General features: G+C 46.9%; 9 protein-coding genes, 1 long non-coding RNA gene, 1 other non-coding gene and 2 pseudogenes across 23 annotated transcripts; 4 read left to right on the top strand and 9 right to left on the bottom strand.

Annotated features, from left to right (window-relative positions):
- Positions 1-19,921: 19,921 nt before the first annotated feature.
- Positions 19,922-57,176, bottom strand: LITAF (lipopolysaccharide induced TNF factor). Its single transcript, XM_003269279.3, has 4 exons — positions 57,087-57,176; positions 28,713-28,937; positions 25,745-25,901; positions 19,922-21,946 (listed from the first exon to the last, which is right to left on the bottom strand). Exons 2-4 carry the CDS (start codon positions 28,930-28,932, stop codon positions 21,838-21,840), a joined length of 486 nt encoding a protein of 161 aa, XP_003269327.1. The 5' UTR covers positions 28,933-28,937; positions 57,087-57,176; the 3' UTR covers positions 19,922-21,837.
- An 82,464-nt stretch (positions 57,177-139,640) lies between these two features.
- On the top strand, positions 139,641-150,362 carry SNN (stannin). The gene is made up of 2 exons (XM_003269290.4): positions 139,641-139,763; positions 147,179-150,362. Exon 2 carries the CDS (start codon positions 147,265-147,267, stop codon positions 147,529-147,531), a length of 267 nt encoding a protein of 88 aa, XP_003269338.1. The 5' UTR covers positions 139,641-139,763; positions 147,179-147,264; the 3' UTR covers positions 147,532-150,362.
- Positions 150,286-215,057, bottom strand: TXNDC11 (thioredoxin domain containing 11). 7 transcript variants are annotated; one of them, XM_030797841.1, is made up of 13 exons: positions 214,606-215,057; positions 208,117-208,333; positions 206,070-206,167; positions 202,721-202,850; positions 193,034-193,127; positions 175,829-175,948; positions 171,589-171,701; positions 169,278-169,478; positions 162,477-163,269; positions 159,490-159,632; positions 159,047-159,156; positions 155,354-155,434; positions 150,286-151,043 (listed from the first exon to the last, which is right to left on the bottom strand). In XM_030797841.1, exons 1-13 carry the CDS (start codon positions 214,857-214,859, stop codon positions 150,401-150,403), a joined length of 2,997 nt encoding a protein of 998 aa, XP_030653701.1. In that variant the 5' UTR covers positions 214,860-215,057; the 3' UTR covers positions 150,286-150,400. The 7 variants fall into 7 exon arrangements, with proteins under 7 accessions (XP_030653701.1, XP_030653707.1, XP_030653702.1 ...); XM_030797847.1 differs by lacking the exon at positions 175,829-175,948 and adding an exon at positions 174,810-174,890; XM_030797842.1 differs by lacking the exon at positions 175,829-175,948.
- An 8,266-nt stretch (positions 215,058-223,323) lies between these two features.
- Positions 223,324-269,276, bottom strand: ZC3H7A (zinc finger CCCH-type containing 7A). Its single transcript, XM_030798258.1, has 23 exons — positions 269,145-269,276; positions 254,376-254,477; positions 253,498-253,537; positions 251,240-251,437; positions 249,129-249,287; positions 248,830-248,910; positions 248,698-248,736; positions 247,369-247,402; positions 246,622-246,905; positions 243,225-243,429; positions 241,367-241,431; positions 240,658-240,844; positions 239,724-239,885; positions 237,819-238,015; positions 237,387-237,487; positions 235,854-236,035; positions 235,053-235,129; positions 234,285-234,418; positions 233,779-233,884; positions 230,844-230,952; positions 228,967-229,100; positions 225,416-225,579; positions 223,324-224,249 (listed from the first exon to the last, which is right to left on the bottom strand). Exons 2-23 carry the CDS (start codon positions 254,441-254,443, stop codon positions 224,060-224,062), a joined length of 2,916 nt encoding a protein of 971 aa, XP_030654118.1. The 5' UTR covers positions 254,444-254,477; positions 269,145-269,276; the 3' UTR covers positions 223,324-224,059.
- An 18,754-nt stretch (positions 269,277-288,030) lies between these two features.
- On the bottom strand, positions 288,031-297,305 carry LOC100594482. The gene is made up of 4 exons (XR_001113559.1): positions 296,798-297,305; positions 292,930-293,144; positions 290,159-290,280; positions 288,031-288,497 (listed from the first exon to the last, which is right to left on the bottom strand). It is a non-coding gene; the product is annotated as an uncharacterized LOC100594482 (long non-coding RNA).
- Positions 297,306-307,555: 10,250 nt separating this feature from the next.
- RSL1D1 (ribosomal L1 domain containing 1) lies at positions 307,556-319,299 on the bottom strand. The gene is made up of 9 exons (XM_012497327.2): positions 319,130-319,299; positions 317,891-318,030; positions 315,243-315,381; positions 314,276-314,424; positions 314,082-314,183; positions 312,157-312,250; positions 311,945-312,070; positions 309,931-310,221; positions 307,556-308,340 (listed from the first exon to the last, which is right to left on the bottom strand). The coding sequence occupies exons 1-9, from the start codon at positions 319,232-319,234 to the stop codon at positions 308,014-308,016; spliced, it is 1,473 nt and encodes a 490-aa protein (XP_012352781.1). The 5' UTR covers positions 319,235-319,299; the 3' UTR covers positions 307,556-308,013.
- A 14,952-nt stretch (positions 319,300-334,251) lies between these two features.
- On the bottom strand, positions 334,252-383,887 carry GSPT1 (G1 to S phase transition 1). Of its 6 annotated transcripts, none has more exons than XM_030797746.1 (15): positions 383,235-383,887; positions 365,709-365,750; positions 365,557-365,610; positions 363,973-364,200; positions 362,365-362,398; positions 358,215-358,292; positions 354,727-354,907; positions 353,943-354,097; positions 353,637-353,777; positions 352,326-352,419; positions 350,166-350,246; positions 343,478-343,651; positions 342,163-342,252; positions 341,839-342,007; positions 334,252-339,263 (listed from the first exon to the last, which is right to left on the bottom strand). In XM_030797746.1, exons 1-15 carry the CDS (start codon positions 383,584-383,586, stop codon positions 339,211-339,213), a joined length of 1,926 nt encoding a protein of 641 aa, XP_030653606.1. In that variant the 5' UTR covers positions 383,587-383,887; the 3' UTR covers positions 334,252-339,210. The 6 variants fall into 6 exon arrangements, with proteins under 6 accessions (XP_030653606.1, XP_030653607.1, XP_030653608.1 ...); XM_030797747.1 differs by having other exon boundaries at positions 363,973-364,197; XM_003269296.4 differs by having other exon boundaries at positions 334,498-339,263; positions 365,557-365,598; positions 383,235-383,816.
- LOC115831146 lies at positions 371,330-371,846 on the bottom strand (annotated as a pseudogene). Its single transcript, XR_004026673.1, has one exon. The product of XR_004026673.1 is annotated as a cytochrome c oxidase subunit 6C-like (transcript).
- Positions 383,888-467,377: 83,490 nt separating the features above from the next.
- TNFRSF17 (TNF receptor superfamily member 17) lies at positions 467,378-470,312 on the top strand. The gene is made up of 3 exons (XM_003269297.3): positions 467,378-467,725; positions 468,464-468,610; positions 469,821-470,312. The coding sequence occupies exons 1-3, from the start codon at positions 467,596-467,598 to the stop codon at positions 470,093-470,095; spliced, it is 552 nt and encodes a 183-aa protein (XP_003269345.1). The 5' UTR covers positions 467,378-467,595; the 3' UTR covers positions 470,096-470,312.
- Positions 470,313-479,166: 8,854 nt separating this feature from the next.
- SNX29 (sorting nexin 29) lies at positions 479,167-1,054,205 on the top strand. The gene is made up of 21 exons (XM_030797722.1): positions 479,167-479,240; positions 502,034-502,095; positions 505,743-505,795; positions 529,018-529,142; positions 546,169-546,349; positions 549,649-549,719; positions 551,625-551,873; positions 555,284-555,659; positions 565,246-565,364; positions 572,829-572,904; positions 576,460-576,542; positions 623,662-623,725; positions 626,762-626,890; positions 696,641-696,723; positions 772,466-772,572; positions 847,843-847,959; positions 890,348-890,403; positions 895,413-895,494; positions 965,402-965,542; positions 1,010,312-1,010,451; positions 1,053,627-1,054,205. Exons 1-21 carry the CDS (start codon positions 479,234-479,236, stop codon positions 1,053,751-1,053,753), a joined length of 2,448 nt encoding a protein of 815 aa, XP_030653582.1. The 5' UTR covers positions 479,167-479,233; the 3' UTR covers positions 1,053,754-1,054,205.
- Positions 585,483-587,690, bottom strand: LOC105737833 (annotated as a pseudogene).
- LOC115831390 lies at positions 791,827-791,953 on the bottom strand. Its single transcript, XR_004026900.1, has one exon. It is a non-coding gene; the product is annotated as a small nucleolar RNA ACA64 (small nucleolar RNA).
- A 1,093-nt stretch (positions 1,054,206-1,055,298) lies between the features above and the next one.
- Positions 1,055,299-1,059,381, top strand: LOC100607958. Its single transcript, XM_012497093.2, is given in 5 exon segments — positions 1,055,299-1,055,325; positions 1,056,878-1,057,047; positions 1,057,435-1,057,635; positions 1,057,637-1,057,736; positions 1,057,738-1,059,381. Coding segments are annotated over 5 exon segments (675 nt in total). The 3' UTR covers positions 1,057,915-1,059,381.
- Positions 1,059,382-1,118,018: the final 58,637 nt, after the last annotated feature.

Genomic DNA, 1,118,018 nt, shown 5'->3' with positions numbered 1-1,118,018 from the left:
TTATATTTTAAAAACATAAAATTGACCATTTTAACCATTTCATTTATTTTAGAAGACAGGGCCTCAGCTGGGCGCAGTGGCTCACGCTTGTAATCCCAGCACTTTGGGAGGTCGAGGTGGCCAGATCACGAGGTCAGGAGTTTGAGACCAGCCTGGCCAACACAGTGAGACTCCATCTCTACTACAAATTTAAAAATTTTCTGGGCATGGTGGCGGGTGCCTGTAATCCCAGCTACTCAGGAGGCCGAGGCAGGAGAATCTGTTGAACCTGGGAGGCACAGGTTGTAGTGAGCCAAGATCATGCCACTGCACTCCAGCCAGGGCGACAGAGCTAGATTCCGTCTCAACAAACAACAACGACAACAAGGTCTCAATCTGTCACCAAGGCTGGAGTACAGTGGTGTGGTCATGGCTCACTGCAGCCTCCACCTCCCAGGCTCATGCAATCCTCTTGCCTCAGCCTCCCAAGTAGCTGGAACTACAGGCACTGTGCCACCACTCCCACCTAATTCTTGTATTTTTTGTAGAGACGGAGTTTCACTATGTTGCCCAGGCTGGTCTTTAACTCCTGGGCTCAAGCGATCCACCCGCCTCAGCCTCCCAAAGTACTAAGATTACAAGCATGAGCCACGGCACTCGGCCCATTTTAACCACTTTATTCAGGTGAGTGGCATCATGTCCACTCATGACATTGTGCAACCATCACTACTGTCTATTTGTGTAGTCTGATGTTGTGTTTGTCTTTCCCAGTGCTCAGGTTAGGAAAAGCCAATGGGAGGCCTGGCTTAGCAAGGCCTTTGGAAATGGCTCTTACCACAGCAGCAGCGGGTTTCTTCAAAGCTCCAGATTCAAGGCCTCCCAAGAGGATAAGGAAGTAATTCAGGAGGTGAGGGATCCGCTCATACCTGCTCAGCGTTCATTCTAGGTCCCCCATCTCTGCCTCTCTCCCTCAAACTCACCTCCGCCCACACCTTTTGGTTTCCAAGGTGTGATTTTTGTTTGTTTTGTTTTTTTTGTTTTTGTTTTAAAGATGGGATCTCACTCTGTTGCCCACGCCGGAGTGCAGTGGTGTGATCATAGCTCACTGCAGCCTAAACCTCCTGGGCTCAGGTGATCCTCCGACCTCAGCCTCCCAAGTAGCTGGGTCTACTTGGCTCAATTCTCCCATTTAAAGCACAAAACTCAACTGGCATGGTGGCTCACGCCTGCAATCCCAGCACTTTGGGAGGCCGAGGTGGGCGGATCACAAGATCACGAGTTCAAGACCAGCCTGGCCAACATGGTGAAACCCTGTCTCTACTAAAAATACAAAAATTAGCCAGGCATGGTGGCATGTGCCTGTAATCCCAGCACTTTGGGAGGCTGAGGTGAGTGGATCACTTGAGGCCAGGAGTTCAAGACCAGCCTGGCCAACATGGTTAAAACCCATCTCTACTAAAAGTACAAAAAATTAGCTGGGCATGTTGGCGTGCACCTGTAATCCCAGCTACTGGGGAGGCTGAGGCAGGAGAATTGCTTGAACCCGGGAGGCGGAGGTTGCAGTGAGCCGAGATTGTGCTACTGCAGTCCAGCCTGGGCAACAGAGCAAGGATCCATTTCAAAAAAATAAATTAATTAAAATAAAGCATACAACTCAATGGTTTTTAAGATAGTCAGGGAGTTTGGCAATCATTACCACAACCAATTTCATAATTTCCTCACTGCAAAAAGAAATCCCATACCTAGTAAACAATCGCTTCTGGTGCCTCTGACCCCAGTCCTTGGCCACCACTGATCTGCTTTCTGTCCTTGTGGATTTGTCTATTCTGGACATTTTACATAGATGGAATGGTTTAGTAGGTGGCCTTTGTCTGGCTTCCTTCACTCAGCATGATGGTTTTGGGGCTCAGCCACGTAACGTGAAATAGTGTGTCATTGCTTTCTGTGGCTGAATAATGCACTGAAAGGGTAGACCACTTTCTGTGTGGCCATTTATCTCCTGATGGACAGTTAAATGTACTTTTAATGGTATTTTCTTAGAGTCAAATTAAGACACAGTTGACTGGTTGGCACACCATGTTTTATGGAAACTTAATCATTTATGCTTTTAGACTTGGCCCATTTTCTTTTCATATTTTGAAATCAATGATTCCACCTCCCTTTTCCCAAGCTCAAGCATTTTCCTTTATTTTCTTTTTTTGAGACGGAGTTTCACTCTTGCTGCCCAGGCTAGAGCGCAATGGTGCAACCTCGGCTCACTGCAACCACCACCTCTCAAGTTCAAAGCGATTTTCCTGCCTCAGCCTCCCAAGTAGCTGGGACTACAGGCATGTGCCACCACACCTGGCTAATTTTTTGTATCTTTAGTAGAGATGGGGTTTCACTATGTTGGCCAGGCTGGTCTCGAACTCCTGGCCTCAGGTGATCCACCCGCCTCGGCCTCCCAAAGTGCTGGGATTACAGGCATGAGCCACTGGGCCTGGCCCCCAGCTCAAGCATTTTCTCTAGCAAGGTTCAGGAGCCCCTGACCCACAGGGATAAAGACTTAAAAGACTCTTCAGCTCACAGCTGCTTGGGGACTACGATGAGTTCTGGTGTGGCTGCTAAATGCTGTGAGGAAAAGCATCCCGGTGGGCAGGGGCAGGTGGTAGCTTGGAGGAGCCACTGGGGAAATGAGATACACAGGCAGAAAATTTTCAGCACACCACGGAGACACCTCACTCAGAGAAAGGAACAGTTATTGTGGCAGGAAATTGTGGAAGCACTTTACAAAGGAGAGATTTCCCTGGATCTCAAAAGAATAGATGGCATTGTTGTTAGGAAACTATCAGACTAGGCAAAGCCTTCCTTGTATATTGACTCATTCAATCAACTCCTCCTGCAAAACTCCTGCAAGGTGAACTAGATCATCCCATGGTACAGATGAGAAAACAGAGAGGTTAAGACACTCACCCTAAGTCACACAGCTCAGGAGGATTTTAACCCCATCTGGCTCCAAAGTCCCTGCTCTGTTAGCTCTGGTAGTTTGGTCCATCACTTTCTTTCTCCATCTTCTCCCCCAGGAGACTCAAGTCTCTGACCACAGGCCTGAATTCCTCCGCCATTCAAAGCCAGGAGCCTGAGCAGAAACCTTGCAATCCTCAACGCGATGGTTTCTCATCAATGCAGCAACGTCAATCACAGGGGGTGCTGGCTACAAATGCAGATTCCCAAGCCCATTCCAGGCCAGGACAATCAGATTCCCTAGGGTGGGGCCCTCCCTCCAGGCCATTCTGATGACCAGCTGTGTTTGCACTGCGCCAGCCTACCCGAGTCTGCCTGGGAAGGGTCTCTGTATCTCTGGCCTCACTTTGTGTCTACACTGTCACCGGCCCAAAACCCAGTAAGCCGGTTTGATAGAGCATGGGGACACAGGATTCGATTCACAAAGACTCGGACCCTCCTATACAAGCCATCCACCATAGATCCAGCCTCCCACCTCCTCTTCCTCCCACCAAAAAATGTCCTGCTTCTACCTGGAGGAAATTTACAGGGTTGGGATTGGGTTTGCCAGTGACTGGGGACCGAGCTTCCAGTCAGTGTGAGTTCAGCTGGAGTATGGATTGAAGCCCATCAGGCTCAGGTCAGAGTCACCAGAGTTCAGAAGCCTTTTTGGTGGGTGCAGTGGCTCATGCCTTTACTCCCAGCACTTTGGGAGGCTGAGGCAGAAGGATTGTTTCAGCCCAGGAGTTCGAGACCAGCCTAAGGAACACAGGGAGACCTCGTCTCTACAAAAATAAAAGCCGGGTGTGGTAGTGCACACCTGTAGTCCCAGCTACTCAGGAGGCTGACACAGGAGGATTTCTTGAGCCCAGGAGGTTGAAGCTGCAGTGAGCTGTGGTCATGCCACTGCACTGCAGCCTGGGTGACAGAGCAAGACTCTGTTTAAAAAAAATAAATAAATAAGGCAGCCTTTTCATTTGTGTATTAGCTTCTTCTCACACTGCTATAAAGAAAGACCTGAGACTGGGTAATTTATAAAGGAAAGTGGGTTAATTGGTTCACAGTTCAGGAAGGTGTACAGGAAGCATGGTGGCATCTGCCTCTGGGGAGGCCTTAGGGAGCTTTCACTCATGGCAGAGGGCAAAGCGGGAACAGGCATCTTACCTGGCAGGCACGGGACCAAGAGAGAGGCATGGCGGAGGTACCACACTCTTAAACAACCAGATCCCTCTGCTCTGCCTATTAATCCTTCCCTTTCCCTTACCACCCCCCACCCACCCCAAAACCGCAGATCTTTTTACTGTCTCCAGTTTTGCCTTTTCCAGAATGTCACAGAGTTGGAATCCTACAGTGTTTCTTCAATTCTTTTCAGAATGAAGCAATTTTTTTTTTTTTTTTTTTTTTTTTTTTTTTTTTTTTTTTTTTTTTTTTTTGAGACAGGGTCTCACTCCATCACCCAGGCTGGAGTTCAATGGCGCCATCTCAGCTCACTGCAACTTCCGCCTCCTGGGTTCAAGCAATTCTCCTGCCTTAGCTTCCCAAGTAGCTGGGATTATAGGTGCCCATCACCGTGCACAGCTAATTTTTGTATTTTTAGTAGAGATAGGGGTTTCACCATGTTGGCCAGGCTGGTCTCGAATTCCTGACCTAAAGTGACCTGCCTGCCTCAGCCTCCCAAAGTGCTGCGATTACAGGTGTGAGCCACTACACCCAGCGTGAAGAAGCTTTCTTTTTAAACCACCAAAAGATATTTTGCAGAGCTAGGGTAAGTGGGTGACAGAGCCATAGATACCCCATGATAGAGAAGAAGTAACCAGCAGGGGGCAGTAAGCTCCTCTCGCCTGGCCTCCGTGAAGCACTCACTACTGCCACCTTATCTTCAAGATAAAAGATGAACAAGAGGCTGGACTAGGTGGCTCGCGCCTGTAATCCCAGCACTCTGGGAGGCTGAGGCAAGCGATCACTTCAAGTCAAGAGTTCGAGACTAGCCTGGCCAACATGTGAAACCCTGTCTCTACCAAAAAATACAAAAATTAGCCAGGCATGGTGGCGTACACCTGTATAGTCCCAGCTACTCGGGAGGCTGAGGCAAGAGAATTGCTGGAACCCAGGAAGGGGAGGTTGCAATGAGCCGAGATCACACCACTGTACTCCAGCCTGGGCAACAGAGTGACAACCTGTATCAAAAAAAAAGATTAACAGAGAAATTGGCCCCCTGTTGATTACTAGTAAGGTTAGAAAAGTCAGGTGGATGGAAGAAGGTGGGGAGTGGATGGGAGAGAGCAGGGAGTGATGGTTCATCCCTTTGCTTATTTATTCAATTAGCAGTGTGACCTTAGAAAAGTTACTTAACCTCTCTGGACTCCTTTACTCATTGGCAAAATAAAGGGGATAGAAATTCCTGGCAAAGTGTATTCTGGCTCCATGTTGTATTCAAGTGAAGAACAGAGAGTTCAGAAAGAAACCAAGTACACGCAGGAATAGGCACATGATAAAAATAGCACTGCAACCAGTTGGGTAGAACAACAGATTCAAAGATGGACAAAGTATATGAGCACCCCGTTCACAGAAAAGGACACAAAAAAAGACACAAATACAGTTTCAGCAAAGAGGTTCAACCTTAGACCTAAAAGAAATGCAAATTAGGCTGGGTGCATTGGCTCACGCCTGTAACCCCAGCACTTTGGGAGACTGAGGCGGGCAGATCATCTGAGGTCCGGAGTTCGAGACCAGCCTGGCCAACATGGTGAAACCCCCATCTCTACTAAAAACACAAAAATTAGCCGGGCATGGTGGCACATGCCTGTAATCCCAGCTACTCAGGAGGTTGAGGCAGAAGAATCACTTGAACCCAGGAGGTGGAGCTTGCCGGGAGCCAAGATCACACCACTAAAAAAGAAAAGCAAATTAAAGCTACAAAACTCAGGCTGGGTGCGGTGGGATTACTCACACCTGTAATCCCAGCACTTTGGGAGGCTGTGGCAGGTGGATCACTACTTGGGAGATTGAGGCAGGAGAATTGCTTGAACCTGGGAGGTGGAGGTTGCAGTGAGCTGAGATCGCACCACAGCACTTAAACGTGGAGACAGAGCAACACTCCATCTCAAAAAAAAAAAAAAAAAAAAAAAAAAAAATTTAAAAAGTTAAGTGAAAAGGCCATGAAGCCTGGATGAAATAATTGGCAACTAGTGGAGAAAGAGGACATGAAGTCTCAGGGAAAAGAAAGAGGAAACAGCACATTAAGGTTTTGCAGGTTAAAGATGAATGGCAGATCACTACATATTTGGAGCATGTGAAACTCAAGCAATTTAATGTTTTCAAGGGCAAAGACTATCCTCCCTTTTGTATTGCTCATAACACCTTCACATTGTGGCCATAAAAACGCTGGCTGGGTGGGGAAGGTGAGGCACATTTTCTCTGTCCTAGGAATTCCCCTTCCATAAATTAACCCAGGCTGGGCGCAGTTGCTCCCACCTGTAATCCCAGCACTTTAGGAGGTGACGGCAGGCAGAATACCCAAGGTCTCGACTTCAAGACCCGCCTGGCCAACATGGTGAAACCCTATCTCTACTAAAAATACAAAAGTTAGCCGGGCATGGTGGCATGCGCCTGTAATCCCAGCTGCTCTGGAGGCTGAGGCAGGAGAATTGCTTGAACCTGGGAGGCAGAGGTTGCAAAGAGCGGAGATTGCACCACTGCACTCTAGCCTGGGCGACAGAGGGAGACCCCGTCTCAAAAAAAAGGAAAAAAAAAAAAGTTAACTTTGTCCCGCTCCTGGAAGAAAACTCCAGGCCCTTGGAATGTGCTGCCTGATAGTAATGTCAGTGTCTTTGTTTACCTGGGGGCCTGGGACCACGCCAGCCAGTCTCTGCTAATGACATGATTTAGGGTGGGGGGTTTGGGCCAGGTGACATCAGCATGACCTCTGGAGGGGCTGGAGACTGAGGTCAACTATGGGCCATTGGCCATGACTGATTGCCAATAAAAACACTGCACACAAGGCTCTGGTGAGCTTCCTTGGTTGGCAATGTCCTGTGCGTGTTGCCACACACTCTGGCTGGGAGAAAGAAGTACCGTCCACGAGTCCACAGGGGGAGGACATCTGGGAGTTTGTGCCTGGCCTCCCTGCCCTATGCGCCTTTTCCCTTTACTGATTTTACTCTCTCTCTTTCCCTGTAATCAACAGCAGCCATGAGTGCAATGGCTTTTCTGAGCTCTGCGAGTCCTTCTAGAAAACCATAGAGACCGAGAGTGATCTCGGCCCCTCCCAAAATGCAAACATCTACTGTGTGCCAGTCACTGTTCACCGCGGACACAGCACCAGGCAGATGAAAGCCCCCGCCCTCAAGGAGCTGACTTTCTAGTGCAGGGAGACAGATCAGAAGCAAGACAAATACGCTGAGTGCGGTAGCTCAGCAATTTGAGAGGCCGAGGTGTGAAGATGAGGAGTTTGAGATCAGCTTGGGCAACACAGTGAGACCCCATCTCTATGAATAAGAAAAATGAAAAGATGACAAATAAGCTTGTCTTTCAGGAGCAGACTTCTAGGGGGCCAGGAAACGCCTCGAGACACAGGCTTGGCACCTATCAGCCAGTCTCCATTAGGACCAGGTCATGTTCAGCTTTGATAAACAGGAGTGGAACAAACCAAGCAAGTGACACTCAATTTTGCAAGCAGCAGCCACCTGTGTCCCCTTCTCATCGTGGACTGCTGGGTGTGGGCGTCAGCATCAGCACACCTGGCTCGGCTGAGGATGAGCTGGTGGCCACCTCTGTGTCATTTGAAAGCCCCCACGTTTCTTTCACAGGCGGACCATGGGGGCTGCCTCCCACCCAGGAAATAAAACATGTAGTGTATGAGTGCAAATAAGGAAAAAGTTCAAGCACAAAAACGATACAAAATGCCTTTGGGAGGGTTGACATGTTAGCTGAGGAATCCCAGCTTGGAACCTGGGACCGGTAACTTCACCTGTCAGAATTTCAGTTTGTCTGTAAAATGGAGAGGGGATGTTCATCTTACAGAATTGTTGTGAAATTCAATGACAGAATGTGCCCCGCCCATGGCAGGCACTCAACAGATACTGACTGCTGCTCCGTGATGGGGTGATCTACAGTCATTGGTCATTATCTTCCTGGCATCCAGAAGCCTACTCACTAATTTACCTTTACTGTTTACAGGTTGACATCATTTCACAATCAAAGATCGAGTCCCAATTCCTATAGCTGTCAGGAGCTCAGCTGAGCTGCAAGAGGGCGGGCTGAGCTGTCAGGTGTCAAAGCAATAAACCAAAAATGACAGCATTACGCCCGTGATCACTCACCGTGATTGTACAAGCAGGAGGTTAAAACCGGAGAAAGCACCAACTGCCCTTCTCCCGTTTCCCCATGGAACAGGGCATCAGTTGAGGATCTGGTGTATCATTCAGATGTGGGGGAACCGGGCAAAAGGCTCCTGGCAGTTTTACAGACCTGGGTAGGGGGCAAGAGAGGGGTCTAGGAGTGGAAAAGTACTGAGTAACAAGCCAGGGTGGGGAAAAGGGTCTTCTTTTTTCCTCCTTCTGGTCATAAGAGGACCCTGAAGGAGATCCCTGCCCAAGGCCTCAGATAAGGAGACCTAGGAAAGCAGGCAGCAGGTCTAAAAACGCACATGTGCATCAGAGCAGAGCTGTGGGGCCTGAGACCACGATGCAACCCCCTCTGGAGACCACAAGGCACTGGCTGCACCCCAAGTCTGGTGTGGGGAGGGCAGCTCCCCCTAAGTCCTGCCACGTAAAGCCTTCAGAATTGCCAATGGTCAGGCCTTAAAAAAAAAAAAAAAAATCACATGTGGGTTTTTTGGTTTTTTGAGGAGTCTCGCTCTGTCACTCAGACTAGAGTGCAGTGGCTCGATCTCGGCTCACCGCAACCTCCGCCTCTCAGGTTCCAGCGATTCTCCTGTCTCAGCCTCCCAAGTAGCTGAGACTACAGGTGCATGACACCACGCCCAGCTAATTTTTGTACTTTTTAGTGGAGATGGGGTTTCACCATGTTGGCCAGGCTGGTCTCGAACTCCTGACCTTGTGATTCGCCCACCTCAGCCTCCCAAAGTGCTGGGATTACAGGTGTGAGCCACCACACCTGGTCACATGTGGGTTTTTAACCAGGAGCCACACTCCTTTGCTGTGTTATCCAGGGCCTGAAACATTGAGACAGTGCATTGCTGTTACCTGGCCCAGGAGTGGGGTGTCCACACATTGGGCATGCCCAGGACAGCCCCAATTCTGCCGCCTGGCCTACTCATTAATAGCTGCCCTTTTGTCTTTGACATGTCCTACCTAGGCTTACCTTAATAATTTTTAATATAGAAGAAGGTTGTCTAAATCACTTTACTGAAAAATGGCACAGTTTTTTTTTTTTAAACAGCTGGTACAATGAGTAGCAATGATAGAGCCACAGACTTTTTAAAGATAAAAAGATAACCACCAACAGATGAACAAAATGTGGTCTATGCACATACTGGACTACGATCTGGCCATAAAAAGGAATGGAGCAATGACGCCTGCCACAGCGTGGGTGGCCCTTGAAAATATTATGCCACGTAAAAGAAGCCAAGCATTGGCCAGACATGGTGGCTCACACCTGTAATCCCAGCACTTTGGGAGGCTGAGGCAGGCGGATCACGAGTTCAGGAGTTTGAGACCAGCCTGGCCAACATGGTGAAACCCCGTCTCTACTAAAAGTACAAAAAAAATTAGCCAGGCGTGGTGGTGCGCACCTATAATGCCAGCTACTCGGAAGGCTGAGGCAGGAGAATTGCTCGAACCTGGGAGGCGGAGGTTGCAGTGAGCCAAGACTACCCCATTGCACTCCAGCCTGGGCAACAGAGCAAGACTCCATTTCAAAAAAAAAAAAAAAAAAAAGCCAGGCACAAAAGACCACATATGCTATGATTCCATTTACATGATATGTACAGAATGGGCAAATCTATAGAGCTGGAGAGTAGAGCAGTTGATTGCCAGGGGCTGGGAGTGGCAGGGAGGGGAGATTGAGAGTCGACAACTAAAGGGTAAGGGATTTTTGGTTTTGTTTTGAGACCATATCTCACTCTGTCACCCAGGCTGGAAAGCAGTGGTATGATCTCAGCTCACTGCCATCTCCGCCTCCCAGGTTCAAGGGATTCTCCTGCCTCAACCTCCCAAGTAGCTGGGATTACAGGCACCTGCCATCATGCCCGGCCAATTTTTGTATTTTTGTAGAGACAAGTCACCATGTTGGCCAGGCTGGTCTGGAACTCCTGACCTCAGGTGATCCGCCCAGCTCAGCCTCCCAAAGTGCTGGGATTACAGGCGTGAATCGCCACGCCTGGCCCAGGGTTTCTTTTTGAGCAGATGAAAATGCTCAAGTTGATTGTGGTAATGGTTGCCCAACTTTGTGAATATACTAAAAACCCATTAAATCATATGCTTTAAAGCTTTATGTTTTAGAGACAGGGTCTTGCTCCTGTTGCCCAGGCTGGAGTGCAGCGGTGCAATCACAGCTCACTGCAGCCTTGACCTTGGCGCAGCTCAAACAATCCTCCTGCCTCAGCTTCCTTAGTAGCTGGGACTGCAGGCACGCACCACCATGCCCAACTACATTTTTAAGACAGAATCTTGCTCTGTCACCTAGGCTGGAGTGCTGTGGCGTGATCTCGGCTCACTGCAAGGTCCGCCTCCCAGGTTCACGCCATTCTCCTGCCTCAGCCTCCCGAGTAGCTGGAACTACAGGCGCCCGCCACCATGCCCGGCTAATTTTTTGTATTTTTAGTAGAGATAGGGTTTCACCGTGTTAGCCAGGATGGTCTTGGTCTCCTGACCTCGTGATCCGCCTGCCTCGGCCTCCCAAAGTGCTAGGATTACAGGCGTGAGCCACCGCGCCCGGCCCACTTTTTTTTTTTTTTTTTTTTTAAGAGACCGGGTCTCACCTTGTTGTCCAGGTTGGTCTTCAACTTCTGGCCTACACCAACCCTCCCACCTTGGCTTCCCAAAGTGCTGGATTACAGGTATGAGCCACCACGCCCGGCTGAGTTGTACACTTTAAACGGGTGAATTGTGTGATATGTAGATAACATCTCAATAAAGCTACTGCCAAAGAAGCCAAAAAGTTCTTACCGCAAAGCCCTGTGTGAGTGGCTGTCATACAGCAGAGTCTACGGTGGGGTCTGAAACCTTCTCCCTGCGTTAGGAGGCCTGCCTCTCGCGGCACTTTTCCCATTTCTTGGCTACTCAGAGATGCACCAGCCACTTCACCTGGGGCTCAGCTCTATAATTGACCCCCGCTTCCAATCCCCACGTCCTCCAAACAGAAATACACCTGCCCAGGATCACAGGTACCCCAGCTGCTAGGGCCTCCGTGATAATGAGCCCTTATGTGAAGACGACAGCCCCATGCCCAGTCCCCTTGCTTCCAGGAAATGGGCCCTGTTAACCATGCCCTGAGCATGATCTCACACACGTGCAGCCCTAGATCTGTAGACACAAGACTCACTGCAAAGATGGGATTCTCAGCTCAGGGAGGGAGGGAGGCAGCCCCTTGAGACCTCTGTCTCAAAGGTTTCCTAGTTTACCCACGAGCTTGCTCCGGTGCGCTGTAGGGCAAACGCACCTGAACGCAATAACCTGCGCACATCCTTAGGATGACCTGGATGGCAGACTCACCTGAATGTGTGCCCAGCTACGGAATCCGGGAATGGCCAACCTGGAGATTTGTTTCTTGTCTATGGAAAACATCTGAGCCTCTGGCCCATCCCATGAAACACAGGCCCTCCAAGGGATGGAGGCTCTGAGTTTTACGTTAAATGAAGGTTGCCAGGTGGCGGTCGTTAAGGGGAGGGTGCTAAGTGAAAATGCTGAATAAACTGCATGCTGTTTGCAAGTGGCTGCAGTTTTCCTCTCCAGCCCACCACCACCTGCACTCTCTCCCCTGTATCTAAATCCCTAATTAAACTCAATGTCTCCTTTGCTGGCTCTGCATTTCTTCTTCAGCTTGTTGTATTTGTTACCTCCCTAGTGAAACTAATAGGGTTTCAGCACAACATAGGCCAAAACAACAAGCCCCTAGCATATTCCAGCATGTTCTGGAATGTTCCAGCAGGTACTGTCGTCTCCCCCAGAGCTGTCCATTTCCCAACACAGACATTTAGCGCTGGAAGAATCAGCCTACCTCTTCTTCAAAAGGAGAGGAACTTGGCGTGGGAAGCTCAAATGACTTGTCCCAGCCCCGCAGCAGGTTGCAAGTGGCTCAGTCATGGTTCTTGATGAATCAAATGCTTTCACTTTACTTTCTTCCCTAATTCAACAAGCATGTACTGTACATTTTAACCCAATATTGTACTGGTTCCAAAGATGTCGATACTGAGGTCCTGTCCTCAGATTCTACCATTTGCTTTATAAGTATTATTTAATTATATATTATAGTCTTTTTTTTTTGAGATGGAGTCTCGCTCTTGTTGCCTAGGCTGGAATGCAATGGTGTGATCTCAGCTCACCGCAGCCTCCGCCTCCCAGGTTCAAGCGATTCTCCTGCCTCAGCCTCCCGAGTAGCTGGGATTACAAGCATGTGCCACCACGCCTGGCTAATTTTGTATTTTTAGTAGAGATGGAGTTTCTCCATGCTGGCCAGGCTGGTCTCAATCTCCCGACCTCAGTTGATCCGCCTGCCTTGGCCTCCCAACGTGCTGGGATTACAGGTGTGAGCCACTGTGCTCTGCCATTATATTACAGTCTTAACACACTTGTTAATGGTTACTACCTCATTGAAACCTCCATTCCAATTTACACTGCATTCACAGTTCACTCCATCCTCATTTTACCAGTTGTCACACGAAACTATACAAATTGTTATATTTTCTTTGATCGAGGTGAGATTCACCTGGTACAATTAAACAATTTTACAGTGACCAATTCAGTGACATCAGTACATCCACATTGTTGTACAACTGCCACCTCTGTCTCCTTGCAAAACATTTTCTTTTTCTTTTTCTTTTTTTTTTTTTTTTTTTTGAGACAAGGTCTCACTCTGTCATCCAGGCTGGAGTGCAGTGGCGCAATCATGGCTCACTGCAGCCTTGACTTCCCAGGCTCAAGCGATCCTCCCGCCTCAGCCTCCCTAGTAGCTGGGACTACAGGTGCCTGCCATTACACCAATCTACTTTTTTTTTTTTTTTTTTTGCATGTCTTTGTAGAGATAGGGTTTCACCATGTGGCCCAGGCTAGTCTCAAACTCTTGGGCTCAAGCGACCCTCCTGCCTCGACCTCCCAAAGTGTTGGGATTATAGGCATGAGCCACCATGCCTGGCCTGCAAAACATTTTCCTCACTCCCAAAGGAGACCCCAGATCCGTGAAGTAGTCACTTCCCATTCTCCCCTCTTCCCAGCCCCGACAACCACCAATTTGTCATCTCTATCTATGGATCACCTAATTCTGCATATTTCACGTAAATGGAATCATACAACAGGTGAACTTTGCTGTCTGGCTTCTTTCACGTGGCATAACGTTTCCAAGGCTCATCCACACTGTAGTGTGTTAGTGCTGCATTCCTTGTTATGGAAATTGGTGTATTTTAACCATGTTTGGGTCAGTGACAGACACCCGATCCCCAAACATGGGAAATGTTTCCTTTGACCCATGCACTTTGCCCAGGTGTTCTCAATTGGGTAATTTGATTTTGTTCCTCCAGAGACATTTAGTGACGTCTGGAGTTTTTTTTTTTGTTTGTTTGTTTTGAGACAGAGTTCCACTCTTTCGCCCAGGCTGGAGTGCAGTGGCGCGATCTCGGCTCATCGCAACCTCTGCCCCCGGTTCCAAGCCATTCTCCTTGGCTCAGCCTCCTGAGTAGCTGGGATTAGAGGCGCCCGCCACTACGCCCAGCTAATTTTTGTATTTTTAGCAGAGATGGGGTTTCACCATGTTGGCCAGGCTAGTCTCGAACTCCTGACCTCAGGTGATCCACCTGCCTTGGCCTCCCAGAGTGCTAGGATTACAGGCTTGAGCCACTCTGCCTGGCCTGGAGTATTAATATTTTTGATTGTCACAACCGGGGACTGCTACTGACATCTATCTCTGGGTAGAGGCCAGGGATGCTGTGAAACATCCTCGAATGCACAGGATGGACTCATAACAAGGAATGATCTTGCCCAAGGTGTCGATAGTGCCAGGGTCAAGAACCCTGATTTCAGTTCCTTCTCTCTGGCCGATCTGATCCCCAGGCCACATGGAACAACATTTCTCTACATTGCCAGCCCTTAGGAAACACCCAGGCATTCCTTTCTCATTCTCTTTCTTTCTCTTTTTCTTTCTCATTCTCTTTCACTCTTTTTGAAGAGATAAGGTCTCCCTATGTTGCCCATGCAGGAGCACAGTGGCACAATAATAGCTCACTGCAGCCTCTAACTCCTAGGCTCAAACAATCCTCTCACCTCAGCCTCCCAAGTAGTTGGGACTACGACGGGCACCACCACACCCTGCCTTTTCTTAACAATGCAGATTCCTGGTCCCCCTTCCAAGCCTTTCGAATCTGAATCTCCAGGCATGTAGCTTGGGAATCTGTATTTTTAACAAGCCCAAGGTGAATTTTAGGACCAGAAGTTACTCTGTTATGAATTGCTTGGCAGCCCTGTGTAAATCACACTTATTCCATGCCTCCATTCTTTTACTTGTAAAATGATCATGTTTTTCCTTTTTACCTGGAAGAGTTCTTGGCAGGATTGGTGGAGACGATATTTGAGGAAGCGTTTATATGCAAGATCACATTATCATAATATGCAAAGCAAGCACAACATGATGACGTTCTACTTTAGATTCCCAAGAGCAAGAAGCCTGACTCTCCCATTTGCTGCTGTATCCTGGGAACATCTTACACACCCAATATGCACTTACTGAATGAACAGAGGCCCTGGGGACCACAGCATCAGTGATGGAGCCTCACACACTCACACCAACCCCCAGGCCAGGCCAGTGACCTGGGGCCAAGCTGCAGCTGCAGGCTGATAGGGGCAGCCTTAGCACTTTAGTGGGCCACTTCCTCCATAAAAATATATTTAAACATGTATTTTGTGACTGTGTTGGTATAAAGAGAAATATAATCCAGGCCGGATTCATTATTATATGCAGGCATTTTTCCCTCTTATGGAAAAAAATGATAAAATTAAAGACTTTCTGTGGCCCCAGTATGGCTGTGCCAGGGATAGGTCGGCACTGATGCCTGGTGGCATCTTGAGAGTTCCTAATCCAGTTGATCTGGGGCATGGCCTGGGCATGGAGCCTTTTAAATGCTCCCCCGGGGGATTGTTTCTTCATTGCTTTTTTTTAAGAGCAAGGGCCTCACTCTGTTGCTCAGACTAGAGTGCAGTGGTGCGACCACGTCTCAGTGCAGCCTTGAACTCCCGGGCTCAAGCCATACCCCTGCCTCAGCCTCCAGAGCAGCTGGGACCACAGGCACACACCACCACGCCCAACTAATTTCATTTATTTACTTATTTATTTTGAGACAGAGTTTCACTCTTGTTGCCCAGGCTGGAGTGCAATGGCATGATCTCAGCTCACCACAACCTCTGCCTCCGGGTTCAAGCGATTCTCCTGCCTCAGCCTCCCGAGTAGCTGGGATTACAGGCATGCGCCACCATGCTCGGCTAATTTTGTATTTTTAGTAGAGACGGGGTTTCTCCATGTTGCTCAGGCTGATCTCGAACTCCCGACCACAGGTGATCCATCCGCCATGGCCTCCCAGAGTGTTGACATTACAGGCATGAGCCACCACGCTCAAACTTAATTTTTATTTTTGTAGAGACGAGGTCTCACTATGTTGCCCAGGCTGGTCTTTAATTCCTGGGCTCCAGCAATCCTCCTGCCTTCGCATCCCCAAAGTGCTGGGATTACAGGCATGGGCCACCGCATCCAGCCTCCCCCAGGGGATTCTAATGTGCAGCCGTGGAGTCTGAGGACAGTGGCCCTGGCCCTGTTGTACAGGATTCAGTAAAAATCTTCCCCATCTGGAATCATCCACCAGCAGCTGGACACAGCCATGATTGACAAGGTTGGGAAGCCAGGCATGGTCCCCTTCACACTGCATAACAATGGAAGGAACAATCATTCCTGCCCTTTAGTCCCTGAGATCAGCGAGGCAACAGTCATTTATATTCCCCCTGGGGGTGGTTGGCCTGAAAGTCCTTGCAGGGCTCCTGGAGGACTGAAGGCTTCCAGGCCAGTGCAGCTCAGGGCGGCTCGGCCCCTTCCCCTTACGCTCCATGCACCCAGAGACACATACACGTGTGGATGCACACACACATGGGGCCAGACACTCATAGACAGCTACGGAGACACCCAGAGCCCAGCTCACACACATGACAGACACCTAGGCCCTCCAACAAACACCCACAGACACACCCACACATACACAGACACACTCCTACATATCCCCCCACACACAGCCCCAGCGCACACGCACACACACCTATAGAGACACCCAGACCACCCCCTCTCACATACACACATGTGGACACTATCTGGTCACTGATAAAGGCCTGAACGGATTTAAGACTTTAAGACAGAAGGCAGGGAGAACATAAAATAAGGACGCCATTAAGTTAGACAAAAAACTAATGCAGGGAAAGGCAAACCAACGCAACCACAAAGAAAGACCTTCAGTGAAAATGGGAAGGCCAAGCACAGTGGCTCAAGCCTGTAATCCCAGCACTTTGGGAGGCCAAGGCAGGACGATCACTTAAGCCCAGGAGTTTGAGACCAGTCTGGGCAATACAGAAGACCCCAACTCTACAGAAAATTTAAAAATTAGCTGAGTGTAGTGGCGTGTGCCTGTAATCCCAGCTACTCAGCAGGCTGAGGCAAGCGGATGGCTTGAACCCAGGACTTCTGAGACCAGCCTGGGCAACACAGTGAGACACCGTCTCTACAAAAAATAAGCCAGGCATGGTGACATGCACTTGTAGTCCCAGCTACTCAGGAGGCTGAGGCAGGAGAATCGCTTGAACCCGAGAGGTGGAGGTTGTAGTGAGCCGAGATGGCGCCACTGTGCTCCAGTCTGGGTGACAGAGTGAGACTTGGTCTCAATAAATGAATGAATGAATGAATGAACCATACAGGTAGAATTACCCTATAACCCAGCAATTGCATTCCTAGGTATACACCCAAGGGAACTGAAAACGTATGTCCACACAGAAGCCTGTAAACAAATGTTCTCAGCCGCATTATTCACAATAGCCAAAAGGTAGAAATAACACAGACGTTCATCAAAGGATAAGTGGATTAACCACTTGTGGTCTATCCACACAGCGGAGTATGATTCACCCACAAAAAGGAATGAACCACTGGTCCACGCTACCATGTGGATGAACCTTGAAAACATGATGCTCAGCAAAAATGCCAGACGCAAAGATCACATATTCTATGATTCCATTGATATAGTATACCCACTATAGGTAAATCCATACAGAATGCAGACTGATGGGTGCCAGGGGTTGTGGAGAGGAGGGAATGGGGAGTGACTGCTAATGGGTTTGGGGTATTATTTTGGGCTGATGAAAATGTTTCGGAACTAGGTAGAAGTGATGGTTACATAGCATTGTGAATGTACTAAAAGCCACCTAATTATGTACTTTAATGCTAGGTGAATTTTAGATGCAAAGAAGGAAGGAGGGAAGAGGAAGGGGGAAGAAATGTTGGCAGGGCAGTGCTAAGCCCACTGTTCACTCTTCCTAGGCAGGGTCGTGTTTTCTACCCCGATTGTACAATCCCTGCAACACAGCAGGAGTTAATCAATGATAAACAATGTGAAATCCACAGACACCAACCAGAGGCTTCCAGCTGTTACCCTTCACCCTTACTTTACACAGTGACCCCTCCCCCAAACACACACATCTATATATCCAAGTTTTGCAAATAATACTCAGATCTATTATGAGTAATGCACTGTGATTTTTGACGAACCCATTAAATTGATTTTGCCCATTTGGGAAACCGGCCAAGATCACTTAAGAGTCACTGCAGTACTAAGAGCTTTAAGAATACTTAAATGCTGAGGCCAGGCACAGTGGCTCACGCCTGTAATCCCAGCACTTTGGGAGGCTGAGGCAGGCGATCACTTGAGGTCAGAGGCTTGAAACCAGCTGGCCAACATGGCGAAACCCTGTCTCTACTAAAAATACAAAAATTAGCCAGGCGTCAGCGAGTGCACCTGTAATCCCAGCTACTCAGGAGGCTGAGGCAGGAGAATCACTTGAGCCCTGGAGGAGGAGGTTGTAGTGAGCCCAGATTGTGCCACTGCACTCCAGCGTGGGCAACAGAGCCAGACTCCATCTCAAAAAAAAAAAAAAAAAAAAAAAAAGAAAGGAAAAGAAAAGGAGAAAAGGTATTCAATTGGGAGAACATCTTTTTAATACTGCAGAGAGCAGTTACAAGGTGGTTAGTTACATGCACTAGACTCTATTCTTGGTGGTGAGCTATTTATTTATTTATTTCTTCATTTTAATCTGAGCTCCAGAATCTCATTTAAAATTCTTAGCTTAAAAAAAAAAAAGGCCAGGCACAGTGGCTCATGCCTGTAGTAATCCCACGACTTTGGGAGGCCGAAGTAGGCAGGTCAGGAGTTCGAGACCAGCGTGGTTAACATGGCGAAACCCCATCTCTACTAAATATACAAAAATTAGTTGGGCACGGTGGCAGGCACCTGTAATCCCAGCTACTCGGGAGGCTGAGGCAGGAGAATCGCTTCAACCCGGGAGGTGGAGGCTGCAGCGAGCTGAGATCATGCCATTGCACTCTAGTCTGGGCGACATAGCGAGGCTCCCTCTCAAAAAAATAGAAAGCGAAACTATTCTTGATGTCTCTTTCACATGGCCCTTGCTAGATCTTCCAATTCACTCACGTGCCTGCAAAAACAGGCGACTCATTGTAAACATTTGAGTCATACAGGGAGGAGAGGACCAAGGAACCCAAAGGAAATCAGAATTCTGCAAGTAAAATTCCAATGTCTAGATTTACTCCTAACAGAAATCTTGAGCCCAGAAAGTCAGAGAAGGATTTTTAACATCCCAAACACGACAGGCTCTCACTGGGGAGAAAACTGAGGCCAAATGGTGTGAGTATATGAAGCCATGTTTATAAATAGTTCAGTATCCAACAGAAGTGTTCTCGTTAGCAACTGGGAAGCCAGTTGTCCCAGAGAAAACATTTTCACGGGTAACGCTGTGGTCAGCGAGGAATCCATCATATGCTTAAGTCCGGCTTCAAGAGATGCAGTACCTGAATAATTTTGTTAAGCCACAAACCAACACTTCTTAGAAGGCCACCTCGCCTAGATGGACATAACAGAATATAAGATATACAGCCACTTTTGGTTTCAGATTGGTAAAATTCCTCTTTGCGGTCCAAGTAGGTAGGTATAAAGCCCTTTCATTAACTGAATGTGAACCAATGTTTGCAAGAGACTCTCAAGTCCCCACCAAACAGTGGCAGAACAAAAGAGCCTTTTAATTTGATATGTAAGTCCATACTTTGAACAGTAAAATGGAATGTCCAATGAACGCTTCGTACTCCAGGCGTCTGACATGAAAGTTCCACGTAATACGTGTTTTTACGATCCTGAAATAGGGCTCTTGTTTTGAAGACTTTGCATATGTAATTAATAACAGCTTGAGATCACGTATATGCCAACATCTAAGCCAAACTGCTAAATATGCATGGCCCCGAAACTACACAATCAAGATCTGGAAAGCAGCAATTTTTCAAGACTGTAATTTAGGGTTTAAATGACAATGTAAGCCACACCAAGATGATATTATTTCCTTACATCTAGCAAAATGAAGCTGTATCATCAGGTAGCAAAGGATGGGGGAAGGCGGCATCCATATTCCTGACATGTTACAATACCCTCCTTTTAGCATCTCACAAAGCATGTTTTGTTCAGAGAATGAATGGGGACAGTTCTCTTCTGTGCATTTTATTAAAACTTGAAAGCTATGGCTTGCCGCCATCAGTGACGCCTGTTGGGTTCCAATAGCCTCATGTTCAAATCTGACTCGTTAGCAAATCCACCCAACTCAACATCGGTCATCTTGGCATTGCAGGATATTCAGCAATTCTGAAGTTTTTAATCGGGAAGGATTTTCTACCGTTACTGAGCAAATAAAGGTTCTTTGTAGCAATGGCTGGAAATGCAACATGAGCCCTTTCTTCACACCAAAAGAACTCATAGTTCACCGGGTGAACCAAAGACTTTATTTTTCAAAAGCAGGTAACACCAAAGTACTATGTGGTATCCATATTCGTTGCAAAAATGATAATTACTGGACTTTTCCAAACATCAAATGAAGGGGGATCAATGGTTACCACTATCATTTTCAACCAATATACAGATGTTCGCTCAAGGTCTAGGTTTTATTTCTACATAGTAGTATTCACGGGAGTTCCCTATGCTGAATTATTATCAAAACGAGGACTCTTGAAGGTCGAGCCCAGCTTTGTCTTGACTTCAAAGATGACACAGCAGCCAACCTAGAATCCTGGCTTGCTGCTTGAGTCCTAGAAATCATGTCTTCTCATGTTTTACAACAAGCCGTGTCTCTGAAAACTAAAATCAGACTTTAGATTCCTCTGAAACAGTTCTGGTTCCCAAGCATCCGCACCATGGTACCCAGACATGTTCAAAATGTGCTCTCCCTTATCTTTCAAAACCCACCACCAGGAACCCAAAATGGACCCCACTTTGAGAGTTCCATGATGAAGGTGATTAAGAACCACATTAACCCCAAGTAAAGGCAGTAGATGAAATTATACATTTCTTTGTTTTTTTTTTTTTTTTTAAGTGAGACTACATTGGCAAATGGGAAAATGACACCAATCATATGATTACAGAAAACGGTTTTATAAATCCTCCTCTTGAAATTATGTTCAGGCCCAGCACGGTAGTTCATGCCTGCAATCCCAGCACTTCGGGAGGCCAAGGCAGAAGGATCGCTGGAGCCCAGGAGTTCGAGACCAGCCTGGGAAACATAGTAAGATCCCATCTCTGTTTTTCAAAAAAAAAAAAAAAAGAAATTCTGTTCAAAATTATTTCACACCAAAAGGAGGTCATAAAAACTGTTCATATAATTACTCTATGAGAAAAAAATCCCTGTATGGAAATGGGCGCTGAAGATCTGGCACAGAGAAACAAGGGGAGACAGGGCAGTGATAACATCCAGCCCTATTTTTCTAGCGTGCATTTATGACCTCATGGATATGTCTGTACTCGGTGTTAATAGCCCCTCCTCGTACTTAAAAAAAAAATTAAGAAATTAAAGTGAATCTGTGTGCTAATGAAGTCTGCAGTTACAGAATCTAAAAGCTAAGCCTGTAAAGTCTGTAAGGCAAAATCTTTGTCATCAGGGACAGGAAGAGACGGATAAGATAATGGTAGGCACTAAAGGCTGGTTCAGCTGAGCTCTGGACAGAACAGCCTCAGAAATAAGGCAACTGTGGCTTCTCAGTTTGAGACTGCCACCAGAAAGGCCCATGGAGGCAGGAAAAAAGAGCCACTGATGGCAGATCACAGGAAGATATTCGGATAGGGCAATGATCACAGTTAGATGGCAGGACTCAGGGTCACAGGGAGGCAGGAAACCGTGGAACTGACACTCAAGGGGAATGTCTTTGCAAGTCCTATGCACGACTCCGAGCAGCAATTGCTGGGGTTTGGAGGTTTGTTAGTTTTGCGACGTTTTCCCCCCAAAAGAAGACATGAAGGTGGGCCCCCTGGAGAGGTGAGACCACCAGGGCAGAAACTCCACCAGGCGTGAAGCTGGATGAGAGGTGGAAAGGACTTCCTGCGGCAGGCACCCGGCTCCCTCCACGTCTGGCTGAGTCCTACAAACGCTTGTAGGTGCCCAGGAGAGCTCTGCAGTTGGGACAGTAATGGTCCACGTCCTGCAGGGCGTCCACGCAGAAGGGGATGAAGCAGCAGCCCGCTATGCACCTGGGAGGAGAGAGAGACACACGGAGCGCATTACTGACCACAACAGGATGGACACTGGCTGCCAAAGACATGTTCATGTCCTTCTTTGTAAAAAGGGTCTTTGCCAGTATAATTAGGGATTTTGAGATGGGATTATCTTGGATTATCCAGGTGGACACCTAAAACCCAATGACCTTAGAAGAAGAGGAGAGGACACACAGAGATACAGAGAGGGCAGAAGGGCATGTGAAGACAGAGGCAGAGGCTGGAGTGGTGAGGCCATAAGCCATGGAACACCGGGAGCTACCAGAGAAGCTGGAGGAGGCAAAAAACGATTCTGCCCTGAAGCCTTAGGAGGGAGCGTGGCCCTGCTGACATTCTGGTTTTTGTTCTTTTTTTTTTTTTTTTTGAGATGGAGTCTCGCTCTGTCGCCCAGGGTTCAAGCAATTCTCCCTCATCCTGGGTTCAAGCAATTCTCCTGCCTCAGCCTCCTGAGTAGCTGGGATTGCAGGCGCATGCCACCACGCCCAGCTAATTTTTGTATTTTTAGGAGAGATGGGGTTTTACCATGTTGGCCAGGTTGGTCTCGAACTCCTGACCTCAAGTGATCCACCCGCCTTGGCCTCCCCAAGTGCTGGGATTACAGGCGAGAGCCACCATACCCGGCCCCTCCTGACATTTTGATTTTGCACTTCTGGCCTCTAGAATTGTGAGAGTTAATATCATTTGTTTCAAACACTAGGTGTGTTGTAATTTGTGATGACACCCCAAGGAAATTAACATGCCAGCCAATGCCAAGGCTCCTCCTACGGACAGGGTCCCTTGGAGCATTATGTTCAAATCTGGGGTCATTTGGGAGTCTTTCAAAGTCTGAGATGGGCTTGGTGAACTTTTTTGGCAAAGGGACAGATGGTAGATCTTTTAGTCTTTCTGTTGCTGTGTTTTGTTTGTTTTTGTAGAGATGGGGTCTTCCTATGTTGCATAGGCTGGTCTTGAACTGCTGGCCTCAAGTGATCCTTCCACGTCTGCCTCCCAAAGTGCTGGGATTACAGGTGGAAGCCACCACACACCCGGCCACATGCTTTCATCCTGATGAGGCACGGAGTCTCTGTTGCCACTACTCAACTCTGCCCTTGGAATGAGAAGACAGCCATCAGAGAATCCAAAAACCAATAGGCGTGGCTGTGTTCCCGTAAAACTTAAAACAAGCGCCTGGCTCCAGGGCCGTTTTGCCAACCCCCGTCTTACTGATCTCTTCCATATAGACAGGCTGCTTCTTACAGCAACCAAGTAAAGTTCCCCAAATAACGCCTCTTAACCTACATAATCCACCATTGGCACACACGGGCAGGAACCTCAGACAGCCTGACAACCAATGTTTGCCAAAAACGGAGTTAAAACTCAACCTTTTACAGGAAGACACTGGTTTACATAAAGCAGAATTTGGAAATATTCTGATGAGGAAATTATCTCATGAAAGAAATTTCCTCCTATTGCCTAAGCTTTCCAGAGCTCAAATAAGGGCACTCAGTCTGTTCAGTAGGAATCCTAACCTACGGCTTACAGGTACAGGCACGGCTCCAGGCAGCACACACACACACACATTTTATCCTCAGCAGCCCCTGAGGTGGGCGTTATTGCCCCGCACGCACTGTCTATAGATGGGGAAACTGAAGCACAGAGAGGTAAAGTCACTTGCCCATGGCCACACAGCTAGTCAGAGGCAGGATTTGAACCCACTCTACCATGTTTAAGGAAGGAACAAAGGGAGGGAAAGAAAGTTTGCCTCAATTTCTAAAGCCAGACTGGCAGAGGCCAATACTCAATGTAAGTTTCTATTCCTCTATAATCCCAGCACTTTGGGAGGTCAAGGCAGGAGGACTGCTTGAGTCCAGGAGTTCAAGACCAGCCCGGGCAACATAGTAAAACCCCTACTTCCACAAAAAAAAAATTTAAAAATTAGCTAGGTATGGTGGCACACACCTGTGGTCCCAGATACTCAGGAGGCTGAGCTGGGAGGATTGCAGGAGCCCATGAGATCAAAGCTGCAGAGAGCTACGATCGTACCACCGCCCTCCTGCCTGGACAACAGAGCAAGGCTCAGTCTCAAACAAAACAAAACAAGTAAGTTTCTATTCCGTCCTTCCCTGATTTCAAAGATAAAAATTTGTTTTAATACAAATATCCAGAAGCAATGGACCTTTTTTTTTTTTTTTAAGCATTTTCTGCCCAAGGAATGAAAACAGCAGCAGAGTCCTATGGGCAAGAGGGGGAATCAGGTGCCCAGAAAGTTGTTTTGTCCCCTTCCTTCCTTATTTAACACATGACCTCAAGGAAGTTAACTAAACTCTCCGGGACTCTGAGCCTCTTATTGAAGTTAAGAAGAGAAATATAGTTCCTTCTCAACCTCAAGTCACCAAAGGACAGTGTGGAGGAATGTGCCAGTTGCATGAGGCTCCTGAAACTCACAAACACAGTTTCCTTCAAGGAAAAGAATGGAGCCCCTTGGGGTTTTCTGAGTGGCTCACGTGGCCAGGAATAAGGAAGCTACTTTTACCTGCTTGGTGGGAAACAAAAAATTGATTGTGTTTCCTCAGATTTTTCTCCCAGAACAGAAACTATTATCTCTTTAAACATAATACCCTTGGTGCAGACATAAATATTTATATAATTTCCCTGCATGGGCAATGGGAAAAATACTTCAGGTCATAAAAGGGTAAGAAGTTTAGGAGCAATTCCTATGAAGAATTTTAATGTACAGATTGTTTAGAGCTTCCCTGGGGCTCGAGCAAAACATTATTATTTAGGTCATGAAATTCTAGAAGAAAAAGGAATCCCTGAGGGTATTGCCCTGTACACAGCTGGAAGCAGCTGTGAAGCTTGTCCCTACACGCAGGGCGTGGTTTCAGCAGATAAGCAAGAAGAAAAGACGGAAGACCAATTTCTGGGGACTGATACACTTAAGGGCAGCAGGGATGACTTGGCCTCCCAGGGGGCATTTGTGTTCAGAACACTGGGGAGCGTGGTGCTCCTGGCATCAAGCCGGTGGGGGCCAGGGATGCTATTCAATATCCTACAATGCACAGGACACCCTCTACTATAAAGAAATGTCTTGGGCCAGGCATGATGGCCCACGCCTGTAATCCTAGCACTTTGGGAGGCTGAGGCGGGCGGACCACCTGAGGTCAGGAGTTCGAGACCAGCCTAGCCAACATGGTGAGACCCTATCTCTACTAAAAATACAAAATATTAGCCGGGCATGGCAGTGCACACCTGTAATCCCAGCTACTCAGGAGGCTGAGGCAGGAGAATAGCTTGAACCTGGGAGGCGGAGGTTGCCGTGAGCCGGGATCGTGCTACTGCACTCCAGCCTGGGCAATGGAGTGAGAATCCATCACAAAAAAAGAAAGAAACATCTTAGGCCAGGCACGGTGGCTCACACCTGTAATCCCAGCACTTTGGGCGGCAGAGCAGGGCTGATCACCTGAGGTCAGGAGTTCGAGACCAGCCTGGCCAAGATGGCGAAACCCCGACTCTACTAAAAATAAGCTGGGTGTGGTTGTGCACCCCTATAATCCCAGCTACCCAGGAGGCTGAGGCAGGAGAATCATTTGAACCTGAGCAGTGGGGGCTGCAGTGAGCCAAGATCGCCCCACTGTACTCCAGCCTGGGTGACAGAACCAGATTCCATCTCAAAAAAAAAAAACAACACAAATGTCTGGCCCTGAATGTCAAGCATACTGCAGTTGAGAACCCACCCCCGCCAGCACCCAGAGAGAACGGCAGGAGGGCTTGGGGCCAAGTGGGAGGCAGACTCACCCCAGCAGGCACAGGCTCCCGCAGGACAGCCAGGTCAGAGCACCGGCGTTATAGGACAGCTGACTCACGATCATCTTGTTGCAGGAAGGACAACACATTTGGACAGGGCGGTCCAAAAAGGTGATGGGGTGCTGCACATAGACCGTCTGCACGGTAACTGATGAAAGAGAGAGGGACAAACACAGGCTGCTCAGGAAACAAGGTCAATAGCATTCACTACAGGACAAAGAGAGGAACGCAGGGACGCCAGCAAATATTATATTTGTACGTTTGTGTTCATAGCATGCGTTCATCGTTTGGCTATCTATGAGAGCCAAAAGGGGAAGGAACACAAGTGTCCACCGATGGACCAATGAATTAACACAGCGAAGTTTATCCATCCACCAGAATATGATTCAGCCTCAAAAAGAAAGGAGGACTGGGCGCGGTGGCTCATGCCTGTAATCCCAACACTTTGGGAGGCCGAGGTGGGAGGATTGCTTGAGCCTAGGAGTTTGAGATCAGCCTAGGCAATATGACAAGACCTCATCTCTACAAAAAACTATAAAAATTAGCCCAGCGTGGTGGTACATGCCTGTAGTCCCAGCTACTCAGGAGGCTGAGGTGGGAGGATCACTTGAGTCTGAGAGATTGAGGCTGCAGTGAATCATGATTGTGCCACTGTTCTCCAGCCTGGACAACAGAGCGACGCTCAGTCTCAAAAACAAATAAATAAATTTTAACCAGCCTCACACTGTGCCTAGCAGCTCTTGATAAACAATCCACTCTCTTTACACAGACGCTTTGATAAACTCTGACAGCCAATGATAAGGGTAGAGTTTACCAAGCCAGGAAACGCAGGCCAACTCTGTAAGACAACAAGCTCGTGAACTGTGTTGATACAAGAAATGAAAATATAAAATAATGCTAGGAAGAAAAAGCTATGTGAAAACATGTTCGAACATTCACAAGAATCAGAAGAGAATCCAGGCCGGGCACGGTGGCTCACACCTGTAATCCCAGCAAATCCCTTGGCTTTGGGAGGCCAAGGTGGGTGGATCACCAGAGGTCAGGAGTTCGAGACCAGCCTGGCCAACATGGTGAAACCCTGTTTCAAAAGACAAAAATTAGCCAGGCATGGTAGCGCGTGCCTGTAGTCCCAGCTACTTGGGAGGCTGATGCAGGAGAATCGCTTGAATTCGGGAGGCAGAAGTTGCAGTGAGCCAAGATCGAGCCACTGCACTCCAGCTTGGGCAACAGAACAAGACTCTATCTCAAAAAAAAAAAAAGAGAATCCAGGGTGATGAAAATCATCAAGCACTTCAGTTGTTAAGCTCATATTTTTGTCAAAGCAACTTCCTTCTGTTCCTTTTTACGTTGTTAGAATGCCATTTATATAACATTAGGGGAAAATTAGTGCCTAGAGTTAACCGAACTTAGTAACACTCATAGAAAGACCCTCCTTCCAGAAAAGTAGTATTGAATCATACTTTAGCACTTATGTGTAATTTTTTTTTGGCAGGGGGGACAGGGTCTTGTTGTGTTGCCCAGGCTGGAGTGCAGGGGTACAATCATAGCGTCACCGCAGCCTCAACCTCCTGGGCTCAAGCAATCCTCCCACCTCAGCCTCCCAAGTAGCTGGGACTACAGGTACAAGCCATCACACTCGGCTAATTTTATTTTCATAGAGACAATGTCTCACTATGTCACTCAGGCTGGTTTGGAACTCCTGGCTTCAGATGATCCTCCTGCCTCAGCCTCCTCAGTAGTTAGGATTACAGGCACAAGCCACCACACCCAGTTCATACATTTTATTAAGTGTTTTGGGGTTCAAGAATAAGTTATTTGGGCCAGGCTCTGTGGCTCATGCTGATAATTCTAACACTTTGGGAGGCCAAGGGAGGTGGGAAGATCGTTTGAGCTCAGGAGTTCAAGATCAGCCTGGAAAAATAGTGAGACCTCATTTCTACAAAAATTTAAAAATTAGCCAGGTGTGGTGGTGTATGCCTGTAGTCTCAGCTATTCCAGAGACTGAGGTGGGACGATCACTTGAGCCCAGAAGGTCCAGGCTGTAGTGAGCCATGACTGCACCACTGCACTCCAGCCTGCGCAACATGGTGAGAACCCTGTCTCAAAAAAAAAAAAAAAAAAAAAAAAAAAAGAAGAAACTATTTATTGATCACAGGATGGTCTAAGAATCTAAAGTCATTATCTCATCCTCTTCCAGCTCAAAATAACTTGAACACAACAATAAGAGCTCACTTTTATCCAATGAGTACTCTGTATTTGGCACACGGAACTTCCTGTCATGTTAACAACCCACGGATATTTCTAAATAGGTACTTGATGAAACCTATTTTACAAATGGGGAAGCTGAGGCACGAGGAGGTTATGTGAACCCAGGCAATCTGATTCAAGGGCCCCCTCTCTGAGCTAAAGATTTCTTTCAGAACTACCTGTGATTCTGAAGCAGTGACATACCAGGGCACCCTTGGGCGGAAGGAAGCACCAAAGGACAGGGACCATCTAGTTGCTCAAAAGCAGAAGAGCAACTTGCATTGAGGGTGAGCTGGTGTGAAAACACAATCACACGTTGCTCAGGACCGTCTCTTCTCCTCCCTATTCCTACCTTGGCCCTGGCCTCAGGGCAGAAGTTCTGCATCAGACCTCAAGAGGAAGGGTGTGGGCCCTTAAGACACAAACTCCCATTCTCAGAAGAAAGTTGGTTGTGCCTCCGTGAGATGTGCCAAAAGATTCGTATATGATGATCATGGGAAAGATCCTAAACCATACTTTATTATGGAAAAGCCGTGAGCCTCACCAACATGGAATCTAAAAGACTGTGTGTGGAATTTCAAGGTAAGGGGGTAAAACTGGAACGTACTGGCACTTCACTTAGACTCTCTGGCAGAGTCACTTCGGTCACTCTCCTGATTCCCAGGGTGGAGGGCCAAGGAATGGTAAGGGGGGCCTGGGAGGCCACACGTACTTGGATTATTATTGGGGATGGGCGCTGGCTGGGTATAATACAAAGGAGGATTCATGCCCTTCCCATCAGGCCCTGTCACAAGCCCCGTAGTTGGCCCAGGCACGGGAGCTGGAGGCGTGGGGTAATAACTGTTAACAGCCACTGTCTCTTCATAGGATGGAGGAGCAGATGGCGCTGAGGAAGGCCCGGTGGCCGCCTGATAAGGTCCTGGAACCGACATTTTACCTAAAACAGAAACAGAACATACCAGATAAGAAATTCAGTTGATCTCTCCCTCTCTTTTTCACCTAAGTCTTCGATTTTCTTTCTGGCAAACAGAAATTCTGAGAAAATGACTTCAATCCAGCTTTGTCCAAAAGCTAGGAAGAGGGTTAATGCCCCTTCAAGACCCCAGAATTACTCTTAAGAGAGTCCCTAAATAAAAATCAAAAAGTAAATAATTACTACCAAAAATCACCAAAACCTGGAAAATCCAAAGTGGAAACATCAACCAAATACGAGTCATTTCTTCTTCACATATTAAACCATTACCGGACAATGACCTATGTACCTTCCATGTCTGGTGTTTCTTCTTCGTTTTTTTTTGCTGTTTTTTTGTGTTTTTTTCTTTTGGCTTTTAAACCACTGTGGTTTTCACTAACTGTTTTAGGTAACGGAAAAGATAAAGGCATTCAAAAACCAACCACAAATTATCACAAATAGCAAAGGGGCCAGATGCCACAAAATGTACACTGTACGATGCTATTTAAATAAAGGTCAGAAATAGGCAAAATGAATCCATGGAGAGGTTACTCCTGGGAGAGGAAGAAGAATCTGGAAAGGGGTATGAGGGGGCCTTTGCGGGGGGGGGCGGGTCCTGTTCTCTTTCTTCGCCTGGGGGCTGGTTACAGAGGTATGTTCAGTCTGTAAAAATCTGAGTTGTACAATTAAAATGTATATATTTTTTGGTATGTGTGTTATAGTTTTGTTTTTTGTTTTGTTTTATTTTTTTGAGACAAGATCTGTCACCCAGGCTAGAGTGCAGTGGTGCGATCTCCGCTCACTGCAGCCTCCACCTCCCAGGCTCAGGTGATCTTCCTGCCTCAGCCTCCCAGGTAGCTGGGACTACAGGCATGCGCCCCCACGCCCGGCTAATGTTTTCATTTTTTGTAGAGACGGGGGTCTCACTTTGTTGTCTAGGCTGGTCTTGTACTCCTGGGGGCAAGTGAACCTCCTGCCTTGGCTTCCCAATGTGCTGGGATTAAAGGCGTGAGCCACTGCGCCCAGCCTGTGTGTTACAGCTTTTTAAGAAGGAAATACACATAGACTCCGGTTCTCATTTTGAAAAATGAGAACCAGAGCAGCCAGGCACACATTTTCTTTTGTGAGGGCAAAGAAAGGATTTCCCTCCAGCCCTGGCAGAGCTGCTGCTCGCCTAGAATTACACCCTGCACCCAGAGTGTGCTCCTGTCTGATGTTCCATGATCCAGCAGCCATGGGGCAGCTGGAAGCAGACACAGTGCTGTTCTTTGTGTGGCTGTTTTTCTAACTGGGCAGGGTTCAGGCTGCCTTAGAAGAGCCATTCAAACCTGTCTCGGGAGAAATGGGAAACGAGGCTCCAGGGCAGCGAGCCACAGCACAGGGCTTGGACAGGCTCGCCACCGCTCCCCTCTCCCGACACTGTCTGCCTCATTTTCTAGAACTCGTGGGAAGCCAAGGCAGCAATTAATCCCACTGCAGGGAGAAGGGTAGAGACCTTCTGGGAAGCCCTGCCTCTAAACCAAGCCCCAGAGAGGAGACTTCTCTGGAGGAACCAAAGAAAGGGTATTCACCTCAAAGTGGAAACAGAGACCAGGTGCGGTGGCTCACACCTGTAATCCCAGCACGCTGTGGAGCCGAGGTGGCAGGATAGCCTGAGCCCAGGATCTCAAGACTAGCCTGGGCAACATGGTGAGACCCCCATCTCTAAAACAAAACAAAACAAAACAAAAGGGCTGGGTGCAGTGGCTCATGCCTGTAATCCCAGTACTTTGGGAGGTTGAGGCAGGAGGATCACTTGAGCCCAGGAATTCACGACCAGCCTGGGCAACATAGTGAGACCCTGTCTCTACAACCAATAAAAAAATTAGCCAGGTGTAGTGGCACACACCTGTAATCCCAGCTACTTAGGAGGCTGAGGCAGAAAGATTGCTTAATCCGGGGAGGCCGCAGTGAGCCATGATCGCGCCACTGCACTCCAGCCTGGGCAACAGAGTGAGACTCTGTCTCAAAAACAAACAAACAAAACAAAGTGGAATAGAGGCGGGGGAGTGAACATGAGAAAAACAAAGTCAGTAAGTAAAGATAGGTTGGGGCTGCATTCTAGAAAACTTTGTAAGTCCCTTGCAGAACACATGTTCAAGACTTCATTCTATCAGAGAGTGCTGTCCAACAGAACCTTCTGTGATGATGGAAATGCTCTGTATCTGCTGCCCAGTATAGCAGCCACCAGTCACGTAAGGCTGTTGGGCGTCTAAAATGTGGCTTGTGGCCGGGCACAGGGGCTCATGACTGCAATCCCAGCACTTTGGGAGGTCGAGGCAGTTGGATTACTTGAGCCCAGGAGTTCAAGACCAGCCTAGACAACATAGTGAGACCCTGTCTCTACAAAATTTTAAAAATTAAAAAAGTTAGCCAGGCATGGTGGTGCACACCTGTGGTCCCAGCTACCCAGGAGGCTGAGGTAGGAGGATCACTTGAGCCTAGGAGGTGGAGGCTACAGTGAGCCATGATCATGCCACTGCACTCTAGCCTGGGTGACAGAGTGACACTCTATCTCTAAAAGAAAAAAAGAAATGAGCTAGTGTGAGTGAGGAATTGAATTTTTTTTTTAGCTTTTCTTTATCTTTTTACTTGCCAATGAATTTTTACCTGTATTTAAGTTTAAGCAATTTAAATGTAAAAACTAACAATTCAATTATTGGGAAGCTTTCCTGTAAGTCTGGGACAACTTGAGTATGTGAATCACTTTTTCAATGGCAAATTTGATGAACACTGAATATAGATCAAAATGTTTTTTGATAAAAATTTAGCATTCAATTTGGGATAGAATGTCAATGTAAAAATACACCCTGGGTTTCAAAACTTAGTAGGAAAAAATGAATGTAAAATATCTCATTAATAATTTCTTATATTGATATATTAAAATGACCACATCTTGGATATATGAAGTTAAGTAAAATGCATTGTTAATTTAACCAGTTTCTTTCAAAACGTGGCTACTAGGCCGGGCATGGTGGCTTACACCTGTCATCCCAGCACTTTGGGAGCTGAGGCAGGAGGATGGCTTGAGCCCGGGCATTCTAGATCAGCCTGGGCAACATAGGGAGACACTGTCTCTACAAAAAAATTAAAAATTAGCCAGACATGGTGGTGCACCCCTGTGGTCCCAGCTACTTGGGAGGCTAAGGTGGGAGAATCACTTAAGCCCAGGAGTTCAAGTGAGTCGTGACTGCGCCACTAAACTCCAGCCTGGGAGAGACTGCCTCAAAAATAAATAAATAAAAACAAAATAAATAAAAAAGAGGCCAGATACGGTGGCTCACGACTGTAATCCCAGTACTTTGGGAGGCCAAGGCAGGCGGATCGCCTGAGGTCAGGAGTTTGAGACCAGCCTGACCAACATGGTGAAACCCTGTCTCTACTGAAAATACAAAAATTAGCCAGGTGTGGTATTGGGCGCCTGTAATCCCAGCTACTCAGGAGGCTAAGGCAGGATAATCGCTTGAACGCGGGAGGTGGAGGTTGCAGGGAGCTGAGATTGCGCCATTGCACTCTAGCCTGGGCAACAGAGTGAGACGCTGTCTCAAAAATAAAAAATAAATAAATAAAATGTGGCGGCCGGGCACAGTGGCTCATGCCTGTAATCCCAGCACTTTGGGAGGCTGAGACGGGTGGATCATTTGAGGTAAGGAGTTTGAGACCAGCCTGGCCAACATGACGAAACCCCATCTCTATTAAAAATACAAAAATCAGCCAGGTATGGTGGCGTGCGCCTGAAATCCCAGCGCTTAACCCAGGAGGCAGAGGTTGCAGTGAGCCGAGATCACGCCACTGCACTCCAGCCTGGGCCACAGAGCGAGACTCCATCTCAAAAAAAAAAAAAAAAAAATGTAGCTACTAAAAAAATTTGAATGATGTAATGAAGCTTGCTTTCTGCTCCTAATACACAGCAAAGCTGTGAGCCATGGGAGTCACAGAAGGTTACAGAGAAGAGGAAAGGCCCAACCCCAGAAAAGACAGATGAGACAGAAGGTGCAAGAGGAGCAAGAAGCAAAGTAGAGAAGGCCACAGAAGCAGGAGGGCAGGGTGGGGGTGTAATGAGATCGCAGGAGGCGTTTGTGAAAACAGGCTCGGGTTTAACACTAAGACTGACAGGGTAAAGTGGTTTGAGGCGTGTTGCTAGTTTCCTCTGACATACAGGAACAGAAATGCAGAAGTCCCAGCTTACCCCTGAAGTCAGCTGACATCCCTCCCAGACGACCCCAGGAACCCCTGACATCTGCTTCTGGCCTTGTTGAAACTTCCAGCAAAGGGAACGACGGGGCACCCTGGGGCTCTGGAGTGACCTACATCCGGATTGAACGTCGAGGACTCGCCATCACAGCCCCAGGCCCGCCTCCACGATTTATGATGAAAACTGACTCGTATAAAAACTTACAAGACCAGAAAAAGCCAGTGCGTACAGAAATCCTCAAGGAGCATGGTTGGTCGTGATTGCCAGTGGAATGCTTTGAGGGAAAACAAGGCCTGGGGCATCCTAAACCCCCAAGAGGCAATGGCTGAATTCAGCAGCAGTGCAATTCCTGCAAAAACCATGGCCTCTCCTCCCAAAGTGAGGAAACTGCATCTTTACAGAGTCAACATACAGGTGTGGGGGATGGGAGGACAGGAGCTTTCTTTTGATGACCTTTAAAGGATGGGTGGGCCCCATTTTCTCGTTCTGGAAATTAAGGCTTTGGCCACCGCCTCTCCCCCTTTATTGAGCCCATCTTTCATGTGGTCATATCTTATCTTCTGGGATTTCAAGACACTGCCTCTTTTGAGCATTGCTTTGAGATCAAACGGCCAGACAAACACATTTATAATTCTGAAAAGAACAAGAGCAACAGGCCAGAATAGTAAAAAAGACTCATAACCGCTGGTCTGGAAGTTTTCTAAATAAATTTCACAGTCTTCCCTCCCTCAGGCCCCAAGGCCAGGAAATGCCACCACGGTTAGTCCCATTTTGTTTTTCTTGTTTTGTGCCTTCATTTCAATTTGGCTTATCTCCTGGAATAAGAGGCCCGCCCACCAACCATCCCTCTCCTCATCACTTCCCATCCCCTCATCACCCCCCCAACTATGAAACTCTTAGAACAGCAATTAGTCCCCCTCACCCTAAACTCACACACACACTCTCCACAATGTCTTTTATTTAAAAAGAGAGAAACAGAGAGAAAAGAAGAGAGAAAGAGAGAAACAGGGTCTCGCTCTGTTGCCCAGGCTGGAGTACAGTGGCACGATCATAGCTCCCCGCAGCCTGAAACTTGTAGACTCAAACAATCCTCCTGTCTCAGCCTCTGGAGTAGCGGGGTCTACAGATGTGTGTCACCATGCCTGGCTATAACTTTTCAATTTTTCTTAGAGACAGGGTCTTGCTATGCTGCCCAGCATGGTCACAAACTCCTGGGCTCAAGCGATCCTCCTGCCTCAGCCTCCCAAAGTGCTGGGATTACAGGCGTGAGCCACCGTGCCCAGCCTCTCCACACTGTGAACCTGGGAGATGGAGGCTGCAGTGAGCCGAGATCGTGTCACTGCGCTCCAGCCCGGGCGACTGAGCGAGACTCCATCTCAAAAAAAAAAAGAAAGAAAAGAAATTCGAACACTTTTTGAACAAAGGGCCTCGCGTTTCCATGCTGCACTGGAGCCCAGAAATTAAGTAGCCAAATGTGACCGGTGGTGACAGAAAAGGAAAAGGAGGCATTCCTGATCCATGGAGAATTTGGATCTGACATGCCCAGCTGTGGAATCACTTTCACATCTATAAATATGCCACTTGGGATATCTTGGGGTCCCTTTTAGCCAAAAGTTTTCTTCATTCTAACTCTCAACAATTTGCTCAACGAAAGGTGTACTTGCCCAGGCATGTTGGATCTTGTCTGTAATCCCAGCACTTTGGGAGGCCGAGATGGGCAGATCACTTGAGCCCAAGAGTTTGAGACCAGTCTGGGAAACAAATTCAGACCGTGTCTCTACAAATGGTACAAAAATTAGCCGGGCGTTGTGGCAGGTGCCTGTGGTCCTGGCTACTCTGGAGGCTAAGGTAAGAGGATCACTTGAGCCCAGGAGTTTGAGACTGCAATAAGCTAGGATCACGACACTGCTCTCCAGCCTGGGTGACAGAGCAAGACCTTGTCTCAAAACAAAAAGAAGAAAAAAAGAGGTAGAGTCACAAAATCATATATAAAGACAATCTTTAAAAATTTTTTTTAAATAAAAAATATATATTAGCCAGACATGGTTGTACAAACTTGTAGTCCCAGCTATTCAGGAAGCTAAGGTGGGAGGATTTGCTCGAGCCTCGGAGCTCGAGTTTACAGTGAGCTGTGATCACACCACTGCACTCCAGCCTGGGTGACAGAGTGAGACCATATCTCTACACAAAAAATTATAATAATAATAATTTTTTTTTTTGAGTCAGAGTCTCACTCTGTCACCTAGGCTGGAACGCGGTGGCGTGATCTCGGCTCACGGCAACCTCCGCTTCCCAGGCTCAAGCAATTCTTGTGCCTCAGCCTCCCGACTAGCTGGGATGACAGGCACCTGCCAACACGCCCGGCTAATTTTTGTGTTTTTTAGTAGAGACATGTTGGTTTCACCATGGGTGTCACCGTGTTGGCCAGGCTGGTCTCAAACTCCCGACCTCAGGTGATCAGCCTGCCTTGGCCTCCCAGGGTGCTGGGATTACAGGCATGGGCCACCGTGCCTGGCCTTGAATTACTCACTTTTAAATGGTTATCTTTATGTGACTTTCTCTTCAGTAAAAAGCAGGGGGGGCGGGGGCGGGGAGGAGACATTGCTGGAAATCTCTAATCTCAGTATCCCAAGTCAAAGCCTTAAAACAGCCTCTAAGTTGGCCGCTGGTCTTGGTTCAGTCCATCCCGGGCCCCTGTTTGTCTAAAATCAAGCCATGTGGGTCTTTCTGACACCCCTCATCGTGCTCTTGACTAGCGTGACTCCCTGCTCCCGGTTTGTGGGGACTGAGAAGATTCCCAGGATGCACTGGTGCCCCTACCAACCACGCAGTCCTGTCGTGGCATCTCCCGCCATACCCGCCTTGCTTGGATGTTCCCAAACATGTCACGGGCAATGCTTTCTTCTGTCTGCCTCCTTCCCGATGGGTCTGGCAAATTCCGCTTATCATATCCCACCTTGCGTGTCACCTCCTCCAAGAAGCCCTCTCTGGCTTGCCCCCGGGAGAATTCTTTCCTCCTGGAGCCTCTCTATATGGTGCAGAGGTCAAGGGCACAGACTCTGGAGCCAAACCCCTTGGGTTCCTCCAGGCACCCCCATGCCCCAGGGCATGACTTTAGTGCCTCAGGTTTCCCATCTGTAAAATGGGCACACTGATAGTTTCTTCATCATAAGGCTCTGGAGAGGATGAAATGAATCCATTTGCAAAAAGGACCCAGAGCAACGTGGAACACACAAGCACTCAGTACGCGTCAACTGTTATTAACTCATGTTTGTTTGCTGTATTTGTCATAAGGCAGTTTTCTTCACTTGTCTGTCTTCCTATCTGGTCATAGACCCCATAAGAGCAGGAACTGACACTAAAATCTGCATCCCAGCACCAAGAAAGAGGGCCAAAACGTTATGGGTGCTTCGTAGGGTGACCCACTGTCCCAGTCTCCCTTGGACAGAGGGGTTTTTCCCTGGATGCAGGACTTTTGGTGCTAAATCTAGGAAAGTCTCAGGCAAACTGGGACAAGTTGGTCACTCTGGTACTTCAACAGTTTGTAGAAGGTAATACCTAGGCATGAAAAAAGGACACCAAGATTCATCTGGAAAGGCATGAAGATTTGAGAGCAGGCCAGATGTAGTGGCTCATGCCTGAAATCCCAACACTTTGGGAGGCCAAGGCAGAAGGATCGCTTGAGCTTAGAAGTTAGAGACTGGCCTGGGCAACATAGTGAGACCGCATCTCTACTAACAATCAAACAAATTAGCTGGGCATGATGGCACATGTCTATAGTCCCAGCTACTGGGGAGGCTGAGATAGTAGGATCCCTCGATCACTTGAGCCCAGGAGGTTGAGGCTGCAGTAAGCTATAATAGTGCCACTGCAATTCAACCTGGGCGGGGGAGGGCATGGACAGAGGAAGACTCTACCTTGGGTTAATAAAAAAAAAAAAGACATAGGAGTAGACATGAAAAAGCAGGAAGGGCTTACTCCAATAGCCCTAACATAGAATCTGAGAAAACGACGTTTGTTAAAGAAGATGTTTATGTAATGACAAGCCTCCATATAGATGGTCTCACAGTTCACCTAAAGGTAACACGAGGATTTACGATGCAGATGCCAGCACATCACCAAATATGCTCAAGAACTGGAATCCCTGAATTGAGCCTGGAGTCCTTCATTTCCTCCAGGATTCCTGGGGGCAGTGTATTGTTTCTCAACAGGGCACCCTAGGATGTCCAGGCAGGAGGAGATCAAGTTGGGATAAAACATCGGTGGACAGGCTGGGCGCAGTGGCTCACGCCTGTAATCCCAGCACTTTGGGAGGCCGAGGCAGGAGGATCACCTGAGCTCAGGAGTTCAAGACCAGCCTGGCCAACATGGCAAAACCCCATCTCTACTAAAAGTACAAAAATTAGCCGGGCGTGGTGGCACACGCCTGTAACCCTAGCTACTCGGGAGGCTGAGGCAAGAGAACTGCTTGAGCCCAGGAGACAGAGATTGCAGTGAGCTGAGATCATGCCACTGCACTGCAGCCTGGGCGACAGAGCAAGACTCCGTCTCGAAAAACAAAAAGAAACAAAACAACAACAACAACAACAACAACAAAAACATGGGTGGAGAGAGGTTGAAAGGGAAGTGTGGGGGCGTGTTCACACGGACAGGATGAAGTCAGAAAGAAAAGCTGCCGCAGTCTCCAAACCTCAAGACCGGTTGGTTCATTTTTGTCTCCTTGGTGCAAGTTTATGGCACTGCTAGAATCATCACTCAGCGGAGGAGACCCCTTGTTTGGGCCAGCATCCATTCCAGTTCTGGTTCCGGCTATGGAAAGATGTCAAGAGGGTAGTTCCAGGCTGGGCACGGTGGCTCACGCCTGTAATCCCAGCATTTTGGGAGGCCGGGGTGGGCGAATCACTGGAGGTCAGGAGTTCAAGACCAGCCTAGCCAACATGGTGAAACCCGGCTCTAATAAACACACAAAAATTAGCCAGGCGTGGTGACGCACCCCTGTAATCCCAGCTATGTGGGTGGCTGAGGCAGGAGACGTGCTTCAAACCAGGAGGCGGAGGTTGCAGTGAGCTGAGATCATGCCACTGTGCTCCAGCCTGGGCGACAGAGCAAGACTCTGCCTCAAAAAATAAAGAGGGTAGTTCCAGCAGGGCACAGTGGCTCACACCTGTAATCCCAGCACTTTGGAAGCCCGAGGCGGGAGGATGGCATGAGCCCAGGAGTTCGAGACCAGCCTGGGCAACACAATGAGACCCCATCTCTACAAAAAAGATAAAAATTAGCCAGGAGTGGTGGTATGCACCTACAGTCCCAGCTACTTAAGAAGCTCAGTGGGGAGGATCACCTGAGCCTGGGAGGCAGAGGTTGCAGTAAGCCATGTTTGCACCACTGCACTCCAGCCTGGGCAACAGAGCAAGACCCTGTCTCAAAAAAAAAAAAAAAAAGAGAGTGAGAGAGGGTAGTTCTTACCACTGTATTATCCATTCAGAACCTTGAGTCATGAGCAGGCTCCCCAATGTCCCCACCCCATCCAATTCAGAGATACTTGTCACTCCACACTAATCACCTAGTCCATGGGGTAGCCCTAAAGCCCCTTGTTCAATGGGGACAAGGTGTCATCCATTCCCCAGAAATGACACTGGCTTTCTTCACGGGTATCAAGCAGATTCTGAGTCTCTAACTTGCTGGTACCCCAAGATGTCACAACATCAACAGTTCCAGCCAACAAGTGTGGAGAAGAAAGGGGACATGGAGTTGCCACGGTGTAAGTGCTCCACCTTCAGTGCTTGCTTGTGACACTGAAGGTACACCCTTGTCTTTTTTTTTTTTGAGATAGAGTCTCATTCTGTTGCCCAGGCTGGAGTGCAGTGCCACGACCTCGGCTCACTGCAACCTCCGCCTCCCGGGTTCAAGCGATTCTCTCACCTCAGCTTCCTGAGTAGCTGGGGCTACAGGCATGTGCCACCAAGCCCAGCTAATTTTTGTATTTTTAGTAGAGACAGGGTTTCACCATATTGGCCAAGCTGGTCTCGAACTCCTGACCTCAAGTGATCCACCCACTTCAGCCTCCCAAAGTGCTGGGATTACAGGCATGAGCCACTGTGTCCAGCCTGACATCCTTGTCAAAGGAGTCTCAGGGCCTTTTTCCTCCCTGACCCCATCCCTTTCTGGTGAAATGGCCAACAGGCAGGCGGGGCCCAAAATGGAAGAAGGAGTAGGACGGATAGTGCCCAAGGCTGAGAACTGCCCTTGAGCAACTGAACAGGACGCGCGGGCTTCTGAGCAGAATCCAATCAGGAATTGGCCTGGTGGGGAACCTGAGGCCACTAAGCTCAGAGATAATACAGGCTGGACATCTCTGCCTGGTGCCCAACATAAATTTCTTTTTTTGAGAAGGAGTCTCACTCTATTGCACAGGCTAGAGTACAGTGGCACCTACATAGCTCACCACAGGCTCAAACTCCTGGGCCCAAGTGATCCTCCCACCTCAGCCTCCCAAGTACCTGGGATTACAGGCACATAGCACAATGCCTGGTTAATTTTAATTTTTTTTGTAGAGATGAGGTCTTGCCATGTCACCCAGGCTGGTCTCGAACTCCTGGCCTCAAGTGATCCTCTTGCCTTGGCCTCTCAAAGTGCTGGGATTAAACAAAGATAATTTAACATAAGGAAATTTCAGAAACACCTCCGTGTGTCCCCCTGTTATTTACGAGAGTCACAGAGTCACTCATAGCTCAGGGACAGCAGGAATGGCGTGGAGTACGGCCTGGCCAACTGAATACCCAACTGTTACTCAGAGTGAAGAGAAGACACACATGATGGTGAACAGGCAGGGCATGAAGAGGGAAATAAAAAGGGCTAAAAGAAAGGTAAGACAATGGGGCCAAGCGTGGTGGCTCACACCTGTAATCCCAGCACTTCCGGAGACAGAGGCAGGTGGATCACTTGAGGTCAAAAGTTCGAGACCAGCCTGGCCAACATGGCAAAACTCTGTCTTTACTAAAAATATAAAAATTAGCCAGGTGTGCTGGTGCTTGCATGTAATTCCAGCTACCTGGGAGGCTGAGGCAGGAGAATTGCTTGAACCTGGGAAGCGGAGATTGCAGTGAGTCAAGACGTACTGCTGCACTCCAGCCTGGGCCACAGAGTGAGACTTTGTCTCAAAAAAAAAAAAAAAAAAAGTTAAAATGGCAGAATTTGAAGGCAAGTCAAATCTTTAAGAGCAGAAACTCTAAGACCCAGGCTCCTTGGTTCAAATCCCAACTCTGCCACTTCTAGGGTATGCAAACGGGGGTGAGTTGCCAAATTTCTCTCAGGTTTCCTCATCTGGAAAATGGGCCAACAAGAGTACTTACACTTCAGAGGGCTGCTGTGAGAATGTAGTGAGCAAAATATACTAGAACATTGGGTAAGCAGGTTACTATTATATAAACACACAGCTGTCATTACATTACAGAGGAGAGTAAAACCCAGGGAGGGGGTGACTTTCCCACAGTCACACGGGGGCTTCACTGCGAGAGGCAGGAGGACCCAGGCACAGACCTCATCCCGCCACAGGGGCCTGTTCTGTACCCAGTACCTCCACGGCTTCACGGGTAGACATTCACTTGTTTGGCTAAATCCCCTACAGTCTGACTTTCCCACCCCTACCCGCAGCGTGGTTGACAGAATAATGCTCCCCAAAATTGTTCACAGCCTAATCCCTGGAAGCTCTGAATATGTGACCTTAAGTAGTAAAGAGAGACTTTGTGTATGTGATTAAGAATCTTGAGATGAGGGGGTTATTCTGGATTAACCAGGTAGACCCAGTGTAATCACAAAGGTCCTTATAAGAGAAAGGTAGAGGAGTTCGAAACCAGCCCTGGCCACATAGAGAGACCGCATCACTACAAAAATTACAAAAATTATCAGGGTGTGACAGCGCACATGTATCGTCCCAGCTACTTGGGAGGCTGAGGTGGAAGGAGGCTGGGGGGTGGGGTCTGGGGGGTTGAGGCTGCAGTGAGCCGTGGCTGCACCACTACACTCCAGCCTGGGCCACAGAGCAAGACCTCTGTTGGGTTTAAGCGTAAAAAAAGGAAGCTGTTGGCTTTGAAGGCGGAGGAAGGAGCCATAAGTTAGGAAATGCAGGCGGCCTCTGGAAGCTGGGTAAGGCAAGACTAGATTTTCCCCGGGAGCCTCCAGAAGCAAAGTCCAGCTGACACTGCTATTTTTTGTGTGTTGTTGAGTCCAAGTCTCACTCTGTCGCCCAGGCTGGAGTGTAGTAGCGCGATCTCAGCTCACTGCAACCTCCGCCTCCTGGGTTCAAGCGATTCTCCTGCCCCAGCCTTCTGAGTATCTGAGATTACAGGCACCCAACACCATGCCCGGCTAATTTTTGTATTTTAGTAGAGATGGAGTTTCACTATGTTGGTCAGGCTGGTCTCAAACTCTTGACCTCAGGTGATTCGCCTGCCTCGGCCTCCCAAACTGGTGGGATTACAGGCGTGAGCCAATGCGCCCAGTTGACACATTGAATTTAATCTGGTGAAGCCCACTGCAGACTTCAGGCTCCACAGCTGGAAGATACTACATTCATGCTACCTGAGCCACTGAGTTCGGCGTAATGCGTTAGAAAACTCATCCATCCACCCTCATAGCTGGGTTGCCCAGATTCCCCACTGGCCCTGCAGATTCTCAATGGGCACTCTTCCCCCTCCCACAGCAGGGGGCACCAGGCAGAGATCAGACCCCCTCAACCTCCCACCTTAACCCCCAGGCACCTGTCCACCCACCCTGGGCTCAGAAGCAGCCCTCCTCCTCTGGCTCAAACTTCAATCTGGTGAATGTGGCCATCTCTACGTGGGAGCGGGCCCTGTGGTCTCTGGAAGGGACTGTGCTCAGACAACGTCCCCTCTTGCCAATCATGCCCTCTCGGCTGGCTCTTTTCCTGAGGTCTCCTAAATGGTTTAATCTTTCCAAGCACGGTGGCTCATACCTGTAGTCCCAGCACTTTGGGAAGTGAGGCGGGGAGATTACTTGAATCCAGGAGTTCAAGACCAGCTGAGTAAAATGGCAAAACTCTGTCTCTTTTTTTAATTAGCTGGCCATCGTGGTGCGCACCTGTAGTCCCAGCTACTCACCGGGCTGAAGTGGGAGAATCACTTGAGCCCAGGAGTTTGAGGCTGCAGTGACCTGTGATCACGCCACTGCACTCCTGCCTGGGTGAAAGAGCAAGACCCTATCTCAAAATAAATAAACAAAAAAATAAACAGATCAAAACAAAATCCCCCTCCTGCCTTGGCCTGGGTCCTCAGCCCCTCCAATGACCTGCCTCTCCTCCAAATCCACCTTCCACGTCAACACGCTTCCTGTGCCCTTCCTGCTCCCCAGGGATGCAGGGTCTGCACGAAGCCCTTGTGGTGCCCCCCACGCCTCAACCTCAAACGCATCAAGCTGACCACAGCCCTCCCCTAGACAACACCCCGAGTCCTCATGCATGAGATAATGCTCCAGTCCTCCTCAAAAGCAGGGAGATGCAGCTAAAACCATACAGAGACAGACGATCAGGCTGAATATCGTCAGTGAGAAGTCACATGACATCACACACCTGCTGACGGGACATCACACACTTGCTGACGGGACATCACACACCTGCTGACTGACAGGACGAGGTGAGAAGGGCCTCTGTGGCCTTCCTCCCCTAAACCCGCAGCCCCACGTAGTCATGAGAAAACTGGCCACGGGGCACCAGGCCAGCACTCCTCAAAACTGTCAAAGTCACGGAAAACAGGAAAGTCCAAGAAACTGTCAGGGACTAGAGGACAATGAATAGAGAGGTGACAACTGAATACGACATAGAACCCCCGCACAGAAAAGCCTTAGTTGGAAAAACGTGATGTCCAAATAAAGCCTGGAGTTTGGTAAACAGTAACGCAGCGGTGTCAGAGAAGCAGTTGCGGCCAGTGTCCCATAGGGAAGTAGATGCTGGGTAACAGTAAATGGGAGCTCTCTGTATTAATTGTACCAATTTTCTGCACATCTCAAGCTCTTTTTTTTTTTTTTTTTTTTTGAGACAGGGTCTCACTCTGTCACCCAAGCTGGCATGCAGTGGCACAATCTCAGCTCACTGAAACCTCTGCCTCCCAGGTTCAAGCAATTCTCATGCCTCAGCCCCCTGAGTAGCTGGGACTACAGGCATGCACCACTATGCCTGGCTATCTTTTTGTATTTTTGGTAGAGATGGGGTCTCACTATGTTGCCCAGGCTGGTCCCAAACTCCTGACCTCAAGCGATCCGCCTGCCTCGGCCTCCCAAAGGCCAGGGGTTACAGGAGTGAGCCACTGCACCTGGCCATAAAAGATTTTTTTTTAACCCCATAATCGATGCCATGATATCATGATACCATTTTTCACCCATCCACTGGGCAAAGAGCAAAATGTTGGTAACACACACACAGAGTTAGCCTGGGTACGGATAAACTGAGGCTCCTGCAACACAAACGACCAACCAAATTTAACATGCACAAGTCCATCAACTCTTCCTCTAGAAATGTGTGCTGGCAATACCCCTCACATGTGGGTGAAATGACAAAATGACAAGCACATGGGGTATTCACTACAGCGTTGCTGGTAACAGCAGAAGCCTACTCCGCCAGCAAGGCAAGGGTACCAATCAGAGATGGTCCCTCCCCGCAAGGTACTGAAATGAGGAAGGGTTATATTTGGGGAAATGCAATCATCACCAAGATACACCATCATGTTTAATGAGGCAGGAGAGTGTTTGTAGTGTGCCACCATTTGTGTATGGTGAGAGAAGATATACTTTTCTTTTCTGAGGAGTCTCGCTCTGTTGCCCAGGCTGGAGTGCAGTGGTGCGATCTCGGCTCACTGCAACCTCCGCTTCTCAGGTTCAAGCACCTCTCCTGCCTCAGCCTCCCAAATTGCTGGGATTACAAGCGCCCACCACCACGCCCAGCTAATTTTTGTCTTTTTAGTAGAGACGGGGTTTCACCATGTTGGCCAGGCTGGTCTCAAACTCCTGACCTCAAGTGATCCTCCCGCCTCGGCCTCCCAAAGTGCTGGGATTACAGGCATGAGCCAAGGTGCCCGGCGTTTTTTTGTTTTTTTGTTTTTTTAAAGACAGGTTCTCACTGGGTTGGCCAGGCTGGAGTGCAGTGGCATGATCACAGCTCATTGCAGCCTGGAGCTCCCAGGCTCAAGCGATCCTCCTGCCTCAGCTTCCAGAGCAGCTAGGACTACAGGTGTGCACCACCACACCCAGCTAATTTTTTTATTTTTTGTAGAGACGGGGTCTCACTTTGTTGACCAAGCTTGTCTCAAACTCCTGGGCTCAAGCAATCCTCCCACCTTGGCCTCTCAAAGCGCTGGGATATGCCTGGCCTAGTATTTCTTTATATAATATGCATAAAATGTCTCCAAAGGCCTACATAAGAAACTTAACGGTCGGTGTTTGTAGGGAGGGGAACCAGGTGGACTAGGGGATGGGGTGTGACAAACACTGGTCGCTTTTACACCCTTGCTGGTCTTTTGTGTGTTGAGCCAGAGTAATATTACATATTTACAAGATACATACTTTTTTAATTAAAAAAGAAAGTCTCCTCTGCAAACCTGTCTCTGTTCTCCCCAGGCCTCCTTCCCGGGTCCTTCCCGCCTCTGGGTAAAGATGATGTCATCACAGCCCTTTGTGTTCCTGCCCAGCACCTGGCCCTGGGACCTTCCCTGTTTGCAGAGTGATTAAAGCTTCTAATTATTTCTATTTTGTAAGATGTTCCCTTTACCACTCCCGCTATATCAACCCCAAAATTTGCACTAACAACATCCTATTTGTCAATATAAAGTTCTTTTTTCTCTTTTTTGAGACAGAGTCTCACTCTGTGGCCCAGGCTGGAATGCAGTGGCACGACCTTGGCTCACTGCAACCTCTGCCTCCCGGGTTCAAGCGATTCTCTCGCCTCAGCCTCCCAAATAGCTGGGATTACAGGTTCATGCCACCACGTTCAGCTAATTTTTTTATTTTTAGTAGAGACAGGGTTTCACCGTGTTGGCCAGGCTGGTCTCAAACTCCTGACATCAAGTGATCTGCCCACCTCAGCCTCCCAAAGTGCTGGGATTAGAGGCGTGAGCCACTGCACCTAAACTAAAGTTCTTTTTTTTCATGTTGCACTATGATCCAGTTTTCCTCCAGGGGGTTCTAAAGACCAATGGTGGACAAGGGATTGGGAGATGTGGACCCTCCCTTGCCGGCCTTATGGGACCTATATAGGGAGGCAAAGTCAACCAACAGGGGCAGATGTGTGAGAGATATGAAGGGGAGACTGGCTATAGTTTCTTTTTTTTTTCTGGGAGGGGTACAGCTCCTAGGAGCGAGTGGAGGATCTGGGGACAAGGGCAAGGGGGCAGATCTGGGTACAGCGGGGACAGACACCCAGAAGCCATGAACCTGTGTCCCGTGGGGCAGGTGAGCAGTGGGGGGCCAGGAGAGTGAGGTCGTGTTACAGGAGCCTTCACACCACAAGGTGGGCACCAGCGCCTGGGTTTATGGGGGACCCCACAAAAGGGGCTTGTATTTCAAAACCCAGCAGTCCAAGAACAACTTGAAAACCCCCAGAGGGATTCAACTCCTGCCAAGAAGGAGAGTTCAGAGTCTAAAAATAAGCTTCAAAACCGAGAATATCAAGAGAACCACCCACCGCAGAAGCCATCCCAACAACTCGCCGTCAGCGTAAACACACGTCAAAGGTCTCACGGCCCAGGGCCAAGGGTGTCTTCTCCCGAGAACACAAAAAACCACGTCGAAACACAGCAGAAACCCCAGTCTCCACAGCTTCTGGTGTTGCTTCATTCTGACCCATAGCCTCTGTAAACATTCCCCCGAAAAAAGTATCTTAACCTTTTTCTTTTCTTTTTTCTTTCTTAAACTGAACTTTGTTTTACAATCCGGGTCTCGCTGTGTTGCCAAGGCCGCAGCGCAGTGTGCGATCATAGCTTACTACAGCCTCGAACTCCTGGGTTCACGTGATCCTCCCACTTCAGCCTCTCGAGCAGCTGGGACTCCAGGCACATGCCACCATGATTAGCTAGTTTTTTTCATTTTTAATTTTTTGTAGAGACGGGGTCTCACTATGTTGCCCAGGCTGGCCTCAAGTGAACCTCCCAAAGCGTTGGGATTACAGGCATAAGCCACTGTACCCAGGCTTAATCTTTTTCTAAAATCAATCCCAGCTGGGCACGGTGGCTTATGCCTGCAATCCCAGTGCTTTGGGAGGCCAAGGTGGGTGAATCACTTGACGTCAGGAGTTCGAGACCAGCCTGGCCAACATGGTGAAACCCCATCTCTACTAAAAATCCAAAAATTAGCTGGGCAAGGTGGTGCATGCCTGTAGTCCCAGTTACTCGAGAGGCTAAGGCATGATAATTGCTTGAACCTGGGAGGTGGAGGTTGCAGTGAGCTGAGATCGCATCACTGCACTCCAGCCTAGGCAACAGAGCAAGACACCACCTCAAAATAAATAAACAAGTAAATAAGTAAATAAATTCCCATATTCCTCTATGCTTTCTTACAATCTGCAAAAAAAAAAAAAAAAAAAAAGAGAGAGACAGAGAGAGAGAAAGAGAAAAAGAGAAAGGAAAGGAAAAATGCTTGTGTCTACATCTGTGGTTCCACACTGTCCCAGGCTGCCAACAGTCCAACATGGGGCTGATGGCAGCTCCATCCCACCAACACAATTTGCTGCTTCAAAGCCTCTGAGGACTTGGACACCAGCAGAGCTGAGCGTGCAAGGACTCTGTGTAAAGTAAGAGTTCATAGTTGCCTTGGGCGCCTCATCTGAGTGAGGCAAACGGGCTTGGGCATCTGCTTTGATGATAAATATGTACCTTATTTGGGAGTCTTCTATTTGCTTTCTTCCTTTGTTCTGGCCAAATTCCAGATGACTGCAGGTAGTCTAACTGTCTGTCTTTGAAATTATAGAAAACAGCAATCTTGCCTTTAGCAAGACTTACGGATAATGTGGGAACAGGGTGGTGGTGGACATTGCCTGTCACGTGCTTTTCATGCCTGTTTCACATCCCCTGGCTGACACCACATGATCTAGCCCTTGATGACATATGCCTTCCTCCTGCATCCTAATTGCTTCCTGTCTGCAAGTTAGGTTCTATTAATATTTCCCTAACTGGACCATATTACGTTACCCTCCGCCCACCCCAGAGGAAGGGATGTGATCTATATTTCCCCACCAGGCCTTGAGAAAGCCACGTGCATCTGACATCCTTGCACAGCTGAGGTCTCCTGTGCCCATATGGCACATCTATCCCATCTATGACAGGGTATCTATGGCATCAGCTCATTAGAAGTGTCTATTTTTTTTTTTTTGAGACGGAGTCTCCCTCTGTTGCCCAGGCTGGAGTGCAATGGCACGATCTCGGCTCACTGCAACCTCCCCTTCCCAGGTTCAAGCAATTCTCCTGCCTCAGCCTCCCGAGTAGCCAAGATTACAGGCACCCACCACCATGCCCGGCTAGTTTTTGTACTTTTAGTAGAGATGAGGTTTCACCATGCTGGCCAGGTTGGTCTTGAACTCCTGACCTCAAGTGATCCACCCACCTCAGCCTCCCGAAGTGCTGGGATTACAGGTGTAAGCCACGGCACCCGGCCAGAAGTGTCTAAAATAAGACAAGACAAATCTTCCTCACTGACAAATTCCAAATAGTATTCATAGATACTCCCCCTCCAGGGGATGCACTTTTATTTTATGTTCTTTTTTTGAGACAGGGTCTCACTCTGTCACCCAGGCTGGAGTGCAGTGGCACCATCATAGCTTACTGTGGCCTCAGCCTCCTGGGCTCAAGCCATCGTCCTCCCTCAGCCTCTCGAGTAGTTGTGACTGCAGGTGTGCATCAACAAGCCCGGCTAATCTTCTATTTTTTGTAGAGATGGGGTCTTGCTCATTCCACTATTTCCAGGCTGGAATGCAGTGGCTTGATCGTAACTCACTGAAGCCTTCAACTTCTGGGCTCAAGTGATCCTCCCACCTCAGCCTCCCCAGTAGCTGGGGCTACAGGTGTGCACCACCACACCCAGCGATTTTTTTTTTTTAACTTTCCGTAGAGATGGGGATCTCCATATGTTGCTCAGGCTGGTCTTCAACTCGTGGCTTCAAGTAATCCACCGGCCTCAGCCCCCAAAAGTGCTGGGATTACAGGCATGAGCCATGGCACACGGCAGGAGGTGGAACTTAATCTCTCCCTTTCCTCTCCTGTGTGTGGGCTGGACTCCATGACTCTCTTTCAAAGAACAGAGTCGCCAGGCATGGTGGCTCATGCCTGTAATCCTGGCACTTTGGGAGGCCAAGGCGGGTGGATTACCTGAGGTCGGGAGTTTGAGACCAGCCTGGCCAACATGGGGAAACATGTCTATATACAGGCACATGCCTGTAATCCCAGCTACTCAGGAGGCTGAGGCAGGAGAATCGCTTGAACCCAGGAGGCAGAGGTTGCAACGAGCCAAGATCACACCATTGCACTCTGGCCTGGGCAACAAGAGCAAAACTCCGTCTATGAAAAGGGAAAGAGAGTAAACTACAAGCGAGAAAATCTGGCAAATACCTCCTTTTCACTCTCTCTCGTGATATTAATTAACATCAGGAATACTTTACTCTCTCCCTTGATATTAACATCTGGAATGTCATGTGCATATCATGTGCCCTCTGATGTGACAGGATGAGGACACTTCACCTCCGTGGTCTTCTCCTCCCAGAACCCACAACCCCAGCGTAATCATGAGAGAAATATCAGACAACCCTGATTTGAGGGAAATTCTACAGAATCCCTGATCTTCAAAAAGTGTCAAGGTTATGAAAAACAAAGCAAGACTGAGAAACTAACATAGCCAGGGCGGCTGAGGAGACAGGATGACTAAATGCAGCGTGGGGCCGGGCACAGTGGCTCATGCCTGTAATCCCAGCACTTTGCGAGGCCAAAGTGGGTGGATCGCCTGAGGTTGGGAGTTGGAGACCAGCCTGGCCAACATGTGGAAACCCCATCTCTACTAAAAATACAAAAATTAGCTGGGTGTGGTGGTGCGTGCCTGTAATCCCAGCTACTCGGGAGGCTGAGGCAGGAGAGTTGCTTGAACCCGGGAGACCAAGGTTGCAGTTAGCTGAGATTGTGCCATTGCACTGCAGCCTGGGCAACAAGAGCGAAACTCTGTCTCAAAAAAATAAATAAATAAATAAAATATATCAATGCAATGTGGTACCCTGGGTTAGGACCCTGGCCCAGAAAAAAAGGACATCAGTGGTAGAACTGGGAACTCCAAATAAAGTCTGGAGTTTGGTGAACAGTAACATACCCTCATCAGTTTCTTGTTTGACAAATATACTGCGTGATGTAAGATGTTAATAATGGAGAGAACCAGGAACCGGGTGAGGAACTTCCTGTACTAACTTCACAACTTTCTTGCGAATCAAAAATTATGCCAAAATTAAAAGTTTATTTAAATACCTTCAGGGATCACACTTATAAATGAGTCAAATAGGTGTTGGGGCTCAGGACACACCACCCCAAAATATGACTGTAGGAGACTAGAATATGTCACCTCAGGATCTATTTCTTTGGCATATTTCAAGCTGATTATTCTGAGAAACTGCAGACACAGGAGTAGCTCTGAAAAGCTGTCCTTTGATACAATAAACTGAAATCTGGCCAGGCGCAGTGGCTCACGCTTGTAATCCCAGCACTTTGGGAAGCCGAGGCGGGCGGATCACGAGGTCAGGAGATCGAGACCACGATGAAACCCCGTCTCTACTAAAAATACAAAAAATTAGCCGGGCGTCGTGGCGGGCGCCTGTAGTCCCAGCTACTCGGAGAGGCTGAGGCAGGAGAATGGTGTGAACCCAGGAGGCGGAGCTTGCAGTGAGCCGAGACTGCGCCACTGCACTCCAGCCTGGGCGACAGAGCAAGACTCCATCTCACAAACAAAATAAATAAATAAATAAATAAATAAATAAATAAATAAATAAATAAATAAATTGAAATCTACAGGTTGATTATCCCAAATGTGAAAATCCAAAATCTGAAACTTTTTGAACACAGACATGTTGCTGAAAGGAAATGCTCATTGGAGCATTCTGGATTTTGGATTTTTGGATTAAAGATGCTGAACCAGTAAGTAGAATGCAGTATTTCAAAAGCTGAAAAAAAACCCAAAATCTGAAACATTTCCGGTCCCAAGCATTTCAGAGAAGAGATACTTGATCTGTGTAAAGGAAAGTGACTATCACAGGACCCTCATTAACCAGGGAAGTTTTTTGTTTTTTTGTTTTTTTTTTTGAGATGGAGTCTCATTCTGTGGCCCAGGCTGGAGTACAGTGGTGTGATCTCAGCTCACTGCAACCTCCGCCTCCCGAGTTCAAGTGATTCTCTTGCCTCAGCCTCCTGAATAGCTGGGATTACAGATGCCCACCACCACACCCAGCTAATTTTTGTATTTTTAGTAGAGACGGAGTTTCACCTTGTTGGCTAGGCTGCTCTTCAACTCCTGACCTCATGATCCACCCACCTTGGCCTCCCAAAGTGCTGGGATTACAGGCGTGAGCCACCATGCCCAGCTGGAAAATCTTAACTTAGGAGAGGAGATTAAAGGCCGACACCTGGTCACAAGCCATCGCCTGTTCTTCTGAGGCTTCTCTGAGACAATTTTCATCATTCAAGAGACTTTTTATGGGCATAACAAGGCAACCTTTTTTCACCATACATTTCCTCCCCTTACCCTTCCATAACCTATCACTACCTCCTTCCAGGAGCCCCAAGGCCCTATTCCTTTTTCTTTTTTATTTTGAGACAGGGTCTTGGTCTGTCACCCAGGCTGGAGTGCAGTGGCACAATCTCGGCTCACTGCAGCCTCAACCTCCCAGGCTCAAGCGATCCTCTTGCCTCAGCCTCCAGAGTGGCTGGGACCACAGGCATGAGCCACCATGCCAGGCTAATTTTTGTATTTTCTGTAGAGACAGGGCTTTGCCATGTTGCCCAGGCTGGTCTTGATCTCCTGGGCTCAAGCGATCTGCCTGCCTTGTCCTCCCAGAGTGCTGGGATTACAGGCATGAGCCACCACGCCCAGCCCCTTATTCCTTTTTTGTAGCTCAGGCACACTATATAAACTTCAATTACTTGACCTTACTTTGAGTTTCACTTTCTGTGGGACTCCCACATTTATGCATGGAATAAATTTGTTTGTATTTTTGTCTGTTAATCTATCTATCATCGGTTTATTTCATAGACTCAATTATGGTACCTTCAGAAGGCAGAAAGAAAGTCTTCTCTCTCCCCTACATAGGCCAAGAGTAAGAAAAACTATAAGGTGAAATGGAATAGGCAGGTCTTACCCCAAAGCACTCAAGTTCAATTTAAAAAAAACAAAATTTGAGTGCTTTGGGGTAAGGCTCATGCCTGTAATGGCAATACTTTGAGAGGCCAAGATGGATGGATCACTTGACTCCAAGAGTTTGAGACCAGCCTGGGCAACATGGCGAAACCCTGTCTCTACAAAAAAAACCACTAAAATTAGTGTGGTGGCTGAGGTGGAAGGATGGCTTGAGCCCGAGAGGGAGGTTGAGGCTGCATGGAGCTGCGATCACGTCACTGTACTCCAGCCTGGCCAACAGAGCAAGGCCCTATCTCAAAAAATATATAAATAAATAAAGCATATTTTGGATACATGCCAAAGATTAAGTGGGGGGAAAAGGAGAGTTTCTGATACTTCTAACTGATGAGGTGAAAAATAAAAAATAAAATAAAATAAAAAGATACCTAGAATTTCAGCAAAAGAACAGGTTTTAAAGGAATATCCCAAACTCTGTCCAGCTGAATGCATATTTACGCCTGACCACAAGTCTGCACTCCCCTCAAAAGGTATTTCACAACTTCCACAAAGGAAGGACAACAAAATTGAGCTCACAGAAGTAGAGAAAAGAACTGTGGTTACTGGAGGTTACAAAGCGGAGGGGAGGAGAGGCTAGAGAGAGGTTGGTTAATAGGTACAAAGTTACAGTTCAATGGGAGGAATAAGTTCTACTGTTCTATAGAACTGTAGGGTGAATATGGTTAACAATTATTCAGTGTATATTTTCAAATAGCTAGAAGAGGGAATTCTGAATGCTTACAACACAAAGAAATGGTAAGTGTTTGAGGTGATGAACGTGCCAGTTACCCTTGGATCAATTACACACTGGAGACATGTATGAAAATATCACTCTTTATCCCATAAATGTGTATGATTATTATGTGTCAACTAAAAATAAAAGAGAAAATGGTCAATGGCTTTTTAAAGGGTTTGAAAACAAGAGCAAGATATAGTGAAATATCTGTTTCACTCACAACGGAAAAAAAAAAAAAAAACTCCCCACAAAGTTTTAGCCACACGTGGGTGGTAAACTCTTCTAAAAATATATCTTCAAGCCGTGTATAGAACTGTTTTCTACATTTGGGTATCAGATCAACACATAAAAGGGCAAGGGCTTCAGAAAGATAAAGCAGCTTTTTAACTACCAACTTAATCCTCGGAGATCGATTCTTCCAGGAAGAAAAAGGAGAAATATTCAATTCTACTCTGGTCTCCATCTCCCAGCCCCTAGAAAAGAAACACTAAGCTAGGTCCATGAATATGTATATCGCAGAAATGACCCCAGAATAAAAAAGGGATTCCTTAGGCAAAAGAAGGGCACTCACATGCAAATTGTCAGGTCTCCTAAGAAAATAGCCTAGTTTGTAAACAAGAAAGAGAACCAGCTGCGAGGGTCAAAAAGGTCTGGTTTTTTAGGGTCTCTGGAGAAAAACGTTATTTCCAATAATGTGAGCACAGTGGATCCTGACTATAATCCACTTTCAGGAACTATCCAAATTGTACACTTATTAAATTGAATATTGCTTAAAATTCTTAAACTAAGGACTGTCACCTGGCAGGTTTTAAGCTATAACGATTCTGCAACATGGTTTTTGTTGTCATGGAATTCAACCTGTCTGTCATTCCTGAAAATGTTCAAGGTGAATGGTGCGTCTTAAGCCAGAAATGGTTAAGCAGGAAGGATTTAGACAAAAGGGGAAACCCGCACCTCCAGCTCTTTGGGAAAGGAAGCCAGAAATTGGCCTTCGGTTATTTGAGCCCAAACAAATTCCAGTTTCAGTAGACCTCGGTAAAAGTACAGAAACTCAGAGTGAAATATTTCAGAGAAATCTGTGCCAATTCCATCTTCTGAGTTCAGGCTGTTTCTGCAGGGCGGTATGTCCCACAAGTCAAAGATAAAGTTACCACGATCTTACAGCCAGGTTCAAGCATGGCGTAATGACAAATCACAGTGATTTGTGGAATGGAAAATGCTTCCATCAGGGATTTGGGCTGCTCCCCCACAATCAGAGTGGGCAATTTTCCTCTGGACTCCTGGTGAAACCACATCCCCACTTTCCACATGAATGACAGTTTTTCATCAAACAGTGCAAGGAGATCATTAATAAGACTGAGACTGCATTAGGATACAAAATTGTATGAACCCTGATGACAATTTCATAGAAAACAGGCACAAAGACAAAAGACAGAAGCCGCCCGATAAGGACAGCCAGTGGTAGTTGTTTCATTCTCACTATGAGATTATACCTTTCTTCTTTGTCTTCCACACTTTAATATTTTTTAATAAAAAATTTTGAACTATCGGTGCATCATCTAGGAATAACCTCACAGATTCAAGTTTAAGGCAAGTCATCATTAAGCTCTTAAACTTACCTGAGGCCACTGTCAATTAATTCTAAGGCTCCATGAGCTAAATAGCTTAAATTCTCCAACATTATTTTCTCTGAAGCCTCCAGCTTTGGATCCTGATATATAAACTCCTACCTGCTACAAGATGAGCAGAGAATTACCATCACATAGACACCCTCCAGAATGGTTCCTTTCTTGTGTCCATGCCTTAAGCTCTATGAAATTCTTCTACTGAAATAATCTGCAGCCAAGGGACAACTTCATTAGCTACAAAGCTGTTGTCACCTGTGTCCAGAGTGTCAATCAACACAGGCTCAAACAACAAGATGAAATTATGAGGACCCTAGAAAATGCCACTTGACCTTCAAATAACAATTCTTAGGCAAGTAAACATCAATCAAGTTCAGAACAGACCATGAGTGGCCAAACAGACCCGGGAGACGTCAAAAATGTGTGTGCTAAAGAAACACGGAGCTAAGGAAGTCTATTTACCTGATAGACCGCCTCACCCACGGGGCTATTTTCACTGCTGTAAAAGCGAAAACAAATAGAGGACAAGTCACAGTGCCAAGAACACAGGACTTCCTCTTGCAGTTCCTCTGTCTTCCACCCTCACTGTAGCTCTGGGGAAACTCCTCTTCAGTGGGAGAAGTTTAAGTCACAAAACGGCACCAGCCCATTCTCAAAGTGCTATCATACACCTCTGAGCAGTGAGGATGGGTAATGCAAGCAAAATATGCACTGCTTATTTTCTTGAAAATTAACTTAGGCTGGAAACGCCTTCCAGCTCCTTCCTCTCAGTAGATTTTCCATTTACTGTCTTCAACCACCCGGGCTTGTCTGTACCTCCTCCACAGCTCTGCTGAGACCCTCCTGTTTGTTTGAACTATGTCCTCATGTTCCTTCTGCCACATGTGCTCAGGCCTCAGTTTTTCCATGAAACTTCCTCTAACTTAGCTGCCTCCTTTCCACTGTTCTCAAGCCCTTTCTTGAGTTACAAGGGCATTAGCAAGCACCAGCTTTTTCGCCAGTGTGTATTTCTACTTTCTACCCATTGCGTAAACCCCTCAGGACCAGGAGCCATTCTTCTGCATCCTTTACACGGCAAGGGTAGCGCTTTATTTCTCAACAGCCCGCCCATAAAAGGAACAGAAGAAACAAAGGGAAATGTATTCCCCAAAGACAGTGAATTACACTTCAATCTACTATTTTAGAGACTTAAGAAATGGGCCAGGTGAGGTAGTTCACACCTGTAATCCCAGCATTTTGGGAGGCCGAGGCAGGTGGATCACTGGAGGTCAGAAGTTTGAAAACAGCCTGGCCAACATGGCAAAACCCTGTCTCTACTAAAAATGCAAAAATTACCTAAGCGTGATGGCACCCAACTGTAATCCCAGCTACTTGGGAGGTTGAGACACTAGAACTGCTTGAACTCGGCCAGGGGGTTGAGGGGGGGCGTGGAGGGTTAGAGGTTGCAGTGAGCCAAGATCGCACCACTGCACTCCAGCCTGGGCGACAGAGTGAGACTCTGTCTCAAAAAAAAAAAAAAAAAAAAAAAAAAGACATTGATCCTACGTCTTAGATCAATCACCCAGTCACTTAATCTGTGAAAACATTACAAGATACTTTCTCAAATGTGAATAAATGCATCAATTATTCAAGCCTTAAAGTAACAGGAAAGAGGGAGATGGGCCTCCTTCATGGTAGATTACAATTAAATGTTTCTTAGAGAGTTTGGTGCACATTTAGTTCCCAGAGCAAGGGCTGGTGGAGAAGAAAGCCAAGTGCAACATGGGTGTTACTCTATGCCAGGTAAAGCAAGTCACACGCCATCTAGATCCTGCTCCAACTGATAAAACCAAAACACTGGTGGAATTCCAGATACCAGCTTGCACTTCTCTCTGCAGGCATCTGGGTTAGTCCTAAATAGGAAGTCCTAAAAAGAGTCACTCTGAGAAGGCAGGGGGTGAAAGGGCAGATGAGGCAGCCAAGCACACATTAAGGCAAATCATGGCTTTCCTAAAGAGGACCCCAAGCTGGGCTTCAGACAGTCTTTGAACCAGCACCAGTGCACCGGGCCAAGGGGAGGGAGGCATCCTCTTTGGAGGATTGGTGGGAGCTTGGAAGGCCCAGTGGCTTCCACAAACTGTAGATTTCCCAGTGACCACTGCTCTGTCCAACAGTGACATCAGCTCCACTGTCGGGAAGTAGAAAACCAGTGAAGGTCCAACAAGCCTGGTCCCTGAAGCATGACTGGCCCTTCCAGAACGCACACCTTTCCCCTATCACCTCCTCTCCCTGACCCCGAATAGCTTCGGGCACACCACCAACTGACCACCTCGATCCACAGTGACCTGCAAACCAGAGCGGGGAGGGTATTTGCCTAGCTTGGCAGGGAGGGGCGAGATCTACTTCTGCCACCAGTCACCAGCTGGTCCCACCAGCACCTACCCGGCACCGGCGGTGGACGGTGAGCGGCGTCTGGGCCCACAGCTGGGTGCCATCAGCAGTGAGAGGACCCCTGCGCTCGCGGGGTGCCCACCTTACCCCGCGGGGAGGAGTCAGGCCTGGGGGCCACGGCCCGCTTCGCTCTCTGATTTTCACCTCCCCAGGGTCTCCCAGGGGCCTCGGGTGTCCGTCCCGGATCTTGCGCGAACTCGCGGGGGCAGGGGGAGAAACGCGGGTACCCGCGCCTCTAGAAGCCAAATGTGTGCAAACAGCATTTGGGAATTCGTTGGCGTTTTTTTGTTTCTTTTGGTTTTGTTTCTGAACCCCCGGGGGATATTTCTGGAAATCTCAACCTGAGTCACTAGAGCGAATCGCGCCTTTTTCTAAAAAGCCCAGGGGCCGTCCTCTCCGGGGAGGGGGACGCGGCGGGCGGCGAGGGGCGCTCGTTCGGGTGGGGGCCGGACGACCCCGCCACGCGTGATCGGGCCACTCCGGGACGCAGGAACTGACCCCAACCGGAGACGCGGCCGGGACCAGCGCTGGGAGGCCGGACCCCGCCCCGGCCGGGCCCCCACGCCCTCCGCCTGCCCGACGCCCCCCCGGCCTCCCAGGAGCCCCCAGCCAAGGGCTCAGTGCCCGGGGCCCCCATCAGGTGCTGGCGCCATGGGCCCCTCGCTGTCTCCTGCTGCCCCCCGCGCCGCACTCACCGCCGCCCGCGCCGCCTGTCGAGCCGGGAGGTCTGAGCTGGCCGCGCGGGCGCCCCGGGAAAAGGGCCGGGCGGCGGGGACGGGGGCGGGGGCTGGACCTGCCGGGGCGGAGCGCGGCCAGCTTGGGCTTCCGGCTTCTCCCGCCCCCGATGCCCGCACCTGGGCCCCAGGCGAGACCACCGCCGGTTCCCCGCCTCACTCCGATCGCCCCCAGGCTCCACCCCACACCCCGCTCGCTCGCCACCCCAGAGCTCCCCAGGCTTACCCCCCCAGACGCCTCGCGCGGACCTGGTGTCTCCCCCACTCTCCTATCCTGCCCCTGCCTCTCGGTGCCAGCTCCACCAGCCCGCCCCCGACAGCCTGACCCTCCCTCCGGATTTGCCGCTCTCGGCTCTCCCCACTTCCCCCCCTTCCCCCCCTTCCCCCGCCGCTCCACCTCTTCCAGGCGGCGGGACCACCAACCTCGACCCCGGACCCGCGCTGGGGCGCTCCCGGCCCTCTGGAGGGCTGCCCTTCTCTTCCTGTAACTCTACAGACGCGTCCGGACAGACTAAGACTCTCTCTGTGCCTTCGGGCAAGTTACCCACCCTCTCTGAGCTCGGCTTCCTGTCTGCAAAATGGGCACAATAGCGGTCCTGTCTCCTAAGACCTGCTGGGAGTTAACTGGGAAGATGGTAAAGTTTTCAGCACAGGATAGGTATTAGGTAAGGCTTATCAGCTGCCTCTCCGCTTTGTGCCCCCAGGGTGGTCCGTGTCCCCAGGTAGGCCTTTCTCGGCCATCACTGAAAGAAAACTCTGGAAATCAGTAGCTCCTGTTTCCACATCCTCCCCTAAATGGGTGCCATCTGCCCGTCTGCTTGGAGCCCCATCAGCCGACTGCAGTGATAACAGCAGCAGCCTGGATCCAGCAGGCTCTCTGGGAAATCATTAGAGGGAATTATAAGCATGCCTGGCTTTGAGAGTACACAGAGCCAGGAGATGGGCAGAACCCTGATGTGGCCATCCACAAACAAACGCCATTTGGACAGGGAGCTTCCGAGCCCCATGCTGGCAAAGACCTGGATCTTAGAACCCTCCGGTGCCCAAATCCCATGCCTTTACCTGAGGTCCTAAAGATAGTGAGGCCCAGATAGGGAGTGTGGCTTGTCCCGGGTCCCACAGCAAGGTGTCCCCAGCCCCAAGTTCTTGCCACCTTGCGCCATGTCCACTGACGGGTCACCTTCGGCCGTGGACGAGTTACCAAGTTGGAAGGGATTTCAAAGTTCTCCCAAGCATAGGAGGTTGCCATGTAGATGTTATTAGTACAGGCAACATTTTACTGCTTTTAAAATATGAAGGGGGCGGGTGCAGTGGCTCCTGCCTGTAGTCTCAGCACTTTGGGAGGCCACGGCTTGAGGATCTCTTGAGCCCAGGAGTTCAAGGCCATGCTGGACAACATAGTGAGACTCCATATCTATAAAAAATTTTTTTAATTAAAAAATAATAATAAAGTGGTGGAGTGGTGGCATGTGCTAGCTACTCAGGAGGCTGAGGTGGGAGGATTCCTTGACCTCCAGAGGTTGAGGCTGTAGTGAGCTATTTTCAAGCCACTGCACTGTAGCAAGCAAGCAAGCAAGAAAGAAAGAGGGAAAGAGGGAAAAGGAAGAAAGAGAAAGAAAAAGAAAGGAAGAAAGAAAGAAAGAGAAAAGAAAAGAAAAGAGGCCGGGCACGATGGCTCACGCTTGTAATCCCAGCACTTTGGGAGGCCGAGGCAGGCGGATCACGAGGTCAGGAGATCGAGACCACGGTGAAACCCCGTCTCTACTAAAAATACAAAAAAAATTAGCCGGGTGTGGTGGCGGGAGCCTGTAGTCCCAGCTACTTGGAGAGGCTGAGGCAGGAGAATGGCATGAACCCGGGAGGCGGAGCTTGCAGTGAGCCGAGATCGCGCCACTGCACTCCAGCCTGGGAGACAGAGCAAGACTCCGTCTCAAAAAAGAAAAGAAAAGAGAGAAAAGGAAAGAAGGAAGGGAGGGAGGGAGAAGAGAAGAACAAGAAATTGGATTACACCCAACCTCTGCCATTCCTCCATTCTCAGGATGCAACCAAGGCTTGCAAAAGTACCAATTATTATACTGACATTAAGACAGAATATCACAGACCATTGCTAGAGAGACATAACACCTAGGGAAAATCTCTCAAAGATAATGTTCAAGAAACATCCCTGTATGAATGCTTTTCTTCCTTCCTTTCTGTCTCTCCCTCCCTCCCAACCTTTTCTCCTTCCTTCCTTCTTTCCTTCCTTCCTTCTTTCCTTCCTTCCTTCCTCTCTTCCTCCCTTCCTCCCTTCCTCCCTTCCTTCCTGTAAAAAGCAGTAGTAAGCCTGAATTTTCTTCTGTCCTTTACTGAATACTACCACATCTTCATTTGTTTTTCTTTCCCCAACTGCTGAGCAGCAACAGGAGCCAGCTTTGTGTTTTTATCCATCCTAAACACTTACCACGGCTGTGAGCTTGCAATTATTTATGGGGAGAGCTATAAGACTGTAACTCTTTTCTTTGCTCCCCAAAAAACCACAGAGATTGAATTTCCAACCCAAGGCTTCCAACCAGGGGATAAAAGTAAACTGGGCCACATGATCATCAAAAAGCATTTGAAGAAATCCAATAACGTTTTCATGATTAAAAAAAAATAACTCAAACTAGAAATAGAAGGGAACTTCCTCAACCTTAGGGCTTCTATGAAAATCCCACAGCTAATGACACACTTAATTGTAAAAGACTGGATGTTTTCCCCCTAGGAACAGGAAGAAGCCAAAGTGCCCACTCTGGCCACCTCTGTCCAACATTGTCCTGGAGGTTCTGGCCATTGCCATTAGGCAAGAAAAATAAAAGCATCCAGATTGAAAAGGATAAAGTGAATCTATCTCTATTCACAGGTGATATGATCCTATATGTAAAAACCCTAAAGAATGTACAAAATACCTATTAGAGCTAATAAACCAGTTCAGCAAAGTTGTGGGATTTAAGATTAACATACAAAAATTAGTTGCTTTTTTTTTTTTTTTTTTTTGAGACAGGGTCTCTGTCACCCAGGCTGAAGTACAGTCGCTTGATCACAGCTCACTGCAGCCTTGACCTCCCGAGCTCAGGCGATCCTCCCACCTCAGCCTCCTCAGTAGCTGGGACTATGGGCATATACCACTGTGCCCAGCTAATTTTTTTGTAATTTTTTGTAGAGATAGGGTTTTGTTATGTTGCTGAGACTGGTCTCAAACTCCTGGGCTCAAGCCATCCACCTGCCTGGGCCTCCCAAAGTGCTGGGATTACAGGTGTGAGGCTCCATGCCCAGCCAGTTGCATTTCTATATACTAGCAATGAGCAACCCAAAAATGAAATTAAGAAAATGGCTTCATTTACAATAGCCTCAAAAGGTTAGAAGCTGGGTATGGTGGCACACACCTGTAGTCCCAGCTACTCAAGAGACTGAGGCAGAAGGATCCCCTTGAGCATAAGAGTTTGAATCCAGCCTGGGCAACATAGCAAGACCCCATCTCTAAAAAAAAAAAAAAGAGAGAGAGAGAGAATGTAATACTTAGGAAATCACTTAGCTACGGAAGTTCAAGACCTATACACTGAAAACTACAAAACATTGCTGAAAGAAATTAAAGAAAACCTAAATAAATGGAAAGACATTCATGGACCAGAAGTTTAATATTGTTAAAGTGGTATATAAGTCAGAAATCTTTCAAAGAAAGAGAGAGGAGATATATACATATATAGATGGTACTAGACTTAATGATGGTTCAACTATGATTTTTTGACTTTATGATGGTGATACACATTCAGAAGAAACCGTACTTCAAGTACCCTTACAACCATTCTGTTTTTAACTTTTAGTATAGTATTCAGTAAATTACACGAGATATTCAATACTTTGTGATAAAGTATTGAATTAAGTAAAGGATACCACCTCCTTTACTTAAAGTCAACTAAAATAAACCACATCTGCAAAATACTTTTACAGCAACATCTAGATTGGTGTTTGATTGAATAACTGGGTACTATAGGCTAGCCACATTGATGTGTAAAAGTAATGATCACAAATGGCAATACTTCCCAAACGGATGTACAGGTCCAATGTAATCTCTGTTTTTGTTGTTGTTGTTGTGTTTTTGAGATGGAGTCTCGTTCTGTTGCCCAGGCTGGAGTGCAGTGGTATGATCTTGGCTCACCGCAACCTCTGCCTCCTGGGTTCAAGCGATTCTCCTGCCTCAGCCTCTCGAGTAGCTGGGACTACAGGCGTGCACCACCAAGCCTGGCTAATTTTTGTATTTTTAGTAGAGACAGAGTTTCATCGTGTTGGCCAGGGTGGTCTCGAACTCCTGGACTCAAGTGATCCACCTGCCTCGGCCTCCCAAATTGCTGGGATTTCAAGTGTGAGCCACTGTGCCCAGCCCAGGTCCAATGTAATCTCTGTCAAAATTCCAGCTGCCTTTTTTGGCAAAAATAGACAAGCTGATCCTAAAATTAATATGGAATTGCAAGGGATTTCAAATAGCCAAAACAACCTTGAAAAATAACAAAGTTGGAGGATCCACTGTTTCTGTTTTTTACACTTTGTTTTTGAGACAGTCTTATTCTGTTGCCCATTCTGGGGTGCAGTAGTACCATCATAGCTCACTGCAGCCTCAAACTCCTGGGCTCAAGGGATCCCTTCCACCTCAGCCTCCAGAGTGGCTGGGACTACAGGTGCGCACCACCATGCCTGGCTAATTTTTAAATTTTTTGTATAGATGTGGTCTCACTATGTTGCCCAGGCTGGTATTGAACTCCTGGGCTCAAGTAGTCCTCCCACCTCCACCTCCCAAAGTGCTGGGATTACAGGTATGAGCCACTGCACCTGGCCCACACGTTCTGATTTTAAAACTTACTACAAAGGTACAGTAATCAAAGTATGTGGTTTTGGCATAAGAATAGACATATAAATCAATGAAACAAAATTGGGAGTCTACATATAAACCATACATCTATGATCAATGAATGCCAAGACCATTCAATGGAGAAAGAGTCTTTTTTTTTTTTTTTTTTTTTTTTTTTTGAGACAGAGTCTCACTCCATCACCCAGGTTGGAGTGCAGTGGCGTGACCTTGGCTCACTGCAACATTCACTTCCCAAGTTCAAGCAATTCTCTTGCCTCAGCCTCCCAGGTAGCTGGAATTACAGGCATGCACCACCACAGGCTGGTCTCAAACTCCTGACCTCAAGCGATCCGCCCACCTTGGCCTCCCAAAGTGCTGAGATTACAGGCATGAGTCACTATGCCCAGCTGAGAGTCTTTTTGACAAGTGGTGCTGTGACAACTGGATATCCACGAGTAAAAGAATGAAGTTGGATCTCTATCTCACATCATATACAAAGGTTGACTCATACAACTCTTAGAAGGAAACAACAGCATAAATCTTCATGACCTTGGATCTGACAATTGTTTTATAAATATGAAAACAAATGCAAAAGCAATAAAATAAAAAATAAATAAATTGGACTTCATCAGAGTGGAAAACTTCTGTGCGCCCACGGACACCATCAGGAGAGTAACCCACAGAAGAGGAGAAAATGTTTGCAAATCATATATCTGATAAGGGTCTCGTATCCAGATTATATAAAGAACTTTTACAACTCAGCAATAAAAAAACAACAAACAACCTAGTGTAAAAATGGGGACTGGGGCCAGGTGCGGTGGCTCACGCCTATACTCCCAGTACTTTGGGAGGCTGAGGCGGGCAGCTCACCGGAGGTCAGGAGTTTGTGAGCAGCCTGACCAACATGGTGAAACCCCGTCTCTACTAAAAATAGAAAAATTAGCCAGGCGTGGTGGCACGCACCTATGGTCCCAGCTACTTGGGAGGTGAGGTGGGAGGATCACCTGAGCCTGGGAGGTCAACACTGCAGTGAGCAGAGATCATGTCACTACACTCCAGCCTGTAGGACAGAAAGACCCTGTCTCAAAAGAAAAAAAGAAAAAAAAAAAGGGCAAAGGACTTGAATAGACATTTCCCCAAAGAAAATACACAAATGGCCAAGAAGCACATGAAAAGATGTTCAGCATCACTAGTCAGCAAGGAAATACAAATCAAAACCACAATGAGATACCTCTTTATACTCACTAGAATAGCTACAAAAAAAAAAAAAAGTTTTGGCCAGGCATGGTGGCTCATGCCTGTAATCCCAACACTTTGGGAGGCCGAGGTTGGCAGATCATTTGAGGTCAGGAGTTTGAGACCATCCTGGCCTATGTGGCATCTCTACTAAAAATACAAAAATTGGCCGGGCACAGTGGCTCATGCCTGTAATCTCAGTACTTTGGGAGGCCGAGGTGGGTTGATCACGAGGTCAGAGATCGAGACCATCCTGGCTAACACGGTGAAACTCCGTCTGTACTAAAAATACAAAAAATTAGCCAGGCATGGTGGCTCGCGCCTGTAATCCCATCTACTTGGGAGGCTGATGCAAGAGAATCATTTGAACCCAGGAGGGGGAGGCTGCAGTGAACCGAGATCATGCCACTGCCCTCCAGCTTGGTCAACAGAGCGAGACTCCACCTCAAAAAAATAAAACAAAATAAAATAAAAATAAAAATAAAATAAAGCTATAAATAGTTGTCTCTGAGTGATATAATTAGGGAATTTTTCATCATTTTGCTACTGTCCATTTTCCAATGTTTCAAGAACAAATGCAAGTTGCTTATTGAAAAAAACTAATCTCCAAAACAGGAACCCAGTTGCCAGTAAACAGCCCCCACTGACTGGTCTGCATTACCCATTAACGACCAATTCCGGTCACTCATGTTTCCATAACACCTTTCCATTTCCAAAACATGTTTCCCACATACATCACATGCTTTGCCCTCAAAAAAGGTCCATGCAGCCGGGATTCTTCAGCTGAGTTATGCAGATGGGGAAACTGAGGCCAGGAGGACAGGAGGCTTGCCTGAGGTTACACCCCCAACCCCAATCCTGGCTCAGTGGCCTGGCCCTGACCCTAGCCATACCCTTTGTTTCTGCTGCTGCCAAGATGGAGCTGAAACGGGGTGAGCTCATGGGCAAAGGGAGGCTTTAGGGAGTGTTACTGGATCTAGCACATAACTATGCAGGATGCCGGCCGGGCGCGGTGGCTCACGCCTGTAATCCCAGCACTTTGGGAGGCTGAGGCGGGTGGATCACGAGATCAGGAGATCGAGACCATCCTGGCTAACACAGTGAAACCGTGTCTTTACTAAAAATACAAAAAATTAGCCGGGCGTGGTGGGGGGCGCCTACAGTCCCAGCTACTTGGGAGGCTGAGGCAGGAGAATGGCGTGAACCTGGGAGGTGGAGCTTGCAGTGAGCCGAGATTGCGCCACTGCACTCCAGCCTGGGCGACAGAGTGAGACTCCGTCTCAAAAAACAAAACAAAACAAAACAAAACAACAGGTAAAACTATGCAGAATGCCCAGTTAATCTGAATTGCAGAGAAGTAGCAAATGCCTGTTTGTCATTTATATAAGTTTGTCCCAAATGCTGCAGATTTGTAATATGTCCCTATACTGCATAACACATACTTATACTAAACAATCATTTGCTATTTCTTTGGAATTCAAATGTAACTAGGCATCCTGGGTTCCATCTAGCAGTGCTCCCCGTGAAATCTGCCTCTGGCCAGGACAGGATAGCCGAGTCAGCAGGCGGCCTGGCTCCAAGTCCACGGGCAGTTGCTGGTCACCGTCTGTGGGTGATGGCACCTGCAGCCAGTGGCACAGGTAGAGGCCCAGGTCAGCTTCCCAAGCCCTGTAATTAATGGGTCAACCCTTCCCCTCGGGGCCTGGGACCATCCCAGAACTGGCTAGGCCTCAGTCTTCACCAGGGCCAGGAGAAGCAGCCCAGCCGGATGGCAGGTGGGGCCTTTCCCGCCTGCCCAGAGTGAGGCCCGGGTTACCTGCTTCAGGGCAGGGCCCTGTAAACCGCAGGAAGAGCATGTTCTCAGGATGGGAGGCCTGACCCACTTAATAAGGACACACAGGTGTCCTCTTGGCCACAGGGATTATGCTGCGTGACTGTGTTTCTATTTAACAAAACATACCAAGGTCACAGCAACTGGCATCTGATGCAGAATGAAACCCCAATAGAGCAGGAGGAGGAGGAGGAAGAGAGAAGTAAGGGGAGGCGGGGGAGGGGGGAAGGGGAGGAGGAAAGGAGGAGAAGGGCGAGGAATGGGAGGACAGAGGGGGAGGAGGCAGAGGGGAGGAGGAGGGAGAGAGAAGGAAGGGGAGGAGGGAGGAAAGGAGGAAGGGGAGAGGAGGAGAGAGAGGAGGGGAAAAGGAGGAGGGGGAGAGGGAGGATGGGGAGGGAGAAAGGGAGGAGGGGAGGGGGAAGGAGCAGGGGGAGAGGGAGGAGGGGGAGCGTGAGGGTGAAGGAGGAGAGGAGGAGGAAGAGAAGAGGGGGAGGAGGAGGGGGAGGAGGACAGGGGAGAGGGGGAAGGGAAAGGAGGAAAGAGGAGGGGGAAGAGGAGGAGGAGGAGGTGGTGGGGAGGAAGCAGATAGTGGTGGGCACACAAGCTGAGTACCCACTGGGTGCTGGGCCCTGGAATGTAAAAGCACTTTTACATCCACCATCTCATTTTCTCCTTACAACAATCCAGCTGTTTTACAGATTAGGCAACTGAAGCCCAGACAGGTAAAGTAACATGCCTTGAATCACACAGCAAGAAGGTGACTACAGGTGAAATTCGTACCAGGTCTGGCTGATTCGTGAAGTTGTCAGGCAGCTTTCTCACCCTCTCAGGTGATGTGTCGTGGGAACCAGGCACCATTTCAGGAGCTAGAACTGGGGTAACAAGATAGGGGTCCCAACTCCCCTGGAGTTTATATTCTGGTTAGGAGCAGGAGAGGAAAAATCCACAATAAACAAGTACCCTGTGACTTTGGGGTCATCTACTGGCACTTTCTCTTCCTTGTAGCCTCCAGGAAACACATGTCTTCATAACACAGAAGAATTTCATTCTTTGAGCTCCATTCCACAACCCAGTGGGGCTGTGGGGAGAGGCTGGGCCGTGGAGTGCAGGTGGATCATGAGTCATAGAATTATAGCCACCTAACAAACAGTCACCATCACATGGGCCACCAGACTCCTCTCTCCCAGCAACCCTATAAGGGAAATATTATCATCTCCGCTTTACAGACTTAGCAATAGAGGCCCAGAGAGGTCAGGCAGGTTGTCAAAGGTCACACAGCCAGCACATGGCAGCAGTAGGATTTGAACCCAAGCTGTCTGGCTCTAGGTCCATGCACAGCCCCCATGCTGTGGAGAGCTTCTTAGAGCTTAGAGCTTTCTAGATGGCCCAGATCTGTGACTTTCCGGCCACAGAAGCTAAGAACCTTTCCTTCCGAACAGTGTCCTACAGAGCCCAACTCACAGAACAGAAACAAGCAGTTCTGTGTGAGGTGAGGCAAGTCCCTGCCCTCCGCAGTCTGAAGAAGAGCCCTCTGCCCGTATTCCCCGCTCCAGCCCCGTCATTTTATAGCTGGAGGCCCAGAAAGGGGCTGGGGAGCTAAAGGCCCCACAGCCAGGCTGGAAATGGGACAAAACCCAGCATGCTTTTTTGCTTTCTTTTTTGTATGTAGAGACAGGGTCTCGCATAGTCACCCAGGCTGGAGTGCAGTGGTGCTATCATAGCTCACTGCGGCCTCTACCTCCTCAGCACAGCAATTCTCCCGCCTCAGCCACCCGAGTAGCTGGGACTACAGGCATGAGCCACCACGCCCGGCTAATCTTTTACTTTTTGTAGAGATGGGTTTCCCAGGCTAATCTTAAACTTAATCCTAGGCTGAAGTGATCCTCCTGCCTCAGCCTCCCAAGGTGTTGGAATTACAGGCATGAGCCTCTGTGCCCGGCCAAAACCCCAGCACTCTTGGGTCTCCATGCAGGTTTCTCTCCTCTCTTGGGGCACCCACTGAGGCTCCGCTGTCTCTCCAGGGGCTGAGCCTTTTTTTTTTTTTTTTGCCCCAGACAACAACAAGCCAAGATGTCACTCTCCTACTCGGCTTGCAAAAGGACTTCCTTCTCTGGGGTTTTCTCCCAGATGCACCATGGCTGGGCTGTTGCTGTGTTTCCTGAAATTTGAACCTCCATATCAGTGTCTGTCCATCATCTGAGGCCCCTGGCACGAGCTGCAGTGGCTCAAGGCGGATTTCTCTTCCTGAGCCCAGAAGGGGAAGTGCAGGTAGGGAGCCGTGCCTGTGGGTACCGGGAAGCCACAGGTTGCTCAACCTCCCGAGGGGGTAACCAGGGCTTACGGTACAGCCAGGCGCCCTTTGATTTTTAGGAAATGGTGAGAGAAGCGGTGATGATGATGACATGGCTTTGAAAGTTCCCTCTGGTCTCTTTTGCAGTGGCCACAGGACCTGAGCCAGTCCCTCCCTTCCAGAACCTCTGTTTTCATTCTCTCAGCTGCCCTGCCCCTCCGCATGGTCACGACAATGAGATAAAGCAGCAGGCACCGTGCCTCATTCTGCTATTTATGTATGTATTTATTTTTTTTTTAAGACAGAGTCTCCCTCTATCACCCAGGCTGGAGGGCAGTGGCGCGATCTCGGCTCACTGCAACCTCCACCTCCCAGGTTCAAGAGATTCTCCTGCCGCAGCCTCTCAAGTAGCTGGGATTACAGGCGCCCACCACCACACCTGGCTAATGTTTGCATTTTTAGTAGAGACGGGTTTTCACCATGTTGGCCAGGCTGGTTTCAAACTCCTGACCTCAGGTGATCTGCCCACCTCGGCCTCCCAAAGTGTTAGGATTACAGGTGTGAGCCACCGCACCCAGCCTTTCGGGGGGGGCGGTGGGGGGACGGAGTCTCGCTCTGTCACCCAGGCTAGAGTGCGGTGGTGCGATCTCGGCTCACTGCAGCCTCTGCCTCCTGGGTTCCAGTGATTCTCCTGCCTCAGCCTCTGGGCAGCTGGGATTACAGGCACGCATCACCATGCCCGGCTAATTTTTGTGTTTTTAGTAGAGATGGGTTTTCACTATGTTGGCCAAGCTGGTCTCGAACTCCTGACCTCAGATGATCCACCCACCTCAGACTCCCAAAGTGCTAGGATAACAGGTGTGAGTCATTCAGCTATTATGATGATGGTGTTGCTATTGACTTTAAGCTCCCCTTCCACCCAAAACAAAACCCTGCAAGGCCCATGAGTGAGCCCTGGGCTGGAACTCACGTGTTTCCAGAATCACAGTTTTGATCTGTTTGCTGTAGCCACAGCTTCGTGATAAGAAAATGGTCCCAGCCAAGCAAACGGACTCATGACACAAACCATCCCCTACCTGAGCTCTGGACTCAGTCTCCCCAAAGCCCAGAGAGGCAGCAGAGCGCTTCCTGAGAACTCCAGAGCCCTGTGTTACCCTAAGCCTCATCTCTTCTCTGCCCCTCACCTCCAAAACATCCTCCACTCTGCTCACTCCACTCCAGCCACACGGGCCTCCTCCCAGCTGTTTCAGCACTGTCCCACCTCAGGACCTTTGCACGGCTGCTCCTCCTGCCTGGACTGCAGGCATCCCAGGTATCTATGTGGCCTGCTCCTTCCTTCAAACCTGTGCTCAAACACTACTGACCACTCTATCTGAGGTTTTCCTCCCCTTCCCGACCCTCATGAAACACCCCCATCCTGTCATCTTTTTCTGTTGCACTACCCTCTCCTTTTTAATTTTTTATATTTAGAGACAGGTCTCACACTGTCTCCCAGGCTGGAGTGCAGTGGCACGATCATATAGTTCATGGCAGCCTCAAACTCCTAAACTCAAGCGATCCTCCCACCTCAGCCTCCCGAGTAGCTGGGATTACAGACGCCAGCCACCATGCCCAGCTCGTTTTTGTATTTTTTATTTTTGTAGAGATGGGGTCTCTCTGCGTTGCCCAGGCTGGTCTGGAACTCCTGGCCTCAAGCACTGGGATTACATGGGCCAGCCACTGCATTCGGCCACATTTACCACCTCCTAAATAACTATATCATGGTTGTTATCCCACATCTGTCTCCCCAGCTAGAAGGTCCCTGCTGGGAGGCTAAAGCTGGTGTGTTAGTCACTGCTGTGTCCCAGATGCCTGGCATAGGCCTGTGAGAGTGGCAGGAGGCAGCCAAATGCCTAGGCAGATGGGGCGGGTCCCCGGTGAAATCCCACCTCCAAGTGGGAGACAGTTTAGAACCCAAAAGCCAAGCTAGAAGTTAAATTCTTGGACTGGATTGGCAGCTTGTCTTCCCGTTTGGCATGCTTTCCTCTCATTGACCCCCACCCTTCACCTATGTGACATATACCTACCGTTTCCTAATTGGTTTTCTACACCGTCGTGCCCACCTTTGAGTGGGCTTCTTCACTTTAAACTTTTTGGCATACTCACAAACCAGTCAGCCCACACTCCCCATTCTGAGTCCATAAGAGACCCCAGACACAGCCACAGGGGGAGAACTTTCCCGCCTTCAGGTGGGGGGACCAATGCTGTGTCCCCTCTCCGCTGAAAGCCGTTTCTATCACTCAATAAAATTATTCTCCACCCTCCTCCTCCAATGTCCTGCATATCCTCATTCTTCTTGGGCATGGTACAAGAGCTCGGGAACTGCCGAACATGGATACAAGCTATAATACAGGCAAGCCGGGGCATGCCAGTGTGGCTGAGTAAGGCCTGGGCAGGGTGTTGCCTACTGGGGGTCCCTGGTTTGTAAAGTGACCGAGAAGAAAAATCCTGCATCACTGGCACATGAATAAGTGAATAAAGAGAGGGCAATATGGACAGGAATGGAATGGGGAGAATCCTGATTCTCCATCCCCCCACGCTCACTCCCCCTTTTGCACCTGCCTCCAAACACAGGTGGCCCTCCAGACCCCATCCTGGGATTGTCACTCGGGGGCCTCAGTGTCTGGAGGTTTCCACAAATCAGACAAATAAAACTGCCTCCCCTTCCCACCTCCCCACCCTACTGCGACAGAGGTCATTTCCCCACCCAACCCCACTCCACTGGCCTCCCTCCTCCACCCTGAACACCTTCTTGGGGCCACCACAATTAGACCCTGAAATGTAGAGGAAAGATTTGGGAAATCCCTGAGGGAAGGGGCCTCTCCAATTTTCTTCTCTTTCTTGACCACACAAAGCCAGGGGAAGGTTAGCTACTTGACCCAACCTTTTTCTGAACCAAGAATATCCTCTTTCTAAAACCATAGTATTTTCTTAAAAATCGTGACTGGTGCCTACATGGAAACACAGTAGGAGCCGCTTTCATTTATTTATTAACTTTTTTGAGACAGGGTCTCGCTCTGTCGCTCAGGCTGGAGTGCAGTGGTGTGATCGCGGCTCACTGCAGCCTCCACTTCCTGGGCTCAATCAATCCTCCCCTGCCTCAGCCTCCCCAGCAGCTGGGACTACAGGCACCTGGCTAATTTTTGTATTTTTTGTAGAGACGGGGTTTTACCATGTTGCCCAGACTGGTCTCAAATTCCTGGGCTCAAGTAATCTGCCTGCCTAGGCCTCCCCCGTTGTTGGGACTGCAGACATGCGCCACCCTGCCTGGCCGGTGCTTGCTTTGTAGTCCAGAAATTCCACCCTGGGAACCTGCCACATGGATGCTCCTGTTCCTGTGCCTGGATGGGATGTCCCACACGACCTCAATAGTGACAGCCCCAGCGTGGAAACAATGCAAATGACTCAAGAAGGAGTTGAAAAAATACTTCCAGAAAAACCACTCAATAAGATAACTCTGCCCAATGGGGCCAGGTGCAGTGGCTCAAGCCTGTCGTCTCAACTTTCGGGGAGGCCGAGGCGGACGGATTGCCTGAGCTCGGGAGTTTGAGACCAGCTAACATAGTGAAACCCTGTCTCTACTAAAAATACAAAAAATTAGCTGGGTGTGGTGACGCATGCCTGTAGTCCCAGCTACTCGGGAGGCTGAGTCAAGAATTGCTTGAGCCCAGGAGGCGGAGGTTACAGTGAGCTGAGATCACACCATTGCACTCCAGCCTGGGTGATAGAGTGAGACCCTGTGTCAAAAATAAATAAATAAATAAATAAATAAATAAGATCTTCCGCCACTGTTAAGGAGGAAGGAAGAGCCCTACGCAGGCTGTTATGGGAACGTTATGGAAAGCAGGCTGCTAAATTCTTCAATGTGAGACCCAAGCTGTAGGACAGGGAGTCGTGAACAGCTGGCCTCGTGTGTTCTTATCTACAGCAGTTGTCTGTCTGCAGGTCACATCTGCAGTGGGGCATGAAATCATTTGATTGGGTTATGACGAGCCACCTTTCTTTGTAAACAAAATGTAATTGAATGGAACAGAATAGACTACACAACTCCAGATGGGCACTCCATGCCACAAGTATGGTTGAGTTACACTTGTGTTTTATTTCTATACGAGTGCCCGTGTGTACCAGGTTGTAAGGTCTATTGTTCACTGTGGCTTGTTGCAAAAAAAGAAAAAATAAATTGGAAAGCCTTGAAATGGAAACTATCTAAAAGAAAGGACACAGGTGGGATTCAGTGACTGACTCACACCTGTAATCTCAGAGCTTTGAGAGGCCGAGGTGGGAGGACTGCTCGAGCCCAGGAGTCCCAGACCAGCCTGGGCAACCCAGAGAGACTCCATCTCTACAAAAAAAAATAACAAAAAATTAGCAGAGTGTGGTTGCCCATGCCTGTAGTCCCAGCTACTCGGGAGGCTGAGGTGAGAGGGTCCCTTGAACCCAGGAGTCCGAGGCTGCAGCGAGCTATGATCACACCACTGCACTCCAACCTGGGCGATCTAGAAAATAAAATAGAACACATTTAAAAACAAAAGGAAGAACACAAACAGTAAAGGGTGCCTCCCTCTGAAGAGGAGGAGGGGGTTGCAGGCAGGAGCTTTATTTTATACAATTCTGTACTATTTGTGTGTTTCTTTTTAAACAATCAGCATGTATTGCTTTTGCAATAAAATAAAGACCTTTAACAATCTTTTAGAAAAAATAAACTTCCCTGCCTCCATCCCCAGGACGGGGGCGGTGCTGTTTGAGCTGTCAGCAGGCTTTTGAGGTGAAAAAGACCAAATCCCTGCCCCCGGCGCTCTGCCTCCCAACGGGTTTCAAGGGCCTCCCTGGTTGTTTTCCACGCGCCCTTCTCTTCCCCTCCAGAAATCCAGGGGAACATCCAAAAAGGAAACACGCCTTGAGATGTCAGTCTTCATTTTCCAAAATGGAACAGGCGCTCCAGTTTTAGCCTGGGAATGGCTGGAAACGCCCTGGGGGACACAGCTGCCTGGCAGGGTTTCCTAGCAGACACAGCAATGCGGCAGTATCAGAAATGGTTCGGAAAATCCGCAGCCCCCATCCCAACCCGGCCATCTCAGCAGGCATGCAATTGTGTTTCCAGCTTAGCTGACAAAGAGCTCTCAGAACTCCTTCTTATAAATGCAGATTTAGGAATCCACTAGAGTCCGGGCGCGGGGGCTCACGCCTGTAACCCCAGCACTTTGGGAGGCTGAGGTGGGCGGATCACAAGGTCAGGAGATCGAGACCATCCTGGCTAACATGGTGAAACCCCATATCTACCAAAAATACAAAAAAAAAAACAAAAAAACATTAGCCGGGCGTGGTGGCAGGCACCTGTAGTCCCAGCTACTCGGGAGGCTAAGGCAGGAGAATGGCGTGAACCTGGGAGGTGGAGCTTTCAGTGAGCCAAGATCACGCCACTGCACTCCAGCCTGGGCAACAGAGCAAGACTCCACTAGAGGCTGGGCGTGGTGACTCATGCCTGTAACTCCAGCACTTTGGGAGGCTGAGGCAGGAGGATTGCTTGAGCCCAGGAGTTTGAGACCAGCTTGGGCAACATAGTGAGACAGTGGAGAGGTAGGGGGTGATGTGAAATTTCAGTTGTGTGTGTTTATTGTTCTAAATCAGCCAAACCCATCCATGCCTGCTCTAAAATGTGGAATATGCTTGGTGGATTTTAACTTGGAACTACATTCACTGAAGGGAAAGAAATTCCTGAGAGCTGACCTCTCATGAGCCCGTGTGAACCAAGTATTTCATATATCATTAGTTCATTTAATCCTCATTACGACCCAACTAATTGCATAGCTTTGTATCATAAATATATTGTTTAGATAGCAAAGGGAATTTATTTGCTCATATAGTTGGAAAGTCCACGATAAGGACTTCAGGCATGGCTGGATCCAGGCGCACAAATGCCATCGTCAAGAATCTCTTGCTCAGTCAGGTGTGATGGCTCACACTTGTAATCCCAGCACTTTGGGAGGCCAAGGCAGGAGGATTGCTTGAGCCCAGGAGTTCGAGACCAGCCTGGGCAACACAGCAAGACTCTGTCTCTCTTTTAAAAAAAAAAAAAGAATCTACTAAGTGGTGGCCACAGTTGTGTCACCTGGATGGTTCCCTATTATAAAATGTCACTGCAATAGATATTGCTGGGCATATGGCTTTTCTTTTCTTTTCTTTTCTTTTTTTTAGGGTTATTTCCTTTGGGCAAATTCCCAGAAGTGTGATTACCCACGAGAAAAGTATAGACATTTCCAGGCCCCTGAAACACTGCATCAAACTGCTTCCTGAAAAGGCTGAGACCCACCCACGCCTGTTCAAGGAACCGCCTGCTCAGCGTGATGAAGCCACTGCCACCTCGGTCATCTCTGGATGTGAAACATCTGTTCTCCTGTGTCGGGAAGTTGGAGCAATGCAGGAAAGAGTGGAACTTCCTTTCCTACTCCAGGAATCAGCCAGGACCACCGCTGGATGCGAGGCACTTGAATGGGTCCCTCACCCATGTGCAGGCCCTCAGGGCTCCCAGGAACAGGAATGTGTCCTTTCCTCTCTCTCTCTCTCTCCACTGTGCAAACAGGGAGCCAAAGCTCCCAGCATCCCCCCAGCCAGCTCTCAGCATCCCCCCAGCCAGCTCTCAGCATCCCCCCAGCCAGCTCTGGATGGAGGATGGGCTGAATTATGCACTGTGGACTTCACCAGTAGGGCTGTGACAGGTGGCTGTGTCCCCATGGGGAATGTGGCCCCTAATATTCAATGGGGGGACGCCACGCCGGTCTGGCTATGTCTTCAGAAACCCCCACGAGGCCCAGGATTCCTCCTAGGCGGGATCCTGTGCACCTCCTGGAGGACTGGGAAGAGGGAAAGGAGCGCAGCTAGCACTGCCCTGGGCTCCCTTCACAGTGTGGGGGACCCCTTCCTAGCCCTGTGTCTCTCTTTACAACCCAGAGCCGCACAGGAGGGAGACACCTAGGCAGGGGCCGCAAGGAAGGAAGGAAAGAAAAGGAGAAAGAAGGGAGGGAAACAGAGAAAGGGAAAGAAAAAGAATTGAGATGGGACAAGGAGTGAGAAGAGGGGAGGAAGTGAGAAAAAGAAAGCAGCAGCCAGCTGGGCATGGAGGCCAGGGCAGAAGGATCGCTGGAGGCCAGGAGTTTGAGGCTGCAGTGAGCTATGATTGCACCACTGCACTCCAGCCTGGGTGACAGTGAGACCCTGTCTCTAAGAGAAAGAGAAGCAAGAGAGTTACCGTGAGAGCCCCGAGAGCTTCCCATGCTACACATGTCACTCTCACAACCACACCCCGAGGTAGGTTCCACTGTTCCCACTGGAAACTCATCAATAGCTGCCTCTTTAGGATCAAGACCATCCTCTCCCATGACCTGCACACAGCCTGGTCTCCTGGGAGCCTGGGCTCCCCAGTCCCCATTCTTCCTTCAAAGTGTTGCACACACAGGATATGTGATTATTGATTTAGTTGAGGGATCCTTTTTCGTTAAACTTATTGTGGGCTATTGCTATCATACACAGAGCAGGCATGATAGTCTGATGGTGCTGATCTCTACACCCTGCTCACCATCTGGTCTATCCGATGCTATCTGTCCCACATGGTTCCCTCTGCCCCTGGATTTTTTTTTAATTTTTATTTTTTAATTTTTTGAGATAAGTTCTGGTTGTATCACCCACGCTGGAGTGCAGTGGCATGAACTTGGCTCACTTCAACCTCCACCTCCCAGATTCAAGCCATCTGCCCACCTCAGCCTCCCAAGTAGCTGGGACTAAAGGCACGCACCACCATGCCCAGCTAATTTTTGTATTTTTCATAGAGACGAGGTTTTGCCATGTTGCCCAGGCTGGTCTCGAACTCCTGATCGCAAGTGATCCACCTGCCTCGGCCTCCCAAAGTGCTGGGATTATAGGTGTGAGCCGCTTCGCCTGGCCAGAAAAGTTCCTGAAGGAAATTAAAAGTACACACGTGAATGATAAGAAAGTGAAACAGGCTTACTGCTGATATTAATGTTATAGGCACTGGAAAACCAAAAAATTTCTGTGACTTGCTTTCTTGCAATTTTTGCTTTATTGTGGTGATCTGGAACCAAAACCATAGTATCTCTGAGGCATGCCTGCAGCCACAAAACTACAACATGCCCAGGCTGGAGTGCACTGGCATGATCTCGGCTCACTGCAACGTCTGCCTCCTGGGTTCAATCGAATCTCCTGCCTCAGCCTCCCAAGTAGCTGGGACTACAGGCACCCGCCACCATGCCCAGCTAATTTTTTTGTGTATTTTTAGTAGAGATGGGGTTTTGCCATGTTGACCAGACTGGTTTCGAACTCCTGACCTCAGGTGATCCACCCGCCTCAGCCTCCCAGAGTGTTGGGATTACAAACGCCAGCCACTGCGCCCAGCCTACTTCACTGTATTCTTCCAACAAACTTGTGAGCCAAGTACTATTCCTGTCCCATATTACGGATGAGGAAACTGAGTTCAGAGAGGTTTCAGCAATGGCCCAAGGTCACACCACCATTTGGGAGTAAATCCACATCCTCACCCCAGCCAGTTTGGCTCCAGAGCCCCGGCTTCCATTGGTGTTCTGAACTGCCTGCAGTGTGGACCATGTTTTCTGTTCTGAAGTTGGGAAAGTAAACCCCCACACTCAGGGCAGGTGCTCAATGTATAGCCGCCTTGCCAATCTGGCCTCAGCCTTGCATCAGACGCCTGCATCAGAGGATGCAATGTGATACTCACTATGATGTTCCCTGCAGAGCTGTGTTGAGAACAGTGCTGTCTCCTCCAGCACAGTGCCTTGGCCCCTGTGTAAAGGCCTGTAGGAGAAAAGCCCTTCACACCAAAGAAGTCTGGACTTCCCTTAAGCTCTTTTTTTTTTTTTTTTGAGACAGAGTCTCGCTCTGTCGCCCAGGCTGGAGGGCAGTGGCGCAATCTCGGCTCACTGCGAGCTCCGCCTCCCGGGTTCACGCCATTCTCCTGCCTCAGACTCTCCGAGTAGCTGGGACTACAGGCGCCCGCCACCACGCCCGGCTAATTTTTTTGTATTTTTAGTAGAGACGGGGTTTCACCGTCGTCTCGATCTCCTGATCTCGTGATCCGCCCGCCTCGGCCTCCCAAAGTGCTGGGATTACAAGCGTGAGCCACCACGCCCGGCCCCCTTAAGCTTTTAATTTATTTTCAACTTTAGGTCAGTGAGACTCTTGAAATTAATTTGTTCTCTTTTTGCTCTGGCCACTAGGAAGCTCAGAGCCAAATGTATGTCCCACTTCTGAAAGTGGTGTGGTTTAATATGGGTATCATTTGGGGAAAAAAAAAAGTTCCTTCCTTCTGATTGTTTTCTACCTCAACGTCCTCATTTAAAAAATCCTGTTGTTTGGTTGGTATCTCTGTAAGTTACCTCAAATCCATCTTGGAAAAAGGCAAGGGTTGTGAATGCAAAAAAAAAAAAATTAATAAATACAGGCACACATGAAAAATGAATGAATAACCATAACATCACTAGACCAGGGTTCATCAACCTCGGCACTATTAATATTTGGGGCCAGGTCATTCATTGTTACGGGAGCTTTCCTGTGCATCATGGAAGGTTTGGCAACATCCCCGACCTCTTTCTAGAAACCAGTAGCACTCCTCCCCGCATCATGACATCCAAAGATGTCTCCAGATGACAGCTCCAGATTTGTCCCCTAGGACCAAATTCCCTCCCAGTTGAGAACCCCTGTCCCAGCTCCCTGAAGGCAGGATCATTATGGTTTTACAACTGTAAACCCCCTCAGGCATGAAGCTGGCACTTAGCAGAAACAGCTGGCTGAAGAAATAAACTAACGCCTGCCCCAATACATCATCCCTTTCCAGGCTTCCAGGACACAGAGCTCTTGCCACCTCGATCCTCCTAGCACCCCCATGGGATCAGAATTAGACCCTTGCATCACAGATAAACCCCACTGGGGTTCAGAGAGGCTGAGCGAGTGGCCCAAGATCACACAGCAAGCACAGCCCAGGATAAAGGGTTGAGTGCAGAAAGACTTCCTGCCCCTCGTTATGGTGAGAAGAACAATGAGGAGCAGTGAGGAAAGGGATGTAGCTGGATCATGGGGAACAAGTCGGATTCTACCGGGTGTGGGGAAAGGGGAGGGGAGTTCCCAGGTAGGGAAATCCCGGCATGAGCAAAAGCCCGTAGGCAGGAATTTGAGCAGCTTGCTTAAGAGTTGGGAACTCCCGCAAGAACTGAAAACCTAAAAATCCACAGGAAACTGTACATAAATGGTGGAAACACCCCAAATGTCCATCGACAGACAACTGGATGAACAAAATCCGGTCTATCCATATAACGGAGGATTATTCAGCCATAAAAAAGAATAAAGCACCGAAACAGGCCGCATCGTGGATGAACCTTGGAAACAGTACACCAAGTGAGAGAAGTCAGGTGCAAAATGCCACAGGGGGCCAGGCACGGTAACTCACACCTATAATCCCAGCACTTTGGGAGGCCGAGGTAGGTGGATCACCTGAGATCAGGAGTTCGAGACCAGCCTGGCCAACATGGTGAAACACTGTCTCTACTAAAAATACAAAAATTAGCTGGGCATGGTGCCGCATGCCTCTAGTCTCAGCTACTCGGGAGGCCGAGGCACGAGAATCTCTTGAACGCAGGCGGCAGAGGTTGCAGTGAGCTGCACTCCAGCCTGGGTGATACAGTGAGACTCTGTCTCACCAAAACAAAACAAAACAAACCAAAAAAACCCACATAGTAAACAGTTTCATTGATGTGAAATGTCCAGAACAGGCAATTTCACAGAGACAGAAAGCGGATTCATGGTTGTAGCGCTGGGGGAACAAAGAAATTAGACAGCGATGGCTAAAGGGGATGAGGTATCTTTTGAAGCTGTAGAAAATGTTCTGAAACTGACAGTGGTGACAGTTGCACAATTCTATAAACTAAAAGCCGTTGAATAGTATACTTATTATTATTATTTTTTTAAGACAGAGTCTCACTCACTCTGTCGCCCAGGCTGGAGTGCAGTGGTGGGATCTCAGCTCACTGCAACCTCCACCTCCTGGGTTCAAGTGATTCTCCCGCCTCAGCTTCCTGAGTAGCTGGGTTTACAGGCGCCTGCCACCATACTCAGCTCATTTTTTTGTATGTTTAGTAGAGACGAGGTTTCACAATGTTGGCCAGGCTGGTCTTGAACTCCTGACCTCAAGTGATCCACCCGCCTCGGCCTCCCAAAGCGCTGGAATTACAGGCGTGAGCCACCATGCCCAGCCTGAATGGTATGCTTTAAATGGGTGAATTGTCCAGTATGTGAATTACGTATCCAAAGCACTCTTGGAAAAAAGAAAAAGGGATAAAGGGAGCAAAGGATTCACGCTGCAGGACCGGCTGTGCCACTTCCCGGCTGCGTGACCGTGAGCAAGTTACTTCACCTCCCAGAGCCTCAGAGGCCCCCATCTGCTACGGCTGAGAGATGCCTGCCATTCAAGGGACCGTAAACATTCGTCCCTGGCATGCCTCCTTCCTGCCCACTTCTCCCTCACACTCCAGAAGCCTCCAGAATGTCTGCTGCAGGAATGGGGCAATTCCTTGAAATCAGAACGGAAAAGACCAGGCTTTCCTGGCCAGTGATGGAAACAAATTTTCACTGTCGTCCAAGCGCCGGATGCTGGAATCACACCCCACCTTCTCTCTCCAGGCCCAGAGGTCCCCGCCTGTCATTTACAGTTTCAAGGCACCAAATGATCCCAATGATTTGCAAAGGATTACCTATGGCCACCAATCTCTGCAGCCTTCAATCTTCCCCACCCTAGTCCCCACTGCTCCTGATGGCTTTGGGGGGCCTCAGGGAAGCACGGAGAAGCTGGGACTCACCCTGCAAAATAATCCAGCCCAGGAGGACTGGGTGGTGGGGGGACCCCATAAAGAAGCAAATGTGTGAGTAGCTCCTCCGCACACAATGGCCCCTCAGAAACCTGTCCCAGGGGAAACCAGAGGATCTCTCTCGGCAAGGCGTAAGAAAGAAATGTCTGTCTTCTTTCAGGACCTGCCCCCGCAGGCTCCAGGCCAAGAACGTCCGGCAAGGGGTCTATCAAGTTTCTAAAATTATGCCTAGGTTGGAGGGTTGGTGGGGGTGAGGATCGGGAAAGGACGTGGCGGGCAGGCAGGCAGGCAGGAAATGTTTATTCTGGTCCTTCAAGCCCCAGCCTGCACGCTGGGCAGTGGGAAGGGAGTGGAGTGTCCCTCCAGCAGATACCAGGTTGGCCCGAGAATCAAAAGCTCTGTGCATAAGGCTTGGCAGCTCAGTTGTCTTCAGACATTGCCACAGTGCCTTCCCAGAGTGCTCAGGTTTTCCCCCGAGCAAGGGAGCAATGGGATGGAGCCCAACTTGAGCAGTAAATAAGAGGAAAAAAAACCATCGCCCAGTGGTTATAATCTAGAAGTGGCAATAGGGTTGCTGTGTTGGGTGGTGCAGGTTACGCACTGCATAAATGCAGGAGGCACCCTTCTCAAGTATGGAGTCCTGCTGTGTACAATCTAGACAACCATTCAAGGCAACCTGTAATGTACCAGAAGGGGGACCAGCTGGCTCATGAGAGCAAGGCTTCACTCTTGGGTGGGGCTGGGGAAATGTGAATCAGTGGCCAGTTTGTACGTGGAAGACGGAACAAGACCTCACTACAGTGTCAGTCCTAATTGAAATACTTAGGACCCCTCTCCCCCAGCTACCAAAATCTAAGGGGTAGGAGGAGAGAGGAAAAGTCAAGGAGAAGGTGCCTAAAAATCTGTGGGTCGTCCTATCTCCCAGATACGGTTTCCAGAAAAAAATACAGTACATGGCTAGGCATGGTGGCTCATGTCTCAGCACTTTGGGAGGCTGAAGCAGGAGGATCACTTGAGGCCAGGAGTTCAAGACCAGCCTAGGCAACATAGTGAGACAAAATTTTTTTTTTTAATTAGCCAGGTGTGGTGGCACAATCCTGTAGTCCCAGCAACTTGGGAGGCTGAGCTGGGAGGATGGATTGAGCCCAGGAGTTCGAGGCTGCAATGAGCCATGATCACCCCCCTACATTCCAGCCTGGGCAACAGAACGAGACCCTGTCTGCAAAACACATATAGGACGCCCAGTTAAACTCAAATGTTAGAGAAACAGTGAATATTTTTTTAGCATGTCCTAAATACAGCATGGGATATACTTTTACTAAAAAATCATTTGCTGTTTCTCTGACATTTGAATTTAACCAGGCATCCTGCATTTGTATTTGCTAAATCTAGCAACCTTTCCCCTAGAGGACATCCCTATGACAACACTTTTTACCACCCACCATTGCCTGGAAATGGCTACTAAATTGCAGCCAATTGGGAGCAAATTTCCTCCAAGCATTTTTCTTTCTTTTCTTTTTCTTTCTTTTTTTTTTTTAAGACAGAGTATCCCTCTGTCACCCAGGCTGCAGTGCAGTGGTGCGATCCTGCCTCACTGCAGTCTCCGCCTCTCGGGTTCAAGTGATTCTCCTGCCTCAGCCTCCTGAGTAGCTGGGATTACAGGTGTGCACCACCATGCCTGGATAATTTTTTTGTATTTTCAGTAGAAACGGGGTTTCACCATGTTGTCCAGGCTGGTCTCAAACTCCTGAATCAGGCGATTCAGCCGCCTCAGCCTCCCAAAGTGCTGGGATGACAGGTGTGAGCCGCCGTGCCCGGCCCTCCCATTTCGACTGCTGTGTGGTCCCACAGGATATGGAGTGTGACAACAACTCCCATCCAATGCAGCTTAATGGCTTCCTACTTCCCCTCAGGGCTCTGAAATCACCACCCGCCTGGCAAAGAGGGTTATGTGGGTGCCCACACAGCCATGTCACAGAGAGGGTGGAAACAGGGTCTCAAAGCCCAAGCATCTCCTGGCACTGCCCACACCGCCAAAGCTCAGGAGAGCCAACCATGTGCCAGGCTTGCTCACCCCAGATCTAAAACGGGGGTCTCTCCAGTGACTCAGACCAGGTTGTTTCCCAGCCCAGGGACTGTGACTCCTGGGAGCCGCGGCAGCCTTTCTCTGCACTGTCCTCATCATTCCTGTGAAAAGGGGCCACCTGGGGGGCAGCCTGGAGGGTTGGTGAAGAGGTGTCTCCCTCCCGGGCTTGGCCTGGGCTCTCTGGAAGGCAGGGGAAGAATGAGGAAGGAATGGCCTTATTGGGCAACTCCCAGCAGGTTTCTGTGGGAACGGCTGTCTGACCTCGTGTGGGTCACCTGTGGTTAGAGCAAACTGCACTGCATGCGGCCAGCGGGCGGTCAGGGCCAGCCCAGCTCAGGACACTCACATGCACAGAGAACCTGGATGGAAAGTTAACAAGGCCCGGGCAGGAGCCCTCGCAGAGACAGCAGACCTTCCCACGCCACTCCCAGCCCAGAACTGACCACTCACACCCCCACCCCATTCTGCCCTGACGTCTCTGTTTGTCCACACCCTTGAGAAGGGCGGAGGGACAAGGACAGACTGAAAAGAGATGTTTGGAGGATGAGTCCGCCCTCCTGGGGAATGATTTCACTGTGGAACCAAGCTTGGTTACACCAGAAGCTCGTGGGCACCATCTCAGGGCCTCCCATGGCTCCTGAAGACTTGTGGGACCCTGTGTCCCCCTAGAATCTTGACCTCCCAACCCTCCAAAAGCTGTCCTCGTGGGGCACAGCCGATGGCCTGGGTGCCTCTTGACGGGCAAGGCCAGCCATTCAGGTGCTTCACTCTAGATTTTTCTTTGGAGTTTTTTTTAAATTTGTTTTTTGGGGTTTGTTTTAGATGGAGTTTCGCTCTGTTGCCCAGGCTGGAGTGCAGTGGTACAAGGTCGACTCACTGTAACCTCCACCTCCTGGGTTCAAGCAATTCTCCTGCCTCAGCCTCCCGAGTAGCTGGGACCACAGGCACCTACCATCACGCCCAGCTAGTTTTTGCATTTCTAGTAGAGTTGGGGTTTCACCATGTTGACCAGGCTGGTCTCAAACACCTGACCTCAAGATCACTCTAGTTTTTTTTTTTCCACTTCTGGATCCCCATGGGACGGAGAGAGACGGGACACTCGCATTGACAGAGAGACCAGAGCTCCTGGGTCACCTGGGGGAATAAGCAATGCAGCCAGCTGCCAGGTCCCAGGGCTGCCTTCTCGTGACCATCTGGGTAATTCAGACACAGCTGGGTCTGAGGTGCCAGAGTGTGTTGTTCCGCCTGTTTAGACCTGCCCCACCTCGAAGACATCGGTGATTCACAGTCTTCCCTAGAACCGACAACTCCTGGAGGGTGGGGCCCCTGCTGATTCAACCTGGGCTCCTAGGAGAGCTCCCAGAGGGTGAGGGCAGTCAGGGAAGGCTTCCAGGAGGAAGTGGCTCTTGTTGAAGGCTAAGCCAGACTTAGGTGGGAGAGGAGCAGGAAGGGTGCCCTTGCAGGGGGCACAGCGAGACAGAGGGTGTGGCATGTGCAGCTCGGCAGTTCACACTGGTGGAACCAAGGGCACAGAGGTGGCTGGGGAAAGTCCCAGACAGAAAGGACATCTCACAAACGAGGATCTGTACTCTGAGAGCTGGCCTCATCCTGCCACATGTTGTCAGATGACCGGGCGGGCCACTTCTCTCGCTGAATGTTTATTTCCTTATCTCTAAAATGGAACCGACAGTTGAGATCAATGCCTCTGCTCTGTGGGGTCCCTCTGCTCCCTGGCAGGCCCTGAGATTTGGACATTTGCACATGACTCATCTCATACATTCCCAGCAACACCAGCCAACAGTGGAGCCATTATGCCCATTGTACAGACAGGGCAGCTGAGGCTTGCGCAAGCTCAGAAGGACATCCGGGTCTCTCTCACTCTCCTTTCTCCCTCCTACGGATGCTGTGACAAGTGACCACAAACTAGGTGGCTTAAAACAACAGAAATTGATTGTCACAGTTCTGGAGTCTGGAAGTCTGAAATCAAGGTGTCAGCGGGCTGGTCTCCTTCTCCTTCTTCTTTCTTCTTCTTTTTTTTTTTTTTTTTGAGAGGGTCTCACTCTGTCACCCAGGCTGGAGTGCAGTGGCACAATCTTGGCTCACTGCAATCTCCACCTCCCAGGTTCAAGCAATTTTCCTGTCTCAGCCTCCCAAATAGCTGGGATTACAGGCACACGCCACCAGGCCCGGCTAATTTTTGTATTTTTTGTAGAGATGGGGTTTCACCATGTTGGCCAGGCTGGTCTCGAACTCCTGACCTCAAGTGACCTGCCTGCCTCAGCCTCCCAAAGTGCTGGGATTACAGGTGTGAGCCACTGTGCCCAGGCTTTTTTTTTTTTTAAGACGGGGTCTTACTCTGTCACCCAGGCTGGAATGCAATGGCACAACTTCAGCTCACTGCAACCTCCACCCCCAGGGCTCAAGACATCCTCCCATCTTGGCCTCCCAGAGTGCTGGAATCACAAGTATGAATCAGTGTGTCCGGACTGTTTTCACCTTTCAGCTGTTACAAATATCTTTTTACTTCCTCTGATAAGCCTACTAGAAAATTTAAACCTGCCTAGTGGCATGCATTACCCTGCAGCTGGACCAGCTCTGTTCTAGATGGCAGGCAGTTCTAACAGCAGGGAGTCAGTTCAGTGATTGTCATGACAGCGAATGCATGGCTTCCAGGACCCTGTGGCCCGCTGTCAGATGGGGCTGGGCATGAACCCAACAGGCCGGGTCTGAGTGCCTCACTCACAGCTGCTTCTCCAGCACCTAGCTCAGCAGCTGGCACAGGGTGGACGCCCAGTCGGTACACACTGGGAGAATGAATGAATGAACAAAGGAAGGAGGGAGAGACCAAGCTGGGGCTCTGGGAGAAAACGAGGCAGGAAAGTCCCAGGGGACAGTGGCCGAGGAAAGAACAGAGATCCCAGGAAGAAAAGCGACACCCAGAGCCCCATCTACCCTGGGGTGTAAACAGCATGGGCAACAACTCGGTGGAAAAGTAAAGACCTTGGGTGCAGCAGCTCACGCCTGTAATCCCAGCACTTTGGGAGGCTGAGGCGGATGGATCAACTGAGCAGGAGTTCAAGACCAACCAGCCTGGCCAACATGGTGAAACCCGTCTCTACGAAAAATACAAAAATTAGCTGGGCATGGTGGTCCATGCCTGTAATCCCACCTACTCAGGAGGCTAAGGCAGGAGAATCGCTTGAATCTGGGAGGCAGAGGTTGCGCTGAGCCAAGATCGCACCATTGCACTGCTGCCTGGGCAACAAGAGTGAAACTCTGTCTCAATAAATAAATAAACAAATAAATAGCCAGGTGTGGTGGCGCATGCGTGTAATCCCAGCTACTCAGGAAGCGGAGGTTGCAGTGAACTGAGATTGCACCACTGCACTCCAGCCTGGGAGACAGAGTGAGACTATGTCTTTAAAAATAAATAAATAAATAAATAAATAAATAAATAAATAAATAAATAAATAAAATAATAAAATAATAAAAAAAGAAAAGTGAAGACCTATGTGGTATAATAAAAAATATCTATTTGGTCTTTGTCCCCTGTCACTGGTTACTGGCACAGAGCTGCTAAAGCCCTTGGACCTTCCTCAGTGATTAGAGTATCTTTCGTATGCTAACGGTGACTCAAGATGACTCAGTGTGGGGGGTACCTAGATAGCTTTGGAATGCTGGGAGGATTAGAAGGTTCAGTTCACCCCCTCCTCACCTCTGGGGAGGGGAGAGGGACTAGGAGTTGGGTCCAATCACCAATGGCCATGATTTAATCAATTATGCCTACGTCACGAAACCTTGATAAGCACCAATAGATAGGTTTCCGGGAGCATTCAGGTTGGCAAATACATCCACTGCCTGGGAGGTGGGGCACCCCAACTCCACGGGGACAGTGGCCCTACATTCGGAGCCCTTCCAGACCCCACCCTATGCTCCTCTGCATCTGGCTGTTTGTATCTTTTATAATAAACTGTAATAGTGCTGGACACCGTGGCTCCCACCTGCAAACCCAATGCTTTGGGAGGCTGAGGCAGGCAGATCCCTTGAGGCCAGGGATTTGAGACCAGCCTGGGCAACATGGCAAGACCCCATCTCTAAAAAAATTTTTTTAAAAATTAGCCAGGCGTGGTAGCACGTGACTGTGGTCCCAGCTACTCGGAAGGCTGAGGCAGGAGGATTGCTTGAGGCTAGGAGGTTGAGGCCGCAGTGAGCTATGATTGTGCCACCGCACTCCAGCCATGGGTGACAGAGTGAGACCCTGTCTCAACAAAACAAAACAAGAAAAAAAAAAAAAAAAAGAAAGGGGCTTATTAGGAATAACAAAAGATGTACCTCTCATCTTTGCCACTCAGGAAATTATGAGGACCTTAGAAGCTCTGTCAGGTATATGAGGCAAAGACCAAATACATATTTCTTATTGTATCACAATATCACAGGCTACCCTCTGGCCTTTGAACACAGATCCCTTACAGTCAGATGATCATAAACATCAAAAGATGCCCAGAGTGGGCAACATAGGAAGACCCCATCTCTACAAAAATTCTTAAAAATTTACCAGGCATGGTCGTGCACACGTGTGGTCCCAACTACTCAGGAGGCTGAGGCAGGAGGATCACCTGAGCCCAAGAGGTTGAGGCTGCAGTGAGCTGTGACTGAGACACTGCACTCCAACCTGGGCAACAGAGCAAGACTCTATCTCAAAAAAAAAAAAAAAAAGATGCCAGCAGGGAGCAGTGGCTCACGCCTGTAATCCCAACACTTTGGGAGGCCGAGGCGGGCAGATCACCTGAGGTCAGGAGTTCGAGACCAGCCTGGTCAACATGGTGAAACCCCATCTCTACTAAAAATACAAAAATTTGCCAGGCATGGTGGAGCAAGCCTGTGGTCCCAGCTACTTGAGAGGCTGAGGCAGGAGGATCACTTGAACTCGGGAGGCAGTAGTTGCAGTGAGCTGAGCTCACACCAATACACTTCAACCTGGGCGACAGAGTGAGACTCCAACTCAAAAAAATAAATAAATAGAAATAAAAAAGATGCCAGCACATTGCTAAAATCCATCAGTCCTTAATAACGATACAGTCCACCATCCCATGAAACGTATGAAAATGTCCCCCAGGGTAAGGCTACCCAGGCTTGCAGGCTTCCATTCTGTCTTACCAAGTTCCAAAAGCAGGGGCGGTCCCAGCAATATATGGCTTCACTCTTTTTTTTTTTTTTTTTTTTTTGAGACAGAGCCTTGCTCTGTCGCCCAGGCTGGAGTGCAGTGGCACGACTCACTGCAACCTCCACCTCCCGGGTTCAAGGGATTCTCCTGCCTCAGCCTCCTGAGTAGCTGGGACTACAGGCTCATGCCACCACGCCCAGCTAATTTTTGTATTTTTAGTAGAGACAGGGTTTCACCATATTGGCCAGGCTGGTCTCGAACTCCTGACCTTGTCATCCGCCCACCTCGGCCTCACAAAATGCTGGGATTACAGGGGTCAACCACCGTGCCTGGCCTATATGGTTTCAATCTTTCAGGCATCTGGTATAACTGAGCCAAGGGACAATGCCATCTCTTGATCTAAGCCTCTTTGAAGGTGTTAATGTAATATTAAATTTCCTTCCTTCCGTAACCTGTTAACTAATTAATTTATTCATTCATTCATTTATTCATTTTATTTATTTGAGACAGGGTCTTGCTCTGTCGCACAGGCTGGAGTGCAACAGCTCGATCATAGCTCACTGCAGCCTCAACCCCCTGAGATCAAACGATTCTCCCACCTCAGCCTCCCCAGCAGCTGGGACTACAGGTGCATGCCACCACAACCAGCTTTAAATTTTTTTTTTTTTTTTTTTTTTTTGCAGAGATGGGGTCTCACTATGTTGCCCAAGCTGGTCTCAAACTCCTGGGCTCAAGTGATCCTCCCCCATCAGCTACTGGGATTACAGGCGTGAGCCACTGCACCTGGCCATAACCCATTTATTTATTCACTCTTTTACCTCCAGCTATTTTTGTTTCTTCTCTCCATTTATGCCGAAACTTTTCCCCCTTTGGAAGGGACATTCCGTTCTGCCACTGTGCTGGTCTAGATTGCAGGCAGAAATACTAGTCTAGCAGGTGCCTCCCCTGGCAAGGTGGGAGGAGAGCCCTGAATTTGTAATCAGCCGAGCAGAAGTAGGGGTAGCCTGGGGACGCCATTTGCACTGGTGTCTGAAGTGGGAGCAGTCCTGTGGGACTGAGCCTTTGACCGTGCAGTCTGCAGTAATTGTGGGCAGCTTCTGTCGAAACTGAATTGAATTGCTGGCCGTGCAGCTGGTGTCAGAGAATCTGGAGAGCGTGCTTGCTGGGCTCCCCGGGCTTTCGCTGTGTGCGATGGGCTAATAGCAAGATAGTTTCTCTCTGGCCATGGAGCCAGTGGCCATTGTCCCCGCCTCCCAGTGGGTGGAGCATTCCTGGGGGTGGGGAGGGGGCGCTTCATAGAGCTGCAAATTAAAAACCCCCGCACTGGCCGGGAGCGGGGTCTCACACCTGTAATCCCAGCACTTTGGGAGACCGAGGTGGGCGGATCACGAGGTCAGGAGTTCGAGTTCAGCCTGGCTAACATGGTGAACTCCCGTCTCTACTAAAAATGCAAAAATTAGCCTGGCATGGTGGTGGGTGCCTGTAATCCCAGCTACTCAGGAGGCTGAGGCAGGAGAATCGCGTGAACCTGGGAGGTGGAGGTTGCAGTGAGCCGAGATTACGCCACTGCACTCCAGCCTGGCCAACAGAGCTAGACTTGGTCTCGAAAAAAACCAAAAAACAAAACTCAGCACTGACCGGGCGCGGTGGCTTACGCCTGTAATCCCAGCACTTCGGAAGGCCAAGGTGGGCGCATGGCTTGAAGTCAGGAGTTCGAGACCAGCCTGGCCAACATGGCAAAACCCCCTCTCTACTAAAAATACAAAATTTAGCTTGGAGTGGTGGCGCTTGCCTGTAATCCCATCTACTTGGGATGCTGAGGCAGGAGAATCATTTGAACCCGGGAGGCAAAGGTTGCAGTGAGCCGAGATCACACCACTGCACTCCAGCCTGGGTGACAAAGCAAGACTTCGTCTCAAAAACAAAACACACACAAAAAAAACTCAGCACTGCTGGGCTCAGAGGACGCATCTCCACATGGCATGATGAGGCAAAGACCAGTGCCCCAAAGGCCCTAAATGTCATCTGACCCATGTGCACTCCACCCTATGGCAAGAAGCTGCCAACTCAGCCCTCTTCAGGGGTCAGGCAAGAGACAGAAACAGGAGAAGCAAGCTGAGTATAATTATTATAACCACAGGGCATTCTTGGCTTACATTCCACTTTCCCACTTTGTTTTTTTTGTTTTTGTTTTTGTTTTTTTTTTTTGGAGACAGTCTCAGTCTGTTGCCCAGGCTGGATGGAGTGCAGTGGCATGATCATAGCTCACTGCATCGTTGACTTCCTGAGCTCAAACCACCGTCCTGCCTCAGCTTCCTGAGTAGCTGGAACCACAGGTGCATGCCACCACATCTGGTTAATTTTTTAAAATTTTTCTTTTGTAGAGGCGGCATCCTGCTATGTTGCCCAGGCTGGTCTTGAACTCCTGGACTCAAGCGATCCTCCCACCTTGGCCTCTGATATAGTTTGGATATTTGTCCCAGACCACATCTCATGTTGAAATGTAATCTGCAGCCGGGTGCAGTCGCTCATGCCTGTAATCCCAGCACTTTGGGAGGCCGAGACCAGTGGATCACCTGAGGTCAGGAGTTCAAGACCAGCCTGGCCAACATGGTGAAACCCTGTCTCTACTAAAAATACAAAAATTAGCCAAGTGTGGTGGTGGGTGCCTGTAATCCCAGCTACTTGGGAGGCTGAGGCAGGGAGATTGCTGGAACCTGGGATGCAGAGGCTGCAGTGAGCTGAGATCGCACCACTGCACTCCAGCCTAGAGGACAGAGCGAGACTCTCTCAAAAAAAAAAAAAAAAAAGAAAAAGAAATGTTACCCTCCACAATGTTGGAGGTGGGGTCTGGTGGGAGGTGTTTGGATCATGGAAGTGGATCCCCCATGATTGACTTGGGCCATCCCTTTGGTGATGAGTGACCTCTCGCTCTGAGTTCACGGGAGATCTGGTTGCTTAAAAGAGTGTGGCCTCCTGCCAACACTATCTCTTGCTCCTGTTTTCACCATGGGACATGCCTGTTCCCCCTTCACCTTCCACCATGACTGTAAGCTTCCTGAGGCCTCCCCAGAAGCTGAACAGATGCCAGCACCGCGCTTCCTCTATAGCCTGCAGAACCGTGAGACCAGTAAACCTTATTTCTTTATAAATTACCCAGTCACAGGTATGTTTTTACAGCAATGCAAGAATGCCTAAAACAGCCTCCCAAAGCACTGGGATTACAGACGTCAGCCACTGTGGCTGGCCCACTTTCCCACTTTTGAAGGTGATATGGAAAAAATAGGTCATTTCTATTCTGTGAAAGAATCGGCAGCACAAGTATGATGATATTAGGAACTTATTCTCAGCCTCTGGTCAGGGAGACAGACAATAGGGAGTGGTGGGGACTGTGACAAACTGCAGGGCAAGGCCCCATGTAACAGGTGCAGCGGGCACTGTCATGGTACTGCCCACATCTCCCTCAGCAGCTGCTACTCCAGGATGTGTCAACACTGCACGCTGGGCTCGCCATTTGTGACTTTCTATTTTGAGATGGTCTTGCTCTGTTGCCCAGGCTGGAGTGCGGTGGTGCCATCATGGCTTACTGTATCCTCAACTTCCTGGGCTCAGGTGATCCTGCCACCTCAGCCTCCTGAGTAGCTGGGACTACAGGCACACTCCACCACACCCAGTTAATTTTTTTTTTGAGATGGAGTTTCGCTCTTGTTGCCCAGGCTGGAGTGCAATGGCGCGATCTCAGCTCACCGCAACCTCCGCCTCCCAGGTTCAAGCGAGTCTCCTGCCTCAGCCTCCCAAGTAGCTGGGATTACAGGCATGTGCCACCACGCCCAACTAATTTTGTATTTTTAGTAGGTACGGGATTTCTCCATGTTGGTCAGGCTGGTCTTGAATTCCCGACCTCAGGTGATACGCCCGCCTCAGCCTCCCAAAGTGCTGGGATTATAGGCATGAGCCACTGCACCCAGCCCCAGCCAATTTTTATATGTTTTGCAGAGATGGGGTCTTGCTATGTAGCCCAGGCTGGTCTTTAACCCCTAGCCATCCTCCTGCCTCGGCTTCCCAAAGTGCTGGGATTACAGGCATGAGCCACTGCTCCTGGCCCACCCATGACTTTCTACTTGAAGTTTTCTTCTTGGCCTACATGCAGAACAGACTGGTATTAACTCCCCCTAGAAGCAGCCCTCCACCAAGGATAGACAGGAGTCAGAAGGGAACATTCCAGCCCCCTTGCCCCTCAGGAAGCACAACCCACGTTCTACACAGCTCCCCTGAATTCCCCAGCAGGATGCAGCCCCAGCTGCCCACAAGAGTGGCCCGCTCCCTGACACCCTGTAGTGTGTGTTGATTCCTTCCCTGCCCCGACTCTTCCCAACTGCTTGTGAGTGCTTCCTGAGATCCCCTCCCTAGTAAACCACGGCACCCAGATCCTAAGATCCTGCTCTCAGAGCTCTGGGGTGATGCAAACTAAGATAAGAAACCAGCTCCTACGTCGCTGCAGACCATTTCTGCTGGGTGGGAAGGCAAGACCTTCCCATTTTTTTCAAAAGAAACCAAGATCCAAAGTTTCCCGTGAAACCTTCTGAGGGTTCATTGCCAGCTCAAATTAAACGATGCAAAACAAAATGAAACAAAACACGTCTGCAGGCTCGCTCCGGCCCTTGGCCTTGCCAGTTCAGAGCTGTCGGTGGCCGATGAGGGTGGAGGCAGTGGGGATGTGGTCAGAGGGTGTGTTTGGGAGACCCGCCCTGGCAGCCTAGTGGGGACAGCTCAGAGGAGGTGCCACCATAAGCCAGGCGGCGTGGCTTGCTCATGGGACCCCAGCTGGAAGCATCTGGACCGCCTGGCACGGCCGCCCTCGGGCTGTCAAGAGACCCAGAGTAAACAGCCTGAATGCTTTCCCAAACACGCAGACCCCAAGCCGCCTGCGGCCTACCCCTGCTCCCTGGGTGGGGAGATATCCCAAGACCCCTCTGCCTGCCTGACATCTGAGCTCAGGCCCAGGAAAAACAAACCCTGGACGGCTGGAGTGCCCTTGGGAAGAGGCAGCAGTCACGGGAGAGCCACTTCCAGACCGCACTTGTGAACTTCGTTTTAATTCTGTGCAGATGGAGGAGGCTGTCTGTGCAGATTTCCACCTCCCTACACAACCCCCTTCTTTCCTCTTGCAGAGAAAACAAAAACGGTGTCTCTCGAGATTGCTTTTGCACCGTTTCACAGGGTTATTTAAAGCCATTGCTTTTCTGCTGTCTTTTCAGAATGTAAATTAAGAATACAAGGTGTCATGAAGGATACTGGAGGGGTACGTGGTGACGTGAAATTTCAGTTCTGTGTGTTTATTGTTCTGAACCACCCAAATCCACCCATGCCTGCTCTAAACTGTGGAATATGCTTAGTGGATTTTAAGTTGGAGCTACATTCACTGAAGGGAAAGAAATTTCTGAGAACAGACCTTTCATGGGCCTCTGTGAAACAGGTATTTCGTATATCATTAGTTCATTTAATCGTCATCGTGACCCAATTAGTTGTATAGTTTCATATAATGAATATATATATATATATATATATATATTTTTTTTTTTTTTTTTGAAACAGAGTCTCGCTCTGTCGCCCAGGCTGGTGCAGTGGCGCTACCTCGGCTCACTGCAAGCTCCACCTCCTGGGTTCACACCATTCTTTTGCCTCAGTCAACTGAGTAGCTGGGACTACAGGCGCCTGCCACCACGCCCGGCTAATTTTTGCATTTTTAGTAGAGATGGGGTTTCACTGTGTTAGCCAGGATGGTCTCAATCTCCTCACCTTGTGATCCACCCGCCTCGGCCTCCCAAAGTGCTGGGATTACAGGCATGAGCCACCGCGCCCAGCCGAATATATTTTTTAGATAGCGAAGGGAATTTATTTGCTCAAATAGTTGGAAAGTCTGTGATAAGGACTTGAGGCATGGCTGAATCCAGGAGCACAAATGCCATCATCCAGAATCTCTCAGGCTGGGCGTGGTGGCTCACACCTGCAATCCCAGCACTTTGGGAGGCTGAGGCGGGCGGATCACGAGGTCAGGAGTTCAAAACCAGCAGGGCCAGCATGATGAAACCCCGTTTCTACTAAAAATACAAAAATTAGCCAGGCAAGGTGGCGCACGCCTGTAGTCTCAGCTACTCAGGAGGCTGAGACAGGAGAATCGCTTGAACCCAGGAGGCAGAGGTTGTGGTGAGCTGAGATCGCACCACTGCACTCTAGCAGCCTGGGCAACAGAGAGAAACTTTGTCTCAAAAAAAAACGGCTCTCTCTCTTGGCCAAGTACGGTGGCTCACCCCTGTAATCCCAGCACTTTGGGACGTCGAGGTGGGCAGATTACCTGAGGTCAGGAGTTCGAGACCAGCCTGGCCAACATGGTGAAACCCCGTCTCTACTAAAAATACAAAAATTAGCTGGGCATGGTGGCAGGCACCTGTAATCCCAGCTACTTGGGAGGCTGAGGCAGGAGAATCTCTTGAGCCCGGGAGGCGGAGGTTGCAATGAGCCAAGATCACGCCATTGCGCTCCAGCCTGGGTGACAAAAGCAAAATTCTATCTCAAAAAAATTTTTTTTTTAAATTTTTTTAAAAGAAGAATCACTCTCTTGGCCAGATGTGATGGTTCACACTTATAATCCCAGAACTTTGGGAGGTCGAGGCAGGAGGATCACTTAAGCTCAGGAGATCAACACCATCCTGGACAACATCGTAAGACCCCATCTCTACCAAAAACAAATCAATCAATAAATAATTTCTCTCTCTCCGTCTCTTGCCTCTGCTCTCCTGTGTGAGTGTATCATTCATTATCAGGTGGGCCTTTCCCTCAGAGGGGCACAGAGGGCTCCCAGCAGTTCCAGCCTTATCCCCAACCAACTAAACATTTTTGGTGGAAACAGAATATTTTCCAATAGTTCCAGCCAAAATCCCACGATTGAATCTCACTGGTCCGGTGTGGGTCACGTGCCCATCCTCTAGTCAATCTCTACGGTTACCGTGATAGAATTCATGATAACAAGCCCCTCCCTGGAGTCTGAGACCGTCGGCCTCACTAGAATAGAAATGGAGATAGGTAGTTACTGTCCTCAGAAGGAGCCCTAGATGCTGACATTCAAAAATAACAGATGCCTCCCACAGTGGGGCATGTGAGAAGAATAGGTGAGTCCCATGACATCTTGCATAGCAAGGCTGCCGTGACAGTTGCACAGGTTGTGCACTGCACATCTCTAGAGCGGCTCCATTTATGTTCACTGTCACCCTATGTTTATAGATTTATCATGATAAATTTCCAACAGAGTGCAGTTAAACATCTTCAGGAAGGGAAGTGTGATCGACTGAAAATGAAAAACATGGTCACACTATTTTGCAACTCTTCCCGTCAAGAGGTAGAGTCTATTTCCTCACCCCTCAAATCTGGGTGGCCTCAAGACTTGCTGTGACCAATAGAATATGGTAGAAGTGACTCTACAAATTTTGAGGCTAAGCCTTAAGAGGCTTAGTTTCCACTCCGACCCTCCTGGCATGCTGCCTGAGACTGCCCTATAACACTACCCCATAAGAAGGCAAACAGCCCGCAGGAGGGTGAGAGGTCACGTGAAGGAGACCCAAGGTGCTCCAACCAACCAGCTCTGGACTAGAGGACCCAGGAAGGTGAGACAATCTGCTGCACTGAACTGTGCTGTGCCAACCCATTGAAGCTGAGAACTCAATTTCCCAGAATTTCCTCCCCAGGTGGTTCTGGTTAGAGTTGACCAAAAGAGGAACACGAGTGAAATTTGGAGGGTGGAGACGAAGAAGTGGCCATGACTCTCTGAAGGTCAATGTGGTCCAGTGTGATGGTGGTGTCTCCCGAGATCACCTCCCAAAGAACCCTTTTTTTTTTTTGAGACAGGGTCTCGCTCTGTCACCCAGGCTGGAATGCAGTAGTGCGATCTCGGCTCACTGCAGCCTCTGCCTCCTGGGCTCAAGCAATCCTCCCACATCAGCCTCCTGAGTAGCTGGGACTATAGGCACGTACCACCATGCCTGGCTCATTTATGCATTTTTAGTGGAGACAGAGTTTTGCCATGTTGCCCAAGCTGGTCTCCAACTCCTGGGCTCAAGCAATCTTCCTACCTCCGCCTCCCAAAGTGCTGGGATTACAGGTGTGAGCCACCGTGCCTGGCTCCAGATAAACTACTTGCACCCAAATTTCTATCTCAGCACCAGCCTCTGGGGGAACCAAGTCTAAGACAGGCTTCTTAGGAAACCGTGAGTTCCCCTAGGTTGTATGCTAAAGGAATGCAGTGACAAAAATCAGAGCAGAAAGAGATCAACCTTTCCTTTTAATCTTTCATTTATTCATTCATTTTACAGCCAATGAGTCCCTGCTGCGTGCCCACGCTGGAGACAGAAAGAGCCCAGAACTTGGAGTCAGCCAGGCTAGTTCTAACTCCAGCCCTGAGACACAGACAAGTCCCCTAAGCTCTTGGAGCCTCATCTGATCCTCACAATGGTCCTACGAGGCACAAAATCCCATGACCCCCAGTGCCCATGAGGAAATGGCAGCACAGAGAGGTTGGGTGACCTGCCTAAGGTCACACAGCTAAACAGTGGCAGAGCCAGGATTTGAACCTGGGAGTCAATTCCAGATCCCATGCGCTTAGTAACTTTCTCAGGAGTTCCAGAGACTGGGCTGATTGATGAAAGTTCCAGAATTTAGGACTTGCTCCAATAAATGGTATGAATTAGTTCCCCAATGTTTGTGAGAAAGATCCCACTACTTTACTTTAAAAAACAAAAACAAAAACAAAACTTCTTTTTATACAGTGAGTCAGAGTCTTGCTGGAGTGCAGCAGTACAACCTCAGCTCACTGCAACCTCTGCCTCCCAGGTTCAGGTGATTCTCCTGCCTCAGCCTCCAAGTAGCTTGGACTACAGGCTCATACCACTATGCTCTGCTAATTTTTGTAATTTTTTTCTTTTAAGACAGTCTCGCTCTGTCGCCCAGGCTGGCGTGCAGTGGTGCAATCTCAGCTCATTGCAACCTCTGCCTCCTGGGTTCAAGGGATTCTTCTGCCTCAGCCTCCCATGTAGCTGGGACTACAGACACGCACCACCATGCCTGGTTAATTTTTGTATTTGTAGAGACGGGTTTCACCATATTGGCCAGGCTGGTCTTGAACTCCTGACCTCGTGATCTGCTGGCCTCAGCCTCCCAAAGTGCTGGGATTATAGGCCTGAGCCACCGCGCCCAGCCTGTAATTTTTTTTTAGTAGAGACGGGGTTTTACCATGTTGGCCAGGCTGGTCTCAAACTCCTGACCTCAGGTGATACGCCCATCTCGGCCTCCCAAAGTGCTAGGATTACAGGTGTGAGCCACCTTGCCTGGCTTTTTAAAACATTTCCAGGTCTACTAGGTCCACTATATTTTTATTCAATGTGCTACTGGTGAAAATTTATTTCTTTTTTTTTTTTTTTTTTTTGAGACGGAGTCTCTCACTCTGTCACTCAGGCTGGACTGCAGGGGTGCGATCTCGGCTCACTGCAAGCTCTACTTCCTAGGTTCACGCCATTCTCCCACCTCAGCCTCCCAAGTAGCTAGGACTACAGGCACCCACCACCATGCCTGGCTAAATTTGTTTCTGTATTTTTAGTAGAGACGGGGTTTCACTGTGTTAGCTAGGATGGTCTCGATCTCCTCTCCTTGTGATCCACCCACCTCGGCCTCCCAAAGTGCTGGGATTACAGGTGTGAGCCACCGCGCCCGGCCTTTTTTTTTTTTTTTTTTTTCTTTGAGACAGTCTCACTCTATCGCCTGGGCTGGAGCTGTTCACCTCAACCTTGACCCCCTGGGCTCCAGTGATCCTCGTGCCTCAGCATCCCATGTAGATGGAACTACGGGTGCACACTACCACATCCGGCTAATTGTTCTGTATTTTTTGTAGAGATGGAGTTTTGCCATGTTGCCCAGGCTGGTCTCGAACTCCTGGGCTCAAGGGATCCCTTGACCTTGGCCTCCCAAAGTGCTGGGATCTGCAGGCGTGAGTCACTGCACCTGGCCGAAACCATTTTTTTTTTTTTTTGAGTTGGAGTTTTGCTCTTTTCACCCAGACTGGAGTTCAGTGGGGCGATCTCAGTTCACTGCAGCCTTCACCTTCTGGGTTCAAGCGATTCTCCTGTCTCAGCCTCCTGAGTAGCTGGGATTACAGGCACCTGCCACCACACCCAGCTTTTTTTTTTTTTTTTTTTTTTTTTTTTGGCATTTTTAGTAGGGACGGGTTTTACCATGTCGACCAGGCTGGTCTCAAACTCCTGACCTCAAGTGATCCGCCCCCCTCAGCCTCCCAAAGTGCTGGGATTACAGGCATGAGGCACTATGCCCGGCTGACAATTTATTTTTAAAATCCAAAATGTTTCTGTTTCCTACTTTAATGCAGAAAAGTGTTACCCTGAACACTGACCTAATGCATCACTCACAACATGGTTCTAAGTCAACTACAAAAGGCCTCTCCACTCTTGATTTGTTCATGCATCTTACATTTCAGTATCTTTACTCTTCCATGGAAACGTCAGTTCTTTAAGCCGGATGAAATTGGGATCTGAAACCCCCTTGCTACAGGGGGAAAGCCCTTGCCTCTCAAATGCCTACCTTCCCAGACACCCCCTGCCAAGCTTCTTTTTGTTTTTGAGACAGGGTTTGCTCTTTAACCCAAGCTGGAGTGCAGTGGCACAATCTTGGCTCACTGCAGCCTCTACCTCCTGGGCTCAGGTGATCCTCCCACCTCAGCCTCCCAAGTGGCTGAGACTACAGGCACGCACCACCACGCCTGGCTAAACAAGCTTCTTCCCGTCTGATCCCATCCCCCTAGGAACCCGGGTGTAGACGGCCTCTCTTACCTTTGCTGCAGATGTGTCCCTCCTTCCTAGCCCCAGGAGCTGTGTCATGCACATGACCAAGGCTGGCCAGTGGCCACCCAGCATCTCCTGAGCCTCAGTGATTGCTCCAGTAATGGGCATGTGACCCAAGCCAAGCCAATGACGATCAACCCCAAGACCCTTGCTGGAGCTCCTTGAACAAGACGAATTCTTTACAAGGCTGGTGAGATGAAAACCCGGAGCTGCCCAGCACCATCTTTGCCAGCAGGTAGAGCAAGCCCACTGGAGAATGAAGCCAACATGGAGAACAGCCAGGCTTAGAGTTGAAGACAGATCCCTGACAGCATGGTCTGAGCTTCTGGATCCAGCCAGGCCTGAAGCTCTTGCCCTCCCCACTTCCCAGTGACACAATACATTCTGTAATGGCATAAACCAATTCCAGTGGGATTCTGGTTTTTGCAGCATTCTGCTATTCACCCTGACTAATGTATTAGACTTAAAAAAATACAAGGCCTGGGTGCAGTGGCTCACGCCTGTAATCCCAGCATTTTGGAAGGCCGAGGTGGGCAGATCACCTGAGGTCAGCAGTTCAAGACCAGCCTGGCCAACATGGTGAAACCCCATCTCTACTAAAAATACAAAAATTAGCCAGGTGTGGTGGTGCACGCCTGTAGCCCCAGCTGCTCTGGAAGCTGACGCAGGAGAATGGCTTGAACCCGGGAGGCAGAGGTTGCAGTGAGCCGAGATTGTGCCACTGTGCTCCAGCCTGGGTAACAGAGCAAGACTCCATCTAAAAAAATAAATAAAAATAAAAAAATTAGCTGGGCGTGGTAGCACACACCCGTAGTCCCAGCTACTCGGGAGGCTGAGGCAGGAAAATCATTTGAACCCAGGAGGCGGAGGTAGCAGTGAGATTGTGTCACTGCACTCCAGCCTGAGCGACAGAGTGAGACTCTGTCAAAAAAAAAAAAAAAAAAAAAAAAAACAAGTCCTGTGATTCTCCATTGGCTCAAGACAAGCACAGTCCTGCAGAACATAAAGACACAATTGCTCCTTGAAAGATTCACAGGAAGGGAAAAATATTTCCCATTCTGTTGTAATGAATCAATACCCAGATAAGACCCGGCTCGTTTCTCAAGCAGGTAATCCTGCCCAACAGCCATGACTCATCCCAGCCCCAACCAGCGCTGAGGTTGGTGGGGCCCCAGATAACTCGCTAAACTTGGGGCCACCCCAGATTTTCCATGTTTGCGTGTCTCCTCTCCTTTCTCTTCCAGCTAAGAGTCCTGGGAACTCTTTCTAGAGTTCCAAGTAAATGCTTTGCAGAACGCCCAACCCAGATCAACACCCAGTAGATGCTCTCAGCGCACAAGGAGACATCCAGAGATCTTGCTTTTACCGAAAGTATCCAATGAAAGGGAAAAGACAAAGTTGGTCTTGACCCTTTCTATTTTTTTACTTTTTTATTTCTTTTAGTCAAGATCTTGCTCTGTTGCCCAGGCTGGAGTGCAGTGGCACCATCATAGCTCACTGCAGCCTCAAACTCCTAGGGTCAAGGGATCTTCCCGCCTCAGCCTCCAAGTAGCTGGGATTACAGGTGTGTGCCACCATGGCTGGCTAATATTTTTTCTTTTCTTTTCTTTTCTTTTCCTTTTTTTTTTTTTTTTTTTGAGACTGAGTCTTGCTCTGTCATCCAGGCTGGAGTACAGTGGCCTGTTCTCAGCTAACTGCAACCTCCACCTCCCAGGTTCCAGTGATTCTCCTGCCTCAGCATCCCTAGTAGCTGGGATTTCAGGCGCATACCACCATGCCCAGCTAATTTTTGTATTTTAGTAGAGATGGGGTTTCACCATATTGGCCAGGCTGGTCTCAAACTCCTGACCTCAAGTGATCTGCCTGCCTTGGCCTCCCAAAGTGCTGGGATTATAGGCGTGAGCCACCGCTCCCAGCCTATTTTAGTTTTTTTAGAGACTGGTATCTCACTATGTTGCCCAGGCTGGCCTTGAACTCCTGGCCTCAAGTAATCCTCCTGCTTCACCCTTCCAAAGTACTGGGATTACAGGCATGAGCCACGGCACTCAGACTTGCCTCCTCTTACCGAGTGCTGGGCTGGCACCCAGGACCTCAGCAGCAAAGGGAGCTTAACAGGCATTAGATGAGGAAGGCTCAGAAGGGTGAGCGCAGGGAAGGAGGCTCTGTCTACAGGACATGAGGACTTTGGGGAAGGCACTCAGCCGGGAAGTCAGACATGACCTCATCCTAGTTGAGGTTCCCTAGAAGCAGAGCCTGCGATGGAGATGTGGGTGCATGTGGTTTTCTGTAAGTGAGGGTTCTCGGAAGAGGGGAGTAAGGAGACAAGGTGCAGGAGGAAGAACAGCAGACAGGTCCCAGCTGGAGGCCTGATCCCAAGGCAGGCCTGAAGCGTGAGTTTTCTGAGTCAGTCCCGCCAGTAAGCAAGGGGGCCCTGCTGAGGACCTGTCCTCAGCCAGTCGGTCCCTCTGGGCTGCCAAGAAGGGTGGGTGAGGGGTGGGAAACACAGCTGTGAGCAGTCAGCGGCCACACTCGAAGCAGCCGGCTCCTTCCTTCCTCTTCTTGGCTGCACACCTGCTTTTGGGGAAGGAACTCATGGACTGGTTGCAGCTGGGGTGGGAAGAATTAAAGACACACCGCTGAGCTCAGTGCTGGAGGGCCCAGGGCTTCGGAGGCAGAGGCAGCAGGTTTCGAATCTTGATTCTGGGTTGACTCGAGTCTCCCGCGTGGAGCTCCAGGGGTGCACAGCTCATGGAGTGCGGCACGGATTAACATGGCCATGTGGTAGGCGTTCTTCATCCCACAGCCTGGCGCATGGCAAGTGCTCAACGAATCATGGCTTTGCAAACATCTCCAAGTGTCACAGGCCTGGCCGCTATGGTGGGAGATTGAACATCAGTCGCCAGGTATTGGGGAGTGAAGAGAAGGGGTTCAGGTGCCTTCCTGGACTCATTCCAGCACCCACGGGCACTCAGTGCACTTCTATCTGGGTCAGGTTTTGCTCCTTCTCATCCAGTGCGAGGCGGGCACACAGGACCCCGGAAGAACGGAGGTCATGAGAGTCCAGATAGGAACCAGACCCCTGGCGTTGGGGTGGCTCCAAACTTCTGTGTTTGGGAGTCCTGGCTTCCCCAACTCCCCCTCCTAGCCTCAGCCCCTATGGATGGAAAAGTACCCCCAACTGGCATGACTGATCGATTGGTTTGGGGCATAAAGCTGGGTCCTCTCTGAGGAGCAACTTGGCAGGAGGTGCCCACAGTCTGGCCTTGGCCTTGGCCACAGCGCTACTTTGAAAGTGCTACAAACTCGCCAATGATGTCCTAAAGCCCTGATGACAAACCCCAGCCTCCCACAGGCCCTGCTCTGGCGGGGACACCTCTTGGGCCTCACTGCAAACCACACGACCCTCCTCCTGTGCCCTGCCTGCTCCAGGCACACGGAAGTCCCTGTTGCTCCAAAGCTTCAGGTCTCTCTGGCAGCAGTGCCTTCCCCTACCTGCCCCTGGCCAACTTGTTTTTTTATTTTTTTGGTGGTGAGACAGGGTCTCATTCTGTCACCTAGGCTGGAGTGCAGTGGTGAGATCAAAGCTCACTGCAGCCTCAAACTGCTGGGCTCAAACAATCCTCCCACCTCAGCTTCCTAGATAGCTGGGACTATAGGCACCCACAACCACGTCCAGATAATGTTTTTATTTTATTTTATTTTCTAGAGGCAGGGGTCGGGGTGGTCTCACTATGTTGGCCAGGCTGGTCTTGAATTCCTGGCCTCAAGTGATCCTCCCGCCTCAGCCTCCCAAAGTGCTAAGATCACAGGCCTGGGCCACGGTGCCCGGCCTGCCATTACCTCTGACGCATGGACAAGAGGTAGCCTCCCATGAGTAGCAGTAGCCACGATAATAGCAATCATTTCTCTTTGCACCCGACTCGTCTAAGTACTGTCTGCTTATTTTTGATATTATTGTCCCTGTTTACATTTGCAGAAACCGAGGCTTAACAAGGTTAAAGTCACCTGCCAATAGCATGTGGTGGACTTGGGATTTGGACTCAGGGCTGCAGAAAATAAATAACCAGGTTGCCATGGGGTAAGTGCACTGCAGGAGAAGCTGCTTACAAGTGAGGTATCGGTGTCCCGTGGCTGCAATTATCACATTACCACAAACTGAGGTGCTTAAAACAACAGCAATGTATTCTCTGTTCTAGAGTCTAAAAGCTTGAAATCAAAATTTCATCAGGACTACCTCCCCCTGGAGGATCTAGGGAGGGTCCTCTCTTGCTTCTTTCAGCTTCTGGTGGCTCCAGGCATCCTGGGGCTGGGGCCTGCATCACTCTGCACATGACCTTTTTTTTTTTTTTTTTTTTTTTTGAGACAGGGTCTCACTCTGTCGCCCAGGCTGGAGTGCAGTGGCGTGAACATAGCTCTCTAGGCCACAACCTCCTGAGCTTAGGTGATCTTCAGCCTTCTAAGTAGCCAGGACTACAGGCACACGCCACCACAGCTGGCTAATTTTTTCGTATTTTTGGTAGAGACGGGGTTTCACTACGTTGCCCAGTCTGGTCGCGAATTCCTGGGCTCAAAGGATTCACCCACCTCAACCTCCCAAAGTGCTGGGATTGCAGGTGTGAGCCATGGTGCCCAGTCACCACATAGCTGCCTTCTCTCCCCTGTGTCTGTGGCTTAAAGCTCCGTGTTTTTCTTACATGGACACCTGTCATTGGGTTTAGAACCCACCCTAAATCCAGGATGATCTCATCTCGAGATTCTCAACTTGATGACATCTGCAAAGACCCTATTTTCTTTTTTTTTCTTTTTTGTTGTTGAGACGGAGTCTTGCTCTGTCTACAGGATGGAGTGCAATGGCACAATCTCAGCTCACTGCAACCTCTGCCTCCCTGCTTCAAGCTATTCTCCTGTCTCAGCCTCCTGAGTAGCTGGGATTACAGGTGCGCACCACCAAGCCCGGCTAATTTTTTTGTGTTTTTAGCAGAGATGGGGTTTCACCGTGTTAACCAGGATGGTCTTGATCTCCTGACCTCGTGATCCACCTGCCTCGGCCTCCCAAAATGCTGGGATTACAGGCGTGAGCCACTGTGCCCGGCCTCGCAAAGACCCTATTTTCAAATCAGGTCACCTTCACAAGTGCTGGGAGTTAGGACGTGGATCTGTCTTTCAGGGGAGGGGTCATTATCAAGTCACTACAGCTGCGGTGGGGAACAGGATTAGGCAATCTGCTGGCGACTCCCCACATGGGCTGAGAAAGGTGAGGACGATTGGCTGAACACTGGAGAGAAGGTGAAGGAGGCACCGAGATGATAGAGACAGAGAGGGACAGAGAAGGCTACTATGCTCCACTCTCTGCTGGAAACCCTGTTGACAAAGGAGGAAGCAGCCCAGGGAAGCTCCTGCAGAAGCTCAGAACAAACAGCTACCCCTGACTCTGTGGGCCCAGAGCAGATCACTGCCAGCCGGCCCCTGCGGGCTCTCTGGCCTGGGCTCCCTGGCACGTGGGATCCCTTGGCCCCGTCTGGAGGAAGCCCCACGAAGCCAGAGCCACTGGAAGAGCTGCTGGCTGGACCCCAGGCCCAAGGTAGACGCCACCCAGGCCCTTCTTTCGGTTCTGCAAACACCACTGGCTCTGCTGGCTCTGAGAGCAGAGTCCAGCCCCCATGCACGTGACAATGCGGTGCCCTCAGCCCCCGCATGGGTCAGAGTTTTCCGTGTGCTGCCCCCTCGTCCTTCTTCTTCTGCCGAATGCCTGGAATTCCACAGGAATTTCCACAGAGGCCCACCCCGCTCTGAGCCTCCTAGTGAAGGAAACAAAGGCCAGCTCTGAGGCCCGGGGCTGGGAGGGCTGAGCTGGCAGCCACTTCAGAGATTTGCTGTCTTAGATAGGAAAGGACGGCCTGGGATCCTGCACCCATGATACCCTCTTGGAGGCCCTACTTTGGGGCCTGGGAAAGGAGGTCTCTCTAGCCCCATCACCCCCGCATACACATAAGTGCATCCCCCAGCACACATGCACACAGGAAGAAGAGACATGACTGGCCACACAGGCACATATCACGCTGGAGGCAAGATGGGTAGACATGTTCCCAGGGGTGCACCCATCCACATGGACCTGGGGCAGCCCAGGGCCATCTGAACAGAGAAGTGGCCCAGCCTGAGTATTGCCTTGGAGCAAGCCAGCCAGGGTTCCAATCTCAGCTTGGCAACCTCAGGCAAGTTACTCAACCTCTCTGTGCCTCCCTCACCTCATTTGCAAATAGTAGTGTCAGAGGGGTTTGAACCAGAGCAAGTCCATCTTGAATAGGGGCTGGGTAAAATGAGGCTGAGACCTACTGGGCTCCATTCCCAGACTGTTATGCATTCTAAGTCACGGGATGAGATAAAAGGTCAACACAAGATACAGATCTAAATACTTTGCTAATAAAACAGTTTGCAGTAAAGAAGCTGGCCAAAACTCACCAAAACCAAGACGGCAACGACAGTGACCTCTGGTCTTCTTCACTGCCACACTCCCACCAGCGTCATGACAGTTTACGGATGCCATGGCAACATCAGGAAGTTACCCTATATGGTCCAAAAAGGCGAGGCATGAATAATCCACCCCTCGTTCAGCATATAGTCAAGAAATAACCTTAAAAATGGGCAACCAGCAGCCCTCAAGTAGGGCTGCTCTGTCTGTGCAGAGGCCTTTCTTTATTCCTTTTCTTTCCTAATAAACTTGCTTTCACTTTACAGACTTGCCCTGAATTCTTTCTTGCATGAGACCCAAGAACCTCTCTTGGAGTCTGGATCGGGACCCCTTTCTGGTAACAGTAGTACCCACCTGAAAGGGTTGCTGTGAGGATTAACTGAGTTGATGCATGGGTAGCACTCAAACCCTGGAACACAGGAAGTGCCACATATGTGTTTGCTGTGATTAGTGGCATCATACACGCAGACCTGTGTAAGGCCACTTAGCAATACACAGACACATGCAGAGGGATATATAGAACCTCAACAACTCACATGCAAATAGACACACAGACATGAATACACACGTGCAGAGACACAGGCACTTATACACACATGCACACAGGTGAGACCATCTTTGCAAAAATTATAACAGAAAATTGTGACAGTGAAGGAGATCTGATCTAACCAACCCCCATCTTGCCTTTCACCTCCAAACTGCTCTTCATCCTTCCTGGACTTGGGCCAAACTAACTCTGGGGAACATTTAGTTTATAGTTTAAGTGATACTTTTGTTTTTAGTGTATAGTTTAATGATAATGATTCCCTTCCCCAAAACTCAACCGCCTTTGTGAAGCTAACAAAAGGCCACCAGGTTACGAAGCTAAGGAGTGAGAGAAAGCTAAATTCTGCTAAGGTTCAGACATACATGATTACCAGCCATTATTCCAGAGGCCACAAGATTTGCAACTTCCCCTATTGCCCCTGCAGATAACATCACTATTGTAGAATCTAAGATCAGCTTTTTGAAATGTCTTCTCAGGTTTTTGCATTTCTGATGATCCAGTGAGGACTCAGTGCACATGAAGACCATTTTCCATAACCCTTTGATTGCATCCCCAACCAATCAGCAGCACCCATTCCCTGGCCAGCCAAACAATCCTTGAAAAACCCAAGCCTATGAATTTTCAGGGAGACTGACTTGAGCCATAAAACTCTGGTCTCTGCCAGGCATGGTGGCTAACGTCTGTAATCCCAGCAATTTGGGAGGCCAAGGTGACGGATCACTTGAGGTCAGGAGTTCAGGACCAGCCTGGCCAACACGGTGAAACCCTGCCTCTACTAAAAATGCAAAAATTAGCTGGGTATGGTGGTGGGCACCTATAATCCCAGCTATTTGGGAGGCTGAGGCAGGAGAATCGCTTGAACCCGGGAAGCAGAGGTTGCAGAGAGCTGAGATCACGCCATTGCACTCCAGCCTGGGCATCACAGTGAGACTCCCTCTCAAAGATAATAAAATAAAATAAATAAAATAAAATTAAAATAAAATAAACTCCAGTCTCCTATTTAGCCAGCTCTGTGAGAATTAAACTCTTTCTCCCTTGCAAATTCCCCTGTCATGATAAATCGGCTCTATCTGGGCGGTGGGCAAAAGAATCTATTAGGTGGTTACACAGATACACAAATGCACATTCAGAGCATAAAGACAGATGCACCCGCAGTGATTGTGCAAACGCTTGCATAGACACACACGCATGCACGCATGTAGATACCAATGAATGCTGGGGCGATGTCTGCAACCAGCCCTCCAGCCAGAGCCAACCCCTGTACTTGTTCATGATGGTTCCAGTGCTTCCTCTCCCTCTCCCCTCCCTTATGCCCTCCACCCTGGCTCACCTTTGTCCAGGACACACCTGGGAGTGGCCATGGGGACAAGGCTCCTTTGTCACCTCTCGGGTTATAATACACCGGCTCACACACAGGCCAGTTTCTGTCCGCCTGACTGCAGATATCCCCAAAGTGCCCACTTCAAGGAGGAAATGAGACCCTGGGCCCCAGTAGCCTCTGACCCCGTATCTGTCTCTCTGACCAAGGGGAAGAAAAATGCCCGAACTGCAACAGCTCCCACCTGTCTCACCTCCTCTGGGCCAGCATCTCCAGAGGGACCCTTTTTGTCATCGGCGCCTCAGCCCAGACCATGTCGATTAAAAGCTTTCCTCTGTGGGACATCCGGAGCATTTCTAAGCCACACTCCCAGTACCTTTTTGACTCCTCCAAGACCTGTGTCGCAGGCGGCAGGGTTCCACACCCACACGGGCACATGGGGCCAGACTCGGGCTCTGGGTAGCACAAAGACACGGGGCATTTACAGGAGAGGTGGCTGGAGGGTCTGGAAGAACAAAACACTAGGGTCATCACAGGCTGGGTTATTTTTCCTCCCCAGGGCTCAGTCTGCTCATCTGTAAAACGGGGTAAGAACCGCCATCTGTACTGGGCATGAACATTGCGTGGGGCTACGCAGGCTCTGAGCTCCATCCCAAGCATGGAGAAATTTCCCTCCTTAGAAGGCTTGCAATTCTCCAGCCTCCTTGGAGCCAGGCTGGGGCAATCAGGTGTGCCTGATCCAGATGGAACGGGTGCTAGTGAAGCAGCCTCATTGTCTGGGGTAAATACCCGAGATGTGTGGTCTCACAGCCATGCAAAACTAGGATGAGGACACACCAGAGTGAGGTTAAGAGCAGAAGCTTAATAGGCGAAAGAAAGAGAAGAGCTCTCTGCGCAGAGAGGGGTCCCAGAGAAAATGGATTGCTGCTTCCGCGGTGGAATGCAGGTTTTATAGATGAGCTTGAGAAGGCAGAGTCTGATTTACATAGGGCACGAAGATTGGTCGGACCAGGTGTGCTATTTGCATAGCACGTGAAGAACTGGTTAGGAATAGGTGTGCCGTTTGCATAGTGCATGAAGAAGCTGGCTGCCCTACCCTAATCTTTTATTATGCAGATGAGCTCTCTACCTGGCCAACGCCAATGTTGCCTGTTCCTTTACTGTACACACGGTGACAAAGAAAAGGGAAAATAGAGCCCCCATGTTGAATATACCTGGCCTTCAGGCAGCCCTTTCCTATTGGCACAGCTGCCGGCATTCACCTGTGCAAGCTTCCAGCTTGCTTATCTGTGTCTGCAGCTCGATTTTCCAGGCTGCTCTTTGTCAGAAAAGAAGTGATGTGGAGGCTACTTTTTATTGAAAGGGAAATTCCGCCGAGGACCCTGTTGCCCTTACTATCTGCCTAAAGAATTTTTTTCCCTTTTTTTTTTTTTGAGATGGAGTCTAGCTCTGTTGCCCAGGCTGGAGTGCAGTGGCACAATCTCAGCTCACTGCAGCCTCCACCTCCTGGGTTCCAGTGATTCTCCTGCCTCAGCCTCCTGGGTAGCTAGGATTACAGGCACGCACCACCAGTGTGCTCATCTGTAAAAGTGAGCCCAGCTAATTTTTGTATTTTTAGTAGAGATGGGGTTTCACCATGTTGGCCAGGCTGGTCTCAAACTCCTGATCTCAGATGATTCGCCCACCTCGGCCTCCCAAAGTGCTATGATTATAGGCGTGGGCCACCGCACCTGGTCTGCCTAAATAATTTCCTTCTATCTCCTGTATCACTAGCACCACAGAGAAGTGGAGAAGGGGCCTCACAGTAGGTGGCAGGAACGCCCATCTCTTTGGGCCAGTGTGGCTGCCGTGGGTCCAGGGCTGCAGTCTGGGAATGGAGCCCCAGTAGAGCGGTACAATTCCAGGCATTCATTGGTGGCTCACTCTCTATCCCATCTTCAGTGCAGGGGCAGAACTACTCAATTCTCTTTCTATAAATTCTTCTTCTGCTTACATCAGCCAGGTCTGTTTCTGCTGCTGGCAGCTGGGGACCTGGGCTCACCTATGGCCTGATAAAACTGCTGTGAGGAGCAAATGAAACAACCCACCAAGGACTCAGCACAGTGCCTGCCCATGAGGGGCACACAGCACGTGGACAAGCCTGCTATTCACAGCATAGGCTGCACGCAGTGGCTCACGCCTATAATCTCAGCTGAGGTGGGAGGATCACTTGAGCCCAGGAGTTCAAGACCAGCCTGGGCAACATAAGGAGCTCCTGTCTCTACAAAAAAATTAAAAAATTAGCCAGGCATGCTGGTGGTGCCTGTAGTCCCAGCTACTCCAGAGGCTGAGGTAGGAGCATCACTTGACCCTAGGAGTTTGAGGCTTCCGTGAGCCATGATTGTGCCACTGCATTCTAGTCTGGGTGACAGAGTGAGACCTTTCCACAAAAAAAAAAATATATATATATATACATATATATATACATATATATATATATACATATATATATACATATATATATACATATATATATACATATATACATATATATATACATATATACATATATATACATATATATACATATATATACATATATATACATATACATATATATACATATATATATACATATATATATATATATGATTAGCCCAGCTCTGTCACCTGCCAGCCAGGAATCTGAGTACATCACATCACGTCTTGGCCTCAGTTTTTTCAACTGTAAGATAGGAACAGTAATAGTCCACTTCCCAATAGGTTTGGGGTAATGATTAAATGAGATAATGCACATAACAAGTGCTCAGTATTTCCCATTGATGATAGTGGTTGCCTTCAAATGGTAACAGCATGATTTCTTTGAGTTTTATGAAATAGGAACTGAGTAGGTGTCCTCAAATTCAGAGGAAAAAAATACACTGGGGTTGGGCATGGTGGCTCATGCCTATAATCCCAGCACTTTGGCAGGCTGAGGCAGGCAGATCACGAGGTCAGGAGTTCAAGACCAGCCTGACCAACATGATGAAACCCAGTCTCTACTAAAAATACAAAAATTAGCTGGGCATGGTGATGCTTATCTGTAATTCCACCTACTCAGGAGGCTGAGGCAGGAGAATCATTTGAACCCAGGAGGTGGAGGATGCAGTGAGCTGAGATCATGCCACTGCACTCCAGCCTGGTCCGACACAGCAAGACTCTGTCTGAAAAAAAAAAAAAAAAAAAACCTGGAAATTTAGCATCTAACTTTAATTCCTAATAGAGCAATTCTCATGTTAGTATTAGCAGAAGTCCAACCGGAATCACAGGTATTTTTAATTCCACAATCTCATTTTAGATATACATAGCTGGCTACCTTTGTAACCTGTGTATTTTTTTTTTTTGCATTGAAAAAATATTCTGGTTAGTAAACTTTAGTTATTTAAGTGCCTAACAAAGTGTTCAAGGAAATGGGTACTGACGTCAACAACTTATTGTGAAATGCATCCAAAAAGTAAGATGTGTAGAGTGATGCATGGATGGGTGAACGGTTAGGTAGAGAGAGGGACAGAGGGATGGATGGATGGATGGATGGATGGATGAATAAACAAATGGGTAGAGGTTAGAGGGATGGTTAGAGGGAGACAGGAATGGATGCACGGATGGTCAGAGGTAGGGACGGATAGATGAATAAATGGATGGGTAGACGTATGGATGGGTAGATGGATGAATGGTTAGAGGGAGAGAGGGATGGATGGATAAATGGTTAGAGGGAGGGATGGATAGATGGATGGATAAATTGATGGATGGGTGGTTAGAGGGAGGGAGGGATAGATGGGGCATGGATAGATGGGTAGATGGATGAATGATTAGAGGGAGGGAAGGATAAATGGGTGAGTGGTGAATGCATGGGTGGATGGATGGATGGTTAGGAGGGAAGGATGGGTGGGTGGGTGAGATGTATGCATGGATGGATGGATGGATGGATGGATGGATGGATGGACAAATAGGACAAAATGTTATCTGGGTGATGTATACATAGGTATTCACTGTATAGTTCTTTCAACTTTTCTTTATATTTGGACAGTTTCACAATAAAACTTTGGAAGAAAGATTTTTTTAAGAAAAGAAAAAAGAATGAAACAGAGAGAAAAGGACATTCAAAGTCTGGGCAAAGAAAAAAGATTCATCTTAAAATAATCTTTATAGGCCACGTGCGGTGGCTCATGCCTGTAATCCCAGCACTTTGGGAGGCCGAGGAGGGTGGATCACTTGAGGTCAGGAGTTCAAGACCAGCCTGGCCAACATGGTGAAACCCCGTCTCTACTAAAAACACAAAAATTAACCAGGGCCTCTGCCTCCTGGGCTCAAGAGAGCCTACCCTCTCAGCCCCCCAAGTAGCTGGGAGTACAGGCGAGAGCCACCATGCCTGGCTAATTTTTTTATTTTTTGCAGAGACGTGGTTTCACCATGTTGCCCAGGCTTGTCTTGAACTCCTGGCTCAAGCAATCCACCTGCCTTAGCCTCCCAAAGTGCTGAGATTACAGGTGTGAGCCACTGCACCCGGCCAACAATGTGTCGATGTAGATAACCTTGTTTGTTGACTGTCCTCCCGGTAGAAAGGGAGGTCCACTCTGCCAGGGCTGGGTCCTTATTAGGCATTCATGGCTGGATCCGCAGGGCTTAGCACAGCATCCAGCACATAGTAGTTGCTCAACACATGTTTGTGGCGTGATTGAGTGTGTAAGTCAGTGAATGAACAAACGAATGAAGGGGTTCTCGCCCTGATACTTGTTCTGCAGCCTGGGAAACTGAAGCTCAGAGATGAAGTGACTTCACCGAGGTCACATGGACAGTGGGCAGCAGAACTGGAGTTACCTACGCAATTGGGATTACGAAATATTTCACAAGTGCCAAGAAGTGCACGTGATGCAGGGCTCTAGAAGGCTTCCTCTTCGATTTGCCACAGTCCCTGCAGCAGAGGCAGCCCAAGGCTCTGCAGATCACTGCCCCTTTATCACGGCTGCAGCCACCCTTGTGCAGGCCCTGGCTTGAGGTCTTCTCACTCGATGCTGGTATGGGGGTGATGATCATCCATCTGGCAGGTCACAAGGACAACCCTCGGGACAGGAAATCTGATCCTAATTGCTGAGTCACAGCTAAACGGCAGAATGACGTCATTTGTAACCATGGCATGCATTCCAAACTCAGCCCCAGCTTGGCTTCTCCTCAAGTTTGAGTGAGCCCCTGTCAGTCTACACCACCCCTCCTCATGTTCGGCTGTTTTCAAACCCGCACACTGGCAAAGACGCTGCCAGGAAGGAAGGAAGCCAAGCCCAGGGAGAGGAGAGAGCTGGTTTGCTGTGGGTGGCCAGGAATAAGGTCCCGTGTGTGGAGGAGACAGAACACAGTCATGATACCAGGCCGGGAGCAGTGGCTGACTTCCGTAATCTCAGAATTTGGGGAGGCTGAGGTGGGAGGATCGCTTGAGCCCAGGAATTCAAGATCAGCTTGGGAAACATAAGGAAACCCATCTGTATTTTAAAAAAAATATCAGCCAAGCATTGTGGTGCATACCTGTAGTATCTGCCACATGGGAGGCTGGGGCAGGAGAGTAACTTGAGCCCAGGAGGTCAAGGCTGCTGTGAGCCGTGATTATGCCATTGCACTCCAGCTTGGGCGACAGAGGGCGACCCTGTCTCAAAGAAAGAAAGAAAAAGAGAGGGGAGGGGAGGCAGGGAAGGGTAAAGGCCCCATACTGGCATGTACAGCCTCCTGCCTGACCCTCACTCCCGGGAGCCCCTTTCAGAGAGTAAAGAGAGCTGGAACAAGGGAGCAATGCTGACGGAAGGACAAACGGACAGATGGACAGACTGTGTTGGGGGCAGAAGGGCCCGCGGGCTCCAGACGAGCACGATCAGCAGGAGAAAGCAGGCCATGCACAGGTGATGTGGGTGCCAGAAGCAAGCTAGCCAATAGAGGAATTCCAATAACCCACAGCACTCAAGTAAGATAAAAACACCCTGACTTCTCAGCAGGCCAGCATGGCCCCCTAGAGGCCAAGGGCAGAATTTTATTTTTATCTGTCTATCTCTCTGTCTGTCTATCTATCTATTTTCGAGACAGAATCTCGCTTTGTCGCCCAGGATGGAGTGCAGTGATGTGATCTTGGCTCACTGCAACCTCTGCCTCCAGGCTTCAAGTGATTCCCCGCCTCAGCCTCCCAGGTAGCTGGAATTATAGGTGCGAACCATCACAGCCAGTTAATTTTTGTATTTTTAGCAGAGACGGGGTTTCACCATGTTGGCCAGGCTGGTCTCTAACTCCTGGACTCAAGTGATTCACCCGCCTTGGCCTCCCAAAGTGCTGGGATTACATGCATGAGCCACTGCACTGAGCCTGTTGAGGCAAAGCATAACCCCAGATCTTCCTAGCCAATGGACCCCTTGCTTCTGAAACAGTTCTGGTGCTCAAGTTCTGAGCATGTCCTGGACTTCTTGGTTTTGCAGGGAGGAATCACTAGTTCTGGGTGTTGACAGACATCAAAGCTTTTCCAACTGTGCATGTCCGGGATACCTGACTTGCTGTGTTGGCTCAGTTATATCTGCCAGGTAACTTGACCTTCTGTTATCAACAGAGTAGGTCCAGTTTGGGCGGCTCTTGCAGTTGTTTTCTCGAGGAACAGTTTGGGCTCGCCCTGTCTGTCCAATCAGCTGAAATTGGAGCATCCCTCAGCCCCAGTTTCCCCAATATCCTGAACTCTGCTCCCTTCATCGTGCACAAAGGCCAGATTTCCTGTGAAACCATATGGTGCAGAGTTAGGAAGAGACAGCCCTGGCCAGGCATGGTGGCTCATACCTGTAATCACAGCACTTTGGGAGGCTGACGCAGTCAGATCACCTAAGGTTAGGAGTTCGAGACAAGCCTGGCCAACATAGCAAAAGCCCGTCTCTACTAAAAATACCAAAAAAATTAGCCAGGCTTGGTGGCCCATGCCTGTAATCCCAGCTGCTCTGGAAGCTGAGGCAGGAGAATCTCTTAAACCCAGGGGGCAGAGGCTGCAGTGAGCCAAGATCCCAGCACTGCACTCCAGTCTGGCCCACAGAGGGAGACTCTGTCTCAAAAAAAAAAAAAAGACAAAAAAGAAAGAGCCCTTCTGTGCCCCCTGCCTGGACAAATGACACCTCCACCCACACAGGCTCAAAGCTGAGGAGCAAGATATCCTCCTTACCACTGGGCGCGGTGACTCACGCCTGTAATCCCAGCACTTTGGGAGGCCAAGGCGGGTGGATCACGAGGTCAGGAGATCCAGACCATCCTGGCTAACACAGTGAAACCCCGTCTCTACTAAAAATACAAAAAAATTAGCCGGGCGTGGTGGCGGGGGCCTGTAGTCCCAGCTACTTGGGAGGCTGAGGCAGGAGAATGGCGTGAACCTGGGAGGCAGAGCTTGCAGTGAGCCAAGATCGCGCCACTGCACTCCAACCTGGGCGACAGAGCGAGACTCTGTCTCAAAAAAAAAAAAAAAAAAAAAAAAGAAGAAGATATCCTCCATACCACTGCCCTCTCCCACCCTCCACCTTTCCCAAAGCCTCACAGGGTACAGCACAGACTACTCTGCACCTCAATATCAACTCTCCCCTTCTTCCAAAGCAATAGGACTTCCAATACATAGCTGGGCACAGCTACCCAGAAATAAGACCACATTTCCCAGCCTCCCTTGTATATAGGTGTGGCCAAGGGGTTAAATTCTGGCCAATAGGATGTGCGCAAAAGTGACCTGCGCAGCTCCCTGGATGTGTCATTAAGGGAATGGGCAGGTCTATCTCCATCATTAGCATCCCTTCTCCTTTCTCCTTCCTGGTAGTTGGAGTGCAGGAGAGAGTGACCATCTGATTTGGACAATAAGAGCAAAGACAATCGTTTAGGGATAATGGAGCAACAAGGTAGGAGGAGCCTGGGTCCCTGATGCCTTGGAATAGCCAAACCAGAGCTGGGACACTTACTTATACCAGGACTGACTCTATGTTAAAGGGAAACAGAGGCCGGGTGTGGTGGCTCACGCCTGTAATCCCAGCACTTTGGGAGGCCGAGGCAGGCAGATCACTTGAGGCCAGGAGTTCGAGACTAGCCTGGCCAACATGGCAAAATCCCGTTTCTACAAAAAATACAAAAATTAGCCAGGCTTGGTGGTGGGCGCCTATAGTCTCAGCTACTCGGGAGGCTGAGGCAGGGGAATCATTTGAGCCTAGGAGACTGAGGCTGCAGTGAGCTGTGATCACGCCACTGCACTTTAGTCTGGGCAACAGAGCAAGAAACTGTCTTTAAAAAAAAAAAAAAAAAAAAAAAGGGAAACAATCCTTTCTTGTTTAAACCAGTTATTTTAAGTCTTCAGAATGGCAGCTGAACCAGTATCCCAACTAATAAAGTCACCAAGTTCTGTGCATTTTGCCTCATGCTGGTCACCCCAATTCATCTACTTCTCTTTTTTTTTTTTTGAGACAGGGTTTCGCTGTTGTTGCCCAGGCTGGAGTGCAATGGTGTGATCGGCTCACTGCAAACTCTGCCTCCAGGGTTCAAGCACCTGCCTCAGCCTCCCGAGTAGCTGGGATTACAGGCATGCGCCACCACACCCAGCTAATTTTGTATTTTTAGTAGAGACAGGGTTTCTCCATGTTGGTCAGGCTGGTCTCGAACTCCCGACCTCAGGTGATCCACCTGTCTCGGCCTCCCAAAGTGCTGGGATTACAGGCGTGAGCCACTGCACCTGCCCATCTACTTCTTTTCATCTCCACTGACCCCAACCCAGGCAAAGACATGGTCCCCTCCATCCTTCCCTGACTTCCTAAGCTGCAGCCTCACCAGCTTTCTATCAGTTACTCGAATGTATCAGGCTCACTCTGGTAACGGAGCCTTAACACATGCTACTGCCTGCTTCTTCCTCCCTTCATCTAATCACCTCCTATTTTTCCTTCAGATCTCAGCGTGACCACCAGCTCCTCTTCAAGAAAAGCTGTCAGTGACTACTCTGATAGGGCAGAGACCCTGTTATGAAATCCCAGAGCACCACGAACCTCTCCTGTGTAATATGTACCATAAGTTAGGATTTAAAATCCCCTGAGGGGAACCAGGAATCCATTCCCCAGATCACAGACACACAGGGTTTTTCACTGTGGCACTACTAGTGATAGCAAAACACAAGAAACTCAAACATCCACCAAGAAGGAACTGGTTGAATAATCTATGGCACAGCCACACAGAAGAGTACTATGCAGCAATATAAAGAAATGAGGCCGGGCGCGGTGGCTCACGCCTGTAATCCCAGCACTTTGGGAGGCTGAGACGGGCAGATCACGAGGTCAGGAGATCCAGACCATCCTGGCTAACACAGTGAAACCCTGTATCTACTAAAAATACAAAAAATTAGCCGGGCGTGGTGGCACACACCTGTAGTCCCAGCTACTCGGGCGGCTGAGGCAGGAGAATCCTTTGAACACAGGAGGCGGAGGTTTGCACTCTGGCCTGGGTGACAGAGCGAGACTCCTCTCACAAAGAAAAGGAAGGAAGGAAGGAAGGAAGGAAGGAAGGAAGGAAGGAAGGAAGGAAGGAAGGAAGGAAAATAATAATAATAATAATAATAAAAGAAATGAGAAGGCCGGACATGGTGGCTCACACCTGTAATCAGGAAGGAAGGAAGGAAGGAAGGAAGGAAGGAAATAAAGAAAGAAAATAATAATAATAATAATAAAATAAAAAAAGAAAGAAATGAGAAGGCCGGGCACGGTGGCTCACACCTGTAATCCTAACACCTTGGGAGGCCGAGGCGGGCTGAGGTCAGGAGTTCCAGACCAGCCTGGCCATCATGGCAAAACCCCGTCTCTACTAAAAACACATAAATTAGCCAGGCATGGATGCCTAAAATCCCAGCTGCTCAAGAGGCTGAGGCAGAAGAATCGCTTAAACTCAGGAGGCGGAGGTTGCAGTGAGCCAAGATCGCACCAGTATTCAAGGATCAGAACTCTGAATGCAAAGCATGCTACCTACCTTCTCAATATACCTGTGGTTTTTATGTGTTTGTTCATATTTTCAAAGAAAAACGATGAAATAATAAAGCCAACATGGGTATTTACGGGGCAAGAGGAGGGAGACTGCTGATGGAGGGGTGGAAGCTCAGCTTCTCTGAGTGTGTCTTGTTTCAGAGTTTCTATTTGGTAAGTGTAAATATTTTACACAATTACAAACTAAAATCAAAGACAAAAAGACCAATACCTTAAAATAAAAAAATTAAAAGTAAAAAACCCTGAGTATATGCCAACTTGGCACAACCACACTAAAAAGGATTATTGGAAGTGACTTTCCTTTTTTTTTTTTTTTTCCAGACAGAGTCTCACTCTGTCGCCCAGGCTGGAGTGCAGTGGCACAATCTCGGCTCATTGCAATCTCTGCCTCCTGGGTTCAAGAAATTCTCATGCCTCAGCCTCCCGACATAGCTGGGATCACAGGCATGCATCGCCATGCCCGGCAAATTTTTTTTGTAATTTTAGTAGGGACAGGGTTTCACCATGTCAGCCAGGCTGGTCTCGAACTCCTGACCTCAGGTGATCTGCCCGCCTTGGCCTCCCAAAGTGCTGGGATTGCAGGTGTGAGCCACTGCACCCAGCCTCTTCTTTTTTTTTTTAAACTTTCATTTGAAGTTCAGGGGTACAAGTGCAGGTTTGTTACATAGGTGAACCTGTGTCATGGGGGTTTGTTGTACAGATTATTTCATCACCTAAGCATTAAGCCTAGTACCCATTAGTTATTTTTCCTGATCCTCTCCCTCCTCCCACCCTCCACCCTCCAAAAGGCCCCAGTGTATGTTGTTCCCCTCTATGTGTCCATGTGTTCTGCCATTGAGTTCCCAGGAAGTGACTTTAAAATAGCATTTTGAGGCTGGGCACGGTGGCTCACGCCTGTAATCCCATTACTCTGGGAAGCCGAAGTGGGCAGATCATGAAGTCAGGTGTTTGAGACCAGCCTGGCCAATATGGTGAAACCCTGTCTCTACTAAAAATACAAAAATTAGCCAGGTGTGGTGATGCGTGCCTGTAATCCCAGCTTCTTAGGAGGCTGAGGCAGAAGAATCGCTTGAACCCAGGAGATGGAGGCTGCAGTGAGCTGAGATTACGCCACTGCACTCCAGCCTGGGCGACAGAGTGAGACTCTGTCTCAAAAAACAAAAATAGCATTTTGAGCCAGGCACAATGGCTCATGCCTGTAATCCCAGCACTTTGGGAGGCCAGGAGTTCGAGACCACCTGGCCAACTGTGATCCCAGCTACCCGGGAGGCTGATGCATGAGAATTGCTTGAACCCAGGAGGCAGAGGTTGCAGTGAGGCGAGATCATGCCACTGCACTCCAGCCTGGGCAACAGAGCGAGACTCCATCTCAAAAAAAAAAAAAAAAAAAAAAGCATTTTGAGCTGGGCACATTGGCTCATGCCTATAATCCCAGCACTTTGGAGGCCAGGAGTTCGAGACCAGCCTGGCCAAATGAGCCGGGAGTGGTGGCACACATATGTAATCCTAGCTACCCAGGAGGCTGACGCAGGAGAATTGCTTGAACCCAGGAGGCAGAGGTTGCAGTGAGCCGAGATTGTGCCACTGTACTCCAGCCTGCATAACAGAGCGAAACTCTGTCTCAAAAAAAAAAAAAAAAAAAAAATAGCACTTTGATTGTATTGTATCAGATATTATATATCTCTAGTGGGCTTTACCCTAAGGACAAAAGAACCACCATGAAAGAGAACCACAATGAAATCCTCACCTGTACTCAGTTGTCTTATAGGTAGTGATTATATTAGCACTGTGACATTGAAGCCGTCAGGTTTTTGCCATCTCTTGCTTCCTCTCTCACCACATGATCTCTGCACATGCCTGCTCCCTCTCTGCTATCCACCATGAGTGGACACAGCCCAGTGCCCTCACCAAATCCAGCTGCCCAATCTTGAACTGTTTTTTTTTCTTTTTCGATATGGAGTCTTGCTCTGTCGCCCAGGCTGGAGTGCAGTGGCACGATCTTGGCTCACTGCAACCTCTTTCTCCTGGGTTCAAGCAATTCTCCTGCCTCAGCCTCCCAGGTAGCTGGGATTACAGGCACCTGCCACCACACCCAGCTAATTTTTTGTATTTTTAGTAGAGATGGGGTTTCACCATGTTGGCCAGGCTGGTTTTGAACTCCTGACCTCAAATTATCCACCTGCTTCCGCCTACCAGAGTGCTAGGATTACAGGCATGAGCCACCGTGCCTGGTCCCAATCTTGAACTTTTAAACCTCTTTTCTTTGTAAATTATTAAAAAGAAATGATTATCTTTGTAATATAGGATAAAGAAAATAAGAAATTGGCCAAGCACGGTGGCTCACACCTGTAATCTCAGAACTTTGGGAGGCCAAGGCGGGTGGATTGTTTGAGCTCATGAGTTTGAGATCTTGTCAAACTGGCGAAACCTTGTCTCTATAAAAAAATACAAAAACTAGCCAGGCTTGGTGGTGCATGCCTGTAGTCCCAGCTACTTAAGAGGCTGAGGTGGAAGGATGGCTTGAGCCCAGGAGGTAGAGGTTGCAGTGAGCCAAGATTATGCCACTGCACTCCAGCATGGCTGATACAACCAGACCTTGACTCAAGAAAGAAAGAAAGAAAGAGAGAGAGAGAGAGAGAGAAAGGAAGGAAGGAAGGAAGGAAGGAAGGAAGGAAGGAAGGAAGGAAGGAAGGAAGAAAGAAAGAAAGAAAGAAAGAAAGAAAGAAAGAAAGAAAGAAAAAAGAAAAGAAAGAAAGAAAAGAAAGAGGGAAAGAAAGAAAGAGAGGAGCGGAGGGGAGGGGAGAGGAGGGGAGGGGAGGGGAAGGGAGGGAGGGAGGAAGGAAGGAAGGAAGGAAGGAGGGAAAAAAGGAAGGAAGGAAGGAAAAGAAACTGTGTTAATGCTGTTAGAAACCCAGATTTTCTATGTTAGAATAAAGGAGATATATGCCAGGCATGGTGGCTCACACCTGTAATCCCAGCACTTTGGGAGGCTGAGGTAGGCGGATCACCTGAGGTTAGGAGTCTGAGACCAGCCTTGACAATGTGGTGAAAACTCATCTCTATTAAAAAATACAAAAATTAGCTGAGCGTGGTGGTGTGCACCTGTAGTCCCAGCTACTCGGGAGGCTGAGACAAGAGAATCGCTTGAACCTGGGAGACAGAGGTTGCAGGGAGCTGAAATCACGCCACTGCACTCCAGCCTGGGCGACAGAGCAAGACTCTGTCTCAAAAAAAAAAATAAAAAATAAAAAAGGCCGGGCACAGTGGCTCACGCCTGTAATCCCAGCACTTTGGGAGGCCGAGGCAGGCAGATCACAAGCTCAGGAGTTCAAGATCAGCCTGACCAACATGGTGAAACCCCGTCTCTACTGAAAATAACAAAATTAGCCAGGCGTGGTGGTGCACGCCTGTAATCCCAGTTACTCGGGAGGCTGAGGCAGGAGAATCACTTGAACCCAGGAGGCGGAGGTTGCAGTGAGCCGAGATCGCACCAGTGCACTCCAGCCTGGTCAACCGAGCAAGACTTAGTCTCAAGAAAAAAAAAGAAAAGAAAAAATAAAATAAAACAAAGAAACTCTCAGAGACTATTGAGGTCCCATCAAAGGTGAAGGACATCATGCAAAGACGTTCCTGTACGGACTATGATTCTCAGTGCTTTACGAGTTTTTTTTTTTTGTTTTTTTTTTTTTTTTTGAGATGGAGTCTCACTCTGTTTCCTAGGCTGGAGTGCAGTGGCATGATCTCGACTCACTGCAACCTCTGCCCCCCCAGGTTCAAGTAATTCTCCTACCTCAACCTCTGAGTAGCCAGGATTACAGGTGCGCCACCACACCCAGCTAATTTTTGTATTTTTAGTGGAGATAGGGTTTCACCATGTTGCCCAGGCTGGTCTTGAACTCCTGGCCTCAAGTGATCCATCCACCTCAGCCTCCCAAAGTCCTGGGATTACAGGCATGAGTCATTGCACCGGCCCTTTACAAGTATTAACTCACCCTTAGGAACATTACGCTTAACCTCATTTAATCCTCATAACATGCCTATTACGAGGGCGCATGATTATGCTTCTTTTATACATGAGGAAACTAAGTCACAGGGAGATTACTAAGAAAACTGCCCATGATAATGAAGGTGGTGAGTGGCTGAGCCAGTATTTGCATTCGGGAAGTCTGACCCTAGAGTCCAAGGCCTTAACCATCTTCTGAGCTTCCTCTTCACTAACGTAGGTGATTTCACATAAAAGTAGAAAAGGCAAACAAAGGAGGCGAACTGTAGTAGCTCATGCCAGCCATCCTAGTGCTTTGGGAGGCCGAAGTGGGAGGATTACTTGAGGACAGGAGCTTCTAACCAGCCTGGGCAACATAGCAAGATCCTGTCTCTATGAAAAAAAATTTAACTTAGCCAGGTGTAGTGGTGCACACCTGTAGTCCCAGCTACTTGGGAGGCTGATGTGGGGAAGACTGCTTGAGCCTACGAAGCTGAGGCTGCAGTGACCTGTGATCTCACTACTGCATTCCAGCCTGGGCAACAGAATAAGACCCTGTCTCAAAAAGAAATTTACAAATAAAAATTTAAAAGAAAAGGAAAATAAGCCGGGCACGGTGGCTCGTGCCCGTAATCCCGGCACTTTGGAAGGCTGAGTTGGGCAGATTGCATGAGCTCAGGAGTTTGAGACCAGCCTTGGCAACATGGCGAAACCCCATCTCTACTAAAAATACAAAAATTAGCCAGGTGTGGTGTGTGGTGGTGCATGCTTGTAGTCCTAGCAACTCGAGGGGCTGAGGTACTAGAATTGCTTGAACCTGGGTAGCGGAGGCTTTAGTGAGTCAAGATGGCCCCACTTTACTCCAGCTTGGGCAACAGAGCGAGACTCTGTCTCCAGAAAAAAAAAGAGAAAAGAAAGAAAAAGAAAAAGAAAAAGAAAAAGAAAAAGAAAAGAAAGGAAAGGAAAGGTCCAGAGGCTTGACAGAAACTGGGGAATGGTGGGGATAAAGGGGTGGGGTTCAGAACCACAGACAGCACACACACACACACACACACACACACACACACACACACCCCCACCCACCACCAATCTTACCCCCTTGTTAGTACACAGTGCCTATAATCAGGGCTTTCAGAGGCTGACACTAGTGGGATCAGAGGCCAGCTGGGATGTGCTCGGCCCCATATCTTTTTTTTTTTTTTTCCTGAGACAGAATCTTGCTGTGTCGCCCAGGCCGGAATGCAGTGGTGCGATCTCGGCTCACTGCAACCTCCACTGGGTTCAAAGGATTCTTCTGCCTCAGCCTCCCAAGTAGTTGGGATTACAGGCACCCACCACCATGCCTGGCTAGTTTTTGTATTTTTAGTAGAGACTGGGTTTCACCATGCTGGCCAGGCTGGTCTGGAACTCCTGACCTCAGGTGATCCACCCACCTCGGCCTCCCAAAGTGCTGGGATTACAGGCCTGAGCCACTGCTCCCGGCCTCGGCCCCGTATCTTGGTTAGTTGCTGACCAAGCTTCCATGACACCCAGCCTCTCTGCCAGCCACATCTCACCTCCTCCTGACCTGCCTGGGGCCACCTAGGCTCTCTTCCTCAAGGCCACCCCTTAATAATAGGGATCACCATTTAATTCCTGAAAATGCTCAGCCAGGTGGGAACGAGCATTCCCACTTCCCAGATGGGGAAACTGAGGCTCAGAGATGTATCCAACTGCCGAGTTCATGCACCTGTGAAGCGGCTGCTTCTGGTACTGCGCTCTTGTGGCTCCCCATTGCGTCCCTCTTGTTGGCTCATGCTCCCCAGGAGTGTGAGCATGGGGTGCTGGTGGCCCTTGCTGAGAAGTGAGTCACCCTCATTTTGTGTGTGTCTCATCCCCACAGCTGCAGCTGGGAGCTGGGAGGAGGCATCTGAGCCAATGAACTAAGGGTAAGAAGGCTGCTTCTCCCAGCGAGAAACGACCCAGCTCTCAAAGCACCTGACAATTCTACCTCCGGAAGATTTCTGGAACCTGTCCCCATTCCTTCCTTCCCAAAGCCCCAGCCCCAGTCCAGGCCATCATCAGCTCTCGCCCGCACTGTGGGAGCCTCCTCCCTGGTCTTCCTGCCTCCTCCCTCGCCTCCCAGAATCTGCTTCCTGCAAGAGAGATGCAGAAAGAGTCCAGATACACTTTGAAAGTGGAATTGACAGGGCTTGTGACAAAATGGACAAATGAGTATATTTAGCTGCCACCAACAACAGTGTGACTCCCTTCTCTACCCAGGCCTAATTTTGTTTCTTTCAAGATAATTACCCAAAAAGGCGGGATCCTCAGGCTCACCACAAGGCCCAGGCCTGGAGGCCTTTCTGCTGGAGGCCATGTCAGGGGCAGCAAATCAATGATTACGAGTGAGGATTCTGCACTTTCTCTAACAATTAACGGGCCAGGAAATACAAAGGAGGGAACCGTTATAGACCAAAGGGGCTCTAAGAGATGTAGCAACCAAATGTGACATTTGGACTTTGTCTCTTGACCCAATGAACCATAAAAATATATTTAGGAAACAATGGAGGAGAGATGGCATTTTTAGACGATATTAATGAATCATACCAAATGATGCAATGCCGGAGACCTGAAATAGAATGATTCAGCAGGGGGCGGGTGAGGAAGTGGGTGAGGTAGAGCTGAAAAAAGGTTGTCCAGAGAAGGTTACACATTTCTCAAAAGACACACTTCGGCCGGGCACGGTGGCTCACACCTGTATTCCCAGCACTTTGGGAGGCCGAGGTGGGTGGATCACGAGGTCAGGAGTTCAAGATTAGCCTGGCCAAGATGGTGAAACCCTGTCTCTACTAAAAATACAAAAAAATTAGCCGGGCGAGGTGGTGGGCACCTGTAATCCCAACTACTCGGGAAGCTGAGGCAGAGAATTGCTTGAACCCAGGAGGCGGGGGTTGTACTGAGCCAAGATCGCGCCACTGCACTCCAGCCTGGGTGACAGAGCAAGACTCCGTCTAAAAAAAAAAAAAAAAAGACACACTTCAGGCCAGGCTCAGTGGCTCACGCCTATAATCCCAGCACTGTGGGAGGCCAATGTGGGAGGATCATATATGCTTCATTACAGTGGTTCATGCCTGTAATCCCAGCCCTTTGGGAGACTGAGGCAGGTGGATCTCTTGAGGCCACGAGTTCAAGAACAGCCTGGGCAAATTAGTGAGACCCTGTCTCTACAAAAAATAAAAATTAAAAAAACAAATTAACAAAAAGAAAAGATCGCTCCCAAACCGGGTGTGGCAGTGTACACCTGTCGTCCCATCTACTCGGAAGGCTGAGGCAGGAGGATCACTTGAGCCCAGGAGTTCGAGGCTGCAGTGAGCCGTGATCTCACCACTGCACTCTAGTCTGGGCAACAGAGTAAGACTCTGTCACTAAAAGAAAAGAAAGAAAAATAAAATAAGATACACTTCCCATGATCACAGAAAATATATCTGGAAACTAGGCCAGCCAGCAGCTCACCGGTGTAAGAATATGGTGGTGGTCCACCCCAGGGTGGTATTACTTGTTGATTATTGTTTTTTGGTTTTTTATTTTGAGGCAAAGTCTCGCTCTGTCGCCCAGGCTGAAGTGCAGCAGTACGTGATCTTGGCTCACTGCAACCTTCACTTCCCGCGTTCAAGTGATCCTCCTGCCTCAGCCTCCCAAGTAGCCAGGATTACAGGCACCTGCCATCATGCCTAGCTAATTTTTGTATTTTTAGTACAGACAGGGTTTCACCATGTTGGCAAGGCTGGTCTGGAACTCCTGACCTCAGGTGATCTGCCTGCCTCAGCCTCCCAAAGTGCTGGGATTACAGGCGTGAGCCACCGCGCCCAGCCAGGAGTGAAGGTTTTAGAGCCAACCTGCCTGGTTCAAACCCTGCAGTGTGACTTTTGGCAACTCACGTTCCCACTGTGTGCCTCAGTTTCCCCATTTGTTAAATGGAGTAATAACAATCTCTGCCTGACAGGGTTGTGGTGAGAGTTACAGGACTTGAAACATAGAACAGGGCCCGCATGTCAAAAGCACTAAATAAATGTCAGTTCCGATTCTTGCTGTTAGGAAATATTGGGGTGTTTTTATGTTTTTTTTTAAACTTTGTGTTTATCTGAACAGATTCAGACACCCTCCCTGGGGGAAGATACAGGGAACCTGGGGGGTTTGCTTATTTTTAACAGATTTATTTAGTTATAATTCACATAGAATTCACCTATGTAAAGCGTACACAGCAGTGGTTTTTAGTGTATCTGTGGACTTGTGTGTCCATCACTGCGATTTTATTTTATTTTTGAGACAAGGTTTCCCTCTGTCACCCAGGCTGGAGTGCAATGGCATGATGATAGCTCACTGCAACCTCGATCTCCTGGGCTCAAGTGAGCCTCTGGCCTCAGCCTCCCAAATAGCTGGGACTACAGGCATATGCCACACACCCGCCTAATTTTTGTGGGTTTTTTTTTGTTTTTTTTTTTTGTATTTTTTGTAGAGACAAAGTCTCACTGTGTTGCTCAGGCTGGTCTTGAACTCCTGAGCTCAAGCAATCGTCCCGCCTTGGCCTCCCAGAGCGCTAGGATTATAGGCATGAGCCACCATGCCTGGCCCATCACTGCAATTTTAGAACATTACCCCAAAGTAGGATATGGCTTCAATGTGGGTAGGTGGGTAGGGATTCTGACCTCTCTCTCTCTCTCTTTTTTGCCTCGACCTCTTGGGCTAAAGCAATCCTCCAGTCTCAGCCTCTCCAAGAGCTGGGACTAAGGGTACCACCATGGCTGGATAATTTTCTTATTTTTTTGGTAGAGACAGGGTCTGGTTATGTTGCCCAGGCTGGTCGCAAACTCCTGACCTCAAGAGATCCTCCTGCCTTAGCCTCCCAAAGGGCTGGGATTACAGGGGTGAGCCACTGCACCGAGCCCCCTCAGCCTTCTTATGATTTCTCTTATGGCCAAAGGTGTGGGCCATGGGGGCACCATCTGCCCACTGCTCCCCTGGAGTGGGACCAACAGGCAGTTCCCACAATATTCTTTAAGGCACCTGTGAGCTGCCAGCTGGCCCGGCTTCCAGGAGCATTTAGTTACTGCAACCACGTGAAGTATGTCTTTAGAGAACGGTGCCCACAGAGCTCAGTGTGGCCTTCTCTAGATCAATGATAACCTGCCACAGTTTAATTTCCTTCTTTTCTGTCCCGAGGGAGGGAAAAATGATCACAGCCTACGTGGCTAGTGTTAAAGTTGCTGCAAGGCCCATCGAGGGCCATTGAGTGACTGGCAGGCCATTGACTGCCCTGGAATAGAGGGCAGCGGAAGGGAGGAATCAAGAATGGCTCTGGGGTCGGCCGGGTGCTGTGGTTCACGCCTGTAATCCTAGCACTTTGGGAGGCCAAGTCTGGTGGATCATTTGAGGTCAGGGGTTCGAGACCAGCCTGGCCAACAATGGTGAAACCCCGTCTCTACTAATAATAACAAAAATAGCCGGGCATAGTGGCCATGCCTATAGTCCCAAGTACGCAGGAGGCAGGAGGCTGAAGTGGGAGGATCTCTGGAACCCAGGAGATGGAGGTTTCAGTGAGCTGAGAGCTCGCCACTGCACTACAGCCTGGGCAACAAAGTGAGACTCTGTCTTAAAAAAAAAAAAAACTGGGCACGGTGGCTCATGCCTGTAATCCCAGCACTTTGGGAGGCCAAGGCAGGTGGATCACGAGGTCAAGAGATCAAGACCTTCCTGGCCAACATGGTGAAACCCCGTCTCTACTAAAAATACAAAAATTAGCTGGGCATGGTGGCTCACGCCTGTAGTCCCAGCTACTTGGGAGGCTGAGGCAGGAGAATCGCCTTAGCCTGGGAGGCGGAGGTTGCAGTTTGCTGAGATGGCGCCACTATACTTCAGCCTGGTGACAGAGCAAGACTCTGTCTCAAAAAAAAAAAAAAAAAAAAAGGCCGGGCGCGGTGGCTCACGCTTGTAATCCCAGCACTTTGGGAGGCCGAGGCGGGCGGATCACGAGGTCAGGAGATCAAGACCACGGTGAAACCCCGTCTCTACTAAAAAATACAAAAAATTAGCCGGGCGTGGTGGCGGGCGCCTGTAGTCCCAGCTACTCGGAGAGTCTGAGGCAGGAGAATGGCGCGAACCCGGGAGGCGGAGCTTGCAGTGAGCCGAGATTGCGCCACTGCACTCCAGCCTGGGTGACAGAGCGAGACTCCGCCTCAAAAAAAAAAAAAAAAATTGAGAATGGCTCTGGGGTGTCCGGCTCAGCGACCAAGGAGCTGACAGTGCCATTTACCGAAGCGGGCAGGTAGGAAAGGGGCAAGTGAATCCACAGCCCCAATTTTCACAGAGTTGTTGTGACGCTCAAATGAGATCTCACAGGCCTTTGGGGTCAGATGGAGCTAGGTTCAAATCCTGCCTCCCGCCTTCCGAGCCATGTGGTCCTGAGTGAGTCACTCTGAGTCTGGGTCTCCCGGTCTGTGAAATGGACCGTGAATCCTGCCTCTGACAGGTGGGCTATGAGGGGCAGAGGGGCCCAGGCTTGCGGTGTCCCCAGCACAAGACCTGGCACGCGGTAGGTGGTCCATGGCCTTAAGGGAGATGAGTATTCGTATCCCCCACTGGCCCAGATCCTGCTCACACCCCCTTGGGGGAAATTCCAGCTCAAAGAGTACCTGTCTTGGGGCTGGGAGAGGCAGAGATCATGGAAAGACCCCAAGAGACAGGGAACTGCCTGTGAGGGGTTTTCCAGGCTGCGGAGAGAAGAGTCTGACAGGCGAGGGGAGGTGAACACAGCACCCCTGCTTGAAACCCTCCATGCCTCCCCAGGGTCACACTCCCCAATGTCACTCACGTTCCAGGCCCGGCCCACACCCTCCAACCCCATCTCCTCACCCTCCCAGCCACCCTAGCCCTCTATGTTCCACCTCAACCCTTTGCACGGGCTCCTCCCTCCTCCAGGAATGTTCTTTCCCTATTTTTTTCTTTTCTTTATTTATTTATTTTGAGACGGAGTCTTGCTCTGTCACCCAGGCTGAAGTACAGTGTCGCAATCGCGGCTCACGACAACCTCCACCTCCTAGGTTCAAGTGATTCTCTTGCGTCAGCTGCCGGAGTAGCTGGGATTACAGGTGCAAGCCACCACGCCCAGCTAATTTTTGTATTTTTAGTAGAGACGTGATTTCACTATGTTGGCCAGGATGGTCTCTAACTCCTGACCTCAAGTGATCCACCCACCTCGGCCTCCCAAAGTGCTGGGAATACAAGCGTGGGCCACCACACCTGGCCTTTTTTTTTTTTTTTTTTTTTTTTTTTTTAATGAGATGGGATTTCACTCCGTTGCCCAGGATGGAGTGCAGTGGTGCAGTTATAGCTCACTGTAGCCTTGACCTCCTGTGCTCAAGAGATCCTCCCACCTCAGCCTCCCAAGGACTGGTAGTGCTGGGACCGTGTGCTGGGACTACAGGCACACACTATCATGCTTAGCTAGTTTATTCTTTTTTTTTTTTTTTTTTTGTAGGGATAGGGTGTGTGTGGGGGGGTCTCCCTATATTGCCCAGGCTGGTCTCAAACTCCTGGCCTCAAGCAATACTCCTGCCTCAGCCTCCTAAAGTGCTGGGATTACAGGTGTGAGCCTCTTGCTCTGGGCCCCAGGAATGCTCTTTCCATGAGTGGCTTCTTAGTGCACTTTAGATCTCAGCTCTACGTCCTCAGGGGAACCCACCCTGGCCGCTTCTCCATTGAAGTCCCAGCCCCACCCACCAATTGTCCCCACTACATTACACAACGTATTAATTAACTTACATGTTCCTATGCTGACGGCCTCCCCCGCTAGAAGGTCAGCGCCATGGGGGCTGGAATCTTTTTTGAGACGGAGTCTCGCTCTGTCGTCCAGGCTGGAGTGTAGGCACCATCTCTGTTCACTGCAACCTCTGCCTCCCAGGTTCAAGCAATTCTCCTGCCTCAGCCTCTCAAGTAGCTGGGATTACAAGCACCTGCCACCACACCTGGCTAATTTTTGTATTTTTAGTAGAGATGGGGATTTCACCATATTGGCCAGGCTGATCTTGAACTCCTGAACTCAAGTGATCTGCCTGCCTTGGCCTCCCAAAGTGCTGGGATTACAGGCGTGAACCACCGCGGTGGGGAAGGGGGTCTGGAATCTTGTCTTGTGCATGGCTCCATCTGTAGGCCTTTTCTTGTGCTTCCCCAGTGGCTGAGCCTGGGCTGGGGCTGCCTGGGAGGAATCTTCCAGGAGCCCCAGGTCCCCAAGGACGCCTTGGGAGGGCACCCAGGATCTGAGCCCTCAGAGAGGGTCACTCCGCAGTTCCAGGGCAGGGCGGGGCTCAAACTTCTCCTCTCAAAGACTTCCCTGGGCCTGTTTCCTGCCTGTTTCCAGGAGGGAGAATGGTCTTCGTTCCTGGAATATGTTTTCATGTTGTCACCTCCAGTGTCCCCAAGTCCATGGCTCTGCCCATGGCTTCACGGACGGCTGGCCGCTGGATAGGACTTGGAGGCTCTTCAGACCGTGTTCCTGGGATCTTCTGCAGCTGGCCTCACCCTGATCCCCCGCTCCCCTCTGCACAGTGACTCCATCACCCGTTCTGTTGGTTCTTTGCTAAAAATCCTCGTGTATCTATCAGCACCTCTTCATCTCCACCTCAATCCAAGGCATCAACCTTTCTCACTCAGGGACTCCAGGGCCCTCCATCCTGCTCTCCTGGCCTTGCTGCACTATTTTCTACACAGCTATCTCAGCCAGCTCTTTCAAATTTAATGTGGTACTGGCCACAGTGGCTCACGCCCGTAATGCCAGCACTTTGGGAGGCTGAGACAGGGAGATCGCTTGAGCCCAAGAGTTTGAGACTAGTCTGGACAATGTAGCAATAACCCATCCCAATTAAAAATAAAAAAGGGGCCAGGCACAGTGGCTCACACCTCCCAGCACTTTGGGAGGCCCAGGTGAGCAGATCACTTGAAGTCAGGAGTTCCAGACCAGCCTGGCCAACACAGTAAAACCCCATCTCTACTAAAAACACAAAAATCAGCCGGGCTTGGTGGCCCGCACCTGTAATCCCAGCTACTTGGGAGGCTGAGGCAAGAGAATCGCTTGAACCCAGAAGGCAGAGGCTGCAGTGAACCGAGATCTCACCGCTGCACTCCAGCCTGGGTGACAGAAGGAGACTCCATCTCAAAATAAAATAGAGAGGGAGGATGGGTAGAAGTCCACATCACTGGAGAGGGACCGACTCCCCACACATACTAAAAATGAACCTGCATTTATTGAGTGCCAATTACAGGCATCACCCTGTGTAAGAGAGAGACATGGTCCTTGCCTTCAGAGACAAAGTTTGGGGGTAGGGGGCACCTTCCTTATTTGCTTCCTGTCTGCCTGCCTGCATCCATTCATCCATTTCCTTTCAATAAGCATTTACCAAACAGGTGCGGTGGCTCCTGTAACCCCAGCACTCCGGGAGGCTGGGACAGGTGGATCACTCGAGGTCAGGAGTTCGAGACCAGCCTGGCCAACACGGTGAAACTCCGTATCTACTAAAACTACAAAACTTAGCTGGATGTGGTGGCGTGCGTGTGTAATCCCAGCTACTCAGGAGGCAGAGACTCGCTTGAACCTGGGAGGTGGAGGTTGCTGTGAGCTATGATCGCACCACTGCACTCCAGCTTGGGTGACAGGGTGAGACCTCGACTCAAAAAAAAAAAGAGACCGGGCGCGGTGGCTCAAGCCTGTAATCCCAGCACTTTGGGAGGCCGACGCAGGTGGATCACGAGGTCAGGAGATCCAGACCATCCTGGCTAACACGGTGAAACCCCGTCTCTACTAAAAAAATACAAAAAAAATTAGCCGGGCGTGGTGGCGGGCGCCTGTAGTCCCAGCTACTCAGGAGGCTGAGGCAGGAGAATGGGGTGAACCCGGGAGGCGCAGCTTGCAGTGAGCCGAGATCGCGCCACTGCACTCCAGCCTGGGGGACAGAGTGAGACTCCGTCTCAAAAAAAAAAAAAAAAAAAAAAGCCTTTACTGAGAATCCACAGTCCCTGGGTTACAGAGCTGGCACAGACTAGCAGACTGGTTCCCGGACCTCAGGGGTCTCACAGCCTGTTGGGGTCCAGAGGTGAGATCTGGGCTGGGCTGTGGAAACACAGAGCACGGTTGCGGGGCGGGTGTTTCCAGGCAGACTCTTGACTGGTGAGGAGTCTGCAAGGAGGGTGCAGGGAAATCCAGGCCTCAGGAGCAGCTTGTGCAAAGGCTGGCAGCCCACAGGAGACATGAGGAGCGGGGGATCGCGTGGCTGGCATGGAGTGAGGAGGCAGGAGAAAGAAGACAGGGCACGAGGGCAGTTGGAAATGCTGTGGGGGCCTCAGTGGCCTCACAGATCTCAGTGTGAAGCAGGGACCTGGAGCTGCTGTCCTGGTCCTACCCAGCCTCCCAGCCAGGACAGGCCAGGGCCTGCCTGAGACAGCTCACCAGGCTCCAACCCTTCCCTCAGGGGCCGGAGCAGAGGGGACAGGGTTTGGCAGGGGCCCCGAGCAGGGCGGGCAATTTTTCCTGAGTCAGGAATCGCCCTCCCGGGGAGGACTTGGCTCTGCTTGGAACGGGTTCTCATTTCCTCCCATGATCCTCCCCGCCAGAGTTCTAAGCAGGTGCTCAGTCTGCCCGTGCACCAAGCCCATGCTACAGATGCAGAAACTCAGGCTCAGCGGAGTCGAGCTCAGAGCCAGGTGCAGCAGAGCCAGGCTTGAACCCAGAGGCTGTGTGGCTCAGAGCCCAGAAAAGTGTTCCCTGGAGAGCTCGTCCCAGGCGGGGCAGTCTGGTTCTAGAGCAAAGGTCTCTCCCTGAGCCTTGCAGGGCCTGGCAGGCTCGTCAGGGCTCAGGAAGATCCCAAAAGCATCAGAACCAGCTCCCTTGCTTTTTCCCTTTTTTTTTTTGTTATTGTTGTTGTTGAGACAGGGTCTTGCTCTGTCACCCAGCTGGAGAGCAGCGGCACAGTCTCAGCTCATTGCAGCCCGACCTCCCAGGCTCAAGCAATCCTCCCACCTCAGCCTCCTGAATAGCTGGGACTATAGGCGCTCAATCACACCCAGCTAACTTTTTGATTTTTTTTTTTTGTAGAGATGGGGGTCTCGCTATGTTGCCCAGGCTAGTGTCAAACTCCTGGCCTCAAGGAATCCACCTGCCTCAGCCTCTCAAAGTCCTGGGATTATAGGCGTGAGCCACACACCTGACCTATGTCAGTATTTTAGTATAAAATACTAATTATTTAGTATTAACCGTCAACAAGAGCTCACCTACCATGTGGAAGTGCCAAATTCCAGGGCTTGACATTTCCTTCAAGCTAGTAGTTTTGATTTTTTACTTTTTCGAGACAGGGTCTCTTACTCTGTGACCCTGGCTGCAGTCCAGCAGCACAATGTTGGCTCACGGCAGCCTCAGCTTCCCAGGCTTAAGTGATCCTCCTACTTCAGCCTCCCAAGCAGCTGGGACCATGCCCTGCTAATTTTTAAATTTTTTTGTGGAGACAGGGTCTTGCCATGTTGCCCGGGCTGGTCTCGAACTCTTGGCCTCAAGCGTTCCTCCCACCGTGGCCTCCCAAAGTGCTGAGATCACAGGCATGAGCCACCACACCTGGCCCTCAAGCTAGTCATTTTTATTATCCACCTGTTTACAAATGTTGCGTGTGAACCTGAACTGTTTTTTGGAAATGGCCCCTACATCACAGGGTTGTGGTGACGATCAGATATTGGTGTAAACTCCGGCTTCTGTTATTCTAGCTCAGCAGTACTGTGTCTTTATATGTTTCCAATTGTTTGTTAAAATCTGAAATCTGTGTGTGCTGATGGGGAGTAAGTTTCAAGATATATATTCAAGTGAGAAATGGAAGGAATAGAACAGCATGTATGGAACATGGCCATCTGTGTTTTTAAAATGGGAATGTGTATATATATACACATATATATATATATATATGCCTGTGTTCTCGCAGGAGATCTCTGGAAGGATGCACAGAGGAAACAGATCGTGCACCCCCCCTACCCCCACCCCCACCCCTTCCTCCACTTCACTCTTCTCCCTGGAATGTATGCGGCATATGATGCATTTTCCTCTTTTTTTTTTTTTTTTTTTTTTTTTTTTGAGACGGAGTCTTGCTCTGTCACCCAGGCTGGAGTACAGTGGCGCAATCTCGGCTCACTGCAAGCTCCGCCTCCCAGGTTCACGCCATTCTCCTGCCTCAGCCTCCCGAGTAGCTGGGACTACAGGTGCCCACCATCACACCCGGCTAATTTTTTGTATTTTTAGTAGAGATGGGGTTTCACCGTTAGCCAGGATGGTCTCAATCTCCTGACCTCGTGATCCGCACGCCTCGGCCTCCCAAAGTGCTGGCATTACAGGTATGCGCCACCGCTCCCGGCCTACATTTTCCTCTTTCTTTATTGTCTATCTCCTCCAGGAGAATGGACGCTCCATCAGGGCAAGGGTTTTTTGGGGTGTGTTTGCTGCTGACTCCAGCACCTAAACTTGTGCAGCCCGACCCAGCAACCCCAGCCGCAGGTGGTGACCGAGCGCTGGAAACGTGGCTGAATTGAGAAGGACATAAGAGCAAAATACATATGAGTTTGTTTTGGGTTTTTGTTTTGTTTTGTTTTTTGAGATGGAGTCTCACTCTGTCACCCAGGCTGGAGTGGAATGGCGCGATCTCAGCTCACTGCAACCTCCGCCTCCCAGGTTCAAGTGATTCTCCTGCCTCAGCCTCCCAAGTAGCTGGCATTACAGGCATGTGCCACCATACCCGGCTAATTTTTGTAGTTTTAGTAGAGATGGGGCTTTGCCATGTTGGCTAGGCTGGTCTTGAACTCCTGACCTTGTGATCCGCCCGCCTCAGCTTTCCAAAGTGCTGAGATTACAGGCGTGAGCCACCATGCCCAGCCTGTACCTGTATCTATGTATTTACACATGAATACATAAGGTATGTATAAACATATATATATATATAGAGAGAGAGAGAGAGAGAGAAGTCTAAATACCATATCTGTAAATGTGACCTATTTGAAATTAGGGGGCTAGGCGTGGTGACTTATGTCTATAATCCCAGCACTTTGGGAGGCTGAGGTGGGAGGATCACTTGAGTCCAGGAGGAGTTAAGACAAGCCTGGGCAACACAGTGAGATCCATCTCTACAAAAACAAAATAAAATTAGCCATGCATGGTGGCATGCACCTGTACTCCTAGCTACTTGGGAGGCTGAGGTGGCAGGATCACTTGAGCCCAGGAGTTGGAGGCTACAGTGAGCTATGATGGTGCCATGGTGAGAGAGCGATAGAGAGAGAGAGAGAGAGAAAATAAGTTACGTAAAAAAATAAAAAGATTCCAGCCAGGCATAGTGGCTCATGCCTGTAATCCCAGCACTTTGGGAGGCTGAGGCAGGTGGATCGCCTGAGGTCAGGAGTTCCAGACCAGCCTGCCCAACATGGTGAAACCCCGTCTCTACTAAAATACAAAAATCAGCCGGGCGTGATGAAGCACAGCTGTAATCCCATCTACTCGGGAGGCTGAGGCAGGAGAATCACTTGAGCCTGGGAGGTGGAGGTTGCAGTGAGCCGAGATCGCACTACTGCACTCCAGCCTGGGTGACACAGTGAGACTCCGTGTCCAAAAAAAAAAGTTCCCTGCCCAGAGCCAGCTCATTGTCCATCCACCTCCACACCTGTGAGCTTCTCTGGTGCCAGGACTAGGTTGTATCCATCTGGCGCCTGGTACCTTCTCAGAGAGGCCCTCCCTATTTCTGTCCTGCAAGGGCCCCCCCACCTCTTACCTTACTATTTCCCTTTCTCCATAACACGTACATCTGTTTCTGCATTTATCATCTGTCTTCCCTCATGAGAATGTAAACCCCACAAGGGCTGGGTTTTGCCTGCCTGGCTCACAGCTGTCTCCCCAGCACCTAGCACAGTGCTTGGAACATAGTAGTTGCTCAGTTAAAACTGACAGAAAAGGCTGGGTGTGGTGGCTCATGCCTGTAATTCCCACACTTTGGGAGGCCAAGGTGGGAGGACTGCTTGAGCCTAGAAGTCGAGACCAGTATGGGCAACATAGCAAAACGTGTCTCCACAAAAAAAATACAAGAGTTACCTGGGCGTGGTGGCACTCACCTGTGGTCCTAGTTACTTAGGAGGCTGATGCAGGAAGATTGCTTGAGTCAGGAGGTGGAGGTTGCAATGAGCCAAGATAGCGCCACTGCACTCCAGTCTGGGAGACAGAGTGAGACCCTGTCTCAAAAAAAAAAAAAAAAATTGGCAGAAAGGATGAATAACTGAGTGAGTGAATGAATGAATGATCCAGTGGGTAGATGATGAGCAGATGCCACTGTTCAGTGAGTTTGGGGGAGGGTACAGGAGAAGGAAACACAGGGCAGTCTGGGGGCAGGGAGCACCCTGGGCAGGGCATGCTGTTCCCCCTCCCTCGGTCCTCTCCTTATCACATGGACCCCAAAGACCGCCAGAGATGAAGGCCAGAACCAGCCCAGGCCCCGCTCAGACACGACAACCCAGATGGACTTTTCCAGAGGAGGCAGGGACCTGTGGGATGGCCCCATCTCCTGACTGAGGCTCTGCTGTGCCCACCAGGAAGCGGACCCCGACTTATTTATTCTTTTCCCAAACACATTGATTTAAAAAGCAGTGGGGTCAGGGTGCAGTGGTTCACACCTATAGTCTCAGCACTTTGGGAGGCCGAGGCAGGCAGATCACCAGGGGTCAGGAGTTCGAGACCAGCCTGGCCAACATGGCGAAACCCTGTTTCTACTAAAAATACAAACATTAGCCGAGCATGATGGTGCACGTGGTGGCGGGGACTTCTATTCTCTGCTACTTAAAAGGCTGAGGCAGGAGAATCAATTGAACCCAGGAGGCGGAGGTTGCAGTGAGCCGAGATTGTGCCACTGCACTCCAGCTTGGACAACAAAGTGAGACTGTCTCAGGAAAAAAAAAAAAAAAAAAAAGCAATGGGGGCTGGGTACCGTAGCTCATTCCTGTAATCCCAGCACTTTGGGAGGCTGAGGCAGGCAGATCGCTGAGCCCACGAGTTTGAAACCAGCCTGGGCAACATAGAGAGATTCCATCTCTACAGAAAAAAATAATAGCCCGGGCGCAGTGGCTCATGCCTGTAATCCCAGCACTTTGGGAGGCCGAAGAGGGTGGATCGCTGAGGTCAGGAGTTCGAGACCAGGAAGGCCAACATGGTGAAACCCTGTCTCTACTAAAAATACCAAAAAAAATTAGCCAGGCGTGGTGGCAGGCATCTGTAATCCTACCTACTTGGGAGGCTGAGGCAGGAGAATCGCTTGAACCCGGGAGGCAGAGGTTGCAATGAGCCGAGATCGCACCATTGCACTCCAGCCTGGGCAACAAGAGCAAGACTCTATCTCAAAAAAAAAGAAAGAAAGAAAAGAAAAAGAAAGAAAAAGAAAGAAAGAAAGAGAGAGAGAGACAGAAAGAAAGAAAGAAAGAAAGAAAGAAAGAAAGAAAGAAGGAAGGAAAGAAAAGCAAGAAAGGAAGAAGGCAAGAAAGCAAGAAAGCAAGAAAGAAAGAAAGAAAGAAAGAAAAGAAAAAGAAAGAAGAAAGAAAGAAAGAGAGAGAGAGAAAGAAAGAAAGAGAGAGAGAGAGAAGGAAGGAAGGAAGGAAGGAAGGAGAAAGAAAGAAAGAGAGAAAGAAAAAAGAAAGAAAGAAAGAAAGAAGGAAGGAAAGAAAGAAAGAAAGAAAGAAAGAAAGAAAGAAAGAAAGAAAGACAGAAAGAGAGAAAGAAAATAATAATAATAAAATTAGCCCAGTGTGGTGGCACATCTGTAGTCCCAGCTACTCGGGACGCTGAGACGGTAGGATTGCTTGAGCCTGGATGGCAGAGGTTGCAGTGAGCCAAGATCACGCCACTGCACTCCAGCCTGGGTGACAGAGTGAGATCCTGTCTCAAACAAAAACAAAACAAAACAAAAAGCTAAGTGGGGTCACACACACCTGTGGTCCTAGCTACTCAGGAGGCTGAGGTGGGAGGATCCGGGGAGCTCAAGGCTGCAGTAAGCAGTGATTGTGCCACTGCACTCCAGCCTGGGTGAAAAAATCAAGACCCTGCCTCAAAAAGAAAGAAAATTAGAAATAAAAAGCAAAGAGTATGTCATCACCATACACAGAAACACAATACCCACATCATACACAGAAGGTAACTGAAACATACACACACAGAAACCCACACACAGTTCAGTTCTAGCTGCACAGTGTCAACTGCCTGGGATTCTGAGCCTGAGGTCTGTGCTGTCTCCTGGACATAAGGGAGCTGAGCCAGCCTTACAGAGATGCTCAGGCCACACTAGCAGCAAAGGAGGCCTTGCCCCTAGAATGGTATCTGCTATGGGTTTCAGAGCTGAGTGATGCCCTCTCTGCCTTCCACCTAAACTCACCCTGCAGACCTCACCAGTGGTTCACACCTCACCCTTCAGGAAAAATCCCCTCTGACCACACAGTTTTCATTTTGTTCTCAGGCCTGGATCCCTTACAGAGATGCCCCAGGAGCAGAGGCCCGCCCACACGAGCCGGGAGTCCCAGCTGTAGAGTCTCCCTTGAGGCGGAGGCCTCTCCACCCCCCTGAGCAACCCCCTTCCTTGTCCCAGCCGTTATAGCGGCTGGGGGAGTGGGCAGAGGGCCAGGCTGGCACAGGGCACACCAGCTGGACCCCAGCAAGCCCCAAGGAGCTGGGGTGAGCTCATCCCAAGCCCTTAATTATCTTCCTGGCTAATAAGCATCTGAGAACCTCCATCCCTTTCTATAAGGACGAACCCCCGGGACGTGAGGCCAGATGTCACCACAGAGGGAGGTAGAGGAAATGGGCTTGGGGGAGGGGGGCGATACTTCCTGCCTCCTCTTTGTTGGGGAGAGAAAGGTGGGGCTGCAGCAAGCAGTTAGGGTCACAGTTAAGTGTGGGATCCTGTAGCCTATCTCATGGGCTCCAGTGCAGGCTTGGAGCCCACTATCTCGTGACTTTCAGCAAGTGACTTCGCCCTTGCTGCTCAAAGTGTGTCCCTGAATCATCAGCACCACTCGGGAACTTTTGAAAAATGCAGGATTTCGGGCTCAGACCTACTGGGTCAGAAGCTGTATATTTTATTTTATTTATTTTGAGACAGGGCTCACTGTCACCCAAGCTGGAATGCAACGGTGTGATCACAGCTTATCGCAGCCTCAACCTCCCAGGCTCAAGCAATCCTCCTACTTCAGCCTCCCCACTACCTGGGACTACAGGTGCACAACGCCACAGCCAGCTAACTCTTCTTTTTTAGAGATGAGAGTCTCACTACATTTCCAGGGCTGTTCTCAAACTCCTGAGCTCAAGCCATCCCCCTGCCTTGGCCTTCCCCAAAGTGCTGAGATTACAGGTGTGAGCCACCACACCCGGCCTCATCTCCATTTTTCAGATGAAAAAACTGAGGCACAGAAACGTTCGGCTGTTTTTCTAAAACCACCCAGCAGGAAAGGCTGGAATCTGGCAATCTGACTCCCAGCTTCTATGCTATGCTGAATCTCCCTCACCATTTCCCCCCCAGAATCTTTCCCCTCTAAGTGTCCCTGCCTCCCCTGTCATCGTGTTGCCAGTCCTGGCTCTGGGGTTCTTAGCCTGCCCCTCCCAGGTCCTCACCACTAATGAAGTCTCTGCCAACTTGAGGCGGGGATCACAAAGGCTGCTGGAACTGGCTTTGTGGGAAGAACCTATTTCCTTCCATTCTGGGCTTCCAGGTGTGGCTGATGGGGCAGGAGCTGGGCAGATGTGGGGGCGGAGCTGTTCTGAGATGCCCGGCTCTGGCCTGTGGGGCAGCTGGCTGAAAGCTGGGCTCTCCTCTGCCTTTCTGTCCTCCCTTCTTGCGCATCTCCCAGCTCACCTCCTGGGCCTGGCTTCCTGGCTAGGCTGCCGCTGGACCAGCCCCGGAGTTCTGCAGTCTGATCATTCATTCATTCAACATCCATGTATTCAGCACCCACTGTGTGTCAGGCACTGTTCTGTAGTCACGGCAGTGAGTGCAATATACCTAGTCCTGGGAGAAATGACCAAAAGTTCATCATACACTGTCAAAAATGTGCAATTTCACAATGCGTAGGCTGGGCATGGTGGCTCATGCCTATAATCCCAGCACTTTGGGAGGCCGGGGCAGGAGGATCACCCAGGAGTTTGAGACCAGCTCAGGCAACAAAGAGAGACCCTATCTCTACAAAAAATTAAAAAACTAGCCGGGCATGGTGGCATGCGCCTGTAGTCTCAGCTACCTGGGAGGCTGAGGTAGGAGGATCGCTTGAGCCCAGGAGTTCGTTACAGTGAGCTATGATTGCACCACTGTACCCCAGCCTGGGGGACACAGCAAGACCTTGTCTCTAAAAAAGAAAAAAAAAATTGCTTTGTCAAATCTGCCCACATTCATAGATATAGGCTGAGTGGGAGGATGGCTTGAGCCCAGGAAGAAGTTGGATGGAGGCTGTAGTGAGCTGTGATTGCACCACTGTACTCCAGCCTGAGTGACAAACCAAGACCCTGTCTCAAAAACAAAACAAAAAACCCCAAGGGACTTACTCTTGGCTGGGCAATCAGGGAGGGCCCTCCCGAGGAAGGGGCATTTAAGCTGAGATCGGGAAGATGAAGTAGAAGAGTTCCAGCTGCAGGGAGCCACATAGGCAAAGGCCTGGCGGTGGAAAAGGCTTGGCGCACCGGGCGCAGGGAAGAAAGCCCAACGAAGCTGAGTGGAGGGAGTGAGGGCCTGGCCACCTCGGCCTCGTGAGCCCAACCCTCCATGCTCTTCCAGAGGCTTCCGCTTGAGAATGGGAAAGAAGTTTCCAGCAAATAAGGCCCCCGTTCCCAGGAGGAGGTCCCAGCTGGACCTGCCCCCTCCTGTCTTCTCAAGTCCCCTGGGCCACAGAGGCCTTGAAGGACCCACCCTCACCCCTTCTGTGGGCCCCGGGGCTGGGGTGTCCTCTCGCCGATGGCCTTCTTGAGGTGGATGAGTGGCGATTACTCCAGTAACTGGAGCCTCTGTCTTCCTAGGCAGACAGGCCTGGCCTCAAACCCCCTCTCCATCAGGAGCAGGCTGTGGGACTTCAGCTCTTTGGAGCCTCGGGTTCCTCATCTGTAAAATGGGAAGATTCTTTCTTCCAGAGTCATCTTAATAAAATGTGTTGGGCTGTTTATACAGGGCAGGCATTTGGTGGGGGCCAAACCACCGGGTAATTATGCTAAAAATAACCATGATTATAGGTGGCAGAGGGGTGGAAATGCCTCACAGCCCCATTCCGCAGGGGAATGAGAGCTTCCTCAGGGCCGGGACCTTGTCTGGCTAGTGGCTGCTCCCACGACGACTGGCGTGGCAGGCACGTGGTCAGTGTTCCGCCATCGACTGACTGGGCGGATGAATGATACATAAATGAATTCGCGAACGAATCAATGCCCAGCTTCCTCCCGAAGCAAGGTCACTCACCTCAGCGGTCGCGCCTCTCCCCTGCCCCTGCCCCGGATTCCTCGCCACTCTCAGCTCTCGGGGAGTATGCAGCACTCTTCCGTGCAGCGTGCCTCAGTTTCCTCCGCTGTAAGCAGGCGGGACCAGGGCAGCCTGCCGGGGTCAGGATGAGGCTGGCAGAGGAAGGGCGCCTGTAGAGGGGCCCCGTACCCACGGGCGCCCAATCCGCGCTCGCCAGGGCCGAGCCCGCGCCCCGCCCCCCGCGCACAGCCCCCGCCCCACCGCCTGCCGGCCCCGAGCACACGTGACTCCGCCCCGGCCCGCCCCGCCCCGCCGTCCCAGCGCGGGCTCCCATTGGTCGCTCTGGGAGGCCACGCCCCCAGCCGGGGAGGAGCCGGACCCCGCCCGCCGCAGCGCGGGGCTCCTGCGTCCCGAGTGCGCTGCTGCCGGACCGGGCGGGCGGGCGGAGCCGGGCGCGCGGGGCTGCTGCGGGGCGATCGGGCCGGGCCGCGGCCGCGCCATGGTGAGCCAGGCGGGGCGGGCCGCGCGCTCGGGCCGGGCGGGGGCGCGGGGGCCCGGGGGCGGGAAGGGGGCGGCCAGGACGGGGAGGGGCTCGCGCGGCGGCGGGGCCGGGCCGGGGTCTGCGGGCGGGGGAGGGGCGGCCCGGCGGGCGCGGCTCGGGGGAGGGTCCGTTTCCAGGGGCCGCGCCCGCGGGCTGGGGTTCTTTGTCAGCGGCGCGATCGGGACAAAGGAGGCGGCGGGGGGCGGAGGCCGCTTTGTGGGGATCGCGGGGCGCTCGCCCCCGCCCGTGCAGCCCCCGCCCGTCCGCAGCTACGCGCCCGCCCGCCTTCCCCCGGCATTTCGGGGTTCTTCAAAATTCTGGGAGCTCCGGTGAGGGCTCCGGGGATCGGGGTCCAGGTGACGTCCGGTGCCCGTCTCGCAGGTAGGGAAACTGAGGCCGGGCCGCAGCGTTCGGCGCCCAGTTCCGTGGGCAGTGGCTGCGCGGCGTGGGCATGCCTGGGTCCCGTGGTCCCCGTCCCACACCCCGCCCTCGTCGGGCCGACTCGAGCTACCTCCCCAGCTGCTGTCCGCTCTCCAGCTGTCGCCCCCTGGGCGGAGCCCCCTCCTCCCTGGAGCCTCGCTTTGCTCCTCCGTAGAGTGGGGGAGACATCGGAGGCGCCGGGTAGAGTGGAACGGGAGGGTGCGTGGTGCGCGCCTGGCACCGCGCCTGCCCTCCGCCCGCGCTCAGCACTCGGGAGCCGCCGGGGCGCTGTCACCCCTAAGTCCTCAGCACCCAGCCCAGGTCGCCCAGCCAGCCCCAGTGAGGGCCACACTGGGGTTCACCTGTCCCCGGCCCCTCAGGCACGCGGGAGAGGAGGTAGGGAGAATGTAGCATTTTAGAGTCTGGGTCGAAATGCGGGATTTTGGATGTAGGTTGCCTGGGTTTGAATCCCTGCGCGTCTACTTTTGAGCTGTGTGACCTTGGGCAATGGACTTAACTTCTCTGAGCCACCGATTTCTGTATCTGCCAAGAGGGAACAGTAATAGCTCAACTGCCCGGGTGTCTTGAGGCAGAAAGGAGACGTCTGGCTGAGCTGTTTATCTCAGTGTCTGGCACAAACAATTGCCACCAACTTTCTCCGGCATCTACCAGCAAAGTTGTTTGGCCAAACAGGCCAACCCTGGGGCAGCCTGTAAAAATGACCAGCGGGTGATTCACAGGGTGGGGGCATGAGCCTCTGGCCTGGGCCGAGGAAGACCCTGACTGACCTTGGGGCAGTCCCGGATCAGAGCTCTGCGGGCTCCTGCTTCCTCTTTTGCCACTGGGGAACTTAGGGGGTTCTGGAGCGAGTTTCCTCTTCTGAGGATGGGGGTGTCATGGGTCGGAGTGGAGGATGAAATGACACTGGCCAGAGAGCTGGGCACAGCCCCATCAGTGTCAGTCCCACCGGCATCCGGCCGTTCTTGGTCCTGGCTTCTGGAGGGCTGGGGCCTTGTGTGATGCGTCCTTGTGTCCCACTGGCTGCCAGAGGCCCAGGGCAGAGCGGACATCCCGCCTCGTCCTGGCTGTGTCCAGCAGTGCCCTCTTCTCCCTACAACCCTGTTTTCCCAGTCAGAACCTGGGGCAGGAAATGTTTCTGGTTTGTGAACCGGGGTTCGCTGAAGAGTTTGTTGGCACCCTTGGCAGGTGGCTTTATGGGGGCAGTGTTGAAAGCCCCGTAGGGATGGCTGGCCCCCTGTAAGCAGGGCAGCCCTCCTGGCATCTGTCAAGGAGCCTCAGGAGGTGGCGGCTGCCAGGTGGGGGTGTTTTGCTGGTGGTGAGCCCGGCAATGCTCATGATGTGCCCAGTTGAGTTAGGAGGAGGCAGCGTGTCCCTGGGGAAGGGGTGTTTGTGGCACTGGGCCTGGGCCAGGCTCTGTGCCCTTCTGGCCCTGGGGGTGGGCTTGGGGATCTCTCGGGCTCAGTGTTCTCCCTTTGTCCCTCCTGTAGCACACAGGAAGGTGTGGCTGGTGACATGCAAACCTGGTGACCTCATGTCCCTTTTGTTTTCACTTTTCTTACCACTTCTCATCCTCCCCACGACCTGATAGATGAGGTCAGGGACTTGTATCCACTTTGCACATTGAGAAACTGAGGCCAAGAGGAGCAGCTTGCTTGGCTGGGCGGAAGCAGGCCACAAAAGTGAGTGCTGGGCTGGGAGGATGGAGGGGACTCCAGCCTGCTCTGCTGTGGGCTGTGGCCCCCCGGGGCCTAGAGCACGTGGAGTGGCCTCTGGAGTGGGATCAGGCTCAGACAAGCCGGGGTCCTGGGAGGGGGAGCAGGACAGGAGGATACCCCTCCCCTCTCTGGTAGCTGGGGCAGGGACTGTCCATTTGAATGGCTCTGACGGGGTGGGGTTCACCCCCGGCTCTGCCCCCATGCTCCTTGGGTCCCAGTTACTGATCTCTGTGGGCCTTGGCAAACCAGGCAGGACAGTGTCAGTAACACCTGCAAGCTTCGGCGGCTGGGAGGAGTGGCCAAGGGCGGTGCAGGCCCCCACTCACCTGGCATGGCTCAGGCTTATCTTGCTGTTGTTATTCCATGGGATGCGTGTGGGCTCTGCCGGGAGACAGAGTGTGTCCTGTGCCGCAGTTGACCTCCTTTGGGGTTGAGGGTGCTGGGGCAGGGGGTTCTGGAGAGCCTGGGCCTTGGGGCTTGCTTTTATGGTGGGTGGGTGGGATCTGAGAGTCAGGACCCCCTTGGCAGAGGACGGCAGGACTGAAGGCACATGGAGCAGGAGGGTGTGTGTTTGAGGGATCCAGATGGCCTTGGGCTTCAAATGCCAGGCAGAGGGGACACTCCAGCCTGCCCAGAGATTGAAGGCCGAGGCTGTGCTCTGGCCCCTGGCCCCTCTGCACTTGAAAGACCCCTTGGCTCTGCCGGGCTCCCTTCTGGGCTCCCATCCTGCCTACTGGCTTTTTGCTTCACCTCCCTGTGTGCGCCTCAGTTTCCTCACCTGCCAGATGGAGATGCTAGGGTGAGTAGAGGCGGCCACAGCCTTGCTGGATCAGATGCTGTTGGGAATGAATGTGAGCTGCTGTCATGATGGTTGTTGGATGGGCCAGGATTCCCTTGTGCCAGCCTGGGCATCTCCCCAACCCAAGCTGTGGCCCGTCCCTGTCCCCTGCATCCTGTGGTCTTTACTGGATCAGGGCAAGGGGTTACCCAGCTTGCAAGACACAGCTTTGCTCAGAGGGGCTAGAAAGGAAGAGCAGACAGGTGGGGTCCAGCCAGGCACAGGGGCTTGTGGGTACCTGCTGCCCTCCGTGCTTTGAGTTTCCCAGGGCTCTGCTTCTTGGCCACCCCCTTCCCTCCCTGCCTGCCAGCAAGCATGGAGCCAGCTGCCCCTCCATGGGCTCAGGCCTGCCTGAATCCACTGGCACTCGCCGCTCTGTCCCCACACTAGGCCTGTGGCCTTCTCCAATGCAGTGTGCCGGCTTTTTTGAGTCTGTTGGGACAGAACATGCGGACCTGTGCTCAGGGTCCTGGGAGTGCCCTGGGTGTCAGGGACCCCCCACCTAAGATCCCCGTGAGAACAGGGTCTCCTCTGACTCATCACTGTATCTGCAGGGTGGGAACACTCAACATTTACTGAGCACCTACTGCATACCGGTGCAGGGCAGGGGTACAGATGTGGGCGGGACAGACGGTATCCTCCTTGGACTGCCTTGGAGTCCAGTGCAGGGAGTGAGACAGCAGCCAGGGTACAGCCCCTGAGCCTAGAGAAGAGCAGGTAGCAAGGAGAGCAAATGAAGTAGGGCAAGGCTGTAGTGGTGGGGTATGGGAGGAGGGGCGCCTGGGTCCAGGGTGGTCTGGGAGGGCAGCCTGCAAGAGGCGCCTTCTGAGAAAGTCCCAAATAGGAAGGTGCCAGCCGTGGGGCAGTCAGGGCAGAGGCGGGAGTGTGGGCTCACAGCGGAGGGTGTGGGGACGCCTGGGGAGGCAGGGAGCTTGGATTCTCTTCTGGTGCTGGGGAGGGTTCTGAGTGGGGAGAACGCCATCACATTTTTGCAAAGATCGTTTCTCAGGAAACATTTGCTGAGTGAATGAAGGAACAGATACACACTTGGGAGGGCCAGACCGCAGCCCAAGCGTGACTGTGGCTCAGTCACTGGGCTCTGTGCTCACGGCGGGGCAGAGCCCCACATCTGGGTCTGCCCATGCCTCCTGGCCTGGGGTCAGGGCAGCAGACAGGGTTTTGAGGTCACCACTCCTCTTAGAGAATCCCTTTGAGCTGGGGTCGCCTGTGCCTCAGTTTCCTCATTAGTCCTGGGGCCACTGGTTGAACTGGGGCCCTTGAACTCAGGTGCCTCCTGGCCTGCCCATCTGGCTTTGCCCCGCCTATCCCAGGTCACGGTGCCGTTGTTTGATTTTCTACTTCCTGTCCCTGAACCACCCCCACCCCCAAACACACACATTTCCCCTTCCGAATTGATACCGACTTGCCTTCCTGTCCAGAAGCCCCAGGGGAGGGCAGGCACCCCAGCAGGCCTTGTGGACCAGAGGTGCAGGGGAGAGGGAGGTGGGAGGTGGGAGGCACAGGGCAGGTTGATGTTCTCCCTGCAGGGAGAGAACACAGAGGTTGGGACAAGTGTAGACAGGCTCACCCGGCCATGGTGGGCAGGCTGTCTGTGGGATCAGAGGGGTCCCCTGTCCAGTCTGGAGGCGTGAGAGAACAGCTAAGTGGGGTTGTGGGACCGGACGGTGGCAGGGGAGAGGCCAGGGTGGTCTGTACATACAAGGGACAGCGCAGGGCCACCGTGGAGCTCATGGCCCGCTGGAGGGGAGGTGGGCGCTAATCAGGTGGCCATGCTTCAGAAGCCAGGGCTGCATGCCAAGGCCACTGCTCCAGAGTGAAGGCGCCCGACCTGCACTTCCGGGTTGGGAAGGCTTCCCTGCCAGAGCTGATATTAACCGGGTCAGGGTTTCTTTCTCCAGCTGGGCCATCTGTGTGGTGGGGGCTGCCCTGTGCACAATAGGTGCCAGCAGCATCCATGGTCTCCCTACTAGATTCCAGGAGTGCCCACTGCCCCCAGTTGTGACAACCACAAGTGGCTCCAGACATGGCCAGATGTCCCCAGGGTGGGGGCACAGTGGTCCTCAGTTGAGAACCACTGAACAAGGGTAAGCCGCCAGAACGTTCTGGGCAGGGGCAACTGCCTGGGCCAGGGCCTGGTGGGAGGGTTCGTTGGGGGGTCAGCGTGGCTGGCGAGCAGGGCATATTGGGGATGTGTAGTGTTCGGTCCTGCAGGCCATTGTGAGGACCTGGAAGGCGTCCTGGCTGCAGTGGCCCCTGAGGGTAGACAGGGAGATCCTTAGCGCCTGCAGCAGCCTGGCTCCTGGAGTCAGGGGGAAGGCAGTGGAATGGAGGGAGGGCATCTCCTCTGCCCAGGGCCCTCTGCAGAAGCTGCCGGTTTCCCCGGGCCTGGTCCCTGGACAGATGCTGGGGGCGTTGACTTAGCTGCCTTTGTCCTTCAGGCAAACCTGGCTTCTGGGGAAACTCCTGGTTGGGTAAGAATCATTTCTCCTTAAGGCTGCTGTTCCTCAAGGACGCAGCGGGTTCGACCCTATTTGGAGGGAAAACCTCCTTCCAGTGCTGTCTGCCTGTGCTGATGTCAATCTTATCCAAAGGGAACAAAAAGAAGCCAGACGTGTCGTTCTGAGCGCCGACCGCACGCCCAGTCCTGTGTAGAACGCGTCTCGGGCCTGTCCTCATCCTCACTGACCCCGGGTGCAGCAAGCGTTTGCTCTGTTTGTGGCGAGCAAGGCAGGAGAGGGAAGAAAGTGCAGGGTCTTGGGACGCCAGAGAACCTGCCAGCCTCAGCACTGCGGGGCAGCAGAGGCAAAGCCCTGGCCTCAGCACGCTCTCACTGGCTGTGCCTTGGGTGTCACCTAGAGGGTTGACAGGGCGCCTGGAGCTGGGGACTCTTAGACCTTATGTGCATTCCATAGCCGCACTGTCCTCCGCCACTCGGCAGGCCCACCCACGGGTGAACTCCTTGGCTCAGCCAGGTGGAGGTGGTGGTCCCAGCCCTCCAACTTCTGGCGTCATTCTTTCAACATGCGGAGCACAGGCTTGGCCTGGCCTGGGAGGGGCCTCATCCCCGCCCCCACCAAAATCAGCTGGTGCCCCGACTCCTGGCACTTGCCAGCGGGGGAACCCTCTCCGCCTTCAGAGCCTTAGCCCTCACCGTGCCCCCTGCCAGGAACACTCTTCCCCATCAGCACCGCCTCCCTGCCTCTCACCTGCCCACCCAGGTTAGCATCTTGGCACCTGGTCGCTGTGTTCCTAACAATGGCACCCTGTATTGTCAGTGACTGGCAATTGGGGTACTAAGCAGTTACAGTCTGGCTCCTTCATTAGATGCTAAGCACCATCAGGGAGGGAGCCTCTGTCCCACCCTCCCTGCCTCCCCAAAGCTCTCCCAAGTGCCTGTCTCCATCTCCCGGGACACTCTACCCTGTTGCTTGCTTGGTTGGCCTCCGTCCAAACCACACAAGGGACTCTACCGCCCACCTTACTTCTCAGATGGTGTGCCGCATTCCAGGGGTCTTCCCAGGCCCGATGCAGTGCCTGATGACAAAGGCTATTGTCCACTACACCCTCTCACAGGTGTCCCCAAAGGACCCGCCTGTTCTGTATATGATGCCTGTTTGGGAGAGGGACTGATGTCATTGTCATTTTTTTCTTTTTTTTTTTTTTTGGAGAGACTCTTGCTCTTGTCGCCCAGGCTGGAGGGCTAGAGTGTGGTGGCGTGATCTCGGCTCACTGCAACCTCTGCCTCCCAGCTTCAAGCAATTCTCGTGCCTCAGCCTCCCAAGTAACTGGGATTACAGGCATGTGCCACCATGCCCAGCTAATTTTTGTATTTTAGTAGATACGAGGTTTCACTATGTTGGCCAGGCTGGTCTCAAACTCCTGGGCTCAAGTGATCCGCCCGCCTCAGCCTTCCAAAGTGCTGGAATTACAGGCATGAGTCACTGAGCCTGGCCATTTATCTGCTTTCAAACCCCTATCTCTGGCCATTAGGAGGCCCCAGCTCCCCTCAGTCCCTGAGTGGTCATGAACACTGAGCTGGGGCTGGGCTTCCCGAAGGCGCACCTTCAGCTGAAGAACCAGAACCATGTCTGGCCCTCTGGCATCCTTGGCCGCAGCTGTCGCTGTCGCAGTGTTCCCGGCTCTGCAGCCAGCGAGGGTGACTCACCTGCCTGGTACAGCAGCACTCGGGGTTTCAAAGGTCATGAGCAGGAGCTGGGTGAGCATGGGCGAGCAGACGCCTTCAAACGCCGGCCAGCATGCTTTTTGGCAGGGTGAGGGTGGGACAGGCAGGTCTGAGAACGATTAAAAATAGACCCCGTGGAAGTGCTAACCGCAGTTCGTCAACCTGCTTTGTCTTTCAGGACTCCCGTGTCCAGCCTGAGTTCCAGCCTCACTGAGTGGCCACCCCCCAAAGTGCTGCCAGCTGAGGAAGCCCCCAGCACTGACCATGTCTATTATGGACCACAGCCCCACCACGGGCGTGGTCACAGTCATTGTCATCCTCATTGCCATCGCGGCCCTGGGGGCCTTGATCCTGGGCTGCTGGTGCTACCTGCGGCTGCAGCGCATCAGCCAGTCAGAGGACGAGGAGAGCATCGTGGGGGATGGGGAGACCAAGGAACCCTTCCTGCTGGTGCAGTATTCGGCCAAGGGACCGTGCGTGGAGAGAAAGGCCAAGCTGATGACTCCCAATGGCCCGGAAGTCCACGGCTGAGCCAAGATGCAAGGCTCCTGGTCCTGTTTGCAGCCGGCCAAGAGGCGCTGGGAGGGGCAAAACCACACGGATGCGCTGCTGTCTGAGAGGAAGGGCTGACACTTGCTGGCATGGCCTCTGCGGGCTTCGTCATCGCATGCACTGATGCCCGGGGACCTGGCTGTCCTGGGCTTCCCCTTGGCCTCCGGGTGAGGCTGCCCATTGCAGGCACTGGGCAGGCCTGACCTTGCTGGGGCTCATGGCCCTGTAGCGCTTTGTTACTTGAATGTCTAGCTGAGCCTGTTTTTGATGGAGCTACTACTGTAATGCGTGAACTAACAAACCTGTGAACTGTAAATAGGCCCCTGGAAGCACGTGCTTAAGCCCTTTTGCTGATTTTTAAAAATATCATCTAGCGCACACAGGACTGGTTTGATTCTGGCTGTACTAATGACAAGCTGAGTCAAGACCCTGGGGGGTCATAGGCTTGTAAAGGCCCACGCCACAGTCGGCAGGGGTCTCTCATGTGTGTCCGTCTGTGTGTATGTCAAGGAACTGAGATGCCATTTTGGGGTCTTGAGGCTGACCAGTTGGGGTGCTTGGGTGATCTCTGCTTGGTTAGTCATGGGTGGAAGAAGAACCACACCCCCCACACCCCTCTGTTCTTTCTGCAGATAGACTCACTTGTTAAATAGCAGTTCTGTTGAGAGTGGAGTTACTGCAGGGAAGCTACTGGAGCTGCCTGGGAGCCAGTGAAGGGCACGCGTCCTGGAGGCTGCCAGCGTCCTTGTAGCAGAGCAGTTTCTTGCCGCTTTGGTCTTCAGCATGCCAAGCCCCCCCCACCAACCCCACCACCCTCCACCCCGAGTGCAGGCTTCGCTGAAATTGCTCTGGTCCCTCGTAGAGCCTGTGGTCTGAAACCCAGTTGGCCCAGGAAAGAGAAAAGGTTGTATGTTTTGTGTTGGTGTTTCCTATTTTCTGCACTGGAGGGAAGGGGACTGTTGAGGTTCTTTCTTGTTCTTTTCCTCTTTCCTTTTCACACCACTTGGCTTCCTTTCCTCTCTGATGACTGCCCGCCTGTGGGGTCCTGACTTCACTTTCCTCAGCGGGTCTCCAGTCCCCTGACCCAGCTCTAAAGGCACTTAGGACCCAGGGAACGTTTCTCACATGCACATTCCCATAAGAGCCACCAGACTGCTTCCTGCCAGCCTGTGCTTGCGGCAGGGAGCCGGGACAGGGCAGAGGTGAACTTTAAGTTCAGGACTTGACTGTCCCACAGGTGGTGAGTTGGTGGCTCTCTGGTGAGCTAGTGTCTCCACAGCCTGTCTCCAAGGCCTCCCCTGCGTACACTTCAGTGAGCTCACTTTGATTTTTAATCCCACCACAAGCACATACTAATTTTATTTATGATTCAAATGTGACTCGTGCCTGCCCATCCCTGTAATAGATGGAAGGTCAGCCCTGGCCTAACCACAGAGCACTGGCCCTTAATGCCTGAGCTCAGAGCTCTGGCCTCCTGCTCAGACTAAAGGCACCTCCTCTGGCCTCACCCAAGCCTCTTCTAAAAACCATGTTGAATGAATCCACGTTCTGGAACCCCAAGGCGGGAGAAGTAGGGAGCTGTTCGTTTAAGCAGCATACACCTAAATTGGGGGTTTAAACATTAAGTAGGAGCTTGGGGTGGGAAGAGGGACAGCTGGCTGGGCCAGCTGAGCAGAAGGTAGTAATGAAACACCTCAGTTGGGCTCTTGAGAGCCCTTAGGAAGCAGGAGAGGCAACACCTCTGGCTACTGATGGTGTGGCAAGTTCGGAAGAGGTGGTAGTATGGTAGGCGTGATGTCAGCAGAAGCCCTGTAGGCTAGGTGGGCAGGACGCGTGGTGGGGGCCACTGAAACCAAGCCTAGGAGGGAGAACAGAAGTTCCGAAGGTGCCGACTGGAAGATGGGGGAAAAGGTTTGCTTTGGTGACTGAGAAAAGGCTAGGGCATGTGATCCATCCCCTCACGTTTCAGAACTTCCAGGCTTTCTACCTCGACTCTCACCGCAGCCAGCACATACACCTAGGCTGTTTTTCCTTCCTCCACACCTGAGGGATGCAGGAGCAGCTAGGATCTGCATTTTCAGGTTCCGAGCCTGACCCCTAGAACTGAGCAGTGCTCGATTGTCAGACTGGGCCTGTGGTTTTGACCTTGCCAGTGAAGTTTCGGTTTTGAAGTGATTAAACGTCACTTTCTCATCAGTTTCACTTCTGGAGGTTTTCTTATCCCACTCCCTGGTGCCAGGGATGTACCTGGGAGTTTGAATCAGGCCCATTTGAACATGGCAGCCGTGTTGGGTGAAGGTCAGGGGCTCAGTGAGGCACTGGGGGGGGTTTTCGGGAGGAAAATGAAAATGCCTCTAGAACGAGTGAACCACATCATAGCTCTCACTGTTCTGATTTTTCAATAGCTACTTTTTTTTTAGCATTGACACCAGAGCCACACTCAAATGGCTTAGTAGGTTATGACCTCTCTGAATTATTTTTGAATGCCCAACTGTTGCATTCAAGTTTTCTGACTAATAAGAAATTAAGCATTCATCCTTTGTATCACTGCAGAAGCAACAGTGGGGGGACAGGGAGGGAACTCTTGACACTGAGCCACTAAAATATGGACTAATTTTTTGGACAAATCTTCAAACAGACTGTGCTACTGTATTTGTCTCAAAGCTACCAAGTTTGTGCAATAAGTGGAAGGGATGTCATCCCTCTTCAATAAATGCTGAGTGACATTCAAGCTGATTTTCTAGACCACTGAGAAAATCTTTATTTACAATAAATTTCAATAAAATTTGCATAAATATATTCCCAATGTACAATTTTCACCTCTGATTTCTTCATGTCGTTTAAAAAGTTAGTCTGTCCTGTTCTCGTTATTCCTTTCAGACACCAGTGTGGCACTGACATTGGCAGGTGGAGGGGAGCTGCCAGGGAGCTGGGGGGTACCTGAGGGCTCAGGCTGCTTGAGGCGGACCTCTCTCTGGGCCGCCAGGCTTTCAGCTCCATCCCTGCCCTCCAGTTTCCTCTCCATGGTCGCCACCAGGATCTTGAGCCATGTGTTCTCGGTAAGGAGGTTTTCTGAGGCATCGGCCAGCTCCTGCAGCTTGCGGGCCAGCTCCTGCAGCTCGCGTGTCTTCTGCTCATAGAGGGCCTGCAGCTGCTCACTGTGCGCGCGGAGCAGGCTGTGCTGCTCCTCCAGGGCCCGCTGCTGCTGCCGCAGCCGGTGCTCATCTCTGCGGGCACTGGAGAGCTGGGACTCCACCTGCACTTGTGCTCGCTGGAGGCTGCTTATTTCTGCTCTCAGTTTCTGGATCTCTCTCTCCAAGTGGGAGATGTGCCCCCGCTGTAAGACTGCCTCGCTCTGAAGACACTCCTTGGTAGGAGAGTTAGCCACGTTCTGGGGGCTGGAAGCAGGGTCTGAGTGATGCAAAATGAACCTCAACAGGTTTGGAAGCGTGATGGGGAGGTCTTCGGGGTATTTCACACTTAGGTCCTTTCTGGAGAGAAAGGGAAAGGAAGCAAAGACGGGGGGAGTCACACCAACACAATTAGTCCAAAAGCAGACTGTACCTGAGGCCAGGCCCTCTACTTCTCACCAAGAAAAGACATTCTGTGGATTTTACTTACTGAAAGTAAGGAAAATGTTGCCTGGGCAAGAAATTCTCTACAAACCTGAGGCTGTCCCATATGCTCGTTCTGTAATTAAGATGGCTTATCTGTTCCTGAAGCCAGAGATCAGCTTCACCCACACCTTTCAAGAAAGACAAGAGCTCCTAGGCCCAGGCCTAAAGCCAGTGATGCAGGGCCCCAGGAGTGTGTGGGTATAGGGCCTCTGTGTGCTCGGAGATGCCCAGCGGCTATGTCAGGAAGAGCGTCCAGGGGAGGCAGGAGTGTCCCACCTATGTCCCTCTTGTGCCCCCTGACAGTGCCTGGAGAAACAGGAAGAACTTGAAAGATACTCAGTCTGTTTCTTTAGCAAGCATTTATTACACATTCTCTAAGGCAGGGGTTCTCAACTGGGGGCGACTCTACCCCCACTCCCCAGGTACATCTGGCTCACACCCGGCAACCTGATACCTGGCAAACAGCCTAACCAAGGGACTATGAATTCAGGCTGCCTGGCCCTGAGAACACAGAGTAAGGAAGGAAGGTGACATAGGAAGGGGTTTTCCCTACAGCCTTGTTCCAGGTCCCGATCTAGAGATCTAGAAAATTCCTCTTCAGAACTTGTCATTTAATCGTCTGATGATGTTTCTCTCACACATCTATTTACCTGTGCCTGTACAGTCTGGCTGCAATTGATCAAAACTACCAGCTTTATGCACTTAGGTATGAGGTGAGCCGGCAGCCGAGTTTGTCTCCCTCAGGTGTTAACAGAATGGAAGTCAACAGCAGGGACTCCAGAGCCTGGCTGCCCAGGGCCACTGGTCCCGGCCGTAAACTGTTTTATAATTTTGGGGTAAGCATTCAACCATCCCCTCCTTCAAAGCTGTTTTCTTAACATATAAGCTTTCTTCAAGTGGGGCCCAGCCATTCAAATGACAAAGCTGGGTGTGGTGCTGTGTGCCTGTAAATCCCAGTGCTTTGGGAGGCTGAGGTGGGAGGATCGCTTGAGGCCAGGAGTTTGAGACCAGCCTGGACAATATAGTAAGGCCTTGTCTGTATAAAAAGTAAAATAAAAAAATTAGCCGTGCAAGGTGGCGCATGCCTGTAGATCCAGCTACTTGGGAGCCTGAGGTGGGAGGATCACTTGAGCCCCGGAGTTCAAGGCTGCAGTGAGCCATAATTGCACCACTGCCTGGGCAACAGAGTCAGACCTTGTCTCAAAAACAGAAAACAAAAAAACCCCACAACAACTGAAAACACATCGTGGCCCTGTCAAGTGGGCCCATGGAAGAATACCAGATGCTGGACCTGCCCCCACGTTCTGCGGCACAAGCCTGGTCTTGTAAGGCAGAGTAAAGGTGAATTACTTCCCAGAAAAAGCTGCCAAGATCCCTCAGGATGTCTACCTCCAGACATTTACAGGACAGTGACACCTGTGAGCATGCTATCTGCTAACTAAGAGGTCTTGGTGCGCTCTCCATCAATGTCCCTAATGGGCACACTAAAATACTGCCACACTTTGTGAAAGTAGCAGGGACGGGGAATGTCAACAGTCTACTTCCAGGAAAGCAGTCATGTGAAACTATGGTGGGAAGAGGTCCCCACGTCTACGAAGTTCTCCTCTAACCCTGAGGGAGTGGCAGGGCACACCTCTAAAAAACTGTGATTCTTCCCCTGGGACACATCAGAGTCTCTTGGTGGACAGGAGCACCCATCTCCCCCTTATCACCCTGGCCCAGGGCCAGGCCAGAGCACCTATATTTTGAAATGTCACACAGAGTCTGCTGCAAGTGCTGGCTGGAGGAGCACCTGCTCGGTGGAGCAAGTGGCTCCAAGACGCCTCTGCACAGGAAGGCTATGTCTCCCTCAAGGCCCCACCCCTTCCTCTTCCTCCCGAGGACAGGCTCTTGCATTTTTTTCCTTCATGATTTTTATAAATCAAGACATGCTCTTTGTAGACAATCTGCAAGGGATGTAAAAACATACAAGCAGCACCTTCAAATCATTTGCAATCTCACTCCTCTGAAGTCATCAATGTTAACACCTCAACATTTTCCCCTCTGTGAACATCTCCATCTAGCACATGCACAAGTTTATATTTTATCACAGTAAATACACAATTTCACATTCTTTTCACTAAAAATAGCATAAGCAGGTGGACAATGAAAAAGGTCTTATTACATGTTATCCAACAGCCTTTTTCATTCCCTCTTTTGCAAGCTGTCAGCTCACGCTGTTTGCCCATTTACCTTCTGGCTAAACCAAACACTCACTTGGGACCAGCTCAGGATGAGCATACTTTACTTCTACCATTTATTTTTAGGAAATGAGAAAAATTCCATTCCAAAGCCATAAAGCTTTGGTTTACCAACCTCCTTACATTAAAAGAGAAGTGGACAGTCTTCTTATGTTCAATATTTAGAAACGACAAAGGTAAGAGCCTGCAGCAAGTGCCCAGCATGGGGCCAGAGAAATGCGCACATCTTCACGTTTACCACACCAGGCAGCCTAAGAATGAAGGTCACTCAACCCAGACGCCGGTCTCCGGATGACGCCCCAGCCTGCCACCTGTTCCGCCTGTGTCTCTCTACACAGACGCATTTCTGCCAGCTGCCAAGAACTTCTTCATTAAAAGGCATGTCTGGGTGCTAAGATTTTAATATTTTTTCAAACTATGCTTGGAATTCAAAAATTATACGTCATTAAACTACATGCCCAACTCCTGTCCCACACAGATGAAAGTGTTAGTGTTACTGTGCGTGATTCCTGGACTATGTGGTAATTTAAACACTTCTTAGAAAGAAAAAGCCTCATCACAACTCAGTCGGCAGCAGAAAAGGGTGAGTCACATTCTGTTTTTAGTGCATGATGCGACAAGACCCTACTACCACAGAAGTACTACCACAAAAATTCTTTGAGATACAAAGCAAAAACCAAGGGAGTGATTCAATAGATATGAAGGAAACACTCTCCTAGAGAAACATAACAAGCTGAATCGCAAAAGGGAAGCAGGAAATTAAAACAGCAAACGTCATACATGCGAGCCAGTGAACTCCCTAAATGATGCTGCAGACACTTTCTCCTGGAGAGAAGATATTGTCAAAGCCATGTGAGTGGGTCCCCAAAAGGACTCAACTTTCTAAAAACCAAAGGGAATCTACAAAAAGGGAGCAAATATCCAGTGTATGAGGCTCTAAAGGACCAAGACTTAATTTCTTTTTCCACTAAAACATCTGCATCTACGTTCACTAACTGGAAGTCCGCTCCCCCTTATTAATGTCCTGCTTGCCGGGGCTTTTGGGGTAGTTGCTGTTAAGAACTGCGCCTGGAATACTGATTAGGCAAGCATGAAAAAATCAAGCGACCATCCCATGGCGGACTTTCACAGCAGTCTGCATGCATGGGAGAAAACCCCTTTGCAGGGCTCCTGGAATCCGAGACAAGGATGTGCCATGGGTAAGAAAACCACCCTGTCCTCTGTACGAGAGGGATGAGGAGTTGCTGGGAGGCCAACTGAGAGACAAGCAAGTGGAAGGCTTGGGGCAGGCAGGGCTCCACAGATTCTCTGCTGTTTTGCCCCACACAAACACTGCACCACTGCACTCCAGCCTGGGCAACAGAATCCTGTCAGTCTCTACGTCCTCCATGTGTTCATATAGGTCATGAAAGCTAAGAATTCTCACAGCCACATTCAAGCTTGGGTAAGAGATAGACTGGGAAGAACAACTTTTAAAAGATCCATACCACACATAACATCCTGACCCTACAACCCGTTTATGTCCCTAAGGACACTTTTTTTTTTTTTTGAGGCAGAGCCTCGCTCTGTCGCCCAGGCTGGAGTGCAGTGGTGTGATCTTGGCTCACTGCAACCTCCGCATCCCAGGTTCAAGAGATCCTCGTGCCTCAGCCTCAGAGTAGCCGGGATTACAAGCATATGTCACCATGCCTGGCTAATTTTTGTATTTTTTGTAGTGATGGGGTTTCACCATGCTGGCCAGGCTGGTCTCAACCTCTTGAGCTCAAGCAATCTGCCTGCCTCAGCCTCCCAAAGTGCTGGGATTACAGGCAGGAGCCACCACGCCTGGTTCCTAAGGGAACATTTTTTGAACACAATGAATGATTTACATCTTAAACTCATTTCATTTTCAGACCTCCACAAAAGAATCCCAACTGCCCACCAGTGAAAAAAATTCGGCATTACCTGTTGCAGGGAAAAAACAAGACAGTAGGAAGACGATCAACCATAAATTCCCAAGGAAGGTCATTCTGAGACACATCAATCCTGGCAAAGGGAAAGAACAGAAATGGCAGAAGATCAGCCCAAGAAACACCAACTTGAAAGAACCTTCTCAGATAACTTCAAGAACCTGGTGCATTTTTTACACCCCACATTGGGCTAGTCCCTTCTCCATGAATGCACTACCAGGTGTGAGCTGGGTGCTGATACTTCCAAGACATGCAACATTCTACTACGTGGACGCTTTCCACTGAGTGGCAATGCGATGTCCTGAAAGTAAAAATGAACTTGCAGAAAATGCTGCACTGACACCTGAGGAGTCATTCACTCCTCACCTGACAGGATCTAGCCAAGTATTTTAATCCCTGAATAGCTCTGGGAAAAGAAAGGAAATTACTGAGCAAAATACATCAAGCCCCTCTGAAGATGGAAAATTATACCCTCTTTATGTTGTAAATCTGGATAGAGGCCAAAAACAGCCTATTTTCTTAGCAGATTTGACATTAATTTTCTAATACAGAAAATGACATCTGTACTAACTCACCCAGCCTGTGCTCAATCACTGTGGGAGCTAACCGCAACTGCTCTAGAGGCCTGCCCCAGGCAGCTGGCACAGAGCTGGGCACACAGCTGGGCGCCTACACTCAGGCTGAGCAGACATGGAGCCACAAAAGCATCCTTGATGGAAGGGGCTGCATCCTCCTTGCGGAGGGGCTACTCAGCTACTATTCATAAACAGTGCACACAAAAGATGAACATGTTTTCAATCATTACCTTGACAGAAGTTTTTAGAAAGCATAACTGGGGGGAGTGAGGGTGCGGTAAGTGTCATGTATTTGTCCAAAAGGATGAAATCTGCTTTTCAAAAAATGGCACAACCAGGCTGAGCACAGTGGCTCATGCCTGTAAACCCAACACTTTGGGAGGCCGAGGTGGGTGGACTGTTTGAGCCCGGGAGTTCGAGACCAGCCTGGGCAACATGGGCAAACCCTGTCTCTACAAAAAATTGGCCGGGTATTCTGGCACATGCCTGTAGTCCCAGTTACTTGGGAAGGTGGGAGAATCACCTGAACCTGGGAGGTTGGGGCTGCAGTGAGCTGTGATTGCACCACTGCACTCCAGCCTGGGCAACAGAGTGAGACCCTGTCTCAAAAAAACAACAACGCCGGGCGCGGTGGCTCACGTCTGTAATCCCAGCACTTTAGGAGGCTGAGGCGGGCAGATCACGAGGTCAGGAGATTGAGACCATCCTGGCTAACGCGGTGAAACGCCCCCCGTCTCTACTAAAAATACAAAAAATTAGCCAGGCATAGTGGCGGGCACCTGTAGTCCCAGCTACTCGGGAGGCTGAGGCAGGAGAATGGCGTGAACCGAGGAGGCAGAGCTTACAGTGAGCCGAGATTGCGCCTCTGCACTCCAGCCTGGGCGACAGAGCGAGACTCCATCTCAAAAAACAAACAAACAAACAAAAAACCAACAGCAACAAAAGCCATAACCAAATGAAAACCATTTACCAAAAGTTTACTAACAAAACAGCACTCCTGCCTCACCTGTGCCAGCCTACCTAAAACATTAGTGTTCCTTTCTAAACAAGTGGCATTGAACACTATATTCCATAATTAAATGCTTTTTCTCACCTGATTCTTACTTCAAAGAAAGCAAACTATAAAATTAAAACATTGTAAAAATCCACTCAGAATTCCATTGGGCTAAATAAGGCCCCCCTTTCTTATGCAGGCTTGGTCTATATGCTTACTTTTTTTTTTTTTTTTTTTTTTTCTGAGACAGAGTCTTGCTCTGTCGCCCAGGCTGGAATGCAGTGGTGCGATCTCAGTTTACTGTAACCTCCAGCTGCTGGATTCAAGTGATTCTCCTGCCTCAGCCTCCTGAGTAGTTGGGACTACAGGCATGTGCCACCACACTTGGCTAATTTTGTATTTTTAGTAGAAACAGGGTTTCACTATGTTGGCCAGGCTGGTCTCGAACTCCTGGCCTCAGATGATCCGCCCACCTCAGCCTCCCAACATGCTGGGATTACAGGCATGAGCCACTGCACCCGGCCTATATCCTTCCATATTTTTAAGAACAGTTGTCATATATTTCATACTCTGTTCTTTTCCATTAATTGTATGAAAAGCACTGTTAAAGGATAAAAACTCCATTAAATGCCCAGCCATAATTTGCTTAAACATTCATCTCCTGGTGGATATAAACAACGCTATAATGATGAGCTCATGCTTCTTCGGAATTCCTATTCCATTACTTTTCCAAAGTAAAATTAACTGGGTCAAAAATGTGTTAACTGTTTTTGTTGATTTCTTGCAAATGTTGCCAAAATGTTTTCCAAAAGAGTTATGGCAATGTACTCATTCCATTAGATACATCTGACTGCAGTTTCCATTTTATTTTATCAACACAAGATTCTGTCACTTAAAACCACTGATTACTTTAATATGTTAAATGATACTTTGTTACTGTTTTAATTTACATTTATTAGGTTATAATTTCCCCACTTGTTTATTTACTCTCTCCTCTTAAAAGAAAAACCTGCTCACGTCCTTTGTTCACAATGGAATCGTCTCAGCCATTTTCTAAACCATTTTAATTTCGGGGGAGGCTGGAGTATGAATGCCTGACTCAATCCTGGCCCCTCATTTGCAGCTTGAAACTCTGGGCAACTTGTCTAATCTTTCTATGTCTCAGTTTCCTCCTCAATACAAACAGCACTTTCTTTTTTTAACTAGAGTGCCTTCACTAAGCGTCGCAAGGACTCAATCAGGTAATATGTATATCAAAAACTCTCCCAGCATAGTAACTCCTCAGATTTGGCTTTAATTATTACTTACAGTGCATATAACAGGTGACATAGAGACATTGGAAAATATATTAATGGTCTCCCTTTTTGTCTGCTTGCCCTGTTTTCACTGCACTTATTTCTAGTGGAATCTGTCCATTTTTCTTTCTTTATTTTTCCAACTGCTTCCACTTTGGAAAGTTTCCATCTCCCAGAGGAATCAGCAAATCCTATTTTTTGCTTTGATTTTTTATATTTAACTCTTATCTATCTGTAGGGTTTTGGGGGAGGTGGGGGGTTAAATGTGAAGTTTTCCCTACCCAAAACTGCTTACTACCCCATCTAAAAACTCTGTATTTGAGCCTTCTTTTTCCAAAAAATATTTTTAAAAATTTTGTTTACTCAAAAGCGCACATACAGTACCCATGGAATCACAATACTAGAATGTGGATATCTACCGATCTTTCCTTTTAATTTCACAAATGAGGTAAACCAGGGCTGGTGGAGAGATCTGCTTGGGATCCCAGGAGCCACTGGCATTGCCTGGGGCAAATGTCCCATGGTATTCCAAGGGGCCATCCTGGCAACCAGGTCGGTGCTCTCCCCACAGAACTGCACTCAGCCACCTATGAATCTAGTCAGGGCTAAACATCAACATCATGGAAGGAACACTCAGAATTCATGAGGAAAAGTTCAGTTTCAAAGAGGCTTTGCTCATGGCTTCAACCTGACAATTAAATTCAGCCAAGTCCTACCAAAGGTTAATGGAAAATGGGCAGACCCTCACACACCATACGGCTAAGCTGCAAATAAGAGTGAAAATGTGCATACAGCCCAAAGCGCTGCAGAAGAGGCCTGCTTACCTTGCCACAGTGAATGTGTCCATGGGCAGGTTCCGAGCTAGCTGGATGAAGACGTGGTTGAGGGATGGACAGAAGCCACACCACGGAGCGTAATAGAGCAGGAGAACACCCTGTGGGAAGGGGAAGACAGATGTTACTTGCACCAGGAAATGGGCTCTTCATTTCTTTCCTCCTTGCTTAGAATCCAGCAAGCACTCGATAAATGCTACCTATGCAAATATTACAGTGAAAATTTTCATCTTTAGGTCTTTCCAATTCTGTGCTTTCTGGAGCACTTTTCTGAAATTTAAAAACCACATGTAATTCATTCACGGTCCATAATTGGGCCATCACGTGCTTACTCTTCTATACATCAAAAACAGCTGCTCACCCCAACAACTGCAGTTTGGAAATTATTTTAAGAGGGACAGATGGCTTAACTTTTGCCTCTCATGACTCCATACCTGTTTTTGAAGGACTACTTCCCAAAAGGTATCAGTTGTGACTTCAGTGATTAAATGCTGAGACGGGAACTGTGCAGAGCCACTTCCAATGAGATGCCTTTTCAAGGGACTATAGAGAACGCTGAAGTTTTGAATAAAAGACTCTAAAAATAAAGAGAGAATGAGATCAACTCTCCTCTAGGTACAAGGAGAATAGCTGGCCTACTTTTAAACTCCACATTTTAAAAACTCAAATGACTTCATAGGCTCACATTTTTAACATTTCACCTATCAGCAAAACCCCAAACAAAGCTGCCCGGGTGGCATCAGGTTTAGCTCTGGTAGTATTAACTCAGCTGACAGTAATGTAGATATCAAAACACTATGCAGTGTTAGATGCTCTAATATTCATAGACTATTCTTTTTTTAAAAGGACTGGTCCACAAATAGACACCAAGTGAGACTGTATAAATGATCAACAAGCCACAATCTTTTCAAGAAATTTCACCCTATAATACTAAGACCTTTAAGCTTAACTACAAATATAGCAATTGCACAAGCTACAGTAATGTGGAATGTGCTTAAATGCTCATTAATTTGAGGACAAGGAGCTACAGTTGTTTCCTTTATTAAGGTTCTTTAAGCTTCTTTTTTTAAAGGTTAAGAAAAAATTATATGTAGTGGAAAAATACATAAAACCCATAATAATAAAAAACCTGACTTGAACCAACAGTTTTACCACAAATTCTGCCATCTTCAGAGTCCTTTGCTTCATCTGAAACAATACTAATTTGAATTTTTCTTCTTTTTTTGTTTTTTAAAGACACAGGGTCTCGCTCTGTTGCCCAGGCTGGAGTACAGTGCTGCAATCATAGCTCACCGTAGCCTTAAACTCCTGGGCTCAAGCGATCCTCCTACCTCAGCCTCCAGAGTAGCTGGGACTACAGGCATACACCACTGCACTCAGCTAAACTTTCAGTTCTTTTTCTTTCTTCTAACTCCCTCCATTTTGAGGTGCAATGGGCAATGCAGTGTGCAGAATGGAAGAGGAAGTGAAGAATGTCATGTGAATACTAAAGAGAATTCACGATCAGCATCTGAATAACACTTAGCTGGCTATGTTTTTGAAACATGAAACCAAGAATTATTTCCTAATCTGAATAAAGCCTCAATTCTGAAACTCGCCTAGAGACAGCTGATTTATGAGTTAAGTCTCTAAACCAACAATGACACACAGTAGGTGTTTTTTACAAGCTCCCTAAAAATTCTGTCGCTAACTACAGGACAAAGAACAGCTAGGCTAAACATTTCAGAGAAGATACAGAAGATGGAAAGAAATCTAAAGAAGCTTCTTTCAATTACCCTTAAATTCAAAGTGAACACATTATGAGGTCATTAAACACTTGAGCATTACTGAATGGAATTCAGGAAAATCTAATACAGACTACCTCAAAAATACATGCTTGTGGGAGCACTGACCCCATTTCTCTGGAGTCTATTTCCCCTTTTAAAAAAAAATGCTTGTTTCATTTTAAGAAAGCTCAACACATCAAAATGACTTTAGAAAACATTAATTGGGAGTAATCTATAATATCAACACATTATGCCCTTCAAAAAGTGACTGGTCACAGGGTTCTTTTAAACAGTGAGGAACTCTTGGATTTATAATATGTAACTTGATATAGACAAATCAGTATTTACATAAAGCCTTTTCACAAATGTGTCTAATGTAAGAAACGAGCTTCACCTGGATTTGAAAGAGGACGGCTAAAAGGAGTCATATGTAGAAGCTCTGAGTCTACTGTTGATTTCATACTTTGTAAAACTTGAAATGAAAGGTTTCCTTTCCTACCAAATGCCTCCTTTCTCCATTCGGCATACACTGACCCTCCCTCACGTTTCCAGTGAGGCTGAATTAACATGGCTTTTGAATTCTCACTTCATTGTGTGTAGTCAAGGGCATCAGCAAATGCCTGGGAACAGGCCAGTGCGGGTCAGCCCAATGTTGCTGCCAAGCCCCGGGGGCAAGCCCTGGATGCTTTCTCATCATGGAGCCTTACTCCTCAAAAAGTGGGTTTTGCTGGTTTGCAACTGACACTTCTTTATTTGCACTTTATACTTGTTACAATGTAGGTACCCCAGGTCCCAGCAGTATTAGTCAGTACATTATGAAACAGCAGCAGAACAAATTAGGTCTGGTGGCCTTGATCCTTAGACATTTAAGCCTATGAGACAAAAAGGGAGGCAAGGCAGCTCTACTTCCTTCTTCACTGCTTTCTCTTTTTTTTTTTTTGGAGACGGAGTCTCGCTCTGTCGCCCAGGCTGGAGTGCAGTGGCGCGATGTCGGCTCACTGCAAGCTCTGCCTCCTGGGTTCACACCATTCTCCTGCCTCAGCCTCCCGAGCAGCTGGGACTACAGGCGCCCACCACCGCACCCGGGTAATTTTTTTTTGCATTTTTAGTAGATACGGGGTTTCACCATGTTAGCCAGGATAGTCTCGATCTCCTGACCTCGTGATCCAACTGCCTCGGCCTCCCAAAGTGCTGGGATTACAGGCGTGAGCCACCGTGCCCGGCCATTGCTTTCTCTTTAAGCTCCTTTAGAACAAAGCTGCTGTGAAGGCTCACTTTGATCAGCCCCTAGGACATCCCACCGGAATAGCTCTCCACCTCCCTGCCTGTTCTAGTCCCCAAGTCCCCACTGCCTGCAGCTGGTTCTACCTTAGACATGTGACAGAAATTGCCAATTTAGAAAGTGGGACTCTTACCCCCACCATGGGCTAAATGACAAACTTATCCAAAATTTAGAGTGAGGAAGTTTCTGTTCCATTTAATAGACAAAATTAGCTTCTTTGAAAATTATGACCAATGGTGGTCTAAAGACTTAAAATGAGCTACGAAGCTGACATCACCCCACAACTAAATGTAATGAGAGCCATCAATAAAATTTACCCATATGAAGTCAAGCAAAACGTACAATGCTTGGGGAAATAAACTGCCTACAGTACCTAGGGTGAGCTTCATCAGTGCTTGCTTTGGATCCAAGATGTAGTGAGACTCTTCTTTCACGTCAACAATTGCCGCAAATTCTTTCACCTGAGTGGAGCTCGGAGCACCCAGTCTCTCTGCGTATAACCAAAACAAATTTGAATCCAAAAGGTAGATGTTGAGAGTCTTGTTGGTTCTGCAGCTCAGGCCTGTGAAGTCTGTGCTAGTCATGTCCACTTCTGGGAAGAGATACCTGTTCTCCTCAATGTGAGGAACGGAGCTTGGGGCATCAACCTCACATTTCTTCTCAAGGGAAGAAAATGCAACGGTAGGGGCTTCAGAGACACCTTGTTCAGAGTTGATGAAGCCTGCCACACCCCTGCTTATGGTCCTGCAACATGCAGTGTAGTAGCTGAAGGGGCTATAGGAAGTTAAAAAATTGCTGCATTCTATGCTGTCTGATGCCACATGATAAAAGGTCTGCTCCTTGAGGTAGAAAGAATCCAGAGCTGCTGCCATTTCAAAAAAGCTGCACTGTGGCATGCTGACCGAGCTTGGCTTCATGCCCCCGGTGGTCTGGTTGACACAGAGTTCACAGACATTGTGGGTCCTGGAGAAGGAGTGCCACTGGGGCAGCACCACAGTGTTGCAGCAGGGGGACGCTGTGATCAGCGGCGGGTCTGGCAGCTGTGCCGGCGCTTCCAGGGCCAGGGACTCCAGCACTGGAGCATCCACCCGCCGCAGGTGCTGAAGGAGACGCTCCACCACCTGGTCCCCATGACAGTTGTTGTACTCCAAGGCCACTTCGGTGATCTGAAATACAGGGCAGAGTTGGTGAGGGGCTTGAGGATGACTAAGGGACTGGCACCCCGTTAGCCACGTTTCACTTTCTGCAGTTTCAGTTATCCATGGTCAACTCTGGTTCAAAAATATTAAATGGAAAATTCCAGAAATAAACAAGTCGTAAGTTTTAAACTACAGGTCGCTCTGGGTAGTGTGATGAAATTTTTGCCATTACAAAAACTGCGAGGTATCCCTTTGTCCAGCGTGTCCATGCTATGGATGCTACCAGCCTGTTACTTAGTAGCCAACTCAGTTATCAGATCAACTGTCTCAGTATCACAGTGCTTGTCTTCAAGTAACCCTTTATTTATTACGAGGGCCCCCAAAGTGTAAAAGTAGTGATGCTGGCAATTCAGATATGCCAAAGAGAAGCCAAAAATGCTTACTTTAAGTGAAACAGCAAAAGTCTCAATAAGGAAAAAAAAAAAGGTAAGGTTGCTAAGATCTTCGGTAAGAACGAATCTTCTATCCATGAAATTGTGAAAAAAAGTGAAAGTTGTGTGTAGTATATACAGGATTCAGTACCATCTGTGGTTTCAGGCATTCATTGGGGGTCTTGGAACGTATCACCAAGAATACGCAGCAGGGTAGATGAGAGTGCAGGGGGAGAGGGTTATTATATTTTTAAAAATACAACCCCAGGCATGGCACTCCTGGGCCAAATGGTACGCTGCCCATGAGATAAAACCTCCACACAATCTGGCCCGTTTGGCTTTCCAGTTTCACCCTACCCTCTTCAGAACAGACCAGGCTCTCCTGCAATGCCACGCCTTTACAGAGGCCTGGCTGGGGACACCGCCTCCTCCATCTGTTCCCAAGGCCCAGCACCAGGGCAGCTGCTTCAGGGAAGCTAGCCCTACTCCCATTCCAGGAAGACCTAGTTTCTGCACCTCCAGTGTCCCTGAGGCCCCTTCTACAGTCTCACAAGCTTCTGGTGAGACATCCCTCTTCCCCACAAACTTATGGATCCTCACAGGCAGAAGCTGCATTGGATTTATCCTGCCATCCCAGGGGCCTAGCACAGGGCCAGGCACATAACAAATGCTCAGTAAACCCCTGATGAATGAGTGGCAGCTCAGGGTAATGCACACAATCCTCTTTCTTAGTGAGATCTGCCACTTTACCGTCAAGCCAGTATTGGCAATTTGAATTTACATTTTATTCTAAGATTCTTCCATTTCCAAAAAGAATATTTCGTTACCCACCTCCCATTCTGGTTTCCTGAGAAAGACAAGTAAGTTACAATCCAAAGGCATTTACTCTTTAAAACAGAAGAGTGTGTCAACTTGAATCAAATCTCACCACAGTTAGTTACAGGGTGCCGTCACTCAGGATTTTGTTTCGCTGTGTGTGTGTTTGTGTGTCTGCATGTGTAAAAGAATTTAATGAGTGTAATTTCCAATTTAAAAAAATAAGTTTTATAAAAATAAATAAAAAGTTTTATAACGTAATATTTATAGTTAATTCAAAACATACATATTTGTACACAAAAATAAATGGTTTCAATAGTTTTCGGCATTAAAAAAAGTCACTTTATAACCCACCAGAAAACTACCGGGTCAAGAAAAGAAGTCACTTTAGATGATAGGCCAGTGCTTGAAATTTTATTTCCCCTGCACAAAAACATCTCAGTGGTTTTTGGATGAGGCTCTGACAGCATGCAGTACTAACAAGGTCAAGCCTTTACAATCCGTGAAGAGCCCAGATGCCCTCTGGCCCCATCCTGGTGCTGTTTTACATTCAAAGACGCAGTAATAGACAACTACTCCCACCCACTGCTGCAAAAACCTCCATAAGACTTCAAGATTTACTGTAATCTTTTACAGAAGTCCAAGTAGGAGATCCTTAATTATATTATAGAGAAGAAAATTCCTTGAAAAATCTTTCTTCATCTCTTTTAGCTTCAGTATCTCATAAACAAAGCAGCCATGTAAAGAATATTTTTAATTGAAGAAAGTATTCTGTCTACAGCAATGCTTTTTTTTTTTTTTGAGACAGAGTTTCACTCTTGTCGCCCAGGTCGGAGTATAATGGCGTGATCTCGGCTCACTGCATCCTCCGCCTTCCGGGTTCAAGCAGTTCTCCTGCCTTAGCCTCCCAAGTAGCTGGGATTACAGGCATGCATCACCATGCCCAGCTAATTTTTTCTATTTTTATTTCGCTTGGTTAATTTTTTGTATTTTTAGGAGAGACGGGATTTCACCATGTTGGCCAGGCTGGTCTCAAACTCCTGACCTCAGGTGATCCACCTGCCTCGGCCTCCCAGGGCTGTAATCCTACTGGGATTATAAGCATGAGCCACAGCGCCCGACCAGCAATGCTTTTTTTTGAGACAGAGTTTTGCTTCAGTTGCACAGGCTAGAGGGCAGTGGCACGATCTTGACTCACTGCAACCTCTGCCTCCCAGGTTCAAGCAATTCTCCTGCCTCAGCCTCCCAAGTAGCTGAGACTACAGGCGCACATCACCATGCCTGGCTAATTTTTGTATTTTTAGCAGAGATGAGGTTTCACTATGGTGGCCAGGCTGGTCTGGAATTCCTGATCTCAGGTGATGTGATCCACCCTCCTCAGCCTCCCAAAGTGCTGGGATTACAGGCGTGAGCCACTGCGCCCAGCCAGCAATGCTCTTAAAGAGTTAGGCATTATCATTTTTCTCCTATGAAGGGGAATTTCTGTTTCTATTCCTTTTACATAACAGGCAGTTTTGAAAACACAACTCAAGTTATGTCACATTCTGTGTATCACTTGATGTCATTTAATTTCATGTGAATAATTAAGGAAACCTTGGCAAATAACTTTAACTGTTCACAGAGTAGATGTTTCCTTCTATTTTCTTTAATCAGGGAAATCTGTGAGTCTGAACATGCTAACCATGCCTCTGCTTACCAGATTCAGACGATGTGAATGCCTCAAATAAACGCTTTTAAAATAGAAAACAAGTCACGAAGACTCTTTGCTCGCTGAGGTAAGCATTTCCTTTGATTAACGAGTTGTGTAATACACACTGTCATGTCTTATAACCTCTCTAGAACTCTCTAGAGACACCAGGGTGTCAGTGGCCTCACACCGGTGTCAGGATCTGTGCTTTTGCATGTGTGTGTGGGTACACATGCAGGTATGCATGTGTGTAGAAGCAGCTACCCAGTATGGGCTTGGTGTGGCCACCATATGGTCACTCCTGACTGGCATCCTACATGCACCACAGCACAATTGTCCAGAATGTCGGTGCTTGGTGTGCCTCCAACTCTATTCCACCCACTCTAAGATGACCTCTCTCTTCTCGACAATGCAAGCACCCTCAAAGTTCTCCCCAATATTAGGCCTAAGGTGGTAATGGAAAAATAAAGCCACCTAACTCTTTCATGGTCAACAAGCTAATGAATTTACAGCTTATCTTCCATAAGTACAGCGTTCATCCTTCCCACCTTACCTGAATGCCCAAAGGCTTCTTCATCTGTAGTCACTGTGTCACAATTTCCCTGATCATAGACCCTACTTTCCATCCTCCACCTCTGCCACCCAAGTTCAGGTTCTTACTACTTCGCAGTTTTCTGGAACCCTCCTGCCAGAAAAACGTTCGTAATGGTAACGCACAGCCCTGGCTGCATCTCTTCACTGTCAGTAAGACTTGTATGGGCCAGGTGCAGTGGCTCATGCCTGTAATCCCAACACTTTAGGAAGCCAAGGAAGACTGATTGCTTGAGCGCAGGGCTTTTGAAACCTGCCTGGGTAACGTGGCGAAACCCCATCTCTACAAAAAAAATGAAAAATTAGCCAGGCGTAGAGGGGTGCACCTGTAGTCCCAGCTACTTGGAAGGCTGAGGTGGGAGGATCACTCGAGCTCAGGAGGCAGTGAGCTGAGATCGTGCCACTGTAGTCCAAACTGGGCAACAAAGGAAGACCCTAACTCAAAAAAAAAAAGAGAAGACAAAGACTTGGATGACTATGGTTAATCTTGAAATCCTCAGAGAAGTCCGCAAGGCCCTCTCCTCCAAAGGCTTTTTGAAGATCTCTCCCCAGTTAACCCTTCCTGCAGACCACAAAACCCAGCCTCCTTCCTAACACCTAAACCTGCAGCAACTCCCGTCCCTCATGTCTCTGCTCGGGGTCCTCCTTCCCGTAAGTTTTTCTCAACCCATCAAGATCCTGGCTGCCCCTACACTTCTGTCTCGAATACATCACCCATCCAAAGCCTCTGCTAACTCCTCCCCTGCCCAGGACCCCGCTTTCTGAGATGGCACCCTCCCTCCTCTGGTTCCTCCTGACCCTGGGCCTGATCGTCCTCTACTTTGAATTACAGGCAGGCTTTCACTCCCTGTACTGGACAAGCCTCTATGGCCACAGGACAAGATGGTGTCGCATCTATCCTTTCTCCCCTGGAGCTTCCCAGCACAGTGCTCAGTAAACATTTGCCAAACTGACCTGAAACAAAAAGGGAAATGTGCTGGACAGGCACTTTGCTTGTCTGAGTAATTCATAATACAGTGAGATGCCGCCTGGTGTTCGGTCATCTCACCCACATGCTGAGGTTAAGGGAATGCACTCACCTCACAGAGACAATGGGAGCCCCAAAGGAGTCACAGGCAAAACCATGATAAAAAGGAGGCCTGTTGGTAGGTGGAGGATTTGCGGACTGCTGGAGGGGACACTCATTCAGAAACAACAGGCGAGAAAGAAAGAGCCTTCCTACCAGGTGCCGAAATCCAACCATAACCCTCTGGGCAGAGGCTCTGGGCTCCTGCCACAAAATACAACCCCGCCAGAACCCCGACACACCCAAACCAGACAGGAGAGAACTCTCCAAATCCACAACCACAGCCACACCACCTTGATTGACAACCTTCCTTTCCTACAACGAGCTTTAAGGCTCTTAATATTAGAGTAAAGGCCTAGTCATTTGAAATGGTGTCTCAGTTCACAAAAGATCCACGTAGTGAAAATTTTCTAAAGAAATAGTTTTATTACTTTGAGTCCTCCCTAATTAGAGAAGAAGAAACAAAGCTATTTCATTTCTCTCCTCTTTCCTCCTCTAAGCCAAAGAGCAGCATTCATTCAGAATACTCCCCAGAGGGAATCACAACCTGAGCAAAAAGACTCCAGCACAGCAAAGAGAGGGATCCAGCTGGGCAAGAAGTCCTGCCTCCCTGTCCCTCTAGGCAGGGGGCCAGGCCAGCACTGAGGGGCTCAGGGACAGGCAGCGTCTGCTTGGCTGGCCAGTGGTACGCTGGCTGTCTGAAATTGGTTTTGGCCAATTAAGGGCTCCTTGAGCAAGTGAAAAAATAAAACCCTTAGTAAAAGCAATTTTGCCACCCCAGGCTCGCTCTGCGTACTGTGCCTGCTGTCTCTAAGTGCCTCCAAATGCTCCGTGTAGAAAATAAACTCACACCCAGAGCAGGCGCACCAGATGAAGCCAAAGATAGGCAGGAACAGCAGGCTCTGATAGCGCTGCCTCTGAAAACCACTCTGGCTTCTGCACGACAGGGAAGGTTCAGAGAAACAAGTTGTCCCAACATCGCTGCTGCTGCTTACTCTCCTCTGCTGTCCTGAGGATGGCCAGGGCTGGCAGTCTGGCCAAACCCCCAAGACAATGGCATCTCCTAGGCCACACTAAACTTGGCGTGTGTTCCTGCCACTCCCTGTTTCACCCCCCAAACAGGAAGCTCAACAGCAGTCACATCAGAAGAGGGCATTTGGTCCTTCTCTAGAGGGGCACGGTGTGGCTTCCCTGCCTCTTCCCACTCACTCCAGACGCCAACAGCTGTCAATAAATATGGCCAGAGAGGCTGCGGCAGTCCCTGTCCTAGACACGGGCTCTCTCCGGCCCATATGGAGGGGCAAAGAGCAATGCTCAGAGCCACAGCTGCCCCTCCTGGCAGCCATTAGCTGCCAGAGTAAATGACTGAGTGTGGGATGAGAGTGGCCAGGTAGATGAGGCTTTCCTACTCCTCATAAGGCGCTTTTCACATCACAGCTCTTACCTCGTCTATTAAAGGATGACTTTCGGCCAGGGGATTAAAAGGTATGAACACAAACAGCGCTGGTCCTTTCTTCAGCTCGTTATTCAGCAGGAGACTCTTGCCTCCGTGTGGCCGCAGCCACCGAAAGAGCGTCTCCTGGTTTTCTAAGGCCCACTTACAGATGTTCTCAGCTGTGTAGTTCAGGACCTCCCTGGGGAAGACCTGTGAAGGACAAAGGCACAGAGGACAGAGGAGAGCTCATGAGGTGGGGCAAGCTCAAGGCACATCAGTGCTGTCCCAACCCCACCACTAAAGGTGAGAAAACCCAGGCTCGGAGCGGGGCCTGGCCCCACTGTGCAGCTAACACCCGCTTCTCCAGACATAGCATTTCCTCACGAGTGGTTGAAAAAACAAAAGTGGTTGCAGGAGGTGACTTCCATATCGTGTGATTCATCTTTCTGCCTTGAGACAGACCCACCTATCAACAAATAATTCTCCCTGCCAGCTGGTAGCGAGAACAACCTCTATCACCCTGTCCAAGGACAGGTATTAAACGTCACTGGGTATTTATAAAAGGACCAAGACATATCTAAGGGAACAGAAATTACAGAGTCAAGGATCATTTAGATTTTGACTTTGGTCCTTCAAATGCTGCCCCCCAAGGGCAGAATGGAGCCTCTGTGCGGCACAGGCTGTCTGTTCTGTTCACCTGTATCCTCCGGGACTAGACGAACACCAGGCACAGAGCAGGCACTCAACACATGTCTTCATCAATCAAAAACGACCTAAACTTGCACAAGGCCACGGATCATATTTTAAGTGTACAAATAAATGAAAGAAACACCTAGATTTTTTGCTTTGTTTTGCTATAAACAACCAATGTATGTGAACATAAAATTATTTTTGAAATTCTAACAATTTAAATCACTGGCTTCAAACAGAACTACCAAAGAGGTGCTTCAGAGGGTTTTGAAAAATGAGATATTTAAAACTCCTCAAAACGAAGATTTAAATTGACTCAGAACAAAGACTAACCACTGCTTGTGTTTTTAAAAATAATGGTATCCCAGTATTACTGCATTTGATAAAAAGAATTCTACTGCTACACAAACCAACCAACCTTAAACACTACCAAATCGAAGCAGTAAACCTGATATATTTTTCCATCTCATAGTCCTACCTTTTTTTCCCCATCTACTTTTCTTTCTCAATACCCTTTACTATAAATAAATATATGTAGGCTGTGTAACATGCTAAAAATGAAGGATGTAGGAAAATGACAGCAAAAGCAGATGTCAAAGCAGCTTAGGCAGAGGCAGAAGGAGCATAGTGGGCAGCAGAGAAACAACCACAGCAGTGACTGTCAAGGTGGAACGGTGGGAGTTTGAAAAACCATACTCAAACTACACTCAAACATTTCTATTTCGGAAACACAAAAATACATTTGACTTTTGGAATATAAACTGCAAGAAGTAAAGCACAACATCTGGGCTACGAGAGATATGCAGAAGCCAGGGCGACTGGCAAGCAAGGGGGCACCCCTGGAGTGGGCCCAACAGCCCCTCCGAAGGCACAAGACTTAGACACTGTGCCAAGGGGGGCACAGGTTTTAAAGACTGGGTACACTGGGTGCAGGGAAATTGATCTGTATATGACCTGTAAGTTACTGACAATGACGCGAGAGAGACAGAATACTTCAGGAAAGTCAACTCAGTGATGTGACTGAGGAAGAGCAATAGAGTAGACGCACAGGACTGAGCAGGACACAGGTCAATGCTCAGAAGCAGCTGAGTTCAGGCTGCTCCACAGAAAGCAAATAAAATTGGAGAACAAAGGCGACAATGGAAAACTGAGGCTCTCTGGGATGAGAAGCCATCAACTTCTCACTGTGACTTGACGAGAACTTCAAAAATCCATTACATCAGCTAAGGAGAAAAGCATGTCACATTACCGCCCATCATAAAAGAAACAAACAGAGAACATCACTCAGTGGAAGCCTAGCTTCTGAAAACACGGGCTCAGAGCAACAATTCTCCAAGAGAGTAACTCTGCAATTTTACCCAAGAAGAAAAACTTTCAGGTCTGTACCAAAATCTAAGAATACAAATAAAGAATTTCTATACATTAATTTCAAGAGCCCTCTAATGCATGGGTTCTTAACCTGGAGCCTGGGCTCTAGGGTGGGGCTGTAAGAACTCTCCATCCATATATAAAATCATATGCACTTTTCTAGAGAGTGTGCATAGATTTTATCCAATTCTCAAAGGAGTCTGTGACCTAAACAAGGTTAAGAACCACTGCGCTAATATAAACGTGATTTCAAAATACTTACAAGTGATGTGTTGAAATGTCTATGTAAATACACACTTCCAGAGTGTACTAAGGATACCAGTTTCACAAGATGTTTATTTGTGATAACCCCAAATCGTACTGTTCCTAGGTAATCTGAAACAGAAAATTTTCCTTTATTAAAGAAAAGGCCTGTGCCTTAAAACAACCACAAAACCCAATGATCAAGTCTTGAAGCACAAACCCCTGCAGCTAAGCTCCTTCTGGTAACCTAGCCTAGAGAGGGAAGGAAGAGGCATTGAGGAATCTCTCCTCCTGAAACCGACCTCGGCCCCTCAGATGTCAAGCCTGCTCCTGAGAGGACGTCTCTAAGTAATGTCTCTGACAGTCACTTGTGCTGAGGAGTCCTGTGTCCACCTATGATGGTCTGACCTGTCCCCCTTGATCACAGGCTGTTCTCTTTGTCTGGACACTTCTTGTGGCTAATTCCTTGTCATTACTCATCTCAGCTCCTACTTTCTCTGAGAAGCCTTCCTTGACCACCCCACCTAACAGCTAATACTCAGGGGACAGAGTTTACAAAGGGAAACTGGGCTCCTGACCCATTCAGGTACTCTCTTTAACAATTACCCTATTTTTTATAGCACTTATTAACATCTGCATAATCTCATTCATTTATTTAGATTTCCTTTGGTCCAATGTCCTCTTTTTTTTTTTTTTTTTTTTTTTTTTTGAGATGGAGTCTCGCTCTGTGGCCCAGGTTGGAGTGCAGTGGTGCGATCTTGGCTCACTACAACCTCTGTCTCGTGGGCTCAAGCAATTCTCCTGCCTCAGCCTCCCAAGTAGCTGCAATTACAGGCGTGCGCCACCACACCCAGCTAATTTTTGTATTTTTAGTAGAGACGGGGTTTCACCACGTTGGCCAGGCCAGTCTCGAACTCCTGACCTCAAGTGATCTGCCTGCCTCTGCCTCCCAAAATGCCAGAATTACAGGTGTGAGCCACCACACTCGGCCCAATTTCCTCTACTGGTTGTAATTTCTGTGAAATTAGAGACTTTGTTTCATGCTAGTATCCCAGCACCTACAGAAGTGCCAGGGTGTAAAGTTAAGAGGTCAAAAAATATTTATTAAATGAACAAATCTAGCATATATAAAGACTTATACAAATCAACAAGAAAAGGAAAATTGTTAAAATGGACAAACCACAGAAAAGGAAATGTGTATACATGGCTAATAATTACTGGAAATAAACTCAACCTCACTATCCTGAAAGGAAGCAAATTAAAACAAAAGACTACTTTTGACCCTCAAATTGCCCAGTATTTAAGACATAAGAAACATCAAGTACTGATGAAAGTAGAGAAATGAGTATTTGATGTGATGCTGGTGGAAAAAGGCAAAACAGCACAGCCACTCAGGAAAGCAGCTGCTGTACTGACTACAAGAAGAATGGACACAGCTGGGATTTCCACTGCTAAGCATCCACATGTGTTAGGAATCACATGCAAGGATATTCACCAAGAAAGATTCTGCAAATGTTAAAAACAATGAGGCAGGACTATATACCACAAACAGAAGCTGAAAGAGTAGACTTTGATGATAACAAAAAAAAAAAAAAAAAAAAGAAAAGAAAAGAACTCACACTTATAAAAGTTATGTGTGTGTATGTGTATATATATATATATATATATTTTTTTCCCCCCTACAGGCACATATGTTTAGAAATGTATAAAGAATCTAAAAGGATAATAAAAGTGGTTTGATGCTGGAGAACGAACATCAACTGGGACCTTATCCTTATGTGTGAAGCTTTCATTTTTTTTTCATGGAGTATAATATTTGTGTGATTATAAAGTATTTAGTGTTAAAGGAGGGTGAATAAGATACTGCAGAAAAAGGTACATTCTTCCCTATCCCCTTTTTGCTTTATTAGCACATGCTAAATAAAACATCAGTTAAACTTTAGGCCAGGCGCAGTGGCTCATGTCCTTAATCCTAGCACTTTGGGAGGCCGAGGTGTGTGGATTGCCTGAGCTCACAAGTTCAAGACCAGCCTGGCCAACATGGTGAAACCCTGTCTCTACTAAAAATATAAAAATTAGCCGGGTGTGTTGTGGTGGGCACCTGTAATCCCAGCTACTTGGGAGGCTGAGGCATGAGAATCATTTGAACCCAGGAGGCAGAGGTTGCCGTGAGCTGAGATCCCAAGATCGTGCCACTGCACTCCAGCCTAGGCAACAGAGTGAGACTCTTGTCTCCAAAGTAAATAAATAAATATTTTTTAAAAAACCAGTTAAACATCAAATATTACCAAATTATATGCAAGTAGCTAAGATATAAAAATATTGAGGTGCTAAACCCATAAAGTTTCTAGTTTTATCCCATGACCCCCACCTTTTAGTGGTGTGGTCCTCTCTCCCTCAGGTAAGGAGTGGCCGACAAGGATGAGGTGGGAGTGAATATGTCCCTACTGCCAGAGTCAATAATTTTTCATACAAATCTGATGGGTTTAAAATGGCACAAAACAAAATAAATACAGGACAAATAAACCAGGCTGGGGAAAAGGGGATTGGGAATGGGAAGGCAGGGCTGAGGAGGCCTGGCACTGAGTAGGCCTTTTTGTATCTGACTCCTAGGGCCACAGTGATGTATCACACAACCTTCACACACTCCAAAATTAAACAATTAGTTAAAACCAAGTGAGATGTGGCAAACCCAACGTGGAATACAGCATGTGCAGATAACCCTAACTATTGCAAACGGGTAACACCATGATGAATGGGATAGGAAGAAAGAACTAACCTAAGTAACTGGAAAACAGTATCTTGACTGGATGCTATAAAACTAAAGGCAAAAAGAATTGTACATAAATGCTGTAAATCTAGGTAGTAAATGTGTTTCTTAAAGAGGTATAAGTTAGCAATTCTGAAACTACAAACTTATTTACTTCTTTGTGGTAAATAGATTATAGATATTATAGCCAGGACTCTCACTGTTGCAGTAAGAAGTTATATATTAATAAGAAAAGGCTAAAATAAACCCTGTAATGTTAAATTGAAATCACAGAGAATGAGTATAAACTTAAGGTTTTTGATACACACACACACACACACACACACACACACACACACACACACAGAGGGAGAGAGAGGGGATGGATAGAGAAATACAGATATATGCGTATGTGTGGGTATAATACACTTCCTAGTTCTATCTACTGAGAAGACCTAGAAAGAATGACACCCTAATACCAAAGAGCATACCTAGCCTGTAGATCTTCATTTCTAAATGCCATTCTCCAGTAAAATAAACCAGGGCCCTTGGAGAAGAGGTTGATTCCAGAGCTGGAGTGAAGAAAGTACAAGATAAGCCTGAAATATCTTGTATCAGAAGTAAAGAAGTGGGCCGGGCATGGTGGCTCATGCCTGTAATCCCAGCACTTTGGGAGGCTAAGGCGGGTGGATCACCTGAGGTCACGAGTTTGAGACCAGCCTGGTCAACATAGTGAAACCCCATCTCTACTAAAAATACAAACATTAGCCAGGTGTGGTGGCGCGTACCTGTAATTCCAGCTATCTGGGAGGCTGAGGCAGCAGAATCGCTTGAACCCAGGAGGTGCAGGTTGCAGTGAGCCGAGATTTCGCCATTGCACTCCAGCCTGGGTGACAAGAGCGAAACTCCGTCTCAAAAAAAAATAAATGAAGTAAAGAAGTGCTCATAAAAGGATGGGGGTTTGTCCAAAGGACCCAGGAGCCAAGCTGAAGCCCTCCTAGTAGCCAAAGTTGGAACAATTTGAGCAACAAAATAAACAATGACAGTACACAGAATAAGATAAATACCCATGAATCCATAATATTAATGAGAACAGTCAGCTCTTCTTTATGGGAGAATTCCAATAATAATGAAAAAAGAATGGAAGAAACAGAAAATAACCATCTGAACACCAGAGTAATTGTTGCAGGCAAGATCCACTGATGGACGCTAAAATTCATGAGCAAAAGTTTGAGGATATATTTACATAGTGTCAAATGATCTTCCCCCAAGGTATTTATTTATTAATTACAAAGGAAGAGATAGTAACTTTTCAGTGGAGAAACACAGCAGACACTACTTTAACCAAGTGATCAAAGTTAATGTCACCAGTAGCGGACACACTGACGTCATATGAACCCCCGATAAGAAGCACTGAGAAGGACCTATTTCTATGGTATTGTTGTCAAAAGACATGACCTATTCCAACCACAAGAAAACAGACAAAATTGAGCGATTTTCTACAAAATACCTGAGTATTCTTCAGAAGTGTCAAGGTTATAAAGGACAAGGAAAGACAGAGGATTTGTCATAGGTTGAAGGAAACTGAGAAAAAAACAACTCGTTGCGATATGGGATCCCAGACTGGATCCTGAAACAAAAACAGACACTAGTGGAAACATTGAGACAATTCAAATGAGGTCTGCAGTTTAATGAATAGGACTGTACCAATGTTAATTTCTTTTTCTTTCTTTTTTTTTTTTTTGAGACAGATTCTTGCTCTGTCGCCCATGCTGGAGTACAGTGGCGCATCTCGGCTCACTGCAACCTTAAGTGATTCTCCTGCCTCAGCCTCCCGAGTAGCTGGGATTACAGGCATGCACTCCCAAGTCCAGCTAATTTTTCTGTATTTTGAGTAGAGACAAGGTTTCACCATGTTGGCCAGGATGGTCTTGAACTCCTGACCTCAAGTGATCCACCTGGCCTCAGCCTCCCAAAGTGCTGGGATTACAGGTGCGAGCCACCACACCCAACTCTAATATTGATTTCTTAGTTTGTACAAAACCACCTAACAAGTGGTTATGTAAGATGTTAACAATGGGGGAAACTGGCTAAAGGCAGGTAATTATGGAACTCCCTGTTCTACTTTTGCAACTTTTCTCTAAGTATATAATTGGTTGAAGATTTTTAAAAACTTTGTTTAAAGGGCATGGCATATAAGTCCAGATCCCGAAACTGTCAGAAGTAACAGACCAAAGACAGGACGTGATTTAGTAGGACCAAAACACCACTCTCCAGAAGCAGCTGATCTTAGAGGACACAGTTAAAAGAGAAGGAAAAGCAGCCAGTAAGGAAATTCATTTGATAGCCTGCCAAAGTCACCATCGCAATTTACTAGAGCAGAGGAATAAGAAGTGACAGCCTGACCCAAAAGTTAAAAGGGGCCATTCAAAAACCTGTTTAACTGCATTAATAATGGACAGTTTGCCCACACAGAACAAATTCTAACATGCTCAAACATATTAAAATTTCAAAACTTTATTTTTCACACATAACAGAAATTTATAAAAATCACACTTCTATTTAAGTTCTAGCATATGGTGGAAATTTTGCTAGAAGCAGCAGCTTAAACTTGCAGTCTCACGTGAACAAAGAATACTTGGATTAGCAGAGGAAGTTTATAGCGTAAAGATGACACAAAAAAACAGTATGTCACATCTCCTTATCCAGAGTGTTTTCTGATAAGCAGAGCTCCAGGGCTTTCTACAATAGAAGTCTTAGTCATTTATAAAATGAATTATTTTGTCCTAAAAGTAATGAAGTTTCAATATTTTAACTAAGAACTTGGAATTTGTTGGACTATTAAAAATAAATGAAGACTCATACTCTCCCCTCCTCTACTCAAAAAGGTCTAAAAACTGCAGTATCCCATTCGATTAAAAAAAAAAATTCTCCATTAGCCTGCTAATTGGCCAGTTCAAGATCTCTGTTAACCATACAGTGACAATTGGTGTCAATGATCACTGCAAGATGTAATGAGATCTTGAAGGAACATCTGGGTAAAAGAATTAGTTACTAAGCAGTTTCCACAGCTGCTCATGCAGGTGGCTAAGAAGGTCAAGGTGACCACAGCATGTCTCTTGGCGCCATTCACTCCTCAGGGAGGGAGGGTGCTCCTTGGCTGCTTGCTACAGAGGGTGCTGAGCCCTGGGCCCTGTGATCATCGGCTACAAGGCTGTGCACACAGGCACCATCTAGAGCCATCACAGCACATCTCCCATGGGCATGGGCTGGGGAACCAGCACTATTATGCTGATGCTAATACTGTTTGCTGTGCTTTGAGTAGAAATGGTCTTGTGCTTTGACTCGTCAAATCTTGCCTACTTTTGGCAGGCAGGCAGGTTTACTCCTGGTCATCTCTTGTGAGTATGGGATTCTTCTCTGCCCCTAACAGAATGCTCCCCTCTTGCTTCCCACACCCTCCCCAGGTATAGCTTTAACTGCCCTTCTTGTGCCTCCCGTGCACCGCTGTCACCATTCACCTCATGACAGCTACCAAGGGTTCCTGAAAGACCTGAAACTCCATCTGGTTTCCACTCACATTCATCTGGCTCACTCTCCTCTAGTTTGGATAAAAGCTTTTTGGTTTTGGACGTTTTAATATACAACTACAGCTGACCCTTGAACAACATGGGTTTGAACTGCATGGGTCCACTTACGTGCAGATTTTTTTTAACCAAACACAGATCCAAAATACAGTATTTGCAGAATTTAAAACCCACCTATATGGAGAGCCAATTTTCATACAGGCAGCTTCTGAAGGGCCAACTGTGGGACTTGAGTATGCAAATTCTGGTATATTTGGGGATCCTAGAACTAATCCCCAATCTATACCAAGGAAAAACTGTATTTTAGTTTAGTATCATATGACTTAAAGTTAATTTTAAGTATTAAAATGTCAGTTTAGGGCCGGACGCAGTGGCTCACACCTGTAACCCCAGCACTTTGGGAGGCCAAGGTGGGTGGATCACCTGAGGTCAGGAGTTCCGAGACCAGCCTGGCCAACGTGGTGAAACCCCATCTCTACTAAAAATTAGCCAGGCTTAGTGGCAGGCACCTGTAGTCCCAGCTATTCGGGAGGCTGAGGCAGGAGAATCACTTTCATGTGGGAGGTGAAAAAAAAAAATCTCCATCATTTTTATACTGATTATATGTTGAAATAATTTGGATACACTGGGTTAAATATTAATTTCACCTGTTTCTTTTATTTTTCCCCCTAATTTTTTTTTAAAAGACAGAGTCTCACTTTGTCACCCAGCCTGCAGTAAAGTGGCCCGATCTTGGCTCACTGCAACTGCCACCTCCCAGTTCAAGCGATTCTCCTGCCTCAGCCTCCTGAGTAGCTGGGATTGCAGGCGTGCACCACCATGCCCGGCTAATTTTTCTATTTTTAGTAGAGATGGAGTTTCACCATGTTGGCCAGGCTGGTCTCGAACTCCTGACCTCAAGTGATCTGCCTGCCTTAGCCTCCCAAAGTGTTGGGATTACAGACCTGAGCCACCGCACCCAGCCTCACCTGTTTCTTTTTAATTTTTAGTGTAGCTACTAGAAAAGTTTAAATTAGGCTGGGTATGGCAGCTCACATCTATAATCTCAACAGTTTTGAGAGGTTGAGGCAGGAGGATCACTTGAGGCCAGGAGTTCAAGACCAGCCTGGGCAAGAGAGTGAGACCCTAGCTCTAAAAAAATTTTTAAAAATTCGCTGAGCGTGATGATGTAAGCCTATAGTCCTAGCTACTTGGGAGGCTAATGCAGGAGGAATGCTTGAACCCAAGAGGTCGAGGCCACAGTGACCTGTAATTGCACCATTGCACTCCAGCCTGGACAACAATATGAGATCTTGTCTCAAAAAACAAAATTAAAAAAAGAAAATTTTAAATGAGCTATGTGGTTCATATTGTGTTTCCATTGGATTATGCCTGAGTGGTAATGATGAAAAAGCAAGATTCATTTATCTCAGAAAGAAAATTAGGCTGAGATGATAAATCCAGCAGCCAGCGAGTCTTAATAATTGGCACTTATCTGGTAAGATCACATAATGTTTCTTTATTTTTCATGAAAATCCCTCCAACAGCAAAGAATAATTATATTTAAGAACCTGGCCGGGCGCAGCGGCTCACGCCTGTAATCCCAGCACTTTGGGAGGCTGAGGCGGGCAGATCACAAGGTCAGGAGATGGAAACCATCCTGGCTAACACGGTGAAACCCTGTCTCTAGTAAAAATAAAAAAAATTAGCCAGGCGTGGTGGTGGGCACCTGTAGCCCCAGGTACTTAGGAGGCTGAGACAGGAGAATTGCTTGAACCCAGGAGGCGGAGCTTGCAGTAACCCAAGATCGCGCCACTGCACTCCAGCCTGGGAGACAGAGCAAGACTCCATCTCAAAAAAAAAAAAAGTGTCCCTCTTCTTCAAAAAGGAAAAAGTGGGGCTCTCTCAGAGGCCTAAAGTAAACAGCACTTGGTGTACTACAAAGTACCCAAGGATACACTGAAAGAACAGACAGAAACTCCAGGTCTGAACAATGCGGAATTCCTTACATTAGGGAAGGTCATCTGCTATCATGGAGACCTTTGTGTGAGCTCATCTCTAAGGCATCATGAAACAAAATGGAGTATCAGGTCAAGAAAATGCTCATAAAGGTAACTGCTAACAAACCAACATATACTTCAAAACAAAATACCACTGGATTAAGTCACATGGCATTTAATCAGCATGGCTAAGTCATTTACTCCATGGGGAAATTCTTCTCGTTTCTTTCAACTGGAAAATAGTGATATCCCAAAAGGCAAACCTGTACCATGATGCCTTCCATCTGTTGGGAAACAATTCTGATTTTAGTCCGTTAATTTTAACTTCTACTTTCCCACTCTTCTTTCCAAAGTCAGAAAAAGGAGAACAATAGGATTATAAAAAAAGGGATTAAAACAACCCCTCTAATTTTAATATTTACATAGTGATTCACTTTTCAAGTTCTTCCTAACCATTTCCTAGATAGTGATGTCATATATTTCCAACAAAGTGTCCATTAAAATGAAAAAACCTTTGAAGAAATGTAACATTACAGAAATGCTTGTTTTCAATGTATAAACTATCATTACTTGCATTTTCCCCCTAGAAATGAGACAGTGAAATGTGCAGTTTCCAACTTCTTAATATGAAGCACAAAGCAATTATCTAGAAAAAAAGATCTGGCATTTGGACATCACAGATACATTGTGGTGTTTGCCAAAATATTACTAAACTAACATGTAACTTATAAGCTGTGACTCTTTTTTTTTTTTTTTTTTTGAGACGGAGTCTCGCACTGTCGCCCAGGCTGGAGTGCAATGGCGTGATCTCAGCTCACTGCAACCTCTGCCTCCCAGGTTCAAGTAATTCTCCTGCCTCAGCCTCCTGAGTAGCTGAGATTACACCACCACCATGCCCAGCTAATTTTTTGTATTTTTAGTAGAGATGGGGTTTCACTATATGGGTCAGGCTGGTCTTGAACTCCTGACCTCATGATCTGCCCACTTCAGCCTCCCAAAGTGCTGGGATTACAGGAGTGAGCCACCGTGCCTGGCAGCTGTGATTCTTTCTGTGTGTGAGCTAGGTAGGAAGGAAAGAGAAATGTAGTTCCAAATACATGATTTTAGGAGAAAATAAACTATAGTACTAAATACGCATTGTTACATATACTTAACCTGACAGTAAATACCCTCACACCAGCTGTTCTCATTTAGTAAGTCTAAAGCACCATATTAAAATGATCAATTCAGGACGGGCACAGGGGCTCACACCACCATGGTGAAACCCCATCTCTACTAAAAGTACAAACATTAGACAGACGTGGTGGCACAAGCCTGTAATCCCAGCTACTCGGGAGGCTGAGGCAGGAGAATCGCTTGAACCCGGGAGGCAGAGATTGCAGCGAGCCAAGATCACACCACTGCACTCTAGACTCAGTGACAGAGTGACACTCCATCTCAAAAGAAAAAATAAAATAAAATTAAAAATAAATATGATCAATTGAAAAACTTCCCTTGTATGTACTTCAATTAAATTTATTATTTTTTTTTTTTGGTAGCCCTCAGGGGAAGGAAGGACTCTGCAAACTAAATATATCCACTGAGAAACCTCCTCCACCCCATTTCAGGCTGTTCTTAAGGTCTAACACAGGAGTCAGCTAGATGAGGTGTCTGTCACATGTTCTCTTTTTCCCCTCCAAACAATGCTTTAAAAATGTAAAAAACATCCTTTGCTCCCAGGCCTACAAAAATAGGCCAAGGGCCATTGCATTTTCAAGATGAAGTGTCTGTTACAGATAACTAGGGCAAAGCTCCCTTATTTAACAGATGGGGAATGTGAAACCTGAAGGCCAGTGAGAAAAGGCCGCTGGGCCATGATTCTACCAGGATACTTGCTATTAAAATGACTACATAGCCAGGCGCAGTGGCTCATGCTTGTAATCCCAGCACTTTGGGAGGCCAAGGTGGATGGACTGCTTGAGCCCAAGAATTGAAGAGCAGCCTAGGCAACATGGCAAAACCTCATCTCTACAAAAATTAGCTGGGTGTGATGGCGTGAGCCTGCAGGAAGATCACCTGAGCCTCAGGAGTTTGAAGCTGCAATGAGCTGTGACTGTGCCACTGCACTCTAGCTTGGGCAACAGAGTGAGACCGTGTCAAATAAATAAATAAACATTAAATAAAATAAAATGACTTCAGTACTCATTGGCCCCTGTCTATCTGTGCTTTTTGTTAGGAAGATACCACTAAAGCCCAGGGAAAACTAGAAACCAAGACAGGTTTCTGCTAAGCAGAAGACAGCCTATTCATCTATTAGTGCGACAGCAGCTCCAAGAAAGAAGCTGGGGTGATGAAAATCACAGGACGTCCAGTGTGCCGGACGTCATGCTAGATAGTCAAGAGTTATTAATCCACAGAACTTCCCCTAGGCCTTGAAAAATTAGGAAGGCAGACATTAGCCAGGGAAAAACATTACATTTAAAGCAGTATCACAGGCAAAGCCGAGAGGGAATCACCGTATCATACCACCTGCTGCACCTCAGCAGTGCAGAGGAGCTGCAGAGAAAACAGAGTAAGGGTGGAGTGAGTGAGCTCTGCACCAGGGTTCTCATCTCAGCTCCTGTATCTACTGGCATGTGACGGTACTGGCTTCCTGTTGCTGCTATAACAAATAATGGCAGACACAGATGTATTTTAAAGTTCTGGATGCCAAAAGTCCAAAATGAGTCTCATTGGGCTAAAATCAACCCTGGCCTGTTAGCAAGTCATGTTCCTTTGGGAGGCTCTAGGGGAGAATCCATTTCCTTGACTTTTCCAGCTCCAGAGGTCACCCACATCCCTTGGTTTGTGGCCCCTTCCTCCTTCAAAGCCAGTGACAACTAGACTGTCCGTCTCACATTACACTCTGCTATTTTCCCTCCAATTTTGATTTTTTTTTTTTTTTTGAAACAGGGTCTCGCTCTGTCACCCAGGCTGGAGTGCAGTGGCACGATCTCAGCTCACTGCAAGCTCCGCCTCCCGGGTTCACGCCATTCTCCTGCTTCAGCCTCTCCGAGTAGCTGGGACTACAGGCACCCGCCACCAAGCCTGGCTAATTTTTTGTATTTTTAGTAGAGACGGGGTTTCACCGTGGTCTCGATCTCCTGACCTCGTGATCCGCCCTCCTCGGCCTCCCAAAGTGCTGGGATTACAAGCGTGAGCCACCGCGCCCGGCCCAATTTTGATTCTTAAGAGTCCTTCTGATTACACTGAGCCCACCCCAGTAACACAGGATAACCTGTGTCAGCTGATTAGCAATCTAATTCTATTTGCTACCTTAATTCCCCCTTGCCATGTATATAACCTATTTGCAAGTTCTAGTGAGTAAGAAGTGGAGCTTTTTAAGGAGCCCTTACGAGCCCTGCCTACTACACTAACCCTGAGCAAGTTAACGACCTCCTCAGAACTTCAGCTTCTTCATCTGTGAAACTGGAATAACACAGTTCAAAGGGTGACAGTGAAGACTGTGTCATTCAGGTAAAGAGCGTGGCTCATGGAAGTGCTCAGTCAAGCATCGGCTTATCTGGTTCAACTGTATATAAAAGGTGGCCAAGGACAGACCAGAACTGGGCTTGTCTGCATGGAGCTGTTTGACTGTAAGTTTGTGGCTTTATTATGTGATCCCTAAGATTATTTTCTATGATTGTAATGCTTCTAGTTCTTTATCTAGCAGTCTTATCAACTTCCAAATAAGAAAAAAACAAACTTGGAGAAATAGGATCAACACCCACACCCATACTCTAAAAGATGACAACTTTGAAAGGGTAGAAAATATCACTAAATAATTAGAAAGTGAAGGTGCAATTTTTCAAATACCTGGGATCGAGGAATCAAAATCTCTCTAAATGGACACTAAATTTGGCTCTGAGCTTCCTGAAGCCAAGGCACAAGTGGACACACCTGTTGCTTTCCCCAGCCCGCTCAATCTTCCACTCTGCATGCGGTTTCTTCCACACTTAGCTGCAGGCTGAGCCTCCCACCCCCAGCACCCATCTCCAATGAGCCATCTTCCTGCCTCCACCTAAGGAAGGCTGTCACAGACCCATCACTAAATTCTCATTGTGAGCAACCCTACTTCTTGGCCACACTGGCTGGTGGCTCCTGCTGATGGCAGGAAATGAGGTACATTCATCATTATAGCTATATCACATACCAGATCCTCAAATGGTTGCTGAACTATTTAATAAGAAATCGTACTTCTGATTCTAACCTCAAGTGCTGGGAGGATCTTTTTTGGCCTTAGTTCTTATTTATAAGACTTAAGAAATAAGTCATCGTGGGGCACGGTGGCTCACCCCTTTAACCACAGCACTTTTGGAGGCTGAGGTGGCTGGGCTGCTTGAACCCAGGAGTTCAAAATCAGCCAGGGCAATATGGTGAAACTACATCTCTACAAAAAAATAGAAAAATTTGGCCAGGGGTGGGGGACGCCTGTAATCCCAGCACTTTGGGAGGCTGAGGTGGTTGGATCACCTGAGGTCGGGAGTTCAAGACCAGCCTGACCAACATGGAGAAACCCCATTTCTACTTAAAAAAAAAAAAAAAAAAAACCACAGAAATTAGTTGGGTGTGGTGGTGCATGCCTGTAAATCCCAGCTACTTGGGAGGCAGGAGAATTGCTTGAACCCTGGAGGCAGAGGTTGCGGTGAGCCAAGATTGTGCCATTGCACTCCAGCCTGGGCAACAAGAGCAAAACTCTGTCTTGGAAAAAAAAAAAAAAAAAATTGCCAGGCATGGTGGTGCATGCCTGTAGTCCCAGCTCCTTGGGGGGCTGAGGTGGCAGGATCACCTGAGCCTGGGGAGGTTGAGGCTGCAGTGAGCCATGATTGTGCACTCCAGCCTGGGCAACAGAGCGAGACTCTGTCTCAAAAAAAAGAAAAGAAAAGAAATCATAATGGAAATAAAAGCATCTCCCACAAAATATACAAGGACTCCTTTGCTAAAATAATGGCAACTGAGTTAAAAAGTCAGTTTTAGGTGTGGGAACATAAAGTATGGAATTTTTTTTTTTTTTTTTTTTTTTTTTTTTTTTTTTGAGACAGAGTTTTGCTCTTGTTGCCTAGGCTGGAGTGCCATGGCATGATTTTGGCTCACTGCAACCTCCGCCTCCCGGGTTCAAGCAATTCTCCTGTCTCAGCCTCCTGAGCAGCTATGATTACAGGCATGCGTGACCATACCCGGCTATTTTTGTATTTTTAGTAAACACGGGTTTCTCCGCGTTGGTCAGACTGGTCTCAAACCCCTTACATCAGGTGATGCATCCGCCTTGGCCTCCCAAAGTGCTGGGATTACAGGTATGAGCCACAGCGCCTGGCCCAAACTATGGAATTTTTAATATGTTTATTCTAATCTATATTAGTCAGTACCCAGAAGGGTGTCAATGCAGGCAAATAGTTAGAAAAAGGTCTCCCCCATGAGTGAGTATAGTGACAACAAATGAAATTACCCAAGAAAAAAAAACAATCCTAGAACCCATTCCATTCGTCAAGAACTGTTAAACTCAATGTGTGGTCCAAAGACCCAAGAGTTAGGCCCAAAAACCTGAGAAAATAAAGCAATCTCCAAGCCAGCCTTGCTTGTCAGTCCCTTGTTTTTTCAATGCCTTTTAAAATGTCACATACAGAGCAAGAAAACCTTATCCTTCAGATCTTTTTTTTTTTTTGAGACAAGGTCTCACTTTTGTCACCCAGGCCAGAAAGCAGTGGCATGATCTCAGCTCACTGCAGCCCTAACCTCCTAGGTTCAAGCGATCCTCCCACCTCAGCCCCTGAGTAGCTGCAACTACAGGCTAATTTTTGTTTTGTAGAGACGGGGTTTCGCCACATTGCGAAAGGCTCGTCTCAAACTCCTGACCTCAAGGGATCCACCTGCCTCAGTCTCTCAAAATGCTAGGATTACAGACGTGAACTACGGTGCCCCGCCAAGATCTTTTGATGCTGTATACAATCTCACAATCTGGCCCGGCGCGGTGGCTCACGCCTGTAACCCAAGCACTTTGGGAGGCCAAGGCGAGCAGATCACGAGGTCAGGGGATCAAGACGATGCTGGCGAAAACGGTGAAACCCCGTCTCTTAAAAAATACAAAAAATTAGCTGGGCGTGGTGGTGGGCGCCTGTGGTCCCAGCTACTCGGGAAGCTGAGGCAGGAAAATGGCGTGAACCCAGGAGGCAGAGGTTGCAATGAGCCGAGATCGTGCCGCTGCACTCCAGCCTGGGCGACAGAGCAAGACTCTGTCTCAAAAAAAAAAAAAAGAAAAAAAAAAACTCTCACAATCTGACGGAACAATACTCCAGAAAAGCTTTCTTCGCTTGGAGGAGGGCACTTTTTATGTGTACTGACTCAGTTCTACAAGCAAATCTTGGCAGCAACAGACGCCACCTGGTGGAGTACAGGGACACTACGCTGGAATCAAAGTTCTTCCTCCATTTAATACCTTTCCTCTAAAACACTATTTCCCAGAGGAAAACTAATACTACAGGGTTTCCTCATCAACTGAGTTTAGGAATTCCTAAAGGTGGTAGAAGGGAGTGGAAACAACATTTTAGTTAATAGTTTAGTGTGGCCAGGCACGGTGGCTCACGCCTGTAATCCCAGCACTTCGGGAGGCCAAAGCAGGAGGACTGCCTGAGCTCAAGGAGTTCCAGACCAGCCTGGGCAACACAGTGAAACCCCGTCTCTACTAAAATACACAAAAATCAGCCAGGCCTAGTGGCGTGTGCCTGTAGTCACAGCTACTCAAGAAGCTGAGGCAGGAGAATTGCTTGAACCCGGGAGGCGGAGGTTGCAGTGAGCAGAGAACGGGTGTCTCAAAAACAAAACAAAACAAAAAAACAGTTTAGTGTATCTCCAAGATGATATTTAGGTACCATGTGAATTTCAATTTGATCTCTACAAAAAAAAATTGTTGTAACTTGCTGGTATAATGGTGCACACCTGTAGTTCTAGCTACTCAGAAGGCTGAGGCCGAATGATTGCTTGAGCCCAAGAGTTCAAGGTTACCACTGCGTTCCAGCCTGGGGAACAAAGTGAGACCCTGTCTCAGCAAAAAAAAAAAAAAAAAGAAAAAAAAGAATGAACCAGGCAGGGAAATTCCTACACTATGGTCTTTGGAGCCTGAAGGGCCAGGCACAAGAAGTGGAGAAGGTGGTGAGAGGGGATCCAAAGTGTCATTTAAAATCCCATAGCTAAAATCTTTCTCATGCGTCCTTTACCAGTCATTCATTCACCAAGCACAGTGTGAAGTTGTAGGAGCAACAAAACAAAACCCTGTCATCAAGGTCCTCAGTAAATATTATCTGAACAAATTGCTCCTATTCTGGTGGGAGAGAGATTCAGTCCATGGGACAGGGAGAAAACCATGCATTACAAACAGAAGCAGGTAGGAGGTGCACAGGAAAGGGGAAGAGAAAGTCTGGGCCTGCTGGTCAATGACATCATTTCTTGTATGGATGTTTTTACTAGAATAGGTAAAATACTTATCTGAGGTGCTTTCAACCAGATGGCTTAGTTTCTAATTAAGGTATAAAGACTATTATTTTACTCACACGCAAAGTATTTCTTTACTCACTTTATTACTTTACTCACACACAAAGTATTTCACATGATTTGACCTTATAAAATAAGGATTTATATACTTACCTTACCCTCTCCAAATTTACAGAAAAACAAACTCAAACACAGAAAGGTTAAATATTTTGTTCCAAGTTTACAGACCCCACCAGGAGCAGACAAAGGGTAATGACCAGGCATTGCTGGCTCCCAGACCACTGCTTTTCTCCCTAGACTGCCCTGCAAGTCCTTTTGTAGATCGGATGAAAAATGGGGTCAAAATTTGCTGCAAATCTTCTCTTTTAAAAAAGCCACTGAATTATAGCAGAATATGACAAAATTTTACCAGAACACATTTTTACAGCAAATAATGAAATAATCATCAGATTTTTAAAAATCAAGCAAGCAACTTCAGAGTATGACCCCTCTACCAAATTTTCTTTTGGCAATAAAGTAGCCTCTCTGCCAAGATCAATTGTAAAAATATTACAAGCGGAACAGGCTTTGCAGTCCTGGAGGAGTAAAGAAGTACAAGAGAGCTGATTTCCTCCAGGCTTTTGAAACATACACAAAGATTGCCAGCCCACAATTAATCATCTAGCACTGTGAAATGATTAAACATTAATAAGAGATATGTAAGACCTACTATAAAAAATTAAAAGGAAGCTTTGAATAAATGAATAATCATGCTGTGAACCTAGAAAGAAAAGCTAAATGTTATGAACATGTCAATTATCTTCAAGTCAATCTATATATTTAACATAATTTCAACAAAATTCCAGCCAAAGGCATGGATGGACATAAAAGAATATTCCACAAAACACAAGAACTACAAGAAGTCCAGACTTGACCAAGTAATAACAATTTACAAAGTAAGAACTTAGATTATGTTTACTCAGACAAAAATAGGTATCTAGACCAAAAGAAATCACAGAAGTAGACCCAAATGCATGGAAAAATATGTTCTGTAGTAAAGCAGGCATCATCAAGATTAGAAAGAAAGGAAACATCATTTTATAAATGAGAGGGGGAAAAAATCAACTGTGCTCTATATTTTAAGCCAAAGTAAAGCCAGGGAGCATAAAGTGCTAAATAATTTTTAAATTTAAAAAAAAAAAGAAAATAAACTAATATAGTCATCAGATTTTCAGGAAAAGAAAAGCAAGAAAAACTAACCAGAAGGCCAGGCGCAGTGGCTCATGCCTGTAATCCCAGCACTTTAGGAGGCCGAGGCAGGCGGATCACGTGAGGTCAGCAGTTTGAGACCAGCCTGGCCAACATGGTGAAAAGCTGTCTCTACTAACAATACAAAAATTAGATGGGCGTGGTAGTGGGCGCCTGTAGTCCTAGCTACTTAGGAGGCTTAGGCATGAGAATCCCTTGAACCCAGGCAGAGGTTGCAGTGAGCTGAGATCATGCCACTGCACTCCAGCCTGGGCAAACGAGCGAAACTCCAACTCAAAAAAAAAAAAAAAAAGAACCAGAGATTTAACATTTTTTAAAGAAAATATGAAAGCACTACATAAATAATAATAACAGAAGTGAAAAAGGCTAACACAGGCTGGGCGCACTGGCTCACGCCTGTAATCCCAGCACTTTGGGAGGCGAAGGCGGGCGGATCATGAGGTCAGGAGTTCAAGAACAGCCTGGCCAACATGGTGAAACCCCGTCTCTACCAAAAATACAAAAAATTAGCCAGGCGTGGTGGCAGGCGCCTGTAATCCCAGCTACTCGGGAGGTTGAGGCAGGAGAATCGCTTGAACCTCGGAGGCGGAGGTTGCAGTGAGCGGGGATTTCGCCACTGCACTCCAGCTTGAACCACAGAGAGAGACTCCATCTCAAAACAAAACAAAACAAAACAAAAGGCTAACACAATAATGGATAGAAATACGCGCAAGAGTTCCTGTCCACAACACCTTAACAGGTGGACCAAGGTAAACTGACACATCAGCACCAAGGCCAGGCCCTGGAGAAAACGGAAACAGTTAACAAGAGAAGGCAGTTACTATTCCAGTGCTGAGGTGGTAAGTGAATTTCCTTTCTTTTAATGTGTAAAAATAGCAAATGTTTGACAAGTTGCGTTAAGTGGGGGGTAAAGGACCACAGAACCCGATCTTATAACCCAAGCCTCGCATGCTGGGGGGCAGGAATAAGCTCTCCTCACAGCACACCCTACAGCCCTGTGATGCTTCAGACATGGTACACTCGCAAATTATTTATGCACTGATGACCAGCTAGCTTCAAAAAACAAATGTAGAACTTGGAAGTGGCCTGGCTATTTCTAAGACAATTAAAAAAAAATCATTAAGGCAGGGGAAAGGCATGTGCATTGTATAAATGCTGGTGGCCTGCTGAACCAAGGCATCTGCTTTCTACTACAACAGTCTAAACACTTCTTCAGTTCAGCTCTCTATAACTAAATGTTATATGTGTCAAATGTTTCTCCAGCCTTGATTTGTATATACAATCTAAACATGACATTGACCTAGAATTTAATTTGAAACTGTATCTTTTTTTTTTTTAAATGTGCATGTGTTTCTCCTACCTCTTACTGCACATCTGCTGTTAATAATAAGGAAAACACCATTTGACTTCAGGGTAGAAGAGAGGGAGAAAAACCCCAGATGCCCAAGGCAAGATTTACTTCAGGGAATCCTTCATAGTGCACATATTACAGAAGATCATCATTTCCAAATGTGTGAATTTAGCCACAAAAAAATGGGGTGAAAAGGATTAATTAGAATCTCAGCTCCTGCGAACTTGCATATGCAACAGAATTTTACAAGATCCAACTAGAATCACAGGATAGGGAAGAGATGTAAAGAAAGTAAATCAGACCACATTTATTATGAAAACAACTTACATATAAACTTGTCAAAATTAGTGATTTGACCAAGGAGGTTCATTTTGTAGCTTTGAGTAATTTTTAACCATTTATCCCTTTCAACCTTATTTTATATCTATTTTATTTATCACTATTTACCCTTCTTTTGCTGAAAGAAAGGAGAAAAAGGCTACTGTCTCGTATTAGAAGGGTATTCCTAAAAAGAACACCATTTTAGAAACCTCTGAATGAAAAAATAATTTAAGATGAGTAACGTATTTCTAATACGGCATAGCAGCACACAATAAAGCCAATCAAATAACAAAACATGCTTCTACGACCTTGAAATGGCCTCTTCAGCTCATAAACTTGAATGCTACCATCGCTTTAGTGAATGACTCTAGGTTACCCTTTTATATAATCTTCATTAAGGTCTGTCTTCTTCTGTGAAGGGCTTTATTTAATTTTCCATGAAGAGCTTTGAATGGATGCTTCTTAAGCTTATTTAAGTTGGCAGTATTTTGTTTCCAAAGCTCAAACTTCCATTTGCTAAGTCTGCTTAGTCACTTGAAACTGTGCAGCTCAAAGTCTTTCAATTAGACAGACACATGACAGCTTGATTTTCTCCCCCTATGTCTCCCAGACCAACAATGTGAACATAGTAGATTCTCTGTCCATAAAACCTTCAAGGTATATATTAAAATGGCCAGTCATATAATTGTTTTGTATATACTGTTTTAATATTCCAAAAATAATAAAAGAATAGTTACATATTTTTGGTTGATCTCCTGGGGGAAGGTGATAGGGCCATTAATGTGATCACTTGCTTGGCAAAGACTGATTGAGACCCTGCTTTGTGCCAGGCTATACAGAAAGAACACTAACATGAGGAAAATGATCCCTACCCTCAGAAATCTTACAGTTAGGGAAAAAGGCATTAAATAAATCATCTTGTAACCACATACATAAATGCAAACTGTGTTAAGTGCTACAAAAGAAACAACAGGGTACCCAAGTTAGACTGGGGTAGAGGTTTCAGTTATTTAATTGTGGAAGTGATATTTGAGCTGGGCCCTGACAAGTGGAGAACTGAGCCCTAGGGGTGGAAGCATATTCCAGGAAGAAGGACTAGCATGTGCAAAGGCCACAGTCTGAGGAAGGAGAAGCGAGTGGATACCAGTTATGTGTCCACCGGTCTGGTCCAGGTGTGGGTGAAGGGGCGCAGACTGGAGTGGTAACAAAGGGGATGGAGACAAGCAAGCAGATAAGAATGGATCTGACACAGAACTGACAGGCTGTGGAGTCAGGACTGAGAGAGAGCGTAGAACAACATAAAACAATTGGGAGTATATGACCTTTCACTTAAAAACCAGGACACCAAACAATATACAATTCAACTAAGTCAAAAGAAAAATACAGATGTGAGAAGCTGGCAGTAGCCTATGCTGTAATGTGACATTGTTTTATACCTATAAAAATACTTCTCAAAAGAAATGTATTGCTAAATTACAACCTATCTGACAGATAAAATAACCACTAAAAATGCTGACCAAAACTTTTAACTATACACACAAAAAAACATGATGTAATAATTTTTTTTTTTTTTGAGACAGTCTCGCTCTGTCACCCAGGCTGGAGTGCAATGGCGTGATCTTGGCTCACTGCAACCTCTGCCTCCTGGGTTCAAGCGATTCTCCTGCCTCAGCCTCCCAAGTAGCTGGGACTATAAGCATGTGCCACCATGTCTGGCTAATTTTTGTATTTTTAGTAGAGACGGGGTTTCGTCATGTTGGCCAGACTGTTCTCGAACTCCTGACCTCAGGTGATCCACCCGCCTTGACCTTCCAAAGCATTGGGATTACAGGCATGAGCCACCGCGCCCGACATTCATTTATTTATTTATATGTATGTATATATATATATATATGTATTTTTTTTTTTTGAGACAGGATCTCACTCTGTCCCCCAGGCTGCAGTGCAGTGGCACGATCTCGGTTTACTGCAACCTCTGTCTCCTGGGTTGAAGCGATTCTCCCACCTCAGCCTCCCGCCTAGCTGGGATTACAGGTGTGCACCACCACACCTGCCTAATTTTTGTATTCCTTGTAGAGATGGGGTTTTGCCATGTTGGCCAGGCTGGTCTCAAACTCCTGGACTCAAGCAATCCACTCGCCTCAGCCTCCCAAAGTGCTGGGACTACAGGCATGAGCCACTGCGCCCAGCCTCAAGCTGTATTTTTAAAAAGCAAAACATTTGAGAGACTATATGTGAAATAGAACAGTATTTCCTGTTTGCTAATGATGGAACATTAAACAATGTAATTATTAAAAATACACTGACGGCTGGGCGCAGTGGCTCATGCCTGTAATCCCAGCACTTTGGGAACTGAGGCGGGTGGATCACCTGAGGTCAGGAGTTCGAGACCAGGCTGGCCAATGTGACAAAACCCCATATCTACTAAAAATACAAAAATTAGCCAGGCATGGTGGCAGGCGCCTATGTAGTTCCAGCTATTCAGGAGGCTGAGGCAGGAGAATCACTTGAACCCGGGAGGCAGATTCCAGTGAGCCAAGATCATGCCACTGCACTCCAGCCTGGGTGGCAGGGCAAGACTCCATCTAAAAAGAAATAAAATAAATAAAAATACGTTGAGAAAAGGAATCAAGCAAATTAGAATATATATTCATAATAACACATGGAAAAGATGTAAATAACAATTCTACTGAAGTAACAATGTCTTAATATGAATCATTTTTTACCTTTCTTTAATGAATGTAATGCTGAGGTGAAGAAGGTCAAATAACCAGGAGGCTGGGGTGAGCCACTGAACTCAAAGTACCCGAGTACTCCAGGCTGCAGGAAAAAGAGCAGAATTAGGTAACTGAGGCACTGTCAGCCACAGTGTAATAGAGGATATTTTAAAGCAAGACATATTATAATTTGACAATTAATGCATCTTGTTGCACTTCATTTTTTCAAAAAGCCTAAGCACATGAGAAAAATTTCAGGTTGGGGTTGAACATCCCCTCCATTTAAACAACAAATAGGGTAAGGGATGGAGTTGCAGTAGCTTTGACAGGATTGCACAGTGGTCATTCAGGGACATTCAAAGCTGAAACTTCCTTCTATCCCCATGAGTAGGTCTTTCCACACCTTGTTGACAGTACAATTCTCTCAGGCTCAAAACTTCATCAGTAAGTTATGTCCTCAATTGCTTTTAACAACTCCAGACAAGCAGTGGCAATAATTTTCTTTTAACCTTTCTTCAGTTTCTTCTTGAATCGCTTTCTCTCATTGACTCCAAACATACCTTCACACTTTGCTGGAAATCAGGGTTAATCTTCACCTGTAATCAAGCCCCTTCAGTAGGAAACAAGCCACAGGACCCCCCCACCCAAAACCCAGCATTCCACAGTGGCAACTCTCCTTTCCCTCAGGTCTGCAGAGGACCCGCCTCCGGCCTTCTGGCTCCTCCACCCTACACACTCATTTCCACCTGCTCATTCCACTTCTCTAAGCTGGGCGTAGAACGCCCCTTCATTCTGCCAAACCAATTAACTTTCCCCTACCAGATATGTTCTGCCTTCCTGTTTACAATCACTTCTTCCTTCTTGGAAGGCCCTATGGCACTCATTCAGTCAGGTTTTGTTCTGTAATGGTCATATCTGTCTTAAAAAGTCAAACTGTGAGATCCCTGAGGAAAGAGTGCTGGACTTAGAGTCAGAAGACCTAAGCTCAAGTCTGAGATCTAGTGGCTGAATGAACAGCCTCGAGAGAACCCTTCAATATGAACCCTCAGTTGCCTGATGTGGAAATAGGAAAAATTCCTCACAGGGTTAGGCAAAGAGCAAGCCTCATGAACCGTAAAGCACTAAGCAAATGAAAAGAATCCTTTTGAGCTCAAAAGCACTTGGCACTACACTCTATATTAGTAAGTCATTGTGAAAACGAACTTGATCATTGAAACAAAATTGCATCCAAAATTTGGGTGGAAATTTAATCTGTTGGTAAAGTTTAAAATCAGTATGTTATATAAAAGACGAAACTTCTGATCTGTAATGGAATATACTATCTTTCCAATCTAAACCACTTGCTTGTTCTAAGATTCAACTGTAAATGAATCAAATGGTTTTCATTCTGATAGAAACTTAACATCTAGGCTGGGCGCAGTAGCTCACGCTTGTAATCCCAGCACTTTGGGAGACCTAGGCGGGAGGATCATTTGAGGTCAGGAGTTCAAGACCAGCCTGGTCAACATGGTGAAACTCTGTCTCTATTAAAAAATACAAAAATTAGCCAGGTGTGGTGGTACATGCCTGTAGTCCCAAATACTCGGGAAGCTGAGGCAAGAGAATCCCTTGAACTCAGGGGGCAGAGGCTGCAGTGAGCTGAGATCATGCCCCTGCACTCCAGCTGGTGGGGGACAGAGCAAGACTCCATCTCAAAAAAAAAAAAAAAAAAAAAGAAAAAGAAAAAGAAACAGAGTCTCACTCCGTTGCCCAGGCTGGAGTCTCACTCTGTTGCCCAGGCTCATGCCTGTAATCCCAGCACTTTGGGAGGCTGAGGCGGGTGGATCACTTGAGGTTGGGAATTCAAGACCAGCCTGGCCGACATGGTGGAACCTTGTCTCTACTGAAAATAAAAAAATTAGCCAGGCATGGTGGTACACGCCTGTAATCCCAGCTACTCAGGAGGCTGAGACACGAGAATTGCTTGAACCAGGGAGATGGAGGTTGCAGTGAGCCAAGATCGTGCCACTGCATTCCAGCCTGGGCAACAGGGCAAGACTCCATCTCAAAACAAAAACAAAAACAAAAAAACACAAAACTATGAACTAACAGAAACAGTACCCATGTGCACAACATTCAGAGTAGAATTCTACAAACAATATGACAGTGTTGGGTACCAGCATTCTACCATTCTGTCAAAATGCTCATGTTTTCTGTCATCTGGCAATTTTACTTAACTCTCTTCTTCCCCCTAAAAGATTCCTGAGCCTTTCCCCATCCCATTTAAATTTAAAACAATTTTGTTACCAAGCTGTTAGGAATAAATGAATGAATGTATGCTAAATAAGTGTTCTTAAATGGATACAGAAATTCACAAAAAGATTCTTAAAATATTTTGCCTGCAGATAGAAGAGTTTGAAATAATAATACTGTTAGCATTTGGTGAGTAAATTATAAGGTACAAGTCAAATGAATCTGTCAAGTGCTTGAAAAAACAAAAAAGAGGCCAGCAGTGCTGGCTCACGTCTGTAATCCCTTCAGATCACTTGAGGCCAGGAGTTCAAGACCACCCTTGGCCAGCCTGGTGAAACCCCATCTCTACTAAAAATACAAAAATTAGCCAGGCATAATGGTGGGTGCCTGTCGTTGCAGCTACTTGGGAGGCTGAGGCAGGAGAATTGCTTGAACCTGGGAGGTGGAGGTTACAGTGAGCAAAGATCGCACCACTGCACTCCAGCATGGGCAAGAGATCAAGACTCTGTCTCAAAAAAACAAACAATCAAACAAACAAATAAATAAGAAAGCAAGCACTATTGATGTAGAAGCTACCAATACCTAACACAAATGATGTCCAAACAATACTGAAATTAGAGGAGCCAGAAAATTAGTCACTGAAAATTAAATTACTATTGCTCAGTCCTATTCCCTTTCCAATCAACTTAATGTCCACTGAAATAAAAATGACACTGGCCAGGTGTGGTGGCTTATGTCTATAATCCCAGGACTTTTGGGGGCTAAGATGGGAGGATCACCTGACCTCAGGAGTTCCAGACCAGCCTGGGCAACATGGCAAGACCTCATCTCTATAAAATAAAAATAAAAACGACACTGGTTCTGTTAGTGTATGTTGTCCACAATAATCAACTTCATTTTCCTCTTTGTATTTAAATTGGCAGGAAGGACATTCGAGGAAGAGGGATTCCACAACTGGAGTAACTGAAGTAAGTAGAATTTCTTTTTTTTCTTTTTTTGAGACAGAGTCTTTCTCTGTCACCAAGGCTGGAGTGCAGTGGCACGATCTCGGCTCACTGCAACCTCTGCCTCCCAGGTTAAAGCAATTCTCCTGCCTCAGCCTCCCGAGTAGCTGGGATTACAGGCACCCGCCACCACACCCGGCTAATTTTTTGTATTTTTAGTAGAGACAGGGTTTCACCATGTTGGCCAGGCTGGTCTTAAACTCCTGACCTCATGATCTGCCCGCCTCAGCCTCCCAAAGTGCTGGGATAACAGGCGTGAGCCACGGGGCCCGGTCGAATTTCTTAACATGGTTTGCAAGGAAATTATATAGAGCTCTTAATCTCCCTTTATGGGATCTCCTGGCAAGTTCATTTCAGTTTTTAGCTACATTCATTATTTAGAAGGTAAGTATCATTGTAGTTCTTACCCGGGTAAAAAGTTATAGACCCTACCCTGCCTGAATATTGTGACTATCATACACAAAATAATCCCAGTTCTGCAGAATAAATGTGAATGACCCAATTAATAACAGGAAATGGCAAAACTCTGCTGCTTAAGAGCCATGGCATCATCCTTCATCCATATTTATGCTTTTAAGTATTCATTTAAAAAAAAAAGCTACAGCCAAATTAAGGAGCCAACATCTTCAAAATGTTCTATCATAAAAGAAAAAAGTTTCAAAAAATGACATTAAATAAATATTTGAAGTTGTAACCCCTAGGTAGATACTGAAGTTTCAATTCAGGAACCTTAAATATTTCTTTGAGGAAGGAACATGATAGACAAGAATTTGGGGAGCCACAAGGCTGGGCTGTCGTCCAGTCTCCATGTAGGTAAATCACAGCCTCCCCGTACCTTAGCTTCTTAATCTGTTTGAAGGATCCACAATTTCCATCTACCTTACCCAGCTGTTTGGAACATTTAGAAATAAGCACTTGAAAACTGAAGAGCACTTGACAATCCGTAGTTTATGCATTACTTCTTTGCTAATAATGACTGAAGTATTTCAGGGTTTACAAAGTTAAGAATTTTTAGTACTCACCCTTTCATGGCTTTCTGTGATGTTTAAGGAAGTTAAAGGCAAAACTGTTGTCCTAGAAATTGTTTCTGGGCTCAGTCTTGTCTTTGTTTTGTTTTGAGATGGAGTTTCACTCTGTTGCCCAGGCTGGAGTGCAGTGGTGCCATCATAGCTCACTGTAACCCCAAACTCCTGGATTCAAGCAATCCTCCAGCCTCAGCCTCCCAAGTAGCTGGGACTACAGGCATGTGCCACCATGTTTGGCTAATTTTTAATATTTTGTTATAGAGACAGGGTCTCATTTTGTTGCCCAGGCTGGTCTTGAATTCCTGGCTTCAAGCAATCCTCCCACCTTGGCCTCCCAAGTGCTGGGATTGCAGGGGTGCGGTACCTCGCCGGGCCTCTTACAGTCATAGTTTACAAACATAAAACCATGGTTAATGATTAGCAATGTGATATTGGTAGGTTTGAGATATCTAAGCCAAATAAAATATTTTCCATTGGTTAAAAACTTCCACTCTTCGGCCGTGTGCAGTGCCTCACGCCTGTAATCCCAGCACTTTGGGAGGCCGAGGCAGGTGGATCATGAGGTCAGGAGATTGAGACCATCCTAGCTAACACGGTGAAACCCCGTCTCTCCTAAAAATACAAAAATTAGCCGGGCATGGTGGCGCATGCCTGAGTCCCAGCTACTCAGGAGGCTGAGGCAGGAGAATCACTTAAACCTGGGAGGTGGAGGTTGCAGTGAGCCAAGATCACGCCACTGCACTCCAGCCTAGACAACAGAGCGAGACTCCACCTCAAAAAAAAAAAAAAATTCCACTCTAAGTAATTCAATATCAAATCATCTGAATAGGCCTTTGAAAGGATTCAACTATAGGACTTCTAAAAATTAAAACCAAGATACAATTAGAACATTCCTTTTTCTAACAATAGAATAAGCATATATGAATAGAGTTCCATATACATATTTACGTCAGTCAGGCACAGTGGCTCACACCTGTAATCCTAGCATTTTGGGAGGCTGAGGTGGGTGGATCGCTTGAGGCTAGGAGTTCAAGACCAGCCTGGCCAAATGGTGAAACCCCATCTCTACTAAAAACACAAAAACAGCCAGGCGTGGTGGCACATGCCTGTAATCCCAGCTACTCAGGAGGCTGAGCCACGAGAATCGCTTGCACCCAGGAGGTGGAGGTTGGAGTGAGACGAGCTTGCGCCACCACACTCTAGCCTGGGAGACAGAGCGAGACTCTGTCTCAAAAAAAAGTTTATGTCAATAGAGAATATTATTTATTTCAGGACATCATCACTTCCCAAGAAATGAATGCTAACTATATAATTTTATAATGGTCCAAAATGCTTACAAATATCTGGATTAGAGACAAATATATAATTGATCAATATTTTTTCTTTTTTTTCCTTCTTTAAAATCCAGATCCTACACAAGAATTTTTTTTTTTTAAACAAGCAGGAAAGGCTGGGTGCGGTGGCTCACGCTTGTAATCCCAGCACTTTGGGAGCCCGAGGCGGGCGGATCACGAGGTCAAGAGGTCGAGACCACGGTGAAACCCCGTCTCTACTAAAAATACAAAAAAATTAGCCGGGCGTGGTGGCGGGTGCCTGTAGTCCCAGCTACTCGGAGAGGCTGAGGCAGGAGAATAGTGTGAACCCAGGAGGTGGAGCTTGCAGTGAGCCGAGATTGCGCCACTGCACTCCAACCTGGGCAACAGAGTGAGACTCCGTCTCAAAAAAAAAAAAAAAAAAAAAAAAAAAAACAAGCAGGAAATTATCACACACACTCCTACAAGATGTTACAAACACATCTAACAGACATTAAGTCAAGCAAAAAAACCAATCCTTCATTATGTCAAACCTCAGAAGTGCCATGAAAACATTAATTATTTTGACCCAATTTTGATATACTTAAATTTAAAAACACACTTGATACTGAAATCCATATTGATAAAAAATATAAACTGAGATAAGGCTCTTGACCAAAATAAGTATCTTTCATAGTAAGATGTCCTTAAATTAGCAAGTTCCTTCACATATTTAAACTGTATAGGGTTTTTTGTTTTTTTGGAAAAAATAAGGAGTTTGAGTAAAAAGTTGAGTATCAGAGACAGTTCTAGTGATGACAATCTAACTCACCCCTAGCTATAATTTCCATCCACCCCCCACCGATAACCTTCCCGCATTCTCTAGTCAAGGCACTGTTTAATTTTCATCTTCTCTCTACTGCCACCATTATAAGCAGATAAACTTTTAACTATTAAATTAATGCCTTCTGAGAGCCCCATGATAAAAGATGTGTTTTCTTCCTCTTAAGGCCTTAATTGGGAAAACTCAATTCTTCAGAGCAGTAGTTCTTAACTGGGGGAATTCTGCCCCCTGAGGGGTATTTGGCAAGGTCTGCAGATATTTTTGGTTGTCACAACTGAGGGGAGAAAAGGGTGCTACCAACATCTAGTGGGTGGAGGCCAGGAATATTGCTAAATATCCTGCAAGCACAGGACAGCCCCCCAAAACACAGAATTATCTGACCTCCAATGTCAACTGTGCCAAGGTTGAGAAACCCTAACTTAGCAGAATATTCAAAAGCTTACTGTGCTCTACTCCAGGGACTCCAAAAAATTCCTTAACTTTCCTAATCATTCAACCGTCAAAACCATGAGTGGTTTCACTTCTGGATCTAGAATTCTGTCTCTATGTTATAGGCAGTGTGTGTGAAACTGACACATTTTCTAGACTGTGCTATTTGGTATATTTTGCAAGACAAATGGTTTCACAAGTGTCATGCTGGGCTTGACTAGTGAGTTGTTTCACAATTAATAAAGTACTATCTATCTCTTGCCAATGAGACAATCTCATCTCAGTAAGAAGGCCAGCAAAAGATGATACTAACCCAATAAAAGCCACAGCTTTTGGGAGGAAGTCATTTAAAAGGCTGACAGAAGTGATCTAGGGACCCCATCTTGGTAGCACTCTTGTGGTTCCCATTTTAAAGGCAGTGTACTTTAATCACTGTAGTACATCACTCTAAGTGGGCTGCCAAAAACTTAATGTAATGTTTTAAATGTCATCAGCAGTAATGTCATTAGTACATTAGTGAGTCTAACATGAACTCCACATCAATACTTGGAGCATAGTCTTTTAAAGCACTGCTGGGCTGGGCACGGTGGCTCACGCCTGTAATCCCAGCACTTTGGGAGGCTGAGGCAGAAGGATCGCTTGAGCCAAGATCATGCTACCACACTCCAGCCTGGGTGACAGAGTGAAACCCTATCTCAAAAAAATAAAATAACCCAGCCTGGCCAACATGGTGAAACCCCATCTCTACTGAAAATACAAAAAATCAGCCAGGTATGATGGTGCATGCCTGTAATCCCAGCTACTTAGGAGGCTGAGGCAGAAGAATCACTTGAACCCAAGAGATGGAGGCTGCAGTGAGCCAAGATCACGCCACTGCACTCCAGCCTGGGTAACAGAGTGAGACCATCTCTAAGTCAATCAATCAATCAATCAGTCAATCAATGGAGTACTGCTAAAAGCAGGTCTGTCTGACTCCTGATTCTTCACCATTTTGCTGTGCCATCCCGAGTGGCTCTGGCTGTAACCCACTGAAGACTCATGTCAAAACCCACTTACCACAGCTTTACTGTTAGAAGGAATCTCAAGGATACCTTGGCCCAGGCCCCAGATGCCCAGGAAGTGAGTAACCCACCCCAAATCACAGACCCAGTGAGTGTGCCAAAGGGATCAGGCCCCAGTACCCTGCCTCTTAATATAGCCCTCACCCACCAGCCTGCCCAGGGAAAATGAGAGGCAGGCCTCTGAGGTGCACAGATATCCATCTGCTATATATGTAATTAAGGAATATTTACTCTGACGCATAGCTAAGAACAATAAGCAGAATAACTAGACATTCATACTGCTCCTTGGGGAATCTCTGCTAATAGTTAACACATACATAGAGTTTCTTTTTTTTTTTTTTTTTGAGACAGAGTCTCGCTCTGTCACCCAGGCTGGAGCGCAGTGGCGCAATCTTGGCTCACTGCAAGCTCCGCCTCCCGGGTTCACGCCATTCTCCTGCCTCAGCCTCTCCGAGTAGCTGGGACTACAGGCGTCCGCCACCACACCTGGCTAATTTTTTTGGATTTTTTTAGTAGAGACGGGGTTTCACCGTGGTCTCGATCTCCTGACCTCGTGACCAACCCGCCTCGGCCTCCCAAAGTGCTGGGATTACAAGCGTGAGCCACTGCGCCCGGCCACACATACGTACGGTTTCTAACATGATTGAAAAAAGCTATACTGATGCTCTGGTGAAAAAATGTGTATCCAATCTATACACAATATAAATAGTGCAAACAGTAAAATTCAACTAGCCACAACTCTAAACTGTCACGAAGGTCTGGATATACATGGTTTTTTATCTCTGTCAGGTATTTATGGTCTTGATTTTGTTGTACCTAAGTATCATTTTACTTGTACTCAAGTATGATTTTACGATTGCTCCAGTGAATTTTTTGCAGAACTACTTTTATAATTTTTTGAGGCTACATATTTTAATAATCCCAATACTGGCCTCACAATAAGCCATTCTTAACATGCATTAAAGATCCTACAGGGCCGGACGTAGTGTCTCACACCTGTAATCCCAACACTTTGCGGGGACGCCAACACGAGAGGATCACTTGAGGCCCAGAGTTAAAGACCAGCCTGGCCAACATAGCGAAACCCTCTTTAGTGAAAATACAAAAATTAGCTGGGCGTGGTGGCACTGCCTGTTATCCCAACTACTTGGGTGGCTGAGGCACAAGAAGCACTTGAACCCAGGAAGTGGAGTTTGCAGTGAGCTGAGATTGCACTCCAGCCTGGGTGTCAGAGCAAGACTGTCTCAAAAAAAAAAAAAAACACTATAAAAATAATTTACCAGGGGTTGAAGTCGGCAATGGGGAAGGAAGAAAGAAGCTACATTAGGAAAGTTAGAACACTTTCTGTAAATAAGATCTTGAAATAGTTATATACTTCATAATATGGAAGAGAACATATTTCCAGTTTTCAAAAAAACCAAACTACAACTGACAAGAGAAACCAGGTATCTCATAGTACAATGTTATGAGAAGTGTCAAATAATATTCTTAGAAATTTGCGGTTGCACATAAATTGTAAGTTAATTCTCATCTACTGTAAGTTAACTGTGAGGCAAGATGAAAATCTGTTGAAAATTCCCTAACAAAAAACAAAGGCTTTGCTAGTACTCTATTCTCTTAAAACTCTCTTGGACAAACCATCCTTATAATCAGTATCTCAAAAAGCATTTAACTGGGGCTGATCTAGCACATGACCTTTTACTTGCTGCAATTCAGGAGGTATTTTCTTAAACCCCTTTAATACAAACAATCCAATACAACCCAGTGAAAGGCCTTGAGTATGGAGGAGGAGATATGAAAGACAAGTACCTCGTAGTTTGAGAGAAAATCTAGTAATTCTGATTGAGATGGGATGTAGAGAAGTGGTTTCATCACCCGGCGGACAAACTTCTCAATGTAAACAGCACTCATGGGGCCTTTGTATTCGATTGGTCCAAAACTAGTACCAAAAAATAAAAATAAAAATAAAAATAATAAAAATAATACACCATGCATTAAGCCTGTAATGTATAACTAAAATCATCACAACCACAAAATGAAAATGTCTTGCTTTGGGATCCAACCAAGTCACAGATCAGTAGCCTGCTTTGCTTAGGAGGTGACCAGAGAATTAAGAATAAGCATTTTAGGTGAGGAGAGGCGCAAGCAGCCCCTACCCTTCTATGATCTTGAATTCAACTGCAAACTGAATTGCCAAACAAAGAACATTTAGTCTTATCTCTGAAAAAAAAATTAATTCCCACAATAGTTCTTTTAAAAGCAAAACAGAAAGACAACCCTGGAAATTGACCACATGCTAAGGGATTCCAGGATTTAACTATACAATTCAATGTAGGCGGGCAGACTTTCCTTCTACTAGCCACTGTGAGGTAAGGGACAGGTTGAACAGTTGGCCCTTGGCCTACTAAAAAGAAATAGGCGGACAAAGAATCACTGAATGAACCTTAAACCTATTTGAAGCTTTATTACAACAACAACAAATTATGTGAAGGTCTGAAGTCGGTGACCTGTATAAATGATCTTTCTTCCTTTCCCCTCCAGTTGTGCCTGGGGACACACGGAATTTGATTCAGTGCCGCTAAGTAATACCACCACTATTCAGTTATCCTCCTAAGCTAATCAGAATTCTCACGTGCCTCTCTTCAGTCTCACACAATACAGACACTGCCCAAATATAATTGGATGGTAGCTGGCAAGGGTGGGGGGGTTATGGTGAAATTCAACAACTGCATAATCGTTCTTTTCTCTAAACAGAAATTGACATTAAGCTTACTGTTAACAGCAACAATAGAGCCCAGTGAAGAATTTTATAAAGGCTGTGATTATAATACCATAATACACGGTTACAGAAATTCATACACACACACACACACACACAGTTATGAGATAAACACAATTCTTCCATGTGCACTTCAGAATGATGTCAAAGGAATATCAGCATGAAAAAAAGTGAAAAACAGCATTCTCTACATGTACAGCTGGGAGACAGTTAAGAATTCTACCAAATCAAGACTTACTACGAATTAGTTCAGTTTAAAAATTACCACCACCACCAACCCCATCAACCACCAATAATTTTTAATTTAAAGGAAGAAATCAAAAAAGCATCTAACTTCTTTTGTTCCGGAAAAAGGAGCTACCAGTCTGGAAACCTCAACCACTCAGGCCAAGAGGCTTTGCTGAGTTTTCCTGTTGTGATGTTACAAGGGTCCTAGTGACTTGTAAAAGCTAACAACGCAAAGACGGGGTTGTGGAGGCAGGCATTTCAAGGTGCGTACCACCTCAAATTCGTCATCTGTAAATTAAGAAGGTTGGACATATTTCTAAAGTTCCTTTGAGGTCCCTTCAATCTTTCTGCAAAAGCTAAGCAAGCAAACAGTACATATATGACAATACGATATACCTGCATATCCCAAATGACATTTGTATTTGATTCCATGGAACTCTTCTGATTTTAATGTCACATCACGTTAAGTCCACCTCTGAGCAGCTTAGAAGGACTATATCCCCCCACTAGGCTTCCATGCCCTTTTTCAAAGCCAAAAAGAAATGCAAGGACCTCAGCAGGGCAAGCTCATCATCCCGTTTCAGAGCACAGAGTTAAGTACACCACCTTACACTTACCTTTAAAACAAAAACAGTAACTCTGAGAAAGTATTCCTGTATCCAAAAAAACCTGTACTTGAACCTTCCATGTAAAGGCAGAACCTCCAAGTTACTGGCCAAAAAGTGGGGAAGAAATCTGAAAATGGTCTTAGTAATGGTCCCTAAGCAAAAACTGGCTTCGTACTACAAATATTAAAATACAAACATCTAATATCCAGAGGAAAATGTGGGGGTAGAGATGGGGTATAAAAGTGTGTTTTTGCCCAAATACTATCTAATAGTTCCTGGGACTCAATACTATGTGCCAGAGAACAGTTTATGTTACAGACATGGAAATGGGATGGAATGTGACAGAGAACCCACAAATCATTGTTTGTGCATGTTTGCTATAAATCCCCATTGATTATGGCCCAAGAAGTTGAGAAGGAAAAAGGAAAGCTCTCTACTGATCAAATCTCCTTTACCCATTTTACTTTCAACAAACTTCAAGCCAATCACCCTGAACAAAGTCCAAAGTCCTATCTCCTATCTCCAAAACTCTTCAAGTCAGATTTTTAGATATTACTTACCATTCACAGCAGGGTCTAGGCTATACTCCAGTACAGCCTAGATCGAGACCAGCCTGGCAACATGGTAAAACCCCATCTCTACTAAAAATACAAAAATTAGCCAGGCATGGTGGCAGGCACCTGTAATCCCAGCTACTTGGGAGGCTGAGGCAGGAGAACTGCTTGAACCCTGAGGCAGAGGCTGCAGTGAGCCAAGATTGCACCACTGCACTCCAGCCTGGGCAACAAAAGCTAAACTCCGTCTCAAAAAAAAATTAAATAAGACAAAATAAAACTCTTTCCGTTTTTCAGCCCTCTTTGTGACTTTAGAATTGTGGACATGGGTGGTGAAACCCCATCTCTACTAAAAATACAAAAAAAATTAGCTGGGCGTGGTGGCACGCACCTGTAGTCCCAACTACTTGGGAGGCTGAAGCAGGAGAATGGCATGAACCCAGAAGGCCGAGCTTGCAGTGAGCGGAGATCATGCCACTGCACTCCAGCCTGGGCAACAGAGTGAGACTCTGTCTCAAAAAAAAAAAAAAAAAAAAAAAAAAAAAAGTTGTGGACATGGGACTGTGTACCTGCAGTAATTTTCTTCCCAATAGAATAGATGGTAAGATACACTCTGGACTCTGCTATGCCTCCAGGTGAAAGGATAAGAAATTTGATGTATTTTTACAAAACACTCTTATGATATATCTGAAATACATTGGAGTAATTGGTACTTTTAAAAACAATGCTGTAAAATGTGTAATGACATGAAAAGATGCTCAAAAAAGTGAGAAAAGCAGTTTAGGAAGTCGTATTACTGCCTGATCTCATGTTTAGCTTTAAAAAGGGGGGTGGATTATCCAGATCTTTTTTTTTAAATTTTTGCTTATCTGTATTATCTGAATTTTCTATAGTGAATATCTAATACTTTAATATAGAAAAAACACAAAATTCATTTATAAACTGGCAAACTAAACTGGAATGAGAAACACTATTTAAAAAGTTCTTACCTCCGATGATACAGATATATTACAGGAAAATAAAAGAAGTGTTTCTGTTTTCTGCATTTCCCCTGGTTCCACCAACAGTTAATTGCCACAAACAACACCTGCAGAGCCAAAAAAGGTTTTCAAATGAGTATGAATAACAACTGAAAAGTTACCAAGATTTAAAAGACGAAATTTAAAAACGGAACCATTCCTCTCTCACTGAAACAGAATCTATGAAAAAAACTGTTTCGAGTTTTCAAAGGTCATCATTTATCACTAAAACAAAAAAGAAAGACATACTCTTATCTATGATGTCCAGCCAGGGCTTGGACTGTGTTTACCAATCTTACCATGCAATACAGTTCAAAAGATTTCTGTGTGTTTCCAAAAATAAACCCACTTTTTTCCCTATTGAGTACATGGAATAGTAAGCTCTCAATTTGGAAGGAGCTGAAAATTTTTTTTTAAAAAAAAGGAGCAGCAGTCACTGGATTGCACTATAACCCCCACCACCTGTCACTACGTGATCGTAAACAAACTGCTTCACCCCTTACGCCTGCGGTCCTGCTTCAGAAAAACAGGGCTGACAGCATGGGCTTGCAAAGTGGTTGAGAATTAGCACGGGGCCCAGCACACCAGAATATTATTATTATACTAATGCCATCACTCAGAAGGACATAGTTTAGGCTGACAGTAAGGTAGCTAATTCACACTTACTAATAAAACACAATAGATTCCCCTCTTGTGCCCAATATGGGCAACGTGAACTTTGTTCTCTAAATTTGGAAGGCTCCACAGTTTCTAAGAAAAACCAACTGAGAGTTCCAAATGAACTTCTGCAACTCGGCTGCCTACGCAAGTTACTTCAGATCAGTGGTTCTCAGCAGGAGAGTATTCGAAATCTGTGGGATGCTTTTTGCTTACTGCAATGACTGGGGGAAGCTACAGTCCATATGTAGGGCAGGGGTTTTTGCAGATGTCCTGCTACACTCAAACCTGCTTTGCACACAGAAGAGTCATCCATTGCATTCCAGAGGAGTTCAAAATGCCTGCCAAACACTGATGTTGGGGAAAAACTGTTATTATCCAAGCCCAGAACCTAGCTCGCTCCATTTTACATGTCAATCTAAAGCATGCTTTTTGTGTTCACTGAATTTTTCAGGAACGCAACTTCTATGTAAACTGAGAGCAGAAAGGGCTTTGTGTAGTTCAGGATTTTACCAAGATTGTTCACCATTTAGGATAATCAATTACTAAGAGCAATGTCCATGTGGCAGGTAAGTCACCCACGTATCACCTTTATCAGTCTACGTTCGTAACTATCCCATTCACAGTGGTTCTACATAAAGGTATATGGACCTGTTCTGACCGTGCACTTACATACTAAAATACATATCATTTAGTTACAAATTACTTTCTCCCCGCCTCGCCTTTATGTTACAATCAGTGCATTACATTATTTTGAAATTATATGTATAGGAAAACTTTATCATCTATGAATTCCTTTTCAGAAAGAAAGGGAGACATCACAAAATACTTATTTTCTAAAGCACAACTGGGGTCCACTGGGCTGAAAACCACTGCCATAACAGGTGACTTATTTGCCTGTATATCTTTCTTACGTAGCCCAAAGGTGGCATTCCTTATCTGCTGAATATAGTTCTGGTCCATATATTAAAAAGGTCGGCCTTGTTACAATGCAGTCATATCACACATACATGTTCTTACCTAAAATACCCAACTAGCAAGTATCAAATCGATACGCAAGAACTAGGATTTTCAGTCCCTCGACCTTTTTCAATGCTGAAACCAAACAGTATGGAACCCCAGGATAAGCACTGGCCTGTGTTACGAGATTCAGAATCTGTTCCCACACTTGCCTCGGACTACAATCGCCACAGGTGGAAATCCTTTCTGTTGCTTTATAGAAAGCTCTGTAACTTAGAAAGGTCTCCTGGAGTTCACCTTGGCAAAGTCTGCCCGTTGGGCAAGGTGTCTCTGTGGGGACATCCTGCCCTACATATAGGACTGACAGTCATTTGATTCTTAAGCTGAATGTGAGCATTACCTGATCTGAAAGCCGACTTGCTGCTTGCTCAATTTCTGCCCTGGCAGCGATGGACTGTCCACACCAAGGGGCATAGAAGAACAGCAGTACCACCTCTGAATCCCGGCGAACGTACTCTGCATAGTCCAGCTGCCCCTGGAAGAGGTCAAGGACTGGAGACCTCGGGGAGAAAAAGCTGACAGGTGGCTTTGCTGGCATTATCACATCTTTTGCTCGACTAAAAAAGAGCAAACACAGAAAAGATTGCTTAGTTCATCTTCTTCTAAAAATAGCTCTGTGGAAGTAGAATGAAGCTTAAAAAGAAAAATCCTCTTTTGAATAAGAAAATGGAGTCCCAAAATCACTGCCCTAGAAAGGCAACATCTGGCTGAGCAAATGCAAGACATGAATAATATGTTGGAAACAATTCTCTGAGATTCTGTCCCCTAGGTGTAGGCTGGAAGGGCAGTGGAGAGCAAAGAAGGATGTCTCTGAATAATCCATATTCCTGCTCCCCACACCCCAAAGACTTCATCCTCCTTTTTCTGCAGCCTGGCTCTCCACAGAAGCCACTTGTCTCCAGGGCTTTAGAGCCACCAGCATGCGAGCTCAGAATTACGGTGATGGAGCATTCCACTAACCACACTCCACTAACAAGATTTCCACGGGAGATGCTTACAATCAACTCGACTTTGAGAAAACATTAAGCTTATTAGCTGGAGTTGGCTTGTACTTATCCAGGGCATTCAGGTAACAGTAACAATTAAACAATAATATACGTTCCTCCAGATATGTATCATAATCCTAAGACTAATGAAGATAAGTAACAAAGCAACAGCCTATTTAACTGGAAAATGGGCTTTTTGAACACTTGAGCTTCCCACAAGAAACAGATCAGGAGGAAACAGAAAAGAACACTGAACAAACAAGTGGTCAGAAGTAACTTTCCTCACCAAGACCTAAAGGTCTAGGCCCAGGCTGCATCCCACCAAGTAGAAGTAAACACCCTGAGCTGTCCATGCATCTGCACTCACATACCACAAAACCATTAGAGCAGCTTTGCTAAGAAACAAATGAGACCCAGTTATGCACTATCTAAACGAGATAGAGAACATAAACATGGAAACCTAAAATGCGATGAACCCCAAAGAAAGTAAAGGAGACCAGGCGCGGTGACTCACACCTGTAATTCCAGCACTTTAGGAGGCCGAGGCAGGCAGATCTCCTGACGTCAGGAGTTCAAGACCAGCCTGGCCAACATGGTGAAACCCCGTCTCTACTCAAAGTAAAAAAGTAGCTGGGCGTGGTGATGGGTGCCTGTAATCCCAACTACTCGGGAAGCTGAGACACGAGAATCGCTTGAACCCGGGAGGCGGAGGTTGCAGTGAGCCGAGATTGAGCCATTGCGCTCCAGCCTAGGTGACTAGAACAAAACTCCATCTAAAAAAAAAAGAAAGAAAGAAAGTAAAGGAACAAGAAAAGAACAAAAGCCAGATGGTACAAATGGAAAACAAGGAGCACGAAGGTAGACTTAAACCCAACTACATCAACAATTACGTTAAATATAAAAGGAGGGGCCAGGAGTGGTGGCTCACGCCTGTAATCCCAGCGCTTTGGGAAGCCGAGCCGGGCAGATCACGAGGTCAGGAGATTGAGACCATCCTAGCTGACACAGTGAAACCCTGTCTCTACTGAAAAAATACAAAAAATTAGCCGGGCATGGTGGCACACGCCTGTAGTCCCAGCTACTCGGGAGGCTGAGGCAGGAGAACAATGTAGGTTGCAGTGAGCCAAGATCACGCCACCGCACTCAGCCTGGGCAACACAGCGAGACTATGACTCTCCAAAAAAAAAAAAAAAAAAAGGAAGCAACCTAATTAGGAGGGGCAGACTGCCACAGAGGATAAAGCAAGACCCAATTATGCACTATCTAAACGAGATGTATCTTAAATATAAAGACACAGGATAAAGGCGTAAGGATGGGAAAAGAAAAACTATGTAAACAATAAGCATAAGAAAGCTGGCACGACTCATGAGGTAAAATGATAAACTGGGGTATATTCTTACCCCAGTTTACTTAAATGTTACTCCACAATAAAAACAAAAAACAAAACCTACTCATATACACTATAACTTGGACGAGTCTCAAAATGATTATGCTGAGTGAAAAAAGTGCTAAAGAGTACATGCACTATGACTGCATTTATATGAAATTCCAGAACACGCAAAAGTATTCAGCGGAGCAAGCCACCTATTTATTCACTCAAACTAATATTTTAACCTTCAGTCGGAGAGCTTTCAGTCTATGCAGAATGCCTTCATAACCTGAAAAACTCAATCACTTACACAATTATTCAAAAATTCTTTACTGAGCAGCTGTGACTGTGCTTTGGACACAAGCAGTGAGGCTGCGGCAGCTAGCACTGTGTGTTGTAGAGGAGATCACTTTCTAGGGGAAGAAAACAGGAAAAACATCAAATGTGTAAACAATAAAAATACACAAAATGCTCGCTATGTGAAAAATTTAACAAGGTGATGTACAGAAGGACAGGGTAGCTCCTCTGATGGAGTGGTGGCTTGGGAGGTGCTATAATTTAAGCTCTGAGACCTGAATGACAAGAAGATAGCCACGTAAGAGGTGGGGAGGACACTACAGGAAAAAAAAAAAAAAAAAAAAAAGACACATTTCAAGAGAACCAAAATTCTGCTCTTTGGAGAAAATTACTTTTCTACCACTCAAACTGCATATGGCCGGCCAAGCGTCGTGGCTCACGCCTGTAATCCCTGCACTTCAGGAGACCGAGGCAGGTGGATCCCATGAGGTCAGGAGTTTCAGACCAGCCTGACCAACACCGTGAAACCCCATTTCTACTAAAAATACAAAATTAACTGGGCATGGTGGTGCACACCTGTAATCCCAGCCACTTGGGAGGCGGAGGCAGGAGAATCGCTTGAACACAGGAGGCGGAGGTTGCAGTGAGCCAAGATCATGCCATTGCACTCCAGCCTGGGAAAAAAGAGCAAAACTCCATCTCAAAAAAAAAAAAATGCAATGTCAGCATCAAATAATGCAATCTGAGGAAAAATGTAGGTCTGACAGCCAACGAAAGGATAAAGAGCAACTCAGTAATTTTGCTCTGCATATTCAGAAGCATTCCTAAATGAACCAGATAAAGTACAAGGCCAAACAAAAATCAAATATTGGCCAGGGAGAAGAAACACTAGCCTCTACTCTATCAGAAACATTGGTGAGTTTCTATTTAACTCATCAATCTGCTTCACATTTTAGAGAAACTATACTGCTTCACATTTTAGAGAAACTATACATAGAGCAAAGATTTCCTGCAGCTATGAGGGGTATGTTTCGAGTACAAAAAACTCAAGAGTTGGTTGCATATAAGGCCTGTTGTTGCTGAGCCAGTAGCATGTGCCTATAGTCCCAGCTACTACACTCAGGAGGCTGAGGCAGGAGAATTACTTGAGCCCCGCAGTTTCAGGCTGTAGCATGCCATAATTGCACCTGTGAATAGCCACTGCACTCCGGCATGGGCAACATAAAAAAAAGACCTGTTGAAACCCCAATTTTCCTATGAAATTCACAACCTACATCACTTCCTTGCAAAGACCACTCGAGGCAGCTTTGAAATTACAAAATGGAATAAAGCAAAATAAATACATGTATACATACATATGCATCTACACACAGACAATTTTTTTTCCCTCCAAATCAAGGTAAAAGAAAGGCGAGCAGGATGAAGAGATGCAGGTAAGTAAAGATTAGATGCCCAGAAATGCACAGTTACTCACTGTGGCTCAACCTCAAGTCAACCTTTTCCATATTAGCTGGTTTGAACTCAGCCAAGCCACAGACATTGAAGAGAGCAGTCATTTATTTCAAGCCTGGAGCTGTTCATAAAAATTAAATTAAAAAAAAAAATCCTAGGCCGGGCGCGGTGGCTCACACCTGTAATCCCAGCACTTTGGGAGGCCAACGTAGGACCACCTGAGGTCAGGAGTTCAAGACCACCCTGGTCAACATGGTGAAACCCCATCTCTACTAAAAATACAAAAATTAGCTGGGCATGGTGGCGCGCCCCTGTAATCCCAGCTACTTGGGAGGCTGAGGCAGGAGAATCACTTGATCCCTGGCGGTGGAAGTTGCGGTGAGCCGAGATAAAAAAAAAAAAAAGTCTATTCTCCCTTAAGCCTATCTCCTTATTAAAGCAAAGATTTTAAAAGTGAACGAGGAAAAGGGGGGTAGAAATGTTAGCCAGTTGCACAGCAACAAACAGTATCATGACACCATTCAATCAAAGATGACCCTAAAAAAAATTAATCTGAGTCTATTAAAAGACTGTCAAATTTGCCAGTGACACAGAAAGAAGATGAAGCAGCAGCCATTTACTGGTTCACTCTCCTTGCCTGAAGCAAGAAAGGATCTCATTCTGCCTACTCTAGTAACTGGATTTACTCTCTTCCTTCCTTCTGAATCTCAAAGGACTTCCGTATCAATTAAGCCCTGCTGTCTCAGAACAAACATTAACCATTATTTCTATACTTTAACAAACCGACGTAAATAAACTCCACACCCCTGGAGGGGGGAACCGCTCTTCCTAATTTGAACCTAAATGTCACCTCGCAACACTCTACCTTGTAAAATACTTTGTACATTGTCCTTGTGGGAGACAAGAATAAAGTACAAGGTTAAGAATCTAGGAGGTCCTGACAGCAAAGGATTCAAATTCCAGCTCAGCCACTTAACACATAGGTGTGATTTGGGGCAGCTTCTGAAACATCACCAAGGCTGGACTCCTTCATCTGTGCACTGGGAAAGATAACAGTATATTCAAACTTTAATGGGGATTGTAAGATTTAAATGACACCCATACTAGGCTCTCAATTATGTACTAAATGAATAAATGCATACATGGAAACAGTGGTTCCCAAGCAGGCAATTTTGCTCCCAGGGGACATCTAACAATGTCTGAAGCCATTGTAGGTTGTTAGATCTTGTGGGGTGTGCTACTGGTATCTAGTGGGTAGAGGCCAGGGATGCTGCTAAAAATCCTACAGTGGTCAGGGCAGCCCCCACAACACAGAATTATCTGACCCAAAATATCAACAGTGCCAAGACTGAGAAACCCTGCTGACAGTACCTGGCCTATGGAAAATGCTCACTGAGAGTTATTATAATTTATCTTTCCACTAAAATCCCCAATCTTTTGACACCTCTTTGACAACTGGCCACATATCGTGCTAAACTCAAAAATGTTCCGAGGTGAAATCACAGATATCATAGTAGCAATACAGATCTTATAAATTGGAATCCCAAAAGACTCACTGTGGATTTGGGAGACCAGAAGGACAACTGAAACATAGAGCAAATTTTGTATGTGTGTACATTCCTGAAAAGACACACATGAGCTTTCATTTTCCTACTCCCTACACCCCAGCCTACTGTCAGGCCTTTTTATCAATTGCAGGGAAACACCAAGCTTGTCCAGCCTCAGAACCTCTGCATTTGCTGTTCACTCTACCTTGGAGACGCTCCCCCGGGATCTTCCCAGCGCTGGTCCCTTCTCCTTTTTGTATAAGCTTCAAATGTCACTTCCTTAGGAGGTCTTTCCTCACCGCCATCGTTTCTATGCCCTGCATAGCACTGAAGCTTTAAAAAATTATATTACATTTACTTCTTCACTGTCCCATCCACTCAAGGGAGCAAAAAGTTCACCCCGACGAGTGTCCGGCACATAGTAGGTGCAGATAAATAATCGTTAGATCAGGCCGGGTGCGGGGGCTCTCGCCTGTAATCCCAGCACTTTGGGAGGCCGAGACGGGTGGATCACGTGAGGTCAGGAGTTCGAGACCAGCCTGGCCAACGTGGTGAAACCCCGTCTCTACTAAAAATACAAAAATTAGCCAGGCGTCGTGGCGCGCGCCTGTAATCCGAGCTACTCGGGAGGCTGAGGCAGAAGAACCCCTTGAACCCGGGAGGCGGAGGTTGCAGTGAGCCGAGATCGCGCCACTGCACTCCTGCCTGGGACACAAAGCGTGAGTACGTCTCAAAATAAAAGTAATCGTTAGATCATTAAGTGCGGGAGTTCTAAAAAGGGTCTGGAACTCTCGGACGGTTGTGGATCACTACACCGGAAGCTTAAGGGGAATGAAATCGGTGAGAAATGAGGGTCCTACAGCCCGGGCCGAAGTGACAGGTCCACCCCTAGTGACTCCAACAGGTGAGGAGCACCCCCGACCCGCCTCCCCCGGCACTAACGCGGGACGATGGGGCGGCAGGGCTCCACCCGGAAGCCTCGCCATAATGTCCGCGGGAGGGCCAGGACGAAGGGAAGGTGGGCAGCCGTGGCAGCAGGTTCCGGGAGGGGTCAGCCGTCCTGGGCAAGGTCAGGCCCGACTTCCCCGGCTGAGGCCGCTGCGACCCGGCCCTGCAGGCTCCAGGCGGCAGAGCAGGGGGAGCGCCGTACCGGGGCCCCGGGGTCCGGGCCGCCTCACCTGCAGGTGAACTTGAGGGCGAGGAGCAGCGCGCAGGCGAGCGCCACGGCCCCGCAGAGCAGCTCCGGCCGCTGGCGCGCCATGAGGGAAGCGCCACGCAGCCCGCGACGGAGCCGGCCCGCCGAGGACGCTGTGGCCGGGGCCGGGCTCGGGCTGAGACAGTCGGAGCCCGCGGGGCCGCCGCCGCCCCCTCCCTCGTCCTCGGCGTCCTCGCTGCTGCTGCTGCCGCCGCCGCGGCCTCCGCATTCCGACATTACATGCTCCCAGTCGCCGGCTTTATACCGCCGCCGCCGCCGCCTCGGGCCCGAAGGCCGGGCCCGGCCCGTTGCTCCCCAATCCCGCAGCTCGCCGCACCCGCTAACCCGGACGCTCCACGTCAGCCGCGCCGCCGCCGCGGGGTCCGCCCCACCTCACACCCCGGAGCACGCAGCTCCGCCCACCGCTCGCGGAGTCTGGGCGGGCACCGACACCGCCCAAACTCCCGCCCACAATGGGCCAGGCCCTGCACACTACGTAAATGCGCGGAAGCCTGCCCAGCCCGCAGCCCAGCCTTGGTCCCACTGGCCACGACCCCGCTCACGGAGTCTGCGCAGGCGCCGTCGCGGGGGCGTGGAGAAGCTGCTTTCTTGGGTTAAGGCCCGCGGGGGACGCTTGGAACCTTGACGCCGCTGTGGTCTCCTCTCGCCGTGCTGGGTTTTAGGAGCCGTAACGACAACAACAATCGTGTCCACCATTCTCACTACAGGCCCCGAAGCACGTAGGTGCCGTTTTTTATCCCCACTTAAGGAAAAAAAAAAAAAAAACACGGCCGGGCGCGGTGGCTCAAGTTTGTAATCCCAGCACTTTGGGAGGCCAAGGCGGGCAGATTACATGAGACCAGGAGTTCAAGACCAGCCTGGCCAACATGGTGAAACCTCGTCTCTACTGAAAGTACAAATATGTTAGCCGGGCGTGGTGGCGGGCGCCTGTAATCTTAGCTGCTTGGGAGGCTGAGGCAGAGAATTGCTTGAACCCGGGAGGCGGAGGTTGCAGTGAGTGGAGATGGCGTCACTGCACTCCAGTCTGGGCGAGAGAGACTCGGTCTCAAAAAAAAAAAAAAAAAAAAGGACTTGTCCTCCAACGTCAATAACTACAAACTAGACAAATAAAACTTCAAGGGCATCAAGGCAATATGGCGTTATGCCACAAACAAAAGGCACAGCTAATGGCTAGTTGAGACGCCACCTCTGCCACAGGTCAGCTATGTGATCCAGGTGGAAATCTCATCACTTCCTGTCTGGTTCTGCTTCTGTGGATGTAGAATGGGGCGATCAATGGCTGTCCTGCTCGATTGGCCAGACATTTAATGTGTCAACCACCCAGGCCCAACATGTTGTGAGTTCAGGTACACCGACCATTTTGCTACTTGTTTTCTATATGTCACTTTTTTTTTTTGGTTGTTTTTTGGTAGAGGATCTTGTGTCATCCAGGCTGGAGTGCAGTGGCGCAGTTATAGCTCACTGCAGCCTTGACAACCCCAGCTCAAGCGATCCACCCCCCTCAGCCTCCCAAGTAGTAGGCAACACAGATGTGTGCGACTACGCCCAGCTAATTTTTTTTTTTTTTTTTTTTTTTGTAGAGACAAGGTCTCTCCATGTTGCCTAGGCTGGTCTTGAACTCCTGGGCTCAAATGATCCTCCCACCTTGCCCTCTCAAAGCATTAGGATTATGTAAAAGCATGAGCCACTGCGCCCACCTGTCACGTTTTTGTTTCTTCTTTACTGCCTTCTTTTGTAGAAAGTAGCTATTTTCTTGTATAATATTAATTCCTTTATTTTTAACTTGTCCCTCATCCCTGTTTTGTGTTATTATCCTTATTATCTATGTTACAAACCCAACCATAGAGTGTTAATCTTGTTTTTTTTTTTTTTTTTTTTTTTTTTTTGAGACGGAGTCTCGTTCTGTCGCCCAGGCTGGAGTGCAGTGGCGCAATCTCGGCTCACTGCAAGCTCCGCCTCCCGGGTTCACGCCATTCTCCTGCCTCAGCCTCTCCGAGTAGCTGGGACTACAGGCGCCTGCCATCACGCCCGGCTAATTTTTTGTATTTTTTAGTAGAGACGGGGTTTCACTGTGTTAGCCAGGATGGCCTCGATCTCCTGACCTCGTGATCCGCCCGCCTCAGCCTCCCAAAGTGCTGGGATTACAAGCGTGAGCCACCGCGCCCGGCCAATCTTGTTTTAAATAAGAGAAAAAATATATAGTTAGAGTTTTTTTAATCTTCTAATTTGCCATTTATGCTTCTATTGATTCCTTTGTGTAGATTAGAGTTACACAATTTATTGCTAAAGAAAATAAATATGGTCAAAAGTCACCAGTGTCCTCATTCATTGTAGCTTGCTGGAACAGAATTTACTACACTTCCATAAGACATCTGACATTTGCACAGTGCTTCATAAGGTCCAAAGTACTTTTGTTGTCTGTGGTTTAATCTCACGAAACCCCCAGTCCTTTGTGAGCAAATGCAAGGCAGTGTCCTACTGACTAGAAAACCACCCTGTATTAATAAAATAATGCCTCCTTTCCTCTTCACTTTCTGAGCAACTGGGGCCCTACTCTGGCAGCAGAACGTTTTCTTTTTTATTTTTTGTAGAAATGGGATCTCACTGTGTTGCCCAGGCTGGTCTTGAACTCCTGGCCTCAAGTGATCCTCCTGCTCTGGACTCCCAGAGTCCTGGGATCACAAGTCTGAGTCACTGCAGCTGGCCCAGAACGTTCTTCTGAAACAATTATAAATTTGTTTCAAAGGCCGGGCGCGGTGGCTCACGCTTGTAATCCCAGCACTTTGGGAAGCTGAGGCGGGCGGATCACGAGGTCAGGAGATCGAGACCACGGTGAAACCCCGTCTCTACTAAAAATACAAAAAAATTAGCCGGGCGTGGTGGCGGGCGCCTGTAGTCCCAGCTACTTGGAGAGGCTGAGGCAGGAGAATGGCGTGAACCTGGGAGGCGGAGCTTGCAGTGAGCCATGATTGTGCCACTGCGCTCCAGCCTGGGCGACAGAGCGAGACTGTGTCTCAAAAAAATAAATAAATAAAATAAAAATAAAATTGTTTCAAAATACACTAGGCCTTTGGGGTCAGGCTATACTGCTTTTCAAAGGTTAGGTCAGCCCTAACTTGTCTACACCAACTTGTATCTGAGCTTTCTGTAGCCACTTTTTTTTTTTTTTTTTTTGAGATGAAGTCTCCCTCTGTCACCCAGGCTGGAGTGCAGTGGCACCATGTCGGCTCACTGCAACCTCTGCCTCCTGGATTCAAGCAGTTCTCCTGCCTCAGCCTCCCAAGTAGCTGGGATTACAGGTGCCCACCACCACGCCTGGCTAATTTTTATATTTTTAGTAGAGACAGGGTTTCACCATGTTGGCAAGGCTGGTCTCAAACTCCTGACCTCAGGTGATCCACCCACCTCGGCCTCCCAAAGTGCTGGGATTACAGGCATGAGCCACCACGCCCAGCCTCGTGGCCACTTTTTATACCAAGATCAAGTTGCTGGGGGTTTGAGGAGGGAATGGGGCAGAGGAATATATATGTGTCATGTGCTGTGACAGTGGTCCCAGAAAATTATGATACTGTTTTTATTGTACCTTTTCTTTTCTTTGACTGAGTCTCACTCTGTCACCCAGGCTGGAGTGCAGTGGCACCATCTCAGCTCACTACAACCTCCACCTCCTGGGTTCAAACAATTCTCATGCCTCTGCCTCCCAAGTAGTTGGGATTACGGGCGTGTGCCACCATGTCTGGCTAATTTTTGTATTTTTTGTAGTGATGGGGATTTCCCATGGTGGCCAGGCTGGTCTCGAACTCCTGACCTCAAGTGATCTGCCTGCCTCAGCCTCCCAAAGTGTTGGGATTAAAGGCGAAAGCCACCAGGCCCAGGCCACTATACTTTTTCTACGTTTGGGTAAATTTAGATACACAAATACCACTGTGTTACAGTTGCCTAAGATATTTAGTATAGTAACATGCTGTACTGGTTTGTAGCCTGGAGCAATAGGCTATACCATATACTATATAGCAATAGCCTAGGCATGTAGTAGGCTATCCTGTCTAGGTTTGTGGGAGTGTACGCTACGGATGTTCACACAACACTCCTATCACCTAACAATGTATTTCTCAGAACGTGTCGCTGTGATGCATGGCCATGTATTTCCTCAATATTAATCCTTCCTTGCAGCCAGAGAGAACTAATAATGCTTATTTTGATTTTTTTTTTTCCAAGATGGAGTCTTGCTCTGTCGCCCAGGCTGGAGTGCAGTGGTGCAACCTCAGGTCACTGCAACCTCCGCCTCCCAGATTCAAAAGATTCTACTGCCTCAGTCTCCCAAGTAGCTGGGACTACAGGCGTACACCACCATGCCCAGCTAATTTTTGTATTTTTTTTCTTGAGACGGAGTTTCACTCTTGTTGCCCAGGCTGTAGTGCAATGGCACAACCTCGGCTCACCGCAACCTCCGCCTCCTGAGTTCAAGCGGTTCTCCTGCCTCAGCCTCCCAAGTAGCTGGGATTACAGGCACACGCCACCACACCTGGCTAATTTTGTATTTTTAGTAGAGACGGGGTTTCTCCACGTTGGTCAGGCTGGTCTCAAACTCCCAACCTCAGGTGATCCGCCCACCTCAGCCTCCCAAAGTGATGGGATTACAGGTGTGAGCCACCACACCCAGCCTAATTTTTGTGTTTTTAGTAGAGATAGGGTTTCACCATGTTGGCAGTGCTTATTAATTTTGAAAGCTTCCAAGCCTTTACTTACAAAACAGGACATGCCCAACAACACAAGACAGCAGATTATGCAGAAGAAAAGGGCAGACCCTTGGCCTGGGTGTTTGTGTTCTTAGAGACTTTGTATCATCACCACAGAATAGGCTTTCTAGAAATGGGCATTCATCCCTTGCATCAGAAAAAGCAGTGTGTATTCTCATCTCCCCAGGCCAGCTAAAGTGTGTTTGAGGCATCAGGCACGGTGGTTCTCACCTGTAATCCCAGCACTTTGGGAGGCTAAGGTGAGAGGATTGCTTAAGTCCAGGAGTTGGAGATCAGCCTGGGCAACATAGTGAGATGTCAACTCTACAAAAAATAAAATACAAAAAACATTAGCTGGGCATGGTGGTGCATGCCTGTAGTCCTAGCTACTTGGAGGGCTTAGGCAGGAGGATCACTTGAGCCCAGAAGGTTGAGGCTACAGTGATACAGTGAGCTAAGGTTGTGCCACTGTACTCCAGCCTGGGGGACAGAGCAAGACCCTGTCTCTAAAAAAAACAAAAACAAAAGAATATTTGAAATCTGCCCCAACTGCTGTCCTTCAGTTTCCCAATTGGTGCAGGTCCCTGGAACTAAATCAAAACAAAGGTTGGGGGCTCTATGCAAACAGTCCTCACAGGATAGGAAGCTCCAGGAAGGGTGAGTGATGGAGAGGGGTGGGCACCTCTGGGCAGCAGCCCCCCTGCCCAGGACACCTCAGTCACAGGGTGGGAGCACTGTGCAGAGAAGGGGTCCCTGAGGGTAGGAAAGATTCACCTGCAGCCTCCACACCTTCAGGGCAGATGCGACAGCTCACTATAGGCAAACAAAACTGAGGTCACAACTCTTGTAGAGCACTGTTGATATTCACAATAGCCAAAAAGCAGAAGCAACCCAAATGTCCATCAACCGATGAATGGATTTTTTAAAAATGTGGTCCATCCAAACAGTGGAGTATTATGTGGCTATAAAAAGTAATGAAGTACTACCAGACACCGTGGTCACGCCTGTAATGCCAGCACTTTGGGAGGCCGAAGCAGGTGGACCACCTGAGGTCAGGAGTTCAAGAACAGCCTGATTAACATGGTGAAACCCCCGTCTCTACTAAAAATAGAAAAAAAATTAGCTAGGCGTGGTGGTGTATGCCTGTAATCCCAGCTACTCGGGAGGCTGAGACAGGAGAATTACTTGAACCCAGGATACAGAGGTTGCAGTGAGCCAAGATTGCGCCACTGCACTTCAGCCTGGGTGACGAGCGAAACTCCATCTTAAAAAAAAAAAAAAAAGTAATGAAGTACTGATACATGCCATGACACAGGTGAGCATTGGAGAATTATGCTGAAGAAAGAAGCCAGTCGTAAAAGGCCACATGATATATTATTCCATTTATACGAAATGTCTAGGACAGGAGAATCCCTGGAGACAGAAGGCAGGTTAATGGATGTCCACAGCTTGAGAGGCAGGACGAGTGTGTAGATTCTGAGAGTGATGGCTAAGGCGTGTGGGCTTTAGGTAATGAAAATATTCTAAAATTGATTGTGGTGACTATAACACAACATTGTGAATATGCTAAACACCACTGAATCGTATGCTTACAAATGGTGAGTTTGTTAACTGAATTGTATCTCAATCATTTTTTAAACATTAAAAAAAATCAGATAACATGCCTAAGTTGACACACTAGTTATTACTCTCCTCTACTAATAAAATGGGATTGGAGTTTGCTTGTTCACTTTTTTTTTTCCCTTTCCTTTTATCACCCTCCCTGCCCCCCCACTCCCCACGCAGCATGTTCTTCTCCAAAGCTGCTGCAGTAAACCCGGCACTTGTAGGATGGGGGTGTGATCTCACCAGAGTAATTAACATTGACTTCCTAATGCTGAGACCAAGGCTGTGTGGCAGGCAGGGTTCTTAGCTGCAAACCAGAGCATGAAACTGGCTGAGTTAGCAGAAATGGAATTTACCAAAAAGGTGGTTCAGAGCTTAGAGAATTGCCGAGAAGGTGGAAAGCTGAAGCACAGAAAATGCAGGGAGAGTTTGGAAAAAAAATCTCAACACTCATATGATCGTCAAAGGTTGTTTTTAGCCTAGATTCCAAAGGGTAAAGCAACTGGCTTTTTAATCATTAAACAGGCTGGGTGCAGTGGCTCACACCTGAAATCCTAGCACTTTGGGAGGCTGAGGTGGGGTAATCACTTGAGACCAGGAACTCGAGACCTACCATCTCTACCACAAATGCAAAAATTAGCCAGCCATGGTGGTGTGTGCCTGTAGTCCTGGCTACTCGGGAGACTGAGGTGGGAGGATCGCTTGAGCCCGATAGGCGAAGGTTGCAGTGAGCCAAGGTCGTGACACTGCACTCTAGTGTGGGCTACAGAGTGAGACACTGCCTGATCTCAGTAACCTCCACCTCCCAGGTTCAAGCGATTCTCCTGCCTCAGCCTCCCAAGTAACTGGGATTACAGGCACCCGCCGCCACGCCCAGCGAATTTTTGTATTTTTAGTAGAGACGGGGTTTCACCATGTTGACCAGGCTAGTCTTGAACTCCTGACCTTAAGTGATCCTCCCATCTTGGCCTCCCAAAATGTGGGATTACAGGTGTAAGCCATTGTGCCTGGCCCACAGACAACTTTTTATTATCTATTCTCCCTGGAAAAAGAGGATATAAGGAGTTTGAGAGAAAGTACCTGGAAGGAAAAAATGTAAACAACCATCATCAGACTAGGGAAACTTAGCAGAATAACATTACCATTTCATTCTGCAGAAAACATCACCCTAACACACGATTATTTTTGCAGTTAAGATGCACTCCTGAAGCCGGGAGCGGTGGCTCAATGTAGTCCCAGCTACTCGGGAGGCAGGAGAATGGTGTGAACCTGGGAGGCGGAGCTGGCAGTGAGTCGAGATCGTGCCACTGCACTCCAGCCTGGGCGACAGAGCGAGACTCCATCTCAAAAAAAAAACAAAAAGAAAAAAACAAAAAAGATACACCCCTGGGGTGGGCGCGGTGGCTCACGCCTGTAATCCCAGCACTTTAGGAGGCCGGGGCGGGCAGATCAGGAGGTCAGCAGATCGAGACCATCCTGCCTAACGTGGTGAAACTGTCTCTACTAAAAATACAAAAAAGAAAAAAAAAATTATCCGGATGTGGTGGTGGGCACCTGTAGTTGCAGCTACTCGGGAGGCTGAGGCAGGAGAATGGCGTGAACCCGGGAGGCGGAGCTTGCAGTGAGCCGAGATGGTGCCGTTGCATTTCAGCCTGGGCAACAGAGCGAGACTCTATCTAAAAAATTAAATAAATAAATAAATAAATAAAAAGATGCACTCCTGATGCCCCTTGTTCAGTGACTGGCCTCCACTGCCCCCTGACACATGGAAGGAACCAGACTCTACTAGTATTTTTAAAGAGTCACAGATGATGGTATCCCATGTCACTCCATTTCTCTCACTCCTTGCAGCCATGCCCTCCCCTCCATTGGTCGGCTCACACAGAAAAAAGACCCTTTTCTGTTTCCCCATATCCCACACATTCAACGTTCCCATGAGGAAGTGACTTTGCTTAAGGGTTTAAAGGCTTGCTACATCACAGCCCAGTAGATCCTGACTTTAAAGTCTGTGAGCCCTATCAAAGGTGTTATGCCAAACAGCCGTCTTGGTGGTATTCCACAGCCCAAGTCTTACCAGCTGACCATTTTTTCTCCCTGCTCATGTAGCTCATTTGAATGAAACACAGGAGCCCCAGGAAGAGCTACCTAGAAGAGCCGATCAGTAAGAGTCCCGGAGCCCAAATTCGGAGGAGAGAAGGACGAAGTCAAAAGCTGCTTTCATGTCCCAATTTGCAGTCTGTCAGTCACTGCCTAAATGAAAATGTTTTTGAAAACACCAACTTGATTTTTGTACCCAGTTTCAACAATTCTTTGTGGGAAAGGACCACAGGAAAAAATGAAAGGCATCTATATATAAAATCTTTATTACAGGCAGTATTGGTCCATACACTAACACAATACCAACAGTACAGGTTTAATCTTTCAAAATCATCATTTAAACAGCAAAAGACCAAGAAATAAAATTTGAGTCAATTAATTATTTTTCAAAATATTCTCAATGCACATTATCCTTAATTCCCTTATTATAGTGAAACATACAAATACAGAAAAATACCCCATTTAACAAATACTAGTGTTAAATGGTTATTTGGCTTAAAATCTGAGTTAAGAAAATCCTTTTTAGCAACCTACATACAGATAAGTAGCAAACTTTTATTATATTAAACAAATTCATTCTGCTAAAACATGTAAAGAATTTCATCCATCATGTATTCTGATCCCAGTACAAGTGTTTATTCTCTTACCGTCATGATTCTTATATGAAGGACCAACTCAAAGAGTTGTCCTAGATATAACCTTATCCTCTTCCCCAACACACTTCATCCAAAAGTCTGTTCAACAGATGGCAACCAGGTAGCAGTCACTTCACCATCTGATGCCAATGGTTCCGTGAGAGCATGGCCAGGCCTGTGAAACAGCCCATTTTCCTACCTACTGTGGGTTGCTGCTCAGGAGGAACGATATACGCCAATACAAGCAGAAAATCTGCAGCTCCTCTGCTATGTGCCTTAGAACACTTTCAATTTTTCTGGTCAATGCTCTGATTAGGTATCATACATAAAAGCCAGCATATTAGTTTAAATCTTTAAACAAAAAACTATATTTTCCAAAGTCATTATCATTTGGGCCAATTAAGTGATCTTTTCGTGCTTTGTTGAGCTTCATCTTTAGGGCATCTCTTCTTTCTTCCCATTCATGAAGTTCGGCGTTTCCGTGTGCAAATTTACAGCTGTTCCCTTCTGGGCAGGTGCCATTCATATACCTGTGAGGACAAGTCAGCTGCTCAGTGTCCACAAGTTGTTTCTAAAAATCGTGTCATGATTCTTGAAACTGTATCCTTCACTAGCTTTATGATTTGCATACAACTTTTAGTTAGGAATCTCAAGCCTAGCAAGGTAAATAGTTTATAGCCATGACGTCTACAATAGAAAAATCAGTACTTTATTTAAACATACTCTATGAAAAGTACTGACTGATAGGAGAAAAAAGACTATAGTTGTTCCTGATGTAGTAGAAAGAAATCAGAGGTGGCATCAAGGAAAAAATGTCTTCAATAGTTTTAAGGATCACATGGATCACATGGATCTAAATTAGGGAATTAAATATTAACAGTGATTTAATAAAATGAGCAATTCACAATTACTTAGTTTTTCACTGAAAAAAAAGATTTTTTTTTTTTTGAGACAGAGTCTCATTCTGTTTGTTGCCCAGGCTGGAGTGCAGTGGCACAACCTTGGCTCACTACAACCTCCGCCTCCTGGGTTCAAGTGATTGTCCTACCTCAGCCTCCTGAGTAGCTGGGATTACAGGCACCTGCCACCATGCCCAGCTAATTTTTGTAGTTTTAGTAGAGACAGGGTTTCACCATGTTGGCCAGGCTGGTCTCGAACTCCTGGCCTCAAATGACCCAAAGCCTCAGCCTCCCAAAGTGCTGGGATTACAGGCGTGAGCCACCATGCCCAGCCACATTGAAAAATTTTCTAAGAAAACTTAAACAAAGGAGTGATGCATACTAACATCTTCCTTTGATCTAAGTTCTAGATTTTAAATATAACGTAAAACCCATTTCAAATCTGATGAACATTTACTGTGAACAAAGGTTATGGCAAAGGGTTTGAGAATCACAGCCTGAATGCAAAGGTCATTTGGGCAAATTGGAATGAACATGCTTCTCTATTCAATTATCCTAAGACATTTCAAATTAGTATTGGAAGACTATTAAATCTTTTCATATAACCTAAGAAGAGTGAAAGGAATGGTTTGATGAGCAATGAAACACTTTGAGCCAAAACCCAAGAATTCTTCAGGGTCTGTCAGAGCACAGCAACCTTAGAACTTTAACACCCAGGTATTCCGTGTCAGCTGCCATGTCCATGAAAATTTGAGATCAGCAATTCTGACATGGAAAAATTGTAGAAACCTACATACCTATCACAAATACTGAAATAGCCTGTTGGGAAGCGGTGCTGCCAGCAGTACTGGTCATCTTCAGTGTGGAAAACCTTCTCTTTGTGCTTCTCGGAGGAGATGTGGCCTTGCCACTGCTTCTCACTGTTGCAGTTTTTCCCACACATCCAGCAGTGAAAGTCCACCTAATGTGCAGCAAAGACACATGTCTCATCAGTCACCTGATCTAAGATCCAGACTCAATTCCAGGGAGCCCAGGCTGGTGGGAGAGCCAGGCAAGACATGAAACTCAGGTTACAAATAGGGACAAGGAAAGGACCACAGCATGGGGAAGCAAGCCAGCACTCAGGACACAGAGAAGAAGGGTGACAAATGCTGGCAGCTGTCCAGGAAATCTCCGGTAAAGAGGCAATAGGAGCTAGTATGCAAACAAGGATGTTTGCTGGGAGAACAAGAGGCAGGTGCAAACAAGGATTCAGGGAAGAATTAACACCGTGAGGAAAAGCAGAGAGGATGGGAAAGACCAGGACATGCCAACTCCAAAAGGACGAGCAGCAGCTCCATTCAGTGTATGTGAACTGAGCCCCTGCTGTGGCATCAGGAACGTAAAGACACTGCCCCGTGGGGAACAGACCTATACAAAAGGAACTGTTATGAGAGGATTTAAGTGCCACAACTGATGCAAACTGTAAGTGTTGGATAGTATTTCCCAAATGTCCTGGGCAATAATTTTCTGCAACACTGGGTAAAACCAGATTTGAACTCATTCATTGTGGGGTATAAATGAAGACTTTTTATTACTTTATTTTTTTAGAGATATGGTCTCGCTATCATCCAGGCTAGAGTACGGTGGTGCGATCATAGCTTACTGCAGCCTTGAACTCCTGGGCTCAAGTGATCCTCCCACCTCAGCCTCCTGAGTGGCTAGGATTACACGTGCAAGCCACCACACCCAGCTCTAAGACTCTTTATTATGAAACACCCCAGGTAGGCCTTATTTATTTATTTGTTTATTTTTGAGACAGAGTCTCACTCTGTCGCCTAGGCTGGAGTGGAGTGATGCGATCTTGGCTCACTGCAACCTCCATCTCCCAGGTTTAAGCAATTCTCCTGCCTCAGCCTCCTAAGTAGCTGGGATTACAGGCACCTGCCACCATGCCCAGCTAATTATTTGCATTTTTAGTGGAGAAGGGGTTTCGCCAAGTTGGCCAGGCTGGTCTCGAACTCCTAACCTCAGGTGATCCACCCACCTCGGCCTCCCAAACTGCTGGGATTACAGGCATGAACCACCATGCCTGGCTCCAGGTAAGCCTTATGATCCAGCAAGTCAAGGTGACCTGCTCTAGAAATACCAAGGAGCAGCTGGGCGCAGTGGCTCACACCTATTATCACAGCACTTTGGGAGGCCGAGGCAGGAGGAGTGCTTGAGCACAGGAGTTTGAGACTAGCGTGGGCAACATGGCAAAATCCCCATCTCTACAAAAAATACAAAAATTAGCCGGGCATGGTGGCAAGCTCCTGCAGTCCTAGCTACTCAGGAGGCTGAGGTCGGAGGATCACCTGAGTCCAGGAGGTAGTGGCTGCAGTGAGCCATAACTGTGCCACTGTACTCCGGCCTGGATGACAGAGTGAGACCCTGTCTCAAAAAAAAAAAAAAAAAAAGGAAGAAAAAAATATATAATAAAATAAACACCAAGGAGCACTTAAGTAAAGGTAGCAAGGGAATCAATGTGACAAAGGTAAATATTCACAGGGCATGTCACAAGCAGAGAGACGCTGGGCAAGGCCAGGCCACAGACAAGGCCTGCAATGGGCAGTGAAACTGGATCTGACTGAATCGAGAGAGAGGGAGGTGCCAAAAAACAAGAAACAAGGGCAGTAACACATATGCTCAGGTAAACTTTCAAAACCACATCAAGCGGAACTATAGATTATTTAAGAATAAATGTAGCTGGGCACCGTGGCTCATGCCTGTAATCCCAGCACTTTGGGAGGCTGAGGCGGGCAGATCACTCGACTTTGGGAGTTTGAGACCAGCCTGACCAACATGGTGAAACTCCGTCTGTACTAAAAATACAAAAATGAACCGTATGTGGTGGCCGGCGCCTGTAGTCCCAGCTACACGGGAGGCTGAGGCAGGAGAATTGCTTGAACCTAGCAGGCGGAGGTTGCAGTGAGCCAAGATCACGCCACTGCACTCCCGCCTGGGTGACAGAGCGAGACTCTGTCTCACAAAAAAAAAAAAAAAAAGAATCAATGTGTTAGCTGGGCACAGTGGCTCATGCCTGTAATCCCACAGCTTTGGAAGGCCGAGGCGGGTGGATCACAAGCTCAGGAGTTTGAGACCAGCCTGGCCAATATGGTGAAACCCAGTCTCTACTAAAAATACAACAAATTAGCCGGGCGTAGTGGCAGGCACCTGTAATCCCTTGCTACTTGGAAGGCTGAGGCAGGAGAATCGCTTGAACCTGAGAGGCGGAGGTTGCAGTGAGCCAAGACTACCGCATTGTACTCCAGCCTGGGCAACAGAGTAAGACTCCATCTCAAAAAAAAAAAAAAAAAAAAGAATAAATGTGTCATCCATAGGTAAACATGGCCTGGAAAAATACACACTGGATCTGTTCCCCTGGGAAGGGGAACATATGGGGTTCCAACTTTATCTGTAGCGTTTTATTTATTTTACACCAGGAACTACAATGAATTGTTAATGTCAGTTAACTTGCGATGGTGGGCTCAAGATATTTGTTATATTATCCTCTTCACTTCTTTGAAATTTTTTAAAGAAAACCAAAACAGTTAACAGACCACTGGTAACTTAATGTCCCCAAGAACCATAGAGGGAGAGGCCAGACTGCAGGCAGTAAGCGGGGAATGCAAGGTCCAGTGGGGTAGATAGCCCACATTCCTGAGCCACCTGCTGGGGCCTTCTACTAGGGAAGACTCACAGACTCCTCATACTTCACTAATCCATCAGGACGACCCCACTTGGAGACATAAATAATTTGCCCAGGGTGCCAGGCAAGTAAGGAGAGAAACCAGGACTTGGACTTACGATTCTCTAGCTCCAAAGTCAGAAGGATTGAAGAAAGGATTTTTTCACATGAGGAGACTTAAGCTAGTGGCAGGAAACCACTAGAGAAGATGAACATACAGAACAGAGAAGGGCAGGCAGTGAGTGAGGGAGCCGGGTTTTGGAGAAGTTGGGAAAGAAAAGAAAGGCCAGGCATGGTGGCTCACGCTTGTAATTCCAACACTTTGGGAGGCTGAGGCAGGCAGATCACGAGGTCAGGAGATTGAGACCATCCTGGCCAACATGGTGAAACTCCGTCTCTACTAAAAATACAAAAATTAGCTGGGCGTGGTGGTGCGAGCCTATAATCCCAGCTACTTGGGAGGCTGAGGCAAGAGAATCGCTTGAACCAGGGAGGCAGAGGTTGCAGTGAGCCGAAATCGCACCACTGCACTCCAGCCTGGAGACAGAGCGAGACTCCATCTCAAAAAAAAAGAAAAAGGAAAAGAAAGGCTCCATCAATGGCTCGGCAAAGAGAGGGTAAATGACCCATGGTACTCACTGTAACTTCAGCATAATCTGTTGGCATGTGAATTTGTTTTCCATTTTCCTTGTTTGACTGACTGGCTACATCTTCACTTTTTTCATTTTTTTGACTCTTGAGCCATAGTTCGTAAAATTGCTCCATATCTTGTACTAAAGAAAAATGAATTACTTTCAGCAGCAGCAACTAAACACCATTTAAATACACGCAACCGTGTGCATGTATTTAATGTTTTTATCAGTCAGCATACATTTCAAAAGAAACTCAAGGGGGCTGAAGGAGACTATTATATTAGACATGGAGAGATCACCCAGTTCAAGTAGCAGGTAAACTCTCATGCATAAGAACTACTTTCAGGATTGTTAGATGGCAAATATTAGTTCTCAGGATTAATTAACCCCTCCCTGCATTTGCACGAGACTTTGGGGATGTTTAAAACTCAGAAACCATTTTAAACGGTATTGTCACAAAAGCCTCACCACTGCCTCTGTCGCCCTACGTTCCACACTCAGTGTCAGAGCTAGAACCACACAAGGCTACTTACGTGGCTTGGGGGACTTGGAGCTGATACACTCCTCACTGTTTACTGAGAAAGATGAGAAACATACTACTACTGGACCAAGATTCTGACCCTGATGGGAGTCCATCAGTCAAGCCACAGTCCCAGAGGGCAGATATGCTGGGCTGCAACTGACAAGACAACCATGACCAAGTCCTGGGCAGTGGCTGCCAGTTGCTTCCTATGGTAAGAACAGGTGTATTCTGCATTATTGCCAAGTGCTAAAGCCGAGGTTTCTCAACCTCCATGCGGTTGGCATTCTGGCTAGAGAATTCTTTGCTGGGGGCGTGCCCTGTCCTTTACGGGATGGTGAGCAGCATCCCTGGCCTCTACCCACTAGATGCCTGAGCAACTTCTGCCAGTCATGACGATGATTCTCCAGACATTGCCAAATGTCCCCAGGGAAGGAGAGTGGCAAAATTTGTTCCCAGTTGAGAACCACTGTGCTAAAAACTCTGGTAATGAGGATCTGGCCAAAACTTGGCTTTGTTGTCTGCCTAATGGTTTCTAACAATGTATCATCAGGCAAAGATTAGAGATAAACTAGAAATTCTTCTTCCTTAAGACCAGTGGTGGGAGGAGTCATTGCAAAAGCCTGGTATGCAAGGGCATCTTCAGTCAGGCCAGACTGCATGGCCTCACTCCCAGCAAGACAGCTAGACGGAATCCCCTCCACACACCACTGACGATCTATGTGGTTGAAACATAGCAGGCGACAGTCAAATCTGGTTGGGTCTTATAATCCAGAGACTGCAGTCAGTATACCTTTCATCAGTTTACTTAAGATTAAAGAATAATGATCCTTGTAGTAAAACATTTTATGGTCACAAGTGAAAGGTTGTCTGCGGCTCCTCTCAAAGGCTCCCACAATAAACTTGGAATTTGACCAAAATCAACATTCTTTCCTTGGACCTCTGATTCTGAGCCTGTTTGATTAGTAATGCCTCCCTGAAGAAACCCCCAATTCTAACCTGGTTAATTCAGAGGGCAAACTATTTCCAATAAGAGCAGATGATCTGATTTAAACAGTCAAGGGAGTACTGAACTTCCCCAGGCCATTTTTTAGGAATACATCTATTACATGTAAGGATGCAGACCTATATATTTACATCCAAATCTGACCTAACCAAACACAGATCAGATGCCACATTCCACCCCACTGAGGCTGTGCCCACATTTTCCAGGCATCATCACCAACAGAGCTACTGATGAAACAGGGGGCAACTGTTTAGAATGCAAACTGCTTTCTGTGTTCACAGGAAGCTGGCATATTTATAGAGAGGAAAGGAACTTTCAGGCAACCTAGTTCAAGGACACAGCTAAAAGATTAACTTACTCCCATTCTCCTTCATGTAAGTCCAAACTTCTCTTTCCTCAGGACTATGAGCAAAGGAACAGTTTCCAACATATTGACATTTTTTCCCAGAAGCAATATGGTTGCACAGCTGTATAAAAAAATAGGAATATGATTAAGACAAAGTACACCTAGTAAAACTGCCTAATTTTTACATTTAAGCAAAAGAAGCATTATTATCCATGCTAATACTTAGTAATCAAATTCTAAAATACGATTAATTTGACTCTGTTCAAATTAACTATATGCTCTAAATATATGAAATGATATTAAGGTTTCTATCTCAAAATTTTTCAAAAGAAAATGTCCAAAACAGAGTAAAGCATGGAACATTTTCTTACAAGGAAATGTCTACAAACTCACTTACTCACAACATTAATCTCCACAATGAACATCCCTGGCCCTCTCAGTCTGACAGCTCCTGTTTCCCCTGCCCAACACTAATGATTCCTCCACATCAGCACTTGAAAGCAGTAAAGAAACTGCAGGCTACTCCAAAGGGTACTGAACAGTGCCCAAAACATTTCAGAAATTTAACTTACTTATAACCAGTACTGGACGCTAACCTCGGCCATAATTCACTACATATGCATTATCAGAAGACAATTATCACACTAGCCATACCATGGAGTTACATAGCTTTCAAATAATACCTCTTCAGGTTATTTGTATTTTTATTTAACAAAGTAAATACAGTGATACTGGTAGGAAAATAAAGTGATCGTGATCAGCAGAACGCAGACTTCCCTAAGAATCATGAGCCAGGAACCAAGAAAACCTCCATCACTGAGAACGCATTCTTGAATACCATCAACCTACTTGTCTGTATGAGGTATAAATCCTAGTACAACTAATTATTAGCTTTTCTTAGTTTGTGCTTCAACAGGAGCTGGCGCTACATTATTTAGCTTACGTGACATTAAATGCTTAGCATCTGTGACGTTTTTCAGAGTTTTGGATCAGCCCCCTTAACACTGTACATTTCCTCCCTTGGACCAATGTCAGTGACCCACCCTTAAAGTCTTCTGCATAAAGTCAGTACTGGATAAAATAGTCATATTCTTTCCCCGGTCAAACCCCAATAAGTACTTAGTCATATTACTAGGGAAACATTTACCATAGTCTTTCAAAGCTCAACGATAAGGAGCAGGAAGAAGAGCAGGTAAAGGAGAAGGCCGGGTACTGTGCCAGGTGTTTACATAACACCATCGCATATACTTATTCCCAATTACAGGTGAGCAAACTGAGGCTGAATAACTTGACTGGGGCCTTTCTGGCAGACTTTGAAGCCCACTGTCTTTAAGCCTCACCACTCTCTCTACATACACACACACAGTATAATTTCTTCTTTAAGAAAAAAGGTCCTAGGCTGGGCACGGTGGCTCAAGCCTGTAATCCCAACACTTTGGGAGGCCGAGGCGGTGGGTCACTTGAGGTCAAGAGTTCGAGACAAGCCTGGCCAACATGGTGAAGCCTCATGTCTACTAAAAAAAAATACAAAAATTAGCTGAGTGTGGTGGCACACGCCTGTAATCCCAGCTACTCGGGAGGCTGAGGCAGAGGAATTGCTTGAACCCAGGAGGTGGAGGTTGTGGTGTGCGGAGATTGCAACATTGCACTCCAGCCTAGGTGACAGAGCAAGAAAAAATGCAAAAAGAAAAAAGAAAAAAAGAAAAAAAGTCCCTTAGCAATACCTAGTATGGCAGGGGGAAAAAAAGAGGAAATAAGCTACTGTAATGTTGCACAGCACTACACCATGTTCGAGATTAAAGAATAACCAATACTCTAAGCAGCTGCCTCAGGAACCAGGGTTGTTCTCAGTTGTACTCATTTTAACAAACTACTTGATATACATATTATCTCCATCATTCTTTAAACCACAAGAAATCAAGGTTCCAAATAAACCTCTTTCCCCCTCCTACATAACCCATTAATAAAATCTGAGTCTAAAACCACTTTGGATAAAACACAAACCTACCAACGCCTCGAAAAGACTGGCTGTGTTACTTGTGTAAGTTTTACAGAACTGCAAGGTACTGTAAAGTGGTGAAAAATACATCTACCTCTTCTTCAACTCTTTCTTGCAGTTCAGAGAGAGGCCTCATTTACAAGGGGACTCTACAGTCCATCTGCCCTGCTTCTCTGGGCAAAAGGTTCCCTCCATATTTCCTCCATCCGGTAGACAGCTTACTATGTGTAGATGCTCCAAGTGTCCCTGTCTGCTAACACACGTGTGAAGTGCCTCTAGATGCTCTCCAGACCCTCTCTCTCGTGAAGAAGAAAGTCCAGGACAACTCAAGTGGTTTGCTCGGACAGTCATCTTCAAGATCAGGTAAGGTGCTACAGTGTACCAAGATGAAATGTGGCACTGTGTGAATGAAATACTATCCTAACTTTAAGTTAGCCTAGTATTTTCTAGTTTTTGAAGAGCATGTTCCTCTAACATTGAACATTTTTCTTTGGGTTACTTTTAGAAAGTCTTATAAAGTTAGCTGTCTTGTAGCTATGTATCCCTTGCTGCAGTGAAAGAGACAAGGCATGATAAAAACAAACTCATCAACAGCATTCATAATACTGAAAACCTTAGGTTTGGTATCGCAATTAAATAAAATTTGCTCTCATTCCCTCCCCAAAGTAATTCATCTAAAAATAAGTTAAATTGTCCCCATAACTTTTCCTCAGATCCACATCTATTTACTTTTTCCAAGTAACTCAAAAAATTCCAATCAGTATGAAAACTGCTATGGAACCATACATATACTAAAGGGGAAGGAAAACCAAAGAGGAACAATTTAAATAGCATTATTACTGACGAATAGTATTTAAAGGGCTTGAGTTTCAATCTGAATTACTACTATTTTCTAATGATTTGAAATGCCTAATTTAAAAAAAAGTGGCTTAAAAATTACGTATGTACATCAAACTGTAAAGGCATTTGTTTCTTTGTGGGGAGAGGACGGATGTTCATCCACTTCTTACGTTCAATAGACATCACTCTCATCGCACGCCGGTCTTTGGTCCACCTAAGAAAAATGGAGTTCAGAAAAAAACAAAGACACACGAGCAAAAGACATAACACAAAGGGCGAGGCACAAAGTTTGTACCTGAGGAACCAGAGAATTTTTTTCTCAATGCTTCTAAAAGAAATACCTTATGATTCTATATTTTCACTTCCTATTGTCATTTACAAACATTCCCTACAAACTCTAAACAAAGAATTGATAAAATACAGGAAAAAACACTACTTTTGAATTCTTATCTACTAGGTCCTAAAAATCTCTTCTCTTGTGTTTGTAATTATCCTAAGTTATCTATTTTTCTCTCCTCTCTTCAAAGCCTTAAACTTTTTTCTTATGTGTATGATTTTACACCTATGAAACAGAAAATTACAAAATAGAAATTGTTTCCACACACAATACTTACGAATGCCTTGCTTTTGCACTACAATATTTTCTGTTTTTGTCTGGTTCAATGACTTGACCGTTCCTCAGACACTGGGCGCACACAAACTTTATCTTCATATTAAGAAATCCGGGCATTATTTGATTACCAAGTACCTTAAACAATTAAAAGATTCCTTTTAATTTTTTTTTTTTACAGAAAACCAGTTTTCTGATGACAAAATACTAAATCAACATGCATTTTTTTCACAATAGTATACAATTTCCCATTTTTATCTGGCTTGATGACTTGACCATTATATCTGATAACTAAATCTCCAATTCTTCCCCCAAATGTAAGAGAATATCATAAAAGTAGATTATAGATGCCAAACTTTAATTTATGAAACTCATCTTTGAAACTGATGACTAGAATTGTTTCATTTGGGTCAGGGGTGTTGAGGAGAGAGCAGTGGAAAAACGAGACATGCCAGGTGGAAAGCTAAACTATAAAAATAATCTAACCCACTTACTCCAAGAATCCATAAAGCCTAGAACTCCAGTTGTTTTGTCAATTAAACGAAATAAGAAAACAGTGTCCTACACTCTTGGCAGGCATTGTGGGCTGCATAATTTTTTTATGGTGATCAACTAAAATGCAAATTGTTTTTTCACATAAGAATGACTCACCTGAATGAACATTAAGAAAGTAACTGGACTGTAAATGTTAACTGCATCCACCAACAACCAACATCTATTAGGCAATTCCAGAAAGGACACCAAATGCAGAAAGTACACAAGAGAAAAATACCTGCGCTCCAGGTACATTTGCTTCCAAATTCTGCCAATATCGTTTAGATTCTTGAGCAATAGCATCATGTGAGATACCTGGGGAATGTACAAGCCTTCCTTTAAATTATATCTATACGAACAACAGCCCACCAATCTGGGTGCAGTCAAACGTGGAGAACCTTCAGCTTCCAAAGTATTCTCATACATCCTAATCCATCAGCAAGGATGAATACCACGTTACTTTTTTGAAATGGAATATACACAAATACAGCTCTTTGTGCCTTCTGAGGAATCTTTCCTCCCAACAATTCCATGTATCAACTCGTATCAATAATTAATGACATGAGAACCACTCAAAATAGGCAACTCTAAAAATCAAAAGTTTAAAGCTCTGGACAAAATCAATAGCGTCGCCACATCTGGTTGATGGAGAAGGGGAGGTCTCCAAATTCCCTTTTGTTTTTTTTTTTGAGACAGTCTCGCATTATCACCCAGACTGGAGTGTAGTGTTGTGATCTTGGCCCACTGCAACCTCTGCCTCCCAGGTTTAAGCAATTCTCATGCCTCAGCCTCCCAAGTAGCTGGGATTACAGGCGCCCGCCACCACGCCAGATTAATTTTTGTATTTTTTGTAGATATGGGGATTTCACCGTACTGGCCAGACTGGTCTTGAAATCCTGACCTCAAGTGATCCATCTGCCTCAGCCTCCCAAAATAGTGGGATTACAGGCATGAGCCACCATGCCAGGCCCAAATTACTGTTTCATTAAACCCTGTCTGCTTTTGAGGAGACATACTTCTCAGTTGCACACAAACCTACCTGTTTCATTTTGCATTATCCAGACTTTCAGTTCCACAAGACTATGGGCATAAAAGCACTCATCTTCCCTTAAACAGCCATACCGAACCTCATGTCGACATAAATCAAGCTGACACTGACCATGAAAGGAACGTATTTTGGAGTATTTTACTGTTGTCTCTCGCAAAATGTGGACAAGGCACCTAAGATGAAAACAGTGACATTTTAATATTGTTCTGCCACAGATTTTTCAAATATATATATATAATCTACACTGACAAAACATTTTAAATTTTTTTTTTTTTTTTGAGACAGAGTCTCACTCTGTCACCCAGGCTGGAGTGCAGTGGCGCGATCTCAGCTCACTGCAAGCTCCGCCTCCCAGGTTCACACCATTCTCCTGCCTCAGCCTCGTGAGTAGCTGGGACTACAGACGCCCGCCAACACGCCCGGCTAATTTTTTTTTTGTATTTTTAGTAGAGATGGGGTTTCACCGTGTTAGCCAGGATGGTCTCGATCTCTTGACCTCGTGATCTGCCTGCCTCGGCCTCCCAAAGTGCTGGGATTACAGGCGTGAGCCACCACGCCCGGCCCCACATTTTAAATTTTTATCAGAAAAAAAAAAAAAAATCATAAGGGCCGGGCACAGTGGCTCACACCTGTAATCCCAGCACTTTGGGAGGCCGAGGCGAGGGGATCACCTGAGGTAGAGTTTGAAACCAGCCTGGCCAACATGTTGAAACCCTGTCGCTACTAAAAATACAAAAAATTGGCCAGGCGTGATGGCTCACTCCTGTAATCCCAGCACTTTGGGAGGCCAAGGCGGGTGGATCACTTGAGGTCAGGAGTTCGAGACCAGCCCAGCCAACATGGTAAAACCCAGTCACTACTAAAAACACAAAAATTAGCTGGTGTGGTGGCACATGACTGTAATCCCAGCTACTCGGGAGGCTGAGGCAGGAGAATCGCTTGAACCCAGGAGGCAGAGGTTGCAGTGAGCTGAAACCGCGCCACTGCACCCCAGCGTGGGAAACAGAACAAGACTTCTTCTCAAAAAAAAAAATAAATAAATAAATACAAAAAATTAGCCGGGCCTGGTGGTGGGTGTCTATAATCCCAGCTACTCGAGAGGCTGAGGCAGGAGAATTGCTTGAATCTGGGAGGCAGAACTTGCAGTGAGGCAAGATCATGCCACTGCACTTTAGCCTGGGTGACAGAGCAAGACTCTGTCTCAAAAAAACAAACAAAAAAACCAAATCACTACATGCAATTGTTGAATTAATTGGGGGGAGTACTTATAATTTAAGTCATAAAATACCTAACTCCGTGTCATGAGAAACTACATCAATAATGCTTTTGTTTTACATAATATATTTAATTATTCACTTCCCAGCCAAATCTACTAAAAGACATTTTAAAATTTCGTCATTATTCTTCAGAATAACAACAAATGATGAAAGGGCAATGCCTGGACAGACACTACTACTAGTTTTTATTCAGATCTAGAAAAAGAATCTATTTTGTCATTACAGAAATTAGAAACTATCAACATACTTATTGTCTTCAAACTCATGCTTTGTAACCGGGTGCGAGCAAGCAGTAGAATTATCTTTATTTCTTTTACTTATCATTCTAGGCTTATGATCAAAACATTTCTGGAATAGAGAGAGAAAGATTATCAAAAAAAAATACAAAATGTAAATTTTGTACCCAGAATATTGCCCTAGTTTCAATATCATTACAAAATTAATACTCAATATGAAGTTTTAATATTCTTTTTGGTAACAGTAGTAGCTAACATTTACTGAATGAATGTTTTATCACATGGCAGGACCAGAGGAATATTTTATTCATAAATATGATATTATTTATCATATAAATAAATGAATATTCATTTACTGAGTGAATTTTTATCACATGGCAGGACAATACCACTGGGCTTGCAAATTCAACTTTACAGTGGAAAATAAGTTTTGGAGAATGCACCTCACAAAGGAATATAAATTCTCCAAGATGCTCCTGGAGAAGTTTGAACACAGTAAGATTAATCTTTCCATTGCCACCAAAGAAAGCCTCGCGGCTGAATGCTCCTTTCCGCTCCAGTGTCCACACATCTATCTCCTCTTGGCAATAAGCAAACGTGCAGTGGCCTGAATATCTACATTCCTCCTCAGCAGCAACATCTAGAAAGACAGGGAATGGAAAGACATTGAAAACATGGCAATTGGCCTGTACTCTCAGCTACTTGGGAGGCTGAGGTGGGAGGATCCCTTGAGCCCAGGAGTTCGAGGCTGCGGTGAGCAATGATCTTGCCACTGCACTCCAGTCGGGCAACAGAGCAAGTCCCAGTGTCAAAATAAACAAAAAAAATGATGGTAATTGTTTCCTTAAAGCCAATAAATATAAATAACATTTAGGGCATCATTTGAACTTGTCTAACAATTCATGGACAGCCTCAAACAATGATATGCATATTATCTGGGGATGGATGGTATCAACTCTAAAAAAGAGAAGTACCACAAGCCTTAATTATTTTTATTACAGACTGTGAGAAGAGCCTTGATACTCTCATGGACTACACCTCAACTGAAAAAAAAAAATCATTTAGGGACATTCTAAGCTCATTCACACAAACTTGTTTGACAAACATGAAAACATCAAGTTCTCTCAAAAGCATCTTAAACACTTTTCGAAGCCTTAGCTCAGTGTTTTGATTCTGTTTAGAGAGAACTTAAGGTTTGAGACAGTCTTCTGTTTAAAACCTGGTCATAGGCCAGGTGTGGTGGCACACACCTGTAATCCCAACATTTTGGGAGGCCGAGGCAGGCAGATCATTTGAGGCCAGGACTTCAAAATGAGCCTAACCAACATGATGAAACCCATCTCTACTAAAAAATACAAAAATCAGTGGGGCAGGGTGGCACATGCCTGTAATTCCAGCTATTCGGTAGCTGACTCATGAAAAAATTGCTTGAACCCGGGAAGCAGAGGTTGCAGTGAGCCGAGATCGTGCCTGTGCACTCCAGCCTGGGAGACGGAGTGAGACTCTGTCACAAAAAATTAAGAAATAAATAAAACCTTGGCCAGTACAGTGGCTCAGGCCTGTAATCCTAACACTCTGGGAAGCCCAGGAGGGCAGATAACTTGAGGCCAGGAATTTGAAACCAGCCTAGGCAACATAGTGAAACCCTGTCTTTACTAAAAATACAAAAATTAGCCGGGTGTATTGACACATGCCTGTAATCCCAGCTACTCTGGGAGGCTGAGGCAGGAGAATCACTTGAACCCAGAAAGCAGAGGTTGCAGTGAGCCGAGATTGCACCACTGCACTCCAGTCTGGATGACAGAGTAAGACTCTGTCTCAAAAAAGAAAAAGAACAATAAAAATAATATAAAAAATATTAACATCTCAATCCAAGGAACTTGCTATTAGCTCTAAACATTTTTTTCTAACAGTCAATACCGTTATAATAACATAATGTAATAAATTACATATTAATAGATGTTATAATAAATGTAGCAAGCACAGTCCTACACCACATACTGACATTTCAGTCAACTACAGACTGCATATATAATGGTGGTCCCATAAGATTAATATTGTGTTTTTCCTGTACTTTTTCTATGTTGAGATACACAGATACCATTGCATTACAGTAGCCTCAGTATTCAGTACAGTAACATGCTGTACAAGTCTGTAGTTTAGGAGCCATTTACTATGTCATGGATAGGCTAGGTGCGTCGTCGGCTACACCATCGAGGTTTGTGTAAGTACTCTGTGATGTTCCCCTAATGATGCATTTCTCAGAATGTATCCTTGTCATTAAGCTAAGCATGACTGTAGTTCATCACTTATGTAATGTATACTAATTAAGTAATTACAGTACATACCTTTACATATATAATATGGTCCTTCATAATTTGTTTTTGTTGGTCTTGGACGTATTTTTTTCCATGATTTATCTTCAACATTCTTTATCCTACCGATTAAAATATCTTTCTTACACTTATGATCTATATTAGCATGGTAAGTGAAATCCATTAACTTAGGGCCTGAAAAAGATGTAAAGAGGATTGTTCATATGCACAAAAAATATCATTTCATTTTACAGGTAAATTTACAAGCAGACATGAACAGATGAACATCAATTATTAAATTCCCACAGAAACCCCACTTCCATAACCCTAAAATGTAAGTAGGCTACTAAGGTAGATTTTTGCCTTTTATAATATATCAGACAACACAACGTTCTATTCAACTCCACTCCTGCCAAAAAAAGATACCCTTACTTAACTTTAGGGATAATCTGGAGAGGAATTTTGATGGCTTATAAAGAACACTGTTAAACTAAGAAAAAAAATGAAGTTGACTCCAGATCAGAATAAACTGTGTTTATGTCACTTGATTTAAGGGTAAAGATATGAAACAAGCTAACAGAAAGTATTTAATTTTCATATACATTGTATTGTATACTGGTCTTATAATGCTGTTTTCTAGTTCTTGCTCTGTTTGAAAATAACTTCTTAAGCATATACTGAGAACATAAGGAGTTTCATTAAAATTTCAATAAGCTTCCAAAAATAGGCACATATTCTATTCTACATGATTCTATAAATAAAATTACATCAAATAAGAGCAGAGACATATCCTATTATACTCCAAAGGCACTAAATAGGTAACTGCTACTTGTTTAGGAAGAATTCAAAATAGGGATTGAAGAACCATAATAACTGATGTTGTTAACACGTATTTACAAATTCCTAAGAACTTTCAAGGTTATGAGCAAGTAGTTTAATACTCTCTGCGTGTTTGTTTGGTCCTGACCTGATTTTACGAAACATATCTGGCAAGCTTGTCTCAATTCATGGGTTCCTTCGAGGGGATGTCTTGGAGTCACTGATGAAGATGGTTTGGTAACTGCACTTCCAAAAAAGTTTCCAAAGTCATTTCTAGGCTGACTTGAAATTCCCAGGAAATTCTCTGAAGCAAACAAACTACCTGGTCCATTCATCTGCAAGAAAAATAAGAAGAAAAAAAAAAAAAACAGCCAACAAATATTGCATTATCACTGAAGAAAGGAACTAAATTCATCTGAAAAATAAGAAAATCCTCATAAACTGAGGTCAGTACTACTCCATCCTTAATGTTCTTCTATCTTAAAAACTGTCTACATTTTTCTCTCTTTTGGTTTCTAGTCACCCCCCCAATTTTTTGATGCTCCATATTATAAGTAATAAGTTCTACTGCAAAGTACACACGCTTTACATGCCCTGATCTTATATTTCCTTGATTTGTTTATGCTGTGCTAAAGCCTCTTACACTGTCTGCAATACCGATTAATTTGCTATGACAGATCAAGTCGTAAACACAGAGCCGTTATTACTAGATGTTCCAGAAGTCTTACTTTAACACAATTTCCTGCAGCACACACAAAATTTAAGGGAGACTGTCATGTTCATTCAAATAACTCAGTTACTTAAGTAACTATTTTCAATTCAAGCGATGTATTTACAAAAGAGGAAGTGGCACTTACAAGTAAAAGGGAAGAATTACTGTTGTTAAGCGGTGTTCCCTCTCTAGAAGTTGAGGTGGACAGATCTAAAATAATAAAAAAACTTCAACAGACCTTTTCATTCTGATCATGTAATAAGAACATCAGGGCTTAGTAGCTTACTGGCTATGGCTTCCCATGCTATTCTCCCGTCCCAGTTTCTAGAAATTTTCTTGCTCAAGGTTGACACCCAAAGAGGGCTCTAGAGTCTTTGCTTTCCTCTAGAAACCAAGGGCATAGTCAAACAAATTTAAATAAAAACCTATTTTCAGAAAAATAAGCTAAGGTAGGGCCCACCAACTACAACTACTAAAAACACCAAGAAAATTCTTTATATTCAAAAATGGGAAAGGAGCCTTTCCTTTTGAAAATATGGGGCTGGGTGCGGTGGCTCACACCTGGCAATCCCAGCACTTTAGGAGGCCGAAGTGGGCAGATCACTTGAGGTCAGGAGTTTGAGACCAGCCTGGCCAACATGGTGAAACCCCATCTCTACTGAAAATACAAAAAAATTTGTCAGGTGTGATGGCAGGTGCCTGTAATCCCAGCTACTTGGGAGGCTGAGGCAGGAGAATTGCTTGAACCCAAGAGGCAGAGGTTGCAGTGAGCCAAGATTTCGCCACTGCACTCTACACTCCAGCCTGGGCAACAGAGTGAGACTCTGTCTCCAAAAAAAAAAAAAAAAAAAAAAAGAAGCAGGAACTGACCATAACATTTTAGAAAAAAAAAAATCAGTAAAGTTTTCAATTACTATTTTTTTTTTTTTTTTTTTTTTGAGACAGGGTCTCATTCTGTCACCCATGCTGGAGTGCAGGGGCGCGATCTTGGCTCACTGCAGCCTCAACCTCCTGGGCTCAAGGAATCCTCCTACCTCCACCTCCCAAGTAACTGGGATCACGGGCACCATACCCAGCTAATTTTTATATTTAAAATTAAAATATTAAAATAATTTAATTTAAAATTAAAATATGGGGCACCATACCCACCATACCCAGCTGGTACCATACCCAGCTAATTTTTATACTTTTTTGTAGAGAAAGGGTTTCACCATGTTGCCCAGGCTGGTCTCAAACTCCTGAGCTCAAGTGATCCTCCTGCCTCGGCCTCCCAAAGTGCTGGGATTACAGGCGTGAGCCACCGCGCCCAGCCTACTTTCTTTTTCTTAGTCTAGCACTCAATCATTTTCTCTCTGCCCTTCTGTCTCCCATATATTTTAATTTCTTTAAGTCAATCTTTAAGTCAATTATGTAAGATTTTTGCCCTTTTAGCCATGTAACAATGCCTTCAAAAAAATATTTTTCTAGTGATTGTTTGAAGTTTATATGTTAAACCTAGGATGACAGAAACAGGAGTCAGACCCCAAACTCAGCAATCTCCTGTAAAGTTACAGCAGCAGCCACAGTTTGCTGAGCTCCACAGATGAAACCTAAAATAGACACATCTGATTGCTATCATTCTAAATACTGATCTTAAATTAGTGTTTGCCTAGATCAGAATTTAATAGCATAGCCTGTCTCTAAGACCCTTTAAGATGAGATACACCTTTATGGAGAATACATTGTCATTTCACCCCCAAAACAATAAACTCCCAGCTTAACAAACTATCCTACAGAAACACCAGTGCCACACACATTTCCCCTCTCATGCCTTTGCTCCTGGGTCTCCAGAATGGCACAGCTAAGTCAAGATAAATTCAAAACTGAAGGCTTAGTCTTTATATTTTTAGCTACAATGAAAATAATTCATGTGTCTACTACCTAGAGTCAGTTAAATAATTGCCAAACATTTTCATTTTGAGAAAATTAACTGCAATTGTTTACAATTTAGATTTGGTTCTTACCTCGTTTGGATTCACTCATTGAAAATGAATTTAAAGAAGAACAAAAATCTTCTAAGGATGAAGTCAAAGGTGGATAAAATTCTGAGAAGGAGGGTGGAGGAGCATACCTCGCACCAATGGGTAAGGTTCCTAACAGAGATGCCGAAAAGGGCATGCTAGGAGAGACACTGGCTGTCTGAAGGGGTCCTCTGACTAAAGCAGACGGCTGCAGAAGAGAAAAAGATGTGATTAAAATTCATGAAGCTGTCATGGGTTTGGCTGAACTACTTTCAACACAAGCAAATAAAAGCATTATTACACTGGGAGATCATGTTACATAACAAAGTTTAGGCCAGGCACGCTGGCCTGTAATCCTAACACTTTGGGAGGCTGAGGCAGGTGGATTGCCTGAGCTCAGGATTTCAAGACCAGCCTGGGCAACACGGTGAAACCCCATCTCTACTAAAATACAAAAAATTAGCCATGCGTGGCGGCATGCGCCTATAGTCCCAGCTACTCGGGAGGCTGAGGCAGGAGAATTGCTTGAACCCAGGAGGCAGAGCTTGCAGTGAGCCAAGATCGCGCAATTGCACTACAGCCTGGGCGACAGAGCAAGACTCCATCTCAAAAAAAAAGTTTAAATCAGAATCAAGATTTGTTTGGAATAATTTTAGTTACAGAACTTCTTTTCGAGAATAATTTTTAAAAACAATTCAGGTGGGATTCTTTTTTTTTTTTTTTTGAGACGGAGTCTCACTCTGTCACCTGGGCTGGAGTACAGTGGCACAACCTCGGTTCACTGCAACCTCTGCCTTCTGAGTTCAAATGATTCTCCTGCCTCAGCCTCCTGCGTAGCTGGGATTACAGGCATGCGCAACCACGCCTGGCTAGTTTTTGTATTTTTAGTAGAGACGGAGTGTTGCCATGTTGGCCAGGCTGGTCTCAAACTCCTGACCTCAAGTGATCCAACGGCCTAGAACTCCCAAAGTGCTGGGATTACAGGCGTGAGCCACTGCACCCGGCCAGATGTCTAACATTTTAATCCAAATGTTACATTCATGTTTCATCTGCAAAACTTCCTTATGTTTCCCTACCTTTACCTGACTATAGGGCTCGTAAGAATTTGCATCATATGAGGCTGGGCACGGAGGCTCACACCTGTAATCCTAGCACTTTGCGAGGCCAAGGTGGGTGGATCACAAGGTCAGGCGTTGAAGACCAACCTGGCCAAGATGGTGAAACCCTGTCTGTACTAAAAATACACAAAAAATTAGCCGGACATGATAGTGGGCGCCTGTAATCTCAGTTACTCGGGAGGTTGAGGCAGATAATTGCTTGAACCTGGGAGGTGGAGGCTTCAGTGAGCCAAGATCGCACCACTGCACATCAGCCTGGGCGACACAGTGAGACTCCCTCTCAAAAAAAAAGAATTTGCATCATTAAAGAGGAATTGTGGGATATATGTGGTGCAGCAGGAGGATAGGTTATCCAGAGACGGGAGCTGGAGAAGCCCATGAAGATTGAGACAACCTCTCTGGAGGTGTGAACTTACAAGTGGACAAGAACATACAACTCTAACTTCCCCAGGCCCCATCAAAGCTGCAGCTCACTGAAAGCTTCCATGCACCTTACGTTATGGTATCCTATGCTATCTATTTGGTTCTTAAAACAGCTCTCTCAGATACATCCTACTGTGATCACCATCACACAGATGAGGAAAATGATGTACTACGGTGAAGTAACTTGCCCAGTATCACAGAGCTGGAAAGAATCAAACCCAGTTCTGTCAGCCTTTTGCACACTGACACCATCTATTACACCACCCCTGGAAACCAGCTCGGAATTTCTCCCTCTCATCACCATCATCCTACCACTGCTGCTACTGATTTATTTTACTTTTACTTTATGGGAGGGGTCAGAAAAGTCTTTTTTTTTTTTTTGAGACAGAGTCTTGCTCTGTCACCCACGGTGGAGTGCAGTGGCATGATCTTGGTTCACTGCAATCTCCACCTCCCAGGCTCAAGTGATTCTCTTGCCTCAGCCACCCAAGTACCTGCGATTACAGATGTGCACCACCATGCCCAGCTAATTTTTGTAATTTTTGGTAGAGGCAGGGTTTTCCCATGTTGGCCAGGCTGGTCTCGAACTCCTGGTGATCTGCCCGCCTCAGCCTCCCAAAGTGCTGTGATTACAGGCGTGCATCACTGCACCCAGCAGAAAAGGCTTTCTATACAGGGATGGACACTAAGTATTTTAGGCTCTGTAGGCCACACAGTCCCTGTTGCAAGGACTCAACTATGCTGTTGCAGTGCAAAAGCAGCCACAGACAGCACATAAAATGAATAATCACTGATGTGTTCCAGTAAAACTTTACTTATGGACCCTGAAATTGGAATGTCGTATAATTTTATTGATTGACTGATTGAGACAGGGTCTCACTGTGTTGCCCAGGCTAGAGTGCATGGCACAATCAGTATTCACTGCAGCCTCAACCTCCTGGGCGCAAGTGATCCTCTCCCCTCAGCCTTCCAAGCAGTGGGACCACAGCCACGCACCACCAAGCCAGGCTGTTTTTAATTTTTCGTAGAGATGTGCCCTTGCTATGGTTACCCAGGCTAGTTTCATATAATCTCCATATGTCACAAAATACTATTCTCTTTTTGTTCTTCTCTCAACCATTTAAGAATTATAAAAAATATTCTTAGTTTGGAAGCCATACGAAAACAGGTAATAGGCCAGATTTAGCCTCTGGGCTATAGATGGCTGAACCCCGCTTTAAAGTATGTGGTTGCTAGAGGATTATCTTTAAGAATAAGAAGTCCTGAGGCTAGAAGCAGTGGCTCACACCTGTAATCCCAGCACTTTGGGAGGCCGAGGCAGGTGGATCACGAGGTCAAGGAGATCGAGAGACCATTCTGGCTAATGCAGTAAAACCCCATCTCTACTAAAAATACAAAAAAATTAGCCAGGCATGGTGGCGGGCGCCTGTAGTCCCAGCTACTCAGAGCCGAGATTGCGCCACTGCACTCCAGCCTGGGCAACAGAGTGAGACTCTGTCTGAAAATAAATAAATAAATAAAAAGAATAAGAAGTCCTTAATCTATATAATTCATTTTTTCTTAAATATCAAATGCCTATTTTTTATCAGAATGTTATATTTGCCCTTTCCATAATATGAGATCCCAATATGAAATGGAAAAGAAATTGGCTAATTACTAGATAGCATTGTTTCTTTTTTTATTTCAAAATGATCAAATTAACCAGTTTCAGTAGAGAAGAACAAAAGTAACTTTCAAGGTTAAAAAAAAAATCCAAATTCAGCCTATACGCAATACTGAAAAAGTCTATCAAGTTATATTACAATTTTAAAAAAGTTAACCCTGTCTTCAGAAGAAACTTGAGTAACACTGAAACTTACCATAACAGTTTCATTAGTTTCAGGTGCAGAATCAAGGAGGTCGTCTAGTTCATCTCCAAGGACCATATCCCCATCATCTAGAAAAGCTTCTGGCATAGTGAAGGGCATCTTTCCTCCATTTGCCAGCACTGCAGATGGCAGAGCACTCTCTTCCACTTGCAGTGGCAAAATAGAAGTTAAGGGCATAACAGGAACTGAGGCCAGCTCACTTCCAACTTCATGAGAAAAACTGGGTGCAGGTAAAGACACAACAGGAACTGCTTCTTGCCTTGGAGTTAATAAATCTGTAACACAGATGGAAATGTACTCAGTCACTTTCATTGTACTTACATAATAATAGCATTAATCCCCAATAATAGAGATATGAAGATGAAAATATGAAGGCAATTATAAAAATAATAAAATTGACAGTATAGTAAAGCAATTCCAAACAGATACAGTCACTTGTGAAAACTTATCCTTCTTTCACAAAATGCCTGTACCTTTTTTTGGGCACAGCTATCAGACAGCAGCAAGGCCACAGGGGGTGTCAGTGATTGCTTACTAACATCCAACACTTTTCAGTCACTCACTGGCACATCCAAAGGTACAAAGGCAGCGTTGGAAATCATTCTCACTTTAATATTAATACATTAATATGAATATAACCACACAGCAATATTATTTGACAACAATACATCGTGTACAAAGACATCAGGTACAAAGCTGGCACTATTCAAATTGTTAAGATGATATGTGAAAACATACCTGGCTCAATATCTTCTACAGAATGGTTCAAAGCCTAGAAATTAAACCAAACAATGGGTCATAATATTTTCAGGACTCTAAGCCATAAAACAATCAGTAAAACTCACCCTAGGCCAGGCACAGTGGCTCACGCCTGTAATCCCAGCACCTGGGGAGGCCAAGACAGGCAGATCACGAGGTCAGGAGTTTGAGACCAGCCTGGCCAACATGGTGAAACCCTGTCTCTACTAAAAATGCAAAAATTAGCCAGGCATGGCGGCAGGCATCTGTAATCCCAGCTACCCAGGAGGCTGACGCAAGAGAACTGCTTGAACCCGGGAGGTGGAGGCTGCAGTGAGCTGAGATAGCGCCACTGCATTCCAGCCTAGGTAACAGAGCAAGACTCCGTCTTGGAAAAAAAAAAAAAAGAAAAAAACTCACCCTAAGAGAGCAATGCAGGTTTCCACAGAAATTCAACTCCCAATTAAGATCCAAGAAATGAATGGAACACGCAAACCTGTATACACGTGGTGTTAGGTGAGATGCTGGTCTAGCAGTGCTGCCACTTATTTCTTGTGGACCAGCATTTCTCAAAGCCTATTCAGCAGAATAATGGACTAATTTGGCCACCATTCATTGCCCGACTCACAATAGCCATTAGCATCCTATTAGCCCCAAGAAAATTTTAATTTTAAAATTAAAAAAAAAAACAACACAAAAACCTTTGTTAATTTTATCACAAATGACTCCCAAAACTAGTATTTGGCCCTGAACCGCTCTTATTGCACTGAAACCTAACATCTATTAACATCCTATAAAATGCCCCACTGGAGCATTCAGGAAATGCTGGTTACAGCTAAAATGTATTACTTGAGTTGTAGATGTTCTTTTGTAAAGTGACTGGAAGTGGCCAGAAGAGGTGGCTCACACCTACAATCCCAGCATTTGGTGGGAGGCCAAGGCAGGAGGAACACTTGAGCTCAGGAGTTTGAGGCCAGCCTAGGCAACATGGTGAAACCCCATCGCTACAAAAAATTCAAAAATTTGCCAGGCATGGTGGTGTGTGCCTGTGGTCCCAGCTACTCAGGAGGCTGAGGTGGGAGGATCGCTTGAGCCCAGGAGGTGCAGGCTGCAGTGAGCCAAGATCAGGACACTGCACTCCAGCCTGGGCAACAGAACAAGACTCTGTCTCAAAAAAAATAAAGTGACAGGAAGCTATGGCCAATTATGTGTTTGAGGAATTAAAAATGTTCCAAAAATAAACACACACTAAAAATACTAAAAGCAGCATTGCTCCCATCCTTCCCTTTAAAAAAAAAATTATAATTTTGACAGAAAAAATAACTTTACCTTGGTAGCCCCATCCCCAGGAACTGATTTTAATGAGAGCTGAAATAAAATAAAGACACTAATTTAAAAACAGAACTGACTCCAAGTTATAAAACAAAATGAAAACACCTTATGGAGAGAACTCCAGCTTACCTCAGCTCTGACATATGCTTTTCTTATTTTAAATCCCAATTTCTGAGCTAGCTCTTGAGTTAGTTTTATTACATGCTCATCCTGAAAAAAATAAGTATATATAATTAACAAAGGGTTATATTTACTAACGGTGAAGAACAGACAAAACAGTGAAGTTTCCCATCAAGACACCAGCTTCGTTAGCAATTATACCCAACTGAAGCAGGTTGATGGGTGCCTGGAAAATTTAACTCTTTAAATGCCATTTATTATGATGTAAATGGTTATGATGTAAACAAATAAAACTATAAATTCCGTACCTGAGGCACTGCTAAGGAGCACTTTGCTACAGCATCGTAAGCCTTTTTGTATCTTCCTAAATCACTTAAAGCCTTAGATTTCCGATACAGAGCTTTGCAGTTACTGGCATTTAAACTGAGGACTATATTGCAGTCCTCCAAAACTTTATCATGGAAACCCTGGTGTGTAAGACCAAAGAATAAAGTCAGCAATCAAACAATTCATTTCTTGCACTGAGGCCTTCCAGTAATAAAAACAAATTAATACCCCATCCTATTACCCTCCCTCTAAACTCCAAGTTAACAGTATTACTTTTATTTTTTTAATTATTTTATGAAATTTCAAATACACAAAAGTAGAAAAAATATCATGAATACCCATGTACTCACCATCCAGGTCAGACAAATGCTAATATTTGGCCAGAAAGTCCCCAGATCTTCAAGAAATAAAGCTTTCCAGACCTAACTGACGTCCCCAGGTGTCCCTCTCCTATTCTCTCCTCTGTAGTTACCCTTTTCTGGAGCACATTAAGATGTCAAACAGAAACGTAACTCCAAACAGCTAACTGATATGGAATATATTACCCAAAACAAAATAAATAAACAATGAATGCTCTTTAACAAAGAGCTAGGTGACAACACGGATATTTTTCTTAAATTCATGGTTATATTTTACTGAGTATCCACAGTGAAAATTAAAAGCACTTCAGGCTGGGCACGGTGGCTCACGGTTGTAGTCCCAGCACTTTGGGAGGCCGAGGTGGGTGGATCACCTGAGGTCAGGAGTTCAAGACCAGCCTGGCCAACATGGTAAAACCCCATCTCTACTAAAAATACAAAAATTAGCCAGGCGTGGTGGCGGGTGCCTGTAATCCCAGCTACTCGGGAGGCTGAAGCAGGAAAATCACTTGAACCCAGGAGATGGAGGATACAGTAAGCCAAGATTGTGCCACTGCATTCCAGCCTGGGCAACAGAGTGAGACTCCATCTCAAAAATTTAAAAAAGGTGGCCAGGCGTGATGGCTCATGCCTGTAATCCCAGCACTTTGGGAAGCTGAGGCGGGCGGATAACCTGAGGTCAGGAGTTCGAGACCAGCCTGACCAACATGGAGACCGCCCCAGTCTCTACTAAAAATACAAAATTAGCCAGGTGTGGTGGTGCAGGCCTGTAATCTCAGCTACTCGGGAGGCTGAGGCAGGAGAATCACTTGAACCCGGGAGGCGGAGGTTACAGTGAGCCGAGATCATGCCATTGCACTCCAGCCTGGGCAACAAGAATGAAACTCTTGCCTCAAAAAAAAAAAAAAGTTTTAAAAGGAAAAAAAAAAGAAAAAAAAAGCACTTCAAAAGCTTTTTAAGCTTAAAAATGTGAAAAGCTAGTGTGAATTCCTTTGAAGACTAATTACTATTTCATGATTAAAAAAAACACTCGTAAGAGTGTTTTTTACAAAGAGTGTTTTACAAGATTAACTGGATCTTGACTAAGATGTTAACTGTGAACATGGATACCTGAAAGACACACTGACCTGTGAAGACCTGTATCTTCCCGAGATGACTTTTTTATAAGCAGACACACCTTTAAAAGCTGTACTCAAATGGGAATCGTCAAGGACCAGTAACTAAGAAACAAATTATTTCTTAAATCCCTAACCTTTTGTCCAAAGCTAATTTTTATTATTTTATTTTATTTTATTTTTTGAGACGGAGTCTTGCTCTGTCGCCCAGGCTGGAGGGCAGTGGCACAATCTCGACTCACTGCAACCTCCGCCTCCTGGGTTCAAGCAATTCTCCTGCCTCAGCCTCCCGGGCAGCTGGGACTACAGGCACGTGCCACCACGCCCAGTTAATTTTTTTATTTTTAGTAGAGACGGGGTTTCACCATATTGGCAAGGCTGGTCTCAAACTCCTGACCTCATGATCCACCCACCTTGGCCTCCCAAAGTGCTGGGATTACAGGCATGAGCCACCGCACCCAGCCAATGCAAAGCTAATTTTTAGAAGCCTCATGCCACTCCAAAAGCAGGTAATATGACTTTCTTAAAAACTTAAGAAATTGACTTTTTATTAATGTACTAAGTCATTGAAAAAATTCTTTTCACTCTAGAAACATCATTTAAAAAATTACAACTCACCATATTAGAATAGCAGGCAATACGATTTATATATAGTTTTTCAATTATTTCTTTGGGGATTAAAATTTCTTCAGATTTTGCATAATCAGCTATATTCAAAGCTTCCGTGTACTGGCTTATCGAGTTGTTCCAATCACGTTCCCGATAAACGTCATTTCCTTCATTAAAAAGATTTCTCACGAGAGCACGCAAGTATACCTAAAAAAAAAGAAAGTTACCACTTGAAGCCTTTTATCAAACAAGATACGGTATAAGTAAATTTTAATTTTTATACCTAAAACTTCACAGGAAACAATGTGACAGAACAGCAGCACTGCTCTAAGAAATTGTGAGATGCAGCCCAAGTCACTGCTATCTCAGCTAGGGATTGAATCTTGCTTGCTTTTTCAAGGGGAAATTCAATTTCTCACTATTAAGAAAAATGCAGCAAAAGAACCTTATAAATATTTGTTCACATCTCCAATTCTGTGCCCACTAGAGAAACCAAGTGGAAGCCCCAAGTCAAAGAGAATGAATAGTTTAAGGCTTTTGAGCAGTATTTCCAAAATGCCTTCCAAAAAGGCCATGATGAAAAATGGTTCTAGTGGTTTACTTTATAGCACCCATACACATTGGGTAGCGTGTGTGCATGTGTACACGTGCCTGGGTACGCGTGCACATATATGTAAAATCTACCAATTTCTAGGTGGAAAATGGTATCGTTTTCTGTTTTTTTTTTGTTTCTTTTTTTTTTAATGGTATCCTCTTTGTATTTGCATGTCTTTACCAGTGAAGTTGAACAATTCCACATTTTTATGGTCCCCTTTTATTCCTTTTTCTGTAAATTGCTCAGGTCATTTACTGATTTGGGGGGAGGGGGATGTTAAACTTTTTTCTTATCAAGTAAGTATATACATTCTTTTAGCATGTATGAAAGTTTGTCATTTTCCTTCATTATTTCTATCATGCTTTAATTTAGTGTTTTTTTTTTTTTTGAGACAGAGTCTCATTCTGGCACCCAGGCTGGAGTACAGTGGCACCATCTCGGCTCACTGCGACTTCACCTCCTGGGTTCAAGTGATTCTCGTGTCTTAGCCTCCCGAGTAGCTGGGATTACAGGCACCTGCCACCACAGTCGGCTAATTTTTGTATTTTTAGTAGAGACAGGGTTTCGCCATGTTGCCCAGGCTGGTCTCAAACTCCTGGTCTCAAGTGATCCGCCCTCTTCAGCCTCCGAAAATGCTGGGATTACAGGTGTGAACCACCACACCTGGCCATACTTTAGTATTTTAAAAGCCCTTTTTCATCACAAGATCAGAAAAATATTCAACTTGTTTTGTCTCATTTTATGAATTCCTGTCTAAGCTGATAAAATTATTTTAAGACTGGACAGATCAACCATTAACAATCAATGTAACTCGTGACATGCCACTTAACATCTTTAGACCCCAGTTCCACATGTGCAAAATGAAACAACTGTTACAGTTTATTTCTGGCTCTAATACTTTTTTATTCTAAATCTGTTTGTAGAGAGCTAAGGAACAAGAGAGAAGAAAAGGAGAGGAAGGAGAGAGGCAGCAAGAAAGTGACATTTAGAAGCCTCAAAACCCTCAGAGGAAAAATAACACAGGTGAACCAATAGCTAGTAGAGACAAGAGTCTGCAGTCAAAGTCCCAGTGAACTGGGCTTTCTCCCTGTTCCTAAACAGCAGATCACTAGTTCTTCCCTCTCGGTATCCAGTCCCCCTTTGCTGCTGTCAGAACATCTCCTAACAGAAAAAGATGTTCCACACACTCTTTCTCAATAAATTCTGTCCCACTTATTTTTAATGACATGAGAAGTAATTTTCAAGGGGCTCAAAAGATAAATTAATTCTAAACCACACTAATAGAGGAAAGAAAATACAGGACAACTGTGCAAGTATGCAAAAAAAAAAAAAAAAAAAAAAGAGAGAAAAGAAAAAAAAAAAAAGTCCTATATAGAAGGGGTTGGCAAACTTTTTCTGCAAATGCCCAGACAGTACATGTTTTAGGCTCCACGGGCCATATGGTCTCTGTCAAAACTACCATATGTTGCAAAAGCAGCCACAGATAATAAATACATAAACAAATGAGTGTGGCTGTGTTCCAATAAAGCTTTATTTGCAAAAATAAAAATAAAAAAAAAAGGACAGCAGGCCAAATTGGGCCCACAAGGCCATCATTTCCCAACCCCTGCAACAAATTACAGTTCACAAGCCACTTGCAGAGCTTTCAAGCAGACCTTCCCAGAGTCATTACCGCATATTGCTCCTGTGTTCCTGGATATGACAGTGGTGACCTAAGAAGAAGAAACAAATTAACTGTAATTATCAAGCTCCTTATCGGGACTTGTTCAGCCAGAAGTCATCTTAAATCTGTGGTTCCATTAGCTTGCCACTGATTCAAGGCATATTTCAAAGACTTCCTCCTCCTTTACTACCATTATTCACAGATGACTACAGTTACGGAAAAAAAAATACGTATATACATATACGTGTGTGTGTATATATATATATACACACATACTATTCCTTAGTATTTTTTAAGTACAACACTTTACTTTCAAACCTACTTCTATTTTTTAAAAACCCTAATTCTTCAACTGCCAAAAAAGAGGTTAAAAATAGTACAGAGCCACTAACAATATTTGATCCAATTTACTGCAGTATAGAGAGAATGTCTCCTTCCCAGGAAGGAACAAAGAGGCCCTTCTGCCCGGACACGTCCATCCAAACCACAGCTGTCTCATCATTGACATGCTTCAAGAAGTCCAATTAAACACTGAGCTTCTGAACAGACACGTCTGATCACAGAAGTCCTCTGTGCCGCCAGATGTTCATTTTCAGTCACTTTCCACTCAGCAGCACTGTTCGTAGAACAAATTCAAATTCCTCAGTCTAATGTTTTGGGGGAGACTAACAATTGTAGCCCTAAAAGCCAGCAACATTAAGACTTGCTTCCGAATGCAAGAATGTTCAAATGGACAAAAGAAAAAAATATTGCTAGAATATGGAGTTTCTAACCCAAATTAACTGGACCCATTAAACATGACTAAAGTGTTCTCACTCTCCACAAAACATATATCCACACCAAAGAATTAGGACACGGCAAGAGCACAAGAACTCTGAAGCTCTTACTGTATAAACTGTAGTCCTTCCTTAATGTTCTGCTGCCTTTTTCTTCTCTCCTCGGACACACTGGACATGTTATCCCACACATTCACTTTCTAAATGAGCAATCTGGAAAGAAACAAGGCAAAAAAGCACATAAGGTACCAGGGCCCCTGGACTCCAATCAAAACACCCATAAATCCAGACCTTGTCACACAATCAGCTGTGGACACATCCATTTCTGACTTGACTCCAGGGTCCTGGACAGCAGGGACCCTACAGGAGTCATCTTTGTGGATCCCCTGTGGTCCAGCATGCCACCATAAGCACACCGTTTTCACATTCTTTTTTTTTTTTTTTTTTGAGACAGAGCCTCGCTCCATTGCCCAGGCTGGAGTGCAGTGGCGCGATCTCGTGATCTCAGCTCACTACAACCTCTGCCTCCTGGGTTCAAGCAATTCTTCTGTCTCAGCCTCCTGAGTGGCTGGGACTACAGACGCCTGCCACCACGCCTGGCTAATTTTTGTATTTTTAGGAGAGATGGGGTTTCACCTTACTGGTCAAGCTGGTCTCGAACTCCAACCTCAGGTGATCCCCCTACCTCGGCCTCCCAAAGTGTGGGATTATAGGTGTGAGCCACCGTGCCCAGCCAGTTTTCACATTCTTTAAGGCTGAATGGCTATGCAGACTTCGAATACCCTTCCTGAGCAGTCTCCAGGAAAAAGTCATGTCTCCCCTTCCTTTCCTCTTCCCTCTTTTGGCTTCAGGTTTTGTTTTTCCCCTGTCTACACGCACGTATAAGCTGTCCCTAGAACAGTTCCGGCCTTGTTTTGCTTCTGGAAGCTCTCCAGAAATAAAAGGGTTTCACATCCGCTTGCCTCTGAGGGAGTCTGACTTCCTTGTAAGCCAAGTTTAAACCTTATACATATTTTGTCCCACAAACTTCCAAAATGATTATTGTTGATACAACAGATAAAAGAATGATATAAAGTTACTTCTATTGGAATTTTCTGGATAATAAAATGTTATCTTCAATATACCACTTGCAAATGTCAACACATATCATTCTTTTGGGCCCCACCTCCACTAATCAACATTCACTGAGCAGTTCCCCAAGTTCAAGGAGAGACACAGAGAAGACATCTGAGATAAAACACCTCCCAGTGGCCCAAACTAGAGTTTCTCAGGCTCGGCATTCTGGGCTAGCTAATTCCTTGCCTTGTGATTGCAGGATGTTGGCAGTATTTCTGCCTCTACCCACTATGCCTGTAGCACCTCACCCCAACCCCACTCACAACCAAAAATGTCTCCAGATATTGTTAAATGTCAGGGTGGGGAAAGCACAATCAGCCCCAGTTGAGAACAACTGAGACCTAAACTTAAGACAACATCTTACACATAAACCGCATATGTGGACCCAGGTGACAGGAAGGGAAATTCCACTCATGTTTCAAGTACGTTGCTGAAATTTTTTAGTTTCATTATTGCTTGGCGTTTGCAGCTTTATTTTTAAATCTCATTTTTTTCAAAGTATAAGGGTGAGATGGGACTTGGAATGTCCCAAATGCTGATAACTGGTACTAATCCCTTTCTTCTTTGAAACACTGTCAGTTCTCAATATTTTTGTCCTATAAAGTTGGTACTTTACTGAAGTGTTTACATGGGAAAGGATATGACATAGGCGACTTGCTTTAAAATACTCCAGCAACAACAAAAAAGGGGGGGTTGGGTGTGAGGTGGGGAGGAAACAGCAGAACGCTGATAACCAGGGGAGGGTGAGAAGTGCAGGGGATTCTTCAGTACTATTCTCTGGACTTTGTATGTGTTTGAAACATTACAAAATAAGAAGTTTAAGAAGTCCATGACACTACAGTAAAATGGCACTATTTCTGGAATGTGCTTTTAAAACAGTTTAGCCAAAAGGGGGGTAGCTGGGTGGAAATAAAACAAGAATGCCAAAAATACGGATAATGGTTCCAGCTGGATGAGGGGCATGGAAGCTCATTCCACCCTTCTATCTACTTGGACATGTTGGCCCATGTCCTTAATAGAAATGCTTTTTAAAAAAAATTTATATATATATATTTTTTTAATTTATAAATGTTTTTTAAAAATTTGTATCTACAAAGTAATTTAAGGAAGCACTATCTGTAGAAGAAAAAGATTTTTTAAATTTACTCAGGCCACTCATGGTAGCTCACACCTGTAATCCCATCACTTTAAGAGGCAAAGGCAGGAAGATCACTTGAGCCTAGGAGTTCAAGAGCAACCTGGGCAACACAGGGAGACCCCCTATCTCTACAAAAAATTTTAAAAGAGGCCGGGCACGGTGGCTCACGCCTGTAATCCAGCACTTTGAGAGGCTGAGGCGAGTGGATCATCTGAGGTCAGGAGTTCGAGACCAGCCTGGCCAACATGGAGAAACCCCATCTCTACTGAAAATACAAAATTAGCTGGGCATGGTGGTGCATACCTGTAATCCCAGCTATTTGGGAGGCTGAGGCAGGAGAATCACTTGAACCTGGGAGGTGGAGGTTGCAGTGAGCCAGGATCGCGCCATTGCACTCCAGCCTGGGCAACAAGAGTAACACTCCGTCTCAAAAAAAAGAAAAAAAAAAAATTGGCAGGGCACGGTGGCTCATGCCTGTAATCCCAGCACTTTGGGAGGCTGAGGTGGGCAGATCACCTGAGGTGAGGAGTTCCAGACCAGCCTGGCCAACATGAGGAAACCCCATCTCTACTAAAAATACAAAATTAGCGGGGCGTGGTGGCACATGCCTATAATTCCAGCTACTCTGGAGGCTGGGGCAGGAGAATCGCTTGAACCCGGGAGGCAGAGGTTGCGGTGAGCCAAGATGGTGCGACTGCACTCCACCCTGGGCAACAAGAATGAAATTCCGTCTCAAAATAAATAAATAAACAAAAAATACGAAGATTAGCGAGGCATGGCGGCATGCACCTGTAGTCCCAGCTACTCAGGAGGCTGAGGTGGGAGGACTGATAGAGCCTGTGAGGTCAAGGTTGCAGTGAGCTGTAATCATGTCAGTGCACTCCAGCCTGGGTGAGAGACCTTGTCTCAAAAAAAAAAAGTAACCGAGTGTGGTGGTCCGTACCTGTAGTCCCAGCTACTCAGATGATGGAGGCAGAAGGATGACTTGAACCCATGAGGTCAGGGCTGTAGTGAGCTACGATTGTGCCACTGCACTCCTGCCTGGGCGAGAGAGTGAGACCCTGTCTCAAAAATTATATATTTTTAAAAAAACTAACCCAATGTCTATCAAAAAGGAAATGACTGAAGAAATTATAGGAAAAAAAAAAAGATGAGGCATATAAGTATCCATATGACCCATTTTGTTTTGTTTTGTTTTGTTTTTGAGACGGAGTCTCACTCTGTCATGAAGGCTGGAATGCAGTGGCACAATCTCGGCTCACTGCAACCTCCGCCTCCCGGCTTCACGCCATTCTCTTGCCTCAGCCTCCCGAGTAGCTGCGACTACAGGCACCCGCCACCACGCCCGGCTACTTTTTTGTATTTTTAGTAGAGACAGGGTTTCACCGTGTTAGCCAGGATGGTCTCGATCTCCTGACCTCATGATCTGCCTACCTCGGCCTCCCAAAGTGCTGGGATTACAGGCGTGAGCCACCGCGCCTGGCCGTTTTGTTTTTTTTTAAGTGACAGGTAGGTATATATATTGACATATGCTTGTGTAGACATAAAATAGTCCCAGATGGAATCACAGGAGACTACAGCAGTAGTAGAAGACCGAAGGCTGGAAAAGGGGTAGGACGAGGTCTTTTCAATCTATATGTTCAAAACTTTTGTTTTATTTGGAGCCACGTAAATGAATTACCTCTGTACAAAAATTAAACAAATTTTTTAAAGTTTATGTATCCTCTGAGCCCTTCCTTGGAAAGATGACTTAAGGGACCACCGGGCTTTTGTTTGTTTTAGCTAAAACAGGGCAATTTACTTAGAGTTTGAACTTTAGAGCTCAGAGGAACCCAGAGTAGTATTCAGGATGCCAGAGCAGTCAGGCCAGAGGGAGCGAGCAAAAGAAAGGGATGCCTGAAACCAGGACGATGGCCACACAGTTCAGTGAATGATGTACCTTTCTCTCAGGCTCTATCTAGCCAAGGTGGGGAATTGGTTTGAGATTGACTCAAAAAGTTAATCTGCTGGCTAAGAATGGACTCCTGGGTAGTGATATCTGCCAAGTTTATAGCCTTAAAGCTATTTTCCCCAGAAAGTGTTAGAGAACCTTGAACCTCAACCTTATACACCAAAGGCGTGTGGCAAAAAGCTGATACCACAAGTAAGTGATTGAAAGGAAATGGAAAATGGATACAGACGTTTTTAATGCACAAAATACACCCCTTTAGATGTTTATAGATCTAGGATCATAATATCAGGCAATATTTAAATATAATATGACAGAGTATTTCATGTTCAGTAGTTTTTTAAGTTTCCCCAAAAACTTTTATTTTGAAAGTTCTCAAACACACAGTAGAGTTTAAAAAAATTATAATACTGCACGCCCAAACCTACAATTAATATTTTGTGAGATCACATCTGCCCATCTTTATCTACCTGCTCATCCTTCTGTTCATTCATCAGTCCATCTTACTGTTTTAATAAATTTCAAAGTCAGCTGCAGATACCTAAACATCTCAGCACACACATCATTAACTAGAGATCAATATTTGTTTACAGTTTTGTTTTTTAAGGTAAAACACACAAATCTTAATGTGAGTTTTGACAAACTCATGTGACCCAGAGCCCTATCAAGATATAGACCAGCACCTTGGGAGGCCAAGGCAGGAGGATCATTTGAGCCCAGGAGTATGAAACCAGTCTGGGCAAGATGGAGAGACCCCATCTCTACAAAAAAATAAGCCAGGTGTGGTGGTACGTGCCTGTAGTCCTAGCTACTCAGGAGGCTAAGGCAAGAGGATTGCTAAAGCCCAGGTGTTGGAGGCTGCAGTGAGCTGCCGACCGTGCCACTACACCCCAACCTGGGCAACAGAACAAGATCTTGTCTCTTAAAAAAAGAAAAGATATAGACTATTAACTGTCACTCTAGAAAGTTCCCTCATGCCCCTTCCCCAAACCACTATTGTAATTTCTTTTTTCCTCACCATTGATTAGTTTTACCTGTGAAATAATCTCCCCCCAACACACACCCCTTTGTTGTTTGTTTTTTGGTGTTTTTTTTTGAGACAAGGTCTTACCCTGTCATCCAGGCTGGAGTAGAGTGGTGTGATCACAGCTCATTGCAACCTCAAACTTCCGGTCTCAAGCAATTCTCCCTCATCAGCCTCCTGAGTAGCTGAGACTACAAGTGTGCCACAATGCCCAGCTAATTTTTTTAATTCCACAGGGATTAAAAACACAGGGACTGGCCAGGCACAGTGGCTCACGTCTGTAATCCCAGTACTTTGGGAGGCCAAGGTGGGCAGATCACCTGAGGTCAGGAGTTCGAGACCAGCCTGCCCAATGTGACGAAACCCCGTCTCTACTAAAAATACAAACATTAGCCGGGCATGGTGGCAGGCACCTGTAATCCCAGCTACTCAGAAGGCTGAGGCAGGAGAATCATTTGAACCCAGAAGGCGGAGATTGCACTGAGCCAAGATCACGCCATTGCACTCCAGCCTGGGGGACAAAAGCAAGACTTCATTTCCAAAGAAAAAAAAAAAAAGCACAGGGATTACAGGTGTAAGCCCCCTCATCCAGCCTTGTACTCCTTTTTTTAAAGACAGAAAAAGACGTTTAAAACGATGCCATCTTATTTTTGGATCCTGTTAAAATCTAGCCTCGATTTTAAAGAAAGAAAGAATTTTATAACAGTCTCTTTTCTTACTCAGCCTCAGCAGCACTCCCTCCTAGGGGCCCCTCCCTTCAACTTCCACCTCACAGCCCTGGCTAGGTTTGTCCCCACCTCACAGGCCACTCTGTCTCCTGCAGGCTGAGGCTCCATCTCCACAGACCTCTCACCTTGACAGCCCTGAGGACCCATTCTTGAGTCCCCGAGCCATACTCTCCCATAGAGGTCCTCCCTCCACCAGACGTCAAATGCCCTCATCTGGGGCACCATGACAACTCTCACGTCCATCCCCAGGCAGAGCCTCTGGCCTGTTTGACAGTTCCGTTAGAATTTCTCACAGACATCCTAAACTGTTAATTTTAACATGACAGTGAAAAGGAATGTCTCCTTCCCATCCTATCACTTAGGCGCCCATTTGCCCTTCCGCCCATTTGCCCTCCTGGAGGGCCACCAACCACTGTTACCAGTCTCAGAAAAGTCCTGACAAATATATTGTTTTCTTTCTTTTTTTCTGAGACGCAGTCTCCCTCTGTTGCCCAGGCTGGAGTGTAGTGGCGTGATCTCAGCTCACTACAACCTCCACCTCCTGGGTTCAAACGATTACCCTGCCTCAGCTGTCCCGAGTAGCTGGGATTACAGGTACGCGCCACCACACCCAGCTAATTTTTGTATTTTTAGTAGAGATGGGGTTTCACCATGTTGGTCAGGCTGGTCTTGAACTCCTGACCTCGTGATCTGCCTGCCTCAGCCTCCCAAAGTGCTGGGATCACAGGCGTGAGCCACCGACAAAGATATTCTATAGAACGATTCTGTATCTTGATTGTGGGAGTGGTTACATGAATTTATGCATGGGATAAAACTGCATAATACTACACACACACACACACACACACGAGTGCTGGTTAAAACCCAGTGAGGCCCGTAGTTTGGTATTATACTAATGTCAATTTCCTAGTTGTGACAGTGTGCTACAGTTATATGTCACCATTGAAAGAAGAGGGGGTGAAGGGTTCATGGGACTGTATGTACTACTTTTGCAACTTCCTGTGAGTCTATAATTATTTCAAAATAAAAAGTTAAAAGTATTCTGTGTATATGTTTGTTTTTGTTTTTTTTTTTTTGAGATGAACTCTCGCTCTGTCACCTAGGCTGGAGTGAAATGGCGCAATCTCAGCTCACTGCAACCTCCACTTCCCAGGTTCAAGCAATTCTTCTGCCTCAGCCTCCCAAGTAGCTGGGATTACAGGCGCATGTCACCACACCTGGCTAATTTTTGTATTTTTGTAGAGACGGGGTTTCACCATGTTGGCCAGGCTGGTCTTGAACTCCTGACCTCAGGTGATCGGCCTGCCTCGGCCTCCCAGAGTGCTGGAATTACGGGCGTGAGCCACCGCGCCCGGCCGTGTATATGTTCTTTTTTATTCAAACTGGAGCTACCAGTGAATTCTGTACCCCACTGTCTTTATGTAGTATCTAATCAGTGTGTTCATTTTCAGCACACACAGCGTTCTATGATATGGCTGTACCATAATTTTACCAGGCCTCTGGTGATGCACCTTCTGGTTGTTTCCAATCTTTAAAGGTTACCATGTACACGGGGCATTTCATACACATCTAAGTATCCCTTTAAAGAACTTCTATAGGATAGGCCGGCCATGGTGGCTCACACCTGTAATCCCAGCACTCTGGGAGGCGGAGGCAGGCAGATCACTTGAGGTCAGGAGTTCCAGACCAGCCCGGCCAACATGGTGAAACCCCGTCTCTACTAAAAATACAAAAATTAACCGGTGTGGTGGCATACACCTGTAATCCCAGCTACTCGAGAGGCTAAGGCAGGAGAATCGCTGGAAACCAGGAGGTGGAGGCTGCAGTGAGCAGAGATCATGCCACTGCATTCCACCTGAACCACAGAGTGAGACTCCATCTCAAAAAAAAAAAAGAATTTCTAAAGGATAAAGGGCATATGTATTTGCTTATTTTGCCAGCTATTGCCACAATACACCAAGTGATTTTCCCACCAACAATGCACAGGATTCCTGGTTCACCGCTTCACCCAGGCATTATCAAATGTGTGAATCCTTGTGAGAAACGGTGTGGCAACGTGATGAGGCCATGTTTGTTTTAATCTATCATTAGCAAGGCTCAGCATCCTTTCAGATTTAAGAATCATCTGTACCTCCTTGTCTGTGAATTGTGCGCTCATACCCTCTGCTCATTTTTCTTCCAGGCTGAGGTTTACTTATTTACGGAAGTTCTTTATATGTTGAGGAAAATAGTCCTTTCTGATGTTATTGGTATTTTTTCCAATTTGATGTCAATCTTTTGACTTTGGTTATTTTTGACAGCAAAGGTTTGTTGTTGTTGTTGTTGTTGTTGTTTGAGACGGAGTTTCACTCTTATTGCCCAGGCTGGAGTACAATGGCACGATCTTGGCTCACTGCAACCTCCGCCTCCCAGGTTCAAGCGATTCTTCTGCCTCAGCCTCCCGAGTAGCTGCGATTACAGGCACATGCCAAAATGCCTGGCTAATTTTATATTTTTAGTAGAGACAGGGTTTCTCCATGTTGGCCCAGCTGGTCTTGAACTCCCAACCTCAGGTGATCTGCCCACCTCGGTCTCTCCCAGGAGGCAGAGGCTGCAGTGAGCCAAGATCGCGCCACTGCACTCCAGCCTGGGCCACAGAGCGACATTCTGCCTCAAAAATAAATAGATAAATAAAATAAGTAAAACATAAAAATAAAAATCAGCCCAGACTGGTGACACCTGCTTGTATGTACTCTCAGCTACTCAGAGGCTGAGGGAGGAAGATCGCTTAAGCCCAGGCGTCCAAGGCTCAGCAAGCTATAATCACACCACTGCACTGCAGCCTGGGGTACAGAGCAAGACCCCATCTCTAAAATAAATTTTTTAACACACACACACATACACACACACACACACATACATACACACACACACACACACACACACCCCAATTCTTGCACTCTGCTTAAGACCCTTCAGCGGTTGCTTGGGACGCTGGATGAAGCCTTGCCTCCGTATGGTGACCTAGCAGACCCCCGTCCCCAAGCCACGCAGTTCCTCCCTCCCCCAGCTTCACACATGAGGCTCCCGTCACACTGACCTTTTAAGAGCTCCCAGAACAAGTCAGGCACTCCATGCTTCTAAGTCACTGTGTTGTTCCCTCTGCCCAAAATACACTTCCCAGCTCTTCACAGAGCTGGCTCCTTTTCATCCATCCAGAAGTGGGCTTAAATAACACTGTTAGGGATCTTCCCTTGCCACCCTAAATTGCTGCCTCACCCCAGTCTCACCCCTCTTACTCACTTCAGCAGGTACCTGGTACTTCTTATCCTTCATTGTAAGAACAAGATCTGGGTCCAGCTCAACAAATACTTGAACAAAGAATGAAGTAAGCAACCCAGCGTAAAAAGAATGCCTCATACAAAGTTCAGAGGCCCAGGAGATAGAAGCTGGTAAAACCGTTCACAAGAAGCAAGCATGAAGAAGGAGGGCGCCCAGTAGGAAATGACTGCATGCAAACAGAGCTGGCTATAGTGGGGCTCGGCCTCCAACCCTTTGGGGGAACAAGGTGGGAAGTGAAGTAATATAGTGGGAACTGGCTGGAGATAGCGATGGAAAAAAACCTGAAACCATAAGGGACTCCTCAAGATATACAATGACAAGTTTCACTGATCCCCTCTCCTCCTAAATAAAAAAGAATTCCAGGGAAGAAGGCACTTTGTTTTTTTGTTTCGTCTTTGAGACAGTGTCTCCCTGTGTTGCCTAGGCTGCAGTACAGTGGCACAATCATAGCTCACTGCAGCCTCAACCTCCTGAGCTCAATCTTCCCACCTCAGCCTCCCAAGTAGCTGGGACTACAAGCACATGCCACTATACCTGAATAATTTTTGTATTTTTTGTAGAGACAGAGTCCCACTATATTGCCCAGGCTGTTCTCAAACTTGCGGGCTCAAGCAATGCACCCACCTTAGCCTCCCAAAGTATTGGGATTACAGGCGTGACCCATGCCTGGCCCAAGGAGAGACACTTTGAACAGTTCATTTTAAAGCAAGAAACTCAATTAAATAGGAATTTCATTACATTAACTGAACTCCTACAAACTGGAATATCATCTCTCTGGGAATCAGCTGATTTAAAATTTGCTACTAATCTTGAAGTTATGTAAGATCTCAAGGTATCCTGGATCTTCAGAATTCCCTTACTATTTACTCAGTGCCTCGTAGGTTAAACTCATTATCCCAAAGTTTAGCACAATGTTGGTAACTAGACAAATAAATCCACATCCATGAGCTTTTGACCTTACATGGTAACTTTAGAAACTAGTTCTCATTAACAGAAGACATCAAGGTAAGGGAAATGTGACTGCAACATACTGAGACAGAAATAGTAGCTCTTACTGGATGCCAGGCACTGTTCTACATGCTTTATACGTATTAAGTCATTTAATCCTCCTGCTAACCTTAAGTGACAGGTACTATAAAGAAACTGAAATACAGATAAGTGACGCAGCTGGCCCAGGATTACAGCTAGGAAGTAGCACAGCTCGATTTCAAAGGCAGACAGCCTGGCTCCAAGCCTGAGTGCCTATCCACCTGGCTCTTCTACATATTATGTGCCAAAGACGCCTGGAAGGGAGTGAGCATCTGTCTAGGGTGGCCCTGGGCTGGGCTCTGAAAGACAAATATGGCTCTGATGAACAGGTGGGCACTTTAAAGCCATTCAGGAGAAATGAAAGAAACACACGCATGCGTGTGCACATGTGTACACAAAAAGATATGCTCAACAGACGTCATTTAATGCAACTCAGACAAAGCAGAGGGCTTTCATAGGAACGCAGTAGGCCAGGAGTCAGGACATCACTCCAGGGAAAATCTTTCAAGGGTATATGCTCCACCCAGAACATAATGTATTTAAATACAGATAATATTAAAACAGCCTTACTTACAAGATGTACTAACACAGGACCAAAGTGTCCCAGTGAATGCAGTGCAGAGGTCACCTAGCACAGCATTTGTACTTTTGCCTAAAAAGGGATCCCTACATTTCAAGTGAGAAATTACAGGCTGGGTGCAGTGGCTCATGCCTGTCTGTAATCCCAACATTTTGGGAGGCTGAGGTGGGAGGATCGCTACAGGCCCGGAGTTTGAGACCAGGCTGGGCAACACAGGTGACGCCATCTCTATAAACATGTTTAAAAAATTAAATGGGCATGGTGGTGTACACCTGTAGTGCCAGCTACTCGGGAGACTGAGGCAGAAGGACTGCTTGAGGCCAGGACTTTGAGGTCACAGCAAACTATGACTATGCCACTATTCTCCAACCTGGGTGTCAGAGCAAGATCCTGTCTCCAAATAAAAAGGGGGTGGGGGGGGAGGAAAAATGATACATTCCAGTCCATGTTCAATTCTATCCCTAGACTGAAGCCTGTCTGTGTAATATTAATAGCTTTAAAACAAAAACTGCAAAGTAGTTAAAGTATCATTATTGTCATCCTTGTTTGGCAACAGTATATCAACTGGCTCTTGCAACACTTACAAAAGCACCTGGGGCACAAGGCAAGCCTCAGGAGACTGCAAACCCAGATAAGACATTAAAGATGTTGAAGCTCCTACTGGATACTTTATGAAACAGTTTCTCCCTTTTACTGAAAAGGAAAACTTCATGAGAGACGATATGCCAAACAACAGCAGGAAGGTAATGTTACATTTTGGCTGGAGTTCTTCCCCCTACAGGAACTATTCACTTTGAAATTGCTGTCAGATTTCAGATTCAGTAAGATACAAAGTCTGTGAAGAGCCTGAAGAGCCTCCCTCTGCGAAGAGGCTCCGCCTGCCAAGAGCCTCCCTCGGCACCCAAGCCCTGCTAAGTGGTGGTTCCCAGGAACGTCTCGTCTTATCTATGACCTCTGTATGGAAGAACTCAACAGTATTTCATGTAAAACCTTCATGATAAATGATTTGCCTGGGAACACTCATACCACCACGATGTGCCCAAGATCGCCAGCCGATGAAGTCTTCCCAACCAAGTGCTGACACCTAACCCCAACACACTCTCACCTTCTTACCAAATGTGCCAGATTAATGTCCTGCTCCATATTCAGGCCTTTTCAGAAAACATAAAGCTTCCCGCTATTTGTGAAAAAGTAACCTTGTTGCTTTACATAAACAAAAATCACCTCATTTAATATGCCTTTTGTGTACATGTAAATTAAAACATGTTATCACTAGCAGTAATTTTTAAACTTCCGGATTAATACTTTAATACTTCTCTCCTCCTTAAAAATTATGTAAAATTTCTTCTTGATTTGCCAACATCTCACACTTTAAGTAATTTTCATAAAGATTCTGGAGAAAAATATTTTCACTAGAAAAAAAAAAACTTCAAGACGTTATCTAGAAGACAAAAGTTTGCTCACATCATACTGTCTCTAGAAAGCCCTTTCTAGGGTATCTGTGGCAACAGGATACAGACATCTTTTGTTTCTTTCTTCCTTTACTGAAATGCTCAAAACCTTCCAACAGTCACTCTCACCATCCCTAGAGTTGAGAGTTTCTATAATTGATTCTCTTCCACTTACAATGACAATTTAACCCACCCCAATTGGCAGGTTTTAAAATCAGTCAAAATTAAGAATTGTGGAACGTGGCTGACAAACCACCATTCTTATTTGCAAAAACTGACAGAATCTGGGGAATGGGAAGGGAAGAAGGTGCAGGTCTGTGTAAAACCCCCAACCAAAAGTCACAGTAACATGAAGAAAGGCAGGAATTCTCCACTTAATTTGGATGGCAGAAAATCAATGGGCTCTTTGCAGAATAAACACATGGACACACACAAACACACACACGCACAAATATTGATACTATTCAGCCTCAATAACTCATGATCTCATTCTGAGCCAAACCTCATACAACTATTTGTAGCCTCCAGCATACAGCGGATAGCGAAAATTTTTCAACAGGGAAAATACTGTCCATTAACTGGAATTATTCTGCAAATTAGGACAAGACCCCATTGTGCAATTCAGTTCAATAGTTTGGCTCAGGATGAGAAGGAAGAGGTAGTGGATTCTTTGAGAGCCTTAAGGGAAGGAGGCCACATGCCATCAGAGAAGCAGGAAAGATAAGCAGATAGACACGTGTTCTCAGGGCCACCACCCATTCAGATGCCCCAGCTGAGCACTGTCTAGTCGAAATATTATACAAAATATATTATACAAAATGAGCCATACGTGTCATTGTATGTATGTATGTATGCATGCATGTATGTAGAGAGGGAGTCTCGCTCTGTTGCCCAGGGAGGAGTGCAGTGGCGCAATCTCAGCTCACTGCAACCTCTGCCTCCTGGTTCAAGCGATTCTCCTGCTTCAGCCTCCCCAGTAGCTGGGATTACAGGCGCCTGCCACCATGCCTGGCTAATTTTTGTATTTTTACTAGAGACGGGGTTTCACCATGTTGGCCAGGCTGGTCTCGAATTACTGACCTCAGGTGATCCACACACCTCGGCCTTCCAAAGTGCTGGGATTACAGACGTGAGCCACCCCGCCCGGCCCATATATGTCATTTTAAATTTCCAAATAGCCACACTAAAAAGAGGGAAAAAGAAAAGCAGTGAGATTAACTTTTGTTTTTTTATTTGTTTGTTTTGAGACACTGTCCAAGGCTAGAGCACAAAGGCACAATCTCATCTCACCGAAGCCTCAATCTTCTGGGCTCAAGGGATTCTCCCGCCCCAGCCTCCAGAGTAGCAGATTCTCCCACCTTAGCTTCCCGAGTAGCTGACTACAGGCGTGCGCCACCACGCCCGGTTAATTTTTTGTATTTTTTGTAGAGACAGGGGTCTCACTATGTTGCCCAGGCTGGTCTTGAACTCCTGCACTCAAACGATCCTCCTGCCTCAGCCTCCCGAAGTTTTGGGATGACAGGCATGAGCCACTGCATCCTGCCAAGATTAATTTTAATGATCTACTTTCGTTAATCCAATTTGTCCCAAACATGACCATCTCAACATGCATTTAAGTATAAAAGATTACCAATGACATCTTTTACGTTCTTTCTCATCCTAAGTCTTTAAAATCAGATGTACGTTTCACAGCTGGGACCACAACTCAAACTGGCCCCATTTCGTGGGCTCCATCGTCCCAAGCGGCTGGGGGTCAGTGGCCACCGTACTGGGCATGGTAAGGTCCCTCGTGGCTCAATACCGAACACGGGCAACTCCTTTTCATCCCTAGACAGGTGGGGACAGGAAAATACCCAACTCCTGGCAAATCCATCCAGTGCCGACTCAGGCGCGACCTCGGAGGCCCCGGCCGGGCCTCAGGCGGCCCCACCCCTGCGCTGCCCAGGCCTGACCGGAAGCCCCGCTAATGGGAACTGACAGGTCCCGGTCCCGGTCTTCCCGGGCGGCCCCCCCGCCTCCGCGGACCCCAAGGCCTCTCCCCGCCCGGCCCAGGGCTGCACCCCGCGCGGAAAAATAAAAAAATGAGAAAGGGGGGTAAAATAGAGGGATGAGCCCCAAATTAATGCGCCAAGCTCTCCGCCGGTATCCTTCCCGCCCCCAAGCCCAAGACGCTGAATCGGGGTCCCCGCGATCACCAGAGCAGGCAGAAATAACGAAAAAAAAATTTTTTTTTAGTGAAATCACCAAAAAGGAGACATTTTGCCGAGGGATGGCAGGCAGAAGTGGGTCACGTTATTCTCGGTGGGGGAAGGGGACAGCGCGCCCACCCGTCCCTCCGCGCGCACAGGCCCCAGTCCCACTCCTCTCAGGGTCCTCTCGAGTCCGCGAGCCCCGGACCCCGCCGCCCATCCCCCGCCCCGCCCGCCCGCCCGCCGTCCGTTAACGGCCGCGCGCGAGCACGAGGCGGCGACGCGCGCGCGCGCGCGGGGGCGGGGGCGCGGGCGCGCCCGTTTCCTTCACACCGGCGGCGGCCCCCTACCCCTACCTGTGGGGACTACGCGCCGGCCGGCGGCGGAAGGCAGGCGGAGGCGGGCGGCGGCTGGCGGGCGGCGGAGGCGGCGGCGGCGGGGCCTGGGTGCTCCCTCTCAGCTCTCCCTCGGTTAGCGGCAGCGGCGGCGGCGGCGGCGGCGGCTCGGCTGCGCCCCCGGCGGCGCCCTCTAGCGGCGGGAGGCCGCGCTTGCCGCCCGGGAGACGCCGCCATTGGCTGCCCCGGAGCTACGGGCTGGGGGCGGTGGCGCCACGTCTGACTGGGGGCAGGGACCTGGGCGCGCCGTTCAATCCGGAGCCCCGGCGTCGACGCACCGCCCACTGGGTGAGCCAATGGGAAGGCCACGTTGCGCACTGGACGCGCTTGGACTCAAGACAGATTAACCAGCACCTGGGTTTTCTGGGGCCTCGCCTGGGCCGCGGCCTGAGCAGAAGCGCTAGGAGGTAGAACAGCGTCCAGCGGGGAGAGGAGCTAGAGTCGGCATCGGGAAGCCCACCCTGGAGCCTGCTTAGCTTGACGAGCCCTCAACCGGGGCGCCCTACTCTGCGAAGAGTAACTCTGCCTCTTCAGAACGGTGATTGTCCTCATTCCTACACCTGAGGAACGGGGGCGCGGAGCCCCACGGCAGCCGGGGATCCAAAGACAGCCTCCCTCCAGTTCCATCTGCCGGCTCTTGGAAGGCCTAGATCCCTGTCCTTCAGGGCCCAGCCCAAATGCCGCCTCGTCCACCTGCATTTTACGGCCAGGTGCCCCGCTGCGGGCACGGCTTCTTGTAAAATGCTCAGCTCAGCACTGGGCGAGGCAGGGTCCCTGCCCCATGGGATGGAGGGCGGAGAGAAGGACCGACAAGCGCCCAGAGAAGACCATTTTCGTCGGTGAAGACCAAAGAAATTTAAGCAGGAGGATGTGACAGGAGGTTTTGGGAAAGCCTCTGAGGAGGTGACAGCCGTGCAATCATGGGGGAAGTGTGCCGCAGGCAGAGGGAAAATGAGTGCAAAAGCCCTGAAGCTGGAGCTCGGTGTCTGGATAACAGGAAAGGCCTGCATAGCTGATGTGTGCCAGAGGGGAGAAAGATCAGTGACACAGAGGGGCCGCCATGTGGAATTTGGGGTTTTGTGTGGATGGGGGTCATTCATTGAGTCTGAATTGGGAGTTCCAAGGTCTCATTTATATTTTAGAAAGTTCTCTCCTGCTACTGTGCAGAGATTGGACTGTAGGAGGGACAAGAGGGGAAGTGGGGAAGCTAGCCACGGTAGCTCTTCCAGGGGTCTGGGTGACGTAGATTTACAACCAGAGTATTAGCTCAGGCTGCCATGACAAAATACCCCAGACCAGGCAGCTTAGACAACAGGAATTGATTTTCTCACAGTTTTAGAGGCTGCAAGTCTAAGGTCTGGGTGCCAGCAGGGCTGGTTTCTGGTGAGGCCTCTCTCCCCGGCTTGTAAACAGCTGCCTTCTCACTGTGTCCTCCTATGACCTTTTCTCTGTGAGCAGGAATCCCTGGTGTGTCTTCCTTTTTCTTACAAGAACAACAGTTTTACTAGATTAGGGCCCGACCCTATGACTTCATTTAACCCCAATGACTACCTAAAAGGCCGTATTCAAGTAGTCGTATTAGGCCAGGCGCGGTGGCTCACGCCTGTAATTCTAGCACTTTGGGAAGCCGAGGCAGATAAATTGCCTGAGCTCAGGACTTGGAGACCAGCCTGGGCAACACAATGAAACTCCGTCTCTACTAAAATACAAAAAATTAGCCGGGCATGGCGGCGTGCACATGTAATCCCAGCTACTCGGGAGGCTGAGGCAGAAGAATCACTTGAACGTGGGAGGCGGAGGTTGCAGTGAGCTGAGATCGTGCCATTGCACTCCATCCTGGGCGAGAAAGAGACTCTGTATCAAAAAAAAAAAAAAAAAAGTCAGGGACCCTATGACTTCATTTAACCCCAGTGACTGCCTAAAAGGCCCATTCGAATAGTCATATTAGGGTTAGAGCTTCAACATCCCCGGTATGGGGATGTGGGGAGTGCGGAGCGTTTCAGTCCGTAACACCAGGTAAGTGCTGCAACGGATATTGGAGAGCTGATGGGCTGTGGTTTTAGGGAAGCTTCTCTAAGAAAGTGGTGGATTATGCCCTGCGCAGTGGCTCACATCTATAATCCCAGCACTTTGGGAGGCCGAGGCAAGGGGATCACGAGGTCAGAAGTTCAAGACCAGCCTGGCCAACATGGTGAAACCCTGTCTCTACTAAAAATACAAAAATTAGCCGGTCATGGAAGCAGGCGCCTGTAATCCCAGCTACTGGGGAGGCTGAGGCAGAAGAATCGCTTGAACCTGGGAGGCGGAGGTTGCGGTGAGTCGAGATCGCGCCACTGTACTCCAGCCTGGGTGACAGAACAAGACTCCGTCTCAAAACAAAATAAGAAAAAGAAAGGGGTGGATTATTCTCGTGACCAGAGGCTGCTCATCATTCAGGCCTCAGCTCCAACAGCCTCTCTTGGAGAGGCCTTCACTGACAGCCCATCTAAAAGTTGCTCACTAACACAGCACCCTATCTGATCTTCCACGCAGTCATCATGATCTGAAATGACCTCGTCTGGTCCTGTTGCCAGAAGGCTCAGGAGGTCTCTGCATACTGGTGAGACCCCAGCCCCAGCCGGTTTCCACGTTCTTGACACCATGGAGAGAAAGAATTCAAGAATGAGTTGAATGAAGCAAAGGGCAAGGTTTTTTGTTGTTGTTTTTGTTTTTTTGAGACAGGATCTCAGTCTGTCACCCAGGCTAGAGTACAGAGGCGCAATCATGGCTCCCTGCAGTCTTGATCTCCGTGCTCAGGTGATTCCTGCCACCTCAGCTTCCTGAGCAGCTGAGACTACAGGCACATACCACAACGGCTTGTTTCTGTTTTTTGTGTTTTTTTTTTTTTTTTTGTAGAGACAGGGTTTTGCCATGTTGTCCAGGCTGGTCCCAAACTCCTGGCCTCAAGCAATCCTCCCACCGTGACCTCCCAAAGTGCTGAGATTACAGATGTAAGACACTGCACCCAGCTGCAAGAAGCTTTTACTGCGAAGCGAACATACACATTTAAGAGAGAAGTGCGGGCGTGCCCGTAAGAATAAGGCTCGCACAGTGGAGTTTGGGTTCCTAATTTTATGGGTGTTTCTTTTAGTTACAGGATGGAATTATCATTAGGCATTCTGGAAAGGGAGGGGATTTCAGGGACCTCCACCTCAATTACTGCCCCCTCTCTCCCTTATTTGGGTTTGCTGGAAGAAGCATGGACATGTCACCCTGGCCAGAGTTTTGGCCATCTTCTCTCTCTTAGGTTTTCTGTTATCCTGTGGTTTCTTTGCCTAGTTCCTGTTTCAGCTATTGTTTGGGTTTTTCCATCCTCCTGTGACCACCCAGTGCTGTTCCTGTCTCAGGCATTTGGGTGCTTGTTTGTGGTCTGCCTCCAGCCCTACAGGAGAGCAGAGACCCTGCTTCTTTTTTTGTTTTCTTTTGTTTTTGCTTTTTGAGACAGAGTTTCGCTCTTGTTGCCCAGGCTGGAGTGCAATGACACAATCTTGGCTCACTGCAACCTCTGCCTCCCAGGTTGAAGCGACTCTCCTGTCTCAGCCTCCCAAGTAGCTTGGATTATAGGCGTGCACCACCACGCCCGGCTGATTTTTGTATTTTTAGTAGAGACGGGGGTTCCTCCATGTTGGTCAGGCTGGTCTTGAACTCCTGACCTTAGGTGATCCACCCCCCTCAGCCTCCCAAAGTATTGGCATTACAGGCATGAGCCACCACACCTGGCCCAAACCAGTTTCTTTTGTCCTATGTTCTCATCCCCTTGATGGTAGGTAGCACCCCTGAAATACTTCTGGAGTGGACGTCTCAAGCAAGCCTGAAGCTAAGATCTGATTAGAAGCGTGAGTAGGAGATATCCTAATGCAGTGGTGCTTGTAGAAAAGAAAAAAGCCTGATGCGGTGGGTCACACCTGTAATCCCAACACTTTGGGAGGGTGAGGTGGGCAGATGGCTGAGGCCAGGTAAGACCTGCCTGGCCAACATGGCAGAACCACGTCTGTACTAAAAATACAAAAATTAGCCCGGTGTTGTGGCAGGTTCCTGTAATCCCAGCTACTTGGAAGGCTGAGGTGCTCATGCCACTGCACTCCAGCCTGGGCAACAGAATGAGACTCCATCTCAAAAAAAAAAAAAAAAAAAAGCTCTTGTGATTGCATTGGGTCCACCTGGATAACCCAAGATGGTCTCTTCATCTCGAGATTGTAACTTAATCACAACAGCAAACTCCCTTTTGCTGGGTAACAGGCTACTGGGGTTAGCATTTGGACATCTTTGGGGAACCATTATTCTGCCTACCACAGAGAGTAAAGGACGTCTGCGTATGGGTGGGCCTGCTTCCTGGGATCCCCATCTCTAGCCCTTGTTGAGGTGATGGCCCTCCCGATTCCCCCACCCCTGGTCGCACTGGGCGCTAATGTGCTAAGGAAAATAGACTGAGTCATTCCTCAGGCTTCCACTCTAGCGAGAGAAATTTTCAGTTTCTTCATTGGATATTACACTGACAGGTACACTCTCTAAGGACCTATTATGTGCCCCATGCCTTGTGCAAGTCACCTGAGGGTACAAAGTTGGATAAGACAGGATTCCTGCCCTCAACCAGCCTACAGTCAGGTCAAGGAGACAGGCTCTGTGCATCAGTGATTCTAGGGGTGGCCAGGGTAGGCAGAAGAGTCTGTGGAGCCACCTAGGAGTGACCTCTTCTTCTCTCCAGAAATACTGACGGAGCACTTACTCTGTGCCAGATACTATTCTAAATTCATGAGATGTGTCAGTACAGAACAAAGATCACTATCCTAATGAAGTTTACATTCCAGGAGAGTGAAACAGACAACAAACAATGTAAGTAAATCATAGATGCATTAATATCAATACAAGTAAATCTAGATTCATTAATGGGAGTTATGATGTAGTCACCAGGTATCGTAGTGAATGCCATAAAAAATACAGATGGGGTTAGGCGGGGTGGCTTATACCTGTAATCTCAGCACTTTGGGAAGCCGAGGCAGGTGAACCACTTGAGGTCAGGGGTTCAAGACCAGCCTGGGAAAGATGGTGAAACGCCGTCTCTACTATAAATACAAAAATTAGCTGCACGTGGTAGTGGGCGCCTGTAATTCCAGCTACTTAGGAGGCTGAGGTGACAGAATTGCTTGAACCCAGGAGGCAGAGTTTGCAGTGAGCCGAGATCGACCCACTGCACTCCAGCCTGGGTGACAGAGCAAGACTTTGTCTCAAAAAATATATATACGTATATATATTTGTGTGTGTATTGTGTATATACATATGTATATACACACAAATGTATTTGTATATATATAAAAGATATATTTTTGTGTATTTTTTGGGGGGAGGGGGAAAAAAAGGAAGATAAAGTTATGACCGGACACCTGGTCTTTTTTTCTTCTTTTTTTTTTTTTTTTTTTTTAAAAATAGGGCCTCTCTCAGTTGCCCAGGCTGGAGTGCAGTGGCACAATCACAGCTCACTGCAGGCTCAATCTCCTGGGCTCAAGCAATCCTCCCACCTCAACCTCCCAAGTAGCTGGGACTGCAGGCTTGTGCCACAGACTTTTTAATTAAAAAAAAAAAAAAAAGAGAAAGAAAAAGCAAACAAGGGCTGTTCTTTCCTATGCTTTTGGTTTTTCTGAAGTATATTAGTTTGCAATTTCAGCCTTCTTGTTCGCCTTGAATCCTCCACCCCTCTGCATGTTGTACGTTTTCTCGGCTGTATTAAGAGTCAGTATAATAGGATTATTTCAGGTTGCCTTGGTTTTCCTTTCAGGTGGGTACCAAATTAAGTGTCTCAGTAAAATAACCCATCTCCTAGCACCCATCCAAAAAATTGGGAGTTACTTTTCCTTGGCCCGTGAGGTCTCTGGATACCAGCTTCTACCCATAAGCAGCAATAGCAGTAGTAGTTCAGCCTTATATACAAAGTTATTTGAGATTCTCAGCAGGAGCTGGCATGCACACATAGCAAAAGTGTCCGCTTTTTAAAAATATATTCACTGGCTGGGTGCGGTGGCTCACGCCTATAATCCCAGCAATTTGGGAGGCCGAGGTGGGCAGATCACTTAAGGTCAGGTGTTCAAGACCAGTCTGGCCAACATGGTGAAACCCCATCTCTACTAAAAATACAAAAGTTAGCTGGGCGTGGTGGCAGATGCTTGTAGTCCCAGCTACTTGGAGGCTGAGGCAGGAGAAATGCTTGAATCCGGGAGGTGGAGGTTGCGGTGAGCCAAGATTGTGCCACTGCACTCCAGCCTGGGTGACAGAGCAAAACTCCATCTCAAAAAAAAAAAAAAAAATACACACACACACACACACACACACACACGTTCCCCCCAAAGGAAAAAGGTACTTTGTATTGTGATAAATATATTGACTCATTTAAGCTCTCCCAAATAAATACCAGGTGAACATTTAAGATGCTATGAGTAGGTGGCGCAGTTGTGGAAAGAGGGGCTTTGGAGTCTAGGAAGCATGAAGGCAAGTCCTCCTTACCCATCTGGGTGGCCCTAAGCAAGTATCTTTCAGAGCCTTGAGGTCATCTTTAAATGTGGATAATGTTCCCCCTGGCACAGTGATGATTAAATAACATACATAAGCCACCTGGCACAGAGACTGCTCAATAAATAGCAGATCCTTTTTTTTTTCTCGCATAGAGTTCAGTGGCAAGATCACAGCTCACTGCAACCTCAGCCTCCCGGAGCTCAAGGAGTCCTCCCACCTCAGCCTTCCGAGTGGCTGGGACTACAGGCATGCACACCACCACGCCTGGCTAATTTTTGTATTTTTTGGTAGTGACAGGGTTTTGCCATGTTGCCCAGGCTGGTCTCAAACTGCTGGGCTTAAGCAATCTGCCCATCTCGGCCTCTCGAAGTGCTGGGATTATAGGTGTGAGCCACCGTGCCCAGCATAGCAGTTATTATACTTTCCATGATGAATGGAGTAATCTTTCCAGCAGTAATCTTTGGGGTGGGAAGGGGTACTTGCACACACACACACACCCCATCCCCAGAGATTGTGAGCCATGCTCCCTAGTCCCCCTGGGAGTGACTGCCTTGGAAAAAACTGTTCCTGACGGGCAGGATGGAGGGTCACAACCCCTCAGGACTTTTACTCAGACTTTTAAATCATTTGGCAGGGAGCCAAGGCATATTAGGAAATTCACAGAAACCATAAACATAAAAAAATGCATAAGTCCTCAGTTCAGTAACCACACAAATATTTCCAGGAACACATCCAAAGCCACCTTCCCTTCTGCAAAGCTGTTATAAAACGTACTTAGTGCCAGGCACGGCGGCTCACACCTGGCTTACAGGCGGGCACCTGTAAACCCGGCTACTTGGGAGGAGGGGGCAGAGAATTGCTTGAAGCTGGGAGGTGGAGGTTGCAGTGAGCCTATATTACACCCCTGCACTCCAGCCTGAGTGGAAAAGTGAGACTCCGTCTCAAAAATTATAATAATAAAATAAATAAAAAATGTACTTAGCAAGCCAGGTGCGGTGGCTCGCTCCTGTAATCCCAGCACTTTGGGAGGCCAAGGTGGGTGGATCACCTGAGGTCAGGAGTTTGAGACCAGCCTGGACAACATGGTGAAACCCCATCTCTACTAAAAATACAAAATTATCTGGGTGTGGTGGCGCATGCCTGTAATCCCAGTTACTTGGGAGGCTGAGGCGGGAGAATCTGTTGAACGTGGGAGGCAGAGGCTGCAGTGAGCCGAGATCATGCCACTGCACTCCAGCCTGGGCAACAGAGTGAGACTCCGTCTCAAAAAAAAAAAAAGAACCCAAATGTACTTAGCACAGACCTACCTCTTCTGCTCTAGGTGGATTTATAGAAAAATTTTTAATCAACAGATTTTTAAGACGTTTGCATAGAAGGAATGAATATGAATGTTAAATCAAAATCCTGGTAATCTGATTGTGCTATAAATGTGAAATATCACAAACAATTAATTGGAAGGACATGCAAATAAAAACAAGAACTGAGCTACCTCTGCTTCTTAACATCATTCATCCTTCAAGTGTAATATTTAAGGTATGTACCTTCATTACAAAAGGTATTTCTGGCCTGGCATGGTGGCTCATGCCTGTCATCCCAGCACTTTGGGAGGCTGAGGCGGGCAGATCACTTGAGGTCAGGAGTTAGAGACCAGCCTGGCCAACATGGTGAAACCCCATCTCTACTAAAAATACAAAAAATTAGCTGGGTGTAGTGGTGGACGCTTGTAATACCAGCTACTTGGAAGGTTGAGGCAAGAGAATCACTTGAACCCGGGAGGCAAAGGTCACAGTGAGCTGAGATGGCGCCATTGCACTTGAGCCTGGGTAACAAGAGCGAGACTCTGTCTCAGAAACAAAAACAAAAGATATTTCTGTAAGCACGCACCACTATAAGTGTGTATGTGCAGGCTGGGCGCAGTGGCTCACACCTGTAACGCCAGCACTTTGAGGGGCCGAGGAGGGCGGATCACGAGGTCAGGAGATTGAGACCATCCTGGCTAACACAGTGAAACCCTGTCTCTAGTAAAAATATAAAAAATTAACCAGGCCTGGTGGCAGGCGCCTGTAGTCCCAGCTACTCGGGAGGCTGAGGCAGGAGAATGGCATGAACCTGGGAGGTGGAGCTTGCAGTGAGCAGAGATTGCGCCACTACACTGCAGCCTGGACAACAGAGCTAGACTCCGTCTCAAAAAAAAAAAAGTGTATACGTGCAGAGAACTAAATATCTCAGCATGCACGTGTGTGTGTGTGTGTGCGCGCATGCGTGCTTTCCCTTTTGGAAGAAAAAAATACAAAATGTTCATATATATATTTCATATAAATTTATTATAGGATGGACTTAGATCTCCTTTTTTTCCCCAAAATATATCTAACTAGGTTTTCAGTAGTTTTGGGTTCAGGGTAGCTTTCTTAGTGCTTCTCAGTTCAAATGTTACTTTCTTCCACCTCTTCTGCAGTATCAGTGAAGTCTTTTTTCCCAGCTTGGATCAGTGAAAGGATGTAAAATCTGCTAATTTGGCCAGGAGTGGTGGCTCACGCCTGTAATCCCAACACTTTGGGAGGCCAAGGTGGGCAGATCACAAGGTCAGGAGTTCGAGACCAGCCTGACCAATGTGGTGAAACTCCGTCTCTACTAAAAATACAAAAATTAGTCAGGCATGGTGGCGTGGGCCTGTAATTCCAGCTACTCAGGAGGCTGAGGCAGGAGAATCGCTTGAACCTGGGAGGCAGAGGTTTCAGTGAGCTGAGATCGTGCCACTACATTCCAGCTTGGGCAACAGAACAAGACTCTGTCTCAAAAAAAGATAATAATAAAATATGCAAATTTATCCACAAAACGTATGACAATGGTTTGGCACCTTTTTTGCTAGGAGGATGTCAAAATCTAGCAATAAAGTTGCTCTAACCAGATTCGAACTAGTTTTTTGTTTTTTGTTTTTTGTTTTTTTTGAGACGGAGTTTTGCTCTGTCGCCCAGGCTGGAATGCAGTGGCTCCATCTCAGCTCACTACAAACTCCGCCTCCCAGGTTCACGCCATTCTCCTGCCTCAGCCTCCCGAGTAGCTGGGACTACAGGCGCCCACCACCACACCCGGATAGTTTTTTGTATTTTTAGTAGAGAAGGGGTTTCACTGTGTTAGCCAGGATGGTCTCGATCTGACCTTGTGATCCGCCTGTCTCAGCCTCCCAAAGTGCTGGGATTACAGGCGTGAGCCACTGCACCCGGCCTCGAACTAGAATATTATAGATCAAATCTAACCAGTCAAATCTAGCCCAAGTCTTAGTGATTCAAATACCCTTTGGGGCCCAGTTCCCTTTCAAGCACTTCACTGGTATTTTCTTTCAAGGAGTTATGAGTGCATATGTCAAGAATTTTTGGCTGGGTGCGGTGGCTCACGCCTGTAATCCCAGCACTTTGGGAGGCCAAGGCAGGTGGATCACCTGAGGTCAGGAGTTCGAGACCAGCCTAGCCAACATGGTGAAACACCATCTCTACTAAAAATACAAAAAATTAGCCAGGCGTGGTGGTGGGCGCCTGTAATCCCAGCTACCAGGGAGGCTGAGGCAGGAGAATCAATGGAACCCAGAAAGCAGAGATTGCGGTGAGCTGAGATTGTACCGCTGTACTCCAGCCTGGGCAACAAAGCGAGACTCTATCTCAAAAAAAAAAAAAAAAAATAAGAATTTTTTAGTTGTAAGAGACTGTTAAGTAGTGAACCCTAATTAAACAAGGTTAAGGGGAAGAAAGGAAATTTATGAGCTCATAGAACTTAATTGTCCAGGTAAGGTTTGTGTCAGTATCATCAGAAACTTAGGCACCCTCTCTCCTTCTGTCAGTTCTGCTTTCCATTCTCAGGCAGACCCACCCCTTGCGGCAATGTAACTGCCAGCAGTTCCAGACTTAGGTGGTATTTTCTCAGCAACTCCCACAAAGCCTTGCTCTTACAAATATTTCCATAAAACCTGGACCTGACTCATTGGCCAGAACTGTGTCACACTGTTACTGGTGGAGGGTGTCCAGGTTCTTGATGTTTTGAACAAAGAATTGGACGAAATGCACAAAGCAATGAAAGAAAAGCACAGATTAATTGAAACTAAAGTACACTCCACAGAGTAGGGAGCAGGTTAGAGGAAGTGACTCAAGAACGCTGGTTACAGAATTTTCTGGGGTTTAAATACCCTTCAGAGGTTTCCCATTGCTTATTTGGGGTATGCCGTATGTAAATGAAGAGGATAAGCGAAGTTACAAAGTTATTTACTTGGCATATACCCCATGCAAATGAAGAGGATGTTTCTTGCCATAGCTGAGGTGAACTTACAAAGTTATTTAGTTGGGCATAGAAAGTTGGGGTTTTGGCCTGGGGGTGGGGGAGGGGGGAGGGCTCACGCCTGTAATCCAAACACTTTGGGAAGCCGAGGTGGGTGGACCTTTGGCCAACATAGTGAAACTCCGTCTCTACTAAAAATACAAAAATTAGCCAGGCATGGTGGGGGGTGCCTGTAATCCCAGCTCCTTGGGAGGCTGAGGCAGGAGAATTGCTTGAGCCCGGGAGGCAGAAGTTGCAGTGAGCCAAGATCAGGCCACTGAACTTCATCTAGAAAAAAAACACACAGTTAATTGGGGTTTTTCCCTTTTATTTAGTTCTAGGAAGTATGTATGTTTGTTTGTTTATTTTTTGAAACACAGTCTCACTAGGCCGGGCGCGGTGGCTCACGCCTGTAATCCCAGCACTTTGGGAGGCCGAGACGGGCGGATCACGAGGTCAGGAGATCGAGACCACGGTGAAACCCCGTCTCTACTAAAAAATACAAAAAATTAGCCGGGCGTGGTGGCGGGCGCCTGTAGTCCCAGCTACTCGGAGAGGCTGAGGCAGGAGAATGGCGTGAACCCGGGAGGCGGAGCTTGCAGTGAGCCGAGATCGAGCCACTGCACTCCAGCCTGGGCGACAGAGCGATACTCCGTCTCAAAAAAAAAAAAAAAAAAAAAAAAAGAAACACAGTCTCACTTTGTTTCACAGGCTGTAGTGCAGTGGTAGGATCTCCGCTCACTGTAACCTCTGCCTCCCAGGTTCAAGCGATTTTCCTGCCTCAGCCTCCCAAGTAGCTGGGATTACAGGTGCTCACCACCACACCGAGCTAATTTTTCTATTTTTAATAGAGATAGAATTTCACCATGTTGGCCAGGGTGGCCTCGAACTCCTGGCTTTAGGTGATCCACCGCCCCGGCCTCCCAAAGTGCTGGGATTACAGGTGTGAGCCACCACACTCGCCCTAGTTCTAGGAAGTTTTTAGGTTCCCTGCCTCCAGACCCCATTCTCCTGCCTCAACATAACCATCCTGAATCAATCATCCAGGCAGGACAGGGCAGGTTATACAGTTTTGTTGTAAACAGTTATGTTAAGGCCAGGCACGGTGGCTCACACCTGTAATCCCAGCACTTCGGGAGGCCAGGGTGGGCAGATCACTTGAAGCCAGGAATTTGAGACCAGCCTGGCCAACACGGTGAAACCCCATCTCTACCAAAAATACAAAAATTACCCAGGTGTGCTGGCACGCACCTGTAACCTCAGCTACTCAGGAGGCTGAGGGAGGAGAATCCCTTGAACCCAGGAGGCGGAGGTTGCAGTGAGCTGAGATTGGCCACTGCACTCCAGCCTGGGCAACAGAGCCAGACTCTGGATCAAAAAAAAAAAAAAGAACAATGCTCCTTGATAGCTGCTGTTCTACAACACAGAGACTAAGGGGAATTGAAAGATGATCCTCAAAGATTTCCATGTGGTGGCCGGGCGCAGTGACTCACGCCTGTAATCCCAGCACTTCGGGAGGCCGAGGCGGGCGGATCACGAGGTCAAGACATCGAGACCATCCTGGCTAGCAGGGTGAAACCCCATCTCTACTAAAAAATACAAAAAATTAGCTGGCTGTGGTGGTGGGCGCCTGCAATCCCAGCTACTCAGGAGGCTGTGGCAGAAGAACGACGTGAACCCAGGAGGCGGAGTTTGCAGTGAGCCGAGATCACGCCACTGCACTCCAGCCTGGGCAACAGAGTGAGACTCTGTCTCAAAAAAAAAAAAGAAGAAGAATCAAATTCAGGGCTGGGTGCAGTGGCTCATGCCTGTAATCCCAGTACTTTGGGAGGCCAAGGCAGGCAGATCACCTGACATAAGGAGTTCCAGACCGGCCTGGCCAACATGGTGAAACCCCATCTCTACTAAAAATATAAAAATCAGCTGGGCGTGGTGGCTGGCGCCTGTAATCCCAGCTACTTGGGAGGCTGAGGCAGGAGAATTGCTTGAACCTGGGAGGCGGAGGTTGCATTAAGCCAAAATCACCCCACTACACTCTGGCCTGGGTAACAGAGTGCGACTCCACCTCAAAACTGTAAAAGAAGAAGAACCTAATTTGGTAGGTTTAGGATGAGGCCTGAGGTTTTGCACTTCTTACAAATTGTTAGGCCCTGCCAGTGCTGCTGCTCCAGGAACCACACTTTGAGAAGTGACATTCCTCTAGAGAATGTCTAATTTGCCACCTTTAAACCCTATTCCTGCAGCCAGGTGCGGTGGCTCACACCTGTAATCCCAGCACTTTGGGAGGCTGAGACTGGGTGGATCAGGAGGTCAGGAGATTGAGACCATCCTGGCTAACACGGTGAAACCCCGTCTCTACTAAAAAAAATACAAAAAAATCAGCTGGGCGTGGTGGTGAGCGCCTGTAGTCCCAGCTACTCGAGAGGCTGAGGCAGGAGAATGGCCTGTACCTAGGAGGCGGAGCTTGCAGTGAGCCGAGATCACCCCACTGCACCACAGCCTGGGCGATAGAGGGAGACTCTGTCTCAAAAACAAAAACAAAAAAACCCTATTCCTTTTCTTATGGTTTCTGTATTTTCACCTATAAAAGAATAAGATAAATAGGGCGCCATGGCTCATGCTTGTAATCTCAGCACTTTAGGAGGCCGAGGCAGGTAGATTGCTTGAGGACAGGAGTTCAACACCAGCCTGACCAACATGGTGAAACTGTCTCTACTAAAAATACAAAAATTAGCCAGGTGTGGTGGCCCACACCTGTAATCCCAGCTACTCGGGAGGCTGAGGCAGGAGAATCACTTGAACCCGGGAGGCAGAGGTTTCATCACGCCACTGCACTCCAGCCTGGGTGACAGAGCAAGACTCCGTCTCAAACAAACAAAAAAAAAGAATACGATATTGGGATCTTACAGTGCTTCCAATCAGAAAAACAGCAATGGTTAAATATGGCAGTTTAAAAATAGCCACATCCAGCCAGGCATGGTGCCTCATGCCTGTAATCCCAGCACTTTGGGAGGCCGAGATGGGTGGATCACCTGAGGTCAGGAGTTTGAGACCAGCCTGGCCAACATGGCGAAACCCCATCTCTACTAAAAATAAAAAAATCAGTTGGGCGTTGTGGCATGTACCAGTAATCCCAGCTACTGGGGGCTGAGGCCGGAGAAGCACTTGAACCTGGGAGACAGAGGTTGCAGTGAGCCGAGGTCGTGCCACTGCACTCCCGCCTGGGCAACAGAGTGAGACTCCGTCTCAAAAAAAAAAAAAAAAAAAAGTCACACCTTTCTTCATCAAAACAATTCTTCTTCTGGGGGTGGCAGGGGGCGTGGCAGGAAGGGTTGTGAGTTTCAGAGGGCTATGATAGACCACTAGTGACACCTTGTGGCTGATTCTTATCATTACAACCACATTTTGTGTTCCTTTTCAAACGTAACACAATTACAAAAATCAACATTGGGTATTCTGTTACATTTACATAGTTTTGTGAAACTCAAATGTGTTTAACTTTTCATTTTGAGATGATTATAGATTAATCAGAGTCCCAAGAAATGTATAGGGAAGTTCCACAGATCCTTCTCTCAGCCTCCCACAATGTTAACATATTAAATATCAAAACCGGCCGGGCGCGGTGGCTCACGCTTGTAATCCCAGCACTTTGGGAGGCCGAGGCGGGCGGATCACGAGGTCAGGAGATCGAGACCACGGTGAAACCCCGTCTCTACTAAAAATACAAAAAATTGGCCGGGCGTGGTGGCGGGCACCTGTAGTCCCAGCTAATCGGAGAGGCTGAGGCAGGAGAATGGCGTGAACCTGGGAGGTGGAGCTTGCAGTGAGCCGAGATAGCGCCACTGCACTCCAGCCTGGGTGAAAGAGCAAGACTCCGTCTCAAAATAAATAAATAAATAAAAAAATAAATAAATAAATAAATAAATAAATATCAAAACCAAGAAAGTGACACTGGTACAGTCTATAGATCTAATGCAGTTTTCACAGTTATACCTGCTCTCCTTTGTGACAAAAACACTTTGACGTATCAAGGAAAATGCATCAGGCCAACAAGAATCTCTTTCTTTGGTGGTTAAATATTAAATTCAACGACCAACTAGAAATTCTTAGTTTTGTAATAAAGTAAAATGAATCTCAGCATTCTACAACTTACAGTTTTGTTGAAACAAATCTTGTTGCCCAGGCTGGAGTGGTGCCATCATGGCTCACTGCAGCCTCGACCTCCCAGCTTACGACTAGAGTGATCCTCCCACCTCAGCCTCCTGGGTGGCTGGAACTACAGGCACACAACGCAACACCCAATTTTTTTTATTTTTATTTTTATTTTTTGAGACAGGGTCTCACTCTGTCACCCAGGCTGGAGTCTGGAGTGCAGTGGCGTGATCACGGCTCACTGCAATCTCCGCCTCCCAGGTTTTTGAGCAGTTCTCCTGCTTCAGCCTCCTGAGTATCTGGGACTATAGGCATGCCACATGTGGCTAATTTTTTTATTTTTATTTTTAGTAGAGACAGGGTTTTGTCATATTGGCCAGGCTGGTCTCAAACCCCTGACTTCAGGAGATCCACTGGCCTTGGCCTCCCAAAGTGCTGGGATTACAAGCATGAGTCACCGCACCCGGCCCCCAACAAATTGCTTGTGCTTTTTTTTTGTAGAGATGAAGTTTTGCCAGGCAGGTCTCGAACCCCTGACCTCAAGTGATCCAGCCACCTTGGACTCCCAAAATGCTGGGATTACCGGTGTTAGTGACCACATGAGGCCTCTAGCTTTGTGTGTGTGTGTGTGTGTGAGAGAGAGAGAGAAAGAGTTTCGCTCTTGTTGCCCAGGCTGGAGTGCAATGGTGCAATCTCGGCTCACCACAACCTCCGCCTCCCAGATTCAAGCGATTCTCCTGCCTCAGCCTCCCCAGTAGCTGGGATTACAGGCATGTGCTGCCACGCCCAGCTAATTTTGTATTTTTAGTAGAAATGGGGTTTCTCAATGTTGGTCAGGCTGGTCTTTAACTCCCGACCTCAGGTGATCCACCTGCTTCGGCCTTCTAAAGTGCTGGGGTTATAGGCATAAGCCACTGCGCCCAGCCATTTTTTTTTTTTTTGAGACGAAGTCTCGTTCTTGTCACCCAGGCTGGAGTGCAGTGGTGCCATCTTGGCTCATTGCAACCTCTGCCTCCCAGGTTCAAGTGATTCTCGTGCCTCAGCCTCCCAAGTAGCTGGGATTACAGGCTCCTGCCACCACGCCCAGCTAATTTTAGTATTTTTAGTAGAGACGGGGTTTCGTCATGCTGGCCAGACTGGTCTCGAACCCCTGACCTCAGGCAATCCACTCGCCTCAACCTCCCAAAGTGTTGGAATTACAGGCGTGAGCCACCGTGCCCGGCCTAGCTTCCTTCTTTTGCTCAGGATTGCTTTGGATATTTGGGCTCACTTTGGTTCCACATGAATTTTAGGATTTTTTTTTCTATCTCTGTGAAAATGTCATTGATATTTTGATAGGGATTGAAATAAATCTGTAGATCACTTTGGATAGTGTGGTCACTGAAGCGAAAAACACCACGACAACGATGACACAGAAGACTTCTGTAACCAAATGTGTAGGGATTTCTCCCCGCACACCAAGCAGTCAGTCAATTCTACATCAGACATCTGCTGGGTGTCCTCCGATTTTTTTTTTTTTTTTTGGGACACAGAGTCTCTGTCACCCAGGCTGGAGTGCCATGGTGTGATCTCGGCTCACTGCAACATCTGCCTCCTGGGTTGAAGTGATTCTCCTGCCTCAGTCTCCTGAATAGCTGGGATTACAGGTGCCTGCTACCATGCCTGGGTAATTTTTGTATTTTTAGTAGAGACAGGGTTTCACCATGTTGTCCAGGCTGGTCTTGAACTTCTGACCTCAGGTGATCCACCCTTCTTGGCCTCCCAAAGTTCTGGGATTACAGGCATGAGTCACTGCACCCGGCATTTTTTTTTTTTTTCTTTTAAACAAGGTCTAGTTCTGTTGCCCAGGCTGGACTGCAGTGGCTCAATCTCAATCTCTCAGACTCAAGCGATCCTCCCACCTTAGCTTTCCAAGTAGCTGGACCACAGACAAGTGCCATCATGCCTGGCTTTTTTGTTTTTTCTTTTTTCGAGACGGAGTCTTGTTCTGTCACCCAGGCTGGAGTGCAATGGTGCAGTCTAGATTCACTGCAGCCTCCACCTCCCAGGTTCAAGCGATTCTCTTACCTCTGCCCCCTGAGTAGCCAGGACTACAGGGACACACCGCCATGCTTTAATGATTTTTGTATTTTTAGTAGACACGGGGTTTCACCATGTTGGCCAGGCTGGTCTGAAACTCCTGAGCTCAAGTGATCTGCCTGCCTCGGCCTCCCAAAATGCTGGATGACAGGCGTGAGCCACCACACCTGGCCTGTTTTTGTATTTTTTATAGAGACAGGCTTTTGCCATGTTAACCAGGCTAGTCTTGAACTCCTGAACTCAAGCAATCTACCTGCGTTGGCCTCCCAAAGTGCTGGGATTACAGGCATGAGGCACCATGCCCAGCCTCAATCTGACATTATCTACCTCATTGATATAGCATCACACCCCACGACTGAGGGCTCTCTCCCACAAAACAGCCCTCTCCCTTTCCACCAGTCACAAATCTGAGTCTCCAGAACTTCTGACTTATTTCAACTTGGTGTTCCCACAACCCTCTGTTTGGGTTCATTTAATCTGCCAATGCAGCTTACAGAACTCAGGGAAACACATTTACTGGTTTATTATAAAGGATGTTACCTAGCAAGGGATGATGGCTCACGCCTGTAATCCCAGCGATTCTTGTGTCTCAGCCTCCCGAGTAGCTGGGATTACAGGCACGTGCCACCTCACCTAGCTTATTTTTGTATTTTAGTAGAGACAGGGTTTCACCAGGTTGGCCAGGATGGTCTCAAACTCCTGACTTCGTGGTCTGCCCGCCTCAGCCTCCCAAAGTGCTGGGATTACAGACCTGAGACACCACACCTGGCCTTTTTTCTTTTTTTTCTTCTTCTTTTTTGAGACCAAGTCTTACTCTGCCACCCAGCCTGGAGTGCAATGGCAAGATCTTGGCTCACTGCAACCCTCACCTCCCAGGTTCAAGTGATTCTGTCTCAGCCTCCCAAGTAGCTAGGATTACAGGCATGCACCACGCCTGGCTAATTTTTATATTTTTAGAAGAGATGGGGGTTTCACCATGTTGGTCAGCCTGGTCTGGAACACCTGCCCTCAGGTGATCCACCCGCCTAGGCCTCCCAAAATGCTGGGATTACAGGTGTGAGCCACGACGCCCAGCAACGACATGGAATTTTTTGTTGAGTGGGAGGGGAAAACAGTCTCATTTTGTCATCTAGGCTGGAGTGCAGAGGCACAACCTCGGCTCACTGCAACCTCCGCCTCCTGGGCTCAAGCAATTCTCTTGCCTGAGCCTCCGAAGTAGCTGGGACTATAGACATCTACCACCATGCCCACGCTAATTTTTGCTTGTTTTTTTTTTATTTTTTTAAGAGACAGGGTTTCACCGTGTTGCCCACACTGGTTTTAAACTCCTGGGCTCAAGTGATCCACCCACCTTGCCCTCCCACAGTGTTGGGATTACAGGTGAGCGACACTATACCCAGCCAGATGGCATGAATTTGAGAGGCATCATTATGACCTGAAAGTCCTTCTGCAGACAGAATCTTATGCTTTAGGGAATAAGAACATTACAAAAGTAGAAGGGTTTTTTTTGAGGCAGTCTCACCCTGTCGCCCAGGCTGGAGTGCAATGGCACAATCTCGGCTCACTGCAACCTCTGCCTCCCAGGTTCAAACGATTCTCCTGCCTAAGCCTCCGGAATAGCTGGAATTACAGGTGGCTGCCACCAAGCCTGGCTAATTTTTCTATTTTTAGTAGAGATGGGGTTTCACCATGTTGGCCAGGCTGGTCTCAAACTCCTGACCTCGTGATCCACCCATGTCAGCCTCCCAAAGTGCTGGGATTACAAGAGTTTTTTAAAAGCCAGATTTTATTTCTTTTTAAAAACAATGCTCAGGAGACTTAGTTCCAAAGACGAAGATGCCAGGGTTCAATGTACAGCTACAGCGAGGTGCTGGCGATTACTGAGTGAGTCATGGAATGCTCTGTAGTTCCTTGGAGACTTCCGCTTTTTCGTATCACTCCTAGTCTAAGTCTTGTGGTTTTCTGCAAGTTCTCGTCGACTGTAACCGTACACAGGGCTGTCACTCCAGTGAGGACAACAAAAAAAGCACCTATGGCTATCATTGTTAATCCAGTAGAGAAAACCACAGAGTCAGAGGGGTCCTGAAGAACAACAACGAGTCCCAGAATCACAGTGGATAACCCTAAGCAGGTGAGAAGCAGACATTCAGAGCAAGACAAGCATCGGAACTCCTGTCTTCTGGATAGATTCATCCGTGGATAAGTTTGGATAGGTTGGTACATGGTGATTTTTTGCTGCAGTGGTTAAGGGAAGAAAAAGTCTATGAAAGCTCAAATACAAAAAGGGTAAATAGAATCCTTTCTTCTTTTCCGTGAATTGCATCTAACTATGCATTCTTTTTCTTTTTTTCTTTTTTTTTTTTTTTTTTCAGATGGAGTCTCTGGCTGGGCGCCGTGGCTCACGCTTGTAATCCCAGCACTCTGGGAGCCGAGGCGGGCGGATCATGAGGTCAGGAGATCAAGACCACGGTGAAACCCCGTCTCTACTAAAAATACAAAATAATTAGCCGGGCGTGATGGCGGGTGCCTGTAGTCCCCGCTACTCCGAGAGGCTAAGGCAGGAGAATGGCGTGAACCCGGGAAGCAGAGCTTGCAGTGAGCCAAGATCGCGCCACTGCACTCCAGCCTGGGTGACAGAGCGAGACTCCGTCTCAAAAAAAAAAAAAAAAAAAAAGATGGAGTCTCACGCTGTCACCCAGGCTGGAGTGCAGTGGCGCGATCTTGGCTCACTTCAAGCTCTGCCTCCCGGGTTCAAGTGATTCTCCTGCCTCAGACTCCCTAGTAGCTGGGACTACAGGCGTGCACCACCACACCCAGCTAATTGCTGTATTTTTAGTAGAGACGGGGTTTCACCATGTTGACCAGGATGGTCTCGATCTCTTGACCGCATGATCCGCCTGCCTCGGCCTCCCAAAGTGCTGGGAGTACAGGCATGACCCACTGTGCCCAGCCCTTTTTCTTTTTTTTTTTAAATGAGACAGAGTCTCACTCTGTCGCCCAGGCTGGAGTGCAGTGGTGCGATCTTGGCTCACTGCAACCTCCACCTCCTGGGTTCAAGCAGTTCTCCTGCCTCAGCCTCCCAAGTAGCTGGGATTATAGGTGTCTGCCACCACAGCTGGCTCATTTTTGTATTTTTAGTGGAGACAGGGTTTCACCATGTTGGCCAGGCTGGTCTCGAACTCCTTACCTCAAGTGATATGCCCACCTTGGCCTCCCCAAATGCTGGGTTTACAGGCATAAGCCACCACCCTGGGCCTACTCTGCATTTTCAGTCAGAACTCTCTTCACCCTAATATCCTGAAGGTAATTTAAAGGGCTGGCTTCTAAGAGGCACTCAAATTCCCCTCTGAGGAGACTCTCAGGAGGTCAGAGTTCTTAATGGTTTAAAATACATCTTTTGGCTGGGTACGGTGGCTCACTCACAAAAATGTTGGTAATCCCAACATTTTTGGAGGCCAGGATGGGAGGACTGCTTCAGCTCGGAAGTTCAAGACCAGCTTGGGCAATACAGTGAGACCCTGCCTCTACTAAAAATTTTAAGAAAACAGCCGGGCACAGTGGTTCACTCCTGTAATCCCAGCACTTTGGGAGGCCGAGGAGGGTGGATCACGAGGTCAAGAGATCGAGACCATCCTGGCTAACATGGTGAAACCCCATCTCTACTAAAAATACATGAAAATTAGCCAAGCATGGTGGCGGGCACCTGTAGTCCCAGCTACTCAGGAGGCTGAGGCAAGAGAATAGCGTGAACCCGGGAGACGGAGATGGAGCTCACAGTGAGCCGAGATCACGCCACTGCACTCCAGCCTGGGCGACAGAGCATTATTCTGTCTCAAAAAATAGTAATAATAAAATAAATAAAAAATTTTAACAACATTATCCAGTTTTGGTAGTACATGCCTGTAGTCCCAGATTCTTGGGAAGCTGAAGCAGGAGAATCACTTGAACACAGGAGATGGAGGCTGCAGTGAGCTATGATTACGTCACTGTACTCCAGCCTGAGTAACAGGACGAGACCCTGTCTCAAATTTTTAAAAAAAGGAAATAAAAAGATACATCTTTACAGTGTGAAGAGAGAACAAAATCTCAGCCCCAAACTCACTATGCCTAGGGGAAAAGTTAAGCTTGGAAATCGAGTCACACAAACAAAACAAAATCTGCCTTTCCTTTTGTTCCTAAACAGATAGCTTTAAGATAGAAGGCCACACGCCTCATAATGGGGACTTTCTTACCCTGACAATGTAAATTAATTAATAGCTTATCTTCATAGGTAGGAGACAAGAAGAGACTATAAATTGCCCACCCACCTACCTTGAGACCATGCATATTTGATTTTTTTTTTTTTTTTTTTTGAGACAGAGTTTCGCTCTTTTTGCCCAGGCTGGCGTGCAATGGTGCAATCTCGGCTCACCGTGACCTCTGCCTCCTGGGTTCAAGCGTTTCTCCTGCCTCGGCCTCCCAAGTAGCTGGGATTACAGGCGCCTGCCACCCTGCCCGCCTAATTTTTTGTATTTTTAGTAGAGACAGAGTTTCACCACATTGGCCTGGATGGTCTCGATCTCCTGACCTCGTGATCCACTCGCCTTGGCCTCCCAAAGTGCTGGGATTATAGGCGTGAGCCACTGTACCCGGCCGCATATTTGATTTCTATGTTTATCTACAGGTCAAGTACAGATTGCCCAAGTTCAAGAGAAATACATGATTGTTCTTCCTCTCCTTCCTTTTCACATGCAACACGTGGATTCAGTGAACGCTCAAAGCCTCAGCACAATGCTACCCTATCCTTCCCTATTTTTTCTTTCCACCTTTCCCCTCCTGCCCACTTTTTCCCCTTAAATATTGAAGCCCTCTAAATCCTCTTTGGAAAAAGTGCTGGCTCCAGATCCTCTTGTGGCTTCTGTCTATTTCCTGGGCATGTCCTCAATGTTGGCTAAAATGTACCTCTACGGTGATTGAGACCTTCTGAGACTTCTGGTTTACAAGTGAAATTTCATGAAGCTATCTGAAGACATCCAAAAAGACTACTTCTGAAAATGCATCCTCATGTTTGGGAGGCCAAGGCAGGTGGATCGCTTGAGCCCAGGAGTTCAAGACTAGCCTGGGGAACGCGGCAAAACCCTGTGTCTACAAAAAAATAAAATAAATAAATAAAATAAAATGCAAAAAATTAGCCACGCATGGTGGCACATGCCTGTAGTACCAGATACTCTGGGAGCTGAGGCTTCAGTAAGCCTTGATTGTGCCACTGCACTCCAGCCTGGGAGACAGCAAGGCCCCATCTCAATTATAAAAAAAGAAGGCTGGGCACAGTGGCTCACGCCTGTAATCCCAGCACTTTGGGAAGCCAAGGCAAGTGGATCGCCTGAGGTCAGGGGTTCGAGACCAGTCTGGCCAATGTGACGAAACCCTGTCTCTACTAAAAATAATAAAATTAGCCAGGAGTGGTGGCAGGAGCCTGTAATCCCAGCTACTCAGGAGGCTGAGGCAGGAGAATCACTTGAACCCGGGAGGCAGAGGTTGCAGTGAGCCAAGATCGCACCATTGCACTCCAGCCTGGGTGACAAGAATGAGACTTCGTCTCAAAAAAAAATAATAATAATAAAAAGAAGAAAATGGCTGGGTGCAGTGGCTCATGCCTGTAATCCCAGCACTTTGGACAGACAAGGCAGGTGGATCACCTGAGGCCGGGAGTTCAAGACCACCCTGACCAACATTGAGAAACCCCATCTCTATTAAAAATACAAAATTAGCTGGGCGTGGCGGCACATGCCTGTAATCCCAGCTACTTGGGAAGCTGAGGCAGGAGAATTGCTCGAACCCGGGAGGCAGAGGTTGTGGTGAGCCAAGATTGCACCATTGCACTCCAGCCTGGGCAACAAGAGTGAAACTCTATCTCAAAAAAAAAGAAGAAGAAACTAAAGTACAAGGCCAAGGATACTTGAAGTAGGCTTAACTTCTTCCTAAAGCACCATTACTACTTGATGGTAAATCTATGTTTTTATACTTTAGGTACAAGCGATGAAATTCAAGGCCAGGCATAGTGACTCATGCTTGGAACCCCAGCACTTTGGGAGGCTGAGGCAGGAGGATCACTTGAGGTCAGGAGTTTGAGACCAGCCTGGCCCATATAGTGAAACCCCGTCTCTACTAAAAATATAAAAATTAGCTGGGTGTGGTGGCACACACCTGTAATCCCAGCTACTTGGGAGGTGGAGGCAGCAAAATCACTTGAACCCAGGAAGTGGAGGTTGCAGTGAGCCAAGATTGCCATTGCACTCCAGCCTGGGTGACAGAGTGAGACTCCGTCTCAAACAAACAAACAAACAACAACAACAAAAACAAAAATTAGCCAGGCATGATGGCCCACATCTGTAGTTCCAGCTACTCAGAAGGCTTGAGGCAGGACAATCTCTTGAACCCCAGAGGCAGAGGTTGTAGTGAGCTGAGATCACACCACTGCACTCCAGCCTGGACAACAGGGCAAGACTCTATCTCAAAAAAAAAAAAAAAAAAAAAAATCCCGAAGAAGCAAACAAAAACAAGTGACAAGTGATGAAATTCAAGGTCAAAGATTAAGAACATGGACTTGAAGGAGACAGGACAGTCACTCGAAGGAAATGTATTTTCTTTTCCACCAGCATGAGGACCCAGCAGGTACAAAGTTTACCAAGGGAGAAGCTTGGGCGGGGATAGTGATTGCCAAATGCTCCCCGCAGCTGTGGTTGCTCTTGCCTTGGGGATAGGAGTTCACTCGAGGTCACTGGTTATTAGAGAGCATCAATTGTGGATTGCAAAACTCCATAGTCACCGACATAACTCAAGTCCCAGTTGGGATTTTCACTGAGAAATGGTTGTGTGGCATTTGTCAACATATCAGAGCCCCTGCGAAAAAGGCTTGGCTTCTAATTAATCGGATTAATAGCCAACTTCCAAATCAATTGTTTTTCTTAACGCACTGGCAAAAGTCATTTACTGAGTGAAAACCTGAGAACGTCTACTATTCAGTGACCTTTCCTGAAGAGGTAAGTGGTTAAGAGTAACTCCGCCCAACAAAGTATGAAGTCTTAGGTTTTTCAAGCGGTAAATGAATACTGAATGAAAGCAAAGCATAAAGATAATACATTAATGGCTGGGCATGGTGGCTCCTGCCTGTAATCCCAGCACTTTGGGAGGCCGAGGTGGGTGGATCACCTGAGGTCAGGAGTTCGCGACCATCCTGGCCAACATGGTGAAACCCTATTTCTACTAAAAAGACAAAAAAAAAAAAAAATAGCTGGGCATGGTGGTGCACGCCTGTAATCCCAGCTACTGAGGAGGCTCAGGCAGGAGAATCACTTGAACCCGGGCGGCAGAGGTTACAGTGAGCCAAGATCGCACCACTGCACTCCAACTTGGCCAACAAGAGTAAAACTCTGTCTCAAAAAAAAAAAAATACTACTACATTAATATAAAATCATGGGGACAACTGGAATGGAAAAAAAATGCAAAGAGAAAAAATGGTAAAACCTTGCTTTTTTTTTTTTGAGACAGAGTCTCGCTCTGTCGCCAGTCTGGAGTGCAGTGGTGTGATCTCAGCTCACTGCAATCTACCTCCTGGGTTCAAGTGATTCTCCTGCCTCAGCCTCCCGAGTAGCTGGGACTACAGGCATGTGCCACCACATCTGGGTAATTTTTGTATTTTTAGTAGAGACAAGGTTTCACCATGTTGGCCAGGATGGTCTCAATCTCTTGACCTCGTGATCTGCCCGCCTCGGCCTTCCAAAGTGCTGGGATTACAGGCGTGAGCCACTGCGCCCAACTGGTTTGTTTTGTTTTTGACACAGGGTCTTGCTCTGTTCCCCAGGCTGGAGTGCAGTGGTGCAATCTCAGCTCACTGCAACTGCTGCCTCCCAGGCTCAAGTGATCCTCCCACCTCAGCCTCCAATGTAGCTGGGACTACAGGCGCCTGCCACCACCTATGGCTTATTTTTTTTGTATGTTTTTCTAGAGATAGGGTTTCACCTTGTTGCCCAAGCTGGTCTCAAACTTCTAGGGTCAGGCAATCCTCCTGCCTCGGCCTCCTAAACTGCTGGGATTACAGGTGTGAGCCACCACACCTGGCCCAGGTGTTTTCTTTAAGTGAGTGATGGTGACAATCAACTCCCTTAGGTATTTAGGGTCCAATAGACGTATTTGAGAATGGAATAGTTTTAGTTTCAAAGATCACTATTTACACAATGGCAAGTAATTATGTCTTTGCAAGTGTATACACTAAACATTTTAGGTGTCAGGTTAAATACTAGGTGGAACAGAGTTTGTCACAAAGTTTTACGGTATGTAGGGAAAAAAACACTAATGAAAACAATGATAAATACTAATGGTTTTGGCCTTTTAGGCTTGAACTCACCGTTAATGGCACCATTAATTTGCCATTTCATATGATGTTTTAACCCTAAACTGCTGGTAAGTTTTGTAGCTGAATTTTCTTAGCATTTGTGGCTAACTATGCTGTGTTCTTTAGTTTACTAACAATTTTGTTTCTGATTCCCTAATGTTTAGCCATCCCTACATTCCTCAGATAAGCTCTCCTAAGCTGTTATTATCCTGGTTAAGCAGTACGTGGTGTCTTACATTTATCTTAAGACCAGGTGATAGGAGTTTTTCTGGCGAAGAAAACTACTAGGTTTGAGTACTGAAAACATTACTTTCCCAGAATGAATTGGGAGGCTTTGAATTATAATGGCAACAACTCCAGATTTGTATGCATGATATTATTTTATTTTTCGAGATAGGATCTTGCTTGCTCTGTTATCCAGGCTAGGAGTGCATTGGCGTGGTCTCAGCTCACTGCAACCTCCGCCTTCCATACTCAAGTGATCCTCCTCCCTCAGCCTCCAGAATGACTGAGACTAAGCCACCTTGCCCAGCTAATTTTTGTATTTTTAGTAGAGACGGGGTTTTCCATGTTACCCAGGCTGGTCTGAGCTCAGAGGATCCACCCACATCAGCCTTCCAAAGTGCCAGGACTACAGACGTGAGCCAGTGCACCTGGCCCACAATATTATTAAGTTAAATCTCACTGTCTTTTCTCTTCCAGTTTTTAGGTTTTTGTCTCCATCCAGTTTTGGGAACTTACTAGTTCCATTATCTCGACTTAAGAATGTTGGTATGGGCCGGGCGCAGTGGCTCACGCCTGTAATCCCAGCACTTTGGGAGGCCAAGGCGGGCGGATCACGAGGTCAGGAGATTGAGACCATCCTGGCTAACATGGTGAGACCCTGTCTCTCCTAAAAATACAAAAAATTAGCCTGGCGTGGTGGCGGGCGCCTGTAATCCCAGCTAGTTGGGAGACTGAGGCAGGAGAATGGCATGAACCCGGGAGGCAGAGCTTGCAGTGAGCTGAGATCGTGCCACTGCACTCCAGCCTGGGCAACAGAGCGAGACTCCATCTCAAAAAAAAAAAAGAATGTTGGTATGAAATAGGAATAATTCTCTTTAATTTTTTTTAGCTTATCTTTCCTGCCTAGGTTATTAAATGGCAAATGTTTGTTTTTTCCCCCTGGTTTGCAGGGGCATATTGATCTGCCACCTTTTTCATGAACCAGTTTAGGGCCAGGCACAGTAGCTTACACCTATAACCCCAGCACTTTGGGAGGCTGAGGCTGGAGGATCCCTTGAGATCAGGAGTTTGAGATTAGCCTGGGTAGCCCGGACGTGGCGGCTCACACCTGTAATCCCAGCACTTTGGGAGGCCGAGGCGGGCGGATCACTAGGTCAGGAGATCAAGACCATCCTGGCTAACACGGTGAAACCCCATCTCTACTAAAAATACAAAAAATTAGCCGGGCATGGTGGCAGGTGCCTGTAGACCCAGCTACTCGGGAGGCTGAGGCAGGAGAATGGCGTGAACCCAAGAGGCGGAGCTTGCAATGAGCCAAGATCCCACCACTGCACTCCAGCCTGGGCGACAGAGCGAGACTCTGTCTCAAAAAAAAAAAAGAGATCAGCCTGGGCAACATAGTGAGACCCCTGTCTCTACTCAAAGTCTAAAAATTTTTTAAAAGCCAAGCACAGTAGCTCACGTCTGTAATGCTAACACTTTGGGAGGCCAAGGTGGGTAGATCACTTGAGGTCCAGGGTTCAAAACCAGGCTGGCCAACATGGTGAAATCCCGTCTCTACAAAAAATACAAAAATTAGCCGAGCGTGGTGGCACGCGCCTGTAATCCCAGCTACTCAGGAGGCAGTGAGCTGAGATTATGCCTCTGCACTTCAGCCTGAGCAACAGAGACCCTGTCTCAAAAAAAAAAAAAAAAGAAAAAGAAAATAAAAAGAAAGAAAAAGAGAAATCCAACAGCCTAACAGAAAAACAGTCAAGGGATATCAACAAGAGACTAGATCTCTGAAGAAATATAAATCATAACTTAATATAAAAAAGACATCCAGCCCGACTAACAATATTCATTTAATTTAAGACAGCCTTTTAAGTGACTTTCAAACACATCTAACAAAAAAACAAGCTAAAAGTTTTATAAAAGAAATGATAGCTTCTCTCACCTGGTACGGCAGGCAGCTTTTTAGTCAAAATAAGGTCGGGAATAGTTTCCCCAAAACAGCCAGACACCCTCCGTCAAGACAAACCGTCCTTAGATAAAAAGAGGAGCAACGAGCTGCTGTGTTTCTTTTATACAAATTAGGCTCTTGATTGGATGATTGAAATAACACGGATTCTCACAAGCAGAAATTTTCACACATCAGGTTAGATTGTTTTCTTACTTCATCCAATAATGTAATATCTCAGTTCTATAAACGTTGAAGAAATTCACTTCTCACAAGGAGAGACTGGGAGCAAATGCATATAGCAGTTCACTTGAATGTCCCCACATAAAAAAAAAAAATAACAACAACAAGAAATAAAAGATCTGTTTTACCCTGGTTGGCTTTTAGTTGACCATTTCATTTGGTTCACCTGCTGAGAATTTGGTAACGATGTTACTGTGAGGCAGGACGACAGGACGACTTCTAGCCACTGTATCCTTCATAGCACTGTTTCCCAGCACTAACTGAGCAGAAGAATCACCTGGCCTCTTGGTCAAAACACAGATTCCTAAGTCCCGCATGTATACAGTAATTCCAGTTAAGCAGGTCTACAGTGGGACCAGGAGTGTGCATTTTTCAGAAATACCACCTGCCCCCACCAGAGATCTTTAAATATTTTTATCATACTCTCAATAATAGACATTTCAGAGGGATGAGTTGAAGGAGGGCTGGCATTTGATCACTACAAAATCATATCATTGAAGGAATCTTGGAAAATATAGACCAGAAGGAAACAAAGGGAGAAAAATAAGCACAGGAGCCGGGCGCCGTGGCTCACGCCTGTAATCCCAGCACTTCAGGAGGCCGAGGTGGGCGGATCACTAGGTCAGGAGATCGAGACCATCCTGGCTAACACGGTGAAACCCCGTCTCTACTAAAAATACAAAAAATTAGCCGGGCGTGGTGGCAGGCGCCCGTAGTACCAGCTACTCGGGAGGCTGAGGCAGGCGAATGGCGTGAACCTGGGAGGTGGAGCTTGCAGTGAGCTGAGAGCTGAGATCGCGCCACTGCACTCCAGCCTGGGCGACCGAGCGAGACTGTCTCCAAAAAAAAAAGTTGGCTGGGCGCGGTGGCTCACGCCTGTAATCCCAGCACTTTGGGAGGCCGAGGTGGGCGGATCACGAGGTCAGGAGATCGAGACCATGGTGAAACCCCGTCTCTACTAAAAAAAAATACAAAAAATTAGCTGGGCGTAGTGGCGGGCACCTGTAGTCCCAGCTACTCGGGAGGCTGAGGCAGGAGAATGGCGTGAACCTGGGAGGCGGAGCTTGCAGTGAGCCGAGATTGCGCCACTGCGCTCCAGCCTGGGCGAGAGCAAGACTCCGTCTCAAAAAAAAAAAAAAAAAAAAAAAAAAAGAACAATAAGCACAGGAAAAAATACTGTAAAAAAATCAAGATATTAAATATTAACTGTGCTTATGCTTGGAAGTGGAACTATGTGTATTATTATTATTTACAGGTTTTATTTATAGACTAAAGGGTGCAGAAGGCATGAAAATATTTTGTGCTACTAATCCCATTTTGGAGATAAAAAATAAGCACTGGCCAGGCACAGTAGCTCATGCCTATAATCCCAGCACTTTGGCAGGCTGAGGTGGGAGGATCATTAGAGGCCAGAAGCTCAAACTGGACAACATAATGAGATATTCAATTTTTTTTTTTTAGATGGAATCTCCCCCCATCGCCCAGGCTGGAGTGCAGTGGCACCTTCTCGGCTCACTGCAACCTCCGCCTCCTGGGTTCAAGCGATTCTCCTGTCTCAGGCTCCCAAAGTAGCTAGGACTACAAGTGTGCACCACCACGCCCAGCGAATTTTTTTTTTTTTTTTTTTTTTTTTGACACAGAGTTTTGCTCTTCTTGCCCGGGCTGGAGTGCAATGGTGCGATCTCGGCTCACCGCAACCTCCGCCTCCCAGGTTCAATGGATTCTCCCGCCTCAGCCTCCCAAGTAGCTGAGATTACAGGCATGCATCACCACACCCAGCTTATTTTGTATTTTTAGTAGAGACAGGGTTTCTCCGTGTTGGTCAGGCTGGTCGCGAACTCCCGGCATCAGCTGATCTGCCTGCCTTGGCCTCCCAAAGTGCTGGGATTACAGGCTTGAGCCACCGCGCCTGGCTAATCAGGCTGATCTTGAACTCCTGAACTCAAGTGATCTGCCCACCTCGCCCTCCCAAAGTGCTGGGAGTACAGGTGTGACCCACTGTGCCTAGTCGCCCAGCCAGTTTTTTAGTTACTTGTAGAGACGAGGGCCTGCTATGTTGCCTAGGCTGTTCTCAAGTGTCTGAACTCAAGTGATCTTCCTGCCTCGATCTCCCAAAGTGCTGGGATTACAGGCATGAGCCACCGTGCCCAGCCGTCTACTAGCTCTGAAGGTGAGCTTGAATGGTCCTTGTTTTGCTGGGTACAGTTAGTTACATTTTATTTTATTTCATTTCATTTTTTTTTTTTTAGACGGAGTCTTGCTCTGTTGTCCAGGCTGGAGTTTAGTGAGTTCAGTGGCGTGATCCTGGCTCACTGCAACCTCCACCTCCCTGACTCAAGCGATTCTCCTGCCTCAGCCTCCTGAGTAGCTGGGACTACAGGCGTGCACAACCAGGCCCGGCTAATTCTTGTATTTTAGTAGAGACGGGGTTTTGCCATATTGGCCAGGCTGGTCTCCAACTCCTGACCTCAGGTGATCTCCCCACTTCTGCCTCCCTAAGTACTGGGATTACAGGTGTCAGCCACCACGTCCAGCCACTTTATTTCATTTATGTTTCTGAGGTCCATTGCTCCATTCAGTAGAAAAGGGGTGGCTTGGAGAGGATTTGCCAACCTTCCCATGATTTCCATCACCACGTCCCCAAAAAAAAAAAAAAGCAAACCAGGTGTGGCTCACGCCTGTAATCCCACACTGTGAAGGCTGAGCAGGCGGATCCTGAGTCAGGAGTTCTAGACAAGCCTGGCCAACATGGTGAAACACTGTCTCTACTAAAAATACAAAAATTAGCCGGGCATGGTGGTGTGCGCCTATAATCCCAGCTACTCAGGAGGCTGAGGCACGAGAATCGCCTGAACCCGGGAGGCGGAGGTTGCAGCGAGCCGAAATTGCGCCATTGTACTCCAGCATGGGTGACAAGAGCAAGACTCCATCTCAAAAAAAAAAAAAAAAGAAAATGACCCAGCTGAGTTATGTAAACAGGTGATACTAATCTTTATTTATTTATTTATGTATTTATTCTGTTTTTTTTTTTTTTTTTTCAGATGGAGTCTCGCTCTGTCACCCAGGCTAGAGTGCAGTGGCACGATCTTGGCTCACTGCAACCTCCACCTCCCATGTTCAAGCGATTCTTCTGCCTCAGCCTCCCAAGTAGCTGGGACAACAGGCACGTGCCACCACACCTGGCTAATTTGTTTATTTATATATATATATATATATATATTTTTTTTTTTTTTTTTTTTTTTTTTTTTTGAGACGGAGTCTTGCTCTGTCTCCCAGGCTGGAGTGCAGTGGCGCAATCTCAGCTCACGACAAGCTCTGCCTCCCGGGTTCACGCCATTCTCCTGCCTCAGCCTCTCCGAATAGCTGGCACTACAGGCGCCCGCCACCACGCCCAGCTAATTTTTTTGTATTTTTAGTAGAGACGGGGTTTCACCGTGGTCTCGATCTCCTGACCTCGTGATCCGCCCGCCTCTGCCTCCCGAAGTGCTGGGATTACAAGCATGAGCCACCGCACCCGGCCTAATTTTTATATTTTTACAGGGTTTTACCATGTTGGCCAGGCTGGTCTCGAACTCCTGACCTTGTGATCCACCTGCCTTGGCCTCCCAAAGTGCTGGGATTACAGGTGTGAGGCACTGCGCCTGGCCGATACTAATCATTTTAAGTGCTGGACTGCAATGTTGTAATCTGGGGTTAAATAGAACCACCTAAAAAATTTACCATTTTTTCTCTCCAGGACCACTATACTGAAATGATCCCCATAACCAAAATTTTATTCATGGTCTTTGATCAGTTGCACTAATTTCCTTAGGATCCAAGGATTGATGAAGGTTTCTCATGGCTCATAAAGTCCAAATTCAGAATCTTGGTATTTGAATATTAATACTGTCTGTAGACAAGAAAAATCATAACAATTTCAGAAAAAAATGTAGGGAGTGCGGAACTTTCAAATATTTAACTAAATGGCAAGAATTCTTCACTCTTAAACACCCATATATGGAAAATAGAGCAAGGGTTTTTTGGCCAGGTGTTGGGAATAGGATGACACTTAGCAACTTCTTGGTACCCTAATTTTTCTATTTTCAAAGAGACTGAAATACAATGTGATCCTTTTTTCTTCTTTTTTTCTTCTTCTTTTTGAGACAGAGTCTCACTCTGTCGCCCAGGCTGGAGTGTAGTGGCGCGATGTCGGCTCACTGCAACTTCTGCCTTCTGGGTTCAAGCGATTCTCCTGCTCAGCCTCTCAAGTAGCTGGGATTACAGGCGCACACCACTGTGCCTGGCAAATTTTTGTATTTTTAGTAGAGATGGGGTTTCACCATATTAGTCAGGCTGATCTTGAACTCCTGACCTCAAGTGATCTGCCCACCTCGGCCTCCCAAAGTGCTGGGAGTACAGGTGTGACCCACTGTGCCTGATCGCCCGGCCAGTATTTTAGTTATTTGTAGAGACAAGGGCCTGCTATGTTGCCTAGGCTGTTCTCAAACTTCTGGGCTCAAGCGATCTTCCTGCCTCAATCTCCCGAAGTGTGGGGATTACAGGAGTGAGCCACTGTGCCCAGCCCTCTACTAGCTCTTTTTTTTTTTTTTTTTTTTTGAGACGGAGTCTCGCTCTGTCACCCAGGCTGGAGTGCAGTGGCGTGATCTCGGCTCACTACAAGCTCTGCCTCCCGGGTTCACGCCATTCTCCTGCCTCAGCCTCTCTGAGTAGCTGGGACTACAGGCGCCTGCCACCACGCCTGGCTAATTTTTTGTATTTTTAGTAGAGACGGGTTTCACCGTGGTCTCGACCTCCTGACCTCGTGATCGCCCGCTCGCCTCCAAAGTGCTGGGATTACAGGCGTGAGCCACCGCGCCCGGCCTCCACTAGCTCCTAAGGTCTGCTTGAATGGTCCTTGCTTTGTTGGGTACAGTTAGTTACATTTTATTTCATTTTTTTTTTTTTTGAGATGGAGTCTTGCTGTGTCGTCCAGGCTGGAGTTCAGTGGCGCGATTTTGGCTCACTGCAACCTCGGCCTCCCCAACTCATGTGATTCTCCTGCCTCAGCCTCCTGAGTAGCTGGGACTACAGGCGTGCACAACCAGGCCCGGCTAATTGTTATATTTTAGTAGAGACGGGGTTTTGCATGTTGGCCAGGCTGGTCTCCAACTCCTGACCTCAGGTGATCTCCCCACTTCTGCCTCCCTAAGTACTGGGATTACAGGTGTCAGCCACCACGTCCAGCCACTTTATTTCATTTATGTTTCTGAGGCAACAGTGAGGTCCATTGCTCCATTCAGTAGAAAAGGGGTGGCTTGGAGAGGATTTGCCAACCTTCCCATGATTTCCATCACCACGTCCCCCAAAATGCACAAGCTAAGTTTAAAAGTGTAGCAACTGGCCAGGGGTGGTGGCTCACGCCTGTAATCCCAACACTGTGGAAGGCTGAGGCAGGCGGATCGCCTGAGGTCAGGAGTTCTAGACAAGCCTGGCCAACATGGTGAAACCTTGTCTCTACTAAAAATACAAAAATTAGCTGGGCATGGTGGTGTGCACCTGTAATCCCAGCTACTCAGGAGGCTAAAGCAGAAGAATCACTTCAACACTACGCGAGGCCCGCCAGGAGGTGGAGGTTGCAGTGAGCTGAGATCACACCATTGTACTCCAGCCTGGGTGACAAGGGCAAGACTCCATCTCAAAAAAAAAAAAAAAAAAAAAAAAAAAGAAAATAAAGAAAAAGAAAAAAAAGAAAAAAGAAAATAAGAAAATGACCCAGCAGAGTTATATAAACGGCAGATATTAATCATTTTAAGTTTTGGACTGCAGTGTTATAATCTGGGGTTAAGTAGAACCACCTAAATAATTTGGCATTTTTTCTCTCCAGGACCACTATACTGAAATAATCCCCATAACCAAATTTTATTCATGGTCTTTGATCAGTTGCACTAATTTCTGTAGGAACCAATGACTGATGAAGGTTTCTCATGGCTCGTAAAGTCCAAATTGGGAATCTTGGTTTTTGAATATTAATACTATCTGTAGGCAAGAAATACCGCAACAATTTCAGAAAAAAAATGTAGGGAATGCAGAACTTTCAAATATTTAACTAAATGGTAAGATTTCTTGGCTCTTAAACACCCGTATACGGAAAGTAGAGCAACTTCTTGGTACCCTCACTTTAGTATTTCTCAAGGAGACTGAAATACAATGTGATATATATATATTTTTTTGAGATGGAGTCTCACTCTGTCACCCAGGGTGGACTGCAGTGGCACGGTCTTGGCTCACTGCAAGCTCCGCCTCCCGGGTTCACACCATTCTCCTGCCTCAGCCTCCTGAATAGCTGGGACTACAGGTGCACGCTGCCATGCCCAGCTAATTTTTTGTGTTTTTAGTAGAGATAGTGTTTCACCGTGTTAGCCAGGATGGTCTCGATCTCCTGACCTCGTGATCCACCCGCCTCAGCCTCCAAAAGTGCGGGGATTACAGGTGTGAACTACCGCGCCTGGACTTTTTTTTTTTTTGAGATGGATCCTTCCTCAGTCTCTTGAGTAGCTGGGATTACAGATGCCCACTACCGTATCGGCTAATTTTTGTATTTTTAGTAGAGACAAGGTTTTGCCATGTTGGCCAGGCTGGTTTCGAACTCCCGACGTCAGGTGATCTGCCCACTTCAGCCTCCCAAAGTGCTGGGATTACAGGCATGAGCCACTGTGCCCAGCCACAATGTGATGTTTATTAAACAGTTGGATTGACTTAAATACATTCATGGCATCTAAAATGAAATTTTAATTATTACTATTCCTAAAAAAACAAATGAGCTAAAACTCAATTACTTCCTTCAGAACAAAAATGTTACAATCAAATTTCTCCCATCAGATCTCATTTGGCTCATTAAATCTCCCTGGTGAACAGGATGGATTCCAGAAACCCAGTGCGAACAATGAAATATCAGCCTCATACTTGGCCCACAAGAGCATCATATACCATAGTAGAGATTTCTGGTCCTCCTCTTGGCCCCTGGGGGAGACTACTATCGGCTCCTAGCACTATCAGCTGGCTAGGAATGTGTATGCAACACTTCTGAAGCCTTGGAAACCTAGTACAGAACGTACCCATCTTATGATGATTCAACTTTATGATGGTATAAAAGTGATACATAATCAGTACAAACCATACACACACCACCATTGTTTTTCACTTTCAGTACAGTACTCATTACATTTGTCAACACTTTATTATATGATAGGCTTTATGTTAGATGATAATACTAGCATCTTGCTCAATAAATTGAAGCCAGCTTTTTCAACAGAGAACATTATTAGAATGAAACTAGATGCAAGAACAGGAAGGTAAACATCTGTGTCATGTTCAACAAGACTGAACTACGGGGCAAAGAATCACATAGTGTTGCAAAATCTTGAACTGGCTAGAGGAATAGGATTACACAAACCACACAGCTATTGCTGGAAAATTATGTCATGCAGAGAACAGACTGGCATGATTATGTATGTGGGTTTGTCCTACACAAATCAGACCTTTAAGTGAAACAAGTCTATCTAACCATCTTCCCATAAAACCTAGTTTCTATGGAAAACAATCAGTTAAGCTAAACCCCTACATTTTAAATGTATATTCATTTATAGAAGCCCGAAAGGACAGTGGGGTTACAGATAATTTTATATTTTAGAGGCTTTCATAATTTAAAAAGTTAACATTACAATTTGTGTTACTAAAATGCAAAAACAAGTTAGGCATGGTGCCTCACACCTGTAATCTGAACATTTTGGGAGGCTAAGGCAGGAGGACTTGAGCCCAGGAGTTCGAGGCCAGCCTAGGGAACACAGGGAAAACCCATCTCTACGCAAGATGTAAAAATTGGCCAGGTGTCATTGCATGCCCCTGTAGTCTGAGCTACTTGGGAGGCTGAGGTGGGAGGATCGCCTTGAGCCCAGGAGATTGAGGCTGGAGCTGTGATGGCACTAGTGCACTCCAGCCTGGGAAACAGAGTAAGACCATCTCCCCCACTGCCTGCTACCCCGCCTACCAAAAAAAAAAGCAAAAGCAGGCTAGACTCCTCTAACTTGAGGGAGAGCTACAGATGTTTTCTTTTTTTTTTTTTTTTTTTTTTTTCAGTTTTGCTCTGCCGCCCAGGCTGAAGTGCAGTGGTGTGACCTGGGCTCACTGCAACCTCCACCTCCCAGGTTAAAGTGATTCTCCTGCTTCAGCCTCCCAAGTAGCTGGGATTACAGGCGCCTCCCCCCATGCCCGGCTAGTTTTTGTATTTTTAGTAGAGATGGGGTTTCACCATGTAAGCCAGGCTGGTCTCAGAACTCCTGGCCTCAAGTGATCTGCCAGCCTTGGCTGGGATTACAGATGTGAGCCACCACGCCCGGCATTTTTTTTGAGACTGGGCCGGGGAGGGGGGCAGCGGGCCACGGATTGTCTCTCTCTGTTGCCCAGGCTGGAGTGCAGGATCGTGATCATGGCCCATTGCAGCCTCTACCTCCCGGGATCAAGCAATCCTCCCATCTCAGCCTCCCAAGTAGCTGGGACCATGGGCATGTGTCACCACACCCAGCTTATTTTTGGTAGAGATGGGGTTTTGCCATATTGCCCAGGATGGTCTCGAACTCCTGGGCTCAGGCAATCCACCCAGCATTCCAAAGTGCTGGGATTATGTTGGGAAAAGCTGTTGGGAGAAGCTGAGGCAGGGCTTGCATTCTGACATCATGTAAGAGTCTTGAAACATGTCCGGGGTCAAGGGTCTAAAACCCCTTGTGGGCTGGGCGCAGTGGCTCAAGCCTGTAATCCCAGCACTTTGGGAGGCCGAGGTGGGCAGATCACGAGGTCAGGAGATCGAGACCATCCTGGCTAACACAGTGAAACCCCGTCTCTACTAAAAATACAAAAAATTAGCCGGGCATGTTGGCAGGCGCCTGTAGTCCCAGCTACTCGGGAGGCTGAGGCAGGAGAATGGCGTGAACCCGGGAGGCGGAGCTTGCAGCGAGCCGAGATCACGCCACTCTACTCCAGCCTGGGGCACAGACAAAGACTCGTCTCAAAAAAAAAAAAAACAAACCCTTGTGGTCTTTGGAACACCAAGCTCTGTGCTAAAGCGTGTAACGCTACCCTGACGCATCATAATCTAAGCCCAGGGCATAAAATCCCTCATGGCTTGGAAAGAATCCAGGGGCTTGTGGCTCTGTGTCTAGACTTGCTGGCTCCTTGCTCTCCCAGGATGGACTGTAACTTGAGTTAAAGGAACCTGCTCTCCATTATCTCAAGTAGCAGAGCAAATGCTAAACCTGTAAATCACGTGCTTAATGCAAGGTGCCCTTTTGACCTCCACATTCTCACTCACCATGTTTCTTTGTTGGATTACCAATAAATAGCGTGGGCTCCCACAGCTCAGGGCTTTCACAGCCTCCACGATCGCGATGGTCCGCTGGTCCTACTTCTCTCTCTCAAACTGTCTTTTTCTCAATTCTTTGACTCTACCGGACTTCGTCACCTCCACGACCTGGTGTTGGGTCTGGTCACCCCAACAGGGTTACAGATGTGAGCCACCGCATCTAGCACCCACATTATGTTTGAAAGCAGTTGAGTCTTTTGCATGCAAGGACATTCCTGCACTGCAGTGAATGTTAACTTACTACGGATGCATACCAATTCACAACCAGTGAAAGTCTGAGTACCTAAAAAGTTTACTGCCTCAGAATATACTTGACAATTGTGGAAACGTTAGTAATCTACTCTTCCAAGATTCCTTGGAGTTGTCATACATAAGCAAATCCATATGGACCGAGGAATAACAAGGAGGAAGAGGGTAAGGCTTATGGAAGATAAATCATGTTCTTCCCTCCAGTAGGTAGGATTCAATTCAGTGCCTGTATAAATGACTCCATGTTAATTTCCCTTCCCATATGGATGCTAATCCAGTGACTCATAAGCTTAGACCAACAGGCTCAGCATGAGAGCCAAGAAACTCCTGTTTCTCCTAAATTCCGAAGCCGACTCTCATACAGTGAGGCCCTCACTGGGCCACTTTGGGAATGACCACATACGAATGTGATGGAGTCCATGTGAATAATGGTTGAGCAGGTGAGGAAAAGGGTCACATCACAGACCTCAAGTCAGACCCACTGATTTGGAAAGCCAACAGTATACTCAGAAGCAAAGCAATGTTATACTTTTTTACTGAGACAGAATCTCACACTGTCACCCAGGCTAGAGCACAGTGGGGTGATCGTGGCTCATTGCAGCCTCACTTGATCCTTCCACCTCAGCCTCGTGAGGGGCTGGGAGCACAGGTGCATGCCACCATGCCACACTAATTTTTTTTCTTTTGTAGAGATGGGGTTTCACCAAGTTGCTCAGGCTAGTCTCTAACTCCTGGGCTCAAGCAATCCTCCCACCTTGGCTTCCCAAAGTGCTGAACAACCACAACGAAGCACTCTATTTTTTTCCTCTATTATATTAGCAAATACACAGAAGGACAATTTAAAAATAGATTATACCCAGGAACATATGTCAGAATTACTTATGGAGGTTTTATTATTTTTATTTATTTTTGAGACAGAGTCTTGCTCTCTCACCAGGCTGGAGTGCAGTGGCTCAATCTCGGCTCACTGCAACCTCCGCCTCCCAGGTTCAAGCAATTCTCCTGCCTCAGCCTCCCTAGTAGCTGGGATTACAGGCGCCCGCCACCACACCCAATTAATTTTTGTATTTTTGGTACAGACGGGGTTTCACCATGTTGGCCAGGATGGTCTAGATCTCTTGACCTTGTGATCTGCCTGCCTCGGCCTCCCGAAGTGCTGGGATTACAGGCATGAGCCACTGCGCCTGGACTACTTATGAAGGTTTTAAAAAATCTTTTAAGGCCAGGCCTGACGCTTAGAGAAGGTTACAAAGGTGGTCAGGATCTGAGTATCTCCAAAAAGCTCTGGAGGCAGCACTGAGGTTTCCTTCCAGTTGAATCACTGACTTTAGGTCGACTGGGGTACTTTGGGTTTTTTGGGCCATTTTTTGGGGGTGTGGGAAGCTTTTCTCACAGATTTACTAGGAGTGGTGAAGAACTTGGCCTCTGGCTTTTTTGGAGTCTGTCTCGCATCTTTTTTCCCCAGCGAAGGATTTTTTTCCTTCACTGCCTCTTCTTTGATTTTTGGCTTCTTCCCTGGGCCTTTCCCTGGGGTCTCAGACTCTGCAGCTTTTGGGGTCTCAGATGCTGGCAAGGCCTTTCTTTTCTTCCCACGAGGTGTGCTGGGATTAGGACTCTTTGTTGGAGACTTCTTTCCTGTGGCATGTTTTTGAATCTAAGAAAAAAAAGAAAATTTAATATAGAAAAAGCCACAAAACCTGACACTCTAACTCCAGGAGTTACTGTTTTTATTTGTATTTATTTATTTTTGAGATGGAGTTTCACTCTTACTGCCCATGCTAGAGTGCAATGGCACAATCTCAGTTCACTGCAACCTCCGCCTCCTGAGTAGCTGGGATTATAGGCGCGTGCCACCACACCCGGCTCATTTTTTGTATTTTTAGTAGAAACAGTGTTTCACCATGTTAGCCAGGCTGGTCTCGAACTCCTGACCTCAGGTGATCCACCTGCCTCAGCCTCCCAAAGTGCTAGGATTACAGGCGTGAGCCACTGTGCCCGGCGAAGTTACTGTTTTTCAGCGCATGGCCAAGTTACTGTTTTTATTAGTTAACCCCCAAAAGGTACACCTCAGCATGATGACAGAAATAAGCTGTATTCCACTATTAAGAATGAGGGATAGGTGAGGTGGCTCATGCCTGTAATCCCAGCACTATGGGAGGCTGAGGCAGGTGGATCACTTGAGGCCAGGAGTTCAAGAGTAGCCTGGCCAACATGGTGAAACTCCATCTCTACTAAAACTACAAAAATTAGCCGGGCATGGTGGCACACACCTATAATCCCAGCTACTCAGGAGGCTGAGGCACGAGAATTGCTTGGGCCCGAAAGGTGGAGGTTGCTGTGAGCCAAGATCGTGCCACTGCACTCCATCTTGGGCAACAAAGTGAGACCTTGTCTCAAAAAAAAAAAAAAAGAATTGAGAAGACCCAGACGTCTTCCTGGTCCAATCAGAGGAAAACCACCTTTCCCTATGACTGAGGGGAGGGACTCCTGGCAGCACCATGAGAAGCACAGCAGAGACGTATGGGAGCAAATCCTGAGTCTTCCAACTGTAGCTGCACATCCCTGGCACATGTTGTAGGGCAGGGGTTCCCAGATTCTCTGTGTAAAAGCCAACTGGTGGCTGGGTGCGGTGGTTCATGCCTGTAATCCCAGCACTTTGGGAGGACAAGGTGGGTGGATCACCTGAGGCCAGGAGTTCGAGACCAGCCTGGCCAACATGGCAAAACCCCATCTCTACTAAAAACACAAACATTAGCTGGGCATGGTGGTGCGTGCCTGTAATCCCAGCTACTTGGGAGGCTGAGGAAGGAGAATTGTTTGAACCAGGGAGGCGGAGGTTGCAGTGAGCTGAGATCACGCCACTGCACTCTAGCCTGGGTGACAGAGTGAGACTCTATCTTCAAAAAAAAGCAAAGCAAAAAACAAACAAACAAAAAAAAAAACAAAAAAACCCAACTGGTTGGGGCTAGGTGTGGTGGCTCACACTTGTAATCCCAGTACTTTGGGAGGCCAAGGTGGGAAGACTGTTTTGACCCCGGGAGTGTAAGACCAGTCTGGGCAATATAGCAAGATCCCATCTCAAAAAAAAAAAAAAAATGTACAATAAATCATGGTATGATAAACACCTTCATAGTTCTTTGGGTTCACTCTAGTATTTTTCATCATTTATTGCTCAGCACAGTACCTGCCTGACACAGTAGCCACTGAACCAATCCATTATGAACAGTAAATATTAAAAAAATACCTCTACATTTTCATTAGCTGGAGTCTTCTTTCCTATTGGTACCAGCTGTGGAATTTCATCTTCGGATTCATTTGTTGCTTTAACTTGGGCTTTTCCTCTGCCACGTTTTTTCTTCCCATGCTCTGGGATCTGTTCCTTCTTTGATTCAGGTTTCTTCACTGTAGTATCACCACTTTCAGGTGCCACATCATCTTTACTAAGAACTGATGCGGTCTTCCTAGCCTGCTGCCTCTTCTTTTTCCTCTCCTTTTGTTTTTCAAAATTTCTTTCTTTTCGTTTTCTCCTTGCCTCCTACCAAAAAACACCATACAAACATTTTAGCAGGAACAGTTCTGTTGGTTAACAAACAGCACAGATGTACCACTTGCAGTTTTGATTATCCATAAGCCCCTAAATGGACCTCGATCTATACAGAGAACAAACTCCCTAACCAGCACTGGAATCTCAACCGCAGTTTTTGACTCATAGCCAAACATGCATTTTATGCAGTAAATTATATACTGGCATTTCAGAATCTGACTATCTAAAGTATACAGTTAAGAGACTTTTGTGAAACACAGTATGGTTTAGAGAGCATAAAGAATAATCCTCAGCTGGGTGTGGTGGCTCACACCTGTAATCACAGCACTCAGGGAGGCTGAGGCGGGAGGATCGCTTGAGGTCAGGACTTCGAGATCAGCCTGGTAAACATGGTGAAACCCCATCTCTATTAAAACCACAAAAATTAGCTGGGCATGGTGATACATGCCTGTAGTCCCAACTACTCAGGAGGGTGAAGCACAGAGAATCATTTGAACCTGGAAGGTGGCGGTTGTAGTGAGCTGAGATCATGCCACTGCACTTCAGCCAAGGCGACAGAGCGAAACTCTGTCTCAAAAACAAAATTAAAAATTGATTGGACACAATTAACATGGCTAAAGAGAGAAACACTAGGAGATCAGTCTAACAAATAGCAAAAAATTAAATTTTCTTTCCTTCCGAAAGCTTCTTTTGCTAGAGTATGAGTAATACTGAAAACCTACAAACCAAGCTCAGGAGGTATCTGTGAGCATAACCTCCGACATCCAAATACGTGCACATTAGGTGAACTGGTGTGTTGAAATTATCCTAGTCCCAGTCCCAGTGAATGTAGGTGTATGAGTTTGTCCTGTGACGAAACAGCGCCTTTTCTAGGGTTGGCTCTTGCCTGTCACCCTTTTCCCTGAGCTATCAGGATTAAACTCCAGCCACCTACAACACTGGATGGGAGTAACTGGGTAAATAATTATGTCAATTCCTTTTATTACTGTTTCAAATGTATATATAGCTCACATTTATTTCAATGTTTGATATTTTGAGTGTTTTGGTCTTTATTTAGAAGTATGGTGTTGTTTCTATGACTGGAAATATGTGGTAGGAACTTAACTCAGGCCCCCTCAAAAGCCAGTTAATCCAGGCCAGGCATAGTAGCTCATGCCTATGATCCCAGCATTTTGGGAGGCCAAGGCAGGCGGATCGCTTGAGCTCAAGAATTCAAGATCAGCCTGGGAACCCGGGAGACCACGTCTGTACAAAAAAAAAATTAAAATTAGCTGGGCGTGGTGGAGCGTGCCTGTAGTCCCAGCTACTCGGGAGGCTGAAACAGGATTGCTTGAGCTCAGGAGGTCAAGGCTGCCACGAGCCTTGATCACATCACTGTGCTCCAGCCTGGGGGACAGAGTGAGACCCTGTCTCTCTAAAAAAAAAAACCAGCAAGCACTGGATCTAACAAAAATAAAAAATAAAAAATCCAATTTATCAATAAATACAAGATATTTCTATCTTAACACGCATTACTGATACTCATATCAACTACCTCATGTAAAGTGACAAAAGCACACCCATTTTACCTCATGTAAAGTGACAAAAGCACAACCACCAGAAACCCAGAAGATAACTGAAAAGTTGGGCAGGGATGATGGTCTACTTCTCTATTCTAGGGACTCAGTTTATACCCTTAATTATTCATTCCGTGAGTATTTAAAATTCTACTAACTTTTTTCTTCTTATTAAGCAAAGATCTTTTGGTGGCTTCATCCCAATTGCTGACAAACGAGGAAAAGATGGGAAGAGCAGCCGATCTCTCAGTTTTCACAAACAGGAGTTTCACGCTCTCCCACTTCTGAAACAAGGAAAAGAGTAACATCATCTACATATACTTTGTTTCTTTTAAATGAACAATCAATTGATGCACCTGCAATACTGTACCTCTGGCAATTTTTCTGAAAGTCCTTTGCTGACAGCAACAATGTTTTCAATGATGTGCTCAATTTGCATTCCAACGTGACCGATACGTATAGCACTGAAATTTAATATAGTATTAGACAAGATTTTAAAAAAACATTTTTCAAAATAAACCAAGCAGGTATATGAGAAATATAAATACATAATCCTGAAGTTTTTTTTTTCTTTTAAAAAGGTAGAAACATTAATCCTGGGCAACATGGCAAAATCCTGTCTCTACCACACTAACAAAAATTAACTGGGCATGGTGGTACATGCCTGTAATCCCAGTTACTCAGGAGGCTGAGGCAGAAAAATCACCTGAGCCCAGGAGCTCAAGGCTACAGTGAGCCCAGATCTGGCGACTGCACTCCAGCCTGGGTAACAGGGAAAAAACACAGTCTGAAAAACAAAACAAAACAAATCAAACAAACAAAAAAAACCCATTAAAATCTTTAGGTTCTAAAAATATTTTATTTCATTTTTGAGACAGGGTTTTCCTGTCGCCCAGGCTGAAATGCAGTGACACAATCAATCTACCGGGCTTAAGCAATCCTTCCAACTCAGCCTCCAGAGTAGCTGGGACTACAGGCCACCCAGCTGATTTTTCTATTTTTTGTAGAGATGGGTTCTCACTCCTGAGCTCAAGTGATCCACCAGGCTGGTCTGGAACTCCTGGGCTCAAGTGATCCTCCTGCCTCAACCTCCCAAAGTGCTGGGATTACAGGCATGAGCCACCATGTCCGGCCTAAATATGTTTTAAAGGAAGATTACCATCTTTCATGTACTAGAAATTCCTTCCACCTAAAGTAAAATGTCACATCATGAAGGGGTGATTTTTTTTTTTTTTTTTTTTTTTGAGATGGAGTTTGCTCTGTCGCCTAGGCTGAAGTGCAGTGACGTGACCTCGGCCCACTGCAACCTTTGCCTCCTGGGTTCAAGCAATTCTCCTGCCTCAGCCTCCCTAGTAGCTGAGATTACAGGCGCATGCCACAATGCCCAGCTAATTTTTTTTTTTTTTTTTTTAAGATGCAGTTTCACTCTTGTTGCCCAGGCTGGAGTGCAATGGCGTGATCTTGGTTCACCGCAACCCCCACCTCCTGGGTTCAAGCGATTCTCCTGCCTCAGCCTCCCGAGTAGCTGGGATTACAGGCATGCACCACACCTGGTTAATTTTATTTATTTATTTTTTCTAGTAGAGACGGGGTTTCTCCATGTTGGTCAGGCTGGTCTCAAACTCCTGACCTCAGGTGATCCGCCTGCCTCGGCCTCCCAAAGTGCTGGGATTACAGGCGTGAGCCACCATGCCCAGCTGAGGTGGTGATTAAAGAGCTGGTAGCACCTGACTGTGAGGTTAGGCGCATTGGTAGGCAGGGCCAGAGGAGGTTCTACCTTTATCTTAGACAACCCCACATCGCTGAGTCCGCCTTCAAGCTGTTCTAAAGGGACCTACCACCAGGAGGGTCACCTGCTCTCTCTATAGTTCTACTGCTCTACCCAGCTGCCATGTTCAAGAATAAATAGTTCTGTGGCTGGGCAGGGTGGCTCATGCCTGTAATCTCAGCACTTTGGGAGGCCAAGGCGGGCGGATCACGAGGTCAGGAGATCAAGACCATCCTGGCTAACACGGTGAAACCCTGTCTCTATTAAAAATACAAAAAGAGATTAGCCGGGCGTGGTGCCGGGCGCCTGTAGTCCCAGCTACTCTGGAGGCTGAGGCAGGAGAATGGCGTGAACCCAGGAGGTGGAGCTTGCAGTGAGCCGAGATCGTGCCACTGCACTCCAGCCTGGCAGACAGAGCGAGACTCCGTCTCAAAAAAAAACCAAAAAACAAAACAAAACAAAAAAGTATATAAAATCATTGTCAAATACAACATTAAAGGAGGCACACATGAATGCCTTTTACCTACCTGCAAGAACCACTTTTAGAAATGTTTAACACCGTTCCACCTATACAGTCATTGATCTCTCTTGATAAATTCTTGGACAAAAGGTTTACAGATACTGGAACTCTATAAAATAAACACACAGGCATTCAAAACAAAATGCATACACACCTAGAAACTTCATGCTGCTAAAGTCCAGTCCTTACTAAGAAACTTACTTCTTTCTTTGATAAAAATGTCTCCCAATGAGTGAGGGTAAGAGCCGCCTAATTCTGGCATCAGTAAGGAAGAGGTCAAAACTGCTCAGAAGGCGGAGCTTGGCTTCATAGGATTTATATTCCTTCTTTAGAGTTTGGAGGGAGATAATCTAGGAAGTATAGAGAAGAATAAAAACAAAAAGTTAGGAATCTAAACAAGGAGAAGAAATACTCAGGCAACAATTTGTATTTGGATTTAAAAATGTCCTAGTGCCATGCCTCTATACTTTAATGAACACGTGAGTGCCTAAAATGTGCCAGGCACTATGCTATATGCTGGGAACACTGAGACAAATAAAAAAGGGCCCCAGCTAAAGAAACTTAGATCCAGCTGGGCAACATATATATATATATCATTATATGTATGTTGCTGTATGTGCTCACGCCTGTAATACCAGCCCTTTGGGAGGCCGAGGTGGGCGGATCACCAGAGCTCAGGAGTTCAAGACCAGCCTGGCCAACATGGTGAAACCTCGTCTCTACAAAAATACAAAAATTAGCTGGGCATGATGGCGGGTGCCTGTAATCCCAGCTATTCGGGAGGCTGAGGCAGGAGAATAGCTTGAACCCGGGAGGTGCAGGTTGCAGTGAGCCGAGGTCCTGCCATTGCATTCCAGCCTGGGCGACAGGGCAAGACTCCAAACAAACAAAAAAACTTAACATACCTTAGATCCAGAGGGTAATAAAGACAAGTACACCAACTACAAAACAGCGAATCAGAGAAAAACAAGATGCTGTGAAAGTACAGAGAAATGACACGAGCCACCTCTTTTATAATTTGCAAGATATAAAAGCTACTGATGTACATACCACCACAAATTTAAAAAGTAGAAGAAAAATACTAGGAAATATAGCAATGTATTTGTGACACCATTTCGACTGAATTAAATCCTCTAAATAACTTGAAAATATTAACCAGGATTCCAACCTGAGAAATGGTTTTAATTCCATGCTTGTTTAAAAGCTTTCTATAAAATTGTTCTGTCTTTTCAGGAGTTGAATTGGGTTCATCCTTCGTAAATAAACAGATATCTTCTGAATCTGATCGAATACTATGAGGCAAGGTCCTACAAAATACGTGAAAAGAAACCAAGGAAAGCATTATTACACACATTATGCATGTTTGTATCACACAGAATACGCAATAAACTTAGTGTCATTTAAATAACCTTTAGTCATTCTAGTTAAGCAAATATTGCACCGAGAACAACATTTAAAAATACATTTCATGGCCAGTAGCAGTGGCTCAAGCCTGTAATCCCAGCACTTTAGGAGGCCAAGGCGGATGGATCACCTGAGGTCAGGAGTTTGAGACCAGCCTGGCCAACATGGTGAAACCCTGTTTCTATTAAAATTATAAAAAATTAGCCAGGCACGGTGGTGGGCGCCTGTAATCCCAGGTACTTGAGAGTCTGAGGCAGGAGAATCACTTGAACCTGGGAGGTGGAGGTTGCAGTGAGCCAAGATCGCACCACTGGACTCCAGCCTGGGTAACAAGAGGCAAACTGTGTCTCAAAAAACAAACAAAAAAATAAAATAAAACTCACTTTCAACGGCAAGTAAATCACAAATACACACAGGCCCAAATATCAATTAACACTTGGGATATAATAAGAATTAAAATATACTCAAAGACATCCAAATTCTTGCATATATAATTATTATTATACATATGTTGCTGTATGTGCACACATACTCTAATGTGCTATAACAACCTAGCTTAATCAGGACAGGCCTGGTTCAGAATTTCTCCTTCTCTAAAACTCTTAGCTCCATAAACATAGTAACTCTTTCTTCTTTTCCTTTTTTTGAGACAGGGTTTTGCTCAGTCCCCATGGCTGGAGTGCAGTGGTGTGATCATAGCTCACAATAGCCTCCAGCACAGCTGAGACTCCAGGCACGTACCAGCTGGGTGTAGGCCCAGCTAATTTTTGTATTTTTCATGGAGACAGGGTTTCACCACATAGCCTAGGCTGGTCTGGAATTTGTGGGCTCAAGCAACCCACCTGCCTCAGCCTCCCAAACTGCCGAGATTACAGTGTGAGCCACCACACTCAGCCAACGCAACTTTTTTTTTTTTTTTTTTTTTTGAGATGGGAGTCTCACTGTCGCCCAGGCTACAGTCTCTGCAACCTCTGCCTCCTGGGTTCAAATGATTCTTGTGCTTCAGCCTCCCAAACAGCTGGGATTACAGACGCCCACCATCATGTCTGGCTAATTTTTGTGCTTTTAGTAGAGATGGGATTTCGCCATGTTGGTCCGGCTGATCTCACACTCCCGGGCCTCAAGTGATCCACCCGCCTCACCTCCCAAAGTGCTGAGATTACAGGGATGAGCCACCATGCCCAGCATAACATAACTTTTAAGAATTGAAACAGGCCAGACATGGAGGCTCATGCCTGTAATCCCAACACTTTGGGAGACTGAGAGGGAGGACTGCTTGAGCCTGAGTTCGAGGCCAGCCTGGAGAACACGGTGAAACCTCATCTCCCTCATTTCTACAAAAAATTTCAAAATTAGCTGGGCATGGAGGTGTGCACCTGTAGTCTCAGCTACTTGGGAGGCTGAGGTGGGAGGATCAGTTGAGTCAGGTCAGGGAGGTCGAGGCTGCAGTGAACACAGATCTCATTATTGCACTCCAGCTGGGCAACAGCACAAGATCTCGTCTCTTAAAAAAAAAAAAAAAAAAAAAAAAAGGAGAAATAAAAGAATTGAAACGAAAAACAAGGAATAAACCGAGGGACCAGCAAACACAATTATGCCACATCTTACAGAAAATAAAATGCAAGGGTTTATCTCATTTCTTATGCTTACAACCTACGTTCTGAAGAAGCATTTTGTATAATCACCATGGATTTCTTTTCCATAGAAAGGAGTTCGCTGCAGTTTTTAATAGTCTCTGTACAAAGGAATAAATTGTAGCCCAAAAGAATTTCTGCTTGACATGCAAAGATAACAGTTTCTAATAAAAAAATAAAGCTAACTTATTCCACGTTTACTGTTTCAAACACCACCAGGTTTTCGATTCAACAGACCCGATTACGTTAGCTGTCCACCAAGCTCTAAGAAAACTGGTGAAATTTCCAGAAAATCTTAGCACATCTGAATTCCTAAGGTTCTTTTATTTTTTTTTTTATGTTTTTGAGACGGAGTCTTGCTCCGTCGCCTAGGCTGGAGTGCAATGGAGAGATCTCCGCTCACTGTGACCTCCGCCTCCCAGGTTCAAACGACTCTCTTGCCTCGGCCTCCTGAGTAGCTGAGATTACAGGCACCCGCTATCATGCCTGGCTAATTTTTGTATTTTTGGAGAGACAGGGTTTTACTATGTTGGCCAGGCTGGTTTTGAACTCCTGACCTCAGGTGATCCGTCCACCTCGGCCTCCCAAAGTGCTGGGATTACAGGTGTGAGCCACCACACCAAGCCTCTATGGTTCTTTTAGACATAGTTGTTTTACTTCATGTCACATTTTTACTATAAGTTTGCAAAGTTTCCATTAGAAACTACGATGGAATTGTTCGAGTTACAAAGAATGAACAAGCAGATAAAAACAGCAAAGGTAGAAAATCACAACTTACAGTCTGACCCTCAGTTCTTTACTTGGAATTTTCCATAATACCACCATTAAAAATAAATTTTCATTCTCATTCAAAAGTAACCCATAATTGTTTTTCCTGGACTTGCAATGTGTCAAGAGAGCATCCACTGCCTTTCTAACCTGCAAAATGGAAATCAGACAAATAAGTGAAATGTTTTCACAATAACTTACACAAATAAGTGAAATATTCTCAATCTAATTTAGCATTTGTCCCCTCCCACACCTTCTATTTTTTCCCTTCCAACTTCTGTTTCAAGGGGTAACCTCCATAACCATATCTATTAGGATTCTGCAATTTATATTCAGAGAAATCTAAGAATCCATCAAACATGCCTAAGTATCCACTTCCAGCACTGTCTGCAGAAGGGCGCCTCTTCTTCTTAAAGAGATTGGGCTAGAGGGAAACGTGCCCCTCCTGCCCTCAACGATGAAAGCAGTAATCCCAAGAAAAGCGCAAAGCAAAATGCATTTAGAATTTACTGAGAACTCCTGTTTTTTTTGTTTTTTGTTTTTTTTTGAGACGGAGTCTCGCTGTTGTCGCCCGAGCGGGAATGAAATGGTGGGATCTCGGCTCACTGAAACCTCCGCCTCCCAGGTTCCAGCAATTCTCCTGCCTCAGCCTCCCGAGTAGCTGAGATTACAGGCGCCCGCCACCACGCCCAGCAAATTTTTGTCTTTTTAGTAGAGACGGGGTTTCACCATGTTGGCCAGGCTGGTCTCGAACTCCTGACCTCAGGTGATCCACCCGCCTCGGCCTCCCAAAGTGCTGGGATTATAGGCGTGAGCCACCGCGCCCGGCCTACTGAGCACCTTCTTACCATGTGCCAGGCCAAAGCGCTTTACACGCATTACCTCTCCCGATCTTGGATAGCGGGGAGCGGAAGGGCCCATTTTAAATAACGGGTAAGAGACCTACAAAACTAAGCGACTCGGTCAAGCGCTAATGATAGGGAAGCTAAGCCAAGTCGCCAGGTCGATCTCATCTAGCTCCACAGTACACTTGCAACCCAATTCAAGAGCGCCAGGCCGCAGGACCAGGGAAAGCAGGCGCCCACCCACATGTGTAAAGGGGAGAAGACAGCTGAGGCACACAGCCAGCAAGCGACCGTCCCACAGCCCCGAGGAAGTCCGCCGAGCACGCACTCGGGTTCCGGCACCCTGCGCCTCACGAGGTAACCGCCACCCCGCTTCCAAGCCACCCTCCCCAGGAACCACTCACCTGCTCTTTGTCCAGCTGCTTCCGTGCTGTCGGGGCCACTGGAGTCGAGGTGGAGGTTGCAGTAGCGGCTGAAGAAGAGTGTGGCGCGGAGGCAAACCTCTCCATCTTGTTTCCACCTCGTGAAGAGGCGCGTGTGGAACCCCACTGCTGGCTTCTGGTGCGCACGCGCGAGCGAGGCCCGGACCCGGAAGCGAGGGGGCAGGAACCAAGCCTCTGTGCGTCATTTCCTGGAGAGCGTGGGGTTTCGCTCTCGGGAGTGGTGGCTGCTGTCAGAATCCGTTCCTTGAGGAGGCACCTGCTCTTGCGCTCTTCTCCAGCTTTCCATGAGGTATGGGGAGTAGCTTGGTTGTCCCCTCACTCTTACTAGATAGAAATCAAGAAAGCGCCTTGAGGCGAGAGAAGAGTCCCGTCAGGAGGCCCAGTGGAGTCCTCCACACTCCACGGTCCCCGCCTCCGGGAAGGCCGCGCGTGGCGTGGGCATAGCGCGGAATCCTGGCTCCACTGCCCACCTGCCGGTTGACTTTAGGCGACGCCAACCCCAGGCTGGTGAGGGGTCCATGAAATATAAGGCATGGGAGCCACCCGGCGCGTCATTAAGCAGCGTGAGAGACCGAAAGATGAGTCTGAGCCAGTCTCTTAGGAGCTTCTGGTCTCGCAGAGAGGCGGGAGGTAAGATCCTATACAAATAAGCGTGGCTGGTCGTGCGCGTGGCTGGCGCCTGGAATCCCAGCACTTTAGGAGGCCGAGTCGGCGGGATTCCAGGAGTTGGAAACCAGCTTGTGCATATACGAGACCCTGTCTCTCCAAAAAATATAAAGATTAGCCGGCGTGGTGGTGCGCGCCTGTAGTCCCAGCTACTTGGGAGGCGGAGAATGGAGGATCTTGAGCCCAGAAATTCGAGGCTCAGGGAGTTCTGATCCGCGCCACTGCACTCCAGCGTTGGCAGTAGAGCGAAACCTTGTTGCTAAACAGAAACAAGTAAGAGTGGAGGCTGGATATCTGACAAATGGAATACCTTAGAACAGGGGAGTCCAATCTTTTGGCTTCCGTGGGCCACACTGGAAGAAGAATTGTCTGGGCCCACGTATAAAATATACTAACACTAATGATAGCTGATGAGCTTTAAAAAAAAAAAATCTAAAAAAAAATCTCATAATGCTTTAAGAAAGTTTACGAATTTGTGTTGGGCTGCATTCAAAGCCTGGCCTCCAGGGCCGCACGCGGCCCTTGGGTAGGACAGGCTTGCTTTGTAATGTCTTCCTCCCACTCCACCCACCTCCCCAGAGGTACCCTTACCAGTGTCTCCTGGAACCTTCCAGAGATGTTCTAGGCATGTTTAGGAGATACTTCTCCTTTCTCTTGTTGGATGGGTTTAATTAATTTGTTTTTTCCTTTTTTTTTTTTGTAATGGAGTCTCGGCCTGTCGCACAGGCTGGAGTGCAGTGGCAGGATCTGGGCTCACTGTATCCTCCGCTTCCCGGGTTCAAGCAGTTCTCTGCCTCAGCCTCCCGAGTAGCTAGGATTACAGGCGCGCGCCACAACGCCCGGCTAATTTTTGTATTTTTAATAAAGATGGGGTTTCACCATCCCGGCCAGGCTGGTCTTGAACTCCTGGACTCCGTGATCCACCTGCCTCGGCCTCCCAAAGTGCTAGGATTATAGGCGTGAACCACCACGCCCGGCCAATTTTTTTTTTTTAAGAGGGAGTCTTGCCCTGACGCCCAGGCTGGAGTGCAGTGATCTTGTCTCACTGCAATCTCTCCCTTTTGGGTTCAAGCAATTCTCCTGTCTCAGCCTTCCGAGTAGCTGGGACTACAGGCGCCCGCCGCCACGCCTGGTTAATTTTTTTTTTTTTTGTATTTTTAGTAGAGACAGGGTTTCACCGTGTTAGCCAGGATGGTCTTGATCTCCTGACCTCGTGATCCGCCCGCCTCGGACTCCCAAAGTGCTGGGATTACAGGCGTGAGCCACCGCGCTGGGCCCTAATTTTGTATTTTTAGTAGAGACGGGGTTTGTCCATGTTGGCCAGGCTGGTCTCGAACTCCTGACCTCAGGTGATCCACTCACCTTGGCCTCCCAAAGTGCTGGGATTACATGCGTGAGCCGCTGTGCCCAGCCTTTTTTTTTTTTTTTTTTTTTTTTTTTAAGAAACGGAGTCTGGCACTGTCACTCAGGTTGGAGTGTAGTGGCATGACTATAGCTTACTGCAGTTTGGAACTCCTGGGTTCAACAGATCCTCCGGCTTCAGCTTCCCAAGTAGGTAGGACTAAAGGTTCAGGTCACCACCACGTCCTACTTTTACAGTTTTTTTGTAGAGATGAGAACAGGGAGGGGGGTCTCACCATGTTGCCCTGGTTGGTCTCGAACTCCTGGCCTCAAGGGATCCTCCCACCTCAGCCTCTCAAAGTGCTGGGGTAACATGCATGAACCACTGGACCTGGCCAAACTTTTACTTTTTAGAAAAACACATATAGTATCCTAGTATACCCATTGTTCCGCACCTTGCTTTTTCTTCTTAATATACCTTGGAGATTGTTCCAAGTCAGTACACAAAGCTCTGCCTCATCTTTTTAAACGGCTCTATGGCGTTTCACCATGCAACAACACTACAGTTTATTTAGGAACTTTTTTAGGCGCCTTCAGGATGGTTTCAGACTTTTTGCAACCAGTTATATAAAGTTTTGAGAGATGGAGGAATGAGAGTAAGAGGCTTTCCCTCAATTGCTTTCAAAAGGTGTTCCTTCCATGAAAGGATGTTTGCTAATCTCTAATAATAGCCTTGTGTTTAATCAACTTGTAGAAGAAATGTTCTGAAATCATTGGCACCTGCTTCGCTTTGTGTATTCTAGAACCTAGTAGTAAGAGTGGTTGCCTTTTAGCACAGTATAATGAATTGTTACACTGGGCTTTGTGGATCCATGTGTTTTTGTTTTTTTTTTTTTGAGACGGAGTCTCGCTCTGTCACCCAGGCTGGAGTGCAGTGGCATGCTCTTGGCTCACTGCAAGCTCCGCCTCCCGGGTTCACGCCATTCTCCTGCCTCAGCCTCTCCGAGTAGCTGGGACTACAGGCGCCCGCCATCACGCCCGGCTAATTTTTTGTATTTTTAGTAGAGACAGGGTTTCACCGTGGTCTCTATCTCCTGACCTCGTGATCCGCCCGCCTCGGCCTCCCAAAGTGCTGGGATTACAAGCGTGAGCCACCGCGCCCAGCCTGTGGATCCATGTTTTTTAGTATTCTTGAGAGTATGGAGGCTGTCAGATGTTCCTTCACCTGAACTTAAGTTTGAGAACCATACTTGCAGGCCAAGGACACAGTACGAATGCTGGTGAAAGAGTATGGAAGTGTTTGGAAGCAGTACGTAGCTAGAGCAGGAATGTGCAGAGGGGAGGAATGGGAGATGCAGTTTGGAAAGTAGGTAAAGGAATGAATTCATTATCAAGCTGAGGGTTTATACTCACTTTGGAGAAATTGTAAAGATAAAAAGGCTTTTGAACTGCCAGTAGGGAATAAAAGGTAGTGATGATTTATGCATTAGGTAAATTAATAATCTGGTTGTGATATTGTGGTTTTAAAGATGTGTCATGTCTATGGATTCTTTGATACCTCTCCCCTCAACTAATGAGGCTTCGTTTCCCTCCCCTTGAGCGTAGACTGAACTTAGTGGCTTGCTTCTATCAAACAGAATATGGCAGAAGTGATACCATATCACTTCTGAGATTAGGTTATAAAAAGACTGTAGTTTCTTGGCTGGGTGCGGCGGCTCACACCTGTAATCCCAGCACTTTGGGAGGCCGAGGCGGGCAGATCACAAGGTTAGGAGATCGAGACCATCCTGGCTAACATGGTGAAACCCCGTCTCTACTAAAAATACAAAAAAAAATTAGCCGGGCGTGATGGCAGGTGCCCTGTAGTCCCAGCTACTCGGGAGGCTGAGGCAGGAGAATGGCGTGAACCCAGGAGGCAGAGCTTGCAGTGAGCCGAGATCACGCCACAGCACTCCACCCTGGGCGACAGAGAGAGATTCCGTCTCGGGAAAAAAAAAAAGAAGACCGTAGTGTCGTCTTTGATGTTCTTTCTCTCTCTTTCCCTCTCTCATTTACTCCCTCCCTCATTACTTGTAAGGCAGCCCTGGAGAGAGGGAAGCCAGCTGCCATGTTGTGGGCAGCCCCAATAGTGAGGTTGGAAGTGGATCCTCCCCAAGTCCAACCTTGAGATGATTGCAAACTCAGGAGGCCCTGAGCCAGAACCACTCAGCTAGGTTGCTCCCAGATTCCTGACCCATAAAAACTGTAATATCATAAATGTGTGTTCTTTTAAGGCGCTAAATTGGGGTAATTTTTATCCATCAGTAGATAACTAGTACAGATTAGTATACCTCCTGTCTTCAGACTCATTGACATATTCACCTGTCTTCACTTAAAAGTCCTATTAGGACCTTATCCTTGGCAAGTCCCATCATGAATCATCATCTTCTCAAACCTGCTCCGCTTCTTGTGTGTGTGTGTGTGTGTGTTTGTTTGTTTTTGTCTTTCTTTTTGAGATGGAGTCTTGCTCTGTCGCTTAGGCTGGAGTGCAGTGGCACAGTCTCGACTCACTGCAACCTCTCCCTCCCAGGTTCAAGCGATTCTCATGCCTCAACCTCCCGAGTAGCTGGGATTACAGGCACGTGCCACTGTGCCTGGCAAATTTTTGTATTTTTAGTAGAGATGGGGTTTCACCGTGTTGGCCAGGCTGGTCTTGAGCCCCTGACCTCAAGTGATCCACCCGCCTCTGGCTCCGAAAGTGTTGGGATTGCAGGCGTGAGCCACCCCTCCCAGCCCCTCTTGTGTTTTCTGTTTCCATCATTGGTACCACCAAGCCAAATATGAGAGTTATTCTTAACTCTTTCCTTCTCATCCCCCAAACATAGTCAATAACAAAGCCTTGCTTATTCCTTTTTTTTTTTTTTTTTTTGAGATGGAGTCTCACTCTGCAGCCCAGGCTGGAGTGCAGTAGTGCAATCTCATCTCACTGCAGCCTCTGCCTCCTGGGTTCAAGCGATTGTCCTGCCTCAGCCTCCCGAGTAGCTGGGATTACAAGCATGTGCCACTATGCCCGGCTAATTTTTGTATTTTTAGTTGTGATGGGGTTTCACCATGTTGGCCAGGCTGGTCTTGAACTCCTGACCTCAAGTGATTCTCCTGCCTCTGCCTTCCAAAGTGCTGGGATTACAGGCGTGAGCCACTGCACTGAGCCCTTGTTTATTCTTTTTAAATGTCTCTTGCATGTATCCAATTCTTTTTATTCCTGCCACACTGTGGTAGAGGATACTATCACGTATTTTTTGTTTTTTGCCTAGATTACTGCAACAACCTCTTAACTTGTCTTCCTACCTCTACTTTTGCATCTTTTATTTTTATTTATTTTGGTTTTGGGACAAGGTCTCACTCTGTCACGCAGGCTGGAGTGTGGTGGGGTGATCACAGCTCACTGCAGCCTCAACTTCCTGTACTCAAGTGATCCTCCCACCTCAGACTCCCAAGTAGCTGAAATTACAGGTGTGTGCCACGATGTCTGCCTAATTTTTAAACTTTTTTGTGGAGATGGCGTTCTCCCTATGTTACCCAGGCTGGTCTGGAACTCCTGGGCTCAAGTGATCCTCCCACCTAGACCTCCCAGAGTGTTGGGATTACAGGTGTGAGCCATCACTTCCAGCCTAATTTTGCATCTTACAGTCCATTCTCTACCCTTCTGATGGCGTAATCTTTTTAAAATTCAAATCTGATCATATCAAACTGTGCTGAATCACCTTCATTGGATTATTGTCATTAGGATGAGGTATATTCCTTAATTTGCCTTGTATGTATCACAGTTTGCATCTCTTGTCTGGCGTCCTGTGTAGTTAGTATTTGTCCAAGAAAATAGTGTTCCAGTTTGAAAGGTAAATCATATGGACTGGGCATGGTGACTCATGCCTGTAATCCTAGCATTTTGGGAGGCCGAGGTAGGATTTCTTGAGCTTAGGAGTTCAAAGCTGCAGTTAGCTATGATTGTGCTACTGTACTCCAGCTTGGGTGACAGAGTGAGACCCTGTCTAAAAAAAAAATAAGTAAAAAATTTTTAAAGATAAGTAACATGGTCACTCTCAACATGGTAGGCACTCTTCATCTGGTCCCTTTCTTTTTATCTCCCTAACTTCATACCCTGCCACTCAACCCTTCAGTCTTTAAGTCCTACTAGTTTCAACTCTGCAGTTTCTACTTTTCTTCATACCTTCCATGTACTGTCACTTCTTCCTGGAACACTATCACCTTGTACCTCCATATCCCATCCCCACATATATTAACTCATCCTTCTAATTTCTACTTCAGATTACTTCTGGAGAATTGTGGCTTAGATAATCCTGTCCTCTTACCCCAAAATATTTATAGTTTTCCTACTATAATTGGCGCTCCCCTGTTTGAGGATAAGCTGTGAGAGGGCAGGAGAGAGCCAGTTAATGGTAGGAAAACTATAAATGGTATCTTCACTATTTTTCTTTATTTATTTATTATAAATGACATAAGTAGTATTTCTTTAGAATGAATAATGCATTAGAATGGCCTGAGACAGGGCTTAAGGGGATGAACATAGGAAACTATTGTGGTTTTTTAGGTATCAAGATCTGATGGTAGGGTGATAGTGAGGACAGGGTACGTATACTGCGTGACCTGAGCTTGGACATAGAAGGAGAGAAATGTAGATTACTCCCAAATTCTAAGAGCCTGAAAAACTGGGCAAATGGGTGGTATTAATAGAACTGGGGAAGAAAGGAGGAGCAGCAGATTTAGAGGGAAAACATAAAATTCCTTTTCAATAGAGTCATGTACCACATAATGATGTTTCTTGCAATAACAGACCCACATACATGGTCACATAAAATCATAATGGAGCTAAAAAATTCCTGTCACCTAGTGATGTCATAGCCATCATAGTGTCAGAGCATTCCTCACATGTTTGTGGTGATGCTGGTGTAAACAAACCTGTGCTGCCCCCAAGTATGGCAAATATAATTATGTACAGTACATAATTACTTGATAATGATAAACAACTATGTTACTGGTTTACGTATGTATTATACTGTATTTTTTTTTTTTTTTTTTTTTAGAGACGGGATCTTACTACATTGCCCAGGCTGTTCTTGAACTCCTGAGCTCAAGTGGTCCTCCTGCCTCAGCCTCCTGAAGTATTGGGTGTGAGATTACAGGGGTGAGCCACCATGACCTGCTATACCGTACTTTTTTTTTTTGAGACAGAGTCTCACTCTGTCACCCAAGGTGGAGTGCAGTGGCACGATCTCAGCTCACTGCAACTTCCACCTCCTGGGCTCAAGCGATTCTCCTGCCTCAGCCTCCCGAGTAGCTGGGATTACAGGCGTCTGCTGCCATACCCGGCTAATTTTTGTATTTTTAATAGAGACGGAGTTTTGCCATGTTGGGCAGGCTGGTCTTGAACTCCTGGCCTGAGGTGATCTGCCTGCCTCAGCCTCCCGAGGTGCTGGGATTACAGGCGTGAGCCACCATACCCAGCCTATGCTGTACTTTTTATAGTTATTTTAGAGTATATCCCTTCTACTTATAAAAAAAAAATTAACTGTAAAACAGCCTCAGACAGGTCCTTCAGGAGATATTCCAGAAGAAGGCATTGTTATCGTAGGAGATGACAACTCCATGTGTCAGTGTCCTTGAACACCTTCTAATGGGACAGATAAGATGTGGAAGTAGAAGACAGTTGATATTGATGATCCTGACTCTGTGTAGTCATAGGCCTAGGTGTGTGTTTGTGTCTTCTTTTTATTTTATTTTATTTTAGCTTTCTTCCTCTCTCCCTCCCTCCCTCCCTCCCTGTCTCTCTCTCTCTTTCTTTCTTTTTCTTTTCTTTTTCTGTAGAGACAAAGTCTCGCTGTGTTGCCCAGCCTGGTCTCAAACTCCTGGGCTCAAGCGATCCTACCGCCTCGACCTCCCAAAGTGCTGGGATTAGACGTGTGAGCCACTGTGCCCAGCCTGTGTTTACATTTTTTTTTTTTTTTTTTTTTTGAGACAGAGACTTGCTCTGTGGCCCAGGCTGGAGTGTAATGGAGCGATCTTGGCTCACTGCAACCTCCACCTCCCAGGTTGAAGCGATTCTCCTGCTTCAGCCTCCTGCGTAGCTGGGACTACAGGCACATGCCACCACTCCTGGCTAATTTTTGTATTTTTAGTAGAGACAGGGTTTCACCGTGTTAGCCGGGATGGTCTCAATCTCCTAACCTCGTGATCTGCCCACCTCTGCCTCCCAAAGTGCTGGGATTACAGGCATGAGCCACTGCGCCCAGCCTTTCATTTTTAATAAAAACATTTTAAAAGGGCCAGGTACGGTGGCTCATGCCTGTAATCCCAGCACTTTGAGAGGCTGAGGTGGGCAGATCACCTAAGGTCAGGAGTTCCGAGACCAGTCTGGGCAACATGATGAAACCCCGTCTCTACTAAAAATACAAAACTTAGCTGGGAGTGGTGGCAGGTGCCTGTAATCCCAGCTACTGGGGAGGCTGAGGCAGGAGAATCGCTTGAACCCGGAAGGCGGAGGTTGCAGCAAGCCGAGATCGCCCCATTGCACTCCAGCCTGGGTGACAGAGCGAGACTGTCTAAAAAAAAAAAAAGTTCAAAAACGAAAAAAAGGCCGGGCGTGGTGGCTCACGCCTGTAATCCCAGCACTTTGGGAGGCTGAGGCAGGTGGATCACGAGGCCAGGAGATTGAGAGCATCCTGGCTAATATGGTGAAACCCCGTCTCTACTAAAAATACAAAAAAAATATTAGCCGGGTGTGGTGGCATGCACCTGTAGTCCCAGCTACTCAGGAGGCTGAGGCAGGAGAATCGCTTGAACCCAGGAGGCAGAGGTTGCAGTGAGCTGAGATTGCGCCACTGCACTCCCACTCCAGCCTGGGCAACAGAGCGAGACTCTATCTCAAAAAAAAAAAAAAAAAAAAAAAAAAGAATGAAAACCAAGAGGGTGCCAAGTTACAGAAGCCATGAGGGAGTGGAGATATCTGAAGATGTGTTAACACTGTTAAATATTGAAGTTGAGAAGAATACATAATGATAAAAGACCATATTGTCAGCACCACAAGACAGGGTGAAAAAATTAAAAAATAAATAAATAGGCCAGGCACGGTGGCTTACACCTGTAATCCTAGCACTTTGGGAGGCTGAGGAAGGAGGATTGCTTGAGGCCAGGAGTTCTAGACTAGTCTGGATAACATAGTGAAACCTCATTTCCACAAAAACCAATGTAATTAATTTCAACATTCGAGTACCCAGGTCTCACTGATACCATGAATGCTATTAAGTTGTTTCTCTTGGAAGGTACTGAGATATCTCTCTTCAAACTTCTTGAAAATCTTTTTTGGAGGTACATAAAGTTAATTTTATTAAGGATTTGATAAATCAGTTAATTGTAAAGAACACTCAAATATGTTGCTGAATGGTAAACATAAAGTTTAAGAAACTTCACACTTAATAATGGAACTCATATTCTACTTCAAAATAAACATTGTTACAATCAACTAGTAACCTTAGAAAACTATTAGACATTGTTTTTTATATAGCACTATTAAATCAAGTGGTTACACATGGCAAACTAACAAAAGAAATGCCACATAGTCAATTGGTGATGTCTGGATTATCTAAAAGCAATTAAATACTCAGCATATTCTTGGTACTGAAATCTGCTAAGTAATATTAACCTAAACATAATGGAATCAAGGGTGAAACGATATTGCCCAAATGTAGAGTGTGACATTTTAAGGAAGGTACAAAGGACATGGTGTTTTGGGTCAGAAAGATCAGTCTGAATCCCCACTCCGTGATTTATTAGTTGTTTAGCCTTGGACAGGGTGGCTAATCTCCCAAGCCTCAATGTCTTCATCTGTTAAATGAAGCTGGTTCCCTTGGATTTAAGAGAATCTATCTTCACAGTGTCTGTCATGTTCATGATATGATAGCACAAGGCTAGTTCTCTTCCCCTTCCCTTTGCTGAAAATAATATAATCATTATTAAATGGATTGGAAAATGAAATTGTGCATCTTAGGGGCCAAAAGAGCTTACCTGCATTCAAGCAGGGAAGAAATAGCCAATCAGTAAAGAAATTGATATTTGATTCTGATTTGGGGGCGGGGGTGGAAGGCTGGGGAAGAGAAACAAGGGAACAATGATATTGCCAGAGAAAGAAACGTAAAGAGGTTTTCTGTAGAAAACCTAACTTTATTAACTTAGGTTTGCTGTTTATTTTTAACTCTTTGTCCTCATACAATCCATGTGGGTATCACAAGTACACCATTTTGCTGCTAGGTATCATAGTGTACACCAACCCCACTTAATACATGATTTACAAACAGCCTTTTTTTTTTTTTTTTTTTTTTTTTGTGACGGAGTCTCACTCTGTCACCCAGGCTGGAGTGCAGTGGTGCAATCTCAGCTCACTGCAAGCTCCGCCTCCTGGGTTCACGCCATTCTCCTGCCTCAGCCTCCCAAGTAGCTGGGAGTACAGGCGCCCGCCACTACGCTGGCTAATTTTTTTCTTTTTTTTTGTATATTTAGTAGAGACGGAGTTTCTCCATGTTAGCCAGGATGGTCTCGATCTCCTTACCTCGTGATCCACCCACCTCGGCCTCCCAAAGTGCTGGGATTACAGGCATGAGCCACCGAGCCTGGCCAACAGATTCTTAATCCAGCCAACCTGTATTTAGAGTTATATTCCCCAAGGAATGGAATATTAAGGCCACTTTTAGAAGTGATTTCTACGTTAAAAAAATAGGTTAAATAGCACAAAGTTAGTTCTCTTCTCCTTCCGTTTGCTGAAAGGGATACCATTAGTCTCTTTTTATCATTGACGAGAACCAGCTGACAACTTGCAGGACTGTGTTCTTTTAACCAGTACCAGTATATAACTGGTAAATGTTATGACAACTCAAAGTGCATCTTTGTTCAAACTAGGAAAGTTTTTTTTTTTTTTTGTTTTTTTGAGATGGAGCCTCTTTCTGTTGCTCAGGGTGGAGTGCAGTGGCGTGGTCTTGGCTCACTGCAACCTCTGCCTCCTGGGGTCAAGCAGTTCTCCTACCCCAGCCTCCGAGTAGCTGGGATTACAGGCATGTGCCACCATGCCTGGCTAATTTTTCTATTTTTAGTAGAGACGGAGTTTCAGCATGCTGACCAGGCTGGTCTAGAACTCCCAACCTCAGGCGATCCGCCTGCCTCGGCCTCCCAAAGTGCTGTGATTACAGGGGTGAGCCACTGTGCCTGGCAGGAAAGTTTTAAATAGCTACTATACTATAAAGTATTATGCTAGGTCATCAATAAGGGATCTATAAAAGGACTTAGAGAAGTTACTCATGCACAGAATTGAATAAATCTACCAAAAAAGAAGAAGAAAAGGACTTAGCCCTATAGTTTACAACAGTTATTTAGGAGAGGTGCAAGTCAGGTTAGTTCTGCAAGTTAGCCCTAGCAACATGAAAGTCACAGGGACAATCCAGTTTTAGAATTGGCACATCATTTAGTAATGGCACCTCAGGCCAGGCGCAGTGGCTCATGCCTGTAATCCCAGCACTTTGGGAGGCCAAGGCCAGTGGATCACCTGAGGTCAGGAGTTAGAGGCCTGGCCAACATGGCAAAACGCTGTCTCTACTAAAAAAAATACAAAAATTAGCCGGGCATGGTGGCATGTGCCTGTCATCCCAGCTACTCCGGAGGCTGAGGCAAGAGAATCGTTTGAACCTGGGAGGTGGAGGTTGCAGTGAGCCAAGATCCTGCCACTGCACTCCAGCCTGGGCGACAGAGCGAGACTCCATCTCAAAAAACAAAAAGGAAAGGAAAGAAATGGTACCTCACAGGCAATACAGGGAAGACCCTCTTTAAGATTGGAAAGGGAGATAAGAAGGAAGCCCATGTTATTTCACCACCTATTAGGATCACATTATCTGTTTATCCTTGGTAAGTTTTATAAAAGTAGATAAAGGAAGAAGAGGTGAGACTTTTCTCTCTGGTTTTACTTCCTTGCATTAGAGAAATTCAGAAGAAAGGTATTTGCATTTGCAACTAACCTGTCAAAGAATGCTAATTGGAAAGGAAAATCAAATCTCCCTTCAAGGATAGATCATTTGAATTAGAGAATATTCATAAAATGGAGTATTAGCAAAAAAAAAAAAAAAAAAAAAAGAGCTGCTGATACACACAGCATAATCTGTGAAATGTAATGTGCCAAAGATGACAAAGTTGAGTTCAAGCTATGTGATTCCATTTATGCAGAGTTCAAAAACAGACAAAACTATTATAATAGATGGCAAAACAGTGAATGCCTTGGCAAGAGGGGATTGGTTGGAAAGTAGCAGGAGAGTTTTCTGGGGTGATGTGTTCTGCATGTTGATGGGGTGTTTACACAGTTGTATACACTTGACAAACTCGTTGTAAACTTAAGATCTGTGCTTCTTACTGTATGCAAATTTTACCTTAATAAAAAATCCTCTCCTTTGTCGTACAACATCTGTTTTCTGGAACTTCTTTACAAATCATAATTACTCCTAAGAATCTAAATCTTGAAGATTTATTTTTTATCCTAAAACCTGATGTATTTGCCAGGGAATTAACAAAGATAGTGATGTTGACTGCTTTTAAGTAACTTCTGTAGTTTTAAAAAATTGATTCATAACAGAGGTACAGATTTTCAGGGTACATGTGGTAATTTGACACATTCATATAATGTGTACCAATCAAATCAAGGTAATTGGGATATCCATCGCCTATTTATCTCCATGTGGAAACGTTCAGATTATTTTCTTGTATTTGGAAATGTGGAACTTGTGTAGTTGATAAGCAAATACAAAGTCCTTTGGGAGTACTGTGCCCAGTTAAGTGGGATGAAATCCTCATTAAAAATTTCAACCTAAATATACAAGATACAAAACAAGTTAAATGTGGTTTTTTTTTTCCATTATGCCCTCTGAATTATTTTTACCAGTTATTACCAGTAGCTTGACTCTTGACTAAGCTCAAACCAGAGAACAGAACTTTTAGTGAAAATGCTTTAAACGTATAAACTAATATTACTGTTGGATGATCATCATTTCCATTGAAGGCAAATGTTAAGGGATCAAATGTGGGCAATGGGATGTTAAGAAAATGTGCAGCTAACATTAAATGTGACTCATTGCAGATAGAGGAAATTTTTGGCCTTTTTTTGAGATGGAGTCTCACTCCCATTGCGCAGGCTGGAGTGCAGTGGTGCCATCTCGGCTCACTGCAACCTCCACCTCCCGGCTTCAAACGATTCTCTTGCCTCAGCCTCCCAAGTAGCTGGGATTACAGGCTTGCGCTACCGTGCCTAGCTAATTTTAGTATTTTTAGTAGAGACGGGGTTTCGTCATGTTGGCCAGGCTGGTCTTGAACTCCTGACCTCAGGTGGTCCACCCACCTCGGCCTCCCAAAGTGCCAGGATTACAGGTGTGAGGCACTGTGCCTGGCCTGGCCTAATTTTTAACAGACAGATCATATTCCAAATAGTTCGAAAAGTACACTCATCAGCTAAAGGAATTTTACTTGTTGTAGGCAGTCTCTTATTCCTAGCAGAAAACACACGAAAATATTTCTTGCAAGTAATGTGGGTGCACAAAGCCTTCAGAAACAATTTAGGAAAGATTGACAATAACAAGAATTTCACTTAAAAAAAAAAAAAAAGAGACAGCATCTCACTATGTTGCCCAGGCTACAGTGCAATTCACAGGCGTAACCATAACCCACTGCAGCCTCAAACTCCTAGGCTCAGGTGATCTTGCCAACTCAGTAGCTGGGCCTACAGGCGTGTGCCACTGCATCTAGCAAATTTCACCTTTTTTTTTTTTTTTTTAAAGACTATTAACAGGCTGGAGTGCAGTGGTGTGATCTCGGCTCACTGCAACCTCTGCCTCCCGGGTTCAAGTGATTCTCCTGCCTCAGCCTCCCAAGTAGCTGGGATTACAGGCGCGTGCCACCACACTCGGCTGATTTTTCTATTTTTAGTAGAGATGGGGTTTTACCATGTTGGCCAGGATGGTCTCGATCTCTTTTGTTTTTTGAGAGGGAGTCTCGCTCTGTCGCCCAGGCTGGAGTGCTGTGGCGCGATCTCCGCTCACTGCAAGCTCCACCTCCCAGGTTCACGCCATTCTCCTGCCTTAGCCTCCCGAGTAGCTGGGACTACAGGCCACGCCCGGCTAATTTTTTGTATTTTTAGTAGAGACGGGGTTTCACCATGTTAGCCAGGATGGTCTCGATCTCCTGACCTCGTGATACACCCTCCTCGGCCTTCCAAAAAGTGCTGGGATTACAGGCACACACCTCCACGCCCAGCTAATTTTTGTATTTTTTAGTAGAGACCGGGTTTCACCGTGTTGGCCAGGCTGGTCTGGAACTCCTGACCTCAAGTGATCCGCCCGCCTCGGCCTCCCAAAGTGATTACAGGCATGAGTCACCGTGCCTGGCCTGAACCCCTACTTTAATAGCAAGCTTGGTCCCAAGTTTTAAGCTATGATTGGTTTAATGCCAAATACCTAGAGGCTGACTGCCAAAACCTCAAAGTGAATCACCTAAAGACAGTTCAAACAGGAACGTAGTGAGTACACAGGAATGAATTGCTGTCATTCAAGTAGCCACTGTGTATGTTACCTTTATCATTAATTTCTTCTTGCCCTTGCACATTGAATAAAAAGGGCAATCACTATTTGGTCTCTTGATCTTTATTAAAAATCCTGAATGTAGAGGTTCATAGTTCTGACAATAGTTGACGTTTCCCCCAACTCTACTGTTCACATAAAACCACATACTGTGATCTAGTTATTTATTACTCAGCGTCCCTAACTTCCTATAGGGTTATTAGTTTTGTTTCCTAAGGTTGTCGTATACATTATACAAAAGACTTGCATACCATATGCAAGCAGATGATGTTTGTGAATCCCTTATGTGACAGAGCTTATTAGATCCATCCAACAAACCTGTTGGTAGATGGTTCCAATACCTGATACAAAAATAAAAGGATTGTACAAAAAAGGGCATGACTTTTGCTTGTTACAACACAGGTAATTACAAATGACAAATCCTTCAAAAGGGAAGATGACAACTTTTATTGTTATTACAAAAGCAAATTTAACTTGTCATTTGAGTAATTGCAAGAGCAGACTAAGGGCTTAATCCTCACACAGGCACCAAGTCAGGCACAGTAGGTAGCTACAAATCGTTAAGAAAAAGATTTCTTCCTTACCTAGAGCACTCTTCCATGCTTTGGAATTAGGCTAAAAAACTCAGCAAACCTGATCAGTTCCCTTTAATCCTCTGTTTTTTTTAAAAAATGAGATCTAGGTATTAACCTGCTGTCTAGCGAAAACTAGTCACTAAGTCCTGGCCTGAGAGATACCCACATTTCCTTTAGAACAAACAGAACTAATAGCTGTGTACATTTCTGAGAGCCCGATGTGTGAGTCCTTAAAATGTAGACCTTGCAGGAGGCTCAGACCTCAGTTTCACCTAATGCATGTGGAGGAAATGGAGGTGAGAATAGTCACCTGAAGAGTGCAAGCGCTCCAGCTCCAGCTCCAGCACACACACACTTCCCTGGGCAGCAGGAAAAGGAGGTAGCAAGGACTTGGGCTGACTTCTGAAGCACTAAGCTAATGTGCCTGGTAGAGGGGAGCCTCAGGAAGCACAAGATGTCATTCCACCTGTGCCGTCCACAAACCTGAGGTTTCCACATTGTTTTAAAGGGCACAGTGGCAAATGTGACAAGGCAGAAAACAATAATCATTTCAAGGATCACTTAAGGAATCCTGGTGTTTTCTGCCTAATCAGACGTAGTACCAATCTGCTTTTCCCTTATATTGGAGAACATAAAGGTTTTAATCTCCACTCCCACACCTTCAGGCCCTTATAATAATCCTTAGTAAACAACTCAGCTAGCATTATTGTTTCAAGGAAGCATAGGATTAGAGGTATGTGAGAAGTGTATTTATTGAAGGGAAGACTCAGTAAATTCTAGGATATTAAAGTCAAGAATATCCTAGAGCCAAAACCCACCAAAAGTTGAACCAAATCTACCTGAACTGAATTGACAGTAAACTAGGTCAAATGGAATCCACGGAATTACTACTGGAAAATAAAAACACTTCCTATTCCATTTACTATGAAATCTAATCTAACCGACTGCTAAATGTAAACCTAGTTAAGTCTTTTGTGCATACGCGATTACACTTACTTAAGAAGTTGCTGCCATGGCAAGATCTCTAAAGAAACAAGATCAAGGATGTATTAGATGGCATCTGCTAGAATCACTGAAAAAGTTAGCTGGAAGAAATAAAAGCCTATTATTTGGAGACAGATAATTGTCTCCTAAATCCACTGGTTGCTCTCTACCTTACCTATGTCTGTGAGAGGATTAACGGCACAGTTTGTTCTGATAAGGTAGGCCAACAATGAATATAACATTTAACCATCCTAAAATCAGAGCTATAGTGCTATAACCAGATTTTTCACAAAGGGTTTTAAAGTTGAAATTTGCCTGATGTTAAGAGCTGTAATAAAACTGCATATTTTCCCCTTGACTACCTTAAATCCCTACCCAAAGCAATGAAGCTATCATCCATGAAGTAGCGGTCCGTGAGGAAGTCCATGCCAGTAAGGAAAGGTGCTAGAGTGCTGTTATGTGTAATAGTCACCAAAGATCACGGAGTAATTACAGTCATTACTAGTGTTCCTGAAGATCGCCAAGGGAGTTTAGCTGATTTTTTTCCAGAGTTCATCTTGGGAGCAGTTTTTGACCATAGGTTCAACTTTTTTCTTGGGTTGCAAAACTGCATCTGGCTGCAAGTCTAACCCAAAATATTCGCAGCGTATCAGCTGAGAGGATGCCGGCAACTGTTGAACTACATCACAGTTCAAAGTCCCATATTGTGAGAGCAGTACTTGTAGTTTATGTAACCAGCAAATATGAGTTACCTCTTGTTACAGTGAACAACCTGCACTGTTAGAGTTTAGGAACTTTTGACATTGGGTTATCACATAGTTCAAAGATTTTCAACTCACACAAAAAAATACATGGATTTAATTATTCAATAACACTTTACTATTGTCACTTAATCTCAAGACAATACACACTCAGTCCAACTCTTTTGGTTTGATTTTACATTGATTTTCACTTACTTTTGCAAATTAAAAACAAGAAATGAGTGCTGTATTTCCCCCCTCCCACAGTAAGAAACAAGGGTTTAAAATGGCAATTACTTAATGTTTATTTCAATATTTCTTAAATTCACTTTATTAATTTAAAAAACTAATTAAATAATCTAGCATGAAAGTTATATAAAGAACATCATTAATGTGAAAAGATGCAAGAAAAAAATCATTCTAGTAGAGCAACGTTAGAGAACAAATGCTTAGGTAATACCCTAAATATGCAGCCAACTACCCTATTTTTGCACTGTCGACCATATAAGCACGTTTGCATTTGCAGAAAACAGAATGACAGCATAGGAATTTGTATTGCTCTATAAAGGTCCAACATCTCCACATAATGCCAAGTTCACCTTAGACATTTTATTTCCTTATCCAAATGAACAGCCCGTGTAAGCAGGATTGAAAATGCATCAACTTTAAAAAGATGAGAACAATTTTCAAAGCCCATAGAACTTATGTTGCTGGTTAATTTTAGCATTGACATTTCTTGTGAATAATCTAATATTGCAAATATGCAAGAATCCAGTGGAATTTTTACAGTTACATTTGTATTTGTATGACCTGTTACTTTTTAGAGGTAGGCCCTTCACAGTTGATATCCAAGTTACTTAAGAGTCTTGGCAACATGCACATAATATTCTAACAGTGTAAATGTTTTAGTAGCCAACATAACTTATTTTTAAAAAACGTGTTCTATTTAGAAAGGGAACTCATCTCTGGAAATGATTTCAGTGGCTCTTGAACTTTTAAATATTCACTAAAATTCAAGCAATTGCTAGTGTTTGTTTTTATTAACATGGAATTACAAAAAGAACTATTATGTTTTGATTAAAAGCTCCTGTATTTTCCAGAAAAATAAAAGCCCAGAGATTTGCAGACATAATAAAATTTATTTAAATTTCATGCAATAGCCATAATTATAGTTTTAAGAGTCTGTAGGACAATAACTTTGCTCTGTCCATAAGATGTAGCCTCATTCAAGAAATGAATGGGGATTTCACAGTCCAGAGAACACTAGGCCAAGTGCGGTGCCTCACGCCTGTAATCCCAGCACTTTTGAGAGGCTGAGGCGAGCGGATCACTTGAGGTCAGAAGTTTGAGACCAGCCTGACCAATATGGGGAAACCTCGTCTCTACCAAAAATACAAAAATTAACTGGGCCTGGTGGTGGGCTCCTGTAATGCCAGCTACTCAAGAGGCTGAGGCAGGAAATTGCCTGAATCCAGGAGGTGGAGGCTGCAGTGAGCCCAGATTGAGCCACTGCACTCCAGCCTAGGTGACAGAGTAAGCCTCTGTCTCAAAACAAAACAAAACACCCATTAGATTAAGTTTTATGTTCCGTGACTGGAAATACAGTTTGTCTAGGCTTTTCTTTTCTGAGGAGCAAAATTACAGGGAAGGGACTTGTCATTAAATATACAATTACAAAGTATCTTATTTAGAGATAAATCACAATCTAAAAGAGGCTATCTTTGATAAATGGCAACACTCAACATCAAGGGGGCTTTGGATAAACCCACAAATTGCCTCCATTCCTCATTTATTCTCACGAAAAATTTCAAAGTCATGATAATTATAGCAGAAAGTCATTCAATCTAAAACCACCACAATGCTGCACTGTGGTTCATCAAAAACATGGTTAGCAAATTTCAGCTCTACACTCAAGAAAACTCAGTCAATTTCAAATAATTGAGATAAAACTTATACTGTGCTTCATTCTGCTTATCGCTGATAATTTTAATCTGTGCAGATTCTGATGATTCTAAATATTTTCATTTAGTTGCTGGGTTGAGATTTAGCTTTAACCAGCAAGGATCATCCAACCGTTAAAGTTACTGATACAAAGAGTAAACTGGGTAACTTGTAGAAGTGGCACTTGCAACTGATACGGTTTTCATATTAGAGGCATGCAGCTCTTATAAATACTAAAAGAGGAATTTTTACCAGGTCTCAAACATGCTTTATTTGTTGTAAATTCCACTAATTTAACGAGTTAATGGAATTTTCTCTAGGGGTACAATTTCATTATGCTTTACTTATAAAAACGACAGTATGCTGTTCTTTTATTTTAAACAACTTACTGTGTTTAAGAAATGTTACAATATAAATTGGCAAAAAAAAAAACAACTAAAAGACCTAGTAAAGCAGTGTCACATTTGGATAAAGGGATTTAACTGCATGTATGCATTAACCATCAAAAGAAGGGGTCAAACTAATCCTTTCCTTTAATACAAACTTGAACACTGTGAATGCCTCATTTATAGTGGGTAGGGAAAGTTTATAAAAGTCCAAGTAATAAAATGTATTCAATTACTTGGGAAAGTTAAAAAGCTAATGCAACAATGTTACATCCAGATAAAAAACATTATTCAAAAGCAATTCAAATACCGAAAAGGATTTCAAATTCAATATTTTATTAACATGGTAGTTGCCTTTGTAACATGTGCACACACACTCGCACACTCAGAATGATCTGCCTGGGGGAAAAATACTAAATATACTTAAGGGGAAAATGAAAAATAAAAAAATTCCTGTAGGTTTTCATTATTGTAGGCAATTATGTCCACATCACTTACAAAGCTATTGCCAAATCTGTCCAAGGAAGCAGAGTTTGAAGGGGGGGCTAGGGACGGGAATCTTGGGAAAAATTCAACAGTGGCATAGCAGAGCTCTCAATATGAGAAAGCTGACATAATGTGGACTTTTGCTGTGAATTTCCTCTTTGCGAAATATGGGGAAAGGTTTATCAATGGGCAGAAAATAAGAGAAGGCGGTGTGAAGTAGGCTTTTGCAGTCAATTTTCCTCACAGTATTGTGCAGGGTCATCAAGAAAATTAGTCTTTCTCTGGAACCAGTTTCAGAACTTTTCCAATTGCAATGGTCTTACCTAGAAATGAAATTTTAAAAAAATCTTTCAGTAGTTAACAGCAAGTCTATATAAGATATTAAAACTTATTATTTTAAATCGCAAAAATATTTTTTACAATGTAAGTTACTAATTAACTAGCTTTACTGCCAACCCATGATACTTCTGTTTAGGTAGTCTTAATAAGTGGGTCTTATTTGGGGGGGCTGGTAAAGAGATGGTTCCCTGTATCAAAAAACATATCTCCCCCCGCGCCCCCCAAACAATTGTCCTGCCTCATCCTCCCAAGTAGCTGGGATTACAGGTGCCTGCCACCACGCCCAGCTAATTTTTGTATTTTTAGTAGAGACGGGATTTCACCATGTTGGCCAGGCTGGTCTCAAACTCCTGACCTCAGGTGATCCATCCGCCTCAGCCTCCCAAAGTGCTGGGATTATAGGCATGAGCCACTGCGTAAAGACAGAGTCTTACTCTGTCACCCAGGCTGGAGTGCAGTGGCATGACTTCGGCTGACTGCAACATCCTCCTCCTGGGTTCAAGTGATTCTCCTGCCTCAGCCTCCTGAGTAGCTGGGAGTATGGGTGCCTGCCACCATGCCCATTGTAATTTTTGTATTTTTAGAAGAGGCAGGGTTTCACCAGTTGGCCAGGCTGGTCTTGAACTCTTGGCCTCAGGTGATCCGCCTGCCTCGGCCTCCCAAAGTGCTGGGATTACAGGCGTGAACCACCACACCGGGCCAAAAAACCTCTTTGGATTAAAAAAAAAAAAAGGGGAATATCCGTATTTGTGGAATATCCACACAATGGAGTACTATTCAGCGATACAAAGGAATAAATAACATGATGTTACACGGTTGAACCTCAAAATCATACTAAGTAAAATAAACTAGACAAAGGACCACATAATTTATAATTCTATTTACGAAGTGTCTATAAAAGACAAATTGAAAAATGGTTGCCTAGGGGTGAAGGTGGGAATAAGGGGTGATTATGAACAGGTGTAAGGTTTCTTTTTAGGTGTTCTAAATGTTCTAATATTAGTATATGGTGATAGTTGTACAATTCTGTAAACATACTAAAATTCATTGAATTACATATTTAAAACAGGTCAATTTCATATTATGGAAATTATATCTCAATAAAGCTGCTAAAAAAAATCCCAAAACCTATCCTTAAGTAACTGAAAAGGCACAGCAATCACCACTGACTACAATGCAGTGAACACGTCCTTCTGGTAGTACTCCTGAGGACTGAAAGGGATACAAAACCCACTGGGTCTTGTGGAAAACCTAAAAGCCAAGTTAGGTTTTTTGTTTTTTTTTTTTAAAGCCAAGTTATCTTTTAGGAAAAAATAATTCTAGGGTTAAGAATTCCTGCTACATTAATTGCTTTTCTTCTGTCTTCCTGATTTTATCAGGTTCTGAGTGGTAAACTAAAACTATCATTTTGTTATATTAATAAGATAAACTCAATAACCAGTTTTACTATCAACCAGAAGAGTTCTGGGCCTTTAAAGTAAAATAAACACTGTCTTTATACAATTTCATCCAATGTAAAGTTCAGGAACTGTATTCATCACCAGGGCTTAGCACAGTTCCTGACACTTTGTAGATACAAAGTAGTTTTTGCTAAATGGAATTGGAATGAACATGTGAAATAACTATCCTGTATTTCAATGGAACTATAAAGTTTTACATAAAGTCTTCTGTAGTCTTAAAATGGTTATCTAAGTTAGAAATATTAACAGCCAGGCCGGGTGTGGTGGCTCACGCCTGTAATCCCAGCACTTTGGGAGGCCAAGGCGGGCGGATCACGAGGTCAGGAGATCAAGACCATCCTGGCCAACATGGTGAAACCCCATCTCTACTAAAAATACAAAAAATTAGCCGGGCGTGGTGCCAGCGCCTGTAGTCCCAGCTACTCGGGAGGCTGAGGCAGGAGAATGGTGTGAACCTGGGAAGTGGAGCTTGCAGTGAGCCAAGATTGCGCCGCTGCACTCCAGCCCGGGCGACAGAGCGAGACTCCGTATCAAAAAAAAGGAAAGGAAAGGAAAAAGGAAAGGGAAAGGGAAAGGAAAAGGAAAGGAATATTAAAAGCTCATAAGGAAACGTTTCATATCAATCATTTTGTTTTTATGCCAAAGAGCTTCATGACCCCAAGATGGGAATATTAGTTGTTCTGCGTCACCCAGAGGTAGACAGAAATGGATGCACACAAAAGGTCACAAACATTAGACCTCTGAAAAATTAGGTGTAAAAAAAAAAATCAATCTCTATATCCCTTTTAATCTCTAGGCATATTACAAAGGATTACATCATAGAAATATCTTAGTAAACAAAATAGCCCTCCAAATCCACTACTCACAAAACATCAAAATTAAGATTCTTCACGTAGAGCATTACTAGATTTGGCATTACTATTAAAATACGTGGTCAATTCTGTCCAATACACTCAACCATAAAACATTCATACGAATATAGAATGTGAATCGAAGTTTTCTGTGAACCTGCTGCAATATGTACTGTACTGAGATGATGAAGATGACCAAAGCTAGGTATCCTGGATATACTACTAGACATCAGTTTAAAAGCTCTTACCCTCATCTCTTAAGGTGAAACGACCCATCTGAGGGAAGTCTTTAAAGGTCTCAAGGCAGATGGTTCCTGCTGTCCTTAAGCGAGCAATGCATACTTGATCTTGTTTCACAAAACGGGGTCGGGTCTTACTTTTTTCTCCTGATTTTTTGTCTACCAAGCAGATTAAGGCCTAACCAAGAAAAGAGTATGAGAAAATCAGAATAATGCCAAATAAATAATCTTTAAGAATAGGTGTAGAAATAAAAGTGCATCACTGTTGCTGATTAGAAATTATGAAAATAAAACAGTATTAAAACAGAAATAAACCAGTTATCTTAAACTCACTGTTATTTCGACTTCCTCAATACAGGTATGAATATGCAGCACCGCATTATAGCCTGGGCAGATGATGGATTTGTGCTCTATAATCACTATCTGTCAAACAAACAAACAAACACATTCTTATCTTTATCCTTAGGGTAAATAAGAATTCAGTGTTCTCAAGCGCCATGTAAATCCCAAGAATTAGTGTTACCATCTCAGTAGGACACCAACTTAAGTGATTTTTGTGTTAGAGGGGATAGGTTTGTCTTACTAATTTTGTTCATAGGATGGGTCAGGCTGCTTGACCTCAAAGCATGAATTTCAATATCCTATCCTGTATTTATCTTCTTGGCAAGTCCCTGGTCAACTTTCAAAACACAGCAGGCTGGCTGGGTGCAGTGGTTCACGCCTGTAATCTCAGCACTTTGGGAGGCTGAGGCGGCAGGGGGGCCGGGGGGATCACTTGAGGCCAGGAGTTCAGGACCAGCCTGGACAACATGGTGAAACCCTGTCTCTACTAAAAATACAAAACAATCAGCCAGGCGTGGTGGCGGGCGCCTATAATCCCAGCTACTCAGGAGGCAGGACAATCGCTTGAATCCCGGAGGTGGAGGTTGCAGTGAGCCGAGATCGCGCCACTGCACTCCAGCCTGGGTGACAGAGCAAGACCCCATCTCCAAACAAAACAAAAGACAGCAGGCCAACTTTCTTATCTGGGAAGGCTTTCCTTATATTCCCCAAGGAATTAAGCTAATTTTTACCGCTCAGAAGCTACCTAAATGTAAACTTATCCAGCTTTATCCATTTCTCAATATCCAAGGTCCAGTAAACAACCTTACATCTGGCATCAAAATCTAACTTGGTTAGTTGTCATACCTTAGAATGGAACTTTAAAAAATTCTGTTAATCACACCAGTCACTTACTCTGTCATTCTCCCAGGGAGGTTAGATTGTTAATAACAGGGAAACCTGTGTGATTTCTTGTCTGGAAAGCTATGTGCTGTGAATGAGCACATAAACCATGACTTCCACAGTAACTGTGCTCTGGTCAAAGTAAATATTAGATACTCTAAAATGTATCATCAGGAGATCAAACATAAAAAGGAACTTACAAAGAATACTCCTTATCCAGTAAGCACTTGTACCAGCTTGAAGACCTTGTATGAGGTGCCTATTGTGGTTATGATATATAAGTGGCTTATAATATTTCCATTCCCCTTCTCTATGCTAAGATGGGTTAACTGGCATGTCACCAATAATCAGGACAAAAGGCACTGATATTCTAATTTCATTTAGACATTAAAACCCACTATGACGACAACAATAATTTGTTTACCTGGGCATCAAATGTGCGTCCAGAATGACAAAGATTATTAGGATCACAAAGTATAAACCCTGGAAGAATCTCCTCTTCTTCAATTCCTTTCAGTCTGATTTTGAGGTTTTCACCTGGGGCTACAGTATCAGTTTCTACATCATCGGAAAGTATTCCAAGAACTTCCACGTTGTGCTTTAAAAGAAAACAAGACTGGAGGTTTTCTGACACATTTCACTGCATTACGGAACATAAAATGACCTGAATGTCTGCTCAATAAAGAGTTGCAAGATTTGACTGCAAACACTTATATTTGTATGACATAAAATCTTAGCCTAGATATGATCAGTGAAAATCATATCCTAGAAGTATAACTGCCAATTAAAGTATTAACGTGTCACCTTTCAAATATCACATTCTAATCATTTCCAACTAGAACACTGTATACACTAGCATTTGCCTTTTTTACCTTTTCAAAATCAAAAACAATTTAATATTTGGATTTCAGTTTTATGGATATAATTTCGATTATTATGGAATTCTATGAAGGATTTAATAAACCTGTCTTCCATTACCTATCAATCTCCAAGTATTGGAATTGTGCACTAATTAAAAATTATTGAACTAAGCTTTAAAAGTCTATCAACTCTTTAATGAATACATAATTTCCTTTTGGTGTGATGAAATGCTCTGGAATTAGATAGTGATGATGGCTGCATAGCATTGTTGTTGTTTTTTTTTTTTTTTTTTTTTTTTTTTTTTTGAGACAGAGTTTTGCTCTTGTTGCCCAGGCTGGAGTGCAGTGGTGCGATCTTGGCTCACTGCAACCTCTGCCTCCTGGGTTCAAGCCATTCTCCTGCCTCAGTCTCCCAAGTAGCTGGGATTACAGGCACCCGCCACCACGCCTGGCTAATTTTTTGTATTTTTAGTAGAGATGAGGTTTCACCATGTTGGCCAGGCTGGTCTCAAACTCCTGACCTCAGGTGATCATCCACCCACCTTGGCCTCCCAAAGTGCTCAGATTACAGGCATGAGCCACTGTGCCCAGCCTAAACTCTTTGTTTCTAACAAAATAGTCCATAGAGCTGGGTAGTCCACATGCCTTTAGCCCCACTACTTGGAAGGTTGAGGCATGAGGATTGCTTGAGCCCAGGTGTTTAAGGCTGCAGTGAGCTATGATCACACCACCACACTGTAGCCTGAGTGACACAGTGAGACCCTGTCTTTAAAAAAAAAAAAAAGTTTTTAATGTAAAAATAAAATAGTTATGGAAGCCTCCAGTTCTGATGCCAGTATTGCTCCTCAGTACTTCCAATGCTGGCTGTGGCAGTAAGGTGAAGCAAAGAACAAGTGACGTGAGAGGAGATACACATGAAATTTACCATCAGTGACATTTACTACATTAATAATGCTATGCAGGCCGGGTGCAGTGGCTCACGCCTCAGCACTTTGGGAGGCCGAGACGGGTGGATCACCTGAGGTCAGGAGTTTGAGACCAGCCTGGCCAACATGGTGAAACCTTGTCTCTACTAAAAATACAAAAGAAAAAAACAATTAGCCTGGCATGGTGACAGGTGCCTGTAATCCCAGCTACTCAGGAGGCTTGGGCAGGAGAATCGCTTGAACCCAGGAGGCAGAGGATGCAGTGAGCCTAGATCGTGCCACTGTACTCCAGCCTGGGCAACAAGAGCGTAATTCCATCTCCAAAAAACAAACAAACCAACCAACAACAACAAAAAAAAAAAAAAAAAAAAAAGGGCCGGGTGCGTGGCTCACACCTGTAATCCCAGCACTTTGGGAGGCCAAGGCAGGTGGATCACAAGGTCAGGAGTTCAAGGCCAGCCTAGCCAAGATGGTGAAACCCTGTCTCTACTAAAAATACAAAAATTAGCCAGGCGTGGTGGCGGGCGCCTGTAATCCCAGCTACTTGGGAGGCTGAGGCAGAGAATTGCTTGAACCCTGGAGGCGGAGTTTGCAGTGAACGTAGATGATGCCACTGCACTCCAGCCTGAGCCACAGAAGGAGACTCCATCTCAAAGAAAAAAAAAAAAAAAAGAAAGAAAGAAACAAGAGTTTAGAAGTCACTCACCTAAAACACAATCTGTATCGGCTGGGCGCAGTGGCTCATGCCTGTAATCCCAGCACTTTGGGAGGCCAAGGCAGGTGGATCACGAGGTCAGAAGTTCAAGATCAGCCTGGCCAACATGGTGAAACCCTGTCTCTACTAAAAATACAAAAATGAGCTGGGCATGGTGGCACGTTCCTGTAATCCCAGCTACTCGGGAGGCTGAGGCAGGAGCATTGCTTGAACCGGGACCCGGGAGGTGGAGGTCGCAGTGAGCCGAGATCGTGCCACTGCACTCCAGCATGGGCTACAGAGCGAGACTCCGTCTCAAAAAAAAAAAACCAAAAAAACAAAAAACAATCTGTATCTCAGAACAGTTTTATAAAATATCAAAGTAAAAAATAACCAATTTTTAATTTAACCCATTAATTACTTACTGTGGTAAAATACATGTAACAAAATTTACCATCATAACCATTTTAGGTATACATTTCAATAGTATTAAATACATTTAAAATATTGTACAACCAATATTTAGAACTCTGAAATCTTGTTGTCTTGCAAAACTGAAACTCCCCATTCCCCCAAACCCTGGCAACCACCATCCTACTTTCAGTTGACAAATGTGACTATTCCAGGTAGCTCATTTAAGTAGAATCATACAGTATTTGTCTTTTTGTGACTGTTTTATTTCACATAGCATAATGTCGTCAAGGTTCATTCATGTTGTGGCCTGTGTCAGAACTTCCTTTTTAAGGCTGTGCAATATTCTATTACATATATGTAACATGCTTTCTTTATCCATTCATCCTTTATGGACACCAGGGTTGCTTCCACCTTCTGGCTACTGTGAATAATGCATCTATGAACATGTTTATACAGATATCTGAGACTCTGCTTTCAACTCTTTTGCGTATATACTCAGAAATAGTATTGCTGGATTATGTGGGAAATCTGTTTAATTTTTTGAGGAACTGCTATATTTTTTCACAGCACTTGGCACAATCTTACATTACCAACAGTGCACAAGGGTTCCAAATTCTCCACATCCTTGCCAACATGTTACTTTGTTTTCCAAAAAAAGTTTTTAATTGAGATGGGATCTCACACATAGTGGGAGATCCAGCCTGGTCTCAAAACTCAAGTGATCCTCCTGCCTCAGCTTCTCCCAAAGTGCAGGGATTATAGGCGTAAGCCACCATGTCCAGCCCTGTGGATTTGATTTTTATTTCCCTAATGGTTAGCGGTGCTAAGCATCTTTTCATGTACTTTTTCGCTGTTTGTACATCTTCTTTGGAAAAATGTCTATTGCAGTCCTTTGCCCATTTCTGAATTGGGTTGTTTAGGTTTTTTGTTGACTTGGAGGAGTTCTTCATATATTCTAGATATGAACCCCGTATTCAGATACATGACTGGCAAATGTTTTCTCTCATTCCGTAGGTTGCCAACCCCATGAATTTTTTATTGTAAAAGTCTGGCCTCTTTTTTATTTGATAAATTTGAGACGGAGTCTCGCACTGTCACCCGTGCTGGTGTGCAGTGGCATCATCTCAGCGCGCTGCAACCTCCGCCTCCTGGGTTCAAGTGATTCTCCTGTCTCAGCCTCCTGGGTAGCTAGGATTACAGCCACCCGCCGACACACTTGGCTAATTTTTTGTATTTTTAGTAGAGACGGGGTTTCACTATGTTGGCCAAGCTGGTCTCGAACTCCTGACCTCGTGATCCACCCACCTCGGCCTCCCAAAGTGCTGGGATTACAGGCATGGCCCACCCACCACCGCCTCTATGTCTTTTAAACTATTCTAGCTCTGTTCCACTGAGATTCAGGAGGACTAAACTGAAGTGAGTTTTGAGGCTTGCTCAACTCTAGGACATTCTATACCTGCCTAGTGATTAGTAGCAAGTGACGGCTTCCACAGAGAACAGCCACTTTCTCTATACTAGTTACTAAGGCCCCTTACTTGCAAATATGTCTGGGCATTAACTTCACTTATGTTTAGAGAATCATACCTTTTTCTGTTCTGGTAAAATATAATAACATTCAACTTTTAAACCATTTTACTTTGCAATTCAGTGCCATCTAGTATATTCACCATGTTATACAATCAATACCACTATCTAATTCTAAAACTTTATTGTCCGAAAAAGGAAATCCTATACCCATTAAGCAGTCACTCCCTACTTTCCCTCCTTCAGCCCCTTGCAACCACCAAGCTACGTTATCCCTCCATAGCTTTTTTTTTTGAGAAAAGGTCTCGCTCTGTTGCCCAGCCTGGAGTGCAGTGGTGTGATCAGAGCTCATACATCATAGCAACCTTGACTTCCTGGGCTCAAGCAATCCTCCTGCCTCAACCTCCCAAACAGCTGGGACCACAGGCACATATCACCACAAGTGGCTAATTTTATTTTTCATAGAGACAGGGTCTCCCTATGTTGCCCAGTGTGGTCTCCAACTCCTGGGCTCAAGCAATCAGTCCACCTCCAACTCCCAAAGTGCTAGGTGTTAGCCACCATGCCTGGCTCATCTCCATAACTTTTTGTGACAACTCCACAGACGAAACTGAGTAAGTAAGGGCTGGGTGTGGTGGCTTACGCCTGTAATCCCAGCACTTTGGGAGGCCCAGGAGGGCAAATCCCGAGGTTAGGAGTTCGAGACCAGCCTGGCCAACATGGTGAAATCCTGTCTCTACTAAAACCACAAAAATTAGCCAGATATGGTGATATGCCTGTAATCCCAGCTACCCGGGAGGCAGAGGTTGCAGTGAGCTGAGAATGCACCACTGCACGCGAGCCTGGGCGACAGGGTGAGACTCCATCTCAAAACAACAACAACAGCAACAGCAACAACTAAGAACTCAACCTGAGAATTATTTTCATTCAGATGTTAGCCTTCAAGTTGCAAAGATAATAGGAAAAAGAAGGCTTTAAAATATAAACATTTTAGAAGATACTATATATTCTAATCGCCAATGCACAATGTTGTGGGAAGTCAGGGACCCCAAACGGAGGGACCGGCTGAAGCCATGGCAGAAGAACGTGGATTGTGAAGATTTCATGGACATTTATTAGTTCCCCAAATTAATACTTTTATAATTTCTTATGCCTGTCTTTACTGCAATCTCTAAACATAAATTGTAAAGATTTCATGGACACTTACCACTTCCCCAATCCCCTTGTGATTTCCTATGCCTGTCTTTACTTTAATCTCTTAATCCTGTCAGCTGAGGAGGATGTATATCGCCTCAGGACCCTGTAATAATTGCATTAACTGCACAAATTGTACAGCATGTGTGTTTGAGCAATATGAAATTTGGGCACCTTGAAAAAAGAACAGGATAAGAGCAATGTTTAGGAAACAAGAGAGATAACCTTAAACTCTGACCACCAGTGAGCCGGGCAGAACAGAGCCATATTTCTCTTCTTTCAAAAGCAAATGGGAGAAATATTGCTGAATTCTTTTTCTCAGCAAGGAACATCCCTGAGAAAGGGAATGCGCACCTGGGGTTGGGTCTCTGAACTGGCCCCCCTGGGCGTGGCCGTCTCTTATGGTCGAGACTGGGGGGGTGAAATAGACCCCAGTCTCCCATAGCGCTCCCAGGCTTATTAGGAAGAGGAAATTCCCGCCTAATAAATTTTGGTCAGACCGGTTGATCTCAAAACCCTGATAAGATGTTATCAATGACAATGGTGCCCGAAACTTCATTAGCAATTTTAATTTTGCCTCGGTCCTGTGGTCCTGTGATCTTGCCCTGCCTCCATTTGCCTTGTGATATTCTATTACCTTGTAAAGTACTTGATGTCTGTGACCCACACCTATTCGCACACTCCCTCCCCTTTTGAAACTCCCTAATAAAAACCTGCTGGTTTCTGCAGCTTGTGGGGCATTACGGAACCTACCGACATGTGATGTCTCCCCCGGACGCCCAGCTTTAAAATTTCTCTCTTTTGTACTCTGTCCCTTTATTTCTCAAGCTGGCCGACGTTTAAGGAAAATAGAAAAGAACCTACGTGAATATCGGGGGAGATTCCCTGATAGCACAAGGCATCAAGAAGCCAGATAATACAATTTTTAAGGTGCCAATTATGTCTAAATATTACATTTGATAATGGATTCTTTTTCTAATTTACTCTGCCTGGAGTTAGCATGATAAATAAATTCTCACTGAAATCTAGCAAAATCCCCATCTGAAGGTACTGATGACTCAAGTCTGTGGTCCTGCATAAGCAACATCTTAGGAGCTGTTAGAGAAGCCCCGCCTCAGGTTATCTGCAAATATCAGCAATTGAACATCAAAAATGACACAAAGGAGGCCAGGCATGATGGCTGTAATCCTAGCACTTTGGGAGGCCAAGATGGGAGGATTGTTTGAGGCCAGGAGTTAGAGACTAGTCTGGTCAACATAGTGAGACCCCATTTCATTTTTTATTTAAAAAAAAAAAAAAATTAGTCAGGCAGAGTGGCACAAGCCTACAGTCCCAGTTACTTGGGAGGCTCAGGTGGCAGGATTGCTTGAAAGTTCGAGGCTGCAATAAGCTATGATTGTGCCACTGCAGTCCTGCCTCGGTGACAGAACAAGACCCTCTCTCTTAAAAAAAGAAAGAAAAATCAATAAATAGATGGGAAACAGCATAACCGATTCTTACCTTGTTTGGCATCATCACAAGCTGCTGGCCTTTACAAATAGATCCTGATTCCAGCTTTCCTAGGACCACAGTGCCCATATCCTGATCAAATGTAAAATAAAATCCAGTTTCAGACTTATTGGTGCTGTATAACAGCTCAATAGCCCAAAGTGAAATTCTACACTGCTTATTCATACAGGAAAATCATTTGCTTAAGTAGAAAGCTTAGATTCATCTTAAACTCAGTAACAAATACCCTATAATAATTTGTGTCATAAGCATATGTATGATCATATTAATAATTCAGTATGCCTATGATTTAAAAAGAAAATACGGCACAGGCTGGGTGCGATGGCTCAAGCCTATAATCCCAACACTTTGGGAGGTGGAGGGGGGCGGACCACCTGAGGTCAGGAGTTCGAGACCAGCCTGGCCAATATGGCGAAACCCCATCTCTACTAAAAATACAAAAAAAAAAAAAAAAAGCCAGGCATGGTGGAATGCCTATAATCTCAGCTACTCGGGAGGCTGAAGCAGAAGAATTATCTGAACTTAGGAGGCAGAGGTTGCAGTGAGCTGAGAATGAACCACTCGACTCCAGCTTGGGTGACAAGAGCAAGATTCTGTCTCAAAAACAAGGCTGGGCTCAGTGGCTCACGCCTGTAATCCCAGCACTTTTGAGAGGCCGAAGCGGGTGGATCACAAGGTCAGGAAATCGAGCCCATCCTGGCCAACATGGTGAAACCTCGTCTCTACTAAAAATACAAAAATTAGCTGGGTGTGGTGGTACATGCCTTAATCCCAGCTACTTGGGAGGCTAAGGCATGAGAATCGCATGAACCTAGGAGGCGGAGGTTGCAGTGAGCCCAGATCGTGCCACTGCACACCAGCCTGGCGAAACAGCGAGACTCCATTTCAAAAAAAAAGGTGCAGAAAACAACACAGAAGTTTATATTGGAAGATCTGAACTGTTTGTACAAATTCAGGTTCTCCTGATCTCTAGGCCTGTTTCCTCATATATAAAATTGGAAAAAACAATACTTGTTAAAGAAATTTAGAATGGAGCTAATTAAAGAATGATGTATTTGAGGAGGGGAAAACATTACATACATTGATATCGCGAAACTTAAAAATTCAAGTTGGAAATCCAGTTAAAAACAAGGAAGTTTATTTTTTTTAAGATGAACATCCAGTGCTGGTGAGGCTGTGGTAAAACTAACACTCATGCTGCTAGTGGTGACAGAAGTTAGCACAGTATTTTTGCGATGCTATTTACCAATATGCATCAACTTTAATGAGAAAATCCTTTCAGCCCAGCAGTTACATCTATGAGTTTATCACTGAGATATGATCCCTGGCTCATCGGGAAACAGCTAAAATAAACTAAACTTGTTGAATAGATTATGGACTATCTATACCACTAATATAAAGCCATTAAGAAAAAGACATCAATATTATGTTGTTAATAAAGTTTTTGGACCAGGCATGGTGGCTCATGCCTGTAATCCCAGCACTTTGGGAAGCCAAGGCGGGCGGATCACCTGAGGTTAGGAGTTCGAGACCAGCCTGGCCAACATGGTGAAAACCGGTCTCTACTAAAAATATAAAAAACAATTAGCTGGATGCAGTGGCACACGCCTGTAGTCCCAGCTACTCAGGAGGCTGAGGCTGGAGAATCTCTTGAACCTGGGAGGCAGAGGTTGCAGTGAGCTGACATCACACCACTGCACTCTAGCCTGGGTGACACAGTGAGACTCCATCTCAAAAAAAAAAAAAAAAAAAAAGAAGATGAAGGCTGGTGGCTCATGCCTGTAATCCCAGCACTTAGGGAGGCCAAGGCAGGTGGATCACAAGGTCAGGAGATAGAGACCATCCTGGCTAACACATTGAAACCCCGTCTCTACTAAAAATACAAAAAATTAGCTGGGTGTGGTGGCAGGAGCCTGTAGTTCCAGCTACTCGGGAGGCTGAGGCAGGAGAATCACTTGAACCTGGGAGGCGGAGCTTGCAGTGAGCCAAGATTGCACCACGGCACTCCAGCCTGGGGGACAGAGTGCGAGACTCTGTCAAAAAAAAAAAAAAAAAAAAAAAGAAAGGAAAAAAGTTTTCATAATTAGAAACAAAATGCACCACAATGATTTCACGTCCCAGGAAACCCAATTTCTTTCACATTTTGGGTACCTTGTACTTATCCACAATTGGCAGCCTGATTGGTCCATCAACTGATCTATTGAAGTTTGGCAAATTATCCAGATATGGAATAAATGGTAATCCACTGAGAACATAACAACAATATCCATTAAAGAAAAGAAAGTCAACATAAATATCAAAATGTTAAGTTACATGACTATAACTTTAAACAGGTTATAATAATATTTTCATTCTACTCATGTATTCTTCCCATTCAACCAATTTATTATCCATTTCATCTCACTTATTCCACAGAAAACTAAAAATATTACAAAATTGCTCAGTATAAGGCTTCCTCATAAACTTATTAAAATTTAGAAGAATATTTTATAGTAAATAGCCTACATGTAATAAATTGACTATACTCTATTACTTAATTTTTATGGACTTTTCCAGCTATGAAACCAAGATTCTATAGAATAATTTCCCCTTTAAACATACAGTATTGGCTGGGTGCAGTGGCTCATGCCTATAATCCCAGCACTTTGGGAGGCCGAAAGGCAGGTGCATCTCTTGAGTCCAGGAGTTCGACACCAGCCTGGGCAACATGGTGAATCCCTGTATCTACTAAAAATACAAAAATCAGCCAGGTGCAGTCGCATGAGCCTACAGTCCCTACAACTTGGGAGGCTGAGGTGGGAGAATCTCTTGAGCTGGGAGGCAGAGGTTGCAGTGAGCCGAGATCATGCCACTGCACTCCAGCCTGGTTAAAAGAGTGAAAGCCTGTTTCAAAAAAACAAACAAAAAAGAAACGTGGAGTCCAAGAATAAACTCGTATTTATGGTCATTTGATTTTCAACGAGGGAGCCAATTCAATTCAATGAAAAAATAGTCTTTTCAACAAATTGTATGTAAACAATTAATATACAAAAACAAAACGAACCTAGACACAGACCTTACATCTTACACAAAAGTTAACTCAAAATAAAATACATACCTAAATGTAAAAAACTTCAAAAATAAAACCTTTTGTGCTTCAAAGTATACCATCCAGAAGTGAAAAAAGGCAATCCATAAAGTGGGAGGAAATACTTGCAATAATCATATTGTAGCTGATAAGGGACTGGTAGCCAGTATTAAAAAGAACTCTTAGGACTCAGTAACAAAATGACAACCCAGTTTAAAAATGGGCAAAGATCTTAGTATTTTTAAAGCCAAGGTTACAGTTAATATTTTCTTAAATTACTTATAAAGATATATGCTCAATAGCATGTTAACATGTTACTCAGCATATGTCTTTATAAGTAATTTAAGTAATAACATCCTTTTCCTTTTTTAAAAAAGGAAAAAACAGTTACTTACATGTACCAAGGACAGAAATCCGACTGCTCTTTGAGATTTGCTCCAGTAAGTCCTGAGCAGGGCATAAAGTGAATGTCCTTTTTGGGATTGAAGCCAACTTTTTTCAAAAATGGCACTAGTTTCTCTTTACATTCTTCATATCTACAATTATAATGTAACCAAAATAACTCAATTATAACGTAAACCAAGAACTCTAGTTTCCTAAGTAAACAGATTAAGGTTTAGAAAAACCCAAGAGAAAAAGGTGTACAGTAACAAAACCATCCTTAATCCCACTAACATAAAATACCAGACATCTACGCTCACCTCTCGTTGCTCCAATTTACTGTTGGATCATCCATCTTATTAATTAGCACAATTAGGTGTTTTACACCTGCTGTCTTTGCCAACATTGCATGTTCTCTTGTCTGTCCTCCTTTTTCAAATCCAGTTTCAAACTCTCCTTTCCTGGCTGAGATTACCTAATTCCAAGAAAGGAAATAGTTTACTCCTACGCCTTCAGGCATACCCTTATGGCAGTAAAACATCTTCCCTTTCAGTTATATCAGAGTTTTTTTTTTTGCAAGAAAACAGAAGCAAACGAGTTATGACGTACCTGCTTTTGAGTATCACAAATCAAACAATGTCTAGATGCTTCCAATCCCCCACATTCCCAAAATCTAGTATACCTGCATATTTTAAAATTCCAACATTTACTTTCTAGCTATTGTAATTACAAAGGAAAAGAAATTGTGATCTACTACCAGTACATTTTGAAAAGTGCAAAATGACTGAAGACCGTATGAAACAGATGGTTTCCTATTCATTTTTTACCCATGGTGCCTAATGGTGGGCTTGGCATTTAATGGAGACTAATTTCTGACATGGTAATAGATAACAGCAACAGGAGAGAAAAGGTGAAACGTATTTTCAGAAGTAAATCAAATTTTGAAGATTTCTTGAAGAGATTAGTATGATGAAAACTGTGACCGTGTACATCATTATATTTCACTGCAACCTGAATTTGAGCTTCTAGAAGATAAATTCAAATTTAAAGATATAAGCGGGGCTACTAACAAATATGCAGATGGACTGGAAATGTCTTTCTTACCAGCACAGCCAAATCAGCTTGAGAGGCACCACCAATCATATTCGGGACAAAACTCTTGTGGCCAGGGGCATCTAGAATTGTGAAATGCTTCTTTTCAGTTTCAAAATAGGCACGACCCACTTCTACTGTTTTACCCTTGTCTCGTTCTTCTTGATTTGTGTCTAAGGCCCAAGACAAGTACCTGAAATAATTTTTAAAAAAGAATAATATTCCTAAGAGCATCAGAGTTTTTAGGATATTCTTCACCATTAAAGATATAATTGATGACACACAACACCTAAATCGTGAACAAGGTTGGTGAAATGAAAACTGAGCCGGGTGTGGTGGCTCACACCTGTAATCCGAGCACTTTGGGAGGCCAAGGCGGCGTATCACAAGGTCAGAGGTTCGAGACCAGCCTGACCAACATGGTGAAGCCCTGTCTCTACTAAAAATACAAAAATTAGCTGTGTGTGGAGGCGCCCACCTGTAATCCCACCTACTTAGGAAGCTGAGGCAGGAGAATCACTTGAACCCAGGAGGCGGAGGTTGCAGCGAGCCAAGATCATGCCACTGCACTCCAGCCTGGGCGACAGAGTGAGGCTCTGTCTCAAAAGAAAAAAAAAAGAAAACAAAGAAATTGAAAGAATAGGGCTGGGCGCAGTGGCTCATGCCTGTAATCCCAGCACTTTGGGAGGCCAAGGCTGGCAAATCACCTGAGGTCAGGAGTTCGAGACTAGCCTGGCTAATACGATGAAACCTCATCTCCACTAAAAACACAAAAACTAGGCATAGTGGTGCACACCTGTAGTCACAGCTACTTCAAAAGCTGAGGCAGGAGAATCGCTTGAAGCTGGGAGGTAAGAGGTTGCAGTGAGCCAAGATCGTGCCACTGCACTCCAGGCTGGGCAACAGAGGGAGACTCTGTCTCTCAAAAAAAAAAAAAAAAAAAAAAAAAAGGGCTGGGTGCAGTGGCTCATACCTGTAATCCCAGTACTTTGGGAGGCCAAGGCAGGCGGATCACCTGAGGTCAAGAGATTGAGACCATCCTGGCCAACATGGTGAGACCCCGTCTCTACTAAAAATACAAAAATTAGCTGGGCATGGTGATGCAAGCCTGTAGTCCCAGCTACTCAGGAGGCCGAAGCAGGAGAATCGCTTGAACCCAGGAGGCAGAGGTTGCAGTGAGCTGAGATCGCGCCACTGCACTCCAGCCTGGTGACACAGTGAGACTCCGTCTCAAAAAAAAATTAAAGAATGTATTATTTTGATTCAAACCCTTAGAGCTTTTATATAAACAGTCAATCATACAGTCTAGAACTTTATGACAAGTTGACAACATACACAGAAAGACTAGCTACAAATGCCAATATCACTGTGTGTTAAGTGATAATGAGCTCCCTCATTACTTCATTTTTATACTCACATGGCACAAAATACAACACAAATAATGGCTGTCTTAAGAGTCAAAGGGTAATAATAAAACTTTTTTGGATGGGCGCAGTGGCTTACGCCTATAAATCTCAGCATTCTAGGAGGCTGAGGCAGGCAGATCACGAGGTCAGGAGATTGAGACCATCCTAGCTAACACGGTGAAACTCTGTCTCTACTAAAAATACAAAAAATTAGCCAGGCGTGGTGGTGGGCGCCTGTAGTCCCAGCTACTTGGAAGGCTGAAGCAGGAGAATGGCGTGAACCCGGGAGGTGGAGCTTGCAGTGGGCGGAGATGGAGCCACTACACTCCAGCCTGGGCGACAGAGCCCAGGCCGTGCCTGGCCCCCTCCCCCGCCTTTTTTTTTTTGAGACGGAGTCTCGCTCTGGCCCAGGCTGGAGTGCAGTGGCACCATCTCGGCTCACTGCAACCTCTGCTTCCCAGGTTCCAGCTATTCTCCCTCAGCCTCTCCGGTAGCCGGGATTACAGGTGCCCACCACCACACCTGGCTAATTTTTGTATATATATATTTTGAGACGGGGTTTAGCTCTTGTTGCCCAGGCTGGAGTGTAGCAGCACGATCTTGGCTCACCGCAACCCCCGCCTCCCGGGTTCAAGTGATTCTCCTGCCTCAGCCTCCCCAGTAGCTGGGATTAGAGCATGCGCCACCATGCCCAGCTAATTTTGTATTTTTAGTAGAGACAGGGTTTCTCTATGTTGGTCAGGCTGGTCTTGAACTCCTGACCTCAGGTGATCCGCCTGCCTCGGCCTCCCAAAGCGCTGGGATTACAGGCGTGAGCCACTGCGCCCGGCCACTTCTGTAGTTTTAGTAGAGACAGGGTTTCACCATGTTGGCCAGGGTGGTCTCGTGACCTCAGGTGATCTGACTGCCTCGCCTCCCAAAGTGCTGAGATTACAGGCATGAGTCACCACGCCTGGCCCAATAAAAGTTATTTTCCTTTTTTTTTTTTTTTTTTTTTTTTTTTTGACATGGAGCCTCACTCTGTTGCCCAGGCTGGAGTGCAGTGGTGCAATCTCGGCTCACTGCAAGCTCCACCTCCTGGGTTCACGCCATTCTCCTGCCTCAGCCTCCCAAGTAGCTGGAACTACAGGCACCTGCCACCTTGGCCGGCTAATTTTTTGTATTTTTAGTAGAGACGGGGTTTCACCGTGTTAGCCAGGATGGTCTTGATCTCCTGACCTCGTGACCCACCCATCTTGGCCTCCCAAAGTGCTGGGATTACAGGCGTAAGCCACTGCGCCAGGACTAAAACTTTTTAATAAAATAAAAAATAACTGTCCTCAGATATTTTTGAAAAGTGAAAGCCACTAACGCACCATGTGGGAGCAATGGTTACTTGCTAAAAATTGCTTCAATATTACACTGCCAAGCAAAAATGTATATAAATTCAAACCATCCATAATAGTAGGCATTAATTTAGCTTACCTCATCATCTGTACTTCACAGCATGTCCTCAATTTTTTATAACAACACTGACTAGCATTTTTCCCGCTTATTTTAGAGGAATATAATTTTATTTTTTAAAAAATGACCATCAATATCCCATTGAGGTAAGGCTTGCTAACTTGTTAAAAATAAAAGTAGCAAGGTTAGAAAACAGAAAAAAGTTGACTGTCTCACCATTCAAAGGCAACCACTGTCAATAATTCCATTCCATTTTATTTCCAGCATTTATTTACATAACGGTCATATCTTAAGTACAGGGATGTTTCTTACTTCCCCCAAGTGCCACCGCAATGCAAGTTCTATTCATGGTTACTATAAATTATGTAAATGTAAGTTTTCAGGGGTTGCAAAATCACCCAATTAAATGGATGGTTTATAATATTTTCAACAAGTCTATCACCAGATATATGGATTGTTTCCAAATTTCTCTGTGTAAGTTATTAAGTCATTAGGAACTCATCTACTGTGTATTATGAGGAGAGGGGAAATTTCCTTTGTTGTGATACGATTTTAGACTTCAACAATTTATATTTTAACAGGCTCCAAAAGCACTAAGTGGGCATCGTTTCCTTAAAAGTAATTTATAAGTGTCATAAAAGTTTACTATACCAAGTTTCTCTGTTTTTCTCTTTAGCTTCTCTTTCATACTTTTCAAGTGTCCTTTTGTCAACCATTCCAGTCAAATACCTGAAAACAGTTAAAGAAAAAAAAAAGTAAACAATTACTCACAAATAACTCAGTAGAATTAGGAAAACGTGAAAACTGTCGAGGGGAATTTCAACTCCAGAAAATAGTTATTTTGTATGTGTGTGTCCGTCTCAAAAAATATATATAAAATATATAAATAAAAAAATATATATTACATATATATTTTTGTATAAAAAATATATATTACATATATATTTTTTATAAAATAAAATATATATAATATATATGTAATATATAAAATATATTACATATATATTTTTGTATAAAAAATATATATTACATATATATTTTTGTATAAAAAATATATATTACATATATATTTTTGTATAAAAAATATATATTACATATATATTTTTGTATAAAAAATATATATTACATATATATTTTTGTATATAAAAATATATTACATATATATTTATAAAAATATATTACATATATATTTTTGTATAAAAAATATATATTACATATATTTTTGTATAAAAAATATATATTACATATATTTTTTATATAAAAATATATTACATATATGTGTGTATATGTGTGTGTGTGTGTGTATATATATGTGTATTTTTTTTGAGACAGAGTTTCGCTCTTGTCATCCACCTGGAGTGCAATGGCACAATCTCGGCTCACTGCAACCTCTGCCTCCCGGGTTCAAGTGATTCTCCTGCCTCAGCCTCCCGAGTAGCTGGGATTACAGGCACCCACCACCAAGCCCGGCTAATTTTTGTATTTGTAGTAAAGACGGGGTTTCATTATGTTGGCCAGGCTGGTCTCGAACTCCTGACCTCAGGTGATCCACCTGCCTCAGCCTCCCAAAGTGCTGGGATTACAGGCATGAGCCACTGTGCCTGGTCATTTTTTTTTTTTTTTTTTGAGACACGGTCTCGCTCTGTCGCCTAGGGTGGAGTGCCGTGGCATGATCTCAGCTCACTGCAACCTCCTCCTCCTGGGTTCAAGAGATTCTCCTGTCTCAGCCTCCCAAGTATCTGGGATTACAGGCGTGTGCCACCATGCCTGGCTAAGTTTTTGTATTTTTAGTAGAGACTGGGTTTCACCACGTTGGTCAGGCTGGTCTCGAACTCCTGACCTCAAGTGATCTGCCCGCCTCGGCCTCCCAAAGTGCTGGGAATACAAGCGTGAGAGCCCACACCTGGCCAAAAATAGTTAAAGTAAAGCAACCATTGGTGGATGCTAAAATTATGGAAAGTGTAAGTGGAAAAAGGATATTTACAGTCTGAAATTATCAGACAAAGTGGCCTGGTGTGGTGGCTCATGCCCATAATCCCAGCACTTTGGGATGCCAAGGTGGGAGGATCCCTTGAGGCCAGGAGTTTGAGACCAGCCAGTGCAACACAGTGAGACCATCTCCACATAAATATTAAAAAATTGGCCAGGTGTGGTGATGCATGCCTGTATTCCTAGCTACTCAGGAGGCTGAGGTGAGAAGATCACCTGAGCCCAGGAGTTTGAGGTTACAGTAAGCTATGATTCCACCACTGCACTCTAGCCTGTGTTTAAGAGCAAGACCCTGTCTCTAAAAAAACAAAAAATCAGACCAGGTGTGGTGGCTCATGCCTGTAATCTCAGCACTTTGGGAAGCTGAGTTGGGAGGACTGCCTGGATCCAAGAGGTTGAGGCTGCAGTGAGCCATGATTACACAACTGCCCTCCAGCCTAGACAAGAGAGATCCTTTCTCCAAAAAAAAAAATGGCCGGGCATGGGCTCAGACCTATAATCCCAGCACTTTGCGAAGCCGAAGGAGGCGGATCACAAGGTCAGGAGTTCAAGACCAGCCTGACCAACATGGTGAATCTCATCTCTACTAAAAATACAAAAAAATTAGCCAAACATAGTGGTGCATGCCTGTAATCCCAGGTACTTGGGAGGCTGAGGCAGGAGAATCGCTTGAACCTGAGAGGCGGAGGTTGCAGTGAGCCGAGATCACGCCACTGCACTCCAGCCTGGGTGACAGAGAAAGATTCCGTCTTAAAAAAAAAAAAAAAATAGAAAAGGGAAAACAATAACCTTATAGTGGACAATCTTGACAGATGACACCTTAACCAAGTAATCATGACTAATTTCACCAGTAATAAGGAAGTTTTGATGAATGACCATGGTTATAAGATGTTAACATCAGGGCAGGATGAATGAAGGGAAATTCCTGTACTATTTTTGCAACCATTCCGTAAATCTAAAATTATTTCAAAATACAGTAGATTTTTTGGGGTTTTTTTTTTTAAGTAAATATAAGGTGGGCATGGTGGTAGCAAGCATGTAGTCCCAGCTACTTAGGAGGCTGAGGTAAGAGCACATGAATTTGAAGCTATAGTGTGCTATTATCCCCCCTATAAATAGCCACTACCCTCCAGCCTAGGCAACACAGTGAGACCTGGTCTCTTAAAATAAATATAGTTTTATTTTTATTTTTTATAGAAATGAGGGTCTCACTATATTGCCCTGGCTGTTCTTGAAGCCTGGGCTCAAATGATCCTTCCGCCTTGGCCTCCCAAAATGCTAGGATCACAGGTATGAGCCACCATGCCCAGCCAAGTAAATTTAAAAATAAAATAACAAGTAAATGTAAATGTAGATACTATAGAAAAGAAAAAAAAATTGCAACAATGTAGTCTAGGCAAGTAAGTCTTATGACTTGTCAAAATGAGATAATAATTTTAAAATAGTTCATTAGTAATGCATACTTCCCTCGACTCAATCCAATTCAAAGCCCTCCTTTCCCTATAGCTTTCATCTGTGTTCTCCACGTAGACATCTATAGTGCAGTGCATCTAAGCATTTGCATGTAGAAACCCATTGTGATGCCACCAAAACTTACAGCCCATCAGCAAAAAATATACACTGTCCTGAAACACAACATCATATCGCTGTGATACTTCAACCACAGAGACCTGGTGAAGCACCCCTCTTTAACAGCCTTAGGGTCTCTGTTGTGGAAATGTTCAGAAGTAACTGGCAAGATTACCAATGATGATTAGCCAGGTGTGGTTAATCACACCTGCATCCCAGCACTTTGGGAGGCAGAGGTGGGCAGACCACTTGACCCCAAAAGGTCAAGACCAGCCTGGGCAATATGACAAAACACCACCTCTACAAAAAACACAAAAATTAGCCAGGCCTGGTCGCATGCACCTGTAATCCCACCTCCTTGGGAGGCTGAGGTGGAAGGATTGCTTGAGCCCAGGAGGTCGAGGCTGCACTGAGCCAAAATCATGCTGCTGCACTCCAGCCTTGGTGACAGAATGAGACCCTATCTACAAAAAAAAAAAAAAAAAATTTAACTAGGCAAGATGATGGCAAGCCCTCTAGGTCCTGTGATGACACAGTTTGAAGAAATGGTCTAATTTAGAGAAACAATTAAAAATTTAGGACTTTTTAGTTATCAAGATTTGTCAATACTAAAATGCATTACTAAAGGCCAGCCATGGTCATTTCATACCTAAGAAATTCCTATAATACAATCAAAAAATTATCTTCGCATTTTAGCTAGTCTATCTGTCTTTTATTAAATCCACATACATTGAAGGAGCTGATGAATGAGGAAAAAACAGTTCCCCCATTCACCAGATTCAAGAGCTGGTCTTCATTATTCCCATGTATGTCATATGCACAGGAGACTAAGATTTCCCATAATCTAGAGTTCTATGTTCATTTTTTATTTTTAAAAAATGTAAAAAGCTTTCAGAAACACATTTAACACTAGTAATAATCACATTACAAAAACTACTACTTTTAAAAAAATTCAAGTAGGCACAGAGTCTCACTGTGTTGCCCAGGCCGCTTTCAAACTCCAGACCTCAAGTCAAGTGATCCTCCCACCTCAGCCTCTCAAAATGCTGGGATTATAGGGTGTTCCACCACACCAGGCCAAAAATCACTTCTTAACATCAGTATTACGTCCCAGTAATTTCATTTTTAATTTTTCTTTGGGGGACCCGTTTTATCTCCTTTGTGTGACTGTATGAAGGTGTACAATGCCTAAAATTCATGACATCAATTTAACTCTGTTATTTAACAAAAGATACAGACTTACATTATTTGTCCTCCAATGGTTGACTTGCCAGCATCTGAAAGTAACATCAACATGCAAACCATAGGTTAAAACCAAAAACCAATGGCTACATATACAAACAACAGCGCCCTTTAACATACATAATTAAATCTTCCATAAGAATTTGAGGCATAAATCCTAGTTCATTACCCTTTTACTTTTGAAAATGAGGCTCAAGGCTGGGCTCGGTGGCTCACGCCTGTAATTCCAGCACTTTGGGAGGCCGGTGAGGGCAGATCACCTGAGGTCAGGAGTTCGAGACCAGCCTGGCCAACATGGTGAAACCCTGTTTCTACTAAAAATACAAAAATTAGCTAGGTGTGGTGGCGGCCGCCTGTAATCCCAGCTACTTGGGAAGCTGAGGCAGGAGAATTACGTGAACTTGGGAAGCAGAGGTTGCAGTGAGCCAAGATCACGCCATTGCACTCCAGCCTGGGCGACAAGAGTGAAACTCCGTCTAAAAAAAAAAAAAAAAAAAAAAAACACTTAAAAACACTTTACTGATAAAGAATTTTTTAACAGATTACTCCGAAAGGACAACGGCAACAGACTATAAATTCCCCAAGAGGAGTTTCAGAGAGCAAAAGCAGCTGAAGAACTGTGAACTACATTTAGGTGCTTTTCCTTTCACTTATAGCAAATAAGGTATGTACTCCTTTACACCTTTTTTTTCCCCCGAGACAGAATCTTGCTCTGTTGCCCAGAGCTGGAGTGCAGTGGCGTGATCTCAGGTCACTACAACCTCCACCTCCAGGGTTCAAGCAATTCTCCTGCCTCAGCCTCCGGAGTAGCTGGAATTGCAGGCTCATGCCACCACACCTGGCTAATTTTTGTATTTTTAGTAGAGACAGGGTTTCACTATGTTGGCCAGGCTGGTCTTGAACTCCTGACCTCGCGATCTGCCCATCTTGGCCTCCCAAAGTGCTGGGATTATAGGCGCCAGCCACAGTGCCCTTTACATTTTCAAAAGAGTTCTTGCTACTAAAAGAAGGGGTACAGTGTTTCATATTCGGGGGGAAGGCAGAGATAGCAGAAATGAAAGACACATAATTCTGTATTTTTTTCCTCACAATTCTGGGGATAGGTCAGATAATTAGAGAATATCTGAGTAAATTAAATAAATTTGTTCTTTCGTTTTTTGCTAAACCAGCAACCTGGCAAGCATCCAGAAGTTACTCCAAATTACTGATTTCTGCTTCACACAAAATCAAGTTTTATCTGGTAAGGTAAATCCCATTAAAATTAATAAGTTAACTGAGGTTCACATAAAAAAGGGCACATTTTCTAAGACACTGATATATAATACTATGCTCAACTACCATCAATGGTCAATAGACTAATTATATGTTACATACAATATACTGAGGTTTTTCTTCCAGCATCTATGCCATTACAGAATTATTCATTTGCCTAAACTTCAAGAAAAAAGTACTTGCAATTTTTTGCCAGCTAAAAAAAAATCTAGCAAGTTAAAAATCAAGACATTTTCAGTTAATTTGCTTCAGTTTCACTAAACATCTCCAAGCAGCTAAAAAGGATGTTCCATGTTTCATGTATCCAGTAACTTTAACTGCTATGAGAGCAGCTTACCTACGTGCCCAATGAATACTACATTTACATGCTCTTTCTTAGGAGCACCTGGCGGTGCAACCACAGACTTAGGTTTTGGGATTTCCTCTTCCTCCTCCATCATTTCATGGGCACTTTCCTCTGGCGGCCTTCCATCTCCCAAGGAACCACCCCCTGGCTCTGCTTCACTTATTTCTTCTTTGTGCTCCCATGATTCTTCTGGAGACATTTCTGTCTCTCCATTTTCTACTGAAGGAAGACATTTTAAGTTAGTATTCTGAAAAAGACTTACAATCTATACTTTAAAATACACTAGCTTTCAAACAACAAATGGAAGTTTGCATATATAGTTCCATTTCCTAATGCCTAGTGACACATAAGCAGGAAAACCTCTTTCATAACAGAAATGGGTGACAGCTTTCAAGGCAGACTCAACTCTGGTATCAGATCAGAGGGCACTGACTCATAGGCTGAGACTGCTATTTTAGCAAGGCTTCATTTTCATAAGGGCAAACAAAATTTAAACAAGAGTTCTAACATTCCCAACAGCCTAGTTATTCCAGTGTTGAGACACCCTGATAGTAAGAAAACAAAGAAAGTTTAAAATCGTGACACACGAAAACTATGAAAGGATTTAGGAAATATATTCCTTTTCCTCTTAAAGTAATAAAACTTTGGCATCAACTTTAATCACTCTGGGAACATGAAACCCTTAAGAATAAAGTTATAAAAAGGAAGAACATTTTTCACCAAGAAAACAGAACGTGTGGCTGGGCACGGTGGCTCACGCCTGTAATCCCAGCACTTTGGGAGGCCGAGGTGGGCTGATCACGAAGTCAGGAGTTCGAGACCATCCTGACCAACATAGTGAAACTCCGTCTCTACTAAAAATACAAAAATTTGCCAGGTGTGGTGGTGTGCACCTGTAATCCCAGCTACTCAAGAAGCTGAGGCAGGAGAATCACTTGAACCCGGGAGGCGGAGGTTGCAGTGAGCCAAGATTGCACCACTATGCTCCAGCCTGGGCGACAGAGCGAGACTCCGTCTCAAAAAAAGAAAACAGGGGCCGGGCGCGGTGGCTCACGCTTGTAATCCCAGCACTCTGGGAGGCCGAGGCGGGCGGATCACAAGGTCAGGAGATCGAGACCACGGTGAAACCCCGTCTCTACTAAAAAATACAAAAAATTAGCCGGGCGTGGTGGCGGGCGCCTGTAGTCCCAGCTACTCAGAGAGGCTGAGGCAGGAGAATGGTGTGAACCCGGGAGGTGGAGCTTGCAGTGAGCCGAGATCGCGCCACTGCACTCCAGCCTGGGCGAAAGAGCAAGACTCCGTCTCAAAAAAAAAAAAAAAAGAAAAAGAAAACAGAACATGTACAAGTATTTAAATTGACTTGACCATTCCTCCACTCAATTTTATTTGCAATTATTAAGTTTATCAAGGCAGTGTTAGTGCCTGGTTTGTTCTACTTTCTAAATACTAAGCAAAGACTCAATGTGTCTTAAATGTAGGCATTACAATAATCCTAACACTTACATAATGCACCTTAAATCTTGAGAGTGAAAGAGTTTCGTATTACTGTATTAATATGGTCAGAAATTTTCTTACCAATAGGTTCTGAAAGTTCCATGCTAACAGCTGAATTTGAACCTAGACAAGAGACTGAAATATAATATATATTTACAAAACAGTACCTAGCTTTACACACCATAGACAACCCAATGTTTTCTCAAGTAGACTTTCAAAGAGTACATCATTACCTTCACACAATGACTGTTCCTCTTGAGGGGATTCCACAGGTGCTGTTTAACAGAAATAAGTTCTATTAAAAATTGATACTTATACATCCATTTCACTTATCTTTTAATATGCAGTAAAAACAGAAGCTCAATAACACGACACAAGCCTCAATCAATAACCCCAGATCAATGGCAGCTAACTCAGGCCTTCAAATTAGAAGTCTCTGCTTAACCTACTTTTCAAAATTCTACTAATTACAGCCAATTTTGAAACATTTTCAGTAGTTTCAATGTATTCATAAAAACATGCTTATTCTTTTGATTTGCTTTATAAACCTTTTCTTCACAGATACTGTCAAAGTAATTTGCAGCTCAGCACAGATCAAATTAGAGATGTGCTCAACAAATACACATCTACTTCCTGTGATTCTCTCTTGGTAATCTAGCCCAAGAAAGCTGTGATTAGCCCCCCAACCTTTTTTTTTTTTTTTCCGAGACTGAGTTTCACTCTTGTTGGCCAGGCTGGAGTGCAATGGCACGATCTCGGCTTACCACAACGTCCATCTCCCCGGTTCAAGCGATTCTCCTGTCTCAGCCTCCTGGGTAGCTGGGATTACAGACACATGCCACCATGCCTGGCTAATTTTGTATTTTTAGTAGAAACGGGGTTTCGTCATGTTGGTCAGGCTGGTCTCGAACTACTGACCTCAGGTGTTCTGCCCACCTCAGCCTCCCAAAGTGCTGGGATTACAGGCTTGAGCCACCGTGTCCAGCCTGTGATTAGCCCTTTTTAATATTCCATACTCATGTTATCAAAATCCCTGAATAAATTAGATACCTATAAGATAAATGACATTTGTATAAAGTCCTGAAATATATATAAGCGGTTAAAAACATCCGCAGAAAAGGTGATTCCAATGATGCCAGTTTTTTCCTACACTAGAACTCTAAGACCAAGCAACAATCCAGTTTCCAGTTGCCACACGGCACATTTACTTATGACATTACTGGAAGAGATGTAGGAGAAATACATACTAATAACCAAATATCTAAGTCTGCTTTTTTTGGATTTTAGTTTGTCAGATACAGACAAACCTAAATTATACTCCAATATGAACGTGCCCCTCCTTTAAAGAATCTCCGCGATAGAAAAAGATAACAAAGAATTAAATCATATAAATCATGCACAGCAAGTATGAAAAAATAATGAATTTGTAACCTGTAAAATCATTGCCCGGAAAGGATCAATACCTGTAAGAGTCAAGACAAAGTTTTGGGCCCAACCTTCAATAGCATCAAATGTTGAGTAAAATAATTTCCTGTCCCTGATAGGTAAAGGACAACCAAATTGTTTTTCTTTTTTTTTTTAAATGACAGGCTCAGATTGTCACTTAGGAAGATCTTTTTCTAGCAGCTTAAACTACATGAACTAGAGTGGGCAAGACCCCACAGGCAGGAAGACCCACATCACCCCTGCAAGAAAGCATGCCATGGGGACAACCAAGCAATACAACTGGGAGGGGATGGGGGCTACACCTGACAGGAGTTGGGAGAAAGGGTCTAAGATGACCCCAAGCTGTGGGATGAGTAGGACATTAACAGAGGGGAAATGCATTTGAACCTGGTTTGGAAGGAGACAGAAACTGTACTTCAGACACAATACAGATTAACTTTTTTTTGCTTTTCCATTTTGAAGAAAAGTTTAAGGATAAGGTAAGGAAAAATTGCTCAATTTTCAGGAAAGCCAGGCAGTACTGAGAGAATCAAGTTCATAGGCCACCCTAAGAAGGAGGTGAGAGCTTGGAACTGAGCTGACTCCTAGGTTTAACTCCTGGCTTATCACAAGCTGTGAATGCACTTATTCCACTGAAATTGTGGGAATGATATACCATCTACCTGGGAGGATTGTTGAGGAGTTTATGGGAGGAAATGGGAGAATAATTTGTTTAGTGTCAGTTAACTCCTGGCATATTCAACAAATGTCAGTCTCCATCTGCTAGGTAACTACTCCAACTCAATCTTATCAATATGTATTGAGTATCAGCCAGGCACGGTGGCTCACACCTGTAATCCCAACACTTTGGGAGGCCGAGGCGGGGGATCATTTGAGTTCGGGAGTTCAAGACCAGCCCGGCCAACATGGCAAAACCCTGTCTCTACTAAAAATACAAAAAAATTAGCTGGGTGTGGTGCACACCTGTAATCCCAGCTACTCGGGAGGCCAAGGCAGGAGAATCGCTTGAACCCGGGAGATGGAGGTTGCTGTGAGCCAAGATCACATCACTGCACTCCAGCTTGGGCAACAAGAGTGAAACTCTGTCTCAAAAAAAAAAAATTAATAAAAATGAATACACATGTATATATGTATTGAGTATCTATTATGGGCCAGACAAGGATAAAAGTACTCACAAATCCATACTGTGTAGGGGGTGGAGGTGGAGGTGGTAGCAATTTGCTCTAATTTTTATTGAGCCCTACGTGCCGACTACTAGCTCATCCCCACCAAAAGCCCTAGGAAACAGATCCTGTAATCCCTACCAGCTAACATACAGGCCCATCAGAATCAACTGCAGGCATTTCCAAGTTATGCCAGTGCCATCTTCCCCTTCCTCAGATAATCCCTGCTGAAAATCAGTGTACAAGTAAACTAAGCTCTGACGAACATACAGTTATGATGTACTGCGTATCTTAAGGCAGGAAAATGACGGGTGTGGTGGGCTTCCTCACCACTCTCAAGCGTATCACTAACTGTAACAGTTTTTCAAAACCAAACTACTTACACCTGACCACTTAGTTCCTGGCACCAACTATTAGATTTACAATACAGATGGCTCCTCAACTTACAATGGATTGTAAGTTGCAAATGGGTTGGGCATGGTGGCTCACACCTGTAGTCCTAAACCTCTGGGAGTCCAAGGTGGGAGGATGGCAAGAGTTTGAGACCAGCCTGGGCAACATGGCAAAACCCCATCTGTACAAAAAAAAAAAATTGTTGGGAGTGGCGGCATGCGCCTGCAGTCCCAGCTGCTGGGGGGCTGAGCCCGGGAGGTCAAGGTTGCAATGAGTCCTGACTATACCACTGCACTCCAGCCTGGGCAAGAGAGTGACACCTTGTCTCAAAAAATAAAAATAAAACCGATATATTTCTACCCTATCTTCATACATACACAGTAAACCTTTACTTGTTCATTCTACTCTGGTCTTATTCATAACTCACATAACATCCAGATTTTACTGGCTACTAATGAGCCTGGGCTTAGAATTTTCCTAGGTTGAACTGTTCATGGCTAGGAAATAGATGATTAGGGTGTAATTTCTCACATCCTGCATGGTTCACAGCTGCTAGTAAAGGAAGTTAGAACCCTCTCAAGGAATGAAATTACAGTTTCAAGTTCTCCAATGTTATCTCTATGTTTAGAAACACACCCTTATTAACTATTTAAAAATGGAACAATTTTTTGTAAGTGGGAAAGCTTTCAGAATTTACCACTGAGTGCAACTGCCATGCCCCAAATTACAAGGAAAAACTAAGTATGAGACCAGCCTGGGCAACATGGCAAAACCCTATCTCCACAAAAAAATATATATATATAAAAATTAGGCTGGACATGGTGGCTCATGCTTGTAGTCCCAGCTACTCAGGAAGCTGAGGCAGGAGAATCGCTTGAGCCCAGGTAGCAGAGGTCACAGTGAGCCAAGACTGTACCACTGCACTCTAGCCTGGATGAAAGAGTGAGACCCTATCTCAAAAAAAAAAAGAGGAAAAACTAGGCTGGGCACGGTGGCTCACGTCTGTAATCCCATGACTTTTGGAGGTGGAGGCAGGCGGATCACCTGAGGTCAGGAGTTTGAGACCAGTCTGACTAATATGAGGAAACCCCAACTCTACTAAAAATACAAAAATTTGCTGGGCATGGTGTATTGTGCCTGTAATCCCAGCTACCTGGGAGGCTGAGGCAGGAGAATCACTTGAACCCAGAACGCAGAGGTTGCAGTGAGCTGAGATCGCGCCACTGCACTCCAGCCTGCGCAACAAGAGCGAAACTCCGTCTTTAAAAAAAAAAAAAAAAAAAAAAAAAGGCCAGGAGCAGTGGCTCATGCCTGTAATCCCAGCAATTTGGGAGGCCGCGGCAGGTGGATCACGAGGTCAGGAGATCGAGACCATCCTGGCTAACACGGTGAAACCCCATCTCTACTAAAAATACAAAAAATTAGCTGGCCTTGGTGGCAGGTGCCTGTAATCCCTGCTATTCGGGAGGCTGAGGCAGGAGAATGGCGTTAACCCGGGAGGCGGAGCTGGCAGTGAGCTGAGATCACGCCACTGCACTCCAGCCTGGGTGACAGAGCAAGACTCCGTCTCAGAAAAAAAAAAGAGGCAAAACTAATAGTATAATTTATAGTAAAGGAAGATTAATGAATTGGCTGTGATACTTGGTACATTACCACAAATTTCAAAACATGAAGATTTTACCAGAAAACAGTAGAACACCAGTAGTACTGCCTGTGATACAGATACAGATGATAAACTGGATCTTTTTTTTTTTTTTTTAAGAGATGGAGTCTCGCTCTGTCGCCCAGGTTGGAGTGTACTATCGCAGTCTCGGCTCACTGCAACCTCCACCTCCTGGGTTCAAGCGATTCTCCTGCTTTAAGTCCCGAGTAGCTGGGACTACAGGCGCGTGCCACCACGCCCAGCTAATTTTTGTAGTTTTAGTAGAGACGGGGTTTCACCATGTTGGCCAGGATGGTCTCAAACTCCTGACCTCATGTGATCTGCCCGCCTCAGCCTCCCGAAGTCCCGGGATTACAGTCATGAGCCACCACACCTGGCCTTAAATTTTTTATAGAGATGGGGTTTCAATAGGTTCCCCAGACTGGTCTGCAACTCCTGAGCTCAAGCAATCCACCCACCTCAGCCTCCCAAAGTGCTGGGATTACAGGTGTGAGCCACCGTGCCCAGCTTCCAAAACATTTTAATCACCCCAAAAGGAAACCCGTATTCATTTAGCAGTTATTGCCCATACTCTCTCCTAGCTTCTGGCAGCCACCAGTCTGTTTTCTGTCTCTATGGATTTACCTCTTCTGAATATTTCATATCAATGGAATCATAGAATATGTGGTGTTTGTGTTGTTTCACCATAATCAAATTTTAACTATCAATCCAGTTATCAGGCCAGGCACGGTGGCCCATGACTGCAATCCTAGCACTTTGGGAGGCTGAGGCAGGCGGATCACATGAGGTCAGGAGTTTGAGACCAGCCTGGCCAACATGGTGAAACCCCGTCTCTACTAAAATACAAGAATTAGCCAGGGTGATGACAGGTGCCTATAATCCCAGCTACTCAGGAGGCCGAGCCAGGAGAATCTGGCAATCTTGAACCTGGGAGGTGGAGGTTGCAGTGAGCTGAGATTGCACCCCTGCACTCCAGCCTGGGCTTAACAGTGAGACTCTGTCTCAAAAAAAAAAACAAACAACAAAAAAATTAAAAATTAGCTGGGTGTGGTGGCACGTGTCTGTAGTGCCAGCTACTTGGGAGGCTGAGGTGGGAGGATCACTTGAACCCGGGAGGTGGAGGGACGCTTCAGTGAACCAAGATCGCACCACTGCACTTCAACCTGGACCATGGTGTGAGACCCTGTCTCCAAAAAAAAAAAAACTTAAATGTTTTAAAACTACATAGAATTGCTGGTTGTACAACACAGTGTGAGCGTACTAAATGCCACTGAATTGTTCACTTTAAAATGGTTTTATTTATTTATTTGTCAATTGTTTATCAAGAGGAACTATTAGCCCACATATTCATGTGTCATAGTTCAGGAACACGAGTCAGTGACAAACTTCTAGGTAATTCAACCTCAAGAAATTCTTTATATTCCAAGATTACTTTAAACTCTGAAAGATACCAGCCTTCTTCATCTGCTCAAAATCTCATAATTTCTGTAGAAATCTGCATATGCCTTCTTTCTTGGTTCACCCACACCAAACTTATACAAAGCTGCAACCCCCAGGTATACCATGAATGCTCCAAACATATGAAATCGCAGACGCTTGGCCAGAAGGCCATGCATCTGAGGTTTTGGCAACACTTCGGGAGCCATGGTAGTTACTGTCCTTGATACGTATGCCAACCTCAACGCCAACATCCTTCCTGACTTTTATTTTATTTTATATTATTATTTATTTTGAGTCTTGCTCTGTTGCCAGGCTGGAGTGCAGTGGTGCAATCTTGGCTCACTGCAACCTCCGCCTCCCGGGTTCAAGTGATTCCCCTGCCTCAGCCTCCCGAGTAGCTGGGACTACAGGCACGCGCCAGCACGCCTGGGTAAGTTTTTGTATTTTTAGTAGAGATGGGGTTTCACCATGTTGACCAGGATGGTCTTGATCTCCTGACCTTGTGATCCGCCCACCTCAGCTTCCTAAAGTGCTGGGATTACAAGTGTGAGCCACCAGGCCCAGCCAGTTTTATATTATGTGGATTTTGCTTCAATTTTTAAAAAGAGTGTACAATTTTTTTTAAAGCTATGATCATGGATCAAAGGACCTGAATATGGAGAATCCTACTTGGCCAGCATATCCACACAGCATACGTCAGTCAAGGCCACAGACATCATGGCAGGTAAAAAAAAAAAGCTACATTTTGATTCAAGTTACATGTTTTAAACACAAATGTTTGGCTAATTCTTAAAAAGTGCTTGATGCATGTATTTCATAAATCAGCAACTTAAATTCATACTGCTTTAGATACAGATACAAAACTAATCTTTAAGCTGGGTGTAGTGGCTCATGCCTGTAAAACCAACACTCTGAGAAGCAAGGCAGGAGGATCACTTGAGGCCAGGAGTTTGAGACCAGCCTGGGAAACACAAGGAGTCTTCGTCCTTACGAAAAATTTAAAAATTAGCCGGGTATAGTGGCACAGGCCTGTAGTCCCAGGCAGGAGAATCACTTGAACCTGGGAGGTGGAGGCTGCAGTGAGCGGTAATCACACCACTGCACTCCAGCCTGGGTGATAGAGCAAGACCCTGTATCGGCCGGGCGTGGTGGCTCACGCTTGTAATCCCAGCACTTTGGGAGGCCGAGGCAGGTGGATCACGAGGTCAGGAGATCGAGACCACGGTGAAACCCCGTCTCTACTAAAAATACAAAAAATTAGCCGGGCGTGGTGGCGGGCACCTGTAGTCCCAGCTACTCGGAGAGGCTGAGGCAAGAGAATGGCATCACCCCGGGAGGCGGAGCTTGCAGTGAGCTGAGATTGCGCCACTGCACTCCAGCCTGGGTGCCTGGGTGACAGAGCGAGACTCCGTCTCAAAAAAAAAAAAAAAAAAAAAGAAAAAGACCCTGTATCAAACAGTAACAACAAAACACAGCCATCCTAAGTGAAATTGTAGTTTTGTTAGCTAAATGGGTGTTCATTAAAGAAAAATACAACTTCAGAGCTGTCACAGAAGTGAGACACGTTGCATGAAAGTGAGAAATATGTGTGACAAAATTCGGTCCAAGTTTCTGTAGTGATGGAAATGTTTTATATCTGTGCTGTGATATGATAGTCACCAGCCACATGTGGTTATTAAGCACTGGAAACGTGGCTATTATGACTGAGAAACTGAATTTTAAATTTAATTTTAATAAATTTAAATAGCCACATGTGGTTCTCGATTATACTTTGGATAACAGTTCTAGCTCAAGGATTCTCTTTAATTGTAGCAGACACTTGCCTACCTAATCCACCATTTCTATCCCATTCCCTGTCCATCCCCCACCCTGAAGGGCTAATGATCACTCCCCTAGGCCACTGCGCCCGGCCTAGGACATGACACCTCTTTAAATTAGAGGCACACATGGGGACCGGGTGCAGTGGCTCACCCCTGTACCTGTAATCCCAGCACTTTTGGACGCCGAGGCAGGCAGATAACTTGAGGTCAGGAATTTGAGACCAGCCTGGCCAACGTGGTGAAACCCCGTCTCTACTAAAAAATTAAAAATTAGCCGGGTCTGCTGGCACACACCTGTAATCCCAGCTACCCAGGAGGCTATGGTGGGAGAATAGCTTGAATCGGGGAGGTGGAGGTTGCAGTGAGCTGAGATCATTGAGTCACTGCACTCCAGCCTGGGTGACAGAGCGAGAGTCTGTCTCAAAAATAAATAAATAAATAAATAAATAAATAAATAAATTATAGGTACACATGTATCTTAGTTCTTGTTCCCTAGATTACAGACTTCCAGAATGAACTGTGGGTGGATGACTTTTTTCTCTACTTCAGTAGTCTCAACAAGTTGGCACGATGTATCGTATAGAATAAATACACAATCAATTTTTACTGAATTACCCTGTTTTCCTTTGATTTTCACACTGGTTCCTTCCAGTCACATCACTTCACTTTTTCACTTTTCTTTTTTTTCTTTTTGAGATGGAGTCTCGCTCTGTCGCCCAGGCTGGAGTGCAGTGGCACAATCTCGGCTCACTGCAACCTCCACCTCCTGGGTTCAAGCATGAGCCACCACACCTGCCCTCACTTCCCTTTTCTGACCAGGACCCCTAGCCTCCGTCTGTACATTCACTGCATTTCCATTAGGGTTCAAGAGAGTGAAAACAATTTTAAACGTGCCAACTTTCTAAGAAGCGGTTAGGGAAACACTACACTCAGGAGATGTTGGGCCAGGTGTGGTGGTTCCCGCCTATAAACCCAGCACTTTGGGAGGCCAAGCTAAGAGGATTGCTTGAGGCCAAGAGTTCAAGACCAGCCAGGGCAACACAGTGAGGCTCTGTCTCTACAAAAAAAAAAATGTAAAAATGAGGCAGGCGTGGAGGCATACAGCTGTAGTCCCAGCTATTTAGGAGGCTGAGGCAGGAGGATCACTTAAGCCCAGGAGGTTGAGGCCACAGTGAGCTATGATTGTGCCACTGAACTCCAGCCTGGGCAACAATGTGAGACCCTGTCTCAAAAAACAAAATTAAAGAAAGAAAATTTTAAATTAACTATGTGGTTCATACTATATTCCCACTGGATTATGCCAGGGTGGTAACGATAAAAAAGCAAGATTCATTTATCTCAGAAAGAAAATTAGGCTGAGATAATAAATCCAGCAGCCAGCAAGTCTTAATAATAGGCATTTATCTGGTAAGATCACATGAGACAATGTTTCTTGAATTTTTTTTATGAAAATCCCTCCAATAACAAAGAATGATCCCATCTCTGAACAAAAATTTGCAAGCTGAGGTTTTTTTTTGTCCCGTAGACAATACTGAAAAACAGTAAAAGCAAACACCAGAAAGAAGTCTGCAGAACACATTAAAAAATGTGGATGGTTTTGCCTTAATTACCTAACACTCTAAAAATAAAAAGGCTCAGTGGTACAGACAGTGGTGAACAGAGCTGTTTTAAAGTAATTTACATCAACATTTGCTAAAATGTAAAAAGAAGTCATTTCAAAACATTGCTTTAAATCAGAGCACTGCCTACTTATGACAAATGTCATTCTGCTACTACTGAGAGAGAACACAGAGAAATGCCATAGTCCAAGCTCACGGGCCCAGTTTCTGGAGAGTCTCAGTCTACTTTAATACAAAATCACAAGGAAACCACTAGCAGTCACTACTAGAATAAACTTTGAAATGACCTAGATTCTAAGCCTCACTCCTCTCATGGATGTGACCTAAGTTATTTAGCTTTACTGAGCCTTTATTTTCTCATCTATAAAATGGGTCAACAGTATCTAACCCCAAGAGAATGTTGTGAAGACTACATAACTGATAAGGGGTGGTAACTGCTCGATAAATTTATTACAGCAAGTATTTCAAAGCCCCAAAATAATTTCAAAAACCTTTAAGAATGGAGCATTAGGCAAATGCCAGGGCCACTCTCAGAAAACACATGCTAGTTGTAGTAATTAGCTCCAGGAATGCCCTTCCCGCCCCCTGTTATTAAACAGCATGATGTGGCAGATCGAGCACTAAACTAGCAGGTGGCAAATCTGCATTCTAGACTCAACGGTGCCATTAACTCTGTGAGTGACCTTAGGCATTTACTTAGCATTTCTAAGGCTCCAGTTCCTTTATCTCAAAATGAGGAGGTTGTACAACTGCTAGGGTCATATCCAGTGCTAACATTCTAAGAACCTCTTTATTCAGACACAAAAGCAATGCCACATTATCAACCTGATTACACTTTGCATAGAGTAACTAAAATTCCATTATGTTTTTCAAACAACCCTGAAAGACAGTCTTATGAGCTACATCCTAACTACTTCAAAAACAATTTGAAGCCAGGCGCAGTGGCTCACACATGTAATCCCAGCACTTTGGGAAGCTGAGGCGGGTGGATCACTTGACGTCAGGAGTTTGAGACCAGCCCGGCCAGCATGGCAAAGCCCCGTCTCTACTAAAAATACAAAAATTAGCTGGGGGTGGTGGTGCACATGTGTAATCCCAGCTACCTGGGAGGCTGAGGCAGGAGAATCGCTTGAACCAGGAAGGCAGAGGTCGCAGTGAGCTAAGATGGTGCCAGTGCACTCCAGCCTGGGCGACAGAGAGGGATTCATCTCAAAAACAAAAAACAAACAAAAAAACCATTTAAATAACATTTAAAATACACAAACCAAAACCATTTCAGATACCCTCAAAAGAGTACAAAAATAACAAATGGCCAGGTGTGGTGGCTCACACCTGTAATCCCAGCACTTTGGGAGGCTGAGGTGGGTGGCTCACTTGAGGTCAGTAGCCACCAAGACCATCCTGGCCAACATGGTGAAACCCTGTCTCTACTAAAAATACAAAAATTAGCCAGGCAGGGTGGTGCACGCCTGTAATCCCAGCTACTCGGGAGACTGAGGCAGGAGAATCGCTTGAACACGGGAGGTGGAGGTTGCAGTGAGCCGAGATCACACCACTGCACTGCAGCCGGGGCAATAGAGGGAGGCTCTGTCAAAAATAAAAAAAATAACCAAAACATTTTTCTGCTACCAAAATTAACCACCCAAAGGCAATGGACAAGTAGTATGGTAACATACTGGAGTTCTACAGAAATATTCAACCAGGAAATTACCCAGTGACATTCTGCAGAATGCGCTTATTTTTTTTTTTTTCAAGTGAAGCGACATGCAATTACCTAGTGGGAACGTGGTTTGGAAGTGAGTGTCACCACGGTTAGGTCAGGTGCTCGAGAAAGCCTTATTAAGTGTTCTTCTCCCTTTGAAAGTAGAATTATGAGGGGAAACCGGTTCAACTTGGAGTACTGTAACAACTAGGTTTCCTTAGAACAAAGCCATTTACAAAGGAGCCATATAAATCTACAGCCTCGGCTCACTTTGTTAAACTCTACTGAAAACAAGGCAGAAACTTCTAAGCCTTGAAATGAATCAACAATCAACAGCTAAAAACTGTCAATTTTCTTGATTGTTCTGAGGACCTCAGACCCTTCAACTAGTAGCCAAATTCTTGCCTCCTGAAGATATTTTAAAACCAAGGGTGGAATGATGAAATTCTAAACATGCTCCAATAGACACAATAGCCAGACTCACAGTAACTGAACTCACTGCTGCTTAATACGAAATAGACAAGTACTGTAAAAAGATAACCAGTGCTCTACCTTCAGCACTCTCGACAAACTTAAAAATACAAAACTTGGCCAGGCACAGTGGCTCTTGCCTGTAATCCTAGCATTTTGGGAGGCCCAGACGGGTGGATCACTTGAGGTCAGGAGTTCGAGACCAGCCTGGGCAACACGATGAAACCTCATCTCTACTAAAAATACAAAAATTAGCCAGGCATGGTGGTGCCTGTAATCTCAGCTACTTGGGAAGCTGAGGCAGGACAAACGCTTGAACCTGGGGAGGCAGAGGTTACAGTGAGCCAAGTTAGGGCCACTGCACTCCAGGCTGTGACAGCGCGAAACTCCATTTCAAAAAACAAAAACAAACAAAAAAACTTAGCCAGGCGTCATGGTGGGTGCCTATAGTCCTAGCTACTCAGGAGGCTGAGGCGAAAGGATCACTTGAGCCCAGGGATTTGAAGTTACAACGAGCTATGATCACACTCATTGTACTCCAGCTTGAGTGACAAAGAAAGATCCGGTCTCTAAAAAATAATAAGTAAAAAGTTTTTTAAAATACACATAACCTTGGTGGTCAGACTTTGGCTGCAACTCTGGCCGAGGAGGCCAGAAAAAAAAATACACACAAGGTATTCGCAAAGAACGGTGAGCAGATAATAGATAAATCTTTAGTTTTATTAGAGTGACAAGACTGAAATGTTTTACATAAGGGATTCCTGCTCTCAGCTTTGAAAGCCTTCTCTACACTCTCTGTAGGGCTCACTTACCACGCTGTGACTTCCACTAGAGTACACTGGGCATCTGATCCCTTTCTAGATTCCTTCAGGACCACAGTTTATTCATCTTGGTGTTATTTCAAGTGCCTAGCATAGCATCTTACATTCAGTGGACCGGTAAATGTTTGTTAATGAGACGCTAGTACATATATCTGAGCAAAACCAAAAATTCTCATTTCTGGCAAAAATTCCATTCTAATACTGCTAACTCAACCCAGAAGGTTATCAAATCTCTTTCTCATTCCCTTCTCTTAAACCAGAAAGAAAATACTATCTGAACACTTTCAGACATTTCTTCCCCAGCAAACCAAAGCAAGCAAATGAAGGCTTAAAGCTTGTCGTCTACATTACTTCCTTAACCTGTCCAAACTGAAATTGCTGTCTTTTCATGCAGTACAACTTCAGAAAAGGTAAAAAATAAATAACAGAAGAATGCAATAAGATATGTACTAACAGCACTATGTAAAACCTGCTCCAAAGAGGGTTTTATACCAGTCAGAAATTCTAACAGTTTAAGCAACTGCTCAACTTGGCACAGCATTGCCCTAGATGATGCCTTCGCTTCTTCCCTAAATCCTCACTCTCAAGCCATTCCTACGTGTAAAACCATGAAACAAGAGGCGAAAAGGTCAGCCATGGCAGAAGTAACGAAAGGCAGTGTAATACTACTGTGATACTCCAGGGATACTGTGGGGCCTCTCCTCTACCCCATCTGCTGTCCCACTGAAGCCTAAAAACACCTTTATATGAGCACTGTTCTTGCAGGCACTTCAATCTCAAAAACAGATTCTCAAATACAGAATCTTACCTATTATCTACCTCGACAGATAGAATTTAACATAATAATAAAGTGTAAGGGCCTTTCTGGATTAAACAACCATTACTTCGATTTGCAATCCTCTCTACTCTGGTGGCCCTGAAGAGGTCACTTCTGAGATGCTCCAGCTTAAAACTGAGAATATTCTAAAAAGCATCTGCCAAGTGGTGATGGTTGCATAACCTTACAAATATACTAAAAGCCACTGAACTGTATGTACACTTTACTTTTTCTTTTTGGACAGTGTCTCATTTGGTCACCCAGGCTGAGTGCAGTGGTGCCATCATAGCTCACTGCAGCCTCCAGCTCCTAGGCTCAAGAGATCCTCCCACCTCAGCCTCCCAAGTAGCTGGGACTACAGGCTTGTGCCACCACACCCAGCTATTTTTTTTTTTTTTTTTTTTTGAGACGGAGTCTCACTGTCGCCCAGGCTAGAGTGCAGTGGCGTGATCTCGGCTCACTGCAACCTCCACCTCCCAGGTTCAAGTGATTCTCCTGCCTCAGCCTCCCAAGTAGCTGGGACTATGGGCGCACACCGCCACGCCTGGCTAATTTTTATATTTTTAATAGAGACGGGTTTTGCCAGAGATGGGTTTCGCCACATTGGCCAGGCTGGTCTCGAACTCCTGACCTCAGGTGATCCGTCCACCTTGGCCTCCCAAAGTGCTGGGATTACAGGCATGAGCCACTGCACCCAGCTGTATTTTTTTTTTTTATTTTTTTGTGAAGACAGGGTCTCAGTCTCACTATGTTTTATGGAGGCCTCAGGCAATCCTCTCACCTCAGCCTCCCAGAGTGTTGGACTTGTAAGTGTGAGCCAATGCGCCCAGCTTGTACAGTTGAAAAGGGTGAATTTTACAGTGTGTAAGTTAAATCTCAATCACTAAAAAAAAAAAAAAAAAAAAAAAAAAAAAAAAAAAAAAAAAAAGGCCAGGCGCGGTGGCTCACACCTGTAATCCCAGCACTTTGGGAGGCCAAGGCGGGCAGATCACCTGAGGTCAGAAGTTCAGGACCAGCCTAGCCAACATGGTGAAACGCCATCCCTACAAAAACACACACACACACAAAATAGCTGGGCATGATGGCAGGTGCCTGTAATCCCAGCTACTCAGGAGGCTGAGGCAGAATTGCTTGAACCTGGGAGGAGGAGGTTGTAGTCAGCTGAGATCGTGCCATTGCACTCCAGCCTCGGCAACAGGGCGAGACTCCGTCTCAGGAAAAAAAAAAAAAAAGTCCTCCTCAAATAAATAAGGCATTCAGCAAATACTGAACACTACAAAACAGAACGTTTCTCTTTAAAATTCAAGTTCCACAATACAATCTGCTAAGTTTTGGAGACAGTGCCTCCTCCGAGTAAGTACTGAGGGCTGCTGGTTTTATTCCATGCTTATTTCTTAATGGCACTGAGTTCTGAGAAGCACTAAAGGTGGGATGATGCAAAGAACACCACATCATTACTTTAGAAGCTCTGGCTGTTCTAAAAAGTCCAAGTAACCCTAAAATCACTAAACCAGTTTCTTATCTAGCAATAAAAAAAACTAGGTGCAAACTGCAACTTAAATACATCCTATCAGAGAAAATGCTTGTTCTAATATACATTAAGCCTTGTCTTCTATATTTTCCTTCATTTGGGGACCTCAATTTTTTTTTTTCTTTTTTTTTTTTTTTTGAGACGGAGTCTCGTTCTGTCCCCTAGGCTGGAGTGCAGTGGCACGATCTCGGCTCACTGCAACCTCCGCCTCCCAGGTTCACGCCATTCTCCTGCCTCAGCCTCTCCGAGTAGCTGGGACTACAGGCGCCCCCCACCACGCCCGGCTAATTTGGGGACCTCAATTTTTAAGGAGAATCTCTTGGCCAATTTACTTGGCTATAGAGAACTGCTTAAATGAATTACACTTAATTACACTTAAATTGGTTCCACTTAATTATTTCTTAAGGAACCTATATTCTTTAGTTTTCAAAGAGATCCAAGGTCAATACTGAATCCCAAGGTCTGACTCTCCAGGCTCCTTCAACAGCTCTCCCGGCATGCAGTTTAAAAACACACCCGCCACAAATTTCAGCTATGGCTTAACTAAAGAACAAAACGTGCTAGCCCTATTGTCCACTTCCTCGCTATCAAAAAAACCCTTTGTAAGTTCCAATCCAGGTGTTATTTCCTATTTTTCCCCCTGCTTTTTTAAGCACTGATTGTTCTCCGATGCTGGCTTTTTATGGACTTAATAGACTGGAACATGCAATCCAACAGTCTCAATATAACCCTGGACCTCAATTTAGAAAATCAGTTCTTTTCCAAATAGACATCCTACATACGATAATTTTTTAAAAACATTAACTGGCATTTTGGTAGAAGCAATTGGTAAAGTCAGTAACACCAAAATAGTTCTTTGATTAAAAACAAGAAAGCTGACCATGATGTAGGGATTTTCTTACTGACAGCTACTTCCCTACAGGTTTTTGTATCTCCAACTTCTAGCACTGTCAAAGAGAAAAAGATTAGGTGTAACTACAAATTAGCAACTATCAGGAAGAGAGAAAGCCTGCATAAGAGGTAATACCTAGTCACCAACAGTGACCATTCTAGACCAAGGATGGTTATCCCCGGATGACTGGCTGGACAGGCTGTAAATGGAATCCTGAGTCTAGTCAGAGTGGTGCTGGTGGCTCCACAGAAAGGAGGAAGAGCCAAGAAAGAAAATGGCTGGATAAAGAATCTGCAAAGTAAGGTAGAGAATGGACACTTTTAGGAGCTGAGAAGTGAACTGGGTTAGGCAGTCAAAATGGCTTGATGTAAGTCAAGAATTACAAGCTAAGCTTCCTTATTCAAAAGGAAAGCATCGTCTACGGCCGTACACCCTGAATGTGCTGGATCTCCTCAAAAGAAAACATAAACCACCCACACAAATAAAAGAAATGCCACTGTAAACAAAACCACCACATCAACCGTGTTGACGGACATACGTCATCAGAGTGTTTCTCCAAACGCTATCCTTTTACCACGAAAGAGCAAACGGTGACAAAAGTTTCTGTAGAAACCAAACTCCTGGAGCACTTTTATAATGTCCACTTATCTAAGAACCACCACAATACAGAACTTTAAAGAGAGAAATCAACAATATGTTCTCACTTAAAACGCGCTGGATGTCATGACCCAGCCCACTAATGCCCTGGCTAAATGATGAAAGAACGTTCAGCCTCTTCCTTCCTTTCTCATTTTCTCTTTAAGGAAACACTGATACTTCCTAAAATAAGCACCATTAGGAAGAGAATACTTAAGTTCACTCATCTGACACTCCTACAAAATCAGTACCTGAAAGCATGCTACCTACCACAAAATAAGCACCATTATGAGAATACTTAAATTCACTCATTTGATATTCCTACAACGTCAGCACCTGCAAGCATGCTACCTACCACTTAAGCAACCCCTAAGTACGGGAAGATGTTTAAAAACCAAAGTTAACTCGAAATCACAGAACGTATGTCTACTAGCTACGGTCAGAAAGACACGTGACAACTATTAAATTATAACAAATGCTCAAGTGTCTGAAGAAATAGACTGAATTACTGACACACGAACACAGTGAGTTATTCCAAACAATCTGAATAAGGTCAACGATTTTACAACAATGAAAATTCTCTAAACGTGTCGCTGACAAAGGTTAAAAGTGTAAGCTTCACTTTAAAAAGACACAAATCAATATAATCTCTTATCACACATTAAGTGAGGACCTAACTTTGTGGCACTTTGTAAACTTTAGAAGCGTACACGATGCTAAGGGTAAAACAGATCTTGGTATTGATAGCCAAGTTTCTGCCCGATCACAAGGCTGCAATGCATCTTGGGATTCCTTCAGGACGGTTCCGGGCCACGGATAATTTAAAACGTAATTATAGTTTCAATAGTAGAAAATGCAACAGAAGACGCTCTCTCGGCTGGGCTTAAGGTGAAAGGAAAACTCGGGCATTTGTCCTCCCCAACTCCTCGGATCTCTAAACGCCCACCCGACTGACTCCTGGCTCCATCTGTCCTCATTCTGCGCCTCGTGGCAGGGATCCGCCGCGGCCCCCACTCCGTCCCATACGGTTCCCATCTCAAGGGGGTAACTGCGGACTCCAGAGCAGGGCAGGGGCGCGGAGGGGCGGCACTCGGGTCCGGGTCTTTGGGCGCGCTGCCCGCTGTCCGCTCCCCGCCCGGCCACCGCTGCGGGCGGCCCCACGCAGGCCGGCTCCTGGGCTCGGGGCGCCCCACCCAGGCAGACCGCGCCACTGTCAGCGCCCCACGTGCCGGCCGGGCCCCAGGGCCGCGCGCCCCCGGACCGCACCCCTACGCCATGTGGGCTCCGGCGCCCGGCCTGGCTTCCTCCCGCGTCCCCGGGGCTGCCCCGCGTCCTGGGCCTTTACCCGCAGGGCCTCCCGCGCCGCTGCCGGCTCCGTGGTTATTGGCGGCGCCGCCAGCTTGGGGTGGCGGCGCTGCCGGGCCCCGCAGGAAAGACGGCACGAACTCGGCGGCGTGGACGTTGGGCACGAAGGGCTTGGCGTTGACGTTCAGTTGCCGGCTGAAGGCCGCGTTGAGGTTCTCCCGCTGGGCCTCGGCCGCCGCCGCCAGGGAGCCGCCGCCGCCGCCGCCGCACGAGCCCGGCCCGGGGGCTTCCATGTCCGCCTGGTCCCAGCAGTCAGGCGCCGAGTCGCTGCTGCTGCTGCCGCTGCTGCTCCCGCCGCCGCCGCCGCCGCCGCCGCCACTGCCCGGATCCATGATCGGGGGGGCCGTGTGTGTGGTGGACAGAGAGCGGGAAATGGAGGCAGGGGCGCCCGGCCGGGGAGGAGTGGGCAGCGCTGACCAAGGGAAGGCGGCGGGGCAGAAAAGCCGGGAGCTAGCGACAAAGATCCCCGGCGTCGCCGCGGCAGCAGCTCCAGTCCCGACTCCACACTCGCGACGACGACAGAGGCGGCGGCGGCGGCGGCTCAACCCTCCTCCTCGTGTGTGCGAGCGGATCTCCTCCCACCCAACACCTCCGACGGCCTCACAGCCAACCCCACGCCCGGCGCGGATTGACTCCTCGCCGCCACCCGTACCTTCGCCTCGGTAGTTCTCTGTTCTGACCGCCCCCGTTTCCGGCTATTTAGCGCAGCGGGAGGTGGAACTACAAGTTCCGGCAGGCCCGCGCTACCCCGCTGCGGTTTTCCCGGGGGCCGACGGGAGTCGGAGTTCAGGGATTGGGCGCAACCGGAAGCGACTCCGGCTCCCGGCAGGCAACGCGAGGAGGCAGAGGTCTGGTGGCCGCTCGGCGGCCCCACCTGTCACCTGGTAGGGGGGCAGCGGCAGGCCCTGGTTAGTGCAGCTCTGGGCTGGGCTGAAGACCGAGAGTATTTTAGCCCATAGGAGGGGTCCACTCTGGCCTGTTGGACACAGGCTGCGGGAAAACGGACAGCATCTATAATATGGAGAAGAAAAATACACTCAGCTCCCAAAAATTCCTGTACTCTCTTTTCACCACCTTTCCTGCGTTCTCTGCCTCACAGTCTCCCTACCTTATTCTATTTCCACCTTCTTTCTCTTCACCCCCAGCCAGATTTTGCCCTTCATTTCAAAGCCGGTGCAGATTTCAAAGCTGATTTCATTTTATGTAATCATTTCGTGGAAGAAACAATAAAACCGTGAGATGTTCCAGCTTAAAACTGCAGTGTGGCTCATAAAGCGCTGGGGCCCAGGCTCTGCCCAGGCAGAAGGGATTGTTAACTGGAAACTTTCAATGACTCACTGTTTGTTTGACTAGTCATATAAAGCCTTCACCCAAATTTTTCCATCCTTTCCTCCTCCCTGCCAAAGGGTTTGCAAATTAAAGAGAGGATTGCCGTATTCCATGGTGTATCCGGCTGTACGTAACAGGGTTATTTTGATGAGTCTGGCTTCCTTATGCACCATTAGGTGAAGTGGTTTCCTTTTGAATGGTCTGATTTACTCAAGAATTCCCATAGTGCTTTTCATTGACTGCATTTTACACTTACAGATTAGGTAAACCTGGGAAAAGAACAAAAGCAAAAGAGAAATACTTAGAGTTCGCATTTAGGCCCTTCATGAAGTAGGAAAAAATGTTACTCTGAGTACCTGTTAAGCTTTCCTGTAATTCACCCATGTGGAGCCCAAGACAGAGAAAAACATATTGTTAGTATTTTTCTAAAAGCAGTCTAGACAGGGTGCAACTAATCTGCCTAGAAATTACAGACTACAGAAGTACATACATAGAATAGATGTTTCTGAACAACCTTAGGTTGTTAAAAAAAAAGAAAAAACCTAACAAAATCCAGATCTAGATCTGTATTTTAATTTTCTTTTTTTTCTTTTTTTGAAACGTAGTCTTGCTCTGTAGCCCAGGCTGGAGTGCAGTGGCGCGATGTCGGCTCGCTGCAAGCTCCGCCTCCCGGGTTCACACCATTCTCCTGCCTCAGCCTCTGGAGTAGCTGAGACTAGAGGCGCCCGCCATCACGCCCGGCTAATTTTTTTGTATTTTTAGTAGAGAGGAGGTTTACGCCGTGTTAGCCAGGATGGTCTCGATCTCCTGATGTCGTGATCCACTCGTCTCGGCCTCCCAAAATCCTGGGATTACAGGCGTGAGCGACCGCGCCCGGCCGATCTGTATCTTAATTTTAAACATCTGTATTGTAAAGATAAAAGAGAACTCAGCCGAATGAGATAGGTCAAAAAACGAAGCTGTCAAGTATTTTTCAAGAGTCCTAGGCTACAGTAGTTTGAATTTAATATTAAACTACCAAGCTTTATGGATTAAAAAAACACATACCGGCCAGGAGCAGTGGCTCACACCTGTAATCACAGCAATTTGGGAGGCCGAGGCAGATGGATCATGTGAGGTCAGGAGTTCGAGACCAGCCTGGCCAACATGGTGAAACCCCGTCTCTACTAAAAATACAAAAAAAATTAGCCGGGCGTGGTGGCCGGCGTCTGTAGTCCCAGCTACTCAGGAGGCTGAGGCAGGAGAATGGCGTGAACCCAGGAGGCGGAGCTTGCAGCGAGCAGAGATAGCGCCACTGCAGTCCAGCCTGGGTGACAGAGCGAGACTCCGTCTCAAAAAAAAAAAATACAAAAGTTAGGCCAGGCGCGGTGGCTCACGCCTTAATCCCAGCACTCTGGGAGGCCGAGGTGGGCGAATCACGAGATCAGGAGATTGAAACCATCCTGGCTAACACGGTGAAACTCTGTCTCTACTGAAAATACAAAAAATCAACTGGGCGTGGTGGCGGGCGTCTGTAGTGCCAGCTACTCAGGAGGCTGAGGCAGGAGAATGGCGTGAACCCGGGAGGTGGAGCCTGCAATGAGCCGAGATCGCGCCACTGCACTCCAGCCTGGGGAACAGAGTGAGACTCTGTCTCAAAAAAAAAAAAAAAGTTAGCCGGGCATGGTGGCACTTGCTTGTAATCCCAGCTACTTGGGAGGCTGAGGTAGGAGAATCGCTTGAACCCAGGAGGCAGAGGCTGCAGTGAGCCGACAACGTGCCATTGCACTCCAGCCTGGGCAAGAAGAGCAAAATTGTCTCAAACAACAACAATGATAAATACCACTTGGGCGGATGAGCACTATGCATATTTAAAAAAAAAAACCTGGAGACTGGTTTTAAGTTTCTCATCAAATTTGTGGTTCATGCTCTCTGAAAACTTAGGGGAATTATGGACTTTGGGGACTCAGGGGACAGAGTGGGAGTGTGGTGAAGAATAAAAGACTACACATTGGGTACAGCGTACACTGCTCTGTTGATGAGTGCACCAAAACTCAGAAATCACCAGTAAACAAATTATTCACATAACCAAACACCACCTGTTCACTAAAAACCTATTGAAATAAAAATAGGCCGGGCGCGGTGGCTCACGCTTGTAATCCCAGCACTTTGGGAGGCCGAGGCGGGCGGATCACGAGGTCAGGAGATAGAGACCACAGTGAAACCCCGTCTCTAATAAAAATACAAAAAAATTAGCCGGGCGTGGTGGCGGGCGCCTGTAGTCCCAGCTACTCAGAGAGGCTGAGGCAGAAGAATGGCGTGAACCCGGGAGGCGGAGCTTGCAGTGAGCCGAGATTGCGCCACTGCACTCCAGCCTGGGTGACAGAGCGAGACTCCGTCTCAAAAAAAAAAAAGAAATAAAAATAAAATTGGCTGGGCGCAGTGGCTCACGCCTGTAATCCTAGCACTTTGGGAGGCTGAAGCGGGAGGATCACTTGAGGTCAGGAGTTTGAGACCAGCCTGGCTCACAGGGTGAAACCCTGTCTTTGCCAAAAATACAAAAATTCGCCGGGCATGGTGGCACATGCCTGTAATCCCAGCTGCTTGGGAAGCTGAGGCAGGAAAATCGCCTGAACCTGGGAGGTGGAGGTTGCAGTGAGCCGAGATTGCGCCACTACACTCCAGCCTGGGCGACAAAGTGAGACTCTGTCTCAAAAAAAAAAAGCGGCCAGAAGCGGTGGCTCACGCCTGTAATCCCAGCACTTTGGGAGACCGAGGCGGGTGAATCACGAGGTCAGGAGATCGAGACCGTTCTGGCTAACACAGTGAAACCCCGTCTCCACTTAAAACACGAAAAAATTAGCCGGGCGTGGTGGCGGGCGCCTGTAGTCCCAGCTACTCTGGAGGCTGAGGCAGGAGAATGGCGTGAACCTGGGAAGCAGAGCTTTCAGTGAGCCGAGATCCCTCCACTGCACTCCAGCCTGGGCGACAAAGCGAGACTCCGTCTCAAAAAACAAACAAAAAAAGCGATCCACCCGCCTCAGCCTCCCAAAGTGCTGGGATTATCGATGTGAGCCACAACACCCGGCCGAGTTTGCCTCTGCTTAATAGAAAGTTTTGGTTATAGCCTATTATTATACCTGAAGACCTAACTGAATCATACTTAACAATCTCCATTTTAAAGTTGGTATTAAGTGACTGTCAGATTTACAGAGAACTCAACAACTGTTATAAAAATTAGAACTTCATTTATGAGAGACCTGTATTGCTACTGAATAAAAGATTTTCATCTTATATTCACAAGAAAAAATACAATGTGTTCAAAATGAAATGCCTTCTCTTTCCAGATTTTCACTCCCCACCCACCCACTCCTAAGAAAATGTCAACACAATCAGCTGACTCAAATAATGAACTACACATCCTTCTCTAAGCATTTTGTCTTTGAATACTACTCTCCTCTATGTAGCACCCCTACAGCACTGAATGATCACTTTCTCATAGGTTAGTTCTTCACATCTAATTGAATTAGCAGAGATTCCTTCTGCCTGGTACTTTTTCTAGGGACAAAGGCAGAAACTGCTCAGACTGCTGCTTAGAAAAGCAGTTGATGTCATTAATTTCCTTGTCTCTGAATAGAATAATTATGGATATTCAGGAAAAATCCACTCCATTGGTTTTCCAAAGCTTTGGCCTGCCAAACAGAGCTCCAGCAGAAAAGGGAAAAATCTTTCTTGTTAGTTGAGCTAAGACTGAGCAACTTGAGGGCAGGGTCTTACCTTAATCTTCTTTACATTTCCACTGCCTAGTGTAATGCCCGGTATATAAAAGGTGCTTAATCAATTTAGCTGGGATGATACTGTCCTTTGATACTCATTTAAGACTGCTGAGACATAGGGCTAATAATTTTATTTATTTATTTATTTATTTTTCAAAATTATTCTTGAGACAGAGTCTCTCTCTGTCACCCAGGCTAGAGAGCAGTGGTGTGATCTCGGCTCACTGCAACCTCCGCCTCCCAAGTTCAAGCGATTCTCCCGCCTCAGCCTCTTGAGTAGCTGGGACTACAGGTATACATCACCATGCCCAGCTAATTTTTGTATTTTTAGTAGAGACGGAGTTTCACCATGTTGGCCAGGATGGTCTCAATTTCTTGACCTTGTGATCTGCCCTCCTCAGCCTCCCAAAGTGTTGGGATTACAGGCGTGAGCCACCGTGCCTAGCCTGTATTTTTTTTTAGTACAGACTGGGTTTCACCTTGCTGGCCAGGCTGGTTTCAAACTCCTGATCTCGAGTGGTCTGCCCGCCTTGGCCTCCCAAAGTACTAGGATTACAGACGTGAGCCACCACACCCAGCTATTTTAATGTAATTTAATTTTATTTTTTGAGATGGAGTCTTGCTCTGTTGCCCAGGCTGGAGTGCAGTGGGGCAATCTTCATGCACTGCAACCTCTACCTCCTGAGTTCAGCCTCAGCCTCCTGAGTAGCTGGGATTATAGGTGCCCACCACACCCCCCCACCCCGGGTAATTTTTGTATTTTTAGTAGAGACAGGGATTCACCATATTGCCCAGGGTGATCTGGAACTACTGACCTCAAGTGATCCTCCTGCCTCAGCCTCCCAAAGTGTTAGGATTACAGGCATCAGCCACTGCACCCCGCTCCAGGACTAATAATTTAGAAAACTTAGGAAAAATCAGTTTTTCCTACTCTCACACACAAGTCACCATTCAACACAGAGTACAGTCCTCTCTGGGTAGAGGAAGGGGGATACCAAAATCCAAACATACTAAAATCCCACAATCTATACTGTGTATATGAAAGGTCAGCCCTCCCTACACTTGAGTTCCTGCATCCTGAGAATCCTGTGTTTTTGATCCTCATTTGATTGAAAAAAAAATCAGTGTGTAAGTGGACCCTCACAGTTCAGGCTCATGTTGTTTAAGGGCCAGTTGTACTCCACCAGTATGTGAGGGAGTTTCTACCCATCACCAACCAATTCTTCAGCAGACACCAACAGGATAAGCAATCATTTCACTCAATTCTGACATTAACCTGAGTTAGGACAGATCCCACAAGCTAAGGGATCAGTCCCACAAGAATGCCCCCACTTCCAATGCCAATAACAGGTTCCACACTGTGACCTGTGCTACTGACCAACTGGCTATGAATTGGGGATTCCCATGACCCCCTCCATGGGTTCAGGTAATTTGCCAGAGTGGCTCACAGAACTCAAGGAAACAGGGCGAACGCGGGGGCTCATGCCTGTAATCCCAGCACTTTGGGAGGCCGAGGTGGGCGAATCACCTGAGGTCAGGAGTTTGAGACCAGCCTGGCCAACATGGTGAAACCCGGTCTCTACTAAAAAAATACAAAAATTAGCCGAGGTGGTGGTGGGTGCCTGTAATCCCAGCTACTCAGGAAGCCGAGGCAGGAGAATCGCTTGAATGCGGGAGGCAGAGGTTGTAGTGAGCCAAGTGCTCCACTGCACTCTAGCCTGGGCAACAAAGCAAGACTCCGCCTCAAAAAAAGGAACTCAAGGAAACACTTTACTTACAGTTACCCATAAAGGATATTACGAAGGATACAGATGAACAGCCACGTGGAAGAGATGCACAGGGCTGGGAAGGGGCACACAGTTCCCATTCTGTCTCCAGGTGTGCCATCCTCCAGGGTCCTCCACGTGTTCAGCAACCCAGAAGCTCTCTGAACCCTGTCCTTCTGGGTTTCTATGGAGGCTTCACTACGTAGCCATGATTGATTGTATCATTGGCCGTTGCTGATTAACTCAACCTTCAGCCCCTCTGCCCACCCGAGAGGTTGGGTGTGGGGCTAAAAATTCCAAGCTTCTAATCATGACTTGGCCTTTCTGGTGACCAGTCGTCTTCTAGGAGCCCATCAAGAGTTGCATCATTAGGTGGGGTGCAGTGGCTCACGCCTGTAATCCCAGCACTTTGGGAGGCCGAGGCAGGCAGATCACCTGAGGTCAGGAGTTTGAGACCAGCCTGGTCAATATGGCAAAACCCTGTCTCTACTAAAAATACAAAAATTAGCTGGGCATGGTGGTGCACGCCTGTAATCCCAGCTACTTGGAAGGCTGAGGTGGGAGAATCGCTTGAACCTGGGAGATGGAGTTTGCAGTAAGCTGAGATCACTCCATGGCACTCCAGCCTGAGTAACAGAGTGAGACTCCGTGTCAAAAAAAAAAAAAAAAAAAACCAGAAACAAAAAACAAAACAAAACATACACAAAAGAAACAAAATACGGCCAGGCGCGGTGGCTCACGCTTGTAATCCCAGCACTTTGGGAGGCCGAGGCGGGCAGGTCACAAGTTCAGGAGATTGAGACCATCCTGACTAATACAGTGAAACCCCGTCTCTACTAAAAATACAAAAAATTAGCGGGGCAAGGTGGCGGGCACCTGTAGTCCCAGCTACTCGGGAGGCTGAGGCAGAAGAATGGAGTGAACCCCTGGGGTCGGGGGCTGCAGTGAGCCAAGATCACGCCACTGCACTCCAGCCTAGGAGACAACGAGACTCTGTCTCAAAAAAAAAAAAAAAAAAAAAAAAAGATACAATAGCCAGCCAAGCGCGGTGACTCACACCTGTAATCCCAGCACTTTGGAAGGTTGAGGCGAGGAGATCACTTGAGGTCGGGAGTTCGAGACCGGCCTGGCCAACATGGTGAAACCCTGTCTCTCCTAAAAGTACAAAACTTAGGCTGGGCGCAGTGGCTCACACCTGTAATCCCAGCACTTTGGAAGGTTGAGGCGAGGAGATCACTTGAGGTCGGGAGTTCGAGACTGGCCTGGCCGACATGGTGAAACCCCGTCTCTCCTAAAAGTACAAAAATTAGGCCGGGCGCAGTGGCTCACTGTAATCCCAGTGGCTCACCTGTAATCCCAGCACTTAGGGAGGCTGAGGTGGGCGGATCACTTGAGGTCAGGAGTCTGAGACCAGCCTGGCCAATATGGTGAAACTCTGTCTCTACTAAAAATACAAAAAAATTAGCCAGGCATGGTGATGAACGCCTGTAACCCCAGCTACCCAGGAGGTTGAGGCACAAGAATCACTTGAACCTGGGAGGTGGAGGTTGCAGTGAGCCAAGATCATGCCACTGCACTCCAGCCTGGGTGACAGAGTGAGACTCTGTCTCAAAAAAAAAAAAAAAAAAATTAGCCGGGCACAATGGCACCTACTCGTAATCCCAACTACTTGGGAGGCTGAGGCAGGAGAATCGCTTGAACCCGGGAGGTGGAGGTTGCAGTGAGCCGAGATCGTGCCACTGCACTCCAGCCTGGGCAATAAGAGTGAGACTACATCCCCCCCCCTGCTCCACACACACACACACAAAAAGAGTTGCAGCATTAGAACAAAAGACACTCCTTTCACCTAGGAAATGCCAAGGGATTAGGAGCTCTGTGTCAGGAACTCGGGTCAAATACCAAATATTAGAACAAATGATGCACCTAGCACCTCTGTTGCTCAGGAAATGTCAAGAGTTTTAGAACCTCTGTGCCAGAAACTGGGGGCAGAGCCCAAATATATATCTCTTACTATATCACAATAGCACTATGACTTTTTTGGCAGGCTTCTTTCACTTAGCATAATGTTTTCAAGGTTCATCCATGTTGAAGCAGGCATCAGTACTGCATCCCAATTTTTTTTTTTTTTTTTTTTGAGACGGAGTCTCGCTCTGTCGCCCAGGCTGCAGTGCAGTGGTGCGATCTCGGCTCACCACAACCTCTGCTTCCCGGGTTCAAGCGATTCTCCTGCCTCAGCCTCCCGAATAGCTGGGACTACAGGCGTGTGCCACCATGCCTGGCTAATTTTTGTATTTTTAGTAGAGATGGGGTTTCACTATGTTGGCCAGGCTGGTCTCGAACTCCTGACCTTGTGATCTGCCTGCCTTGGCCTCCCAAAGTGTTGGGATTACAGGTGTGAGCCACCCCGCCCGGCCACTTCATCCCTTTTAATGGCTAATATTTTATTGTATGGATTTTTTTTTTTTTTTTTTTTTTGAGACGGAGTCTCGCTCTGTCGCCCAGGCTGGAGTACAGTGGCGCAATCTCGGCTCACTGCAAGCTCCGCCTCCCAGGTTCACGCCATTCTCCTGCCTCAGCCTCTCCAAGTAGCTGGGACTACAGGCGCCCGCCACCACGCCCGGCTAATTTTTTTGTATTTTTAGTAGAGACGGGGTTTCACCGTGGTCTCTATCTCCTGACCTCGTGATCCGCCCGCCTCGGCCTCCCAAAGTGCTGGGATTACAAGCGTGAGCCACCACGCTCGGCTATTGTATGGATTTTACCACAATGTGTTTATCCATTGATGGACAAATTGCTTTTGTATCTTAAAGAAGTCAAAAATAAAAAGTTAAACAAGTGAGATCACAGTAAAGTGTGTAGTCTAGTTAGTTGTGTTGTCTTAATGTCAATTTCCTGAATTTTGATAATGTACTATAGTCATGGTAGATATTACTGTTGGGAGAAGCTAGGTGAAGGGTACTTAGGATCTGTCTACTATTTCTGCAACTTTTCGTGAGTCTGTAATTATTTCAAAGTAAAAAGTTAACGCAGGGTGCAACGGCTTATACCTGTAGTCCCAACTACTCAGGAGGCTCAAGGTGAGTACAGGAGGCTGAGGCTACAGCGAGCCCTGTTTATGCCACAGCACTCCAGCTTGGACGACAGAGCAAGACCCTGTCTCAAAAAAAAAAAAAAAAAGATCCCATGTGAAATTATTCAGACTTTCAGACTTCAGCCTGGGTTCTCAAGTCTTTACCAAAATATTTTTTCTGTCTTCCTTGATTAAATTTGTTTGAGGCAGGAGTAGAGTTGAGAAAGGGGGAATTTTTTTCAACTTTGAGAATTTAAGGCTGGGTATGGTGGTTCATGCCTGTAATTGCAACACTCTGGGAAACTGAGGCAGGAGGAGTGCTTGAGGGCAGGAGTTCAAGACCAGCTTGGGCAATATAGCAAAACCCTGTCTCTACAAAAGATAAATTAAAAAATAAAAAATATAATTTTGGCCAGGCACAGTGGCTCACGCCTGTAATCCCAGCACTTTGGGAGGCTGAGGCAGCTGGATCAGGAGGTCAGGGGATCAAGACCATCCTGGCTAACACACTGAAATCCCGTCTCTACTAAAAAAAATACAAAAAATTAGCCGGGCATGGTGGCATGCACCTATAGCCCCAGCTACTAGGGAGGCTGAGGCAGGAGAATTGCTTGAACCTGGGAGGTGGAGGTTGCAGTGAGCCAAGATTGCACCACTGCACTCCAGCCTGGGCAACAGAGCGAGACTCTGTCTTAAAAAAATATACATATATATGTATATAAAATTTTATCAATATAGAACAGTATAAAGAATCACCATCACTCACAAACTTCCCTGGAATCTCAAGATTGCCTTTTTTTTTTTTTGAAACAGGGTCCTGCTCTGTCATTTCAGGCTGCAGTGCAGTGGCATAAACTTGACTCACTCCAACCTCCGCCTCCTAAGCTCAAGCAATCCTCCCACTTCAGCCCCCCGAGTAGCTGGGATTACAGAAACAAGCTACCACACCTGGCTAATTTTTTTGTATTTTTTGTAGAGATGGGATTTTGCCATGTTCACTGATCTCTAACTCCTAGATCAAGCCATCCGCCCACCCTAGCTTCCCAAAGTACTGGGATTACAGGCGTGAGCCATTGCACCTGGCCGATTGCCAATTGCCAATGCCTCAACACCTTGTTTCATGTTTTAACATGAGAAATAAAACAATTTTTTTTCTTTTGAGACGGCGTCTCACTCTGTCGCCCAGGCTGGAGTGCAGTGGCACAATCTCAGCTCACTGCAACCTCCACCTCCCGGGTTCAAGTGATTCTCCTGTCTCAGCCTCCTGAGTAGCTGGCATTACTGGTGCACACCACCAAGGCTGGCTCATTTTCGTATTTTTAGTAGAGATGGGGTTTCACCATGTTGGCCAGACTGGTCTCGAACTTCTGACCTCAGGTCATCTGCCTGCCTCGGCCTCCCAAAGTACTGGGATTACAGGCGTGAGCCATTGCACCTGGTTCAGAAAGAAAATAAATTTAATATGTGTGTTTGTTGCCTCCTTGACCACCAAACTAGTCCAATTCCGCCTCTTCAAAAAAGGCAACCACATGTTGCTTCTTCCTTTTCTCCCCAGAAAAAAGTATCTTTTTTTTTTTTTTTTTTTTTTTTTTTGTGATAGAGTCTTACTCTGTTGCCCAGGATGGAGTGCAGTGGCACGATGTTGGCTCACTGCAATCTCCACTTCCCGGGTTCAAGTGATTCTCCTGCCTCAGCCTACTGAGTAGCTGGGATTACAGGCAACCACCACCATGCCCAGCTAATGTTTGTATTTTTAGTAGAGGGTGGGTTTCACCATGTTGGCCAGGCTGGTCTCAAACTCCTCAACTCAAGTGATCTGCCCACCTCAGCCTCCCAAAGTGCTGGGATTACAGGCGTGAGCCACCGCGCCCGGATTTTTTTTTTTTTTTTTTTAATGAAACAAAGTCTTGCCCTGTTGCCTAGGCTGGAGTGCAGTGCATGATTACAGCTCACTGCAACCCTGACCTCCTGGGCTCAAGCGATCCTCCCACCTTAGCCCCTGGAGTAGCTGGGACCACAGGTTCAAGCCACTTAAATTTTTAATTTTTTTGTAGGGAGTGGGTCTCACTACGTTGCCCAGGCTGGTCTTGAACACCTGGGTTCAAATGATCCTCCTGCCTCAGCCTCCCAAAGGGTTGGGATTACAGAAGTGAACAGCCACAGCCAGCCATGTGTTGCCTTTACAGTGTGGGCAAGTGGGAATTTATATCCAAGGAGCAGGGAGCAGGGCAGTGAATGGAAACAACTAAGAGGAAACATCATGGGTAAGGGGGAATTCTGGCTAAGCCCACCTAACAGGATTCTTGCTGAAGGCAGGCCAGGGTGACCAGATATTACCTAGAGGATGGTGGAGGATGGGGAACGTGGTCAGATATGGAAGATGATCAGATATCAAGGGTGGGGTGTTCTTGCTAAACTGACTTAGCAGGGTTCTTTGCTAAAATTTAATAAGGAAGTGCACAGACAGGCTTTGCAGAAGATTCAGAAGTCTGACTAAAGTTTGGCCAAGCAAAGAATCTTTATTGTGTAAGATTAAAAAAAAAAAAAAAGGTAAGGAAGCCAGGCATGGTGGCTTGCACCTGTAATCCCAGCTACTTGAGAGGCTGAAGCAGGGGGATGGCTTGAGGAATTTGAAAACCAGGAGTTTGAAACCAGCCTGGGCAACATAGCGAGAGACTGCATCTCGACAAAAATAAATTAAAAAAAAAGACGAGGAAAGGCTGGGGGCGGTGGTTCAAGCCTGTATTCCCAACACTTTGGGAGGCTGAGGCGGGTGGATCATGAGGTCAGGAGTTCGAGACCAGCCTGACCAACATGGTAAAACCCCGTATCTACTAAAGATATAAAAAAATTAGCCGGGCATGGTGGCACGTGCCTGTAATCCCAGCTACTTGGGAGGCTGAGGCAGGAAAATTGCTTGAACCCAGGAGGCAGGGGTTGTAGTGAGCTGAGATTGTGCCATTACACTCAAGCCTGGGCAACAGGGTGAGACTCCACCTCAAAAAAAAAAAAAAAAAAAAAAAAAGATAAAGAAAGACTGAATGGGTAGCAGACAATGATGATGATGATCATGATGATGATATTGCTAAACCTGGTAATGCCAACATGATCAAAATGACACTAAGCCCCAGAGCTCTGTCTTAAAGGAGAGTCAACTCCTGAACTCCATGACCAGTTCATGTGCCAGAACTGGCTTTCTTGTCAGCTCCTGGGGGTTAATTGCCTTTTCAATGAATGGCTACAAAAACCAGTTGTCCTGGTTTCCCCAGGAATCGGAGACGCTTCTGTGAGTCAATCTTTTACGTCACTTTGCAAGCCTCATTTTCTGAGTCCGTCCATCTGGAGGAAGAGATCTTAGTCAATAAAATCACAGTGCCTTCTGTCACTAAAACCTAGGAGGTGTTAACACTCATTTACCCCCCTGGGTTTCCCTGTAAGTGGACTTGTCCCCAGCTGGTAGAATGAAGCTACCAGGACCACTCTAAGAGCTGCCAATTTCCTAGGCCAGCACAGTGCAGGTCTCCTCCCTGTATTGGCAGAGCTTGGCCCTTGAAAGCTGTCTGAACAGCAGCTGTCCCCAGGTTGAACAGGCTTGTTGATTTATGTTGGAAATCGCTGTCTTGTTGTAAGGATCGTCCCAGTATATCCACCTTGTGCATGTAAAAGACTCATAACTCAAGAGCATGGAGGAAGCCTGATCATCATCATTTGACTCAGATGAAAAGTTGATTTATTCTGCAGAAACCAGGATTCATAATTCCTGATCGTCATTATCCATTGTCAAGGGAAGAAAACAAAGTTCAGAGAGGTTGAATAACTTGAGATATTAACATATTGCTTGTCATGTTGTTTTGTTTTGTTTTTGTTCTTTTTTTTTCTTTTTCTTTTTCTTTTTTATCTTTTTTTTTTTTTTGAGATGGAGTTTCACTCTTGTTGCCCAGCCTGAAGTGCAATGGCACAATCTTGGCTCACTGCAACCTCCGTCTCCTGGGCTCAACCGATTCTCCTGCCTCAGCCTCTCAAGTAGCTGGGATTACAGGCATGTGCCACCACACCGGGCTAATTTTATATTTATATGTTTATTTTATTTATTTATTTATTTTTGAGACAGAGTCTCACTCTGTAGCCCAAGCTGGAATGCAGTAGCGTGATCTTGGCTCACTGCAACCTCTGCCTCCGGGGCTCAAGTGATTCTTGTGCCTCAGCCTCCCAAGTAGCTGGGACTACAAGAGCCTGCCACCACACCAAGCTACTTTCTTATATTTTAGTAGAGATAGGGTTTCACCATGTTGCCCAGGGTGGTCTCGAACTCCTGAGCTCAGAAGATCCGTCTGCCTCGGCCTCCCAAAGCGCTGGGATTACAGGCATGAGCCATGACACCATGGCGCCTGGCCTAATACCGTATTTTAGTAGAAACAAGGTTTCACCATGTTGGTCAGGTTGGTCTCAAACTCCTGACCTTAGGTGGTCCATCTGCCTCAGCCTCCCAAAGTGCTGGGATTACAGGCATGAGCCACCGAGCCTGGCCCCTTGTCATGTTTCACATCTAAGACTTTCCAGGGTCCCTGCACGTTCTTACAGACCCCTGATCAGGAAAGGTGCCTTATAGATGGGGAGAGGAAAACTCCCCTCAACTAGGGTCAGTAGTTTTAACCTAGACAGCTAGCCTATTAAGTAATGTATATATTATACAAATATGTCACCACAGCAATTATAATATATTAATATCTGCCTGCCTCAGCCTCCTGAGTAGCTGGGATTACCATTCATGGCGCCTGGGATTACCATTCGTTATCCATTCATGGCCCCCGACACCATGCCCAGCTAATTTTTGTATTTTTAGTAGATATGGGGTTTCACCATGTTGGCCAGGCTGGTCTCGAACTCCTGACCTCAGTGATCCAGCCGCCTTGGCCTCCCAAAGTGCTGGGATTACAGGCCTTAGCCACCGCACCTGGCCTTTTTTTTTTCTTTGAGACAGTCTGGCTCTGTCACCCAAGGTAGAGTGAGGGGGCATGATTGTGGCTCATTGCAACCCCCGCCTCCTGGTCTCAAGCCATCCTCACACCTCACTGTCCTGAGTAGCTAAGACTGCAAGGCACACATCACCATGCCAGGCTAATTTTTGTATTTTTTTTTTTTTTTTGTGGGAGGATCTCTTGAGCCTGGGAGGTCCAGGCTGCAGTGAGCCATACGATTCCAACCTGGGCAACACAGTAAGAGCCCATTTCAAAAAAAGAAAAAAAAACAGCATTTACATTCATTGTTCTGCAGTGATCACCACCATCCATCTCCAGAATATTATCTTCCATGTTATCTTGCCTAAAACAAACACTATACCTGGTATACATTAACTCCCCCATTTCTCTCTCCCATAGACCCTAGTAATCTCAATTTTGCACAGTGGCTCACACCTGTAATCCCAGCACTTTGGGAGGCCGAGGCGGGTGGATAACTGAGGTCAGGAGTTCGAGACCAGCCTGGCTGACATGGTGAAACCCTGTCTCTACTAAAAAATACAAAAATTAGCTAGGCATGGTGGCACATGCCTGTAATCCCAGCTACTAGGGAGGCTGAGGGAGGAGAATTCCTTGAACCCAGGAGGTGGAAGTTGCAGTGAGCCAAGATGGCGCCATTGCACTCCAGCCTGGGCAACAGAGTGAGACTCTGTCTCAAAAAAAAACAAAAACAAAAACAAATAAATAAAAAGTGGAATTATACAAATTTGTCCTTTTGGCCGGGCGCAGTGGCTCACGCTTGTAACCCCAGCACTTTGGGAGGCCGAGGCGGGCGGATCACGAGGTCAGGAGGTCGAGACCACGGTGAAACCCCGTCTCTACTAAAAATACAAAAAAAATTAGCCGGGCATGGTGGTGGGCACCTGTAGTCCCAGCTACTCGGGAGGCTGAGGCAGGAGAATGGCGTGAACCCAGGAGGCGTAGCTTGCAGTGAGCCGAGATTGCGCCACTGCACTCCAGCCTGGGTGACAGAGCGAGACTCCGTCTCAAAAAAAAAAAATTTTGTCCTTTTATGACCAGCTTATTTCACTTAGCATGGTGTTCTCATGGTTCATTCACGTTGTAGCATGTGTTGGAGTCTTATTCCTCCGTAAGGCTGAAATATATGCCATTGTATACATATATATACTGTGTATTGTTTATCCATTCATCTGTGGACAGACATGGGTTGTTTCTATCTTTTTTTTTTTTTTTTGAGACAAAGTCTCGCTCTGTTGCCCAGGGAGGAGTACAGTGGCACAATCTCGGCTCACTGCAAGCTCCGCCTCCCGGGTTCACGCCATTCTCCTGTGTCAGCCTCCCAAGTAGCTGGGACTACAGGCACCAGCCACCACACCCAGCTAATTTTTTTTTTTTTTTTTTTTGGTATTTTTAGTAGAGACGGGGTTTCACCGTGTTAGCCAGGATGGTCTTGATCTCCTGACCTCGTGATCCACCCACCTCGGCCTCCCAAAGTGCTGGGATTACAGGTGTGAGCCACTGTGCCCGGACTTTTTTTTTTTTTTTTTTTTTCTGAGATGGAGTCTCACTCTGTTGCCAGGCTCAAGTACAGTGGTGCAATCTTGGCTCGCTGCAACCTCTGCCTCCTGGGTTCAAGCGATTCTCCTGCCGCAGCCTCCCGAGTAGCTGAGACTACAGACGCGTGCCACCATGCCCAGCTAATTTTTGTATTTTTAGTAGAGATGGGGTTTCACCATGTTGGCCAGGCTGGTCTCGAACTCCTGACCTTGTGATCCACCCACCTCGGCCTCCCAGAGTGCTGGGATTACAGGCATGAGCCACGGCGCCCGACCCTTGATATTATCTTTATTGAGTGCATGACTCGTATTGGAGATCAGGCAAGCAGATTAGACATTTACAGTGTATATTTCTACAGAAGCCCAATATGCAGTTTTCAAGCTGTATTAAAGACTGTCCCTATCCTCAGTTCATTTCACTGTAATAATTCTTGCCTCGTGGATCAATGAACAATCATCTATTCTCTTACACCTTCTGTAATGGGGTTTGTTTGTTTGTTTTCCTGCATCTAATCATGTATTATGGGATTTGCTTTGGAACTGCCTTTGCAAAGATTAAGAGAGTGAAAGAAGCCTAGCGTGGCTGATTCCATCTTGCTTCTAGACTCACAGGCTGGCTGTCTTTGCTCATTCCTAGCTGTAGACCAAGCTAACCATGGAGGAAATTTAGCTTATTGTTTAACTTTTTTTTTTGAGATGGAGTCTGCTCTGTAGCCCAGGCTGGACCTCAGTGGCCCGATCCAGGCTCACTACAGCCTCCGCCTTATTGTTTACCTTTGAAGCAAGGATGATAATAGTCCCTCCCTAAAATAAACCCCCTCCTTGCTCAGGGACCACCTTTGTAAACTAATGAAAGGCCAGGATTTACGTTGTGGGAAGGGAGTGAATTCTGCTAAAACGTAGGCAAAGTTTCTATAATCCCTTACTGCTCAGAAGTCATATGTCCAGAAGTCACAAGATTTGTGACTTCTCCAATTACTCCTATAGATAACACCGCTATTATAGAACCCACAATTGGTCTTGAGATGTTTTTCAGACTATTGTATTCTGGCAACCAACTCACCCCATCAGACTCATGAATTATAACTCAGTCAGTCCTATGGTCCTCACCAAGGGGCAGATTCAGCACACAGAAACCGCTTCCCACGCCCCTATAATTTCATCCCCAGTCAATCACCAGCACCCATTTCCTAGCTCCCTGCCCACCAAATTATCCACACAATCCCAATTTCTCCCTCGAGCCCAGGAGTTCGGGACCAGCCCAGGCAATATGGCAAAACCCCATCTCTACAAAAAATACAAAAATCAGCTGGGCATGGTGATACAGCACCTGTACTCCCAGCAACTCAGGAGGCTGAGATGGGAGGCTTGCTTGAGCTGGGGATGTGGAGGCTGTAGTGAGCCATGACCACACCACTGCACTCCAGCCTGGGTGACAGAGTGAAATCCTGCCTCAAAAAAAAAAGAACGAAGAAAAGAAAAGAAAGAACGAAATCTAAATGTATTAGCAGGGACAGATCTTAAAAACTTAATGTTGGGGGCAGAGGGGAAAGTTGTAGAATATGTACAATATGATACCACTTGTGAAAAACTTTTAGACCGGGCACAGTGTCTCACACCTGTAATCCCAGCCCTTTGGGAGGCCAAGGCGGGCAGATCACGAGGTGGAGAGATCGAGACCACCCTGGCCAACATGGTAAAACCCCATCTCTACTACAAATACAAAAAAAGCCGGGCATGGTGGCAGGCTCCAGTAATCCCAGCCACTTGGGAGGCTGAGGCAGAGAATCGCTTAAACCCGGGAGGCAGAGATTGCAGTGAGCCGAGATAGCGCCATTGCACTGTAGCCTGGTCAAAAATAGTGAAACCCTGTCTCAAAAAGAAAAAAAGAAAAACTTTTAAAGACTCAAGCTGAAAAAACAATACTCTATGTTGTTATGGGAACATACACAAGCAGGAAAAGTATCTCCTCTGAGTTATGTGGGAGACTGATCTGAGTAATAGCTCCAGTCCCTCCACTTGGCCAGTCTTGTGTTAATTGACCTCTTTCTTTACTGCAATACTGCAGTCTCAGTGATTTGGGTTTATCTCTGCAGCAGGCAAGAATGCCAGGTAACATGGCTCACACCTGTAATCCCAGCACTTTGAGAGGTTGAGATGGCAGTATTGCTTGAGTCCAGGAGTTCAAGACTAGCCTGGGCAACATAGCAAGACCCCCATCTCTGTTAAAATTTTAAAAGTTAACCAGGTATGGTGGTACATGCCTGTACTGCTACTCAGGAGGCTGAGGTGGGAGTATTGCTTGAGCCCAGGAAGTTGAGGCTGCAGTGAGTGACCCATGATTACACCATGGCACTCTAGCCTGGGCAACAGAGTGAGACCCTGTTTAAAAAAAAAAAAGTCAGGTTAACATCAAGTATTGGTAAGGATGTGAGGAAATAGGGACATATATATACCACTGGTAGGTGTACGAATTGCTATAACATCTTGGGAAAGCATTTTGCAACCTATGATACTGACGTGGAGATGTGCCTATCCCACAAGCCAGCAATACAATTTCATTGCCAAGTACATTCCCTTGATTTGAACTTCCCAACCTGTGAGTGGCCAAGTGAATGAGAGGTGCTGAGAAACTGATCCCCTCAGTGCCTACAGGACCTAAGTAGCTCTAGCCTTTGGGCGTGTGGCCTCTGGCCGTGAGCAGCCTCCTGTGTACAAATAATCTATTACTACTTGTTCTGTGAGCTGGACATGAAAAAGATCGGGAAAGAGTGAGCTAAAGAAACTCCCTGGTGAGCACCAAGAGATGGGTTCAAAGGTATTCATTACAGCACTGCTTGAAGTAGCCCACATTAGAAACACCTAAATGTCTATCAGTAGGAGAAGAAATAACCAAACATGATGGAATACTGTTCAGCAACTATCACGAATGAACAAAATCCTTCTGGGTGTGGTGGCTCATGCCTGTAATTCCAGCACTCTGGGAGGCTGAGGCGCTTGGATTGCTTGAGCCCAGGAGTTCGAGACCAGCCTGGGCAACATGGCAAAAACCCATCGCTACAAAAAATACAAAAATCAGCTGGGTGTGGTGACACAGCACCTCTAGTCCCACCTACTCAGGAGGCTGAGGTGGGAGGTTTGCTTGAGCTGGGGATGTGAAGGCTGCAGTGAGCCATGACCATGTCACTACACTCCAGCCTGGGCGACAGACTGAAACCCCGTCGCAAAAAACAAAACAAAAACAAACAAACAAACAAACAAAAAACAACAATCAAATCAAATGCATCAGCAGGGACAGAGCTTAAATACTTAATGTTTGGGGCAGAGGGGAAAGTTGTAGAGTGTGTACAATATGATGCCATTTTTTAAAAACTTTTTTTTTTTTTTGAGAAAGAGTCTCACTTTGTTACCCACGCTGGAGTGCAGTGGCGTGATCTCAGCTCACTGCAACCTCTACCTCCTGAGTTCAAGCGATGCTCCTGCCTCAGCCTTCTGAGTAGCTGGGATTACAGGTGCCTGCCACCACACCTGGCTAATTTTTGTATTTGTAGTAGAGATGGGGTTTCACCATGTTGGTCAGGCTGCTCTTGAACTCCTGACCTCATGATCTGCCTGCCTCGGCCTCCCAAAGCGTTGGGATTACAGGATGAGCCACCGTGTCCAGCCTGTGAAAAACTTTTAAAGACTCACACTGAAAAAACAATACTCTATGTTGTTATGGGAACATGTACAAGCAGGAAAAGTATTACAACAGGCACGGTGAGGCTGCTGGCCAGCTTGAGGAAAGTGATTTCTTTAGAAGAGGGAGACAAAGAAATGGAATAAGGGCATAGTTTTAGCTATACATGTAACATTTTATTTACTTATTTTATCTTTATTTATTTATTTGTTTTTCTTGAGACAGAGTCTCTCGCTCTGTCACCCAGGCTGGAGTGCAGTGGCGAGATCTCCGCTCACTGCAACCTCCACCTCCCAGGTTCAAGCGATTCTCCTGTCTTCCACACAAAGCCAGCTCTGCATGAGTTACTCTTTCTCCATTGCAATTTCCCTGTCTCTTGATAAATCAGCTCTGTCTAGGCAGGCGGCAAGGTGAACCCACTGGGCGGTTACACCCCCAGAATTTAGTCCGCAGGTAGGCGGAGCAGTAGTCACATCAATAGCATCCATTCAGTGGGCTGCTTTTCAGAATCAGATGCTGTGCCAGGTGGTTTGTTTACACATCTCTTTGCATCCCCTGGAGCAACTCTGTGGACTTGGGATTATCCCCTCAGGAGGTAACTAGGTTCAAGACAGCAAATAACTGGCTCAGGATCACAGAGCAGCCACATGGCAGAGCTGAAATTCAAACCCAGGCCACTCTGATCCCAAACCAGGGCTCCTTAACCACCACAGCCATGTCTCTGAAGCTTCATTCAGTCTTAATTTTTTTTTTTTTTTTTGAGATGGGGTCTCGCTCTGTCACCCAGGCTGGAGTACAATGGCTCGATCTCGGCTCACTGCAACTTCCGCTGCCTGGGTTTAAGCAATTCTCCTGCCTCAACCTCCCAAGTAGCTTGGATTACAGGCACCTGCCACCACGCCCAACTAATTTTTTGTATTTTTAGTAGTGACGGGGTTTCCCTTACTGGTCAGGCTGATCTCGATCTCCTGACCTCAGGTGATCTACCTGCCTCGGCCTCCTGAAGTGCTGGGATTACAAGCATGAGCCACAGCGCCTGACCTGTCTTCACATTTTTGCCATCGGCACTTATCATCTGTGCTGTTATTTACTTAATGCTTTTTCTTCAAACTGACGCCCTTTTATAATTGAATAAATGTACTTTAAAAGGAAACTTTATTTCTACAATAAATGGGAAACAAGTGTTTGTTACAGTGAAAAGAAGGTTATTTCGAAAACTATACAAAAGAAACAAAATATTGTAACATTTGACCAGATACTATTACCTGCTGAGGCCCTCTCTTTGTTCAAAATGGAGATTAGAAAGCCTTGGAGATGTGTTAAAGATATGATAAGGCTGGGCACGGTGGCTCACACCTGTAATCCCAGCACTTTGGGAGGCCGAGGTGGGTGGATCACCTGAGGTCAGGAGTTTAAGACCAGCCTGACCAACATGGCAAAACCCTGTCTCTACTAAAAATACAAAAATTAGCTGGGCATGGTGGCATGCACCTGTAATCCCAGCTACTTGGAAGGCTGAGGCAGGAGAATCCCTTGAACCTGAGAGATGGAGTTTGCAGTAAGCCGAGATGACACAGACTCCGTGTCAAAAAAAAAAAAAAAAAAAAAAAAAAAAAAAAAAAAAAAAAAAACAGGAACAAAAAACAAAACAAAACATATACAAAAGAAACAAAATACATTTAGGCCAGATGCTATTACCTCTCTGTTCAAAATGGAGATGAGGAAACCTTGGAGATGTGTTAAAGATATAATAGCCAGCCAGGCGCGGTGGCTCATGCCTGTAATCCCAGCACTTTGGAAGGTTGAGGTGGGTGGATCACCTGAGGTCGGGAGTTCAAGACCAGCCTGACCAACATGGAGAAACCCCATCTCTACTAAAAAAAACAAACAAAAAAAAATTAGCCAGGCATGGTGGCGCATGCCTATCATCCCAGCTACTGAGGAGGCTCAGGCAGGAGAATCGCTTGAACCCGGGAGATGGATGCTTCACCGAGCTGAAATCGCGCCAATGCACTCCAGCTTGGGTGATAGAGTGAGACTCTGTCTTAAACAAAAACAAAAACAAAAAAAACGCTGGAATCATGCTGAGCATAGGGAATGTGAAGGCCCTGGATTGAGACAGGCTGAAGGAAGGACAGCTGTGCCCCTCTCCTCCTTCCATTGAGCCCATGGGTTCTATGTTCTTACAGAGTGGAGGGCAGAAACCCCTGCATTATTTAAAGCGTTATTCTTTCTGTCTGTCTCATTTCTGTCTCTTTCTCTCTCTGTCTCACATTCAAACATGCATAGTTGGATTTACCAAGTTAAATACAGGTATATTATGACTCCACTGTTTGTAGCTTGTCAAAGCATCCCCTCATGAGTTGTTTTTTCCTGTGGCTTCTACAAAAAAAAAAAAAAAGAAAACAAGAAAGAAGGAAGGAAGGAAGGAAAGAAGGAAGGAAGGAAGGAAAGAAGGAAGGAAGGAAAGAACCCAGAGAGCTGGGCATGGTGGCTCATACCTGTAATCCCAGCACTTGGGGAGGCCAAGGCAGGAGGATATCTTGAACTCAGGAGTTTGAGACTAGCTTGGGCAACGTAGTGAGACCTTGTCTCTACAAAAAATAAAATAATAATAATAATAATTAGTTGGGCATGATGGCCCATGCCTATCTTCCTAGCTACTCAGGAGGCTGAGGCAGGAGGATTGCTTCAACCTGGAAGGTCGAGGTTGCAGTGAGCCAAGATCGCACCACTGCACTCCAGCCTGGGTGACAGAGTGAGACTGTCTAAAAACAAAACAAGCCCGGGTGCAGTGGCTCATGCCTGTAATCCCACCAATTTGGGATGCTGAGGCAGGTGGATCACGAAGTCAGGAGTTCAAGACCAGCCTGGCCAAGATGGCGAAACCCTGTATCTACTAAAAATACGAAAAAATTATCTGGGTGCGGTGGCGGGTGCTTGTAATCCCAGCTACTTGGGAGGCTGAGGCAGAGAATTGCTTGACCCAGGAGGTGGAGGTTGCAGTGAGCCAAGATCACACCGCTGCACTGCTGCGTGGGTGATAGAGCCAGACTCCATCTCAAAACAAAACAAAACAAAACAAAAAAACAAACAAAAAAATACACTGAATGGGAGAAAAACATAGGCAAATCATATATCTAAAAAGTGGCTAATATTGAAAATATACAAAGAACAACTCAATAACAAAAAACTAACCAACCTGGGAGGGTGGGTGCGGTGGCTCATGCCTGTAATCCCAGCATTTTGAGAGGCTGAGGCAGTCGGATCACTTGAGGTCGGGAGTTTGAGACTAGCCTGGTCAACATGGTGAAATCTCACTTCTACCAAAGATACAAAACTTAGCCGGGCATGGTGGCACGTGCCTGTAAACCCAGCTACTCGGGAGGTTGAGGCAGGAGAATTGCTTGAACCTGGGAGGCGGAGGTTGCAGTGGGGTGAGACTGTGTCACTGCACTCCAGCCTGGTCAACAAGAATGAAAACTCCATCTGAAAAAAATAAAAAAAAATGCAGAGAGATTTCACCACTGCCTCCCCAACTTATTTTATTTATGTATTTACTTATGTATTTATTTATTAACAGATAGTGTCTTCCTCTGTCGCCCAGGCTGAAGTATACTGGTGCAATCACAGCTCACTGCAGCCTGAATCTCCTGGACTGAAGCCACCCTCCTGCCTCACCCTCCTGAATAGCTGGGACTACAGATTTGTGCCACCGTGACTGGCCAGAGTACATTATTGAAGGTAACAGTGCTTAGAGTGGTTATTTTTTACATTGTTTATAAATTACTTCCTACATAAATAATATATGTAAATCTTTTTTTTTTTTTTTTGAGACAGAGTCTCGCTCTGTCGCACAGGCTGGAGTGCAGTGGCGCAATCTCGGCTCACTGCAAGCTCCGCCTCCCAGGTTAACGCCATTCTCCTGCCCCAGCCTCCCGAGTAGCTGGGACTACAGGCGTCCGCCACCACGCCCAGCTAATTTTTTTTGTATTTTTTAGTAGAGACAGGGTTTCACTGTATTAGCCAGGATGGTTTCGATCTCCTGACCTTGTGATCCACCCCCCTCGGCCTCCCAAAGTGCTGGTATTACAGGAGTGAGCCAGCACGCCCGGCCTAATATATGTAAATCTTAAGTGCAGCTCACAATTACAGTATAATCACCTTATAAATACTTTGATGAATCACATCATTCTCTGTGGCAATAACCTTAATTAATGCTATTATTATTCAGCTCTGTGATGACACTGAAATTTTTATTTATTTGATTCACTCAACCATCTTTATTTGATCCCATGCCATGCTATGGTTTTGCTAGATTTTTTTTTCTGAGTCCACCAAAACAAAACAAAACAAACAGGGCTGGGCATGATGGCTCACACCTGTAATCCCAGCACTTTGCCAGGCTGAGGCTGGAGGATTGCCTGAGGTTAGGAGTTTGAGGCCAGCCTGGATAACAAAGTAAGACACCGTCTCTATTTAAAAAAACGAAAACAGAAAATGGCAAGTGTTGGTGATGATTTGGAGAAATTATTGGAAACTTTGTGCACTAGGGTGGGAATATAAAACAATGCAGCCACTGTGGACAACGGTATGGCAATTCCTCAACAAAATTAAACTGAGAGTTACTATATGAGTCAGCAATTTCACTTCCCGGTATGTGCACAAAAGAACTGAAAACGGACTGCAACAGATATTTCTTTTCTTTTTTTTTTTTTTTTGAGACAGAGTCTCGCTGTCGCCCAGGCTGGAGTGCAATGGCGCAATCTCGGCTCACTGCAGGCTCTGCCCCCCGGGGTTCACGCCATTCTCCTGCCTCAGCCTCCCGAGTAGCTGGGACTACAGGCGCCCGCCACCTCGCCCGGCTAATTTTTTGTATTTTTAGTAGACATGGGGTTTCACTGTGTTAGCCAGGATGGTCTCGATCTCCTGACCTCGTGATCCGCCCGCCACCGCCTCCCAAAGTGCTGGGATTACAGGTGTGAGCCACCGCGCCCGGCCTGGAACAGATATTTCTATACCAATGTTAATAGCAATAGCCAAATGTTTCTTCACAATAGCCAAAATGTAGAAACAACCCAAATGTCCATTGATGGATGAATAAATAAACAAAATGTGGTACTTATATGTATATTATGTATATATATGCACAATACAATAATTTTTTTGTCTGTGTGTGACGGTCTTGCTGTGTTACCCGGGCTGGAGTGCAGTGGCGCAATCTTAGCTCACTGCAACCTCCGCCTCCTAGGTTCAAGCCGTTCTCGTGCCTCAGCCTCCCAAGTAGCTGAGATTACAGGTGTGAGCTATCATGCCCAGCCCTGTTTGTTTTGTTTCCTTTTGTTTTGTTTTATGAGACGGAGTCTCACTGTGTTGCCCAGGCTGGAGCGCAGTGGTGCAATCTCAGCTCACTGCAGCCTCCACCTCCTGGGTTCAAGCGATTCTCCTACCTCAGCCTCCTGAGGACCTGGGACTATGGGGGCATATCACCATACCCAGCTAATTTTTGTATTTTTAGTAGAAACGGGGTTTCACCATGTTGGCCAGGCTGGTCTTGAACTCCTGACCTCAGGTGATCCACCTGCTTCGGCCTCCCAACATGATGGGATTACAGGCATGAGCTACTGTGCCTAGCCCCTGTTTGTTTTTTAAGTAATAGCCAACCTAATGGGTGTAAAGTGGTATCTGATTGTGGTTTTGTTTGCATTTCTCTAATGATTAGTGACTTTGTGCATTTTTTCATTGGCTTTTGGACATTTATATTAATCTATCTTTAGGAGTTTCTATTCAAGTTCTGATTCTAGAGTCCACCCTCGGCCTGGTATCGTGGCTAATGCCTGTAATCTCAGCACATAGGGACGCTGAGGCAGGCAGATCACTTGAGGTCAGTAGTTTGAGACCTTCCTGGCCAAGATGGCGAAACCCTGTCTCTACTAAAAATACAAAAATTAGCTGGGTGTGATGGCATGCGTCTGTAATCCCAGCTACTTGGGAGGCTAAGACATGAGAATCGTTTGAACCCAGAGGAGGCAGAGATTGCAATGAGCTGAGATCGTGCCACTGCACTCCAGGCTGGGCAACAGAGCAAGACTTTGTCTCCAATTAATCAATCAATAAACAAATTCCACCTTCTTCCTCCCAGATTTCTTGATATGTCAGAGGATCTGGTTTTGTCTTTTTTGTTTTGTTTTGTTTTTGAGATGGAGTCTCGCTCTATCGCCCAGGCTGGAGCGCAAAGGAGCGATCTCAGCTCACTGCAAGCTCCGCCCCCCCGGGTTCACGCCATTCTCCTGCCTCAGCCTTCCTAGTAGCTGGGACTACAGGTGCCCACCACCACGCCCGGCTAATTTTTTGTATTTGTAGTAGAGACGGGGTTTCACCATGTTAGCCAGGATGGTCTCTATCTCCTGATCTCGTCATCCACCAGCCTCGGCCTCTCAAAGTGCTGGGATTACAGGTGTGAGCCACCGCGCCTGGCTGGTTTTGTGCCATTTTTACATATAACTACATGGTACTGCATTGTTTTGAAGTTCGACTTGATAACATGATGATGAACATTCTTGTAACCAAATATTTGAAGATTTCCTTAATTCTGTAAAAGAAATTTCTAGATGTAAACTTCTGGATCAAAGACAATATATATATATATATATATATATATATATATATATTTTTTTTTTTTTTTTTTTTTTTTGAGGTGGAGTCTCACTCTGTCGCCCAGGCTGGAGTGCAGTGGGCGATCTCGGCTTACTGCAACCTCTGCCTCCTCCCGCGTAGCTGGGACTACAGGCACGTGCCACCACGCCCGGCTAATTTTTTGTATTTTTACTAGAGATGGGGTCTCGATCTCCTGACCTCGTGATCCACCTGCCTCTGCCTCCCAAAGCTTTTGTTTTTACACAGGGTTTTGCTTTGTCACCCAGGCTGGAGTACACTGGAGTAATCATGACTCACGGCAGCCTTGACCTCCTGGGCTCGGGTGATTCTCTGACCTCAGCTACTATAAGTGTGCACCAGCATGTCTGGCTAATTTTTTTTTTTTTTGGTAGAGACAGGGTCTCTCTATATTGCCAAGGCTGGTCTCCAACTCCTGGGCTCAAGGGATGCTCCTGCCTCGGCCTCCCAAAATGCTACGATTACAGGCATGAGCCACTGAGCCCAGCCAAGAATATCTATTTTTCAGAGCCTTTCCATTGACATTGCTGAATGCCCCTTGGAGTAGGGATACTGCTTATATTGCTGCTTGAGTTGTAAGAGAGAGGGATAGTATTATTTTAGTGCTTAGAAACACATTTTATGCCTTTACCCCCTATAAATTACATCCTGTTTCTTTGGGGTTTAAATTGCTTTTGTCAGATAAGTCAGGCTGGTGCGTGCTAATCTTCGTGGCTGTGACTAAACATTGCTAATGTTACTAAGCTAATAACAGCAACAATATCAGACTGAGAGTGGGATGGCCTTTCATTTCCAGCCAGGCGATTAAAGTCTGTTTATAATTGCCTAGCAGAAAGATTGGCTGATTTCCAACTAGCAAACCAGACGAACAGTATTCATTTGAAATTTTTTGTTTGTGTACAACCAACTTAGTGTTTCCATAATTCAGTTTCTGGTGAAACGTAAATTTGGAGAATGATAATTTGCCTGGTAGTTTCTGACAGTTCCTGGACAAATCTGCACCATTGGTATTTTATTTTATTTATTTAATTTTTTTGAGACAGATTCTCATTCTTTCACGCAGGCTGGAGTGCAATGGCATGATTTCAGGTCACTGCAACCTCCACTCTGGGGTTCAAGCGATTCTCCTGCCTTAGCCTCCTGAGTAGCTGGGATTACAGGCATGCACCACTACGCCCAGCTAATTTTTGTATTTCTACTAGAGTCAAGGTTTCACCATGTTACCCAGGCCGATCTCGAACTCCCGGGCTCCAGCGATCCTCCTGCCTCGGCCTCCCAAAGTGCTGGATTACAGGCATGAGCCATCGCGCCCGGCAGGAATAGATGTTTCTAAGAGTGCGACCCAGAGGTTATTGGGCATCCATATACAGCGCATAGGTGGCTTCCTGGCTGCTAGAGCAGTTGGGGTCACCAGTTTCTTTCTTTCTTTTTTTTGAGACAGAGTCTGGCTCTGTTGCCCAGGCTGGAGTGCAGCGGTGTGATTTGGGCTCACTGCAACCTCCGCCTGCCAAGTTCAAGCAATTCTCCTGCCTCAGCCTCCCAAGTAGCTGGGATTACAGGCACCTGCCACCACATCCGGCTAATTTTTGTATTTTTAGTAGAGACGGGGTTTTGCCATGTTGACCAGGCTGGTCTTGAACTCTTGACCGCAAGTGATCTGCCCGCCTCGGCCTCCCAAAGTGCTGGGATTACAGGCATGAGCCACCGTGCCCGGCCAGGGGTCACCAGTTTCAATTCTCCCCAACAGTTCACCAGGTCTCAGGCAGCTTTTTCGGCTCTGGCTGAGTCATTTGTCAGATTAATACATCACCAGAGCTCCCCCTCCAGCTGGGGAAATGAGAGCTGTAAATAAGAAAGTTGAGGTTCTGCCTGGAACCAGAATTCTCATGAGAGACAGGACACCGATGACAGCCAAAGCCTGTCAATCTTCTTCTTTGCAAACTTCCAAGCCTGGTTTCTGCTGACCTGTGTATCTTGGCACATTGAAAGGGAACGCTGCCCTCCAGGGGCCTCCAACATAGATCAGCAGACTCATTGTGCCCATGGCACAGCTATGGCTCTCGTTTTTCAGAAAGGAGGGTACCACCTTCAGGGCCGTGTGGCTCCCAGTGGAGAAGCACACTTTATAAAACGGGGGTCATAACAGAACCTATTCATAAGGCTATGATGAAGGTTAAAGGGTACCACATAGCAATAGCATTTATCACCGTGGCTACTACAAGCTAGCCACTCAATAAGTGTTTGTTGAATGAAAATGCCCCATGACATAGTTCTAGAAGGGGGACTACTTTGTTATTTTGCCAATGTGGGATAATATTCTTGATTGAATGATATCACATGCTTTCTTTGCATGAATTGTGATGGTCATATGATACACCTCTTTTAGGTATGTCATATGATCTACCTCTATCGGGGTGGCGAATTACAATGATAGATTTTCTTTTCTTTTCTTTTCTTTTTTTTTTTAGATAGAGTCTCGCTCTGTCACCTAGCTGGAGTGCAGTGGCACGATCTCAGCTCACTGTCACCTCTGCCTCCCGGGTTCAAGCAATTCTCCCATCTTGGCCTCCTGAGTAGCTGGTACTTGGGACTACAGGCACACACCACCACACCCAGCTAATTTTTTTTTTTTTTTTGGAGATGAAGTCTCACTCTGTCACTCAGGCTGGAGTGCAGTGGCACAATCTCCACTCACTGCAACCCCTGCCTCCCGGGTTCAAGTGATTCTCCTGCCTTAGCCTCCCGAATAGCTGGGATTACAGGCGTACACCACCACACATGGCTAATTTTTGTGTTTTTAGGAGAGATGGGGTTTCACCATGTTGATTGGGCTGGTCTTGAACTACTGACCTCGTGATCCACCCACTTCGGCCTCCCAAAGTGCTGAGATTATAGGTGTGAGCCACCACGCCCAGCCCAATTTTGTATTTTTAGTAGAGAGGGTGTTTCACCCTGTTGTAGAGAGGGTGTTTCACCATGTTGCCCAGGCTGGTCTCAAACTTCTGGGCTCAAGCAATCTACCTGCCTTGGCCTCCCAAAGTCTTGGGATTACAGGCAGGAGCCGCTGTGCCTGATGATAAATTTTCTTATGTTACGCCATCCTTGCATTCCTGAGATAAACCCTACTTGATCACGATTGTTATGGTTTGAATTGTGTCCCCCAAAAAGACGTGTTGAAGTCCTACACCCAGGTGCCAATGAATGTAACCCTATTTGGAAATAGTCTTTGAAGATGTAGTCGAGATGAGGTAATTAGGGTGGGCCATAATCCAATGTGACTGGTGTCCTTATGAGAAGGGGAAGACACCATGCAAAGACAGATACACATAAGAGGAGAACAGCATGTAACAAGGGAATCAGAGATTGAGACGTGGCAGCTGCAAACTGAAGAATGCCAAGGATTTCTAGTAAACTACCAGCAGCTAGGAAGAGGCAAGGAAGAATTCTCCCCAGTAGATTTCAGAGGGAGCATGGCCCTGCTGGCATCTTGATTTCAGACTTCTAACCTTCACAACGCTGAGATGATAAATAAATTTCCATTGTTTTAAGCCACCCAGTTTGTGGCACTTTATTAGATCAGCCTTAGGCAACTAATATAATGATACACTATTTTCTTATCCATTTGGATTCCGTTAGCCAACTTTTTATTTAGAACTTTAGTCTCTACATTCAGAAATGAAATGCATCTGTAATTGTATTTATCTTATCTGGTTTTGGAGTCAAGATTACACTCACGTCATCTTGTGTTAGGGTTCTCCAGAGGGACAGAACGTACACGATACTTGTATATATGAAAGTGAGTTTATTAGGGAGAATTGGCTCACATGATCTCAAAGTGAAGTCCCACCATAGGCCATCTGCAAGCTGGGGAAGAAAGAAGCCACTAGGGGCTCAGTCAGAGGCCAAAAGCCTCAAAAGCAAGGAAGCCAACAGTGCAACCTTCAGTCTGGGGCTGAAGGGCCGATAGTCCCTGGCAAACCACTCGTGTAAGTCCAGGAGTCCAAAGGCAAAAGAACCTGGAGTCTGATGTCCAAGGGCAGAAGGAACAGGAGGAAGAATGTAGCATGGGAGAAAGACCAGAAGACTCAGCAAGCCAGTTTATCCCACCTTCCTCTGCCTGCTTTGTTCTAGCCGTGATCACAGTCTATCAGATGGTGCCCACCCATACTGAGGGTGGGTTTTCCTTTCCCAGTCCACTGAGTCAAATGTCAATCTCCTTTGGCAACACCCTCATAGACACACCCAGAAGCAATTCTTTTTTTTCTTCTTTTTTTTTTTTTTTTGAGACAGAGTCTCGCTCTGTCGTCCAGGCTGGAGTGCAGTGGCACGATATTGGCTCACTGCACGCTCTGCCTCCTGGGTTCACACCATTCTCCTGCCTCTGCCTCCCGAGTAGCTGGGACTACAGGGGTCCGCCACCACGCCTGGCTAATTTTTTGTATTTTTAGTAGAGACCGATGGGGTTTCACCGAGTTAGCCAGTATGGTCTCGATCTCCTGACCTCGTGATCTGCCCCCTTTGGCCTCCCAAAGTGCTGGGATTACAGGCGTGAGCCACCGCACCCGACCAACCAGAAGCAATTCTTTACCAGCTACATAGGCATCCTTCAATCCATTCAAGTTGACCCCTAATATTAACCATCAAACATCTGGACTGCTTTACTTTCTTTTTTTTTTTTTTAAAGTTGGGGTCTTCCTCTGTTGCTCACGCTGGAGTGCAGTGGTGCAATCATAGCTCACTGCAGCCCTGAAATTCACCTCAGCCTTGAAACTCCTGGGCTCAAGCCATCCTCCTGCTTCAGCTTCCTGAGTAGCTGGGATTACAGGCGTGAGGCACTGTGCCTGGATCTAGATAGCTTTAGAATCCACTTGTGGCCAGTCGCAGTGGCTCACACCTGTAATCCCAGCACTTTGGGAGGCCAAGGTGGGCAGATCACCTGAGGTCAGGAGTTCGAGACCACCCTGGCCAAAATAGTGAAACCCCATCTCTACCAAAAATACAGAACTTAGTTGGGTGTGGTGGTGGGTTCCTGTAATCCCAGCTACTAGGGAGGCTGAGGCAGGAGAATTGCTTGAACTCAGGAAGCGGAGGTTGCAGTGAGCCAAGATTGTGCCACTGCCCTCCAGCCTGGGCGACAAGAGCAAAACTCCATCTCAAAAAAAAAAAAAAAGAATACACTTGGAAAACCATCTGGGCCCAGGCTTTTTTGGGAGAGGGAAGTTTTGGTTACTCTTCAGTTTCTTTAATATGCATCAGTTTATTTTACCACTCTGTTCCTTTTTTGTCCCAATTTCTAGGAATTCATCTATTTCCCCAGCCATCGATTGTAATGGTTGCAATAGATCTAGGTGAAATATAAAATTGTCTAAGAAACACCTTCCATCCTACACCTCATGGTCTGTGGAAATCCAATGTCCTCTCCTTGATCTCTGCTTCTTCCCAGGAGGTTTATAGTTTCCTGGCTTTCCCTGCCTCTTGGGCTGTGGTTTGTAATAGTCTGTCTCTTTCTCATACCATGGCAAACTCAATGTGAATTCAACCTCTTCTATAGTTTCCGCAACAACCAACTAAGAGAAGATGTTAGGGGAAATTGTGGAGTCAAGTCACATCACAGAGTACACAACTTTCTATCATCTTACTGGCTCCTTTTTTTCTGTTGTTGTTTTTTGGACACAGGGTCTTGCTCTGTCACTCAGGCTATAGTTCTGGAGTGCAATCACGGTTCCCTGCAGCTTCAAACCCCTCAGCTCACACGATCCTTCCATCTTGGTCACCAGAGCAGCTGGGACTAGAGGCACGTGCCACCATGCCTGGCTAATTTTTTTTTTTTTTTGAGACGGAGTTTTACTGTCACCCAAGCTGGAGTGCAGTGGCTCAATCTTGGCTCACTGCAACCTCCGCCTCCCGAGTTAAAGCGATTCTCCTGCCTCAGCCTCCCAAGTACCTGGGACTACAGGGGCATGCCACCACACCTGGCTAATTTTTTGTATTTTTAGTAGAGATGGGGTTTCAATGTGTTAGCCAGGATGGTCTCGATCTCCTGACCTTGTGATCCGCCCACCTCAGCCTCCCAAAGTGCTGGGATTACAGGTGTGAGCCACCGTGCCTGGCCCATGCCTGGCTAATTTTTAAATTTTTTATAGAGATAAAATCTCGCTCTGTTGGCCAGGTTGGTCTCGAAATCCTGGCCTCAAGCAACTCAAACAATCCCCCTACCTCAGCCTCCCGAAGTGTTGGGATTACAGGTGGAAGCCACTAGGCCCAGAGGTACTGGCTTCTTATCTCTTTTTCTCCTCTCATCTTGCGCTCATCTCCATCTAGGGTTCCCCCGGGACCCCGACTTTTCTTTCTATTCTTCTGGTTCCCCCTCCTTTGAAGTTTTATTTCTATTCTTCTGGTTCTCCCTCCTTTGAAGCTTTTTGTCCCATAGGACCCTAAAATGGAAGAGGAGGCTTATTTTCTAGCCTAAGCATTTATCTTGTCATCTTTACCAACAAAGAAAACTCCCTCCCTCGCAGGGATTCTTATTTTGCTATTAAAGTAATATCACTTATTGTATCTCTCCACCAATACTTGGGCTATTTGGACTTTTTTAAAATGAGGAAACGGTAAATGGAGAGTGACTGAACCCATCTAAAGGAATGAGAACTCTATAACGTTAATAAAAAGGCACACAACAGGTTACAGATTCTATACAATGGGATTCATTCTGATATCAATTTCCTCTTCTTTTTACAAAGGAACTATTCATATTAAAAATTTCTTAGCTTTAGCTTAAATAATACTCTACATTGTGGTTCAGATTAGTGTTCTCTTCTTGAAAATCCCAATTTTAGCTCATTCCCTTTTCTGTACCATCCTCTCTCTCACTCTCTCTCTCTCTTTTTTTTTTTGAGATGGAGTCTCACTCTTGTTGCTCAGGCTGGAGTGCAATGGATCTCAGCTCATGGCAACCTCTGCCTCCCGAGTTCAAGCGATTCTCCTGCCTCAGCCTCCCAGGTAGCTGGGATTACAGGCATGAGGCACCACGCCCAGCTAATTTTGTATTTTTAGTAGAGACGGGGGTTTCACCATGTTGGTCAGGCTGTTCTTGAACTCCTGACCTCAGGTGATCTGCCCACTTTGGCCTCCCAAAGTGCTGGGATTACAGTTGTGAGTCACCACACCAGTCTCTTTTATGTTTGTAGAGATGGGGTATTGCTCTGTGGCCCAGGCTAGAGTGCAGGAGCATGACCATAGTTCACAGCAACTTCCAACTCCTGGGCTCAAATGATCCTCCCACCTTGGCCTCCCAAAGTGTTGGGATTACAGGCATGAGCCACTGCACCCAGCCATCATCCTCTTTTCTTATTCCTTGATTTCTCTGCTGTAATTGCCTCCTTGTATCAAATTCTTTGTCTTATTCAGACTGAGTTATTTGTCTTCACCACAGTAAGCATGCAAAGTTGACTCTCAAATGCTCAGTCTTTGCCCCAGAATTAATAAGGAAGATTGCCTCACTCCATGATGCTCAATGAAATGCAAGTAACACAAAATCCAGCTCAAGTTGGTTTAGGCAATACAAAGGATTTATTGGCGCCTGTAACTGAAGAAGTCCAGAGGTTGGATGAACTTCATGTACTGTTTCATCAGAGGTCTGACCCTGTTTCTGTTCAGTTTTCTGAGCTCTGCCCTCCTCTGAGTCAGCTCCATCCTAGGATGGTGGGAAGATCCCGAACCCCACATCACTTTAGAAGAAGCTGTTTCTTCATCCCTTGCTCTTGAGACTGAGGAAATGTTTCCTGAAAAGATGCTAAACAGGGCCGGGCACGGTGGCTGACAACTGTAATCCCAGCACTTTGGGAGGCCGATGCAGGCGGATCACCTGAGTTCAGGAGTTCAAGACCAGCTTGGCCAACATGATGAAACCCCATTTCAATTAAAAATACAAAAATCTGGCCGGGCACGGTGGCTCACGCCTGTAATCCCAGCACTTTGGGAGGCCAAGGCAGGAGGATCACGAGGTCACGAGTTCAAGACCAGCCTGACCAACGTGGTGAAACCCCATTTCTACTAAAAATACAAAAAAATTAGTCAGGCGTAGTGGCGCGTGCCTGTAATCTCAGCTACTCAGGAGACTGAGGCAGGAGAAACGCCTGAACCTAGAAGGCGGAGGTTGCAGTGAGCCGAGATCACGCCACTGCATTCCAGCCTGGGCAACAGAGCAAGACTCCCTCTCAAATAAAAAAAAAAAATTAGCTGGGGGTGGTTGTGGGCGCCTGTAATCCCAGCTACTCGGAAGTCGGAGGCAGGGAGAACTGCTTAAACCCAGGAGACAGAGGTTGCAGTGAGCTGAGATCATGCCACTTCACTCCAGGCTGGGCAACAGAGTGAGACTGTCTCAAAAAAAAAAAAAAAAAAAGGATGCTTAAACAGGCCAGGTGTGATGGCTCACACCTGTAATCCGTGTTTTGGGAGGTCAAGGTGGGGGGATCACTTGAGGCCAGGAGTTCGAGAGCAGCCTAGACTACATAGGGAGACCCTTCCTCTACAAAAAATAAAGATTAGCCAGGCATAGTAGCACACACCTGTAGTCTCAGCTACTCAGGAGGCTGAAGCGGGAGGCTCACTTGACACTGCACTCCTGGGCAACATTGTGAGACGTTGCCCCTCAAAAAACTTAAAAATAGATAAACAGGACGGGCACAGTGCTCACCCCTTGTCATCCCAGCACTTTGGGAGGCCGAGGTGGGCAGATCACGAGGTCAGGAGATCGAGACCATCCTGGCCAACATGGAGAAACCTCGTCTCTACTAAAAATACAAAAAAAATTATCTGGGCGTGGTTGTGGGCGCCTGTAATCCCAGCTACTCAGGAGGCTGAGTCAGGAGAATCGCTTGAATCCAGGAGGTGGAGGTTGCAGTGAGCGGAGATCGAGCCACTGCATTCCAGCCCGGGTGACAGAGCAAGACTGTCTCAAAAATAAATAAATAAATAAATAAATAAATAAATAAATAAATAAATAAAATAAAATAAAAATAAATAAATAGAAAAAAGAAAAATGCTAGCAACATTTATCATTATAGAAATGCAAATTAAAACACAAGGGGGCCAGTCGCGGTGGCTCATGCCTGGAGTCCTAACACTTTGGGAAGCTGAGATAGGAGAATCCCTTGAGGTTGAGTGTTCAAGACCACCGTGTACAATATAATGAGACTCTCATGTCTACAAAAAAGTGAAAAATCGGGCCTGGCAGGGTGGCTCACATCTGCAATCCCAGCACTTTGGGAGGCCAGAGCAGGCAGATCGCCTGAGGTCGGGAGTTCAAGACCAGCCTGACCAACATGGAGAAACCCTGTCTCTATTAAAAATACAAAATCAGCCAGGCATGGTGGCACATGCCTGTAATCCCAGCTACTCGGGAGGCTGAGGCAAGAGAATCGCTTGAACCCGGGAGGTGGAGGTTGTGGTGAACCGAGATCGCACCATTGCACTCCAGCCTGGGCAACCAGAGCTAAACTCTATCTCAAAAAAAAAAAAAAGGTAAAAAATTAGCCAGGCATGGTGGTGTGTGCCTTTAGTCCTAGCCACTCAGGAGGCTGAGGCTGAGGTGGGGGGATAGTTTTAGCCCAGAAGTTCGAGGCTACTGTGAGCTATGATTGTGCCACTGTACTCCAGCCTGGGCAACAGAGTAAGACCTTACCTTTAAGAAAAGCAATGCATAATGAGATACTACTTCATATGCACCAGGATGACTAATATTCAAAAAGAGAATAATAAGTGGTGAGGATATGGAGAAACAGAAACACTCCCACATTGCCAGTAGGAAAGTAAAATGGGGCCTGCCACTTTGGAAAGCAGTTGGAAAGTTTAATAAAAATGTAAACATAAATTGATCCAGCAATCTTATTCCTAGGTATCTCTCACTGAGAGGAATGAAAGCATATGTTTACACAAAGTAACATAAACTCACCTCCTGAGTAGCTGGGATTACTGGCGCTTGCCACCACACCCAGCTAATTTTTGTATTTTTAGTAGAGATGGGGTTTCATCGTGTTGGCCAGGCTGGTCTCGAACTCCTAACCTGACGTGTGATCCACCTGCCTCAGTCTCCCAAAGTGCTGGGATTACAGGTGTGAGCCACCTCGACCAGCCTAAAATTCAACTATTTGAATTATATATATATATGGTGTATATATAGACATATATAAAATATATAAAATAAAATTCAATTTATATATATTTTAATTAAACAATTTTTTTTTGTTCTGATGGAGTCTCACTATGATGCTCAGGTAGGTCTAGGTCTCAAACTCCTGGGCTCAGGATATCCTCTTGCCTCAGCCTCCCAAAGTGCTGGGATTACAGGGATGAGCCACTGCTCCCGGCCACATACACATATTTTAAAGAGTGATCTTCATCAGAAATTCTAGATGAAAAAAATAAAAGTAAATACAATTTTTTAAAAAAGAATAAGGCAATGTTTTCCCAAATGCCTCTGACAAATTACCCCTTGTGATTTATTGGCCCAAGGTGTGGCACGGCGACTGGCTTGCACTGACCGGCTTTGTCCTGGGTTTTGGAAGGGAGCAGCTGGTCATGGGAGCTGGGGCTAGATCAGTGCCTGTGAAGTATGTGGGCTGTGGGTAGGGACCATTACCTAATCAAAAATCAGGGGATTGCAAGAAGGTGAAAGTGGATATTAGGTGGACAACCACTAAGGTGTCAATTACACCCAAGACTGGCCACTTGATACAGACCCCTCCCCCTGCATTCTCCAGCCCGTCATCCACATCCTGTCTCCTACTTCTCTGCCCACTATGGCAAAGGGAGGCAGAGTGGGGGTGGGAAGAGTCACTGCCTAAAACATGGCTTTCCTGCAGGGTGACCAGCTGTCCTGGGACTGAGTGGTTTCCTGGGACATGGGACCGAAGGTGCTAAAACGGGGGAAAGTTCCAGGTGAACTGGGAAGGGTTGGTGACCTGGTCACCTCATCAAACAGAAATAAAGAAGCACTCCTAATGAACTGTGGATCTTGTCATCAAGCACCAATGGCTGCCGACACCACAAAGAGACAATCAGTCATTATGTGTCTGTGAGGAAAGCACGCTCAACGCCATTTTTGAAATATTTTTTGACAAAAAGATTGAACATAAATACAAACAAGTCTATAGATCCAACTACCAATTCATAGGAAATACAGAGACTGTGGGGTGTTTAAAATGGAAACTTACTGGGCGCAGTGGCTCACGCCTATAATCCCAGCACTTTGGGAGCCTGAGGTGGGTGGATCACCTGAGGTCAGGAATTCAAGACCAGCCTGGCCAACATGGCGAAACCTCGTCTCTACTAAAAATATAAAAATTAGCCGGGCGTGGTGGCAGGCGCCTATAGTCCCAGCTACTTGGGAGCTGAGGCAGGAGAATTGCTTGAACCTGGGAGGTGGAGGTTGTAGTGAGCCAAGTTCTCGCCACTGCACTCCAGCCTGGGCGACAGAACAAGACTCTGTCTCAAAAAAAGAAAAAAAAATCCAAGGGGAAGTAGACAGCGGTAAAGATAGGTCAAGCTTGGCCCTCCTTGGTTGATAATTTTTGAAGCCCAGTGATGGTAGACGCTACTCTCTTTACTTTTTGAGATATTGACATGCCCCATAATGAAAACAATGATGAGAAGCTCGGCATCTCTTTCTTTCTCTCTGTGTAACACTGCAAATGGGTTTAAATGATCCATTCCCTTCCTCTCCTAGCCAATGGGCTTCTCTGAGTCACAAGTGCACCAGCATCTCAACAGAAATTAGAACGTCACAGATCAGCAAATTTTCCAAAATTTTGGGTGAAGAACAAAGTCAACTTTTCGTTTTGCCAAATTAAAACAAAACTTCCCATCTACTCTCAGCATAATTTCATATAAGTATCAAGAACATCATTTCAGAACAGAGCTGGGCTTTCAACTGCGTATGATTCGCTTCTGGACAAACTGGCTTCAGTGTCTGTTTCCTCAATTTGCCCCGAAACTGGCAACATACACACTCCGGGGACAGGAAGGAAGGCTTTGAGGACTGGCTGCTCTCACTTTGCACTTCCCTTCTTGATGATAAGAGACGGACTTGGAGGCTGCTGTTGTTATAATGTGCAGGGCTGTAAAATTATAAGCTGCTCAAGGGGTGCAGGTGAGGGTCCCCCTACACTGAGTACTTGGGGGTTCATGCATACATCTCCCTTTCTGAAGCCCTTTTCTATCAAATCCTAGTTGTATAGGGAGAAGCAGGAAGAGGAGTTACAATCTCAGGGAGGGCATTCCTGCTGGAAACTCTCAATGTGAGAAATTAGAATGAAAATATTAGGAAGCAGCTGGGCGCGGTAGCTCACACCTGTAATCCCAATACTTTGGGAGGCCAAGGCGGGCGGGTCACTTGAGGTCGGGAGTTCCAGACCAGCCTGGGCAACAGGGTGAAACACCATCTCTACAAAAATTAGCTGGGCGCGTTGGCAGGCGCCTGTAATTCCAGCTCCTCAGGAGACTGAAGCCCAAGAATTGCTGGAACCCAGGAGGTGGAGGTTGCAGTGAGCTAAGACTGAGCCACTGCACTCTGGCGTGGGCAACAGAGTGAGACTCTGTCTCAAAAAAAAAAAACAAAAAAAAAAAACATTCTCTGCAGAGCCTTGCTTTTAAGAAATATTCCTAGTTTTTGAATGGGGAGACTGGAAAAGAAACAAGCATAGCAACACGTCCAAAGCAAAAAAGCACTTGAAGGTCTAGCATTGTGTCTGAGCGAATGAGGCCTTACACTGGTATTTCCATACAATGAAATATCAGTCAGCCATAAAAAGGAATGATGCTCTTATACATGCTGCAACATGGGTGAATCTGGAAAACAAGGTGCTAAGTGAAATAAGCAGACACAAAAGGACACATACTGTATGACTCCACTTACAGGAGGCACCTAGAATAGGCAAATTCACAGAGTCAGAAAATAGATTAGAGGTTACCACGGGCTGGAGGAAGAGGGAAATGGGAATTCTTGATTTGGAATTTCTGTTTGGGGTGATGAAAAATTTTGGAAGTAGTGGTGATAGTTGTACAACACTGCGAATGTAATTAATCCACCAAACTGTACACTTAGAAATGGTTAAAATGGTGCTATATTAGTCTGTTCTCATGCTGCTAATAAAGAGATACCCGAGATTGGGTAATTTATACAGGAAAAAGGTTTAATGGACTCACAGTTCCACATGGCTGGGGAGGTCTCGCAATCAAGGTGGAAGTCAAAGGAAAAGCAAAGGCTGGGAAGAGAGCTTGCGTGGGGGAACTCCTATTTATAAAACCATCAGATCTCGCGACACTTATTCACTACCACGAGAACAGTACGGAAGAAACTGCCCCAGTGATTCAATTATCTTCACCTGGCCCCGCCCTTGACACATGGGGATTATTACAATTCCAGGTGAGATCTGGGTGGGGGGACACAGCAAAACCATATCACATACCTTTTTATTTTATTTCTGAGAAAGAGTTTTGCTTTTGTTGCCCAGGCTACAGTGCAATGGCACAATCTCGGCTCACTGCAACCTCCGCCTCCTGGATTCAGGAGATTCTCCTGCCTCAGCCTCCTGAGTAGCTGGGATTACAGGCATGCACCACCACACCCAGCTAATTTTTTGTATTTTAGTAGAGACTGGGTTTCATCATGTTGGTCAGTCTAGTCTCAAACTCCTGACCTCAAGTGATCCACCTGCCCCGGCCTCCCAAAGTGCTGGGATTACAGGTGTGAGTGCCCTCGCCCAGGTTCTTCTTTTTTTTTTCCGTCTCCTGGGTTCAAGTGATTCTCCTGCCTCAGGCTCCCGAATAGCTGAGATTTCAGGTGCCCGCCACCATGTCTGGCTAATTTTTGTACTTTTAGTAGAGACAGGGTTTCACCCTATTGCCCAGGCTGATCTCGAACTCCTGGCCTCAAGTGATCCACCTTCCTTGGCCTCCCTAAGTGCTGGGATTACAGGCGTGAGCCACCAAGCCCAGGCTGAGTAGCTAGGACTGTGGGTGCATGTCCTCACACCTAGCTAATTTTTTTTTTTTTTTTTTTTTTTTTTTTTGAGATGGAGTCTCACTCTGTCGCCCAGGCTGGAGTGCAGTGGCACAATCTCGGCTCAGTGCAAGCTCCGCCCCCAAGGTTCACGCCATTCTCCTGCTTCAGCCTCCTGAGTAGCCAGGACTACAGGCGCCCGCCACCACACCTGGCTAATTTTTTGTACTTTTAGTAGAGAAGGAGTTTCACCGTGTTAGCCATGATGGTATCTATCTTCTGACCTCGTGATCTGCCCGCCTCAGCCTCCCAAAGTGCTGGGATTACAGGCATGAACCACCATGCTCAGTCATCCTAGCTAATTTTTTAAATTTTTGTGGAACTGAGGTCTTGATCTGATGGGAGCTGATCTTGAACTCCTGGCCTCAAGCAATCCTCCAGACTTGGCCTTCCAAAGTATTGGGATTACAGGTGTGAGCCACCGCACTTGGCCACATTTTACATTTTATAAGTGTATGTATTTAACCCCAATAAAATAAATAATTGAGGCTGGGCATGGTGGGTCATGCCTCTGGGAGGTGAAGGTTACAGTGAGCCCAGATCACACCATTGCACTCCAGCCTGGGCAACAGAGTGAGACTCTGACTCAAAAAAAAAAAAAAAAAAAGCAGACAAATTGCTTCCGGAAGTTGCATGTGGCGATGCTGCACATCTGTCTTGGGACTGGTACCAAATATGGAAAAAGGAGAACAAGGGAGAAAAATAAAACTGTCGTCAGGCTGGGCATGGTAGCTCACGCCTGTAATCGCAGCACTTTGGGAGGCCAAGGCAGGTGGATGGATCACGGGGTCAAGAGATCGAGACCATCCTGGCCAATGGGGTGAAACCCCATCTATACTAAAAATACAAAAATTAGCTGGGCATGGTGGCACACACCTGTCATCCCAGCTACTTGGGAGGCTGAGGCTGGAGAATCTCTTCAACCCAGGAGGCAGAGGTTGCAGTGAGCTGAGAACGCACCACTGCACTCCAGCCTGACGGCAGAGCAAGACTCCATCTCAAAACAAAAACAAAAAACAAAAAACCGTTGTCGTCTAAGACACCAGCGATGAGGCGGGTGGCTCTTCCCTTCCAGCTTCTAAGGCTCAGTGACTCCTCACTGCCCACACATCATTGCACCTGTTGCTTCCCTATTGCGGGAAGCAACATTGCTCAAGCAATGGCTAATTTTTAAATTGTTTGTAGATATGGGCTCTTGCTATATTGCCCAGGGTGGTCTCAAATTCCTGGCCTCAAGCAATCCTCCTGCCTCAGTCTCTCAAAGTGCTGGGATTACAGGCTTGAGCCATGACATGCAGCCTCAATATCTTTAGCTGAATCTCCAAACTCATCTGCAACATCCCTTTTGCCACATAAGGTTACATATTCACAGGTTCTGGGGATCAGGAAGTGAATACTTTTAGGAGCCATTATTCGGCCTACCATTCCATGTGTCCACAGTTTTGGTTTATAACAATTTATCTGGAAGACAGCCAGAAAAGTAAGTTCTATTTCCTGTCTTCAAATGTCATAATTCTGTTGGTAAGACAAAATATTTACACAGTCAACAGAAACACAGGCAGCACAGTGAGGGCTGCTGTGGGAGATAAAGATAACAGATTGAGTTGATATAGATGAGGATGAATGTGGGATCCTTTTCTCTCCTCCAGTATCTCCCCTCCACAGACGTACAGCTTATCGCCTTGTAGGCTGGGCCATGCCCACTGTGAACGCTGCCCCCAGAACTGTGATGTGGATGTTGTCCCCTGGAGGTGTATAACAGCTTCCCTGCCTCATCCCCACACAGGAAGAAGTGAGCTTTGGGGAAAGATGAGGTGGACTCTCCCACCAGATCAGCAGAGGCCTTGGCTTTCTGCTTTTACTGAGGTAGGAGGCAGGACTTAACTGCAGAAGTGGGGCTCAGACACAGGACCCAGTTGAGGACAAGGCAGCTTTCCATCAGACACGCCCACCAGTGTGCCATGTCAGTTTACCATCGCCATGGCAACACTCCAGGACTTACTGCCCATTTCCTGGCAATGCCCTGAAAACCCACAAGTTACCACCCCTTCCCTAGAAATTCTGCATAAACCACTACTTAATCAGCATTTTGTTTATTTATTTATTATTTATTTGAGATGGAGTCTTGCTCTGTCATCAGGCTGGAGTGCAGTGGCATGAACTCGGCTCACTGCAACCTTCGCCTCCTGGGTTCAAGCAGTTCCCCTGCCTTAGCCTCCTGAGTAGCTGGGATGGCAGGTGTGCACCACCACACCCTGCTAATTTTTTGTATTTTTTAGTAGAGACAGGATTTCACCGTGTTGGCCAGGATGGTCTTGATCTCCTGACCTCTTGATCCGCCCGCCTAGGCCTCCCAAAGTGCTGGGATTACAGGCATGAGCCACTGCACCCAGCATTAATCTGCGTGTTATTAACAGTCGGTTTATGGCCAGGCGCAGTGTCTCACGCCTGTAATCCCAGCACTTTGGGAGGCCGAGGTGGGTGGATCACCTGAGGTCAGGAGTTCAAGACCACCCTGGCCAACATGGTGAAACCCACCCCCTCCACTAAAAATACAAAAAATTAGTGTTGCTATGTTGCCCAGGCTGGTCTCAAACTCCTGGGCTCTAGTGATGCTCCCACCTCAGACTCTCAGAGCGCTGGGATTACAGGTGTGAGTCACTGCGCCTGGCCAACATGGGATTTCTTTGGGGGATGATGAAAATATTCTAAAATTGATTGTGGTGAGATGCTGCAACTTTGAATATCCTAAAAACCATGGAATTGTTCACTTTAAAGGGTGAATTGTATAGCATGTGAATTATATCTCAACAAAGCTGTTTTTACAGAAAGGATGAAATGTACAAGTAAATTTTAAGGCCCTTGTATTTGTCACACAGCTCTCACGCACTAAGAAATCCTTACTGAAACACACATCATATGGGAAGTCTCACAGAGCTCTGCTATTCCCACAGGTCCAGGACAAACCAGTTGGAGACTGAGGACTCATTCTAGTCATGTCCAGACCCAGAGTCTGTTGCCTGGAGGCTGTGGGCTTGGCAGAGCCTATTTTGATGTGGTGGTATTAAGTCTCTCTTCTGGACACCTCAATTAGTTGCTTGCAGCCTGTCTTTCTTGCTGTTTGCAGTGGTGTTTTACTATCTTGTTGAGAGATCTGCACAGTTCATGCTTTTGCCGAGCAATCTGAACAGTGTGTGATCTGGTTGATTTCCTGTACTTGGTTGCAGTTAGAAATAGTCCTGCCCCGTTCCTACTACAATTTCTCCTGGACTCTGGAAGGCTGGAGGCAAGGGATACACCTTCCCCTCTTTCTCCTGCCTGCCTCTTTACTATCCATTCATCTGTCAGACTCTAAACCACGCTTAACACTAACAACCTTCTCCCCAGAGGCCAGATGAAACTTACCCGTGATGCAGGGCAGGTGAGCCCCAAAGTGGGGCTCAGCCCATAAGGGTTCTTGGTTTTGCCCAGGAAAGAACTGAAGGGCAAGCTGGAAGTAAAAACAAAACAAAACAAAACAAAAAAAAACAAAAAAACAAAAAAAACCCAGCTATATTAAAGCAGTGGTGTTACAGCTCCGTGATTGCTCCTGCAGAGTCAGGCTACCCTGTAAGCAGACAGTAGCCACTCAGGGCAGTTTTGCAGTTACATATATACACCTTTTTTTTTTTTTTTTTGAGATGGTGTCTCACTCTGCTGCCCAGGCTGAAGTACAGTGGCGTGATCTTGGCTCACTGCAACCTCTGCCTCCCAGGTTGAAGTGATTCTCCTGCCTCAGCCTCCTGAGGAGCTGGGATTATAGGTGTGTGCCACCATACCCAGCTAATTTTTGTACTTTTACTAGAGACGGGGTTTCACCATGTTAGCAAGGCTGGTCTCAAACTCCTGACCTCAGGTGATCCACCTGCCTCAGCCTTCCAAAGTGCTGGGATTACAGGCGTGAGCCACCGCACCCGGCTTGAGCATCTTTTATTTAAAAAATTTTAAAAAAGGCCGGGCACAGTGGCTTAGGCCTGTAATCCCAGCACTTTGGGAGGCTGAGGCGAGTGGATCACCTGAGGTCGGGAGTTCGAGATCAGCCTGACCAACATGGAGAAACTCTGTCTCTACTAAAAATACAAAATTAGCCGGGCGTGGTTGGCGCATGCCTGTAATCCCAGCTACTCGGGAGGCTGAGGCAGGAGAATCGCTTGCACCCAGGAGGCGGAGGTTGCAGTAAGCCAAGATGGCGCCATTGTACTCCAGCCTGAGCGACAAGAGCGAAACTCTGTCTCAAAAAAAAGAAAAGAAAAGAAATATTAGCCACTTCAGAGGTTTGTTGTGAGCGTTGAAAAAGGCAGTGATTTGTTGGGTGTGGTGGCTCATGTCGGTAATCCTGGCACTTTGGGAGGCTGAAGTGGGTGGATTGCTTGAGGCCAGGACTTGGAGACCAGCCTGGGCAACATAGCAAGACATTGTCTCTACAAAAAATTTGAAAATTAGCTGGGTGTGGTGTCTGCCGCATGCCTGTAATCCCAGCTTCTTGTGGGGGAGGGGGCTGAGATGGGAGGATTGCTTGAGCCCAGGAGGTCGAGGCTGCTGTGAGCCATGATGCTGTGATTGGGCCACTCTACTCCAGCCTGGGCAACAGAGCGAGACCCTGTCTCAAAAAAAGAAAAAGAGAGAGGAAGGAAGGAAGGAAAAAAGAAAGTGATTGTCAAAGGCTTTGGTAAGGGTTTAGTAAATGTCAGCCACAATAGTAATTACATCAACACTTGCTAAGCCTTTTCTGTTTCATTACTGTGCACATCGGTGATCTCATGCAATCAACTCGGCAACCTTGCAAAATAGGTATCATCGTCTCCATTTACAAGCAAGAAACTGAGGCTTAGCAAGGTGAAGTTGTGTGACCAGAGCTACACAGCTGGTAGGAGGCAAAGCAGATTCCCACCCAGGCTCATGTGACTCCAGGGTCCTCCTGAGATGTTAGCCTCAGTCAAGTTTTTAGCCCAAATCTTCATCTCCTCTTGCCAGGATTTCTGCTATTCAAATGCAGCCACAGGAATCCGAGAAGAACCCACATAACTAAATCAGCAGCAGCTTATTCAGGTGGAGAAAATATACAGCAGCCCTGAGAATGCAGCTCGTCTTGCTTTGGGCTTACTTTTGAGTGAAAGGCTCTTTTAGCCAAGCCCTGCCAGTCTCCTCACTTAGCCCAGCCTCTCAGAGCCTTATGGAGCTGGCTGGACAGCAGTGGAAATAAAGGACAGCCTTGCTCCCTCTTCTTTAACGCCGTTTAGGATTTCTGTGTAGTTCCCCAGAGCGACATTGGGTGTCACCTTTGAGTTACTTGAAGCCAGTTTCCCCCAGAGGTTGATGAATGTGTCCTTTCCCCAGAGTTTCTGGTTGTCTAAGATCGATCTGCTTTGGAGATACAGTATATTCATTGCCAACACTTGTGCCCCCGACTTAACAGGAATATCTGGTTCTCATTTGTCCTGAAAGAAGAGTGTTCTCTGCAATCACATAAACCTTGAATTTGTTTTTAATTATTATTTATTATTTTTATTTTTTTTCTGAGCTGGAGTCTTGCTGTGTCACCCAGGCTGCAGTGCAGTGGCACGATCTTGGCTCATTGTAACCTCCACCTCCCGGGTTCAAGTGATTCTCCTGCCTCGGCCTACTGAGTAGGTGGGATTACAGGCACCCGCCACCACCCCTGGCTAATTTTTGTATTTTTAGTAGTAGTGATGGGGTTTTGTCCTGTTGGTTGGGCTTGTCTTGAACTCCTGACCTCAGGTGATCTGCCCACCTCAGCCTCCCAAGGTGCTGGGATTACAGGCATGAGCCACTGCACCCGGCCTAATCAATTTTTTTTCTAAGAGATGGGGTCTCATTATGTTGCCCAGGCTGGTCTCGAACTCCTGGGCTCAAGCAATCCTCTTGCTGCAGCCTCCCAAAATGCTGAGGTTATAGGCCTGAGCCACCAGGCCCGCTAAGCCTTGAATTTGAAGATGGGCTTCATGCCTGATGACTTTGCAAATGACTTCTCTTCTGAGGAAAGGAGGATGCTAACATAAGGACGAGAGAGTGTATGCAAAGTCCCTACCAACTCAGAGCCCTTTTCTCCCAATGTTCTTTGCACTCTGCCCACACATCTGTTTCCAAGCCTGGCTGTGAATAACAGGGAACAACTTGGGGGCCAGGACTCTTTTCTACTGCTCCCTCCCTCCTCTCATCCTGCCTCCCTTCCTTCTTCCTTTCAGCCCATAAATATTTACCAAGTAGATATCATGTGTCAGACACTGGGAACATAACAGAGAACAAAACAAAAGTTCTCTTTCTTCGTGGAATTTACATTCAAACTTCTTATTTCTCTGTATGTTCGCAGCATCTAACTGAGAAGGTGCTGAGAACATACAGAGAAATAAGACATTGGATGGCTTGGCTAACACTCTTTCTTTCTAGTTTTTCCTATGCATATACTAACATATATACACGATTTTTTTTGCATGTAAAATATATTTTATTGTTCTTTAAAAGGATTCAGGGTTTAGTTTCATTTTATTATTTTGATTATTGTTATTATTTTTTTTTTTTTGAGATGGAGTCTCGCTCTGTTGCCCAGGCTGGAGGGCAGTGGCGCAATCTCGGCTCACTGCAAGCTCCGCATCCCGGGTTCACGCCATTCTCCTGCCTCAGCCTCTCCGGGTAGCTGGGACTACAAGCGCCCGCCATCACGCCCGGCTAATTTTTTTGTATTTTTAGTAGAGACGGGGTTTCACCGTGGTCTCTGTCTCCTGACCTCGTGATCCGCCCGCCTCGGCCTCCCAAAGTGCTGGGATTACAAGCGTGAGCCACCGCGCCCAGCCAGGGTTTAGTTTTAAATCAGGCTGCACACCTTTCAAATCAATTTGACATCTCTCTCACTATGTCAAACTGGCTTCAGTTAGCAATACCTCATTAAATCCAAAAGAAAAAAAATTCTTTAATTTTAAGGAAGAAAATTCAGTTTTGAGAAAAATTAACATTACTCTGTTATTCAAAACAAAGTGAGGGCTAATGTTTCATGGTTCTTTATACATCCTTCTCCTCAATACAGAACCAAGAATGTAGCAGACCCTGGCACTGATACAGATGGACACTGCACACACACACACACACACACACACAGCCCCCAAACAACAAAATTCAGAGTATGTCAAAGGGAAAAGGTTTCTTATAGTATTGATAGAAACCCCTAGAGTCGGCCGGGTGCAGTGGCTCACGCTTGTAATCCCAGCACTTTGGGAGGCCGAGGTGGGCGGATGATGAGGTCAGGAGATCAAGACCATCCTGGCTAACACGGTGAAACCCCGTATCTACTAAAAGATACAAAGAAAAAAATTAGCTGGGTGTGGTGGCGGGCGTCTGTAGTCCCAGCTACTTGGGAGGCTGAGGCAGGAGAATGGTGTGAACTGGGGAGGCGGAGCTTGCAGTGAGCCGAGATTGTGCCACTGCACTCCAGCCTGGATGATAGAGCAAGACTCCGTCTCAAAAATAAAAAATAAAAATAAATAAAAAAAGAAACCCTTGGAGTCAACAGTCTATCTTAGCAGGTATGCCGTTTTGATCTTGAATCTATATGAAAGAATCTATTGTCATGTACATGATATTCACATTTCAAATGGAAATAGGACCCACCTTAACAATATTCGATGACTAACCCCTACACCCGAAACTTAATAGTGTACTATGGCCATCTTTCTTTCTTTTTCTTTTTTTTTTTTTTGAGACAGAGTCTCACTCTGTCACCCAGGCTGGAGTGCAGTGGCGCAATCTCGGCTCACTGCAACTTCCGCCTCCCGGGTTCAAGCGATTCTCATGCCTCAGCCTCCTGAGTAGTTGGGACTACAGGCGCATGCCACCATGCCTGGCTAATTTTTGCATTTTTTAGTAGAGAGAGAGTTTTGCCATGTTGGCCAGGCTGGTCTCGAACTCCTGACCTCAGGTAATCCACCCGCCTCGGCCTCCCAAAGTGCTGGGATTACAGGCGTGAGCCACCTCGCCTGGCCCTTTTGGCCATCTTTCTTTGTTAGAACATAAAAATCTACTTCAGTATTTACATGTCCCCAGATGCTATTTGGGATCTCTGTGCCCCTTGGATTCTAAAAAGACTGACTTGAACCCCAAGTGTATTCCCTGTGGATTCTCAAGGTCAAGAGCACTACAGTGCTCATGTTCTCATGGTCGCTTCTGGTCCCTGTTCAGGTCTCTGCTGAATTCATTCCATCAAATTTATTTAACCATTCGACGGACTTGGAGGATTTCAGTGCTGCATTGAAAAATCTAATTCATTCTCTATTTTTCTTTTTTTCAAGGTGGAGTCTCACTCTGTCACTCAGCCTGGAGTGCAGCGGCACAATGTTGGCTCACTGCAACCTCCGCCTCCTGGGTTCAAGTGAGTCTCCTGCCTCAGCCTCACAAGTAGCTGGGATTACAGGCACCTGCCACCACGCCCGGCTAATTTTTGGGGTTTTTTTTTGGTTTTGGCTTTGGTTTTGGTTTTGTTTTTTTGAGACACAGTCTTGCTCTGTCGCTGAGGGTGGAGTGCAGTGGAGCAATCTTGGCTCACAGCAACCTCCGCCTCCCGGGTTCAAGCGATTCTCCTGCCTCAGCCTCTCGAGTAGCTGAGACTACTGGTGCATGCCATCATGCCTGGCTAACTTTTTGTATTTTTAGTAGAGACGGAGTTTCCCCGTGTTAGCCAGGATGGTCTCAGTCTCCTAACCTCGTGATTCACCCACCTCGGCTTCTCAAAGTGCTAGGATTACAGGCGTGAGCCACTGTGCCTGGCCTGAGATACAAATATTTTTCTTAGTTTATTTTTTGCTTTCAGATCATCCTTTATTTTTATTTACTTATTTATTTACTTTACTTTTTTTTTTTTTTTTTTTGAGACGGAGCCTTGCTCTGTGGTCTGGGCCGGAATGCAGTGGCACGATTCTCCTGCCTCAACCTCCCGAGTGGCTGGGATTACAGGCGCACACTAACATGCCTGCCTAATTTTTGTATTTTTAGTAGAGACGGGATTTCACCATGTTGGCCAGGCTGGTCTCCAACTCCTGACCTCAAGTGATTCACCCACCTTGGCCTCCCAAAGTCCTGGGATTACAGGCATGAGCCACCATGCCCAGCCTCATATCATCTTTTTTTGGTAAACAGTGCCTAGCATTCTATTGAACAGGCATACTATAATTTTTAAGCAGTCTTTTATTAATAGGCATTTTGGTTATTTCCGATTTTTTTTTGCAATTAAAAACCACCCAGCTCTTTCTAGTAATCTGCTTTGTATCTCTTTCATGCAAAATTCCTAAATGTGGAATTGCTTGGTTAAAAAATATTAATTTTAGGCCAGGCATGGTGGCTAATGCCTGTAATCCCAACAGTTTGGGAGACTGAGGTGGGAGGATCACTTGAGACCAGAAGTTCGAGACCAGCCTGGGCAATATAGGGAGACCCCATCTCTAAAAAAAAATTAGCCGGTCGTGGTTGCAAGCCTATAATCCCAGCTACTGGGGAGGCTGAGGCAGAAGAATCACTTGAACCCAGGAGTTTAAGGTTACAGTGAGTTATGATTGCACCACTGCACTCCAGCCTGGGTGACAGAGTAAGACTCTGTCTCTTAAAAAAAATAAAAATAAAAAAGAAAGAAAGAAAAAAGAAAAAAAAAAGAATGTTAACTTTAAAAAGACTCTTTTAGGTATAATTGAGAAACAAAAATTTTTTTAAACAGAAAAAAGACTAGATACATATTGAGTATTAGATATTATATTTAAAATAACTTTGGCCGGGCACAGTGGCTCAAGCTTGTAATCCCAGCACTTTGGGAGGCCGAGGCGGACGGATCACGAGGTCAGGAGATCGAGACCACGTTGAAACCCCGTCTCTACTAAAAATACAAAAAAATTAGCCAGGCGTGGTGGCAGGTGCCTGTAGTCCCAGCTACTCGGAGAGGCTGAGGCAGGAGAATGGCGTGAACCCGGGAGGCGGAGCTTGCAGTGAGCCGAGATTGCGCCACTGCCCTCCAGCCTGGGCGACAGAGCGAGACTCCGTCTCAAAAAAAAAATAATAATAATAACTTTTCGCAGGGCTGGCTCTGGTGGCCTGTAATCCCAGCATTTTGGGAGGCCGAGGCGGTAGGATCACGAGGTCAGGAGATCGAGACCATCCTGGCTAACACGGTGAAACCTCATCTCTACTAAAAATACAAAAAATTAGCCAGGTGTGGTGGCGGGAGCCTGTAATCCCACCTACTCGGGAGGCTGAGGCAGGAGAATGGTGTGAACCCGGGAGGCGGAGGTTGCAGTGAGCCGAGATGGCACCACCACACTCTAGCCTGGGCAACAGAGCGAGACTCTGTCTCAAAAAAAAAAAAAAAAACAAACTTTTTGCTATTTAAAAACAACAAACTTTTATTGATTAAAAAAAAATCCCTCACATGTCCATCACCCATCAAGTCAGGCTGACCTGGTATAATCTATACACGTACCTACATCTCCCTTTCCTGTATTATTTTGAAGTAATTCATTTCATCTATAAAGATTTCAGAATTTAGGCTGGGCACGTGGTGGCTCACACCTATAATCCCAGCATGGTGGACTGAAGCCAGGAGTCTGCAACCAGCCTGGCCAACATGGTGAAACCCCATCTCTACTAAAAATACAAAAATTAGCTCGCCGTGGTGGCACATGCCTGTAATCCCAGCTACTCTGGAGGGTGAGGCATGAGAATCACTTGAACCTGGGAGGCGTGGTTTGCAGTGAACCAAGATGGTACCACTGTACTCTAGCCTAGGTGAACGAGTGAAACTCTGTCTCAAAAAAAAAAAAAAAAAGTTTTCGGGATTTAGAGAGACACTATCTTTGGATAAGAAATTTGCCATTCTGGCCAGGCGTGGTGGCTCACGCCTATAATCCCAGCACTTTGGCAGGCTAAGGCAGGTGGATCATGAGGTTAGAAGATCAAGACCACCCTGGCCAACATGGTGAAATCCTGTCTCTACTAAAAATACGAAAAAAAAAAAAATAGCCAGGTGTGGTGGCACGCCCCTTTATTCCCAGCTAGCTACTTGGGAGGCTGAGGCAGGAGAACTGCTTGAACCCGAGAGGCGGAGGTTGCAGTGAGCCGAGATCACACCACTGGACTCCAGCCTGGGTGACAGAGCGGGATTCTGTCTCAGAAAAAAAAAAAAAAGAAAAAGAAAAAAGAAATTTGCCATTCTTCCTCCCACTTCTTTCAGATAGTGGCAACGGAAAGTTACCCAATGCTACTGCTTGGGAAGCCTTCCACTGGGAGGATGCTTGGAGGGAAACGTTTAATCCCACTCTATGTATCCCCTCTGGAACCTGACTCTCGTTTTGCAAACAGGAAAAAACCGATCACCCACTTAGATGACTCAGCCAGCCCCAGGCCTCCTCTGGTCCACTGCAGAGTCTCCACAGACCCAAATGCTTTGCCTCAGCCGCACGTTTTCACTTATTTTTGATTCATTCCAAAGGCAGGCAGGAAATTGCCGCCAGTCATTAATCATGCCTGAATCGTTCCTCTGCCCCTCTTCCATGAACAAGACCCATGTTGATGGGCACCTCCCTCTTGTGATCTTACCTTGATGGGCTCTGACAGCAGGTCGTAGGTGTCTCTCTCTATTTCACAGCACAGGTCACCAAGACTCAGGGAGGGAAAGTGAATTGCTCAAGCCCTGTAAGTGGGAGAACCAGGCCTTGAACCTGGCTCTGTGAGCTCTTAGTGGAAAGCCCACAGGGTGGGTTCAAGGCCTGGTTTGCACATTGCACTAAAAAATGAACACACTCTGGACTCCTGCTCTCAGTAGCCATCTGGATGAGAAATGATCTCTTGCTGGGCGCAGTGGTTCACGCCTGTAATTTCAGCACTTTGGGAGGCTGAGGCGGGCAGATCACCTGAGGTCAGGAGTTTGAGACCAGCCTGGCCAACAAGGTGAAACCCCATCTCTATTAAAAATACAAAAATTAGCCGGGCGTGGTGTCAGGCACCTGTAGTCCTAGCTACTTGGGAGGCTGAGGCAGGAGAATTGCTTGAACCCAGGAGGCCGAGGTTGCAGTGAGCTGAGATCGCACCACTGCACTCCAGCCTGGGGAACAGAGTGAGACTCTGTCTCAAAAGAAAAGGAAAGAAAAGAAAAGAAAAGAAAAGTAAAAAGAAAAGAAACGATCTCCTGTAGAATGCCCAGGAGGGACACTGAGAACCAGATGCTCATGCTGGCATTGGAACCAGGCTTCTCGAGGTCCCCTGAAAACCTCTCTTGCTCTTGGCAGGCTCTCAGTCTCCATGCTTAGTTGGCTTCACTCCAGGGGTACCAGGCACTAGGGGGTGGAGGACAGGTACCCTGCTGACCAGGCCCCCAGGAGGGCTCCACAGGTGGCCCTGCCTCCTCATTTAGGCAGCACCAATTGTTGCCAAGATGGCTATAATTTTTATTTTTAATTAATTAATTAATTATTATTCTTCTTTTGAGATGGAGTCTCGCTCTGTCGCCAAGGCTGGGGGGCATTGGTGCGATCTCAGCTTACTGTAGCCTCCACCGCTTGGAGTTCAAGCAATTCTCCTGCCTCAGCCTCCCAAGTGGCTGGGATTACAGGTATGTGCCACCACACCTGTCTAACTTTTTTTTCTTTTTTGAGATGGAGTCTCGCTCTGTCGCCCAGGCTGGAGTGCAGTGGTGTGATTTCGGCTCACTGCAGCCTCCGCCTCTCGGGTTCAAGCAATTCTCATGCCTCAGCCTCCCGAGTAGCTGGGACTACAGGCATATGCCACCACGCCCGGCTAAGTTTTGTATTTTTAGTAGAGATGGGGTGTCACCATGTTGGCCAGGCTGGTCTCCATCTCCTGACCTCCAGTGATCTGCCCTCCTTGGCCTCCCAAAGTGCTGAGATTAGAGGCATGAGCCACCACGCCTGGCCTAAATTTTTTTGGGTGAATCAGTTCCTTCACATCTAGTCCACTATACCATTTAATCAACTTTAGCTTGTCTTGAGTTCATCACTCTAAATCCTGTCCGTTGCTCCCACTGAATTATTATAATAGCTTTTCATCTATCCTTTCCCCTCTTTTTAGCACAAATCTGATCTCACTTTTCTACTTTAAACTCTTTACTTTTTACCTGTTGCCCTACTCTTTTTTTTTTTTTTTTTTAGACATGGTCTCTGTCACCGAGGCTGGAGTGCAGTGGCACAGTCATAGCTCACTGCTGTCTCAAATTTTTAGGCTCAAGCAATCTGCCTGCCTCAGCCTCCTGAGGGACTGGGACTACAGGTGTGTGCCACCACGCCTGGGTAATTTTAAAAATTTTTTTTTAGTAGAGATGAGGTCTCACTACGTTGCCCGGCTGGTCTTGAACTCCTGGGCTCATCTGATCCTCCGGCCTCAGCCTCCCAAAGTGCCGGGATTACAGGTGTGAGCCACCGCACCTGGCCCCGTTGCCCTATTCTTGCTATTGGACCTTGGGCAAGAGCTGTAGCTTCTTAGCGTCAGCCTTAGCCTACTCGTATTTGTGGCATGGGAGTAATAATATACCTTAACAGGTTGATGAGAAGATCAGCTGGGAAACATTGCAAAACACAGCACAGCACCCAGAATCTCCCAAGGCCCTGTGAATGCAAGCTTTCATTATTTAGGTCAGCATTTGTTTTGTATTGAAGCTAGACCCAAGGCTATAAAAAAATGAATCCTTTGTGAGGATGGCAATAAGTGTTAGAAAAATCACATGTCCAAAGCGGACTTTTCCAATAACTGTTAAAATAATGAAAAAAAAATAGAGTTTGCTTAGCATTTCGGCCTGTTGAAACGTGGAAGAGACATCTATTTTGAAAGCTTGAGTTTGCATATCATTAGATTCACAATGAAAACACATTAACTGGAAGACTTAAAAGCAGGCTCACATTTACATTAAAATCATGTCATCTGCACCATTGACAGAATCTTAAACATTGAAATAAAGGAATTCGTTTTAATCATAGCTCCAAACTGATGCTCTCCATTTCCGAAAACCTCTTAATCAGGAAGTTTCCAAAAAAAATATTAACAATGCATGGTAACACTTTTCAGAGCAATTCCAAAATTTAATGTGTGCAAATTATTCATATATTCATAATTTTATTATCACACATTAGATTTGGGGAATCAAGTGCAGGGTAAAGGGAATGTCTATTAGCTGCTAAAAAAAAAACCCATATGTGAGAAGAATTTGAATTTAAATATTGTAACTACCTTCCTATTGACTCAGAGCTCTCACCAAAGCTCTCACTACTTAATAAGGTTGGCAGCTCTCATCGACTGGAAAGGCTAAACTGGTGGGAACCTTTTTTTTTTTTTTTTTTTTTTTTGAGCTGGAGTCTTGCACTGTTGCCCAGGCTGGAGTGCAGTGGTACAGTCTTGGCTCACTGCAACCTCCACCTCCTGGGTTCAAGCGATTCTCCTGCCTCAGCCTCCAAAGTAGCTGGGATTACAGGTGCCTGCCACCACACCCAGTTAATTTTTTGTATTTCTAGTACAGACGTGGTTTCACTGCGTTGGCCAGGTGGGTCTCAAACTCCTGACCTCATGATCCGCCTGGTTGGCCTCCCAAAGTGCTGGGATTACGGGTGTGAGCCACTGCGCCCAGCCCCTTTCTTTTTTAAAGAGCTTTCACACAGTCAGACTTTCTGTAGAACTGAACCAAACTGTGATGTGGCCAGCTGTTTTTCTGAAACTGCTTTTGTTTGATTTGGTAAATTTTAAAAATAGGTCCAGCAAGGAAGGGAATAAACGACTGAAAACGGAAATACGAACAGGCCTTGACGTTATAGCCAGCCCAGGAGAGCTCTCGGCAAAGTGAGCATGCTGGGCATTATTATTTACTAAAATTAGAAATTCTCCTAAAAGTTCATAGGAGAAACAGGCTTTTGGCCAAAGTGCCATAGGCTGGGAGGGTAGAATTGAGGCCTCAGGCAGTGCTGTGGTTTGAATGTGTCCCCCAAAGTTCACGCGTTGGAAACTCAATCCCCAGTGCAACAGTGTTGAGAGGTGAGATTTTTAAGAGGTGATTAGGTCATGAAGACTCTGAGCTCATGAATGGATGAATGCTGGGATCCTTCTAAAATAATGAGTTCTGGGCCAGGTGCAGTGGCTCACGCCTGTGATCCCAGCACTCTGGGAGGCTGAGACAGCCAAATCACTTGAGGTCAGGAGTTCGAGACCAGCCTGGGCAACATGGTGAAATCCTATCTCTACTAAAAATACAAAAATTAGCCAGGTATGGTGGCATGTGCCTGTAATCCCAGCTATTTTGGAGGCTAAGGCACAAGAATTGCTTGAACCTGGGAGGCAGAGGTTGCCATGAGCGGAGATTGTGCCACTGCACTACAGCCTGGGCAACAGAGCGAGACTCCATCTCAAACAATCAAAAAAAAAAAAAAATATATATATATATACACACATAGAAAACTTGTTGCCATAAAGACTTGTACATGAATGTTCATAGCAGCATTATTCATAATAGCTAGAAAGTGAAAATCACCCAGATGTCCATGAACTGATGAATACGTGAACAAAATTTGGTATATCCATAGAACAGACTATTATTCAGCTGTATGAAGGTTTGAAGTACTGATTCACGCTACAGCATGGATGAACCTTGAAATCATTATGTGAAGTGAAAGAAGCCAGACACAAAAGGCCACCTACTGTATGCCACTGTATGATTCCACTTATATGAAATGTCCAGAATAGGCAAATCCACAGAGGAAGAAAGTAGGTTAGTGGTTGTCAGGAAGGCTGGAGGAGGGGGAATGGAGACTGACTGCTAGTGGGGACAAGGTTTATTTTGGGAGTAATGGAAATGTTGTGGAATTAGTTAACGATGATTGATGCATGAGTCTATGAATATGCTAAAAATCACCTAATTATCCTAATTATATACTTTATTTATTTATTTATTTATTTTTTTATTTTTGAGACAGGGTTTGGCTCTAATTGCCCAGGCTGGAGTACAGTGGCGTGATCTTTGCTCACTGCTGCCTCCGCCTCCTGGGCTCAAGTGATCCTCCCACCTCAGCCTCCCCTGAGTAACTGGGACACCAGGCATGTATCAATGTGCTTGGCTAATTTTTGTATTTTTCTTGGTAGCGACAGGGATTTGCCATGTTGCCTCGGCTGGTCTTGAACTCCTGGGCTCAAGGGATCTGGCTGCCTCAGACTCCTAAAGTGCTGGAAGGACTGAGCCACCCCACCCAGCCATACACTTTAAGAGAGTGATCTTACTGGGTGTGGTGGCTCATGCCTGTAATCTCAACACTTTGGGAGGCTGAGGCAGAAGGGTCCCTTGAGGCCAGGAGTTCGAGACCAGCCTCAGTAACAAAGGGAGCTCCCATCTCTACAAAAAAATTAAAATATTAACCAGGCATGGTGGCACGCACCATTGCTCCTAGCTACTCAGGAGGCTGAGGTGGGAGTATTGCTTGAGCCCAGGAGGTAGAGGTGGCACTGAACTATGATTGTGCCACTGCACTCTAGCATGGGCAACAGAGTGAGACCTGTCTCAAAACCAAAAACAAAACAAAGAGTTATCTTTACGGTATGTGAATTATATCTCAAAGCTGCTATTAAAGTAAAATAAAATGGGCTGGGCATGGTGGCTCATGCCTGTAATCCCAGCACTTTGGGAGGCCTAGGCGGGAGGATCGCTTAAGCCCAGGAGTTCAAGACCAGCCTGGGAAACATAGTGAGATGCCCGTCTCTGGAAAAAAAAAAAAAAAAAAAAAAGTTGCCGAGCACGGTGATGTATACTTGTAGTCTCAGCTACTCGGAAGGCTGAGGAGGGACGACTGCTCGAGCCCTGGAGGTGGAGGCTGCACTGAGCTGTGATCTCACCACTGCACTTTAGGCTGGGTGACAGAGCAAGACCTGTCTCAAAAAAAAAAAAATAAATAAAAGCCGAGCGCGGTGGCTCACACACCTGTAACCCCAGCACTTTGGGGGGCCAAGGCGGGCAGATCACCTGAGGTCGGGAGTTCGAGACCAGCCTGACCAAAATGGAGAAACCCCGTCTCTACTAAAAATACAAAATTAGTGGGGCGTGGTGGCAGGTGCCTGTAATCCCAGCTACTCAGGAGGCTGAGGCAGGAGAATCGCTTTAACCTGGAAGGCGGAGTTTGTGGTGAGCAGAGATCGCGCCATTGCACTTCAGCCTGGGCAAGAAGAGTGAAACTCCATCTCAAAAAAAAAAAAAAAAAAAAAAAAAAAGGAACCTGACCAAGGCTGCATGATCATAAAGTCACTTTTCCAGGACCCCAAATCACAGTGGTTACTCCCTACTGGAAAATTCCCTGTGTTGTGCAGTTGCATTTGCATCTAAATGACAGCCCAAGTCAGGGAAAGAAAATGTGTATTAGGCTGGGCGCGGTGGCTCACACCAGCAATCTGTGCACTTTGGGAGGCCGAGGCTGGTGGATCACGAGGTCAGGAGTTCGAGACCAGCCTGGCCAATATGGTGAAACCTCATCTCTACTAAAAATACACAAATTAGCTGGGTGTGGTGGCAGGTGCCTGTAATCTCAGCTACTTGGGAGGCTGGGGAAGGAGAACCACCTGAACCCAGGAGGTGGAGGTTGCAGTGAGCCGAGATCGTGCCACTGCACTCCAGCCTGGGCGACAGAGCAAGACTACGTCTCGGAAAAAAAAAAAAAAAAAAAAGAGGAAGTGTGCATTAGAAAGTCAAAGCAAAAGAAGCAGCATGACATGTAGCACTGCATTCTGCATCCAAAGAGACGGACAGTCACCTTGAGTCATGGCAGGAATTTGCTTTTCACATTCAATCAGAGGCTTTCTGTCCCCCAGACAGGAAATATTACAGAGGATGACTGTGATAAACAGCAGTGCATTAATGTCATAGTGCAGAACCACCTCATGGGGCTTTGGCTCCTTCTCAAAGTCAATTTCCTCACCACGTTTTTTTTTTTGTTTTTTTTTTTAAGACAGGGTCTCACCCTTTCACCCAGGCTGGAGTGCAGTGGCATGATCTCGGCTCACTGCAACTTCCACCTCCCAGGTTCAAACGATTCTCCTGCCTCAGCCTCCCAAGTAGCTGGGATTACAGGCATGTGCCTACTCGCCTGGCTAATTTTTTTTTTTTTGAGACGGAGTCTCACGCTCTGTCTCCCAGGCTGGAGTGCAGTGGCACGATCTTAGCTCACTGCAACCTCCGCCTCCCAGGTTCACGCCATTCTCCTGCCTCAGCCTCCCGAGTAGCTGGGACTACAGGTGCCCGCCACCATGACTGGCTAATTTTTTTTTTTTGTATTTTTAGTAGAGACAGAGTTTCACCATGTTAGCCAGGATGGTCTCAATCTCCTGACCTTGTGATTCGCCCGCCTCGGCCTCCCAAAGTGCTGGGATTATAGGTGTGAGCCACCGCGCCCAGCCTAATTTTGTATTTTTAGTAGAGACAGGATTTCACCATGTTAGCCAGGCTGGCCTTGAACTCCTGACCTCAGGTGATCCACCCTCCTCGGCCTCCCAAAGTGCTGGGATTACAGGTGTGAGCCACCATGCCCAGCCTCCTCACTACATTCTGTATCTAAAGCTTCACCATGTGGAAAGGAAGATGAGGCAATTATGAAAAATGCTCTTGCTTCTGATGTTTGAGTGATTTCCCAACAGGAATTGGGGAAAAGATAGTCTCAATTTGCTAATCAATTCATCAAGTCACAAATGTGCATGTTTCAAAGTTCCTTATATCTTAGAAAATTATTTTCCCAAAAGTACTGGAGTGAATGTAAAAGTTCTTGAACTTTATATATATATATATATATATTTTTTTTTTTTTTTTTTTTTTTTTTGAGACAGTGTCTCGCTCTGCTGCCCAGGCTGGAATGCAGTGGCACAATCACAGCTCACTGCATCTGGAGGCTAGGAAGTCCAAGATCAAGGTGCTGGTTGGTTAAGTGTCTGGTGAAGTATCTTTAATTTCATAGATAGCATCTTCTCACTGTGTCTTCACACTTGGTGGAGGGGATGAATGGGTTCCTATGGGCCTCTTTTATAAGGGCATTAATCTCATTCGTAATGGCTCTATTCTTACGATCTAATCACCTTTAAAGGCACCACCTCTATATACTGTCACATTGGTGATTAGGTTTCAACATGAATTTTAAGGGTATGTAAACATTCAAACCATAGCGCCCCTAAAACAAAGAATTATTTGTCCCAAAATTACAATATTATAGAGGCTGATAAACTCTGTTTTAGAGCAAATGCCCAGGAATAGAATTTCAAGGCTATGGAGGCTTGGTGCGATGGCTCATGTCTATAATCCCAACACTTTGAGAGGCCGAGGCAGCCAGATCACCTGAGTTGGGAGTTCGAGACCAGCCTGGCCAACATGGAAAAACCCCGTCTCTACTAAAAATACAAAATTAGCGGGGCGTGGTGGCAGGTGCCTGTAATCCCAGCTACTCAGGATGGTAAGGCAGGAGAATCGCTTGAACCTAGGAGGCAGAGGTTGCAGTGAGCCAAGATCACGCCACTGCACTCCAGCCTGGGCAACAGAGCAAGACTCTGTCTCAAAAAAAAAAAAAAAATTCTGGCTACGTGGTAAATGTGTTTAGTTTTATAAGAAACCACCAAACTATTTGACTATTTTCCAGACTGGCTGAACAATTTTGTGTTTTCACCAACAATGTAGGAGAGTTCTGTTTATTTTGCACCCTCACCAGCCCTTGATATTGCCAGTATTTTTTATTTGAGCCATTCTAATAGGTTCGTAATATCTCACTGTGGTTTAATTTGCATTCCCTTAATGGATAATGATGTTGAGTATCTTTACATGCACTTACTGTTCACTTAAGTGAAGTGCCTTTTAAACTCTTTGCCCATTTTAAAGTTGGCTTGTATGTTTTATCTATCTATTTATTTATTTATTCATTCATTCATTCATTCCAAGACAGTGATTCGCTCTGTTGCCCAGGCTGGAGGGCAGTGGCACGATCGCAGTTCACTGCAACCTCTACCTCCTGGTTCAAGCAATTCTCCTGCCTCAGCCTCCCGAGTAGCCACAACTATAGGCATGTGCCACCCTGCCTCTCAAAGTGCTGGGATTACAGGCATGAGCCACTGCACCTGGCTGGGTTCTGTGTTTTATTACATGTTACACTGATTACTATTGAATTTTGAATGTTGCTTATAAATTGTGGATATAAATTCTGTCAGATATATGTTAACAAAAAGAATGTTGCTTATATATTGTGGACATAAGTTCCCTGTTAGATATATGATAGCAAATATTTTATCCTAGTCTGTAACTCATCTTCTCACCTCTCTTTTTTTTTTTTTTTGAGACAGAGTCTCACTCTGTTGCCCACGCTTGCAGGGGCGTGATCTTGGCTCACTGCAACCTCTGCCTCCCAGGTTCAAGCGATTCTCCTGACTCAGCCTCCCCAGTAGCTAGAATTACAGGCATGCGCTGCCACACCTGGCTAATTTTTTATATTTTAGTAGAGGCGGGTTTTGCCATGTTGCCCAAGCTAGTCCGGAACTCCTGTCCTCAAGCGATCCACAGACCTTGGCCTCCCAAAGTGTAGGGATTACAGGTGTGATCATCTGTGCCCAGCCATGCCTTTTTTTTTTCTCTTAATCTTTTTTTTTTTTTTTTTTTTGAGAGACAGGGTCTCACTTTGTTGCCAAGGCTGGAGTGCAATAGTGCAATCGTGGCTTACCACAGCCTCAGCTCCTGGGCTCAAGTGATCTTCCTGCCTCAGCCTTCTGAATAAGTTGGACTACAGGCATGTGCCACCATACCTGGCTAATTTAAAAAAATTTTATTTTGTAGAAATGGAATCTTGCTGTGTTGCCCAGGCTGTTCTCAAACTTCTGAGCTCAGTGATAGTGATTCTCCTGCCTCGGCCTTCCGCAGTGCTGAGATTACAGGTGTGAGTCTCTGTACCTAGCCATCTTTTCACTCATTCTCTCTCTCTTTTTTAAATAGTAGAGACAACATCTCACTATATTGCCCAGGCTGCTCTTGAACTCCTGGGCTCAAGTGAATCTCCTGTCGTGACCTCCTAAAGTGTTGGGATTACAAGCATGAGCCACTGCCCCCAGACTTTTCACTACCTTTATGTATCTTCTGCAAAGCAAAAGTTTTTTGGGCTTTTTTTTTTTTTTGAGGTGGAGTCTCACTCTGACACCCAGGCTGGAGTGCAGTGGTGCGATCTCAGCTCACTGCAACCTCTGCGGCCCGGGTTCAAGCGATTCTCCTGCCTCAGCCTCCTGAGTAGCTGGGATTATAGGCGCCTGGCACCACGCCGGGCTAATTTTTGTATTTTTAGTAGACAGGGTTTCAACATCTTGGCTAGGCTGGCCTTGCACTCTTGACCTCGTGATCCACCCGCCTTGGCCTCCCAAAGTGCTGGGATTACATGCGTGAGCCACCGAGCCTGGCTACAGGGTCAACGTTTTTAATTTAATGAGATCCAATTTACCGATTTTCTCATCTAAGAACTCTTTACTTATCCCAGGTCCCAAAGATTTTCTCTTTGGGAAACTTTTCTCTTTTTCTATAAGTTTCAGAGTTTTACATTTAAACCTAGGAGGCATTTTAAGTTGGTTATCGTGTGAGGTGAGGTGTCCTGTTTTGGTGGAGGCACACTTCCTTTGCATATAGATCCCCAGTTTTTCAATCCAATTGATTAACAAACTATCCTGTTTTTAAAGAGAAAATCTTTGGAACCTGGGATAAGTAGAGTTCTTAGAAGAGAAAATGGATAAATTGGATCTCAATCTCATTAAATTAAAAACGTTTGCTTTGTGGCCAGGTGCTGTGGCTTACACCTGTAATCCCAGCACTTTGGGAGGCTGAGGCGGGTGGATCACCTGAGGTCAGGAGTTCAAGACCAACCTAGCCAACATGGTGAAACCCCGTTTCTACTAAAAATACAAAAAATTAGCCAGGAGTGGTAGCGCGCGCCTGTAATCTCAGCTACTCGGGAGTCTGAGGCAGGAGAATCGCTTGAACCCGGGAGGCAGAGGTTGCAGTGAGCCAAGATCGCACCACTGCACTCCAGCCTGGGCAACAAGAATGAAATTCCATCTCAAAAAAAAAAAAAAAAAAGAAAAGAAAAAAATTATCCTTCCTCTATTCAATTTTTTTTTACATTTTTATCAGAAGTGAATTGGCCATATTTTCATGGGTGTATTTCTGGCTCTCTATTTCGTTCTCTTACTATATGTGTCTGTTTCTTCACTAATAACACATTGGCTTAATTACTGTAGTGTTATATTGAGTCTCACAATTGGTTAGCAGAGTTCTTCTAACTTCATTCTTTTTCAAAATCCTTTTCACTGTTCTACTTCCTTTGCCTTTCCATGTACATTTTAGAAAGAACTTGTTTGTTTCTACAAGAAATCCTACTGGGGCTGGGCACAGTGGCTTATGCCTGTAATCTCAGTGCGTTGGTAGGCCAAGGCTTGAGCCCAGGAGTTGGAGATCAGCCTGGGCAACACAGCGAGATCCTTTCTTTTTCTTTTTTTTCTTTTTTTTTTTTTGAGACAGTCTCACTCTGTCGCCCAAGCTGGAGTGCAGTGGCGTGATCTCGGCTCACTGCAATCTCTGCCTGCTGGGTTCAAGCGATTCTTCTGCCTCAGTCTCCCGAGTAGCTGGGACTACAGGCACTCGCCGCCACACCTGGCTACTTTTTGTATTTTTATTTTTACTTGTATTTTTATTTTATTTTATTTTAGTTTTAGTTTTATGTTTTTTTGAGACAGTTTCACCATGTCGTACAGGATGGCGTGCAGTGGCACTATCTCAGCTCACTGCAACCTCCGCCTCCCGGGTTCAAGCAATTCTCTGCCTCAGCCTCCCAAGTAGCTGGGATTACAGGTGCCCGCCACCATGCCTGGCTAATTTTTTGTATTTTTAGTAAAACAGGGTTTCACTATCTTGGCCAGGCTGGTCTTGAACTCCTGACCTCGTGATCTACCTGTCTCGGCATCCCAAAGTGCTGGGATTACAGGCATGAGCCACCGCGCCCGGCCTAATTTTTGTATTTTTAGTAGTGATGGGGTTTCACCGTATTGGCCAGGCTGGTCTCAAACTCCTGGGCTCAAGTGATCCTTCCACCTGGGCCTCCCCAAGTGCTGGGAGTATAGGTGTAAGCTACCCTGCCCAGTCTGTTGTAATTATTTTGTTTACTTCTCTGCTTCCAGAGACTTGTACAGTATCTGGCAAATAGATGGCCCTTAATAGAAATTTGAAGACTGAATAGATACTCTTTTTTTTTTGGAGACGGAGTTTCCCTCTTGCTGCCCAGGCTGGAGTGCAATGGCGTGATCTCACTCACTGCAACCTCCACCTCGCGGGTTCAAGTGATTCTCCTGCCTCAGCCTTCCAAGTAGCTGGGATTACAGGTGTGCGCCACCACATCCGGCTGATTTTGTATTTTTAGTAGAGACAAAGTTTCACCTTGTTGGTCAGGCTGGTCACTAACTCCTGGCCTCAGGTGATCTGCCCGCCTTGGCATCCCAAAGTGCTGGGATTATAGGCTTGAGCCACCGCACCTGGCCCTGAATGGATATTCTTATGGAGACTTCCATGTTGTCCCTCCATACGTAGCTCATGCAAGTCTTCTAGCACAAAGTTCTAAATTCTTTTTTTTTTTTTTGAGACAGAGTCTTGCTCTATCGCCCAGGCTGGAGTACAGTGGTACAATCTTGACTCACTACAACCTCCGCCTCCTGGGTTCAAGCGATTCTCCTGCCTCAGCCTCCCCAGTAGGTGGGACTACAGGCACCTGCCACCATGCCCGGCTAATTTTTGTATGTTTAGTAGAGATGGGGTTTTGCCATGTTGGCCAGGCTGGTCTCAAACTCCTGACCTCAGGTGATCCACCCACCTTGCCTCGGCCTCCCAAAGTGCTGGGATTTCAAAGTTCTGAATTCTTATGCTACTGTTGCCCTCTGTTGAGTGCCTCAGAGTGAAACATTGGCAATTATTGCTATGAGTAAATGTGTCTCATGGTAATTGTAAATATTATACCCACATGCTACATTTTTTTTTTTTTTTTTTTTTTTTTTTTTTTTTTTTTTTTTTTTGAGACGGAGTCTTGCTCTTTCACCCAGGCTGGAGTGCAGTGGCGCGATCTCGGCTCACTGCAAGCTCCACCTCCCGGGTTCACGCCATTCTCCTGCCTCAGCCTCTCCGAGTAGCTGGGACTACAGGCGCCCGCCACCACGCCCGGCTAATTTTTTTTTGTATTTTTAGTAGAGACGGGGTTTCTCCGTGGTCTCGATCTCCTGACCTCGTGATCCGCCCGCCTCGGCCTCCCAAAGTGCTGGGATTACAAGCGTGAGCCACCGCGCCCAGCCAACATTTTTTTTTGCTTTTCCTGAGACAAGGTCATACTCTGTCACCCAGGCTGGAGTGCAGGGGTCTGATCCTGGCTCACTGCAGCCTTGACCTCTTGGGCTCAAGAAATTCTCCCACCTTTGCCTCCTGAGTAGCTGGGACTTCAGGCATGCACCATCATATCTTACTAATTTTTTTTTTTTTTGATTGGAGTCTCGCTCTGTTGCCCAGGCTGGAGTGCAGTGGTGCCGTCTCAGCTCACTGCAAGCTCCGCCTCCCAGATTCACGCCATTCTCCTGCCTCAGCTTCCCCAGTAGCTGGGACTACAGGCGCCTGCCACCACGCCTGGTTAATTTTTTGGATTTTTAGTAGAGACGGGGTTTCATTGTGTTAGTCAGGATAGTCTCGATCTCCTGACCTCATGATCCACCTGCCTCGGCCTCCCAAAGTGCTGGGATTCCAGGTGTGAGGTAATGCGCCCAGCCAGATTTTTTATCTTTTGTAGAGACAGGGTCTCACTATGTCACCCAGTCTCGTCTCAAACTCTTGGACTCAAACAATTCTGCTGCCTTGGACTCCCAAAGTGTTGGGATTACAGGCTTGAGCCACCATATGTGGCCAGCATGGCCTTTCTATGTGGTATAAATCATTCAACTTTATTTCTGTCTAAAGTGGTAGAAAACCAGCTGGGTACAGTGGCTCGCACCTGTAATCCCAGCACTTTGGGAGCCCGAGGTGGGCAGATCTCCTGAAGTCAGGAGTTCAAGACCAGCCCAGGCAATATGGCGAAAACTTGTCTCCACTAAAAATACAAAAATTAGTCAGGTGTGGTGGCGTGCACCTGTAGTCCCAGGTACCCGGGAGGCTGAGGCAAGAGAATCACTTGAACCTGGGAGGGGGAGTTTGTAGTGACCTGAGATGGTGCCACTGCACTCCAGCCTTGACAACAGAGCGAAACCCTGTCAAATAAACAAAAAAATAGCGCTAGAAAGCCAAACCAAACCGATTTAAGCAAAAAAGGAATGTATTGGCTGACATAACTCCAGGCACGGTTTGTTTCTCCCTCTTTACATCTCAGATCCAGCCTTCTGTTTCATGGCTCAATTTTGAGATCAAGTCTGGCCAGTGGGTCACGAGATGGCTGCAACCACCCTCTCAGATTCAGTAGGAAAGGCAGCAAGAGGCTCTTTCTCAAAGGTCTCAGCAAAAAGCTTGCTGTGGTCCAGGGACTCTGGTGGAGTTAACAGTTGCACCCGTAGACTGGAGGCCAGGGGATGGTAATACGTTATATTTTAGAGTATTATGGGCACCAGCCACTGAAACCAGGCAGGTGATGGGAGAAGGAGGAATGCTGGTTAAAGGCCCCACCAGAATCTCAGTGACAGAGAATGAGGCAGGGATGGGTTCTAAACGGATGCTACTAGAAACAGGGTGCATGGTTCTTGGGGTAGGGAGAGGGCAGGAGAAAAACAGGCTAGGATGTGCGTTCTGGGGGAGTGTTTTGGGCTAATACCCTACAACAGGATCTAGACTTACTTAACAAATCTCTAGCCAGGCACGGTGGCTCATGCCTGTCATCCCAGCACTTTGGGAGGCTGAGGCAGGTGGATAATGAGGTCAGGAGATCCAGACCATCCTGGCTAACATGGTGAAACCCCGTCCCTACTAAAAATAAAAAAAATCTACTAAAAATAAAAAAAATCAGCTAGGTATGGTGGCACGCACCTGTAGTCCCAGTTACTCGGGAGGGCGAGAGAGGAGAATGGTGTGAACCTGGGAGGTGGAGCTTGCAGTGAGCTGAGATCGTGCCAGTGCACTCCAGCTTGGGCAACAGAGCAAGATTCATTCTCAAAAAAAACAAAAAACCAAAAACCAAGTGTCTACCAGATGGCTCCCCTAGGCAAAGCATTTGCTAGGTGATGGAGCAGAGGTTGACACAAACGTGAATAATGGTCAATTTCTTTTCTGAAAAGCACCAGCCATCTAATGAAAGGGATGCTCTGTTCTAACTCAGAATATAAGAATAGTAGTGATGGCCGGGTGCAGTGGCTCACGCCTGTAATCGCAGCACTTTGGGAGGCCGAGGTGGGCCGATCACTTGAGGTCAGGAGTTCAAGACCAGTCTGTCCAACATGGCAAAACGCTGTCTTTACTAAAAACACAAAAATTAGCCAGGTGTGATGGCATGCAACTGTAATCCCAGCTACTTGGGAGGCTGAGACAGGAGAATCGCTTGAACCCGGGAGGTGGAGGTTGCAGTGAGCTGACATTGCACTACTGCACTCCAGCCTGGGCGACAGAGTGAGACTCTGTCTCAAAAAAAAAAAAGAAAGAAAAGAAAAAATTAGCTGGGTGTGGTGGTGTGTGCCCATGGTCCCAGCTACTCAGGAGGCTGAAGTGGGAGGATCACTTGAGCCCAGGAGGTCGAGGCTGCAGTGAGCTACGATCATGCCACTGCACTCCAGCCTGGGTGGCAGAGCAAGACTCTGCCTCAAAAAAAAAAAAAAAAAAGGAAGAAACAAATCCAACTTTTGAATTTTAGGGGGACCCAATTCTGCCCATAACACTCATTATTTATATCACTTCCCATCCTCCCTTTCTTCACTTTCCTTTTCTCTCATCGTTCCTGTCCTGTTTGTGTCTCCCAGATAAAGCATTAGCGCTTGCATCCTTGCCTAAGGCTCCATTTTCCAGGGAATTTAGGCTAATACAGTGTCATTAGAACACACATACACACACACACACACACACACACCCCTCCGCCCCCACCCCTGCAGTTTAGCCCCAAATCTATGTTCCTTGTCACCATGGAGTGAAGTGAAATAGTTTCTATGCTGTAACTGGGTCACAACATTTCCTTGCTCCAAATGCACCAGGGCCTCCCAGTGCCCTGGGACTAAAACCCTGACTCCTAATACTTCAGGGCCCTATGTGATCAGTGCCCTGCTTGCCCCTCTATTCTCACTTCCAACATGCTCCAGCCACACAGGGCCTCTTACAGGTCCTCCAGCTCAACTGAGTCCCTCCTTGCCTCAGGGGTATCACTGTTGCAGTTCCCTTTGCCTGGGGCACTGTTCCCAGGTGGGTCACAGGGCTACCTTCTCTCTACCTGATGGGTCCCAGACTGAATCTCACCTTCTGCATTTGTTTCCTAGGATCCTTGAGTAGAAGCTTCAGAGAGAGCAGGGCCCTGCTGACACAGCCTGTCCTCAGCCTTCCAAAGTGCCGGGGTTACAGGCATGAGCCACTGAACCGGGCCCATATGTTACCTTTCTTTCTTTCTTTCTCTCTTTCTCTCTCTCTTTCTTTCTCTCTTTCTTTCTTTCTGTCTGTCTGTCTTTCTTTTTCTTTCTTTCTCTTTCTTTCTTTCCTTCTTTCTCTCTCTTTTTCTCTCTTTCTTTCTTTCTTTTTTTAAATTGCTGTAACAAAGGACCACAAATTTGGTGTCAAAAAAAAAAAAAAAAAAAAAGACTGGGCACAGTGGCTCATTCCTATAATCCCAGCATTTTGGGAGGCCAAGGTGAGAGGATCAGTTGAGCCCCAGAGTTCAAGACGACCCTGGACAACATAGTGAGACTCCATCTGTTAAAAAAAATTAGCCAGGCATGGTGACGTGCACCTGTGGTCTCAGCTACTTGGGAGGCTGAGGCAGGAGGATCGCTTGATCCCAGGAGTTTGAGTTCCAGCCCAGGCAGCATAGTGAGACTTGTCTCTAAAAATAAATAAATAAATAAATAAATAAATAAATAAATAAATAAATAAATTAGTGCACACCTGTGGTCCCAGCTGCTTAGGGGGCTGAGGCAGGAGGATTCCTTGAGCTGTGACTGTGCCATTGTACTCCAGCCTGGGCAACAGAGTGAGACCCCATTTCAAACAAACAAACAAATCAACTAATATAGATTCATTCTCTCCCAACTCTGGAAGCCAGATGTCTGAAATCAAGGTCTCAGTAGGGGCTGGGTGTACTGGCTCATGCCTGTAATCCCAGCACTTTGGCAGGCCAAAGCAACCAGATTGCCTGAGCTCAGGAGTTTGAGACCACTCTGGCCAATGTGGTGAAACCCCCTTTCTACTAAAAATACAAAAATTAGCCGGGCGTGGTGGCATGTGCCTGTAATCTCAGCTACTCAGGAGGCTGAGACAGGAGAATCGATTGAACCTGAGAGGTGGAGGTTACAGTGAGCCGAGATCACGCCACCGCACTCCAGCCTGGGAAACAAGAGTGAAACTCTGTCTCAAAAAAAAAAAAAAAAATTAGCTGGGCATGGTGGCAGGGGCCTGTAGTCCCAGGTACTCGGGAAGCTAAGGCAGGAGACTCGTTTGAGCCTGGGAGGCAGAGGTTGCTACACTTCAGCCTGGGCGACAGAGCGAGAATCTGTCTACAAAAAAAAAAAAAAAAAAAAAAGGTGTCAGTAGGGCCATGCTCTCTCTGAGGCTTCGAGGGGAAGATCCTTCCTTGTCTCTTCCAGCTCCTGGTAGCTACTGGCAGTCCTTGGAGTCTCTTGGCTTGTGGCTACATTGCTGCATTCTCTGCCTCCATCTCCCCATGGGCTTCTCCCCTGTGTCTGATCACGTGATCTCTTCTTATTAAGGACACTAGTCATATTGGATTAGGGCCCGTCCTAGTCCATCATGACTTAGCTTTTTTTTTTTTTTTTTTGAGACAGAGTCTTGCTCTGTCACCCAGGCTGGAGTGCAGTGGCGCGATCTCGGCTCACTAAAACCTCCGCCTCCTGCATTCAAGCAGTTCTCCTGCCTCAGCCTCCCGAGTAGCTGGGATAACAGGTGCGTGCCACCACACCTGGCTAATTTTTGTATTTTTAGTAGAGATGAGGTTTCACCATGTTGGTCAGGCTGGTCTCGAACTCTTGACCTCAAGTGATCTGCCTGCCTTGACCTCCCAAGGCATGAGCCAACACACCTGGCCTCTTCAAAAAAATTTAAAAATAAAAATAAAGGTGTTGGGCAGCCATGAAAATGTATTACTGTGGACAGCAGAATTGCATGGCCCCAGCTGCCGTCCATAGTTCATCCTCACAGGAATTGATATCTATTTTGGGTTTGTCTGGATAGAGTTTGGCCTTTCCTACTCAGAGATTCTCAGTCAGTACGACTATTGGAGGTTTATGCAAGTCTGAGCTCTAGGCATGACCTCCCATACAACACAGCATATGACCAGAGACGATCTGCTTCACAGTGAAGGGGAAATGGGAGTGGGCCCATGACCACTGCATGATATATTCTATGCTATCTAGAAGCAGCTGGTTGCAGAAAGCACTGGGACAGGCACCTATAGGCAGAGCTGAAACATCAGCTCACATGCACCACTCTGAAAGATGGGCTGCCACTCAGGATGCAGCATATGCATTAAACCAGAGACCTCTGTATGGTGCTGTGTCCCCAGCAGAAAGACTACATGGGTCCAGGAACCAAGGAAGAGAAGCAAGAGTGATCCTACTCACCATTTGATATGGCTTGGCTGTGTCATCTCAACCAAACCTCATCTCAAATTGTAATCCCCAGGTGTCTAGGGAGGGACCTGGTGGGAGGTGATTGGATCATGCTGTTCTCGTGCTAGTGAGGGAATTCTCACGTGAGCTGATGTTTTAAAAGTGGCCATTTCCCCTGCACTTGCTCACTCTCTCTCCTGCCACCCTGTGAAGAAGGTACTTGCTTCTCCTTCCCCCATGATTGTAAGTTTCCTGAGGCTTCCTCAGGCGTGTGGAATGTGATTCAATTCAACTTCTTTCCTCTATAAATGACCCAGTCTCAGGCAGTTCTTTATAGCAGTGTGAAAATGGACTAATGCACCATCTTAGCAATGATCCCCCAGGGGATTTTCTACTTCCCCTGCTTGGTTCCAACCATTCCTGCAAGACACAGGGCTCCCGAGAGGGGTGTCTTTGGCTTGAGAACTGCCTATCAGACTGGACACACCTTACGTAGCATGCACTGTAGTCCTTTTTTTTGAGACAGAGTCTTGCTCTGTCGCCCAGGCTGGAATGCAGTGGTGCAATCTCAGCTCGCCACAACTTCTGCTTCCCAGGTTCAAGCAATTATCTTGCCTCTGCCTCCCAAGTAACTGGGATTACAGGTGCTCACCACCATGCCTGGCTAATTTTTGTATTTTTAGTGGAGACAGGGTTTCACCATGTTGACCAGGCTGGTTTTGAACTCCTGACCTCAGGTGATCCACCTGCCTCGAGCTCCCAAAGTGCTGGAATTACACGCGTGAGCTACCACGCCCGGCTGGATGCACTATAGTCTGAGGTTCTTCCTAGCCCGAAGGTTTCCCTTCCTTCTCTCTCTCCCTCACTAGGTGCTAGACTTGCATGACAGTCTGAAGGTCCTTCCCTCTGTTCACTTTCAATCTTAGCACTTTCCTTCACAGCATTTCCATAATTGTATGTAGTTTGTTTGTTTGTTTATTTTTTAAGATGGAGTCTTGCTCTTTCACCCAGGCTGGAGTGCAATGGCATGATCTCTGCTCACTGCAACCTCCGTCTCCTGGGCTCAAGCAATTCTCCTGCCTCAGCCATCTGAGTAGCTGACATTACAGGCATGTGCCACCACGTCTGGCTAATTTTGTATTTTTAGTAAAGACGGGGTTTCTCCGTGTTAGTCAGGCTGGTCTTGAACTCCCAACCTCAGGTGATCCACCCGCCTCGGCCTCCCAAAGTGCTGGGATTGCAGGCGTAAGACACTGCACCTGGCCTGTACTTTATTTATTATGTTAACCTTTTGTTTGGTTCATCAGACTGTAAATGCCATTAGGGCAGGAATCACATCTCAAACGAACTCACTGTTGTACCTTGGTGCTTGGCCTAGGGTCTAGTATAGCAGGCTCTTGATCAATATGCAGGGATTAGGTGGGGAGGGATGAGCAGAAAGGGAGCAGAAGAGTTTTAGGGCAGTAAAACTCCTCTGTATGATTCTATGATGATGGATACATGTCACCAAGAGTGAACCCTAATGTAGACTATGGACTTGGATGACAATGATTTGTCAATGTAGGTTTGTTGATTGCAACACATGTACCGTACTGCTGGGGTATCTTGATCACTGGGGATGCTGTGCATGTGTACAGGCAAGAGGTATATGGGACATCTCTGTCCCTTCTTCTCAGTTTTGCTCTGAATCTAAAACTGCTGTAAAAAAATTAATAATAATAAAGTCAGGCTGAGTGTGATGGCTCATGCCTGTAATCCTAGCACTTTGGGAGGCCTGCATGGGAGGATCTCATGAGCCCAGAAGTTCAAGACCAGCCATGGGCAACACAGTGGGACCTCATCTCTACAAAAAAATTAAAAATTAGGCCAGGCGTGGTGGTTCATGCCTGTAATCTCAGCACTTTGGGAGGCCGAGGTGGTTGGATCACGTGAGAGGTCAGGAGTTCAAGACAAGCCTAGCCAAGAGGATGAAACCCCTTCTCTGCTAAAACTATAAAAAATTAGCTGGCTGTGGTGGTGGATGCCTGTAATCCCAGCTACTCGGGAGGCTGAGGCAGGAGAATTACTTTAACCCAGGAGGCAGAGGTTGCAGCGAGCCGAGATTGCACCACTGCACGCCGGCCTGGGCAAAAGAGCGAAACACTGTCTCAAAAAAAAAAAAAATTGGGGCCGGGTAAGGTGGCTCACTCCTGTAATCCCAGCACTTTGGGAGGCTGAGGCAGGTGGATCACGAGGTCAGGAGTTTGAGACCAGCCTGACCAACAAGTTAAAACCCCATCTCTACTAAAAATACAAAAATTAGCTGGGCATGGTGGCAGGTGCCTGTAATCCCAGATACTCGGGTAGCTAGATTCTTCAGCTGAGGCAGAAGAATCGCTTGAACCCAGGAGGTGTAGGTTGCAGTGAGCTGAGATTGCACCACTGCACTCCAGTCTGGGCGACAGAGCGAGACTCCATCTCAAAAAAAAAAAAATTTTTTTTAAATTAGCTGGGTGTGGTGGCTCACATCTGTGGCTTCTTGGGAGGCTGAGGCAGCAGGATTGCTTGAGCCCACGAGGTGGAGGCTGCAGTGAGCCACGATGGCACCACTGGACTCCAGCCTGGGCAACCATGAGACCCTAGGGATCTAAAAAAAACCCAAAAAATCTCAAAAAAATAAAAAATAAAAAATAAATTTTTTTAAGTCTTTGAAGCCATGTAGGTCCTTACTGGAAAAGAAAAACAAAGTCAAAAAAAAAAAAAAAAAAAAAAAAGAGGCCGGGTCCAGTGGCTGAAGCCTGTAATCCCGGCACTTTGGGAGGCCGAGGAGGGTGGATCACCTGAGGTCAGGAGTTCGAGACCAGCCTGCCCAACATGGCGAAACCCTGTCTCTACTAAAAATACAAAAAATTAGCCGGGCACGGTGGTGGGCTCCTGTAATCCTAGCTATTCGGGGGGGTTGAGGCTGGAGAATTGCTTGAACCCAGGAGGAGGAGGTTGCAGTGAGCCGAGATCGCACCACTGCACTCCAGCCTGGGTGACAAGAGCGAACCCCGTCTCAAAAAAAAGAAAAAAAACCTAAACTTCACCATGAGCCTTCCAGTTGCCAACAGTCAAGACACCCTGAAAATCAGAGTGAAGCCACTTTGAAAAATTCTAAAGAGCCGACAGAATGTGGCACTTCTGATCGTGTGGAGGGAGAGCAGTTCAGAGGAGCTGATGATCTTCAAAGGGAATCTTCGTGGCAAATGAGCAGAGAGCCTGGAGAATTGGCTCCATATGAAATTAGCCTTTTCATGTCAGTAAGCAAACAAGACTTCTGAGGAACGTGCAAAGATCTAAGTCCAAGGGAGAGGAAGGGAGGAAGAACGTCTTTGCACTGGACTCTGCCTTTGCAGGACTCGCCCAGCAGGGCTCCTGGGCTCCCTCCTTCATCGGACCCCAGCTCCAAGCTGTTTCATCTCCTCCAGCTCCCCTAAGCACAAGGCTCACCTCCTTCAGGCTGTTTCACGTTGAAGAAGAAACTAACCTGTGTATACCGGAGGGCCCGTATTTCTAACTTGCTGCCTGCTGTTCCTTTGTGTTCTTGTTAGTTTTGTGTTCTTTTCAGGCTTGTTTCATTTTGAACTGCATGCACTAGAAAGGGTTTGCTCATTCGAATAGAGATGTAGTCATCATAAAGAAGTTGTTGCCAGGTGTAGTGGCCACACCTGTAATCCCAGCACTGTGGGAGGAGAAGGTGGGCAGATTGCCTGAGGTCACGAGTTCGAGACCAGCCTGGCCAACATGGTGAAACCCTGTCTCTACTAAAAACACAAAAATTAGCCGGGCGTGTTGGCATATGCCTGTAGTCCCAGCTACTCGGGAGGCTGAGGCTGGAGAATCGCTTGAAGCTGGGAGGCAGAGGTTGCAGTGAATTGAGATTGCATGACTGCATTCCAGCCTGGGCAACAGAGTGAGACTCCATCTCAAAAAAATAAATAAATAAAATTTTAAAAGTGAAGTTTTTAGTGAAAGTAAAGAGACAATATTGTAGAGAAGTTAATGCAATGGCTTTGGACTCTATCAGTCAGGATAGATGAGGTTTTGCTGCAGTAACAAACAACACCCACATCTCAAGGGTTTATTCCTCATTCATGAAACATGTCTGTCTTAGTCTACTTGCGCTGCTATAATGAAATACTGGCTGGGCATGGCAGCTCACATCAGTAATTCTAGCACTTTGAGAGGCTGAGGCAGGAGGATTGCTTGAGCCCAGGAGTTTGAGACCAGCCTGGTAAAGAGAGACCCTGTCTCTATTAAAAACAAAAAAGATGGCTCATGCCTGTGATCCCAGCACTGTGGGAGGCCAAGGCGGGCAGATCACAAGGTCAGGAGATCGAGACCATCCTGGCTAACACAGTGAAACCCTCTGTCTACTAAAAATACAAAAATTAGCTGGGTGTGGTGGCAGGCACCTGTAGTCCCAGCTACTTGGGAGGCTGAGGCAGGAGAATGGTGTGAACCTGGGAGGCAGAGCTTGCAGTGAGCCGAGATACTCCAGCCTGGGCAACAGAGTGAGACTCCGTCTCAACAACAACAAAAAAAAGGTCCGGGTGCGGTGGCTCACATCTATAATCCCAGCAATTTGGGAGGTGGAGGTGGGCAGATTACTTGAGGTCAGGAGTTCAAGAGCAGCCTGGTCAACGTGACAAACCCAGTTTCTACTAAAAATACAAAAATGAGCTGGGCGTAGTGTGTGCCTGTAGTCCCAGCTACTTGGGAAGCGAAGGCAGGAGAATCACTTGAACCTGGGAGGTGGAGGTTGCAGTGAGCCGATATGGCACCACTGCAGCTTAGCCTGTGCAATAGAGCAAGACTCTGTGAAAGAAAGAAAGAAGAAAGAAAGAAAGAAAGAAAGAAAGAAAGAAAGAAAGAATAAAGAAAGAAAGAAAGAAAGAAGGAAAGAGAGAGAGAAAGAGAAAGAAAAAGAAAGAAGGGAGGGAGGGAGGGAGGGAGGAGGGAGGGAGGAAAGGAGGAAGGAAGGAAGGAAAATAAAAACAAAACACCATAGACTGTTGGCTTAAAGAACAGAAATTTATTTCTCACAGTTCTGGAGAGTAGGAAGTCCCAAATCAAGATGCTGACAAATGTAGTGCTTGGTGAGGGCTCGCTTCTTGGCCTGTAGACAGCCAGCTTCTTGCTATGTCCTCAGGTGGACTTGTCTAGCTACATGCTCATGGAGATCTTTTTTTTTTTTTTTTTTTTTTTTTTGAGACAGATTCTCATTCTGTCACGCAGGCTAGGGTGTAGTAGTGCAATTTCGGCTCACTGCAACCTCCGCCTCCCAGATTCAAGCGATTCCCCTGCCTCAGCCTCCTGAGTAGCTGGGATTACGTGCGCATGCCACTATGCCCTGCTAATTTTTGTATTTTTAAAGAGATGGGGTTTCACCCTGTGGTCAGGCTGATCTTGGACTCCTGACCTTGTGATCCACCTGCCTCGGCCTTCCAAAGTGCTGGGATTATAGGCATGAGCCACTGCACCCAGCCTTTTTTTTTTTGTATTTTTTTTTTCAGACATGGAGTCTCTATTGCCCAGGCTGGAGTGCAGTGGTGTGATCTTGGCTCACTACAACCTCTGCCACCCGGGTTCAAGTGATTCTCCTGCTTCAGCCTCCTGAGTAGCTGGGATTACAGGCATGTGCTACCACACCAAGCTAATTTTTGTATTTTTTTTAGTAGAGACAGGGTTTCACCATGTTGGCCAGGCTGATATTGAACTCCTGACCTCAAATGGTCTGCCTGCCTTAGCCTCCCAAAGTGCTGGGATTACAGACCTAAGCCACCGTGCCTGGCCCTTAAATCAGTAGACTTTGAACAAAGGACATTGCCCTCCATACTGTGGGTGGGGTTCATCCAATCAGTTGAAGGCCTTAAAAGCAAAGACCAAGATTTCCTGAAAAAGAAGGAATTCAGCCTCAAGACTGAAACACAGACACCCTCTCTGAGTGTCCAGCCTGCCTGGCTTGCCCTGTGGATTTCAAACTCAGGACTGCAACATCCAATCTTACCTGGATTTTCAGTCTGCTGGCCTGCCCTACTATGGAGTTTGGACTTGCCAGCTCCTACAATTGCATGAAGCAATTCCTTAAAGTAAATCTCTGTCTCTAGCTCTGTATCTCCTACTGGTTCTATTTCTCTGGAGAATTCTGCTGATACTTAGATATCCCCCAGTTACAGAATCCCCTGCACATCCTGCTAACATCAGCTAAGCCATGTTTTTGCAAATTCTCCCCAAATAACCTGACATAAATCCAAATCCCATAATGAGAACTTTCTAACATTGTCTTTACTGAGTCACTCAGAACTGACTACTTAACTTGTGGGGCCCAGTACACAGTGAAAATGCTGGCTGGGTGCGGTGGCTCACTCCTGTAATTCCAACACTTTGGGAGGCTGTGGCGGGCGGATCACCTGAGGTCAGGAGTTCAAGACGAGCCTGGCCAACATAGCAAAACCTCACCTCTACTAAAAATACAAAATTAAGCTGGGCGTGGTGGTGGGTGCCTGTAATCCCAGCTACTCAGGAAGGCTGAGGCAGGAGACGTGCTTGAACCTGGGAGGCGGAGGTTGCAGTGAGCCCAGATCATGCCACTGCAGTCCAGCCTGGAAGACAGAGCGAGACTCCGTTAAAAAAAAAAAAAAAAAAAAAAATTCCTAGGCCGGGCGTAGTGGCTCATGCCTATAATCCTAGCACTTTGTGAGGCCAAGTGGGGTGCATGGCTTGAGTCTAGGAGTTTGAGACCATCCTGGGCAACACAGTGAGACCCCCATTTTTGCAAAAAATAAAGTTAAATAAAAAACCTAGCCAGGCAAGATGGCATGTGCCTGCAGTCCTGGCTACTCAGGGAACTGAAGGGGATGATCACTTGGGCCGGGGAGGTTGAGGCTGCAGTGAGCTTTGATCTCACCACTGCACTCCTGCCTGGGTAACAGAGTGAGACCCTGTCTCAAAAACAAAGTAAAATAAGAAAGACTGCAGGTTGAAAATATCAAGGGTAAAGAGGTGGTAACAGTCAGGGTTGGTTTGGGGAGCCAAGCTACCATGGGTGAGTGTTATTGGATAAGGGAAGGAATGAGACTTTGCACAATTATTGCAGGATCTGGGGAGGCGAAGATCTGGGAGTGGGACCAGAGGAGTCACCAACCAGTGGATCTAGAAGTCAGGAATGTCTGCCAAAGTGGGGCTCTGCAGGGGGAGCTCGTAGAGGGGTTTAGGTTGACCCACTGTGGCTCTTGCCTCTGTGAATGGGCAGCCAAGCATTTGGTGCTGGGGCTCAGGCCGTGGCAGAAGCTTTAATGGCTTTGAGAGTTTCCAGCACCACTTTGCTTCCTTAGAGCTGTGAGTGACAAGTGAAGCTTGAGGCAGGCGTGAGTACTGGATTCCTCACTGTTCTTTCTATGTCATGTGAGGGCAAACACAGCACTTTTTTGGTGATGTGATTACATGAGCACCAGTCTCATAAAACTTAAAAAAAAAATCCTTGTTTCAAAATCATGCTCCTAGTCAGGCACAGTGGCTCACACCTGTAATCCCAGCACTTTGGGAGGCTGAAGTGGGAGAATAGCTTGAGGCCAGGAGTTCAAGACTTGTCTGGGCAACAAAGCAAGACCCTGCCCCTACAAAAAATTAAAAAGAAAAAAAATTGCTGTGCGTGGTGGCATACTGCCATAGTCCTAGCTACTTGGGACGCTGGAGGATTGTTTGAGCCTAGGAATTCCAGGCCGCAGTGAGCTGTGATCACCCAACTATACTCTAATCGGGTGACAGAGGGAGAGCCTGTCTCAAAAAAAAAAAAAATCATATTATTTAAAAAAAGCAATCAAACACTGCCAAAGATTTTTCAATGAAAAGTGAGTCTTTTTCTTTCTTTAGATTTTGTCTATTGCCAGAGACAGTCCATCAGTCTTCTTTCTAGCTTTGCAAATAAAGTTTCTGTTTATGTCTGTCTATTCAGACGTTACCTATTTTATTTTATTTTTTTAAATTTTATTTTATTTGAGACAGAGTCTTGCTCTGTTGCCCAGGCTGAAGTGCAGCAGCAGCACACAACCATGGTTGACTGCAGCCTCAACCACCTCGGTTCAGGTGATCCTCCTGCCTCAGCCTCCCGAGTAGCTGGGACCACAAGCATGTACTACCACACCTGGCTAATTTTTAAATTTTTTGTAGAGATAGGGTTTCCCTGTGTTGCCCAGGCTGTCTCGAACTACTGGGCTCAAGTGATCCTTCTACCCCAGCCTACCAAAATGCTGGCATTACAGGTGCAAGCCACCGTGTCCAGTCTGTGCTTTGTGTTTTTCACTTAGTGATTTATCTTTCATATGAGAACACATCTGTCTCATTCTTTTGGATGGCCATAGTCTTCCATTGTGAGGCTCCCAGTGACGAACAGTTATGTTGCTCTAGGCTCTTATGAATAGATCTGATGCTGCAGTAAAGTACATTGTACCTGTGATTTTAAGTACCTGAGCAAGTATATCTGTCAGACACAATAGTGTTTTCTTTCTAAAGACTTAGCAAAGCTTTCTTCCCCTGGCTTCTCCTGGTTTCCCAGGTAGGGCTCCCTTTATTTATTTATTTATTTATTTTTGAGACAGAGTCTCCCTCTGTCACCCAGGCTGGAGTGTGCAGTGGCATGATCTCAGCTCACTGCAACCTCTGCCTCCCAGGTTCTAGCAGTTGTCCTGCCTTGGGCTCCCAAGTAGCTAGGATTACAGGTGTGCACCACCGTGCCCGGCTAATTTTTTGTATTTTTGGTGGAGACGTTCACCATGTTGGCCAGGCTGGTCTCGAACTCCTGACCTCAGGTTATCCACCCTCCTCGGCCTACCAAATCGCTGCAGGCATGAGCCATGCGCCTGGTCTCAGGCATGGCTCCTATTGGCTGCCTCCTCTTCCTCACCACTCCTTAAATATCTACCATCTGGCTTGCATCAGGGACACACTCAAAGGCCATCAATGACCTGCTTCTTTAGTGCATCGCCCCGATCTTCCTGTAGACTTTGACTCCACTCCCTAACTCAGGCTAAAATCTCTTCTTGCTTGACTGTTATGGGAGATTTTTTTTTTCTTTCTTTTCTTTTTTTTTTGAGACACGGTCTCACTCTGTAGCCCAGACTGCAGTGCAGTGGCGCAATCTTGGCTCACTGCAACCTCTGCCTCCCAGGTTCAAACGATCCTCCTTCCTCAGCCTCCCAAGTAGCTGGGATTATGCACGCCACCACGCTTGGCTAATTTTTGTATTTTTAGTAGAGACTGGGTTTCACCATGTTGGCCAGATTGGTCTCGAACTCCTGACCTCAGATGATCCACCTGCCTCAGCCTCCCAAAGTGCTGGGATTACAGGTGTGAGCCACTGCAGCCGGCCTGGGAGATAATTTTTGTTCTCTCCCTATTTCTCTAATCATGTTTGTCCTGTCTCCTTTGCCTATCTTCCAAAGGTCAGCAATCTGGCAGAGGCTGAGGGAGTGGAGCCTCCTGGGCCAGCTGCTTCAGCTTCTCCCTGTCCCGCCTAGGTAGCCTCACCCACTTACCTCACCGCCTGGACCCCAGAGGAATTTGAGGTTTTGATCAATATCTAAGTTCAAAATCTTTCCTAGGCTCAAGTCCTGCATTTAAAAAAAAAAGTATTTTTTAAAAATTTCTGCATTTTATTCTCTTGATTTTAGCATTTATTATGTACTGCTTTAAAAATACAAAAAGAGGCCAGGCCCAGTGGCTCACGCCTATAATCCTAGCACTTTGGGAGGCCGAGGCGGGCGGATCACTTGAGGTCAGGAGTTCGAGACCAGCCTGGCCAACATAGTGAAACCCCGTCTCTACTAAAAATACAAAAATTAGCCAGGCCTGGAGGCACGCACCTGTAATCCCAGCTACTAGGGAGGCTGAGGCAAGAGAATGACTTGAACCTGGGAGGTGGAGATTGCAGTGAGCTGAAATTTTGCCACTGAGCTCCAGCCTGGGTGACAGAGTGAGACCCTGTTTAAAAAAAAAAAAAAAAAAAAAAAAAGCAAGGTATGAACACTTGTATAATATGCTCTATCTGCCTCCTGGGTGGATACAAATAAAATAGGTAGGGTCTGAATAGACATAAACAGAGGCTCTACTTGGAAAGACAGAATACTGACAGTAGCTGGGCACTATGGCTTACACCTGTAATCTCAGCACTTTGGGAGGCTGAGGTGGGAGGATCACTTGAGCCCAGGAGTTCAAGACCAGCCTGGGCAACAGGATGAAATCTCATCTCTACAAAAAATACAAAAATTAGCTGGGCATGGTGGCATGTGCGTAGTCCCAGCTACTCAGGAGGCTGAGGTGGGAGGATCGCTTGAGCCCAGAAGGTGGAGGCTGCAGTCAGCCCTGATGGTGCCACTGCACTCCAGCCTGGGCAACAGAGAAACACCTGGTCTTAAAAAAAAAAAAAAAAAAAAAAAAAATGGGCTGGGCGCGGTGGCTTATGCCTGTAATCCCAGCACTTTGGGAGGCCGAGGCGGGTCGATCACGAGGTCAGGAGATTGAGACCATTGTGCCCAACATGGTGAAACCCCGTCTCTACTAAAAATACAAATATTAGCTGGGCATGGTGGCGCATGCCTGTAATCCCAGATCACGAGGTCAGGAGATAGAGACCATCCTGGCTAAGACGGTGAAACCTCATCTCTACTAAAAATACAAAAACAAAATGAGCCGGACATGGTGGTGGGCGCCTGTAGTCCCAGCTACTCCGGAGGCTGAGGTGGGAGAATGGCATGAACCTCGGAGTCAGAGCTTGCAGTGAGCCGAGATAGCGCCCCTGCACTCCAGCCTGGGTGACAGAGCGAGACTCTGTCTCAAAATAAAAATAAAAATGAAAGAAAGAAGACTGATAGTAATTACTGCCTCTGGTAAGAGAGAAGAAATCTAGGGTAGGAAAAAGACTTACTTTTCATTGAAAACTCCTTGGTACTGTTTGAATAATTATTTTTTAATAATATGAATTTTAAAAATAAGAATTATCAGTGGCTGGGTGTGGTGGCTCATGCCTGTAATCTCAGCACTTTGGGAGGCCAAGGCGGGTGGATCACGAGGTCAGGAGACTGAGACCATTCTGTCCAATATGGTGAAGCCCTGTCTCTACTAAAAATACAAGTATTAGCTGGGCATGGTGGCGCATGCCTTTAATCCCAGCTACTCAGGAGGCTGAGGTAGGAAAATCGCTTGAACCTGGGAGGCAGAGATTGCAGATCGCACTACTGTACCCCAGCCTGGCAACAGAGCAAGACTCCATCACAAAATAAATAAATGAATAAATAAATAAATAAATAATCAGCCAGGCTAGGTGGCTCATGCCTGTAATCCCAGCAGTTTGAGAGGCCAAGGCGGGTGGATCACCTGAGGTCAGGAGTTCGAAACCAGCCTGACCAACATGGTGAAACCCCGTCTCTACTAAAAATAGAAAAATTAGCCGGGCTTGGCGGTGTGCATCTGTCATCCCAGCTACTCAGGAGGCTGAGGCAAGAGAATCGCTTGAATCTGGGAGGTAGAGGTTGCAGTGAGCTGAGATCACGCCATTGCACTCCAGCCTGGGCAATAAGAGTGAAACTCCAGCTCAAAAAAAAAAAAGAATAAGTTTTTTTTTTTTTTTTTTTTTTTTTTTTTTTTTTTTTTTTTTTTTTTTTTTTTTTTTTTTTTTTTAAAAAAATAAAGAATAAGTTTTTTTTAAAGGATAGGGCACTTGGAGGATGAAATAAAGTAGAAGGGATGGCAGGTTTCCTTGGCACACTCCTTGGGCCTTAAGAAAGTGTAAAGAATAACAAAAATACAACAAAAGGAAAACAACAAATATCAATGTATCCACCATTCAGCTTAATAAAGAAAATATAATAAACACAGGTGAAGCCTCTTTTGTGCTCCCCTTCTTCCCCACCACTTACCTCAGAGATAATCACTATACTGAATTAGGAGTTTGCCATTTCCTCAAATTTTAATTGTGTCCTGCATTTTTAACAAACATCTGGACGTCTCTATATGGGTATTTCACTCAGTATGGTTAAAAACAAATTCAAGCCGGGCTCAGTGGCTCACATCTGTAATCCCAGCGCTTTGGGAGGCCGAGGTGGGTGGATCACTTGACCCCAAGTGTTTGAGAGCAACCTGGGCAACATGGCAAAAACCCATCTCTACAAAAAATACAAAACTTACCAGGCATGCTGGCGTGTGTCTGTAGTCCCAGCTACTTGGAAGGCTGACGTGGGAAGATCACCTGAACCCAGGAAGTGGAGGCTGCAGTGAGCTGTGATCGTGCCACTGCACTCAGCCTGGGAGACAGAGTGAGACTCTGTCAAAAAAAAAAAAAAAAAAAGGCAAATTCAAGTGATCCATTTATGTAAACAGAAAAATGCACTATATAAATCTATCTAGAATTCGGAGATCGGTGAAACAAAAGACATCACATCAGCAGGTCTGTTTGCAACTTCTGGGATACAACAGGTGTTAGCAGTAATTACTTCTGGATGCTTGGACTGTGGATTTCCAAATGTTTTTTTATCTGCTCATCTGTATTTCTAGATTTTCAACAACGGAACATAGATTATTGTATTATTATTATAATACCCTAAACCTATCTTCCTTTCAGCCCTCTTTCCACGATCTGTTACCCTAAATGTCTCTTTTTCTGTCAGTGGCATTGTGAGTCTTCCTTAGTGCATCACCTCTGATCTTCCTGTAGAATTTTTTTTTTTTTTTTTTTTGAGATAGAGTCTTGCTTTATCACCCAGGCTGGAGCGCAGTGGCCTCATCTTGGCTCACTGCAAACTCCGCCTCCCGGGTTCAAGCACGTCTCCCTGCCTCAGCCTCCTGAGTAGCTGGGATTATAGGTGCCTGCCACCACGCCTGGCTAATTTTTGTATTTTTAGTAGAGATGGGGTTTCACCGTGTTGGCCAAGCTGTTCTGGAACTCCTGACGTCAAGTGATCCACCCGCCTCGGCTTCCCAAAGTGCAGGGATTACAGGAGTGAGCCACAGCGCCCAGCTTACACCCAACTACTTTTTAAAATGTTTTTGTAAAGACAGGGTTTCACCATGTTGCCCAGGCTGGTTTTGAACTCCTGGGCTCAAGCAATCGTTTCGCCTTTTGACTCCCAAAGTCCTGGGATTACAGGTGTGAACCCCTGCACCTGGCCTCAATGTTAAGATCTTAAGGGGCACAGCACAGACATTGTCTTGTCTATCTTCCTGGCACCTCTCACACAGTACAGCTCATTAACAGATGTTCCAGAAACTGTTACTGAACATTCGGCTTGATGCCGTGGGCTTGTCTGCATCTTGCAACTGTCACCTGGCTGAGAAATTTCTCTATAAATAAGCAGTTTCTGTTTCAGATGTGATATGCCCTGATATTTACACCCTGTCTCTTACCCCATCCAAGACTCAAACTTAGAAACTTGAATTAGATGTGGTATTCAAATCCTTAGCCGCCGCGAAGACACAGACGGCCCCCGTAAGAACCCACGAAGCAGGCGAAGTTCATTGTTCTCAACATTCTAGCTGCTCTTGCTGCATTTGCTCTGGAATTCTTGTAGAGATATTACTTGTCCTTCCAGGCTGTTCTTTCTGTAGCTCCCTGGTTTTCTTTTTGTGATCATGTTGCAGATGGCTGGGCAGTGCTCCCAAAATGAGTATTTTGACAGTTTGTTGCATGCTTGCATACCTTGTCAACTTCGATGTTCTTCTAATACTCCTCCTCTAACATGTCAGCGTTATTGTAATGCAAGTAAGTAATATTGCTTGAACGATTATTCATTGGTGTGAACTATTCTGTCTCTATGGACTGCTTATTCGGAGAATCAACATAATGGGCATGATGGTGAGTTTTCTTGAATCAAAAAGAGAAAGGAAGCAAGGCAATGATTTTAATGTTTACGGAAACAAAGTAATTATTTGGAACTGAACTTGATATGATTCAGCACTATTAGCAACATAGATTTTTTTAAAAATCAGCTCTTCTAATTAAGTGATATTTAGAATTTAAAAGTCGATGTTCATTAATTAAGGTGATAGAATGGAAATAATCCATACTTGATTATTTTGCTATCAAAATAATCCATACTTCATTATTTTAGCAAAATAATGAAGTATGACAGCCGGGCGCGGTGGATGGCTCACACCTGTAATCCCAGCACTTTGGGAGGCTGAGGTGGGTGGATCACCTGAGGTCGGGAGTTTGAGACCAGCCTGGCCGATGTGGTGAAACCCTGTCTCTACTAAAAATACAAAAAATTAGCTGGGTGTGCTGGCGCAGGTCTGTAATCCCAGCTACTCGGGAGGCTGATGCAGGAGAATCGCTTGAACTCGGGAGGTGGAGGTTGCAGTTAGCCGAGATCGCGCCACTGCACTCCAGCCTGGGCAACAGAGCAAGACTTGTCTCAAAATAAATAAATAAATAATAACAATAAAGTATGTGAATATTATGTTATCAGCTCATTATCTGTCTGACATTCTTTTCATAAAGGTGTGACCAATTCAGTGAAAGAAATGAATGCGATTCTCTGGACCTGTTTGGGACTGAGCTTGATAATTTCTTTGGCAGTTTTCGTGCTAATGTTTTTGCTAAGGAAGATGAGCTCTGAACCATTAAAGGACGAGTTTAAAAACACAGGTTGGTTTAATGGTGAATCTTTGAAATCTATTTCCAAGGGATGGCTATTTTGAGTTTCAGTTCCTTTTCTTTTTTTAGCGTTGACTATTTCACTTCGTTACAGCCCTTTCGAATGTGTTAGAACATTGTTACATTAAATGAACTTGGTAGAGGTGAGCCATCTTCATTCTGATTTTGACACCTTGGCAGGTTTTCTACAATGTCAGTCTTTCCCAGGATTCTTCCACTGTTAATTACTCTATTGAAAGTACTAAGGCTTTCTTGGGAAACATCAGTCTTTTTGACTAAAGTTAGCACAGCGATTAAATGCCACATTATCAGAAACTCCTAGCCAGGTCTGCTACTGTCAGGAAAAGCATATTTGTCAAGATCTATGGTCATGTTTTTATACAAATATAAGTGTTCTTTGCTTGGGTGAACATTTTACTACTGAAAAATGTTGGAAATGAATAACCAGTTGCTCCTGAATTATTCGAGGAATCATCTAAAAAATAATTATCTTTTTTAAGCAATAGAGAACCAGTCCCAGAAAAATGAATGTTCTACTTAAGTGCCTCTTAAGATAAAAATACTTCTGCAGCACCTTTGCTCATGATTGGATTCCCAAGCATGTACAGCCATTGCCCTATTTCTGTATGCATGTATTTATTTATTTATTTAGAGATGGAGTCTCGCTCTGTGGCCCAGGCTGGAGTGCAGTGGCGTGATCTCAACTCACTGCAGCCTCTGCCTCTTGGGTTCAAACGATTCTCCCATCTCAGCCTCCTGAGTAACTGGGACTATAGGTATATGCCACCACCTCTGACTAATTCTGTACTTTTTGGTAGAGACAGGGTTTCATCATGTTGGCCAGGATGGTCTCAAGCTCCTGACCACAAGTAATCTACCTGCCTCAGCTTCCCAAAGTGCTGGGATTACAGGCATGAGCCACAGGGCCCAGCACATACTCATTCTTTTTTACTGAAAAGATCTGTTTCAAGCTGGGTGCGGTGGCATGGAGCTGTAGTCCCAGCTACTCTGGAGGCTAACATGGGAGGATTGCTTGAGCCCAGGAGTTTCAATGCAGCCTGGGCAACATAGTAAGACCCCATCTCTAAAAAATGAAAAAATCTCTCTCACATTGCTTTGAATCCCGACGTGTACTGCTAAGACTCTCATGACCACATTCTCTGTGAAGTTTAGGTTAATGTTTCCGTTTCTGCATAATTAGGACCAGGTCTCCTGGGCATGGCTAACATTGACCTGGAAAAGAGCAGGACTGGTGATGAAATTTTTCTTCCAAGAGGCCTGGAGTACACGGTGGAAGAATGCACCTGTGAAGACTGCATCAAGAGCAAACCAAAGGTCGACTCAGACCATTGCTTTCCACTCCCAGCTATGGAGGAAGGTGCAACCATTCTCGTCACCACGAAAACGAATGACTATTGCAAGAGCCTGCCAGCTGCTTTGAGTGCTACGGAGATAGAGAAATCAATTTCTCCCTAGGTAATTAACCATTTCAACTCATGCAGTGCCACTTAAAAATCTTTTGTCGGAATAGATGATGTGTCAGATCTCTTTAGGATGACCGTATTTTTCAGTCGCTGATACAGCTTTTTGTCCTCTAACTGTGGAAACTCTTTATGTTAGATATATTTCTCTAGGTTACTGTTGGGAGCTTAATGGTAGAAACTTCCTTGGTTTCATGATTAAACTCTTTTTTCGTGACATCTAAGTTTTTATTAACGTGAGTTTTTAAAAACAAGCATGTATACCAGTGTGGGGGGTGAGGGTGGGAGAGAAAGGTGGGACGGGGGAAAGAATTCTAATGTATTGATAATAAAGCTCCAGTTTTGGCCAGGCGCGGTGGCTCATGCCTGTAATCCCAGCACTTTGAAAGGCTGAGGCGGGCGGATTACCTGAGGTCAGGAATTCGAGACCAGCCTGGCCAACATGGTGAAACCCTGTCTCTACTAAAAATACAAAAATTAGCTGGGCGTGGTGGTAGGCGCCTCTAATCCCAGCTACTCAGGAGGCTGAGGCAGGAGAATCGCTTGAACCTGGGAGGTGGAGGTTGCAATGAGCTGAGATAGCACCCCTGCACTCCAGCCTGGGCGAGAGAGCGAGACTCCATCTCAAAACAAAACAACACAAACAAAAAAACCTCCAGTTTCATCTTCTGCTGGATTTCATAGTGCCCTAAAGATATGTAGTCCTTAAAAATTGTATACCACTTATTCAGGAGTCTTGTCCCTGAAAGGGCTGTTCTTGTTACAGCCCTAGTCTGGGCTGTAATCAGCTTCTTAAGGTCCCCAATGGTGTTATCTGTGTAGCATTTAACACAGACCTTCTCCACACTATCCGCTCTCCACTGAGGTTGTTGCAAACAACCTCGATCATCCTAGCTGACGCTCATCACCTTGAACATGCTGACGTGGCAATCTTCTCACTACAGCCCTCTAAACGCTTGGCTTACTGAAAAAAAAAGTACGGCATTCTGTAAATCTCAGTAACCAATTTCTTTCTTTTCTTTTCTTTTCTTTTCTTTTCTTTTTTTTTTTTTTTTTTTTTTTTTTTTTTGAGATGGAGTCCTGCTCTGTTGCCCAGGCTGGAGTGCAGTGGCGTGATCACAGCTCACTACAACCTCCACCTCGCAGGTTCAATCGATTCTCTCGCCTGAGCCTCCCAAGTAGCTGGGATTACAGGCACGTGGCACCATGCCCTGCTGATTTTTGTATTTTTAGTAGAGATGGGGTTTCACCATGTTGGTCAGGCTGGTCTTGAACTCCTGACCTCAGGTGATCCACCTGCCTTGGCCTCCCAAAGTGTTGGGATTACCAGCGTGAGCCATTGCGCCCGGCCCCACTCACATGCTTCTATGGCTAGGGCGCTTCTCTCCCATATACACACATAGACATTTCAGGAAGGATCGGATGTTTCTCTTGATTTTTAAATTTTATTTATTTATTTTTTGAGACAGTCTCGCTCTGTCGCTGAGACTGGAGTGCAGTGGTGCGATCTCAGCTCACTGCAACCTCTGCCTCCCAGGTTCAAGCAATTCTCTGCCTCAGCATCCCGAGTAGCTGGGATTACAGGTGCCTGTCACTGCGCCTGGCTAATTTTTGTATTTTTAGTAGAGACGGGGTTTCACCATCTTGGCCAGGCTGGTCTTGAACTCCTGACCTTGTGATCCACCTGCCTCGGCATCCCAAAGTGCTGGGATTACAGGCGTGAGCCACCGTGACTGGCCTTTTCTCTTTATTGTTAAAGGAAAGCTAACTTATCTTATGTACTTCTGCAAACAGGAGAAGCCTAGAATCAACTAGACGAATTCAACGTGCAGTGCACAGGTGGTTCTTGGCCTTGTGAGCTTCCAGCTTAATGAAAGCATCAGGCATTACTATAATTACACAAGTAAATGTGTAATCACAAACTGTGATAACGGTGCACGACATACTGTTTTCAGCCCAAAATGTGAGTGGTGCTATAATAATCATATCTGACCCATATATAGTCTTATTAATGTGCCAGGGACTGTTCTAAGTGCTTCACCTGTACTAACTCATTTTATTTTTTTGAGACGGAGTCTCGCTCTGTTGCCCAGGCTGGACTGTGCTGGCATGATCTTGGCTCACTGCAACCTCTACCTCCTGGGTTCAAGATTCTCCTACCTCAGCCTCCCAAGTAGCTGTGATTACAGGTGCCTGCCACCACACCCGGCTTATACTAACTCATTTTAAGCACACAAAAACTCCTGGGTATGGCCGGGTGTGGTGGCTCATGCCTGTAATCCCAGCACTTTGGGAGGCCGAGACAGGCAGATCACCTGAGGTCAGGAGTTGGAGACCAGCCTGACCAACATGGTGAAAACCTATTTTGTCCCAGATTTCCAGTCTTTATATTTATTTATTTATTTATTTTTGAGATGAAATCTCACTCTGTCGCCCAGGCCAGAATGCAGTGGCACTATCTGAGCTCACTACACCCTCCGCTTCCTGGGTTCAAACAATTCCTCTGTCTCAGCCTCCTGAGTAGCTGGGACTACAGTCGCATGCCACCACGCTCGGCTAGTTTTTGTATTTTTAGTACAGACGGGGTTTCACCATATTGGTCAGGCTGGTCTCGGACTCCTGACCTCAGGTGATCCACCCACTTTGGCCTGCCAGAGTGCTAGAATTATAGGTATGGGCCACCACACCTGACCTTCCAGTGTTTAAAAACGGTATTTTTTTTTCTTTCTTTTGAGGCAGAGTTTTGCTCTTGTTGCCCAGGTTAGAGTGCAGTGGTGTGACCTTGGCTCACTGCAACCTCCACCTTCTGGTTTCAAGCGATTCTCCTGCCTCAGCCTCCCGAGTAACTGGGATTACAGGCGCCTGCCACCACGCCTGACTAATTTTTGTATTTTTAATATAGATGGAGTTTCACCTTGTTGGCCACAGTGGTCTCGAACTCCTGACCTTGTGATCCACCTGCCTTGGCCTCCCAAACTGCTGCGATTACAGGCATGAGGCACTGCACCTGGCCTAAAATCAGCGTTTTCTTACTCGTTTCTTTCTTTTTTTTTTTTTTTTTTTTGAGATAGGGTCTCACTCCAATGCCCAGGCTGGAGTGCAGTGGCATGATCTTGGCTCACTGCAGCCTCGACCTCTGGGGCTCAGGTGATCCTCCCACCTCAGGCTCCTGTGTAGCTGGGACTACAGGCATGTACCACCACTCTCGGCTAATTTTTTTCTATTCTTTTAGTAGAGACGGAGTTTCGCCATGTTGCCAAGGCTGGTCTTGAATTCCTGGGCTCAAGTGATCCTCCCGCCTCGGCCTCCCAAAGTGCTGGGATTACAGGCATGAGCCACCACGCCTGGCCTAAAATCAGCATTGTCATCTGCTATATCGTTGTGTGCTAGGTCAGTCATGTTAAGGAAAAGGGTCAAACTCCGAAACATGTGAAGAGATTTATTCCGAACCAAATATGAGTGACCAATGGCCAAGACACATCCCTCAGGAGATTCTGAGAACACATGCCCTAGGTGGTTGGGCCACAACTTGGTTTTACACATTTTAGGGAGACAAAAAGCATCAGTCAATACATATAAAATGTACACTGGTTCGGTCCAGAAAGGCAGGCCAACTAGAAGCAGGTATGGGGGAGTGGGGTGGTGGGGGGTTCCAAGTCATAGGTAGTATGGTAGTCATAGGTAGATTAATGTGCCAGGGACTGTTCTAAGTGCTTCACCTGTACTAACTCATCTTATTTTTTTGAGACGGAGTCTCGCTCTGTTGCCCAGGCTGGACTGTGCTGGCATGATCTTGGCTCACTGCAACGTCTACCTCCTGGGTTCAAGATTCTCCTACCTCAGCCTCCCAAGTAGCTGTGATTACAGGTGCCCGGCACCACACCCGGCTTATACTAACTCATTTTAAGCTACATAGGTAGATTCAAAGATTTTCTTTCTTTTTAATTTTTTTAGACAGAGTCTTGCTCTGTTACCCAGGCTGGAGTGCAGTGGTGCAATCTTGGCTCACTGCAACCTCTGCCTCCCAGGTTCAAGCAATCCTCCAGCTTCAGCCTCTCAAGTAGCTGGGATTATTTCAACTGTGTGGCACCACGCCCAGCTAACTTTTGTATTTTTAGTAGAGATGGGGTTTTGCCATGTTGGCCAGGCGGGTCTTGAACTCCTGACCTCAAGTGATCTGCTCTCCTCAGCCTCGCAGAGTGCTGGGATTACAGGTGCGAGCTACTGTGCTCCCGGCCTAGATTCAAAGATTTTCTGATTGGCAATTGGTTGAAAGAGTGAAGTTATTATCTAAAGATTTAGAGTTAGCCAGGCATAGTGTCTCTTGCCTGTAATCCCAGCACTTTGGGAGACTGAGGTGGACGGATCACGAGGTCAGGAGTTTGAGACCAGCATCGCCAATATAGTGAAACCCCATCTCTACTAAAAATACAAAAAATTAGCCGGGTGTGGTGGCAGGCACCTGTAATCCAAGCTACTCGGGAGGCTGAGGCAGGAGAATCGCTTGAACCCGGGAGACAGAGGTTGCAGTGAGCTGAGATCATGCTATTGCACTCCATAGCCCAGGTGACAGTGTGAGACTCGGTCTCAAAAAAAAAAAAAAAAAAAAAGTTTCTCAGTTAAGATAAGGGACTGTGGAGACCATGAGTTTTGTCATGCCAATGAAGCCTCCAGGTGGAAGGCTTCAGAAAATAGATTGCAAGTGTTTTCTACCAGACTTAAAGAGTCTGTTCTGGGCCGGGTGCCGTGGCTCACGCCCCTAATTCCAGCACTTTGGGAGGCCGGGGTGGGCGGATCATAAGGTCAGGAGTTTGAAACCAGCTTGAACAATGTGGGGAAACCCCATCTCTACAGAAAATAACAATACTTAGCCGGGGCTTGGTAGCATGTGTCTGTAATCCCAGCTACTTTGGAGTCAGAGGCACAAGAATCACTTGAACCCGGGAGGCGGAGGTTGCAGTGAGCCGAGCTCACGCCACTGCACTCCAGCATGGGTAACACAGCGAGACTGCACCTTCAAAAAAAAAAAAGGAAAAAAAAGCTAGGCATGGTGGCTCACGCCTGCAATCCCAGCACTTTGGGAGGCTGAGGCAGGCAGATCACGAGGTCAAGAGATTGAGCCCATCCTGGCCAACATGGTGAAACCCTATCTCTACTAAAATTAGCTGGGCACGGTGGCGGGCACCTGTAATCCCAGCTACTTGGGAGGCTGAGGCAGGAGAATCGCTTGAACCCAGGAGGTGGAGGCTGCAGTGAGCCGAGATTGCGCCAGTACATTCCGGGCTGGCAAGAGAGAGAGATTCGGTCTCAAAAAAAAAAAAAAAAAAAAAAATAGCCAGGCGCGGAGGCTGATGCCTGTAATCCCAGCACTTTGGGAGGCCGAGGCGTGCGGATCACCTGAGGTCAGGAGTTCGAGACCAGCCTGGTCAACATGTCTCTACTAAAAATATAAAATTAGCGGGACGTGGTGGCGCACGCCTGTAATCCCAGTTACTCAGGAGGCTGAGGCAGGAGACTCGCTTGAACTTGGGATGCAGAAGTTGTGCTAAGCTGAGATTGCACCATTGCACTCCAGCCTGGGCAACAAGAGAGAAACTCCTGTCTCAAAAAAAAAAAAAAAGAAAAAAAAGAAAAAAAGACTCTATTCTATCAGTAATTCTAAAAGGGAGGAGTCTATCATGAGGCATGTCTGGCTCCCATTTCCCATCATGGCCTGAACTAGTTTTTCAGGTTGCCTTTGGAATGCCCCTGGCCAAGAGGAGGGCTTCATTCAGATGACTGGAGGGGTTAGAAATTTATTTTTGGTTTACAGCCATGATTTGCTTAGCTATCCTTCCATAGCTGGGCTTTGGTTCCTTCCACTGTGGGGGCCAAGGGAAAAACTTCCTCTTAGTCCTTTGAAAGTTGCTGAAAAATCAACTCATAAAAGGCAGATTAACTGGAGAAAAGGTAGACAAGTTTTATTGACTTGTACCCTGGGGGAGAACCACAGAGTGAATACATATCCCTCAACAGAGTTCAGAAGCTTATAAATTATTTATTTTATTTTTTGAGACGCAGTTTCATTCTTGTTGCCCAGGTTGGAGCGCAGTGGTGCCATCTCGGCTCACTGCAACCTCTGCCTCCCGGGTTCAAGCGATTCTCCTGCCTCAGCCTCCTGAGTTAGCTGGGATTACAGGTGCCCACTACCACACCTGGCTAATTTTTGTATTTTTAGTAGAGACGGGGTTTCACCATGTTGGCCTGGCTGGTCTGGAACTCCTGACCTCAGGTGATCCACCTGCCTCCCAAAGTGCTGGGATTACAGGTGTGAGCCACCGCACCCAGCCAAATTATCATGAGGCTACAAAAAGAATGAGGGCTTGGAACCCCAGCAAAACAGGCTATGGGACTGGGGAGAAGAGGAATTCTGCTGAGGAGCAATAAAGGATTACTGGAGATGGAATGGATCCTGGAATGGAGATTATGTTGTAAACAGTTCTCTTTGGAATTTGAATGATTCTGAGACGGTCTTTATCTTGTGAAAGGATTTGTTCAGGTGTGGTTACATTCTCAGTTTTACAGGGAGGGGAAAAATTGTTATTTTTGGTGGGTCCCAAGTTTAGGCAGATGAAGGAACTTCATCCTGGCTTTGGGAGATTTGCTGTGTATGGGGAAGGCCAGAGAGACTATGATGCTTCTTCAGTCCAGCATGTCAAAATGCCATATTTTCGGGTACTGGTTTCTAAGCCCCAACGCCACTTTTTCATTATTGTAGAGAATGCTGCAGACGGGTTGGTGGCTCATGCCTGTAATCCCAGCACTTTGGGAGGCCGAGGAGGGTGGATCACCTGAAGTCAGGAGTTCAAGGCTGACCAACATGGTGAAACCCCATCTCTACTAAAAACACAAAATACAAAAGTTAGTGGGCATGGTGGCACACCTGTAATACCAGCTACTTGGGAGGCTGAGGCAGGAGAATTGCTAGAACTCGGGAAGCGGAGGTTGTAGTGAGCTGACATCGCACCATTGCACTCCTGCCTGGGAGACAGAGTGAGACTCCATCTCAAAATAAAAAAAACAAAAACAACAAAGACGTATTATGGATCAATTGAGTAAGTCTCCTTCAGCATTAGAGGAAAAAAAGAAAGTAGAGGAGAATATACTATCTACAGAATTGTTTTTTAAAACATCTCCTTAAATGTATGCTTATGTGTACAAGGTTGTGATATAAAATACATTTCTTCACTCTGGGTGTGGGCAAAACAAGTTGGGAAAATACTCCTTCAGTCCCTTTTCCCCCATCTGTAAAATGGGACAAAACCCTGGACTTCATAGGAATGTGCTGGGCGTGGTGGCTCATGCCTGCAATCCCAGCGCTTTGGGAGGCCGAGGTGGGTGGATCACGAGGTCAGGAGATGGAGACCATCCTGGCTAACACGTTGAAACCCCGTCTCTACTAAAAAAATACAAAAAATTAGCTGGGCATGGTGGCAGGAGCCTGTAGTCCCAGCTACTTGGGAGGCTGAGGCAGGAGAATCACTTGAACCCGGGAGGCGGAGGTTGCAGTGAGCCAAGATCGCGCCACTGCACTCCAGCCTGGGCTACAGAGCAAGATGCCGTCTCAAAAACAAAACAAAACAAAGAATGTTGTGAATGTGTAACACTTGTGTTCACACTCAGTCCATCACCTTTTCCATCTCCATTGCCACCACTGTAGCCAGGCACCATGTCTTGCCTGGACAACTGCAGTAACTCCTTAAGCACCTGCTCTTTCTCCACCCTGCACCCATTATAATTCATTCTCGTCCCAGGAAAAGCCATTTTTTTTTTTTTTTTTTTTTTTTTGTGAGGGAGTCTCTCACTGTCACCCAGGCTGGAGTGCAGTGGTGGGATCTTGGCTCACTGCAACCTCTGCCTCCCGGATTCAAGCAATTCTTCTGTTTCAGCCTCCCCAGTAGCTGGGACTACAGGCGCACGCCACCATGCCTGGCTAATTTTTGTATTTTTAGTAGAGATGGGGTTTCACTATGTTGGCCAGGCTGGTCTCGAACTTCTGACCTCAGGTGATTCACCCACCTTGGCCTCCCAAAGTATTGGGATTACAGGCATGAGTCACCGCGTCCGGCCTAGGAGCCATATCTTAAAACCTAATTCAGATCGTGTCAGTCCTCTGCTTGAATCCTTTTTTTTCTGGGTAGAGAACAGCGTCTCGATATGTTGCCTAGGCTGCTCTCGAACTCCTGGCCTCAAGCGATCCGCCCACCTCGGCCCTCCCAAGTGCTGGGATTACAGATGCGAGCCACAGCGCTCGGTCTCTGCTTGCATTCTTGCAATAGCCTCCCACTCCCCGACCGTCGTAGAGTTAGGCAGAAAAGCCCAAACTTCCTCTGGCCTGCAAGGCCCTCCCTCCACCTCTTCAATCTTCTCCCTCTCACCACCCTTTTCTCACTCAACTTCTCGAACTCCTGACCTCAGGTGATCCGCTCGCCTCGGCCTCCCAAAGTGTTGGGATTACAGGCGTGAGCACCGCACCAGGCCTATTTTCTCACTCACCCCCTCGCTCCTGTCAACCCCTCCAGGCAGGGGCCTTGCAATTGCCCCTCTTTATGGAACACTCTCTCTGGGGATCTTCCCGGACTGGTTTCCTCTCATCATCCAGGTCTGGGCTCAAAAGTCGCCTCCTTAGAGAGGCCCTCCGGGATTGCCCATCCACCTGTGCCCACGCTTTGTCCCGTTACTCTGTTTTTATTTCCTCTCCCGCTCGCATCCCTCTCTGGGACGAAGTCGCCCCATCACTCGTGGCTTTCTTCTCTATCTGTCGCCTCCACAGGTAGTGGGAACCTCAGGAAGGCAGGGGAGGCGTCTTGGGGACTTGGGGACAGCGACGCCTCCTCGCGGGGTCTCGGGTCCACCCGGAGTCCCCAGCCCGCGTCGCCTCAGCACCGCTCTCCACACCAGGTCCAGCGACCTGGACCTGCGCCGGTGTTTACGTTCCGGGTCGGCGGGCGGGGCCTCGTCGGCGGCCAGGCTCTACTTCCGGGGCGGGGCGGCCGGGGCGGGGCTCCTGTCTCCCGGCCTGTCTGGAGCTCGGCAGCCGCAGAGGCGGCAGCGGCGGCGGCGCGGCGCAGGCACCGGCCCGGGGAGCGGCACCATGAGCGGTGAGTGGTGGCCCCGCCGCTGTCACCTGCCCCGGCCGCCCCGGCTCCCGCCGCTCCAGCTGCACACTCCGGCCCGAGTCCCTGCGCCCCGCTCCTTCGCAGACCCCCTCCCAGTCGCTCCCTTTTCCAGACCCCTGGCCCCCAGGACTCCCGGCTCCTGGCCCCTGCTCACCTGTGGGTCTCTGATCTCCCGTGGCCGGGCACTCCTGGTCTCCTGACTCCTGTCCGTCCATAAAAACCACCTCCTAAACCCCGGTCCCCGGTTGTCCCAGTCCTGCGACCCCCTTGCCTAGTGTCCAGACCCCCAGTTCTGAGACCTCCCAGGTCTCAGTCTCTCCTAACTCTTAGACCCGCTGCGTCCCAGCTCCAGTTCCAGGTGCCCCATCCCCAGTCATCCCCGCTACCCAGGCCCCTGGTCTCCAGTCCCTGCAGTTTCCACACAGGCAGAGTCTTTCTGGACACTTAGTTTGCTGACCCCAGTACCCCCGTGTCCCAGGAGCTTTTGGTCCCCAGAGGAGCTCAGTTCTCCAACCCCTTTGTCTGCCCCATCCCGCTCATCCCTCCCACCCCTGTTCCCAGTGCTTTGCTCTTCCCATCACCAGTTCTGCCCATCACCAGTTCTTCCCAGTTACCCACTCGGCTTCCCTCTCCGGTCCTGGCTTTTACATTTCGAGGATCCTTTTCCATGTCTTATCCTGGCTCATTATTATCATTTAAGATCTCTCTTGCCTTGTCCTGCATCCCTTCCCTTCTTGTCCCGTGCCCAGCCCATCTGGGGACCGTCACTTCGTCCTTGCTCTTCCCAGTCCAAACTTCTTCCTCTCACCATCGAGGGGGTGGTGTTGGTGGGGATGCTGGAAGTGAGAGGGAGGTAGGTGTGGACAGCTCGTCTTCAATGTTTTCTGAAGTTTAGTCCCTTGACTCTACCCTCCTTTCCTCTGAGGAGTCTTATTGGTGTTTTGGTGCTAAGTCATTCCTGGGATGTTGTATGTGGAGATGGGAGTGACTCAGGGAAGCCTCTCAGCTCTCCCCTGACTGTCTGTCCGGCCACTCTGGGATCTGGATTTATTTAGGAAGCCCCGCCTATCTTCCTAGTGCCTGTTTTCCCCTCACTGTGGAATTGTTTCTGAGGAATCCCTGCATCCAGCCCTCCTGGCCGTTGCCTTCCACGCAGGCATTTCTGGAGGTTGAGCGGGGGGCAAGGCCAGGGGATACTGCTGTCTTCAATTTTAACTTTTAAAGTTATCTCTGTGGACCTTTTTTGTTGTTTGTTTGTTTAAACAAGTGATGTGTCTTTTGTTTTTGTTATTCAAGGGTAAGATTTGTGAAATGGACAGTCCTAATAATGAGGGGGCTGGTGAGGGGGAGTTTCCTGGGAGATAATCCGCCTTTGGTTGCCAAATCAAATGATTTTAAGCCTAAGTATGGTTTCTGATTCGTGAATATTAGTAATACCACAATAAAGATGTTATGAGCTGGCTTCCACCAGGAACTGAGGTAGGTTGGTATAAGTGCAGGCCCTGAGGCCAGACATCCTGGGTTCAAATCTTGGCCTTGCCACATAAAGCTGTGTGATTTAAGAGTAAGTTCTTGACCATTCTGGGAGTCCCAGCAAAATGAGGATACCTAGTAGTACCTGTCTCCTAGGCTTTTAATGACTGAATAACATTCATCAGGTAAAGTGACTGGTACTGTCAATATCACGAGGTGCATTGTCAGAATCTCAGAGCTGCCTGCTGTTGTTTCTGCGAGGGCTCATGGGGTAGGAGTGGGGTTGTTTTTGCCTAGTTGTAAGAGGAGGGCTGGGACTAGGCACTCTCTGAAAATCTTTTCCTTTTAATATGACCAAGGAGTCTTTGCCACAAGCTCACAGTTCTGGACCCTTTTCGTTCTACCTTTAGCACAAGAGAAAATGAAATTGATAAGCCAATAGAAATTGATCAGTTTATCTTTCAAGGAGAAATAATATGAAAACTCTGGTGGCACGTGCCTGTAATCCCAGCTACTTCGGAGGCTGAGGCAGGAGAATCACTTAAACCCGGGTGCCACAGGTTGCAGTTAGCCAAGATCAAGCCACTGCACACCAGCCTGGGCGACAGAGCAAGACTTTGTCTCAAAAAACAAACAAGAAAAAAACAAAACAAAACTCAGCAAGTTTTAAAATTTAATTAAAAAATCATTACCTCTGCTGGTACCTGTAATCTCAGCACTTTGGGAGGCAGATGCAGGTGGATCACTTGAGATCAGGAGTTCGAGACCAGCCTGGCCAACATGGTGAAACCTTATATCTACTAAAAATACAAAAATTAACAGGGCATAGTGGCAGGTGCCTGAAATCCCAGCTACTTGGGAGGCTGAGGGATGAGAATCTCTTGCACCCAGGAGGTAGAGATTGCAGTGAGCTGTGCTCATGCCACTGCACTCCAGCCTGGGCAATAGAGTGAGACTCAGTCTCAAAAAAAAAAAAAAAAAAAATTGTTACATCTAAAGCCAAAGAGAAAAGGAAACCAACAAATGACTTTTTAGGAAAAAGCATTAAGGATGAAAACCTTCTTTTGGAAACATTGTAATTGAGGCAGAAAAAGTGGTCTGTGAAAATGGAAGGGGAAGTCCAATGATATATTTTAATTGTTTCTTGAGAATGCAGTTCAAAGTGAGTTTCCCCACTTGTGGGGTGGATAACTGGTACACGATAAAATAAAGTGGCATGGAAATATTTCCTCTTTCTTCTGTTCCCCCACTTATAATATTTTATTTATTTATTTATTTTATTTATGTTTTAGAGATGGAGTCACACTCTCACCCAGGCTGGAGTGCAGTGGCAGGATCTTAGCTTACTGCAACCTTCGCCTCCTGGGTTCAAGCAATTCTCCTGTCTCAGGTTCCCAAGTAGCTGGGACTACAGACGTGCACCACCATACCCGGCTGATTTTTGTATTTTTAGTAGAGATGGAGTTTCGCCGTGTTGGGCAGGCTGGTCTCGAACTCCTGGCTTCATGTGATCCACTCTCGAACTCCTGGCTTCATGTGATCCACCCACCTCAGCCCGGCAAAGTGCTGGGATTACAGGCGTGAGCCACTGCGCCCCGGCCTTAACATTTTATTTTATAGTGTATTTTAAAAACTCAGAATCTAAGTAAGGTTTAAACAGTGCACATTGGTTTGTCTTTTAAATCTTTTAGGTGTCTCCCTCACCTCCTTTTTATTTTATTTTTTATTTTTTGGTATTTTCAGAGCCGTGTAAACATCACCATAGTTAATTTCACAACATTTTAATTACCTCAGAAAGAAACTTTGTAACCATTAGCAGTCATTCATCTTTCCCCCTCCCCTCAGCCCCTGGGAACCACTCATCTACTTTCTGTCTCTGGATGTGCCTGTTGTGGGTATTTCATATAAATGAAATCATACAATATGTGACCTCTCTTATCTGTCTTTTTTCACTCGGTGTAATTTTCCTGAGGTTAAACCACGTTACAGCATATATCTGTACTTCATTCCTTTTTGTGGCCAAATTATATTCCTTTATGTGCATATCATATATTTTGTTTATTCATGCGTCAAAAATGGGCATTTGAGTTGTTTCCACTTTTTAGCTGTTCTGAATAATAATGCTGCTATGAATGTTCACGCACAAGGTTTTGTGGGGGCAAGTCTCTTCATTTCTCTTGGGCATGTATGTAAGAGTGGAATTGCAGGGTCATATGGTAACTGTGTTTAACCATTTGAGGAGCTGTGTCAGACTGTTTTCCAAAGTGGCTGCACCATTTTAAACTCTCACCAGCAGCATATGAGGGTTCTGTTTCTCCACACCTTTTTTTAATAATAAACATTCTAGTGAGTGTGAAGTGGTATTTCTTCGTAGTTTTGATTTGCATTTCCCTAGTGACTAGTGATGTTGAGCGTCTTATCTTGTGCTTATTGACCAATTGTGTATCCTCCTTGGAGAAATGCCTGTTCAGATCCTTTGGCCATTTTAACATTCGGTTGTCTTTTTATTGCTGATCTGTAAGAATCCTCTGTAATTTCTAGATGCAAGTCCCTTATCAGGTTTATTGTTTACACAAATTTTCTCCCCTTCCATGGTTCGTCTTTTGATTATCTTTTTCTTTTTTTTTTTTTTTGAGTTGGAGTCTTGCTCTATCATCCAGGCTGGAGTGCTGGAGTACAGTGAGCAATCTCAGCTCACTGAAACCTCTGCCTCCCAGGTTCAAGTGATTCTCCTGCCTCAGCCTCTGGAGTAGCTGGGACTATAGGTGCACACCCCCACACCCAGCTAACTTTTTTGTAGATGGGGTTTTGCCACGTTGACTGGGCTGGTCTCGAACTCCTAGCCTCAAGTGATCCGCCTACCTTGGCCTCCCAAAGTGCTGGGTTTACAGGCATGAGCCACCACGCCTGGCCAATTTTTGTATTATTGGTGTTGATGGGGTTTTACCATGCTGGCCAGCTGGTCTCAAGCTCCTGACCTCAATTGATCTGCCTGCCTCAGCCTCCCAAAGTGCTGGGATCACGAGCCTGAGCCACCGTGCCTGGGCTCTTTTCATGTTCTTGATGGTGTTTTTTGAAGCACAGTCTTTTTCTAAACTGCAGGCTGCCCTTTAATCTCTCTCCTTTTCCCCCTTGCATTTGTTGTTGAAGGAAACACAGTTATTAATCCCAAGGATCCTTTGCAGGCCTCTGCTGATTGCATCCTTTTGGTGTGGCATAAAGTGTTTTTCAGTCTCTTGTATGTGCTATAAATTGGTAATTAGAGTCTGCTGTATTTTTGAGTTGAAAATGTTTGAGTAAAGTCAGAGGTGAGATGGGTGCAAAGCTGAATACATTAAGTACAAATAACCAGGAAGTGGAATGGCCCTACATAATATATATACACAAGATAAATCGGTATCATGAGGCCAGAAACGAGTAAGATGACCATTAATTGGGGAGTAGGTAAACCTGGTGTGCTGTGGTCACCTGACGGAAAGCCTCAGAAATGTTAAAAGGAGTGATATGGATTCATACACATCGTCGTGGCTGTATCTCAATGTTAATGTTCTTTAAAAAAAGCAGGGTGGGTCTGACGTGATTGCTCACAGCTGTAATCTGAGCAGTTTGGGAGACCCGGGTGGTAGGATTGCTTGTGTCCAGGAGTTTGAGACCAGCCTGGGCAACATAATGACATCTCATCTCAATTAAAAAAAAAAAGCAGGGTGTAGAATTATACCTAAAATATATACCTTGATGCAAATTAAAACATACACAAGACAATATTTATGGATTCATATATGTATGTAGACCTAAAAAGATTATCAGGAAGAAAGATGCCTGCCAGACATGTGTAGGTGGTTATTGTAGGGTGGTGGTCACAATTTGTTTATTTTTCTTTAAAGAACCCAGTAGATAGGAATACTTGATTGCCCACCTCTTCAGACTATGGAAGGAATGCTGATTTTCAGATATGTGTTTGCTGTTACTGGGAAAGTAGAACTTGTAGAGCCAGAAAGTCATTATTATACTCAAGTTTTGTCTTTTCTAAGTGTTCATCCTGAAATTCCTGGATGCTCCTTTCCATCAGTTTTTTTTTGTTTTTTTTTGGAGACGGAGTCTTGCTCTGTCACCCAGGCTGGAGTGCAGTGGTGCGATCTCGGCTCACTGCAAGCTCTGCCTCCTGGGTTCAGGCCATTCTCTTGCTTCAGCCTCCTGAGTAGCTGGGACTACAGGCGCCTGCAACCACGCCCAGCTAATTTTTTGTATTTTTAGTAGAGACGGGGTTTCACCGTGTTAGTCAGGATGGTCTCGATCTCCTGACCTCATGAACCGCCCACCTCGGCCTCCCAAAGTGCTGGGATTACAGGCGTGAGCCACCGCGCCCGGCCTCCATCAGAGTTTTTTAAGGAGACACTGAGATTCCTGTTTCAAGGGTGAGGAAAGCCAGGCCCATAGTGATCAAATAATTTGTGTAACAGATGAGCTCTAAGATTCATCATATATCAGAGTTTTGGGCTTAATGGGTAATTTACTGGTGTTTCTTTCCTGATGTTAATGTATATTTTGGCAGCTTTCTATTAAAAAAAAATTTTTTTAATTAACGATAATTTTTTTGAGACAGATTCTCACTGTGTTGTCCAGGGTGGAGTGCAGTGCCGTGATCTTGGCTCAAGGCCACCTCTGCCTCCTGGGCTCCAGTGATTCTCGTGCCTCAGCCTCCCAAGTAGCTGGGATTACGGGCGCACACCACGACGCCTGGCTAATTTTTTGTATTTTTAGTAGAGATGGGTTTTGCCATGTTGCCCAGACTGGTCTCAAAATTCTGAGCTCAGGTGATCTGCCTGCCTTGCCCTCCCAAAGTGCTAGGATTACAGGCATGAGCCACCGCACCTGGCTTACAATTTTTTTTTTTTTTTGTACAGACTGGGTCTTACTACGTTGCCCAGGTTCATCTGGTACTCCTGGCCTTAAGCCATCCTGTCTCAACCTTCCAAAGTGCTGAGATTATAGTCATGAGCCACTGTGCCCATCTGCTTTTTCTTAGTTTTCTGGAATGTTGAAGGTCGCAGTTTTCTCCTTGGCACTGACTGGGCCCTCTCTAGCAGTAGCTTGTACTTAGAATAAAGAATCAGCTGAAATGAATGAATGAATGAAAAAAGAATATTTGTGGTTTTCATTCAAAGTAGAAAAGTGATGCTGTCAACATTTTTTCCCCCTTGTGAAGGCACTGGATTGATCTATGATGGTGGAATGCAAGAAGTACATGTTCCACCATCAGCAAACAGTTGACCCCCACCTCTGCTAGCAATTGGCGATGGACTAGGTCCTACTGATGTTGGTTCTTCTGCCTCCTGGTTGCTTGACTCCAAGTAACTGATAGGAACTCGAATGCTTAGAGCTCTTAAAATTTGGAACTAAAATCAAGATTTTATAGATTTCTCTAAATTGTGGCAATGTGAGCATATTTCCAGATAAAGCACCTTCCATCTGCCACTGTCTTGTCTATACATAGGCCATGTATTTGCAGTGGGGGTGATATCACCCCCAAGGGGGTGAACACTGGTTCTCAGGAGAGAAAAAAAAAACTTACTTGGATGTATAAAGCACAGATAGGCATATAGTACATAAACAGATGTACATTGTATCTGTGGTATTACTTTTTCATGGAGGGATGATTAGCAAAAAAGTGTCTAAAAAGTATCCTTAGGGGGAAAGAATGAAAAAGATTGAGCTGGACACAGTGGCTCACACCTGTAATTCCAGCACTTTAGGAGGCTAAGGTGGGAGGATTGCTTGAGCGCAGGAGTTTGAGACCAGCCTGGGCAACATAGTGGGACCCGTCTGTGTACACACACAGACACACACACACACACACAAATTAGCTGGGTGTAGTGGTGCATGCCTATGGTCCTAGCCACTCGGGAGGCTGGGCTGAGGTGGGAGGATCACTTGAGCCTGGGAGGTTGAGGCTACAGTGAGCTGTGAATGTACCGTTGCACACCAGCCTGGGTGACATAGCCAGACCCCTCAGACCCTGTCTCAAAAAAAAACAAAAAAACAAAAAAGATTGAGAAACACTGATAGAGGCTACAGTAATTTTATTATTATCATACAACTTTGCATCTTGCTTTCACCATTAACATTTCAGGATAAAACTTTACCACATTGCTCCATGGGCTCACTATTGATCACTTTTATGGACTATACAGTCCATCATTCATCCATCATTTTGCATGTAGTGCAACTTTTAACTATTGATTCTAGTTGTAGAAACTTAGTCTATCTTCCTCTCTCCCTCTCCTCCCTCTTTCCCTCTCTCTCTCCCTTCCTGCCTTTCTTCTTCTCTTTCCTCTCTTTCTTTTTCTTTTGAGACAGGGTTTTGCTCTGTTGCCCAGGCTGGAGTGCAGTGGTGGTACAATTATAGCTCACTGCAGCCTTGACCTCCTGGGCACAAGTGATCCTGCCACCTCAGCCTCCTGAATATCTAGGACTAAAGGTGCGCCACCACCCCCGTCTAACTTTTTAATTTGGTGTAGAGACAGGATCTCACTATATTGCCCGGGCTGGTCTTGAACTCCAGACCTCAAGTGATCCTCCTGCTTCAGCCTCCCAAAGTGCCAGATTACAGGTGTGAACCACTATACCTGGCTTTCCTTCATTCTTTTTTGTTTCTGTTATAAGTAATGATGCAGTGAACATTTTTTTTTTCAAGGTAGTTTTCCATCCTTTAGATTATGTCTGTAGGGTGATTTTCCAAAAGTAGCATTAACATTGAAGAGTTTATCACTTTTGATTCCTTTCTTTTTGGCCTATAATTAAACTCAGTTGAATTGATTTGATTTTTCCAAAGTGGTTGCACTAGTTTCAAATGCTGCCAGGAAGAATAAGGGCTCTGGTGGAAGCAGAGGTTGGCCAGAAATTCGGGATTCAACATTCAGCAAACATGGGATGATAATTTGGTGCATCCTCTATCACTTATCAAAAGGTTGTTACCACTGGGGTCTGTTGAAGCAAAAGGATTTTGTTGGGATCGTGCTGAGTGTGTTAGCCAGGACTGTTTTCAATGGAATGTGGCAGAAGCTGATCAAACTGATTTCAACAACATAGGGCTGGCTTCGAGCTTAGCTGGATCCACGTGTTAAAGGACTATCAGGATTATCTTTCTGTTTGGCTGTCAACTCCTCTTTTCTCTCTGTTGGCTTCATCCGTAGGCAGCTGTGCCTCCACGGAGCGGGCTGGCCATGTGGTCATCCTGCGACCCATCATTGTGACTTTGGTTGGCCAGGTCTAGACCATAAGTCTAGTCTGGAGCCTGTGGCTGGGAGTCCATTCTACTAAATTGTCTGAATGGAGGATGAACTTCAGGGGAAGGGCTGCTGTAATTTTGGATGGGGTGGTTAGGAATGTGATGTGGCAGCAGAGGCTTCATGAGGCAGGTGGCTCCTAGGTTTTCTTCCTGAGCAGCTGAAAGGGGTGGGAATTGGCTTATCTTTTTTTTTTTTTTTTTTTTTTTTGAGATGGAGTCTCGCTGTGTCACCCAGGCTGGACTGTAGTGGCGCGATGTTGGCTCACTGCAACCTCTGTCTCCCACATTCAAGTGATTCTCCCGCCTCAAGCGCCACCATGCCTGGCTCATTATTGTATTTTTAGTAGAGATGGGGTTTCGCCATGTTGGCCAGGCTGGTCTTGAACTCCTGACCTCAGATTCACCGCCCTTGGGCTCCCAGAATGCTGGGATGACAGGTGTCAGCCATTGTGCCTGACCAGAATTGCCTTTTCCTGAGGTGGGAGAGCCTGTAGGGGAGCAGGTTAGGTGGGGGCTGAGCAGTTTGAAGCCTGCAAGGGGAGTGAGGACTCTTTGCCGTGCCCTGACTTTTTGCTGTCCAGGAGCCCTTCAGAGACCTGGCGCTGGTGTTTCCTCTGCCCACCCAGGCAGTACCCTACTTCCTCTGAGGAGGGAAACTTGCCCACTCTATCTCATTTTTCTTTGCTTGCATCTGTGTTTCTTGGAATCTGCTCTTTCCTCCTACAATTAAAAAAAAAAAAAAAAGCAAAAACCCCAAATGACATTAAAGACTATTGTGAAAACAGAATATACCTTTAAATATACATTCCTGGCGCATTTAATATGTAAATTTGTAGGTATTCCTCTTCTGCCTTTGCTCAAAGCATACGCTATATATGCATTTTGCATAATTGCATTGTATGTACGTTTGAATGAGCGTTTCTGCTTACATGATAGCACTTATCCACGTTCCTTCTCTTCACAGTTCTTTGAAAAGGCAGCATAGCATTCCACCAAACTGATGTACCGCAGCTATTTAACCTCTCTCCCATTGCAAGACAGTCAATTCCATTTATGGTATTCTAGGATAGGATTGGTAGGCGTTTCCTGTGAAGGGCCAGATAGTAAATATTTTCTGCTTTGTGGGCCATCTGGTCTCAGCCTCAAGTATTCATCTCTGCTGTCGTAGTATGAAGGTAGCCACAGACCATGGGTAAATGAAAGGACGTGGCTGTGTTCCAATAAAACTTTATTTAGAGAAAGTCAGCAGATGGATTTGGCTTGGGGGCTATAGTTGACTGACCCCTACACTAGGACACTGCAATAAAAATCTTCATGTCCACTGATGCTCAGGAAGCCATTGTGTTATTGTGGAAAAGCTTTGGATGCAGACAAGTTCTGGATTTAACTCCTGTTGAAGAAGTTGGGCAGTTTTTTGTTTTCTGTCTTATTTTTTTGAGACAGGGTCTCACTCTGTCACCCAGGCTGGAGTGCAGTGGTGCCGTCATAGCTCACTGCAGCCTCAACCTCCTGGACTCAAGTGATCTTTCCTCCTCAGCTCCCCAGGAGGCTGGGACTACAGGTGTGTGCCACCATACCTGGCTAATCTTTTTTTTTGTTTGTTTTACATTTTCATAGAGACAAGGCCTCACTATGTTGCCTAGGCTGGTCTCGAACTCCTGAGCCCAAGCAGCCCTCCCTCCTTGGCGTCCCAAAGTGCTGGAGTTACAAGCGTGAGCCACTGCACCCGGCCTGGGCAGATTTTTGAACTTCTCTGACTCTTACTCTTTTTTTTTTTTTTTTTTGAGACAGAGTCTCGCTCTGTCACCCAGGCCGGAGTGCAGCAGTGTGATCACTGCAACCTTCACCTCCTGGGTTCAAGTAATTCTCCTGCCTCAGCCTCCCGAGTAGCTAGGACTACAGGCATGTGTCACCACGCCCAGCTAATTTTTGTATTATTAGTAGAGACTGGGTTTCACCATGTTGTTCAGGCTCGTCTTGAATTCCTGGCCTTGTGATCCGTCTGCCTCGGCCTCCCCAAGTGCTGGGATTACAGGCGTGAGCCAGCACTCCTGACTCTGACTCTTACTCTTAATTCCCTTTTCAGAAAATGGAAATTAAAAAGCAAGTAATGAATGTATAGTGCCTTTCTCAGGACCTGGAACATAGAGGACCAGGTGAAATTGTTATTTGTATCTTTTCTCATTTTCCCTGTTCCCTTTTAGCTTAATTTTCAAGGTGTCAAAAGGGATTTTGATTCATTTTTGTAGCTTCTGATATGCATTGCCACATCGCTTTTCAGAACTTACTGCACCCATAGATTGTTACCAGTGGTGTGTACTTGATTCATCATAGCTTTACCAGCATTGGGGAATTTCACTTTAAATGTTTCTTGGAGGCTGGGTACGGTGGCTCATGCCTGTAATCCCGGCACTTTGGGAGGCCCAGGCAGGTGGATCACCTGAGGTCAGGAGTTTGAGACCAGCCCGAACAACATGGTGAAACCCCATCTCTACTAAAAATACAAAAATTAGCTGGGTATGGTGGCAGGCGCCTGTAATCCCAGCTACTCGGGAGACTGAGGCAGTAGAATCACTTGAACCTGGGAGGCAGAGGTTGCAGTGAGCCAAGATCATACCACTGCACTCCAGCCTGGGCGACAGAGTGAGACTCCATGTCAAAAAAAACAAAAGTTTATTGGTTAATTTGTAGTTACATAATGGTGCCATGTGGTAGTTATTAATATACATATAATTTGCATTTCTCCAACCAGGAGGGAAGATATTCTTTCTTTTTTGAGATAGGATCTTGCTGTGTCGCTCGGGTTAGAGTGCAGTGGTGTCATCAGTGCTCACTGCAGCCTTGACCTATAGGCTCAAGTGATCCTCCCACCTCAGCCTCCCTCATAGCTTGGACTACAGGTGTGTGCCACCAGGCACGGCTAATTTTTAAAAAACTTTTTGTAGGGACGGGGTCTCACTGTATTGCCCAGGCTGGTCTCAAACTCCTAGGCTCAAGCAATTCCCTTGCCTCTACCTCCCAAAATGCCAAGATTACAGTTGTGAGCCACCTTGCTTGGCCTATTGTCTCTTTAAAGTTTTTGCACATTGCCATGCTAGTGTTTTTTTTTTGTTTGTTTTCTACAGCAAGAACTGCTAAACTAGGCTGGCCTCCTGTTTTGCAAATAAAGTTTTATTGGAACAAAGCCATATCTATTCAATTACTATTGTCTATGGTTGCTTTCAGGCTGCAATAGCAGAATTGAGTAACTGTGACAGCGAGTGTATGACCTGCAAAGCCTAAAATATTTATTGTTTTGCTCTTTAGAGAAAATATTTGCCAATCCCTGCTCTAGCGTAATTTTTTTTTTTTTTTTTTTTTGAGATGGAGTCACACTCTGTCGCCCAGGCTGAAGTGTAGTGGTGTAATCTCGGCTTACTGCAACCTCCACCCCCTTGGATTCAAGCGATTTTCCTGCCTCAGCCTTCCAGTAGCTGGGATTACGGGTGGGCGTCATCATGCCTGGCTAATTTTTGCATTTTCAGTAGAAACGGGGTTTCACCATGTTGGCCAGGCTGGTCTTGAGCTCCTGACTTCAAGTGATCTGCCTGCCTCGGCCTCCCAAAATGCTGGGATTACAGACGGGAGCCATCACACCCGGCCTGCTCTAGAGTAAATTGATGGTCCCTATTCTTTGCTCATTTATTTTGTATTTGATCTTAGACACCATAAGCCCACATGGATGGCCCGAGCCCATCTGTCTGCATGCAGAGCCTGTCTCTTTCCATTATGTGCTGGCAGACAGTCTGTCCTTTTGCCCTTTTGTCCTGGGCCAGCTGTGCCACTTCACCCTACAATACTGGGAGCCAGCGCCCTGACTTTGGAGAAGAACGATTGTCCATTTTATCTGTGCGTGTGCTAAGGCTAGAGCAGATAAAACCACCACCTCGCTCTGCCCATGACGGGAATGAGGCAGCCGCGGTGCCCTGGCCAGTTCTCATCCTTTTTATTTTAAGTAGCAACTTGGGGAGCCACAGAAGTGAGCTGCACCAGAATCTAGATTCAACAATTGTTGAGTTCCTTCTGTGATGGAGAGTTGGTGAGGCTCCCGTCTACGTCCGAGAGCTCACAATGCATAATCCCTCCCACGATGGGGATTACATCAGCGCTATGGCAGGACTGCCGGGCCGTGGGGAGCACTGTGTAGAGAGAGAGCAATGTGCCCCTTGGGGGACCCTCTGCAGGAAGGTTTCTCTGAGAAGGGAACGTTTGAGTCAGCCATCGGGAGGTTGTCTTTTTTTTTTTTTTTTTTTTTTTTGAGACGGAGTCTTACTCTGTCGCCCAGGCTGGAGGGCAGTGGTGCAATCTCCGCTCACTGCAAGCTCCGCCTCCCGGGTTCACGCCATTCTCCTGCCTCAGCCTCTCCGAGTAGCTGGGACTACAGGCACCCACCACCACGCCCGGCTAATTTTTTGTATTTTTAGTAGAGACGGGGTTTCACCGTCTTAGCCAGGATGGTCTTGATCTCCTGACCTCGCGATCCGCCCGCCTCGGCTTCCCAAAGTGCTGGGATTACAGGCGTGAGCCACCGCGCCCGGCCCAGGGAGGTTGTTTTTTCTGTGGCGGCACTTTGATGACGGTGCCCTTTTTCTGTGCCAAGATTGAGCCATTCAAGGAGTGAGCCTGGTTTTGTGGAGGTTGAAAGGTACAAGGTTTGGGGTAAAATGTCAGGTCTGTCACCTCTGAGCTGTTCCTTGGGTAAATGACCAATGTCTCCAAGTCTCAGTTCCTTTGTCTGTTTCACCAGGGCGGCCAGCCCCCACCTTCCAGGTAGATGTGAGGGTTAAACGTATGTCTCAGTACGGCGGATTGGCGGCGGACCTGGCCCCAGGTGTGTTGTGTTTGTTTCATGCCGAGTTAGTTGGAACGTTGTTCTCACAAGAGTATGATTAGGTGCCAACTAACTGACAGAAAAAAGATGGATTTTCAGCCTCTCTTGAAAAACCAGGAGATGGGGCAATTGCTGGTATTGCTGTGAGGTACTGTCTGCTAGAGCTGGCTAGCAGCTGCCATCTTGAGAGGGGCACCTGCTCTGCTCTTGGTGATCTTTGCCTTGCCAGCCCACCCCGCTCATTTCCATGCCTCACCTGACCCCTTGGGCATTGCAGGGGTCCCTCCTGGTCTTGTATGTGCCCCAGGCATATATTGGGCAGCCCTTTCTGCCCCCCTCTTCCTTCTGCTTTCTTTCAGTTTCTTTATTTGGAATGGTTGTGGATTTTGGGGGGTGGGGTGGGAATTAAACAATAGCAGCAACACTAAAGTCATCATTGGGCTGGTAGCGCCAGGCATCCCAGATGCCCGCCAGTGTAATTGAGGATGAATTCTGCAGTGACAACAGGTTGATGATGTCCTTGTTCCCTGCAAGACTCTGTATGTGGGGCCTTGGTTACAGGGCGAGGGAAGATGGGAGCATGATTATGATGCGGGCCTGGTCTACAGCCTGCTGGGAAACTCTCACGTTTAACCATCTAACTGCACAGTGGCTGTAAGGTCTACAAACACAGACACTATTGTTTTAATTTTTAACCTGCCATCCTTCATTATTTCTGCCAGGCAGTGGGCTGTTAAATCCAGCCCAAGACCTGTTCGTTACACATTATCTATGGCTGTTTTTCACACTGCAGTGGCAGAGTTGGGTAGTGACAGCAATCCTTTGGCCTACAAAGCCTAAAATATTGACTGCGGGACTCTTTCCAGAAAAAGTTTGCTGACCCCCATTCTAGGGTATGCTAAAGGTGCAGGTTCAGTGAAAATCAGAGAAATCATGTGAGGCAGCCCGCCACAGATGCACATGCAAGGCTTAGAGAAATGCTGTGTTCATTGCAGTTTTGCAGGGCACATTGGATGAATCACATAATATCATTGTGTGTATCCTGTAATACTAGTAAGTCATTTATTGTGTATTCATCTGTGCTTCCAGATGCTCTAGCCACTGCATAGATAATTCAGTGCAGGGTAAAGGAAATGAGAGCAAAAGGGCCAGAGCTAGGAACAGCAACTGAGGCAGGGGTGGATGTCACAGAGGGCCTTTGCCATGAGACTTGGCATCATGAAGGAAGAGCCATGCCAGGCAGGGGGAGATAGGGGTGCAGGAGGGGCCCGTGGAAGCAAGGCATGGTTTCTATTACATTTATTCATTTTATTTATTTATTTTTTATTTCATTTTATTTTATTTTGAGATGGAGTCTCACTGTCACCCAGGCTGGAGTGCAGTGGTGTGATCTCGGCTCACTGCAACCTCCACCTCCCAGGTTCAAGTGATTCTCCTGCCTCAGCCTCCCAGTTCGCTGGGATTACAGGTGCATGCCCACGTGAGGCTAATTTTTTTTTTTTTTTTTTTTTTTTTTTTTTTTTTTTTTTTTTTTTTTTTTTTTTTTAGTAGAGATGGGGTTTCACACGTTGGCCAGGCTGGTCTGAAACTCCTGACCTCAAGTGATCCACCCACCTCGGCCTCCCAAAGTGCTGGGATTACAGGCGTGAGCCACCTCACCCAGCTGGGAGTAGCTTTTCTACTGTGTGATTCAATATGGGGACTGGGTTCTCCATGCAGTTGCCTTGTCTAGCCCTTGGGAGAATCCTGCTGTAGTTGTTCCTTAGAATAGGAACATTTTCTCAGCCAACATCTACCTGTTGCCGTCCTTCTCATAAAAATATTGGGCCAAGAGTGGTGGCTCACACCTGTAACGTCAGCACATTGAGGGACTGAGGCAGGAGGATCATTTGAGGCCAGGAGTTTGAGACCAGCCCAGGCAACATAGCGAGACCCTGTTTTTACAAAACATACAAAATTAGCCCAGTGTGGTGGTGCATGCCTGTACTCCCAGCTACTTGGGAGGCTGAGGTGGGAGGACTGCTTGAGCCCAGGAATTGGAGGCTGCAGTGAGCTATGATCATGCCACTGTACTCCAGCCTGGTTGACAGAGCCAGACTCCATCTCTTAAATTTTTTTTTTTAATTGAGGTGAAATTCACAAAACAAAGAATTAACTGTTGTTCTAAAGCAAGCAGTTCAGGGGCATTTAGTACAGTTGCATTGTTGTGCAATGAGCACTCTATCTAGTTTCAAAACATTTTCATCACCCAAAGGAAACTCCATATCCATTAAGCAGTAGCTCCCCATCCCCCTACCGCCCCAGCCCCTGGCAACCATCTGTCTGCCTTCTGTCTCTATGGATTTACCTGTTCCATCCTTCCCAGTTTTGCAAGCACGGCTCAGGGTCCCAATTGTTCAGTGAGCTTGCCCTGGTCCCCACCAGGATGACAGTGTGGTGTGTGGAAGGAACACTTGCCTGAGAGTTAGGGAGAGCAGAGCTCAGCCTCCAATGCAGCACTTGCTTGACTGTGTGCCCTTGGGCAGAATTCATTGCACACAGTAGGCACTCAAAGAGCATTGCCTTCTTTTTCTTTTCTCGCTTGTACTTGCTTAATGTGTCACAAGGATCTCACCAGGGAAATGTCCAGCATGATGTCGCCTCCACCACTGCATGGAGAGACAGCGAAATACCACTACTTAAATATCTGCAGGGCCGGGTGCGGGGGCTCACGCCTGCAATCCCAGCACTTCAGGAGGCCAAGGTGGGTGGATCACCTGAGGTCAGGAGTTCGAGACCAGCCTGGCCAACATGGCGAAACCCCATCTCTCCTAAAAATACAAAAAAAATTAGCCAGAAGCGGTGGTGGGCACCTGTAATCCCAGCTACTCAGGAGGCTGAGGTAGGAGAATTGCTTGAACCTGGGATGTGGAGGCCTCAGTGAGAAGAGATGATGCCACTGTACTCTAGCCTGGGCAACAAAGCGAGACTCTGTCTCATAAATAAATAAATAAATAAATAAATAAATAAATAAATCTGTGTGGCCTTGATTAAGGGGCTTGACCTCTGTGGAATGGGAACCAGTTTACGTGGAGCTCCAGGGTTGCGAGGGTTAAAGAAGGAATATAGCCGGAGTGCCTGGTTGCATCCTGCTTGTTTTCCCCTCCGCACGTGCCAGGGGTCCTCTTTCACCCTTTCATCTCCCAGGGCAGCAAACACAGAGGCCTGGATTGAATTGCTTTGCCTGGGCTTTGGAGAGAAGGTAGCTAGTTGAAAGGACTTCTGGGAGCCAGAGGTCTTGATACCTTGGGGTAAGTGTTGCCAACAATGATGATAATGATAGCTAATTTTATTAAACGCTTGGTATATACCAGGCACTGTTCTAGGTGTACAATACAATTTACCTCATTTCATCGTCCGAAGAGGTAGGTTCTCTGATGAGCCTGAAGCAGGGAGGTTAAGTGACTTGCTCATGATCACATGGCTGGTGGAGCAGGATTCTAACCCATGCTATCCTGTTCTTAATTTCTGCTGTTTCTCTCCAGGAGGTCACTGTAGCTTGAATGGCGACCCCAGGCAGAAGGCTAGAGGTTTGTGGTAAAAATTAATGTAGGACCCAAAGGACTCTAAACATTAAACATTAGACCCTGAGGGTTCTAAACATTGAAGACAACGGCCGGGTGTGGTGGCTTACACCTGTAATCCCAACACTTTGGAAGGCCAAGGCAGGCAGATCACCTGGAGTCAGGAGTTTGAGACCAGCCTGGCCAGCATGGTGAAACCCCGTCTCTACTAAAAATACAAAAATTAGCTGTGCGTGGTAGAAGGAGCCTGTAATCTCAGCTACTTGGGAGGCTGAGGCAGGATAATCGCTTGAACCCCGGAGGCAGAGGTTGCAGTGAGCCGAGATCGTGCCATTGCACTCCAGCCTGGGCGACAAGAGCGAGACTCCGTCTACAAAATAACAACAGCAACAAAACATTAAAGAGAGACCCAACTAGGTGACTGACTTTCCTGTGCACATGAGGTTTCTGAGTAGAGTTAGGGGGTGTCAGCTGACAGCATTTCTCAGACAGGTTTGTGGACCCCTGGAGGTATTCCCTTGGGTCCCTTTCCATTTTCTGTTTTCATTTTGATGGTGATGTAAGTGAGAAATAAAAAGAAGCCTGTTCTTGTTCACCCGGTTGACTACTGGCTGGGGGCTGCCCCTGGAGACGAGGCAGCAGGAAGATGGGGTTTGATCAGTCCTGTGTTGCAAAGTGTTTGCTGAATTTGCAGTGGGCCACTGCTGCAGGTTGTGATGGAGGTCGAGGGTGAGCAGGGCTTAGCAGCTAGCAGGTCCAGGATCCCATGGACTTGGAAGTGAATCCCGCCTCGGCCACTTCCCATGGGTCTAGCCCTCGGTAAAGGTCTTTTCCTCTCTGAGTCACAGTCTTCTCTACTGAATGGAGCCACTTTTCCGTCTTTGTCAAGGATTAAATAGGTCATTTAATGACTTAGCCTGTGGTTGGGATTCAGTAGGTGGGCACATTCTTCCTGCTTCTCTCTGAGTGGCGGCAACATTTGAAGCTGGCAGATTCTTCTGGGCCCTGGTGGAGGTGCTGTACTCTCCACTTGATTCAAAGGGAGAAGGTAAGAAGGAGACTGGTAGCACTGATTGCTCTGCCTGCCTGTCTCTGCAGTCTCCATAGACTGTAGAGCAAGGAGGGCATGATCTCATGCAGAAACCAGTGGCCAGACAAGGGAAGTGACTCTCCCCGTCACATGGCTAGCAAACAGGCCGGGCAGGATGAGAGCTCAGGCCTTGTGACTTCCCGCTCAGTGCTCTCCACTGTTCCTCTCAGTTGATAAGTGGTCCTGAGACCACCTGTGCTCCCTGCAGCCTAGTAAACCCCCTTCTCTCTTATTTATTTATTTTTGAGACACTCTCACTCTCTTGCCCAGGCTGGAGTGCATTGGCGCAATCTTGGCTCACTGTAACCTCCGTCTCCCAGGTTCAAGCGATTCTCCTGCCTCAGCCTTCTGAGTAGCTGGGACTACAGGTGCCCGCCACCACACCTGGCTAATTTTTGTATTTTTAGTAGAGACCGGGTTTTGCCATGTTGGCCAGGCTGGTCTTGAACTCGTGACCTCATGTGATCCGTCCGCCTTGGCCTCCCAAAGTTGCTGGGATTATAGGTGTGAGCCACTGCGCCCCGCCGACCCCTTTCTCTTAAGCTCATTCAGGGCTAAGTTGGCCACAGCTGCCCCTTCTGAGGTCAAGATTATCTCACTTGTGAGCTTCTTGCCTTCAGAGAGAGATCACAGCGAGGAAGTGTGAGCCTCTGGGTTGAGACCTGCACAATCTCGGGTAGTTTTTGTATAAAGAACAGGTTTTTCTTTTCTTCCCCCCACCCCATCATAAAAAAAGAGGCTTTGCAGAGTAAGTCAGAGGAGGCTGCTGACATCTCATCCAGAACAAGCAGTAGAGCAAAATACTCTAAAAAAAAAAAAAAAAAGACATTGAGGATCATTGTGCATGTCAGGAAGGGTAGGTGCTAAATCCTTGTTATTCAAGCGTGAAAGGAGCCAGCAGTATCAGCTCACCTGGGAGCTTATGAGAAACACAGAGTCGGCCGGGCATGGTGGCTCACACCTGTAATCCCAGCACTTTGGGAGGCTGAGGTGGGTGGATCACGAGGTCAGGAGTTTAAGACCAGCCTGGCCAACATGGTGAAACCCTGTCTCTACTAAAAATACAAAAATTAGCTGGATGTGGTGGTGCGTGCGTGTAATCCCAGCTTTTCAGGAGGCTGAGGCAGGAGAATTGCTTGAACCTGGGAGGTGGAGGTTGCAGTGAGCCGAGACTGGGCCACTGCACTCCAGCCTGGGTGAGAGAGCAAGACTCAGTCTCAGAAAAAAAAAAAAAAGAAAAAAGAAAAGAAACACAGAGTGAGGCCCCATCCTCAACCACCTGAATCAGAACCTGCTTTTTGGGCTGGGCGCGGTGGCTCACGCCTATTATCCGAGCTCTGTGGGAGGCCAAGGCAGGAGGATCGCTTGAGCCCAAGAGTTCAAGAGAAGCTTGGGCAACCTAATGAGACCCTGTCTCTATAAAAAACAAAAATAAATAAATTATCTGTGAGTGGTGCCCTGTGCCTGTAGTCCCAGCTACTCGGAGTGCTGAGGCAGGAGAGTTGATTGAACCCAGGAGGTTGAGACTGCAGAAAGCTATGATTGTGCCACTTACTCCAGCCCACGTGATAGAGATCCTGTCTCAGAAAAAAACGCCAAAAAACAAATTGCTGCTTTTTAACAAGATCTCTAGGAGATCTGTGTGGACATTAAAGTTTGAGAAGCACTGCATTAAAAAATTATCACTAGGGAGATGAAAGAGATTTTTATTTTCTTTGTACATTTTTTCCTGATTTGTTATTATTCTGTTTTTTTCCTGCATGAATTGCTTTTATGATGAGAAAAAAATAGCAAAGGCATTTTCAGTGCAGGGAACCCTGTCAAGTTTCCCGTTGGCATTGCTCAAGGGCAGGTAGAGCTGTCGGGTCTCATACTTGGAAAAAGGAAGAAAGCAAGCCTGACTTTTCTATTCTGGTGAAGGAGGGAAGATCAGAATCCAAACCCTGGATTCTGAAACAAAGAGCGTTTGAATGATAGACATAGGTGTCAAGAGGTGTCAGAGGACCGTGGCCAGATGGGTCTGCAGCCATCCTGAGCGATGCCTTGAGATACCTCATGGCTAGTGGGAATGGTGTCTAGGCTATTCTTGGTCGAAACCTCTTCCAGAAAAAAATACTAATGGTACTTTTTGAAGAGTCAGTTGTTTTACCGTGTGTCTCAAACGATCTGCTGACTGGTTTCATCACCAGGCCTGGGGGTAAGACAGGATCCGTGGTATCGTGGTCCTAACACAGGCTTTAGAGGTCTTGAGTCAGGATCAGTGTTCCACCAATTAGTATTCAAATTTCAACAGAGTCTAACCCCTTTATCATGGCCCACACGATCCTATGTGACTGGTCTCTGCCTGCCTGTTTGATCTTTCCTTCTGCTTTTTTGCTTTTTCTCAAGCCACAGCAAACTTCCTTCTAGTCCTGGAAGACCAGAGCCGAGCTTGTCCTACCTCCGAGCCTCTCCCCTTGCTGTTTGCCCTGTCTGGAACACTGGCCCACCCTATCTTTCCATAGCTGCTGCTTCTCTTTATAGAGGGCTCGGCTCAAATGTCACCTGTGCAGAGAGGCCCTCAGTGGCTGCCTTGGCTAAAGCAGCCTTCTTGCTTCCTCCCTATCCCATCACTGTCTTTGTTGTATGACTCTCTAACACTTTTTCATTGATTAGTTTACTTTATATATATATATATATATATATATTTTTTTTTTTTTTTGAGATAGGGCCTCACTCTGTCACCCAGGCCAGAGTGCAGTGGCGCGATCTCAGCTCACTGCATCCTCTGCCTCCTGGGTTCAAGTGATCCTTCCACTTCTGCCTCATGAACAGCTGAGACCACGGGTGTGTGCTACCATGCCCGTCTAAATTTTTGTGTTTTTGGTAGATACACGGCTTCATCGTGTTGCCCAGGCTGGTCTCAAACTCCTGGTCTCAAGCAATCTGCCTGCCTCAGCCTTCCAAAGTGCTGGGATTACAGGTGTGAGCCACAGTGCCTGGCCTTCTAGTAGGATTTTAGCTCCATGAGAAGATGGCTCTTTTATACCATTTAACTCCTGTGTCCTCAGCTCTTAAAACATTGCCTCACACACACTAGAAGTTACATAAGTCCTGGGTGGATCAACGCACACAATCACCTGACTTCCCCGAGCTTCAGCTTTCGCATCTGTGTTTGGGATCCTGGCTTGTAGGGTGGATGTGAAGATGAAGGGAGATGATGCGTGCATAGTGCTCAGCTTGGTTCCTGGCATGTAGGATGCACCCAGCACATGGTGGTGGTTATCAACCAGCTGGCCCTGGCTTGACCTGGAGGAATCACTGACCATCTCTGAGATAATGCCCTGCTGCTACTCCCTGGCGCAGGCCACGTAGAGTTGCCCAAGACAGAAGCAGCCTGATGGCAATTCAACGTCTGCAGTGTGGAGCATCTGCCCTTATAACCTGAATTTCAGTATCCTTTGAAGTCAGTGTGCTCTGTGTCTGGTGCATCATACTCCGGGCTTTGTATCTTGCTTGGAGTCATTGGGCCTCTTGTGGAGATCAGGTGTGGTTCTGACAACTGTCTGCCTGGTGCTTTCAAGTGTCCTTGCCCCAGACCTTCTTAAATGGAAGTTCAGTGTATGTCATATGTGTCAGTTGGGAATGCTTTTGGATGCAAGTAACAGCCCAATGTGCAGTGGTGTGGACAAATAGGGTTATTTTGTGAGAGTTAGCTTGTTTCTAGTCTTGGCTTACCAACTCAGTGATATCAGGGCTGGTGTCTTTGTGATTCTCTAGGTCTTTCTCTCAGGCTCATGACTTCATGGTTGCAAAATGCTACTCTGGCTCCACCTAACATGTTTATGATTAAGGGATGAAGGATGGAGGACAGCATGATGCCCTTCAAAGCTCTTCTTTCTATCAGAAGGGAATGACTTTCCCAGAACTTTCCCAATGCACTTTTGCCGTCTTCTCATTGGCCAGACTGCTTAAGTTCAAACTCAGCTGCTGAGAAGAGGAGTAATCAGGTTTTACAGCTTGGATTGCTGAAGGTGGCATGAGAAAAGGATGTTGGAGATGATAGTGAGAACAGCCAGTGAGCAGTTCCCACTGTACTGGGAAACTTTTATTTTAGGCTGCTGGTTGACAACTGGGGGCAGTTTTGATTCCCAGGGGACATTTGACATTACATGGAGACATTTTTGTTATAACTTAGGGGTTTGTGTGTGCTAATGCCACGTGGTGTGTAGAGGCCAGGGATGCAGCTAAACATCCTGCAATGCCAGTAGTGCCAAGGGTTGAGAAACCTTTAGACCATTCTAGACATGTTCATATTTGGGGAAAGTTAGTTTAGCGGTTTTCCTTTGATGCAGTAACAGGCAATAGCCAAACTTCATTGTAATGATACAGATTATTGATACCTAGTTGTGCTACTGATTTTGTTAAAGATCAGTAGGAAAGGACTGATCTAGTTGGGGACAGCCGTGTCTGAGTGTCAAAGAGAACTAATTAAGCCTCATTGCATTTTAGGATCACAGAACAATGACAAAAGACAATTTCTGCTGGAGCGACTGCTGGATGCAGTGAAACAGGTAAGCAGAAAGCACACATTTGTGCCTTTTTGGTCGAGTAATAGTGTCAGATAATTAATGTAGGTCATTTCTTCCCTATAACGTACACAGACTAACTCCCACTTTATACCTGGGAACAGTGAAACGATCTAATCATTTTCCCTCGGATATGATAGAGCAGTGAACATGGTCAAAGTTGGGTTGGAGGAAGTCCTGTGTCTTGTATTTCCAAAGCCCTCTAGAGGACCCCATCCTTCAGTGATGTCCCTTCAAGAAAGGCACTGGGCCGGGCGCGGTGGCTCACGCCTGTAATCCTAGCACTTTGGGAGGTCAAGGTGACCAGATCACTTGAGGTCAGGAGTTCCAGACTAACCTGGCCAACATGGTGAAACCCTGTCTCTACTACAAGTACAAAAATTAGCTGGGTGTGGTGGCAGGCACCTGTAATCCCAGCTTTTCAGGAGGCTGAGGCAGGAGAATTGCTTGAACCTGGTAGGTGGAGGTTGCAGTGAGCTGAGATTGCGCCACTGCACTCCAGCCTGGGCAACAGAGAGAGACTTTGTCTCAAAAAAAAAAAAAAAAAAAGGCATTGATGTGGGTTTCAAAGTCTCATTGTCTCATTTCCAAGCAGTTGTGTTTGAGGGCGACTCTGAGGGGTGCAGAGGTGGTGGTTTGGAGTTAGGACCGTTGAGCACAAGAAGGCTAGGACAAGGAGGAAGGAGGCCACGCCTGAGGTCCTCTGCTGCTACCCCCAGCTGTGTGGACGCTGCAGGTGGCTTTGCTGTGATTGATGTGATGCTATTTGTGATGCTTGACTCCGGCTGGGCTCGGAAGTAAGCTTGGATGCGAGACTGGAATCTGCTTGCCGCATGTACCAGATGCATGCTGCTGTTAGCTGTCACTGATCACACCTCCACTGTGTGCCAGGCTCTCTGCTAAGCACTTGATATTTAATCCTTCCAACAACACTGTGAGATTATAGTTCCTACAATTGGTTTCATTTTATGGATGAGGAGACTGAAGCTCAGCGGGATCCAATAACTTGCTCAAGGCGTCATAGTTAGTAAGAGGCAGAGCTAGGATCCAAATCTAGGAATTCTAGAAGATCGCTTTTTGGAAGGGGCAGTTGACAGTTATAATTATGTGTGTAATTACACTATAGGGAGGTAAGTACTTTAATAGCGGTGTGCGTTAATTTTTTTTTTATTTTTTAGAGACAAGGTCTTGCTGTTGCCTAGGCTAGAGCGCAGTGGTACCATCATAGCTCATTGTAACCTCAAACTCCTGGGCTCAAGCAATCCTCCCACCTTGGCCTCCTGACTGGCTGGGACTACAGGTGCATGCCACCACATGTGGCCGGGGTGTACCTTGAGTATTGAAGTGAGCCCAGAGAATGCAGTATCTATGCAAGCCTTGAGGCATTGTATGGTAGGAAGGACACAGGCTTTTGGCTCAGACGTAGCTGGAATTAAAGGCCAGCTTTACTTCTTCAGCTCTGTGTGTACAGGGACAACTCGTGCACCCTTCCTGAGCATGTCTCTGCTCTTCTGTAACTGGGTCAATTATCTGTGTATGGCTGCTGAGGGAATTGGCTTGTTAAAGTAGGTAAAGGGCCTGGGCAGAGCCTGGTCCCCTGTTAACATGGTAACATCTGGAGCCCATGTTATTAGCTTGTTCTTTCTTTGCTGCAGAAATGGAAAATATAATAAGGTAAAGAGGCAAGTTGAACCACTTTAAAGGTAGCGGTTAGAGAGAAATAAAGTGGAGCTTATGCCCAGAGCTGCTGCTTTTTTTTTTTTTTTAGATGGAGTCTAGCTCTGTTGCCCGGGCTGGAGTACAGTGGCACAGTCTCAGCTCACTGCAACCTCTGTCTCCTGGGCTCAAGTGATTCTGCCGCCTCAGCCTCCTGAGTAGCTGGGACTACAGGTCCGTGCCACTACACCCGGCTAATTTTTGTATTTTTTAGTGGAGGTGGGGTTTTACCGCGTTGGCCAGGCTGGTCTCGAACTCCTGACCTCGGGTGATCCGCCCACCTCGGCCTTCCTAACTGCTGGGATTACAGACATGAGCCACCGTGCCTAGCCTGCTGTTATTATCATTGTTATTGTTATTGTTGTTTTGAGGGTTAAAGTGTTGCATATGACTTTTTTGCATGACTTTCAAAAATAAACTTTATTGATGTATAATTTACATATAATCAAATATAGCCATTTAAGTGTATAGTTTCATCTGTTTTGACAAATGTCATTTAAAATTATATATATACACAGACACACACACATATACACACACACACACACACACACACACACACACACACATACATTGTAGTAGTTTTGATAATAAGTTTAGGAACCCTGCAAGCCTGCTACCCATAGCAGAGATACTATACCTTTAAAAGAAAAAGAAGTAGGCCAGGCACAGTGGCTCACACCTGTAATCCCAGTGCTTTGAGAGGTTGGGGCAGGAGGATATCTTGAGGCCAGGAGTATGAGACCAGCCTGGGCAACATAGTGAGACCCCTGTCTCTACAAAAAATAAAAAATATGAGCTGGACCTGGTGGCACTTTCCTGTAATCCCAGCTACTTGGGAGGCTGAGGTGGGAGAATTGCTTGAGCCTAGGTATTCGAGGTTACCATGAGCTATGATGGCACCACTACCCTTCAGCCTGGGTGACAGAGCGAGACCCAATTTTTTTTTTTTTTTAAAGAAAATTAGAATAGTGGATAATGGTGATGGTTGCTTCACATTGTGAATTGAAATTTACACCTAAAGATGGTTAAAATGGCAATGTTTATGTTATCTATATTTTAATTTTACCAATTCAAAAAGTAGCCTGCAGGGCTGGGCGCAGTGGCTCACGCCTGTAATCCCAGCACTTTGAGAGGCCAAGGCGGGCAGATCACCTGAGGTCAGGAGTTCAAGACCAGCCTGACCAACATAGAGAAACCCCATCTCTACTAAGAATACAAAAATTAGCTGGGCATAGTGGCACATGCCTGTAATCCCAGCTACTTGGGTATCTGAGGCAGGAGAATCGCTTGAGCCCCGGAGGCAGAGGTTGCGGTGAGCTGAGATTGATATTACACTCCAGCCTGGGCAACAAGAGTGAAACTCCATCTCAAAAAAAAAAAAAAAAAGAAGTAGCCTGCTTTTATTTTTCCCACCCTCAGTAAATTGTCATTCCGCACAACCAGATGACTCGTGTGAGGCTTGATTTGTGCTGTTGTAACGTCATAGCCAGTCATGACAACTCTGGGGCTCGTCCAAAGGGACCCATTCAGCACAGGCTTGTAGAAGTTGTAATTATCGCCCTTGAAGAGCTCTGTGTGGTAGACAGTCAGCTGCCGACAGGCAGGAGCAGCTTCCTGGATAATGCACAGATGGCTGTGTGCTTTTGTTTTTCTGTTAGCAATGTTTTCCCACAAGGCTTGCTTCTGTACAAGTGGGAGATAAGGGTTTCCTTTAAGTGGCAGCTTCAGGGCTGGAGTGCGCACCTTCTTAAGTCTTGTGCTGATACCCAGGGGACAGGGATGTCCTCACTTGGCGTGCAGAGCTTCTGGTCCCGTGTCCCCTTCCTGACCCTTAAGCCCTGTGTAGGCTGTTTTATGACGTTTTGAGTGTCCCATCCCAACAGCTGATCTCAGCAGCTTCTTTTTCTCTGCAGTGCCAGATCCGCTTTGGAGGGAGAAAGGAGATCGCCTCGGATTCCGACAGCAGGTAAATATGTCGCTTCTAAAACCGTTGATCATCAAGGTTGGAAAGGCGGCAGAAGGCGGCCGGCTTCTAAATCCGTTGACCATCCAGGTCGGAAAGGCAGCAGAAGGCGGCCGGCTTCTGAGCTCTGCCTCTGCAGCCAAAAGGTGCAGCGCTGAAATTTGAGTCAACTGTGGACTCTCTGTGCGGTGACTGCTCATCTCCAACACTCCACATTTTCCATAATTCTTTTCCTAGGAATCTATTCTGAGTGAATTATTCAAGATACCTTTCCATATAAAGTTATTTTCAGGGTAATTAATAATTATGAGAACTTGGATGCCTAAATACCCAAGAATTGGGAAATCGTTAATAAAATATAGTGCATTAATGGGGTGGAATGTTATATAGCCATTAAAATGATGTTTATATAGAATTTGTTTTCAACAGAAAAATGCATAGGTAGTGATTTAAAAATTACATATATAGTAAAAAGGCATATGTTGTAACAAGAGCAGGATCCGAAATTCTATGCATATGGAGTGGTCTTAGCTATGTTAGATAGCAACTCTGGCCAGAACACACCGAAACGTGGCCTGAGGTAGCCGTAGGGGTAAGAATACCGGGAATATTGCTTTCTGGTATTTTTCACGTTTTTTATTGTGATCATTTGTTCCTTTTATGATAAAAAATAATTCCTAAAAATGGGCCAGGCGCGGTGGCTCATGCCAATAATCCCAGTGCTTTGCGAGGCCGAGGCAGGTGGATCACTTGAGGTCAGGAGTTCGAGACCAGGCTGGCCAACATGGCGAAACCCTGTCTCTACTAAAAATACAGAAATTAGCTGGGTGTGGTGGTGCACACCTGTAGTCCCAGGGACTTGGGAGGCCGAGGCAGGAGAATCGCTTGAACCCAGGCTAATTTTGGGGAAAATTAAGGGTTTAGGAGGTGGAGGTTGCAGTGAGCTGAGATCACGCCACTATACTCCATCCTGGGTGACGGAGTGAGACAGGATGAGACTGTGTCTCAAAAAATAAAATTCGGCTAGGCGCAGTGGCTCACGCCTGTAATCCCAGCACTTTGGGAGGTTGAGGCAGGTGGATCACGAGGTCAGGAGTTCGAGTCCAGCCTGGCCAAGATGGTGAAACCTCTTCTCTACTAAAAATAGAAAAAATTAGCCAGGCACGGTGGCGGTGCCTGTAATCCCAGCTACAGCTACTTGGGAGGCTGAGGAAGAAGAATTGCCTAAATCCAGGAGGCAGAGGTTGCAGTGAGCCGAGATTGCGCCGCTGCACTCTAGCGTGGGCGACAGAGCAAGACTCCATCTCAAAAAAAAAAAAATCCTAAAAATGGCCATTGATATTCACGACCCAGGAAAGGCTGACATCATTGCATAAGCTGATAACATTGGCTGGAAGGAGACACACAGGACTTGGCAAAGGTAGGAGACACATAGGCCTCCAGTCCTTGCTGCAAATGCGTTGTGAGCTCAGTCAGAGCTGATCCTTGCTCTGTAGCCCCTGGGGTGGCAGGAGGGACATTCCTGCATGGGAAGGAAAGGGAAGGGAGCTTGCTTGCTCACCGTTCATCTCATCCTGGAAACTGTTCATGTCCCCCACCCTCTCAGCCTAGCCCACCCTCCTGTGTCCATCGTTCCTTTTTCTGTCCTTTCCTACCCTTGTTCTTCTGTAAACTTTTAACAGCCATGAGAAAGCATGTAGACCTTCCGGGAATAGAGCCACGTGGATGATTTGAAACTGGCACAGATTTAAAATGGTGCGCCCTATTATCCGTTCCTTCTTTGCTTAGGTTTTCTCCATTGCACATATCACCATCCCACAGACTATATATACATTCGGCTTTTTAATCTTGCCTATTACCTGTCACTATAATGTCAGCTCTGTGCGGGCAGGGATGTTTTGCTGTCTTGTTTACAGATGTTTCTCTAGTGCCTAGAAGCATCTAGAAGGTGCTCAGTTAAAATTTGTTATCCGGATGAGTGTGTGTATTACATCGTACTGTAGTCAATTGTTTAAATATCTGTGCCACCACGAAGCTTGTGAGATTTGAACGCAGAAAGGGTGTTTCTCCATTTATTTTTTAAAATTTTACTTCTCAGTGTTGTGCAGAAGCACTTTGTGCCTGTTGTGCATTAGATTCTCGGTATATGTTTGTGGCATTAGATCATTCGACTGATTGATCAATTTAGTCCTTCCTGAGGGCCTACTATGGGGTCTGGCCTTGGTCCACACAGGGATCCAAGGTCTGCTTGCATCAGAATCACCTGGGAGGCTTATATTGATTAATGATACAGTGTCTAAGTCCTGTCCTAGTTGTACTGGAGCAAGATGTGTATATGTGCATGAGTGTGTGTGTGTATGACTGAAGCCGAGGAGCTTGCTGAGAATTTGCATTTCAACAGGATCCCCAGGTGATTCTGCTGGACACCAAAGCTTCCAGTGCAATCACTGTTCCAGGGCCTGGGATGCAGAGGTAATTAGGAAGACTCCTCTTTCCTGGCCGGGTTGGTTTGTCTGTGTGTATGTGTGTGTATGGGTGTGTGTGCTGTGTGTGTGTCTTAAGTATCCATGCCTTCTTGACCACTTTTCTTCATTACCGTGCTGTCCACTTCCTGAGAGAGGCAATCCTGCTCTGAATGTTAGGCTAATGTATTCTTACACAGGTGGAGTATCCCTCATCCAAAAACCCAAAATTCAAAATGCTCCAAAATCCAAAACTTTTTGAGTACCAACATGATGCTCAAAGGAAATGCTCATGGAAGCCATTTGGATTTTGGATTTTTGGATTAGGCATGCCTAACTGGTAAGTATATAATGCAAATATTCCACAGTCAGGAAAAATCTGAAATCTGAAACATTTCTGATCCTAAGCATTTTGGATAAGGAATACTGAACCTATATAATAGAATTTACTATTATAACCTTTGTTATAGAAAATGTTATATTTTATGCTAGAATTTAAAAAGTTAATTCCTTCTGTGATAACTGTCGTTTATGGCTAAAAGGAGTACATGGCTTACTATTACTAATAATAGGCCAGGCGCTGGGGCTCATGTCTGTAATCTCATTGCTTTGGGAGGCTAAGGTAGGAGGATTGCTTGAGGCCAGGAGTTCAAGGCTGCAGTGAGCTATGATCATGCCATTGCATTCCAGCCTGGGAAATAGAGACCCTGTCTCTAAAATAATAATAATAATAATAATAATAATAATAATAATAATAGCCAGGCATGGTGGCTCACGCCTGTAATCCCAGCACTTTGGGAGGCTGAGGCGGGAGGATCACCTGAGTTTGGGAGTTCGAGACCAGCCTGACCAATGTGGAGAAACCCCATCTCTACTTAAAATACAAAATTAGCCACGCATGGTGGTGCATGCCTGTAATCCTAGCTAGGCAGGGAGGCTGAGGTAGGAGAAGCGCTTGAACTTCAGAGGTTTCGTTGAGCTGAGGTTGCTCCATTGTGTTCCAGCCTGGGCAATAGAGACCCTTTCTCTAAATAATAATAATAATAATAATAGCCAGGCATGGTGTCTCACGCCTGTAATCTCAGCACTTTGGGAGGCCAAGGCGGGAAGATCACCTGAGGTTGGGAGTTCGAGACCAGCCTGACCAACGTGGAGAAACCCCATCTCTACTTAAAATATAAAATTATCCAGGCATGGTGGTGCATGCCTGTAATCCCAGCTAGGCAGGGAGGCCGAGGCAGTAGAAGTACTTGAACCAAGGAGGCGGAGGTTTTAGTGAGTCGAGATTTCGCCATTGCATTCCAGCCTGGGCAACAAGAGCGATACTCCGTCTCAAAAAAAAAAAAAAAGTAATAATAATAGTTATAGTTTATGACGGCTTTTGCTACATTTTATTTATGTTGATTCTTAGTCCTCAGAAGGAGCAGAAGTATTATCCTTTTTTTTTTTTTTTGAGACAGCGTCTTGCTCTGTTGCTCAGCCTGGAGTGCAGTGGTGTGATCATGGTTCACAGCAGCCTCAACCTCCCAGGCTCAAGATCTTCCCATCTCAGCTTCCTGAGTAGCTGACACTACAGATGCAAGCCACCGTACCTGGCTAATTTTTGTATTTTTTGTAGAGATGGGGTCTCACTATGTTGCCCAGGCTGGTCTCGAACTCGTGGACTCAAGTGATCCTCCCACCTTCGCCTCCCAAAGTGTTGGGATTATAGGTATGAGCCACACTGTGCCTGGGTTATCCCTTTTTTACTGATGAGAAAACAGATTCAGAGAGGGAAAATGCCATAGCCTGGGTGAGCCGTTTTGGAACGGCTGGAGTTACATGACTTGTTCCTTCTCCCTTATGTGCTATTTAGTGACTAAATTGTTTTTGAGGCTGGGTTTAAAAAAAAATTATTCTCCTCTATCTCAGGGGGATTCCTTCTTAATATCAGAGACCTGGTCTTACCTTTGAAATGTATTTGGGTAAAGGTGGCACCACCTTCATGTTGGAAAGGCCACATCATTGTCCCTATTCTGTGAGAAAGTTGAATCTCGGCTGGGCACGGTGGCTCATGCCTATAATCCCAGCCTTTTGGGAGGCTGAGACAGGCGAATCACTTGAGGTCAGGAGTTCAAGACCAGCCTGGCCAACATGGCAAAACCCTGTCTCTACTAAAAATACAAAAATTAGCCAGGCGTGGTGCCCACCTGTAATCCCAGCTACTCGGGAGGCTGAGACAGGAGAATCGCTTGAACCCAGGAGGCAGAGGTTGCAGTGAGCCGAGATCGTGCCACTGCACTCCATCCTGAGTGAGAGAGTGAGACTCCGTCTCAAAAAAATAATTAAAAAAAAGAAGAAAGTTGAATCTCAGGAGGGAAAGTCAGCGAACATTTAAAAATAGCTTAGGAGGTCCTTTCCTCACCCCTGATAGCTGGCCTGGCCCTGGAGTTGAGCTCAAATCCACTCACTTCCCTCCAGCTCCTCTGCTGGCCCGCGGTCCCCATCACCAGCATCTCACAGGATGGCTGCTGCAGCTCTAGGCTCTTCCCATTCGTTCTTGTCCTGCTTACACCACATTGAATGCAGAATGCAGATTCCCTCACCTCATGCTCCCTTGAAACCTCCCAGCTGCTTTCTCTTTGCTCTTGGGAGAAAGACCCACGTCCTTAACACAGCCTGGAGGCCTTTCCCCTGCTCTCTGATCCAGCCATCTGCCCTTTTTCTCCTTTTGTTTTTAAAGCTTTTCACTACTTTTTCTTTCTTTTTTTGAGATGGAGTCTCGCTCTGTCGCCCAGGCCGGAGTGCAGTGGTGTGATCTCGGCTCCCTCCAAGCTCTGCCTCCTGGGTTCACGCCATTCTCCTGCCTCAGCCTCCCGCATAGCTGGGACTACAGACGCCCACCACCATGCCCAGCTAATTTTTTTGTATTTTTAGTAGAGATGGGGTTTCACCGTGTTAGCCAGGGTAGTTTTGATCTCCTGACCTCGTGATATGCCCGCCTCAGCCTCCCAATATGCTGGGATTACAGGTGTGAGCCACTGCGCCTGGCCTGCTTTTCACAACTTTTTCAAGGAAATTTTTTTTCTTTTTCTGAGATGGAGTTTCGCTCTTATTGCCCAGGCTGGAGTGCAATGGCGCGATCTTGGCTCACCGCAACCTCTGCCTCCCGGGTTCAAGCGATTCTCTTGCCTCGGCCTCCCAGGTAGCTGGGATTACAGGTGTGCAGCACCATGCCTGGCTAATTTTGTGTTTTTAGTAGAGACAGTGTTTCTCCATGTTGGTCAGGCTGGACCTGAACTCCCGACCTCAGGTGATCTGCCCGCCTTGGCCTCCCAAAGTGCTGGGATTACAGGCATGAGCCACCGTACCCGGCCTGGATCATTTTTGACTTACAAAAATGACAGCTTGTTCAAAATAGTTAAAAACAATATGTTTCGAATGCCTCTCCTTTTTAAAACATAGTGTGCAGATTTCAGGCTCAGAGCCATCCTCTGGCCATGGCAGAGAGTCAAAATTTATTACATTAATTGTATTTAGTTTTTTTTTTTTTTTTTTTTTAACTTGAGATGGAGTCTTGCTCCGTCGGACAGGCTGGAGTGCAGTGGCGCAATCTCAGTTCACTGCAACCTCCACCTCCCGGGTTCAAGCGATTCTCTTGCCTCAGCCTCCCTCGTAGCTGGGACTACAGGTGTGTGCCTCCAGGCCTGGCTAGTTTTTGTATTTTTAGTAGAGACGGGATTTCACCATGTCGGTCAGGCTGGTCTTAAACTCTCAACCTCAAGTGATCCACCTGCCTCAGCCTCCCAAAGCGGTGGGATTACAGGCGTGAGCCACTGCGCCCGGCCTACGTTTAGTTTTAAGGCTACTGTATTTATGTCATATGATTCTAGTTTATCATTTACAACTGTGATGGAGTGTTCCATTTTTTAAATTTTAAAATAATTTTTAAAACAGGTGTATGTAACTGAACAAAGTGAGACAAATTCAAGACAAATAAGTAAATAATAGTACATATCCTTACATCGAAAAAAAGCTGCCAAGGTGTTGGTGGATGAGTAATGTTTCCAGTAGAGACAGTGCTAGCAGGACAGAGCAGACTATTGCCGGATTTGGGAGCCTAAATGGTGTACCGCATTATTTTGCCAAAATACAGAATCCAAGGTGGATGTGTGTGAGCGTGTTTCTGTATGTGTATGTGTGTGAGATATATATATATGTATATGTGTGTATATATATTTTTATGTGTGTGTGTGTGTGTGTGTGTATATATATATATGTTTGATCTTGTGACAGACACCGTGAGATGCAGCTGTCTTCACGTGGAACATAAAACAGTATTGACAGTAGGGGAAATGCAGGCGAGACTTGTTTTTTCCTTCAGATGGAGTCCTGAGAAGCCTCCCCAGGAGGAAGTGGTGGCAGCCGCTGGGCTCTGAAATGCGTGCTTCTCCTCTTCACTTTCTGTTAGTGGTGTTTTTCTAGCTCTGTTTTTCCCTAGGAACAAAGACTCATTCTTGTGGTTCACTGAAATTATTCGATGTTCTTTCAGGCAGACTGGCCTGTGAAGAAGCTTTAAGATATCTTTGGAATATTTTGCCCTCTAGAAATAATGGCCCAGGAGCTTTGTAGGCCCTAGAAGTTACCTCAAAGACTAGGCACGTGATTGTTCGCCAAGGCATCTTTGTCCCATATGGAATCAGAGGACATAATCTGGAAGTTTTCCCTTTGAATTATGAACAGGAACGATAATGGGGGCAGTGGAATCAGCATGGGCTTTGGAGCTTGGCGTTTGAATCCTGGGTTTGCCAGTTCTGAGTTGTGTCGTGATTTTGGGCAAGTTTCTTTCTTGCACCTCAATTTCCTCAACTCTGAAATGGGTAGTATAATGGTATTTACTTCAGAGGGTTGTTATGAGTCAGTTCATGTGCAACCCTTAGAACATTGCCTGGCAGGTAGTAAGTTTCCAGTTATTGTTAGCTGTTGTGATTTTCATTATAAGGATATGTAAGGTGTTTTGACACTTGGCAGACATTTACCACACACTCACACACTGGATCTCTTTGCAATATGGGTGGCAGTGAGTTGGCTTCAGGTATTCATCTGCATTTAGCAGTTGTTAATTTTGGCCAGGTGCAGTGGCCCGCACTTGTAATCTCAAGCCCTTTGGGAGGCCAACGTGGGAGGATCACTTGAGCCTAGGAGTTCGAGACCGGCCTGGCCAATGTGGTGAAACCCCATGTCTACAAAAAAAACAAAAATTAGCTAGCCAGGTGTGGTGGTGCAGGCCTGTGGTCTCAGTTACTCAAGAGGCTGAAGCGGGAGGATCACTTGAGCCTAGGAGGTCGAGGCTGCAGTGAGCCATCAACCCGCCACTGCACTGTAGCCTGGGCGATGTGAATGAGACCCTGTCTCAAAAACAGAAACAAACAAACAAAATAACAAGAAATTGCTCTTTTTAATGAACTTTCAGGTGACTGTCAGAAGAAATCATAGGAGAGCATTTCTTCTCCTTTCAAAGCATGCAGGAAAGAATGATTTGTTTTGGGGGTTTTTTTTTTTGACCTGTTGAGGAATTAGAATCAGTTTTGGACTTTTCAGGAAGCTAAAAACCAAAACCAGTTGCCCTTTGTTGTTCCTGATGTTATTCTTAATGCAGTTGAAAACTGTCACGTGTATCCCCCAGAGGACTTACGAAACGGAATGGCTTTTTCAGGCATTTTTTTCTCTTTTAAATATCTCTGAATGTTTGTCATGTGATTTTTATGTTCCCTGCATAACAAGTTCTTACCAGCCTCTAACTAGTTTGAGGTGTTGACTGGTTGTTACGATTCTTGTCATCCTGGCCAAAAATCCTGGGGTTCATTAATTGGATTCTCCCCCTCCCTTACCCCAAGTACTTTATTTCCACTTCGAGGCTCTGTAGTAGACAGTCCGTATTGCATACTCTTTTATTTTATTGCTTGATTAAATGAATGGCTTGGGTTTTATTTTGAAAAAATATTATTTCTAGCAATGGGCAGCCTCTAGGACGTTTAACAAATCTAAGCCCATTTTTATATCTGATTTTTTTTTTTTTTTGAAACAGGATCTCACTCTGTCGCCCAGGCTGGAGCGCAGTGGCGTGATCTCGGCTCACTGCAACCCCTGGAGCGCAGTGGCGTGATCTCGGCTCACTGCAACCTCTGCCTCCCAGGTTCTAGCGATTCTTGTGCCTCAGGTTCTGAGTAGGTGGGATTTTAGGCGTGTGCCACCACACCCAGCTAATTTTTGTATTTTTAGTAGAGATGGGGTTTAACCATGGTGGCCAGGCTGCTCTCAAACTCCCAACCTCAGGTGATCCACCCTTCTTGGCCTCCCAAAGTTCTGGGATTACAGGCGTGAGTCACTATGCCTGGCCCTGAACCTATTTTTATGTCTAAATTGAAATAATATTTGTCTTATTTATATTGATAGTTGTTGAGAGCACTGCCTAGGCCATAGTAAACAATATGTTATAACGCAGCGTCATCGTTGTCATGAACCTGACAGTGGAGAGAGGTGGTGAGCACGGGGTGTGAGCTTTGGTGTCAGACATACTTACCTTCATGCCTCCTTCAGCCACAAATCACCAGTTACCAGCTGGGTAATTTCGGACTGAGTTAGCTCCTTTAAACCTCGCATGCACCATCTGGAGAATCAGATGATAATAATGATACTCACTTGCTAGGTTTATAGTCAGGATTAGCTGTAATAATATTTGCTTGGTACACCCAGTAAGAACGTAATAAACTCAAAACATTTTTTTTTGTATGAGTAGACATAGCTGTGTTTTTTGACCATTACTAGTAACTGAAGGCCGGCGCATTGCCTCATTAATTCCTTCATTCAACAGGTATTTATTTATAGAGCGCTATGTTGTCACTGGCGATGCAAATTGGATGAGATGGTTGCTGTCTTCAAGAAATTCAAACTTGAATCTGGGAGTTGGACATGTAAATTGGGGGCAATTATGGTGACCTGTAATAAATATTAGTTGTCATAGACGTGACAACAGGGTTGTTAGCGGTCAAATAGGTAGGATAGGAATTTTAGGCAGAGGGAATAGCAGATGTGAAGGTGCAGGGATGTGGGGCAACATGGTGGGGTGCGTGGATGAGTGTTGTTTGGTTTGGGAGATCAGTTGGAAAGTCAGCAGGTTTTTCTCTGCTGTCACAGGGAAGTATTGAATGCCATCATTTAGGGCAGTATTTCTTTTTTTATTTTTTATTTTTGAGACAGAGTTTTGCTTTTGTTGCCCAGGCTGGAGAACGGTGGCGCAATCTCGGCTCACTGCAACCTCCGCCTCCCAGGTTCAAGTGATTCTCCTGCCTCAGCCTCCCGAGTAGCTGGGACTACAGGTGCCTGCCACCATGCCTGGCTAATTTTTGTATTTTTTGTAGAGATGGGGTTTCACCATGTTGGCCAGGCTGGTCTCAAACTCCTGACCTCGTGATCTGCCCGCCTCGGCCACCCAAAGTCCTGGGATTACAGGCGTGAGCCACTGTGCCTGGCAGGGCATTATTTCTTAAACTTAGGCCATCGTGTACCATTTTCACCATTTTTGCCATTTCTGTGTTCCGTCTGAGCCAGAGGTTGGCTTGAGGTGGAATTCCAAGGCACTGTCTACTCTGGTCTGGGGCTGGTTATATTTTTTCCTGACACACATAAATGTTTATCTGTGTTTCCCTAAAATCATGTCATGTACTGTGTACCTATAGCATAGTATGGTACCAATCGGTAAAAAAGGAAGAAAGAAAATGACACAGTCAGATTTGCATTTCAGGTAGATAGCTTCTGCCCAGGTTGCCTGGGTTGGGGTGGGTGGAGGAGTGGAGGTGGGTTGGGTGAGATGGAGTGTGGGAGAGCCGGGGTTGGAGGGCTGAGTGAAGTGGGGACTGGGGAAGAGACAGAAGGATTGAGGTTTGGGACTGAGCCTTGATGAGAGTCAGTGATTACCTGAATGTGGAGGCTGAGAAATAATGCCATGGCTCTACCATGGAAACTTTGCACAAAACAGCAAAGCCAAATAGCCAGCAAACATATTAGGAAAAAGAAAGACACCAAAATTCACTAGCAGTCAAGGAAATGCAAATTAAAGCAACAGTGAGCTGCCTACTTTTCACCCATCAGACTGACAGAACCTCAAAACAACAGTCAAGATTATTGTTAGTGGCCAGGCACGGTGGCTCACGCCTCTAATCCCAGCACTTTGGGAGGCTGAGGGGGGCAGATTGCTTGAGGCCAGGAGTTTGAGACCAGCCTGGCCAACATGGTGAAACTCCGCCTCTACTGAAAAAAAAAAAAAAAAAAAAAAAAAAAAAATATATATATATATATATATATGTATATATACATATATATATATATACGTATATATATATACGTATATATATATATACGTATATATATATACACACACAGAGAGAGAGAGAGAGAGAGGAGAAAAGGGTGATCTCACGCACTGCTGGCCAGAAAGCAGGAATGAAAAGAAATATATATTGGTTTTTAAATTTTTTTATTTTTATTTATTTATTATTTATGTATTTAATTTTGAGACGGAGTCCCGCTCTGTTGCCCAGCCTGGAGTGCAGTGGCATGATCTTGGCTCACTGCAACCTCTGCCTCCCAGGTTCAAGTGATTCTCCTGTCTCAGCCTCCCGAGTAGCTGGGATTGCAGGTACATGCCACCATACCTGGCTAATTTTTTTTTGTTTTGTATTTTAGTAGAGACAGGGTTTCCCTGTGTTGCCCAGGCTGGTCTCCAACTCCTGAGCTCAGGCAATCTACCCGCTTCGGCCTCCCAAAGTGCTAGGATTACAGGCATGAGCCACCGTGCCTGGCCTTTATTTTTATTTATTAAGAAAATGTTTTTAAAGACGAGTCTCGTTATATTGCCCAGGCTGACTTTGAACTCCTGGCCTCAAGTGATCCTCCCTCCTCAAACTCCCAAATAGCTGAGACTCCAGGTGCATGCCACTGTGCCTGGCTGAGTTTTAATTTTTTTAAAGCAAGGTTTCGGTTTGAATTTTTTGTTCTCTCAGGCTGTGGACTTTGACCAGACTTGGAGATCCCGTTGGCTATTGGCTTCATGTGATTTCTCGTTTCTCATTTATTCACGCCTGCATCCAGGGGCTCTTGTTTTTCTCCATTCTCTTTTTCCCTTTTGATTTTCCGGCTCCTTCAGCAGATTCCTTCTCAGTGCCAGCACCTGTTCCTGATTTTGACATTCCTCATCCGCCAAGAGTATCCAGGCAGCATTTGCGTGTAGACCAAGAGTTGGAGATCTGTCTGTACCAGGGAGGACAGTTATTGTTTATATTAGTAACATTTGGAAATTATCAGAGCCGGGCGCGGTGGCTCACGCTTGTGAGCCGGGCGCGGTGGCTCATGCTTGTAATCCGAGCACTTTGGAAGGCCGAGGTGCGCAGATCATCTGAGGTCAGGAGTTCGAGACCCACCTGACCAACGTGGAGAAACCCTGTCCCTACTAAAAATACAGAATTAGCTGGGCATGGTGGCGCATGCCTGTAATTCTAGCTTCTTGGTAGGCTGAGGCAGAAGAATTGCTTGAACCCGGGAGGCAGAGGTTGTGGTGAGCCGAGATCATGCCATTGCACTCCAGCCTGGGCAACAAGAATGAAACTCTGTCTCAAAAAAAAAAAAAAAAAAAAGAAAAGAAAAAGAAAATCATCAGAAATTATGATTTACCATTTAAAGATAGGTTATTTTTCCATTTTCTGGTTCCTCTGTACAAAGATTAATTTGATTATTTGTATGTACCTTTCTGCTATTCTCAAACCTTCACACTTATGGTACCTTGAAAACTGCTGCCTTGTGAGTTATCACTGTTGCCAAGCATGAATTTTTTTCTTTTTACTTTTTGGTCAACTATTTTATTTTGGGGAGAGGAGGAGGGTCCCCTTTTTTCTGTCCTGTGTGTTCTCCTTCCCTTTGGGTTGCTTATGTTAATGACCAAGAATTATTTGTTCTACATTTTTCCATGTGTACACAATTGTTTACAAATAAAATAGCCATGTACATATACACACATATATAGCCTTTATTGCCATTGTTTTACAAAAATAGAATCATACATAATGCTGTGCAGTTTTATTTTTTATCTTGGTACTCCTGCACTGAAACATTTCCAAGTTATAGTTCTTTTTTTTTTAATTTTTTATAGTTTTTGGAGATGGTGCCTCACTCTGTCGCCAGACTGGAGTGCTGTGGCACGATCTCAGTTCACTGAAACTCCCTGGTTCAAGCGATTCTCCTGCCTCAGCCTCTTGAGTAGCTGGGATTACAGGCACGTGCCACCACGCCTCGCTGATTTTTGTATTTTAGTAGAGACGTAGTTTCACTATGTTGGCCAGGATGGTCTTGATCTCCTGACCTCGTGATCCGCCCGCCTCAGCCTCCCAAAGTGCTGGGATTATAGGCGTGAGCCACCGCGCCTGGCCTTTTTTTTTTTGAGATGGAGTCTTGCTCTGTCGCCCAGGCTGGAGTGCAGTGACGTGATCTCGGCTCACTGCAAGCTCTGCCTGCTGGGTTCACGCCATTCTCCTGCCTCAGCCTCCCGAGTAGCTGGAACTACAGGCACCCGCCACCATGCCCGGCTAATTTTTTGTATTTTTAGTAGAGATGGGGTTTCACCGTGTTAGCCAGAATGGTCTCGATCTCCTGACCTCAAGTGATCTGCCCACCTCGGCCTCCCAAAGTGCTGGGATTACAGGTGCGAGCCACTGCCGCTGCCCGGCTAATAATTCTTTTTAAAAGGCTACATTGCATTGCATGTTGCAGATGTACAGACAGTTGCCTGTGGAATACTGACTTTGTTTTTGATTTTTACTATGGTGGACAATGAAGCCATAGACATCCTTAAGCATCATTTTTTAAATATACTGAGGATTTTATATTTCTGGTGTAGGTTTCCAGGAGTTGGGTTGCTGAATCAAAGAGAACAGCCTCTGGCTTTTGAAACATTTCCACCAGTAGAGCATGAGTCTACCTTTTTCTTTCTTGCCAACAATAATTTCTCTGGCACAAGAGTGTCATTGCTAGGTTGTATGGTATTTGCATAGTTAGTTTTATCTAGAGCAGCTGTACCGTTTTACGTTCCCACCAATAGTGTGGCAGTGATCCAGTTTCTTTGCGTCCTTGCTAGCATTTGGTTTTGTCATGACTTTGTATTTTAGCCATTCTGATAGGTGTGTAGTTGTGTCTTATTGTGGTTTGAATTTGCATTTCCCTAATGACTAGTGATGTTGAACATCTTTTCCTGTGCTTATTGGCCATCTGCATATCCCCTTTGGTGAGCTGTCTGTTCATTTCTTGTTCATTTTCTAGCTCTTAGGGCTTTTATTTTTATAGGATGATTTCCTAGAAGTGGGATTGCTGGGTCAACGGGTTATGCACATTAAAAAAAAAAATTATACTGGCCGAGCACAGTGGCCCATACCTATAATTCTAGCACTTTGGGAGGCCAAGGCAGGATTGCTTAAGCCCAGGAGTTACAGACCAGCCTGGGCAACATAGTGAGACCCCAATCTTTAAAAAAAAAAATTAACTGACGGTGGTAGTGCCTGTGGTCTCAGCTACTTGGGAGGCTGAGGTAGAAGATCACTTGGACCCCTGAGGTCAAGACTGTAGTGAGCCATGATTGTGCCACTGCACTCCAGTGTGGGTGACAGAATGAGACCCTATCTCAACAACAACAACAACAATTATACTGCCTGATCTCTTTGCAGAAAGATATGGCAATTCATATTTCTACTCCTATCAACAATACCTATTACCCCATACTCTTGCTAGCACCATGATTGCTTTTAAAGTCCTTAGTCCTAACCTGGGCCTCAGTGTTACTATACTTTCTTGGGCTATTAGTGAGATTCAGTATCTTTTCTTGTGTTTATTGGCCAACTGTATTTCACCCTTTTGTGGTTGATTTGTTCACATTCTTTGCTTTTTATTTTTTGAGTTGCTTGTCTTATCCATTTGTAGAAACAGAGTTTTTGTGAATATTAATTTTTTTCAGTTATATGTTCTGTTAATATTTTCTCATCTGTCACTTATTGTTTCACTGTATTTATGATATCTTTTTGCCATATAGACATTTACAAATTTTATGTAATTCTGTGAACCTTAAAATGTTTTGGTTTTCGAGTTCTGCATCTTATCCTCAGATTCTTCAGTATTTTTCTCAGTTATTTTTACTGTAAACGTTTTCATTTTTTACACTTAACATTTTTCTTTGATCTTGACCCATCTGGAATTTCATTCTGCTACAGTTTGCGTTAGGAGTTTATCCTTATGAGATAGGAATTTATCCTTCTTTTTTTTTTCAGCTCTGTGATCCTTTGTGTTAACATCATTGGTTAAGCAGCCCATTCTGCCCATCTGACTGAAGTGCTACCATTACTATAGATGAAATGCTTCCACATGTATTAGGATTTTTTTTGGCGGGGAGGGGGGGCGCTTTCTTTTGTTTTTTTTTTGAGACGAAGTCTTGCTCTCGTCACCCAGGCGGAAGTGCAGTGGCGCGATCGTGGCTCACTGCAACCAACCCCTGCATCTCGGGTTCAAGTGATTCTCCTGCCTCAGCCTCCTGAGTAGCTGGGATTACAGGCACCTGCCACCACGCCTGGCCTGTACCCCAGAACAAGGGGTGCCAAGTCCTTCCTGCAGTTGTTATTGGAATTGTATTAAGTTTATACATTAATTTGGGAAGAATTGACATTTTGAGTTTAATAAGTCTTCCCATTCAGGAAAATGGTGTTTCTATTTATCTATTTGTTTGATCTTTATGCTGTTTAATAAAATTTTATGTTTTTCTTCATATAGGGTTTGTCTATTTATTTTTAAAAATGATTTATTTTGGCCAGGCGTGGTGGTTCACGCCTGTAATCCCAGTACTTTGGGAGGCCAAGGCAGGTAGATCACGAGGTCAGGAGTTCGAGATCACCCTGGCCAAGATGGGAAACCCCGTCTCTACTAAAAATTAAAAAAAAAAAAAATTAGCTGGGCATGGTGGTGGGCACCTATAATCCCAGCTACTCGGGAGGCTGAGGCAGGAGAATTGCTTGAACCTTGGAGGCGCAGGTTGCAGTGAGCCGAGATTGTGCCACTGCACTTCAGCCTGGGTGACAGAGTGAGACTCCGTCTCAGAAAAAAAAAAAAAAGAAAGATTTATTTTATTTTTGTTACTATTATGCATCAAGTTCCTCTCCTCTAGTTTTGTCTAGTTAAAGTCAACTTTTAATGTTATAGTGTCTTTTTTTTTCTTTGTACAAATTTTTAGTAGAAACAGGATTTTACCATTTTAGCCAGGCTGGTCTCAAACTCCTGACCTCAGGTGATCCGCCTGTCTTGGCCTCCCAAAGCGCTGGGATTACAGGCATGAGCCACCGCACCTGGCCTGTATTGTATTTTTTAAGCATAACTGAGAGCATACTTAACATACAGTTCCCTATCCTGCTTATTTTTCATCTTATGTTATAAAGATATTGACTTATCAGTATAAGCTCTTGGTAAATATTTTAAAGTCTCTAAATAGCTATTGTTTATCTAACCAGTTCCCCAAGTGTTAAATATTTAGGCAGTTTCTAACTTTTTTTTTTTTTTAAGACAAGGTCTTGCTCTGTCACCCATGCTAAAGTGCAGTGGTGAGATCCCGGCTCGCTGTAGCCTCTGCTTCCTGGGCTCAAGCAACCCTCCTGTCTCAGCTTCCTGAGTAGGTGGGACTACAGGCATGCGCAACCACACCCAGGGCTAATTTTTTTATTTTTTGTAGAGACAGGGTTTCAGGCCACTGTGCCTGTAATCGTAACACTTTAAACAATTTATTTATTTATTTATTTACTTTTTGGAATAGAGACAAGGTTTTGCTTTGTTGCGCAGGCTGGTTTCAAACTCCTGGCCTTAAGCGATCTGCCCACCTCGGCCTCCCAAATTGCTGGGATTGCAGGTGTGAGCCACTGAGCCCCACCTATTCTTAGATTTTTATCTGATTTGTAGATTATAGTCTAGGATTGATTTCTGCAATGGAAATTCATGGATTAAAGATGTGAACCTTTTTGAAAAGTTAATTAATTAAACATAAATATAGCTCATGGCTCATTTTTTTTTGAGATGGAGTCTCGCTCCGTCACCCAGGCTGGAGTGTAGTGGTGCCATCTTGGCTCACTGCAACCTCCACCTCCTGGGTTCAAGTGATTCTCCTGTCTCAGCCTCCAGAGTAGCTGGGATTACAGGTGCTCGCCACCACGCCTGGCTAATTTTTGTATTTTTAGTAGAGATGGGGTTTTGCCATGTTGGCCAGGCTGGTCTGGAACTCCTAACCTCAGGTGATCCTCCGGTCTCAGCCTCCCAAAGTGCTGAGATTACAGGCGTGAGCCCCTGAGCCCGGCCTCATGGCCCATTTCAAATGATTGTCATGTAATGGCCTTGTTCTTACTGTTTTAAATCTGAGATATGGCTCATACTATTGATTCATTTTCATTGGTACAGCAGACTCCATTCCAGCTAATATTGGAATTTTACAAATGATGATAAACCAGTCCATTTTCATGATTGTACTTGGTTTTCTCAAAAAGGCTCCAGTAAAGCTGTAACACAGTAAAAGAATTACCGGGCACGGTGGTTCATGCCTGGAATCCCAGCCCTTTGGGAGGCTGAGGCAGGCGGATCACAATTCAGGAGTTCGAGACCAGCCTGGCCAACACAGTGAAACCCCATCTCTACAACAAATACAAAAAAATTAGCTGGGTGTGGTGGCACACGCCTGTAATCCCAGCTACTTGGGAGGCTGAGGCAGACAATTGCTTGAACCCAGGAGACAGAGGTTGCAGTGAGCCAAGATCGCGCCACTGCACTCCAGCTTGGGCAACAGAGCGAGACTCCGACTCAAAAAAAAAAAATGAAAAAAGTATCAAGTAAATAGGTCCTTCTGTCACAAGGTTAATTTGATGCAGTTTATAAAAATGCAGCATTCAAGGCTGATCCTGTTGTTCTAATATTTGCCATGCAAAAGTATACGATTCTTAGGAATCTTTTAATACATTAATGTGCAAATTAAGCAGTCTTGAAATATAGGACAGGCTGGGCTTGGTGTCTCACTTCTGTAATCCTAGCACTTTGGGAGGCCAAGGTAGGCGGATCACTCGAGGTCAGGAGTTCGAGACCAGCCTGGCCAACATGGTGAAACCCTGTCTCTACTAAAAATACAAAAAAATTGGCCGGGTGTGGTGGCGTATGTCTGTAATGCCAGCTACTCCAGAGGCTGAGGCAGGAGAACCTCGAACCTGGGAGGTGGAGGTTACAGTGAGCCAAAATCACGTCACTGCACTCCAGCCTGGGGAACAGAGCGAGGCTCCATCTCAAAAAAAAAAAAAAAGATAGGGCAAAGCTCATGAAAACAAATGCTTGCTGAATCTTAACAGAAAACTAGTTGAGCTGGTGCAGTGTCCAGCTATGCTGGTCTTGGTGGACAGTTTTAAATGCAGCAGGAGGAAGTCACTTCATTTTCCATTCACACCTCTTTTGCTACTTTATCAGACTTTTACTGAGCACCTGGAAGTTTTTTTTTTTTTTTTTTAAACAGCTTTATTGAGGTCTAGTTTATATACGATTAAAATTGTAAGTATACAATTGAGTGATTTTTTTTTTTTCAATTTAATGATTTTTGTGCTTTTTTTTTTTTTCTTTGAGGCAGAGTTTTGTTCTTGTTGCCCAGGCTGGAGTACAGTGGCACAATCTCGGCTCACTGCAACCTCCGCCTCCCGGGTTCAAGCGATTCTCCAGCCTCAGCCTCCAGAGTAGCTGGGATTACAGGAGCCTGCCACCACAACCAGCTAATTTTTGTATTTTTAGTAGAAATGGAGTTTTGCCATGTTGGCGAGGTTGGTCTCGAACTCCTGACCTCAGGTGATCCGCCCACCTCAGCCTTCCAACATGTTGGGATTACAGGCATGCACCACAATGCCCAGCTGATTTTTGTACTTTTTAATAAATTTATAGAGTTGTGCAACCATCGATCACAATTCAGTTTTAGAGCATTTCCATTATTCCCCCAAATTCCCTTGTGCTAATTAACACTTAATCCCTAATTTCAACCCCAGCCTTAGAGAACCACTAATTAAATGACTTTCTGTTTCTATATCCAAGTGTTCCTTGACTTATGATGGGGTTTTGTCCTAATAATCCTATTGTAGAGTCAAAAAGTCGTAAATTGAACCATGGTTATGTTGAGGACTGTCTGTATTTACCCTTCTTAGACGTTTCATGGAATCATACAGTGTGTGGTGGTGTGGGCCTGGCTTCCTTCCTCTAGCATAATATTTTCAAGGTTCTTCCATGTCGTAGCATGGATCAGTACCTTACTGCTTTTTTTTTTTTTTTTTTTTTTTTTGAGACGGAGTCTCTCTCTGTTGCCCAAGCTGGAGTGCAGTGGTGTGATCTCGGCTCACTGCAACCTATGCCCCCTGGGTTCAAGGAATTCTCCTGCTCCAGCCTCCCCAGTAGCTGGAATTATAGGTGTCCGCTATAATGCCCAACTAATTTTTGTGTTTTTGATTTCACTCTGTTGGCCAGGCTGGTCTCGAACTCCTGACCTCAAGTGATCTGCCTGCCTTGGCCTCCCAAAGTGCTGATATTATAGGTGTGAGCTACTGCGCCCCAACTGACTGGTGCTTTTTAAAAAATTAAAATATTCACTGTTGTTAAGTGACCCACTTATTTAAAATAATATTCCTAGTTCATTAACTTGGAATGGAAGTTTGATGTGATAAAATGGCAAGGAGGCAGCTGACCTCTCCAGTGAAGCCAGAGTGTCTGCAGTAGAGAGTATTCTGGGAACCCCCCAGCCCTCTCAACAAAGTGAGACTCTGTCTCAAAAAAAAAAAAAAAAAAAAAAAAAAAAAAAAAGTAGCTGCGCGTGGTAGTGCATGCCTGTAGTCTCAGTTACTTGGTAGGCTGAGGTGGGAGGATCGTTTGAGCCTGGGAGATTGAGGCTGCAGTGAGCCGTGATCACACCACCATACTCCAGCCTGGGTAACAGAGGAAGACCCTGTCTCAAAAAAAAAAAGAAAATAAAGAACTAAAGCTAGTGTGCCCCTTTCATTTCATGGGAATTATCATCTACTACTTCCCATATAAGATGGTTCATTAACTTAATTAAGTTCCCATGTAAGATGGGAAGCAGTGGAAAGCCTTAGCGTGACCTAGTGTGTGACATAGTGCTTCCAAGATGTGCCCACCAGAAGCTAAAGAGTAGATTCCTGTGCTTGGACAGGTGTGTTCTACTTGATTCACTAGTTTTAACTGACCTGGATTTGAATGACAAATTATACAAAATCTCCTGAGATGCATCTCCCACCAAAATATACATCAGGTTCATAATCTTGAGTTCCCTGACTGGAGAGACCATGTCGGTCACATTCTCTGTAGCAACCAGGCATGGCACTAAGTGCACGGGAGCTCACAGTTAGCAAGAGCGGGCAGCCCTGGAAATCAGACCATTAACAGAGAGTGGTGAGCGCTGCAGTACAAAGAAGCTCAGAATGAGGAAACATTCAGGAAGGCTTCCTGGAGGAGGGAATACGTGAGCTAAGTCTTTTTTTTTTTTTCTTTTGAGACCGAGTTTCGCTCTTGTTGCCCAGGCTGGAGTACAATGGCACGATCTCGGCTCACTGCAACCTCTGCCTCGCGGATTCATGTGATTCTCCTGCCTCAGCCTCCAGAGTAGCTGGGATTATAAGCATGTGCCACCATACTCAGCTCATTTTTTGTATTTTTTTTTTTTTTTTTAGTAGAAATGGGGTTTTACCATGTTGGCCAGGCTGGTCTCGAACTCCTGACCCCAGGTGATCCACCCGCCTTGGCCTCCCAGAGTGCTGGGATTACAAGTGTGAGCCACTGCACCCATCCGAGATCTGTCTTGAATGACCAGTAGATACGTGCTCAGATCCAAACGGGAGGTGGAAAGGGCATGTGGGGAGGGTGTTAAGTAGAACGGCCTTTGGCAAGGAAGGCATCATAATGATCTAATTAAAGGACTAGCATCCACCTGGGTATTGGTGCAGTGTTAGGTTAGTTGTGACCTGTGTGCCTCTGTCACACAGTACTGATGATGTAACCCAAACCTTGGGGACTGGATTTGTGCAGTTTGCCTGCATTCCGTTCCTCTTAGAGCCCTGGTTTTATCTAGAGCTGGCTGGGCAGTTACTGACTTTTGCATTGGAACCAAGCAAACTGATAGCAATTGTTGAGTTGATTGCTGTATTTGCAGAAGATTCTTTTAAAGATAGAGGCTTTGGTTAATTACAGAGAACTCTCAACATACCCTGGAGTTTTTTTTGTTTTTGTTCTTGTTTTTTTTTCTCTCTGAGACAGACCCCTGATCTGGGTCAATGTTGCTATGTGCCATTTTTTTGGTTTCTGTGGTAGAGAGTGTTGGTGGATGTCCCAGCTTTCAGGAAGCCTTAAAGTATGTGTCTACGAGTCTGGGCGCAGTGGTTCATACCTGTAATCCCAGCACTTTGGGAGGCCTAGGCAGGCAGATCACCTGAGGTCAGGAGTTGGAGACCAGCCTGGCCGACATGGCGAAACCCCATCTCTACTAAAAATACAAACATTAGCCAGGCGTGGTGACAGGCACCTGTATTCCCAGCTACATGGGAGGCTGAGGCAGGAGAATCGCTTGGATCCGGGAGGTGGAGGTTGCAGTGAGCCGAGATTGTGTCATTGCACTCCAGCCTGGACAACAAGAGCGAAACTCCGTCTCAAAAAAAAAAAAAAAGTGCCTATGTGTACAGAGACTAGCATATGCACATCTATAATAATTAAGAGTGATATCTGCCCAGCAAAGAGGTTTGTTTCAGTGTGGGGGAGTATTCTGGGATCTCTGGTTCAAGGTTAATCATTCATTTACCTACCCACTGGAAAAACATTTGTGGGACACACACTATGTACCAGGTGCTGAGCTAGGTGCCAGGAATCCAGCAAAGATAAGATAGAAGGTGAAAACCAAGCAGTATGGTTGAGGGGAAGTATTAGATTTGTGATGCCTAATAGGCTTCCTTCTGTGCAGGGCCAGCTTTGGTCATTTGCCAGTGGTGTCCTACAATGCCGGGATCGATTAGTGATGTCTGTCATGGGCACAGAATACAGTGAAAGGCATGAATGCTGTGGATTTGCTGATGCTGTGTTGGGGGTGTGTGGTGTAGACAAAATGACGAGTAAAGATTGAGTAAGGGAGCTAGAGGACTTTTATCTTAGAATAAAGGATGTTTGTCTTGGTGATATGGGGGATGGAGGAAACTACATTGGATCAGCTTGCGAGGATGGGGTTCAGGTACAGATGTCACTGCTTTTTTATGCAGTTTTCAGGAGGTCACGTAAATGTCCTTAGCCTCAGCTTCTTTAAGTGTAAAATGGAGATAATAATACCTGCCTCATCTATATTAGAGTGTTGATGAGAAGACTAAAATAATGGGTATGAAAATATTTTACTACCCACAGAGTGATAAACACCTGGAGTATTTTTACCATGGGTGTTGGGATGGGTGGAGCAGCAAATGCCCGAGGCCAGGCAAGGCTGAGCCGGATGGTGGTGGCCTCAAGGCCTTTGTGCTGGGCCTGTCTTTCCAGCCTGCTGCCCTTGTCATATCCAGCTTGTAATTCCAAGGCCACCTTCATTCAGCCCACAGAATCTAAGCCTGTCCTTGCCCCATCGCCGCCTGCCGTCTCATCCTGTCTTATTTTCTTCTAAGTTCTGATTAACTGAAATGTCTCGTTAACTTATTTGTGTACCTCTCTTTGCTAGAAACATGCACACGAGTAAGGCAGAAACCTTGCCTGTCTCACTCCCACTGTCATCTCCTCAGAGCCTAGAACAGTGCCTGGCATATGGGAGACATTCAGAATTTCTTAAGATTTGTTGTATGAATGAATGGAAAGGGCTCAGAAGTCCACAGACCCAATTGGGCAGAGGCTGAGGAGCCCTGAGAAGATTGCTAAGATGAAGTGCAGTTGGTGTGACCTCATCTCTTTGTTCCTGAATTTCGTATTTCTTTGGTTATTGAGAAACAAATTCAATTAAATGCACAGTAATTGTAACTTAATTGAAAATTCCATCAACTCACGATCTGAGTTCACAGTGTAATCTTACAACAGAATAAAGAACAAGAATCGAATTCATATTATTATTATTTTTAGAGCATGTAATCTCTTATAACAGAATAAAGAATGAGAATCAGAATTCATATTTTTTTTAGAGCATGTAACAGGCCATGAAATTACACAATGTTTCCAATTTGGCAGCCTGGTGAATTCAGTCTCCAAAAACATAATCTTGTTCCTTAAACTACATGTAATATGAATTAGAGTTAAAACTTGTGAATTGGATGCAATTAACATCCAACCGCTCCCCACACGGAACTGATTGGTTTTTAACTTGTACCCCCTCTGCACCCCCGCCAGTTGGCACCCGTCCCTGTTCCCATGTTCCTTGTGAATTGTTACTGTGCCAGTCTGATGCATATGGGTAGACTGTGCTGGGCATCCCGAGCTCTGTGAAATGAACATCAACACGGGAGGTGTGTGGAGTGACGCAGGTCAGTTACCCAGCCTGCAAATCCAGGTGTCTCCTGTCTGCCTTCACGCTGAGGTTTACACCTGGCAGCTTACTCACTTCCTGGAGATGCTGGGGCCGCCCTAATTGCTGCTCCCTTTTCTGGGGGGACTGATGAGTCATTGGTTCTCTCACAGGGTCACCTGTCTGTGTGCCCAGTTTGAAGCCGTCCTGCAGCATGGCTTGAAGAGGAGTCGAGGATTGGCACTCACAGCGGCAGCGATCAAGCAGGCAGCGGGCTTTGCCAGCAAAACCGAAACAGGTACTGCTCTGCCTGGCTGTAGCTTGGAGGAGCTTGCCTTCCTTCTGCTCTTTTTCTTTTAATTTATTTTTTAATAGTGGGCAGGGCAGTCATCGCGTGGGACTTGGTGGGGTGGTGTGTGGGCACAGAAATCCATGTCTTAATGGTAGCCAAAACGTAATGGTGTTGTCTGGCATCTTAATTTAAATGAAGTCATCTTTTGTGCAGATTCTCAGAGCCACATGGTATAGTCTCCTCTGGGTTCGGGGACCTGCAGCACACTGGTTTATTTCACCAGTGTGGCGTGCCAGTCGCTGGGAAATTAATAATCTGTTTTAATTTGATGCCTGAGGATAGCATGGCATTTCATAATTAAATGTCTTCAACACCAGCAACAGAAACCCCAGAGGTTCTGTTATCAAGCAATTTAATGTTGGAAAAACATTTCCATGTGAATGACAAGCATAATGCTAAATAATAACTATTAACGCTTAGTACTTAGTGCAAGACTTGCCCTTTGATGTAAATTAACTCATTCAGCTCTTTGATAGCCCTGTGAGTAGTGGGCACTGTTATTATTGCCACTGTACAGATGAGGAAAGTGTTCATAGGGATCTGCTTTGGAGCTGAACCTTGAAGTGGATCATGTCATGTAACAAATGTCCTGTGGTCTCCTCCTCCCCTGAACTTTCAGTTCCAGCCCTGGCCACGGCTGCTGCTGCGAATCCTGGAATCTTTCTTATCACTATATCAGTGTCGTTGCTGAGTAAAATGTGCTGTCATTGGCGGGTTCTCCTTTCACAGCCAAAAGTTGGACCTTGTTGCATTTGGTGGCAGTGTGCGGAAATTCTTTGCTAACAGAATCCTTACTCTTTCCCTCTCCTTCATATTGCTATATCATCCTTCCTTTTTTCTCAGCCCTTCAACAGATCTTTTTATTTATTTATTTTTTTAGAGTTGGGGTCTTGCTCTGTTGCCCAGGCTGAAGTGCAGTGGTGTGCTCATGGCTCACTGAAGCCTGCAAATCCTAGGCTCAAGTGATCCCCTTGCCTGAGCCTCTGAAATAGCTAGGATTGAAGGCTTGCACCATCATGCCCGGCTGGTTTTTAAACTTTTATAGAGACGGAGATCTTGTTCTGTTGGCCAGGCTGGTCTCAAACTCCTAGGCTCAAGTGATCCTCACACCTCAGCCTGCCAACTAGCTGGGATTACAAATGGGAGACACCGTACCCGGCTCCAACAGTTCTTTTTTTAAAAATTATTATTAAAATTATTTTATTGGTACATAATATTTGTACATATGTATGGGGTACCTGTGATTTTTTATTTTTTATTGAGATGGAGTCTTGCTCTTGTCGCCGAGGCTGGAGTGCAATGGCACCATCTTGGCTCACTGCAACCTCCGCCTCCCGGGTTCAAGCGATTCTCCTGCCTCAGCCTCCTGAGTAGCTGGGATTACAGGTGCCCACCACCATGCCCGGCTAATTTTTGTATTTTTAGTAGAGACGGGTTTCACCATGTTGGCCAGGCTGGTCTCGAACTCCTGACCTTGTGATCTGCTCACCTCGGCCTCCCAAAGTGCTGGGATTATAGGCGTGAGCCACTGCGCCCAGCCTTCGTACTTGTCATATTTTGATACATGCCTAGAATGTGTAATGACTTTCAACAGATGTTTGCTTTTTGTTTTTTCTTTCTTTGGGCAGTCTCCTGGGGCTAGGGTAGGTTCAGAGAGGCTCCTAGATCTTTGTTTCTTGTTTATTTCACCAGTTACTCATTTTCAGAAAGGAATCAAAGATCTAGGAGTCTCTCTGAGCCTGCTCTAGCCCTGGGAGACTGCCTAAAGAAAAAAAAAGCAAAGATCTGTTGAAAGTTATTACACATTCTAGGCATGTATCAAAATACCACAGGTACCCTATAAATATGTACAAATATTACCTATCAATAAAATAATTTTAATAATTTTTTTTTTTTTTAAAAAGATCTGTTGGAGCCAGGCACGGTGACTCACATTTAGAATTGCTTGAACCTGGGAGGCGGAAGTTGCAGTGAGCCGAGATCGTGCCACTGCACTCCAGCCTGGGCGAGAGAGCGAGACTCCGTCTCACAAACAACAACAACAACAACAACAAAAAAGAGAGAGTCCTGCCCTGTTGAATTTTCTGCCATGCTTCTGTGCTCCTTCTTCAAAAGCCAGGGAGGGAGGGATCCAGTCTGAGGAAAGCCAGCATCAAGGACTACGTCAGTCCTCATAGAAATCACTGCCAATGGCCTTGGCCGCCTCCTGTGTCCTGGATTATGTCTCTGCAGCTTCCCGTCTCCCGGACGCCTCCCTGAGTCCCTGTGTGTGAGTGACTTAGTGTTACAGGCTGGGTGAGGAGCTTTGCAGGGATTTAGCTTTTCTCAGGGCCACCTGCCCTCAGGCTTCCTGGGCCCTCATACTTCTTCTTTTTATATCTTATCTGCCTTTGGGGGAATGACCTTAGAGGAACTGGTGTGAATAAGCCCTGAGATTCTTGGTCCACTTCCATCCAGCCAAGGGCAGCTGCCTGGCAAGGCAGAGGCAACCCTGGCTTTGAAGTCATCTTGCTAGGGTGAGTCTGAATGGCCTCAGGGAAAGTTCCCTCTGAGCCTTCATTTTTTTCACTTGTGAAGGCCATAGTCTCACCTAGCTTGAGGGTTTGTCAGGGGAATTCAGTGAGAACCTCATTTGAAACAGCTGCTTTAGTTCCTAATACCTAATAAATGTTTAACCACTTACCCTCCTCTCCCACCACCCTTTCAACTTTGAACCTCTTCCTCTATCTCATCCCTGCTTAAGGCGCAGACCTTTTGGCCACAAAGAATGGCTCTTTTTGTTCCCATCAAGACTAGAATTCTTATCTTTTTGTTGCTTGGCCCTGGTAATCAAAGAACCACCAACACATTTGCAAGCCATCTCCAGCCTTCTCGTTCTGGCCGCCCCTCTCTGTCTTAGGGAGAGCGCTATACCTGCATGGTGATGAGATGAACAAAAGGGCAGTCTCTGGCTGTTTTCTGCTGATGAGGATGTGCTGAGCAGCCTCCTGCAAATGAGAAGCAGGGAAAAGACCAAACTAGCTTAGCTCATTAGCTGGGCGTGGTGGTGCCCACTTGTATTCCCAGCTACTTGGGAGGCCAAGGCAGGAGAATTGTTTGAACCCGGGAGGCTGAGGTTGCAGTGAGCCAAGATCATGCCACTGCATTCCAGCCTGGGCGACAGAGCGAGACGCCATCTCAAAAAAAAAAAAAAAAAAAAAAAGGCTTGCCTGACTTTGTCTTACAGAACAAGGGACAGGAGATTCCACTTTACCCCCTCATCATCACACCATATTCAGTTTTCTGTGTATCCCGTGACGTAGCATGCTTTGTGAAGTGTTTGCTTTCTCTTTACTGCTAGCATAGTGTCTGCCACTACACAGGTTCTTCAATAAAATTATGTTCAATAAACAAATACATCTCGGTTGGAAGGAAGGGCATTATTCATTGCGTGTAGTACTGTATTTCATGGTTCCCGAGGTACCATATACCAGGATCACTCCAGTGTGCTACAGGGAAAGTGATTAATTTTTGAGGAACAAAGCAAAAATTAATGAAAAGTGACCCAGAGCTCTACACAGACTTGGCTTGCTGTCTTTGCAGCCACTGGAAACCCAAGTAGCCAGTACAGAATACAGTATGGAAAAATGAATTATTTTCCATTCCACTTGGGAAAGGAGAAAGAAGGAACCACTGCTGTTATTGGCGTTTGATGCATCTGATGGCATGACCTTGGAATTTGATTGTTTTTTAGATGGAGCCTCACTCTGTTGCCCAGTCTGGAGTGCAGTGGCATGATCTTAGCTCACTGCAACCTCTGCCTCCCAGGTGCAAGTGATTCTCCAGCCTCAGCCTCCTGAGTAGCTGGGTCTATAGGTGTGTGCCAGCATGCCTGGCTAATTTTTGTATTTTTAGTAGAGATGGAGTTTCACCATGTTGGGCAGGCTGGTCTCAAACTCCTGACCTCAGGAGTGATCCGCCCGCCTCGGCCTCCCAAAGTGCTGGGATTACAGGCGTGAGTCACCACACCTGGCTGGAATTTGATGTTCTTTTAATCACTGATATATCATCATCAGGTTACAGGTTGGCAGTCAATTACAAGGTGATTGGCGCCATTCAGAATATACCGGAGAGACAGTTACTGTTGCTGAGCTGCGTGTAAAATTTAAGTCTAATCTTCCCTGTCTGTTCGGCAGCCTTGGGCATCGAGGATCTTCTGACTTTAAACACTGCCTTCCCTTGCTTTCTGCGATGCAATAGCCTCTTGGCATGCTTTCTTCTTCTTTTCTGATCCTTCTTGGCATATCACTTATATATCCTCAAATATTATTCATCCTTGGATTCATTGTTGGCTCTTGTTTCTATGCATACTGTTTGGATTCCTTGGTGAAGTTGCTCTGTATGTGCCTGTTATTCTTAGTCATACGCGCAGCCCAGAGCACTTCCTTGAACTCTGTCTCATGAATGTCTCTATTTGGTGTACAGCACGGGCTTGTCAGTCTCCAAGACTGAATTCTGATCTTCATCCATATGTGTTCCTGTGTTTCTTGCTAAGTAAATGGCTCTGCCCTTTACCCAGGTCCCCTGGACAGCTCTTGGGCTTCCTCCCAGCCTTCTCCTCCTCTCTCTCCTCTGCCCCAAAACCAGTCCCGCACAGAGCACTGTTTTCTGTCTCTCACACGGGTCCCTGAGCCACTCGCGGTTCCTCCACCCTCTGTGAGTTCTCTTCCTTCTCTCTGTGTTTTCCTGCCTTCAGTCTTGATCAGCTCTGGCCCACTTCGCACATCATGGAGTGGTCTTCTTTAATGACCATCCCACTCCCCCACTTATTCCCCGTAACCCCACTAACTTAAACCTCTTCCGTGGGTCTCTTGTAGGATTGGGACAAAGTATCCAGTGCTTGATCTGGCTTCTCGGGCTCTCTTCTCTACTGGCTGTGTCTGTCTCTGTTCTACCGCTTATGCTGTGCTGTATGCTGGGGCTGACAGGCAGCGTCAGGTCAGACATCACAACTCTTTCATCCAGTTTGCAAATAAATGATGGCCTGAGTCCCACAAGCTCCCCTCCTGCCACGCCCCTGCCTTGGGACTCTTGAGACCTCTCCACAATTCAGCAGCTAAAGCACTAATGCCAGATCCTGTGTGGGGCAGGGCCTTTGGTGCCACTGCCTGTGCTTTGCTTAGTGCCTCTCAGTAATTTAGATGATTCAGTTCTGGTTTTTTTTTTTTTTTTTTTTTTTTTGAGACGGTGTCTTGCTCTGTTGCCCAGGCTAGAGTGCAGTGGCACGATCTCGGCTCATTGCAGCCTCTGCCTTCTGGGTTCAAGTGATTCTCGTGTCTCGGCCTCCTGAATAGGTGGCACTACAGGTGTGTACCACCACGCCGCCTGATTTTTGTATTTTTAGTAGAGACGGGGTTTCCTCATGTTGGCTAGGCTGGTCTCGAACTCCTGGCCTCATGTGATCCTCCTGCCTCAGCCTCCCAAAGTACTGGGATTACAGGCGTTAGCCGCTGTTCCTGGCCCAATCCTGTATTTTGAGCAGCTCTCCTGGTTTCTGTTGTCCTGAAACTCTTCAAGTCTGGCAGTTCTTTCCCTTCTGCTACCTCCTTCCTTCCTTAGCTCTCACTGAAGCTCCTACTGGCCAAACTTCTGTTCTCTCTTAAAAAAAAAAATATGGCCGGGTATGGTGGCTCACGCCTGTAATCCCAGCACTTTGGGAGGCCGAGGCGGGCAGATCACGAGGTCAGGAGATCGAGACCATCCTAGCTAACACGGTGAAACCCATCTCTACTAAAAATACAAAAAATTAGCCAGGCGTGGTGGCGGGTGCCTACAGTCCCAGCTACTTGGGAGGCTGAGGCAGGAGAATGGCGTGAACCCGGGAGGCGGAGCTTGTAGTGAGCCAAGATTGCGCCACTGCACTCCAGCCTGGGCAACAGAGTGAGACTGCATCTCCAAACAAAACAAAACAAAACAAACAAAAAAAAATTGGTAAAATATACATAATGAAATTTACCATTTCAGCTGTTTGAAGTGTACAATTCAGTGTAAGTGTACTTAATGCACATTCACATATCATACAATGATCATTACCACCATTCATCTCCGAACCTTTCCATTTTTACAAACCGAAACTGTGTACTCATTAAACACTAACACTCACTCCCTCCAGACCCGTGCCCCTGGCAGCCAGCATTCTACTTTCTGCCTCAGTGCATTCTACTACTTTAGGTTCCTTGTACCAGTGGAATCATGCAATATTTGTTCTTTTTTGTCTGGCTTTATTTAGCATAACATCTTCAAGGATCGTCCGTGTTGTAATATGTGTCAGAATTTCCTTCTTCTTCTTTTTTTTTTTTTTTTGATGGAGTCTTGCTCTGTTGCCCAGTCTGCTGGAGTACAGTAAGTAGCACTATCTCAGCTCACCACAGCCTCCACCTCCTAGGTTCAAGCAATTCTCCTGTCTCAGCCTCCGAAGTAGCTGGGACTGTAGGCACGCGCCACCATGCCCAGCTAATTTTTGTATTTTTAGCAGAGACGTGCTTTCACTGTGTTGGCCAGGCTGGTCTCGAACCCCTGACATTGTGATCCGCCTGCCTCGGCCTCCCAAAGTGCTGGGATTACAGGCATGAGCAACCGCACCCGGCCCAGAATTTTCTTCTTTTTAAAGGCTGAACAATATTTTTGAGGGTATGTAGAGCCCATATTTTGTTTATTCCCATGACAGTTGGGTGTCTTCCACTTACGGGCTATTGTGAATGGTACTGCTATGAATATGAAGATACAAATACTTGTTTTTTCCACTTTTAGTACTTGTGGGGCATATACCTAGAAGGACAGTGCTGGATCATATGGTAATTCTATGTTTATTTTTTTTTTTAGGAACCATCAGAGGGTTTTCCATAGTGGCTATATCCTGTTGCATTCCCACTAGCAATGCACACGAGGTCCATTTTCTCCACCATCCTTCCACATCCTTGCCAACTCCACAGCCTTGCCGGTGCTGGCTTTTTATTTATTTATTTATTTTTTGAGATAGAGTCTCGCTTTGTCACCCAGGCTGGAGTGCAGCGGTGTGATTTTGGCTCACTGAAGCCTCCACCTCCCAGGTTCAAGCGATTCTCCTGCCTCAGCTTCCCAAGTAGCTGGGATTACAGGCATGCGCCACCGTGCCTGGCTAATTTTTGTATTTTTAGTAGAGGCAGGGTTTCACCATGTTGGCCAGGCTGGTCTCGAGCTCCTGGCCTCAAATTATCTGCCCGCCTTGGCCTCCCAAAGTGCTGGGAGTACAGGTGTGAGCCACTGTGCCCGGCCATTGCTGGCTTTTTAAATTAGAGAAAAGGTATACAGCTTTAATTGTATACATGGGGAGAACCAGAGAGTGATTACCACCCCCTTTTTTCATATATATATATGGTAATTTTATTATTTTTTGTAGGGACAGAATCTTACTATCTTGCCCAGGCTGGTCTCAAATTCCTTGCCGTAAGTGATCCTCCCACCTTGGCCTCCCAAAGTGCTGGGATTACAGGCCTGAGCCACTGTGCCTGGTCTCCTTTTTTCTGTTTTCATAATTGCCATCCTAATGGGTGTGAAGTGGTGTCTCATGTGGTTTTGTTCTCTTCTGTCTTGAAGTTTCAGAATTGTTTTAAAAAAGCCATTCATGAGCTCCCTACATGGTTCAGCTGGACTGTGCCCCTCCCGTAGTCCTGAGTTCTTCTTCCATCAAACCTATGTATGGAACTACCTGTTTTCTTTTTTCTTTTTTTTTTTGAGATGGAGTCTGCTCTGTTGCCCGTGCTGGAGTGCAGTGGTGCAATCTTGGCTCACTGCAGCCTATGCTTCCTGGGTTCAAGTGATTCTCCTGCTTCAGCCTCCTGAGTAGCTGCGATTACAGGCGCACATCACCATGCCTGGCTAAGTTTTATATTTTTAGTAGAGACGGGGTTTCATCATATTGGGCAGGCTGGTCTCGAACTACTGACTTCAGGTGATCTGCCTGCCTTGGCCTCCCAAAGTGTTAGGATTACAGGCTCATCCTTGTAGCTCTAGTGTCTTGCAAGGTACCTGGCCACCTGCACGGTAGAGGCCACCAAAGGACTGCGTTCAAAATAACCACTTGAAGACCCTGACTTCAGAACACGCTGCTCATTTTCCCGGGAAGCCAAACCCCTACTCTCAGCACTCTGTATGCATCTTCAGTCAGTGGGAAGCAGTTGATGGTGATATACCCACAACTGTGAAATGAGAGAGACCGACTTCCTTGATCTTCAGTGGGGATTTTTGAAAATGGTTGATTGCACTCAAAGCAGAGTTTATATTTTGCTTCACTGGGTCACCTTGGGCAACAATTTCATTTCTGTAGAAAATTAATTTTGGAGGAAGCTGTATGTGCCAGGGGAGCCCTAGGTCCATCCTTTTGATGGTGAGGGGAAGTCCAGTTCCTCACTCGCCCATCCCTGCTTTCGGTTCCCTGTTGGTGATTTTCTTTTGTATTCATGCACGTGCAAATCAGCTGCTTTTGGTGAGGGAAGCCTTGGAAGGATGTCTGCTAAAGGTGCAGAGAAAATGCAGAGCTCCGTTCAAGGTGAAAAAAGTGGTTGACAACTGGCAGAAAGAAGCTGGCCTTAGGGAGGAAGTCAGAAGCCAGCATGCTGTACCCCTTGGGCTCTGTGTTAACTCCTGGGTCGCTGGATCATGGGGATGTCCACAGGGTCCCTCAGGGGTGGGTCCTTGACAGCTGGGGTGGCAGGGACCTGGGCCAGTGGCTATTTACTAAGGGGTATGAATGTGTCCCAGCATGTTAAGATCTAGTGGAGCTGGACTGATACCTCTTGGCTGAATGTGACCTCTGCCTGTTTCAAAGGTGTTTAATCCTGGTGTCTCATAAATTAAGACTCAGGCCTGTAATCCCAGCACTTTGGGAGGCCGAGGTGGGTGGATCACTTGAGGTCTGGAGTTCAAGACCAGCCTGGCCAACATGGTGAAACCCTGTCTCCGTTAAAAATACAAAAATTAGCTGGGTGTGATGGTAGGCCCCTGTAATTCCAGCTACTCGGGAGGCTGTGGCAGGAGAATTGCTTGAACCCAGGAGGCAGAGGTTGCAGTGAGCCGAGACCGTGCCCTGGCGCTCCAGCCTGGGCGACAGAGCAAGACTCCACCTCAAAAAAAAAAAAAATAGTGAAAACGACTCAGTGTGGCCTCTGAGTTGTCAGTTTTTAGATCACAGTTATCCAGCATGAGTTCCATGGGTCCTTTGCTTTGCTCCTTTCAGAGTGTAAATAACTCTTCAGCTCATGATGGGGTATGCCCCTAAAAGGAAGTGAGACACAAGTTTCAGAAGTCCTTCTTAGAAATTTCCCACCTTTTTTTTTTTTTTTTTTTTTTTTTAATAAGAGACAGGGTCTTGCTCTGTTGCCAGGCTAGAGTGTAATGGTGTAATCATAGCTCTCTGCAGCCTTGAACTTCCTGGCTCAAGCGATCCTCCCACTTCAGCCTCTCAAGTAGCTAGGACTGCACGTGCACACCACCATGCCTGGTTAATTTATTTCTTACTCTTTAATAAAGGAGGTGCTGTGCTATAAACTCTTGTAGGATGCAGGTGTATTATGCTGAGCCCTGGTTCTGGAAGGCAGTCTTGTGGCTAGTTGGAAGATGGTAGAGTGACAGAGCTCAGCCCCTTGTTGGCACTCTGCTCTGCCAATCCATTTATGCTTTGCAGTCAGGCTGGTTCAGTTTGGGATGTGACAGATTTGGGAGCACTTGTATTCACTGAGTTCTCAGGCTGGCACATGAGTGAACTTGGTTTACCTTTGTTCCTGGCATGGCTGATACCATGTGTGCCTGATTCTGTTAGAGTCTGCCCTCAGATTCATCCCTCTGTCTTCTTTGGCTTTGATAGAACTGAGATTTTGCTTGAGGCTGTGGTGTGTACTCCTTTATCTCGGTGAGGGATCCTGAAGGATTAAGCCAGTTCTGAGTTTTGTTCTCTGCTTTCTCTGCTCCCTTGTGATTTTCTGGGATTACTTGTTCTTTCCTGATAAAAGGGACGATAAAGCTGGCTTCATCCTGTTCCCTTTCTTCCTGCTCAATTGTGAATGAGATGCCCAGAGTTATGACAGTCCTCTGGGACAGCAAGGTCAAAAGGTTGGAGATTTTGGCCTGACATAGCGTTTGTATCACTGGCCTATTTCCAGACTAGCCCAGCTCCATGGGGTTGGATTTTCTTTGTGTGTGGGTTTTTTTTCATTTTGTTTTATTTTTAGAGACAGGGCCTTGCTCTGTTAACTAGGCTGGAGTGCAGTGGTGCAATCATAGCTCACTACAGCCTCAAACTCCTGGGCTCCAGCCATCCCCCTGCCTCCGCCTCCCAAGTAGCTGGGACTACAGGTGTGTGCCGTACACACTCGGCTCCTTGTAGTTGGGTTTTCTTTTTTCTTTTCTTTTTGAGACAGAGTCTCACTCTGTCACCCAGGCTGGAGTGCAGTGTCACGATCTTGGCTCACTGCAACCTTCGCCTCCCAGGTTCAACCGATTCTCCTGCCTCAGCCTCCCGAGTAGCTGGAATTACAGGCATGCGTCACCACGCCCGGCTAATTTTTGTATTTTTAGTAGAGATGGGGGTTTCACCATGTTGGCCAGGCTGGTCTTGAACTTCTGATGTCAGGTGATCCGCCCGCCTCGGCCTCCCAAAGTGCTGGGATTACAGGCTTGAACCACCGCGCCCGGACCTGTAGTTGGGTTTTCTGTTTCCTTTTTTTAGAGATGGGATCTTACTTTGTTGCCCAGGCTGGTCTTGGGTTTTCTGTTTTTTTTGTTGAGCAATGCTTTGTTTGTTTTGGGGCAGTGTTGTCACATTGATGAGACAACCCTCACCCCCCATGGCTGTGGAGCACAGGTGTTGCTCAGCACCTGGCGTGTTCTTGGTCTTCTGTAGATGACAGATGACTGAAGAACATGCCCTGTCTCACTGCATTATTTCCTGTGGTTGCAAATGCTGATTTAAGAAAAAAAAGATGAAGGACATTTATTTATTGACTCAAGCAACCAAGAAATCATCTTGGAGTCGAGCTGGATTCAGGGGCACTGCCTTCTCCCAAATCTGTCTCCATCTGTCGTCCCTCAGCACAGCTTCCCTGTGGTTGGGTGTCTTTCCGGGTGGGGTGTCTCTACGTGATGGGGTGGAAAATGGCCCCACGTAGCTCCAGGTTTCCAGGATGATGAGAGATCCTACTTCTAGGACGGGGTCAGCACACTCCCTCCTTATAGGTCATATTATAGGGTTTGTGAGCCATGCGATCTCCATCGCAGTGACTCAGCTCTGCCACTGGAGTAGAAACTCAGCCACAGACCATATGGGAGCAAATGGGTGTGGCTGCGTTCCAGGACTGTGCTTACAAAAACAGTTTGGAGGCCAAATTTGACCCCCAGGCCATTGTTTGCTGACCTTAGCTCCTGGAGGAGACAAGGCCCCTTTTCCAGTGGCTCTGGTAGAACTTGTGCGAAGAGACCCTGTGGTCCAGGCCTGAGACTGGGGTGAGGTTAGTGAGACACTCACTTTGGCCACAAAATTGAAGGCGGTACCAAAAAACTTATCAATCAAGATAAATACTATTTTTATGTAATATTAAAAAAAATGAAAGTTGCATATGCCGTGGTTCTGGCCAGCTAATTGCCTGCCCTGGGTTAGCTGTCCACCCAGTGGGGGAGGTTAGGATAGTGCTGAAAGATCCCAGTGGAATGCGTTTCCCATAGTGAAGAGGGATGCTCTTACTAGAAGAAAGGGAAAGGGACCAGGCTCGGTGGCTTACGCCTGTAATCCCAGTGCTTTGGGAGGCCGATGCTGGATGATCATTTGATTCCAGGAGTTCAAGACCAGCTTGAGTAACATAGTAAGACCCTCATCTCTACAGAAAAAAAAAAAAAAAAATTAGCCATGTATGGTGGTGTATACCTGTAGTCCCAGCTACTCGTGAGCCTGAGATGGGAAGATCGCTTGAGCCCAGGAGTTCAAGACTGCAGTGAACTATGATCGTGCCACTGTGCTCTAGCCTCGGTGACAGAGTGAGACCTTGTCCCCATGCCGCCCGTCAAAAACAAAACAAAACCCCAAACAAGGAAAAGGAATGCTGTTTGGTGCAAGTGTAGTAGTGATATTAATAGCTGGTTTTCACTGAGCACCAATTATATGCCAGGTATGTTAATAACTATGGCTAACATTTATTCACTGCATTTATTGGATGCACTTTACATGTATTCCTATTTCTCATTTTTCCCTCATAGCAATCCATACACGTAGGTACTATTCTCCCCACTGTACAGATGAAGAAAGTAGAGGACAAAATAAGTTTCCCAAGGTCACACAGTGCCTGAACTAGAATTTGGGACAAGGTTTTTGTCTTCCTTGTGGTCTCCAAGGTATGAATTCTTGGCATCGGTGATAGTTAAGGCTTGATAGAAACTTTCCCAAAAGCCTGGTGCTGTTAGTCATCATCTGTTAACAGGTGTCCCAGGGCAGCTCTTCTCAACATCCCTTCCTGGCACTTGTTCTTGTTGGCATTCGGCTTTCAGGTGTTTGGAGAACCAAAAGCCCTTGCCCGCTTTTTGACTTAGCCCCATGTTTCAAAGCAGATCAGTGTATATCCCTAAATTAAATTACGGACACCGCAGGCACTAATTGGCAGGTGAGCTGCACTTTAAATAGACCACATTAATTCTGGCAGTGGAAGCGGAACCCTGCTGGGATAATTCTTATCATCATCAGCATCACCCTGACAAGCTTTGAAAGGATTCTGTAGCAGTAAGCAATTTGCAGAATTGAAAGGTGAAAACACACTTTAAAGCGTTCATGTAGATTCAAGGTCGGAGGGAGGTGACTGCATTTTTCAAGACGGGCTGCAGGTGAGAGTCACTTGACTGGAAATGTGATGGACATACAGACAGTGGTCTGGAGTATTTCAAAATATGTTGTTGGCCAGCTGGCCCAGGGCGTTGTTGTTGCCAGATTCCCCGTCCTGGTTTCTGAGTGAGGCGGATAGTGGAAGGAAGGCTGTTTTGTACAGTTGTGTGGATTAGACTGATTGGATGAGCTTGGGAAGTGGATTAGTTTGACATTTAGGGATTGAGACAGAAGATAGTCCTGAGGCACCTGCCCTCTTGCTGGTTTTTGTTATTCCTGGGAAGTTTATTCTAAATGATCCCAGTGATTGGCTTGATCCACAAATACTTATGCACACTCATACAGATATATACATTTAGATGCTGCTAGCAGAAAAAGGAACCCACGCGAATGCCCTCTGCTATGAAGGGAATTAATTATTAAGCAAATGCTGATTGGTCATCAGGGACTGGGCAATGTGCTCGGTGCTTTCCTTCCCTTTCTAGTTACTCCAGTAACCCTGGGCGATTCTGTACTTTTGTGTTGATTTTATGGGAGAGGATTTTCAGGCTTAGCATGGTTGAGTGACTTGCTGAAGGTCATTTGGTTGAATGGACTTTTTCTCTGTTTGTCCTGCCTGCTAGACTGGAAGTCCCTTAGGGACGAGTTCTTGTTGTCTCTAGCTGGTGACACATAGCCTAGCTCGGTTCACAGCTCCCAGGAAGAATGCAGTGGATCCTAGTGAAGTTGAATTGGAACATTAGAGTGAACTTAACTAGCCTGCCATGCAGTTTCTGGAGATGGGTGTACTTGCCTCCTTCTGGAAGGCAGGTTCAAAGCCTTTGTCACATTTCCGAGGTGACTGTGAGCCTGTTTAGCTCCTAGATTGGAAGCCAGGTCCAACTGCAAAGACTCAGCTTCCCCCACTTGGAATATTAAACAGTTGTGAACGTGATCATTTTGAAGAAGGCCAAGTCCCCTCATTTTGCAGGGCGTGTGATTTAGTGGTTTGCAGTGAGCTCTGGGGTTCCTTTCTGCCGTACTGTTTTTACTAACTGTGTTGCTGGGCGAGTCGCTTCACTTGTCCTGGCTTCAGACCTTGTCTTTCACACGGAGATGGCCTTGGGTGTGATGATGTCAGATGTAAAGTGTTTACTGCAATGGCTGGTGCATAGTTAATGCTCAGTAAATAGTAGTTGCTGTTGCTGTTGTTATTATTATTGCCAGCATGAAAAAATGTTGAAGAGCCAATGTTAAGTGAAGAAAATTGATCACAAAATTATGTATACACTAGCATTACAACTGTGAAAAAATCTGGGGTTGGGCATGGTGGCTCCTGACCGTAATCCTAGCATTTTGGGAATCTCAGGCAAGAGTATCGCTTGAAGCCAGGAGTTTGATGCCAGCCTGTGCAATATAGCAGAACCTCATCTCTACAAATAAATAAAAATTAAAAAATTAGCTGGGCATGTTTGCCTGTGTCTCAGCTACTTGGGAGGCCGAGACAGGAGGATCACTGGAGCCCAGGACGTTGAGGCTGCAGTGAGCTCCAGCCTGGGTGACAGAGGGAGAGGCCCAGTCTCAAAAATAAATAAATAATAATTAACTTAAAATGTATATAAAAAATTTTAAAAATCTGTGTACATGTGGATAAAAAGTGGTGGGATGTGAGGAGATACAAGTAGTTGTAGGAATGACTATCTTATGGATAAAAACAAACTTTCTTAGGTTTCCCATAAAGCCTTAAATCTGTTCCTATCCTCAGACTGAGTAATTCGACGTGGAAATCTGTCCTAAGGAACTAGGAATGAGGACAATTATTTATGTATAGGGGTGTTCTTTACTGTACAGAGGGAAAGTTGGCTATGTGCCATGCCCTTAGTAGTACGGAAGTAGTTATGTTTTACTGGAAAGCCATCAAAAATCATCTTTGAAAGACTTTTAATTGTAATAGGAAAATGTTTATGCTCTAGACAAGAAAATAAATGAATCAGGATACAAAATTACACATATAAATATGTATGCATATAAACTCATACAATACGATGTGCTTTTATTTATTTATTTTTTGAGACAGAGTGGAGTGTAGTGCCGTGTTCTCGGCTCTCTGCAACCTCCGCCTCATGGGTTCAAGCAATTCTCCTGCCCCAGCCTCCCAAGTAGCTGGGATTACAGGCGTGCGCCACCACGCCCAGCTAATTTTTGTATTTTTAGTAGAGACGGGGTTTCACCATTTTGGCCACTATGGTCTCGATCTCTGGACCTCGTGATCTGCCTGCCTTGGCCTCCCAAAGTGCTGGGATTACAGGAGTGAGGTACCGCGCCATCCTGTTTTTTTTGTTTTGTTTTTTTTGAGACCGAGTCTTGTTCTGTCGCCCAGGCTGGAGTACAGTGGTGCGATATTGGCTCACTGCAACCTCTGCCTCCTGGGTTCAAGTGATTCTCCTGCCTCAGCCTCCCGTGTAGCTGGGATTACAGGCGCCTGCCACCATGCCTGGCTCATTATTGTATTTTTAGTAGAGATGAGGTTTCACCATGTTGGCCAGGCTGGTCTCGAACTCCTGACCTCAGATGATCCACTTGCATCGGCCTCCCAGAGTGCTGGGATTACAGACGTGAGCCACTGTGCCCGGCCTGATGTGTTCTTTTCTTCTGGCTGCTATAACAAATTAATACACAGTTGGTGGCTTTTAAATACTATAATTTATTCTCCCACAGTTCTGGAGGCCAGAAGTCCCCAGTCAGTTTCACTGGGCTAAAGTCAAGGTGACAGCAGGGCTGCTTCCTTCCGGAGGCTTCAGGACTGAATCTGTTTCTGGCCCTTCGAGAGTCTGCTCGCTGCCCACCTTCCTTGGCTATGGCTGCCCCATTCTAGTCTTTGCTTCTCTGGTCACATCATGTCCTCCTCTTCTGTGTCAAGTTTCTCTCTGCCTGCCTCTTATGAAGACCTTGTGATTACATCAGCCTCACAGGGATTATGCAAGATAACCTCCCAATTTCCAGATCCTAACACAATTGCATAGACTCTTTTACTATATAAGGTAATATTCAGAGAATTCTGGAGCTTAGGACGTCGATATCTTTGAGGATTATAATTCAGCCTACAGCAAATGTTGATTTTACTATAAAAAAGAAAAATACAGTAAAGAAGACTGAAAATTCTTGAAAATGTCAACATTGGTCTTTTCTGGATGAGAGGTTTTAAAGTCATTTTTATTTTTCATATACTCTTCAGTATCTCCCACCTTTTTTTCTTATTTCATTATTGTTTTTGAGGCTGAGTGTTGTTCTGTCACCAGGCCGGAGTACACTGGTGGAATCTCAGCTCACTGCAACCTCCACCTTCTGGATTTAAGTGATTCTCCTGCGTCAGCCTTCCTGGTAGGTGGGATTACAGGTGTGCGCTACCACGCCCAGCTAATTTTTGCATTTTTAGTAGAGATGGGGTTTTACTGTGTTGGCCAGGCTAGTCTTGAACTCCTAGCCTCAAGTGATCCACCACATCAGCCTCCCAAGTGCTGGGATTACAGGCATGAGCCACTGTTCCCAGCCTCAATTTTTATTTTAGATTCAGGGGGTGTATGTGTAGGTTTGTTACCTGGGTACATTGCGTGATGCCGAGGTTTAGGGCACAACTGAACCCATCTCCCAGGTAGTGAACATAGTACCTGGTAGGTAGTTTCTCAGTCCGTGCTGTCTTCCCTCTCTACTCTCTCTAGCAGTCCCCAGTGTCTGTTGTTTGCCATCTTTATGTCGGTGTGTACCCAGTGTTTAGCTTCCATTTGTAAGTGAGAATATCCAGTATTTCGTTTTCTATTTCTGTGTAATTTGCTTAGGATAATGGCCTCCAGTCATCCATGTTGCTGCATAGGACACAATTTTGTTCTTTTTCATGGCTGCATAGTATTCCGTTGAGTGTACCACGTTTTGTTTATCCAGTCCACTATTGATGGGTATCTGGGTTGATTCCATGTCTTTGGTGTTATTTCCTACCTTTTCCATGCTAAGGGGATACTCTGTTACAATCTCCAACATTGCCTAGAGGCTTTGTGTGTTCCTCTCCCAGTGCTGAGTGCCCCAGGCCAAGTGCCAGGCGACTGTGCCCTCTCTCCGTAGAGCCCGTATTCTGGTACTATGTGAAGGAGGTCCTCAACAAGCACGAGCTGCAGCGCTTCTACTCCTTGCGCCACATCGCCTCAGACGTGGGCCGGGGCCGCGCCTGGCTGCGCTGTGCCCTCAACGAACACTCCCTGGAGCGCTACCTGCACATGCTTCTGGCCGACCGCTGCAGGCTCAGGTACGTGGCCGGGATGGGACCTGGGATGGGATGGAGCAAGGGGTGAAGATCTTGGAGCCTGGAGTCGGACCACCTGGATTTTCATCGTAGTTCCCCAATCTGGGGCAAGTGGGCCTCCCTCTCACAGCTCTGGAGTGTTCTGCTGAGCCGTGGAGAAACTTGGGGGAGAATCATTGAGAGACTGCCTGCAAAGGGCTCGGCATGGCACTTGCATACAGCCAGCTTGGATGTGGAGAGAACTGTTGTCTTAAGACATAGCTTCCTCTTCACTTTCTGGATTTTTTTTTTTTTTTAAAGACAGGGTCTTGCTTTGTTGCCCAAGTTGGAGTGCAGTGGCATGAACACGGGTCATTGCAGCCTGGACCTCCCTGGCTCAAGCAATCCTCCCACCTCAGCCTCCTGAGCAGCTAGGACCCTAAGCGTATGCCACCATGCCTGGCTAATTAAAAAAATTTTTTTGGTAGTGATGGGGTCTCAGTGTGTTGCCCAGGCTGGTCTCGAACTCCTAGGTTCAAGTAATCTTCCCGCCTCAGCCTCCCAAAGTGCTGGGATTACAGGTATGAGCTACCATGCCAGGTGCAGAATTTTAATTTGGGATTCTTGCATTCATTCAATCCCAAACTGAAAAAAACATGGAAATTTTACGTTGGGGAAGGAAGTCTTTTTGTTTGTTTGTTTGTTTGTTTGTTTTTGAGACGGAGCTTCATTCTGTTGCCCAGGCTGGAGTGCACTGATGCTATCTGGGCTCACTGCAACCTCCGTCTCCCCAGTTCGAGCTATTCTCCTTCCTCAGCCTCCTGAGTAACTGGAATTACAGGCGTGTGCCACCATACCCAGATAATTTTTTGTATTTTTAGTGGGTACGGGGTTTAATCATGTTGGCCAGGCTGGTCTCGAACTCCAGACCTCAGGTGATCCGCCCGCCTAGGCCTCCGAAAGTGCTGGGGTTACAGGCGTGAGCCGCTGTGCCTGGCCGTGGCCATTACTTTCGCTCTGACAATAGTGGACAGACATGTTGTTTTGTGTCCTTGAGTGATACGGAGCGACGTTGATAAATCCTGTTCTGGTTCCTTAAGTAACTTCCCCATCAGCAACGCCCAGATCTTCAACAGTGAAATTTCACTGAATTCAGTAAGTGGGCAGTTTGTGAGTAGTGTGGCGTGTTCCCTTGATTTTATATCTTGCCCTGTGTTCCCTAGTTTAGGTCTCCTCTTCTGCTTTATCTACTGCTGTGGTCACCTGTCTACTGGTAATGTCTCAGATCTTCTGGGATTGTGCACTGGGGCTCTTAAAAGTACCGTTAAAGTTCTCTGTTGCCTGTGGCTCCTTGTTCAATTGTATGGCAAGACTCTATGGGTCCAAAATGGGAGGGCTTGGGAGCCAGGAGGACTGACACTGATGACACCTGTGTACTGCTCACGGTCAGAGTTCGGAGGCTGAGAATGTCTGGACTTCTAGGGCATTAACCAGCTTTAGTTAAGGAAAACACACTCCTGTTTCTTTCTTTCTTTTTTTTTTTTTTTGAGAAGAAGTCCCGCTTTTTTGCCTAGGCTGGAGTGTAGTGGTGTGATCTCGGCTCACTGTATCCTCTGCCTCCCGAGTTCAAGTGGTTCTCCTGCCTCAGCCTCCTGAGTAGCTGGATGTACCAGCGCCCACCACCATGCCTGGTTAATTTTTTGTATTTTTAGTAGAGACAGGGTTTCACTGTGTTGGCCAGGATGGTCTCGATCTCCTGACCTCGTGATCTTCCCGCCTCGGCCTCCCAAAGTGCTGGGATTACAGGCATGAGCTACTGTGTCTGGCCTACTCCTTTTTTTCGAAGTGAATTTCTGTGAAGCTCCTTCCAGCGTATCATTTATGGGTAGTTCAGAGTTACATACTCAGTCTCAAAGCTGAAGTGACCAAGAAGAAAAAGTGAGTCCTGCAGGTAAGAATCACAGCTGACCTTACCTGGATCACCAGCCACTTCCCCAGCTGGATGTTGGGAAAACACATTCATTTAGATGCACGAAAACGGGCTCAGATTTTTAAAGGATCATGATTTTAGGAATCAGGGGCAGTCAGAATGTCAGCTTGAGTACGTTTATACATCTACTAACATTTTCTGGGGAAGTGTATTGGAAATGCACCTCTTCTCTCTTTCTGTTAGTTGTATTCAGTCACTTCAGTGGCTAATTTTTCCAGTCTCTCACTCAACTACAGGTCATGTATCCCTGACTTTGCTTTAGTGAAATTGACTTTTTCTTCCATTAATTTAGAACTCAATGACCTGGCGGGGAAGTTATGGCATTGGGGATTTTTGGTTGCCATTTCTTAACAGGAAGTCAGAGAGAGCTTGGAAGTTGGACTCGGGTAGACCTGCTTTTAAGCCCTGGCTGGACCATTTATTGGCCAGATGACCTTGGACAGGCCCTATAGGCTTCCTTGACACCCCTACCCCAACTGCCATCTAGATTTGTGGGGCATTTTTAGCCTCCTAGCCTTTTCCAAGGGTAATGTGGGCTTTCAGGTCTGTAACCTAGGCAGGCATTATATTATTATTATTATTATTATTATTGTTATTTTTATTTTGAGGTGGAGTCTCGCTCTTTCGCCCAAGCTGGAGTACAGTGGCACGATCTCTGCTCACCAAGCCTCCGGGTTCAAGCGATTCTCCTGCCTCAGCCTCCCGAGTAGCTGGGATTACAAGCGCCTGCCACCATGCCTGGCTACGTTTTTATATTTTTAGTAGAGATGGGGTTTCACTGTGTTGGCCAGGCTGGTCTTGAACTCCTGACCTCAAGTGATCCTCCCACCCTGGCTTCCCAAAGTGCTGGGATTACAGGTGTGAGCCACCGTGCCTGGCCAAGGCAGGCATTATATTAAATGCCCTGGTTGATGAAGCCATAGAGGCTCTGTAGTTTCTGTCTGAAATGGTCTCTTCTTGTATTAGGCAAATCAGGCGAGCTGTGTTGGCTGGCTTGGATTTCCTGTCTGTCTCTTGGGGACATTGCTTGAGTGGAAGTCACCCACCTGACTGCTCCCTTCTACTTTGCTGCTTTATAAATACATTTACATATCATGTCTATTTTAGTACTTAAAGCTGAGGGGGGGGACCAGCGAGGAAGTTGTAGGATGTATGTGTTCAATCTTCTGTTTGTAACCAGAAGCTTTAAACCAGCAGAGACCTCAGACAAATCATATCCCTCCTGGGGTGACCAGGTGCAGATCTTCCAGGGAGCTGTCTAATGGAATTTCCTGGTTAATGGACACAGAGAACCACTGCTAAGAACGATTTCCTTTTCTCTTTCAATCTGCAGCACTTTTTATGAAGACTGGTCTTTTGTGATGGATGAAGAGAGGTCCAGCATGCTTCCTACAATGGCAGCGGGTAAGCCTGGCCCAGACCAAGGCGCCGGGCCTTGTGACACATGGCAGAGGGACTGCCTTGGGGCAGATCCACAGCGCCATGGAATGTTGTGATTCTTCTCTGTCCCTCAACAACTCAATGAGTCACTTGCTGCTGTCCTTCTTTTACTAGCCCTGAATGTTGGTTTTTTTATTTTTATTTCTTTAACACAGAGCCTCACTCTGTTGCCCAGGCTGGAGTGCAGTGATGCAATCTCGGCTCACTGCAACCTCCGCCTCCTGGGTTCAAGTCATTTTCCTGTCTCAACCTTCCGGGAAGCTGGGATTACAGGCACCTGCCACCACTCCCAGCTAATTTTTGTATTTTAATAGAGATAGAGTTTCACTATGTTGGTCAGGCTGGTCTTGAACTCCTGGGTTCAAGTGATCCACCCGCCTTGGCCTCCCAAAGCGTTGGGATTGCAGGTGTGAGCCACCATGCCCGACCACAGTGTTGGGTCCATTTATCTAGAATGTGAGACCCTGGCAGAGAAAGCGAAGATTTGAAGGTTTTTAGTTGGGCTTTGGAGATGTAATATACATTGCAGGGAATTGGAGGTGGGAGACCTACCTTTGAATCCTGGCTTTACCCCTTGCTACCTGGTGACATGGGGCAGATGCCATAAGCTTTGCTGCCTTTTCTTTCCTCTCTGTGAGGTGGCAATCATGCTGTCTCAGCAGTCATCTTCATGGGGCTGTGAGAGAATCGTGAGGTCAGGAGTCGCACACATGACGAGTCAACATGGAGAGACCCTGGGTTGATGTTAGTCGGTGGACTGTTACATTGTTCACCGTTTGACTCAAAGGGTGAAAGGTGGAATCAGCCAGACTGAAGTGGGCAACTTGCTTCCTCTTTCCAAGTTCTTTGTTGCTTCCTTTTTGTTTTTCCTTCAAAATTTATACTACATCTCATGTGTCTGGGGTTGTTAGTCCTGTCCATTGATGAGGAAGAGAATTTGACCATGATTTCCTTTGTAGATCATAAGATGCCCAGTGTAAGTTTCTGTCCACAGTCATGATGATGATGTTACCAGTGCACATTTGATGGTTTATGGAGCTGAGTGTTTTGTGAGTGATTGCCTTTAATACTTACAATCCTGTGAGGAAGATAATATTGTCCCCATCTTACAGATAAGGTGACTGGAGTACAGGGAGATGGTAAGTTGCTGGATGAAGGTCTTTTTTTTTTTTTTTTTTTGAGACGGAGTTTCATTCTTGTTGCCCTGGCTAGAGTGCAATGGCATGATCTTGGCTCACCACAACCTCTGCCTCCTGGGTTCAAGCGATTCTCCTGCTGCAGCCTCCCAAGTAGCTGGGATTATAGGCATGCACCACCATGCCCGGCTAATTTTGTATTTTTAGTAGAGATGGGGTTTCTCCATGTTGGTCAGGCTGGTCTCGAACTCCCGACCTCAGGTGATCCGCCTGTCTCAGCCTCCCAAAGTGCTGGGATTACAGGTGTGAGCCACCGTGCCCAGCCTGGATCAAGGTCTTGTAGCTAGTAGGTGGCAGTGCTGGGATTCACCCCCAGGCAGCCTGATCCCGGAACTTGTGCCTTTACATCCTCCCAGTTGACTTCTTCTTCATATTAATCTTCCTGGCTGTTAGGGAGAGAATGTGGCATGACTCAACTCCCATGATAACGGATGTCTGCTGACCCCAGTTTCATGGGAGTTTTCTTTTTTGAGGCAGAGTCTTGCTTTGTCACCCAGGCTGGAGTGCAGTGGCGCGATCTTCGCTCCCTGCAACCTCCGCGTGGGAGGTATTTTTATACCTATTTAAGATCAACGTGTCTCCTCTTCTGTACTCTGTTGTCTGCAGCTGTCTTCTCTTGTTGGTACGACTGCCCGTCAGCAAGCACTCCAGACTTTTCCCTTTTTTTGGGCAGGTCTGAACTCCATACTCTTTGCGATTAACATCGACAACAAGGATTTGAACGGGCAGAGTAAGTTTGCTCCCACCGTTTCAGACCTCTTAAAGGAGTCAACGCAGAATGTGACCTCCTTGCTGAAGGAGTCCACGCAAGGAGTGAGCAGCCTGTTCAGGGAGATCACAGCCTCCTCTGCCGTCTCCATCCTCATCAAACCTGAACAGGAGACGGACCCCTTGCCTGTCGTGTCCAGGAATGTCAGTGCTGGTGAGTGGGAACGGGTGCTCGAGGCGGAGCAGAGGGAATCAGAATGTGGCTGATGGGGTGGACATACCTTGTCATCTGAAAGTCATTCCAAGGGGAATGGAGTCCAGTGCACTTGCGTTTTCCATTTGTGTTTCTTTTTCTTATCCTCATTCACTCTGAAAGGGCTCTGACGGCCTTACCTAGATGTGAGAATTGCCGGGTGGAAGAATGAACAGCTCAACCATAGCAAACGGAAAGTGAGGGTGTGAGAGACACCGGTAGCCCAATGACGTTGATCCTCATTCATTCATTCCTTTATTTGTTCCTTCATCGTATTCTGTGTGTTAGGCGGTGAGCCGAATAGGAAAGACAGATTGCCAGCAGGTAGCCTGCAGTCTCCCTTGGGATGGGTGTGGGTGGGTAGTTCATGACAAAATACACAATTTATGTTCCTTAGGATAAAAGGAATGAAAGCCAAGCATGGACTGCTATGGGGAACGTCTGCCATTGGGCTTGCCTCTGATTGGGGATGGCATTTAAGGCCTCAGGAAAGAGAGAAGTTGTCAGCTTTGACTCTAGGCTCCGGGGAGGCAAAAGAGAGTTGATTCAGGCTGGGCGTGGTGGCTCATGCCTGTAATCCTAGCACTTTGGGAGGCCGAGGCAGGAGGATTGCTTGAGTTCAAGGGTTCTAGACCAGCCTGGGCAATGTAGTGAGACCCTGTCTCAATTTTTTAACTTTTTTTTTTTTTTTTGAGACAGAGTCTCACTCTATTGCCCAGGTTGGAGTGCAGTGGCATGATATCAGCCCACTGCAACCTCCACCGCCCGGGTTCAAGCAATTGTCCTGCCTCAACCTCCTGAGTAGGTGGGACTATAGGCATGTGCCAACATGCCTGGTTTCTTTTTGTATTTTTGGCAGAGACAGGGTTTCCCCATGTTGGCCAGACTGATCTTGAACTCCTGACCTCAGGAGATCTGCCCGCCCTGGCCTCTCAAAGTGCTAGGATTACAGGCGTGAGCCACTGTGCCCAGCCTGTTTTTTAAAATTTTTAATAAAAAAATTAAATATAAAAAAAGAAAGTTGATTCAGTTAAGATTAATTTGGTGAGAAGTTTTCAATACCCTTTGATTCCTTTGGGACATTAAGATGTTACCACAGCAAAATTGGAAATTTTGTTGTAGTATGTATGTGTGTATATGTAGAGACAGAGTCTTGCCATTTTGCCCAGGCTGGTCTTGAACTCCTGGACTCAAGTGATCCTCCTGCCTTGGCCTCCCAAAGTGCTGGGATTACAGGTGTGAGCCACTGCATCTGGTTGAAATTGGAAATTTTGGGCTTTAGTACTTAGTATTCTCAAATCTCTTAAACAAGGCAGTAACTGTGGCCATCCCTTTAGAATTATTGATGGTGAAAGTGCAGAGTCCCATGGTGTCTTTGGTACACAGTGGCCTTGTCTGTCTTGCCCTGTGCTTCTCCAGCAGAGACCCTGCATGAACCATGTGGGAGATAGGGCTGTTGACGGCTTTGTGTAACAGACACTGAAATTTCTACACCCACAGGAGTAGCAGTCCCACCCATTTTTGGAACTCTGCTTTTGAGGTGATCTCAGAGTTGTGCTATACCAGTGAGGCCTCACCGCATCACACATTGGTTTAGACAGATTGGGTTTTTGGAATTGGCTCAAAGTGTCTTACATCCAAGTGTGATGATTAAAATAGGGGCACAAAGTGTCTTCTCTGAGTGCTGGTCACTAAGGCAGGCTTGATTTCTTTTTCAGTTAGCATTTGCTGTATAACAAGTGATTTAAAAATGTAGCCTGGGCGACAGAGTGAGACTCTGTCTTAAAAAAAAAAATATAGCGGCTTAAAACCACCGCAGTTCGTTACTTTTTTGTGTGGGTTGGCATGGTGGCTCTTCTGCTGGGCTCCTTCGGCTCACTCATGGGAGCTCGTGGTTAGGTTGGAAGATCCAAGACGGCCCCATCCACATGTCTGGAATTAGTGCTGGGGCAGCTCAGGTTCTACTCATGGCCTCTCATCCTCCAGTCGGCTGAACTGGCTTCTTTATGTATGGGGTCAGGGCCACTGTCCAGGAGAGCAAAGGCAAACCTGAGACCTTTTAACGCCTAGCTACTAGAACTCACATAGTGTTATTTCTGCCACTTTTTTTTTTTTTTTTTTTTTGAGACAGAGTCTCGCTCTGTCACCCAGACTGGAGTGCAATGGCGCAATCTCGGCTCACTGCAACCTCTGGCTCACTGCAACCTCTGCCTCCCGTGTTCAAGAAATTCTCCTGCCTCAGCCTCCCAAGTAGCTGGGGTTACAGGCATCCGCCACCACGCCCAACTAATTTTTTTTATTTTTATTTTTAGTAGAGATGGGGTTTCACCATGTTTGCCAGGCTGGTCTTGAACTCCTGACCTCAGGTGATCCACCTGCCTTGACCTCCCAAAGTGCTGGGATTACAGGCACGAGCCACCACGCCCAGCCTTTTCTTCCACATTCTAATGGTAAAAGCAGGGCATGGTGGCTCATGCCTATAATCCCAGCAATTTAGGAGGCTGAGGTGGGAGTATTGCTTGAGGCCAGGAGTTTTGAGACTAGCCTGGGCAGCACAGCAAGACCTCATCTCTAAAAAAAATTAATAAAATTAGCTGGGTGCTGTGGCATGCACCTGTAGTCCCAGCTACTCCGGAGGCTGAGGCCAGAGGATTGTTTGATCCCAGGAATTTGAGGTTACAGTGAGCTATGATTGCGCCATTATGCTCCAGCCTGGGCAATAGAGCGAGACGCCCCAACTCTTTTTTTTTTTTTTTTTTTTTTTTTTTTTGAGGCAGAGTCTTGCTCTGTTGCCCAGGCTGGAGTGTAGTGGTGCGTTCTGGAGATGCCCCAACTCTTAAAAAAACAAAAAACAAAAAAAACAGAGCACTACACCAGCCAGATTCAAGAGGGTGCAGAAATAGACATCACCTCTGGCTGGGAGGAGCCAGAAAGACCCATTGCAAAGGGGCATTGCACAGGAATGGCAGGAATTTGAGGCTGCTCAACACTTGACTACACCCCCCAGCTGGTTTTCCTGGTCTCATCTGCCAGCTATGAGAATATTTTCCAAAGTGAAGCATTGAAGATCATTTCGGTAATGGTAGCATCCTTCGCATCAAAGTGACTGCTTAGAAGGAACAGTTTCAAGGTGTGCTCTGTGGTGTGTTTATTTAAATCAGAGGCAGAGGCCTGCATCCATTCTGCTCAATATTCTGTACACAGATTCTCACTGAAGATTTTAAACAGTCTGAATTCATGTTATAGTGTATTTCTCACTAGAATAATATTTTCCATAACCTGGAGATGAGTTGCTTCCATCATCCTTTTGTCTTACCTACTTTTTCTTATACTCTATCTTTTTTTTTTTTTTTTTTTTTTTTTTTTGCCAGATGCCAAATGCAAAAAGGAGCGGAAGAAGAAAAAGAAAGTGACCAACATTATCTCATTTGATGATGAGGAAGATGAGCAGAACTCTGGGGACGTTTTTAAAAAGACACCTGGGGCAGGGGAGAGCTCCGAGGACAACTCTGACCGCTCCTCTGTCAATATCATGTGCGCCTTTGAAAGCCCTTTTGGGCCAAATTCCAATGGAAGTCAGAGCAGCAACTCATGGAAAATTGATTCCCTGTCTTTGAACGGGGAGTTTGGGTACCAGAAGCTTGATGTGAAAAGCATCGATGATGAAGATGTGGATGACAATGAAGATGACGTGTATGGAAACTCATCAGGAAGGAAGCACAGGGGCCACTCGGAGTCGCCTGAGAAGTAAGTTCCCCTCTTGCTTCTTTGTGTGTGTGTGTGTGTGGTGTGTGTGTGGTGTGTGTGTGTGTGATGGAGTCTCACTGTCCCCCAGGCTGGAGTGCCGTGGCGTGATCTCAGCTCACTGCAACCTCCACCTCCCGGGTTCAAGCTATTCTCCTGCCTCAGCCTCCTGTGTAGCTGGGATTACAGGCACCTGTCACCACACCCAGCTAATTTTTGTATTTATAGTAGAGATGGGGTTTCACCATATTAGCCAGGCTGGTCTCAAACTCCTGACCTCAAGTGATCTGCCTGCCTTGGCCTCCCAAACTGCTAGGTTTACAGGCATGAGCCACGACGCCCAGCCTCCCCTTGCGCTTTTAACGAGGGGGATAAGTTCACTGTTTTCTCTTTCTATGGTATTGGGTGAAATAGGACTGCAAGTTTTATATTTGCCCAGGGTATCATTCATTCTTCAGGTGTTGATTTAGGAGTGTTATTTGGAAGGAGTGTTATTTGCTCTTCCCCTGAGAACTGAAAGAGGGGAAGGGAGTACATTTGAGGGCACTTAATACAAAGTTAATGTCAGAATGTGTGCCTTGAAATTCTTGCTTTATACATACATCTGTCATTTTCATTTCACAGGGTTCACAGGGTTTCACAGTCTGATGAGACTGTGCCTGTTACTGTTTTTTATTTTTACTCTGGATTTTCCTTGCATCTGACTTGCCACTAGCACAGGAAGCTCAGGACGAAGGCAGGGTTACGAGAATAGTTGTGGTATGGTGACTTCTGTGTTCATCTGCAGGGGTGTGAATAGCCGTAACTTGCCTGCACCTGCTGCCTTAACAGTGGAGTTGGCCGGCTGCAGTGGCTCACACCTGTAATCCCAGCACTTTGGGACACCAAGGTAGGTGGATCACCTGAGGTCAGGAGTTCGAGACCAGCCTGACCAACGTGGTGAAACCCCTTCTGTACTAAAAAAATAAAAAATTAGCCAGGCATGCTGGTGCATGCCTGTAACTCCAGATACTTGGGATGCTGATGCAGGAGAATCACTTGAATATGGCAGGCGGAGCCAAGATGACGCCATTGCACTCCAGCCTGGGCAACAAGAGAGAAGGTTCTTCTCAAACAAACAAAAAAAAATCCCAAAATACCCCCAATAAGCTAGTTACCTCTTAGGCTTTGTGGTGCACAGTGCCCTCCTAATCATGATTACTGCAAAATCCAATCCATTAAAGTGTAAAATGAGGCCAGGTGCAGTGGTTCATGCCTGTAATCCCAGCACTTTGGGAGGCTGAGCTGGGAGGATTGCTTAAGGCCAGGAGTTTGATACCAGCCTGGGCAACACAGCAAGACTCCGTCTCTACAAAAAAAAAAAAAGTGTAAAATGAATATACAGAAATGTATCTTTCTATCTGACCTAAATCTTATGGTATTGTTTAGCCTGCAGTATACCTTTAGCCCTAAGATTTTTGTTTTCATGTTGTTATAATATTAGGGTTTTTTTTTTCTGATGAGACTGTGCCTATTATTGTTTTTTATTTTTACTCTAGTCCTCATCTGCATGGGTACTTGTACTAGTAGTGTTACCTTATTGATCATCTGAGATATGCCAGGTGCTGCAGGTGATTTATACACTGTATTGTAAGACTTCTGGCAGCCCTATGAGGTTCATGGGTATCACCTCCATTTTACAGACAGAAGAACAGGATTCCATAGAGAGGCAAGATTTGTGAAAGCCATTGGCTAAATTGAGATTTGGATTCAGATATGCTGTAATCCAAAGCTTATACTGTCAGTTTTTTTTCTGAGACGAAGTCCTGCTCTGTCGCCCAGGCTGGGGTGCAGTGGCGCTATCTCGGCTCACTGCAAGCTCTGCCTCCCAGGTTCATGCCATTCTCCTGCCTCAGCCTCCCGAGTGGCTGGGACTACAGGTGCCCGCCACCATGCCCGGCTAATTTTTTGTATTTTTAGTAGAAGCGGACTTTCACCCTGTTAGCCAGGATGGTCTTGATCTCCTGACCTCATGATCCACCCACCTCGGCCTCCCAAAGTGCTAGGATTACAGGCGTGAGCCACCGCACCCAGCCTTTTTTTGTTTGTTTTGAGTTGGAGTCTTGCTCTGTCACCCAGGCTGGAGCGCAATGGCTCCATCTCGGGTCACTGCAACCTCTGCTTCCACGGTTCAAGCGATTCTCCTGCCTCAGCCTCCCAAGTAGCTGGGATTATAGGTGCCTGCCACCATGCCCGGCTAATTTTTGTATTTTTAGTAGAGACGGGGTTTCACCATGTTGGCCAGGCTGGTCTCGAACTCCTGACCTTGTGATCTGCCCACCTCGGCCTCCCAAAGTGCTGGGATTACAGGCATGAGCCACTGTGCCTGGCTATTCTGTCAGATGTTTTTCATGTTTCTACATAATTATGAATATTGATTTGTTGATGTGATGGTTAATTTTGTGTGTCAACTTAACTGGGCTGTGGGATGCCCAGATTGAACATTACTTCTGCTTCTGGGTGGATCAGTGAGGATGTTTCTGGGTAAGGGTAGTGTTTGAATAGGTGGACTCAGTAAAGGAGACAGCCCTCCCCAGTGTGAGTGGACCTCATCCAATCCATTGAGGGCCTGAACAGAACAACAAGTGAAGGCAGGGAGGGATTCTTTCCTTTCCGCCTGCTAGCTTCAGCTGGGACATGGGTTTTCGGCCCTGGGCCAGGAACTCCCACCATCTGCTCTCCTGGTTCTCAGGCTTCAGACTTGGACTTCACCACACCACCAGCTTTCCTGGGTCTTGTGGACTGCGGATCATGGGACTTCTTGGTCCCTGCAGTTGCGTGGACCAGTTCCTCAATATAAACCTGTATTTGTATCTCTCTGTCTCTCTCTCTCCATGCACACACCCCTTGGTTCCATTTCTCTGCAGAACCCTGGCTAATGCAGTTGCCGTTCAGTCAGATCAACATGTTATGACTTGTGAAATGTTTCCCCTTTTGTTGGGTATTTAGGTTGATGGTTTTTGTTTTTGCTTTTTGTTATCAGCGGATCTCAAATGAATATTTTCACACACAAGATTTTTTTCCTACGACTGAACTATTTGTTAGGGCAGCTTTTCAGCAGCCTTGTTCTTGGTCATAGGGTATGAATGTTTTTGTACCTGGCATCCAAGTCTTGTGACCTGCTGTGTTATTCAGGGCTCTCCAGAGAAACAGAACCAGTGGGGCAGGGCTGAAGGGGGGCGTTCTGTGTGTGGATGTGTGTAGTTCCTTCTCTGTGCTGCTCTGTTTTTGCCTCAATTTCTACCTCTATCTCTACCTCTAACTCCATCTCTATCTACCTCTGTTTCTGTCTGTCTGTGTCTGTTTCCTGTCTTTTTGTTTGTTTGTTTTGTTTTGTTTTTTGAGATGGAGTCTTGCTTTGTCACCTAGGCTGGAGTACAGTGGCACGATCTCGGCTCACTGCAACCTCTGTCTCCTGGGTTTAAGTGATTCTTGTGTCTCAGCCTCTCGAGTAGCTGGGATGACAGTTACCTATCACACCCGGCTAACTTTTGTGTTTTTAGTAGAGATGGGGTTTCACCCTGTTGACCAGGCTAGTCTCAAACTCCTGACCTCAAATGATCCACCCAGCTCAGACTCCCAGAGTACTGGGATTACAGGCATGAGCCACCGTGTCCGGTCTTCTCTTGATTTATTTTAAGGAATTGGCTCATGTGATTGTGGGGCTGGGAAGTCCAAAATCCACAGGGTAGGTGTGTGGACTGGAGACCCAGGGAAGAGTTGCAGTTCGGGTACGGAGGCAATCTGCTGGCGGAATTTCTTCTTCCTTTGGAAGGTCTGTCTTTTTCCTATAGAGGCCTTGCACTGCTTGCATGAAGCCCACCCACATTATGCAGCGTAATCTGGTTCACCCAAAAGCTACTGATTTAAATGTTAATCTCATCTAATAGAAACATCTAGAATAATGTTTGACCAAATATCTGGGTATTGTGGCCCAGCCAAATTGACACATACAATTAACCCTCACAAGTGCCTTTATTCTTTTTTTTCTGGAGCAGAGTCTTACTGCATGGCCCCGGCTGTAGTGCAGTGGTGCGATCTCAGTTCACTGCAACCTCCACTCCCAGGTTTAAGCGATTCTCCTGCCTCAGCCTCTAGAGTAGGTGGGACTACAGGAGTGTGCCACCGCACCTGGCTAATTTTTGTATTTTTAGGAGACATGGGGTTTCACCATGTTGGCCAGGCCAGTATTGAACTCCTGAGCTCCAGTGATCCACCTGCTTCAGCCTCCCAAAGTGCTGGGATTGCAGGCATGAGCCTCTGCACCTGGCCATGTGCCTTTACTTTGTAATCTGGGCCTTTGAGGAGATGCTGCTTGCTGATGCCACTGAGTGTAGCCCCATGGGTGAGGCTGGTGTGTGAGCCAAGGCAGCCCCCAGCATTGTGATGTGTAAATGCCCAACACAGTGCAGGGTGACCTTCACTTGGCCTGGGCCCTCCGAAGCCAGAGGGCCTCCTGCAGACTCTGGACAGCTCTCCCTGGCATTAAGAGGCATCTTGATTGACCCTTCCACAGAGCAGCCTGGGGAAGACACAGTGGAGTGATGGGATGGCCTGCTGAGTAATGCTTTGATTTTGATTCTAAGCTAGTGTTTATAGGGAAGGTCGAGGGGGCTGGTGCACAGCAGATGTGTGAGGGGAATGTGGCCAGACCAGGAGAAGCTCACTGTGGATTGTCAAAGCCTCTGGCAGAGTCTGCTGCCCTTTTTGTCTTTAAGATCGTCTGTTGGTCAAAGTTAGGCTTACTCCTTGGTTTGCTGGTCATTAACCCATTCTTTGATGTCTGAAGAAGTCTTGTTTCTTCTGCCTCAGTATTTATCATAAGTATTAGCTTTGCTTTTTGTATTTTTCTTTACAAGGGATAGTATTTTTATTACAGTCAGGATTTGTTCTTTTGTTCTTTTTTGTTGTTGTTGTTTTTTGTTTTTTTTTTTTTGAGACAGGTCTTGCTCTGTCATCCAGGCCGGAGTGCAGTGGCCTGATCACACCCTCAGGGAACTCGTAGTGTCAAGTGATCTCCTTGCCTCAGCCTCCTGAGTAGCTAGGACTATAGGTGCATGCCACCACACCCAGCTAATCTTTTATAGAAATGGGGTCTCAAGGCATTGCCCAGGTTGGTCTTGACTTCCTGGCCTCAAGTGATCCTCCCATGTTGGCCTCCCTGAGTGCTGGGATTACAGGCATGGGCCACTGCGCCAGGCCCAGATGGGGCTTTTTAAATCACTTTATATGTGCTGTATGATACCAGTAGGAAGCAGGGGGAAACATAATTCAGAAAGGACTACAAACATATGCTGCATCTCGCTATTCTGCATCTCACTAGCAGTTAAGCAAATGCAAAGTGAAACAAGACTCCATATTTTGCCCATTGTATTTGCGGAGACCTTGGGTTGGCGCCCTGGTGGAAGGGAAAGATCTTGCTGTCAGTGGGTCCTCAGTTCCAGGCACATCCCATAGCATCCACCTGGTGTCTGTGGGATGAATTAGGCTGCAGGGGTGGTGCACAGGGGCTGGTCTCGTAGACAGCTGGAAGCAGTTGATAGCCATAGGGGAAAAGAGTTTGACAAACTGGCATGAACTTAAGGATGTTTATCCCACTTGGTTTAGTAGTCCCAGTGCGAGAAGCTGCCCAGAGAACATACCCTCGATTCAGGGAAAAGTTGCTACTTCTAGATACCAAAGTCCTTATTCAGAGAAGCAGAACACTGGAGTTGACCTAAATGTGCAGCCACAGGGGGACGGTTAACAGCAGAAGATTTTATAGTTTAAGCCTTGACATTTTAACGTTTAGGATTCAAACATCTCAAATGATGTTTAAGAGTATCTAGTGTTATGAGGCTGAGCTAATGAGTACATATATATGTATGTGTGTGTATATATATATATATATTTTTTTTTTTTGAGATGGATTCTCGCTCTGTCACCCAGGCTGGAGTACAGTGGCGCAATCTCGGCTCACTGCAATCCCTGCCTCCTGGGTTCAAGCGATTCTCCTGCCTCAGCCTCCCAGGTAGCTGGGATTACAGGTGCCCACCACCACTCCCGGTTAATTTTTTGTATTTTTAGTAGAGATGGGGTTTCACCATGTTGGCCAGGCTGGTCTCAAAACTCCTGACTTCAGGTGATCCGCCCACCTCGGCCTCCCAGAGTGCTGGGATTACAGGTGTGAGCCATCGTGCCTGGCCTAATGAGTTAATATTGAATGGAAAAAACAAGATAAAAATCTCAACATTTTGCTTCATTACAACTGTGTAAAGAATAGTCCGCACAGCAGGAAAGAAAAAAAGACACATGGGAAACTGAGTCTGACACAGTAATGTTTTGGATAATGTGGCTGTTGGGTGGTTTATTTTTTCTCTCTCTTCTTTTGGGAATTTTCTAAGTTTTCAACTAACGTGTCTTAATTTTCTTGCTGAGGAGCAACAGTTGTAATAATGAGTGGTTTTAAGCCAATCAAGGCGCCAGATACTGAGGCAGTCTTGGCCTCAGGAATCTTTAATATCACTCATTTTGAAGCAGTAGCCCTTGGGGCGCACTTTTTTTTTTTGAGACGGAGTCTCGCTCTGTCGCCCAGGCTGGAGTGCAGTGGTGGGATCTCAGCTCACTGCAACCTCTGCCTCCCGAGTTCAAGTGATTCTCCTGCCTCAGCCTCCCAGGTAGCTGGGATTACAAGCACCCACCACCACGCCCTGCTAAGTTTTGTATTTTCAGTAGAGATGGGGTTTCACCATGTTGGCCAGGTTGGTCTTGAACTCCTGACCTCAGGTGATCTACCTGCCATGGCCTTCCCAAGTGTTGGGATTACAGGTGTGAGCCACAGCACCCGGCCTGGGTTTTTTTTTTCTTTTTCTCTGTGGTCCAGGTTGGAGGAAGTGGCATGATCTTGGCTCACTGCAGCCCTCGACCTCCCAGGCTCAAGGGATCCTCCCACCTCAGCCCCTCCAGTAGCTGGGTCTACAGGTGTGCAACACCATACCTGGCTAATTTTTAAATTTTTTGTAGAGACAGGGCTCGAACTCCTAGGCTCAAGTGATCCTTCTGCCTCGGCCTCCCAAAGTACCGGGATTACAAGTGTGAGCCACCAGCCTGGCCAGCCATCTTTAATGTAACTCATTTTGAGGTGGTGGTCCTTGGGGCTCACTTCTCGGGTTTGGAACCTCATCCTCTTGGGGTCTGGCTTCACCTTGTACTTGCATACGTTGCGGGGAAGGATCAAGAATTATCTTAGAGACCAGCAGAACATCGCACCTGCCCTGAGGCAGTGGCGTGGCCTAGAAAGGACTGGCTGCTTTTGCTGCCTTCTCCTGAAAGGGCGCCCCTGACCACCTCTGGGTGCCTGCCCTGTGGTCACCAGTGGCCAGGTCAGAGCCTCAGGAGGGCACCTCTTTACAGATTCCAGAGGCACAGCCAAGGTCACCTGGTTCTCTGCCCAGGTTGGACTCCCTGCCAGGACACCCGCGGGAGCGGCTCTTCTTTTGCCCCCACCCTGCTGTCTGAAAGCCTCATTATGTTACGGGCATGGTTGAATGATCCGTCTTGCAAAATTCTGCTAGGATTATTTCCTCCTGCGCTTCTCGCTCTGTGCCAGATGTCTGGCCAAAAGCTAGAGAGGGCTGAAAGGAGACTTCTACCTGAGAAGCCTCTAAAATAGGAGCTGGCAATCCATGCCTGCAGGCCAAACCCGCCCCCAAGCAGTGAACAGTTGTTACATTTTTAAAGAGTTATTAAGAGACACCAACAAAGAAGACTGTGTCACGAAGCCTGAGATATGCACTCTCTGGTCTATTACAGAAAATATTTGTTGATTTTAGAGTAGCTCTAACATAAAGACAAACTATATAAGTAATGTCACTTGTGGGCAGGAGATGACTCGGTGCACTTGGATTTGGAAGACCTGGGCTCCAGTCCCACAGCCTTGGTTCTGTTGCTTAGTGCTGATGGCCTTGGACAAGCCACACACTTTTTCTCCTTTTGCCTCCCTTCCCTTTGTCTGCCCCCCCACTTCCCTTCTTAAGTAGGTATGATTATGATCTGCTTTGGTCTTCTTTATCTACTGAGATACAAAATGATGTTTAAACCTTACGGTACAGCTGGCTGTCTGCATCCATGGACTCTGCATCCGTGGGTTCCGCATCTATGGTTTCAACTAACTGTGGATCAAAAATATTACCAAAAAACAATAAAAATAATACAAAAAAATACAGTATAACAACTATTTACATAGCATTTGGATTGTATTCGGTATCATAAGCAATCTAGAGATGATGTAAAGTACATATGTGGGAGGATGTGCTTATGCAAATACTACACCATTTTACATCAGGGACTTCAGGCTAGGTGAGGTGGCTTATGCCTGTAATCCTAGCACTTCGGGAGGCTGAGGTAGGAGGATCACTTGAGGCTAGGATTTTGAGACCAGCCTGGACACCGTAGGGAGACCCTGTCTTCACAAAAAAACAAAACAAAACAAAAAATTAGCCAGGTATGGTGGCTCACACCTGTAGTCCAAACTCCTCAGGAGGCTGAGGCAGGAGGCTCTGCCAAATCCCAGGAGCTCAGGCTGGCAGTAAACTATGATTGTGCCACTGTACTCCAGCGTGGGCAACAGAGCAAGACTCCAACTCTAAAGCAAAACAAGGGACTTGGAGCATCCTCAGATTTGCAGGGGGTTTTTGAAACGGTTGATACAGATGTAATGCAGATACTGGGGGACAATTATACTGCAAAAATACCTCCAGGTGTTTATTAACATTGCTTGATTGCTCAGAGGCAAGTGCTGCAGGGGCAATTACTCCCAAACAAACCCAACCACACCGCCTGGCGTTTCGAAGATGGCACACATTTGAGTTTTGTACTTTGTGGGTAAGGTGACAATATAACAGATCATATGAGCCTGGTTAATAATTGAGCTGACTCCCTTTCTTGGAAGGGACCCAGACGTGACTAGTCTGATTCTGTCCTTTTACCCACGAGGGGCTCAGATGCAGCGAGGCAGAGCAACACTAGCCCCAGGTCAGGTGGCTGCTGTCATTTCGGAACCTGGAGCAGATGGCCTGTGATGCATGTGCTGTCCCCTTCCCCAAGCCTCTGTCCCTCCTCTTCACTTGGTGGCTTGGGCTTCCTCCAGCTCCCCTCCTCAAGCCCTGCTTCTTTCCAAGCAGGCTTTCATGACCTTCCTGGAATGACCTTCCTGCACAATCTGAGATGCCATTTACAGCTTCTTGCAGGATTATTTGGTTCATGTTCATGCCCCCCAACAGGCTGCAAGCTCCATCAGGGCAGGATCAACAGTATTCACTGGCTCTTTTGCCATCAGTAGGGAGCACAGTGCCTGGCATATAATAGGTGCTCAGTAAACAGTGGTTGAGAGAACAAATGCAAGAGGTCTGGATCTGGACTCCACGCTCTACCTCCCAGCCGACACCTCCTCCTGTTCTCAGCCCTGCCGTGGCCTGGTTCGTTCTCAGGAGGGCACTGTGGATGCTCGTTGGTGAGTCATGCGGCCTCTGGGCTCTTTGGCCTGTCCTGCAGCTGTATTCTTTCACCTTAGGCCACTGGAAGGGAACACCTGCCTCTCCCAGATGCACAGCTGGGCTCCGCTGAAGGTGCTGCACAATGACTCCGACATCCTCTTCCCTGTCAGTGGCGTGGGCTCCTACAGCCCAGCAGGTGGGTGTCTCCCGATTACTCCTTTCCTCCAATGAGAGCTTTGGCTTCGAAAACCAGCAGGAATATCTGAGTTCCCTGGACAGGTAGGAATGGGAGCCGGGAGGCACGGGAGTCGGGGTGTGGTTCAGGGCCAGGGGAAGCTCATTGAGATGCAGAAGGGAGAGAGGGCTTGGCTTCTCTCCCTGAACCTGGGTATCCTGAGGTGCTCTCCGTGGAGTGAGTGTTGGGCTGAACTGGCTGGCAAGTCACCAGGGCCCTCAGGCCTGTTTTTCTCCCTTACCAGTGGCTCGTTGAACTTGGTCATTTAAAAGCTGACCACAAATAGTGACCACGATTTTGCCTCTTTGGAGATGCAAGAAGGTAACTGAACCCGTTTGTAAAGGCCCTGCTACCCTGTGCAGAAAAGTGCTTGGGGATCAGGAAGTAGCTTGGTTAAAAGCTGTTTCTGGGCTGGGTGTGATGTCTCATGCCTGTAATCCCAGCACTCTGTGAAGCCGAGGCGGACGAATCACCTGAGGTCAGGAGTTTGAGACCACTATGGCCAACATGGTGAAGCCCTGTCTCTACTAAAAAGACAAAAATTAGCCGGGTGTGGTGGTGTGTGCCTGTAGTCCCAGCTACTCAGGAGGCTGAGGCAGGAGAATTGCTTGAACCCGGGAGGTGGAGGTTGCAGTGAGCTGAGATCGTGGCACTGTACACCACCCCGGGTGACAGTGAGACTCCATCTCAAAATAAATAAATAAATAAATAAATATGTCTCTGGTATGGGTAAGCATTTTTCCACCATTCCACATGGTTGAGCACGTGCCCGTGTGGTTTGTTATTGTTTTCTTTAGTGCAGGTCATGGGGAGGACCTGGTTGATCCCAGCTGGCTCATGGGGTGCAGTGTAATGCAGCTGGCACAGTGTCTGGCTCAGAGAAGTGCCCAGTTGCTGTTCCTGCCCCCAGAGCACTGCTGGGTCAGAGAAGACTTGGCCCAACCCACTTAGGCACCTCCTCGTTTTCCTAGGAAGCGAATGTCCCTTCTCTGGGCCCAGATTTAGGAAATTATGACTGGAGCCCACTAATCACTCAGGAAGCTGTTGAAATTCTGAACTGGGGTGTAGACTCTTCCTGTCACTTGGCAGGGAGCAGAAACCTACTCAAACTAGCTCAAGCACAGAGGCAGGGCGGGGACAGTCACTGGCAGCAGAACGGGACCAGTCAGATGCAGTACCAGCTCTAGAAAGTTGTGTAAGCCTGAGTGCATTACTGCTCTGAGCGTCAGCATTCCTGGCTGTTAAATGAGGCTGAGTGCTTCCTGTCTGTCAGTTGCTGTGTCCTCATCTGGAAAATGGGGATGACAGTGACAATGAGAGCCAGCATTTGCAAAGCCGAAGGAGCCCTGCACTGCAGTGTGGCTGACCCTGATGAACTCATCTGCTCTTGAACACAGTCCCGTGAGAGTGGGGGATGTGATTATATCAGCTCCCTTTGAGATCCACAGTGAAGGTGCCCTGAGTTAATCTGGGGAAGGTGCCAGGCACATGCCAAGGCCCCTGGTGAGAGCTTCATGGACATCTTGTCCGTGGCCCAGGAGCTGGGGCGTTGGCATGGAGGGTGCTTTCTTGACTTGGTGGGGTGATGTCATCTTTCTCATGTGGCCTCCTTCCACTTCCTGATGGGGGTCTGCCCACCTCTTCTTTTCCTAGTCCATCTTTTTTTTTTGAGGTGGAGTCTCACTCAGGCTGGAGTGCAATGGCATGATCTTGGCTCACTGCAACCTCCGCCTTCTGGGTTCAAGCGATTCTCCTGCCTCAGCTTCCAGAGTAGCTGGGATTACAGGCATGCGCCACCATGCCTGGCTAAATTCTTTTTGTATTTTTAGTAGAGATGGCATTTCACCATGTTGGCCAGGCTGATCTCAAACTCCTGAACTCAGGTGATCCACCCTCCTTGGCCTCCCAAAGTGCTGGGATTACAGGCGTGAGCCACCGTGCCCGGCCTTTTCTAGTCCGTCTTTGCTCCCTGTTCATTCTCATGCTCTCCTTGGCCCATACCATGCCTCAGTCACATGACTTTCCATACCAACTGGAATTTCTCACTGGGTCTCAGTTGAGGTCCCCTAAAAGTGACAATCTCGTAGGCCTGGCTCATGTCTGCAGGCCAGGCCACAGAAGTCCTGCATTTCTAGACCATCCATGGTCCAAATAACCAAAGGTTAGGGGTTTGGTGACCTTGCCGATGCCTGTTCAGCAGCAGTGTAGATGCAGGCAGGTCATCTGAGGAGGGGCAGGGGCTGGGAGAGGGCAGGTGGTCCCAGGTTGTGTCTAGGACCCCTGGGGAGTTTTGAATGTGTGTTCACAGGCTCTGTCTCATGAATCAATTTCCTGCTCACCCTGTCCCATTCCCCATGGAGGGGGCCTTGTAGTTGGGTTCCTGAATTATTGTGGGACCGTGAGGTGCTTGCAGTAGGTGGTCTGATTGTTTCGGCAGCTCCTTTGCCGCTTAGCTTGGCCCCCTGAACCATCAGACATCCGGGTCAGCTCCTTTGCCGCTTAACTGGGCCGCCTGAACCATCAGACATCCGGGTCAGCTCCTTTGCCGCTTAGCTGGGCCCCCTGAACCATCAGACATCCGGGTCAGCTCCTTTGCCGCTTAGCTGGGCCCCCTGAACCATCAGACATCCGGGTCTCCTTTTTCGTGCATGTTGGGCTTTGGTCTTAGAGAACCCAGAGCTCTTCCTACTCTTCTGGGCTTTCTGTAGCAAGTGTCTCCAGGGAAGGTAGCTCCCCATCAACCTCTAGAGTCCTTGCAGATTTCCTGTGGTCCCACACCTGGCTGTCAGCTCGCAGACTCAGCTCCATCTTCTGCTGATGGGGCCTGAGCTCCAGCTGATGTCGAATGCACTCTCCGGAGATGACGTGTGCCGGCGTCAGCCAGCATTTCCCTTCACTGCAGTAACGATGCTGTCAGGGGGCTTGCGAGCTGGGACAGCCTGGGGGCTGCACACAGGGGCAGGACATGGCATAGGAAGGAACATTATTCCAGGACTGTGTCAGGATGTTGGACTCAGAGCCAGGGGAATGGGTAGCCTGATTGGGACGCCAGGTTGCATCAAGTCCCTTCTGTCCTGATGCCCCATTTCCATGGGAGGTGTGGGGCCGACTGGTGCCAAGACTCTGCCTACCTGCCCAGGTGGCCACCACCACCATTTCTCCTGAGACTCTATTCCTTTTGCTCTGTTTCTGCCTCTTGTCCCTTCTGAGGGACATCTTCCTTCCTTAGCGATATTCTGACATTCCCTCTCATTCTGGAGCCACTTCGTCTTTTAATGGAGACTTCCCACATGGAGAGCTCCTCACCTTAGGAGACTTCTGTCATCTTTGAACACGCTGGTGCCTTTGCAGTCACTGCCAGGGGGAATAGTTAGAGAAGGCAAAGGCACTGCCTGGGAGAGGATGCTTTCTGCAGCTGAGTCTTGGGAGGGAGAAAGGAGCAAAGAAGGGGGAAGCCTGAAAGGAGTTCTCCTGAATCTTGGAAGAGATAACTCTGTGGTTTAGGGAGGAGCTTTGGAGTTGCTTTTCTTGGGTGACAAAGCCATTCAGAGAAGGGGACAGTACCCCAGGTTGCAAGAGGAGACCCCAGACAAGCAGATGAGGACTGGGGACCATGCGTGGTTCCTCTGGGAGTACGTGGTGTCTATACCTGAGCAAAGCAAATTCACCAGCATTGCTTTCCAGTTGCAAGGGAGGGAGAGCTACCCAGGTTTATTTTGAGTGGGAATAGTAAACGGGTGAAAAATCACCGTCAGTACAAGGTGATATGACTGCTCCCCTCTTCATTGAGGGTCCTGTATTTAGTGTTGGGTTTTAGGAAATGCGCAATTTCCAAGGGCTTTCTTAGGTTCCTTTGAAACCTTGGGTTCTCAAACCCTTTGTTTCCCCATCAAGTCTAAAGTTCTGTTTCTCCTTGTCCTCACGTTGGATCTTGGGAGTTGTTTGTTGAGGTTGAGGAGGGACTGTGGTAGCTCTGCCATGATCTGATGTGATTGGTTTTAGCACTTAGCTCTTAGTGGGCAGTTTTACTGTTTTGGTTGTCAGTGTTGCGGTGGCTGGCCAGACACTGCCCTGGTTGTGCTTCCCAGTCAGCTTATACAGGTCGTGTGCTGTTTGGGGTTCCTGGTTTTCTTTATTCAGCCTTCCCACTGGATCACTGGATGTGGGCCTGTATGCTAAAGTGGGTATAGGCTCAGCTCTGCCATTGAATGGACCAGGGTTCAAACTTTGCACTTGTTAGTTCTGTGATCTTGAACAAGTTGCTTAAATCTTTGGGATTCATTTCCTCATCTGTAAAATTAGATAATGGTGTGTCTTGGGGGCCTTAAGGATGAGACCGCCTATGCTGTGTGCACCCCAGAGCGTCAGGCCCACGACAAGTACGAGCCAGTCGTGGTTGTGCATTGCGAAGGGGCCCGTGGGCAATCACCTGGGACCGCGTGGACGTTGTGTCCTCACTGAGCGTTCTCATTGAATGCGGGGTGGATCCATGCCTTTGCCCCAGCCGTGGATTTCCACTCTGCGTGTTGGAGTCCCTGTCTTTGCTTCAGGGAATGTAGTCTGACTCTGCGTGAGTTAAATTAGCAAGGATGACATGGACATGGGGCACCTGCTGTAGAAGGCCCCTTAGATGGTATGGAGCCTTTGGATCACGGGGCAGTGGACACGACTTGTGAGCAAAGAGGAAGAGGTCATTTTGGGGGTACTGAGCAGTCTTGGATCCCCCTGGCTCTGTGATGGGATGAAGGGTGGGTGCCATGCTCTCGTGAGCTTACAGCCTAGTACGACATAAGATGCGGGGGTTGTGAGGGTGAGGATCTGTTGGTAGGCACAGTGGGGTATCCCAGTAGAGCTTTCTAGAGGGCAGTTAGAGATGTGGGACTGAGATTCAAGACAGGTCCGGGCCAGAGGTGAGGGCTTGAGTGCTGTCATCTTCGCGGAGGTGAGAGCTGTAGCCAAGACCTTGCCAGATGTGCCGAGGGTGACAGACGGCTGTGGGGCCATGATTCAGGGCCACCTTCACTCAGGAATCAGAGAAAAGATGGTGGGGAGGAGGGCCGGAGATTAGTGTTAGGAAGGCTGAGCGAGGGGAGCGCCAAGCAGGAGGGGGTGGTGGGGTGGGGCTGAGGGAGGGGTTCCTTGGGCAATTCCGGTTGACCAGGTGGGAGGCTGAATGCCTGAGGTAGCCAGGATCTGTTATGGGGTGAGTTGATGCCACCCTCACTGAGCGTTCCATTGAGTTTTACGTGCGTTAAGATGTAACATTTGGGAGTCTCAGGTGGGAGGATTGCTTGAGGCCAGGAGTTTGAGACTGGCCTGGGCAACATAGTGAGACCTTGTCTCTAAAATAAATAAATAAATAAATAAATAAAAATAAAAAATTAGCCAGTCATGAGGGTGCATTCCTGTAGTCCTAGCTACTCAAGAGGCTGAGGTGGGAGGATCTCTTGAGTCCAGGAGTTTGAGGCTGCAGTGAGCTATAATCGTGCTACCGCACTCCAGCCTGGGTGACAGGAAAACCCTGCCTCTAAAAAAAGGGGGAGGTGAAGTGGACTTGAATTTCTTGAGAATTCACAGTCAGTACAATAACTTGATGGACACAGCAAGGTAGAAGAAAAGGTTAAAATAATTTTTTTTTTCCTGGTAAGTTTCCCTGAAGTTCAGCACCTACAGAGCTGGGGGTTCTTGGGGCGCCTTGAGTAAGCCAGGCAAAGATGGAGGGAATGGCGTGGAGGATGGAGGAAGGCACCGAGGCGTGCTGTCTCCATCACTGTGTTCCTTGTCCCCGATGCGGGGCTGGTTCCATAGTGGGCATTCACTAATAAGTTTCTTTTTCTTTTTTTGAGACGGAGTCTCGCTGTGTCTCCCAGGCTGGAGTGCAGTGACATAATCTCGGCTCACTGCAACCTCCACCTTCTGGATTCAAGCAATTCTCCCACCTCAGTTTCCCAAGTAGCTGGGATTACAGGCTTGCACTACCTCGCACAGCTAATTTTTGTATTTTTAGTAGAGATGGGGTTTCGCCATGTTAGCCAGGCTGGTCTTGAACTCCTGACCTCAAGTAATCCACCTGCCTTGGCCTCCCAAAGTGGTGGGATTACAAGCGTGAGCCACCGCGCCTGGCCCAAGAAGTTTCTTGAGTGAGCAAGGTTTCTCCTGGGTGATACTGGCCTTAATGTCACCATCCAGCCCAAGGCTCATGGATTTGCATGTTTTCCTGGAAGGAGACTTGAGCAGCAGCGAATGCACTTATGAAAATTGTTCAGGTCTAGCCTGTTAGTTCCAGAGACTGCTTATGGCCCCACTTCTTGTGAATGCCTTTCCTAAATGCACTTAATGCAGGGAAAAGTGGCCTTTTTAGAAAGCCGCAGACATTGTCAGCAATTAGACCATGCTGCCTTCTAGTGTCTGACTCAAGGCACTACAAGCAGGAGCAGTTTATCTTAACAGCAAGCTGATTCATTATACCCGGTTTCTGACGTTGGTTCTGAATGTGTACTTCATGCATAATTCTAGGTGGCTCAGGGTCGAAAATGTCACAGGCCAGGCACAGTTGCTCATGTCTGTAATCCCAGCACTTTGGGAGGCCAAGGCGGAAGGATTGCTTGAGCCCAGGAGTTTGAGACTAGCCTGGGCAACATAGTGGGACCCTCATCTCTACAAAAAAATAAAAAATAAATTAGCTCGGCATGGTGGCACCCACCTGTAGTCCCTCCCAGGTACTTGAGAGGTTGAGATGGGAGGACCAGTTGAGCCTGGGAGGTTGAAGCTGCAGTGAGCCGTGATCACACCACACCACTGCACTCCAGCCTGGGTGACAGAGTGAGACCCTGTCTCAAAAAAAAAAAAAAAAAAGTCACAGGTTAAGGGGAAGTATAGGGCTTTTTAAAATTTTTTTATTTTTTTATTTTTTTTATTTTTTTATGGAGTTTCGCTCTTGTTGTCCAGGCTGGAGTACAATGGCACGATCTTGGCTCACTGCAACCTCTGCCTCCAGGGTTCAAGCGATTCTTCTGCCTCAGCCTCCCGAGTAGCTGGGATTACAGTCATGCACCAACATGCCCAGCTAATTTTTGTATTTTTAGTAGAAATGGGGTTTCACCATGTTGGCCAGGCTGGTCTCGAACTCTTGACCTCAGGTGATCCACTCGCCTCGACCTCCCAAAGTGCTGGGATTACAGGAGTGAGCCGCCGCGCCCGGCCAAGTATAGGGCTTTCTATTTCTACAGTGACTGATGCCAAGTCTGAGATGATCTCTGAACAACAGGAAACAGCTGATTAAAATCCAGCTCGCAGGCGAGATGGAGAAAAATTTCTTAGTCAAGTGATGTAGCAGATGAGCCAATGTTTGCATCGTGTCTCTGTCTTCTGGAGAACACGGAGTGAGAAAAGTGACCTCTTTCTGTGATTGCTCTCTCTGCACAGATGCCCCCCTCGGAAGCCTGGAGAACGGGACAGGACCAGAGGACCATGTTCTCCCGGATCCTGGACTTCGGTACAGGTTAATATTGAGAAACCCAGTTGCCTTTGGCATTAAAACATCCTATTCACAGCTGTGCATTTTATTCTTTTTTAAAGATAGGAGTGCACCTGCTAGGATTAAAGGGCAAGGGTTTACTTCACATTTATGTTCAGATTTAGTCTTTTTTGTTGAGATGGAGCCCTGTTCTGTTGCCCAGGCTGGAGTGCAGTGGCGCAGTCTCGGCTCACTGCAACCTCTGCCTCCCGAGCCTCCCAAGTAGTTGGAATTACAGGCACACACCACCATGCCCAGCTGATTTTTTTGTATTTTTAGTGGAGATGGGGTTTCACCATGTTGGCCAGGCTGGTCTCCAACTCCTGACCTCAGGTGATCTGCCCCGCCTCGGCCTCCCAAAGTGCTGGGATTACAGGAGTGAGCAGATTTAGTCTTTACATCACAGAAGATGCAGTTGCCCAGGGTCTTAGATCATTACTCCCTCAGAGACACTGTATAAGAGATGGTAGATGTCGAATGCCAACACCTTTTGGGGCATATCTGGGTGCCTCCTGTATTGTTATTTTCTTTTTTTTTCTTTTTTGAGATGGAGTCTCGCTCTGTTGCCCAGGCTGGAGTGCGGTGGTGCAATCTCAGCTCACTGCAAGCTCTGCCTCCCAGGTTCACGCCATTCTCCTGCCTCAGCCTCCCAAGTAGCTGGGACTACAGGTGCCTGCCACTGTGCCCGGCTAACTTTTTGTATTTTTAGTAGAGATGGGGTTTCACCGTGGTCTCTATCTCCTGACCTCATGATCCGCCCGCCTCAGCCTCCCAAAGTGCTGGGATTACAGGTGTGAGCCACCGCGCCTGGCCTGTTATTTTCTTAATTTAAATATTTGTTGATATTTGATACCAAGATTTGACAATCCTAGTGTTGTATATTTAAGCCATTTAGATGTTACGTAGCATTTGTGAAGTGCTTAGTATGCTGTCTGGCATGTAGTAAGCACTATATAGGTTTTCTTTTTCTTTTTTCAAATAAAGTATCTCATGGGGAAATTGAGTTGTCCCAAGTTGTTGGATGCTTTTTTTTTTTTTTGAGACGGTCTTACTCTGTTGCCCAGGCTGGAGTGCAGTGGCACAATCTTGGCTCACTGCAACGTCCGCCTCCTGGGTTGAAGCGATTCTCCTGCCTCAGCCTCTCAAGTACCTGGGATTACACATGTCCACCACCCTGCCCGGCTAATTTTTGTATTTTTTCAGTAGAGACGGAGTTTTGCCATGTTGGCCAGGCTGGTCTCGACCTCCTGACCTCATGTGATCCTCCCGCCTTGGCCTCCCAAAGCGCTGGGATTCCAGATGTGAGCCACCACGCCCAGCCTGGTCATAATATTTTTATCTAGCTTGGGTGACAGAGCGAGACCCTGGATGCTTGGTGGCAGAACCAAAATGGACACCAAAGTCTTTCTTATGCCACTGCCATCCTTGCTGCTCTTACCGTTTTCTTCTTCTGTCTCTCCTCTTGGTTGTAATTTGGGGTTCCAGGGTTCTATTACATCCTTATTTTCAAACTTAGCTCTAGAGTGGAACTTCCTGACTACCGTAAACCATATTAGATGCCATGGTCTCACCTGGAACAGGCAAAGGTTCTGCTCTCTCAAAATGGCACTGCTCATAGGAAGCTTGTCCCAGTTAGTTCAGTGTCAGAAGGAATTGGTGTTGCCAGACCCTTCCAGGGCATGGAGTCTTTTTTTGCTATTTATTTTAGAAAATGTGGCTAGGCGTGGTGGCCCACGCCTGTAATCTCAGCACTTTGGGAGGCCAAGGTGGCAGGATTACTTGAGGCCAGGAGTTCAAGACCACCAGTCTGGGCAAGTGAGACCCTGTCTCTACAAATAAAACAACAACAAAAATTATCCAGATGTGGTGGTGCACGCCTGTAGTGTCAGCTACCTAGGAGACTGAGGTGGGAAGATCACTTGAACCCAGGAGTTCAAGCCTTCAGTGAGCTGAGATTGCACCACTGCATTCCAGCCTAGATAACGGAGTGAGACCCTGTCTTAAAAAAAAAATTGGAAAATGCAACAGTAAATGAAAAAAGAAAATCACTCTTAACCCTGAACTCCATTACGTTGTTGGTGTTTTGGTACTTTTCCTCCTAGTCATGGCGTGTGTGTGTGTGTGTGTGTGTGTGTGTGTGTGTGTGTGTGTATCTCTGTTAACCATGTGATGACCGTGCTGTTCTCACCAAAGATACTAAACTTTATTTTTCATGTTGTAAATTATTTGTAAACATATACCTGATTCTTATTATTCCCAGTAGTTATGTTCTATAAAGTTGCTTTGAAGACTGAACCAGTGCTCCTAGGGGAAGCACATGGTTTAGTTGCTTTGAGCCTCTGGTCACACATTTTGTTTTTGAGATGAACTGTTGCTCTTTTGCCCAGGCTGGAGTGCAGTGGTGTGATGTTGGCTCACTGCAACCTCTGCTTCCTGGGTTGAAGTGATTCTCCTGCCTCAGCCTCCCAAGTAGCTGGGATTACAGGCATGTGCCACCACACCGAGATAATTTTTGTATTTTTAGTAGAGAAGGGGTTTTGCCATGTTCGCCAGGCTGATCTCGAACTCCTGACCTCATGTGATCCACCTGCCTCGGCCTCCCAAAGTATTGTGATTACAGGCGTGAGCCACCACACCTAGCCTGGTCACAGCATTTTTATCAACTTATCAACACATAACCTGGTTTTATGTCTGTTCCTGTTTAAAGACACCTTGTTTAATGTATACAGTTGATTCATTAACATTGAATTCACAGCCAGCAGCACTGTAAGCCATGCCTGAATGAAGCATCTCTAACTCACAAATTATCTCCATACAGCACATCACAGCCTTCCTGTGCTTAGGAACTTTTGGCGGTACCACTTCAGCACTGTGCTTAGGGACATTTTAAACAAAGAAATGAAGTGGAAGAAAAGGCCGGGCATGGTCGATTGTGCCTGTAATCCCAGCACTTTGGGAGGCCGAGGCAGGTGGATCACCTGAGGTCAGGAGTTTGAGACCAGTCTGGCCAACATGGTGAAACCCCATTTCTAGTAAATATACAAGAATTAGCCGGGTGTGGTGCCGCGGGCCTGTAATCCCAGCTACTTGGGAGGCTGAGGCATGAGAATCGCTTGAACCCAGGAGGTGGAGGTTACAGTGAGCCGAGATGGTGCAAAAGAAAGAAAAGTGAAAAAAAAAAATGCTAAAAACGTGGCAGTGAATAGACAGCAAAGAGGATGCTTGTTTACAGTGTAAGATCTGAGGTCCCAGCTGTTCGACTTCAGCTGAGAACATGCACATGAGGGAGTGAAATTATTGGCCTCTGCACATGTTCATGAATGATTGTGTGAAAGCACCTCAAGTATTGACTTTGGGGTTACAAATAAATTTTAGTGCGTAGATGAATTTCCAAATACGGAATCTGCAGATAACGAGGCCTGACTAATTTCTGATCTAGTAGAGGTACCAGAGTAAACCGACCTCTGCTAGTTTTCGGAGTGGTGAGGATGTGTACTTTCAGTGGCCGAATGTAACTTCCTTCTGCCTGCTTTTTCCTAGTGTGGAAGCCAGCTCTCCAGGCCACGGAAGTCCTCTGAGCAGCCTGTTACCTTCTGCCTCAGTGCCAGAGTCCATGACAATTAGTAAGTACTTTCGCAGCCACCTCCACCAGCTCTGGGATGACTTCTGGCCCATGTCTCATGGCAGTGCCTTTGTGCTTGTAACCCTGTGACTGTGGGTTCAAGTCAGGTGTGTATGTCCCTGGTTTTAGACTGGAGGTGTGGTACGTGCTTGTGGATTTCCAGAACCGTGGTTAATGCATGGCACTTGGGTGTGTGCGCGCTAAAGGGCGTGCCTCAGGGTGGAGCAGCATTGCCGTAGACTTCTGTGGTTCCAGGTTTCAGGGTTTGCCTCCCATAATGCAGTTAGCTACAGAGGACCTATTCTAGTTGGATTTGCTTTGTAACTCTGGAGGAGTCATTTTTGTAAGTGAAGAAGAACGTGTCTCTCTGAGATGATTAAACTTTGCTAATGATCAGGCTTCAACTGTTTCCAACTTTACTACCTAGAAAAATTATTAGAGATATAGCAAGGAAGACTAGGTTTGAATGGCTTTGTATAACAAAGAATAAACCAACTGTTATGTAAACTGACGGGTGCTCCTGGTATCTCACTCATGTCTTGAGCCAGTATTTGTCCCATGGCCTTCCCTGGCTGCAGAGGGGGCACTTGTTCTCAATTAAAAAAAGATTAGCTTTTGTTGGTAAGGAAGGAAGAAGGAGTTTGGGAGGCACCCAGCATTTTCTGATTCAAGGGTGAAGCAGGAAGTGAGCAGACACTGTTATATAAACCAACAGTTGGTTTATTTTTTTGTACACAGAGCCCTTCAGATCTACTCATCTTGAAGTTCTTGTGGTTGAGGAGATGTGATGGAAATTTCTCTCTACCCAGAGGTAGATGGGCTGGGGCCGGCATGTGGCTCCATGGCCATCAGAGACTGGGACTCCTCCTGTCTTGCCTCGTAGACCAAAATAGCCGTTTTAGCTCCAGCCATTTCATTCTCGTTCCAGGTGGCAGGAAGGAGGAGAGGGCAGAGAGACTTTGTCTGTTTCTACATATAGGATTCAGGGGCCTGAGCTTGGATAGGGAAAAAATTACAATGTTTTTCATTTAGCTCTGGGTGAATTGTAGTATTTTCTTCAATTATGATCATTCTATTTTGATGTAATTGGTTTCCTTTGTGATAAGGTATGTTTTATATATTTTAATACATTTTCCTGGAAAGGAGCCCTTGGTTATTCCTAGACTACAGAACGGGCTCTTGGTACAAAAACGGTGAAGCCCCCCAACCTTCTCCCTAGAAGGTGTTCATAGTATACCACTCGTGTCTTGGGCCAGCATTCATCTCATGGCCCCCCTTGGCTGCAGAGGGGGCAATTGTTCTGGATAAAAAAGAAATTAGTTTTTGTTGCCAAGGAAGGAAGAAAGAGTTTGGGAGGCACCCAGCATTCTTTGATTCAAGGGTGAAGCAGGAAGTGAGCAGACACCGTGAGGCCGCTACGTGGGAACGGCTGGCCGCACTTTTTGTATGTGAGCATGTGTGGTTTACTGTGGCGCTGCTCAGCCCTGAACTAGGCTGAGCAGGTGTTAATAGATCACTCGGTCTGTGGGACACGGGGTGGGTGAGTATGTAGCTGGCTGCTTTTCACCTGTCAATCTTTTGTTTACCACAGTACTGTTACTTACCCTATAGTTTATTATTCATTTTTATTTATTTATCTTTTTGTAGAGATGAGGTCTCATCATGTTGTCCAGGCTGGTTTTGAACTCCTGGGCTCAAGTGATCCACCTGCCTCAGCCTCCCAAAGCGCTAGGATGACAGGCGTGAGCCACTGTGCCCGGCCTACTACAGTTTCCTTTTTTTTTTTTTTTTTTTTTTGAGACAGAGTCTTGCTCTTGTCTCCCAGGCTAGAGTGCAATGGCACAATCTCAGCTTACTGCAACCTCCACCTCCTGGGTTCAAGCGATTCTCCTGTGTCAGCCTCCCAAGTAGCTGGGATTACAGGCCCACACCCGGCTAATTTTTGTATTTTTAGTAGAGACGGGGTTTCGCCATGTTGGCCGGGCTGGTCTTGAACTCCTGACCTCATGATCTGCCCGTCTCGGCCTCCCAAAGTGCTGGGATTACAGGTGTGAGCTATCGTGCCCAGACTATAGTTTACTTTTAATGATGCACTTAAACAAACTTGAATTCTTTTATTTTTTGAAAAAGGAAGTTTTATCTCACTACTGTAAATGGAGAGTCACTATGAGTTAACGAACATAGCAGGTTGCTGTAAAATGAAGACAGTGGAAGGAAACTATTACTAAGTGTGCCTAGCATGGTTGCCTGCTCTGGGTTCTGATTGAAACCCACTCTCGTTGTTCAAAAGAGAGATGACTGCTGCTTCTTTTTGGCCCCGGCCTGTGGCAAGGATCTCAGTCTTCATACTGCTGGGAAGCTCTGTAACCACCAGAAAGACCAGAAGTGGGGTGATCTGCAGTGCAGGAAAGCCCATCTGGGCGCAGCTTCTGCACCTAGCCCTTTGGAAGTGCTTCTCCAAAAGCGAATTGTGCTGGAAAAGTAGGGGTTGAAACCAAACAGCCACATCCTGCCATCAGGATGCTTTTTATGGCCCCACTGACCAAGAAATCACGGCTTCTGTACTCAGTGATGACTTCCTGACTTCAGTTGAGGAAAACAATGAAGTTCTGTAGCCAGGCATGGTGGCAGGTGCCTGTAATCCCAGCTACTCGGGAGGCTGAGGCAAGAGAATCACTTGAACCCAGGGAAGTGGAGGTTGCAGTGAGACAAGATGGCGCCATTGCACTCCAGCCTGGGTGCCAGAGCGAGACTCTGTCACAAAAAAAAAAAAAAAAAAAGAAAAGCTAAAATAAAAATTTTGGGGAAAAAAACGTGAGGGATAAAAACCTTGATGAAGTTCTGATTGTTGGATTTGGTCACAAAGGTCATGCTGTTGGTGACATCCCTGGGGTCCGCATTAAGGTTCTCAGAGTAGTCAGTGTCTCTCCCTTGGTCCTATGCAAAGGCAAGAAGGAAAGACCAAGATAATACATTTTGGTGGTGAAAACACAGTGGAAATATATTTTTATAAGCCAAGGGCAAAGAGATGGGTCAGCGAGTCACATTAGAAAGGTGTTGAGGATACGCTGTTACTGAACTGATGGTAATGGAGAGGACTGAGGATGGGAAAAGAAGCCACCTCCTGTGACTTGCTGGGATCTAACGCCACAGCACCTTCGATTCTGTCTCTGTGTGAGCGGCACCGTGGTGTAGATGGACAAGACGTGACTCTGGCTGTGAGGCACAGCTACTGTAAAGAACACTGCGTTTTGATTTACGGGCATTTTGTTTTTAAAGAGCAGCAGCCCCGAGATCACACCTGCGAGCCTTTGTAGGCGCCGTAAGTAGGGCTGCAGGCATCCCTGTGTGCCCCGGCAGGTGTCTGACATTCTGTTTCCCAAGAGTTCCTGCGGCCGGGGCTGAGGTCCCAGCATCTCAGATAAACATGGTTTGCTTTGTCAGCTGCGTCTCAGGTCCACATAGAGCATGGTGTCTGGGCCTTCCTCAGCCGCTTTCTGTCTTTGAGGAAGTCACTGGCCTTGCCTGTGCATTTTCACTGATGACATACATGCCCTTAAACATGCTCGACTTAGGCCAGTGACAGGCGCAGATTGTTTTTCTTGTTTTGACTCAGACAATTTTTTAGAAACTAAATTGTTTTATGATTTGGCATCTTGAGCAAGTTTGGGACATATCCAGAGCTTACACCTTGAATCTCTGAAGAAAAAAACGTCACCATGTCTGCATTTGAGGCTTGATACTTGGTAGAAATGTGGTCTATGGTTAGGATTGTGTGTGGGTGGCCGGGGCAAGGGGCTTCTGTCTTCTGCGGTGCCTGTACTTTTAGGAGGTCTTCAAGGACAGCGCTGTTGTCTCTCCTGGATGTCATCCAGCAGGGATGAGGGGTCAGGAATCCTAGAAATTTTGAGCGAAGGGTGGTTTTCAATTGTTTTTCCCCACCCTGCCATCACCTCCTGTGTCACATGCAAGAGGAGTAAGAAGAGTGGGTCTGTCTAGGTGTCCGGGGTGTTTGCTTGGGCTACCATAACAAGGGCCCACAGATAGGGTGGCTTCAACAACAAAAACTTATTTTCTCGGCCGGGCACGGTGGCTCATGCCTGTAATCCTAGCACTTTGGGAGGCTGAGGTGGGGGGAATCACTTGAGGTCGGGAGTTCAAAACCAGCCTGGCCAACATGGTGAAACCCCGTCTTTACTAAAAATACAAAAAATTAGCAGGGTGTTGTGGCGGGCGCCTGTAATCTCAGCTACTCGGGGGGCAGAGGCAGGAGAATCGCTTGACCTGGGAGGCAAAGGCTGCAGTGAGCTCAGATTGCACCACTGCACTCCAGCCTGGGCGACAGAGCAAGACTATGTCTCAAAAAAAAAAAACTCAAAAAACTTATTTTCTTACAGTTCTGGAGGCTGAAAGAGCAAGATCAAGGTGCCAGCAGGGTTGATTTCTGGTGAGGCCTCTCTCCTTGGCTTGCAGTTGGCCACCTTCTCTCTCTGTCCTTATGTGGCCTTTCCTCTGCAGGCACATCCTGGTGTCCCTTCTCTCTTCTTATAAGGACACTGGTCCTGTGGGATCAGAGCCCCGCGCTTATGACCTTATTAACTTTAATTACCTCATTAAGGCCTTGTCTGCATGTAGACTCCGATTGGGAGTTAGGGCTTCCACTGGTCCATTTGGGAAGGGATGCAATTCAGTCCATAGCATGAGTTGTCCCTGGAGTGAGTGTCGCAAATGCCGTCCCAGTTCAGATGGAGCATCCCATCGCTGCATGTGAAGCACCTGAGATTCTACTCTGTAGCAGTCACTCGACTCTTGGAAACCCCAGAGGAGCTTGGCAAAGAAACTCATCAGCTCTGCCCCCCGAAGCAGTGAATGCTTCACTCACATCCCGCCAAGTGGCTTCCCTGGCTTCGTGTAATAGTCTGCGCAGGTGGCTGCCTCTGTACTATAATTGAGCTAGAGCTGGGTTATTTTCTCAGTGCCTGGGGATAATTGTGAAGTCTTCTGTGGAGCAGCCTTTCCCTCTCCGGTATCTCTGAAATTGCAAAGGGTGTTTTGTCCTGAGGCATTCAGAGGGACTGTATTCTTATGGTTATTTACTACTGAAGAGAAGATGGTATGTCCAGACCCACATGATTGCTCTCCTTCTGCAAGGCCCTCTGGTACTTCAGAAAATACAAAAGCCTGTTATGAAAAAGTTAATTTTTTTTTTTTTTTAGACGGAGTGTTGCTCTTATCGCCCAGGCTGGAGTGTAGTGGCGCGATCTCGGGTCACTGAAACCTCCGCCTCCTGGATTCAAGCTATTCTCCTGCCTCAGTCTCCTGAGTAGCTGGGATTACAGATGCCCACCACTACACCCAGCTAATTTTTGTACTTTTAGTAGAGGCAGGGTTTCACCATGTTGGCCAGGCTGGTCTCGAACTCGTGACCTCGTGATCCGCCCACCTCAGCTTCCCAAAGTGAAAAAGTTAATTATTTAGCAAAGCAGTAAAGACAGTTTGGAGCAAACTAAAACACCCATAATTCTGCCTCAGGGATGCCTTGCATTTCTGCAGGTAGGTTCCCAGTTCTTGTTTCGGGCACACAGAGCTGTACCTGGGGTTGGAGTTGCAGCTGGGCCTGTTGCTCTCGGGAGGCCATGTGCCCTCAGGGCCGGGAGGGCACACTCAGAAGCTCAGCTGCCTGGGCTCAGGTTCCAGCTGAGTGGCCCGAACCCTCTCCGTACCCGTGTCCTTATCAAGACAGAGTGACAGGATCAACACCCAAATCATGGGCGGCCATGAAGATGACTGTGATGTGCTTAGAACAGCATCAGGATCAGAGTTAAGAGTCAAATAGGCCGGGTGCAGTGGCGCACACCTGTAATCCCAGCACTTTGGGAGGCCAAGGTGGGCAGATCACTTGAGGGCAGGAGTTTGAGACTAGCCAGGCCAACATAGTGAGACTCTGTCTCTATAAAAAATAAAAAAAAATTACCTGGATATGGTGGTGCGTACCTGTATTCCCAGCTAATTGGGAGTCTGAGGCAGGAGGATTGTTTGAGCCTGGGAGGTCAAGGCTGCAGTGAGTTATGATTACACCACTGCACTCCAGCCTGGGTGACAGGGCTAGACCCCGTCTCAAAAAGAAAAAGAAAAAAAAAAGAAATCCCCAGGGCAGTGAGTGTCTTCTGTCCCCTCTGGGCCCTTTCCCCTTGTGTGAAGTCACCCGCATGGCCAGTGGCTTTCCTTTTCTGCCTCCTCTTCTGTCAGCTCTTACCACCAGTTCGTGACAAACCCTCAAAGCAAACTTCCAGAATGCGATGGGCTTGTTAAGAACACAGCAGGTCTGAGGAGAGTGGCATTTGATTTGTTTTTGGAGGCCCCATATTCCTTCTCCACTCTTCTTCCTTTTCCTTTTGGACGGAGTCTTGCTCTGTCGGCCAGGCTGGAATGCACTGGTGTTATCTTGGCTCACTGCAACCTCCGCCTCCGAGGTTCAAGTGATTCTCCTGCCTTGGCCTCCCGAGTAGCTGGGATTAAAGGCACGCGCCACCACGCCTGGCTAATTTTTGTATTTTTAGTAGAGATAGGGTTTTGTCGTATTGGCTAGGCTGGTCTCAAACTCCTGACTTCAGGTGATCCTCCCGCCTTGGCCTCCCAAAGTGGTGGAATTACAGGCATGAGCCACTGTGCCCAGCCTGCACCCTACTTCTCTAATAAAATGTGTCTGTTTATTATTCTAGTTTTAACTAGAATAATAATCTTCTATCAAAATAGAAGCTAGTAAAAGTAACAGTATATTCTGGTAGAACTGACCGTATGCCACGTATAGTGCTGAAGCATTTTTATTTATGTTTTCTCATTGAATCCCCCAGCAGGTTTCTGAGGTGTAGGTTATATTATTCTCTCTTTTGTATAAGAAAACTGAGGCTGAGGAGGATAAGTACCTGCCCAAGGCCTCGTGGCTGGTAGAACAGATAGTTACTGAGCACCTACTGTGTGCCAGACGTGGTGCCTAGCTATAGTAAGTGGTGAATCTGTGACAGATCCAAGTGTTCTTACTCCAGAGCTGACGCTCTTGCCAATTCTTTTTTTTTTTTTTTTTTTTTGAGACAGAGTCTTGCTCTGGGTGGAGTGCAGTGGCGCGATCTTGGCTCACTGCAAGCTCCGCCTCCCGGGCTCATGCCATTCTCCTGCCTCAGCCTCTCGAGTAGCTGGGACTACAGGTGCCCGCCAACACTCCCGGCTAATTTTTTGTAATTTTTAGTAGAGACAGGGTTTCACTGTGTTAGCCAGGATGGTCTCGATCTCCTTTCCTTATGATCCGCCCGCCTCGGCCTCCCAAAGTGCTGGGATTACAGGTGTGAGCCACTGTGCTTGGCCACACTCTTGCCAATTCTACATTACCTAAGGAGACACATTCCATTGTCACCAGCCAGGACAAGCAGTAGTGGACTAGTCATGTGTGGGCATCCAGGTCTGAGAGCCTTAAGCTTATCATTACTATTTTTGGAGGCAAGGTCTCTGCTGCCCAGGCTGGAGTGCAGTGGTGCATTCCTGGCTCACTGCAGCCTTGAACTCCTGGGCTTAAGTGATCCTCCTGCCTCAGCTTCCCAAATAGCTGGGACTGAAGGTGCATGCCACCCCACCTGGCTGTGTTTTAATGCTTATTTTGTAGAGATGGGAGTCTTGCTATGTTGCTCAGGCTGGTCTTGAACTCCTGGGCTCAGATAATCCTCCCGCCTCAGCCTCTGAAAGTGCTGGGGTTACGACGTGAGCTCCTATGCCTGGCCAAACACCAAATTTTAAAATGAAGAAAAATTGTCTTTTTAGCAGTTTCATTTAACTGTCGTCATTTTAAAAAAACTTAATTTGTGGCAACAATGTTTCAACAAAATTTTGGATTAAATAGTCCTGTGGGTCCCAATCTGAGGGATCAGGAGGGTATGAATAGAAGATGTGGGTGAGAGAGAAACTTTGTGAACCAGAGTAATGGAGGCTGACACAGACGCAGAGCAGTTGTGTCTTTCTGGAATAGCACGTGTCTCTGCCTTTGGCTGTGATATTTCAGCTCTGTTATTGGCAGGCTTTAATAACAAGCAGGGTAACTATCAGAACACTTAAGACTGATAGACAAATGTGGTTCATGGGTGTGGAATGAGAGGCATTCTTGGTGGTAAGTAATGATTATGGGGCCGGGCATGGTGGCTCATGTCTGTAATCTCAGCACTGTGGGAGGCTGACGCTGGAGGATTGCTTGAGCCCAGGAGTTTGAGACCAACGTGGGCAAAATAGCAAGACCGTGTCTCTACAAAAAAATAAAAGTTGGCTGGGCATCAGTGGCTCATGCCTGTAATCCCAGCACTTTGGGAGGCTGAGGTGGGTAGATCACCTGAGGTCAAGAGTTTGAGACCAGCATGGCCAACATAGTGAAACCCGTCTCTACTAAAAATACAAAAAACAATTAGCTGGGCATGGTGATGGGTGCCGGTAATCCCAGCTACTCAGGAGGCTGAGGCAGGAGAATCACTTGAACCCAGGAGGTGGAGGTTGCAATGAGCTGAGATTGTGCCACTGCACTCCAGCCTGGGCAACAGAGCAAGACTCTATCTCAAAATAAATAAATTAATAAATAAAAATTAGCTGGTCATGGTGGCACATGTCTGTGGTCTCAGCTACTTGGGAGAATGAGGCAGGAGGATTGCTTGAGCCCAGGAGTTCGAGGCTGCAGTGAGCAGTGATCATGACACTGCACCCCAGCCTGGGCAACAGAGCGAGACCTGCCTCTTAAACAGTTGTGGTAATGATTAGTACTCATTAGATGGTAAAGCAGCTGACAGTATGCGAGATGCCTCTCTGAAGTTATCCTGGGCTTTATAGCAACCCAGAAGGTACAGGCATTACTGGTCCATTGTACAGATGAGAAAGTCACTGAGGCAGAGGCCAAATACAGTGCTCAGAGTCACACAGCCAAACTTCTGGGGCTGCAGCTTCCATATCCAGCTGTATCCTCTTTCCCTCTTCTTCCTGGTTGAGGTGGCTGGGAAGCAGCAGTGTTTTGTGTTCAATAGGCTAACCTGGCAACCTGATTCCTGCTGGTGGAGCTGCTGCCATCTCTGCAATATGCTATTGGAGGAGGAGCTGTTGGGCCGTGGGCCCTCATGGCTAGACCCCGTGCAGGGGGCCCTGGTCCCTTAGGGGGTATGAGCACTGCCCCGTCTCGTTCTGGCTTTGCTTGTGTCTCTAGGCTGCATGACTGGGAAGGATGGGTGCTCTCCACACAGGTCCTGCCATGGGTGTCTGAGGCTGCAGGGCACCAGCTCAGTCTCTGCAGCAGGCCTCACAGTGTTACGTTTGGGCCAGGCAGAAAGCTAGAGAGAGACAGGAGAGGCAGGAACAGATCTGGTCAGCTGATCCAGCACCTGCAGAAGGCTGCAGCAGGACCGGCTCCGCGGGGTCAGAGCAGGGGCGGGTGTTGGGTGGGTGTTTTCATGTTGCCAGGGGGAGGTGCCACGTTGCCAGGTGTCCCTTGTAAGCTCTGCAGGGTGCTTTTAGGACATGGGTGCTGACTTGTGCTGTTTGACAGACATAGACTCTGTTCCCACTTGTTCTTATACTTAGAAAGGATTTTAGCTGTCCCTCCCCAGCCCTCATTTATATGGGAAGGCTTGGCTCAGGGAGCGTAAGGACACTGTGGTCATGCAGTGTGAAAGTGGCAGAGGAATGGCGTTTTGAGTGTTGACGGGAGTGCTTTTCTTTTTGAGGAAAAAAGACATTTCTTTCTTTCTATTCTCTTTTCTTCTGTTCTTTTACTGTTTGCTAGATCCCTTTTTCCGTTCAAACACAATTTATGGCCGGGGCAGTGGTGCACGCCTGTAATCCCAGCACTTTAGGAGGCTGAGGTGGGAGGATGGCTCGAATCCAGGAGTTCAAGACCAGCCTGGGCAACATAGCAAGACCCTTCCTTTACAAATACAAACATTTAAAAATTGGCCAGGTGCAGTGGCCCATGCCTGTAATCCCAGCACTTTGGGAGGCTGAGGCGGGCGGATTACTCTTGAGGTCAGGAGTTCAAGACCAGCCTGGCCAACACAGCAAAACCCCATCTCTACTGACAGTACAAAAATTAGCTGGGCATAGTGGTGGGCACCTGTGATCCCAGCTATTGGGGGGCTGAGGCAGAGAATTGCTTAAACCTGGGAGGCATAGGCTGCAGTGAGCTGAGATCATACCACTGCATTACAGCCTAGGAGGCAGAGTGAGACTTTGTCTCAAAAAGAAAGAAAGAGAGAGAGAGAGAGGGAGGGAGGGAGGGAGGGAGGGAAAGAAAGAGAAAGAAAGAAAAGAAAGAAAGAAAGAGTGTGGTGGTGGCACCTGGCATCTGCCTGTAGTCCCAGCTACTCGGGAGGCTGAGGTGGGAAGATTTCTTGAGCCTAGGAGGTCGAGGCTTTAGTGAATAATGATTACGACCCTGCACTCCAGCCTAGGTGATAGAGCAAGACCGTGTCAAATAAATAAATAAATAAAATAAACCCAAGAGAAAAAAACCTGCAACTATTTCTGCCCAGTGCTCATAGTATAATATGATCGCCACACTGCTACTCTTGGTGTATATATTGATGAACAAGAAGCAAAGGTCCTGCCCTCAGAAGCTGCCAGAACCATGGGGAAGACAAGCAGCAAGCATTAGAAAGGCAAAGCCTATGCCCTGTTTTAAGGCGTGTTTCAGGAAAGGGCACTCTCAGATGTCAGCGGGGCTGAGGCCTCAGGATGGGGGGCTTGGCCTGTTTTGGTGGCGGGTGGTACCGCTGGCATTGCACTGCCAGAAGTGAGGGGGAGAGTGAGTTGGAGGATGCTTGAGAGGGTAGCTTGTGTAGATTTTATCCCACGTACAATGGGAAGCCAGTGGAGGACGTGAAGCAGGGGCGATAGGATTTACTCACTTCCTCTTGCAAAGAGCAGAGCAGGCTCTGAAGCCTGCTTGCCACGCAGAGCGCACTCAGCAGTGCGTTCCTTCCGTCCTTCCCTGCTCCTTCCATCCGCCCTCCCTTTTACAGGCAGTGCTGAGGGCTTCCCTGTGCCTCGGGGTAGGGAGTCCTGAGTTGACTTAGTGGCCATACTCTCAGGCTGCTGACAGTCCTGTCACTGCCCTAAGCACGGTGGTGCCCTAACACCCATGAGTCATAGAGCTGTGCCAGGTGCAGTAGGACAGACGCGTCCCAGCAGGGAGTTCTCTGGCCGGGATGCGGTGGGGGGAGGTGCACGGGGCGGTATCGGAGTCCTGGCTTCCAGCCTCAGCTCCACGACTTCCTAACTAGATTTCTCTTTCTTTTTCCCTTAAAGACTCTCTGGGTCCCTTGTCCTCATTTGTGAAATGAGGACATTCTCACCGGCGTCTCGGGGTGTTCTGAGGACCAAACGCAGTGGCTTAGGAAGGCATTAGACTTGAGTGTGGAACCGGGCATCCTTTGTGATTGGAGCCTTCTCAGCTATCTGGAAACTTTTACGGTGGGGAGCGGCAGGGCTCTAGTTCCTCCGGGTTAGGACTTTGCCCAGGAATGCAGAGAGGGCTGAGGACAGTGGGAGGGAATGGGGGTAAATGTCCCGTGCTGCCTCACGCGGTTATTGATGGTAGGTGGTGGCGTTGCTCCAGGGAGGCCAGTTCTTCCTGAAGTCACATCTGGAGACCCCCTTGGGACCAATTTTTAAGCCCATTTGGTAGCTCCCCAAGGGTTCAAGTGCCAGCTGCAAACCCTAGTCCCGGGGTGTAGGGTTTGAATTCTAGGATGCTGCCTGGTCTCCCATTTCCATCCTGGTTTCTCTCCAGATGGCCTCTGCTAGTCTTCACATATCAAATCCATCTGTAAGTTCATTCCTATTTCTGGGGCAATTCCAGATTTTCCTTCAAAGAGTACCTGGAAGGCCAGGTATGGAGGCTCACACCTGTAATCCCAGCACTTTGGGAGGCTGAAGCAGGCAGATCAATCACCTGAGGCCAGGAGTTCAAGACCAGCCTGGTCAACATGGTGAAACCCTGTCTCTACTAAAAATACAAAAATTAGCCAGGTGTGGTGGTGCACGCCTGTAATCCCAGCTACTTGAGAGGCTGAGGCAGGAGAATCACTTGAACCCAGGAAGTGGAGGTCACAGTGAGACAAGATCACATCACTGCACTCCAGCGTGGGCGACAGAGTGAGACTTCGTCTCAAAAAAAGAAAGAAAAAGAGCGCCTGGGAAACAGTAATAATACAAATACCTTCTCACTCATTTTGCCTACCATAAAGCAGGCTTTACCTACACTAATGCTTAATCTTCATCGCATCCGTGTAAAATAGGAGTGCTAGACTTGTTCTGTCGTTGAAGAAACTGAGAGGCTTTGCTGAAGGTCATACTGCTATTGGGTGGTGGAGGCAGGGTTCACACCCCCTCCCCCTCTTTGCCGTTCCTGGAGACCCACAAGCTTGTGTAATGCCCCACCTTCAGAGAAAAGCACCCAGGTCTCAGGATGTCCCCTTTGCTGTAGACTGAATGTTTGTGTGCCCCTAAAATTCCTTGGTTGGAATCCTAACCCCCAGTGTGATGGTGTTAGGAGGTGGGCCCTTGGGAGTTGATTAGGTCATGAGGCTGGAGTCCTCATGAGTGGGATTAGTGTCCTTACAAAGGGGACCCCAGAGGTTGGGTATGGTGGCTCATGCCTGCAATCCCAGCACTTTGGGAGGCTGAGGCAGGAGGATTGCTTGATCCCAGAACTCGAAGCCAGCCTGGGTAGCACAGATAGACCCTTTCTCTACACACACACACACAAATTAGACTTGGTGGTGCATGCCTGTAGTCCCAGCTACTCGGAAGTGAGCCCACTTTGAGGTGAGCCCAGGAGTTTGAGGTTGCAGTGAGCCAAGATCATGCCATTGCACTCCAGCCTGGGCAACAGAGCAAGATCCTGTCTCAAAAAAAAAAAAAAAAAAAAGGACCCCAGAGACCTTGTTTGCCCTTTCTGCCATGTAATGATGACACAGTAAGAAGTTGCCATCAGTGAACCAAGAAGAGGGCCCTCACCAGATCCCAAATCTGTCGGTGCCTTGATCTCGGACTTCCAGCTGCCAGAACTGTGAGAAATCAGTCCCTGTTGTTCACAGTGCACCGGGTCCATGGTGTTTTGTTTTCGCAGCCCTAGTGGGCGGAGGTGCGCCTGCAAGAGGCCCTCCTTCCCTGGCCGTCCATCTAGAAGAGCCCAGCACAGGCAATCTCATCCCATCACCCCACATGCAGCACTTCCCTGGCTGCTGACTTCAGGTTTCAGAGTGCCCTGTAAACCTCACTCCCCTCTTTAGTTTCTTTCCTGTAGCCCCCACTGGGATACAAGCTCCCTGAGTAGACACACTTTGTCTGCTAGTTCATTGCCATTTTCCTCCTCCCCCAAATCCTGCCTGACAAATAGTTGTTCAAGAGACATTTAAAGAAGGAGGGAAGGAAGGAAGGAAGGAAGGAAGGAAGGAAGGAAGGAAGGAACAAAGGAACTAGTATTTATTTTAGTTCTAACAAGCATGGAAAGTTAAAAGTGCATTCTGCAGGAATGAATTGAAACCGAGTTCCCTGAGGGCGGGCTCCAGTCTGTTGCAATCACCATTGTGTCTCTATCTCGGGATGCAGTAAAGGCCTGGTAATATGAGTTGCTCAAGGGAGTGGATTTTCACCTTTTTTCCTCTTGTCTCTTGTGTCAGGGAGAGGCAGCTGGTTGTAGCGGAATGATGCATTACAAACTCTTTGCTTTCAGTGAATGGGAACACTTGGTTTTGATCCTGGCTCTGTGAGTAGTAGGTCACTTGACCTCTCTGTGCCTCAGTTTCCCAAGCTATGAAATGGAGGAGGCTTCCCTCAAGGATTCTTAGTGGTGCTGACCATCTGTTCTGGGAAAGGAGCCAAGATATCCACATTCTCATTTGCAGTGATTAAAGAACCACGTTGCTGAAGTTTCTAACGACTTGCCTGACCTCGTTAGTTTCTTTGATACCAGTGACAGGTGTCTTCCTTTCCCCCTTGCCTACTGTCTCCTTTACAGATGTGGTGACAGTTCAGGTGAATTTGAATGGCTTTTGGCTAGGCAAGCCAGTATCAGTAAACACACTGGCTTGGACATTTGGCCCATAACTTTTTATATTCGAGGCCAGGTGTTGGCCGACTTGGGAAGAGGGCTGGAAAGAAGCGGAAATGGTATTTGTGTGAGTGCCCAGACCCCTGTGGACTGTTTTGCTGAGATGCTCTCTTACGGAGTTTGTAGAGGTGAATCAACAACCTTCTTTGTGAAAGGCAAATGTCACCTTCAGGTTTTAATTCTGAGTGGCCAGCAGCCCTTACATTGCCACTATATATCATCAGAGCCACTAGAATATTAGATACGTAAATCCCTTCTGCACTTTATACATCCTTTAGTTTCGTAGGGCCCTGGTGTCAGTGATCATGGCAAGTTGAGAAGCAATGTGTTGGGGTGGAAAGAACATGGGTCAGGCAGACCACAACACTGCTGTTGAAGAGCTGTGTGGCTACACGCAGTGGCTCCTGGCTGTAATCCTAACACTTTGGGAGGACAAGGCAGGAGGCTTGCTTGAGGCCCGGAGTTCAAAACCAGCCTGGGCAACATAGTGAGACCCCTCTCTTTACAAAAGAAGAAGAAAAAAAAGCCAGACATGGTGGCATGTGCCTGTAATCCCAGCTACTCGGGAGGTCGAGGCAGGAGGATCTCTTGAACCCAGGAGTTGTAGGCTACGGTGAGCCTTGATTGCACCACAGCCTGGGTGACAGAGTGAGACCGTGTCTTAAAGAGAAAGATCTATGGGACCCTGGGCAAATGCTTTAATTTCTCTGAACTCATTTTCCCAGTCCTTGAAATGGTGGTAATATTATCCCCTTGGTGGATTCCTGGGAGTTATATGAAGTGTCTGTTGTATCTGGGAACCTCATTGGAGGCTCATAGATAGTTTTAGAGATTTCAGATGCCTCTTGCAATTTTGTGCAAAATCGTGCTTGTGTGTTTGTGCACATATGTGGATTTTCCTGGGGAGAAGTTCCTTTGCTTTCATGACTCTCCTTCAGAGTGTTCCAGGCTTTAGAAAAAAGTAAGAAACACGAAACACTTCAGGTAGTTAGTAGGTGATAATTGCACATAGTGTCTGGGGCAACACTGGCAATCGTGGTATCATTATTTTTGTTTTTACTGCTCTGCTTGCTGATGTTAAACCAGCTAGACTGGCTGTGTTCTTATGCACATCCCTACATGTATTAGCAGTGGGAACCTGGGCAAGTTATTTAAGCTAACTGTGCCTCAGTGTTCTTGTCTATAAAATGGGGCTATCATAGTACCCCTCTGACACAGTTGTGAGGATTAAATTAACTAACAGATGCAAGATACTCAGAAGATACACTATGTAAATTACCACCTGAGCTATCGAAGGGTGTTATATGCTATGTAAATTATACCTTGATAAGAAAAATTGGAAAAAAAATCCAAGAGAGTACCTGGCATCTTAAAGATTGAATAACTGGTAGGTGTGATTATTATCAACACCCTCAAAGGGTATGTTGCTGACGAATCTTCCTGAAAACAACATCTGGGCCTTATTGTTGAACTGCAAATAGGTTGACCTGATTTTCCATCTTACTGAAACCATCGCTACTGCAGAGGCCCTGAAGTTCCCTTTACCTGATATCTACCCCTCAATCCTCCCTCTGGTTAACAGGGCATAAACCAGGCTACTCTTTCTGTGAGGCCTGAAAATTGGAAGTGATCAGACAGGATGGTGGTTCTCAGATGGGGATGATTGCAACCCTCAGGGGACATTTAGCCATGTCTGGGACCTATATGGTTGTCATAGCTGAGATGAGGGTCCTTCCGGCATCTGCTAAGTAGAGCCCAGGGATGCTGCTGAACATCCTGTGGTGGACAGGACAGCTCCTCCCAACAGGACAGCTCCTCCCAACACAGCATTATCTAGTCCCAAACGGCAGTACTGCTCGCTTGAGAAACCCCAAGACAGAAGGAAGCGGCAGGGCCGTTTTCCAGGAACCGTATTTTGTCTTTTTTTTTTCTTTTTTAAACCTCTCGCCTTCCTGCATGAAACTTAGGAAAAAATGAACCTAAAGAAAGTGACAGATCCCAGGGAGCATTTGTTTGTGTGTGTGCGCAAGCATGTGTGTGTGTGTTTCGGAGCTTTTTCGTGCCATCACTCCTGCATTGAAGATGATGATTTAGGAAGGCTGTAGATGCATAAGGATACACACCTGTGGAATGCACCGGACTAAGTGATCCTGACTCCGTAGCTGCGGAAGTACTGTCACTGCTGCAGAAGTACCAGCTCACTGGTACCACTTTACTAGAGCTTAATCAAAATTCATTCAGTTGATATTTGTTGGTGTTTACAAACAGCCTTGTCTCCCTTCACCTCCTTTTTAACAACAAAGTTTCTACTCTTGTGTTAATTTCGTTTGAATATATGGTTATTTGGGAGCTGGAGGTTGCAAGAAAACGGCTCAGGCTTTATTCCTGCCAATTTCAGGAAGAGCCACATTGGAGCCACCAGGGGGCGCCCTAGTCTTTTCTCTGCCGCTTTCCTTCCGCAGCTGCGGGTAGTGGTTATCAGAATTTTTGAGGTCCAGCGCAGTACCCCTTTCAGTGGTGAGGTAGCGGGTGGTGGTAGTGTTGACAGCAATGGTCTTTTCTAGTTGAAAAGCATCAAGCATGCATGCAGCTTTCTGTTCACCATCAGTATAGCACAGTCATGCATTGCCAGTCACTTTGTGGTCCTGTTCTAAAAGGGAATTTGCAGCTAATCAGAACACATTTCCCCCATGTCATTGCTTTTCATGAGATATAATTGATTAGCTGTGAGTATTCAGCTTTTGAATCCCAATTGTTGCCTTCTTGCCCATTTTTTGCGGCTGGGGAGTGAAGGTGGTAGAGTGAGGTGAGCCCAGATCATCCGGCCCATTTGTTTCCTTTTAATTTGTTAGAGCTTTTGATTGGGAGCCAGGGCAGAGAGGGCAAGAAAAACATCCTTACTTGTCAATAGGCTGTGTTGAGGGGGTCTTTTTTTTCCCTCTCGGCTATTATTGGAAGAGATTCTCAATACTAGTGAGGCGTTCTGGCTCGTCGCCTAGCAACACAATTCCAAACATTCGGCAGCTCCAGGAATGAAGTTGAGGAGTGCTGTAGTAACATCAGAGAGAGATGTGAGGCCCCGCAGCCAGCCGCTTGCTTGGCTAAGGGCTCGATGATAAAATTTTAGGATGAGATGGTGGGGCAGCGGCCGTTAAATCGGCTGCAGTTTGAGCCCCCTGCCCCTTAACCGCCAGGAAGTGAACCTAGGTGGCGTGGCCAACACAGATCCCTCACACTGGGCATCTTTCTTTAAAGGGGAAACTTCCCACCAAATTTTGTGTACTAGCCCTTCAGTGACTGTCTTAGTGTCTTAGTAATTGGAAGGTTCCAGATGGCATTTAGACATGCCTTACTTCTTTATCATCTGTTTATTAATTCCCCAAACATTTACCAAGCATCTCTCATGTGCTGGGCGCAGTTTTAGGTGCTCAGGAGCCAGAGGTGGGGATCCAGCTTGGCCATGCACAAGCTCTGTGTCACACGTTAAAATTTCCCCATCATTAAAATGCAGATTCTAAGAGTGTGAGCACCATGGGCTATTGTGCGGACTAAATGAGTTCATACACAGAGTGCTTTGACAGTGTGCTCAGCACTCAGGAGATGTTAGCTCTTCTCACATGGGCCCTGCCCACGGAGCATTCTTGTGGAGGTAACAGTGGTAATAAAGAAATGATGAATGATTGGATGGGGCAAAACGGGAGGCAATGGGGTCATGTGGTAGTGATGTACTCTTTGTTATCTGTGGCACTGAACAACCCCCACTCGATCCACCCATGGGAACGAGTTCCTTTGAAGCAGGAAATTCCTAATGGAAGTTTAGGTTATGCAATATAGCTCCCAACTCCTTACCTGGAAAAAGACGAGTGCTGGGTGCTGGTCACTCATATAGACCCTGGATTCCTTACTCCCAGGAGAGGAAGGAGGAACCGATGACAGCAGGATGAATGTAGCAAGGATAGGGTGGCTGAGGTCCAGAGGGCCACAGGAGGGAAAGGTTAAGGCCGGGTGCAGGGGAGGTCAGGAGGTCTTGCAGAGATGGGGATACTGGGCCAGGAGGGGACCTCCCTTCAGTGTGCAAAGGGGACTGACAGTGATCTTCCGGGCTGCACCTCTGGTTCTGTCACTAAGCACTGCAGGACGTCCAGATGGGCTTGAGGGGCTGTTGTTGCCATTATGAAGCCTTTGAGGAAGCAATGGTGATGGTGCTGCCCAGTACTGAGTCTGTCCTTGTCACCCATTAACTCACGCATGTCTGCGATCCTGTGAGAGCTTGCGGTGATCCCCATTTCACAGAGGAGACGGGAGTGCTTAGCGGTAGAGAAACTTGGCCGGCATCACACAGCCAGTGGCTGGTGGAGCTGGGTTGCACAGCTAGGCTCTTAGCCCGGGAAGAATATGTTTTAGCTTCACCTGGAGACCCTGCAGCAAGCCAGAGGGCATTTTGAAGGGGCTGTATTTCAGGCCGACTTCCTGCATCTGGCTGGTTGTTCCCCGCCTCACCAGGCTCTCCCTTGTCTGTGGTTAATGATCCAGGCTACAGTGAGCTCACAAGGTCTCAGTATCATTTCTGTGCTCTTGGTTTGGGCCACACATGATTTTTTTTTTGTCCTTTTTAGCATTTGATCATTTTATTTGAGGTCTGCTGCATTCCTGCTGACCTCCCAAACAGCTCAGATTCTTAATTTGTTTACAGACTTTCAGGAAGGGCTGTCCCTGAACTCTAAGCTAGGATCAACTTTTGGTCTGGAGGTTTCTAGCCGGCTGTCTCAGCTGGGCCAGGCAGCAGCTTATGTAACCATTTGATGCAATTCAGAGCTGATCCAAAATGGGCCTCTCGCTCAGGGGATGAGATGCGGTCAGACTTGTTTGAAATGTCAGCTTTGTTTGAGCTGGGACAGCTCAGTTTGTAAAGTTGGAAGGTGAGGATGGTGGGGAGGCAGCTGGCTGTGAGTTTATTGGGAAGGAGTAGCCTGACCGGGCTGCTTCATTAAAGCTGGGGGAGCTGCACCGCCCTGGAGGAGTGCACCCCAGGCTCCTGCAGTCCCACGTGAAGGGCTCACATTCCTGGCTTTGCCCTTTACTTTGTCCGTTTCCTTATTTCCAAAAGGAGGTGAATAGCACTTGCCATGTGTGGTACCTGCACACGCTGGGCCCAGAGGACGTGCTCAGTACGTGGTGGGGGTGCTTTCATTTTGGTTGCAGCCCAGCAGTTCCAACCCTTCCCCTGCCCCCTCCTTCAACTCCTTTTCCTCCTTCTCTTCTCCCTCCTGCCCTAGACCTTAAATATTAATGTTAAAAATTCGTATTTAAATTTTTGTTTTGCATAAGTATATATTTACATGGAGCAAAACTCAAAAGGTACAAATGGGACACTAAAGGATTTCTCTTCCACTCCCATGTCAGCCACCTTGCTCCCCGCCCAGGACTCTAACCATCGGAGTTCACCTTCCGGAAGAATGTCGCTGCCCAGTTGAATAGGGGGTTGCGCATACTGGAGCTCCCACTTGCAGTGGCCACCGCGTGCCCTTTGATGGGACGTTACATTGCATTTCAGCATCACCCAGCTGCTTCTAGGTGTCTGTACACACCATCGGTTTCATGTGTGCACAATTCAGTTTCATGCTCTTCCTTGTGCCGGGACACCCTCCCCTGTCTTCCTCTTTTGCCTGGGTCGTGCTTATGCATCCTTTAAGACACAGCTTAGGCGTCGCCTCCTGCAGACAGACAGACACGTGAAGATCAAGAGGCTAGCTTTGTCATCAGTAAAGCTGGTTGGAAAACAGAGCTTTGAACCTGTGGGCAAGTGGGCTTACAAAACCTCATCCCTGAGTTTAACAGTCAGAGGTAGAGACCCCCTCAGGGCAGCTCCTGAGCACACCTTGTGGGGGGGTGAACAGGTGGGTGGGTCCTGAGAGAACACACAGGAGCCGAGCTGAGGAAGAGCGCCTCCTGTCGGCCGGAGTGGGCCAGGTCGCTCCCTGCATCCTGGGAGCAGAGAGTGTGGGACATAAAGAGTGAGGGTGGGAATTGGGGAGTGGGGACCTACTTCACGTGAAAATGGGAAGTCAGAGAACTGGCGGTTCCCCTCCAGCACACAGCATTTCATGAGGAAAGAGACACTTAGGTTTCAGGCTGTTGTTAGATACATGGCTGTGGCTGGGTGACTTTGCTGAGGTTCTGTTTTCTCTTCTGCAGAATGGGACTAATTTCCTGTCTTTCACATGTTTGCTGTGAACCTTGGCGAAAATAAAGTAGGTAGAGAGTGGTGTCTTGAGTCTGCGAGGTGGTCAGCTCAGCACTAAACCCAGGGTCCTTGGTTCCGTCTTCTTGTACCGCCCTTCTCCCTGATTCTTCTCGAACCTCCCATCTCCTTTTCCCCTGAAGGAAGGAAGAGGCATCGTGGTTTTTGAATGGGGTTGTGTAGCTCGTAGGGGAGTTGGGTGTGTGTGAGGAAGGGCCAGTGAGTTGGTGCCGCATGGTTCCTGGGGAGTTAGGTGACAGCTGGCAGCTCAGTATTTCGTGACCTAAACAGGGAGGCTCCAGGGACAGGAGCAGATGCAGGCTGTCTGAGCGCGGCTCTGCCCTTGGCTCTTGGGTCCCCCACAGCGTTCTGGCCTGGACTCCCGGTGAGGGTGGAGTCCTGTGGGCCTCCAGAAGGAAGCCCAGTTCTGACCATGCCCTCTACCCTTTTGTATTCAGACTCCCACCAGCATCTGGGAGGACTTGCACCAGCCTGCTGTGCCCTTTTGATTTGGGGAGTGTGGATCCCTGGGCTGAGGGACAGAGCAGAATGCCTGTGTGTGCCTCTGTCCCTGGGGTACTGGCCCACCTCCCTCTGTGGTGCAGTGCCCTCATGCCTGGCTCTGAGATGGAAGGACCCTAAATGCAAATCCATCTCTCTGGAGTGGCACTCTCCCCGTGAGCACTAGGCATGATGAACGCGGGATGCACAGTACTTGATCAGTGTGCAGGCACGGTGCTCAGTACCGGACATGGATTTCCCCTGTCTAGTCCTTGCAGCGACCCCACGCAGCAGCTACTGTTATCACCTCTCTCTCACTGAGCAGAATCAAGGCTCAGCGATGGAGAAACTTGTCCAGCATAGGGAGTCCTTGGTGGGAGAGCATGGGACTTCAAAGCCCACCTCTTAAACTGCGAGCCCAGTACCTTCTGGCTTTTCATCCTTCAGTCATTCATTCACCAAATGTGCACAAAGGCCTGCTGTGTGTCAGGTGCTGTGCTGGCTCTAGGCAGGGTGTCTCCACTGCGGCACTGTTGACCTTTGGGTTGGATCATCCTTTGCCATCCTGTGCGTCGTAGGAGCTTTTGCGGCATCTCTGGCCTCTACCCATTAGATGCCGGTAGCACCACCACCAGTTGTGACAGGCAAGTGTCTGCGGACAGTGCCCAGCGTCCTCCAGGGGAGTGGTGTGGGTAAAACTGCCCTTGGTTGAAACCCGCTACTCTAGGAATCCATAAGCAGAAGAGACATGTCAGGTGGGGCTCTGTCCTCTACGGTAAAGTAAAGCTGGACAAGAGGAGGGACGGTACATGCTGGAGGGGCTGCTGTGCCCAGATAGGGCTGTCTGCAGAGGCCTGTCTGACAAGGTGACTTTTGAGTAGGGGCCTGAATGAAGTGAGGAAGAGATCATGGGGATGTGGAAAGAAGAGTGTGCTTAGCAGAGGGGATGGCCAGGACAGAGACCCTGGGTGGGGGTGCTGGGTGTGGCTGGGGTAGGAGGAGATGAGGCAGAGAAGTTGGGGATGGGGTAGGTGGGGTGGCCTCAGCTTTCACCCTGAGTGAGTGGGCGTGCTGCTGGGGGCATTAGAGCAGTGGTGGTGAGACAGGTCATCTGGGTGGACTGGGGGACAGCAGGGAGGGCAGCTGGCAGGTGGGGGTCATAGTGTAGGCAGCAGATGCTGGCCACCTGGGGGAGGGCTGGGGACTTTCTGATTAGGAGGATGACCTTCGGGTTTTCTCCACATTGAAACGATCTGTGCAACACCTGCCCACGGTGAAAACACCCATCCTTGGCCCATCTCTTCTCAATTCCCAGGACGAAGAGTGCCTCTCCAGTCTTTCAGCTGTTACTTCATTGGCGGGACACTCTTCTACCACCATTTCTTGAATTGGCACGTTTTAGACATTACCAGTTTCCTGCTGGAATAGGTAGAGGTTGTGCGTGCACATCCTGACCATCCTGCTGGGTTGAAGGGAGCAGCCTATTTTGTTCTCTCCTTTCTCAGGGCTCTGCATTATTTTCTTCTTCATCCGGGTGTCCTAATGTACCTTTGTGGCCCCCACCCAATGTTTTTGTTTTTTTTTTTTTGCCTTGCAGAACCTTTAGCATCTCTCTCATTCTGTTCTTCCTCCTACTAAATGGTTGACCCCCAATTTTATTTATTTTTATTTTTTCGAGACAGAGTCTCTCTCTGTTGCCCAGGCTGGCGTGCAGTGGCGTGATCTTGGCTCACTGCAACCTCCACCTCCCGGGTTCAAGCGATTTTCCTGCCTTAGCCTCCTGGGTAGCTGGGATTACAGGCATGCACCACCATGCCTGACCAATTTTTTATTTTTACTAGAGACAGAGTTTCACCATGTTGGCCAGGCTGATCTTGAACTCCTGACCTCAAGTGATCTGCCTGCCTTGGCCTCCCAAAGTGCCTGGGATTGCAGGCACGAGTCACTGTACCTGGCCTGACCCTGAATTTTAATCATTTTATGTTGGCAGCTGTAGTTTTAGTCATAGCTGTCTCTTGGTAATAATGAAAAAGGAAAGTATCTTTTTTTTAAAAAATATACTTTAAGTTCTGGGATACATGTGCAGAATGTGCATGTTTATTACATAGGTATACACGTGCCATGGTTTTTTGCTGCACCCATCAATCCGTCATCTACATTAGGTATTTCTCCTAATGCTGTCCCTCCCCTAGCCCCCTACTCCCAGACAGGCCCCGGTGTGTGATGTTCCCCTCGCTGTGTCCATGTGTTCTCATTGTTCAACTCCCACTTATGAGTGAGAACATGTGGTGTTTGGTTTTCTGTTCCTGTGTTAGTTTGCTGAGAATGATGGTTTCCAGCTTCATCCATGTCCCTGCAAAGAACATGAACTCATCCTTTTTTATGGCTGCATAGTATTCCATGGTGTATATGTGCCACATTTTCGTTATCCAGTCTATCATTGATGGGCATTTGGGTTGGTTCTAAGTCTTTGCTATTGTCAATAGTGCTGCAATAAACATCCGTGTGCATGTGTCTTTATAGTAGGATGATTTATAATCCTTTGGGTATATACCCAGTAATGGGATTGCTGGATCAAATGATATTTCTGGTTCTAGATCCTTGAGGAATTGCCACACTGTCTTCCACAATGGTTGAACTAATTTACACTGCCACTAACAGTGTAAAAGCATTCCTATTACTCCACATCCTCTCCAGCATCTGTTGTTTCCTGACTCTTTAATGATCGCCATTCTAACTGGCATGAGATGGTATCTCATTGTGGTTTTGATTTGCATTTCTCTAATGGCTAGTGATGATGAGCTTTTTTTCATTTGTTTGTTGGCCACATAAATGTCTTCTTTGGAGAAGTGTCCGCTCATATCCTTTGCCCACTTTTTGATGGGGTTGTCAAAAGCTGGAAGCATTCCCTTTGAAAACCGGCACAAGACAAGGATGCCCTCTCTCACCACTCCTATTCAACACAGTATTGGAAATTCTGACCAGGGCAATCAGGCAAGAAAAAGAAATAAAGGGTATTCAGATAGGAAGAGTGGAAGTCAAATTGTCTCTGTTTGCAGATGACATGATTGTATATTTAGGAAACCCCATTGTCTCAGCCCAAGATCTCCTTAAGCTGATAAGCAACTTCAGCAAAGTCTCTGGATATAAAATCAATGTGCAAAAATCACAAGCATTCCTATACACCATTAATAGAGAGCCAAATCATGAGTGAACTCCCATTCACAATTGCTACAAAGAGAATAAAATACCTAGGAATACAACTTACAAGGGATATGAAGGACCTCTTCAAGGAGAACTATAAACCACTGCTCAAGGAAATAAGAGAGGACACAAACAAATGGAAAAACAATCCATGCTCATGCATAGGTAGGATCAATATTGTGAAAATGGCCATACTGCCTAAAGTAATTTATAGATTCAATGCTATTCCCATCAAGCTACCATTCACTTTCTTCACAGAATTACAAAAAACTGCTTTAAATTTCATATGGAACCAAAAAAGAGCCCATATAGCCAAGCTAATCCTAAGCAAAAAGAACAAAGCTGGAGGCATCATGTTACCTGACTTCAAACTATACTACAAGGCTACAGTAACCAAAACAGCATGGTACTGGTACCAGAACAGATATATAGACCAGTGAAACAGAACAGAGGCCCCAGAAATAATGCCACACATTATCTTTGACAAACCTGACAAAATAAGCAATGGGGAAAGGATTCCCTATTTAATAAATGGTGCTGGGAAAACTGGCTAGCCATATGCAGAAAACTGAAACTGGACCCCTTCCTTACACATTATACAAAAATTAACTCAAGATGGATTAAAGACTTAAACGTAAGATCTAAAACCATAAGAATCCTGGAAGAAAACCTAGGTAATACCATTCAGGACATAGGCATGGACAAAGACTTCATGACTAAAACACCAAAAGCAATGGCAACAAAAACCAAAATTGACAAATGGGATCTAATTAAACTACAGAGGTTCTGCACAGCAAAAGAAACTATCATCAGAGTGAACAGGCAACCTACAGAATGGGAGAAAATTTTTGCAATCTATCCATCTGACAAAGGGCTAATATCCAGACTCTACAAGGAACTGAAACAACTTTGCAAGAGAAAAACAAGGAAAGTGTCTTCTTAATGTTTCTTTGTCTCCGTTATCCTTCTGTGATGTTTTTGTAATCATCAATTTATTCTTCATTCCTAGAGCCCTAATTGTGTGATTAGAACCCTTCTAGAATTCACTGCTAAAAAAGATGAACTACACTTGCAAAAATGACCTATACTAGCTTCAGTTTCCTGGAATTGGAAGCCTGCATTCCAGATGAGGCAGCAGAAGAAATCAGAGTTTGTTTCCTTGAAACGGTGGCTACCACTTGTGCCCATACCATCTGGCAGTTGTGTGCCTTGTTTGAAAATCAAGGCATAGTTTGATGCTTGTGGGTACTGAGCTTCCAGGAGAATCTTCTCAAGGAAAATCAGGCACAGAGATCGCCCAAGCTATGGTTCTTTGAGGCCAGTGCTTTTAAAAAACTTGTGGCCAGGTGTGGTGGCTCATGCCTATAATCCCAGCACTTTGGGAGGCTGAGGCGGGCAGATCACCTGAGGTCAGGAGTTCGAGACCAGCCTGGCCAACATGGTGAAACCCCATCTCTACTAAAAATACAAAAATTAGCTGGGTTTGGTGGTGCACGCCTGTAATCCCAGCTGCACAGGAGGCTGAGGCAGGAAAATCTCTTGAACCTGGGAGGCAGAGGTTGCAGTGAGCCGAGATTGCACCACTGTGCTCCAGCCTGGGTGACAGAGCGAGACTCTGTCTCAAACAAACAAATAACAACAAAAAACCCAAACCAAAAAATTTATTGCCACTTTTTCTTTGACCTTCAAGTTCTCCAGATCTCCAGGATCGTTCCAGGATTAGCTGTGGATTGGGGCCGTTATTTTCATAAAGTGTAGTTGGAAGGTTCCTTAAATAGTGGGTGCACCCATCACTGTGAATACTGGAAACCTGTTGTTATGTTTATCTGTGCAAATCTTTGTTAAAAATAGTTGGCAACCTTTGTCTTTATTGTTGTGCATTGTATGCAGAGCTTTGTTTGCTTTCCAAACGTAAGATCCAAAAGACAAATTGTACTGAAGAAAGCGAACTGGAAAGAATGCCAAAGACTTGCCTTCTAGGGTTGGGTCTGAATGTCTGCTGGGAATGGCGGTGTGATTGGAAGAGTTGGCTCCAAATGCAGATCCACTCGGGTTTTATTAATGCTTCCTTCTGCAGGGTCCCTGCTCATCCACATAGGAAGGAGATTGAGGCTTACTTTGGAATTCCAGGGAAGTCAGCCTCAGTCTTCAGAGCACGAGGCAATACCGTGAGCAGTTTCTTAATGGTGAGGGTCACAGTTAACCCAAAATGAGGCCAGACTGTGCTAAGAGTCTAATTTATTTCCTTCCTTCCTTCCTTCCTTCCTTCCTTCCTCCCTCCCTCCCTCCCTCCCTCCCTTCCTTTCTTCCTTCATTGTCTCACTCTGTCGCTAGGCTGGAGTGCAATGGTGTCATCTCAGCTCACTGCACCCTCTGCCCCGTGGGTTCAAGCGATTCTTGTGCCTCAGCCACCCAAGTAGCTGGGATTACAGGCACACGCCACCACACCCAGCTAGTTTTTTGTTTTTTTCTTTTAGTAGAGGTGGGTTTTCACCATGTTGGCCAAGATGGTCTCCATCTCCTGACCTTGTGATCCACCCATTTAGGTCTCCCAAAGTGCTGGGATTACAGGCGTGAGCTACCGCACCCGGCCAGGAATCTAATTACTAAAGTGCATTTTGGGAAAAAAAAATCCACCCACAAATCTTTATTAAAGAGTGACCCTTATTAGTCTATATGTGATTTTCTTCTTTTCTAAGTAGCACTGGTGACTCAGGTGATGCATTTTAGCGATGGAAAAACTCAAAACACAGAGACAGTGCTGTCTGTTTCCAGGGACTCCTAGCCCTTCTCTCCTCCTGCTCCAGAAGCCTTCAGGCTCAGCAGTGTGGTGTGTGGTCCTGCTGCACAGATGAGCCACAGTGCTTGGAGTGGAGAGATTAGCTTGGAAAGAAGAGATCTGCAAAGCTCTTTTTAGGCAGATATTAAGTTTGGTGAATGAGTGGAGAAGTTGGGAGCGGAGGACCGCGGCCATATTTACCAGCGAGCTCAGCAGTGGGCGTCCTAGCTGGCCCAGCATGGGAGGAGATGAAGAGTGATTGCTTCCTGGAGGAGTCTGTACTAATCCATCTTCATAAGCCTCAGCTGTGGCTCCTCTGGAGGGACGGAGCCAACGTCTCCATTTAAGTAACGCGAGGGAGGAGGGAGAGATGCTGAAGCAAGATTGTCACAGCTTAATGATACGAAATGCTCTCACCGGGGACTCGAGAAACTTGGCTTCTGTGAGTTTCATCTGCTTACCCTTGCCCTGTGTGGGCTGAGGGATGGACTGGAAAGCTGCCTTCCTAATGTGTCAATGGCTTTGCCAGGAATTGCATTGGTGGTGGGTCAGGTGGGCTGTTGTCTGGTTTCTGTGACAGAGACCCTGAGCAACACTGGTTTAGACAAGGTAGAATTTTATTTCTTCCCACTTGACAGTTTGAGGCCCAGTCCCCTCTTCTTGGTGGTGGCATTACGTTTCAGATGTTGCCCTTGTCCACGTGTCCATCACATGCACATTTCTGCCAGAGTGGAGATACAGCCCTCTCCTCGGCCCCCTCCTTTTCTGCTTCTTTTTTTTTTTTTTTTCTCCTTTTCAGACAGGGTCTTGCAGTCATCCAGGCTGGAGGGCAGTGGAACGATGATACCTTATGGCAGCATCCACTTCCCAGGCTCAGTTGATCCTCCTGCCTCAGCCTCCTGAGTAGCTGGGACTACAGGCATGTGCCACCATGCCTGGCTCATTTTTCTATTTTTTTTTTTTTTTTTTGTAGAGACAGGGTCTCACTATGTTGCCTAGGCTGATTTATGACTCCTGGGCTTAAGCGATCCTCCTGCCTTGGCCTCTGAGAGTGCTGGGAGTACAGGGGTAAGCCGCCATGCCTGGCCCCTTTTATTTAAGGGCATACCCCCAACTTCCAGTATTGCTTCCTTTTTTTTTTTTTTTTTTTTGAGATCAGATCTCACTCTGTCACCCAGGCTGCAGTGCAGTGGCATGATTATGGCTCCCTGCAGCCTTGTACTCCTGGACTCAAGCAATCTTCCCACCTTAGCCTCCCAAGTAGCTGGGCTACCAGGTGCATGTCACCATGCCCAGCTAATTTTGAATTTTTTTTTGTAGAGATGAGGTCTCACTGTGTTGCGCAGGCCGGTCTTGAACCCCTGGGCTAAAGCAATCCTCCCTCCTCAGCGTCCCAGGTGAGGATTCCAGGTGCGGGCCGCGGCACATGGCCCCGCATCACTTCCTATTAACCTCACCTTGGCTGGAATTAGTTAAACGGCCACAGCTGCAAGGCTGCACGTGAAGGCGAGAGATGTCTTTATTCTGAGTGGTCACCTGGCCAGCCAAGGCGCTTCAGTTACTACAGAAGAAGAAAATGGGTGTGGGGATAGCTGGCATCTGCTTCAGGTGGAAGACAGCACTGGCTGATCTGACTGAACACAGCACTGTGGGTTTTCTTTCTTTCTTTTTTTTTTTTTTTTAACGTTTTTGCTTCGAAAGAATTTAAGACTGGGTGTGGTGGCTCATGCTTGTAATCCCAGCACTGTAGGAGGTTGAGGCAGGAGGATCATCTGAGGTCGGGAGTTCAAGACCAGCCTGGCCAACATGGTGAAACCCCGTCTCTACTGAAAAATACAAAAATTAGCCAGGCATGGTGACTGAGGCAGGAGAATCTCTTGAACCTGGGAGACGGAGGTTGCACTGAGCTGAGATTGCGCTCCTTCATTCCAGCCTGGGCGACAGAGTGAGACTCTGCCTTAAAAAACAAAAACGACAACAAAAAAAGAGGAGTTCCTGGTTAAGTGGCTAGAAGAGAATCGAGGTGACGAGTGGGTGGCCGGCACCGTAGATGTGAGGACTGCCTGCCCTGTCCAGGCCTCTGCTTGTTCTGGAGTTTCGTTCTCAGACATCCTTCCCAGGCCCGGAAGCAGGTGTGCTGTTACCCGTCCATAGGAATTCTTCATGAGGAATGAAGAAACTGTGTTCCACAGGGATTGATTAACAATTGTGTTTTAAGTGATAGAATTAGGTACTGTTGAAGCTATGAAATGAATTAGGCTGTGAACTTTTTTTTTTAAGGCCAAAGATTGATTGACGTTAATGGAATGAGACTCCTGGAAATTTATTAGGAGCTGCTAGAAAAATAAGAAAGGGAAAGGTCCGTGTTGAACCATAGAGATTTTCCATTTGATATCAATTGCTATTTGCTGTTCCAAGGAGGATAATTATGCTACCCGAGCTGAGATGCAGATGGGCCAGGCTCTTCTTGGACAATCTTTAGGGTAGGAGAAGCCCTCCCAGTGGTAGAGGAAGTTGGCTTATACTAGCCTTGCCTGGGATTCTTTGATGAGCTTTGGTGGAGGTTAGGAAGGGCCAGGACTGAGGTAGGGGAGAATGCCACCTGGCTCTTGAGGCTGGGACCCCAGGCCTGATGCCCTCCTTATGGAAGTTCCATGCCAGGCCATGGGGAGACTCCATGATGGTGAGTGGCTTCCATGAGAAAAAGACAACTGGGCTGGACTTGACCATGGGGGAACGAAGTCAGCAGGTGCACCAGAAGGTGTCACGGCACCTGGAGGCTGGTTCTGGCTCCAGACTTGAACCTTTTGAGTCTTGGAGGTGCTGTGTTTACTCTTTTAGGAGAGGGGTCAGAGGCGTCCAAGCTTGTTGGGTGACTGCTATATCTGGGCACTGTGCATGCGGGAACCTCCATAGCCTGTAGCTCTCTTAATACAACAGCCCTGTGAGTTGAGTAATTGTGTGCCTGTACCTCGATGCCACAGCTGGCCATCAGGGAGGTTCAGTCCATTACGTAGAGTTATGCTGGTGATGGCTGGTGCAAGAGTTTGAACCTAGGCTGAGCCCTGAAGCCTCTGCTCCATACACAGGAAGCTGTCCCTGTCTTAGTTTGTTTTCTGTTGCTTATAACAGAGTACTCGAAGTTGGGTAATTAATAAAAGGAGGCTGGGCACAGTGGCTCATGCCTGTAATCCCAGCACTTTGGGAGGCTGAGGCAGGTGGATCACAAGGTAAGGAGTTCAAGACCAGCCTGGCCAAGATGGTGAAACCCCGTCTCTAATAAAAATACAAAAATTAGCTAGGCGCTGTGGCAGATGCCTGTAATCCCAGCTACTTGGGAGGCTAAGGCAGGATAATCACTTGAACCTGGGGAGCAGAGGTTGCAGTGAGCTGAGATCGCGCCATTGCACTCCAGCCTGGGCAATAGAGTGAGACTCTGTCTCAAAAAAAAAAAAAAAGGAATTTATTTCTTAGAGTTATGCAGGCTGAGAAGTCTAGAGTTGAGAGTTTGTATCTGGTGAGGGCCTTCTTGCTGGTGGGGACTCTCTGCAGAGTCCTGAACTGGCACAGAGCAGCAGATGGGGAGGGGACTGAGTGTGTGAGCTCAGGTCTCTCTTCCTCTTCTTAAAAAGCCACCACTCCAAAAATGGGCCCACTCCCATGGTACACCATGCATCCATTAACTCATTCATCCGTGAGTGCATGAATGGTTCAATACACTCATGATTGCCAAGCCCTCATGATGCAGTCACCTCTTAAAGGCCCCACGTCTCAGTACTGCCACTGGGGCTTAAATTTCACCGTGAGTTTTGGAGGGGACAAACATTGAAACCACAGCAGCCCCATCGGTGGCGTCACTACGGCACTAGTCCTAATTGTCTACATCTGGGACCCTCATGCATGCACCACGAAGCTGCTGTCATCTGGAGCATGGAGGGACATGGTGAGTAGGGGGATGCCCAGCAGTGCAGACTCTGGAAAGTTCCTGCAAGAAGGCTCAAGGGTTAACCTGTTTAGCTTCCATTGCCCTTATCTTTTTTTTTGTTGTTTTTTTGAGACAGAGTCCCGCTCTGTCATCCAAGCTGGAGTGCAGTGGTGCAATCTTGGCTCACTGCAACCTCCACGTCCCAGGCTCAAGCAGTTCTCCTGCCTCAACCTCCCAAGTAGCTGGGATTACAGGCATGCACCACCATGCCCGGCTAATTTTTGTACTTTTATTAGAGACAGAGTTTCACCATATTGGCCAGGCTGGTCTTGAATTCCTGACCTCGTGATCCACCTGCCTCGGCCTCCCAGAGTGCTGGGATTACAGGTGTGAGCCACCGTGCCCGGCCCTCATCTTTAAAATGAGTGTGATCTCACTGCCCTGCCCTCTGCACAGGGCAAAGTGAGTACGGAGGCTCTGACCCTAAGCTGGACCTGTCACTGGATGTGGAGCTTGCGGGGAGGTGTTTCAGAACTGCAGCTTATGTGGCTAAAGCTGCAAATGGCTCTCAGATGACTCTCTTCCTGCATCCCTGCTTGGAGATATTTTCCCCTGAAGCTCCTGAGGCAGGAGAGAGGTGGAAGCATCCTTTATTTCTTAGAGTGAGGCAGCCCTTCCTCCCATGTGTCTAATGTCTCCTGCAACCCGGCATGTCGTTCCCCCCTTAGTCTGATTAAAGACTAATTTTCTAGCTCTGAAGGTGGAACTTAGAACAGACTTTTTCCTTTTCTCCAGATGAGTGGATTTTGCACAGATGACTCAGACCATAGACTATGATGAACACAGATGCAAGAGTCCAGCTTTTAGGGCCACCTTTTAGCCTGCTGAGCCCAGTGACGAGGAAGGGACAGCCTTTTGCTAGGGAAGAGCAGGTGTGGTGGCTGGGCTGCTTGACTCCCTTTGGTTTCTGAAGGCTTAGTGGTTGGGCTTGCGGTGAGAGAAACGCCCAGGCCTTTAAAGACACCTGGCTCCAAGGCTGATCAATGTCACTTCACACAATGCCTTGGTATGTAAACCAACCTCTGGACTACAGTAGTTGTATCATCCAATTTTCTGTTGATAGTCTGTGGACCTGAGCCCTTTTAAGACAGTGTAGTGGCCTGAGGAAGCAAACCTGATTATTAACAAAAAATGGTGTTTTTCTTTTTTAATTTTTTTTTTTGAGAAAGGGTCTTGCTCTGTTGCCCAGGCTGGAGTGCAGTGGTGCGATCATAGCTCAGTGTAGCCTCAAACTCCTGGGCTCAAGTGATCCTCCCAGGTCAGAGTAGCTGAGATCACAGGTGCACACTACCATGCCTGGCTAATTTCTTATTTTTTGTAAAGATAGGGTCTGTGGTGAGCTATGTTGCCTCGAACTCCTAGGCTCAAGTGATCCTCCCACCTCGGCTTCCCAAAGTACTGGGATTACAGGTGTGGGCCAGAAAGCAGTGTTTTTCTGAGGGGGCCAAGGTCTTAAAACAATGGCATGTTCACAAGGGCTACTGAGGCGATCTGCTGCATCTCCCTGCACCCCAGCAGGATGGTGTTTTATCTTGACAGGTGCGTGCACACACCTGTACCCTTCCACCCCTGCACCAGTCAGCTCACTTCCCTGCCCAGCACTCTGCTGTGGCCTCGTTCTACACTTTAGAGCAAAATCCATGTTTTTGCTGTGGTCTGCAAAGCCTGCCTGATGTGACCCCCGCTGCCCTTTGCCTTCCATGCCCTGTGCTTGTCACTTGCCAGCCACACCGGCCTTTGAGCCATTCCTCAGACTTGCCAAGTTCCTTCTTACCTCAGAGACTTGAGGCAGGCTCTTCCTTCCCTTCCTGTGCAGGAGTCCACTTAGCAGACTTCCCTTTCCCTCTCAGTGACACAGTGGGGAGGTTCCCGGCCCCTTCCCACTGCAAGGAAAGCAAGTGCCTGCTTCCAGCCTCCAAGATGGCAGGCAGCAAGGAGAATGGGTTGGGAATGGCTTTGGGCATAGCCACCCAGCAGAGCTTGTTTAGTTGAGTGTGATGGAAAGGTCACCTAGACTGAATGGTGTGGGTAGCAGCTGGCAGGAGGCCTGAGAGTCATTTCAGACGGTTTGGGAAAGCCTGAGTGAGAGCGAGAGATCTTTAGGAGGCTGCTGGGGTAAAGCAAAATCACGGGAATAGGGAGAGGTGAGATTTGAGAGTGTGTGCGGGTTGTTCCCGCAGATCTGTGTCACCTGCTTCTCTGAAGATCTGAGATGGGGCGTGTGGTGGGGGGTCTAGGAAGCACTCACTGCATAGCAGTGAAATGCACAGTCTTCATTCTGGAGCAGGGTGTCCACAGATAACACCCACCCCATGGTCATCGTTCCCAGGGCTGTGCTGGCAGAGGATGCACGCAGAGGTTGTGCGCAGAGGTTGCAGTGCTTTGCAAAGGTCCAAAGCTATGTGACTGCTGAACTCTGGGAGCCCGTGGAATTTACTGCTGGGTGAAGCTGGGTCAACTGCCCAACTGTCCCTTTACCTCCCTTAGGAGACAGGGTGGGGATGGAGGAAGGGGAGCTGCCAGCTGCCAGTCTGTCCTGAGAGTGCCCAGTCACGAGCCACAGGTGCTTCCTTAAGTTTGGAGCTCTGTTCCGGAAGCAGTAGTCTGCTCCTTCCCCTACCTCCCCTCCCTCTTAAGTTTGAATCAGAACAAAGGCAGTTCTTGGTGAGGAGGCAAGTCAGAATTTGTTGGCTACAGGGGACAGGGCAGTCTTCGGCCCCCTCCAGTGTCATCTCTGCGTGGCTGCTGAGTTCGAGGTCTGGGGCTGATTTAGTCCCATCTATGTGTATTCATGAAGGTGCTACCATCAGGCAATGTACTAGGCTGCATGCGTGAGGGAAACGCAGAAGGCATGGGTGGAATCCTGCTCACACAGGACTCGCCATTTAGCCGGGGAGGCTGTGAAGTGAATGCGAAAGACCACAGCAGCCCCAAGCGGGAGAAGTGGCTTCATCTCGTGAGGTCCAGGTCTCTTCTGGCAAGAGAGCTTGTCTGAGCTGGGTTTTCAGTGTGAGGTATGAGTGAAAGGGTGCTAAATCCTTGAATGTCAAAACCCACTGATTGTTCAGTTTCCAGTTACATTTTTGCTGCAACATCACTGGTCCTGAGTAGCCTACTATCCTTAGCTTAGGAGTGCAGGTACCTGCACTGGGTACAGCTGGATGTATAACTGCCATTCCCTTCCTGCCGGAGGAGAACGGAATGGAGAATATTTCCTCTGTATTCCACATGTTAGAGATCACCTCTGCTCTGGACTTATTGGAGCACCTGGAAGGAGGCCTGATGGAAATCATGCTGCCTGGGACAGCATGGTGGACTCTGAGTCTCAGGAGATCCACGATTCCCATTGTGTTTGTCCAGTTATGCTCTGAGTGTCTCTTGTTGCTCCACATTTCTGGGCCTTGTTTGCCTTGACTCCAAGACTGGGCAGCATCCTCTGCTTCCCTTCCCTGCTCTCCAGGACTGAGGAAGTGGATTGAGCAGTCACTCCTTAGGCATTAGCACAGCATTTTTCATTTTGCAGATGCCTAATCTCTTTTCCCTATTGAATCACCTCCATAATTTTGGAGGTTGTCAGGAGGTGCCGTCATGCCCATTTCAGAGGTGGAGAAACTGAGCCTCAGAGCAGACAAGCCACACATCCATGGCTGCACAGGAGGTAAAGTCGCCGAGTCAGGGCTGGAACCTGGCCACTCCTGACTACATGGCTACTGTGTTCTGTCTAAGGATGTTCTGGTTATTTCTCAAAGTGTCAGGTGCAGAGTAGGATGGCGCAGAGTTGGTGAGATACATTCCGGGTGTGAGATCTGCCTGCACCCTCTCAGTGGCTGGCTGCATCTAATTAATTGCAGATTACGTGTGAGAGTGTGTTTGAGAATTGCCCGTACATATGATATCACAGCCTGAAGGGGAAGGAAGCTGTGCAGCTCTGTGTCCTCATTATTTATGAGTATTTCACATGCAATTAATCTTGCTTGCCACCAGTTAACCCCACCACTCCACTGTGCATGAGGCCAGTGACAACAGATGTTGGCCTCGCAGCCCCAGGGGCCATGGCAGACTCAGGGCTTTAGACAGGTCGGGGTCATATCTCTGCTGGTTGCATTTGGCCAGCGAGTGGCCAGCGGACAGGAACAGATGATGAGGACAGCTAATGTGCCACATTCACTTGCAGGAGCCAGAAACTGGTAGGGCTCATCTGCTATTCCTGATGAATCACAGCATCTGAGAGCTAGAAGGATTCTAGAAGATCAGCTTGTGTAACCTCCGCATTTTGTAGATGGAACATCTGAGACCCAAAGTGGGTTTGAAATGCCATGCCAGTTAGAGGCTGGGCCCACAGTCCTTGTCTGTTACTTGCTGTGACATCACATGTCTTTGCTTATAATGTCATTTTTCTCATCCTGTATATCTCCCACCTTGCTGGCCACGTTGCCTCCCGTGCCAACTCTATGTAGGTTCCACATAGCATATGAGCTGTGACTCATTTGGTTGCAAGGGACAGAAACCAGCTCAAGCCAGCTTAAGTAAAATAAGGGATTAATATCGTTCCCCTAACTCCAGCATCCAGAGGTACAGCTACAAGTAGGCTTCCCTGGATCCCAGGGTTGGATGGTTTTCAGGTCTACCCCTGAAGGGCTCTGTTAGGAGGAGAGAGGTGCAGAGAAGCACACATCCATGACCTGTGGCCAAGATGGCTTTGCCCCAATCCTGTTGAGGCTCTGTCTCTAAAATGACATGACAGTCTTGAGAATGTTGATTTGTGCAGAACCAACATGGAGCCCTGGCCTCTTCATTCTGAGATCCCATTAGGGAGACAGTGAGTATCACTATGGTTATGGGTTCCAGTGTCAGATGGCCCGTGTTTCAGTCCCGGTTCTGTATCGTCATTCCTTTTTTTTTAGATTTTTTGTTCTTCTTGAGACGGAGTCTTGCTCTGCTGCCTAGGCTGGAGTGCAATGGCATGATCTCAGCTCACTGCAACCTCCGCCTCCTGGGTTCAAGCGATTCTCCTGCCTCAGCCTCCTGAGTAGCTGGGATTACAGGTGCCCACCACCATGCCTGGCTAATTTTTTTGTATTTTTAATAGAGACGGGGTTTCACCATGTTGGCCAGGGTGGTTTTGAATGCATCATAATTCCTTTATAATTTAGGGCAAATCACTTCATGTATCTCAGTTTCCTAATCTATAAAATGGGTTTGATTCTAACACCTGCTTCGTGGCGTGATTTGGAGGGTTGAATGAGATAATTGACACATAGTTACACCCTGTGCCTGGCACATGGCTGGAGCCCTGTTAGCAGTTGTTATTAGAAACATTTAACTTCTCTCGGTCTTTCCGTCTGTGAAATGGGGGATGACACCACCAGTTCCATGAAGTAAGGAACTCGCTGGTTCCTTTAGTACAGTCAAGCCGAGGCCTAGCCTTCAAGGTTGGCAGTGGATGAAAAATTGCCCCTAGCGGAAGCTGAAGTCCATCCCTCCCCTTCTGTTGCTTTTCCTTCAGCCCCCCTTGCTGGTTTGACTGCTGCTGGTGTTGTCTTTTTCTTGGCTGGGAATCCCATCCTATCTGTGGTAGGGACTGGATTCTCCTCCATAAGTACCAAAGGAAGAAAGTGGGTTTCTCAGTCTCCCTAGGGTTTTAGACCCATGCAGCTTTGAGAGCTAGGCCAGTGAAACCCCAGGCAGGGATGGGACACAGCAGGGTCAGACATGCTCTGACCAGAGAAATTCAGGGGAGTTTTTGCTGCCTCTACTGCATAGCCTAGGCCTCGCCCCTGGATTGCTCCACCTTGGTGTGTGTGTGTGTGTGTGTGTGTGTGTGTGTGTGTGTGTGTGGTCTGGGTACTACGTGGAATCACTCTGTAAAGGCACATAGGACAGCCTGTTATTCACAGGAGCTCATGTGAATATCTTTGCAGAATGTGCCATCTCTTCCTGGAGACCTACTGATTTTGTGTTTTGCGTAGGCTCCACTATGCACAGTTTCACGTTTATCTGGAGCCATCTAATTAACACCTGTACTCCACTTGTCACCTGAACCTGGGCCTTTGGCGGGTTTCTGCAATATGTTCCTCCTCGAGGCCTTTCTTTGTGAAACATGTATGTACCTCGCTTGCAGCTCTCCGGCCCCTGAAGGAGAAGTGAGTGAGCCTCGCGTAATTGATGGAAAAGCCCTCCACTGCACCCCGCAAGAGTATTCTTCTTAGGGGACCAGCTGTCTTCCTTTCCACCCTCGTCCCACTCTCCATAACTGCTTTTTCAACTGGATCAGTAAGGATTTAGTGTTAAACAATATTTGGAGTCATTGTGGTGAAATAATCCAAATTGACTGCGCTGGGTGATGGAGACAAAGATATCTGCCATACTAATTTCCGAACTCTCCTGTAAGTGCGATATAGTGATTTTGAAAAACTCGCTCTCCTAATGTGGGAAACAGTTTGGTGGATCCTTAAAACGTTAGTAGAATTACCGCATGTCCCTGTAATTCCACTCCTAGGTACACATCCAAAAGAACTGAAAGTAGAGACTCAAACAGGTACCTATGCACAAAGGTTGATGGCAACCTGATGACAATCTCCAAAAGGTGGAAACAGCTCAGTATAAATGTCCATCATCTGAAGAATGGATAAACAAATTGTGGCATATCCATACAGTGGAACATGATTCAGGTATAAAAAGAATGAGGGGCCGGGTGCAGTGGCTCACGCCTGTAATCCTACCACTTTGGGAGGCCAAGGCGAGGTGGATCACTTGAGGTCAGGAGTTCGAGACCAGCCTGGCCAACATGGTGAAACCTCATCTCTACTTAAAAAATACAAAAACGAGGCAGGTGTGGTGGTGGGCACCTGTAGCCCCAGGTGTACTCGGGAGGCTGAGGCAAGAGAATTGCTGGAACCCGGGAGGCAGAGCTTGCAGTGAGCTGAGATGGCGCCCACCTGGGCCACAGAGTGAGACTCTGTCTCAAAAAAAGAAGGAATGAGGCACTGGTACATGCTTCAACGTGGACGAACCGTGAAAACCGGCTTAGTCCATACATGCTTCAACATGGACAAACCGTGGAAACAGGCTTAGTCAATACATGCTTCAACGTGGATGAGCCGTGAAAACAGGCTTAGTCAAAGGAGCCAGGCAAAAAGACTCTATTAAAAAAACCACATATGAGATGATTCCGTTTATGTGAAGCATCCGGAATAGGTAAATTCATAGAGACGCAATGTGGATCAGAGGTTGCCGGGGAGGAGGATGAAATGGGAAGAAAGTGCTTAATGGGTAAGAGGATTTACTTTGGAGTGGTAGAAACGTTCTAGAACTGGATAGTAGTGATGGTTGCACAACATTTAGAACGTACTAAAGGCCACTGAATTGTTCCCTTTCAAATGGTTAATTTTGTATGATATGAATCGTACCTCAATACATGATTTTTAAAAAACCTTCAGTTTGGCCGGGCACGGTGGCTCACAGCTGTAATCCCAGCACTTTGAGAGGCTGAGGCGGGCGGATCACAAGGTCAGGAGATTGAGACCACCCTGGCTAACACAGTGAAACCCTGTCTCTACTAAAAATACACAAAAACATCGGGTGTGGTGGTATGTTCCTGTAGTCCCAGCTACTTGGGAGGCTGAGGCAGGAGAATCGCTTGAACCCGGAAGGTGGAGGTTGCAGTGAGCCAAGATCACGCCACTGCATTCCAGGCTGGGCGACAGAGCGAGACCCTGTCTCAAAAACGAAAACAAAGAAAAAAAACCTTCAGCTGTGCCACTGCTCCCCACCCCCTTCTCACTAGCCAAGTAAGCCTTTCACTCAGTTCCATTGCTTCTACTGCTGGAAGTAACCTCTACTTTGTGCTTTTAATTCTGGCAAGTACTCCTTTAAAGCTAAAGTGCTCATGATGCCTTTTAAAAGAAGACTTTAGATAGTAGATATAGAGACCACCTTTTTTTTTTTTGAGATGGAGTCTTGCTCTGTCACCCAGGCTGGAGTGCAGTGGCACCATGTCGGCTCTCTGCAACCTCCGCCTCCTGGGTTCAAGTCATTCCGTGCCTCGGCCTCCCGAGTAGCTAGGATTACAGGCGCCTGCCACCATGCCTGGCTGATTTTTGTGTTTTTAGTAGAGATGGGATTTCACTGTGTTGGCCAGGCTGGTCTCGAATTCCTGACCTGATGTGATCCGCCCACCTCGGCCTCCCAAAGTGTTGGTATTACAGGCGTGAGCCACTGTGCCCGGCCTAGAGACCACCTTTTGACGCCTTGATATGAAATGAGAACATATATGTGGAAAGGCATAAAATTAAAAGGGACACCCCTGACCCTTACCCGAGTTATGCTCCTAATAAATTCATGCATACCTGAGTGCTGTGTTTTCTAGCCTTCTGTGAGTGGGACGGGCAGGGCAGGGCAGGGATGCTCGGACTCTCTGTGGTCTCTGATTTAGTCAGTTCGAGGCTGCTGGGGGAGTTCCTCTGGGGTGTCCATTCACTGTCCCCTGTCTGCCTCCATTAGATCCCATCTCAGGCTTCTTCCAACTCTACAATTCTGGCATTCACTGATGTGGGTGGAACACTGCTTTGTAAAAATGACCGTGCAAATGTGTGCTAATTACCTTGACATTTCCAAGCTGGTTGGTGCTCAGAACTCATACTTTAGGACAGGAGGCTCACAATAGTGACCCATAGCATGATCTGTTGGACCTGTGTGGTAAGAACCTCAGTTTACAGTGTTTAAAAATCAGATCTGTGTAAAAATGTGACTCTTGGCTTCTCTCAACAACTCAGGACTGGTGGCAGCCATGTCCCCGTGAAGACAGTGGATTGGAGTCGGGGACTGCTCCTTAGCTGGGGTCCTCTCGTCCCAGTGTACCCTGCGAGGACTTTGCTCCCTGGAGGCCCTATCTGTATCTGCTTTTGAGATGCCTGCCCTAAGGATTCATAGTACAAATCTTTATAAACACTCACTGTGTGTGTTTGTGTTTGCGAGTGCGCACATGAACAAAAGAGAGAAAACCGAAAAATTACAAATCTGGAAAAGTTAATAAAGATCTAGAACCTTATCAAGATTTTGCAAGATGTTTTTCTTCTGTACCTTGTGACTTTCTTCCATTTTTCATCCCGTTCCCATGAGTGCCTCACATTTGTGTTTTCTGTTTTGAGATTATAATTATGTAGAAACCATAGTGCTAGAACAGGAAAGGGCCAGAATTTAATCACACTTTTGATTTTCCAAAAGAGGACAGAGAAAGACTGGGAGAACTGCCAGAGGCCACACCCTGGGAACTGGTGTGAGTCCTGAGGCTGTGCGCTGCCTCCCAGGAGCCAGGCTGGGCCTGGCACTGCCCGCTTGGGGGATAGGTTTTCAAGCGAGCTGGACCAGGTGTGGATCCTTGCCTGGCCACTTCCTGGCTGTGTGGCCTGAGGCAAGTCACTTCCCTTCTTCTGGCCTCTGTTGACTGATTCAGACAGTAGGTATAATCAAGCTTGCTTCTCAGAAACCCTGTGAGAATTACATGAGACTGTGTATTTCAGGTGCCTCTCGCATTGCTGGGTGTGCATGAAACAGGTAGTGCATGGTAACCACTGGCCATCTGAGGCCTGGGAAGGGGTCTTGGGACATTTCTTCCTCTTTCTTCTTAACAAATTGAAAAGAATAGAAACTCTGGGTGGGCTAGGGGAGGAGGGAGGCAGGAGAGAGAAACAGAACGAAAAGTTAGAACGGGCCTGAGTGATTTAAAAGTTATATTTTGGAGCTCGATATAGTTTATCCTTTCTTTTGGAGAGAAAAGGAAAGGGAGTGGGTAGGCAGACAAAGATATAAATAGCAGGATGTTAAGTTTGAAAAACGATGATGTAGGTTAAGTCCATCCCCGTAGAGGAACATTCTTTATTTGTGCATGTGCCCTCATGAGCTCTGTCTTTAAATATAGCTGAGTATGGGCCCCAGGGGAGTGTTTGTAAAGGCTCTTTGAGGTCTTTGGAAAAAGATGCTATATAAAGCCAGGGAGTTATTGCACAGATCTATGTATATATGTGAGAGAGTGTGTGTGCGCACACATGCGTCCACACGTCACCCTATCTAGTCATTGCAGTCAGCAGTCTCTTCCCTTTTTAATTTTGAAAAGGCAGTTGAAGATCAATTAGTCTCAAGATAATTTCCCCCCGGGGGGCCTTTAGTGGCTGAAGAAGAGACGCCTCTCACCCGTCCGTTGGCGTCACTGTTTCAGTGCTTTATATAGCAGCCTACGAGGCCGTAATCGTTTGTGTGAATGGGCCTGTGCGTCATCTGGCTGTGTGTCTGTGTTTATGTTTGGGTCCCTGGGGACTGGAGGCTGGTCCCTGCTCCACTGTTGTTTTTGAAACAGATCATTCATGTGGTCACTGCTGAGAAAGGAGGGGAATGGTTTTGTAGGTTGGTCCTGTTTGAGGTCATGGTAATGATGTGTGGGACTGTGTCCCCTCCTCCCCATGCCTGTCGCATTCCCGAGATGCATAATGGAAAAGCTCAACTGGAGCCTGAATCTCTGTCACTGGGGCAGGAAATTACAGCTGTGAACCTGCTGGTTAGTGTTCTCTGCCGAGGCCTTGAACTTATGATTAACGCGGTTGACGTTTCTGCCCAGCTCATCCCATGCTCAGTTCCTGGAGCTGAGGGTGGCATTTTAGCAGTGGGTGACTGTCAGTCATTCATTTGTTTATCAGTTACGCATCTTACCTTTGATCATTCACCAGGTCTCACCTGTGTCCTGTGCTGGGCACTGGGGCCCTAGTACTCAAGGGACCCACAGGCCTGGGGGTGGGGCTTTGGTGGGCAGAGTTGCAGATGGACGCCTCTAGCCCAGCGGACAGTGTGCTTTCGTGGAGGTGCATATGAAGTACAGTGGGGATCACCGAGCTTTAATTGGATTGTTTGGCTCTGAGGACACAGAAACCACGCCAATTTAGAACACAAGGGCACAGAACCCCCTAGGGGCTCCCAGGGGCCTGAGACCTGAGAGTCCCGCAGAAGCCAAGGTGGCCATTTGTGCATGACTGCTTTATTCCCTGTGGCCACATGGTCACTGCAGGTCAGCCCTCACTTCTCCTGCTGGCCCTTGGGTAGCCGCCTTGGCTGTGTTGGTGTAGCAAGAGACCAAGACAGGAATGAGGAGTTCACTGAGTCACCCCAGGCTGCAGGGCTCTGTAGTAGCGCTTGACATTTCCAACATCTGCCGCTTTGCCAGACTCGGCACTTTCTCTGTGGCTGAGTGGGCTTGCCTTGAAGGGCTTTGCTGGCTCCCCTTTTTGGTGGCCCTCTGCCTTGTGGCTGCATCTGCCTTTGTCTCTGTCCAGGCCTCTGTACATGGCAACAGAGGAGCCTCCAGCCAACGGTCTTGGGCCCAGTTTAGGGTTTCATTTAAGGATGGGTTTATTTATTTATTTATTTATTTTTTATTTTTTGAGATGGAGTCTCACTCTCTTGCCAGGCTGGAATGCAGTGGTGTGATCTTGGCTCACTGCAACCTCCGCCTCCCTGCAACCTGTGCCTCCTCGGTTCAAGCAATTCTCCTGCCTCAGCCTCCGGAGTACTCGGGACTACAGGCACGCACCACCATCACGCCTGGCTAATTTTTGTGTTTTTAGTAGAGATGGGGTTTCACTGTGTTGGCTGGGATGGTCTCCATCTCCTGACCTGAAGTGATCCGCCTGCCTCAGCCTCCCAAAGTGCTGGGATCACAGGCGTGAGCCCCTGTGCCCGGCCAGGATGGGTTTATTAAACTGGTCTTTTGACCACTTGGGTTTTGGCAAGTCACTATTTCAGTGTGTCTCCACAGTCACCGTGGTGGAGTGACTTGGAATTCTTCGCTCTTGGGCCAGATACATCTGTCGCCACCTTCCTTTGCGTCTCTTGTCAGGCTGTGGCACATCTGAACTTCTGGAAGACTCTATATGATGGGCTCGGTTTGAGTCAGTAGCTACCCTTGGTCTCACTGATTGCAAGTGGGGTGGGTGGGACTGGAGGCCTGTGGAGGCTGAGTCTCTGAGCAGAGGCAAGAGTAAGACAGGGCAGGCCCATGGACTCCCATGACTGCTATAGCCAGCGAGCCCCAGCTGCTCAGAAAAGGCGTTCCCCAAGCAGAAGCTTGAAAGACAACCTGGAGTCAAGGAGGGGGCCAGGCCTTCCAGACACTGAGAAACAGCCTGTGCCAAGACACAGAGGCACAAGAGAAGGAAAGTGTGTTCAGTATGGTTGGAGTCTAACCAAGGGGGAGCAAAGGAGATGGGCAGAGGCTGGAGCAGCAGAGAGGACACGGGTCTGGAGCTTAGGAGAGGGCCTAGGTGGAGATCTGGGTGTGTGTAGGGTGGAAGCGGTGATTGAACCCTCAGCATAGATACAGCCTTATATCCACACAGCACCACTGAGGCTGGGCTCCAACTCTTTCATTGCCTATCATCTCTGTTATTAATAATTAAAAAAACTTTTTTTTTTCTAGGCGGAGCCTCACTCTGTCACGCAGACTGCAGTGCGGTGGCATAATCTCGGCTCACTGCAATCTCTGCCTCCCAGCTTCAAGCAGTTCTCCTGCCTCAGCCTCCCAAGTAGCTGGAATTACAGGCGCCTGCCACCACACCCAGCTAATTTTTGTATTTTTAGTAGAGATGGGGTTTCACCATGTTGGCCGGGCTGGTCTCGAACTCCTGACCTCAAGTGATCCACCCACCTCAGCCTCCAAAGGGCTGGGATTAGAAGCATGAGCCACTGCACCCAGCCTAAGTTTTTAAAAATTTTAACTATATGACAAAAGTTATATGTATTCAGGGCATACAACATGATGATTTGATGTATCTCTACATTTCGTAATGACTACCACAATCACATGAACATATACACACCACCTCCCCGAGTGAACATTTTTTTGTGTTAATGTTTGTGGTGAGGACACTTAAAGTCTGCTCTTTCTTCAGATTTCAAGTAAACAGTACCATAGTATTGTTAGCCAGAGTCCCCATGCTGTCATCAGATCCGCAGAACTTACTCATCTTCTAACAGAAAACTATAAGATGTATACTTTGGTCATCATCACCCATCTCTCTCATACCCCCATGTATATACATATACATCATATACATATACATGTATGCAGTGGAATAATATTCAGCCATAAAAAGAGAAGGAGTCTGAGGCAGCAGTGGCCCTCCAGCTGTTCCGTTTCTCTCCGTCTGCAGTGTCCTGTGTGGGTACAGCCAGTGGCCCCACCTGATTGGCACAGTGTCGCAGCTGCTGCAGAGCTGCCTTCAGCCCTGAATGAAGAAGGCTGAGAGTGGGGCGTGGAGGGAAGAACTTGTGATGCTGTCCTAAGATGGACTGGCAGATGTTTTCTGGAAAGGGCTGGACAGTAGATATTTCAGGCTGTGTGAGCCCCACGGTCTCTGTCAAAACAACTCATCAAAGCTGACTTGAACAATACAGAAATGGGTGGGTGTGGCTGTGTTCGGGGAAAGCTTTACTGGTCCCTGCTCTGTCCTATGAAGCTGATGGGTTCAAGTGATTCTCCTGCCTCAGTCTCCGAAGTACCTAGGATTACAGGTGCCTGCCAGCACGCCTGGCTAATTTTTGTATTTTTAGTAGAGATAGGGTTTCACCATGTGGGTGAAACCTTTTCCAGTTGAAGGAGCTGAGAAGCAAGGATGATATCATTTACTGGGACCTCAAACTGAAGTGTGAGGGACATGGGATTCAAAGGTTGATCTGATTCGAAAACTGGGGTTCAAGGCCAGGCGTGGGGGCTCACGCCTGTAATCCCAGCACTTGGGGAGGCTGAGGCAGGCGGATCATGAGGTCAGGAGTTCAAGACCAACCTGGCCCACATGGTGAAACCCTATCTCTACTAAAAATACAAAAATTAGCCAGGCGTGCTGCCAGGCGCCTGTAATCCTAGGTACTTGGGAGACTGAGGCAGGAGAATCACTTGAACCCTGGAGGCAGAGGTTGCAGTGAGCCAAGATCATGCCACTGCACTCCAGCCTGGGTGACAGAGTGGGACTCCATCTCAAAAAAAAAAAACTGATATTCTTTCTACACTGCCAGTTTACTGCCCTGAGGAGCTTAAAGTTCCACAAACAATGGACCAGTTTTTTTTGTGTGTGTGTTAGATGTGCACTTGATGTGTAGATACTGTAGCAAAATTATTATTTCCTTAACAGAGTTGGTCTTTTGTTTCATGTTAAGAAAGATGGCATACATGTTTGTTCAGATACTTATGTAGTTTTTATTGCTTCATTTCACATATTTAAACATTATTGTACCAGAAATTTATTTCAGTACATTACAGGAGCAGAGATTTATTGAAGTCTGGTGTCTTGCTTCCCAAATGGTTCCTTGCTCAGCTGCGTTTGTGGATGAATCCATCCTGTCCACAGCATTTTCAATGCTGCTTTTTATTTTAGATCAGTTTCCGATGGTTGAAATTGATATTCCCCTGTGCTCTTGCCTGGTTTTGTGGTTCTGTCTTCTGAAGCCAAGCAAGGAACCAATGTTGAGATGGATGGTCGTTTGCCTTTCAGCCATAGGAGAGGGAACCCCCCTGCGTGGCCAGGCTGTGCAGAGGCCACAGTGCAGAAGTGCTGCCCTGTTTTCACTCGAAATGTGAGCTGTGGCAGGTCATAAAGAGGAGGGAAATCACAATGATAGAGACTAAACGAATCATGGGCTGCGCGGCACAGGGGAGAGGAGAGAAAATTACATGTTCAGGAGCTCCTCTGCTTGTGTGTGTCACTCGTGCTTGGCGAAGTGTAATATTTACCTGATCTGTGGAAATCACCCCGACGTTACCTACCAACTTTACTGCCCAAAAAGAGTCACAAAACAGCCAATGTGGCAGTGAAAGTGAATGTGCGTTCGGGTTCAAGCCCGTTGAAAGAACATTTTGGGGGGCATGCCAGCTCTCGGTCCCTTTCCTTCTCCACCGTTAATCTGAACATGATGTCATAGCCGTGTGGGGAAGGTGGAAGGGTCTGACAGCTCGTCTTTCTATGATGGATTTTTAAAAGATTCCCACTACCAGAGTACTGCTTTGGCTGCACTTGTGGTATCAGTCATTTCGATGTTGATAAAAACACAGGTGCCTCGTCCAAGAGGCTGGAGATGCACCGTGTATGGGACTGGGGAGGGCAGGGAAGGATGAGGCCGGGGTGATAGAGTGGATCGGGTCAGCGTCCATCGTCCTCTGTTTCTCACAGGTGGCTTCTGGGCAGTGATTTGGGCTCCTGCAAGGGGGGCTTGTGGCTGAGATCTCTTTTTTTTTTTTTGAGACGAGGTCTCACTATGTTGACTAGGCTGGTCCTGAACTCCTGGGCTCCAATGATCCTCCTACCTTGGTCTCCCAAAGTGTTGGGACTACAGGCATGAGCCACCGTGCCCGGCCTACATCTCTTAAGGCTACTTGAGGCTGTACTTGCCAGGCAAGCATTGCTGTCTCTGAAACTTCCTGGGAAAGAGTTTTTTCCTCCTAGAATTTCCTCCTGGAATATAACATTTTCAGCTACGAAGTCTGAGTAGCAGCAATGGGGACCCCCTTATCCAGTGCCTGCAAGGCCCAGAACCCAGATACCTGCTCTTCCAAATGCCACATCGCTGTCTGGGGCTAATTTCGCGTATTGCCCGTGGTGATCTTGTTTCACACTTCAGAAAATTCTACTATCTAGTCTGCTGCTCTAGGGCATAGATCGTTTAAAAAATCCTTTTTATTTCTCAAGGTTGAAGTAGACAGGAGCTCAGTAAATCCCCTAACTCTTGAAAATATGCCCAGTTTAACTCACTTGTGCTTGTGAACCATACGGCTACCTTATCTCCATCTTCCTGTCTTCTGCTGTTGCGTTTCTGCAAAGACTTGTAATGATACTGATCAGTAATACTTGCTGAATGCTATACTGTGCTGGGCACCATTCCTAAGCATCTCACTTACATATTGTCTTACTGAATTCTTACAACACTTCTAGGAGATAGTAATTGTTAAGATCTCATTTTATAGATAAGGGAGGTGGTGCTCAGAGAGGGTTGCTAACTTGCCCGAGGTTAACCTGCTGCAGAGGCAGGATTTGAACCTGGGACCTGACTCCACAGACTGTGCTCTAAAATGCAGGACCCCGATCAGCTGAGTCTCTTAGACTGTTACAGGAGTTATTTTTGAAAGGGAAAAGGGAACTTATCTAGACAAGTCATCCTTAATAGTATATAATCCAGAGAGGTGAGGGCATGCTGTAACAGGCAAGACCTGCCAATTAATCTTGACTTTGTTTTCTTCCCTTAGGTGAACTGCGCCAGGCCATTGTGGCCATGATGAACAGGAAGGATGAGCTGGAGGAGGAGAACAGGTACTGTGATTTTCAGGCTTGAGGAATAACCTCTTTCTTTGACATTCTGCCTCTGGGGAAGACAGAATATAACAGATGAGGGACATTTTGCTTTCTTGGCAAAAATTGTGACTGGCTATTTCTTATCGTCAGGGATGTGCCACTGTGGTATCTCTCTTTTGCCTGGTGTGTAAGAAAGGAGTGAGAACCTTATGATAATGGCACCTTCATAGAACAAGCTAAGAATTTGGTAGAGCAATCATTAATTCTTTTTTAAAAAACAGCCTTTATTGATATTTAATTCACATACACTATAATTCACTCATTTAAAGTGTATGGCCGAGGCAGGCAGATCACAAGGTCAGGAGTTCAAGATCAGCCTGATCTACATGGTGAAACCCCATCTCTACTAAAAATACAAAAATTAGCCGGGCATGGTGGTGCACGCCTGTAATCCCAGCTACTCAGGAGGCTGAGGCAGGAGAATTGCTTGAACCCGGGAGGCGGAGGTTGCAGTGAGCCGACACTGCACCATTGCACTCCAGCCTGGGTGACAGAGTGAGCCTCCGTCTCAAAAAAAAAAAAATAAAAAATAAATGAAGTGTATAATTCAGTAATTTTTACTATATTCACAGATAGGAGTTAACATCAACACACTCAATTTTAGAACATTTCATCACCCCCGAAAGAAGCCCTATACCCTTTAATTATCACCTCCTTAGCCTAGGCAGTCTTTTTTTTTTTTTGAGATAGTTCTGGCTCTGTCACCCAGGCTGGAATGCAGTGGTGCGATCTCTGCTCACTGCAACCTCCACCTCCTGGGCTCAAGTGATGCTCCAACGTCAGCCTTCTGAGTAGCTGAGACTATAGGCGCATGCCACCATGCCTGGCTAATTTTGGTATTTTAGTAGAGTTGGGGTTTTGACATGTTGCCTAGGCTGGTCTTGAACTTCTGAGCTTCAGTAATCTGCCCACCTTGGCCTCCCGAAGTGCTGAGATTATAGGCGTGAGCCACTGTGCCTGGCCTTCAGGCAGCCTTTAGTCATCATTAATCAAAGGCCTGTCTATCTACCATGTTCTAGGCATCTGAGCACTTACCTTAAAGGTTGCCCAAATCAGGGATACTTAGGGCAAGATGAAATTCGGAGTCTTTTGACTTGGCCAAAAACCCAGTTGCAGACTCTTGAGAGGGCGAAGGGTTTTATTAATCTTTCTTCCCTTTTGAAACCCATGCTAGATACTACCCGACATTGGCTGCTGACTCCCATCTGACTTATCTTGACTGTGGGGTGGTCATAGAGGGCTTACCTGCAGTTACCCCCTGAACTTCTGCAAGCATGATTCAACTGCCTCCCTGGGACGTGGGGAGAGGGGTGTGTGTGTTCACGTCACCCTCTTACTCACACCCTCTTTTACACACAGTCATGATTCTCCTTTAAACCTCGTTTTTGGTCCTGCTTGACAAGCTTCTCTCTTGTCCTTTCTGGAAACAGATAAAAACAAACAAGCATGATTTCTAAAACAAAAGAGGATGTCTTCAAAAGGAATTTTTAGACCGCACCATTTTCCAACTAGAATAAACTTTCAATAGAGGGCTTGCACCATTGCGAGATTCTTTCTCCATGCTCCAGCTGGGGCTATTATCTTGGAAGAAGCCATAGATTTTGTCTTACCTTGTGAAGAACAATAGTCACTGTCCGTTACTTTTTTGTACTTCCCAGAAAGAAAGGAAAAATTATACCATGTTTTTGTCAGGGAGCCCCGGGCCCCAAGAGGGGAATTTCCTCAAAGCTCTCAAGATACAGAAGTCTTGGAGATTTCACTGAATGATCAGAGTGTGGTGGGGGTCAGATGTTTTTGATCATATTCTTTTTTTTTTTTTTTTTTTTTTTTTTTTTTTTTTGTGACGGAGTCTTGTTCTGTCGCCCAGGCTGCAGTGCAGTGGTGTGATGTTGGCTCACTGCAACCTCTGCCTCCCGGGTTCAAGCAATTCTCCTGCCTCAGCCCCCCAAGTAGCTGGGATTACAGGTGTGTACTACCACGCCTGAGTAATTTTTGTATTTTTAGTAGAGATGGGGTTTCACCATGTTGGCCAGGCTGGTCTCAAACTCCTCAAGTGATCCACCCGCCTTGCCCTCCCTAAGTGCTGGATTACAGGTGTGAGCCACCCCGCCTGGCCATGTTTTTGCTTATATTCTGATGTCACATGGCAAGTGTCCTCTGGATTTAGTATGTAGATGTACCATGGTTGGTAATTGTTTTCCAGAAACAGCCAGTTAGAATGAAGTAAATGGTTAGCAGTACCATGGTTGGATCTCTCCTAGGCGGTCACTGGTGATGGTTTCTAGAAGACCTGCTGTCCTGTCCTTTATTTAAGACCAGGGATGACGAATATACAAGTGAATCCTGTGCTGGCTGCAAGCCCCCTGTTGGAGGATTAACAAACTTGGGAATGTAAAATGCTATCTCTGCTATCTCAGATGCTTTAGTGATATAAGATATTTTATATATATGCTTGTTTCACCTGAAGCTGGCAATGAAACAGGCTCACAGTGTGTTTTATAGGCACAGGTGGAAATGAGACTAGGCATTTGTCAGATAATCTGTGTATATATTCTATTTTTATGTCTCAGATTATTGTTTTGGCCTCTCCTGGCATCCTTTCCTTGGTTAAATCTCTTACCTGGTGTAGCTGTGACAAAATGGTCTCATTGTAATGTGCTACATCTTTGAGTGGGGTATCTGTAAAGGGACTTGGCTGGAATTTGCTCACCTCATTGTTTTCCCTTGATTTATGCTGTCAGAAGGCTGGCCTGCTTGCAGGCAATCAGGAACATGGAGCCCAGGCCATAGATGACTGTCCCTTAATTCTTACTCTAAGGCTGTCAGTTAGAGTTTGCTATCTCCCGTTCACATGAGATAGACTTGAATTATGGTTTATGCAGAGCCTTGTGGAAAACCCATGGCTTAGGACTTTACTTATGTTAGGAACTGTGTCCTGGGCTCAGTGGGGTCTGGGTTGACAGCTTCTGAACAGATGGGGCCCTCTCTTCCCAGATCACTGCGAAACCTGCTCGACGGTGAGATGGAGCACTCAGCCGCGCTCCGGCAAGAGGTGGACGCCTTGAAAAGGAAGGTGGCTGAACAGGAGGAGCGGCAGGGCATGAAGGTCCAGGCGCTGGCCAGGTAGGAGAGGGTGAGGGATGGAGAGGTAAGCACATGGGGGCTTCATTAAAACCTGAGCATACTGGGCCGGGCACGGTGGCTCATGCCTGTAATCCCACCACTTTGGGAGGCCAAGGCAGGTGGATCATAAGGTCAGGAGATCGAGACCATCCTGGCTAACACATTGAAACCCCATCTCTATTAAAAATACAAAAAATTAGCTGGGTGTGGTGGCGGGCGCCTGTAGTCCCAGCTACTTGGGAGACTGAGGCAGGAGAATTGCTTGAACCCAGGAGGCAGAGGTTGCAGTGAGCCGAAATTGCGCCATTGCACTCCAGCCTGGGCGACAGAGCAAGACTCTGTCACAAAAACAAACAACAAACAAAGAAACAACAACAACAAAAAACCTGAGCACACGTTCACCTGGACTTTTTAGTTAAAAAAAAAAAAAAAAAAAAAAAAAAGCTGGGCACTGTGGCTCACACCTGTAATCCTGGCACTTTGGGAGGCCGAGGTGGGTGGATCATGAGGTCAGGAGATCGAGACCATTCTGGCTAACACAGTGAAACCCCATCTCTACTAAAAATACAAAAAATTAGCTGGGTGTGGTGGCGGGTGCCTGTAGTCCCAGCTACTTGGGAGGCTGAGGCAGGAGAATGGCATGAACCTGGGAGGTGCAGCTTGCAGTGAGCCGAGATAGCGCCACTGCACTCCAGCCTGGGAGACAGAGCGAGACTCCGTCTCAAAAAAAAAAAAAAAGAGCGACTAAAGCAAAAAAAGTATGTATTTTAATTTAACTTATTTCATTGAGTAAATAGCATATATGCACGTGGTTCAAAATACAAAAGGTGAACCTGTGCAAGTCCCTTTCTCTTATCCCAGCCACCCAGTTTGCTCCCTAGATTGGGTCATTGTTACTGATTCCAGAGATATTCCCTGTACACACAAGCAGATACGTGTGCATATACTTTTTTTCCTTTTCTTTCCCTTCTCCTCCCTTTCTTCCTTAATGTGAAATGGTAGTCTGTCCTATGCAGCATTCACTTGACATCTCAGAGATTGCTTTCGTTGGTCTGCATGGGGCTGCCCTCTGCTTTTTAAGAGCTCCTGACATTTCCTTGTCTGACTGCATCAGAATTCGTTTAAGCAGCCTGCCGACAGCCAGGCACCGAGATGGTTTCCAGTCTTTTGCTACTGCTAATAATGCCACAGTGAACAACCTTTGCGTTGGTTGTTTTTTTCCTGTATGAGTATATATTTTGGAAATATTCCTGGAAGTAGAATTGCTGGGTCAAAGTGCAGCGCATTTGTAAGTCGGACAGGGACCATCAACTCGCCTGGCATGGGCGTGAGTCGCATGTCCTGCAGCAGTGTGGGAGAGGGCCTGCTGCAGCACAGCTGTGCTCACAGCCATGGGATCCAACTTCTGGGTCTCTGATAATGCCAGGGGTGGAAATGGTGCTGGCAGAAAATTTTTCATTCCCATTTCTCTAATTAAAAGTATGGTTGAGCCTCTTTTTATTTAAAAGCCATTTTATTTCCTTTTCTGTCACTTTGTTTATGTACTATTAAAGAAAGCTGCAAAGTAAACCACCCCAGATCCCAACTTACATGCATCTTTACTGAATTTGTTTATATACTAATGTTTTTTTTTTTTTTAACTATACATGTAATCTATGACTGTGATTGTTTAGTCTACCTTCAGCACTGCTTAGGAGTGCAAAAGCAGCTTTTATTGTTTCCATACAGGCCTCATGTTAACCATTTTTACGTACCTGGATGTGGTATTTGATTGAGTTAACACGCCATATTAAATTGCACATTCCAGATTGGAATGATGAATTTAATATGGTCAATTTAGCATTCAGGTTGTTTCCAGTTTGTCCTCATTTTAGGTAAGATAAGCAGTTTATTGATTGTTCTGTAAATCTACTTTAAAATAAGACCACGAGATAAACACGTCTTGTGGATGTGCAAGGGAGTCCAGAGTTAAGTCAGTTTATAGCAGCAGCATTTACCTGTCTGTGCTGTTAGGTGCTGTGAATGGCTCTAATGTAATTGTTTTGTATGTCTTACTGAATGTTGGCACTATGATCCTATGTTGGATTTCCAATCTTTGAGCTTTTCCCCTTTTGTCATATTTTAAAATGATAGCTCAAGAACATCAAAGACAGTTAAATGACTGTTATAGTGTAAAATGTGCCTAGTTTGGCATTTTCTCACCTGGACCACCCTTTTGCCTGGCCATGCTAGAGTTTTGCAGCATAATTGCATTTAATGTTCAAAATAAAGTCTGAAGTCTTTAGAGACTCTGGTTCTTAGTCAGCAAAGAGAGATAGAATTATATGCCCTGTCTTTTTTTTTTTTTTTTTTTAAGATGGAGTCTTGCCCTGTCGTGCCCAGGCTGGAGTGCAGTGGCGTGATCTCGGCTCACTGCAACCCCTGCCTCCCGGGTTCAGGTGATTCTCCAGCCTCAACCTCGCAAGTAGCTGGGATTACAGGTGCCTGCCACCGTGCCTGGCTAATTTTTTGTATTTTTAGTAGAGATGGGGTTTCACCATGTTGGCCAGGCTGGTCTTGAGCTCCTGACCTCAGGTGATCCGCCTGTCTCAACCTTCCAAAGTGCTTGGATTACAGGTGTGAGCCACCATGCCTGGCCTCCGTGTCATTTAATGGCTTGTATTAGCAGTCAGCGCATCATTACTTGCAAATCGTGTGTTTCTGGGTGAATTGCTCAACTTCTGCACATGTGTGCTTCCTCATCTCAGGGATGGAGAGGATGATCTCATCCAGCCGAAGGGGCTGAATGAGGAGGAGAAGATGTGAGGGTGCATATGGCAGTGGACACGAGCGAGGCGTCTTAAGTGTATTCCACAGGAAGCATGTTTTAGTGCATGACAATTGTTGGGAAAATTTTATCCCATAAATGGGGTAGATAAAACCTATTTCCTAACCAGGCAGTTTTATAATCCCTATTTAAGCAGTGGGTAGCTAAGAGTTTAAGGTGTCTGAACGTTTGCAGTCTGCAGGCAGAAGGAACAGATATCTGTAAAACAGACCAGTATTTCAAAAGGAGAAACTAGAAGCAGGCAAACTGATCAGCTGGGTATGTAAGTTTTGAAAAATTCCATTGCTGACAGGTTCCAGATAGAGTTAACCTCTGCCAGTGGTCAGAAGTTTCTTCTTGCTTCTGGCCAGAGTAAAAGCAGCTGTCAGTGTTGGCTGACAGTGGCCTGCTCAGGCAGTTGTTGCCTGGGGGTGGGGATGCCGTAGCTGCTGGGGCACAGGCGGGGCAGTGGAGTGTCAGAGGCTGGAACGTGAGGCTCAGTGCACCGGTGCCACGCTTTCCTTAGGTGCGTGGGTGTTCAGGTGCAGGTTTCACCGTGCAGGTGGGTACAGCTAGGGCTTTATGGTGCAGGTGCCTGCCTTGTACTGACGGGGTCAGACTATGGCTCTCCTGCTTACTAGTTGTGTGACCTTGGGTGAGTTACTTAACTTCTTTGTTTCTGTTTCCTTGGTGTTTTTGTTTTTTTTTGTTTTTGTTTTTTTTTAAAAATAGTGTCTCACTCTCTCACCCAGGCTGGAGTGCAGTGATGCGATCTCAGCTCACTGCAACCTCCCCCTCCTGGGCTCAAGCAATTCTCCCACTGCAGCCTCCGAGTGGCTGGGACTACAGGCATGCACCACCATATCCAGCTAATTTTTGTATCTTTTTGTACAGACCGGGTTTTACCATGTTGCCCAGGCTGGTTTCAAACTCCTGGGCTCAAGTGATCTACCTGCCTTGGCCTCCTGAAGTGCTGGGATTACAGGCATGAGCCACTGCTCTTGGCTTGTTTCCTTAGTTATAAATGGTAATAAGAAAACTCTTTACTTCATAAGTTTTGTTGAATAAATAAAATGAGAAGACCACGTATTGGCTCAATGTGCTTGATAAATACTCAGTAAATGTTAACTATCGCTATAATTTTTCTTGAATATAATACTTATGACACCTTACCTCATCAAAAGTTCTATTTTAACAGCAGTAGTGCAGAAAGAATTAGGAGCTAGTCTATCTCCTACTCAGAAAAGTGAAATATTCGAATGCTAAGTATGCGCTTGTGTATGTGTATGTTTCACTGGCTCTGAGTTCATGGTTGTAAAACTGAGCATCACCGAGCAAATCCAGCATTTGATGACACATTCCTTTTGCTAAGAATTACTGGCTTTCCTAGAACAAGGTCATGTAACTAGCCTGATGCTTTTTGGCCCTGGGCAACTGCGAGTTCCTGAGGCAGAGGCATAATAATCATTTGCAATTAAGGCTCTGTAAGTCACATTCCTCTAAATAATTGATTGCCTTGTTTCCTTTTGAATTAAGAAAGCTCTAGCTATGAGACATATGTTAAAAAAGACACACATTTACATGAGGAAAAGTGGCTTTGAAGGAAGCAAGTAAATGGGTTCTTGAATTATTGTGGGGGATCATTTTCTATTTCTTGTCATTGTATTATAGCAGTGTTAGCTCTTGCTGTGGAACAAATTATCGTCAAACTTGGTTGCTTAGAACAACAAATATTCATGATCCCCCACAATTTCTGTGAATTAGGACTCTGGGGATGGCTTAGCCAGGGCATCAGGGTCTCTCATGAGGTTGCAGTCAAGCTGTTGGCCAGAGTTGCTGTCATCTGAAGGCTTGACTGGGGATGGAGGGTCCACTGGCAAGCTTCATCCTGTGGCTGTTGGCAGGAGGCTTCAGCTCATTGCCATGTGGGCCTCTCTGTGGGGCTGCTGCCAACACAGTAGCTGACTACCCAGGATGAGTAACCCAGGAGCAGGAGAGCACACCCAAGATGGAAACCACCATGTTTTTAATAACCTGGCCTTGGAGGTGACACATGACTGCTTCTGCTATATTCTGTAGTCACAGTCAATCTTGGTCCAGTGTTGGGGGAAACACACAGTGGTGTGACTAGCAGGAGGCAGGGGTCACTAGAGGCCACCTTGAAGGCTGCCTGCTACACGCATCAGGCATCTGCTTCCTCCTGGGGCAGATACTACCTGTATTAATATTAGGGTCATCCAGAGAAAGAGACTAATAGGATGTATGTATGTATATATATATATATATCTAGAAAGGGGTTTATTATAAGGTATTGGCTCATATAATCATGGGGGCCAAGAAGTCTCACAAGCTTCCCTCTGCAGGCTGGAGAGCCAGAAAAGCTCATGGTGTAGTTCAAAGGCCCAAGAACCAGAGAACCTGTGGTGTAGGTTCCAGTCTGAGTCTGAAGGCATGAGAGCCAGGAGTGTCAAGGGCAGGGGAAGGGCCATGTCCCAGCTCAAGCAGTCAGGCAGGGAGAGAACTCACCTTCTTTTTCTTCTACTCAGGCCCTCCATGGGATGGATGATGCTTGCCCACATTGGTGAGGGCCATTTGTTTCACTCAGTTCACAAATTCACATGCTAATCTCTTCCAGAAACATCATCACAGGCACACTGAGAAATTGTGTTGATCTAGCTATCTGGGCATCCGGTGGCCCACACACATGCATATGCAAAATTAACCATCACACTCCCCCAGTTTTCCTTGGTGGATCTTTGCTCCTTCCTTTCTGTCCATGTGGTTTGATGGGGCTGCCCCTGCCGTCTGCCCCCACAGGGCCCCAGAGGAGGGCAGCCCACCTAGGCCTGGACAGTCGGGTTGCTCCATCCATGAGGGCTTTACAGGAGGGCATGTGACCAGGATGGTCTGATAAGAGCCAGTTACAGCATTCTTGAGAGGATGGTGCCAGCCAGGAGTTGTTGGCAGCTATCTTTGCGATTTTGTGAGGAGATTCTAACCCCACATGAGAAGCATGCGGTGGAGAAATGGAGGGAGAGAGACATCAACAATTCCTGATAGTCTCATTTGAGCTCCTGGATCCAGTCTTTCCTGAAGCTGTCTTTCCTCTGGACTTTTCATGTATGTGAGCCAATAAATTGCTTTCATTCCTTGAGCCATCTGTGGTGGTTTTTCTCCATTATACTCATAAGAGTCCTGACCGAAGAGGCCTCTTGTTTGGTTATTAGAGATTGGAGCATGTGTATTTTCTCTGCACCTAAGTAGACAGGTAATCTCAACAATCAATCTGCCAGGTCCAGGAAGGGGCTTCTGGTTGGTTGAGAGTCACCAAGGTAGTGGAGAAAGTGTTCCTCAGGGGGAGCCCCTTGGACTGCTTCTCAGAGCACCGCTCCAGACTTCCCTTCATGTATATCACTGGGGCCGGCCTTGTGGTTACTCTCCTGTCGTGACTCCGAGCGCCGCTGCAGACTTTGCTTCTTGTGTGTCACTGGGGCCAGCCTTGTGGTCACTCTCCTGTTGCGACTTTTCCCTCCTTCTGTGCAATTCTCCTGCACTCACATGAACATGTTGTCAGTTGTATGGCTGGGGCCATTCTCTTCATGCTTCTGAGCCTCTCTGGTTCTTTAACTATTTAGAAACTTAAAGTGGGGCTGGGGTGGCATGGAGCACTCTCCCTCCTTCCTCCTGTACAGTAGCATAAAGCACCCTGTTGATGCGTCACGGTCACTGTTGGCTTTGGAGGGCTGTGTCCGACCCTTACCTAGGGAAGCAGCACAGCACAGTGATTCTGGTCTTGGCTCTGCGACTTGGTAACTTCTCAATTCTCAGTTTCCCCACTGACGCTAAGATGCTTTTGATGGCAGAAACCCACACCAAATTAGCTTGGGTCACCAGGGAAATTTTTTCTTGCAGTAGCTGGGAAATCCAAGGACAGGTCGCTTTCTTCAAGCACTGTGGGACCCAGGTCCCCCAGTGACACCAGTGTGCTCTCTGTCTTCCCTTGGCGCCGCCCTCTATGCGCTGGTGTCATGCTTAGGTAGGCCCTCTGCACAGAGCAAAGATGGCCTCTGGTAGTGCTGAGACTCGCACAGGAGCCAAAGGGAAGAGACTCTTTTTCCTAATGTCTGTGTATAACATTTTAGGAAAGTTTTTTGTTGTTGTTGTTTTGAGACAGAGTCTCGCTCTGTTGCCCGGGCTAGAGTGCAGTGGTGCGATCTCAGCCCACTGCAACCTCTACCTCCTGGGTTCAAGCAATTCTCCTGCCTCAGTCTCCTGAGTAGCTGGGATTACAGGTGCCCGCCATCACGCCTGGCTAATTTTTGTATTTTTAGTAGATAAGGGGTTTCACCATGTTGGCCAGGCTGGTATTGAACTCCTGATCTCAAATGATCCACTTGCTTCAGCCTCCCAAAGTGCTGGGATTACAGGCATGAGCCACTGTGCTCAGCCTAGAAAAGATTTTTTAGCGGGCATGTTACGGCCAAGAGTCAGCAGAGGGCCATGATTGACAGTCTTACCAGGTCCCCAAGGCAAGCAGCGGGCAGCGAAAGCATGTCTCTTGCGTTTTCTCCTAGGATTGTTGGGACGGTTACATCAGCTGAGGTTCCTCAGCACTCAGCGCAGCTCCAGGCCCTCAGTAAGCGCTCAGCGAACGTCACCTAATTTCTTCTTCTTGGCTGGCGCCTTGGCCGCAGGTGGCTGGGGATGCTGAGGCGAGGCCAGAATCTCCTGGGCCCTTTCCTTGTCCAAGCCTCCCCTGTAGTGAGTGTCTTAGAGCCCTTGGCTCTTGGCCTTCATCTGACCTTCAGTGCCTCCTGGTGTTATTTTTCCAGCCCTGCCTGCCCAGTGTGTGTCCCTTTGTTTATTTGTCCCTGCTGGGCTGCTGAGCAGTGAGAACTTCCGTGACAGTGTTGTGCATGTGAGATTGAGAACTGTACTGTACAGCCTGGAATGGCCTTGGGAGCCCTGCTCAGATCATGCTGTCCTGCACCCCAGGCGACCTTTACTGGCTTTCTATGAAGGCTTTAAATCTCACACTCCACCCTACGGCCCAGCCTCTGCCTTCCTTTGCTTTTAAATCATTGGAGAAATATGAAGACTATGTCCTTTGTGAAAAAGGACAGTACATTTCTTCAGTGTCCATTCAAAGGCACTGATTATATTTTTATCACAAGAGTCAAATGTGGGAATTGAGAAGGTCAGGCATACTGACTTGAATTATGGGGAATACTGGCTTGAATTCGAGCCCAGCTTGGGCTACGGATGGCCTTTGGAATCAAGGGTCTGGGCCTTTTCATTGCTATCTCCCCAGTTCAGAACACCTGCTCTGGTGGGAAAAGCCAGTAGGCTTCATCCTGCTGCCAACTCTGGTAGTCGCTGCCTGGGATTCTGGCTTAGAAGGACTGGAGTCCTGTCAGGACTCAACAGGAAAGAGTGTTGTTATTGATTAGCAATGTCTGCCATGCCCATGGGAAGGGGATGTGGTGGCAAGCCTGCCAAGAATTTGCCATCCATATGCTAGCACTTCTGGAGTCTTGGAAACTGCTTGAGATGAGGTTCCCAGGCCAAGATGGCAACATTGTACATGAGACTGAAAAAAAAGACTGTCACTTTTTTTTTTTTTTTTTTTTTTTTTTGAGGTGGAGTCTTACTCTGTCTCCCAGGCTGGAGTGCAGTGGCATGATCTCGGCTCACTGCAACCTCTGCTTCCCAGGTTCAAGCAATTCTCCTGCCTCAGCCTCCTGAGTAGCTGGGACTACAGGCGTGTGCCACCATGCCCAGCTCATTTTTGTATTTTTAGTAGAGATGGGGTTTCACCATGTTGTCCAGGCTGGTCTTGAACTCCTGACCTCAAGTAATCTGCCTGCCTCAGCCTCCTAAGGTGCTGGGGTTACAGGCGTGAGCCACCATGCCCAACCTGTCACTGTTATATGAAGCCCACATTATTCTGTTTGGTAAAAGAAACATGCTTTGGAGGCATATCTTAAATCCATAATGTAAAATACAACAAAACTTTGCTCTCAGGCTTAGTAGAGACCAGAAATCAGACCCAGTTTTTGTTACGTGTCTTTCAAAAATTAACAGTTGCTTTGTTATCTGATTTAGGAAGCCTGTGTTTATGGATGAGAGGAGGGGAGGAAGAGAGGGGTTCTTTCACTAGAAGAAGAGTTGCTGTAGTGGACATGATATTATCACTAGGCTGCTGGCAAAAGGCACGAGAGCTGCCTCTTGACTTTGTAGGTGTGTAGGTCAGTAAACTTCTTTTTCTGTTCAAGAGAGTTTGAGTGGGGCTTTCTGTTTCTGACTACATGAATACAGAAGGCTTCGTTGGTCAGGCGCGGTGGGTCATACCTGTAATCCCAACACTTTGGGAGGCCGAGGTAGGTGGATCAGTGAGGTCAGGAGTTAGAGGCCAGCCTGGACAACCTGGTGAAACCTTGTCTCTACCAAAAATACAAAAATTAGCTGGGTGTTGTGGTGTGTACCTGTAATCCCAGCTACTCCAGAAGAATAAGAGAATCACTTGGGCCCAGGAGGCAGAGGCTGCAGTGAGCTGAGATCGGCCACTGTACTCCAGCCTGGGCGATGGAGCAAGACTCTAAAAAAAAAAAAAGGAGGAAGGCTTTGTGCACCGTCTCCTGCCTGATCATGAGCCGAGTCAGGTAGCTCTGAGATATGCTTCATGGGAGCTGGTATTACTGAATAGCATTATTATTGACAGTCACAGTCCGGCTTGTCGTCCATGCACTGCCTGTCTTCCCTTTTAGACTATGTGATCCATGAGGGCAGTGGCCCGTCCTTGCACCCAGCACACTGCCTGGCATTGCTCAGTCACATTGACTAAATGAGGGAGTGAAGGGACCGTGGGGCCAGTGACTGTCACTTGGTACGAGTGTCACTGAGAAATGTCAGTTCTTCCAGCACCTTGATGGTTCTCCTCCTGTTGGCATCTTCTCTTGGCACAAAGCAGCCAGTTAGGCTGGGCTTTAGACCTGCGGATGGTCGTTTGCCCCAAGATAGTATTTTTAGTCATTTTCTGGGAATTGGGGCTTTCTGGAAGCCCCTCAGCCATTCATTGAAATCTTACCATATACAGGCCAGGTGCAGTGGCTCACGCCTATAATCCCAGTCCTTTGGGAGGCCAAGGTGGGCAGATAGCTTGAGCCCAGGAGACCAGCCTGGGCAACATGGTGAGACCCTGTCTACACAAAAATTACAAAAATTAGCAGTGTGTGGTGGTGCACGCCTGTAGTCCCAGCTACTCAGGAGTCTGAGGTGGGAGAATCACCTGAGCCCAGGAGGTCAAGGCTGCAGTGAGCCGAGATTGTACCAGTGTACTCCAGCCTGGGAGACAGAGAGAGACCCTGTCTCAAAAAAAAAAAAAAAAAAAAAAAAAAGGAAAAGGAATCTTACCACTTAGAGTCAGTAGTAGGTGACAGAAACCCACCATAAACTGCCTATGAAAAAGTGCGGTTGATTGGCTCATGAAACTTAAACCTATAGGAGAAGAGCTAGCTTTTTGCTGGGCTGGATCAAAGCTCTGAGGGGGTATCATGCATATCATGCAGTCCCCATGACTTTCCGTGTCTCCTCTCTCTTTCCCTCGGTCTTGGCGTCATTCTTAGATCACTCTTCTCTTGTGGTGACAAGAGGGCCCCCAGGGGCCCCAGCCTAAATCCCATCAGTTTAACAATGCCAGTGGGAGGAGAAGACTTTTTTCCAGTAGCTCTGGAGAAGTCCTGGGATTTACTCTCATTTCCCGGGCCAGCTGTGTTACTTTTGCTGCCCAAGCCTGGGTCCCATTCCCCCTGGAGCTGGGGGTGGCTGTCTTTCCCTCACCTGAACTCCATGGAGCAGGAACAAGGGTGGAGGAGAGTTTGCCCAAAAGGAAAACCAGGATGTTCCTCCCGTCAGATTGGGGGTGCGTGCGGTGAGGTGCAGCTTGCAGATGTCCCCGACAGTGGGTTGCTTCCACAGAGGGCTTGTGACGCTTGGATTCTGTCGATTTTCTGGAGTGACACTACCGTGCTGTCACTCTTGTGCCGGCTGTCTTGCGCACCCTGTCTTGGCGGGTGAAATCTGGGCTCAGCCATTCTAAGCGGTGGCCCGAAGGTTTCTGTGCTGTGTTCTCCCTCGTGCTTTTCCTCGGCTAAATATTTTGGTCTGATATAATCTGACGTTATTAGCAAACTGCTGGTCCAGCTACTTTGGCATATTTAGACTTGATCTTAGCAGACTCAATATCTGTTTTAAATAAAAATATTTGGTAATGCCCCCTTCTGAAATGAAATTTATAGCGAATATAAGCTACTTAACACAAGTTATTTAAAAATCAGTATAACACTCTAATATGAAAGAGAAATGAAAGGAAAGGAATTTATAATACAAAATAGATTGCAGTACATAGTGGTCGGACGCAACTCTGCTAGAAAACATGCTGACACAAGTGCTTGCACCTCCTTCTCATGGATGAGTTTTGATTTTAAGAAGGTAGGAAGATTAGAAGTCATTCTTTAGAAGGATTCCAGAAAAAGAGCAGAGAGTGGGTAAACCCTAAAGTAAACCTGCCATAGTCAGTGTATGCAAAAGGCATTCTGTTCCAGGCTCACATTATAAGTAAGGTTTCTACCTACATGAATGGCCACAGGATGATTGAAGTATTGCAGGAGGCAGGCTGATCTTGGTTGTGTGGTACTGCCTTGGCCTTTCAGGACAGTTAGTATCCTCGGCTCCGTGCTGTAAATGCTGGTAGTGCTAATGGGAAGGGGTCTCGATCCAGATCCTAAGAGAGGGTTGTTCGATCTTGTGCAAGAGAGAATTCAGGGCAAGTCCTTAAAGTGAAGGCAAGTTTATTAGAGAAAGTAAAGAAGCAAAAGAATGGCTATTCCATAGACAGAGCAGCGGCATGGGCCGGCTGACTTAGAGTACTTATGGTTATTTATTGATTATATGCTAAACAAGAGGCAGATTATTCATGAGTTTTCCAGGAAAGGGGCAGGATTTCCTGGAACTGATGGTTCCTCCCCCTTTTAGACCATGTATGGTAACTTTTGGACATTGCCATGGCGTTTGTAAACTGTCATGGTGCTGGGGGGAGTGTCCTTAGCATGCTTATGCATTCTAATTAGCACATAATGAGCAGTGAGGACGACCAGAGGTCACTTTTATCACCCTCTTGGTTTTGCTGGGTTTTGGCCGGCGTCCTTACAGCATCCTGTTTTATCGTCAGGGTCTTTGTGACCTGTATCTAATGATACCAGTTCTCCTGATCTCCCATCTCATCCTGTGACTAGGAATGCCTCACTTCCTGGGAATGCAGCTCAGTGGGTCTCAGCCTCATTTTAACCAGCTCCTATTCCAGGTGGAGCTGTTATGGTTCAAACACCTCTGACAGTAGCACCCATCATCCTTGTGATGACCCAAACTGTCCCCACAGCACCCAGTGAGAATCTCTGCTTTAGCTCTTTCCCCCGTGTTCCCTTTTTCCAGACCCTTTACAAATGTATGGGAATTTTGTGTGCAAGGTCCCTTTCAGTTGCCCTGATCTTTTTGAGTCCTTGTCTAGAGACTGGATCCAGTCCACACGGAGCCCACTGTTGAGCCCCTGCTGCGTATGTGACCCACTCTGGCTCACCCATCTCTCCCTTCTCCTTAGGCGTGACTCTCGCTTCCCCAAGGTCGCTGGCTCTTTCCCTTGGCCGAGTCTTACGAGCTGAGTGAGTTGTTAAGCACATGCTTGTCAGCAGCTGGCTGGTTTCATGATGTACCTCAGAGCAGCCAAGGAGCGTTGAGTGCATGGGGTGGGTGGGGCTGGTGTTCAGGGCTGGGGGTGAGTACGAGACACACATGTCAGTCAAGAGGGAATATGGCTTCGGAGGAGCTGTTTTCCTGCATTTTGATGCTAATGATGAAATTCAGTCACAGATGAATGATTGATATTGTTTGTTTTTGAGACAGTTTCGTTCTTGTGGCCCAGGCTGGAGTGCAGTGGTGCGATCTCAGATCACTGCAACCTCTGCCTCCCAGGTTCAAGCAATTCTCCTGCTCAGCCTCCCAAGTAGCTGGCATTACAGGCTCCCGCCACCACACCCGGCTAATTTTTTTGTATATTTAGTAGACACTGGGTTTCAGCATGTTGACCAGGCTGATCTCCAACTCCTGACCTCAGGTGATCCACCCGCCTCAGCCTCCCAAACTGCTGGGATTACAGGCCTGGGCCACCTCTCCTGGCCGATGTTGTTTATTTGTTGATTCACTCATCAAACATTTACTGTTCTGTGTGAAGATTGGTCAATCAGAGAGAAACACAATACAGCTGATGCTGTCCTGTGGGTGCTAGAAATTGAAGGGAAGGATATGCAAGCAAAGATTTTTTTTTTTTTTTTTTGAGGCAGTTTCACTCTTGTTGCCTAGGCTGGAGTCCAGTGGCACGATCTCAGCTCATTGCAACCTCCGCCTCCTGGGTTCAAGTGATTCTCCTGCCTCAGCCTCCTGAGTACCTGGGATTACAGGCATGCACCACTATGCCCGGCTAATTTTTATATTTTTAGTAGAGGTGGGTTTCTCCATGTTGGTCAGGCTGGTCTCGAACTCCCGATCTCAGGTGATCCGTCCACCTCGGCCTCCCAAAGTGCTGGGATTACAGGCATGAGCCACTGCACCCTGCCGGCCACAAGCAAAGATTTTAACCTTCAGTCTGAGCCCCAGAAGTTCCATTTTCGTGGGGCTGTTCTTAGCAAGAAGTGTCGTATGGGGCAGGTGTGGACTTGAGTCCTGCTTCTCAGGGCTAGGGCAAGGCTGAGACAAGTGAGGCACCTATGCAGCTCAATTTAAGGCGGTGCTCGTCCTTAGTGTCATGCAAGGGCTTCCACCACTCCTAGATGTATGATCTGAGATGGCCATTTTACCCCTCAGGCTCCCTATCTAGAAAACCACGGTGGTAATAGACCCTCCCTTAGAGAGATGATGAAGAGAGAATGCATGTCAAGTGTTAAGCACATTGAATACCCTGTGTAAGTACTGAGTAACAGACAGCCATGGTGATTACTGTTGGTTTCATGGAAGTAAATTATGCCTCCATTTCAAGCCTGCAAAAGTCATTTTCTGCAGTTAATCTAGCCTGCTGTTGCTCAGATGTAACTAACTTCCTAATAAAGAATTCTCTGGGTTGAAGAGCAAAATATGTTGCTTAAACTTTGCTGAACATCATAGTCACCTGGGGAGCTTTTAAAATGGTTATGTCCAGGCTGCCCTCCAGACCAGTTAAATCAGAATCTCTGGAGCTGAGGCCCAGACCCTCAGGTAATTCCAATGTGCAGCCAAGGTTGACAACTGGTGGCTTAGAGCAGAGTTTCTCAAACCTTAATGTACCCACCAAACACCTGGGGCTCAGGTTAGACTTTAAATTCTCATCCAGCAGGTCTGGAGTGGGGCCTGCTATCCTGGAGTTCTAATAAGCTCCCAGGTGACACTGATGCTGCTGGTTCCTAGACCACACATTTTAAGTAGCAAGGACTTAGAGAGGATGCCAGCAATGATCTGAACGGATAAGCTCATTGAAAGCCTTAGAAAGGCTGATTTTTAGCTCAGAACCAAGCTGGGAACTAATTTTTTGTTGCTTGGCTGGTTTGAAAAATATAAAGAATACTATGACCCACGGCAACAATTAGCACTACTAACATTTGTCATTTTTGTTTTAGATTTTATTTTTAAGTAAACCATAAACAACATGTAGGTTTGTGCTATGGTTAGAAGGTTGTCCCTCTAAAACTCATGTTGACCCTTGATTACCAAGCAACAGTATAAGAAGGTGGTACACCTGAGAGGTGATTAGACCATGAGCGCTCCATCCCCCATGGAGGGGAGGTGGGATTCACGCTGTTAGAAAAGGGCTAGCTTGGCTCCCTTTTTCCGTTCCTGCCTTCTGACACGTGATGACGCAGCAAAGGGCCTTGCCAGACACCAGCCCCTTGATCGTGGACTTCCCAGCTTCCAGAACTGTGAGAAAAGAAATTTCTGTTCATTATAAATTACCCAGCCTCAGGTATTTGGTTATAGCGGCACAAAACAGACTGAGACAGCTTGCTTTGTGGGTATTTATTCTTTTGAGACAGAGTCTCACTCTGTTACCCAGACTGGAGTGCAATGGCGCCATCTCTGCTCGCTGCAAGCTCCGCCTCCCAGGTTCACACCATTCTCCTGCCTCAGACTCCCAGTAGCTGGGACTACAGGCGCCTGCCACCACACCTGGCTAAGTTTTTGTATTTTTAGTAGAGACAGGGTTTCACCGGATTAGCCAGGATGGTCTGCATCTCCTGACCTCGTGATCCGCCCGCCTCGGCCTCCCAAAGTGCTGGAATTACAGGCGTGAGCCACTGCGCCCGGCTGCTTTGTCGGTTTTTAAGGATCTGCCTGTGAGCTTTCAACATGCGCCCACTGTTCTGCAACTTGCTTTGCTCACTCAATGTCAAGCTGAATGCTTTCAGATTAAGATATACACAAGTGGGATTCTACCATGGAATTCTGCCATACCTGAGATTTCTTGAGGGAACTCTTGTTTTCATACTTAAAAAAAAAAAAATTACCTTTAAATTGTGAAAGCAGCATAACAACTCAAAATAGGGAAAAGTCCCAAATCCCATGACCCTAGCGTGATAATTGTTTCCATTCTTAGTCCACTTAAGTATATTTTTACATAGTTACACCACTGTTTGTTGCATACATGCAATTTACATTCTGTTTATTCTGTTTCTATGTAGATTTCAAATTATGTTTAAATACAATATTTTTTTTCCCTGTTCATAAACATAATGTGTACTTTCGAATCCTTAAGGTTTTTCCCTTAAGTTAGGGTATTTTTCCCCCCTGCACATGAAAGTAATTTACAAGTTAGAATTCTTAAGTCTGGGAATATCAGAAAAGTTTAAAGAGGAAAATCACCTGAACACAATTACCATCAATGAATTTATTATTTATGGGGCATTTTATTCCAGTTTATTTTTATGTGTATATGTATTTTATATAATTCAGATCATTCTGAATCTATAAATTGAGGGTCTGCTTTGAAAACTTTTTTTATTACAATAATACAATAAACAACAGACATTGTCTCATGTTACTCAGTTACATGGATATCACTTGATGGCTTTGTGGAGTTGTGTTTGGATATGTCCTTGTTTCTCACATCATTTTTCTTAACCATTTTTTCCCTTGTAGGATTAGTATTTCTATGAACATGTATTTTTATAAACCTATTCCACCTTTTAAAAATCATTTCCTTCAGCTAGATTCCAAAAAGTGAAATTCCCATGTTAGAAGGTAAGCATGTTTGTAAAGGCTCTTGATCTTGTGTTACTAAAATCCTTTCCAAGAAAGCGGCCTCTCTTTTACCCCCACAGCAGTGAGTGAGAGACGCTGACCCGCTGTGACTGGTAACGGCTGTGTAGCAATCCTTAGGGTACTTGGTGGTTTCCACTTTGGTTTCCATTGCAGCTGCTTCCAGTGTGAGATTACAGATGAAGGCTGCAGTGACTATCTCAGTATCTGTTGTATTTCTCTGTCCGTTTCTTTTCTTAATGTGTGTTTCCCCAAGTGGGATCTCAGGGCAAAGTATATGATTTTTTTTTTTTTTTTTTCTTTTTGGAGGCAGAGTGTTGCCCTCTTGCCCAGGCTAGAGTGCAGTGGCGCAATCTCAGCTCACTGCAACCTCCATCTTCCAGGTTCAAGTGATTCTCCTGCCTCAGCCTCCCGAGTAGCTGGGATTACAGGCATGCACCATCACGCCCAGCTAATTTTTGTATTTTTAATAGAGACAGGGTTTTGCCATGTTGGCTAGGCTGGTCTTGAACTCCTGACCTCAAGTGATCCACGTGGCTTGGCCTCCCAAAGTGCTGAGATTACAGGTGTGAGCCACTGCACCCAGCCAAGAGATATGAATGTTTTCATGGCCCAAGTTGTTGGCGGCAGGCTGAGGCAGGAGGGCCTGCTCATCAGAACTTGAGCTACTTTTACCATCATTCATCACTGCTTGGCTCCTGCTTCTGTGGCTGTGGAAGGTGAAGGTATCCTTGGCATGAATGATTTCTCAGCTGGTTTTTCTTTTGGGATTAATGATGTGGGACTCCCAAAGGTGGGAGAATGGAAATGCCGAATGCATTAATGTTGAAATTTAAAATAATGGAAGCACCTTCTCAAACATGACCAACAGTGGAAAGCCATATAAATTTCTTTATGAGCCTTTCAGAATTTTGTAACCAGTATAGGTTTCCTAGATAGTTTTTTTAAACATAAAATGGTAGACGCAGCATAATGGGAGAGGAACAGAAGCTTGGTGACATCTCAGAGCAATCACGTACAAGGGAGAAAGCCATGTGCTTGTTTATTTTCTCTAATGCTTCTAGAATCCAATCAAAGACTCAGGTTTTGTTGACGAACTCAACTTTTTAGGGAGCAAGCAGCAAGGTATATTTGCATGAACATCTGCGTTTTGAAGCGCGTGCCCGCGTTGAATGGTTGAGCATCAGAGTCATTAGTACCCGACGCCAGATGTTCCCTGAAAAATCTGCACCAAACGCAGACTTGGGCAGTTCATCAAGATGTGAAAAACATGCAGCTGTTAAGGGAAAAGGGAGAAGGTTGTGTCTGAAATGTCGCTCCAGCCCATCGCTTTCCCCCATTAAAGGACAGAAGCGGGAGGAAATAAAAAAAAATTACCAAAACCCATAAATATGACAGAACTCTTATGAAAAGGTTACGGTAATTATTCACCGGGGAGGGAAATGCTTTTCCCGTTCATTAATGCTTCATTTCTTGTCTTTTCTAATGAGCAGTAGGTAGAGATGTCTAGAGAGAGAAAAATAGCAGAATGGTTTTGAGGGTTACCAAAAGAGCCCAGGAAAGGTGAACAATGGGAAGAGAGGTGTGGCGGCTAAGTAAATGCTGGTGTTTGAGTTACTTCCTAGAAGGGGTTGGAATGAAACAGCTGAATGTAGCCCATCCAAGGAGCGGGAGCCCGTGGCTCAGTTTAACCCCCTTGACTTTCCCTCTTTGCCTCCGTAGAGGCAGAATTTGCAGCCCGATTATTCGTAGAAATAATTTTTCAAATCTTGCCTTTCCAGTACGGTTCACAAGGTGGCAATTTCCATGTCACTGAACATGAAGCCTGGGTCTTAAATATAGCCAGCATGTGAATGCCCTGCAGGCGGTGACAGTGGCGATGTGACATCACTGCCAAGCAACTTCTTGTTATTTTGGAGCCTGGGAGGGGAGCAACAGGAAGCTCGGCAGAGGGGAGATATTCTTGGCAGCAGCAGCGATGCGGTTTAAAGAGAGACAACTGTCAAGGCTAGTGACTCTGGAAGTTTGCAAAGTTGATTGGTTCACTGAGCAAACCAGAGTTCGCCGAATTTGTACTGGTGCCAAACATAGCCGAAGCAAGGATGTGTGAGACTCGTACCTGCTGCTGCTCAGCTCCAGCCACCAAGTAGCCATCATGAAAACGTTTTATTTTAAGCCGAAGAACTTTCCTTCAAATGCATTCTTATTTGGAAGCTCGCTGAGACCCGAGAGAGCTCCCTGAGAGCTGAGCCGCACAGGTTAAAGTGGAGAGGTGGGGTCCTGGAATACCACCCACGGAGCTACAAAATGCCCTTTGTTGTCCATGCCGAAAAGGCGACTTAAAAATGGCGACCTAGCGTGGAATAGGCTTGCCTTTGAGCACACTCCCTCTTGTTTCTGGTAATGTGAGCTAAGGAGCTGTTAGGGCTGAACTAAATCCACAGATGGTCTCTGCCTCTCTTTCGGTATCTGGCAAGGCTCTTTCCCAAGTTTGTTAGGGAGTGACGTTAGCTGCATTTTAGTAGATCTTGTTTTTCTTGTTTTTCACTCATTTGTCCCTCAGATTTTCTTGTCCAATCTCCCCCTCCCCTGCATGATTAGTCCCTCTTATTTTGCTTAACTTTTTCTTATTTCCATAGCATTTCTTGTTTTTTAATACATCACTTCTTACATTCATGATTTATCACTGCCTTTTGGTCTTAAGTTTTAAGCCTCATGAGGGCAGGAGCCTTTGTCTTGTTTTACTTTATTTATTTATTTTTTTTGAGATGGAATCTCGCTCTTGTTGCCCAGCCTGGAGTACAATGGCACAATCTCGGCTCACCACAACTTCCACCTCCCAGGTTCAAGTGATTCTCCTGCCACAGCCTCCTAAGTAGCTGGATTACAGGCATGTGGCACCATGCTCAGCTAATTTTTTTTGTATTTTTAGTAGAGACAGGGTTTCTCCATGTTTGTCAGGCTGGTCTCGAACTCCAGACCTCAGGTGATCCACCCGCCTTGGCCTCCCAAAGTGCTGGGATTACAGGCGTGAGCCACCACGCCCGGCCTGCCTTTGTCTCATTAGTTCACCGATAGATCTATTCCAAGGAGCCTGGACAATGCCTGGCACATAATAGAGCTCAGTGGATGTTTGTTGAATGAACAAATGAGCATTTGTCAGTTACTTCTATGTTGTTGTTCTGCTGTGTTTGGCTTCTGTTTCCAAGGTGATTTCATGGTCTAAAGTAGCTGCTGGAGCCCCAGCCATGAGACCTGTGTTCTTGGCAGCAGGAAGGGTGAAGCAGGGGAAGGGGAGAAAGTGCATGCCAACTTCTTGTACAGAGGTTACTGCAAGTCACTCAAACAGTTTCTCTTACTTCTCGCTGGCCTGAACTTACTCTGCTAGGGATGCTGAGAAATGTGATTTCTGTTTTTTAGTGGAGCACATTGTCACTCCAAATAAAACAGAGGGCAAGTAGTGGTCTGTGCTTAGTGCCTGGTTCATAATAGTCTCTCATGAGGAAAATTCACTTGTTTTGTTACCCGGGGTCACGAGGGAGTATATGCTCTGTTCTGTAGTCAGTAGATCAGATTGTCCCTATAGTGATTAACAAATGACCTTTTGATTTACAAAGACTTTGCCTCTAATCCCTGCAGTAAGCACTTGCTAGCATTGTGACCTTGGGCAAGTTACTGTACCTCTGTGAGCCTCCGTGTTTAAAAATCATGAAAATGGGAAAAATAATAGAACCTACCTCATGGGCATTGGTGAGGATTGAATGAGATAATGCAGGTAAAGAAGTGTGGGCTGGTGTCTGAGACACAGGAAGCTAATAAATGAAGGCAGTTCTGTATCATCCTATGATCTTTCCGAGCCTCAGTCAAGTGTGGTTTCTAGGTGCTCAGGACCCAAGGATCACAGAGACATCCTTCCAGAAGTTCACAGAGTGCATTCCAGTTAGAACAGTTTGTGCCAAGGAGGAGAGGCATGAAGGAAGATGCTGTGTCAAGGAAGCTTCAGGTTGCTCCCTGTGGCTGTATCCTGGAATTCTGGAGTCCAGAGTACATTTGGGGAATGATTGAGGGTGGGGTTTCTGCAAGGGTGGCCTGGAAACAGATTCCCAAGGTCCCAGTGAGGAGTTTGGTCTTGGTTCTGTGGATAGTGGGCAACTATTGAAGGCCTTTAAGGAGGGGGAGTAATTGATCAGATCTGTTCCGAGGGACAGAGCCATAATCCTCTCCTGGGCATTGTGGAGAAGTGGATAGGAGGAGGCCAGTGTCAGAGGGGCTGGAAGTTCTTTGAGCTATTCAGGCAGGAGATGATGATGGTCAGATCAAAAACAAGGTGAATGATTCTAGAGAGAGAGACTGGGTAGATCAACCATGATAAGTATGATTCCAGTTGTTTGGTTGTTGGATTAGAGTCTGTCTTCCCAGTAGACTTTGCTACCGGGGGTTAAGGATGGATGAACAAGATGTGAATGAATTATTTGCCTAGCTCCTCAAGGTACAAGGCCAGACCTAACCCAGGCCTTCACCAGCATTGGTGTCTTCACTAAGGCTGTGCAGCCTTTGTTAACCTGAGTCATTGAGGAGCAGATCTTTTGAAGAGTGAGTCCGCATCACAGCTTTAACAACCTGAGCCTTGTGGCAGGTAATTGTGACCAGGAACAGCAGCGAATGAGCTAATTTTTGTCCAGTGATCACATCTGGAGATAGTGTGTGTGAGCTGCGTCCCTTTGTAATTGCCATGGTCACAGTGTCGGGAGGCCCCAAGCCCGTGAGGAGGAAGTTGTCTTTGGGTCACCAGTGGGGTCACAGCCTGTGATTTGGGTTCATTTGTGCAGATTGGGGCTAATTTGTTTTGGCTCTTTTATCTGAATTGGAAATTGCTCAGCCAAGCAAGAGATGCGGTCATTTAACAGACAGAAGTGCTCAGATGGAGCAGGGTATGAGGCTGGATAGGACCCATGTTTTCCTCCCAAGTTCATGGCTAATGAGAATGTGACCTTGGCTTTCAGAGGACCTTACCCAGCAAAGATACCTTTCCCCTGTCTGCTATATGGCCACAGAGTCAAAATGTTAATATGTTTGTTTCTGCTTTTTATTTAAAAATTTTTAAATTATGGAATTTTTCAAACATGAACAAAAATAGACGGAATAGTGTAACAGCCCTTGTGTACCCATCCCCCAGTCTTCGCAGTTACTCACTTGTTACTACTCTTGCTTTGCTGAGCCGGTTACACTCTGCTTTGTTCTTTGCTTAACAACTTACAGCAAGTCCTAGATGTTATATCAGCTATAAATACTTGCTTATATATGAATCTCTTACAGTAAGACAAAAAAATTATAACCACACACAACACTATTACACAATAAAATTAGCAACAGTCTCTTAATATCTAATTTCTAAGTTCAAAGTTCCTTGATGGTCATTTACAGTGGCTTTGTTTGAGTGGGTTCTGATTTTACTTTTCAAAGTGTTAAGTCGGCTTGTGCCATTCTTATGTGTACAACACTCCATTGTACTCAGAAAAAAAAGAATATCCACCCTCCTTTCCTTGGCCTGCATGTTCTGCGTGATCTGACCAGGGCCTGCCTGCTTCCTGTTAAGCGTCTTCACTGTTTCTTCTGCCTGGGACTCGTACCCCACAGATCTTCAGATCTTTGCAGGACGGTTTCTTTTCAATACCTCTGAAGAGAGGGTGGTCCTCCACCTCAGTCATTTCCCCTCCTCATTATGATTTTACATTTTCTCACACAACCTACTCTTCTACATTTGTGGTTTTTTGTTTGTTTGTTTGTTTGTTTGTTTTGTTTTTTGAGACAGAGTCTCACTCTGACACCCAGGCTGGAGTGCAGTGGCATGATCTCGGCCCACTGCAACCCCTGCCTCCCAGGTTCAAGCGATTCTCCTGCCTCAGCCTCCTTTGTAGCTGGGATTACAGGTGCATATCACCATGCCTGGCCAATTTTTGTATTTTTAGTAGAGACGAAGTTTTGCCATGTTGGCCAGGCTAGTCTGAAACTCCTGACCTCAGGTGATCCTGAGGCCAAGGCAGGCAGATTGCTTGAGCTCAGGAGTTTGAGACCAGCCTGGGCAATGTGGTGAAACCCCATCTCTACAAAAAATAGAAAGAAATTAGGTAAGTGTGGTGGTATGCGCCTGTAGTCCCAGCTCCTCTGGAGGCTGAGGTGGGAGGATTGCGTGGGCCCGGGAGGTGAAGGGTGCAGTACGCTGAGACTGTGCCACTGCACTACAGCCTGGGCAACAAAGCAAGAGCCTGTCTTAAAAAAATGCATGCAATAATACACATAAAAAGGTTCACATCGTAGAATCTTTGGTTTCTCTGATACTTTTCTTTTAAGAGGTGGTACCAAGCACATGTTGGAATTACTACCTCCCACATCCAGACCAGGTAACTGGTTTGTAGATTGGGAAGATGGGACACCTGCAGATGGTCATTTCAAGGTCTGGCCTCAGATGGGCATGTGGGGAGCAGGAGACAGTGTGGCTTCATGGAAACTGCCCTGGGCTTTGCATTGGGGTCTTTGGAAACCCTGCCCTATCTTAGCTCTGTAACCTGGAACGCATCGCTTTCCTTCTCTGAACCCCAGATTCACCCATCAAATGGGGCAAACCACCATCTTCAAACCAGTGAGAGACACGGTGTTTCTGAGGCTCTTTCCATTTTCCTGCAGAAAAAAACTGACCTGTACTAGTAGCAACTTTGCTGACCAGTCAGGCTGAGAACGCAGCACATACACCACAGGTCCCTGGAACAGATGCCACTAATTGATTATTGACAAAACATAATAGCTATCTTATTTTTTACATTTTCCAGGTGTTTTCTGAACACGAAGAATTGTTCTGTCTCACATAGGTCAGCTAAGTTAATCCTCGTGGTGGCCAGTGAGCAAGGTCCTTTTGTGTTCTCAGTTCACAAGAGGGTGACAGGCTAAGCAGCTTGCTCAGGACCCCACACACAGTGGCAGGGCTGGAGTTTGAATGCAGACTCTGCTAGAAAGTCCCCTGCCATCCACCCTTCATGGTCATTAGGGTGGTTTTTATACTTGTTGATTGTCAGAGTGTCTCTGTAGTCATGCCTATTTACTATAGCTTTCTTTTGTGCCCCAGCCTTGGCTGTTTTTAGTCAAGGATAATGATCGTTTAAAAAGAGCTGGGCACTGTGGCTCATGCCTATAATCCCAGTGCTTTGGGAGGCCAACGCGGGAAGATTGCTTGAGTCCAGGAGTTCCAGGTGGCAGTGAGCTGTGATTGTGCCACTGCACTCCAGCTTGGGCAATAGAGCAAGACCCTGTCTCTGAATGAATGAATGGCACATCCTTTATTTTTAGCTGTAGAGAGGGTCATAACATTTTCCAAAATATCGTCCAATTCAGAGCCTTCCATGTTGGTACCCACTCTGGATCTCTTGGCCAGTCTTGTGTACAGTCTAGAGGCCCCTGGGGAGATCCCCCCATGTCTTGTCTTTCTCTCACGCTCCCCCTGAATCTTTGTCTCAAAAAAAAAAAAAAAAAAAAAAAAAAGAATCTGGCTCTGTTGCCCAGGCTGGAGTGCAGTGGCATGACCTCAGCTTGCTGCAGCCTCCGCCTCCTGGGTTCAAGGGATTCTCCTGCCTCAGCCTCCCGAGTAGCTGGGATTACAGGTGTGCACCACCACACCTGGCTAATTTTTTTTATTTTTATTTTTTTTTTTAGTAGAAATGGGGTTTCAGCATGTTGGTCAGGCTGGTCTTGAACTCATGGCCTGAAGTGATCCATCCATCTCAGCCTCCCAAAGTGCTGGGATTACAGGCGTGAACCACTGTGCACAGCCACTCCCCCTAATCTTTATGGTGAGCTTTTTGAATGCAGCTTTTTCCAGAAAGTTTTATGTAGCAAGGTGGTGTGACAGGAAGACAAATTGTTGAGCTTTAAATTGAAGAAAAACAGAAGGCAATTTGTCTGATGTGTTCCAGTTCTGTTCTTCTACCTTCTTCAAGTTTGAATTATGGAGACGGTTTCCTCCCGCTTTGAAGGTTAAACTGCTGGGAGGTATTTTATTGGGGAATGTTCTATTAAAGCATTAAGAAGAATTAGATGTAAAGTCCTCTTTTATTTTTATGGAGTTTGACATACACATCATTAGAAGTTTGGGTTTTCCCTCTCTCCCTACCTTCCTTCTCTTTCCTCTTCCCTCCTCCCTCCGCCCCACCTCTTTCTTCCCTTTCTTCCTTAAGGGAATTCTAAAAGCCCTGGAATGAAGTGCATTTTGGGAAGAATTTGGCAGCAGGCTTTCTGTAATTGCCCACAGAAGGAGAAAAAACATTTACCTACTTTTAGAGGTGAAAACTGCTCCTCCAGGCTTGAGGGCTTTGCTTGTCCTGCCCCTGTTGGGTGATGCTCCACCACCCCTTCCCCGCCCCAGGGGACTCTGGCTCTTGTTGCAACTGTGCAGACCAGGAGAGAAAACTCCATCCCAGGAGGAAATGTATTTGGTTAGAAGGTTTGTAACAATGTAATTATGCAGCTGAGTGTGCTCAGATATATTCTATGTATTACGTTGGTAGAAAAATGTTGTGTTAAGTCGGTGGATTAAGAAGAATAGGCGCAATTTAGCAAGCTACTGGGAGGAGCAGATGACATGAAGAGCCACAGAATGTTTATCTTCTTGAGAGCACAGGGATGAGGTGAGCCAGGGACATGGTCATTAACAAGTGGAGGAGGGGATTTGCCTTGGTTAAAGGACCCTGGATTCCTCCCGTTGCCTCAGTTACAGGCCCTTTTCTCAGGGCAATGATGTTTTCATTAGAAAAGCCACAGGCCGGGCGCGGTGGCTCACGCTTGTAATCCCAGCACTTTGGGAGGCCGAGGCGGGCGGATCTTGAGGTCAGGAGATCGAGACCACGGTGAAACCCCGTCTCTACTAAAAAAAATACAAAAAATTAGCCGGGCGTGGTGGCGGGCGCCTGTAGTCCCAGCTACTCAGAGAGGCTGAGGCAGGAGAATGGCGTGAACCCGGGAGGCGGAGCTTGCAGTGAGCCGAGGTTGCGCCACTGCACTCCAGCCTGGGCGACAGAGCGAGACTCTGTCTCAAAAAAAAAAAAAAAAAAAAAAAAAGAAAAGCCACAGACACACTGAGCCAACTATAACTGAGGACCAAATGAGAGGCCGCTTTTCTATGCTAGCTGCTCCTCGAGGGCAGACTGTGGAGTTGGAGATGTGTTTGAGTAGAGGGTGGTGGCACCCTGAGATGGAAAATGAAAGGGGTAGATGTAGCTGGGAGTGTGAGAGCAGGGAGGACCCAGAACCTTCTGCAGTTCATCCTCCTGGAGAGTCTACAACCACCATGGGTTCACTAAGTGATCGTGAGTCCCGGTGCCTGTCCCGTTCCAGTGACAGTGCTGCAAGGAGGGGACCCATGCTAGAGATGGCTGAGCCCATCCTCATGAGATCACTCCTCTGCTCAAGATCCTGCAGTGGCTCCCCACTTCCCTCGAACTAAAGCCAAAGCTGGTGAATGGTATAAAAGGACTTGACATGATGCAGTGCTCCCATCACCTCTCTCTGCTCCTCTGACTTCTCGTCGTGTTCGTCTGCTCTGGGCATATTGGTCTCTTCGCTGTTCCTTAACGTGCATGGCGCACACCCCCCCCCCCACATCTCCTTGAAGCCTTGGCTCTAAGGTTTCTCTCTACCAAGATCCTCTTCCCCCAGGGAGCTTCTTGGTTAACTCATTTGTCTCTTTCTAATCTTATTTTATTTTATTTTTGAGGTGGAGTCTTGCCCTGTCACCCAGGCTGGAGTGCAGAGGTGCGATCTTGGCTCACTGCAACCTCTGCCTCCCAGGTTCAAGTGATTCTCCTGCCTCAGTCTCCTGAGTAGCTGGGACTACAGGCACCCACCACCACACCCGGTGAATTTTTGTATGTTTAGTAGAGATGGTGTTTCACCACGTTGGCCAGGATAGTCTCATCCTGACCTCAGGTGATCCGCCCACCTCAGCCTCCCAAAGTACTGGGATTATAGGCGTGAGCCTCCTGGGCCCAGCCCTCATGGAGTCTTAGGAAGGGGCCCAGGTTGCCTGGGTTTCCCTGCTTGCCTTTTCCTGTCCCCAGAGAGCACCACGAAGCCCAATGAAGGTGGATATGGGGCAGGAGCTCGCTGGGGCTCTGGTGTGCAGGAAGGTTTCCCTGTTTGTCTTCAAAACTGATTTTGTAAGTGCCGAGAGCTGTGTTTTGTTTCTCTACCTCTATGGCCTCATCTGCAAGGCAGGCCTGTCTAGGTCCTTAGCAAATGGCTGTGCAGCCGACTTGGCCAAATGAATGAATTGATTCTCGGGGCTGCCTGTTGATCCAACGTCAGGAGAATGGGAGTGCAGGAGCCCAGGGCGTGGTCCCTCTGGGCACCGAGTTTCCTCATGACCCCCTCCCCCAGAGCTCGGGTGTGTGCAGATGCGTGACCAAGGACCAGGGGGCATTTTCACTTCTGTGGGGTGGGCCTGCCAGGTGGCTGGGCAGGGAGACCCCTGTTCTAGTCATGGTTCTCCTGGGAGCAGAGCCTGAGTCAGGGGCTTGGATTCAGGTGCTTCTCTGGGAGCTGATCCTAGGAAGCTACAGTGAGGGAGCCGGAGGGTGAGAAGGCAAGGAATGGCAGTCAGGAAAGGGGGTTTCTTGAGATGGCTGCAGGTGGGCGGCCGGAGGGTCCCCCGAGGAGTGTGGAGAACATGCCTCACAGTCGCCTCGGAAGGATGGGGCGTTCATCCACCAACATCCACGCCCCATAGGCTGATGGTTATCCCCTCAAGGTGCTGGCTGTCTCCACCCTGCTTCCACACTATCCTGCCAGCAGGGCTGGTCCCCTTCTCTGGCTCTGGAGAAAGTCCTGAGGGCAGCACAGGGAAGACCTCATGGTTATGGAGGTGGGAGTGAGGAGGCGATATGCTCACACTGGCCCTCCACAGCATGAGGGCGAGAGGTGAGCCAAGGGCAGGGGACATGGGGTCATGACGTCTCCTAAAGGAACTTCTCTTACTGCCCAGGGCGGGAGGTTTCACAGCAGCCATTTCCTGGGTGTCCTGCTCTTCCGGAGTGCTCTGCCGTATTATCCTTTTACCTCAGGCCACTGTGTAGCACCATGTAAAGGGTCTTATGCCTTTACATTGACACAATTGGAAGCCTTGAAATGTGGTTATGAAGCAGGCTTGATTTTCTGCATTTTTTCAGATGAAAAAGCAGAGACTGGAAGTTTCCTATCTTGGTCAAGTTCATGTGAGCTCGTAAGTGAAGAATCCAGGAACTGAATTCCTGTCCCTGACCCCAAATTCCTTGCTGGGAGGGCTTGAGTGGTGCCCTATTCCCTATACTATGAAGTGGAGACATCGTGCAGGGCCATTCTCTGAAAGCCCTTTGTGCCTCTGGGCCTTTGCATGTGCTTGTCTCCATCTGCCCGAGGGCTGGCTTCTGTTCATGCATCAGGAGCCAGCTGCAGTGTCACCACCTTTGTGAAGGTGTGATGATTCCCTCCGGTGCTTCATCCTCTGTGTTTTCCCAGCATCCCAGACTTGTATTATAATTCACATTACATCACAGCATCTGGTATAAGTTCTCAGGTGCTAGGTACAGTAACCAACTCCAGCTGACCGTGCATGAGTTAAAGGGTTGCTGCTGCTGTTTTTTTTTTTGAGACCGTGTCTCACTCTGTTGCCCAGGCTTGATTGCAGTGGCGCCATCATGGCTCACTGCAGCCTCTACCTCCCAGGCAGAGCACTTTTAATTTTTTTTATTTATTTTTTTGAGACAGGGTCTCGCTCTGGCGCTCAGGCTGGAGTGTAGTGGCGCAATCTCGGCTTACTGCAGTCTCCGCCTCCAGGGTTCAAGTAATTCTCCTGCCTCAGCCTCCTGAGTAGCTGGGATTACAGATGTGCGCCACTACGCCCGGCTAATTTTTGTATTTTTAGTAGAGATGAAGTTTCACCATGTTGGCCAGGCTGGTCTCAAAATCCTGACCTCAAGTGATCCACCCACCTCGGCCTCCCAAAGTGCTGGGATAACAGGTGTGAGCCAGTGCACCCGGCTGGTTTTAATTGTCACAGATGTGGGCACCCAGTAGTCCTGCTTGAACATTCTCACATATTTTGTGGTCCATTTGCCTAATGATTCATAAGTGCCTCACAGGCCTAGCTCACATTAGTTCTTTTCTTGAGCATTGATATGGTGCTTCACCCAGGCTGTGGGCCAAGAGGACAGCGTGGCACGATGAAAAGAACATGCAACATGCACTGGAGACTCGGGGTGGCCAGAGTGGACCCCTGCTGCCTCATTTCCTGCTGTGTCACCTCAGGCAACTTTGAGCCTGTTTCCTTATTTGTAAAATGGGGATATGGGGATTGAGTGAAATGGGGGAACCCTTAGCTCAGTGCTTGGCTGTTGAAGTATTGACTTTTGTCCCACGTTCTCTACTTAGTGCCCAGTAAATTGTTGTTGACTAGATCTCAACTCAGAACTAGGATCTTTGCCTGTGGCGTGGAATCATTTCTCCAATCATGGGGAATGGGTGGAGAATGAGATTTGTAACACACCTGCCTGTTGGTTTTAGATGAGCCCTTCTGGAATTAATATGGTGTAGGCTTCGGTAGAAAGCACATCTTGTGCATAACTGCATTTAGCAATTAGCTGGAATGAAGGTTCCAAGTGCCCTCTACTGAGGACACCCGTCTAACAAAGGGTTTCCTTGGCTCCCAGCAAGGCTGGCACCCCTGCAGGTGTGTGACGATACCCAGCTAAGTTGATCTCTCTGCCTAATCCCCAGTTCCAGGCATGGCCTGTGGAGCGTTGTAGGGAGTTGGCTTCGTTCCTCACCCTTCATTCTTTCAGAGACGATGGCTCAGGACACTGTATGTTGGGCTGCTTCTCAAGAACTAATTCGCAGTAACTAGCAATCCCAGTATTGAGCAGATGCAAGACGATTTTGAGAACTCTGGCTGTTCTGTTTCTAGGCTTCAACTTCAGATGTCTTGGACCAGGCGTTTCTCCCTAAAGATTTTGCTGAAGTTTCACCAAAGGATTTTATGAGACTGTAGGTTCCATGGGCCACATCTGCATAGAGACATGGCTGTGTATTTCACAAGTAGGAGAATAGAAATCCCCACTGGGGCTGGGCACAGTAGCTCACACCTGTAATCCCCCAACACTTTGGGGAGCCGAAGCAGGAGAATCACTTGAGCCCAGAAGTTTGAGACCAGCCTGGGCAACATAAGGAGACCCTGTCTCTATTAAAAATAAGAAAATTTAGAAATAAAAATATAAAAAGAAAAAGAAATCCCAGTAGGACTGGGAGAACTCATACCTCATGGGTAGTAGGCTCAGTGGCCTTGGTGAACATTTAAGAGAGGGACAGGAAGTACAGGGTCCTTTGCTGCTACTCCTTTATCCCGTGCTCTTGCAGACATTACTAATCAATCACTGCACTCTTTGTAGCCCCAGAATCTTAGAATCCAGTGTATTCAGGCAGCCACTTCCAGTCACTACACTCTTTATAGCCCCAGAATCTTAGAATCCAGTGCATCTAGGCAGCCACTTCCAGTCATAGGCACCAATTTTCTTTACTGTAAATCTGTTCTTCACCTCTTTTGTCTCTGGGAACTCTAAGTAAGGGCCCTTTCCAAAAGCGCAGGCTAGTCAAATGTCTCAAACAAATGTTTCTAGGGCCAAGTGGGAATGATGAGATTTGCCACAGCAGGGAATAGCACTGTAACTCTGACGTTGCCAGGTGTGGAAATGATGCTGGTGAGGCCTGGGTGGTGGGCTGGATGCCCATGGTTTGCCCCATTGCTGGGTCTGCTGGACCCCAAGAACTGCCTCCACTCCACTTTCTGACTGTATTCAGGTTGCTGAGGGGTGGCGGGGGGCATGGTAGGAGTAGATGTTAGGTTTTTAACGTCAGGGATCTTCATTTTAGTTTAGATTCAGGATCTTTCAGCCCTCTGAGTCTACCCCCTTGGTTACATAGCAGAGAGGCTTATGTGCTCTGCCAACTAGCCCACCAGCTTTAGAAGGTCACAGCCAGAAAAATAGTCTTGCGCTAATCATTTAAAAATAACTTGGTGTTATTACATCATTCCATTCCTATGAAACATCTAGGATAAGCAAATTTCTAGAGACAGAAACAAGATTAGTGGTTGTCAGGGGCCATGGTTGGGGTGTGGGCGGATGGGAGTGACTGCTAATGGATATAGGGTTTCTTTTTGGGTTGGGATGATGAAAATGTTGTCTTCATAGAATTAGTGTTGTTGTTGTACAGTCTTGTAAATATGCTAAAAACCTCTGGACGTGCACTTTAAAAGGGTGAATTATATCTTAAGGAAGATGAGAAACAAGTATGGAGATTTTGCACAAAATAAAATTAAGTGTTAATAACAGCTACTATTGAGCACCTAAAAACGTAACTTCATGGCAGAAGTGTTAGTGCTGTCCCCCATTTCTTGATGGCATTATAGCATTGATGTCTGGACTGTGGGAGCTTTCTCTTTTGGGTCTGAAGTATTGGGATCTTGACTGCTTTCGCTTCTGGCGTTGTGCCGGGAGTAGCGACTGTACGTGTGATTTCGAGATATGCAAATCATCCTCTTCTTGCTTTCCTGATTTTTCTCAGGATTGCTGACATGCTACAGCTGATGAAAACCCACACCCGAGTACATTTTTGACAGAGATACAGTGATGATTTCATCTTTCATTTGCACCTCCCTCGATCAGTCCTGCAATGAGTTCCAATGTCTGATACCTCGTCGCATTCTGCGGTTGATAATGCTGTCTCGATTCATGGCCCTTGAAGCCATGTTGACCACCTTTCTGACCTTTGGATAGACAGGGGATACCAGATGGGCTGCGTTTTCCCCTCGGATTTTCTTTCCATACTTTTCCCTTTCCACTCTCTTCTTTGGCCCAGAGGTGTAGCTTCGTGGACTCTATCACAAGGCTCCCCAACCCCTGACTTATGGTTGACTTTGGCCCATGTGGTCAACGGGAAGCTTTGCCAGGAAGGACTTGAGGCTGGGGCAGTTACTCTCTCGTGTTCCTCTCTGCTGGAGGCTGCACCTTCTTTCAGTGGCATGGCATCACTGCCCAATTGATGCTGGGCTCCAGTAGCCACTGTCTACCTTACCCTTCAGCCCTGAAGGAGCATAAGGTGGGCATCTGATACAGTTTGGATGTTTGTTCCCTCCAAATCTTATGTTAAAATGACTCCCAATGTTGGAGGTGGGGTCTGATGGGAAGTATTGGGTCATAGGGACAGGTGGGTCCCTCGTGAATGGCTTAGCACCCTCCCCCTTGGTCATGAGTGAGTTCTTGCTCCATTAGTTCATGCCAGAGCTGGTTACTTAAAAAGAGCCTGGCACCTCCACCCTCCCTGCCCTTACTTCTTCTCTTGCTATGTGGCACTCCAGCTCCCCATGCCTTCTGCCGTGACTGAAAGCTTTCTGAGGCCTCACTAGAAGCAGGTGCTGGACTGCGTTTCTTACACGGTCTGCAGAACTGTGAACCAAATAGACCTCCCTTCCATATAAATTACCCAGCCTCAGGTATTCCTGTTGAGCAATGCAAAGTGGACTAATACAGTCTTTCCACAGTTGTCAGCCCCCGAATCCCTCACCACCCCTGTTGGTTTCTTTTCACCTTGCTCCTCTGTAAATGGTCTATTAAACCTCGCCATCAACCCCTTTGATGGTGCCATGTACTTCCTGCTGGGCTGTGACTGAAACGCCAGGCTTGTTCCAACTGGATGGCTTTGCACATGATGGCTCCCTTCTTGAACACACTTCCCTCAGATCTCAGCACGGTCGGCTTCTTCTGAGGGTGTCCAGCCTCAGCACAAATGTCAGCGCCTCTGAGGGGCCTCGTCTATTTACCCTCTCATCATCCAACCTGGTACCATGCGTCATTTTCTTTATATCACTTTGACCCTCTGAAATGATCAATACTTGGTTGGCTGACTGGGCTTGTCCACGGCATCCACACCCTCCTAAATAGATGAGGAGTTGGTAAATATTTTCTGTTGAGGGGCAGAGGGTAAATGTTTTTGGCTTTGCAGGCCATATGGTCTCTGTCACAACTACTGAAGTCTGGTGTTATTCCAAGAAAGCTGCCAGAGACATTACATAAATGAGTGGACGTGCCTGTGTTCCACTAAAACTTCATTCACAGAAACAGAGCAGAAATGTGTGGTAGGCACATTCTATTCAATAAAGCTATTTAAGAAGCCACAAAAAATACACAACAGGCTGGATTTGTCCTGTGGGCCATAGTTGATGACCATGAGCTAGCCTGAAGGCAGTGGGGTCTTGTGTGTCCTGTTCACTTTGGGTCCAGTGCTTTGAACCGGCCTCATAGGAGGTGCATAGTAACTGTTCCCTGAATGCAGACCTGGGAATGCCTGTTCCGTGTAGGTCATGGTGCTGGGCAGCGGCAACAGTAACATAAGACTTTGTCTTATTTTACCCTGGAGGGTCGGCAAGCATGTGGTTGTCACACAACATAGGTGTTGCTTTTTTTCTTTTTTTTTTTTTTTTTTGTGACAGTCTCTGTTGCCAAAGCTAGAGTGCAGTGGTACGCTCTTGGCTCACTGCAACCTCCGCCTCCAGGGTTTAAGTGATTCTCTCACCTCAGCCTCCCAAGTAGCTGGGGCTACAGGCATGTACCACCACGCCCAGCTAATTTTTGTATTTTTAGTAGAGATGGGGTTTCACCATGTTGGCCAGGCTGGTCTTGAACTCCTGACCTCAGGTGATCCGCCCGCCTTGGCCTCCCAAAGTGCTGGGATTACAGGCGTGAGCCACTGCGTCTGGCCAGTTGTTGCTTCTGATGGTAGACAGGAATGGCTTTTGGGGAGCCCCCAGGGTGAATTGGCTCACCCTGCTGAGAAAGGCAGGACTGGCCTCCCTGAGGAGGAACACTGGAGCTGCGTCTGGAAGGCTGACTAGGGGTTTGGCAGGTGGGTGAGGTGGGGTAGCAGGGAGGAGGGCTTTATGAGAAGCATGGGAGGGCCCGGTGTGTTTGACGGACTAGACTCTGCTGCCCAGGGTGTTAAGGGCGACTGGGGAAGAGCTCGAGTGGACAGAGGCCAGACCAGAGTCCTGCACGCCATACCTGGTGGTGGGTCATTATGCTCTCGGCGATGGAGCAGCACTGAGGATGCAGCACCGACGAATTCACATGGTTAGAGAGGCGTTTCCATTGAGAGCAGTGTGGAGAGTCATGGAGGGGCTGGTGGCAACAGGAGACTAGAAATCCCCTGTAGAAGCTTCCCTCTGTAGAAGCTTCTTGCCCCACACGGGTCTTGGTCTAGGGTGGGGTCTTGGGAGGATTGGTGTTTGTTAAACTGAACCTTTTGTTCAGCCAGGGCCGGGGACTGTTCCCTGCCTCGGAGCATCCTGCGGTCTCTGTTGGAGAGAACGGACCATAAGCTGGTGCAGGTTCTGTTTCTGGCTTGCTTGATGGTGGTACTGTTCCTGGTGCAGAGGATGAGCAGGTGTAGGTGAGGAGAGGGTGTGTCCAGATTTGGACGTTCTACAGGAGTGGGGTGGGGAGGACTGAGATGTTAACAAGTAATTGAAAAATGAGGTCACAGGTAGTATAACTCTCAAGAAGACAGTACAAGGTGATGATGTGAATCTGCAAAGGACCTATGGAGTGGGGATATCTTTTGGTGGGAGGGTTTGCTTTCTTAGATGGGGAAAGCATTTTGGTGGTGCGGTGTGTGTGTGGGGGGGTACAAAGGAGCCAAGACTGGAAGGATGAGGAGGAATCAGCTCTCCCAGTGTCTGGGGGAAGATAGTAAAGGGCGTATGCAAAGGCCCTGGGGTAGGGATGAGTGGGGAGTATGGAAGAAATGTCAAGAAGGGCACAGAGCAGAATGTGAGAGGGGAATGAGGTACGAAATAAGGCATTTAAGTGGAGTTTGGAAAACAGAATTTCCAGTTGACCAAGATTTCTGGTTAATAGAGTACTAGTTATGCTGGTTTAAGAAAACCCATGCGGTAGTGAATGACCCTGTAAGAAGGATTTATAAGATGGGCTTGGGAATCCTTGATCCTGTAGGTTCATGATTTTGAGAAGTTTAGCTGCTACATTTTTGCCCCTGGCCTAGCATTTCAACCTTGAGAAGATTGAGTACTGTTTAAAAGTATGTACTTTTTTGGTTGATAATATTTCTTGAAACTTCTCACTTTGAAAGGGGCTGGCATTTGGAAGCTGTATGGGCAGCCTGAGCATTTGGCTTGGATTTAATCATGGGATTTTCTTACTTTGGGCAGCAGAATTCATATAAGTGTGTTTATTCATGCCTTTTTTTTTTTTTTTTGAGATGAAGTTTTTTGGCTCTTGTCGCCCAGGCTGGAGTGCAGTGGTGTGATCTCAGCTCACTGCAACCTCCGCCTCCCGGGTTCAAGCAGCTCTCCTGCCTCAGCCTCCTGAGTAGCTGGGATTACAGGTGCCCACCACCATGCCCAGCTAATTTTTGTATTTTTAGTAGAGGTAGGGTTTTACCATGTTTGTCAGGCTGTTGTTGAACTCCTGACCTCAGGTGATCTGCCCACCTCGATCTCCCAAAGTGCTGGGGTTACAGGTGTGAGCCACCGCGCCCGGCCTTATTCATGCCTTTTTGACTCATTTCTACAGCTGTTCTTGAATTTGCATTGCCATCATGTGAGTGAATCAAGAGTTTGTCATGTTCAGCCTTTTGAGGAACAGATAAGGACCACTTACCAGAACTTTTGGAGACATACTGGCATCTTATTAAGCGGGAAATACATGGTTTCACATGGAAGTGATTATAAATCGAGTAGGCCTGTGTTTTTGCTTTGGAATCTCTGTTGCTCCTGTGTTTCCTGCGTAATTGTCCTGAAGAAGAGAGGAGCTTGAGTGACATGCATTCTGCAAACACCTTTTTCCCTTTTGCAGTGTGCTTTCTAGTTATTATGTGGTGCATATACAGCTTGTCAAGTTGTTCAGCAATTTAGTAGCATAAAAAGATAACTTGCTTGTCATTTTTGTCTCAGGTCAAGTCACTTATGCCTAAGAAAAGACGAAGAATGATACATGTAGGCAAAATAGTCAATCCTGTAGTTTCAGTCTGTATCAGCTAAACATTTTTTGTAAGCCTTCTTTTACAGGTCTGTTTTTTACCATTCAAATATTAAATATAAACTTTGCTTATTTTTATTTTATTTTATTTTATTTTATTTTATTTTATTTTATTTTATTTTTTGAGACAGAGTCTTGCTCTGTCGCCCAGACTGGAGTGCAGTGTCGCAAACTTGGCCCACTGCAACCTCTGCCTCCCAGGTTCAAGCAGTTCTTCTGCCTCAGCCTCCCGAATAGCTGGGATTACGGGTGCATGCCGCCACCATGCCTGGCAAATTTTTGTGTGTTCAGTGGAGACGGTGTTTTGCCATGTTGTCCAGGTTGGTCTCGAACTCCTGGGCTCAATCGGTCCACCTGCCTCGGCCTCCCGGTGTTGGGATTACTCGCGTGAGCGACCACACCCGGCCAGACTTTGATTCCCTTCTGAATGATGAGAGTCAGCCAGCGCTGTTGCACACTAGCCATGTGACCTCGGGTCTACCACCTCGTCTCTCTAGGCCGTGTTTGACCCTGTCTAACGGGGCTACCTTAGGGGGTTGTCTAGAGAATTGTTTAAAGTACTTATCCTGGTGTTTAATGCATGGGAGCATTTAATCCATGTCATCTATTGATAGTAGTAGTATTAATAGTAGTAGTCATTGTCATTATCATAATAATAGTAGCAGCAGTCTTGGTTAAAAATGTGATTTGGTGGTTTGCCAAAGTAGATACATTAATTCATTGATGAAACATTTATTGAGCGTCTCCTGTGTGTCAGGCACTGAGCAAAGTACTTGGGATACAGAGATAAGTGGGCAGGGCTCTTGTTGAAGAGCAGCCAGGCAAATGGGAGAGACAAATGAGGGGACCATGATGGGCATTCAGAGCAGTGAGTGCTGGGAGCAAATTAAACAGAGGGTGATTTGGGAGCGCAGAGGAAGAAACCTACCCATGGGCTGCGGTCAGGCAAGGCTGAGCCTTGAAACTGGAGGGCTAGCCACGTTAACATGGTGAAGGAAGGGCTGCCGACTCAGAGGAGCTGGAGAGCATGAAGGCGGGGGGCATAGTTAGCTGAGTCTTGTAGTGTGCAAGGGAGCGTGGCGCTCAGTTCACCTGGGGCTGATGATGGTATTGGGCCATCTGCCTACCACAGCCTTTCCCCACCTACTTCTCAGGTGGCTGGACCAAGAAGAATACAAATTGTTACGTAGACACAGCTCCTGGAAAACCCAAAGAGCCCGTGTACCCACCCTCCTTTAGAGGCCCTGTATTTATTTGTTTGATGATTGCCACCAGCAGCTTCAGGCATCAGAGTTGGGTGTGTGTGGCTGTTGAAAGCCAGGAAGCCATGATATACTTTCATTCAGTGCTTCCGGTGGATCTCGTGTCCAACTTAATAATGTGAATTTAATAACTCTTGGTTTGTTTGGACTATTTATATGCTTATTTTGCAAAGCAAAACGCAAGCCCCACTAGGAAGAAGAAAATGCTCCGTGCTTGCTTTTGGGTTGCTGCATGGAGGTCTCCTTACGTGGATCAGCCAGTGGTTAAGGATGGTGGTAAACCGGGGGCTTTCTGTTACAGTCTTCCACGTGGCCCATGTGCTCAATGCATGTCTCTTTTGCTTCCAAAGGAATTTTGACTTTGTGGGGCATGCTATGGTGTCTTAGCTTTGCTGGCTGAACTGAGTAAACTGCCTTCCTGGCCATCTCATAGCTGGTGAGGTCATTGTTCCCATTTGGAAACTGTTTTTACTTTGCCTCCCTCATGAGAAATCTGGTTCCAGTGGCCTATGACTGCACCAGCTGGTTGTCTGGCCCAGAGCTGGAGTCACCTGATGGTCCTTGTCTGAGCTCTGCCACAGATGCAGATGAGGTTGCAGAGAGGTGGCTGTGGGGGCCACCTGTCTGGCCCTCCAGACTGTCCAGGTGTCAGATGTCACAGAGCCTCTGTGGGCCCAGGTAGAGTTCTTGATATTTCTTGTTCCTTCCCTGAGCTCACCTGGTTGCCCTTCTTTTTGTCAGGGTTGACTCCTCCACCCACCACCCCCACCATCATCAATCTGATGATCATCATAGTAGCCACCATTAATTGCCCAGGGTTGGGAGGTGCAATCACTGATTCCATTATCGCTACCATTAAGTAATGGTGATTATGATGACAGCAGCTCACATTTATTGAGTGCTTAGTGTGTTTCAGACATTCTTTTAATCTTCCCAATGAGGTAGGTAGAAGTACGACTGCCCTCTTAGAGATGAGGGACCAAGGCACAAAGAAGTCATCACTTGTTGAAGGTAACAACCTGGGGAGTGAATGAGCCAGGATCCAATTTCAGTGTGATTCTACATTAGGGGTTGGCAAACTATCACCTGCAGGGCCATGATTTATTTCGTGAACAAAGCGTTATTGTAACCCATTTGTTTAGGAATGGTTCTTGGCAGCTTGCATGCGGCAGCAGCAGAGGTGAGTAGTTACAAAGGAGACCGCGTGGCTCACAGGCCTGACCCTTTACCAAAAGAGCTCACCTGACACCCTGTTCTGGAACCCAAGCTCTCAGCCAGCACACTGCGCCGCCTCTCAAGGAAAGACAAAATCACCAGGTTTCCACAGTGTCCCAGGCATTGGGAGACAGTAATGAAGTGGCATATTCTGGTGAGGAGGCAGACAGTAATGATATACTCACTTTAGTACAAACAGAGAATTGCTCTGAAGGAAAAGTGTAGGCTGTCGAGAAAGCAGCAAACATAGGCAGTGAGTGCTTGCATGTCTATGCTGGAGGGCGGGGACCCAGGCAGTTTCGCTGGTGGAAGTGACATTTGAGAAGATGAGGGTGAAGGGAGGAGCCTTTGGGGGAAGGAAAGGATGTGCAAAAGCCCAGAGGTGAGCAACCGTGACCTAGAGGAAAGGGTGATTCCCTTTTCCATGTGAGGAAACTGGAAGTTTAAGGAACCCTTGTCACGGGTCACATGGCAAGCTGAATGGTTGCTCAGAGAATCGAACCAACTTTGTTTGAATGTAAGCCCCATGTTGTCGCTCCTATTCTAGGTTCCTCTGCTCCTAGGTCCCCACCTCCTTACATACCTTGCCCCAGTTAGCATCCTCTTCCCATAACTGAACAGGCTGACGGGTGCCCTCATGACCCTGGAATGTGCCTTGGCCGTAACATAGGGGCATCGGCGTGGTTTCTGGAGCCCAGCCTACTGTACATTCCTGGTTTTTCCCTTCATCTCTCATCACACAGAGGCACTTCAGCCACATTTCTGGTTCACCTTTGCTGCTAGAACCTTCTTAACAATAACGTATTGAGTTATTGTTAGATCGTTACATAAATTTCTATCAACGCATTCTGGTAGATTTGCCCTCTAGAGAGCTCCTTCAGGAGAAAAGCTCTTAGGAGAGTGATGTGAGGGAGGGAGTGAGTTCTTTGCATGCTGGTTTCTTCTTGCCGCAGATCATCGGGAGAGAGGGCAGAACGTTGGCACCTGGGTTGTGGGGTGAGGAGGGTGGTGGTCCCCTTCTGAACTGCACGTGTTGGGGAGAGCTTTCATCAGAAAGGGTTTCCCGCCACAGCTAAAGGATGGCTTTGGAGGTGATCTCAAGACTTGGCCTCACTGCCGAGGGGTGTGAGGTTTCTTGTGCAGGTGATGAAATGTTCTACGATAACATTGTCGGGATAGCTGCACAGCTCTGTGAATATGCTGAAAACCACTGAATTGTATGCTTGAACTGGGTGAATTGTTTGGTATGTGAATTGTATCTCACAGCTGTTCTTTTAAAAAGGAGAAGCCTGACAAAGCTTTAGGGAGGCTGTCCGGCAGCCCCAGTTCTAGGGAGGGTGCCCTGTAGGCTCAAAGCGCAAGTGATGCCACCTGATTTGTTCATGGCCCCGTGAGGCTGTGACACTGAAACAAGCTGAAATGTAGCTCTCATGGGTGGGAGCTGATCACGGGCTTCCTTTTCAGAAATGACCCCAGGAGGCCATGTGGGTCTTGTCAGTGGGCACGGACTTGGCTGGAGGGCCTGTGCTGGGGTGGTCCTTTGCCGCCTACTGCCTTGGTGAAGTGGCTTTGTCTTTGGGCAAGGCAATGTGGACGTACTGTGTGAACAGGAGGGGATGGCAGACATTTAAAATGCATTCATGGCCAGGTGTGGTGGCTTATGCCTGTAATCCCAGCACTCTGGGAGGCCAAGGTGGGTGGATCACCTGAGGTCAGTAGTTCGAGACCAGCCTGGCCAACATGGTGAAACGCTGTCTGTACTAAAAATACAAAAAATTAGCCGGGCATGGTGGTGTGCGCCTGTAATCTCAGCTACTTGGGAGGCTGAGGCAGGAGAATCACTTGAACTCCAGAGGCGGAGGTTGCAGTGAGCTGAGATCATGCCACTGCACTGCAGCCTGGGGACAGTCCAGGGTTCAACAGCCGCCTCCTGGGTTCAAGTGATTATCCTGCGTTGGCCTCCCAAAGTGCTGGTATTGCAGGCGTGAGCCACCGTACCTGGCCACATTCATTTATTACATATTGATGCTGCAGGAAACGGTAAAGAAGGTGGATAAGAAGCTCAAGTTCTAGATCGGGTTTCTCACTCTCGGTGTCGACATTTGGGCTGCATAATGCTTTGTGGTGGGGGCTGTCCTGTGCACCTCTATCTTCTAGATGCCAGGAGTGCTCCTCCCTTCCCCGTTATGACAACTAAAGAAGTCTCCAGATGTTGCCCAGTGTCCCCTGGGGTTGAAATTGCCCCAGTTGAGAAGCCCGGCTCTAGATGGTGGGGGCAGATCCTGTGATGGAGGAGCCATGGAGAACACATGGTGTGAGAGTGGCAGTGCAGGTGATGGTGTATGGGTGACAGGGAGCGGGGTCCTTAGTGAATCTCAGTGACACGTGTGTATGTGAACTGGCGACTGAGGAGGCCGTGTAGCATTTGTGGCAGTTGAGAGCACTGGATCCAGACCCATGGAGCAAAGCCAGCTCCGTGTCTCCTCTGTTACACGGGAGAGGCCACTTACCCCTGAGGTCATCGGTCAGGGAGGCGTGTGCGTGGGTGTGCCTGCCTGCTGGTATGCATATATCAGAACAGAGAGGAAAAGCTCAGGCAGAAGGAGGAGGGTAGATGGGCTGTTCTTGGGGCTGTGGGGGTGGAGAAGAATGCTCTGACATGGGACGGAGGCTTCGGGGAGTTCTCACGGATTGGTTACAGAGGGAGCTGTGGAGGGTGACAGCCAGGATTCTGGTTTAAGTGGCTGAGTAGGTGGTGGACACGGTCCCAGAGAAGGGGTTCTGTGGGAGAGGAGGCTGTGTGAGTGAGTGAGTGTGTGTGTGTGTGTGTGTGTGAGGAGTGTGAGTGTGTGTGTGAGAGCGTGTGTGTGTGTGGAGTGTGTGAGGAGTATGAGAGTGTGTGTGAGAAATGTGTGTGTGTGTGCACGTGTGCACGCGCTGTTTGCAGTGCCTCCGAGACATCCCGGGGGCCCTGATGGCTGGAGAGAGAGCCGTAGGATTTACTGACGACCTGGAGCTCAGGAGAAAAATCCCGGCCAGCGTGTTTAGGGTGTTAGGGGCTCAGCGTGATTTTACATATCTTAGCTCACATAGCAGCTTGGAGGAGAGCTTGGAGGGACCTTTCACTAGGCCCGGTGCTTGTTTGTGGTCTATAATTCCTTCTCTAGCTCCTGATCGACCGTGTGGGACAGCCTCACCCTCCTCCCTGGTTGACACGGGCTCTTTGAGAGCTGAGAGGTTCCTATAGAACTGTATTATTCCTGCTGCTAATTGGAAGTTTCAGAAAGCTGCCCACACCATCTTCATGTGATGACTAAGAGCACCAAAGGGAACCCAGCTCTGGGGTCTGCTGTTGCATCCCTAAACCTTTCTGAAAAGGCTTAATTTTTTTTGTTTTTTTTTGAAGGGAGGGAGGGAGAAAACATGCACAGTTATTTGCATCTTGTGATCATGCTGAGTCAGATAGCAGCGAATGTGTGGTTTTGAAGTCATACCAGAGCATGGGCTTTTTTAGTGAAGATTCTCAAGTGTCGAGCCTGTGGTGCAGAGGGAGGGCTCTAGGGAGGGCAGGAGGTCTGCTGAGCACCCAGCTTTGGCCGTAGCTATGTTGCAGAGGCCGTGGGTGAGTTTCTGCATTTACAGTGGAGAGGCTGGTTCAGGGCTGTAGGCCTCTTCTGGGGTAGCGTTGCCCTCCCTGGGGAACCTTGGCAAGTGCCAACAGCCGCAGGCAGCCCAGATTTCAGGCCAGGGAACTGAAGAGTAGATGGATTTCTCCTGACCGAAAGGACAGGGAGGCCTTAGCTTGGGCAGTGTCCAGTATTTGATTGCGTTCCTGTTTTACTAATGATCATTATATGTACTCAGCCTCTAATGTCTCGTGGTGTGGTGGTATGGCCCAATTGTTAGATTTGGTAGAAGACCTAGTTTTGATAATCAGTTCTGCCTTACTGGCTGTGCACTGTCAGGCAATTCCCCGACCTCTCTGGGCTCCAGTGTCCAGTGAATCCCAAGCCTCACAGGGCATTTGCGAGGATGCAGTGAGAATTCTGAGATTCCCAGTAGCCATCCCCTCTGCTGCTTATTAGTGGTGGTGGTCTACGTTACACATGTATTTTTCTAAATTACACCAAAAGCTTTGAGTCTTTATTCTGGAAGTGTTACTCTCTGTTTTAGAAGTGTTTTTACAGACTTAACAACATGAAGTGTTGCCTAAGAATGAAATGCAAATCGGTACCTGGTGGCTTTCATTGTGGCTTTGCTTATCAACTGAGAAGTAGGGCACGTATGTTTCTGAAAAGGAAGGTGGCAAACTCTTCTTGGGAATTCAAGATGGGAAGAAAAAGAAGGGAGGAGGAAAGGGGCGAGGCTGGAGGGAAAAGGTGGAGACAGGCTAGAGGGTGGCAAGCTGTCAGTGTGGGGCTGAGATCTGTCATTTTACTCTTCTGCTGGGCGGTACCTCCAATACCTCTGTGTCCCCCAGGGCCAGGAAGAGAAGCGGATGCTGAACGGAGGAAACAGCTTGGATGGGATCCCAGCTCTACCATCTGGCAGAGGGGTCATCTTGGTCACCATCCTTCACCTCTCCTTCACCTCACCATCCTTCACCTCTCTGGATCTCAGTGTTCTCATCTGTAAAATGGGTTTATAATATTCTCTTCCTCTCAGCAATGTCGAAGGATTAAATGAAATCAGGCGAGGTGCTTAGAATACTGCCTGGCAGATATTAAGGGCTCAAAGAATTGTCATTGTCATTAACATGATATTGTAATAAATGAACTTGACTTTTATAATCCCTCGAGATAGGAAGGACGGATGATCATGCCATTCTCGATTTAAGGGACATGGGCACTGAGATTCAAAGAGGTAAAGTAATGGATGTGGAGCCACAGGGCAGGGGTCAGTCAGTGTTCTACGTGAAGATGGGAAATATTTTTAGCTTTGTGGGCCATATGGTCTTTGTCGCAGCTGCTCAACTCTGCCATTGTAGTGTGAGAGCAGTGTTGAAGTCAGATGAAATATGGAGATGAATCTACATTTAAAACGTTTTATTTGGGAAGCAAGAATTGGAATTCAGGATGTACACACAGACCAGGTGGTCTTTGGCAGGTCCGAAGAACAAAGAGAGGGTTGGAGGTTTTCTAAACAGGAGAAATGTCCCACATTGCTCTGCAAGAAAGTTCATTGGCGCTGGAAAGTTCTGTGGAACCGACAACTTCTGATTGGTGAGTGACTGCCGGAGATAAAGCTAGTCTTAGAATTGCAGACAGTTTCAGTAGCTATTAGATAAAAGTGGGTTCCAGTTCCAACAGCGAGGCTTGCAGAGAGTTACATTCTTGGAGCAATGTTACATTCCCTGAGTGCTTTTCCCTACTGGCTGCTTGACTCTGTTTTAGTTGGGTGTGACAAGAATGACCCAGTTTGTATGATCAGCTTTCAGAAGCAGGCACGGATACTATATGCTCTAATGGCATGCCTGTGTTTCAATAAAACTTTATTTACAAAAACAGGTGATGGCTGGATTTGGCCTGTGGGCTCTAGTTTTTGACCCCCTGACTTCAGTGCCCAAGTGCTGAGTGAGGTCTTGAATCTGTGTCTTTTGGCTCCAAATTCTAGCTCTCTCCCATTCTGTCACGTAGCTTCCTCTATGTCCCAATCAGGAGAAGCTTATATCTGTCAACCAGGAGCCAAACACCTTTTGCTTCTGGAGCCAATGCTAATGTTTGGGAGAAGGGAAGGCTTCATTTTCCAACCTCTGCGATGCCTGCAGAGATGTTTCCTTGCTTATAACTTAATGCAATTTGATCCACTTGACTTTTGAATGGGTGCTGCTGCCCCCCTGCTTCTTATTTATTTATTTATTTATTTAGAGACAGAGTCTCACTCTGTTGCCCAGGCTGGAGTGCAGTGGTGCAGTCTCAGCTCACTGTGCCTCCTGGTTCAAGCGATTCTCCTGCCTCAGCCTCCTAAGTAACTGGGATTACAAATATGCTCCACCATGCTGGGCTAATTTTTGTATTTTTAGTAGAGATGGGGTTTCACCATATTGGCCAGGCTGGTCTCGAATTCTTGACCTTAAGTGGTCCCCCCAACCTTGGCCTCCGAAAGTGTTGGGATTATGGGCGTGAGCCACTGCCCCCGTCCCCCTCTGCTCCTTATTAGTGGTTCTGCAGAAGCAAGTCTGATCCAAGGTCATTATTGGGAACCTCATGTTCCTGTTAACTCCCTCTCTAGAGGGCAGATAGATGCTTCCCTGGTGCACTACTGGTATTACAGAGCAGTGTCTCCTGGGAGATGTAGCTAGAGCATCTCCCCTGTGCTTCTGAGCTGCAGGAATTAAGATGTGGGAGGTTTGGTGGAGTGAAACTCATCAAGAGAGCAGGTAGTGGGTACACAGTTAGCCTGGTGACCTCTCTGACTGCAGAAACTCAGGGCAAGAAGACAACAGTCCCATCCTGGCAAGATACATCTTTTGAGATTTTCAGCCTGGACCTCTGCCCAAAGGAAAGGGCGAGAGAATCTAGCTGTTGCTGCCCGTGTGAGCTCCGGGCAGATGGGAGGTAGGGAGATCTATCACGGGATTTCGGCCAACTCTGCAGTGGCATTAGCTCCTTTGTTGACCCAAGCTGGGCTGGAAGAGGAATTAACAATGACAGACAAACCAACCTCTTGTGGCGTTCACCAGTTTTCAAGGCAGCATTTGAGCCAGCACAAAAGAATTCTCAAACCTTGTTCAGGGGAATAGGTTTATTTTCCACGTGATAATGCTGTTGGTGCTTTATAAATGATGAATAATAAAAAGATTAGAAGGTTATCAAATGACATGGATGTGGGATCTGTGCCTTGTGGCTTGTTTGAAAGTTGCTAAGCTCTCCCCTCCTCTTAGTAATAAACAGCATGTTGAAGGAGATTTTATGTTTGGCATTTTTGCTCTTTGGATTTTTAGGGGGAAGAAAATGGTCCTATAAATGGAAAGTATTGTTACTATTAAAAAAAAACAAAACAACCAATTCTCTTGTCCCTGAGGTAGGAGGGTTGGTAAACAGCTTAGTGTCCTCTCCTGAGAGGTCTCACAAGCAATGCTAATTATATTTCGTTTACTGCTTAGGTGACTTCTAAAGGGAGATTGGCTTGGGAATAATTATTTGGGAATTATTCTATTTTTAGGGTTTATGTTCAGGGATTGTCTAAATTTTTACTGATCTATTACTAGGTTGCATTTTTATAAACTTCCTCTATTATAAATTTGCAGCCGTCAAATTTGGCTCCTAGCCAGAAGTGGGTCACTATTTGTCATGGAGTGAATTATGTCCTCCTACCCCTCAAATATATATGTTAAGCCCTAACTCCCAAAGTGATTGTTTTTGGAGATAGGGCTTTTAAGGATGTAATTGAAGTGAAATGAGGTCATAAGTGAGGGACTGGCCAGGCATGGTGGCTCATGCCTTTGGGAAACCATGGCAGGTTGATCACTTGAGGTCAGGAGTTGGAGACCAGCCTGGCCAAAAAGATGAAACCCCATCTCTACTAAAAATACAAAACAAACAAACAAACAAATTAGCCAGGCATGGTGGCATACACCCGTAGTCCCAGCTACTTGAGAGGCAGAGGCATGAGAATCTCTTGAACCTGGGAGGCAGAGGTTGCAGTGAGCCGAGATGGTGCCCCTGCATTCCAGCCTGAGTGACACAGGGAGACTCCATCTCAAAAAAAAAAAAAAAAAAAAAAAAAGTATGGGGCTGTCATATGATAGGACCAACAGCCTTATAAGAAGAGAGGAGGTCGAGTGTGGTATAATAGCTCACACCCATAATCCCAGCACTTTGGGAGTCAGAGGCAGGAGGATCACTTGAGGATCTCTTCGATTTGAGACTAGCCTGGGACACACAGGGAGACCACGTTTCTACAAAAATAATTAAAAAAAAAAATTAGCCATGGTTGTGTACACTTGTAGTCGTAGCTACTTGGAAGGCTGAGGCAGGAAGGTTGCTTGAGCCCAGAAGTTGGAAGTTACAGTGAGCTATGATTGTGTCATTGCACTCCAGCCTGGGTAACAGAGCAAGACCCTGTCTTAAACAAAACAAAACAAAACAAACCCCACGATATTGGGGTACACACTGGCAGAGAGGAGACCATGTGAGGACTGGGGGGAAAAGGCAGCCATATACAAATCAAGGAGAGAGGCCTCAGGAGAAACCAACTCTGCCGACACCTCGGTCTTAGACTTCCAGCCTCCAGAACTGTGAGAAATACATTTATGTGGTTTCAACTGCCCAGTCTGGTATTTTGTTATGGCAGCCCTGGCAGACTGATAGACATTAGTGATGTCTCTTCTCCCAGCTTTCGACAGGTGCAGGTTCAAATCTTGGCTCTGCTGCTTAGCAGCTTGAGTTTTTAGACAAGCTGATAACCTTTCTGTGCCCCAGTTTCCATTTATGTGAAATGGGAATAGTGAATGTTCCAGAAACTATGTCTAGTCAGTCCTCAGTATCTGTGGATTTTACATCCGTAGATGCAACCAACTGCGGATTGAAAATATTCAGGAAGAACATACAAAATATCAATACAATAACAGAAAACAATACAAATAAAAATCCAACATAGTGTACCAATTATTTATAAAGCATTTGCATTATATTAGGTATTATAAGTAATCTAGAGATGATTTAAAGTCTACCGGAGGATGTGTTTAGGCTATTTACAAATACTGTGCCATTTCATATAAGGGACTTGAGCACCCTTGGACTGTGGTATCCGAGGTGGGTCCTGCAGCCAATACCCCATGGATACCAAAGGATGTGTCTTGTGTTGTTTTAGTGTGAATTGTGAAAGAGATTGGCTACGTCTGAGTGTTGCTATCAAATGTTGATTCTCATTTGTTCTCAGTGATTTGAATTTGACCCCCCGGGGATACACATTTCACTAGGGTTTATGACTGAGGCAGTGTGGTGTGGGGGAAAATTTGCAGGTCCTGGGGTCGGGCTGTTCAGGGTTTTTTTTGTTTCTGTTTTTTGTTTTCTGAGATGGAGTCTCGATTTGTCATCCAGGCTGGAGTGCGGTGGCTCAGTCATAGCTTACTGTAGCTTCCAGCTCCTGGGATCAAGCAATCCTCCTACCACAGCCTCCTGAATAGCAGAGACTATAGGTACACATCACTACACCTGGCTAATCATTTTACTTTTTGTAGAGACATGGTCTCCCTGTGTTTTCCGGGCTGGTCTTGAACTCCAAGAGATCTTCAAGTGATCCTCCCACCTCAGCCTCCCAAAGTGCTGGGGTTATGGGCGTGAGCCACCATGCCTGGCTGAGTTCAGGTTTTTCTCTCAGTTTTACTTCTCTGTCGGTGTGTCTAGCTGCTTTCCTACTCACAGCCTCAGTTTACTTAGCTGTAAAGGAAGAGGAGGAGAGTGGAATTCGGCTGGATCATTAGCATTCTTGTATGTGATGCCAGTTATATGATTTTTATGGCTCCATTTTAATTATTGAGATGTGACTAGGTCCTCATGACCCTCCTGTGGTCTTTGTCCCCACGTGTGCATGTTTATCTGTGCAGGTCTTAATGAAAGTTACACCTATCATCTTCACAAGCAGACTTTGTCATATTCTCTCACAGCTGCAGTTCTTGTCTCAATGCCTGGTATATAATAGATGCTTAATTATTGTGAATTTTTTAATAGCTATATTGAGATGGGATATACATCTCTTACAATTCACCCACCCACCTATGCAATTCAATGGTTTTTTACATATTAACAGTATACAATTATTTTTTTCCAGTCTTTTAAAATGAGTGAATGAATTCTGTATCTGGTGCTTTGTCTTTAACAGTCTTACCTTCAATCAGTCAATATTTGCCAGATGCCTGCTGTGGGCAGGGTGCTGGTCTCAACACTGGAGAGACAGCAGTCCGACAATCAGATGACATTCCCCCTGCCCTCACGGAGCTTAGGTTCTTGTTGGGAGAACACTCTGTGCCTAGATATGATAGTTTTTTGGCATCTATTTTTTGTCTAGCTTTTCTCCAGCTGCTGTGCAGAGATGGTTAGCTGGCTAGTGATAACCCGTAGTCTACTTTGCCTTAGACCTCATTGTCCTCACTGTTTCGGATATTGTGGGTAAAGGCTCTATGTCATCTTAGTTTTCATATGATCAGTAGTCACTGGACATGGGGGAGGGAGCCAGGGCAGGAAATGCCAGGCTGAAGGTTACAGATGCTGCAGGCTCAAGGGGACAAGACGCACGGGGACCCTGGCAGGATGAGCATCTCGTGGTTGCAGGGCCCGGCGCATGGGCCGATGGGTTCCTCTGGGCTCTCTTGCTCGTGTTCCTTCCGTTTGCTATGATCTGGGGGTGGTTGTTATGTTGGAAGGGCGCCGGTGCCGGGAGAGGCATGTAAACTGTTAGCAGCCAGAAGAGGTGGGAGGTTTAAGTCATGCTCATTGGAGTGTGATGCTAGAGACGTGTTGCTCTCTGTTCCTTGGAATGCAACCCTCAGTCAGGACGGCACCCAGATGTCCCCAGATTTTGCAAAACCAGCCTTGCTTTTGTCATCTGTTGAGTCAACCCAGGACACAAGGGGCCAGATGTCCTGAATGTTCCATCATGGTCCTGGAAAAAACACGGAACCCCCAACAATTGGGAAGCTCGCTTGATAGGTCTTCTGACTTTTTGTTTAGGAGATCAGAGATGAGTCAAAACAGGACCTTCCAGGGTATGGCCTGGGCCCTCTCCATTATCATGCATATGCAATGCTCTTAGTGGTGGTCGCCTGTCTTCAGCATCCAAAGTATCAGACAGTGTGTGTAGTTTTCCGACTTGAGTAGTATTTCCTTTTCGTTGTACAGTTGTGCATGTGTGACTTGGAAGGAGCATATTTGGCTAGATGACACATGGGCTTCTCTGGAGTTGCTGCTCTGATCGTAATAGTGTGTTATTTTTCTGAGGCTGTTGTGTCTATATTGTGCTAGAAAGCAAATGAGTTATTGTAGATCATTCCAAGTGTATTATCCCATGTATCCCTGAGATGCTTTGTATATGGATGCTTTGTATATGGGTTAAATATATAAAGTAACGTAAATAAATAACCCTGTAATACTGAGTTTGAATGGGAAATTTCAGTGTGAAATGATGAGGTATTTAAAAATTGTGTTTGTGTGTCTATGTGTGTGTGTATATATATATTCCTATGTGTAGATATCTATAAAGTTTTAGAATAACACTAGTACAACAATATAATTGCTGAGAACAGATAAAAATATTGGCTTGTGAGGGCCGGGCACAGTTGCTTACACCTGTAATCCTAACTTTGGGAGGCTGAGATGTGAGTTCTTGAGTTCAGGAGTTCGAGATCAGACTGGGCAACCTGGCGAAGCCCCATCTCTACACAAAATAGAAAAAGTTAGCCAGGTGTGGGGGTGCACACCTGTAGTCCTAGCTACTCAGGAGGCTGAGGCAAGAGGATCGCCTGAGCCCAGGAATTGGAGGCTGAGTGAGCTGTGATGGCGCCACTGTACTCCAGCCTTGATGACAGAGTCAGACCCTGTCTCAAAAACAAACAAACTGGCATATGTTTCCCTGTTTTCTTCCATTTTAAGAAAATATTCATTTTAAGTCTGTGTTACCTGAGCCTATGGCCAGTATATACTTTACTCATTCCTTTTGCATCCTGGGGTAATCTTATGTTTAATGCTTTCCACCAGTCCTCTGTTGGTATTGCTAGTCGTTTAGGTTGTTGCAAGCTTAATCTGAGATATATTCTGCAAGGGACTGTTGATGGTTACAGTATTCCCAGAGTTGTTACACGTTGTTACTAGTTGGTGCTCTTTATACTTGCAAATCAGTATTGTGGATCCAAAAATTTGTAGGTCACATTTTCTGAGAATCTTAAATATGTTACTGCATTTTCTTGAGGCATTGCTGTCAAAGTTGTAGTAATCTAATTTTCTTCTCCTTAGAAGACTTGCCCAAAGGAATTCTTTCTCTAAAGGTCAGCGATTTTACTAGAGTCTATCTAGGTGTTAGTTATTCCGTCAGTATTCTCAGGTACATGGCACGCTCTTTCAGTCCCTTTCCACATGGAACTTCAGGTCTCTTTATTCCAACAAAGTGTTTTTGAATTGAGTTGTTAGTACCTGTTTTTTTGGTTTCTTCTCCAGGGGCTTCTATTTTCTGTTCATCTTATTTGCCTGTCTTCAGTATTTGTCACTTCCTCTCAAATCTATCCCTTTCTTCATATACGTTTTTTTCAAAAAAAAAAAAAAAAAAAAAAAAAAAAAAAACTTGCTCTTTTCATCTTCTAGGTGTTCCTTCTACGTTGGTCTTCATTTCTGAAATACTTTCTTTAATGTCCTGAGTTTGGTCACCTCGCTGCATTTTTCTGGTTCTGGCGTATGTTGTTCTTTTATGTCTTAGATCATTTCCGTATTGTCTTCCAGCTTGTTTTGCAATAGGTCACAGTCACTCTAGTATTTCTGGCACATCTGTATCTGCAGCTATATTCTATTACTTATTCTGTTTCTCCTCATAATGTTGTGTATGGTTTCATTGGATACTTGTTTGTTGCTTCTCTTTTTTTTTTTTTTGAGATGGAGTCTTGCTCTTTTGCCCAGGCTGGAGTGCAGTGGTGCGATCACTGGAAGCTCCGCCTCCCGTGTTCCTGCCATTCTCCTGCCCCAGCCTCCTGAGTAGCTGGGACTATAGGCACCCGCCACCACACCCAGCTAATTTTTTTTTGTATTTTTAGTAGAGGCGGGTTTTCACCGTGTTAGCCAGGATGGTCTTGATTTCCTGACGTTGTGATCCGCCCGCCTCGGCCTCCCAACGTGCTGGGATTACAGGTTTGAGCCACCGCGCCTGGCCTGTTGATTCTCTTCATGTGTAGTTAGGAAGTGAAACTTTAGGAGAGAGGCGTGGTAGAGGGAGCAGAACTCTCTCTCCTGTGGATTTCATGTGGTGTTAGGTATACCGCAACTTGTTTTCTGAGCTTTCCTGGCCCTTCTCCCCCATTTCATCTGGATCTTCTTTTTCCCTCTTCTCTAATGTCTCATTCCTGCTAAACTGTGATTCTGTTCCTGTAGCTTTTTACCTCACTGCAGGTCCCAGTCCAGGAAGGGAGTCCTGGCAGTCCAGATTTGAGAGTCAGTGGAGGTGGGCCTGGGTTACTGTGGGATCTCCTTGTGCTCATCTGCTAGGGGAGGGGAAAAATCTCCTGGCTTTACTGCACTTCTCAACGTGGCCCACCATGCTTTTATGAACCCCGAATATATGAGACAGGCCTCAGTTAATTTAGAAAGTTTATTTTGCTAAGGTTGAGGGCGCGCGCCCATGACACAGCCTCAGGAGGTCCTGAGGACATGTGCCCAAGGTGGTCAGAGCACGGTTGGGTTTTATACATTCTAGGGAGACATGAGACATCAATCAACACATGTAAGATGAACATTGGTTCGGTGTGGAAGGCGGGACAACTCCAAGCGGGGCTTCCAGGTCCTAGGTACATTAGAGACAAACAGTTGCATTCTTTTGAGTTTCTGATTAACCTCTCCAAAGGAGGCAACCAGATACACATTCAGCTCAGTGAGTAGAGGGGTGACTTTGAATAGAATGGGAGGCAGGTTTGCCCTAAGCAGTTCCCACCTTGACTTTTCCCTTTAGCTTAGTGATTTGGGGGCCCCAAGATTTCTTTTCCTTTCACTTTCCTTCCAAGGAGCACCTGTTGGTGATTTGCGGGGAGGGGGCTGCTGGTGATTTGGGGGCCTGTCGGTGATTTTGGGGGCGTTCTGTTGGTGATTGAGGGGGGTCCTTCTCAGGGCTTTTCATCAGATGTGTCACTTATCTCTGTGTTCTACGCAGATACCATGTAGGCCTTGTGGCTGTGATTTTATCCTTGCCTGCTTATATTTTGGGGTTTATGGGGGTACCTTGTCACGTAGCTTTGTTAGAAATGCTGTCTGTGGGCTTCTGCCTTTTTTTTTTTTTTTTAGAGACGGAGTCTCACTCTGTCACGCAGGCTGAAGTGCAGTGGCGCAATCTCAGATTACTACAACCTGTGCCTCCAGGGTTCAAGCGATTCTCCTGCCTCACCGTTCTAAGTAGCTAGGACTACAGGCATGCGCCACCACGCCTGGCTAATTTTTTTGTATTTTTATTAGAGATGGGGTTTTGCCATGTTGACCAGACTGGTCTTGAACTCCTGAGCTCAGGTGACCTGCCTGCTTCAGTCTCCCAAAGTGCTGGGGATAACAGGCCTCAGCCACTGCGCCCAGCCTAGGTTTTTTTTTTTTTATGGGGATTTTGAGAGATTAAAAAATTATGCTGCTGTCACTGTCGTCTTTCCAGAATCCCTTTCTAAATGGGCATTTAAAATAATACTAATAAATCCCCCTTTAATAATAATCCCACTGGACAAAGCTCAAAGGAAGGAAGCTACCAGCAAGGGTGAAATTAAAGGCAAACAGGCAGCTGGTAATAGGCCAATTGATTACAGTGGATTAGAGCTCATTTTGCTTCACAAAAGTAATTACTCTGATGGCTGCTACCGCTTGCTCATTCAGAGCAGAGCTTCCCAGCCAGGGTGCTGCAGTTGGTTCTTGGGAGGGCTGAGATAGTGATTCCTTCAGCACTCAGGGTAGTACTGAGGTGGCAGGAGCTCCGCACCCCCGGCAACCAGTTAACTCTAGCCTGAGTTTCATCTGTTTACCCTCAATGAGACATAGAAATGTCATCATGAGGCCTGATGCAGTGGCTTATACCTCCCAGCACTTCGGGAGGCCGAGGCGGGTGGATCACTTGAGGTCAGGAGTTCAAGACCAGCCTGACCAACATGGTGAAACTAAAAATGCAAAAAACATAAGCCAGGTGTGGTGGTGGGCGCCTGTAGTCCCAGCTACTCAGAAGGCTGAGGCAGGAGACTTGCTTGAACCTGGGAGGCGGAGGTTGCAGTGAGCTGAGATTGCACCATTGCACTCCAGCCTGGGCAACAGAGTGAGACTCTTGTCTCAAAAAAAAAAAAAAAAAAAAAAAGGACATCGTGAGCTTTGCGTATGGATTAATTTATTCATCAAAGATTTCTTTCTTTCTTTTTTTATGGTTGGGGTAGAGACAAGGTCTCACTTTGTCACCCAGGTTGGAGTGCAGTAGATCATAGCTCACTGCAGCCGCAGCCTCCTGGGATCAAGCAATCCTCCTGCCTCAGATTCCCAAGTAGCTGGGAGTGTGGGCGTTCGCCACCACACTGGGCTAATTTTTAATTTTTTTTTTAGAGGCGGAGTCTCTCTATGTTGCTCAGGCTGGTCTTGAACTCCTGGGCTCAAGCGATCCTCCCACCTTAGCCTCCCAAAGTGCTGAGATTACAGGTATGAGCCATGGCACCTAGCCAAATACTTCGTATTTTTTAAAATTTCCTTTTTATTTGAGAAATTTCAAACCTGCTGAAAAGTCCTAGTACTATAAATTTGGATGTACCTACCCTCCACCTAGATTTACCAACTTTTTTTTTTTGCATATTTCTCAGTGTTTTTCTAAATAAACAAATGAATAAACACAAACATACAGAGATACATACTGTGTATAGATATGTGTGTGTGTATGTAAATATACTTTTCCTAAGCTATGTGAAAGTTGTTTCAGACGTTATGATTCTTTTTCCCTGAACTCTTGTGCACTTCTTTCCTAAGAACAAGGACGTTCTCCTACGTTACCCCATACTAATGTCAGAGGCATTTGAACCAGAGCAATTCCATCTTGAATAGGGGCTGGGTAGAATAAGGCTGAAACTACTAGGCTGCATTCCCAGATGGTTAAGGCAGTCTAAATCACTGGATGAGACAGGAGGTTGGCACAAGATACAGGTCCTAAAGACCTTGCTGGTAGAACAGTTTGCAGTAAAGAAGCCGGCTGAATCTCACCAAAACCACGATGACGATGAGAGTGACCTCTGGTCATCCTCACTGCTATGTGACAGTCCACCAGTGCCATGATGGTTTACAACATCAAGAAGTTACTCTGTATGGTCTGAAAGGGGGTACCCACCCTGTGGTTAGCATGTTATCAAGAAATAACCGTGACAGTGGGCCACTGGCAGCCCTCAGGGCTGCTCTGTCGATGGAGTAGCCATGCTTTTATTCATTTACTTAATAAACTTGCTTTCACTTTATGGACTCGCCCTAAGTTCTTGCTTGTGTGAGATCCAAGAACCCTCTCTTGGGGTCTGGATCAGAAGTCCTTTTCTGTAATAGTATTATGCTGGAGAAAAAGGACAGTAATTCCACGGTATCTAACATACGGTTCATATTCACGGTTCCCGGATTGTTCCTAAAGTGTCTTTTATAGCCATTTCTTCCCAAGTCAGGATCCAAACAAGGTTTGCATGTTAGCTTCAGCTGGATGCCATCAGATGGTCCTCGGGGCTGAGTTGCGTGCCATGCACTGTGCTGAATGTTGGGCTGTAGAAACTAGGCAGGCCCAGAGTTGTTGGTTTTCACGAGGTCATGGCTGAGGAACAGCATTGTTACAAACAAAAGCAATAAAGGTTGAGATCTCCTAGAGCCTCCTGCTGGTAGCCTTATTTCCAAGAGTTCCGATTTACCTTGTAAATAAATGGCATCCAGTTCCCTCGTGGCCTGCAAACTCCCCATGCCTTGTTAGCTTCCTGGAATCCACAGAATCCTTTCACGCTTGGGCACTGACCTGTAAAAAGCCGTCTTTTTTTTTTTTTTCCCCGAGACAGAGTCTTGCTCTGTCACCCAGGCTGGAATGCAGTGGTGCTATCTCGGCTCACTGCAATCTCCACCTCCCGGGTTCACGCCATTCTCCTGCCTCAGCCTCTCCGAGTAGCTGGGACTACAGGCGCCCGCCACCACGCCCAAAAAGCGGTCTTAAGAGGCTTCCAGGTACATTGTCTTGGCTCTCTTGAGTTTTGAACTGAAAGCCTGGAGGCCAGAGAACAGACACTCCCTAGAAATCCCTTCTGTAGTTCTCCCATAATTCATCCCCAAGGCATGGGCTGGAATGGAACATAGTAGAAACATGTTGTCCTCAAGTGTGGACTAGCAGCAGTGACAGACAGCTTGAGGGAGTCTTGTTTTCCTTTTGCTGTATCAACTCTTGCAGTCATTAGCTGTCAAGGGGAAAATCATTGTGTTTCCTCAGAAATGTGGTGTATTTGGCTAGATCCTTTGAGACTGGTTTGTGTCAAGGGCAAGGTGTGTGTTTGAGGGGGCCAATAGCAGTTCTGCTGTGGTGATTGCCGAACCATCAGTTGTCATGGGAAAGGCTGTTTGTATGAACCTGGACTTAGAATCCTGTGGTCACCTAATTTTTATACCATGTCCTTTCTTTGGTTCTGAGATTCCCAGTCCACAGCTGCCTGTGGAATTTGTAGGATTCCCAGAGTTCATATGCAGTAGGGGATCTCAAACTGGAATTCCTACAGGGGCCAGGTAGATAATGGAAGTGAATAAATGAGCCACATGTGAGAGACTAGGGAGTGGGGAGGGATCTTTGGGGGGAACTGGAGGGGTACTTGGCTGGTCTAAAGGGGCATCAAGTCCTTAGTGCCAGCCCTGATTGCTCTGAGGGTACCCAGGCCCCTTGTGGTCGGACACTTGGCTTTTTCAAGAGAAACCTAGATCTTTAAGGGAAATGTCTTGATTTTTAATTATTTGCACAGAATTTAAAAACCACCGTCTTTCCCTCCCTCCTCTCTGTCTTCCTCCTGCTCGCCCTGCAAACGTGCGTTTCAGTCAGCCAGGCCAGTGGGGTGGGGTTCTCCTGTTGGGTACGTGGTGATGATCCCCCTCCTTCAATCACCTTTCTCTCTTCCTCTCTCTCTGCTGCATGGCCCCCTTCGTTGTATTTTGTTGGTATCTTTTTATCCTTACTGCATTTGCAGTCCATGTTTCTGCTTGTAGTCTCAAGAGGCCAAGATTTGATGAGACTATTGTGACTTGTGCAAGAGCCAAATTGAGTTTTCAGCTTGGTATTCAGATGCGGGACATCTCACCCTCCAGCCGTTATCAGCAACAACAACTGCGCAGCAGTGGCAGTCCCCAGATGCCATGCCTCTGCATTGTAGGAAAGGGACTCATTTGAGGTCAGATGCAAGTTGCAAGATAATAGCAATTGTACCTCCTTGTTCCCACATGTCACTCAAAGTGTTTCCTAGGTTTTGTCAGTGCTTCTGCTGGAATTCTCACAGATGAGACAGGTGAACTACACCCCTCAAAACCCCAGTATTTATTGAAGTAATAATAGTAGGTGGGTCTTGTTATTCCCAGATACTGTTTAATATTTAATATGCTGTATTTATATTGACCAAACAAATTTTCTTGGCTTTAATAGTACCAGTTATGAGCTATTCAGTTAACCCTTTTAACCCTTACTGCATGGGCCAGTATTATAAATCAATCAATCTATCTATCTATCTATCTCTATTTGTTGTTGGGAGCTTTTCATTTCTAAAGGAATTTCTTTTTTTAAAAAATCTTTATTTTGAAGTAATCTGAGATTTGCTCAAGAATTGCAGGGACAAAAAAGGAACTCCCTGGGGGAGGGGGGAGGGACAGCATTAGGAGATATACCTAATGCTAAATGACGAGTTAATGGGTGCAGGAAATCAACATGGCACATGGATACATATGTAACAAAGCTGCACATTGTGCACATGTACTTTAAAACCTAAAGTATAATAATAAAAAAAAAAAGGAACTCCCATGTGCTCTTCCTGCAGAGTGACTAGTTAATATTTGCTCTATTGGAGACAGATTTATGTGTATCTATATCTCTGTGTATCTATACAAACATTTTTCCTGATCTAGTTAAGAATTAGTTGCAAACATCATGACCATTTACCCCTAAATACTCAAGTACACAATTTTCTAAGAACAAGGATACTTTCTTACATGTCTGCAGTGTGATGATAAAATGCAGGAAATGTAACACTGGTGCAGTATTATGACGTGATATTTAGTCTATTCATATTTCACCATTGGGGCCAATTAAAGCTTTCATGGCTAATCTCTCTGACTGAGTGGGGATCCAGTCCAGGATCAGGGATTTCCCTGAAGGGTCCTGTCTCTTTAATCTGGGGAACACCTCCACAGCTTGGCTTTCATGACCTTGACTTTTTTTCTGGGTCCCTCTTCTGGCCAGTTGCTTGGTAGAACATCCCTCAATTTGGGTTTGTCAGCTCTTTCCTCATGATTAGGTTCAGGTTCTGTGTTTCTGACAGGAAGTCAAGGCTTTTAATCCATCTCCTTTTGGCCTAATAAAGAGACACTATAGCAAGTAGACTTCTGGTTTCACAGATGGCAAAACTCAATGCCAAGAGGTCAAAGTGTAGAGAGAGGTAGCGCTCAGTGGCTGGGGCCGACTGTAGCTCACAGCTGTGTTTTGTTTGGCACGTGGGATGTTTGAAAAATGAGTCAATCACTGGTTAAAGACCTGATGGGTCCCAGAGGAATCCGGACTTCCAGCTGCTCTTGAAGGGTTAGAGATCTGGCCACACAGGACCATATTCCCGTCTGCCTGGTTTTGAGTCCTGGACAATGGGTGCACATTCTGTGCTTTGCTGTGGCCTCCACCATTCACAAGATGCCCCTGTGTGTGTCGCCCTGGCGTGCTTCATTCTTCTGTTACCTGCCCTGCCCCTCTATGCCTGGGACTCTGAAAGATCTGTTATAGAGCCAGGCGCAGTGGCTCACGCCTGGAATCCCAGCACTTTGGGAGGCCAAAGAGGGTAGATTGCCTGAAGCCAGGAGTTTCAGCCTGGCCAACGTGGCAAAACCCCATCTCTACTAAAACTACCAAATTAGCCGGGTGTGCATGCCTGTAATCCCAGCTACTTGGGAGGCTGAGGCAGGAGAATTGCTTGAACCCAGGAGGCGGAGGTTGCTGTGAGCCGAGATCACGCCACTGCACTCCAGCCTGGGTGACAGAGCGAGACTCTGTTTAAAAAAAAAAAAAAAAAAAAATCCAGGATAGGCTCCCAGCTGTGTTCTCTCCATCTGCCTCTCTGTATTCTTCTTGGGGCCTGTCGGGATATAATTTTCTATTTCATAGTAGTTTCTCTTGCCTGTTCTCCCCCCCAACCCCCTTTCTTTGAAGGTGTTTATTTGGGTTGCCAGACTTGTGTTTATGTACCTCTTCATGCAGTGGTACTGCTACATTCACTCCTCCAAAAGGTGAGTTGTCACATTGGTACGTTAGGGTATTGCACACTGGCTTCCATGAAAGCCCAGTTCAGTCCATGAGAGGCTCCCTCACCTTCCCATTATTTAGGGAAATCCTGCATCCCTCGAGGGACCTGAGGCAGCTGAGGGAAATTGGATAATTATTTTCTGAAGTGGTGAGGTTGAATCCACCATGCCCTAGGAGTTAGCTAGGGGATGAGCTGGGGAAGAGGACTCAGTCATTTGATGCCTGACCTTGAAATATGTCCAGGTGATAATTTGAGCATTATTCCAAGTGTTTTCCTAGTGCTCACTCCCTGGGAGAAAATAGTCCTCCTTGATTTGGAGTATGATGACACTGGAGCCCTGGTTTGCAATTTATGAATAATGATGATACTGACAATGAATTAATAACCGCTAACATTTATTTAATATTTACCATATGCCAGACACTTTATTTATACACACCCATACTTATTTTAATTCTCTCTGTAGTTTCTGAAGGTAGATGCTTTCATCATCCCATTTTATAAATGCTAAACTGGGGCTCAGAGAGGTTAAGCAACTTGCCCAAGGTCACATAGAGGCAGAGCAAGCATTCCCATCAGGATTGTCTGACCTCCAAGCAAACACTTTTTAATGGCACAAAGGGCTGAAGTGAGCTGCCTTCTTGGTGCCAGAGGAGTAACTTATGTAAGTTTTGAGTGAGGGACTGACGAGTATGATTCCGGCTATTAAGTTTGGAACCCTGTGATTTTTCCATTGCACCCAGGATATTTTGGGTGTGTGTCATCTGTAATTAATTACCTTCTTGAGTGACGAGTTGTTTGGGCTGTTTCCCTGGCTCTGGATGTGCAGTGCAGGGGCCAGTGTGACATTCTGGGTGGGATTTACCAGGTGGCTAATGAGATGGGGTTTATAAGATAAATAGTGCAATGACGGTAACGGAGGAGAGAGCACTAAAAATCAAACAAGCTTTTTACAGCTCCGTTCTCCACCCCCTCCAGCTGGCAGAAATGAGATGCCACACAGCTTAATCCAGAGAACAGCCAAGGAGGAATGCAGACGTCGTGGAATTTGAGTCCCCTGGCAGCCCTTGCCCTGTCTTATTAGAGAAAACTGGAAGGAAAGGAAAAGTTACCCAGACTTCTTGTACGTGGGAGGTACCACTGTTTTCTGAACAGGGTTATGAGCAGTAATCGTTATGATTGTGATATGGCAGGAGGGCACATGGCAGGGAGTGGCTCTCAGGTGCCAGAGTGGCCCAGAAGTGTCCTGGAGGCGTGCCAAAATACAGACTCCAGGCTTCACCCTAAGAGGGTGATTACAGAGAGGGGCCTGGGAATCTGGTTTTTACTTTTTAATTTTTCACCCCTGAATCTGTTAGTGTGTTTCCTACAAGCAAAACATTCTCCTTTGTAATAATAATATAACAATCAGAATTAGAAAATTAACATCGACACATTTCTGCTGTCTAATCACTTTATGCTCAGCTTTAACCAGTAGTCCCAGCACTGTCTTTTCTTGCAAAATGATTGAGTCCAGAATGACACATTGCATGTGATTTTCATGCCTCTTCAGACTAGAACAGTTGTCTCTTTTCTTGACTTTCATGACCTTGACATTTTTGAAGATGATAGGCCAGTTTATTGTGCCGAATGTCCGTGCCTTTGGTTTGCTTGATGTTTCCTTTTGATTAGATTCAGTTTATGCATCTTTGTAGGAATGTTACAGAGGCCATGCATCTTTTTAGTGCATCCTGGTGGGTGGTGCGTGGTTTCAATTTTTTCCATTCCTATATTAACTTTGATCCTCTGATTAAAAGGATGTCTGTTATGCTCCTTCACTGTGGAGTTTCCCCTTTGCAATTAATACATATTTTGTAGGGAGGTTTTTGAGCTCTAAATATCCTGTTATGCATTAAATTTTCCATTAATTAATTTTGGATTCATCAGTTTCTATTTTCTTCAGCTTATAATGCATTACTATCACTGTTTTCATGCCCGGATCGTCTCAGAGCATCCGAGCATCAAAACAGTGATAATAATGGACTATAAGATGAATCCGTCCCAACCATCCCATTTATCAGTGGGAACTTTTATGAGCTGGCTTCTGTGTCCTTTTGAAGTAGGCCTGTAAGTTCACACTGATGTCTTCAATCCCAGTCCAACATCACCACTGACTTCTCACTTTCTTACTTGATGTATTTGTTGTTCTTTTCTCCAATAACAAGATACCTGGCTCCAGTTATCTGTAATATATTTAGTTATTGATCCATCCCCTTGTAAGTTAACTAATCTGTAATAGCTTTGGGCTGAATTGCTTGGGAATGGAAAGGCAGGGTTATGGGGAGATTTGCTTTCTGGAGAAGCTCCTCTGCTCTCTTCATTATAGAGATCCTGCATCCTCTGACCGCATCTGGAAGGACCCTGGCCTAGTGCTGGAGGGTATAGGCTTTGGAGTTGCTCCGATGTTAATTCCACTTCCACTCCTGATTGACCTTGGCCGGCCACTAACCACACTGAGCCTCCATTTCCTTATGGACGAGGGCAATGTTTCATGGCACAGAGAAAAATAAGACACGGCCACTGTCCTCAAGGATCTCATACTCTAGATAGGGGAAGGTGAGCACAGGCCAGGGGTATTAAAGGGTGAGACTTGTTAAGAGAGAAGGTTGTCTGGACTATGCTGGGGGCAGAGGAGGGAGCTGTCACAAGCTCCATGTGGTGGAGGCAGGGTTGGCAGGAAGGACTTCAGAGAGAAGAGGGCCTTTGAGGAGACACTTGCAAAATTTGCAGCTGTTCACCAGGGGCCTGGGGCAGATGGGAGAGTTGCAGACAGAGAATCAGATCAACCTTAGCAAAGACACACGTGGCAGAAAGAGCTTGGCTGGTATGGGCAACAGGGAAGAGCTGTGATTGGCCAAATCGCAGAGTGGAGGTTGGGGGCTATATTAGGTGGATGTCTCAGCTACTCTGGGAGCCCTGACAGCTGCAAGAGGAGAGGGGGGGAGTCGGGTCTAGCTTAGAGAGCATGGTGTATTGGGTAGCGGGGCAGCACCCTGGGTAGAACCCGGGAGGAGCCTTTCCAAGATGACGCTGGGGGAAAGTGCTCTGGAAGGTATCTTTTGCTTTCCCTCTTGCCCTGATGCCCTCAGTGTCAGAGGCGCTGGCTGGCTGGGTTTATTCCTTCAGCCCTCTTAGGATTGATTGTTTCACAAAGATGGTGTAGAGCAGTGGTCCGCAACCTTTTTGGCACCAGGGACTGGTTTCATGGAAGACAATTTTTCCATGGGGATGGGGTGGTGGAATGGTTTTGGGATAAAACTGTTCCACCTCAGACCATCAGACATTAGATTTTCACAGGGAGGGTGCAACCTAGATCTTGCATGCCCAGTTCACAATACGGTTCGTGCTCCTATGAGAATCTAAGGCTGCCGCTGATCTGACAGGAGGGAGAGCTCAGGTGGTAATGCTTGCTCACTGCTTGCTCACCACTTGGTCACTGCTCGGTCACCTCCTGCTGTGTCGCCTGGTTCCTGACAGCCACATTGATGGACGACCCCTGGTGTAGAGGACTGGTACGGTTTTCACTCTGGAGTTGCACTGTCTGGATGTGAATCCCAGCTCTGCCACTCGTCAGCTTGTCACTTGCCAGGAACATGACTTACCTCCTCTGTAGGTATCTCAGCCTGCAGGCATCTAAAAAGCTTTGCTTACCCCTCTCCCCTTCTCTCCTCCCCCATTCAGTGCTGGACAAGTGGTAGCTACTAGCATCATTGTCATGGTGACAATTACTCGAGGTTGTGAGGGCAAAAGTGTTCTGTAAAGGGCAGTGCAAGAATGCGTGTTAGGCTCAGTGCAGCAACAGGCTAAAGGAGTTCTGATATCTTAGAAAAGATGGCGGAGTTGGAGTTGGGGTCAGAAGAGACTAACAGGAATATGTACAGTTAGGGAAAAATGGTTTTTCAACATTGACTGTTTTATTTTGCAGTGAACTTGACCTTTGAAGATTTAGGAGTGGCTGCAAACACCACAAAGCCAAGCGATTTATGCCTCCCTTCCTGCCTTTTATTGGTGCCTATTTTGGGGGAGTCCTCATGGTCTTGGATAGCCTGGCCATTGGGCCACCTTCTTCTTGTAGTTGGGTGTGGTTATGGTTGATGGCTACTCAGTACCTACTAGACAGTAGGCATGAGGTCCCCTCGAGCTGTGCTTTTTTGCATCTAGGGAAAGCATAATTCCCATAGGTATGTCTTAATGTGGTGTTTTGATGCCTGAGAATTACCAAATGTACTTATCAGGTTCGTTAGTTTTGTTGTGAGTAATTTTCCTTTGAGTAGTGCTGTCTGGGTTGCTGGTTGTTTACTCTGACATTGGGGCAGGCATAATTGCTTTGACTTACAAACATTAATTATTGCAGTCGTTGGAAGCTGTTTGAGAGGTACTTGCCACATACTCAATGATTTGCTTTCGTTCCCATGCTTTTAAAGAAATCCGCAGGGTAGCCAGCAGGCGTGTTTGGGGCTGGGAGTGGGAAGGAGTTGGCAAGGCTTTCTAGAATTGGACAGGCGAATATTTGAATACTTGTCTCCATCTCCACGGATACCACTTCGGTCCTCTCAGTTCTGGCCACCATCGTTTCTTGCCTGGATGACTGTAATGGCCTCCTATCTTCCGGCTTCTTCTGTTTCCACCCCTGACTCCATTTGTCTTTTCCACATAGCAAGTCTGCATTCCGTTGCTTAACACCTTTTTAATGTATTTTTTTGTTTGTGAATTGCAGTCTTGCTCTGTTGCCCAGGGTGGAGTGCAATGGTGCGATCACAGCTCACTGCAGCCTGCAACTCCTGTGCTCAAGTGATCCTCCTGCCTCAGCCTCTGGAGAAGCTGGGACTACAGGCACATGTCACCATGTCCAGCTAATTTTTAAATTAATTTTATTTCATTTATTTATTTATTGAGACAAGGTCTCACTTTCACCCAGGCTGGAGTGCAATGGTGCGATCTTGGCTCACTGCAACCTCTGCCTCCCGGTTTCAAGCAGTTTTCCTGCCTCAGCTCCCAAGTAGCTGGGATTACGGGCACCTGCCACCATGCCTGGATAATTTTTGTATTTTTAGTAGCGGCGTGGTTTCACCGTGTTGGCCAGGCTGGTCTCGAACTCCTGACCTCAGGTGATCCACCTGCCTCGGCCTCCCAAAGTGCTGGGATTACAGGCGTAAGCCACTGTGCCCGGCCTAAAAAAATTTTTTTTATAGAGATGTGGTCTTGGTATATTGCCCAGGCTAGTCTCAAACTTCTAGGCTCAGATGATCCTCCTGCCTCAGCCTCCCTAAGTGCTGCAATTACAGGCATGTGCCACTGCACCCAAAACATTTAGCATAATGTTTTTGGGTGTCATCTAAGTTGTTGCATGTATCAATAGTGCATTCCTTTTTATTGATGAGTAAGCATTCCATTACTTACATTCCAGGGCAGGAGTTTGTAATTCCATTACAAGAGTTTGAGACCAGCCTGACCAACATGGCAAAACCCCGTCTCTACTGAAAATAAAAAAATTAGCCAGGCGTGGTGGTGCGTGCCGGTAATCCCACCTACTTGGGATCTGAGGCAGGAGAATCACTTGAACCCAGACGGTGAAGGTTGCAGTGAGCTGAGATCGCACCACTGCACTCCAGCCTGGGCAACAAGAGTGAAACTCCGTCTTCCAAAAAAAAAAAGTCTTTCACAGAGCAAATCCAGTTAAACTCTTTTTTCTACTCTGGATGATGCTCTTAGTGTTATATCTAAGAACTCTTCTTTGTCTAACTCAGGTTAGGCATGATTTTCTCTGACATTTTCTTCTAAACCTTTTATAGTTTTAAATTACATTTCTTTGTGGTCCAATTTTAATTAATATTTGTATAAGGTGTGAGTATTGGTTGAAGTTAATTTTTTTTTGCTTATGAATGTCTTGTTGTTCCAAAATTATGTGTGGAAAAGACTGTCCTTTCTCCTGAAGTGCCTTCCTACCTTCATCACATTGCTTGACTGTGTGTATGGGTTTATTCCCTGATTCTTTGTCTGTCTTGTTCATGTGTGTCTGTCATTTTGCCTATATGACATTGGCTTGAGGGCTGTAGCTTTACAGGAAGTTCTAAAATTGGGCAGTGTGAGTCTTCCTGCTTTGTGCTGCTTTTTCAAAAATGATTTCGGCTATTTTCGTTTCTTTGTTTTTCCATATGAATGTTATAATCTGCTAGTCTATATAAAAAAATCCTGCTAGGATTTTGATCGGGCTTTCATTAAATTTATAGATCAATGTGGGGATAATTGACATCTTAATTCTTTTGAGTCTTCTGAGCCATGAACCTGGTATCTCCAGGTATTTAGCTCTTCTTTGATTTCTTTTGTTAGTATTTTGTAGTTTTCAGCATGCAGATCCTGGACACATTTTGTTAGATTTATATGAATGTATTTCATCTTTTGGAGCTGTTATAAATGATCCTTTTTAAAAGTAATTTACCTTCTGATTGTTCATTGGTAGTGTATAGAAATACAGTTAATGTTTACATTTGACCCTGTGTTCTGTGACCTTGAAAAACTCGGTTATTCTGTGACCATTTTCATCAGTTCTTGGGATTACCTTTGCAGATGGTCATGTCACTTGTGAAGAGGGAAAGTTTTAGTCCTTCCTTCCTAACCTGTATGTGTGTTTTTGGGTGGGGAGGGCCTTATCTCACCAGCTAGAATCTACTGTGCTGATAGGAGTGGTGAGGGAAGAATTGCTTGCCTCATTCTCAGTCTTTGGGGGAAAATATTCAGCCTTTCATCTTTAGCTGTGATGTTACTATAGGATTTGGGGGTGGGTAGCTTTTTTTTTTTTTTTCAAGAAGGCATCTCACTCTGTCACCTAGGCTGGAGTGCAGTGGTGTGATCTTGGCTCAGTGCAAGCCCCGCCTCCCAGGTTCAAGCGATTCTTGTGTCTCAGCCTCCTGAGCAGCTGGGATTACAGGCGTGCACCACCAGGCCTAGCTCATTTTTCTATTTTTAGTAGAGACAGGGTTTCACCATGTTGGCCAGGCTGGTCTCAAACTCCCGACCTCAGGTGATCCACTCACCTCGGTCTCCCAAAGTGCTGGGATTGCAGGCATGAGCCACTGCATCTGGCCTGGAAGTGAGTATTTCTAACCTCTTAATACATTTTAAAAAGTGCTCTAGTAAAGTGCATTGTTGAAAAATTAAAGAAAAATGTCCAATTAATTTTATCATATAGAACTGAGCACTGTTAACATTGTGGTCCATACATTTCCCGTGCAAATATATCCATCTGAATAGATATAAGGGGTTAGAGTAAATATACTCTGTACTCTGCTGCATTCAGTTAATGGTATATCAGTGTGAGTATGTGTATGTATGTGTATATATATATATATATTCATTCCTGGGGATAAACATACATATTTATCGTAGCTTTGACAGTCCTTTAGCACCCTATTATAGGAGGAGGCACCATAACTTTTCCACCCACTACATTGTCTACATTGTCAGACAATTAACTTGCAACCAGTTTCTTTCTTTTATATTCAAAGCATCCTCTTGCATGTGGTTTTGAGACTTCTCTTTCTTTTCTGAATACAGTTTCTTAGAAGTGGAGTTGCTGGGTCAGAAGGTTACAGTTCTTGAGGCTGTCAATTCATATTTCCTAAAGCTCACCTGTGACCAACTGCTTACATTTATGAGATGCCTAAGGGGGTTGGCAGCAGAAGCTTGAGCTCCATACCTCGAGGAAAGTTCCTTAGCCTCTCTTAGCAAAGCTAGCTGGTCAGGAGGATCCTGTTCACATCTGCAGAGGAGTCTTAACCACCCAAGAGATTCTGCAGACCTGCGCTGACGAGCACACGTTTTCTGATGGAATTTTTCAAGGCCTTAGTTTTCAGTGTTGCCCTGTTCACTTAATTCTCTAAACGTATATAATGTAATAGGAGACTTTGAAGTTAAAGGATAATGGGTTTAAATCCCAGGTTGGAGTGTGTGTTAGGCTCTCTGGGCCTCAAATTTCCCATCTGCAAAACGGGCACAGTAAAACCAACCTCATGATGTGTTGCTGGGGATCTAATGAGACACCAAGTGTGTGGCAGAGAGGAGAGGGACATAGACGTGGAGAGGCTGAAGTGAACTGTGGCTCTGCCTTTGCAGGTTGTGAGTTTTTGGATAGTTCATTTAGCATCGTTGAACCTCAGTTTCTTTTCTTTTCTCTTCTTTTCTTTTCTTTTTCCTTTTCTTTTTTGAGACAAGGTCTTACTCTGTCACCCAGGCTGGATCGTTGTTCACTGCAACATCCGCCTTCCAGGCTCAAATGATCCTCCCACCTCAGCCTCCCAAGTAGCTGGGACTACAGGTGCATGCCACCACACCCAGCTAATCTTTGTATTTTTTTGTAGAGATGGGGTTTCACCATGTTGCCCAGGCTGTTGTCCTGGGCTCAAGTGATCGGCCTGCCTTGGCCTCCCCAGGTGGGTGGCATGAGCCACCTCACCTGGTCTTCAGTTTTTTCATATGTAAAATGAAGGTAGTAAGAAAAATGTCAGCTATAATAACCTGTTTTGTAGGGTTACTGTATAGATAAAATGTGAGCATGTCTGCCACACCTCGAATATTAAGTGCCCTACTCAGAGGCAGGTGCTCATGTGTTGCAGATTGAAAAGCATGTTTCCCACTACATACGTATGGATCTCTGGGAATGAGGCACAGCTTTTACCTCTAACGGGGTCTTGGTGCTGTGCTGCTTCCCACTTCATAGGAGGGATTTCAAGGAAGGTGTAAACATCTCAAATGTCCAACTCTGCCACAGTCCACGTTGGCAACACCTTTTCTTTTTTCTTTTTTTTGAGGTGGAGTTCTCACTCTGTCGCAAGGCTGGAGTGCGGTGGCGTGATCTTGGCTCACTGCAACCTCTGCCTCCCGGGTTCAAGCGATTGTTCTGCCTCAGCCTCCTTAGTAGCTGGGACTACAGGCACATGCCACCATGCCCAGCTAATTTTTGTATTTTCAGTAGAGATGGGGTTTCACCATGTTGGTCAGGCTGATCTTGAGCTCTTGGCCTCAGGTGATCCACCCGCCTCGGCCTCCCAGAGTGCTGGGATTATGCGTGTGAGCCACCGCACCCAGCCAGGTGTGATTTTTAGATGGGATCTTAACACAGTATTAGAAGACTTCTTCAAACCAGAAGAAAAGCAGCCACCTGAAACATTTCAGTGCTGGCCACAGAGTTGAAGATGAACAGGGAAGCTGAGGATCGGCTCAATGGCTGGCAGCAAATGAGAGGAGACCTGACTGCCAAACACTGACATGACTTCTGTTGGTCATGCGGCCTCTTGGAAAATGTTCTTCCATGAACTGTTGTTTAGAAATGTGTATAAATGCCTTTCTTTCCCTGGTTTTATGATATGTGACTTGAATTCACATGTGGAGATTGGGAGTAGGCTGGGCTGGGCGATGAGGCTCTGGCTGAAGGAATCCTAGAAAACATGCTCTACAGGCTGGGCACGGTGGCTCACACCTGTAATCCCAGCACTTGGGAAGGCTGAGGCGGGTGGATCACTTAAGGTCAGGAGTTCAAGACCAGCCTGGCCAACATGGTGAAACGCCATCTCTACTAAAAATACAAAAATTAGCTGGTCATGGGGGTGTGCGCCTGTAATCCCAGCTACTTGGGAAGCCGAGGCAGGAGAATTGCTTGAACCTAGGAGGCAGAGGTTGCAGTGAGCCGAGATCATGCTGCTGCACTCCAGCCTGGGCGACAGAGTGAGACTGCATTTCAAAAACAAAACCAACAAAAACAAACGTGCTGTACAGTCCCCATCAGGGAGATTTTGTCTCCCACAGACATTTTAAGGACTTGTTATTTTGTTTCAAACATTTGCGATTTATGTCACAGATGGGAAAAGTGCAGACACCTGTGGAGGCATCCATGACAGGCTTTGTCTAGGACGAGGGGATAATGAAGGGACTCCCTTGTGGTTTACTTTCTCCAGAGCTTCAGAGACAAACGTCGAGTTCTCAGGTGACACCTAAGTCTACAGTAGTGTCTAAGTTTGATCCTGATTTTTTTTTTCTGCCGCAATACAGCACAGAGAAGCAAAATACAAAGAAAGTGCTGTTGTCGTGGGCTGAGATGTAGTCAGATGCATTGAAAACAGACACTCGGCACCAGGGATGAGCAGTCTCAAGTTTTTCAACTAAGTCAGTGTTTGGCGTATCTATTGCAGTGGGTGGTATTTCCATCCATAAATAGACTGAGTGAGAGGCTTACTGTGGTGCATTATTAAGTGAGACGACCAGTCTCAGAAACATTTATACTATCCTGTCATAGAGACTCTGAGTGTATTCGGTTGGTAGTGATTGTCAGAGCATGGAGGAAGGCCTGAAAGGTATATACTGGGTTTTTGCCATTGGTTACCGTGGGGAAGTGTTGAGTGGAACAGTAAATAAGGGAAAAAAGCCTTCAAGCATTCACACAAAAATTAAAGCATTGTGAAGGGTGTTTCATCCCCCTAAAGTTATTTAGGATGTGTGTGTGCACCTAGAGAAATAATGGGATGGATATAAAAATGTTAATGGGGTTTATTTCAAGGTGTTGGGGTCTTAGCATGTTTTTGCATTTCTTCGTAAATGTGTTCTGACTGAGTATTTTGCAATGAGCATTTTTTATTTTTATAATCACAGAAAAAACCCAGTCTTCAGCTCTTCTCATTGCAAGGAAAGAAAAAATATTCTAGCACATTTAAAGGCACTTAGACTCAAGACCTGAGGTGTAGGGGGTGGGGGCAGAAATAGAGAATGTGTAAGAGGCACCTCCCTCTGGTAGAGCTGGTCAGAAACCAAGTCTGAATCTCAAAAGAGATGGCAAAGAGTCCTTGTGGGTCTCGGGGGCAGGGAAACCTGGGTTCAGATCTTACTAATGAGTTTTACTGGCAACCTTGGTCAGAAACCTTATTTGTCCAACTCTTCTCCTGTAAAATGTGGAGAATACTGCAGGCCACTCTGCATTTTTCTACTGAATGAAGCATCTTTCCGCTGAATGACGGATGGATGAATGAATGAGTGGATGCATGCTTGGTTCAAAGAGACATATGTAAAGTCTAAATACTCAACAAATGGCAGTTTTTCCCCCTTGGTCCTCACGTTCCTTTGTCAGCCAGTGTACCTGGGGAGTGAGTTCAGCAGGTGGGGTCCTGTCATACCCTGGGTTCTGTGTTCCTTAGTCTAATGTTCCATAGTGTAATCTTACATAGGGCTGGATATGGACTTGGTCCAACTGCTTCTCTTTATGCCTCAATCTCCTTATCTGTAAAATAAGGGTTGTGTTAGTGCCTTGGAATGATTCAAGGAGATTCTATACAAACACTTGACATGATGCCTGGCAAATAATAAGTGTTTAATACAAGTCAGAGTTGATAAAGCTATTAAGAGCATTCCCCAGGGTGAATGCACAGTAATCAGTACATGCTTCTGTAAATGGAGAGAAGACTAGAGTTCCTGACACTGAATAGGCACCTGATAGATGGGTAGCTTCAAACAGCCTAAGCACAGCCTATGTCTGCATTCTGAATTTGTGGACACTGGAACCAATGGTGCTTATCTGTCTCATGAAAGAACAGTTCTTAAAGGTACTCTGCAGACATGCCCAAGGTAACACAGCCTTCTCCCGTGATGATCTCTAAACCATGAGGATATATTAACATTTATAAGATGCAAATTGTGCTTTTCTTTACACAGATTCACCACCCACCCCTGCCCCCTCCTGTGGGTCCACACTGTCACTTTTTAAATATATATTTTTTAACATTTTTGTACCTGCAGAGAGAACGAGGTGCTCAAAGTCCAGCTGAAGAAATATGTAGGAGCTGTCCAGATGCTGAAAAGAGAAGGTCAAACAGCTGAAGGTGAGGGGGTGCCTGAGCCCGGGTTGGGAGGGGCTGGGCTTTTCATTAACACCTGTACATGGCACGTGATAGACACTCAACATGTGATGAGTGCGTATGTGGATGCATTAGAATAATGGTGCTGCTCAGGGTTCCAGAAAATCAGATGGCAAACCTGATGCCTATTCCTGCAACATGCATAAATAGTATTGTAAGACTCACTTGCTAGACTATTAGCAACAGTCTTATTGATTTGTGTACTTAGAGAATTTTATGTCCAGAGTCTTGAGACAGTTCCATGGTGGTGAACCTTGTGGTATGATGAAGTCACAGCAGGTCACGGGCGCAAGCAACAGGAAGCCAAGATGGCAGAGAATCAGAGTGGTGGACTTAGGCTGATCAGGTTCCAATTCCAGCTCTGGTTAGGTTTTCTAATCTCTACACCTCAGTTTTTTCACCTGTACAGTGAGGTTGGTTGATAGCACCTACCTCATGAGGCAATCCGTGTAGACATCTTAGCATAATGCCTACCACAGAATAAATGCTGGATAAATTTTAGCTATTATTATTGTTATTATTAATCGTAAATTCCAGTAGACAGAAGAACAATCATGAAAATCTTGCCAAATGAGGTGGGGCCGTGTGCTGCTTCTAAAATCTCCTAAAATATTTCTCAGGGCAGCCCCAAGAAAGGATCTTTAACTCTGGCTGATGTGTCTTGCAGCCCTCAGCCAAAAGGCCGTAACAAAATTTCCTTAAAGACAAGCTCATAGAGTGTGGACATTTTAACAAACGGTGGGTATTCCCCACATTCACATGTCTTTTTTTTTTTTTTTTTTTTGGAGACAGAGTCTCACTCTGCCGCCCAGGGTGGAGTGCAGTGGTGCAATCTCGGCTCACTACAACTTCCGCCTCCTGGGTTCAAGCGATTCTCCTGCCTCAGCCTCCCGAGTAGCTGGGATTACAGGCACCTGCCACCATGCCCAGCTAATTTTTGTATTTTTAGTAGAGATGGGGTTTCACCATGTTGGCCAGGTTTGTCTTGAACTCCTGACCTCAGGTGATCCGCCCGCCTCGGCCTCCCAAAGTGCTGGTATTACAGGCGTGAGCCACCACTCCCAGCCCACATGTCTTCAGAGTTAACCAAACCTGCACTGAATTCATGCTCACCCATGACCACCTGACTCCTTGGAATTATTTTCCCACACATACCAGGACATCACACCAGTATCCTGAGAACATCGTGAGGATTTTCCAAAACAGTGAATGCAGAGTTTCTAGTATGGTACCTGGCGTATACTAAATGGTTGTTGTTGTTTTGTGTGATGGAGACAGGAATGGAATCTGGCTATGGCTTATTTAGTAATAGCATAAAGATGTGAATGTTTTTGAAGCATGTATATTTCTTTTGGTTCCCATTTGATCAGGATCAGCTTATTGGTGATACTATTTGATAACATGCCTTGCTTCATTCATATTTGGGTCAGTAACTGTGGTCATTCTGGAGTTATCAGTGCAGAATTAATCATCTTTCTGTGTGGGCTCATGCCCTTTTCATACAGATATTGCTATTATGGCCCTGAATTCATTTCATTATACAGAATTATTCATATGTTGGTCTCCCAAGTTTTTACATCTCATCTCTGTTTCCCCAGCAACTGGCTTTTTAGTCATTCACTACATTCATTACATGCTTGGAATGAATAGTATTTGTCTAGCCCTTTACAACCTTTCCAAGCAAGTTCAAATGTACTCTGATTTGACTCAGTAACCTTGTGATGAGTAGGTATTTTTCCATTATTTTAAAGTTTGCCATTAGAGGCTTAGGAGAGCTTAAGGGGCTGGTACATGTGTCTGTGGTGGAAATGAACTCAGGCATTTTTCTCCAAACCTCTGGTTCTTTGCATTATAAAATCCTTTTAACTTTACTGTGCAGAGGAATTGCCTGGGGAGCCCATTAAATATGCCTCTTTCCAGGACACTGCCTCTGGGAGTTACTCCAGTGGACTTAGGATGAGGCTCTAGATTTGCACGTCTAGATATGTGACTCTAATGCAGGTGACCTGTGGACAGCACCACCACCTTTTGTGAAATCTACAAGTTACTTACACAGAACGTGGATTCAATACAAAAAGACCATTAAAGTCGGGTTAAAAAGAAGCACCACTGGGCTTGCTTTTGATTTGAAAACCTGAGCGCTACACAGTGCATTTCTAAGTGGGAAAATTTTGAACCTAATTTGTAGGTTCCGTATGCCCATTCTCCCCAAATGGGCATATGGAACCTACAATGTACAGAATGGTTTTTCATAGCAGCTGAAGGTCCATTTCCCCAGACCGATCCTGAGTGTCCTGAGCCACAGCTGGATATGAGCCATTTCAGGATGTAGTTGTGACAACTCTTACATGAATTAGAGCAGAGATGGTTACGTACGTATGGCGACTCCACCTAGCAGCAGTCTCTTACTCCTGCATTATTATATTCTTATGGAAAAAGCCTCCAGGATTTAAACAAAACAACTTAAAAAATGAACTTTTAGAATAGGCATTGACAACCTTTAATTTTACAGATATCAAATTTCAGATTCCCACCCTTTTTTTTTTTCTTTTTAGAAGAGTGATCTAGTCCCTCCAAGAAAATCATTATTTAAGCAGCAAAATAAGGACTGGAATTTGGGTGGCTTCATTATCTAATGGAAAGTTTTTTTTTGTTTTCTTTTTCTTCCCCAGTGTGGTCCAGAAGTGAGGTTGGGTTATTTGCCTCTCAAGTGCTGTTTTTCCTTGGTGATGTCAGATTTGCCAGAAGCTTACACTTTTATTTGCGCTTTTGAATCTCTCACCTTAGGGCAAATTCTTTGTGCTCTTCCTCCAGTGTTAGAACCCTGGTGCAAGGGCTGCCATATCTACCAGGAACTTGCCTGGCAATTCCACTTCGTTGTAATTCTTACTGGTCATTTGATTAATTGTGTTGTTAATGGCGTTGGACACCCTTTCTCCTCTCCACGGAGCCAGTGTAGGGAAGTTTCACTTATGAAAGCAGGAGATCACTTATAAGACGAGGAGATCCTCCTCCTCCCCTTTCACTTATGAGAGCAGGAGATCCCTCTGAAAACTCATGGTTTCATTTTGGGCTTATTGATGACATTTGAAACAAGATGTTTGCAAGTTGACTTCCTGCCTGCAGAAAGGCCCCTTGGCAGCTCACTGAGGGGTCTGGGGAGAGCAGGTGCATCACTTCAACCTTAGGGTTGTGTGGACAAGACTGGCTCATTAGGAGCGAGCTCTCATTAGCCACTGTCAGGTGGACTGGTGGTGTTGGAGGTAACATTTCTGAAGTTGTGTAGTGTGGCCCTGCTGTCAGGTGGACTGGTGGCATTGGAGGTGACAGCTCTGAAGTTGCGTAGCATGGCCCCACTCTCAAGTGGACTGGTGGCATTGGAGGTGATGTCTCTGAAGTTGTGTAGTGTGGCCCTGCTGTCAGATGGACTGGTGGCATTGGAGGTGACGTCTCTGAAGTTGTGTAGTGTGGCCCTGCTGTCAGGTGGACTGGTGGTATCATTCTTTTGGGTGTGGTCAGTGGTTGCATGTTCAGCTGGGAGGCTGGCCACTCTGATGTTTCCACAGCAGGGATGTTCTTGTGGAGGTCTTTGCTGTAAAACAGAACCATCCTAGGCAGTGGGCTTCTCTTGGACTCTTCCCAGGAGCATTTGTCTGACATGAGAGCTTTCTCTGTTTACTAAAGAAGAGAGCCCCCTGCTAGGATTGGCCACACGCGACTCCAGAGAGACACGGGTCTGTCCATGTCACATGGCTTGAGTGACGTCCCCGTCGATGTTTGGGTAGTGGATATCTGTGTCCTCTGCACGTGGTCCAGTTTTCACTTGACCAGCCTCCTCCCTCACTGTCAGTTCTGTGATGTCGGTGGCTTCATTCTTGGCCCGGCACTTGACCTTACCTGGCCGGCTCTGGCTAGATTTCAGGGCGTTAGTACACATTCAACAAGAATTCTTGCTTTCCTGTTAGGCTGGGAGACTGGGGCTGCTGTAGTCAGCTTGTCTCCACATGGAGGTTGGGAATGAGGCCGTGGCACAAAAAGAGCAGCTGAGCTGAAAGGCGGAGAGAAAGCGAGCTCTGATTCTGTCTTCAGGGCCCCTGAATCCAGCTATACCTGGCATGACAGTCCCACCCTGGAGTTTTTGGTAATAGGAGCAGTCATTCCGCCAGCCTCCCCTGCTCCTGTTGTCAAGCTTGATTAGTTTTCTATAGCTCATGTGTTCTATGGCAAATTATTACCTGTTTCCTGGATACAGACCTGTTCGTCCTTGTAAAGGGTGATTATTTCTGTGGAATTGTCTTTCCAAGTATGGTGTCTGCTCCTGCGCTGTAAGGCTTTTCCTCCTACCTCCCCTCTTACTGGACACTCCACTGTCATAACTGTTCCTGGCCACCATAGCGTACTCCTGTTCCATAGCAATGGATTTTAAAGCTGTGAGCTCTCCTCGGGATCCCCATTTAATTAATCTGCAATCAGCCCAGGGAGAGAAGGAGAAGGAATCGACCATTGCTGGTGGCCATCAAAATAATCAGCAGCAAGGGCAGGAGACTGAGTGGGAGGAACTTGACAGATGAGGGAGGCTTGGGAGCAATTTACAAAGTTTGTTCTCAGAAACAAGAGAAGCAAAAAATTGGGAAGTCATCAGCCTGTCTGGTGTGTCGTGTCTTTGCTGCTGTGTGGTGTGCTCAGGGATTCCCGGCTCCACACCCATGTGTGCTTCGTGCTGTCACTGGGGTATCAGTTTCCCTGGGTTGAGTGCAGCAATCCCTGATTCCACACCTGCGTGTGCTTTGTGCTTTGGGGTGTTAGTTTCCCTGGGGTGAGCCCAGCGATTCCCGGCTCCACACCCATGTGTGCTTCGTGCTCTCACTGGGGTGTCAGTTTCCCTGGGATGAGTCCAGCGATCCCTGATTCCACACCCGTGTGTGTTTTGTGCTCTGGCTGGGGTGTCAGTTTCCCCGGCCTTCCAAAGAATGGGGCAGGGCAGTTTAGAAGGCTGATTCAGTGAAGATGGATAGTCGTGGGCTAGATGATTCCTAGAGCCCACAGTGTGTCAGGGGAGCTTGCAGGGTAACTTTTTATTCTTTTTTTCCGAACCATTGCAGACTTCAGGGCATCTGTACGTGCACGGCCTGCTGTTTCCACTCCCAGTGAGCACAGAGGCAAAGATGTCTTTGTTTGAGGCAGTCTTCGGTTGCAAGGAATAACAATCCACCAAAGCTGGCTGTGTGTGTGTGTGTGTCCCAAGTGGAATAAACATGGAACCTCATAAATCCCATCACTCTGCTGTTTACCGTTCATGGTTTTGCAGTCCTGACTTCTTGATGATGGCCTTCAGTGCGTGTGATCTGGCTCTTCCCTAAGTTCCAACCTCATCTCTCACCACCCTCCCTCTTTCTGTCTGCACCCCACCCACGCTGGCCTTTAGGCTGATCGTCAAACATGCCAGGCTGGTTCCTGCCTCAGGCCCTTTGCATATGCTGCCCCTATGAAGGGACAGTCTTCCCTGGTCTCTGTGTGGCTGGTTCCACCTTGCCATGCATGTCTCCATTCAGATGCCACCTCTTCTTGACTGCCCTGTCTTACCTTGTGCCGCCTCTCTCATTCCATCTCTGTCTTTTCATGACAGCATTTAACAGGCCCTCAAAGTATCTTGGTCATTGATGTTCTTGCTTGTTTCTTCCTAGTGTTCCACCTTGCACCGTACAGTCCACAAGAGCAGGGATCTTGGCATGTCTTTTCCCCTGCTGTGTTGAAAGTGCCTGCACAGTGCTTGATCATGATACATGCTCTGTAAATGTTTATAACATAAATGAATATAAATAAAATAGGAGCTGTTGGTTGCTATTGGATCTCATGGCCTTTAGTTGATTCCAGATCCGTTGCAGCTGTGGAGAGCCTAGTAGTGGACAAATTCATAGACCTTCCTTCTAGGGCCACCCAAATAATGTGCGTCACCCCTGTGTAACTGCATCTTTCAGTTGTGCCTCCAACTGGATTCTCCTGATCATGTGATCATGTGTTTTTGCTTTTAGTGACCACGATTAGCATGTGACCTCGACCGTGCCCTGGTTGCATCATTCAGAGGTCTTGTGATGACAAGAGTCATACAATCTGATTTAATCTGTCTTAAGCAAATAAAAGAGAAGTCCAGGAGTATCTGCCTTCAGGGATGGTTTGATCCAGGGGCTCAAACAATATCATCAGAAGCTTTTTCTTTCTTTCTTCAGTTTCTCAACTCTGTTATTTTTTTCATTGTTGGGAGTGATGTGCTGGTAAATGTCTAACAAACAGCTCTCTGGAAAAAAAAAAAAAGCCCTAATTTAGAATGTTTGCAGATTTCCATAGTGTTGTGAATCCTCCTTCTATGTCTGATTCCAGACTCTGCCAACACAGTGTCACTGTTTGCAGAGTTGGAAAGAGATACACACAGTTAGCTCCCATGAGTCAGTACCCGGGCGCTCCCATCCCTCACTATGTGCTGGCCGCCTTCTCAGCCAGGTGTTCTCCTTGGGCTGGCAAGAGGTTGCCAGCAGCTGTAGCTTTAGTCTTTCTAGTAGGCCCAGCAGGAGAGGAGCTTCTCTCACTGTCCCATCTTTCCATCTCTTCACCCCACAGAGCAGTGGTTCCTAGTACTGGCTTTTAATGGAGTCACCTGGGAAATTTTTTTTTTTTTTGGAGGTGGAGTCTCACTCTGTCAGCCATACTGGAGTGCAGTGGTGCGATCTTGGCTCACTGCAAGCTCTGCCTCCCAGGTTCACGCCATTTTCCTGCCTCAGCCTCCCGAGTAGCTGGGACTACAGGTGCCTGCCACCATGCCTGGCCAATTCTTTTTTGTATTTTTAGTAGAGACGGGGTTTCACCGTGGTCTCGATCTCCTGACCTCATGATCTGCCTGCCTCAGCCTCCCAAAGTGCTGGGATTACAGGCATGAGCCACTGCGCCCGGCCCACCTGGGAAATTTTAAAAAATCCCAATGCTTGGCCCCACCCATACCCAAAAATCAGTAGTGGGAATGACGGTTTTTTTTTTGTTGTTTTTTTTTTAAAGCTTCCCAAATGATTCCAGTGTGCAGGTTGGAGTGCAGTGTTTGGAACCACTGCCTTGAAGGATAGCACTTTCCAATTAATGAAGTTCAGGGTCAGCAAATGTGCTTACACTCTCTGATTCTTGGCCAGTGGTTGACATTGTAAATTAATCAAGGTGCACTTTTCTTCTTGAATCCATATTTAGCCCCAGAATTTGTCTCTTCATATAGGTACCATTGAGTTAAGACCAGGGAGGCTAGGCCAAGCATGGTTGCTCACGCCTGTAATCCCAGCATTTTGGGAGGCCAAGACGGGTGGATCACCTGAGGTCAGGAGTTCAAGACCAGCTTGACCAACATGGTGAAACCCATCTCTACTAAAAATACAAAAATTAGCTAGGTGTGGTGGTGGGTGCCTGTAATCCTAGTTACTAGGGAGACTGAGGCAGGAGAATCGCTTGAACCCGGGAGGCGGAGGTCGCAGTGAGCCAAGATCGTACCACTTCACTCTAGCCTAGGTGAAAGAGTGAAACTCCGTCTAAAAAATAAAATAAAAAACAAAAACCAAGGAGGTTCAATGGAAGCTGTTCACCACCACTGTGTGAGTTAACCCAGTGCCTTTAGTGTGCCCTAATCCCTGCTCCCGCAAGAATCTGCTGTGGGTGTTAATTGTTATATCCGTTCCCGACCCTTCCTGTTCCACCGCAGTGTCTCACTCACACTGCTCATCACAAAGCTGCTTTGCTGTTGTGTTTGTCTCATGTGCCCCCATCACAACCACTTTACGACCCCACTCTTGGCTCATCCAGTATCCTCTCCTAGAAACTCCACTTCCCTGATGCTTGCTCAGGCCAGATGCTGCATTTATGGTAAGATTCAGCTCTTCTCCTGTCACCTGAAAGAAATCTAATTACTTGGATCTTTCAATTTCCTAAACCCCTGTGGTGCTTGCTACCAGCAGTAAGCAGAGTCTGGCATTTGGTTTTTGCTAGTATGGGTTATTTTGTGGTCACGTCTTGTGCCTGTCTACTCTGCTAGACCGTGTGACCACATAGGGGCCAGGGTCTGGGACTTAGAAACTTGCAGGTTTTTTCTTTTTACGCAACAAGTGCTTAATAAAAACTTGTTACTGGGGTCTACCCAAGTGACTCTCAGGAGTGATTTCAGAGTCACAGAGATGTTGATGTAGATTGAAAGAGCATTCCCTGAGAAGGGAAACAAGTTTGGGGAAGCAACATTCCATACCACTTAAGAGTGGGGAGATGATTATCATTCTCCTTTCTTCCAGAAGTGACCACACCACTCTGCTCACATTCCATGGTGAGGGCTAGTCATACAGTCCCACCTGGGTGCAGAGGGGTTTCGGAAGTGTTCTCTCTGGCTGGGCAGCTGCTTTGCACAAGAACTCTACCCAGTGGAAGGGGGGAGCATTGAGTTGTGGTGGCCGGTCAGCCAGCTCTGCTGTCCCTGCTGGGGCACTCAGAGGCATGCGGTCTCCATCTTCTCATTCATTTCTGTGGCTCTTCAGAAAGAGCTTACTTTGGGGTTTGTGCTCTTGGAGTCTCAGAAGGAATGCCTGGTAGGTTGTGAGGGTCTATGCTAGGAAGGGTGTCCAAGAATGTGCTAGCAACATGTCTCTCAGATATACAGAGTCGCTTGGCTGGGCGTGGTGGCTCACACCTATAGCCCCCAGCACTTTGGGAGGCTGAGTCAGGATGATTGCTTGAGCCCAGGAGTTCAAGACCAGCCTGGGCAGGAGCCTTCAGTGAGCCATGATTGTGCCACTGCAATGTAGTCTGGATGACGGAGCAAGACCTCGTCTCTGCAAACAATTAAAAAAAAAATTGGCCAGGTGGGCTGGTGCACGCCTATAGTCCCAGCTCTTTGGGAGGCTGAGGTGGGAGGATCGCTTGAGCCCGCAAGGTTGAGACTGCACTGAGCCATGATGCCATGCTACTGCACTGTAGCTTGGGCGGTAGAGTGAGACCCTGTCTCTTAAAAAAAAAAAAAAAAAAAAGACTGAGTCACTTGTTACTCATTTATTTCTGCATTTATGGAGATCCTTGCACTACTAGGTTGCACCTTGGAGATGTACTTTGCTTTGTTAGGGGCTGTTAAAAGGTCTTTCCTGCACAGGTACATTGTGGTGTCATTTACATTGGAGGCACCAGTTGCGATGGAGAGACCATGTTGTAGCTGCCCCTTTATGTGAGGTGCTTTTGGCTTCTCCTGAAAATCTCGGTTTACTAATGGGAAAAAGAGGGCTTTAGATAAATTTAGTTGTTTATTGACAAATGGGCAGGCAGGTATTCCTTGTGAAACTCACGGGTTGTAGGGGGGTAAAATATAATGTACTAACTCTGTGATGGTTTGGAGCGTGGAGAGATGACGGGCAGATTGTGGTGGGGTGATCTCAGCTCATTATAACCTCTGTCTCCTGAGTTCAAGCGATTCTCCTACCTTAGCCTCCCAGGTAGCTGGGATTACAGGTGTGCGCCACCATGCCTGGCTAATTTTTGTATTTTTAGTAGAGACTGGGTTTTGCCATGTTGGCCAGACTGGTTTCAAACTGCTGGCCTCAAGTGATCCGCCCACCTTGGCCTCCCAAAGTGCTGGGATTACAGGAATGAGCCACCGTGCCTGGCTTTGAGTGTTTAAGAGTTTGAGTGACTACCTGCTGTCCTCTCACTCCAGCTCGAGACCCCTCATTTCTGTTTGGACCAGATCCCGGTGGGGCTCAATGGCTCCATTGCTGGGACTTGTAGGTGGCTGAAGGGATGCTTCTGGGCCACGAACGCTGCGTCTGACTCCTCTGTAGTCTCATCAGAGCCACTTAGGAGATGTGAGACCAGCAGTGGCCCCAACTGTCTGCTGCTCAGCCCTCCTCGGTCAATAGCATGAGTTAGACCTTGCCTACCTGCTGCTCTGCTCTTAAGTCAGGCATTCCTTGTATGTGTGTTGTCCTTAACAAGGTGGCATGACTTTAGGACACTGGCCCTCTGTTATTGTTAAGTCTGAAAACTCGCTTCGTAAGAGCCTGCTCGTCTGAGTCTGTGTGGCCAAGAGGGGTAGCAGGTGCTGGCGGAAAGAGCATGGGCTCTGGAGACGAATTCGTTTGGGTTGAAGTCATGGTTCAGTTTCTGTCTGTGTGCATATGGCACCTTCAACATCGGGTCCCTTTTGTCTAATCAGTATCCATTCCCCCTTTCCTGGTAACCTGTTTTTCCTTTGGGGAACCCTCTGTCCAGCCCTCCATCCACGTGGTTTATGTGGGCCTGTCGTCCCCCTACGTCAGCTACTTCCCAGGCACACTGGGTCAGGGTGGGCGTGTGTCTTGGTCAGAGCCAGTCACTGCTGTCACAGTGCTGTTGGGGTCTCATAGTGGGAGGCACATGCCTTTACTTGCTGGACTTGAACCGGAGAGGCTGGGGCTGGGGCTCCTCTTTTTCCACTTGACTCACGTTCTCCCCACTATTTTTTTTTTAAAGAGACAGGAGGGTCTTGCTGTGTTGCCCAGGCTGGAGTGCAGCTGGACGATCATAGCTCACTGCAGCCTCAAGCTCCTGGGCTCAAGCAATCCCTCCTGCCTCAGCCTCCTGAGGAGCTGGGAGCATTGGTGTCCGCCATCACTCTCGGTGGGACTGAGAAGTCTTGCCTGAGAATGGAGTCGATGCAGAGGAAGGTAGAGCCAAGAGACAGAGAAAGTGAATCTAGCCAGGCCTGAAGCTCCCTCTCCCTCTGGACTCCTCCGCTGCAGAGCTTCCACTATCTTTCTGCTCCCCCTGGGCTTGTCTTTTTTCCAGCTGCATCCTTGATTCAGGTTGTAGCCAAGGTGTCCTCATCTGCTGGCCATTCTCTCTCACGTGTTCCCTCCCTTCCTCCTTTTCTCCTCCCCTCCTCTGTCTCCTCCCGTCCTCTCTGTCTTCTCTCTTGTTTCACTCTGCTCTGGTCTATTTTGTATTTGTTTGATGGGCTGAATCTCAAGTAGCCTTTACCTTTTCAGCTACTAAGTTTATAAACAGGAGACCTCATAGTTTCTCTCCTCCCTGCTTGAAATAACTGCCTTCTGGGCACTGTTTTCACCTGCAAACCTGTTTTGAGGAGTAATTGAGAGAATTAGATGTAAGTTCCCAACACAGCCTTTGGTGCAGAGTGGGGCTTCATAAGCTGTTTTTCCCACCACCTCCCTCACTCTTTACACAGACTCCAAAACCCCTGGGTGGTTTGGGAAGTTAGGTCGTTTGCTTTGGGCAGAGTACAAGGTCAAGGCACCGTTTCATACATTCAGCCAACATCGATTGAATACTCCTTGAGTACCAGGCACAGTTCTGGGAATACTTCAGGCCCAAGGAGACCCCTCAGGTTTAGTGGGAGAGATGGACACTAAACATATAAACAAGCAGGTAATTTTGAATACATATTCTGATACAGCCCAGCCTTTTCCCACAAGGCCTTGTAACCATGTAGAGAAATCCCTGGCCGACAGATAACAGAAGCTGTGTTCATTCGGTACATGTAACGTGCTGGGCCCCGGGATAGCTTTCCCTGAAGCTTTTTTCCTTCTAATGGCTCTATGAGGATAGGGCTGTTGCCTCCATTTTACGGATGTGAGAAACCAAGGCTCTGAGTGGTGGATGTGCTGAAGCTCACTATATTAGTCAGGGTTCTCCAGAAATGTGGACCAATAGGGTGTGTGTGTGTGTGTGTGTGTGTGTGTGTGTGTGTGTGTGTGTGTAGACAGATTGAGATTGACCGATATTTTAAGTAATTGACCCGTGTGATGGTGGCATCTGTCAACTCCAGAATCTGCAGGGTGGGCCTCTAGGCTGGAGACCAGGGAGAAACTGATGTTGCAACTCAAGTCCAAAGGCCGTCTTGGGTCAGAATTCATACTTCCTTATGAAACCTCCGTTTTTTTTTTTGTTTGTTTTTGTTTTTTTCTTGTTAAAGCCTTCGGCTGATTGGATGAGGCCCACTCTCGTTATGGAAGATAATCTGCTTTACTGATTAAACTGTTTATCTCATTAAAAAAATACCTTTACAATGACATTTAGACTGGTGTTGGATGAAATATCTGTACCGTGACCTAGCCACATTGACACATGAGGTTAATCATTATAGTCATCCACTTAGAAAGTAGCGGAGCCGAGATTCCGACCCAGATCTGTCTGTTAAACCCATGCTTTCCCCAGTGCTTCTGCAGTTTATTGTCTCAGACGTGTTCTAGGGATAGGGTATGTTGCCACTCCTGGGCCTCAGTGGTGGTGTGTGACGAGCTAGCCCAGAGATGCCTGCCTATGTGGGGCAGCCTCTGTTTGACTGGCTAGCATCTACCATGTACTTTGTCCTGAGAAAAAATGCACCATGTTCACCTTTTCCCCCTGGAGACTGAAATCTGATTGTGTGCCATGAGTCACATGGGGAGCTGGGCCAGAGTGGGAGGGACTCGGAAGTGGACATTAGGGTTAGCGGAAAGCAGAACCATTGACTGTCTGCTTCTCAGGAGCAGGGCTGTGTGTAGACTGGACCTGCTCTTTGTCCCTGAAGGCTCCTTCTTCCATGGTAGAGAGAAGCCATTGCCTGGAAGAGGAGCCTGGGGAAGTGTTAATACAACTGGAGGGGGAAAGGCAGGCACAGAGCTTCCAGTTGGAGGAACCTGGGTCCAATCCCAGCCCTGTCATTTACTAGCTCTGAGCTCACGGAATAAGTCGCCATCTCTGAGCTGCAGTATTTCCATCTGAGGAGTAAAGATAATATATATTTTATATATGTTTGTAGGCCATTTGTATATCTTCTTTTGAAAAATGTCTGTTCTTGTTTGCTTACTTTTTAGTAAGATTATTCATTTTTTTTCATGACTGATGTGTTTGAGTTCCTTGTAGATTCTGGATATTAACCCTTTATTGGATGTGTACTTTGCAAATATTTTCTTGAGTGGAGAAAGAAAACGTGGTATGTATATACCATACAATACTACTGAGTCATAAAGGGCTGGGCGCTGTGGCTCATGCCGGTAATCCCAGCACTTTGGGAGGCCGAGGTGGGTGGATCACCTGAGGTCAGGAATTTGAGACCAGCCTGGCCAATATAGTGAAACCTCATGTCTACTAAAAATACAAAAATTAGCTGGGCATGGTGGCATGCATCTGTAATCCCAGCTACTCGGGAGGCTGAGGCAGGAGAATAGCTTGAATCCAGGCAGTGGAGGTTGCAGTGAGCCGAGATCGTGCCACTGCACTCCAGCCTGGGTGACAGAGTGAGACCGTCTCAAAAAAAGACAAACACAAACAACAACAAAAAAACTACTCGGGCATAAACAATGGAATACTGTCTTTTGCATCCACTTGGATGGAACTAGAGGCCATCATCCTAAGTGAAGTAACTCAGGAACAGAAAAATAGCACATCCTCTAACTTGTAAGTGGGAGCCAAGCTGTGGGCACACAGGGTATATAGAGATAAGGGACATTAGAGACTCTGAGGGGGAGGGGAGGCAACAGATGAAAACCTACCTATTGGGTCCAGTGTACACGTTGTTTGAGTGACAGGTACACTGAAAGCCCAGACTTTGCCGCTTTTCAAGTCACCAAAAGCCATTTATACCCCTAAAGCTGTTGAAATAAAGGAAAAAAAAATTAAAAACAACATTGACTTTATAAAATTGTTTGCAGTTTAAAAGTGATGACACATGTAAAGTAGCAGGCAGTGGTTGATGTTGTGGGTTGGAAATGCATTTAGGAGAGTGTCCAGGCTGTGGAAGGTCACAGCACATTAGCAGACACCTGTAAATTAGTTTCTCCAAGTGGATGAATAATTAAGATGAGAATTATAGGGCAAACCTTTTCAAAAGCTTTGCAATCCATTATCTTGACAGAACAGCATTTGTGTGATTAGCCAGTTTCCCGACCTTTAAATAAAACCCTGAACAGGTAGCCGCAGTACCCAGCTATGTGGCCACCCCAAATTGCAAGGTGGGCTGGGAAACGTGGGGCTTATTTGGCAGATAAGGAAGGAGCGACAATGAATACTGGGTAGGCAGCCAGGAGTCCCTGCTTCTGGTGGCCTTGCGGGAGGATGAGGCTGATGGAGTCAGGGATAGGGGGTGCTAAAGTCCCCTCAAGCCACCCCTTTGAGCCCCACTCCTGGGGAAAACGTCATCAAATTTTGGGTCATAGCTGCAAGAGGATCCAGTCCCTGGTTCTAAAAGTGGCCCTCATCTCTCTGGCGACCTCCATAAGGAGTAACGTTTTATTTGTTCAACCTGATTTCCTCCCTGGCAGGAGGCTTTCTTCTCCCAAATCACTGCAAATGGAATTGCCTGGAAATACCAAGTATCGGTTCATGATTGTTGTTCATTTCATTTTTATTGTTTGGTAGGAAATAAAGACCCAGAAACACCGCAGGAGCAATTGGAGTGCCTCAGCTCCCTCCTCGGAAGGAGGCCAGACGTATATTCATTGTTGTTGTCAGTAACTTTTTGGGGCTGTCTCAGCATTGTGTTCATTGGTGTAGTTTGTCAATCAGCTTTTGTTTCAACCCCTCTTTGTCCTGGGAGCTGACAGGTGGCTTGTTTTGTAAAAAGCCACTTTGATTTTGAAAACTGCTCTATTTTAAGTTTCTAATTACAGCTTTTCTAAGGAAACTGGTCATTTTGTTTTTCTCGAGTGGGTAATGATGCCGTGGACCTTGGTTGAGAGTGACTTGCCTGAATGTTTTCTTTTTTCTCAGACTGAATAGAAGAATCAACACCCTGCACAGAGAGAGCGCCTGTCTCCTGGTCTGGGCTTAATTCACTGGTTTATGGCTTCACTTGCATTCTTTGCATTTCAGTAGAAATAGACTCCCTCTATTGTCCTCTCTGTGGGGTGCCTTCTATTTACTCTGCAGTCTCCCTGATGTCTGGCACGCCACATTGACCTCCGGATACCCCTGCTCCAAGAAGCCCTCCATGATTTCCCTGCCATCATTTTTCCTAGTTGGTCACTCCCAGGTCTATTGCTGCCTATTTTATACTTTAAAAATTTAATCTCTTTATTTCTTTGGTGACAGATTCAAGAAACATTAGCCAGGATATAAGCTCATGAGAGTAGGGACTGAGTTGATGTTGATACTGTTGTGCACCTAGCTTCCAAAACAGTGCCTGGCCCCTGGTGGGTGATCAGTAGACATTTGATGAATGAATGAGTGAGTGAATGCATGAATGAGTTTGCTGAGCACCCAATAATAATAGCTAACATGTATTAAGCACCATTGCTAGGCCCTGTGCTAACTGCTTCATGGCAACTGTCCTGTGAGGTGGCTATTATTATCGCCATTTACACGGGAGAACTGAAGCTTAGAAAGGTGAGAGACCGGCTGGGCATGGCAGCTTACACCTGCAATCCCAGCACTTTGAGAGGCTGAGATAGGAGGAGGGTTGCTTAAGGCCAGGAGTTTGAGACGCCATCTCTCCAAAAAAAAAAAAAAAAAAAAAAAAATCAGAACATGTATAGTGGGGCCAGACTGTCTGGGCTAAAGTCCCCTCCATGCACTCTATGTAAGTATTAGATTGTTACTATCAAGCGCTTTGCCCCAGGTGCACAGCTGGGGAGTGGCAGGGTCTGGATCTCTGATGTCCTAATACAGAAGTGAGTAATACTCGATATCTACCTACCTGGAGCTCATAGACTGGGGTGACTGGGTAGGCACAGGAACCTGGGCTCCAGAGGGGGGTACCTGGTCTTTCCAGTTCAAGATTTCTGCCAGGCAGCAGAACAGGCAGGCAGGTAGACTTTGAGTCCTATTATGCCCTAGTTGGGTGCACTTAATTAGAGTCCCTGGGAGGCATTTGAGGTATGTGCTGAACCCAGAATTCCTCAGCTTGCCAAGCTCGCCCTTACCCTTTCTTTCTGATTCTGTCCTCATAATCTCACTGTTTGGGGGAATGAATTCCTCCAAAAAAACCCCCTTTCCTGCAGGTGGAGCCAATTAAGCCAAGCAAGGCTCTACCTTTAATTACTGTTGCCCTCATTTGCATCTGGCTGCCCTCATTATAGTGCTATCAGCAGAGTGCAGGGGTCCTCCTACTGGCCCATCAGGAGTGGTGCGTGCGCAGTTGTGGGGCCTTGCTTCGGTGGCCTTTGCTGCCTTCTGGGCAAAATGAAGGATTTGGAGTAGACAGCAAGCAGGCATACATCCTGGGCCAGAAGCAGCCTGTGGAGCTCATCATGGCTTGCCTTGAATTGTTTCTCAACAATAAGGTTGTTGAAAAACAATTTGTGTTTTCTTTCTCCTTATTAAAAACCCAAAATTATGTTCATTATAGAAAATTAGAGAAGATAGACACAAGAGAAAAAGGAGAAAACAAAATATCGTTTATAAACCCTCAAGCACTGTTAATATTTCGGTATATATTTTTCCAGGTAGGTATGGCACTTTGCCACAAACAGTCTTGGGAGAAGCATTCTCTGCCTGAAGGGCTTTGTGACCCCTCCCCTGACCCTTTCCTTGACACATGGACTTTTTATGGGCTCAGAAGAAATAAGATGGCACAAAAAGCAATAAATCATTGGTAGGGAGTGTGGGAAAATCAGATGGTGGTACAGTGTGAGCATACATAACATCAAGCACCTGCCAGCAGCCAGCCACACGTGTGTCCGAGATGACAAGAAGTTGGGTTTGATGGGCACGCAAGCTGGCCACTGTCTTGTCTCCTCCTTCGTGTCTTCCTAAGGAAGGCAAGACAGCATTCATTATGCAGCCTGTACTGGGAAGCCTTAGAGCATGAAGACTTAAACCGTGGGTGTTGGCCGAGAAAGTTCTAGCTCTGCCCTTTGTTGGCAGTGTGACCTTGGGCACATTGCCTGCCCATGTGCCCTCCCCCCCCACCCACGCCTGCATCTCATTGTGGATCATTTCTTTTGCTGAGTCTTCAAGTTCCCTTGCCTTCTCCATTTCTGGTGCTGAGTCTTCACGTTCACTTGTCTTCTCTTCTGCAGTTTGCCCACGACGCTTTCATGAGGCCACAGCTAAAGTTGCAAGGGATGCTGGGAAACATAGTCTCTTTGTTTTCCACCTAGGTGACCAAGCACCCAGCAAAAATTGCTGATTTTCTTGCTAAAGAAAAAAAGAATGGGTATTAGGGGAGACCTGCTGGGTTTCTTTTGTTTTTGTTTTGAGAGGGTCTCACTCCATTGCCCAGGCTGGAGCCCAGTGGTGTGATCATGGTTTACCTCATCCTTGACTTCCTGGGCTCAGGTGATTCTCCCATCTTAGCCTCTGAAGTAGCTGGGACTATAGCACACCTGGATAATTTTTTGTATTTTTTGTAGAGACAGGGTCTCATGATGTTGCCTAGGCTGGTCTTGAACTCCTGGGCTTGAGCAATCCTCCAGCCTTGGCCTCCCAAAGTTCTGAGATTATAGGCGTGAGCCACCATGCCCAGCCGCCAACACCTGCTGTTTCTGTCACACTTGTTTGTTAGCAGCTACTGTGCTTTTGATGAGCCATCTGGGAGGAGGTTCTGGCTTTGCTAGAGATACAGTGATGGGATCAGTTCAGTGGAGACATGTGAAATATGGTCTCTACTCAATACTTTGAAACCTACAGGTGGTAGTGTGTCTAACACCTGTAGACAGGTAGTAAAGGTAGTATATGTACCATCTGTAGTATGTCTGCCACCCATAGGTGAGGCAGTGACTCATCCCTATTTGGGTGAAATAGGGTTGATCCTTTTCTCAATGTTTCAGCAGTAAGGTGGCCAGCTGCTTTTAGTCCCATGCTTATTTCCCCTGTAAATCTAGGGTGTTCTTGGAGCATGAAGGATTGGATTTACCATGGGCATATGTGCTGTCTATCTGCTACTGATCAGCACCAAGTGAATTTCATTCAACTGCAATTCAGACCCAGGTCTAATTCTTGGCTTCATGCTCAGTTGTCATGTCATTTGGGGATGGCATAAACTCAGTCCGATCCTCCACCTATAAAATGTGGATGGTAACTGCCCGGCTTACTGAACAGTGGATCCAGGCTTGTGAGTGTAAGTTTTAAACTACTCTTTCTGTATAAGTTGGTTCCTCATTGGGAGAGAATAACATTTTTCTTGGTTTCCCATGACTTATCACTTTTCCCACCTTTTGGGGACAATTTTTAGCTGTCGAGTTCCAATTATGACAGTTGACATCCAATTAAATATGAATTGTGGAAGGCTCTATTACTTGCAATGATAAAAAAATTGTTTGGATATATTACAGAGAATTGATTTCAGTTAGACACTGGAGCTTGTACTTCATACATTTTTTAAAAATAATTTAATACTTTATTAGATTTTTAAAAATGAGTAATATATGCCCTTTATAACAAGTCTAGCAGTGCAGAGGTATATAAAGAAGTTAATCTCACTCAGTGCTACCCTTTTTAGATCACCAGAGGTAATCACACAGATCTGTACTCCACAAACAAACGTATATCTATTCTACCTATTTCTTTTCCAAAAATGGAATTACAGTCTGTATCAGGAGTTGGTAACCACGGCCCATGGGCATGCCACCTTTTTAAATAAAGTTTTATTGGATCATGGCCATATTCATTCATTATTTCCATCTCTGCTTTTGAGCTGTAACACAAGAGTTGATTAGTTCTTGCAGAGACCCGTGGCCTGCAAACCCCAAAATATTTACCGTCTGGCCCGTTGAAGAAAATGTGTGCTGATCCCTGGTCAACGTTGCTTTTTTCAGGTGAGAGTGTATCACTGAAGAGTCAGGAATTTTCCTCCTGATCAAAAGATATATAGCTAAATCATTAATATCTGCATATTAGAGTCCATCGTATGGCTATGCTATAATTTTTCAAATCATTTCCTCATAGATGGAATTTAGGTTGTTTCCAGGTTTTTATTTATTATTTATTTTTTTTTAGACAGAGTCTCGGTTTGTTGCCCAGGCTGGAGTGCAGTGGCACAATCTTGGCTCACTGCAAACTCCACCTGCTGGGTTCATGCCATTGTCCTGCCTCTGCCTCCCAAGTAGCTGGGACTACAGGCACCCGCCACTAGGCCTGGCTAATTTTTTTGTATTTTTAGTAGAGGCGGGTTTTCACCATGTTAGCCAGGATGGTCTCGATCTCCTGACCTCGTGATCCGCTCGCCTCGTACTCCGAAAGTGCTGGGATTACAGGCGTAAGCCACCATGCCTGGCCGTTTCCAGGTTTTTGCTACTACAAAGAGGATTGTAGTAAGCTATGTCCTTATATCCTGGGGTCTTTGGCAGGAAAGAGGTTCAGAAGTGCTGTTGCCGATTCAAAGCGTGGGTGCAGCATCCATCATTTGGTTTGCAAACCACATGTCATATCGTCAGGTGTCATCTTTGATCTACATCATCTTTTTTTTTTTTTTGATCTAACATCTTCTATAAAAGTGGTTTTCAGTCCTTTTTGGCTGTGGCCCACAGTAAGAAATACTCTTTTAAGCATACACATATGTGTATATAGTCATTGAGACACAACCTTCTGGGAACAATACTTTACCTTTATTACGTGCAGAACGTTTTCATGTTTTATATCCTTTTCTAGTCTGTTTTAACAAATGTCAGTTGTGACTTACTGATTATTTTCACTACCTTGCTGATGAGATACAACCTGTAGTGTGAAGGCTGTTGTTGTGTAGAAAGGGGTAGTATTCTGGAATGCCATGGTGTACATAAGTTTGATGTTGTTGTCTGTTCCTGAAGACCATTCTTCCCTTTCTCTCTTCCTTGTTGAACGTATAAACATGTTTTCTCTTATTGAAAATTCATGCGTATTTTAACACATAATGTCTTTCTAATTGCAAAGTGACACACAGACCAGTTTCCCCTGGAAATGAGGATTGTCCTGTGGTTTTTGTGTTTCACTGAAAAGGGTGGATTTAGGGGCTTTGCTACCACCATGCAGTATAGACATACCTATTGGCCAAGCCACCTCATAGGTGATTTGTCCTCTCTTGGGTCTGGCTCAATAACTCATACATTGGTCCGGATACCCCTCACTCCACAGCCCCCCAGCGCACACGTGTGTACAAACACGTGCACGTACACACACCCACCACTACCTGTCCTGGCCTCAACTCTCTCTCTGTCCCTGACTGAGTGTCCTGCTTTGTTGGCTTTGGCCCAGACAAGGCTTGGAAACTGATTCTGCTGTTACTCCAGGGTCTCTTGAGGCCTGCAGCCTTATTTTAGTAGGAAGAACCCCCACCCCTTCACCACCCCGCTGTGAGTTGAAGGTAACAAGAATGTGTGTTATTTCAGGAGCTGAGAAGCTTGGGGTGCAGGTTTGGCTGGATCCAGGTGCTCAAACAGTTTACCAGGAAGATGCATCACTTTGTGTATTGGTTCTGCTTCCAGTGTAGGCTTATTTCATTTTCAGTCAAGTTTTCTTTGCTAGAGGGGAGGGAAGGAGGGAGGGAGGGAGGGAGGGAGAGAGAGCAACAGATTCACAGGCACATAAGCCCTGGGAGGTTAGGGGCCTGCGTAGGACCCAGGGTGGCAGGAGGAAGAGGTGAGAGATGAACTGGAGAGACAGTCAGGGGTCAAGTAGGCAGACTCTGCGTGACCTGCTACGACGCTGGGATGTTATCCTCAGGCTAGGGGGACCTGGTGAAAAATCGCAAGAGTGAAGTGACCTGAGCCAATTTGCATGTTTCTTCCTCTCTCATGCTGATCTGCCCTGTGTATTGTGTTGTTTCTGTGCACATCAGAAACTGGATTCTGCCTGTAAAGGGATGGTTACTTTTAGGCACCTAAAATATTTTTCTTTTCTTTTCCTTTTAATTTCTGACATTGTTTGAATTTAATGATTCATATTACGAATTATTCATGAAAATGATCTTTTAAGCTTCTTATAATAGCTGAAATTATCCGTCATTAGATGCTGACAGTTCCTGTGATGGGTGTAATTATAAAAACATATTCTTAGGCTGGCTATATTTTGCAGTGTTAAAATTACGCAAATGAGCAAGGGATAAGAATAGCAGCTGAGTAGGATGGTCAGGTTTTATGGGAGAAGGGGGGTGGTAGCGCTGCACATTTTCTAAAAATGAATAAATATGTGCTGTACACATTAAGTACGTCTTTATTACAGTCTGCCTCGATGCTCACCCTCTCTTCATTGGCTGGGGAGCAAATTAATTTTAGCGCCCTGAATTGTTTGTAGTTCTTGCCCATATATGAATCGTATGATGAAGTTTTTTTTTTTTTCTTCTTCATTCCACTCAGCATTTTCTGCGAGGCACACGTAGTAATCTCTGGTACTTCTGAAGAATGGCAAACTTGGCACTGATATGCAGCAGGCTGAGTGGGGAGGGGAGAGATTGGAGGGTGGGGGCAGAAAGCCAGGGGTCACTATCTAGGTCACTGAGCCTGGGAAATCAGGCCCTCGTCTTGTTCCTGTCCAAAGGATGACCAGAAGGGGCAGGTGCGGTGGCTCAGGCCCATATTCCCAGCACTTTGGGAGGCGGAGGTGGGTGGATTACCTGAGGTCAGGAGTTTGAGACCAGCCTGGCCATCATGGTAAAACCCCATCTCTAACAAAAATACAAAATTAGCCGGGCCTGGTGGCACGCATCGGTAATTGCAGCTAGTTGGGAGGCTGAGGCAGGAGAATCACTTGAACCCGGGAGGCAGAGTTTGCAGTAAGCCAAGATGGCGCCACTGCACTCCAGCCTGGGCAAGAGAGCAAGACTGTCTCAAAAATGAACAAACTAAAAAAGGCTGACCAGATGGGATATTCATGGCTTATAGTGACCAGCAACTTGGGTTTAACTTTGGTGGCTTTGTGGGGAAGTATTGGGAAGGGAAGGACTGAACGTCCATCTCATTTGCTGGAAAATCATGGCGCCCAGGGCCCCGCGTGCCTTGGTCCTGTCTGCCTGCTCTCCAGCATGTCTGTTGAAAATGCCCCGACTGCCTCTTCCCCGCATGATCCCATGCTTCCTTGGGGGCACTAAGGAACTCCCAAGAGAGGGGTTGGTTATTCCAGGGCCCTGTCACTGACCGTACCATCTCATTTCCACTCACGAGCAGTGACGAGCAAGTGAGCTCTCCCTTCTCCCTGCATTGGAACTGGACCTTTCCACGTTAGGTAGAGAGGATGATAAAGAATAAAAGCTAAAATTTAAGTAGTGCTAACTCCATGCTGGACACTGTTTTAAGACCTGTACATTGACTCATTGAATTGTCACATAAGCCTACACAGGTAGGTGCTATTATGATCTTCATTCTGCAGATGCAGAAACAGAGAGAGCTTAAGTCACTTGCCCAAGGTCACAGAGCAAATTAGGAAACAGAAACAAGCCTGGTAAATTTACATTGATTGCTGACAGGGGTGCAGGGGTGAGGGTGGGTTGAGGGGGTTGTGTACTGGGAGAAATGGTTGATCTGCCCACTGAAACATTCTCAAACAAGCGGGCTTGAAATTGATGTCAGCCCATCCTCTAAGCCTCTCCTTTCCTTGTTACCTCTTCCACAGTGGACATGCATTGTTTTTATCAGGGAAAAAGACCACTTGATAAAAGACAACCACCAGCTTGTGTGTTTATATCAAAGGGGTGTTCAATTGGGGCAGCTTCCTGCTGGGCTTCTGGTGCAGGCAGGAAGAAGAGTGGGGCTGGCTACTTCATATCTGGGTGAAGCTTCACAGTTTGCAGAGTGCTGTCTTTTTTCTTTGAGACAGAGTCTCACTCTGTCACCCAGGCTGGAGTGCAATGGCGCGATCTTGGCTCCCTGCAACTTCTGCCTCCTGGGTTCCAGCGATTCATCTGCCTCAGCCTCTTGAGTAGCTAGGACTACAGGCACCTGCTACCATGCCCAGCTGATTTTTGTATTTTTAGTAGAGATGAGGTTTTGCCGTGTTGTGGCCAGTCTGGTCTCAAACTCCTGACCTCAGGTGATCCGCCCACCTCCGCCTCCCAAAATGCTGGGATTACAGGCGTGAGCCACCACGCCCAGCCTGCAGAGTGCTGCTTTCTTTTGGATCCTTTGACAGCCCTTTGAGGCCACAGGTGTAGATATTAGTCTTGCTTTAAAAGTGGCTAAACTGAGGCTCAACGCAGGGCTCTGCAACTGGCAAGTGGTGGAGTGGGAAATTGAGTTTGGTCTTTGGATTCTATGTTTGGGACTCTGGCTCTTGCCTCCTTTTGACACTAGTGATCTGAAATGCCTTTCCTCAGTGTGAGTTGTGGTTATGAGTAGGGTTTCTGGAGTCAGACCATGTAAGGGTGAACCCCAGCTTTACCACTCAGCAGCTGTGTGATGCTGGGCAAGTTACATACCCTCCCTGGACCTCAGTTTACTTATGTGTAAAATCAAGATTATACTAGTATTAGGCTGTGCATAGTAGCTCACACCTGTAATCCCAGAACTTTGGGATGCTGAGGCTGGAGGATTACCTGAGGCTGGAGAATTACCTGAGGCCAGGAGTTTGAGACCATCGTGGCCAACATGGCAAAACCCTGTCTCTACTAAAAATACAAAAATTAGGCTGGGCATGGTGGCTCATGCCTGTAATCCCAGCACTTTGGGAGGCTGAGGAGGGTAGATCACCTGAAGTCAGGAATTTGAGACTAGCCTGGCCAACATGGTGAAACCGTGTCTCTACCAAAAATACAAAAATTGGCAGGGCGTGGGGGCATGTGCGTCTGTAGTCCCAGCTACTTGGGAGGCTGGGGCAGGAGAATCGCTTGAACCCAGGAGATGGAGGTTGCACTGAGCCAGGATGGCGTCACTACACTCCAGCCTGGGCAAAAGAGAAGAAAAAAAATTCAGGTGAGAGCCATGTATACTTGATTGAATTGAAACCTGTTGACTGTGCTGCTACTTTGCCCTGTGGCTCGGCCCAGCGCTTCTGCATGTGATGAGGCATTGAGACCTAGAGGGGACCTCTTCATCTGTCGTCATGGTGGCTGCCACGTATCGAGGGCTTACTTTTTGCCAGGCTGTTGGCAAGCATTTCATGGCCAGTGGCTCATGGAATCCATACCACAGTACTTTATGATATGTTCTCATCGTTCTCCTGTTTAACATATGGAGAAACATAGTCTCGGAGGGGTTCAGCAGCTCATTGAAGGCCGTGTGGGTAATGGAGGCGAGAGCTCAGGTGGATGCCCAGGTCTTCTCACTCCAGAGCCACAGCTTCTACCTCTTGCCCCGGAATGTGGCCTTGCGTGTGGTAGCCTTCCTCCTCTAGCCAGCATGCAGTTGGTATTGGAGAGCTGGGTGAGACTCTTTTTCCTCTTGTTTCTTTCTCAGCATGTAAAATACTACTTTACTTGAGTAGCAGGTTATTGTGGCACCTGGCATCAGCCTTCAGGAGTCGAGTAGATATGGCAAATCTATATCTCCCTTGCTCCCTGCATTCCTCCCTGTCGTCTTTCCTTCTTCCTTGCCTCTCCTTCCTCCCTCCTTACATTTTTCTCTCTCCCTCTCAATCCTTATTACTTTCTCCGACAACTGTTTATAGAGGGCCTTCCATAGGCCAGGCCCCAGTGGATGCCGTGGTGCAGACCTGAGACATGGTCACTCCCTCTGGGGCTCCCAGCCTGGAGAGGAGGGAGCGGTGACTACACCACAGGGCGTGTTTCCTAACACGGTGCTGAGGACATCTAGGTGCAGCTGGAGCACCGCATGGAGCTCCTTGTCCATTCTAGATCAAGGAAGGGTTCTTGGGGAAAGTGGCATTTGATCAGAGGGTTGAAGGTTGAGTGTGAGTTCTTCAGGTCAAAACAGGGAGGTGAGATGGCCAAAGCTCACTGAAGAATTCTAAAGAGCCTCCATGTGCAAAAGCAGGGAGTATTGAGAATTTACCAGTGTATCTTTGTCTAGGCAAAGGGTTTTTTTTTTTGTTTGGATAGTAGGCAGGCACAAAACCAGTTAGTCCACCAAGACAAGCCTCATGGAGTCCCAGCTCTGTGTCCTTTTGCCTGTGTTTACAGTACCTCGAGAATGAGCCCAGGCAAACGTGACAGCGTTCTAGGAGCAGGATCAGTTCTCATGAACTGTGGATTCAGATCTGTGGCTGTACATAGGGCCAGCTCAGGACCAAACCTGGGCATTCTCCCCGCAAAGGGTGAAGACTCTTGGCTTCATAGATGTTCTGCTCTGTTCCAGCAAGGGTGGGATAGTTGATAACCTTGCAAACCAGCCTGTGGATCTTGACCTCCTCTTACTTTAGTCAAAAATCTTTCTAACATCTGTTATTCTAACAAACAGTGCCTTTGGTATTGATTAATATTGATTAATATCAAAGGCATTGATATTAATAACGGTATCAACTATATTAATATCAGTGCCTTTGATATTATCTTTTGATCGGAGATAAAGACAGCTGAAGTCTTAATGTATCTACCTTTAAGGGACATCTTTTTTACTTGGCTCTGGGTGTATTGTAAACTTTGTAGCAGGCATCTGATATGGCTTCGCTGTGTCCCCACCCAAATCTCATCGTGAATTGTAATAACTCCCACAATGCGTTGTGGGAGGAACCTGGTGGGAAGTAATTGAATCATGGGAGCGGGTCTTTCCCATGCTGTTCTCATGATAGCGAATAAGTCTCGTGAGATCTGATGGCTTTAAAAACAGGAGTTTCCCTGCGCAAGCTCTCTCTTTGATGTCTGCCATCCACGTAAGATATGATTTGCTCCTCCTTCTACCGTGATTGTGAGGCCTGTCCAGCCATGTGGAACTGTGAGTCCATTAAACCTCTTTGTTTTGTAAGTTGCCCAGTCTTGGGTATGTCTTTATTAGCATTGTGAAAACGGACTAATACAGCATCCAGGTCAGCCCAGGTACAAGTTGTAAGGTAGAGGCAGCATGGAAAGTTAAAGGCTTTTCCTGCATCGCATGAAGATTTGAGGAGCTGATATAGGGATTTGACCAGATCTCAGCAAAGCGCAAACAAGTCTTTTTCTTCCTCATGTGTTAAAAAATGTTTTGACTTTGTAGCATCCAGCCCACATTGACTTGGGCACCCTCAATGTAGTTAACTCCACAGTAATATACTAGAGTTAATGAAGAGGCTCTCCTGCCTTTTAACTAACCCCAGTTAGACAGAGGAAGCAATTGAGTTCTGTGTTTTACACTGGGAAACTAGCCAGCATCAAGCCCTCATCCTCTGGCGTTCTAGCAAGGGGCAAATTCATACAAGGTACTAAACCCCTCGTATACAAATGACTTCTCTGTTGTTCCACTCTTTCCTAACAATTAATCCTAGTGATGATTAATCTTTTCGCAGTTAACATTATCTGAAGAACAGTCTTGTTTGACATCCTGGAGATCTGAAAAGTGCTGTATGTTTTTAATGTTAATAGGCAGCCACTAGAAAGATGCAGAATAAATTGAATTAATATTGTCTGGGAGTTTGGGATATCGTAAACCAGCAGAGGCCCAAAAATGAAGTGGATGCTGGCAGAAAGCATGAATCACCTCCCTGCAACAGGAGAATGTTCTCATGATTTTTTAATGACCCCTTGAAAATGAATGTGCACTATTAAGGTAAACTGTTTAAAAATTAAGGCCTTTGTAATTCTGTGAGTTTAAAAGGAGGAGAGAGAGGGAAAGAGAATCTGTAGACTGGTTGATAGGAGGCAGCTTGTGGAGCTGAAGGGGTCTGCATGGAGCCCCAGGTTCTCTGTTTATTCTAGAAAGAGGGTTTGGGTTTCCAGGGGAGCTGAAAGGCGTGGACTGAGCCTTCTTTTTTTTTTTTGAGACAGAGTCTTGCTCTGTCACCCAGGCTAGAGTACGGTGGTGCAATCTTGGCTCACTGCAACCTCTACCTCCTGGGTTCAAGCAATCCTCCTGCCTCAGCCTCCCGAGTAGTCGGGATTACAGGTGTGTGTCATCATACCCAGCTAATTTTTTTGTGTATATTTTTAGTAGAGGCGGGGTTTCACTATATCGGCTAGGCTGGTCTCGAACTCTCGACGTTAGATGATCTGCCCACCTTGGCCTCCCAAAGTGCTGGGATTACAGGCATGAGCCACCACGCCCCACCGAGCCTTCAGGTTTTGGTGGCATTTATGTAACACGTCTACTGGCTAGCTGATTCCATCTTCAGGTGGCAGGGTCTGGCTACCATCCTTAATTCAGACCGGATTTGAATCTATCCTTGAAAGGGAAATTTGGACTTGGCCAATACTCAGATAAGCTGGGATTATGGGCTGGGACTGTGGTGAAGTGTAGGATGAGGCTGCAGACTCCCTGTTGGGGTTTTTGTAGAAGCCAGCATTGCTATTGTAATGCAGTGCATCTAGGGGTCTGGCGGATTGGGGTGCTGCTTTTCTGGGGACATAGCAGCAGCTCTTCCTTTCTCCCCATTGTACTTCCCTTGTCATCCCACAGAGCTGAATGCTCTGATCATGACCCTGTGGTTAGGATCAGCCCTGCTCAGCGCATTTCTCGCCTTTGCCTTTTCCTCACTTCTTCTCTTGGACTCCTTCCCCCAGCCCAAATGATCTGCACACCAGTGACAACGTGGAGTGGCTCCGCGGAAGATGGATGATACACAATTGCAATGTTGCTCATGTTTTATGGTTAACCGCCTGGAATTCTTCAGAGTTCTTTTCATAGCAATTGAAGGCTGAAAGGCACACAGAAATGACCAACTCAGTTCTGTCAACATTTGCTGAGTGTTCGTTTTCTGTGTTGGGCCCTGGGAGCTGGAGCTTATCTTACACAAATCTATGGGGGGAAAATAAGTTCTCTAGATTCTTGCTATTCAAAATGAGGTCTCTGAGGCCGGGCACGGTGGCTCATGCCTGTAATCCCAGCACTTTGGCAGGCCGAGACAGGCAGATCACCTGAGGTCAGGAGTTCAACACCAGCCTAGCCAACATGGTGAAACCCAGTCTCTAGTATAAATACAAAAAGTCGTCAGGCATGGTGGCTCATGCTTATAATCCCAGCTACTCGGGAGGCTGAGGCAGGAGAATTGCTTAAACCCAGGTGGTGGAGGTTGCAGTGAGCTGAGATCCAGCCAGTGCACTCCAGCCTGGGCAACAGAGCGAGACTCCATCTTAAAAAAAAAAAAAAAAAAAAAAAAGACCGAAGTGAGGTCTCTGGACCAGCAGCAGTGGCCTCGTCACCTGGGAGCATGTTAGAGAGGCAGGATGTTGCTGGGCTGGCCCACGCCTGTAATCTCAGCACTTCCGTCTAGAGACCTAGGTAGGAGGATCACTTCAGCCCAGGAGTTCAAGACCAGACTGAGCAACACAGTTGAGACCCTGTCAGGAAAAGAGAAAAGCAGAATGTCAGACCTTACTGTCTCAGAGTCTGCACTCTAACAAGGCCCCCAGCCGAGCTGCAGACACATTAGTGTTAGAGGCACTGAAATGTTCTCGGTCTCTATAGAGAGATGGACAGATACTGACAAGATACTGCTATTCTCCCTTCCACACACATGGCAGGCATCATTAATCAAACAGGATACTTTTCCCCAATGATCCCTGTCTAAACTTCCGACACATTATCAGCACAGTGTTATAGATGGCCACTTCCAATTGGTCCGAGTTGGCACTCAGGTCAGGTTCAGCTGCTTTACCTTGCCTCCAGCACAGTTCACGACAGCAGCAGCATCCTGCTCTCTCTGCCTCTGCTCTGGCCACTCTTACCCCTTTCTTTACAACACAGAGTTTTCTTTTAAAACTACAAATATGCTCAGGATATTTTCCTGCTTAAAACCCTTCAGTGACTTCCTGTTGCAATTAAAATGAAATCCAGATGCCTTACCATGACTTGCAAGACCCTGCCTGACTTGGCCCTGCCCACCTTTTCAACCCCGTCTGGTGCGCAGCTCCCCACTCTATGCTATTCTCTGCCTGTATCACCTCATTTCAGTTCCTGGAACAAGCCGTGTTTTTCCCGCCTCAGGGCTGGGCTGACCTAAGTCACCGTCTCTTGAGTCTCCCCACTGTCCACGTGTAAAAGCTAGGGGCACAGAGACTTGATTTGCCTGAGGCCACGTGGCAAGTCAAGAGCCAGAGGGATTTCATTGCAAAGCTGGAGATGCAGGGCAGGCTGCCTCTCCGCAGTGACCACACGAGGGAGCCTCCACCGAGTCTTCTGACTCCTGCTGCTCTCTCTAAGTGAGTGTCTAGAATGTGCTTTTCTCCCCCACTCCCAAATGCCTTGCAGGGCTTGCTCGCCCTCATTCCTTTGCACAGACCTTGGACTTGCCACCTCCTCAGAGAGCCATTCCCTGGCCTTTCTGCCAGGATGTGCCCTGCCCCCTTCGGCATCCCAGCTATGTTTTCTGGAGCACTTGTCACAATTTGCAGTATGTGTTATTTATTCGTGGTTTGAGTCGTTTTCAGTTTCTCCACTAGTCTCTAAGCTCCCTGGTAGCAGGATTCCTGTTTGTGTTATTGGCCTCCATATCTAAAGCACCAGCATAGTACCTGGCACATAGTAGGTGTTCAGTAAACATGATTTGGATGTGTGCATGAATGAATAATGGAAATGGTGAGGCCAGTCCTGGGATTTTAGGGTTGGTCTGGATCTAAATTAACATCTAACCAATTTCCATGTCGTGTATGCGTCGAAGCCAAGAAAAAGAGTGGTTTCATCTCCCTGATGTCAAATGGCCAGTTGGACCCACCATGAGTTTTTGCCAATGTAGAGATACTTTTGTGACTTACCTCCAGTGGACCACATCAGATGGCCCCAGATAAACCTTCTTCCTACCATTTTTCATCTTTTACAATTCCCTTTGAAGAATGGTGGGGTTTTGTTTTTTTTTTTTTGACTGTCACATGATGTTTAAAAAAAAATCAAGGAAGATAACTTTCTGCATTCTTCAAAGATCTACCGTCAAAGGGATTTACCTAACATTTGAAGTAGGGTAGAGGGTTGCTGTTCTTGGGGTAGTGCCTTCAGCCAAGTCAAAAGGGATGAACTGAGCTGATGCTGAGGTTATCTCTGCAGTCCGACCTGTACTGGTCAACTGTGCTTGGACCTAGATCACTCAGGTAGCTCAGCTCTGTCTCATACTGGTCTGGTTGGACTTACGAAATAATTCAGAGGAACTGCTTTCATTCTTTCTAGGACAGGGTTCAGCAAACGTTTTCTGTAAAAGGCCGGATAGTAAATATTTTTGGCTTTGTTGTCCAGATGGGTCTCTGTCACAACTGCTCAGTTCTGCTGTTGTAGCAGCCACAGACGTTGTGTAAATGAGTGGTCTTAGCTGCATGCCAATAAAACTTTATTTACAAAAACTTGCATCAGCCCAGATTTAGCCTCAGGGCCATAGTTTGTACACTCCTGTTCTAGGAGTGTTTAAAAGAAAATGTAACAGACAGCTTTCGTTAGTTACCGAAGTTTGCCTGCAAACTGTTTTGAAAGACGGCTTCTGAAGCTGGTCCTTGGACTCAGGAGCTTTTTCTTAAACTTGAGAAACATCATTGTTTGACTTCCTGTTTGGGCAAAGAGTCAAGGCATGATTTATCAGTTGCAATAAATAACCTGTATTTTTCCAAATAGACAATCACGTTCTCTTCATTAGCAACCGATCTGCTGGACCTGCAGTAGTACTGAGGAAAGATGCCTTGGTAAACACAGTAGCAGGATTGCAAAGTGCAAACGAACCCTCTTGCTTTGGTGACAGCTTGTTTGTGGAAACTGGACCATTCTGCAAATGAGTTCATCAATCTCGCCTAAATACTGGAAGGGCCTGTTCAACATTAGGGGAAATGCCAATGTATTTTGAGACAGATCAAACAAAGCTGCAAGTGGACACATTTTAGCATTTGTTTTTTAACGAATGAGCAGATGGTAGGCCTTGAATGCCCCAAATGCTTATCTTTGAGTTAGGTTGGGGGGAAAATAGGGAAACCAAATCCAAAGTGAATACGTTAATACTGTGCCATCACTTAGAAACTATTTGGGCTGCAAGTTGGAGTTGCAGTTGTGACTCTTAAGAATAAAAATGTTTTTCCCTTCTAATAAGTCCTATTTATTTATTTACTTGCTGAGACAGAGTCTCTCTCTGTCACCCAGGCTGGAGTGCAGTGCCATGATCTCGGCTCACTGCAGCTTACACCTCTTGGGTTCAAGTAATTCTCCTGCCTCAGCCTCCCGAGTAGCTGGGACTATCTATAGGTATGTACTACCACATCCAGCTAATTTTAATATTTTTTATTACAGATGGGATTTCACCATGTTGGTCAGGCTGGTCCCGAACTCCTGACCTCAGGTGATCCTCCCACCTCGGCCTCCCAAAGTGCTGGGATTACAGACGTGAGCCAATGTGCCCTGCCGGTAATAAGTCATTTAAAGGTTAAACTGTCTGATTAGGAAACAGAGGCACAGGTTGATTAAATAGGATGTAAAGGTCCCTGGATTGGGTTCTAAAACTTAGTCCCTTTCCACCATACCATGCAGCTCACTAGGGAAAATGAGGAAAACAGAACTTCGTTTAAAAGATTTTCCCCCTCTGTAGACACTTTCTTAAAAACATAATTGAACTCCTGCTGTGCCTACAATTTTGTTTGCTGCTTTTTTCCCCACTCATCGTCTATCACAAAGCCTTTTCTATCATTATGTGGACTGCATTGCTCTAATTTGTAACAACTGTGTGATACTCCAGCTAGTGGATAGACCAGAGTTTTAGTCAATTTCCAATTGTTGGGCCTTTTTTAAAAAAACAAAAAACAAAAAAAACACTTTCACTATACTGTAAAATGCTGCAGGGAATGCCTTTTGTGTACAGAATTTCCCCATGTTTCTAGTTATTTTGGAGGATGTGGTCTCATAGGCAGAATTGTTGAATGAAATGCTAAGGTTTTTCTGACTTCTGTTTCCGATTTCCATATTGCTCCCCAGGATTGTGGCCATTTGAAAGTGTCACCAGCAAGCAGGCCCTCTTGGCCACTCTCACCAGCATTCATAGCTGTTGTCATTGGAACTCCAGTAGGCAAAAACCTAGCTTGTTGTATCTGTAATTCATGAGTCACTATGGAGATGGAATACTTACTTTTTTTCTGTGTTTATGAATTGAATTTCTTTTTGGTGAATTATCAGCTCATTTCCTTGGCCTATATGTTTCAAGGGTTTTTCCTCTGGGTTATATGAGGACTTGCCATCAATAAGGATGCTGGCCCTTTGTTTTAATGGAGTCGTAAGTTCTCATGTTTGGGAATTGTCATGAATTGTCCTGCCCTTCTGGTTGTGTGCCCCAGTTTAGGTTTTTAGCAGTTGTTGTGATTTAGGCCCTTGGACAGCCCATATTTTGAGGATGAAAGCTTCAAGTCTGTTGGAGCATACTTTAAAGGGCTTATGGCCATTAAGGGGGAAGATGCATTTGTAAGCCGTGTTAGTAGATGTGGTTTAAACGCTTGAGTTGGCTGGGAAGGTGGCTCACACCTGTAAATCCCAGAACTTTGGGAGGCTGAGGCAGGCAAATCACTTGAGTCCAGGAGTTCGAGACCAGCCTGACCAACATGGTGAAACACCATCTCTACTAAAAATACAGAAATTAGCTGGGCATGGTGGCATGTGCCTGTAATCCTTCGGAGACTGAGGCACAAGAATCGCTTGAACCCAGGAGGGTGGAGGTTGCAGTGAGCCGAGATCGTGCCACTGCACTCCAGGCTGGGCCACAGAGTGAGACTCGGCCACAAACAAACAAATAAATGCTTGAATCGTGGCTTATGTTTGCTTTGGTAAACAAAGGAAGAGTTTTGGTTTTTAATCTTTCAGTGGGCTTCACGGTGGAGTAGTGGAAATGTTGGGGAATCTGGCTATTCATGGGAGTGTGATTCTCCCCAAAGCCAGCAAGGACCCTTTTCCTTTTCTGAGACAGAGTCTCACTCTGTCACCCAGGATGGCTGCAGCCTAGAGGGTGACTGTGGGCAGAATATGTCCCCTGAGGGGGCTAGAAAGGAGATGACACACAGAAGTCAGCACAGATTGGTCCTTCAAAGTATCCTATGGAGACACCTCTGTGCTCACTGTCAGCCTCAACGCTGATTTCACAGCCCACCCGGCATGGGCTTGGAGGGGCATGGAGGCTGGTTGGGGCAGGTGGTCCACCCCGAACTTGTCTTCCCAAGCCCCAGCCTGGCAAGTTGTAGTCTTGGGAGACTGAAACTCTGACCCTCACATTCAAGTCAACACAGTTCTGGATGAGAGATGGAAGAGCAGCTTGGTTTGCTGGAAATGCCTTCTTCATCTTCATCTTCTTCATCTTCATCTTCATCTTCTTTGTCTTTGTCTTTGTCTTCGTCTTCCTTCTCCTCCTCCTCCTCCTTCCTCCCTCCTCCCTGCAAAAACATGTAGTCAGTCCAGGTACCCAACAATGGTAGACTGGATAAAGAAAATGTGGTACATATGTACTATGGAATACTATACAGCCATAAAAAGAATGAAATCTTGCCCTTTGCAGCAATATGAATGCAGCTGGAGGCCATTATCTTAAGCAAATTAGTGCCCCAACAGAAAACCAGATATTGCATGTTCTGACTTATAAGTGGGAGCTAAACACTGGGTACTCTTGGACATGAAGATGCTAACAGTAGACACTGGGGGCTACTACTGGGGAAGGAAGGGAGGAGCAAGGGTTGGAAAACTACCAGTTGGGTACTGTGCTTACTACCTGGGTGATGGGATCATTTGTACCCCAAACCTTGGCATTATGCAATATACCCATGTAAGAAACCTTCACTTGTGCCCCCGAATCTAAAATGAAAGGTGAAAAGAACCATACAAACAACTTTATTGAGATATAATTCACATGCCATACAATTCACCTGTTTAGTGTATGATTTAACGATTTTTAGTACATTCATAGAGTTGCGCATTCACAACATTTAGAACATTTTCACTCCCTCACAAAGAAGCCCATTTTCCTGAGCAGTCACTCTCCACCCCAGGGCCTGGCAAGCACCATTCTGCTTCCTGTCTCTGTGGATGCACCTCTTCTGGATGCTTTGTATCAGTGGAGTGATACAGTGTATGGTGGTTTGTGATAGGTTTCTTTCACTTAGCATAAGGTTGTCAAGGTTTATCTACATTGTAGCATGTATCAGGATGCCGTTCTCTTTTATGGCTAAAACAGATTTTACTATAAGGATATGCCATATTTTGTTTACCCTTTCATGAGTCGATGGACATTTGGGTTTCACTTTTTGGCTGTGATCAGTAATGTTGCAATGAACATTCATGTACAAGTTGTGTGGACGTGTTTTTCATTTCTCTCGGGTATAACCTAGGAGTGGGATTGCTGGGTCAAAGCGGCTGTACCTTCCCACCAGCAGTGAATGAAGGTTCCAGTTATTCTACTATATCCTCACCAAACATTTGTTATTATCTGTCTTTTTTTTTATTGTAGCCATCGAGTGGATGTGAAGTGGTACCTTCACGTTTGCAATGCGTTTCCCTGATGGTTGATGGTGTTGAGTATCTTTTCATGGGCTTACTGGCCATTTGTAGATCTTCGAAAGATGCCTTTTCACATCTTTTGTCCATTGCTTAATTTGTTTAGTTGTCTTTTTTATTGTTGAGTTGTATGAGTTCTTTGTGTATTGTGGATACTAGGCCCTTATCAGAGATACGTGATTTACATACATTTTCTACCATTCTGCAAGTTTCTTTTCATTTTCTTGATGGTGTCCTTGAGGCATACATGTTTTTAATTCTGATGAAATTGAATTCATCTATTTTTTCTTTTGTCGTGTACTTTTGGCATCATATCTAAGTTTGTCTTTAAACTTAGACAGTATTTCTGTTAATTTATGCTTAAACAGTATTTCCGTTAGTTTTATGCTTCAAAATGATTTGATGTTAGAGCTGAGATGCTGTTGGCTTCAGCCCAGAGGTTTTGGGGGTTGTTGGATGGAGAGTTGTTCATTCCCTCTTTGGACTCAGCACTGCACTGTGTGTTTCCCCACCTTGGTCCTGACCCCCAGCTCCCAGCCCTGAAATTACTTAGGGCTATGTCCGTCTGCCTACTGGCATCATAGGCACTCAGAAAATACCTGCTGAATGGATGGATGATGGGATGATGACTTCCTATTTGGGTCTCAGCTCCCTACCTTACACGTGGCTCTCATTCTTTCCCTGTGTGTTTCTCTCTCGTTTTCACCCCATCCTTCTCTTCTCTGAGTGTGTGTATGTCTACTTCTCTCCCTCATTCCTTCCTTCCTCCTTTCCCTGTCTCTCTCTGTCTTTGGCTTGGTCTCTTTCTCTTGGAATCTCTCTCTGTCCTGCCCTCATTCTGTCCCTCTGTGTCTCTTTTTTCATTTTTCTTTAACTTTTTCTTCTAAGCTGTTGACCTTATCAGATGACCTTTGCAGTCAGTTGGAAACAGGCTCAGTTGCTCACTCTTTCTTTCCTTTCTCTCTGTGTCCCTGGTGTTCAGTAAGTTTAGAGAAGAAATGCACAAACTGTCGAGTTCCCCTTCACCAGTGTGCCCCAGAGTTGGCAGAAGTCAGAGACCAGCTGGCGCCAGGCATCCCGCAGTGCTCGTGTTTTCAGCTTGCTGAGTGCGAGGCTGTCCCCCGGGCCTGCGGTACTTAATTTGAAATTTGGTTAGGAAGCTGCAGTGATCCATTTTCACATTTGGAGGTACATTTTTGGCATATCGGATGGGAGCAGTGCAGACAGATTTTTTTTGTGTGCACTACTGCTCGAGTTTGTCAGGAGTTTTATTATGGAAATCACTATTTCTGCTTTTCCATTTTCCCAAGTTACTTTCCTATATTGATATATTTTCACCTGCCTAACATTGGGATATTTTTCAGGGTTCTTGCTTTACGATTCAGTAGCAAGACTCAAAATAACACAGAGGAAAGAAATGAAAAACCCTCTGGGTTAAAAAAAAGACTTGCCTCCACATTTCCTTTATTGAGAGGAAACTTCATCAGTGTTTTGAACAGAAAACTTAAACACAACAAAGGTAGATGAAAACATGGGTTGTAAATTGTGTGTGTGTGTGTGTGTGTTCTTGGAGTGTAGATTCTGACATAAAAATCACAGTTCTTTTGGCAGTGTATAGAAACGTTAGGAAACTGAGTGGTAACAGGTAAAGATTCAGAAATAAATAGCAACTTAGGGATTACTGGAAAAGTACAATTTTCTGTTTCTGTAGGACTTCTTTCTGCTAGGGTGGGGGATGGAATAAATGTTATTTAAAGCTCTCTCTTTCCTTCCTCTCTTCTCTGTCTCATATATGCTACTCCTGGTTGCATAGATAACCCAGAACTGCTTTACATACTTATTTCCCAATACTGTGGGTTTTGATTTTATATGTGTTTTCCCACGTCGATCTGACCTAAATCTCATTAACTGTCTATCCACTGTTGCCCCAACAGTTAACACGTCATCTGGTTGAACCAAAAGACAAAACTGGAGAAGGGAATGCGGTCACTGTTAGTCTTCGAGTATCTATTTTCAAAGCCTTCATTTGAAGACCCATGGGGAGACTGACGAGGGCGTGGGGCAGGGGAGAAGTCAGTGGTCTTGACCCTTCTGTTGAGGGTGACCTCTTTTTGTACTTTCATTTCTTGCTATTCTTCTTCTTGTACTTTATACCACAGCAGTGCTGAACTACTTGGGATTAAGCAAGGCTATTATTTACTGCAATGGTTGGTGCCTAGAAGCCCTTTTCTCACTACACCTTCTCTGTTGCATGACTTTGCTCATACCTGAAGACTTAGTTTGAGGTGTCACCTACTCTGGAAATACTCTCTGAGTCCATTGAATGGTATTCTTCTTCCTGTCATGCTGACTGCTGTCTCTACCGCCGTCTGTCCTGCTGTGCTGGAGAACCCACCATGGGCTATGATTGATTGAAGACTTCCTGTTTGCCACGTACCACGGTGAACACTTTGAGATGCTAGCGTTCGTCTTTCGCATCTCCCTTGGCCCTGTGCTGACATTAGTCTAAGCACTCGTCACATGCTTCAGTGATCCAGCATTTGGTCATCCGTCCTCCCCTACTGGATTCTGAGTTGCTTGGGGGAAACGCTTTGTACCTTCTTCCAGTCCTGGGAACTGTGCTTGACACGTGGTGTGGGGGTCAGCAAGTCGGTGCTGCATGAATGGATGGAGAAAGTGGGATGGGGAGTAAAGGCGCCAGGCGGCACGAGGGCTTTCCAGGAACTTGAAGGTGGTGCAGGCGTGGACCTCTGGCTGGCCGGGTCATTCTTATGGAATCTCTTGGGAAACTGACCCTCAGTCTCACAGTAACTTCTCAGGGATGTGTTGGCTGCTTGCAGCAGTTGTACCTGGGGGCGGGCAGATGCAGCGCCCCAGTCTCCAGAGTAGGCAGGTGGGAGGTAGGCCAGGAGGGTAGGAAGCTCTCTCCACCCCCTACTCCTCACCCCGCCAGCGGGAAATAGAAAAAGGGAGTTTCTGAAGCCCAGTGGTTTCCTCTCATGCGCAGCGGGAATCACAAAGTATGTCCACTGGAGGGCCTTAGGGGAGGTGGGGGGCTGTGCCTCTGTCTGGGAGCGGGCAGTTTCCCCTGCTTTATGCGCTTATCTCTAAGCCTCCCAGATTTTGCAATTAAGGACATTTCACGTTTTTCGTATCCCTCTGACCATCATGTTGCTGTTCTGTTGTGGCAGCTATGCTCCTGGATAGGATTTAGATGGGGCCTGGCCGGGTGCAGTGGCTCACGCCTGTAATCCCAGCACTTTGGGAGGCTGAGGTGGGTGGATCACCTGAGGTCAGGAGTTTGAGACCAGACTGGGCAATATGGTGAAACCCCGTCTCTACTAAAAATACAAAAATTAGTGGGGAGTGGTGGCAGGTGCCTGTAATCCCAGGGACTTGGGAGGCTGAGGCAGGAGAATCACTTGAATCCGGGAGATGGAGGTTGCAGTGAGCCGAGATCATGCCACTGCCATGCAGCCTGGGTGACAAGAGTGAAAACTCCTTCTCTAAATAAATAAATAAAAGATGGGGCCTGAGGTGGAGTCAGATTTCATGATGCAGTGGCTGCAGAAGCAACCACGCTGGCGGGCTTTTGTGACATGTATAGCAGCTGAGGAGAAGGTAACTGGGTGTGGGGGTTGAGGTTGGATAAGGGTGAGACCTACAAGCCAGAGAAAGGAGATGAACGTCGGTGGAGGGGCATTGGGCAGGCCAGTGACCTTTAGACCTTTTAAAAATCATTGTGGTAAAACATATGAAACTTAAGATTTACATAAGATTTATAATTGTAACAGTTGTAAAAAAAATTACTCAGAACATTGTTTGTGAAAGGGAAGAAATTAAGCGGTAAGAAAGCCTTGGACTCTCCATTCCATGACAGCCTTTTGGATGGCACTTTTTTTTTTTTTTTTTTGAGACTCTTGCTCTGTCACATAGGCTGGAGTGTAGTCTGGGAGGATCACTTGATCACCCAGGCATGGTCTCAGCTCACTGTAGCCTCCGCCTCCCAAGTTCAAGCAATTCTCCCGCATCAGCCTCCCTAGTAGCTAGGATTACAACCATGCGCCACCATGCCTGGCTAATTTCTCTACTTTTGTAGAGATGGGGTTTCACCATGTTGGCCAGGCTGGTCTCAAATTTCTGACCTCAAGTGATCCACATGCCTTGGCCTCCCAAAATGCTGGGATTACAGGCATGAGCCACCACGTCCGGCCTTGAATAGGTACTTGTGAGGAACGTCGGTGGGGACCGCAAACCACTGCAGTCACCATGCCAATAATAGTGTTACTGGTTCTTTGGGTTTGGAATTGTGCTTGGCTGCTGGTAACAAAGATACGGCCATGGTGGCTTAAATGAACAACGTATCTTTCCTAGAAGGTCACACTTAGGCAGTGCAGAGCTGGCGAGTGTCTCTGCCACAGTCCTAGTGTCCTGGTCCACTTTGTCTTTCTGCTCTGTCATCCTTCGCTCTGGCTCTTATCCTCAGCTTGGTCTTAGATGCCTGTTGAAGCTCCAGCCAGCATGTCTGTGTTGTAGGTAGGAAACAGGAGAAAACAGGAAGGCCAAAAGGACTCTCCCCCGCCAACTGTCCTTCCTTTAAGGAGCTTTCTCAGGAGTCTCATGTCACAACTTGGGTTTACATCTCACTGGCCAGAACGTAGTCAGTGGCACCACTGTGATGGAAGGGGTGTGTGAAGTGCAGTCTTTTAGCTTGGCACATGGCCTTTCTGAATAAAATAGGGCTTCTGTGATGAAGGAAGAAGGAGGGGGTGGATGCCAGGCAATCTGCCCTGGTTGTAGAGGTAGTGCTGGAGTTAGCTGATGTTCATTGCGTTCATTGTTCATTGCCAGGAAGTGCATTCTGTACATGACATGTATTAGAGATGGTGTGTAGTGACCAGCTGGAGCCCACGTCTCTAGCACCAGTGAGCATTTGGCTGATGAACAGAGTTTTTCAGTGGTCAGTACCCTTTTCTGGGACGTATGCAGCTCACTGGACTGTGAACTCCTTGAGGACAGGAGTATTTGCTTTGTCTCCCAAAGCACCTGGCTCAGTACCAAGGAAATGTCACCAAATGTTGCCTTATTTAAACCAAAGCTATTTCTATTGAAAAATGTAATTAAAAAATATTTTTTGGCAGGGCATGGTGGCTCACTCCTGTAATCCCAGCACTTTGGGAGGCCAAAGCTGGAGAATCACTTGAGGCCAGGAGTGAGACCCTGTTTCTACAAAAAAAAAAAAAAAAAAAAAAAAAAAAAAAAAAAAAAAAAAAAAAAAAAAATTAGTCTAGTGTGGTGGTGTGCACAATGTGGTCCCAGCTACTTGGGAGACTGAGGCAGGAGGATTGCTTGAACCCAGGGGATCAGGGCTACAGTGAGCTAGTGTCACGCCCCCGCACTCCAGCCCGAGCAACAGACTCACACTTTGTCTCAAAAAAAAACCCTGATTATAAAGAAATGTAAGTCTATTAGAATTTTTTAAAGTAGCTCAGGACAGAAAAAGAAAAATCACTTGTAATCTCATCACCCAAAAATAGCCACTGTTGAAGAGATTCGAAGTACCTCTTCCCAGTCTTTTTTCTTTGTATTTAGAGTGTCTGTGTAAAACACATTTAGATCATTCTAGGTATATCATTTTGCATTCACTTGGTATTATATCACGAACAGTTTTGTGTTTTTAAATATTTTCTCTGAACAGCCTTAACGGCCGCATGATGTCTCTGTTAACTTCCCACGGCTAGGCATTGAAGTCATTTGTTGTTATTATTACTGCCATGGTGACTATCTTTATACATACATTTTAGCGTATGATTCTCATTATTTCCGTAGGGTCAGCTTCTGTGAAGAGAATTGCTAGGCCCTTTAAGGCTCTTGGCAAAGATTGTCAACATGCTTCCCAGAAAAACGTGTATTGATGCCAGCTGTGTACGAGTGTGCCTGTCAGGTCTCACCCTCCTTGGTACGGGGTGTTGTCATTTTAGTTGCTAACTTGATTGCAAATTTTATTTTGTATTTCTACCGTGTTTCAGTTTTTCCAAGCCTATTGACCATTTGTTGTTTCGTTTACCGTCAGTTAGTTTTTTAGTATTGAGTCTATAACGATCTTGATTTTTTTTCTGTTGGTTTTTGTTTCTTTTAGATGTTTTTTGATGCGATTGTGCTTCTTACTTGTAAAATAGCATTTCTTTGTCATTCCTTTTTTTTTTTCTTTTTGTGAGACGGAGTCTCGCTTTGTCACCCAGGCTGGAGTGCAGCGGCGTGAGCTCAGCTTATTGCAACCTCTGCCTCCTCCCAGGTTCAAGCGATCCTCCGGCTTCAGCCTTCCAAGTAGCTGGGATTACAAGCATGTGTGTGCCACCATACTGGGCTAATTTTTGTATTTCTAGTAGAGATGGTCTTTCACCATGCTGGCCAGGCTGGTCTCGATTTGCTGACCTCAAGTGATCCACCCGACTTGGCCTGTCAAAATGCTGGGATTACGGGCATCAGCCACCGCGACTTGCCATCTTTGTCATTCTTGTGGCAAATCTTTTACTTTTTCTGCATAATTATTTTGACCCATAGTGGTTTTTAATTTTTACCTAATCAAATCCGGTGACTTTTTTTGTGTGAAATTTCTTCCATTTGTAGTATGCATGATTGTGGGAACAAGTTTCTGCTTGCTTTTCTTGAAAAAATTAACGATTTGTATTTGCACATTTTCTAGATAAGCTTTAAACCTCGTATCCAGTAGAAAAATAATTAACCAGGATTCCAATTATAATTTTATAAGCTGCCTAGGTTGCTTTTAAGAGGAGTAATGAGTATTATTCTTGTCTGGGATTGGCCTGGTGGTCTCTTAGAATTCATTGTTGTGAACAAAAAAAGATAATTGGCTTAAAATTGAAGCAAGAAGCCCTGAAAATTACTGTTTTACCTTAAAATGGGGGTTATTGATTGATTTAACAAAAGTTTTGTCTTGATCAGACAATGGCATGATCAAGGACTTGGTGTGACCAGGACCTAGTCTGTCTCTGTGTTGATCTGTCTGCATTTCTTTCCCTGGTCTATCTTTTTTTTTTTTTTTTTTTTTTTTTGGAGGTGGAGTCTCTCTCTGTTTCCCAGGCTGGAGTGCAGTGGCGTGATCTTAGCTGACTGTAACCTCCACCTCCCGGGTTCAAGTGATTCTCCTGCCTGTCAGCCTCCTGGGTAGCTGGGATTACAGGCATCTGCCACCATTCCTGGCTAATTTTTGTATTTTTAGTAGATACGGCGTTTCACCATGTTGGCCAGGCCAGTCTCAAACTCCTGACCTCAAGTGATCCATGTGCCTTGGCCTCCCAATGTGCTGGGATTGCAAGGGTGAGCCACCACACCCAGCCTCCCTGGCCTATCTTTATTTCCCCATCTCTTTCTCTCAACACTAGTTTCATCCATGATGGGTCCATCATCAGACAGTTTTATCTCTCCTTATGGCTAGAGGATGATTGCAGCAGTTCCAGGACTTTCTAGTTCATGTTCAGTGTGGAAAGGGGCCTCCTGCCTCTGTGCCAGGAGGCTGCGCTCAGGTTCCCGGAGTTGCGCTGACTCCAGCATGCTCATCTAAGAACCCATAGCTGGCCAAGGAGGTTGCCCAGCTCTGAATGGCCAGGCCCGTCACATGCCACTCCTGATGCTGAGTTGGAGTCAGGCCTGGGGTAGAGTCAGTGGAGTGTGAGAGCTGGGGAGAACTGGCTTCCCAAGCTTAAAATGGGTGCCCTTTCCCAGAAGTTGGGTGTATGGGGTCTGGGTTTCTGATATACAGTAAATGTTAATAATAATTGCTTGTGAGTGGTGGAGTACAGCCTTGAACCCTACTTGTTTGACTTCTTGGGAGGAGAAGGAAGCTACCAGTGCCTTGATTTTATATAGATAGATAGATAGATAGATAGATAGATAGATAGATAGATAGTGGAATTAGATTCTCATAGGAGAATCTAGTTGTATATATAATTATATATGTGTATATTTTTTTTTTAAGAAGAGGAGTTACATTCAATCCTCATCTTGAATCCTATGAGTCTTGATGTTCATAGTCCACTTGTCTTTTATCTGGAAAGTGGCCATCTCTGTCTGTGAGTGGTCAGAGAATTAGTCGGCTAAGTTTCCCAGAGAAGAGCATCCCTCCCAGGGGTTCAGCTGTGTCTGATTTGGCTGGCCCCCTTCCCCTTCCCATTTCCTTCCCCCTCCCCCTCCCCCTCCCTTCCGTTCTCTTTTTTTGAGGCAGGGTCTCACTGTGTCACTCCAGCTGGAGTATAATGGCGTGATCACAGCTCACTGCAGCCTCAACCTAGCAGGCTCAAACAGTCCTCCCACCTCAGCCCCACCCCGAGTAGCTGGGACTGCAGGTGCCCACCACCATGCCTTGCTAGTTTTTTTTTTGTATTTTTGGTAGTGACAGGGTTTTGCCACGTTGCCCAGGCTGGAACTCAAGCAGTCCTTCCACCTCAGCCTCCCAAAGTGCTAGGATTGCAGGTGTGGGCCACCATACCCAACCATCCCCCAGCCCCCAAACCCTACCGTGTCTCTCAGTTCAGCAGGAGCCTCATCTTTGGAGAGGCCCCTGGCTGTGGAGACTCCTGGGGAGTGGCAGTTCACACGTCCATCTTTCATGTGTCCTGGCCCGTGGGCTGGAAGAATGAAACTGTGGGGTGGCACACAGCAGGGACATGATTTGTCTTCTCTCTCTTTCCCTATCTTTCAGTGCAGGCCTGGCTTCTCTCGGGCACACACTGATTCGTGCATGTAGTTGACAGTGAATAAGCTAAATGTGCATTTGATGCCACTCTAGGGTGTATGCCAGATACTGGGTTGGGCTTCATGTGCTCCAGGTGACCAAAGTCTGACCCCCTAGCCTGGACAGGTTTCCTCTCTGGCCCTCACTGATCTCTGAACCTGTGCCGCTTTTGTTCTGCTGCCATGCCATTCCTCTCTTACACACCTGATGTCTCCTGAAGTTGGTAAGTATTTGATGTCTCTATGATGAATTTATTAATAGTTTAATAAGAACACATTAGGCTCAGGGACTCAGTATGGTGTGAGATTGTTAGCTAACTTTTACTAGATCCTGCTGGTTGTTCTTGATCTCTTAGGACAGCAGTCTCCAACCTTTTGAGCAACAGGGACCTGTTTCGTGGAAGACAATTTTTTCATGGACCAGTCTGATACCCTATTTTGGCCCAGACATCTGTGGGGCGTGTAATTGGGTTGAATAGTTGTATGATTGGGCTTCAGGTCCGTCCATTTAGAAGACATCAGAGGCTGGATTGCAGGCCTGGTTCTACCCTCATGGAGGCCTGGTGGGCTCATTCACCCTCTCAGAGCACCAGGTGGCTTCTCTGCTCAGACAGAAGCACCTCCTGGTGCACCTGCGTCAGGGACTCATGTGGATTAAGTAGGATAATAACCGTTACAACTTTGTATCTTTGCATAAGTGCATTCAGCATGTCTGGAACCATTGTCAAATGTCATGGAGTCCTTTGTTGCTCTGGTAGAGGTTAGGTTCTCACCAATAAAATTACTCTACTGGTGGTTGGGGTGGTGGTTTCAGGATAAAACTCAGATCATCAGGCATTAGATTTTCACAAGGAGTGCTCAGCCTAGATCCCATGGGTGCGCAGCTCACAATAGGGTTCATGCTCCTCTGACAGTCTAATGCCACCTCTGATCTGACAGGAGGTGGAGCTCAGGCGGTGATGCTCACTCACCCGCCACTCAACTCTTGCTGTGTGGCCTGGTTCCTAACAGGCCACAACTGTTCCAGGTCCGTGGCCTTGGGGATTGGGGACCCCTGCCTTAGGGTGCCAAAGTGGAGTCTAGAATTCTGAGAATGGAAGAAAGGACTGTTTTTTCCTTGATAAAATCATACAAGTCAGGCACGATGGTTCACATCTGTAATCCCAGCACTTCGGGGGGCTGAGGTGGTAAGATCACTTGCAGTCAGGAGTTTGAGACCAGCCTGGCCAACATGGAGAAACACTGTGTCTACTAAAAATACAAAAATTAGTTGGGCATGGTGGTGCTTGCCTGTAATCCCAGCTGCTCTGGCGGCTGTGGCAGGAGAATTGCTTGAAACCTGAGAGGCAGAGGTTGCAGTGAGCCGAGATCATGCCACTGTACTCCAGCATAGGTGACAGAGTGAGGCTCCATCTCAAAGAAAAAAAAAATCATCCAAATCACCTATGCAGAATGGAGGGTTTCTTGTGTGCTTCCTGGAAGCAAAATTATCTTTTCAGTACTGATCAGAGCCCTAGTATCTAAATGAAGGATGGTTTACGATTGTTTGAGAAACACTTCAGCATCTTTAAGCTGGAGGAAGTGGTGTGGATGCTTAACAAGAAGATCCCTGGTTCATGCTCAAACACAGATGTGCGATGCTGGCAGAGTCACGTTTCTCACTATTTGTTACTGTTACTTAATTTGAAATGACAGTTTGGTGTTCTCAAAAGAACAGTCATGTTTCTCCTTTCTGATTTGTTGTGGCAATTTATTAGCAGATCTAATTATATTTGTTTGATGAAGCCTCAGGTAGGAGCCACCTAAGTGGTGGTAGCATTGCTTTAAAAATAAGTCTGAAAGGGCATATGTTTCTTACAGTGACAGAAAACATTGATTCCTGCCCCCCCACAAAAATTACTTCCAAATGGTATATTTAAATTGAACAATGGGAAGATTTTTGTTGTTGGATTCCTTAAGTAGTGGTTGAGAGCATATGCCGTGAAACTGGTCGTTCTTACTGCGGAATCCTGGCATTGCTCCCTATGAGCTATATGACCTCAGCTGAGTTATTTAACATCCCCCGGTGTCAGTATTTTCATCTGTTAAATGGTGTAATGAGAAGCTCCCTCACAAGGTTGTTGAGATGTTACGTACACGATCCATATATTTAACATGCGGTGACAGGGTATGTAAAGCGCTCAGTAACTGTGACTGCTACTTTCATTACTTTGTTTGAATTCATGTCATCTGCTTGGGTTTTGAATTATAGTGACAACTGCTTAGATTTTTTTTTGTAATGTAGGAGATGCTGACTTCTTCTAGTTATATTTATGGGGCAAAAGTCTGTAAACATCTTTAAAAATAGAGTGATTGTAGTTTAACTTTATATATTTATTTTTTCCTTTTTCACCAAACAAAAACCCATGGTTGTGATTTAGCCTCCCTTGCTGCCACTCCTCCTCCTGGTTTATGGAACTAGTTACAGGCCTTGGTCAGTGAATTCTGAAACAAGGATGTTTCCTGCAGGAGTGGCATCTGTTTCCTTGGCTGGAAACACACTTGTGTTGGCAGCTCTGGGGCAGGCAGCTTTGTGGTTGATGGTGAGGGTAGGGACAGATGAAGTGCTTGAGACACAGAGTTTCTGCTGCAGGAACCGGGTTGTTTGGAAGGCACTGGGGCTGCAGGTTATGTGTTTGGACCTATCAGTCATTTGACTGTGAGATAGTAACTTCCTTAAGCCCCAGAATCATCTTCTGTGAAATAGGGATATTAACAATGCTTAATGAGTAGGTCTTTGAACAGAGTGGATAAGTCAACAAAAGGTAACATCCTACCTGGTGTGTGGGAAGCACTCCATAAACAGCAGCTGCTGTGTTTCTAGCTCTGTTATTACTTCCCACATAAAGCACAGGTGATGACCAAGAGGGTGTCAACCTATGTCGACTTTGTTATCCTTCTGTTGGAGTCTGTAATTGAGGCTGATGTATATTAACATGGAAATAAGGTCTCAGGAAGCAAGAGGGTGCAGCTGACAGGCAGCGCTGCAGGCAGACAGCTCATAATTTTCTCCTCCTTTCTGGGTGGGTCACAGCTGGGACTAGTCTCTGGATGAAAAACAGTGCTAATACCCTCAATGTCTGCATGAAAAAAAGAAACATCGGCCAGGCATGGTGGCTTACGCTTGTAATCCCAGCACTTTGGGAGGCCAGGGCAGGCAGATCACTTCAGGTCAGGAGTTTGAGACCAGCCTGGCCAATGTGGTGAAACCCTATCTCTCTTAAAAATACTAAAATTAGCCAGGTGTAGTGGCACACTCCTGTAATCCCAGCTACTCAGGAGGCTGAGGTAGGAGAATCGCTTGGACCTGGGAGGCAGAAGTTGTAGTGAGCCGAGATCGTGCCGCTGGGTGACAGTGCGAGACTCCGTCTCCAGAAAAAAGAAATAACAACAAAAAAACCGAGTGCTAACCCTGATCTTTCATGGTTGAGTCCCTGAGTCAAAGGTCAGCCTTTATATATGACCAGCACAGAAGGGCCAGTTGGTGGTATTAGAACAATGACCCAGGCCCACGACAGTCGCTGGCAATAGTAACAGCTGCATAGGGTCTGTTTAGGTCTGGATGTTGGGGATGGGTCTGGCATGGCTTTTTGTGGAAGATATGTTGGAACTCAGGTCTGTGGGAGAAGAAGGTCTCCCCTCCCCTCGGCAGGTTTGTCTCCTTGCCTTGGATATGCGGAAGGCCAGAGGCACAAGGGGAAACAGGGTGTCAGGAGGCTGGGAAGAGGCCTGTGTTGCTAGAACTCAGAGAGTGAGGGGAGCAGGGCCTTGTAGGTCCCTGGAAGGGTTTGATCTTTATCCTAAGAAAGATAGAAAACCTTTGAAGAGTCCTAAACAGAGGGCTGGCGGTATCAGCCCTGCATTTTAAATCAATCACCTTCCCTATACAATGGGGAGAGAATTCAGGAAGGCGGAGGCCAGTATGGGGTGACCATTTGGCCGTTACAGCAGTCATCTTAGCAAGGGATGGAGGCTGGCTCTTCAGGTGGAGATGATGGGAATTAAAATAAGTTCAAAGGGTGTGGGAGATAAAGTGGACAAGATCAGGAATCCATGGCTTGCATTTTTCGACAAAACTCTATTATCAGGATATATTCCTCCTCTAGCCTTTCTGCATTTACTTAATTTTCCTATGGCCTGCACAGTCTATTTCCTCCTGTTTTTCCCTCAAAATCATTCTGTGGGTAAAAATAAATACCTTCCGACTTACAGCAGCTCCTCTTCCAGAGGAAGTAAATGAGTGAATGACTGCAGTGAGCAGTGACTTGTCATGAGACAGGAACCGGGGGCCTGTGATTGACACGGGCACAGAGTTTCTTCCCAGAGAGCACTGGGTCCACGTTCCGTTTACCAAGCGCTGAGCAGCGCCTGCGTTTCGTAGTGGCGTGACCCAGTGGAACATTTCAGTGTTGTTTAGTTTATTTTCAGCCTCAAGGTTTAAAAAGTCCCACCTCCCAGCGGCCTCCAGACTAGTTTTTAATTTTCTTAAATGTTAAGGTTGGGTTCCTTACATGGCATTCTCAGGAGGTACTGTTGGAGAGTCTTTCAAAAGTTAGGACCACATGTGCTTCTTAGTCCAACCCTGCAGTTGTACAAGAGTGACAGTAAATCTAACTTTTATCCCAGAGAAAGGAAGATAATGCATGGTGTGTTGTTGACCGCACACTGTGTAGAATTACCATGGGACAAGGGCGGGGCTGACCCCTCTTCCCCTCCGCTGCAGCCCTCCCACCTCCCCGGGCCCGCTGTCATCAGATGCTGGGATTGTCACAGCAGCCTCCACGCCACCCTCCCTGCTTTCACTCTGATGGTGCCCCTCTCCCGTGAGGCTTCTCTGTAGCCAGGTGATCCTTTGAAAATAGAAGTTGGCTCATGTCACTGTGGGGCCCTCTGGCCTTTAAGGCTTCCCTTCCTACCTGGAACACAATAATGTCCTGAGCGTGGCCCTCATTCCCACAGGACCCGGCCCTGGCCTCTTCCTCCTCCCTCAGACACGCCCAATCCTTGTTCTTCATCTTGTTGCATCTTGGGTGGTCCCTTGTTCTTGCTTCCCCTGTTTCCTGGCGTTCTTCCTCCCCTTCTTTACATGGCTCTCTTCCTCTCCCCGTCCAGATATCTGCTTTTTTTTTTTTCTTCCTCTTCTTTCTTTTTTTGTGAGACAGTCTCAGTCTATCATCCAGCCTGGAGTGCAGTGGTGCAATCTCAGCTCACTGCAACGTCTGCCTCCTGGGTTCAAGTGATTCTCCTGCCTCAGCCTCCCGAGCAATTACAGGCGTGCATCACCATGCCTGGCTAGTTTTTGTATTTTTAGTAGAGATGGGGGTCTCGCCATGTTGGCCAGGCTGGTCTTGAACTCCTGATCTCAAGTGATCCACCTCCGTCTGCCTCCAAAGTGGTGGGATTACAGGCATGAGCCACCACGCCCAGCCAGGTTTCTGCTTAAATGTCACTTTATCAGGAGGCCATTTTATCTAGAATGGCAGTTCTGGCACTGCTTTATTTTTCTGTGCAGCTCTTAGCAGCACATGATATAAAAATGCATCCATTTGTTGGTCTGTCCGACTCCCCCAGTAGAATCTAAGCTTCTTAAGAGTAAGGACTTTTCTATTCTCTGCCGAGTCTTAGTGTCTAGAACAGTGACTAGCGTGGAGCATGCTGTAGTAATGTTTGTTGATTGCGTGAGTACCTGGGAAGTGCCGTGCTGTGTGTACATGATTCTGTCTCTGATAGTAGGGAGATGTTTTCTTTAACTACTTTTGCTTAACAAACCATTCCCAAAATTAGCAGCTTGAAACAACCCCGGTTTTGGTTACTAACAATTGGGTGAGTCAGGAGTTCAGGCAGGGTGTGATGATTCAGGCAGCTGTGATGGGGACAGCTCATCTCTGCTCCATGATGTCCGAGGCCTCAGCTCATGGCCCAAATGATTGGAAGGGCCTGGGCCAACTCAATGAAGGCCATGGTGTCTGGGTCCTTGGCTGTGGCTGCTGGCTGAGTCCTGCCATTTTCCTTCACATCGCATCCCCACATGGCTGGCTTGGGCTTATTCATACCACGGTGGTCTCAGAGTTCTAAGAGGGAACATCCTGAAGGACAGGCCCCCGTGCAAGGCTTATCAAGCCTCTGCTAGGCTCACTTTTGCGAATACTCCACTGGCCAGTGTAAGTCACATGGCCAGGCCCAGAGTCAGTCCAGGAGGGGACTGCACAAGGGTGTGGATCCCAGGAAGTGTAGGGTTCAGTCCAGGCCACTGGTCTAGCCACTGGCGGTACCATAGGTAGGTGAAAGGACAGATTGTAGAACCAGCCTGCCAGGTCTGAATCTTCACTTAACCACTGTCCGTTGATAGGACCCTAGGGAAATTGCTGAGCTTTTCTGTGCCTCTGTTTTTCTCATGTGCAAAATGAGATGGAGGGTATTTCACAGGGAGATCATTGAGAATTAGGTGAATAATACATGTAAAAGTTCTTAGACTACTTCTTGGTGTGTAGGGAACACTGTATATGCTACTGGGTGACCGAAACCCATCTGTGTACTGAGCTGTCCCGACCCCGGTTACTCATGTATTCCTTTACTTACTCTTTCACATCGTTCATGTTCTTATTTAATATTAAACACCTGAGGGTCCCAGCCCTCCGCTAGGTTCTGGAATACAGGAGAATCCCTTCCTGGAGTTGGCAGGAGGTGGGGAGGGCGGATGGACAGGTCAAGGAGCAATCTCAATAAAGCGTGGGCTCTCCCAGGTTGGGGAGCTCCAGTGCCAGGGGAGCCCAGAGCAGGAGCCCATCACCGGGGCTGTGGTGGGGACAGGCAGGGAGGGCTTCCTGCAGTAGCCAACATAAAACCAGCCTTGAAAGGTTAGACAGACTTAGGTGGCAAAAGGGTTCCAGGCAGGTGTAGGAGCATGTGCAAAGGCCCAGAGACAAGAGCGATCGTGGGGATTGAAAGCCTTGTGCATAGAAACACACAGAAGGTGGCAGAGCCCCTGCCCAGCTCTCCTGGCGAGCCAAAATATGTAGTGGTTCATTTGCAATTTTCAGTCTGTAGAAATGAGTGTCGGGGGAAGAGATACAAGTCAGAGCCCCAGGAGAGAAGCCACAGGTGGGAGCCGGGCAGAGGGCCATTTGGCCTCATGTTGCAATGGCCTGTCAAGCAGAAGAGGGTTTTAAGGTAGGTGTTAGCTGGCCAGAAGCACAGCTACGGATCAAGGTGTTGGGAGCTTTTTCTGCAGGGCTCATGTGCCTGTCAGGCTAGCCTCTTACCCACTTACCTCTCACTTGCTCCGCTGGGTGCTGGCTCAAAGCACAACGCAGAGCTCGATGCAGTCTTCAGGTTGTGTTTTGGGAGGAGGCTATTATTTGTTTCCATTCTTTAAGCACTCATTTTTGTACCAGAGATGAAAAGCAGGCAGATCCGTGCACAGGTGGTTGAAGCACTGGGTTGTAACAGCCCCATGTGTGAGGTCCAGAGAGCAGGGCTGTCCTAGGTGGCTCAGGGCAGGCTTCCTGAAGGAGGTGGCATCTGAGCTCAGTGCAGAAAGACAAACGAGTTTTCTAGAAGAGCCTGTTCCGCATCCAGTGATGGGCTGGTGGCTTGGTCTCTTCCCAGAGAGCTCCAGAGAGTCCCCCTGGGCTGGTGCCCGGATCCCTGACCCGGGTACTGCAGTTACTCCTGCAGGCCGCGAGGTACTGGGAAGGATGGCGAGATAGACAGCTGCTGGCTGCTCCTCAGAGCTCCACGACGGCCCCCTTCTTCACCTTCAGGGCCCTGCCCTCTGGGCTGCGCAGGACATCACCAACATCCCGCTTTGTTGGGAGCATGGGCTCAAGGCAAACTGCCTGGGTTGGGGTCTTGGCTGTGCCACTTGCTGGCTTCCTGTCCTTGAGCAAAGTGCCTGTAAAGTCTCTGCCTCACTTGGTTCATCTGTAAAGTGGACATGATAATAGCTCCTGCCTCAGAAGAGCTTTTCTGAGGTTTAAATGAGCTAATGTGTGGCAAGGACTTAGAACAGCAGAAAAAACTGCTTAAGAAATGTCATCGCCATTATGGTCATTAATATTATTGATCCTCCGTGGACCATTATTGAGGATTTTTAATGACCTTACCTTTATGATGCACAAGCCAGCAATATAAGAATTCATAGGCTGGGTACGGTGGCTCATGCCTGTAATCCCAGCACTTTGGGGGGCCACAGGTGGGTGGATCACCTGAGGTCAGGAGTTTGAGACAATCCTGGCCAACATGGTAAAACCCCGTCTCTACTACAAATAGAAAAATTAGCCGGGCATGGTGGTGCATGCCTGTAGTCCTAGCTACTCGGGAGGCTGAGGCAGGAGAATCGCTTGAACCTGGGAGGAAGAGGTTGCAGTGAGTTGAGATCGTGCCATTGCACTCCAGCCTGGACAACAGAGCAAGACTCTGTCTCCAAAAAAAAAAAAAAAAAAAAAAACAAAAAAAAACACAAATTCCTAACTAATTTTATTTGTTTTAATTTTTTTTTTCTTTAGAGACAGTGTCTTGCTCTGTCACCCAGGCTGGAGTGTGGTGGCACGATCATGGCTCACTGCAGCCTCAAACTTCTGGACTCAGGCAGTCCTCTTGACTCAGCCTCCCCAATAGCTAGAACTATAGGTGTGTGCCACCATCTCAAGTAATTTTTTAAAAACTTTGTTAGAGATGAGGTCCCTCTATGTTGCTCAGGCTGGTATCGAACTCCTGGCCTCAAGCAGTCCTCTCACCTTGGCCTCCTGAATAGTGGGATTACGGATATGAGCCACCACGCCTGGGTCCCATAACTAATTTCCTTGCAAGAAAACTGCAGTATTCTCCCAAGCCCAGTTTACTCCCACAAATCATCTCTTCTGCTTTTACCAGCTTTCCCCAAATCCACAAGGGTTTCTGCAAACAGAATTGAGTGACAAAGGAAATAGTCCACAAGCTACATCCACAAACTTCCAAGTGACAGATTTAAATGAAACTCTTCCTCTTCCTCTATCCTCTTGTCTAAAAGCATTTGAATCCCCTGGCTGGAAGCTGGAAAGCTGGAGTTGCCAGAGAAGTCTGGTCTGGCCTCCCACCTGGCGGCTACCTTTCATCTCTGGGTTCTCTGAGCCCCTGCCCCACTTCTTTAGCACCTGGCTTCTTGACCTTTCAGGAATTCAGTTTTCCTGTCTCTAAGATGGGGGAACACGCGTGCTTCCTCGGACTGTTGGAATTCAGTGAGGCAGTGTGCCATTCTAAGTTCATAGGAAGTGCTTGCTGAAATCATCATCATCACCCAATAATAATCACATTATTTAGGCTTTGCCTCCCTGAACGCGTGTGCATTTCCCGGTTCCATCAGTGCCCTTTCTCCTGTCTGCACCAGGTGACCTCCTGTCACCACAGCATTGCCTCCTTCTGGTCCTGGCAGCCCCGTTGTGGTGCCAAGGTGCCTGGTGCCCGTTCCGCTTCCCTGGCTCACACCCCTAAGAGGCAGCCGCCATTGGAGGGGCTCTGGGCGCCCAGCCATGGGGAGCCTCTGGTGGGCCACCAGCTGCGTCTCCAAGCGGCACGGTGCCCACAGTGAGGGAGCAGCTGGCTCTTCCAGCTGTCTAATTGCTCATCAGACCCACTTTAGCACCAGCTTAACAAATTCCACTCCTTCATCCCAAGCCATCTTTTTTTGTGACCTGGACTGGCAGCCAGGATAGGAGTGGGGGAGGGTTCTTGTGTTGGGTTTGAGAAATTTCCAGACCCAGATAGAGAAGCTATTGGTATTTAGGTCTTTGGGTCATTTTTGTGGGTCTAGCGGTTCTAGAGGCATGTTCAAGGGTTCATTCACGAGCTGTTCCCTAACCCTGCTGCCCCTCAGCAGCATGTGCCAGGCAAGTGCTTGAGATGAGAGCAGCAGAGGTGGCGAGACAGTCATCTGGGCCATTACCTGTTGGTGACCATGCATTCACCTTGATGTAGATCCTTCATTCATTCATAGCTCCTTTCAATACTGTGTTTATTGAGTGCCTGTCATGGACCAGGTCCTGTACTAGGCCCTTGGGCTGAAAGTGAACAAAACAGATAAAGATTCCTGCTATGTGGAGTTGCATTCTAGTTAGGGGGAGACAGACGATAATCAACAAATAGGATAAACTAAGGATGTATAGTGTGTCAGAAGCTGATAATTGATATGGAACAAAAGTCAAAATAGGGAAGGTTAAGGGGGCTCAGGAGTGTGGGGAGATCATGACTTTAAATGGGTCGGGATGAACTTTGTTGAGAAGGGTTCTGCCTGAGCAGAGAGTTGCCAAGGGGGCACTGGCCATGTGAACACAGGCAGGGGGATGGTGGCGGTGTGCCTTTTGTGTCCAAGGAACACCAAGGAGGCAGCAAGGCAGAGAGGAGGCAGAGAAGCCGCAGAGGCTTCAGACAGTCGCATCCTCTGGGGCCTGGTGAGGTTGGTAGGCAGGGAGGCTGGCCGCAGGTGGGAATGAGAAGGGGGCACTGGAGGACTGTGAGCAGCCTCTGAGTTAGGATTTTGGAAGTTTGCTGTGTGGAGACTGGAGTGTGGGAGCAGGGGTGGAGGCAGAGAAAAGCTGGCGGGTGATTATAGGAGCCCAGGCATGAGGCCTTGGTGGCTGGGACCAGACGGGGAAGTGAGAATGGTAGGAAGTGGCCTGCCCCTGGCCTTATGTGGATGCTGGAGCTGGAAGGATTTCCAGGAACACGGGCTGTGAGGTGTGAGTGAGGGCAGTACCAGATGCCTCCAGGCATTGTCCTGAGCAGCCGGAAGGATGTGGAGGGAGGCCGCTAACCAGGGTGGGGGTGGCTTTGTGGGGGCTGAGCACAGGCATGTTTGGTACAGGCATGTTGAGCGTGAGCTATCTGAACATCTACGGAGAGACAGAAGGAATGTGTGCATCAAGAGTTCAGTTAGCATGCCGGGGCCCACTATACCGAATGGAGCACATTGAGGGTATTGAAAGCCCCAAAACTGGATAACATTTCTGAGAGAGTGTGTAGGTGGGCCAGGAGTGAGCTCTGTGGCCCTTCCACATTAAGATGTGGAACAAAGGAGATACCAGCAAAAGAGACGGAGAAGGAGGCCGGGCACAGTGGCTCACGCCTGTAATCCAGCACTTTGGGAGGCCAAGGCAGGCAGATCACTTGGGGCCAGGAGTTTGAGACCAGTCTGGCCATCCCCATCTCTACTGAAAATACGAAAAATGAGTTGGGCATGGTGGCGTGCACCTTCAATCCCAGCTACTCGGGAGGCTGAGGCAGGAGAATCGCTTGAACCTGGGAGGCAGAGGTTGCAGAGAGCTGAGATTGCGCCACTGTATTCCAGCCTGGGTGACAGAGCACCAGAGACTCCATCTCCAAAAAAATAAAAAAAGGTGGAGAAGGACTGACCAGGGAGGAGACTAGACTCTCCTGGAGTCCTAGAAGCCACATGAGAGTATGCTTGCAGGAGGGGAGAGCCCAGCTGTGTTGTGGCTGCCGATGGGGCAAATGAGGCAAGCGCAGTTGGTCCCCTGAGTCATCTGGTGGCAGCCATTGGTGGCATTGTCAAGACCTAGCCAGTGGACTGCAGGGGTGAGAGCCTGAGCGCAGAGCATTGATGAGAGAGTAGGAGAGCGGCTGGAGAGGGCGAGTGGAGACAGCTCTTTCCAGGAGGTTGGCTGCAGACAGGAGTAAGGAAATGCAGCAGTAATGGCAGGGATGTGCAGCAGGAATTGTTTCTTCCCATCAGCTGTATTGAAGTATCACTGACAACAACTGTGTATCTTTATGGTGTACAATGTGCTGTTTTGATCTGTACATTGTGAAGTGATTAAATCAAGTTAATAAACATATTCATCACTTCACATACTTTTTTTTGGTGTTGAGACCATTTAGGATATAATCTCTTAGCAATCTTCAATTAAACAATCCTGTATTTTTTTTATTTTTTTGAGACTGAGTCTTGGTGCGACGCCCAGGCTGGAGCGCAATGGCATGATCTCGGCTCACTGCCACCTCTGCTTCCCGGGTTCAAGTGATTCTCCTGCCTTAGCCTCCTGAGTAGCTGGGATTACAGGCACCCACCGGCATGCCTGGCTAATTTTTTTTAGTAGAGACAGGATTTCGCCATATTAACCAGGCTGGTGTGAGCCACTTTGTTCTGCCAACAATCCAGTATTCTTAACTATAGCCACGATGCTATCCCCTAGCCTGCCGGAACTCATTCATCCTGTCCAACTGAAGCTTTGTACTTTTTGACCAGCATCCCCCCATCACTTGCCTGCCCCGGCCCCAACCTCTGGTAATCACCATTCTGGTCTCTGCTTCTATGCTTGACTTTTAAGATTCCATATGAGTGAGATCATGTGGTATTTTGTCTTTGTGTGCCTGGTTGAGTTCACTTAGCATAATGTCCTCCAAGTTTATCCCTGTCGTCACAAATGACAGGATTTTCTTCATTTTTAAGGCTGACTAGCTTTCCATTGTGTATATATGTCACATTTTGTTTATTCATCTGTTGATGGACACAGGTTGATTCTATATCTTGGCTTTGTGAATAGTGCTGCAACAAACATGAGAGCACAGATAAGTAACTCTTTGACATACTGGTTTCATTTCCTTTGGATAAATATGCAGTAGTGGAATTGCTGGATTGTATGGCAGCTCTATTTTTAGTTTTTTGAGGACCCTCCATCCCTCCATGCTGTTTTGCATAACGGCTGTACTAATTTACATGCCTACCTACAGTGTACAAGGGTTCCCTTTTCCCAGTCCTCACCAACATTTGTCTTTCTTCTGTTTTAGAACTGCCATCTTAACAGGTGTGAGGTGCTATCTCATTGTGGTTTTGATTTGCATTTCTCTGATGATTGGTGATGTTGAGCAGCTGGTCATACACCTACTGGCCATTTGGATGTCTTCCTTGAGAAATGTCTGTTTGCATCCTGTGTCCATTTTTTTAATCAGGCTATATTTTCTTGCTATTGAGTTGTTTGAATTCCTTTTATATTTTGGATATTAACCCCTTATCAGACCTATTTTGTAAACAGTTTCTTCCATTTGGTAAGTTGTCTCTTCACTCTGTTGATGGTTTCCTGAGAATTTTTTTTTTTTTTTTTTTGAGATGGAGTCTCACTCTGTCACCCACATCTTGGCTCACTGCAACCTCTGCCTCCCTGGTTCAGGCGATTCTCCTGCCTCAGCTTCCTCAGTAGCTGAAATTACAGGCTTGTACCATCATGCCCAGCTAGTTTTTGTATTTGTAGCAGAGACGAGGTTTCACCATGTAGGCCAGGCTGGTCTTGAACTCCTGACCTCAAGTGATCTGCCTGCCTCGGCCCCCCAAAGTGTTGGGATTACAGGTGTGAGCCACTGCTCCCGGCCTCCTGAGAATTTTTTTTGAAGAGGGACAATCAGCACTCAACAGTTCTTTCTGAAGCGCCTGCTATGTGCCAGGTACCAGGCTACTATCTGACTTAAAACGGGGAACAAGACAGAGTTCCTGGGTACATGGGATTTCCATTTTACTGGGAATCACGGTGGAAGAGGCAGGAATGGCCACTGACAGCTCTGCTTAGTTCCACACGCTCACACCCATTGGTCTACTGGCCTCCTCCACTTGGACTTACAATAGCTAAAGCAGAACATCTCCTTTTCCCACCAAACCTTCAGTTTCTCCCCAGTCTTCCCCATTGTATTAGTTTTCTTTTGGTGTGACAACAAATGGCTCATAACAAATTATCTTACAGATTTGGAGGTGAGAAGTCTGCAGTGGATTTCAGTGGGCTGAATGAGGTGCTGGCAGGATTGTATTCATTTCCATAGGCTCTAGGGGAGAATTCCTTTCTTTGCTCATTCCGTTGTTGACAGAATCCAGTTCCAAGTAGCTGAATGACTAAGGTTCCTGCTTCTGGTTGGCTCTCAGCTGGGGGCTGCCCTGAGCTCTGGAGGCCCCCAGAACCAACATTGGCATGTCGAGTCCTTTTCATTCTTGGAATCCGACTTCCTCTTCTCCTGCATGTCCGCTGTGGTTGTCTTCTGCCATCCCTCTCTTCTGCTTTCAATGAAGGGCATTCTCTGCTTTTAAGGGCTCAACGTCATTAGATTCGGCTCACACAGGTAATCCAGTATACTCTCCTATCTCAAGGTCTATAACTCTAATTATATCTGCAAACTCTCTCTTGCTATGTGCAGTAACATATTCACAATGTCTTTGTGGCATGGGCATCTTTGGCGGCCATTCTGCCTACCACAAGCACCTCTCTCTCTCTCTCTTTCTCTGTCTCTCTCTCTCTAAGAGAGACAGGGTCTTGCTCTGCCACCCAACCTGGAGTGCAGTGGCAGAACTATAGCTCACTGCAGCCTTGAACTCCTGGGATCAAGCGATCCACCTGCCTCAGCCTCCTGAGTAGTTGGGAAGTTGGGACTACAGGCACGCAACACCATGCCCGGCTTATTTAATTTTTTTTTTTTTTTTTTTTAGCATCAGGGTCTCTCTGCATTGCCTAGGCTGGTCTCGAACTCCTGATCTCAAGTAGTCCTCCCACCTCAGCCTCCCAAAGTGCTAGGATTACAGATGTGAGCCACTGTGCCCAGCCCCCACTGATAAATGCCACCACTTGGTTGCTGAAACCAGAAATCTGGGAGTCATCCTGTGTTTTTCCGCAGACTTTGTCTCTCATTTACAATCCATAGCCAGTCCTTCCAGTTCCAAAATACACCCTGGAGTTGAATGGCCATTTGTGACCGTCCTCACTGCTATTGCCTGGGTCAGGTCCCCAGAGTCTCTTGCCTGGGATGCTATTGTAGCTCCGAGCTGGTCACCTGCTTTCCATCCTGGCTCCTGTGCAGTCTGCTCTTCACACAGCAGCCAGAGTGATTTAGCAATCAGCACACAGATCACAGCTCCCGGCTCCCCTGATGAAAGGCCTCCACCGGCTTTGCCTCATCCTGAGAATAAGATGTGAAGTTTCCCCTGCAGCCTCCAGCCACGTGTCATCTGCCACCACCTGCCGTCCTGCTCTGACCTGTCACCTCATCTCTGTGTGTACCTTCTTTCAGTCACAGTGGCCTTTCTGTTCCCAGAAGTCCCATGTTCTCATGTCATCGCACTTGCCATTCCCTTTGCCAGAACATTCCCCCCGTGATAGCCCCACGATGGAGCTTCGAGTCAGTCAGTTCTCTGTGTGGTTGAGGTCTCCCCGCAGAGGCCCAGCCTCCATGCTCTGCAGGAGCTCTCCTGAGGCACCCTCTCCAGTTTATGTTTTGATAGAAATTGTTACTCCCGGAAATTCTCCTTACTGATCTGCTCATTTGCTGCAAGCCAGATGTAAGTGCTCAGCAGGAACTGCCTCTCATGTTCCACTCCTCACGGGTCCCAGGGTCCTGACCCGTGGCAGTCGCTCACCATGTATATACTGGGGCAGCAAATGCAATGGTGGCATCAGAATTCTAGAGCCTTCTTCGAGAGTGAATGGTACTTTGCTGCCTTTCCATCTTAGTAGCTCAGAGGAAACGTGGAACTTGTAAGGGTTTGGGAGGTAGTTCCTGAATCCGACGTCTCCTCTGTTAAAGATGCCCAGTGTGGAGAGCGTTGTTATTTTTTATCTAATATATAGTGAGACACTGAGGAGGACTTCCAGCCTCCCTTGGGAAATTTCCCTGAGTCTCTGTCAGAGGAGGACTTGTGTCTTGTGTCATTCTCTCTCACTATGATAGCCTGGTACAAAGAGATCCTCTGCAGACAAGAGTTGTTCCATCAGCAGACAGAGAGCTGGATTCAGCCCTCTGGCAGGAGTGCCACGCCTCCCTCCCCAGATTCCCCCTCGTCTCTCTCCTGCCCTCGATTCCGAGAGCTTCCTTGCTTTGGGTTCCTAGACATAATTAAGATCTTCCGGGAAGTTGTCTAGGCTGTACATCATCTCCGTGGGCGTTTGAAATAGCCTCTGGTTTGTCATTTATTATATCGTTCCCAATTTGTCAAGGTCTCCTTCTCACATGGGGAAAAAATGCACTCAGCTTCCAGGTGTACATGGGAATCATTCAAAATACAGCATGGTCACAGCTGGGCCACCTGGCTGTTCGTTCTGCCCCATCTTTGAGAGGAGGCAGCATTGGCTCTGCTGGCTTGGTGTGGCCGCTGGCTGAGAAGGTGTCCTCCTCCTCCTCTCTGCCCCTGCCTCCAGCTTGAGCAAGCCCTAGTTCTGCTGGGTGAGGGGGATGCTAGGATGTTTCTCTGCCTCCTCCAGCCTGCAAACCCCACCTGGCTCCTCCCTTCAGGTTTTATGAGAGCTGTGGGTCGGAGGACTGAGGAGTGGATTGAAGCCAGCCCAGGGTCACGTGTGGCTTTATGGATGAGAGCCCTTGAATATGATTGTTTTCCCATTTTCTAGTTTTTCTTACCTTCGGGACATTTTCTCATCACCTAATGCTAGTCTTCAAACTGTGAGGTACATCAAAATCACCCTGGATAGTTATTAAAATGCAGATTCCTGGCCCTCCTCTCAGATCCACTGAATTCATTTCTGGGAACCGAGACCCACAAATCTGCATTGTAACAAGTTTCCCCTTCCCTCCCAGCCCTCCCCATGTGACTTTGATGAGCGTGGTTCAGGGTCCCCCTTTGAGCCCTGCTGATATAATGGACCTCTCTGCTCGGGTCACCGCCACATCAAAGTGCCCTGCCACTCCCTAATCCCCCGTGGCCTCTGCCTCTGCCCCATGAATGCAGCCGCTCAGGTCTTTGCTCCTGCCAATGCACGGCCACGTTCTTCCGCTCTTCTCTTCTGTCCCCGCAGGAGACAGCTGCCACATGGAGGCTTCACAAGCACTTCTCTGTGACCTCTTTTTTCTCTCCATTGTGACCTGACCCTATGGCATTCTTCAGAATTCATAAGGGAAGTGAGCTTTCAACGTGATTTCTTTTTTAAACCTATCTTTTTTATCCCCTTGAAACATGAGACTTTGCCTTGACCTTGGGTTTCAGGGATGATAAGTCGTCTTCTGCTGGTGCTACAGGCGTCCTGGTTCCAGCCTTGACATTGTTTTCCTTGTAGGTTCCTGGAGCAGGGATAGATTCTGGACTTCCAACATGAATTGTGTGAGATTTTTGTTGTTTTTTAACCTCTCCTGTTAACGTCTTCCTTCTCATCCTTCATCTATTGTGTGCCTGGTGCTCCTTGAGGGCTTTGTATTCTTGGCTTTGGGCTTCCTTCCCATGTGGCTTGAGGCGCTGGCCCGTGTTATCTGTTGTTGTCTAGAAGTCTCTCCACAAAGCCCAGCCCCTTGCAGATGATTTGTCTTCACCTTCTGAGCTTCTCTTTTCTCTCATGTTGGGTGGAGGCATCCATGTCCTCCTGGTCTCTTGGAGCGCGTTCCACCTTCTGGTGTCTTGCTGCGTCTGCTTGCTCTCCTGGGCTTTCTTAGCCAGGTCCCCTGCTGGAGTGGATGTTTGCTCTGAGCTTGGGTCTGTGCACGCTTCCCCAGCTGGAGTAAGTGTTTGTTGAGCTCAGGTCAGTGCACACGCCCCCAGCTAGAGTGAGTGTTCGCTGAGCTCAGATCTGTGCGCGCGTCCCCGGCTGGAGTGAATGTTTGCTTTGAGCTCGGGTCTGTGCGCGCACACCCGGCTGGAGTGAGTGGTTGCTGAGCTCCTGTCTGTGCACGTGTCCCTGGCTGGAGTGAGTGTTTGCTGAGCTCGGGTCTGTGCACGCGTCCCTGGCTGGAGTAAGTATTTGCTCTGAGCTCGAGTCTGTGCACGCGTCCCCGGCTGGAGTGAGTGGTTGCTGAGCTCGGGTCTGTGCACGTGTCCCAGCTCTGCTTTGCTGTTTGTCATTCATCCTCTGGATCTTTTTTAAAAAGTGAATGTTAGAACTGAAATTGACTCAAAGTCTTCCCCTTGGTTTGATAAATGAGGTGACCGAGGCTCTAGGAAGTGAGGTGACTGTTCAAGGTCACAGAACACTCCCCGGGAATTTGTCAGCTATCAAAATTTAAACTGCGTCCCCTTTGACTCAGCAGCTTCATTTCTAGATGTCCATCCCAAAGACATACTTAAGCACATGCACAAAGAGACAGGAATGAGGCTGTAGATGGTGGTGTTATTTGAATTGGGATCAATAAAAGGCTGGTGGAATATCTTGTTGGTTCGATCCTAAAATGCAGCGATGACAAAGAACGGGGCTGGTGTGTGTGCACCGGCGGGATGAGAGCGCAGGCCTGTCATGGAGTAAGAGGTAGCAACATGGCAGGCTGTGCCATTTGTCTCTGATAGAAAACAAAACCAGTAAGAGTACACAAACCTGTGACAGTGGTGAGGAGGCCAGGGCAGTGATGAAGGGTGACCTGCACTTTCTGTACTCTGGACTTAGGCATTTGAATTGTTTTAATACAGATGGCACTCACAAACCATGCAGTTCACGTGTTCTGAGTGTATAATTCAGTGGTTTTCCGTGTATTCACAGAGTTGTGCAACCATCACCACTGTCCAACTGCAGAACATTTTGATGAGATCCTGTTCCTATTTGCAGTCACTCCCCTCTCCCTGCAGCCCTTGGCAACTATGAAACTACCTTCTCTTTCTATGTATTATCTTTTGAAGGCAGTAGACTCAGCTCCTTCATGTGCAGAATGTGAAGCCAGATGAACTGGATCAGAGCATGTAAAGTGTTTGCCATGGTGCTGGGCACTTAGCCAGCCTCCAGTGAAGTATTAACTGGCATTGTTATGATTGTCGTGTCCTGTCTTCTTGGACAGTTGTCCAACTTTTTTTTTTTTTTTGAGACAGGATCTTACTCTGTCACCCAAGTTGGAGTTCAGTGGCATGATCTCGGCTCACTGCAACCTCTGCCTCCTGGGTTCAAGCTATTCTGCCTCAGCCTCCCGAGTAGCTGGGGTTACAGCCACCAACAAGCCCAGCTAATTTTTATATTTTTAGTAGAGACGGGGTTCTGCTTTGTTGGCCAGGCTAGTCTCAAACTCCTGACCTCAGGTGGCCTGCCCGCCTCGGCCTCCAAAAGTGCTGGGATTACAGGTGTGAGCCACCGTGCCTGGCCCCAACACCTTGAATAGTCGTATGGACCCCATGAGAGAGAATGAGCTCTCTAGAAATCTAACAGATTATCTTACAACTTGTTGGCCTGGTTGGGATTTACCCTATTCCTTGATTTGCAAGGGTCTGGCATATGTACAACAGGGCCATACACATTTGAAAATGGACATATATTTTCCCTGCAGTGAACATATGTTACTTATATAATTTGAGAAAATAAACTTTTTAAAGAAACAAAGAGAAAACATTATAAAGCCATGTTAAATGTACCTTGTTAGTTGGATGGCATCCCTAGTGAGGGTGATAAATTTTGTCTTTGTTGACTGATTTTTTTTTTTTTCTAAGTTTTTACAGTCAGGCTCAAGTGAGGTATTGGTCAGTAATTCAGTCAGGAAGGAATGAGAGTCCAATTTGTGGATGTTTCATGGGTTCTGAGAAACTAGACGGAGTCTTTGCCCTTTTGAAGCTTCTAATCTAGGTAGACGGTCAAGGTCATGATCTGATGTTCTATTAATGACTCCAACGACCTCCACCACCATTGCCATCCATGGAGCATGCTTTCCGGACCAAGCACCCTTCTGACTGATTCAGCTCTTCCTTGATGCGTCCTCTGATGTTAACCGGCAAGAAAGATGTGATTATTCTCTTCGTTCTGGGCAGGAGACTGTGTGCCGGGCAGCTGAGCGCCTTGCAGAAAGTGGCTGAGCCAGGATTTGAACCCAGGTCTGTCTGGCGCCAGTCCCTGTGCCTTTTGCAGTGTTGTGTCCTCACTCTGTTGACATGCATCATTTTTTAGCTGCCCCATATCTAACTGCCTGTGGTATGGCATAGAGTCCTAGCATTGAGGCAGTTCTGTGAAACCCTCTGCATGGGCTTTTGAAATTCCAAGGTTCTCTTCTTAAGGGCAGGTTGCACAGTAATTTCCCGAGGAAGGCTTTGTTCCATAAACCCAGGCCTTACAAACAACAGTTTCTGCCTCTGATATGTATAACTCTGCTGCTTTAAGAATGAATTGCAGAAGTCACATGTGCTTATTGCACCAAATAGAAATCATTCACAGGGCCGGGTGCTGTGGTTCACGTTTGTAATCCCAGCACTTTGGGAGGCTAAAGCCAGAGGGTCACTTGCAGTCAGGAGTTTGAGACTAGCCTGGCTAACAAGGTGAAACCCTGTCTCTACTGAAAATACAAAAATTAGCCGGACGTGATGGCAAGTGCCTATACTTCCATCTACTTGGGAGGCTGAGGGAGGAGAATCTCTTGAACCTGGGAAGCATAGGTTGCAGTGAGCCGAGATCATGCCACTGCACTCCAGCCTGGGTGACAGAGCGAGACTCTGTTTCAAAAAAAAAAAAAAAAAATGCTTCACAGGTTTTGGATGAAAACACTTATTATCTATTGCCCTCCATATCCCAGGGCACAACAGTTAATAGCCTGAGTGTGTCCTTTGTGCTCAGACCACCATGTACATACCTGGATGATACCTTTCCATTCTCACCAAAATAGAACCATACTACATGCATTTCTGTTAATAGTTTAATTTTTGAACCCAGATACATCTGCTGTTTGGAATGAGCTGTTTTTTGTTTTTGTTTTTGTTTTTTTGGAATGAGCTGGCTTAAAAACAGCATTTGGGGTGATGCATGATACCCTGTCCCTTTGCTGACAAGCTGACACTTCCTTTTTTGGATCTGTAGGGTGCAGTTAGGGCCCAGAGTTCTTTCGAGCAAATACTTCTGCACCACTTGGTTCAGGGCAGGGAATTGCCCTGTCTGGCACAGCTGTCCGCATGTTTTATTCCAGCAAAGGAGTAGTTTTCATTGTCAAACTACTTTCCACTTAGCGGGAGAAACAGAACTCTAAAGTTTCCATCAGAGCCTCTGCTGGGCTCCATCACATGAGCAGGTGGGACTGTGGCTGGGGAAGGGTGTGATGACAGCTTTGATTTTATGCAACAGCCATTCCCAGCTGTCCCTGTGCATGCGTTATATATTTAGCTGATCTCTTGGAAGAGAGATGCAGCTTCGAAACAGGTGAGCAGATTTCTCAGGAAAGACACATGAGACATGAAACTTAATGGAGAGGCATTCTGATTTTAAAAAGAGGGCAGGCTGTCACTCTTGCATTTGGCTTTTAAAAAATTCTCATGTTGGCTGGGCACAGTGGCTCATGCCTATAATCCTAGTGCTTTGGGAGGCTGAGGTGCGTGGATCACTTGTGCCTAGGAGTTTGAGACCAGCCTGGGAAACATGGTGAAACCTCAACTGTACCAAAAAAAAAAAAAAAAAAAGGTGCAAAAATTAATTATCTGGGTTTGATGGTACACACCTGTAGTCCCAGCTACTTGGGAGGCCGAGGTGGAGGATCACCTGAGCCTGGGGAGTTCGAGACTGTAGTAAGCCATGACCGTATCACTGCACTCCAGTGAGGGTGACAGTGAGAGACCCTGTCTCAAAAAAAAGAAAACTCTCGTATCTTTGACACTTGGCGTGAGACTAGAAAGTAATTTCTATTTTTCTCATGTTTAATTCTCACAACAGTTACCATTATCCCCATTTTACAAATGAGGAAACTGAGGTTCAGAGAAAGGAAGTAATGAGTCCAAGAGCTGCTAGTTAGTGACACCTATAGGGAAAAACAAATTGTGTTTCTCTTTTTTCTTTTTTTAAGATAGAAACCTTGTCTCACCATGTTGACCAGGTTGGTCTTGAACAACTGGGCTCAAGCGATCCTCCTGCCTCAGCCTCCCAAAGTGCTGGGATTGCAGGTGTGAGTCACTGTGTCCAGCTTCAGGTTGTTTTTCCGTTTATCCTCACACCACTCTCAACACACCATTTTTGCCGCCACACGTGTGGGGGTTTCTTCCACACCAGGCAATTCTCCAACACCAGCCGAGCTTCCTACAGTTCAATTCTGACAGGACCTCACAGGGTAAGGGCTTAGTCCCCCAGGACTGCCTCTATTTGGGATTTCAGTTGCAAGTCCATGTTGTCGCCTGTGCTTCTGACCAACCAGCCCCTCTGGAGACCATGGTCTACCAGTCATCTCAGTAGCTTACAGAACAACACCTGTCACTTAGGAGATTCCAAGGGACTTTGGAGCTGTATGCCAGGAAATGTTGCGAAATCAAATAATGTGTGTTTCCTATTATGAATTACAGTGTCTTCATGATAGAGCCAAAATTTGAACCCAGGGATGGCTTGTGTCTCTGCCCACACTATTGATCATCTGCAATTCTCCATCTATTACAAAAAAAAAAATAGAATATCCCACTCAGACAACATGGTTCTTGGTCTTGGTCTTGTTCTTGAGGGATACAGTCAAGTATGTAAATTTTTTTTTTTTTTTTTTTTTGAGATGGAGTCTTGCTCTGCCACCCAGGCTGGAGTGTAGCGGCACAATCTCGGCTCACTGCAACCTCTGCCCCCTGAGTTCAAGCAATTCTCCTGCCTCAGCCTCCTGAGTAGCTGAGATTACAGACACCTGCCACCATGCCTGGCTAATTTTGTATTTTTAGTGGAGATGGAGTTTTACCATGTTGGCCAGGCTGGTCTGGAAACTCCCGATCTCAAGTGATCCGCCTGTCTCAGCCTCCCAAAGTGCTGGGCTCACAGTGAGCCACTCTCCCCGGCCCAGCCTGTACTTTTTGGGTAGTATTTCCTTGGCTTGGATATCACTGGAGCCCCTTGCTTTTTAGTGGAGAATCCATTACCTGGGAAGTAGGTTCGTATAATGTGTTTTTAAAGCATTTGGAAAGGTTAAAATTTATGGTTTTCTTAAATCATGAGTAGACAACCAAAAATGTTAGCATGGGTGCGAGAGAGAGAGAGAGTGAGTGTGTATGTGTGTGTGTGTGTGTGTGTGTGTGTGTCTGTGTGTGTGGCATGCAGGGGAGTAGGCTCCCTTTGGTGTGTAACACATGGCCTTGGATGTTCCCAAGTGGGGGATTTTGAAATTAGGCAGGCTGGGGTTTCCGTCACTGGGTTCATCATTGACAGCATTTTCTAAAAACCCAGCCCTCCATTTTCTCAGCTCTGAAATAGAGATTTCGTGCCGTGGTGTTTGAAGCCTCAAGTGGGACTGTTAAATTGTCCAGGCCGTGCTGTGCTCCTGGGGCCATATAGGTAGTAGCCCCTTAGCACCTTTACTGCTGCCTGTGGATTTGTGTTTGTGCTGGAGCCCAAGACCATGGCAGGGCACTGGAACCTCCCTCATCCTGTGGGAGCAGCCATGTGTGCTCAGCTTCCGGAAAAAGCAGCGCCTCTGGAAGGTGCTGTAGCTGGAGGCTGTTGGGCAGCCACATTCCTTGCAATGGAATGGCAAGTTATCTTTTGGAGGGAGATCTGAGCTGTTCGCTCCCTGGCTTCTACCTCCCAGCTTGTGCACTGCATATACCCTGTGGAGTGATCCCTAAAAACGTCCAATCATCCCACTTCTTCTGAATCCTCCAGGGGCTGCTTGTTTTGCTCAGAATAAAATGCCATAGCCTGAAAACCCTTACTGTCCTGTCTGTGGTCTCATTTCCTACGAAATGTCTCCCTCCTTCATTATCCTTTAGCCACACGGGGCCTCCTCACTGTTGGTAGAACACGTGGGTGCCCCCGCCCCAGGCCCTTTGCATTTGCGGTTCCCGGGAATGTTCTCTCCGGGGCTGTGCAGAGCTCACTCCCCTGCCTTATCCCAGTCTCTGCTCAGACAGCTCTTCACTAGCGAGGCCTTTCTTCGAACCTTATTTAACTAGCACTTGCCACCATCATTTTCCCACTCTTTAACTTCCTCTAGCCCTTCTCCTGGCCTGGCATATTAAATAGTCACTGCTTGGGTCTCTGAGTCTCCTCAGTGGAACAGAAGCTTCATATTGGCACTCACTTTCCCCCCACTTGATACATCCCTGTATCTCTAGTGCCTGGTGCCTGGCAGGTAATGCACCTTCAGTAGCTAGTTGTGTAGGAACTAAATGAAAGGCTTGCCCAAAGTCACCCCTGCTAAGCGGTGGAGCCAGACTTTGACTCCCAGGATCTGTTTCATTGCACAGGTCCAGGGTCTTGCCTGTGTTTCTCCCTTTGCCACAGTGAGCACTTGAAGGTGGTGGATGTTACTGTTAGGAAGACCATTTCCTTTGTTGGAACACTGAGTAACTGGTGTCTTGTAGACATCATTGGCACCTCACCTGGAAGGGTCCTTTCTCCTTTGGAACCGTAAAGTGTCCCAAATTTCCCAAGACACAGAACCTTGCCCGTTGTTATGGGACCTGGGCATACCTCATTTTGTGCATTTGAATGTCCTGGGAAATCATCTCCAAATTTAAAATGATTCTTTATTTTCGCCACCAGCATCTCACACTGTTTGCATCTGGGTCATGCTCAGCTTGTTCACATTGAAAGCAAAACAGTAACCTCATCATGCCGCTCTCCATGGCATCAGAAGTTTCACTTAATTTAGACAGAAAACCCTATGTGTTCTCTGGTGCCTGCCAGCAAGCTCAGCACAGTTTATATCTATTTTAGACGACTTCACACAGATACCCCCAAACAGATATGGCCGGCAGTGATGAGATGAAAAGTTATCAATGTTCTCTAAGTTTAGATGACCTGCTGATGGTACTGACTAACCCACAGCTTTTCTGGAACATGAAAATTAGTTCTTATTGAACATAAATGTCTATATACTTCTACCAAACAATCTCCCTGTCTATTTGAATGTAAAGAGAGAAGGCTTCTTGTTTTTGCCAAATCATTATTTTCCCATTTGGAGTGGAACTTTTATAATTCTGCCATCAGGGAGACACAGGAGAAAGTTGCTGACTGTGCAGAGTACAGGCAAGCAAGTAGAGTGTGGATTTTTCCCATGAATAAGGTAGATGTTAACTAGGTTGATTGGCTCAATGGGAAATCCCAGTTAATAGCATCACCATCTTCACATTTGGCACGAGATTAAAATGGCCAGACTGAATCCTGCTTGGAGGCTCCTCTGAGATTTTGATGTGAAAATACTGTGTAATCTGCAGTGCTATGTAAGTTGAAGCAGTGTCATTATTTTGATTTCTGTGACAACCCATTACATATGGATATAGTTTTCAAATTTTAATTAGAAAATTTGAAATTAAATACAGCCTTATTTTTTGCTTTTTGACCTTTCTATTTGAGCTTTTTAAGCACAATGTAAGTTTCTGATTGAACATGGAAATATCCAGCCATGTAGATGAAAGCTTCTGTCTTCTTGGATTCCAGCAGGTGTACTTTTCATGCAGTCCTTGACCAGGGCAAAATACAAAGTTCTGAACACTGTCAAGGTAACTCAGAATGTGAGCAGAAATTGTTAATGCATTTCAGATTGCATTGCTAACCAATATCTAGAAGCCTTCTATTTTTGAAGTCAGTGTGAGCTATCATCGACATGAATAGAGAAGTATGTTTTTCTCTTGGGGTATTAAATTGTCATTCTTTCCATTTTACTTTACATTATTATTATTATTATTTGAGATGAGGTCTCACTCTGTTGCCCAGGCTGGAGTGCAGTGGTACGATCTTGGGTCACTGCAGTTTCCACCTCTCAGGTTCAAGCGATTCTCCTGCCTCCCTCCCGAGTAGCTGGGACTGCAGGTCCACACCACCACACCCAGCTAATTTTTGTATTTTAAGTGGAGATGGGGTTTCACCATGTTGGCCAGGCTGGTCTCGAGTTCCTGACCTCAAGTGATCCACCCACCTTGGCCTCCCAAAGTCTTAGAGATTACAGATGTGAGCCACCACGTCCAGCCCCATTCTTTCAGTTTTAAAACTCATGAATCACCCTCAGGAAAGATGCAACGTAGAAAAGTTGTAGTTTGATCAGTTGCAAATGTTTGTATTTATTGTTTAGATTTGACTTTCGGAATTCAGTCACAATTGATTCTTTATGAATTGATTGGTTTATTGGGGGAATGTGCAAAGAGTGTAGAATGGTGTTGTCGTCTGTTATTTTTGTCTCTCAAATGACTTGACATTACTCAGACTTTAATTGTGCTGCCTTCCTTAATACCCGGATGTTCTTTTACTCCCAAGGCAAATGAACCTTCTCGACTTGAAAGTAAATCCGATGTTGTGCTTGCATGAACTTAGCCTCATGGGATGAACGGCCTTTCACGCCTTGACCCCGTATACTCACCTTCGGCAGTTGAAGGGTGGGAGACGTCTAACCTGTTCAGTCGATTCCCTCACTTTGTAAATATTAATCCTTAAGCTATGGAGCAACATGGCGCATTTACCTCTTATTTTTATTTTTATTTTTTTGTGCATGCCATTTACATGAAATGATATCACCATCTCTGTAACTTCACGGTCTAACTCAATCTAATTTAAAGTGGTCTCTCGGCCGGGCACGGTGGCTCATGTCTGTAATCCCAGCACTTTGGGAGGGCAAGGTGGGTAGATCACCTGTGGCCAGGCATTCGAGACCTGCCTGGCCAACGTGGTGAAACCCCATCTCTACTAAAGATACAAAAAAATAGCTGGACATGGTGGCACGTGCCTGTAATCTCAGCTACTCGGGAGGCTGAGGCAGGAGAATGGCTTGAACCGGGGAGGTGGAGGTTGCAGTGAGCCAAGATTGCGCCACTGCACTCCAGCCTGGGTAACAGAACGAGACTCTCCCCAAAAAATAAATAAATAAATAAATAAATAAGTCTCTCAAGAAGTAACTATGGAATGGTTAAAGACTCTATGTTAGTTAACTATTGTTGTGTAACAAATTACGCCACAGTTAGATGACTTAAAACAACAAACATTTACTATCTCACAGTTTGTGTGGGATAGACAGCCTGGGTGTGACTTAGCCACATGCCTGGCTCAGGGTGTCTCCTAAGACTCTATCAAGGTGGCAGTTGGAGGCTGTGGTTGTCCCAAGGCTCCACTGGAGGAGGGTGCACTGCCCCTCGTGTGGCTCATGGGGGCTGTTGGCTGCGTGCATCAGTTCCTTGCCATGAAGTTCTCTCCGTAGGGAGCTCATAAGAATCAATGAACAAGAAAGGCCACCTCACACAGAAACCGCAGTCTTTGTAACTTAATCTCAGTGGTGAAACCCCATCACTTCTGCCGTAGTCTGTTTATTGGAGGTGAGTCAGTAAGTCCAGCCTATGCTCAAGGGGTAGGGATTATATAGGAATGTAATATATTGGAACCATCTTTTTTTTTTTTTTGAGACAGAGTCCCACTCTGTTGCCCAGGCTGGAGTGCAGTGGCGTAATCTCGGCTCACTGCAACCTGTGCCTCCTGGGTTCAAGTGATTCTCCTGCCTAAGCCTCCTGAGTAGCTGGGATTACAGGCATGTCCCACCATGCCCGACTAATTTTTGTATTTTTAGCGGAGACCGGGGTTTCACCCCATTGGGCATGCTGGTGTCAAACTCCTAACCTCAAGTGATCCGCCCACCTTAGCCTCCCGAAGTGCTGGGAATCCAGGCGTGAACCACTGCACCCTGCCTGGGGTCCATCTTGAAGCTGCCTACTGATGGGAAAAGTATGATATAGTTAGGCTTAATTTTGTATTATTTCATACATGGAATTGAAATTTTTGGCATGCTTGCTAAAACTGAACCAGGGCAGCAAGGAAGTCAGGTAGCTGCAGGGGAAGGTTGACTGGCTAGTTGCTAAGAGTAAATTCATGACTGTCCAGGGTCTTTCCCCAAGCCTTCAAGGTCAAAAAGCTTATTTCTGCATCTGTACCCTCCTGGTGTTGAAGGTTGCTGATTCTTCTTAAATATAGTCCCAGAGGGGCTGGTGCCTTGGGGACAGGGGGCTGGTGCCTTGGGGACAGGAGGCCAGTGGCTTGATTGCTAATGAGATGTGTGGACTTGAAGTGGGTTGAATGAATCGTGATGAGCAGGACCTCCTTGCAGAGGGCAGCAGTCTGGGCCTGGCCAAGATGAGGAGATAATTTGGAGTCAGGGGCAGAGCAGGGCTGTGAGTTCACCATTTTGGGTATGTATTAGCACCAGGCTCTACTAAGCAGCTGCAGCCAGCTTCATGGTGCGGTTGCCTGCCACGGTATCTGTCTCCTGGTTGCCCTGCTGACGAGCTCCGCTGCTGTCTTACCTGCGTTTTCTAAGTCCCATGGCTAAGTGCAGGCTCTCCTCAAATTCTGATTACATAGTTTGCATATCACTAACATATAATTATAGTTTACACATAATTTTATTTGTGTCTTTACATCAGATCTTTGCAAGTACATAGAAAAGTCATTGGTTCTCTTACCTTTGTTACAAGAGACAGGAGGCCTCTGGCTGTCACCGTCTGCCACTTCCCACCCTTCAGAAGCCCCTCTTGGAAGCTTTTCCACTCATGCTTTGGGTTGTCGCCTCCATATCTCTGATCAACACGCCTGTTGCCACTTTTTTGTTTTTCAGTTGTTGGAATTACTTCTCATTGTGGAAGAGGAAGGGTAACTGTCTTTGACTGCTCCACCTCCAGAAAACACACATAACACGCAGCTCCCCATCCTCTGGCACAGTGGTATCATCATTTTGGTTAGATCGGTATTCAGTGATTACATTATTATAACTGGAAATGCTGTCCACAGCTGTGAGGTGCATGATTGTTTTTCCTGCACAATCTCTTGATTTCTCTGGTGTTAATACTTAATTCAACTCCAAGTTTGTCCTCAGTGTGTAAATCCCCCTGGTACATTCAGGCACTTTAGGCTGCCTCCCACTTGCACCCAAGGCAGTCTCTCCCAGTGCCTTCTGGCCTACTCTAGCCAGAAGCCTGCTGCTTGTGGGCCCACACTCTCCAACTCACTTTTTTTCTTAACGGCTTTCTTGAGATATAATGCACATAACATACAGTTCACCCTTTGAGAGTGCATAATTTGAGTGGTGTTTTTTTTTTTTTCGTTTGTTTTTGAGATGGAGTTTTCCTCTTGTTGCTCAGGCTGGAGTGCAGTGGTTGGATCTCGGCTCACTGCAACCTCTGCTTCCCGGGTTCAAGTGATTCTCATGCCTCAGCCTCCCGAGTAGTTGGGGTTACAGGCGCACACCACCATGCCCGGCTAATTTTTGTATTTTTAGTAGAGATGGGGTTTCACCATGTTGGCCAGGCTGGTCTCGAATGCTTGACCTCAGGTGATCTGCCCACCTCAACCTCCCAGTGTGCTGGGATTACAGGCGCGAGCCACCACGCCCGACCCTCAGTGGTTTTTATATTCACAAATTGTGCAACGATCGCCACTCTCTAATTACAGAACATTTTTGTCATGCTCCAAAGAAACCTCATACCCTTTAGCAGTCGGTCTTCATCCCTCCTTCCCCCAGACCCTGGCAACTTAAGACCTTCCCTGGACATTTCGTGTTCTTGGGCTCGGGTAATCTGCAGCCTTTTGGATCTGGCTTCTTTCCCCTGGCTGAATGCTCTCACGGTCTATCCATGTTGCACTGTGAGTCGGCTGTTCATTCCTCTCATGGCTGAATAGTACTCCCCTGCATGACTAGACCGCATCTTGTTGACTTACCAGATGATAGCCATTTGGGTTGTTTATGCTTTTTTGTTACTATGAAATATTCTCTGGCTCACTTTTGTGTTTGATACCCTATATCTTGAGATCTATGTATTAACGATTGCTAGAATTCTTCCCTTCTCTAGGTGCGGGGTAAAGTTTCTGCAGGGTCACATGTCTGAAAATGCCTTTATCCTGCCTGTCACGTGACTTGCCTGGGTATATAAGGCCCAAAATAATTTTTCTTCAGAATGTTGAAGATGTTTCTTCATTGTTTTCTAGATTTCCATGTTGCTGTTGAGAAATCCTATGCCATTTCTAGTTTTTATCCTTTGTAAAAATTCTTCTTCCACTTCAAAGTTGGTAGCCTCTCTTCTCTGTGCCCTGTGTTCTGAAGTCTGTGAATGAGGCTTGCTTTTGTCCATTTTGCTGGACATTCATTGAACTCTCCCATCCTGCCCCTCGTGTCTGTTGGCTCTGAATTATATCTTTGATTTCCTCGTCTGTGTGTTATCTTTTTCTCCTTTCTTGATCTCTTCTCATTTGGACTTGTAGTTCTCTATTCCCCCCCTCTTTTTTCTTTTTGAGACAGGGTCTTGCTCTGTGGCCCAGGATGAAGTGCAGTGATGCCGTCTTAGTTCACTGCAACCTCTGCCTCCCAGGCTCACGCGATCCTCCCACTTCAGCCTCCTGAGTACCTGGGACTACAGGCATGTGGCACCACACCGCACTAATTTTTGTGGTCTTTGCAGAGGTGGGGCTTCGCCATGTTGCCCAGGCTTGTATTCCATTTTGTTATTCATTGCTTCTATTTTCTGGAAATTTTGCTACCCTTTCCCTTACTGTCCCTGTTCTATTTTTGCTGTTATATAGTTTCACTCTGTAAAAGGGCTTTTGTGTGCTTTGTGTTTTTCTTTTTCTCCTTTTTAAATATCTCCCTATTCTTATTTCATGACTACACTGTCTCCTCCTCTCTCTCTGGAAATATTACCCACAGTTTGCTTTTGAAGTGTTTTCCCTAAATAGTCTCTCTTTCCTGCAAGTTGCTTTTCTCTGTTTATTCCTGTCTCAGTCTTTCATCTTAGGTGCTTTTCTCAAATGGGGTGTGATTTCTAGACGTCTACTCAGGTGTTGGAGTGGGGTTAGAAATTGATCTGAAGCTCCGTGAACATTGACTTTGGGCCTGTTGGGGGTGATCTGGCTGTGCCATTCCACTGGAGAACTGCTCCTGGTCTCCAAGGTTTTTTAGATTCCTGGGAGAATACGTTTCCATTCCTTGGCTTAGAGGCAAATGCTGTCTGCCTGCTGTTCTGGGAATGAGTGGGGCTGGGGAGAGGGAAGAAGAATGGGAGAAACTTAGAAGTTCACTGTGTGGAACTTTTCTCTCTCCATTAAAAAAATAGAATACCCCAACCTCAACTCAGTCCAGACTTACCACATTTTCGCCGGAGAATAAACATGTATATTCTGCTAATCGCTTCTTAAACAGTGTGGCCCGAGGAGGCTTAGCCACCTTGCTTAGTTGCTTCAGTTTTGACTCCTGGTTTGGCTCAGCCTTCCTGACTTTCACCTTCTCCCTGAAGGCTACCCCTTATCACTGGGGGGCTGGTCTCAGATCGTTGTTTAGCCTCACTGCCCCTCCATACAGCTGATAGAGCATCCGAGGGGTTTCTTGTCCCAGAACACACAGGAAACTGATCCTGCATCGTTGATGCTTGTTTTGAGGCCTGAGGCTAATCCACGTTCTTAAATATGCTGTGGATGTTTTTCTTTGCCGTTGATGTGGGAGGTCTTCCCTGTTCTTGTTTACTGCTTTTCTTGGAACTATCTGGTTCATTCCCAGTTCTTCTTTATTTGCTCTTCCCTACAGAGTCGGCATATATGGGCATATGCGTAATCATGGAAACACTACTCGGAGCCGTCTGTGTGCATGCTTGCTCTGACCTGGGAGCCAGTCTCTTTAATATGTCTTTTGCATTGACGTTCTGTGTTGGTTTTCGAGTTTTTCTAGAGGTTTTCTTGCTGTCATCCTAAGTATGGTTTATAAATGCCAATCCTTGGTTTTACACATACTCTGACCCCCGTTAGTGCTCCATAGCTGGCTGTCAGCAGGACCTACCTCACTGGATCACTTTTTTGTTGTAGAAAAAGAAACTTGGCAAATATAAAAGATGTAAGTGGACTGAATGCAGTGACTGACACCTGTAATCTTAGCACTTTGGGAAGCTGAGGAGGGAGGATCACTTGAGACCAGGAGTTCGAGACCAGCCTGGTCAACATAGTGAGACCTTGTCTCTACAAAAACTAAAAAAAAAACAGAAAAAGAACTATCCTGGTGCAGCAGGGGTATGCCTACAGTCCCAGTGACTCAGGCGGATGAGGCAGGAGGATTGTTTGAGCCCAGGAGTTTGAGGCTATAGTGAGCTGTATGATTGATTGTGCCACTGTACTCCAGCCTGGGTGACAGAGGATACCCCATCTCAAAAAAACAAAACAGACAAAACAAAACCTCTAGCCCTCCAAAAACCCAGCAAATATAGGCTCTAATGTCTTGCCAAACCTGCCAAAACATTGCCTGTTTTGTCCTGAAATGGAAAGTAGTGACAAGATTATTTCTTGACTACTGTGCTTCTATCTCATGACAGTTCTTGCATTTTAAAAATACAGCTTATCACTTTTTTTTTTAAGTGACAAAGTCTAGTTCTGTCACCTAGGCTGGATGACAGTGGCACAATCATAGCCCATGGCAGCCTGGACCTCCTGGGCTCAAGCGATCCTCTCACCTCAGCCTCCTGAGCAGCTGACACTACAGGCGCACACCACCATGCCTGGCCTTGTCACTCGTTTTATTGTACTTAGGTGAAAATGTCTCATTGTTGGAGTAGTTAGTAAGTGTGTGTGTGTGTTTTTCTTGAGAGGTTTTTCAATCTGAAGTCATCTGAGAAAGAAGAATTGTTTCTTTTTTTACTGGGAGAATAATTTTTGATACTGTTGAAATATTTATGACATGTCTCTTTTTCTCTAAAGTTGTGCCAAATCTTTGGAGTGTTGATGGAGAAGTTACAGTAACTGAGCAGAAGCCGGGAGAAATTGCTGAAGAACTTGCAAGCTCCTACGAAAGAAAGCTCATCGAGGTAAGGCCGGTGGATTCTGTGTGTCTTTGTTTCTGATGTTGGCTGTGTTGGAGACTTTCCAGGATAAGCCCAGCCTGTTCTAAAGACACGTTAGCAAAACAACCAAGCAATTCCTCAGCCCCACAAAGCAAAACAAGACCAAATCAGTGTGCTTTATAAAGAGAAGTATGAGCTGATCTTTTGAAAAATATCACTTAATTACTGGAAATTTCTGGCACTTATGATAAGGAAATAAGAGAAAACATATATATGTAACATTAAAAATAAAACAATTGTAAGATTCGGAGATGAAAACAGGAGAGAATATCTCATGCACTTTTGTGCTGTTAAATGTGAAAATATGGATGAGGTGAACTATTTTTCAGAAGAACATTCATTATCAGAATTAATTGAAGATGAGGCAAACTGGTCGAAGGGACCCCCTCACCCTCAAAAGAAAAGAAAAAAAAGAAAAACCAAAACACTTTGGAATAAAGTTGTACAAATAACTGAAGAACTGCTTCCTTAGAAGATAGCAAGCCTAGAGGGTTTCATGGTGATTCTAGGAAACTCTTCAAGGTAATACACAAAGAGCCCTTTGCTATTTATATTTCCTGAGAGAGTTTTTTTTACGTCTCTATCTTGGTTCAGGTATGCATTACTGTGATATAAAAAAATCCTGACAAAGATAGCATAAAAAAGAAAACTATCAAATAGAATCATTTGTGTATAAGATGTACAAAAATTCTAGAAAGTCATTACTCAAATTCAGTTGCATATTGAAAGAGCAGTGCACATAAAACATAGGGTTTATTTAGGATTGCAAGGATGGCTGCATGTTAGGAAATTCATCCATGTAAGTCATCTCATTAGTAGCCTCAAAGAGAAAAACCAGATAATTATCTTGGTAGGTAATGAAAAATCATTTTATAACCTTATTGATACCTGATTTAAAAAAAGGTAATTCTTGAATATGATAAAGAGGTTTTTCAAAAACCATCAATTTATTACCATATTCAATGGTAAAGTTGAGAAGCTATGTTTTTGATGAGGTGTGTACATGTTGTAATGGTCCCTTGGTGGTAGTGTTGGAAGTCATGTCTGTATGTTCATACATACACATACTAAGTATACAAGCAAACTTTCTGTTCTTTCTAAATCTTCTACAGTGGGTTTTATTTTGATAATCAAGAAAACAGTCACTCGTTGCTGCGGAGACATGCCTGAGCTTGGGTGGGTTTCAGAGGCCCAGGGCCTTGGAGGGGGTCCCCTTAAGTTCGTTGCTGGTTCAGGCTGCCATTCTTACCATCTGTTTTGTCTGGTCTCTAAAGTGCCTCTAAAGAAGGAAGGTGGCTTTAGAAACATCTTGCATTCTAACTCACGTGAGCGCAAGGGAAGGCAAGCTGAGGCCTTAACCCACAGGCTGGTGGGGATGAGTCAAGAGCCAGGCTGGGGAGGCCTGGGGACAGGGCACTCCTGTGTGCTCTCTGCCCACTGCTGTGCCCTTCCTTGGGAGCTCCCTCAGTGGGGCCGTGAGACTCAGACTTAGCTGGTGGCAGTGTCAGGGTTCTGGGCCATGAGTCTGTGCCTGGAAGGCCCAAGTGGAGAGGGAAGCAGGGCCCCAATCTCAGGATTGGGACGACTTGTGTGTATTTCTTTCCCACAGTGGACTCTGAGCCCCTGAAAGGTAGGACTGTGTCTTTGCCACCTCTGTACATTCCACAGCCACTTATTGGCAAATGGTAGATGCTGTGTAACTCTTGAATTTTTAAGTTCTCCTGGGTTGGGGATGTCTGGATTTACTGAATGAATGAATGAAGGCCTGATGAGCTAGAGAGGGTGAAAGCATTCTCAGAATGAAAGTGCAGGATGAAAGGTTCTGTTCCTCTGGGGGAACAAGGGTGCTGTGGTGAGGACTCCATCAGACCAGTGCAGCTCAGCGAGGGTGCCTACTTCGCAGGGTCCACAAAGGCATTGAGTGCTGGGTCCAGGCAGTGCTCTGCATGGAGATTCTCCACCTGTGGGGCTGCTGGGCAGCGTGTAGGGGTGGGGTGGGGGTGCAAGAAGACAGTGATTGGGTGTTTGACCCTCTGAGCCAAGTGCCACTAGTTCATTCGTGGGCCGGGTGGTTGGATGGTTTATTTCAGTGTTTATGAAATGCCTGCTTTCTGCATCAGAAACAGTAAGAACAGAGGCTAGTACAAGGAAAGCATTGGCAGGAACTGAAAGGAGACTTACGGGTCGGGAACAGAGTGGATGAGGGGAGAAAGGTGGTGCTGTGGCTGTGTCCTGGCTGTGTCAGCACCCACTTGGCTTTGATCATGTGAAAGTCTCATCCCCCACTGTGCTGACCTCAGCTGGGATGTGTGGAGCGGATCAGGTCATGTGGGGAGTTACTGCAGGGTCCACCTGCCTGGCTGTTCTGGCCAGCTGTGAGAGGGTGAGTGTGGAACCACCAAACGGGAGGGCTCAAGATTCAGGCCTGAAGGTTTGTCTTACCGGCCTCAAGCTTCCTTTCTTTTCCTTCTAGTTTCTTTTATCCCGGGAGCAGTAGAGGTGCTGGCTGTAGTCAACGAGCTGAGAGAAGTGTGAGGCTGAAGCAGACATGTCCTCAAGCGGCATTTACTACACCGGATTGATGTTTCCTTCTTTTTTGGTTGCAAAGACAGGTTCTGCCCGTGATCTTTCATCTGTCAATAGCATTAGCATTTCATTACACCAGCACTTTTGCTGTTAATCAAGACCCTCAGAACGTTCTTTGTGATGCTTCTGTCATTCTATTAATGGGTTGATTTTTACCAAGATAGTTGTAAACACTTGTTAGAGTAATGAAAGAATGTGAGGGGAAAAGTTGATACAGTTTCTTTCCATGTCAGAAGGGCAAAGGAAGAAGAAGAAACGTTGTATTTAGTTAGTTATTTATGGAGACGGGGTCTCAGTCTGCCACCTAGGCTGGAGTGCAGTGGTACAGCCTTGGCTCACTGCAGCCTCAACCTCCCGGGCTCAACGGATCTTCCCACCTCAGCCTCCCAAGTAGCTGAGACTACAGGCATGTGCCACTATGCCCAGCTAATTTTTTAAAATTTATTTTTTCTAGAGATGGGATCTTGCTATGCTGCCTAAGTTGGTCTCAAACTTGTGACCTCCAACAATACTCTCGCCTCGGCCTCTCAAAGTGCTGGGATCACAAGTGTATGCCATCATGCCCAGTCCATCTCATTTTAGATAATAAGGATATTTGGAACACCTTAAACATGGTGATTCATCCCAGTGCGAAGGGAGTTTCTGAGAATTTTTTTATCTAGGTGTCTTTGAGAGCATGAAAGCCAACTTATCTATCTGCACATACACACTACACATTTGTGCTTGGTGACCTGGAATCCAGTGTCCTGGACAGCACAGAACCTAAAGTCAGTGCCATAAAGCCCTCTTTAAATGGCTGGTGAGCCTCTTGCGCCAAGGACTGGAGGTATAAAAATTGTTCCTGACACCCTGTGATTGTTAACTTAGGAAAACAAAGAGGACAGGAGAATTCTGGCAGGTATACATTAATCTGACAAGGGTAAAAACACTAGTAATATTACAGCCCCTATAATACTAGCAGCAGCTGTCAGGTGAGTACTGTTAGATCCAGGCACTGTTCTGGGGTTTTTATGTAGATGAACGTATGTGATCCTGAGAAGAGTTCTTTGAGGAGGATACTCTTGCTGTCTCCAGTTCACAGACAAAGCTTTGGAAAGTTAGTAACTTTCCCAAGAGTCCTTAGCTGCTAAGAAGCAGAGCTGGGGCTGGGCGTGGTGGCTCAAACCTGTAATCCCAGCACTTTGAGAGAATGAGGTGGGTGGATTACTTCAGACTAGGAGTTCGAGAGTAGCCCGGTCAACGTGGGGAAACTGTGTCTGCCAGATAGAATCTGTTTCCATTCTCAAAAATTAGCCAGACATGGCGGCATACGCTTACAGTCCCAGCTACTTGAGAGGCTGAGGCAGAGAATCACTTGAACCCGAGAGGCGGAAGTTGCAGTGAGCTGGGATCACGGTTCTGCACTCCAACCTGGGCGACAGAGTGGGACTCCATCTCAAAAAAAAAAAAAAAAAAAAAAAAGAAAAAAAAAATGCAGAGCTGGATTTGAATCCCCACAGTTGAGCACCAGAGTGCAAACCCACAACTCTCTGCCGTGCTTTGGAAGGCTGAGCTTATTGAAGAAGAAGAAAAAGGTTAACTTGACGGAAGAGACAATCACTAGCGATGTTCAAGAGAATGAATGTCAGAACACAATGGGGAGAACTAGTGGTAGATAACAGAAACTGCAGCAATATCAGCCATTGAGATGGCGCTGGTGGTGGGGATGTCACAAACCCTTTGTTACTGGAGAAGAAAGGGGAAAAGCACATCTTGTCTGTGCCGAGGATTACCTGCTTCCAAAGTGACTTGTAACGGAGCAGCAGAGTGAGAGTTCCTCGAGGGCAGTGCGGACATTGTCTTTTAAATTGTATCTTCATTGCCCAAGCCATCTCCAGCATATAGTAGGAGAAACATCACATTGAATAGAAGGCCAGCCTGTTGAGTGGCTTCAGTCGTCTTGTGTAATGCTTAAAGAATGATAAATGTGAGTCCTAGAACCTCAGATTGGGAGTGAATTGTCTAAGGCATCACAATTAAGTCTTTTGTTTTTTGAGATGGACTTTTGCTCTTTTTGCCTGGGCTGGAGTGCAATGGCCTGATCTCAGCTCACTGCAACCTCCTCCTCCCAGATTCACGTGATTCTTCTGCCTCAGCCTCCTGAGTAGCTGGAATTACAGGCGCCCACCCCCATGCCTGGCCAATTTTTTGTATTTCTAGTAGAGACAGGGTTCCATCATGTTGGCCAGGCTGGTCTCGAATGTCTAACCTTAGGTGATCCACCTGCCCCGGCCACCCAAAGTGCTGGGATTACAGGCGTGAGCCACTGCACCCGGCCCACAGTTCAGTCTTAACTAGAGCTCAGAGCAACCTGGTAGAAAGGATTAGATAGCTAATAAGAGCACATGGGTTCTGTAGAGGAGGCACACTTTCCTCTGGCCCTCAATGTTAGCAGGAGGCATAGCTTGGAGAGCCTGGGGAGGCCATTGAGTAATAGATGGTGCCAACTCAGTTCGTGCACATGCGTTGAGCGCCTTCTCAGTGTCCAGCCCTTAACTTCGTTTCTCCTCCCTTTGTGGCTTTTCCTACCCTGGGAGTAGCAGTTTTGATGGTTGTAGGAGATGAGCCAAGGAAGTCATGAGGTTGAAACAGAGACATCCCTGAAATGGCATTCACTACCCTAGACGGAGTTTTTTTTTCTTTTTCTTTTTCTTTTTTGAGACATAATGTCACTCTGTCGCCAGGCTGGAGTGCAGTGGCATGATCTTGGCTCACTGCAACCTCCACCTCCCGGGTTCAAGCGATTCTTCTGTCTCAGCCTCCTGAGTAGCTGGGACTATAGGCACGCATCACCATGCTCAGCTAATTTTTGTATTTTTAGTAGAGATGAGGGTTTCACCATGTGGGTCAGGATGGTCTCGATCTCTTGACATCGTGATCCACCCACCTCAGCCTCCCCAAGGGCTGGGATTACAGGCGTGAGCCACTTGCAGAGCGACTTCAGTTGCAAAGTCATTGGTGTTTCATCTGTGAGTTGCGTTAGCTCTTCCTCATGCCAAGAGTCGTCCTCAGTTACAAAGATGAATGGGACACAGTGCCTGTGTTTAGGGAGCTTGTATTCTTGTGGGTGAGGCAGACATGCCTGTTCTGATTGTCAGGACAGATAATTGAAGGCAGAGGTAGGGTTATACCCACAGGCCTGGAGCTGTGTCTTTGACGGCAGTTCTGCAGAGGTCGGCACCTAACCACAGCTTCTTTAGATAATTCCTCCCCACTTCTTAGGGACTGTTAGTGGTGATGCTCAGAATTTCTTCTGTAAACTTCCCCATCCTTCCTGAAATTCTAAGATATCAGAAGAGAAACAACCCAGGCTTTGAAGATAAGATATTGGACACATCCATGATTGATCTCTTCTGAGACTCTTGCTTCTTTACCTCTTTTAAGTACATTTCCTTTGGTTTGGACTCATCTTCAGAGATGTTCTATTCTTTTTTAGCAGTTGTCTTCACAACAATGTGACGTGTTGGCGACATTGCGGACTTTGGGCCTTCATCACTTTGTCGCTGCCCTCTGCAGCTTGGTGACTTGGAAAGCACATGTATCGCATGTCAGACTGAGTTCAGATTTGCCACTTACTGCCGTGTGTTCCTGGGCACGCCCCCTAACCTCTCTAAGCCTCAAGTTCTCTGTTAGTGAAATGCAGCCAGTCATACCTGTGAGTGGGTTTGTTTTGGGAATGACACATAAGAACCCAGCTGAGTGCCTGCAGTAGACAGGAGGTATCTCTGTGCTTCCTCTTCTCGCCTCCATCCTGACTTCCTTTGGAGGGCTTCCCTCTCCACCATAGCGTGCTGTCTGGGTGGAACAGTAAGTCCAAGTGCTTTGCCCTGGTTTTGGTTCAGGGCTGGGTACATGACCTGAGCTAGGCCCTTGGGGGCTTTAACTCTGGAGTTGTATAAGAATGCAGCAATGCTTGGGAGGCCGTTTATTCAATAGCAGTTAACAATAAGCATTTATTCAGTAGACTAATAGCAATGAGTCTGATAAGACTCTGCTTGTTTTCTGTGTTGAACTTGCCAGAACTGCTTTGGTTTAGGTTCCTTTTCTTTTTTCTTTTTTTTTTTTTTTCTTGTTTTTTTGAGACAGAGTCTCATTCTGTCACCCAGGCTGGAGGGCAATGGCACAGTCTCAGCTCACTGCAACCTCTGCCTCCCAGGTTCAAGCAGTTCTCTTGCGTCAGCCTCCCGAGTAGCTGAGATTACAGATGCATGCCACCACACCCAGCGAATTTTTTATATTTTTAACAGAGATGGGGTTTCACCGTGTAGGCCAGGCTGGTCTCGAACTCCTGACCTCAGGTGATCCACCCGCCTCGGCCTCCCAAAGTGATGGGATGGATGATAGGCGTGAGCCACTGTGCCTGGCCTCAGTTACTTTTCTGAGCCTGATTTCCCCACTTTTCTGCCTGTTTATAGTGAATTCTATTGTAGCTTAGGTTAGAATCTGTTTTTTTTCCTTACCAGCGGCGCCCTCACTTACATAAAGCTTTGTATCCGTATGCAATCAGTAGATGCCGTTTCCCTTCGGTTCTGCTTCCACGCACTGTTTACCAGGGCTTAGCTCCCTCATGTTGTCTTTGGGCTCTCCCAGCCCTTGCTTGCTGGCACCATTTTCCAGCTGTTTGCCCCACTTGTGTATCTTCTGCTTCAGTATTGCCAGTCCATCCTCTGCAAACAGAACTTTACTCCCTTCCATATGGCAGGGCCAGCTAGCTGTTGATTGATTTTTAAAATTATAAGACATTTATTGTTTACTGTCTGAGTGTGGTTAGTCCCTGAATTTTTCTTGTGGGTAAAATAAATGGTGTATTAGCAACATTTGTTCTCATTATAATGGCAGAGTCGCTATTAATGGAAAAGTAAGCTTGAACATCAAGCTGGTAAAAAATACACTCATAATCACACGCTGTAGATAACTGTGAATGTGATCATCATTTTAATAAAGTGTAAAAATTCCGGAAGCAGCCAGGACCTTGGGAGCAGTTACACCACCAGTGCCTGCCTCATAAATTGGCACCAATGGGTTCCAACACTTCTCATGCGTGTCCAGCAGTCACTTTTGTATAAGAGCAGCATGAGCTTTTCAATAAAATACTGGATTTTTATAAGGACTCAGGATAAAAAAACTCTGAGCTGAGATCTACATTAAACCGATACTCAAAATGAAAGGTATGATGTGAGGTTTATTTATTTGTTTATTTTTTATTTTTTTTATGGAGTCTCACTCTGTTGCCCAGGCTGGTGTGCAGTGGTACGATCTCGGCTCACTACAACCTCCACCTCCTGGGTTCAAGTGATTCTCCTATTTCTCCCTCCACAGTAGCATGTGCTACCATGCTCAGCTAATTTTTGTATTTTTAGTAGAGACAGGGTTTCACCATATTGGCCAGGCTGGTCTCAAACTCCTGACCTCAAGTGATCCTCCCACCTCGGCCTCCCAAAGTGCTGGGATTACAGGTGTGAGCCACTATGCCTGTCCTGTTTTTTTTTTTTTTTTTAATCACATGAAGCTGAGTGGATTGAAACCAGGCTCTTACCTCATATAGTTTGATTACCAAGCAAAATGGAGTGTTTAAGTGCCTCCTATATATCAGTGAAAAAGGGTAAGAAGTTATAGTTTCTAGCAGGATAGGTGTAATTCCCACTGAAGTGTGAATGACTAGCAGGGCTAAACCTCCAAGGAGTTTTTTTTTTTTTTTTTCTTTTTTGAGATGGAGTTTCGCTGTATTGCCCAGGCTGAAGTGCAGTGGCATGACCCCAGCTCACTGCAAGCTGCGCCTCCCGGGTTCATGCCATTCTTCTGCCTCAGCCTCCCGAGTAGCTGGGAGTACAGGCGCCCACCACCACGCGTGGCTAATTTTTTTGTATTTTTAGTAGAGATGGGGTTTCACCGTGTAAGCCAGGATGGTCTCAATCTCCTGACCTCGTGATCCGCCCGCCTTGGCCTCCCAAATTGCTGGGATTACAGGTGTGAGCCATCGTGCCCAGCCCCAAGGAGTTCTTAAATTTTTTTTTTATGTAAAAGTTGAAACATATACAGAAATAAAAGTGTAATGAGCCTCTATGTACCCATCACCTGGCTGTAGCTGTTAGTACGTCTTGGCCAGTCTTGCTTCATCTGTATCCCGTCCCACTCCTCAAACCTCAGCCTCTCATGGTATTTTGAAGAAAATCCCAGATTCCATATTATTACATTCCTGAGTATTTCAGAATCTATCTTTAAAAGATAAGAGGTCTTTTAAAAACTCCACATTACTGCAATACCATAGTCGCACTTTAAAAAGCCTGTTAAAGGAGGCTCGTGCTAGTCCCATTGATTCTCAGGTTGGAGTATCAGGGAGAGGAGCGTCTTTAAGAAGGTCTTTTAGGGGGCCCCTGGCTCACTCTTTCTCCTCCCCAGCTTCCCGAACAAGGAACTGGAGCATCTCATTTATGCAAGATGGCTAAGCTCGGAGCTTTTCTGTCTCTTGGATGTGCCCTTTGCTTGGCTGTCTGCCTTGACTTCAGTTCACAACACACATAGTCATGTCAGCAGCACAGCTACACAGGCCCTGGGAAAGTGAGGGATTTGGAGATGAGGAGGTGTGACCACAGCCTGCAGGCTTCACCAGCGTATGGGTTTCCAGCCTCCAGCGTGGTCTCCCTTACAAATGGACTCCTTCCCTAATGAAGGTCTCTGAAGGAGGAGGAGGCAGGCTGTATCTCACAGGTGTCTCTTTCTGTTTTTCTATTATTATTATTTTTTTTACTGGTAAAAAGTAGGCAAAAGAGCATAAAGAACTTCCACATACTCATCACCCTACTTCAATAGTTATCAACTCTTGGCCAGTCTTGTTTCATCCACTTATCCTCCTGTTTCCCCAGCATCATGTAGTGTTTAGTAGGAAATCCAAAGCACAACATTGATTTCACCCCTAAGTAGTTAGGAATATATTGGTAGTAAACTACAATGACTCTCTTTTTAAAACAGAAAAAACTCTGTAGTATCATTATCACACCTAAAAGTTAGCAGTAATTCCTTGGTATTGTCAAATATCTGGTGAGTGTTCAAATTTGTAGTTTAAACAGGTGTTTGAATCAGGATCTCAGTAAAGTCCCCACCTCCTGATTGGTGATGGATCTCTTCAGTCTCTTTTAATCCATGTGTTCTGTCACCTGTGTCTCTCTGCCTCTCCCTTTCTTCTTTACCTGTCATTTATTAGTTGAAGAACCTGGGTTGTTGATCCTAGAGAATTTCTCCCACCAGAATTTTTTGAGGGTGTATTACATGTGTGGTACTCGGTGACCTGTTAGGTTTTTCATGACATTTTATGAAAAGCAGCTATAGCTATTGATGTCACAGCCTGAGCAATGTAGTGAGACCCTGTAAATACAAAAAAACATTTTTTTAACTAGCTGGGCACAGCAGCATGCCTGCGGTCCCAGCCACTCAGGAGGTTGAGGTGGGAAGATTGCTTGTGCCCAGAAGGTCAAGGCTGCAGTGAGCTATTGAAGTAGGAGGTGGTACTTGACTCCAGAGGTGGGACTCAGACACTGGACCAAACTGACTACTAGCTAAAACAGGACTGGGTGGAAGCAGCTTTCCATCAGACATGCCCGTGGGTGCCATGTCAGTTTACCATTATCATGGCAACATCCAGGAGTTACGGCCCCTTTCCATGGCAATGACCCAATGACTCAAAAGTTAATACTTCCTCTGTAGAAATTTCTCCATAAACGACCCCTTAATCTACACATAAGTAAAAGTACATACAAATGTGACTGCAAAACTGCCCTGAGCTGCCACCCTCTGTCTGCGGGGTCACCCTGCTCTGCAGAAGCAGTCCTGGAGCTGTAACTCCACTGGACCCGTGACACTGCCACTTCAGTAAAGCTGTTTTCTTCTACCTCCAGCTCGCTCTTGAATTCTTTCCTGGACAAAGCCAAGAATCCTTGCAGGCTAAGCCCTTCTTTGGGGGCTCATCTGTCCTGCATCACTATGATGGCGCCACTGCACTCCAGCCTAGGTAACAGAGCGAGATGTCTGGAAAAAAAAAAAGGTAATGAAGGTAATAGCAGTTAGTGCAAATTGAGGGGCTATTCTATTTTTAGGCACTGTGTTGATTGTATTACGTGGACTGTTTGATTCGTTGTTCGCTGCTTACCTACAGACGATGAAGCTGAGGCTTGGAAGGGTTAAGTCACCTGCCCGAGGTCATGGGGCTAGCATGGGTAGAAGCAAGATTTGACCCCCTTACTGACCCCAGAGTTGGTACTCTTCCCATCGCCCTGTGTGGCCTTCTCTGTACCTCACTAGAAACAGGAATCAGGCCTGCCTTGCCTACTAGGTCTAACTTTTAGTTCTAAGCAGAGCCAGGAAAATGAATGCAGTGACAAACATGCTGGCTATTAGCTTGTCAAGAGCTAGAATGATGGAAGAGATGAGGAGGGAGAATAGAAGCAGATTCTAGCTGGTGACACGGTTTCTGATGTGAGCACTTACTGGGTAAACAGCCGTGTTTGCTGCCTTGGATGGCAGGCCCCTTCTGATGCCTCTTGTGCTCACTGGATGTCCCCATCTGTTCTTGTGTGCTGGGGTTATCTTGTGTGCAGCAGGAGGAAAAGGGTCCACTACTGGCACTGTCTTCTTCTTAAGGGCTCTTCCTTCTTCCCTCCTGTCCCTTGGCCTCTCAGTTACTGTTTGCATTTGCCTGGGGCATGTTCAGGTGCAGGTCACAGTTGGGCCTCTGTGCAGGCATGCTTGCGCCCGCAGCCTTGTAGTGTTCATCTTTGCTGATCTTTTGATTTCTTTCACAGAACCTTGGATACCTCGTTTCCCATTTCCTGATGAGGTCACCACCCTCTCTGGTGGTGGCGCTGGGCCCTGATCTTTGCTGTTTCTCCACCCCATGTGTTCTGTTTCGCTTCCATTTCTGCTGAAGCCTCATTTCCGGTTGTGCCTCTGATCTGGAAGTCTGGAGTACTTGCGAATGAACAGATGAACTTCCTTAGAGAAACACTTGGAAAATGATCCAATACTCCTTTTTGGGCGATAGATAAAAATACTTGTAATTATAGTGGCTGGTTTTCAGCTTTTCAGACCCACACTATTTTGGGCCTGTTTTATATTTGCCTTCCTCTTTGAGGCGGAAAGTGGCTTCAAGAAGCCACTTCTGGGTCCCCAGAAGGAGTCGTGTGGCCTTGATGGAAGCGAGTGAAAGAGATGTAGTCCTGTCAAGGTTGGGCTCAGAGTTCAGTATACACCCGGTGAAGGGACAGGGCCGTCCCGAATGCTGCATGAGCTCAGCCTGTGGGCAACATCAAGGGCTTGTCACTGGCAGTGTGGAGCTGGAGAAATTGGGGATGTAGGGGGAGTGGAGAATGCTGAGACAGGGAGGAGGGAGGCACTTGTTGCATTTAATGCATGTAGACGGACAATGACAAACTACTCTGGGCCCAGTCTGCTTGGGCCATTTCTTTTTCTGCTTAAAACTCACCAGTGGCTCACGTTAGCGTTTAGGTTCCTGTAAAAGTAACATGTTCACATGTTAAAGTAAGCGTTTTTGCTATACTCTTGCCTTCCTCTTCAGTCGTGCTTCTTACCTTGCTCTGAGCATGTTTTCCTTTCTCAAATGCACGTGTTCTCACTGCAGACCTTTACATAGGCAGGTGTAAGGTCCCACTTGGAACCCTGTTCTTTTTTCATGAACCGTCTCCTGTCCATTTTCCCTGGCTGACTTCTGATCTTCCAGATCTCATCCTGGAAGCCTTCTCGAATCACCCCACTGCACTCTTGAAGACTGATTGAGTTTGCCCCAGGTGTCGTGCACGTCCTTTGTGTCACCTCTCCTAATCCTGCTAGTACGGTGTTGTGAATGTGCCCCACTTACCTGTGTTCATCCTTCATGACCTCTGGTACCTGGTTGATGCTTGTATCATTTAATAATTTTTTTGGTTGCAGAATAAAAAAAAAAACTTGGTTCAAGCTGTCCTTGACAAAGACTGTGTGATTTATCAAGGTCTGTCTCATTTTTCTTTTTGTAGACACATACGACAGATGCATTTCCTAGTCTCCTTTATGGGTAGCTTGGGACTGTGTGACTGGTTTTGGCCAGTGGGTTGAAAGTAGAGGTGATGAGTGTCATCCTAGACTGAGGCATAGGAGAGTGGGGATGAGTTTTCTTGGTTCTTGCTCCTCTGCCATGGCGATTCTGGAAGCTATGTGTTCCATGATGCATAGCTAGAAAATGACACTGACCTGGATCCCTGAGTCACTGCTTGGAGGAGAGTTGCTCTGTTGTGTTGCCGGATCCACTATAGACTTGTAAGATCAAGAATTGACTGGTATCTTTTCAGCTTGTTATTACCACTGAGTCGAGCCTGTTGTGGTAATCTCGAGGAAGGGAATCCTTTGGCCTAAGGAAAAGTCTGGCTTTAGCTGTGGCAAATGCTTGATACTTGAGCTGTGTTACTAGGCTCCTGTTTGTCTCTCTTCAGTGCTTTCCTCTTCCCTTTCTGGGTTGACATCATTTTTGGTAGGTGTTATTAGTCCATTGTCATGATGCTGATAAAGACATAACCAAGACCAGGAAGAAAAACAGGCTTAATGGACTCACAGTTCCACATGGCTGGGGAGACCTCACAGTCATGGCAGAAGGCAAGGAGGAGCAAGTCATGTCTAACATGGATGGTGGCAGCAAAGAGAAAGAGCCTTGTGCAGGGGAACTCCCCTTTAGACAACTATCAGGTCTCGTGAGACTTACTCACTGTCACGAGAACAGCACGGGAAAGAGCTGCCCCCATCATTCAGTTACCTCCCACTGGGTCCCTCCTACGACATGTGGGAATTGTGGGAGCTACAATTCAAGGTGAGATTTGGGTGGGGACACGGGCAAACCATATCAACAGGTTTTCCTCCTCAGGGTCACAGATGGCTGTGATCACCCCTGGGCACACAGTTTTTCTTCCAGGTTTACATTCATAGGAAAAAGCAAGAGTCTGTCTCTATTCCTGTCAAAAACCTTACGTTTACTCTGTAGAGTCAACTTAGGTTCCATTCTCCCTTTTCAGCTGATTACAGGATCTGGCTGGTGCTAAGACAGGGAAGAGCTCCACTGAGACATGGAGAAGGGAGATTGGGGAGAGGGATGGATCCCCAGATCAAAACTGGGACTGTTGCTAGGGGAAGCGGATGCCATGGTGGCAGAAAACCAAGGTTCACTTCAATGCTCAGTGCATGAATGAATGGATGAGTGAGTGAAGAGTGAGTGAGAGCCAGATCAGTGGGTATATTGAAGAATCAGCCCTCTCCCTTGCCATGGGGGGCTTGCAGCCTACTAGTAGAGTTAGCGTCATAAAACAGTAATTTTTAGCAGCAAGCAATCAGTGAATCAAAAGAAGAGGGAAATTGGCGCTGTCAGATCTGCTGGTGGAGGGGTTGTGGTTTGGGGTGTGTTAGAGAAGATAGTGCAGAAATGTTTATTTCGTAGCTGGGCTTTGCAGGTAGAATAGGACGTTGCCAGCGAGACAGGGTGGGGAAGGGCAGTCCAGATGGCAGGAACAGCAGGTGCGAAGGTTTGGCCACCTGGGCATGTCAGGTGGCAACTGACTGATAGACCATAGAGTGAGACAGAGGCAAGACGCCTCCGTAGTTCCTTTTTTAGCGCTGTTTGTCATTCCTACTAGAGAGAGTCTTTTAGGTTTCAGATGCTACAATTAATGTTTCTTTTTCAGAAAGTGGTTGGATTGGAAAGTTCTCCCTTTTCCTCGTCTTTTTCTCTGTCTTGATTCTCCCTAACACAGGTGCATGTGGAGAGCTGCACCTTCCTCCCGTGGCCGCTCTTGGCCTTTGGATAGGAATTTCCTCCTAAGTTCCCAGCAGTCATTTCAGACCCGTTGAGGAAGATAGAGTTTTGTCAGGTCAGTGGTGCTGAGAGGCTTCTGTTTCTTAAAGGTGCTCTTCTAGTTGACTGTAAGGGGCACCACCAAAAGACTTTCAGCTTGAATAGCTTGTAGCAGTTTGGCTTGGAAGACATCTTGTAAAAAGCATTGCCTCCAGCTGCCCCATCATTTTAGAAACATCCCCCGATATGTAATAGTGAGACTCAGGACTTTGCTTCTAATAGTGTGATATTCTTGTTTGTTTTATTTTAAGGATCTAAAACCTTCTGTGCCCTCCTTGTTCTCTTCCCCTGTGAGGCTGATACAGGGCACAGTGGCTCTAGTGTCAGTTAAGCTTGTAAGGATCAGAGGTTTTACTAACCTTGTTTAAGCTCTTATGTAAGAATTGTTGCTAATATCCGGCTGAGGAACTTTCTTATGTGGACTAAATCAAAATTTTCACCAGAGTAGTTCACTCTTATTAATGAATGAATAATGAATAGACAGATTATTTAAATCCAAATTAATATCATTGACACCATTTAATAAGCATGTACTATGTGTCAAACACTGGGCAGGGGCATCATATACATCTTTTTATTATTATACATATATTATCAAAGAGATGGAGTCTTGCTATGTTAGCCAGGCCAGTCTTCAACTCCTGGCCTCAAGTGATCCGCCCACCTTGGCCTCCCAAAGTGCTGGGGTTATAGGTGTGAGCCACCATGCCTGACCCCATTATATGCATCATGTCATTTAATCTTCACGACAACCCTGCAAGGTAGGCGATGGTGGATACTGAGGCTCAGAAGGGTTGAGTAGAATATCCCGAGTTGCATAGTCAGCAAGTGGCAGAGCTGCCATTTGGAGCCAGTTCTGATAACAGCAGTGACTGCGATCCTGCTTTCCTGCTGTTCAGACAGTGTCTTCGTTTCCGAAGATTAGCCGGCCCGCGGTAGAGGTTGAGCTCATCGTTTCTGTTTCCTGACACATTTTATGACTGTCTTCTGGTGGAAGACTTTTCTAAAGCCTGAAAGAGACTTGAAATTGGACTTGGAATGACTTTTAGGTTTTGTAGCTTCTCCTGATTCATTACAGTGCAAATTAACTAAATGAATTATTTAGCTCAACTAATATCGTGCTTTGATCCAATAGCTTGATAGAACATATTGAACATTTTTTATTTAATCCACTTTGGGGAAATATTTGAATGGAGTAAAAAAATAAAGTACCAAGAATCTTTTTTATCAATGAATTTTGAGCCATTCTGTTCTTTTGGAAAGCTGCAGATATCTTTCTCAGTGATTGTTAAAATTCTTATCAGGCTGGCAAGCTTGCATTCATTCAGTGCTTATACGGTGCCAGGTATATGCCTAAGCACTGTATTTATCTCATGTGATCCTTATAACCACTCTGTGTGGTGCTATTACTCTCATCCCTGCTATACAGAGGAGGAAACTGAGGTGTGGTGAGCTTACTGATGGTCAGGGTCACGTAGGTGCTCAGATTCCAGACCTGAAGCTCACAGCCACTCTCTGGGGAGGAGAACTTTGAATCCAAACACCAGGAGATGACGGTCTGTCCCCACTGTTGGTCAGAATGTGAGAATCAAAATCCTAGCTCTAGGCTCATGCCTGGCCCTGTCACCTGACCTCTGTGAGCCTCAGATGTCTGCATCTATGGCCTGGGAATCATCATTTCTAATGTGTAGCGTTTATAGATCAAGTAGGGAATTGTATGCATGGCCTCCTGTCACCCGTCATCTCTTGGGTGGGGTGCCTGCTATGATAGGGAACCCTCTTGTCTCATTTGCCTGTTTTGGGTACAGACAGTGTCACTCTTAGTGGAATAGCCTTCAGCCCTGTCATGCACAGGGTAGCTGGACGTCTTCTCTCGTTCCTCCCTCCTCCAGTGGGCTGAGAATGGCCCGGCATGCTTACTCAGGGAGAATGAGTCTTCTTGGTTTCTAAAGACTCACGCCATCTACTCCCAGGCCTGGGAAGTCCGTAGTCACCTGCCTCCCTCCACTGTCTGTCTGTAGCGTTCTGGGTGGCTGTGGGCTCATGCTGCTGCCATCATGGTTCCCTGCTAGCTGGTCCCGCCTCCCTGCCCTTTGCCTATGTTCAGCGGGGAGCACAGTTCCTCTCTGGGTAGGTTCAGGTCCTTTCAGTAACAGCCCAGACCTGCCTATGTCCCCAGGCTGGCTCCTTGCCTCCCTACTGGCTGTCTGTCACTTGGCTGAGGACTAGAGCTGCCCTGCACCTCTCTGGGCCTTTGTGTCCAGGCCTAATGCAGCTGGAGCTATCGGGAAGAGATGACTGTCCCTTCTTGTATTGGCCTGTTTTCATGCTGCTGATAAAGACATACCCGAGACTGGGTAATTTATTAAAAAAAAAACAAACAAATGAAAAAAGGCTTCATGGACTCACAGTTTTATGTGGCTGGGGAGGCCTCGGAATCATGGCAGAAGGTGAAAGGCACGTCTTACATGGTGTCAGGCAAAGAGAATGAGAACCAAGTGAAAGAGGTTTCCCCCTATAAAACCATCAGATCTCGTGAGACTTATTCTCTAGCACAAGAACAGTATGGTGTAAACTGCCCCAGTGATTCAATTATCAATGCCCGCCGCCGCCCCCCTCCCCCGCCCCACCCTCGGTTCTTCCCACAACACATGGGAATTATTGGAGCGACAAGTCAAGATGAGATTTGGGTGGGGACACAGCCAGACCATATGACTTCCCATGTCCTTGCTTCTCCACTTCTACTAGTCCCAGGGTTGACTTTCCTAGGATGACAGGCAGTGGGGTCACCGGTTCCTTTAAGGATACGCACACCCTGCCATGGGGCAGTGAAGCCAGCCTCCTAGGAGAAGTTGCCAGAATCCCTGAACATTCCTTCTCTTCCTACCAACCCAAGGACTTTTTCTTGCCAAGTCGCCCACCAGTTTCTTAGTTTTGTTTTTGAGAAAACAACTTTCACAACTTCCTTTGTGGCTAATTTTTTCCCATCAGTATCCTGCTTTTTCTGCAGCTTCCGTTGACGAAGGTACATTTTACCTCTGGAACCGGTGCAGCAGAGAGCTGAATATACCCTGTTTCCTTGGGCTTCCTTGGAGTGACTCACAGGTTCCATTTTCAGTACCGAAAACTCAGCTTTGCCAGGGCAAACTCTCAGCAACTCTTTTACGGTGACAAGTACTTTAGAAAAGTTTCAATTCACTTATTTCTCTGGGTCACACAGGCAACTCATTGCCTTGCTTTAAGCAAAGACTGTTTCTTTAGCAAAGGATATTGGAATTGGGTTCCTTTTTTTTCCCCTCACTCCCTTCAAGTAGATTTTTTTTAATCCATTTTTAAGGTAGAGAAGGGAGATGAGTCTTATAAAAACTTGAAAACTGTCTTTCGACAAAGACCAACTTCTGCGCACCAGCGCTTTCATCTCCAGGTGCCTGAGATTAACGTTTCCAAAAATGAAGCTTTTAGACTCAGTTCTTCTCCTCAAAATGAAATATGTTCTATGGTAACAACCCAATTCCTACTATGTAATATGTAGAAATCATTTTCCCTTTGTGAAGAAAACTAGATTTAAATGCTAAAATATTATCTTTTTGTCTTCCTGAAAAATTTTTCTTCCTTTGGTGGTAAAAAGCTTTTAAAGTTAATGGAAAATTCTCCCCTTCCTCTGCTCTGGCTCGGGAGGAGACGGAGATATCAGATCTCACTTTCTCTGTAAATATCATAATGACTGCCTTCGTGGTGTTAGAGGTTTGAACTGCTGTGATGGTGTATATTTTAAAGCAAAGTGGTGGTCAATTTTGATGAAAAGTGATAAAATCGAGTGGATAAAATTGGCTTTCAGCAATTAGAATGCTCTGCACCTGTAACTTTGTACCCATGGCCCTTATATATGGGGGGAAGAAATAAATTTCCTACAATTTTTTTTTGACACATCAGAATTATAACAATTTGTTTTGGTGTAGCACTTCACATTTCTTGATCATTACTAGGCCAGCAGACTTTTTTATATAAAGGGATGAATAGTAAAATCTTTCAGTGTTGTGGGCCATGTGGTCCCCTGCCACTGGAGCACTGAAACAGCCTAAGACAATTTGTAAACATGGTTGTGTGCCAATAAAACTTTATTTACCAAAACAGGCAGGGGGCCAGCAGGTCACATTGTGCCAATCCCTAATGCAGGTACTTCTCCTACTTAATGATGGTGGTGATGCTGACAAGGATGGTTATGCCATTAGTATCAGCTGCTGTTTTGAGTGCCTGTCATGGGCCAGGCAATAGATATATTTACTGCTCATAAACACTTTAATGAAGGGTAAACATGGTTATCGCCACTTAACAAAGGACTAAAGTGAGGCCCACCTAGGTCAGGTGACTTGCTCTATGCCAGGGTTCTCAACCCCAACACTATTGACATTTTGGGGCACAGAATCCTTTGTCATGGGGGCCGTCCTGTGTGTTGTAGGATGTTTCATGGCACGCCTGGCTGCTGCCCACTAGATGCTGGTGGCACCCCCTTCCCCACAACTGTGATAATCACAGATGTCTCCGGACATGGCGACATGTCACTAGGATCAAAATCCCTGCTGGTTGAGAACCACTCCTCTAGGATATACCACTTTTTTCCCCCCGCTGCAGAGGGAAGATAGGGTTAGGGGTCAGAGGCTGGAGACAAGGGCAGACCACAGCAGCAGCTGCACTGGGGTGGAGGCCATGGGACCTGTTGGGGTCTGGGTTTCACCACCACACACGGGGCAGCGTGCGGTGAGCTGAGGCCCTGGAGGCTCTGGGCATTGAATCTCACCTGCAGCCATGGCCAAAGCCCGGGGGTGATTTTCAATTAATGCCAGTAGGATGTACCACTTCTCAATGTCAAAATCTGGGCTGGAAAAATGGTCTTTATGATTTTTTTTGTTTGTTTATTGGTTTATTTTGTTTTGTTCTACACAGAAATAATGACTGCCCCCAAGCCAAAGCTCTTTTCCTTGGTGTGTGTATTCACTGCTTTCCTCCTCCCCGTCCCTGGCTTCCTTCCCTTCTCCTGGCCTCTCCTACTTGAAATTTGCTAAGAGAGATCTCAGGTGTCCTCAGCACCCCCTGTTGTGTTATAAAGATCACAGAGTTAAAAAATGATAACTGTGGGTGGTGACGGATGTGTTCATTTGATTGCATTCGTCATAACACAGTGTACACATACTTTAAATCATCTCTCTGTACATCTCCAATATATTCACTTTTTATTTGTCAATTGTACCTCAACAAAGCTGGGGGGAAATGTAAGCTGTGGAGTGTCGTTGACTGGCTTCCAAGTCTGGCTTCACCTGTGTCTCACTGAACAACTGTAGAAACCTTCCCAACTTTGCTGAACCTCCCTTTTCCCCTCCAGGAAGTGGAATAATAATAGCACTTATGGGCCAGGTGCAGTGGCTCACACCTGTAATCCCAGCAGTTGAGGAGGCCCAGGTGGGCAGATCACTTGAGGTCAGGAGTTCAAGACCAGCCTGGCCAACATGGCAAAAGCCCATCCCTACTAAAAATACAAAAAATAGCTTGGCATGATGGTGCGCATCTGTGATCCCAGCTACTTGGGAGGCTGAGGCAGGAGAATTGCTTGAACCCAGGAATTGGAGGTTGCAGTGAGCCGTGATTGTGCCACTGCACTCCAGCCTGCGCAACAGAGCGAGATTCTGTTTCAGAAAGAAAAGAAATAATAATAGCACTTCAGTCATGGCATAATTGATGTGGAATGATCAATTCAAAATGAATGCTCAGTGAATAACTGGTATGATGATGACAGTGACAATAATGATAACGCAGATAATTTCCTTAGACTCCTCATCCCCTGGATGGTTTTCTGCAGGGCTGATGTTTATCACCTTCTTCAAGGGTTTCATACTTTGCAGAATCTTGAACAAGCCTGTGTGGATTATACCTTCCTTTGCCATGAACAAGTCTATGATCATGGGAAAGTTATTAACCTCTCTGAGCCTCAGTTTTCTCATCTGTAACATGGAAATGGTAATAGTTCCTACCTCCTAGCGTTACTGTAAAGAATAAGTTAACATGTGCCTAAAATTTAGAAGAATGTCTGGCCCTTATATGCATGTTGTGTGTTTTTAGATTTTCCTGCCAATGAGAGACAGAAAATACTCTCCTAATTTCCTCTCTAGAATAGGCCAGGCATCCTCTGCTGCCTCCCATGGCTGGGAGGACCTTGCTGCCTCTCACCAGCCAAGGAAGGTTAGATGTGGGTGTCCCCGGGGCCCAGGGGTGACGATGTGGGTATAATGACAACAGTCACAGTTGCTTTCACATGTGGCGTGATTCCCACATGCCTGATGGTATTACCAGTTGTTACCTACATTAACCTTATCATAATGCAGTGAGGAAGCCAGAGGAACCAAGGCTTTGATTGTTTTGTTTATCCATTTTCATAATAATGAGTTGGTTCCTTTCCCTCCTCCAGAGAGGACCAATGAGTCTTTAAAAAAAAAAAAAAAAAATAGGGCCGGGTGCGGTGGCTCATGCCTGTAATCCCAGCACTTTGGGAGGCCAAGGTGGGTGAACCACTTGAGGTCAGGAGTTCGAGACCAGCCTGGACAACATGGTGAGACCCTGTCTCTACTAAAAATACAAAAGTTAGCTGGGTATGGTGGCACATGCTTGTAATCTCAGCTACTGAGGAGGCTGAGGCAGGAGAATCGCTGGCACCCGGGAGATGGAGGTTGCAGTGAGCTGAGATCATGCTACTGTACTCCAACCTGGGTGACAGAGCGAGACTCTGTCTCAAAAAAAAAAAAAAAAAATTACAAATTTATGTATTTAAGCCTATTTGGTGTTTTCCAGTTCATCACAGTAATTTTTCTTTGTGATATTCAAGTTGTCTTATCTTCAGTGCATGGACAGTGTTTAGTTTGATTCCTGAGTCCTCAAGAATAGTTTTTGCCATTACACTGGACATCAAAGCAAGGAAGCTGAGGTGTTCTAGGCCCTTCTTGTACTTCATGCCCCAGACCTGGAAACACCTGTTCCTCCAAGGGGCCCTGGCTCCTTGACTGGGCAAAGGTATTTATACAGCATAATGTAGGTAATGGGAGGGCTAGTTACTGCTGGGTTGGCTATTGTTTCTAGGCCTTTTCAGTGTTCAGAGCTAGAAAATCTTTCCCTTTCTTCTTCCCCGCCTGCGTCTTCCCTCCCTTTCCTCCACCCCATCTCTTCTTTTTTAGTAGACTGTGTATTATGATCCATATAGGTATTTCTAATTCAAATTTTGAATTATGTTTTTTTTTTACTTAACTACCTTGATTTAATATTTGTATCTTTTTTCTTACACTAGAAATCTCTTAATGGCATAAATAAAATTTCTTTTTTTTTTTTCTTTGAGATGGAGTTTTGCTCTGTCACCCAGGCTGGAGTGCAGTGGCGCTATCTTGGCTCACTGCAACCTCCACCTCCCTGGTTCAAGCGAGTCTCCTGCCTTAGCCTCCTGAGTAGCTGGGACCACAGGTACGTGCTACCATGCCTGGCTCTAATTTTTTGTATTTTTAGTAGAGACAGGGCTTTGCCATGTTGGCCAGGCTGGTCTTGAACTCCTGACCTCAGGTGATCTGCCTGCCTTGGCCTCCCAAAGTGCTGAGGTTACATGTGTGAGCCACTGCAGCTGGCCAGAATAAATACAATTTCTTATGAGGTTTTGCTAATCTGGTAGCCGAGTAATGTAATCTCCATGTAGTTTTAATTTGCATTTCTCTAATATGAATGGAAAGAACCCTTTCTTGCCTCCCATCTTCCACTACTTTCTCTAACCAAGGCAGAGTTGATCACATTTTCTTTTATGTCCCTATAATGCCGTGGAGACAGTGTTCTGATAGCATCGATCATCAGCGATCAGCTTGGTGGTTTCTCCAAGCTGTGTATTTTACTCTGTGTGTTTTACTGTCTTTTTATCTTCCGTTGTTTGGCATTGTGTTTTGCCTTAGTGTTTATGAACGACTTAATAGTTTTGACAGTTTTTACTTAGATCTGTTAACCTCAATCCCTTTTTAATTCCTATGTAACTGCTTTTCCCCAGCAGAGCAGCTAAAAAAAGAATGATGAGAGAGAATAGCAACACAACAAAAACAAGCTGTTGAGAAAAACCAGATGCATACTTGTAACCCTGACTTCTCTTTGAGTTCCAGGCACACGTTGCTCCAGCGGCCTTCGTGACATCTCCATGGATTGTCTAAAGCAGGGTTTCTAAAATTTGGCCTTGATGACATTTTGGACTGCGTAGCTCTTTGCTGTGGGAGGCTGTGCTGCACGTTGCGGGGTGTTTGATGACATCTCCCCACTAGCCTTACCTACTAGATGCTGGTGACATCTCCCTATCCCAGTTGTGATAACCAAAAATGTCTCTTGACATTCCCTACTCTGCCCTTGGAAGCAAAAATACCCTCCTTTGAGGACCACTGGTTTAAAGGCATCTCACCCTGAATGAGGCCAGTGCAGAACCCTGTTCTTCCTCCTGACTCGGTTTTCTCCATCTTCCTAAATGGCACCACCTTCCATTCAGCTAGCTAATCAAGTTAAACAGCCTGAGTCATCCTTGATTTCTCTCTTTCTGTCACTGTCTACATCTAGTCACTCAACGAGTTATATAGTCCCTTCTAAAATATCTCATAAAGCCAGCCATTGTTTTCTATCTGTGTTGCTATCATAAATGTAACCTGCCATTTTCTGTTGCCGGGAGTACTACCAGTAGACGCCTTCCTGGACTCTGCAAGCTGATTCCAAATCTGCCCACGCTCTAGTGTGTGCCCATATCTCCTGCCTCACCTGTCATCACACTCCTCATTCTACTCTCCAGCCCCCTCAGCCTGCCCCTAGGAAGGGCCAGGGTCACTCCACCCTCCAGGCCCTTGTGTTTCCCATACTGCCTCTCCCCTAAATCTCCACATGGCTGACTTCGTGTCCTCCCAGTCTCCACTCAGTGTCACTGCCTCAGTGAGGCCTTCCCTGGCAGTCCAGTCTGATCTGACGGTGCCTTCCGTCTGGCTAATCCATCGTATTGCCCAGTTTTATTTTCCTGATTGAAATATCAGGATCCCCAGTCTTCTAGTTTACATCATTGTTGGCTCTTTATGGCCCATCTCCACTCTAGAATGTAACTTCCAGGAAGGCAGGGATCAAGCTTACCTTGCTTCCCTTTGAATCCTGGCTCGGAGGATGGACTCTGCATGAGATAGGCACTAAAAGACTGTGACATGAACATTCTAGTGTTTCTCTGAGAGGACTCTAGTCACGGTTTGCCTGGCCCTATGGACAGAGAAAGAAAGATTTTAATCCTTCTCAGAGTCGAAGCCCTTTTACAGGCATCATCCCGAATACACTTGATAGTCACACTATCCCTTTCCTTCTTACCTAACATTGGGGCTGCTGGCGTCATCCCTTGTACCATGTTTAAAGAATATTGATCCTGAAGGTAAATTTCAATTATATACAAAAGAAAGATAATTTACTTAGAATCTGGTTCTGTGTCAATTCACAATGCAGGAAATGAACCAGTACCTATGGTCCTTTCTTTATTGGAATCTAGAATGTGTGTGTGTGACCCAGTGTGACAGAGATGGGAAAACCTCTTTTGTAAAGGGCCAGAGAGTGGACGTGTTGGGCTTTGTGGGTGGGGCGTACGTGGTAACTATTCAAGTCCATCAAAGCGGTGTGGAAACAGCTGAATATAAGCAAATGGCCCTGGCCACGTTCCGTCAGACTTCATGAAACTGATTTCCAAAAAATAAAAATCAGTTTCTACAGTTACAGCAGGCACACTTTTATGTTTTTTGCACTGACGCTGTAATTTTCTGTTTATCGTTATTGATTGTGTTATCTACCGTCTTAGTGTGTTCAGGCTATTTTAACAAAATACCATAAACTGAGAAGCTTATAAACAACAGAAATGTATTTCTCACAGTTCTGAAGGCCAAGGTCAAGGCAGATGTGGGGTCTGGTGAGGGCCCACTTTGTGGTTCATAGAGGGCACGTTCTTGCCATTTTCTCAAATCGTGGAAGGACAAGGGGTCTCTCGGGGGCCTTTTTTTATAAGGGCACAAATCCCATTCATGAGAGCTCTGCCCTCATGACCTAAGTGCCTCCCAAAGGCCCTGCTCTTCTAATACATTACCTTGGGGGCTAGAATTTCAATGTGCTTTTGAGGGAACACAAACATTCAGACCATAGTTTGTCCTGTTCTGTCATTTTGGAAACTTCCTGCTAGGTAATACCTTTTATAAAACGCCAAGGAGTGACTTGGGGCCTCACTGTTAGGGTGAATGCATTTTAAAAGAAATCTCATCAATGTGCATTTTCTAAAAGCTCTTCTAGTTTGAGAGGATCCATCTTGGCTCTTGAGGAGCTTCTGGGCTCGCGTTAGTGAGGATAAGCCCAAGCTCGTCACCGTTCAAAAGTTTTAAAGATAATTTTCAAGAAATGAAGTTTATAAACACCTGCCCAAAGGTCATGTGATCTATCTATGTGAGACCCTTTTGTTCTTGAAGTAAGCTGGGTAAAAAGCAGAAACAAATGCAGCCCGAACCATTTTACTGCTCAGAGAATCTTCTTTTGCAATTTACTGTGAAGCTGTCTGTCTGTTGTAGGCTGTAGACTGGCAGTCAATAGAGGTATGGAGTTGGTCCACATAGTTGCTTTTGTTTTTTTTTAAAAATAGTTTGACCAGTATTAAAACATAGATGAATTTTAGCCCCACCCTAGTGAAACACTTGCCCACGAGCACCAGGAGAAACACAGCCATGTTCACAGCATCACTCACAATGTCAAAACATTCCACACAACTTAGATATCTGTCGATAAGAGAGTCGATTTTTAAAAAGTGTGTTATAGCATAGAAATCAACACAGCAGCGAAAATGGATGAACCTCAGCTATGCACATCAGTTTGGATGGATCTAATGAAAATTGTGTGGCTCAAAGAAAGCGAGTTACAGCCAAACACATTCGTAAGAATGTGAGAAAAATGTAGAATGGAACAGGAGATAGGTTAAGAATTCACATTTGTAGGAAGCTATACAGAAAGGCAAGGGCATGGTAACCATAAAAATTAGGGTTGTGATCATGGAAGAGGGCCAACATTGGAGAGAGGTTCTCAAAAGTTCCAGAGGTTCTGTACCTTAAGGTGTTACATAGGTGTATGTCTTGTTATGGTCCTCATTTCCTGTATGTAGATATGCAGTAGTTATTCTCTTGCATGCTTGAAATGTTTTGTAATTTAAAAAATTAGATTTTCTGGAAGCATTTCCACATAGCAGCGGTCGGCTGGGTGGAGTCACAGCTGAGTCCTTGCGAATGACGTGCACCTTCTGGTTTATCACAGTACTTAGCTGTACTCTCCCTCCTGTTCCCCCGGCTCAACCTACCTTGCTTATTTTCAGTGGCATTTGAGGTTTGGACGTCTGGCCCTGGGATGTTAGGGGATACAGCCTGTTGAAAATCGTCATAGGGTTTTCTGTTAACACGTTGGTAAAGCAGTTGTTGCCTATGCATATTGTGTGTAATAGTTATGATTTCTACACGAAATCATAATTTTTCCCAGGCCTAAGTAGGAGGAATGAGTCCCTTGACCAAGTAGTCAGATTTTTGGAGGCTGTGAATCCTATCACTGTTTTTTTTTTTTTTTTTGCCTTGCCTTCTAAGAAGCTAGATGGAAGTGTGAGCTCATCTTTAGCAGAAGTGGAGACCTTGTGGGATGTGGTTTTTGGTTCTAAACTTACTGTTGGCTTTTTTTTGTTGTTGCACTCCCAGGCTGGAGTGCAATGGCGAGATCTCGGCTCACTGCAACCTCTGCCTCCAGGTTCAAGCAATTCTCCTGCGTTAGCCTGCTGAGTAGCTGGGACTACAGGCACACGCCACCATGCCGGCTGTTGACATTTAAAACAGACATTTAATTCATTTTGCAGTTTGTTGAAATAGAATCTTTGGCTGGAGAATTAGCGTATTACAGAGTCTTTGAAATATTTGTCCTTTTCTGGCCAGGGCTGAGCATGTAAATGTCTTTGAATAGAGATGGGGTTTCACCATGTTGGCCACGCTGCTCTTGAATGCCTGACCTCAAGTGATCCACCTGCCTTGGCCTCCCAAAGTGCTGGGATTACAGACGTGAGCCACCACACCTGGCCAGCTTCACTTATTTTCTTGCTTCTCCTCCTATCTTATTTCATCACTTAAGAATATTACTCTATAATTCACTTGTTTATATAAGTGGCCATATTTTTTTAAAAAGAGAGGATATGAACTATAAACTTTCATTTACCTAGCATGATGGCAGAATATGATTTCTTGAGAACATTCTGGAAAGCTGGGCTTTATCCAGAATGTTTTATTCACAAAGCTGCCTTGATCATCTATTTCAGCTGTGCATGTTACTAATTTTCCAAGAATGAGAATATAATTAAAATACACTTAATGCTAAAATGCAACTGAACATAATTTGATCTTTGATAATTTAGAAGGCAGTTAAAAGAGCGTGCTGTGCCTCAAGGCTGTAATTAGGAACATCAGTTATCATAGTGTGACACTATAAAAATCTGGTTATTTCAGCTTTCTAATGATTTGTAATCTGTGGGAACTAGAATTTCGAGTGTGTGCATGCAGTCTGTGTATATATAGGTTTTTTGAGCCGCTCATATGAGCAGTTCATACATGCTTTCATAGCTGATGAGTGTGAGGAAGGAGAGGCCACCTGACAAATCTTAGCAGAGGTGTGACAAGGTTAGACTCAGGTGTTGCGAAGACCCCCCCACCCCCACCCGCCAGCCGCGGAGTGGTATCAGGACTGGAGCAGGGCAAGGCTAGGGCAGTAATCCCTGCCCAAGGTGACAGGGACCAAAGAGCACAGCCCTAGACATTTTAGCTACCAGTGACTGTGACATTGGCAGGTCCCTTCACTTTTCTGGGCACGCTTGACCATCTTTAGAAGGAGCAGGAGTGTGGACCCATAGGCCAGAGGAAAAATCACCTGTCCTCGTGCCTGATTTAAAATTTTGCTATTTTGTTCTCCATAGATTTATTTTTTTGGCATTAATTTTGATATTTCACAACATTGCATGGAAATATTATTTATCATGATTACTGAGCTTTTTGCCACCTCCTTAAATTTTGCACCTAGATGCGTGGGCATTGTGTATCCAGACTCCAAAAACTTCTGAATGGTGCCATTCCTAATTACAATTTTTAATTATAATTCTCTGGGCTTTCAATACGGAAAGACCGTGTTTCCACTTAGAATTTGGTCAAAGCCCTTGTCCTTTTCTGTACGTCAAGGTGGAGTACCGATGAGCTGTAACCTGTTCGGATTTAAAAGCCTCTGTAATATGCTAATTCTCCAGCCAAAGATTCTATTTCAACAAACTGCAAAATGAATTAAATGTCTGTTTAACTCATTTTAAATAGTCCTCTTTTATACTGGAGGACATGGTTTTCTCTGTGGCCTTGACAACCTGACTCACCATCTATCCCACAGCCTCCCTCAGCCAGGCACCTGCATGTAAAACCATTCATCCTCGTGATCATATGAGGGGCCCTCTCCTCTCAATCTCTGTTTCCCTCTTCTTAAACAGTTTGTGAACAGGCTATTTTATTTTAGCAATGGATTTCAGAATAGTGCTCCATCAACTGGAATGGCTTTGATATAGAAAGAGTTGCGTCGAAATTCTGTGTACTCTTAACCACTGTGGGTCTACATTTTCTCCTCGCTCACATGGCATGGTGATGCCAACTGCATATGGTCATGACAATGAATGGTTTTACATGCAGGTGCCTGGCCGAGGGAGGGTGTGGGATAGATGGTGAGTCAGATTGTCAAGGCCACAGAGAGAACCGTGTCCTCCAGTATAAAACGAGATCTGTTTAAAATGAGTTCAACAGATATTTAATTCATTTTGTAGTTTGTTGAAATAGAATCTTTGGCTGGAGAATTAGCGTATTACAGAGCCTTTGAAATCTTTGTCCTTTCCTGGCCGGGGCTGAGCGTGTAAATGCCTTTGAATATGTGTTTCGCTGCCTTTGTAACTACATTCCCTCCGGCGGAAATTGAAGGCAACTTTTGAGTTTAATGATGATTACACTGAGTTAGGCCCCTGCTGATGGCAGCACTCCTGCTGCAGCGGCATGGTCTTTGGGGATAATATTCAATATTGCTTCCCCAGCACTTTGGAAATTCTTCAGAATAGTTACTGGGGATCCGAGAGCAAAGGACAACCTTGTCAGCTGAGCTGTCCTATGTAACTCCCTGGTGGCCAGCCCCTAGTTTGGGCAGAATCTTTGTCTTTTGGGGAGTTGGGTAGAGTGGCTGCTCTTCAAGGGTTTGCCATAAGAGAGGGCTTCGGTGATCACAGAAACACAGCATCAGGGCTGCCCGGACCCCTTGTGGAGGGGAAGGGTGTGAGGGAAGTAGAGTCACCCTTTGGAGGGATCCGGAGTAGATGCTCAGTATGGGCCTTACAAGGGAGAGGAATTTCCTGAATCAGGCCCCTCTCCTCTGAACCTCTGTTTCCCTCTTGTTAAACAGTTTGTGAACAGGCTATTTTATTTTAGCAATGGATTTCAGAATAGCGCTCTGTAGTCAACTGTAATGGTTTTGATATAGAAAGATTTGAGTTGAAATTCTGTGTACTCTTAACCACTCTTAGTCTACGTTTTCTCCTTGCTCACATGGCATGGTGATGCCAGCTGCATATGATCATGAGGATGAATGGTTTTACATGCAGGTGCCTGGCCGAGGGAGGGTGTGGGATAGATGGTGAGTCCAGTTGTTAAGGCCACAGAGAGAACTGTGTCCTCCAGTATAAAATGAGAAATGCAGTTCCTGTCATTAAATGAGGTGATGTCACTAACATCATGAGGACAGTGCCAGGTGTGTGGAATTCTCACATTTGTGAATGTTGAATGGGGTATGGATGCTTTCACGCAGGGCCGGTCTGGGTACAGTTTTGTCCCCACTTTATTCTGTGTCTGGACAGAGTTGGGAAGCTTAATAGGTGTCAAACATTTGCCTGCTTAATGCCTAGGCCAAGAAGAGGGGAGAAGTTGTCAGCAGTAGAATGTAGAGGCCATGCAGGGTCATGAATGGTCTTGGATTTGCCGCAGCCTGGGATGGCTTGGAGGATCTGTCTTGAGGCCTGCCTGTCTGCACAGTGGTCAAGGCCCAGATGCCTTCTGCCAGGCTTGGCCTTGGCTGGTAGGCACCAATGTAGCCATCAATGGCAAAACACACCTCCACTGGTCAGCAAAGTGCTGCTACCCTGAGATCCTCTCATAGTGACCTTCACTTCCCCACCGACCCTGACCTTCTGAACTCCTGGCCCACCAAGAGATGGGAGAGAAGAGGTGGGCTTCCTCTGCAATCAGGGTCTGTTTGAGTTGTGTTCAGGGCAAACAACGTTTGGTGTGGACAGAGCGCTGTGTTAGCCACTGAACCCATCCCTCATTCTGCCTTCACGGTGCTCAAATGGGAGAGATGCACAGACAGGGGCTACCTCAGCTCTGGCCTCCCAGTGTAACAGTAGCCTACAGCCTGCGAGGGCTCACTGCTGAAGGCGATGCATGGTCTCTACTCAGTTATTTATCCCTCTGGATGCCCGTCTTCCCTGATCCCCCTGCAAGTAACCTGTCCCCTCCCATCTGTCGCTCTCTTGGCCCCTCTTTGTCTCATTTTTCTTGGTAGCACCCAGCAGAGACATTTATTTGTGTCCTGTCTGGCTTCTCCATTAGCTTGTCTACTCTTTGAGGGCAGAGACTGACTCGTTCACTGTGGTGTCCCAGAGCCCACTGTGGCACCTGTCACGTAGTGGGTCTTTTCTGAGCATGTGGTGAAGGAATGGGTGCCCACAGTGATTCTCAGAGGGAGGTGGGTTCTCACTCGTTATTTGAAGTGAATGTGTTCAACACTGTTAAATCGCTCCCACCAGTTAGTATCTGGCTGCAGGTATTGAGTGGTTTGGAGGAACTGGAAGGGTTTCCTTTAGAAAGGGCAGTGGAGTTGAAGGCACCTGCGTAGGTGTCATGCAGTGCCTTTGACCATCCCCTACCTTTGGCCTGAAGTCTATGTGTATCCTCTGAACTCTGCAGCTGAAGTTCCAGCTCGGTGCGAGTTTGTATTTTGTCTTGATACTTCTTGAGCTAAATATGCAGCAGAGTTCAATCAGAAGCAGGATCACCAAGATAAACACACACACGTGCACGCACGCTTGCACACATGCATGTGAGCACACATACACGTACACACACATGCACACACACGCACATGCATACACACGTGCACACACATACACTCACACATGCACACACATACACAATACATGTGCACACACACATGCGCACACATGCATGCACATACATACACACTGCATAGTTGACATATGGTGTTTACCGCTGCACCAGCTAAAGTTCTCTTATGTCAGAGATCATACATGTGTTGCATTAGGAGAGACTCACCGAAATGCTACTCTTAATACTTGACCCTGAAAAAAGGATGTAACAATGAGATAATACTGCACCTTCAAAGACAAGGTTCTTATTCCCCTCCTAGGTTTTTATCTGAGAGAAAAGGAAATACACGTTCACACAAAGACTTGTGCACAAATGTTCAGAGCAACTTTGTGTTAGCCAACAACTAGAAAAGGCCAAATGGCCATTGGCAGTGAAAAGATACACGAGTTGTGTCAAGGAGGAATGAACCACTGGCACGCATAACAGTGTGGATGAATCTCAAAATAACTGTGTGCCAAGTGAAAAAAAAAAAGACCATAAAGAGCATATGCTGTATGATTCCATTTATAGAAAACTCTGGAAAATGCAAGCTAATCTATAGGGACAGAAAGCAGATCACTGGCTGTCTGGCGATGGGATGGGAGGGTGGCGTTACCAGGAGTCTGAAGGAACCTTTGGGGGTGATGGACATGTTCTGTGTCTTGTGATGGGGGTTTCACAAACGTAAACATACGTCAAAACTTGTCAAATGGTATGCTTTAAATATGTGCACTCTGCTGTCTGTTGGTTAAACCTCAATAAAGCTTAAAAAAAAATAAAAGGCAAGGTGGGAACTGCCCAGGGCATCGTGGCACATAGGAGCAGTGCCCTGCTGCAGGAAAAACATCTCAAAATCCATCAATTCAGGGCAAAATAACGAAGAAGTAGCACATCCCCCGTAGGGGAGGTTTGTTCTTTCCTAAATAACAGCTGTGGAAGAAGGCAAGGAGGTAAGTGATGAGGTGGGGTTTTCCTGGGAGGACCATAACCTAGTTATAAATTATAATAAAAAGACAGTGAATAAGGTTTCTTGTAAAAAGAAAGTTATAAGTGAGGGCTGGTCCTTCCTAATCAACTCTATAGGGCAGAGCTGCATTGCTAAAAAATTCGGCTCTTCATTTCAAACCCTGTTGGGAACTTCAGGGAGTTGTTTTCTGAACCCCCGCCCCCTACCCTAGGTAAAGAAACTTCTTTCTAACCTTTCAGTGCCTCTCTCCCAGAGCTTGCTGGATTGAGTAGAGGTCTCTTCCCACCAGGTTCCATTACAAAGGGGACAGGAATTGAAGCCCTTGCTCCAAACACACCCTCTCACCCCATGACATTATTTGCGCCCCTGTCCAGGTGTTAGTTTTTCTGGGCAGCCCACAGGGACCTCCCAGGCAGGGCTCACACCCTCCTCCGTCCTCCTTTCCGGGCTTCTGGCTTCCTCTGCTGGCTGGACTGCACCATGCTGGCCGCCTCCCATTTCCTCCAGGAGATGCAGGGCGGTTGAGCTTGCAGCTCCCTCTGCCTGAAATGCTCTTCCCAAGGCCGATGGCCCCTCTGCCTTTAGGTCTGAGCTCTCCCTTCCTTGAGACGGCATGGCTGGCTGTGCCTAGATTCATCTCCAACCCTTCACCCCACTTATTTCCTTCGGAAAAACACAGTCTGAGTTACTTGTTTATTTGTATGTTGTTTGTCGCCAGTTCCAGTGTGAGCTGCTGGAGGCAGAGACCTTGGCCATCTCTACATCTCTGCTGTATCTCTGGCACCTGGAGCAGGATGGCAGCCGCAAAACTGGGGCTTGTTTTAGTGAGAGTGTGGGTTTAACTCAACGTAGCTTATCATTGGGTTAAACCAGATAGAGTTATTTCTCTCTTTGCATAAAAGTATGAAGTGGTAGGTGTGGGGTGGGTAGGCAGCTCTTTTCCATGAGGAACCGGGGCCCAGGTTTCTTCTGCTTTGTTGCTCCACTGGCCTGTGGGAAGAGTGTGTGATCCAGAAGTTGCTCACATCGCTAATTTCCACATCCTGCTGGACAGAGTTTAGCTACTCAGGTGGTTGCTCTGAGCTGCAAGGGAAGCTGGGATATGTAGTCTTTATCTTGCAGCCCTGTGTCCAGCTACAACTTGGTGGGTTTTATAACTCAAAGGCAAAAAGGATATTGGGGACTATTTAGCAGCTGCAGTGCTTGACCCATACTTGATGAATGAATGAATGTCCCCATCCCAGCCCCCTGCACTTCCATCTAGCATAGCACTTGCTGCGCTGTCGTTTAGTCAGGGCTTGCTCCTTTCTGAATTTCCAGCGCTCAGCCAGAGCCTGGGTATAATAGACACTTAGTGGAGGTTGAGTTGAAAAGCTGGCAGCTGGACTGTAGAGACTTTCCCTTAACTCTGGGCCGTTGGTGAGAGTGAGGGTCTGTTTTCGAGAAAACCCTTTTTGTCTGAAGGAAGAGCTTGCCTTGTAAATGTAGATGAAAATGAAGTGTCCTATCGAGGCAGGTTTTACCAGGAAATAAGCTCCACGAGCCAGAAGCAGAAGTGAGGTGTGAGGGCAGGGGAAGCCAGGGGTCTCATATTTCTTGGGAGCTTAAGATCTCGTACTTCATCTCCCCCTCCTCAAGAACCTTCTTTGCTGAGTGTCAGATGTTTCTGCTTGGCTTTGGGACAGAGGGGGAGAGCTTCCAAGTGGTCCTATTGCTTAAACAATTTATAGGCCAAATAACTTCCATGGTAAGGGAGAAACTGATATTCTTGATGAATTATTTTCTGTTAGGCAGTGGAGATAGAGGACGTTTTACTAAGTTCACACTCAGACATTCCTGTGAGCATTCTAAGACAACCAGTTCTACCTCATCCCGAGACTGCTTTAAAAGCCCTTTCACAGAAGGCTGTGTGGCTTGCTGGAGATGGGATGGCCCTCCGAGTCAGGGGGATCTGGCTTTTCAGGTCCTAGCATTGTTATAAAGGAGCTTTGGACCCTGGGGGGAGACTTTTTGTTTTTTGTTTTTTTTTAGACGGAGTATCACTCTGTCAACCAGGCTGCAGTGAGTGGGGCGATCTTGGCTCACTACAACCTCCACCTCCTGGCGTCAAGTGATTCTCCTGCCTCAGCCTCCTGAGTAGCTGGGACTATAGGCACCCACCACCATGCCCAGCTAATTTTTGTATTTTTAGTAGAGATGGGATTTCGCCATGTTGGCCAGGCTGGTCTTGAACTCCTGACCACAGGTGATCCAGCTGCCTCGGCCTCCCGAAGTGCTGGGATTACAGGCGTGAGCCTCTGCTCCTGGCCTGGGTTTTTTTAAACCTCTGAGAAGCTTGGTTGATGTGTCTGTGAAGTAAGGATAATTATGCCTACACCCTGAGTTGCAGAAGGGGTAAAATGGGGGTGCCTAACCACAGACTCACCCCAGGGCGTTTATACCTGCCCTTCTCTCTTCCAGGAAAGTCCCTGCCACCATGGCTTGATAAGCTCCTGCAAGATGAGAAGTGCCCTTCCATGACCTGCCAGTATGAACTGGGGCAGTCTCTGTCAGCCGTCTTGTGAAATTCCACCCATCCCTTGCAGCACTGTCCCAGCTCTGAATTCTGTGCTTCTTCTTGTCAGCGTTTGTTTCACGTGTGTTATAGCAGCTGACTCAGGGCCACATGAGGGCAGGGACGTCTCCCTTCTGCTCATTGTTGCATCCCCTACACCTCACCCTGTGCCGGATGTGGAGTCTTAATTGCTCTGTTGGTATCAGTTCAGTCAGTGATTCTGTATGTGACAGATGATCAATAAATTAGAGCCAATTCAGTTGAATCCTATGACAATGGCTTCCTGTAACATAGAGGGTATTTATGATCCTTTCTTTACAGCAAATGGGACTGAGGCTCAAAATCTCTGGCTATCAAGTGGAGGGCCTAGGACTCAAGTCCAATTCTTTGGTTTCTAAGCTAATCATTCTTTTGCTTATGTTTATTTTTTATTATTTGTAGAGTCAAGGTCTCACTCTGTTGCTCAGCCTGGAGCACAGTTCTGCAATCACAGCTCACTGCAGCCTCCAACTCTTGGGCTCAGGTGATCCTCCCACCTCAGCCTCCTTAGCAGCTGGGAGATCACAGGCGCATGCCATCAGCAGGCCTGGCTATTTTTTTTTTAACCTTTGAACAGCTGGGGTCTTTCTGTATTGCCCAGACTGGTCCCAAACTCCTGGTCTCAAACGATTCTCCTGCCTTGGCCTCCCAAAATACTGGCATTACAGGCATGAGCCACTGTACCAAGCTTGTTAATTGTAGAAATACCTGTTCGATGAATGGTCTGCAGATGTAACGTATGCACATAGGTTTGTACCTGAAAGAGAAGCAGCACAGAGTGGTGGTTGCGAGTGGACTCTGGAGCCAGACAGCATCGGTTGGACTCTTGGCTCCGTGACTTCCTAGCCCTGTGGCCTCAGCCGAGTTACCTAGTCTTTCTGCGTCTCATTTTCCTCATCTGTAACATGAAGGTCTTAATAGTGGTTTGTTGTGAGGACTAAATAAGTTAGTGTTTATGAATAGGCTGCAATGGATCCTGATATGCAAGGAACACCACTTAAGTCTTTATTTTAAAAACTTAAAGCTGTTTCTTCAGCATCTTCTTTCCTGTGAGCTTTTGCAACTGAGGTTGTTTGATTCTACAACTTGGTGGGTTCTGTAACCCAAAATCAAAAAGAATGTTGAGGGATAGTTAGCAGTTGCAGTGTTAAATTGAATTGGTTCTGATTGAAACTGTCGTTGAGCAGAAAGAAGCAGCAGGAAGCATAAAAGCCATCATGTCCTTGCCCTTGATAGATTTTGGTGGCTAAAACATGGCACACACGATGTCATTCTGTCTCCTACCGGGAGGCCTGTGGCACCAAATTCTCATCTGCTCAATAATCCTTGAGTGGTTTCTGAATTATTAATGGACGTGGTATTAGCAAGCCACAAGTTCCACGAAATTGCTCTGGGGCTGGCATTTGACAGGCAATTCTGTTCCCTAATTTTCTGTGTATATCTTAATTATGACTTCGTGGGCTTGTACTTTTTAATCTCTGGTTTCATCCTCTGAAATCGTGGGAGGCCTCGCTAGCTCCCTTTGTCTCAGGGAAATGATAGAACCACTGGTGATTGTGAAGCAGAATAAGAGTAGCCAGGTGCATTGCACTGGGCTTCAGGGGGGCCTCCCAGTTGAGGGTGATGCGGAAAATTACTGTTGTTGTGATATGTCAAACAGCAGGGGCCTTGCTCCAGACCAGGGATGAGTATTTTTCTTCCATAAAGGGTGGCCAGAGAGTAAATTCTTTACACCTTGTGGATCTAACGCATCTGCTTCCAGCACTCAACTTGGCTGTCATTCCAGGAAAGCAGCCAGAGACGCTGTGTAAACAGAACACAGCAGTGCTCATTTGTTATGTGAACGGAATTGTGTTGCCCCCATCATTTACATATTGAATCCCTAACCCCCAGTGTGAATGTATATGGAGACAGGGCCATTAAGGAGGTAATTAAGATAAAATGTCATTAGGGTGGGGCCTGTGCGCGTGCAGAGATGAGACCGTGTAAAGACACAGCAAAAAAGATGGTCATCTGCAAGCCGTGGAGTGGCCTCAGGAGAAACCAACCCTGCCGGCACCTTGATCTTGGACTTTGTGCCTCTACAACTGTGGGAAGTAGATTTCTGTTGTTTGAACAACTGTCTGTGGTATTTTGTTACCACAGCCCAAACAGACTAATACAGTTGCAATAAAACTTATTTACAAAAATGGATGGTGGGCTGGGTTTGACTCCTGGTGGAGAGTTTGTCACACCCTGCTCTAAAGGACTGTTAATATTGTTATTAAATCAGCAGGCATCTCTTCTGGGTCAGGTGCTGGAGATGTAATGGGGTGAACTGCATCAGGCCTCTGCTCCCGTGGAAGAGCCTTTCTAGTGAGTGAGATAGACAGTCAGCAGATACACAAATGCGTAGCCAGGCTGTTCTCAGATACAGCTGAGTGCTCCGAAGAAGACACCGGGTGATGTGATCGGCTGATGTGATCGGGTGACTTGCTGGGTGGGGAAGGGAGATGTTGCTTGAAGTACAAAGATCTAGGAAGGGAGCATCCCAGGCAGAGAGACAGCAAAGGTGAAGGCCAGAAGCAGGAGAGCTTGGCAGATTGGAGGGACTGGCTGTAGCCAGTGGGGCTGGAAGAATTTGGGATAGGTTCCACAGGGACAGGGCTGACTTGTCTAAACTAGCATCAGATTCAGAAGGCCTATTCTGGGAGGCCAAGGCGGGTGGATCACAAGGCCGAGGTGGGTGGATCACGAGATCAAGAGATTGAGATCATCCTGGCCAACATGGGGAAACCCCGTCTCTATTAAAAATACAAAAATTAGCTGGGCGTGGTGGCAGGCACCTGTAATCCCTGCTACTCTGGAGGGTGAGGCAGGAGAATTACTTGAACCCAGGAGGCGGAGGTTGCAGTGAGCCGAGATCGTGCCACTGCGCTCCAGCCTGGGAGACAGAGCGAAACTTTGTTTCAAAAAACAAAAAAAAAAAGTCCTCTTCTTACCCAAATGGGGATCTTGCTCTCTGTCACCTCAGGGGCCTCCCTCCCACTCCTTCTGTGCCCCCCAAGGTCCTTGTGATGCTCCCCCTGCCCTGTTCCACATCTTAAGGTCCCGCTCACTGGGCTTGGTTAGGGCAGGCACACTTCCTTCTCCCCCATCCCTCCTTCCTGCCCCTGGCTTCTCTGCATCCTCTTCCCTCCTGGCTCTTTCTGCAGCCCTCCCAGGGATGGAACCGTGAGCTCCAGGTTGATGCACAGTGATCCTCGAAGGTGGTGGAGAGTGAAATCTTCTGAGGCCTTCTGGGAAGCTACAGAGGGAGTTGAGTAGAGACAGGTTTTCAGTCTCATTCTGGTTACTGGATTCAAAATCGATCATACAGTGGTGGCTAGGGCAGGAGCCCATCACAGAGGGCTAGAAACCTCACATTCAGGGATTCCTTTATTAAATGGAATGTAACTTGAATTGTTCTTTTCCAGTTTGCCTCCTACCTGCCCAGGTGAGAGGAAATTCAGTTACAGACGATGTTTCTCCCGGAAGTTTTCTCTTTCCACTTTCCTGTTGTACAGGCACCCAGGACCTCGGAGAAGGACTGTCTTCAGGTTAACAAGCCGTGGGGCACCTGCTCCAGTGCCCATGCATGGGCCTTTGAAGGCTTGGCTGCTGGCTGTCAGTCCCTCCAGAGACACACTTGGGCGCAGGGACCTTCGCAGGCCCCAGATGCACAGGACTCAGTCTAAACAGGTGGCTCCCCTCGTCTTCCTCTTGGCTTCTCTGAGTCCTCTGTCTTGGCTGTTCCGTGAAGCCCTCACAAATAAGCTCTCCTCACAGTGGGGCTTCATGACTCGTTGAGAGATGCTGGGAGTTTGGGCAGCTGGGCCCCACGTCCTAGAGTGACTTGAGAACCTGGTGGCCCTTCCTGTGCCTTTAGAGCCACAGTGGCCTCAAGGATGGGAACGTGCTGCTTGTAAAGCCACAAAGAACAAATAACATGGCTTAAATTTCTGTGTCCTGCCGCCTAACACTCTCACTTCCTCACCCTGTGAGCAATTCATTGTGCATTTAATTAACACCTGACATCAGCTTCACAGGGACTAAGTGTATCTTATGCACCATCTTGTGCCTAGTGGCCAGCAGACACAAACTGTTAAATGAATGTAAAATGAATTAACTGAACATTATTAACTGGGTGACCCTGGATATGTTCCCTAACCTCTCCAAGCCTCAGTCTCTTCATCTGCAAAATGGTGATGCTAATGACCCCTCTGTGCCTGGGGGTTGAAATGAGATAATGCACGTAAGGCATTCAGCCCAGGACCCGACTGAGAGCTGAAACATATCAGCACCGGCCTGGGAGAACCACGCTTAGTTTGGATGGGAGTGGTAATAACAGCCTTGGCTGAGGCGGTGGTTGTCATGCCACCATCACGCCACCGATGGAGGACTGACCTTGTGTTTGGCCCCACGCTGGCTCTTTGTGTTCTTGGCTCTCAGCAGTGCTGTGACTGAGACATCCTTGGCCCATTTCACATGTGAGCCCCCACGGCTGCAAGAGAGTGAGCTGCTTCCAGAGAGGGCGGCAGAGCCAGGATTGAAATTCACATCTTGCTCCGAGCTCATGCACACCTGGCAGCCTGCATGTTCTAGCTAGATTTTACAGCCGGCAGGCCTTTGTTGAACCGTAAGCAGCAGTGGCCTTGATCAGGCTAGTTTTTCTGCCCAGAGGCCCCTTTGGCATTATGACTCAAAATTTTCTCTGGGTATTTTGCCTCCTTGCTGATGCATGGTTTGCCGGATGGGAACCAGCAGGTAGAGAGTGTTGGCTTTCTGCCTCCGGTCAGAGTCGGGAACGTGACTTGGATACAAACTCAGCATGGAGGGAGGCATGAGTTGGGAGGGCAGAACCCGGCGGCTTCATTCCCATCCTCTGTTGGTGGGGAAGAGTGAGCAACTCACAGGTAGAACCAGGACAGTAGTCAGGGCTGTTTAAAAATTTAGGGCTCCCGGCTGGACGCGGTGGCTTATGCCTATAATCCTGTTCCTGGACCAAACCGAGGGTTGCGCTGCTTGTTCTTATGGCCCAATAACAAGATGCAGATGAACTGGGAGAGAAGAAATTTTTTTTTTTCTGTAATGAGGTACAGGGAGAAGGCTCGGAAATTATCCGCAGACGAACTCAAAATTACAAAGTTTCCCAGAGCTTACATACGTTCTAAGCTATGTGTCCACATGTAAGTGTACATTCCTGTAAAGACCTAAGTGATTAACTTCTTCCAGTCTATGACTAAGGTCTGAGTCCTGAAGACCTTCCTCTAGAGCTTCAGTAAATTTACTTAATCTGAATGGGTCCAGGTGTGGACATGATTACCCTTATCTTGTCTTCTGCTAAATCATGGAGGTTTGGGGATTCCCTTCAGACCCCCGGTAAACTTGTTTGTGGAGGCCTGGGGAGTTTCTTCACATCCCCAATAAAACTTGTTTAATCCTTCGTTATCTTGTCAGGCTTCAAGGCCCAGGAAGGCCTGGGCACAACTAGGGGGTAGGCTTTTGTTGCATTCCAGCCTTTGTATAAGGGCACTAGCTCTCTCAGCTTTTAATATGTAACTTAACCACTCAGTCAGTGCTGACACAATTGTTATAGAAGCCTGTGTTAGTGAGATCTGGCCTGCCACAATCCCAGCACTGTGGGAGGATCATTTGAGGCCAGGAGTTGGAGACCAGCCTGAGCAACACAGAGAGACCGTCTCTACAAAAGTAAAAAGTTAGTTAGGCATGGTGGTGCATACCTGTAGTTGCAGCTGCTGGGGAGGCTGAGGTGAAAGGATTGCATGAGCCCAGGATACTGAGGCTATGATGAGCTATGATCACCCCAGCCCGGGTGACAGAGCCAGACCCTGTCTTAAGAAAAAATTAGGACTCCTATCCCACCTCTTCAGAGACACTCCCATAGAAAAATACAGTGTTTCCAGCTGCCATTTGTTGAGTGCCTGTTGGCTGTGAGCCAGACTGTTGATCTGTGATGCTGCATTAAATCATCCTGGCAAGGAGTGAGGTAGCGATGAGGAGGGCCCGTTTCACGGACCAGGAAACTGACCCGCCAGGAGGAGAGAAGACTGTCTCAGCCATAGCTCTCTGTAGTGTGCCCTGGGTTCTGTGTGCCCAGAGGAGCTCAGCCCAGATCCACACCACACCCCGGGCGGTCAGTATCACTGCAGCTTTGTTAACTATGGAGACATCAAAGCAGGAAGGGGGAGGGATGCACACCCTTTCTCTTGGAAATTTCCTGGAAGGCAAGAACTGCTTGGGCTCAGCCGTAATTAGTTCCTTGGTGGCAGGTTTCTTCAACCTCCCACATGGGAAGAAACCAGAGTAGGTTGTAGAAATGTGGGTTCCAGGAAGCCTTGCCTGACAGCTCCTGGCTGGGTGTGGCTGCATCTCCTCACTGGTCTCCCTGCTCCCGGGAGCTGCCACCTCTCTGCAGTCACCTTCCAGTGGGGCAGACACAGATGGGTCTTAAAGAAAGAAATGAACAAACTACTACTTGCTAAGACATAGAGCCCTTGAGAGACAGAGTGAAGGGCCCGACCCTGACTTCCCAGGGGGAGGTCTCCCTCTGTGCAGGTGTCCTTCCAGGATGAGAAGGGGCCAGGCAGCTGGAGACTTCATAGCTATTTCTTTCTTCCATGAAACATTGTTGCAGAGCCTTTGAGAGAGCTGGGGGAGGAGTGCTTTGTTTTTGGAGCTGTGCTGGTGGTTGAGAGACTAGGGGGTGAACTCCAGTGAGCAGATGAGCTCCAGGAGGGTACTGAGAGCTGGGCTGAATGCGCACGCTGGAGTAAGTGGGCCTCCAACCAGCCTGTGGATACCCAGGTCTTATGAGGGCCCCGGGGAGAAGAAACCTGGGCCCAAACAGATGGCAGGTGTAAGAGTCATAGATCTGGTTCTCAGAAGACAAGCACATGCTGCCACCCACTCAAAGAGCATAGGTCCTGATGGGGCTTCCTTGGTGGGGTGGGGAGGAGAGAGAGCCGGGGATATCACAGCTGTGCCAGGGAGGTGGCCCAGCATGGATGAGCTTTGGGATTTGTGTTAGTTAGGGCCCCGATTCTGGCAGACTCAAGCATCAAAGCACCTATCGTGGTTCATGTGATGGTGAAGTCCAGGTGAGGGGGCGCTCCAGAGGAGGTTCAGGCTTTCATCGGGGTCCTGGTGCTGTGTCTGCATGACACAGTCCTACCTCGTTCCCTTCACTGGAGCAAAAATGGCTCCAAGAGTGCCAGGCTTCTCCCTACCTGCAGGTTGAGAACAAGTGCTTGTCCCTGCGTCCTAAGCAGGGGACCTAGGGTAGAACCCGTAAGGCCCGTCACGCTGGTGTTGGGAGTGGGGAGAACTCCGTGAGTGGCCTAACCTACATCCTGTGTTCCACGCTGGAGCTGGGCGAGGAGTCAGCTTGCCCAGGACTGCACAAGGTCTCTGGTGGAAATCAGCAGCTATCGCAAGAGAGGGCAGGGAGGGGACCCTGGACTCCAGCACCTCAGTGTTCATGACAGTTCTCTTGGGATTCTGTCCCATGTAAAGTACAGAGTCTAGTCCTGGGTTTGAGAAACTTCTCTGATCACATATCCAATTGTTAAAAAGAATTGTGGGTTACTGCAATATACATTCGTTTGTAGTATACATAGATTCTTTATAATATGCAAATCAAAAATCAGGAACTTATTAAAGATGATGAATAGAAACTAATCTGAGTTGGAGTTCTAATACTCCTTTGGGGAACTTGGGGATCATCTCAAGCATCCTGTGCTGGAGATCTCTGTTAGGATGCAGTCACTGGGGACCACCATTAGGATGCGGTCGCTGGGGACCACTGTCAGGATGCAGTCACTGGGGAGTACTGTTACGACGGGTTCCCTGGGGGCCCCTGTCAGGATGCAGTCACTGGAGTTACTTGGGGACCACCGTCAGGATGCAGTCACTAGGGGGCCACTGTCAGGACGTGGTCGCTGGAGTCACTGATGACCACTGTGAGGATGCGGTCACTAGGGGACCACTGTCAGGATGCGGTCACTAGGGGACCACTGTCAGGATGCGGTCACTAGGGGACCACTGTCAGGATGCGGTCACTGGAGTCACTAGAGTCATTTGTGTGCTGTGGCATTTTAATGTCGTTACTTTAAGTTGAGTCATTCTTTTTCTCCAGTCATGAGTTGTGCTGTCTGCCCAGCACTACTGATTTAATATTTTCTTTAAATTTTGTCTCCCTTTTTACCTAAAGTAAACTCATTTGTAAAGAATACCAGTATCATTTGCCATCAATAGAAAAATAACTTCAAAAGTACCATGATGAATACAAAACAGTGGTTAGTTTCTAGTCAGCCACTGTTGTCTGCCTAGAGGTTAAAAAAAAAAAAAAAATGGTGAGCAAAGGTTAGCAGGCAAAGGCAGATGAGCCCCGACCTGAAAGACTGAGAAGGCATGAGAAAGGGAAGGGTTTGTCTGGAATCCAGCATTGTTCACTGTCGTATCCAGGCACCACAGAAAACCATCTTGGGTTCCGAGTTCCGTGCTTGGGGAGACGCTGGTGGGGTGATTAAGGGTGTGGACACTGAAGCCAGGTGGCCTGGACTTTGAGTGCTGTTTTATCCCTTCCCTGTGCGTCGCCTTCTTCATCTGTGATATGGACGTCCCTCCCAGGGATGTTAGGACTAGGTGGAGCAGTATTTTCAAATGTTTTCACGTATGACATGCAGTTGTTAAGTACTAACTTTTATTATTACTGGTTTAAGTTGTTGTTTAAACTGTTCCAGACTTTTTAAGGAATATTTTCAATTTGAAACTATAGAGATTGATTGTAAGTGTTTAGGGAGCAAACTGATCCTAGAGAAGAATGTGACGTACTTCCTCAGTTTATCCATGGGGCCTGAGATCCAGCCAGTCTGCAGAGACCCAGATTGGACCGTCCCAGTGTGCTGGAGGTTGTTTCCTCATGTGATTACAAACTTTCACATGAGGCTGGGCCCTGTTCTAGTCATTTCTGGGGGTCATTCCATGGGCTTTTGGGGGGTCCCATGAGTTTACATTGAGGACAACATCCTTGGAACCTCAGAAAACTGAGCAGCCCATCACCACTGGTCTCTCGGTGCTGCAGAGGCAACTTGGATGCCAGCAAGTTCCCGGTCGGCGGTATAGTGAGGCATGAAGTCCCAGGAGGACTGGGAGGAAGACAGGAGTGTCCAAACAGGATGACCTTTCTCCTCTCCAGCTGATTCTCGCCCTATGGAAATGCTCTTGGCATTTCAGTGCTGGCATCTATTTTTTTTTTTTTTTTTGTAGAGATGGAGTCAGGCCATGTTGCCCAGGCTGGTCTCAAACTCCTGGGCTCAGGCGATCCTATGCCTCAGCCTCCCAAAGTTTTGAGATTCTAGGCCTGAGCCACTGTGCCTGTCAATGTTTTCTTTTTTAAAATTGTACCGGGTGAGCAAAACCTGTTTGCAGCCGCTGGCCTGAGCCCATTTGTGAATTGATCCCCTTCCCCTCTCCTGCTACCTACGTTGTTGACTTTAAAACTCTATTCTTGGCCGCTGGTGCGTCTCCTAGTCCCTTTGATGATAAACAGTGCCATGAACACAGCTCAGAGCTGACAAATGGGCCTCCTGACCCAGCAATCCGTCTATATGGGAAGTTGCTGAAACCGAAATCTCCCAGGCTACCTAAACATCCACTTCTGAAGCCCCCAAACTCCACTAGGTAATGGAAGATACCCAGGGAAATTAGAACAATGGCAATAAAAGCAGCGTTTCAACCGGGACACAAGCTCTGGGTGACTTTACTCAGGAGGGTTTTTTCTCCCACTGGCCCTTTATATAATTCTCCACAGTGATGGGCATATCACAGCAATCTTGCAGAATGACAGCCTTGTGAAAGACGGAAAACACATAACTGCCCCCAGTTTTTAACTGACTTTCCTTTGAAAAATTTTGCCCTTCGCTAGCAATGTATGCCATCTCTGTACTTCTGCAGGCCCCTCCCTAATGGCAAGAAAGAATAGAAGTCTGAAATGTCTGCATTTTGACTACAGCCCTTCCAGTGTGCCCCTCTGAAAGGCATTTTTAAGAACGAGCAGAAATGTTGGGATGTCACAGACATTTATTTGCATGGTATCATAACAGATTTTAATTTGACAAGGAAACTGCCTAAGAGGAAGGATTGAAAAGCCAATGCAAGGTGGAAGAGGTTTGCTTTGTGAAAATTATTTAAATGCATTCTGGCAGCTCTTATTTGAAGGTTAATTGTGATCCCGACTGTTAGGGAAAACCTAATTAATAATAATGGGAAAAAACTACATTTAAGTAATATTAAGGTTGTGACAAGCATTTTATAAAAGCAAGAACTCATTGCTGAAGTTTAGACTTGCTCTTCCAACCTGTGGCCCATTGTTCTCAGGTAGTGAGGCAGATAAAATGCATTAATTAAATATTTGGAAGCACTTTGCTGGCTCTTCTTATTTATTATCTTGTGTGAGGTTGACATCTTCGCAATTTCTGAGAACAAAAGAAATATACAGAGAAGTAGATTTGCTCTTTATTTTATCAGTGGGATTATATTTAAATATAACTTTTGGCCAGGCACAGTGGCTTATGCCTGTGATCCCAATGTTTTGAGGGTCCAAGGCAGGAGAATTGCTTAAGGCCAGGAGTTCAAGACCTGCCTGGACAACACAGCAAGATCCTGTCTGTAAAAATTTTTTTAAAGCTATTAGTTGCGTGTGGGGGCATGTACCCGTAGTTTCGACTATTCAGGAGACTAAGGCAGGAAGATTGCTTGAGCCCAGGAGGTCGAGGTTGCAGTGAGCTGTAATCACACCACTGCATTCCAGCCTGGGCACCAGAGTGAGACCCTGTCTTTTTTTCTTTTTTTTTTGAGGTGGAGCCTCACTCTGGTGCCCAGGCTGGAGTGCAGTGGTGCGATCTCAGCTCACTGCAACCTCTGCCTCCCAGGTTCAAGCGATTCTCGTGCCTCAGCCTCCCAAGTAGCTGGGACTACATGCACATGCCACGACGTCTGGCTAAGTTTTGTATATTTTTTAGTAGAGATGGAGTTTTGCCATGTTGGCCAGGCTGGTCTTGAACTCCTGACCTCTCAGGTGATCTGCCTGCCTTGACTCCGCAAAGTGCTGGTATTACAGGTGTGCGCCCCGGCCAAATAAATATATAGCTTTTTTGTCTTTTTTTCCTGTCCAGGTGTGCGGGGCAGTCAGGTTGGGAGGAGCCCTGGAAGGGTTGAACCAGGTGGGCATGGCATGGAGGCATGAGTATAGGGCAAGTTGGCAAACTTTCTATAAAGGGCTGTGTCGAAAACATGTCCGGCCTGACAGCCATGTGGTCTCTGTCACATCTGCTCAGCTCTGCCAGATGTGTCTTGCAAACAGTCATAGGTGATACATAAATGAATGGGTGGGATTGTGTTCCAAGAAAACTTTATGTGCAAAAACAGGCACTGGAGCTGGCTTTGGCCCAGGCTGTAATTTGCTGGCCCCTGTGTGGAGTCTGGAATCTGGTGGCCTAGGTTTGAATTTAAGTCACTCCCAAGTCTCCAACCCTGGACAAGTTTCTCTGTGCTGCTGTGTTGTTGGAGTACAGTGCATATTATACTAGCACCTAGCCTTGTGGTACTGTGGTGCAGGTGGCACTGAGGCTGGGGCAGTGTGGTAGGGCATGGGCCACTGGGCCTTGCGGGAGGTGTGAGGTGGGGGCAGCCCCATTTGGTTGGAACGTGGTGCTTTTTATTATTGTGGGCCAAGGTCCGAGGCATTTGGGAAAGACTGGATTAGGAATGGGGGCAGCTGCTGCAGGTGGAGAGAAACACCGAAGGCTTTGGGGGCGGGGCTGATGATGGGGCTGACTGATGGGGCTGATGGGATGCTGGGTTGCTCTGTGAGAATCGGAGGGGTCATCCTATAGGAACCACATGACCCATCTTCGTGGGTCCCTTTATATCCTGTTGGACAACCTCTGTCTTCCCCCTGTAAGTCAATGAAACAGTCCCCCTGGCTTGATTTCATGTCTTTTGTGTCAGTCATGTTACTGTCTTGGTCAGTATCAGTGAAATCACAGCCCCCACAAAGCTTCCTTTCTAGTGATGGGGTCTTTTTAAGCTTCTGAGTGACATCAGCCTTTGTAGCAGGATGGGCGTCCTGTAATTTGAGGAGATTGAATGGTGTATTAATTATCTAGAGCTGCCCTAACGGAGTACCATGGGTTGGGTGTCATCACAGAAATGTATCTTCTCACCTTCTGGAGGCTGGAAGGCTGAGATCAAGGGGTTGGCAGGGTTGTTTTCTGAGGCCTCTCTCCTTGGTTTATAGACGGCCGTCTTCCCCCTGTGGTCTTTCTTCTCTGCATGACTCTGTCTTAATCCCCTCTTCTTAGAAGGACAACAGTCATGTTGGATTAGGGCCCACCTTAATGACCTCATTTAACCTTAGTTACCACCTTAAAGCCTCTGTCTGCAGGTACGGTCACATTCTCAAGTACTGGGGGTTTGGATTTGAACATGTGAATTACAGGGTGACACAGTTCAGCCTGTAATAGATGGAGTTGCTTGGCACATGGAAACAGAGCCAGGGAGAGAGGGAGAGAGGAACCCAGAAGTGAGGCTGTTGATGTTTGCAGGGAGGACAGGCAGGAAGGGTCCTAAATTGGGTCCCCTGTTGAGGTCACTCCCATGAGGTGACCATTTGGGATTAGGTCTGAGCATCACTCTACTGAGTGCCAGGTGGACAGGGCCCTTCCTGCCACCATCCTGCTCATGGCATCGTCCTGTGGATTTCCACATAATCTCCGTGTGGAGTTGAACTCCACCTGGAGACCATATTCAGACACTGTCAGCTGGTGGCACGAGCAGTGTCACAGAGTCAGACTGTTGTGGCTTTCTAAAGCCAGCTTAGGCAGGTCACCACTTTCCAGAGCCTCAGGTTGTCCCTTGGTAAAAGGGAGCTTCATACACCTCTCCCTTGTAGTCGTGGGAAGATTGATCGAGAATCTGCATACGGCGCATTTGGCACAGTGCCTCCCGCAGAGTAGACCTCAATGAACGCTAGTTGTTCTTTTATCCTAGCTGTTGCTTTCATTATTTTACTACTACTGTATGTATTACCCTCAGCCAGAGATGTTTCTAGCTTGTTGATATCTCTTGGCCTTTCAGCTATAGATTATTTATTGTAGCAACTAACTTGAAAAGTCATGCATTTGTGGTTTCATGTATCTTAGAAGTAAAGAAAATTCTTCTACAAGCCAAACAGAAAGCCCTTGGCTGCCTCACATCCCCAGTCACAATATTTTTCACAGTGTTAACAACTCTTAGCACAGGCTATGACCTCCACCCCAAAGCACTTGACTCACAGCCAGGGTGAGGCTGTAGGCAGGAGGACTTCTGGAACATGAGTGATACGTGTGTGCCCACGTTCCTCGTTCTCTGTCCCCAGAGGCCTTGGTTCTCTAACTTCTCAGTCAGCTCCACTGTCTTACCACATTCAAACCTTTCTTGGAAAAGAATTGTTCGTCTTTTCACTTGGATGCCTTCTAAATTTGAACACATTTCTATCACAGTCTGCTAAATCTTATTTTCATCTATGTATCTTTCCCTGTTTTACTCAGACGTTTTTTTCTTTACTGCCACAAATGCTTCTTTAAATGGTTTAGGCAAAGATGGAGTTGATTGAGTCATGTAACAGACAATTCTGAGAACGCTGGCTGAAGGTATGGCTGGATGTGGGAGCTGAAGCGATGTGATGTCAGTACACTGCCTCCCTGATTCCCTGGGCTCGGTTTCCTATCTTGGCTTCATCCTCGGTGGGCTTTTCATCTACAGTGACAAAATAACCCTCTGGCCAGGGATGATGGCTCACACCTGTAATCCCAACACTTTGGGAGGCTGAGGCAGGAGGATGGGTTGAGGCCAGGAGTTCAACACCAGCTTAGGCAACATCAAGAGACCCAGTCTCTACAAATAATAAAAAACAAAATTGAGCTGGGCATGGTGATGCACACCTGTGGTCCCAGCTACTCAGGAGGCTAAGGCAGGAGGATCTCTTTAGCCCAGGAGTTCAAGGCTGCAGTTAGCTGTGATTACGCCACTGTACTCCAGCCTGAGCAACATGGTGAGACCTTGTCTCAAAAAAAAAAAAAAGAAAAAAAAAGTGAAAAAATACTCCCAGTAGCTCTAGGCTTCCATCTCGGCAGCTTAGCAACTGTAGGCAAAGACCTGGGATGGATGCTGGGTTGCTACTAGCAGCTGTGTCCGGTTGAACTCTCCACAGGCAGGGTGCTGGCTTACTGGTTTTTGTCATCCCGGTCACTTGCATGGTGCCTGGCACATAAACCCCAGGATTGACCAGTGTTGTCTGGTGAAGATAATTTGGTTCCTTGCTGGGAACTAGCCCTCCTCTTAATGGTTTTTATGATTGTATTTTTTAGTGGCATAAATGATTGCAGAGTGATTTGTACCCCACACAGCCCTATGAAATAAACAGGAGTGTATATTACCTTCGTGTCTATGCATGCCAGCTGCTAAGCATGTTTATCTGGTATGCGTTGGCTCACAGTTCGCTGGCAATGAGTCTTCTGCTTTAGATAGCTCAGGTGGGATTGAGGTATTGGCACACATGCCAGGTGGCCCTTCTCTTTTCAGCTTCTGTTGAATGACTTGACTTGTATTTTTCAGACCTGTTCTTTGAATAGCACAAAGATCACTCTTCCTCTTTGACAAGAGCTCTTTTTTTCTGAAGGGACTAAGACGTGTCAACAGTTATTTATACCCTGTCTTGTTCCAGAAAGCATTTGAGGGGCGTATCTTACAGATAGGTGCAGGAGCTTGGGCTGTTGCGTCTGAGACACTATCCTGATGGGCACACTCCTCAACATCTCTGAACCTCATTTTCCCCGTCTGTGAAATGGGGATAAGGAAGACCCATTGCAGAATATTGTTTTGAGAATTAAATAATTTACAGCTTAAGTAGTAGTCGCTTTTGTTGTTGTTGCCGGAGGCTCAGGATCAGTGATGTGAAACAGTTGGCCTGGTCCCTGGGACAGAGATGTGCTCAGGAAATGGTGGCCCCCTTGTGGCCTTAAGTAAAAGACTTTACCTCTCTGTGCCTGTTTCCTCACCTGGAGACCAGCCTGACCAACAGGGCGAAACCCTGTTTCCACTAAAAATAGAGAAATTAGCCGGGCGTGGTGACTGGCGCCTGTAATCCCAGCTACTCGGGAGGCTGAGGCAGGAGAATCGCATGAACCCAGTAGGCGGAGGTTGCAGTGAGCTGAGACCACACCATGGCACTCCAGCCTGAAATGGGCTTGATAGTCATTAGTAATGATAGTTAACACTCACGCAATACATCTGTGAGCCAGGCTTTCCGCATGAACTGTTTAATCCTCCCAACAGCTCTGGACGACAGGTGGTCACCATTGTCACCTTTTTACAGAATATGGAAACTTGAGTCTCAGTGGGTTGAAATAGTAGCCTGAGGTGACATCTTCGCAGGCAGCAGAGCCAGGCAGCTGGACCCCAGAGCCCTGGTTCTTAACCAACACGCGAGTCCTGGTGGCACTTCTGGCAGGTTTCAGGGCACCTTGGTGCCATCCTGAGGGTGGCATCCTTGCTCCCAGAAAATCACTTCAGGTATTTTTAGGCCTGGATTCTAGTTGGTTGCTCAGCAGCCCAGTGTAGGTCTGGTGGGTGGAGGAGTTTGGGGGCAGCTTCACGTTCAGATGGAAAAGCTGGTCTTCCCTGCACTTGCGTCTGAAGGTTCCTGGGGCAGAGCCCCGACACACAACATGGTTGGCCACTCCAGGCATGCTAGCCCCCTGGCTTATAGGCTACAGAAGGCTTCCTGGCTGTCGTCCACACACTGGGAGCAATTCAGTTTCTCATCTTCTTTGGGCCTCTGAAGCCAACTATAGTTCCTTGCTTCAAAGCCTGTGTCTGTGTTTGGAAGGGGGCTGTGGGTTGCACCCCACAGGCTTCTGCCTTGAATCCTTTGCTGGTATGAGCTTGGCAGGCCTGACTGGCCGTTCTCCAGAGAGAGCTTTGGCCTCAGCTGCCTGAGCCCAACTTTCCAGGCTGCTGGGCTTGGCTGCCCGATTTCACTCCCAGAAACTCCTACACAGAGATCATGAGATTACAGGACAGAGCCTTCTCCACGTGCCCCAAGTGAGTCCCTTGGTCTTGCATTTCTCAGGCCTAGCTTAATACCAGAAAAGGACACAGAAGCTGTCTAAACTTTGATTTAATTTTTATTCGTTTAGACCTGGTCTTGTTCCAAAAAGCATTTGAAGCAGCATAGCTTACGTGTAGGTGCTGAGAGCATAAGCTGTTGTATCAGACACACTGTGTCATTGTGGGCATGTTCCTTAATGTCTCTGAGCCTCAGTTTCCCCATCCGTGAAATGGGAACAACAGAAGACTTGTTCCAGAATTTTTTTTGTTTTTAGATGAAGTCTCACTCTGTTGCCCAGGCTGGAGTGCAGTGGCAGCGATCTTGGCTCACTGCAGCCTCTGCCTCCTGGGTTCAAGAGAATCTCCTGCCTCAGTCTCCGAAGTAGCTGGGACTACAGACGCCCGCCACCACACCTGGCTAACTTTTGTATTTTTAGTAGAGATGTGGTTTCACCATGTTGGCCAGGCTGGTCTCGAACTCCTGATCTCAGGTGATCTGCCTGCCTCAGCCTCCCAACGTGCTGGGATTACAAGTGTGAGCCACCATGCCTGGCCAGAATACTGTTTTAAGAATTAAACAATTTGGCCAAGCACAGTGAATGCTCTAGGAACCTTAGCTGGCAAGTGGTGGCACATGCCTGTAGTCCCAGCTACTTGGGAGGCTGACACCGGAGGATCGCTTGAACCTAGTAGGCGGAGTCTGCAGTGAGCCGAGATCATGCCACTGCATTGGAGCCTCGGTGACAGAGCGAGACTCCATCTCAAAAAAAAAAAATAATAGGCCGGGCGTGGTGGCTCACGCTTGTAATCCCAGCACTTTGGGAGGCCGAGGCGGGCGGATCACGAGGTCAGGAGATCGAGACCACAGTGAAAACCCCGTCTCTACTAAAAATACAAAAAATTAGCCGGGCATGGTGGCGGGTGCCTGTAGTCCCAGCTACTCGGAGAGGCTGAAGCAGGAGAATGGCATGAACCTGGGAGGCAGAGCTTGCAGTGAGCCGAGACTGCGCCACTGCACTCCAGCCTGGGTGACAGAGCAAGACTCCGTCTCAAAAAAAAGAAAAAAAAATTAAATAATTTACAATGTGAGCATTACTTATTTTTGCTGTTACTGATGCTGTTATTAACATTATTACTATTATCCTCATCCTAGAAGAAAATTGATGGTCAGGGAAAATGAACTTTCACCTGACTCAGAGCCAGGTGTGCGTGCAGTGTGTGCACTTGCGTCCTTGTGTGTGTGTGTGTGCACGGGCATATGCATGCACACGTGCGTGTCTTCAGCTCGTTGCCAAATGGTTGCATCTGGCTTTCCCCTGCATAAAGCTCCATCATTTTCCATAGTTTCTGAGCAAATTAACTTTGGCGTCTAGCTGGGTTGCTCATTTCCTAGTCGTGCCTGTTAGGAAAGTCTTGTTAAAGCTGTGTTATTGGTGGCATTTTAAAAATGTGTTACTCTCTTTGCATGCCTTTTGCCTGTTGAAGTGATGACTGTATCCTCCCCTGTCTTCGTCATATTGAAGGCCATGATCACAAAGCTTGAGGAAGACCCAGTGCTTGGTAGGATGGTTGTGGGATCCCCCGAGGTCCATGGGCAGGTGCTTCTGATGCTCAAGAACCCTGTCCTTATGCCCACCTTCCAGGTCCACCTGCATCCCAGCCCCTGGCCGCCACCAGGGTTGGGCACCTCTGTCTTTCTCTTATCCTCCCAGCCTGATCTCTAGCGCTTCCTCATTCCTGCCCTTGGTTCTTCCGGCCTCTGGTCTCCTCGTCAGTCCACACAGTCCTGTCTGCTCCTCTTTCATTTCGTCTTGGCTGCTGTTGCCCGCCTTCTTCATCACTCCATGTGCCCTAGTCCTTCAAGCCTCACCTCCAAGCTCACTCCTCTCCTGGGCCCACTCTGAGACCCTCATGGCCACCCCTGCTCGTGTGGTTAGTGTGCGTGTACAGACGCTCTGCTGGCAATATTTCAGAGGAGAGGAAATGGAAGAAGGGAGGAAAGAATGAAGGGAACAGAGTATTTAGCACACTGGATATTTAGCAGTGTGCATTTGTTCATTCATGGGATGCTGGGTACTATGTTTTGTAGGCAATCAGTTAGTTTTTTTTTTTTTTTCTTTTTTTGAGGCAGAGTCTTGTTCTTTTGGCCAGGCTGCAGTGCAGTGGTGCAATCTCGGCTCACTGCAACTTCCGCCTACCGAGTTGAAGCGATTCTCCTGCCTCAGCCTCCCAAGTAGCTGGGACTACAGGTGCATGCCACCATGCCCGGCTAATTTTTGTATTTTTAGTAGAGATGGGATTTCACCATATTGGTGAGGCTGGTCTTGAACTCCTGACCTCACGATCTGCCTGCCTCGGCCTCCCAAAGTGTTGGGATTACAGACGTGAGTCACCGCACCCGGCCACAATCAGTTAATTTTTACAACTTTTAGGATGTTGGTAGAGTTTTCCCTGTTTGAGAGAGAAGAAACCTGAAGCTCAGAGATTAAGTAATTTGATCAATTACATTTGATCAACGATCAATATGGGTGTGTTGAATTCAGTGTACCTTTGTTCTTTCAACAGCATTTATCAAGCACCTGTGATGGGCCTGGTGCTGTCCAGGTCTTGGGCTTGTAGCTGTGATCAAGAGGGTGTGATTTCCTCTTCCCCAGGGCTTCCCAGTCCAGACTCTCTGATCTTTTCATGCCTCCTGATAAGAATTTCTTCCTAAGCAGGTGAGAAGGTCTTATTACTTCAGCCATTATCTATATATCTCACAAAGCCTATGTCCTGGGGACTGGGCAGGAAGGAGGGTCCTATCCTGTAGGATGGCTGAGGTAGAAAAGGCCATGTTTAGCCAGGTGCATTCCAGTTGTTCTTAGAGACCTGCATGGAGAATGACAGGTGCGGCTGCCAGGCGGATGCATCCCTCGTTTCCATGCCCTGCATTTATCTTTGCCATCTCACTGCAATGAATGCAACCTCATGGGGATGTTCGTTGTCTCCCTCTGTGGCTGATGGGTCTGTTTGTTAAATATCTGGGATGTTTAATTTTTAGATGGCCTTGTAGGGAAGAGAAAACGTGGCTCATCCCTTTCAGCTAGACGTAGGGAATCACTTCAAAGACACTGTCACATCTGAAGCCATCCACTTTAGGTCTTTGAGGTTTTGAGTAAAGACAAGTGCAGTAAAATGACAAATGTTGATTTAAAAACCTAAGCAGTCTGGAGATCTTTGGGATGGGATGTTTTAAAACAAAGCACACCGCCAAGGAACTCGCTTAGCTCGGGGCAACTTTCACAGCAACTGTTTGTTGGTGGGTCCTTTGATAGAGAAACATTAGAGACTTTGAGGTCTGGGGCTTCATTTTTGTGAAGCTCTGTCTTCCTGTGTAGGTGAGTCCCACCTTGGGGAAAAAATCATCCCCGGGTGCATTCGAATGTTCTTTTGTGTTCGGCACTGTGCATATCACTTTGCATGAATGATCTCACTTAATCTTGATGCAGAAAACAGGGATACAGGGATGCTATTCTGATGACAAAGTATCCTTCCCCCCAAACATTATGGGACCTCTTTAAATCAAAGGTAGGAATCTGCCATCCTGGGCCACATATAGCCCACAGATTGATTTGGCTGATGCGGTTTTTAGGATTGAATTTATTGAATTTATTGACAATGCTGAACAATCAGCCCATTTCCCATAAAGCTCACTATTTCCAGTTGCCCTTCAGAAAACGGAAAGCTCCCACATAGGTGGGTGTGTTCACTTGGGGCTCAGTAGTGGTGGCCCTGTTTTCAAGAGGGCAGTCCTTACCGTGTCACCCCGTCCCCACCTAGCCTGCTTCTCTCGCTTATTTTACCTGCCTGGTCCCTGTAGGTTTGTGTCAGCCCCTTCTGCTTTAAGTTATCAGACCCAGAGCCCCCTTTAAAAAAAAAAAAAAAAAAAAGCAACAGTCTTTCAAATTTGATGTCATACACACACCTTTGGGCCTGTCATCGACTGAGCATTCCTTCAGCAAATAATGCGTCAGAAAACAAGCCCTGCCAAGATGCATGTGAGGGGAGGTTGACTCTCGCTTCACTACCGTTCCTGTGGGAAATGACATCAACTGCGGCAGGGGAGCAGGACACTTAGCAGTACTTCCCAGAGTGGTGTCCCAGGACAGAAGGGCTGCAATCTCCAGGAAGGCAGATCATCGTCTCGCTATTGTCTTAAATGTCCGAGTTATAGATCTTTGAGGGCCTTGAACTCCAGGACAGGAGGGAGGTAGGGAGAGGAGTCATCCAGACTTGGAAAAGATTCTTTAATTTTACTTGAAGTGAAACTCTTGCTGCTGGGAGTATAAGAATTCATTTCATCAAGCAGAAAAAGCTCAAATCAATGATGTTTAATGGTGACTATGAGGCCAGGTGCAGTGGCTCACACCTGTAATCCCAGCACTTTGAGAGGCCAAGATGGAAGGATCTCTTCAGGTCAAGAGTTCAAGACCAGCCTGGGCAACATAGGGAGGACCCCCCCCCCCCGCCCCATTTCTAGAAAACATTAAAAAAATTAGCTGGACATGGTTGCATGTGCCTGTATTCCCAGCTACTCAGGAGGTTGAGGTGGGAGGATCTCTTGAGCTTAGGCATTTGAGGCTGCAGTGAGCTATGATGGTGCTACTGCACTCCAGACTGGATGACAGAGTGAGACCGTGTCAGCGTTGAGGGTTTGGGGGAAGCTGGTGGTCATGATGAGAGCAGCCAATGCTCTTTGCATTTCTTTTTGTGCCAGACAGTGTGTTAAGTGCCTTCCCCAGATTATTTCAGTGAATTTTTCACAATAACTCAGTAAAATGGGTACCATAGTTATCCTTCCCGTTTACTAATGAGGACGCCAAGGCCCAGCCAGGATCACCACATGCTCAGGTTCATGTGGCTCGTCACTGGCAGGATCAGGATTTGAACCGAAGCAGTTGGACTCCACCTCCACCGCTACCCTCTCCTGCTTCCTGTGGGTCAAGGCACATCCAGGGAGACAGTCTGTCTGGGTCTGTGTTTGTGACAACGGCCCAGCACTTGATGTCTTTATGAAACCCTTATTAAATCAAAGAAGAAGAACCAGTTGGCATTTTGGGACATAGAGAAATATAATATTTACATTTTAAATAAGTTAGACCATCACCACAGACATTGATTATTCTCAGAGTAGCTAACAGGAGGTTGAAATGACTTAATATTGCGGGTCTTCCAGCCTGTAGGGAGAAAGTTTTGGTTTGGAGCTCACTGTAGCACAGTTAAAGCCAAGGTATTCACAATAGACTCTGCTCAGCATCCTGCGTTGATACAGGAGCCACAAATACATTTGATGGCAGAGCAGTTCTTGGCAAGGATTTAACAACAAATCTTGGAGCAGGTGACATGAAACTGTGTCCCTGCTGCCCTGTGTCTGTCACTGTGTTGTTCAGATTGGTCTGGACATGTTGGCACATGTCACTGGATGGTCTGTGTTGTGGTCATGCCCATACCTTAAAATTTTATCCCCTCAGAGAAAAGAAATTGGAATACTGAGTTTTCTCTTTACTCAGGGTTTGCATTCAGAGTGGTGACATTTGTACTTCATTGTATATTCTGAAAGGTTGGCAAGTGACGTCACCTGTCCTTCCATTTTAGAGATGGAAAATCAAGGTATGAGAGAACTCTGTTGGCTGAGTACAGTAGCTCATGCTTGTAATCCCAACACTTTGGGAGGCCGAAGCAGGAGGAACGCTTGAGTCCAGGAGTTGGAGACCATACTGGCCAACATGGTGAAACCCTGTCTCTACTAAAAATACAAAAATTAGCTGGGTGTGGTGATGTGTACCTGTAATCCCAGCTACTCAGAAGGCTAATATGGGAGGATCACTTGAGCCCAGAAAGTTGTGGCTGCAGTGAGCTATGATGGTGCCACCATACTCTAGCTTGGGCAACAAAGCAAGACCCTGTCTCAAAAACAAACAAACAAAAAACAGACACCACAAGAAGCCTTGGAAGGCCAGAGGGACTGGGCATCATTGAGCACCAGACCTGGCCAGGCCTGGGAGATGTTTTCTCAGTTTGATCTTAACCATCTTGGGCAGCAGGTAGTCGTAAACTCTTTTACACACAAGGAACTGAGTTTGCATAAAGCACGTCACCTTCTGAACGTCACCCAGCTGTCAGGTGATGGGGCTGGGAGGCAACAGTAGGTTTGTCTTCCCTCCAGAAGTTCCTTTTATGTCACACTGACTCCACAGTTGCTGGAGAAAGGTATTTTAATTTTTTTTTTTTTTTTTACTTAGCTTTATTGAGGTACAAATGGTAATCGGAAATTATGTAGATTTAAGGTTGCCATGTGATGGGTGTTTTGTTGTTGTTGGTGGTGGTGGTGGTGGAGACAGGGTCTTGCTGTGTCACCCAGGCTGGAGTGCAGTGGTGCGATCTTGGTTCACCACAGCCTTGACCTCCGGGGCTGAAGTGATCCTCCCGCCTCAGCTTCCCCAGTAGCTGGGACTACAGGCACGTACCATCATGCCCAACTAATTTTTATATTTTCTACAGAGACGAGGTTTCACCACGTTGTCCAGGCTGGTCCTGAACTCCTGGGTTCAAGCAATCCGCCCACCTCGGCCTGCCGAAGTGCTAGGATTACAGGTGTGAGCCACTGCACCTGGTCACAGATCTCACTCTGAAGAATACTTGCAAACATGTGACCCATTTGCCCCAGATTTTATTGACAAAGGGAAGGATTGTCATTCAGTGATGGTGATGGCGTGGTTTCTCTGGCTGAGTGAGGACAATGGTCTCATGGAGAAACCTTGGGATTTTGCTGCCGTCAGCATCTTCCCTCATCATCTCAAGTCTGGGACAGTCCTCTTTAGGTCCTGAGTATAAAAGCTCCAAAGAAGCAAACAGGTTGCAAGTGGAAGTTTCTGCGGCGGAGGAACGGTCAGGCGACACTTCCATGGCCCTGTCACGGCCGCTTCACCTTGAAAGTGCTGCGGTCCTTGGGTTGAATCCAGGTTCTCTTCGCAGCGGCTGCCAGAGGAGCCGATGAAGCACCTACATTTGGAGCTATTCAGTGCATCCTGGAATCGGTGTTTGACTTATTTTCTTAGCATAAGTAGATTTCTCCCTAATGTGTCATCGGTGTTTTCTGGGGCTGAGTCATTAGGGAGGTGGGAGGCAGATCAATTGTTTAGGCCAGACATTGCCTCTGCAGTTTGCTGAAGCCACGGCTTTTGTTTCCTTTGAAAAGGAAAGTGTTGGAGTCCAGTGGACTTTATTAAGCAATGTGGAGGCAACTCAGGAGCCCTGGGGTTGGGCGAGGAAGGGAAGTACACTCTGTTCAGAACCCTGGGGATGTTCAGAACCCTGGGGGTAAATAAGGAAGCCCATCGGGGACCGGACCAGCAGAGGAACTGCCTTCTTTGGCCACCTTCCCACTGGGAGGTATTCCCAGGAACAAGGAAGCTCATCCCCTCTTAGGTTCTCACCGTGCATCAGGCGTCGTGCACAGGGCCCCACGAGGGGTGTCACGTTCTCCTCACAGCTTCAGGAAATCTGTATCATTAAAGTTTCCACTTGCAGATGAGAAAACTGAGTCTCAGAAAGGCCGTATAATTTGTGTGAGGTCACACAGTAGCATTCACACCAGGTCTCCCAGAACCCACAGCGCATACCATATCCCCGTGGGCAAATCAGAAATGGCTAGCTTGATAAGGGACATCATCCTTGACCTGTTGCCTTCCTGGATGGCAGGGGCCTGGGAGTTGAGACTCTATGGAATCTGTCTCTGCAGCCCCCTACCCCATCCCCACCTCCAGATCCACCTTCCACGTGGGAGGCGCTTGTGGAATATTTATTGATTGAAAGAGGTTGAAAGAAACATGTGTAACAACGTATGGCCCAAAATCGTAACAGTGTTTCCAGATGGAGGATTCATGATACTGCCCTGTAGCTTAGAGTCCCCCAGATAAGGAGTGTCACCTGGAGGGAGAGGTTAAACTTGTTCCACCTGTGGCCGTCATGGGCTATCCTAGGACTACCCACAGACGACTTTGAATTCAATGGAAAGAGACATGTGTCATCGTCACTGTTTCATGATAAGTGGCAGCCGGGCATGGTGGCTCACACCTGTAATCCCAGCATTTTGAGAGGCTGAGGCAGGTGGATCACCTGAGGTCAGGAGTTCCAGACCAGCCTGGCCAACATGGTGAAACCCCGTCTCTACTAAAAATACAAAAAAAAATTAGCCGGGCGTGGTGGCGCATGCCTGTCATCCCAGCTACTTGTGTGGCTGAGGCAGGAGAATCTCTTGAATCTGGGAGGCAGAGGTTGTGGTAACTTGAGATTGCACCATTGCACTCCAGCCTGGGTGACAGAGTGAGATTTCGTCTCCAAAAAAAAAAAAAAAAAAGGTGATGGGTAGTGAGTTTCTTGTGAGTGGAGGTGTTCAAGCAGAAACTGGGCAGTTACTTGATGGCTCTGTGAGTCAGGACTCTAATCCAAATGACAGAAAACTCAAACTGGGCTTAACAAAAAATGAAGCTTTTTGATTGATGAAAACAGGACATCCAAGGATTGGTGTAACCTTCAGCAGGGTTGCATCCAGAGGTCAGATGAGCAAATGTGGATGTTCTCTTCCTGCTGTTGCTCTCTGCTTGCTTTTTTGTGCTCTTCATTCTTAGGAAGCCTCTCTCTATATGATGGATCCTAGCAGCTCCAGGCTTACGTCCTATGAGCTCAGCAGTTCTGGTCATGAAGAGAGGTTTTCTCTCTTAGTAGCTCTAACAAAACTCTTGGAATTGACTCTCATCAGCCTGACTTGAGTCTTCTGCCATCCCTGAACCAGTCATGGTGGCCAAAGGATGAAATACAGTGATTGGCAGGGCCAGGGCACGTGGCCACCAGTCAGTGGGGGCGTTTGGTCAGCTTCCCCATACCACTGGGAAGAGAGGTGGTTTCTTAAGAAAAAGCGGGATTCCATTAGCTGAAAAAGAGGGGAATTCATCTTGGGCAGAGAGAAAAAGAGAGATGTTCACCATGAGGGCCACTGAAAAAGGGTCTTTTAGCATCAAATGAGGAATTGGAGACGATCACTTTTTAGATTTAAATCCAAGACATAATGATCATGTTTAGTTTCTTAGCCAAAAATTGTTTTCCTTTTCATCTTCGTCTTCATCATCATCATGGTCATCTTCGTCATCTTCCCTATCCTCCTCCCCTTCTTCTCCTACCCTGGAGAAACTAACTAGAATAGAATCCAGCTGTAGAAATCGTGTTTAATTTCTCAGATGCAGAATCTGGTCTCTGCAAAGGAAGAAGAATTTCTATTGAAGCCCGACCTTTTGTTTGAAGTCCTATTCTCTGTAACGGGGCATAAAGACAATGTTCCTCAGTCAATAAGCATTCCTAACCTCCGGCTCTAGGATGTAAGCTCAGAGGAGGAAGGAGCTTTTATCTGTTTGTTCCCTGTTGTATCCCCAGTGTCTAGACAGTGCGTGGCATGTAGTAGTAAGGATGGATGGATGTGGGAGACAGAATGGATGTGGGAGACAGAGCATGGTTTTGCCTTGAGCAAATTTGTGTTTGGAGTTCTGGAAACGTTCGTCTGTGAGTCATCTGGAGCAGAGTGACCACTTGGGGGCAGTGTGAGGTTATTTCAGTAACTCGCACCTGGTGGCCAGGTAGACAAGAGGCTAGAACTGCGAGAACAGTTGGGAGGGACCAGAAGGGATGATCTCCCCCGTCTCTCTTTCACAACCCCGGCAGCAAACATCTCTGAGAGTCTGATTAGGTCACCCTGAGCATGTGGTATCTTGGGCATTGAAGCATCTTTGTGGGTTCTTGAAGGCCTGAGATCCTCCAGTGGAGAGTGTTCCTCGGTGTCCCGCTTTATAGCCTTTTACGTGGAGTCTTTGCCTTCCATCCACTAAAGGGGCCCCTATCCTTTGTCTGTCACCACTGGCGTCTTTCCTCTATTTACTTTACCATGAGGTTATGAGAACTCATCCTACAGTCTCTTCTAAGCCCCTACTTCCTTACCTGTAGAATGAGCATAATGCCTTGAAGAGACATGATGATTACAGTGAAGGAATATTGATAAAGGACCCAGAAGAGTGTCTGGCCTGTGGAATGCATCCAACCTATGGTTACTATTATTGTTGGAGCCCAAGGAGAGATTTGAATTGTATTTGGGGCTTTCACAGACAGATTCATTAGAAAGTACTGCCTGGGCCCAGATAGTAGACAGAATACACGTCTTGTGATGGATAGACCTGGGTTCAAATTCTGACTTCACCACTTGTGATTTGTATGACCTTGAACAAATGATTTAATGTGTCTGAGCCCAGTTTCTTCTTGGGTAAAAGGATATCATGATACCTACTTCCTGTGGCTGTTGCAAAGCTGCCTTTAACAAATGTCTTTGGCCTCTGTGCCTTTCCTCAGACTTTCAGGCCCATTGTGAGAGAGCTAGGAAGATACAGCGTTGTCAAGTTGACAGATGTCAGAATAGGGTTGGTTCTGCCATAGTAACAAATGATCTTCAATCTCGGTCTTTAACAAAATAAAAGCTTATTTCCTGTTCGTATGTGTCCAACATGGGTTGCCCAAGGGCAACAGTGGGACCGTTCTGCTCCACATAGTGACTCAGAAATCTAGGTGGACAGAGGCTCCCATCTTGTAGCCACACCATGGCTTTCTCACTTAGTGTGACAGGGAAGGGATGGTGCAGGGTCACACGCCAGCAGTCCTATGCTGTGACTCAGAAGAAACATTTGTCACTTCCACCTGGAGCTCACTGGCCCTAAGTCAAAAGCTTGTGCCCTGTTGTGCAGAGGGGGCTGGGAAGCTTAGGGAGCAGGTAGGGTGGATGGTGAGCACCAGTATCTCTGCCACAAGGACCCACTTGTTGTCTCCATGACATTCCCATTGTAGGGATTAGAGCAGCTGTGGGCTAGTGACTCCGTAGCTGCCAGGTCATTTCCAGCACAGTTTTTTGTGCCAGGAAGTAAAGAAATTTAGGCTGGAGACCCCGGCTTCATGGATGCTGCTGAGAACGTGAACTGTTTTACCTCTCCCAGATTCTGGGAGGTAGATGTGGTCTTGTAATGCTGACTGTTGAATAGAAAACAGAAGAAGATCATGTTTGATGAGCCACTCTGTTGGGGGTGGCCCAGGCAGGGAAACATTGTGATACTTTTGCACTTATCTTCACTGAGTATATCATGGGGATATGAGTCACCCAGAGAAAAAGTTTTATTGCCTGTTGCCCTCTGCAAGGGAAGAAAAGTCACAGATGTCTGCTGCATGCCTCCTGAGGGCAAGAGTGTACGCTTGGCATTTTGACATACAAGATCTCAGTCATATGTTCAGTGTCCCATGGAGAGAAGAGATTACAGTCTCCATGTTGCTGGTGAAACCATCAGGCTTAGGGCTGTTCAGAGCTGTCCCCTGTTCATGGGACACAGCCAGTGAAGTGTGGTCCCAGATTCAAGCCCTTTAAATTCCATGTTGTTGTTTTAAACTGTACCATCTCGTCTTTCCATTGTAATGTCTGTGGGGCTTAAGGAAGTTGTAGGGATGTACCCAGTTCTGTGTGTCAATCAAAGCTGTAAGAATCAGAATCTTGTGTCTTTTACGAAGCTTGAGTTGTGTATTGGCTCATTTAGTCCTCATAACAACGCTATCATGTAAAAGCTCCTATGGCCACCGTTTTTCAGATGCAGAAACTGAGGTCCAGAGAGGTTGAATGATTTACCCAAGGTCACCCAGCAAGTTACTGGCAGACTGGGACAGAATCCTGGCCATCCAGCGCCAAGTTCATCCCCCAGACCACTACCCCATAGTGCTCGTTCACATTTGAGCACAGTCTTTCCTCTGTCCAGGTGCTGGTGTTCACGAATTACTACCTGGCACACATGAATGGCTGCGTACCCCTTCCTGGGAGGAGCAAGCCAAACATTACCTGAAGGAGGCTCTTGGCAGCTTTACGGGAATGCTGTTGGGTATGAGAAGGAGACTTTCAAAGGAAAACAACACTTTGATGTTCATAAAATTTAATGTTCTCTCATTTACTGTCTTTCTCTTGAAACTTGAACATAATTTATTGAGCCCGTGGTTGAAATATTCAGGAGGTCTCTGTGTGTTACTTCGAAAGGAATATGATTAAAAATGCACGCCAGCCTCCACTGATTGCTCAAGACATGAGAACACGACCAAGAGCCACATAATTTCAGAATTTACATCTTTATATGAAAGCCTGTGCTTTCCAGCACCTTGCAAAATGAATGGGAAAGCAGCACTTCAGGGTGAAATATTTTCCAGAAAATCTTCTGAATTGGTGTGCTAGTGTTAGCCTCACGGTACTAAGTAACTTCCTGGGTCCAGCAACCTATTCTCATGGATAAGAAGAAGCTGCCCTGTGCCAGGCTGGCTGCTCTGAAGTCACATCTTAACCATGTTTAAAATCCTGCTTGATACGATGGAGCCCCACTTTATAGCCGAGGAAATGGGAGCAGATGCATGATGGGGCTTGGGTGTGAACCTGTTCTCATGCCTCCTGCCGGCTGACCTCTGCCTGCCTCTGGCCTCAGCTTAGTATCACAAGCCCCAGGACGGGTAGCTGCCTCCCCTTCGTGTTCCCAGGGACCTTAGTCTTCCTGCTATGCCAGTGGCCACTTTGAGAACCATTGACCACCTAGATCCCCATGAGATAGGGAGCTCTGTGAGGGCAGGGGCAGAGGCAGGGTCCTTGTCACACTGATGCCCAGAGCTAAGATCAGTGCCTGGCACACTGTTGCTCAATAAATGTTTGTTGAACGAATGAAGAAACATGAATGAATGACTGAAGAAGCAAATGAATTAGTGCTGCCAGGCCAGTGCAGGGAGATGCATTTGACCTCTGCTATGGTTTGGCTGTGTCCCCACCCAAATCTCACCTTGAGTTGTAGCTCCTATAATTCCCACATGTTGTGGGAGGGACCCAGTGTGAGATAATTGAATCATGGAGGTTGTTCCTCTCTACTATTCTTGTGGTAGTGAGTCTCATGAAATTTGATGGTTTTGTGAGAGGTTTCCTCTTTCTCTTGGCTCTCATTCACTCTCTTGTCTGCCGCCATATAAGACATGCCTTTTGCCTTCTGCCAGATTGGGAGGCCTCCCCAGTCATGCGGAACTTGTGAATCCATTAACCCTCTTTTTCTTTATAAATTACCCAGTCTTGGGTATGTCTTTATGAGTAGCATGAGAATAGACTAATACAACCTCACAAAGGGAGAGGGTTTATAAAATAACCCCAGAGCAGAGAGAGATTGTCCAGCATGGTGGTGTGAGAAAGAACTCTGGTTCCAATCCCATGGCCTTCAGTGTTAGCTTTGCCTAGGACTAAACCTCCACGAGCCTCTGTTTCCTCAATCTGTAGATGGAACCACTAGCTAGAATATAGGAGCCACGAGGGCAAGAGTCTTTCTTGTTTGCTGCTGTATCCATAGTGTTAAAACAGGGTTTTGCAAATGGTAGATGCTCAATAGATGGTTGTGGAATGAATGAATGAATCTGAAAATTTTCAAATATTGAAGATAAGTTTCTCGAGAAGGAGCCATGGACAGGCCTCGTATGGATAAGTTAACACAAGGATGGGGCTTAGGATTGGGTCTGGTGGCCAATACATGCTCAGTAAATGTTTGCTGTTAATGACAGTGGCCTCACTGTATCCTCCTCTTCCTCTTTTTCCTCCTGGGCTGCCTGCCCAGCCGGCTGGAGAAGGCCTTCTGTGCTGGGGAGAAGAGGAGGCCAACGCTGCGCTGCCTTCTAACTCCCAGGTCCTGGGAAGTAATAGCCATCCTCTGCAAGCCAGCCTGTAACCACTGTGCTTTTGAAAGGAGAGGCCAGCAGAGCCTTTTAAAGTAATTCCGGCCCCATTTTCACAGGCCTAGCCGAGCACCGTGTTTTGTGCTTGTGATGGAACTATAATTACACCCATCGTGTGGTGCCAAGTAAACCACCTCATATGCTATGTTTACGGAAAGAGGCCTCTGCCCCTTTTTCCGTTGACCCTCCCATAATCCATGCAGCGGAAATAAGCCCTACAAGTGTCTGGTGTTGTCAGTGGCTTTGGCAGTAATCCCTAGTAACACACGTGGAGTTGGGTAAGATCCTGTGCTCTGCGCTAGAGCTGTGAACTGCCCAGGAGATATTACCATCTGCAGAAGTGCGTGCTACACCTACTTCTGGGGGAGCCTCATGTAACAGATAGAACATGGATCTGGGCGTTAGCTACTGCAGCCATCTCCATGTGACCATGGGCAAGTGTTCTAGTCCCTGTGGGCCTCAGTTTCCTCCCATATAAAATAGGAACAACACCAGCACCTATTATGATGTCTAAGGCTTCTGTGTGCAGTTTTGCAGGTTGTACACTGCACAACAGCTTATGGCTCTGGGGGGACCAGTGGGAGCTTTATCTAGCTGTGCTCCAGTCACTGAACTCAGATGTCATGGGGCTGTGGCCAGTCGGGGCACTTCCTTTGATTGCACGAAAGAGACTTTATGTCAAACATGGTGTACTTGACATGTAGTAAGTGCTCAGAAAACAGTAACTGTTGTTGCCACTACTACTGGGGGATGATCTATGGAGGAGGTGGATGAATGGATCGAAGGCGTTGGGCAGGAGATCAACTGAGATTTGAGTGACATTGTGAAGGGTGGATAGAATTCTAGGACGTGCGCATGGTGGGAAGGTGGGGGTGCAGCCGTATTCTCGTTCCATCCATGTCGGTCCTTCTCTTGAAATGTTTTCTTCCCTCTCCTCCCACCTCCTCTCCCACCAGTTGCTTTTATGCCATGCCAAGAAAATTAGTGGAAAGCCATTGAATAATTTCTTTTTAAGTTTGGATTGTGCACAAATGTGAATGTGGACAGAATAGTAGAATGCACCTGTCCCGTCAGCTTCAGCAGTCCCGTCAGCTTCAGCAGCCACCAACCCAAGCCAGTCCCACTCCCCGCTCCCTGCCGCCACTCCTAGTATTATTTTGAAGCAAATTGCAGACATCATGCAATCTAGTTTGTAAATGTTATTGAAGGGTTTTAAGCAGTAAAGGGGTGTGATCCTGGGTTTTAGAAAGATCATTTGAGCGTCAGCTGGCGGCGGGGGCAGCAGGGAGGCAGTGGTGTTTGTCTAGGTGGGAGGGGGCTTCTGAACCTAGGTTTGGCAACAAGGATGGAGGAGCGGGGACAGACCTTGGAGAGATGCAGGATGTAGATTCTATAGGACCAGTGGTACTGGATACTTCTGCTGGTGCCTCTTAAATGGATAATCATGGTAATGAACATTTGTGGAGTACTTTGTGTAACCCTAAGTTAAGCACTTCTTTCTTTTATTATTTAAACCTCACAAAAGTCCTTTGAAATTTGCATTGTTGTTAATGTAATTTTGTGGATGAGAATCTGAGACCCAGAGAGGTGGAGGTACGTTGCCCAAAGTCACATCTAGAAAGTCAGGGATGGTGGGTTTTAATCCCAAACGGCCTGCCTCTGGTATTTGCACCACGCCACACACCCTCTCCCGTACTGCTCTCCCAGGACAGGTTTGAATTGGGGAACCCACTTAAAGACCCTCACAGCTGCATCAGTGCCTCTTGTGTGTTCTTCTTAGAGGAACTCACCTTTCAGCAGAGGGCTGGGGCTCCAGGTTTTGTTTTTTGCTTTCTTTCCCCTGTCATTGCTCACCAACCACCAGGAAGGTGTCGGCTGCCATTGTAACGTGGTCATTTCTGTGGATTCTGCCTTGGCTCTTGGAGGGCTGTTGGTGGGGGCCAGGAGAGCATCAGTGTCTCCAGGCGGGTAGCAGCTCCTACTCTATGAAGGCTTCCTCCCTGGCTTGCCTGTGTATATTCTGAAAGACCACATGTCGGGAGAAATGATGACCAACATTGGGGCCTGAGACCTGGCAGCCCTGTGGCCAAGCTATGACAGTCACCTAAACCTCTGCTTCTCAGAGGCGTCCCCTTACTAATTGAGCTGTTGTTAGTGTGGGTGTTGTCCCTCTTTAAACTGTAATGCCATCCTGATGTGTGCAAGCATTACCTCTCGCCATCTCAGTGTTCTGAGTGCGGAGGGGCTTGTTGCAGAGGTCATCAAGGGAGCCTTTGAAATGTGAAGTTATCACCAGGGTTACTTACAAGCCTCTGCTTAGTGGCTCTGCAGACAGAGCCCACACAGCACTGTCTCGGTGGCACTTCAGGATGATCTGCCCCACAGGTCTCAGTTGATTTTATTACATGGTGGCTTTATGGTGCGGCATTGCGGAGGATGAGTCCCGAGATTCCAGAGCACCTGGCTCATCAGGGCAAGCCTGAATAACTTCCTGGGGCCAGCCCTCCCCACAGCAGAACCAAAACAAAAGGTGGATTGGAAGGAAGAAAGAAACAGGAAAGACTCCAAAGATGGGAAATGCAGGACCATGAGCTCTGGAGCCAGACTGACCACCTCCCTCCCTTCCAGACTGCATGACTTGGGACATTCGAGTCACCCTTCTGAGCCTCAGTTTTCCTCATCTGTAAAATGGGGGTAAATATCCACCTCCCAGGCTTGTAATGTCTGCTAATATGTAAAACACTTAGAGTGCTATCAGACCCATAGCAGGTGATCATTCTGTTACATCCTGTCCGCATCATGGCAGGTACTGGTGACTGCCCGAGAGCTCTTTCATCCCTTTGTACCTCATGACAAACCTGTACAATAGGTGACAGTAACCTCATTTGACAAATAAATACCAGGAATTAGAGCTGGGTGCGGTTGGTCATGCCTGTAATTATAGCACTTTGGGAGGCTGAGGCAGGAGGATTCCTTGAGTCCAGGAGTTCAAGACCAGCCTGAGAAACATAGCCATATCCTGTCTTCACCCAAAAAAAAAAAAAAAAAAAAAAATAGCTGAGCACGGTGGCACATGGCTGCAGTCCCAGCTACTTGAGAGGCTGAGACAGGAGGATTGCTTGAACCCAGGAAGTCGAGGCTGCATGAGCTGTGATTGCACCACTGTACTCCAGCCTGGGCAACAGAGTAAGACCCTGTCTCTGGAAAACAAAATGTAAAAAATAGGATACCAGGAATCAAAGACATGTGATTCTTTACACAAGGTCATCCAGCAGTGAGTAGACAGGGCCTGGATTTGACCTCCAGGGCCTCATTTTTCTCCTTGACATGGAACATCCGGAAGTCATGTCTGCCAGTCTCCTGGAATGTCTTCATGCTGGTATTTTCGTTTGAAGCTGTTGTCGGCGTTGCCTTCACCTGAAGCAGAAACCATTTTGGAGAAGGCTCACCCTAGCTGCTGGGGAGGCCCTAGACTCTTCTCTGGGAGTCTCCTTTGGCCTTGCATTGGCCGAGGTTCTTACGTACTCTAGGTGCCCCTTCCCTTACTGCTAGGGTCCCCCTGAGGGGGATGTGGGAGCAGCCAGAGCCCACATGGCTTTTCGCCTTTGCCTGCCGATGGCAGCCATTCGCTGTGGCGTTGACGGCGCCTTTCCCCGGCTCTGTGTGTGTGTACGTGTGTGTGTGTGTGACAGTTTCCCTTACCTTTGAGATGCTCCCAGCCCTCCATCCCTGGCTCAGCACCCTTCCAGGTCCTCTGCTCTTCACTGGTGCCTTGAGATGCTAGCTCAGCATCACAGTGATGGCGTATGCTGAGAGGGAGGAGAGAGGAGTGTGGCCAAGAACACAGGCTCGGGAATCCGAATCCCAGTTCTGCTGCTTACTTCCTGTGTGGCCTTGGACAAGTTGCACACCCTTTCTGTGCCTCAGTTTTCTTAGCTACAAAATTAGGGACAGTAACACCACTCACCTCCCAGGGGAGTTGTAGGGTACAGGTGAGTACTGCTCGGAGAGGACATGGAACGTTCCTGGTGCGCAGGGAGTGCCCCCTGAGCCTGCCCGCCCCTCCACACTGTCACCATCCCCCCTCCGGGAAGACAGTGCCCTCAGTTTACAGAATGCTTTTCCATTCCTCAGCTTGTTTAAAAGTCTTGTGGCCTCCCAGTAGAGGAGCAGAGAGCGCTGAATTAAAAGCGGGAAGCTTGGTGTGTAGTCGTGGCTCTGTTAGGGAGTAAAATAAACTGTGTATGGCTTTAGACAGGCCACTTGCTTCCCCAAGCCACATTTCCTCAAATGGGCACCGTGTTTCTCTTCCTGGGTTATTTATGTGTTGCCTGAAAGGCCATGTGACCAGAAGAGCATGGGCTTTGGAGCCCTAATAACTGGGATTCGGATTTCTCTGTCACTCCCTGGACCCACAGTGCCAAGGTAAAAGAGAGCTATGGCTAGTAGAATCCCATGAGGATTTCCTGTGACTCTGTGTCTAGTACGAGATCTGGACACCCATTATTTCAATGAACATTTCTAGTTTTCTTACTTTTTAAGGCTAAATGGACACTGTAAGACAATGTACAGGTTGAGCATCCCAAATCCAAAAATCCCAAATTCCAAATGTTCCGGAAGTCAGCATATTTTGAGTGCCGACATAATGCTCAAAGGAAATGGTCATTGGAGCATTTGGATTTCAGATTTTCAGATTTGGGATGCTCATCCTGTAACTGTAATGCAAATACTCCAAAATCCAAAAATTTCAAAATCCAAAATACTTCTGGTCCCGAGCATTTTGGATAAGGGATACTTGTATATGTATCTAAAAGAAGGACAGGTGTTGATAGCATTGGTTTTATCTCGTTTTTCTTTTCAACTGTCTTGAATTTTATCCAAACGTGACTGTAGTTTGGCTTTTTTTCATTATTGTTTATCCTTGTTTTTCGTAATTATTAATGCAAGAGATTGCTTCAAACACAGCAATTATAGATCAATGCTTCTCAAACTATGAGAACCCGTTTTCTTTTTTAAAAAAACTTTCAATCCATTGCAGACTGATATTTTTATAAATTACCAAAAAACAATGTAGAAAAACCCTGAAGCTCCTGTGTTTCACAGCAGTATGAAATTGCTTGAAACATTTCTAAATGCTTGCTTCCAGTTTCTTTCCTCCTGTGGTCTCATACTGGCAGAAAACAGGTGGCACACCCACACCAGTTTGTGGGCCACCCTGTGCATGTCACTGTCATAGAGTCACTTGCTGTGTGTGTGTGACACTTGCTGTGTCGTTACTGAGGTGGCAACACTGCATGTGACAGTTACAGTTGGCCCTCTGTAGCTGTGACTCTGCATCTGTGGTTCAACCAACTGAGGAGCAAAAATACCGGCGGGGGGGAGTGCATCTTTACTGAACATGTACAGACTTTTTTCCTTCTTTATTCCCTAAACAATATGGTACAACCATTATTTACATAGCACTTACATCATATCAGGTACTGTAAGTAATTTAGAGAAGATTTAGAGTATACAGGAGGAGGTGTGTAGGTTCTGTTGCAGATACTACACCATTTTATAGAAGGGACTGGAGTGTCCGTGGATTTTGCTATCCGTATGGAGTCCTGGGACCAGTCCCCCACGCATACCGAGGGATGATGTACCGCCATCTGCTGTGGGCAGGCAGAGTTCATGCCGTTTTCTTCTGGCTTGTGGCTTTGTTCGCATCAGCGAGAGTTCAGAGGTGGAGAGCTGACAAGTGGAGGAGCTTCTGCGACGTCCCCGTTTTGCAAATGAGGAACAGGAAAACTGTTTCCTACAAGTAGGGAATGGCCCAACTGCCGTTCAAAGCTGAGTCTATGAAATGCTCCCTTTGTGTTTACCAGTGGCTCTTAACTCTGACTGATCATTGTAGGCACCGCGGGCTTTAAAAAATACTTCTTTGAGGTCCTTCCCCTCAGTCTACTGAATCGGAATTTCAGGGGCCAAGACCCATAAATCCGTGTTTTTCAGAAGCCCTTCAGTGACTAGTGATCAGCTTGGGTTGGGAGCCACGAGTCCAAACCATGCCACTGCACTCTACTCTGCAGTACAAATGAATTGTCCTTAACCACCAAAGGGATCAGCTTCCTACCATATCCCAAGAGGGAGTGCAAAGAGCACAGATAGTAGGGACATTAAGGTGTGGGTTCAGTTCCCCACTTTGACACTTCCTTGCCCTGACATTTGAGGCTTATAAGCCAACCTCCCTGTGCCTCACTGATAAGGGAAGCATGCTGGCCCTCCAGGGGGGCTGCAGGAATTACATGAGCTGGTGCACCTAATGCCTGTAAGAGGCCTGACACTTAGTTGGTGCTCCGGAGCGTGTGAACGCAAAGTGGGCGCTGTCTAGGTTCAGTTTTTAACTAGACAGGTGCAATGCCATCATCACAGAAAGAGGCTTCAGGCCCCTCCCCACAACCAGAGTAAACTGGGCCAGAAAACAGGTTGTGAGTTTTATAAAACTTAACAGATTCTAAGGCATCGAAGTGAATAATCTTGGAGAGTTTTGAGTATGTGACCCCCCCAAAGAACCTCAGTTGCTATTGAAATTTTAGGGGGTGTCTTGATCTAATTAATCAAGAAGCGTCTAATTTGTTAGCTGGAGGAGGGTGAAGCATGATTTACTTGAATGTGATTAGATGGAGGGAATATTCTGATATGAAAGGAAATGCCAGAGGCGTTTTTGAAAAATTTATAATCCTTTAGTGATTTGGCAGGTAATTATAATTCCTGGTATTTTCACAGACTTAAAAGTTTTCTCACAGCTACATTATTTTTGGAGATCATCTTTCCTGATACTCCAGCTGAAAGGAATTGCTCCATCTCCTAAAGCTCCGAAGGCATCATTTTCCAAAGCCCAACTCAAATGTCACCTTCTTGGTGGTGCTTTCCCCCATCTTTTAGGCCAGGGCTACCAAATAGGCATCATCTTGCTGGTCAACACACTGATTGGTTGGTTATGGCTGTCTAGGTATCTTCTTGAGGAACAGTGATTGATTAGTGCTGTCTGCCAGGGGAACAGCGGGCAGGGGAGTAGTGGAATCCTGAGATACTTACCCAGTCCCCTTTGACAGGCATTGAGGTGGATCCCAGACATTTGGAGCTAAACTTGTGTTTTGAGCTCACATGCAAGTAGAGAGGCAGGATTTCTGCCCAGCCATGATTTGTCAAATCAAAGGTGAGTGATTTAAAAAATTTGATAGACGTTGCCAAATAGGCAAGTTACTTAAACCTCTTGAATCTTCTACCTTCTCTCCAGCCCAAAAGATGAAACCCAGATCATGACGCATAGTCTTAGCACCTCATTAACTGATAAGTTGTGCGCCTTCCCAGCACAAGTTCAGAAGCACAACTTCTACTGGCTAGGTGGTGTCCTTGGGCCTTTTGGAGAATCAAGGCTTCATTCCTGGTCCTCTGTCCCTTGCTGGGCTGGGTTTGTGGCTGTGTCAGCCCTGGTCAGTGTATCTCCCTCCACCTGGCATTTGCTTTTGATTTGTCACTGTCATAGTGTTGTCAAATGGCATCTCCTCCTTAACTACCTGCAGATTGATTAATTTTCTTGAAATATAACAACTGAGGGTAGAAAGAAGCACATCAGACTCTCAAACTGACAATGTCAGGACACAAGTGCCTGGTGGGGATATAGGCATTGGATATGGCATGGGAGGCTGCCTGGCATGTGCCAAGGCTCATTAGATAAGTGACTCCTGAATGTTAACTCTTGGAGGGGTGGGCCTTCCCTGACACCCTGTCTTCTCTCTGGGTCACTCTATCATAATTTACCAAACGTCAAAGGATGTGAACTGTGTGGCTGTCCTTCCTCCTCCCTAAGATCTTAGCACTGTGCCTGGAAGATGGTTAGCAACTCTGTGGTGCTCTTGCTTCGGGGCACACTGAGTGCTCCCCACAGCATTTCTGTCTCCTTGATGTGGCATGTCATGGCCTTTCTCCATCTGGCCCCTGGAGACCTACTTGTCCGCCACTTCCTCCATGTCTGCTGTCATGATAACCCATGACATAAAACCAGCTCTCATCCGCTGGGAACTTACCCTGCCCCAGATGTGCTGCCAAGCCTGCTAAGTGCAGCTTCTCTTGCCATCCTCACAGCGGCCTGGTGAAATGGGTGTGGTTTTTAATGCCCATTTCATAGATGCACAGCCACAGGCTCACACCAGAACACACACACTGTCAGTAACTGATCAAGCCCAGGCCCATCTCGCACCAAGGCCTGACGCCTGAACCACCTCTCTCCGCCTCCTCCCTGCCAGCCTCTGGTGCCAGCACTTGAACCTGTAGTTTCCTCCACTGGTCGTACCTCTCTCTTCCTTGTCTGCAGGGTGACCTCTTATTGCTCAACATGTTTATGGAGCAGAGAAGGCCTGTGGGGACTGAGTGAGTGAGTGAGACCCCAAGAGGGAGAAGGGGGATTGGAGAGAAAGGCTGGGGCTGCATCTTGAAGGAGTTTGGGTTTTACTCTTAGAGCAGTGGAAGCCCTGAAAGTATTAAACAGCAGGTGACAACATTAGATGTTACTTTGGGAAGATGATTGTGCCTGCTTGGAGGAGAATGGATTGGAGGGCACCTGTTCTCTCTCTGTGCTATTTTCTGTGGCTGTTGAAAAATAAGAAGGTCAGATGAGAACCCATAAGTGCCCTCAAAGCCTAATAAAAATTCCAAGAGGCAGTGGTTGTGCAGCCTACTTTTATTTTTGTGATAACAGGAACTATTTGTGATCTCACATTCTCTCTTAGGCTCTTTCTGAGTCTTGAATTTATTTCTAGTTATACTGGAGTTTGGAAATAGTTATTCGAGGAACAGTAAGCTCAGTATGGTTTATGTAAGATGAAAGCTGTTTATACCAATGGCTGTAGGTAGGGATATGTGATATAAAAACTCAGAGTTTCAGAGGTTAGCTTAGTAACAAGGAACATCATAGTTTTAATGGTTACTGGACATTATTTTATCAAATTTTGTCTCTTAAGTTGCATCGGATTTTTCCTTTTCATTCCCTAGTGAAATGAAAGATTTGCCTGATGTGGTCAAGTTCTGCTCTTCTGGCTGCAAAAGAGAACCAGGGTTTTGACAGCTTATGGTAAACACCACTTGTATCTGGGATGTTTCGATGTTTTCTGCATTTATGAAATTGCAGTAACACTCTGGCTCTCACTGCAAAACAAAACTGAAACAAAACACAAAACCCTGCTTTGCTTTAGAAATGGCAGTGGCATTTATTTAAGGCTCACGTTTTGTGGGGGCACATTGGCAGGTATTTAGCGGTAATATCGGCAGCTGTGGATTTCTGGTTTGCTGGGTGGTGAACGGATTCACAGCCTAGAGGAAGCTCGTGGAGGGTTCATGTGATTTCTGTGTGGAGGGGGCACATAGGCATTATGAGCAATACTGTATTTGTTTGTTAAAGGCCCAAAGATGATCAACTCAACCTTTTCTTATCCAAAAGGAATAAGGCAACAAAGGAATATTAATTTTACATCTGTACAAAGAAAAAAGCTGGCAGAAAGGCTCAGTGACTTATTCTGCCTTTGTTAATTGCATGGTTCTTGCAGTATCTTTTGTGTCATTTTCACTTACTATTTCACACTGGTTTGAAAGCATCTGTACCTCAGGGATAGAAGGGGGTACCTTTGGAGGGGAACTCACAGAGCAAGTTAATGGAAGCCTGATATATTTCATGTTGATTGCACAATGGCTCCCTTGTATTTCAGATGAAGAATTTTAATTCATTATAAAGGGTCTAAGTGGCTTCTCTCACTGACGAATGGGAGCTCAAATAAGGAAAAGTAGAAAGAATGAGAAGGAAACATACCCCTTTGGCTATCATTCATATCTTGGTGGATTTTCTTCTTTGACTTACCCTTCATGCTGCGACTTACCTTTCATACAACAAGAAAAAAAGAGGGCTCCCTTTTATTCCTCCTCAGATAAGACACACATTTAGTGACCCCTGTTTTTTCACAGAGCTTCTCCCTGTGTCCCTCCTTTACTCTGACAGTGTCTTCTATAGCTCATGTAAAGTACTTATTGCAAATGGCCTGGTATTGTTTTTGCACTGCATACAGTGTAGTTAGTGCTTAGGTGAGGTCTGGGGCGTTGGAGGGGGGATGTCTTGGGAAGGGCAGGGAGCTGGGGACCTAGATAAGGATCTTCCTGACCTCGCATTCTGGGGACTTCTCTTAAAGATGCTTGCAGGATTCTTCCTTTAGGGTTCTTGGAGAGTGTAGCAGGATTACATCTCACATTTCTCTAAAATGCTTAAGTAAATTACAGTTGAATAGTCTGTACATTGACTATAGACCGTCTATAGTCACCTCCAGTTTTATTTATTGGGGATCAGCTGAGAATATCGAATAATTCAATTTGGAAAAATTCAGCAGCTTACAGCAGGCCCAAATGGGTTGCATGTGGGCAGAGTGGAGTGGCAGGACCACAGCGCATAGCCAGGGCTCTGGTGTCAGTTCCTTGTTAGACGTTTGACCTTGACAGGGCGAGACCTTATTTAAAAAAAAAAAAAAAAAGAAAAAAAAAAGCCCAAGGTCCAAACATGATCGGATAATATCGTATTTGGACCATAACTTCATACTTTTGACTCTGAAGTGTCAGTATGAAGCAGGTCAGACACATTGAGCTTATGGGTGATTGCATGGTTCACAGGTAAGCAGTGTCATTGGCTCCAGCCCCAACAGCCTGCGAATGTTTTGCTGACAGGTGTCAGGAAGAAGAGTCCAGAGAAGGCGGAATTGGTCCCTGGGGAATGTCTGCCTCTAAGCCTCACCTTTCGATGCTCGTGTTCCAGGTGGCAGAGATGCATGGCGAGCTGATTGAGTTCAACGAGCGCCTGCACAGGGCCCTGGTGGCCAAGGAAGCCCTCGTGTCCCAGATGAGGCAGGAGCTCATCGATCTCCGGGGACCGGTGAGTGTTCCCCCAACCCTGTGTGTCCATCCAGCCTCTGCTGCCCACTGCCCAGTAGAAAAGCACAGAGACCAATAGAGCAAGCAACCATGCATCCACTGGCCAGATTTGCCCACATTCACCTCTGCCACATTTGCTTTTTATTTTTTGTGGGGAGGGGGTAGAATAAGTAAAATGTTACAAGTTCTGTTGAAGCAACATTTCCTGCTTCTCCTTCTAGTCATCTACAGTTAAAATTGGCATAGTCTCCCTCTGCCCATCTTTCCGTACTTTACTGCATGGATAAATTTCCATGAGAAGTAAGCAGTCTTAGTTTTGTGTTCTTAACTTTTACCTACATGGTGTTACTTTTGTATATATCTGTTTGCCACTTGTTTTTGCTCATTTGTTTTTAATTCAATATTGTAGTTTGAGGAGTAATCCACATACATCAGGTATAGGGCTTTTCAACCACAGCACTGCTGATATTTTGGATCATATAATTCTTTACTGTGGGGGCTGTTCTGAGCATTATGGGATGCTTAGCAGCATCCCTGGGTTCCACCCACTAGAGGCCAGTAGCTTCAGCTCGCCAGGTTTTGGCAACCACAAATGTCTCCAGATATCGCCAGATGTCCTCTGGATTTCAGAACCTGGCAGAATCACCCCTGGTTGAGATCCACTGATCTAGATCACTTACTTGCTTGGCTCTGTAGTTCTCTGTTGAATGAAGTAGCACAATATTTTTGATTCAGTCCTGTCTTTGTAAACATTTAGGAAGTCTCCACTATTTTGCTATTACAAACCACAATGCTGTGAGCATCTAACACTTGTCCTTTTGTGGAGACGTATAATAGCTTCCTCATTTTACAACTTCTTTATTATGTAAAATGCCCACATTTAGGCAGGCTGTGTAATGCACGCTCGTATATCCTTTGTCAGGGTGAACAATTATCCGTCATGGCCAATTGTGTTTCAGGTTATCTACATCTGCTTCCTCCTCCGATACCATTTCAGTCAAATTCTGGGTATTATTTCATGTATAGACATCTTTGTATTTATCTCTAAAAATACAAAAAGAAATACAATATCCTTATCACCCCCATTACCAGTAATTCCTTTATGTCTTCACAGTCAGTGTTCAAATTTCCAATTGCCTCATACCTTTGAATAGTTTTTTTGATTCAGGATCCATGTGAGACCCATGCATTGTAATTGGTTAATATGTCTCTATGTTGCTTTTCCTTTAAATTTTAAAAATTAGGGTAAAATATACCTAACATAACTTTTACCATTTTAACCATCGTTAAGTGTACAGTTGAGTGGCATTAAGTACGTTCACACATTGTGAGGCCATCGCCACCACCCCTCTCCAGAACTTTTCCATCTTCCCCAACTGAAACTGTCCCCATTAAACACTCAGTCCCTGCTCTCCACTCCCCCTAGCCCTTGGCGACCATTCTACTTTGTTCCTCTATGAATCCACTACTGTCTTAGGTTTCTTTTCTTCAACAGAGTCTTCTCTCATCTCTCTCTCTCCCCTTCTTTCTCATCATTTGTTTACTGAAGACACTGGATTTGCCTTACAGAGGTTTTTACCACCTCAGTTTTGCTGATGGTATCTCTGTAGTGTGATTCAATACGCTTCTTCATTTCCTGTATTTCCTTACATTAGAAGCTTGGATTCAGGTTTAATTTTGCTGATTATATGACTCTGTTGTTGGGTGGTGTTTTCTGTCAGGAGATGTATAATGTTTGCTATCTTTTTATGATATTAGCAGCCATCTCTTATCACTTCCTGGATCCATTACACAAACGTTTCTTTAAGGTCACTACCTAAGTGTGAAATTGCGGCGTTTTAGTGTATGGCGTCTTAAACTTTAGTGAGTTTTGCCATTTTATAAAGTAAAAGCACCTATTTATTATCCCTCTGTTTATGTGTAAAAGTTCCTGCTGACACTTTCACATCGCTGCTGTGATATTTTATATATTTGTGTTTTCCTCTGCTGTTCCTGGCCCATAACTCCCATAGCCCTTGTTGTAACGTTGGAGGCACTTTAGGCCTCAGAAGAAGGTCTCGGAAAACAGAATCTCTCTGACCTTCTCCTGCCCTCTTTTCATCTCTTCCTTTTTCTACCCAAGACAGGACTCGAATCTTCCTCTGCTATCTGTAAAGAAATTGACCCATATCGTCTGATTGTGGGTCACAAGACCCCCATTTCAGAAGGGGTCCAGCCCCGCACCCTGGAGGAAAGAATACTGCACAGAGAAGCCAGGAAGGATCTGGACAGAGAGGGCTTGCAGGGTCTCCCCACTCAGTCTGTTAGTCTTAGACCATACCCTTTTTATCCAATCACGTTGGTAATCTTGATTATCCAGTGATGTCTTCATAAAAGGCCCTGGAAGACGGGATTCAGGGAGCTTCCAGGTAGCTGAATAAGTGGAGGTTCCTGGAGGTTGATACATGGGGAGAGCATGGAAGCTCTGCACCGTGTCCCATACCTTGGCCTGTGCATCTCTTCACTGTATCCTTTGTAATATCCTTTATAATCACCAGAAAGTGTGTTTCTCTGAGTTCTGTGAGCTGCTCTAGCAAATTAATGGAACCCAAGAAAGGGATTGTGAGATCCGCAGTTTATTGCTAGTGAGTTAGAAGCACAGGTGAAACAACCTGGGGCTTGTGGTTGGCATCAGAAGTGAGGGGCGGTCTTGTGGGACTGAGCCTGACCATGTGGGATCTGATGCTACCTCCAGGTAGATGTGTCAGAATTGAATCAGAGGACACCCATCTGGTGTCTGCTGCAGAACTGATTGTTTGGTGGTAGGGAGAAACCCCCATACATTTTGTCCCAAGAAGTCGTCTTTGTTGATGGTTGTGGTATGACAGCAGAAGGAAAATGGTTCATGTTTTCCCACTCGTACCTACCAATGCCTTTTTGCATGAGATGGCTTGAACTTGCGTTTCCCTGACCACAGATGAGGTTGCCCATCTTTTCATTTGCCTGTTCCCCATTCTGGGTTCCACATCTGACTTCTCACAGCCTTTGTCCATTTTTCTATTGCACAGTATTTGGTTTTCTTGCTTTCTCACTCTTTTTATATCTCCTTTGCACTTACACGTATTTTACATATCCCCTCAGCCTATGGCTTAATCATTCACTTTAAATAAAAGTGGAACATTTAAAACATATGTAAAAGCAGAGGGAATTATGTAACAAAAACCCATGTCCCTGTCACTCAGCCTCAATAATAATCAACTCAAGGTCATTCTTGCTTTGCTCATACTCTGCTCGTTACTTCTCAACTCAGATTATTTGGGTGTATATGCAACCCGTCTTATGCTTTCATTTATAAATACCCAATATTTACTGCTAAAATATATTCACAATACCATTAGCACACCTATTTTTATTTTATTTATTTGTTTTTTTTTGAGACTGAATCATGCTCTATTGCCCAGGCTGGAGTGCAGTGGTGCGATCTCAGCTCAATGCAACCTCTGCCTCCCAGGTTCAAGCAATTCTCATGCCTCAGCCTCCCAAGTAGCTGGGATTACAGGTGCCCACCATCATGCCTGGCTGATTTTTGTATTTTTAGTAGAGATGGGGTTTCATCATTTTCGCAAGGCTGGTCTCAAACTCCTGACCTCAAGTGATGCGCCCGCCTCGGCCTCCCAAAGTGCTAGAATTACTGGCGTGAGCCACTGCACCTGGCCTAACACCTATTTCTAACAGTAATTTCATGATATCATGAAATACCCAGTCTGTGTTCAGTATTCTCCAGGTAGCTCAATAGAGGTTTCCATGTCTTTGTGTTGATCAGGACCCTGATAAAGTTCATATAGTGCAGTTGGTTGGTGTGCCTCTTCAGGCTCTTGTAATTTGTAGATTCCCTTGCTATCGCTCTCTTTTTTCCCTTGTCTCTTTTGTCATTATTGTGGAAGACACTTGAACTGTAGGCTTTCCCAGTTAGGATTTTGCTAATTGCAGTCCTATGGTGATGTTTGTCATGTTCCTCTGTCCCTTACCTTTCCTTAAATTGGTCATTCACTCTGGAGGCTTGACGAGTTTCAGGTGTGTTTTTTTGCCACAACCATGTCACAGGTGGTGGTGTGTGTTTCCATCAGGAGGCTCATAAATGTTGGTCTAGGAAAGCACTATTGCAGGTGTCAGTTCACACCCCATTTGTTTCAGTGGGGCCAGTGTGCAAATGTAATCCCCATCCCCCCACCCCCTACCATATTGAAAGCCTAATAATGCAGTCCCTGACTGAGTTTGCTTCCCTAATTCCTGACAGCTCCAAGACTTTGTACATGTTTTTGTGGATTTCTTATCTAGGTAGTTAGGAGTTTCCTTAAGAGGAAGCATATTTAGGAAGGACCTGTTGTATACTAAGAACCCTTTCAGGGAGGTGATGTCATCTCCATTTTACAGGTTTACTGAGGTTCAGAGAAGCCTCCAGTCATTCTGTGAGTGTGTATGTAATAGAGCCTGGATTCAGACTCAGGTTTAATTACAAAGCCCATTTTCTTTCTCCAAGCTACACCAGCTCTAGAGAATTGCAGGAATAGGTATGGGAGAGGGGGTCCCCTTATGTTACCCATTCCCACCAGCCAAGGTTCCAGCATCCCTGCAGTGGCCCTGCCACTTGTGTTGCACATTAGAGACTTGGGCAGCGTCTAATCTACCTCCTCTGAGAAAGGACAGTGGGATGTGGGGATGGAGGCCTGGCCCTGACCTGTCTCCCAGTGTGAGTGGGGTAGGTCTTGGAGGTGGGCCAGCCTCTCAGTTGTCCCTGCCCAACACCAGGGGTCCCAGCCTACTCCAAGGCTAGCCTTGCAGAGAGGGGCTCAGTGGGCAGTCAGGAACCAGGCAGTGGTCCCATTTCTTAGGACAAGTTCAGTGTCAGGTGGTAAATGGTAGGTGACTGTTGTCACTGTAGATAAATTTTTGGAGAGCAACATCAGTGCATCATTCTCATTGTGGATAATAAAAAAACCCAGTTAACCTGTACAAATGAATAACTGCTGATATTAGTAGCTAATATTTATTAATTGATATCAGTCAAAAATTTGGCTTCCCTCTTGAATGTTAGTAATTTAATCCTCACATGGCCTAATAGTAATTAATATTATGATGGCCATTTTGCAGAAGACAAAGCTGAGACTCAGAAATGATGCAACTCTCCCAGCATCCCACACTGAGAAGTGGCACTTCTGGGTCTGACTTAAAATATTAGATTTTTGGTTTTTTAAATTTATTTTTTTCTTAAACATTTTTTTCATATTATACAATATGATATACTAATGGTAATATTTTTGCTTTTAACAGTTGGAAAGTATCAAAATTTTTAGACTCATGCACCTATACATGTTAATGAGCACATGTCTATACATGTTAATAACGAGCATGCACCTATACATGTTAATGAGTATGCGCCTATGCATGTTAATAACGAGCACATGCCTATACATGTTAATAAGCATGCACCTATGCATGTTAATAACGAGCACATGCCTATACATGTTAACAAGCATGCACCTATACATGTTAATAACGAGCACATGCCTATACATGTTAATAACGAGCACATGCCTATACATGTTAATAACGAGCATGCACCTATACATGTTAATAACGAGCACATGCCTATACATGTTAATGAGCACATGGCTATACATGTTAATAACGAGCATGCACCTATGCATGTTAACGAGCATGCACCTGTACATGTTAATAACGAGTACATGCCTATACATGTTAATAACGAGCATGCACTTATACATGTTAATAACGAGCACATGCCTATACATGTTAATAACGAGCATGCACCTATACATGTTAATAACGAGCACATGCCTGTACATGTTAATAACGAGCACATGCCTATAGATGTTAATGAGCATGCACCTATGCATGTTAACGAGCATGCACCTGTACATGTTAATAACGAGCACATGCCTATACATGTTAATAACGACCATGCACCTATACATGTTAATAATTAGCATGCACCTATACATGTTAGTAACGAGCACATGCCTATACATGTTAATAACAAGCATGCGCCTGTACATGTTCATAACGAGCACATGCCTATACATGTTAATAACGAGCATGCACCTATACATGTTAACGAGCACATGCCTATACATGTTAATAACGAGCACATGCCTATACATGTTAATAACGAACATGCACCTATACACGTTAATAACGAGCACATGCCTATACATGTTAATAACAAGCATGCGCCTGTACATGTTAATAACGAGCACATGCCTATACATGTTAACGAACATGCACCTATACATGTTAATAACGAGCACATGCCTATACATGTTAATGATGAGTATGCACCTATATGTGTTAATAACGAGTAGCCTACTGAATTCCTTCTTCTGTGTCCTACCTTTCCTCATTTAACAATGTGCTTTAGGGGTCTTCTAATTTTACTTTATGAGTAGAATTGTTGTTCATTTTAAGAACTGTGTCTTGTTCCCTGGAACTGACAAAACCATAATGGATTTCCCCAGGTCCCTCTTGGATGTTGCATGGTTTCCCGTTTTTGTTTTTACAGTAATGTTGGGATAGCATCCTGGGTGGAAATCTTCAATGTAGATGAAATCCTCCCTTTAGACTGGAAGGCTGGCTGGCAGTCCACGGGGCTCGGTTAGACTGGGTGAAAACTCAGAGATCTTGCCCTGCAGGACTCTTGGGACTTTGGAAAGGGTGACCACCTCCTCCCAGCCTCCTCCACCTGCTGCAGGAATATCCTTTTGGAGGCTCATAATCCTTTCAGAGGTCACGATGTAGTTCCAACAATGCGTTGGGCATACAAATGAAGTATTTTCCTCTTTTATGAATTAGATAACTGAGTTGCAGAAGGATTTTGGCCACTGCACCCCCACTCCCGTCCCCCCACCCCACCAGTTTCTCTTCATGCTCCCCCAGGGTGCTGGACCTCCTGCCCTGTGCTGCCTCCCACTGAGGGCCTTTGTTCCTAGTGTTCCCTTGCGTGGAACACTGCGCAGTGCCAGGGCTGCATATCAGCTCGACACTTCCTCAGGAACCCTCCCTGAAGCCCTGACAAGGTCAGATTTTCCATGTTGACTATGATGCTGACATGTGTCTCTCCCTTCCTGTCTTAATGTAATGTTACACTGATTTATCACTGATCAGTGTTATCTTTCCCGTGTCCACAAGGGCAAGTTTTTGTTTCTTTCTGCTCCCTTTGGGTTTCAGTGATTCACATGGTAGGTGTTCAGTAAATGTGGGTCGACTCATTGAGTGAATGAGTGAATGAATGAATGTCACCAGTAGGCCCCCATGCCGTGCCAGCACATCTCTCCTCTGTACCATGCTCCCTCTGCCCAAGTCCGATGCCCTCCAGGACAGAGACAGCCATTTACGCAGAGGCAGCTCTCGTCATCAGATCCTTTCCTCTGTTAGGCTGTGATGGCCAGAAGGGAGGAGCAAGTAAAAAGGTCATTAAGGGCTTGAAGGCTGTCAGAAGAGTTCACCATTTGGACCGGGTCCCCAGGGGATACCCCATTATTGCCTCAGGCCTGCTTTGGTCATCTCCCCAGAGTCAGACAGCCAGGGCAGAAGAAAGAAGGCCGTTTCCAGCTCAGTTTTCCTCCTGGAGTCATCTTTTGTTTTTTTCTCTGGCTTTTTACTATAAGAGGCATCTGTTATGGGAATCTCAGCCACTTCCCTCTTCCTTTCCATGGGGCCTGGATCCCTGACCACACTGGATTAGGCTTCCTCCAAGACCCCAGGGTATTCGAGTGACTCAGGGTCAGGACAGGACTGTCTGCTTTAGGTGGAAACCCAAATCTCCTCTTCTATCTGCTGGGAATAAACATAGTGCTGACCATAGTGCGAGGTTCCGTGAGATTCTGCCAATGAAACAGTGCCCTCTGTGCTGGCCCTCATGACCCATTTCCAACTCCGATCCCCTGTGCCTAGCACCGTGCCCAGCATGTAGTAGGTGCTCAGTAAATGTTTGCTACATGATGACTTCATTTTCATAGAGCAGAGGCTGAGTGCACAGACGAAGTGATAATTCAGAAAAGAGACGAGCAGGGTTAGTTTCCTTTCAGTGGTATCTTTTTATAATGCAGGTTGAGCAGCTCTTTTCTGAAATATTTGGGACCACAAGTGTTTCAGATTTCTTTACATTTTGGAATATTAGCATTATACTTTTGGGTTGAGCATCCCTAATCCAAAAATCTGAAATCTGAGGTACTCCAAAATCCAAAATTTTTTGGATGCCAACAGGATGCTCAAAAGAAATGCTCATTGGAACATTTTGGATTTCAGATTTTAGGATTAGGAATGCTTAGCTTGTATCACTATATATACTGTCCTTTTTTTTAGAGACAGGGTCTTGCTCTGTTGCCCAGGCTGGAGTGCAGTGGCACCATCATAGCTCAGTGTAACCTCAAACTCCTAGACTCAAGCAATCTCTCTGCCTCAGTCTCTGGTGTAGTTAGGACTACAGGTGTGCGCCGCCAAGCCTGGCTAATTATTTCATTTTATATTATATTTCATTTTATTTTTGTAGAGGCAGGATCTCACTATATTGCCCAGGCTGGTCTTGAACACCTGGCATCAAGCGATCCTCCTGCTTTGCCGTCCCAAATTGCTGGGATTATAGGCATGAGCCACCAAACTTGGCCTGTGTATCCTTTTAAGCTAAGACACTTATTTTTAAGGAAAAGGAGTTTGGATTAAGGATTGAATTTTTTTTTTTTTTTTTTTTTACCGTGAGTATTTTTAGGACTCTCTTATTATGTTTTTCCCCTTTGGTATAAGAGGTGAATGAATGCTGGAGGCTTTTACCTTTTAGCAGGATTTGATTACACTCTGGGAGAACACCTGCTAGTTTGAATAATAAATGGGGACAGGGAAATAGAACCTTGTAAGACTGCAAGTTGTAGAGGTCAGTTAAAGGCACAGTGTGGTAAAAGCTAAAGGTGAAGCCACTCATTAAATGCAGTTTGTTCCCATGGCGGATGCAAACATGAGCTCACTTCATGTAATGGACATTGGATTCCTCTTTATTTTGGTCCCGTTGGCAAGGCTCTGTTTCTCTGTCCCTAGTCCCGTTTCTGATCACCTGCACTTAAGCAGAAAAGATGGCCTGGCTTGGTGTGACTTGCTGCCTGTGAAACCACTGTCCTGACTCCAAGCATCCATGCTGTCGGCTCCTTCCCCCCACCCCCGCTCTCACTCGTCCCCTCCCTTGTCTGTTTGATGAGGGAACCACCCTTTGGCAGAGCTTTGCTGTGTGTTTGGTGTGCATTTTTTTCCTTGCACCCTCTAGGCAGTCCTTATAATTTTCTGATTAGGCCCATTTTTCAGCTGAGCAAATTGAGGTACAGAGAGGTTTTGTGACTCACCCAAAGGCACACAGCTTCATGGTAGCACCTGAATGTAAACCCAGGACTCTGTTGTTCCATACCACCACACTGCTCACTCTTTTATTTTATGTTTTCCGATTTCAAGCCAAATTTGATGTGTATTGTATTCCAGGCACAGCACTCTGAATGGTTTTAAACATTCGGATGCTTCTGTGATGAAGCTCTCAAACATGCCCATTCTTTATCTGAAAAGTGAATCTCTCCCCTTCTTGTCTCTCCTTCTCACTTCATACATCAGGACTTTGTGTGTGTGTGTGTGTGTGTGTGTGTGTGTGTGTGTGTTTAGCATACTCATCACATGATGTTTATGTCAGGTCTTCGGAGGCTGGGCATGGTGGCTCATGCCTGTAATGTCAGCACTTTGGGAGGCTGAGGCAGGCGGATCACTTGAGGTCAGGAGTTTGAGACCGGCCTGTCTAACATGGTGTCACCCCACCTCTACTAAAAATACAAAAATTAGCCATGCATGGTGGTGCATGCCTGTAATCATAGCTACTTGGGAGGCTGAGGCAGGAGAATCACTTGAACCCGGGTGGTGGAGGTTGCATTGAGCCGAGATCACGCCGCTACACTCCAGCCTGGGAGACAGAGCAAGACTCCATCTCAAAAAAAAAAAAAAAAAAGTCTCTTTGGAAACTTATAATCTAGAGAAGGCAGAGTTTCCCAAAAGCAGAACAGTGGGCTGGGTGCGGTGGCTCACGCCTGTAATCCCAGCACTTTGGGAGGTCGAGGCGGGCGGATCAAGAGGTCAGGAGATTGAGACCATCCTGGCTAACACGGTGAAACCCCGTCTCTACTAAAAATACAAAAAATTAGCCGGGCGTGGTGGCGGGTGCCTGTAGTCCCAGCTACTCGGGAGGCTGAGGCAGGAGAATGGCATGAACCTGGGAGGCAGAGGTTGCAATGAGCAGAGATCGCACCACTGCACTCCAGCCTGGGCGACAGAGCGACACTCCGTCTCAAGAAAAAAAAAAAAAAAAAAAAAAGCAGAACAGTGATTGAGTGAGGGGTTTGCATAGTTGCTTCATATATTTTTTAAAAAGGAACTGGGGTTCTGTGATGCAGTAAGCCTGGAAAATGTTGGATCAGAGATAGTTTGATAGTCTTCTATATTGTGGGATTTCTCTCAAGGGCCACACACGAGGCTGCTCCATGCTTCTCCAAAGGGATGGCTAGGTACAGGAGCCTTTCCCAAAGTTATTTCCCCAAGGAACACTATTGCAGTCATTATGTTCCAGAATTATTTCCCTGAGGAACATCTTCTGTAAGAAGATGGTCATGGAACTATTTCCCGATGAGTGCATTTGGGAAAGGTAGGGCCCTTAAATGTCATGTTTTTTATTGATGCACTAGCTAGCAGGGAGCTCGTCAGAGCCTGCCTTATCTCATGAGCCTGCCCTGGCATGGAGTCTGCAGGTCCTGGAGGAGAGGAGATGACATAGCGTGGCTGTGGGGTGCAGTGGGCCTGCCTTTGTTTAGTCCCAGGTCCAACTGGCCTCCCACCCACTCACCAGCCTGGTCAGGGTTTGGTCTAGAACAGCACTGCCTTTCCCAGGAACTTTGGGTCTCTGCCACCTGGGCTGTCTCTTATATTCTGCATTTTCTCCCACTCTCTCCATTTCTCCTCCTGTTTTTGTGTCTTTGTTTCTTCTTTGGTCTCTATGTGCTTCTCTTTTTGTTGTTCTTTTGTGTCTTTCTCTCCCTCCCTTTCTCTCCTTTTGTTTCTCTCTCTGCTTCTTTCTTTGTCTCTGCCTCTGTCTCTCTCTCTCTCTTTTCCTCTGTCTGTCTGTCTCTTCCCCCTGCCTGACTCTCTCTCTCTGTGGTTGCAATCCTCTCCCTCTCCCTTCCCTTCCACTCTCCCATTGTCTCCAGTTAAAAACATGTCTCCAGTAAATAAACATTTACATTGATGTATGTTGCCCTGATAATTGCCATTCATTGCAATTGCCCTGAAAAACTACAAAGGCTTTCCATCTCCCCTTCATCATCCAAGCCTTGTGTGTTTTGTGAGGGTCCCTGTGGAGTGGGCCATTGCCTGCCTTCCACCGTATGGCTGGCCCCTGATGAGTGTTTCTGGAGCACTCTGTGCTGTGGTGTTTGCCACTCTGCAGTACCATTGGCGTTGACTTCCGTTTTCCCCTGCGGACCTGGAGCTTTCCTGAGACAGAGACTGTTGTCTTCATTTTCCTACCCTCAGAGCCTGGAACACGTAATCACTCAGGGAGCATATGACGTATACATCTGAGTGTGCACCTGGAGTATCTCTGGCAACACTCTGTTCACTAGCACGTTCGATTATCCAGAAAGCTGCCTTCCCGTCTTGCTCAATAACACCTCATGTGGGTCCTCGCTGTGAGCCGTCTGTGTTCCCTGGGGCACCTTGCTTCCTCTGAGATGACTGAGGTGATGGGAGAGAAAGATGAGTAATTTCATATCCAGGGATGAGATAGATGGAAAAACCCCATCCCAAGTTTTGTAATAAGATTCACTTTAAAATAAAATGCTCCCTGGGACTTTCTTGGTATCTTTAAAACCTTCGGAGGGAGTGATCTCATTTGAGGGCTGATGCTATTTAAGTATGAAAGCTTAATAAGAAATCTATTTTTCTGCTGGGTGGCAGTTGCCGCATAGCTAATGATCAAGTACCAAATTGTCTGCTGTCCCACGGCAATGTTAAACTTCGTGTTCCAAATTATAAGAGGCTTTTTAACTCAGCGCTTGGACATCCCTGTTTTAATCGCCTGCCGTCTTGAAGGAGATTATTTCTAAAAGTGCCATTTAAGAGGGGCTACTAAAAATATATCTCACATAGAGGCTTAACTCAGAAATATTAGTCTTTGACACAAAATTATTTGGAAAGATGCTTGTGGAACCCACTTTAAAGCTCTCAGATCCAGAGAAGAAAAGCATCTCTTTCGGCCTGGCTGTGTTTTCCTGACCATGGCTAAATACCCCAAGTGATCACATGCTCCTTGATGTTCATGCACGTGCTTCTGGCACCTGGGGGGAGTTGGAAGTATTAAAATCACAGATCTTTTCTGATGCACCTGTGTTAAACTCTCATCTTTTACATGGCTTGCTCATCACCATGGGTAGTCAGTTTCCCCTGGGGACCCATGAGGGGCTGGACTCTAGCGTTTGAGTGGAGGAGTTTGGTTGTCCAAGGCATCCAGGTGTGGAATTTTACACTTCCCTGAAGATCAGAGTTTCATGTCAGCTGGCAAATGCAGTGTATGCAAGCTTACCTTTAAAGCTGGTCCTATGTTGATGCAAATAGAAAGCACTGGCAACGTGCAAACTATTCAGGATTTAGAAACTTGGTACTCTTTAATGACTTCAGCTGTGAGTCAAGGGAGGCATTTTCCACACTGGCTTACATCGCCTGTCGGTCACTTGTGTTTTGTGTGGCCGCTTTACCCAGTGTGAGGCAGACTATGGAGATGTAGTGGACGTGGAAGATACAGTCCCTGCCTTTGAGAGGGTCAAAGCCCAGAATATAATTCGTGTGACTTGTGTCTCTCTGGCTTCACTTCATGGTGATTTGGCATGGAGACAGAGGTCCTGCTTGGATAATGCTGAGATCTTTCCTGCCACTGATCCTGAAGGAATAGAAGCTGGGATTGGAAGGCAGCTTTTGACCCCTCCGTTCTACCTGTCCTCTCTTCTCTTCTCCGGCATATGTTTGTGAACGTGTGGTTTGAGTTTGCTGCTCACAACGTCACCTGCAGGAGAAGTGACAGGCAGCGGCCATGAGGATGCTCTTGGGGCTCACATGCCCCCTGTTCTCATTTTAGTTACCACCCAGTCCTTCTTGAAATGGCGTCTCTCTTTGTTCTTTGAATTTCATCTGAACCAGATGCACAGATAAGGATTCATCAAAATCCGGAGCTCATGACCCACATTAGTTGTTGGTGCAAGAAGGCCTGCTCTGATTGAATAATAAGCTTCCTCTGATCTCATTCTTGGTCTCTTACAGAAACTTCCCCCGACTCCACTCGCCTCTCCCACAGGGAGTCATCTCAAGACCCTGGTTCTTTGCTCCTGCCTGGTATGCCTGTTATTAGCGTGTTCATATCTTTTTTTTTTTTTTTTTTTTTGAGACGGAGTCTTGCTCTGTCACTCAGACTGGAGTTCAGTGGAGCGATCTCAGCTCACTACAACCTCCGCCTCCCAGGTTCAAGCAATTCTCCTGCCTCAGCCTCCCTAGTAGCTAGGATTACAGGCGTGTGCCACCGTGCCCAGCTAATTTTTGTATTTTTAGTAGAGATGGGATTTTGCCAGGTTGGCCAGGCTGGTCTTGAACTCCTGGCCTCAAGTGATTGACCCACCTTGGCCTCCCAAAGTGCTGGGATTACAGGTGTGAGCCACCATGCCCGGCCGCATTTTCATATCTTAATATGATGTCATGAGCATGGAAAGGGGGTTCCTGTGCCTGGGGCAACCGAATGGGACTCCTCTAGAAGCTGGTCTGGGCCAGGTCCTCTCCTCTACATGGTCAGATGATGACACTGTCCTTGACCATTTCATTTTTGTCATACTAAAAATGTGGACCCTCCCAGTGCTTTCCATTCTGTCTCAGTGCCACCTTGTAAATCTCACTGGCTATGACACATCCATCTAGATACTAAGTTAATTTATTCAATTTCTGCTAAATTAACACACACAGTATTTCCAGGGATACATAATAAGCACATGATTATATTAATAGTTGTACAAACCTTGTGACTAAATACATTATACTTATTCCTTAATTTAATATATTGATTTCCCTGCATTGAGAGTTCACTTCTGGTTAGTCACACCTTCTGCACAAGTTGCATCTGATATTCTATATATTTTTTGAAAGATTTCTTCTTCTTTTTTTTTTTTTTTTTGAGACGGAGTCTCGCTCTGTCGCCCAGGCTGGAGTGCAGTGGCGCAATCTCGGCTCACTGCAAGCTCCGCCTCCCGGGTTCACGCCATTCTCCTGCCTCAGCCTCTCAGAGTAGCTGGGACTACAGGCGCCTGCCACCACGCCCGGCTAATTTTTCTTTTTGTATTTTTAGTAGAGACGGGGTTTCACCGTGGTCTCGATCTCCTGACCTCGTGATCCGCCCGCCTCGGCCTCCCAAAGTGCTGGGATTACAAGCGTGAGCCACCGCGCCCGGCCGAAAGATTTCTTCTTATTTTAAAAAATCTTTCTTTGAGGCCAGGCATAGTGGCTCATGCCCGTAATCCCAGCACTTTGGGAGGCTGAGGTGGGCTGATGACCTGAGGTCAGGCAGGAGTTTGAGACCAGCCTAGCCAACACGGTGAAACTCTGTCTCTACTAAAAATACGAAAATGTAACTGGGCATGGTAGCATGTGCCCTTAATCCCAGCTACTTGGGAGGCTGAAGCAGAAGAATCGCTTAAACCCGGGAGGTGGAGGCTGCAGTGAGCCAAGATGGTGCCATTGCACTCTAGCCTGAGAGAGCAAGACTCTGTCTCAAAAACAAAACAAAACAAAAACAAAAAACAATCAACAACAAAAATAAAGGTGGCTGGGTGCGGTGGCTCACACCTGTAATCCCAGCATTTGGGAGGCCGAGGCGAGCAGATCACCTGAGGTCAGGAGTTGGAGACCAGCCTGGCCAACATGGTGAAAACCCATCTCTACTAAGAATACAAAAATTAGCTGGGTTTGATGGCAGGTGCCTGTAATCCCAGCTACTTGGGAGGGTGAGGCAGGATAGCTGCTTGAACCTGGGAGGTGGAGGTTGCAGTGAGTGGAGATTGCACCATTGTACTTCAGCTTGGGTGACAAAGCGAAACTCCATCTCAAAACAAATCAATGAAGGCACATCTCTGCTTCCTTGTCTCCTGGGCCATCATTCACATAGGCGCTTTGGGCCAGGCAGTGAGCAGCACCAAGGGCATCTCCTGGCGTGTTCTAGGAGGCTTCCCCATCTCCCTGAAACGAGTTTATATAATCTCCTAGTAAAAGTCAATGCTGTTTTGCTGTGTGTTTCATGGAGTTTGGTTCCCTGGCCAGCTGGTCTGTGGGAACCAGAGCAGATTGTGCCTAGATTCATTGCTGTCTCTTTTCTGGGCGACCAGCATGTTATGTGGTTAGATGGGAATAGATACGTTTTAGTAAAGGGATCCCTGATTTAGTTGCAAAAAGCCAAGCCATTGGCTCCCTTTGACTTGTTCTTCTGGAAATGACCTCTTCTTGAGGGGTGGGCACCATCTTGGTATTACCTACACCCCAGTGTTCCTGGGCTGCAGCTTTCTTGCCCATGAGGTCTGCAGAGCTGCCGTCCTGGTTTCTGAGGAAGGTGATTTTGTTGATCAGAGTTCAAATGGTGTTCTCCCAGATATTCGAAAATAGAAGGCCTCGTCCATCCCAAAGCAGGTGGTTGGGGATGCAACTGATGTTGCCAGCCAGGCGTTGGGGATCAGCCAAGGCTTTTGATAAAGTTGGAAGAACTTCAAGCTCCTTTGGACCTCCTTCCTTCCTTCCTTCCTTCCTTCCTTCCTTCCTTCCTTCCTTCCTTCCTTCCTCTCTTTCTCTCTTCCCTCCTCCCTCCCTTCTTTCCCTCTTTCCTTCCTTTCCTCTTTCCTAAATAGAGACAGGGTCTTTCTCTGTCACTGAGGCTGGGGGGCAGTGGTGCAATCATAGCTCACTGCAGCCTCAGACTCCTGGGCTCAGCGATCCTTGCACTTCAGGCTCCGGAGAAGCTGGCACTATAGGTGCATGCCACCATGCCTGGCTAATTTTGTTATTTTTAAAATTTTTTTGTAGAGACAGGGTCTTTCTATGTTGCCCATACTGGTCTCGAACTTCTGGGCTCAAGCGATCCTGCCTCAGCCTCCCAAAGTGCCGGGATTATAGGTGTGAGCCACTGCACCCAGCCAGATTTTTATTTCTGTTCTGGGAAAGTGGCTTCCTTTCGTTTATCCTGTCCAAGGTGTCATTGCCTATGCCAGCCTGAGTGTGTGGGCCTCCTGTGGGAATCGCCACGCTGTCCTGTTAGAGCAAAGCTTGCAGCCAACTCTTGGCCCCAGTGCTGCAATGCAACGCAGATATTTTTTAGCTTTGTTTTAAAAATAATATGGCAGATGGCGAAGCAGGACCTGACTCTCGCCTTCGCCCTATGTCTTGCCGTCTGCTATTTCTCCACCAAGTCCTGTCCCTCAGCATTTGCTCTTCCTTTTCCTTCTACTTCCATCGCTCTGCCTTTTCACCATTTGTCTTTTAGAAGACATGCTTTAACATTTTTTTCTAAGTTATATAAATAATATAAAAATACATTTCTGAAAGAATATAAATAATGCACAGCTATCTAGAGTACAAAAGACAAGTGTTCCCTCCTAGTGATCCTGCTATGAAGCGTTTGGTATATACCCTTCCAGGTATTTTTTATGCATTTGCATATAGGCAGGCATATATATATACACATACACATGCCTAACGCACATCTATTTTTAACACAAATAGGATAATTTATACTGTTCAGATTGTTTTGAGACTTTGCATTCTTCAGTCATGAATATATGTTGACTTCCTCCTCTTTCACACTCTTCCAAATCTTCCCCATCCTTCAAGGTCTCATTCATTCTTTGAGAAAGCCCCTAGTGGCCCTGTCAATACTGGGTTTTGGTAGGTATGTTTCCAATGTTCTTTAAATTCCTGTAATCCTTTTCCCCTCTGGACCGCTTATTTTGTCTAATCTTATGTTGTTGTTTGTGTATTCATTAATTAATTCCGTTGAGCTCCACTCAGTTATTTGGCCCCCAAGAAGTCTGTCATCCAGTGGAAGACACAGACATACTAAACATCCTTGCCGTGGAGGTTGATGAGGGCATGGTAGATGGCAGGCTGCTGATGCACAGTAGTTGAATGAAAGAATGAGCAATGAGTAAGAAATAGAATCATGGAGGTATCAAGTATAATGATGGCACAGTGGTGGGGTTAATTACCTGCTGGGGTATGCCATGGAAGATTTCAAAGAGGAGACGTTTGACTTGAGTTTTTAAGGATGAGTTGAAGTTGATCAGGAAGATGGGCCTGTTAGGCAGCGGGAATGGTGGTATCAATCGACATGGTTTGTTCAAAATATTCTCATTGCTAGTTTCATGGATGTATCGTTTGGCTTCTCCATGAGATGATGAAGTTCTTAAAATGGGAGTGTCAGTTACACTCCTACCTGCAGACAGGTATACTGGCACTTATTACATACCAAATCCTGTTCCATGAGCTGTGCATGTAGCAGCAAGCAGTGATGTAGGTTCTCGTGTCTCCATTTTAGAGATGACAAGACTAAGGCACAGATAAGATAGGTAATATCCCCAAGTCTCCATGTCCCCATGATTAGTAGGAGATGGAGCTGTAAGTCTCTTTTTAGAGTCTTCATGTCCTCAACTTTATTTCTTTACATTTTGTATTTTTAATTTTTTTAAGAGACAGTCTCGCTCTGTTGCCCAGACTGGAGTGCAGTGGTGCAGTCATAGCTCACTGCAGCCTCCAACTTGTGGGCTCAAGCAGTCCTCCCACCTCAGCCTCCTGAGTAGCTGGGATTACAGGCATGAACCACCACACTTGGCTAACTCAAATTTTTGTAGAGATGGGGTTTCACTATATGGCCCAGGCTGGTCTCAAACTCCTGGGCTCAAGTGATCCTCCTGCCTCGGCCTCCCGTAGTGCTGGGATTACAAGTATGAGCTGCTATGCCTGGCCCATATCCTCATCTTTAAATGGGACTAGGAATGCCCACCAAAGAGAGTTATATGAGGTTTAAACAGTAAATGCCTCTAAATCATCCAAAGTAGGGAGTAAAATATCAGCTTATATCATAAACTTGGTTAAAATAGCACTCTCCTGCTTTATTTTTCTTCATAATACTCATGCTGCTTGGCACAGGGTTGTTTATTTGCTCTCTGCTTCGTCCATTTTATGTATGGCTGTGTCCCCGGCACCTGATACAGAGTATAAAACGTTGGCTGAATGTGAGAATCTTAGTTCCCACTTCTCACCGTAGCATCCTGACTACAGATGCCCAGAACACACATGGTGAATTTGACTGAAATGAAGCACTCTGTGCCTGCCCCACAAACCACCAAGGGACTGTGAGTTTATTTGTCTCAAGATGATCAACACTGCTGTTTTCATTTTTTACTCGCTGTCAAATATAAAGCGATATCATATGTTGCCTGCCTCTGATTTTCCTGATGTCTCAATTTAAATGGTTTCCAATTTGAGTATGAAATTATCCATCAGTCACAGAGAGAACTGGTCCCTTCAGCAGTGGCTGTTGGAATAAGCCAGGGCTTAATTTGGGAAGCTATTGGTGGAGGAGCCAGGGCTGGCTAGCAGAGGTTTGGCCCTGCTCCTCCGGGTCCCCTCTGGAATACCACTTCTCCCCACTGGATGGTGGGCTGTGTCTAGCCCATTCCCCAAGATCCAGTTTGGATGACACTTCACCTATTTATTCATTGGATGCTAATAATGTCTTCCCTATGCCAGGGACTGACCTAGGCACCAGTGATGCAGAGGGCAGGCCTTGGTCACTGTCCCCCGGACTCACACAATCTGCAGCCTGGTGGAGGAGACACCATGTGAGCTGAGCTATGATGACAGAATCCAGTCCCTCGCCAGATGCTGTAACCTACAAGTGTCTGTCACTCAGAATCTCTTTATTTTGATCAGTCACTTCCACAGAGATGCGTCTGTCCAGCTCTCGGGTCTGTCTGTGGAGTATGAGGCGTGTAGCCCTGGTGATAGTAGAGTGATGTTAGATGTCTCAGGGTCAGGTGTTGAATAATATGGGCTCCGCTTGGGAAGATGTTCCCCTTTTCTTTTCCTTTTGGCCATGCTGGTGCGGTCTTAGGTTGGTGCTAGCCCGGCTTTAACTCTTGGAGACCCTGACAAAGTGAATGTGGGCCTCTGGGTCAGGGTGCCGTCGGCCACTGGGAAGTTCTGAGCTCTCAGATGCGGCTGCAGTAGACTCCGCTCAGAAAGTCCAGATGCCTTGATGCCAAGGCTCAACCCCAGATCAGCTGCAGGAGAATCTCTTCGATGGGGCCTGGGCACCTCTCACTGTTTCGCATGATTGTGATGCTCCTGGGGTTGAGAACCACTAACACTTAGGATTTAATCACGTTTGGCTTTCATCAGATGCAGTTGCCTTCTAGTGATACTGGCTTTCTATTTGCTAGAGTGATATATACTTTCCTTTGTAAGTAAATGTTATAAGTGAAAAAAGATGAATGGTGTAATCCCACCTCCTCAGGAGGATCACTTGGGCCCAGGAGCTCGAGACGAGGCTGGGCAACATAGTGAGACCCTGTCTTAAAAAAAATGAGTGGATTGAAAAGGCAACATTATGCAGCAACAGTGCAAGTGGCGGGTGAGTGTGGCAAGAATCCTGGTGGTGCTTTGTGGTGCACTGGGGTTTGGGGAACACTCCTCTAGATTTTATCCATGGATGGCAGTTTTAGCCCCCATTATTTTGGCCCCATAGACTCATTGGGAATGATTTGGCATTATGCCAATGATTCATTAAGTGCCAACACCAGAAATAGCTAAATGAAACTCACTATTGAGTGATTGTATCTTTCTCCGCATAACAAATTGTCCCAACACTGAGAGGAAAAACGACATTTGGGAGTGACAACATTTACCATCTCACAGTTTCTGTGGGCCTGGATTCCCGGTGCCACTCAGCTGGTTCTCTCTCCAGGGTGTCTCCCAGGCTGCAACCACAGCCTCAGCCGGTGACTGCAGACACCTCAGGGCTCCCCTAGGGAAGGATCCGCGTCCAAGCTAACCCATGTGGTTGTTGGCGGGATTCAGTTTCCTACGGACTCTTGGACTGAGGGCCTCAGTTACTCTCGGGCTGTTGGCTGGAGGCCACCCTTGGTTTCTTGCCTATCCAGGCCTTTTCACTGTGGCCAAAGAAAGCAAAAGAGAGAGACCAACTAAATGGGAGTCAGGGTGTTTTGTAGTCTAAGCTTTAGAAGTAGCATTCTGGCTGGGAGCAGTGGCTCACACCTGTAATTCTAGCATTTTGGGAGGCTAAGGTGGGGGTGTATTTCAGGTCAGGAGTTCGAGACCAGCCTGGCCAACATGGTGAAACCCCATCTCTACTAAAAACACAAAAATTAGCCAGGTGGTAGTAACACACGCCTGTGATCCCAGCTACTCAGGAGGCTGAGGCAGGAGAATCACTTGAGCCCGGGAGCGGGAGGTTGCAGTGAGCTGAGATTGCCCCACTACACTCCCGTCTGGGTGACAGAGTGAGACTCCATCTCAAAATAAATAAATAAATAAATAAATAAATAAATAAATAAATAAATAAAGTGGCATTCCATGACTTCTACTATATTCTACTCTAATCTGTTCATTAGGACAGAGGCAAGTCACCATGGCCAAGCCACACTCAGGGGATTATCCAGGAGGTGAGGACCAGGAAACAGAGCCACTGGGGTCTGTTTTAGAAGGCGGCACACCACAGGAATATCACTGAAGACAACCCCCACGCCACGTGCATGGCACCTTTATTGGTCCCCCGGGAGCGAGTTGTCACAGGCTGAATGCCAGGTGAAGCCGAGCAATTGCTAGTTATTTTATGGACAAAGTGAGTCTTACAACTGTGTTTGCACTCTACTTTGGTCACAAATCATCTGAGCCAAAATTACTGCTTCCCTGTAATTGATTATGTAGAAATGATTGGTTGTATTGAAAATCTATGGCAGGGGCCAGGCATGGTGGCTCATACCTGTAATCTCAGCACTTTGGGAGGCCGAGGCAGGTGGATCATTTGAGGTCAGGAGTTTGAGACTAGTCTGGCCAACATGGTGTAACCCCATCTCTACTAAAAATACAAAAATAAGCTGGGCATGGTGGCTGGCGCCTATAATCTCAGCTACTCAGGAGGCTGAGGCGGGGAGAATTGCTTGAACCTGGGAGGCGGAGGTTGCAGTGAGCTGAGATCGCACCACTGCACTCTAGCTTGGGTAACAAAGCAAGACTCTGTCTCAAAAAAAAAAAAAAAATTCTACGGCAGGAGTTTCTGCAGGCTGACCTACTCTGGCTTGTTCTTCAATAATGTACTTTATTTCCCTTCTCTTTCCTCTGTCTCTTTGCCCTGTTATATCCTACATTGTATATTTTCTCTCATGTCTGTAATTTCATGTCTTGAGGGTTGGTTTGAGGAACTTGGTTTCTGTTAATTTTACTCTGTCTTGGCTGTTGGTTTCTGAGGTCCAGAAGTTTTTCTGGTTCTGGAATTTTCTAACCAGGAGAATGTGGGCAAGGTTTCCATTGAAAGCCCCAAGTCAGCTGGGGTAAAGACGGGGATCGAGGACCTGGGGAACAATGGTCAGACTTTCTGCGTTCTCCAGGCCCATGCAAGCCTTTCTGCTGCAGTAGTAACTATGTGGTTTCAGGCAAGGAGCTTTACGTCTCTGAGCCTCAGTTTTCACATCTGTAAAACAGGGTGTAGGATATTAGTCATTGTAGGTTGAGTTACACTGCAGTAACCATCCCATAATGTCATGAACAGAAAACACATAGATTTCGGTCTCTTTCACATCACTTGTCCTTCATGAAATTGGCTGGGCCACTGCTCTGTGTTGTCACCATCCTCACCTGCAGACCCAGGTTGTGGCAGATGGACAGGAGACATTGGTCAAGCACACTCTGACTCTTAAAGCTTCCACCCAGAAATTACACGTCACATCTCTCTTATTTCAACGGTAAAGCAAGTTCCACAGACACGTCTAACTGCAGGTGGGTGGGGAGGGGCAGTCTCCTAGGCTTCTGGAAAGAGAGAGCATAGTTACTTGTGAGCGGTCCTGATCACTCAATGGGTGGGTTATGAGGCTTCAGGCAGGTAATAGATGCAGAGCTGTGCACGCCCGGTACCTAGTAAGCAATCAACAAATAGCAGTGCTTATGGTGGTTAAGGTGGTGATGGGAATGATGCTGATTAGTGACCTAAAGCTTATCTCGGGCCTGCAGTTTACAAAACCTTTGTCTTACTGAGCCACTCATTTAGCCCATGTGTGTTGAGTTTTTCAGTTTCCTGAGTTGTAGGTACTGTGCTTTGAACTTGGGATCAAAGAGAAGACTGCCATGGTCTGTGGCCTTAAATAGCCCACAATCTCTCCTTGGCAACAGGGATTGAGGGTTTTCCTTTGGGTTTTCATTTTCAGGCCTTGGCATGGTTAGGAAATCTTACAAATAAAATAAAAGAAATGCTGGACTGGCTGAGACCTTTGGGATCATGGTTTTTGTATTAGGATGATTCTAGTGGAATAAGCAGAGAAGCCAGTACAAACTGGCCTCCACAAAGCAAGGAATTCGTTATATTAGATACTAAAAAAGTCCAGAGGTAGGTGAGTGCCTCATTGTGTTTTGTGTTGCTGCAGAGGAATGCCTGACGCTGGGTAATTTATGAGGAAAAGATTTATTTGGCTCACGATTCTGATGAATGGAAAGTTCAAGATTGGGTATCTGCATCTGGTAAGGGTGTTTCCACTCATGGCAGAAGGCAGAGGGGAGCTGGTATGTGCAGAAATCACATTGATAAGAATGGAAACAAGAGAGTGGGGAGGTGCCACGTTCTTTAAAACAACCAGCTCTTGCAGAAACAAATAGAGGCCAGGTGCAGTGGCTCATGCCTGTCATCCCAGCATTTTAGGAGGCTGAGGCAGGTGGATTACCTGAGGTCAGGAGTTCAAGACCAGCCTGGACAATATGGTGAGCCTTGTGTCTCCTAAAAATACAGAAATTAGCCAGGTGTGGTGATGTGTGCCTGTAGTCCCAGCTACTTAAGAGCCTGAGGCACAAGAATCATTTGAACCTGAGAGGTGGAGGTTGCAGTGAGCCGAGAGGGCTCAGTCCCCAGCACCCAAACACCTCTCATGAGACCCCACTTCCAACATTGGGGAATGAATTTCAACATGAGGTTTGGAGGGAGCAGGCATGCCAACCATAGCAGCAAGTGTCAGCTTCACGGTGACCCAGAGGCCTGGGATATCATGGAAACCTGGTACATTTCTGCCTGACTCCGTTCTCACCGCTCCCTTCCGCTCACCCAGCCCAGTCCCTCTCCCTCTCCCCTCATGGAAACAGCAGTAGCTGCAGTGTTCTCAGGCTGTTTAGACTCAAGAGAAAGAGCAAGTCTGTTCCCAGGGTTGCCAGCAGAAACGCCCAGATTCACTCTGAACCATGTTGGTTAATTGACCCATCCTGAACCAGTTACTACGGCCAGGAGGAGAAGATATGCTGATTGGCCGAAGTCAGTTAGTGCTCACCCTTGGAGCACATCTCTCGGAAGGATGGTTTCCCAACAGGAGAGTGGAGGTGGGGCAGCAGACAGCCATAGTCCACCCCCATTTCCTGCCCCTTCTTTCTTCCTTTTCTTAAAAAAATAGATAATGAACTTATTTATTTTTGAGACAAGGTCTTGCTCTGTTTCTCAAGCAGGGGTGCAGTGGTGAGTCCCTGCAGCCTCACCCTCCTGGGGTAAAATTATCCTCCCACCTCAGGCCCCTAAATAGCTATGACCACGCCTGGCTAATTAAAAAAATTTTTTTTGTAGAGATGGGGTCTCCGTGTGTTGCCCAGGTTGATCTTTAACTCCTGGGCTTAAGCGATCTACCTGCCTTGGCCTCCTAAAGTGTTGGGACTACAGGCATGAGCCACTATTCCCAGCGGTTTTCCTTTCTTTAGGGAAGAAATTGAAGCTAAGAGCAGGGAAATGACTTGGCTGCTGCCCCTCAGCTTGTTAGAAGCAGGGCAGGCCGTGGGTCCAGGACTGTGCCCTTTTGCCGCTTTGACTCACTTCCAAAAACATCTTCTCAAAGAGTCATCAGTTTCAAAAGGGTATTGGGGAAGCAGTGATAAAATGAGGTGATTATAAAAGGGATGTTAATTGCACTATGCCTGGCATTTTCAATGAGCAGAACTTTGTCATTTATTGCTTATGGATAGAAGAGATGAGAAATGAGGCTGATTTCTCTCTGGCGGGGCTCCTGCTTGAGTTTGATCTCTCTGAGGAACAGGTCAGGGCTCTAATTGAGGGTTTTGGTGATTGGCTTCCTAAGTCATCCATCCCAGTGAGTGGGGCCTGCCCAGCAGTGATGAGACTGTTGTTCAGCTGCTGGTGGGAGGCACTGGTGTGTGTGTTTGGGGGCATGTGTTAACTTTTCCATATGAATATTTCTGGAAGGTAGTTTTTTGGAATTACTGCTAGGCTTCACTATTGAATGTCACAGAGCAAGTTGTCCAGGAGGCAGATTCTGGTATATGACCTCTTGGTGTTTGAAGACAGAACTCCTAAGAATTCCCTCTTACTTTCTGCTGCCAATGCCCTAATCTCTTAACCTCGCAGAATGTAATTAATCTAGAAGCTGCACCAGCACACGAGACCCCAGGAGGAGTCCTTAGCTGGCCTAAGGGCTGGTCAGAATGACCTTGGTCTCGGTTCCAGGGGTTCAGAAATATAACTGGATCAGGAGGGTACTGGCTTAGAGAATCTGAGGTTGAGGACGGCCACTTACCTGTCCAGACTGTTCTCATCTACCCCCCACCACCCAACCACCCACCTATCATCCATCCACTCATCCCCCCACCGCCCACCCATCCCTTGACCTGTCATACCTCCACCTATCCACCCACCCACCCATCATCTACCCACCACCCACCCACCCCTCATCCATCCACCTATCTGCCTGCTACCCACCATCCATCCAGCTACCTACCATCCATCCACCTATCTACCTACCACCCACCATCCATCCACCCACCCACCATCCACACACCCACCTACCATCCACCCCCCCACCATGCATCCACCCACCCACCCCTCATCCATCTACCTATCCACCTACCACCCACCATCCATCCATGCATCTGCCCACCACCCATCCACCCACCCATTATCCATCTACCCACCAACCCATCATTCATCCCACCAACCAACCCATCATCCATCCACCTATCCACCCAGCCACCCACCCACCGACCCATCATCTACCCGCCCACCCATCATCCACCCACCCACCATCCATCCACCTATCCACCCACCCATCCCATCATCCACCCACCCACCATCCATCCACCTATCCACCCACCCATCATCCACCCACCCACCCATCATTCGTCCACCCACCCATCATTCATCCACCCACCCACCCATCCATCATTCATTTACCCACCCACCATCCATCCACCTATCCACCCAGCCACCACCCACCCATCATCCACCCACCCACTCATCATCCACCCACCCATCATTCATCCACCAACCCACCCATCATCCATCCACCAACCCACCCATCATCCATCCACCTATCCACCCAGCCACCCACCCACCCACCCAGCCACCCACCCACCCAGCCGTCATCCACCCACCCACCCACCCATCATCCACCCACCCACTCATCATCCATCCATCATCCATCCACCCACCCATCATTCATCCACCTACCCACCCATCATTCATCCACCTATCCACTCACCCACTCATCATCCATCCACCCATCCATCATCCATCCACCCACCCACCCATCATTCATCCACCTATCCACCCACCCACCCACCCATCATGCATCCTCCCATTCACCCCCACCCCCGTCATCCATCTACCCACCCCACCCACACGTCCGGCATTTCTAAGAGCTCATAGAGTAGTGGCTATGGTTGTGCGAATGAATTTAGAAAATGATTTGTACCTAAAGTCATCACTTTCATCATGAGGAATATGTCTTCAAGCAGCTTCCAAAACCCAGCCATCTGAAATGACCACCCCTGCCGATGAATAACACCCGGCTTCCACATCAAGGGAGGCAGCAACCCTATCTGACCCCTACCTCTCATTCATTCAGGAGGTATTTGCTGAGCAACATGAGGCCCTGAGATAGACAAGACCAAACTCAGAATTTTCATTACTCCACCAGCAGGGAAGTCATATTTCCCTGCTTTCTAACTGAGAAAAGTGAAGGTTAGAGAGGTCAGGTGCTTTTGTTAAGATAGCAGAGTCATGGTGTGAACCTTGCTCCATCAGACCCCACAGCCATGGTCTTGCAAGTTGAGTTACAACCTAGTGCATGGACTCTGGAGCCCACACTGCCTGCCTCCAGTCCTCACTGTGCCACTTAGAGCCCTGTGCCCTTGAGCAAGTTAAGTCAGCTCTCTGAGTCTATTGTCCTATCAGTAAAATGAGAATCATCATGATATCTACCGCTTAGGAGGATGACGTATAAAAAAAATGCATAACCCAGGGCGTGGTGTTGGGCATGTGGTTACCTGATGTTAGCTGCCAGTGTTAGCTTCTTAGGGCTGCTGTAACCAATTACCATACACGTGCTGGCTTAAAACAACGTACGTTTATTTGCTCGCAGTTCTGGAGGCCAGAGTCTGCAATCACGGTACCAGCAGTGGCAGGGCTGTGTTCCCCCTGGAGGCTGTAGGGGAAGATCCTTCCCTGTCTCTTCTAGCCTCAGGTGGCTCCAGGCATCCCTTGGTTTATGGCCGTGTCACACCGATCTCTGCCTCTGTCTTCACTTGGCCTTCTCCTGCTTCTCCCTGGTGCCTCTCTGTATCTCTCTTATAAGGACAACTGCCATGGGATTTAGGGCCTACCTGGATAATCTAGAATGTTCTCATCTCAAGAGTCTGAATTACATCTGCAAAGACAGCTTTTTCCACATTTACAAGTCATATTTATAGGTTCTGAGGCTTAGGATGTGGACATATCTTTTTGGAGGACGCCGTTCAACCTACTACAGCTGCTATTATTTAAAAAAAAGTTTAGAAGATACAAGTAATACATGAAGACATTCTCAATATAAGCCTTTAGACATTAAGTTAAGCATCTCTTTGGCCATCACCGTCACCTCCATTCCCATCCCCTGAGGTCACCATTGTGATGAGCTTGGAGCTTATCCTTCCAGAACTTTCTGTTAGGGTGGAAAGATACATGCAGTCTTTACATACGGGGATTATTGTCCTCTTGCCAAGCACTGGGATAGGTCTTGGGTATTCTGAGATAAGACATAGCATTATAAGAATATCATTTTAAAAAGCATCTTAAACACTTCATTATATACATTATAGTTTGGTGACCACCGAACTTTCTTTTATAACTTTCTTTTTTTTTTTTGAGACAGAGTCTCGCTCTGTTGCCCAGGCTGGAGTGCAGTGGTGCGATCTTGGTTCACTACAACCTCCGCCTTCTTGGGTTCAAGCGATTCTCCTGCCTCAGCCTCCCGAGTAGCTGGGATTACAGGCACCCACCACCATGCCCAGGTAATTTTTGTATTTTTAGTAAAGACAGGGTTTCACCATGTTGGCCAGGCTGGTCTCGAATTCCTGACCTCAGGTGATCTACCCACCTCAGCCTCTCAAATTGCTAGGATTACAGGCATGAGCCACCACGCCCGGCTTGATGTAACATTAAAAAAAAAAAAATATGCCAACTTCCTTTCTTTTTTTTTTTTGCTATCAAATACCATATCATATTCATTGTTTCTATTTTTTTGTACCCATTAGCCATCCCCTCCTCTCCCCTCCTCCCTCCACTACCCTTCTCAGCCTCTGGTAACTATCATTCTACTCTCTGTCTCCATGAGTTCAGTTGTTTTCATTTTTAGCTCCCACAAATAAGTGAGAACATGAGATGTTTGTCTTTCTGTGCCTGTTGTATTTCACTTAACATAGTGGCCTCCAGTTCCATCCATGTTGTTGCAAATGACAGGCTCTTTTCTTATTAATGGCTGAATAGTACTCCACTGTGTATATGTACCACATTTTCTATACCCATTCATCTGCTGGTGGACGTTTAGGTTGCTTCCAAATCTTGGTTGTTGCGAATAGTGCTGCAGTAAACATGGGAGTGTGGATCTCTCTTCAATAGACTGATTTTCTTTCTTTTGGGTGTATACCCAGCAGTGGGATTGCTGGATCATATGGTAGCTCTATCTTTAGTTTTTTGAGAAACCTCCAAATTTTATCCATAGTGGTTGTACGAATTTACATTCCCATCAACAGTGTACAAGGCTTCCCTTTTCTCCACATCCTCGTCAGCATTTGTTATTGCCTGTCTTTTGAACTGGGGTGACACGATATCTCATTGTAGTTTTGATTTGCATTTCTGTGATCAGTGATTGGAGCACCTTTTCATAGACCTGTTTGCCATTCGTATGTCTTCTTTTGAGAAATGTCGATTCAGATCTTTTGCCTGGTTTTTAATTGGATTATTAGATTTTTTTCCTGTTGAGTTGTTTGAGTTCCTGATACGGTCTGTTTATTAATTCCTTGCCAGGTGTGTAGTTTGCAGATATTTTCTCCCATTCTGTGGGTTGTTTCTTCACTTTGCTCATTGTTTTCTTTGCTGTGCAGAAGCTTTTGAGCTTGATGTGATCTCATTTGTCCATTTTTGCTTTGGTTGCCTGCTGGGGTTTAAGTAACTTTCTTAGAAAGTCTGCATGACCCACAGACTTCTGGGACAGTAGGAAGTAAACCCATCATCTCCATGCAGTATAGGCAGTGGTGTGATGGACACATACAAAAAGTGTGTGGAGACCGGGCATGGTGGCTCCTGCCTATAATCCCAGCACTTTGGGAGGCCAAGGCAGGTGGATCACCTGAGGTCAGGAGTTCAAGACCAGCCTGACCAACATGGTGAAACCCCATCTCTACTAAAAATACAAAAGTAGCTGGGCATGGCGGCACATGCCTATAGTACTAGCTGCTTGGGAGGCTGAGGCAGGAGAATCACTTGAACCTGCGAGGCAGAGGTTGCAATGAGCCTGAGATCACGCCACTGCACTCCAGCCTGGGCAACAAGAGCGAAACTCCATCTCAGAAAAAAAAAAAAGTTTTGTGGGGACACAGGGGAGAAGGGATTATCAGTTCTAAAGTCTTTGCTTATTGGGGGACACCTGAGCCTTGTAGGCTTTGAAAGAATAAACCTTGACAGACCCACGTCTGGGGACTTGTGGAAGGAAAGAACCCGGAAGGGATGTTGCCTGCAGCGGGAAGTGAATCCTGAGATAACTTGTTCCTAGAGGATCTTGATTGTCATCCTCAAAGAGTTGGAGTTTTTCTCATGGGGCGGTAGGATTCACATTGTTCCCGCAGGGCTCTAGGGCTCCGAGAAGAGGCCACCAGGCCAAGGCAGGGAGAAGTGAAGGAAGGAGGAGGCCAGCATTGAGGGCCCTCACCCGGCCTGTGTCCCCACAGCCACTGCTCTCTGCCAGGTGACATTTGCAGGAGCTAATGAGTGGCTTGAGGGGGCTGTAGTTACCTCCCACCCCGTGTCCATCAGCTTTCCCCAAACCTTCCCAAATAAACATGCAGATGAAGGAAAAGCCTGTGTGCTCTAGGCCACTTAGCTGTATCGACAACTCACAATAATAGGCATAGACTGACGGAAAGACCTGACGAGATGCCGCTTGGCTTCCTTTTTCAAGTAACTCTGTAGGGCTTTCCCACATAACGGATACAGCAGGAATTTATTGTTGGAAAACGGGGCGACAAGATGGACAGCATTCTCCGGGACCAATGGGATGTGCGGCCTCCTGGGCTCAGGCCTCACCAGCTCCTGCACAGTGATGGGGATGAGGACTGAGGGACACCTCACGTCTCCTTGGAGCAGATGATGAGGTCTGCGAACCCAGCTCAATATGCATGGCCTTGTCCCCAGGCAGGGGCAGCCTCAGCTGGCCAGGTGTCCCCGTCACTGCAGAGTTGTGTTCTTAGACTGGCTGCACAGGGAGACTCCAGGGTACCAAAACATCTTCCTTCCTCACCCTCAGGCTCTCTGAGCCAGTACCTCCTGATCCAGATCTATTTCTGAACTCCTGGATCCAAGACCAAGGTCATTCTCATCAACTCTTAAGCCAGCGAAGGACTCTTCCTGGGGCCTCGTGTGCTGGTGCGGCTTCCAGATAATGATAGCCAAGGTCACACTTGCGGAGAGCCCTGGTGGTTCAGGCACTCTTCTTAGTACTTTATGCAAATTATCTCATTGAGTCCTTACAACAAACCTCTGAGGGAGATGGAATTACCGTATTCATTCCACGGAGGAAGAAGTGAAGGGCAGAGAGGTGGAGCTACTTGCCGTGCCCACAGAGCTAGGAGGAGGCAATTCGCACTGTGAACTGGGTGGCTGCTTCTCCCTCCATGCTCTTCACTGCTCTGCCCACCTGTTCTCAGTCCACCGGCCAACCAGATCACTGTCCCAGATAGCAAGTGTGACACCGTTGCCAATAGCAGGGTTCTTGGTAAGATGCCATTCAAGAGAAGGAGTCTGCTAAAAAAGAAATAAAGAAAAAAATAAACCTGTGACTGCAGGGAGTGGAAAACCCATGGATGCATTTTTCAACGTGAGATGAATCTTTCCCCAGCAGTTGGAAGTGCCTATGCCTGCTCACTGTTAATAAGAAAAGAGTTGAAGGGTGAAAAATTAAACAAAAAAAAAGACCTTCTTTTCCAGAAGAGAGGGAAGAGCAAATAAGAGAGAGCCACACCTAGGCGTGGTGACTCAAGCCTGTAATCCCAGCACTTTGTGAGGCCAAGGCGGGTGGATCACTTGAGGTCAGGAATTCGAGACCAGCCTGGCCAACATGGTGAAACCTCATCTGTACTAAAAATACAAAAATTAGCTGGGCATGGTGGCATACCCCTGTCATCCCAGCTACTATGGAGGCCAAGGCAGGAGAATCACTTGAACCTGGGAGGCAGAGGCTGCAGTGAGCCGAGATTGTGCCACTGTATTCCAGCCTGGGCGACAGAGCGAGACTCAGTCTCATTGAAAAAAAAAAAAAGAGAGCCACACCTAGATTCCCATTACTGATCCATAGAAACCGAGTTAGCGGTTCCGTTCCTGCTGCCTCTGCGCTGATTGGGAGGGAAGTGGGACTGCGGCAGTTCTCCTTGTTCCTCATCACACAACCGAATGGGCCTAGGAGAGGCCGAGAGAGGAGGCTACAGCTTGCTCCGGTACCTCATTCTTCCCAGGGCTGCAGTCTACCGGTCTACTTGGGATAGCACTCGAGCCTTGGGAGAGCGATGAGGAGAATTGTTGGCGTCTCAGAAGTGGAGAACAGGTTCTCATCCAAGCTGAGCTGAGAGGACAATGGCTCAGGTCAAAGCTGGCTACACTCCCCTTGCCATTTGTTATCTTTTTAGTGCAGGGATGTGAAAGGGAGGGGCTGGGGTGAGAGGGTGAGAAAGGCTGTTTTGTTGAGTGCTTGTTATGGTGCAGCCAGCAGGATGCCGGGCATTTTACAAATAGGACGTCGCAGGCATCGTGGTGGGTGAGTACTGGCCCTGTTTTACAGATGAGGAAACTGAGGCTCAAGATTTGCTGTTAATAAGTGTTGAGGCCCGAGTCTACTTGACCTTAAGCCATCTGACCTTAAGACCCTTAAGGTCTTTTCCAGGAGACCTTGGTAGTCAAAACTAATCAGTGAAGAGCTTCATGAGAACATTCTTCCCCTATCTCCATGCGTCCATGCCTGAAGCAGGCTCCGGGATGTGGCATTCTTTCTTGTGACTGGTGGAAATTAAACTCTAAGGAAGAACCCTGGAGGAAACATTCCAGAGTTGTTTTGCTTTTATCTGCAAATTAGCAGCAAACACAGAGCCTCTTCATCCACAGATGTCATCATTGTGCTTATAATGTTAAAAATACACTCCATGCATGTGGTTAACAGCAAATGGCCCAGTCATACACATGCTCGGATTGCCAGAGCATCTTCACTTCCGTTTCGGGGCACTGCCTTTTGCAGGTGCCGAGCTTTAGGGCTTCCTTCTTTCAGAAGAGTTGAGCCCGGATTCTTTTTCTGCACCCATGTTTCTTCTGGGGGAGACAGCAGGTGTTATAGAAGGAACGCAACTTGGGATTCAGCCAAAGTTGGCTTTGAATTCTTGCTGTGTCTGTGGGCACGTCACTTAGCCTCTCTGAGCCTTTGAGAAACAGGTTACTCAAAGAATTACATGAGTGGGTACAGATAAATGTCTGACTCCTTAATGTCTTAACATTGCTTCTCTACCCGGAGCCAGGGGCCTCGTTGGATTCTCAAGCCCCTGATGTTTTATAAAGCTATGGAGATCAAAGATTTATTCCTCCCTACCTATACAAATGAGATTTCCCTGAAATTACAAATGATTTTTCTGCATCTTTCCAGCTATCATTTGGGAATTGGCAAACATTTTCCGTAAATGCCCAGATAGTACATGACTGTGTGGGTCACGCTGTCCCTCTCACTGTTACTCCACTTTGCTGATGCAGCCTGAAAGTGGTCGTAGATGATGCATAACCGGCTGAGTGTGACTGTGTTCCCATAAAACTTCGTTTATAAAAACGGGCTGGATTTGGCCCAGGAGCCATAGTTTGCTGACCCCGCTGTCGAGTATAGAGAGGTACTGGGTTTAGGTGCTGGAAATGCAAAAATGAATGAGAGTCCTTGCCCCGGAGGGTTCTGCCTGTAACACACTTGCACGTAGTGCTGGTAAGGGATATTTTGTTTGCAAGAGGACATTTAAGGTAACGGGAGAGGCAGGTACCTTTGGTTGTTCTTACAGGCTGGTGTCACTAGCAGATCAACCCAGGTGTATCTAAATCTGCTCCTGCCTGCAAGGATGAGCTCCTCAGGCCTGCTGCTTAAACATCCTTGATATCTCTCAGTGCTGTTAATGCTGCTCAGTGGTCCCAGGCCAGTGTTTACATCATTGTTTTCCTTGCGATTGTAGCGTATCTTAGGAAATCCTACATCCACTCCCCATGTTACTGTAATACTAGCGTGAGGCAGTTCAGATTCTTGGTTTTGCACAGCTGCCTTTCTTTGACATCATCTGGTTGATCTGTACTTTGGTTTCCCTGACTGTTCAATAGGAGTTAAGGATGAAATAGTGCATGAGAACTGATATGGTTTGGCTGTGTCCCCACCCAAATCTCATCTTGAATTGTAGCCCCCGTAATTCCCACATGTTGTGGAAGGGACCTGGTGGGAGATAATCGAATCACAGGGGTGGTTTCCCCCCATACTGTTCTCGTGGTAGTGATTAAGTGTCATGAGATCTGAGGGTTTTATAAGGAGTTTCCCCTTTCGCTTGGCTCTCATTCTCCTGCCACCATGTAAGATGTGACTTGCTCCTCCTTGCCTTCCGCCATGATTGTGAGGCCTCCCCGGCCATGTGGAACTGCGAGTCCATTAAACCTCTTTCCTTTATAATTACCTTTATTAGCAGTGTGAGAACAGACTAATACAAGGTCATTTGTTGTGTGTTTTCTAAACTTAAAAAAAAATCATGTTTGTGTAACCCTTTAAGAGGAACTCTTCCTTAGCAACTCAATAGGGGGAATGGGTCAAAGTAGAACCTACCCTCATAGGAGAACACAGGGAGGGCTCTGGCCACTGAGCCTTGAAACATCTCCTAGAAACCCTGGGACCTGGGAGGAGAGGCTAAAAACAACCACAGATGTGGGGCAGAGCAGGAGAAGCCTGCAGCCCAGGGACCCAGCCACTGTAAGGCTGCTCATTCACTCTTTAAACCTTGTTTCCCTCGTCTGAAGCAGGAGCGAGTTTGGGTTAGTTGAATACTCTCCACTCATTGCAATAGGTCTGAGTGTTTCACCAACTGGTTGAAAATTCATAACTTAAGAATAGTTCTTTATTGGTAGCTTCAGCCTGGAGGAATGCTAGACAGTTGTTGATTTGTGCTTTTCTTATAGGTGATCCTTAAAAGTCTGTTGATATAAAGAGGATGGCAGAGAGTTTGGCATGTTACCCTGTGTGTGCAGTTGAGGGGTGTGTGTGTGTGTGTGTGTGTGTGTGTGTATGCATGCGCGTGCAGCCTGCTGGCAGTTTGCCTCTTACCTCCCATCTCTGCTCTGCAGCCAGAGTGACTGATTGAAGTGTGAGCTGGACCAGCCTCTCTCTTGCTTAAATCCCTCTTAGGTTTCCCCCGTTGGAGCACAGACCAAAGCTGTGCTCATCTCCCTCATGCTTCAGGCTCCTCCCAGACGCCTCATCCGTCCCTGTCCTCCGTGGGCTTTTCACAGCCTTAACTGTCTAATGAATTGTGCTGACTGCTGTGTGGAGACTGTCTCTCCTGGTGGATTGTATGCTCTGCAAGCCCCGGGGCTTCCTGTCCCCCTGGCACCTGCAGAGAGTCTGACTACTGAGTGGAATGTAGTGCAAATCTGTGGAATAAACATTTGCATAACTAGTGTGCATTTGTGGAATGGAGCAGTCAGCCCCTCACTCCGGGCGAGGGCTGCCAAGCACTGAAACCGCCATGCCCTCAGCGGGGTTTCCTCAGAGCCCAGAATGTTTCTCTGCCAGGTGCTGGGCTGGGATGGTTCTTGCAGGATCCTATTGGAGCTTCCCAACAACCCCACCAGGGCAGCTTCTGTTGTCCCCATTTTCCAGGAGGGAAATAAGGCCCAGAGATGTGGAGTGGCTTATTCTCAGCCACGCAGCTGAGTCAGAGCTCAGGCCCAGCTGACTCAAGTCTTGTTCAGTCTTTAAAAAAAAAAAAAATCACTTATTTAGAATGAGGAAATAAATCTCAACAAATTATCCTTATTTATTGTTTAGAGATGGGGTCTCAGTCTGTCACCATGGCTGGGGTGCAGTGACGCAGTCACGTCTCACTGCAGCCTCTGCCTCCTGGGATCGGGCAGTCCTTCCACTTCAGCCTCATGAGTAGTTGGGACTATAGGAGCATGCCACCACACCCAGCTACTTTTTAAATATTCTGTAGAGATGGGGTCTCCCTGTGTTGCCCAGACTGGCCTTAGACTCCTGGGCCCAAGCGATCTTCGTGCCTTGGCCTCCTGAATTACTGGGATTACAAGCATGAGCCACCATGCCCAGCCTTACAAATTATCATTGTTAAAGAGCTGATACGTACCACAAATACCACAGAATCCAGACAAACATCATAGTTTAATTAATTAACCATCAGGCACACTTCTCTGATCCCTTTTCTCCTACATTTTTAAGCTACATACTCTGATAGCCTGTTTAGAAGGCAGTACTGTTACATCATTTTCTGTACAGAGAGTAGAAAGATAATTCAGTCGTTGTTCCAGCATGGTGGAACAAAAACTTTCTAGCATTCTGCTTGAAATTTTGAAAGCAATTATATCAAAGAATTTTGCAGTGAACACATGTATACCTACCACTTAGAGTCTACCATTAACATTTTGCTGTACTTTATCATCTGTTTTTTTATCCATCCATCTATGCATGCATCCATCCAGCCATTCATTCATTTGTCCATCATTTTATCTTTTTTGGGATGCATTTCATAGTAAATTGCAGATGTTGGTATATGTTTCTTCCAAAATACTTCAGTATGCACACAGAACTTTACCATCGTCCCAGAATGTCCCTTTATGCCATTTCCTGGCGTTTCCCACTCCACCCTCCCTGAAGCATTCACCGTTCTGATTTTCTTTCCACCATAGACATGGTAGTTTCTTTCTTTTGATTTAAAATTGTGTGATTGTTATGTTGATTTTTTGAAAGGTTAACAAGTCATGTACATGGTAAAAATGTATAAGGCCTAAAGTTTTACAGATAGGAATAAATCCTCCTCTCTCCTCTGATATTTGCTTCTCAGTGCCTTCCCTCAAAGGCACCCATGGCGAGCAGGTTCTTATGTGTCTTTATAGAAATGGTTCATGCATATAGACATGTGTGTCTCCCAACACGCTACTACTTCATGAGGTTAGTAGCTCACCTGACACGTTGTTTTGTGTCTAGCTTTTGTAATTTGACATTGTATCTTAGAGATCTCCTCCTCCTTAGAGGAGATGCCTGCTGCTCTTTTCGTAGCTGCACAGCCTGGCTGTGAGTGTGCTGTATTTTATATAACCATTTCATTCCTTGTTTCCAGGCTTTTATGACCCTAAGTGGTGTTGCAACAAATGTCTCTGTATCCTTGTCTCTGTGCTTATGTTGTCCATCACTCTTTATTTCTTGGAAAGAAAGTAGATGTCCATTCTTAGTGAATTAGTAAGTTCGATCATGTCCCCATGCCCTTTGCCTCCCACCCGTTCCCTGCTCCAGCCATTCATCCATCCATCTGTCCATTTTTACATCTGCCTGTCTGTCTATCCAATGGGAACATTCACTGAGCAATCATATGTGCTTGCCTACCACGTTGGACTCTGAGAATATTGTGCTCGACACCCTCATTAACTTTTGGGAAAAACAAACGTGTCAAAAACGAATTCACAGAAGTGTGATAGTCTATGTTTGTGTGAGGATTCAGGGCTGCCCAGAGGATAAAATAAAAACCCTTTAAACCTCTTATTTGCCAAGTTTTTACTCCTAGCAAAGAATCCGTGACCTCAGCTGTTTTTAAAAACCACAGAGAACAAAAACAACAACAACAAAAACCACAGAGATATGATGCCTCTAGTTGTATGTTTGTAAAACAAATGAAAAAACTAACAGAGAACCCTGAAAGTGCTCCAGAACTGGGCTGGCTTTGTCCTGAAGGCGTGGATAGCCCAGGCTGACTTTATGATCAGATCATCAGGCCTGAGCCTGTTGCTTGGGTCGACCAACCAAGCTGAGAGACAGAACCATGCCATTTCACATTCTGTTCCTTATTAAAAGATGAGATGAGAAAACAAGTGAATTGGTGGGATGGAAAACAGTTGTCATTTTTTGGCAGTAAAAAGGGAGAGCTAATTGCATAAGGGCAGACTATTTGAAAATAGGGATGAGTGAGAAAGTGACTCTGGCAAACAAATTATGGCTGCCATTTCATGATTGGAACAAAGATTTGCTGCCTCCGTAGCATCTTTCTTGTTGCTTTTCTTTGGAGCAATGAATCTGAGAACCTGGTAATTCGAAGAAAGGAAATAAGATTCTCTTTCTTTGGTTCTTTTTTTGTCTCCAAACTAACTTATCCTTCCCGTGCATCAAGATTTTGAATTTGCTACAAAGCAGTCTAAAAATCTGTTGGCATTTCAGGGTGGAAACATAGTGTATCTTATGATTAATTAATTAATTAATTCAGTGTGTTAATTCGGTGCCTACATGTGCTGGGTTCTTGGCCAGGCTGCAGTGTGTCATGGTGAACAGGTGGGTGTGGTAAGCAGGTATAGAGCTCTCTGAGCTCACAAGGAGGGTTCCAATCCACAGATAACCAGAGTGGAGTCATTACAAGCTGAGGAATGTGAACCGTAGAGGGTTGCATTGGAGACGCTGTTTAGTTCTGGTGGTCTGGGAAGGTTCCTCCTAGGAATTCATATTTTGGCTGAGTCTTAGATGAGAAGAGCTAGCCTTACAGAGAGGCAGAGGAAGGGGAGAAGGGAGCAGTAGCTTACAATAATACTTGCTTCACAGATTGTTTGAAGATTAACTGTGAGACCATGAAGTCCTTGGCACATAGTAATTGTTCAGCACATGCTGGCCTCTCCCCTTACCTTTGTTGATTTTTTCTAATAGGGTAATCAGAGGCTGGTTTTCCTGAGTTAGGCAAGGAAGAAACCAAGGTTTACGGAAGCCAAATGACTTCTCAAACCATCAGAGGAAGCCCAGGATTAGAACTCAAAACATGTGCATTTCCATCTGTTCCTGAGAGCTTAGGTACTTGGCTCAGAGTCTGGAGGCTGACCTGTGTACCCAGAGATGGAAAAGGACCTGGGACTTCCTAGGGGCAAAGCCTCCTAAGTCATCCTGCAGCAGCAACAGCAAAATAAAATCAGAAAACCCGCAAGCTTTAAGGAGGCTCAAGGTTTTAGACCCAGTTGTACATCTGTATATGTCTACTCTGGAGCTATTGAGTCCTTTCAGACTTTCTTCACCCATCAGACGTCCATTTACCAGCTAAGACTCTTGAGTATGAATTTGGGTTACTTCATCTTCTGGGCATCCCAGAGGCAGGATGCGAAGAACAGAGACTTTGTAGTGGGAGGCAGTATAGCTTAGTGGTTAGAAGAGCAGGCTCTGGAGCCGAACCACCTGTGTTTGAACTCCACCTATGCTACTTACTAGCCAAATTGACCTTGGGCAAGTTACTTTTATGGATTATATATCGCTGTATGTGAAACCACCCCAAAACTTAATGGCTTTTATAAAAAACATGGCTATTTTGTTATCTCTCATGATTCTGTGGGCTGACTGGGCTCAGCTGGGTGGTTCTTCTACATCATGTCGTGTCAACTAGGGCTTGACTGAGCTGGACATCCAAGATGGTGCTCTCATTTATCTGGCAGTTGGTGCTGTCTGCTCACTGGGACTTCAGATGGGATTACTGATCAGAGTACCTCATGTGGCTTCTCCACCTGGAGAAAGCCTGACCACCTGAAGGCACTGAGGCTGAGTGAGAGGCTGCTGAGTAGACTAAGAGATTTGGTTTGGGCTCCTGACATCTTTACTTCCTCTGTGTTTATTCACAATGATCTCTCTTGTCTTTGCCCATGAAATCAGAAGCACAACTCTGCCCACCCGCTGTGGAACAGCTTTGTGAAGTGGGCAGGCTTTGATGATACTGGGTGGTGGTGGTGTCATGCTTGAACACCCCTCAGGACTAGAAGTGAGGGTAGCTGCAATGACAGAAGGGTTCCCTGTTCATCTTTACCACCCCCTTACCTGGACCCTTATTCTGCCAGTGGGAGGGGGTGTAATTTTTTTTCTATGGCTTTGGCCAATTGGCTTATTTTCTTTTTCTCTCCCTCTTCTGTCTTTACTTTTTGTTTAAATAAACATTTATTCAGGACATAGTGGATACTTTTCATTCTTTTTGGCAGAACCTCTAGTGTCTTCCCAGGTTTGAGGACTTGCCAGTCAAAATGGCAGGGTGGGCCTGTGTCAGAGTTCCACGCTGGCACTGGGGTCAGAGTTTCACGACTGGGGAGAAGAGACCTGTTGTCTCTGGCCTGTCCCTGCTCCCCACCTCCCCCAAACGACCCAGGAAATCCTGAGTCAGGGGAGATGATGGAAACTTCTTTGCTGATGCAGCCCAGAAGTGGATTCCCCATTGGTCTCATCTACCACTTCACATCCTTGTGTGTACAGCACTGAGGGTGTTTGCTCCGGCATGATTCAGGAATCCTGGCTGCTCTGTTGCTCTAGTAATGGGCTTTGCCTTTCCTTGCACCTGAAGACTGCCCCGTGAGTGCCCAGACCACAGGCAGAGGGTGAGCTGCCTTCTCTGCAGGGTCAGGGAGAGGCGAATAGAGATAGCCATGTTGCTGATGGCTGGTTTGTGCCCCATATTGAGGGTGAACTAAAGAGAAATCTGCATCCCAGGTATGTGTTCTCCAAGATTCCCCAGACTTCAGACAAACAGGGGATGTTTGTGGCCAGTATCAGTAGAAAGTTGATTTTTCTTACAAAATAATCTCTGCTCCACACTCTTTAATGCCAGAATATAAAATAGAATCAGCTCTCTAAAGGGCTGCTGTCAAGTCTAGCTAATATCTGGCTCCATTCTTGAAAGATAGCAAGAAAAGACAAAATTTGATGTTGAGTAAGCTCGGCCTTTAATTATCATCATGCATTTGCTACAGTGCCTGGCCTTGTTATCAAATTATGTTCCACGGAGGTTAGAAAGGTCCCAAATTCTTTTTCTAAGCAGCCTCCCTGGTACTCATGTAGACACACAAAATCTCCGGGTTTACTAATCCCTATAATGCCACGTAATTAGAAGAAAAGCCTCTAAGTCAGAAGGATTGAACAACTCCTGGGTACTCATATCCCCTGTTCAAAATGTTCCCTGAAAATCACCACCCCTCAGGGGAAACTTACCTACCCAAAAAATACCTTGTTCCACTTTTCAATAATTGTAGAGTAATGTCTGTCCTTAAAAAATCTGCCTTGTCTTTCACCTTGGTCCTTTTGGTTGCCTTCTGCCTGTGCTCTGTGGGGTAGATACAGCCAGATGTTCTTGTGATTGAGGTTCCTGGGTGCAAACTCTGTTCACTTCCAGTTGGAAATGACACTGCATCTAAAGGCGGTGGCAATTGTGTGTAGCAGTGGAGCTGGTGTCCTGATGGCCTATGAGTCCTCCTCTGGTCTCCTCACTTCATCCCCATAGCATGCCAAGAAGAGCCTTTCCCAGCCTCAGTGCTGAGGGGGAAACCTGGAGAAGAGGAGTGGCCAAGAGCTGCCCTACAGTGTCTGCCAGAGAAGGTGCTGGTGTCCTCCACATGGATGAAAAGGGGAGAATGGGTGTTGTCTAGAAGGAGATGTGGCCTTAGAACCCTTTCTTTGCCCTTTTCCATCCGTGATGCAGAACTGTTTGGAAGGCACCATCTCTGCCACCTTGCTTTCTGGATTTGAGTGAAATGCATGGAGTGGGATGAAGTGGAAAAGGTATTTGATTACTTAATAATGTGATACACACTTAAATTGATGTATAATGTATCTGCTTATGGTTATGCAGTTAATACATCTTCATTGTAGAAAGTACAGAAAAGTTCAAAATAGAAAATACAAATTCTCTTAATTTTTATTTTTTATTTTTTTGAAACAGGGTCATGCTCTGTCACCCAGGTTAGGTCACTGTAGCCTTGAACTCCGGGACTCAAGTGATGTGCCCACATCAGCCTCTCGAGTAGGTGGGACTACAGGCTTGTGCCACCATGCCTGGCTAATGTTTTTTTTCCATTATTTTTAGGAGAGACAAGGTCTTGTTATGTTGCCCAGGCTGGTCTTGAACTCCTGGGCTCAAGCGATCTGCCCACCTCGGCCTCCCAAAATGCTGGAATTACAGGCTCGAGCCACTTCACCCAGCCTCCACTGCTGATTTAAGGAGAGCCTTCTAATGTGTTCTTTATTTCTTCTTGAAGCCTTCAACACTACTTCAATCTTACTTTCTTTTTTCACCTTTTTAGCTGACTTTTCCTGTTTACTGAGGGTTTATAGCAGAAAAGCTTTGAAGTTGGACAGATCAATTTCCTAGATTTGTGACCTTGGGCAAGTTTTACAGCCTCCCTGAGCCTCGGTTTCCTTATCTGTAAAGTGAGGAGAATTATACCTGTCCTCAAGTTCACTGTGAAGCTTGCTGGGGATTGTGGGTAGTGTGGAAACCCTGAGAGGTAAAAGGTATAAATTCAGTGTTCTCTTTTTTCCCTTCACTACCCCTCACCCTTCTCTCTTCCACTTGTTCTCTTAGTCTTGATCCTCCTTCTTAAAATTCTAGCCAATTTAGTTTCTAGCAGATCAAAAAAAGAAGCTCATTTCCTGGGTATGAGAAAAATATCAACATTTATTGAACATCTACCACTACTGGGCATTTTGCTGTCTGCTTTACATAATAATTGCAATCCTTGTGACAGTTATGAGAATCAGTTTCCTATCTGAGGGGGAGCTGAGGGTGGGTAGCTTACTGGGGGTCACGTGCACCTTTGAATGCCTGCTTGCCTCACCTCCACAGTGTGTGGTCAGGACCCCTAAGCAGTACTGGTGGCAGGGTCCACCATGCTACACAGTTCAGTTTCTCTCCCCTAGTCATCATCTCATGTGGTCCTTCTGAGTCAGAAGGAGAAGCCATATTCTGCTGCCTCAAATTGCTCGTACATTATGACGGAAAAGGATGGAGCCCTTGTGGGGGTGACATTGGCCTTTCGTGTTTGCCTACTGGGTGTGTCTGTGTGTGTGATGTCCATCATGGTAACAGTGGATATTTTTTCCATTGCACATCTGATAACTTGCATCTCGGATCCTAATTAGGCCTTTATCGCTCCAAAATTACATGCTCTTACCTGCCTGTGATTATCTCAATAGGATTAACAGTCCCTCGCCCGTAAAGATAATTGAGATCTCTCACGGCGGCATATTTTTATTGCTGCAGCATCCTCTGCAGCCATCCCTCCACACAATGTCTTACCGTTTTCCAGTGAGTGCTTTTTCACTTCATTCTGAACAGGAAATGTTCAGGGATCTCTGAGACGCAGAATTCTTCTGTGATTATGCAAACCACGGTAACCGTTATGCATCTTTTCTCCCCTCTTCCCCTTCTCCTGATGGTAGGTGCCTGGAGATTTGAGTCAAACGTCCGAAGACCAGAGTTTGTCGGATTTTGAAATGTAAGTCCACAGCCTGTGCTCACAAGGGGTCCTTTAGAAACTGGCCTCTGTTGTTGGCTTCTGTCCCAGAAGACCACAGGGGGAAACAGAAATCACTGTTGAGACCCACACAAGGTTGCTGCGGTTCTTGTAGAGCTAGTAGGAGTCGTTCTCCTGCAGCCTCAGTCTCGCCCTCAGATGTGTTTTTTCTCCCCCTTGGGTATTTAAAAACATTTTTATTTTTTGGCTGACATTTAGAAGTTGGAAGCTATCACATAAAAATACAAATTTCCTTTGTTTTCTTTAAAAATGAGACGCTTGTCCCTGTGAGGCCACAGTCTGCTGGAGCTAAGTAAAAGCTATCCCCTTTGCACAGGGCATGTGCTGTCCAATTGACCACAGTCCCCGCTCTTTGCTGTTGCCTGGAAGTGACCGACTTCACTCATTTTATGATCTGTGTGGCCCCTGGGTTATTGGAAACAACAGTAGTCCATGCCTTGGTCGGATTTTTGATTGGATTAGATTCTGTTTGGTGCCTCTGCTGAGCCACCCCTAGGGAGAGGTTAGTTGGTCATCAGACTACCTTTTTTTTTTTTTTTTTTTTTTGAGATGGAATCTCTGTCGCCCAGGCTGGAGTGCAGTGGCACGTTCTCGGCTCATTGCACCCTCCACCTGCCGGGTTCAAGTGATTCTCCTGCCTCAGCCTTCCAAGTAGCTGGGATTACAGTCACATACCACCATGCCTGGCTAATTTTTGTATTTTTTACTAGAGACAGGGTTTCATCCTGTTGACCAGGCTGGTCTCGAACTCCTGACCTCAGGTGATCCACCCACCTCGGCCTCCCAAAGTGCTGGGATTACAGGCAAGAGCCACCGCACCCAGCCGATTTTTGTTCAGGATTTCTTGGGCTTTGGACAAATAGATCCCTTAGGCTGGTAAAGGAAATGGGATAAGTTCTCTCCTCTCTCATTCAGCTCTGGTGAGTTTAAGGTTCAGCACCCCTTGGGTAGAAAAGCCCAGGAAAAGCCCCTTCTAGAGCAGGCAGGGCTGGGCCTTGGAAAGAGCATTTCTTCAGAGCCAGGCTGGCCTGCGTTGAATCTCAGGCATCAGTCCAAACATTGACCTCACTGGGCCTCACTTTCCTAATTTGTGAGGCGAAGGTCATGATGCGAAGAACCTTGCAGGGCTTGTGGTGGCGATGAGTGAGATTATGAAAGGCATGAGGGCATCACGGGGCTACTCGTGTTGGGGCAGCTGCTGGGGTCGGGGGTGGAGGTGGCTGTTAGGCTGATAGGGTGGAGAGGCTGAGGTGGGTGAGAGGTGAAGGATGGAAATCAAAGGTGAATTTGCCTGCCGTGGGCTTGTGGGCAGGGGGAGCACAGCGTGAAGAGGCTCCTGGAACGGCAGAGTCCAGTGGAGGGCAGCTGTGGGAAGCAACTGGGAAGACAGGAGAGAGCCACAGAGGGGAGTTCCAGACACGAGGCTGGAAGCACTCATTATCAAAGCAAGAATTCACCCAGGTTCTGCTGCAGGCTGGTGTCCGGGCAGGTCCCGAATAGAGGGGATGAATTAGCCATGGTCCCTGCCCTCAAGTGGTCTCTGCCTGATCCAGGCCACATTGTCTCTCCCGAGAGATTTGAACCTCCCCCAGCCAATTTACTCATGTACACTAAAGCCAGAGAGAATAATGGCACCATTCCCCTCTCAGCATGGAGACTGAAATCCTTCGTGGAGCTTACGAAGAAGGCCCTCACTCACCTCTGGCTTTGTTCCCAGCCTTTCCCACTCCTCTCCCTGAACCAGTCATCCTGGCAGTTCCGCTCCTCTAACCCACTTGGTCTTCTCCCTTTAGGATTATTACTCTACCCACTTAAACCACTTGTACACAGCATCACCTCTGTGCTGGACACTATTCTAACTCACTCAGTCCCTACAACAGCCTTCAGAGATGGGTGTCTCCTCGCAGATGATGAAATTGAGCCGGGTTTCAAAGCCAGGCAGTGCTGGTCTAGACTCAGTGCTCTTCACAAATGCTCATTTCCCTGCCTGAAGCACCTTTCTCATCCCCAACTTCCCTTCCCCAACTTGGCTAACTCTAAATATCCCTTAAAACCTGGCCCAAACATTGCTTCTTCAGAGAAGCCTTCTCTGGTGTCCCAGACCAAAGCAGGCCCTGGAAGTCACTCTCCTTAGATCCAGTGTTCCTTTGTGGCACTTACAATAATAGTAAATAATTTATCTGTAACAACTATTGGCATATATACACCCGACAACAAAGCTTCAGAACATATGATGTAAAAAATCAACAGAAATGAAAGGAGAAACAAACAGCTCTACAGTAAGACTTGACTTCAGTACCTCACTTTTATTTATTTATTTATTTATTTATTTATTTATTTATTTATTTAGAGACGGAGTCTCACTCTGTCGCCCAGGCTGGAGTGCCGTGGCACTATCTCGGCTCACTGCAAGCTCCGCCTCCTGGGTTCATGCCATTCTCCTGCCTCAGCCTCCCGAGTAGCTGGGATTACAGGTGCCTGCCACCACGCCTGGCTATGTTTTTTTTTTTGTGTGTGTAGTTTTTAGTAGAGACGGGGTTTCAGCATGTTAGCCAGGATGGTCTCAATCTCCTGACCTTGTGCTCTGCCTACCTTGGCCTCCCAAAGTGTTGAGATTACAGGCGTGAGCCACAGAGCCTGGCCTCAGTACCCCACTTTTAATAATGGATAGGATAACTAGACAGAAGATCAGTAAGGGGATAGACGATTTGAACAACATGAGAAACCAATTAGGTTTAATAGGCTTATATAGAACATTCCCCAAACAACAGCAGAATGCACATTCTTCTCAAGTGCATGTAACTTTCCAGGAAAGACCATATGTTAGGCCACAAAACCAGTCTCAATAAATTTTTAAAAATTGAAATGATCCAAAGTATCTTCCTTGACCACAAAAGAGTAAAAAAAAAAAAAAAAAAAAATTTTTTTTTTTTTTTTTTTTTTTGAGATTGAGTCTCACTCTGTTGCCCAGGCTGGAGTGCAGTAGTGTGATCTCGGCTCACTGCAACCTCCGGCTCTGGGTTCAAGCGATTCTCCTGCCTCAGCCTCCCAAGTAGCTGGGACTACAGGCACGTGCCACCATGTCCAGCTAATTTTTGTATTTTTAGTAGAGACAGGGTTTCAACATTTTGACCAGGCTGGTCTCGAGCTCCTGACCTCAGATGATCCGCCTGCCTCAGCCTCCCAAAGTGCTGGGATTACAGGTGTGAGCCCCTGCACCCAGCTCACAAGAGAGTGAATTTTATGGAGATTTGTCTCTCTTATGTTAAAATTGAATGCTCCAGAAGAAAGGGCTCTGTCTGCTTCTTTTATTGCTCTATCTCCAGTACCCAGAGTAGTAGATTCTCAATAAATACTTGTTTAATGAGTGAGTGAAGGAACAAAAGGATGAGCAAATGAACTAACACCTAGGAGGGAGATGGTCATGTAAACAGTCAATTCTGATACAGTGTGGTCAACGCGCTGAAAGAGAGAACCATCTAACCCAGGCTGGGGTAACCTCGCTCTAACCCTGGGAGGTTGCCCAGTCCTCACCAATCCAGAAAAGTTAATAAAAACCAGAGTGCTAGTTATGTTTCTGCCTTGTAGCCTAACAGAAATGAAAGGAATACAATTTCAGGGACCTTTCCAGGAGGAAAGTGATCAGATACACAAACCAGTTTTGATGGCTCAGAATTGCAATGTACAGATTGCATTGAGCCCTGGGGAGGTGATCAATAGGGTTTAATTTACCCCTCAAAGGAGGTCAGCTCCTCAGCTCAGAGATGAGAAGAAATGCTATTTCTGGAGAGATCCATTACCTGAAGGGTTATTTTCACTGTGAAAATGAAATGGTCTTTACTCTAGAGGTTGTGAGAACATTTGAGTCGTGGAATCTTCCATCACCGGTGTCTCAAATTGTGTTACAAGCCCAGAAGGCTGGCGAGTTTTTATGAGTTGCTCTTCAGAGAGAAGGAGAGCTCAGGAGAAAGCGTTTAGCCCTGGAACAGCTCTAATTATAGGCGAAGGCTGGGACCTTACAGCCCTTCCAGAATGGTGCAGCACCGTTTTGATAATTATTACAATTGATCTTGAAGTTTCAGGGACAGTCAGCTTATTAGCTCTGTGTAATTTGGATCCAGCCAGGTACAAATGTGATAGTGACTTAAATAAGTTAAGTTTAAAGTCATCACATAAGACAGAACAATCACATAACCAAAATGTCTCTTAAACATGCCTCAAATAGCCCATGTGGGGTGAGAAATAAATGATTTTACCATAGGTAAAAGCATGGAGCTGTGCATGGTAGGTGTTCAGTAAATTATTTTGCATTTGAATTTAAACCTTGGTGTATTGGACCCATATACACAGTGTTTTTGGAAAAGTTGAAAGAGAGGTATTTGTACCCATCAGCCTGGTTCTCTAACTTGTCATTTTCTCTTGTCCCTCCCTCCTCCCATCCTAAACAGCTGTCGCCCTTGTTGCCATGAGTGTTGGTCTCCTGAGCTCGTTTGTGGAGTCTGATCTTAAAATGGGCTCAGGGTCAGGGTCTAAAGTCAGCTCAGTGAGGAGGCAGCGTGACTGCTGGGTGCTCCAGAAATGCTGGGCATTGCTGTGTGTGACCTCCTGTGATCGCGTCCTTGGGGCTTCCAGTTATTATCCTCATTTTCACATGTGGAGACTGAGGTTCAGATAGATTATGGGCGAGATCACTCCATAAGAACTAAAGGGAGCTCTTTCACATTCCAGAGTACAGATTGTGTGTGTGTGTGTGTGTGTGTGTGTGTGTGTGTGTGTATGGAGAAAGAGAGACAGGCTGAGTGATGACTTAAACTTGTCCTTTAGCTTGCCATCAGGTGTGATGTAAGTTGTCATAAATTGCTTGTGCATAATACCTCTTAGAGGAGAAAATTGTCTCCTTTCCTCTTTTTTATTTTTTATATTTTTGTAAGTTAAAATGTCCAATGTTGGTCTCTCTCTCTTTTGGTTAGATCAAACCGGGCGCTGATCAACGTCTGGATCCCCTCAGTGTTTCTCCGGGGCAAAGCAGCAAATGCATTCCATGTGTATCAGGTGAGTGCCTGGTTTTCAGGTAGACATCACAGCCGGGTGGAAAGACGCCCATTTGTCATGCTGTGGTGCTTTTTGCCTCTTGGTGGTGGGGCGCTGTGATTAGGAGGCTATGGCCTTCCAAACACCCACATCTTAACTGCCTGGAGGCCTTGCCGAAAAAGTCTGTGGCTTTCAGTTGGGCAGGGGGATACAGTGGGCCTCTTCGTGCCAGTCAGGGTCTTAGTGTGGCTGCTGTGGAATCTCAGCTCAGACTGCATGAGCAGAAACGGAGATGTGTGTTGGCTTGTTTTGCAACTGAAATGTCCAGTGGTAGGTCGGGCCTTGGGCACGTCTGGACCTGCCGTCAGGACCCTGCTGCCATCTCCTGTGTCTGCTGCTTGGTGACCCTCTCAGGCAAGCTGTCTGTGGGTTGACAGGATGACTCCAGCAGCACCAGGTTCTCAGCCCATCTGGATGGGCAGGTCTCACTGGTCTGTCCTGGATCTTGAGCCTCTTCCTGAACCTTGAGGTTGGGTGATGGACTCTGTGACTGGCCTGATTTCAGCTCATGTGACCACCACTGGCCCCAGGGTGGGCGTTTACCTCACCTGACCACATGTCTGGGAGTGGGGAAAGGAGATTCCCCAAATGAGAGCCAGAGAATTCTTTCCAAAAGAAGGGGCAACGGATACTTGATAAGCAGGACCTGTAGACATCGCCTCTGCTTCCTTGGGGTAGTGATAGCCGCACCTAGGTGGGCACTGAGTGTCTGGGGGCAGCGAGATGTGTCTCTGCTTAGGAGGTGATTTTTCCCAATCAAGGGGACTCCACTTCTCCGTCTCTTCTCTGATTTTCTGAAGCTTCTTTTAGCCCTGCCCACATCTCGTCTGCATGTCTGTCTTCCTTCTCCTCCTCTCTCTTACCACGGACTCTGATTTCCAGGCTTTTGTGCGCCCTTGTTCTGGGACTGCTTTGTTCTCAGTGCTGAGTCCCAGCTGCTTCCTGCTTCTCCTGACTGTGCTAAAATAATTGTCATTAGGTTTTGTTTTATTTCCCATGAGCTCTCTGCAAACCCTTGGATTTTGTTGCCATTTTTCTTAGTGAGAAATTGACTTATTGAAGAAATTTTCTTGGCTATTAAGATATTTTTCCCCAAAGAGTGAGTGGGGTGTTGAAGAAAGGACACTGAACTTGAAGGGGGAATCCCTGGTTTAAATCCTGTGACCTTAGATGAGTCTTAGTTTCTTCAGCTGTAAAATGGAGACAGTAATCTATCTTGTAAAACTGTTTTGAGATTAGAAATACCTGGCCTGCAGTAGATACTCTATTCATTTCTCACCTTCCCAAATGACCGCTGTGCTTGGTCTCAGGTCTAAGCATAATATGCACATCTTAGTGGAAATCTTAGGGACAGATGAGCTAGAGTTTGGCATGAGAAGGTTGTTTTAGTTGACACGTTCAGCTGGGCAACAGTCATAGGAGAATCTTGAGTGTTCATGTTGTTCCCAGCTCCGGTTTACAGAGAGAATTAGATATTATGGATTTTCTTTTTTTTTTTTTTTTTTTTTTTTTTTGAGACGGAGTCTTGCTTTGTTGCCCAGGCTGGAGTGCAGTGGCGCAGTCTCGGCTCACTGCAAGCTCCGCCTCCCGGGTTCACGCCAGTCTCCTGCCTCAGCCTCTCCGAGTAGCTGGGACTACAGGCGCCCACCATCACGCCCGGCTAATTTTTTGTATTTTTAGTAGAGAGGGGGTTTCACCGTGGTCTCGATCTCCTGACCTCGTGATCCGCCCGCCTCGGCCTCCCCAAGTGCTGGGATTACAAGCGTGAGCCATCGCGCCCGGCCAATATTATGGATTTTCAAAAATCCTCTTCTCTTTCTTTCTCCTTTTATTCTCCCCAAACCCAACTCTCTTATTTGACCCTTCAAATTCTGCTTTGTGGTCTTCAGAGAGCTGGAAGGTGCAGCCTGGAGGATGAAAAAAGTACAGCAGACAGCTTTATTTTAGAGCAAAATTAAAACATGTTATCACTTGAGAGGTTTCCTTGACCTTTCAGTTTTGACTTTCCCCCCCACTCACCCCATGAAGCAGTTTGGCAGTTTTTAGCTCCTGAAAGTCAGCTATGAAATGAGACGGACCTTAGCAAATACGCCGTTGCCTGGGAGATTGTTTCCACAGTGGCCACCGTGGCAGTGAAGCCACTGTCTCCCCGTCCTTCACTGTGTGAAGCTCTCATGGGCTCAGCCCTGCTTCCAGCCAGCCCCAGGCCTGGCCACTCCATATCACTGGGAGCAACTTCACTCCAGGCCTTTGGCCTTCTGCAGCCTTCCCTGATGCTGGGGTGTGTGAAGTGGTGTGTCTTGCATGCAATTATTTTTCTCTTTTTAGCAAATGGTGCTTCTGATTGGTGCCTGCAGAGCAAAATCAGAGCATGTGTTTGGAAGCGTTTTAGAAAGCCTTTATTGCCATGTTTTTACTTTATATAAATGATATTGCATAGAAGGTGACTCATTTAAAATACTGGTACTGTTGAAGAGTACTTATTTTAGAATTAGAAAAGTATGCTGGCCAAGCGTGGTGGCTCATGCCTGTAATCCCAGCACTTTGGGAGGCCGAGGCGGTCGGATCACCTGAGATCAGTAGTTTGAGACCAGCCTGGCCAACATAGTGAAACCACATCTCTACTAAAAATAGAAAATTAGCCGAGTGTGGTGGTGGGTGCCTGTAATCCCAGCTACTTGGGAGGTTGAGGCAGGAGAATCGCTTGAACCCAGGAGGCAGAGATTGCAGTGAGCCGAGATCACGCCATTGCACTCCAGACTGAGTGACAAGAATGAGACTCTGCCTCAAAAAAAAAAAAAAAAGTATGCTATTTAATTCCACAAAAGATGTGAAATAATTTCTAGAGAAACATCTAAAAAAGAATGATAAAAGAGTGGTTAAAAAAATACGTCAGGGTCAGTGAAAATGTAAACTAAGAGTTTAAAAGGAAAAAGCGGAAAGCATATATATGTGTCATGAGATTCTACACAGTTGCTCTCATTGATTTATGAATTTACTGTGGGCTTCCTGGCAGCCATTGTGAAAGGGAAATGTGGTTATTTGGATAATTCTGTTGCTAATGATAAGAAAATAGGTTAATTCTTTAAAAGAAGCTCTAAAAGAAATTTCCACACAGGATTCAAGATTAAACAATAAAAAAGGATAGAGTAGACAGTCCCCATCTGCATTCCCGTGACAGCCACTGTCTGGTTTTGTAAGATTTCCCTTGAAGGAAACCAAGGGCATAACCCCAAAGTGAACATAAATTCAGCTGGAGAGCCGAGACATGCAGCTTTCTCAGCAGAGTGGTGCCCCCCGGTACTAGAGCTGTGCTGTCCGTACCAGAGCTCCTAGCCATGTGTGGCTGTTGAGATTTATATTAATTAAAATGGCTCACGCCTATAATCCCAGCATTTTGGGAGGCCGCTCCTATAATCCCAGCACTTTGGGAGGCCGAGATGGGCGGATCACTTGAGGTCAGGAGTTCGAGACCAGCCTGGCCAACGTGGTGAAACCCCATCTCTACTAAAAATACAAAAATTAGCTGTGCGTGGTGGTGCATGCCTGTAATCCCAGCTACTTGGGAGGCTGAGACAGGACAATCGCTTGAACCTGGGAGGTGGAGGTTGCAGTGAGCTGAGATAGTGCCAGTACACTCAAGCCTGGGCAACAGAGCGAGACTCTGTCTCAAAAATAAAGAAAGAAAACGAAAGATTCGGCTCCTCAGTTGCACCACATTTCACATGCTGGGCAGCCACACGTGGCTGGTGGCTCCTGTTCTGGACAGCACAGATCTGGAACATTTACCCCGCAACACAGAGGTCTGCAGGGCGGCTGCCTTGGAACAAGCTCTCCCAGCGTGTGGGATGGCAAGATGGTGTCGTATGTGCCAAGTCAGGATTTAGAAGGACCACACTGGCCATGAAAGGCCACTTCCTGCAGGGAGAAGGGCCCCGCTTTTCAGCTCTTCATGGCTTCCAGCTCCTTGGAAGAGAAAGTCTCTGTGTCACTCTCTTTCCTTTCATGTCCCTCTGATCTTTCTTCTTAGGAAAAACAGCAAGGCTGGGGTCAATGCCTTTGGCAGGCGACAGGCTTGAGGTTAAATAGATTGTTTTTTTTTTATTATTCATTTTTATATTTGCCTCCTAGTTATGACACAGAATTCTATTTTTCCATTTACCATGGTGATGTACAGTCCCCCTTTAAAATATATTTTAGGTAAAAAGGAAATGAGTCAGCTTAAAGAAAGCTACTAAATAAACAATCGTGAAAACAGTCCAAAGATTAGCATGGTGCTCTATGAATGATTGATATTCGGGTAACACTCTAAAGGAACAGATAGACTGTGATTAACAAAAACCAGTCTAATAATTAGTAGCCACCTCTCACTGGTTTGTGTGTTGTGTGATAGCTCATTCAATCCTTGTAGCCATCCCGTGGGGTAAGAAACTCTTACCCCTTCTCAAAGGCACAGAGAAGCATCTCGTTTACTGACATGTTTTTCAGCCCCCAAAGCAGTCTCTGACAAGGTCCCGGTCTTTAGAGATTCTGTGTTACTGAAGGAGGGCTGCATCAAGCTCTTTAAAAATCCTAAAAGCAGCTGTGCATGATGGCATGTGCCTGTAGTCCCAGCAACTCCAGAGGCTGAGATAGGAGAATTGCTTGAGCCCGGGAGTTTGAGCCTGCAGGAAGCTATGATTGCATCTGTGAATAGCCCCTGTATTTCAGCCTGCGCAACACAGTGAGACCCTGTCTCTCCAAAAGAATGTAAAAATTAACCGGGCATGGTGGTGCATACCTATAGTCCCAGGTATTGGGGAGGCTGAGGCAGGAGGATTGCCTGAGCCCAGGAGTTTGAGACTGCACTGAGCTGTTATAATGCCACTGCCACTCCGGCCTGGGTGGCAGAACAGGACCCTTCTCAGAAAAAAAAAAAAAAAAAAAAAAAAATTCTAGAAGCAGCTGGGACAGTCTCCCTCATTCCAAAAGGCAAGGCCCAGCTCAACGAAGATCTCACCTGCATGGGCAGCCACCTGCACCCCTGAGATGGTAGGCTAAGGGCAGGCCTGCAGCCAAGCCAGGACTTTTCCATAGCACCTCTCTGGGTCCACTGTGGTGTACACATCATCCAGCAAGCCCTCCACATCCAAGAGCCAGCCTGAGATGGTTTGCTTTGGAAAGTTGTCAGAGCAGGTGCTGGTTCACAATAACTTCTCTGGCCGTCCAGTATCTCAGGACATCTTGTTTGAGCAATGTCAGGGTCCCAGAACCTGCCTCGGGGTGGCTGCTTGAAAATGTCCTCCGGCCAGGCACAGTGGCTCATGCCTATAATCCCAGCACTTCGGGAAGCCAAGGCGGGTGGATCACCTGAGGTCAGGAGTTCAAGACCAGCCTGGTCAACATGGTGAAACCCCATCTGTACTAAAAATACAAAATTTAGCTGGGCTTGGTGGCACACGCTGTAATCCTAGCCACTCGAGAGGCTGAGGCAGGAGAATCACTTGAACCTGGGAGGCGGAGGTTGCAGTGAGCCAAGATTGCGCCATTGCACTCCAACCTGGGGGACAAGAGCAAAACTTCTCAAAGAAAATAAAATGTCATCCTACATGCCAAAGACATTAAGGTAATTCCCCTGCTGTGTGCAGTCACAGAGCCCCCACTGCTTGTATTGTGGAAAAATCTGGAATTATATTTGGCACAGAGGATTCTAGCAAGAAGTGCTGTACATTGCCAAGGTTGAATGCAAATTATTGAAAAAGGTTTGTGTTCCTGTGTCCTGAGAGGGAGCTGAGGTGTGTTCTGCCACTAAAAATAAGAAATGGTGGCATTTGACTACTTTTCAGGACAAAGTAATATCTGGAGAGTTCCTGATTTTAAGTTTTTCATCCGCGAGTACTTCTTACACATTAGGCTGTGCTGATGCATGGCTGCTGGCAGGCACTAGCCAGAGACAAAGTGATTAAGGAGTGTCAAATAAAATGGAAAACAAAACTAAAGTCAACCCAGTACCTTGTTTTGCTGAGTTTTTCTCTTTCTCTTTCTCTGTTAACACACATTTTGGTTTGATTTTTCTGGCACTTCCATATGACAGAGTTAAATTTGTTGTTAATTGATTTCTAGTTTATACCTTTGCAGATGTTTGATTTTATTCCCCAAATCCCCTGACTTCCAAACAGGTTTGAGATTCACTGTCTTTCTTTTTTTTTTTTTGAGATGGAGTCTCACTTTGTTGCCCAGGCTGGAGTGTAGTGGCACAATCTCAGTTCACTGCAAGCTCCACCTCCCGGGTTCACGCCATTCTCCTGCCTCAGCCTCCCGAGTAGCTGGGACTGCAGGTGCTGCCACCACGCCTGGCTAGTTTTTTTGTATTTTTAGTAGAGACAGTGTTTCACTGTGTTAGCCAGGATGGTCTCGATGAGATTCACTGTCTTAATATCCCACTGAAGTGTCTCTAAAGGTATGTTAGGCCTTAAAAAAGCTCACCTGCTTTGTTTTCTTCAACTGTTACAGCCACCAGATTAGTATGAAGTAATACATCAGTGTGCTTACCTGAGATCTTAGGTCTTTCCCTTTGAAAAATACCTTCAGCGTAAGTACATTTGGAATCAGTCTTCCATGTGGGATAAATTTCAGCCTTTGCGTCTAGCCACCACAAATGCTGGCTGTTGTGCAATATTTCATTTGCGCAACAGAACCGATTAGATCTCCTTTGTAAAGTGGGTTGCTTTGTTTCAGCAAAGCGTTTTTTTGTTGTTGTTTTGTCTTTTTTTTTGAAAGGGAGTCTCGCTCTGTCGCCCAGGCTGGAGTGCAGTAGCGTGATCTCGGTTCACTGCAAGCTCCGCCTCCCGGGTTCAAGCGATTCTCCTGCCTCAGCCTCCTGAGTAGCTGGGAGTACAGGCGCCCATCACCACGCCTGGCTGATTTTTTGTAGTTTTAGTAGAGACAGGGTTTCTCTGTGTTAGCCAGGGTGGTCTCGATCTTCTGACCTCGTGATCCGCCCACGTCGGCCTCCCAAAGTGCTGAGATTACAGGCGTGAGCCACCGCGCCAGGCCGCATTTTTTTCTTCTAGAATAAGCTCTGTGTCCTAGAGGCCACAGGGTGTTGTCTTGGGCTGAGGAATGATGGTGTCCCAGGAAAACTTGTTCAGTATCTGAACTCTTCCCATCCCCCATCCTGCAAAACAAAATCACGTAGCCTGAGCGGTTATTATTATTACTTTGTTGGAGACAGGGTCTCGCTTTGTCACCCAGGCTGGAGTGCGGTGGCACAATCATGGCTCATTTCAGCCTTGAACTTCCAGGCTCAAGCAATCCTCCTTCCTGCCTCAGCTTCCTAAGTATCTGGAACTGTAGGCATGTACCACAATGCCCATATTTTTGAAGAGACAGGGTCTCACTGTGCTGCCCAGGCTGGTCTGTAACTCCTGGCCTCAAGTGATCTTCCCACTTGGGCCTCCCACAGTGCTGGGATTACAGGTGCAAGCCACTGTGCCTGGCCTCTGGGGACTTTTAAAGGTTTAATCCAGCTAAGCATATTTATATATGTAATGCAGGGAAAGTGTATTATTTTTCTATTAATAATAGATTACAGCGTCTTGGCAGCCTGCATGAGCTTCAGGTGGTTTGGAGGATGGTGATGTTTTTGGACTTCAGGCTTTGCGTTTCTCAGCTCTTCCTTTTCATCCTCTCTCAAGATAGCTTACCCCTTGGGCCCTCAAGTTCTCTTTTACCCACAGCTCTGTCTTTATGCTTGCTTCCTGTGTAGCTATGCAGATAGGGAAGAATTCATTAAGTAGAGAAAGATGAAATGGTTGGACCGAGTACAGAAATGGGAACTGCAGCTGCAGTGATGTGGGCTCTGAGAAGCCTCTGCCTTAGCAGATACCATTCCAAATTTAGGGGAGAGAAGGACCCGTTCTAAGGCTGAAGCATTTCTCTCTTGCTCACACCTGGTCCTTCCTGTCACACCTGTTGTATACCAGGTAGACAGGAGAGCCGGCTGTGGACTGAGGTAGCCGTTTGCTGTTTGATTTGTGAGTTTCATCCCAGCCAGCGTGGGCTCCTGTGCTGCAGGCCAAGCCAGACCAGGGGAGCACTTGCGCTTGTTCTTGCCATCTCCCTCCTTGAGAACTTTCCACGCCGGCATTCTGAGGATCACAGCACATGAACCCCCAGCAGTTCCTGGAATGCTTAGGGCTCCCAGGAAAGCCTGATGTAGGTGAAAGCAGAAAGCCAAAGGCAAAATGCTTTCCCCTTCCTGCTGGACATATATGTCACTGCTGTCCTGTCACTGCTTTATCTTTCCAAATAGGAAGTATTTTTAAAATTTCCCTTCCAGTATAAAGCCTTTATTCATCCCAAAGCTGTTGATCAAGGGTCTGCTATATGCCCAGCATGTGCCAAACCTGCAGAACCAGTGGGAGCCAAACTTGACATTGAGCTGACCTTCAGCAGTCTGACTAGTTTAGCAAGAAGGCAGGCTGTGTGGGGTACTCTGCAGAGAAAGGAACAAGGAGGAGGGACGGGACACCACTCACCTTGCAGCGTGGATGTGACCATGTGTCACGACATATGAAATGCTTGGCCCGTAGCTACTCTGTGAATATTACCTTTGTGATCTAATAACCATTTGACTTGTGATAAGCAATTAAACCTGGAAGGAAATGTAAAAAGATTTTCCGCTTGTTGAATCGAATGTCTCTGGGCGTGTCCCCATGTTCAAAAAAACTGTAAGGAGCATTTGCTTCACCAAGAGCTTTACAAGGGCTGCAGAGAGCAAGATAGTATTTTTCTAAGGTATTGGCACCTGTTGGGGAGACAGGATCTCCCCGAAAGCAACCGAAGTTCAAGGGTGGCTACATGAGGCTTTGCGGGAGAGCCGGCCATTGGGTAGGCTGCCCCAGCCTCTGCTGCAGGCTGTTTAATGCACATTGCTGCTTAATTCTTTCAGCAACCTATGGGGTAGGCACTGTTTTCATGATCCCCATCTTATAGCTGAAGCAGCTGTGACTCTGGGTTGAATAACTCCCTCTGGGTCACGCACAAGATCCTGCCTTATGCCTCTGTCTGCTCCATGTTGCTCCTCACCCAACCACCAAGGCGTGCTCTTCATGAATTTGTCTCAGTGAAATGAACCTGTTTCCATAACATGTTACCTGCGAGGAATTCTGCCACTCTCTCATTGACCCGTCACTCATTGTCACAGCTGCCATGGGCAGCTGATATTGGTGACAAGGTAATATTTTGACGCGGGAGAGAGCGCTGAAAATATGAGACTGTGGAATTGATGGGTTCCTGGGAATGTGAGAAGTCTGTTAAGGTGGAGACCTTTTCAGCCTCATATGCATAAAGTCTTTGCATATTAGGCTTTGAAGAAAACTTAGAGTTCACATGTGTGTGTGCATACGTGTGCATGTGTTTTTTGTGTGTGTTTTGAAAGTACATTCAGGTTTATAATTTTTTACTTGGAAAGCTAAAGACATGGGCTTTGTAAATAGTCTGTAGGTAGAGGTGGACACACCCTCTTGGCAGGTGAACTGTCCGAGTTTTTATATTTACTTTTTATATGAGAAAATCAAAAGAGGTGTTTTGCACTAGATCATAGTCTCAGTAGCAAACAAAGTAGAGGAATTGGTGACACTTTCTGGCCACTCGTGTTTCTGCTGTGTTTCAGGGCTGCCTGGCTCTCTCTCCCTTTCCTAACGCCTTCTGCGCCCAGAAGTGACCCATCTGGGGGGCTGCCCGACGGGCTGGGGAGGTTAGAGCATGCTGTCACGTTTGCTCATCATGGAGATTGGCAGCTTTTGTTTTGTTGTGTTTCTGTTCTGTGGCTACAGTTGTCACTGAGTATTTGGTTTTGGTTGGGAAGGGAGTGTTGGGCCTGGGCAAGGTTCATCTCATTAGCTAAGTTCTAATGGAGAAGGGGAATGTGAAATAATCATTACAAGTGTGGGGAATGTCTCAAAACGGGAGATAAAAACAGTGAAGGGCATAGCCAGGTCTCTCTTGCTGATGTGGCAGTGGGATCCCCTAACTGCAGGCAGAATACCTTAGCATTAGTAAGTGTCCTTCTTGGAAATGAAAGGGCTGGGGAAGAGACAGGTGGCAGAGGGTGGGGTACCGGGTGGATATGGGAGCGGATAACAGGGTCCTGACTTACTGAATGGCAACCAGGGTGCAGTGATCTCTCAGAGGAGGCCTGAGGGTGCAGAGAAGGGAGCCAGGTGAGGTGGAGACAGCAGGAAGGATACCGAAGAGAAGGAAGCTGAGGTGTGAACACAGAGGAGTGGCTCTGTGAGAAGTGACAGGGCCCTCGAGACAATGGCACCTCGGAAGCAACGAAGTGATGCGAGTGTTCAGTGGTGCACTGCTATGCAGAGGAGACAGCTTGTTCATCCTCTCTCCCGTTGAGTCGTCTTGGAGGTGGGCAGCATGTTGAGTATATGCAGGCGCTGGACGGTCCGCACGCCAGGTGCCCTGCTCCCACTTCCTGCATCAGCCTGTGGCTTTCAGAGCCGCCTTGCTGAGAGTGGCCTTACTCACTTACCGCTCCTAAATGGTGGTGTCCATCGTTCTAAATGAGGTGGCATGTAAATTACCATACAGTCATCCCTTGCTATCTGCGGGGAATCGGTTCCGGGACCCCCCATGGATGCCCAAATCTGAGGGTGCTCAAGTCCCTCATATAAAATGGCATAGTATTTGCATATAACCTAAGTGCATCCTCCTGTAGACGCTAAGTCATCTCTAGTTTACTTCCAGTACCGAGTACAATGCAAATACCATGTAAATAGTTGTTACCTGGTATTGCTTAGGGAATAATGACAAGATCAAAAGTCTGTAGAGATGCACTTTTTTGAGTATTTGTAATCTGTGGTCGGTTGAATCTGTGGATGCAGAACCCACTGATACAGAGAGCTGACTGTATTAAAAAGTAAGAGGGGTGTTTGAGCCAGGTGTGGTGGCCTGTGCCTTTAAACACAGCTACTCAGCAGACTGAGGTAAGAGAATTGCTTGAGCCCAGGAGATGGAGACTGCAGTGAGCTGTGATCACACCGCTGCACTCCAGCCTGGGTGACAGCAAGACCTCGACTCTAAAAGTACAAGTAAAAAAGTAAGAGTGGTGTTTGGAAATCATCCTCTTTTCACCAAGTCATATGAACGGTGGCTGAACTGGGACCTTGTCTGTGTGGTCTCTATATCCCATCTTCACCTCCAACGTCACAGAAACAAAAACCTGAAGAAGAGAAACTTGCTAAGATACTGATCTGTGATTCCCCTGGTCGCTTTCCTTTTCCAGGTTCTCTGGTTGTAGCCAGCTGGTCTTTTCTGTTCTCTCACCTGAAGGGAGATTTCGGGTAAAAGGAGAAGTCCTACAAAGACATTTTTCTGCCTGGTCATTGTTTTTCAAAAGCTTGGGATGGTTTTGTTTGTTTATTTGTTGTTTGTATTTAGAGACAGAGTCTCTCTCAGGCTGGAGTGGAGTGGCACACTCTTGGCTCACTGCACCCTCCGCCCCAGGGTTCAAGCAATTCTCCCACGTGAGCCTCCTGAGTAGCTGGGATTACATGTGCCCACCAGCACGCCTGGCTAATTTTTGTATTTTTAGTAGAGATGGGGTTTCACCATGTTGGCCAGGCTGGTCTTGAACTCCTGACCTCAAATGATCACCTGCCTCAACCTCCCAAAGTGCTGGAATTGTAGGCGTGAGCCACTGCCCCTGGCTGGTTGTCTTTTTAGAGAGACTCCTTTGAGGAGACAGGAAGGGGCTAAGGGCTCCATGGCAGGTCCCAGAACAAGAGAGACCTCCCAGGGAGGCAAGGCTCCAAGTCTGGGCAAAAATTCCAGCTTGCCTGTGTGCCCTGGGAGCAGAAAACCAGGAACCACAAACTGGCAGTGAGTGGGCCACTGTCTGCAGGTTGGAGGTCATTTCTGCAAGGTATAAGTGCTGCACAAGCGTCACACTGTCCTGAAGGCCGGGGAGGGGGCAGGACCCCAGTAATGGCTGAGATGGCCTTGCTGCCCACTCGGCAGGACTGCCTTGGAGTCTCGATCAAGATGCACTCAGCAGCTCCTTCTGGCGCCATTGAGTTTCATACTCACACACAGCATCTCTAATGTGTTTGGATGAGGCCTTGTAATTACACAGCAAGGACAGGTTGTCCATTTGCCCTCACCTCCTGCCTGAACAGAGTATAAACTTAAAAAACTTTCTAAGATGAATTAATCCACCCATGAAGGTCTCCTCACAGGAAGGTTGGTATTGATGTCTTGGGGTCCTGCACTATGCCAGGCCCAGCGTCTGCCTCCATCAGAACTTCTATCCCACCTGATGATCGGGGCTGGTCTAGGATGTTACCTCCCACATCCAGGGGAGGAAGTGAGGCCTGGTGAGTGGACTTGGTCAGGGCTGACAGGTAGATGGACTCTCCTCCCCAGCAGGTCTCCATGGCGAACAGATGGCACCTGCCCTGAACTGCCACACCACACACTCCCTGTGCTCCGCAACCCAGGCGGGGAATGCCCACTCTCTTCTACACCCAAAATAGTTATATTCATTTTTAGGGGTGTTGGAAAGGGATGCCTCTTAAACCCCATCTCCCCTGGGGAGATCATTTTGTTGGGAAGAAATGACAGGACCTCTTCCCTGTATAGCCCGTCCTGGGAGCACTGGTAGAGCAGGGGCCTTCTTCTGAATGTGGCCAGGGCCGTACTGTCGGACACATGTATTTGCCTCAGTTAAACAGGCTCTGAGGATGGCCGCCTGGCTTGTACTCTGGTTTGAAAAAGACAACTACAGCCCCTTTGCATCAGCCTGTGGGAGGTAAGGAACCCAGAACTGGGCAGGCTGTGCTCTGTTCAGTTTCTGACCCCAGAGACTGCTCATGGGCCCTCCTCCTTAAACGCTGAGTCTCTCTCAGCTTTTGTTAAACTGCCGCTCAAGTGCACTTAGCATAGACGCAAGCAAAGCCCAGGGGCTTGGCTGGGGGCACCGCCCAGTCACTCATTGGTCATTGCAGAGTCACATTTAGACAGGAGGAAGAAGTTCTGGTGATCCACTGTGCAGCAGGGTGACTATGGTTAACAATGACGTATATTTCAAAAGAGCTAGAAGAGAGGATTCTGAATGTTTCTACCACACAGAAATGAGAAGTATTTGAGGTGATGGATCTGCTCATTACCCTGATTTGATTACAAAAACGGATACATGTAGCAAAACCCCCTGAGTTCGTTTATTTTGGGTGGCTGTGAAGGAACACCTGACGCTGGGTAATTGATAAAGAGAAGAGGTTTCTTTGGCTCCCAGTTCTGCAGGCTGTACAAGAAGCATGGTGACAGCATCTGCTTGGCTTCTGGGGAGGCCTTGGAGGCTTTTAGTCATGGCGGGAGGTGCAGGGGGAGCAGGCGTGTCATATGGCAAGAGAAGGAGCAAGAGAGAGGAGGAGGTGTTACTCTATCCCAACTACCAGCCCTCACATGAACTAACAGAACAAGAACTCACTCATTCTCATGGGCAGGGCACCAAGCCATTCATGAGGCATCTGCCCCATGCCCCAGACACCTTCCACTAGGCCCACCTCCAGCCTCAGGGGTCACATTGCAACATGATTTGGAGGGGAGAAACATAACCCCATAACTGTGTATAATTATTATGTGCCAATTAAAAGTAAAATAAAACTGAACATTTATGGAGCCCCTGGTGCATGCCAGGCACTGCGCTCAGTGAGATACGCTTGAGTAAGGGGAAGGGCCTCCCAGGCGCAGCCAGGATGCTAGCCACTTCAGGCACAGCCCTTCTTGGGAGCCTGCCATTCCATGAGACAGTCGGGGCAGTTTGCATTCTACTCCATAATCCATCCGTATCTTACTGTTTATGAAACTTGCATTTCCCTCAGGCTAGTCTGCAGTGAAAATGCTTTGTGTTTCTTATGTGTAGCCCAGGCTGTGTGTACCTCTTGGCGCACTGGGCTTCCTGTGTTCAGCGTCTAGAAGGCCCTGGTTCCAGAAGTGAGGTTCCGTGGAAGCCGCCTCTGCCCAGGTGTCTTTCCTTGTTTCAGGCTGTCTGGCTCACCTGGTCTCCCAGCATCTGTCTGTGAGGGCCAGGGGCAATGAGGACATTCCTCTGGCACATTGGGGAGGGAGACGAGCTAGTAGGTCAGAAGGGGTGGGTGATTCTCCTTTCCTTCCTTCTCTTTGCTTCCGCTTTGCACACTCTATATCCCTCCCCTGGTCTTTTCCTTTTGTCTTTCTGTTTCGCTCTTTCCTCTTCCTCTTTCCTCCTCCTTCGCATTCCTTTTCCCTCCTCCTCGTCATTCCTTTTCCCTGTCATTTCCCGCTTCTCTTCCTCCTCTTCTTGCCTTTCTCCTGTTCTGTGTTCTCTCTTTCCTTCCTCCCACTTCTTGTCTCCTCACCCTCCTCACCCTTTCCCTTCCCGTTTCCCTTTCCTTCTTTCTCTTTGTCCCCCCTTAGTCCTTGATGTGGAGAGGAAATCCATAATTCCCTGCCTCTTCCTGTTTTCCTTGAGCCCTGGGAAGAGAAGCACCGTACGCCGACAGCGAGCGAGCTTTCTCTGCCTGCGGTAATTGGATGGCTTCTTGGTATTCCACACTGTCTGTCTTTGGCCGCAGCATTGAGTCTCTTAGCTCCTGGGAAGGGGAAGGGAATAGATAAAGCGGCAGGGCACATTTTTCTCTGGGAACCACATGCAAACGCACGTGGGATTTGTCTTACATTGGAGGATTCCCACGTGTCGGGAAAGTGCTTCCCTGACATGACTACCGAGTCACTCCTGATAGTATTCACCCGGAACTTTTAATGACCAATTATTGTTGTAGTACAGATTTAAAATTGATGTTAATTGGCTGGTGATATTTCATACTTATGACAGCCATAACTCTAAATACCACTTTTCATCAATTGCTGCAAAACCGTATGCCAGCGTCCTTCCTCCAGATTAACCTGATCAGGACAGAAAACAGTCTGGAGCCACAACACACATCAGATGTAGGACGTTCACGTTGACAGTGAGGATTGTATTTATTTATTTCTGTTAGAAAGCTGTTTTTCTAGTGGAGTGGGTGAGAAGGAGAAAGGGACCTGTTCAGTCTGGCTGTGGTCTTAGGGTTTCTGGGCATGGTGTGGTCATCTGCACCAGTTTCTGTCCCTCTGTGTTTCTGGGTTTTCTCTTCTCTTCTCTTCTCTTCTCTTCTCTTCTCTTCTCTTCTCTTCTCTTCTCTCTCTTCTCTTTTCTTTCTTTTCTTTTTTTTTGAGCTGGAGTCTCACTCTGTTGCCCAGGCTGGAGTGCAGTGGCACGATCTTGGCTCACTGCAACCTCCACCTCCCGGATTCAAGTGATTCTCCTACCTCAGCCTTCTGAGTAGCTGGGATTACAGGTGCCTGCCACCATGCCCGGCTAATTTTTGTATTTTTAGTAGAGACGGGGTTTTGCCGTGTTGGCCAGGCTGGTCTCGACCTCCTAACCTCAGGTGATCCACCCACCTTGGCCTCCCAAAGTGCTGGGGTTACAGGCGTGAGCCACTGCACCTGGCCACGTTTCCAAGTTTTCTTCACATGCCTGGTGTCAGTTCCCGTCTTGTAATCTCCTGCACAGTCAGCTCAGAAGTCCCCTTCTCCACGAAGCTTTCTGTCCTTGCCAGGAGCAGCAGTTATCCATCTGCCTAAACCTGTCTGATGCCTCCCTTGCTAGACTGGGTGGAAAGAAAGGGCTGCTGGCATCTAGTGGGCAGGGCCGGGGGTGCTGCTCAACATCCTACAGTGCACAGGACATCCGTCCACAACAGAGAATAACCTATCCCAAAATTTCTACAGCACCACCATTGAGAAACCCTGGTCTGTAGTAAACAGTGTAAGCATTGTTTAGTTCCCATGTTTCTCCCTGTCCTTGTGCTTGTTTCTTTGTAGGCAGGTTTATGTGAGGAGCTGCATCTTGGTCCGAGGCTGGTGGTAGGGATTGAATCTGTGCCTGCCCAGATACTTCCATGACAGCATCCTCTGGATGCAGCCATCTCCTCAGCAGGACCTGGCCTGCCCCTGTAATGTGATTCCTGTTCCTATTTAAGGCAGGGCTCCTCCAATGGGGACAGTGTGGGAGACTAGCTGACCACCTCATTCTTCTCACCAAGACACTCATTCCCCATTGACACTTGCATGCTCTTGGTTGCAGGAGGAGGAAACCCAGGTCAGATTGACAGGAAGCAGATGACATTCATTGACTTGCCTGATGGAAAAGACCAAGGGTACAGCTTGAAAGTTAGGGGCTCAATGTCATCAGACTCAACTCCCCCATCTTTCTGTCTATTTGCGTTGCTCTGTGTTGTCTGTGTTCACACCCAGGCTGTGGTGGCAGGGGTGGCGGGTTGCAGCTCCAGGCTTGCATGGTCTTGGAAATGTCCATGCTGCCCCCAGGGGAAAGGCCCCTGTTTCTTCTGAGGCTGTCAGCCATCCTGGAAGTGACTGTCTTTGACTCTCAGTGGTCTAGGCCATACCACATGTCTGCTGACCCCAGTGCCTGAGTAGGAGTCACCAAGCTCATGCTTCAGGGTGCACACTGATAGTCTCGCCCACGAGGCCCCATGCCCGCCCTGGGGGAATTGATGAGCAAGGGAAGGAGGGAGCCACCAGCGCTGCTGAGAGCACCACCTTCTTGTCTCCTCTGCAGTTTGACAGCAAGATGGGAACACAGATGAGATAATATCTGTTAAGTCCTGTGTACCAGGTACTGTGCAGAATACTTTTTCTTCTACAGTACCTCACTTAATCCTCATGCCAGTCCAAGACATGAGGTGGTCAGTAGCTGCATTTTACAGATAAGGAAACTACGGCATAGGAAGGTTAAGTGCCTTGCCTAAGGTCATAGCTGGGAAATAATAGAGCTGGGCTTTGCACTCGGATCCACAATCTTTTGAAACCCAAGGTGTTGAAAACACAGACTGAGAAGCCAAGCCAGCAGCCACTGCTTTATTCTTCATGCTAAGAGCTAGAAGCCAAAAGTAATGGAGGCTACTCCTAAGAGCCAAGGAGGTGGAAATTCAGAGTAGGCCGCTCTGCCCTTTAACAAGTCCAGACAAAGGTTTAGCCAGGGAGAGAGTAAAAACCAAGGTCTCAAAGGAGGTTTGGAGACCAAATGGGGCTTTAGTTCCACAGGCTCTGCCAGGCCCCTGACCATGAATACTTAAAAGCCAGCTGTGTTGTGAACGGTGGAAATATTCCTAGATCCTTCTTGATTTGATTTTCCTTAACACATATAGGGTGTTCAAGGAAAACACTGACCTCTTACTCTGTAAGTGCAGCCATAACTAGAATTTTCCTATCAGAGTGCTGTTAGATTTAAGGAGGTAAAGAATGGAGGGAACTTGACACAATGTCTGACACATGGGTAGTGCTTAGGAAACATCATAGCTGCTGCCACTGCTGTCATCAACCATGATCACCATTGTCATCATTAGTTCCCCTCCTCCTTCCTGCTCAATCAGAAACATCACCATTATTATCATCATCACCATCATCACCAGTTATCATCATCATCACCAACCATCCATCACCATTATCAACCATTCATTGCCATCACCAGCCATCTGTCACCATCATCAGCCATCCATTACCATCATCGGCCATCCATCACCATCATCAACCACCCATCACAATCATCATCCATCCATCACCATTGTCAACTGTCACCATCATCAACCATCCATCACCATCATCATCAGCCTATCATCACCTATCATCCATATCATCCTCACCATCATCTAACATTGTCACCGTCAGTATTTCACCTTCTCTCTCCTTTCTTAGGGAAACTCATTTAAGAAAGAGGCAGCATTTTTCTCCTTAAAAACATACAGCTGGCAGGCTGTCTAGACCTAGGTTTGCAGCTTCCTCTGCCACTCAATGGCTGTGTGAGCTTGGGAAGGTTATTGCACCTGTTGGGCCTCAGGTTACCCATCTGCAGAGAAGAAAATACCTCCCCTCATGAGGTGGTGGAGAGGAATCAGAGCTGTAATATGAAAGGCTCAATAAAGAGCCATGCTTGCTGTTACCACAGCCCTTGTGTATCTGTTTCCCCTGCTGTTTTTAATTAATGCAAAATTAGGCGGGGTAGGGGCAGACTTGGTAACATAACTGTTACTTCGAGAGTCTAGCAAGTAACTTCTTCCAAATCCCCTGCTGCAAAAAGCAGCTTGTTTCCCTTTCGGCTTCTTCTGGCAAGTGAGGTGCTTGAACTTTGCTTCCCTCCACGTCTTCCTTGGGCTCCTTGCCCCAACACCTGCCTCCTGTTGTCTGGGCCAAGTCAGTCCAGCAGCAGAGTTGAGATTCCTCATCCCATCTCCACTGTCCCGTGCTCTCAAGGTCATAATACCATCCTCAGGGACTTCCCGAGAACCCAGTCAGCAAACTACACACTTTTTCACACACCTCTCTCTCCCAGCCCCTGAGAAGAGGCCTCCACATGGCCGCCAGCTCAGCTGCTTCCTTCAACCCCCGACAGAGCAGTCTGACAATTTCACTCTCGTGAAGCCTGGCATGGAGCTGGGATTCACAGTCTCTCGGGATGAGGCTGCCGGTGGTGTACGGAGATAGGCTTTAAAGGTTGGACTGGAAATGGATTTCTGTATCTGGAACAGGTGGGAAAGAAACATCTGAAGCTTAAAGGAACAGCCCCACCCTGTCTACTTCATTATAAGACTCAGGCTTCTCAAAGCCCAGCTCAGGAAGAAGCAAAAACACACACAAAAACCCAGCTTCATAGTGTCATGCAACAGTTCAGGTGAATACAAGGTGATACCAAGCCTTCATGCTACAGGCACAACGCAAGTTCCAAAGATGGACCCTTGGCTCGCTAAAGCCAGGAGAAGCATTTACTTGCCAGTGCATGGGGTTGTTTTTTTTTTTAAAACACAGAAATAAAATAGTCATTATTCCCATGCCGCAGGCCCTGGGAAAACATTCATCCCAAAAACGTAGATCATAAGAGCTGATGTCTGAACAGCTGCCTGATGGCTCACAGACCATCTCTACCCACTGCCTCCCATCAACCTCGGGATGGACATCGGGCATGAGCAGCAGCATCACTTCCAGATGAGGAAGCTGCAGCTGGCATCACTCAGCTCAGAGCCTCCCCTCCAGCTCAGGGCTTTGGGGCTTAGGCAAACCCTACGAGCACAGAGGGACAGGCAGATAACTGTATCAAAATGTGAAACCTTTGGAACCAAGGCTGGGGTAACAGGTGCCAAGTGCATTTGGGACATGCTTTTTTTCTTCTTCTCAAGATGGAGTCTGGCTCTGTCGCCCAGGCTGGAGTGCAGTGGTGCCATCTTGGCTAACTGCAACCTCTGCCTCCCAGGTTCAAACAATTCTCCTGTCTCAGCCTCCTGGATAGCTGGGGTTACAGGCACGCACTACCAAGCCTGGTAGTTTTTGTATTTTTAATACAGATGGGGTTTCGCTATGTTGGCCAGGCTGGTCTTGAATTCCTGACCTGAAGTGATCCACCTGCCTTGGCTTCCCAAAATGTTGGGATTACAGGTGTGAGCTACTGCGCCCAGCCTACAAGTTTTTGTAAGAAGAGCGCATGTCAGGGCATGTGGCCAAAAGGTGATACTGTTGAGGTGGACAAGGGGCCTGGTGTTGGGGATAGTCCTCTTTCTCAGCAGAGAGTGTGAGGTCCATGAAGTGAAGTTCTAAGCATATTCTGAGCTGGTTGGCCAGAGGGAATCAGGGCTACTGGCAGCCTTAGCTTTGCACATGTCCACGTTAGAGCCTCAGAGGCGTGATCAGAAATGTTTTAAGAGGATGGCTTTGTACTTTTCAGATTTCAGAAGCCAATTTCTGTTCCCAGGTAGCAGTGCAGCGACTTTCTCTTGTCAACCTCTATCACAGGTAAAATGAAGAGTCCTTCAAGAGCAGAGTGTGGGTCCGTCTAGGGTGTGGCCATTGCCCAAGACCGGAGTCTTTGACCAGGAGGCCGCATGGTCAGTTTCTGTTCTTTTTCTTGCATAAGAGTTTTGATTTTGCTGTTTCTTTTCTCTTCCACTGCATACTTTATATGGAAAATTGAAGAGATAATTGAACAGAGAGGTTTTGTCTCTTGAATGTGCTGATAACATGGAGTTGATAATATTCTGTCTTAGGGCCCTTCCTTGGGCAACTAGAACCGTGGTAAGCAACTGCTTTGAGAGAGCTGGAGACTGCTGGTACCTGCAAATTATTACTAATAACATCTAAAAATCTTTATTAGCAGTAAGAGGCAGAAATAGCTTAAGAGCCTAGGGGCTTAATTAAATGTGAAATATGCAGGAGAGAAGTAGCTTATAAAGCAAGCAGGAATCGGGCTATTATTTACTTTGATTGTTGAAATAGACCTTGTTGTTCCAAGTGGAGTTCTATCTGGGGGGATACCTGTAACAGTATCTTCTCCTCCATCTCTCCCCTCTCTATCCCTTCCCTCCCTCAGTTATTATGGATCAGGCACTGTGTTAAGGATTAGATTACTGTAATGAGAGAGTAGACTAGTTTCTTGTCATCATGGAATTACAGTCTATAGTGAGGAGAAAATTAATACTAATCAACCACATCAATAAATGCAGGATAACCCTAACATGCCCGTCCATAGACAAATGGATAAATAAATTGGGGTACATTCACACAGTGGAACCTTGTGCTGCAAGGAGATTAAAGATCTGTAACTACAGGCAACAGTGTGGCTGGATCTCATAAACAATGTTGACTGAAAGAAACTAGGTACAAAAAGATACAAACAAAACACACCCAGGTGATTGCATTAATCTAAATGCAAAATCGGGTGAGACCGATCCGTGCTCTTGGAGGTGCCAGTTGTGGTTGTCGTCTGGGGATATGGTACAGCATGGGTGATGCGGGTCACTCAGGTTTTCAGTGCTCAGGATGAAAGTGAGGGGTCAGGAGAGAGCAGAAAGCTGGATCACCCCCGCATATGCTAAGAAACCAGGATGGCAATGTGGATGTGGCGGGTTAAGCAAATTGAAACTGTGGATAATCGTTAGCTCAACAGATGCCATAAGGTCAGAGTGCCCCTGAAGCCTCTGGTCTCTGGATGATGCCCATGTATTTATCACTTAGTCACAGGAGCACAGATCTTAGAAGGAGGCCCAGGAGCCCTGGCTGCACACGTAATTCCATTGCACACTGATTCAGTTTGGTGAAGTCCACACTACTCAACTGACCAGAGTTTAAAAAAAAAAAAAAAAAAGAGAAAGGGAATAGAAAACAGAGGCAGGGTGGGAAGTAGAGAAGAGGCAGATAGAGACAAGGAGAAAATATCCAACACGGACAGACAGACGTATCTAGTTTAAATCCCAGGGCAGCCTGGGCTGGTTCTACTCAAAGAGAGTGTGTCCCGGAGTTTGCACAGATGATTTGGGTGGCCAGGGTCTGCTCTTCCCCAGCCAGGAATTCATTTCTGAATTCCTCTCTGAATTCTTCTCCTATTGTGAGCATCTTGTGCTGAGAGCTACATGTTTTTTCATGCTGCTTTCTTCTACTCTTGGGCACTGTTGACACAAATAACCATTTCTGTCCTAGCCACAAAACTTGGTGTGTTTTCTGCAGGGCTAACCTGGGCTCTCTTGCAGGCAGACAGAACCATCACCCAGACACAGCCTGCCAAGACCTTCAGGGACAGGCCTTGGGCATTGGCCAGAGACCTTTTAAAATTATTTTATAGGAGTACTAAAGGCTTACTGGGAGAAAAAAATATTTAGTTTTTTAGTTATCTTATTTTAAAGAAAAAAAAATACAGTACTGTTTTAATACTTTGGTGTATCAGGTAGCTTGGGCTAGGTTATACTGTTGTGACAAACAGTCCTCAAACCTTGGCAGCTTACAACAGTAAGTTTGTTATTCGTCTGTTTCCCGCTCATGCCACACATCCGTCGTGGGTCAGCTGTGGCTGTGCTCATGCTGTCTCTATGCCAGGATCCAGGAAGAAGCAAGCCCTTAGCCGGGGCATGCAGCTCTCCTGGCAGGGGGATAAGAGACAGTGGCAGGCCTTGCTCCGATCCTGAAAGCTTCTGCTCAGAAGTGACACATGTCACTCCCTCAAAACACATGGTCAGGCCTGAAGATAATGAGCCGGAAAGTATAATCCTCTCGCAGGGAGGAGCCCTGCAGGAAGATGACGGGAACATCTGGAGGAATAGAAATGTAATGTGCCTCCCCAAGTAATACTCATTATAGAAATGCCAGGAAGGATAGATATGTGTTACGTAGCCATTAAAAATGGTGATGTAGATCTAATTTTTAAAATTCTTTTTAAGGTGAATTTTATGGTATGTGAATTGTATCTCAATTTTTTTAAATTATTTATTTTTTTTGAGACAGAATCTCACTCTGTCACCCAGGCTGGAGTGTAATGGCTCAATCTCGGCTCACTGCAGCCTCCGCCTCCCAGGTTCAAGCGATTCTTGTGCCTCGGCTACCTGTGTAGCTGGGATTACAGGTGCGTGCTACCATGCCCAGCTAATTTTTGTATTTTTAGTAGAGATGGGGTTTTGCCATGTTGGCCAGGCTGGTCTTGAACTTGTGACCTCAAGTGATCCGCCTGCCTCGGTCTCTCAAAGTGCTGGGATTACAGGGCCCGAGCCACCGTGCCTGGCCGGTGATGTAGATCTAGTATGTCAGCTTGGAAAGCTATTTATTATATATGCCAGAATAGGGGAGGGAGAAGCAGGTAACAAAAGAGAATGGCTAGTTTAGGCTCATTTTTAAAAATTATAATTAAAATGTATATATTAGCATAGGAGAAGAAGTGGAAAGATCTAGCCCAGATGTAGCACCCCTTGGGGGCTGCAGAGCCCAGCTGGGAAATGACTCCGGGTGGCTTCTTCTCGGTGCCAACCCTCTGTCACCATGCAGGGTTTTAGACTCTGTGTTCCCTCATCTTCCAGGTTTGTTTGTCATTGCTGTTGTTTTTTTGTGATGAAAATCTGGATTTCAATGTTAAAACCTCTTATTTTTAAATGTTGGCAACGAATTAGATGTTTTAACGTGCGTGAATCACCAGTTCGCCACCTCTGATAGGAACCAACAGTGGCTTTCTCTGGGTAGTGAGATTTTCTATGTTTTGTTTTTCTTTTTTTAATTTATCTGTATTCTCTCACTTTACCTTGAAGCCAGGTATTTCCTTTTGACAGATAGTAATTGGGGAACTGATAAAAGAAAAAAAAATACTTTAGGTATAGGAATTGCTGTTGACTTTGTAATTCTCTATTCGGTTGCTGGTGTTTAATCAAACAACAGTGACCCAAAGCATCGGCCATGCTTGGTGGTTAATAAAACGTCCAGGGATAATGCCTGTGCCAGGACAGGCTGAACCCCAAGAGGAAGTCACAGTGGGAAGAGGGTGCAGATCGCCCTTGATGTCTTGCTGACCTTGAACATCAGGATTCTCTGTGCTGGCTTCTGTTGACACAGAGCCCTGGTGTGTCTTCTTGAAAATGACCCCATGACTGGGAAGATGCCAGCTGACTTGGTGGGAGAAAGGAGAAACCTTCTGAGGCAAGTTCCCAGAGCAGTTGCTAAGTAAGATCAGACAAAGCACTTAAACTCCAATTTAGCAGTTACCCGAAGCACAGTTCCCTGCAGTGGCTTCATTTGCCAAATGTGCCTTTTGCCTTTAAAGACACAGGAAATTGCATGAAGCAGAGAAAGAAAATTTGTTGGATATAAATGTGAATGTAAGAGTAGGCTTAGATTCAATACACGCTGCTGAATATTCAGGGTTTTATTTTATTTTATTTTTCCCCCAACTGTAATTCCCTGCCTGATCACCCATCATGCAAATGTGATTCTTAGACATTTTCTAATGTTACTCTTTCCCTAAACAAGTAATCAAAACAAGGCTTTAAGCTGCATTTGGACTGCAAATAAGTTTAGTATAAAATGTAATTATTCTCCTAAAAAAAAGTCAATAGAGACAATTTGGACATTGGAATGGCTTGAATTATCCTTAATCAGAACTCAGAGTGGTGTCCATTCCAAAGATTAAAATAAGGTAAGACCAGTCTTAGCTGGTAATAGCCAGTTTCTTAAAAAATAAATAAATAAATAAAAACTTTTAAAAATGCTAAAAGTAGTACATCTTCTTTATAGAAATTCAGAAAATAAAGTTAGAAAGACGGAAAACAAAGGACTCACATAGATACAATTGCAATTAATATCTCCTAGTTCATCCCACCACATAGATACGATTGCAATTAATATCTCCTCCTAGTTAGTCCCAATACATAGATATTTGATTGCAATTAATATCTCCTTCTAGTTAGTCCGAATACATAGATATCTGATTGCAATTAATATCTCCTAGTCAGTCCCACCACACAGATGCGATTGCAATTAATATCTCCTTCTAGTTAGTCCCACCACACAGATACAATTGCAATTAATATCTGCTTCTAGTTAATCACACCACATAGATACGATTGCAATTAATATCTCCTTGTTAGTCCCAATACATAGATACAATTGCAATTAATATCTCTTCCTAGTTAATCCCACCACATAGATACGATTGCAATTAATATCTCCTCCTAGTTAGTCCCAATACATAGATATGATTGCAGTTAATATCTCCTAGTTAATCCCAACACACAGATACGATTGCAATTAATATCTCCTAGTTAATTCCAACACACAGATACGATTGTGATTAATAGCTCTTTTTTTTTTTTTTGAGACGGAGTCTTGCTCTGTTGCCCAGGCTGGAGTGCAGTGGCGTGATGTCGGCTCACTGCAAGCTCTGCCTCCTGGGTTCACGCCATTCTCCTGCCTCAGCCTCTCCGAGTAGCTGGGACTACAGGCGCCCGCCACCACGCCCGGCTAATTTTTTTTGTATTTTTAGTAGAGACGGGGTTTCACCGTGGTCTCAATCTCCTGACCTCGTGATCCGCCTGCCTCAGCCTCCCAAAGTGCTGGGATTACAAGCGTGAGCCACCGCGCCCGGCCTAATAGCTCTTTCTAGTTAGTCCCAACACATAGATACGATTGCAATTAATATCTCCTCCTAGTTAGTCCCACCACACAGATATGATTGCAAGTAATATCTCCTTCTAGTTAGTAACAACACACAGATATGATTGCAATTAATATCTCCTTCTAGTTAGTCCCACCACACAGACACAATTGCAATTAATATCTCCTTGTAGTTAATCCCAGCGCATAGATACGATTGCAGTTAATATCTCCTTCTAGCTTTTCTTCTGTGCATTTTTTTCTTTAGTTGGAATCGTGTCACATGTAAATGTCTGTGTTCTGCTTTTTTTTTTTTCCTCTAAGAGATAGTGTCTCGTTCTGTCGCCCAGACTGGAGTGCAATGACAAGATCATAGCTCATTGAAGCCTCAAACGCTTGGGCTCAAGCTGCCCAAAGCCCTGGGATTACAGATGTGAGCCACTGTACCTGGCCCTGCATCTGCTTTTTAATTTAACGTGAGATTTTTCTCTTGTTACTCTGCACTTTACACCCAAACCATCTCTTGCGGTGCACAGTGTTCCACTATCATGCTGTCATGTCATTTCTCTGATTGTTCCTCTTGCTCAACATTTGAGTTTCTTTCTAATTTCTCCTTGTCAAACAGTTGTAGGGAACCATGTTGCTCTTCAGGCTTGTTTTGTATGTTAGATTCTTTTCCTGAAGAGGTTTGTGGTCAGAGGAGTCGGTAGCAGTGTGCTGTCATAGAAAGGGCATACACTTCTGTAGTAGATGGATACAAACTGCAATCTTGACTATTGTTTTCTTGCTTTCTGGCCACAGGCAGCTGACTGAACTGCTGTGCTTTATTCAAGGGTCCCCAACTGGTACTGGGCTGTTGCCTGTTAGGAAGGGGACCACACAGCAGGAGGTGAGCAGCGGGCCAGCGAGCATTACTGTCTGAGCTCTGCCTCCTGTCAGATTAGCAGTGGCATGAGATTGTCATAGGGGCACAAGCACCATTGTGAACTGTGCATACAAGGGATCTAGGTTGCATGCTCCTTATGAGAATCTAATGCCCGAAGATCTGAGGGGGGAACAGTTTCATCCCCAAACCATCAGTTTCCCCCCCAGCCCCAGTCTATGGAAAAATTGTCTTCCACGAAACTGGTCCCTGGTGCCAAAATGGTTGGGAACTGCTGCTTTATTTTCTTTGTCTGCACAGTGGGGGCAGTGCCACCCAACTTGCAGGGTGGTTGTGAAGTGAATGATAATGACTGTGAGGTTCCCGGCCTTGAGGGGGACACTTACATCAGTTACTGTGTTGTCTGCTCCACTGAGGGGCAGTGACCTTGGGATCAGGCACATCCGTTTTGGAATCGGTCATTTCTGAGTTTGCCTCTCAGCTCTGCCCTCAGACATCTATAGCCTTGGGCAAGTTAACATTCCTAACCTCAGTTTATTCGTTTGTAAAATGATCATAGTGCATCGAAGCTTAGAAAGTACTTATTAGGATCAAATGAAATTAATAAAATTTTATTACTTGTAAAGCACTTATATAGTCCCAGTAATATAGCCCATTCTGAATGCATGACAGGCTTTATTGTTATGACTGTTACTATTACTTTTGTCATCCTCATTGTTCTTATCCATGCTGGAAGCAGGCTATAGAGAAGCTGTGGTGGGAAAATAAGGAGAGACACCTTACTCCACTTGTAAGTGGTGACAGTCATAAAAGCTTCCAGGAGGAGGTGATTCTTGATGCAGTCTTTTTTTTGTTGTTTTTTTTTTGAGACAGAATCTCGCTCTGTCGCGCCCAGACTGGAGTGCAGTGGCGCGATCTCTGCTCACTGCAACCTCCGCCTCCTGGGTTAAAACGATTCTCCTGCCTCAGCCTCCCGAGTAGCAGGGATTAGAGGCACCTGCCAGCACGCCTGACTATTTTTGTATTTTTAGTAGAGATGGAGTTTCACCATGTTGGTCAGGCTGGTCTCAAACTCCTGACCTCAGGTGATCCACCCTCCTCGGCCTCGCAAAGTGCTGGGATTACAGGCATGAGCCACAGCACCTGGCCTGAAGCAGTCTTAACTGTGGAGTTGGGAGTGAGTGGGGTGGGGGGCCCTGTGAGCTCCCAGGCCCCAAGACAAGATGTCTGGGCAAAGGGTGAAGAGGGGGTAGGTAGGAGAAATGGCCCCCTGCTGTGAGGGTCGAATCAGTGCAGATCCTGAGAACATCGCTCCAATTAACTGAGCCCCAGGGGTCTGTGAGGAGGAGAGTATTAGATTTATTATATTGCGATGTCTTTTGCTTTTTCATTTAGGGACAGGGGCTTTTTCTTCTTCTTCTTCTTCTTTTTTTTTTTACATTGAAGTTATTGATCCACAGTGTACGAATGATGCTCTCCTGCTCTGTGGTCAGGAGACGGCCCGGTAATTTAGTTGAAGGGAGCAGCTTCTTCTTAGGGTACCGTCTTGAAGACTCAGGCTGCAGGCAGGTGGGTACAAGGCTCTGAGAACCTGCCCTGCTTGAGGGGTCCTGGGCATGCCTTTGGCCACTTCCATTTATGAATCCTTCTAGACATCTCTTGGGACACATTTGTTTCAGGACACAGTCTAGAAAACACCAGAGGATGCAGTTTAGAAAACACCAGTTTAGATATGTATTTCCTCCTTGATGAGCCCAGTTCTTCTCAGCAGCTGCATCCAGTAGCCCAGTCTGGGTCCTCAGCCTTGCGGGGTTCTCTTGCTTTGCTCCTGGAAGTCCCTGGCTGGAATGTTGTCACCCGTGATCCTGGGTCTCCTTGCGGCACAGCCAGCCACTTCATGGTGAGGACACACTTTGTCGGTTCCCCTGGCTTCTGGGCCTTGGGCAGGTTGAAATGACGGGTGTAGTCCCAGCTGGGCAGGGCACCCTGAGAGAGGGGATGGCAGGAAGCAGAGCTAGGGAACAGCACGCTATCTGTAGGAGCAGCGATGCCACACACGTGCCGCGCGTCACCTCCTGTAGGCCCAGGGTCTGGGCTTTGGGGTTGCATTTTGGGTCTGCCTTGCTCCTGGGGCAGCTGCTAGGATCAAATGTTGGGGGGGCGGGTGTCATTGGCACTCAACTGGGGCAGCGCACACACCGGGAGTTTTATGTTGGTGATGCAGACGTCGCTGAAGGTTGATTTTCCAAAGGGGATTAAAGCTCTTTTCCTGGCAATGCCCGAGACCCCGGCTATGCTCTGCTGCAGCCCCCAGCACAGTATTGGCACAGGCGAGGGCCACGCCCTCTCCCTGGGCCCAGGCGTCAGGCGCTGGCTCTCCACGGGAGGCCGCGGCTTAAGGAGCTCACAGACATTTCTATTCGTAGAGAGGGGAAGGAACAAAGACAGGAACACAGCACCATTTTTAGTACCAGGAGACGGCGACAGCTTGGCGTCAGTGCGATGCGTGACATTTCCGTGTGTAAGGTATGCTGCTGCCTGGTGGAGTGGCGCGCGAGCACCTGGCTGCTTTCCTCCCTGCCAGATGCCATTTCAGGAAATCGCCTTTGTTGCTCAGGCGTTCATACCCCTGACTGCTCAGGCGAGGCCTGGCTTGGGATTCAGAAGGGCTGAGGGGCCTCCCCGAGCTCCCCTGGTGCCCGGAAGGACTCTTCAGGGTCGTAGCCCCTGGCCTGCCATGAGGGCCATCATCTTTAGGTACTTTCTGACCGGGGGACTTTGGCTGTGTCCTTTTGAGACACAGTCTTGCCCTGTGGCCCAGGCTGGAGTACAGTGGCTCACTGCAACCTCTGCCTCCCGGGTTCAAGCGATTCTCCTGCCTCAGCCTCCCTAGTAGCTGGGATTGCAGGTGCTTGCCACCGTGCCCGGCTAATTTTTGTATTTTAGTAGAGATGGGGTTTTGCCATATTGGCTAGGCTGGTCTCAAACTCCTGGCCTCAAGTGGTCTGCCTGCCTCGGCCTCCCAAAGTGCTGGGATTACAGGCATGAGCCACCACGCCCGACCTCTTTCCTTGTCTTTGAACTTGAGGTGTTGCTAGGTATTTCCAATGTCCCTGTCCAGGGCTGACATCTCTGAATATATGAAAGGAAAGTAGCAAACCTGAGATTCTGAAAGACAGTTTGTGTTCCTTCTTAGAATGAGAGACAGAGAAAGCAACAGCATGTCCATAAAGAATCATGGGGGTTTAAAACTGTTACTGAAATCCTGTAATTTTTCAGGGTAGCCCAAATGAATGTGGTATGTTTCTTTCTCTTTGCTTCTCCTCCTATTTGTCATTCTTTCTCTCTCACCTTGCTTTTCTTCCTTTCTTGGTCTGTTTCTTTTCTCTCTCTCACTCTCTCTTTAACCTGAGTCCCGGCAAGGTGTCACACACTGTGCTCTGTGCTCAGGATGGATTGGATGGGCGCGAGGCCCTGCACACCGCATTCCCTGTCTCATAGGGGAGAGAGTCAGGTTCAAACGGCTGTGAGGCAGTGGGTCAGGGGGTGGTGTGAGAGGAGGGTTGCCTGTGCCAGGCATGGGAGATGGTGGCCTTTGTGGAGGACAGGTGACATCTGAACTGAGTCTCAGGCCACACATATGAAGTGTATCAAGGGGCAGAATGGGGCTGGCAGGTAGACAACATCTCTGTCTCCCCGAATTGCTGGTTAGCTGACCTGATTCCTTTCTCCTCTTGAACTTGGCTGCTTCCCCACCCATAGCTGCCCCCTCCTTCTTCAGGGTGCCCCCTCCTTTGGCTCCAGGACCCAAAGTCCCTGGGAGGGGTCAGGAGCACACCGGCACCCAGATTTATCTCCACCATCTTCCCCTTCTTCCTTCAGGTGAAATCTCAAAAATGCATGCTGGCTGCTAGCACTTAATGTCTTTTTCTGCTGCACCATCAGTGAAGCAGGGCTGGCCTTCCAAACCACTCTGGGGGGTGCCCTTCCCCGCCAGCCCAGGGCCATTGCCTGGCATGTTCATGCGGGCTTGCTGCAGCTGCCCACAGCCCAGGGCCCCAGCGGTCCAGCTGCACTGCCAGGCCCAGCTCTGCCTGGTGTGGGCTCCTCACCCCTGTGTGGCGCAGATGCGGGGACTTGGACTCGGGAACACACGCCCACTCTTGGCCGGGGGCTTTGCTGGCTTACGGAGAGTTTCCTGTTGACCTTTCCAAGCAGCCTCAGAGATTCACCTCTTGGCCTAGCTTGGGCAGGAGTGGGGAGGTCAGGGGGCGGGAGTCGGGGGGCATCTCTGGGCTATCTTTATTCTGACCTACTTGATGCATCAGGTGACTTGAAGGCAGCCACCAGTCCCACGAGGCCAGGCAGGCGGTTCACTGCAGGCGTTCCAGCCCCACCTGGTTTCCAGCCAAGGCATCAGCCCTCCTTGGGAAACTTTCACCTAATTTGAGAGCTCAGCTGGCTTCAGCACTCTCCCCTCTCCCTTTATTTTCTTTCTACTGTCATCCTTCTCCTTTCCTCCTTACTACCCAGTTCACCTCTCCCCTTCTTCATTAACCCCCTCACTCCAACCCAGGACCCCTTTACTCTGGCAGACCGTGGCTTTTCAGTGATCATTTGATCTCAACCTCTGTCCAAGCAGGAAAAGGTAGCAGCTTAGATTTGGGCATTCTTTTAACACAGACCAACAGTGAGGCTGCTCCTTGCTGGGTGCCAGGTAGAGGCAGTGAGGCTGCCTGGTGTATGGTGGCAAGGACAGCCAGACTCACAGACTTTCAGAACTTCAGTCCAGAGGTAAGAGCTTGTCATTGAAGAAATGATCACAATCATGAATGAACAGTCAGAAAGCCCAGGGACTATTGAACACATTAAAATCAGAAGAGGTCACATTTGAAATGAGATCTGATGACTGAATTGGAGCTAAACAGGTGTAGGGGTGGAAGGGACGTTCTAGACTCAGGGAAGTTTCTGGGCTGAGGGCCTGGGATGGACAGGAGCCAGGCCTGTTGGAAGAACTGGAAGGAGATCTACCTGGCTGCAGAGAGGGAAACACAGCAGGGAAGGGGGAGGGTGATGTAAGGTGAGGGTAGAGAGGAAGGCACCGGACAGGATCGTCCACCTGCCGTGTAGACCATTGTCTTCCATCGTGGTTGCACATGGCAGCCCGGGCTTCCAAGGCAGGGCTCAGAGCAGGGGAGAAGGAAGGCTTCTCTTCCCCAGCCTCCCTCATCAGTGAGGCCAGTCTTTCCCAGAGGCCCTCCACCTGCTCTTGTCCTGGTTGCAGGGGCACCTGGGAAAGTGTGATTTGCCAGCCTTGCAATGGGAAGCAGCCTCTGTACGCAGGGAAGAGAGCTGAGAGACAGCCGGTGGGCCAGCAGCTGCATGTCTGCCATGACCTGGTGACAAGATAGTGACACCTAAGAGCCTCTGGAAGTCACCAAAGAGGCCAGGGGAGTAGCGGGTCCTGATTTTCCGGTGTGGAGTCAGGGCTTGGCTTCTGATTTAGCCACTGTATTAGTTTGTTTTTACACTTGTGATAAAGACATACCAGAGACCGGGCAGTTTACAAAAGAAAGAGGTTGAATGGACTCACAACTTCCTGTGACTGGGGAGGCCTCACAATCATGGCGGAAGGTGAAAGTCCCGTGTCACATGGTGGCAGACAAGAGAAGAGAATGAGAGCCAAGCGAAAGGGGTTTCCCCTCATAAAACCGTCAGATCTCGTGAGACTTATTCACTACCGTGAGAACAGTATAGGGGAAACTACCCCCATGATTCAGTTATCTCCCACTGGGTCCCTCCCACAACATGAGGGAATTATGGGAGCTATAATTCAAGATGAGGTTGGGGAGGGTGGACACAACTAAACCATACCAGCCACGTACTAGCCATGCGACCTTGGTACACTTACTTTGCATTTCTGAGCCTCAGTTTCCCCCTTTTCTGCTAGGGCAGTAGTACACCTTCACCCCTGCAGCGGGGGAAGAGCACTAACATGCTTGGTGCAGGGTGGGTGCTCCCCAGATGCCAAGTTGTATTTTCCTGGCTCTCCGTATCTGGTGGGGTTCAGCTGGCCGGCCAAACCGTCCAGCTGGTGTGTGGGTGCAGGGGACGTGGGGATCCAGCCCAACTCTGCCTCCTGGAATTGCGTGGCCTTGGGCCAGCCTCGCCTCTTAGAGTCTCATGTATAAAATGGGAATGTCACCCACCCCACCAGATTGAGTGGAGACTGAAAGAAGCTGTGCTCGCAAAGGGCATAAATTGGAACATGGCCCAGAGCAGGAGTCAGCACCTGTCACATCCCCCCTCCCCTTGCCTTGAGCTTCAGCCTTCTCTCTCTCTCCTGTCCTTAAAAACAAAAGAAAAGAGATATTCACACACCGTAAAACTCACCTTTTCAAAGTGTACAATTCAGTCACTTTTTAGTATATTCACAAGATTATGCAACCATCACCACTCTAATTCCAGAAGGTTTTCATCACCCTAGAGAAACTCTGTGGTTGTTAGCAGGCACTCTCCGTCACCCCCACAACCCTTCCCCTCCTAGCCCTTGGCAGCCAGTAATCTACTTTCTTTTCTTTTGTTTTTTAACTTTTCTTTGAAGTTCAGGAGTACAAGTGCAGGTTTGTTACGTAGGTGAACTTGTGCCATGGGGATTAGTTGTACACATTATTTCTTCACTCAGGTATTAAACCTAATACTCGTTAGTTATTTTTCCTGATCCTCTCCCTCCTCCCACCCTCCACCCACCAGAAGGCCCCAGTGTGTGGTGTTTCCCTCTGTGTCACATGTTCTCATCCTTTAGCTCCCACTTATAAGTGAGAACATACAGTACTTGCTTTTCTGTTTCTGTGTTAGTTTGCTAAGGATAATGGCCTCCAGCCCCATCCATGTCCCTGCAAAGGACATGATCTCATTGTTTTTGGCTGCATAGTATTCCATGGTGTATATGTACCACATTTTCTTTATCTAGTGTATCATCGATGGGCATTGAGGTGGATTCCATGTCTTTGCTATTGTGAATAGTACTGCAGTGAATATGTGCAAGCATGTTCTTTATAGTAGAATGATTTATATTTTTCTCTGCAGATTTTTCTCTAGATCTGCCTTTTGTAACTTGGGATCGTAGAAATCATACAATATGTGGCCTTCTATGCTTGGCTTCTTTCACTTAGCTAATAGTCTCAAGTTTCATCTGTGTTGTAGCATGCATCACTACTTCATTCCTTTTTTTTTTTTTTATTTTTTTTTTGAGATGGAGTCTTGCTCTTTCGCCCAGGCTGGAGTGCAGTGGCATTGTCTCTTCTCACTGCAAGTTCCACCTCCCGGGTTCATGCCATTCTCCTGCCTCAGCCTCCCAAGTAGCTGGGACTACAGGTGCCCGCCACCACTCCTGGCTAATTCTGTTTGTATTTTTAGTAGAGACGGGGTTTCACTGTGTTAGCCAGGATGGTCTCAATTTCCTGACCTCGTGATCCACCCGCCTCGGCTTCCCAAAATGCTGGAATTACAGGCGTGAGCCACCGCGCCCAGCCTACTTCATTCTTTTAATGGCTGAATAATGTTTCATTGTTTAGGTAGACCACATTTTTCTTATCCATTCATCTACCGATGGCCATTTGGGTTGTACCCCATTTTTGGCTGTTACGAATTCTGTGGCTATGAACATTCCTATACTGGTCTCTGTGTGAACGTTTGTTTTCAGTTCTTTTGGGCATCTACCCAAGTGCAGAATTGCCAGGCCACATGTCAGTTTTCTTGATGATAGCCATCCTTGTGCTTTGAAGGTGGATCTTGTGTTGCGTTTCTCTAATGGGTAATGACACTGAGCATCTTTTCATGTACTTATTGGCTATTTGTGTACCCTCTTTGGAGAAATACCTGTTCAGTTGCTTTACCTATTTAAAACTCATAGGTTTTTAAATTTTGGAGTTGTAAGAGTTCTTTATAGATTCCGCATATAAGTCCCTTATTAGACACAGGATTTGAGCATATCTTCTCCCATTTTGTGGTTTTCCTTCCATTTTGATAGTGCCCTTTGAAGCAAAAAAGTTTTTAATGTCGATAAAGTCCAATTTATCTGTTTATTCTTTTGTTGCTTGTGCTTCTGGTATCATGTCTAAGAATCCTTTGCCTACTAGAGGACACAGATTTAGCCCTGTGTTTTCTTCTGAGAGTTTTATAGTTTCGGCTGTTACATTTAGTTATTTGATCCATTTTGACTTTTTTTTTTTTTTGAGTCGGAGTCTCACTCTGTCACCCAGGCTGGTGTGCAGTGGCGCTATCTCAGATCACTGCAACCTCCACCTCCTGGATTCAAGCTATTCTCCTGTCTCAGCCTCCCAAGTAGCTGGAATTAAAGGCACCTGCCATTATGCCTGGCTAATTTTTGTAGAGATGGGGCTTCACCATGTTGGCCAGGCTGGTCTTGAACTCCTGACCACAGGTGATCTGCCCGCCTTGGCCTCTCAAAGTGCTGGGATTACAGAATGAGCCACCACGCCTGGCCTTAACTTAATTTTTATATATGGTATGAGGTAAGGATCCAGCTTCATTTTATTGTGGATACCCAGTTGTCCCAGCACAGTTTCTTAAAAAAAAAAAAACAGTTCTTTCCGCACTGAATGATCTTGGCACTCTTGTCAAAAACAAGTTGACCATAGATGAATAGGTTTGTTTCTGGACTCTTAACTCTGTCCCATGCATCTCTATGCCTGTCCTTCTGACAGCGTCACACAGTTTTGATTACTCTGGCTTATTAGGACGTCTTGGAATCAGGAAGTGTCTCTCCACTCTCCTAACCCTATTTCTTTTCTCTCTTTTTCCCTTCTTTCCTTTTATCTTTTGTGCAGTCTTTAGGGCAAGGGATTACAAGTGTTTGTTGTAAAGGGCCAGATAGTAAATATTTTATGTCTTTGTAGGCCGTGCAGTCTCCATGTCAGATGCAACTCTCTTCTAAAAGAGCCAAAGCAGCCATAGGCTATATGTAATGAATGGATGTGACTGTGTTTTTTGGTTTTTTTTTGAGAGAGGGTCTCAGGCTGTCACCCAGACCCAGGCTGGAGTGCAGTGGCACAATCATGGCTCACTGTAGCTGCTACCACCTGGACTCAAGTGATCCTCCCACCTCAGCCTCTCGAGTAGCTGGGACTACAGGCACTTGCCACCACACCTGGCTAATTTTTTCTTTATTATTTGCAGAGAGAAGGTGTCACTATGTTGCCCAGGCTGGTCTCCAACTCCTGGGCTCAAGGCATCCTCCCATCTCGGCCTCACAAGTGCTGGGATTTTAGGTGTCAGCCACCATACCCGGCTGTGTTCAAAAAAAATTTTTTTTTCTTGTTTGACACTGAACTTTGAATTTCATATACTTTGCCTGTGCTAAAGAATACTACTTTTCTTTTGATTTTTTTCCAGCTGTTTAAAAATGTGAAAACCATTCTTAGTCTGTGGGCCATATGAAAACAGCCAGCAGGCCAGGTGGCTAGCCTGGTTTGAGAGGAGTGCGTCTGGCGGGAACAGTGTGTCAGAGGAAGATGGAGCATCTGCCTAAATCCTGCCAGGCCTAGGGCCTGCGTGGGCTTTCTCTGTCATGCTTCTTCCTATGGAAGCTGCTCAGTAGATCCTGCTGGGGACATGGCATTGCTGCACTGGGACATCAGAGCAGGGTCACCTGTGTGCTACTAGAGGGGCCCACGCTGTTCCTCCCTGACTACTCTACCAACCCCTGGCCAAGGCAGCGGAGAGAGTCTTCCTGCAGATACTCTGGTAAACCAGACTACAATGGATGCCAGCCACATGTTTTACCTTTTCTTCTGGAAAAACACACAATTCTCACTGCACCCCAAAACATCAGCTCTAAATCTTTCTAGGAAGAGCATGGCTTTTTTTTGAGATAGGGTCTCGCTCTGTCACCCAGGCTGGAGTGCAGTGGTGCTATCTTGGCTCACTACAATCTTTGCGTCCCCTTCAAGTGATTCTCCTGCCTCAGCCTCCCAATTAGCTGGGACTACAGACATGGACCACCATGACTGGCTAATTTTTGTGTTTTTAGTAGAGACAGGTTTTCACTTTGTTGGCGAGGCTGGTCTCAAACTCCCGACCTCAGATAGTCTGCCTGCCTCGGCCTCCCAAAGTGCTGGAATTACAGGCATGAGCCACCGCCAAGCACGGCTTTTAAAGCCAGTCCAAACCCTGCCAGATGCTGTCATGTGTGACTTTGGTCTAGTAAGTTAGTCTGTGAGCCTCAGTTTCTTCACTTGCAAAAAGGGTATGGGACAAGTGAGTACCTTCTTCACTGGGGAATGTGAGCGTTCGAAACTGCGTAGCACCTAGCATGTAGTAAGCACTCAGTATAGCACCTAGCACGTAATAAGCACTCAGTATAGCACCTAGCATGTAGTAAGCACTCAGTATAGCACCTAGCACGTAATAAGCACTCAGTATAGCACCTAGCACATAGTAAGCACTCAGTATAGCACCTAGCACATAGTAAGCACTCATTATAGCACCTAGCACGTAGTAAGCACTCAGTATAGCACCTAGCACGTAGTAAGCACTCATTATAGCACCTAGCACGTAGTAAGCACTCAGTATAGCACCTAGCATGCAGTAAGCACTCAGTCAAAGCTATTTGCCACTGTGCTGCTGTTTGTTCCCACTGCATCCCTTATTGCACTGGATGCTGAGGGAGATGCAGGTAGCTGCTTCCAGCCCGTGGTGGTTCCCTGAGCCTGCAGCCTCATCTGCAGCATAGGAATAAACACAGATACTCAAGTACTGTCCCCAGATCCTGGTACATAGTAGGTGTTGACTTTTCTTCTTTGCCTGAACTGGATCAGGTGGGTCTAGGGGGAATTCTTATTCCATAGCAGAGTAAGCATTTGTGGCCTGTTTCTGGCACAGGTACCTGTGTCATTTTCCTGGACCTTTTGAACGAGGGAGAGCGTTTTTCTCCATGGCCTCCAAGCCTCACTCCCCAGACTGCAGGCCCTTCCCTCTGTCTCTTCCTTGTAGGCCCCACCCCACCTTACAGGTCGTATTCATCACATCTCCAGAACCCCTTCCTCTAGATCAGGGGTCAGCAAATTATGGCTTGTGGGTCACATTGTCCCCTTGACAGTTTTTTTTTTTTTTTGAGATGGAGTCTCACTCTGTCATCCAGGCTGGAGTGCAGTGGCACGACCTCAGCTCACTGCAACCCCTGCCTCCTGAGTTCAAGGGGTTCTCCTGCCTCAGCCTCCCAAATAGCTGGACTATAGACATCTGCCACCATGCCCAGCTGATTTTGGTATTTTTAGTAGAGATGGGGTTTCACCATGTTGGCCAGGCTGATCTTGAACTCCTGACCTGAAGTGATCTACCTACCTCGGCCTCTCAAAATGCTGGGATTATAGAAGTGAGCCGCTGTGCCCGGCTGACAGTTTTATTTTTAATAAAATTTTATTGTAATGCAGCCATGTCCATTCATTTATATAATGTCTGTGGCTGCTTTTATACAACAAAGACAAAGGTGAGTCTTTAGGACAGAGCCCGTATTATCCACAAAGCCTAAAACATTTATCATCTGGCTGACTGCAGAAGACGTCTGCTGAGCCCTTATCGATATGCCCCCCTTCAGGGCTCCTGTATGCTAAGCCGTCCTCCATTCTACACTGTTCATGCTATACACGGAGCAACTCTCCTGTGTGCGTCTCCCCAGGAGGCTGGGGCTCCCTGAGGGTAGGGCTCGCTCATCCTAGGTGCCCACCTTGCTCACAACACAGGCACATAGTAGGTACTCAATACCTATGAAGTGATAGATGACTGGCTGGCTGAAGGAACGAAAGAATGAAATAAACATGAAATAGTAAATCAAGATGGAGTTCTTCCCAGGTCCACCTAAGCTAAGCTTTTTCACCTACAAAAAATAGCCTCAGTGTACAGGGGATTCAGAACTTCTCTTTCTGCAGCCCATCAGCTTCGTCTCCAACCTCACAAGTAGGTGTCACCAATAAAAATGGCTGACACTCAGCATGGCACCTACTGTATGGCAGGCCCTGCATTGAGTGCTTTACAGATATTAACCAATTCAAGCCTCGGGACAACCCTGGGAAGAAAGTCCTGCTGCTGCCCCCATTCTACAGATGAGGAAATCGAACGCCTGAGAGGCTAAGCCACTTGCACAAGGACACTAAGCTGGTCAATGTGTGTGAAAAGGGAGTGCATTCAAACCCAGGAGGTGGAGCTCCCGAGTCCATGCTTTCCTGCCGCACACCTGCTCCCATGCAGCTCCTGGACATGCAGTTGAAACAGTAGCTTCTCTTTTTTTTTTGATACAGGGCCTTGCTGTGTTGCCCAGCCTGGAGTGCAGCGGCACAATCTCGGCTCACGGCAGCCTCCACCTCTTGGGCTCAAGCAGTCCTTCAGCCTCTGCCTCCTGAGTAGCTGGGACTAGAGTCGTGCACCACCATGCCCAGCTAATTTTTGTATTTTTAGTAGAGACAGGGTTTTACCATGTTGGCCAGGCTGGTCTTGAACTCCTAACCTCAAGTGATCCACCTGCCTTGGCCTCCCAAAGTGCTGGGATTACAGGCGTGAGCCACCGCGCCTGGCCCCATTTGTTTTTGAGACAAGGAAACTCCTTTCAGAGTCTCTGCCTAGAATCTTAAAAGCTCAGCATAGTCATTAATTGTTGTTTATCATCTGGTGGGATATTTAATGTAGTAACTGCCTCTAATTGAATGGGCAATTCAGGATTGATCTAGCACTCCAAGAGGGACCTACCATGTGCTCAATGAACAGAGAGGAGTCAGAGGAGCTTATCAAGAACATTGCTCAGTATAGGAGCTAGTATTGATGTTTTAGTTGGAAAGAGTTGGCCCTGTGGAGGGGATTCCTTGCAGAGTTTCATGGCGGTGGAGCTCCTGTTGACTTTCCTGTGTGCCTTGTTAGGTATACTCAGCACTTACCATGGATGAGGATTCAATGACTTAACCTATAGGAAACACTTAGAATTGGCTCCGGTACGTACTAAGCTCTCAATATGAAATGGCCGTTATTAACCTGTTTTATTAACTGGATCCCAACGAGCTGCCTTATGTTCTTTATTTTCTAAGGGCAGGATTGAACTATGTAAAATAGGAGCCGGGTGTGGTGACTCACACCTGTAGTCCCAGAACTTTGGGAGGCCAAGGTGGGCGGATCATTTGAGGTCAGGTGTTCAAGACCAGCCTGAGCAACATGGTGAAACCCCATCTCTACTATAATATAAAAAAAATTAGCAGGGTGTGGTGGCACGCATCTGTAGTCCCAGCTACTCGGGAGGCTGAGGAAGCAGAATCACTTGAAGTTGGGAGGTGGAGGTTGCAGTGAGCCGAGATGGTGCCACTGCATTCCAGCCTGGTGACAGAGATAGACTGTCTCAAATAAAATAAATAAAATAAAATAAAATAAATAACATAAAATAAAATAAAATCACATAAAAAATAAAATCAATAAAATAAATGCTACAGACCAGCACCATTTCTTAAATACAAACTTTGGTTCTTAAAGCATCCAGGTAATTGAAGAAGTCCCATCGGCTTTGGGCACCTTTCTCCCTTGACTTTTTCTGCAGATGGACAGAAGTATACATGGTGGATTTTTGTTGTTAGTGGAATTCTAAAAATCAAAACTAAAACCTTTCCTGGTGTCCAGCCTAATCCTAGATACCCCCAAAGACTCTCAGTCAGTACTTTCTGGATCAATTTTCACCCTTCTAAATCTCATTTTTTATCTGTAGTAACAAAAGTCCAGAGAAACCACCCAGACAGAGCCGAGATTTCATAAATGGGGAGAAGATGGTGTAAACCAGCAGCCTGGTTGAATGGTGGAAACCAGTTGGCTGAGGGGACTAATTGGATGCCTTTTGAAAATTCCGTAGCTGGAATTGAGATGCAGGTTAACAGATAAGATTGCCAGCTCATGCGTTATTTTTCAAAGCTCTCTCCTGAGATTGTGTTTGTCACTTGGCAAGAGTGCTTCATGTGTCCACACAAAAGTGGGAACAGCCCCACCACTCAGCCCTCTCTTCCCTGTACCCTGCCACTCTGAACACACATCTGAGTGTCTCCAATGCTGGCACGGTTGTCAGGAAGACACTAGGGAAGGGCTTTTATCCAATGGGATAAAAACCTCCCCCAAATCAGCTGATGGTAGCTGAGATCATTCACATCTAGCTCCGGGAAGGCCTAGGATTGGGGCTTGGGAATGATGACAATGGTGGTATTCCCTGGATTATGCTGATTGTGGATGTACGAGGCCCATGTCTCGCAGTGGCCCCACCAGGACAACAGCAAGAATGACATTATTATCCCCCCATTTATGGATGAGCATTGAAGTTCAGAGGGGTTAAGCAAGGTGACCAAGGACACATAGCTTGTAAGTGACAAAACCCAGACTTGCGTCCAGGTCTGTCTTGCTTCAAAGCCTGTGGGTTTCCAGCTGACCACCTTTCCCTGTCCTCCTTGCAACTCCAGTGAACTTCCCTGGATCCCATTCCTCAGATCCCTGTCTTTGGTCAAGGATGGTGGTGATGGTGACAGACGCCAGCTGAGTATTGGACAGTGTTTTTGCATGATTCCCGTGATATATTGCCATGTCTTCAATTGCTCGTGAACATCTTTTTCAGAAAGTACAGATTAGTAAATTGTTCAAGGCAATTGGGAACTCTTTTTTTTTTTTTTAGACCACCAAGTCAGTGATCCTGTTTCACTGCAGTTATTTTTCATGGTGACACCTCCTGCTTATGTACAGCCCAACATCTGGTGACATACTAAAGGTTCTGAGAAGTTGATGAGAAAAGAGCAGATGATTTTTTTTTTTTTTTTCTAAAAAATCCTCTGGCCCTCATTATTGGCTGGAAAAGCCCAGCTTTATTGCAAGCCCTTATCTGATTCATTCAGACATCAGTCCACTCCACCCTGCTAATTATGGGAGTGGCTGCCCAGTGCTCAGAGACATGGCTGAGACTTTCCCTGAAGTGTCTGGCTCATAGTCATGTCTGTCAGTCTTTCTCCAGTACAATTAGCTGTCCTGATCAGGTGCATCAAACCTCCTTGCATCCAACTCTACCCATTTTCTTCTAATTAAGCATCTTTCTTTCCCTTTTAGGCAGTAGTGATTTGCTTTGGTTTTTGCTTTCACTAGGCTCTACCCATAGGTACCAGGTTGACTCCCAGTGATTCTCTCTCCAAGCCAGGGGAAGAGTTGCTGGCCGCAGGGGAGGTTTGCAATGAGGAACAAGACTCAGTTTAGTTTCAACGTACATGTACTACGCAACCTAATTTCTGTTGGATATGGTGCCCAAAACTGGGGATAGAGAGATGAGACCTAGCTCCTTACCCTCAGGTGGTGCTCAGTCTCGTTGGGGTGGATAGGGAAGGCAGGCACAGCAGTAGGGGACAGGGAGGTGGAACAGTGATAGACCTTGGTTTAGGGCATTGAAGGAACACAGAAGTTGGGTATAATTGAGGAAAGGAGAAGAGACCAGAGAAGGATGTTGCAGGGTGAAGATGCTGGAGGCAAGCCCTCCAGGATGAGTAGAACTTAGCCAGGCAAAGAAGGCATGGTGGGGACAAGCAGAGGGAACAGGCTTGAGAATAGGCATGGCAAGGCCAGGGATCATGGCATATGTGTGAGCTTGGAGCGAGCTGGTTTAGGTGGATTATGCAGTGCAAAGCAGGTAATGATGTTTGTATTTGGCATCTTAACTCAAAAGTGACAGAAAACCCAAACCAAACTGGCTTACACAAACTGACATACTCTGTAAGTCAGTAGTCTTGGGGTAACCTGGCTGCAGGCACGGGTTGATCAGGGGCTCGAATGCAGCACCTCCCCTGCTCCAGCTCTGCATCTCCCTGCTCTGTTTTCTGCATTCAGAAGTCACAATCACTTCAGAAGCTATTTGTCTGAGGTTACACAGGTTGCATCCAAGCCTGTCTCACTTCAAAGCCTGTGGGTTTCCTGCTGACCACTATCCCTTCTCTTCCTTGCAACTCCAGTGAACTTCCCTAAATCCCATTGCTGAAATCCCTGTCTTTGGTCACAGATGGTGGTGACAGGGGCAGACACCAGCTGTACATTTGACAATGTTTTTACATGATTTCTGATATGATTTGGCTGTGTCCCCACCCAAATCTCATCTTGAGTTGTAGCTTCCATAATTCCCACGTGTTGTGGGAGGGACCCGGTGGGAGATAAATGAATCATGGGGGGCAGTTTCCCCCATACTGTTGTTATGGTAGTGAGTAATTCTCAAGAGATCTGATGGTTTTATAAGGGAAAACCCGTTTTGCTCGATTCTGATTCTCTTTTGCCTGCCACCGTGTAAGAGGTGGCTTTGCTCTTCCTTTGTGTTCCGCCATGATTCTGAGGCCTCCCCAGCCATGTGGAACTGTGAGTCCATTAAACCTGTTTTTCTTTATAAATTACCCAGTCTCAGTATGTCTTTATTAGCAGTGAGAGCAGACTAATACAATTCCCATGATATATGGAGACACTCGGTTGTGTGTTGAGAGGGGCAGGGTGCAGGGAAGAGAGGGCTCTCTGAGTGGTGGGGCTGTTCTGGCTTTTGTTTGGGCACATTCTCAGACAGCCTTTCTTCTCATGGGCAGGAGTCAACTGTGGAAGCTCCAAATGGGATCAACTTGACTTCAAGTCAGTGAGAAAAGGGTACAGCTCTCTATCCCGTTAATTGGAAAAGCTGCACCCAATCATACGCGATGATGTGCCCATTCCTGAACCACTTGCTGTGGCCAAGGGAATGAGGTGCTCTGGTTGGCTGAGGCCTGAGTCATAGGCTCTGTCCAGTGCACACTGTGTGAGAGAAGGGAAGACGGAGGCTTCCCGGAGAGTGGTCAGGCCACGGTTACCAAAGAGGATGCAATATGAACCAGGTGGCCCAAAGCATGAGCTAGTCAGGTGGGCTTTGTCTGCTTGCTGAAGAGCTTGGGCATTGACCCGGAGAATTTAAGTGGAGGAGTGACATGGTATAATTGGAGCTTTAGGCCAGTCATTGTGGTGGTACTGGGGAACCTAGGGTTGATCAGGGACCATTTGGAGGTCCTGGCAAGTACAGCTGATGAAGGACCAAGGGCAGGAGTGGAGAAAACCCAGAACACATGAGGAGGTAGAAGTGCCTGGACTTGATACACCATCCCCCTGCTTGCCCAGTAAGCGAACCGAGATGAGCTCTGCCAAGCAGTTGAGTCAGGGATCCAGTACTAGGGAATAACAAGGCTTCTGACCATGGATCTGCACAGAATATGCACCTTCTACAAGCAAGGGAGAAAGTACGTCTACTGCCCCCAAAGTAGTCACTTTTGTCCTTGAACAGAAGAGCTGCAGAGGTACTTAGTGCTATTTTTATTGATTCAACAATCTGCTACTCGGTGGCCTCCAGACTCCTGAGAGTTATGTGCTCATTACTGCCAACCACATTCCTCTAAAGTACACATTAGGTTCATAAACACAATTTCAGGGCTCTGTGCGAAATGGAGATGCTCTGTAATAGAAAATTAGCTTCTTCCCCACCAGCTCCACCAAGTTTACATTTCATCTCCTTGGTTGGCAGTATTCTTGGTAGGGGAGAGAAAGGAATCCATGGAGCTGGGCTGATTGCCGAGTAGGAACCTCCTCTTGTCTCTGACCATTTAATGATCTGGTGGCTGCCCAGCATGCGGGATGACCTGTGACCTGCTCTGTTCTGTTTACCAACCAAAGAGATTCCATGCAGCAGCCTTTTAGCATTAACAGAAATAGGAAAGGCTGCCATGCATTGGTTGCGTTCAAGAAACGGATGTGGCCGGGTGCAGTGGCTCACGTCTGTAATCCCAGCACTTTGGGAGGCTGAGGCAGGTGGATCGTGAGGTCAGGAGATCGAGATCATCCTGGCTAATGGGGTGAAACCCCCATCTCTACTAAAAATACAAAAAATTAGCCGGGCATGGTGACACACACCTGTAGTCCCAGCTACTTGGGAGGCTGAGTCAGCAGAATCGCTTGAACCTGGAAGGCGGAGGCTGCAACGAACCCAGATCGCGCCACTGCATTCTAGCCTGGGTGACAGAGCGAGACTTCATCTCAAAAATAAATAAACAGATGGTTTCCAGCCAAGCTGGCCTTACCGGGTACGTCCAATTCTGTCTTTCTTAAAATAAGGGAGTGATGTCTTTGGCCTGGACAAGCAGCTTGAGCTTGGTTCTTCTGGATTCAGCTCTAGAAAGGGCCTGTGCCCAGCTATTTAGCTTTGGACAGTTATTGAGCCTCACCGAAGCTCAGACCTGTCATCTGTGGGATAGGGTGCTGGACCCACCTTGAGGGATTATCACGAAGCTTAAATGAGATAGAACAGCTGTAGGGACTTCAGTGCAAGTTCTAGCTGAGTGGCCCTGGGCAACTCTGAGATAATGCCCGTCAGTGATTCTTGGCCAGGGGTGGTTTTGTTTTGTCCCTATGGGGACATTTGGCAATGCCTGAAAGCATTTTTGATTGTCACAACTGGGGTGGCTGCTACTGGCATCTCATGGGTGGAGGCCAGGGATGCCGTGGAATGTCTCACAATGCACAGGACAGCTCCCCTATAACAAAGACTTATTGAGCCCCAAACATCAGTAGTGCTGTGGCTGAGAAAACCTCAAGTAGAGAAAACAGTGGGGTATCTGGAGCTGACTGTGTTCTGAATAGCGGGGTAGCCATCAAATGGTAGGTGTTCTGTGCCAGGGACTGTGCTAAATGCAGAAAGTCAGAAATCAGAGGCAGATGCCCACCGCTGAGTACACCGCTCCTTAGAGACCAGAGGAGCTCAGAGGACAGTTGCCTCATATAGCCTAGAGGCAGGACGGAGTGAGGGGGTGAGGGATGGCTTTGTGGATGGGGAGGGCATCTGAGTTGAGTCTGCAAGTTGCCCCAATCATTTTCTCTCCTTCTTCAGTGGATGTGAGGGAGGGTCACCAGCCCTGGGGACTGGTGTGGGGAAGAGGTGGCTTGCATCTGTGACTGCCAGACCCTTCCAAGTGTGAGGTCACATGGGCCCGTGGGTGTGAGGAGAGGAGCTGGGTGGTGAAGGTGTTGGCAGGCATGGTGCTGTGGAACAGAAACTGTCACCTCTGCTCCGGCATGAGATCACAGGTCTCTCCTTTTCAAGTTGGGTTTTAAAATAAAATTGCTCCTTGTTCTGACTGCAGCTGTCGTTTCTTTTGTTATTTCTGAGGCCGTTTGTTAGTAAGAGGAATAATTTAGAGCTTGGAGGTGGACTTCATCTTGGCTAGTTGCTAAGCACCCACTTTCTCAAGGCACGGGGCCCTAGATGCAAAAAGGATCCCCAGCAGTAAGACCTGGGGCTGTCTCACTTGGTGGCAGCATGTGCCTCCCCTCCCACCCTTCATTCTCCCAGGCGTAGACAGCAGAGTGCCAATGTGGCATTTCCACAGACGAACCAACTGCTGTAAGCCTCTGAAACAGGAATGTTACATATATGGCTCTCATGCCCCCCTGCCCCATTTGCCTGTCCATGGCAGACATGGCTAATCAATCACAGACTTTCTCATTGAACTCAGATGCATTCTCAGAATCATCCCCCACATGACCACCATCTTCCCCAGGCAACCACCACTGTACACTAGAGTAGGCAGGTAGCTCTAGACTTGACAGATTTGCCATCCTTGCTGGAAATCCTTACTAGCGGTGTGACCCTGGACACATCATATAACCCCAATTTATTTCCTCTTACACAAAATGCAGATGCTAATGCCTACATTGCAGGGTTATTGTGAAAACTAAGAGAAGTAAAAACAAAGTAAGTGGCTGGCATAGAGTCCAGCTGGAGTAAGGGCTCAGTGATTTATTTTTTTAGAAATGGGGTCTCACTGTGTTGCCCAGGCTGGTCTTGAACTCCTGGTCTCAAGGAGTCCTTGTGCCTCAGCCTCCCAAATTGCTGGGATTACAGGCGTGAGCCACCTCACTGGCCCTGAGTAATTGTTCCTTGTCTTGATTTTTGCATAAAACTTACCCTTCAGAGACTGCAGTGGGAAATGTGGTTCATTTAATTCTGCTTGATATTGTCATTTATCTTTTCGGCTGTATTTGTTTGAGTGCTCAATAAGACTGTAGGCGTTTAGATTGCAGGGAAGGTGTCTTTGGAATTTTTTTTTGTCCCCTGGCCTTCCATCAAGATGTGGTAATTGGATGTATAGGAGTGTGGCAGACACTGCTAGTTGCTTGCTGAAAATAGCCATGATTTTTTTTTTCCTTATCTCTTAGTAACAGAGCCCTGGGCATTATGCCCACAAAGAAAATAGTAAATTTCTCAGCTTCCCTTGCAGCTACATATGGCCATGTAACTAAGATCTGGCCAGAAAGATATAGGTAGATGTATTGGTTGTGGCTTCCCAGAAAGGCTCCTTATAGCTCATCTGGGTGGTACATGCCTTGCCTTTCTGCTTCCTGTTGCCTAGAATTGAGATATGATAGCTGGAACTCCAGCAGCCGCCTTGGGCCATGTGGTAACCTGGGGGATGGCAACTCTGTAACTAAGATAGCAGAGCAGTAAGATGGACGGCCTCAGTCCCTGATGACTAAGGGGAGCAGCCATCCCATTCCTGGACTGCCTCCCTGCAGACTGCTTGTCCATCAGAAAAGAAGCCACAAGTGATTAGATCCCTGCTATTTTGGAGCCAAATGCAATTCCTACCTGATGCAAAGAGCTCTTTGAATAGAAGCTGACAGAACTGCTGCCCAGAACTCTAGAGGTGACATAGCACGTGGCGTTTAGGGACTTTGGTGTTCAGCTCACATAGTCAACAGCTAGTTATGAGTTTTCATGGGCCACAGGTGCTGCTGGGGAATGTGGCTTGTTGCTCAGTTTAAGAGCAAACATAGAAAATAACCCAAAGAGAGAGGTGAGGAAGAACAGATCAGGCAGGGCCCTGCAAGCCACATCCGGGAATTTAGCCTTGAGCTTGAGTGCAGTGGCGCGTCATTGGAGGAATGAATTTGTTTGTTTATTTATTTTTATTTTATTTATTTTTTTGGGATGGAGTCTCTCTCACCCAGGCTGGAGTGCAGTGGCGCGGTCTTGGCTCACTGCAACCTCTGCCTCCCAGGTTTAGGCACTTCTGCCTCAGCCTCCCAAGTAACTGGGACTATAGGCATGCACCACCATGCCTAGCTAATTATTTTGCGTTTTTAGTAGAGATGGGGTTTCACCATTTTGGCCAAAGTGGCCTTGAACTCCTGACCTCAAGTGATCCACCCGCCTCGGCCTCCGAAACTGCTGAGATTACAGGTGTGAGCCATCACGCCACGCCTGGCCCGTTGGAGGACTTTAATTTACACTTGGGAACCATTGCTCTGGCTGTGGTGTGGAAAAGGAGTAGGAGGCAAGATAGCTGATTTTATCCCTCCTGACAAGGGTTTCCTCCTTCTCCTAGAAGACCTGAGTCTATCAGCCAGCTCTAAGACGCCCTTCTCCTTGGCAGAACCCCACCGAGTCTGATTAGGGCAGCAAGTCAGAGCTTGGTCTACGCCTGGGGTTTCTAAAGCCCCCACACCTCGTGGCCCTCTTGGCTGGGACTTCCAGACCCTGGGTCTACCCCATCAAGGACTTTTTTTTTTTTGAGAACCTCCAGCATTCCTGGTCAGCCACACACCAGGCAAGCCCTGCATACCGGCTTGGCCAGCACCCGCCGTGGCTGTAACTGACCTCTAGGTGGCGGTGGCCACCTGCTGCCACTCTGGTTCCCAGAGTCCTGGCGAAGGAAGTCCTCTTTCTCCCCACATTAGCCAGTGTTCCTTGTCTCATCCCTCTCTGAGTTGTGGATCCCGGGACCTCCCTGTTTCTTCCTCTGTCTTAGGTGAGACTTTTCTGACTTCCCAGTTTTCGCTGCTATGAGTGTCGGTAACTTCATCCAGTAGGCTTTGCAAAGTATTTGTGCAGAAAACTGGAGGAGGTGTCACAGTGTCACACACAGAGATTTGCATATGCAGACCTTGGTCTTGACTGTCAAAAGCATCTGTCCTTTGCTCACTGCCAGTTGCTTATCAGCAAGGATAGATGAGATGTAGGTGGCCCGGTACGGAGGGTAAGCCCTCCCTCCTTCCTTCTTTCCTGCCTGCCTTCTTGTTTCCTCTTCCTTCCATTTATCCATCCATCTACCTACCCACCCATCTAGCACCCATTGGGCATCTCCAGGAACTGAGGGCTCCTAGGCGTTTCCATCTTGGTTCTTGCCCTCAAGGAATTCGTTGCATAGTAAAGATGGAGACTTGTAAAGGTACAATTGCAAGTAAATGTTCAGGTGATGTTCATTTATTCATCTGTTCATTTGTTCGTTCATTCATTCATTCATTCATAGTATTGAATATCCATTATTTCCAGGCACTGGTCTGGGTACTATGGCAGAGTGAATAAGACTGTGGTCATGTACTCCCAAGAATATATATAATTAGTATTTGTCAATTAAAAGAATAAAATTTTATAATGTGCAGAGCTTACGTTCTAGTGGAGAGAGGACAGTGAGCCATCAATAAATAAAGGCTTGATGTGTACTGTAGATTGAGGTCAGCAGCTGCGATTGCCTGCCATTTCAAATGATTCATCTTGTAAACAGACAGTGTCAACCTATGGCATCAATAAATACAGCACGATACTGGAAAAAACTAGGCAAGATAATTGCTCATTATGCCAAACGCTGTGAAGAAGCAGAGAGAGAATGATGGTAGAGGATAGTTTTGGGGCGGGATAAGGGTGTATGCTGGGTGGCATGTGTGCACGTGTGTGTGTGTATGCGTGTGTGTATGTGCATCTGGTGGAAGTGATATATAACTGGTGGGGCAGTGTGTGAGTACTTGGTAGTGTGTGCACCTGGTAGTGTGTGTATGGATGAGCATCTGATGGGGTGTACGCATGTGTGCCTGAAGGGATACGTGTGTGAGTACTTGATAGTGTGTGCACCCGGTAGCATGTGTATATATGTGTATCTGGTGGAGTATGTGCATGTGTGCCTGGGGGGATGTGTGAAATTGCCTCCTTTCAGGGAGAGGATGCATCGGGATTGCGGGCTTTTCCAAAGGTGGAAAGGTTCTGAGCTGCTGGCCTTCACAGAGGTTGATGGGAGCTGCTCAGGAGCACCCTCTGAACTCCCAGAAGGCCCGGGGCGTTAGCATCTTGTCTGCCGGTGGCCTCCAGAGAGAACGCTGTGCATCTGAAGACCAAAGCAGTGTTTGAATCGCATTGACAGAGTTGATTGTGACACTCGAGGCCTCCTTTGCCATAATGCCACCCTCTTTTAGTGGGCAGTAAGCTGTGATATCAGACCAGACCCCTTTTCCCTTTTCTTCTCCTTACTAAGTAGCAGTACATTCAGGGCAGGTCAAGTCACATTGTGTGTTCATGTAGCATTTAAGGAGAGTTCAACCCCTTTCCAGAATTGCTGATAACAGTACAATAGACACCGGTCATGCTTTACGCATGCATTACGTCACAACCCTCTTAGGTGGGTGCTAATAGTATCCCTGATCTATAGATGCTAAAACTGAGGCTCAGAAAGGTAAGGTAGGTTGGCCAGAGTCATCCAGCTGGCTGGTGGTAGAGTCGGGGGTTAATCGAGGCAGCAGTTCCCACAGCCCGCACTTTAACCTCTGTTCTCTGGAGTGGGGCCTCCCTACTCTTAGTGATTCGGAGGCATCTGCCTGTGTTTTGCAGAGATATGGCAGGTCTCAAGAATGGCCCACACAATACCTCAATGCCTTGTCTAGGGCCTGAGCTCTTTCTCTACTGCCTAAGGACAGGGTGGTCTGGAGGAAGAACGCAGATTAGGTGCTGGAAAAGGCAAAGTTTCAATTCACGTCTCCATCACTCACTCTGGGTCTTTGGGCAAGGCCCTTTTCACACCTCATTTACCCACCGTAAAAAGACTTGGACCAGGCAAAATGGCACACATTAGCCTCTACTGTGGTGCTTTGTAAGCCTGCAAGATGGAAAAAATGTTCATCCCAGCCCCGTCTTGTATGTGAGGAAATTTTAAAACAAAATTGAATGCTATCTTACGGGCATTGTTATGAGAGAGAAATGAGTAGATTGGGTAAATTAACTGTATTACCATGTTTGTGGTCTGCATGCGGGCACAATTTGATTGCGTGGGGAGACAAAAGAGGGTTCCTCGTGATGACTAATACGTCTCTTTAAACATACATTAGAGAGAGGTGCAGAGAGTGCGCCTATCACATCTGAAATGTTCTATTGTTCTGTTTGTTTTTCATTACTCTGAAATGATTACTGCAAAAATTCCTAAATTGGATGCTTTTCAAAGAGGAAGATTAAAGACCATAAGCACAGTCTTGCAGCTGTGCAAAAAAGACCGTGCATCTGTAAATGGGTGGAGAGCCTTAACAGCTTCACCTTGGGCTCTGCACTGCACGTGGAGAAACCTCAGGCCCATTGGGAAGTGGCAGCCATGTTCCATCTGTGAGCCCAGAGGGACCTTAGTTGGCATTTTGTAGCATATCTGCCCCGAGCTGACCACCATCTGCTTGGCATTATTTAAAACCTCTTAAATGCATTTCAGCAGGGGCAGGTCTCCATAACACTGGGACAGGGAGGCAGAAGTCTTCTGGAGAAACCAGATGGAAACCTTGCCTGGTTGCAGAGGAGGAAGAAGCATCAAACGCGAGCCCTACCCAGACACGGAGTGGTCTCGCTTCTGTGGCTGCCTGAGAAGTTGCAGCTCTTTGATTAAAGATCAATACTCATTTGAGGGTTTTGTATTTATTATGTACTTTTTGTTGTTAGACAGTTATCACTGGTCCTGTTTCTAGAGGGAGAAAGGAAGTATTTGTACTCTTGGTGTTGGCTGCAAGGTTGTCCCAGCCAACAATTCCCAGTCACGGTGAAGGATACAGGAAGGAGCTTTGAATTGTGTAGATGAGTTAGAAGGCCAGTTAAATCCAGAAAGGGCAATGCTGTGGGCACCAAGGAGGAGGTGTCCTTTGGAGTGTGTCACAGTCCACTCCCCTTCTCTTCCTGCACATGCTGCACATATGCGCAGAGGCAGGCTCTGGCCACAGCTCATTGGCCCAGAGTGAGCACTCACGCAGGAGAAAACTACCGAGATACTGGCCCAATTAGATTCCCTGTTGGTCTCAGGTCTTTTCATTACAAGTGGCAAAATGTTACCTTGAACTGGATAAAACAAAACAATTTTTTGCCTTATATAAGTAAAACATTCTGTTGTAGCTTGATCCAGGGTCTCAGCTATTCTCCTTCCTCCTCCCTTTCTCCCTTCCTCCTCCTCCGCCCCCTCCTGCTGTCTTCTTCCCCCACCTCCTCCTCCCCGGTCCACCCCCCCTCCTCCCACAGTTCCACTCTCCCCTCCTCCTCCCATTTCACTCCCCCCCCATTTCACTCCCTCCTCCTCCCCCTCTCCACTTCCCCTCCTCCCCCTATCCTCCTAACCCCTTTTTCCCCCCTTAGGTTCTGCCTCTCTATAGTGTGTTCTCTAGTAGGTTCCCCTCCTGTGGGGCTCACCAGCAGCTCTGAGCTTAGATCCTCACAGGCCAAGGAATGTGGCTATGAAAACCGTCAGCTCTCTCCCTGTCATACAGGCTCCTGATCGGCCTGGATGGCGTAGAACACCCTCACGGTGGTGCATGCAGGACTTTGATTTTCCCAGCCTTGATCTCATGCCTACTCCAGGGTCAGAGCTGGAGCGGGACCCACAGGGAGGCCCGAGACAGGTTGGGTGGAGAGTGGGTCCCTAAAGGAGAACTGAAGAAGAGGAAGTGGATGGCAGGCAGAGAAAGACGACCACTGTTCGCACGGGTGCTTCCTCCTGGACCATGCGGGATTATGCCTCAGAGCCTGGGTCAGTCTGCATGCACGTGGGGCTGGGTGGAGGGAGTGTCGTGTGTAGACCCTAAGCTCAGGAGGTGGAGAAAGCAAACTTGCAGGGAGGAAGCCGAATCCCTTGGGTGTGCAGAGGAGCAGAGCAGTGTGGCGTTGCAGCTAACCTTGGACTTGGGTGGCTTTCTGGTCACTGGTCCTGCCCTTCAGGAGGCCCAGCAGCCTTTCCAGCTGTTGGTTTTTTTGAGATACCCTTGTACCCGTCCAGTAATACCCCATTTCCCCAAAGCCATAGTGAACTGGCTTTTCTTCCTGGTAATCAAAGAGTCTGTGACTAAGAAGATAGAAGGACCAGCGACACCGTCGGCCTGGCTCACAGATTTCCTCTCCAGAAGAGAAGTGCCTGGCTCCTGGTGTGGTTAGCAACATGCTGAACAGAAGCATGGCGAGATGAAGCGTGGCTCAGCTTCCATGCAGCCAGAGAAGCTCCTGATTCTGTAAAGCATAGTTAGCTGTGGCAGGAGGGAGAGGGCCATTCAGGATCACATCAGAAGGTGACATGGTAGTGGCCATCCTAGCTGAATCATGACCTCCCCAGCCCATTCCTTCACACAAGAGCTGTTTTGCCAAATGAGACTTCATCACCCAACCACGGCTTGCAGCCAGACGCAGCCAAACAGGCCTAGTGCGGCGGAAACTTTCCTTCAGAGGGGGAAACCCTAAAACTGTCTGCTGGGCATAGTGATTTCTTTAGTATTTTCAGAGTTGAGTGTGTTGCTTGTTCAAATGCCAAGATTATTTTTAAGTCCATTATATTCTCACTAATTTCCTATTGTCAAGAACCTTTCATTTGGACAGGTCTTAGTGTAACGAAAGTAGAAAACTCCTTCTATATTTTTAGCTTGGTCTTCCCTCTTGTTACCTCCTCCTCCCCCTGGCCAGCTCCTCTTCATCCTTCAAGGCTTTGCTCAGCCATCACCTCCTCCAGGAAACTGCATTCCGTGTCACTTCTCCTTATCTTCTGGCCTCCTGTGTGTCCCTATGCCATAACACTTATTTCACTGGACTATAACTTTTTGGCTGGTGGCTGCCTCACAAATGTGTGAACTCTTTTTTTTTTTTTTTTTTTTTTTTTTTTTTTGAGACGGAGTCTATACTCTGTTGCCTAGGGTGGAGTGCAGTGGTGTGATCTCAGCTCAATGCAACCTCCGCCTCCCGGGTTCAAGCAATTCTCCAGCCTCAACCTCCTGAGTAGCTGGGTCTACTCAGGGCGCATGCCACCATGCCCGGCTAGTTTTTGTACTTTTAGTAGAGAGAATTTCGCCATGTTGGCCAGGCTTGTCTCGAACGCCTGACCTCAGCCTTCCAAAGTGCTGGGATTATAGGCATGAGCCACCGTACCCAGCCAAATGTGTGAACTTCTTTAGAACAGGCACATTGCTTTTGCTAATAATAGCCGACTTTTGTTAAATATTTAAATGTTAAGCAAAGTAGTTGATTTTCAAACACAGTCCTAGAAGTTAGATGCGATAATTGCCCACGTTTTACATTAAGAAATTGAAGCATGTGTGGAGAGGTTTAGCAAATTACTTAAGGTCATACAACTAATGAGAATATGAAATCAAGATTCTATCCCAGGCAGCTTTAGTCTTATTGTGTCCATAATCACTGCTCTAAACTATTGGCTCAGCTCAGTATCCCTCCTTGGAGCCACCACAAGTCTGGTGCCTAGCAGGTGCTCAATAAACATTGGATGAACTTAAAGAGATTGGATACCTGTGAATGTGCAGCTGGGCTGACTTGGAAGGAATTTCCAGAGGTGGTTTTGCTGCTTCTATTACTGTGATGAGGGGTAGAGGCACGTTTGGCCTCCTGCCCACATGAAATTTTGCAGTCAGAGCAAGTTCTCACCGCGGCCCTTCACTCCTTCTTTCCAAGACAAATGGAAACTTATTCTGTTCTTAAAACTCGTCTCCTCTATCAGAAGCTTTTTCAAAGGCTCTGGTGCTGAGGCTGCAGGGTGAAAAGTAACCTCCCATCCATCACAGCAATTCTGCTTGGGGTTGGAAAACAATTTGAAGCGTCGCGTCTTCCAAGAGGAGTTTTCCTTTAAATTTTTTATGATAGAAAATATTCAGGCTGGCCAGGTGTCATGGCTCACACCTGTAATCCCTGCATTTTGGGAGGCTGAGGCAAGCAGATCACTTGAGGTCAGAAGTTCAAGACCAGCCTGGCTAACATGGTGAAACCCTGTCTCTACTAAAAATACAACATTAGCTGGGCATGGTGGCAGGTGCCCGTAATCCCAGCTACTCTGGAGGCTGAGGCAGGAGAATCACTTGAACCCAGGAAGCGGAGGTTGCAGTGAGCTGAGATTGCAGCACTGCGCTCCAGCCTGGGTGACAGAGTGAGACACTGTCTCAAAAAAAAAAAATATACACACACACACACACACACACACACACACACACACACACTCTTATATATGAGAAAATATTCAGGCCAGTGTGGAGATCAATATCTCAAACACCCTGAACACCCTGGGCCTCAGCTATGGCTTCGCTCCAGGTTCTGGGCTCGATCTCTTGCCGTAGGTCTAGTCCCCAGCGAGCTCTCAGCCCTGGCCCTGCAGCCTGGGCTGGACCCTGCTTCCATGGTCAGCTTCACTTTCCCCCATTCACTCTTGGACATTGCCTCTTTTTTCCTGAGGGATAGCGACGTGCCTTTCATTTTGGGATGTGACACGCCTTTTCAAGTACCTCTGCAGTTTAGCCTTCATCCGATTGCATCTGGGGAGAAGAGGGAGGGTTGGAGGTGTGTTGTCTTCACAGTGCCAACCGGAAGTCCCACTTAACTTGAAAAATACCATTTAATTTTTCTGTTACCAAAGTCTGTTCAGTAGAAGAAAGAAATTTGGAAATCTTGAAAGAAGATAAACAAAATAAAAATCTATCACCATGCAGAAATAGCAGCCACTGTTAATGTTTTAATTTGTATCCCAGTCTTATTTCTGGGGATTTAATTATACACGTACACATACACGTGACTGGAGTCATACTTATCAATATATCATAAGCAGTGTCTTAATTCCATGATTTCAGAATAAACAAGGGTCCAGCTTCTGTTCCTCACTGCCTCCCCCCATCCCAGGAAGACTTGGCAGGTATTTATATCTATGAAGAGAGAAGCAGAAGCCTGCCCTACCTTCCCAGGGAAATAGAAAGCTCTATGCAGAATATCAGTGCGGCAAATGGAGCAGCCAGTTTAGCAGTGCACATGGCTGAGGGATCATGTGCATGACTCAAATATCCAGACTGCAACATGTGACTGCAGGATGAAGTCATACTTCCTTTTACATCCCCCTGCTATGATCGCTGGAGCCCCCAGCAGCTTGATTGCCGGAAATTAGCTCCCATAGCAGTGGCTCCAGCTATTTCTGAGTTTCCCAGGAGCCGCCTCACGTGGACTCAGGGACTTGCCCCTTGTGATTTTCTCTGTGGCCCCTGCTGCTGCTGCTGCCCATGCTGAAGACGCCCGTTGTTAGGACGCCAGGCTCCTGGGCTCTGCTGCCCGCCAGCGGCGTTGTCGCTCTGACTTGGGGTGGGGGCGGAGGCACTTTCTCTGTGTTCCTACTCAAACCCAGATGTGACAGCTGGGCCTGTGCCTTATATCCACACAACACAACTGAGGCGAGGCTAGAAGTTTTTCATTGCCTATCACCTCTGTATTAGTCGGTTTTCATGCTGCTGATAAAGACATACCCGAGACTGGGCAGTTTACAAAAGAAAGAGCTTTAATTGGACTCACAGTTTCACATGGCTAAGGAGGCCTCACAATCATGGTGGCAGGCAAGGAGGAGCAAGTCACATCTTACATGGATGGTGGCAGGCAAAGAAAGCTTGCGCAGAGAAACTCTGCCTTATAAAGACATCAGATCTCATGAGACTTATTCACTAACAAGAGAACAGCATGGGAAAGACCTGCCCCCGTGATTCAATTATCTCCCACCTGGCCCCTCCCACAACATGTGGGAATTATGGGAGCTACAATTCAAGATGAGATTTGGGTGGGGATACAGAGCCAAACCATATCAACCTCTATTATTAAAAATTGTTTTTAAATTTTTAGATGTTGACAAATAAAAATTGTATATATTCAAGGCATACAACATGATGATTTGATGTACATATACATTATGTAATGACTGCCACAATCAGTTAACATATCCACCACCTCCGGAAGTGAGCGTGTGTGTGTGTGTGTGTGTGTGTGTGTGTGTGTGATGACACTTAAAGTTAGCTTTCTCATCAGATTTCGAGTAAACAGTACCATGGTATTGTTAGCCAGAGTCCGCATGCTGTCATCAAATCCACAGAACTTATCTTCTAAGAGAAAGTTATAAGATGTACCCTTTGACCAACATCACCCATCTCCCCTATCCATCCCCCTAGCCCCTGGCAACCCCCATCTGTTCTCTGCTTCTATGAGTTTATCCATAGAACTTCACTCACATCCGCCTATAAGTGAAGTCAGGCAATATTTGCCTTTCTGTGTCTGGCTTATTTGGTTGAATACGGTCCCCTCCAGGTTTATCCATGTTGTCACAAATGACAGAATGCCCTTCTTTTTTATGGCTGAATATTATTCCACGGCATATGTATGTGTTTGTGTGTACCACATATATTCCATATGTGGCATGTTTGTGTGTGTATATAAATACATACACACACCACATTTTCTTTATCCATTCATCTGTTGACAGACACCTAGTTTGTTTCCATATCTTGTGAATAATACTGCAGTGAATATGCGGGTCCACATAGTTCTTGAGGGTACTAATTTAATTTCCTTTTTTATTTTAAAGTTTCATTTTATTTTTCAGTTAATTAATTAGAGACAGGGTCTCAGCTCTGACACCCAGGCTGGAGTGCAGTGATGCAATCACAGCTCACTGCGGCCTCCACCTCCTGGGCTCGAGCGATCCTCCCACCCTAGCCTCCTGAGTAGCTGGGACTTACAGGCATGCACCACCACACCTGGCTAATTTTTAAAGTTTTTTTGTAGAGACAGAGTCTCACTGTGTTGCCCAGGTTGGTCTTGAACTCCTGGCCTCAAGGGATCCTCCCACCTCAGCCTCCCAAAGAGTTGGGATTACAGGCCTGAGCCATCACACCCTGCCTTACTTTCTTTAGATATATACCTGCAAGTAGGATTGCTGGATTCTGTATGGTAGTGCTATTTTTATTTGTTGGAGGAGCCTTCATAGTATTTTCCATGATTTACATTCCTGCCAATAGTGTACAAGAGTTTCCTTTCTCCATACCCTCACCAACACTTGTCTCTTGTCTTTTGTCTTTTGGAGAAGGGCCATCCTAACAAGTGTGCGGTGATATCTCATTGTGGTTCCGATTTGCACTTCTCTGATGAGTGGTGATGTGAGCACCTTTTCATCTACCTGTAGGCTATATGTCTCTTCTTTGGAAAAATGTCAGTTGAGGTCCTTTGTCCATTTTAAAATCAGATTATTTGGGATTTCTGTATATATTTTGGATATTAACCCCTTATCAGATATGGGGGTTGCAAATGTCTTCTGCTTTGTAGGTTCTTTTCATTTCGTTGTTTCCTTTGCTGCACAGAAGCTCTTTAGTTTGATGTAGTCCAACTTATTTTGTTTTTGCTTATATTGTCTGTGCTTTGGTAACATATTCAAAAAAATTACTGCCAAGACCAGTGTCTACAAGCTCATTCCCTATGTTTTCTTCTAGGAGTTCTACAGATCTTACGCTTAAGTCTTTAATCTATTTCATGATAATTTTTTATATGGTGTAAGACAAGGGTCTAATTTCATTATTTTGAAGGTAGATATTCAGTTTGTCCAGCACCATTTATTGAAAAGACAGTCTTTTCCCCGTTGTGTTTTCTTGGTGGCTGTGTCACAGATTAGTTGACCATATATGTGTGGTTTATTTCTGGGCTTTGTTCTGTTCTCATGGTCTATGTGTCTGTTTAATGACAGCACCAAAAGATTACTGTCGTTTTGTAGTATAGTTTGAAATCAGGGACTGTGATACCTCCAGCTTTGTTCTTTCTCAATATTGCTTTGGCTATTCAGGGTATTTTGTGTTTCCATATGAGTTTTAAGGTTGTTTTTCTATTTATGTGAAATGTCATTGGAATTTTGATAGAGATTACATTATGTAGTATGGACATTTTGACAATATTATTTCTTCTAGTCCATAAACTTGGGATATCTTTCCATTTATTTGTGTTTCTTTTTTCAGTTTATTTCATCAATGTCTGATACTTTTAAGCATATAGATATTTCACTTCTTTAGTTAAGTTTATTCCTAAGTATTTTATTTGACAAAATTCAACATCCTTTCATGATAACCGCCCAACGAATGAGGGTTAAGAAAACTGTATGTGACAAGCCTAAAGCTAACATCACACCCAACAGTGAAAAGCTGAAAGCATTTGCTCTAGGATGAAGAACAAGACAACGATGTCTACTCCTGCCGCTTCTCTTCAATATAGTACTGGAAGTCCCATTCAGAGCAATTAGACAAGAAAAAGAAATAAAAGGCATCCAAATTGGAAAAGCAGAAGTTAAATTATCTCTATTTGCAGATGATATCATGTCATATAGAAAGCCTTAAAGACACCACCAAAACAAAAAAAACCCCGCAACTGCCAGAACTAACAAGTAAATTCAGTAAAGTTGTCAGATACAAAGTCAACATACAGAATCTGGTGTGTTTATATACACTAACAATGAACCATCTGAAAACACAAATTTAGGAAAGTCCCATTTGTAATAACATCAGGCTAGAACTTTTAATAAAACTGTATATACAGCAGCATAGTGATCATGGGAGAGAGATACAGCAGGGGGGACAACTTTTAGTGGCTACTACCAGATGAACCTGCCTTCAGATGTGGCACCCCCCTTCCAGAGTCGCAGCCTGTCTTCAGAGTGTCTTTGAATGGGGCCTTCATGCCTTGCTTGTGTCCACCACTCCCTTGAAAAGGCCAGCTTCCTGCCTCACCGTGATCTACCTGGAGCCCCAGCCCAACAGCCATGAACCAAAGCATGGAGAGTTTCATGCTTAAGTTGTCTGCTCCTTAGTTTTCTGGCAGGGGCTGGTGTTGGCAGCAGTTGGGACTGAAAGAGGCCATAGCAGTTGGCTGCCTGGGCTCTTGGGTCCTCGGTGGGTTCCAAGGGGATTGGAAAGTCCATTAACTTAGCAGGGTGACATAAGGTGGAGACCGTTCCATGAGTCCTCTAACAGAGGCCATTCGCATCTTCCTTTGTTGGAAATGGTCCAGTCCATGGCATATCTACTCATAGACTTTGTTTTAGAGCCAAAGGGTGGGCACCTGGGCCAGAAATTCAGTGAGTTAGGGGAACAAGAGTACCCACCTGTTCCCCTGGCTTTCCTAGGTGTGAAGGAAAAGGTAGTGGCCAATGATGCGAAGATGTGGGCCATGAAGTCGGGCAGACCTGGGCTTCAGTCCTTGTTTCACTTCTAACTAGCTCTGTGCTAGACCAGTGGCTCAGACTCAGTAAGGGAGAGTGGCAAATTCTTCTGCATCAGGGCTTATGGCAAGTAAAAGTGAATGGGCCAACCATGGTCCATGGCCAGTAGTGCTAAAAATATTTCCTTTTCTCTTAGAGACATACATCTGTGTTCTCTCTCCAGTAATCTAAAAGTGAGTAAAAGAAAACCCATTTGTATATAAATGGCTATCACTCACTAGGGCAAAGATCCATGCTCTCATTTTCCTCTTCCAAATCCATAAGAGCTGTAGATGACAGGCCCATGCTCTGAGCAGCCCCCGGTTATTGTATTTGACATGTATCCATCAGGCGCATGCACAGACACACGGGTGACTTCCTGCTTTTGTGGGATTGAGAGGGGCAGGACCTGTGAGTAAGACACTCCCTGGCAGTGCTCTCACGGACAGGCAAATACACTGCCTGCATCCCCTCTGACCTGTTCGTTTGTTCGTTCGTTCGTTCATTCATTCATTCATTCATTCATTCTGTCCTTCTTAAAAATTTAGTCCTGGGAATATATACTGAGTGTTCTTTTGTACTTCCTTTGGATAAAATTGACCAGATCCGTGTCCTCATGGAGCTGATCCTCTGGTTGAAGGAGAAAGACAAGAAACAGGTCTACCTAGCATGCCAGATGGTACTCCGTGCTGGGGTCAGCAGTGACAGTTGAGCCAGAAGCCTCACGGAGTGAGGGGATAGGCATCGAGGCTGTCCAGGGACAGGGCACTCCAGGCAGACGGAACAGCCACAGCTCTGGCTCCGGCTCTATGGCTTCACCCACTTCATCATCTCTAACATCCCGGACCGGGCCCTGGTCACCTGCAGCATCCTCTTGGATCCCTCGTGCTCCCTGCCCCAGCTGCCCCAGCCTCCTTTCACTTGTCCCCTGTTACACGAGCCCCTGCCACATGTTCCCTCTGCCCTGCCCTTTGCCCTACAGCTGCTCCCCTTCCAGGACTGTCTACTCTGACTCCTTTTTTTTTTTTTTTTTTTTTTAAGGTGGAGTTTTACTCTGTCACCCAGGCTGGAGTGCAGTGGTGTGATCTCAGCTCACTGTAACCTCTCCCTCCCAGTTTCAGGCGATTCTCATGTCCCAGCCTACTGAGTACCTGGGATTATAGGCACCCGCCAGCATGCCCCACTAGTTTTTGTATTATTAGTAGAGATGGGGTTTCACCATGTTGCCTAGGCTGGTCTGGAACTCCTGACCTCAAGTGATCTGTCTGCCTCAGCCTGGGATTACAGGTGCTGGGATTACAGGTGCTGGGATGACAGGTGTGAGCCACCACGCCCAACCTCCAACTCAATATTTTGGTTCCAGATGAAACATCAAAGCTCAGCTAATCCAACCCCACTCCCAGGCGTGGTGCCCCTGGCAGAACCAGGCCCCCTCCCGCAGCCCTCATCTCCCTTTGAAAGCCTATGTTTCTATGGGTGATTATTGGCATCAGGTTGGCTGAGGTCCCCGAGGACTGAGCCCTGGAAGGCGGGGATCCTGCCTGGTTTTGTCCTCCATGATAGCCCCAGGGCCTAGCCCGCAGCTTGGTATACAGCAGGCCACCTGGTGGTGACTGAGGAGGGAACACGCAGTTCTGCCTGGGGGACAGCGGGGGTTAGGAAAATTGAGGAGGGTCTTGAAGGAGGAGTACACACCCTCAACCTAGCATCCAGTTCTCATCATGTCTAAAAACTAATAAAACAGCACAGGCAGTGTCAGGGGGGTGGGAAGGCTGGTCTTTGGGCACTTCCGGCCATGCCACTTTCAGAAGCATTGAGTCAAATGTCCAGAGACAGTAGACCATGGGCTGAAATGGAGTGAACATAATGTGTGCACCTCAGTTCTCTCCGAGACACAGAGGCTGCTCTTCAGCTACAGTTACATTACCGCAGTTCCAGGTAAAGCAGAGACTGGCTGGGTCTCTGCCACATCCAGACCTTTACGCTACATCCTTCTTTCAAGGGTCTGTGGAATGGTACTGGCAGTTCTTAGTAAATAATGCATTTCCTCTTGTACTAGGCTGCCTCATTTACATAACCCAGTGAACTGAAAAGTCGTTTTTCTTGGGCCAAGTTATTCATCTTATTCTTGGCATTTGGCTGCAATAATATCAGTTTATCGGCACGGCCATACAGTAATTCAGGCATTTTGTTCTAGCAGTGAGGACACTTATAGTTAATAACACATGAAGCCATTTCATTAAAAGGAAAGTTTTGTTAGGATACATTAACACAGGCCTTGAACCCAAACGCAAATCATTTCATTCCCTGGCTATTAAGGAAGCAAAATGAATTGGGAACCTGAAGTCATTTTTTGAAGAATCGTTGTTATCCTCATGTCATCTGATTCTCTCTGCATTCAACAGTCCGCGTAAAGGGGATCAGGGTTTTAGAGAGATGATAACACTTGTTTTTCTCTGAGATGGAGAAGATGTGCTATAGGCTTTGGGGGCAGCATACACCGAAGGCCCCGTGCTAGTTCCACTGCTCACTCCCCGAGCGATAGCGCATTTCTTAGTTGCTCCACGTTTGTTTTAAGGCATACAAAATTGCAGGGCTGGCCGGGTGTAGGGTGGCTCATGCCTGTAATCCCAGCACTTTTGGAGGCCTAGGCAGGTGGATCACCTGAGGTCAGGAGTTCAAGACCAGCCTGGCCAACATGGTGAAACCCTGTCTCTACTAAAAATACAAAATTAACCAGGCATGGTGGCTTGTGCCTGTAATCCCAGCTACTTAGGAGGCTGAGGCAGGTTGAGAATCACTTGAACCCGGGAGGTGGAGGTTGCAGTGAGCTGAGATTGCGCCATCGCACTCCAGCCTGGACAACGAGAGCAAAGTCCGTCTCAAAAAAATAAAATAAAAAAATAAATCGCAGGGCTTTTGTGAACATTGTGTGTAACATGTCTGGCACGTGACAGGTGCTGTGAAATGGTACAGCTTTTTCCGTATGTCCAAGAAAGTTCCAGTTAATACTAGTTTTCACTCTTGAATATTCCAACATGCAGAAAAAAGTATTCAGTTTGGAGATGCAGGACTTTGGATTGTTAAGGAGTTACGTGAAGTTTGAAATGGAGAGGGAGGCATTTGGTCTATGCTGCAGGAAGCAGGGGCAGCCTGACATGTTGGTTCCACATTCGCTGTGTGTCAGTGAATGTTTACTTCTGAGTTCTCACCGCCTTCATGTCAGCGGGTTTCTCTGTGGGGTCTGATCCTTGCAGGGGTTTATAACATCCATCAAGTATCTCCTACGAGGTCCTCCTCCTAAAATAGCACTCTTGCCCAGGAACCTGGGGGCTTGCGTGGCAGGGACTGGATAAATGCCCAGGCCGGCCTGCAGCCAGCAGAGAGGTGCACCGAGCTTGTTCTGAGTCAGAAGCCCGGGAAACGCTTCCTGGGTTTTGTTTTAGCACTCAGAAACCCACTCAAGAAGGTCATTTCCTGAACTCTGCTGTTTCTGTTGAGTTTTCTGGAAGCAGAGGGGATGCTTAGCTGCCCAATCCACAAAGCGTGCTTTATGTTTGTGTTTCCCCACCTGCCTAGCATTTGACAATTAATTAGGCATGGTAATTACCTGCTTTAATTTCATGATTGCACATCCTATAATTAGCCCTAATTCTGTAATAGGGAAGTTCATGTACACAAAGGCAGCCGATGATGAAGGTGATAAGGGTTACAATATTAACAGCTGTCATTGCTTATTGCCTGCCAGGCATGGGCGAGGCACGACACCTCACAGCCACCCAGTGACATTGGCATTGGCGTGTCTTACAGATGAAGAAGCTGAGTCTCAAGGTGGGGTGTCATCCCCAGGGTCACAGCAGCCGAAAAGGATAATTGTGGGGATGTGAACCCAGGCCTCCCTCCCTACACAGCTGTGCCCTTTCACGCTGCCATTCTGCCTCTTGCAGGAGCACCTGAGATCCGACATGCTTTGGGCTGAAGATGCTCATTCCTGTGCTTGGCACACCCTTAAACCATATTGAGGGCTTCAACCACTTAAAGGAAGCTTTTACATCTTCATTCTTTGTCTCCCTGGCTCCCTCCCCACTTCTTCTTTTCCACTCCCCTATGGGAGTGCATGTTTGTGTGTGTGTGTCTGAGATAAATTTTACCCTGGAATGTTGACTGCTTGGTGGTTAGATGTTTTAGTACGTGTACAAAATGTTGTCCTGAATATAATTGCTTAATTCTCCTCCTTTCCCAAAGACTTAGCCTGTAGCACTGTCTTCATTTATCCAAATAGAGACTCAGGGCTTGAAGAGGTGAATTAACTTATCCAGGATCACTTGGCTGGCAAGGGGTGGAGCTGGAATTCGAGCCCATTTCTCTCTGAGGCTGGAATCCAGTGTCTGGGCTCCCTCCCGATGCTGACGGATGACGACGTGTGAGGTCCACGTGGATGTGCACCCACAGAGCCTTGACACTACCTCCTGCCCCATCTATGGCCTGGCTTAGACATCCCTGCCCCACAAGTTAGGATGAAAGCTCACTCTCCCGAGGACAGTGAAGGCAGGGCTTTGTTTTGTTTTTGCTTTTAAATTCAGGATTAACATAAATACCATCACGTGTATAAATGTTAAGTTTATGGTTCAATTAATTTTACTTCTGTATAGACCTTTATAACCACTGCCCAGATATAGATCCTGGATGTTTCCAGCACCCAGAAGGCTGCTTTGTGCCCTGCACAAGAATCTTTTCTCCGCCCAAGGTCATGAAGACATTCTGCCATGTTTTCTCCTCTCGCTTTATGATTTCACTTTTCACACTGAGGTCTATGACTCCAAAAGACACGAGTGCAAAAGCCGCACACGCGAATGTTGATAGTTGCTTTATTCATGAAAGTCTCAACTGGAAACAACCTAAATGTCCACCCCAGCAGAACAGGTAGATACAAACAGGGAAATATTCAGACAGTGGAATACTATTAGGCAGTGCAAAGCAACATGAGGGCCATCCACAGCAACACAGCTGCATCTCATGTCCACAGTACTGAGTGAAAGAAACCAGACCCAGAGGAGCACACGCTGGTTCTGTTTAGGTCAAATTCAAAAACACGGGGAAGACTGGGTACAGTGGCTCACGCCTGTAATCCCAGCAATTTGGGAGTCCGAGGTGGGTGGATCACCTGAGGCCAGGAGTTCAAGACCAGCCTGGCCAACGTGGTGAAACCCCGTCTCTACAAAAATACAAAAATTAGCCGGACGTGGTGGCAGGCACCTGTAATCCCAGCTACTCAGGAAGCTGAGGCAGGAGAATCACTTGAACCTGGGAGGCGGAGGTTGCAGTGAGCTGAGATCGCACCATTGCACTTCAGCCTGGGTGACAGAGCGAGTCTCCATCTCAAAAAAAATAAAATAAAATAACAGGGAAGAAATCTAGGGGATAGTGCTTAGCATTGCAGGAGAGCACTATTGATTAGAACAGGGCATAGAAAAGTCTCATAGGAACACTCTGGTAGATGCTCTTCATCTTCTAAAAGAAAGCGTCTCCTTGAGACCTTATCTCTACTGGAGCTTGTTCTGGATTCTGTTCATTGATGGACTGAGGTTTTTGCATTTTTTTTCTCCCCTTAACCAACCTTTACCTCCACTGTTACTACAGACATCATGAGGGTAATTCTTCTCAGTGGAAAAGAAATCTTCAGATTTGAACTTCCTCTTAAAATGAAGAAGAAAGGGTTTGCCCCGATGCCCGATTACAGATATTACCCTCCTATTTAATCTTCTTTTGCTGAGCCAAGGAGATCCAACATAAAGTGGTTTTTTATTGCTAGTTTTAAAAGGGAACTTGGTTGTGTCGGAAGAGGTCAACTCTTTATCCCTGCAAGGAATTATTATCTTTATGGCTCAAGCAGAAGGAATTGGGGCTGATCAAACTTAATTTGGAGGGGAGAGGCTTTTAAAATAGCAAACAAAACAAAAAACTCTAACGATTTTGAGTCTAAGCCCTTTGAAATCCTTAGTGAAATAAGTCCATGATTTAGTTAAGTATATATAATTCAAGGACAACTTAATTTGCAGAGAAAGTTTCCTAACTTTGGATGTTTGAAGCATTGTTGTTGTGGATCAGCCATTTGGGTAATTTTGGGTAATTTTAATGGCATTAGACTAGCTTCGATTAGATCCGAAAGGAGAGGCACAAATGAGGTGAGATTGGAACGTCTGATAGCAAGGAGACCTTTCCGAGAACACGGGATCTACAAAGAGGTGCCTGGGCTTCAGGGGAACTAGGCAAGGGCTCCTGGTCCCAGCTACCCACATTGCTGGTCTGGGGTTCCTGGTGCCTTCAGGATTCTGGGTCACTGCAGCAGCCTGCTGTTGTCAGAGGCATTTGAACCAGAGCAACCCCATCTTGAATAGGGGCTGGGTAAAATGAGGCTGAGACCTACTGGGCTGCATTTTCAGATGGTTAGGCATTCTATGTCATAGGATGAGACGCGAAGTCGGCACAAAATACAGGTCATAAAGACTTTGCTGATTAAACAGCTTGCAGTAAAGAAGCCACCTAAAACCCACCGAAACCAAGATGGCTACTAGCGTGACCTCTGGGTGTCCTCTCTGCTACACTTCCACCAGCACCGTGACAGTTTGTAAATGCCATGGCAACATCAGGAAGTTACCCTATATGGTCTAAAAAGGGGAGGCATGAATAATCCATTTCTTGTTTAGCATATAATCAAGAAATAACCATAAAAATGGGCAACCACCAGCTCTCGGGGCTGCTCTGTCTATGGAGTAGCGATTCTTTATTCCTTTACTTTCCTAATCAACTTGCTTTCATTTTACTCTACAGACTCGCCCTAAATTCTTTCTTGGTTGAGATCTGAGAACCTTCTCTCAGGGTCTGGATCGGAACCCCTGTCCGGTAACACTGTGATAGAAAGTGTTAGAGGGCAGAGGGCAGGTAGCCGTGGGTTCAAATTCCTTATCTCCCCACATACCCTAGGCAAGTGATCTGACCTCTCTGAGCCCATTACTTCATCTGAAAAGGGAGTGTTCGTACCATCTGCCTTGCAGATTAACATGCGGCTGGACAGTGAGGGGCGTAGAGCCTGGGATAGGACTCAACAAATAATAGGTGGGCAGATCCTGGGTGCAGATTTAGGCCTGATGCGTTTTAGTTACCTAGGGGATATCATGTCCTCGTCTGGAGTTTGTATCAGAGGTCCAGACTAGAGATACAGATTTTAGAGTCATTGGCCTAAACATGAAACATGCAGGCCTGGGATTGCGCATGTGTGTTCCGGGGAGAGGCAGGGCGTGGGCAGGAGAGGAGGTGCCCATTTGGAAGGTGGAGAGAGAGGCCTCCAGGGAGCAAACACAGTGGGCTCTTGCATGTACCTTATGAAAAATGTAGAGTCAGAATTTATCACTCACAAGAGAGAGACTTGTTTTTATTATTACGTTAACAAGGTTTTAAAGATGTGTATTGACATTCACTGATTCAAATTACAATGGCCATTTATCATTGGAGGCTTTACCCTGTGGGCTGTTCTTAACTCGGGTAATTTTTTTAAAGTGCATTGATCGCTCTCCCACTTCTCTGGTTTCCCTTGTGATGTATTATAGTTGCTGTATATCCTTGGAAGGTGCTAGGGCCTGTAAAAGGCTGATGAAGCAGTGCTCATGTTTTCTCTACTTGGTTAAAATAAAGAAGGTGTACGCCCACGTGTGCTGGTCCCATCTGGATGTGACCTTTTGTTCAGTTGAGCTGATAATTGCAAGTCCAGATCTTGACCTTAGCCTACTCATTCCTAACCCAAGTCCAGTTCCTCTCCGTCTGTAGGGTGGTCCGTGTGATCCCAGGCATAGCTGCGCTGTTCGTAGACCTGAATTCTCTCCATACCACTTTGGGTGGGAGATGCTGCTCTCAGCTCCATTTTGTAGATGAGGAAATGAATGGCCAGAAAGATTGCATGGCTTGTCTGATGGGTGAGTTTGTGCATTACATCAGGGGTTCTTGAAATTGCCCACTCGTGAGAATCACTGGAGAAGCTTTGGTTGCACTGGGGATTCCTGGGTCTCAGATGGTTAATGCAACCCACCCAGTGGTTGGTAAGATTTGGAAAGGACTGCCCTTCTCCACACCGGATCTTGGATATGTTGGTGGAAAAATAACAATAATGACTTCTTTTTTTTTTTTTTTATATACCTAATGCTAAATGACGAGTTAATGGGTGCAGGAAATCAACATGGCACATGGATACATATGTAACAAACCTGCACATTGTGCACATGTACCCTAAAACCTAAAGTATAATAATAAAAAAAAAAAAATAATGACTTCTTGATTATTTAGATCGGGGGTTATCAAACTCTTTTTGTAAAGGCCAGGAAAAATACTTTGAGCTTTGCAGGCTCTGTGGTCTATTTCAGCTTCTTAACTCTGCTGTACAGAAGACCCTTGACTTATGATGGGGTTATGTCCCCATAAGCCCATTCTAAGTTGAAAATATCGTAAGTTGAAAATGCATTTAATACGCTTCATCTCGTGAACATCATAGCTCAGCCTAGTCTACCTTCAAGCTGTTCAGAATACTTACATTCACCTATAGTTAGGCACAATCATCTAACACAAAGCCTATTTTATAATAAAGTGTTGAACAGCTCATGTAAAATATCATACTGCACATCACTAGCCTGGAAAAAAGATCAAAATTTGAAGTGTGGTTTCTACTGAATGCTTATGGCTTTTGTACCATTTTAAACTTGAAAAATTGCAAGACAATTACCAGCCTAAGTGAGGGACTATCTATATTTCAAAAGCAGCCAAAACAAATCACTGTGGCTGAATTTGGCCCATGGGCCATAGTTTGCCCACCCTGATCTAGATAATTAGTAGTATGTATGATGATCATAGAAGTGATTGAACTTGCCACTCTCCAAGAGATGTTTGGACTTTTATAAGAATATATCATAAGCAGGTATGGGCCATTCAAGATATATAGGGTGACAGCCAGGTGCGGTGGGTCACGCCTGTAATCCCAGCACTTTGGGAGGCCAAGGCAGGCAGATCATCTGAGGCCAGGAGTTCAAGACCAGCCTGACCAACATGGCGAAACCTTGTTTCTACTAAAAATACAAAAAATTAGCCAGGTGTGGTGGTGGGCACCTGTAATCCCAGTTACTCGGGAGGCTGAGGCAGGAGAATTGCTTGAACTTGGAGGTGGAGGTTGCTGAGATCATGCCACTGCCCTCCAGCCTGGGCAACAGAGTGAAACTTCGTCTCAAAAAAAAAAAAAAAAAAAAAAAAAAAAAGCAAAGGACACAGCGACATTTCTCAAAAAAAAAAAAAGAATATATATATATATGATGAGAATTGCATTCAGTTGCTCATAAAAGACCCCTAAAACATTAGCTTGAACAAATTAGAGATGAATATTTCTCGTTTGTTGAAGAAGCCTTGAGTAACTGATCTGATTATAGGTTTGGTGATGTGACGTCAGCAATAATGGGATGACATTATTGCTCCTTAAGGTCATCAGAGACCCCAGGACTTCTGTAAACTTCATAGGCATTCTGTTTCTCCATCTCACTCCATCGGAAACATCTATCCATTTGTTAATTGACATGTTGTGGTTTTAGTCTCTAGTCTTTCCTCCTGTTCACAGAATAATGTGAGACATTCTATGGTCGCCATACTAGAGTTCGAACACATGATGTCTGTGTTTGGGGTTGATAGGTGGCTTTCACATAGGAACAGAATTTATCACTCACATTAGAGATGCTTGTTTTCATGGTCATAGAGGTTTTAAAGATGTATATTGACATTCATGGAGTGTAAATTACAACATCCGTTTATCCTTGGGGACTTTTCTCTCTGAGCTGTTCTTAACTCATGTAATTTCAAAAAGTAGATTGATCTCTCTCCTCCCTCTGTTTTTCCTTGTGAAGTTGCTACTTGCCCCTGGAAGGTGCTAAGACCTGCAAAAAGCTGATGAAACAGCCCTTACATTTTGTATCCTCAGAGTATTCTCTAAGGAGTCATAACTTGATTAAAATAAAGAAATTCTGTGTCCCGGTCATGCTTATCCCATCTGGACATGGCATTCAGTCTAGTGGGGCAGATCTCAGCTCTTGCCCTCTCCCTTCTTTCTGAAACTGAATTCCACCTCGTCTGTGTGGTGGTCGGTGTGGTCCCAGGAAACACCACATTGCTCTCCAAACCACCTTTGGAGTGAGGTGCTATTCTCAGCTCTGTTTTACAGATGAGGAAACAAGTGGCCAGAAAGGTTGACTAGCCTCTCACCAGCAAGCTGTTAGTGCTGCAATACACACATGACAGCAACATGAAAAATGCATCTCTGCTATTAATTGGGCTGTGGATCTCTGTTGATGTTGGGAAAATAGCATATAGTATGTCATTCCCATAACTTGCCTGATTTAGTCATTCTTTCCTGTACCCATGTGTTCAGCCAGCACCAATAAATCCCTGCTCTGTGCCAGGAACTGGGCATCCAGTGGTGTGTGACACAGATGTGACTCCTGCTGCAGTTGGTTTTCATGGGGAACGCATTGCCGAAATCCTACTCCTTTAGAATAAGAGTTTTAAGAGGAATTCACGTTTTCTGTCTCTTTCTTGACAGGTCTACATCCGGATAAAAGACGATGAATGGAACATCTATCGCCGGTATACAGAGTTCAGGAGTTTGCACCACAAGTTACAAAACAAGTACCCTCAAGTGAGGGCCTACAACTTCCCACCCAAAAAGGCCATTGGAAACAAGGTACCGTCCCATGCCGGGAAGCCTGCTTGTCACTGCCTGCGTTCAAATGGATTATTTATTCTTCTTCTTTAGTCTGTTGCTTAAAAACACATGCTCCTTAAAGAAAAGTTGGCGGATATAAGAAAAAAATAGAGAAAAGAAATAGCTATTCATAATTCCACCACCTAAAGACGGTCACCATTATGTCGTATGTGTGTATGTCCTCCTATTTCTCTAGGGCAGGAGTTGGAAACTTTTTCTTTAAAGGGCCAGAGAGTAAATATGTTTGGCTTTAGAGACTATACCATTTCAGTGGCAAATACTCACCTCTGCTGGGGTCTTGTGTAAGCAACTGTAGACAGTACAGACACAAATGAGCATGGCTGTGTGCCAATAGCATTTTACTTTTAAGAATAGATAGCAGCTGGATTTGGCCTATAGGTTAGTTTGCCAACCCCTGTTCTGGACCAAAAAATGCTTTTCCAGTTTTCATCCGTAGTTGTCATGATGTTCACTGCAACCTGTGACTGTGGAGTAGAACTTTCTCAGAGGAGTCTGTTGTTGTTGTTGTTATTGTTACACGGTTATTCGCCTCGTGAAGGCTAATGATTTATGATGACCCAATTTGTCTGTTTATTCATCCTGGTTTCCTTGAGGAAGGAGGTGCTAGCCCTCTGCAAGCTCTTTGGTTGATTAATATTATTCACTCAGCAGTCATTAATTGGGCACCAATTGTGTGTCGTTGTGCAAAGGGCTGGGTTCAGCCCTGGAGAAGACAGACCTGGGTGTGGACCTGGCTTGGAGCCCTGTCAAATGGTCAGCTTCAGCTAGGTGGCATCATGATGTCACTCCTCATGTTTGCTTAGGGAAGCAGTTCTCTGTCATGGCCGCACTTTGGATCCCCTGGGGAGCTTTGAAAACCGCTGAGGACTGCCTGTACCCTACCTCCATCCCCATTCTGATTGAATCGATCTGAAGGGAGGCCTGGGCATGGAGGGGTTGAATAGTTCTCTAAGTGATTGCACTCTGCGGCCAAACTGGAGAATCTTTAGCTGAGAGTCAAGAAGGAGACGGGCACTTCATCAATTGCGGTATGTGTTCAATAGCTTGGCAGGGACAGTCCGATGGGAAGGTAGAGCCATGACCTTTCTCAGGATGTGTAAGACATCGGGCATTGTATTGAGCATGATCTCTCTGCCACGGTCATTCTCAAAGCGTGGCCCCAGCCAGCAGCAGCAGTAGCCCTGGGAGCTGGTTAGAAATGCACATTCTTGGGCTCACCCCAGACGTGCTGATTCACAAGCTCTGGGGCTGAGACCCAGCAGTCTGGGTTTAACAAGCCCTCCAGGTGATGTTGTTCATGAGGAAGTATGAGGACTGCCATTCTATCTTTTGACAAAGCCATGTGGCAGATGCCATATGGGGCGAATCCCTAGTTTCTGTCTTCAGGAGGTACCGTGCTAGGATTTCCTTGACCTTTATCACAGAAACACAGAGCAAGAGTTTCCAAAACCCACTCCTGGCACTTGGGAATTTCACAGGGAAATCTATTCCCAACCCTTACATTTACATGTGTGTAAATTTCTATGTATAAAACAGATTGAAACCTGATCGCGCCAAGGTCTGCTCGATTTGAACATAAACAGTTACAAAGCAGGCTTATCCCAGGCCCAGAATACATTTGTCCTTCATTTTTCTGTTGAGGAAAAGTAGAGCTGAACCGCTCGCTACATGTGGCAGACAGAAACTCTATGCTTGTTCATAGCAAGGAGTACAAGAATTCTTTTGAAAAGAGGGGAAAATTGTATATTGATTTAATCTAATGACCCATAGGCTTATACAAATCTTGGTACTCATTCAGAATGTCCTAAAATGTCATAAAACAACATGCTGCTAAGCAGTGTATTATCAAATTATAAGACATTCTTAAGTGCAAGAAACGTGATCCTGCAGTGTCTCTTCCATGACAGCTTCTTCGCGGAACCTGCCTGCGTCTTGTGCTAAGGGAACACCATTGTAGCACAAGGTGGAAATGAGGGGATTTGGAAGGGGAAAAGTCTTGGGTTGTGGCTTAACATTGTCCTGACTTAACATTGTCCAGGGGTGCCTGGGAACTGCAACTTTAAGCAAAATGACCTATTGTGTTATGAAATGAACTTTACCATGGACAAATGGATACAAACAAGAGTTCAGTTCCTAGGGCGTACAGTACTGTATTTAGCTTAAAGTCTTAGTTAGAACCTATCAACAACATTAAGTCAACACTTGCTATGTTAGTTTCCTCTTACTGCTGTCACAAATCACCACAAATGTAGGGACCTAAAACAAATTCATTATCTTATAATTCCAGAGGTCAGAAGTCCAAAATGAGTGTCACAGAGCTAAAATCAAGACGTCAGCCAGGCCTCTTCCTTCTGGAGCCCCAGGAGAGAGTTCGCTCCTTGCTTTTTCAGCTTCTCAAGGCCACCCTCGTTTTTGCCTTATGGCTTTCTGTCTTCAGAGACATCACTCAGCCTCTGCTTCCATCATCATAGTCACATTTTTCTCTGGTTCTGACCCTCTTCCTCTTAGAATTCCCCTTAGATTCCCTGTGATCACATTGGGCTCACCCAGATCATCCAAAATAATCCCCCGACCCACGCTTTGTCTCAAGATCCTTAACTTAATCACATCTGCTGAGTCCCTTTGGTCATGTGAGGTTCTGGGGATTTGGGTGTGGACGTCTGTGGGGGCCATTATTGCGCCCACCACATGTTCGACATTGCTGCATGCTTTCTCTGCAGCCTCAAACAACTCCCTTCCCGCCTCCTCCCTCCTCAAGCCCCCCAGTTACACAAAACTTAAGACAAAATAAATCTCATCAGTCCTGAAAACACTGGATTTGAGTTTAGTGAGATGAGGCTGAGCCCTGGGGAGTGGGAGGGTTTTTCTGGAGTTGTGTCCTATAGAAAGAGAGCATGAAGCTGTCCTGGGTCTCTCCTGTGCAGGAGCTGGGAACTGTTTTGTTGTTGTTGTTGTTGTTGTTTATTTGGTTTTTTGGAGGCAAAGTCTCATTCTGTTCCCAGGCTGGAGTGCAGTGACGCTGTGTCAACTCACTGCAACCTCTGCTTCCAGAGGAGAGAACTGAGTCTGCTTCATGCTCTCCACCCTCATCCCCAGGGTAGAGAGACGATCTGTCCCTGCTGATCCCGAGGCTCATTCCTCACAGCAGCGGACCTTTCCCCTGTGAAGCCTGTGTCAACCAAGCAATGTGCTTTTTCCCCCCAACATAACCCTATTTGCAAATACACAAGCTTGAGAATAAAAGACACCATCTTAGTGGGCCTGGCCCAATAATGATCAGCTGGTACAAGTGCACCAGCTGGTTCTTAACCAGATTTATGGTCCTGCTCCCAGTGGTGGGGATGGATCTGACTGCCCAGTTCATGAGCAGTCTTGGGGCCACAGCTCCATTTCTAGCCTGTGCAGCTTTTAACTTTAATAAGCTGGTTGAACTGTGATTGTCTTTTATACGTGTATATATGTATATATACACACATTATATATATACACACATATATACACGTATATATATACACACACACACATACACACACACATACCGAATGTCGCTCTGTCGCCCAGGGTGGAGTGCAGTGGCACAGTTTGACCTCACAGCAACCTCCGTCTCCTGGGTTCAAGTGACTTTCCTGCCTCAGCCTCCTGAGTAGCTGGGACTACAGGCACCCACCACCACACTGAGCTAATTTTTGTATTTTTAGTAAAGACAGGGTTTCGCCATGTTGGCCAGGCTGTTCTCAAACTGCTGATCTCAGGTGATCCGCCCACCTTGGCCTCGCAAAGTGCTGGGATTACAGGCGTGAGTAACAGGAGGGGCCATACCCAGCCGCATGATTGTCCTTTGATTCCTTCTTTCTTTTTCTCTGCATTTGGCTAAGACATACCCACTTCCCTTAAATCCACCTTGGCTGCTGCTCAGGACAGATCTTAGTGATTCTTCCCATTTCCAAAGGAGGATTGAGTCAAGATTCAGAACCTTCAACACCCAACTGAGGCCATTGGTGAATTCATTTCAAGGCCAAGCTTATGCTGGCCTCAGTGGGCCTAATAACTCAGGACACCTGCTTTAATATCCCAAGGGCAAAATTTTTGGAGTGCGTTGATTCTAAATTGGCCCAGAAAAATCCACCACATCAGAATCTTTTCTTTGACTGGGTTACTTCAAGGATAACTCCCTTGTCCGCCTGGACCATTGTGGCACACATCTAGACAAGACGTGTTTGGGCTGATTTAATTAATTTCTTTCTCCCTTTCCTTTCCTTTTCCCTTCCTTTCCTTTCACAGAGTCTTGCTCTGTCACCCAGAGTAGAGTTCTGTGATGCAATTGTAGCTCACTGCAGCCTCAAACTCCTGGGTTCGAGTGACCCCCTTGCTTCAGCCTCCCAAGTAGCTGGGACCACAGGCACGCACCATCACACCTGTCTAATATTCCAGTTTTTTTGCAGAGACAGCTTTTCACCGTGTTGGCCAGGCTGGTCTCAAACTCCTGGGCTCAAGAGCTACTCCCACCTCAGCCACCCAAAGTGCTGAGATTACAGTCATGAGCCACCACTCCTGGCCAGGGTTGATCGAATTTTGCATGCCTTGTTACTCTTAAGCCTTGAACCCATTAAATAAATGACTCTCTGCAGAATCCATAGACCTAGACATTATTCAAGGAAATAGCAAGCATAGTTTAGCCTTTCTCATTTGTCAGATGAGTATCCTTTTAGCCCGTATTTCTATATATTTCCCCTACAATGCCATCATTGGTAATTGTCTGACAGTTTTATAATTGAAAGTGACCTTAATCCCAATTTGAATCTTTTTTATTTGACAAAATTAGCATGTTGTATAGTGTGTAGACCCAGCATTTGTCTTTAGCAAAGAATCTGTTGCCTTAACATGCCATGCATGTGTGTAATTATACGTTCACAGGATACCCAGAGCTCTCCCTGGAGGTGTTCATGCCTTCACATACTGTATCAAGTTCAAATCATGTTGAAATAGTTGGCCTGAATATCAATTCACCATTCGATGAAGTTTATTCTTTCATAGCAGAGTCAAGCCACAATAGATATATATTGAAGTTATTAACTTTTTTTTTTTTTTTTCGAGACAGCACCTGCCATCATGCGTGGCTAATTTTTGTGTGTTTTTTTAGAGACGGCATTTCACCATGTTGGCCAGGCTGGTCTTGAACTCATGATCTCAGGTGATCCGCCCACCTTGGCCTCCTAAAATGCTGAGATTACAGGTGTGAGCCACTGCACCCGGCCATTAAGTTTGTTTTTTGTTTTTATTGAGACGGAGTTTTGCTCTATCACCCAGGCTGGAGTACAGTGGTGTGATCTCAGCTCACTGCAACCTCCGCTTCCCAGGTTCAAGCGATTCTCCTGCCTCAGCCTCCTAAGTAGCTGGGATTACAGGTGTGCACCACCACACCTGGCTAATTTTTGTATTTTTTGTAGGGATGGGGTTTCACCATGTTGCTCAGGCTGGTCTTGAACTCCTGAGCTTATGATCCACCCACCTCACCCTCCCAAAGTGCTGGGATTACAGGCGTGAGCCACCACATCTGGCCCCTTAACTTTTATATATCACAGGTGTGGGGCTTGTTTAGGCCAAGGTAACAATTCCAAGATCTTGGTGACTTAAGCCGACAAGGGTATATCTTTGGCTCATGTTCTCTGTCCATCTTGGGTTGGCCTGGGGCTCTGCTCATCGTAGTGCTGGCTTCCAGGCTGCTGGAGGCTCCATCTGCATGCACGTGGCAACAGGAACAAGGAGTAGGGGCAAGTCAGGCAGTAGCTTCTAAAGCCGCTGCCTGGAAGTGATAGATGGGAATTCCACTTGTATTTCAATGGCCAGAGCAAGTTCCTTGGCCGTGCCTAATGCCCAGGGAGCAAAGGAGTCACTCCAGATGTTAATGACCAGCTCTAATGACGCAAGCTGGGATGACGTTTCTGTTGAATGACATTGTTCAGCAGGGCTGAGATAGTAAGAGCACAGCTTCACCCATCCACAACTATACATGCCTGTCCCATGGGCTCCACTTTCAAAAGAGTCGCAGTTCACCTGCTTCCTGCATCCCTGCTTAAGTCATTCTCTCTTTCTCTCTCTCTCTTTTTTCCTTGAGACAGGGTCTGTCTCTGTCACCCAGGCTAGAGTGTAGTGGTGCAATCATGGCTCGCTGCAGCCTCGAACTTCCTGGCTCCAGCCATCCTTCCACCTCAGCCTCCCAAAGTGCTGGGATTACAGACATGAACCACTGCCCGTGGGTCCTGTTTAGATTATTCTAACTCCAAGCCACTGTCACCGCAGTGTGGACACCTGCAGTGGCTGGCCTTTTTCTCTTTCTCTTTGGCCTCCCTGTAGCCTATTTTCCACACTGCAGCCAGAGTGAGATTTGTACAACATAAATCTGATTGTGTCAGCTGTAGGTTAAGACCCTCCAGTGACACCCCCTGGTACTTAACAATGGGGACTCGTTACTGTGGCCTCAGAGGTGTCCCCTGGTAGCTCCCTCACTGCCCTCTCCTACCTCATCTCATGCCCTGCCCCCGCCCTCTCCACTCAGCCACACTGGTGTCCTAAGACGTCTATACTGTCCTCACCTCAGGGCCTTTGCACCTGTCACACCCTGTACCTGGAATGGCCATTCCCAGATTTCTGCATGGATGGCTCCTCCATTCACCAGATCTCAGTTTAGATTTGCCCTCCTTGGACAGAGGCCTTTCCTGACACCCCTCACTCTGCCGCCCTCAGTCACTCTCTGGCCCTTTCCTCTGCTTTAATTTTCTTCCCAGTGTATACCGCTGTTGGAAATGACTTCTTTGTGCAGTTCAATATTATCTGTCTCTCTGCACCAGCATGGAAGCTCATGAACCAGGGCTGGAGCCTGTTTCTATTCACTGCTCTATCCCCAGCTCCTAGAATAGCACCTGACATACCAAGATATTCACGGTCTAAATTAATGAACAAACGAACAGAAATTCAATGGAAGAGTTTCCCTTTTATTTTCTTCTTCACTTTGCTGGGTGTTGGCACACATTCCAAAAAATCTCAATTCCAAAAGTAAGTACATAAACTTTCAAGGTGACTCGGGAGGTTGTTCTCAGCCTGCTTTTGACTGAATATTTTTTGCAGAATGGGCGTGAGGCCAAGCAGGCTTTTGGAGACAGGAAAGGTGGCTCTCTAATGGTCTGAGGGAGTTGACCGGCGAGCTGCCTGTGCAGATGGGCTTTAGCAGCATGAGGGCTTAGGTAAAGGACTCGTTTTTGATGATGTTACTAAAGTCTGCATTATGGCTCAGGGAGCAAATGAGAACGGAGAGACTGTCGTTCCTTCTTAGGATAATAGATTCCGTCTCCAAAAGTTCATTTGGCATTAACGCAAGGCAAATCACTTTCCCTGGAGCCACGGATAATTCAACTTGTTGGAGAAATTATGCATTAAAATCCTCATTAAAAACACATACACCCGTGTGTGCTAGAGGAACTGACTGGAACTCGCTGAGCTGTGGGAAGCCCCTTTGCAGCTTCTTGGGAGGTGCCATTGGAAACGCGGCCCGTGAGACGGAGAGGTGGGAGCTAGTGGACCTCATGCAGGAACCAGAGGCAAATGTGTACGAGTACAGGGCTGTTGTGCTGGGTGTAGGGGCAACAAAGGCGAATTAAGGTTCGGTCTCTGTCCTTAAGAAGCTGGCAGTCTTATAGGGAGGATGACAACTAAATGAGTCCTCAGAGAGGAGCTATATGAGCTGCAGGGAACCTGGTGCAATCTTCAGACAGAGGAGAGAGAAGCAGAGAAGGCTTCCTGCAGGAGGTGAAATGCTTGAGGGGCCACAGGGCTCCCAGCCAGAAATCTAGGCGAGGGAGCAGGTGGGCCAGCAGAATCAGTGCAAGGCATCCTTTCTGTGCATCCCGGATTGGTTTCTCGTGGCTTGCAACACCACACGTTTATTCTCGTACAGTTCAGGAGGCCAGATGGTCCAAATGAGCCTCACCAGGTTAAAATCAAGGCATCAGCGAGGCTGCATTTCTTTCTAGAGACCCCAGGGGAGAATCCTTCTTGCCTTTTCCAGCTTAGAGGCTGCCTGCATTTCTTGGCTCGTGGCCCCTTCCTCTGTCTTCCGTGTTGCCTCTCTCCCACCATTCTTCTGTTGTCACATCTTCCCCTGACCACAGCAGGTAAGGGTTCTCCACTTTTCGGTAATATGATTAGATTGGGCCCACCCAGATTATCCAGGGTAATCTCCCTTTCTCAGGGCCCTTAATTTCACCTCCTCTGCAATGGCCCCTTTACAGTAGCTTATTCACAGGTTCTGGGGGTTGAGGCATAGACACTTTAGGAGAGGGTGGGCCTCATCCTGCCTACTGTACACCTCTTCTTCCTTCTTCCTTGCCCTGGGTAGAGAACTCTTGCTGTTAGCCCACTTTACAAATGGGGCAGCAGAGGCACGGGGATGTGAAGTGACTTGCCTGGGCCATCTCGCTTGGCAGTGTCAAGGCTGATTGATATTTGGGCCCAGGCAGGTGATCTGCCTTCAGCCTCTGTGAGCACAGCCTATCCCACAAAAAGGTCGGCTGCAGAGGACCCTGGAGGCTGGACGGGCAGAATCAGTCAGCCGTTGCCCATTTGATGGACATTCACATTGACTCCCTAAGTCAACTCCTCAACCTCGGTGCTGTGGAGAGCAGGGGGCAGGTGAGGCGGGGCTCTGATGGCCTGTCTCTCCGCCCACACCCACTGCTCCACCCTCGCTTAGGGGCCATTTTTAGAGTTGGGAATGCTGCCCTCATAGTTCATCCATAGGCTTGTAAGAACTTCCCTGCTAATCCTGAACTTGTGGGGTGACAGGTACTCGTTCATTCATTTATGCATTTATTCTTTCAGTGTGACTTTACCAACTCTGTAAGAGGCTGTAATAAGCACTGAGAGTCAAAGAAAAAAAATAAAAAGATCCTTAAGGCTTTATTACCTGTGAGGCCTCGGGCACGTTATTTGACCTCTCTGTGCCTGTTTCCCCGTTTATATACTAGGAATACTCATGCCTCTTCTAGTGTTGTGTTTATGAGGATGGAAGGTGGTTACATCTGTAAAGTGCTCAGAACAGTGTCTGGCATATGGTAAGATCTGTGTTCAGGCTGGGAGTGAAGTGGAGCGAGCGGACACACAAGCGCCTTCTCATCCCCAGCGATGCCAGGACCCCGAACCTGTGCAGTGGGTGAGCCCGACATGGATGGTCCCGCCGGAAACCTCGAAGCCAGCGTCTCCATGTAGACTAACACCAGCCACCATATGCCGGCTTGCCAGGCACACCGGGAATTTTGTATTCATTTTCTCATCGTGCAGTTCTTATCGGGCTCCATACAAAGTGTTTATAGATGAGGAAACTGGGGCTTAGGGGCAATGAGCATCCTGCCCAAGCTCCCATAGCTTATAAGTGCCGGAGTCAGGAATTGACCCGAACTCTGCAAATGCCACCGCACCACCCAGCCCTGCGTGGAGAAGCCAGGCCCCACTCGTCCATGCCCAAATCTAGGAGCTGGTGATGCAGAGGGGATGCAGAAAGTCACCTACTACAGGTTTCAGCCAGAAAGTTGGTCACGTGAAGACAATTGAGAAGATGGCGGGACTCCCCGCCCTGCTCGAAGCAGAGACACAGGGAGCTCACACAGCATCCCCCACAACTGCTAGGGATCCACAGAGAAATTTGGGAGCGGAAAGCGGCTCCGAGTGAATGAAGCCGTAAACTCAAGCCTGTGTCTCATTTGACACTCTGCCAACCACCATGTAAATATTCCTAGTACTTAATGTATTAATCGAGAAGAAGAGAGAAATTGGGCTCATTACACATCACACATTTGTGTTTCTCTTTAATTCAGTAAAAGCCTCTTAAGATATTTGCCGGGAGAGCAACCACTAACGTCATCTTGCCAGAAAAAAAGCATCTCAGGGAAGAGACCTTGGTGAGCCTCAGACTCGGAATATGTATGTGGAGGCCTATGCGTCGGTATATATATGTTTAATTAGTGCAGTGTCTTGGGAGGACCTTTCTATATCAAAATAAAATCCAGTAAAAAAAAAATCAAGGTCATTTATAGGCAAAAAAATCCAGAGCCAGCCACTGAAAGCATATTTGCTGTTCTATTCCCATCCTGCGTATTTTCTAGGTATAGCACACGGAGAAGCTGAATTGAAGAGACTCCTCCTGGTGGTCTCAAGTCACAGAACTTGCTGGTCCCACCCTCCACTGTGGCCTTCACACCTCCACCAGGAAGTCTTCCCTGACTTCAAAAACATGAGCCGCCCCTCCCCTGGGTTCATTTCTCTTACTGCATCGCATGACGGTTGCCTGATTGACAGTTCTTCCTTCCCGCAGTCCCCTCCATCCCCGCACCCATGACACCGTAGAATTAGAGGGCAGAGCCTGGTCTTACTTGAGTCTTTGTCTTCTTGGGATCTGTCACAGTGCCGGGTACAGAGTCGAACCTGTTTGTTGAATAATGAACTGAAGCTGTGTGGAAGTCATTGTATAGCACCGGCTTTGTTGAGTGATTAATTTCCTTTCTCCCTCGTCCTGTGTCCCTTCACTTCCAGGACACTGTCATTCATGGTTGTTCATAGATGCTCAGTTCCCATGTGGCACCATCTCACCTGCCCGCTGGACATTGACCAGCTGATACTTGCAGGAATTTCCATGAAGACTCTGCCTTAATTGTTCCTGGTGACAAAGAAAATTTGTTTGACACTTCTGGGGTCTGGTCTTCTCAGTGAACCCACCAGAATTGGCCAGCTTGACCCACTTCACTCATTTCAGGCTGAGTTCGAGGACCCTATTTCTAGGTAGAACCCACCGGTTTTGTGATTGAGTGAATTATAAGACAACTTGACTCTTGGGCATTAAACGTTGGCCAAAGTATTTCTGGGGCTGTGAGTTTCCTTGTATATCATTATTTAGTGTCTCCTTGCAGCTCTAAAAGCCTTCTGAAAAGACTTAACCTGTATTCTATCTGCTTGTGTTCCTCGCATTTTCAGACAACCGATTAAAATCACAACTTAGAAGAGTATTTCTTGGCTCTTACCCTTTTGAATAGTTGGAGAATAATTGCTACCTTTCCCTTCAATATTCTCATTAATATTTGAGAACTTCAAGCAGCAGAAAAACACAAAGAAAAAACAAATTGAGAACTGTGTATTGCAATCTTGGTTCATCTCTAGCACGCTGGAAAAAATAAATTCAGCCTCTCAAGTTGCCACCAGTTGGTTATTTCCTGAAGCCACCTTTTTGGAGTTCACAACCCCAGGCTGGAGGAAGCCTCTCCGTTTCTCTTCTCCTTCTCTTCAGTGTCACGGGCCACTTGCATCTTTAGAAACCATGCAACACAGAGGGAAAAAGCTTGGGCTGTGGATCCAGATCCTGCCCCCGCCCACACTGGCTGTGTGACCCTGGGCCAGTCCTCAGGCTCTGGGGCACTCAGCGGTCACATGGTGGTGAGCACACTGACAGCATGGGCTGTGGTGAAGAGTGAAGAAGCTCGTGACAGTCACGTGTTTCCCATGGTGCGATGTGTCCTTAGCCCTCAAACACCAGCGTAAAAACCAGGTCTACAGAGAGGACGCACTCATTTGATTTCCTTTCTTTTGTGATTGGTGACAACTCACACATAGGCATGCTTGCTTTTCCTTTATTTCATTCTCTCTTCTTCCTCCCCCTATTCACTTCTCTACTTGTGGGTTTTGGCTTTTTTTTTGAGATAGCGTCTCACTCTGTCACCCAGACTGGAATGCAGTGGTGCGATCTTGGCTCACTGCAACCTCTACCTCCTGGGTTCAAACAATTCTTGTGCCTCAGCCTCCTGAGTAGCTGGGACTATAGGCATGCACCACTATGCATGGCTAATTTCTGTAGTTTTAGTAGAGATGGGGTTTCGCCATGTTGGCCAGGCTGGTCTCGAGCTCCTGGCCTCAAGTGATCTGCCCACCTCAGCCTCCCAAAGTGCTGGGATTACAGGCGTGAGCCACCACCCCAGGCCTTTTTGGGCTGTTTTTTAAGTTGAGGTATAGCATACCTCCAGTTTTAAGGTACAGTTTGATGGATTTTCACAAAATGAACACACCTAGGCAGACAGCAATAGACCAAGAAATAGACCATTATCAGCGCTCCAGAGCCTCGTGTTGTTAAAGGGCCCCCGTGCTGCTTTCTGATACCATAGTGTGCTTTTGCCTGTGTGTACTCCTTTGTATCTGGTTTCTTTCTGTCAGCATCACATCTATGAGCTTCCTCCATGTTGTTGCAAGCAGCAGTTGTTGGTTCATTTTCATTGCTCTGTAATAGTCCATTGTGTGAATACACCAGAATTTAATTATCTTTTACTATTAATGGATAGTTCAGTGGTTTCTGGTCTGGCTCAATTACAAATAGTGCTGTAATTAACAATTCTTACATATGTCTTCCGCTGGCTGTGAGCCCTGGTTTCTGTGGGATGAAATCCTTAGGAATGCACTTGCTGGTCACAGGGTATGTTTGTACTCCACTGTAGTGGATACTGGCAAACAGTGTCCCAAAGCGGCCATACGGTGATGATTTTTTAAAGAAAGAGAAAAAGAATACAAAGAATAGGATACCAGGCACCTGTATTCCCACCACACCAAATTAACCGCTGTTCACATTTTATCACATTTGCTTCCAAGTGCCTAAAAAATTATTATGAAATGTTTCAGATGTGCCCTGGAATACACAGGCAAATGTAATGAACACACACATATCACCATCCAGATTAATAAATGTTAACATTTACAAATTAAACACTGTAAATACAGCTAAACCCTCTTTGCACCTTTTCTCCAGAAGGGAACCCCTCTGCAGAATCTTTCAGTGTCCTTATATTACATATGATTATGAGAGGATTTTCTTTTTACTGCTTCACATCAATGATACTTATCTTTATGTAGCCTTTCACTACTACTGTTCTTCACCAATATCACATTTTTTGACATTTATTCATTTAGATGCACGGCATTCTAATTCATTAACTGCTACATTTATTCATAGTCTGTGGTACGACTACTCAATGTTGCATTTATGTACTCTTTCTTTGATGGACATTTAGGTAGTTTGCAATTTTTCCCTATTTGGTCATTGTTGCATTAGCATCCTTGTACACGTGTCTTGGTACACATGTTTGAGACTCGGTTTCTCTAGGTTGTGTGCCCATGAATGAGGTTCCTGGGTTATAAGGGACGCTTGTCATCAACTTGCCTAGCTCTTGCCAAATTGTTCTAGCACCAGTGGTTCACTCTCAATCATGGGTGAGAACTCCCATTGTTTCACGTTCGCAACAACAACTTGGCTTCGTTCAACTTAAATTTTATTTATATTTCGCCAACACAGTGGCTACAAAATGGTATCTCGTTTTGTTGTTGTTGTTGTTGTTGTTTTGAGACAGGGTCTCACTCTTGCCCAGGCTGGACTGCAGTGGCACGATCTCGGCTCACTGCAACCTCCGCTTCCTGGGTTCAAGCGATTCTCCTGCCTCAGCCCCCCAAGTAGCTGGGACTATAGGCGCGTGCCGCCACACCCAACTAATTTTTGTATTTTTAGTAGAGATGGGGTTTCACCATGTTGGCCACGCTGGTTGCAAACTCCTGACCTCAGAAGATCCACCCGCCTCGGCCTCCCAAAGTGCTCGGGTTACAGGCGTGAGCCACTGCACCCAGCCCTCATTTTGTTTTTGATTCACATTTTCCCAGTTACCAGTAAGGCTGATGATCTGCTCATGATTTTTAGCCATTTGGATATCCTCTTCCCTTTCTTGCCTTTGTGTGTTCTTTGGCTATTTTTCTTCTGGGGTATTTTTCTTACTGGTTTCTAGGATTCCTTTATGTTTTCTGGATGCCATCCTTTGTCTTTACAAAGATAGAGCTCCCAGTGCTATGCAAGGCTGACGTGGGAAGATCCCTTGATGCCCGGAGTTCAAGACCAACCTGGGCAAAATAGTTCCTGTCTCAACAACAACAGCAAACTCTTGCTGTCCTCTCATTGGAGTAGCAACTCTGGCTCCATTCACACTAGACCCCACCATCTCTGCGTCCTCCCTGTGCCTCCTGCCTGCCTGGCCCCCATTCCCTTCACAGCCCCCAAAGCTGTGGGTGCACACGCTTGTTTAAGTGTCGCCTTCCTCACTGGACTTGTTTTCTAGGGGAGCAGTTCCCCATCAGACTGTCCGCACTGAGAGACGGGCATGGCCTCTTGCGTCAGTGGAGGCTGGATTTGTGGGTATTGGCATGAAGGAACATTGGGCTGCAGATTGCATTCTTTCACGTGGATGCAGAGTAAACCCGCTCCGAAGCTCCTCTCTCCAAAACGGGGTCCAGCAAGCTTTAAGTGTCCTGGCAGTTGCTGAAGAGCCCATCTTCTCTACCGGCTCACAACCACATTCAGCTTAACCACCCCCTTGGAACTTTGTCATCATTTAATTTTTCAGCTCTTCTGCCTTCTGAGGGAAAGTGAAGTTCTTTTTTGTAATGAGTTTTGAAGCTTTTTTAAGTGCCTGATCCTCATAAGCCGGTGAAAATGGGAACTGTTTTGTGTCACAAAGGAGCCTTTGATGCTGGCTCTTAGCTCTCCGTGGTGAACTGGGCCTCCTTTTTCCTATCAGCAGGAAATAAACAAGCCCTGCTTCACATCAGTGGCACTATCTTAATAAGAATGGTGGCTATTTATTGAGTGCTAACTGCATGCCAAGCAGGGTGCCAAGGACTGCCTGCACGTTCTCATTTAATCTCCTGAGCATCCCTGGGGCCGAGGAGTTAGCATCCCTGCCTCACCTGATGTGACCCCTGAAACCTTCAAGCTCTATCTTGCCTCAGGACCTTTGCATATACAGTTCCTTTAGGATACTCCACCCCTCACCCTTCCTAGTTTTCTCCCCTGGCAGGTCTCAACTGGAATTCTTTTTTTTCTTTTTTCTTTTTTTGGAGTCTTGCTCTGTTGCTCAGGCCTGGAGTGCAGTGGCATGGTCTCGGCTCAGTGTACGCTCCACCTCCCAAGTTCAAGCAATCCTCCTGCCTCAGCCTCCCAAGTAGTTGGGATTACAGACGTGCACCACCGCATCCAGCTAGTTTATGTATTTTTAGTAGAGACTGGGTTTCACCATGTTGTCCAGGTCTCGAGCTCCTGACCTCAAGTGATCTGCCCGCTTTGACTTACCCAAGTGCTGGGATTACAGGTTTGAGCCACCACGCCTGGCCTCATCTGCAATTCTGTGTCATTGAAGAACTGTTTCCCAGCTACCCAGAATAAGTTAGTTCCCTCCATTACATGCTTTCTTTCTTTGCCCCTTATTTTCTCATTTTAGAGCATCAGCACATTTTATGAACATAGTTACTTGCTTAAACATGGTAGGTGTGTTTGTGTGCTGGCCAGGGGACCCATTGAAGGATTTTAAGCAGGGTAGTGACAAAATCCAGTTTGTATTTTGGAGATATCACTGCCCTGTAGATGACAGCTGGATGGGGTCAGTGTGGCTGGGAGTCCCGTGAGAGGGGAATGTGAGAGGCAGAATGTCTGCAGCTGGGTTGGGCGTGGTGGCTCACGCCTGTAATCCCAGCACTTTGGAAAACCAAGACAGGTGGATCACCTGAGGTCTGGAGTTCGAGACTGGCCTGGCCCACATGGTGAAACCCCATCTCTACTAAAAATACAAAAATTAGCCAGATGTGGTGGGCTCCTATAATCCCAGCTACTCGGGAGGCTGAGGCAGGAGAATCTCAAGAACTCAGGAGGCGAAGGTTTTAGTGAGCTGAGATCATGCCACTGCAATCCAGCCTCGGCGACAGGATGAGACTCCATCTAAAAAAAAAGAAATGTCTGCAGGTTTCAGTGAGCGCAGAGCTACTGAGGAGAGAGGGGAATCAGCAGCCATGGAGATGTGGAGCCTGACTTGGCAGAGCTGGGGACTTGCAGAAAGGTCACACTCATTTGTAGGTGACTATACTATGCAGTGTGAGGGCCCTAAAATTGTGCCTCGGACAAAGTTGCGACACAGGGGTAGTCAGCTGGCAATGCACAGGTCACATTCCACCCAAGGCAGGGTTTGTGTTTCATGCTGCTAGTGATGATAAGTATGTTAAACCCATGCCTGCAGCTCAGGGTACACGGCCTCCCCAGCAAGCCAGGCTCGTCTTCCTCTTTATCTCATGCTTCCTCGTTGCAACCACTGTCAGGCAGTGAATGGAGGCTGGGCCCTTTGCTGGAGCACATGGTCCCAGGTCACCAGCCTGCCCTGCTTCTCACGCTTCCTTGGCTCTAATAGCTTTTTTTTTTTTCTTTTTTTTTTTTTTTTTTTTTAACCTAGTCTTGCTCTGTTTCCCAGGCTAGAGTGCAGTGGTGCAATCTCAGTTCACTGCAACCACTGCCTCCTGGGTTCAAGTAATTCTCCTGCCGCAGCCTCCCGAGTAGCTGGGTGGCACCCGCCACCATGCCTGGCTAATTTTTGGATTTTTAGTAGAGACGGGGTTTCACCATGTTGGCCAGGCCGGTCTCGAACTCCTGACCTCAAGTGATCCGCCCGCCTCGGCCTTCTGATGGCTTTGAATTTGGTTCCCTTTAGGGTTCGGGGAAGACTTCTTGGAGTGGGTGATTTTTTTTCCTCTGAGCTTTGAATAATTAAGTAGACAAGGGAGGAGCACTCCAGGAAGGGGAAAGCATGAGCAAAGCTGCAGAAGCATGGGGAACGGACAGGTTCAGGCATGCGCTCGATTCTTGATGTCCGGGTGCTCCTGCCCCTCACCAGTGTTGGGAAGGGGTCCGGAGATGAGTGTGGCCTTGGGTGAAGCCAGGTGAGCAGGTAGCATGGTAATGGTAGGATCCTGGGCCCTGGGCTTTCTCAGCAGCCGGGACCTACCCTCCCTGTTATCTCCAGGACCGATGACTTCAGAGGACTGAACAACAAGGGCTCTGGGGAGGACAGCTGCCTGGCCGCAACCAAGATCCCAAGGCATCTGAGATTTCTTGGCAGAAAGGCCCTAAAGTAAAAAAGTAAATGAAAAGCTTCATTAATTTCTACATAAACATTCCTTAATTTTTTATTTCACAAACCTTTATTGAATATCTATGATACACCAAGTCTTGTAGCCTTGGAGACAAATAAGACACATTTCCTGCCCTCAGGGAGTTCACAATCTCATAGGGCCCCCGAGTCAGTGCTATGGAGGAGGTTAAATTAGGATGTGGGGGCACACGGGAGAGGATGTCATCGCGGATGCTTTCTACGGCAAGTGGCAACACCAAAGTCAAACTATTTTTAATCTAACAAGATCATGTGTTGGCTTCTGTAACGAGAGGCTTAGGAATGACTTCAGGAGTGGCTGGAGTCGGGAGCTCAGTATCATCAGACATCTCTATCTTGACCAGTCTCCTTCTCTTGTATTTGCTGACATGACAAATCAACTGAGTCTTGCCTATTGTGTCTGTTCCTGTTTTTTTTCTCTGCCTGCTTTTTCTCAGTTGGCGTCCGTCTTAGGCAGCCACCTCTCTCAAGGCAAAGATCATCAGCTGCCTCAAGGCTTCCATTGGATCCACTAGGCGCCTCAGGCAGAAAGAGCATATTGTTTTCCCAGTAGTTTCAGTCTCAGCACTGATGCTCAGTTGCCTAGCTGGAGTCTTCTGCCTGTCCCAGGACCAATCACAGCGACTGGGATTGGCCAGGTCATTGGTTCAGCCCTGGATGGAGGGGTGGATAATTTCTTTCCACTCTCAGACAAGGTTGATTCCCCAAGGAAAGGCTGTAGCACTGTCACCAGGAGAAAAGGACATGGGTAGCGAGCAGGCAAAATATCAAGGGGAGACAGCCTGTGGGGAGAAGAGAAAGAGAGACTGGGGAAGCGTCAGAACTGAGGTGCCGCCAGAATTGAGTCTTGAGGGATAAGCAGTATTCAGCTGTTGAATGAGACGGACGAATTCCAGGCAGAGGAAACAGCACTTCTGAGAGCTGAGTATATGGAACAACGCAACTTCCTCCAGCCCATGAGTCCCACTGAGAAGTCAGCATGTCCCAGTAGCAGCAGGGGCACGTGGCAGAGCATGTGCACGTTAGCAGGTGAGGCAGAACAGCCAGGCAAGGCCAGTTACCTTGCATGCTTAGCTAAGGAGTTCGGACTTTTATCCTGAAAGCAAAAAAAGTGGCATGCTTTTTAAAACTGGTTTTGCATTAAAAAAAAAAAAAAAAGGTTGCTTGGGAAGCAGTGTAGGGGATGACCAGTAGCAGGAGACGCTGGACTAGTAAATACAGAGAGGGCTGCATGCATATCAAGGGGAACACCATTTATTCATCCATTCTGCACATCTTTCATGAGCACCTATTATGTGCCAGCCACTGAAAATACAGTGGATAATTAAACAGTTAAGGGCTCTGTTTGCATAGGCTTACAGTTTTTGTGTGGGAAGGAGAACAGATAACGTACACATAAACAAACATGTAGGTAGTGTCTAGTAGTCTCTGAATAGCATAAAAGATTCAACTCTACAGCTGTCTCTAAGTCAGGTCATAGGAGGCATTAACTTATAAACCAAACAGCATAGAATTTTTTCAATTTGCAAATTAAAACATTTTTTGGCCACTGTTGCCAACAAAAGTAAAATTGCTCAGTTCTGCTTGAAAGATGAGGATGTAAGTAGAGAGATGGTAGGTTTTTCAGAAGCTAGCAGTGAACTATCATCTAGGCTTGATCTGCTACTTGATAGCAGAAGGGGCTTTGTGTGCTGGGTAATGGAGCCATAGCTCCTTTTGGACAGCTGCATAAATCTTTTTTAGGGAGCTGGAAAAATGAGCCACCCGGGCAGACCTGGCATTCTGCTTAATTCTCATTTCCACCTTTCATTCCTTCCCCTTAACGCCCTCCGCTCATTCCCTCCTCCTGCAGTGGGAAATCGCAGCAGAAGGCACAAGTTAGAGTTCTGTACAGGCATTCTTCAAACTGGAACAACCAGTAAAAAATGTGTTTGCTCTCTGGGGCATTTCCCTCAGCAATACCGTTGGTGGCCAGGCAGGGCTGGAGAGCTGTACATCATGCCTTTTACATTGTTTTGGAGATTCTCGCAGATGCCCCCAGTGCACTGATTTTGGAAATAATTGAACATCATTGTTTTTCGTTTTGTGGTGGGTTAGGCTTCACTGCTAAGTTCCAGGTGACTGACGGGGGTGCCAGTAATGCCAGCACCTGAGCAGGGCAAGACATAGCTGCATCTTTTCCAGATTCTCAAGCCAAGTGGTAAAATGATGGCCTCTTGGGGATCCTCCCTTAGTCCGTACTTAGGCCACCTAGCTCTCCGCTGGCCAGCAGCGAAGACAGGTGCACCGCAGCTGTCATTTGCCTCCTGGTTTCCCATGCTGGGTGCGATCTGAATCATTGGGGTTTAAGCCCGTTCACATGATCAGACCACACCCCAGACCCGGTGAATTAGAATCTCTACAGTGAAACCCCACAATCTGCATTCATTTACTTCTTTATTTATTTAGACATGGGATCTCACTCTGTCGCCCAGGCTGGAGTTCGGTGGCACAATCACGGCTCACTTGTAGCCTTGACCTCCCTGTGCTCAGGGGATTCTCCCAGCTCAGCCTCCTGAGTACCTGGGACCACAGGTATGCACCACCATGCCTGGCTAATTTTCGTATATTTTTGTAGAGACAGGGCTTTGCTATGTTGCCCAGGCTGGTCTCAAACTCCTGGGCTCAAGGGATCCACCCTCCTCAGTCTCGCAAAGTGCTAGGATTACAGGTATGAGCCATTGCCCCTGCATTTATTTTATTTTAATTTTAAATTTTTTAGAGATAGGATCTTGCTCTGTCACCCAGGTTGGAGTACAGTGGCATGATCATAGCACATTGCAGCCTCAAACTCCTGGGCTTAAGGGATCCTCCTGCCTCAGCCTTCTGAGCAGCTGGGACTACAGGCACATGCCACCACACCCAGCTAATTTTTTTGTTGTTGTTAATTTATGCAGAGACAAGGTCTGGCTCTGTTGCACAGGCTGGTCTTGAACTCCTGGACTCAAGCAAACCTCGTGCCTCAGTCTCCCAAAGTGCTAGGATTATAGGCATGAGCCACTGCTCCTGGCCCTGCATTTGTGAAAGGTCCTTAGATAATGCTGATGGAGCTTGCCTGCAGATCAATAACTGAGGATCACCCAGAAGGAGGAAATAACTGGCCCCAGGTAGACAGTGAGGTACATAGGTGCTCGGAAAGCCAGGCCTGTGACTTCTGACAGGAGTCCACTTCTCTGTAACCTCCATGGGCTCCTTTTGCTGTCAACGTCATGCCGTTATGTGGATGAGCAAAGAACACAGTGGTGAATATTTTCATGCATTGGTGCCAGACTTTCCAGCCAAAATGTGGCTTGAGATGAACAGTATCAAAAAAGACCTCAAAGAATGATTCTACAATTTTATCACGTGTCTATTCTTTCTCAATATCTTACCACTTAAAATGCGGTCTGTGTACCAGTGACATCAGCCTCATCTGAGAGCTTGTCAGATGTGCAGATTTCAGGCCCCATCTCAGATGTGCTGCATGAGATTCTGCATGTTCACAGGCTCCCAGGTGGGTTGCATACACAAGCAAGTTTGAGAAGCACTGTTCCGTGTCATTTTTGTGGTTGTTATCACATTGGACCCTTCCAATGAGACCCTTTCCTGTCTCCTTCCTCCCCGCCTCACCTTGGCCCCCTCAGTGGAGGGCAACTGTTGCTCACTTGTCAGGTTGTCAGGCTCTGAGCCATGCCTGTCATGGGCAGAGTGACTGTGTGTTATGTTGTCATATTGGGGTGTGGCTGTGTGCTGTGTTGCCCTCTCAGGATGAAACAGGAAGCTCCCAGCTGCAAGCAAGGCTCCAGCCTCTCACTGCTTCTGCCTCTTCCTATGGGCTCTTCATTCAGATTTATTCAAGAATTGTGTTCAACTATAAACCCAGCACTTTGGGAGATCAAGACGAGAGGATTGGTAGAGGCTAAGAGTTCAAAACCAGCCTGGGCAACATAGTGAGACCCCCATCCCTACAAAAACATTAAAAATAACAAAAATTAGCTGGGTGTGGTGGTGTGCCCCTCTACCTTCAGCTACTTAGAAGGCTGAGGCAGAAGGATTGCTTGAGATCAGGAGTTCAAGGCTTCAGTGAGCTAGGGTTGCACTACTACGCTCCAGCCTGGGTGACAGAGTGAAACCCTATCTTTTTTTTTTTTTTTTTTTTTTTTTGAGACGGAGTCTCCCTCTGTCACCCAGGCTGGAGTGCAGTGGCGCGATCTCGGCTCACTGCAAGCTCCGCCTTCCGGGTTCCTGCCATTCTCCTGCCTCAGCCTCTCCGAGTAGCTGGGACTACAGGCGCCTGCCACCACGCCCGGCTAATTTTTTGTATTTTTTAGTAGAGACAGGGTTTCACTGTGTTAGCCAGGATGGTCTCAATCTCCTGACCTTGTGATCTGCCCGCCTCAGCCTCCCAAAGTGCTGGGATTACAGGCGTGAGCCACCACGCCCGGCCCTCATCTCTTTAAAAACAAATTATGTTTAAGACAGTGGTAGGCCAGGCGCAGTGGCTCACACCTGTAATCTCAGCACTTTGGGAGGCTGAGGTGAGTGGATCACCTGAGGTCAGGAGTTGAAGACCAGCCTGGCCAACATGAGGAAACCTCACCTCTACTAAAAATACAAAAATTAGCTCAGCATGGTGATGCATGCCTGTAGTCCCAGCTACTTGGGAGGCTGAGGCAGGAGAATCGCTTGAACCCGAGAGGCAGAGGTTCCAGTGGGCCAAGATCACACCACTGTAACTACTCCAGCCTGGGCGACAGAGCGAGACACTGTCTCAAAAAAAAAAAAAAGGGCAGTGGTAAAAGATCTACATGTTTCCTGCCCTCATGGAATTTTCAGCCTAGCAGAGAATTTTATGGGTTTTCTTTGTTTACGTATTAAACAACCTGATTTAGTCCCAGGGTCAGTTAGGGCCCTTTACACTGAGATGTGGAGGCTGTGATCCAGTTAAGCTAAGAAGCAACAGGGAGAGTGGATACCAGGGGACATGCAGGCCTGTGCCAGGCCATCACTAGTTATAGGGTCAGGGACCTTCTCTCTCTGACTCATGGAGCTTTTCCTGCCACTGCAATGGAAAGGTTCTAGTTCTTGGTGAGAACATAGGACCTGCTTAATGTCCAGGCTCAGGAGCACCTCCGAGCCGGGCAGGCAACATGCTCCATCCAGATGTACAAGGCTTGGAACCCGAAGCTGCAACTCAAACTAGGGTCTGATGAGGCCTCCTCTGGGCATTTACCTCCCTTGGGACAGTGGCGGTGAGGGGCGGTGGAGGAGGGCGTGGTTTCTGGGGTCAGAGTACTTGGGTTTGAATCTTGAGCAAGTGTAGAGCAGCATGTCACCTCGCTGTGCCTTATTGTCTTCAAGTTTCAAGACAGTGGCATCTCCCTTACGAGGGCACTGTGAGGATTGAGTGATTCGGGGAATGGCCTCAGAATGTGGCCGGGCCCACAGGGAACGCTTCACAACCGCTGGTGGTGGTGGTTGCTAGGCCGTGGTAACATTTGAGATTTCCTGACCAAAAATGCCCTTTGAATGCCACCCCCTAACTCCGACTCTCATCACCCTCCCCACGGTGGCCAGGGTCTCATTCCCAGCCCTGTTTTACAGATAGGGAAATTGAGGTTCAGAGTGGCCTGCTTCGGGGCTCAGCCTCATCTTCTAGCCGAGGAATTCTTATCCTGGGGTCTGAGGATGAAATTCAAGTGATCAATGGAAAAGATTTACACTTTTATTCTCACCACTCTCTACGTGAAACATGAACTTTAAATGTGAATTTAGATGACAAATTATAATAGCAGTAATGGTACCTCCTCCTTTGTCCCCAATAGAAAGCAATCACATGTATTTTCGTATCACATTGCAGTTGCTGCGATGTTTCCAGCCATCGTTAAAGCTCATGGCTAAAGGTCACTACTTTAGAATTACAAGAGTGATTAGAGCTGCCAGTAGATCTTGTTACTGAATGTGTTTGCAAAGAAGCACTCGCGTTGCTGCATGGCAGTTCTGATACCTGTGTTTAAGAGTATGCGCTTTTCTGCCTTTTTTCCGTAATCCTGTGTATCTTGTTTTGTGAACTTAAAAACATCATTCTGAGAAGGGGCCAGTGGGCTTCATTACAGCCACAGAGAGGACCCTCCCATCCACCACCCCCACCCCCAGCGTCGCCTCAACCGCACACCCCCTTGCCCCTACCCTGCTGGGTGCTGCCACCCACCACTGCTGCTCTGAGCTGCCTCACTCCTTCCAGTTCCTCCTCCTTTTCTTCCCTGCGAAGTTCCTTTTTGTGAAGCAGGTGCTGGATAAATAATTAATAGGGTGGGAAGAATGTGGAGAGAATAACGTAGCTCGTGTTTATTTTTAAGCAGCTGCTCCAGGTGCAGTCTAGGTGGGGAAAGTGGTTGAGGGGAGGCTGCTGCCGAGTGGTGGGAAGAGGCTTTGCAGATAAGCCCGTGCACTGAGAAGTCGGGGTGTTGAAGGGCAGAATGGGGCTCCAGGATGGGAAGCCCAGGGAAGGAGGGTCTGTGACCAGAACAATAAGTGGGGGGTGCCCAGGAAGTATGAACATTTCAGTGAGAAGCTGAGGAAAACTTGTAGACTAGCAAAGGCATGAGAGGAATTTGATTTCTGTGATTGAAAAGAGCAGAGATGGTGCAGCTTAAAGCTGGCTCCAGGGCTGGAGCGATCCCAGCAGAACAGGGTCTCCTCTTCCTTCTTCCCCTCCTTCCCTCTCTCCTTCACTTTTTTTCCTGTGTAGGATTCACTGTCAGAGAGGCTTTCTTCAAGGTAGAGCCTCTGGCAGGCCCAGACTTATTCTGGCCCTACCCGCTGCAGAAAGAGAGCTTCTCCTTTCTAATGGTCCCCGAAAAGTCCTAGGATTAGATTCCATTGTTCTGTTTGTCTGAGTCATGTGTCCATTCTTTTTAAAAAAAAAGTTTTATTGAGCTATAATTCACATTCCGTACAATTTAACCATTTAAAATGCGCAATTCAGTGGCTCTTAGTTTATTCAGAGTTGTGCAGCCATCACCCCAAGTTTTAGAATATTTTCATCACCGCCAGAAGAAACCCTGTACTACTTGGTAGTCACACCATCCCCTCCTGCCAAACCCCAGACCTCAGCCCTTAGCAACCACTCATCTGTTTTCTGGATCTGCCTATTCTGAACATTTCCTACCAATGGAATAGCATAATATGTAGTCTTTTGTGAGTGGCTTCTTAGCATAATATTTTCAAGGGTCTGTCGTGTTATAGCACGTAACAGAACTTCATTCCTTTTTTAAAAGATATAATTCATGTACCAGGTAATTCACCCGTTTAAAGTCTCAAATTCAGTGGTTTTTAGTATATTTCCAGAATTGTGCAGTTATCACTAGGAGCAATTTTAGAATGTTTTCATCACCCAGCAAGAAAGTCTGTATGTGTACCCGTACACAGCCTGTCCCCATTTTTCCCCAACCCCCAGCCCTGGGTAACCACTCATCTGCTTTCCGTATCTGTAGGATTGCCTGTTCTGGAAATGTGATATACATGAAATCATGCACTATGAACTCTCTTGTGAGTCACAGAAGGATCATGTTTCCAAGGTTCGTCCGTGTCGTAGCATGTATCGGTGCAGTAACCCCCGCCCCTTATCCAAGGTTTTACTTTCTGCAGTTTCAGTTACCCACAGTACGGTACAATAAGATATTTTGAGAGAGAGACCACGCTCACATTACTTTTATTGTAGTATATCGTTATAATTGTTCTATTTGATTATTGTTGTTAATCTCTTACTGTGCCTTATTTAGAAGTTAGACTTTGTCATAAGTATGTATGTATAGGAGAAAATGTAGTATATATAAGGTTTGGTGCTATCCACAGTTTCAGACATCCCCTGGGGGTCTTGGAATGTATCCTGCGGATAAGCGGGACCACCGTACCCCATTCCTTTTTATCGTTAAATAATATTTCATTGTGTGGCTATGCCATATTTTGCCTATTCATTCGTCAGTTGGTAGACATTTGAGTTGTTTTCCATTTTTTGGCTTTTGTGAAGAATCCTAGGCTGGGCACAGTAGCTCATAGTCCTGGGTCCTTGGGAGGCCAAGGCAGGACGATCACTTGAGCTCAGGAATTTAAGCCCAGCCTGGGCAACATAGTGAGACTCTGTCTTTACAAAAAATATAAAGGAAGAAACCAAAAGAGACTCCTACTGTGAATGTTTTTGGGTGGACAAACGTTTATCTTCTTTATTTCATTCCATCTAGGAGTGGAATTGCCAGGTCATGTGGTATCTTAGTCTGTTCAGGCTGCTGTGACAGAATACCACAAACTGGGTGGTTTACAAATAACAGAAACTTTTCATTCTTCTGGAGCCTGGGAAGTCCAAGATCAAGGTGCTAGCATCTTCGGTGTCTGGTGGGGGCCTATTTGAAAAAAAACCATTGTTTCCACATTGAATTTTCTTGGCATCCTTGTGGAAAATCAATTGACTATAAATGTGAGAGTTTATTTCTAGAATTTCAGTTCTTTTTCATTGATGTAAACATCCTTATGCCAGTTCCTTTTTTAAAAAATAAATCTTATTTTGTATATTCAAGGTTTGCAACATGATGCCATGGGATTTATAGAGACAGGAAAATGGTTCCTATAGTGAAGCAGATTAGCATAGTTATCATTGCACATGGTTCCTTGATTACTGTGGCTTTGTACAGGTAGTAGCTTTTGGAATTGAAAAGTACAAGTCCTCCAGCTTTGTTCTTTTTCAACATTAGTTTGGCTTCTCTGGGTTCCTTAGTTTTCATATGAATTTTTGGATCGCCTTGTCAATTCTGCAAAAAAAAAAAAAAAAAAAAAAAAGCCTCTGGAGTTTTGATAAGGAATGACATTGAATCTGGCCATCGCTTTGAGGAGCATCACCATGTTCATGATATTAAATCTTCCCATCCGTGACCATGGAATTTTTTCTATTTAGGCCTTCTTTATTTCTTTTGATCATATTTTGTAGTTTTTCAGAGTACAGGTTTCAGATTGTGTTTGTTTGTTTGTTTGAGACAGAGTCTCGCTCTGTCACCCAGGCTGGAGTGCAGTGGTGTGATCTCGCCTCACTGCAGCCACTGCCTCCCAGGCTCAAGTGATTGTCATGCCTCAGCCTTCTGAGTAGCCGAGACTACAGGTATGTGCCACCACACCTGGCTAGTTTTTGTATTTTTAGTAGAGATGGAGTTTCACCTTGTGGACCAGGCTGGTCTTGAACTCCTGACCTCAGGTGACCCGTGAGCCACCGGCACCCGGCCAGTGTGTCCATTCTTGAACCAATCACTGTGTCCAGGGGGACAACACCCTAAAAAAAAGCTGGACTTGAATCCTGTGCCTGCCCCTGCAGCTGGAGGGAGGAATAGTCTGTCCTCAACTACTTGGTCTGGAAATGGGAAGTGGGAGATATTTGAAAGGATTATTCTAGTGCTCCTAACAGGGCCATGAAGGGGATGTGTGCTGGACAGGCAAGAGTTAGAAGAGGAAAAGTTATCTATTATAAATTCTGACCACCAAAGCTTCATTAAAGGCACCTCACGTGATACGGAGGGAATAGAATCAGACTTGAAAAGGCTTTTGGCTATTTGATTGCCCAAAAGGAAAGAAATGAAAGATGAAAGAAATCACTGAGCTTTCTAGCATTTTATCTAGAGGTGATTTCTTAGAATCGTGTTCAGCAAAGGCAGCATATCAAGGGCTTAAGACAAGTCAGGCTTAACAACATCAACTGTGGTCAGGGAATGGTGGTAAAGAAGACAGCTGAGGAGGTGGAATCTGTCTGCCTGGCCTGGGAAGGTTATACTAACCACACTTCCCTCCCAGCCCACCCACCAAATCCAGCTGAAACCTTTTTATCTTTCAAATCTCTTTCCTGAGGCTTGTCCTTAACACAGTGTGTATCTATTTTCTGATCATCACTCATTTTTGCATTCGTTTGTCTGACAAAGCTCTGAACTGCAGAGCAAAGACTTGTATGCTTATCTGCTGGTGGGGAAAGTTATTGTGAGAATTAAATGGCCTGACAAAGATGATGATGATAGCGAAGGTGAGCTAAGTGCTCATTTTGTGTTGGGCACTGCAACTATTGTTATCATCCCTCTTTCAGAGGTGATTAGACTGAAATGCTTTCTAAGGCTGTAGAGCTGGTAAGTGGTGGAGCCAGGATTGAAACACAGAGGGTCTGACTCCTGGCCTGGGTCCTTTCCCACCACATCAAAGCACTTAGCATTGTCCCTGGCATTGAGCAAGCCCTCAGTAGATGCGAGCTGCTATTTACAGTCAGAGAAAGAGAAGCTTGAGTCCTGTCTGGCATTGCTGGTATTTGTGTACTAGCCCTGTGGTCCCAGGTCTGGACAGTCAATAGCTAATGCAGAATCAAACCCTCCCCAATTCCATTTTCCATACATGTTGGATTTGAGCTAGCTGCTGTAACAGATTTCAATGCCAGACTCTGTTTCTTGTTGATGTTATTGTTTGGATGCTTGTGGTTGATGAGTGGCTTCTGTGTAGATCCCAGATCTTTCTATAGTGAGCTTTCACCATCCCCTGGGGCAAGAGTTAACAAACTTTTTCTGCAAAGGGCCAGATAGTAAGCTAAGAGCCTGAGTTGGGACACTTCTTGACTGCAGCTGGAATGATTCCTTTTTCGGCCCTGATTTATTTTTTACTTTCCTTCTTATGAGAAAACTCCAGAACCTTTGTCTAGGGTATATAATGCTCTGAAGTAGAACATTAAAATAACCCCTTTACCTTCCCTCCCTCCCCTTATCCATGTGGTTTGCATTAAACTGAAAGGTCCTGACAGGTGGCGCTTCTGTGCTCTGCTGTCTCCTTTCTCCAGTTCCCAGCATGGCACCAGGCACATGGTCAAGGCCGAGTCAAGGGCTTTTAATTGAATGGAGCTTTTGCAAACCTCCCCTGTGTGAACAAAGGGGCAAGTGGGACAGCAGAGTAGCTGGGCCTGGAAGCCGTGTGGACCTGAGTTCAAATCCCAGCTCTGACGCTAGTTAACATGGCCAAGGGCAAGCTGATTCATCTCTGTGAGTTTAAGTGTTCTTACCTGTAAAATGGAGCTACCGCTACCTTCTTGGGAAGGGCGTTTTTGAAGATACAGTAGGTGCCGTATTTTGAATGGCGCCTGGTGGGCTGTGGCGGGTGGCTGTTCTGTCTGTAGCCGTTGCAGTCAGAGGGAGGAGTCCAGAGAAGTGGCACCGTCGCGCATCCCCAGCCCTGCTCTGGAGGGCGAGCTGGGCCCCACCCTTCCCAGCGTGTCTGAATTGTTTCTGTAGGTAGGTGCTTGGCCTTCAGAAGCATGGACCAGTGTCACCTCTCAGTAGCACAGCTCGATGAACTGTAGCAGTGGGGAGGCAACAAGCTTGCAGACTGTTTTTGATGGCCTATTGATTTCTTTTTTCTGTTGCTTCTGGATGGCCTGCAGATATATTTTGTTTGATCTGCACCGTGATATTCAGGCATTTGAATTAGCTGCCAGGTGATTTGAAAATGGAGAGATCTCGCCTAATGATCCAGATCTGCAGCTTCCCTTAAAAAGCAGACAGAGCTGGCCCTGTGAGCTCCTGCTTTCAAAGGGCTGTGGTCAGCCAGAGCATCCCTTCTGCTTCACCACCATTCCTGGCGCCTTCTGTTCTTGCAGTTGATACCTTCAGCCTGTGGCCACTGCAGTATGGGATTGCATTTAGGGTGTTTGATTCACTCTGGGTTTCTTTTACCTCCTTCAGCTCCAGGGAGGGGTACAAATGCCATGCCACCTTCTCCTGGCTGGCTTTGAAGGGTATCTGTTCCTCCCCAGCCATGACCTACACTGAAGGAGCTTTCTTGGGGACACACAATGGCCAAGCACAGTGGAAAGAACATGGCCCTGGAGTCCCTACACTGTGGGGTCCTGGTCATGAGACTTACCTCCTTTGAGCCTCACCTGTGAAATGTTGTTCAGGTTGGAGATAGTGTCTATAAGTCCCTCCGCTCAGTTCCTGGCATCCGACACACGTTGGCTGGTGCTAACATCTTGTCTCCATTATGGTCTCTCTGCCCACTGAGCCATTTCAGCCTGTGGCCTCTGCACTGAAGAATTTATGCTGGTTGTAGAGGCTGCAATTAAGGCAGTTAGAGATGGTCCCAACCAATGCCACCACCGCTGCCATTAAAGCCTCTGAGAATCTCTAGTCCAGACCTTGGGTGACCATCACACTTGGAATCGAGTGTGAAGGGATTCAGGGCATGGGGAGGGCATTCACTCAGTGATCACAAGGGAAGGGCACCGGGCATGCCATCTGTCAGCCCAGCGAGCCCCTTAGCTGGTCCAGGGCCCACACCACCCAAGCAATTGCTTAGAGGGCTGGGGAGGCATGGGGAGCGGATCCCAGGGAAGACTGAAGTATAGAGTGTCTGAGGGCACTGGGAATTCCTGGTTGGAATTCCACAGCTCAGTCTTGGCTTCTGAAATTATTGGCCTTGGGAGCTCTTTCAGGGCAGAAAATGTCAGAACCCCACATCCTGTCTTTGGGTCCCATGGAGCGGGTTCCTGGCAGTAAACAGGTATGGGCAAGAAAATATCTTTCCTTTTTGTTTTTTCTCTTGGACCTAGATACAAAAATGTGAGTGAAACCAAGGGTAGTGGCTTACAGCTATAATCCCAGCACTTTGGGAGGCGAAGGCGGGAGGATCGCTTGAGCCCAGGAGTTTGAGACCAACCTGAGCAACACAGTGAGAGCTTGCCTCTCAAAATCCATGAACCAGTGAATAAATAGATCCACCCCTCCGTTCCGCCACATGAGTGAATGCTGTTCCCAGCTCCTGGCATGCTGTCCTCACTGGTCACTCTAAAGCCCTGTATTTATTCCCTCTTGTCCCTGTTCTCCCTGCCACAGGCAGCTGCTCCAGTAGCCTCAGCATGTAGCTGTACATTTGTTTCCTTCCAGAATATGTTGGGTCATTGCATGTATTTTTCATTTACTTCCATGGCGTTGTGCTGTAGTCCTCACTCTTTGGGTTGGTTCACCCAGTGCCATGTTGCAGCTCCAGCCATGTGGCGGTGCATACCTGCACTCTGCCTCTGGGACTGTTGATTCTGTTTTTGGAGGGTGCACTGGCGACATCTGCTTTGATGTAGCCCATACGGCCCAGGATGAGAATTCCTCTGGGAGAGATCCTCCAGGTGGAATTACAGGGTCATGTATTCTACTGTGTGTAATTTCACCAAATATTGATAGATTGCTCCAAAATATGGTGGTTTTACTGAGGGGTGTGTGCCTGGTGCTGAAGATGGATACGGGGATGAGGTGGACCCTGGAGAGTCTTGCAGCAGATGGGAGAGACTCAGGGACATCTCAACAGATGAGGCCAAACTGCATATGGAAGAGGCTGGGTGTGGTGGTTCAGGCCTATAAAACCAGCACTTTGGGAGGCTGAGGCGGGTGGATCACTTGAGGTCAGGAGTTCGAGACCAGTGTGGTCAACATGGCGAAACCCTGTCTCTACTAAAAAGACAAAAATTAGGCGGGCATTATGGCGCAGGCCTTTAGTCCCAGCTACTTAGGAGGCTGAGGCAGGAGAATCGCTGGAACCCGGGAGGCAGAGGTTGCAGTGAGCCAAGATGGCACCACTGCACTCCAGCCTGGATGACAGAGTGAGACTCTGTCTCAAAAAAAAAAAAAAAAAAAAAAAAGCAAGCATGAACTAGCCTTTTTCCTCCTCTCCTCCCCCACCCCCCAGCTGTCCAGCCTGCAGTTTGCCTTGGCTGCAAAGTCAAAAACAAAGAAAAAATAGGCTTTAGCTGCAATAGAGCCCACAGCTTTCCTGCCATGGCAATCATTTGTTGTGTCCTGCCGAAGGCCCAGTCTGTGCCAAGCACCATGGAGGGTAGAAGAGTCATCACAGGTGGGCTCCTGCCTGTGGGGAGACAGGCTGCCATATCCAGCCCTTCTTGAGCAAAAGCACTCCCCCACAGAGTCTCACTCTGTCGCCCAGGCTGGAATGCAGTGGTGCCATTTCGGCTCACTGCAACCTCTGCCTCCCGGGTTCAAGGCTGGGGTTCTGTTGAGACATAAGGATGAGATTTCATCCAACCAAAAATATTTCTCACTGCGCCAGGAGGAAAGTCTTTAGAACTCTGGTGTTTTGGTTCACCCTGTGTGAACTGCAGGACTAGTTCATTTTTTTATTTCTGTTTTTAGCGAAGCCGCAGGCCTCCTGTGGTCATGAATGCATGGGTCTTAAGAGGCAGGACAGCCTCATACTGCTGAGCTCAGGTGCGGAACTCAGGCGGACGTGGCTCTGAGCTCAGCTGGGTCACCTTGGAGAAGCCACTGAATCTCTTGGAGTCTCAGTGTATTCATTTGCCAAATGGGGATATTACTGTCTATTTCCCAAAGCGGTTGCAGGGGTATGCTGAGACAGTGGAAGCAAACACTTCACGTCGTGCTTGGAGGGTAGGAAGCTGGTGATACAGGTCCTATTATTGTTATGAGAAACACGTGTGAGGAGAGTGTAACTGGGCCTTCTGCTCCGTGTGGAGCCCTCGTTCCTTTTCTGAAATGGAGACGTGCTTTCCTTCCTGTGTTTGCGGTTAAGTTTTGATTTGGACACATCGTCATTGTAGATGTGGGATCAGGTTTTATTTTGTGTTCTAACATTTAGCATGGTTTAATGATACCGTGTGAATGCTGTGGGGTAGTCTCCGAGCTCTTTCATGGGTATTCTCCTGTTGAGCTGCCGAGGGACTGGGGCTATGATCTGTCATCCCACCCTCCCCTGCAACCTTAGGGTAAGATCTCGAAAGCAGTGGGGCTGAGCTCAAAGCCTCGGGCTCTCCCACAGCCTCCTATGGGACTTGAGAACTTGGGAGTTTGTTCTAGGTGGGCCAAGAAACCACAGGACGGCGTTGGGCAGGGCAGAGGAAGTGGTCGGGCCGCATAGAAGCGACTCGGTTCACAGTAGCTGTGACCGTTCATTGAGGGGTGTGTGCCTTATGCTGGGCACTGAAGATGGATATAGCCATGAGGAGGACCCTGGAGGGCCTCGCAGCGGAAGGGGGAGAGTCAGGGATGTCTCAACAGATGAGGCCAAACTGCAGCTGGTTCTGGCTTCATGGTAGAGGCAGCAAGCAGCTGTCCCCCAGGGGATGTAGGGAGGCATTTGCGTTGGACCCTAAGATTAAGTTTGGGGTGTGAGCATCTCCTTGGTGGTATGAAAGTGCCCAGGGAGTGGAGCCGTGCCAGGTGAGAGGGTGCGGCTGGAGAGGCAGGTGGGAGCTGGATGGTGAGGGCCCTTGAGTGCTTTGCAGGGAGCTTGAATCTCCCTCTCACTGTTTACGTCCATCATGGAAGGCCCAGGGAAGACAGACAGACAGACAGATAGATCGATCGATCGATCAATAGATCGATAGGTGATAGATAGAAGATAGATAGAGAGATAGATAGATGTTTTTGGTTTTTGAGACTGGGTCTCACTCTGTTGCCCAGGCTGGAGTGCAGTGGTGCGATCTCAGCTCACTGCAGCCTTGACCTCCCATGCTCAAGTGATCTTTCTGCCTCCCATGGGGTCGTTTCGGAGTTTGCCATTGCTTCTTCACTTGACTGGCCTCTTCTTATCCGTGGGACTCATGAGCAGTACTTGAGGGAGGCGGGCATCCCATGGACACGCAGGTGTTTGATGGATTCTCTCTACCATGGGTGCCTAACGGAGGCTGGAGTACGTGCATGAACCATAGACCGTTCGTGCCTTCAGGGATAACTAGGTGCTATTCGCCTCTACTCACAGGGCCTGGCACAGAAGGGAAGTCAAAGAGATGTCTGCTTAGATGGAGAACTGAATCCGATCCCACGGACTCAATCAATGCCTGGGGAGCGAGGGTGCGATGGCCTCTGCAGGGCGAGGCCTGTTTCCTCCCCTCCTCCCTCCTTCCCAGTCCATCACCAAAGCACTTGCTTGGGAAGTGGTGGCAGAGCAGAGTTGCTGGGGTGAAAGAGTCGATAGGGCCTTGCTCCCCTCGTCCCCACAGAGGCCAGTGGCCCTGGCCTCCAAGGCAGTGTGTCTGCAGAGGCTTATGGGAGGAGAGTCCCACCAAGGGTGCCTTTGACATGCATCCCGCCCTGCGCTCCCCTTCCTCGGTTCTCTCCTCTCCTCTCTGACCCTGCCCTCCCTCATCCTGCCTTCCTCTGACCTCCTCTCCCCTCCCTCCCATACCTTTCCTCCCTCTCCCTTGCCCTGCTCTACTGTGCGTGCGTTTCCCCTGCCCTGCTTTGTTTTCTCCCGTCCTCTCCCCTCCCCTTCCTAGTGCTCCCTCCCCAGCCCTCCTGCTCTGCCCTCCTCGCCCCTTCTCTGCCTTCTCCTGCCTGCCCTGCCCTGAGCTGCTCTGCTGTCTTCTTCTCAGCCTTCCTCTGCCCTGGCCTGCTCTCCTCTTCCCTCCCCTCTACTCACTTCTCTTTCCTCCTGTCCTCTTCCCTGCCCTGCCTTCCTCTGGTCTCTCCTTCCCTTCCCTGCCCCTGCAAAACGCCTTCAGATAAAGATCTCATCCCTCCCCTCTTCCGTCCATGCCTGGTACATTCCAGGCGGTGATCATGTAGAAAAGGGCCTGGTGAACAAGCTGCAGGACCTGTTCCAGCCTCTCAGCCAGGCCCTTGCCCCACTGGTTGGCCCAGATGGGAGCCTCAGGACCTTCCTCGTGAATATTTGGGGCCAAGTCCCAGTATAAAGATTAGATCACGTTTCTTTTCTAAATCTGCAATTATATTATTTTCCCCAGGTTAATCAGGGGAGGCCACTTGGTGAAGCTTTGCTAACAGCGCCCAGTCAGCAGCTGATAAAAGGAGCTCTGTGACATTTGGGAAGCCACTGCTATGAGGGCCACCATGCCCGACTATTTGTTGCTCTCAGATGTCTCTGTCGAGAGTTTTTAAGTGGCAATAACAGGAATTTCTCTCATCAGCTTCCCAATTAGCAACCGCCCAATGGGCTCCCCAGAAACAACTGCTGGGGCCTGGGTGCTGGGAGCCCAGGCGCCCCCCATTATAAAGCAGAGTTCACAGGTTGGCATGGATTTGCCGTGGATTGCGGCTTGCTCCGTGCATCCCAGGGTGGCTGGATTGGGCCTGCGGTTTAGATGAGCTCCACACCTCCCAACTGGCTAATGCTTGAAAGAAGAAAGGCAGATTTTCAATGCTCCAGGGATAAAACAGAGTGGCTTTTTAAAATTGAAGCCTCAGAGCTGTTTCCAGTCTCATGGAAACAATAGCTGATTCTCACTCTCTGGCTTAAAATGCCTGTCACTCCTTGGGTAAAGTCCAGATCCTCTCATGTGGCTTCCTAGGGCTTCCCCAGCTCCCCCTACCTCAGGCCCCTCTGCTCCTGAATCTTGTGGTCCGCCTAAGCTACTGTCTTTGGCATCTTCAGGCTCCTCCCCGCCCTGGAGCTTCCTTTCTCTCCCACTGTTGTGGAGCAGAGTGGATATAAGGGCACTGGCTCAGGAATAAGGCCTCTTGGGGCCAATTCTTGTCTCCATCCCCCGCTCCCCCAGCCCAAGGGGTTGCGGACCTGGCCGCCTCTGGGTCTCAGCTTCCTTCTTCTGAAATGGGAACATGCAAAAGCCCCTCTTGGCTAGGAACGGTGGCTCACGCTTGTCATCCCAGCGCTTTGGGAGGCCAAGACGGGCGGATCACTTGAGGCCAGGAGTTCGAGACCAGCGTGGCCAACGTGGTGAAACCCCGTCTCTAGTAAAAATAGAAAGATTAGCTGAGCGTGGTGGCGGGCACCTGTAATCCCTCCTACTCGGGAGGCTGAGGCAGGAGAATCACTTGAACCGGGGAGGTGGAGGTTGCAGTGAGCCGAGATTGTGCCACTGCACTCCAGCCTGGACAACGGAGCGAAACTATGAAAAAAAGAAAAAAAAAAAAAAAAAAAAGAAGAAAAGAAAGCCCTCTCTCAATAGCCTGCTGAGAATAAATGAAATGATGTGTAAACATAGGTGTGCCTGGCCCAGTGCCTGGCAGACAAAGCGTTCCCAAAATCTTGCTAGTAACGGCTCCTCCTGCTGCTGCTACTAATAATGATGATGGTCATTATTATGTCACACAGTCCTGTGGGCGGGCTCCCTGACCCCCATTCAGATCAGGCACCATTGCCCCATTCTCCCCCACGGAAGACGTCGTGTAGCTCTTCATCAGGCGTGTGTCGTGGCTTTGTCACACTGTTTTGTAATGATTGCTTTGCATGTCTTTTCCGGCTGACTGTAAGTTCCACGAAGGCAGGATCCACAGGTCTCATTTATCTTTTTATTGGAAGTGCCTGGCTCACAGTAGGCCCCCAAAGAATGCGTGCTGAATGAATCCACAAACGAATATATGTGACTGGAGAGCTGACTGAGCAAATGAATGATTGCAGCCTATCCGCAAGTCACCGCTGAAATAGATCAGTCAGCTCTGAAGTAGAACTCAAACCCATTCGCTTCTCCTTGCCTTCCCGGCCGCCAGCATCTCCTGCCTGGATGATTGCAGCGGCATCCTTGCTGGCCTCTCTGCTTCCTGCATTGCCTCCTCTGAATCTTCAGGTCTCACCTCTGAAGTCACCTGCTCCCACGTGCCTTCCTGTCCTAGCCACCCAAGCCAAGTCCATCTATGTCCCAGCACTCGTTATGATGTATTCATGTATCTGCTTGTTGGCTCTACTGGATCTAAGCTCCAGAGGGCAGGGGCCACATCTGTTTGCCAATATGTTCCTTCAAGGCATGGTGCTTTGGACATATGCAGGCATGTGGCAGATAGTCACTGAGTGAACCATGCAGGAACCAGCACAATGAACGCGGGTGCCGGTAACCAGCATGGGCGTAAATCTGTAACTCGATGGCACACCATGAGTTAACTTCTCATTCATGTCACAGTCCACTGCAGATCAGGCGGCCCCTCCTTTTTCCATGTGTGGGCTGCATGCTCCCAGAGAAAGGGGAAGGGGAAGCAGGAGATGGGAGGATGGCAGGGAATTTCCTTTTTTCGGCTAGGCCTGGATGTGGCCTGCGCCAACTCCCATTACCTTACATTAACCATAAGTCAGCCTATGGCTCTCGTCTAATTGCAAGGCATGCTGGGAAGCCCAGTCTGTCTTTGTGCCCAGAAAGAAGAAATGGGGTTGGTGAGCCAGTCTCATCAGAATGGGTATGAGACCAGATATGGTGGCTCACACCTGTCATCCCAGCACTCTAGGAGGCTGAGGAGGGAGGATTGCTTAAGCCCAGGAGTTCAAGACCTGCCTGGGCAACATAGCGAGACCTCGTCTGTACAAAAACTTTAAAAACTAGCCAGACATGGGGGTGTGCAGCTGTAGTCCCAGCTGCTCTGGAGGCTGAGGCAGGAGGATTGCTTGAGCCTGGGAGGTCAGGGCTGCAGTGAGCCATGATTGTACCACTGCACTTCAGTCTTGGCAACAGAGAGATATCCCGTCTCAGAGAAAAGAAAAAAAAAAAAAGGTGCAGGGTGGAATCTCATAGCCAGCAGGCCTTGTTGCTGGAGTCCTTGGTAGTCTAGTCAACATTCTAGAATTCTCTAGCCAGTGGCAAGTTGCAACATCAGCTGACTCCAAAGCAGATATCTCTTAAGGGGGCTGAGCTGCCTGCTACTCCCAATAGACTGGACCTTTTTATTTTAGAGAATACTTTGATATTCCTTGATAAAAAGAAGAAGATCTTTGGAAATGCAGAATCACCTCTGTCTGTCCCGTAGCTCACACGAGGTGCGGCTCCTGGGGAGGGGCCCACTGGGGAGCAGGACATGCGTTGCAAAGATGCACTTGTCAGAAATGAGCCAGGAGAACAAAATTCGGGGAAATACATGGGGCGGGGCCTGAGCGTTGGTTCCAGGAGCCTCGTCGTCTTGTTCACAGCAGTCCATCGTTTTAAAAATAGCTATTCTTCATTTGATGATATCTTTATCTTCTTGAAGCTCAAAATAAAATTAAGCTTTTCTGTAGGGAAGAAAAATATTCCTATTAAAATCGTCTTGAGTGTTCTTTTTGAAAGCGAGGCCCAACTCCCAGTGCCATCTATGAATAGCTCTCAGGCATCATTGAGGATGGTGCTACGGCAGGAATGTTGCACAGAGTGACAGCAGGGCCACGGGCGGGCAGCGAGGACTCATTAGGCAGCCCCCAGAGGAGTCTGGCGGGTTCCGCGCGCTGGGCTTGCCTCCAGTCCTGTGACTTCTCATCTGAAATTTGGCTGCCGCCCTAGGAGCCCAACCAGAAAACTCACAGATCCCTCATGGCCCTTTAAGAGCTGGACACTTCTCAGGGGCTCAGGGCCCTTCCTGGATGCCCTGTCTCCTCCTGGGAGCCCCATGTGACAGATGGGGCCTCTGAAGGGCTAGTTCCCCGTGTTCACTCACTTGCTCTCTGGTGTTCGGCTCTCTTTGGAATCAGGGAGCTGGCTTCCAGGCCAGTCTGTCCACTCCGCCACCAGGGATCTTTGTTCTCTCTCTCTGGACTTTGGCAACAGCCTCCAGGCCATTCTTCCTGTGGCCTGCCTGGCCTTCCCTGATTTTATCCCCAACAGGTATTTGTTCTCTCAACCAAGGTGTATGGAGCCTCTTGGGATCTCCAGGCACTGTGTTAGGCTCCGGCGATAAAAGGATGAACCAGACAGATAAGGTCCCTGCCTTGGTGGAATTACTGTCTAGCAAGGGAGGTGGGGGAGCGAGCGAGAGGCCTGCGGTGAAGGAATGAGACTATCCCAGGAAGCAATGAATGCTTTGAAGAAAGAGAGTGAGGACTGGATCAGAGAGGGCCTGGGCGACCTCCACGGTATGTCCTGAGAGGTCTCTCGGAGGAGGCGGCACAGGAGCAAAGACCAAAATGGCAAGTTCTTCTGGGACGTCCCAGACAGACACGGGAGGCATCAGGAGACTGGGTGCTGGGCATGAGAAGAAACTTGGGGCTGCTAACATATTACCGCGTTGGTGAGGGTCGGGGCGGGAGGTGCTGGGGAGAAGGTGACATGAAGAGAGGTTAGCAAGGCATGCTGGGGCCACACGGCAAGGTTCCCATGAGCCACGCTAGCTTAGTTGTGTGTGCTGGGAGGTGGACAGAGTGCATGGGAGCCATTGAAGAATTCCAGTAGCAGAGGGTCGTGATGGAGTTTCGAGAGCTCTCTCTGCCTAAGCTGCCTACACCCTACTGTCCTCAAGCATTCCTTCTCAGTGTTTATCAGATCATCGACCTCATGCCTCCCACCTCCCGCTGGCTTTGTTCCCTGGTCTCCGTGGCTCTGCATGGTTTTACTGCTGCTGACACTGTAGTCTTACACCTCTGGAGCCGCTAAACCCAGCCACACGGGCTGCCTCCTGTTCCAGCAAGCCAAGGTCCTTCTGCCTGGGGGTTTATTCTTTGCATTTGCTGTTCTTTCCACTTGGCATGCCCTTCCCCCACCCTCAGGGCACCACCTTGACCATCCGATGGCCACACGCCTTTCCTCCAGGAGCCAGCTAAAGCACCAGCTTCAGGAGCTGCTTCCTTGGAGTGAAACGCTCTCTCCAGCACTCCTGCAAATGTAGATATTCCTCCCTGCGAGCTTCCCTGAGCACCTGTGGGTTCCATTGCAGCACTTGCCCCAGCCTGTCCCTACCCCCTCCTGCACATTTAAACTCCTCGAGGAAAAGGATCCCAGCTCAACATCTGTGGATCATCAGCACCTGTCACAGGCCTGGCGGGCCATGTCGGCTACCAGGTGCTGAGCCTGGGTTATCACCAATGGGGCAGGAGCTACCCCATCGCTATCTTGCAGATGGGAAACGGAGATTGCAGGGGATTTCGCTGCATTCCCACAGAGCCGGTAAATGGTACCGCAGGTCTCTGACAGCCTCGGGGAATGTCACCTTGTGATGTGAAGTAGATGCAGTGTAGCCTCTGGGATGTATTTCTAGGGCCTCGGCTGGTCATACTGCCTGTGCAAGGGGTATAAATCAGGGCTTGCAAATGCACTGGCCCACGGAGGCCGCCAGGCAGGGTAGGGGAGCAGGCTGGGCAGAGTGACGGCGCTATTTGGTCCGCGAATTAGGCACTCCCGGCTTAGCCCCTACCCACTAGCAGGGCTGCTCATTATGTAAAGGGAAGCCAGAAATCTGGGTTTTATGCAGAAATCTCCTGGTTTTAATGTTTCAAAACATTGCTCAGGCCATACAAAACATACCTGCGGGTCACATTTAGTCTGTGGACCTCTGTGAGCAGCTTGTGGTGAAAACGTTGGCACCACGTCCCCCAAAAGGTCAGAACCCAGGTGATCCCAGGGGGAATCCAGTCTGAACAGCGTTGCATTCAACCTATTAAAGAATGGATAAAGAGGTGCACTGTGACTCCTCTTTTAAAATTCCAGAAGCAGGAGGCACATTTGAAAACTGAAACGTTTAAACACAGGCTAGGCCTTAGGTAACACCAACGAGTCACCATTAATGTTGTTAGAGGTGATTATGCCATTGTGGTTAAATGGGAAAATGTTGTTAATTTTTCAGAAATACACACTGAAGTATTTAGGAGTCAAATGTCATGACTATAATTTACCTTAAAACACCTTAGCGAAAAGGTAAAAATGATGACACAAATATGGAAAAGATTTAAGACTTTTTAGACAAAGTATTGTGGAGATTCATTAAAATTTGCGCTGCTTTTTGTCTTATGTAAAATTTTTCAGGGAGCCACGATGGCTCACACCTGTAATTCCAGCACTTTGGGAGGCCGAGGCAGGTGGATCACCTGAGGTCAGGAGTTCGAGACCAGCCTGGCCGACATGGCGAAACCCTGTCTCTATTAAAAATACAAAAATTAGCCAGGCATGGTGGTGTGCCCCTGTAGTCCCAGCTACTTGGGAGGCTGAGGGAAGAGAATCTCTTGAACCAGGGATTGCACCACTGCACTCCAGCCTGGGTGACAGAGCGAGACTCTGTCCCCGCTGCAAAAAAAAAAATAAAATAAAATAAAATAAAAAAGTAAGAAAATAAAACACAGTCACAGGCAAGAATATAGCCTTCCATGAATTATTCTGGGATCTTCCACACCTCCCAGGTCACATTTTACCGAGTCCTGTCCTGCGATTCAGGCCAACATGTCTGCACCTCTAGGGTCAGAATGAGACCTGAGGGAAAAGTGCCCCGGGCGGAGGATGAGTGAGGCAGCCCTGCCTGCCCCTGCACCCAGGTGTCAGGCTTCCTCCTCTTCACACAGCAGATGGCTTCTCATAAAGCCAATCTGGAAGTAGAATTTCAAAGAACTGAACCCCGCTTTGGGGAAGCCTGGTGTAGAGGAACCCGTGGGCTTTTCTTTGGAAGGTTGAAAGTTGTCTTCTGTACTGGGGGAGGCTGTCCCTGCTGCCTGAGGGAAGGCCCTGCTCAGCCACCTCCTAGTCTTGATCCTTTGTGCAAGGTCCTCACCTTTCTGAAATTCAGTGACCAGCCTTGGCTGTGCTGTAGGGACACAGGGCAGGGAAAGCTCTGAGAACGGAGCGTGAGTGAAGATGTCGCAGACCTCAATGGATAAACAAAATATGGTTTATATACACCATGGAATACTATCAGCCATAAAAAAGGAACGAAATCATGTCTGTTGCAGCAACTTGGATGAGGCCAAAGGCCATTCTTCTAAGTGAAGTAACTCAGGAATGGAAAACCAACTCCCGTGTGTTCTCACTTATAAGCGGGAGCTAAGCTATGGGCATGCAAATACATACAGAGTGATATAATGGACTTTGGGGACTCAGGCGTGGGGGAGGTTGGGAAGGGGGTGAGGGATAAATGACCGCATATTTGAGTACAGTGCGCACTGCTCAGGTGAAGGGGGCACTAGAGTTTCTGAATTCACCACTAAAGAACTCGTTCAAGGCTGGGTGCAGTCGCTCATGCCTGTAATCCCAGTACTTTGGGAGGCAGAGGTGGGCGGATCACTTGAAGTCAGGACTTTGAGACCAGTTGTCACTACTAAAAATACGAAAAGTAGCCAGACATGGTTATGTGTGTGCCTGTAATTCCAGCTACTTGGGAGGCTGAGGTAGGAGGATTGCTTGAAGCTGGGAGGCGGAGGTTGCAGTAAGCTGAGATCGCCCCACTGCACTCCACCTTGGGCGACAGAGTGAGACACCGTCTCAAAAACAAAAAAAAAAACTCGTTCTGTAACCAGAAGTCACCTGTACCCCCAAGAATTATTGAAATAAAAAAATCAGATTTTTTTTTTTTAATTCCACTTGCTGCCATATTGGACATTCTTAGAGGAGAAGCTGGCTTAGGTTTGCAGGGAGCAGCTATTGTGAGGAGTGAGCACTTGGGAGGGACGTGGGATTCCTCCAGGGGCCTCTGGGACCTGGGTGAGAGAGGCAGATTAGACTCATGGATGGACTTCTCTAACCTTCATTTTGGGCATAAGGGGTTCACCTTCCTTGGGCTCTGTAGCACCACCCGACATACAGCAGGAAGGACCATCTCTATCTCTTCTCATTGCTTTAGAATGTTTTGAGCATTTCCCTTCCAAAAAAAGAAAAATCTTCACAAGTTCTTGCAGGGCTGATGAGCTCCTTTCTTGTCTTCCTGTAGCAGAGTCTATCAAGCTGCCTTGAGGGTTTCTTGTGCAGATTAAAAACTAGGCTTCATGAGGTCCGTTGGGCACTAGCCGGGCATCTTAACCACCTTCCCAAGGAAAAGCGTCTCATTATTTAATGGCGGGTTAAAACTTGGCGACGGAGGAGCAGAACCAGCATTCATACTGGATGAGCAGAGGCTCCAGCTTGGGTTGGAGGAGGCTGGGACAACCTTGTCTAAATGTCTTCTCTCGTTCGCATATAGCCCACCTCCTGCCAAGCTGTGAGGTGTTAGCCACCCGCGGGACTGATGGTGACACTGGAGTGGCTCTCAGCACTGTTTGAGAGTTGCCACCCCTCTGGAGGAAGGTCCCCCACTGAGACTGCTCATTGGAGGTGGCTTTGGACAAGAAGACTTTGTTGTGACTTTGAAGTGGCCCCGAAGGGCCCCTGCTGGCACAGATGCTCCACGCTTCCATCTCCCACCTGGTGCTTGCAAGAGGCTTGCCAGAGAAAATAGAAGGATGCCCACTGAAATTGGAAGTTCAGATAAACCAAGAATTTTGTAGTATAAGTGTATCGCAAATACTGCATGGAAAGGTTTCCTTTTATAGAACATACTTTTCGCTGAAAAATTGTTCATTGTGTATTTGAAGTTCAAATGTCACTGGGTGCCGTGTATTCTCATTCGCTCAATCTGCCAACCCTGGCTCAAAGGTGCGTCTTAAGAAAGACTCTTCTTGCCATGCTCTGGGCCTTGGCAGGGCTTTGTGGGAACTCTTCTCTTCTTTTTATTCTGATTTTGATTTTTGATTTGTTTTTATTTTTTAGAGTCAGTGATATGGTTTGGATCTGTGTTCCTACCGAAATCTCCTGTCGAATTGTAATCTGCAGTGTTGGAGGTGGGGCCTGGTGGGAGGTGATTGGATCGTGGGGGTGGATTTCCTCCTTGCTGTTCTCGTGACAGTGAGTTCTCGTGAGATCTGGTTGTTTAAAAGTATGTGGCACCTCCCACTTCACTCTCTTCCTCCTGCTCCAGCCACGTAAGACGTGCCTGCGTCCCCTTTGCCTTCCACCATGATGGTAAGTTTCTGAGGCCTCCCCCATCATGTGTCCTATGCAGCCTGTGAAACCATGAGCCAGTTAAACTTCTTTTCTTTATAAATTACCCAGTCTCAGGTAGTTCTTTATAGCAGTGTGAGAATGGACTAATATAGTGAGGGTCTAACTGTCTGCAAGGCTGGAATGCGGTGGTGTGATCATAGCGCACTGTGAACTCTACCTCTCGGGCTTAAGCAATCCTCCTGCTGCAGCCGCCCGCGTAGCTGGGACTGCAGGTGTACACCACCACACCCGGCTACTTTTTTCAATTTTTTACAGAGATTGGGCCTTGTTTTGTTACCCAGGCTGGTCTCAAACTCCTGGGCTCAAGCGATCCTCCTGCCTCAGCCTCCTAAGGTGCTGGGATTACAGGCGTGAGCCACCACACCTGGCCTGTGGGAGCTCTTCACTGGGGACCAGGGCATGTGATGCTAGGCGGTTTTTGTAGGTGCTGACAGATTGTGACTGAGCCCCTGCCTTGGGCCAGCTCTGTGCCTGCACAGGGAGAGCAGAGATGAGTGCCCCACCCGATCTATGGGGCCTCCTGGGTGAGGTACCAAGGCCCGCTGCAGACTGCAGTTTCCTCATCTGTTATGATGTGCCGTCGTCATAGAACATTCGTCCTCATGTTCTGTGAGGTTGGAATGATCCCGTTCCTCCACTGCCTTCTCTCAGCTCTTTGTTTCTTCACCTTGCGTGGTCTTCAGTCCAGAAGGAGCGTGACTGTCTCAGAGAAAGTTTTTCCTGGCCCCGAAGCTCACTGCCCAGGGTGTCTCTGTTACAAGCCAGGGGCTATTAGCACAGATGCATGGAGCAGGACTGGCTATGGAATGTGTGCGGCCCAGGGCAACGTGACAGTGTGGAGCCCCTTGTTCCAAATTAATGAGAATGTCAAGGTGGGCAGCAGCTCACCATGCAGTCCCAGTGTGGACCCTCTGGGACAGCTTCGTTGGCACTAAGCAAGCTGGCCCTGCCCACAAACACCAAGCAGACACAGGGGTGGGGTGGGGTCTGCAGGATGAGTGAAGGAGTTCTGGATCACAGAGCCCCTGATCACTGAGTGGTGGAAGCTGCTCAGACCTGGGGACCTGTGCCTGCCTTCTGGGGCCACGCTGCACAGCCCAGCCTGGTATGGCCCTATAGGCGGGGCCGTGCTACCGTGCATCCTAGGTGTTTTTTTTTGTTTTTGTGAGATGGAGTTTTGCTCTTGTTGCCCAGGCTGGAGTGCAATGGTGCCATCTTGGCTCACCACAACCTCTGCTTCCTGGGTTCAAGGGATTCTCCTGCCTCAGCCGAGTAGCTGGGATTACAGGAACGCACCACTGCGCCCGGCTAATTTTTTATTTTTAGTAGAGAAACATGGAGTTTCTCCATGTTGGTTAGGCTGGTCTCAAACTCCCAACCTCAGGTGATCGCCTGCCTTGGCATCGTGGCCCACGCATCCTAGTTTTTCAAGAGAATACGGAAATTGTTTATTAATAAAATCTCTTTCTTAATCAGTGGCAGTTGTTTTGTATTTTGAGAAACTCCCCGAAGGCAAAATTAAGCCTGTGCTCTGGAGTGGCATTTGGTGTGATTGATAATTACCCGCTGACCTGTGTGGTCACTGGATTGATTTGTGTCTCCCCCGCTGGCCTGTGAACTCCACAAAGGCCACAGCAGTGCATTCATTGTTCTACCCCGATCCCCGGCACCACATTCGGCACATTTTGGTGCCCCATAAATAATCGTCCCATTTCAATAGGAACACACCAGATAGAGGTCTTGGACCTGCTTTTCCTCCACTTAATAATAATATCGTGAGCATCGTTGTCATTATTACATATGATACGACATGTAAGGGCTTAGGGACCATTCATATGAGGTAGTTGCTCAATCGGTGTGGGCTGCCTGGATGGCGCTGATGGGTGATCGCCTGTTTTATGGGGTCGTTTCTGACCAGGTGAGGAAGACATACCTGAGCGAAGATGTTTTGTGTTTCCTCAGGATGCCAAGTTTGTGGAGGAACGAAGAAAGCAGCTCCAGAATTACCTGCGCAGCGTCATGAACAAAGTCATCCAGATGGTCCCCGAGTTTGCCGCCAGCCCCAAGAAGGAGACCCTCATCCAGCTGATGCCCTTCTTTGTGTAAGTACCACTCCCACGGGCACGCGCCGCCAGGCCTGCCAGCACTTCTTTCTCGGTCGTTTTGGAAGGTCAGGGAGCACAGCGGCTCTCCGTGATGCCCTGACTGCCACGGGACCCAGGCGAACTCCAGGGGCTATTCCGGGTGCCAAGATGGAGGCTGGGCCTCAGTGCTTTGGAGCTTCTAAGGGGATGGGAAGAGGGCAGGCCTGCAGATGAGCAGTGTTGACTTGAGGCTCACAAATAAACTTGGGGCTCTGTGATTTTGTACTTTCACACATCTCGGTCAGGGAAAGATTCATTTTCTGTACAGCCGATGGGTGCTCCAAAGCTGAAGCAAACAAATTGTGTCAGTTTTTCTCAAGCTTGGGTAATGAACCCAAGGAAAAGTTCTCCCAGACTCTTACCAGTATTGATTTAAATTATTTTTATATGAGTTTTACTTAAAAATGAATATTAATATTATTTAAATGCCTTCTTCTCTCTTGAAAAAAGTAAAAAAAAAAAAAAAAGGAGTTTACATATTATGCACTTAGAAAATCATTATGCTTCAGGCCGGGCACAGTGACTCATGCCTGTAATCCCAGCACTTTGGGAGGCCGAGGCAGGTGGATCACCTGAGGTCGGAAGTTCGAGACCAGCCTGGCCAACATGGTGAAATCTTGTCTCTACTAAAAGTACAGAAATTAGCCGGGTGTGCAAAAATTAGCTGGGCATGGTGGTCGGGCGCCTGTAGTCCCAGCTACTTGGGAGGTTGAGGCAGGAGAATCACTTGAACCTAGGAGGCAGAGGTTGCAGTGAGCTGAGATCATGCCACTGCACTCCAGCCTGGGCAACAGAGGAAGACTCCATCTCCAAGAAAAAAAAACAGAAAAGAAAATCATTACACTTCAAAATTGTCAATTAACCCAATGGATGATGCTGCTTTCAAGAAAGCTAACCTTGGCTCGAAATGTCATGCAATGACTTTTTTTCACCTGCCACATGCCAGGCGTGCTGATTTCATCCACCCCTTTGCCGTGGTCCCATCGCTGGGAAACATCAGGCCATCCTTTTGACATCACTGCCTTGCCACTGATTAGTCCACTGTGTTGTCATCACCTGGGAATGCTGACATTTACATCCTTGGAATTAGGGGAACCAAAACCGTCAAGCCCGACTTGGTTTTTGTAGTCTTCAGATGCTACAGAATGTAATTGTGTTATTTCTAAAATCTTACCGTGACAGAAACATGAAACGTAAAAATCCATAGAGAAGACCTGTGGGATTGGGACTCATTCGAGAAGCACTGTTGAGGGTCAGTGTGGTTTGTATGATTTGCTGGGGCAAAATAAGAGTTTCATGTCACTGTAGCTCTTTGAAGGTGGTTCTAATGGTGATGCTGGGTTCAAAACAGAGGGTGCATTTCTGCTCCCATCTGTGGGGTGCACCTTTGGGAGCCGGCTTCTGTGGAGGGTGCTCCTGTCTGTGGGGTGTGCCCAGCCGCACCCTCCAGATAGACACGAGCAGCTGTCCGTCTTCCCTGCCTAGGCCCTTTGAAGCTGCCTCCAAGATGGTTACTGAGATTTTCTAATTGTTCTGGGGTTTTTGTGAGAAGACATCATAGTATCGTGCTGCCTGTGATAAGAGGTGCCTTTTTGTCCTGAATAGAAAACAGTATCTAGAACGCTTTATTTTTCTTTTCTCTTTTTATTTGTAATGCCAGAGCCTTGATCTCAGTGTTTGGAAATGGCTGCGATAGTTCACGTGGGGAGTGCTCATTCTCTTAGAGGCATCCCCATGGCCCAGGGTGCGTGGGGGAATTAGCCTCTCGCGGAGTCATCGCGCATCGGCTGAATTCCTTGGTCAAAACTGAGTTAGCGAGTTGTTCCTAAGATACTCCTGATGCTGAGCGTGTGAGCAGGAGGCGCTGCCCCATCCGCAAGTCAGTGTTCCCTACCCCCTGCGGGGCTCCACAGCCCAGGCATCTCCGGTCCAGTGTTTCCCAAACATTCGCGTGCCGAATTGGAAAAACTGCATGTTAATGCGAGCCTGTTGGCGTGATGTGAATATCAGCCATGCTGGTTGCCATCAGTCAGCACGGAGAGAGAAGCCTTTTGTGCCTAATTAGCACGCAGAACACAAGGTTCGATTTATGGACTTTTCAAAACAAAAATTTCAATGGAAGACTGTGGCAAATGACATAGTGTTGACACTGGAATTTTGACTACATGTTGGTCTAGACCCCAGTTGAAATTAAACAGCTCTTTTAATAAAAGCTCTTTGGCTTCCCTCACTGTTCCAAATCACACTGCCCCCTTCTTCTTCTTCCTTTTTGAGCAGGATAGGATTACAGGTCGGAATGTACAGATTTTCATTTTGGGGTAATGATGGATGAGCCACAGCCAAGCCTTCCCGTTGCTGATGAATCTCCATGTGATCGTGTCCTTTGTCCATGTGCTGCCCACAGAGAGCAGCGAGACTGCTGTCTCAGCTGGAAAGCTGAGCCTGAGAGATTTCTGGTAAAAAAAAAAAAATCTCCTGCCTAAGGAAATAAACCCCCAAAGCATAATTATTCTTATAAATCTTGACAGATTTTCTGCTTGGTTCTTCCAAATGTTGATTTAGGATCCGAAAAGTCCATTTGAGTTACTGAACGTAACTGGATTGTTCACTAAAGAGAGGGCCCCCCATTTTCCTGTGGATGCCAGCCTTGCGTTTCACAGCACCTATCTCATCTCGTCTTCTGGAGAGCCAATGAAATCTATCTCATAGTGATGAGGAAAGTGAGGCTCAAAGGGGTGACCTGGCTGGTCCTGGGGTCCCCACCCAGCACATGGGGATCCTAGGGTGTTTGGCACCATATCCCATGTTTTTGGGATGCAGGTGGGAAGCCTGCAGCCTGCAGACTGAGCCTGATTCTCCAACTTATTTTATTTAGCCAGTATACTGGGTTTTGTTTTGTTATTTATTTTTCTTCTTCTTCTTTTTTTTTTTTTTTTTTTTTTTTTTTTGAGACAAAGTCTTGCTCTGTTGCCCAGGCTAGAGTTCAGTGGTGCGATCTCGGCTCACTACAAGCTCTGCCTCCCGCGTTTACGCCATTCTCCTGCCTCAGCCTCCCGAGTAGCTGGGACTACAGGCGGCTGCCAGCACGCCCAGCTAATTTTGTTTTTATTTCTAGTAGAGACGAGATTTCACTGTGTTAGCCAGGATGGTCTCAGTCTCCTGACCTCGAGATCCCCCCGCCTCCGCCTCCTAAAGTGCTGGGATTACAGGTGTGAGCCACCGCACCCAGCCTGTTATTTTTCTTAATTCAAGTACTTGCCAAAATCAAAAAATTAGAAGGTGTCAGATAAAAAAATCCAGACATCAAGCTTGTTTTTTTTGAGAGAAGGTCTCACTCTGTTGTCCAGACTGGAGTGCAGTGGCACAATCTTGGCTCATTGCAGCCTCTTCCTCCTGGGTTCAAGTGATTGTACCGCCTCAGCCTCTGAATAGCTGAGATTACAGGCATGTGTCACCACACTCAGCTAATGTTTGTGTTTTTTATAGTAGAGATGGGGTTTTGTCATGTTGGCCACGCTGGTCTCGAACTTCTGACCTAAGGTGATCCACCTACCTCAGGCTCGCAAAGTGCTGCAATTACAGGTGTGAGCCACCACGCCCAGCCTAGCTTCTCTTGAAAAATCAGAAGAATTGGTCACAGCCCCATTTCCCCACTCTCCCACACTTGGGTGCCCCATGTCCACCGAACCCCCGTCTCCTGTCGTCTCCTGGGCACTGAGCCAGCATCCCTTCCATGTTGTTTGCCTGGTTATGTCATACGCTTGGGTGGATCGCTTGCCTGCCTGACCACATGGCTCTGGAGTTTGCAGTCCTGGCTCTTCCCCCCTCCTCCCACGGCCCCTCCCTTTGAATCTGCGGACATCCACGTTACTCATGATGCATTTGGTTTGCACACTGTGTCCCTCTGTGTTCTATGAACAGGGCCACTCGTCAGCTTCAGGAACGGTGGTCCCATTCCGGTTTGGGAACTGAGAAGGTGGGCAGGAAAGATAAAAACCAGTGGGTAGAAATTGCTTCTGTTTTTCCTCACAAATATTACTTAAAACTTTCAGTCTAGTATTAGATGGGACCTACTTTCACACACACTCTTCCATTTTTTAATTCCATTTGACATGTCCATATTTCACTGTGTTCTGTAAGAGGCATCATGACTTCTAAGTAATCTGCCATCTGCACAAATCTGAGTTGAAGTATCGGCAGGTAGAGTTTTTCCTCCCAGTCTCTCTGCCTCCCGTTGCCTCCCTTGCTAATGGCAGCTCTGAATTGGAAAGTAGGTCGGTGGGAAGTGAGGCATTTCTTTTCTATTTTGAACTCTGTATATCGGTGTGGCCTGGGGCGGGGGGCACCAGAGTCTACTCCCCAAGACAAGGAACAGATGAGTACCAGCCTCCCAACGCCCACATCTTTTGGAAGCCCCGTGCTGTGTTTGTCGTCTGACATTTGGGGAAATGGTGGTTACTGAGAGACATGACACTTTGCAGATGGCAGAGATCCCCGGGGAGATGTGAGGTACCATTTGTGGAGGGAGGCTCGGACTCCGAGAATTCGCTCAGTGAAACTGGACCGCAAATCGGTGACAGCTTCAGTGATTTGCTGTGCTGTCGTTTAGCACATTGTTAAAATGGTTTTCTGCAGAGTAATTAACTTTGGGAAATACATTATGTTCTGCTGCTCCTTGAGGAGAGAGAAAGTTAGGGGGCTGTAAGGCGGCAGAGTAATGTAGGTCACAGCACAAATTCCCAACTGGATTTTCAGCAGAAAACCCAGTCTGGGTTTCCCCCACCCCCGCCCCGATTTGCTGCTGCATTCTGTCTTAGGAGTGTGAAATATATCCATTTTTTGCTGAAATATGAGCTGCCTTGTTCTCCCAGTGAGCCGGTGACATTTAGCTCAGCGATTCCGTGCCCTGACCTGTGCACTCCCAGGGGTCACTTGAACCTAAGCTGCTTTGCAAGTCACTGCTAACAGGAAGTAGCAACTTTTGACTTCCCTTGTTTTGTGGACTGGTCAGAACCTTCCAGAGTCCAGAGTCCTCAGCATTGCGCAGTTGACAGGAAGGAGTGGTGATGTCGTGCAAGAGATGTCAAACCTGTGGGCCTGCTGGTTAGGTGTGTGCGCAATAAGATGTCCACGCACGTGACTTTCCATGGGTGAGCGTGTCCCAGTTCGGCAACGTTCCAACTACTCCCTCTTGCTTTTCCCCTTGGCCTGCTCTGCTGACTTACATTAGCCACCTGGCCCTCTAAGGCAGGTGACTTTGAGACCCCTGGTAGCCACATGGAAAGCGTGGTGTTGATTTTAGAGTCGCTGATAGTCTTCCGCTCTTCCACTAAGGAGGAAAGTGGTCTTTTAGAAGCTTTTAGAACAGCGCATCACACATAGTAAGCACCGTATGTGTGTCACTGTTTCTACCAACAGAAAGGGAGCCTCGGGGAAGGAGATTGTGGGGAGCAGATATTTTAGGGAAAGTGATGAAATTCTAGTGTGGAAAAACCCTAAAACACTACAGAAAGATAGAAGATGAGGAAGTAAACAGCACCCACCCCATGCACACCTACTCTTGCACTCACTGTCAAGTCTCTTCTATAACTTTGCAGAAATCATCAATACTTATGTCAGTCATATAGAAACTCCACTGTTGTGAAATTTGCCTTTTTTTTTTTTTTTTGGAACAGTTTCGCTGTTGTCGCCGAGGCTACAGTGCAGTGGCGCAATCTCAGCCCACTGCAATTTCTGCCTTCCGGGTTCAAGCGATTCTCCTACGTCAGCTTTCCGAGTAGCTGGAATTACAAGCACCCGCTACGACGCCCAGCTAATTTTTGTATTTTTAGTAGAGACGGGGTTTCTTCATGTTGGCCAGGCTTGTCTCAAACTCCTGACCTCCAGTGATCCACCCGCCTTGGCCTCCCACAGTGCTGGGATTACAGGCGTGAGCCACCGTGCCTGGCCACCTTTCTTAATAAAACTGGGTCAGTCCTTCTGAAAGCTAATAGTATTGACTGTCATGGCTGTTTGATAATTTATTTCACCATTGCTCTACTTGAAGAGTTAAGAGGTTTCCAGATTTTTCTCCTTCAGACTGTAGTCTGGAACATCTCAATGGATACGTATTTTGGGAGGTAGAGCTACAGGTTTGATGTCCAGAAGCCATTCTGGCTTAGAGGGTGTGTGCATTTTAAATGTTTCCCAACATCACTACAGGCCACCCTCTTATACCAATGTGATATGCAGGGTTTGATCTGGATTGAAGGGGAAGCCAGTCTTTCCAGGTGTGCAGAACAGCTGCAAGGAGCAGGGAGCCCCAAGTCATCACTATGGCTGGAGAACAGGGCACTGGGCCCTGTGGTCAGGGCGCACTGGGATCTGGGGTGGAGGTCTTGGTCTCTGGGGGCTGGAGCCCTTGCAGGTGTGTGAGTCCAGGGCTGTGCTCTCCAAAGAGCACGCCAGGACTGGGTATAGTGGATGGATTGGGAGATGGGCTAGGGTGCCCTCATCATGTTGCAGACAGAAGGTGGGGAGGGCGTGACCCAGACGGCCAAGAGGAAAGGGGGACATGGGTTGGGAAGGCCCTACCAAGAGGGGACGTGAGACCCCACTGTCTCAAGTGTGCAGCACCATGGTCCTTATGGCAAGGGGGCAACAGTGGCATTGCCACTGTCTGGGATGAGGACAGTGAGAGTTGACTAGGCTGCCCGCTGGGGCAATGAAGGGGAGCAGCAGAAGACACTGAGTATCTGGGTGCAGAGAGGTCCAGGGGACAAGGAGGGGAAGCCCATTTGGGAGCAGATGTGATGAAAAGGAAGCATTGGGGGGTCAGAAACCGGTCTACGTGCATCCTGAAGGCAGGCCCGGAGTCAGGCGAGAGCAGAGTAAACGTGTCCTAGGATGGCCGCCTGTGAGCCGGCTTCAGAAGGCAGTTTCTCCCAGGCATGCCTCAGGAAATGTATGTCTTCTCCCATCTGACATCACAAGAAAAACCAGTGAAGAGATCGGAGAAGTGTGTTATAACCGTCCTGCTGAAAATTAAGGTGTAGGAATCACAGTTTGGAGGAATCCACAGCCATAGAGCAGGGGCAGGAGGTGTCACCATACGGAGCTGCAGGTCTGGGTCGCGGTTTGCAGGAACCAGGACAGGAACACATGGGAGAGACGTGGTCACGATCTCATTAGTGAGGATTGCCTTGCACTGATGCCATGTTCTACCTGTGCGTTCCTGGCTCCGTCTACTGCAAACAATGACTCATTCTTCTAAGTAACTACTAATATGTTTATGTGAATTGTATACTACCTGTGAGTGGCATTCCGAGAAGTAACAAGTTTGGGAAGCACAATAAGTCCTTAAATTGGCATTCTGGACACTAGACTCTGTAGTGTCCTGAGCCTTGGTAGGAGGGGCCCATGTTGCGTGATTCTTTCAGCAGTACCCAACAGCATTCAGTTGTGTTTCCCAGCGTTTGTGTATTCATTCTAGGCTATAGTGTTTTGCAAATCCTACTAAACTCAGTATTATTAAGCAAACAGTTTTAGATTTCTCTGATAATGGATAAGTAGTGGGAAGGATGTTAACTAATAGTTTAAGAATAACTTAGGATTTGGCGAATTCTTAAGAACTTGCAGGAATTCTGAGTTCACCATCTCAAATCCCAGTCTCTTTCAGGAATTGGGAAATACTCTTTGGGATGCAATTTGCCGATATAAAACATGGAATTGGCTGACGTATGGGGGATCGCAGAGGTTACGAGGTTGGGGTCAGGTGGCCAGGGAAAGAGAGGGCAGGAAGAGGTGTTGGCCTCGGATGGAAGCTGGGGACAGGGCAGGAGGAGGTGCGAAAGCTGAAGAGAGCATGGTCAGCCTAGCGAGGGGAGCCAGTGTCTCCCAGAGGCTTCCCCTGTGTGAGAGAGCTGCAGAATCAACACGTAGTCTCAGAGCATTAAGAATAGCAGGCGGTCCTCCTCTGCTGCCAAGTTGGCTATGGACCCAGGGAGCAGGTGGGACAGCGCAGCTGTGGTGGCACCCCTGTGCCCCCCGTCTGTGGGGAGAGTGCCACCAAGTCATCAAGGGCAGCAAGGCGAAACGATGGTGCCTTTGCAAGCCACAGCCCACATCACACCTCCTGGAGGGACAGGTTCAACTCCACAGCTCTGCTGAGAAACGCGGCCGCCTTTGCCAGGCAGGGCCTCTCTCTGAACAAACTGGATTCTGGAACCAGCAGCCATCTGAGGCCACAGAGGACAGTTTGCAGAGGACACTTTGCTGCCGATTCGCCTGTGGAGTGGTTTGCAGAATACGCAGCAGCTGCCTGGGAAGTCAGCCGTAATCACTGTTTGTGGGGTGGTACCTGTGGCCCTGTGGGTCCTGGGATAGCTTAGATGCTAAGAGGCTGTTTGAGTTCATGGAGTCTTTGGCCCCTTTTCTGATGTTGATGCATATTTGCATACCACAGGAGGTGACACACTAATGTTGCACCTCCCTCCCCCAGCCGTGGGGCTCCTGGACAGACCTGTCACATCAGAGAGCAGCCCTGTCACCCAGTGCAGCCTTTTGTCGTCATTTCTTACTTAGCCTTATCATTATCAATCAGGTGTATTATTTAGAGGGAGGAGACACCCCGCCACCTGGACTGACACACAGAATTGGGGCCTTGGTTGTGTGATCTTCCAGCATCAACAGGCACCCCCAAATTTACCTCTGTCAACTGGGATGTCGTAGGAAACTAAGGTGCCTGTAGGTGTGGGTGGGTCATATAAGTGAATCAAGCCATTGAGTTGTTAGCAGGGAGTGGTGTGGAGTGCAGGTCACAGGCTGCATATAAAGGGATTAGGCACTTCTCACCCGGCTGATTCCTGTTATATAGGACTGCAACTAGCAGGATAAAAGTCCTTGAGCTTTTCAAGAGGTGGCAGAAATGCACATCTTGATATGAAATCTGATGTTTAAGTTGGTTGGAAACTCCTTTGTTCCCGTAAAACATCTGTGGGCCACATGGGGTCCACTGTACCTGAAAAGCCTTCCAGGGCAAAAGGGGACTTTGATGGGTAAATCTGTTTAACATGTAAAGAGTGTACGATGAGGGTGGCAGGGGATCCCAGTAGACCGCAGGGGATCACGGTGATGAGGTGCTAACCAGGACAGCTCCAACACCAGGCCTCAGGGCAGCGCGGCCGTTGCGGTTCTGGTTGAGGTCCTCATAACAGTTTGGGCTCCATGAGAAAAGAGTCCATTCGAATAATGCTGAGGCTAGAGATGTCTGCTCAGTGCCCAAGCGCCGCCGGCACACCTGCCCTCTTCCTCTGTGTGGAAGACGTGTTATCAAAGAGGGCCTCTGTGCCCAGCCCAATGTCCTGCTCTACAGAGAGGAGTCGTACACTTCTCCCACCTTCTCTATGGCAGCTGGTTTTGCTTCTTGTCTCTGTGTAGCCAGCGGCCACACTTGGTTACCTGTACAAAGAACACAGCCAGTCATTAGGGAGGCTTTGGTTTTTGTTTTCGGGGTTTGTTTTGCTTTTAGCAGCTCCCCAAGAAAAGTCTTTGGAGAGCAGTTGTGTCAGTTTAGGGAAACTGGTCACAGGTTATCAGGGTTGAAAAGGAAGTCTGATATTCTCTCCTGTTACATTCAAAAAGCAAATTCACTTCATGGGTAAAACGCACCTGAAGGACTTCCCTGCAGACGGGCTGTCAGAGGACCTTTGATTCTGCTTTTCTTGGCATTGCCACTCCCCTGTCACTCGCTGCCCCCTGCCCTACTAAATCCAAGCGGGTTTCCTTATGCTTCTCCCCCCTCTGGTTTTTAACTAAGGGCAATTTTGCCTTACTCCCCAGTTACAGGGACAGCTGGGAGTGAACGCAGGCATTTTTGATTGTCCCAACCATGGGGGACAGTGCCACGAGAATCTACTGGGTAGAGGCGAGGGATGCACTGAGCATCGTAGACTTCACGGGAAAGCCTCCTCCCTGCACAACAGAGTTATCTGACCTGAACGTCAATAGTGTCGAGGTTGAGAAACACAGACGTGGCCTGCGAAGCTGGCTTGTTGGGTCTTATAAAACCAGCTGCAAAGCACTGGGACTCCACAGTCAAGAGAAGGGGAGAGGGAGGAGAAACTAACATGTATTTAGCACCTGTCAGGGTCCAGGTATTAGGCCAGGAGCTTTTCATTTCTTTGAGACAGAGTCTCGCTCTGTCACCCAGGCTAGAGTACAGTGGTGTGATCTCAGCTCACTGCAACCTGTGCCTCCCAGGTCCAACTGACTTTCATGCTTCAGCTTCCCACATAGCTGGGATTAAGGCATGTGTCACCATGCTCACCCAATTTTTCCATTTTTAGTAGAGATGGGGTTTCATTGTGTTGGCCAGGGTGGTCTTAAACTCCTGGCCTCAAGTGATTCACCCACCTTCCTCTCCCAAAGTGCTGGGATTAGAGGCATGAGCCACTGTGCCCAGCCAGCTTTTCATTTATTAAGTTCACACATCCTTTGAGGTTGGTGTTACTGTCCCTTTTTTCCAGATGAGGAAACTGAGCCTCATAGAGGGAAGTGGCTAAGCCATAGTCTAACAGCTGGGACATGGTGGCATGGGGGAGTGTCAGCTGGGTGTACACGATTGGCCAGCCTCTACCCTTTGTCAGTGTCACACCGAAAATGAAGCACTTTAAGAGCACTCCTGAATATCTTCAGGGCTCAGGCTTTGCAAGTCCTGCATTTTAACTGTGGGTCCTTTGTGCCCCTCATAAACGAAGCAACGCTTGGTCACACTTGTCCTCCACCACTGTCTGTCTCCTCTGGAGGTCGTCCGAGTATAGCGGCCGCAGCCATTGTGTAAGTTCTGCCAGCACTGTGGCCTGTTGGTGCTTAGATCAGCCGTGGGAGCCTATTGGTGCTGTCCAAGGTCCTGTCCATCTCCCCTTGTTTGAGATTAATTTCAGGAAGGGCTAGAAGATGGGGCTAGGGAGGGTTAAGGAACTTCTGAGAGCTTTGACTGCATCTGAGAAAAGGGGTCTTTGATACCTATTCAACACCCACTGGGAGCCGTCCCGTTCCTAACTTGTTTGCCCATGAGCCCAGCCCCTTGTCTTCATGTAACACACCCAGGATGCTTTGCCTGGACCAGATAGAAGGGTGAACAAAGCTCAGCTTTGGCGCTGGCCCTCACCTGTGAGTGCAGAATCTGGTGGCTTAGCACACACCACTCAGAAGATAAAGCAGGTTACAGCTTGCTGAGTAAGAACAGTATTTGATATTTTTTTTACACATGAGAACTTGCTGTGACAGAGTTGAGGATGTTTTTCTCACTAGCTTGTTCTGGGAAGACACATTGAGAAATTACTAATGCAGCAGGAAACAAGCCGTACTATCAGGGTTGGGGACAAAGCTTATGATTTTGACATTAAAGGTACAAGCAGAATGGCCTCATCAGTCAGGAGGAGGGCAGCAGTTGTGCAGGCTTGGGTTTGACTTGTGGCTGTGATATTGGATTTTCTTGCCTCTATTTTCCCCTCTGTAAAATGGGACTACTTATAGCCCCTACGTCGGAAAGTTGAGCTCACACCTAGCACAGAGAACGCACTAACTAGTTTAGGTGTTGGTGCAGCAGAGTTCACTTTCATTGCTAGCAGGAGTGTATACAGCTAATTTCTCGGTTCCTTAGATCCAGGGCAGAGCTGGTATTAAGAGGTGTTTGGGGGCTGGGCACAGTGGCTCACACCTGTAAACTCAACACTTTGGGAGACCAAGGTAGGCAGATCAGGAGGCCAGGAGTTTCAGACCAGCATGGCCAACGTGGTAAAACCCCATCTCTGTTAAAACTCCAAAAATTAGCCAGGCATGGTGACACACACCTGTAATCCCAGCTACTCAGGAGGGTGAGGCAAGACAATCACTTGAGCCTGGGAAGCAGAGGTTGCAGTGAGACAAGATTGTACCACGGCACTCCACCATGGGCAAGAGAGACCCCATCTCAAAAGAAAAAAAAGCTGTTCAGGGCATGGGGGCTGGGGGAGCACACAGCAAGCACATTCACTGAGTATATTTAGGGGACGATGCAGATTTGTCCCTGTATCTCCACCCACAGTCAGTCCCTCATCTCCCAGCTTTTGGTCCAGTCAATCTCAGAGGCTGGGATTTTGGGATCTTGTAGCATAAAGATGTCATCCCCCTGGCAAGGCCCTACATTGCTGAGCCCAGAGACCAGACTGCAAGGTGCGAGGCACACCCAAAATAATGGACCTTTTCACCTCAGTAAGCTTAGTGTGGTGCATGGTTAGATGTCAGTAGAGTGGCTAAAGCAAAGCTGTTAGTAATTTCTTACAGGAGCTCATGAGCAGCTTGGTACATGACAGAGCAAGACTTTGAGGCAAACAGACCTGGGCTCCAATTCCAGCTCAACTACATAGCAGCCTTGTGAACTTGATCTCTGCCTCAACATCCCCATCTGTAAAATGGGGATAGTGGCAGAGATCTCACAGGCTTGTTGGAAAGAGTAAATATTACCTACTAGGAGACTCTCAAAGGGAAGAGATTTTGACTGTTTTTACTTTGTTCAAACTCTCACTTCAGTCCCAACATGATTTGAGTTGGCAACTTAGATATTACAATTGCTTGGCCTACTTCATGTCTTTTAAACATTGGAGCATGTGGAACTTCACTTTGGAAAATTTCTGGCAGAATGACCTACATCCTATGTGGGGTTTGTATGTGGGGTTTGTTTCAACAAAAAAATACCTCCTATGTGCTGTGGACACATCTCTTAAGAAATTGTCTGGATGGGTGTGGTGCCTCATGCCTGTAATCCCAGCACCTAGGCAGGCAGATCATGAGGTCAGGAGATCGAGACCATCCTGGCTAACACAGTGAAACCCCATCTCTTTAAAAAAAAAAAATTTTAGTGGGGCATGGTAGCAGGGGCCTGTGGGCCCAGCTTCTTGGGAGGCTAAGGCAAGAGAATCACTGGAACCCAGGAGGTGGAGGTTGCAATGAGCTGAGATCACACCCCTGTACTCCAGCTGGGCCACAGAGTGAAACTCCATTTCAAAAAAAAAATTGTTTCTAGAGCAAAATCGTCCTGTTCTGCTAAAGTATAATTGATCCTGGTGAGTGACAGGTTTCTTCTCAGTAGGCCAAGCAAATTCACAGCTGTGTTTCCCCTTGCAGTTTTTGAGATGGTGTCTCACGCTTTCGACCAGGCTGGAGGTCAGTGGCACAATCTCAGCTCAGTGCAACCTCCACCTCTGAGGTTCAAGTGATTCTCCTGCTTCAGACTCGCAAGTAGCTGGGATTACAGGCTTGCACCACCATGCCCGCCTAATTTTTTTCAGTACAGACAGGGTTTCACCATGTTGGTCAGGCTGGTCTTGAACTTCTGAGGTCAGGTGATCCTCCTGCCTTGGCCTCCCAAAGTGCTGGGATTCCAAGCATGAGCCACTGTGCCCGGCCTCCCTTTACACTTTTAAAATGTCTGGGAGTGATGACTGAGAATGGTTATCAGTTATCTCCTATATTGATGCTGTGTAACAAACATACTTTGCTGGTATGTGATAACATATTGCTCATGCATCAGGTGATGGGCTAGGAGGCTTAGCTGGTCTTGGCTCAGCTGGCTTCTGTGTCTGGGAAGCAGTAGCTCAGTGTGGATACAGGATGGCCTTAGCTAGGAAAAATGGAAAAACTGGGCTGTGAAATGGAAAGATCCACAGATCTTTCATCCTCTTCCCAGGACTAGTGGGCCAGCCTGGGTATGTATAGCAGGGGGCACAGACAGGGGAAGCCCACCCATAGAGGTGTCCTCCAAGCTCTCAGCATGTCACAGCCACTAATGGCCCATTGCCAAGGGTGGGGGTCACAAGGCAGAAACCAGAGTGGGAGGGCACTGCAAAGTCACGTGGCAAAGAGGGGCACAGAGAAGGGTAGATGGGGCCATTTGTACACTTACACAGATTAATGATGTGTTCTAGGCAGGAGAAAGGGTAGCTTTGGGTGTGTAGCACTGCTGCGAAATGCTAAGGCAAGTGATGTAAGTAGGGAGAAAATGGAACGCAGACTAGTAATTTGAGTCCAAACCATCCATGAATCCACAATAGGGCCCATATTCTGGGATAGGGCCAAGTTTAAGAGATTGACTTGTGTCCTGGTTGCCTTGACTTTCACATACACAAAAAGTTTTAACACACAGTACAACTGACTTTTGTTCACGTCTGTGAATTTAAACACATGCAGATTTGAGTAGCCACCATCACCATCAAGATATAGACCATTTCCATCACCCCAAAAACCTTCATGTTTTCCTAGCCGCACCCTCTCCCACCTGTAAGGCCTTGTCCCCACCCCTCTAGTTTTGTCAGATAAATGGAATCATACAGTAAACAACCTCTTGAGCCTGGCGTGTTTCACTCAGCATGTCTGAGAATCAAGTCGCGTCAGTTCGTTTTCATTACTGAGCAGTTTCATTAAATGCATATACCACAGTTTATCTATTCATAAAGGATACTTGTGTTGTTTCCAGTTGGCAATTGTGAGTAGAGCCAGTAGAAACATTCAAGTGCATCTTTTTGTGTGAAGTAGTCTTTTCATTTCTGTGCTGCAAATACGTAAGAGTGGATGACTCTGTCCTATGCTAAATGTAAAAACAACTGTGCATTCCCATAGTGTGTGAGAGGCCCAGTTGCTCTGCACCATGGGCAGCATTTGATACTGTCATGATTTACTGTGGCCGTTCACAAGGATGCAGAATATCTCATCATGGTCTTAATTTGCATTTTCCTAATGACAAACGTTTAGCATCTTCTCATGTGCGTATTTTACTTTCACACATCCTCTTTGGGGAAGTAAGTGTCCAAGTATTTTGCATTTTGAGAAACTAGGCTGTTTGTGGCTTTACAAAGGTTCAGTTTTGGGAGTTCTTTGTTAGTGACAACACCTTTGTCCAACAGCTGACTCGCACGTATTTTCTTCTAGTCGTCTTTTTAGTTTTCTGCTAAGGGTCTTTTGCCTGACAAATTTTGATGAAATTCATTTTTTCTGTCCCAGATCATACTTTTGGTGTCATATCTACGAACTGTTAGCCTAAATTGAGATATTTTCTAGGTTTTCCTCAAAAGTTTTACAGCTTTCAGATCTGTGATTCATTTTGAGTGGACTTTTGTCTAAGACGCAAGGATTGAGTCAAGGTTAACTACTTCCTAGGGCTGACAGGCTCCCCCCCACCACCCAAGATCAAGCGGAGGGAGGACAGGACGAGAGAGGGGCATTAAAGCTTGGCCCCAGTGCTCTTCTCTATTAATTTCCTGTTGTTGCCATAATAAATTGGGACAAACTTAGTGGCTAAAAACTGTACAGATTTTTTTTCTCCTGGTGCTGTGGAGGCCAGAAGTCCAAGATCCATCTTACTAGGCTACTGTCAAGGTGGTGGCAGGGCTAGTGCCTTCTGGAGGCCATGGGGCAGAAGCTGTTTCCCAGCTGCCTATGCCGTGGCCCCCTGCTTGCTTCCCAGCAACTACTCTGGGACGTTGAGATTCCACGGGGTGGATCTGAAGAGTCCAGGATCAACTCCCCATCTCAGAAACCTCAATGTAACCACAGTGCCAGCCCCTCTTGTCATAGAAGCTGACATATGAACAGGCTCCAGGGATGAAGACCTGGGCATCCTTGGGGAACCACTGATCTTACCACCCCCTCCCTGAGTGTGTCAGGTGCTTGAGGACTGCTGCAGGCTGAGGCATGAGAGAAGGGGTGAAAAAACAAGATTCCCTCCACCCTTTGTGAGCAGTAGGAGTCCCCTTCTCCACTTCTGGAGCCAGAGCTGGAGGGCTTCTCTGAGTAACCCTGGGTCTGTTCACCACTGCCCACTTGTGGCTGGAGGATGCTGGAGGGGAAAAATGGTGAGCTCAGTGCAGGTTTGCTGGGACAAGCAAGAACTCGTCGCTGCAGTCTGCCTGCTGCTGTTCACTTTCCGGAGTCATTGACTAGCTGCCTCATGCATCTGCTCGGGGTTTGAAAGCTGACTTGGTGGGGAGTCACGGGGAGGTGACCTTACTACATCATACCCAGACGTGGAACCTCTTTCTCAGCATTATCCTGAAGTATTATGGAATATTGGTGCATGGAGAGAATGACTATGGAACCATGTATCATATCGTGTCAGGAAGAGAATGACAGGAGCAGGGGAAGACAACTAACAGTGGGGACTGTCAGCCCTGGTGGAGGATTTGAGTGCCAGAATTACCTTCTTAAGTGTTCACACTATTCCCTATGAGGGCAGTTACCATGTCCAGGCCCAGGGTGGTCATCAGTGTCTCAAAGGACCCACACTTAGTATGTGATGGAGCCAGGATCTCAGACCCAGACCCCTGGGATCTGAGGCCCGGGTCATAACCATTCTAGCGTGTAATTGTTCATCAGCCTCCCTTGTCAGGCTGCCAAATCGCTCTCCACACCAGACCTCGACCCTGAGGCCACTCTGGGCCCCATCTCATCTTCCTTCAGCCAGCACCTAACACAGCCGTGGTGACACCAGTTTACCAGTACCCTGGCGGGGGAGTGGGTTACTGATTCCCATCACCTCCCGTCTTTGCCCTACTGTGCAAGCCAGTGCCTGATGCCGACCTGCGTTTCCCACCCACTGGGATTGGAAAGGTGCAGAGGCCAGCAACTTCCCCTCTTCTCCCAGCTTTGTAGCATATGCCTGGAAACGCGTTGATGCTTGATGAATGTTTGTGATGAAGCAACAGCTGTTTTCCACTGATTGCCTGCTGTACATCCTGGGCCCACACAGGAGGACACTGGATCCACTTCAGAGACTTGGCTTGTCTCATGAGTCCAGAAGGGCTCACATTTGCCACAACTCTGTTTTTTTAATTAGCTTGGTAAAGATGGTCCTAGTCACCCGTTAGTCCAAATCCTGCAATACTGTCTCTTCCCAACGGATCCCTAAATTAATTCAGCCCATGCCGCCTGGCCTCCTGCTGGCTGGCAGGCCCTGTGCTAAGCCTGTTCCATGCAGGGCCTCCTGGAATGTGCAACTCTAAGAGGGGTAGGATCTACTGTTATTCCCGTTTTATAGATGAGGAATTGGCCTGAGATCACACAGCTAGGAAGTTTTAGAGCTGCGGTTAGAACTTGGGTCTAACTTTTTGTTTTGAGACCATCTGTCACTCTACCACCCAGGCTGGAGTACAGGGGCACAATCTCAGCTCAGTGCAATCTCCACCCTGCAGGTTCAATTTTTCTTGCCTCAGCCTCCCGCGTAGCTGGGATTACAGGCTGGCTAATGTTGGTATTTTTAGTAGAGACAGGGTTTCACCATGTTGACTAGGCTGATTTCGAACTCCTGACCTCAAGTGATCCACCCACCTCAGTCTCCCAAAGTGCTGGGATTACAGGCATGAGCCATCGTACCCAGCTTGGGTGTAATACTTAAACTTCTGTTTGAAGGCAGAGTGTGGGCAGCATGGACTTTGGGGTCAGGCTGACTTTGGTCCCAGTCTTTTAAATCCTGTGCATATAAGCCCTAGAGTATCACTGCCTTTTTTTTTTTAACGAAGTATTAAATAGGTAAGTGAAGTTAAAGCATCCAGTAAGGCTTGTGGACCCATGAGAGGTAGTCAGAAATGCTAAATGTCTTAATCTCTAGAGGTGCAGAAACAATGTGTGTCAGTAGGGACTGTTTGCTTAGCAAAACTATAGAGCCCCACTTCCAATTAGCTTAAAACAGAAGAGGAGTACTTACTATTCATGTAACAATAAAGTCCAGGGACATGGCTAGCTTCAGGAATGGTTGGATCCAGAGGCTCAAATACTATCACCAGGACCCTGTTGGTTTCACCCTCAAGCATGTTCTTTCTGGCAGAAAGATGGATCCTGGCAGTTGTGTACCTTATGGACGGTTTAGATCCAGGCCCTGAAGCATGAGCATTCTCACCAGCTCCTGTAAAAGTCCTAGGAAAAATCGTATTCATCACGTTGCTCCTGATAGCTGCAGCAGAAACTCTAGAGATTGACTGATGCAGCTTTGGGTCATCAGCTCATCTGCCTCCATGCCTGTGGCCTAGGAAATGGAGCACCTTGATTAGCCAGATCTGGGGCAGAGGGGCAGGGTGTTCAGCCCACCTAAGCTCATGGACTGAACGTGATTGTTCCAGAAGGAGGGGGCCCGATTCCCCGAAAACAGGGACAGTGGGTGGGCAAACATATGTTCATGTTGCAGGGTCTGGTATAACAGCTGTCAGTTAAGCCACAGCCACCTGTTCTGGCGAGTCATTGTGTAAGAAGCTTGTGACACCTTTGGCCCAGCCTTCCACGCCCCCTGAGCCATGAGATCACGCTTCTGTGGCACGTCCCAGTTCATCCTCTGCAATGGAGTGGGTAGTGCCCTAGTGCTCCGCAGCTAGTGCCATCTGTCTGCAGACACGCTTCCAGCCTGCATTCGACAAGGCAATTGTATCAGAACATATTAACCACAGGAATTAATGAATTTTGGCATTGCAGTGGATTTGATTGGGGGAGATTTTCCAAGATGTCTCTGGTGCTCTAGAGATTTCTGCCAGCCCATGAGACAGACACCTTCATATTTGGAAGAGACAAGCCAGTGGTGGAACATCCTCTTACCACACTACAAGAGCTTGCATATTCCTTCATCGTGGAGTGCCGAAGGTGGAATCCAGCACCCTCTCGTTCTAAGCAAGGAGCCTATCTTCTGGGAGAAATGGTCTCAGCCAAGGTCACTCCATGAGTTAAATGCATAAGGCCCTGGACTCTACACCCTGTTGACTTATCACATTACAAAGCCACAGGAATCACATTTGTAGGACCAAAGATCTTTCAGCAGATTTGGTCATAGAAGGCTGTTATGGAAAAGTCCATAAACCTGCTATCTTCACCGGCATCATTCTTAAGAACACGGTGGATGGGAAGAGGTGGTGTGCACAACAGCCAAGGGGTGAGAACCACAACAGCCGGTTCCTCATCACACCCAGATTGAAACTCACTACCTTAGACTCTCAGAACAGCCTCCAGGCCACAGGGGAAGCTTGTCTCCTGACAGGCACAGTCAGGGAAGGTGGACCCCGAAGTACTGTTGGAAAGGAGAAGTCATGCCGGGGAGTGGAAGGCATCGTGGGGCGTGTCTGCTAAAACATTATGTCAGCTGCAGGGACCTGGAAGTTTCTGTACCATTATTCTAAAGAGGCTGATTTCATGATTGGGGTTGGGGGGTCTAGATGGCATTTTTGTGTGGGGAATTGTGCGGCCTAGGAACATTCTCCTGAATGTTACACTGAAGGATTCATTGTTCCGCAGGCATTTCTCAATGAGCTGTCGCTCCTGACTCCGCGTCAGGCCTGGGGATCAGCAGGTTCACGCCAGACTCTACTTCTCACGAAGCCCTTGAGAGAGCTGTCACTCAAATTCTCTTCCTCCACCATCCCTTCAATAGGAGGGGAAACCTCGGCCCACAGAGGTGAAGGGACTTGCTCTGTGTCACACAGCTGGTAAACTGCAGAACCAGGATTCTAGAACCTATTCTAGAACCGAAGCTCTTGACCACTGCTTTATGCCGACTTATTCAGCAAGAACTCCTTGGGGAAATGTCCGCATGCAGCCAGTGTCAACACAGCCCCTGGCCTGTGGTCAATGAGCCAGTAATCAATAATCGTTAGATGGTATCATCATCCCTTGTATTTCCAGAAGAGGAAACTGAGGCTCAGAGAGGTTGAATAACTTGTCCAAGGTGGCACAGCTGGGAAGCAGCAGATTTGGGCTTCAGTAGCCAGCTCTGTGAGGCCCTACTCCCCTAAGCAGAGCCATGAAATGCAGTCTGCCAGCCCTCAGACCTGGGCTGTGGTAGCCAGCTATGTGAGGTCCCACTTCCCTAACACACCTACGAAGTACAGACACTCTGCTAGCTCTCAGAAAAGCAAAAATGATCAGTACAAAGAAAGAATGGGTGGGGGAGGCAATGACAGGGAAAGGGCCTCTGCTCTCATACTGTTGAGAAATTGGTTTGCCACATGGCCCTCGTTACATTTGGAAGATCTGCACCCCCCAGAGCAAAGGTGTCACATACTTCCAAGTGCATACAGACAGCCACCACCTATTGTCACACACCAGATGCACAGTACCCCTTCCTAGCCGGCTCCTCCCTGGTCCAACCCCCGGGACTGTTCCTTCCAGGGTTTCTCGACGCATAGGATGCCAGTGACTCTCCTCCAGCAGCCGTGGCAAGACTGTGGGTCCTCTCGGAGTGGGTGACCAGGGCCTTTGCCAGCAGGACTTATGGAGGAACCCATTTCCTTTGGAATCCGGACTTATGTAGAAAGCAAGGGTGGGGCTGTTTCCTTCTGAGTCTAGACTATGGTCCTTCCCAGCCTCTAGGCTCCAGGTTAAGGGGAGTGGCTCAGTGCCAGGTGGGTGGCAGGAGACAAGGTCACCATGAAGCCTTCAGATTTTAACCTGAGATGGAGAGACAGCCTTTCAACAGCACCTTTCACCACTAGGCATGCAGGCACCCTTCAAGTCTCCACCCAGAGCCCACGCTGCAGGCCAAGGGGACTCTCAGCTGAGTCTGCCCGCACTGCTCTCCTGTTGCCTCACTCAGCTCCCAACTCCTCAGCCAACACAGGGGCCTCTCTGCTGTGACTCTCCAGACACCTGGGGGAGTGAGCACCTCTCCTTGAGAGGTGAACCTAAGCTGTGGGCGTGGGGGTGGGGTACCTGGAGCATTCCAGGTGTTTGGGGCTATTGATATATTATTCTGACAACTAAGGGCAGGATGTGTGCTTCAGTGGTGACTAGTTTGAATAACTGGATGCTAAAAAAAACACTTGAGTACACATGACAGGAGTGAAGCAGTCCTGGGTTTGAGTCCCCAGTCTGTCACTTAGCTGTGTGACTTTGGACAATGTAATCTCCCCTGTGCACCCTGTATTTCCTTATCCACAAAAGAGAACTAATAACCTGTGCCTGGTAACATAGTGACAGGGGCTGGCACAGGGAATGTAAAGTAACCAGGCACCTAGTACCTGCTCATTGCTTTAGAGATAACTTCAGAGGTAAACTTGACCTCTTTTCCATCGTTGGTACAACTGTATTAGTCCGTTTTCAGACTGCTAATCAAGACATACCTGAGGCTGTGCAATTATGGACTCATAGTTCCACGTGGTTGGGGAGGCGTCACAATCACGGCAGAAGGCGAGGAGGAGCAAGTCCCGTCTTACATGGATGGCGCCAGGCACAGAGCTTGTGCTAGGGAACTCCCCCTTAAAAAACCATCACATCTCAGGAGACTTATTCACTGTCAGAAGAACAGCAAAGACTCACCCGGGTGATTCAATTATCTCCCACTGGGTCCTTCCCATGACACATGGGAATTCAAGATGAGATTTGGGTGGGGACACAGCCAAACCACATCACCAACCTAAGAACGATAATACAGGTGGAACATAAATGCCAGATAGATCTGATAATTATAAACAATTACCAAGAGGAAAAAATCTTCATTTCTGAAGCCATGTAGAACTGCTGTGAGTAAAGCTGTTATTTTGACTAAGAAAACACGATGAGAAAATTAGAGACATTTAAGCAGCTACCTTCTGTGCAAGAACATTAAAGGAAATTTTAAATACAAATGATTTGGATTGCTTTCAAAATACATGAAAATAAAAGGATTAAGATTAAACAGTCACAGGTTAAGATCAGGCTGGTTTGGTTTTACCAGGGCTGGGCTGGGAGTGCAGCGAGAAGCCCTAGGAGGATGAGAGCAGGGATGAAGAGAAAGTAAATTCCCTGCCCCTCCAGCCACCCATTCCTCAAGTAGTACTTACTGTGCACCATTTTCAGATCCTGATAGTTCAACAGCAGATAAAACAAAGCATCTGCCCTTATGGGGGACACAGACATTGAATAGCCAAATAGACATGCATATGTCAGGTGGCGATTCCCAATGAGAAGACAAGAAAGGACATCACAGTCATTGTGGAGGAAAAGAAGCCTACTGGGGATGTGCCGTTTGTGGTCCGGGAAGACCACGAGGATAGTTTGACTTGAAGTATGGACACAGCAGGTGCAAAGATCCTGAGAACATGAGGACTTGGCCCCTGGGAGAAACAGCAAGGAAGCCAGGGCAGCCTGGGCAGAGGGGCTTTGCAGACAAGGGGACTCTGGCTGCCATGTGGAGCCAGCAGAGAGTAGAGCTCTGTTATGGCTGATAGAACAAGCAGTTGGCAGACCATGTGGGCACCCCGGGGAGAGGGGATGGTGCCTCGGGCAGTCTGGGGAGGAGTATTCTCAAAGTAGAACTACCAGAATGTGCTGCTGGTTTGAATGAGGATGTGAGAGAAAGGAGTGAGGAACTGGAAGTACAGAGTCCTGAAATTGGAAGAACAGAGTCGTGAAATGGGGTTAACATCCCTAGACCTTACAGGGATTAAATACACCCCCATGCAGTCAGCCTCAGCACCACCAAGCTGTCCCATGGGATGCAGGTAGGATTCTCACCCTGGGCACCATCCTCCTGTAATGAAACCTGGCCCCCGAGTTCCTGTCTGGGATTGGCATAGCATTGCCACCATCACTGTCTAAGCCTCCTGCTGTGAAGCTACAGCTGCTCGCACTTGCCTGGCCACCAAGCAGGATGGGCTCAAGCATGCACTACAGGGACAGCCTTACTGAGTCCCAAATTCCAAACTAGAGTTGAACAAAATGAGCCGCTTCCTTCGGTACCAGTTCTAGAGCTGTACAGGGGCTGCTCTTAGGGGTTCAGGGACACTTCAATCCCTGGCCTGTCCTGAAGGTACTCAGTCTGTTGGGAGCTGGGAGGAGACAGCTTGGCACAGCAGTCTGGAGTGAAGGTGGCATCGTGGACTTTTGCAGTGCTCATGCTTATAGGAAGGGAGGCACCACCCCTGGCATGGACAGGGTCAGGCATGACATAAAAAGATGTTAAGGGACATTGAGGTCCACTTCTTGTGTCCAGCAGGAATTTTCTATCCCCGTTCATTCTTAATCCTGGCAACACACATTCGCTCCCTTGTTCATCCATTCGCTCCCTTGTTCATCCCACATGTCACACTGGATCTTACCATGCTGTTGGGTCACCTTTCCTTCCTCCTGGCTCACCAGGTGTGGAGCTCCCTGGGAAGGGTGGAGGCTACTGTCCCTTGAGCCCTGCTCTCCTGGCTTGGTGCCTCCATGGGGAATGACAGTCAGGGATCTGCACTCACGTGGAAAGGAGGAGCACAACTTCAAAGTCTCCTTCTTTGTAACCTACCCCTGGCCCCCCAGACTGTGCCATATCCCTGTAGCATGTCATCTGTGTCTCTTGGACAGCACCAGGCTTTCAGGATGAGTGGCCATGGTTGTCTTGTCTGGACCAGATGCCTTGAGCGTGAAAACTTCTGAGAATTCCGTGTCTTGGGCCTTTCCATGACACTGGCTTCGTCGTAAGTCCCACTCCAGGCCGCGGTACTCTGTCCAAGCCCCACAGAGGAAGAGGCTCCTCAGGGGCCTCATTTGGTCTCAACATGGCAGGAAGTGAAGTTTAGAGCACTGCAGGGCATTGTGCTGGTGGAGGAGGGGCAGGTCCAGGGCTCCAAGATGTTTTCTGTGCTGAGCTTATCCCTCATCCGCCACAGCGCTAGGTCAGAGCTCAGCTGTTTTCCCCTGGCAGGCCCAGCCCTGTCTAGCTCTCAGTTCCTCCACTCTACAGCCAGGGCCCTTGGCTTGTACCCGGCACATACCAGCACTCCACTCGGGCTGTAAGTGTTCTCCAGCACCTATGGCCTGGTGCTTAGGGAACCCTCAAGCAACAGGACAAGCAAGGCCCCTGCTCTCCTGTTTTGGGTCCTTTGCAGGCAGCATAAAAAGCTCGTGGAATACCTTCGGCAGGGCCAGTCTTGCAGCTGGGCAAGCATCACAGCGTTCAGCTTTATGTTACATGCTGTCATTTTTTGGGTACACAGCAGATGGAATATCCTGGAGTAGAGTTTTGACTTTTGATTTAGCAGTTATGATCACATTTGCTGTTCATAGAGTGTCTACATGGGCCAGGTCCCCTTCAAGATGCTTGTGTGTGCCAGGCATGGTGGCTCATGCCTGTAATCCCAGCACTTTGGGAGAGTGAGGTGGCAGATCACTTGGGTTCAGCAGTTGGAAACCAGCCTGCCCAATACAGCAAAACTCCGTCTCTACCAAAAAAAAAAAAAAAAAAAAAAAGTTAGCCAGGGGTGGTGGTGTGCACCTGTAGTCCTGGGACGCTGAAGCTGCAGTGAACTGAGATCACACCACTTTACTCCAGCCTGGGCAACAGGGAGATCCTCACACAAACACAAAGATGATCATGTCACTTTTCATCCTCTCACACAGCCAGTAAGGCATGGAGTGGGCTTCCACCCTAGGACCGCAGTCCTAACACCCTAGGACTGCAGTCCTAAGGCCTGCGCCTTTTTCCTCTCCAGAGCCTTTGCTCTCTCTATGCTCTCTGCAAAGAGCATAGCTGCCAAAAGCAGCTTGAGGCAGTCCCAAGACCTGGCATCTTGATGTCCTGGCTGCTGCTTGGGGCCAGGAGAGTCACCATGCAGTGTCTGTTCCAGCATTTACTTTGAGAGCTGTTGGTAATTAGTAGGTGATTTCGAGTTGCAGCCAAGGCCCATCATGGTCTCTGTGCCCTGTGCAGGCAGGCCTTGCCTCCTTGGCCCCGTGTGGCCATATGCCTGTGGTGAACCAACCAAAGACAGTTCAGACTAGAACAGAGGTCAGAAAATGACAGCCCACAGGCCAAATCCTGCCCTGTTTTTGTAAATAAAGTTTTATTGGAACATGCCCATTCATTCACACTTCATGTATAGCTTCTTATAAGGGCAAAGTTGAGTTGTAACAGCTAGAATGGCTCCCCTGGAGCCTAATATGTTTACAGTCTCACCGTTTATAGGAAGTTTGCCAACCTATGGCTTAGAATACTGAGGCTGATGTACACCCACATGTAAGGGGATACCTTCCATACCACATGTAGTGGTAACGGAAGAAATCTCCATGACATAATCACTAAGAGGAAAAAGCATGGAAGAATACCACACATAGTACCTTTCTATTTTTAGAAATAGCAAATATGGGCCAGACACAGTGGCTTATGCCTGTAATCGCAGCATACTGTGGGGGGCCAAGGTGGTTGGATCACGTGAAGTCAGGAGTTTGAGACCAGCCTGGCCAACATGAGGAAACCCCATCTCTACTAAACGCACAAAAACTAGCCAGGTATGGTGGTGCACACCTGTAGTCCCAGCTACTCCAGAGGCTGAGGCAGGAGAATCGCTAGAACCCAGGAGGTGGAGACTGTAGTGAGCCGACATTGTGTCACTGCATTCCACTCTGGGAGACAGAGTAAGACTCAGTCTCCCAAAAAAAAAAAAAAAGACGATGTATACTTACAGCCGTGCATACATACATGCTTCTATATGTAATGGATACCTCTAGAAAGATACATTGAAAAATAACCATGGCTTACTGGAGGACCAAGGTGGGGGGTTGGGGGGGGACTCACTTTTTCATGTATTCACCCCCTCATGCTTACTCTGCACACCTTTGTGTTGCTTATTCAAAAAAGGTGATGAAACAGCTCAAAAAGTATGTTGAGGGCAAAGAGCTAAGGAAGATGGAGCAAAGAATGTGTTTTGCTTTATTTACCTTTTTACCGATGATTTCTGAGTGGTGGTTTCAGGATAGACTTTCTGGGAGGAAACGTGTGAGGGGAGGGGTAGCTCAGAATTGCTGGTTTTATTTAAGTGGAAATAAATTTTTAGTTGAATCATAAAGGTAGAACAGCTTAGGGTACAGTGGAAAGGCGTTCTCGATCTAAATATTTCATCTCTGGCCAAGTGATGGGCTCCTAAGCACGGTGCCGTCCAAATGAAGGAAGTGCAGCGTTTTCATCTTCATGTGATCCTCTTTCCTTGGATGAAATCTGGTCCACAGCTGCCAGGAGAATCTCAGAAAACCCTCAGTACCATCGTGCAGACTTCCCCACAGAGAGCCTTCAGGAACAGTGCACTGAGATCTGCCATCTTCTGAGGACAGTCTGAAAATCACTTCTCCAGGAGGTTTAGACACTGTCCAATGTTGAAGCAGTTTCTCAACCCACCAAAAAAGCCACTTGTGACCTCAGAGATATGTGGAATCATTCTTTTTGGGGTAGTCATTCCATTTGCAGAACTTCCCCAATAGTACCATTTGCTTTCAAGTTGGGGTCTCAGCCACAGCTTGCACGTTGGGTCACCCGGCATGCTTTTAAAAATACAGAGACCAGGCCCTGCCTGGTTAATGCAACATTAATCTTTGGGCCTGAGCATCAGTATCTTTTTAAAGTTCCCCAGGTGATTCTAAGGTGCATGCGAAGTTGAGAAGCCCTGCTTTGAAAAGGCTGGAACAAATTCTGCTGTTAGAATCCCATCTGAGTCTGAGGCATTAACCCAACAAGTATTTTCTGAGCTTTGGTTTCCATTTGTGTGGTAGGATAAAAGTGCCAGCCTCCTTTTCAGGTGGTAAGCCAGCTTCTGGAAGGGAGCAGCTGACAAGAAATAATTACTTCCTGGCTGCCTTGTACACATACCAGGGGCCCGCTTTAGAAGCACATGGGCATCAGAGTCAAACTTCTGTATTATCCCTGCCTCAGTTTTGCCACTTAGCTGCTGAGGACAGAAGGACCAGACAGGTGATATTTCTAGCCTCTGTTTGCTCATCTGTACGGTGCAGATCTCTACCCAACCACAAAGAGCCACTGTGAGGATCCAGTGAGATCCCTCAGCCAGGCTGTGACCAACACTGCCATGTGACAGCAGCTCCTGCTGGTCTCTCTAAAAAAGGTGGCAAAGTCCAGGGTCAGATGGGAGGAATTTTTGGGGCACTGAATCTCTGTCTCAACCACTGAGCTGTGCTATCTCATGTGAGTACAACCGTGGCTGTTATGGAAATGCCTGAGTGAGGCCGCGTTCCAGTACAGCTTCATCTACAAATCCTGCAGAAAGGGAAACAACAGCAGATGAGGCAGGGGAGGGCCGTGGAGTCAGACACCAACCACTATGCCCCAGGCTCTGCCTCCTAGGGGCTTCTAAGGCCCGGCCAGTTAACTTCTGTGCCTGCTTCCTCATTTAGAAGAGGTGATAATAGAACCTCCCCTTCTGGCTTCTGTGAGGGTTTAGTAAGCCAGTACCTGTAAGACAGCAAGGATGGTACGTCTCGCAGTGGTGAGGACATGGTGAGTCCTTCTGGCTGGATACCTGGAGTGAAGTACCTTGGTCCATCTCATCGCCAACCATTGTGCCTTAGCAATCTTGCTCAAAAATAGCCTGCCAAATAGGCCTTCATTTCTCAGTGATGTCCCCACCACTGGCACAGAGGCCAGCCAAGTTGCTTGCTGCCCTCATACAGTTTACATTCTCATCGGAATGACTGAAAAAGCAAAAAACAAACAGATGGAAGGACTGCAGTGGGAGTCTCAGGCCATGAAGGGCCTTTACAAGGGTCAGGGGGAAGATTTAGATTGGGAGACTGATAAGAGACATGGTATCTCCAGTTAAGTCACTTTTGAGCTAAGATGTGAATTCATGTTAGCTCTGGGATTTGAGTCCTCCAGGAGGAGGGAACAGCCAGCAGTGTGACGCCCTGACCTGCCAGAGAGGAGAGTGTGGCAGAAGGCAGGGCCTGGGGAGACATGGACATGGGGGCAGGAGATAAGCAAGGGCGGCAGAGCTGATTGCTCCTTGCCTTACCTGTCACGTCATCAGGGGCATGAATTGTATTCAGTGCAGCAGGCACGATCTGAGGAGTTGAAGTCAGGAGTGTGGGATTCGATCAGCTTTAAGAGGCTGTGGACGCTAATTGGAGATAACTCCAAAGCAACACTCACCTGCATGTAGTTCATGCTTGGCCTGGGGCTTGCAGGCTGGGAGGCCCTTGGGCATCTGGCTCACACCTCTGGGGTCTTCCTCGGATTTTTGGATCCTTAAGTCAGTATACAGCTGCAGTTATTTCCAGTGGTTGCGCTAGCAGATGGGGACTTGGGAATACGGAGGCAGATCATACAAAGACCACTGCTGCCTAAGGCCACCCATCTAGGCACAGAGAGAAAGGGGAAAATGAGTGGGCACCTATCCCTGGGAAATGCCCTGACAAGGCAGGCAGAGAAGCCAAACCGTCTTCTCAGGGCTGGCCAGACCTACTCTCAAGTTGAGTGTATTGTAAGTAGTTCTGGTGGTCGAAAACAGGGTCTGACATATTCCAATCTGCTGAGCATGGTGTAGACCAGCCCCAACTGCGTAGACCAAGCAGAGCAGGTGCAGAGTTGCCATCACAGTGCCGAAGGAGGGACCCAGCAGAGCCCTCCAGAAGGCTAAGCAGGAGCTGCGGGGTCTTTCTCAAGGTGCTTTGTTCCCCACCCCCCGCAAGAGAGAGTCTCACACTTGTTGCCGAGGCTGGAGTGCAATGACGTGATCTTGACTCACTGTAATCTCCACCTCCTGTATTCAAGCAATTCTGCTTCAGCCTACCACGCAGCTGGGATTACAGGCACGTGCTGCCACCACCCCCACCAGCCTGATTTTTGTTTTTTATAAGACAGAGTTTCACCATGTTGCCCAGGGTGGTCTCGAAGTCCTGACCTTGTGATCCACCCACCTAGGCCTCCCAAAGTGCTGGAAATTGAGATGGAGTCTCACTCTTTTGCCCACGCTGGAGTGCAGTGGCACGATCTCAGCTGACTGCAAGCTCCGCCTCCTGGGTTCAAGCGATTCTCCTGCCTCAGCCTCCCGAGTAGCTGGGACTACAGGCGTCCACCACATTTGGCTGATTTTTGTATTTTTAATAGAGATGAGGTTTTACCATGTTGCCCAGGCTGGTCTAACTCCTGACCTCAAGCAATCTTCTTACTTTGGCCTTCGAAAAGCACTGGGATTATACGTCTGAGCCACCATGCCCAGTCAGTATGCTTTTCCCTTTTTTTTTTTTAATTACACGAGCAACATGTGAATAAGTTCTGCCTTAAACCATTTGAACAATGAGCATATATGGAGGAAAACGTGAACATCTCCCTTGGCTGCATCCTTGTCTCTGTTGGTGTGTCTGCTTATATATGGGCGCTTGCTTCATATGAGGTTTCAGTTTTAACTAAAATGGCACCAGATGTCTCTTGTTCTGTAGCTTTTCCTTTACGTCTTGAAGGTGTTTGTGCCCCTCTGCATGGCTGTGCATCATCCTCCGTAACAGCAGCGTGTCCTCCTGTTTCCGCACACCTGTCATCCTGGGTCCATGGGTCCTGCACATGGTCACGGGGTGGTTTCCAAGCTTCCTCCTCAGAAGGATGCTGCATTGAACATCCTCACCCGCGTTTTTGTGTACTTGGTCAACAATTTCTTAAAGCCAACACCAAGATGTGGAGCTGACTCACGCACGCACCTGCCTCGGTTTCCCTAGATTTCACCAGTTTCTGCCTCTGCTAACCACTGGAGTGCCATTTCTCAGCATCCCTGCCCATGCCTGGTAACAGCTGTCTTTGAATGTTTTTCAGTTTCTATTTTCCTGATGACTCATGGTAAGTGTATTCAAACATTCCCTCTCCCCCTATAGAATACAATTATTCCAGAAATTTGTATTGAGAACCTGGTCTGTACCATTCTCTCTGTAGGTGCCAGGGTGCTCAGGAAAGATGAGAGAGATACATCAGTATGCCATATACGACAGGTGGTGCAGGGGAGAGGGACTGCGGAGGGCAGCAAGCACGGCCTCCAAAGAAAGCAACGGAGGCAGTGAGGGGGACAGCCAGCTGGAGCACCTTTCTTGCAGAGGGAGGCAGGAGTGTGCCTCCCTGGTGCCACCGAGCCACCTCTAGGCTGCAGTTATGGGGAGGAGGGAAGGAGGTAGAAGAGTGAAAGGGCCCATCAGGGAGGATCTTGTGGAGTATCGGAAGGCTTGTTTTTTGAGATAGACTTGGTGCAAGAGTGACACGGTCTGGCATGAGTGGGGTTGGTCAGGTGTGGCTTGGAGACTGGTGGCTTGGGGACTGGACTATAGGTAGCTGCTGGGTACAGGCAGAAATGGAGGTGAGAGATGCTTGACCTCTCAGCGCAGGTGTGCTGTTCGCTCAACTCCCTCTCGTAGCCCCGGTGCTTCTTAGCATGTGAGAAACACATTGGTCAACGGCACTCCCGGCCTTTCCCTGCGTGTCTGCTGGGCTGCGAGCCCCGCAGGTTGCTCTGTAGGAGCTCCTTACACACGCACAGCAGTTCCCTAGCTGCCACGTCCCAGGCTGTCTTTCGTTGCAGGGAGTTATAGTTCTTAGTCCCAGCGCTTATGTATTTTTGCGTGTGGTATCAGGTCTGTTTACGTCACACTAACTTGTAATGACACCTGCATGGCTATCAATTTTCAAGGGTTTTTTTTTTTTTTTGCTCACTTGTCTTCTGGACTCGTGCCAACTCGTCCCATCTCGCCTTAGTGGTGAGTGAGGCTTAAAGGGCACTTTTCTTATTAATCTCTTAACAGTAACAAATCTCTGCTCTCAATGAGAGAGGCGAGTATGGGTTATTACTCTTATTTTCTCAAAGTGATGGAGAGGTTAAATAGCTTTGTTGCCATGACACATCCCAGATGTTGCCGATTCTGAAATCCAACCCAGGGCCTTCTAATTGCAAGGTTGGTTTTGTGGCGTCATACCCCCACACCTCCCTGTCTAAGCTGGCAAGTCCAAAGTCCTGTGGGGCCAGCAGGCAGTGGTCTGCCGTAGAGAAGCTAGACCAGGACAGACCACTTTGACTTCAGTCACCTGGTTAAGTGCACTGGACGTAATTGTAGGTGCTGGGGATATAGCAGGGAAGATAACACTTCAGATGGCAACAAATGCTGTGAAGAAACTCCAAGGAACTCTCAGGCAAAGGCCAAAAGCACGAGGAGGAGTTAGAGCATGGCAGGAAGTCTCCGTATTGCTAGAGGAAGTCACGATGGAATTATAGCCGTGGCAAACATTTCCATTTGATTCTGAATGCAGTGGGAAGGTGTGGAAGGGTTTTGTCTGAGGAAGGGTCAAGGCCAGAAGGGAGGGTGTCTGGGTTTAGAAGACACACCAGAGACAGAAGTGGAAGCAGCAGACGTGTCTGGAGGCAGAAGCCAAAGGCCAGTGGTGTTAGATTTGATATGGAATGTGAAATGGAAAAATTAAGGTGCCCCCAGAGTTCTGGTTTGAGCACTGGAGTCGGCAGTTGCCCCATTTACTAAAGTATGGAGGCCTAGGGGAGGAAGAGAAGTTTGATGCGGGAAAAAAATTTTTTTTTCTTTTGTTTGAGATACACTGTCTCCTCGGCCTGACTGTAGTGGCACGATCTCAGCTCACTACAGCCTCTGCCTGTCAGGCTCAAGCAGTCTTCCCACCTCTGCCTCCGGAGTAGCTGAAGTACAGGCACACGCCACATCTGGCTTTCTTTTTTTTTTTTTTTGTAGAGATGGGGTCTTGCTATGGCCTAGGCTGGCCTTAGACTCTGCCAGGATCAAGCCATCCAGCTGCCTCAGTGTCCCAAAGTGCCAAGATTAGAGACATGAGTCACTGCACCTGGTCCCAATTTCCATTTTGGCCATGTTCAAGGTACATATATCGACTCCAGGGCTCCAGAGGGAAGGGCCAACATGCGAATTTGGGAAGCTTCCCCATTTGGATCTGCAGAAAGCCATCCGAATGGATGGGAGCACATGTGGGGAGTGCAAGCAGAAGAGACCTGGGACCCTGTACGATTTAGTGACAGAGCAGTCTTCAGAGAGATGGGAAGAGCCTCAGAAGAGGGTGGAGATGCTGAATGGTTGAGGGCTTGCAAATAGAAACAAGCCACCATTGGCTGGAGTCGAGTTTTGTGATGTTGGCTCACTGCAACCTCTGCCTCCTGGTTTCAAGCAATTTTGCTGCCTCAGCCTCCCAAGTAACTGGGATTACAGGAACATGCCACCACCTCCAACTAATTTTTGCATTTTCAGTGGAGACAGCATTTCACCATGTTGGCTAGGCTGATCTCGAACTCCTGACCTAAAATGATCCATCCTCCTTGGCATCCCAGAGTGCTGCGATTACAGTTGGCTAGGCTGATCTCGAACTCCTGACCTAAAATGATCCATCCTCCTTGGCATCCCAGAGTGCTGGGATTATAGTTGTCTAGGCTAATCTCGAACTCCTGACCTAAAACAATCCATCATCCTTGGTATCCCAGACTGCTGGGATTACAGTTGTGAGCCACCACACCCAGCCCAAAAAATCTTTTCAATGACTGACAGTGCAGTAGGCTTGCTTGACACGAGCATCACCTCAGACACAGGAGTAGTGCAGTGCATTGTGATGTCACTAAGCAACATATTTTTCAGCTCCATCATATCTGCAGTCTGTTCACCAAAACATCAATGTGACACATGACCATAGCCATGGCAGCAAGTGGAGGAGGGCCCATGCAGGGAACTGGAGGATTCTCAACTCCTCAGGGCAGGCACCATGTGCCTTTCATTCACCGCTCGTCCTGTCTTCCTGGGGGTCTTCTGCTTAAGTTTTTGGCCAGGGTTGGTTGGGCCGGGTGCTGCGATGGGGAGAGCACTGCAAGGGAATTGGCCGAGATTACAACAGAGACATGATTGTGCTCTGAACATCCCATGGCAACTGGGGACGGGGCCACTGAGAATTAGAAGAGCAGCAGGATTCAGGGAGAATCTTTTCCATCCTTAGAAAATTAGGCGGAATGCATAAGTACGGTTTACCCCAGCAGAACCATCACACAGCCGCTCTTCAGCCCACCCTAGATGATGATATCTGAGGCCTTACTGAAATGTGACCCCAAGTCAGCTCTTAAACCTGAGATACCCCATTAAGGTGACAAGGGGCTATCAAAGAGGACCTCAGCATCACAGCCATTGGTAACTATCAGAATTTTACGCAGAGTCATCTTTTAGCGTTGAAGTGGTGAAAGGTAACGTCTATAAAGCATTGGTAGACTGCTTACGAACTTAAAGCCATCCTTGAAAGTTAGCCACAGTGCATCTTTACGTTTTAATGAGCACTGCTTACCCCGGGGATGCACACGCCCCACAGTGCCATGACTCTCAGTACGCCCTCTGTGGTGGACCCATACACCTGTCACTCTGCCCCAGCTGCTCCCACAGTCCAGGCCCCAAGCTCAAAAGAAATGTGTTCTCCATCACCCCCCATCCTACTGGTCTTTGTGCCTGGGATCCCAATCCACCTCCATCCCGGCAGGGGGAGCAGGCAGTGCACAAGCCTTACCACTAGGCTCCCTGTCTCAGGCTCATCTTTGTCCCTAACACTCCGAGGCCCATTGGGTGATCATCACGTGTTGTACAATGTGAGGTGGTTTATCTGCCTGATACGGCTCCCTAGGAATAGGGCTGCAGTCGCCAAAATCCACAAGAGGGCCATAGGCAGCCCATTTGTAGAAAACGTGCCTAAGTTTGCTTCAGGTCCTGAATGCATTGTCTTGTTTAATCTCATAGGTGGGTTGATATCAGCCCCATTTTTCCGATAATAGAGGGGTTAAGGGACTTTTAAAGAAATTTACACAGATACAGGGGAGAGAGAGAAAAGACTCCTTTTAAGTACACTCACAGATCACAACTGCAACATCAAGGCCTAACTCTCTGTCATCTGCTTAAGTCCAGGATGAGTACTCGTCTAATCGGGCTTGGGTCCCTCTTCTGGTCCCCAACCCCTGGCCCACTACCAGTCCATAGCCTGTTAGGAACTGGGCTACACCGTGGGTGAGCAGAGCTTTTTATTTACAGCCGCTCCCCCTCACCGCCTGAGCTCTGCCTCCTGTCAGATCAGCAGTAGCATTGCATTCTCCTGGCAAACCCTATCGTGAACTGCCCGTGTGAGGGATCTAAGGCTGCGTGCTCCTTATGAGAATCTAATGCCTGATGATCTCTCACTGCCCCCAGAAGGGACCGTCTAAGTTGCAGGAAAACAAGCTCAGGGCTTCTAGTGATTCAACATTATGGTGAGTTGTATAATTATTTCCTTATTTATTGCAACTTAATAATAGAATGTATAAATGTAACACTTTATCTCAAAGAGCATCCCCACCCCCCACATCTGTGGAAAAATTTTCTTACACGAAACTGGTCCCTGGTGCCAAAAAGGTTGGGGACTGCTGCCACGTAACCTTAGACATGGTCCTGTATCCGAATGTAAGCCACATTCTGCTTCTCTAACATGGGCCTGGGGCAGTAACTTCTTGAGCTTTCCATCTCCCATGGTGAGAACAGCAAGACATAGATGAAATAGTGATGCAGTCACTGCACAAGCCTTACACAGTACACCTGCGTCCTTACTATCTTCCAGGCCATTTCCACCAGCTCTGGCATTCTAAGGCCAGACTGCTTTGATTTAAAACAAAACCAAATTTAGGAGGCTGAGGCAGGAGAATGGCATGAACCCGGGAGGTGGAGCTTGCAGTGAGCCGAGATTGCACCACTGCACTCCAGCCCAGGCAAGAGAGCAAGACTCCATCACCAAAAAAAAATTTCAAAGCAACTTTGTTTACATTTTGGAAGACTTACTATGACAAACACACATAGAAAAACGACTAGAAAACTATATACTACTGTCCTAACAGTGGTTATCAAGAAAGGGTGCATTGACAAGCTGTTTCAGTTCTCTTTTTCCCCCCTAAACAATAAGCCTTTAATGAGAGGATTCTCTAGATTCTCACTGCTTCCCTTTTCCCCATTTTACTTGTGCTTATAGAAGAGCACCTCCACAGCCAGGGCTTGCAGAAGAAAAGCCTGAAGCTTATTATCAGCAAACTGGCAGCAGTGTCACAGTGTTATTCCAAGTACACTCAAAAGATCACGAAAAAATAATGCTGGGTTTACCAAAGGGGGATTTACATTCATCTGGTGACACATCATGCCCTCAAGTATTTTGAGTTCTTTAGTTCCCAAAAGCCAGTGTCTGTCCTGCAGGCATCCCTGTCCCCAGCCCCGACTCTTTGGGATTCTTGCCTGGGAATCACACATACCTCCTTGCTTTTCTGGGCACACCTGTCCTGACCTCCACCTTCCAGACCATTTCTTTTTATTTATGGTTGAAACCTTGCTCAGTATGACTCCTTGGGGTCTGTCCATCTGTACCTCTCAAAGCAACAGCTGCCTTATCACACACCGACCTTGTGCCCCCACCTAACTGTAGCATCTTGGGGGGCTGGGCTTAGATGCGTTTCCATCTAGTCATCAACTCTGGGCTCAGACTGCACACATTCAAGATCAAAACCAGTCTCTGCTCCTAATTACCCATAAGATTTACCATCCCTACTTTATTTTGCACACCAGTAAGACGAGGACGGTAATTACAGCACCTCCTTCACATGGCTGACTTAAGGATGGTGTGAGGAATTTGTGTTATTCCTTTACCTCAAGATTTGACAAGCAGTGGCTTCTTTAATTTTTTTTAAAATAAATTAAGTACCTTGTGGTGTTGGGATCCAAAGAAAACCAGACCCAGAGCTGCCTTCAAGGAACCCTTGGGTACTGCCAGATTCATTTCTGGATCACTTGTGCATGGTAGTTTTGGAGACCCATTTCAAACCAAGAGGCAGGAGGTAAAAGCCTTGATGGATATCAGCATAGTTCACAGTGGAATTGGATTTCAGGAGGCACCCATCACGCAGTCCTGAGGCCCAGGTGTTGCCTAGGAATGAATTGAAAGGCTGTTGAGCCTGCTGTTTTCTGATACCGCCCCCCAGGACCCCCACAGCCATTCAGTACAGAAGGTAGGGCAAGGCCACTCCCCCCCACTCCACAGATCCGAGGGCCTAAGATGCAGGGAGCACATTCTCCATGATTTCCACATCCCAGAGGCAGAACTGGGTTTTCGAACTGGTAATACGCACAGACTCATGAGGGAGTGGGGTTGTGGAGGATGCTGGCCACACACACACAGCTCAGTCTTAGCTGGGTTGCAGGGATCCAGCCCTCCAAGCTCCAAAGGCAGCTCCTAGTAAATGGAGTATTGACCAGCTCGCCAAACCCAGATCACAGGTGCAGCAAAGTGAAAAGCTAGTCTCTCCTCACAGCCATTTTCACGGATGAGCAGTTGAGGCTGTCTGATCAATTTTAGCTGCATGCTGGTGACAGGGAACCACGTCGTACACCCCAGAGACTTAATTAAAAGGAACAGCCACCCCTGGGGCCCTTGGTGGCTACCCTCACACACAGACCCCCCTTCACCGCCACTCTCTGGTGCTGTGGTAGTTGCCAGCAGTCGGGAGGATGGACACGGAGTTTCTGAAACGAACACCAAGCATGTGTGTCAGGGACCATGCGTGGCCTGGCAGGGGGCTCATTACTGCAGCTTATATCCCTCTCACAGCAGGGGAGGGAAGGTGGTAGTGCCCTGGGGATGCATGGGCTGTCTCCTAGGTCACCATAGCATCCCAGCAGTTATTTCTCCCCTTTCTCCAGTTGCCTTCCAGATGAGGTCACAGCCAGGTGCAGCCCTGGGGACGTGATGTCCCCCGAGTTTCCCAGCTTGGTGACAATGGACCCTGCAACCCAGGAGGCCTGGCCCCTCGTGGATTTGGGGATGCAATCTTGTGCCCTTTCCTTCACAGTAGTTTGAACTGCATTTCTAAGGCCATTCCCTCACTGTGTGACCCCCCAAAATGGCTCTGGCAATACCACGTCTGAGTAGTAAGATTCAGGTCTGACCTGAGCACAGGGTTCGCAGAGGAGTGAACCATGCTGGAGGTGGCCAAGGCCAAGTTCAGAAGCCGAGGGCGAGGGTGTTCACTAAGCAGCATCCCTCATGGGCCACGCTCCATCCTCGCATCAAACGTGATCCTTGGTTTTGTTGCAAAAACCTGCAGGGCAGATCCTGTGATTTCCCTTCATGTATTTTTGCTTGCACCATTTTTTAAAACAGCTCAAGATACAGATCACACACCATACAATTCACCCATTTAAAGTGCATGCAGCTCAGTGGCTTGACTTTGATCCCCCTTCACAGGCTAAGAATGCGAGTCCCAGAAAGGAGCATCGTGACTGGCCCAAGTACCCCTGCTAGTGAATGACACGGCCGGCAGTCATCTAAGACTTTGTCCCCAAGGCCCCTGCTTCCTCTACCCAGAGACAGGGACAGAAGTCACTGGCTCCTGAGAGCTTCGGGCTATCAGGGGTCGTCCCTGAGGGGCTCTTTTACAATGAAACAGTCTAGATTTACAAATACCGCCCTCTTGGAGTCAAGTTTGAGATTGAAGCCTACTGTGGTACCATTTCTAGGTTTTCATGGCGTAGTTCCGTGAGTTTTGACAAAGGCTTGGAGTCCTTGTAGCCATCACCATCAAGATGTGGAACTCCTTTACTCCCAAATTCCCTAGTGTTCCACTATAGTCAACCCCTGGAAGCTCCCACTGTTTTGTCGTTTAGTTTTGCCTTTTGCAGAGTGGCCTATGAATGGACTCAGCTGTGGGGCAGCTTTGATGATGCACTTGAGATTTGTCCATGTTGCCAAAAGCCTGCATAGTAAGAAGCAAATGTTCACCCAATATGAGGAGTAGCAAAGCAAGGAGGGCTGATGCATAAGCTTCTTAAATTCTTCAATGCACCTTTAAAACCGTCTTCATGAATATTGTTGCAAAGGCCAAGACGACCTCAAAAAATAAAGGTACTGAAAGAGAAATCCAGATTACATAGGAGACACACAGAAGACGCTAATAACAGAGCCTGGGAAATGTCACCACACATCCTCATCCCAGCTCCAGGTGGGGTGACTCTGGGCTCAGTGATGTCACTTCCCAGAATCAAGATGCTGGGATTCCGAGGGTCACACCCTGAAAGTGGCCTCCCCATCATCGCTGATGCCCCAGATACCAGAGGAGCATCAGCATCTGGATCCATGGCTTGGAAAGTGTGCTTTGTGGACTGGACAAAGTCACCCTAGAGGAGTGGCCGTTATCCTCAGCCTGTCCTTTATCACCACGTTGATATTTCACCCATGACTGTGAAAATAGATGGCAACTGCATTTTGTTCCTTGTGGTATGTCCTTCATTCGTAAATTTAGCAACCTAATAGGGTAACACAATTGGCTCAAAGAATAGGGCCAGTAAAACGGGGGGATGGCTCCCCGCGTCTGAAAGACGTTGAGTCATCTTCCACCACTGGCTGAGGGGTCTGCACCCTCAGGTGGTGGCTTAGTTAGGCCTCCATGTCTGTATCACCATGTCTTACTTGCTGTCCTGTCCCCTGGAAAGTAGCAACAGTCTTTTGTCTTGAATTCCCCAGACCCCATGACGAACTCTGGCTCCAGCTGAGAGGAACACGAAGAATGCCAGAGATGGCACTCTCATTCTTTACAGAACAGCCACTATTTCCCCACCCTCATTTGCCGACCTATCTGAAGACTAACACCCACCCATTTCCTCACTGCCTTTTATTTCTTTAGGCTATCTGTAAATATCTCTGTTGAGTATGTATCTCTCCCCATCTCTGTAGCCCACTGAGGCCTCTGCTGTCTCAGGACCAAGCAGCCAAAGATCTGCAATGCCTAGATGCTGATCTTGTCCAGAAAAACAAGGATGGGCTTTTCAGAGAAGGTGCCCTCTGCCCCCTGCAGCCCCCTTCCCCCAGGGTAGGGAGTTGAGGGATTGCAGTGGGAATACGAGGTGGTGTGAGAAGTATGCTGTATTTTGGGAAGTTGTAAAATCTTTGTAAAAGCCTCCTTGGCTGGGTGTGGTGGCTCACACCTGTAATCCCAGCACTTGGGAGGCTGAGGTGAGAGAACTGCTTGAGCCAAGAGTTTGAGACCATCCTGGGCACCATAGGGACATCTCCATCTCTAAAAAACTCTACCCAGTTCCTTTGCTGTATTAGATGCCTCTACCAGTAAAAGTTCCTATGAATTTGCTGGCCAGACTTCACTGGTACCTCTTACCTTATTTCCCTTATTTCAGGATGTCAAAGGAGCCAAATCTATTTCTAATCGTTGCCAACCGCATAAATAGGCATCAAATGATGTATGATTGGCACTATTATTCTCATTTTACAGATCAGAAAGCTGTGTCTTGGGGAGGTTAATGGATCTTTCTCCAACTTCTATACTGTCTAACGGAAGGAACCCCAGTTTTCTGAATCTGAATATGGAGTTAAGGCCTTTGGCAATCCATTCTTATGGATTGCCGTCCAGACCCCCCTTTTTCTGTTTTACAAAACTAGAACAGACCTAGCCCCAGCATTAACAAGAGTTCATGTTTCTGTTGGGGAGCAGGAACAGAACTTACCTCGTGTCCATGCATTCCTCTCTTGCTTATGCCTCAGAGCTGCAAGCCCACTGTTATGAAAATGCAGTCATGCCAGAGAAGAGACAGTCCGTTTCTTGGTGGCTGGCTTTTATCAGTGGAGCCAGCTAAGAAATGGTGTCATTCTGGAAGTGTCAGTGGTACATGAGGCAAAAGTCTGCAGCTAACAAGGGCTATGAAGGATGAGAATTTCACTCTGAGAATGCTGTTGGGAGGAGTTATCTGCAGCAGGGACTACAGGGACCCTTAGTTTAAAAAGAAAAAAAAAAAAAAACAGGTTTTACTTAAGGCTGTCATTGTAAATGCGAGGCCTTTCAGCTTCCCTAGAAAGCAGCTGACTACAGCCCGTGTCTCTACTGTTGGATGCCCGTCCCAGAGGGAGCATGGCACTGGCCTCGTTCCCTTGTAGGGAAGCGTTCCAGTGGAGACACGTGGGGTTTTCTTCTGAGTACTGGCCCTGTGTCTTCTACCCACATTAGCCCCCACTTCCTTTGCCAGTTTACATACTCTCAGTCCTACCTACCCCACGCCTTCAGATTCTGCTATTCACTCAGATAGCATTACCAAGATTCAGCTGTTCTTGACCTGCCAAGATGGCAGTTGCAAGAGGTTCAGCCTCAGATATGCCAGCAGCCACCAGCACACTCTGCTCAAGCTCACCATGCTCAGCCCTCTGTGTTTTCCATCCATCACGCACTCAATGAAGCCCCTGTTCCAGCCAGATTTCCGCAGGTGTCATCCACTGAACTTGTCCCAAGTGAAGCCCATCCTCATCCTGGGTTCTCTGGAGCCATCACAGCAGCCCTGCCTCCAAACCCACTTGAGTGCACCCGTCTCAACACCCAAGCCTGTGTCCCGAGACATGGCTGTGTTCCACAGGGTCTTCAGGATTGAACCATCCCCGCGTCACACAAACCCACTATCACACCATCAGCCATAGCAGCCTACACTCACTGGGACTTCCCAGGCACAGACATGTGACAGATACAACCCCTTGACTGCTCAGTGCACACCCCGAGCTAACCCTGCCTTCCAGGAAGAGGAAGCAGCTGGGCCGGGTCTGCCACCTTCACCTGTGCTCATCTACACATTTAGAGGACCCTTCACACCTCTGCCTCTTCCAGGAAGCCCTCTGTACCCTGCTCCGAACCCGACTTCCCTCTCATTGGGGCATCCACCATGCTCCACCACCGCAATCTGTCCAATGTCTGCCCTCCCCATCCTCAATGAGACTGTGGCTCTCCAAGCCTGAGGCCACTTCTGCACGCCTTCATGCCCAGCATGGCGTGTGGTGACACAGCTCATGTTTGAATGTTCACTGCTGCCCAGTCATTGTCACTCTAGCCACTTGATCCCCATGATGCTTAAAACCACCCCACCTTTATTCTGTCCGAGGCTCAGAGGAGAGGCATTTATCTACAGAAACACAGCTAGTTGGTGGCTTTAGGTAGCCCTTGAATCCTTACCACATGGTACTAGGATGTGCTCATGGTTGTCATCCCCCAAATGACAGAAGGAAACCAAGGCTCAGACAGCACCACCCACAGGAGGACTGAACAGAGAGGCGTCTGCCTTGGAGCCGTGTCATCTCCCTACCCCTGCATAACATGTGTTGTTTGTTGAAAAAGCCTCCTCAGCCCACTGACTGGTATCTCTCCTCTCACAACCAACAAGGCACTGGCCTCTCCCAGCCACTCTCACAGCCTGTTACCTCCAGGGCCCCTCCCCAGGCTCTGGTCATTGCAGGGCAGGGCTAGTCCTGGCTGTCCTGAATGATGGCCGTGGTTGCAGGGTAAGGAGTTGCTGGTCAGACCCCAGATCTGAAGAGCATGACAGGAGGGGGTTGTGACGGCATGGCTTTAAACTGACATTTACATCCAAGCCTTCCTGTATCTAAGAATCAGTCCCCCTTCGCTGTGAACAAAGATCTCCTTCCCAGCATCTTTGAACCATCTTCTCAGTAGTGTTCAGGGATAAAGAAGCTTTTCTTAAGGGGGGTCCCCATCCTTTGAAGGAAGAGAGGGGCATGTTTGCTTTGCGCCTGCGGCCAGACATCCGCCTAAAGGAGCAATGTGCAGCACGCACCAGGCTGGACGGGCTTAGACGATTCAGAGCAGCTCCGGCTTTAAGGTCAAATGTTTTTCATCCATGTACAGAAGGCAAAGCACAACTTGACTTACAGGAGAAAACAATCATTAAAATGGGTCTTCATTTTGTTAGCTTATCAGGGTGTCCAACTTGAAACAAGACGCATCTCCCTCGCACAGTGGCCTCATCCCTGGAAAGGTGCAACGCAAAGCAGATCATCATAAAGACATTCACTCCTGAGATACATGAAGACGTTAGGCTATTTCAGGCAACCCTGCAGAGACCCTCTAGGGGAACGATTTATGAAATCACGGCTCCCCTTAACTCATGTGGTTTGTGAAACGGCCCTTGGAGACAGCTGGGGGTGGATGTTTCTGACAGTTACTAGTTGTCTCTGGTCCTCTCCGAACCACAGATAGGGCGGAGCTAGCTGTGGACAAGGTCCTGTCTTCCTTTGTAGGGTCCAGTGGGTCCGGGGTCACGTCCAGAAAGCCAGGACTCCACGGAGGTGCTCAGAGCGTAGAAGTAAACATCAGTCCTACTAGGTTTTGGTCTTGTTTTAAAGCATTTTGTCCCAGTGAGATGTTTATTGTACATCATTTTTGTTTTTTTAAGATCTGTAATCTTACCACTTAGAGATCTTTTTTAAGTCCTGCTGATGTTTTCTTCCATTCAAATAGTCTACAGTAGACAGAATAACAACGTTCCCAGCCCCAAAATTTATATATTCCCTTATCTGGCAAAAGGGACTTTACAGGTGTGAGTAAGGGTTGGCCAGGCACAGTGGCTCACACCTGTAATCCCAGCACTTGAGGCTGAGCAGGAGGAGCACTTGAGACCAGCCTGGGCAACAGAGCAAGACCCCATCTCTACGAAAAAATTAAAAAATTAGCTAGGCATGGTGGCTGGTACCTATAGCCCCAGCTGCTTGGATCACTTGAGCCTAGAAGGTCGAGGGCGCAGCAAGCTATGATTACACCATTGCACTCTAAAACCTGGGCAAGAGTTGAGACTGTCCCCAGGAATTTTTTAAAAATGGAACCACACCACAGGACTTTCTGCTGAGCACCCTCCACTCTCAGGGTGCAGCCTCCCAGCCTCTACCCTGTCCCCTCAAATATGTGCCAGGGGCCTCCCACAATCCAGACCCGTGCCCTGCAACCCACACGTGCTGTGCTACCATGTGTTCCTTTGTGTTGCTTTAGAACCAGGATCAGTGTCCCCCTTTTGGTGCTATCTTCCATTGTTCTTGGCTCTTAAACACTGTACCTTGCCCAACAACATTATAACTAGACCCTGGCCTAGGGCCTGAGTATTTTCTTAGGATCAACTCCAGAGGAAGTCCCCCTCCTATGTTTTAGCTGCACATCTTTTGTGGTTTCACATAGTGTTCTCTAAAGTCACCTTGGAGTCAGAAGCATACATTTGCTGAAAAATCAAGGAAAACATGGGGAAGAAAACTGCCTACGACATTCTTTCATAGCCTTCAAATGCAGACCAGAAAGGTGGTACCACGAGCTAGCGCAGAGTCACAGTCAAGCTTGGAGCCTCAGAGTGCTGTTAAACATGGGAAGTTTATGTAATAGAAGTATTTCTCCAGGTGGTACTTGTCAGAGGTGGCTCCCATAGGTCGGTCACAGTTCCCAACGTGATACCTCCTGCCCACACACCTGGCTCCTTTTCCGGCCTGTGGTCATTTGCGTTTCAACCCCAGACTTAACCCGCTTCTCTCTCTGGTCTTTCAGCGACATCACCCCACCCGGAGAACCTGTCAACAGCAGCCGGCCCAAAGCGGCTTCTCGCTTCCCCAAACTCTCCCGAGGTCAGCCCCGGGAGCCGCGCAACGTGGAGCCCCAGAGCGGCGATCTCTGACCTTGACAAAACCCCAGCCACGGGCCCTACGCATCGCGCCAGCTGTCTCCACCCCAACCACTGCCGCTGGCCCGTAAACCTCGGCGTGAGAACGTCGTCCTACCTGGTGATCCTGAGAGCACACGATCCCCACTAGTTACACAACACCCTGATTAAACTGGTCAGTCTTTGAACCGCACAGTCTAGTGACCCCAGAAAGCAAGGCAGTGCCTCGCTGGACAGACGGGGACACGTGGTCCTTCTGCTCCTGGGGTCTGCCCTAGGCTGGAGGGGCTGTTCGCCTTCCTGCAGTTCAGGGCTGGCAGGAGGGTGGCCACCAGGTCAGGCTGGGTGGCCTCTGAGATGCACAGGTGATCCCCTACATAGGGAAGTTCCTACAGAGCCAGCCTCTCTACTCTTTGCCACATGGGGACTAGAATGACTGTTATAGCCTCTCCTTTTGCTTTTTAAGGTCATTGCCTGGCCTAACCTAGGGCTGGCTGGCTTCGTTGGCAGGGGGGTCTGGTTCCTTTCATTGCATTCTCCACCAATGGTCATTAGACACCCAGGACTGTCACAGCTCACTTCTCTAGAGGGATAGTGCTGTGGCCTTGGCAAGGGGCCATTAGTGATGTGTAATTTGAGTTCAGAGAAATTCCCCTGCCTCACCACGGCTGGCTTCAGGAAGGACCAGTTCCCTCAGTAGCCTGAAGCCACCCTAGGCCCTCTCTAGACTTGGAGTTGGGCAGAGGGGGACTCGGACATCTGGCCCAGCCATCAGTAACCTGGTAACCCAGTGTCATCTAGCCTGTCCAAGGTGGCCTTGGTCCTACAATCATGAGACTTGGCTCAGGGAACCACTGCAGAAGGTTCCATGGTTTTCAAACCAGGCTCCATGTCTGTGAAGCTGGACCCAGTGTGGGCACTCAACAGATCATGTTTCAACTACAGACACATTTTCCATCCTATCTGCCCCCACACGTTGTCCTTGGGAACAGTACTCTGCATCCCCTAAGACAGAGTCCTCCGTTCCTCCCATGTCATCAGGGTGGCTCTCAGAGTCCAGGGGCCTTGGAAGGTGGAGAGGAGGTTGGGGACCAGCAGCTGGGCAGCCCCCGGGGGCTCCTCCTCCAGTGAGCTCACATCAGAGCACCTCGCAGGAGGAGAGCCATCCTCAGACACTGAGCACAGTTGAGGCCGTTGGCATTTCTGGGGTAGAATAACTAGGAAGGAGGTCGTGAAATGGACTATGCAAGTTCAAGTGTGTGTGTTCCGCCTTAACCTGAGGCAGAGACGCAGCAGAACCTGAGGACAGAAGCAAGTGGAAGGTGATGGTTAGATGGCAAGCCATGGGCTTGTCGTAGACCTGCTTCAAGTCAGTGGCTTAAAATGTCAACTGCCCAGGTGAGCATGGAGCATCTCCTGGCTCAAGGAAACCTCTGCAGAGAATCATCTGGTAGGTGTATACTGTGCGTTCCCCTCTTAGCAAGAAGGAAGATTGTTCATGGCCTTCAAAGGCAGGCTGAGATCACACACACAGCCCCCCGAGAAACTGAGACCGCCTACATGACTTCCAGGGGGACCTGGGGCCAGGTAAGCCATGCCCCCCAAGAGCAAATGAGCCAGTGTGTGTATGGAGGTGGGGACCCTGCAGTCAGTTTGCCAGTGTACAAGACTCAAGACGTCCTGGAAAGGCAACCTGGTCTCCCTCCCACTCACCTGCCAACATTGCTGCAAGACACATGCTTTATCTGAAATTCCAGGGCTGGAGTGCACATCGGCCCACCTGGCTGGCGCCTCTAAATAGAGAACCCTAACGGACCAAGGCAGGGACTGTCTAAAAGCTCAAGCTGCTGTATGTCATGGCCCCTCAGGTTGCGTTTATGCCACATCGGTTATTTTGAAGTGTTTGATGCCACCTCCGAGCTGGTCTCAGGAGTGCCTCCCTAGCCCAGGCACCTGCCCTGGAGGTCATCTCCCTGTTCTCTGTTGGACACAGAAAGGAACATCCCATTCTCGTACATTCCCCTGGGCCCAGGCTTAGGACCCGCACCTTTTCTGCCATCTGCCCCCAAAACACAGGATGTGAATCAGGTCTTGCCCTCTCCAGATACCCCACACCAGGAAGCACCGTGGACATTCTGCACATGTTAACAATGCAAAGAAGTGTCCCCCAGAGCTGATACTAACCCATGAGAAATAAGAATGCTCTCAGCTAATATTGAACGGGTGGAAGAAACTGCCTCCCCCTTTTATAATGCTGAATTATTCACAGAAAATTTGCCCTGCCGTCCAAAATGGGGAGAGCATGCTCCTGGTACCTCTCCCATGATCATGTACAGACCCTAGCGTCATCTCCCAGATCCAGACTATCTCATTTTCACTCAAATGCTGATGACCAGCACATGACAGCAGCTCCCCCAAGCCTTCGCTTTGAAATCCCATAGAATGTTCTGGAAGGAGTGGGTCCATCCTGCTACTCAGAAGAACCCCATCCTGCTCTCTAGTACAGTGCAATGAACTTCAGGCAAACAGACAACTCTGACAGGGTTCCCGGTTCCTGGAGTAACGAAACACCCAGGCCTAGCAGGATTGTGGCTGGAACCTGGTGACCAAATTCCATGCCCTGTAAATGTGTCATCATCTGCCCCTCAGCCTGGATTCAATTCTGAGGGCTGGCTCAGCCCATGAGCTATCCATCAGTGGCGAAGACACCCCTACAGAAAGGATTGCTTGCACCTCACAACTCTCTCCTTCCAAGATTACTCGGGGGTTTTCAAAGTCAGCATCTGAGAACAGAAGCCCCCCTCCCCTAATCGAGAGGAACCAGGGGGGCCTACCTCTCTCTCAAGGGCCTTGGATTTCTGGGACCACCTCTGCTGGGAGGAAAAATCCACACCGAATCCTTTCTCTCTTCATGGCCTGCTGTGGCTCAAACAGAACATCACCAGGTTCCATCTTTCACATTTTTTTTCTCCCCCAGATGAAAGACCACTCAGGAAAGGTAGGGCTGAGCAGAGGTGTCTCTCCTTGAGAAAGAACAAATGCTTCTAAGGAAGGGAGGTTAAAGGCCGCTAGAAACCTAGCCCAGCCCTCCACTCCTGATCTGAGACAGAACCTTCTCCGCTCCTCTTCCGGGAATCAGTCTGAAATTCCAGCTTCTTTGATTCGCACTTACTGGTATGCTCCAGTGACGTTGCTGGCAAGTCATTTTAGAGTGTGGAGCTGGGGTTCAAAGCCCCCAGCATTTCTCTACCGGCAGGCCCTGGTGGAGGAAGACACTTTCAGGGAAGAGGCTCTTATAGTCCGTAAGTGGTAGCCATCTTCACATCCAGTCACCATTGCATCTAGGGACATGCTGGCTACAAAAGGGATCATCCAGTTGAGTTGTAAACGAGGGTGCCATCCTGCAACATCTAGGAAGAGGAAGGGGAGGGATGTGGACTGGGTCTGATCACAGCCCTTGGCTCTGCTTCATACCTTAGAGCTTTTAAGATGAATTCTTTGTTAACCATGTAATTTTTTTTTTTTTTTTTTTTTTTTTTTTTTTTTTTTTAGAACCATGGCAGGTAGTTATTGTGCTTTAAAACCAGAGGCACCTGAAAGTCGTTTACACCAGGCACATTGGTAGCATGGCTGTAGCTGATACAACCAACAGGCACTGGGGCCAGTGACAACCTGGGATTGGAAACAGGAGTGAAGCCCACCAGCCTGCCAGGTTGACGCACAGCAGGCTCTGCCTTCTGGAGGCAGCTTTTATCCTAACACCCTGAGCCAGGGCTCTGTGGCCCAGGCGAGCAGTGGCTGCCTCTCTTGGTTGTGCATGGGACGATTTGCACACCCTGAGGACCAGTTCGTGGGGTTCTGGGCCTCGGCTTTCCTGCCCCACCTGCTCAAGCCCCCATGGGGCTGCAACTCCATCTGGCCCCTCACAGGGAGGCCCAGCCATGTTCTCTGGGCACCCAGTGAGCCCCCTCCCCTCCAACCACCCCCAGAATCCATCCCTTCATTCCTCAGCCAAGCTCCTATGTGAGCTGCAGCGCCCATACGGGAGAGGCCCTGCACTCCAGAAGCATGTTCCAGCCTTGACACAGAACTGATGGCAAAGGGCAGGCTGGGTTTTCAGCTCCTGGGACCTAAGACCCCCGCCTCACTCCTTCCCCAGTACATCAGACTGGCTAGGAGGCAATCCCAGAAGGGGCAGCCTCGTGCCCGGGTTTCAGCCCCTCAAGTAATGATTGTCTTGCCTCTGCCTTGGCATCTCTCTCGGAATCACGGCAGACGTGGGGTGTTTCTGGAAGGCAGGCATCTGCTTATGCACAAGGTCAATGGTAACATTTTTCAAAATATTGTGCATTAATTCATTAAAGCTGTTAAATATTTGCTGTTTTCACATTGGCTTCCATGCTAATTTTGCACAGTTGTAGCACTGTATATCTCACATTTCTGTGCCAAAAAAGTTCATCGTCATGTTTTTCTAATATTCAATCTTGATTTATGTTCCTAAAATAAAGCTTCAGCTCCTGGGTCAATAAGAATAAGAGTGTAGCATCCAGGGTCTCCCGGCTCTGAGCAGACCAGATCCCACAGTTCATCCCATGGTTGTTGAAACGCACCTGGATCAGTCATCTCTGGTATTCCTCACTCTAGCCATGAGCCATTGCCATCTTATGGGCCCAATTTGCGTACTCTGAATTCGGTCATGGAACACACACTTACTTCTAAATCCCAGCCACCAAGTTGCATATCCTTCCTTGTAGCTAGTTTCTATAGAGAAGTGAAAAAAATCTGGCTTCCTTAAAAGATGCTTGAGCCTATGACATGAACCAGCAGCCCCTGCTGGTAGAAGATTCTAGATTCACCACGGGTGGTTTAAGGCCCCGGGATTTAGTTCTTACTGGTACATAAACGTTTTCCCATCGTTATCAGAAAACCACTCACCCAGGCTTCCCCCACTTCTTCCCCTCAAATTTGTTCAGCTCTGCCACCGGTCTCCATGAACAGCAAGGCAAACCACTGTCAGTGTAGGACAGACACAGAGGATGCCCTTCTAAGAATTGGGACTGAGGACAGAAGCGCACACAATGGTGGATCACACATTTGCACCCAGGTCAACTAAAAGCTCAATAAGTGACCCCAGAAACTATTAATTTCCAGGAGTGAAGGGGATGGGGGTAGAGCTACTTAGAATTTTTATTATCCAGGATTCATACTAAGAAGAATGTCGGCCTGTCTTCATCCCTGGCTTAGCCGTCACGTAGAACGCTTACTCACCTGACACCGACTTCTTAGAGAAGCGAGTCTTTTGAATGGAGGAGCAATGGTAACCCCACTAGGGGGCGCCCATGATCGGCTCCCAGTGAGCCTTCTTAGGGGTAAGCGGGCCGCGTATCTAGTCTATGATAGTCTGTGTGTACAGAAGGTCTAGAAGTCTGTGGAAACGCCCTGAAACCTGTAGTATCTTAACTACCCTCTTATGTTAAGGTTTACATAATAGGATTTTTAAACAAATGTGTTTAATTTTTTAAGATCTCTTGTATTAAGATTTTCTTTTGGAATAAGCTGTGGAAATTTTGTTACAACCTGGTTGAGATAAACCTCTTCACAATGACAAAAATTGTGACATTTTATAAATTAGATACTTCAGTGGATGGTCTCTGTCTCAGTTCTTTTTAAACAACCACAGATTGAGGTAAACTTTTAATACACGTGTGATCAACCGAATTGAAATGGAACAATATCTCATTTTCAGTTAATTATATTAGGCAGATCTAGATAACCTGGCAATGCAGAATTAAAATTTCATACGGAAAAAAAACACTCCTCATTACAGGTACATATGTATTCACTCATATAATAAACAGAAATACAGGTAATAGCAACTAAGCCTATGAACGAAATCTGAACCCTAGACAGTGACGCTGGAGTTCATCAGCCATTTCACTGCTGTGCAACGGGCGCCCATCAAATGAAGGGCAAAAGCAGCAGAGACTCAGTCATCCCTCTGCAGACCCCTAAGAGGTCTTCATACTTATTTTACCGTATATACTGTGAAAGGAAAATAAATCTTGGGGCCCCCGAATCACTAGAGGGAAAAGTCAAACTGCGAGCTGCTTAGGGCCAAACTGCCTCCCACTCTATTTAAAGTCACACCTCTGCTCACCGAGATAAATGCATATCTGATTGCCTGCTTTGGAAAGGCTAATCAGAAACGCCAAAGAATGCAGCCAGCAAGCAGCACAGTGGCTCACGCCTATAATCTCAGCACTTTGGGAGGCCAAGGTGGGAGGATCACCTGAGCTCAGGAGTTTGAGACCAGCCTGGCCCAACATAGTGAAACCCTGTCTCTACTAAAATTACAAAAATTAGCCAGGTGTGGTGGCAGGCACCCGTAATCCCAGCTACTTGAGACGCTGAGGCAGGAATAATCACTTGAGCTTGGAGGCAGAGATTGCAGTGACCTGAGATCGTACCACTGTACTCCAGCCTGGGCAACAAGTGAGACTGTCTCAGAAAAACTACATACACCACACACACAAGAATGCCACTGTGTCTCTTATCTAGGACCTGGAAGCCCCCCTCCCTTGAGTTGTCCCACCTTTCCAATCAGTTTCAAGAAAATCACCTTTGGTTCATTGCCCAGTCCAAGCTTCTCGGTTTCCACTAAGTCTGTGTTCCTGGGCTATCGTCCTCAAACTTGGCTCCGAATGAAGTTAACTTTGGTTTCTATCTATATAGATCCTGTTGTTAACCTCTTCGGTTGACAATTCATACTCCCACGAAGTAAATCCCTAGTGAGCAAGTGACAGATTCACTCATCACCAAGTTCCCACGTACTGCCTTCCTTACCTGCCACTTCCCAGGCCCCTTGTCGGCTGTGACCATGTGCTCAGTCCCAAATGGCAGTGACAGGTAACTTCTCCAGGTTGAAGCACTTAGGAGTTGGGGCACGACTCTCAGCCCCTCCTTGGGGGCCACAGACTGAGCTAGTGGAATCACAAGGTGGCATCAGCCTGCATCCTGAGTCACCACACGGAGGGCTGTGCAGTCAGTGGAGAGTGTCAAGAGGTGACTTGGGTGGGTCCAGCCACTGGAATGCGGCCGTTTGTTACCACAGCATAGCCTAATATATTCTGATTAAACCACTGACACATAAGCTCAGATACTGTAGACAGTTGAAAGGTGTTTTTTGGGAGACAGGTCTCACACTCTGTGGCCCAGGCTGGAGTTCAGTGGTGCAATGTCTCACTGCAGCGTGGACCTCCCGGGCTCAAGCCATCCACCCATCTCAGCGTCTCACATAGCTGGGACCACGGGTGCACCTCCACCATGCATGCCTAATTTTTACTTTTTTTTGGATGGGGGGTAGAGACAGGGTCCCACTATGTTGCCCAGGCTGGTCTCTCAATCTTGGGCTCAAGTGATTCTCTTGCCTTGGGCTACCAAGGTGCTGAGATTACAGGCATGAGCCATTACACCAGGCTGAAAAAACGTGAAGGAAAAAAAAAAGCAGTGAGAAATTTTAAGAGACCTGATTGATTTGGTCTTGAGGGGAAGGTGAGGGTTGGAAAAAGCCGAGATCTGGCAGGTAACAAAGGGCAGCTTAACATTTGTCAAATACTGTGCCATATGCCAGGCACTGGGCTAAATGTTTGTAGACATCCAAGCAAAAGCCACACTCAAAAAATAAAAAAGCCTGTAGCATGGTGACTAGGATCAGTGAAGGTCTCTGATTAGCCACTGGACACTCCCAGGTTCAAGCGATTCTCCTGCCTCAGCCTCCCGAGTAGCTGGGAATTACAGGCCTGCACCAGCACCCCTGGCTAATGTTGTACGTTTTTAGTACAGACAGGGTTTTTCTATGTTCGTCAGGCTTGTCTCGAACCCTGACCTCAAGTGATCCGCCCACCTCAGCCTCCAAAATGCTGGGATTACAGGTGTGAGCCACCAGACCTGGCACGCCAAAGTGACTTTTGAGCTGAGACCTAAAGGATGGCAAGAAAGTCTACACTGCCCCCACACCTCCCAAATAATTTACACTGGCTTCAATAATCAGACCCTACAACAAAATAGTCAACATTTTTAACCCAGTTATGGTAACAGAGAAACGAAAGGCTCCTGGGATGAGAATCCAGGCATAAAGTAAGTTCCAAATCAGGGCCGCCTGAAGGGGACTGTTGCAGGTGGGCCTTAAAAGGCCCAGCTAGGCAAAAGCTGCTGTGGGGCTGTCACAGATGGAGGCAGTGTGTAACCATTTGTCTGGGAGGGATGGGGCACCATGCCAGGAACCCCACAGCTGCGTTGCAGTGGGCATTAAATCAGGAGGCCACATTTAGGGGAACGTGAAGGGACCTCAGGACATAGTCTTCAGGCTGCTGTTCCTGTCCTGCAGCATCCTAAGTGACCCGCCCCGCCCTCAATGCCACCTCCACCAGCCCTGTCCAACAAATACCATGTGAGCCACGCATGCCATTTAAAATTTTCAGCCAGGTACAGTGGCTCAGACCTGTAATCCCAGCACTTTGGGAGGCTGAAACAGGAGGACAGCTTGAGGCCAGGTATTCAAGACCAGCCTGGGCAGCATAGCAAAACATCTCTAACAAGGTTTTTTTTTGTTTTTTGAGATGGAGTCTTGCTCTGTCGCCCCTGCTGGAGTGCAGTGGCGCCATCTCGGCTCACTGTAACCTCTGCCTTCTGGGTTCATGTCATTCTCCTGCCTCAGCCTCCCAAGTAGCTGGGACTACAAGGTGCCTGCCACCATGCCAGGTTTTTTTTTTTTTTTTTTTTTTTTTTTTTAAAGTGGAACAGGTTTCACCATGTTAGCTAGGATGGTCTTAATTTCCTGACCTCATGATCCACCCACCTCAGCCTCCCAAAGTTCTGGGATTACAGGCAGGAGCCACCATGCCCGGCTCAGTTTGTTAATTAGCCACATATGGTAGCATACTCCTGTCTTCCCAGCTACTCAGGAGGCCAGGACAGGTAGGATCACCTGAGCCCAGAAGTTCAAGTCTGCAAGTGAGCAGTGATCATAGCACTGCATTCCAGCCTGGGCAACAGAGCAAGATCCTGTTTCACAAAAACAAATTCTAGTAGCCCCATAAATATTTTTAAAGGACAGGTGAAAATTCTAATAGTATATTTCATTTAACCCGATACATCCAAGACATTGTCATTTCAACATGCAATCCTTTTGAAACTTATTGATACGTTTTGCATTTTTGGGCATTAAGTCTGCCAAACCGGTGTATTATTTTATGCACTGCACAGCTCTGCTCAGATGAGCTGCAGCTCAAGTGCTCAGTATCCTGTATGACTGGTGTCTTCTCGTATCAGGCAACAGAGCTCTGTGGACCATCAACTCCCAAACCTTTGTCAGCCTCATATCTGACTGCTTAACCAACACTCCATTTGCATCACTTCATGAGCATCTCTCAAACCCAACTAAAAGGCATCTCTTGTTTTCTACCCCAAAACTGCTCCTACCCGTGACTCCCCAGCTGAGGAAGTAGGGGTTCCATCTTAACAGCTGTGCAGACCACCAGTCCTCGCCTCTTCCTGTCCCCTAACTCCTAATTGACCAGGTTCCTATTTATTCACTCCCATAAGAAATGAGCACCTACTATATACCAGTTGCCAGGCATACAACAGAGAGTAAGACAAGTAAGGTGCACTACTGCCCTTGGCTCCACCCCTGAAATAGATCTAGATTAGACTGCTTCCAGCACCCTCCATGCCTCACCACCATGGTCAGAGCTGCCATTGCCTCTCATGATATGGGTGCCACTGTCCTCCCCAGTCACCCCGATGCCATCACACTGTCATTCAGGCTCCTGTCCACGTAATACCCACTGCGACCTTTAACATTGGTTTGGGTCACTCACTTGATCACAACCCTCTAGAGGACTCCTGCCTTGCTCTGCTCCTGGTGACCTCTCCCATGGCAGACAATGCTTTAAGAAGTATTGGCTGGGTGCAGTGGCTCACACCTGCAATCCCAGCACTTTTGGAGGCCAAGGTGGGTTGGATCAATTGAGCCCAAGAATTAGAGAGCAGCCTAGGCAACACAGTAAGACTTCATCTCTTCCAAAAAAAAATAAAAGAAAATAAAAAAAAAAATAAAGACCACACACACACACTGGGTATGGTGGCACATGCCTGTGTCCGAGCTCCTCAGGAGGCTGAAATGGGAGGATCACTTGAGCCTAGGAGGCAGAGGCTGCCGTGAGCTGTGATCATGCCACTGTATTCTAGCCTGAGCAACACAGCAAGCCCCAGTTTCAAAACCGAACCCTAAAATCTGCTATGAAGGGGCAGAGATGTGGGGGGCTGTCATAGAAACTTGCCCTGGGAGTGGCCTCAAAGCCTGCCCTAATAAATGCCCCACATCTATAGCTGAAGATTGAGGATTCTTTCCCATGTGCACATAAGTGATGGGTAATTGAGGCATCATTGTGCATGAAACTGGACCTCTCTGAGCCTTGATGACTGACAGACACGCGGAAGTGGCCCAGATTCTCCACGTGGACTGTTTTTCCTAGAATCCCCATACATCTGTGAGATGTCATCTGTGACACACCCAACAACGGCCCCTAACACATCCACACCCGAATCCCCGGCACCTGTGAATGTATGACCTTACAAGGGGCAGTGAGTTGAACAGTGTCCCCCAAAACTCATCCCTGCCTAAAACCTGAGTGTGGCCTTATTTAGAAACAGGGTCTTTGCAAATGTCAAGATGCGGTCACACTGCATTTGAGTGGGTACCAATCCAGTGACTGGTGTCCCTGCCAGAGGGGGAAATCTGGACACAGAGGGAAGACAGCATGTGAAGACAGGCAGGGACTGGGTTGCAGCTACAACCCAAGGCACGTCCAGGAGTGCCGTCAACCACCAGAGGCCAGGAGGAGCACAAGACACCTGCCCTCAGAGCCCCCAAAAGGAGCCAGCGCTGCTGACACCTTGAATTCAGACCTCTGGCCTCCAGAACTAAAAATACATTTGTTTTGAGCCACCATCTTATGGTCATTCATGACAGCAGCTGCAAGAAGCAACACACATGGGGCAAGGGCCTTTGCAGATGAGAATTAACTGGAAGATCTGGAGATAGGAAGATGATCCCGATCATCTAAGCAGCCCAGTAGCATCAGAAGAGTCCTTGGCAGAGTCAGGAGACGTGATTGCAGAAGGAGGAAGACAAGAGACAGTATGAGACTTGAAGATGCCACCCCGCTGGCTTGGAAAATGGTAGAAGGACCTTCACAGCCAGGGAATGCAGGCAGCCTCCAGAAGCCAAAAAAGGCAGGGGACTAACGCTCCTTCTAGATGTTACCCTTTACGTACCAACCCCAGGGGTAACACGGGCATCCAGTGACTCCTGGAAACGGGCCACCAGTGGTCAGCTGAGGGAGGCAGTGTGGCCAGCATCATCGCAGCCAGGCGTTCCACACCCCCTACCACCCCTCTGCATGCCAGCCCTACACTGAGCCCTGAGATCCATGAAGAATGATAGGCCTGTAGAGGAGTAATTAGTAAACGTGTTTCAAATACCTAGAACAAAGTGCACTGTTGGGAGACATGTGTCATCTGTGATGATGCTGAAGGCCCCTAAAAAATTTACAACAGCAAAGACAAGAAATCCAGCTAGGTTCCCCATCAATAGTGGATTGGATAAAGAAAATATGGTACATAGAAAATGTGGTACCATGGAATACTACACAGCCGTAACAAAAATCACTTCCTGTGCAGCAACATGAACCCAACTAGAGGCCATTATCCTAAGAGAATGCAGGAACAGAAAACCAAATACCACATGTTCTTAGAAGCTAAACATCAACTACACATGGACTCAAAGAAGGGAACAACAGACACTGAGGCCTCCTTGGAGGTTGTAAAACCACCCATCAGGGACTACGCTTATTACTGGGTGACAAAATAATCCGTACACCAAATGCCCGACACCCAATTTACCCACATAACAAACCTACACCTCTGAACCTAAAAGTTGGAGGAAAAAAGAATTCACAGTTTGAGGTTATCTTAAAGGATTTAGGTTGCATTTCCTGCAGCAAAAACAGGACATGGTCTCTCGTCCTAAAAATCATCCTGATGAATGGGTCCAACAACACCGACTCTTTCCACACAAGGGAGGAGTGCTCAGCCTGAAAAATGAAGGGAATGCTTACACATGGATAAGCCTTAAGGACTAGATATGGTTTGGCTCTGTGTGCCTACCCAAATCTCAGGTTGAATCGTAATCCCCAGTGTTGGGGGAGGGAGCTGGTGGGAGGTGATTGGGTCATAGGAGCAGATTTCCCTCTTGTTCTCATGATGTCAAGAGTTCTCACGAGATCTGGTCATTCAAAAGCGTACCACCTCCTGCTTCACTGTCTTTCCTAACTCCACCATGCTGTGATGTTCCTGCTTCCCCTTCGATTTCTGCCATGATTGTAAGCTTCCTGAGGCCTTCCAGCCATGCTTTTCTGTACAGCCTGCAGAACTGTGGTCAATTACATCTCTTTTATCAACTACCCTGTCTCCGGCAGTTGGGGTTTTTTTTGAGACTGAGTCTCACTATTGCCCAGGCTGGAGTGCGCAGTGGCACAATCTCAGCTTACTGCAACCTCCACCTCCCCTGGGTTCAAGCAATTTTCCTGCCTCAGCCTCCCGCGTAGCTGGGGTTACAGGTGCATGCCACCATGCCCAGCTAATGTTTTGTATTTACTAGAGATGGGGTTTCACCATGTTGGTCAAACTGCTGTCGAACTCCTGACCTCAGGTGATCCACCCACCTTGACCTCCCAAAGTACTGAGATTACAGGCGTGGAGCCACCTGAGATTACAGGTGTGGAGCCACCCGTGCCCGCCCCTCAGGCAGTTCTTTATAGCAAAGTGAGAACGGACTAATGCGAGGACATTATGCTGACTGAAATAAACCAGTCACAAAGAACGGGCAATTCTGTATTACACTTAATGGCATTTCCTAGAAGAGTCAAATTCCTAGGGAGAGAGGATAGAGTGCCAGTGGCCAGGGGTTGGGAGATGAGAAGTTCATGTTTAATGGGTGTGGAGTTTGTTTGGGAAGATGGAGTTCTGGACATGGACGACAGTGTCAGCTGCATAATGACACCAATGTACCGAATACCACGAAACAGCACTCACAAATAGTTCAGATGAGACGGTTTATGTTACATGTATTTTACCACAGTAAAATCCTTAATCACCCTTATTTCAGATGAGATTATTAAAGCCCAGAGGCAAGAAGCTTGCACACATGCCCGCAGCTGTGACACAGCATTACTGATCAAACCCAAGCTTTTCTCCGTCTCAAAATCTTAGCCCCGATCACTTAGTGAAAGGGCAGCTAGGAAGATGGTGAAAGAAACATGGGATTGTTTTCCTATCCTGAGCCATTAACTGGGTCTGACCCCAGTTGAGATGGCCAACCAAGTTTGCTGGAGATTTTAAGTCCAACAAGGGTAACATTTATCACAGGGCTGTTCAGCAGCTCATGGAAAGAGATCAACTTTTTGATCACATGGAGAATAGATGGGAGTTACCACCCAAGACAGCCCTGGACCACGTTAGTTCTGAGATATGCTGGCCGTCCATGGGGAGGTGGAATAGGCACCCTGGGGAGATGGAATAGGCACCCTGGGGAGGTGGGAGGGCTCCTCCGTGAAGCCAGCCCCCTGCAAAGGGGGTTTCCCTCTAATGAAACCGCCCGCACTTCACAATTACCCAGAGCCACCCTCTCAAACACTATGTTTAGACCATAAAAATCAGATCAAAGAACGGAACCCCTTGCAAGCCCACGCATGAAAAGGCTGACTGGCTAGACATGGTGGCTCACACCTGTAATCCTAGCACTTTGGGAGGCCGAGGCAGGCAGATCACCTGAGGTCAGGAGTTGGAGACCAGCCTGGCCAACATGGTGAAACCCCATGTCTACTCAAAAAAGTTCGCCAGGCAGTGTTGCACATTTGTAATCCTAGCTACTTAGGAGGCTGAGGTAGGAGAATTGCTTGAACCCAGGAGGCAGAGGTTGCAGTGAGCCAAGAGCATGCCATTGTACTCTAGCCTGGGCAACAGAGACTGTCTCAAAAAAAGATAAAAAAAGTAAACACAAAACAGGCACCAACTGTGGCAAGAGAGTCAACGGCAAGAGGTGGGGGGTCTCCTACCAAGGCCCAGGCCCAGCTCTGCCCTACCGGGCTATAGGAGCTGAACCTTGTCTATCAACCTCTCTGGGCCTCAGGGTCTTCAATCTGGAAAATGACCTTCCTGCTGGTCATTGTATTAAATGAGTAAGATATACAGAATGCTCAGAACACCGTTTGTCCTGAAGCGAGCATTCCTAAAGGTCTTCTCACATCTGCAAACACAGTTGTTGTTCAATGCCTCACTCTTTCCCTAGCTCATTCTTCCACTTTCTCTGCTCTGACCCTGGTCCTGGTCCGTGACAAGATGCCTGGGGCCCAACCCAAAGGAGCCAGAAACGTCTCAGACAATGAAGGCACCAGTGAGACGAACCTCTGGCCATTTGTCTTATTTAAAACCCTCAGTCCCATGAGGCAGGGATTCTCTACCCCCATTTTCCCCCAACACGCAAACTGAGCCTTGGAGAAGGCAAATTACATAGAAACCAAAAAACCCTAAAAGCAGCTGAAAGACTCAGGAATGACAGGCTCAAGCAGGTCCCTTCTCCTCCGAGGCCTGTTTGTCAGATGGGACCGACAGCATTACTCACCTCATGGGGTTGTCGGGAGAAACAAAGGAGGATGAAGCATGAAGCATACAGAGTAAGTGCTCAATGGATGGTCAGCCGCATCCCCTTGGTGTGGAGACTGGATAGTCCCATTAAATCGTTCCACCGTGGCAGGCAGAGGCCCATAGACTTACTTCAGGACACCCTGTATTGCTAATGGTGATTATTTTTATTTATTGAGCACTTACTGTGTCCCAGGTCCTGGGCTATTAAGCCTTTCATGTTTACCCTTCAATGCACTTACAAGACTTACAGCAACGCTGGAATGAACCTGAGGCCCAGAGAGGTGCCGAAACGTGCTCAAACCCACACAGCACTGCAAACTAAAGTGCAAGGACAGCATGTTGCATGCCGGAGGGGGGAGATCAGGGGATCACTGTATCCCAGCCTCACCGCTGCCTCCCCAGGACACCTGACTCTCCCCACAAGGTATCCTGGGCACAGATTTTCTAGGTAAAAAAAACTAGTTTCTTCTAATTTCATGTTATGACATGGACATCCTCACTTCTCCATGACCCACCCACCTGCCGGGTCTGCCTGCTCCGTTGCCCGCCCGTTCTCCTAAGGAACAGTGTTACTCCGTGTTCTTGCTCTTTATGGAACCAGGAGTTCTGACCAACAGCAAGGTGAGTCCTGTGTGCACAGGCTTTGAAATGTGTCATTCCCCCTGCAGTGACCTGACAAGCTATCACCCCAGGACACGAGCGCAGCCTGCAGCTCTGGGAGGCCAGACCTTCTGCCTCGCGAACATCTGCATCATCACCATGGGTGACAGAGGCACTGTGTGGTGAAAGCCAGTCACCAGAGGTTGACAACCCTGGGTCCCTTCTGCCACCCTCCTCCAACTCCGGTGGGGCTGTCTAGGTGGCAGCAGCTGTGCATGCCTTCAGCCCCGCCAGCTTTGCTTCCTCAGCTCCTGGAGGAGCACTAAAAACCCACCCAGCTCAGCTCCTTGGCAGGCTGCACACTTGAGCACACCCCGGCATCACCCAGAGGGCTGGAGAGGAGAGGGGACCGTGTTGGTTTTATTCACCTCTGCCTGAACTTAATAGACACTCAGTTAAGTGAATCAACGAACTAATTAACCGTTCACTTGCTGTTGGCTCCTCTCCCGGTGAAAAGGCATCATTATCCCACCGCCATCCACGCGATTTCCCTGACAGGCTGGCTGTGAAGACACCAGCTAGGCCCTAGGCTCTGAGCTGTAACAGCTGAGGGCAAAACTGACCTGTGTTCTCAGTGATGGCTGCATGTGCCTCATGTCTGGCCCCTGAGCGGCTGCTCTCTGGATGAGCGTGACATGTTGGTCTTCCGAGGCTCTGCCTTGGGTAGACAACCCAGCTCAGGTGGCTACAAGACCCTGAACTGGGACTGGAACCAGGGGACGGGGGTTTATCTGGATCTCAAAAGCCTCCTTGGGGTAGAGTGCAGTGGCTCACATCTGTAATCCCAGCACTTTAGGAGACCAAGGCAGGAGGATTGCTTGAGTCCAGGAGTTCAAGATCAGCCTGGACAACAGACACCATCTCCACAAAATACTAAGAGTAAATTAACAGCTGGGTGTGGTGGTGCATGCCTGTAGTCTCAGCTACTTGTGAGGCTGAGTTAGGAGGATTACCTGGGCCCTGGGAGGTGGTTGAGGCTGCAATGAACCATCATCACGCTACTGTAGTCCGGCTTGTGTAACAGAGCAAGACTATCTTTAAAAAAAAAAAAAAAAAGCCAGCCTCCTTGGATCATGAGACCTCAGCTTGCCCTCATATCCCCTGAAGAGCATCCCAGAGACTGTGTCCCCAAGGACAAGTGTTCACAGTAGCAGAAATCTAGGACACTCCTGTATCCTGTGCCAGGGGAGTCCTGTGTCCTTTGAAGAGGGGCTTTCCCTAAATGTCCCTCCCATGGTTACTTAACTCTGATGAGGAAGAGCAAAAGCAACATCCCCATCCACCCAAGGCTACAAATGTTCTGAGGCTGAGTATCGTAACTCCCCCGCCCCGCCGAGTCTCACTCTGTCACCCAAGGCTGGAGTGCAGTGTAGCAGTCTCGCCTCACAGCTACCTCCACCTCCCATGTTCAAGCAATTCTCCTGTTTCAGCGCGAGTACCCATCACGGCTTTTTCGTTCTTTGGAAACCAGAAGCGTTTCCCTGTTCTGCATGAAATGGTTAGATGAATTCGAGTCAATTGCTCCATCAAGATACGTGAATGCATGGAAAATAACTTCGATTTCTCTCTGCAGTGCAACTGTAATGTATGGAAAAAAAAAAAAAAAAAAACTGAGTCTCGCTCCATCACCCAGGCAGGCTGGAGTGCAGTGGCACGATCTCAGCTCACCGCAACCTCTCCCTCCCCGGTTGAAGCGATTCTTGTGCTTCAGCCTCCTGATTACACGCACATGCCATCACGCCTGGCTAATTTTTGTGTTTTTAGTAGAGACGGGTATTGCAATGTTCGCCAGGCTGGTCTTGAACTTCTTACCTCTGGTGATCCACCCACCTCGGCCTCCCGAAGTGCTGGGATTACAGGTGTGAGTCACCACGCCCAGCCTCATCTGCCTTTTCTGATTCTTGTTACTGTAGCTTGCCTTTGTTTCTGTTTGAAGGATCACAAAGGCTGCTGTACTTCCGGTCTCTCCCTCCATTTGGAAACCTCCCAAGGTTAAGGGCTCAAGCCTGGGTGTTTGGCCCCTTGTCTGTCTACATCCTTTCCCAGTTTTATCTGCTTTCAACACTGTCCATACACTCGCGACTCTCCCATTTAGGTATCCCATAGGCATCTCAGATGTAACACGGCTCAAGCAGAAACCCTGAGGCCTCCCCCACCCTGCTCCTTCAGTGTTTCCTGAAGGTACAGGCGCCTCCACCCAGCATTTCAAGCTCACACCTGAGTCTTCTGCCTTCACCCACTTCCCACGATACCCAACACATCAGCAAGTCCCATCTGCTCTACATCCAATACCTGTCATGTGTTGATCAATGTCCCCATAAGGACCAGGTCCTCCCAGAACTTCAGAATTTGACCTTATTTGGAAATAGGGTCTTTGTAGATGTGGTTAGTTACACTAAGGTCAACTCATACTAAATTAGAGTGGGCCCTCCTATCTAACGCCCAGAGCCCTTTTAAGGGAGAACATGGAAATAGACATGACCACGGCTCGCTAAAGAGGAGACAGAGCCTGGAGCCACACAGCCTCGCACTGTGAAATGCCCAAGAGTGGCAAAAACCACAGGAAGCCCAGGAAGGGGTCTTCACAGAAAGGAAGGCCCCGCCCACACCACGATTACAGCCTTCTCTCCTCCGGAATTGCTGGGTAACAAGCTTCCACTAAGCCACCAAGTCCATGGGTCATGTATTACAACAGCCCCAAAAAGAAACTAACTTGGCCAGGCCTGGTAGCTCACACCTGTAATCCCAGCACTTTGGGAAGCTCAGGCAGGTGGATCACCTGAGGTCAGGAGTTAAGAGACCGGCCTCTCCAATACAGTGAAACCCCATCTCTACTAAAAACACAAATTAGCCAGGCATGGTGGTGGACACCTGTAATTTCAGCTACTTGGGAAGCACAGATGACAGAATTGGTTGACCATGGGAGGTGGAGCTTGCAGTGAGCTGAGACTGCGCCACTGCACTCCAGCCTGGGTGACAGAGTGAGACTGTCGCAAGGAAAAAAAAACCAACACGTTTCTCCACCCACATCCATCTACATCACTCCATCTCTACTGCCATGCCCTCTTCCAGGTCACCATGAGCAGCTGCTGAGACACGCCAAAAGCCTTCTATGAGCAGCTGGCTGAGACACGCCAAAAGCCTTCTGCTCATCTCTGCCCTATCTCCCCCACAACCTGTATCTCCTCATAAGCCACGTATTTTATACGTACACATATGCCTCCATACGATGTAAATATAACACACAAACACACAAGTGCTATATATGTACACATGTATATGCACGTGTGTATATATTAAGACAGGGTCTCACTCCTTTTACCCAGCCTGGAGTGCAATGCTGCTATCAACTGCCAGGCTCAAGGAATCCTCCCCCATCTCAGCCTCCTGAGTAGCTGGATTATAGCCACGCACCACCATGCCAGGCTATTTTTTTGTATTTTTAGTGCAGTTGGGGTTTTGCCATGTTGCCCACACTGGTCTCGAGCTCCTGGGCTCACACAGTCATCCCACTACTGCCTCTCAAAGTGCTGGGATTACAGGCATGAACATGCCCACCCTGTAAGCTGTATTTTAAACAGGGGTAGGCATGTATGTCGTATGTAACATATGCTTGTGACTTCCTCACAAAATACAGCATCCTCCACCCTAGAATGTTCCCTCCCACCCCTCCCCAGCTAATTCCCACCCTGAACTCAGCAGGTGGCTGCTTTCTCATTTCTGTCACCATGGAGGAGTTGGCCTATTCCCGGATGTCATGTAAATCACATCGCATAGTGTGCAAACACTGCCGTCTGGCTTTTCTTACTCAGCATAATCTTTGAGACTCGTCCATAGTGTTGTATGTATCAATAATCTATTGTTATCACGGAGTTATTCCACTGTCGCCAGTGATGTTTGTAAAATAGGATCAGAGGCTGGGGGCAGTGGCCCACACTTGTAATCCCAGCCCTTTGGGAGGCCGAGGCAGGTGGATCACTTGAGGTGGTCAGGAGTTTGAGACCAGCCTGACCAACATGGTGAAACCCTGTCTTTACTAAAAATACAACAACTAGCCAGATGTGGTGGCACACACCTGTAGTCCCAGCTACTCCGGAGGCTGGGGCACAACAATCGCTTGAGCCTCGGACATGGAGGTTGCAGTGAGCCAAGATGGTACCATTATACTCCAGCCTGAACAACAGAGCAAGACTCCATCTCAAACAAAAAATAGAATCAGGTCATTCCCTGTGGTGAAAACTCACCCAATACTGCCTGCAGGCTTAGACTGAAACGTTAGACCCTCGCTGCAACCCACTGGTGTTAGGTGGCCCTGATTCCTGCCCACGACGACCATCTCCCACTCCCCACACCCAGCATGTCCGAGGCTCAAAGTGACGCTGACCTAAACACCTGTGCCTATGGAATCCTCCCCACCCTCTGTTCAACTCGTCGCAGGGAGGTTTTCCCTGGCCATTCTGTCTGAAGCCACCACAGACACTGCTGTATTCCAGAGAGCAAAGTGGGAGTTAGTGAGGACTTCACCTTACTCTCTGCTGCCCTCTCAGCTCCTAGAATAACTTCCTGGCAGAGCAGCTCACCCTCAAATATTTGAGTGAATGATCTCCAGAAAGCTTCAAGCATAGGTTATGCCTTTTGTATGATTCGTGAGTGCCACTTGTTGATACCCCTGGTTTTCTTCTAAGCACCCTGTGAGGTTAGAAGTAGTCAGGCATCCTGGTTTGGCCAATGACATTTGTAAGGAAGCGATCTATGTCCATTACATGTGTGAGCTCAGAAGGCTGGTGTGGGATCCACCTTCCCTTCCCTCTGCTGTGGATGATGACCACCAAAAGCTCATGTGGAAAGACCCTCCACCACTCTCCTCCCAGGGGAGCCACAATGCCCAAACCCCCCAGCTGGCCTTTATTGAACAGATAACTCAAACAAGGAACAAATTTACTGTGTGAAGACAGTGCCCTTTGGGGATGTTAGTTATTGCAGCATAACTTACAGTATCCTAACTCAGTTTTTTTCACATACACCCTCCACATTCCCCTCTTGCCTCTTTTTCTGGAGAGTGATAGTCTCTCGCTGTCACCCAGACTGCAGTGCAGTGATGCAATCTCAGTTCACTACAACCTTCACCCTCCTGCTTTCAAGCTATTCTCATGCCTCAGCCTCTGGAGTAGATGGAGCTGCAGGTGCAGGCCACCACACTCAGATAGTTTTGTATGCAAGAGTATTTTAGTAGAGACAAGGTTTCACCATGTTGGCCCGCTGGGTCTTTAACTCCTCAGCTCAGGCAATCCACCTGCCTTGGCCTCCCAAACTGCTAGGATTGCAGACATGAGCCACCACGCCTGGCTTCAGCCTCCTGCTTTTAACTAGAGGCCATAACCTATTGATCCCCAAATTCACACCTACAATCCCTGTTCTCCACAACAGCTGACCTGTATTTTCATTGCTGGCTTGACACTGCTGCCTGGCATCTCATCAACCTCTCAAGTTTCTTATTTGCAAATGGAGCTCCTGGTCCTGCTCTCAAACTTGTTCCACCCTCCAATCTTCCCCTCCCAGAGGTTTCTCAGTAACTGCAGTGAGCAGGCAAGAAACTGGAGTTGGCTTTCAGTCCTTCCTTTCACATGTCACACCCCCGATTTGTCAGCAATTCCTATCAAAATACATGCAGTTCCAGCCAGCCATAGTGGCTCATGCCTGTAATCCCGGAGTTTGAGAGTCCAAGACGGGAGGACCATTTGAGGCCTGGAGTTTGAGACCAGCCTGGACAATAGACCAAGACCGCATCTCTGCAGAAAGGTTTTAAAAATTACATTAGCCAGGCACAGTGGCCTGAGCCTGCACTCCTAGCTACCTGGGAGGCTGAAGCAAGAGGACTGCTTGAGCCCAGGAGGTCAAGGCTGCAATGAGCTACTATGATGCCACTGTAATCCAGGCCTGTGTGACACAGTGGATCCCCGTCTTGAACAAAACAAGGTGGGGCACAGTGGCTCATGAGTGTAAATCCTAGCACTTTGGGAGGACGGGGCAGACAGATCACAGCTGAGGTCAAGAGTTCAAGACCAGCCTGGTCATTGGGGAGGCCAGGGCAGGCAGATCACATCTGAGGTCCGGAGTTCAAGACCAGCCTGGCCAACATTATAGTGAAAAGCCATCTCTACTTAAAAAATGTATGTATACACATACACACATTAGCTGGGCATGGTGACACATGCCTGTAGTCCCATCTACTTGGGAAGCTGAGGCAGGAGAATTGCTTGAACCTGGGAGGTGGACATTGTAGTGAGCCAAGATCACACCATTTCACTTCAGGCTGGGTAACATACCAAGACTCCATCTCTCAAATTAAATCTTGGGACCCCAAACTCAAAGGAAAAAATCAAGCTCGGAAGTGCGTCACACAAACCTGTCTCCCCCTTTTGGTTCCTAAATAAGATGGTGACAAGATTAAGAGCTACAAGCCTCTTCCATATTTTACCCATAAAGAAATTGGGAGCTCCAAGATCCTTAACCCTAAGGTTCCTCGTGTTAAAATGTCACCATGGCAATGTAAATTGATAGCTTATCTTCAGAGGTGCAGCCACCCAGGGCCCACCAGGCACAAATGCGTATCTGATTGTTCCCTGCCCTATTTTGTCTATTATGTAAACATAGATTCCCTGTATTTTTCTTCCACCCCAATTATCTGTCATCTTATGTAAAAAAAAAAAAAAAAAAAAAAAAAAAAGCAGATTCACTGAGCCAAAAGCACAGATGACTTTTTCCCTTCCCTGCTCTTCCATGAAAATTGTGTGCTTCTTAATATCCTAAATTTGGAGCCTTCAAAAACCATCTTCAGAGGAAGGCATAGATTTGTCTCGTGGGCACACATCCTCATCTTTGGCAAATAAACGTCCTAAAATGATTGAGACCTGTCTCATTTTTCTCGATTGACAGCCCAATTGGTGTTTTACAGTGAGCTGAACCTGATGGGATTCCTGTGATTATGTTACCTTCTGTGGAAGCAAAAGGGATTTTGGAGATGTAATTAAGGTTACTAATCAGTTGATTTTGAGCTAATCCAAAAGGTATTATCTGCAGGGCCTGGCCTAATTGCCTGAGCCCTTTAAACCTGAGTCAAGGGCTCAGAGATAGAAGCGGCCAAAATCTCAAAGTGTAGGAAGGATTTAAAGTGCCATTGCTGGTTGAGCAGATGGACGGGGCTCTATGGAAAGGAACATGGGTAGCGTAGCATTAAGGTGCTAACGGCATCTCTGCACCCCATGCAACTGAGTCCTTCTCGGTTCCCCTAGGTCGCAGGGCAGCCGGGGCAGAAGGGCTTGTTAATTATTTTGAGAGTTTGTTGTGACCGTCATAACCCTTCATCCTTAAATATTACCAATACTTGACCTACGCAAGAGACAATGTCATGTGATTCACCCTATTATCTCAGAGGACACAGCATTCAAGGTTCTATCTTGGAAGCAGAGACTGGGCCCTCACCAGATGCTGAACCTGGTGAGCACCTTGATCTTCTACTTCACCTTCATCAGAACTCAGGAATTCTCTCGGGAGCCAAGATGGCCAAATAGAACAGCTCTGGTCTCCAGCTCCCAGCCTGAGCAACACAGAAGACGGGTGATTTCTGCATTTCTGCTTGAGGTACCAGTTTCATCTCTAGGGAGTGCCAAACAGTGGGTGCAGGACAGTCAGTGAAGCACACTGTGCATGAGCCAAAGCAGGGCAAGGCCTTGCCTCACTTGGGAAGCGCAAGGAGTCAGGGAGTTCCCTTTCCTAGTCAAAGAAAGGGGTAACAAATGGCACCTAGAATATCAGGTCAGTCCCACCCTAATACTGCACTTTTCCAACAGGCCTGGAAAAGGGCACACTAGGAGACTGTGTCCCACACCTGGCTCAGAGGGTCCGATGCCCATGGAGTCTTGCTGATTGCTAGCACAGCAGTCTGAGATCAAGCTGCAAGGCGGCAGTGAGGCTGCAGGAGGGGCACCCACCATTGCCCAGGCTTGCTTAGGTAAACAAAGCAGCCAGGAAGCTCGAACTGGGTGGAGCCCACCACAGCTCAAGGAGGCCTGCCTGCCTCTGTAGGCTCCACCTCTGGGGGCAGGGCACACACAAACAAAAAGTCAGCAGGAACCTCCAGACTTAAACGTCCCTGTCTGACAGCTTTGAAGAGAGTAGTGGTTCTCCCAGCATGCAGCTGGAGATCTGAGAACAGACAGACTCCCTCCTAAAGTGGCTCCCTCACCCCTGAGCAGCCTAACTGGGAGGCATCCCCCCCAGTAGGGACAGACTGACACCTCACTCAGTCAGGTACTCCTGAGACAAAACTTCCAGAGGAACTATCAGACAGCTGAATTTGTGGTCTCACGAAAACCAGCTGTTCTGCAGCCACCACTGCTGACACCCAGCCAAACAGGGTCTGGAGTGGACCTCTGGTAAACTCCAACAGACCTGCAGCTGAGGGTCCTGTCTGGTAGAAGGAAAACTAACAAACAGAAAGGACATCCACACCAAAAACCCATCTGTACATCACCATCATCAAAGACCAAAAGCAGATAAAACCACAAAGATGGGGAAAAAACAGAGCAGAAAAACTGGAAACTCTAAAAAGCAGAACACCTCTCCTCCTCCAAAGGAACGCAGTTCCTCACCAGCAACGGAACAAAGCTGGATGGAGGATGACTTTGATGAGTTGAGAGAAGGCTTCAGATGATGAAACTACTCTGAGCTACAAGAGGAAATTCAAAACAATAGCAAAGAAGTTAAAAACTTTGGAAAAAAAATTCGAAGAATGGATAACTAGAATAATCAATGGAGAGAAGGGCTTAAAGGAGCTGATGGAGCTGAAAGCCAAGTTTCGAGAACTACGCAAAGATTGCAGAAGCCTCAATAGCAGATGCCATCAACTAGAAGAAAGGGTATCACTGATGGAAGATGAAATGAATGAAATCAAGGGAGAAGGGAAGTTTAGAGAAAAAAGAATAAAAAGAAATGAACAAACCTTCCAAGAAATTCGGGACTATGTGAAAAGACCAAACCTACGTCTGATTGCTGTACCTGAAAGTGACAGGGAGAATGGAACCAAGTTGGAAAACACTCTGCAAGATATTATCCAGGAGAACTTCCCCAATCTAGCAAGGCAGGCCAACATTCAGATTCAGGAAATACAGAGACCACCACAAAGATACTCCTCAACAAGAGCAACTCCAAGACACATAATTGTCAGATTCATCTAAGTTGAAATGAAGGAAAAAATGTTAAAGGCAGCCAGAGAGAAAGGTTGAGTTACCCACAAAGGGAAGCCCATCAGACTAACAGCGGATCTCTTGGCAGAAACTCTACAAGCCAGAAAAGAGTGGGGGCCAATATTCAACATTCGTAAAGGAAAATTTTCAACCCAGAATTTCCTATCCAGCCAAACTAAGCTTCATAAGTGAAGGAGAAATAAAATACTTTACAGACAAGCAAATGCTGAGTGATTTTGTCACCACCAGGCCTGCCCGAAAAAGAGCTCCTGAAGGAAGCACTAAACATGGAAAGGAACAACCGGTACCAGCCACTGCAAAAACATGGCAAATTGTAAAGACCATCGAGGCTAGGAAGAAACTGTATCAACTAACGAGCAAAATAACCAACTAACATCATAATGACAGAATCGGATTCACACATAACAATATTAACGTTAAATGTAAATGGGCTAAATACTCCAATTAAAAGAGACTGGCAAACTGGATAAGGAATCAGGACCCATCAGTGGGCTGTATTCAGGAAACCCATCTCACGTGCAGAGACACACATAGACTCAAAATAAAGGGATGGAGGAAGATCTATCAAGCAAATGGAAAACAAAAAAAGGCAGGGTTGCAATCCTAGTCTCTGATAAAATAGACTTTAAACCAACAAAGATCAAAAGAGACAAAGAAGGCCATTACATAATGGTAAAGGGATCAATTCATCAAGAAGAGCTAACTATCCTAAACATATATGCACCCAACACAGGAGCACCCAGATTCATAAAGCAAGTCCTGAGTGACCTACAAAGGGACTTAAACTCCCACACAATAACGGGAGATTTTAACACCCCACTGTCAACATTAGACAGATCAGAGAGACAGAAAATTAACAAGGATATCCAGGAATTGAACTCAGCTCTACACAAAGTGGACCTAATAGACATCTACAGAACTCTCCACCCCAAATCAACAGAATAGACATTTTTTTCAGCACCACACCACACCTATTCCAAAATTGACCACATAGTTGGAAGTAAAGCTCTCCTCAGCAAATGTAAAAGAACAGAAATTATAACAAACTGTCTCTCAGACCACAGTGCAATCAAACTAGAACTCAGGATTAGGAAACTCACTCAAAACCACTCAACTACATGGAAACTGAACAACCTGCTCCTGAATGACTACTGGGTACATAATGAAATGAACGCAGAAATAAAGATGTTCTTTGAAACCAACGAGAACAAAGACACAACATACCAGAATCTCTGGGACACATTCAAAGCAGTGTGTAGAGGGAAATTTGTAGCACTAAATGCCCACAAGAGAAAGCAGGAAAGATCCAAAATTGACACTCTAACATCACAATTAAAAGAACTAGAAAAGCAAGAGCAAACACATTCAAAAGCTAGCAGAAGGCTAGAAATAACTAAAATCAGAGCAGAATTGAAGGAAAGAGACACAAAAAACCCTTCAAAAAATTAATGAATCCAGGAGCAGGTTTTTTGAAAAGATCAACAAAATTGATAGAGAGCTAGCAAGACTAAGAACAGAGAAGAATCAAATAGATGCAATAAAACATGAAAAAGGGGATATCACCACCAATCCCACAGAAATACAATCTACCATCAGAGAATACTACAAACACCTCTATGCAAATAAACTAGAAAATCTAGAAGAAATGGATAAATTCCTCGACAAATACACCCTCCCAAGACTAAATCAGGAAGAAGTTGAATCTCTGAATAGACCAATAACAGGCTCTGAAATTGTGGCAATAATCAAATTAGCTTACCAACCAAAAAGAGTCCAGGACCTGATGGATTCACAGCTGAATTCTACCAGAGGTACAAGGAAGAACTGGTACCATTCCTTCTCAAACTATTCCAGTCGGTAGAAACAGAAGGAATCCTCCCTAACACATTTTACCAAGCCAGCATCGTCCTGATACCAAAGCCTGGCAGAGAGATAACCAAAAAAGAGAATTTCAGACCAATATCCTTGATGAAGATTGATGCAAAAATCCTCAATAAAATACTGGCAAACCAAATCCAGCAGCACATCAAAAAGCTTACCCACCATAATCAAGTGGGCTTCATCCCTGGGATGCAAGGCTGGTTCAACATACGCAAATCAATAAATGTAATCCAGCATATAAACAGAACCAAAGACAAAAACCACATGATTATCTCAATAGATGCAGAAAAGGCCTTTGACAAAATTCAACAACCCTTCATGCTAAAAACTCTCAATAAATTAGGTATTGATGGGACGTATCTCAAAATCATAAGAGCTATCTATGACAAACCCACAGCCAATATCATACTGAATGGGCAAAAACTGGAAGCATTCCCTCTGAAAACTGGCACAAGACAGGGATGCCCTCTCTCACCACTCCTATTCAACACAGTGCTGGAAGTTCTGGCCAGGGCAATCAGGCAGGAGAAGGAAATAAAGGGTATTCAATTAGGAAAAGAGGAAGTCAAATTGTCCCTGTTTGCAGATGACATGATTGTATATCTAGAAGACCCCATTGTCTCAGCCCAAAATCTCCTTAAGCTGATTAGCAACTTCAGCAAAGTCTCAGGATACAAAAATCAATGTGCAAAAATCACAAGCATTCTTGTACACCAATCACAGAGCCAAATCATGAGTGAACTCCCATTCACAATTGCTTCAAAGAGAATAAAATACCTAGGAATCCAACTTACAAGGGATATGAAGGACGTTTATCAAGGAGAACTACAAACCACTGCTCAATGAAATAAAAAGAGGATACAAACAAATGGAAGAACATTCCATGCTCATGGCTTAGAAGAATCAATATCATGAAAATGGCTCTAATGCCCAAGGTAATTTATAGATTCAATGCCATCCCCATCAAGCTACCAATGACTTTCTTCACAGAATTGGAAAAAACTACTTTGAAGTTCATATGGAACCAAAAAAGAGCCTACATTGCCAAGTCAATCCTAAGCCAAAAGAACAAAGCTGGAGGCATCACGCTACCTGACTTTAAACTATACTACAAGGCTACAGTAACCAAAACAGCATGGTACTGGTACCAGAACAGAGACATAGATCAATGGAACAGAAGAGAGCCCTCAGAAATAATGCCACGTATCTACAACTATCTGATCTTTGACAAACCTGACAAAAACAAGCAATAGGGAAAGGATTCCCTGTTTAATAAATGGTGCTGGGAAAACTGGCTAGCCATATGTAGAAAGCTGAAACTGGATCCCTTCCTTACAACTTATACAAAAATTAATTCAAGAGGGATTAAAGACTTAAATGTTAGACCGAAAATCATTAAAATCCTACAAGAAAACCTAGGCAATACCATTCAGGACATAGGCGTGGGCAAGGACTTCATGTCTAAAACAGCAAAAGCAATGGCAACAAAAGCCAAAATTGACAAATGGGATCTAATTAAACTAAAGAGCTTCTGCACAGCAAAAGAAACTACCATCAGAGTGAACAGGCAACCTACAGAATGGGAGAAAATTTTTGCAACCTACTCATCTGACAAAGGGCTAATATCCAGAATCTACAATGAACTCAAACAAATTTACAAGAAAAAAAACAAACAACCCCATCAAAAAGTGGGCAGAGGACATGAACAGACACTTCTCAAAAGAAGACATTTATGCAGCCAAAAAACACATGAAGAAATGCTCATCATCACTGGCCATCAGAGAAATGCAAAACAAAACCGCAGGGAGATACCATCTCACACCAGTTAGAATGGCTATCATTAAAAAATCAGGAAACAACAGGTGCTGGAGAGGATGTGGAGAAATAGGAACACCACTTTTACACTGTTGCTGGGACTGTAAACTAGTTCAACCATTGTGGAAGTCAGTGTGGCGATTCCTCAGGGATCTAGAACTAGAAATACCATTTGACCCAGCCATCCCATTACTGGGTATATACCCAAAGGACTATAAATCATGCTGCTATAAAGACACATGCACACGTATGTTTATTGTGGCACTATTCACAATAGCAAAGACTTGGAACCAACCCAAATGTCCAACAACGATAGACTGGATTAAGAAAATTTGGCACATACACACCATGGAATACTATGCAGCCATAAAAAATGATGAGTTCATGTCCTTTGTAGGGACATCGATGAAACTGGAAAACATCGTTCTCAGTAAACTATCACAAGGACAAAAAACCAAACACTGCATGTTCTCACTCATAGGTGGGAATTGAACAACGAGAACTCATGGACACAGGAAGGGGAACATCTCACTCCAGGGACTGTTGTGGGGTTGGGGGAGGGGGGAGGGACAGCATTAGGAGATATACCTAATGCTAAATGACGAGTTAGTGGGTGCAGGAAATCAACATGGCACATGGATACATATGTAACAAACCTGCCCATTGTGCACATGTACTCTAAAACCTAAAGTATAATTAAAAAAAAAACTGAGAAGAAAAAAAAAAAGGTGCTAATGGCAGCCCCAACTAACGGCCAACAAGGCAACAGGGACAATGGTTCTATGGCTGCAAGGAACAGAACCCTGCCAGTGACAAGAATGAGCTTGCCTATAATCCCAACACCTGGGAAGGTTGAGGAAAGTGGATCACTTGAGGCCAGGAGTTTCAGACCAGCCTGACCAAGATCGTGAAACTCCATCTCTACTAAAAATACAAAAATTAGCCAGGCGTGGTGGTGGTGCACCTGTAATCCCAGCCACTCAGGAGGCTGAGGCAGAGTTGCTTGAACCTGGGAGGTAGAGGTTGCAGTCAGTCAAGATCGTGCCACTGTACTCCAGCCTGGGCAACAAAGGGAGATTCCTTCTCAAAAAACAATGAGCTTAGAAGTTTGTTCCCCATATCCTCCAGATGAGAAGTCAGTCCAGCTTTATACCTTGAGCAGAGAACCTAGCCACACTCTGGTAGACTGTCAGTCTACAGAGCTATAAACGTAGGCTGTTTCAATCTGCTATGTTTGTGGTAATTCTTAAGGCAGCAACGAAGCAAATACAAATAACGACCTTCAAAGCCCAAGGGCAGGGAAATATATTCGGAATATCCTATCCCACAAACAACTTAGATCCAGGAAGTAAAGAACTCATGCAAAGCAATGAAGAGGACAACCTGATAAAAAAATGAGCAAAAGACCTGAAGAGACACTTCATTAAATAGCTAATAGGCCGGGCAAGGTGGCTCATGCCTGTAATCTCAGCACTTTGGGAGGCTGAGACAGGTAGATCATTTGAAGTCAGGAGTTCAAGAGCAGTCTGGCCAACATGGTGAAACTGCTTCTCTACTAAAAATACAAAAATCAGCCGAGTGTGGTAGCAGGCACCTGTACTCCCAGCTACTTAGGAGGCTGAGGCAGGAGAATCAGTTGAGCCGAAGAGGCAGAGGTTTCAGTGAGCTGAAATTATTCCACTGCACTCCAGCCTGGGGAACAGAGTGAGACAAAAAATAAATAAAACCAAAACCAAAAAGCCACAAAAGTGGCTAAAAAGGATGTGAAAAAGCATTGAGTCATTAGTCATCAGGAAAATACAAATTAAAACAGCACTTTATACTCATCAAAATCCTAAAATGAAAAAGGAAATACAACGTTTTGGCACGGATGTGATGAAACTGGAATTCTCACATACCCCTGCGGGACATCAGATGGGTACAAATACTTTACAAGACTGATCTCTCTCTCCTGAGGTTAAATAGATGCCTATCCTACGATCCAGCGATCCCAATGTCAGGTATATACCCAATAGAAGTTAGCTTACATGTCCAACACAAGACATCCACAGGAATATTTAAATGTGCGTAATGCCCATCAAAGATAGACTGGATAAAGAAAATGTGGTACATACACACTATCGATACTACATGGCCATAAAAAGGAACGAGATCATGTCCTTTGCAGGGACATGGGTGGAGCTGGAGCCCATTATCCTCAGCAGACTAAGGCAGAACAAGAAACGAAATACCGCATATATCCTCCCTTGTAAGTAAAAGCTGAAAGACAAGAACACGTGGACACATTGGACCAAGAACTCACATTCTGGGGCCTGCGGTAGGGGTGGGCAAGGGAGAGCATCAGAAAGAATAGCTAATGCAGACCTGGCATGGTGGCTCACACCTGTAATCCCAGCACTTTGGGAGGCCGAGGCAGGTGGATCACCTGAGTTTGGGAGTTTGAGACCAGCCTGGGTAACATGGTGAAACTTTGTCTCTATTAAAAATACAAAAGTTAGCTGGGCATGGTTACAGGTGCCTGTAATCCCAGCTACTCATGAGGCTGAGGCAGGACAATCACTTGAACCTGGGAGGAAGAGGTTGTAGTGAGCTGAGATCATGCCACTGCAATTCAGCCTGGGCAACAGAGAAACGATTCAAAAAAAAATAAAAATTAAAATTAAAATTAAAATAGCTAATGGATGTTTGGCTTCATACCGACGTGGTAGGATCATCTCTGCAGCAAGCCACCATGGCACATGTTTACCCATGAAACAAACCTGCACATCATGCACATGTACCCCTGAACTCAAAAGCTGAAAAATACAATTCACTCAAGGTTTAAGAATATTTCAACGTGCGTAATTCATAATGCCTTACCACAACCGGCTCTCCATGGCTTCTCCCACCCCACTGCCCCATTCTCCTCTTTGTTCACCCTCCCCCTCAGGGACTTTCCACTTGCTGCTCCAGTGTTTAAGAAACTCTGTCCTTACAGCTGAGGGTCTCAGGTCTGAAAGCAATTTTGTTCTCCAGCAGATGTGTAGTCGTGCCTGGAGGTGGCCTGGAGGTGAGGTGGGGGTACTACTGACATACACTGGGCAGAGGCCAACGATGCTGCTGTAAAAATCCTACGGCACCCACAGCAAAGAATTACCCAGCTTGGAACACACACGGTGCTGAGGTTGAGAGCGCCACCCCATGTGTTACCACTGCTCCCTCCCTGACCTCTTTGAAGTCTTTCCTGGAATGTCACTCTCCCAGTGAGGCCTTCCTAAGTCACTCAATTTAAAGCTGTTTGGTTTTTGAGAGGGAGCCTCGACCTGTCATCGGACTGGAGTGCAGTGGTGCAATCCCAGCTCACTGCAACCTGTCTTCTGGGTTCAAGCAATGCTTCTGCCTCAGCCTCCCGAGTAGCTGGGATTACAGATGCCCGCTACCACACCTGATAAATTTTTGTGTTTTTAGTAGAGACAGTTTCACCATGTTGCCCAGGCTGGTCTCAAACTCCCAGCCTCAGGTGGTCTTGCCCACCTGGGCCTCCCAAGCTGCTGGGGTTAACAGCATGAGCCACCATGCCTGGCTCATTTGAAGCTCTTAAGTGATCTTTGGACATGGCACGTTTGTCCCCCATCCCCACCATCCCTGCCTTTGTTTCTCCATGATGGACAGACACACCATAGTACATTTCCCTTATTAATCTGTTTCCATCTATCTACCCACTAGAATGTGCCCTCTTACAAGGCAGCGGTTTGTTATTCTCTGTGGACTACTAACCCCTATATACAGCAGGTGCTCAAACATTTGTTGGGTGGATGCACGGACGAATATCAGACTCAACCAGAGGGCAAATGATAACCAAGCTCTTTGTTGCTCTCAGCAACTTTGCTCTTCTCTATTGACTGAACATTAGCTTCAAAGGTAAGACTGTTTAAGAGGCAGCAATCAACAACCATTTGAAAGGCTGGCTTCTCATCAGCCTGTTTTATGTGTAAATGGTTTGCCTTCTAGGTCTAGCATGTTGCTATTCAGCAAGAAGTCTGAGCTTCAGGGCAGTTTGCCATTGTCGTCAATAAAGCATGGGATAAAAATGGACAAAGGCAGAGACCCCACACATTCAGGAGACAAAGCAGGACAATATTCAGATGGAAAAACCTGCAACAGCCCCAAAGGTTTGTGCCAGATGACGGGATTTCACCAGTCAAGTGTGTTAATTTCTAATATGAATCCTCAAGTCAACTTCCCTGAACTAAAAATAAATCAGTACTACGTTAACTTCAGCATGGACAGGCACACCTGTTTTTGAGACAGGATCCCACTGTCACCCAGGTTGGAGTGTAGTGACACAATCATGATTCACTATAGCCTTTATCTCCCAGGGTCAAGCACTCGTCCCACCTCAGCCTCACAAGTAGCTGGGACTAATGACAGGTGCATGCCACCACACCTGGCTTTTTTTTGGGGGGAGTGGGGGGACGGGGCATAGAGACGAGGTCTTACTAGGTTGTCCAGGCTGGCCTCAAACTCCTGGGCTCAATTCATCCTGCCACCTTGGCCTCCCGAAGTGCTAGGATTATAGGCTAAGCCACCACCCCCAGCCGTGATTGCGATGCATGAGTTTTAGGGAAGGGGGCTAGTCCAGGTGGACAGTAAGTTCACAGCTCCAAAATAGGCTTCGATTTGAAGGGGATTGCTGTGATGTAACCTCTTTGGTGCAGCACTTTCAAATGTTGTCACATGCCCTTGTCAAAAATTTTGAGCATGAACTCCTGACAGATTTTCTCAGTTCAGAAATGAGATGTATTCTAATACGCTATTTATGTTACAACATAGCCCAAAGGAAAATTTCGAAATGAGATTTTCGAAAGCGGACTCTTAGATTTAGACATCTACCCAACGACTTGTCTTATGCATCCCCTGGGTCACACAAACCCCATCGCAGCAACCTCGGCATTAGATGGAGTTCGTACGATTCTTCTCAAACAGCTCGGTAAGTACAATGGTAGCAAATGAATTCAAGTCCAGCAGCCAAATGTTCGGTCCCAGGACACTCATCTTCACAGCAGTCACCAGCCACATTCCTCATACGGAGGAGCCTAGGGACTCAGGCTGAGAGAACGGGACAAAAGGCCCCTGGGGCCATTTCCATCCTTTCAGCTTTCTGTCCTTTTCTTCTACCTCTTTCTAGAGATTTCCATCAAAGACTGCCGAATTGAGCTGGGGCTGTGCAGCTGGGCTGAGAAAGTATGTAACAGCGTGCATGCATATTGCAATGAACCTCCCCAGCAGCCAAAGCATTTCTGGAAGCCACTGTGTTGGACAGCCCTGAAGTCCCCAATATCCATTCCTTCTTCCTTCTATAAGGACAGAACATCCGTTTTCAATGGGACACGTGGCCACCCAGGATATAAACTGTTTCCTATCCTCTGAGAAGTTAACAATGGCCATGGGACTTTAGCTCAGAAAAAAAAAGTATTGCTCTGTTACCCAGGCTGGAGCTCAGTGACATGATCTTGCCTCACTGCACCCTCTGCCTCCCGGGTTTCAAGTGAGTCTCCGGCCTCAGCCTCCCAAGTAGCTGGGATTACGTGTGCATCCCAACCATGCCTGGCTTATTTTTTTGCGTTTTTAGTAGAGATGGGGTTTTCACCATGTTGGCCAGGCTGGTCTCAAACTCTTGACCTCAAATGATCCACCTGCCTTGGCCTCCCAAAGTGCTGGGATTACAGGCATGAGCCACTGTCCCTGGCCCATGGGACTAATTTCTGGCCATGTCCCATTCACAGTAGGTCTTTCCTTGCTGATGTGCTGTATCCCTCACATCCTCCCAATCAGCCCACAAAAGATAAGCCTTTCCAGGCTGTCACGGAAGGAACACAGGAAAACCCTAAAGTCCCATGATAAACATGTAACCCTTGTTTTTAAGAAACATGACAAACGGAACCCTTCATTTTTAGGCACATTCCATCAGCATGTGTCCGTCACCACGTGGGGCCCAAAAGAAAGACCCACGGTGCATTCAGCTGTCATGTAGACATGACCCAAGCTTGATTTCTAGGTTTCTGGTGGAAATCCAGGAGAACTTGCCTCTCACTGCCCCAAATGCATGAAGAACGCTTCAGTTCATTACCAGAGACAAATTTGCTGTTAACTCCTAAGTTGCGTCTGCACAAAATGAATAAGGTATTTCTTGGCAGATACAGTCCTACACTTAGCTTCACAGGCTTGCCAAGTGGGGCACAGTTCAGGCCTCAACTCCTACTGGCTCTATCAAAGCACATCCTGGAATTGTGTGCAACCTGTTCAACCGTAGATGGCAGCCTTGAGGTCCAGGATTTCCATCTGAGATTGTGTTAATAAACATCAATCGTAACTTTTACTTCCACTCCAAAAGCATCAGAAAGTCTTACCCACAGCCCTCAGCTATGGTGAAGCAAGCCCCTTCCACCTTAAATAAGAATGCTGTTGGGACAATGTAGAATCCACCTGTGGCTAAGGGTTGGCTGCTCTGTAGATAATGTGAATATTGCTTAAACGGTCAGGCTCTGAAAATTGGGGAACTTCATCCCATTGCAACGTCAATAGTCAAGGCAAGGGCTTCAACAGTCAAGGCCAGCCTGCGGACGCAGGTTGGCCTTTGTTTTCTCGGGTTATCAGACTCAGGACTTCACAATTCAGGAAGCCTCTGTCCTCCTCACATAGTAGATCCCACCTTGATCCTGCTCATCTTCCCTGGTTTCAGTAGAAGTCATTTTTTTGAGCATCTATTACTCACAAGGATGGGTGGGTAGCACATTTTAGAGCTACCATGTTAGGTGGGAAGTGACACCCAGACTAAGGCCACACAACTAGCAGGGACAGCCAGACTCACACTCAGGTCAGCTAACTCCCAAGCTAGCGCTTCTCAGTGGAAGTCCACAGATACCAACGTCAACAACACTTAAGAGCGTGTTAACCCATCACTGCTTCTAAGCGTCAAAGCACTACTGTTCCTCATGCAAAAACACGCCTCCGGTGGATCCAAATTAAGACCACACTGATTTCTCCTTTTAGGCCTGCCAGCCTGGCAAAAATGTCAAAGCCTAATACATTACACTAGGCAGAAAAATGGCCCCCTGCAAGCGCGTGCATCTCCTCCTCCCGGACACCTGTCATGGGACATGGCAATGGCAGCAGTAGCCCATCTGGAGCAGCCACTGCAGGGATGCCAGCTGCAGACAGGGAGGCATAGCCAAGGCTGCACAATCCAGAGCCACCAAGAGCTGGGAACAGGCAGGAGCTCCACCCTCCTGTACACAGCTGCAGCCACCCAGCTGTGGTTCCGGACCCGGGCAACCCTGTGGTCTCAGGGACCTGGGAAGTCTCCCCTCCCCACTGCAGGCTCCAAAGTGCCTGCTCCCAACTCCCTCGCCTCTCCCCGCTTCCAGGTGCCCACTCCAATTTCAAAGCAAAGTTGTGGGCAAGCCTAGGCACTTTTGTAACCCACCTGGCTATGTATGTGCTTGGGGCAGGACTCAACCACCAGCACACACACCACCACCCCCAACCACTACCTTGGCGCCCCCACGGCCTGGCTTACCCTTGGAAGGTGTGGGGATCTGGGCCAGTGGCACAAGCCAAGTGCAGCCTGCTGAGTGAGGTGGGCAGAATGAGCCCAGCAGGTGTGAGCAATGCCCAGGCAGAAGGTGCCACTGGCCACAGGGATTTCCAGTTGCAAAGCAACACCCTAAGGATCTTGTGACAATATCAAGGGACCATAATGGGTATAGATGGGATCTAGGTTACTAACTAGCTGACTGTGATGGGAAGGTTATCCTGGAGTAGCTGGCTGTGCCCAGTGTCATCGCAGGGGTCCTTACAAGTAGAAAGGGCAGAGAAGGTCACTGCGAAGAGATGCTCTTTGAGGGGAGAAGCCACAGGCCAAAGCAACACAGGTGGCCTCTAGAAGCTGGAGAAAGCAAAAAGTCTCCCCTAGAGCTTCCTAAAGGGACGCAGCCGACACCTTTATTTTATTCTAGAGACTCAGACTTGACAGAGATCGAAGTGATCCTGTCTAGAGAAGTGAAGACATGTACGCGCCCTGTTACCCTATTCCCCAAAGGCTCCACCCCTAGGTAAAACACTATTACCTAAGGGTGTTACAGCACCTACTGCTGCTGTAGGTGTAGTTTCACTTCTCAGGTCGTTGTAGCAACTCTCTGAACACAGTGAAGACAGTCTTTCTGCTTTTAAGAGCTTATGGGATTCAGGCCAAGGCAGCCAGATCACCTGAGGTCAGGAGCTCAAGACCAGCCTGGTCAACATGGCAAAACCCCCATCTCTACTAAAAATACAAAAACTAGCCTGGCATGGTGGTACGCACCTGTCATCCCAGCTACTCAGGAGGCTGAGGTAGAAAAATCGCTTGAACGTGGGAGGCCGAGGTTGCAGTGACCCAAGATCATGCGACTGCACTCCAGCCTTGATGACAGAGCAAGCCTCAAACTGACATTATATTGGACGCACCTGGGTAATTCAGACTACTCTCCCCCATCTCAGTTGCCTTAATCACAGCTGCTAAGTCTCTTCTGTCCTACAAGGTAACACCTGTAGGTTCGCAAGGACTATGAGGTACACGACTTTAAAGGGCTTTGGCAGCAGCCAAGGTGCAGGGAGAGCTACTCAGCCCTGACTGCCTTCCAGGTGGAGGGAGGTGCATGGTGAGCATTGTCAGGGACTGGGAGCCACTGGATCCAGTGGGGCTTGGGCTCAAGCCCGCCTTCCATAAAACCCCACTCTGCTGCTGTGGGGTTGGCTGGAGCACAAACGAAAAGGCAAGCAGCACCGACACGAGGCTCCTGCAACATCCATGCAGGCGGTTCCAGAAGCCCAGCCCAGGGCTCCCATGGAGGAAGAGAGGCCCCGATGGACTGATTCGAGGGGTGCCCACAGTGGCTGCCCTCTCAGACTCGGGGTACAGGCAGGATGAAGGAGGTATGTGGGTGGCACATCCCTTCTACCACGTCCTCCCATAAACAGACTCCAAAAACTGCTGACACTCCTTTAAGTTCCTCTTCTGTTCCCAGAGGAACATTTGACATGGAACAGGTCCTCATTTACCATCTGCTGAGAGAGGCACTGAGAGATGCCCCAGCAAAGGAAGACGCATGTTAATGAGGGAGCTGGAAGGAAATGGACGAAAGTGACCACCATCTGCTCCAGGGCTTTGGGGAAACGGAGGGACTAGGACAGATTAGACTCGGTGACCCCAATTTAGTCTAAAAAGCAGCCGTCTCAAGGTCTGGGCTGCAGGGACCCAGGCGTCCTTGGCAATGCCCTTAGCAGGCAGATGCCATTTCCATGGTACCACCTAGAAAGGGGCTGTTGGTCTTCTCAATGAGACCAGGGTCACCTGTTGTAGTCAGCACTGGGGGTCTGTGGGAGGGGTTCTCCAGGCACAGGCACAGTCACAGGACACTAAGTTGGCCAGAACAGGGAATTTGGGTAGGGAGGAGGAACTGAGGCAGGAAGGCTGGCACCAGGACAGATGGATCTAAAGCAGGGTCACTCATGTCCTTCTAAGGGTGAACACATTTTCTAGGCAAAATTGGGAGTGAAGGTCAAGTGAGAGCTCATATATCCCCCAAATGCTGTTCTAATCAAGAACTTTTAAAGCGAAAATAATTCAATTCAGTTTTTACAGTGATGGTATCAGGGTAGAAGGGTGGGTCCTGTTATTATTTCATCTTCGGAGAGGAGCCAAGATGGCCAAATAGGAACAGCTCTAGTCTATAGCTCCCAGCGTGAGCAACACAGAAGACAGGTGATTTCTGCATTTCCAACTGAGGTACCAGGTTCATCTCACTGAGCAGTGTCAGACAGTGGCTGCAGGACAGTGAACAAGAGCAGAAGCAGGGCAAGGCATTGCCTCACCTGGGAAGCACAAGGTGTCAGGGAATTCCCTTTTCCTAGCCAAGCAAAGCTCTGACAGAAGGGACCTGGAAAATTGGGTCACTCCCACCCTAATACTGCACTTTTCCAACAGTCTTAGCAAATGGCATACCAGGAGATTATATCCCATCCTGCCTTGGAGGGTCCTATGCCCATAGAACCTTGGCTTATTGCTAGCACAGCAGTCAGATCAAACTGCAGGGCAGCAGCAAGGCTGGGGGACAGACATCTGCCATGTCCCCAAGGCTTGAGTAGGTAAACAAAGCAGCCAACAAGCTCCAACTGGGTAGAGCCCACTACAGCTCAAGGAGGCCCGCCTGCCTCTGTAGACTCCACCTCTGGGGGCAGGGCATAGCCAAACAAAAGGCAGCAAAAACCTCTGCAGACTTAAAATGTTCCTGTCTGACAGCTTTGAAGAGAGTTGAGGTTGTCCCAGCACACAGCTGGAGATCTGAGAACAGACAGACTGCCTCAAGTGGGTCCCTGACCCCTGAGTAGCCTAACTGGGAGGCACCCCCCAGCAGGGGCAGACTGACACCTCACACAGCCAGGTACTCCTGAGACAAAACTTCCAGAGGAATAATCAGGCAGCAACATTTTCTATTTACCAATATCCAACTGTTCTGCAGCCTCCACTGCTGATATCCAGGGAAAACAGGGTCTGGAGTGGACCTCCAGCAAACTCTAACAGACCTGAAGCTGAGGATCCTTACTGTTAGCAGGAAAACAGAAAGGACATCCACACCGAAGCCCCATCTGTATGTCACCATCAAAGACCAAAGGTAGATAAAACCACAAGGATGAGGGAAAAGTAGAGCAGAAAAACAAATCTAAGAATCAGAGTGCCTCTCTCCTCCAAAGGAACACAGCTCCTCACCAGCAATGGAACAAAGCTGGACAGAGAATGACTGACAAGTTGAGAGAAGGGTTCAGACAAACTACTACGGGCTCAAGGAGGAAGTTCGAACCCATGCCACAGTTAAAAACCTTGAAAAAAATTAGAGGAATGGCTAGAGTAACCAGTGCAGAAGTCCTTAAAGGACCTGATGGAGATGAAAACCGTGGCACAAGAACTACACAACAAATGCACAAGCCTCAGTAACCAATTTGATCAACTGGAAGAAAGGGTATCAGTGATGGAAGATCAAATGAATGAAACTAAACAAGTTTAGAGAAAAAAATGGACTATGTGAAAACACCAAATCTACATCTGACTGGTTTACCTGAAAGTGACGGGGAGAATGGAACCAAGTTGGAAAACACCCTTCAGGATATTATCTAGGAGAACTTCCCCAATCTAGCAAGGCAGGCCAATATTCAAATTCAGGAAATACAGAGAATGCCATAAAGATACTCCTGGAGAAGAGCAACTCCAAGACACATAATTGTCAGATTCACCAAAGTTGAAATGAAGGAAAAAATGTTAAGGGCAGCCAGACAAAGTCAGGTTACCCACAAAGGGAAGCCCATCAGACTAACAGCTGATCTCTTGGCAGAAACTCTACAAGCCAGAAGACAGTGGGGGCCAATACGCAACATTCTCAAAGTATTTTCAACCCAGAATTTCATATCCAGCCAAACTAAGCTTCATTACTAAGCAGAAACAAAATACAGACAAGCAAATGCTGAGAGATTTTGTCACCACCTGGCCTGCCCTAAAAGAGCTCCTGAAGGAAGCACTAAACATGGAAAGGAACAACCCATACCAGCCACTGCAAAAACATGCAAAATTGTAAAGACCATCAAGGCTAGGAAGAAACTGCATCAAATAACGAGCAAAATAACCAGCTGACATCATAATGACAGGATCAAATTCACAAACAATATTAACTTTAAATGTAAATGGGCTAAATGCTCCAATTAAAAGACACAGACTGGCCAATTGGATAAGGAGTCAAGACCCATCAGTGTGCTGTATTCAGGAAACCCGTCTCACATGCAGACAAACACACATAGGCTCAAAATAAACGGATGGAGAAAGATCTAAAAAGCAAATGGAAAACAAGAAAAGGTAGAGGTTGCAATCCTAGCCTCTGATAAAACAGACTTTAAACCAAAGATGAAGAGAAAGGCAGCCATTACATAATGGTAAAGGGATGAATTCAACAAGAGCTAACTATCCTAAATATATAGGCACTCAATAAGGGAGAACCCAGATTCATAAAACAAGTCCTTAGGGACCTACAAAGAGACTTAGACTCCCACACAATAATAGGAGACTAACACCCCACTGTCAACATTAGATCAACGAGACAAAGGATACCCAGTAACTGAACTCAGCTCTGCACCAAGCAGACCTAATAGACACCTACAGAATTCTCCACCCCAAATCAACAGAATAGACATTCTTTTCAGCACACCACACCTATTTCCAAAACTGACCCCTTAAGTTGGAAGTAAAGCACTCCTCACCAAATGTAAAAACAAATTATAACAAACTATCTCTCAGACCACAGTGCAATCAAACTAGAACTCAGGATTCAGAAACTCACTCAAAACCACTCAACTACATGGAAACTGAACAACCTGCTCCTGAATGACCTACTGGGGACATAATGAAATGAAGGCAGAAGTAAAGCTTTTTGAGAAAAATGAGAACAGAGACACGACATACCAGAATCTCTGGGACACATTCAAAGCAGTGTGTAGAGGGAAATTTATAGCAGTAAATGCCCACAAGAGAAAGCAGGAAAGATCTGAAATTGACACCGTAACATCACAAGAGAACTACAGAAGCAAGAGCAAACACATTCAAAAGCTAGCAGAAGGCAAGAAATAACTAAGATCAGAAGAGAACTGAAGGAAAGAGACAAAAAACCCTTCAAAGAAAAAAAAATGAATCCAGGAGCTGGTTTTTTGAAAAGATCAAAACTGATAGACCACTAACAAGACTAATAAAGACTCAAATAGACACAATAAAAAAATGATAAAGGGGATATCACCACTGATCCCACAGAAATATAAACTACCACAGAATACTATGAACACCTCTATGCAAATGAAGTAGAAAATCTGGAAGAAATGGATAAAAAATTTCCTCGACACATACACCCTCCCAAGACTACACTAGGAAGAAGTTGAAACTGAATAGACCAGTAACAGGCTCTGAAATTGAGGGAATAGCAGCTCACCAACCAAAAAAAGTCCAAGACCAGATGGATTCACAGCCGAATTCTACCAGAGATACAAGGAGGAGCTGGTACCATTCCTTCTGAAACTGTTCCCACCAATAGAAAAAGACGGAATTCTCCCTAACTCATTTTATGAGGCCAGCATCATCCTGATACCAAAGCCTGGCAGAGACAACAAAAGAGAATTTTAGACCAATATCCCTGATGAACATCAGTCCAAAAATCCTCAGTAAAATACTGGCAAACCAAATCCAGCAGCACATCAAAAAGCTTATCCACCATGATCAAGTGGGCTTCATCCCTGGGAGGCAAGGCTGGTTCAACATATGCAAATCAAGCGTAATCTGGCATATAAACAAAACCAACAACAAAAACTACAATTATCTCAATAGATGCAGAAAAGGCCTTTGACAAAATTCAACAAGCTTTATGCTAAAAACTGTCAAATTAGGTATTGACGGGAGATACCTAAAAATACTAAGAGCCATCTATGACAAACCCACACCCATATCATACTGAATGGGCAAAAACTGGAAGCATTCCCTTTGAAAACTGGTATAAGATAGGAATGCCCTGTGTCACCACTCGTATTCAACATAGTGTTGGCAGTTCTGCCCAGGGCAATCAGGGAACAGAAAAAAATAAAGGAAAAGAGGAAGTCAGATTGTCCCTGTTTGCAGATGACATGATTGTGTATCTAGAAAACCCCATCTTCTCAGCCCAAAATCTCCTTAAAGCTGATAGGCAACTTCAGCAAAGTCTCAGGATACAAAAACAATGTACAAAAATCACAAGCATTCTTATACACCAATAACAGACAGCCAACTCATGAGTGAACTCCCACTCACAATTGCTTCAAAGAGAATAAAATACCTAGGAATCCAACTTACAAGAGACGTGAAGGACCTCTTCAAGGAGAACTACAAACCACTGCTCAATGAAATAAGAGAGGATGCAAACAAATGGAAGAACATTCCATGCTCTTGGGTAGGAAGAATCAGTATCGTGAAGATGGCCATACTGCCCAAGGTAATTTATAGATTCAATGCCATCCCCATCAAGCTACCAATGACTTTCTTCACAGAATTGGAAAAAACTACTTTAAAGTTCATATGGAACCAAAAAAGAGCCTGCATTTCCAAGTCACTCCTAAGCCAAAAGAACAAAGCTGGAGACATCATGCTACCTGACTTCAAACTATACTACAAGGCTACAGTAACCAAAACAGCATGGTACTGGTACAAAAACAGATATAAACCAATGGAACAGAACAGAGCCCTCAGAAACAATGCCACACATCTATCTGATCTTTGACAAACCTGACAACAAGAAATGGGGAAAGTATTCCCTATTTAATAAATGGTGCTGGGAAAACTGGCTAGCCATATGTAGAAAGCTGAAACTGGATCCCTTCCTTACACCTTATACAAAAATCAATTCAAGATGTATTACAGACTTACATGTTAGACCTAAAACCATAAAAATCCTACAAGAAAACCTAGGCAATACCATTCAGGACATAGGCATGGGCAAGGACTTCATGTCTAACACACCAAAAGCAATGGCAACAAAAGCCAAAAATTGACAAACGAGATCTAATTAAACTCAAGAGCTTCTGCACAGCAAAACAAACTACCATCAGAGTGAACAGGCAATCTACAGAATGGGAGAAAATTTTCACAACCTACTCATCTGACAAAGGGCTAATATCCAGAATCTACGAAGAACTCAAATTTACAAGAAACCACCCCATCAAAAAGTGGGCAAAGGATATGAACAGACACTTCTCAAAAGACATTTATGCAGCCAACAGACATGAAAAAATGCTTGTCACTGGCCATCAAATGCAAATCAAAACCACAATGAGATACCATCTCACACCAGTTACAGTGGCAATCATTAAAAGGTCAGGAAACGGGTGCTGGGGAAGATGTGGAGAAATACGAACACTTTTACACTGTTGGCGGGACTCTAGTTCAACCATCGCGGAAGTCAGTGTGGCGATTCTTCAGGGAGCTACAACTAGAAATACAATTTGATCCAGCCATACCATTACTGGGTATATACCTAAAGGACTATAAAACATGCTGCTATAAAGACACATGCACACGTTTACTTCAGCACTATTCACAATAGCAAACACTTGGAACCAACCCAAATGCCCAACAATGATAGACTGGATTAAGAAAATGTAGCATACACACCATGGAATACTATGCAGCCATAAAAAATAAGTTCATGTCCTTTGTAGGGACATGGATGAAGCTGGGAATCATTCTCAGCAAACTATGGCAAGGACAAAAAACCAACCACATGTTCTCACTCATAGGTGGGAATTGAACAATGAGAACACAGGGACACAGGAAGGCGAACATCACACACCAGGGCCTGTTATGGTGCTGTGGGGTGGGGGGAGCAGGGAGGGATAGCATTAGGAGATATACCTAATGTTAAATGACGAGTTAACAAGTGAAGCACACCAACGTGGCACATGTATACGTATGTAACAAAGCTGCATGTTGTACACATGTACCCTAAAACTTCAAAAAATTGCCCTTTAATGGATGGGGGAACTGAGGCCCAGATTAAAAGGTTGAAAGCAAATTGGTATACAAGTCTGGATTAAAGTTCTGGCCTGTGGCTCACACGGCTTTGTTTTTATTTGTATTTTTGAGATGTCTTGCTGTTACCCAGGCTGCAAGTGTAGTGGCACAATCATAGCTCACCTCCAGCCTCTGCCTCCTGGGCTCAAGCCATCCCCCCTTCAGCCTCCCAAGTAGTTGGGCTTACAGGCACATACCATCACATCCTGTTATATTTTTAGTGGAGACAGGGTTTTCCCATGTTGCCCAGGCTGGTTCTCCAACTCCTGAGCTGAAGCAATCCTCTTGCCTCAGCCTCCCAAAGCACAGGGATTTGAGGTGTGAGCTACTGTGCCCAGCTATGCATGCCTTGTTTATCCACAAAAGTGGACAGGAAGCTTCCTGGGAGCAGGGCTGTGGGTTAAGGCTGTGACCACCCACGCACAACCCCATCTCCAAAGACACCATGAGCCCATAGCAATGAACCCTTGTTAGCCGATTTGATCAACTGTCTCATCAGATCTGGGGCAAGTGCATTCAAACTGAGGCTAGCCTGAAACCCAGCTGGCAGAGAGAGCCGGGCAGTGGGGGGACGGGGGGAGAGAGAGACAGGAAAACAAAATACAACCTGCTGTAAGCCAAGGGATGACAAACTATTTCTGTAAAGGGCCAAATAGTAAATATTTTAGGTGCAGTCCATCAGATTCCCATTGCAACTATTCAACTGATGTGTGGACAAGGCTGTGTTCCAATTAACCTTTATTTACTAAACATGTGGACCAAAGTTCGCTGACCTCTGCACACTATAATCAATCTACTGAAAGCCAGTCATGGGGATGGGAGTACATGTTAGATTTGAAAAAATGAGGTGTCTCTGTCCTTTAGAAAGTGGGGGAGGAAGGGCAGTATGGTAATAAAATGAAAAATTCTGTGCTGAAGACTGAATAATGGTATTTACCTTTGATTTGTTTACTGCATGTCAGGTGCCTTATATTATTGGCTGTAAGCCTCAAAAAAAAAAAAAAAAAAAAAAAAAAAAAAAAAAAACAACAACCTCAAAGAGGAAGATTTAGCCCCATTCTCCAGATAAATGAAGTGGCTCAGAGATATTAAGGAAGTTGAAGATCACACAGCCAGGATTCTAACATGAAAGCTTATTCTCATTTCGCTATGCTCCAGCATAGCCCTGAAGGCTGCTCTACGGAGTAGCCATTCGTTATTTCTTGATTTTCCTAATCAACTTGCTTTCACACTTCACAGACTTGCCCTGAATTCTTCCTTGCACGAGACCCAAGAACCCTCTCTTTTGGGGCTGGATCAGGAACCCTTTCCCTCTAACAATAATGTTTGAAGTACCTGGAATTTGGGAAAATCTTGGAAGGTACTTTGAATTTGTGAAAACCCATGAAAAGGGGGATTTTAAAAATTCACCAAGTATTACCTAGATCTTTAGGGGCCCAGAGATGCCAACTAGTTTTGGGGCTCCACACCATAAGGCAGTCAGAACAAAAGGGAGGCTGCTTTGGTCAAAAAGGGAGGTAACAATGTTACAGGCAAGGGGTCCTGATACGGACACCAAGACAGGGTTCCTGGATCTCGTGCACACAAGAATTCAGGGGCAAGTCCACAGTGGAAAGCAAAAGTATGTTTACGGAAGTAGTGTAAGTACTGTTATCCATACAGTAGGGCATTTCCGAAAGAAAGAAGGGGAATGTGTCCACCCTGGGTACAATGCTTCTTTATATAGGATAAAGATCATGAGGGGCCGGGCGTGGTGACTCATGCCTGTAATCCCAGCACTTCATGAGGCTGAGGTGGGTGGATCACTTGAGGTCAGGAGTTTCAGACCAGTCTAGACAACATGGTGAAACAGTCTGTACTAAAAAACACAGAAATTAGCCAGGGGTGGTGGCAAGTGCCTGTGAGCCCAGCTACTTGGGAGGCTAAGGCAGGAGAATTTTCTTGAACCCGGGAGGTAGAGGTTGCAATGAGCTGAGATTGCATCATTGTACTCCACCCTGGACAACAGAGCAAGACTGCAAGACCACACCAAAAAAAAAAAAACCTTGGGGAAGAGACATGCTCTGCTACAAGGATTTGTGATAAAGAATTTTCTTACTGTATTTTAAAAAAATCAACATCTTTAAAGCAAAATTAGGAATGCCTCTGTTCAAGATACCAGGATAACAGAACACTCCCACGTCTGGGTCTCTTTAGTAAGCATTATAGGATATAATGAATACACCTCTTCAAAGATTTCAGCCTGTCAATTGTGAAGTACAATGAGTTCTGACATCGCCTCCCAAAGAACCAACGTATCAGCATGTTCGGCTCCCCTGTTTGGCCATTTTAAAGGTTAACCTTCTCATTCTCATCTCCTTGCCCCTAAGTTTCGACAAACAACCTTTTCCACCAGTTCTAATCAGTAGTTCACACATGTTGCCCTGGGTCACCTGCTCCATCTTGAGTCTCCCCTGATTACCTGCTCTGACGTCAATCATCTTGAGTCACCAGTTCTGTAAAAGTCATTCCTGCTACTCAGACTCGTACCACTGCTCTCTTTAAAATAGGCATTCAGAATTCGCTTAGACTGTGTGGTCCAACCTTAGCCAATAGGGGATTGACAGCAGTAGGGGCTACCTGTGTCAGAATCTTCCTCTTTTTTGTCTCCATTTTGCATTGCAGTCACCCTTCTATAGTAATTGCTTGCTGAAAATTTCAAGTGTATTTTTTTGTGCTCAAATTTCCTTACCATACGTATCTAGAGGCCAGGAATAGCTACCAGTCCAGAATGCAGCCTCCCGATTTCCAGCCTCATTTTCCTAGCCCTCACTCAGGATGGAGTTACTCTGGTTCAAACGCTTCTGATAACAGATCCAAAAGCTCTACTCATTCTCCGCATCTCCCAACCCCAATCGCACTTTAAAAAAATTCACTGGGCTACATGGTGCTTGAGATTAAAGTCTCTTTCAGCGTTGAGATTGTCATTTTGATGCAGATTTTTCCAATAGATGAAACCAGATCAAGCCAGAGGGAGGGGGAAGAATAGGGGATATAGACCTTGGCCACGCTCCCAGGGAGAACAGTGGCAGACCAGCGGACATTAACCATTTATTAACCCGACAAACATTTGAATGCCTCTGCCCTTTGAACTCAAGGGCTGAGGGACAGGGTCCAAGACAGGATGCTTGTTCATTTTCTTTCCGTGCCTTCTACCACCTGTTAAATATAGTGAACTCCAAGTTTGTCTTCAAAGAATCAGTATCTCAGTATGTTCAACTCATTCTTTGTTCTCCATTTTGAAGTTTCTCGTGGTTCTCTTCGCCCCCCTGCCTGTAAGTTTCGGTAAGAAACTTTCCCGCTAGTTCTAAATCAGTAGTTCACATCTGTTCCCCTGGTGACCTGCTCCATTCTGAGTCACCCCTGGTCACCTGCCGTCCTGACTCATCCCGAAGCACCTCTTCTGTAACCGCCCTTTCTGCCAAGCTACTCACCCCCCACACACCACTCCGACTCATACCCCTGCTTGAAAATAGCCAGCAGAATTAGCTTGCACTGTGTGGTCCGACCCTAGCCAATAGGGGAATGACGGCAATAGGGGCTCCCTGCGTCAGGAATAAAAACCCCCGACACCCCTCCCTTGTTCAGGTGTGCCCTCCGTATTGCTCCACCCACAAGTTGCACCCTTCTATAGAAGTAAAAATGGCAGAAAATTAAATTTACATTCAAGTGGTATTTCTTTTGTGGCACCGAAAATTTCTAACATCTTGGTCTATGAGAAGACTTCTGACAGCCATTGTGTTTGCAATCCACTCTCCAAAAAGTAAAGCAGCATGGTGCTCAGGGCCAAAGCTGCCATCATGCACGTCTGCTCTCCCTGGGCACACAGGCTGTAGTGCAGTATCAGTTTGTAACTGGAAATCAGAGGAAGAATGTTGATTCTGCAGTAACAGTGAGTGTTTAATTGTGTATAGTAATCTTCACGTGTGAGTCCCAGTTCTCTCATGAACATACCTTGCATTTCACAACCAAGTTGGCTTAGGACTCAGGGTGATAAGCTGTAAGTTATCATAATACAAGTCTCTCTCAAAGTTTAAGTTACATTAACAAAAAACACACCTTGGCCAGGTGCAATGGCTCATGGCTGTAACCCCAGCACTTTGGGAGGCCGAGGTGGGCAGAACACTTGAGCCCAGTAGTTCGAGACCAGCCTGGGCAACATTGCAAGACCCCATCTCTGGAAAAAAACAAAAACCACCTTTATAAACCTGTATGAAGGTTACCCATGGAGCGATTATCAATAGAGAGGAGGCAAAGGACTGGCAAAGAGGTCAAAGGTCTGAATGTGACTGGTCTATTTCTGTTCCAAAGGATTTTGAAACAGCAGTGACAGTAATGGCTATAAATAAAGCCAGAATTTCAGTATCTGTGGTTAGGTATTATGATTTATATGGATCTTACCGATTATCACTCTCTCTGGGGACTGTTACCCATTTTACAGATGTGGAAACCAAGGCTCAAGTTACACAGTACACAGTCTCAGATGTGTGAGAGGAAATAAATCACTAAGCTAAAGGGAAAAGTTAGGCTTGGAACTGCTTATGGCCAACCTACCTTTCATTCTATTCAAAGCCACCCCTCTGCTCACTGAGATAACTGCACACAACTGCCTCCTTTAGAGAGGCTCATCGGAAACGCAAAAGAATCCAACAATTTCTCTTTTATCTACCGAGGAACTGGAAGCCCCCCTCCCTGCCGAGTTTTCTCACCTTTGCTTCAAGTGGTCTTGCCTTTCTAGACCTGCCCCGCCTTTCCAGACAGGACCAATGTTCATCCTGCATATGTTGATTGATGTGTCATGTCTCCCCCTAGAATATAGAAAACCCAGTTGTGTTCTGACCACCTTGGGCACAGGGCATCAGGAACTCCTGAGACTGTCACATACAGGTGTGCTCAACTTGAGCAAAATAAACTTTCTACATTACCTGAAACCTGTCTCAGATTTTCAGTGTTTACAGATGTACACACGCTGAGTCTAGAGCCTTTGCTCTTGACCCCTGGGTGCTCCTGCCTTTCACAGGCACCTGTGTGTGCTTTCTGTAGCCAGATCTAGTGTGTAGTTCTCTGGCAATAATGCATTTAGGAAGCCGCCCAGGCAATTCGATGGTCAGCCGATATGGGGACTGGGAGTTAAACACAGGCTCTCTTACCTACAAGTTACGACATTAAGTCGCTACAGAACATTCTTAGTTCACCTCTTAGTGTATCTTTTTAAAGGATACACTCATCTCTTTAAATGCGTGACTGTGGTAATCAAATCAGATGATGCATATCAAACCATTTGAGTTATGATATGCACATATAATCCATGACCATAGTTGTAAGAAGTTCTTGTCACTGGAAAAGACTAAGAAATCTTATTTTTGCCTAACTAGGGCCATCCCCCAAAGTCTAAGAGAACCTTGTTACAGAAGATGTGACTGCATTGAAAGAGGCCAGGCCTGGTGGCTCATGCCTATAATCCCCAGCACTTTCGGAGGCCAAAGCAGGAGCATTGCTCCAGTTAAGGAGTTTGAGACTATCGTGGACAACATAGCAAGACCTTGTCTCTACAAAAGTTTAAAAATTAGCCAGGAGTGGTGGCATGTACTAGTCGTCCCCAGATACTTGTGAGCATCATTTGAGCCCAGGAGGTCGAGGCTGTGATCTTACCACTATACTCCAGCCTAAACGACAGAGTGAGACCCTGTGTTTTTTTTAAAAAAAAAAAAAAAAAAAAAAAAAAAAAAAAAAAAGGTGGGGTGGGTGGGGGAGTAACTCAGCATTGGAGATAATGAACAGAAATGACGTTAGAAAATCCATTTTTTGTCCCATAAAGCGGAAGGGCCAAAGACCAGAAAACATCAGAAAGGAGAAGAACCAGAAAGGTAATGAATACTAAGGACAAGAAACTGAAAATCATGAAACCGATGCTTTCCCTAGTAATTAAAACAATTAAAGATATAGCTGAAGAAACTTGGAGCTGAAAATGCTCATTTTATGGATCAGAAAGGATAAACAGAACAGGTAAAAGGAAATCTCTAGCTTGGCAAAGTTCTTATGTAATCCTGCATATATCCAGGATAATAAAATGTTAACCACAATAGCCCGCAGTTTTTTTTAAAAATCCTGAATAGAACAAAGTTTAAAGGATTGAGCCATGACCTAACAATTTCATGCCAAACCAAGCTACGGTTCTCATGTTTCAACAAGACATCATAGAAGGCAGGAAGAAAAAAGTGACAGTAACTCAGCCGTCTACTAAAATGTGACATAAAGCTTGAATAGATATACTAATATCACGCTGCTCTAAGAATTACCCTCCTGTCAATGGAAACTGTATTAATAGCCTTAAGATGTCCCCAAGTATAAAGAACAAGAGATGCACGCTATCATTGCTTTTTTCGGGGGGGGATGGGGGAGAGACGGTCTCCTCTGTTAGCCAGGCTGGAGTGGAGTGGCACAATCATGGCTCACTGCACCCTCAACCTCCCTAAACTCAAGGGTTCCTCCTACCTTGACCTCCGCAGGCTTGAGGGATCGTACCTCAGCCTCCTGAGTGGCTGGGACGACAAGGCTCGTCTGGAACTTCTGGGCTCAAGCCATCTCTCCCAAAGTGCTAGCATTACAGGTCTGAGCCACTGCACCCCCCCACCCCATATTGCTGCTTTTCAAAATTGCACTTGAGGTTGTAGCTAAGTAGAGCAGGGAGATACAAAATCGCAGTTATTTACAGATATTGTCCAAGCTAGAAAACGCTCAGAAAAAACTGAAACATTCACTTTGAGCAGAGTAGTCCGATACTGTATCAACATGAAAGTGAACAAGCCAAAGATACAATACAAAGCTTTTTAGGAACAATAGCCACAAATCTAAGTCTTATTTTAAACCATCTATATAAAGCTGTAGATCTTCACTGAATGACAGGACTTGTATCATCCTCATGGATGAAAAAGACTCCCCAAATTTTATGAAGGTAGTGCACCACAACTCTTGCTCCATGTCAATTCTTTGCAGAATTGACCAACCTTGTTCTGAAATGCAGAAGAGCTAGGGCAGTTTTGGGAAGGAGAAAGGGTAACTGACCACTAGATACCAGAAACATATTACAAAGCTCTAAAAAAAACCCCGGCAGGAATACAAACCAATGAAAATGCAAACCTGAGACAAGTGTAACAGGTTACAGCGAGTATTTCACATGAGCAGAGACAGACTCTTCAATAGTCTTGAAACAACTGCCTGTGAATCCAGAAAAACAATACAAAAACAGAACACGATGTTATCACACACAAAAGTAAACTGTAGCAAATCCTCAAATTATTTGAATATAATGAAATACAGGCAATTATGGACCTTGCACTATTAGACTTTTACAAATAAGTTTTTCAAAAAGAAATGATCACCGCAGTTTTTGAGGTTCTGCGTGACAAAAATATGAAGACAACATTCCAGAAAAGATTTGTAACTTGTAACCAATTGTTATTGACAAGGGTCCCCAAAACCCCAGGCCACAGACCAAGGAAAGGTTCGTGGCCCGTTAGGAACAGGTGACACAGAAGTTAAGCAGTGGGTGAACAAGCAAATCTTCACCAGTATTTACAGCCGCTCCCCATTGCTCACATCACCTGAGCTCTGCCTCCTGTCTGATCAGTGGCGTCATTAGATTCTCACAGGAGCGTGAACCCCTATCGTGAACTGTGCATGCGAGGAATCTAGACTGTGTGCTCCTTGTGACAAGGTAACTAATGCCCAATCATCTGTCACTGTCTCCCATCGTCTCCAGATGGGGCCATCTAGTTTCAGGAAAACAAGCTCAGGGCTCCCACCGATTCTACATTATGGTGAGTTGTGTAGTTTAATTTTAATGTAGTGATTATAGAAATAAAGTACACAACAAATGTAAGGTGCCTGAATCATCCCCAAACCATCCTCCCCTCCCATCAGCCTCATCTGTGGAGAAACTTCCACACAACCAGTCCCTCCTGCCAGAAAGTTTAGGGACTGCCAATCTACAATGTGTGTATTTTAGAGAACACCTTTTTTACGTTGGCAGAAACCTACTAGTCAAGAAAATACGCTTCCTTCCCCAAGGGCTCCCCACTCCCCAAGAAAATGAGATACTAATCGAAAAGTAGGTATAAATCAGCAATTCACAGAAAATGCAGACACCTAGTGATCATATGAAAAGATGTTCTACCTCATCAGCAATCAGCGGGCTATAAGTTAATGCAGCGTTTCTAGCTATTAAATCACCAAAAGCTTAAATATGATCAGGTGTTCTCATACCTCACTTGTAGTCCAATTGCTATAACCGTTTTGGAAAATATTTTGACAAAGAAATACGTGTATGCTCCAGGACGGAGCCGCCATCAGTATCTCCGTTTGCAAAGCATTTACCCAAACATCAGCTACATGGCCTGGCCAGGGGCCTGAACTGTTCGTAGTAACTAAAGAAAGAAGTAACAAGAAACAACCCAGATCGCCTCCAATTGGATGGGATGGTTGTGTACACTTTTATATATTTGAACCATAATACACCTTGCGGTTAGAAAAAAATTTTAAGTATACTGATAGAGCTGAGATCCAAGTAGTGAAAAAACCAAGTTGCTGAATGGTATGTACATGACACAGTTTACACCTAACAGTTGCTGAAAGCGTAGATGTTAATACATAGGAAAGGCCTGGAAAAGTGCACTTGAAACTGATCAAGATCAGCCCCAGAGAAGGGGGAAAGGAGACGAGTCCTGGAATCATGGTGGGTCGTCATGTTACAGTGGGTAGCTATTCAGACATGAGCAGGGAAACAGCAGCCCCCATCCCCCACCACCAGGAATGCCAGGGCACCACCGGGTGTTCTGGCAGTTGTTAATAGTCTAAAATAATTGGTCACAGCCAGTGCCAGGGAAAGGGAGTCTCACAACAGACGCAGCACCTGAGGCCGAGTGCAGTGGCTCAACGCCTGTAATCCCGGCACTTTCGGAGGCCGAGGTGGGTGGATCATGAGGTCAAGCGAGTCGAACCAGCCTGGCCAACACAGTGAAACCCTGTGTCTGCTAAAAATACAAAAATTAGCCAGGCATGGTGATGCACACCTGTAATGCCAACTACTCCGGAGGCTGAGGCAGGAGAGTTGCTTGAACCCAGGAGGCACAGGTTGAGGTGAGCTGAGATTGTGCCACTGCATTCCAGCCTGGGCAACAGACCAAGACTTCATCTAAACAGAAAAAAAGCACCCTGAACTGGTGATCAATAGCTTCCCAGGAAGCTCTCATGAGCTGGGCCGGGCGCGGTGGCTCACGCTTGTAATCCCAGCACTTTGGGAAGCCGAGGCGGGCGGATCACGAGGTCAGGAGATTGAGACCACGGTGAAACCCCATCTCTACTAAAAATACAAAAAATTAGTCAGGCAGGGTGGCGGGCGTCTGTAGTCCCAGCTACTCGGAGAGGCTGCGGCAGGAGAATGGCGTGAACCCGGGAGGCGCAGCTTGCAGTGAGCCGAGATTGCGCCACTGCACTCCAGCCTGGGCGACAGTGTGAGACTCCGCAGGAGCTGGGCAAGTGGGCTCAAAGATGAACAGAGAGGCAAAATAGCAGAGTTTTGAACACTTGACTGGTAAGGGAAGAACACCTCAAGTGGGCTTGTGCACAACTTCAGTAACCACACTGGGCACGCTCCACTCCCAAGTGCCGGCAGGCCCTGCACATCTGGACAACCCACCCCAAGGGGAAAAAAAAAAATCAGGGGAGAACGGACCCAAGACCCCAGAAGCACGCCAACATACAAACTCAACTCAAAGGTCAGCCAATGCCCATGATCTCTCAAGTCACCCGCTTGGCCTCCTTCCAAGTATACTTTACCTTTCTTTCATTCCTGCTCAAACGTTTTAATAAACTTTCACTCCTGCTCTAAAACTTGCCTTGGGCTCTCCTTCTGCCATATGCCCCTGGGTCAAATTCTTCTGGCTAGGTGCTGTGTCTCACCGTCTGTAATCCCAGCACTTTGAGACGTGGGTGGATCACTTGAGGCCAGGAGTTTGAAACCAGTGCCTGGTCAACCTGATGAAACCCTGGTCTCTACTAGAAGTACAACAAATTAGCCAGGCATGGTGGCATGCACCTGTAGTCCCAGCTGCTGAGGAAGCTGATGCAAAAGAATTGCTTGAACCGGGGCGGCGGAGGTTACAGTGAGCTGAGATCACGCCACTGCACTCCAGCCTGGACAACAGGCTGCACTTTTTTTTTTGACTCCTACCACCTCCCCCGAAAACAAAAACCAACACCTTCTGCAGATGTTCACAGATTTGCTGCTAGTAAAAGACTGCCTCGATTTTTAAGATTGTTTCTAGGACTAAAGGATGAACTGAGTAATTAAAAACCCACTTAATAGAAGGCTGTTTTGCCCCCCAGATTTCCCATTAGTTGAATACTTTACACATTCTGAAAGCCCAGATGAAATAATCAGCCAAGCAGTAAAAATGAAAGCATCAAAAAAGGTTCCTCAACATAGAGAAAATAGTGTATCTTTAATAAAAACCTTAACTTCTTTATATCAAGTGACAGAAGCCAAAAATCCAAAGACAAATCTGGAAGAGCAATAAGTACCTATGTAATATAGAAAGATCTTCCACAAACCAAGGTAGAAAAGGCCAAAAATTCTGTAATAGGCACACCATTTCCAGAATTAAACCAATAGACCCAAGAACGTGTCTGACCTGAGGCGGCAGGGAGAGAAATTAAAACAAATGATAGGCCATTTATTTTTGGCTACCAAAATGGTCCAAATGAAAAATACTTAACATTAACAGAAGGATGAACCATTCCAAGCAGTACTGTCTAAATAAAACACATACAAGCCTTATATATAACTTAAGACTACCAGAACCCATTGCAGAAAAACAGGTTCAATTTTAATACTGTGTTTAACACTGTATCACATGTATTTCGAGTCACTATAAACATTTACGAACTATTCACTTTTGGAGGGGTACCAATTCTTTGAAATTTGGCATGTGTCTTAGGCTCCTACTGTATCAATCCAGATGCAAAATTTTACCACAAATTTAAGTTTCACAAGATTTTCCATTGACAAAAACATTCATATACTCGTTTCAAACATGTTTAAGCTTCCCAATAACAGCATGAGTAACAGGTGTTGCCATTTATTCAAAAGTAGTTAAAATACAATTCGAGCCAGTTACACCTCGGTCACACCAGCCTTTTTTGGGGGGTGGGGGGCAGTGAAGACAGGGTCTCACCCCTGTCACGCACACTGGAATGTAGTGGCAGGATCATAGCTCAGTGCAGCCTCTGCCTCCTAGGCTCAAATGGTCCTGCCACCTCAGCCTCCTGGAGTAGCTGAGACCATATGAACGTGCCACCATGCTTGACTAATTTTTTCATTTCTGGTAGAGAGATGGGGTTTCACCACGTTGCCCAGACTGGTCTCAAACTCTTGAGCTCAAATGAATCTCCAACCTCAGCCTCCCAAAGTGCTGTGATTACAAGCTTGAACCACCACTCCTAGCCTTGACCACACTTCAAGGGCATGAAAGCCACCTCTGCCTGGTGGCTGCCATACTGAAGGCTGCAGTCGTATAGTAAGGGCACCCGCCCAACCCAGGTCCCGGCTGTAGGTGGAGGCAGCTCTTTCCCGAGTTTTCCAAGCCCTGACACCACCGTGCTCTGATCAACATTCCCAAGGATTTCCAGACTCACCCCTCCCTGGCCTCATCCACAGGTGCCTTCCAGTCTACCCTGTTCTTGCTGTGACTTTTGCCATGAGCCACACAGCGCAGTTCTTAGTCAATTGCCACCCTCGAGTTCTCACACTGAATTGTCAATAGAAATAAAAATGATACTAAAAGCAACAGGCTCCTTTTACCAAGTAGACTGTGCACTAAATGCTTTGCATCCTTTATCATCTGTATCCCTTCTACTTATAAGCAGGAAACCGAAGCTTAGAAAAGTACATGTTAGGGCCTCCTTAGTAAGCGAAGAGCCACCTGTCCTTGGAACCGGAGCTAACCAGCCCCAAATCCCATGCTCTCTCCCCACCCCTTCCTCATGGTTCTGGCCTAATTGTGTGTGCAATCTCCCTCCCCCAGTCCCCAACAGTGGCTCTCAGCGCTCCTTGGGGACTTGGATCAGCGGGCCCCGCCTGGGACATTGCTTCTTCTGAGACATTAGGCCAAGATGGCACAAAGAAAAAGGAGGAAAGCCCAAGGGAACCTACCCTTGTCTAGGGAAAGAGCTACTGTACTAGGTGCCTTACATCGATGCTCAATTATCACAGCTATTTGTGAAGTCAGAACTGTAATCACCATTTTACAGAGAACAAGAGTCAAAGACAAACAGCTGGGAAGCTGTGGGGCTGGGATTTGGTGGACTGTTCCCTCGCCTGAAAACTAGGGATGCAGGGGGGAAACCCACCAGGCAGGGTCACCCCATGCCTCCATCTCTTCCCCCGAGATGATCACAGTACTTGTCTCCAGGGTCTGTGGTCCTACCAGAGTCTAATCCACAGTATATAAAGCAACAGTTTTTTGACATGGAGTCTCATGCTGTGAGCCCAGCTAGAAGAGCAGTGGCATGGTCTTAAGCTCACTGCAACCTCCGCCTCCTGGATTCAAGCAATTCTCCTACCTCAGCCATCCCAGTAGCAAGGATTACAGGCAGCCGCCACCACACCTAGCTTTTTTGTTTTTGGTAAAGATGGGCTTTCACCACGTTGGCAAGGGTGGTCTTGAACTCCTGACCTCAAGCTGATCCACCCACCTTAGCCTCCCAAAGTTCTGGGATTACAGGCATGAGGGGCTGCACCCAGCCAAGAGCCCTTTCGTTATCATGCACTTGACCCATAATGAGCCACTCAGGAGGCCACTGTGTTGGGATCATTGGGCCCCCCACCTTGCTCTAGCAGTCCACGAAGAATTCGCCTATATTTCCACATGGAAATCTCTTACAAGCCTATGTCTGAGGTGCTATCATTTGCATTTCACAGATTAAAATAACCAAGGTTACCGTATGTCCAAAACCACAAAGCAACTCATCAGGAGAGTTGGGGCACTAAACCATATTCTGAAGTTGGGGTTTACTCTGAACGCTTTTTTGGTGGGGAGGGGGACATGGAGTCTCGTTTTGGCACCAGGCTAGAGTGTAGTGGCCACAAACTCAGCTCACTGCAACCTCCACCTCCCGGGTTCAAAAGCAATTCCCCTGCCTCAGTCTCCTGAGTACCTGGGAGTACAAGGGCCCACCACTACGCCTGACAAATTTTTTGTCGTTTTAATAGAGACCAGGTTTCACCGTATGGGTCAGACTGACCTCAAATTCCTGACCTTGTGATCCGCCCACCTCGGCCTCCCCAAGTGCTGGGATTACAGGCATGACCCCCGCACCCAGCCTGTTCCTTCATTCTTACAGGCCAACACCATTTATTGGACACCTCCTGGGTACTGATGCAACCGGGATACAGAAACGAATCAGACACGAACCTGTCAGAAAAAAAATCTGAAAGATTTCATAAAAAGCAGCCCAAGATAGCTGTAGGTTGGACATACAGGTAGTAGCAATTAAGCCTATGAATGAAATCTGAACCCTGGGCAGTGACGCTGGAGTTCATCAGCCATTTCACTGCTGTGCAACGGGCGCCCATCCGATGAAGGGCCAAAGCAGGAGAGAGTCAGTCATCCCTTTGCAGACCCTTAAAGAGGTCTTCGTACTTATCTTACCGTATATACTGTGAAAGGAAAATCTTGGGGCCCCCAAAGCCCTAGAGGGAAGTCAAGCTGCGAGCTGCTTAGGGCCAACCTGCCTCCCACTCGATTTAAAGTCACACCTCTGCTTACTGAGGTAAATGTGTATCTGATTAGCCTTTCCAAAGTAGGCAATCAGAAACTCAAAAGAATGCAGCCAACAGGCAGCACAGTGGCTCACGCCTGTAATCCCAGCACTTTGGGAGGCCAAAGTGGGAGGATCACCTGAGCTCAGGAGTTTGAGACCAGCCTGGCCAACATACTGAAACCCCATCTCTACTAAAAATAGAATTAGCCAGGTGTGGTGGCAGGCACCTGTAATCCCAACTATTGGGGAGACTGAGGCAGGAAAATTCGCTTGAACTTGGAGGCAGAAGTTGCAGTGAGCTGAGATCGTACCACTGAACCCAGCCTGGGCAACAAGTGAGACTGTCTCAAAAAAAAAAAAACCACACACACCACACACGAGAGAATGCCACTGTGTCTCTTATCTAGGACTTGGAAGCCCCCCCTCCCTTGAGTTGTCCCATCTTTCCAGTTTTAAGAAAATTACCTTTGCTTCATTGCCCAGTCCAAGCTTCTCGGTTTCCACTAAGTCTGTGTTCCTGGGCTATCGTCCTCTAACTTGGTTCAGAATAAAGTTAACTTTGGTTTCTATCTATATAGTGCCCGTTATTAACCTCTTGGGTTGACAATTCTGACTCCCACGAAGTAAATCCCTAGTGGGCAACTGTCACATTCACTCATCACCAAGTTCCCACGTGCTGCCTTCCTTACCTGCCACTTCCCAGGCCCCTTGTAGGCTGTGGCCATGTGCTCAGTCCCAAACGGCAGTGACAGGTATCTTCTCCAGGCTGAAGCACTTAGGAGTTGGGGCACCACTCTCAGCCCCTCCTTGGGGGGCCACAGACTGAGCTAGGGGAATCATAAGGTGGCATCAGCCTGGATCCTGTGTCACCACACGGAAGGCTGTATAGTCAGTGGAGAGTGTCAAGAAGCAGCTTGGATGGGTCCCAGCCACTGGAATGTTGCCGTTTGTTACCACAGCATAGCCTAATACATTCTGATTAAGCCAGTGAGACATAAGCTCAGATACTGTAGACAGTTGAAAGGTATTTTTTGGGAGACGGGTCTCACTCTGTGGCCCAGGCTGGAGTTCAGTGGTGCAATGTCTCACTGCAGCGTGGCCCTCCTAGGCTCAAGCCATCCTCCCACTTCAGCATCTCACGTAACTGGGACCACAGGTGCACCTCCACCATACATGCCTCATTTTTTTTTTTTTTTTTGGAGGGACAGTAGAGACAGGGTCCCACTATGTTGCCCAGGCTGGTGTCACACTGTTGGGCTCAAGTGATTCTCTTGCCTTGGGCTACACCAAGGTGCTCAGATTACACGCACGAGCCATTACACCAGGCTGACAATGCAAAGAAAAAGCAGCAGTGAGAAATTTTAAGAGACCTGATTGATTTGGTCTTGAGGGGAAGGGGAGGGTTGGAAAGAGCCGAAATCTGGCAGGTAATGAACGCAGGTTAACATTTGCCAAACACTGCCATGTGTCATAACTGCCATGTGTCTAAATGTTTATACACATCCAAGCAAAAGCCACACTCAAAAAAAGCCTGTAGCAGGCCGGGCGCGGTGGCTCACGCTTGTAATCCCAGCACTTTGGGAGGCCGAGGCGGGCGGATCACGAGGTCAGGAGATCGAGACCACGATGAAACCCCATCTCTACTAAAAACAGAAAAAATTATCCGGGCGGGGTGGCGGGTGCCTGTAGTCCCAGCTACTTGGAGAGGCTGAGGCAGGAGAATGGCGTGAACCCGGGAATCGGAGCTTGCAGTGAGCCGAGATAGTGCCACTGCACTCCAGCCTGGGTGACAGAGCAAGACTCCATCTCCAAAAAAAGCCTGTAGCATGGTGACTACGGTCAGTGAAGGTCTGATTAGCCATTGGACATTCAGGATCCCTTTCCCTTGCTTTCTGGGGCAAAGCAAAGGACATACGAGCAGGGACATTCAGAGGGAATTACAGTGGCACAGCCCCCATGGCTGGGATGCCTAGTGCCTTTGAGAACCAGGAAGCGGGTGGGGGGTGGCTGGCAGATGACTCAGCCCAGATGTTACTCAGTGAGACCAGTCTTAGGAGAGTTCTGAGCAGACAAACATCTCTCTTCAGGACCCAGGAGGATCCCCTCCCGGCTAGAGCTTGGTGGCTCATGCCTATAATCCCAGCATTTTGGGAGACCCAGGCAGGTGGACCGCTTGAGCTGAGGAGTTAGAGACCAGCCTGGGCAACATGGAGAAACCCCATCTCTACTAAAAGATACACAAGTTAGCTGGGTGTGGTCGTGCCTGTTGCACTCCCAGCTAGTTGGTAGAGGAGTTGGGGTGGGAGGATTGCTGGAGCCTCGGAGGTAGGGACTATAGTGAGCCGAGATGGTGCCACTGCACTCCAGCCTGGGTGACGGTGAGACCCCGTCTTGGCCGGCGGGGGGGAAGTATCTTTCTAGGGCCAGCGGTTTCAGCTAGAGTTGTGTCCCCCAGGGGATACCTGCCAATGTCTAGAGACTCCGTCACCACTCCAGGGCAGCTATGAGGTTCTAGTAGGTGGAAGCCAGGGATACGGCTGATGCCACCCCACCATCCCCCTCCCCCGATTGGTGGGTGGGGGGGGTGCGGGCTTCTCTACTTCCAGAGATGCTTCCAACGCCAGGGCCCACCCCACTCCCAGACTTTTATGTCAAAGCCACACTAGATGTTTTGCTGAAGACTCACTGGAGGGAGCAGCACAGGCCTGCACGAGGGAAACTGGCAGAAGCACAGGCGCTGCCAGAGCGTGGACAGACTCTTGGGTCTCCCGCGATCAATAATGACCCGGGAAGTGGTGGGGGGAGGGGAGGGGGTGTCACGCTTTCTGCATGCCCACCCTGTCTCCAAGACTAGTGCTCAAAATGTGTAGCCACTTTTACAAAGGCTTCTTGCAGGCTAGGTGCGGTGGCTCACAGCTATAATCCCAGCACTTTGGAAAGCTGAGGCAGCTGGCTCACCTGAGGTCAACTTGGTCAACATGGCAAAACCCTGTCTCTATTAAAAATACAAACATTAGCCAGGCATGGTGGCAGGCACTTCTAATCACAGCTACTTGAGAGGCTGAGGCAGGAGAATTGCTTGAACCTGGGAGGCAGAGGTTGCAGCCAGCAGATACTGAGATCGTGCCACTGCACTCCAGCCTGGGTGATACAGCATGACTGTCACCCCTCCCCTAAACATAAAAGCTTCAAGTCCTCGCCACTGGCTTCTGTCTGTCCCTGCTGCACTGTGACCAAAACCATGCAGCCTCCCCCTGCCCTCATCCCCTCACACTTTCTGCCCCTCTGCCTCATTCAGCCACACCAAGCTTTTCTCAAGCAACCCGCTAAATCCTCCTGAACTGTAATCGCCAAGTGAGTCCCCCGAGTGGCAGCTCAGGGGCCTGCTCCAGGACTGGGTCACCAGGGAAATGCACACAGCTTGCCTGAGGTCTGTGGCAAGAGGGATAAAGGGATCACTTACCTCTGACTTCTAGAAACTTACTCCCGGGGCTGTGGGCAATCCAGGGAAGTGCAGCTGGACCTAAGCCTAGAAGATTTAGGAGGGGCTGGTTAATACGATCCACACCTGCCCCAGGCTTGTGCAAGCCCGTGGCAAACTAGGGTCCCAGGGCACAGCCCGGATCTCCACCACCTGTGTCGGCTTCACCCAGGGTGCTTAAACACTTTCTGGTCCCACCCCAGAGCCAGTGCTGCTGCTGGTGGGGCCTGGAACTCTGCATTTTCACGGGCATCAAATACTATCTCCTCCCACCCTGACAGAGGCCACCTCCTCCTCCCTGGATCCAGGACTTGCTGTGCCTAATTTCCAAGCTCTTTATTACCAGATTAGAGAGGTCTCAGCTGTGAGGGGTTTTGTGTTTCATCATACTATCTTAAGCCAAAGGAGGACCTCAGTTCTCACTTCCAACCATGATGCAGACACATTACGTACAGGGAAGCAATGGTTTATTATCACCCATCAGGCCGTTTTTACACTGCGGCTCCCCTCTGTATTCAAGTCTTGCATGCCTATTATGGGGAATTTGAAAACTACAGCCAATAATAAAAATGATAGTAACCAGGTGTGGTGGCTCTTGACTGTAATGCCACTTTGAGGCTGAGGCGAGAGGATTGGTTCAGACTAGGAGTTTGACACCAGCCTGGTCAACATACCAAAACCCCATCTCTACAAAAAATAAAGTTCGTCAGGTGTGGTGGCATGCACGTGTAGTCTCAGTTAGTCTGGAGGCTGGGGGAGGATAACGAGTCCAGGACTTCAAGGCTGTGGTGAGCTATGACTGTACCACTGCACTCCCAGCCTGACAGGCGGAGAAAAACTACAAGAATATACAATCACCTATAATCCTACTAGCCAGACACCAGCATCCATTAACACTGATATTTTCTCATCTGGTTTCTATTTCCTATGCATATCTTCAGCATAATTAGCTTACAAAATACAGTGTTTTTCTCTTAAGGCCTATTAAGGTGTAATTGACTTAAAAGCAGTAATTGACAATTAAACAGCACATATTTCATCTGTATAATAGAATATGTTTTCACACTTGTGTACACCCATGACAATCAAGATAATGAACACAGCCGGGTGCAGTGGCTCACAGCTGTAATCCCAGCACTTTGGGAGGCTGAGGCAAGTGGATCACTTTAGCTCGAGTTCAACATCAGCCCGGCCAACAGGGTGAAACCGCGTCTCTACCACAAGTACATCAATTAGCCGGGTGGTTGGCAGGTGCCTCTAATCCCAGCTACTTGGGAGGCTGAGATAGAAGAATCTCTTTAACCTGGGAGGCCGAGGCTGCAGTGAGCCAAGATTGCACCAACGCACTCCAGCCTGGTAAACAGAGCGAGACTCCATCTAAAAAAAAAAAAAAAAAAAAAAAAAAGAAAAGTAATGAACACTTCCAGATTTAGTTCTTAATCAATTTTAGAATAATTCTGGGTTTAAAGAAAACTTACAATTCTGTCCCCCGAATATCTTACATGCCTATGGTACATTTATTAAAACCCAAGAAATATTGGCACATTACTATTAACCAAACTATGGGCTTCATTTGAATTTTATCAGCTTTTCCACTGATGTCTTTTCGGTTCCACCATCCAACCCAGCATCTCACATTGCATTTAGCCAAATATGGTTTAGCCTCTTGCCATTACTTACCACATTACTAAGCACTATGTGGTGGAAATATCTTCAAAAACTTTTAGAGGTTGCTTCCTATTTTTTTATCAATTTACTGTATTGCGTAACTTGGAGGTTATTCCCAAGTTTTGCTGTTATAAGCACTGTTGCAATGAAATTATAGTTAAGTCTTCACATCTCATTGTTTCCTCGATATCTCCCTCCCTGAAATAAAGTCAGGTCAAACATCCTTTGATACATGCTTTAGATCTTCAAGAATACAGGAACACTTTGCAACCATCCTAATAATAACTTTTCCAGGGGACAATCATTCATAGAAACAAAAATTAAAGGATGGACGTTTAGTGAAAAACAGGATCTCAAAATATTTTTCTGCATACTACTTGTCGATTACCAAGAAATGACTACCAACTTTACATTGGAGAAACCTGGCAGGACTGTTGAGTAATCAAAGTTAACAACGTCAGAACAAGGCAAACCGACATGATGGGCTTCACCTGGCATGCAAAGGCAAAAACAAAGTCAGCCTGTGACCTTGCCAAAGATGCAAAACCTGTACTGAATAATGAGAACATGCCCGGCAAACAGTATCGAGGAACATGTACCTAATAATCGGCTTGTACTCTTCAAAACCTTCAATATCGTGAAAGGCTGAGGAACATTCTAGGTGAAGGGATATTAAAAGGGTATGACCACTAAATGCAACGGATAATCCTGGATGGAATCCTAAGCCAGAAAAATTCTTAAAAATTTTGATAGTATATTCTGGGGACCGTAGATTAGATCATAGTACCATGTCGACATTTTTTTGAGACAGCGTCTCACTTTGTCACTCAAAGCTGGGCATGGTGGCTCATGCCTGTAATCTCAGCACTTTGGGAGGCCTGTGCGAGGGGAGCCGGTGAAAGTACAAGGGCTGACAGAACCTAGACTTACTCTTGGCCGGGAGTAAGCCGGTCTGCCGGGATGAATGATGACCCGGGAAGCGGTGGGGACTCCCCTGATGCAGCGGTCTCTGGAGCTGCCGCCTAGTTAAATCGTTGCCTGCAAAGAGAAGGAAGGGAGGCGGTGTCACTCCGATTTCTGCAAGCCCAACCTGTCTTTAAGAACAGTGCTTAGAATGTGTAGCCCCCACTTTTAAAAAGGTTTCTTCCAGGGCTGGGTGCTGTGGCTCACACCTGTAATCCCAGCACGCTGAGAAGCCGACGCAAGTGGATCACCGGAGGTCAGCCTAGCCAATACGGCA

The sequence above is a fragment of the Nomascus leucogenys genome, chromosome 18, assembly GCF_006542625.1.
Source record: "Nomascus leucogenys isolate Asia chromosome 18, Asia_NLE_v1, whole genome shotgun sequence".
In the NCBI taxonomy this organism is placed as follows: Eukaryota; Metazoa; Chordata; class Mammalia; order Primates; family Hylobatidae; genus Nomascus; species Nomascus leucogenys.
Note: the sequence above shows the minus strand (reverse complement) of the source record. Positions and strands in the feature narration are given on the sequence as shown.

Coding starts and splice junctions, on each gene's coding strand:
- LITAF (XM_003269279.3), bottom strand. CDS start 28,932: ATGTCGGTTCCAGGACCTTATCAGGCGGCCACCGGGCCTTCCTCAGCG. Junction 25,902..28,712: donor CATCCCCAATAATAATCCAA/GTACGTGTGGCC, acceptor CTCTTTCATCAG/TTACCGTGCAGACGGTCTAT. Junction 21,947..25,744: donor GGGAGCCTGTGCCTGCTGGG/GTGAGTCTGCCT, acceptor CTCTCCTCCCAG/GTGCATAGCGGGCTGCTGCT.
- SNN (XM_003269290.4), top strand. CDS start 147,265: ATGTCTATTATGGACCACAGCCCCACCACGGGCGTGGTCACAGTCATT.
- TXNDC11 (XM_030797841.1), bottom strand. CDS start 214,859: ATGTCGGAATGCGGAGGCCGCGGCGGCGGCAGCAGCAGCAGCGAGGAC. Junction 175,949..193,033: donor ATTACATTCATTAAAGAAAG/GTAAAAAATGAT, acceptor TTTTTGTTTCAG/GATCCAGTCTGGGATCCCAT. Junction 171,702..175,828: donor CACTTCTGAAGAATACTCAG/GTATTTTGTAGA, acceptor TTTCTGTTTCAG/ATTACCTAGGAACAGTACGA.
- ZC3H7A (XM_030798258.1), bottom strand. CDS start 254,443: ATGTCCAGTGTGTCCGAGGAGAGAAGAAAAAGGCAGCAGAACATTAAG. Junction 248,911..249,128: donor GCTCCTTAGCAGTGCCTCAG/GTACGGAATTTA, acceptor TATTTTTTTCAG/GATGAGCATGTAATAAAACT. Junction 237,488..237,818: donor AATTTATATTCCTTTGTGAG/GTGCATTCTCCA, acceptor TCTCTATTCCAG/AAATGTTTTGATCATAAGCC.
- RSL1D1 (XM_012497327.2), bottom strand. CDS start 319,234: ATGGAGAGGTTTGCCTCCGCGCCACACTCTTCTTCAGCCGCTACTGCA. Junction 315,382..317,890: donor AAAGAACTGAGGGTCAGACT/GTAAGTTGTGAT, acceptor CGTATTTTGTAG/GACCTTGCCTCATAGTATTC. Junction 314,184..314,275: donor CATTTTTATCAAAGAAAGAA/GTAAGTTTCTTA, acceptor TTTATTTTATAG/AGTTCCAGTATCTGTAAACC.
- GSPT1 (XM_030797746.1), bottom strand. CDS start 383,586: ATGGATCCGGGCAGTGGCGGCGGCGGCGGCGGCGGCGGCGGGAGCAGC. Junction 364,201..365,556: donor GGAACTTTCAGAACCTATTG/GTAAGAAAATTT, acceptor GTCTTCCTTCAG/TAGAAAATGGAGAGACAGAA. Junction 343,652..350,165: donor TTGTGATGATGCCAAACAAG/GTAAGAATCGGT, acceptor TTTCTTTTAAAG/CACAACGTGGAAGTTCTTGG.
- TNFRSF17 (XM_003269297.3), top strand. CDS start 467,596: ATGTTGCAGATGGCTGGGCAGTGCTCCCAAAATGAGTATTTTGACAGT. Junction 467,726..468,463: donor TCAGCGTTATTGTAATGCAA/GTAAGTAATATT, acceptor CTTTTCATAAAG/GTGTGACCAATTCAGTGAAA. Junction 468,611..469,820: donor GGACGAGTTTAAAAACACAG/GTTGGTTTAATG, acceptor CTGCATAATTAG/GACCAGGTCTCCTGGGCATG.
- SNX29 (XM_030797722.1), top strand. Junction 502,096..505,742: donor TGCTGGATGCAGTGAAACAG/GTAAGCAGAAAG, acceptor TTTTCTCTGCAG/TGCCAGATCCGCTTTGGAGG. Junction 551,874..555,283: donor GTCCAGGAATGTCAGTGCTG/GTGAGTGGGAAC, acceptor TTTTTTTGCCAG/ATGCCAAATGCAAAAAGGAG.